This window comes from Heterocephalus glaber, unplaced genomic scaffold, assembly GCF_053883595.1.
Source record: "Heterocephalus glaber isolate CG9 unplaced genomic scaffold, H.glaber_assembly_v1.0 deba00001497, whole genome shotgun sequence".
NCBI classification, from domain to species: Eukaryota; Metazoa; Chordata; class Mammalia; order Rodentia; family Bathyergidae; genus Heterocephalus; species Heterocephalus glaber.
In genome coordinates this window covers 15763597-16908369 of record NW_028258320.1, presented here as the reverse complement: position 1 = coordinate 16908369, position 1144773 = coordinate 15763597, and the positions used below count along the sequence as shown (strand labels likewise).

Sequence of the window (1144773 nt, the reverse complement as noted above, 5' to 3'; positions counted from 1 at the left end):
ATTAACATGGTTCTAAAAGTCTGCAATTATAAATGCAAACTTTTAAGTCTTTCAGAATCTCCTAGAGCTTGTGGAAATGCAGAGCCCTAGGGCCTGGGCATGGTAGAGTAAGTACACTCATCTTATTTCTCCCACCGAACACAATGAAACTTGAACAGACTGCACAAAGCAGTTAGTTGACACTGAAAAGTAAATAGAAACAGATGGATGGGAAAAGACAAAAATTGAATAACCCTCAAGACAAGATTTAAACAGGAGCCACTGCCTTATAATAGTATATTCAAAATATTGAGGATACAATCCAAAATTATCCTACATAGGAAGAATCAGGGAAATTGTAACTCACAGGTGTTGACACCATGGTAGCACAGGTGTTGGAGTTATTTTATGAAGACTTTTAAGACAGTTTCTATACAAATGCATAAACATTTTGAAACATATGGAGAAACGGAAAGTCTCCAAGAAGAAATAGAACAGGTTGCTCAACAGGGGCACCATCGCTATTTGGGGATGGGTAATTTACATAGGTGTCCCATGTATTGGAGGATATTTATCAGCAGCCTTGGCCTCTACCCATCTGATGCCAGAAACAGCCTACCCAGACAGTTGTGAGAGCTATAAATGTCTCAGACACTGCCAAATGTTTCCCAAGGGACAAAATTGTGCCCTCTGTTGAGAGACATAGAAATAGAATTTATAAAGAAAGACAAAATGTGTATTTTAGAACTGAAAAAACACAATAACTAAATCAAAAATTCACTTAATGTACTCAGTAAACAACTGGAGATAACAGAAGAAAAAAAATCAGAGAATTTAAAAATAGAACAGAATAGAAATTATCTAATTTGAATAACAGAGAGGGAAAGAAGGTTGAAAAAATGAATAGAAACTTAAAGATTGTGGATAACAACTAAAAGCTTCGCATTCATATAATCTGAGTTTCAGATGGAGAAGAAGAGTTCTGTGCTGAAAAACATTTGAGGAAATAATAGCTAAGAACTTCTAACTTTGGTGAAAGATATCAATCTACAGATCCAAAAAGTTCAGTGACTCTCAAATGGGATAAACCCAAAGAAATCCATGGCCACACATATGATTATCAATCTTCTGAAAAAGTCAAAAATGAAATTTCAGCATTTCAGCATTTGTGGCTTAAAGCAGTATGTATAGGGAAATATATAGCATTGAATCCTTGATTAAAATGAAGAAATATTTAAACCAATAATGTAAATTTCCACTTTAAGAAACTAGTGGGGAAAGGAGAGGGAATAGGAAAGAAACAATATAGATAATAGCAAAAATCGATTACAATGAAAACAAAAAATAATAGGGAAATTAATAAGCCCAAAGGCTGGTTCTCTGAGAAAATCAGTAAAATCTATGAACCTCTAGCAAGTCTGATGGGAAAAAAAGACCTTGTAAACATTAAGGGGATAATAAAGGGAATACTATATGTGAACAACTCTATGTACATAAATTCTACAACTTAGATGAAATGGACACCTACCTCAAAAACAGAAAATTACCAAAACTTACCTAAGATAAAATAAATAAATTGAATGGCTTTATAACTGTTAATGATCTGGAATTTATACTTTTAAATCTTTGGAAAAATAATCTTTAGGCCTAGATAGTTACTGAAAAACCCTAAGAAATATTTAAGAAGTGAAACTAAATGGTTTCACATAATTTTTTTACATAATTTTTTCCAGAAAATAGAACAGGGAAGGATTTTTCCCATTTCTTTATAAAGCCCATGTTACTTCAATATCAAAGCTAGATGGAGGCATTACAAGAAAAATCACTCCAAACTAATAATACTTGTCATGAATTCAAACACAAAAGTCTGCAACAGAATATTAGCGCTTTGAATATAGAATTATAATTTTAAAACTGCCACAACCAAGTGAGTTTTCTGGAAACATAAGGCTGATTCAACACTTAAAAATCAAATAATGAATTCCACCATATTAAGAAATTAAAGAAAAACTACATGATCACATCAAATGATATGGAAAAAATATTTGACAGAATTCAACATCCATTCATGATAAAAACTCTCAGCAAACTAAGAATAGAAGGAAATTTCCTCAACATGACAAAAGTTATCTCTGAAGAAACCTACATCCGACATCATTCCCAGTAGTGAAAGATTGAATGCTAAAAGTTTTCCCCCTAAAATAGAGACCCAGGCATATTTGTCTACCCTGACAACTTTTACTCAACATTGTGTGGAAGTCCTAGCCAGTCAAGAGGAAATGAAAAGCATACAGATTGTAAAAAACAATAGTGTCACCAATCTCAGATATTAAGATGACAGTTATGATTTATATCTAAAGTGTTCCCCCAAAGCCTCATGTGTTTGTAGGTGATTGGACATTGGCGGCACTACACTCATTAGTAGATTAAGCCCTAATGAGTTCACAGCTGACTTGCTGTTAAGAGGGGCAGTCTGGTTAGAGGCAGCTCACTGAGGGTGTGGCCTGGGAGGATAAATCTCCCTTGGTGGCTCCTCATCTTTCTCTGTTTCCTGGCTGCCATGAGGTGAGCAGTTTCTCATTGCCTGCCCCTCTGCCGTGCTATTTCTGCCCTGTAGCTGAGCAAGTATGGACTGAAACTGTGAGCCAAAATAAACCTCTCCTCCTTTAAATTTCAGGTGTTGGATATTTTGTTCCAATGGTGAGAAAATGATTAAAACAATTACATAGGGAGAAAACCCCAATAAAGTGACAGAAAATCTATACAAATAAGTAAATTTAGCAAGGTCTCAAGACATAGCACTGACATGCAGAAACCAATCCTTTTCTTTCTATAAGGTAGCAATGCACAAACGGAACAGAAACTTAAAGAGGGAGTAACGTTTAGAATAGCTCCAAAAAATGAATAGTTGGGTTAAATCTAAAAAAATATTCTTAGGACTTGAAACTGAAAAAAAGGTGAAGTTTTTAAAGAGATGAAATAAAACAAAGGAAGATCAAATGGATAGTTATTTATTAAATACAATCTCTAACTGTATTTTTTTAGTTAGAAGACTCAATATGGTGAAGATGTCAATACTGACCAAACAAATCAATAGATTTAATATAACTCCTATCAAAATATTAGCATAATTTTAATATAGACATAAATAAGTTTATTTTAAAATGTATATAGAAAGGCAATGAAGCTAGAATGATTAAAACTATTTTGAAAGAGAAGAATAAAATCGTGGGAATTATATTGCTTGATTTTAAGTCTTGATATAAAGGTACAGTAATCAATACAGTGTATTACTGGCAAAAGGATAGCTACATAGAGTAATGAAACAGACTTGAGAGGATAGAATAGACCCACACAAATATGGCCAACATCCCCCTCCCCCCACCCTGGTACCAGGAATTGAACTCAGGACCTTGCACTTGCCAGGCAAGCACAGCACCACTGAGCTAAATCCCTGGATCTCAATAACTTTTTGACAAAAGTGTGAAAATAATTTCATAGAGAAAGGATAGTGTTCTCCACAAATGATGTTAGAATAATTGGACACTTAATCTGAACCTCATAGTTTTATAAAAATTATCTGAAATGAATCATACATCTAAATGTAGAACATAATCTTTTTGAAAAAAAATTATGGGAGAAAGTGCTTGTCATCTGGAACTTTCACTCAGCATAATGCTTTTGAGATTCATCCAAAGAGCTCTTAAACATGTCAGCAAAAATATGATCTAGGAAAAAAACCCCACGAGCTGGAAAAAATAACTTGGACTCCATGAAAATTTAGATGGCACTGTGAAAAGCATGACAAGACATACTACAAACTGGAAGACATGACACATGTACCAGAGGACTAGTACCCAGAATATATAAAAAGCTCTTAAGAGTCAATAAACTGGGTGTGGTGAGGCACACCTGTAATTCCAGGTACACAGGAGTGTGGGGCAGAAAGATTACAAGTTTGAAGCCAGCCTGTACAACTTAGTGAGACCATCTCAAAAACAAACAAACAAAATGAATAAGAAGAAAAAGAAAAGAAATAACTGACTGTATAGCTCAGTGGTAAAGCACTTACCTAGCATGCATGAGGCTGTGGGTTCAATCTCCAGTACCGCCCTTCCCAAAATTCAATAGTAATAAAAAAACAACCAAAAATGGACAAACACATCCTAGAGAGGATATAAAGGTAGCGGATAAGGGCCTAAAAAGATGTTCAATATCTTCAACCATTAAAGAAATGCAAATTAAAAGTACACACCTATTACAATAACGTAATAATTAGAAATAACAACTAAATCAAATCATGGCAAGGATGTAAAACAATTGGAATTCTCCTACATTTTTAGCAAGAATGCTTAGTAGTGCAGCCACTGCTGAAGTTGGTTTAGCATTTTCTTATAAACTTAAACAGACTACTATTTGACCCACCAATCCAACTCCTGGAACTGGGGAAATAAAAACTAAGGTTCACAGAAAAACACATATGTAAGTATTTATAGAACCTCTAATTCATGACTGCCCCAAACTGGAGACAATGCAAATAGTCTTCAGTGGGTGACTGGTTAAAAAATGCCGGTAGGTCCATACAATGGAATACTAGTCAGCAATAAAAAGGAACAACTATTCAAACATCATGTAACAATTTGTAAGGTTATATTGAGTGAAAGTAGTCAGTATCAGCAGGTTACATTCTGAATCATTTCATTTGTATGATGTCGAAAAGACGAAACTACTGTGGGAGAGCAGAACAGTGGTTGTCATGGGGATGTCACTAAAAAGGGACAGCATGAGGGAGTTTGGAAAGTGACACAACTATTCAGTGTCCTGATTGTGATGGTGTTTACACAAGTCTATATATATGTTCGAATTTGTAAAATAGTTATATATATATCAAATTATCAAATTTTACAGTTTAAATATATGCATTTTAATTTCCAACTATACTTCAACAAAGCTAGAAAAATTCACGGATCTGTATGCTAATTTTACCGTATAATAATTTAAAATTAAATAAAGTTTTAAAAGGTCCTTCAGGTGGGCCAAGCCAAACAACTGATGGCTGCATTCCTGAGTACAGTCTTCCCTATCTATGGATTCCTTATCCTTGGTTTGACCAAGTATGGATAGAAAATACTTGGAAAAATAGCGTCTGTGTTGAATATGTGCAGAATTTTTTCCTTGTCATTACTCCCAAAATAATATGGTATAACAGCTATATGGTATAACACCTATATGGTATAATAATACTGACACTCAGCATAAGTGATGTAGAGATGGTTTAAAGTGTGCGGGATCATATGCTTAGGTTATATGCAAATACCATGCCATTGTCCATAAGGGACCTGAACCTCTGCAGGTTTTGGCACAGATGCTCTGGAACCCATCCCCCTAACCAAGGGACAATTGTTCTAAATTGCTCACCTGTTGCTTAGCAACAAAGTTTGGGCCTTTCCATCAAATGCATCGTGAGCTCTCAAATCAGAACAGAAGCTTCTTGAAAGTAGAGGCCAGGGCTTTGGCTCCTCTGGGAATCCACGGCCACCTCCAGATCTTCCCTCCCTTCCTTTTTTCTTTCTTTCCTCTTATTTCCTTCTTTCTCCCTTTATTCCTCTCTTCCTTCCTTGCTTTCCTTCATAGAATTCCTCTGCAGCAGGACCATGGTTGCCAAAAAGCTCACCCTGGGTCGCAGGTCTGGGTCCCCTCCCATGGCCCCCTGATCTTCAGTGACCTGAAGGTGGGCAGTGGGACACAGCCCCTGTAGGAGGTGATAAATGTCTCTCCATCTTCTTGCTTGGTGCCTTCTTTGGAGACAGAGTCTCAGGAGAGCCCATTGCCACACTGCAAGTCAGCACAAGGGCCAGCACTAGAAGCCAGCACCTTGACCTTGGGACCACCCCACTAGCACTCCCAGCAGGTTGGCCACCCTTCCCCTCCAGGCTCCAGACCAATATTTAACAAGGTCTTCCCTGTTTAACAGACATCCCCTTCATGTAGATGGTGCCCTTCAACTCTCCTTCCCACCATCACTCTTAAACTTCACCTACACAGGGCTGGACAGTTGTGCTGGGAAATTCCTCAAGAGTCTCAGAACCAATCCACCGCAAACTGGTTTCTTTTCTTTTTTTGAAGTTACCTGCCCTTCCCCATGCACCCCATCAATCCTGTCCCCTACGTCAGAAAACCAGAGCCCACCTGGCTGCCTGCCCTTCTCTCTCCATAGCCAGCTCTGCCCCAGAAGAGATCTCTAAAGCATCTTGTTTTCTGCATCTCTTAGCCACTGGCCAGGTCAGGTCCTCACTATCTCTCACTGGCCCTGACTTCAAGTTTGGGTCCATGATGTGCCTAACCATGCCGAAAACCTACCTGAGCTCCTTAGTATGTAGAGAGAAAATGACCAGATGTTTCCACCGGGCCAACAGGGCCTCTGCTGCCTGTGCCAGCTGCTGTTCCAGCCTCACCGCCTCCCCATGCGCCCGCCCATTCCTGATGGAACATGTATACACTTCGACTAAGGTGCTCCCCCCCAGCTGCTGCTTGGGTGGTCAGCCCCAGGGTAGTAGAGCGAATGGTGGCCTCCAAAAGATCTCCATGTCCTACCCCAGCATGTGAATGTGGCCTTATTTGGAGAAAGGGTCTTTGCAGATGTAATTAAGTTTAGGATCTTGAGATGTGACTATCATCCTTGATTACCTGGGTAGGTCCTAAGTCCACTGACAAGTGTCCTTTTAAGAGTGAGGCAGAAGGAGAGCCAACAGCAAGGAAGGGGGCAGCATAACCTCACAGTCAGGGATTTTAGTGATGTGGCCACCATTGCAGATTACCAGCTTCCACCAGATGCCAGGAGGGGCAAAGAGCAGACATTTTTCCCTAAGGCCTGGGAAGTTACCCTCCTGTAACACCTTTTCTAACCTCCTTGGTAGAGTCACTCCCTCTCTGTGATTGTACTTGTCCCCCTGGGTGGGCAGAGGGAGCACAGGCAGGAGGTCATAGCTTCAGAGTCAGGCTGTCACTGCAGGGAAGAATAGGCAAGGTGTTCTATGCATGTGCAGGGGACAGTTTGACACATCTGAACACACTAGACCTTTGTATATTCTACCGGATAGGATATCCACTGGCTAGCAATCCCTCAGAGGAACATGTGCAGGCCACGGAGTGAAACATATAAGACATAAGGAGATAGGATTTCTGCTAAAGGGAAGGGGGCCAAGAGATAGGGGGAAGTGGAGGGGGAGAGGGGAAGAAGATCCAAAAGATTAAGATGTGTTACACACGTGTACATGGTCCCCATGATGCCCCTAACAATAATTCAAACCAGCCCATTGTCCATTTTCAGAATGCATAAATAGTGACAAATTCACACACTGGAACACTGTTCAGCGGTGAAAAATAAGGGCACTATGGCTGCACACATGGATACAGGAGGAAGCACACTGTGGAGTCAAAATAGTATTGCAGGGCCATGTGCGCAGAGGGATGTCACTGACGGAAAGAAGCAGAGCAGGGTACACACATGTGCGGTGCCACTGTAAAGAAAGGGAAGGGGCTGAAGAGCCGACCTGCAGACAGTGGTCATCTCTGCAGGGAGGCAGGAGGGCAGGACTGTCCGAGGCCGAGCTCGTCAGACGTTAGTGTGCACTGGTGTCCCTGCAGTGGGGCCCTGGGCAGGGCTGGGAGTTTGTGTTTTCTCCAAGCTTCCAGGAGAGGCTGAGGCCATGTGTCCAGGCCACATTGCAGGTAACAAGGCTAAGCAAGACACAGGGAGGGTCTAGCCAGGATTCCTAACCCTTGCAGTGCGTCAGAATCACAGTGAGGCTTCTCAAAACTACCCAGACCCCTGCGCCAGACCAGCTCTGTGTGCAGCCCTGGGGAGACCAGGCCCAGGCACCTGTGGCAAGCTGCCCAGGTGGTCGGACTACATAGCAGGTAGAGGCTGTGCATCTGGGGGTGGAACATGGGTGTCTGTTTTATTTTCACACTCTAGGTCTTTCATGTGTGTCCTCTGTGTCTTGTTGTATGGATGAGGTGTATGTGCGTGCGCACGCGCACACACACACACACACACATGTAAAATGAAAAGGGAGAGCGAGGTGGAAAAGTCAAGCAGGGAGAGAAGGAGTCCGAAGAGGGAAAAAGCAAGGAACAGAAAAGGATCCTAAAAATACCTCCATCCATCAGTCTGGATGCCTGTCAGCCGTGGGGCTGTCAGTGGGCTCAGCAGGTGGCAGCTACGCTGTTGGTCAGCCTGTCAGCCATCTGTCAATGGCCGGGTCGGCCAGGCAGCAGCTAAGCAGTGGCCTGTCCATCAGCCGGCCAGTCCGTCTGGCTGTCACTGCACAGGCCTATCTGCTTCCAAGCAGCCAGCGCGTGGGCTTATTAGTATGGCAGTCAGTGGCTCAGTCACGTTTTCTGTCAGCGCTATCAGGCAGTTAGCTATTATGAGCCCAACCCTACTGACAGTCACTGCCACAAGGATTGGTGTGAAAGGCCTGGCAGTGCCCAGAGCGGTAAGTCATCTGCATATCAGTCAGTGAACCAGTCAGTCCGTGAGTCGGTTAATCATGATGTCCAGGACTGAGAGAGTCAGTCAGACAAGTAGCCTGTGATAGAACAGCTGGGCAGGACCAGCCTGTCAGACAGCCATTCTCTATATCAGCCAGTTAGTCAGCAAGGCAGTCTTCAGTCAGACAACCCATGAGTCTGTTGGTCAGGTACAACATCAATCAGTCAGACAATTAATTGGTCTGGTACCACATCAATGAATTAGCAAGTCAGAGAAGAGTCTTCAGTCACTCTATGTGTATCTAATCAAACCCTGTGTTACCCAGCCATGGAGATGGCCCACCAATCCCTGGGTCTGCCAGTCAGATGCTGCTGGGTCAGCCCGTCACTGCAGCTGTCAGTTGGTCTATCAGCAGGCAGCTGAGAGCCAGGCAGCTGGCCAGATGGACAGCCACAGGAGCAGTTCCGCCTCTGTGCAGAGCAGAGGACTTGGGGAGAACTCTGGGTCCTGTTCAGCAGCAGGTTCTGTTGCTATTATTATCTCAGAAACCTCCAAAGACTCTGGAAGGTGGATAAGGCCATCAACAGCCCTCTCTCACCCCCCTTCCCACCCCTCTCCATTAGTGGGGTTCATGCTGCAGAAAAGGGGCACTTCCTGGAGCCGGAACTGGAAGAGGGGCAGATGTTGGTGGATTGTTCCAGTCAGCCCTGGTCTGAGGAGTGGGATGGGAACAGATCCTTCCCCAGAGCCCCTTTCCCTGTCCTGGAGCTGTCCTTCTCTCAGGGCCCCCATGTCCTCCCACACAGACCCCAAAGTCTGAAATGGCCTCTGGACAAGAAGGAAGGAAGGAAGGAAGGAAGGAAGGAAGGAAGGAAGGAAGGATGTAGCTGAAGTTTGCACAAGGAGACATGGATTTTTACATCAGCTCTTGTTTTCATCAGGAGAGGCTTGGTTGCTGTCTACCTGTCCTGTCATGGTGGCTCCTTTACTTGCTCCTACTTAACCCTTCAACCGTCCTGAAAGTGGTGTCATCTCCTTTCCTGCATGAAGCCCGGGGGCTCGAGAGAAAGCACATGACTAAGGCCCGTCCAATCCAGGCTCCAACGTCCCCATGCTTCACAGTATGTAGCTGCCTCTCTGGGGTTGCGCAGGGGTCTTGGCTCCCAGCCTCACGATCCCTTTCTTGTCCATGGGGCCAGAGGGGAGACATCTGCTATCTCTCGTGCTCTTTGCTCTCTGCTAGAAAGCATCTGTCTCCCGGGCTCACTTTTGGGACCTGCTATTCCTAGGGCCAGCCAGAAGACAAGGGAAGGCTGGAAAAAGCATTCCTTGGCTTAGATCTGTAGTAATTGGCCCACTCTTTTATAAGCGCCTGGACTTACAAAGTTGGAAGGGAGCTTGAAGCTTGTTTGGTTTGCATCCAGGCTCACTGGAGGCAGAATCCCTCCCGCAGTCATGCAGCCAGCACCCTATCAGTACCTACACATTCCCAGTGGCAGAGAGTTCACCACCTCTCAAAGGAGCCATTTCTTTTTCGAGGCAACCTCGGCCCTTAGAAATTCCCTCTACATCGTAAGCCCACAACTTCATATCTCAGCCCTGTGTTCTGGTGCCAACTAGATCAAGCCTCATGCTTCTCAAGAGCACTGTGCCACCTAGACTTGGGGTAAGACAAAAGGATTTCCTGTTTGTTCAGTTTTGTGAGAGGGAAAAGGCAGCGTACTGGAAAACAATGGAAAAAGCAGTGATCTTGGATCAGAGTGGTAGAGCTATGCATCAAAGGCCTCTATTTTTTGCTCTTTGTTCTATCAGTAGCTTTGAGTAGTGCCCACCAACCTTCAGTTTGGTAGCAAATGTGATGTAGGAAGGGGCTTAGAAGCATAGTCAATGTCTCCACTTCCTCTCTTGGGCCCCAGCCATCTCCAGGAGAACAGCATCTTGTGGTTTGTTATGCAGAACTAACTGGTCACCTAGAATTGTCCAATATACGATCCTGGTGGCATTCCTGCAAAGCACACAATCTACTGGGGGGGCTACAGCTCAATAGTACCACCCTTGCCTAGCATATGCAAGGCCCCAAGTCTCGGTGTCTCTTAAGTGGGGCTACTACACTCTGTCTTTCCTTCTCCTAAGGAGATAGTCAAAAGCGATCATAGACAGGGAAGTGCACTGCTAACTGAAGAGCACAGCCAGTGCCCAGGGATAGGCTTGGATGGCTGTGACCCATGGCTGCAGGTCGGGCTCTGCTCAAAAGGGCATGCAGTGTGTTAGCTCAGCTCCTGCTCAGAAGCCAGGCTGGCAGGCTGAGGGATGGGCCAACTGACCGGAGACTTATTTACAAACATGGTCCTTTTGCCTTCACTTCCTCGGAAAGCCCCATTGGTGGCATACAAATGAGAATCAATAGGCCACTTATTAAATTGTAAATATCCCTCCCTCAGGGGCAGGGGCCAAGAGCTCTGAGCTCTCACCCAAGAGCAGTAGAGCTGACAGCCCGGTCTCTGGGCCTCTGAGCTGAGAGGGGGCCCAGAGCACCTCAGGTAGGGTGTGCCTCTGCCCCCAGCCGAGTGAGTCCCCAGAGTAGGAGAAAGAGGCTGATCCAACCATTAAAGGAGGCCTCGGCCACCACACAGCAGCTACAGTGTAGAAGGGGAGGAGACTGACACCGCCAAGGGCCAGAGGTCTCTCCCAGCTGGCTGGCTGAGTCACAGCGCACGAGTTGGAGAGTGGCTGAGAAATCTCTCCATGGGCCTTCACACTCTGCATGGAGAGAGAGCCCAGGCCCCCAAAGAAAGGGTGACACAGCCAAAGATATATGTCCAGAAGGGAACAGAATCTAGACTTGAATCCAGATGTGTGGCCTTGGGTCTGTGCTATCATCCAAGACGGGATAGGAATTGTCATACAGATGTAGGCTTGGAGACAGTGACTTGGGGAATGACAGTGACTGTGATGACGATGATCATGATGATAATAGTTGTCACTTTCTCAAGGACTTCTGTAGACCATGACCTGGGTTGGGCATTTTAAATCATACACATTATTAAATTTGCCAGGAGCCCCTTTGGGCATCTGGCTCTTTCCATATATGCAAAGGGAGCAGCACATGACTGGCAGGTGGTGGCAAGGTCTTGGCTGGGAGGGGGTTGGACACCAGCCTGAGGTACTGGGACTCTACTCTGAGGGCCAAGAGGAGCCTCTAAAGGTCTGTGAGCAGTACATTATCTTAATAGAGGTGTTTCCCAACTTTCTTGTTATCATAAAGTCAGAGTTTGAGGAACCCAGAGGGGCAATATCTCTCTCTGAGTCAGGCGCAGGGGTTTCCAAGGAGGAGGTGGCTTTCAGAACTTTCCCACCTGCCTGTGATTCCTCTTGGCAGCTGTCTTGGAGCACTGAGTACCTTGGACTTATTTCTGTTTCCCAGCCTCCTGCTCTAAGTTCACATGGTGGCATCCGGGCACCTCTGGGATCACCTGTCCCTGAGACACAGCAGTGGAGGGAGCATAGTCAGGAGTCCTGTTCCAGCCTCTTCCAACCTAGGCAAGATCCAGAATCCCAGGGCCAGGAGTTCTTCATCCTGGCTACACATTTGAATCACTTAGGTAATATTCACACCACCAGTGGCAAATCCCACCATAGGCCATCGAATGAGCCCTGCTCCCTGAGAGGGACTCAAGCACGGATACAGAAATATACATTTACTGTCTGTTGGGTGATCCTACTGGAGAGCCAGGGCTGGAATCCATGGGAATTCTACCCCCAGGCCAGCCCTGGGTCCCATGTGGCCATGATCTCTGGCTAACCGGGTCAGCTGGCACTGGCTGGCCAGGGCTGGCTCAGCCTTGCTGTATGGGGTCCTATAGGCAGATCGGCAGTGTTGCCAGCTCCCACAACCCTCAGAGTCCTTGTTACATACAAGTCTCTGAAGTCAGACTGGGCCCTGGGCTGGGAAAGCCCATGAGTAGTTTGGGCTCAGGCAGAAGGACCCCTTCACAGTCATTGTCCTGTCCTTCCCCCGTGTCCTGGGGAAAAGGCTGGCACCACTACGCCCAGGTTCTTGGCTACTTAATGGTTCATACCCTTGGCACTGTCAGCCTTGCATTCCCACAGTTTATGTTTCCTTTGCTTCCTGAGGACAATGGCTGAGTCATTTTTGCTTAAGACAGAAAATGAAGAGTAAAGAGCTCCAGGACCATAAGCCCAAGGCCCAGGCAGCCAAGTTCAAGCCCAGGGTCTGTTCTATAGTTTGGATCTGGAATGTTTCCCAAAGGCTCATGTGTTAAAAAGCTTAATCCCCAGATTGGTGCCATTGGGAGGTTTCCTTTTTAAGAGATGCGACCTAGTGGGAGATATTCAGGTCTCTAAGGTTGTGCCCTCAAAGGGAACTGTAGGACCCTGGTCTCTTCCTCTTTCTTTTGCTTCCTGGCTATGAGGTGAGCAGCTTTGTTCCTCCACTTTCTCTGTCATGTGCTGCCTATTGGCCCAAAGCAACAGAGCCACTAACCATGGATTGAAACCTCCAAAACCGTGAGTCAAAATCAACCTTTTCTCTTATCGTTGGCAGTCTCAGGAATTTGTTATAGTGACGGAAAGCTGACCGACACCATCTGCTTCTTGCTAGTTGCATGCCTGTGGGCACACTCCCTGGTCCTCAGCTTTCTTTTTGGCAAAATAGTGGGCATGATGAAAATAAAAGCACTCCCCTTATAAAAGTGCCAAGAGGCAAGTTGCCCCTGGATAGGAGTGGCCACTAGGTTGTTTTCCTGCCCTACATCTGAACCTTCTTTCTGGATTTGGAGAATTTTCCACTCCTACCTGTTGCTATAGAAGCTAAAAATCCAGCTTCTCACTTTTCCAGCCTCCTTTGCAGCTTGGGTGAAGACCCATTGCCTGAGGCCTGCCAATTAGATGGGCCATGCTGCACATCAGCAGGGCCTTGGAGAAGCCATGCTGGTGGTGTCTAGGGCAGCACCCCAGGGGCGGCAATGGGCAATCTATGGCATGGGAGGTGGAGCAGTGGGTAGCCCCCTTGGCTCAGTGGTGGCAGTGTCCTTCCCACACTGATCTGACATGCGGTTTGGACACTGCGATTTCCAGCCCTTTGCAATGACTCTCTGAGTCCCCAGTATCCATTCAATAGATGCTTCTGCTCAATCCCCTTTCACTTCTTTGCCTGAATGAATGGCTTTGCTTTATGCAGAGGGGGTGGATTCTCCACAGGACCTGCTGCTGGACTCAGTCACTGTGAGATCCCTGCAGACTAAGCTGCTGCCTAGAGACACTGGAGCCAGGACTCGCACCACTGAGGATGTCAACACAGAGGATGCAGACAGCTGGTCTGGGTTTGGCTCCAGAGCACTGGCCACAGGACTGAGGGGGTCGGAAAGAGGACAGATAGAAAGACATGGCTTCTGATTTAAATGTACCCAGGGATGGCACCTGGGGAGGAGCTGTAGTACATTCTCACTTGCAGAGACCTAGGAACCAGCTGGCCAGGAAACAGGATTCCTGTTTGACCTTGCCCAGGTAAGACCATGGGGTTGCAATTAGAATCTCTCCTCTTTACACTGTGCTCCCCATTTCACCTCTTTTTTCATCTCTGCTCATCCCAGAGGGCAACTGGAGCTGAGAAGGGCACACTGGGTTTCCCAAGTCCCTCAGCAATGGGTGGTAGAGACCAGTCTCCTCGCCAGGTGTTATGTCAATGCTGGACGGGACTTTTGAGGAAATTGAGATTCAAAATGGAGGTGGCCAAGGGAGTACATCATGAGGAGGTAGATTTTGAAGCTGCAGTAAAAACAAACAAAAACCTCAAAAGTACTGTTTATGACTTTGGGATGGCACACCTTGCCATGGGAGAGAGAGAGTCACCTGTGCAGGAGAGGTGGGGGACGCATTAAGGACACAGTTTCCCATACTGACTGGAACATGTGGTTACATGGAGGTAGGGGCTCCTGAGAAGGTGCTGGTTCTTCTGTGATGTTATTGTTCCTCTCCTTGGAGCCAAGTAGCCAAGAGGACTGAGACACCCATGTGAAATGGCCCAGTGTCACATGCTGCAGCAGGCCTGCCTCAAAGGGTACAGCAAACCCCAGAGTGATGAAGTCCTGCCCCAGCATACACTCTCACACACATACACCCTACTGTAATTTATAGAGGGAGGAAACTGAGGCCTGGAGAGGGGAAGCCAGGGACCTCAAGCCAGCGGGAATCAAAGTCAGGATGGGAATCCATCTTTGACCATCAGTTTAGAGCACGGGCCCTGAATGGGGTTTCCCATCAGCAGCCTCTGCATCCCCAGGAAACTTGGTAGAAAGGCAAATTCCCAGGCCTAGCTGATTCTGAAAGGCTAGGGCAGGGCCCACAGTCTGGGCTTCCTCAAACTGTCCAGGAGTTCTGATGTCTGATCAAAGTTGAGAGCCACTATTTTGGGGAATTTTTATTTATTTATTTATTTATTTATTTATTTATTTATTTTTGAGAAATCAAAGGAATAGATTTTATTTGCGGTGAGGACATAGTTGCTTCAGAATGCTAAGTAGGTGGCAATTTCCCAAGCACCCTGTGCTCAGGCCTTCCCACACATCCTGGCTCTCAGTTCTGAGCTTTCCTTAGGGCACATCTGCCGCTGCCATTGACTTGGGCTTTGTGAAGCTCATGGGCCCAAAGCATAGGATGCCACTGAGGAGGGACAGAGTGGCAGTGACGATCCCTAGTGGGAACACATAGGAGAAGTGTTTCTTGGTCACAGTCTCTTTGCCCACAGTAAACTCTAATGGGAAATCAAGGGTGCTTTGGCCAGAAATATCCATGGCATAGTTCCAGCTCACAGCCAGAGCCACAGAGCCAGAGCTGAGGAAAAGAAGGAGGGCCGCGCTTCTGTAATAGAGTCTCAGAAATTCTGGGTAGGTGGGCTTCAGCCTGCTTACTAGGAAGGCCACTATGCTGAGAATCAGGGCCGCTGGCTGAGTAAAATTCACCAACACCATTAGTTCTTTTGCATAATCAAGCTCAATTGCCTGGGTCCACCCCCTGTGGATGCTGGTATCTACTGGCACATCAACCACTGTGCCAGAGTTGTTTTGCCTGACATAATATTGAGCATCCCAAAGGCCAATGAAGGCAATGGGAACAACATGGCTGTCAAATTCCCACACGCGCCAGGATACACTGCTCACTAGGGTGATACCCAATACCCAGGCCACAGAACTAAACAGGAAGACAGTCAGGGTGTAGATGTGTTGCTTCACTCCAGGAAAACTGCGGAGGAGGCCGAAGAGGCAGGAAGTCAAGGCAGGAATACCAAGGAAGGAGGAAAAAACAGAGCATGCATCATGGTTAGAGAGTAGTAAATATGTATGAAAGTCACATTTAAATGTTCTACATTCATAGTACCATCCTAAATATTTTAGGCAAGAATAAAAGGAGCTTAGCAGCTGTGTATGGTGGGACACCTATAATCCTAGCACTCTGGGGGCTGAGGAGGGTGGATCTAGAGTTCAAGGCAAGCCTGGGCAAAATAGTGATACACAGCTGGCCTGGAGTACATCCCAGGAACCTGTCTCAAAAAAAGAAAGAATGAAAGAGAAAGGGAGAGAGCAAGAAAGGAAGGGAGGAAAGGAAGGATGGAGGGAAGGAAGGAAAAAGAGAAAACAGAAGAAAGTATCAGGAAAGGGAAGAAAAAGGAAGGGAGAGGAGGAAAGGTGAGGAGAGAAGGAGAAGGAGAAAACCCCTAGGCATCCATGATGATGGCAGGAGTACGAGTTTGTAGGAGATTTTGGAAGACAGTGTGGCGATATCTTTCAAAAATGGAAATATTCATAGGTCTTATCTATGAATTCTAATTTTTTTTCTGGTATCAGGGATCGAACTCAGGATTTTGTGCTTGCAAGTATGAATTCCAATCTTGAGAATTTATACTAAAATTAAGAGTTTGTGAAAACATATGCAATGATGTTCATTTCAGTGCCATTTGCAATACAGAAAATTGGAAATAACCAAAATGTTTATGGAGGGATATTCAAATAAAATAGAGTATCACTAAGACTAGCGGAATACTACATGGTTAGTACCAAGAAAGAGTTAATACATTTGAAATGTAGAAAAAAACAAAAAAAAATACCCAGAATGAATAAAATCTAAAATCCAAAATGAATAGTAAAATATATGATGTGATATATTGTAAAGGAGAGACATATCTGATTTTCTTTTTATGTACAAATAGACACTAACATACTATTTTAAAGATTTAAAAGATGTACAGAAAAGAAATAACTCTAAGATCAATTTGATAGAGTGGAGATTTTCATTCTTATATACATATATTTCCATAATTTGTTTTACAACAGTGGGGCTTGGACCCACAACTTCACTCATGCTACCACTGAGATGCTATCAGGTGCTGAGGTGCTCTACCACTGAGATAAACTATCAGCCCTATCTATAATGCTTTGTAATGAAAAGTATACATACTTTAAAGGCAGAATGATTGTGACCTTGAAGATCTGTATGTTATATGTCACAAATCATTAGATCTTTTAATGAATTACTTGCTCAAAATCCTACTTCTAGGTATTGGCTTCTCTTGGGTGCAAATTCAAACAATCCTGATGTATTTTACATGCAGCAAATATCTTCTGTGAAGAAAAATGTACACTTCACATTTACACTGTGAACTCAGTTGACTCCCATTGTCAATTCAAAAGCATGAAAGTGTCAGGGATAATAACAAATTTAAGGTTAAAGGGCCACCTCTGGTGTTGATTCCCAGAAAGGTGGTGGTAATGTCAGCCCAAGCATGTGGACAATGTGGGTTCTGCCCATGCAAAACATTCTAGGGGCCTCCAAAGTCTATCTCCTTCCCATGCAGTCTGCTGTCTCCAACCAAGCCCCACTGAGTCCCAGGCTTCTGTGGAATATGCTTTCTCATTAGGGGAAGGCAGCTGTCTACTGTGAAGGTTGCCTTAGAAGATAGGTGTGGAAGTGATGGTCAATTTTGAGAATTCACTGTCCAGAGCACTTCCTTGGCAAAGGAGGTCTGAGGGAATGGACCACAGGGTCAGGGAGCTTTGATGGAGAGAAGGCATGAGGAAGGAGAATGCTGCAGTCATCAGGAAAATGTGCTAGCTTGGGTAGATCTGGTGCTATCTCTGTTAGCAATCAGTGGGTTAGGGACATCTTTTCCTCAAAGGTCAAGTAAGAGGACTACATATAACTTGTATACACATTTACCAAAAGGTGTTAAGGATGATTTTCCACATTTGGAAGATGGAATGATAAATATTCTTCAGAGAACAGGAAACATTCAACAGGGAGAGAGAAATGTCCAACCAACAGGAAAAGACCAACAAGAAACGACGAACCACCTACAAGAAAAGAAGTATTGTTAGGTAAAATCTGAAGTAGTAAATAGGGCTTAAAAAAATTGGCTCCCATAAAATATTCACTACAGCTTTACCCTGTGTTTTGTATAACACAGGCTTTGTATCAATGCTGTGTGGATATTAATACATTCAAACCTCAGAGTCTAGTGACAGATGTAAAATTATGATCCCCATGTTACTGCTGAGGAGAAAGAGCAAAAAGAGCTTACTGGACATGCAAGTTCAATAAATGACATAGACATAAAGGGCAATGCAGACACCAAAGCCCTCACACACAGTGCTTCCTGCCTCTTTCCATACTTGATGGGATTTATTCACACCAAGAGAACCGACAATGGCTGGAGGTGTCCCTCGGTGTAGAGCACTTGCATAACATGCACAAGGCCCTAGGTTCCATCTGCAGTACCACACAAGAAGAGTGTCAGGCTGGGGATTTAGCTTAGTGGTGCCACTACCTGCCTTGCAAGCGCAAGGTCCTGAGTTTGATCCCCAGTACCAAAAATAAATAAATAAAAAAGAAGAGCGTCAACAAGCAGACAACTCCCATTCAATTATCTTGCCTGGTGGGTTTGTTCTGTTGAGCCTCATGGAGTTGTGACCTTCATTGTCTTTTTCTAGGATATTGTTTAGAATTTTTTGGAGTGCCGATTTGGTATTTATGAAGTTTCTCAGGAGTTCTTCATCATGGAAGTATCTTATTTCCCCATCAATTTTGAAAGATATTTTTGCAGGATACATCAGTCTAGGTTGGAGGTTGTTTTCTTCTAGGGTGTGAAATACCTCACTCTAGGCTCTCCTTGACTTGAGTGTTTGTGTTGAAAAATCTGCTGTAATTCTGATGAACTTTCCTTTGTATGTGATTTGTTTCTTTTCTCTAACTGCTTGTAGCATTTTGTTCTTCTGTTGGGTTTCCAGGATCTTGATTATTATATATCTAGGTGTAGATTTTTTTTTTTATCATGGCTAGTTGGAGTCCTATATGCCTCACTTATCTGTATGTCAAATTCTTTTGCTCTGTTTGGGAAGTTTTCTGTCATTAATTCTGTGAACAGTTTTTTTTAATGTCATTTGTACTTTCTCCTGCTTTTTTTGTGGATACCCATCAGTCTTATATTATTCTTCTTTGTGACACCTAGGAGCTGCTGGATCGATTTCTCGTGGTTCCTTACTATTTTTAAGAGGTCTCTCTTTTCATGATCACTTACTGAAATCCTGTCTTCTATATCTGAAATTCTGCCTTCACATTGGCTCATTCTGCTGCAAATGCTGTCAATAGAGTTTTTAATCTCCTGGATATCTGTTTGAATCTGTTTCGTGGATTCGATTTTTTTCCTATGCTGGGCATTCATGGCTTCCATCATAGTCCTGAGCTCATGTATTTTTTTTTTAAATCTGTTTCTGTTCTAGAGTCTCTAATCATGTTTTTCATTCTGATCACCATCTCTGTAGTTATCTGGGAAATTATTTGTGTTTTGAATTTTTCTAGAGCCTCATTCATCTGTTTTGTTACTTCCTGTGCTATTAGTTCAGGGTGTCCAGGTGGTTGATTATCAGATTTTTCCACCTCGTTTCCCCCAGAATTTTCCTTTGGTGAGCTGGAAGTCTGGGTTTACGCCTTGCTTAGGTGTCTTCTCATTTCTATTTTTGTTGTTGGTACTGTTTTTGGTTTAATTCCTGGGTTGATACTTCAATTTTGCTTATTCTAAGTATCTTTGTTGCTTGTATTTAGAACCCTTACAGAATGATTGCTTCTCAGAGGTGTCTTCTAGATATAGTTGGTCTTTAAGTTTTGAGTCTCTAAAGACTATTAGGCAATCTTGTTTTCAGTATACCAGGAAGGACAACTGATTAGATCAATCAAAACACCTTAACCCAAGTGATACAATCAGCACCAACAATAGCATCAAGCACAGCTTAGAGAATGACAATTTGTGGTAGTTTTTAATCTATCACCTTTAACTGTGTGAATTAAATTAAAATTGAGGACCAGCCAACATATGTTTATAGTGAATAAACTCTTCAATATAGCAACTTCACCCTTTGGGATGGGGGCTTAGAAGGAATTGGGGAGATAGGTACAAGGGATAGATAGGTACAAGGATAGAGAAAGGTTAGAAGTGAGGCCAGAGAATACAGGAAGATCATGCAAACTCTAGCAAAGTGTTGGAAGACAAGAGGAAAAGACAAAATGAAAGAAAGACAAGAACAGGACAACCTAACAGCAATAGGGAAGCTAGAAACTGTATTCACTTTCCTTTAAAACTAATGACAATTGAGAGAAGAAAAGAAAAAGAAAAAAGAAATCTGAATTAGGACAGTAACATAAACAGAAAGGGAGAGAGATGAAGAACAAGGTGGGAGAGAAAGCGAGAGAGACAGAGAGAAAGAAAAGAAAAAAGAATAAAAAGAAAAAAAAATTTGAAAAGAGAAAAAATTAAAAATAAGAGAAAAAAATAACTTTGAAAATAAAAAATAAAAATAAAAATGAGGGGCCTCCTTCAGGGTATGTCTCTGCTGTCACAGTAGACAACGTGGGCAGCAGTGTGCAGATCTAAGTCAATTAGTCTCAGCACATCAGCAGCAGTCCCCTGAGATTCAGGCTGAGTTCTGGCTGCAAGGCCCAAATTGAGCTCCCTGACCTCCTGCTGGATTGAACTCTACAAGGTTCTACTGCAGGTTCCAGCTGCCCTTCCCCTGAAGATAGTCCAGGTTCTGGTGGGAGGTGATGATCCCTCCAACTTACTAACTAGGGTGGTCTGGTGTGCCCTTATTGCAGAGATTTTCTTCACTTTTCCAGTGGGCTTCAATTTTCATCAAGGAGCCTCAGAGAGGCCCTCTTTCTGTTGTTCACTTCTGCTCTTATCTTCTGGAGCTCAGAACAATGTCCTTTATGACCCCCTGCACCTCTACTGTACGGATCCAGGTACTGGCTCGGCACAGCCGCGGGACGGGGGCGGGGGGGGGACGGCTCACCTCCTTGGCTCTAGGGGTGCTGGGGGCGGTGCAACCACAGCCCGGCACCTCCTCGGCGCTGGGGTGGGGGTGGAGGCTCTGCAACGGCTGGGTGGGGGGGCTGCTCCCCAGCGCTCGGGGGCTCTGCAACGGCGGCCGGTGGGCGGGGGGAGGGGGAGGCCTGTGCGCCTTGACTCTGCGGGGGGCTCTCGAATTTTTAGTTATTAATTAGACTGGGTTTGAGTTTGGTTTTGCTGTTGCTTTGCTTTGTTTTGCAGTGCTGGGGGGTCAAATGTAGGGCCCGCTGAATGCTAGGCAAGTGTTCTACCACTGAGCCACGTCCCTGGCATTGTGCTTTTTGTGTTACAGCATTAACTGACCTGACCCGAGGCCCAGGGCTGGGATTTCCCGGGTGTTGTCCACCCACCTTAAGCCATATGAGGTAATGTGGCCCTCCCTGGCTTATGGACTACACACTTTTGCTCTTAAAGGGGTTAACATCTCCAAGCTCAGGACTGCAAAGTCACCAGGCAACATGCTGGCTTGACTAGTGTTAGAACTCATAACTCCCGTGTTTTCAGCCTGGGATCAAGTGGCTCACCTGGGTCTGGTTCCTCTTACTCCACTCACGTGACATCACAGGGCCTTGTCATACCTCCAACCCCACAGAAGACTCTGGGCCACGGCACTCTGACCCAACCAGCAACAGGCTTTTCTCCTAGAACCCTGGCTATTCTGGCTAGGGAGGGCTGGCTTGGTTTATTTATTGCTATCATTAATTAGTTTTGTCGGGGATGAAAGACAGGTCCCTAGAGAAGGCCAGTGCATTAGAACCCATTATTCCATCATTGCTCTGGGCTTGCCGGCAAGAAGCACAGCCCCTCTTTGCTGTCAGCCCCTCACAATTAATTAGCCCGAAGCCCGAGAGGCAGCTCGTGCTCCCTGTGGGTGGGGAAGGGCTCTTTTCTGGCATCCATGTCCTTCAGGGCTCCTCTGTCCTAATTTGAATTGAGGGAGGTGTTGGACAAGCCCTCCTGGGTGAAGGGAACTGCCATAGCAAGGTACAGGAAGAAGTGGGGATTCCAGGCCAGATCACACGCCGGTCCTAATGAGACTGCTATTGAATGCATTGTGTGCTGGCAGACCCTGGGCTAAGTGCTTTGAGCACATATCTAATTCTCACAAATGTCAGCGAGGCACATCTTTATATGAAGAAATGGAGGCTGGAGCAGGGATGTTGCCCGGACCACAACACAGTGACAGATCAGGGTCCCCCTGGGTCTGTCGGACCTGCTCAGTGTGGCTCAGGAGGCTGGGAGCCTGGTACCCCAACAGGGAAAGAAGGTCAAGTCATGGATAATGAAGCAGAGATGATGGGCTATGGGATGTGGTCAAAAGGTCCTCCACTGGGCGTGAAATTAGCAGCCAGGAGTTTGAGACTACATGTGAACAGAGTGACCATTGGTAAGTCCTCAGTTTCCCCATCAGTGAAAAGATTAAGTCCAAAACCATGAGCTCTTCTCTGGAGAAGCAGAATAGCCTAGTGCTTCAAGTGAGATGGCCTTTGGGAAGTTACTCAATCCCTCTGAGCCTCAGATTCCTATCTGAAAAACGGGTAGAAACGCCAGCCTCACAGGATCTATATAAGGACTCACTGAGATAGCACATGTCTGACATTTAGGATGGGCCAAGAAGTATGACAAAGAGGAGGACTGGGAAGGACTTAGTCTCAGTCCTGTTTCACCATGGGTCTTGATCAAGTTAATCCAGTAATTACAGAATCGCCCTGCACTGTGTATTCATTATGGCTGGTGACCTTGTGAGGGGAAAGTAACAGCAAGGCTCTGAAAGGGCCCTTCTGGTTCCTTGCTCAAGATTGGATTCCAGGCCTGCTCATCCCTCCTGCTGCGTAACCTGGGGCACATTGACCACATGGCCTTCCTCATTCCAGGCCTTCATCTTCCCATCTTTGGTCCAGGCCAACGGGGACACAGACCCGACCCCCACTGTCTCCTCACATGGGCAGGAGTGGCAGCTACCGAAGGCCATCTCTGGCCTTCACTATGGCTGACTCAGGCTTTGGCCAGAGGCAGGGGCCAGGCTGCTTGCCTGTGGGTGCTAAGAAGTTAATTAAACCCTTGAGAAGCCATTTGTTAGGAGGGCAGCGATGGTATATTCAATACCAACCAAGGGTTAGTGCAAAGTAATAAGTCTTTCTTTAGCTGTGAATAATGGGTTCCCTCCCCTCGCCCGCATCCCCAACTCTGAAAGATGGTCCTGGTGAAGCCATGGCTCATCTTAATGGCTGGTATTCGATGAGCCCAGTAGGCTGGCCTTCAGCGCTCAGCATCTCCACCAGACACCAGCTTCTCTCTGTTTGGTCTCTAACTCTTCTCCAGAGGAGACCTGAGGCCCAGCAGAGAGATCGGGCAATCTCCCCCACCCATTTCTTCCTTTCTTTCACCCCAGCTACCAGGGAAAAGTTCAGGGCCACCGTGTTGTAGGTCCACAGCACTCATATGGTATGTAGTCAGCAGCCTTGCCATGTGGCAGGCTCAGAAACTGTTTAGAAGGGAAAGGGGAATTAGAATAGGAGGTAAGGGTTTGTCTAACATTGGCCCAAACAAGTGCTAATCCATCCGATTCCTGTTAACCTCCTCCTCCCTCTCAGGTCCACATGCCCAGCGTACAGAGGGCAACCTGCCTTGAACAGCAAGAAAGATGGGAGAGGATAGTGTCCCAGCCTGGTCCAGGCTCAGCATGTGGTATGCATACAGCTGACTCCACCTTTCTGAGCTTTGTTCTTCCCTGGGTGCTTCTGCAAAAAGTGAGGCTGGTCTAGCTGCATATCCCACATGGGCCTTGGGGACAAAGGAGACCTTATCAGAGTCTCGGCACCTAGCTCAGGGCACAGCATGGCCATGGTCTTGGGCACCTACACCCAGGAGCATCTAACTTTGGGTGGCTGCCAGGATGGGTCCCCTCTGCTCCTGCTGCTCACCCTGGGCCACCATCCCTCTGTCTGTTCATCTCTTTGTGGGCATCCCCTGCTCAAGACAAAGTTCTGGCATCAGAGGCAGTTTCAACCCACCTCCAACCCGTACCTGAGGGAGCACAGTCACAGCTGAGAAATAGGGAGCCCTGAGGCCTCCCCTTCACCAGGTGGTCTTTGCTTTGTCCCCTTTGTGATAGTACAAAAAGAGGCCAGTCGGGGGAGAGAAGGATTCCATGGCCTAGCAAGTATCTGTCACCATCCTGGAGCCAGCATGGGGAAGTGATGCGAGGGGTGGGGTGCAATCATTCACTGGCAGAGCTGGGGACAAGGCGCCTTGATTAGGCCTCTGAGATAATCGCCACACACCTGGGCTGGCACCCCCAGGACTCCCCCAACCTGGCAGCCGCCCCTTTGTCTGCCTGGGGAGTCTCCAGCTTCAAAGGCTGAGATTGTGGCTGATACATTGGGCTGGAGCCAGGCACTGGAACCTGAGAGCCAAGTGATGGGGGGGGCTTTAGGGGCCAGGGGCTCCTAGAGCTGCGGGAGACAGGCTCCCTTGTCACCCAGTGGATGAGCCATTCTCAGAGGTGGAAGCTCACATCCTTGGCTTCTCTAGGCCAGAAAGTGAGCCAGGAGTTAGGAGCAGAGAGGACCAAGTGGGGAGAAGAGGGAGAATGGGTGATATGTGTGTGTGTGTGTGTGTGTGCGCGCGCGCACATGCACGCATGTGTGTGCACTTGTGTGCACATGGATCTTACATCACAATCTTTATACATGGTCAAAGTGAGGATAGGAAAAGACCATCAGTCCACTGGATGGTTCCCCTTGGTTCCCCTTCCAGTGGTCACCTGGCTCCAGGGGATGGTTCCCATGTCTCTCTTCTGGAGGGAATTCTTTGGCTAGGGGTGCATACTTGGCCATTCAGGGAGCAGGACAGATGTTCCAGGGGTGATGGCCCTCACACTGTGCAGAATGAGAGCAGGTGGGTAAATACTGGGCATCCCTGCCCCTTGAGGAGTGGAGTAGTTTTGCAGTGTGTTCCACCCAGTCATCTAGAAGGTTCCAAGCAGGAGTGAGCCAGAACCCACTCATGAACACACTCCTTCCTGTCTTTGCTCCCTTCCCCCTCACCTTATGCCCTGCACAAGCCTCCTGGGCTCACCTCTCAGATAAACGACTTTCATCCAGGCCCAGGGCTACCTGTGTGGGTCCCCAAGTAAAGATAAGGTGACAGTGCGGGTGGGTTGGGTCCTCCTGGTTCCTGGCACAGGGACCATGAGCAGGGAAGGGCAAAGAGACAAAGCCTCTCAGAGGCCGCTAGGCTGCACATCTTCCCTGAGCAAAGAGGTCCCAGATTCCCCTCTAGCGGTGGGTGACAGATCAGACCCTTGGGCACACACTGGAGCCCACCGGGAGCCTGTACTGTGGCGTTGGGGCTTGAAGGTCTTGGGAACTCCTGGCTAGGGACACACATGAGTGTGGACAATGGTGAAGGCGGGCAGGTGGGCATCTGTATATATGTAAATGTGGCATTGTACGTCTGTTGTGCTTTCACAATCAGGATCAAGGGGCTTCTGGCTTTGAGGCTCTGGCCCTGGCCTGGCTTCTCTGCAGAACAGCTGCAGGACAGGGTGCTGTCCCTCAATGCGGAGGCTGGAGCAGAGCTATGCTTGGTACAGAGGGAAGACAGGACCACTCCACCTCCTGCCACTCAGTGGGGACATGGGGTGTCACGGAGTGCTCCATGCTGCCACATGGCTCTGACTCTGTCCCAAGGAAGGATCTATGTGAGGGGTATTTAACACCTCATGGATTTGGGACCCATTTCTGAGGGCCCCAGGCCCAGGAGCTACAGAGCCAGAGCATCTAGGGGAAGCCTAGTCCCGTCCTGCCCATTCCCTTCCACACCCTGCCCAGTCTGTGCCACTCACCTGCACCCAAAGCCCTGATTTCCCACTAAAAATGAGCAGCAAGTTTGGCTGTGTGTTTCTGGGGGTGAGGCAGGGGACATTGTCTGCCCAAGAGAGGAGCTGATAAGTAGTTAGCTTTTTTCAGAGTAAGCAGTCATTTCCATGATCAGGTTTAAAGGAGACCCCGGCCTCCCTGGGGCTGACATTTCTGCCCCAGGGACCTCCAGGTGCAAGGCCCTGGGAGGTCAGCTTGGGGCAGCCCAGTGTTTCATGTGAGGGAGGTGAGGCTCAGAGAGGGAAAGCCGTGTCTCCAGGGTCTCACAGGATAGCAGAAAGGCCAGGATTAGAGCTGGTACTGGGTTTGCTAGAACTAGAACCACCAGTCTACAGAGGAACTTTGCACTCTTCTGGCCCTCTTGGCCCATCACTGAGTTGTTTTTTTTTTTGGTACCAGGGATCAAACTCGGGTCCTTGCACTTGCAGGCAGGTGGTGGCACCACTGAGCTAAATCCCTGGCCCTCATTGAGATTCTTCTACACTGACCAGGAACCACAAGCAGTGTCCCTGCTATGTGTGGCCCCAGGGTTCTGAGGCAGCTCCAGGGAATGGCTCCCACCCATCACCCCAGCCAGGCCTGCTGGCCTGTCTGACACCAGCAGCCCCTGATCTCACAGGCCTCTGAGGGAAAGCCCCAGACAGGCTGAGTGAAGCCAACCCTGCCTGGCTGCCACCCCGCCAGCCCTTCAATACTGGGCCTCTAATTTCATGGTCCCGCCCCTGCTCACCGCCTGTCAGTGTTAATTTATTTGGAAATAGGGTCTTCGCAGATGTAATCCAGGACATGGTCCAATGTCCTGGTAAGGAGGAAATATGGATGGAACAGAGACACACTGAAGGCGGTGGGGACAGTATGGGATGCTGTAGGCCGAGACTGGAGTAATGCAGCTCAAGCCATGGAGCATAGAATGGCCAGCAGGCCCCAGCTTCTGGTGGGAACAAGGCAGGATTCTTCTCTACAACCTCTGGAGCGAGCCGACCCTGCCCACACTTTTGTTTCAGACTCCTGGCTTCTGAACTATGGGAGATTTCACTTCTGCTCTTAGCCCGCTCTGTGATCATTTGTCATGATGGCCCTAGGAAACACATACCCATCCTCTCCGCACAGCTGGAGTCACTTGTCTGACCCACCCCATCATGGGCTTTAGCCACCCTGGCCCCTCGTCCCAGAACTGGGTCTCAGCTCCCTGTCTGCTGCTTCTTTGGCCTTGAGCTCTACCTCTAACTACCCTAGCCCCACTGCCTGATCCTTCACCTTCGGGCCCAGAACACCTGGGCATCTCCCACCCTAAACAGTTCCGTTTCTCCCCTGCAACCCCTGGGCCAGCTCCCCTTTCCCTGTCCCTCCTTGTGAGGCTGAGTCAGGCTTGTTCTCCAAATACTTGCATCTTCATCTGCAGCAGATACCCTGTCCCATCAGCGTCACCTGGCCTGCAGCCTGGTGGGAACCCCTGGACTGGATGACCCCAAAACCCTTAGTAGCACTTCTAGCTTGTCATATGCTCCATTGTCTTCACTGGTTTATTCAAGAATCTCTGCCACTGGATGGAACTCTGGGAGTGAAGGTCATGCTGTGCTCTCCAGGAAAGCACAGCCTGGAAGAGAACACAAAGATGATTTCCACCCAGACCTTTTCTTTGGAGATGGGGAAACTGAGCCCCAGAGATCAGAACTTGCCCAGAGTTAAGCAGCCAACAGGGACAAAGCCAAGGGTTTTCCACAGTAGACACCACATTTGGAGTAGTTCTTCTGGTGTCCCCAAGAGAAGAAGCCACTTCCTGGGTCCCACCAGCCTCACAGTGCCCATAGGATTTAGGTGGAGCCCCAAGGGCTGGAGGGGAGCCCTTGCTCCTAGTGGAGGTGCCACAGTGAGCTGGTCAGACTGGGCGGGAGTGGGTGTGTACCGTACCTGGGCAGGACTGGGAGCTCATGGGTGGAGAATCCTGTCTGCGGCTGATGGGCTCTGGCACACTCCCTAGACTGCCTCTGTACCTGCCTCAGTTTCCGCATCTCATCCAGACTTGGGACAGTTTGACAGCAAGAACAAAACAACTGCAGGTTCAGATTTGGGCTCTGCTACATACCAGCTTGGATACATCACTTAGACTACTTGAGCCTCAGTTCCCCCACTGCAAATATTGGGGGGAGAGGCACCTGAAGCCAGATGCAGCACAGGCTCACACCAAGTGCTTTCCTTTCTTGTAGTCCCAGCACCCACAGGTTCGCCTGCCCCCGTCATGCCTTGGGTGTCCCCAGCTCCCTCCCTGGGGCGGGCTGAGCCCACAGGTGGACTGGAAGACCTCCTGGGCCTGCTCTGGGCCCGGCACATATCAAATGGTGCCTTGTTTCTGTCTCACAGCAAACCTGTGAGGCAGAGACCACAGCCCATCCTGCTGAGGGGGAGACTGAGGCTAACCAAGCAGAGCCAGTGTGGGCTGGCTGGGACGCACTACCTCCCTCCCTACCTTATTTTATGACTTCTGCCACCTGCCAAGATTTTCTCTGGCTTTAGTGGCGTCAGTGCCCTGGGTGTATCTGCAGGCAGGTGATTCTCAGCCATGTGGTATGGGACCAGTTCAGGTCACTGTACCATACTCCAAGCACCCCAAACTTCACTGGTATCTTGAACAGCTTGAGGCCACTGCTGTGGTCCTCAGAAGTAGCCATACACCTTTTCCCTGGGTCTCACCCTGCTGGCACAGGCGATCCTGGTGAGGGCCATGGGCAGCAGTTGCCAAGATGCCTGGCCTCTTCCAGGAGCCCGTCAATTTCCCCTGCCCCCATGTGAGATGAGGCATCCAGGGAGATGAAGGGTCTGTCCCACTGTCCACCTAGTTGGCTCTGCCAAGCCAGGCAATTTTGCTGATGTCACCTCTCTGGAGATACTAAATATTGACAATGCAATCAATTTCCCCTGCACCTTCTGTGACTCATGTCTTGGTATGTGCTGGAGGGAAGACAAGTAGCCTGGGGGGCTCCATGTAGGTGATGGGCATACATTCTCCAGGCACTCTGGTACTCATGGGCTGGTGCTGAAAGGGGCTTGGAGGTCATCTGGTCTACCCTCCTGATGTCCACCAGAGCCATAGATGAACAGAATTCATAGTAGGAGAAGTCATCCGGCTAGCTCCTTACAGTGATCAATCACCTTCTCTCTTAGGAATTTCCCCTGCAAGTCTGATCATGATGCAGACTGACCAGGAGCTTGATAGCCAAGCCCCATCTCTTGACACCCAAATGAACCCAGAACTTCATTTCTAAGGACCAGAGCACCTAAAGGGGCTCAGAAGTCTCCCTTGGAGCATTTTCTGACTCTCCATTTGCTGTGTGACCTTGGGAAATGTATAATATCTCTGAACCTCAATGTCTTCATCTATAAAATGGGATGGCATCTCTGCCTAGCTGACTCCCAGTACTTGGGGACAGGGCTTCAGCTTCCCTGGCACAGTCCTGGGTGGAGGGAGGAGCCCTGGGCTGGGTGTGCTCTGCAGTAAACAACTCGATCATATGAGACAATAAATGTGCAAGGGCTTTGCAAATGTAAATTGCTTTGTAAACAGAGTGTTGTGTAAATGTTAGGGGTAATTATATGCTTCAGGAATTAGGCAGACTTCCTCAGATTGGGGAAGGCTCCTAATTTGTTCTTTTACCCCAGCACTGGATGCCTGTGCTCAGTTTTTTGGGAGGGGGGAGCCCCCCAGAGCCCAGATTGGCCATGTTTCTCCCCTTCTCCCCTCCTCCCCTGGGTTTCAAGCCAGCCAGACTCAGGTTCCTGATTAAAAAGGCCCAGGAGTGGGGAGCTTATCAGTTACAGGGAATCAATAGGCGTTTTCTTTATATTTTTCAATTAAAAGAGCTGACAGAGAAGAGAGAAAAACTCAAGTGCCCTGGTCGTCAATAGCTGTCAGGGAGGGGAAGAACAGGGTCAGTGGACTGGGCATCTGTGGGCTGGGCTGGCCATCTGTCAAGGCTGGCTCTGTGCCTGGGCCTGGCTGCTCTGGGGACCATCTGGATGTGCCCAGCAAAGGACAGAGGGTGGGCAGTGCACCTCTCAGGGGCTCCCCAGGACTTCTGGTCTGCAGCGTTGCCTTTTGGGCCTTCACCTGTTAGGGCAGGAGCCGAGGCAGATAAGAGAAGGCCCTTGGGCACAGAGATGGCTCATCAGAGGCCTGATTTGCTGCTCCTAAAGGTTTTCTGCTCCCCAAGATATCCAGGCTCCAGAACCCCCTCAGGTGGGGGCCTGTGAGCACAGCGAGGTGACCACTGTTTGTGTCCTGCTGCACAGGATGAGGAAAAGGGGAAACCCAGGATCACTCTGAGGGTTGGAGTCTGAAGGTCAAGGTTTACTGAAGTGGAGACCAGGAGCAGAACAGAGGCACAGGCTGGACACTCAAGGGATCAGTGTACATTAGCAAAACCTGTGCAACCTCTAAGTAGAGCTTCATTCCCAGAAGGCAGAGATGTGAGTCTGGAGCTTGGGGCAGAGCTGGAGGCTTTGGACATCAGTCTGAGTCAGTCATCAGCTAGAAATGGCACTTAAGCCTCAGGCCTGGTCAAGAGTGCCTGGGAGAGAGAAGAGCTGTCCAGGGAGAGCAGATTGAACAGAAGAGGAGTATCTTTGTCTGAAGTGCTAAGCCAGGAGATGAAGGAGAGCTGAATGTGCATGCCCAACATTGCTGAACTCCTTACTACCATAGGATCCTTGGAGTAGTCCTTAGGGGCAGGAGATGGGCCAGGTGCTATGTGTAGTTGCACATGTTAGGCACTGCATAACTGCAGAGGGTTTAATTTACCAAGAGTACAGTGTGACAAGGACCCCTAGAGTCATTCAGTTTACAGTCTTCGCAGGCATCCACAGCCCTTTGCAAGGACAGAGAGAATAGGAGCCACAGCAAGGAGCCTCCAAGATCTCAGCAGAGGTAGAGAGTGTAGCCGTTAGGGCAGTCAGAGAAGGTTTCCCAAAGGAGGGGGCACTTGCCCTGGGACCCAAAGGATGGGCAGCAACCCACCCCTTGAATCTGGGAGGGTTTCCTCCTGGAGGCAGGGGATTGCAGGTCATGTTTGAGATTGTCAAGGAAAGCAAGAAGAGTTACAGAAAGACTGTTCCAGGCCAGAAGCTGGAGGCCCCTGCGTGACATACCAGAGAGATGCTCAGGGTCACCTGACTCTCTCCAAGTCACCCTGGTCAGACCAGGTACTGCTTGTGCCACCAGGATGTGGGAGCTCCTTTTCACCTCACCTCTCACAATGGTTGTCACAAGTTCTTCTGCACCCCCACCCCAAATCCTGTGCTCATCTCTGGCAGCCCCTCAACACTTCCAGGAAGAGGTGACAGCTGCTTCTCCAGGCACTTCTGGTCTTCAGAAGCAAAGAGCCTCCCACCTTCATTCCCCAAGCCCCAACTCTCAGCAGCTCTGCGAGCCTGGAGTGGGAGAGACGGAGGACCTGGACATCAGCACAGAGGGGAAACAGCTGTTGGGCAGTGTCCTTGTCTGTGACCCTCAGAAAGAAGCAGTCAGGGCTAAGCCTCCTGGGATGGCCTCGGCACATTCTAGTCTGATATCAGAAGGGTATCTGGCACTGTGTGCTGGCCCCAAGCAAGCCAGCCCCAGACTTCATGATCCTCCATGCGTACTCCCATACTCCACACACATGCCACTCATATGTACACATGCACACACTTACGAATACATTTTTACATGCACATGCTTGCACAGGTACATACTCGTGCATATGCAGACTTACACACACATATACACATATATATACTGCTCCAGTCACTCCAAAGACCTGCTGCTTTATCCAGTGTCATTCTTTGTCTCCTCTTAGTCTTGAGACCCTCCTTCTTCCTCTTTTCAGTCTCAGTTTAAGGGTCCCCTTCTCCAAGGCCCTCTCTGTTGCCCCAGTTCACATAGATGCCCTCCTCTGGGTCCTCTCTGGCACAGTTTCTGGCTCTGTGTCTGTCCTCCTGGCCTGTGCATGATGAGGGCAGATGTCACGTCTGTCCTGACCCCTGCAGCATCTCCAGGACCTTGTATGAAGCAGGTACTCAATACATGCTATGGGAAAGGAGCAAGGAGCAAATGTCACTGCCTGTGAAATCCTGGTGTTTCTCTTTCTACAAGGCAACTCCTCCTGGCTGGATAGCCACCTTGGCCACCATCAGTCCCAGTCCATCCCCTCCCTGGCTTTCTCTTCCCTGCATGATCTCAGGTTTCTTGGTGACCCCATGTGACCACCTGCTGAAAGGTCAGGTCACCCAGGGGCTCTTCCTGAAATGGTAGGACAAATGGACCCCAAAACCAGGAGACTCCAGACCTGGGCAGAGCCGAGTCAGGCTATTGGCCCAGCTCCCAGGCAACAATGTCACATCTTTTTATGCCCTTGCCTTCCTACTTCCTTGCCCTGTCCAAGACTAGTTCCAGGAGAACCTCAGCTGGGCCAGGCTGTGGCTTCCTTTGCCCACCCCCCTGTCCATCTACAGCCCTGCCAGAGGCAGGCAGACTGGCCTGGGTCCACGGGGCTCCTCACTGCTAGCTCTGCCCTTCTCTGGGCAGGTCCTCCTGGGAGAGGGTCAAGCAGGGCCCTCAGCACTGTGGGACCCTCGCTGAGAGCTCTCTTGAGGCTTTGCAAATTGGGGCTGCAGTTGCAGAGGGCTGCATAGGGGCTGAGGCTGCCTTGGTTTGGAACACACTTGGTCACTGGCAGATCACTGGCCAGCAGTATTCTGGAGAAGGCATGTTTGTGTCTATTGCACATGGGCGTTTGAGCAGGTCTCATGCGCTCAGGCCTTCTGAGTGCCAGGCACAGAGGACACCACAGCTGCCCTTTACCCAAGGACTCTCTTGGGTTTAGGAGAAGAAGTCCAGGAACTCAACAGGCCTGCTTCACAGCTGGTGCTCAGCCAATACAGGGTGGTGGCTAAGAGCTGAGGTGTGTGCTACTGTCGGTTTCATGGGGGCCCTGAGCAGCAGGGAGTCCAGGCAGCAAGGTGCCCTCCTGGGGGAGGTGACTGTGGAGCACTTGGAACGACTCAATCCCATAGGGAGGAGTGGGAGGGGAGTAGGAACTAGCTGCTGCTTGGAGAGCATCACCGCTGTGTGGAACTGGGGTCCAGGCAGCATGTGAGTGTGTGAGCTCGTGTGATATGTGCTTTATGTCAGTGCGTGAGTGTGCACAGGTAAAACTTGCACGTGTGAGCAAGTGTGAGTGTATATGTGAGTGTGGGATACAGCAAGTTCCTGTGACTCTGATTTAGTGAGTGAAAGACAGGATACGTACATGAGTGTGAGCATCTATGCCTGTGCAAATGAGTGTGTGAGCCCATGAGGGTATAAGGCAGTGAGTACCTGTTTGCATTACACATACACCAACACCACCACTGTGCTTGTTCTTGTAATCACTACAATTTGTTGGATTCGGGCTGGGTGCCCAATTCTCCATGAGATACAAAGAAAATGAATTTCACACCCCAGGGACCAGCCCAGATGGACAAGGCCTCTTGTGGTCAGTGGTTACAGAGCAGCAGCCATGAGGGCATTGACCGTCAGGAGCAATGGGTCCTCTAGGGGGTGCCCTAGCTGGGTCTAGGAGCTCACTGTGTGACCTTGGCCTGGCTCCCCTGCCTTTCTGGGCTGGATGATCACTAACTGAGGGCAGTACATGAAGAAACATGACTGTCAGGAGGGACAGGACTTTCCCCAACCTGCCCCCTCAGCCTGTGGCCCTGTGCAGATAGGCACATCCTCCACACACAGGCTGCACATCTCCCAGGAAGGATCTAGGAGTACATTTTAAGCGTCTGCTCCAGAAGACTCTTAGGAGTTGGGGCTGGGTACACGGAGCATGAGTTGGGAGCCAGACTGTCACTGACAGCAATGGTAACTCAAGCCCCATCGTCCCAGGGAAAGCTCTGAGTGGCAACTATCACTTTATATCCATTGTCTCACATCATTCATCTTGCAGCCGCCCAGTGAGGAAGGTCTGATGGGTCCCATTTTATAGTCAAGGAAACTGAGTCTTCGTAGCATCCTCAGAATGGGGATCTCGAGTCCTTTGAAAGACAGTGACAACTCCAGCTCCTGGGTTTGTCTTGGGGTGAAGTAGACACTGGCTGGGAAGGGGCCTGAACAGTGCCTGGCTCTTGGTGCACATGCTGCAAAGGGCCGTGTCAGGAGCTGGGGCCTGAGAAGGAGAAGGAGTCTCAGGAACCTAGGGGCTCCACTCTCCAGCTGACCTTGCACCAGCCCTCCTGGTCTGGCCTAAGTAAGAAGGGGAAGGCCCCAATGAGGCTGGGGCCATTTCACTGTTGGCAAAGAGGCCCTAGGCTTCTGGAACAAACCCTGAATTGGGTATCTCTCTAGAGCGCTGAACATAGGTGGGAGGAAGCATCCCTGTATCTGCAGACCTTGCCTCCTCACTGACTTCCTGGGCACTACATGGAGCAGAAATCCTCGCCTCCCCTTCCACCAGGCCTCTGAGGACCTGGATGCCCCAAATTAAACCCTGCAAGGGAGATGGCAAAGATTGATCAGGCCTGGTATGGCCTGATAAGCAGCTGCCCATGTTTCTGGGGAGAGGTGTGTGCGTGCAAATGGGCTTGTGCTTATGTATCTGATGATGAGGCTGCATGCCCTGGGCTCTGTATAATCTCCATGCAGGCCTGAGGCTGCCATCTTTCCTATGGCAAGCCCCTGTTGGCCAGACCTCCTACTTCTGACCTGGAGACTTGGTCATTCTTCAGTTGCCATGCACTGAGAACCACCTGCCTCTAGCCCTGGTCCATACGGAGACCTGTCCTTGACTTTGAAGGAATACCTGGATGATTTCATTGCATAATATAACTCTATGTCCTTCCCTTTCAGGGCTCTGGCTATCAGGGCTCAGACCTCAGTTCAGAGGGTCCTTTCCTACTGGAATTGTGCTATGGACATGCAGGCATTTGGAAATGTGAGAGACTCTGTTCAGAGATGTTCTTGAAAATCCCAGAATGAAAAAAATATATGAATGGAGCAAACATGATCTTTTCAACAAATGGTGCTATAAAAGACAAATCTGAATACTCACCCTAACCCCTCAAGAAGTTAACTCAAAGTGGGTCAGAGACCTAAATGTAAAATACAAGAGTATAAAACTCCAAGAAGATGACGTAGGGAAAACCCTAGATGACCTCAGATATGGCAAGGACTTTTTTAAATATGACATCAAAGGCATGATCCATGAAAGAAATAATTCATAAGCAGTACTTCATCAAAATTAAAAATTTCTGCTCTATAAAACTCACTGCCAAGAGAATGAGAAGACCAGCCACAGCCTAGGGAAATATTCACAAATGACATATCTGATAAGGAATTATTATCCAAAACATATAGAGTACTATTATCACTCAACAATAAGAAAACAAACAACCCAATTTAAAAGTGGGCAAAAGACTTGAACAGGCACCTCACCAAAGAAGATAGACAGATGGCAAGTAAGTATCATATACCCTTAAGGGATTGCAAATTAAACCCACAATGAGGTTCTATTTGTTATGGCTTGTATCTAGGTGCCCCCACCCCAAGCCTCTGTGCTCATAGGTGGTGCTTTTGGGAGGTAGCTGGCTCATGGGTGTGTGGATATGGATTAAGGGTGTGTAATAACTAAATTAGTCCTCGAATTGGTTTAGCATATTTCTGGGTATGGATAATGAAAAGGCCCACCCTGGATGTGGGTGGTACCACCTAACAGGCTTTTAGCCTGGATGGGATAAAAGGGAAAGGGAGGTTCATTGCTTCTGCTTCCTGCCTGCTCTGCTGTGGACTGTTTCTCCTCTGCCATACCCCTCTCTCATGCAACCCTGCCTTGGAGACAGCTGACTATGGACTAAAACCTCTATAAACTATGAGCTAAATTAAACATTTCTTCCTTTAACTTGTGGGTGTTGCGTATTTTGTCTCAGGAACAAGGAAGTAAATAAGAGACCACTACAGCTCTATTAGAATGGCCAAACACCAGGACTAAATGCTTGTGAGGATGTGGATCAACAAGAGCTCATGTTCATTGCTAGTGTAAATGCAAAATGATATGGCCACTTTGGAAGAAAGCTTGGCAGTTTCCTACAGATCAAACATATACCATACAATCTAGAAATTATACTCCTTAATGTTTATCCAAATGAACTAAAACATTATGCCTTACAAAAACCTGCAGATATCTATAGTAGTATTGTTCATAGTTGCCAAACTTTTAAGCAGCCCAAGATGTTCTTCAGTGCATGAAGGGATAATGTTTGGTTCACTAGGACAATGGAATATTATTCAGCACTAAAAAGAGAATGAGCTATCAAGCCATAGCTCTTTCACGGAAGAAACTTAATGATATATTACTAAATAAAAGCTGCCAATCTGAAAGGCTACATACAATATGATTCTAGCTGTTCTAGATTCTGAAAAAGGCAAAACCATGGAAATAGTAAAAAGATTAGAGGGATGGCTGAATAGGCAGAGCACTGAAGATTTTTAGGGTAAGGAAAATACCCTGTATGACACTGTAATTGAGGTACATGTCATTGTCTATTTGTCATAGAATATGCAACACCAAGAGTAACTCCTGATGTAGATGACGGACTCTGGATGATTAAGACGTGTTAATGTTGTAGGTTCATTGACTATAATAAGTGGGTGTGAGAATGGGGGCTTTTCATGTAGGGGGGCATGGGCATATCAGAAACTTTTGTATCTTCTGCTCAATTTTTCTGCAAATACAAACTGTGATAAAGGTAAAGTGTATTTGGAAGTATGTGCATGAAAAATGCATCCATCTAACACAACCCCAATAACATTGCCACTGACTGATCATTGGAACTCTGTCCTTCTGGTTGATGTTTTGTTAGTATTGTTTGTTTGTTTGTTTATTTTTTGGTACTGGGGATTGAACTCGGGCCCTTGCGCTTGCGAGCCAGGTGCCGAAACCACTGAGCTAAATCCCTGGCCCCAGTGTTTTGTTATTATTACTAACTAATCATCATTGAGTACCTGCCGGGTACTATGCTAAGCACTTGACTCTGATAGCCTCTCAACAAAGGAACTAGTACCCGTTTTACAGATGAAACAACTGAGGCCCAGAGAGCTGAGCACGCATGGCCATAGTCACACAGGGGTCGGGGATGGATCCAGGTTTTGAATCAGAGTCCACCTGGATCCTGCACTGAAACACTTGGTTCGGACAGAACAATAAGTCACAAGAACAGCCCCTGCAGTTTTCATCACTCTCGTAACTGCTTGCATTGTTCCCATTTTATAAGCAGTAAAATAGCCAGAGAGGCAAGGCACTGTTGCTGCCTTAGCTCCTTCGTGATCACACCCATGTTTCTAGGGCTCTCTCCCCACTCTCCGGAGTCTCAGAAGCTCCATAAGAGTGAAGGAAAATGTCAAGAATATTACATTTATAATTGAGTAAAACCTGGGGAGAATCATTAAATCATGGTTTAATATTTCCCAGATGGTTTGTCGACATTTTGAAGACATGCCAAATTCTTTGGCTTGCATATCTTGAGTGTGCAGATGAAAAGTTGGATGTTGGGACCAGAGACTGAGTGGAGAGCAGCACTCTAATACCAGTGCTATAGACTGGAACCCAGAGCAACCTCCCTCAACCTGGCTATGACCTTGAAAAGTCATTCTATGGCTAAGGTTCAAGTGGGACATGGAGATCCAGCTCTGTTTGCATAAATGTGTGCAACTGCAAAGTCATAAGAACACCTGATTACACTTGATGTCGATTCATTTCTGAGTAGCAAGATCCAGATTTTTTTTGGTGTAAAAGTTGTATTAAAAGTGTAGCCAGTCTATGATTTCAAAATATTGTTTGCCAATAAAAGGAACCGGGACTCCTTGGAGAAATGCTGGCTTCGAGTATTGGGCTGAGAGATTGTGGTAGACACACTTGGAGCATTTCGTGGTGCAGGAACATAAGGTGGTACCAAAAAAGAAAGAGCAACACAATGTCAGTTTATGTCCAAAAATAAAAAAGATGGAGCCTGTGTCAAACAGAACAGAGCAGGCGAACTATAAGAGCTTGCAATGGCCAAAGCTGGAACAATTTGAGCAGCACAATAAATAACAAGTGTATTGAACTCCAACAAATAAAGTAGAAGGAACAAGAGAAATAGCAAAGCGCCACTAGGGCACCACAGTAAGAATTGCTCCAGGCAGGACATGATGATGGACATTCTAAGTGGTGAATGAAACTTAAGGGGAAGCAGGACACTTGCATAGCCTCAGAGGGTCTCCCTTGAATTTATCACTGCAGTGCTTTGCAGATCTGTCCATGAACTCACAGATGCAGAAGTGGAGGTGAAGCTTCGTTCTTCTCAGCTATGGGCCGGACTTAGCAACTTGCTTCTAAGAATAGACCACAGGGAGGTGAAAACAGTAAAGCTGCAATGGAAAACGTAGCAGGTGCCACTTAAACAAAGCACCGAGGACAGCACCACCAGAGAGCGTCAGCTTGTGTGTAGCCCATGTGGCTTCACCAGTGGGAAGGTGGGGGAGATTGGAGGTTGTACAAGACGTCAATATTGTATGTTCTAGTGGAGCTGGGTGACGCGTGGAAACTCTGTGCTATCTTTGAACTCTTCTGAAAACATTTTTAAGAAATATGTGCCTTGTTCTGGGTTCAGGATGCCCAAAATATTGAATTGCTGACTTTAAGTGGAAGAGGGGGTTGTGAAGAGTCAAGGCTATTTTGAAAACTGCAAATCCAATCTTTAGTTTCCAGCACTTCCATTCTTCAGTTATACATTGCATAATATAACCCTATGTCACCGAAATGAGCTCCTGCTACATATTGTTTTATAGCCCCCTTGATTGATTAATAACAATCTCATTGTGAGTGATCCACGAGGCTTGTCGTAATCATTGCCAGGGACTAGAGGTGAGAGACGATCTTCTAGACCTTCTGGAATTTTCCCTGTTCCTATGAAAGTTTTGTGGTCTCCCCACCCTACCAACACTGCTCCAACCCCTGCAACAGAGGGACAGCAGGACAGAAGTCCCCTGGATCTCAGCACCGCATTACAAAATCCTGGAAATGCTGTCCTGAGACTTCCAGAAAGCACTTTGCCATGGAGGCCAGGAGACCTGGGTTCTAGTCCCAGTGGTGGTGCCCTAGGCAAGCAGGTGCCTTCCTCAAGCCAGTTTCTCCAGCTGTGAAACAGGGAGAAGACTCTGGGCTTTGCCTCTTTTCCAAAATTCCTGGAGGGTTCAAAGGAGGCCACCTACAGAAAGTGTGGGACAACTTGGCACTGGCTGGGCAATGGGCATCAGGGCATAAAGCCCAGTCTGCCCCTTCCTGCTCAGGCATCACCTCCTAGTTCCTCAACTACAAATGGGACTGGCAACAGGACTGACTTCGTGGGGAATGAAGGAGACCCAACATGTGAATGACACTAAGTGTGGTGGCCGGAATAGGGTGGTCTCGTCGTGGCACGTACAGTGATGGCCATATTAGACGTTGACTGAGCCCACCCAGAGCAAGCTGGCTGGTGTGTGTGATACCAGGGCTGCAAACCTTCCCTCACCGAACCAGGCTAAATTGGCACAGCCTGAGATCCACTAACTAGTGGCCAGTTCCTAGCCATCCAGCCTCTCCTGGCCCCAGCCCCAGCTCCTGTGGGCACCACAAAGTTCCCCAGGCCTATTGGTGACCACACCGCCCAGGACTGGGGAGTAGCAGGGCTGGGGGAGTTACAGGCCAACCTCCTCTAGCCTCCCTGGAGATGTCACAGGCTTAGCAGGAGCTGCTCGACACATGTCGGATAAAATAAGAAAAAATAAATAACAATGTTTATAAGAAGATTAGCAAGAAGGCCACAAAATTTCTCTGGGGAGTCCTTGGTGGCACCTGGGAGTGACAGCTTCCATTGCCTTATCAGAGGCGTAATGAGTTGCCGGATTTGGGGTCATTAAAAATCCTCCCTGAGCGGGCCCCCTCCCTCGCCCATCGCCTTTGATGGTGAAGTCAGGCAGCCTAGTGGGGGCCCCGGCTCCCTGCCCCCACCGCGTGTTGGCCTGTGGCTGTCCCGGAACGGAGGTGAGATGGTTGGGTCCAACTTGGCGGAAGTAATGCAACACGACGGCCCAATTTGTGCCCTTGGCCCTCGGGCAGAGAACCTGTTTCCCTGTGAGGATTAGGCTCCGTTTTATCTCAGCTCCTTCAGAGACAAAGCGGGGTGGGGGCTCTGCGTGGTGGCCACAGATCCCAACAGCCGATCTCATCCAATGCCTTGCTTTGCACATGGGGAAACTGAGTTGGGGAGGGGCAAAGGGTACAGGCTGCAGCTGTGGACCAGGGCAGAACCAGGCTTTGAACCTTCACCTGCACATTCCCAGCCCTGCTCTGGATATGTTCTTGGGTCCCTGGATTTGTGTAGTGGGGACAGACTGGAGGAGAGTAACAAAGGGAATGCACAGACGTCTCCACCCAGTGACAGCAAACATGGAGAGATCTCCCATGGTATTCCAGTCTCCAGGGGAAACGGGGAGGTGCTCAGGCATGAGGCAGATCCAGCCATGACCTAGGTTGACCAGGAGGGTGGGTGTAGATGCCAGTGTCCTCCGGCCACACACACACACACACACACACACACACCCCCAAGCCAGACACCCAATCCTGTCCCTGTCCCTCCAGCCTTTACCATGCTCTTTGTCCCCAAGCTTATTTTCAAAAGGCTAAGAGCACTTGTGATGGATTGATTTTTCTCAACTACTCACCGAGCCCACGTGCCTTGAAGGATGACAAGTTTGGACAGTGGAAGGTTGTGGATGGCCTCTCATCAGCACCACTGGCCCACACTGTGCCTTTGTGCTCCAGGCAGATCCAGCACCAGGTGGGGAGTGTGGCTTGGTGAGCAGAATGAGGCTGGATTCCAGCTGCATCATTGTCCCTTAGCCAAGCACTCTTGTACAGTGAACAACCTGCCCAACTGAATGTGGCAGCCCTGCTGTCACACTGTGTAAGACAGTTCTGCATGCTCTTTCAGCCAGAAGAGAGCACCTGGGAAAATGGTGAAGCCATTGTCATTCCTTCCCTGGACAGTGCTGAAGAAGGCGAGGAGCCGCTCCATTTTACAAGCAGGAAAGGCAGAGCTCCTGCCTGCCAGGTCTCGAACACCTTCTCCAGCTGTCTCTGCCTTAACCTGCCACCCCTCCTCTTCGCCTCTGCTGCTGTATCTTCTCAGCCATTTCTACTGGACAGGATCTTAAATCACATGGCAGCTTTAGTCCAACTCTTCCTGCTCAAGCCAGGAGAGCGGAGAAGCAGAGCAGAGGAGGAAGCATGCTGGGTCCCACAGAGCCAAAACCTGTGCTGAGGCCCCGACCCAGAGCCCTGCTCTTACTGCAGCTCTCAGAGCCCCTCGTGGGCAGGGGCCAGGCAAGACATAACTCCTCAGCAGAAATACATCTGTTCGAATATCTTCTGGTCCACTTCTGATGTCTCTGTGTCTCTTTCCTTACCTTTGCCCAGCCCTGCAGCATCTGGAGCCGGAGCACCCAGAGGCTCCAACCTGGGCCTCAGATGTTGGCGTAGAAAGGACACTTGGGGCTCAGGGAAGGCAGGTGCAAGGGCAGAATCCCAGGCCAGCACTGGATCCTGCTGCCTGCCTTTTAGCTCAGGACTGGAACCTCTGTCAGGTAGCCTGCTCCATGGCATATCCAGGCCCCGCTGCAGGACTCAGACCCAGTACAATACAAGCACAGGAGAGACTTCAGGGATCCAGGAGTGGTGGGCGCTTCCCTTCCTGCAGCTGTGACTCACAACCTCTGGATCTCTGATGGCTTGGGGCAGCTGTGTGGCCCTCAGTCCTAGTTCACACCACTGTGAGGGGTTCTGAGTCACACTCACCAGCAACAGCAGAGAAGCAGAACTGGCACACAGTCTACCTCTGAAAAGCAAATTAAAGTCAATTCAAGGCCACCCTGGAAAGCTTCCTTTCTCAGTTGCTTGAATCCCCACAGAAGACCTAGATAAATAACAATAATAAATAATAGCTAGTATTTATGGGGCCCATCCTAGGTGCCAGACTCCACTGAGAGCTCTATTTGCAGTATCCTTGTGGTTCCTCTGACAACACTGAAGGTGAAGACTGCTTTCACCCTACTCTACAGATGGCGACACTGGGTGTCAGAGGGTTCCAGAAGGCCTTGTCTTCATCATCCTCTCCCTTTCATCCCCACCAGGGCCCCAAGGCACTATCTTCCATCAGGACACACTTGGAGTTGCTTGTCCAGACCAACATGGGAATACTGAGGCTGGTCTCCCTGCAGCCCAGTGCCTCCTCCTCTTTGTCAAAGAGAGGACTCCTTTCTGTCTCTGAGGTCTGGGAAGAGGAGACAGGAAATAGAAGAAATAGAACTGGGAAGCATTTGGTTTTTCTCGCAAAGCAACTCATTTCTTTAGGCAAATGAGCTGGGGAGGGAAAGTCACTGCTGGAGACCATGAGTGATTAATTACAAAGGAAATGAGTGGCTAACATGACCGGGGCTGGTGAGAGGAGGCTGGCTCAAGGCTGGCTCTGCTCGATGGCTGAACCCTGAGCAAGCAGTGGCTAAGCCAGAAGGGTCCCTGCTGGGTGTACCCCGAGGTAGGAGGAGGAGAGTCTTCCAGGAGTGACAGCTCTGAGGGGGACAGGAGACCGGCTCATACAGAGGAGGAGACCCCAGGTGGGTGTAGGCAGCAGGCAGGAGGGTTCACAGGGAACCAGGGGGCTCCTTATGCCTGGCTTCTCCAAGGCAGTCTCAGCCCATGGGTGCCCCTCCTAGGTGTCCCCTTGCTGCCAACATAGGCACCCAGGCCACTGCAGCTCCTCCGGTCCTGCCCTGCCTTGTCTAGGTGACCTTCCCACCTTGCTTCACCCCGCCCAGTGCCATCAGAGGAGTCTGCCCTGTGTCCTAGTCCCTCATAGCCAGACAGTGCACACAGGGCACATGGGGCAAAAGCAAGATCCTGGGCAGCCCACAGGTGACACAGGAGTTCAGCCAGGGCTGGGGTCCTTGCTGGAATCCCAGCTGTGGTGTCCAGGTCACAAAATGCAGGAGCAGAGGGTTCATAGAGTTATTGTGTTTTGTTTGAAGACCAAAGGCCAGAGAAGGGCTGTGCCTGTACCTCAGCCACACAGCTCATGTGTGGTAGACACAGGACTGGATTCAGTCTCCTGATCCCCACCAGGACTCTATGCATATCCTCCTAGTGTGACAGGCTGAGGGGCTGCTCTGCAACTCTCCCTGTAGAGGGCTATCTGCCTCCCCGGGCCTTGGGTACTGCATCTGTCTGTGGGTGTCCACCATGAGTATCCCCTAAAGGTGGCCTTTCTGACTGGTGACTCCACCAGCCCAGTCATGCCCTCTCCCCACCAGGAGCAGTGGGTACCAGCTCTTTGTGGCGCCCTAGCCAGTGCAGGGTTAAATCCAGCAGCTCCCTCCCTTCCTTCCTCACTCATGACGAGCTCGTCTGCACGTGATGGGACCCTGGCTAAGAATAGCACTGGCCACTCCTGCTCTGTTTGGACGAATGCAGTGTCTTGACACTAGGGTTTTCTGCCTGCAGCTCCAGGCCCAGGACCTTAGGGCCTCCTCCTCAGTCCCACCAGGCCATGTGGCTGAGAGCCAACAACCCATCTCTGAGGCCCAAGCAGGGCCCAGGGGAGCAGCAAAGGAGGGCTCACCATCCCAGAAAACCCTGTCTCCATGACACCACTGAGTGCCCCCTGTGCATGACAGGCCATCTAGTACCCTGTGAGCGGGAGATCTGAGCCTCAGCCCATCACACAGCTGTGGTAGTTGAGTCAGAGAAAGCAGGAGGTGCTCCTGGTGTCCCACAGAGCTCAGGGCTTGGACCCTGAGCTGCAGTCTTAGTATCCTCTCTTCATCCCATCCTACCTCCACCCTTGACCACTGCAGATGTAAACTGAGGCACAAGGTGGTTAAATGATTCATCCAGGGTTGTCCAGCTCTAAGTGGCAGAGGCGGAATGCAAAGGCAGTGGCCTGTGATTGAGTATCAGCCCCTGGTTGCCTCTTAAACCACAGCACTGCTGTGACATCCTCCTGGTTGCTGTCAATCAAGCCTCCCACTACCTCCTGCTTGGCCTGCAGCCACCTCCTGAGGGTAAGAGAAAGCACATGTGGCATCTCAGCAGGAAACACAGTGAAGAAAGAGCAAACCCCCTCACCAACTCATCCTGTTGCACCTCGTCCTCATTCCTGGGCCCTGGGCTCCCTGGGCTCCCTGGCAGAGGTGGGGCAGCTCCAGTGCCTGCTGGACCCTCTGGCCTCTTTTGCTGCACTGGCTCCCCAAGCCCTAGCATTCAGTCGGCTCCATTCCAAGTTCTTTTATTAATTCCCACACTCTCTGGCAAGAGAACTTTAATTAGCCAGGCCGATTTATCTATATAAATACAAACGGATGGCACTCCACAGTGGGGCTGGGAAGGAAAAGAGGAGCCGGGCCAGCGGGTTGCCTAGGGCAGAGGAAGTGACAACTGAGCCTTCCCAGCAACCAAAAATATGACTTTAATATCCTGCGCGCTTGTGCGTGCATGTGTGCGTGTGTCCCGGGGCCACTGACGGTGCCGACAGGGCAGGGGCTGCGGGCGTGGTGTGCTGTCACTGTGACAGGGACATGTTTCCAGAGCTGCGCTGCCTCCGCTTTCAGGCTCCTCTCCTAGGAGTGACCCTGATGTGCCCCTTCTCATCCGAACCTCCTCCCACTCCTGCCTCCCTGGGAAGACAGGGGACATGAGACAAAGTCACCACGCGCCAAAGCCTGCCTTTGGACTTCCAGACGCCTGGGGACAGGAGGATGGGTCCAGTGACATCTCAACTCCCAAGCAGCCCTGGGGTATTTGGGGCTGGAGAATGGTCCCGAGGATGCACCTCTGTCTCCCTTACATAAGGCCCTGGAGGTTAAATCTTTCTTATTGAGTGTCTGAGGTAGTGGGAGAGGGACGGTTCGGAGCACAGGCTCTAACACAGACTGCCTGACTCTGCCACTTGCAGCTGTGCAACCTTGGTGAGCTATTTTCCCACTCTGTGCCTCAGTTTACTCATCTGTAAAGTGAGAGCATGCACAGGGTCTCACACTTAAGTGCTCATTCTGGTACCTATGGTGAAGACCCCACATCTCTGTGCCCTGTTGCTGCTGCCTGACCAGGAGAGGGGCAGGCTGTGAGATCCCTGTGGAGCATTCTCAGCCATGGCAGATGGTGATGGGGTGAGAAGAACAATATTTCTCACGATAGCAGCTGATGTCTTCTTATCACAGGGTACGACGCTCTCTTCAGAGCACTTTCTCTTTATTCTTTCAGTGTTAAAAAGGGGCCTCTGTTCTGGTGAGACTCCTGTCTAATTGAGGAGACCGGATCCATGTGACAAGAGACTGGAAAAGACAGTTAGGTGGCCCAGGACGGCTCCCTGGACAAGGCGGGCTGTGGTGACCCTCTTCCCCTTCCAGTAGGCAGGGCTGTGACTCAGGCCTTCCGGGAGAGGCAGGAAGGAGGTCCAGGGAAGCCCCTTCCAACTTCGTGCCTCCCACCAGGTGGCAGCTGCCTGTGGAGGGAGGTGTCTCTGTCACAGGAGGCAAGCGACTCCTCCTGGGGGACAGAGGTCAGAGACCGTGGAGGGGATTTCCTAAATGAGTGTGATAGGAGAGGAGGACAGGATGTGCCTCGTTCTGGGAGTCTAACCGTTTAGCCCTGTTTGCAGGTATGTACACACTCTCTGCCCCCACACAGAGAACTCCCTGTAAGAACATGGGACAGGCACCTTGTTGGAGAGACAGCTGCTAGTGCCAAAAGTCTTGCAAACTGAAAGGTCCTTGTACTGCTGTGTTCCAGAGGACCTTGCCATGAGCAGAAACCCTTCCCTCCCCGAGTGTCCTAGAGAACTAGGTGGGTCCCGTCTGTTGGCTTCTGGGACAGGCCACTGCCCATCTCCCCCCAGACTGGGACCCAGTGGCCACCATACCAAGCACCCTATGCCCAGCACACACAGACCGCCTCCTTCTGCTTGAGGCATCAGCCACCTGGTCCCTGGCTGAGGCCAGACCCGGCCTGAGAGATCACTTCTCACTAATCCCAGCAGCTAGGGGAGTCAGGGAATCTTCTCGGGACACAGCAGGCCTGGGGCTGCAGGACTGTGTCCTGTCCCATCTCCTGGGTCTTCCCCATCACATTGGCCCTAGTGACCCAATGTCCCAGCTGACTTTGGAGGTGAGAGCTGAGTCATGTTCCTCACAGCTCCTCCCTTTTTGTTCTCCTAAGCCTTTGTCTGCTGAAGGCAGGGGCCAGTGGGAAGCATCCTAAACTGAGGTAGGGAGACCTGGAAGCCCCCACAGTTCCTCATTGGCTGTGTGGCCAGGGTCAGGCCCTGCCCTGTCCACAAAGCTCACCTCTCCATGAGCAGTCTTCCAGCTCAGGGCTCTCAGAATCCAAACAGAACCCTCAAAGAGCAAAGAGAGGGAGTCACCATCGTAGGTCTGGACCTTTTCCTCATAAGAGTCAATGCATTTGGGCAAGATTTGGCTCTGTGAAGTCCATGAAGTCAGACTCCAGGTCAGATTTCTCTTAAAGCTCTCCAGACTTCCTTGGCCCTAAATGGGACAGAATGGTGTAGGCTGAGTGCCTGATGCTCCACGGAGGTGCGTCCAGCATGTCCTCACCACCAGCGAGGCCCCTTGGCACCAGAGCTAGTCACCAGGAGCAGAGGGGCACATGCTCCTCCAAGCACTCACAGGGCCTCATGGTTCTAAGCCACTCTTCCTCCCACCTGTGGGTCTCAGCCAGTTGTGCCCTCCCTCAACAGGCTGTCCCCAGCCACCAGGTCAGAAGCAGCCATCCCCACCCATTCCCAGCTCCACTGGCTTCTCTCTTTGTCTTCACAGCACTCATGTCTCTCTGAAACCTCTCTGCCTGGGTCTGGTGGTCGTGTCTGTTTTCCCAGATCATAAAGGAGGCTGCTCATCTCCTCATGCCATGGCCCAGCCCCTTACCCTGGGACCCATTTAAACCTGGAATGTTGAGTAAATAAATGAGGACACCAGTAGCCATGTGGATGGGCCCCGAGAGATGGCTCAGTGCAGCCTGCAGAGGAAGATAACTTTGGGTCACTGGAAGGTGGCCAGGGCACCCCAGGAAACAGCTGGGCCTGCTAGGGCTGGAGGCCTGGGGCTGGTGCCTCCTGTTTGTCAGCCCAAGTGGCAGTGGTCTGGTCCCCTGAGCCCTAAGCCAATAGGAGAGCAAGGTAAGGACAGCCTAAGAGGAAGGATGGGCCAGATATAACTTTGGAACAATGAAAACGTGAAGGCCACAGGAAGAAGTAGAGGGGACAGGAAAGGTCTGAAGGACCATCACTCATCGGCAGCAGGACGGGCTATCCAGGTGGCTCTTCAGGGCCAACTCATCCTTCCTGCTGTCTCTCTGCGAGGGAAGGATGGCAGGAAAACCCCTCCCGCCAGCCCAGGGCCTCCACCCTGGAACCACAGGGCTGGTGGGGCCCATGGAACCCTACTCTTCATTGTTCCTGGCCAGAAAGTGAGGCACAGATTGAGCTGGAGACTTGCCTGAGGTCACAGAGCAGAAGTGACCAGATCCCAGACATCCCAGATCACTGAGAAAGGCTCTCCTCATGCCCCAGCCCTTGCAAGGGTGTTCGCAGCAACACTGCCAACCCCACCCGCCAGCCAGCTCCCTGTCAGACCTAGAAGAACCCTGCTTGGGCGTCAGCCACCTATTCTAGGCAGCACTCGCTGTCCAGGGCCTGGCGTCTGATCGTCAAAGCCTAAAAATAAAAAGACAGATTGTCCACTTAGGCTGTAATTACTCCCTAAAAAGACCCAGTGGGGAGAAAGAGAGAGAGAGAAAAGAAGAGAAGGAAAAATCCTAAAGCTGAGCATCCATCACAGGCAGACAGACACCAGGAGGGGGAGGGCTGCAGGCATAGCAGAGGGCCTCTGGGCTTCCTGTCCCCAGGACCCCTCGCTAGCTCACTCAGAAAGCAGGCCTTAGCCACTGCCACCAGCCCTTTGGACTAGATAGAGACAGGTAGGCCATGCAGGTGATCTGAGCACAATGGCAGACTTCTCTTGGAACTCAGTTTTCTCGGCTGGGCAATGGGTGAGAATTTGCTGCCTCAGCAAACATGTATTAAGCCTACGGTGTGCAGGAGGAAACAGGAAGGTCAAGTCCTCTGTTCTGTAGAAGTGTATGAGGGGAGCAGGGTTACATCCTCGGGTGACTGGGGGAAGCAACTAGATGTGATGGCAGCCAGCAGGGGTGTGAAGGATGGGAGTAACGTGCCCTGACTCCGGTCCACAAAGGGGGCTGTGGCCACGGAGTGAAGAGAGGGAGTGGAGGACAAAAAAGAAGCTATTCAAGCAGTCAGTGGAGGAGATGATAGTGACCCGGGCAGGCACATGGCCGTGGCCATGGAGAGAGGAGGATGGTAGCATTACCCCAGGTGTCTGGACCGGGTGAGGACAGGGTGCAAGCTTTGCTCTGTTCTGAGGCGATAGGTCAGGAAGAGTTCTGTTTTGGCCGTGATGGTTTCAGCTGCTGATTTGGGCACTCATCTGCATAAAGGAAAAGGCAGGTACGGACAGTCCCTGATTTAGGATGGTTTGATGTTTTAGGGGTTTTCTACTTTATGATGGTGCAAAAGCAATATGCATTCACTAGAAACTCTACATTAAATTTTGCGTTTTGATCTTTTTCAGGGCTGGCGATAAGTGACATGATACTCTCTTGAGGTGCTTGGCAGTGGCAGGGAGCTGGAGTACTTAGTCAGCCACCCGATCACCAGGGGAAACAGCCCATACTGTGGTTTGCTGTGATGCTAAGCTACGCTGTTTGGCAGGTTGGGTGTATTACACACATATTTTTTTCAGTACTAGGAAATCAAACCCAAGGCCTTGTGCATGCTAAGCAAGTGCTCTACCACTGAGTAACATCCACAGACTGTAAATGCATTTTCAACTTACTATATTTTCAGTTTACAATGGATTTACTGGGATGTGGCCCCACTGGGGGATCAGTGAGCACCTGTATTATGGAAACAAATGTGGAGCCAAGTGGACTGGCTAAGTTGGCAAATGCAAGTGGAGCAAGGGGTTTGTCTTTCAAAAGACAACTGCATGAGATGACCAAGGTAAAGACTGGATAGAAAAGCTCAGGCTGGGGGTGGGGCTCCCCAACAGTGCAAGGCTGGGCAGCAGAATCCACAAAGGCAAAGCAAGAGGCAATGATGAAAGAGGTGGGGAGATGGGGAAGAGATTGTCCTGGAAGGAGGGAACGACCAGCAAGAGCAGCTGTTGCTGGCCATCGGGACAGACGAGGACACACCGGGACCCAAGCCAGGTGACTCACAGGTGTGGGTGATCTTGTCAAGGCCAGCAGGCCATTGTAGTGGGGGAGAGGAGAACAGCCAGGTATAGTGGACCAGAGATGGCTGACAGCTATGGGGTGTTTCACTGCTCAGATAACAGAGGGAGCACAGGTCAGTGTGGGGAGCAGTGATTGGTAGATGGGACAAATAGAGCAGCCTGAGCCCCTAGGAATGATGGACTCATAAGGAAGAGACCCATGGTACAGGAGAGAAAGAATAGCACTAGAGCCAAGGTTGGGAGGATGGGGGTGACAGGGAAGGTCTCCCCATCAGGGCACACTGTGAAGCACTGGAGGTGGGAAGAACATCAGTCCTGGGCTGGCCAGGAGCCATGTTGGACTGACTGTGGAATGGCCTAGGGCTGGAGGTGGCTGTCATGCTGTCCTGGGGACAGCTGGGACTGAGTTGAGCAGAACCACTCCCGCTGTGCTTGGGAGCCGGTCTGCCATGGGTCCTTTGGACTCAACAGGACACAGGGCTAGTCCAGGGCCCAGGGCTGGTCCTCTGGGAGCTGAGGGAGGGCTGAGAGTGACAGGAACAGCAGAGGCAGGTCACCCTAGGGCCAGGGTTCCAGGACACCCACGGAATGTGTGTCTGGCTTGTTCACCTTGAGATCTGTCCCTCAGCCTTCCCTGGCTTGGCATTTCTCTGTACTTCAGGGGACTAACTCCTGCAGGCCACGTCTCCTAGGCCTCAGGCTCACAGGGCTTCCAACAGGGTGGCCAACGGGAGGACAGTTTAAGTGTGGAGGAGGGAAACTTAGGCTGTTTCTCCACGGCCTCTCTACCCTGGGTGCGTGTCCCCGGCAATATCGCCTCTGTGCTTGCAGCGCTCACAGTGCACGCCCAAGAGACTGCACCTTTCCAGTCCCGATGCAGGTCCTGGTAACATTGCTAATCTCTGCATTGCTGTCCCATCAGCTGGTCCACCATCTGGAAGCCAATTCCCTGCCCTTAGTCCCCTTGCTGTACACACCAGAAACCCTTTTCTTTCAAATGACTTCACAGTCAGATGGGAACCTGGCCTCTGAGCTGTCCTGAGGATGAAAAAAGGTCCTGTATGCAAACAGGCAGCACTGTGCTCAACATATCCAAAGCAGGACAAATGGGCACTGCAGGGACACAGGAGTTTGAGGTTCGTTCATTTCATACCTCTCCAGTACCTCCTCCATGGGGCCCTCTTCCCAACAGGACTGCAGGGAACACCAGTGGAATACAAGACACCAGGCCGTCCCCTGCCTTGCTTTCCCACTCGGTGTACTGGGGAATTTGCGGTCTCTGTCTCGCCAGATGCAGCTAGAATTCAATGATAGGTACAGAGCAGGTCAAGCCTGGGAAGCAAACAAGAGCAAATGGGAAGGGGGTGGCTGCACAGCATAAGGGCCCCTGTGGAGTTGTGCAGGGCTGCAGAGCTGGGGCTGGGTTCACTCCGAGCTCCCCAGAGGGCAGGTGGTCTTGCTGTGGACCCAGCCCCAGGCCGGGAAGGTTGCACACCCTCCCCCTCCCACCTCCCAGGTGCCATGAGGTCAAGGCAGGCTCTGTCTGCCCTCACACCCCCGACCCCATGGCCCACCACTTAACACACAGTGGCAAGTAGGGAATGTCTAGAGCCCTGACATTTATCAGCCCACCCTGGGACAGACCTGCTTCTCTGGGCTGCCCCAGACCACCTGTGACTTGCCAGCAGAGCCATGAGGCTCTAGAGCTAAACTAGAGGTTACTCATCCTGGACCTCAGCAAGTCTTGGTGGAGAACCCCAAGGCCCAGAGCACTGTGTCATGGAGCTGGCCTTCAGGGTTCATAATAACTCAGCAAGGCCAGCTCTGGGTCACCTTCTGGGAGCCAAACTTGTGTCACTTAAACAAATACTCCTGATGAAGCCATGTAAAGGAGTAATAAATGGGTAATATGGGGAACAATGGCAGCAAAGGTGACCACCACCTGCCATCTCCCCCCACACTTAATGATGCACTTAGTCCTCCATCTAGCTCTCCACACATGGTGTCTTAACCCTCACTATACCCTATCCACAGGTCCTGTTACCAGCCCTGTTCTCCAAATGAGGAGATCAGGGCTTTGGGAGGTGGAGTGCTTTGGTGTGAAAACATAGTCCAGGAGCTCAGGGCTCCAAGCCAGGTCTGCTGGATTCTGACTACCGCCCATGCCGGAGGGCTTTGGGGAGCCTGATCTGTGAGCCACAGCTGATATAGGGTCCTTATCTTCTTCTTCAATAACCACTTTTTGTAAGTACCTGTAGCCAGGTATGGTGGTGTACGCCTGTAATCCCAGCACTCGGGAAGCTGAGGCAGGAGGATTGGCATGAGTTCAAGGTCAGTTGAAGCTACACAGCCAAACTCCATCTCAAAAAAATCAAGAATCCATATATAGATTGTGTTTAAAACTATAGGAAGAGAAGATGGAGACTAGGCTGGGGCTCATCAGTGGGTTGGGAAGGAAGAGTCACTGAGATCAAAGGAGAGAAGGCCATGTTTCCAGAAGGAGCACCTACAACTATGTACAGTACACAGTACTTGATAGTGTGATAAATGACTGTCACTGTTTTAGGCACTTATCATAACATGCTGTGCTTTCATCCTTTAGAGCATAATCCTACTTATATCAAAGAGTTTACTGTAAAACAGTGTGCTGCTATGCCAGTGGTAGCCTCATGTATCTCATGTTTAACTGTGTATTTGGATAATATCAAGGGGCCATCACAGATGATTGACGTATACCTTCTCAGTTTGCACTTAGAAGTTGGCACTCTGTGTGGCACTTTGCGATACACACTGATGAAATTGCCTAATAATGTATTTCTCAGATTATATCTCCATCACGTGTCACATGACTGTATTGAAATTTAAATTAAAAAAATTTTTGGCCTATGTGCAGTCTACTAGCTAATTAGAATTTTTTTTCAGACCACTATTTGTTCAATATTAGTTTTGAAAATCTCTCTAAAACAAATCACATCCTTTAATGTTTTGTTAATGCTTGAGATGTTTTTTGAAATTATATGGAAAAATGTTTAAGTACTTTCATTTTGCTTTGGTTGAGTTCTATTATATTTGAATATTATTATAGTTTTTTCCCTTGCATTGCTTTTCTTTGAATAACTTTAATTTTTGTATATGTGTGTGTTTAGTGAATGATAATAAAGTTATATATTTTTTAAAAATCAAGAAAAGAAAGGCACTTGCTCTATGCCACTCCTAACATTGAGGTGACAGTGGTCATTACGGCCCAGTCTCAGGGCCGGGGATTTAGCTCAGTGGTTTCATTGCCTGCTGCACAAGCGCAAGGACCCGAGTTCGATCCCTGGTACCAAAAAAAAAAAAAACCATTCTATTTCTGACAACCCAGTCTCAGTCTTAAGTGGCTTTAAAATCTCCAGGGCAAGGCCTCACAGGCTGGGTAATGAATAAAGAAGTTGGTGGGATTCTACTCACATCAACTCACTGGTTAACCTTTAACATGTCGCTTCCTTGACCCCTCCCCCTCCCCCATCTGTGAATTGGCCCTCAGAGGCTGGAGCTAATGAGCTAATGGCCGGACAGGGCTCTGGGAAGTGCATTAAGTGCTCTCCGTGCAAGACCCCATTAAAGCCATTATCTGGCGGCTGGGAAGGCGTCAGTTTGCAAGTGGACTCAGAGTGACCACAGATGGGCACCCTATGGAGGGCTGTGGGTACAGGACAGCGGTACCCCCCTTTTAAAGCAGCTTTCACCTTGAGGCCCGCCCTCCCTGACATGTGTCAGGTCAACCTCCCCAGGCCCCAGCCCCAGCCTCAGCAAGCCAGCCCACCAGGACGGTGTGTCTCAGCTCAGGCCACCACCCAGTCAGTTCACTAATGCCCTCTAATGGGCCCATTTAGCAGCCCTGTCTGGGCTGTCACTGTAGCAGCTAATTGCTGCTCCTCCTCCAAGCGTATGAGCCTCTGCAATCAGCCACGCATACCAGCCTGGGTGATTGTGTAGATTCCACAGCCCTGCTCAGGTAGACTGAGGTCCACACATTCTCACAGCCAGGCCCTTAGGAAGGAAGGCAGGACCTGCAAACAGGGAACTGGGGGCCTGGGAACATGGGACAGACTCCCCAGCAAGGGTCCCTCTGAAAAACCAGTGAGGCAGAAGGCTGTGCTTCCAGGTACACCATGGACTCAGAATTCTTGCTTGCCCTGATCTCATTTTACCCTGCCTTCCCCCAAGCACAGTGAGAAGATGGGACCCCACAAGTCAGAGGGACTGAGGTTTCACACCCATAGGTTAGGGAGGCAAAGACACACGAACTGATCCCCAGTTAGGACAATCCTAGGAACCAGCCTGGACAAGGAACAGTGTCTTGGTCACCTCTTGAGGCTTGGCTGGTACTGCCACAGAATTTATTGACTGATTAGTTGGATGGCCAAGATGGGGTTCCAAGCTGGACTCTCCCCTCTTAGCCTCTGTAGTTCCCATCTTGGCAAGCTCTTCTGCATACTGGGTGTCACTCTCTACTGTCACATGATGCGCTCTCAGGCCTCATCTACAGCTCAGTGGCCTCTCTTCAGCTTTAGCCCCCACCCCAGGTGTTTGGGAATCAGTAAACTCTCTACCGGGAGGTCCCTTGACTTCCCCATGTGACCATACCTTGTCCTTGTCCAGAGTCTGCTAACTTGGTAACTCTAGTCACCCAAAGCAGAACCCAACAAGTCAGTCTTACCTTTCCCACCTGCTCTCCAGCTCAGCCAGTGTAGTGTGCAGCTTGCATCTGTGAGATGTCTGTCCTCATCCTGTCACCTTCATGGCCACTGTTATGGTTTACATCTTAAAGTCCCCCAGTGGCCCATATGCCAAAGGCTTGGTTGCCAGTCCATGGTGCTATTGGAGAGAGGTGGAGAGAGGAGAGGTGGAATCTTTGGCAACTTGGACCCAGAAGGAAGAAGTTAGATCATGAGGGCTGCCCTTGAAGGGGATGGTGGGACCCCAACCCCTTCTTTCTCTCTCTTTGCCAAACACTCCTGCCACGATATGCTTCCTCACCCCAGGCCCAAACAGGGCCAACCATGGACTGAAACCTCTGAAACATGGGGCAAAATAAACCTTTCTTCTGTATACATTGTTCATCTCAGGAATTTGTCACAATGATGGAAATCCAGCCTTGTCACACTCCTGGCACAGATCCTCATCATCTTCACTTGATGAATGTCATGGTCTTGCCCTTCCTCCCTAAACTTCAGTGGCTCAGAGGGATACAGACCTGGGCCTGGTTTATCCTGCAAGGTCAGAGCTGGCTCAGGCCTTCAGACCCCCAAGCCAGGCCTAGGCCTCCCCCAAATGACAGGAGGATGGGCAGCACCCTGAACACCTCAGGCCAGCCTCCCCAAGTGTCCCATGAGTCCATCTGCTGTCCATAGTCCATGTTCTGGGCACATTGGGCCAGGATCACTCAACCTGAAGAATCCACAGGGTGAGGGCCAGGTTCTTCCCACCCTAAGTCCTGTGGTTCAAAGTTGAAGCAAACCCCAGCAACCTCCATCAAATTCCCTAAGAGCCTCCTCACTGAGAGCCTGGGCCAGCCTCCATCCCCAGGGAAGAATCCTCAGGTCTTACTGGGCAGAGCCTGACAAGGCTCCCCAGGGAACCAACCCTTCCAGGGGCCTGAGCAGAGCCATGTGGCCACCACAGCCCCTGTGCCCATCCCAGTCTGAGCAAAATGTCCTCCTCCGCCACCATGTGTTCGGCCCCTCCCTTTCCTTACATCCCTCTGAGACAGATCTTGACTCCTCGTGAATCAATTATTGATTCGCTCCAGCTACATTAAGCCAGGGCTGCCTCTTGGCTCCTTTGCCACCATCCCCCTGGGGCAGGGGCTGTGGTGGGGCCAGAGGACCTGGAGCAGAGTCCAGGAAAGGTCAGACCTTCTGCTCTGCAGATGCCCCAAGTGCGTACCCCTTGAACTGAAAGACTCCTCAAGACCATTAAGTCTAACAGGTAGAAACTGAGGCCCAGGCAGGGAAAGGTGTTTGCCAAGGGCACCCAGAGGTCCTTGTCCAGCTGCTCCAAAGACACTGCTCTTTAGGCTGCCGCATGGCTCTGCCTCTTTGTTCTCTGCCTGCAGCCTCTGTCTTGCTTCCCCAACTCCCCAAATGTATCGAAGAGATGGCCCACAGGTTGGGAGAGGTCAAGTGGCCTTCCAAGGTCAGAAGAAAGTGATGTAGGAAGCCAAGAGTGTACCTACCTTGATGTCCAAGAAATGGGGCATCCACTCGAACAGTCTCTCCCAATCCTGTTCATTTGAGGGGTTCCTCTTGGCAAAAGCTTCTCTGATCAATAAGTTAGCAAATACTCCAAACTCTATATCCTCCTCAGGAAGTCATGAGACCCCTCAGGGCATAGTAAAGGCTCTGAGAACGTCCACGGGGGGAAAAACCTGTGCACCTGTACCAGGGTGCCCCAAATTATTTGATAGTGCAATGGTCAAGACTCACTGGATATTAGACCCCAGGTCTTACTGCATTCTGCAGAATCTGTAGAGAGGCAAGTTGAGGTTCCCACCCCATTCTTCTACACACAAGCAAGCACACACACCTGGAAAGTGGCAAGGTGGAGATGCCTGGGTAATGACCGTAAGGGGAGAGAAGCTCAGGGAGAAAAACTTAGAAAGTGAGCTTAGGCTCCCTGGTGTGCTCTTCCTGGCTGTGGGACCTCAGAAAGTCTCTCAACTGGACAGGGAGAGACTTGATGGGGTGGAAAGTGCTGGAGTTTGGGATCCCACAAACCCGAATTCACCAACCATACTAGTCCCACCAAATAATGACCATGCATGAACCCTGCTCAATGTCCAGCCCACACATTGTCTTGCATAATCCCTATTTGAGGAAGCTGAGGCTCGGAGAGATTTAATCACACACATTACTGGAACCTCAGTCTTTCTGTCTCCAAAGCCCACACAAGTAACAGTGTGATGTGCTACCCTTGGGCCTAAATCAATGCATCTCCCTGGGCCTCGATGTCCAACTGTGTAAGGGAGAGCAGGCTGTGTCCTTCTCAGGCTTGTTATGAAGAAAGTGCCTCCGCGTGGTGCCTGGTGCAAGAGTAAGACTTGAGTAAGTGGGAGGTTTCTTTCACCCTTCTTTTGGATCCTATCTGTAAAAATAGAATGAAGTCTTTTTTTCCCCTACGACATAAGACATGATCTTTTTTCTCATTCCACTTACAAATCTAGACTCAAAAGAGTAAAATCCTTACCTCTGTCTTCCACAGCAAAATGGATTGCACTTCTTGGGTGGCACTGCTGGGAGCCTCAGAGTATGTAGAAGGTGGTTGCAGGGGTAGATGTTAACCCATGCCTAGGTCTGCAGCCACCAGGGGAGCCTTGGGAAAAGCCCGACTCTAAAACACATTTTAACATCCCTGACTCCTGCCCATGTACGAAGCCAAGGTTTGAAACCCAAGTGGTCAGACTGCAATAAATATGGTTGGAATCCATAGCACATAATGGTTTATAAATTGTGGCTCATAATTCAGCTGGTGCCTGGGTTGCAGGCTCTCTCACTGCTGCTTGCAAGAGTCCCTGGTGGAGTAATAAATCAGGAATCAGGGACGCCCTGCTAACTACATTTCCCTTGTCAGCTTTAAGCTTTCATGCTGGGTGTTAAGTTCACTCAAATATCACAAAGTCTCTGTGTGTGCGTATTAATATATATATTGCTGTATATATAAATAAACTCCTCTGGTGTTAACTCAATTCCTTCGGAACACAAAAGCTTTTTGGGCAAGAGCCTCATCTTTCCACCCTTACAGAGGTTTGGGCAGGTCAGTCCCTTAGCCTCACTCCCCAGATCTAGGACTCTTCCATGGTGTGGTCAGGAGCCCTGCCCAGGGAGGTTGGAGAAGCTCATGCTGACTCTAAGAAGCCACTTTCTTAGGCACAGTACAGTGCCACAGGTAGGCTGAGCATATGAGGGGGGCCTCAGGGCTCTCCGGTCCCACAGACTTATTCCAGCTACTCCAAGATGCCTCTAGATAATAGGTCAGAAAAAGAGGACCAGACTCTGTGGCAGGCTGCCTGGGGGGTGTCCACGAAGGCCACCATAGTTTAAGAGCCCCCCAGCTGAGCCCTCATCTTGGGGAGATCAGAGACACGATCCTGAGCTGGTGACTTGACTGGAGGAGAGGCTTCTGGGGAAGATCATGTCTCTGAGGGAGAGTTGGCTGCTCCTAAATCAAAAGGCTTTCCTTTTGTATTTATTTGATCCTCTGTGTGTGTGCGTGTGTGTGTGTGTCACAAGTTTGGTCACCTTGGGAAAGTGGTCTGACCCCTCAGAGCCTCCATGTAAGAGAAAGGGCATTAACAGAGGGTTGTAACTGTGTAGGGTCAATGTGAGGGGGGCTGCCAAGGATAGAACCTAACCCTTGGAGGAGAAGGAGAGCCAATGTGTAGGGGATTCAGCCCCTAGCGGGCAAGGGCAGCTGCCCCAGGGCCTGAGGCAGGGAGGTACCCATCCTACCCTGGTCCATCAATCCTGTCTTATGTGAGGAACAGCCCTGCCTGGGTGGTGGGGAGGGAACAAGTCTGCGTTCATTCTGGATAATGAGAAGTGTCATAAGTAAATGAAGAATCTCCTAATTACCCAGATGTCCCTGGGAGGATTTGTGAGGCTGTAGGCAGTGGCTAAGGCCTTGGTCCTGGGGCCAGGGAGGGAGAGGGTGGCAGGCTGGTTGTGTGGGTGAGGGGCTCTGGGCTGCACGGATCAGGTCTGATCCCTGTGAACAGAGCTCCAACACAGGGAAAGAGCCACAGACCAGGGGCCAGGGCCCAAGCTGGGGGCCTGCAGCATCTCAGGTGCAAAATGTAGACAGGGCCCAGGCCAGCTTGGAATCAGGACTAGGGTTCCTGAGGTCTCTCTGCCTCCAGAGAACAAGCTGGCCTTTAGCAATGACTTTTTCCTGTCTGATCCTCAGTTTCCTGGGATGGGAACTGCCTTGTCAACTTGAGGGATGAAGGCACTAGGATTCAAAAACACAGACTAGAAACCATCCTGCTAGACTGCCAATGGCACATGGAGAGGCCACCTGAGGTATCAGCTGAACCCAATCATATGCACTCTGCAGTTACTGGGGTACTTTGTTTTTCCCAAGAGGGCTTTGGAAACCTCAGGACCATATCCAAGTCCCCTGGGAACTTCCTGAGTCCCTGCAGGGCTAAGGTGAGGCCACTCAAGGTCCTGTTTTCTGACTGTGGTTTTTGACTAGGGTGCCCCTGTTATGGTTTAAATATGGAATGTCCTCCCAAAACTCGTGTATTGAGGGCTTGATCTACAAAGCAGCAATGTTCAGAGGTGGGGCTTAGAGAGATGATTGGATCATGGGAGTATTGACCTCATTAATCGGTAAATCCACTGGTGAGTTCTGAGTGAGTGTGCTGTTAGGAGGTGGGGCCTGGTTGGAGGAAGTAGGCACTGGGGTTGTAACCTGGAAGGCTATAATCTTGTCCTCAGCCTCTTCCTCTCTCTTTCTGGCTCTTGTGTTTTCTTTGCTTCCGAGTTGCTATGAGTTGAGCAGCTCTCCTCCACCATGATGTTTCTTCCTTGGAACCATAGTCTGAAACCTCTAAAACCATGAGCCAAAATAAACCTTGTCTCCTTCATGATGTGCATGTAAGGGTCTCGGTAAGGCAGGGGGTGGAGAGGGATCTGGTAAAGGGCTTCTATGTGAGAGTTTATTTGAAAGCATTTGGCTGTAGTGTCCTTGAGACATTACTATTAATTGAGTCTTTTATGATGATGACCATTATCACTGTTCCCATTTCATAGGCCAGAAAATGAAAGAACACAAAAACCAATGACACTCCCAGGGCCACACAGCAGTGCCCATGTCTCCCGCTGTCCTTTGCGCCCTTATGGCCTCACTTTTCAGATCCACTATCAGTGTCTTCTCTCTCCTCAGGAATGGCTGTTAAAGTACAGAATGCTTGCTGACATAGTCACGGAAACTGAGGCACAGGGCAGGACTCTGTTCGATGAGCATGAGCCTCTGTGATCATTGCTCCTGTCTGCATCTCTCCCCAGTGTTCTCCACCTTCAGTGCTGTGCCCTGGCCCTCCAGCTCTGTGTCCCCTGCCCAGGCAGAGTGATCCAGGAAAACCCAGTGCCGAGAAAGAGTGATGACAAACAACTGCCTGGGAGGGCTGGGGACTTAGCTCAGTGGTTTCGCTGCCTACCTTGCAAGCACAAAGACCCGAGTTCAATCCCTGGTACCAAAAAAAAAAAAAAAAAAACCAACCAAACAACTGCCTGGGAGAGATAATCCACTAGGAAAACATGCCTGCTGTTCTCATTATATAGAAGACCAAATTGAGTTTAAATTGGAATTAATTGGATGCCCCTTTATCCACGCCATCTATCTCGTACTTGCCAACACTCTGGACAGGCGAAATGGAAGAAAGAGAAATCTCATCTTCTCGCCCACTGAACACGCATCCCTGAAGGCCCCTCGCCCAGCCCCCAGCCCCTAATCCCTTTAAACATTTCAAGGAGCACAGACAATGGAAGCTGGGAGGCCTGGCCCCCTCCTCTGCCCACCTTGCCTGGGGGGTGAGGGGATTAGGAGACTACAGGAGGTGGTGAGCAGGGGCTTGCACCCCAAGGGGCCAGAACCTGCCAGAATCAGGCAGGGCTAGGGAAGCTCTGAAATGTGGGTTGGAGGGCCGTAATGGGCTGGAGATGACAGTCTGTACACAAAGCAAGACCAGCCTGGAGGGAGTTGGGGAGGAGGGCTCTGTCAAGGGGATCTCAGGGTGAGGGCCACTGGAAAGGGAAATGAGATCCTCTAGCAACCAAAGTATGTGCTGATTCTACAATCAATGCCCAGCTCCTTGTACCTGAAAGGTGAGCAATGCTCCACCCAGAAACATCTGTGACCCTGTGGTCTTTGGCAGACCCTCCCCTGTGTGATTAAAGAATTCCCTACTACTTCAGCTGGACTGGACGTACATACACCCTGAGTCAGTCCAAGCAATTGCTGCTTTCAGGGGGTCTCAAGTGGGGGGCCACAGGCCAGACCTCATTGGGCCTGTCCACCATTTGGTTTGGGTCTTTTGTCTTGAACGCCCTTAGCTGTGTGCAGCTTTCTTTCCATTTGTCCATCCCAGGCTCCAAAATTCCATCTTGCACCTGGCCTTCTCCACCCATTTATATTGCCTACCTGGCACCATTGGGGCATGAGTTTGCAATCCTCTGAGGCTTATCCAAACTGTGTGCTGTGCCAAGTGGACCTCTCTGCTGTCCACTGGACACTGCCTCCTCCTACCTCTCCTGAAATCCACCCACCACACATGTGCATTGTCCACTGGTCCTTCATGACCCATTTTTGGGAATCTATCATCTCTGGCCCTCAGACTGCAGGCTGCCTGTGTACCTCTCCAGCCCAACCAGCAATGTCCTCTGGGCACTTGCTGCTCCCCCTGGGGTCATATTATTCCCTGGATTTCTCAAACACATCTGAAAATGAATCACTCTGAACTCCAAAATTAACTAGCCCAGAGTGAGGACACAATATATGCTGAGAGATCCCCGGTGTCTACCTGATGGAAATTGACAGTGTCCCTCTGTGTGCCAAGCTGTGTTCAGGGCATTGAGGGGATTATGGGCAGGAAAATGCCCCAGGTAATCTTGTACTTTTGGGGTCATCAGACTTCTGCCATGAGCCTCACCCTCTGTCGCCTCTTAAGTCCTTTCCATATTACCTCCCCCTGCCCCCCGCTTCTGTATTTCACAATGCTGTCAACGGTTTCCAGGTCTATGTGACCCAATGGGCTACACAGACACACATGCACATGTCCCTCATACCCCATCCATCACACCTAGAATTCTGCCCTCTCCAGAGATATCACACATTTAGAAATCTATTCCCAATACATGTACCCAGAATGCCCCTTCCATCCATACCTAAAACTTCACCCCACAGCCAGAGCCATCCATTCCACCCTGTGCATGCTGGATCCTCAGGACCACTCCATCACCTTTCCCTTGTTTGGGACACATCTCTCCTCTTCTCACTCCTGGAGCTATGCACTCCACCTCAGCAACAGTTTCTTCTCCCTCCATTCCAACCTCTAGAATCTAGCTCCTATACTCACCTAGAGTCCCCCACTCACCCACCCCAAACCGTAATCCTTGGACTGCTACCCTCCCCTCATACTTCAGGAGCCCAAGAGGTCTGGATGTGTCCCACCCTCAGCAGGGGCTCCTCTGACCCTCATCCTCTCTCTTCTCCAGGGGAAAAAGGCTCTCTGGCTCAGAGTTGTGCACGTCTGAGTGAATGAGACATGCATATACAGGGAGATGTTAGGGTTCATTTCTACCTGGGAGAGATTTTCTTCTCTATGCATGATGTAAATATTTGATTAATTTCCCAATTCTGAATATGATTCATGGAGCATTTTAGGCAGCTGAGCTTTTGACAGATTCTGGGAGATGTGATCTCCTGGCTGCCAGGAGAGGCAGAGGGACCAGGGTACTTAGGATTTTTCAGCTTCTGGGTCTTTTGCTGTACTGGTGGTATCTTACCCTCCCTGGTCAGAGACTCCTGAGTAAAAACAAAACAAAGCTCTTGAATTAATGAGTCTATGAAAATTAAAAAGCAACTGAAATCCTCATACCCAGAGAGAGAAACCCACATTGGGGCGAGAGGTGATGCAAACATGGATTCAGGCTTTTGGAAGCCAGAAGATAAGAGGCAAGTGACAGCTGCTATGTGTTCCTGAAACTTTCAGTGGGCACCAGTGAGGCTGAGGAGAAGGTCCCAGGGCAGCTGGTGACTAGACATGGGAGAGGCTGATCTCTGAGGGAAGTTCAACTGCTAAAGTAAAGTCTACCAATCAGCTGTGTGTACAGCAAATTCTTATTGAACATCTGTCTTTTGTTGGCCTGATGTGAAAAGGCTGGGATAGAAAGATGAGGCTGCTGTAATCCTGCCCAGAGCTGAGAAAGGAGACAGAGGAGCTGGATGGTTTAGGGTTGTGGACCAGTGGGAGCCTAAAAGGTCAGTAAAGGCTCCACAGAAGAAGGGTCTTTGGAACTGGGAATGTGGGCTGAGGAATGTGACTGAGGAGGAGTTTGCCAAGCAGAGGAGGGAAGGAAATCAAGAAAGGAGGCACAGCATACATGAAGGCATGGAGGAGGGACCAAGCACGGCTGGTTGGCAAGAGGCCAGGTTAGGGAGTTTGGACTTGACATTGAAGCACAATGGGAGCCCTCCAACCTGTGTGGAGGATCAATTAGCAAGTGTAATGTGGAGGCAGAGAGAGGCCTATTAGAAGCTCTTGCTGTGACTCAGAGATGAAGGTTTAATCCAAGGCCATGGTAGTGGTGGTGGTGGAGGAGGAGGCGGAGAAAAGAAGTGAATGAACATACTTCTGAACTAGCCTTGGTGACTCCAAGGATGTGTGGTGCAAAGTGAGTTGAAGATGACTCAAATGCTTCCAGCACAGGCAATCAAGTGGCAAGAATATACCCAGCATTTTGCTAAAATATATGAATGAAATCAGCCATGATTCATATTGGCCAAGAATATACAACCTCCCCCATCCAAACCTCAGTCCCTCTTCCAGACACATGGATACCTGTGAACAGGGTGTAGACTGTGTGAGGGCCTCAACACTTCCCTAATTTCCCAGAAAGAAAATGTTAATCTTTGGAAACGTGATAGAATAGCTAAAAGGACAAGAAGTGAGAATTGGGAGGTGAGAGGTCTATTTCCTCTGCAACAGTTTTTTAACCTTCCATTTAAAAATTACATAATAAAAAGTGTGAATCCTAGGAAACACTACACAAAGGGTAAATAAATCAAAGTAGGAGAAACCGTCTCACCTCAGACACTCTGGAACTTTCAGCACCGCGGACAGAGACACCAAGGCCGGAGGCTAACGATCTAGTCGTGAAGTATGGTGGGCCTTGAAGGTATCTGTGAGCCACGGAAATCTCATGCAAATATAACAGCTTGCAGCATTACAAACTCAGTTTTGTTAAATTTAATATTTTCTTCATTCTTACGAGAGGATGATTTCAAGGCTTAACCTACCACTATGCCAGAGAACAGACAGAGCACTGTATTTGTACCTCTCACCTCTTCTGGGTAAGGTAAAGAAGCACCTCCAAAGTTCAAGGTTTGAGTCATGTCTTTTGGGAATGTCAAGCCAATCTAGAAGGAGGAGGGAGGGTGAAATATAAACAGAGAAAAAGCCAGTATGAGGGTGCATTAATGAGCTATACTCCATCATAGGATGATCCTGGGCTGGACCCAGGGCTGGTCACACTGGGACCTTCAAAGGAGGACATGGAACACCTCTTGGAATTTCCAACCTGCTTCTACACAGGGAGAAAGAAGCTACACATTGACTTCTGCTCCTTCCCTGTTGTCCATGGATGACTCCCCCATCCGATGCTTCCAGGCTGCCCATGTTCATTCCTTGATGCTCTTTCTAGTGTCATATACTGTAGTATCAGAAAATCCCAGGTGCAGAAAGCAGAAGTCACACTTCTGTGCACTTGGGAAATTGTGCACTTGAGCTAAGAGATTTTCTGGAAACCATCATGGAAATGCACACTGCAGTCATGGCTGGAATCAGAGAAAGGCTATGAGGCTGTTTATTGGGTTCTTAGGGCTTTCCATGTCACTCTTTCCCTGCAGAGTGGCTCACTGGTGAGGGAGGAGGGTGCTGTGGATCATGGACAAAGAATCTGGCAGTGCAGATTGAAGTAAGTTATAGAGACATGAAGATGGACACCTTGGGCCATATTTTGGAGGTTGAGCTAGCAGAATGATGAAAAGTGGTGAGAGAAAAGTGGAATCAAGAATGTTGCATGCAGGTCTTCAGTCTTAGCAACAAAATGGATGGCAGAAACCCTGCTATGGCGTCTCCAAGTGAATGTGAAGGGGAAGAATGAACCAATGAGGAAGAGAGTTCATGGAAACCAAGAGAAGAGGAGCTTCAAAGCAGGAGTCTGCTAAGAAAATGTGCGGTCCAAATTATGACTCCCCAAAGACATCCCTGCCCTAATCTCTGTAACCTTGTAATATTACTTTATATGGCAAGAAAGGACTTTGAAGCCATGCTGAAATTAAAGGCCTTGGATTGGCCAGTGTGCCTGGATTATCTGTGTGGGCCATAAATGCAATCACATGTACCATCACAAGGATGGTGGGGAGGGAGATTTGGCACAGGTGGAAGAAGAGAAGGGTATTAGAATGATGTGGCAACAGACCAAGAAATGCTTAGAGCTACCAGACTCTGGGAGAGACAAGGAACAGGTTCTTCTCTAGAACCTCCTGAGATGCCCTACTCATACCTTGTTCTTGGCCCAGTAGAACTAATTTCGGACTTCTGGCCTCCGGAACTTCAAGGGGAAGTGGTGGTGATTTATCACAGCTACCACAGAAAGCTAATGTGGATTTGTACAGGGGCTTGGTAACATGGAAACCATTGAGAACCAGCAGGACTGGTTGTAGGAAATGAAAGAAAGGAAAGAATCAAGGATGATACTGGATGTTTCTGGCTTAAGTGAGTAGATGACAGTGCCACTTACTAAGATGAAGAACAGGTTTTGGGGAGAAAGGCTGAAAGTTCCACTTTGGCCATATTAAGCTTCAAAGGAATATTAGGCATCTTTGCTGCCAAGAACAGTTCAGCCAGATGCATCCAGTCCCAGTTGTCCCTACAGTGCCTTGCAAAAAGCACTGGGATGATGCTCCCTGGTCATGCAAGGGACAGGAACTAGAAAGATGCTTTAAGCCTTTTGCAGTGCTTGCTGAATGGCCACACATGTCAAAAGAATCCTTCCTTGTACCAGAGTCAGCACAACTCAAACCAGGGCTATCCTCAGGCAGATCCAGAAATAGTAGTTGGTGCCAGGGGTCACAACAAATGCCAGGACAGTTAGCTTGAAGCTAGGAATGCAGAAATGCACACCAGAAGGGAGGCAGTATCTGCCACAGGCATTAACACAGGAGTAAATTGGTGTTTTGAGGGAAGAAAGTGAATGACAGGAGGGTGACCACACATGTCTAAGAGTCACATGGCCTGTAGGGGAACCAGAGAGGCCAGAGGTGAAGCAAGAGGCAGACTGTGAGCTGTTGGACCAGCACAAGCCCTCCCCGCCATAGGACAGTACTGCTACCCATACCAGGTAGGGGCCTGAGAGCCTCAGCTCCAAAATCCCAGACCTGCTGCTCTCCTACCTCAGATCTGCATGAGTTCCCTTTGCAAAGAAAGCTAGAATTGCAAAGGCCCTCCCTATCTCTGGATCCATCCTCATGCAGCTGAGCTGTCCTAGAAACTCACTATTGAGGACTCTGGGAGTTTCAAAGGTCACTGGCACCCCAGTACACAAAGATCCAGGAAGGTGCACTGCATACCAGCACTCCTGGTTCCAGCTCCAGCTCTTCCCTCCATGTAACATACAAGACATGGGGCTCCTTATGTGTGCTCATCTGCCTTCAGGAACCAGGAAGGAGAGAAATGGGAAAGGGGAACCAGATGGCTAGAAAACCGCCATCAGGCCACAAGATCTGCTGAGCATCAACTGTGGGCCTGGGTTTGAGCTGGGGGAGCTTGGGAGGTTAGTGTGTTCCAGAAATAGAAACCAGAAGATCAGGGGTGGGGAGGGGTGTGACAGTGTGTGCCGGCCATCTGGGGCTTCCAAGGTGATCTCACACCCACCTGTTCCCTTTCTATGTTAGTTGGCCAAGCAGGCTCCCTTGTTTCCATTTTACAGATGAGAATACTAAAGCTCAGGAAGGAGGAGAGAGCCTCCCAAGGTGACTGGCTCTTTACCCCCTGGTCCAGTGTTCCTCTGTTTATGATTTGCTACCTCTGGGAAAGAAACAGACCTGATCGATATTCCTGCTCCCTCCTAAAACCCTCCTCAAATTTTGCCAAGTCCTCTACCACAGTACTTCTCAAGATTCCAAGTGCAGAACTGACTCAGTAGGTCTGGGTGGGGCCTGAGATCCACATTTCCAACAACTGCCAGCTGATTCTAGGACTGCCCAACTGTAGACCACCCTCTGAGCAGCCAGGCCCTCCTCTTTCTCCTCAGGCCTTTGCATCTATCCTAGCTGGCCCAGGTCGGGGACCTGAACCTGGGTAGGGAAGGGGGAAAGTACTCAGTCTCTCCATGCCTGGTCAATAGTTCAGAGGCCAGAGCTCACCTCACTCACCTTTAAAAAAAGCTCGCAGATTTCATAAGAGTATGCTCTGACCCCTGTACTTACTCTGCTTCCATCAAAAGCCAATTCGTAAGTCTTCCTTAACCTTGATGCAGGGGGAAAGAGTCTCTGGGTGCAAGAGAACACTGTTCCCGGTATCTGCAGCCACAACCTCAGTCTTGTTATTCACCAATACATTTACCCACTCACCAGGTAGACAGGTGCTTTCTTCAAGACCTTAGTCTTTTCCCATCCATAAAGTAAGGGAGTGAGCCCAGATCAGTGGTCTCTACCCTCCGTGGCTATACATTGGAATTACCCAGGGAGCTGATTTGTTTTATTGAGGTATAATTTATATATAGTAAGATGTATCGATTTTAAGTGAAGAGTTTTATGTATCTTGACAAACATATAACCATCACCCCAGTCGACACAGAACATTTCCAACACCTCCTTACAGTTAACAGCCCCTTTCAACTCCAGTCCGTCATAGTCACTGGTGAGATTTCTGACATTCTAGTATACATTTCTGAAATTTTGTATAGATGGATAACATAAAATGTAGTCTTTGTGTCTGGTTTTGACAACTTAGAATGATGTGACTGAGATTCATCCAGGCTGTTTATGGGCAGCTGACTCCTTTCTATTGCTGACCGCTATTCTGTTGCATGGGTAGGCCACAGTTTAACCCTCACCAGGTGATGAACATCTGGGTTTGTTTTAGTTGCCTATCATGAACATTCAAGTAAATTCTTTCTGTGAACAACAATTTGTTTTTATTTCTCTTGGATAAATATGTAAGGGTAGGATTACTGGGTCATGTTGGGGTATGTTTAATTGACAGGTAATTACCAAGCTGTTTCTAAAATAGTCATACCATTGTACACTCCCACCAGTGTTGTGTGAGAGTTCCAGATCTTTGTCAACATTTGATATTGTCAGATTTTATCATTTTAGCCATTTTAGTGAGTGGATAAAAGTATATCATTGTGATTTCTTTTGTAGTTCTCTGATTACTAATGATGTGAGGTTTTTTTTGTGTATTTATTTTACATTTGTATCTTTGAAGAGTTCAAACATTTTACTGCTTTATTGAATTGCTTGTCATATTATTTGGTTACTTTATATACCCAAGATATAAATCCTTTACAAATATTTCACAATTTTTTCCAGTGTCTCGCTTGCCTTTTTATTTTTTATCATTTATTTTTGAAGAACATAAGGTGTGGGTTTTTTAGCATTGGTGAAGTTCACTTTATTATTTTTTTCTTTCAGGGGCCGGGGATTTAGCTCAGTGGTTCTGCCACCTGCCTCACAAGCACTAGGTCCCAAGTTCAATCCCTTGTACCAAAAAAAAAAAAAAAAGTTTTGGGCCGGGGATTTAGCTCAGTGGTTTTGCTGCCTGCTGCGCAAGTGCAAGGACCCAAGTTCGATCCCTGGTACCAAAAAAAAAAGAAAGAAAGTAGTATTTTTTTCTTTTATGGTATTTGCTTTTTCAAAATCATAGATCTAATAAATCTCTGATGAACTATTACAATGATTTTCTTCTGCATTTTAATTATAGAAATTTAGAACTTTCCTCCCATATTTTGGTCTATGATTCATCTTGAATTAACTCCAAGTGTCTGTGTGTATGTGTGTGTGTGGTGTGAGACAAAGGGTGAAGTTTTGTTGTTTTGTTTTTTGCTCATAAACATCCAATTTCTCAGTATTATTTGTTAAAGAGGTTATTAACTTCCAGTGGATTACCTTGGTGTCTTGGTCAAAAATCAGCTATTTTTAGGACAGTTATCCTTTTTGGGCCTATTTGTGGACTTCCTATTCTATGCCATCGGGCTAAATACCTATAATTGAGCCAATATCACACTGTCTTGCTTATTGCAGCTCATGAGAAAATCTTGAAATTTTGTATAAGATCTCCAAGTTTGCTTTCTTTCACAAAATCATTTGAGCTATTCAAAATCCTTCACATTTCCATGTGAATTTTAGAATGGGCTTGCCAATTTCTTCAAATATCCTGCTAGGATTTTGATAGCAAATGGATTGAATCTTAACGTTATTAAGACTTCTGGTTCATGGACATAACATAGCTCACTATTTTTTAAATTTCTCTGAGTCATGCTTTGTAGTTTTGGTGTACAGGATTTGTACATAACCTACTGTATTTAAAAAATTTTATTCTAAAGTATTTCATATTTTTCACCCTATTGTTAGTGATATTTTAAATTTTGAATTTCTAATTATTTATTTCCAGTATACAGAAATACAATTGATTTTTGTATATTAACCTTGAATCTTGTTACCATGCCAACATCACTAATCAATCCTAGTAGCTTTTTTGTTAATCTACCAGGATTTTCTACATAGATGGCTGATCATATAATTTGCACAAAAAAGACAGTTCTATTTTTTTTCTTTCCAGACTGTGAGCCTTTATTTGTTTTTTTACTTGTGTGCTGCACTGACTAGGATCTCTTGTATTGTTCAATAGAAATGATAAGAATGGAAACCTTTGTCTTCTTTCTAATCTTATGGGAAAATATGTGATTTTACACCATTAAGTATGATGTTAGGTGTCTGTTTTTCATAGAAACCCTTTCTCGGGTTATGGAAGTTACCTTCTATTCCTAGTTTGCTGAGGTTGTTTTTCATTTTTGGTTTTGGTTTGTTTTTTAAACCATGAATGAGTTATCAATTTTTAAATGCCTTTTCTGTATCTATTCAAATAATTTTTTTCTGTTTTGGTCGGCTAAACTGGTGAGATCTATTGATTTTTCAATGCTAAAAAGCCTGTGCATTCTTGAGAGTAAATCCACTTAGTCATGGTGTATTAATTTCTTCATATATTGTCAGATTTGGTCCATGATATTTTATTAAGATATTTTGCTTTTTTGTTGATATGGAATATTGGACTGTTGCTTTCCCTTCCTATATTGCCTTTGGTTTTGGTACCAGAGTATTGCTTACCCCATAAAATGAATTAAGAAAAAGTTCCTACTCTCCTGTGTTCTAGCACCATTTCTGTAGAATTTGTATTTTTTTTGTTGTTCTTAAATTTTTTATGTAGCTAACCAGTTAAGCCATCTGAGGCCTGACAATTTCTTTATAGGAATGTTTTATATTACAAAACCAGGTTCTAAAAACATGAATGTGAACTCTAGATCAGGAGCAAGATAAAGCTCTCACCAGTTCTTTACAACACTGTACGGGAGAGTCTATACACAGAAATTAGGCAAGAAAATAACAATAAAGGCACCCATATGGGAACTTTTTATGAAAAATATTTCTATATATAGAAACCCCTAAATAAACACACATATGCACACACACACACACACACACACACACTACTAGAGCTAATAAATGACATTAGGAAACATGTAGGATATAAGATCTATTTGTACCAATCGTGTTTCCATATGCTAGTAAAGAATTATCAGAGACAGCTTCCAGTGCAGAGGTGCCTTCCAGGTTGGCATGCCATAGCTCCCAGCACAGAGGAAGCTTCTGGGTCAATGTGCCACAGCTCCTAGTGCAGGGTAGGAGGCTTCCAGGCCATCCTACCACCTCTCCCAGCACAGAAGAGGTGAGCTGTGCAGGCACCAGCAGCAACCCCTCTCCACCCCGTAGAAATGAGAAAACACATAAACAAGTCTCAGAACCAGACTTCCCGATCAACTACAGCAACCCCAAAGGGAAATGAGATGGAACAATCTGATACTCAACCACCTGGACTCCCTGAACTCGCAACAAAAGAGGATCTGGAGAAAATGAAATCAGAAATAATTTCTCACATAACAGCAGAGATTGTGCCCATAGTGCAAGAGATGATTAATAACTCTAGAGAGGACACAGATAAAAAAATAGAGGAGCTGAGAAACATGATGGAATCCCAACATAGGAAACAAATGGAATCCATAAAACAGATGCAAACAGATTTCCAGGAGATTAAAAGCTCCATTGAAAGTCTGTGGAGCAGAATGAACCAATGTGAGGACAGAATTTCAGATATAGAAGATAAGATTGCAACTAGTGACAGGAAAAGAAAAATTGCTTTAAAATTGTAAGGGACCATGAGAAATCAATCCAGCAGCTGCTAGACGATGCAAAGAAGAATAACATAAGACTGACCAGAGTCAATGAAGAAACAGGACAGAGTGCAGATAACATAAAAAAGTGTTCACAGAAGTGATGGCAGAAAACTTCCCAAGGAGGGGAAAAGAACTTGACATACAGATAAGGGAGGCATATAGGACTCCAAATAGCCTTGATCAAAAAAAAGCACACATAGGCATATAATTATTAAGATTCCAGAAACCCAACAGAAGAACACATTTCTACAAGCAGTTAGAGAAAAGAAACAAATCACAACAAAGGAAAGCCCATCAAAGTCACAGCAGACTTCTCAATGCAATCTCTCAAGGCAAGAAGAGCTTGGAGTGATGTATTTGAAGCCCTAAGGGAAAACAGCCTCCAACCCAGATTGATGTACCCTGCAAAGCTATCTTTCAAAATTGATAGAGAAATAAGACACTTTCATGACAAAGAGCACCTTAGGAACTTCATGAATACCAAACCAGCACTCCAAAAAATTTTAGACAAAATCCTAGGATCACAACCCCAGGAACAAGGATCACAACCCCAGGAAGTCCAGCAGACTGAATCCACTGAGCAAGACAAGAAATTAAAAGCAAAGGAGGAGAATCCAACAAAAAGAAAAAGTCATGACAATGATAAGTCAATACATATCAGTAATAACCATCAATGTTAAAGGTCTCAACTCACCAATCAAAAGAAATACACTGACAAAATGGGTCAAAAAGCAAGATCCAACAATATGCTGCATACAAGAAACACACTTAATTCAAAAAGAAACTCATAGATTGAAAGTTAAAGGGTGGAAAACAATACTCCATACAACAGGAACTCAAAAAAAACCAGGAGTAGCTATCCTCTTTGCAGACCAAGTGGATTTCAAATCCACACTGGAAGGACACTACATCCTTGTAAAGGGAACAATCCAAGATGAAGAGATGACAATCGTAAATATCTATGCACCAAACACTAGTGCACCCAACTACATAAAACAAATACTAACGGACATGAGAAGTCATATAAGCACTAATACAATAGTAGTGGGGGAACTTAATACCCCATTGTCACAAATACATAGATCAACTAAACAAAAAACAAGCAATAAAATACTAGAACTTAATCAAACTCTTGAACAAATGAACTTAACAGATGTTTACAGAGAGTTCCACCCCACAAAATCAGAATACACATTCTTTTCAGCTGCACATGAGTCATTCTTCAAAATAGACCATGTACTAACTCATAGAACATATTTAGGTAAGTGCAAAGGAATTGAAGTTATCCCCTGTATATTATCAGACCATAGTGTGATGAAATTGGAGATCAATAGCAAAAGAAACCATAACAATTTCATAAACACATGGAAATTAAACAAGACACTTCTGAATAACCAATGGGTCACAGAGAAAATTAAAGAAGAAATCAGACAGTTCCTTCGATTAAATGGCAACGACAATACAACATATCAGAATCTCTGGGACACGATGAAAGCAGTCTTATGAGGGAAATTCGTAGCAGTGAATATTCATATTAGGAAAACAGAGTGAGTCCAATTAAACAACCTGATGCTGAACCTCAAGCTTCTAGAAAAAGAAGAGCAGGACAAACCCAAAACCCATAGAAAGAATAAAAGTATAAAGGTCAGGGCAGAAATAAATGGAATGGAGACTGAGAACAGTACAAAAAAATCAATGAAGCCAAGAGTTGGTTCTTTGAAAGAATAAACAAAATTGACAAACCCTTAGCCAACCTTATCAGAAAAAGAAAAGAAAAGGCCCAAGTCCATGCAATTAGGAAGGAAAAGGATGAAATTACAATGGACCCAGTAGAAATCCAGAGGATCATCAATACCTACTTTCAGAACCTACACACCAATAAGATGGAAAACACCGAAGAAACGGACATATTCCTAGGTATATATGAATTACCACAGTTGAATGAAGAAGACCTAAAAATTCTAAACAACCTAATATCAATCAATGAAATTGAAAATGTAATTAAAAACTTACCAACTAAGAAAAGCCCAGGTCCTGATGTCTTCACTGCTGAATTCTACAAGACATTTAGAGAGGAACTACTGCCACTATTGTTAAAACTCTTCAATGAAATTGAAAGAGAAGCAATACTCCCAAATTCATTCCTGGAAGCAAGCATCACCTTGATCCCCAAAGTAGAGAAAGACCCAACCACAAAAGAGAACTATAGGCCAATCTCACTAATGAACATAGATGCAAAAATCCTTAATAAGACACTGGCAAATGGAATGCAGAAGATCTTCAAGATCATACACCCTGACCAAGTGGGATTCATCCCAGGGATGCAGGGATGGTTCAACATATGCAAATCAATCAATGTAATACACTATATCAATAAAGCCAAGGACAAAAACCATATGATCATCTCAATAGATGCAGAAAAAGCATTTGACAAAATCTAACATGCATTTATGATAAAAACCCTACAAAAAATTGGAATAGATGGTCTCTACCTCAAACTGAGACAAGCCATCTATGAAAAACCAACAGCCAATATCATACTAAATGGTCAAAAACTGAAATTCTTCACACTAAAATCAGGAACAAGACAAGGATGTCCACTATCACCACTTCTGTTCAATATAGTTTTGGAAACATTAGCCACAGCAATTAGGCAAGAGAAAGAAAAATAGGAAATGAAGAAGTCAAATTGTCATTATTTGCAGATGACATGATACTCTATATAGAAGACCCCAAGAACTCCACCAAAAGTCTTCTAGACCCAATAACCCAATTCAGTAAAGTAGCTGGATACAAGGTCAACACACAAAAACCAATAGCTTTCCTCTACACGAACAACAGACTCACTGAGAGAGAAATAGGGCAAACAATTCCTTTCATAATAGCATCCAAAAAACTGAAATACCTAGGAATCAACCTAACAAAAGAAATCAAAGACCTCTTTTCTGAAAACTATAGCACTCTGAAAAGAGAGATTGAAGATGATATCAGAAAATGAAAAGACATCCCTTGCTCCTGAGTAGGAAGGATCAACATAGTGAGAATGGCCATACTTCCAAAACTGCTATATAGATTCAATGCAATTCCAATTGAAATCTCAGCAGCACACTTCATGGACCTTGAAAAAACAATCCAAATATTCATTTGGAACAAGAAGAGACCCAGAATAGCAAAAGCAATTCTAGGTAACAGAGACATGGCAGGGGGTGTTATAACCCCCAACTTCAAACTGTACTACAAAGCTACTGTGATAAAAACAGCATGGTACTGGCAAAGAAACAGACCTGAGGACCAGTGGAACAGATTAGAAGATGCAGAAACAACTCCAGACACACTCAGCCACCTCATCTTTGACAAAGGAGCCAAACATCCTCACTGGAGGAAAGATAGCCTCTTTAATAAATGGTGCTGGAGAAATTGGGTTTCAACTTGCCAAAGATTAAAACTAGACCTATATCTCTCACCACGCACTAAACCAAAATCAAAATTGATTAAAGATCTAAATATTAAAACAGAAACACTGAACCGCCTGGAACAGGGGTTAGGTAGAACTCTTGAAGACATTGGTGTGGGAAAAGATTTTATGAACAAAACCTCAGTTGCCTGTGAACTAGCACAAACAATCAACAAGTGGGATCTCCTCTTACTAAAAGGCTTCTGCAAAGCAAGAGAAACCACCAGCAGTATGAAGAGACAACCCACAATGTGGGAAAACATTTTCACCAGCGGTCCCTCAGACAAAGGTCTACTATCTCGAATCTATAGAGAACTTAAAAAAATCAGACCTCCCAAATTTAAAGACCCAATCTGAAAATGGGCATCTGTAATGAACAGACATTTCTCACACAAAGAGTAGAAATAGCAAATAAACATATGAAAAAATATTCAACATCACTGGTCATTCGAGAGATACAAATGAAAACAATGCTGAGATTCCACCTCACCCCCCAAAGAACGACTGCTATCAAGAAATCAACCAATAACAAATGCTGGCAGGGCTGTGGGGAAAGAGGAACCCTGCTCCACTGCTGGTGGGAGTCTAGACTGGTGCAAACATTGTGGAAATCAGTATGGAAATACCTCAAAGAACTAGGACGGGAAGTCCCATTTGACCCAGCTATTTCCTTGCTGGGTATCTTCCCCAAAGAATTAAAAGAATCATACCACAGTGATATATGTGTACCCATGTTCATAGCAGCACAGTTTGTAATAGCTAAAACTTGGAAACAGCCCAAATGCCCATCCACTGGAGACTAGATAAAGAAAATGTGGTGTTTTCTTTTTTATAAAACGGAGTACTACTCAGCCATAAAGAATGAGAAATTAGAGACATTTATTGCTAAATGGATGCACATTGATGCGATACTCTTAAGTGAAATAAATAGGACACACATATGTCAATACCGAATAGTTTCTCTAGTGTGAGAACCTGAAAGTGTAAATAAGGAGTAAAAGGTATAACAGATAACATGAAATAGGAAGAAAAGGGGGCAAAGGGGAAGGTGTAGTGGAAAGGAAAGAAGGGGATGGAATTAATATGAGGAAATGAAAAAAAGGAAACAAAGTCTCTGTAAATAGGGAGGGATGGAGGGGTTGAAGGGAGGGCAGAGGAAGGAGGAAAAATTTTAAAAATGATATCAAGAAAAAAATAATTATCAGAAAATAAAACAATCTCATCTACAATAGCATCAAAAAGAATAAAGTACTTAATAAATTTAACTAAAGAAGTGAATGATTCATATGCTAAAAATGACAAAATATTGTTAAAAATATTAAATATCTAAATAGATGGAAAGACATCCCATGTTCATGGATTGGAATACTTAAGATGATAGGGGTTCCCAAATTGGATAAGCCAATACTAAAATTCATGTGAAAATGTAAGACTCAAAATAGCAAGAACAAAGTAGAACAAAGTTGAATGACTCATACTTTTTTATTCCAAAACTTATAAGACTACAGTAATTAAGGCAGTATTGTATTGGCATAAAGATAGGTATGCAGAGAACAATGGACTATAATCGAGAATTCAGAAATAGAACTATATATCTATGGTCAAATAATTTTTCAACAAGAACACAAGGATCACTTGAAGGAGAAGGAACAGTCTTTTCAACAAATAGTGCTGAAACAACTGGATATCCACATGAAAAATGATGAACGGGCCACACTTCAGGAGAAACACACACAAAAAAACCTCAAAATGCATTAAAAACATACATGTGAGGACTAAAACCATAACACTCTTAGGAGGAACATAGGTGTGAATCTTCTTGATCTTGGACTAAGGAATAATTTCTTAGATGTGATATCAAAAGCACAAGTAACTAAAGAAAAAAAAAGACGAATTTAATTTCATCAAAATGATAAACTCTTGTGCATCAAAAGATTCTATATAGAAAATGAAAAAAACAAACACCAAATCCAAGAAAGGATTTTCAAATATCCTATATATCTGTAAGGGCCTAATATCCAGAATAAAGAACTGTTACAACTCAAAAATAATAAGATAACCCAACCATTTAAATCAGCAAGTGACTTCAATAGAAATTTCTCTAAATATGTACAAATGGCCAACAAGCACATAAAAAGATGCTAAACACCATCAGTTACTAGGATATGCACATCAAAGTTACAATGAGATGTCAATTCCCACCTATTAGGATAGCTATAAGAAACAAAAACTAGAAATAATGAGAGGATGTGGAGAAACGGGTACTCTCATTCATTACAAGTAAGATTGTAGAGTGGTTCCGGTGCTTTGGAAAAGTTCCTCAAGGAGTTAAATATCGGTTACCATGTGGTGAAGAAATTCCACTCTTAGGTACATAGCCAAGAGAAGTAAAACATGTTTACACAAAACTTTTCTAAGGGGGCCAGAGATTTAGCTCAGTGGCACCATGCCTGCCTCACAAGTGCAAGGTCCTGAGTTCGATCCCTGGTACCAGAAAAAAAAAATTAAAACTTTACTAAGGAATGTTGGTGGCAGTATTATTCATAATAGTAAAAAAGTGGAAACCACATAGATGCTTATCAATTAGTGAACAAAAATTTGGTATGTCTATGCAATGGTATATTATTCTGCCATAATCAAGAATGAGTTACTGACCAACTCTACACATTGGGATGAGTCTTGAAAAATCAAGCTAAGTGAAAAAGACATAAAAAATAAATCATATGATTCAATTTATATGGAATGTTGAGAATGTCCATATAGAAAGTAGATTAGCAAGATCAGGGGTTGGGGAAGAGGAAATGGGAAATAATTGTTAATGGTTATGGGGTTTCTGTCTTAGGGTGACAAATGTTAGAACCAGATGGAAGTGATGGTTTTATAACCTTGTAATAAGCTTAAAACCATTGACAGGTGCATTTTAGAGTGGTAAATTTTAGGTTATATGAGATTTGTGAATTATATCTCAACTAAAAATAGACAAATGGCTACTCAGAATGCAATGCTGGTTATTTGTATCTTTCAATTATTTTCTCCATTTCATCTAAGTTGTCAAATTTTATTGTCCAGTTTATTTCTATATTATCCTTTTAATATATGTAGAGCTTACTGTGACAGTTCCTCTTTCATTCTTGATTTTTGATAATTTATGTCTTTTCTCTCCCTTATTTTTTCCTCATTAATATGGCTAGAGGTTTGTCAATTTTATCAATATTTTCAAAGAACAAGCTTTTGGGCTCATAGTTTCTCTCTCTCTCTTTCTCCTCTCTCTCCTTCTCTCTCTTCTTTCCTCTCATCATTCTTCCTCCCTGCTTCTCTCCCTCTCTCCCCTCAAATCCTCTCTCTGCTTGCTATTTTTTTTTAAAAAAAGATCTATCCTCCTATCTCTATTATTTTTCTCCCATTTACTTTTGATTTAGTTTGCTTTTCTGTTTCTAATTTATTGAGGTAAAATTCACATAATTGATTTAAGATCTTTTTTCTTTCTCCAATAAATTTTCTCTAAGCACTGTTTGAGACATAGCCCACAAATTTCCATATGTTTTTCCATCTTATGTTAGTGCAAAATACATTTTGATTTCCCTTGTAGTTTTTTCCCTTTGGTCCATTGTTTATTTAGGAGTATGTCATTTAACTACCAATTATTTAAGGATTTTCCAGATATCCTGCTATTATTGATTACCAATTTATCTCTGTTGTGTTCATTGAACATACTTTACGTGATTTTGATCTTCTTGGTTTTATTTTATGGTTCAGAATATGCTCTGTCTGGGTAAATGTTCTATGAGCACTTAAAAACTATGTGCATTCTGATGTTGTTGGGTGTAGTATTCTATAAATGTCAATTAGGTCAAGTTGATTGATAGTATTGGTAAATTCTTCTCTGTTCTTACTGACTTTTCATGTACTCATCCTTTCAATTACTGAGAGAGGAATGTTGAGATTTGCAACTACAACCCTAGATTTGTCTATTCATTTTCAGTTCTATCTTTAGCTTTTGTTGTGTATATTTTGAAGCTCTAATATTCTGTGCAGGCACATTTAAGATTTAAGACCTTTTTGATTAATTGGCTCATTTGTCATCATGAAATATCTCTCTTTATCCTTGGTCATATTCCTGGCTCTGAAATCTACTTCATATGACAGAACCACAGTAGCATTCTTTGGATTAAGGTTTGTATTGTATTTATTTGTCAGTTTTTTAACTTCTAACCTAGCTGTGTCTTCATACATAAAATAGGCTTCTAATAGACAAAATATATTCTATCTTAAAATTTCTTCCTTTTAATTGGAATGCTTACATCATTTTAAATTATCATTGGTTTAAATTTACACTCTTGCTGGGTTTTTTTTAAATGTTTCCCATATGGTTTTTTGTCGTTGTTCTCCTTATTAACTTTGCTTTTTTTGTTTTATTTTTTGTTAGCTGCTCTAGGATTTGCATAAGATATGTTCAATTTACCATAGTCTACCTTAAAGTAATATTATACCATTTCACATATACTGTAAAAACCCTATAAATAGTATTTCTGTACTTTCACTTCTCCTCTCCTGTCCTTTGTGTGCTGTTGCCACATGTTACTTCTACACATCCTTTAAACCCTAAACATATTATTATTTTATCTTGAAATAGTTAATATGGGTCCAATAAAGAATAAAAAGAACCAGATTTACACTCCCATCCAAAACAGTAAATTAAACACCCACCATTTACAGATGTTGGACATCAGGCAATGAAAGAGAAGGATCCTTGAGAAACAGGAAATAAGACACATAAGCTCTTCAATTGCTGCAGCTCATTCCATGAAAGAGTTTGCAGGCTTTGGCACAGGGACAAGCAATCCAGAGCCTGGGGGGCTCCCTGAGTTCAGGGGACAGTGCTAGGTATCTAGGGAGATGAAGGTGCCAGCATTCCCAGGACAGGACACTAAAGGGGAAAATGTGGCACAGAGAATGAGTCTAAGAGATCTATATAGCACCCTGCCTCCCCTATATTCAGCATAGTACTGATCAGTGCACACATGTGAGGAAGCTATCAATAACTGGGGGAAAACAATATAAAAGATTAAAGAATAGTGCCTGTTTACTCATTTCCCATGACAGGTTCCCATGCCTGACACCTGCAACTTAAAAGAAGAGAGGTTTATTTTGACTCAGGGTTTCAATGGATTCAGTCCATGGCCGGCTGTCTCTAAAGCAGAGACAGCATGGTAGATGATGTGCTGGAGGAAGCTGCTCACCACCTGTTGGCCAAGAAGCAAAGAGAGAAAGAGAAGGAGGGATGAGAATATGCCCTTCCAGGTCATGCCCACAATGACCTACCTTTTCCAATAAGGCCCCACCTCCAAACATGAGACTTTTGGGAGGGGCATTTTAAATCTAAGCCACAACAATGCCCAAAGCCTTCACAAATCTAGGATGGTGCCTCCTCTTCCCATGTACCAGACTGCTAAACTAAAATTTCTTGGCTAGTTCAGCAGGGTACTCAAGAAGGTCTTACCGTTATCTCAATAGTGGAAACTAATTAACCCTTGTAGGAGCTGCTCAAGATTTGCTTAACATCATAATAGCACGGTTCAAAATAATTTATACACACAATCCTAGGAGGAAAAAAATAAGAATATTTATAGGACTATTTAAAATTCCAGGACTTAATCAAGTAAAATTTATCATGTTTAGCATCCAACCAAAGAGCTCCAGACATATAGAGAAGCAGGAAAACACAATCCATATTGTAGAGAAGAACCAGTCAACTTAAATAGACCCAAAATTGACAGCAGATGTTAGAAATGGCAGACAGGGACACTGAAACGGTTACGGTAAGCATCTCCCATACATTCAAAAAGTTAAGTAAAGACATGTATGATTAGTTTTGGCAAAAACCAACTTAAATACCTAGAGCTGAAAATCACAATGTCTGAGATGAAAAGTCTTGGAGTCTGAAATGGGATTAATGACAAATTAAGCACGGCAAGGAAAATGTTAGTGAATGTAAAGGCACAGCAATAGCTAAATGAAATTCACAGAGAAAAGCACATCTTATTTAAAATGATGAGAAGATCATTGAACTGTAGAACTTCAAGTGGCCTAATGTGTAAGCAACTAGAACCTCCAAAGGAAAAAAAGGTAAGGAGTAGAAGGCACAGGAAAAAATACTTGTGGAAATAAGAGCCAAAACTATTTCAGATTTGATAAAAGCAATTAATCTTCAAAGCCAAGAAGTTTGATGAAGTCCAAGTACAAGAAATATGAAGAAAATGACACCAAGTCACATTAAAGTCAAAACTAGTGATAGAGAAACGTCTTTAAAGTAGCTAAAAGAAAAAAAGATACTACATACATAGGGGAAAAAGTGAGCACAATACTGAAGATTTCCTGCCTGAATAATGAAAGCAAAAAGGCTGTAGAATTGTTGAAAAAACGGTCAACCTACAATCCCAGGCCTAGTGAAAATATCTTTTTTAAAGAAAAAAAAGAAGACGACATCTTCAGACATTCAAAAGCTGAAAGAATACAGCACTAACAATTTGTACTCGAAGAAATGTCAAAGTTCTTCCCTTCAGGAAGAACTATGACACCGGATGGAAATAGCAATCGACGTAAAGGAATAAAGAGCACTGGAAATGGTAATGACCTGAGTAGTAGTATTTTAACATTTTTATTATTTTAATATCTTTAAAAGATAATAAACTATTTCAACAATGTAGTAACTATATATTATATAAAATATATTACAATAATAGCATGAAGTCCAGGAAGGGAGAAATAGTAGTGCAAGATTCTAGGTACATACATAAATACATAGATACATATGTACATACATGTTCTATACATAGAAAGAACTGTGATATTGCTTGAAGGTGAGTTGTGAGAAGTTAGGAATTAGTTGTCCACTGTAAAGAAAATACTAAAATAATATAATAAAAGGTTATACCATAGCTAATAAACTAGTCAAAGCTAAAATGAACTCATGAAATAGTCAATACACTTTTAAATGGCAGAAAAAAGAGTAAAAAGCAGATGGAACACTTAGAAAATAAATAGCAAAATGACAGATTTAAATATAACCATAACAGTACAGTGGTACCTCAGTTCACAAACTCAGTGCTCTCCATGATCCTGGACATAAACCAAACTAGGTGAGAACTGAATCAAATTTCCCCACAAGATCAGCATTGAACCTAACCATTGAATTTGATTGGATTTTCATCCAACTCAGTTTGCAACCAGAATCATGGAAAGAATCAAGTTCATGAATGGAGATACCACTGTAATTACAGTGGACCCTCAAGTTACGACCATCCTGACATATGAACAAGTTGGGTTATGACCAGAATTTTAGTTTTAACTTATGACCAAAGTCTTGAATTATGACCCAAGTGCCAGCCACCTGTGCTTTCAGATGGTCTCAGATACAGATTTAACCCTTAAAGAGTTCTGGGAGGAACAGTGTAACATTCTTTCCCACGTGAGGTTAATTGAGAAATCCTGGGCTAATGTCTCTCTAAGGACACTGAGATCTCCCTGTACACAGGAGAGAAACTCTGAAGGTTGTGCAGAGGAGCCTGAGCCTTCAATTGAACAATTTGAGTTACAACTAGCCCTGGTGAATGAATTGAGTTCATAAGTCAAGGGTCCACTGTACATTAAATGTATATAGTCTAAATACTCAAATTAAAAGGCAGATGTTGTGAGACTGGATTAAAAATCAAAATCAAGTCATCTGCTGCCTACAAGAAATGCACTTTATTGGGACACAATTGTGTTAAAAATAAAAGAATTTTTAAAGATATACTACAGTAACACTAATCTAAAGAAAATTTCAGTGACTATTTTAATAACAGATACAAAAGACTTCACAGCCAAGAATACTACCTGGGATAAAGTCATTTCAACTGATCAAGGGATAATTTAAGGAGTATTATAATACTAAACATTGTGCTATTAATAATAGCTTCAAAATAAATGAAGCAAAAACTGGTAAAACTGAAAGGAGAAATACAGAAATCCATAATTATAGTTACAACAGTCAATAAGCCTGTCTCCATAGTGAACAGGACAAGTAGGCAGAAAACCACTAAGAACACGACAAACATTCACAATGTTGTCAACCAAATGGACCTGAGCAACACTTACAGAACACTCCACCCAGGAAGAACACAATACCAACTCTTTTCAAGTGCATGGAGTGTTTACCAAGATAGGCAACATTCCGAGTCACTAAATAAGTCACAATTAATTTAAAATGCCTCAAGTCCTACAAAACGTGTTCTTTCAACACAGTTAAATTAAATTAGAGATCAATAACAAAAAGATATATGGAAAGTGCCAAACTATTTGGAAACTAAATAACAGTACTCAGTAATCTTTGGGTCAAAAAATAAATCAAAAGTGAATTTAACCAAACAAAAGTGAAATGATGCTTCCTTGCTTTTCAGAGAAAATAAATTAATAAAAAGATAACATACAGTATTGATGGGGAAGGGAGAGAGTAGGCACTGTCTAGTATAAAACTGTCTAATTTTTAGGAGTAATTTGGCAGTATTGAGACAACAAAATAAACCCTTGGGCACAGTACACCATTACCCTTTGTAGGTTACCATGTTGCTTCTCCACCCTTGTGCTTTTTCAACAAACCCATCGTGAAATCCTGATAAAACAAAAAAAACAGAATACATGCACAAAATGAGGCAATCATTACCAAGGAAAAACCTAAAGAAACACTGTAGTTGCATTTGCTCTTAGTTGATTTAAAAGATCTCTCATTTTGGAGGTCACACAGCCGGGTCCTATGTGATTAGTCTCCTGCTACCTTTGCTGTAATAATACTTCTGATATGTGGATTACTGTAACAGTCACCTGGGCTACTTCTCAGAGATCTGCAGGCTGCTTTTGCTGAGAAGGCGGACTCTTCGCTTCATCCTGCAGATGTCTGACGGGTGACTGGGATAAAAAGATGTGTCACCTCTGTCTCCATATTGTGTCTGTCTCCTTTGCTGCCTTAACCCTTGGGCCAGATTCTACCCAGCTGTGTGTGTAGACATGTTGATTGCCACTGGGGCTGATATGTGTTTTCTTTATCTCTTCTTTTTCCTACCTCTACTCTTGTGCTTTTTCAGCAGTCCTATCATAGGGATATGACCATAAGGCTGGGATGTCTTATACAGGATGATGGTGCCAGCTATACAAAAAGTCAGCAGCCTCTAGGACAAATTGACCATGACCACCTAGTGGTCCAAGTCTCGCACAAAAAGAAACATCTTTTGGAACCCTGCCCAGTGGAAACTTACAGGACTTCCACTCACTCCAGAAAATCAATAAAAGCTTGCTGATCCCCGTATTGTGGGGGCAACTTGATCCCCTTTATCAGGGCTGGCTCCCTTCAGCTCAAGGCCTCTAATTCAAGTCTTACCTGTGTATGTGTTTGCAATACTTGACTTGGTCTTATTTCTATAGTCTCTGAGTCAAAATATCCAGTAACAGTATGTATCAAAAATTTAAAACGGGGCCGGGGATTTAGCTCAGTTGTTCCGCCATCTGCCTCGCAAGAGCAAGGTCCCAAGTTCGATCTCTGGTACTAAATAAATAAATAAATAAATAATGTCAAACGATCCTGCCCTCTGGCCCAGCAGTTTCACTTCCAGAAACCCATGTTCCAGCACAGTTGCAGAAAATAATAGATATGTTTGGCCAAGTTGTCTTTATATCACAATTTTCTCATATATACAGCTAGAATAATAGTACCTATCTCATAGATTATCAAGTATTAGATAAGTTAATATTTATAAAGTCCTTAGAACATTGTAACTGCAAATGGTAAGCACTGCGTGTTAAGTCAAATAATTGGATTTTTATTGAAAAATTGGCAACTGAAATGAATAGACACTTTTCAGAAGAAGTACAAATGGCCAATAAATACACACAAAAAATGTTCAACATCACTGGCCATTAGAGAAATGTAAATTAAAACAACACTGAGATTCCACCTTACTCCAGAAAAAATGGCCATCATCAAGAAATCAAATAATAGCAAATGCTGGTGAGGCTGCAGGGAAAAGGACCCATTCTACATTGTTGGTGGGAGTGTAAACTAGCACAACCATTATGGAAATCGGCACGGAGATTCTTCCAAAAAAATAAAACTCGAAGTTCCATTTGACCCAGCTATTTTCCTTTTAGATATCTTCCCCCCAAAAGTAAAAGACATCATATTAAAGTGATATACACATGCCCATCCATATAGCCGCACAACTCATAATAGCTAAATACTGGAAGTGGCCTGTATGTTCACCAACAGATAAATAGATAAAGAAAATGTGGAATTTATACACATTAGAGTACTACTCTGCCACAAAGAAAGATAAACTTGAGTCATTTGTGGGAAAATGGGTGCACCTTGAGACCATCGTGTTAAGTAAAATAAATCAGACACACAAGCTTAAATATCACATGGTTTCCCTTATAGGAGACACCCAAAGTATAAATAAGGAGTAAAATAAAAGACAGACAATAGGAAATAGGGAGATAGGTCTTTTGCAAAAGGGAGGGGGACCAAGACATGGAGGGAGTGGGGAGTGGTTAGGAGATGAAAGAAGAATGAATATGTGTTACACACATGCACCAACTCTCCATGGGGAATGCGGTCATTCTGTATGGCAAACATGTACTAATAAAAAAATTAACATTGAAAAAATAACAATTTTTTTAAAAAACAAAGTAATAGATACATAGATGCTCCTAGCTGTATTACAGTAGCAAAAAATAGGAAACATTACCGTCCATCACTAAGCAGCTGGATAAATACAGCATATGGCACTACAGAGTAAAAGGCTCTATTCTAATACACTGAAGAAAATTATCAACCCCCTCAGCTTATTATTTTAGCCATTGTTTCTGCCAATGTTTGTTTTCCTAGACTCTGGACAGCTTGCACCATGTGTGCGTTTATTTGGGAAGGAGAAGCAGGGAACTGGTTCTTAACTTCCCTCCACAGTGAGTACCCTCAAACTCTCCCTCAGAATGCTTGGGCCAGAAACAGGGAATTGCTTCAGGCCCAAACTCCAATTTGTGCCCTAAGAGGAAGCACTTGAATATCTCTTGTCGCACCTGTCACCCGTGGGAAAGGAGGCCCCAGTTGCCAACACTCCCTCACCTCTGCATGGCCCTGCCTCCGGGGCAGCCTGCTGGGACGCCTGGGTTTGTCACAGTGCCTGACATACAGAACATGCTCTCCCTGTGTGAGCTGTGCCCTAGGTGGGGCACTGTCCCCTCAGCAACACCTTAGACGCCAGGGCTGTAATGGGCAGAGACCATGAGGGTCTTCTCTGCATTGCTTGCTGTTTCCCTGGCATAACATCACCTGGGAACCTGAAGACGCAACCTCAGCTGGGTGGTCCCAGCCAACAGCAGCAGTGACACACTGTGCAGGTAGTTAGCATGGATCCAATGAGCTTTGCAGGCTGCAGTTGCAAGGACCAATGGCTTGGTAGTTTAAAACATCAGGAACTGATTGTCTCAAGAGTTCTAGATCCCAGAAGTTCGAAAGGTGTCAACAAGACCATGGTCTCTCTAACAGCTCTGGGAGAGAAACCTTCTCTGACTTTCTGAACTGCCAGCACTTGCCTGTAGTTTGTTATGCTCCCTGTAGATCATCACTCTAGTCACACGCTCTCTTCTCCCTGTGTATCTTCCCAATTCCCTTTTCTGCAGCCAATGTTCCCATATTACAAAGACACCAACCACAATGGATGACAGCCCAGCAATCTCATTTCTAATGATCTCTTTCCAAATTGGTTACTCTGATGGAGTAGAGGGGCTGCCTGCAAAATACCTGACCAAACTCCTCAAAACTGTCAAGGCCACCACAAACAAGGAATGCCCAAGCAACTGTCACAGCCTGAGGAGCCTGAGGAGACATGACAACTGAATGCAATGTGGTGTCCTGGATGGGATCCTGAAACAGAAAAAGGACATTACAGAAAACTAAGAAAATCTAACAATAACGTATCAATACCATCACAGCAAACATAGTAACATCAGATGTTCATAATAGAGAAAAACAGGTGCAGGGTATATGGGAATTCTGTGTACAACTCAATTTTTCTATAAACCTAAATCTGCTCTAAAAATAGTCTATTGCAAAAGGAGAATTTGACAGCATATCAGAATTCATAGGATGTTGCTAAAGCAGGCTTGGAGAAACTTATAGCAATAAACACATATTGGAAAAGGGAGAAAGTTTTCAAATCAATGACTTTAGCTTCCACTGGAAAGAAACTGGAAAAAGAAGAACAAATAAAGTCCAAAGTAGGCAGAAGGGCAAAAAAACATTTAAGTGGAAATCCATGAAACACACAACAGAAAAACAATAGAAAAAGTCAATGAAACCAAAAGTTGGTTCTTTTAAAAAATCTATAAAATTGTTAAACTCTAGCAAGACTAATTAGGAGAAAGGGTATATAAATAACCAATATCAATAATCATGGAGTTGATATCACCACAAATTCTAAAACTATTAAAGAGATAAAGGGATAGAATATGAAAAAGTTTATGCCAATAAAGTTAATCATACAGAAAAATAAAAATTCTTTCAAAGATGAACTATGAAATACCACTTGAGAAGAAATAGACATCCTGAATAGCCCTGTACCTACAAAAGAAATTGAACTGTTTCCCATAAAGGAGACTCCAGACCCACTTGGCTTCACTATTGAGTTCTACCAGGCATTTATGGGCAAAACAGTATCATTTCTCCTGAAACTGTTCCAGGAGACAGGAGAAGAGGGAACATCTCCCAACTCATTATGAGGCAAACATTACCCAATACCAAAATCAAAAATATTATGAGAAAGAAAAATTTTCATTTTATCACTTTTCATTCGATCTTAGCACAGTTTTCCTGTCCCTTCTGATTTAGGTTCATTGAGCTTTCTGAATATGTGCGTTTGTTTCATCAAATTTGGAAAGGTTTTAGTCATTATTTGTTCAAAATTTGCTTCTGTTTTTCGTGGATTACATTGCATGAAACTTTCCCAGATCTCTGTACATTTTTTCTGCTTTTCCCCACCTTCCCATGTTGGAAACCCCATTTTGAAAGGTTTGTATTGCTATGTCTTAAATTCACTGTCTTTTCTTCTGCAGTACCTAATCTGTGGTTAGTTTTATCAAGCATATTTATAATTTCAGTTATTAGACTGCTGCATCTCTAAGTTTCATTTTATATCTTCCATTTTCTCTTCGTCATATCCATGTTTTTCACTATCTTCTTGAACATACAGAGCATAGCAACATATTTCTTTTATTTTATTAGTGCATATTAGTTTTCAGTACATGACGTTCATATTCATCTTAGAAAGAGGGTACATGTACTTAACATATATTGATTCTTTATATTCCCCTTCCTTGCTTCACACACCTTCCTCTATCTCTAGATTCCCTTTCCCCATTTTTATTATTATTTTTAGTTCAGGTTTTTGACATACAATGATTAAATTCATTGTGGATAGTTGGTACATGTCTCAGGTGCATCTTATATCTTTTTATATCCCTTTCCCCCCTCGCTCTCAGTCTCTTGGTCCTGTTCTCATTTGCAAAAGATCTGTCTCCCTGTTTCCTCTTATTAATCTTTAATTTCCACTTTATATGTACTTGGTGCTTTCAGCAGCACAATTCATAATAGCCAAATATTGGAAGCAGCCAATATGTCCATCAATAGATGAGTGGATAAAGAAAATGTAGTATCTATACATAATGGAATATTACTCAGCTTTAAAGAAAGATAAATTTGAGACATTTGTAGGAAAATGAAAATACCTTGGAAACATTTGTTTTAACATCCTTGTGTGCTAATTCCCATGTCATTTTTAGTCTATTTCTATTAAATGACTTTTCACTTAGAATGATTCATATTTTTCTGCTTCTTTGCATGGCTGACAGAATATGGCCCCAGAAAGATTCTATGTTTTAATCAAGAGAGCTGTGAATATATTATCTTATACTGCGTAGAAAAAAAAGGCACTCTGGAGACATAATAAAGTTGGCTAATATTTGACCTTAAAATAGGGAGATCATACATGATTATCTGAGTAGGCCTAGTGTAATCATGAGTCCTTAAAAGTAGAAGAGGAGGACAGGAGATTTGAGGCATAAGAAGTACTATTACATTGTAATATACAATAAAATAATTGTGCAACTCACCATAATGCAGAATCAGTGAGAGTCTTGAGCTGGTTTTCCTATGACTAGATGGTCCCCTCTAGGGGTAATGAACGACAGTGACACACACATTGTGTTGCATGTGTCCAGACTAGCCCATAATCTTATTTTGGTTACTATCACAGCAGAAAACCCTGCTTTCTAGACTCACTGCATATAAGTGCTACATTGAAGGCCTTTCCACATGAGAGATACTTCTCTCTCTTGTACTCCTTTTTAAGGATTATAGTTCAGTGCTTTTTTGGCAGTCTCAGGGTATTCTGCCTTGACTTTAATCCAGAATGCATGGAGATTTGAAGTTGTCTCAAACATGCTTTTAAGGCCACCATCACTTGAAGTCTCAAGTAGTTTGTCTTCTTCTAGCATGGACAAAGTCAATTCACATGGGTTATTCACAAGTGAGTCATAAATCTCTTCCTTCATAGTTTGGGAGACTTTTATGGTTAAAAAGTAATGCTCAAACTCTTCCAAAAGCTGAGATAGGCAATCATATACATCTTGGAGAAAGAAGGCCCTGGCTCAGTCTGTTTCAAAAAATCTGCTAATGTTGGAAACATGTCAAAAATCCCAATAGAGGCCGGGGCTTTAGCTCAGTGGTTCCAATGCCCGCCTTGCAAGTGCAAGGATCCGAGTTTGATCCCTGGTACCAAAAAGAATTGAAAAAAAAATCCCCATAGTCACTCATCAGCTCCACAGTCCCAGATTTTTTACATATCAAATATTTTATTTAACTCATTAATGCAGGAATTAATAAGAAATTAAAACCAGTCTACAGAGCATTTGAGAAGCTAGGAGATACATAGCAATTTCACAAGAGAAGTTAAAGTTTCTGGGTTAGAATACAAAATTGGGGACTGTCTTATAGGGCTATAATCTTTAAGATTATCCATTCCATTAAAGAGAAGTAACTTGCACCTCTACTGAAAAAAAATCTGCGTCTTAATTTCTGCATTCTAAGAGTTGTAGATTAGTCTGTCAGTAGTAAGACAAGCCCAGGACTGCACGATAAGAACATACTTTCATCACTGACCAGGAATGTTAAGATGGAAAAGTGTGAAGAAGGTACAGTGTCCATTTGAAAGGCCCTCAGACCTTATCAAGGATATATTTGCTACATTTTGAAGAATCTAATCAAAACTAGGTCAGAAATCTTTAAGGTTTGGGTGTTCAGGACTCACATACCCAAAGTGTGTGTTGGTATATTAAGGGCACTTAGGACTAGAAGAGGACTCACCAGTCAGCTCAAAATAGCAGTGTTTTGCTCACTCCTATAAGGTCCTCCGTTCATATCACTTCTCCTCACTTCTGCCTTGGCTCTCCTCTGCATGTCTTGGTGGACTTTCCTGTTCTCCTTTCTTGAGAAATCTTTTTTTGGAAGGCACCTTTATCCCAATACTTTCTTCAATCGGCTTGTCAGTAATCAGAGAAGGACTATGTCCCAAAGTTAGGTTTTGTTGTTGATAACAAAAATGATACCTCAAAGAAGGAATTTTATTTTTCTATACTACACACAAAGAGAATACTAGAAAATACAACTTATGAGTAAAAATTATGCATACTTAATTTCAATGTTTTAAATATTTTTATACTGTGAATTATATTAGGTGAGTCAAATATATTATGTCTAATTACTGCATTGCTAGTAGGAAACAATGAAATATTTAAAATACGCAATGCAATTTTGTTTTGTTGCAAGATGGAACAAGTCAATTGAATGTACAGCCAAATTTTAGAGTTCAGTCTTAAAGCATATCAGATTCTCTAAATTAGTGCTGTTTAAAATCTCCATGAATTCCTATGTTGCCAAACTAATAGTTTTTTGAAATTTATGTTTTGCTGTATTTTTGAAGTTCTGATTTTCAAAAGTTGAGGAATTTTTAAATTTAAATTTTTATTAGTATACATTTGCAGGATATAATGATTAAATTCATCACAGAGAGCTGGTACATTTACATAATAAATTTTTAAAGGTAGTTCTTCTTATAAAAGTTTATAAACATATAGACTTTTCAGGCAACTGAATTCCAAATGAATATGTTTACCTACAGTTGTCATCAAAGTTCGTCAGCTTCTTTTTATGATTTTTGAATGATCTACTTCTCTTTCCTTTCATCATTCTCTGGTTTAGTATTGGCTGGTCTCCTTTCCCTTAGTAGCTTTCAGTTCACTCCTTTACTTCTCCAGTAGAAGCACATGATGTGATAACAGTCATCTTAAATTTTCTTCCTTGAGTCCCTGAAAACTGTGTAAGAATTTCTTCTTCATTCTTAGAATGTTGGATAACAGAAATTTCCTGTTCACCATAGTTTCAATCCATGGTTGGCTAGTTCCAAGGCAGAAACAGGATGGCAGAAGAAAAGCCCCAGAGTCCCAGTTTGGCTTTGAATACATCCACTTTATCTGCTGACTTGAACACAGTTGTCATTCTCCCCTGAAGTGACAGATTGATTTCATTGAACAGGTTGAATATGTCACACAAGTAAACAATTTTGGAATGCTTTCTGTGACACTGAAATGTGCTGCCAATCGTGACTTTTTCTCTTTTCTTTTTCTTTTTTTGGGGGGCTACCGGGGATCTAACTCAGGACCTTGTGTTTGCAAGGCAGGCAGTGGAACCACTAGCTAAATCCCCAGCCCCAGGTGGTGACTGTTTTTCTAAAAGAAATCTCTGGAGCAGCTTTTGTAATTCAAAACTCTGTCCAGTGATCTTCTTTAGAAAGCCATCTTACTTTTGTGTGTTCTCTGTCCATCTCCTCACACAGCTGTGTGAACAGATGTGAGTTAAAGGTGTGTACTTTAATATGGTAGATATTTTTAATTACATCCTGCAAAACTTTGTTAAGTTCAGGTGACAATTGTTGGCTAGCTAGTATCTCTCTGTGGATGACATAGCACACAGACTCACATTCAGAAGCAACCTCTTTGACCCAAGAAGTGAAACCAGAAAGGTGTCCAAACCTGGCAGCTGCTCCACCTGCACACACACCAACACAAAATGACCCATTCAATTTTCTTGAAATGTAATCATTCAAAGACCTGAATAGTTCTGCAGCTGTGGTGCTGCTTGGCAACAAAAGTACACACAACTTATCCCCAGGCACATCCTCCTGAAAAATAGGTTTTGTTGCGCAAAAGCAAGCATTGTTGCCTTGTTGTCAACACTGGTAAACTCATCAGCCTGGATTGTATACAATGGTGACTAATTAAACCTCTCTAGCAATTGTGCCATGACATCCTCTGGTATCTCATCAATTCATCTAGTTTTGGTGCTAGCCAAAAAGAGGGATTACTGCCACCTTTGGACTGCAGCCTCTCCTAAAAGTTCATGACAAACATCCTTAGCAGCAGGTAGGATTAACTCTTCACCACAAGTAAAGGGTTTGTTAGCTTTACCAATGCAATTAGACACTAAGAATGATCCTCTCAATGCGGACACATTTAATGAAATGGTCACCTGCAATAATAGCTTATATTCTTCAAGTTCATATTTATTTCTTTTTTAAAAACCCCAAATATTTATCTTTTAATGCAGGGTAACTGGTCTCCATGTAGCGAAGCAGTTTTGAAGGTTTCATGGCTTTGTTGGGTAACCAGTTACAACATACCATACAAAGTAAGCTTGGAGAATATGAATCACCCTGTTGCAATGAATCTGTAATTTAAGTAGGACTCTCAATATTTTCTTTTCAATGCAGCTTTCTGTGGTTGGCAGTCTTAGAATCTTCTGCTGTCTCATCATTGGATCTCTCCCCCTTTTCAAAGCAGCTTTCCAGTGAGGTTTGTGTTTTTACTCATTTTGGCTAGAGTTAGCTCCTGGACTTACCAAAACTGTGACTGAGGCAAGTGCACAGTGCGGGAAAGATGTGCAGATGGAAATGGTAAATAAAATAATGGCTGGGCCACACATGGACTAAATTAAGTGTCGGATTCTGACTTAACGCCTGCCACCAGATGCAGCTGTACAGTTGAAGTACATCAGCTCTCTTTCCACTAGAAAGTCTGCTGCCAGATGCAGCTTGTCATTTGCCACTCACTGACAGGATTTTGATAAGAGTCTGCAAGCAATTGATTTATTGTGTTCCCTGTGCAGTCACAGCTCTCTGCTAATGTTAACCTGCATTTGCAGCCCCTCCCCAGTGCTAGCATCACCACTTTACCTCCTCTTCAGATCATCAAGCACTAGACTTTCAGAAGGAGCACCAAACCTAGATCCTCTCATGCACAGTTCACAGTAGGGTTTGCACTCCTGTGAGAGTCTAACACCACAGAAGGTGGAGCTCAGGAAGTACTGGGAAATATAAGAGCAGCTGTAAACACAGACAAGGCTTTGCTCACTCACTGCCCACCTGCTGTGTGGTCTGAGTTCTAACAGGATTGGAAACCCCTGCTGTGTGATGTCCAGATTTCTGGATGTTTGAGATGGGAGGGTAAATCCACTTTCTATTACTCCCTTGTGACGGGTAATAGTCTCTGGTGCATTTTAAATATTGAAGCAAGGATCCAATCCAGGTTGTTCTATGGACTAACATGGACACTGAGTATTCCAAAAGCTCCCTTGGTAATTCTAATAGTGCAGCCAAGGTTGAGAATCATTGACCTGGGTGATCTATAAAAACACTTATTTGTAGAAAGAATCTGCCACTAACTGAGCGCCTACCACATGCTGGGCATTCTGCTAGGTATTTTACTTGTCTACTTCCCCTAATCCTCATAACAACCCTGTGAAAGGGATGTTGTATGGAGCCGGAAACTCAGGGGGGTTAGCACCTGCCCTGAGTCACCTGCTAGCAGGTAGGGTGCATCAGGATTGAGACATCAGCTACTTGGTTCCAATGGCTCTACTTCACACAATGTCATCCCTTTCTTACCCTGAAATTGAAGCATAGGCTATCATGTGCTGGCCTCTGTGGAGAGCAATCAGCCCATGGGCCAAGATGACCTGGACAGTGGCTGGCCTCCACTCACTCCCCCACAGTCCCAGGGAAAGGCTGTGGGCTGAGAAAGCCCTTCTCACCCACTGCTCAGCATAGAACCCCTCCTGATGCTTCAACTCCCACCTTTAGCTTGGCTGGAAGCTGCAGAGAAGACCAATATTGGCCTCTTGGGTCCCACTCTTTCTCTAAGGAGGTGGCGCCGCATCACTGTGAAGATACCGCTGGAGCTACCAGGAAGGGCTGACTGTCAAGGGGGGTGGCTTCCTGGAGTCTCCATCCCTAACACTTGGAGCAGGAGAGCTGAGTGGAGCAGGAAAGGGGTGGTCTTGGGAGGTCATAGGGCAAAGACTGCTCAGTGCTTTCATCGTGAGGATGAGGACCCATCCCCAGAGTGGCCAAGGGGCTATTCAGACCTGGGGGTGGAGGGACAGCCAGGTTTCCCAGCCAGATGCCCTCTCCTCCTAGGACACAGCCTGTGAAGGGGCCCCAGCTTCTCCTAGGTCCTCTACCAGTGACAGCTCAGCCAGAAGGTGTGGAGGGACCTGCCCGGGGCCTTCCGTGTGCTGGCACAGGGCCGAGGGGTCTGCTTTAGGGGCTGCTGCTCCAGGAGGGTGGAAAGGCTGCTTCTTCCCAGCTCACCCTCCCTTCTAGGGGCCTTGATTGAGGCATGTGGTTCCCTTGGAAACAGAGCCGCTTGTCTCCTGGGGTCAGCAGCACTTAATCTGCCATTACTTCAATTTTGATGCTGGTGGGGGAAGGGACCCCAAACTCCCCTCTACATTTCCACACCACCACCACCCCGCTCGTGGCTTCATGAAGCACACAGTTCCCTCCCCATTCTCTCTCAGCTGCCCCACGTGTGCGTGCAGGCATGTGCACATGCACGTGAGTGCACACACACTTTCTCCCAAGCTCAGGGAGCATCTAATGACTCTGCTTCTAACCCCCTATTGAAAAGGAACAATTGTGACCCTACCAATTACTTCCCTTTGTGGAACCCGAACACCCTTGCTCTCCAAAGTCTATCTCCATACCAGTACAATCAGATTAGGAATGGGACAGGGAATCTGGCCAGATAATCCATTTTCTTTGCTCTCTACTTCCTAAGAGACTTTGATGTATACAAGGGAAATCAAGGACAGGTTGGGGCATTACATGGGACACCGTGATGGCTTAAATACTCTGCATTGTACCTCATCAGCACACACACTGCTCCTGGTAGACTATGAATTCTTTGAGGGCTGGCTGCCTGTCTGAATCCAGCTGTGGCTCCCTTATACCTTGGGGTCCAGTAGGTTTGTGCTAAATAAAGTCATCCTGGGCTTCAGAAAAGCAGAGATGAGCACTTTCAGAGCAAAGATGGATAGGGTCCCACATCCCATGCTCTGATTCTCACCCAGGAAAATAGCTGATGTCAAAGAAGAAAGGAAAGGCTGTTAAAATGTAATGAAGGCTTACAAGGAGGCCAGGCAGAGGAAGGAGACACAGTCAATCCCAGGAAGCCCATGCAGAAATGGACCATGCAGCTTGGAGGCTATAGTCCAGGGTGAGGGCAGATTAGGGGCAAAGTGCTCCACCAAGATAATGAAAAACAACAGCAACAAGAGCTTTGCAGCCACACTCAGAACCTGAAGTCCCTGGAAGGAGGTTGTGACAGTGGAGAGGTAAACAGGACCCTTAAGACTGGCTGGTATCCTTTTCCATCAAGAGGAATGATCAAGAGCCACACAGGGGCTCTTGATCAATACCTCCATAGTGGGGACAAGAGACAAAGCATCAACTGCTCTTTTTAATTATGAAACAAATATATCCACTTGACAAAGAAATCAAACCCACATAGACATTGTTCATACGAACAAAATTCCTCTCCCCCTCTACTGCCCTGATTTCTACCTTCCAGAAGACTTTGTCCTTCTTACATATCCTTCAGGACACTTTTAGGACTCCATATTCGGGTGGGGGGAGGGGGCTGCTGTCAGGCCGTTCTGCTCCTTAACGTGTCAGAGTGCTCTTCATGTCAGCAGGTAGGGATTCTTCATTCTAACGGCAGAGGAGTTCATTTCACAGTTGTGTGGCCAGCCCCCTAGTGACAAATCTTTAATCTGTGTCTAATGCTTTTGCAATCTTGCAACGAACATCCGTGTGTGAGTTACATGACCAAATCTCTAAAGGTAAAGGTATATGTTTTTAAATTTTTGATCAATATTAAACTATCCTTCAAATATACTGAAGCAATTCATATTTTCAACATCTGTATGTCCAAGTACCCATTTTCCCATATCTTGGTTAGCATTAGGTTTCATCATTTTAATTTTGTTAACCTGATGATATATAGATTTAATCCCATTATTCCTTTGTGTTAATCATAACAGATGGAGTGGTTTCATATGCTTATTGACTTTTTGCATTTATTTGTGTAAGTAGCCTATTCATATCTTTTACAACTTTTTCTTGTATATCTTTTCCTTACTGATTTCTAAGACTTGTTTGTCTAATAGATGAAATTAGTCCTCTATCGTAGTTGTGGCAAACATTTTTGTAATTAGCTTTTATGTTGGAGATGTATTGTCCTCATAGATATGCTTAAAATTGTTTAGGTAACTGAACACAATAATGTTTTTCTCTAGATACTTTGAGCAAGTTCGTCTTTTGGTATGGACAAGTTAGTTGTCTTTGAAACCTCTGAAAGACCTAGCAGATGTCTGCAGACTCCAAAACAGCTATCCTTGAAAAAAACCATGGAAATCATAGGAGGAGCAAAAGGAGGCCAATAAACTTCCCAATTTTCCAAATACAAGAAAGGCAGATTCCAGCATGTCACACTAAATGATCCTGTTACTTCCAAGTAAAATTGTAGAAGTGATCCCTAAGCCAGTAGTTGGAGAACAGTCATCAAGAGCCAGCTGGGGCCCAGGAGGAAGTCATGTCAAGCCCACTCAGTGCCTGTCTTTGTAAGGGTCACTGGACACAAGTCAGAAGACTGTCACAGACCTAGAACTTCTGAGTTTCAGCAGGCATCTGACAAAAGCTCTTGGGACTGTCCTGTGAGCAAGGGTGTCCACCAGATCTGTAGCTGGTTGAACAACTGTATCAAACGAGACCTAATTAATGAATCTATATGAACCGGAAGGGGTCTCTGGAGACTACAGGGCCTTCTCCGAACTTGACCACATCTTGTTTAATGCTTTTATCAGTGGCTTGGATAACAGCACAGCTGGCCACTACCAGATTTCCCGAGGACACAGGCTAGAAGGAAATGCTACTACAATGGTGCATTGGAGCTGAGACAAGATAGGAAAAAACATCAACAGCTTGAGACAGGGTGACGAAAGGTAAACGTAAAATCTGGTACTTTTCTGGGGGAAAGAATGTGAATAAGTGGAACTTGGGAGACAGATGAGTTAAAAGCAGTAATTTACATGGAAAAAGACATGCAAATTCAAGATGTGCCTGGTGGCCAAAGGAAAGTATTAGGTCCCCAGAGGGACTGGCTGCGCTAGGCTCTCTGCCACCCTTGACCTGAGGAACAGCTCCCAAAGCAGGACATTCACCCTGGGGAAGAACCTGGGGAACACAATACTCAGCCTCCCTGGGGCACTGCCTTAGCACTTCCTGATGGCATCTCTGGGCTGGACTTGGGCCAGTAGGGTTCTCAGAGGTTTTCAGTTGCACCAAGCTTCATGTCACAGTCTGGGAAATGGAGGTCCAGGCTGGAGGATGAGAGGCAGTGACAAACTCAAGGTCACAAGTGGGTGGCAAAGTGTTCTGATGCCCAATAGAGTCACCACTCAGCCTCTCCTCTTCTTGTCCCTCCTCAGGTGTGGGCATCCCCTGGGGAGATCACTGGAGGAACAGCATTGGAGGAAACCCTTGGTCTCCCCAGCCAGACCCCTGCTCAGGCCCTGAGTGAGGAGAAACATGGGGACTTGGCCCAGCTCATCGAAAGCTGCTCCTTCTCAAATACTAGGGACACCTGACAGCCTTTATTTTCCAGTCAGCTTTCCTCAGTCTCCATCAGGCCCCCAAGCCCCTAAGTGTACAAATGCAGCTTCAAGCTTGCTGCCCCTCAGCCTCTCCTGGGCAGAACTCCTGGAGCCCCCACACCAATCATGCTCTCTGGGCACATTCTGTCCTCCTTACCTCTGTCCCAGGAGTCCCAAAGACACATGAGACCCAGTACTGGCCCAGTTACAGAGGTCCCACTGCCTGGTCCCATTCTGAGGGTCCTCTGAGCTCCTAATGGGGAGGGGGCTCAGAGCCTCCCTCCAGCAGAGCTTGGACTGGGGGATTCTTTGGGGGTCTAGAGGAGAAGGCAGCTGACTTCTGCACAAACCTGATCTTCTGCCCCTTGGACACCACTTTCTGTGAGAGGCCACCTCACACCACATGAGGCCACAGGGTACTCCAAGCCCGGCAGAAGTAGCTTACTGTGGGACCCCCTATCTCACACACACAGCCAAGGCACCTAGGCCTGGACACAGGCCCATTTGCTGCTCAATCTCCCTGCCAGTCCGAGGCTGTTGGCTTGGCCTCACAGGTATGTATGGGTATGGTCAGCCCCAAAGGCTGTTTGCCCAGCCAGCTTCCGGTCTTGCATTTAATATGTCCAACACCACTTCCGTCTGCTTCCTGGCATGCTCAACAGTCACTAGTATCCCCTCAGGTCAGGGCAGCTCCGCTGCCTCATCTTTTTCTGCCATTTCCATCCCACATCCTCCCCCAGCATCTGCTTCCAGCTTCCTGCCCTCCCTTCATCCTCCCTCTCCCACTGTGCCCCTGGCTGCAGGTCTTTGCACATCTCTGGAGTCATTTTCTGGTGGCTCTGCCCCACCTATTTGCAGGAGAGGGCAATAGGGACTCAAGGTGGCTTTTTCTTTCTTCTCTTGCCCTCTAGCTTTACCAAACCTCAATTTTTCTTTTAAAAGAATCTCTCACATCCTTTCTGCACCCAGCATCTCATATCCCAATACCTTATATACCCTTGCTATTCCAAAATCCAAATAATAAATGACCTAAGAGTTAAGTGCCTGTTATACACCTGGCTGTGTGAGTAAGAAGTATCTCATTCAGTCCTCCTGAAACCCAGGGAGGTAGTAAGGGTTAAACTTGTTTTAACCAAGGGAAAACTGAGGCAGTGCTGAGCAGTTACATAACTTGCCCTAGAGGAGTGAGCTGACCCTAGGAAAGTGACACGATGGTGTGACTCAGAGAGCACATCTTAGAGGCAGCTCAGGTGTCCTGCAGATTCCAGAACTCTGGGCTTCTGGAAGTCTTATTTATGCTAATCAGGATCTGGGTCCTAAAGATCAAAGGGAATTCTTCTCCTTGCCAGCCCCAAACTCAGTCTCCAAGGGACCCCACCCCCAAAGCCACAATATCACCCACCCCAAGTTCTCCCAACCCTACAGCAGGGATCGGGACTGGGCAAGCAGGTTTGTTAAATTGTTTTTTGTGTTTGTTGAGTTTAAAATTCAGAAGGTACAGATAGTCTTAAAGAGAAAAATAGCCTTCCTCCCTTCACCCTCCCCTCTTCCACCAGCTGCCACAAGCAGTTTAGTTCAGTGCTCTTAGCCGGTCCATCAGCTGCTGGCTTTCATCTTCCTAAGTGATGATTTTTTTTACTGTTTCTTTACTGATCTCTGCTATTTACTCTTGACTTTGAGGACTCCCAACAGGGTCTGTACAGGTGCCAGGAGGGGCCATAAAGGAAAAGTACCTTTTCTTGGGGGTGAGGGCCTGAGGGACCAGATTGCCCACTGCCTGATGTGGAGGGGAGACAGGCAAAAGGGTTCCGGCTGTATCTTCCAAGCCCGAGGCTCCCAGGCTCAGGACTCAGCAAGCAGTTGCTCCTGTCAGCTCAGAGGTGGCCCCCTCCCTCCGTTTCCAGGCCCCCCTGAGATGTGCTGCCTCTTTCCCTACATCTGAAAGCTGCTTGACCCCAGTGTCCCCATCTTCAGCCTCAGCCCCTTCCCAGTCCTTGAGTCCCTGTTGGCTGGGCCATAGAACGGCGCATCTCTAGTTCTCAGCTTTCCACCAACTTGAGTGTAGATCTGGCCTCTTGGGTCAGACATCGAGGCTGTTGAACACAGAACCTCGTCTAAAGTCCCATGTGCACCCCCATCCCAAGCTGTCTGAGGGCCAGCACTGGGGCTCCAGGGATGAGCCTGGCTTCTGCTGGACACCCCCTACCCACACTACAGAGGAACAATGCCAACTGCCCTACCTGAGACCACAACCCTGCCGTCCAAGCTTCTGATCAGAAGGCAATATCCAAAAAGCACCTTTTCTAAGCACCCTGTTCATTATGCATTACCAATCTTCCAACTTTAAGGATGAACCTAATGAGACTCGGAGAGGCTTTCCAGGAGTCCCACAGTCAGAACACCATGTTTTCCAATTCCCCTCTCTGTCCCTGGGCCCTGCCCACCCCACACACAGGATTGTGAAAGGCAGCTCCAGATAGAACAGGGAACAAGGATCCAGGTGAGAAAAGCCAGCTGCTTCCCCCACTCAGAGCTCTGTCAGCAACCCCCCTGCATGGTTCCATGTCTTTCAATAGCAGGCCCTTGTCCCCCAAACCTGGGCACCCTCTAAAGTACCCACTTCTTAGGGCCACACTGTGGACACTGAGTCACTGAATCACAGAAGGATCTTCACAGATGGGGAAACTGAGGCCAGAGTGGGGCCGTAGTTTCCCCGAGGTCGAATTGACTGCTGCAGAGTTAGAACAACTTGGCCTCCTGCCCCCAACTGTGGGATTACCCCCACACCTGCAGAGCCTGAAGGGTGCAGTTGAGGAGACGGAAATGGGCAGGTTACAGAGAAAGCGGGGGGTGTGCTCGGGTGGTGAGATGTGCACGAACACCTATGGGTGTTTCTTCACCATACAACTAATATCAAAGGATAAACTTGGGGCATTTGTAGGAAAATGAATACATGCTGAGACTATAATGTTAAGTGAAATAAATCAGACACAGAAGCTTAGGGCTGGGGATTTAGCTCAGTGGTTCTGCCACCTGCCTTGCAAGCACAAGATCCCAAGTTCGATCCCCGGCACCAAAAAAAAAAAAAAGAAGAAGAAGAAGCAGAAGCTTAAATATCACATGATTTCTCTTATATGAGAAACCTAAAATATAAACAAAGAGCAAAATAGAAGATAAGAGGATATAGGGAGATAGATCTTTTGTAAATGGGAAGGGGACCATGAGAGGAAGGGAAGAGGAAGCAAGGGGAAAGGAAGGGGATGGAAAAAGAATTGAGAGAGAGGTGTTGTGTCCATGCACCGACTCCCCACGAGGAATGTGGTCATTATGCACTACAAATATGCACGGATAAGCATACAAATTGAAAAACAAACACCGGGATGTATGAAGGCCTCCAAGTTTCCTATTGCCTTGACAAAAGTTATAGGATGGGGGCCGGGGATTTAGCTCAGTGGTGCTACCGCCTGCCTCACAAGCGCAAGGTCCCGAGTTCAATCCCCGGTACCAAAAAAAAAGGTACAGGATGATGCATGACCCAATTGACCCAATTATATATATATTTCCACATAAATATTGTTACTTTCAGACTGCTACAGTAAAATACTACAGACTAGGTGGCTTAAAGAACAGATTTCTCACAGATCAGGGGGTAGTGGGCTCCATTTCCCAAGAGGATCCTCTTCACAGCTTGGGCCTGGCTGCCCTCCCACTTCTTCTTGCTCCCTGGGCTTTTTCTTGGTGCAAGAGCAAGCTCTCAGGCATCCTTTCGTATAAGGACACTAATCCTATCAGATCAGGGTCCCACCTTTAGGATCTCATTTAACTTTAATTTCTTCCTTTGAGGTTCTGTCTCCACAGTGGGAGATTGGGCTTCAACATACAAATGCAGCCTATAACAAATCTATAATGGTGAGGGAGAGAATGTGCATATTTAAGTGGATCCAGTATTTTTATCAACCACTCCCTTTATTATTGGACTGTTTCATTTATTGCAACATTTGTTATACATTTTCATAAAACTTAGAACTTTAAAACGACTTTAAAACTTAAAAAAAAATCAACTGCATAGTAACAGGAGGGAAGAGAGAACATAAACCTTAAAAGCTCCACCTCCCGGTCACACAGACCTCCTTGTCCCTGGCTCATGGACAGCAATCTCATACCCCTGTCTGAAGAGTGATAATTCAGCCAGATATCTGATGCTCCAAAGTAGCCACAATGGACACAGCAAACATCCGATGACCTGGGAGGCCCCACCTCCCTCATCTGGGGGATAGCCACGATCAACCTGTCACCTATCATGTCCGGGTGACCAGAACTAGGGTGGGGAGCTCCATGCTAGTCCACAAGGCTGCACATTTGGGAGGGATCTTACCCATGACACGACCTTCCCTCACTCCCATCATGCAGTGGAAGAAGCTCTGGTGCGCCTGTTGGCCTTCCCCTGGCCCCCCCGGCCCTCCAGAGCTAGCAGACAGAGTAGATAAGCTGTGTGCTAGGTCCTGGGCCATTTTCTGGATGCCCAGCCAGAAGCAGGCACATCCAGAGCCATGAAGGAAAATCAATGTCCCGTTTGCCTCAGGACTCAGGCTCTCCACCTCTGAGAGATGAGCAGTCCACAGCCACCACATCTTGTACAGAGGGGACCCCATTTTCTGTGACAGATCCTGACAGTCCTCAGTATGGCAGGGCCTGCTCTCGGTGAGCAGCCTCCAGGCTCCGGAAGGGCATTCCCCACCCCCAAGCCCCAAACAGGCAGGGTAATTTCCACCGCTGGGCCTCCCTCCCCCAACCCCAGAGGCTCCAGGCAAGCTTGGCAGCTGGAATCCCAGGGAGAGGCTGAATCCATCACTGGGGTCAAAGACGGGCCTGGGGTATGTGTTAAAACAAGAAAACCAATCAGAGCTGAAAATGAGAGGCAGCAGAGGTGTGAAGCGGGGACAGACACTGCCAGACGGGTGCTGGGCGCTGATTGGCCTGGATGCTGCCGCGCATCTGCCTCCCCGCCCACACGCACCCCAAAGCCCGAGCCCAGCCCCTCTGGGAAGCAGGTGGCACTGGGTACACCCAAGGCCTGCCTTTCTCAGCCTGCAACAAGCCCCAGCCCAAGGCTGAGTGAAAAGAAGATGCCTGAGGCAAGAGCATTGTCTTCTTTTTTTTTTTTAATGTTGTTTGAGACAGGATCTCACTGTGTAGTCCAGGCTGGCTTTGAACTTGCTATGTAGCCCAGGCTAGCCTCGAGCTCACTGTGAACCTCCTGCCCTAGCCTCCCCGTGCTGGGATTACAGGCATGCGCCAGTGTGGCCAGCTTCGTTTGTCAATTCTTAAGCACTTATCAAAGCTGACACAGACGTCTCCTTTTGGGGGGTCAGTGCTCCCTCACCAGGAATGATCTGAGGCGTGGATTCTTGCTCCAAAGCCCCTTCCCTGTCACAGCTAGAATGGACAGGCATGTACTGTGGGGGTACCAGGTCCAGGGGACGGGGACCTAGCACCAACTGAGTGCATTTCTGGGCTTAAGCAAGCTGCTTCCAGGGGCACTCAGAGATGGGTGTGGCTGAGAGGTAAGGTTGGTACTAAGGGGCAGCGCAGAAGGAAACAGGGCAAAGGCAAGGTGGAGGCAGGCAGCCGGGGCAGGTTGGGAGTGTGGGAGGTGGGCAGAGCAAGGAAAACACAGGAGCAGGAAGAGCCAGGCATGCTGAACAGATTGTGTGGGCACTGGCTGGAGGCTACACTTGGGGACGACCTTGGATCCAGGCTAAACCAGCAGGGTGCTCATCTTCTAAGCCCTCATCTTTGCCCTGCCCAGACAAGAGAGCAGAGCCAGGCACCCGGGTAATGACCAACAAGGTCTTGGCAGGAGAGAGTGGCCGGCCTGGGCTGACCACTGCCCTGCTTCCCTCTGCCTCACAGCCTCTGCTGATGAACAGAATTGCTCCACTGGCCTCAGGCTCCCAGCAAAGCCCCAGAGAGGCCCAGCAGCCGCTCTATTAACACACAAACTGGTAGCCTGGCCACTGTTGACACTGGGGTTAATTAAATCCATCTCCCCATCAATTCTCATTCAAGTACTATCGACGGCCATTAGATGGGTGACAGAGTGACAAGGAAACAGTAATAGACTTGTCCTAACCCTCACTGCATGGAGAGGGGGCCCTGCTGCTGTTTCCCGGGAGGGCCCGCCCTCCTGCCACTGCTGTCCCAGCTCATTCCCAGGAAGAATGGGCTGGGCTAGGCCCAGGCTGCTCTCAACACCTGGTTGTGGGCCAGGCTAACCCCACCTTTATTCATTGTGCAAGCTCTTCCTGGGTGTCTCCTCCGAGCCAAATCTGACTGGCAGAGAAGGACTTGGCAGGACCTGGGTGGCCTTTTTCCTCTAAGTCAAGGCCATCAAAGTCTCCTCTTCCCTAGAGCCTCAGTCTAGACCTGCTCCCAAAACCCCAAGGTTCCTGCCACCATCCCCCTGCAGCTGGTAGGATAACATCCCTCCCAGAGACAGTCACATCCTAATCCCTGGGCCCTGGAATTATGTTACCTCACCTGGCAAAAGAGACTTCACAGATATGACCAAGGATCTTGGCATATGGTGATTATTCTGATTGTCCAGGTGAACCCAGTGGAATCCCAGTGTCCTTCCAAGTGAGGGAGGGAAACAAGAGTGAGAATCAAAAGCTGAGGGAGGCAGCATTAGGGTGATATGGTGGAAGATTGGACTTGCCCGCATCAGCTCTGGAGAGAGAGGAGCCAAGCCATGCAGAAAGTCTCTAGACACAGGAGAAGTTGAGGAAACCAATTCTCCCCTGGGCTCCACGAAGGACAGAGTCCTGCCAACACCTTCATTCTAGTCCAGGTGAGACCCACATCAGACTTCTAACCTCCCAAATCATAAATCCATAGTCTATTGTTTTAAGCCACCAAGTCTGTAGTATTTTGTTGCAGCAACAGAACGTTAACATAGCCCTTATGCACATTCTATGTTCTGACCATGTCAGAGTACCTTGTACCTGTGTAAGCAATCCAATTTCACATCTCCCTGCCTTGTATGTCTGTGCCTGTCACCTGGGACGCCACTCCTGGCCAGCTGGTAATGTCTGGCTTCAAAACACCAACACCTTCTTCTGCAGCACCCTCTCCACAGGACAGCTGCCACTCAGCAGGGTCCACTGCTCGTCCTGCGGGGGGGGGGGGTTAAGATGCCCATACTGTGCCCAGCACATGCCGAGCTCTGCTGCCCTGCCCCCGACACCCTGGAGTCCCAGGCACAGGAAACAGCCCAAGAAGGCATGAAAGTGTGAGACAGCTATTTCTGGAAGCACAAGTTATTGGAGACAACCAGGGCTCTGCTGAACAGAACATCTGAATTTCTGCTAGGAGCCATGGGCTGTCAGAGAAAACCACAGTGGTGTGTGCTCAGAGCAATTGCACTTGAAATATGGAGAATGGATGGGAAGAGAACAGGAATGGAAGCCCAGAGACCAATTAGGAAGCTCTTGCAGTGATCTAGAGAGACATGAGACACAGCAATAGACAGAGAATTTATGTATGACTCTCCACTCCTGGGACTATGAGAAGAACAGCCTTATTCAATTTTTCTCTCCAGACTTTACCCCACCCAAATCAGGTGCATCAGGTTCACACGGTGGCTGTTAAGCTCAATCGAGGACCTTAAGGTCATCAGTGACATCAATGACAGGAAACAAAAAAACCACCTATCACTACAGTGAACAGGGGAAGCCTGGTGTCTGTGGAAACAAGGACAGTGGAGCCAGGGATTTAGCTCAGTGGTGCCGCTGCCTGCTTCACAAGCGCAAGGTCCTGAGTTCAATCTCTGGTACCAAAAAAAAAAAAAGAAAAAAAGGAAACAAGGACAGTGGTACTGGGTCCCTCCTTCCCATGCTGCCACAGCCTCCTGGAGCCCTAGACAGAGGGCTGCAAGGCAAAGAAGAGGACCAGACTGGACTACTCCTCCTTTCTCCTGGCAAAGGTACCAGGTCCAGAAGAATCAGGGACAAGAGCAGCAGTGGCTTCATGTAATTCCTGGCAGGTTTTCTGCAGGACAAAAAGATACTGAGCCCAGTGGTGGCTCCAGAGCACAGCCAGGTGCTGGCGATGGGGAAGGAAGTTGTCCTTGGCACGGAAACAACCCAAGCATATACCCACAGACAGTTGATGAGCAGATTTAACCATGACCCCATGGTGCCATGACCCATGTATAAGTATTAAGGTTACAAGGTGAGAGTCATGGGCTTTGGGGAGAATCCAGATGTTCAGCACATCCAGAGAATGAGATGGTGGCTCAAGCAGGGGCAGAGAATATGTATCCAGAGCACCTTCAATGTCTTCACCTACTGGCCATGTCGAACAGACGGCCTGTAATGTAAGTAGGAAGGAAGTGTCAGAGCCCATAACCCACATAATAATTCAGAGCAGAGAACAAAGCCCAGATGAAAATACCCAGAAAGGTACTGGCCCAAACCATTTGAAGATACACACATACCAGCCTGAGCTATAAGACCAGCCACAGAAACTGGCTTTAAAAACATTGACTCCTACCAAGACTCTCTTTCAGAGGGGATGGAAGTCCTTAGAATATTTAGATCTACAGCAAAAAAACAAAGAAACTCAACATTCACTTCAATCCACTCTTCTCATCCATGAAGATCAATATCCATTCTTCCTATACATCGGGAAAGTGGGATGTAACTCTTATTCCAACACAGCCACCCCCAGCCCTGCCAGGGAGAGCACTCAGGTTCACTATCTCTGCTCTGACTCAGTAGCAAGCAACACCTATCTTGGTCTAAGCTCTGCCCCATGGACCCATATCCTTTTGCAAATCACCTCCATCCTTACCCTTTATAAACACTAATTAGAAGGAAAATAAATGCCGAGCACGAAAAACCTTTAATTATAACAATTATAAGACCATGGTTGTTTCCTTTCTCATAAAAAATTCTAGTTTAGTTGGTGGAATGATCCAAACCCTCATCCCAGACAGACACCCTGGGAAGCACTGCTGCTAATCTGCCTGGTGTGTTGGGACATTTGCCAAGGGTTCCTTGGATTCCATCTCTACCTCCTCTGCCCATGTTACCCAGAATAACATTACCCTAGCCAGCACTTTAATCCCCTTTTGCTGTTCAGAGTCACAGAGACAGACGACCAGAGGCTGTCTCCACTTCTACTTGAATGCTATGGTTAGAATTAGCGGTAGGCACATTCTTCCTTAAATTACTAGGCTTCTTGGCTGGCAGAACCCAGGAACAGGAATCAAGTCGATGAGCAGGGCCTCTGTTGTGGCAGTGAGAGGTGCCATACGTGTTTCCATTGTCAGTGTCTGGACCCAAGCAGTCTGGCTGGGAGGAAACACGGTGGCAGCAGGCACTGCCTGAGCAACCTTGTCGTACCCTCTAGGACAGTTCTCCAGGCTCCCTGAGAAGAGGAGCCCAGGTGGCGCCATGATGGAAGTTTCACATGTCTTCTAGCCATTCTGTCAAGCCAGCTGCTTCCAAAAGATGAGCTGTGTGATAGCAGAGGACTCCATGACCTCCAACCTATGGATCCACACGTGCAGTGAAAGGAAGTCCTTTGTCAAATGTGGTGCTACATGGAGGACAGTGATCCTGAATGTTACCCGACTCTCCTGGAGAGTACAGTACTTTCAAACAAGCCTGTCAGGCAGGGAAGGCATAGACTCAAGTAAGAAGCTGTTGCAGTAATGCCAAGTGGCCAGCCCCCTCTCACTACATAATAGAGTCCAGGTAGGAAACTCACCACCAGGTAGCTGGCTGGCCTGTCAAGTGGAAGGTCCTCCATCCAAGCCCAGCATCACTATTGCTAGCAAGTTGGCCTCTCAGCAGCTATCAGCTTAGCCTTTGTAAGAAGTTCAAGTCACAGATCCTACACATGTCCTTAATCCTTGTCCCCATAGCACTTCATTTATGGAATCCTTTAGGTCACTTTGCTCAGCTAATTTAACACCTCCTCCAGATCTGGGCCTCTGGGAGCAATCATACCTTCATTCCAAGAACTCCATCTGTATACTCCTCCCACAAACCTCCCGTCACTAATCACAGACTCTTATTCTCTCTGAGTCCATGTCCAGCCAGTTACATCTTCAGCCTCTAACCACAGATCTGCATAGATCTTCATTCTAGACCACATGTCCTTCCAGGCAGATAAAAGGGCCCTGCCCTTTATGAAGACCCCCTCATTCCCTCTGGTCCTTTAGAGTTTATCTTAAGAAGAGCTGGAGATGCCATGGCAGTCTATGTCCAGCAGACGCTCCCATGTTGTCTAGAAGGATGCACAATCTCTAGATCTTCCTCCATGAGTCATGGAGAGAGTTTGAGGGACAGGTTGCAGTGTGACAAGCACATTGTGTTGACCAACTCCTCATATAATGTAAATGTGCTCTTAGAGCCTTGTTTTGTAATACTATATTATGAGGACTTTGACTGTCAGATAGCTGGGTACATCCAAAGACAGGTGGGTGCATCAGCTAATCCTTGGTTCACCTAGGCTGTGTTCACTTTTCTACAGTGAGAAAATAGCAAGCTAAGCACCATTTTCCAAAAAAGTTATTTGTAGAAGGCAGCCTGGCTTTGTCCCAAAAGCACAGGCCCTCCATGGAGATTGTCCTAATAGGGCTTGCAGAGTTCCAGCAACATCCCAGTTTCCTACAGACACACAGGCCTGTTGGGACATGGAATTTGAGTGGCAGAGCTGCTTGCTGCACAACTTTATCCTAGCCCAGCATGAGTCCCCCCTTGCTGAGTGCCACCCAGAGCTGTTAGCCTTTCAAATCACCACTAAAGAGGCTGGAGTATGAGTGGCACAGGCTGTTCTCAAAACAGCAGGTGCTATGGTTCTAACCTGCAGACACAGGCCTCTGTACCAATTCAGCCACTGAAGGCAAGGCTTTGGGTGGCCTGCTCACCCTTCAAGACCTCACAAAAGCTTTGACTTACCTGAGCCTGAGCTGGAGTGGCTGCTGGATATTTCATTCTCCATGACCATTTGTTTTGTTTCCACAGGCCATGAGATTCTCAGACCTTCACACCAGCTGGCTTGTCACCATGCCTTCAGCCTCAACTAGGCCAGCATGCCAATCTCATTTTCCTAAAAACACACTTTTCTGCAGCCAGTGCAGCTAGCTGCTTGGTTCTTGGACACAAGCAACAGCAACAGTCTTGGCAATTTAAGCAGAAAAAGGAATGCGTGACAAGCTGGGGCAGCGTGGAGAATTTCCAAAGGGAGAGCTGGAGTCAGAATCTCTGATGCCTCTGCGTAGATCTGTCTAGTGAGGACACCTCAGCCATCACTGAGCACTAAATGCTATCACACTGGTGGGACACAGGTGGCTGTTTCCAGCAGTCCCTGAAGCTTGGTCTCATTGGAACTGTCAAGATTAGCAACGACAAGACTGTTACTCACAAATTCTGAAACTTCTGCCTCATTAACTTTTATTCCAAGTCTGGGAAATGCTCGTCTAAGCAGTGGAGCCTGCAATAGATCAGGAAAGGGGTTGTCTGGACTTCAGTTGCTGTAACTGCGAGGGGTGCTGCTCCCAGTAATCTTAGAAAAAAATTGTCAAAACTTGGGCAGAGAGACTCTGACACCAGGTGCCCCAAGGGGGCCAACACAACCAGGTTCATCTAGGTAAGCCTGACCTCCCTGGGTTTGGCTTTTGCTTGCTCACGCAGGCAGGGGTCTCTGAAGTGTCTCTCAACCATGGCAAAGAGGAAGACACAGCCCACTCTTCAGCCACTCTCCAGGCATTTGTAGCTCAGTGTCCAGGCCAAGGCCTGCGCTGCAAGTTCACAAGCACCAGGTCTGTGTTCTGGGCAGAAATCTGGGGACGTGGGGAGAAAATGCCCTTCATATCTTCATTAGGCTAACGTGGGAACCGTAACTGCCACGTTCAGCCCCTCACCCTTTCCCTTCATGACCACAGCTCTCAGTTTATACCTGCAGACCTTGCCACAGGCCTCCTAGACTTGTACAGGGCCAGGGGTCTGTAGTACATCGTCCCCTATTCCTGTCCCACCTCTCTCACCTCTAGACAAAGTGCTCACAGAGAAGTCTTCTCCTCCAGCCATAGCTATAGCAGGAAGACTGTGGGCCTAATACTCCATGAGACCCCATGGTCTCCCATCTGCCCCCAGCAGACATCCATGTTTGTGACCTGTTTGGTGCTTCATGTTGGCTCTGGCTCAGATCCCAGTGAGCATGAGACTGAAACATGAAAACTTGGGTCTCTTTCCTGCTTACCTCTCCCCAGAAGTCTTCCTTCCACCTCTCTGCCAGGGACAGAGGTAAGAGGAGGCCTGAGGCCAGAGGACCCAGAGGAAGCCAGGGGCCAGAGAAGCTGATCCTGGGTACAGTGAGCCTCCCATCATGGGGACACGGGTGTGAGGCTTTCCAGCATTGGCTCCAACACCCAGTGCCACTACTGTGGAGACAAGGATTTCAGCTGCTGACCCAGCCCCCCAGAAAGGGCTGCTGGATGTCCCTGGAACCTCACAGAGACAGCAGAGATCTGTATAACACAGGTCAGAGCCCACCAATCAGGCACGTGCCGAAACCCACATCCCACAGCGTTTTTTTTATGGGACTTTTAACCATAATCCATGAGCTGTCACAAAAATATAAAGAGCATGCAGTCAGAGGAAGGGAGAAGCCACTTCTGATGAGCATGAATCAGGGGCCCTGAGGCTAAAGTCTTGTTTCAACTCCAGGTTCACAGTTTATGTGACCCAACTGCAGAGTCTTGAGGGTGCCGGCTCCATGCAGTGTAATGCAACACAAGTGCACACAGGCCTGCCAGTTCTCAGAGAAGAGGTAGCTGGTCATCTCAGCAGGTCTGTCCAGGGTCAAATGTCCTTAGCCATCCTGTGGTTCTAATTCTCTTCTTACCCATAGACTCCATGGAGGGACAAGTCGACCTGCTTGTGCAGGAAGGTTGGTGTTCTGGGGAAGAGGTGAGCAGGAGAGACACCTGAGTTCTCCTGTGTCAGCCCCATGTCCACTGAGATCTTCTAGCTGCTCAACCGCCACATTGCTCTGGAATCTACCACTCTGGTTACACTCCATGTTCTGATGTGATGGTGACAAATCACAGGGCCTCCACTGGTCAAAGTCATCCTAGGGTCTGCTCATGGAGCAGGGGCCTCCATCAAAGCCCAGTAGTCTCTGGGTTCAGTCCAGCTCAGTACCTAGCCCAAGTTCTTGTTCAAATAGAGTTACACACTGCTGTCTTGAAGCACCTTTGACAAAGCTTCTAGAGAAATCTACGTTTAGTAGTCCCTCCCAGCTGCCAATGCATAAGGCCAGATCAGTATACCTCATGATCAGCTTTGGAGCATGGAGTCAAGAACAGGCAAGCCCTCCAGTATCCTGGTCTTAGCTCAGGCCCAGCTATGGTACACAGTTGATTCTCCTTGTTCCATCCATCAACCTCCCATATACTTCTCATTCCTCTGGGATCCTCAAGCTGAGGCAGAAGGGAAGGTACCCCTGAATTTCACATGTTGCCCTATAGCCTCAGCCTGATATTGGACTAGGTTGAAAGGAGAAGTCGGAGCAGCAGGTTTGTCCAAGCTAAGTAAAAGGCCTCACTCCAGGCCCACTGCCAGAATTTTGCAAGACACAGCAGTCCCATGGGGAGGTGGAGAATCCACAGTGCACAGGAGAGGTAGCTTGAGACTTCTGTTCAGCTAAGGGTCTGGCCCAGGGAGCCTGTCTATTACACTATAGTGCTTAGAAGTAGAACTGTCACCAAGGACAGTGATCAGCAGGTCTCAGAGCAGGGATCGTGAGCTGTCAGAGCATACCTAACTGTCCCCATCTTGTCCACAAATGCTTTGGCTCAGGCTCCTGAGGCTAGTTTCATCATAGCAACCATGATTCGTGCCAGTTCTGCATTCTGTTTCTTGCCAGGCCAGAACTCAGAGCCAGAGAGAGACCTTAGAACTTACAGTATCATCCATCTGGTATCAATGGCCTCTTCTCTTCTTTCCTCTCTTACTGATTTCCGCTATCCTCAGAAATGCTGCCCAGATCCAGCCAGTCAGATCCCCCAAGATCCAGGTCCCTTACTACCCCCATCCTTGTGCTTATCACCCACACCTGGCTGACACCCTCTGCTCCTGTTATAGCTGCATCTGCGCCCAGGATTATAAGACTTCAGTCTCCCCTGAGCTCTACCGGCCTACCACACTTGCATCCAGGGGACACCAGCTTGGAAGGCTGTAGGCAAACCAGCTTCTAATTGGACAGAGATCTGTGCTTAGCAGCCCCTGGCCTCCCAGCCTCTTTGTTATATACCCAAGACCACCCCCCTTTGAGGACATGAAAAGGAGAGAGAGGGTACAAGACTTGGCAGGTTCAAAAACATACTGTAGTGGAGAGATGTCCATCTGTTCTTCCCTTCTTACACAATACAATAAGGACACCCTCAGATCCCTAGAGGAGAGCAGCTACTACACCCAGCTCCCCCATGGCCTTGGTCTTCCTTGGCCAGCAGTTGAGAGCCTGTCTGTCAGGGCCTAGGCTGCCTAACTTGATGAAAGACATTGCTTTCTTTCTCTGTAAATGTAGAGAGTCTCAGACCTTGATAGAGAGGACAGACCCTGTGTGAGACCAGGATGCTTCACATAAGCATGACTGGATGTCCATCAAAGCAGATCATGTTTCTCAAAGAGGATTCCTGAGCTTCAACCAATCACAGGACAGGTGCTTCTAGCAAAGGGACCTTAAGACCGGAGCATCCTAAGAGGCAGCAGCCAGACCAAAGAAGGCTGGAGAGACAACAGGCAGGATGCAGTCAGGAGCCCAGACACCTGGCCACAGACAGAGGGATGCTAGGCACTCAGAGCCTCCAAAGAGAAGGATGTAGCACAGAAGAGCAAAGGGGTCTCTGGATGCCTTGGTAATGAATTGGAGTGTACCCTGGGGTAAAGATACAGGAACACAGAAAAAAACTGGAAGCATGATCCCAGGATCAGAGTGCCTGAAGCAGACAGGATAGCTGAGACCCTGGAGTGACCACTGGTGTTGGCCTCCAGCAATTTCAGGGGATTCTTGTAGGAGAGAGGAGAGGGAAGCAGAGAGGTCAAGGAGAGGGGACCTAAGCCACATGCCTCCTCTGAGTGCCCATTACCATATACAACCTATTTTCAGCAAGAAATGTGTGGCCCTGGGCCCCAGTGGGTGCCTTAGCTGGGACACCCAGCATCAAGCTACCACCACTTGGGGCAGCCGCGGGGCCCTAGCAATTTCCAGCCCAAGCCCAGTGGACGTAGAGGTAGCTGTGCAGAGAGGCGGCAGTCTCACTTTGCTCTCGGGCCTAGAACAAGCAGATTCCACCACCCCCCCATACCTCAGCTCTCAGAAGACACCACCCACCTGGGAGACGTACTTCCCTGGGCAGTCAGGCAACTCTGACCCCCAGTTCCAAGGCAGAGCTGCCCTGGGAAGCCTCACAGGCAAATCTTAGGCCTCGCCTGTGCCTCTGCCATAGCTCAGGGCTGTCACAGACCAACTGAAATTTGTCACTCATACTGAGCTCTCTAAAGACAAGTACTACTAAAGACAGAGCCAACACCCACTATCTCTATAGAGTTACCGTAGCAGGTAGTCCCCCAGGAAGTCTCCCTCAAGTTGAGAATTTACCAGTTACATCACATTAGACATACATACATAGCTAGCATATGATAGACACCTCAGGACTTTCTAGACAAAATGTCTAGGGCTGCCTCATCCCTTGGACTGTGAGGAATGGTACAGACCTTAGCACTCAGGCAAGAGAAGCAAGGCTCTGAGCTTAGAAGAGAGGAGACACCAGCCCCCTACCCCAGGTCAGAATGGATCTCTCAGGACAGGCTGGTGCCAGCATTCAGATTAGCTAGAGGACCACACACAAACAAGGCAGAGGGCCCTGATGCCATGGGCCACAGCCACCCCTGCTCTGGTCTCCATGAATGGCAGGAAGGAAGATCTCTGACAGGGTCAGACCAGAAAGGATGTTTGTGAAGACAAATCTCCATACCCAGCATTGAGCAGGCCAGGACCCAGGATGCCCATCCCATAGGATCCCCAAGCAACCTCTGAAGACAGAGGAGGAGAGCCACCAGGGCAAAAATGGCCTCATATACATTGTAACCTCCACCTCTCACCCCAAGTGCCAGAGATGCCAGCACAAAAGGATATTCTAGGGCCAACATTCATTAGAGCCTTCAACATACATGGATTAAAAGGCAAGTTCTGCCTGTGGGCACAGGCATAAGTCTCTGTCAGGCCAAAGCCTATCAAAGTATGCCAAGCCCACCTTTTCCATGAGAAGCACCTGCCTCTCCATAGCCTGCGAGACAGAAGTTATCACTCCCAAGGCATCAGTGCTGAGGGCCAGCCTCAAAGCCCCACAGATGCAGGCAGAGTCCAGCCTGGCCTAAGCCACAGCAGGTCTGAAGAGGATCCCAGGAAACCACCTTCAAGAGTTGGCCTCCCACAAGTCAGGGTGGCACGCTCCACCTAAGTCTGTGATAGCCACACAGCCCCATTCATCTGGGAGACAGATCTGTCTCCCATCCCTGCCACATCCATTGCTCAAGTAGTGCTGCAGTGTGGACTTTCCACACATTTAGAGGATGTGAACCACAGTCAGCCATAAGCATCCATTTATTTCAAATCAGCTGTCTTCCCTGGACTAGCACCCATAGAATCTCAGTGAGATCATAAATCTAGGGACCGCTAAAGAGCTCTTTAATAGAGAAGCTACTGGACATCAACTAGGGTCTCATCCCCAGGTCTCGGACAGCAGGTAGCCTGAGTAAACTCCCTGGCAGAACAAAGGGATTGTCACATGAAATGGCTCCTGCTCATTCAGGAGAGGCTAGAAAGTGACCCAGATCTAGCAAGGATTGTCAATCAATAGAAAGAGATGTACCTATTGTTCGACTTCCATTCACTAGCTAATGCCAAAGTGATGCATTGAATTTCTTCCTGATCACATGATACAGAAAGAGGAATCAAACTCTTACTATTTCTACTAGATTAGAGTAACATCATTAATGGTATCATCTCACATGATGCAACATAGAATATTAACATTATCTTTTTAAAATTATTTTATTTTATTAGTGCATTTTATATATAAAATAAAATGTCAGCCATCATTGGAAATTTGTACCTTTACATAATATATCTTGGTTCTTATTTTTTCCCCATTCCCCTGCCCTCCCTTCAAGCCCTCCACCCCTCCCTATTTACAAAGACTTTGTTCCCATTTTTTCATTTTCTCATATTAATTCCATTCCCTTCTTTCCTTTGCCCTATCTCTCCCACTTCCCCTTCCTCTTTGCCCCTTTTCTTCCTATTTCATATTATCTATTATACCTTTTTATCCTTATTTACACTTTTGATTTCACACACGAGAGAAACTATTCAGTATTTACATGTGTGTCCTATTTATTTCACTTAAGAGTATGGCCTCAATGTACATCCATTTAGCTATAAACGTCTCTAATTTCTCATTCTTTATGGCTGAGTAGTACTCCATTTTATTTTTTTTTAAACCCACATTTTCTTTATCCAGTCTCCAGTTGATGAACAAATTAGGCTGTTTCCAAGTTTTAGTTATTACAAACTGTGCCGCTATGAACATGGGTGCACATATATCACTGTGGTATGGTTCTTTTAATTCTTTGGGGAAGATATCCAGCAGGGGAATAGCTGGGTTAAATGGGACTTCCAATCCTAGTTCTTTGAGATATGTCCATACTGATTTCCACAGTGGTTGCACCAGTCCACACTCCCACCAACAGTGGAGAAGGGTTCCTTTTCCCCCACAGCCCTGCCAGCATTTGTTGCTGATTGACTTCATGATAGCAGCCATTCTTTCTGGGTTGAGGTGGAATCTCAGCATTGTTTTCATTTGTGTCTCTCAAATAACCATTGTTACTGAACATTTTTTTGTATGTTTACTTGCTATTTCTACTTCTTTGTCTGCGAAATGTCTGTTCATTTCAGCTGCCCATTTTTTGTAATACACTCTATTAATAGAGCCAAGGACAAAAACCACATGATCATCTCAATAGATGCAGAAAAAGCATTCAACAAAATCCAACATGGATTCATGATAAAAACCCGACAAAAAATGGAATAAACGGTCTCTACCTCAACCTGATGAAGCCATTTATGAAAAACCAACAGCCAATATTATACTAAATGGTCAAAAACTAAAATCCTTCACACTAAAATCAGGAACAAGACAAGGATGTCCACTATCACCACTCCTGTTCAATATAGTTTTGGAAACATTAGCCACAGCAATTGCACAAAAGAAAGAAATAAAAGGAATAAAGAAGACTGGAAATGAAGAAGTTAAATTATCATTATTTACAGAAGACATGATAGTCTGTCTAGAAGACCCCAAGAACTCCACCAAAAGTCTTCTAGACTTAATAACCAAATTCAGTAGAGTAGCTGGGTACAAGGTCAACACACAAAAATCAATAGCTTTCCTGTGCATGAAAAACAGATTCACTGAGAGAGGAACTGGAGAAACAACTCCCTTCACAATAACATCCAAAAAAATGAAATACCTAGGAATCAACCTAATGAAAGAAATCATTATCTTGACAGGTACAAGTTCAAGACTTTCAGCTAGAATATGTGAAGCATTCAGATGCAAATAAATTCTAGGCTTCAAGACATAAGATAGAGGGATACTAAGATGTAGCACCCAAATCCATCTGAAAGATGAGACATCTGCAGAAAAATTTACCTGGCTTCAAAGTACTATGCCACATTCCATGGCAGCCACATACCACTCATACTGCCCCATAGATATCAAGTGGTACTGCTAGGACAGAGAAGTCTCCATCTTGACCTATATGTTAGGGGTTTCTTGAAGCCAAAGTCTCTGCCTCTTCTAGATTAACCCCCACATATTGGCTCAGGTGTGATCAGCACATTCACTCCCAGGTACACACAGAGTGGAACTCAGCTAGGCTGGTCAGTAGATCTAACACCCAAGCTTAGAGAAGGGATCCAGAATTAGGAATCCTATGATTCAGGGTTAAGGCTGCCTTAGATTAGGAGGCGGACTCTGTAGCCATCTGCATCCCAGGTCCCTGTAAATGTGATAAAGCCCAAGAACCCCAGTTCTCAGCCATGAGCCTCACTTTGCAACAGGAGCTCAAGTACCCAAGGGCTTATGTGATACAACTAATTCTCCTGGTTTCCTTGGTTGCCATGAGTCCCCTCTAAGTGTCAAAGCCAGCTCTCACCACAGCAGCCTTTATGCCCTGTCCAAAGGGACTAAAGAGCAGTCTGAGTCTTGTCTTTTCTTTCCAGGTGTAGCCTGATCCAGACTCTATTCAAGATCCCCCCAGTGCCATTATCTCAGACACTGTGAGGCCAAATCTGACTCAGCCACTGGGAAGTTCAACACCAGTATGACAAGTAACAGGGCACTGTGACTCATCAGTAGCTTTCATCTTCAAGCCTGAGTCTTCTGCCTCCCATGCAACCTAAGAGGCCCTGATCACCTATGCAGATAATCTGTCAGGTCAGAAGCCTCCTGAACTCTGCTGCTGGGCAGCCCAAATCCTACCTGAAACAGAAGGGCTATATGTTCAAGTCCCTAGTTCCACAAGGCCAGGAAACTAAGCCAAATGTCAGCTTAAATAAATAGCTATCAGAGTCAATAAGACATGAGGGGAGACACCTGACCTCTAGGCCATGACCTTCTAGTGGCCCTGACAGACCTGCAAGCTAACTTCAGAGGAAGCCAAGGGCTGGGGATAAGCTTGGGAATGTGTGGACAATATCTAGTCACTGGGGGAAGGAGGTGACAGGGACACCAAGTGGAAAGGTTGTGTCATCCTTGTCAGCTGGAAGTAGCAAATCCAGGCACTATATGCAACAGCCTTTTCTACCAAAGGCCAGGGGCCCATTGTTTATATACGGAAAAGAACTTAAATGGAGTCTTAGACCCCAAGTAGAAGAGTACATGAGAACCCATGTTCAAAGGTCTAAAGGAGATGGACCTTAGCAGGACTAAAGACTTTTCCTGGGGAAGGCTGGGCCCTGCTTAGCTGAGCATAGAACAAGAATATGGCCTTGACAATCTTATTTTTTTTGGTATCAGGGATTGAACTCAGGACCTTGCTCTTGTGGGACAGGCGCAGCAGCACTGAGCTAAATCCCCAGCCCCCAGGGACAATCTTAACATAAATGTGGCTGCCACCTCAGTTCTCAGCTGTAGGCAATGGAGACCTCAGGTAGAGGGCAGTAAAAACAGGACTTCCGCCATGAAAGGCAGCTCTGTGGGAGGCCAGACAGTAAGAAGAGAGGAACCAGGGCCAAGCAGCAGGATGCCCTCATTCTGTCTTACAGTCACCAGCTGGAGATGCTCACTCTTCAGAAAAGGAAAAGTAAAGCCCGGCAGCAAAGGGAGAGAGGTATGAAAAAGGCTGAGGAGAAGCCCTTTGGCATCCGACAACTAAATCCCGGGAGTCAGTCAGTCAGGAGGCCTGTGAGGGTCTTCCTAGCCCTCCTTTTGGTCAAAGATATCAAAGCAGGTAAGATAGACACTAGAGGATTTCTACAAGCACGTTTATCCCATCATGGAGGCCCAAACCAAGCTCACTGGCTGATTTACCAACTGGTAACTCTGAAGAAATGCACATGGTTAACACACACACAAGCATCCTACCACGGCACTATGCCAACAGTTTAAGGTGTTACACATATGAACTAGACTTAGGACCAGATGTGGAGTAGTGCGTTCCGTGTGAGAGTGATTGCATCATTTTCTTTTCATGGTAATAATTCATGTTCATTATTGAAAATCCTGTAATAGCCAGTGAATTCTTGAAATATCCATGTTTGTCATATGGTAAAGATGTTTTTAGTATAGGAAGAGTCATCTGTTATTCTTGGGATAGTGGTCATCATCACTAGAAAAAGATCCTTGTATGACATCATAAGAACTCATGGAAAGAAATTTCCATGTGACTAGAAAAATGAGTCTTCTAGTACTAACACAATGGTAGAAGGTAAAGCTGACAGTGTTAGGTGAACAGATTCAGGGTAAAGAACCACCAGCCTAAGGGATTGAGCCAGGGAGCATGAAGAAACTCTAATTTGACATTGTTAGGGAGCCCCTACCAGGCTGGACCAAGGACAATCACACCAACCTAACCAAGAAGGTAACAGGTCAGTTATAAGCAGCAGCACTAAGACAGAACAGCCCCAAACCAGCCCAATGGCCCCAGAGGTCCTTGAGACAGAATCTGAGAAAACCAAGACAAAAGTAGCCCAAATAGATCCATTGCACAGGACAGCAGGGGAATGTGGGCTGGAGGAGCCCCCAGCATGGTGACAGCAGGCTGGGACACAGGCAGAGGACAAAGCTCCCTGCCAGATCTTTCCAGAGAGAGAACAGGGTGGGTGCCCACCAGAAGAGCCAATTGCTCCAGGGAGGCCCACAGCAAAGCACCCAGCAGAACAAAGGAAAACAGCAGCCCAGAGGAAGAAGTGGTATCTTGTAGTCCTCATGACCCCTCCAGGGACAGCCATACAACTGACTACCACAATCCCTATAACTAGTTGTTTTGTGTGTTTTACCTTAAGGACAGGGAAGAGTTTGCTAACACTGTAGATCTGAGGGCACTGAAAGAGAGGTCTGGGAACAGTCTATAAGACTGAAGATCTCACTGAGAAAAGGCCAAAACCTGAGCTCAGCAAGCCAGAGCCAAACTGTATAAGCCATGCACATCCTGCCATGAGTCTCAGGGATGGAGGCCCAGACAGAAGGGACAGAATAGCTTTAGACCAAGCTGGAAACCTGAAAACATGCTCTCCTGATAGAGTGAGGAAGCACAAGCAGTGAGGAAGCTCAGATGCTTTATACTGCAGCTGCCAGGCAGAGTGGTTCCTTCTAAGACAGGGAAAATAGAGTTCTCCAGGAGAAAATGGTCTTGGAACATCTGGAAATGCACCCTACACAAGGCAGTCAACCCTTGAAAGTAAGGTCTGTATGACTCATTCCTTTACATAGGACTGCTATGATAGTGGGGGACCCCAGAAGGGAAGCCAGACCCAGTCCCCCAGCTACAGATTTGTCTCCAGGCTCTCCCTGGAGCTATAATACATACAGTGCCAAGCCTCAAACTCTGCCAAGTCTCAGGAATTGTTCAACCACAAGGGGAGTTCAGGGCCAGTTCTAGGCTGTCCATAGTCATGGGAAGTATCTCAGTAGACACTAAATAGGATCTAAATAGAGTGGAACTAGGAAGAGGTTCTAACATAGAGGACAGTGTCCCTCCCATCACCAAAAACCAGACCCCTCAGAAACCTCATAGGGCCAATGACCACCCAGAGCTAGCCAACATTAAAATACAGGGCACATACAGCTCTGCTTCCAATCACGTTTGAAAGAATATGCAATGTGAGAACAGGGACTTACAAGGGGGATGTATACCTTCTCTCCTATGGTCTTGTCTGAAAGAATAATTTCTACAATCTTAAAAGATGAAAATGAAGCTCAGAAATAGAACCAAGTGTGTATCTGTATGTGACATAAGATGATGTTATGGCTTAAATCTAGACATCCTCCCAAAGCCTCAGGTGCTCATAGGTGGGACTTTTCAGAGCTTGCTGGGTCTATGGAGTGTGATACTTGGATTAAAGGGAGTGGTGCTAAATTAGTCCACTGATTAGAATTAGCATAGTTCTGGGTGTAGCTGAATGGATTTACTGAAAGCAGAAGTCCCACCCTGGATATGGGTGGCACCACTCAAAAGGCTTCCAGCCTGGATGGATTAAAAGGGAAAAGCAGGCCCACTACTTCTCCTTCGCTGCCTACTGCCTGCCCTGCCATGGACTGTTTCTCTTCTGTGATGCCCTTCTGCCAGGCTAGCCTGCCTTGGAGCCAGCCAATTATGAACTGAAACCACTACAAACTATGAGCTGAAAAAAACCTTTCCTCCTTTAACTTTGAGCATTAGGTATTTAGTCTCAGCAGCGAGAAAAGTAACTAAGACAGAAGGTGAGACTAACAGGTGAGAAATAATTCTCTTTTCACTTTTAGGATCATGGACCAACACTGGGAAAATGTTAGATCACTGCCATACCACAAACATGCACAGGCAGAAGTCTCTACCATTGGAAAATGACAAGCAAGGAAAGTATCTTAAGGGAATTCTCCTGTCACCCTCTCTACATGTCATGTGCTGGATGGACCACAGGAAAGGATTCACCAGAGACCTCTAGCTTCCCTATATGTGGTTATTTTAACCCTGGGCATATAGCCCAGAAGGCAAAGATGGAAGATAAAAACATTAAGGTGATTTCTATAGTGTAGTGGTTATCACATTCAACTAACACACGAAAGGTCCTCAGTTCAAAACTAGGTGGAAACAGGCTGTGGCTTTTGTTGCTTCTGAGGTTCCTGTTGCAACCTACACATCACTCACATCCTTGTCAGCTCCTTAGCAGGGTGTGATGGCACACAAATGTAATCCCAACACTCAGGAGGCTAAGGCAGGAGGATCACCATGAGTTCAAGACCAGCCTGGTCTATGTAGTGAGTTCAAGGCCGGCAGGCACCACATAGTGAGACCCAATCTCAAAAAGCTAAAAATTAAATAGAATATCAAAATATGTAGCAGTAATCAGGTTTGGGCAGATCTCTAGCCAGAGGCAAAGCCAGGTGGCTGTCATCTATAGGGGACACAAAGACTTCATGATTGCTCCCAGAAATGTCTGGTCTGTCTCGGGCCAGGAAACTAACTCACCTCCCAACCAGAAGTCTCTAGCTTCAAATTCCATTTCCTAGAAGACATACATAACTAGATATGATACTTTTCTAATAAGGTCCCACATCCAGAAATGTCCATGTTTCTAGAGTTCTGAAGATGCTAGAAACCTTTCACATGAAAGTTAGAGGGTCCCAGAGATATAAGGGTCACAAGCATAGGAGTATCCCAGAGACACTACAAGAAGCCACACAAGTGAAGCCAAAAGACTTGCATTTTACAGGTTGGCATGCTGCGTGGAGGCTGGATAGGGCCCCTGGAGCTCCCCCTCCCAGTGAGTGTACATCAGGTCTGAAAGGCAGGAGTCTGTCACTGTGACACGCCCTACTGCTAAGCTAATCCTGTTAGGTCAACAGATTTCAACTTCAGAACTGGGCTCATTCTCATTGACCTCAGCCTGAGGTTTGGGGTATAAGAGGGAAGAGATAGCAACATGGTACTTTCCTTGGCCAGCCTGTTCTTTAGGCTCCCTGCATTATACTTATACAAAGGGAGGCCAGTAGTCCTTAGTAGTTATGAATTGGGTTGAGAAACTGATACATCTAGCTCTGGGTAAAGGCCACAACTACAATCAAGGAAGGAACTGAGAGCAACTGTAAACAGCATGGCTCCAGGATAAACCAATAAAGGATTTCACAAAATTCTAGGTCCCAATAGTATAGAATGCATGGTCAGGAAGAGGACAGCTGGGGAACATGCCAACTTGATCAGGAAGAAATCTTCAGCTGACCTGAGCTAAACAGAGCTAAGCAGCGCGGGGCCCTAGTGCTTGGCAGTAAACTGCACGTCTGAGATAGGTGCCTCAGGCTAGGCTGAGGTGAAGACACCAAGAACCGCAGCCTCAGCAGCTCATGAGACCTTCACCAAACAGATCCTACTGTAGGACAGGGAGCAAGTCTTAAATACACACAAGTTGAATTTCCTATATCTTATCAGATCATACCTCAACCCAATAAAGGCTCTATGCAACAAACCCATAAACAGCATCATACTTAATGGAAGGAAACAAGGCATATCCTCTAAAACTGGAAATAAGAATATCTACTCTCACCACCCCTATTGAATATAGTACTTGAAATTTTAACCAGAGTGATTAGTCAAGAGAAAGAAAAGGAATAGAAGTCAAATTACCCATATTTTCAGATGATATGATCCCATACCTACAGACCCTGAAGGCTTCACCAAAAGACTTTTAGATCTGATAAATTCAACAAAGCACCAGGATGCCAAAGTCAACATGAAAAATACCTTTTCTTTACACCAATAATGAACTAGCTAAGAAAGAAATCAGAATTCCATTCACAATAGCTGAAAAAAAAGTAGGACTCAACCTAACCAAGGAGGTGAAGTATCTTTACAATGAAAATCACAGAACCCTGAAGAAAGGAATTAAAGACAGTACAAGATGGAAAGTCCTCCCATGTTCATGGACTAGCAGAATATTGTTAAAATGCCCATATTGAAACAAATGAGAAGTGCCTGACTCTCCCCTTTTTCCTGTGCCAGCCAGAGGGGAGAGTAGTTTGGGCAGTGGTCGCCCCTCCCCTCCCTCCTTCTTTCCTTTGCCCCACCCCCACACAGAATGAACTAGGACAACTTGCCTCTGACCTTGGTGTCCTCATGTGTCCTCGGACGGCTCCACTGTCAGCCATGGTGCCCCTCCCCATTCCTTCACTCCAGATACAGCTTCCACCTCTTGAAGCGGGGGCGGAGAACCACCTTAATGTGGCTAAGATCAGGAAGAGGGGGATCTGGATCCATTATTAACATTTCCAATCTCCCTAAGTCCCAGTAAGCTGTAATGAACACCACTAACCCTCTGGATGTTTCCCTGATTTCAGTCCCATTTTTCAGAATCATCTGACAGCTGTCAAACAGCTTGTGTCACTCTGCACTCTCATTAAATGGCTGCCATGACAGCTGTGGCTGTCCTGGAACTCCACACCCATTTGAACCAATCGCAGGCCTACACTTGTACCAATCAGAAAGTCCAAATTTGAACCAATCACAGGCCTACACTTGGACCAAAAATAGCCTGCAGCTCCTATATAAGCAGCACTTCCCTTCACATTTCTCAGGTTAGTCTAGGAGGAACCCCCTGTGCTGGGACACAGGTCCTATTAAAGACTTGCTCCAGAGGTCTTATAAATCTGCTTGTGATGTATTTCTCAGATGGTTTTGGCTCCAAAAGTCCTGAAAATCTATTCAGGACTCTTATCCTGAATAGTGTGGATGGAGTAGCCACTTTAAAAGAAAGAATAACAAACACTAGGGGCTGTTATCCCTAAAGATCTCCAGAGAACAGCAGCCAATGAAGACCAGCGGCAGAGACCAGCCCTGGCAGAGTCTCCTGATGATGTCTGGCACAAGCCAATGTTAATCAGTGATGACTGGCAGCGGCAGAGACCAGCACCCAGCAAGGTTGAATGATGGCTTCTGGCATAAGCTGGAATTGAACAGCGATAGCTGGCAATGGAAAAGACCAGCAGCATTAACTGGAGTTAATTGGTAGCATCAAGGCTATTAGCAAGCTGTACTTTGCCAATTCATGATTTCCATCTGAATGGGCAAAAGGACCCTTAACTGATTGGCAGCATTACCAAAAACAATCTACAAATTCAATGCAACCCAGCAAAATACCAATGGTATTCTTTACAGAATTAGAAAAAAAAATCCTAAAATTCAAAAGGAACAAAAAAATACCCAGAAGAGCTAAAGCAATCCTGAACAACAAGAACAAGGCTGGAGGCATTACAATACCTCATTTCAAATTATACTACAGAGCCATAGTAACAAAAACAGCATTGTACTGGCATAAAAACAAAATGGAATAGAATAGAGAATGCAAAAATAAACCTCCACAGCTACAGCCATCTGATTCTTGACAAAGGAGCCAAAAACATACATTCCTCTTTAACATAAGGTATGGGATAAACTGGTTATCCATATGTAGAAGTTTCAAACTAAATCCTTGTCTCCCATACTATACAAAAATCAACTTAAAATGGATCAAATGCCTAAATATAGGACATGAAACTTTGAAATTTCTAGAAAAAAATCATAGGGGAAACATTTCAAGATATAGGCACAGCCAATGACCTCCTGAATAGAACTCCAATAGCTTAGAAAATAGCAAGAATCAACAGATAGGATTGCCTCACATTCAAAAGCTTCTGCACAGCAAAGAAAACAATTAACAGAATGGAGATAGTCTATAGAATGGAGAAAATCTTTGCCAGCTACTCTTCCTGGGGACTAATATCCAGAATATATAAAGAACTAAAAAATGTGACTCCAAAATAATCCACTCAAACATGGGCAAAAAGAACTGAATTGAACAGACACCTCAATAGAAATACAAATGGCCAATAGGTATGTGAAAAAAACACTCAACATCTTTATCCATTAGGGAAATGCAAATCAAAACTACATTGAGATTCCATCTTATCCCAGTCAGAATGGTTATCAAGAATACAAAGAACAATAAATGCTGGCAAGGATGGGGAAAGAATCTTTCTATACTGTTGTAGGAAGTACAGCCACTATGGAACTCAGTATGGAGGTTCCTCTAAAAACTAAAAATAGAACTACCACGTGATCCAGTGATGCTACTATTTAGTATATACCCAAGGAAATTAAAGTCAGCATACTACAGGGACACATGCATATTTGTTTATTGCAGGACAACTCATAATAGCCAAGATATGGAGTCAGTCTAGGTATCTGTTGGATGAATAAACAAAATGTGGCATATATGCATATACAATGGAGTATTGTTCAGCCATAAAGATAGAAATTATGTCATTTGCAGGAAAATGGATAGAACTGGAAATCATGTTAAACAAAACAAGCTAGACTCAAAGACAGGGATGGCATGTGTTCCCTAATGTATGAAATCCTAAAAAGACATGAAAATAAAAGGGAGACAGACAAGAGGAAGGGAATACTGGGGAGGGAAAAGAGGGTATAAGGAAAGGAAAGAGGAGATGGATATGACCAAAATGTTCTGTACATGTATGAAAATGCCATGACAAAACCTAGTGTTCTGTAAAATTAATATTTACCAGTAAAAAAGTATTTTTAAAAGGAAAGGTCAGCCTGTCTGGGCCCAATTAGATAAAGATGGTAGAGAAGAAACAGAAGTATATGTGCTCCCCAAAGCTGCCAGATGTCTAAGGAGAAGAGTGGCGGGATGGACCCCAGAATCAGGAGAGAGAAAATTGAGTGCTGCTCAGGAGTCAAGGCATCCAAAAAAGAAAAAGTGTCAGTATGCCACACAAAGCAGGTCCACGGGAAGCTTCTATGACAAAAGGAGAGAGAAAGCAATGACCCAAGAGCAAAGGGAGATATTTAAAACCATGCGAGAGTTATGTACAAAACTGGCCACTATGAGCCACATACCCAGCTGCACAGTGCCATATACAGTAATTCAATTTTATGCTCTTACCAATAGGGGCAGTGATTAGAAGCTCTGAACTCCAACTAAGACTCCACTGAGTCTTCTGAAACAAACATTCCTGATCTGGATGGTGCGGGAGGAGGGACAGATGCCTCAAAATACCATTCCTCAAGCTGGCTTGAGGAAGTTTATTCTTTTGTCACACTCTTGTCCCAGAGTTACCCCTGCTAAGGCCGACTAGAACCAGCTCCCAAGGTTAGGGAGGGTGAATAGCATTGAGTGTATCTAGTTACTAGTTGCCCAGGTGCCCCCAAGTAGGGGAGAGGTCTGTGAATGGCTGGCTTACCAAGCCAGGCCCCTGCTTTCTACCTACCTACTCCTTAGAAAAGATGGCTTAGGGAAGATCCCAGAATTTCTTGTTCCAAGCAGAAGTGACTTAACTCCCCAGAATAATAATCCTGTCCTCCCTCCTAGTATCCTGTAGCCCTGCCTCAGTTTTGAGAAGTGGCAACTGTAGGAAAGGAGTTTAGGTCTAGAAACTTTCTAATCTCTCTAGGAATCCTGGCACATGGCAGCCACCATGGCTTAGTCTTCTTGGGATCTTTCAAATGCAAACCCAGACTCCATCCTGACAGCCTAGTCAAGAGGTTTGGGCCACCATGCAAGAGAAGGTCTGAGTCAGGCGCAGACTGCCAGGGCTCTGTAGCCAAGCAGACCCTCAGCTCTGCCAGGGATGCCTTGGATATACCACATACCATTTTCTGTGCTGACTTTCCTGGTCAGATGACAAGTTACAGAATAATCACAGACCAGAGTGAACCTGAGACTGGTTAGTCGATGGAGCCTTAGTGTGGCATCCCTAGACAAGCAGTGGCCTAGAATCTACTGCTCTACCTGGGACTCAACTTTTGTAGAGTTAGACTTCGCAGCCCTTTGGGCTTTAAATTGAAGGGCATTGTAGTGTCATAAATCATCCCCATAAAACCCTTATTTTAAGTCTTAACCAACTGTACCTGACAATATGACTTTATTTGAAGGTCTTTACAGAGGTAATAAAGTTAAAATGAGGTCATTAGGCTGATGTAATGTGACTCATGTCCTCAAGAGGGGACATTTGAACACAAACACATGGAGAATGCCATGTGAAGATGAAGACAGATGAGGTGATGCTTCTGCAGCTAAGGAAGGTCAGAAGGCCAGTGTAGCATCCAAAGCTAGGCAAGAGGCATGGGGCAGATTCTCCCTCATAGCCCAGCAACCCTGTGCACAACTTGATCTCATGGTTCTGCCTTCTAGAACTCAGGGGCAAATCTGTGGGAGCCACCTAGTTTATGGCACTTTATGGGAGCAATTCAATGCGTGCAAGAAAGAAATGACCCCAAAGAGAGAAAGTCCCTGTTGTGCTCATCCAGTAAGGAGGACAATAAAGCAAGGAAGAGCTCTGCTTATGCCTGTAGTTCTCAGCAAAGGCACTGGCTAGACTACTGGGTATATACACTGTATCATTTTTGGCAGATCAGATACCAGAAGCCCATACTATGGTAATTAAGTGTGATCTAGATCCCAAGAAAGCAAACTCCATGTTCAAAAGTCAATGAGATGGGTCTTATTAGGACTCAAAGATTTCTGTGGAGAAAGAATGAACAGATCCTATGGCCAGCCAAGAAAAGACCAGAGCACAAGCTCCAACTCTTGCCACTGCTGGCCACAGCTGCAAAGGCTCTTTTCTCTAGGGATCCCGGGGTGAAGGTTCCAGGTAGGAGAGAGGAAGGAGCAGACCAGGAAAGAATCCTCTACATACAACATGCAGACAACATAGGTCAGGACAAGGAGCAGACCATGAGCAGCAAGGACATCCAGAACCTGAGCACTACAGCCTCTTGAAACTGTAAGGTGAGGACCCAGCACAGGAGAGAAGACAATCCTATCTGGTCTTGGAAAGACTTAGGCCAAAGATTCACATATGGCCTTAGACCTAGGATAGATTACAGATCCTAGCATGACTCATTCTATCACTCTACAGACCACTGGTGTCCAAGCAAGAGGCCCCCAGCATGAACCTCAAGCCCAAGCTTCTCATCTCATAACTTCTCTGGGCCTTCCACTTATAGATATCTAGGCTGCATCTACTGTGAGGACAAGACCTGTATCCTCCACAAAACCAACCCAAGGATACCTAAGAGCTGTGCCCACAGTGAAGACCGGAGCTCTTTTCTCAGGGTCAACCTGAGGAGATACCACCAAGACTGTGAGATAATTGGGGGCTCTATGAGGAATAGTAAGGACCTAGAAGTAGGAAGGTTCCTGTGCTACAAAATCCTTGAAAACTCTGATACCTGGAAACAAGCGCATAAACACACTAAATAGCACATGAGAAATCACTCACCATAATCAAATGAGATTCATCTCAGTGGCACAAGGATGATTCAACATAGTTGAATCAATAAGGGTGATACATCTCATTAACAGAATGAAGGACGAAAGCCATATGATCATTTCAAAAGATGCAGGGCTTTGACAAAATCTAGCAGTGATGGTTAAAAACACAAATTAGATATTGAAGAAATAACCTTACTACAATAAAGGCCACATGTGACAAACTCAAAGCTATCATTTTACTGAACAGGAAAAAACTGAAAGTGAAGACAAAGGTGCTCATTGTCCCCACCTCTATTTCACATAGTACTAGAAGTCCCGGCCAGGGCAGCTAGGCCAGAGAGAAAAATAAAAACACACCTAAGTTGGAAAGGAAGGAAGATTCCCTATTTGCCAATGACATGATGCCGTATATAGAAAACTCTAAAGCCACTGGGAGGAAATAAAACTTTAGAATTCAGTAAAGTGGCAGGGTACAAAGCTAACATTAAAAAATCAGTAGCATTTCTATACACTATTTGGGGGGATCTCATTCATGTACTATGAAAAAACAGGAATAAATTCAACCAAGAAAGTAAAAGACCTACACTGAAAACTCGAGAACAGACTAGAAAGGGTCTATACAGCATTGAAGTTAAAAGCTACAAATGGAAAGACGTTCTGTGTTTATGGGTAAGAATATTGTTAAAATGTCTATGCTACCCAAAGTGGTCTTTAGATTCAATTCAATCCTTATCAAGACACCAGTGACATTCTTCACAAGATAGAAATCTTAAGAATTTTATGGAACCACAAAAGACTCTGAATGGCCAGAGCTAACTTGACCAAAAAGTACAAAGCTAGAAGCATAATACTTGACCTCAAAATACACTATAAAGATTGTAACCCAAAATGCATGGTACTGGCATAGAAAACAGACAGATCAATGGAATTCAATACAGAAATAAACCCATACACTTAACAGCCGACCTTCAAAGGTATGGGACTGCAGACCATCAAGGACCATCACATTAGCCTTTCAGACTCCAGAGTAGCCTAGACTTCATCCTCAGCCAAGAGTTTGGCCATGTGCCTCAATGTTCTAAGAAAACTGAGTGAAATCTGGCCATAAAATGACCATTTGTCTATTTCTAAAAATTGTTCAAACTGGTTTTCAGGATGTAGGTACAGAGCCCTAAGACCTCATCTAAAATGACCTTGAGAGCCTATTGGAACCAGATGTCTGACAAGCAGCACCTGAAGGAAAACAAGGCCTCTTGGATGTAGATCAGAAATGAGGGTACAATCAGTTGCAGGACAGCACAGAGTAACAGATTAGAAACTCCTCAGTTACAACCAATCAGATAGGACTCCTCCCTTAAATTCCTTTGCTACTGGCCAATTGAGACCGATTTGAGCATGGTTCTTGTCTCCTTATCTGTCTACCACCAATGAAGTTCTTTTTGCAAAAACCACTACCGTAGTATTGGCTTCTCCACACATCAGGCAGCGAGCCTTCTTTTAGTAACATGAGCATCAGGCTTATACCAGTGCCCACAAAGTCCAGATGTCCTCACTCATTTTATGTGCCTGGGCAGACACAGCTGCCTATCAAAGCTGCAATGGTCAGAGGTCAAGAGGTATCATTAGAAACAGAAACCTCACTGAAGAAACTGTTAGACCCTTGGTACAGCAAGGAGGCAGCAAAACTGCTTTGGCTCCTTTTCTACTATGGTAGGAGAATAGCTGTTCCAGGAGGGGCCAACAATAGGCTATAGACCAGGAAATGCTCCTAAAGATGAGCTTCAAGTAGGATCAGGTTAAGGATCCTGGATGTGAATAGAGACTACCAGAATTTGTTGCTGCCCCTGGGTACAATAGTACTTAATGAGAAAATTGGTTCGTCCAGGTCCTAGGAAACTTGCTGAGAAAAAGCCTAGTATGACATCAAATCCAGTCCAATCCAGCTATAAGCAAAAGTTCAGCATGGCTTACAACTACAGCCTAAGACCTATTAGTATCCAGAATGGAGGCCCCAGCAAACTGCAGGGGTTCAAAGCTACACTCTCACCTTGAGGCTTACTAGGCTGAACCTCCTAGTGACCACCAGCCTCAGCAGGACACTTTCAGAGCCCAGTCCCAGCATTGCTGAGCATGATAGAGGCCCACAGTGAGGGAAAGTATCAGCTGAAACTTTGAACTACTTGCTTGGCCAATAGACATATATATATTTATATTCCAACAATTGGATCCAATTCAAAATTATTCACAGACTTGGCTATACCTAGAATTTACTCTTAAAGTATATCCAGCAATGTATGAAGAGTTGTACTGCCTTCTATAAGCATTCTGAGACAACCTGGGGACACTTAGAGGACTAATGAAGACAACAACTAGACTGAGGGAAATAGATAAAGATGAATATTCTGAAGGTAGATGCTTAGAGAATCAGAACATAGTCTGGGTCGTCCAAGATATAGTCCCAAAACAAACTAGTGGGCCTAGAAGTCAGATCCAGATGGGGAAGAGACCCATGAAGGTAAAGGTGGAATGTTCCCATGGTGAAGTTAAAACACCAAAGACAGACTGGGAGAGAGCTTGCTCATAGGATCAGCACTCCCAAGAGGAAAGCAGGTAGCCTGGAGACCCAAGACTCACACCCACATGGTGGCATCATGGTCAAAGAGAAACCAAAGGACTAGCCATGAGGAAACATGAGAGAAAGAGTAGACAAGTGACCCTGAAGCCATGGGGTACTCACTCTAGTGGCAATGCTATAGGGCCACATATACAATACCTAATGTGTACTACCCAGCACCCAGGAGAGTTCAAGCATGGGCCCACTAGGAAGGCATAGCATTCTGATCTGCTCAGGGACCCTAGGCACAGATTCCAGCAGAGGAGAACAGGACAGATCCTAGAGAGAGCTATGGCGACCCAGCAATAACCAGAGGCTAGCAGGCAGAAGAGGTGCCTCCCCTAAGCCTCCTGGGTAAGAGGGAGGACTGAAGACATTGCCTTCCCACACAGATACAGCTAAGGCTTGCTAGGCTAGACCAAGGTCCAGGCTGGAGTGATGGCTAGGAAACCATTCCAAGTTGGAATCCACCAGAAGTAACACAAGCTCATGTGGAAAATGTGGGAACCAAACATGTTTTACTGCAAGTCCCAGACACAAACCATGCAATTTACCTGCAATATATAGGTAATAATGCCAGTGGAGATGTATCTAGGAACAGAGTTCAATCTGTCCCAGCTGGGCAAAAATGCTCACTGGAGGAGGAATTGACCCATGGTCAGCCTATAGCCCAGACATGGGAAGTAGCTGCCATGCCAGCCACGGCAGAGCCAAGGACAATGAACAGTCCCTCTAGAAGGGACGAGGACCAGGAACAAAGAACCACCCAGCAAACAAAAGGCACAGCAAAGAGCCAAGGGGTAAGTAGCAAAAGGGCCCACAGGCAGCCAGTCCTAGAAGAAGGGAACAGTGGGAAGGAGGAAGATGTCCAGGAAAAGATGCAAGTACCTGTCTGGTCATTGGAGACAGGGCTCTGTCTGCCATCTTGGCACGGGAACTAGATAGGACCCCCTGTGGGTCATCTCTGAACACTGAGGCAGAGAGATGAGCAAAGACTTCTCCTCTTTTCTCAGAACATGCCTCATATCTTCTCTTCCTCAGTCTGCCAAGAGCAGCCCACTTCCTTCTGGGCCACTGCATCACTAATATAGTCCCACCTGCTTGAGCAGCCTCTGTTATTTCCCAGCATTTGTGGGGAACAGCTTGAATTAGGAAACCAAGAGTCCATCACCAGTAGATTGTCTGAGATCAACCACACAGAACAGAGCAGTCAATGTGAGCTACTGTTCTCCATACCATAGTCTATAGATGTTTAGTAAAATCCAGAGAAAAAGCAAGACTACAGTGAGCTGCATTTTCTTGCTGTCAACTGGACTTCTCTTCCTAAGCATAATGGGCAGGAGGAGCAGGACTACAGAGGAATCCAAAGGCTCACCACAATCAGACCAAAACTTGTGACAACAGAAGTTGAAGGGTACAGTGGCCTTTGAGTCAACCACATACATCATTATCACTGAGTAGCTGAGCTGAGCTGCTCAGAGACCAGCAAGACCAGAGCTGCATCCTCAAAGGATGCAATTCACAGACTCCCAAGATCTGCAGACACCAATGCCTGCTCTGCCTCCAGCCAAGCTGTGCACCAGGGTATTCTTCTGTAGGTCTTTGCTAGCTCCTCAAGCCCAACACCCATGTCACCAAGTCAGAAGTCTAAGCAACCCTATCAACATGATGCTGCCAAGACCTAGATACTGTCATGCGGGGAAAGTAGTCAAGAGTATATCTCTGGAAATTTCTCAAGAAGCAGGCTGAGGGAGCTACTGTCAGAGGAACTAATACAGTTGCAATGTTTGGTTTATCCTCAAATCTCTGGTTACCCTCATGGGCAGAAATTGTGGCAAGTATGAGAAGTGGGGACAGCCTTCCTAGCTCTACACTCCCAAGGCCCGGGAGAAACTGCACAGCTGGTGGTCAGTCAGTAGTAACATGGAAGACATCTCCCTGCTGGGGCTACCAACTCTAAAGGGGGAAAGAAAGGCTGCCCAGGTGAATTTGAGTCTCACATAGACAATATCTTTAATATAGGTATCTGCAAAACATGGGTGCTGCACTTTACCTGGTGACCCTCTGCCCTCCGTAAGCACCTGTGGCTTCGTGCTAGACAGACCCAGAAAATCACAAGAAAGTAAGCACAGTATCAGTATCTGCCTGTGATTTCCATGTCCTTTTATGGGGGATAAGGATGTTCCTTGAACATGCTCAGGTTACAAGAACTTGATGAAAACTTTCCAAGAAAGCCACATGTCACCTCAAGAGAAATAAAGACTTGGATTCAAGCTAAGTATTAACCCCAAGGAAGCCCAAGGACCAGCGGCCTCTGGGTCCCCACTTTCAGCACTGTGCTCTGCCTTACCTGCCAACCATGAGCACATAGGTGGGTGACAGATGGCACTCTTACAGGGATCTGGACTCAAGGCCCTAATAGTGACCACTGCTTTGTGACATGGAATAAAAAGGACACTAAGGAGAAAACCATCACTAGCACTGCGCTTAGCCACTTGGTTCCATTAAAACTGGGCAGATAAGCCTACATTTTTAACTGCTCCTTTGAAGTAGGGGCAAATCCAGTAGCTCCTCATTGGGAAGATATCCAGCTGGATCACCTACAAAGAGAGGCTTCCTTTTAGCTTTTTTCCCTGGAAATGTTGTCACAGGAGCTGCTCAAATGGCATGGGGTATAGAATCACTATACTTTTTTATTTTAAGAAAATTATTGGGACAAACATGCATATTTTTAAGTCACTGTTCTTAATATCCAAACCAAGATTCCTCAAAGTTTCACAAAGTTGATTCCAGAATCAAGACAGAAGATCAATTTCTTGGAGTGTACTCAACCTACTAAAATAATGTAACCTATTGTAATTAATGCTAGCAGTCTCAAAACTCAACCACAGGGGCTGATAAGTTACCCATTCAAAACAATGAATAACACAGATGTTTCTAGCTGAGCCTCCCTTGTACTTGACCCAGCCTCCTTCAACTTCGGGGTCTGCCATATTTTAGGTCCTCGGTCTTTGTTATAGATGGGGAAGAAAACAAGACTGTAGGGCTTACAAGTAGGAGGTATTCTAGATCATAGCCTACTGTCTAGAACTCAGCACACAATCACATTTAAATGTGTGAGATAAAATAGAATATAGTCTGTGCCCAAACCAGGACCAACAAACATATCCCTAGTGCTCCAGAGAACCATCCCTCTGCTTCTCTCTAGTAGCATAATCTTAATTGCTGGTATTTCAGTGATTAAAAGAAACTGCCTTCTTTTTAAGCTTGACAGTATTCTTCGAGGACAGGTTTCAGTCTCCTGCTTATTCTCTTATCAAAGGCCAACAATTACATTCCCAGGCAGTTTTGACCTATACAAACAAATGCTGATTTACCCACTTGGCAAGCTTCTGTATAAGCACTCAGTGCTCTTTGAGTTAATTCTGAGTGCCTACAATGTCATATATTGTCATTTCTATAGAAAAGTCTCCAAGAGATCTGCTAAATGCTTTTCTGGCCACTGTGAAGGTAGTAACCCAATCTGCTTTATCACTGGATAAAAACCAATAAACTGCACAATGTTTGCTCAAGATATGAGAACTAAGAATTATGCATTTATCCTGGCTTTAACCCTGTAGAAGTCACAGGTCAAGTATTACCCCTTAAAATGTAAGAATTTGTATCTCCCAGATCAACTGTGACTGCCAAAGGATTTTTAAAAACAAACTAATAGGTCTAACTAAATGGCAGAATAGAATCAGGCAGCAGATCACAGCCTCTCTGGGACCTAGAATTGAGAACACTGAAAAACAGCTACTCAGCAAGGAGGAAGACAAGAGCTCTGGGAAATCAAGAAAGAACCCACCGGAAGGACAAAAAAAATCACAAAGAGACAGAAAAGAAATGTAGAGAAAAGCACAAAGCAGTCCACAATGCCAAGCCTGGCTTCCCTGGGAGGAGGAAGCTAAGTCTACAAGCACAGGTAAGCCTGGAGAGGGCCAGCAGCCCTGGTTATAAACAATAAGCCAGCAGCACTAGTGAAATGGCAAACCCATGGTTATTATAAGTTGTAAATCCAGTGTGGGTGTTTACTCTGAAAGGGACCCTCTCCTATGACAGGCTAGCTTTGGAGAAGAAATCCACTTCAGTGCTCACCTTCTCTTACCAATTATCCAGGAACCATCCTGATTTGAAGAGGGGGCTTGCTGTGTGAGACGGAGCTGCACTAGTGATCAGAAATCACAGAAGAACCACACTTCAGGGACCCTGGGGACACCTTGCCTCAGGGGCTGGGTAAGAGACAGCCATGAGAGGCAGTTGTGAGGAGGAAGAAAGCTAGTTGCAGACTCCCTGAGAAGTTTAAGCAGTGGGAGACTCAGGATGTGGAGGGCACAGAGGTCAGCAGCACAATCCTCTGTGGTGAAGACCTAGGCCCAGTGGGTGTGGTTGACTGAGGGGGCTGTATCTGAAAGTGCTGGGATCGAGCCCAGAAAAATGTTTGGTTCCCCTGACTGCCTCATTCTAGCACAGAGTTCAGTGGTCTGTTGCTTTCTTCACCCATCAATGTGTTTGGGTATAGGCTTCTGCTTGGTCATTTGCCAAATACTGGTACACATATTGTGGGGGCTCCTGGAGCAAGTGGGACAACCTATAGGCCATTAAACTAACTGGGCATAGCAGTGGCTTGGGGAGCACAAAAGGACACAAACACTAAAAGCCGCTGGAGCAACTACAGCAGCACTGAGACAGACAACATACCATTGACTGACCCCACCTAGCAGGAAAGGCAGGCAGTGTTCAGCACTTACACAGCAACAGCCTATTAAGTGTGAGAATGTGGCAAGCTCTAGATGTGACTTGCAATCATCCCCCACACCTAGTGATCTATTCCATATGTCCTGGAGAGAAATTGGACACATCCAAACACCTCAGCATGAAGCAATTGTTTTAATTCATTTTTCTTTTTGCTTTGTGGGTTTTTCTTTCCCCTTTTCTTTTTACTTTTTTCTTATTACTTTTATCTAATTTTCTGTACTTTTATTCTTTAATTGGATTTCACCTCATTTTCTCATCCTTTTTATTTTTTTAATTTTTAAAATTTTTTTTATTTTTGGTATCGGGGATCAAACTCGGGACCTTGTGCTTGTGAGGCAGGCAGCAGAACCACTGAGCTAAATCCCTGGCCTTTTCTCATCCTTTTTAGATTTTTCTCCTTTCATTTTTCCTTTCTCTCTCTCTGCCATTTATTACTTTATTATTTTTAACCTTTATTATTTTAGCTTTTTAGTTTATATTATTGCTGCCGTCCTTTCTAATGTTAATGATGGTATAGTTGTTGCTCTTAGTTGGTTTTTATTGGATGTCAGGATCTGGTTGGTCTTTGCGCCATTATTACCACAGTTTTTCTCCTGAGTAGTCTTGGATATCAAGCCCTCAACAGGCAGCTGGGAACTAATACTAATAAGAACCTCACATGAAAGTAGAAGAGATATCCATCTCAACAGATACACAAATCTCAATATAGAAAAACAAGGTAATATGAAAAAAAGGCAATATGACTCTTCCAAATATTTATAACTCATACATACTTGAAGGAGAGATGTAGAAAGAGATAAAATGCCACAAAAAGAATTTAAAGGACTGATTTTCTTAATTAATAACTTCAAAGAAGATACATGTAAATAGCTGAATGAATTAAAGACAATGCAGGATATGAAGAAGCAACGAAGATTCTGAAGAATACCAAATAGAAATCTTGGAAAATGAAAAGCACAAGTAAAAAAACTCAGTGAAATTCTCACCAATACACTGGATCAAGCAGACGCTGGGATTTCATGGCTTGAAGATAAGGTTGATGAATTATCAAACTCAGAGACTAATAAAGAAAAAAGGACTTATGAACAAAATATCCAAGAGCTCTAGGGTACATTTAAAAGACTAAACCTCTGACTTTTTGGTGTAGAAGAGAATGTCAATATTCAGACTAATGACACAGAAAATCTATTCATTGAAATAACAAAATTTCCCAAATCTTGGGAATGATATGGCCACCCAGGCACAGGAGGCATTTAGAACCCTCGAAGAGGCATGAACCTCCCTATATCACATTATATTTAAAAATCAAGGAGTACAGAACAAGGAAAGAATTTGAAAGCTACAAGAGAGAAACAAGTCATTTATGGAGACCAACAAGTCACTATGGAGGCCAACTCAACAGATAGCTGCAAATTTCTCTGCAAAACCTAGAGGCCTGGAATGATGTATTTCAATCCCTGAAGGAGAATAACTGCTAACCTAGATTACTATATACAGCAAAGCTATCCTTCAGAATTGGAGAAGACCTTCCAAAATAAGCACTAACTAAAGAAATTTGGCTTGGCAGGGTAGCACACACGTATAATCCTAGCATTCTGGGAAGCTGAGGTAGAAGAACCAAATCTGAGCCCAGCCTGAGCAACTTAGCAAGACTCTGTCTCAAAATGGTGGGAGAGGGGTGAGACTGAGGATATAGCTCAGTGCTAAGGCTATCAGTATCAGAAAAAAATGCACTAAAGAAATTCATGACCACTAAGTCAGCATTACAGATGATACTTACAGGACTCCTACACAGAGAAGATGAAGAACATATGAGCCATTGAGAATAAGGAAAGGATGAAACATTAGAAAATAAGATGACAGGACATTTATATAATAACTCTGAAAACAAATGGTCCTAATTCTCCAGCTAAAAGACACAGAATGGAAGATCAGATTTTTAAAAAGACCCAACTCTTTGCTCCCTGCAGTAAAAACCTCACTAGCAAAGACATAGAGACTGAAAGTAGACATACAGACTGAAAGTAAAAGGATAGAAAAAAATATTCCATACAAGTAGAATCCAACAACCAAGGAAGAGTAGCTATACTCATACCCTATAAAGCAGACTTGAAGACAAAATTAGAAGAGACAGAGGTCACTGCACATTGGTAAAGGAAATAATCCACCAAGAAGATACAACAATTTTAAATGTGTACACATTGAACACTGAGGTGCCCATGAAGAATTCAGTACTTTACTGCCACCAATAGACAGAACATACAGACCAAAAAAGTAAACAAGGAAAACAGTTACACTACATTGTCTTAGTTATTTTCTTGTTGCTGAGACAATATGCCCAACACCCAAACTTAAAAGGGGAACGGCATATTGTAGCTCACAGTTTGTAGAGGTTTCAGCTCACAGTTGGTTGGCTGTAAGGCAGGGTGGCATGGCAGAGGGGTATTATGGAGGAGAAACAGTTCATGGTGGGAAGAAGGCAGCAAAGTAGTAAAGAAGAAGCAGTGACAAATGATAAGGGGCAATAGCAGCCCTTTTTCTGTTCTTTATATTCTATCCAGGCTACATGTCCTTAGGACAAGTAGCACTCACACCCAGAGTGGGCCTTCCCATTATCTACACTCAGAATTATGCCAAACCAATCAGAGACTAATTTAGTAATCACGTACCCTTAATCTCTGCATCACACACTTAGATCCAACTACCTCTTAAATATCTCATCTATGACCACATGAGGCTTTGGGAGGACATCTAGACACAAGCTATAACACTGCATCATATATCAAATGAACTTATGCATCTACAGAACATTCCATCCAACAACTAAGGAACATGTATTCTTTTCAGCAGCTCATGGAATATTCTGTAAAATAGATCATATTTTAGGCCATAAAGTTTTAACACACAAAAAAATTGAAATTTCTTCCATCTCTTCAGATCATAATGAAATTAAACTAGAAATCAGCTGTAAGAGACTATATAAACACAGAGATCCAACAATTCACTTTTGAACAAACAGTAGGTCGATGAAGAAATGGGAGAGAATTAAGAAGTTCCTAGAATCAAATGAAAATGAAAACAACATACCAAAATGTTTATGATATAGCAAAGGCAATTCTAAGAGGGAAGTTTATAGCTATGAGTGCCTACATCAAGAAAACAAATCTCAAATAACCTAATGATGCATCTCAAGGTCTTATAAAAATAACAAATCAAAGGGCCAGGGATTTAGCTCAGTGGCACTGTGCCTGTCTCACAAGTGCAAGGTTCCTGGTACCAGAAAAAAAAATAGCAAATCAAACTCAAAAGTAATAAAAGATCAGAGCTGAGATTAATGAAATAGAGACTAAAAGAAACATAGAATCAATGAAACAAAGACTTGGCTCTTTGAAAGCAAAGACTGATAAACCCTTAGCCAAGCTAAAAGAAAAAGACCCAAGTCAATGCAATAGAGATGAAAAAGGAGATGTTACAATAGACACCACTAAAATCCAAAGGATCATTAAAGAACTTGTTAAATATCTATATTCTAATAATTTACAGATCAATAAATAAATTTCTGGACACATATGAATCACCAAAATTGAACCAAGAAGATAGAAAAAACCTAAGCACACTGATAACAAGCAATGAGAATGAGGAGTAATAAACTCTCCCAACAAAGAAAAGCCCAGAACCCAGATAGATTTGTTGCTGAATTTTACCAGGCTTTTAAAGAACACCAATGCTCTTCATACTATCCCATGAAGTGGAAAGGAAAGAAATGCTTACAAACTTATTCTACAAGGCCACATCATCCAGATACCAAAACTAAACAAAGACACAACAAGAAAACTATAGACCAATATACTTGATAAATGTAGGTGTAAAATCCTTAATACTTGCAATCCAAATTCAATAACATGTCAAAAAAGATCATACACCATGATCAAGCTAGTTTCATTCCAGGGATGCAAGGATAATTCAACATAGCAAATCAATAAACATAATTGCCACATAAATAAAATCAAAGATTTTTAAAAATCACATGATTATCTCAATTGACATAGAAAAGATTTTCGACAAAATTCAACATCCTTTCATGACAAAATCTCTGAAGAAACTAGTATTGAATGATTGTATCTCAAGATAACAAAGGACATTACAGCAAACCCAAAATCAGTAGTCTGAATGGGTAAAAACTAAAAGCATTTCCTCTAAAATCAGAAATGAGGCAAGGATGTCTACTCTCACTACTACTCAATGTAGTACTTGAACTTTTAGCTAGAGAAATTAGGCAAGAGAAAGAAAAGGGATACAAATAAAAATTATCCATATTTAAAGACGATACAATACTATATTTAAAAGTCCCTCAAAGATTCCACCAAATACTTATTTTTCATTTTCTTAGTTTTGAGGTGGGGCCTTGCTATGTAGACCAGGCTGTCCTCAAACTCATGGCAATCCTCCTTCCTCAGCCTCTTGAGTACTGGGATTACAGGCAGGCACCATCACACGCAGATCTCCACCAAAAGACTTTTAGAGCTAATAAATCCAGCAAAGTAGCAGTATACAAAAATCGCAGTTTTAAAAATCAATAACTTTTGTATATATGACAATGAGCTAGCTGAAAAAAAAATTTCATTCACAATAGCTTCCCCCAAAATACTCAGGAATCAACCTAACCAAGGAGTTGAGAGACCTCTATGATGAAAATTACATAACACTAAATTGAAGCCAGCACAAGACAGAAAGACCTCCCATGTTCATAAATTGGCAAAATTAATGCTAAAATAGCCACATTTCAAAAAAACAAACTACAGATTCAACATAATCCCCCAAATACCAATCACATTCTTCACAGAACTAGAAAAAAAATCTTAAAATTAATATGGAAGCACAAAAAAACTCAGAACAGCCAGAGCAATCTTAAGTAAAAAAAGAACAAACCAAGAGGCACTATAATACCAAATCTCCAATTATACTACAAAGATACAGTAACAAAAACAGCATGATACTGGCACAAGAATAGACACATAGATCAATGTGATAGAATAGAGGACACAGAAACCCATACAGCTACAGCCATCTGATTCTGGACAAAGAAACTAAAAATATATGTTGGAGAAAAGTCTCTTTAACAAATGGTGCTGGGAATACTGGATATCCATATGTAAAAAAGTTAAAACTAGATCCCTCTCATCCTGTATAAAAAGTAGTAAGTAAGATATAGAAACAGCCTAGGTGAAAGCAGTTATCCCTACAGTTTTCTTCTAGTAGTTTCAAAGTTTTATGTCTTATATCTAGACGTTTGAACCATTTTGAATTGATTTTTTTTTTTGATACCAGGGATCAAACTCAGGACCTTGCACTTGCGAGGCAGGCAGCAGAACCAGCGAGCTAAATCCCCGGCCCTTGAACTGATTTTTGAAAGAACTCTACTTGGTTTTGTTTAGGTGTGAGTAGTATTATCCCTGTGTCTTAGTTACTTTTCTCATTGCTGAGACAAAATACCTGACAGGTTTATTTAGCACACAGTTTATAGAGGTTTCAGCTCATAGTTGCCTGGCTTTGGGCCAGGGTGGCATGGCAGAGGGGCATTGCAGAGGAGAAACAGTCCATGGTTAAGCAGGGCAGACAGAAGGTAGAGCAACCAAGCGCCAAGAGACAACAAGAAACAAGAGACAATGGCAACAAGAGACAATAGCAGCTTCTTCTGTCCCTTTATATTTTATCTAGGCTACCCACCTTTAGGGCGGGTAGCACACCCAGAACTATGCCAAACCAACCACTGGACTAATTTAGCAATCACACACCCTTTATCCCAGCATCACACACTCTAGATCCAGCCACCTCTGAAAAATCCCCACCTATGACCCCACGAGGTTTTGAGGGGACAACTTAGATACAAGCCATAACACCATGTCTTTGAGGAATGGAGATGTTTAAAGAAAACCAGGGCCCGGGGATTAGCTCAGTGGTTCCGGCGCCTGCCTCGCAAGCGCAAGGTCCCGAGTTTGATCCCTGGCACAAAAAAAAAAAAAAGAAAACCAAACACTAGTATTCTACTTCTAAAATTCAGACAGCCTTCTGTCTGTTCCTAGGGCCCTTTGACATGAGATAGCCAGTTAGACATCCTTGAAGTCCTTTCCTGAGGATCTTCCCAGAACAAAGTTAATAAGATTGTACTGCTTCCCTGACCTTCAACAGAGGATCAATACCACCCGTAAGTCAAGGTGAGGTCAATAATAGCTGGCCCAAGTCAGCTTATCTCAACTGACCCCACTTATTGCTCCATCCCCCTCCAATAATATGACCTTGATTTTTCCCTCTTGCTGTGAGCCAAACAAGTCAAGAACTAAGAAACATCTAATTCAGAATCATATGCACACCTCCAGGAATATGGAGCAGAGGGCCTCCTAGATCAAGCAGTATTAGAATCTAGTACACACTGATAATTTTCTCCCATCCTTAACACTCACCTGTGGCTGCCGTCAATAGGACAGCAAGGAGGAGAGAATACAACAAGCATATCTACTTCCCTTCATTCTCAGAACACCCAGTTTGTTCTCTCAGAGGGATAGGAGCTTCCTGTCACAGGCCTCCAAGCCAATCTGTAGTCTATGCCTTAAGCAATCCTCATGCCATTGGAAAAGCTAACTCTCTTCTTGTCATGGATGATTCGGTGCTAACCTGCCTTGTTATTACCTGTCAAGATGAGTATTCTCACCTGGAGAAAACCTCTAGGAAACACCCTTTTCTTCTCCTATGTTGCCAAAGTGTTAAAACAAGTTGTCTATTCTCCATCTCCACATCTATAGTTGAGCTTCTGTTTCCACTATTTCAACAGCTTCTGAGGACACCAAGTCACCCACCTGTTTGGATAAGTGGGACAGATGTTCCCATCCTATAGTCACCTTACTATACCAACTTTCCCTTCAAAGTTTTCCCTTACCACCTTTGCCTGTGCTTCTCCCCAGCCATCATTTTAGGGCTCCTCCATGTACCTCGTTTAGGCACATGGGCAGTTCTGAAGTTAGGTGGGGACTGTCCTCTCTGGTCAGTGGATTCTAAGCTTGTCTTCCTGTCACCGGTCTTGCTTTTGAGAGCTCCAGGTTCAGTTGTCTAGTCACTCACTGGATGTCTATGCTCAGAGGTCCCAGAGGGAGCACAGACTAAGATTGTCCAAGGCTGAACTGGTGACCTTTCCCACCCGTTGCCACCTGCTGTTCCTCTAATGTTCCCTGACTCACATAACTGAGTGCATTTGTCCTAGTTGTGATCGCTGTATACTTGGATGCTCCTATTTGTTCTTCCATCTCTTGCTAAACTAGTCACCAAGACCTGACACTTCTGCCACCTCAGTCTTAACTCCACTCACCATCTTCCTTGTCTCTAGTTTTAATTGTCATTTCTGATTAATTGGCTTTGACTTGTACTTACCCTACTCAGTCCCCACAGAGCTTCATCTAGTCTGCCACCAGAGCAACCTTTAAGAAGACTGATACCTGCTTGTTTTCCATGGATACACATCCCTAACATGATCTTAATATGGGTAGGAGACCAGGTCTAAGAAAAACTAATCTAGACACCAAGCAGAAATAGGACATAGAGTTATGAGGTTATAAATGCCTGAAAAAGCAGACTTTAGGCTAGCTTCCAAGAATGGTTATCATATTAGCACCAGGAATCTTTTCCATCAGGCTGAGACCTCCGCCATGACCTAGAACACAGAGAATGAGGAAGCCACTGCTACAACTTCCCTGACCCTCAACAAACTAGCACCAGATTCTAGGATATCTCTGCAAATAAACACTATCTACATCCTGACCTGCCAGCAGAAGACAGCCCCAGGTTGACAAAACCTGATCCCATATAACCTCAAAAGTACAGGAAGATAAGCAATACGGGAAATAAGATTTCCATCTTCTACAAGAGGAAAGTGACACAGTCAATGAGGTAGATGATCTACTACACTTGTTCTCTGACTTCTATTTGCATTTTAGCCTCATTTATGCTTCAAGAATTGAGTTACATTGCTCCTACCAGCACACACACATGCGCGCGCACACACACACACACATACATGCACAGATAGCACCTTTGTACCCCAGTGATCAAATAGAATTAGATTAGTTCTTTTGGAGGGGGTTGAGACAGGGTCTCACTATGTAATTCAGAATGGCCTTGAACTCATTGTGAAGCTCCGGCTGGCCTCAAACTCATAGTGATCATACTGCCTCAGCCTCTCAAGTGCTGAGATTACAGGTGTGTGCCACCACGCCTGGATAGATTAGCTTTTGAACCCAATGACAAGACCAACCCAGAAGATTAGAAAGACTATCTAAGACTTCCTACCTAGAAGATTAGGACTAAAACTTTTCAAATATCCTGTTTTCAGGGCTAAATCAAAGACCAGAGGGTCCTAGTATATCTAGATTGGTCTTCTAGATCCTAGCAGCCCAGTAATTGCTCTATGACTTAGGGCAGTTAATGACTTTGCTACTTTTTTGAGTGGGAAAGCTGTACAGAAGCCTCACCCTAATAGTCAGGGACACAAAGGTTATATTCTGATCATATCACAACTCTCACATTTCAGATTATTTCCCGGTAGAATATGAAGATTTCAGTTATTCCACACCAACACCCGTCATTGTCTATTGTAGTCATCCTAGTGATTGTGATGTATTTTCAGATTGCCTATGTCAATTCATTTGGTCCTTCACAGGAGGATGTGCCTACCACTCCCTCATTTCTGTTCATATCCCTGTCCTTACTGTCCTGTTATCAGCCACAATGCTTACTTCCAAAACAGGAATCCAGCTGAATGCTTTTACTGATAACATTAAAAGGAGCTTCTTTTAATGTAGATCCAGGAACAAGATTAGTATGCGGCAGTACCTTTCTGCATAAAGATGCTTCTAAAAATGAAATATCTAGAGTTTCACTGTACACCATCATTGACAGCTAAACATATACAACTGGTTTTCATTATAAGGGGCATTAACCACTTGTTCAGAGTTGTTGTAAAACTAGTCTGTTTTTATTAGAACCGTATGACAAATTATGTTCTGTTGTATTTTGAATTTGGACATTGAACAGTCTTATGGAAGTTCTTTTACATAAGTACCTCCATAATAGCCTCAATTTTGTCTCTTGCCCATGGGACCTAAGATATTTACTATCTGGCCCTTTATAGAAAAGGCTTGCTAACCTCTATTTGAAGAAGGTGGGGACATAACTCTTCTAGCCTGCTCTATGTTAGCAATATATCTCATTAAATTTGTATTGTCTAATTTTCACTTTTCAATGAGAATAGTAAGAACTCACACAGGATGTTTGTATATAATGACACTTTCAAGCAAGTCAATTGGTCTGACATTGATTTTGGTGAGGAATAGAAACTGGAAAGTAGCTAAATCAGGCTAGAAGGAGTCATATACCTAAACTATGATATGCTTATTTAATTGATAGTCTTCATATGCTATTAAAGTGGTCTCCAGCAGCTTCTAAGCTGCAAGCATTTCCAATGTAAAGAAAAGTTTGAGTCACTAAAGAGACTGACATTACTGAATGTGAATAGATAGCCATGTAGAAGAGGTACCACATCACAGGCCCTGCAGACTTGCTTGTTCAGGATAACAGTATTTTAAACAAAGGTGCAAGCTCCAAAAGTTGGCTACTATGGGGTATTTATAAATTAGCTCACTTGAGAACTGGCAGATTAAGTGGCAGGAGTGAAGAGATGCAAAAAACAACTTACATTCACTTTCAGTCACTGTGTACCTATAAGAATCAATTGATCAAACTTTCTTCATGAGACCTGACATCTTGTCTTGTTACTTATGGCATTGGTAGCTTAAAAGGGTAGATTAAGTTATTACCTTGTCTTCTGATCAATCTGCAGATTTAAGATTTTATAGCCAGCCACATTCATAAAGATTGGTTAAAGAGTAAGACAGGACATAAAACTATTTTCTTTTAAGGAAGAAGGACTTCATTCTTAGATCTTTGAACACAGAAAAGTATAATCCCAAATGGTAAGCTTTTGAAAGAATCAAATTTATGCACTCCTCACTACAATGGAACATACTTCTAAGTACTACTTATCATTGTGAGTAATATTTATGAGTCTGTAGCTCTTGATCTTAGCCAAAAGGTCGAGAAGCGATGAGAGTCTGTAGCTCTTATAGCCCTAAATACCTGGTGAGTTCTAAAGCTCAACAAGTATGCAACTTAAGGATAACGTGTCAAGGCTAGAGAGGTAGCTCAGGGTTGGAACACTTGCCTAGTGTGTGCAAGGTTCTGGGTCCCATCCTCAGCAGGCACACACACACACACACACACACACACACACACAAATAACTTGTTAAATCAATTAAATCAGTTTCCAAGTCCATTTGAAACTGTAGAAATGATTCTGAAAGTGTCTGAGATTGTTGTTGGATATTTAATCTGAGACCTAAGGAGATGAGAAGCCTCATGTTTCTCTGCTCCATCCCAAGTTAGCAGCCAAGGATAGCATAGATAAAGAATAGCAGCACTTTTAAGAATTAGAAAGTTAGCCATTTTAACTTAGCTGCTACAATTAGTGTAAACTTCAACAGGAAACAAAGGAAGTCAGTGGAGAATGTTATTTTTAATGTACTATAAGACAACTTGAAAATGATGATTCTGTACGTTTAGCACAATACCCTCAAAAATGACAGCAAAATACAACAGCTAGAGCAATGAAACCCTCAGCAACAATTTCAGCCAGAAAGAAAATTATTCCAGAAGGAAGATCTGAGAAAAATGAAGATCAAGAACTCTTAGGACTTCACATCACAATAATCAAGCCTTCATTCTCCAGCTAATGGTACTACTTCAGGATAGATCAAACATAGAAACTATTATTCAATGATTTTTCCTGGCTTCCACAAACCCAACATGCAACCAATCCATCAGCACATTTTTCTCTGGAGAACCCTCCAGCCACTATTGCAATGGGAATAGGTTTTTCCCAGGGAACATCTGAGGGAGACAGCATCCTGCCACCAGCCAAACCAAGTAGAAACTGAGAGGTGACCTCATTCACCATTGCTCAGAAGGCTGAGTCAGAACCCCTCTTTAGTTTGGCTCCAATTCCTGATTATTTCACCTGGGAGTTGCTGGCATTAACAAAAGAAAAAATCCATTTATAATTCAGAATCATACACATTTGGTTTAAGAATTGCTGAGTTAAAAAGTGAAAGAAGAGCAAGTAGACACACAGAGGAGAGAAGACACCTAGAAAATGTAAGGAATACATACAAAGTGAAAAAGAATGCCAACAATATATGATGTGCATCAACAGGTACTTCAGAAAAGGGAAAAAGGAAAATCAAATGATTTGCATGCACAGTATCTACTATTTTACTAATTAGAACTACATGTTTCTAATGGTAATCTCTTACAAAGTTAGAAAAACCATGTTCCAGTGTGATAGGGAGGCAGCAGGACCATCTTCCCCCTGCAGTTGTAGAAGTTGGTGACTTTAAATGTGCCTATGCCCCACAAGCACGTCGTTAGGTAGATTCCTGCGATCTCAGGTACACAAGAAACACAGAGAGGATCTCAGCCCTTGACAGCACAATATGGTGACTGCTCTGAATGGCATGCTATGCCACTAGAAGCAGTTGCCTAGATACATGGCAGCAATGGGACCAACCAAGTCTCAGAAGATTTTAACCAGAAGAAACGCGAATGTAACACCATTTGCATGGATGAGCACTAATGACTGATCTCTTTAGGATGAATAATGCAAAGCACAGTGCTCAAGGAAGCTAAGTGAATGGGAACAGAAGACATTAAGACCAGGACAACATCAGAAGAGCCTTATTATGACAAATCACTTAGTTGTGCCCCCAAACCATTTCTGAAGTCTTAACTGCATAACAGCAGGGTAAAGACCAGGAAGTGTGGTGGACACAGATGGTTCCCAGATCCCTCCCCAGGAATGGAGCTTCCCCCAGCCACCAACAAAAAGCTGAGGTCAGCCTCTTCTGGGAACCACGTTAGGGGAAGAGCCACCTTGCTTCAGACTGACTCATATAAATATAGGAGACCCCAAATTTTTGTCCCAAGTTGGAAGAGTTCTTAAGAACTGTCCCGTTTCAGAACACCTCACTAGAGTGGCTGGATTCAGTGGAGACTACATCTCAGCTCACCTCTGCCAGTTCTGCATCCCTTTATTCTTTTCTAGAGGCATCAGCCCAAGAAGATACCTTGATAAACCTTCTGCATGTGAATCTCCAACTCCATGTCTGTTTCCTAAGGAACTCAATAGGCAATAGGTGGATTAGAACCTATCCATGCCTTCTCATCCCCTCAGAGCAGGGCAAGCTGAGCCACTAGCCCAGTAATTACCTCTCTTTAGCACTAGGATTTCCACTCCCCATACATGAATTTTAATGCTCTCCACCCCATCCTACCACAGTGAGATGAGGATCCTTGCTACCCAAAGGTATCAAGGACACAGCAATCTTCAAGTCCTGGTGCTGGGGTAGCTCATGAACAAAATATGAGTCAAAATATGTTCTAGGGCCCCAAACCAGCCCCCAATGAGCTCCCAGAGCCCAAGCTTTGCAGACAGACCCAGCTTTCCAGGACTACATGCTGTCTGAAAATGGCTGTCTAGCATTTGAGGTTCTCACGATGGCCACATGTGAGAACTTCTGCACTAGTCTAGAAAGACATTTTTGATGAAATAGCTCAACTAATCTAGACCATACCACTTGGATCCTAGAGTCATAAGTCCATATGCAGCCTGGACAAGAGCTGGCCTTAACCCTGTTTACTAACTCACCTCAAACTCAAGTCATTGAGAGTCTGGAATTATTGACATGAAGTCCTCTCACTTGGTGATTCAGAGCTCAGAAAGACATAGGCTCAGCAAGGAGCCTTCCTCTGAAGAAACCAAGCTGAACGGGTCTGTTCCATCCAAACCAGAAGCTGGTCTTCCCTTCACTGATGCAGTAAGTTCTAATACAATGGACCTTCGAGTTACAACGAACCTGACATAAGAACAACTTGGGTTATGACTGGCATTTTAGTTTTAACTTACAACCAAAGTTTTGAGTTATAACCCAAATGCCAGCTGCCTGTGCTTCCAGATGGTCTCGGATACAGATTTAACCCTTAAAGTGTTCTGGAAGGAACATTACAACATCCTTTCCTGTGTGGGGTTAATTGATAAATCCTAGGCCAATGTCTCTCTAAGGACTCTGAGATCTGCCTATAAAGTCTCCTTCAAAGGAGACTTTGAAGGCTGTGTAGACAAGCCTAAGCCTTTAATTGACCAACCTGAGTCACAACCAGCCCTTATGAACAAATTGAGTTTGTAAGTCAAGCGTCCACTGCACCAAGGTCATGGGTAAGAGAACCCATCCAAAGTCTTCTTTAAAAATAAGAGCCAAGGCCAGGCATGATGGTGCATACCTGTAATCCCAGCACTTGGGAGGCTGAGACAGGAGGATTGCCATGAGTTTGAGGCCAGCCTGGGTTACATAGTGAGTTCAAGGCCAGCTTATACTACAAAGCAAGACCCTGTCTCAAAAAAAAAAAAAAATAGAGCTGAAGAGGGTGGCACTCCACAGAACAGTGACTTTAGGAGACAGCTATCTTGTCTGGTCTTAGATTGGCTCTCCTGACATGGAGCTTCTATTTGATGAATGAGCCAAGTTGAGAGCTGTCATGGCCCCAGTATTCTCAGTATGCTGGAGCCAAGGTAGACTCTCCATCCCTTTCTATTCTGAGGGAAGGGGAAGGGCCAAGACCTATCTCTTGCTGCACTCAGCCCTCACTACAGGTCCTATCACAGACAGTAAGACTATAGCTTTGCTAGGGAGGTCCCAAGACACAGCCTGGAGAGCTTAGGGTCCTTTTGCTACTTGAGAGGTATAGTATTTAAATGAATACTAGCTCCAGTGTGCAAGGAGCTTGAAGTCCTCACTCCCTTCCCCACAAGATGCTGAACAATCTCCCTGGACTATTAGAGAGTTGTGGTCTTAGAGCAAACTACCACAGCTAAAAAATGCAGCCCCAAAATTGAAAGAGGCAAATACAGACTCAAGTAAGATCAGCTCATCTGCAGAAGCTGCTATAGACAGTAGTTTGAGGAAAATAACATGGTAGCAAGGCATAATTCTGGACTAGCTTGAGTGAGAAGTTCCAGGAGCTGTAATAATAGGGGGCTGTATACTTTTGTGGGTTTGCCTCTAGGAAACCCACAAAGTACTCCTAACAAAGACAGAGGAAAAATTTTCTATCTCAAGCAAGGGAGAGGGGAAAGAGTAACCATTTGAAATATGCTCAGCATTCTCTATTACAAAGGTCTTTCCTCCAAGGAATCACATTCGTAGAGTCTCTGACTTATAGGAAGGACAGTTATCCAGGTCTAGCCACCTCCATCCTTTCTGTCTCTCATGAGAGCAACAAAGTTTAAGTATGCTTCAGGCTCACTACAAGTCTGAGATCTAATCATAACTTATAATACTTTCCCTTTTCCTTACCACATCAGTGCTTCAGGATAACAACTGACTACAGCTGAGAGTGTTCCTGCACAATGACTATTTAAAGAAAAGTCAGAGAACCCCAGAGCCAAAAATCCAGAGCTTCTGGCTACTACTGTATTTAATCCAGCTCCTGGAAATAAGTACATAAACCTTTATACTAAAGCCTAATAGTCCCAGTTCCTATTACCAGATAGGTGTTGTCCAGCTTTTACTAAAAATTACAAGACATGCATAAAGGCTTGACAATTGAGCTAAAGAGACAAGAAACTAACAATCAGATGACAGACCTTAGAGTTATCAAAAAGAGATTTTAAAATAACAGTAATAGAAAAAAGCAACATGCAAGAAACATACAAGTAGAAAGAAGATCTAAGAAAGGAAAGGCTAAACTTCATACTCTAAGAAATGAAGAAGGCTTTGGGTAGGATCAGAGGAACAAACACCACTAAGGAAAGATTATGGAGCTTGAAGCTATAGCAACAGAATATTCTCAAACTAGAATGCAATGAAAAAAAAATAAGTTGACCAGGATTTCTGACATACAGGTTCCGCTTTCCAAATTCAAGTGGGTGTGCAGAGTTATTCTTCACCTCCCAAAGACCTGGGTGCAAAAGCGCTCCCCGAGTTAGACCTGATACCAGGACAACCTGGTATTCTTCCTCCCTAAGCCTCTCCGAATGGCAAGAGGCCATTTGGGAAAATGACATACTGTCTCTTACTTTCTTCTTTCCCAAGCATCGTGAGCAAGCTAATCACCTTATCCAGAGAGTCATAAGTCCAGCAAGACTCAGGGACAGAGACTGCTTCATGACTCAGGTAACTTTTCTTGGTTTTGGTACTGGGGATCAAACTTGTGACCTTACACTTTTGAGGCAGATGGAAGAACCACAGAGCTAAATCCCCAGCCCCACTTCTTTTTATATAGAGCAAGAACTTCTGGAATCATGATTAGCTTATCACAGCAGAGATTAAGAATGAGACCGAAGTTTGGAAACAATATTCAAGAGTTTTCCAAATAAAATATGATCCCAAGGAGTAAGAAACCCCCAGAAACAAGCAGTAAGAAAGACCTGATCTCTCATAAACAGAAGTCAGAGGATAGTTGAATCATCATCTTCACTATACGGAGGGAAGAAATCAACCCAGAGCTCTCCACCTGACAAAGACGGGCTTCAGAAATTAAGCTGAAATAGAGATACTCAGAAAAAAGCTGTGCAAGACACCACCAGACATACTGGCAACTGAAGAAGTTCCTCAGCAGAAACATAGTTCATTCCAAGTGGAATTCTGCAATATGGAAAGGGAAGTCAGAGTCAGAAGAGAGCTGAGATTCAGAGGAAGCAACTCATGTGTATAACCAAGGCTAAGAAAAAACCTAGCTTGGACACAGCCTCCCTGGGCTGACCAACTGCAATTTCACAATGGACCTCTCTCTGTGGCCATTTACCTCAGTGGTTACCCAAGAATACCTGGCTTTCTTCTGCCAGGTGTCTCTAGCCCTGCCTGTCCAATCAGTCCCTGGTGAGACCCCAAAGCCCCTCATCAAAGCATGGGAGGCTTAGCAGTCAAGAGTCACCAAGAGCTGTGTCCAGAGTCCCAGCCAGTGGACTTTAATCTGGGCTCCCTTCCCCAGTAAGCAGGAGACTGCCTGTCTGTCCAAGAAGATGGCATCTTACATTCACCCATAACCTGACTTGACCTACACATTTTTAAGATGGAAGAACCAAGAGGAATCAACTAAAGAATGAGAAAATTTTAGTATTAAAAGTCCAGACCTTAGCCAAGATTTTTTTTGTAGTGCTGGGGAAATTAAGCAAGAAATATATTTTAAGTGCTCACAGTACTTGGAGAGGAGGAAAGGGGTAGTCTCTAAGAGATCTGAGACCAAGGGACATGCGGTGAGACCATCATCTGTGTTGGTGCAGACAGCCCTGGATGGCGACTAAGGGATATGGCTGCCACACAGGACTCCCAGTTTTTTCTGCACAGAGGCATACTTTGGGTTCATTGACGTCTCCTTTCCAAGCTTAGGCACATATGTTACAGTCGGACCAGAGGCACTCGGGAAAAATCCATAAGATCTAGTTGATCAGGCCTGGACCTTTTTCCCCCTGTACACCAAGACACCAAGTCCCATCAGGCACTTGTTCTCCCTGCTACCCAGGAGTTGTTAACAGAGCAAAGAAACCAACAGATAAAGGACTTGTCTTCCCTAGTCTCAAAGGAATTGGCACCTGGCCCAAGATGCTGTGTTTTCTTGGATTTCTTTGCATGGATTCAGGGATTTCACAAGGGACCTCCTAATCCATGTTATTAATTGATTAGCTTCTATTCACTGTCACTACCAAAACAAGTACAGTTGAAGTCATAGTCTAGTAGAATATTTTTCTCTATTAAACTCTTGAGACAAGATTGGAACTAGTTCCAGCTCTTAAAATGCTGATCACAGGCAGGATTAAGCCTAGCTGTGACAAACTGGAGGCGGAGAAAGTGCCAAGAAACTTTCAGGTTGGGGGCTGCTTTGACCAGGTATGAGCAGATGGCTCTACCCCAGGCAGGAGGATAGCTTGGCACAGCAGTGGAGAAGTGAGAGAACAAGGGAACTGGCCTCATGCTTGTTGCCAAATCCACTGGGACAGGGCCTACTTCATTCCTGCAGGAATGTGTACCTCCTAGCCAGGTGTCTTCAGGAAGACAGCCAGGATCAGGCAGAAAGCCCTGAGCTAAGAAAAATCGGTGGAAATTACTTAGAAATTCCTTAACAAAGAAAACCCCATCCTTACAATTGTTGCCCAGGGCCATGGAGGTATAGCACATCCTCATTCTGTCCTCCTGTCCCCTCTGCCTAGCAGCAAAAGGGAGGCCATACCCCAGGAAGTGGTGCTAGTGGACAGATAGAGAGCTACAGCCATTTTCCAGATGTTCCATATGAGGCTTGGCTTCTCTTCTCAACCAACACCTAGGAAAGGGGGTGGGGGTTGAACTAAGGTCTGGCCCTCCCCCAAGGCATTTCTGGACAGTATCCCACACCCCATGGAAAACAAGCTCCAGCTAGTGAGATATTAGGACCATGACTACTTCAATGTCATTAATTAGAACAAATTCCAGTGCCGGGGATTTAGCTCAGTGGTTCCACCATCTGCCTCACAATTGCAAGGTCCCAAATTTGATCCCCGGTACCAAACAAACAAACAAAAAAAGAACAAACTCCAGCAGTAGAAGGGTTAAGATAGATGACCAACAGCTTTAAAGGAGGCACCTATACTAAATTAGTCATGACAACAGTTCAAATAGAGGATGCTACAAACGTGGGAGGGGAATTGGGCCAACCAAGGTGGTTTCTTTGAAGTAGGGATTGAGGAAAACTCCTGGAAGGAACAGCAGAGTAGGCAATATGAGATGGATTACCAAGATGAGACTATATTAGTCCCTTTCCCATTGCTGGGACAAAATACATGACACCTGTATCTTAAAGGAAGAGAAGTTCAATTTGGCTTGTGGTTTCAAGGAAATCAGTCCATGGTTGGCTGGCTCCAAGACAGGAATTTTGTGGCATTCAGAGCAAAGTTGCTCATTTCTTGGTAATAGAGAAGCACAGCTGAGGAACAGTGCCAGAGAGAAGGGCCAAGGGACTAGATATAGACCCCAAGGCCTCCATGATCCACCCAGACACACCCAGGAGTGTGCTCCACCAGCCACCCAAGTGATCCCAAGGCAATCAAGTTGGTGATCCAACTTAACCATCACGGACAGGATAGATACCCTACAGAGAGGCCTTATGGGGAGAAGGAAGGTCTGAAGGAGAACATTCCAGAGCTTAGTGATCAAAGACAGAGTGAAAAGACCCACAGAAAGGGGGAAACCCCATGCCCTAGATGAGTTAGCTTGATATGCTTCACTCCAATATGAATAGACAGGTGACAGATAAGACCAGTGGGCCCAGGTAGAGAGCTGAGAACAGACTCTGGGGCAAGCAGCCTTCCAGAGAATAAAGCTGGGAGAGATAGTCCTCAGGGGATACACTCAGGGACACTGCCTCCCGAGGGAATGGTGGAAATAGGATCCATCGCAGTGAGAGGGTGTGGGTTTGGGGAGCTGTTCTAGCCAAGACAGGAGTACCCCAGTTCCCTGGAGCAGCCCTGGCTGCAAGAGGAGGACTAAGGGCCAGGGCAGCCCATAGGGACATGTCATTTTAAATACTTGATGCCCTTTAACCAGCTGCTCACACGTAACGTGATGCCCCTCACTCGGCCCTTCTTGGTGAATGGGCTCACTTGTTCCTGTCCCTTATCCACATCCCAGGCAGGCTCCAGCCTCCTCCACTTGGCCCTAGCACTCATGGTCTCCCCCATGGCCAGGCCTCTTTCCACTGAGTGGGAGGTGTAACATCCCCTGTTTCTGCAAAGCAGGTTGACCCAAGGTTCCCACGAGCAGCCCACACTCTGGTCACCGCCCACCTCTTCTCTGCTCTGTAACTTGAGGCCAATTGTACCTTCCGCCCCCCAGCACGTGGCTGCTGTCTGTTTTCATCCTCTTCACAGGAGCCTTCTGTGCTAGCGGCCTGAAGGCCGGATGAGGTCCCATTCTGTCCATCCTGCCCTCAGGCGTCCTTTTGAGGGCTCCCCATTTCCCAGGCCCTGGTTCTCTGCCCTAGAGCCATCCCCCACCCCCCTTCCTGTAGACACTGCTGAGCCATACCCGACACCCCCACCACCAAGGAGATAGCAGGGGCACACCAAGCTCTTGTCACCCATGTGAGTACTCTAAGCTTTTGGCTGGAAGCTCTGTCCTGAGTCACCAGACCAGGCCAAACTCCAAAACCAGAGCTGGGTCTCCATGACGGACCTGGGGTTCAGGTGATCAGAGACTGCTAATTTCTTCCTGACTGGTCAAGCTGCAGCTTCAAGGCCCTGAACTCCTTCCCAGAGCCTGTAAGAAACCCCTAGTTTCAACAGCAAGGCCCAGAGTACATGTGCCTAGGTACAGCAATGGCTTCTCCTGGGTGTCCTGCCTGGAACATTGCTTCCATCTCCCTCCTCACCCACCTTTCACCAGGGCAGCCAGGCAGAGCTGTGCCCTGGAGACCTCTGTCCCTTCTCCTCAGGCAACTGTTTCGCTAAGCACCTTACTATCCATCTTCCTCAGCTAAACCTCCTCCCCAGGGACCCTACCAGGGCCTTTGCCATGAGCTATCCCTGTACTGAGAGGCTTAGCCCAAGCCAGAAAGGTACAGTCAGCAAGCCAGCTGCTCTCTCCCTGCCCAGAGAGAGCCCAGCACCTGCAGGAGAACACCAAGCCTTGTGGACAGAGCTTTCACAAAGACCTTCATCCCATCAGCCACCAGCAGCACATATTCCCTGGGACATGGCACTTTTGAAACCAGGATGGGGACTTTTCATGCAATCATTTCTCCTTAACCATGGCAGGAGGCCCAAGAGGCTGTCTGGCTCACTTGGACATAGATCATTGCACCCAGCACCTGCTGCTGGCCTAGGATTTGGGGAGATAGAGCCACATCCCCAAAGGGTTGTGGCAGGCAGCCCAGCCCAGTCCCTTTGTGAAGGTTTTATGGAGACCTGCTCCTGTGCCTTCTTCCAGACCAGTTGTTCCAACCTCAAGGCATGCAGTAGAGTCACCTGCAGGGCTTGTTAAGCCAGAGTGCTGCACCTCATCCCCAGTGCTCCTGGTTCATTCAGTCTGGCACTAGAGAATTTGCGCTTCAGACTCGGTCCCAGGTGGCACCAATATTGTGAGTCTGAGGCCCACACACTGAGACCCTTGAGTGGCTTCAGAGATGTGAAGGGCTGGCTCCTCCCTGCAGGGGAGCATGGGTGGGGCTGGAGGTGGAACCAACTTTAATAGTTGGGGGTCGATTCTTTGGGCTTAGCACAGTCTACTTGATTTTCTGAGATTTTTTTGTTTGTATGTTTGTTTTTTTCAGTACTGAGGATTGAACCCAGAGCCTTTGGACTAAGCTACATTGCCAGCCCTTTTTATTTATTGTTTTGTATTTTGAGAATGAATCTCTCTAATCTGTTAAGTTGCCCAGTCCTCTTGCCTCAGCCTCCCAGAGTGTAAACCACCACATGCAGCTCGGGGTTTTTTAATGTTTTATTTAGGGTTTAATCCTATTAGTTATACACCTAATAGTTATACATATTGGTGGGGTACAGCAAGATGCTTTGACACAGGTGTACATATTGTAATGATCAGGTCAAGGTATTGAATCTATCCATCACCTCAAGCATTTATCACTTCTTTGTGGTGAAAGCATTCACAGTCCTTTCTTCTAGCTATTTTGAGATATAGTGTTATCAATTACAGTCATGCTGGTGTGCAACAGGATATCAGAATTCATTCCCCTTATGGTAATTTCATACCGTGGACAGCCTCTTCCCATCTCCCCACCCGCAGCCTCTGGGTACCACTCTTCAACTTCTCCTATGAGATCAGCTCTTATACATGCCACAAATGAGAGAGAACATGCAGTATGCATGGTCATGAAGTGTGTCGGGGCCCCTAAGACCCCAGCAACCCTCAGGGTTCTACCGTCTCTGGGGAACTGAAAGCGAGTGGTTGGTGCTTCCCACATCCGGGTCCCAGCAGTGGAAAGAAAGGCAAAAGAGGGTGTGGGTGTGTTGAGCACATCCTAGAAATTCCAGGAGCAGGGTTCTAGGCCCAACTCTGTCTCCAGCTCCCACAGGGTCATGAGCAATTCATTTGCCCTTCTTGAGTCTGGTCTTACCTAGGTGCTGAGATCAGACCACATTTGTCATGAGCTGAGCAGACATTTACTGAGTGCCATCTGTGTGCCATGCACTGTGCCGGAAGGGAAAGGTCAAAGCTGCAGGCTCCTGCTACAGCCTGGAGGGGAGTGACAGGGAAACAGTGACTCGGGAGTCTGCGCAGGGGCCGGGGTGGCTTGGGACTGCTCTCTGTGGTTCTGGCTGGTCTGGCCCAAAGAGAAGAAAAACAGCTGGTGGGGAAGGCTGACCTAGACACTGGGAGCCAGGTGGTCCCCAGCTCTCAGAAGGCAGGGGTGAGACTTAGATTAAGTGCAAAGTCCAGCTTTGAAAGTTCCCCGTATCCCATCAAGGCTTATCCCAAAGCAGGCTGTGAGCCCCTGGGAGCCTGGTCTGCTTTTGTTGTTTTTACCAATTTATAATTTGCCAACTGTCACATAGCATGGGATGCTGATGCCCTGGCTACATCCAGGACCAATTAAGCAGAATGGCTGCGCAGACTCCTCAGATGGCTGGGAATCGGATCTTTCTCAGGAGGAAAAAGATTCCCAGAGACCTGTGGGGCAGGGCAGTCTAGCAGGGGTCCTGGGAAGGTAAAGCATCCAAGTGACCTTGGGAGAACAGGGAGTAGTGTGAGACAGGCAGGAAGACGGAGTGAGCCAGTTTTGTAAAGCACCTTCCTCGGAAAACAGAAGGGTGAGGCTTTTATTCATGGACAGGGAGAGCCATTGAAGATCTTCGAGAAGGGACATGATGAAAAGCTGAGTGCCATCTACAGCAGCCTCTGCTTCCTCCTGCCTCTTCTCTTACTCCTATATTTTATTATTTCCATTATGTGACAAAAAGGAAAGGGTCTTGGCCTCAGAGTCCATTCTGGTACAGGATGCAACTTTAGGGGGAACCAGTGGAAAGGTGAAGGAGGAGGGCTGCCTCAAGCTGCCCCTTCACAACCAGTGACCATTCCCTGTGTGGCCTAGGGCAAGTGGGTCAGCATCTCTGAGCCGCAGTGGTCCAGTGTGCCCCCCCCACCTGGCTCAGGAATGCACAGACAGTACAGAAGCTTAGTACCCTTGGCTGAGCCTAGCTGGGCAGGAGGCGCTGAGGGGCCAGGGAATTGGATGGTTGGAAAAAATTTGAACAAAATCACTTCCTATTAAGTCCCAAACTTGGGCAGAAGCACAAGGGCCAGTGGAGTAAGCACATCTATTTTTCATGTTCCCAAGCTCAAGTGTGAGAAGCAGGAGCCAGGGTGATGTGGAATAGAAAACAGATGAAACATTGATAAGAGAAAGATTAATATTGCAGGAGAGGCCAGGCCACAGGTTCGGAGGAGAGGCCGGCATCCTGGGTGCCCCTCTCCTGGCTGAGGCTTATGTGGAAAGGTGAACTTGCACTCGTAGCCTGAGAACCAAGGGGTTGGGGCGCTGGGGAAAGGCAAAGAGTGTCCTCTTTTGAATTCAGGCTCCAGTTTTGCTGTATGACTTGGACATGTATTGTCACTCTCTTGGCCTCATTAGTCCTAATTCCTCATGTGTCCCCTAGTTAGATTCGAGGTGGACCCTTGCTTGGGTCATTAACACATTGCTGCAATCAGATTGGTGGCATAAAGTGGTAAAGTGACCCAAACATGCATGATGAGAAATAAGAGTGGTTTAAAAACAGAGTTGCTTCCAAGTGACCTCCCAGCCCTGGAGGCACTGCCCTGCCCTGCCTGCCTTCTGTCTGTCGGGCCTTTCCCCAGGTGGCTCAGCCCCAGGGCAGCCCAGCTGCTGGTCCTGTCTGACCTGTCTGATTCCAGCTCCTATTTGGGACAAGGCCTCCTCTGAGTCCCAGATCTGGGACTGGCTGCCCCAAGGGGAAATTCTTGTTCCAGAATGTGCTCCTGGTGACTACAGAGCCCAGGAGTGAGCCCACAGCTCCCCCAGAGGGTAAGACTGTAAGGCCTCAGTCTCTCCATCTGCACCCCATCCTTCCCTCTGATGCTGTATCTGTAGCCCCAAGGCTGCTGCAGGGAACCACAGTCTCAGCTTGGCTTGTTTGCTTTTCTTTTAAAAATTTGTTTGTAAACAAGTATGTCATGCCAAAAATCTGGTGGCATAGAGTGCTATAGTGCAGTCATCTTATTTCCACAATTGCAGTGCTCAGCCAGACTCCAGGGCCGTGGTGGGGAAGGCCATCAGGTTTTGCTTTTCATGGGTGCTCAGTGAGCACTGAATAGGGCCCAGGCCCTCCATGGGTGCTGACTGCTGAATGTGCAGTCACCCTGTGAAACAGGAGCACCTGGGGCTCTGAGAATCACTGCAGAGCCAGGATCCCCATTGGGGCTTAGCATTGAGCTCCTCTCTGGCCCCAAAGTGCCCCCGGACAATGGTGTGGTTTGCTCTGCTGTTCCCCCATCAGGGTGGTGGTGGGGAGCTCAGGAGGGATGAGCTGAGAACCCCACCATTCCTAGTGACTCATCTCCTGCGACCATGGGGACAATTCCCACTGCAGAGTGTGTGAAAGCCACTTGCCAGGACCTTCCAAAACCCACTTTGGGGCAGAGGAGGGTACTGAGGGAGTGAGATGTGGAGTTCCACCCACTTAGGTTTGAACTGTGGCTCCCACACTCACTGTATGTGTGGCCGTGGGCAAGTGGCTTAACCTTTCTGGGCCTTACGTGGGGGTGCTTGCTGTTTTCTCTTAAGTGAGGATAATGCTACCTGATGAGGTTGTTTTGAGCCTTCCACATGATAGTGAAGTAACAGCTCAGCGGGCAGAAATCCTGACACTGAAGCTGGTGTTAACAGTATCGATTTGCCACGGACAGAATCCCGCTGTGAAGAGCTTGACTGAGACCCAGCCCAGAGGGCCTCATTACCAAAGGCCAAATAAGTGCCTGCCCAGGTGGTCTCAGCTGTGCCATGCTTCCAAAGAGGAACCCCAAGGGCTATGGCCTGTAGCCCCTAGTGGGGCCCATCCTTCCATCCTGGGGACATCTCAAGCCTTTCCTTCCCCCACCCTGAGCCGCTGGCCTGTGACACCTGCTGAGAGCCAAGTCCCTAGACCTGGGAACACCCCACACCAGCCTTGGAGCAGGAGGGACTTCATCATCCCTCCCACCTAGTGCTCCTGCTTCACGGAGGGGAGGATGGCCTCACTGGAGGAGAGTCGCAATCTCACTTAACCTACCCCGCCAGGACAGACCCCCGGCTGTCGCCAAAGCTCCTTTAGTCACTCTGTGCTGGCTAGATATGTTCTTTTCTTGGAAAAACATGGAGAAAGCAACTAGTTCGTGGAGCACACTGGTGGCTGGGGCCAAATGTGATCCCACACACACTGGATTTCCTTTGCTTGTACCCCCCCCTTTAATAGTTTAACATTTAACTTTTATTTAGAATGAGGAAGCCAGGCATGGTGGCGCACATCTGTAATTGTAGCACTTGGGAGGCCGAGGCAGGAAGGTCACACCAAGTTTGAGGCCAGCCTGAGATACATAGTGAGTTCATGGACTGCTTGAACTATATAGTGAGACCCTGTGTCAAAAAATCAAAATCAAAATAAGGAGCTTCTACATAGAAGTCCATATTCCCAGTTCCTCCTGATGGGTAAGAGAATATGGTAGCCATAGGCCCAGAACCTCATGTGATTCCCCACCACTCCCTCACACCAGCCAGGCTCGATCACCCTGCAGTGCCTTCCTGTCTTCCGGGGGAAGCCTTGTGTATGCATGTGTCCATCCATCATCCCCAACCCTTTCCTATCCAACTCCCCAACGCCTGGGTCAGGCGCTGCCTCCATGGCAATGATGACCCCTCACAACTTTTGCAAAGCTCTCTCCCAGCTTTCCAGCTTCCCAGGCAGGATTCTATCTTCTCCCCAAGCCGCGTGGAGTGTGGAGGACAGGGATGGCTGCTCCAGCCTCTCTACAGATGAGCACACTGGGATCACCTGTGGATTGATGGGTCCAAAACTAAAGGCACAGGAGGCTGCTGCTGTGTGGCCCTGGGGCTGCTCCCTGCCCATGGTTGGTGTTAGAACTGAGAGACAGGAAACAGACCAGCCCTGCCTGTGCCCTGAGACTTTTCCCAGCCCAGGGAGGAGGCAGCTCTGTGAGGCACATCCAGCCTCTCCCTGCTGCTCTCCCAGCCCTTCTCCTGAGCCAGTGCAGGTCCCGTTTCAGGGAACAGGCTTGGACTGGGACCCAGCCCCGCATACATTAGGAGTAACACAATTGTGCGGGGCGCTGTAGAACATTACTACTTGTGCATTATTGATAGTTATTGTACCCTGCAGGCCATAAATTATTGACAGGTCTGAGAGATGGTAAGGCGGGCCTGCAGCTGGACTGGGGGGTGCACTGGGGCCAGGGCCTGGCGATACTCACTGGAGGGCTGGACCTGGGCAAGTGGACCAAGGTTGAGGGAAGAGCACACTATGTTTACCCCAAGAAGGAGGTTGACAGGGGTGTTTCTCTCTTCCCCTTGGCACTCTCCCATCCTACCTCCATCCTCTTTCCTAATGCCATCATCCCTTCCCTCCCTGTCTTTTCTCCCCACCCACTCTTCTCTGGTCTCAGGCTCCCTGCTTCTCTCCTTTCTCCGGTTTCTCATCCTCTCAAACCTGGAAGAAGACTTCTAGGGAACTGGTTGACATCCAACAGCTCAACTCCAAGAGCAACTCCAACTGCCCAGTCACCTTAGGATTGGGGGACCCTTTTCCAAGGCAGGGAAAGGCTAGTAGAGAAACATGTGGGAGGCCAGTGAGGGGGTGGGATCAGGAGTCCTGTCTTCACCAGGTTCAGTTTGAGCAAGCTGTCAGGCACCCAGGGAAGGTGGTCAGGGGTCTCTTATCACACCCATGGCTGATACTCATTGGGCACCTGCTATATGACAAAATTTGGGCATTTTCACTGCATCCCCCAGCAAAGCCAGGAGGGAGACACTATGACTACTCTCTGGAGTCAGAGGAGTTAAGATGCTTGCCATAGGTCACACAGCCAGTTATGGCCCAACTGAGATCCCAGCCCAGGGAGTCAGGCCCTGAGCTTAACCATCACAATGACTATAGGAGTGGCTGTCCCCAAGAGAGAGATTAGGAAGGGGCTTTATTTGCTTTTTTGTGCTTATCTCTATTTTCCAAATTTTCTACCATGAATATGCATTGCTTTTGCAATCAGAAAAAACACACATAACAAATTATATTTTTAATAGCATCTGCCCTCGTCCCACGTCCCCAGATGCCTCTAACCTTTCCCACCCCACCTCCTTGGCAGCCCCATGCCATCCTCCAGTAAGAGGGAGAAGGGACATGTCCTCTCTTCCTGTGGGCAAGCGGGGGAGTGACGCACGGTGCTGCTCCCTCTCTCTACCTCATCCAAGTCCAAAGATGAGATTGTGGCGTTGGGCATGTAGCTCCCTCGGGCCTCTCTGCTCCTTTGGCTCCTCAGGGTGGGCGCCACTTTACATCTCTTTGCCAACAGCAGCTGGGCTGGCAGTTGGGCCAGGGCCAGGCCAGGGCCATGGAAGGGCCCCTCATAGGCCATTCCCAACACTGCCTGTGGCCCCCAGAATGCCACCTCCATCTCTGGGTAGCAGGTTCCCCTGGATTAATTAGCATTGCCAGACTGGGCCCATAAAGACACTCCTTTGCCTTTGTCATCCGAGATCCAGGTAAGAGATTTGCTAATCCCTCCCACTCTTGGCTGTCCTGGAAATATGGGGATGCGGGGAGTGACAAGAGGGATCAGGCACCTACGATGGGGGACAGAGTCTCAGAAGGAAGGCTGAGGTCTGCCGCTGATCTGCACCCTCTGCTTGTAACCTTCCCAGATCTGGACAGAGCCACTGCACCCTCCACACTGCCACCCAGGCCCCAGCCCCGCTCATAAAGCTGGTGGGGGACTCCAAGTGTCACCAAGAGATGGCATTTTCTGCACACACACACACACACACACACACACATGCATACACACAGCCCACATATAAGAACAATTCAAATGCCCACTGAAGGGTTCCTGGCTGAGCAAATCACATGCATCCACTCTGGGGACACCAGTGGGCTCCCTACGTGGGAGAATGATGATCTTTGTATGATGACCTGGAATAACACCAATGTTATAACCAGAAAGGGAAGTTGTACTCTATTATAAAGCATATTTTCATTTGGTTTTTTTTGTTAGTTTTTTGGGACAAGGTTTTACTATATAGTCCAGGCTGGCCTTGAACACACTATGTAGCCCACGCTGGCCTCAAACTCGTCCTCCTTCTGCCTCAGCCTCCAAAGTGCTGAGATTACAAGTGTGCCCACCACACCCAGCTCTACTTTTTTTAATTAGATATTTTGGTCATGTTGATATAAATCAACTTGTCTGTCTAATCTTAAACCTGATTAAGAAATGCACCCTCAACTGCTAGGAAGTTAGTTACCTGCAGGGGCTGGGTAAGGGCAGGCCAGGAAGAAATGAACATATTTTATTTACATAATCTAGAAAAATAAGTGAGATTATAGGTTATTCTTTCTACCCATAGTAAGGAAAACTTTAAAGAGCCAGGCATGGCAGCACACTCATGCCTCCAAACTCCGGCCACAGCTGTGCAGGAGACATGAGCCAGCCTGCAGCTGGTTATAAGTGCCCAGGAGCTCCTGCCCAGGGGAGGGTCTGTCTTCAAGCATTGTCAGGCACACCCTTGGCAACCAGAGGTCACTGTGCACTGGTGGCCCAGGGCTCTTTGCAGGACTGGCTTCTGCTCTGGAAAGATTAGATCATTCATTCAACAGTTGTGTCAGGCACCTCCTAAGTGCAACCTCTCTCTCTGGATCCTTCTGCCACATTTCCACTCCCTGCCCTAAGAAATCCATGCTGCCTAAAGGCACTTTGGCCCTGTTCCTCAAGGGCAATGGCCTCTGCCTTCTCTTAGCTTCTAAAGCCCCAGTGTGTGCCACACCAGCCAGGTGCCCCACGTCCTCAATTGACATGGTTGTGTAACTATTTCCTGGGAAGGGACAGACATACAAATACATCCCGGATGGTAGACTTTCCTGATTTGGAAATGTATCTATTGCTTCTGCAATGCAAACCACAGAGGGCAGATTCAAAGAGCTATTGGCAGGTGGCAGGCACTGGGGAGAGTAGGAAAGCGTGTGTCTCCTTAAAAGGTTTAGAGACACTGATCAAGCTCAAAAGACATGTTCCAAGGTCAGGACTGGGCAAAAAATTCTCAAGGAGAAAAACTTTAGGACATAGTGATCCTTCCTTGTTTTGAGGGCAATTGGTAAGGGAGGAGCTGGTGGTGATATGGGCGTCCTTTGATGCCAAAGGTCTCAGATCCTGCCAGATTAAACAGGCCATCTATAGCAAGAGGCCTCAGGCTGTGGCTGAGCAAGCACTCCAGGTGTGATGAAGGGCAGCCCAGGTGTGTGGTGGGTTGGGCACCTCACCCCGCTGTCCTATCAAAGGCCAGCATCTTCAAAGAATTAAGTGAGCCCATTGAGCAGATGGGAAACTGATGCTCAGAGAGTGTGGGGAGCCCAGAGGTGGGTTCAAGACAATGGGGGTCCTGAGATAATTACCCTCCAACTCTGAGCAAGCCCACCACACTTGGCAGTCCCTGGGTATTCCTCCTGCTGCCCCTGAGAGCTTCAGCCTGCTGAAGAGGGGGAGCAAGGCTGTGCAGGAGATGTCCCTGCAGGGGTGGACAGCCCCAGAGGGGTCAGTGAGGGCCATGGCATCTGTCTTGGGAGCATGGTGGCCCTGTCTGTCTCCCTGCAAGCTCCGCACCAGGAAGACAGGAACATGGGGTGTGGGAAGAGAGAAGGGTGGGTCGGGGTCTCCTCTGAGGCGAACTTTCCACATAGCAACAGACCAGTCCTCAGAGGTCACGGTGAGAGACAGAAACTGTTCCCGTGAGGTTCCCTCCTGCTCCAAGTCGGGATGAAAACCTGGGATTTTCAGATGGGAATCCCTCTTCCCTGAAGGGTCCTTTAAGAAGAGACTTCCTGAAAGGGGCGGGGCTGGGAGAAGGGGCGTGGCGTAGAGATGTGGCTGGAGGACCAGGGCATCCTAGGGAGTTACCTGTGTGAGGGGACAGGAAGGCGGTGGCCAGAGCTCAGCAGAGGCCAGAGGGGAGAAGCGTGAATGAGGCTAGAGATAAAATTTAAGATCCTAGTCAATGTCTGTGCTGTCCACTGGGCACCTCACATGCAGCCAGAGTCACAGAGGAACAGAACTTCTAATTCTGTTTCATTTTAATTCATTTAAATTTAAAAACAGATACTTGATTCGCTTATTAGAAAACTTTTTAATATATTTGGAACAATATGGGCACTTTATTGCTATAAATTTGATGGAATCTAAACACTGTGATCAAATAATTTAGATAAAAATTTAGTGTCCAAATTGAAATGAGATTTGAAGATTTAGCATAAGAAGAATGTAATAACTATGAATAATTTTATATTGATTACCAGATGAAATCATATTTGAGGCATATTGAGTTAAATGAAAGATATCAAAATTAATTCCACCTTAATTCTTTTTACTTTTTAAATGTAGCCACTAGAAAATTTTTAATTACATATATGACTTGTCTTAAGAGCTGTAAAACCTGCGTGGATAACACCTCTTTGACTTCTAATTCGATGATATGTGTTGCTTTTTCATTTATCAGCGTAGCTGTGTATTTGTTTAGTGGACGTTTTCAAAGGAGCAGCTTTTGACTGTGACTTTTTGCTTTTGCTTGTCTGGCTTTCATTTCCCTGAGTCCTGCCCTCTTCTTTATTATGTTCTACCTGCTTTTGACATTAGGTTTACTTTGCTCATCTTTTTCTATGATTTCACATGTATGTTCAAAATTGAGATTGGTCTACAAATTTTCTTTTTCACACTGTCCTTGATACATTTTATTATCAATCTCCTGCCGGCCTGATAAAATGTGGTGCACAGTGCTCATTATTTTTTCTATGCCTGGAAGATTTGTCACATATTGGAACCATTTCCTCATTAACGTACTTTTTAATACCTTCACTAAAAAGAAAAAAAAACATATATGTGACTTACATGACATCTCTTTTGGACAATGGTAGGGTCTTGAATGCTGGTCTAAATTCAGGGTCAGAATATTCATTATCCATTAAGTGACTCAGACAGAAGTGGCCCTGGGAAGTCTCCCTGCTCCCCCAGAGTGCATATGCTTCCTTCTGTGTGCTTGTCCTCAGACCACAATTCATGGCTCTCAACATCGAAGGTGGGGGAGGGGTGCTGTTTCTAAGGCTGAGTGTATTTTATTCAAGATCCCCAGAGTTGGAGGGACTGGGGTGTATGAACTGGGTTCTGTTCCTAGGCTCTGGTGTCCCCACCACCATCTGAGGTGTCAGCAACACCCCCCACCAAGCTCAAAGTCCAGCCAGGCATGCAAAGCAAGTGTGGCTACCCATCCTGGCTCCCTCCCCATCACCTGTACAGCCCAGGGCAGTTGTCAAGCGGTCCTCTGCAAACTGGATGTAGGTGGGGGCTCCCAGGGGAGCACAAAGCTGGGACAACTCCTCAAATATGATACCTGTCAGACTTATCGGCTCAGATGCTGCAGAAGGAATACACAGGCCAGAGAAACAGGACTCCAGTTCTTATCTTGAAATGTCCAGGCTCAGGACTCCAGCTGACAGAGCCTGCCTCAGGACCTAGGTCTGCTCAGAATGCCCCAGATCAACACAGATGTGCCAGAGGGGAGAGGACACTGGGAAGAGGAGTCTGCAGCTACACCTGCTCCAGGCCCTGGGAGGAACCAGATCAGCTAGCCTGGCCTGTTACCATCTCCCTGCCCCTACTTTGTCTGGATACTCTCAAAGTTTTTACCCAATCCTTGCATTCACCTTTGGCCTGCTCCTTGTCACAGAGAGAGACTCTAGAGACCAAAATTCTGGATAAAGCAGTTTCTAGGGAAGCAGTATCAGATAGGAATTGCCGTGTAGCCTTGGGAGAATCACGTTGCTTTTCTGTGCCTGTTTTCCCAAGTTGGAAGACTCCCCTGGAATCCTCTCTTATTTCCCACTCCCAATGTCCATCGGCCCTTCATAGAGGGAAAGAAAAGTAGAAAAAAGTCCTGTGTGTTCAGAGATAGGGGAGTTCAGAGTGACAGTGACATCACAGACCCAGTAGGGCGACAGGGTCAATGGAGAGCTGGATTTGCAAACCCAGGTGTTAAGTGAAGGCTGCGCTTCATGCTCTCCGTTGCTTACAAACACTCCCCCTCGTTTGGGACACAGTGATATGGAATAGGCCCATCTGACTGGTTTGTTCAACCAATAAACATCTATTTGGAAAAATGCTGGTATGATGCCTAGAGTACATGAAACACTCTCCTCCTCCTCCTCCTCCTCCTCCTCCTTGTCCTCCTGTGCCAGGCAGTGGGTGTGCTCTTGCCCTACAGACCATGTTCTCCCCGGAGGAGATCGCCAAATAGTCCCTCCGTGGACCAAACCACACTAGGGACAATGAGGACAATGCCTGCGCAACCTGTCATAGATACCCTCTTACCGTCCCTCCACCTTCCCAAGACCTCTGGCCACTCATGTCCCTGGCTCTGAAACGCCCCCCACACACCTTTATTTCAGTACTGGGGATGAAACCCAGGGCCTCATGCATGCCAGGCAAGTGCTCTATCACTGAGCTGCAACCCCAGCCCTTTTTATTTTTCATTTAGAGACAAGGTCTTGCTAAGTTGAACAGGTTGGCCTCGAGCTTGTGATCCTCCTGCCTCGGCCCCTATATCACCAGGATTAGGGGCATGCACCACCACACCAGGCTTGGAACTCTCTCTTTAAACAGACCCCACTGTGTAAGCCCACCTGTGAGAGGAAGCGCGTAGGGAGCCTGGAATGCTACTCCACAGCCCTCCCACTGCACCAGTTTCTAAGATATTTCTGGGGAACCCTGGGGCTCCCTGGAACACAGCTCAGAAACACTGAGGTGCAGAAAAGACTGAAAGTCAGAAGGATTGGACAGCATTGTCTTGCTGGGTGGCTGAAGGCAAGTCACTACCCTCTCTGGGCTTCAGGTCCATTTGGTTGCAGTGAGGAGATGGGATGGGCGAGTCTGAAGAGCTGATCACAATCCTGCCATAGAGGGAAGGGGAGAGTAGGGGGAGTTAGCGTGAACAAGACGGCGGCCCCATCCTTCTCTAAACAGATGGCCTGGGCGCTGCCACATCCCTTCAGGTGGCTGTCGCCCTCAGGAGTGAGTCACCACAAACCATGAAGGCTTTGAGGTACCGCCTAGACACTAATTGTCCCAAAATATCTCTTTATGGTATTTTGCAGTATCTAAAATTGCACCATTAGTCCTGCATGCCTTTGGCTCCCCGCAATCTGTGTGCTGCTGGGATCTTATTAAAGCCTAAGCATGAGTCTGTGAGGGGCAAAGACAGCTCACCAGGCAGGACCTGGTAGACACAAGCCAGTTTCTGCACAGATAGGCTTGAGGTGACAGTCAAGGGCATCTGTGGGGACCAAAGACCGACTTCACCAACTGTGTCATCATCTGCAGTTGATTTCCAGGCAGGGCCACTCAGGGGCTCTCATGCTCCCCCTGCAAGCCCACCTCCCTCCCCTGCCCTGACCCTGCCACCCATCCAGCCACCAAGCTGGGCTCTTCAGTCCCATCTACAGTCTGCCCCAGTGCTCTACTCTGTGCTCCGGGCTAGGACTCAGCCCTAGGAGCAACGCACAGTAAATGAGCAAAGCCTTGCAGATTGGCAAGTGGTAGTATCCAGGTGACCTTCAAAGGGTCGCTGCTGCAGGATGGAGAGGAGATTTTACAGAGACCAGAGCCATGTAGTTGTGTGTGCTCTGGGTTCATCATGCTGCCACTTGCCCAGGAAGGCGGAAAAGGGCCTGAGAGCTATCTAGTCTGATCCTTCTTCAAATAGTTTGGGAACCAGGGTCCAGAGGGAAAGCAGCAGCAGCATGGTGCAGTGAAAATAGCCCAGGCTACTCCCCTGACTTAGGTCCCACCCTCATTGTCACCCAGAAGGTGGCCTCAGCAGAGACCTTCAGCCTGCCTGAGGCTCACTTCCCTCAGCTGATAGTGCTTCTGGCACCTCCCAGGTGAGGAGGCAAGAGAATGTGTGCGAAAAGCCCAGAGCATAGCAGGAACTCAGCACACAGCACCCTTATGGCTGCCATCAGCATAAGAGGTGACCTGCCCATGTCACACAAGAGGCAAGAGGAAAAACCAGAAATGGGTTCCAGGCTTTGCGGGGCCCTGCCCATCCTGGAAAGATCCAGACAGCTTTCGGCAGTTTCCAGGTCTGACTATAGGAGAGAGGGAAAAAAAATCAATAGGATGTTACACAACACCAGGATGTGCTATTTTAAAAAGAGAGAAGAGAAGGCCTGGGGACACGCTGTCTTCTGCACTGCAGCTCCCTGTTTCCTACTGTGTGTTCCCTGAGGTGCCTGAGGGAAGCAGTCACTGACTGGTCAACAGAAAAAGACCATCCCAGCCCTGGGCACCCTCTGCCCAGCCAGAGCACCAGGAAGGGGACGCTGGCCTATAGCCCTTCCAGGCTGGGCTGGGGAGAGCAGAGGCCCAGGGCATGGCCAGCATCTGCCTGGGGCTGGGAAAGAGCCAGGCTTCTGGTCCCTGCTAACCCTGACTCCGTACCTCTGGTGAGCCAATGGGGTTAGGACAGGTCACCCAAACTGTGTGAACTTCAATGACTACATGCGAGGCCACAGGGCAGCTGTGCCTTCCTGGTCAGGGTGGGGCTGGGAGAATCACATGGGGCCATGGGGCTCAGGAGGGACTGAGGAGTTGGCCTTCCTGCAGGTCCAAGGCTCCCCTGTGGGAGGGGAGAAGTGCTCCCTAAAGACGAGAGCAGGATAGGGTAGGGAAATGTGGCCAAGGAGGAGGGGAAGAAGCTGGGAGATGCTTCTCAGATGGGCAGGGGCAGCCCCAAAGTTTCAGCTCAGGTGAGTGGGATAGGAGGACACTCAGATGAGGGAGCTCAGAGAGGGCAGCCAGGCACTTGGACATGACACAGTATATTAGGGTCAACAGGTGACATTTCCAGCTGAGGGTGGTGATGCACCCCTATGATCCTAGCATTCTGGGAGGCTGAGGCAGGAGGATTGCAAGTTTAAGCCTAGCCTGGGAAATTTAGTGACTTAGTAAGTTCCTGTCTCAAAATAAAAGATAAAAAGGGGCTAGGGATGTAGGTCAGAGCAAAGGCCCTGGGTTCAAGCCCCAGTGCCCTTCCCCAAATTTTAAAAGATGGTATTTTTTTGGCACCAGGGATCGAACTCGGGTCCTTCCACTTTCGAGACAGGTGGCAGAACCACTGAGCTAAATCCCCAGCCCAAGATGGTATTGCTTTCTTTTTGTTGTTGTTGTTATGTACCTAAGAAAAAGTAAGATGGTATTTCTTAACAATGCTTGTGCGAGCCTCCTAGGGCAGCCAGAACAAAGTACCCAAATGGACTGGCTTAAAACAACAGGCATTTACTGCTCGTAGTTCAAGAGACTAGAAGTCCAAGTTCCAGGTAGGGAAGGGCTGTGTCCCCTCCAAGTCTCAGTGCCTCCTCCTAGCCTCTGAGTATGGCCACGATGCCTCCTGACTCGCATCTACAGCACTTCCAGTCCTCGCTCTCCATTGAGTATTCACACCACCTTCCCCACATGTGTGTCTGTGCCCAAACTTACCCTCTATGGAAGGACACCAGCCATACTGGACTAGAGTCCACCTCCAATGTGGTTACATTTTACATCTGCAAAGACACTATTCCTAAAAAGGTCACATTCTGAGGTACTAGGGTCGAAGGCTTCCACACAGCTTTTGGGGAAGAGAAAATAATTCAACCCATAACAGAGCTCCCAGTCATACTTTTTCAGGAGCTTCAGAAGAAATGTCAATTGTTCACATCAAGCCATATAACTTGGGGTGTTAACTTCTCTCTTAGTCACTTTCCTTGTCACTGAGACACAATACTCAACACCTTCATAGAGGTAAGAAGAGTTTTTTTATATTTCTTTTATTAATATGTACTTGTATTACGTTAAAATTTTAAAAAACAATACCTGATACCTGCCACTAAAAGGAGGAGCTCACTTTTACAGTCCATGGTGGGGAGGGCTCCAAGGTGGGTCAGCATGGCATAGGGGCAAGGTGGAGGAAAAGCTGCTCAAGTCATGGCTACCAGGAAGCAGAGAGCCTGAAGGGAGGAGCTGGGGGGGGCGGGGGGAATACACCAGGTCATGGCCCCGTGACTCTCCTCTTCCAACCAGATCCAACTCCCTAACAGTAAGTCAGCTCTAACACCCCCATGATTCAATTACCTTCCAAAAGCCCTGTCCCAGAGCACATGAGGCTCTTGAGGGGACATCTAGATATAAACTTTAACAACTGCCATGTGTGGCAGGTAGAAATTAAGGGAGAACTAAAGCCCTGCAAGGCTTCCCTTGTGGTGTTACCATTGGTAAGTGATGGGGCAACTACAGCTGTTCCAGGGAAAAGGAACTCCTTGTCCTCTGAGGATAGAAAACCAGTTGTTTCACAAAGAGGGGACAGTGTCAGGCACTGCACTGTCGCAGCACCTGGCTCATCTCTACTCACAACAGCTCCACAAGGAGGGCACAGTCCCTTTTCTACATAAGCCACGAGGCTGAGATGGGCTGAATCCTGTTGAAAATGACACAGCTGTCAAGGAGAGGAGCTTAGGTCCCAATCCAAGCAATCTGAGTCCACAGCCTCTGGGCTGAACATCTAAGCTACACTCTTCTGAGAGAGAACTGAGGTGCTGAGCCCTCTCCCAGCACTTCCATTCAAAACTTCAATTCACATTTATCAGAATCTAAGGATAAACCAGAAGACCACCAGGAACAGCAGCCTCTCTCAGCTCAAATAACAAGATAAAAAGCTGCCCATAGCAGAGGAGGTTGGAATCAAGTTAATCATAGGTGAACTGGGTCTAATCACAGCTGAAATTCACCACAAATCAACTCAGCCTAAGGAAGAATCTGATAGACACAAAGAAAAGCACTTACACTTACTGGGAATGGAACAAGTAAATAAAAGCAAAATTCTGTTTTAGTCCCTACTTTTTTATAGATGGCATTCACAAAAAGAAATTTAAATATTTTGACTTACATGAAGAAGTAAGAAAACATGCAATGGTGTGCAGTAGCCAGCACTGTATACAAGAGCCAGTGGTGCCAACCTTTTCTTAGCTCTGGGTTCTGCACTGTCCCACAATATTGGTGGCTTGAACTAAACCATAGTGAGAAGACTGTACAAGAGAAGTTGGCCAATGGTGCAAATGAGGGCTACCACCACTGCTGCCACCTCTTCCTCTTCTTGTTCTTGCTTTTGTTCTTCTTCAGAGACCTGTTGTTGATTATTTATAACATACCACTCAAAATATGAGCCATATCAAGAGAAAAACAGTCACTAGAAGCAGACCTAGAAATGACATAGTTAACTGAATATTGAGATTCTAACTATTAAAATATTTTAGAGAATAAACAGGAAAATGTGGGTATCTTAGTTACTTCTCTCTCATAATTGAGACAAAATACCTTATACCCAAAGTTAAAAGGGGACAGGTTTATTTAGCTCACAGTTTGTAGAGGTTCTGGTCCATAATTGGCTGGCTTCAAGGCAGGGTAGGTGGCAGACAGGCATCTCAGAGGAGAAACAGTTCATAGAGGGAAGAGGTGGCAAAGCAAGCAAGGGAGTGGCCACAGCCCCTTCTATCTCTTATTATTTTATCCAGGCTACTTAGGGCAGATAGCACTCACACCCTTAATCCTAGCACCCTTGATCCTAGTACTGCACCATGAATCAACCACACACTCTAGATTCAGCCACCTCTGGAAAAGCTCCACCTATGACCACATGAGACTTTGGCAGAACATCTAAACACAAGCCATAACAGTGGGCATAAAGGGTGAGAAGGTGGAGTATTTCAGAAGAGTAGTGCAACCATCATCACTAACCCCCCAAATAAATCCCATGTCCATTAGCAGTCACTCCCATCCCCTGCCCTTTACACCTCCTCCCCAGCCCTATGCAACCTCTAAACTACTTTCTGTCTCTGCAAATGTATGAAATACTATATTAATGTCAGAAAAAGTAGATTTCCGAGCAAAGAACATTATAAAATCAGGAGGCCAAAGCAGAAGGATCACAAGTTCAAGGCCAGCCTCAGCTACATAGTGAGGCTGACTCAAAAGAATTTTTTAACTGATTTCTTCATATAAGAAAAGCATATTATAAGAGACAAAGGTGGTCCTTTCATAATCATAAAGAATTTAATTCATCATGAGAACATAACAATGTTCCTCAAACATAAATATAAATTTCTAAAGAAAATTTTAGTAAATTTAATCCAATGATATAATTAAAAGAATAATACATCATAACCAATAGGGTTCATGCCAGGAATGTGGGATTGGTTTAACACTTAAAGATCAATCAATGAGGAACGGGGATTTAGCTCAGTGGTTTTGGCGCCTGCTGCACAAGCACAAGGACCTGAGTTCGATCCCTGGTACAAAAAAAAAAAATCAATGAAAAAAAAATCAATCAACAAAATTTGTTATATTAATAAACTAAAATCGAAAACTCATATAATCATCTCAATAAATGCAAATAAAATGCATTTGACAAAATGCAACTTCCATTTCTGATAAAAATTCTCATCAAAGAAAGAATAGGGAAGATCCTCTTTTGTTTGATAAAGGACATTACAAAAGCCCACAGCTAATGTATTTGACACTGAAGAGCGAAATGAAGATAAGAAATAAGACAGAGATCGCAACTCTTACCACTTCTATTCAACATTATTCAGGCTCTAGCCAGTATAATTGGGTAAGTAAAATAAATAAAAAGGCAACCAAATAGGCAATAAATAAAGAAAACTATTAGCAAAAACTTGATGGTCTATGTAAAAAAACTGATGAATCTATAGAAAACCTAGAAGAATTACAAGGAAGTTTAGCAAGATGGCATGATATAAGATCAACATATTAATAAGTCAATTATAAGCTGAGCATGGTGGCACATGCCTATAATCTCAGTACTTAGGAAACTGAGGCAAGAGGATCGCTGTGAGTTTGAGGCCAGCCTGGACTACATATTAATACTATGTCTAAAACAAAGCAAAAAAACCAACAAAAAGAGTCATTTGTATTCCTACATACTGATGCTGAATAAATACAAACTTTTAATAACATATACAATAGCATCAAAATATAACATACTCAAGGATTTATCTCACAAAGAATATGAAAGACCTGAATACTTAAAACTTACAAACGTTACTAATAGAAATTAAAGACCTGCTATTAAGATATCAGATCTTCTGAAATTGCTATGTACATGCAATACAATCATAAAGTCCTATATCAGGCCTTTTTCATTGAAAGTTGTCTTAAAATTCAAATGAAAATGCAAAAGACTTAGAATAGTCAAAACTACCTTGAAAAGGAAGAGCAAAGTGGGACTTTAAGACTTATTAGAAAGGTAGGGAGATCAAAACAGAGAGGAACTAAAGTAATGATAGACAGATTAATGGAATAGAATAAAGAATCCAGAAATAAATGCACACATACAGGAATGGCAGGTTTTATCAGAGTGTAAAGACAATTGAAGGAACACAAGACAGTCTTTTCAACAAGTAGTGCTGAAACAATTACACATCCATATACAAAAAAAAAAGGATAAAGAAGACAAAGAAGATGAAAGAAGTGCCAGTGATATAGCTCAGTGGTGCCACGCCTGCCTGGCGAGCACAAGGTCCTGAGTTGGATCCCTGGTTCTGCAAAAAAAAAAAAGATGAAAGAAAAGAAAATGGAAGAGGAGGAAAAGAGAGAGGAAGGAGGAAGGAGGGAAGGAGTAAGAAGAGGAGGAGGAGGGCCAGGGATTTAGCTCAGCAGTGCTGCCGCCTGCCTCACAAGCGCAAGGTCCAGAGTTCGATCCTCAGTACCAAAAAAAAAAAAAAAGAAGAAGAAGAGGAGGAGGAGAAGGAAGAGGAAACGAAGGATCAGAAGAGCAAGGAGGAGGAGGAGAATTTGGAACCCCATCTTTTTCCATGTTCAAAAAAGTTAACTCAAAATGACTCATTGACCTAAATGTAAAACCTGAAATTTATAAAACTTCCACATTAAAACATAGGAAAAAGTCTTTAGAAAAAAATACTTCTTTGTCCAATTCTGGTACTATAACAAAATGCAATTCCATTCATGAGTGTGGAGCCCTCATGACACTGCTTATATGTCCCACCTTCCAGTGTCATCACCTCAGTGATTAGGTTTCAACATATGAATTTTAGAGGTCACAGACATTCACCTATAGTGATTTCTTAGACATAACACCAAAAACACGATCTATATAAGAACAAATTGATGGGGCTGGGGATGTGGCTCAGTGCTAGAGTGCTTGCCTAGCATGCGTGAGGCTAAGTTCAATGCCCAGCACCACAACAGGGAGGGAAAGGGTTTTTCCAAAAGAATAAATTGATAAACTGAATTTCACCAAACTGGAAAACCTCCACTCTTCCAATGTCACTATTAAGAGAATGAAAAGAAGCCACAGACTGCCAGAAATTCTTTCCAGAGTATATGTATGATAAAGGACTCATACACAGAATACACATATACACTTAAATCTCAAAAATAAAAATGTCAGGAGTGGTGGGGCACCTGTAATCTCAGCACTAAGGGAGGTTGAGGCAGGAGGGTCACAAGTTTAAGTCTCACTTGCGCAACTAAGTGAGACCTTGTCTCAAAAAATAAAAAAGAGTGGGGGGTATGGCTCAGTGGTAGAATGTCCCTGGGTTAAATTTTTAGTATTGCAAAATAATAATTAATAACAATAAAAAATAGGAAAATGGGCAAAAGATTTAAAGAAATGCTTCATTAAAGAAGTACTATGTGAACAGATAATTTTCAGTCATTAGGGAAATGCAAATTAAGACTACAATGATATGTTACTACTACCTGTTAAAATGGTTACATTTAAAGGACTGACCATACAGAGCACTGGCAAGAATGTGGAGAAAGTGGAACTGCCACACACTAACAGAGGAATGTAAAACAGTGCAAAGCCCTGGAAAGGGTGTACTAGTCAGCCTTCTACCACGATAACAAGATACCTGATATTGGATGTTTATGAAGGAATGGAGGCTTATTTAGCTCACAGGTTTGGATGCCAAAAACCCAAAGCACATGGCACAGGCTCTGGCCCAGGACTCACCATGAATGGTGGGGAAATCTGGCAGGAGAAAGAGAGTACATCATCAGACAAGAGGTCAGAGGGGAGGTCTTGCTGGGGTCCTGCTGAAGTTCTCCCCAGAAGTTCCCATGAAAGAAGCAAGCCTGGGCCCTCTGCTCCCCAGGCCACACCTCTCAGAGGCTCCACAGCACCTCCCAATTCCTCTACCCTGGAGATCAAGCCTCCAGTTATGTGAACTTTCAGGAGCAGACAAGTAAACCAAATCCAAACCATAGAGAGGACATGTCAGTATCCTAAATTTTTTAAAATATATACTTATTATATAACCCAAGCATTCCATTTCCTAGATATTTAACCAAGAGAAATAAAAGCATCTAGCCCTGTAAGGACTTGTACACAAATGTTCATGACAGCTTACTTGCAGTAGTCTCAAACTGGAAGCAACCTAATGTCTATCAACAGCTAACTGGACAAACAAATTGTGATATATCTACACAGCACATGACTACTCAGCAAAAGGAAATAAACTATAGATACACTTGGAACATAAATGGATCTCAAAAGAAGTGTGCTGAGTAAAAGAAAGCAAAATGAAGAATACATATTTTATGGTTCATCTTTAAAAACTGTAGAAACTGCAAAACTATGTAGTAAGAGAAGGTAGATTAGCATTTGCTTGGAGGGACGGAGAGGATGGCAAAGGGTGAGAGGGATACATTACATCATGGTAGTGGATTCATGCATGTATGCATATTAAAAACTCAGCAAATGATAACATGTTAAGTGTTTGCGGCTGATTCCATGTCAATTGTATAGTGCCATATGCATTTTTAAGAGTACATATGCATTTTTAAGAGTACATTGTATGCTCCACGTGTACAATGAACATGTGAACTTCACACATATCTATTTGCCTTTTCTTTTAATGTTCAACTGTAACTATATTTTCTATTTACAATATTGTGCTGTAAGACATAAAACAACTTTCTTTATTGTGCAAGAAAAATTAAAAAAAAAAAAAAAGAAAAATCGTTGTTGCTATATTAATATCAGACAAAGTAGCTTTCCAGAAAAGAACTATTTCCAGCATGAGGGGCGGGGAGTATTGCACCATGAGAAACAGCCGATTTGTCAAGAAGATATGCCATTTCTCAGTGTCTATGCGCTTAATAACAAAGATTTAAATGCTGAACCAAATATTCACAGAAATAAAAGAAGGAATATTCTATTTGGATATTTAACACTGTTTTTTCAGTATTTAATATAATGAGTAGATTTAAACTTTAAGAATATGAATTTGAACAAAAGTATCAACTTGTTGTTTTCCACTAACAAAGTGACATTCAGAATACTAAACAATTTCAGAATATAGTATTTAGAAATACACACAGAATACATTATTTACATATGCACACATCAAGACAGACCACATATGTTCCTGCAGAAAACAAATTCTAATAGGCCCCCCAGCGACTCGCGAGCTGACAGTGAGGACCTCGGAGGCATGGAGTGGGGCTCCCTCCCCCCAAGCCCCGCCTCCCAGCGACCCACTTAGCCACCCCCCTGGCTATGTCTGTACCTGTTTCCACACTACAGAGGCACAGGGAGTCATAAAGGCCATTGTCCTAAGCTCCAGAAGATAGAGCAGAAGTGAACAACAGAAAGATGGCCTCTCTCGATCTCCTTCATGAAAATTGAAGCCCACTGGAAAAGTGAAGAGAATCTCTGCAATAAAGGAACACCAGACCACTGTACTTGGTAAGTTGGAGGGATCATAACCTCCCATCGGAAGCTGGACTATCTTCAGGGGAAGGGCAGCTGGAACCTGCAGTAGAACCTTGCAGAATTCAACCCTGCAGGAGGACAGGGAGCTAAACTTGGGACTTGCAGTCAGAAATCTGCCTAAGTCTCACGGGTCTGCTACTGGCTTGCTGAGACGCATTGACTTATTATCTGCACACTGCTGCCCACGTTGTCTATTGTGACAGCAGGGACATACCCTGAAGGAGGCCCTTATTTTTATTTTTTATTTGTTATTTTCAAAATTTTTTTGCTCTTGTTTTTAATTTTTATTTTTTTCTACTCTTTTCAAATTTTTCTTTTTTCTTCTGTTTTTCTTCTTTTCTCTTTCTCTCTCTCTCTCTCTCTCTCTCTCTCTCTCTCTCTCTCTCTCTCTCTCTCTCACTCTCTCTCTCATTCTCTCACTGGCCCACATTACTCTTCAACTCCTTTTTTGTTCCTGTTCTGGAACTAATTTGGATTTCTTCTTTATTTTTCTTTTCTTCTCTTTTTCCTTCTCTCCATTGTGATTAGCTTTAAAGGAAAGCAAATACAGTTTCTAGCCTCTCTGTTGCTGTTAGGTTGTTCTGTTCTTGTCTTTGTTGTTTCATTCTGTCATTTCCTCTTGTCTTTAACAGTTACTTAGAGTTTGCGTGATCTTCCTATGTCCTCTGGCCTCACTGCTAACCTTGCTGTATCCTTCTACCTAGCTATCCCTCCCTCCCCTACTCCTAACTCCCCATCCTGAAGGGTAAAGTTGCTATTCAGTATAAACATATGTTGGGCTGGTCCTCAATTTTGATTTAATTCACACAATTAAAGGTGATAGATTAATAACTACCACAAATTGTCATTCTCTAAGCTGTGCTTGATGCTATGGTGTTGCTGATTCTATCACTTGGGCTAAGGTCTTGTGATTGATCTAATCAGTTGTCCTTCCTGGTATAATGAAAATGAGATAGCCCCAGAGTCATTAGAGACTCAAAACCTAAAGACCAGCTATATCTGGAAGTAATTGCTCTGAGAAGCAATCATTCCATAAGGGTTCTAAATACAAGCAACAAAGATACTTACAATAAGCAATTTCAAAGTGTCAACCAGGAATTAAACCAAGGACAGTAGCAAAAACAAAAATGAGAAGACATTTAAGCAAGGCACAAACCCAGACTTCCACCCCACCAAAGGCAAACACTGCAGGAAATGAGGTGGAAAAGTCTGATAATCAACCACCTGGACACCCTGAACTGATAGCACAGGACATAACAAAACAGATGAATGAGGCTCTAGAAAAATTCAAAACACAAATAATTTCCCAGATAACTACAGAGATGGTGAGCAGAGTGAAAGACACGATTAGAGGCTCTAGAACAGAAACAGATTAAAAAAAACACAGATGAGCTCAGAACCGTGCTGGAAACCATGAATACCCAGCATAAGAAAGAAATGGAAACCATGATCACCCAACATAGGAAAGAAATGGAATCCATGAAACAGATTCAAACATATATCCAGGAGATTAAAAACTCCATTGAAAGTATCCACAGCAGACTGAGTGGATGTGAAGATAGAATATCAGATATAGAAGACAAGATTATGGTTAGTGACCACGAAAGCAGGCATTTCTTAAAAATAGTAAGGGACCACAAGAAATCAATCCAGCAGCTGCTACATGATGCAAAGAAGAATAACATAAGACTGATGGGAGTCAATGAAGAAAGAGGAGAGAGTGCAGATGACATTAAAAAACTGTTCATAGAAGTGATGGCAGAAAACTTCCCAAGGAGGGGAAAAGAACTTGACATACAGATAAGTGAGGCATATAGGACTCCAGGTAGCCTTAATCAAAAAAAATCTACATATAGGCATATAATAGTTAGGATTCCAGAAATCCAACAGAAGAATAAAATTCTACAAGCAGTGAGAGAAAAGAAACAAATCACATACAAAGGAAAGCCCATCAGAATCACAGAAGACTTCTCAATGCAAACCCTCAAGGCAAGAAGAGCTTGGAGTGATGTATTTCAAGTCCTAAAGGAAAACAGCCTCCAACCCAGACTGATGTACCCTGCAAAACTATCATTCAAGATTGATGGAGAAATCAGATACTTTCATGATAAAGAGCACCTCAGGAACTTCATGAATACCAAACTGGCACTCCAAAAAATTTTAGACAATACCCTAGGAAAAGACAATGAGGATCACAACCCCAGGAAACCCAGCAGAATGAATCCGTTGGGTGTGACAAATTAAATGCAAAGGGGGAGAATCCAACAAAAAGAAAAAGTCATGACAAGGCTTTTAAATCTTTTTACTTCATCTCCCTAATGAGTGTATAATTCAGTCTTATTATTGTGCTGATTAGTATTTTTCTGATTCTAGAGTTGCACACCATTCCTTGTGCTATACTGGCTATTTATCATCTTCTTATGTTTACATTTTAATTGGGTTGTCTATTAATGAGCTCTAAGAATTCTTTATATATTCTGCTCATAGGTTATATGCATTGTAAATATGGTCTGTTTAAGGACTACTTTTCATTTTAAAGTTCTAAATTTTGATGGAATCTCATTTATCAATTTTTTTCTTTTATACATCATGTTTTTTGTATCTTAGGTAGTTCTTGCCTACCCTGAATTCATAAATATTTTCCCTTATAATTTCTTCTTAAAGTTTTATACTTTTAGGCTTTCTTATTTAGGTTCATAGATTCCTTCAAGTTATTTTCATGTATGGAAAAAAAGGGTTGAGGTTAATTTTTTATATACGGATACCAGGTGTTCTAGTGTCGTTTGCTGAAGACACTATCTCTTCCTCAGCTCTTGAATCGAGTTTATATTCTATAAAATGCTAATGTTAAATAATCTTTCAAAACTCAGTAGACCATATATGTGTGGGTCTATTTCTAGATTCTCTGTTTTATTCCAATGATCTATATGTCTTTCCTTACACCAACACTGCCATGATTAATGTAGCTTTAGAAGAAGTCTTAAAATTGGGTGCTAAACATCTTCCAACACTGTTTTTGTTTTTGTTTTTGTTTTTGGCTTTTCTGGGTCCTTTGTATTCCTACATAACTTTTAAATTTCAATATCCAATTCTTCATTTATAGCAAGTATACACAGACCTGAATTTTTATATATACCTTGTGTTTTCTAATCCTGCTAAATTCAAGTACAAGTTCTAGGGGCTCCTAGAGATTTCTTCGTATTTTCTCTGTAGATGATCATTTCATCTACATATAAAGATTTTGCTTCTGCTGTGCCAATCCTATCCTAGTAGTTTAATCATTTTATTGCCAGACTATTTTGGTGGGAACTAGGTTTCAAAGTTTAATGGACAGATAAAGAGTAAGCATATCTGCCCTTGTTCCCCACTTTAGGGAGAAAGCATTGTATCTTCTCCATTCATACAAGGCATTCTCGCTGGAAATATGGAGTACATGTCTTTAATCTGTTGAGAAGGTTCTGTTCTACTTCTAGTCTCTTGATAGCTTTTACCATGAACAGCTGTAGAAGTTAGTCTGTTACTTTTTCTCCAACTAGTGACAGGATCATATGGCTTTTTCCTTTCCTCTGTTAAAATGATGACTTTTGGGGGTGGATCTTCCAATGCTGAACCAACACTGCCATCCCTGTAACAAAACCATTTTCTACACAAAACCATTTTCTACATACTGCCAGATCTGACTTCTAATAGTTTGTTTTGTTCAACAAATTTTTATCTATGTTCATACTTTTTTCTTCTATTATCTTTATCCAATTTTAGGATTAGCACAATGTTGAGTTCCTAAAATGAGGGGAGAAGTGTTCCTTCTTTTTTCTGCTTTAATTGTTTGATATAATTTATCAGTTAAAATGTTTATGAGCCTGCTGTTGTCATATAGGTAGGTTTTCAAGCTAGGAATATACTTTCTTTAATAGGTGCTATTGAAATTTGATATTTCCTCCAGAGTTAGTTTCATTAATTTGTCTTCCAAGTTACTTCTTAGAAGTTGTCCAATTTATCTCAAAAAAGATTATTGTAATATGCTTTCTATATCCTTTTAAATTCTGTAAAATCTGTGGTAATGTCTCCTAGATCTTAATATTGTAATTTTTAAAATGTATAACTGATATTGTGTAACAGGAAGAAAAGATCTAAAAGAGCAGGGGAATTGGGAGGGGTAAGAGAAGGGGAAAAAGGGAAAGGAAAAAATATGAGAAGAGGAAAAAAATGGAAACAAGGTCTTTGCAAATAGGGAAGGGAGGGCAAGGGAAGGGGGAAAAAAATAAGAACCAAGAGACTCATGTAATGGTACAAGATCCCAATGATGAATGTAACTGCATTTTATACCTAAAATGTACCAATAAAGTTAATGGGGGAAAAAAACAAAACAGTAGTCTTCTTGTACACAAATAACAGACTCAGGCCAGGATTTAGCTCAGTGGTTCCGCAGCCTGCCTCACAAGTGGAAGGACCTGAGTTCAACCCCTGGTACCAAAAAACAAAAAACAAAAAAACAACACAAACAACACAAACAACAGACTCACTGAGAGAGAAATTAGGGAAACAATTTCTTTTACAATAATATCCCAAAAAATGAAATATCTAGGAATCAATCTAAGAAAGGAAGCAAAAGACCTCTACACTGAAAACTACAGCACTCTGAAAAAAGAGATCGAGGTGGATACAAGAAAATGGAAAGACATCTCCTGTTCCTGGGTAGTAAGAACAAATATAGTGAAAATGCCCATACTTCCAAAACTGCTATATAGATTTAATGCAATGTTGATTGAAATTCCAACAATGTATTTCACAGAACTAGAGAAAACAATCCAAAACTTCATTTGGAACAAAAAGAGACCTAGAATAGCAAAAGCAATTCTAGACAATAGAGACAAGGCAGGGGGTATCACAATCTCCAACTCGAAACTATACTACAAAGCTACTGTGATAAAAACAGCATGGTACTGGCAAAGAAACAGACCCGAGGATCAGTGGAATAGATTAGAAGATTCAGAAACAATTCCAGATATACTCAGCCACCTCATCTTTGACAAAGGAGCCAACCACCCTCATTGGAGAAAAGATAGCCTATTAATAAATGGTGTTGGAAAAACTGGATTTCAACCTGCCAAGGAGTAAAACTAGACCCATACCTATCACCATGCACTAAACTAAGATCAAAGTGGATTAAAGATCTAAATATTAAAACAGAAACACTAAACTTGCTGGAAGATAAGTTAGGTAAAACTCTTGAAGACATTGGCATGGGAAAAAACTTGATGAACAAAACCTCAGTAGCACGGGAACCAGCAGAAAGAATCAACAACTGGGATCTCATCTTATTAAAAAGCTTCTGCACAATGACATGATACTGTATATAGAAGGCCCCAAGAACTCCACCAAAACTCTTCTAGACTTAATAAGCAAATTCAGTAAAGTAGCTGGTTACAAGGTCAACACACAAAAATCAATAGCTGTCCTCTACACAAATGACAGACTCACTGAGAGAGAAATAGGGCGAATAATTCCTTTCACAATAGCATCCAAAAGACGGAAATACCTAGGAATCAACCTAACAAAAGAAATCAAAGACCTCTTTTCTGAAAACTATAGCACTCTGAAAAGAGAGACTGAAGATGATATCAGAAAATGGACAGACATCCCCTGCTCCTGGGTAGGAAGGATTAATATAGTGAAAATGGCCATACTTCCAAAACTGCTATATAGATTCAATGCAATTCCAATTGAGATCCCAGCAGCATACTTCACAGACCTTGAGAAAACAATCCAAAAATTCATTTGGAACAAGAAGAGACCCACCATACCAAAAGCAATTCTAGGTAACAGAGACATGGCAGGGGGTATCACAATCTCCAACTTGCAACTATACTACTAAGCTACTGTGATAAAAATAGCATGGTACTGGCAAAGAAACAGACCTGAGGATCAGTGGAATAGATTAGAAGATTCAGAAACAACTCCAGATATACTCAGCCACCTCATCTTTGACAAAGGAGCCAAACATCCTCACTGGAGGAAAGATAGCCTCTTTAATAAATGGTGCTGGAGAAATTGGGTTTCAACTTGCCAAAGATTAAAACTAGACCTATATCTCTCACCCTGCACTAAACTAAAATCAAAATGGATTAAAGATCTAAATATTAAAATCGAAATGCTGAACCGGCTGGAACAGAGGTTAGGTAGAACTCTTGAAGACATTGGCGTAGGAAAAGATTTTATGAACAAAACCTCAGTTGCCTGTGAACTAGCACAAACAATCAACAAGTGGGATCTCTTCTTATTAAAAAGCTTCTGCACAGCAAGAGAAACCACCAGCAGTGTGAAAAGACAACACACAATGTGGGAAAAAATCTTTACCTGGTTTTCCTCAGACAAAGGTCTACTATCTAGAATCTATAAAGAATTTTAAAACATCAGGCCTCCCAAATTTAAAGACCCAATCTGAAAATGGGCATCTGTAATGAACAGACATTTCTCAGACAAAGAAGTAGAAATAGCAAATAAATACATGAAAAAATGTTCAACATCACTGGTCATTCGAGAGATGCAAATGAAAACAACACTGAGATTCCACCTCACTCCAGAAAGAATGGCTGCTATCATGAAAGCAACCAATAACAAATGCTGGCAGGGCTGTGGGGAAAGAAGAACCCTGCTCCACTGCTGGTGGGAGTGTAGGCTGGTGCGACCACTGTGGAAATCAGTATGGAGATATCTCAAAGAACTAGGACTGGAAGTCTCATTTGACCCTGCTATTCCCCTGCTGGTTATCTTCCCCAAAGAATTAAAAGAATCATACCACAGTGATATATGTGTACCCATGTTCATAGCAGCACAGTTTGTAATAGCTAAAACTTGGAAACAGCACAAATGCCCATCGACTGGAGACTGGATCAATAAAATGTGGTTTTTTAATAAAATGGAGTACTACTCAGCCATAAAAAATGAGAAATTAGAGACATTTATAGCTAAATGGATGCACATTGAGGCAATACTCTTAAGTGAAATAAATAGGACACACATGTATAAATACCGAATAGTTTCTCTGGTGTGAGAAACTGAAAGTGTAAATAAGGACTAAAACATATGATAGGTAATGTGAAACAGGAAGAAACAGGGAAAAGGGGAAGGAAGTGGGAGGGGTAGGGGAAAGGAAAGAAGGGAATGAAATTAATATGAGAAGGTGGAAATATAAGAACAAAATCTTTGTAAATAGGGAGGAATGGAGGGGTTTAAGGGAGGGCTGGGCAAGGGTGAAAAATAAGAACCAAGAGAGATTATGTAAAGGTGCAAATTTCCAATGATGAATGTCTTTATATTGTATACCTAAAATGTACCAATGATTAGAATGAATAATCGATAATGCAAAATAGGAAGAAAAGGTCCAAAGGGGTAAGTGTAGTGGGAGGGGCAGGGGAATGGAAAGAAGGGAAAGGAAAAATGATGAGAAATGGAAAAAATGGAAATAAAGTCTTTGTCAATAGGGAAGGGTGGAGGGGGTGAAGGGAGGGCTAGGAATGGGGAAAAAATAAGAACCAAGATGCATCATGTAAAGGTACAAGTTCCCAATGAGAAATGTAAATGTGTTGTATACCTAAAATGTACCAATAAAAGAATTTAAGGAAAAAAAAGAAAAAGCTTCTGCACTTCAAGAGAAACCACCAACAGAACTAAGAGACAACATACAATGTGGGAAAAATTTCTTACCAGCTGTTTCTCGGACAAATACTACTACTATCTAGAATATATAAAGAAATTTTTTTTTTGGTGCCAGGGATCGAACTCAGGACCTTGCACTTGTGAGGCAGGCGCCGGAACCACTGAGCTAAATCCCTGGCCCTAGAATATATAAAGAAATTTTAAAATCAGACCCCCCAAATAAAAAGACCCAATTCAAAAATGGGTATCTGAAATGAACAGACGTTTCTCATACAAAGAAGTAAAAGCAGCAAATAAACATATGAAAAAATGTTCAACATCACTGGTCATTCGAGAGATACAGATGAAAACAACACTGAGATTCCACCTCGCCCCAGAAAGAATGGCTGCTATCAAGAAACCAACCAATAACAAATGTTGGCAGGGGTGTGGGAAGAAAGGAACCCTTCTCCATTGTTGGTGGGAGTGCAGACTGGTGCAACCACTGTGGAAATCAGTATGGAGATACCTCAAAGAACTAGGACTAGAGGTCCCATTTGACCCAAATATTCCCCTGCTGGGTATCTTCCCAAAAGAGTTAAAAGAATCATATCACAGCGATATATGTGCACTCATGTTTATAGCAGTACAGTTTGTAATAGCTAAAGTTTGGAAACAGCCCAAATGCCCATCAGCTGGAAACTGGATAAAGAAAATGTGTTTTTTTTAATAAAATGGAGTACTACTCAGCCATAAAGAATGACAAACTAGAGACATTTATAGCTAAATGGATGCACATTTAGGCCATACTCAAGTGAAATAAATAGGACACACATGTGTAAACACCGAATAGTTTCTCTGGTGTGAGAAACTGAAAATGTAAATAACGATTAAAACAATTAAAATGAATAATTGATAATTTGAAATAGGAGGAAAAGGTCCAAAGGGGTAGGGGAAGTGGGAGGGGAAGGGGAAAGGAAAGAAGGGAAAGGAAAAATTATAAGAAAAGGGAAAAATGGAAACAAAGTCTTTGTAAATAGGGAAGTGTGGAGGCGGCGAAGGGAGGACAGGGAATGGGGAAAAAATAAGAACCAAGATACATCATGTACAGGTACAAGCACCCAATGATAAATTTAAATGTATTGTATACCTAAAATGTACCAATAAAAGAATTTAAGGAAAAAAAATAAGTCCTAATAAATTTTGAAAGATTGAAATCAGGAAAATTTGTTCTGTGACCATACTTGGATAAATTAGATACTTTCCCCTTTAGGGTAAATTACATATTAATAACTAAAAGTCACCCCAAAAATCCCTTTTGGAAAACTAACCCAATCCTAAATAACTTGGTCAAACTAAATAATTTGAGACCTTGTGCTCTTTTTCCAGTATAAGAAGTCAGTGCTATAAATTTCCCTCTTGACACTGCCTTAGCTATATCTCATAAGTATTGATAGGTTGTATTTTCAATTTCATTCAGTTCTAAGCTTTGGTTTGGTTTGGTTTGGTTTGGTTTGGTTTAGTTTGGTTCGGTGATAGGACTGAACCCAATGCCTTCCCACTAAGCTACATACCCAGCTCATTTTTTATTTGAAAAGGTTGTATTAATCATTAATTTGCCAAGGCTGGGCTCAAACTTGTGATCCTCCTGCCTCAGCTTCCCAGAATCCTGGGATTTCAGGCATGTGCCACCATGCTTAGATAAATTCTAAGTATTTTTTATTCTTTGGTATCGAGGATTGAACTCAGGTCCTTGCGCTTGTGCAGCCGGTGGGGAAACACTGAGCTAAATCCCCGCCCCTCTAAGTATTTTTTTAAATTCTTATTTTAAGACTTTCTGTTTGACCCACAGATTATTTAAATAGTTAATTCTCATACATTAGGAGATCTTCCCTGTTATTGATTTCTAGTTCGATTCCACTGTGGACAGAGAACAGACTATGATTTTAATTCTTTTCATCTGTTGATATTTGTCTTACCACCTAGGATATGCTCTATCCTGTACATTTGCCACAAGCACTAGAAAGAATGTAATTACACTGTTGTTGGATGGAGCATTCTAAGAATATTAGATCGTGTTGGCTAACAGTGATCTCAGTTTCTCTCTAAACTTGTCAATTTTCTGCCTAGTAGATCTACCAGTGCTGAGAGAGGGATGTTAAAGTTTCCAACTATAATTGCAGATTTGTCTATTTTTATATCTCCTTCAGTTTTTGCTTTGTATATTTTATATTGTTTGGTACATATGCATTTAGAGTATCTGTGTCTTCTTGGTTTGTTATCTCTGAATATCAATATTTAATGGCCCTCTTGTCCTTAGTAATTTTCTTTGCTCTGAAGTCTACTTTATTTGATATTAATGTAACCACTTCAGCTTTCTTAAATTAGTGTTTACACAGTATGTTTTCCCCATTTTTAACTTTCAGCTTACCTATACTGCTATGTTGAAGTGAGTTTCTTGTAAACAGTATATAGTTAGATAATATTTTTATCCACCCTGACAATCTCTGTCTTTTAGTTGTTATTCAAATTATTTTCACTTAAATAACAATTGAAGTTTTAAGTCTGCCATTTTATCATTTGTTTATTCTATTTTTTTGTCCCTGTTTCCTCTCCCCTACACCTTTGTGGGTTATTTGAATGAATTAAGTGAAATTGAAAACAGAAACATATCAAGACTCGTAGTCCATAAGTAAAGTGCTTCTAAAAAGGAAATGTAACCTGAAATGCTTGTATTATATAGCAATAAAGATTTAAAGCTATGATCTAAGCATTTATACTAAGAAATTAGAAATAGAAGACCAAATTGACTCCATTATAAGGAAAGGATTAATAGAATGGAAAACAATAATATAGAAAATAGAAAAATTCACCCAAGACTAATTTGGTTATTTGAAAAATTTGATAAAATTGATAAACCCTTAGCCAGATTGAACAAGGAGAGAAAGTCAGACAGAGAGAAAAAGCGGGAGGGAATGCTCAAATTATCAGTATTAGAAACAAGCGGGCTGGGGATTTAGCTCAGTGGTGCTGCCTGCCCCGCAAGCACAAGGAACCGAGTTCAATCCCCAGTACAAAAAAAAGAAAAGAAAAGAAACAAAGGTGGGATATCACTATAGGGTACAGACATTATAAAACTGTACTAATACATATGACAATTTAGATGAAATAGATAAATTTCAACCCAGTACAACTTACTGAAACTGGTCCAAGAAGAAATTTTTAAAATACTAGCATCTTAACATGTATTAAAGCATTGAATTAATAATTAAAACCTGGTCCCAAAAGGCTTCATTGGTGAATTCTATCAGCTGTGTGAGGAAGGAATAATACCAATCTTACACAAACTTTTCAAAAGCAAAAAAGGGCAAAAATTTTCCTACTCATTTCATTATCTCAACATGATCCTACACCAAGACCTTATAAGAACATTGCAAAAAATTATAGGCCAAATCCTCAGGAGCATCACCACAGACATTTTTAGCACAATAGTAGTAAATTGAGTCCAGAAATACAGGGGATAATACCTCATGATTAAATGCTTTTTAGGAATCCTAGGAATGAAGGCTAGTTCACACTTGGAAACCAATCCACATAATTCACCACATTAACAGAAGAAGCAAAAAAATAAGATCATCTCAATAAACACAGAAAAAGCATTTGACAAAAATCCATGATTTTTAAAGAACTCATCATGGGCTGGGGATTTAGCTCAGTGGTTCCAGCGCCTGCTGGTGAGCTCAAGGTTCCAAGTTTGATCCCTGGTACCAAAAAAACAAACAAACAAAAAATTATAATAGCATAAAATACATATACAGAAATGTAGTAAAAATGTACAAGTCCTCTAAACCCAAAACTACAGCAATTCTGAGGGAAATTAAGAACATGGAAAGATACACCTATTTGTTCTTTCAGAAAGCTGAATATCTCCCAAAATAGATGTTTATATTCCATGCCATCTTATCAAAATCCCAAAAGTTCTTTTGTAAAAGTTAACAATCAGATTCTGAAAGAAATGGAAATGTTAAAGATTTAGAAGTGTCAATGTGATACTGAAAGCAACAAACAGGGTTAAAGACCAAAGTTTAACTCAAACCCTTCAGTAATAAAGATGATATAGTATTGGTATAAGGGTAGACAAATAAATTAACAAAACAGAATAAAGTAATTCCACAAGGAAAGGGATGTCTTCAAAATAGTGATGCTGGAACAACTGAGTAATCAGGTAGAAAAAAGTCTATATTTCATAATATACAGGAAAAATAATTAGAAATGGATAATAGACTTACACATAAGGCTAATTACCATGAAACTTCTGGAAAGAAACAGGATAATATCTTCATGACACGAAATTCAGTAACCACAAAAGAAAAACTTAAAGAACTGATCTTTATCAAAATGTAAAACTCTGGCTCTTTGAAAGACACCATTAACAAAAAAGCAGACCACAAACTAGGGAGAAAATATTAGCAATACTGAACGTATAGCTGGCAAAGGATGACTATTCAGAATATTAAAGGAATGCCTACAAATCGATAATAAAAAATACAGTCTAATAAAAATTGGACAATAGCTTTGAACAGACCCTGCATTTTAAAAAGATTATCAATTGACTAAGAAAAACACAAAGATGTTTGGCCCCACTAGCCATCGGGGAAGCACCAAGTGAAACTCAAGTGAGATGTCGCCTCATCTCCCCTGGCCAACAGGAAAAAGGTGGACAACACCAAACCTGGCAAAGAAGTGCAACAATGGCTAGCAGGGTCGTGGAGAGGAAGTGAGACCTTGGGAGTCAGTTCTGGCAGTCGCCGATGAAGCTGATCATACACTGACCTGATGACCCAGCAGTTCTACTCAGCTATTCCTTGCAGGGAAATTCATCTTTATTACTGAAGGGTTTGAGTTAAACTTTGGTCTTTAACCCTGTTTGTTGCTTTCAGTATCAGGTTGACACTTCTAAATCTTTAACATTTCCATTTCTTTCAGAATCTGATTGTTAACTTTTACAAAAGAACTTTTGGGATTTTGATAAGATAGCATTGAATATAAACATCTATTTTGGGAGATATTCAGCTTTCTGAAAGAACAAATAGGTGTATCTTTCCATGTTCTTAATTTCCCTCAGAATTGCTGTAGTTTTGGGTTTAGAGGACTTGTACATTTTTACTACATTTCTGTATATGTATTTTATGCTATTATAATTTTTTGTTTGTTTGTTTTTTTGGTACCAGGGATCAAACTTGGAACCTTGAGCTCACCAGCAGGCACTGGAACCACTGAGCTAAATCCCCGGCCCATGATGAGTTCTTTAAAAATCATGGATTTTTGTCAAATGCTTTTTCTGTGTTTATTGAGATGATCTTATTTTTTTGCTTCTTCTGTTAATGTGGTGAATTATGTGGATTGGTTTCCAAGTGTGGAAAACATGTGCCTAAAATTGTATTTTAGAAGAATATTCATAATGGCTTTGTTTGTGCCGACTATAAGGGGGAGCAATACAAATGTTTACAATAGAGAATGGGTTTCTTAAAAAGGCTATTCAGGCTGGGGATTTAGCTTGGTGGTTCCACCGCCTGCCTCGAAACCACAAGGACCTGAGTTCGATCTCCAGTACGTTTTTTGACTGGGTCTTTTATTTTGGGTGACTTACTTTTTGGAGTTCTTTATATATTCTAGATATTAGACACTTCTCAGGAGAAGAAATACAATGGTCAATAAGCACATGAAAAATATGTAATATCTCTGGCCATTGGAGAAATGCAAATTAAGGCAACACTATGATTTCATCTTATACCAGAAAGAATGGCAATCATCAAGAAATCAAATAATAACAAATGCTGGAATGGCTGCAATGAAAAAGGAACCCTTCTACATTTGTGGGAATATAAACTAGTACAACCATTATGTAAATCAATATGGAGATTTCTCAGAGAACTAAAAATAAAAATCCCACTTGACCCAGCTATTCCCCTTCTCCTAAAGACATCATACTACAGTGATACATGCACACCAGTGTTTATAGGAGTACAATAAATAACAGCTAAACCCTAGAAGCAGCCTATATGTCTATCAACAGGCAAATGGATAAAGAAAATATGGTATCTATATATGATGGAATATTGCTTGGCTATAAAGAAGAATAAATTTGAGGCATTTGTAGGAAAATAGCTATACCTATAAAACATAATATTAAGTGTAATAAATTAGACACACAAGCACAAATACTATATGGTTTCTCTCATCTGAGCAATCCAAAGTACAAATAAAGAGCAAAATCAAAGGATGATGAAGGAAACAAGGAGATAGGTCTTTTGCAAATGAGGAGGAGCCAAGAGACCAAGGGTGAGGGGAGGAAGGGGAGGGAACATAAAAAGATTTAAGACATGTCATGTCCATGTGCCAGATGCCCACAATGAATGAAAATGTTACATGTCAAAAACGTGACCTGAAAAATAATAGCAATAATGAAAATGGGGAGAGGAGGTGAGCCGCACGGGCACCAGCAGCACACCCCACCACCACCACCCGCCCCGGGAAATGAGAAGACATGTAAACAAGCCTCAAAAGCAGACTTCCAGATCACCTATATCAACCCCAAAGGGAAACGAGATGGAACACTCTGATACTCAACCACCTGGACTCTCTGAACTGGCAACAAAAGAGGATCTGGGAAAAATGAAATCAGAAATAATTTCTCAGATAACAGCAGGGATTGTGCCCATAATGTAAGACATGATTAATAAATCTAGAGAGGACACAGATAAAAAAAATAGAGGATCTGAGGAACGTGATGGAATCCCAACATAGGAAACAAATGGAATCCATAAAACAGATGCAAACAGATCTCCAGGAAATTAAAAACTCCACTGAAAGTTTACACAGCAGAATGAACCAATGTGAGGACAGAATTTCAGATATAGAAGATAAGATTGCAATTGGTGACCAGGAAAAGAAAAATTGCTTCAAAATTGTAAGGGACCACGAGAAATCAATCCAGCAGCTGCTAGATGATGCAAAGAAGAATAACATAAGGCTGATCGGAGTCAATGAAGAAACAGGAGAGAGTGCAGATGACATTAAAAAACTGTTCACAGAAGTGATGTCAAAAAACTTCCCAAGCAGGGGAAAAGAACTTGACATACAGATAAGTGAGGCATATAGGACTCCCAATAGCCTTGATCAAAAAAAGTATACATAGGCATATAATTATTAAGATTCCAGAAACCCAACAGAAGAACGAAGTTCTACAAGCAGTTAGAGAAAAGAAACAAATCACAACAAAGGAAAGCCCATCAGAATCACAGCAGACTTCTCAATGCAAACCCTCAAGGCAAGAAGAAGAGCTTGGAGTGACATATTTCAAGCCCTAAAGGAAAAGAGTCTCCAACCCAGATTGATGTACCCTGCAAAACTATCTTTCAAAACTGATGGAGAAATAAGATACTTTCAAGACAAAGAGAACCTTAGGAATTCCATGAATACCAAACCAGCATTCCAAAAAATTTTAGACAATATCCTAGGAAAAGACAATGGAAACCCAGCAGAATGAATCCACTGGGCGTGACAAATTAAACGCAAAGGGGGAGAATTCAACAAAAAGAAAAAGTCATGACAAGGCTTTTAAAACTTGTAACTTCATCTCCCTAATGAGTGTATAATTCAATCTTGTTATTGTACTGATTAGTATTTTTCTGATTCTAGTGTTGCACACCTTTCCTGGTGCTGTACTGGCTATTTATCAACTTCTTGTGTCTACTTTTTAATTGGGTTGTCTATTAATGAGCTGTAAGAGTTCTTTATATATTCTGGTCATAGGTTATATGCATTGTAAATATGGTCTGTTTAAGGACTACTTTTCATTTTAACAATGTCATTTAAAGTTCTACATTTTGATGGAATCTCATTTATCAATTTTTTTCTTTTATACATCATGTTTTTTGTATCCTAGGAAGTTCTTGCCTACCCTAAATTCATAAACATTTTCCCTTATAATTTCTTAAAGTTTTATAGTTTTAGTCTTTCATATTTAGTTTCATAGATCCTTTCAAGTTATTTTTATGTATGGAAATAAAGGGTTGAGGTTAAATTTTTATATACGGATACCAGGTGTTCTAGTGTCATTTGCTGAAAACACTATCTTTTCCTCTGCTCTTGAATTGAGTTTATATTCTATAAAATGTTAATGTTAAATAATCTTTTAAAACACAGTGGACCATATATGTGTGGGTCTATTTCTAGATTCTCTGTTTTATTCCAATGATCTATGTGTGTTTCCTTACTCCAACACTGCCTTGATTACCGTAGCTTTAGAAGAAATCTGAAAATTAGGTACTAAACGTCTTCCAACACTGTTCTTTTTCTTTTCTTTTTACTTTTCTAGGTCCTTTGTACTCCTACATAAGTTTTAAATTTCAATATCCAATACTTTATTTATAGCAAGTATACATAGACCTGAATTTTTATATATACCTTGTGTTTTCTAATCCTACTGAATTCAAATACAAGTTCTAGGGGTCCTAGAGATTTCTTCGTATTTTCTCTGTAGATGATCACTTCATCTACATATAAAGATTTTGCTTCTACTTTGCTAATCCTATCCTAATTGTGTCATTTTATTGCCAGACTATTTTGGATTAGGCCTATGTTTCAAAGTTTAATGGACAGATAAAGAGAAGCATATCTGCCCTTGTTCCCCACTTTAGGGAGAAAGCATTGTATCTTCTCCATTCATATAAGGCGTTTTTTTCTGGAAGTATGGAGTACATGTCTTTAATCCGTTGAGAAGGTTCTGTTCTACTTCTAGTCTCCTGATAGCTTTTACCATGAACAGCTGTAGAAGTTAGTCCAATACTTTTTCTCCAACTAGTGACAGGATCATATGGCTTTTTCCTTTCCTCTGTTAAAATGATGACTTTTGGGGGTGGATCTTCCAATGCTGAACCAACACTGCCATCCCTGTAACAAAACCATTTTCTACACAAAACCATTTTCTACATACTGCCAGATCTGACTTCTAATAGTTTGTTTTGCTAAACAAATTTCTATCTATGTTCATACTTTTTTCTTTTATTATCTTTATCCAATTTTAGGATTAGCACAATGTTGATTTCCTAAAATGAAGGGAAAAGTGTTCTTTTTTTTTTCTGCTTTAAAGGTTTGATATAATTCATCAGTTAAAATGTATACGAGCCTGTTGTTGTCATATAGGTAGGTTTTCAAGCTAGGAATATACTTTCTTTAACAGGTGCTATTCAAATTTTATATTTCCTCCAGAGTCAGGTTCATTAATTTGTCTTTCAAGGTACTTCTTAGAAGTGGTCAAATTTATTTCAAAACAGATTTTTGTAATATGCTTACTATATCCTTTTAAATTCTTTAAAATCTGTGGTAATGTCTCCTAGTTCTTGATATCGTAATTTTTAAAATATGTAATTGATATTGTGTAATAGGAAGTTAAGGTCTAAAGGAGCAGGGGAAGTGGGAGGGGTAGGGGAAAGGAAAGAATGGAAAAGAAAAAATATGAGGAAAGGAAAAGAAATGGAAACAAAGTCTTTGCAAATAGGGAAGAGTGGAGGGGGTGAAGGGAGGGGAAGGGGAAAAAAAAATAAGAACCAAGATACTCATGTAAAGGTACAAGATCCCAATGATGAATGGAACTGTATTTTATACCTAAAATGTACCAATAAACTTAATGGGGAAAAAAAAAGAAAATGGGGAAAGGGGATCTAGAGACAGAGAGAGGGAGGTGGATAGGAAGGGGAAGGGGAATAAAAAGAATGGGGATGTGCTGTGTACATCCTTCTTTTCATCAACCTTGTCTGTCTCCCTCGGGCTCCCCCAGCTCCCCAGGCAACACCAGCCTGCAGCGTCTATCCAGGTCCTGAGTCCTGCACATGACCTGGAGTGATGATGCTCTGGGTACTGGGCATCGGAATTTGTTGGGTTTTTTTTTTTTTGGTACCAGTGATCGACCTCAGGACCTTGCACTTGCGAGGCAGGTGCAGTGCCACTGAGCTAAATCCCTGGCCTGAAATTTGTTTCATAACTCTTTTAATATGAAATAGAAGTTTTCGCTTGTTGAAAAATATCACATCATACAACTCACCAAGCTAATTGAAAGAAAAGGCAAAATTTTGACAATCTTAGCCATGTTCAGAGAACAGGTGCCTGTACAGATACATAGCCTGAGGGTGGGAGCCCTGCTTCAAGATGCCTGCAAAGATAAAGAGGCAGCGCATCCAGAGGCAGACGATGAACAGCTAGACAGGCCCAGCTTCCTAGAGGAGGACTGAGTAGACTTTATGCCAACAGAGCAAAGCTAAGGGAAATCTAAATACTGAGACACAGACAATTTGATTGCCGAATTTGGGGGAAAGGGGTTGAGACAGGGTCTTACTATGTAGCCCAGGCTGGCCTTGAACTCACAGTGGTCCTCCTATCTCAGCCTCCCAAGTGCTGGGATTATAGGTGTGCATCACCAGCAGGCTGACTGCTGAAATTTAGGATCATAGGAGCACATCCAATATGGTTCTTCATTAAGGGTCAGAATTCAGCAGAAAGGAAAATGTTTACTATCTCTCCCCCTACACACACACACACACACACACACACACTACTTTGCTGTAGGGTTTCTTTCCTCTGCCTCTTTCTCCAGAATGCACTTAGTGTCACTGATCTGTACACTTAAAATGGTTAAGGTTTGTTATGTATGTTTTATCAAAACAATAAAAAGGTCTTTGCAGCACATGGGAAGGATAGTTCACAGTATGAGGATCTTCTTTCTTTCTGCCCTTTCAGAAAGGATGCATGAATCACCTCAAGAATTCTTCCCACTGGAGGAGTTCTCTGGCATTTATCCTGAAAATAATAGTGAGTTATCTTCGGCAGCGCTGGCTCAGACTTCAAAAGAACCTACAACAGTACTGAAAATTCAGAACTACAAATTCTCTCTTCCAAATTTGTTTTGAATCCCCTCTCCTCCCCTCCTTCCCACCTGGCTTTCTCCATTTATTTGTCGTACTGGGGATTGAATTCAGGGCCTTCACACCAGACCACGTTCCCAGCCTTTTTCTTCTTTTTTAAAGACAGTCTCACTAAGTTGCTAAACTGCCCTGGCTGGGCTCAATTTGCAGTCCTCCAGCCTAGCACCCCAGTGTGTGCCACCAAGACCAGCTAAATTAGCTCTCATTTTTAGTTTAAAGAACTGCTATCACTCAAGTGATTATGTTTTTGTCAAAATAAAAGCCTTGCAGAATTATAATTCTCAAAATAGTATTTTGTAAAGAATGTTAATTTATTTTTTACCATTTTTTTTGAGACAGGTTCTCACTATGTAGTTCAGGATGGCCTTGAACTCTCAGTGCTATTCCTGCCTCAGCCTCCCCAAGTGCTAGGATGACAGGTATGTGCCACCACACCCAGCTGTTTCATGGTTTTTAAACTTTTCTAGACTGTGCCTTCTTCTCTCACCTCACTCCTCAATAGACAACTTCCTGTCCATGACACTGGCAGGACTGGGCACGGCTGACAGTGTGGACTGTTCCTAAGAACGGAATTGAAAGTTCAGCATCTGTTCCCACTGGCTGACCTTACACAAATCCTTCTCCTTCTTGGAACTTTTGTTTCCATTTTAAGGCATGTGATTAACACCTACCTCCAAGAACAACTGAGATGATCGATGAAAACTGTGTCCCTAAGATTAAAGAATTACACAAAGAGGATCGAGAGAGACAATGTGTTTTGTCATGTTTGTTACCCACGTGGGCTCTGGAACCAGCTGCCTGGGTTTGAATCTGCCCTCTGTCTCTTGCTAAGCAGGAAGCCCAAGTCTCAGTTTTCCCATTTTAAAAATGGGGGTTCATGAGCCCATTTAAGTCCCACCTCCTGGGTTACCATGGAGATGGTGGGGCTAACTCTTGCCGGGCTCTGGCCTGGAATCTGGCTGGTTGAAATTGTCCTGCCTGCTGGGCCAGCATTGTTATATTCCAGGATGGTGGCCAATTCTGCGGGCACTTGTCTGTCCTGTGTCCACAGCATGGCTGGGAAGTTGCCAAGGACCTCTCACTCGCCATGCCCAACCCTAAGTCCCCACCTGTCCCCAGCACACCCTCCTCCTCATTTCGAAGTTCCTCCTATTGCAATCTCCCACCCCCATCCAAATCCCCACACTCCATAAGGCAAAGTCCAGACACCTCCCTTCCCTCTGCAGAGCCTCCCAAGTCTGCCTCCTGAAGCCCCAGGCCAGGGGCACATTACCCAGGACCATGCAATGGCCACCTCACAGACTGTCCTCCTCAGTCTGCCCTGACTCCCAACCCCAAAGATGCTCCCCAGCTCTGTCAGCACCCATGACTCCCCACTTTCTGCCAAACCAGCTCTCATCTCACACAGCAGGGCCAGCTGTGGCTGGAGTGTTTCTCTCCTGCCTTCCTGGCCTCCTCTTCCTGTGGTATCCAGTCATGCTGTTTCAATGGGAAGACCAAAATCTGGGAGCTTCCTGACCACACCATCACCTTCCTGGCCCAGGGCCTTTGCTCACACTGCTGCTGGAATCCCTCCTCAGTTCTCTCTGTCTTTATAGTTTCCTTCTCACCCTTCGTCTGGTTCCCAATGCCCCCTCTTCAGGGCAACTTGGCCCTCCAGGCTGTCCTGAAGCATGCCAACTCTGCCTTTCCTCTGCTGGATAACCTGAAACCAGAACCCAGTACACAGTTTGCAGGGACCAGTGGAAAAGAATATCAAGGCCCTTTGTTCAAAAGTATTATGAATGTTGGCATGAACAAATCCCAGTTGAGGGACATTCTACAAAATACCTAACCAATAATCCTCAACGATCAAGGTCATCAGGAATGAGAAAAGCCTAAGAAACTGTCATAGACAGGAGGTGCCTCAGGAATCACAGCTCACAGCAGCGTCCCAGATTAGGGCCTCAGAACGGAGCAGGGGCATTGGGCAAATACTAAGGAAATCAGAATCATTTATACTAATATTTGTTCATGTAGCAAATACACCGTATTTATGTCAGATATAATCATGGAAACTAGGTAAGAGTTACATGGGAACTTGCTGTATCATATCTGAAATTTTTCTGTAAATCTGAAGCTATTCTAATAAACTCAGAGCAATAGAAGAATTTGAGACAGTGACAGCAGAGATGATACATAGATGCTCCAAGGCTGAAGCAGGATTTGAACCCAGGTCTGCTTGGCCCTGAGTCTGTTGTGATTAAGTTCTTACCAGCCTGGGTACCTCAAGGAAGGCCTCCTTCAGGGGGAAAGAGCCAATGAGGGAACCAAATGAGGGAAGAGGGTTGTCACAGAATTTAGCAGAGGTTAAGAGTCTGCATATAGGGGCTGGGGATTTAGCTCAGTGGTTCTGCCACCTGCCTCACAAGCGCAACGTCCTGAGTTCGATCCCCAGTACCAAAAAAAAGAGTCTACATATAATGACTCAGGTCACATATTGTATGATTCTATTTAGAGGAAATGTCCAGAATTGGCAAATCCATAGAAACAGAAAGTAGATTAGTGGTTGCCAGGGGCTGGAGAAGAGAATGGGGAGTGACTGCCAATACAACGGGTTTCTTTAGGGAGTAATGAAAATCTTTTCAAATTAGATAGTGGTGATGATTGCACGACATCACGAATATACTAAAAGCCACAGAACTGTGCACTTTAAAGTGGTTAAAATGGAAAATTTATGCAACATTTACATAAAATATGTAAATTTCATCTCATTTTTTAAAAACACAAGTACCAGCTTGAGATGCACTCTGCCTGGCTGGGATTCCCTGCCGCCCCGAGCGCTAGCTGGGCGAGGTCCGTGGGCGAGTCACACGGTTCTGTGCCTCGTCCCTGCATCGGCGAGTGGGGAAATGACAGCACCTGTCACATAGGTTGTCGGCAAGGAAGGGATTTAGGACAGCGTCTGGCACGTGGAAGTGCTCAGCGTTGGCTGTAATAATGCCATTACCCAGAAATGGCAAAGCCGCTCAGGACTTCAACCGTAGGTGCCTCTCTTCTGCAGCATCCCCGCGTCCGGGTCCCTTCTGGCCTGGGTGGGCCAGGGGAGGGATGGTGCTGTCTTTCTCAAACATTCCCGCTCAAGAGCCTGCACACTGAGTCATCTGAAACTCCCTTTGCCTTGACTACCCAGGAAGAAACCCTCTCCCAGGCAACCCTGGGTGGGGTCGTGCAGGCACGGTTACCCCCAGCCCCGGCCTTAGCAGCTAGACTGCTGCGGCTCTAGGACAGGCTTTGGCTCCAGCGCGCCGCCTGGTGGCATCTGCGAGCACAGGGCCCGCCCGGAAGCGAGGGAGGGAACACCAAGCGCAGCCGCCCCCGCAGGGCGCCCCTACAACTGCTTTTAAAATCGTAATTGTTACAAAATAGGTACCTTTTATTCGGCTAGATTAAAGGATCTATGCATATTCCTTTTAGCTCCACAGGTAGTTATTATTTCCTCTTTACAATGGAGGAAAGTGATGCCTAGGAAAATTCTGTAAGTGGCCTGAGATCTCACAGCAGGGCAGCTACCAGCAGCCCTGGGGACGGGGGTCACATCATGGGCTGGACGCCAGCTCCCAGATTTCCGCTTCCTGCACACACTCTGGTTCCAGTGAGATGAGGGGCACCTCTGGAAACCTCTGCAGCCTCCACTGAGGGTCAGACCTGGCTCTAGGGCTGATCTCAAAGCAGCGCTAGGGCACAAAGCCTGCCAGGCCTCCAGCCTCAGGCCCCAAGGCCGGTAAGAAGTGGGAGGTCTTGACCAATAGCCCCTGTTCCCCTAGTCTCACTAATATATCCACTCAGCCAGTGTCACCTGTATCTCTGCCAGAAACTTAGTACTGATTATATCATGGTGAACAGGAAAGACAAGGCCTCTGTCTGGAAGAGGCTCAAGCAGGGCCCCCGGACGTGCGTCTGATGGCGCTGGGTGGGTTCCAGGGACACTACTCCAGAACTGTCCATTCTTCACTCGTGCTGGGGCAGGAATGGTTCAAGGTGTGGCCTTTTCCCTGGCCCCTGCTTAGGGCCAGCACTCAGGTGCCTGGGCTGGCAAGAAGCCACACCTGCAGTGGTTGGACAGCAGCAGGAGACTAGGGAAAAGCATCGACCCTGAGACTGGAGTGTGAGGGGTTATCAAGACATTTCCAAAGTGCCAGCCCCTCACTCACACTCATGCCCCCTGATGCTGGAATCTGGAGGGACAGCAGGGCCTTGGACCTCCCATGAGCATACAGGAAGGGTGTAGGAGGATTGGGGCCCAAGGGAAGAGGAAAGTAGGGTGGAATAGACCACCTTCCTTTTCCCCAGGCAGGAATTTAAACTAAGCCATGACACCTGATACATGGGCTAGCTTGGCCTGCCAGGTACATGTTCCTGCCTAAACAGCAAAGTTCTAAGGAGGAGAACATTTTAGAAAAGTCTCCAGTGCCTCACTGGCAGAGAGGGGGCAGGGAGAGAAAAGAATATGAGCCTGAGCCTGAAGTCCCCGTATGCCCTGACTTTGCCAAGGTCCTGGCTGAGCTCTCCAGCACTGCGCCCTTGACTCTGTGCCTCTGTCCAGGGGATGACAGTCAGGTGCAAGTCTTGGTACCTGTGTGCTTTGCTGTGGTTCCTGGCAGTACTTAGGAATCTAAATACCTATTGTCTTTAGAGCCATCTGCCTATTTGAGTTTGGACGTATGTGCCGGTGCATATGTTTGCTTTTTTAGTCATGTGCTTTCGGTCCGTGGGTGTCTCTGTGGTTGCCTATCTGTCCCTGTGACAAATCCCAGGAGGGAGGATCACTTTGCACCTGTGTATCCCTGTTGTGTGCTCATTGTGAGTACCTTTGCAGATACGAATGGGGCATGCCTGTGACTATGTCTAGGGATGTGGGTCTGCCATGGGCTTGCAGTTTGTGGATGGGTGGAGCTGGCTGGGTGTGATCAGCTATTGACTCTCTAATCTACTGCCCTGGCCTGGACTGTTCCAGGCCTGTTCCAGGCCAGGCTAAAAATAACCCAGTTACCTTTGCCTTTGGAGACCTTTCTAGGTTGGTCAAAGTCCCTCTCCAGGGAACTCCACTCCACCCATACCCACCCTCCTGATGCTGGGTGCCCAGTCTGAGAGGGCTGGGGAGGTGACTGACTACATGTACTACCTCCTCCAGATGCTCCAGGACCCAACCTGGGGGGCCCTAGCCCTGCTGCTTTTGTTGCTCCTCTGGGGACCCAGCTGGAACTCTGCAGAAGTAAGGCTCTCCTTGCTTCTCTGCCCTCACCCTAACAACCTGGTGCCTTTCTAGCCACAGGTCTGGCCCCCAAGGCCTTCTCCTCCAATCTGTGGGACACCTCTGGGGACAGCTGGCCCTACTGCAGCTCCCCTTCTCCCCTGGATCCTGAGCCTGAATGGAGCCCTCTCTGACTTCCGTCACCCCTTCCTAAAGCAGCTGGTGGCACCTGTATTTGCGGAGTGATTCAGATACCAGCTCTGAAAAGAAACAAGAGCCTAAGTAGTGGGCAGATCAGGGCCAGGGGAGCTTCCCTTGGGGGGCCAGTGCCTTTGCACAGCCAATTCAGCCCCAGGGAAGGTGTGCAGGAGGAGGCTCCCCAGTGCAGAGGGTTTCCTTTAATCCCATCTCCCTTGGTCCCTTCACTTAGCCACTCATTCACTCAAAGCTGGGTGATTTGGGCTAATGGCTTTACATCTCTGTGTCTCAGTTCCTTCAGCTGTAAAATGGAGACATAAATGGTACCTACTTTAGAGAGTTGTGAAAATTAACTAGATGATGCATATTAAGTGCTTAGCCCTGTGATTGGCTCATGGGACATCTCAAGGGAGATCCACTCCTTGTGTTCTCTCTGGGTTTTAGTCCTTAGGCACCACCACCCTAGAAGCCTCACCTGGCTACCTCAGACTCCTTGGGCCACTCATGGATGGTCAGGACTTTCACCCAGGAATCACACTGGCTGGGAGAGGACAGAGATTGCTGACTTGAGTGCTACAGTCTGTCTGTCTGTCTGTCTCTCTCTATCTATATATTTCCTTTCAATTCCACATTCCCTTTGGAACAGTAAATATCATTATTCCCCATTTTGCGGATGATAATTAGGAGGCCAGTATTAGCTTAAGTAATGCTGAGGGCAGTGATTCATGCCTGCAAATCCCAGTACTTGGAGGCTGCAGCAGGAGGATTATAAGTTTGGGCCCAGTCTGGGCTACTTAGTGAGACCTTGACTCAAAATAAAATATAAAAACCCCTAGGGATGTAGCTTCCGGATTTATTCCATCCCCAGCACATTAAAAAAAAACAAGTTAGTAACTTGTTCAAGGTCACACAGGTAAGGGGCAGAGCTTAAGTTTGCACTGAGTGGAAAACAGTCCTTCCTTCCCCCGCTGTCACTTTCGGGGCTGTTTTATAAGTCCTGGCTTCAGACGTCAGGAGGGCTCCCAGGAGTCTGGTAGACAGCTCTGCCCAGGTCACACAGACCCGTAGAGCCAACCAGGATGATTCTCATCCACGCCCAAGTCCATCCAACTGTGAACCCTGCAATCAGCGCTTGGGTGTCTGAGTGTATCTCACTTAGGAAGCCTTTCCGGGAAAGACCCCCACACTTGGAAAGCACAGATCACGCCACAAATAAGTCCTGCATTTAATCAGAGGCGAAGGCTAACACAGCCAAGCCGAAGGAGAGCTCAAAGTACAGTATATCGGCTTCATTTTTGGAAACTAAAATTGACTGGAGTCCGCTTCCAGCCAGTTTCCAGCGGCCGAGTTTTCCAATCTGCTGGGCCCGGCGTTCTTCGAGGTCCTCCCGTGAAGGACCCCAGCTCAGCCCTGGCTGCGCGCAGACGGCTGTCGGGTTCCCCCTCGAAGAGCCCCGCCGGCCCCGCCCTCGCCCACCGGTCCCCGCCCCGTGCTCCCGTGGTCCCGCCCAACCCGGGCCGGAGGACTCCGTTGGGTGAGCGCGCAGCGGCGCTGGCATTGTGGCAGGCGGCGGGGGCCGGCAAGGGCCCTGGGGCCGCTGGGAGCGGCTGGGCGCGGAGAGCGCCGCTGAGCGCACTCTCCTTCGGTCGCGCAACTTCGGAGCCAGGGCGCAGAGCACGGTGAGCGCTCGGAGCCCCGCAGCCGGAGGAGCGCAGAGTGGGGCGCGCCGGAGCCTGGCTCCAGAGCGGGCACCGGGCATCCACCGCGTTCCGAGCTCCGCTCAGCCTGGCTGCCGCTGCCCCCACGGAAGGCACGGGCTGGCGCGGCCGGGCGCCGGGGAGGACGGCGAGGAGGAGGCGGCGGCGGCGGAGACGGCGGCGGCGAGGCTGGGGCCAGGGAGAGAGCCCCGGGGGAGAGGCGCCCGAGCCGGGCCGCGGGAGCATGTGGGCCCGGAGCGGAGCGCGGGGCGCGCTGCTGCTGGCGTTGCTACTCTGCTGGGACCCGAGCCTGAGCCAAGCAGGTAAGGAGCTCTCGGGCCCGGGGCGGGGGGACGGGGGACGCGAGGACCCTGCGCCTCGCTGCTGCGCTCAGCCCCGAAGTTGAGGCGGAGTCGGTGCGCGCTGGGAAAGCGGCAGGACGCCCAAGTTAGAAGGCAGATTTCTCTGCCCCTCCAAAGTGGGCGACGGCGGCGCCGCCGGGCTGGGACCCTGGCAGGGAGAGGGGGCGCGGTTGGAGTAAGCCGGAAGCTTTCTGCTCCCGTTAGCGCCGGATCGCTTCTTCTCTCCACTGCGGGAGGCTGAGTTCAGGGCTGAGCCTCCGCGAGGAGCCACCACCTCCAGCCGACCCGTGGCTCCCGGAGTGCCTGGCCACTACCGCGCCTAAAAGAACTGTCGCTCTCCGAGCCAGGTGTGCGCTCGCTCCTGTTCGCTTGCAACTTCCTAGTTCGGGTCCTGGCCCAGCCCAGGCTCCTGCGCGCCGCCCCGACTGTACTCTGCAGACCAGAGGGAGGGAGCGAGTGACCTGCGGAGCCCGGGAGGCGCCGGTGCCGCGCCCGCAGCCACAGGCCGGGTTGCAGTGCTTTGGCTATCGATGGGGGAGGGGCCGAATCCCGCGCGCACAGCTTTTCAGAGATCTCGGTCCCCGCCGGTTGCAGGGTGTTTTTTTTCTAGGGGTTGGTGTGTATGTTGCGAGAGGGCCCGGGATACGTAGTGCTCCTACCTGTTTCCTTTTAAACGGGTCGCTGACACTCTCTTTGTCCGGAGATAGACCCAGGTGCGCTGGCTTCCGTACATCACCTTCTGTGGGCCCAGGAAGAGGCGTTGAGGGGGTTGGTGGGCCCCTAATATAAAGTACCTAACCCACCTTTCGCTCCATCCCGATAGTGGATGTGTCTCCCTCGCCCTGTAGCTGGACTGGGCGTCGCTAAGTGAGCTGTGCCTCCCTGGGAAGGTGGTGGACACGAACTGGAGCCAACCTTGCTGGTACCCGAACCCAAGCAGGTGGCTTGGCTGCTGCCGTGAGGCTGCCTTGTGGGGTAGGAGCAGAAGGGGACATCCTGCTCGAAAACCTCTCTCAGAATCCGGCAGGAAAAACTAGAGCAGAAAGTGGACCCGAGATGACGCAGTCGCCCCCCTCCCACCTTCTGTAGCGATGTTGACATCCCCTCTTCTCCCCACAATAACCAAAGATCCCTCGCTCCAAAATTAATGATTCCCACGGCCAGGAGCAAGGGCTTGGTTTTAGCACATCCCCCACTTTTTATTTTTCCAAGTCCTGTGCTGTAAAGTTACGACACGCAATCATTTGATCCAAGTTAATTATGATTTGGGCAGACTGGTATTTAAAGCAGTGTTTTGAAGTTAGAAGGTAATGAGGGGAAAGGGGGAAGGTAGGCTGCTGAATGACCAGCCTTGTTTTAAAGGGTGCAGTTAGATGTGGGAGGTGCTGGACTGGGGTGTTGGTTTCTGCTTTGAGGGTGTTGGGGAAGGTGATTGAAGGGTATGGTGAAGTCTCTGTAAACGGCACATGGGCAGGGTTGTGTCTTGGGAAGCTTTTGTACCAGCAGGGGACTGGGATCAGGAATAAATACCAAGGTTAGTGAGGGTAGGGGACTCAGCTAGGAGAAAGAAAGGATCAGTGGGCCTGCAGTTCTCTGGGTGGGTGGGCTGGGGCAGGAAGGCTGGGGGTGGCCTGCTTTTGCTGCTTAACAAAGCATCCAACCCCCACCTTCCCCAGAAGAAACCCCAGGCCCAGGGCTTTGATGGATTTGGGCACGAACAGTGCCCAGCCAGAAATGGCCTCTAATACTGGGCTTTGATTTCTCACTAGCGAGCAGAAGCAGTGTTGGAATTGTGCTCATTACTTAGCACGGCAGGGGCTGCCTGCCCACCAGCCTGGAGAGGGGCCAACTGGCGGGTCGGCCTGAGCCTTCCCTTTGCCCAAATGTTCGGCCCTTAGAAATTTGCCTTGGGGAGGAGAACGTGCCCCTTCCTCCCACACAACCTTTCCTCTCCAATGCCATGAGCACAGAGCATCTTTCTTTCAGAATGTTTTTTGAGATTTTCCAGTGAATCTATCATGAGTCCCATTTCACTGACGGGGAAAACCAAGACCAAAGTATTGGCTTTGCCCAAGTTTGCCTTCACTTGACATCAATCCAGACTCATGTGGAGGGCTCCTGTCCAGTAGCCAGGTGTTTCAAGCCACCCTGGACCCTTCCTTCAATCCCTGCCTGAGTCTCCTGTCAAGCTGAGGTGGGAAGGTTGTCCCTACAGAAAGCATTCCTGGGGCGTCCAGACTCCTGTGAAGTGAAGACACCTCTCTCCTCTTCCCCCTACCCCATCCCCAGAATATGGCGTTGAGCTTCCTTTTCAGCACTGAGAATTTTTTTAAGCCACAAAGTTTGATGGTGGAGAAATCAAAACCAGAACCATAAAACTCTAGACCCTTAAGAAGATGTCAGCAAGTGACTGGCCAGGGGAGGCCACTTCAAAGGCCCTGGCTGGCCCTGGGAATCCCTCCCCTTCCCCACTCAGCCCTTCCTGGAGCTTTTAATGAGCCCTTCCTTGGTCTCTGGCTGGGATGGTGGAGAAAGAACTGAGGTGTCATGATAATATTTCTTTTTCTTTTTAAGGTGCAAGTAAAATCAGCATTTTTGGCTGGTGTGTGTATGCCTGTGTGGTGTGGTGACTTGTCCTCTTCTCCCTCTACACTATAGCAAGCACCCATCTTACTTAAACAAATGGAAAATCAAGTATCTTAATGGGTTTTCTCATTAGCATGAAAGTACCACTGCAGGGGAGGAATTTCTCTGTAATCTCTCTCCTCCAGGTCTGTGCCCTCCCCGCTCCCCAACAGGGAATTCTGTGGGACAGAACAATTCCCCCGTTTCCAATGCGCTTATCTAACTGCTGAAACTTTGGGATAGGCTTTCCTGCTTTCCCAAGGTCACTGGGACTCTGGTAAGAGTCCCTCAGTCTGGTGCTTTTCTGGGATAGGATGGGGCGTGTTCAAACTGAAGCACCATCTAAGGCAGGCAGATAAAGATTGGTTAATGACTGCTTTGGTAGCCAGGTTAGACTGGGACTTGTAGCAGGATGGGGAAAGTGGGTCAATTTGCAAATCAGGAGAGATGGAGCCAGAAACCCGGCTCCTGCCCAAAGGTGGTTCCAACCTGACCCCTGAACTCCAGATGTGATCTTAGCAACTTCTCTGACCTGGAGAAGGGAAGACAGGTTGCAAACCCAGCTCCCTTGGACTGCAAGGGCTAAATGTCAGCATCTTAGAGCTATGCACCTGTTTGCATGGCTGGGGATAGAATATGTTTTTGCTGTTTGGAATCCCATGCCTTCTGCAGCCCTCGTGGTTGTGGAGTTTCCCCTGGACTGAAGGTGCTGTGATCCCATTCCTGGCTGTTGCTTGAGGTAAGCTTGGCCTCCCACCTCCCCTTCCCTGAGCCAGAGATTGCTTCTGGGGGTTGTAGGCTGCCCAGGCCTTTGGAGATGGGCATGAGGCAAACTGGATCTCTTCTATCCCAAGTTCTTGGAGAACAAACTTAGTGATTCTGGAAGAACAGTAGTGGAGGGTTTCTGGGCCTGCTGGCTACAATATAGTCTTTTGAACCTCAGAGCTGGGTTGGGTGGAAAAATGTCTTGTAGCCCAGAGACCTGCAGGAATGGACGAAGGGTCTGGGTCCTAGGCTGGATTGGTGGCCCTGGCAGATGCCCCCCAGGTGGGGCGGGGGGGGGGGGTTCCCACTCAGGCCAGAGCTGGCACTGTTGCTGGCCTCCCTCTCTTCCTCCTCCTCACCAGTTTCCTAAACAGCTTCCACAAATGGAGTCATTAAAGCTGTGAAGGCAAAATGAAACCAAACATGTGCGTTCTGTGCTTTTCTTTCTTTTTAAAAAAGTAAATTAAAAATACCGTAATTCAGGGAGAGGGCCGTCTGTAGTGGGTTGGGAAGGAATGGTACTTTCCACCCCCAGGCCCGAGGTATTTCGGCGAGCCCAACCTCTCTGGGGCTTTTTGGGAAAACAGTGGTATCCTGAATTGACTGTGGCCCTTCACTGAGTTGGTGACACCCTAGATCAGAACTCTGGCCCAGAGCAGGCCCAGCCACCTCTCCTCAGCACCGGCAGACAAGCCCAGGCAGCTCGCAAAGCCACAGGTCCCCATGGTGCCCCTTTCCGCTCCAGCTCCGGCTCCTGGTGTTTGGCGATGCTAATGGCAGCAAAAAACGTTTGCTAAAGTGCAGGCATAAATCAGCGCCCCCCCCCACTGCCCCCCTTTTTTCCCTCTTCCTTCCCTCCAAAAGCGCTGGGTTGCTAGAAGCTGGATGTACCCTTCCCGGCAAAGCTGCCTGACAAGCATCTCCGCAGCTTGGGGGCTGGATTTCGCACTGCCTCACCCTTGCGGTGCGTGCATCACCTGGAGTCTGCGTGCAAGGTAGCCCGGCTCCCCGCCCTCCCTCTCGGCTCCCTCGTGCCCCTCTTCCCTCTCTTCTTCCTCGACACCTCCCTCCCCAGACGAGCTAAATCGGTCTGCAGGAGCGCCGGAACTCTAACGCTGAGCCTCTCGCCTTGTTCGTGAGTGCTCAGCGCAGCCCGCCGAGCCCCCAGCTTGTCACCTCGTGGAACAGGCTGCCCCCGGCAGGCGACTCGCAACTTTCACTTCCCCAGCGCTGAGCAAGCGCTCACTACTAGGGAAAGCAGTCTTGTGAATGTGAGCGTGAGTACTAAGGAGTGTGTATGGGGGGATGTGTATTAGAAAGTGAGAGAGAAAGGGTGGGTACCGCAATGCGTGGAGGTATTTTAAGTGTGCAGGGTGGTCGCAGAAGGATGGGTTGTGTTGAGGTTTGTGGCTGTTGTACGAGGATGAGTGTGTGTTTGGGTATGTGTGGGTGTGTGCAGGGTCATGTGGTCCAGGTGGTGGTGTTTGTGTATAAATAGATGTGTGTAATGGGGGACAGTGCATCACCCCCAGGCCTGGGAAGTGCCTGCCTTTGTACTAAGGAGACCTGGGTTTGACCTGCATGCACCTGCCTGGACTGTCTGTAAGCCATGTGTGGCCAGAAACCAGGCCTGCTGTTGGGAGGACAGAAGCACCTTCCCCTGCTGAGGGGCTTGGGACAGGTCAGCCTGAAGTGGGTCCCAGGACAAGGCCTGAAGCCAACTCAGCAGCTTGTGCTGCTGCTGCTTCCAGGTCAGGGGTCCCATCCTGGGCCCCTACAGTCTGCTCTCATCTCACCCAAAGCCATGGAGGGGCTGCAGTTTGTAGGTCTGCTCTGTGACCTTGGTCCTCATGGTCCTGCTCATCTCCCTCAGGAAGGAAGCCAGCGTAGGTGAGGTGTCCTCTGGAATTTGCTGCAGAGCCCAAGTGAGGGGCTGTCTGATGAAGGGCAGCATCCCAGGCAGGGCAGGAGCCTGGGGCTCTGGGTGGAACCAGTTGAAAGAAAGGAGATGAGCATACACACAAACATATGCTCACATGCTGGACTGTGCTTCTGGGTTCACAGATGTGTTTCCCAGCCTTCCTAGCTCTGCCCACGCTGAGGACTAGTTCCAAGGTAAGATGTGTCGGCAAAGAAACCTACAAGAAAGTCACAGCCCCGCCGATGCTTGTGCTGCTGTACAGCCTATAGGTCCTTTTATGTGGGGGCCTCACTTTGTCCCTGCAAGGGCCCCTTGGTGAAGTGGATACCTACTTGGGAAGCTAGAGAGGCAGAGCAGAGTTGAGAGGGAAGCTCCTGAGCCCCAGGCGTGGGGCCCCTCCTTTCTGTATTTCCCAGAACGTTTCCTGTAGAGGATAGGGTGGGGCTGGCTCACTACCTGGAACCTGTAGGTCCCAACTCTCACTCTTGGGGAGCGTGCCAGCGTTCCAGCTGACTGTCAGCTCAGGGTGGGCACCATCCTTAGGGAACTCCCCCAGCCCCATTTCTGTCCCCAGCATCCCAGTTCTACTGAATGGGTGGCCTTAGGGCCCTGCCCCCCAGCTCCCCTGGACTGCAGGGCTAGGACCTCTGCAGGGGCTGGGGATGGAAAGCAGCTAGCAATAGAAGGAGCCCAGCAAACACCTGTGAAGCACCCAGAGGGGTCCACATGGGGAGGTATTTCTCACCTCTGCCTTGCTCCCCAAGAACTCAGAGGGGAAGAAGGCAGGGAGGGACTCCCTGCCCAGTCATGCTAGGAGCCAGCCAGAGGGCAGAGTGGCCGTCACCCTTGGGCCCCAGGCCCTGGGACACACTTCACAGAGCCTCCCAGAAGGAGGCATGGCCAGGCCAGCTGGAATTGTGAGGGGGTTAACATAGGCGCTCAATGTTGCCACTTACTAACTTGGCCCCTCGGGTGACTCATCTAACTGTGCTATGCCTCAGTTTACTCATCTGCAAAATGAGAATAATCACGATGTCCTCATGGGACCCTTTGAGGCTCAGATGAGCTGGTGTACAATAAAGCCCTTAGCTCAGCACACAGTGGCAGCTGGGACTGTTGGTGTACAGTTGGCTCAGGAGAGCCTTGCTAGGCAGAGTCAGAGTTACCTTCTTCCATGGGGACTGAAGAGGAAGGAGGAACAAGCGGCGAGGCTCAGGTCCTGGAGACTGGCAGCTCCTGGCCTAAGAGTTAGGACCGGTCCTTACCCTTCCTCTGCTGTGTGACCTTAGACCAGTACCTTTCCCTCTCTGAGGCAGGGTTGGTTGGACTCTCTCCCTATCTGTAGGTCTGGAGTCCAGGAGAGGTGGAAGGCGGATCCTTAATGGCTATGGGGTTTTCTGTCTTCTATCCAAAGAGGCCCCAGCAACTATCAAGAGATAGAGGTAGCCGAGGCCCAGAACCGCTTGTGTTTACAGAGGCCCCTCCGGAAAGTCAATATATTGACTGGAATGCCCTTGTGTGCATTATGCAGCCCTGAGTGTGTGTGTGTGTGTGTGTGTGTGTGTGTGTGTGTTTCCCTCTCTCTCTCTCAAGCCATAAATCACCCTTCAGGACCTCAGTTCCCTTTTCCTGTTCCATAAGCACCTCTTGCCTCAAAGACTGAGCCCCAGGAGGCAGAGAGGACCCCACCCCCGGCAAGGCAGCCTGGGCGCTCAGCCCCCACCTCTGCACCCCACCAGGGCTTAGGGGCCCTGGGAAGGGGATGGCGGGGACAGACTGCCCAGATCACTCTTCACTTCTTGGGGTGGGAGCCCAGGAACGCTGGTCATCCTGAAAGTCAGAATACCAGCCCAGCCCTGCAACTCATTCACTGAGCATGTGCCGGCTCGGGGGTCAGAGACAGGCAGAGCTTTGGTCTGACCCTTGAGGAATTGATAGGGTTTGTGTCACTTTTTAAAGTATGAGCCACATGCCAGTGCTGTGATGCTGGGATACGGGGGGGCGGGGCATGGTGGTGCAACAGAGAGGAACCCGTTCAAAAACAACCTGAGATGTATGTCCTGGGAGGGATCCATAGAGGACACACTGTGTAGTCAGACTATTCAGGTTCAAATCCAAGTACCTGCCATCTGGCTTTGTGTCCTAGAGCAAACTGCTTGCCCTCTCTCAGCCTTCCTTTCTTCATGTGTGGAATTTTGAAGTAGTTAATGACACCAATCTCATCGGATTGTTGTAGGGATAAATACAGGGATAACGCATAAAAGTGCTTTGCACATTCTGCAGTGCTCGATAACATTCACTCTTGTCATCGGTGCCTAGTATCGGGTGGTACAATAGGAAATGCCTATGTTGTTGCTCTTTCAGGCCTGAGTAATCATGGAAGAATTTCTGGAGGAGGGAAGGATGAAGCTTGAGTGGCCCTTGAAAGATAAGTGGGGTTTGGGCAGGAGAGGACAGTAACTCCTTGGAAACAAAGACTTCTGGGGCCAGGGGTCTCTTCTCAGAACCCAGAAGAGCCCAAAGCTTTAGAATGAATAGGACTTGAATCTTCCCATGCCTGAGTCAGGCGGCCCCACTTCTCTGCATCCCTGGAGAAGGGGTGATGTGACCTGGGCCAACACAGGTGTGAGGGTTCCACCAATTTCCATTGCCTTCATCCTCTTCCTGCCCATCTGGATGACCCCTGGCAGGGGCTGGGCCTTCAGTCTCTGAGCAGGAAAACAAGGGGACAGAGAGTTCCTGGTGGCAGTGTCCAGGTCGATCAGAGAGCCAGGGAAAGAGCCAGGAAGGGAAAGAAGCTGCTCTCCTCTTGGTGCCCACCCTGCCAGCCTGGGCCCCCAGTGGGTGGAGCTTCTGCTGCCTTCCCCCGGAGCCTGGAGCCCCTAGAGGCCCCAAGTGGTGTCTGGAGGCATTACTGGCGTCAGGAGACATAGCTGAAGGAAGGCGGCCCTGTAATGCGATCAGAGGCGCCCAGCCAGCCAGCCTGGGGCCTGGGCACCCATGGAGATGCAGAGCTTACAAGAAGTGGAGTCAGAAATTCCAGGAAAGTTGTTTCCGCCCTGCCCAGACCCTGCCTTTGGTCATTCTGGGTCACAGTAGGGCTGATGAGGTTGGAGACCAAGGGAGAAGAGCCCTCATAGGGAGCACCCTAGCATCCCTCCCCTTGTCCTTGTCACATTCCAGAGTCCCCCCCCACCCCGCCCGGAGGCAGGGTCAGTGGTGGGAAGAGATGGAGAGGAGCAGGGATACTAAGTAACTAGGGAGGCTGAGTCTGATGTACTCACTTGTGTGTCCCTGCCACCAACAAAGTGCTCAGCACATGTAGGATGTGTGAATGGAGAACCCAGGCTCAGGCCTTGCTTACCCAGGAGCGAGGTGTGATTTGTCCCTATTGTGTGTTGACTTGCCGCTGGGGACGAGTAACCAAACAATTAAGAGACTCCTGTTCCTTTGCTGTGCCCCCTCCTGCTTTCCTGTACCTCTTACTGACTGCTTGTTCCTGCTGCCTTTCTCTCAGCACTTATTACTGCCAAGCACAGCGGAAGTCAGTCAAGTCTTCAGTGGTCAGAGCCCTTTCCCTAAGTCAGTGGAGCCACAAGGAATTAATTCCGTTTTGCACTCCACTGCCTGGTGTGAGGATAGCAGAGCATGACATGTGCTGGTGTGCTTTGCACTTACCTGCATGGTGGCACGCACAAGGCACATGGTACAGGCCCCTTTAAATCTTTGTTTCCTGCTTACATGCCTAAGCCCACTGATCACTCCTAGTGGCCCCAGAGAATGCCCCTTACACGGACATAGGTCCACCTGCAAGCAGGTGTGGGCCAAGAGGGTACATCTGCAGGCCCGTGACCAGGGGCTGACTCCAGGCCCCTACCCTCCATAGCAACTGCCACCAGCTTGTTGGCAGGAGCCGCGCTTGGTGCAGGAGAGTGGATCTGGCCTTGGGGCCTGGCTGCACAAGTGCTTGCTGGCACCACATCCAGCACTAACATCCATGGAGCATCCCTGGGAGGTTAAACACCCCCAGGCCCTTGGCCGAGGCAGTGCTAAGCCTGGCCCAGCTTCTGCCTTTCACAGCTGGGTGCCCGTTGGGCCCTGCCAGGAGTCCCTGCCACAGGCTGATCTGGAATTCCTGCCTGGCAGCCCAGGACAGCCAGAGCTGGGTACAGTGACCCCTACTGCAAATATGATCTGGTCCCACATTTTCCAGCTGGTCCATCCCTCTTCTAGATGGACAGACACACAGGTGTGCACATGTGTGTACATGCACGTGTGAGCACACACACACACACACAAAGGGAAGGAGAGAGGGGAAAAGGCCAGAAAAAGCCCTGAACTAAGAATTAGAAAGCCTGAACTCTAATCTCAGCTATATAACTCATCTGCTGGATGGTATTGGGCCAGTCCTTTACCCTCTCTTGTGCTTTTGTCCAAATAAACAGAGTCCACCCTGGAATCAGAAAGCCTGGGTTCAAACTCTGGCTCCACTACTAACTGCAAATCCCTGAGTCTGTATCTTACTTCAGGGAGGTCCCTGAGTCTCCTACCCTGGAAGGGAATCTGCCCACAAATTGTGGGTCACCTTCCTCCTCTTTCCCCTCTTTTTCCTTGCTTCCTTCCACTTGTCATGGGGAGTACTGGACATAAGACAGGACAGGGCATCCCAGGGGTTCCTGCGATGCCTCCCAGATGCCCAAATCCAGATGAGACCTGGGTGTGGCTTAGGACGGCCCATGAGGTGACTTGGTGATTATCTGGAGGTTTTCAGCGAGCACTCAGAGGCTGGAAGCTTCAGCTCTAAGGCCAAGCCTGCCCCTCTGTGATGGGCAAATCACTCACTTGCTTTGAGCCTTAGTTTACAGAAAAGGAACAAACAAAGGAGAATGCACCAAAGAGCTGCTTCAGCACCTGTCCCCCACTCCCAAAAGGCTGCGATCTGTGACCCCAGGCGGGCAGGGGCTGTGACCTCGGGGACTGTGGTGCCTCCTAAACATGATGGCTGGGCAACAGCGAGGAAGGACCCATGTTCCCTTTCCAGGCTGGAACCTGCCCACTGCCCACTGGTGGCTGAGCCCTGGCCTCTCCCTGTGCCTGGTCAGCCATGGCTATAGAGCCAAATGACAAAAAGTTTGGGTCACTTCCCATCCCTCTCTGTGCCCCGCCACATGTCCAGCACTCTAGAGCAGAGACACCCGGGTGCCACATCAGAGACAGTTAGTGTCAGTGCCCGCTCCAATGCCGGCTGGGCCAGCACACCATCTGCCACTCCCGCTGGAGATTCTGTAGGACATGGCCGGTAGAGTATTCTTAGAAATTGGGGCAGGCAGGATAGGTGAGCTCAGAGTTCTCTCCTCTGTTCCCATCTCCGCCCAGCCCACCTCACCCTGGGACAGACTTCCTTCTCCACGTTGCATGCAATGTCCAGAGCCTGAGAAGGAAAGGCTGAGGTGGGGAAGAGACAGGGTGGCCTCAATGACTGCTCACTTCCCTGCCACCAGACTCCAAGATGTCCCACCAACGCTGACTGCTGATGGCCCCTTGCAGCCTCACACCATTTCTCTGCTGAGCCTGGGCTGGGTCAAGGAGGACCATGATCCCCCCTGGGAAGTAGGGGCAGGGTCCCTTTCCTACCCCTCTACTTCCCACCTGTCTTCCCCTTCCCACTTCTGAGCAGCACTGCCCACTTATCATTAGTCTTTGGAATCCTTGACATCCAAGATCTAATCCTGTCTCCTTCGTTTGCCAGCAGTCTGCTAGTGACCAGATGATGTCACCATTGTGGTCTCAGTTTCTTTATCTGAGAAATGGGAATAATGAAGCCTGTTCACATAGCCATCTAAGGACTGAATCATATCATTCATGTGGAAAAAGAAAAGGTTCCATCCTTAATGGTGGCTGTGCTCATTGCTATCCAATTGTATTCTCTTTCATTTTATAATAATGCATCCTCATTAAATCTGATTTATTCCAGGCATGCAAGTTTGGTTCAAAATTAACCCATTAAGGATCTAGGCCAGGTGGTGCAGGCCTGGAATTCTAGCACTCTGGGAGGGAGGCAAAAGGATTGCAGGTTCAAGCCCAGGATGAGCAATTTAGTGAGTCCTTGTCTCAAAAGAAAGCAGGGAAGGCTGGGCGTGCAAAGGCCCTGGGTTCAGTCCCAAGTACCCCACCATGATTAACCCATTAACATTGATAGCATAGTCTAAATTAATGTCAAACATCATTACTAATGAACTTAAGGAAACAAAATCGTATGATTGTTTCTATAGAGGCTGAAAACACTTTGGACAAAATCCTTCACCTATTCATGGGATAAGCACTCAAGAAAATAGGAATTAAGGGATACATCTTAGCGTGATGAGATAGATAGATCAATCCTAGTCCTCGACTTAGAGACGTGTTTATGGAGAAGACACGAGTCATTTCCATTGAGATTGGTAATAGGCCCCACCATCTCTGCTAGAGGCATTAACCAATGCAGTTAAGCAGGAGAAATCAATTAGAAGCATAAGAAGAGGTTAAAGAATGAGTAAAACTATCTCTACCAAAGAGTAAAATATACGATAATACCTCTAATTTAAACTGTGTGGCATAGCACATGAGTTGGCAAATAGATAACAGAAAGTCCAGAATTAGACCCACATCTGTATGAAAACGTAGTACATGACAAAGGCAGTTTCTCAGATCATTGGGGTGGGTAAAGGCAGACTTTTTAATAAATGGTGCTGGGACAACTGCATGGCCATTCAGAAAAAGGTAAACTTTGATGCATGTCTCACATTGTACAGAGAAATAAACTGCATGCGGATTAAGATCAAACTGCAAATGGGGATCCAACTACTGAAAGAAAACACAGGTGATTTCTTCCTTAACCTCGGGGTCAGGAAAGGCTTTTTAACAGTAACTCAGGGTCCAAAGTCAATAAAATAAAAGATTTATCATTTTTAGTACATAAAATTTTTTGAAAAAAGAATCACAAAATACCTTATAGACAGTAGTCTGGGCGGGGTATATACAATCTCCAGCACCCAAAACAGTCAATAGACTATGTATTTGGCAAACTGAGAGAAAATATCTTGTGACATATACAAACAATACACAAAGGACCAAAAGGTATATAAAGTCCTGATGTAGAAAGGACTCTCAAATATCAAGGGATCAAAACCAGATAGAAAGATAGGAATAAGGACACAAACAGCTCACAAAATAAGATACAAGAGTGACTCTCAAACTCATTCATAGTAAAGTATTTAAAACAAAACTGTGAGCCAGGCATGGTGGTACACACCTGTAATCCTTGTAACTCAGGAGGCTGAGGCAGAAGGATTGCAAGTTCAAGCATAGTTTGGGCTATGTAGCGAGATTCTGTCTCAAAATTTAAAAAAAAAAAAAATTAAAAAGAGCTGGGGATATAGCTCAATGCAAAAGCCCTGGGTTCAATCCCCAATACCACAAATAAATAATTCAAATATGTGATACTATTTCTCACTTGCCAGACTGGAAGACATTAAACACCAGGACCATGTGGAGGAGGACGGAACATTCAGACATCTCTGGTGGGAAGGCGAATTGGTCCAGCCTTTTGGACTGGAAATTTGTGATACCTAGCAAAACTACATATAGTGGTGCCTTGGTTCACTTTGTTCCATGATTCTGGAAAAGATGGCCACTTGTATGTTTGATTGAGAAAGATGATCACAGTTGTGTTTGTCACCTGCTGTCGAGTTTGCAAACCGAAACAAATGTTCACAAACCAAATTGTTCACAAACGAAAGCATTCATGAACTGAGGTTCTCCTGTGCACACTTACCTTCCAACTCCGCCACCCCACTTGTCTTCCCTGAAGGTATACTTTATTCAATACAGAAATATAAAGTACACAGGGTTACTCATTGCAGCCTTGAAAATAACCTGAATGACTTAAGGAAGTAGGTGAATAAATGATGGTAACATCCTCCAATAGGAGTACTGCATAGCTGTGAAAAGGAATGCTAAAGCTCTCAGTGGACTGATAAGAGACTTCTAGGACTGAGAGATGAGAGAAACAAGGCACACATGCTGCCTTTTGTAAGAAAGACATGAAAGACACCCCTTTCTTGTTATCTATTGTGTGTGCGTGCACGTGCACCAGAGATGGAACCCAGGGCCTTGCACTTGCTAGGCAAGTGCTCTAGCACTGAGCTCCATCCCCAGCCTTTGTCCTGGCCTCTTGAATACGCCCTGCGTCCTCTCAGAGGCTCCTCTCCATTCTGCTCGTGTATCCAAGTAGCAAGCCTGGTTCTGGGCCAGGTTCCCGGTGCTGCCCCAGTATGGATAGTGGCTTTTGCTGCTGTTGGTCCTGAGCTCATTCCTTCAGTCTTCTGGACTTGACTTCCTCTTCTGTGAGACCGGGATTATGAATCTCACATGACTTGCTTCACAGATGGGAGGCAGGAAGGACGTGTGATAATTAGTTCATGTGTGCGTAAAGGGCTTTGCTTGCTGTGTGATATAATTTTATTTGCCATTTACATATAAGATCTGCAAGTTCCTCAAGTTCCTCTTTGGGTCTTCATTGAGTCCTGCTTTTCTAGTCCCTGTCTCTCTCTCTCTCTCTCTCTCACACACACACACACACACACACACACACCTCCATTCATTACAGAGCTGCAGAAGATGCTGAGGGTTACTGTCACCTTGGCAATAAGAGTCCAGCCACATGGCTTCCACCCGTGTGCCAGGGGTACCGCAGGCCCTCTGAGACCTTGGCCTGCCTCCCACTGAGTGCACAAGGAACACCGCCAGGCTTGCTTTGCACCCGTGTTGGTCATCTTGCACGTGCTGTCTGGTTTGGTCCTTGTGATGACCCTGGGAAGAAGGAAGATCTTGGCAGAAGAACACAAGGTGTGGGGCTTGGGCAAGTGAAGTGATCTGTCCAGATCTCCCAACCTTTAGTACCAGAGCCCAGTCTGGTTTAACTGTGGTCAGTGCTCCTTCCATGAGCCCACCACATACCCGCTCCCCAAGGCAGGGGCCAGTCTTCTCCCCTGTGTGCCTCCCTCACGTTCCAGGAAGTGCTGGATGCTTAGTGATTATATGTGGGGTGATTGGATGCTGAGTTGAAAATTTTGGACCTGCGTGGTAAAGTACAGACTCTTCCAGTGTGACTGTGATCTCATAGAGAGCTGCCGGCTAAGCGACAGACCGTGCTTTCCCACTGACCTGTCTCAGCTAGGTCACATAGCCCCTTTACCCAAAAAGGGTGGCTGGAGTGTGTTCAGTGCAGCCTCAGGGGCAGTCAGTGAGGCTGGGAGGGAAGGGGCTGAGCCAGACCTCATGGCCTGCACAGAGCAGGAGGACCTTGGCAGGCTTGCAGAAGGGCGTGCTCCCAGCCTGAGAACTCTGCCTGCCAGTCAATAAGGCGTTTATTACACCCTTGACGGTGCCCTCCACCCACCCCAATCCTGTGGGGTTGCAGAAGAGGAGGCAGGGCCAGCTGAGTGTCTGGGTGTCCTGGGTGGGGGCACTGGGAGCCTGAAGCAAACCGTCCTTCTCCTGTCCACCCTGGCCCACTGGACCAGAGCACTTGCCCATTCCCCGGAGGCCCTGGTCTCTGCAGGAAAGAGCAGCGGAACAGAAGTTCCCGCTAGGGGTATCTTCTTCTCACTTTTCTGGACTTCTTTTCCAAGGCTTCTCCTAGGGAATTCTAGTGCTCCTGGGACAGGAGGTGCCATCCTCAGTGCTTTTCAGGCACTGCAGCCTGGTAGACTTTGGGTGATGGCCAATCTTGATCATTTACTGGGTTAAACTATGGAGTGGGTGGGTCCTGGGGGCCTGAACTTGGGGCCTGTGTCTGGCCCCTGCCCCCTTCCTCTTGGGCTCTTCTGCTGCTCTCTGCTTCCTGGACACCGTGAGTTGGGCAGCTTTGCTCTGCCACACCCTTCCGCCATGCTATTTCTGTCCTGTAGCAACCAATCACAAACTAAAACTGTAAACCAAAGTAACACTCTCCTCCTTTAAGCCCCAGGTGTCAGGGTTTTTGTCCCAGCAACAACAGAAAGGTGACTGGTAAATCCTTTAATGTGGCAAGTGAGGGCACAGTGTCCCCTTGGCTTGGGTGATGGCTGGCATGAGAATCAGCCTTGTGGCGTCTCTGGCTTTCCTGCCATCTCCTCATGTCAGGGTGGTACCTATGCTCATGGCCTCATGGTGTCTCCATGGTGTTTCTGCTCCCCTTTTACAGCTGGAGGAGCTGAGGCAGATGTAGGGAGAGAGTGACCAGCCTGACTTACCTCCTGGAAGTGGTGGCATTACTCTGATTTTTCACCCACACCAGCACTTTTCCACTCTTGCTGGAGTTGATGATTGAGAAAGATTAAGAAGAAAAGCATTCTGGACTATTCTGGATCATCCTGAGAGGGTACCCTGTTTCCTCTCAGCAGGGGACTAGGAGCAGTGACTGTAGCTCTGAGAGTACAGAGAGAGTAGGGAGGTGTACCTGTTCCTCAGGCAAGAGCTCACCTCCATTCTGTGGCTCAGAGAGGGAAGCTGCTGATCCCAAACATTCAGCAAAGCTGAAACCAAGTGAGCTGGACTGCACCACAAAGGTGGAAATCAGGGCTGAGCCAGGGCAGGCCAGTGGCCAAGTTAGAAATCAATTTCAGTAATCACTCTGCCTAGTGACCTGGTGACCCAGCTTGCCTCTCCAGGGCAGGGACATTCTAAAGACACCAGGCAGCCTTCTCCCTGCCCAGTCTGCCTTCTGTGCCCATCAGGTCTCTGGCCCTGGCTACCTGGGTCACCCCTCCATTCCCAGAGTGTCATACTCCTGCTCTGGATGCTCCCAGTGGGGGACAGCTGGGGCCAGCCTTCCCAGGAGGGAAATTCCAGATCCCACCAAATTCCAAATTCCATGGCTTTATCTGGCACCATTCTGTCTGGCCTTTGATGGGCTCCCCAGTGAGAGGAAAGTCTTTCCCCCAGCCCTGCTCCCTGGGTGTGTCCCAGGCTTGAACCCTGGCTGGAATACACAGGTTATTTACAGGGAGAGCAACAGGCAACTGGCATTTGGAGGTGGAAGGACAGTGGGCTTCACAGCAGCCAGTAAGCTCCGTGGGGGAGTCCTTGTCCTGTTTAACCCTTTCAGAGCTGACATGCCACATCAAAGCAGATTGCTTCCCCTCTCCGAGCCTCAGTTTCCCCATCTGTTTAATGGGGTGAGTGGACTAGTGAGCTCACATTCCTTACAGCCTTCAGCGCTATGTTGTCTAAAGTCCCCTGACCAACAGACACTGAGTACTCTATGTTGTCTAAAGTCCCCTTCACTCCAACAGCCTGTGGAATTTCCTGAGGGACCAAGGGGGCAGCCCTGATAACCACTGGCCTGTCCCAAGCATTTCCGGTCCAGCCAGGTGCCCTGAAACATGGTGGGGTGGCAGGTCGGCAAGAGTGTGTCTTCTGGGGTCTCGGGGAAGAGCTGTGCTTGCCATGTCAGTGAATGTGCCCCTTCATGGGGAGAACTTGGTGAACTTGGCATGGCTGGCTCCTTACCCTCCAGGTCTCGGCTCAGAGTCCCCTCCTTGGACAGCAGCACCTCCCTGACCCTGTGCCTCTTTTGCTTCTCTACTACTGTCAGGATTGTTGTGTGTACCAAACATAGGTGTTTGGTGGCTTAGCGGCTGCCCCCCCACGAGACCTTGCCACATGCTCCATGATGTGCCCCTGCTGCCCAGAACCGTGTCCTGTGCAGAGTGCGCCCTTGGTGAATAGCCAACATTGATTGTACTTAAGAGTCAGGTTTCGGAGATCTGGGCCAGGCTTGGACACACGAGCTTTGACAAACCACCCTGGGCAATTCTAGGTTTCCATGTTCCTTAGCCTTAACCTAGGTCCACCTGGGGATTCTGACTCACTGGGTTGTAAGGCCAGCGGTGGGCATTGGGATCTTTCAGTTTTCTATTGCACGGGTAAGGTACAAGACCTCGGAATCAGGTGATGTCCAAGGCCTCTCTGATTCCAGTTTCTGCCATTCTTGGAGAGCCCGACAGAGTTAAGCCACTATGTGTTCCACATGGCAAACTGGATTCCATTGGGCTGTTCATCTCACCAAAGCCTCCTGGGAAAGTGATACCCTTGTAGATGAGTGGGGAGTCTGTGGCTCCTCTCTGATGACTTCCTGGGCTGGCCACACTGGGCACCAATAACCCCAGCACCTCCTTTTCCTGGTAAGACAGCTGAGCTGTGTTGGAACCGGTCTCCTCTTCCCCTGATAGCACACAGTTTTAAATAAGATCTTCATTTACCAGAAGTTCACACCACAGCTTATGTGTTATATGAGAAGCAGCAATCTTGTGCTCATGAGGGAATGCTGTTCTGAGATGCAGTGGGGAGGGGGTGCTGGAGGAGAAGCAGGTCGGGTGCATGAGGGAGGAGGAACTCGAAGGATCATAGCTGGTGGCCCAGCCCCAGCCCTGGCAGTGCCAGGCTCCTCTTGGCTCGGCATGTGGCTGGTGGGGGAGGAACCACTGCTCTGCAAGCTGACCTCAGGCCACGGGAAGGCTTGGAGCCCGATGGCTTATGACGTCACCACCAGTTCCGCCAGTTGGCACCCCCAGCGTTATGCTAGGTCATTTACATGTCGTCAGCCAGTTAACAGGGGGCTCTTGCTGCTGATTTATTAGTTGCCTCCTGGCTTCCTTGGAAACTGTGACAAGAAAGGGATTTGGTGATCATGGGCAGACATCAGTCCCCAGCCTGCCTCTGTTCTTCCCAGCCCAGCCCATGTGGCACATAAATGAATAAATAAATTCCAGTTGTGCAAGACTTCACAGTTACCCTGGTGTTTCCTGCAGTCCTCCCAGCCAGGCTGTGAGGTGGGTCTAATAACTTTGCTTGTGCAGAGTATCGGGAAGCTGAGGCATGGGGAGTTTGGGTACCTTGCACACAAAGCTGTGACCTTACACCCAACTCTGCCTGCACCTGGTTGGGACCGGCAGGCAGGTCAGTGTCACGTCTCTAAATGTGGTCTAGGGTATTTTTGCTCCCATGTGTCTCTTCGGATGGCCTGAAAGCTGACAAGTTAAGGATCAAGGACCGTTTGTCCTGTGACCTTGAGCTAGGCTGCTTCTGCCTTGAGCCTGTGTTTCCCTGAAGATAAACCAAGAGTTGGCTTGGGCTTCTTTCAGGAAGGTGGGGCCTCCAGCTTTCCCTTGCAGGTTTTCTAGTGTGCCCTGGCTATAAGGAGGTGGGGGAGGGGGTCCTGCGCCAGCCCTATCACAGGGTCTTCGGAACAAGGCTGATGTGCTTGTAATAAATACTGAGCTGACAGATGCTAAGCCACATCCCCAACCTATGAATAAATAAAAAGTTGCCCAGAATAACAGCCCGGAAAAGCTGGAGGCTCCAGCCAGCTCTCACCTTTGCCCCTCCCTCTGGCCCGGCCTGTTCACCTACTGCATCTCTCCTCCCGTCCCTCTCCCCAGACCCTGGTCTATCTCTCCAGGCCCAAAGGTGGCTGTTGTCCCTGCCCGGCTTTAGTTTATGGCTCCGCAGCCTACAGAATTCCTCCTACCCACCCACCCTCCAGCTGCCACAGCAGCTAATAAGGACCAGCCCCTGCAGATGACAGCTGGGGGACAGGCCAGCCAGGCCCTCCTGGGGCTGGGGCTGGGACACTGGGGAGCATGCTTTTAAAGCCCAGCCCAGCCAGCCAGAAGTCTGCTCTTCTCTATCAGGACCCTTGCTGGCATTTCCTCCTCTGTCGCTCCTGCCTAAGAGATGAATTGGCCACTTCTCTTGGCTGAGGCCATCAGAAAATTAGGATCAGCATCCACACAGCTGGCCCATGGATGCCCCGTAACACATGGACCCACTTTTGAGTTTCTTTGACTGATATTGTGTGACTGTATGTGTTTCCTGGCTCTCTTCTTATTATAGTTCTACTTTCTCAGGGGCAAAGCACCAGCTGTTAGGTCAAGTGTAAGTCACAGAATGTTAGAGCTGGAGACATCACCCCTGTTTTATAGGCGAGGAGGCTAAGACCAGGGGCGGTGGGGAATTGAGCACACTTGCCCAAGGTCACATAGCCAGAAAGTGACAGAGGCTGGATTTGAACCCAGATCTAGGGCCTGTGTCCTTGATCTCCACTTGACGCTGCCCACTTTGGGGCTTTTGCTAGGTCCCACGCAGACAAGGCTTTATCCTCGGATTCAGCCTAGACCCACAGTCCAGGCCAGGGAATCCATACTGTGAGATCCTGTGATTTATGGACCACCCTGGGGACACAGGCCCCCATCAGAAAACCTGCTTTCCACTCTGAAAAGGGCCCCTGCCATGCCGCAGGCAGAACATCCCCTTCCCTCATGGTATTTTCTAGATGGTATCTGTCCGAGGATCCCAGCAGCTGATGCCTGCTGTTCCCTGCAGGTGAGGGCTCTAGCTGGAGCTGGTCAGGAAACCTGGCCAGAGTCTCAGGGCTCTGATGGGGCATGGCCAGCTCCGGCCCACCCCCCCACCCCCCCACCCCCCGGGGAGGGGGACCTCAGCCCCCTCCCTTGTTCTGTTTAAGCATAGAGGCCCCAGCCCAGTCTGACCACATCGGGGAGATCTGCTCTGAGAGCAGGCTGGAGGGGCACCCAGGCCTCCTCCTGGCAGGCCAGAGTCCTTCCTGTCTGTCTGGTCCATAACCAGCCACCCCTCCCCCATCTCCCCAGGGTCCAGGGGGTCCCCTCCACCCTCCCAGGCTGCAGATGCTGGGCCTCTAGCAGGACTCCCTGCCCCGCTGCTGCTGCTGCCTCTGACATTCCGCCCTAGAAGATAAGGATCCTGTCTGGCGCCTGAGTGCTTTTTTTCCTCCTTCTTTCCGAATCTGTTCTCTGATTATCTGCAGACAGCCCCTCACCAGGGGGCCACCAGGGAGGGGACCCAGACCTCAGAGAAAGACAGGAGGGGTGTGACCAAGAGAGGCCCAGCAGCCAACCACTGCCCCACGGGGCAGGCCTCCACCCCGCACCATTTGCTAAGCCTGAGCCAAGCCCCCAGCTCAGTGAGAGCTGAGGACTGTTTTCCCTGGGTCAGACTGATCCGCTTCAAGTGGATATGTGGCCTGGGGGCCGTGCCAGAGTGGGCTGGGATGGGGACAGAGGGTGGGGTCACTTCCGTGGTCAGCGTTCCTCAGCCCTGGGCCTGGACTGTGCCCAGAGGGGATGTGTTGGAGGCTGAGCCAGCCAGACAGGGCCACATCCTGTGGGAGACACTGGCCCTTCCCAGGCCAGACGGGGATGGAGGACAATTAGGGACGGGAATGGGGTTCTGGGGGGGGCTCTCAGCCCAGCCTGCAGCTCTGGGGACTGATCTTGAGGATGGCCAGAGCTGCTATAGCCCCTGACCTCCACCTGAAAAGGAGAAGCTGCTCCTCACTAGCCGGCCTGAGACCAGCACCTCATTTAAGCAGAATACAGACAGGGGGACCAGTTCAGAATGGAAGGGAACAGCCTCACCTCTCCCACTTGCACGGCACAATCTGTTCTTTGTCTCTTGGAGTCTGCGCTGTGGCCTTGCAGCACTGCACTTTGGGAGCCCTAGATTTAGGCCATGCTCTGCCTAACATGCTGTGTGAATTTAGACAAGTTCCTGTCCCTCTCTAGGTCTGACACATCAGCCGAGAACATGAGAGGCCAGGGTGGGAGCAGGAGGAAACAGGGGAGCGATGAGCCCACAAACAGAGTCATTTCCCAAGCTTGTCAAATGTCCTGGGGTTGTTGGGAGGTTCATGAGATGTTGGCTTGGAGTAGATGCCACATAAATAGGAGTCCAGGCCTAGCCAGGGACCCTGGGACTGGGGAAAGCCAGTTCAAGGAGGCCCCGCAGGCTCCCTCCATGGCTGTTCAGACACTGCAGGCTTTGAAAAGGACCCCACACTTTCCCTGCCCCCAACCTCCCCACCCCCGAAAAATCCATTTGGGGGAAAGGAAGCGATGATGCAAGATCATTTTTTATGGCTTCCTGGCCCCAGAGCCAGAGGCTGAGGATCAGGTGGTGCAGGCTCCATTCCTGGGCCTCCCCCTTGGAGCTTTTCAGCTCGTAAATATGCAGCCTGGGGCTGGGAGGAGCTGGCCGTTAACCTGTCAGCACAGCGCCCACTTAGTCTTAAAGTGCTTCTGGGAGCTGGGTCCAGGGCTCCCCCACCCCACCTTGACCTCCCTACCTAAGCCTCCACTGCAGTCCCGGCCCCTCTGGCTTCCTCCACAACTTCACAGTGAGCTGTGCTGTGGTTTCCCCTCTGCAAAGGAAGTCTGTTGTGCTTCTCCTCGGGGGATGGGTGGGGAGGCCCAGGCTCAGCCCCTGAAGCTCTGTGGTGGCCTCAAGAAGCCAAGGGGCCCTTGCTCCTGGGAACAATGGGGCCCCTTCCCATGTGCCTAGATCCAAGGGAACCCAAAACTTCCCCCTAAGGAGCTCACGAAATTCTGCTTAGGAATGAGAAGATGGATGGCCTTGTAGAGAGAGCTCACACTTTCTGTCCTTCAGCGGAGAGATCTCGGTGGCTGGGAGGCTGAAGATTTCCCTGAGGAGTGTGGGCGGGGCTCTGAGATGTGGGTGGGGCACCAGAAAAAGGTACAAGTGGAATCAGGTGGACAAAGGGGTCTCCCCGGCATGGAGGAGGGCCAGGGCCCCAGGGTGGCTGTGGAGCAGCAGAGGCCAAAGAGAGAGACTTGATCCCTTTGGGTGTGAGAGCCCAGAAGCCCCGTAAGCAGAGGGCTTCTGGAGACCAGGTCCACATTCCCCAAGGGCCCATTTTTCTTGGTCATCAAGACTCGTGGACAAGCTCTGGCAATAGACCGGGTTCAGATCCCACCCTCCCCACTAATTGGCCAGGTGTCCCTGACAAATTATTTAGCCAATCTGAGTTAGTCACTTCAACCACAAAAGGAATTAATAGCAACCTGCCCCATAACATGGTCATGAAATTTCAGTGAGACTATACAGAAGGAACAGTTTCCCTCCGTGCTTAAGGGGTCTCTGGGATCAGCAGCCTGGATGGGAAACCCATGTCTGCCGGTTCTAATCACTGGCCCTTACTGATCGCCCACCTCTTGAGATCTCAGTTTTCTCCCTGTAAAATGGAGATAAGAGCAGAGAGAATTCAGTGAATCCATACATGAAAGCCCTAGGACAAAGCCTGGCATATCCTGCATGCCACTTACTGTGTTCAGGACAAAGTAGGTGTGCAGTAAAGTCTGTGTTGGAAGCCTCCTGCTTCAGCCATGGCCTCTGTAATGGGGAGTAGGGATGCTCCTTATTGGGACTTGCTAAGTCTTTTTTTCTGTCTTTGGAAACATCCAGCTGCGTGGGTCTGGGGTAGGAGGGGTGGTAACCCGAACTGGAGAGGTGGAGAGAGGCCATTGTCGCCCAGGTAACTGGGGACTGGGAGCCTCCTCTGTCTTCCAACTGGCAGGAGGGAAGGCCGCTTCCTTTGCCTCCCTTGCCTCATTAACTTCACCATAAATAGCCCAAACCCCTGTGACTCCCTCAGGCAAAAATCTAGGGCCATTCAAAAACTGAGTAAGTGGGAGTGTGATTATTAAAACTGAGAAAGCAGCAGTCCCAGCCCAGGTGGACAGCCTGCTTCCTGTTGGACCCCAGCCTGTCTCCCCGTGAGATGGAGCTGCAGGCAGAACTCAGGTAGACCCTTCCAGAGTTTGGTCAGGGCCCACAGAGGCAGAACTGTGCAGGATCACTCCCCAGGGCAGCTCTACCTTTGCAGCAGGGAACTTCCTGGCTGCCGTCACCCCACTTGCAATGTCCAGCATTGCCTACAGACCTAGTCAGAGACGTGAGCCCCCTCCACGCTTTACTCTTTCCTCCTCTTAGTGTCTCTAGTCTCTCGCACATGTCCCCCGTGGCCACCCAGGCTTCATTCAGAGGGAAGGGTCTGGAGCTTCTTGTGCTCAGTCCTGCAAACTGAGGCCTGCTAACTAACTCTGTGCTTGCTCCCCTCGCTTGGGCTGCCTTGGTCTGGTGGTGGGGATGGCAAGGTCAGGTTTGAGTGGTCTATCCTCCTGTCACCCTAAGCCCACCCGCTGTCCTTAGGGAGCTTGTATCCCAAGGGCAGCCAACTGCTCCCCTATATTAACTGGGTCCCCAGGGCTTCTCTCCTAGTGGTCTAGAATTGGGCTCACAAGCAGCAGGGTAGTTTGGAGGCTATGGGATGAAAATGCTCCCACAAACACTTGGCCGTGGGGAAGGGGTCCCTGCTGGGCCAGAGGCCATGCACAGGGAATGAATGAGGCAGAGGAGAAGGGCAGGGCAGCAGGCTGTGGGTCTATCAGTCAGGAGCTCCTTGCACTGACCTGTGGCAGGTCCCTCTGTCTCATGTTCCCCACCCCTAGCAGTTCTACCCCCTAGAGGGCTGTGAGGGTCTGTGGGAAACATGCTGCCAGAGTGCCCACCATGTTCTTCCTCATGCTGATGTTAGTATTTGGTACATGGCAGGACAAGGCTCGGCTGGAATAGCCCATGCCTCTTGGGAGAGCACGGTGCCCTGGGCAGTGGGCAGTGAGCCCCTGCTGAGTGAGTGGGTCCCAGGTGGTGACCAGTCCCACAGGGTTCCCGGTGTCCCAAAGCCCAGATTCCTTAGGCCAGTGCCCCAGGTTTCTGTCCTGTGGGTTCTATGGGAGCATGCACAGAACTGAACTAGGTGGGACTATGTCAACTCTGGGCACGTAAATTCAGCCCTGCGGGGAGCTGCTGATCTTGAAGGAACTGGCCTTGAATTTGTGGGAAGCGGAACAGGTCCCCTGTGTGGTCATGTGGTGGGGGGCACAGACTGGGCTGGGGGTGGAGTGCGGACGCAGTAGATGTGACCCCTGTATGATAGACCAAGGATCCTCAGGAATGTAGGCAGGAAGGCTATCTGGGAAGGATGATTAGTGCTCCTGAGAACTGGAAACCCCAGCCATGCTTGTTGGTGCTCATGGCCTGTCTCCAGCAGGCTCAAGCCATGGGCACGAGGCCAGCAGGTGGGCGTGGGTGGCAAGGCCTGGAAGGTCTCATCCCCAACTCCTGTCCGGTTTTGTGCTTCCTCAGATTCCAGCCTCCCAAGAGGCCCACACAATGGCTTCCTTCCAGGGTCATGGGTGGGCAAAGGCCAGCAGCAATGATGATTTCCTCCAGGCCCAGCAGATGCTGCCTTCTATCCTCCCACACCCTGACTACCTCTCCAAAACTCAGTCTCATTTCTAAGAGACCCAGGGGAGGATGGGACAGGGGAAAAGCAGAGGCGTGTTTGAGATTTCTGGCCATCTGTCTGTCTAGCCAGACAGAATGCCTGTGGCTGAGAAGCTGGAACAAGGCTCCTTAGCAGCCCATAGAAGAGACGAGGCAGTCTCCTGGGTACCAGTGCCCATGAACCAAGAAGGCGTTTGGTGGGGGCTCCTGCCTGGAGTGCAAGACTTGGAGTGACCTCCTAAGCCTCTCTTAATTTAACAGCCTGGGAATCAGGATTCTGGGATTTGTGTGGTTGGTCTGGATTTGGAGTGGCTGCAAGTCACGCTGAGGTGTGCTGGGAGCTGTTCTGCGCACGCTGCCTGTGTTAACTCCATTGCAGGCAGGAATTGTACCCTTCTTTTACAGATGAGGAGTCTGAGCCTCAGAGAAGTCAGGCACCCGGTGGGGGTTTCCATCCCAAACCCAGATCTCCTAAGGCCCCTGTTTCTTGAGACCCAGTTGGTTGTGACTCACATCAGCTATAGGGAAGGCTGCCTAGGCCCATGTCAAAGGAGTACCCTGGAAGGACAGTAACTGAGTGGCTGCCACAGTACCCCCCATATAGCCTCCGACAAAAGCATTTGACACCTCACTTGCTTCTGTCTGCTCCTCAGCCCTACTCTGACATGTCAGAGAGCCAGCTTGCATCACAGGACCTGGTGGCTAATGGCATCCACAGTGGAATGGGTCTGCCCAGGGAACAAACCAGGGGCCATAGTGAGCACTAAGGCCAAGGACTGGGCCTAACATCTTATCTCACTGTCCCCAGGAGGACTAGGGACTTAAACTGGCTGGACTTGAACAAGAACAGTGGTCACTGGCACCAAGACAGCAGGCCCATCTCCCCCTTGGCCTGGCACTTCACCAGATCTCTGTCTCTAAATCACAGGCTGGCAGAGCTAGACACAGTCTCCATTACCATGCCCAAGGCAATGCCCAAAACCACTCAGTGCCCCCAAGGACAAGATAACAGGGGTGTCTCTGGGCCATCGGGTGGGTGGAAGCCAGGTTCATAGTAGTCCTAATTCCTAACAATTTGGATAATAACAGCTCAGGTGGCCTTCTGCATATCACAGTAGATACTCTCATATCCGGGAGAGGCTTTTGCTGACCTAGCATCCCCCGGCGGGAGGTGAGAAGCACTGGCTGGCAGTGAAATGCTCACGCACAGCCCAGTGCCCAGAGAACCTGCAGAGCAGCCGGCCTGCCCATCTGCTTTGTGGAGCCCAAGGCCTTCCTGGGCATGGAGTGGGTGGAGAGTCAGGTTCAGTGGGCCAGTTTGTCTCAGCTCCCTCTTTCCCCCTTCCTAGGGATGCCCACTGACCAGATGCCAGGCTCTGGGCTTGCTGCTTCACACATGAGTGTACCCCACCTCGCCAGCAGCTGAGATGATCACCCTTGTACAGATGAAACAGGCTCAGGGTACCCCAAACAAGATGGTCAGAAAGTAGTGAAATCCATCGTGAGGTGTTTCGAGGTCCCAGAGCAAGATCTACCGAAAAAGAGGAGCTCACCGGGAGAGAGGAGAAGCCGAGCAGCAGAGCAAGCAGCTCCTTCTTTATCTGTGCCCTGCGCCATCAGGCCAGGATGCCTTCTTCTCCCTTAGGGGTGGGAGGGTGCCATGGACTACTGACTGCCTCTCCTCCCATGAGAGGAACCGACACAGTGCATGGATACGAGATCCTCGGGGAATCTCTTTGCAGCTGGAATGTGGTGACCCTGAAGTTCAGGTGTTTGTATGGCTCTTGTCTCCTGCGTGGCCCTGGTTATCTCTGCATAGTGTTGTGGCTCTGGCCTGGCAGAGCAAGAATGCCTGTTGCCCTTTCAGGCCACATCATCTGTTCCCATGGACCCCTAGGTCTCAGCTCATGGTCAGTGGCCTCCAGAATCTCACATATGTATGAGGCACCTTGGTGAGGCCTGGGTGAAGGGAGAGTGAGCCATCTGTGCTACCCTTTGTGCCCTAGGCTCAGTCCTACCAACTGCAGAACACCAGATATGCCCCTGCCCTCCACCAGGTACAACCATGGAACACCAGATAAGGACCCCAGCCCATCCACTAAGCTCGCTGGGGGATACTTTGGTGCCAAGCAGAAAGAACCTGGGCTTTGTGCTTAGTTTTCCCATTTATCCACCTTCCTCAAGAGCATCCCTGTGGTGATAGAAATGTTCTCTGCACTGTCCAATATGGCAGCTATGGACTACTGGAAACATGGTTAGTGCAGGAAAGGAACAGAACTTCTCATTTCAATTATACAGCTACACATGGTTTGTGACCACCATGTTGGACCACACAGCACTCAAGGCTTCTGGAAGTTGCCATCCATCAAGTGCTCAGCACACAGTTGCCACTCAGTCAGGGTTGGTTCCCTTCCCCAGTCCCTGGGGGGTATGGTCAAGGTTGGAGAGGTGGGAAGGCCTCTTGTCCCAAGAAGGCCTTCTGCACCTGGTAGGGAAGAAAATAATAACTACAACAACAATGATCACCTAAGGTCATAGGGCAGGGACTACTTTTAAAACCTGTACCTCATAATAACATTTGAGTGCCAACCAAGCACCAGGCATGGTGTGAAGGACCTTACGTGTCACGCTACGTATCTCTTGAGGCTAAGCATTGTTCTCATTTTATGGTTGAGCACATTGAGGGCCAGAAAAGAGAAGCAGCTTGCCCAAGGTCAAGAGCTAGTACATATCACCGCCGGGGTCTGCACCTGGGTGTCTTGTCTCCAGAGTCTATGCTCTTTGCCCAAACTCACATTGCTATATTTATTTATTCACCAGCTGTTCTTCTGGGTTCAGTACTGGTCTAGAAATTTTGGAGACCAGAAATGCATAACAGAGGGTCTCCTTGAAGGACTCCCCACCCACACACACCACTTCGCCATACAGAAATGGTGACATGTGCCCCAAGGTACAGCCAACGAAGGTCCCCCAGCCCTGGTCTCCATGGGGTGATGGCAGGTGTGTTCATGCAGCTTGGGCCAGTGCCTATGTGAGAAGGTGGATCCCCACACTGAGAACTCTCAGGTTATGTAGCCACACCCAAAACATGGACGCTGAGGTTTGATCGTGGTTCCCTAAAATGACACCCAGTACTTTTCCCATCATCTCTCACCACAGGAGGCTTGCAGTATATATCAGCTGAGCAGATATTGTCTAGTGCTCTCTCCTGGGAGCCAGGCAGGAGAGTCACACCCCACTTCACAGAGGGGGAAACCAAGGCTGGAGGAGATAGAGACCTCGGGCAGAGCAGGTTGGCCCTGCGCTCAGGAGGAGCCAGGCTGTCCGCATTTCCCTCAGCTTCTGGTCCAGGATCACCAGGGAGCAGGTGGAAGGAAAACACAGCTTGCGCACTGAGGGCTGCGAGTCATAAATACAGCAGCATCGAGAAGGAACGGGAGGAGGGAAGGATGCTGACGGCAAGGATGTCCGCTTCCCAGATGTGTGTTCACAGAGAGCCGAGCCCGCCGGGTCCCCGGGACTGCCCGGGTGTCTGGGCATGCGCATGTGCCTGTGTGCGTGCCTGTCGTGAGCTGTGCCATGGGTGGGGCATGCTGGCGTGGCAGTGTTTAACTGTGGGTGACCACGGCATGCAGGCTGTCTCCAGCTCCCTACAGCCCTCCCCAACCCGCTTCCCCATTCTCCGTTCTCGAGCAGCCAGATGTCTCCCAGATGTTTCTCACTTCCTGCCTGGCTCCGTCCAGTGCATGTGTGTGTTTATTTTGGACAGCCCACTAAATAATAACCATTTTAAGAGAAGCTTTTCATAACCTCGTTCCCACGAGGAGTCAGAGTTCAGGAAATAATCCCAACTCTATTCACTATTGTCCCCAGGCTCTCTCCTCTCTGACCTCCACCTCCCACCCTCTGGGACCACTTTTGAAAAGATTTCTGTCTCTCCTATGTGGTGTGACGCTGGCTCTTTGGCAAGCTGGAGCTCAGGGCTGCTGGCCCCTTAAGAGCTTTGCCTAGAGCCTTACCTGGATGCTTGCTAGGAATTGGGGTTCCAGGGCTGCCCCAGATCTGCGCCAGAGGCATGAGTGTGACAGATCCCAGGGGATTCCTACCTGCCTGCAGCTCTGCCTTGTTGCTGGGCCTGGCAGGTAGAGAGGCGGCCTGGGGGTACAGACTGAGAGGCCTTGAGGCTCAGGCAGGGGCTGGGATTTGAGCTCTCCTCCGTGGGCTGGGGGAGGAGACAGCCCAGTAGCCTCTGGTGGGGTGAGGCAAGGGGATGGATCCATCCAGAGGATGTGCTTCTCCCTCCCTAACCCTGGCAGGCAGTAGGGGACAGGCCAGGAGCCATGCCAGCCTGGCATGCAGCAGGGTAAAGTGGTTTGGGCCTCACCTGCTTCTTGGGCTCCTCCAGCCCCTGCCCATCCCCTGCTGCCACTGAAGATTGGCTGGCTCTCTCTGTCTGCAGATATTCTTGGTGCCTGGAGCTCCCCGCCCTGCAGCGCTGCCATGGAGTTTGGTTCTTCTGTCTCTGTGTGACCCAGCTTGTGGTCCTGGCTCCTAGCAAATGAACTGGCCGTGATGGCACTCTTCTGTAATCTCAGCTACTGGAGAGGCTGAGGCAGGAGGATCACAAGTTTGAGCCCATTCTGGGCAACTTAGCAAGAAGTATCTCAAAATAAAAATTTTTAAAGGGCTAGGGATGTAGCTTTGTGTAAAAACTCTAGGTTCAATCCCCGGTACTCCCACAACCACCAAAAGAGCGAATAGTGTTGGTGCTGCTTACCTCATGAGGTACCAGTGGAGTCCCGACTGTGATGGTTGCATAAACCATCCAGTGCTCTGCCTGTGCCTCTCCCTTCTTCAGTCTCAGCAAGGGAGTGAGGATGGCCTGCCGGGGGAGGCAGTAGACGGAGGCCCAGCCTGGGCACTAACCAGCTGGTGGCTCAGCTGGGGAAACAAGGCTCCCACCTGGGGAAAGTTAGAGCCACCAGTGGGTGCTCCCCGCACAGGGGTAGAGCTGGCAGGGCCTCTTGGAGAGGTGTGGGGGGGTGCTGCAGCCCCAGAGAAGGGTGACTCTGAGGGGAAAGAAGGGACATGGAGAGGTCCTAGCAAGGCACAGGACCGCAAGGGAGAGGATGGTGAGCTTCCTTCCTGAGGGCTGGCTCTAGCTCTCCAGCCCTCAGGAAAAGAGGAGATCTGGTGGGATGGGGCTCAGGATGGTGAGGGTCCCCCCAGAGAGGTGGGGCTGCCTGCAGGTGCCCTGAGCTCCTTCTCTACAGAAAGTGGCCCAGGCCACATATCAGCAGAGTACACAGTCAGTTAGGCATCAGGGACCAGTGGAGGGATGATTAGGCCAGTGGCTGGCTAGGGAAGGAAGGAAGGGGAGAGGAAAGGCAGAAGGGAAGGACAGACAGACATCTGGATGGGTGGGTAAATTTATGGACAGATGGGAGGAGAGATGAGAGGTTGATAGAATGAATAGAATCATCCCAACGCTGGCAAAACTTCTCATACCAGGATCCACTGACCCCACCCTTGCCCTGGAGGGAGATAAAGCTGAGAGTGTGTGTGTGTCACAGGATAGGTCTAAACTCCAGACCCAGGGGCAGCCTCCCTATAGGCAAGTCCCTAACATTCCAGTTTCTCTGTGCTCCCTGCAGTGTGCTCTGTACTCCCTGTGCTTGGGGACCCACCCTGCAGGCTGCCCTGGATGGCCTGGTCCTGCCCCTGCTGCTCGGAGCATGGGCGCCAGCAGTGTCTTAGCCCTGGACTTTGCCCGGATTCCTGCACAGACCCATGAGACAGTCGATGGTCCTGATTGTGCACCAGGGATGTGTCTGGGCCCAGCTGGTTGTCCAGGAAGTTGCCACCAGACAGTAATTGAGCACCAGCTGTTTGGCAGAGGCTCTTTGAGACAATGAGGGTAGTAAAGGTCTATCCCCTCCCTGCTCCAAAGACACCACCTCTATCTAAGGACAAAGGTTACACACACACAGATAGCAGCCGCTCAGGCAGCAGAGTCAATATCCCCAATGTCCCCAGAACATTGGGAAGGTGTCCTGGATCAGGTACTGTGTGTAAAGAGGGAATTGGGGCCCATGGAGATGGCACTACTCTATTTGTCCACCCCCCACCCACACCCACCCGCAACGAGGGGACATGCAGGAGAGGAGAGAGATGAGTAGCCCTGGCTTTTCCTTCTGGCCCACTGTGCGCTCTGCGGTTGGATAGGCCCCCAGACGTTGCGCCCAAGTCAGCTGGAGGCCTGGCCCTCTGGGCTCCCCAGACCTGACCCTCTGCACTCTAACCTGGCACCGCTCCCCAGCCTGGCTGGGCTGTTTTGGACACCTGATGCTGGGCCTTCCTCGCCTGTGTGCCCCTAGAACCTGACTAGGACGTGAGCAGTGACCAGACAGAACCTTTGCGTGGCTGGAGTTCTGTGACATAGAACTAGGAGAAAGCAGGCAGCAGCTTCCATAGAAATCAAACTGAAGGCCTAAGGAGAGGTTTGCTTCCTTATCTAGTTTATCCCAGGATGGAGGAGCCAAGCAAAGTAAGGCTGTCTAGTGATCTGAGAGTCTTGCTTATGTCCTGGTGACACCCCAGGACCCAGGAGGTCCATCTTAAGACCTCAGAGAAAGGAAGAAAGGATGGAGAAGTCCCCATATGACTTGCCACTCCTTCACCTCCTCCTAGTGGCCTTTCTTTGTCCCCTGTGTCACAGAGGGTGGCCTCAATGACACCCCCTACCACCCCTTTTTCTAGCACTTCCTTGCTGGGCTCAGGAGATCTTGGGGAAGGGGATGTTTATTTCTCCCTGGAGCCATCCAAGCCACCCAGGCCCCTGTCACCAGCTCTCAGATTGCAGCGTTTGGGGGCCCCTTGGGTCACAGTATCTTGGGGTCTTCCTGGGTTTTGCCTCCAAGGAGCAGAAGCTGAATGAGGCACCCCTGGTGGAGCCTTGGGTAGGCAGCCTTGCCTCTGGCCCCAGCAGTGCTTAGCAAGCAGGAAAGCCCTCCTGGGAGGCTGCGCAGCTGGGGGAGAGGCGATGCAGACAGAGCAGGGAGAGAAGGCAGGAAGAGGACCCCTATCTGGGAGCAGCAGGCGAGGGAGGTGGGGAGGAGAGGGCCGCCTTCCCTGCCTGAGTTAGCACTTTTTTCTCTGGGTGTTAAACTCAGCTCTTCCCTTTTTCTCCTATGCCTGACTGCCTGTTAAATAATTTAAATATTTGGGCCTAAAGGGCTTCAATTATCCTTTAATTTACATTAGTAATTTATGTATTAGGCAGAATGGACACGCAGTTAGCATAACAGCCCCCAGTAGGCCACTGAGATCTGATGTGCTTCACACGCCTAAGCAGCTCATCGTCTTCTTTGTTGTAGAAGTGGCTTCGGTACACGTGTGTCACACAGACCTGTCACATGCGCACATGTGCACAGGAGAGGATGTCTGTACCCATGGGGACACTGACATACATGCACAGATGTGAAATGCACGCACACCTGGCCACACCCATTCTGAGTTCCCACAGGCCCTGGTGTACCCAACATGCCTGCATTTGTCTCAGCTGTCCTTGAAGTCCCAAGCAGAGCTCCCTCTGGCAAAGAGGCTGGTGGCCCCAGCATGGCATTCAGATAGGCCATTCTGTGTCCTAGTTCTCTGTCCCTCGTCCTGCAGCCATTCAGGAACCTGACCCCAGGGTCAAATGGTCCATGCACACATGACTGGCCATGTGTCCAGCCTGCTCACCTGCCACAGGCTGGCACCACCTGCAGACTCCTCTTGGGCTTCTGAGGCCTGCTGCCCACCTGGGCCTTGGCATCAGAGCCTGGCAGCTTGGTACCAGAATTTGGCATGGCCTGAGATCTTGCCCTGACACAGTTCCACTGTCAAAGGGAGCCCATCTGGGATTGCCAGCTCCCAGCTGCTTCCCAAATCCTGGCCCGGCTGCTCCAGCACCAGCTTGCGAGAGCTGAGGGCTTCCCAGGCGGTGGGGACAATAGTGACAGAGAGTGATGTCCCTTTTTATGTGTTTCTGAGATTGTTCAGCTGAGATTGGCCCCAGCCCTGAAGGCCAGCACCCTAATTCCATGTTGTCCAGGCAAAGCCATTTGGATCTGGAGCCGTCCCTGAGAAGTGCTTCCCAACTGTCATTCCTAAGTGCAGGAGAGCCCCTGGAATGGTCCCTGGCTCCCCCTCCTCTCCCCATCTCTCCCTCCCAGCCCACAGAGAACAAGGAGGGTGAGGCAGGCAGCACAGTAGGCAGTGCAGAGGAGAAAATCCAATTCGCTGGATGAGGGTTTGAGTGCTTCCTCGAGTTCTAGCCTCCTTCTTGACTCTGATAACTCAGTGTCCCCAGCCTGTGCAGCCTCAGGTGGCTGTTTAGAAAGCCTGAGGGTGGCTGCATGGTGCGTCATGTTGAGACAAATTCCAGAGCCACATCTGGACTCATTTGCAAAGGTCAACATCAATTAGCAATGTCTGCTGTGGTATGGGGTGGGGACATGGTGGCATTCATTTCAGGTATTTGCCATCACAGATCCAAGACCAAATTACAGAGGCTTGTTACTGCTTTATAGTGGTTTCCCAAAGAGTTATCCACCTCCTAGGTCCAAAAACCCCAAAGCAGATTGTAACTTGCAGATTGGGAACATTCTTCCCTAACTCCTAGAGAGTCTAACATGGGTCCAGAGATACTGTAGAAACCAGGAGTATATTTATACTAGAGGTGGGAAAATTTTAAGAGATCACTGAGGGATGGCGAATAAGTTTCTTCTTCCCCGCAACTCTGAACAAACAGTAATGCCTTCCAGGAGCTGTGCTGATCCTGAGATTTCCACTGGGCTCTCAGAGTGTTCCAGTCAATTAATGATGTCTGTCATGGACTCGGCCATGGCAGAAGTTGTACTGGGCTATTGTTCTTATGCAAGGAGGACACAGAAAAGGGGTAATCTGTCAGAAGTTACCCCACTTCTTGCTTGAATGCTTATAGAATCCTAGCTCCTGCCAGAGGATCTCTACAGGGGGAATCAAAGCAAGGAAGGCAGAGGTTTCTCCAACATACGTTCACTTGTGCCTGTATGCAGTAGCCTCCCCTTACCCAGGAGGTTCTCGTCCAACACCCTCAGTGGGAGCCCAAAACTGTGAACAGTACTGAAGCCTATATAGTTTGGGGTTTTTTCCTGTACGTACATGCCTTGATAAAGTTTAATTTATAAAGTAAGCACAGTAAGTTGACATTAACAATGACTTACTTAGAGATTTTGATAATCTTAGCATATGATTTTTGTTTCATTCCTTATTGAGAACTTCCATCTTTTAACTTAAAGCATGCACTTATCAGCTTCTCTTTAGCATATCCAATTGTGAGTATCAGCACTTCCGCATTTCAGGGCCATTACTACATAGGCTAAGAGTTACTTGAACACAGCATTGTGATGCCATGGCAATTCATATAGTAACTGAGACGGATACTAAGTGGCCAACAGTAGGGTAGCATATACAGTGTGGATACACTGGATATGGAATGATTCATATTTCAGACAGGATGGTGCAAGTGTTCATCACACTGCTTGGAAGGACATACAATTAAAAACTTGTGAATTATTTAGTTCTGATATTTTCCATTTAATATCTTTGGACTGTAGTCAACATGGATAACTGAAAGCATGAAAAACAAAATCATGGATAAGGGGTCTATTGTACCTCATACTGTCACTGAAACATATAAAGCCCTTGCGTACATATATGCGCACACACACATACACATACAAACTTGGCCTTCTCTGTCAATCTCATCCTCTTTAGCTGGACTGTGAGACCAAGGAAGCCCAGCCAGGCAGACAGTTGATACATCTGTCTCGTTCCTGTCCTTACAGCTATAGTATTCATAAGTCTTCATGCAGTTTTTAAACTTTTGCCTTTTATCTTTTCATAGGGGAGGTGGTTGGTACAAAAAAAAAATACAATAGAAACACTCTGTACCTGGCATTTAAAGGCGAATTGGATTTTCTCCTGGGCACTCCTCTGGACTTGAGACTTACAGGCCACAGAGCCGTTTACCTCCCTGTGTACAAGAGCAATTTTCCATTTGTCCCACAATGGGAAATGAGAACCATTGTGTCAGGAAGGTGGCCTCCACGATAATAAGCTTGCTTTTGAACACGGCAAGTGCTTTAAACATCTCAAGGTGTTTCACACACACCTGCAGACACAGTGATTAAAACTGTAGAGTATGTATGGTCCTTACAAAGATCTTGAGCTCTGTCCCTGCCTGAACCTCAGCCACACAGCCAGTGTTGGGTAGGTGAAAGAATGAACCAAGAGATGACTCCTGTCCTGGGAGAGCCACACAGCACAGCCTGCAGAGCCCAGGTGAGAAGAATTGGGCATGACATTTATTTTCCATCAGGATTTTTTGTTGTTGCAATCCACCGACTGGTGTATATATTTCCAGCCTCTATTTCATTGCCTCTCAAATGGACCATACTTCTCTATGATTTTGCATCTTTTAAGTGGGCCAGGTTGACAGTTTCGTGAAGTAAATGTGCTATGTAGTACCTCCCTTCACCCACCTCCCCAACAAAAAAGTGACTTTAAATCCAGGTAAAAGTAAGTATTCTTTATATTACAGTATTTGTCCAAATGTCTGTGCTTTAAAAAGGGAGTGGGGAGCAGTTAACACTCTCTTCGGTGGTGTCTGAATCTTGAGATTTATCTTTCCACATCCATCCCCTTCTGAGTTGCTCGCTCCCTGTGTGACTCTGGGTGGATCTGTTGCCCTCTCTGGGCCTCGGGTGGTCATCTGTCAAATGGGACCCTTTGGGCCTGGCAGCAGACACCATGATAGAGAAGCACGCCATGGAGGGTGGCTCCTTTTGGTGGCTCTGTACCAGACTGACAGAGTGGCCCAGCATCAGCCCCATACCCTCGATCCCACTGCCCGCTTCTCTTATCCAGATCACTCAGTTCTTTCTCACAATTGCACTGTGAAGTTGAATCCAATAATGCATGGTACAAAAGAGGAAACTGAGTTTCAGAGAGGAGGCCAATAATGACCACCACTAGCGGTTTCTTCGCTTTTATTACAGGCTGGGCACTGTCCTGGGCTTGTAGGACCTATTGCCGCATTTAACCTCAGTCCACCCTTTGGGTTAGGCATCATTTCTCCCATCATGGCATGAAGGAAGCAGTCCTGGAGAGGTGCAGTGCTGTGTCCAAAGCCAGACCCCGTCATGCAACTGGCACCATGGACTATGGCGAGATACAGCCACTGGTGGCCATGAAGCTCATTCCAGAGGTGGAAGCAAGTGACTGAGGAGGCGCAGAGACAGCCAGGACCTGATGCCCAGCCTGCAGTCAGGAAGGACAGGACAAGGAAGCTGGGGGGAGGAGGGGGCTCCCTGGGGAACACAGGGGCAGGAGGAAAGAAGGCAGCACCCTGGTCCTGGAGCCCTGAGGCTTTGTTTAGCTCTTTGCTCCCGTGCAGCCCAGACCCCAAGCCCATCCCCCCACCTACCCTCAGCAGCTGGGGACCCTAAGCCTGTGCTCTTTGCTCCTCATACTCGCTCACTGCAGACTCCAGCTCCAGGGTCCCACAAAGGGCACTGCAGCCTGATATCAGAGTGCCTTACCCCTGTCACCTTAATCAGTCGCACCCAGAGTTTTGGTATCCTACCCTTCCTCCGGCACCATGCCCAAGAGACCCTGATGCAAGGAGCAGCAAGAGCAGAGCTCCCAGGGATGAGGTTTTCTTTCCATCTCTTCCTCATCCATTGCCTGGGAAATACCTGTAGCCAGTGAGCAGGTTTGCAGGGTGGCAGGTGGCAGTGTGGCAGTCTGCTGTCATTGTTCTCTATCACTGTCGGACCAGGCTGCAGTGATGATGGGGGGCGGTGCGTGCTGGTGCCTGAGTCCACTCATTCCCAGGACAACCCGGGACCTTGCTTCCTGCTCCCTGGGGCCTTGCCAGGCTCCCTAGCACCTGGCTGAGAGCATTTCCAGCATGTCAGAGCTACTGGCTTCCCCAGGGCTGCCAAGGAAAGGAGGGAAAGGAAAGCTGGGCAGGGGCATGAGCATCTCTCCCCCTGGGGACCCCATAGCCTCGGGACTAGAGATGTGCACCCTACCCATGGACGGGGGACAGGTTCCAGGAGGACAGAAAGGCTGGCTCATGGATCCATGGATGTCTCCAGGAAGCACACATTCAGGTTGCGCCTGCCCATGGTGGGGCTCACTGGGCAGGGGGAAGGAAGTCTCAGGGACCCTTCTCAGCTCCAAGAGTATCTCTTCCTGCCACCATGTCACTTCAGCTCCATCCATTTCCCACCCAGATCAGCAGACAGGGGAACCGTTGCCTGGAGAAGACAGAACTTTACTCAGGGTCACTCAACCTAGTAGTATTGTTGGGAGTAGACTCCAAGATCTGACTTCCGGTTCCGTGCTCTTTTCACTATAGCAGGTGGCTATGCCAATTAATGTAAATGCCCATGGCTTCCTACACCTGGCATGAGGGGAAACGTGCATCCTAGTGAAGCTGACCGGAGAGGTCTCCTCCCTTCACAAACTATTAGCTCCCCAAAAGGCCCGTGGCGATCATCTTATCCATCCCCAGCAGCAAGGCCTGGGCCCCAACCAATCGCAGCAATCGGGGAGGACTATAAGGAGGTGGCCCTGGGACCGTGGGCGCCTAGTGTCCTGCTGCTGGAGCAGTATGAGGCTGACAATGCCAGGAAACAGCCAGAGGAAGCCTCTGGGATGGGCCCCCAGAGTCTCTGAAACAGCATGGGCCTGGCGCGGGGAGGTTTTCTCACGAGTCTTGGGAAGGCAACTCTCTGTCCCCAGGCCCCCTGGGTCCCCATCAATAAGCTGACCTGAATGGAAACACTGGGTTGGGGAAGAAGATTTATTTCCTGGCTTTGGAGCCAGCCATTTTCCCTGCCCCCCACCTTCCTCCTGGCCAGAGAACAATGAGGCATCCCCAGAGGGGCCTTCCTGTGGTGACAGGTGCACAGAGCAGAGTGGACAGCCCCTCGGCCCCACAAGCTCCAGCCTGAGCTCCAATGCACTCGGTAAGCTGGATTCTGCCATGTTCCAGGACAGCAGTCTGCGGGTCACTTGCCAGAACCCCTGGGGCTCTTGAAACAGCACCAGGTCCAAGAAATGGTTGGTTGGTTAGTTTGTTTGTTTATACAGTCCAGATAATATTGCCATATTTCCCCAAATGATGGGAAACAAAGGCCTGAAAAATAATCGCCCATCATCCCTCTAGGCCTGACCACTACTTGCATCTTGGTGTGTTTCCTGTCCAGTGCATGCCTGGCTTCATTTTATGGTACCATCATAAACTTACATTTCATTGCATGCTCTGGTCTCCATTGAACACTGATCCATGCCCCTTTCTTCTACAGACTTCATAGACTTCATAATTGGCACCATTAGTGCCTGAGAATAATCCACATTGTGGGTGGACTTTACTCAACCGGTTCGCCCACTGTTGGATATTTCACCCTGGTAAACAACACCACAGTGAACATCCTCATGCTCAGGGCTTGAGTGAGGTCCCCAGAGTTTCCCAGAAAAGGAAGTCTAGGTTAAAGCCATGCCCTGCTTTATATGTGTTATCACATTGCTCTGTGGAGATGGTGCAAATGCCAGCCAGAATTGTCACTCTCAGAAATCCCAGTTGGTGTGCACAGGCCCGGGTGGTAGTAAAAAGCATTTCCCAGACAGCACAGGCTTCCACGCTTGTGCGAGTCCCACTCATTATATGGGAAGGGAGCGTGAATGGGAGTCAAGAGGAACTAGAGGTTCTGACTTCCACAGTCCCTAACTTAGAAACATTAGGGCCCTCGGGGACCTGCCTCCCAAGCCGGCCACTCCTCGTTCATAATTAGCACCATCCATCTGCAGCCAGATCTGGAGAGAGCGGAAGCCCTTTAAAGTAATTTGCTCTTTTAATATCACCCCTGTGATCTCATTTAATTTTCTCAACCAAACTTTGTTCACAGAGGAAGCCAAAAGCTCCTGTGCTCCGCCAGCCCGGGCTGAATTCTGGCTTGCCCCAAACAGTGGGTCTCATTTCCAGAAGCTCTGCCGAGATTTCTTTCGCCCCTGGCAGCTTGGATACCCAAACAAAAGCGTTACTGCTGTCCAGCTGCTTGGGGAAAGTATGGGTAAAAGATGTGACTCTAAACACAGGTGACCAGACTGCCCCTGCCTGCTCAGAGCTCCTTCAGGGAGGGCAACCATGATTGCCTGGGACCTGCTCTCTGGCAGACCCTGCTCTGGGCATTTTTGTGTGTGGGGGTAAAGGTGGAGTCTCAGGTGATCCTCTTATGAATCCTGTGAACTTGGTATTGATCGTCCCATTTTACAGATAAGGACACTGAGGCTCTGAGTCTCGATGACATGCCAAGTCCCCGATCATGGCCACTTCTGGATGACCAGATGACACTGTGCAGGGAACTGGATGCCATGGTCACCATGTCACACTCAGGTGTCCAGAACACAGGCTGTGTGCCCGCCACACCCTAGTACACCTCCCCTTATGCTGACACTTACAGTCCAGCCCACTCCTCCAGGGAGGGCCTGGCTTTCAGGCCATCAGCAGTGGGCTGGGGTGGGGGAGCCTTGTAATTTATGCCTCCCGGTCCCTAGCTCCTGCCTGGCCCCATGTACTTACTGCTAACGGACGCTCCCACGGAGGGAAGTAACTCTGCCAGGAGCTGCCCAGTGATGGGCGGCCACTGTCGCCTCCAGGCAAGTGGGATGGGGAGCAGAGGGAACTTGGGCAGAGGCCAGAGACGGAGCAGAGACTCCAAGAGAACAGATGGAGCCCAGGCGGGGACTTGGGCTGTGGAGGGTGGCACTGCCTAGTGGCCCATCCCTGGACCAGCTTCTTCAGGGCCCCAGTAGGGAGCTGAGAGGTGATTCAGGAGCTCAGAGTCCCAGATGCCTAGCAGCGGCTCAGCCTGTATTTTTGGTGTGGGGGTTTTGTTATTTATAGGACATCCAAGTTTCTTACCTAACCCCTCAAGGACAGATGGGAAAGCAGGGGCCCAGAGAGGGTCAGGGACTTGTCCAAGGTCACACAGCGTGTCAGTTCGGAGCTGAGACAAGAGTTCACCTCCCTACCTCCCTGGGGTGTTACAGGAACCCTCCAGCCAGCATGCCATGGAGTGAGGCAGGGAAGAAGAGCGTGGAGAGGGCAAAGAAAAGAAAGGAGAACAAGCAGGGGACATGGAGTGGGGATGCCATGGGGATCCAGGGGTTACAGAGGAGGACGTGGACAGCCCCACAGCCCTGTGCAGAGCATCCGACCATGGCAGTTTGAGGGGCCCTGGGACCACAGCTGACAGTGGCCTGTTCACAGCAGGTCTTTCCTGAGGCCACACCAAACACTGAGGGTCATCACCAGCACCCGGATCTCACCTCGTTCCCTCCCACCGGCATCCTCCAGCCAGTATGCTGACCTCAAGGTGGGAAGAAAGGCACCCTGGATCCAACTCCAGCTCCTCCACAGCTCAGCGCCATATTCCTCTCCTGAGCCTCAGTTTCCCCACCTTGTTCAATGGGACAATTGTGCTCGTCTCAAGGCCCTGGTCCCTCTTTCATTCCCCACCCTGCAGGCCCCAGACCAGGCATGTAAGCGGCTAGTGGCTCCGTGGGGAGCCCCGCTGGAAAATGGGCAGAAGCAGGGCCACCTCCCCAGCTTCCTTCCTAGCCCCTGGCAGGAAGGCATCCCCAGCTGGGCAGTGAGCTCCCTCCTCCTCACACAGGTGCTCCTCAGAGGAGCCGTGTGGGTTTGGAAAGTGTTGCCCCTGGCGGGGGGCCCAGCAGCCATCTGGGCCTGACAACCAGGAGCCAGGAAACAACCAAGCCTGTTGCAAGGCAGGGAGGAGGCTTCTGTCCCCTCCCTGGAACTGGGCAGGCCATGGCCAGGTGTGTGGGGAACTCTGCCAGGTGACCTGGCCTCAGTGGCACCCATAAACATTAGAGTGCCTGCCATGCCTAGGTTCCAGGACTGTGGTCTCATGGGTAGGCAATGCTCTGACACCCGCTTCCTAGATGAGAAGACAGAGGCCAACGCTTGGGCTGTTTATTCCAGGAAAACAGTGCTCTCCTGGGAACTGTGGTTGAGAGTTTTCCTTGCACTGGCAGCCTAAGGATCCCACACAAGATTGCACAGATCCCTCCCTGTTGTTCTCCAGGCTGAGGACTTAGTCCCAGTTTACAGGTGAAGAAGCTAAGGCAAAATCACCTGCCTAAAATCCCCTCAGCTCTTGATGCTGGATGGGACACGAGTGTCTTCAGCCCCAGGTAGAGGAAGGGCTCCCTCCTCTCCGCCTAGGCTGCAGAAATCTGCACTGCCTCATGCTTGTCCCTGTCCCCTTGCTCACCAAGCCAAGGTAGGAGGAGAAGACTTGCAGATCGGGGAGCCTGGAGTAAAGGCCTGGTGGCCTCATCTATTCTTGCTAATGAGGGTGCAGAGGCTACCCTGGCCCCACCAAACCCAGTCCTGCCGCCCTTCCAGCCAGCCTGGCCTCGTCAAGAGCTGTGGGTGGGGGCCAGTTGCCACAGGACAGCAGGACAAGCCGTGTACCTGGACAGCATCCTTCCTCAGGAAGGAGGTCCCAAGAGGGGAAAGGCCTTGTGCAGAGTCACACAGCTGGTCACCCTTCTGGAGCTCTTTCAGAGAAAGAGCAAAAGGAACCAAGCATGGCTTTGCCTAGCCAGCTCTCCCCAACCCCAATCACCAAAGTCCCCATCCCAACATGGCCTTTTCTCTTGGGGCTGCTTCCCACCTAGCAGAGCATCTAGCATGTAAAGCCTTTCCTCTCTTCTGTCAAGGAGGTCCAGTCACGTCCCTGTCCAGGAGGAAGCTGAGCCTCACAGTGAGCCCATGTGAGCCCCCTGTCACCAAGTCCCACCGGGTGAGCTGGGGCAGAAATGGGCAGCGTGGAAGGAGGTGAAGTGTATTAGTTCATTGGGAACATGGCAATGACTAATCTTAGACCTAGACAGCCCTTTACAGTTTGCAAAAGCTCTTTTGCATCCAAAAGAAGAATACACTGTTCCACCATGCAAAGGTTGGGAAACAGACTCAGAGGTGACTCAGCTGGCCATTGGGCACACAGCAGGGTGGTAGTCTATGGGGGGACTTGAACCTAACCCAGCTTCAGCACGAGCATCCTGTCAGACTCTGTGCTGGTTACTCTCACACTGTGACTCTCTTTACCTTAACAACATGCCTGGGAGGCTCATGTGGATCACCTCATTCTATAGAGGAGAAAATGAGGACAGAGATCTGTGACTGGATGCAGACACACAGTGAGGAGGGTGGCACACAGGGCCTCATCCAGCTCAGGGCCTGGCTCACTCCTGACGTTTGGGAGCAGCAGCCTGGGACCCTCCGGATTAGGAACACATCGTCTTCCGGGGGCAACACCTGGAACAGCTCAATTTGGGTTGAGCTGGATCCTCTGGGACACAAACAACCCAAGTGCCAGGCAGGAAGGACTTTTGTCACTCTCCCTTCTCGTGGAGGGAGGTAGAGACACACAGCATTCCTTTCTGTAGCCCAGCACAGGGCTGGCTAATGCTCCCCCTGCTCTACCCCGAGGGTGGCTTCACAGCTCCTGCTGGCCATGTCCAACGCCCCATTTCCACACCTGTGACCTAGAGCCAAGCTGGAGAACTCACACTTGAGTGCTCCTTGCTCCTTGCCAGGGCGTCCTGCTGGGTGAGGCAGCAGAGGTGCTGAGGGCCCCTCCCTGAGCCCCAGGGAGGAGGTGGCAGTGGGTGGAGGTGAGAGGGCCAGGCTGGGCCTGGGAGTACAGAGGCCTCTGATGGCACCGGGCATGGCCCATAGTCCCACTGGCTGGCTTCCCTGTTTCCTAATTAAAGTGCCCTTCTGAAATGCCCTTGGGTCCTGGCCCAGCACTGTGGGTAAGGCAGGCACCTCCCCGAAGTCTCAGGGCCATTCTGCCTTCCCTGCAAGGCCTCTGGGCTCAGGGCCTTTGGCCATGCAGGTGAGGCTGGGGACATCAGGCAGTGTCCACCCTGTCCTCACCCCTGCCCTCCAGGAGCAGCTGTTTCCCACACCCCTGTTGAAGTCAATGAATGGACCATGCTTGTTAAAAGGCCCTGAGAACCAGGATCAAAGGCGCTATTGAAGAGGTTCATGAGAGCCCGGGACAGAAGGTGGGAGGAGGAGGAGGTATCACTGGGATTGAGTCACCACAGGCCAGTTGTGGCAAGTGGGCAGTAGGCAGCTGGGGCCGGGTTTTCAGGCTGGGAGGAGGCCCAGCCAAGAGGCCCAAGGAAAGGCAGGTGGGCAGGTGAGCAGGCAGTGGGACACCATTCAGGGTCCCCACTGCTGCACTGGGGCACCTCCACTGGTGAGCAAGCCTGGTTCCTTGCAGCCCTTGTGAAAGCTGCCGCCTAGTCCGGGTCAGAGCAGCCACTGAGCCAGAACCAGGGCCTGGGCTCAATTCTCCAAGTTTCTCCCACTCAGAAAGCCCTGATGGAAGGAGTTAAAGGAGGCATATTGGCAGAACCCAAAGAATAAGAGTACTCAGCTATTGAGGCAAGTTACCCCAGCTCTCTAAACCCTGTTTTCCCCTTGGGTAGAGTGAATAGGGACCAATCAGATCAGGGATGGTATAATCTCTTCCTCATCACTTAAATGTTGTGACTGAATATAGTTCTGTGCTGAGGAATCTGAGGCCCTTCCAGTTGTGCCACCATTGATTAGTGATGCCTGCCACAGCCTGAGATGGGCAGGCAGCCATGCATCTGCCCCGAGACTTGATTTCCTCTGTGACACTTCCGCAGTCTATCATTCTGAGATTCTAAGGCCAGCAAGGCCCAGGCTAGGGTGGAAAAGGCTTCCATATGGCTGGCAGTTTTGCTTCCATGGACCCTGAGATGCCAGTAAAAATTCAATCCTCAACTCCTCTTCTCCTCCCTCCCCCTCCCCTCCCATCTCCTCTCCTTTCCCCGGTGCTGGGGATTGAACCCAGGGCCTCGCATATGCTGGATCATTGCTCTACCTCTGAACTCTTTACCCCAGCCCAAGTTCTTCATCTCTAAAAGAGAGAGAAGGACTCCACCAGGCCTCTCCAGTATCAACTTGTAAACTACATCACTCTCAGGGTTAACTGAGCCTGTGTCCTGCCCGGGGCCCATTCAGCAAAAGGTACCAAGTAGAGTGTACTTCTGCCCTAGAATCCTCCTCAGTGTGGGCCTGGTCAGAGCCCTGGATTTGCCCCTTGCTGGCTGTGTGATCCAGGACAAGTTATTTAAGCATGGAACCTCGGTTGGTAAATAGGAGTGACGGTTTCTCATAGGGTCATTGCGCCCCTTAAATACAACTATGTAAAGCCCGTGACCCAGACCTGGCATAGAACACTCAGCCCCTCGCCAGGAGCTCTGATAGAAAGGGTAAGATGAGGACCCTCAGTTGGCGCCTTTGCCCATTCTGACCTCGCTTTGATGGGAATTTTGAGGAGGGTGGGGCGGGGTGAGGTGGGAAGATAGTTTCAAACCAGCACAGGCCCAAACCGTCAGCTCCCAACTCTCCCAAGACCGCAGCCCCAGCCTGGGCTGGCTTCTCCATCATCTCCTGGTGCCTCCCTTTAACCAGCCCCATAAAAAGGGAGCGGGCAGGAGGGAGTCCGGCTGCAGACTTTGTAATTTGGCTTGGAGGCGGCTCCTGTTCGTTTTAACCAGGCTGTAATTACGGCTGGCACCCGACACCCCTCATTACCAGAGCCTGGAAGGAGGACTCTAATTATAGCATGCTGGGTCCCGGCTCAAGCGGTTGCAGGGCAGGCCACAGAGTAGGCCTGTGGAGCCCAGGGGGGACCCTGAGCTGGCTGGGTGAATGGGGGCAGAGTGGGGGGAGGCGCCATGAGCCCCAGGTGCCTCCCCAAGGCGCCTCATTCCTCTTGCTTCTGTGGGAGGGGAGGGGCATAGATGGAATGCCTCAGGGAACAGAGGACCCAAAGGACCCAGGAGGGTCATCTGCTCATGCGAGAAGCATTTGTTCAGCGCCTACCTCTCAAGCACAAGGTCCTGAGTTTGATCCTCGGTACCAAAAAAAAAAAAAAGAAGAAACATTTGTTAAGCACTCAGGAAGTGCCAGGCTGGTGCTGAATACAGCACTGGAAGATCCCCCAGCCAGTGCTGGTGTGCAGGTAGAGGGCACAGTAGTGCCCTCTTGTTGGTGGAGAGCTGAAGAAGTCCACATTGGATGGCAAATGGCCACTGTCCCCAACCTTAAGGGTCTCTGCTGCCCTATTCACTCCCTGGGCCTCAGTTGGCACAGCAGGTGCCTAGTTAGGTTGTGTGGTGTCCAGACAGGTGGTTAAGGGTGGTGTGATTGTCTCTGAGCATCTGTCCTCTGGGCCCCCAGAGCCTGGTGGGGACCAGGGCATTAAACAAGGAAATACATAGATGTACATGTGACTTGGGAGGCTCCAGTCAGGGCAGGGCTCTCAGAGGTGGTGACCTTTAAGGTGAGACCTGATGCAGAAAAGCAGGGTTTCACCAGATAAAGGCAAGTGGGGGGGGAAGGCAGCCATCCAGGTGTCCCTATGGGAGGCCTGCATCTGGGCAGGTTACACTCTGAGGTGTTGCGTTCAGATAGAAACAGCAGGATTTCACCTGCACATCATCATGCAGAGGGCACTGGGCTGAGAATCTGTAGGCTTAGAGTCCGGTCATACTCTCTCTGGGCCTCAGCTTCCACATGCATCCAAAGGAAGGTGCCTTCTGGCCACAGCCCTCTTGCTCTGCCCCAACCCTGAGCATTGGCGGAAACCAGCAAGTCCTGTGACAGCAGGTGCCACTTTTGGGGACTCCCCCGACTGTGTAAAGCCAGGGCAGCGGTGGGGTGCTGGAGGGCTGGGGCTGAGAACTCCAGCCTGTCCGGTCCTTTTCTCTGAGTTATTAAGAGTCACCCGGAAACAGACACAAAGGGAATTGTCCTGAGCTGGAGTCAGCCCCCAGCCCCCAGCGGAGAACAATCAGGGAGGAAAACCAAGGCCATTTGTCCAGTGCAGAATGCAGCACAGTGACAGCGGCTGGGAAAACGCCAAGTGTTTCTCAGCTAAAATTAGCCACCCACCAGACCTTTACATCAAGGGCAACCTGAAGCCTCTATTGTTTTGAACTTAGGATCCCTGGGGACTTGGGGGCAGGGGCTCTCAGGAAAAACAAATGACTGGCCCCTCTCCTGGGAGCTGGTCACCCGAAGCTGAGCTGCCCTTGAGCTTCCAGGTTGCCCAAGAAGGGACCAGGGGACAGAGGGACAAACAAGGAGGGCGAGAGTCTGACTGCCCAAGGTCACCAAGCGTTGGTGGCTGACACAGCCTCCTACTGCCTCATTTGAGACATTCTTCTTTCACCAGTGACACTGAGTGTGCCCTGAGCTAAAAGCACAACGCTGAGGAGGGATGTGAGCTAGAAGGAATTGCAGGAAATATAAGTAAGAAAATAACTCTCCATCCCTTGTAGAAGGAGCAGCCAGAGTGGGCATCATTCGTTGCTAATGGCACTTTCTGCCACTGGGGTTGTACACCCAGTTGCTGTGTGACTTTAAGCAGTCAGGGTGGCTACTGATACCTACCTCACAAAGTTGTGGAAATGATTCAGTGAGATACTCTAGATGCTGTAGATAATAACGATGGTGATAATAATTATGCACGATCCCCTTTGACCTGCCAGTTGCTGCTCTGAGTGGTTTATGTGTTTTACGTGCTTATTCCTCAACAGAAATAACTACATACAGTGTGACACCCATTGTGCAGATGAGAACATGGGGACCCAGAGAGGATATGTAATGTGCAAAAATGTAGGCGATAGCCATCATGTTCTCAGGCTAAGGTGGCACAGCCCAGCACTATGCCACCATGCCATCCCTTTCCTTCCTGTGGAAGAGTCTGCAGCTGAATCACACGAGTGCTAAAGGAAAGGAGCCAATGGTATGAAATGTGTGGGGTGCACCGAGTGTTGGAGACTTCTTTAGGGAGGCAAGAGAGTAGCACAGTGGACAGGTTAGGAACCAGTCAGAAGTGCACCTCCATGAGCCTCACTCACAACACTGCATCGGCACCTGGGTAGGCACCAGGCTCTTAGCAGTCTCTCCAGGTGACGTGAGCAGGCTGCCTTTCAAGGACTGCCACATGGGGTTAAAGAGCACTGGCTTGGAGTCAGAGAGACCCAGGCTCAAATGCTGACAACCCTCCTCGTGACCCTGGGCAACTCACTTAACCTCCCTGTGCCTCGGTTTCCTCACCTGCAAACTGTGTATATAAGAGTACCTATCTGGGGGCTGGGGATTTAGCTCAGTGCCACTGCACCTGCCTTGCAAGCACAAGGTCCTGAGTTCGATCCCCAGTACCAAAAAAAAAAAAGAGTACCTACCGCAGTGGTTATGGGAAGACTGATAGTGACTGCCAAGGACCGGTGCAGGACCTGGGGACTGGTTAGTCCCATGAACAGTGGCCGATATTGGTTACCTGTATCCCTTACCAGGACTGAGGAGGCCAGGAAGGGGAACTCTGAGGCCTGGGAATGGGAAGCCAAGTAATCCCAGGTAGAGTGAAGCTCACCCTTCCGGACAACCTGACAGAGCTGGGGAGCACTTAGTAAAGGTGGCCCTCGCCCAGGCTACAAGGGGCGGACAGCTGAGGTGGACATGTCCTCCCTCTGACCTGGTGCTGTCCGACAGGAGCCTAAAAGCAAGTAGGAGATGCGTAAACCAAGTCTTCTATTCTGCTCGTTCTCAGGGGTGACACAAAGTTGCCCCCAAGGAGACGGACTGTGGGAACTGTGGTCTGGAGGTGCAGTTGTCCCCAGACCCTGAGCTCAGAGGTCAGGGTCCTCAGATACATACAGGTGGCCTTGCAATCCCCCAGGATGGGTCTTTGCTCACTTCCTGTCCATCTGTGTGATTGATTGATTGATTTTTGTGGGCCTCAAGTTTGCTGGACAAGTGCTCTGAGCTGTATCCTGGCCCTTCCTGCATGTTTTTGATGGCTCCGTGGAGGCCTTCAGGGATCCCGTGCACTCCTCTTCCAAGGCTTCCTCCCCAAGGGGGGCTCTTGGGGCCAGGCGGGCAGAAAGCACAGCTCTTGGCTCTGAATCCCTTGTCCAACATTGCTTAGAAAGGGTCTACCCAGCTTTTGGGAGCCCCTGGGTGCATCAGGTGAGCACCGCAACCCCCTACTCCCAGCTGTCCATGCCTTAGCATCATGCCACGCTTTCCCACCTCCAGCCCCCACATGTGACACAGTGACATCGTGCCCATTCTCTAGATAAGCAAACCAAGGCCCCACGAGATAAGGCAGCAGGCCCAGAGTCACCCCGTGAGCTGGTGCCTGACCCAGGAATGTTGCAGTGTTTCCCTTCCACAGCTCCACTCTTCTATCCTTCCTTTTCCCCCACTCTCTTATTTCCTTTTTCCTCCAAAGAAATCTCTAGAAGGGAACTGGCAAATCAAGGGCCTGTAAAACAAGAGCCCTGCAGGTGGGAGGGGAACCAGGCTCAGAGGAGGGACCCCCCCCCCAGCACATACCCTTTGGGTAACTTCATGTGCCGTCCCAGCTCTTTGCCCCTCTGTCCCTCTGCCCTGCCCGCTGGGTCTGGCCACCCCTCCCTCACAGTGTAGGTGGCTGTGACAGGTCCTCCCCATGCACCTTCCTGCTGGCTGCTCGGTTAGAGGACCAAATGAGCAGACCCAGCCCTGAGCCAAGCAGGCCAGCTGATTACATCAGCAGGTGCAAACAAGCAGGCGGGAGCAGGCACGCGTGTCCCTCGGGGCGGGCGATGGAGCGCCATCCACCCCACTCGAATCTGTTTCATTCCCTCCTTCCAGCTTGCATCAGCCTTTTGCAGCTCCGTGTCATCATGGAGTGGGCTGGGCAGTGCTGGGAGACAGAGGCGGGATAAGAGCAGGACACCTGGCCGACACCTCGAACCCAGAGGACAGTCCTGGAAGTCATGCCCCTCATTTCTCACTGTGAGAAGCACAAATCAAAGCCACTGTGTGCACGGGGCCACTCAGCTGCCAAAATATTTTCACACTTCTGACCTTGATGTGCCAAACAGCCCTGAGAGGCAAAGCTAGTAAAAGTGGTCCCATTTCTTGGAAGGGGAAGTTGAAGCCTACGGTGACCAGCTTGCTTCCCCAAGGTTGCATCCTGAGTCAATTGACAGCACCACCGAGTTTCAGGCTGAGAAGTGCGTGGGGTGGTAGGAGCTGGAGAATGAAGAATCCCTACAGTGCTGGACACCTGCTTCCCAGAGGAGGAGGGCGCTAATTAGGACAAAGCTTATGGTGGATTTCTACAGGGATGGAGTGGGCAGAGGGACCATACCCTGACTGTGGGGCTAGGCTGGGGGCAGACCAAGCACTGGTGTGAGAGTTAGGATTCTTAACCTTGAACCTTCCTTCCCATTGGTGGGACTGAAGCTTGGTCATTGCTCCAGGTCCCCTCACAGGCATGTCAAGAGGGGCCATTCAGGAAACATCTGGTGAATGAATGAGTGAGTGAGTGAGTGAGTGAGTGAGTGAATGAGGTGAGTCCCTGCCCACCATCTCACCTGATGCACATGAGCAGCCACACAGGCCTTCCCCTTGGCTAGTACCACCTATCTCTGAATCTTCCCCAGCCAACAACTTAGCTGATCATCCCTGTTCAGCGCCAGAGGCTTCCCCACCATTGGGATGAGAGAGGGTTAGGGCAAGCACATTGAGCACGGTGGCAGGATGCCCACATTTCAGTCCTAGCTTTGCCTACAACCTCCTGCGTGACCTCTGAGGCAAGTTACTTCTCCCCTCTGGTCTCAGGGCTCCTTCGAGCCTGAGTCTACAAAGCCTGCCCTCCCTGGGGCCCCCAGAACCTTATTTGCAGGCCTGGCCGTGAAAGAGACCAGAAATGGCGCCCAGCCCTCCTTCCTTGCCGCTGGAGACCGAATCCATACGGATTCTAAGATTGGAAAAGTCTAAGGAGAGACCCCTCCCTAGCCAAAGGCTCTCCCACTCATGCACCACTGCCAGGCACTCTCAGGGCTCTTTCTTTCTCCCTCTCCCCATGGCTCCCAACTCCACCTCCTCCATCTCACCCCACTCCTCCTCCTTACTGCCCCATTTCACAGATTCGCCAAGCCAGGGTCCAGATACCTTTTCCTTTCCTGCTGTGACTCTCTGTATCCTCACCCAAAGTTCAGATAGCTGGGGCCCTGCAGACACAGATGGGCGGTTTGCCCTTGGATGTCACTGTGCCCATCTGGCCTCAGTCCCCATCTGGAAGCCCAGGGGTCAGTCTCAGGTCTGAGGACCCTGCAGCACAGGGTCTGGTGACAGTGCTGACAGCAACAGGCAGGGGATCACAGCAGTTTTTCCATTTGGTGATGTGTTTGGAAGTTGCCTCCATTTGCAATAGTCATAGAGTCCGGTGCCGAGCAAAGCAGGTGAAATTCATGCCCCAGGTGCTCAAGAGCAGGCCTGACCTGGACTTCCCACTGTCCTGTCCACCTCAGCCCAGGAACCTACTAGAGAAAGGGACAGGACACTGGGTATCTTTCTGCCAACGCCCAATCCCACAGAGCCAAGGCAATGTCATTGCCAAGCTGGTTGACCATCACCATGCCAGGACTAGCCGGTGGCCCTGCCAGCCTATACCCACCTGATGTGTGTAGCTGCCTGTGTATGTCCGTGCACGCACATGAGTTTATTGAGAGAATGCAGGCTCCAGACGCACAGGGGCACCAGGGCAAGAGCAAAACCTGGAAAGTGATTCCGGGTACACGGTGCTTTCTGTCTGAAAGGCCTAAGTTAACAGGCTTGAAAGGCAAATAGGCTACAGAGCTGCATACAGTCACACCTCAAGCTTCGTACCAAAAGGTGTACACCTAAACGGGCAGGGAGCATCGACTCCCAGGGGTAATTCAGCTGTGGTGGGATAGAGTGATTTTATTTTTTTGTCTTTATCTTTTAATAAATTTTTAAATTCGATAGTGTTAGCTTTGTAATCAGGAAAGATTAAAAAAAGTGTTTTCACTAGAAGCATAAGAAGGATTTTAAAAATGGAAGTCCCCTTGCCAGTCTCCATCCCAGGTGATCTCCAAGACTTGGTCAGTTGGCAGTGTCCTGCAGGATAGGGTCTCCAAAGGGCTCCCATGGCCCAGGTCAGCCACCTCCTCTGCCTGCTTCTGCCACCCCAAGGCTCTCTGGAGGTGCTGAGCAGCACAGCTGGAGAAGTTCCCAGGCCTTCAGGGACTTGCCTGCCAGGGACACGGACGGGAAGTGGGCAGGCCTGGGGAGGTGGGCGCTTCGAGGAAATAATAGGACAATTTGGAGTTGGCCTAGGAAGGTCAGGGAAGGCCACAGGGACGTGGCATTTGAGGTCACAGTGACAGTCAGCCACGAAAACATGGGGGTGGAGGACATTCCAAAAGAAGAGACCAGCAAGGCGGGGATAAGCAAGACATGTCCCCGGGATGGGAAGCGGGCCTGGATGGCTCAGGGCACAGGAATGCTGAGTGGGCGTTGAGGTTTAGGCTTTGGTGGGGACTAGGACTGTCTTCTAGGTACAGAGGAAAGCCGCTGGAGGGTGTCAGCCATCCAAAGGCAATGGTTTAGATCTTACAAGATCACTTCAGTCCCCAGGAGGAGAGGAGAGTTTAGGGGGCAAAAGGAAACATCCAGAGCATCGTGAGGAAGGGCAAGGGCAGAAGCTGCAGGCCTGGAGACCACAGGGAGGCCATGATGTGCATCCTGAGGCCTGAAGCATGCATGGAGTCTAACCAGCAGCGCCCAGGTGCTGGCCTAGCTGTGGAGTGAAGGAAGGGGGCACAGGGGAACTCCCCAGATTGGACCCCCAAACTGGGTGTGTGGTAGAGTCTGAAGTTGCATTCCAACACCCCCTAAACACCTTGGCTGGACTTTCAAGGTGTCCAGGGGAGATGGTTGTGGATGTGACCTTGGGTGTTGCAGGGGCGCTTCTGGCATGAGAGTGTGTGTGTCTAAGTAGGGCTTGGTCTTGGGCTGGCGTGCATCTCTGGCTAGGGTGACCCAAACAAGCCTGTGCTTGAAGGATGAGGCCCAAGAGAAAGGGTTAGGGTTAGAGGACAGAGGGACAGCTGCCCCTGCTATTCCCTCAGTGCCCTTAGAGCCTAATGGCAAGAGGTGTGGGTTTCTTGATATCTGTGACCTTGCACGCATCCTTTGACTTCTCTGAGCTTCAGTTTCCATGTAGATAAAATGGAAGAGGTATGGAGGCTTGTTGCATGGAAAACATGTCATCCCAGGAAGGCACCCAGGTTTTTAGTGCATACAGAGAATGTAGTCATTATGTAGAATGAAATAGATGAAAGGGCTTCAAGCTCCTTGAACTGGAGGAAACAGGCATCAGAAAAGCCCATCCTCAGGGACTAGGCCTCCTAGAACAGTGACCCTGTCAGTCCTAGTGGGCCCCAGGCCCAGCCTGAGGGAGCTCAGCAGCCAGAGAAAGGCTATGGAGGGAGGGCCTGAGCCAGGAGGGAGGCAGGGTATGAAGGACAGTCTCCCTTCGTCCCGCTATGAACTTGGATGGCCTAGTGACCCAGTGACTGCTGTGTCCCTCCCTACGGTAAGCAGTGTGGACTCTCCAGCTCATCACTGGGGCCTTGTCCCCAGCCTCCCAGCTATAACTTTGTGTGTCCCTCAGTCTTTGGAGAGGAGAGACTTCACAGGAGCTCCTGGACCCTCCCTCAAGATGCAGACTCCTGCTTCAGCTGGCCACCTTGGCTCAGCTGCTTCCTGTGGCCAGCACAGGAAGTGACGTCATGGCACCAATGGTCTGTGGAGGGTGTGGGAAAGGACTATGCTAGGTAGGGGCCTCCTTTGTCAGGAATTACTCGGTGTCCCCCCAGCTCACCAGCCCTCATTTGTCATCAGGAACGGCCATTGTAACCGCCTCTGAGGGGGGCCCCAGCCCGCTACCCACAGCCGCAAGGAGCCAGGGCCAGATGGAGGAAGGGTTTTGTGAGTAGGGAGGAGTCCATCAGCGTGGGACTGTGTGTTCTTAAAACATAATAAAAAATTAGCTCCTCTCCCCCAGCTCTCCGACTCTCCACTGAGCCCAGCAGCCGCATAGTGAATGGAAGAGATTTTCCATGCAGTGGGAGGTCAAGTCTGGGGAGAATTAGCCAGTGTCCAGGGGCTAGAGAAAGGCTGTGATTGCTGATGATAAATGTGCGCAGTGTGGGGCATCTCTGTCCGCACCTCCCCCCGACCCCCTCTCCTCTCGCAGTCCTGCACCAGCCAGCCCTGGAGCCACATGGCCCTGCTCAGCTACAGATGGGGGGCTTGTCCAAGGCCTGGGGACAAAGCCCAGCGGTGGGAGTGTCAAGGCCCTCCCTGCCAAACCACTGTAGCCTGGCACTGAGGTCCCTTTCTCGGGCAGCAGGGCTGAACAGAGGTCGGCCCAGCTGGACTGTCTGGTGCTAAGTTTCCATCCCAGGCATGAGAAATAAGAGCGTAAGCATTTACCCAAACCCTGAACCAGAAACTGGGCTCTGGTCTGGCTGGGCTGTTAATTTGCTGTGTGATGTTTAAGTCATCACTTCCCTTCTCGGAGCTTGGAGAATGCAGGGTTCCAGGCCTCCTGTTAGCATCAATTTTCTATGCTTCTGGCCTGTAGGGGCTCAGGGGACAGTAGGTGAAAGAACCTGCCAGTGAGAGGTTCCCAGGATCCTCACAGAGCCCAGCTAGAGGAAATCTCTCTCCCTCCCTCTACCCACCCTCTCTGTCTGCCTGGCACACACACCACCCAGCCAGGAAAGCACATTTACATCTGCTTTTTCAGTTGACAGGGCAGGAACTGCTATCCTTTGCTGTATAGATGGGGAAACTGAGGCCCTGGGCAGTAAACAAACTACCCGAGGTCTCCTGGTGCAGAGTGAGGATTTAAACCAGCTCTGTGCTCCCTGGCTAGCCTGCTTTATGCACACGCAGCCAGCTTGGGCCCCAAGGTGAAGCTCACCGAAAGGGGAGCAGAACTCCTCTGGCTTCCCCCAAGAAACAATAGTAGACTCCCCTTTAAGCATGTTTGGGCTGCTTCCTCCTCTTGGATGCTCAGGGGAATACAGCTTTATTATATTCATCCCATAGCTGTTCCTTTGCCACCCACGTGCTCTAGTGGCCTGGCTCTGGCACCTCTCAGCGGGCAAAGCTCCTACCCAGCCCTGGGAAGAAGCTTGTAAACAAGCACAGTCCTGCTGTCCTGCCAGACCAGCCTCTTCCCAGACAGGTACCCTGACCTGGACACCATGGAGACAGGCAGGGTGTGGCATGTCCCTTTGACTGATTCAGAGGTTCTTCCCAGAAGCAGCAAGTGTCAGGCGACTGAGCAAAATGGGATTTGTCCCCAAGGAAGCCAGGATGGGGACAAGGGCTGCCAAACTGTGTCTCATAGACAGTATATAAAAGAAAGGCCAGAAGGCCAGGGCGGCCGGGCTACAGCTTCCAAGACCAAGAGTCTGTCATAGGGAAGAGGAAGTGCACTTTTGGAATGACCTCAAAGGTGGGGATTATGGCAGTGGCCGGGGCCTCGGCTAGCACCCTCCTGCTCCAAGTAAGGAAATGCTTTCTAACTGTTGGATCTGTCCCAAGGAGAGCCTGAGTAAGAAAGGCAGTGTTGAGTGCCCCACCTCTGAAGGTATGTGAGTTAAAGTTGGAAGAGAAGGTGACAGGGTATGTGGGAAGGGCTGGCCCTTTAAGTAACCTCCACAGAGACTCATCCAAGTAGATGGGTAAGTTAGAAGGGGCGTTTTGCATTGCTCCCACAGGAAGTCCCAACCAGTGGGCTGCTGGTCATTTTGACCTGAGGCCTGGAATGGGTGGCAGGGGTAGGACTGGGAGAACCCAACAGCAAATGCTTCTTCTTCCTCTTCCTCCTTTCTCGGGACCCATTGATCCCCTGCCTTAGGACCACAGAGTGTGCCAGGAGTTTGAGCCAGGACTAGGCATGGTGAGAAAGATGACCCTTCCTTAGGCAAAATGGCTCTATGAAGAAAAAGTGGATGCATCAGGACATTTTCACACATGGACAGATGCCTCATAGGGGAGGGAATCTGAGATTATCAAAGCGTCAGGACCAGAGTAGGGCTTGGGAGAGTGGCTTGGCCATCCCTCCCTTGTATAGACGGGCCCTCCGCACAGAGGGGAAGGCCACCCCACAGTGTCAGTGCCCCGGAATGCAAACCCAGGGCTCCAGCCTTCAGAAGCTGCCTTTGCCTGTTATTCACCCTCTTGTAGCTACATCTTCAGGGAAGCGTCCTCTTGCATATCTGGCCCATCCATGTATGCGGCTTTAAAGGGAATTGCATCTTTGCCACTTAGGCCCAAAGGAATTCTATTGGTAGGAAAAAAACTCACTGTGGGAAATTTCCCTGCCAGCAGGAAGTCCAGGTCCAGCCTGGCAGAGGCCTGGTCTCCACCAGGAAGTCCTTCTCTGGGATTTTGTTCTCCGCTGTAAAGATGGAATCTTGGAGAAAGCTATAACAACACCAGGGAAGCAGGGAACCAACAGATGTGACTCCAAGGTTGGCTGCCTCATGCTGGCCTGGTGGCCCCGAAGGGGACATGGGCCCATGTCCCTTGCAGGCCAGGGACACAGGCTCCAGCGGTGGAGCAGCCAGTAGGGTGGGGTGGGGTGGACGGGGCCACCACACTAATGGATGCCTAATGTCTGCACTCCTCTATCCTCCCAGACTGCACGCTTTATAAATGAGTCGCATTAAGCTTATAAAACAAAGTCGTAAACACAGCCCGAAGTGCAGTGCCGTGGGGTGGGGTGGAGAGAAGGTAGGAGCCAGCCTGTGTGACATGTTCCCGGAGGAAGGCGGTCCCCGTTTCCTGGATGGGCTGCCCAAGCATGCGAGGGGCTGGTGAGGCCAGGGTGTTAGAATGTGGAGCTTCAGCCCTGCTCTCCCTGCTCAGGACCTACACAGGTGGGCAGGGCCTAGCTGGTGCCCTGCTGTGCACCTGTCAGGGAGGCCTCTGTGACCATCCCAGGGTGGGCGTGGTGACCAGTCCCAGGGCTAAGAGGGGTCACTGTGTGCCTCGGTGTTATTCTAGTCGCTGCCCAGTTACCAGGTGGCCTTGGGCAAGTCACTGGCGCCACTTGTGTGGTCTTCACTGTCCTCAGCTTTGAAGTGAAAACAACAGTCAATGTCTTGCTGGCCCTTTCATGAGAGGCCATAAACTGTAGAGTCCTGGCCAGCGTCAGGATGCTACTAGGTTTCTCCGCTGTAGGAACGCCCACAACATTACAGCAATCGGCTGAGGAGTCTTGGGCCGCCTGCCAAATACCAATGTCTGTTTCTTGGGTTCAAACCTTGGTTTGGTCTGTCTCTAGCTAGCTGTGTGAGCTTGGGAAAGTGGCTTAACCTCTCTGAACCTCAATTTCCCCATCTATAAAATGGAGACTAACAGAACAGACCTTACCAAGTTGTTGGGAAAATTAAATACCTAAAGGACCAAAGCCACAGCACCTGATACTTAGTAAGCACTCGCTCTTTTCATGCAGCACCATGTACCTGCTGTATGCCAGGTCCCCTCCTAGGCATTCGTGCGATGCTCACGGAACATGCAGACACGCTACTTCTCACTCCACCCGGCTGGCTTTCCCTTCCCTCCCCCTGTTGGTGGGTCTCTCTGTCCATCTGTGTCTCACACACACTGCCCAGAGCCTGTAGCCAGTGACAGACATCATGCATCACCCCCAAAGCCACCCAGTCCTGGCAGGGTCTCATCGTCCACAAAGAAACCACAGCCGGCCATGTTGTGTTTTTCTGGTCTTGGAGACACGGGTGTCCTTGGCTCCTTGGCCTGGAGGGGGCTTGCCAGAGCCATGAGTTGTCCCCATGTAGGTCTCCTGGGCCCCCATCCGAATGGGCCCCGTGCTGAGGCAGCACCTGACTGGCAGGGACCAGGAGACGTGCCCAACCCACAGCCCAGTACTCTGTTTCCTCGGGAGCAGTGGGTGGAGAAAGACAAGCCCCCTGCGGCTCGACCCCAGCACCTCATTGTCTGCATCTGGCACTGAAAGCCAATTTTCCACAGTGAGTCGTGAGCCGATGGCCGGCCTGGCCTGGTTTCCTCCCACTCGGTGCCAGCAGGGGCTGCCCCCTCCCTTCCTGTTTGCCTCACCTCCCTCTCCGTTGAGCGACACAGGCATCCCCATGTACCCCTCTGGGGGAGGAGACGGCCATGCTGGGAAGAGGCTATGGGCTGGGTGGGTCAGATCAGGAGCCCAGCTCTGGGTGGTGACCCTCAGTCCTGCCTCCACGGTGCTCTGGCTTCCTCAAGGGGGCGGCCTGCAGGGGACCGAATGCCAGGGAGGCCAGGCCTGGTGCCGCTACCCCCAGCCACTCTCCGCCCCGGGGCTCTGGCTGTCTCTCCACATCATCAGCCTGGCTGGCTGGGCTGCAAAGGGCAGCAGTGGCTTTGGGCCAGAGCTGGCCTGGTTTGAGTGCCAGCCTCAGCCCTGCTTCCAGCCTGTCACATACTGTGGCATCTCCATGGGAGATGGGCCTGAGGCAGGCCTGGCAGGACCAGGGAACATGGGAAGGAAGTCCCAGGGATGACCTCGTCCTGAGACCTGGCCTCCCTGGACTCTCCTGCTGTAGGGAGGTAGAATCACACAGCATTGCCAGGCGTGGTGGTGCATGTTTGTAACCCCAGCACTCTGGAGGCTGAAGCAGGAGATTCACTGGGAGTTCCAGACCAGCTGGACTACATAATAGTTCAAGGCCAGCCTGGACCATATAGTGAGACTCTGTTTTTAAAAAAACAAAAAAAACACGGCATCACAGTGCTGGGACAGGCTCTGAAGCCCAGTCTCCTAAAGGCAGGACAGGATGGGGAAACTGAGGCCTCTATCTTGCCCATAGCCACCGAGCAGGGCCTCGGCAGCTCCATCTCCAAAGCAGGCACCAGGGAGGGTCAGGGATGCCTGGGGCCTCCCCACCACGCTTCATGGGTGCTCTGTCTTCCCCAGGTGCTGACACAGCCAGCGAGGTGCTCCCTGACTCCTTCCCCTCGGCGCCTGCGGAGCCATTGCCCCACTTCCTGCAGGAACCCCAGGATGCCTACATCGTGAAGAACCGGCCTGTGGAGCTGCACTGCCGTGCCTCCCCCGCCACACAGATCTATTTCAAGTGCAATGGAGAGTGGGTGGGCCAGAGCGACCATGTCACGCAGGAAGGCCGGGATGAGGCCACGGGTGAGTCCTCCTGCACCGGGCACCCTGGCTCCAGGCTCCAGATTCCTCAGAGCATCTGCAGGCTCAGCCAGGCCCTCGGTGACCATGGCCACTGCCTTCAACAGCACCGAGTCCCTTGCTGAGTGCTTGTTCCCTTTGCCATTTTCTTTCTGTCCTTTTGATTGGAGCAGGGAGCAAGTTCCAGTGGGGAACTCAGATTCTTCAGCCCTCCCATGGCTACAAATCCCCAGTTTAGCAAAGGGGAGCAGGCCTCTGCCCCACACCCACGCTTGCTCCACCAAAGCAGAGTTCATTACCGTCCTTACTTTTACAGGCCTTCTCTGTGGAGAGTGATGCTGTTTTCCATTCACAACCATGATACCGTTCCTCTAGAAATAAATCGTTAGCCAAATGTGATGGTGCATGCCTCTAATCCCAGCACTTGGGGAACCTGGGGCAGGAGGATCATGAGTTCGGGCCCAGCCTGGGCAACTTAGTGACTTAATGAGACCCTGTCGCAAAGTATAAAACAAAAAGGGCTGAGGATGTGGCTCAGTGCAAAGGCCCTGGGTTCAATTCCTGCACTGCAGAAGGAGAAAAGAAAGGAGGGATGGGAAGTTAGGAGGTTAGGTACCCCAAAAAAGGTTAATACAGGTTGGACATCACTTACTCATATGCTTGGGACCAGAAGTCTTTCAGATTTCAGAGTTTTCTGGATCTGGGGTTTGAATAGACTTTACCGGTTAAGTATCCTTAATCCAAAAACCCCAAATTCAAAATGCTCCAAAACTTTCCGAGTGTCGTGTCAGCACTCAGGCAATTTTGATTTGCGAAGTGTTTCCGATTTGGTTTTGGGATGCTTGACCCCATAATACTAAGTAGGTCTTTGTTCAAGATGGGGTGCAGCCAGGCCTTCGGTGGGCACGCTGGGCACGGGAGGAGCCACACGGGCATTCTCCGTTTCAGCTCTTATTTTGCTCTCTTTGGCTTGCCGTCCCTTCTCATCCCAGTGGCCTCTGTGTGTCTCTCACTTTATGTTTGTCTTAAATTGTGTGTGGTGGCGACATCTATAAGGGAAGCAGGAAGATGGCCTCAAGTTCAGGGCCAGCCTGGGCTACAAAGTGAGTCCCTGTCTCAGACAACAACACAGATCTTTCTGTCTGTCTGTCTGTCTGTCTCTCTCTCTCTCTCTCTCTCTGCCTCCCCACTTTTGTTCTTTTTCTCTCTCCTCTCTCTCTCTCTATCTCTTCCTATATCTCTTTCTCCCTTTCTTCTCTCTTTCAATTTCTCTTGCCACAAAAAGCCCAAATTTTGGATCCATTCAGACAAAACCACTCCAGAATGTACTTAAAGCCATTGAACTGGGTATTTAAAAATTGTTAAAATAGCAAGTTATATACATTTTACCACAATTTTAAAATAATTTTTTAAATAGATTTGTAGTCCCACTGTTACCCAAAATCTAAAAGGAAGCCTAACTCCCCATCCAGATGCTCTCGCTCCCTGGCTGTGTGACTTTGGGGAGGTCACTCAGCCTCCCTGAGCCGCAGGTCCGTCCCAGTGAGGATGGAGCAGCATGGAGGCTGCCTCTTTCTGGGCTTCTTGTGGCCTCTCTCTCTGTCTTCTCTCACAGCCAGTCCTTGCCCCTTCCCTTAGCCCACCGGGATCAGATGTCAGCTTGGGGGCCCAGGCAAAGCAAGGGGACTGTGTGCCTGCCGCCCGCCCCCACCACCATGATGCTTCCTGGTTGTCAGTGACATGGTTCCTGCTCCACAGGCGCACTGGGCCTGCCAGGTGGAAGGATGGGCACTGCTGTCCCCATAGCGGCCCGAGCTGGACAGTGGCTGGCGTGCCAGACTCGGCAGCCATGAGCGCCCCTGTCCTGGTGCTCGGCCCTGAAAGCAGAGGAAGACAGCAGTGTCAGGATGGGAGGGACAGCCACTCAGCCCCTGCCATCATGCTTGGGAGGCCCCAGAGCCCCATCCTCATCTTCTGCCTCTCTGGCAGGTGGCCGTGGGCAAGGTGTCCAGCTCTTGGGCCGGTGGCTTCTCTCCCTCCTGCTCTCGAGCACTGCTGCTCCTGCCCAGGTGGAAGCCGGTGAGAGGGACCCTCCTGGCAAAACCCCCTGGGCAGCTCCTCCCCTTTGGTGCCAGACTAGGGTTCGAACCCAGGGCCTTCACACTGGGCTACATCTGCAGCCTGATTTTATTTTGAGACAGGGTCTCACCGAGTTTCTGAGTAGCCTAGACTGGACTCAAATTTGCAATCCTCCTGCCTCTGCCTCCCAGAGTGCTGAGGTTACAGTTGTGTGCCACCATGTCAGCTCAAATCCACTTTCAAAGTCACACCCCAATAAGCTGCTTCCCGCTGCTGGGCCCCACCCACTCAGTGAGCAACTTGTGAATTCATCCATGGAGGGCTCAGCACCCCGTGATCCTGCCACCTCCAAACACCAAAGCCCTTGGTGCATGAGCCTTTGGCTGCCAGGACAGAGCTCTAAGCTGGGGGGAGACACCAGTGAACTGGTCCCACTATGCTGGCAGCTTGCTGGGGGACTCTAGGCCTGCCACCTGCCCTCTCTGGCCTCAGTTCTCTAAACAAAAAAAAAGACGAGATGAGAGCCAAATTATTTGCTGGAGGCAAGTACTTACTACCCAGCCTGGGCTGGGTGCCGTGGCACAGTACTCACCACGAGTGACTTGGCATTTACCCTGTGTGTTTTACTTCGGTGAGGGAACTGAGGCTCAGAGGGGACAAGTGACTTACTGGAGGCCAGTGAGGGTGGGGCCAGTCCTCTAACCTGGGCCAGGTTACAGAAGCACAGTGTGCACAGTCCTGCTCTTGAGGCGCTGGACAACCTGTGTGCAATGAGAGGATGAGACAGGACGCACCGTGACAAAGGACGCAGCCTTGGGAATTGTAAGGCTGAGCAGTCAGGGAGGCTCCCTGGAAGAGGAGGCCTGGTCTTCCTCCAAACTTCGGGAAGAGCTCCACATGGGTCCACTCCTTTCCCAAGCCAGAAAGGTGACCCCTGCCTGGGCCGGGAGACCCAGTGGTCCAGTGAAGGAGCCATACCACATCCAGTCTCTTTCTGCACCAGGCCCTGAGCCACAGCCTGGGCAGGACAGTCAGCACAGAGCACATCCAGATCATACAGATAACTAATCAAGGGGTGTGCGCCGATAATCCCAGAATGTGGGAGCCTGAGGCAGGAGGATTGCCATGGGTTCAGGGCCAGCCTGAATTGTATAGTGAGACCCTGCCTCAAAAAAACCACAAAAGTAAATACAAACAGTGGTACTGGTGCCTGTCATGGGTACAGTCACTGTGCAGTGGCAGTGCTGGCCATGTCCTGAGAGCCGGAGGGAGTGGCATGTTGGGAGCTTCCTTCCGGAAGTGAGGCCTAGCCAGACACTGAGGGTGACTGGGAGTGCATCAGGCACAGAGTGAAGGAAGGGAGTCCGGGCAGGGCTCTGTGACCACCTGGAAGGCGCCCTGTGGGGTGGAGCTGCGGGGCCTGGAGGGCTTTGGCTGTGATCTGAATTGGAAGGAGGGCCGGGTGTGGTGTGTGCCCGGCCCCCTCCCCGACAGTGCTGTCCTCCCCCAGGCCTGCGGGTGCGAGATGTGCAGATCCAGGTGTCCCGGCAGCAGGTGGAGGAGCTCTTCGGGCTGGAGGACTACTGGTGCCAGTGCGTGGCCTGGAGCTCTGCGGGCACCACCAAGAGTCGCCGGGCCTACGTCCGCATCGCCTGTATGTCTCCCTGACACCCCGCCCCAACCCCCATCCCGGCCTTCTCCATGGATGCCCAAGAGGGATTTCCACACCTTTAGAGCCTTCCACATGCCTGGCCAAAGATGCCCACTTCGGACCCTGGTGCAGCTTAGACGGGTTCCTGTATCAGATTTCTAAAGGCCGTTTTCACCCATACAAGGAAGCTTGCAGCCTCCTTGCACACTGGGCCACTGTGAGTGAAAGATCCCAGAGTCAGGGAGGGAACCCTGTTCCCCTAGCTACACAGAACAGAACCTGCCCAGGTGAAGGCCCGGTGTCCCAGAACAGCTCCTCGGTGTTCACTGTCCCCCTGTGGCCACAGCGGGCACTGAAGGTCTTTATTCTGCCCCTACCTGATTGCTCCTCTTGACCCTCTTACTTCTTTCTCCCAGACCTGCGCAAGAACTTTGACCAGGAGCCCCTGGGCAAGGAAGTGCCCCTGGACCACGAGCTCCTCCTGCAGTGTCGCCCGCCAGAGGGAATACCAGTGGCTGAGGTGAGCAGGGTGTGGGGAACACCAGGCAAGGTGGAGGCCAGCTGGCCTGGTACTCACCACCAGCCATGATGCCACAGCCTCCCAGAGCCCCCCCCTAGTCACAGACAGGGAGAGCGAAGCTTGGGATGAGAAGGGTTGGCCACCTCTACAGGCTCAGCTCAGACCAGATGCCGGCAGGGCCCCAGGTCCTGCCCCCAACACTCCCTGTCCCTGCCTAGAACCCAAGGCCCAGCATCAGGACGCCCAGGGGTCTCATGTGCATGTCCAAGTGCACACCAGTCCATAGACCGACGACTCCTTGCCTTAGCCTTTGAATCCCTCAGCAGTGCCCCGTCTATCCCCTCTCACCATCCTTCCTCGAGTAGCGAGCATACTCCCCTTCCCCCTCATACCCCTGCTCAGTGGTCCAGGAATTAGAGCCGGGGACAGGGGGCCATGTCCATTTGCCCCTGGGGCCCGGAGCTGGGAGAACTGGCTTCCCATGGGGGATCAGCCTTGTGTCACCCCAAAACCTCGCCCTAATGGCTCAGCCTTCCCTCAGCCCAGGCCTCCTCTGGAAACAGTGTGTCATGTAGGATGGGCCAAGACACACTGGTCTTCATGGCAGCCTGGCAGGGCAGATGATGTCGCTCCTGTGCAGCTGGAAACCATCGCTGGGGGTGGCAGGGTGTTGCTCAGGGAGAGCGGCTAGTGAGCGAAAAGCTGGGATTTGACCCCAGGAGCCACGCTCCTAATCCCCAGCCTGGGTTTGACAGTGAGGACAGGAACTGCCAACTACTGCATGCTTGGTGCTTACCTGAGCCAACCGTGTCCTCCCTGCAGCCCTGGGGGGCAGATGCTATTGGGTCCCCATCACACAGCTGGCACATTGGGCCCTATGTGGTGAGCACCCCCACTCAGCCACAGTATGGCCCTGTGGAGGTCCTGCCTGGGGTGTCACCACTGTGATGTGGTAAGCTGCCATTCTGTCCCCCCTCAGCTGTCCTCCTTTCTGCAGTGGGCTCATCCCTTGCCACAGGGGAGGAGACCCTGAGTCCGCAGCGCCCCATCCACTCCCACAGGTGGAGTGGCTCAAGAATGAGGATGTCATCGACCCCACCCAGGACACCAACTTCCTGCTCACCATCGACCACAACCTCATCGTCCGCCAGGCCCGACTGTCAGACACCGCCAACTACACCTGTGTGGCCAAGAACATCGTGGCCAAGCGTCGGAGCACCACAGCCACTGTCATCGTCTACGGTGGGGTGCTGGGGTGGGGGTGGGGGGAGGGGCTGGGGCTACACATCTGCTCCACCCCGCCCTGCCCAGGGTGCCAAAAGGACCCCAGCAGGGTGAGAAGTCAATTGACTGAGGTCACACAGCAAAAAGTGGCCAAGTGAGCCATTCCTGGGTGCCCAGCCAGGGCACTGCCCCCTTCTCGGGGCCCCTTGGGTGTCTAAAGGAGAAGAGGAAGGTCAGGTCCTCATCACCCAGGGGAGCGGGGGCTGCTGCCCAGTCCTGAGTGCCGTCCTCTGCTGTTCCCCTGGCCCAGGGGTGAGGAGGGCAGAGCCACAGCTGCAGGGGCTATGGGATGTTATAAAAAGGGCCCCAGCCTGAGTCCAGGTCCCCATCACACACCAGAGCACCCTGACAAGTGCTGGCCCTCTCTGGAACCTCGTCACTCTGGGTGGGTCCAGGATGAGGCAGTGACCTTCATGTCCTTTCTGCACTGATGGTGACAGCGCAGGGCTGCATGCTGGTGTCCAAATACCTGCAGCCAGGAGAGGGCTTCACTGCAAGTCAGGTCTCAGCAGAGGGCCATCAGGTGGGTGTGGGCTGGGGGCCAGAGGTCCCAGGGCCAGGCCAACCTGCTGACGGCTGCTGTCCCTACAGTGAATGGCGGCTGGTCCAGCTGGACAGATTGGTCACCCTGCTCTAACCGCTGTGGGCGTGGCTGGCAGAAGCGCACGCGGACCTGCACCAACCCCACCCCACTCAACGGAGGCGCCTTCTGCGAGGGCCAGGCCTTCCAGAAGACGGCGTGCACCACTGTGTGTCCAGGTGAGGAGCCCAGCCAGGCAGTAGCCTGCACACCCAGCCCCTCCCCGAGCATCCCACTTGCATGATGGTGCTGAGGCAGGACAGCACCCTCTCCCAGCATGGGCAGGGCAGGAGCACCCCCAGGGCCCACAGCTGACAACCCAAGCTGGCTAGGCACTCTCGCCTCTGACCCCTTGCTCTGCCTGCCCTGGCTGCTGGGGAAATGGAGGCAGAGGCTCTGAGCTGTGGTACTGGGTGGGCTCCTCCTCTGGCCCCTCCAACCTGGGTTCTTCTGGCCCAGGGTCCAGTGTCCTATGTGTAGCTCTTGGCCATGGACCTTGATCCTCCTAACCGCCGTCTCCCCTCTCTGTCTTCCTCTTCCGGTCTGTGAGTCCCCATCTCCATGTACATCTGACTCTGCTGTCTCCTTTTGGCTGTGTGATGTGATGGTGTGGTGTTCTTCACCCTGGGCTTGTATCTTTGCACTTACGATTATGCACTGGCCTATGGCTGTCCCGATGACCTGTGTGTCTCTTTGTCCACTGGGTGCATCTGACTGCTTGCTGGCAAGGGGCTGTGTGGGCACAGCATGGTTTCCCAGCATGGCATGCATGTGTCTCAGCTTCCTCTCCCCACCCAGGACACGTGTGTGTGTCAGTGCGTTACTCTGTAACTATGTGCACCGTGCCCACAGTGGACGGGGCGTGGACGGAGTGGAGCAAGTGGTCGGCCTGCAGCACTGAGTGTATCCAGTGGCGCAGCCGTGAGTGCATGGCGCCCCCGCCCCAGAATGGAGGCCGAGACTGCATTGGGCCGTTACTCGACTCCAGGAACTGCACTGATGGGCTGTGCATGCAGAGTGAGTCCCCAGGAGCTCGGGGCCCTGGGTAGGGGGCATCCGGAGCCAGGTGAGGGACCCCACTACCACCCCGACTCAGCCCCAGGCCTCAGAGCCTGGCCTGCTGTGGGGCCGCTCTCAGGGCCTCTGCCACCCCACATCCATCATCTCACCTGCATCACGTCCGCATCGCCTTCTCTGCCATCCTTCCCCTAGCACCTGTGTCATTCATTGTCTTTCCCTTTATTTCCCTCGACAGATAAGAGAACTCTAAGCGACCCCAAAAGTCACCGTAAGTCCCCTTTCATGACTGTCTCCCCTCTGGGTCCCCTGGTTCTCCTTGGCTGGCTTTTCCTGGTTGTGGGGTACAGAACAGGAAGAATTGACAGTGCCAACTGCCAACCCTGTGCCAACCCTGCACTTGATGCTCTATGGATCTCCGCCCTCCATCACGAACAGACAGGCTTTGGCTGACAGAAAGGGTCTAGGACTCTCATGACCCTCCTGTTATAGGATGGGAAACTGAGTCTCAGAACAAACTCACCCAAGGACCCAGCCAGGAAGTAAGAGAGGCAGGATTTGGACCCAAATAGTTTTGTGGCCAAGGCTGGTCCTTTTAACCCTGTGCCCTCAACGTTCCTCTCTGGGACATGGTCAGGGCAGCACCACATCCTCCCACCCCTGTACCCCAGCAGCTGGGCCCTGCTTCCTGAGCCATCTGCAGGCCACTGCCCTACATCGGCTCCTGAGGGAGGCCTTGTCCTTAGCCCCATGGGGCTGCTGCCGTCGCAGTAATATCAGGGCAATAAAGCCTCTTTGGCAGATTGGCCCATGGTAATTAAACCACAATTTCCAAATAATTCTGAAATCATAAAATCAGCAATGAGGCCCTCAGCCCAGCTCACTGGGGGACCAGGCTGGTGGCTGATTAGACAGCATAAATCACCAGGCAAGTGGCCCCCAGTGTGAGCAAGGACATTAAGATGCAGAGCAAAGCTGAGAGAGACATTTCCCTGCTTGGCCAGGAGCCTTCGGAGAGGTGGGAGCCCAGGCCTGAGGGGCTCCTCTGAGGGGAGCTCGAGAATGAAGGCAACAGGCAGGTACAGGAAATACACTGACGTTCAGAGTGGACAGCCATGTCCTGTGTTCTGGAGGGTTCAGGCTGACCTAAAGGCTTGGAGGACACCAGGCAGGGAAAGCAGGCCTACCTCTCTGAGAGCCCCTCGGGGCTGGAAAGCATGGTTGGGTACTTCCTGAAGCAGCCATTCTTGGCAGCCGCCATCTTGGCTCTGCCTGAGCCTACCAGTGCAGTAGCCCTCAGCCACATGTGGCTACTTAAAATTGATATTTAACTTAATTTACACTAGATCAATTTAAAAATTCAGCTCTTCAGTTGTACCAGCCACTTGTATTTAAAGGCTGCATATGGGATTGCACAGATAGAGAATAGTTCGGCCATCATAGAAAGTTCTGTTGACCTTGCCTCTTCGACCTTGCCACCTTCTTGCTTGGTCATGGGTAGTTATGTCCAGCTGCAGCCTGCTGTGGGGAGGGAAGCATAGCCTCCGGGTTTCCAACCCCATCCTTCTCGCTACCTGCTCACTGCCTGCCACCCCATGGCCTGCATCTCATCCCACCCCTACCCCCATCTCCACCTCTGTCCCTCGGAGCACAGGATGGGAACAGGTCAGAATGGTTACTCAGGAAGATTTCAGGGAGCCGGGACCTTTGGTCCTATGAAAATGGCTGCAGGCTGGTGTGAGATCCTATAGTTTAAATCTCGGCTGCAGTGGCACAAATTGTGTGGCCCCAGACCTCTGAGCAGGGAGCCGTGAGTTCATTCATGGTGTGGACCTGTTTGTTCTTTTGCCTCATTGCTACCCTGGGAGGGTGAGTGGGCAGCAGAGCAGGGGTTTGAGGCCATTTTGCTAATGAGGAGACTGGATCAAAGAGGTCCTGGGCTTGCCCGAGGTCACCAGCCTGTTGTGGCAGGGCTCAGACCCCCATGCAGTGCCAGTCTGTCCCAAGCCCTGCCCCTCCCCAAGACCCTAGCCTTCACTGGCATCTCGGCCCTGTGCCTCATGTATCTTCCTGACCTGCAGTCCTGGAGGCCTCAGGTGATGTGGCGCTGTATGCAGGCCTCGTGGTGGCCATCTTCGTGGTAGTGGCAGTCCTCATGGCGGTGGGGGTGGTGGTGTATCGCCGCAACTGCCGCGACTTCGACACCGACATCACTGACTCATCTGCTGCCCTCACTGGCGGCTTCCATCCAGTCAACTTCAAGACCACGAGGCCCAGTAAGGACCCCAGGATGCCCTGGGATGGTGGGTTGGTTGAGGGCCCCTGGAGGGCACAGCTGTTTGCTGTGCCAGAGTTTGCCCAGAGTTTGCCCCCAGCTTGCTGCAGCGGGTGGCCATGGAACTTTCACAGCTGGACTTTTGGGTGGGACAGGAGGGCCCTGCGGGAGCAAAGGGGCACTGGCCAGCATGTGACCATCACTCTACCTCTGCAGGCAACCCACAGCTGCTGCACCCATCCATGCCTCCTGACCTGACGGCCAGTGCTGGCATCTACCGAGGGCCGGTGTACGCCCTGCAGGACTCGGCTGACAAGATCCCTATGACCAACTCTCCCCTGCTGGACCCCCTGCCTGGCCTCAAGATCAAGGTCTACAACTCCAGCACCACTGGGCCCAGGCCTGGCCTGCCTGATGGGACCGACCTGCTGGGCGTCCTGCCACCTGGCACTTACCCTGGTGATCTCTCCCGGGACAGCCACTTCCTGCACCTGCGCAGCACCAGCCTCGGGTCCCAGCAGCTCCTGGGCCTGCCCCGAGAACCTGGCAGCAGTGTCAGCGGCACCTTTGGTTGCCTGGGTGGGAGGCTGAGCATCCCTGGCACAGGTGCGCCACTTGCCTGTCACCCTGGCTCGGCACGTTCTCTCTTGGCAGCCCCAGCACCCACCAGCATAAGGCAGGGCTTCCCATCCCTTTGCTTAGATGGGGAGAACAAGGCTGGAGGGCCGGAAGGGATAGAAGATGGAGAGGTCTGATTAAAGGCTCAGGCCCGGGCCTGCCTGTGTCTTCTGGAGCAGGGGAGCTGTGGGCCAGCCGCTCTCCAAGCCTTGGTTTCCTTATCTGTTCACTGGGAGGGAGTAGCCCCACATGGTCCTGCAGTCTTACAGAGCACTGTCCTAGGTTCTAGGGCAGGAAGGGCAAAGCTGCCATCTTGCCTTGAGAGCCCAGCAGCTGGGAGTGTTCCGGAGTCATGCCCTGAGCTAGGCATAGAGCTGGCCCTGGGACCCGCTCTCTCTGCTCCCAGATGGAGACCACCAGAGCTCAGGTGTCATCTGTCCCTGCCCCAAGCCGTGCCAACCTCCCATCCCCGTTCCCCTAAACACTAACCCCATACTTCCTTCAGCCCCTGCCTGCTGACCTCCCTCTCCCCTCAGGGGTCAGCCTGCTGGTGCCCAATGGAGCCATTCCCCAGGGCAAGTTCTACGAGATGTACCTGCTTATCAACAAGGCCGAAAGCAGCCTGTGAGTAGAGGCCCCTGCCCTGGCCCAGCTGCTCTCCACTGTCCCCTCCCCACTAAGCCTGGTCCCCGGGTTAGGGTTCCTGTGGGGAAGGTCTTGGTCCTACCATGTCCACATTTAAAATGTGCAAAACCAACACCCTAAGCCATACAGCTGAACAGCAGTTGACAAACTGGCTACAAGTAGCATGAAGAGCTAATAACCTTGCAATGTAAAAAGCTTTTATAAACTAAGAAAAATTGAACTCCTCAGTATAAACATAGATACAAAATGTGAACAAGGGATTCACACACTATTTCTCTTACACAGACACACAAACACACACAAACACACACACACACACACACACACGATGACCAGAAGTTTCTGAGGAGACATTCCACCTAATTTGTAGTCTTTAAGAAAACAGCCAGAAGATGTTGGGAGGTTTTTGTTTTGTTTTGTTTGATTAAGGAATTTCAAAGGATTATTTTTTTCAAATGATGATTCCCTCTTGCTGCCAAAAGCCTGGGGAACGCGGCCCTCTCTGGCCTGCTGGGAGTAGAGATTGGTATCAGCTCTCCGGAGCGCAGTTTAGCAGTGTCTAGCAAGACTGATCCAAAAGTGCAGGACCTTTGGAACTGCACCCAAAGGTTTGGCCATGAGAAAGTTACGGCATCAAAGCAAAACCCTGGGAACAACTTCAAGGTTTATCCGTCTTCTCTGCCCTCTTCATCCATCCCCTCGGCCTCTGCCCTCTGACAGACCGAGGCAGAGTTGGGGGTCCTTGCTGAGTTCTTTGGGTCACCCCTCACTGCCTTCCTCCCCGCTGTGCTGTGCCCCCAGCCCACTTTCGGAAGGGACCCAGACAGTATTGAGCCCCTCGGTGACCTGTGGGCCCACAGGCCTCCTGCTGTGCCGCCCTGTCATCCTCACCATGCCGCACTGCGCCGAAGTCAGTGCCGGTGACTGGATCTTCCAGCTCAAGACCCAGGCTCACCAGGGCCACTGGGAGGTGAGGAGCAGGGCCATGGAGGTGAGACCCAGCCCCTTTTCCTCCTGCCGCAGCCTGGAGGCTGACTGTCTCCTGCATCCCGCAGGAGGTGGTGACCCTGGATGAGGAGACCCTGAACACCCCCTGCTACTGCCAGCTGGAGGCCAGGTCCTGCCATGTTCTGCTGGACCAGCTGGGCACTTACGTGTTCATGGGCGAGTCCTACTCCCGCTCAGCCCTCAAGCGGCTCCAGCTGGCCATCTTCGCGCCCGCACTCTGCACATCGCTGGAGTACAGCCTCAAGGTCTACTGCCTGGAGGACACACCCGTGGCCTTGAAGGTAGGTGCCCACGCCTGGCACGCTGCAGTTGCACTACCACTAGCCGGGCAGCTGCAGGGTCCCTTCCGGCCTTCCCTCCCCTGCCCAGGTGCATGGACCTTGCAGGCTCCCTCTGTCCTCTCCACGTGCAAACAGTGTGGGACCCTCAGGGTAGAGATGAGGCCAGGGTTCCTGCCACACCAGGCTCCAGGCCTGAGGAGGGAGACAGTCAGGTCTGCAGAGGGCTTAGGAAGCACCAGAGGAGTGGTCTGAGAAGGCTGACTGTAGATGTGAGCCCCAGGGGACAAGCAGGAGCTCAGGGCAGTGAAGAGGGAAGGGCATTCCCAGCAGACAGAGCAGCTGCTGCCAAGGTGCTGCTTGGTGTGTGCAAAGTCCCAGGGGACATAGGGACATGTCAGCACGTGAGGGCAGAAGAGGTGGCCTGGGAGGCAGGCAGGGATCAGCTTCCCAGGAGCCTTGGAACCTGTCCAGTGGCAAGAGGTAGACCCAGAAGATGCTAGCGGACAGGTGCTTTTTAAAGAGCCTCTGTGGCTCTGCTGCAGGGTATGGACAAGAAGCAGGGAGGCCGGCTGGGAGGCTGGGCTTGGGTCCGGGCATTAGGCAGTGACTTTGGCCAGGAGAGGGGGCTGGACTGTTTCGTGGGTGGAATGGACAGACCAGGGCTGTGGGATGGATAAGGGGAGCACTCAGGGCTGGCAGCCAGGCTATGCTGGGTGCAGAAGAATGGGCGGTGATGCCCCTAAGTGAGGGAGGGGTCGTGGCAGGCAAGGAGTTATTGGGGCAGAAAAGGAGGGAAGGGGAGGGGACTGGTGTTGAGCATCATGTGGCCACCAGCCGTAACACAAGTAGCACCCACCAGCCGCAACGTTCCGTCCTTCCATCCACCCCTCCATGAAGCCTTGCAGTCCTTTGCAGAGCTCCTGCTCCTCCCACCCTGGGCTTGGTCCCTCCCAGCTCCTTGTCTCCCAGGCCGATGTGACTTGTCTCAGACTCCACGGTGTGAACTGATGCAACATGGGTGAAAGGGCCCTGGGGGAGAAGGAGCGCCTCCTGCTGGGGTCACTTGGCCTGAAATTCCAGGAGGCCCACAGTGGGGTGGACGCTGCTGGGAAACACTCTTGTGGCCTGGATCTCCTGCTACTGGGGGGCCAGTGTTGGCTGATGTCCACCTTTGGCCAGGGAGTGGCGTGGAGTTCAGGAGGGACGAGGCCACATTTTGGCCTGATGGCATCCTTTGTTTTTCAGCCTACATCCATTTATCCATCCACCCATATTTCTGTTCATCTATCCATACACTTATCTGTCCACCATCTATCCATCCATTTATCTTTCCTTTCAAGTGTCCTTCTGTTCATATGCCCATCCATTTGTATATCCATGTTTCTGTGTTTCTGTCCATCCAGTTATCCATTCATCTGTCCATTCACGCACCCCATCAGTCCTTCTATCCAAACATTCATCCGTAAGTCCACTCCTGAGTGGACTGTCTCTGCATTCACTCATCCGCTTTCCTGTTCACCCACTCATCTGTCCACACATCCATTCATCTAAAGTGCCTGCTGAAGGGGTCAGGTGGATCCTGTGCTCTGTATCCAGATGGCCCCTGCCCCCGGCCCCAACTTGCAGCAGAAAAGGGTGCCCAGCCAAGTGTGACGGGCTCCTCTTTCCACTGCCGGTCCACAGGAGGTGCTGGAGCTGGAGCGGACGCTGGGGGGCTACCTGGTGGAGGAGCCCAAGCCCCTGCTGTTCAAGGACAGCTACCACAACCTGCGCCTGTCCCTGCATGACATCCCCCATGCTCACTGGCGGAGCAAGCTGCTGGCCAAGTACCAGGTGAGGGCTGAGCCGGGAAGCGGAGGGACCGCTGCCCCCATCTGGCCAGCTCCCTGGCTCTGCGCTGAGCTGCATCCCTGTCCGCTGTCTCTGTTGCCATCGCTGTCTCCCTCTGCTGGCCATCCTCAGACACGTCCCCGAGCTCTGTGCCATCCGCAGCCACCCTCTCCCTTCTGCCCCTGCCACACTCTGTGTCTCCTGTGCCCATGGCCCTCAAAGAGGCCTCTCCATCTGGGTGTGCATGCCTGGCCGACTGGCTACACTCATCTCTGGTGGCCACATCCTTCTGTCCTACCCTGTAGTGTGTGACACCATCGAGTCCCTGAGGTGCTCCAGCCCAGACACACGCAGGCTACACACTCTCATCTTCAGAGCTCCCCCTGCTCCCACCCCTTTCTCAGTACCCTCGTGGAACCGAGGGCCTGACCACCCACCAAGGCCCCTGCCCGCCCCAGGCTGGCCTCACCTGCAGCCCTGACCACCCTCCCACAGGAAATTCCTTTCTGTCACATTTGGAGTGGCAGCCAGAAGGCCCTGCACTGCACCTTCTCCCTGGAGCGGCACAGCCTGGCCTCCACCGAGCTCACCTGCAAGATCTGCGTGCGGCAGGTGGAGGGGGAAGGCCAGATATTCCAGCTGCACACCACGCTGGCTGAGGTGAGGCCTGTGACACCATGGTGCTGGGGCTGCAGCACTCAGACTCCTTGTTCCCCCTTCATCTGGGCAGAAATTCTGTCCCCTTAAAGACATTGCTCCAGCCGCAGGTGGGACTTGGTCAGTCTGGGCCAACAGCCATCATTTCCTGAGTGGTGCATGGCATGTGCTGGGTGGTAAAATGTTATTCCGGAACACCAGGGGATGGTTGTCCTGATGCCCACCTGCAGGATGGCACAGTAGGTGTTAGGGAGGGAAGGTCTCTGCACCAGGTCACACCACTGGCAAGACTGGATTTGAACCCAGGTCAGGGTTTCCAAGCTATGGCTCTCAAGCCCTGTAAGTCCAGACTGAGCTGTAAAAAGCCAGGTCACCCAAAAGGACAAAGCCGGATCCTTCTTTTGGTGCAGTATAAAAAGCACTGAAGCCAGGCATGGTGGCACACACTTGTAATCCCAGCACTCAGGAGGCCGAGGCAGGAAGATCACTGTGAGTTCAGGGCCAGCCTGCACTGCTTAGAAAGACCCTGTCTCAAAAACAAAAACAAGAAAAGCACCGAGCCTGGGTCTGGACTCAGCTCTGCTGCTCCCTTGCCGCCGTGTGATCCTGGCCAAGTCACTTCCCCTTTCTAGACTGCATTTTCCCTGTGAATAACAGCAGGCTAGCATGGACTGTCTAGACCATGGCCAAGGCTCCTGGGGCCTCCTGACCATGAGGCTGCATAGTGTAGCCCTTGCCCTCAGAGAGGAGCCCCTTGCCTGGGCAGCTGGAGAGGCCCAGAGGAGATGGGCACGACGCAAGCCCCAGTGTGCCTGCAGTCCCAGCAGGGAGGCTGGAGAAGCTGACAACTGGTCGTGTGGCCCTCTCTCTTCCCCTGTCCTTCCAGACACCTGCTAGTTCCCTGGATGCCCTGTGCTCTGCCCCTGGCAGCGCTGTCACCACACAGCTGGGCCCCTATGCCTTCAAGATCCCAGTGTCCATCCGCCAGAAGATATGCAACAGCCTTGACGCCCCCAACTCGCGGGGCAACGACTGGCGTCTGTTGGCGCAGAAGCTGTCCATGGACCGGTGAGTGTCCCAACCGTCAGCCACGCCACATCCCTTCATGCTCCAGGTCAGGCAGGCGCTCCCAGTCCTGGGCCTCCCATTTGCGCTGTCTCCTTTGAGGAGCACCATGCTCGGAGCACTGGCCGGTGAGGAGGCAGGCTGTGGCCACCGCTCATCTCCTGGGATGGGCTAAGAATCAGGCGCAGCCCGGACACCAGCTAGGTGTGGCCACCATCAGCACCACAGTGGCTGGACCAAGCAGGTGCACCAAGACGCTTGCTGAGCGGATGTACCTTAGTGTAACAGCTTTTGCAGAACTGCAGATGCTCAACACTTAGGATGGCAGTGATGACTGTGTACTTATTGAAAAAATGTGTCATCGACCTGCCTTGAGCAGATGCTATGAATAAGACATCCTCCTGGAAATGAGTGGGACTTGCAGAGCTGGCTGGGGCTCTGTTCCTGCTGTCAGGGGAGTTCGTGGGGCCGAATCGGAAGGGAACAGAGGTGGGCGGAAGAGAAGAGCATGGTGGCTGGGCTTGGACAGTCCCAGTGCCAGTGTCTGCTCGGGTTGGATATGGTCCTGCAATGTTGGGAGGTGACTCACTCTGATCCTGTGTTAGAGACGGGCTGAGAGGCTCAGCGAGGCACACTGACATGCCCAGGGCCACCCAGGACTGCAGGGCCCCAAGCCCACAGCCTTTTCACCCGCAGGCTCCTGGGAGGTGCTAAGCATGCCCCAATGCCCCCACTTCCCTCTGCCAGGTATCTGAATTACTTTGCCACCAAAGCGAGCCCCACAGGTGTGATCCTGGACCTCTGGGAAGCTCTGCAACAGGATGATGGGGACCTCAACAGCCTGGCCAGTGCCTTGGAGGAGATGGGCAAGAGTGAGATGCTGGTGGCCATGGCCACTGACGGGGACTGCTAGCGCCCAGAGCCACGGGCTGGCAGGAACAGACAGGAGGCAGGGTGGGGAGGTCCAGTGCTTACAGCTGGAGTTGCTCCTCTCCTCCTCCTGCTCCCCACCAGAGCCCCAGACCAAGACCAGACCACAGCCAGCCTCGGAGAATCCATGTGCTCAGTTGCTGGGAGGCCCAGAGCCCCTCATCTCATGCCGTCTCCTGGTTTGTACCCTGTGTGACAGCAGCAGTTAGGGACAGGAGGTGGCCCTCCCTCCAGCCCTTCTCCCGCACTTGCCCTGTGACTTCTGGGTCCCCTAGTTCTAGTTCTGTTCTCACCTTCGCCCCCACCTGCTGGTTTCTCCCCCCAGAGCCCGGAAAGCTTTCACTCCCTTTCCCTCACAAAGAGTCGAGTACAATTAATTCCACAGAACTGCTTTCTCCTGTCCACAGTGAAAAGGAAAAGGAAGGTAAAAAAAAAAGCTTCAGACACTAGTGAGGCTCAGAGAAGAAGGAAAACACCAAAACCACAAGGGAAAAGAAAAACCCAGTTTCTTAGGAAACGCAAATGATTTATTATCCAGATATTTGGATAAGTCCTTTTTAAGAAAAAAAAAAAAAGAAAGAAAGAAAGAAAATGAAAAAAAAGAAAACGAAAACTTTTTTCCTGAGTGTGGGTGAGAGTTGGCGTGCTCAGGTTTTAGCCGGGAGCTTGTGCATGCGTGTGTGCGTGTTTGTGTGTGTGCGCGCGTGTGCATGTGTGCATGTGTGTTGGGGGGAGAGACTGAACAAGGCATGCTTTGCTGCTAATGACTCTGTCTTGGACTGAATTCTGACAAGACCTCGGTTTCCCCATCTGTGCAGGGAGCAGGTGAGACAGGGTCGGCTGAATTCATAAAGCCAAGGGCCCTGAGGACAGGAGGGAGCTTCCTTCCCCAGCCACAAGCAGACACCCAGGCTCCTCTGTGCTCCTGGGAGTGGAGATGAAGAGGGCTGGAGTGGGAAGTGTGGGCACCCAGGCCAGCTGGAGTCAGCACCCAGGAGGGCAGTGGGGGTGGAACTCGTCTTCCCAGCTCTGATCTGCGCCCTCCTCCCTCTGTGGCCGGGGAGCTTGGGGAGTGGCCTTTCTGGATGGGCAGGGTGGCCAGGGTGAAGGAGCAGACACTGCCCACCCACAGTGTTCCAGGGGGCACCTGAGCGGGTAGGGTCAATTCCCCAACCACTTTGAGCCAGCTGGCAATGACCGGGACCAGGATCTCACAGTGGGTATGAGGCCACCCCTTGGTATTTGAGGCCAGGCAGGTGCCAGATGCCTCAAACTCTGGACACAGGCCCCAGGGCTTACCCCAGCAGCCCCTGAGAAGCTGCTGGGACCACCTGGGCACACCCGGCCTTTGAAGGTCTACTCTCCTGTCCCAGCCAGTGTCCCCAGCCTGTCTCCCTAGTTGTGGACTCAGGGGCTCCTGGGTGGAAGTTGACCAAGGGCAGATGAGGCCCTGCCTGGCTTCCACCATGAGCGCTGTGGAGAGAGGCTGGAGTGGAGGTCCAGCTGCTGCAAAACCACCATGTGACCTCAGGCATACCACTGCCCTCTCTGGGCATCTGCATACTTCTTATGCCTAAGAAGCCCCACAGATGTTGTCTGAGGTCCTTTGGGATCTGACACGCCATTTTCTGGCCTTCCAAATGGAACCCTAATGGTCAGAAGTTGAGGTGGCCATGGCCTCCTACCAGCGCCAGGACAGGAGCTACTGGCTGCTGAGGTCCAGCCCGCCCTTTCCAAGGGCCCGGAGCAAGGATGATTGGCCGGAGCCTCCCGTTGGGGTCACTGTCCAGCTCTATAGGAAAAGCCCAGAAAGCACTTGCCAACTCCACCGACCTGCTGAGGTGCTGCCACAGGGCAGCAGCAGCTCAGTGCCACCAGGACCCTGCAGGCAAGCTCACAGTTCTGTCTCTCACCTCTGGTGTGTGTGCATGTGCGTGTGTTTTTATCCTCAGGCACACCAGGGCGCCCCCCCCACAGGGACATGCACACCTGCCCCGCCTGCGTGTGGGGTGTGGCCTCCTCTGCGCCCCTGGAGGCCCTGTGCCTGCTTCGCCCTCCCTGCGCCCACAGGGTCCGCATATCTCCTACGTGCCTCTCTGCCTCCTCGCAGGCCCAGCCTTCTGCCTGGGACCCTCCTCATCTCCTGGATGGTCCAGGGCTCCTGTCCCCAGCCAGCTGAGCTGAGTCCCTTCACAGGTCCTCTGAGAGGAGGTGCCGGGAGCCTGGGTGCAGGGGACAGCTCTGGGGATGAAGGGCTGGACCCTACATGGGCCGTGACATGGTTATATGTCCCAGGGCTGCAGCATTCCAGGATGGCCCCAATCCACCTCTGTCCGCTCTGTAAACTACAACCTGTAAATAACGTTCAACATTCCTATTGTAACAAAATTAATTTTTATGAAATAAATTATATTTCCTAGTCTAATAAAAAAAAAATCCAGGTTGTAGTCTGCTGTCTTCTTGGAGACTAGGAGTGACTGTCCTGTTCTGCAAACTCCATAGGGCTGGGGGCAGGGAGGCCACTGTCAGTTCAGGGATGTGGGACCCTCTGCAAATGATCAAGCTCAGCACCCTCCCAAGGCCACAGCAAGTTAGAGCCCCTGCCAGGTCTGGATCCAATCCGACTCTCAAGTCTCCCCTCCCTATGTGAGCGCTGGTGGACTCTGTCCCAGCGGCAGGTATTCCAGTTGGCCACGGCTAGACAAGGGCCCGAGGGGCGACACAGGCTCCAGATCCTGGACTACCTTCCTTTTCAGAAGGGTCTGTCCCTCAGGGCTGAGGCCAAGGCAGTCAATTCAGAACCTGCCCTGGGCCAGAAAGGGAATGAGGGACACCCAAGTTGAGATTGTGTGACTTTGAGCCCAGGCCTGCCATGCATGGTCGGGCAGGTTACACACTAGATAACAGTACCCCATCCAGGGCCAGGGATTTAGCTCAGTGGTTCCGCTGCCTGCTGTGCAAGCCCAAGGACCCGAGTTCGATCCCCAGTACCAAAAAAAAAAACAGTACCCCATCCACCTCACTCATCTGAGGGAGAGTATGCCGCGGATCCCACATACAGACAGCATTGTAGGTAATAATGTGTGTGTTTACTCAGAATTTCCAGCAGAGGGCAGTAAAGGATCCCATTCTGATAAAATTGGTCTGTTGGTGTTCATTTCCCCCAGACGGTGATGAGCACTTTTTTCTAATTTGCAGTGGCCCCTTCTGCCCTGCGGACCTCAGTCTCGCTGGGGGAGGGAGTCTGGACCCGAATTTCCCAGCAAGTGCTGCCTGCTCTGAGTAGACCCTGTGGTCTCCCAAGCTTGGAGTGCAAGTGCCCTTTGTTCCGTCCCGGGAGTCACAGTGCCCATAAGCTGTCAAAGGCTCTGAGAAGTAAGGCGTGAGAAGACTGCTCTCTAAACACAGTGTATCCCCAATGTGTCTGGCCGTGGGCTTCCCAACCTGTTCAAGTTCGAAGTATGTGGTGCCTACAGGCCCTGCCATCTCTGGCTTCTGGGACCCATGGCCTGGGCTCTGTGCCAGGACTCAACCAGAATGCTATGGTTGGCATCCCCAACCCTGAGGGCAGGGTCAGAGATGGGAACTGTGGAGACAGGTACAGCCCTGTCTGTCCTGGGGGAGTGTATGGGCCCGTGCGGGAACAAGGCAGGCAGGGCACAGAACACACACAGGCCACAGCTCAGACTGCCCACCCGCTGGGCACCTGCGGACCCCAACCAGCTGCTCAGTAAGGCCTCCCAGCAGAGGACTTCAAGGTGAAGTTTTATAAAGGAGAGGACAGCTCCGTGCGTGTGTGCGTGCGTGGGGCGGGGAGGCACTCTGGCTGAGGGAAGGGTAGACCGTTGGGCCTGGGGCAGGCATCTCACACACAGGCAGGCAGACTGGGGTTCCCCAGGACTCACTCATCTTACCTGCCACCAACCTAGGCCAGCCCTCTCCTGCCACCTGTCCCATGGAAGCTCACCTGGAAATGGGCGGGGGGGGGGGGTCCAAGGAGTTGTGCTCTGGGAAGTAGGGGACCTGGGTTCCAGTCCTGATGCTGAGGGAGTCACTGTCTACCCAAGCCTCAGTTTCCCCATCTAGAGAATTGGGGTGAGCCGTCCTGGGGGACGGCGTGTAGGCAGGAGTATGACCCTTCTGTGTCATGGGGCCAGGGCTGGGTGAGGGGAACCAGGAGGAGATAGAGCGGGGCTGGGTGGAGCAGGGGTGAGGGGACACAGCTGGCCTGTGTCCCCACCTGGTGAGCAGCCACCTTCAGGTGGCCCAGGAAGGGAACCTGGCCAGGGGCCCTAAGAAGGGCGGAAGCACCCCAGCTCCAGCCACAGCTCCAGGTCAGAGAGCAAAGTTTTCAAAACTTTTGCCCATTTTGATTAAAAATTTAAATAGCGCAGATTTGCTCCAGGAGTCTCAGCCCCGATGAACACACGTGGAACAGTGTCACTTTCCCAGTAACTGTGCAGAAACACACATCACTGGTACCCTGTCCCCGCTGGGCTGCTGGCCCCTGACCTACACCTCCAGGGGCCCTCAGTCTCCTGCCCGGCTGGTGTTAACATAGTTGCCAGGGCTCCCAGCATCTTTCCAGGCCCCCAGTGCAGCTCCTGGGGGCAGGCATTGCTTTCCACACCCCCTGCTCCTTGTACCCTGCACTAGGACCCCCCCCCTTTCCCTTCACCCTGCAGCAGGGAAGCTGCACCTCCTCGACAGCCATCGCACACAGGAGTCCATCCTTCCTGGAACTGACTGACTGTCCCCAGCAGGACGCTATTTCTACCCAAACCCTGCCCTGCATGGCAGCCCCAGGGACTGAAAGAACCCCAGGTCAGGAGCCCCCAGACAGACTGGGGAAGCGAGTGGGCAAGGGTCCACGCTTCCCAGGCTTCCTTGCTGTTCAAGTTTTTTCCCCCAGTACTGGGTTGAGCACAGGGCCTTTGCAATGAACTACATCCCCAGCTCTTTTTTTTTTTTTTTTTTCTTTGGTACCAGGGATCGAACTCGGGTCCTTGCGCAGCAGTTGGCAAAACCACTGAGCTAAATCCTCGGCCTTTTTTTGTTTTGCTAAATCACTAAGTTGCTGGGCTTGAATTCCTGATCCTCCTGCTTCAGCCTCCCAGAGTGCGGGGATTACAGGCATGGGGTTCACACAGCAAGTGAGGTCCAGCCGGGTGTGGTGGCACAGGCTGTGACCCCAGCACTCGAGAGACTAAAGCAGAATTGCTGTGAGTTCAAGGCCAGCTGCGCTACATAGTGAGACCTTGTCTCAAAAAAAAAAAAGCAAACAATAAATAAGTGAGGTTCACCAATTTGTACACCAGGACCGAGGGTGGTACTGCCGGGGTTCATGGAGCAGGAAGGGGGAGAGGGTCCTTCCAGCTGCCCCACCTTTAAAGACGGTGGTCTTTGTGCGAGTGGGGTGTAGGGAACAGAGCAGTCGCAGGTACAGAGCCATGGATTCCCAGGACAGGGCCGAAGGTCAGGACAGCCAGAGGAAGCACAGGATACGGCAGGGGACCCAGGAGGGCAAAGGGCCCCGCCACCCAGTGACACTGGGGTGGGCGTGGCTCCCGACCAGCCACCCACTCTAGGTCACCTACACTTGACCCTGACAGTGGGGTTGACCCACAGACACCAAGCCTTGGAGCTGTCTTTATAGACCAAGACCACAGTGTCCTCTGAGCCAGCTGCTGGCCACATGAGCCACAGAGCAGTGTGACAATACTTCTCTAAGAATATCCCCACTTGGCAGTTTCTAGAGACAGGAGACTATCTCTGTGTGCCATGCGTTCCTGCTTTTCTAAGCAGCGTGCGCCCCTGAGGGAAGACTGAAGGACAGATATTCCCTGCCACACTTGGCTGCAGTGGGGTGGAGGCAATAGGGAGTGGTGGGGACTGCGGCTAACTGGAGCCCTCGCGTTTTGCCCACTGGAGGGGAGGCCCCCCGAGGTGTCCAGCACCGCACCATCCTGCTGCCTTTAGGAACCAGAAACCAGGACTCGGATTTGTATGTGAAATCACCCCATGAATCACAGTTGCCACCAATTGCTTTTAAACTCTTTGGAGGGCAAACTAGAGCCCCTCGTTATGACCTGCTGGGCAAGGGCAGCTGCAGAAAGGTCTGAGGCAGGGTGAGTCAGGCTGGGAGCTGCTGTGGACCAGGGATCTGCAGCCCACTGCCAGGGGACTGCTTTCCTGGGTGCTTTCCATGGCACAGTGGCCTGGGCTGGTCCTCTCCTGTCTGGCAGACACAGGGTCCTTGGTCACAATATCCCAGCCGCCAGTGCCCAGGGCAGAGGCCTAGCACCACACTGTGATGACCCGGCCACCCAAGGAGGGCCCTGGGGCAGAGCCGCGGCTGAAGACAGCAGGGCTCTTCAGGACCATTCCACGGGCTTCTAGGATGGCAGAGGGGGCCGTGGCTGCCGTCTAACCCATCCTCACTTGATGCCAGAATTCTCTCCACCATGGCTCAAACGAGGGCTTTCCAGAGATAGGGGACTCACCGCTTCTGATAGTAATAATAGCAGCTGGCTTTTTTTTTTAACTGGGAAGTGATCCCAGACCCTTATACTGAGCTACATCCCCAGTCCTTTTCTTTTTCTCTTTTGGTATTTTGTTTTGTTTTTGAGACAGTCTTGCTATGTAGTTCAAATTGCCCTCAAACTCACTATGCAGCCCAGGCTGGCCTCGAACTCATGGCAATCCTCCTGCCTCAGCCTCCTAAGTGCTAGGATTACAGACTTATGCCACCACGCCAGGCTTTTATTTTTTATTTTGAAAAAGAGTCTTGCTAAATCACTAAATTGCTAGGCTGGGCTTGAACTCGTGACCCTCCTGCCCCTTAAGCAGCAGAGCTAGTGTGAGGAAGTTGGGTTACTGGGGTGGTGCCCTTCAAGAGTACACTGGGACCCCAGCTCCTTCTTCTCTCAGTCCCTTTCCACCTGCCATGATGTGAGCAGCTCTGCTCCACTCCACGTCCCCTGCCCTCATGTTCATCCTCCCCACAGACTCAGAGCAACAGGACCAAGTGACCATGGACTGAAACCTCCAAAATCCTGAGCCAAAATAAACCTTTCCTCCTTTTAAGTTGTCTAGTATTTTGCCACTGCAATGGAAGGTCAACACACTCTGATACAAGGCCTGGTTAGATGCTCAGGTGTCGAAAGAGGCGAGTCTAAGCTTTTCACATCATGCCAACTTTGCAAATGTTTACACACAGCTTCCACAGGCCACCCAGACCACCCTTCCTACTGCTGAGCGCATCCAGTCCCTCATGTGGTCAGGCCCAGTGCCATGCCCCCTCTGGTGCTCCCTTGGGCTTCCGGTGGCTCAAAATGCAAACTGTAACAAAATGACATCTCTGGAAAACAATCACCGATCTAGAATTCTAGACCCACTGAAAATATACTTCAAAAAACATTTCCACACCAAGTTGAGTCCCTGGTGCCTTGTAGGAGGAAGCAAATGAGGGAAGAAAAAAGGAACAATGCAGGGAGCAAATGAGTGAGTGAATAGAAATTACTATGGGCTGTGAGGAAGAGGTGATATCATGTGAGTTTTAAAATAATGTATAATTAAATTACATGTGAAAAGTAACACAAAAGTTTGGGCAGAGTAAATGGAATTAACATGTTTTTAGGCACCTGCATTATCTGGGAGAGTGGAGAATTTGCTAATTAATATTAGCCTCTAATAGATTGTGTGTAGGTAAATATAATATCCAGAGAGCATTAAACATATAAAGTTGAGAAATAAATTTATAAATTCATCAAGTTCCCCCCCCCAAATAAATGAACATAGACTAGTTGTGCTACTAGGGAAAACTTTGTAGAGTTAAACTCAAATATATCTATATACCAGTAATTACATAAAATATAAATGGACAAAAGACTCCCAGTAAAAGGTAAAATTAGAATGAATTTTTAAATATGTACATATATATGCTACCTACAAGAAACACACCTTCCATATAAGGACAGCTGGTAAAATTAGAAGGATGTAAAAAGATGCATCATGGGAAATAAATCTAGTGTAAATAAATCAAAATTTTAAATATACATTAGGTCAAAATGTACAAACTTATCACAAGAACAGAATAAAGAAAAAAGATCAAGTGACCCTGCGATAGGTCTGGCGTGACTGGCTCCCGCATCGAGAGGTGACATCCATGTCCCTGGAACCTGGTGGACGTCTGCGACTCTGACCCACGAGAGCAGCAGAGGTGACCTTAGGTGACTTCCTAGATTAGACCCTAAAACACCATGTGTCCTCCTTGCTCTCTTGCGATGCACTGAGTAGCCATACAGAAGCCACTCAGGCTGTGGATGGAGACCCCGTGGAGGGCCCCGCCACGGCCAGCATCACCTGCGGACCGTGTGAGTGAGGCGCCCCAGCAGGTTCAGCCCCGCTGGGCATCCTCCTCGTGGGCTGCAGACCCAGCGGGCCACAGACCAGGTGCCCCGTCCATTCCTGATGCATAATAAATGTTCTGTGCTACTGCGTGGAGGGCTCATGTATTCGAGCTCCAGAGAACCCAAGCAGAGGACCTTCTTTCTGGAGCACCGGGGATGTTCCATTTCTTGGTCCAGGTGCTGATGCTGTGAACGAGTCCGTTATGTGATTGTTCATAAACTCTGCCCTTAGGACTTGCACACTAGTCGACGTGTAGGTTATACTTCCACAAAAAGATGCGATGCGAGAAAACGAAAGAATAGAGGACAGAATGCAATGGAGGGTGAGGCTGGAAGCATAAGAAAGGGAAGGGTCCTCGATCCTGGAGGCAGAGCTGGTGCCGAGCATGGAGGCCACCCCTGACCTGCCTGGAAAGAGGCCCTCGGGAGGGAGCCCTGCCGGTGAGCACATGCAGTGCCTGAGCAGCGCCACGAGGTGGCAGCATCGGCCCGCAAACTGTTCACGGCGGTCTCGTCCCCCGCCAGGCTGGAGCTGGGGCCAGGGATGAGGAACACTGCCCACCGGCTGAGTTTTGACTGGTCATCGGCCTCCAGCTCAGGGGAGGGGAGGAGAGCTTGCAGGGCCAAATACTTTTATGAGACCCCCTGGGTGGCCTCTGGAGGCAGAAAGGTGTCACTTTGAATCCTGGCCCTGCTGCCGACTACCCGACTACCCGGCGACTCTGAGCCAGACACTAACCGCTCTGTCCCCCAGTTTCTCATAACCAAAATGGGGCTGAAAACGGTTCTACCTCCTGAGGCCGGGCCGTGGGTTCAACGGGGTGGTGCTTGGGGGCTCAGTATTGCCGGGGCTCAGAACACTCTTCTTTCCCCAGGTTGAACTAAAGGTGATGGGGCCACAGAAGCAAAGTCTCTCTCTGCTCTCCATGCCCTCCTGTCCCCTCCCTGGGCCCTAGGAAATAGAATGCCTTCCCCCAAAGCCAGCATAAGCCAAGAGTCACCCCCTTCCTTTCAGAAATGCCCAATTCCTGTTCCCCATGCCCAGAGGAATAAGATGTGCCACCCAGAGCCCTGACACCCCCAATACACAGGCCACACCTGTTGGCACTGGATCATAGCTTTTTGTCCAATCTCAGTGCTACATGGCTGTCCATGCCTGGTCGAACCTAAGCATAAAAAATGGATAGTTCAAGTTGTGTCTTCATTTCAGGAGGCCTGGTGTCACATAAAACTCTGATTAACCAAATTTGTTACGCTCTCCTCTTGTTTGCCTGTTGTCGTTACAGGCTTGTCAGTGTGACCCTTTCAATGGGGAGAAGGGAGATCGAATCCCTCCATCCCTACAGTGTCCTCTGGTCATCGTGCTTGACAGAACGGGCTCTGGTGGTGCAGCACCTGCTGTGCGCTCCGGGAGACCAGCTCAACGCTATCTCCCTCTGCAAACCAGGAAACTGGGGCCTTCCTTCCTAGGGCTAACCAGCACCCAAGACTAGGACCGTCTGGTTCCAGAGTCCAGTCCTGTCCCCCAGGTCAGGGGACCTCCTCTGGGTCCCCTAGGGCCAGCTTGGCATCACGCCTGCCGGCTCCCGGGGCCAGGAACAGCCCTTCTGGGATAGCAAGACGGCGCCGTCCGCACATGGGGCTTTCAGGGCCTCCCAAACCCAGCAGGGACGGCAGGCACCTTCCAGGGCTGCAGGTATAAACCTCAAACCTAGTAAAAAGGGCTTGAGCTGTATGGGGACTTTTCTCTCTCCTTTCCTCCCAACTTCCTTCCCTTCTCCTTTCTCTTCCCCTTCCTCACCTTCTCCTCCTCTTCCTTTTTCTTTTTCTTGTGTGATTAAGACTAAAGATGCCGGGCCTGGAATTTAGCTCAGTGGTTTTGCCACCTGCTGTGCAAGCGCAAGGACCCGAGTTCAATCTCCGGTACCAAAAAAAAGACTAAAGATGCCTGGGCTGCGGATATTGCTCAGCAACAGAACATTTGCCTAGAGTGTGTAAGGCGCTGGGTGCCATCCCTAGCACCCCCTAAAATAAAGGAAAAAACCATGAAGATGTCTTCAGGGTGCGCCACACTTTGCATCTACAAATCCTTCCCTTCCCTGATGGTCTGACCACGCTTACTGGCGGGTGTCATGGGCTCTACTCAGCTGCAGTGTTCTGTGTTCCAGCCCCATTCCAGAGGCCAACTGGGAACCTCTGGGGCAGAAGTGTGGCCCCTCCATCCTAGACACTGAGGGGCTCAGACTGGCTACCCCAAACTAGGACACTAACCTGCCAGCCCCACCTATGCCTTTCTGGCAGAAGGATCATTTTGAGCTGACCACTGTGAGAAATGCTGACAAAGGAAAAGCTTGCAAACAGGAGGAGTTGCCTTTTGTGAGGGAAATTTATCTCTGTAGAGAAAATCTCCTTCCCCTCTCCCTTCCCCTCTCCCTCTCCCTTTCTCTCCATTTTTTTTTCCCTCTCTTTTTTTTTTTTTTTTTTGAGACAGGATCTCATGGTGTAGTTCAGGCTAGCCTTGAACTCATTATGTACCCCAGGCTGGTCTCAAACTCACAGTGATCCTCCTGCCTCAAGCTCCTAAGAGCTGGAATTACAGGCCTGCTCCACCACACCCAGCTTGACTCTCTCTTTTCTGCTAACCTGTCAGGGTAGATGTTTTTGTCACCTGGTCTTGTCATCCAAACAAAGCCTGAAGAGTTCCCCCAATTTAGCTCACCCTATAGGTTCTCCACTCTGTCACAGAAAGGAATTTTCAGGGTGTGTTCTTGAGAGGCATAGAAAGGCTTCATTAGGCAGAGTGAAATACACACTCTAGGAGGGTAGAGTGTGACAGGCAGGTGCTTCATGGTCTGCAGCAGGGAATGTTGGCAGGGGCGGGGGGGGGGGTCCTGTGGAATTTGTGACTCTACACAAAGCATTCCTAAACTCAATTTATGAGTGAATGGTGCCAGCCCCTCTGCAAGTGACAGGCAAAGGGCCAATCTATTGTTTTTGTTGGGGGGGGGTGTTCATTAGAGGTTTTTTGCGGCACCAGGGATTGAACCCAGGGCCTTCACATTGAACTACATCCCCAGCCCTCATAGTTGTTTTGTTTTGGGGTTTTGGTTTGTTTTTTAGACAAAGTCTCAATAAGTCACTAAATTGCCTAGGCTGGACTTGAACCTTCAATTCCCCTTGCTTCAGCTTCCCACAGTGCTAAGATAACAGGTGTGTACCATCACACCTTTTTTTTTTTTTTTTAAATGGGTGATCTAAGATGTTTTGCCTAAAAATATTCTTTGAATGCTTTTGTTATTGAGTTTTGCAGTACTGGAGTCTCCTAGACGTAGTTCCTAGGTTCTTTCTGTCCTGAACAAACAATTAATCAAGACAAGCGCCACTGCCCTTTTTGGAGCCTCAATTTCCTCATTTGTAAAATGGGAATGAGGCCAGGGATATAGCTTAGCAGCACAGCACCTGCCTGGGAAGAGCAAGGTCCTGAGTTCGATCCCTGGTACCAAAAAAAAAAAAATGGAGGCGATAGTCCTATTACAGACAGATGAGTTAGGTAGAAATACAGGCAGTCAGGTAGGGTGAGGCCCTCCAGAGGGTCAGGACAAAGGTGAAACACACCACAGCTAAGCTGGAGACAGATCAGCTGAAAGAAAACCAGGCCTCAAGATAAAGACAAGATGACCAGACCTGCATAATTCCTCAAAGAATAGACACCGGGCCTAATTAAGTCTAGACAGACATTAACCACCCTGGTGGGTGACCAGAGACCTCTGGACCCATCACTTTCTAGAAGAATCTTTGTTCTTTCCATCCATGCTTGTTACGTGGCTTGTTTCCCAACTGGACCACCATCGCCTAAGTGACTACACTTGTAACCTTATTGGATGTTCATGGTTGTGGCTCACATTGTACCCACGTGGGCTTCACCCTGTAAAACTCCTCTGTAAAGTGGGGTCCCCGGCTACCCACTTGGGACCGACTCCTGCCCCTCAGGAGCTTTCCTATCAATAAATATCTTCCGACTTTTAACCTCCATTGTTCCCGGGACCCGTTCTTCTATTATAATTCTAAGAGAACAAGAACTCGGCATATCATACAGTTAACAGGTTGAGAGATACAATATTTCATCTCTGGTATTATTTCCCGTAACAGTCCTGTAACAGTCGCCAAGTTGTGGGGACCAAATAAGAAAAAGTTCATAGAAAGGATTCATATGTAAACAAGGCTAAAATGGAGGACACTTCTCCCCCACTCCTTACCACCTCTCAGCGTGAGAGGACTTTTCCTTGTGTCACCATGTACCAGGTTTTTGGTACTGGAGTCTCCTAGAGGTGGTTTCTAGGTTCTTTCTGTCCTGAACAAAGAATTGGCCAACACAAGCCCAAAAGGTAATGAGGTTTTACACTGTTAAAGGTAGGAAAGGAAACATGCTCTGCAGAGTGAGTTCAGGCCAACTAAAAGTAGGAAAGAGCACAGTGTTCAGGGTGAGAATCGGTCACTGTGAAAGAGCACAGGGCCAAGGGCTTGGTGGCGACCATTTTTTGTATCTCCCACTCCTCAGGCTGAGGTCAGGTCTAGGCCGTCCTATCAAAACTTGCTCCAGGGGCCAGCGATTTAGCTCAGTGGTTCTGCTGCCTGCCTTGAAAGTGCAAGGACCAGAGTTCAATCCCCAGTACCAAAAGAAAAAAAGAAGGAACAAAACTTGCTCCAGTTCTGCAGGAAGAATTAAAAATAGCACTCTCTGATTGGTTCCACAACCAGGGCAGGGCGTTGGGAACTGTTCTGCCCATGTGTGCTGGAACTCTGTGATCAACAGGTTATACCCACTTCCCCAGCAAGTCACCCCACGCCACCCCCCATCTCCTGCCTCAACCTGACAGGGTCTGAGGAGTTTCCCAAAGTGAGATAAGGAGCCTAACCCACCCTACTCAGAATGAGTTACAAGTTTGCTGACTCCTGTCACAAAAAAGAGCTACCAGGACTTAAAAAGTTTTTTAAACAGTAGAAGGAGAAAAAAGGAACTTTTTTTTTTTGAACTTTTAATTAAAAGGTACACAATTTTTTGGGGGGGGTACCGGGGATTGAACTCGGGTCCTCGTGCTTATAAGGCAGGCAGGAGAACCACTGAGCTAAATCGCTGGCCCAATTAAAAGGTACATATTGAAAGAATAAGTGCAGGACAGAGAGAGAGAGAGAGAGACAGAGACAGAGACAGAGAGAGCGTGAGAGAGATTCCTGTATGTTCCTGGAACAGGAACATTTGTGCTTTCCTTGAGGGGGTGAAGGTGCCTTCCCCCAAGAAGGGTACCATCCTATATTACAGGCATGAGCCTAGTTTTGTTTTGTTTTTTGAGATGTATAATTTAAGCATTTTTTGAATCATCTGGACTTGTTTCTTTATTTTAGGATCAGGTTCCTGCTCTTTATTTTCTCAAGTAAGTTAATGTATAGACTCCAGTATTCCTGAGGAATTTTAGGTGTGATGGGTCTGGAAATTTAACCAAGGGAACATTATATAGATTGCCTTGGGTAACTTCCGTTGGGTCCAGGAAGTTGGAGTCTTCTGAAAAGCATAATTGTTTTAGTAATGATTTCCTTGTCTCCTCCCTACCTTTTATTTCTTCTCTCTTACTTCACTTGGAACTGGAAATTTGCAGGAAAGGCCGGGTGTCTATCACCTCGCTTAATCAGTGGACCCTGGGTGTCACAGAGGGTTTGTCATTGTACCACCATCTTTCTGCTCACAAGTGCGGAGCCAAGATTCATCCTGGGAGCTTCCAGCCTCTTCCTCTCCTGGGCTGCGGGACTTTCTGACAATTTAGGGTGCTGCTCCCCAAACTTGCTTGCTGGGGAAGCTTGCTGATGGGTCAGTTTCCACACCCCGGCCCTGATCAATGGAATAACTGATGGTATTCATTCATCATTTATTAAACATTTATTCTGTACTGTGCTGGCAAAACAAGGCAGAGATAGGGAGGGGGAGCCACAACTCCAGCGAGGCCCTGAGAAGTGGGGTGCAGGACCAGAGACTTCTAGGATTAGCCAGTGTTTAGGCGATGCTGGTAATAAAAGGAGAGCCAAGCCAGGGAGTGGGAAGGCCCTGAGAAGCTGTCCACACCAGTGAGGACACAGCTTGAGGACACTGTGGCACCTCTTTGAGGATGGGCTATGGAGGGCCACAACATCAGGCCCTGCCAGGTCCCCCTAGAACCCAATTCTGGACTGGTCAATAAACAGGGCCAGGAGTGGAGTTGGAAAGGTTCTGGCTTCTTTCCCATGTACGCACCTGTGAAAATAAAAGGGAAAATCATGATAAATGAGAGCTGAGGCTGTAGCTCTGTGGTACAGCATTTGCCTAGTGTATACAAGGACCTAGGTTCAAGCCCCAGAACTGGTTAAAAAAAAAAAAAAGACAAAAAGCTTTTCACAGTAGAGCCAGAAGGCCCTTAGGAAGCCGGAGTTACATGTGACTCTGCATTCAGGCTGCTGCCTGAATGTGAACTTTGTCCACCCTAACTGCAGGCATGTGGAACAACCGGACAAGTACTCTGTCCCTAGAAGCCCAAGGTGCATAGCAAGGGTTAGGCACTCTTGTCTGATGGCTGTTTTCAGGGTGTAACCTTCTTCTGTCCCTTGCATAGCCACAGAAGAATCCCTACTGCTGTGTAATAAAAGGATATCCTTGCTCACAGAAGCTCCGCCTTCCCTGTCTTCTCGGGACCTGTCTGGAGCTGTCTGAATCTGTGGAGGTTTTTGTTTGCTTGCTTTTGTTTCTTGAGACAGGGTCTCACTGTGTAGCTCAGGCTGACCTTGACCTCACTATGTAGCCCAGGCTGGCAAGCCTCTTGCCTCAGCCTCCCGAGTGCTAAGATTAAAGGTGAGCACCACCACGCCCGGTGCCTTGAGTCTGTGATTCCAACTTGAAATTTCTAAAATCCCAATAAAGGCCCCTTCCTGGTATTATAGATAGCTAAGTTAGTTAGAAATATTATAGGCAATCAGACAAGGCTGGGCCCTCAAAAAAGTCAGTGCAGAAAGCAACTGTGGCTGGAGGCACATTCACTGAAGGCCAGGCTTCAAGGCCAAGAAAATTGACTACATCCACATACTTCCCCTGAGGATGAACAGCAGTGATTGATATCCTACTAGGCATCAATTACCTGGGTGGGGTACCAAGACTTTAACCCACCCCTTCCTTCGCAGAAGGTCCTTATTCTTTCCATGCATGCTTGCTACAGGACTTGCTTCCCCATTTGATTCCCATTTAATCAATATTACCTAAGTGACTACACTTGCAATCTTATTTATTGGTTGACCATAGTTTTGTCCCACCTTATACCCATCCTGTGATTTTCCATTGGATCAAAATTACCTAAGCGACTATACCTGTAAGTTGACTATAGTTTTGTCCCAGCTTATACCCACCTCTCCTCATGGCTTTGCTCTATAAAACTCCCTTGAGAAGCGGGGTGAGGGAGCAAACCACTTTCTGGGCCCCCTTCTGTCTCTCTTAGAAGCTATCTTTCTCTCAATAAATTCTTCCAACTCTTAGAATTCATTCTTCGAACATGAACTCGGCCTGCTGGACATCTAGCAGGTTGGGAGCTATAATATTTCCCTTACATTATTTGGAGGTCCGTACATCATCCCTGTATCGTACAGCCTGTAGCACTGGGTCTGGACTGACCCTCACCCACCACCACCACACACACACATAGCTGTGGTGGCAGATCTCGGCAAAGGTAAGATGTGACGCTGGACTTGTCCACAGCCACTGGGAAGCTCCGGGCTTCCCGGAAACCTCGGCCTAGCCCAGAAGACCACGCTCACCCTGGAGACCTGAGGTCCTGATCTGGAGCAGGGAGATGGAGCGAGGTGGCTGTACCGGGGCCCCTGCGCAGGGATCCGGGGCGCAGAGCCTCGCCGTCCACGCCTGAGTGGCCGTAGGCGGGCCTAGCCCGCGCCGGGAGGGAGCGCCCGGAACGCAGGAGGGGCGGAAAGCAGAAGCCGCTCCGGAACCAGGAAGAGCGGCGGGGCGGGGCGAGAGGAGGAGCTCGGCCTGAGGCACTCCGAGCCTGCCCGAGTCGCAGTGGCCTCGCGGCCCGAGGCGGTGGTGGCGGCAGCGAGGCGGCGACAGTAAGTGCGGGCGGGGCACCGCGGGGCTCCCCGGCTCTCCGCTCCGGCCGAGCCCGGCCTCCTGTCCGGCGCCCCCTCTCCGGATCCGCAGCTCACCCCATCCCTCTCACCCCTGCTCCCTCCTGAGATTGGACCTCAGCGTCCCGACCCAGGGCCCGAGTGTGAGCCAGGCAGCCCCGAGGATCCCCGAGGTGGCTGGCTCCGCGGGTCCCAATTGGGGCGCCGATTCTGCTGGGCCTCTGCTATCCCGTGGTTTAGCTTCCCCGCTGGGGGCATCGAGGCACAGGAGAGATTGACTTGGCCGGAGTCGGGAACCTCGCTGGAACCTGCACCCAGGCTTCCCAGCCCAAATGAGGGTCTGCAGCCCCAGGTTGCCCGGGGAGAGAGCAAGCTCGAGCAGGGCTAGCCACCCTGGGGAGCTTGGGCACTTTCTTACCTTTGTCTTTCTTTTTTAAATCCGTAATCCAGCAGATAGCTTTTTAAAGAGCAATAAGACTTTGCTCACTCCAGTGCCCCAGCCCGTGACCGGGGATAGAGAAAATTCCTGGCTCCTTCAGAAGCTTGGTCAAGGATGATTGGTCCTGGACGAATAGACCAAGGAGCTGAGAAGGTGGCCTGGCCGGGTGGGGGCCGAGTCTCCCTTGGCCCTTGGACCCCCTCCCAGCTGGAACATTTGCACCTCTTGCAGTTCTGTTGTTCTCCACGGGTCCTGATTACATTTCACCTTTTCTGACACTAATTCTGAGCGTGTGCAAGTGTGTGTGTGTGAGTGTGTGCACACCCTGTCAGGTTAGGGTGAATGCTGGTCCACAGAGGCTCCTGAGGGACTCTGCAGGGCATGGTGTCTGGGTGCAGAGCCCAGACATTCAGTACAAGGTGATGAGTGTGCCTGCAGTGCCCCCTTCACCTCTAGTTAGAGCTGTCTGGCTGCGAGGCCTCCCAGAAGGAGGTATGGACTTGGATGGCAGACACAGGATCAAGCTCGTAGCCTGTCCTTCCAGCGAGGCCGAGGAGTCCAGTGTGGGCGCCACACTACTCTGCTGTATAACTTCACTGTGTTGCCATCTGGTAGTTGAGTGACCTTAGAGTTATAACTAACAACTCGTTAGGCTGTTGTCAGGCTTGAGCACAGGCCTGTAATGGCACTGGGGAGGCGAGGTGGGAGGATCCCCATGAGCTCAAGGCCAGCCTGGGCTACATAGTGAGTTCGAGGCCAGCCTGAACTACACAGCAAGACCCTGTCTCAAAAAAAAAAAAAAAGAGAGATGTCTTCAGTGTCATTCCAGAGATCACCTGTGCCTGTGCAGATCAGAGACTGCGTGTGTTTTCTCTTCCCGACACACTTTTGCATGATTACCATGTTCCATGCTCTAGCCTCTTTACTTTTTTTGGTATAAAGTCAAAAAGAGTGTAGAGATTGTTCTTTGCCCTTCGAGGGTCCTGCTTCGTTTTCTGACGGCTGCATACAGTAGAAGGGTGAACGTCTTAGACCAGGTTTGCCCTCCAAGACTGGGCTGCAGTGTCTTACACCATTCTGTCCCATACTTCTGTGCTACCTGTCCTGCCCTTGCATGGCTGAGGTGACCTCGGAGGTCACTTACACTTCTGACATCCTGTCTCCCTCCAAGTCTGATTTTTGTCTTCCTGATTCTTGAGCCTGCAGCACCCCACACAGTGACCCAGCAGCGGGTACCGTCTCACTGTAGGACAGGCGAGTCCCCAGCTGTGCCCGGCCATGGTGTCTGCTCACCTCCTGTCTGGGTCTCTCCCCACCAGTGGCCATTGCCTCAGAGGATGACACGCATCACAGCTCCAACTCTACCTACAGAGCCACTGGCAGCCCACTGCAGCCTGACCAGGAGGCACTGCTCGGGAAGCAGCTGGACTGCCCACCGCCAGACCGCTGCCACGCCACCTACGCCATTTTCTTCAGCCTGGGCATCGGTAGCCTCCTGCCATTTAACTTCTTCATCACTGCCAAGGAATACTGGGCCTTCAAGCTCCACAACTGCTCCAACCCTGCCTCGAGGAGGGACCCTGAGGACTCTGACATTCTGGTAAGGGCTGGGAGCTCTGGACATGGGGATGAAGCTGTGTGGAGCAGCTGAAAGTGTTCCACTGGGTCCTGAGACTGCTGTGTGTTGCGTGAGGCCCATGCCTCAGGTGGAGGAGGGGCAGGTGTGGACACTGAGCCAGCCTCACATTGCTCACTCTGTATCTGGGGAGGAGGAAGCAAGTGGTGATCCTATGGAGAGCAGTGTGGCGAAGCCAAGACTCCAGACTCCACGTCCTCCAGAGTTTGAAGGTGTGCATTTAATAGCCTTTAAGTTCAGCTTGGAGTTTCAGAAAACCCTGAAAGAGGTGTGGCTAAAACTAGATGGAAGAACATTTTTTTCCTCTCAAATCTGGGGTAGAAGTGGCCTACAGTTTCTATGGTGCTCTACAGGGTCAGGAACGTAGTTGCTTCACCATGTGTCCAGGGTCACCTCATAGCCTAAGATGGCTGTAAGAGCTCCAGCCATTACCTCAGTAGGAAGAAGGAAGAAGAGGAAATGCCAGTTGTTTTTAAGAACTCTTCCTAGAAATAACACATTGCTTCGGTTTACATTGCACTGCTCAGAACTCTGGCATGTAACCACACTAGCTGCATTGGAAGCTGAGAAGTGTAATCTTTAAGTGTAATTTTATCCCAGAGAACCACTTGCCTGCTAAAGCAGAGGTTCTGTCATTAGGGACAAAAATGTCTGTGTCCATTTTCTGTGACCACCAACGCAGTACCACAGTGACCTACAACAATGCTGGGTGACCTACAATGAGAGGGGGCTTATTTTGGCTCATGGTTCTGGAGGTACCAAGTCAGATGCTGCATCTGGTGACGGCCTTGCCTGCACCCCACAGGGCGCCACGTGGCCAGAGAGGGGGCACATGTGTGTATGAGTTTGGTCTTATGGAGTCACTGGGATTCGATCCTGGGGCTCTGGCCTAATGATGCTGTCTAGTCCTAGTGACCCTGCTCTGAATGCCACGGTTGAATAGGTTACGCTTCCCATTTTGATCCCTCAAGGGGAGGATTACATTTCAACACAGGAAGCCTTGGGGACACTCAGCATCTCCACACCTAGCACAGGGGAAAAGGAAGCCTTGGGGAGAAAGAGTCTGGTCCCAAGGGAGAGGTCACTGTGACTAACTGGATGGATGCGAAGAGCAGGGAGACCTTCCAGGGAGTGGGACCAGTGGCAGAGCAGGCTGTGGGCTCCCCTGCGTACTGGTGGGGAAGGTGGTCACAGCGACACGGTCAGGGTCATCGCTCGGACCTCGCACATCCAGCAGAGGCGCCTGGTTGTTTGGTAGTGTGGCACTGAGCCCCCCCACAGCTGCCCACTTTGCCGGTGACTTTTTCCAGGGGGGCAGGTTGTTAGAACTGCAAGGAGAATGTTAAGATGGTTGCAGTAGGAGCGAGAAGGAGCCCAATTCTGCAAAGGCCAGCAGGGTATTCAGCCTGGGAGCAAGGCTGAGATCAGAGGATGGAAAACTGGTTCTCTCTCTCTCTTTCTCTCTCTCTCTCTCTCTCTCTCTCTCTCTCTCTCTCTCTCTCTCTCTCTCTCTCTCTCGGTACTGGGGAATTGAACTCAGGACCTTGTGCTTGCAAGGTAGGTGCAGTGCCGCTGGGCTAAATCCCCAGCCCTCTCTCGCTTTGTTTTTGTTTGGTGTTGCAGGTTGAACCCAGAGCCTTTGCACGAAGTTCTATCCCCAGCCCTTTTTATTTTTGATGTTGAGAGAGAGTCTCACTAAGTTGCCCAGGGAAGGCTCAAACTTGTGATGCCCCTGCCTCAGCCTTCCAGAGTGCTGGGGTTACAGGTGTGCGCCACCACATCCAGATTAAAATTGGTATTTTCTAAGACTTCCATTCCCCCATTCCACCCCTCTCCCTCAGTTCTGACACCCTGGGTGGCCTTCTCTGCCGTCCTGGGAATTCACAGATGCCCCCAGAGTCCAGAGCAGGGATCATACTCATTGTGTGGTAAACCTCCCTTAGAAGGGAGCACAATGGTTAGAGCCCTGCTACTCTGGTGTGGTCCGCCAGCCAGGAGCACCGGGAGCTCACTGGTGATGCAGTCCCAGTGCCAGCCAGCCCCAGTCTGGACTCCTGTGCTCCCAGGACTGATGGGCTCGATGGACTTAGAGAAGCTCAGCCTGGGGGAGCCTCTCAGTCCGCATCCTGCCTGTCTCAGTGCTGGGCTCTGTGGCCTCCATGCTGCCTCATTTTCTAGTTATAAGAGGACGCCGACACCACCACCTTCTCAGGGTTGTATGTGATGATGGAGTCCATTCCCATGTGTCACAAGTTGCTGTATAGACAGCAGCAGCAGCAGCAGCATTATTATTATTATTATTATTATTTTGTGGGGGTTTTTTTGAGACAGGGTCTCACTATGTAGTTCAGGCTGGCCCTGACCATGTTGCCCTCAAACTCATGGCGTCCCTTCTGTGTCACCTTCCTGGGGCTGGAATTACAGGCGTGTGCCACCATGCCCAGCTCCATAAACATTATGGCCGTGACCTTCGGGGCCCCACCCACAGTCTCCACCACTCACTGACCACAGGGACTTCCAGAGCCACTGCTTCACTGGGCTGCTTTATTACTCTCTTTTAAATACTGGGGACCCAGGCATCCCAGCTTTGGGCCGCCCACTGGGCTTCCTGCAGAAGGTCACCACCTGTCCGGCTGGCCAAAACTGAGCTAGTCTGTGCGTGCACCTGTCCTGGCCAGCTTCCAGTGGTCACCCTGCCCCTGGGCACAGGCTGCAAAGGAGAAGGAGCCAGCTGGCACGGCCAATGTGGTCCCGGCCCGCCCTTGTTGCCAGTGAGCTCCCGCAGCCATCCTCCCAGCTGCAGGCACTTAGCATTCCCGGCACTGCCACAATGCTTTATTGCCTCTTCCCAAGTGCTGGCAGGTGCGAATGTAGTACCTGCAGCTGCCCAGAGCTACTGGCTCTTGGCATCGGAGATGAGAGACCTGTCACCCCTCAATTCATGGGCCGGCTCCGGGAAGCAAGCATGCTGGGCATTGTGTAGTTTGCAGGCCATTTTTCTTTGCCTCATACCTCATGCCTCCCACCCATCTCCCCAGTGCTTCCCCCTCTTCCAGATTTCCCTGTACTCGGCGGTGCTTGCTGGCCCTGCGTCCTGAGGGCCGGCCACCATGGAGGGAGGTACGGGAGAGTCAATTGGGGCTGTCTCCTGCCGCCACCTGCAGCTCCATTAGCCGAGGGGTGACTTGTTTGTTTCCGTACTTTTTCCTTTTAATATTTTGCTGGGCTGGAAACCATTTGTTGAAGATTCTGACCCAGCAGGAAGTTTGAACAGGACCTCCCACACATTCCAAATTATGTCACTTCCAGGGTCACCTCCCACCCCGCCTCATTTCCTTCTGCCTAGAGCAGACTCGGGGATGGTTTAGAGAGCACCCTCTGGCTGGGCTCTCTCATTTCTGTTTTCTGGAATAAGAACCTCAAATAAACCCACCACAGGCTGTTGTTCCAGGTCCAAAAAATTAGAGCATAAATGAGGAAGAAGTGATATCGAAAGATAGCAGCGCAGGCAGCCACCATTTCTCGGGCCCAATGTGATAGCAGAGATGTGACACTGATCTCCTTTTCTTAATCCTGAAAGCCAAAATCCTATTCTTGGAGACAAAGAGCCAGAGGCTCAGAGAGGGTAAGTAACCTGCCCGAGACCACGCAGCTAGGAAGGACTGCAGAGAATTTCGTGGAGAATGTAAGGGCATAGATGGTGACATAAGTGGTCACACTCAGAGAGCAACATGGAGGGGACTGTCCTGGGGACAGGGACCAGCCTACATCCTGACTCTAACAGTCTTTCCTCTGTGGAGAGCATGTCCTTGGTCTGCCCTGCTTCTCTAGCCTGCAACCCCAGGTGCCTGATCTTGGCCCCTGGGGACTAAACTGACAGTGTCCCTTGTCCCTCCCTGCCCTATCTCTGTGCCTGAGCCCCACCCCTACCCCGTGCCTCCTCCTACAGGGACTCACCCCGCTCCATGCACACCTCAGTGCCTCCCGCAGGCTGTTCCTGCTGCCTTGGGCTGGGACAGCACAGGGAGCTGGGCAGGAGGGTGATGGCACCTCCCAGGGCTCCCATGTTCCTCTCTGTGTATCCAGGGGCTCCTTTTGGGTCCCCAGGGCCCTATGTGTCTACCAAGTTCTTGGCTCACAGCCATGGGTGCTGTGCACTGACAGGGCAGCCATTGCTCTCTGTACTTGGCCTGCTGTAGCTCACTGGACCTTGTAGCTCCCAGATCCCAGATGACCCAGGTGAATGCCTCCCCTATAAACTGTTAGCTCTCGGGAGACAGAGAGTACAGCTCTCTTACTGAATATCCCTGTGCCCCTGGCACGCTGGGCATGGTGCCCAGCATATAGCAGCACATCTCAAATGTCTGTGGCACTGTTTATCGAAGGCTGTGGAGGAAGGCCCCATTACTCCAGTCTAAGATAGGGATGACATGGCTCCTTACAGAGCTGAAGGAGATCCGGGGTCACAGTGACCACTGCCAAAGGAGTTCTGATCTTTCAGGTAGGCTGGCATAGACATAAAGTGGGGTTCCTGCCATAGGGAAGGAGGTCAAGTTGGCCTGACCCAGCAGATGCAGAGGCCTAGGACAGCTCCTCTCTGTTTACAGCACCTGGTTCTGGCTCAATCCCCCTGCCCCTGGAAGAGGCAACTAGCACATCTGTCTTTGTGGCAAAGGATAGGCATTCCAATTCAGAGAGGAAGGGCAAACAGTAACCAGAATGAACTAGTGTGGAGAAGAGGAAGCTGAAGAGGGGGTCATCAGAGGGCTTGGCAGTCGTCTGCTGACATTCCCAAATCCCTGCTACACACAGCCCGTACCCACCCACCACTTGGTGGTCTGATGCATTAGTATAGCTTTCCCAATTTCCAAATGGGGAGATTGAAGCACACCCCAGGTCCTTTGCTGGCACATGGCACAAAGACATTTGGCCCAAGCTGGAGTTGGCAGAGTCGATGCTTGTAACCAACATGCTCCGACCTGTCCCTCTGCCCTGGTGTCCTCAGCCCTGGCTACACACTGGTGTCATCTGGGGAGCTTTTAAAAACAAGCCCACCTGCCCTCCCAGCCAGTTCTGCCATGGCCAGGCTGAGAAGGGGCTGGGTGCAGGTGTGTCCAAGCTCTCTCTCTCTGAGGCTCCCACACAGCTGGTGGAGAGCCATTGGGTTAGTCACCCATCTGCGGGGTTGGGAGTCAGCAAGCTTTGGCTACATCATAAGAAACTTGGGTGAGCCTTCTGAAGAGCTTCCTGTGGTACAAGTCAGTTGTTCAACCCAGCATTGGATGTGATTCCTAGGGGAATCAGAGTAGCCACCCTGCTGGAAGTCCAAGGAGTTGGCCGCATCTCAGCAGTGGGGTGCTCTCAGGACATAACAGACCCAGGTGGAGGGTTTGATGTGCAGTTTGATGAACCCCTTGGCAAGGCTGTGCTGTCCCCAAGCCCCCCGCATCCTGGGTGATGGCCTGGGGTCCTTTGCCCTCCTTGGGTAGATGCTCCCTTGAGTGAGGCTGAAGAGCCACGTGAATGTGACTGGGGAATAGAGGGCATTCTGCAGCCCCCTCTTCCTTCCCACTTCCCAGAGGAGCAGTAGGCCCAGCCAGGCCTCCAGATGGGCATCCTCACACCAAGGGTGGTGCAAAGCCAGAGCACTTGAAGCCGTGGGCAAGCAGAGAGGCCACCCTGGCCCCCACCCCACCATGCTGCTGATCTGCTGGGAGGTCCTTGACCAGCCCAGGAATCTCTCTGTGCACTACCAGGGAGTGGAGGTCACTTGCCCAGGAGTTTTAAGAGTTTGAGGTCATTTATTTTATAAAAGCTCTGTACCTGTGTCTGCCTGTCTCCCGGGCCCTCAGGGTAGCAGGGAGAAACCCAGATTAGGCCACAGAAGGACTCCAATCCTGGCTGTGCCCCTACCTGCCAGTTGGTTTTGGGGTACACTGGTCCCAGGCCTTCCATGCCTGTGACGTGGACACAGTGCTCCAGTGTCACGAGGGAGGAAAGGCCTGGAACCCCCGGACTGCCTGGTTGCTTCTGGCAAGGACTTCACAGGGTCCCAGCTGTATCCACAGCCCTCACAGTGGGTGGCTGCTATGCTGGGCACAGGTTCCTCACTGACAGCTGGGCTTATCCTGCCGCCCTGGGAGCCTGAGGCTTTGCTTTCAGGGTCTCTCTTGGTGCTTACTGCAGCCCTAAAACATTGCTATCTTATGCCCATTTTACAGAGCACAGAACCAAGGCCAGGCAAGTGAGTGGCATTTGCTCCCAGGTACAAAGTAAATGACATCTGGGACTCAGACTTGGGCTCTCTGAGCCTGTGTTGTCCATCCTTTCAACCCCTGAGGTCTATATCTGCATTTTCAAATGTTTCCTAACCATGAGGCACTTTGCACCTGGCAAGACCTCTGTGTTTATAATGAAAGCCACTGTTTCAGGAAATGGTATCTACATCTAAAATCAAATCCTCTTTCTGATCGTAGTTGTCGAGGAGCAAGGGGTCAACAGTGGCATTGCTGGTATAAGCCACACAGGACAAGGATGGAGAGTTTGCTCTTGGGTTTGGCACTTGAAGGCCATGGGGAGCAATGGCATGAAGGGCACAGCAGCAGCTGGACCAGGGCTGTGAGAGGCTGGGGAGAGGCAGTGGACATGGCACCCCTAGAGACCTATTTTAGGGAGTTTGCTTTAAACAGGGGCAGGGCCATGAGGCCAGGGATGCAGGGAACTGTGAGGAAGGCTGTGAATTTCCTGTTCTGTTACTGTATGACAGCAATAGCAGGAGGTTTGCAGGCTGAGGTGAGGGAAAGCAGGAGAGAGGAAGAAGGGGAGGGAACCTGGGTGAATGGAGTTTAGGAAGAGGCCAGAGGGCTCAAGTGCCCTCCTCAGAGGAGGAGGACCCGGGAAAGGACGCAGACATCTCATCTTTAGTAAGAGGAAAGAAGACAGTAAGAGAAAACTAAATTCTCGCCACAGCCCATCAAACAAGTTTCCTGCCCTTAGCCACCTTGTTCTGCAGAGGAGGAAAGTGAGCGCCATAAGTGACCTACTGGTGTCACGTTGCTGCTCAAGAGCAGGGACTGCAACCCTGGAGCCTCCAAATCTACATGAGGCTTCCTGGACCCTCAGCAGGACACTGGCGAGTATCCAGATCCTCAGCCCTGCCCTGCAGGTGCATCTCCCTGGTGTTCTCTCCTGGGGACCACAGGCTGCTCCTTAGGAAGCAGGGACCATCCCAGACTCAGAAGGGCCGTGGCACCCCCAGGGGCCGTGTGAGTGCAACTCAGACCCCTCTCCAAAGAAGCAGATGCAGAGCAGTCCACTTTCTCAGAGCAAAGTTCCCAGAATAGTGCTGAGTGAACACTGCCCCTCACGCCATCAAAGTGTAGCAAGGCAGGCTTTTGCCTAAGCGCTGTCACCCCAGAAAAGGAGATGGCGGGGATGGTTTGGATCAGGTAGGATGGAGGGGGCTGCTGGCTTCCTGCCACAGGGCATGGGTGGGTGGGTGGCTGCCTGGCACAGAGGGAAGTCACCTCCCTCCCTGCCAGCCACCAGTCACTTGGCCTGGTATGAGTGACTGCTCCAAACCATTTTTAAAAAGTAAAACCCAAAGGGAGTCAATTTTCTTTATTCCCTTGTCCACCCTCTGATTCTAACTGCAGGTCCAGCCAGCATGCCATTCTTAATAAATACACCTGTGATGGCTTTTTCTGCTGTTTTTAGCTCTTGCCATGTCCTACAGAGGGAAAGAAAAAGCCCAGCCTGAAACGCTGTCAGTCCCGCCTTCCTTTGGTGGCCCTGACTGCTCTAATTCTCTTCCTGTTTTCTCCCCACTTGCTCACAACTCCCTCCCGCCTATGCCATGTTCCCCAGCCCTCCTGGGCTTTTGATCACTGGCTGTCTGCCTTCAATTTTATTTCTTTCCTGCACATGTCCTTAGAATCAAGAGGCGATTTCCTCTACAAATTAAAGGATAGCCTGGGCCTAGAGTGCTCCAGTGTCTTTTTAACATGATTGATCATCGTGCTCGTCTAGAGAGCAGAACCCAGACTAGAGTCTTTGCACAAGAAGCCAAGTGCCTTCGTTACCAGAGGTAGCTGACTGCAAAGGGTCTGGGAACAGTGGGGGACCTGGGGCTCTGCTGGACTCTTGTGATGGTGTGCACCTGAGGTCTGTAGCAGCCTGTGGATGTCACGTCACCTGCAAAGAGAAACTGCCTCCCAGTGGCAGACCAGCACATGGGGCAAGGCAATGCCTGCTGGCTAGTGAAGGGCACCCTCCTATGGTTCCTCCTATGGCTCCCATGGCTGGAGCACCCCAGATCACCTCCCGATCATCACTGTGTCACAGACATGACCATTGTACCTGGCTGTCAGCCTGTGACACTATTGTGCAGGGGCCTCTGGGGACTGGACATACTGACCTGGTCAGACAGAGTGGTCAGGGAAGTTCTTGGATGGCCTTCTTCCTCCTTTCCCCAGTCACATGGTGAAGACCAGGCCGCAGGAGAGGAAGGACAGAGTGGCCCAGGCATCTGCAGTGACTGAGGTACCTGTGTGTGGACTCCCCTGTTTCTCTGACCCTTCTCTGTTTCTGAGATGTTCCTCTGCCCACTGAGGTTCCAGCCTGAGAGCATGTACCCGCTTGCCCCTTATGGGGGCCCCGAGCAGGGCAGGGGTGTGGGGACTAGAGAAAGGATCCCATGGTTTCCCTTCTTACCTGCATGGCGGACAGACCCTGGGATTCAGGAGGACTGGCATCTGCTTCTGGCCATGATTCACACTTGCTGGGTGACTCAGGGCTGCATTTCCTTTAAGAATGACATTGAACTAGACAGTCCTGCAAACTTACCTAGTGGGGCCAGAGAGTGAATATTCTAGGCTCCATGAGTCACACGATCTCTGCTGCAGCCACTCAGCTCTGCTTGCCAAAGATGAAGGCTGCCACAACACAGGAACATGTAGGCGGTATTTACAAAAAGGATGGTGGCCAACTTTGGCCTGGAGATTGTCTTTTGCCCATTCTTGGAACAGATGCCTGCTTATGGCTCTCTCCCATGCCGATGATCCTTAAGCAATCATGGAAGAACCTACCCTGTTATTTTTGTTTTTTGTTTTTTGGTACCGGGGATTGAATTTGGGACCTTGGGCTTGTGAGGCAGGCGGCGGCACCACTGAGCTAAATCCCGGGCCCTCTACCCTGTTGATTTTTCTTTGTAACATGTATCACTCCCTGACGTACTATCTGCTTATGCATCTGCTGACTGTTCCCTTGACTAGATGACAGTTCCACAAAGGCAGAGACTAGGGGCAAATCCCGTGAGCCTAGAGCATCCATGAGCTTAGTATATTTGCATTTGCGGAAGGCTGCAATAGCTGTAGTGTTGTGGAGGCCCATCGTATGTGTTGGTGCCAGACTGAAAGTGGTAGAAGGGACGGGAAGAAGAGCATCATAGCAGGACAGCATGCACTGGGGCTTTGTTGCCCAGTATGCTCCCACTACCTGGGCACTGCCAAAGTGCCTTGAAAATGGGCACAGGAGAGGGCACAGTGCACTGAGGTGGGGCCCTGGAGGTTCAGCTGCTTGGAGAAGAGGGCAGCCACCAGGCCAGGCAGACAGGTAGGCTTGTGTGGGATGGAGGGGTGAGGTGCTGGAGGGGTGGTGCATCCATTTCTCTTGAATGCCAAAATGAGGATGGCACACCGGAAGGCTAGAAATAAGGCTTCAGGAAGAGTTCCTGGCTTCTGCCAGCCTCCCTGGTACTCCTCCGCAGGGCCACTCCAGCCCCTGCCCTGTCTCCATGTGGCCTCCCCCTGGGTCCTTTCGTATTCCTGTTCTTCCTCCCTTTTTGAAGGGGCAGGCACCGGGGATTGAACCCAGGGGCTTGACACTGAGCTATGTCCCCAGGCCTTTTTATAGTTTTTATTTTTGAGACTAAGTTCCCCACACTGGGCTCCAACTTGTGATCCTCCTGCCTCAGCTCAAGCATTGGTTGAAGGGCCTGCCCTACTCTACTATGAACTCATCTTAACCATATCTGCAAAAACCCTGTCTCCACATCAGGTCACATCCTGAGTTTCTAGGTGGACTGGGGAGGGGGTATCTTCAGCCCACTATGGAAGGAAGATGTAGTGTGGGATTTCTGCAGCAGGAAGAATGAGACCAGGGCTGAGGGACCCCCTGAGAGAGTGTCTCCAGGGCAGCTGGGGAAAGGTGTTAGCAGGTGGAGAGGGACTTCACTTTCAGGTGAGGAGGAAAGGGAAGAGGGACATGGTGGCTGGCAGCGGCAGAGTCAGAGTGCTTTTCTTTTTAGCCAGCAGGTGACCATGGAGTGCCTGTTGGCAGTCAGCGGTGCAGGAGAGAGAGAAAGAACAGATAGCCTCCAGGAAGTCAGTTTAGGCTGGAGGACAAACCCATCTTTTAAATTGTTTAATTTTGTTTTTGAGACAGAGGCTCACTATGCAGTTTGGGCTGGCCTTGAACTCACTGTGTAGCCCAGGCTGGCCTCCAACTCACAGCAGTGAGCCTGCCTCAGCCTCCCAAGTGCTGGGACTACAGGTGTGTGCCACTACACCTGGCTAAACACATCTTATGGAGAGTAAAGAAGTTGCCTTGAATGCTTCCCTCTAACAGGGACCATGGGGAAGCCTCCTCCAGGAGGCCTGGGGACTTTCCTTATCCTCTCACAGGAATTCCAAAGGAGGTATGGAGAAGGGTGGGGCTTGGGGTGGCCTCCCAGCTCCTAGTGAGCCCAAGAGGGCAAGGTCCAGAGGACTCCTGCTACAGAGATCTGATCAGGCTCCCCATCCTTGGGGTGGCAGTGGCTCTGGCTGGAGCTTTCCAGGTGTGCCTGTCTGGTTCTGACGCCAGCTTTGTGGTGTTCTTGGTGTCCCGGCCACCCTGTCCATCCTTGCTGGGCCAGGGCTCCTGTCAGGCCAGCCCACCCTCCCTCCCCGCCCAGGCAGCCCCAGCTCCTTCTTGCCCTTGGCTATACTCCCCTCCTTCCCTGCACCAATACCCCAGTCACAAGGCCTTGGGACCCACAAAGGACACCAGCCTGCCCATATGGGGACCCCTGTCCTCTGCTCACCTCTCCACCTGCCTGCCCAAGAATGATGTGTGCCCGCGCCCAGGATGAGGGCACCACCCTGCAACATCCAGGCCCAGAACTCCACTCTCAAAAGGCAGCAAGTTTGCATCGGCAAACTATTCTTGGCTGCAGCCTGCTCGCTGCTGCTAATTTCATGCCCCTGTGATCCAGGTAATGCTCTGCTGCCTTGAGCTGCCACCCCCAGGCTGGAATCGCTTTTTCTCGCCCCGCAGGAGCCCAGCTGCCTCCGCCCATGCATTCTGGAAGTGGGGGCCACACAAAGCTGCCTGACAGAGCCACTTGGTGGCATTGCGGGCTCCGAGGCTGCTGTGGCTCATGACTAATTTGCTGTACTTATTTCAAAGTGCCCAAATGGCATTCAGGGGAGAAGAAGCTTAACTAGGGCCTGCCAGAGATTAAACGGGCTCATTTCAGGGCCTCCCTGCCCGGAGAAACCTCTTTACCTGGACTCTGAGCCCAGAATCAGATTCTTCCAGAAGAGCCGCTTAGCACAGAGCCTCAGCATGGCAGGGAGGGGGAAATGCTCCCCATCAGAAAATAGGCTGCACATCTGGCCAGCAGGCTCAGCTTGGTTTTAAAATTGCATTTGAAGAGCATCTCTCCCCTTTCCCGGTGATCCCACACTGGGCCAGAGTGTAGCAGATGAAAATGAGTTTCCTTATCGCCATCACAAGTGAATCAAGTGTCTCCATCCCCTGGCCAGAAGGGGCTTCATCATGCTCACCTGCCATCTGGGAGCTGTTGGCACCTCTGGACTGGGCTTTGAGTCCCCACCCCAACCCCTAGGGACTTTGTAAGGAGAGAAGCTGGATGCCTGCCCAGTGCTACCCAGCATCTTGTGTTTATTTTTTATTTTTTGCCATGCTGGGGGATTGAACCTAGGGCCTCACGAATGCTAGGCAAGTGCTCTACCACCGAGCTGTGTCCCAGCCCTTACTGTCCTCTTTAACATGGTCTCTGCTTACCACTGACCATGCGCATCCATTCCTAGTGGCTGGCAGAGTTGGCAGGTTTTCTCTTCATCTTTTCTTTGTCTTGGTAACACTGCTTGGATCCTTAGGCCTGTGGACATTCCCTGGGGAACAGGCAGGGGCTTTGAGACAAGAGACAGCTAGCACACTTCCTCACTCTGTCCACCCCTGCAGGCAGAGGGGAGAGACATCAAGCTCCATCATCTGCTGGTTTGGGCGGGTCATCTGCAGTTCAAGGCTGGACAGAAGGAAGATGCTGCCCACATGGAAAGAACCATAGCTGGTGTGAATGGACCCTCAGGTTGGGAGCCGGGCATTGGGGCAAATAGGGACACACTATGGTCCCTGTCATGGAGTCAGTTAAGGCAACCTTGGCTAGAGCGCAGAGAGGTGGTACAGGGTGTGTGGCTCTGTTGGCCTCAGGCTTCTCATGTGGACGGTCAGGGCCAGTCCAGCTGTACCTCATCCTTATCCACTGCGGTAAGAGCAAATGGGCTGGGATCTATGCTGGCCACATGTGAGCTGCTGTGTTCAGATGTCCTGCAGGGCTCCATGTCCCGACTTGGGTCATCCTGTGGATGCCAAGGATGATGTTTGGCTTTACTGCTAGCAGAGGCTGAGTATTGCGCTCTTCCTGAGCCCCAGGTAATTGCAGGGTGCAGACAACCTGGTAAGATAGTAGAGAGCAGGGCCGGGGATTTAGCTCAGTGGTTCCACCACCTGCTTTGGAAGTGCAAGGTCCTGAGTTCGATCCCCAGTACCAAAAAAAGATACCAGAGAGCAGATCAGAGCCAGATCAGACCCTCAAGGAACAAACTTTCCTCTCCATTCCTCAGAGCTGGGCCTCACCCCACACTGCTTTTGTGTGTTCAGAATGCTGACTAAGAGCTCCTCTCAGCACCCTGGGGGAGTTGTCTGGAATTCTGCAGCCTTTCCTGCCTGTCCTCCAGCCATGCATGGATTGGGTAGACAGCACAGTGGCACATAAATCAAGTCTGTTTCTTTACGTGACCACATGCCACTTGTAAATATCCCAGTTTCCACAGAGGGTTTGTGGAAGACAGGCTGAAGGGCCTGGGGTGCTCAGCAAGCATGGCCTTCATTCCCCCCATGGACAAGTGCATGGGTCTCCACGTCTGGAAGGAAGTTGAGCCCAGGACCATGATGAGCTGTCCTTGTCCTAATGGAGGACAGGAAGACTGCGGAACAGGAAGGCTGCAGTGTTCAAAAGGACCCTGATAGGCTGGGGACTTAGCTCAGTGGTTCTGCTGCCTGCCTCACAACCGAAAGTTCCTGAGTTCAATCCCTGGTACCAAAGAAAAAAAAGACCCTGATGTAGGAGCCCAGCTATCTGAAACCATGTGTGACAAAATGCTTCACATGTAGTGGCTTAAACAACACATTATTATCCCACAGTTTCTGTGGGCTAGGATTCTGGGCAGGGCTTGGCTGTGGCCTCTGCTTAAACCCTCAGGAGGCTGCAGGCCAGGTGTCCACCAGGGTTGCTATCATAGCCAAGGTCACCGGGGAAGGGTCTCTTCCAAGCTCACTCAAGTGACTGGCAGAATTCAGTGACTTGTGGATGTATAACTGAGAGCTTCAGTTTTTTGGAGGAAACCACTCTCAGCAACTTGGGGGGTCATCCCCAGTTTCTTCCCCCCGCCCGCCGCCCCAGGGTAGGGTCTGTGACATGGCCGCCTTTCTCCCAGGAGGGCACTAGTCACCTTCGTTTTATTTTCTTGGTGAGAAGCCCACATTCTGCAAGGGAATTACATACTGCACAGGAGGCAGGAGTCTTGGGGCCACCACAAGAGTCCACCCAGCACACCTCATTCTGCAGGAACTTTACCTACAGACAGAGCACCACATCTTTTTATCAGGATAAATTTTTAGGAAAATAAAAAAGCTGATGGGCTGTGCCATGCTGCCTATGTTACTACCTGCAGCTCCCATCCATACTGATAGGAATGATGGCCCAGCCCCAGGTCCAAAACAGGGAATTGGGCTCAGACAATGGAAAGGGATTTGGAGTCTTATTCAGTTGTCAATATTTAAAAGCTTTCCAACATTAAAAGACACGGTCTTCTGCTTAACTATTAACAAACCAGAACATTCAGTTACCTGGAAAATCCCCATCCCTAAAACATTCAGGGAATCTGAGCCTTCTCAGAGGAAGAGATTCTCAGCCCAATGTGACAGTCATTCATGGGCCACTGTAGAGCAATCACAGAATGGAGAGGTCTCGCCAGGGTCTCCACTCTGCAGCCCTTCATTCTAACTACTCCACTGCTCCGACCCGGTACCCACCCCACCTCTCATGGCCCAGCCACTGTGTCGGGATGGAATTGACTGAACTGCGCAGCGCAGCCCGGGCTCTCCTGAGCCCATCAGGGCAAACACAATGGGGCACCAAAGGTGGAACATTCTTTCTGAGGCTCGTGGTTGATGGACCACCACACAAGCTGTGATTATCATTTTAATTGCAAGGCTGCTGAGACCTTATATTCAGGGAACCGATTTCAAAGCCCACAAAGCCCTCTGCATGCTTAAAAGGGGCCATGGAAAGGTCTGCTTCTGACTCCAACAGGCCCATTATGATGTCTTTCTTTCTTAGTCTCAGGTTGCAATCAACCCTGCCCAGAATGGAGAATCTGACCCTCTATTTCAAGGTCTGATGACAGGCCTACTTCCTCTGAGACCTGTGCTCAAACCCCTGTCCATTCCCATCATGTTGAAGATGTGGCTGTCTCCCCTGGCTCACCCTCCTACCTGGAACCCATTGGAACTCACCAGTCCCTCTGATCTGGGGAAACAAAACAAAAACACGTAGCAGGGGATTCTGACATCTCTGCTTGTGGTGTTCGAGCTGTTAGAAGCCTTCACACTCCACCTTACACTCCCAGTGGGACATGTCACACTTAACTGAGTGAGAGGCACTTCTTGTGTTCATTGGTGATCCTACAGTTGCCAAGGTGCTTTGGACAGTGGCAGGTGCTTTGCGAGTGTTGTTCCTTGTACTTGGCATCCAAATGTTTCCTCTGTTAAGTTATATTTCTTAAGGTTTCCAGAGTAGCAAACTTACCCAGCTTCTTTCTGTTTGCTTCATGTTTACAGTTAAATGGTATAACTCATATAAACCCCTGCATTTGTTATATATCCTTTGCATGCTTGATACATAGCAGCCCTTATTGCAGCTTAGAACTCATTACCTATCTGGGATTCATGGTTTGAGCTACAGTGACCAAAGCCAAGATAGTCAGCCCTTTCCAGTGGATTGTCTTGTTCTGTTTTGCAGTGCTGGGTTTGAACTCTAGGGCTCATACATGCTAGACAACTGCTGTACCACCGAGCCACGCCCCCAGTCCCTCCAGGATCTTGTTTTTCGTTTTTTGTTTTTGGGGGGTTTCTTTGGTACTGGGGATTGAACTCAGAACCTTGTGCTTGCAGGGCAGGTGGTGGAACCACTGAGCTAAATCCCCGGCCCAGGATCTTGTTTTTCAAGACAGGTATACTAAGGGATAATGCATGCACAGTACAGCCCATGCTCATGGATGGGCAGTTCTGAGTCCTGACAAACATATCCAGTTTGCATGCAGCCTCTTCAGCTCTGAGTGTGCTATGCTGTGATCGAAAAGTCCTCTGCCTTCTGTGGCCCCTACAGTCTTAATCATGTCCCAGAGCTGGTGCCAGGAAAATACCTTTTCCTCTCATCCTGGTCTGTCTAGGAGCCGCTCCCTCAAATGGCTTTGGCCTTCTGTAGCAGCAATGCCAGGGGAGCAAGTCCAGAGCTGGGCCTGAGTATTTCTATACTGTCTCATTTGGTGCTAAGCATGTGAGAATGTGACAGTCCTGACAACCCCGGTTGGGTTATGCTGAATTTTGGCAATGAGTCAAAAGGCAGCTAGGGCAAAGCTTTTCCTTTCAGGTGTATGTAAGGTCCACCCCTTGCCCCAGCTCATGGATGGGACAGGTAGACTGGGTGGGAGTGTGGGTCTCTGGGGATACAGACAGTGTCTCGTTTTTCCTTATGATCCCAGCACTCAGCACAACTAAGTGTTGCACTGCTGGCCTCAGTGGCTGTTGCTTGAGTGACTGAGTATCTTAGGTTGGAGATGGGGTGAGACCAGGTGGACTCGGGTGAACTTGGCCACCTCCTGGGTGGCTGGGTCAGTGGGAGATGCCCCAGGAGAGGGGTCTCACCTCTGTCCCCAAGTGACCACAGCAGCCCCCCCCCCACTTCTGTGCTTCCAGAACTACTTTGAGAGCTACCTTACCATCGCCTCCACTGTGCCCTCCCTGCTGTGCCTCGTGGCCAACTTCCTGCTGGTCAACAGGTAGGCCTCCCTGGCCCCAGGCCCGGCTCCCCCTGCCCGCTGCCACTGCTATGCTCCTGGTTCCTTGGTGGGCACCAAGTGGGGATGGCACCTCAGACTTATCCACGAAAGTCAGGTCATTCCCTGTGGAGGCCCAGGCAGGAGCTGGATTCTCAGCTTCCAGGCACATGGGACCCAGTCAGCAGCCAGCTGGAAGAGGGTGAGGATACAGGGGCTTTCTTCCTTCCTCCTTTCAAGGGGCCTGTCTGGGGACACTGTGTGGATGGCACAGAGGGCCGGGGGACAAGGCCCATGGGAGCTGGTCTTCTGAGTACCCTGAGAGCAGCTGGAAGCTGGAACGTCCTGCCGCTCTGGTCTTGCTGCTGCCATGGGTCACCTCACTGTCCAGGGCTCAGCTGGCAGCACAGTGGACACATCCACCCCTCACAGTAGGAATTTCAGACATTGTGTTGGTAAGGGTAGGGGCAGCCCCATTGGGTGCACCACGGAAGAAAGAATTATTGGCAGTCAGCATAGTCCATAGACCTCATGTGTGACTCTTGCTGCCCTTTGTCAATCTGAGTTTGCAGAGCCATAGCCTTAACTACTTTGCTTGCATTTCCCAGGAGCTGCCACTGTGTGATAACAGAAATTTCACCGTGGTCCAGAAACCTGGGCTTCTCTTGGTTCCGGCCCACTGAGACCTCATTTCACTGATTGGCTTTACTCAGCTCCGATCACTTTGTAAACTGCCAGGACTTCTGGCTGAACAGGATTGTAAGACAAGTCTGGCCACAGGGAATGTGCTAGGATTGATTAGTGATGCCTGCTCTGGGTACAAGGGAAGTGGGGGGTGGTACTAGAGCCTGTGCCTGCTAGCCCTGAACAAAGCCGTCTTCCCAAACATACCATGCTATGGAGCTGTTCCCCCATCTATTGTGTAATATGGCCCCAAGCAGAGTGGCTTGAAACAATAGCAATAGCTAGTCCCCCTCCTGTTATGGGAGTCAGTGAGACTTAGTGGGTAGCTCTGGCTTTGTCCCCCTTGAGCAGTTGCCATCAGCAGCTGGGGCCAGAAACCATACCTGTTTCTCTCTTTCTCTCTCTCTCATCTCTCGCCCATGGGCCTCAGGATAACAGGATTTCTCAGACTGTGGCTGGACAGTGAGTGCCCAAGACTGACAGGGAGAAGAAACTTCATGGTTTGGCAGCCTTATCTCCAAAGTCACATAGTGTCACTTGCTGCACTTAGCTGGTCAAGGCTGTCACAAAGCCCACTCAGTCCCAGGGGGTCATAGACACCTCCCATGGAAGGTGTGTCCAAGAATGTGCCTCTGAGTACCATGGTACAGCCTGAGAGAGGCGAGTATCCAAGGAGTGAGGGCCTTGACCTGCCCAGCTCCCTGGCTCTGGGGCTGCAGACCCCACCCTCAGGGGGAGGAATGGTACTAGGAGCAGAGCCACCAGCCCCGAAGGGCAGAGCAAGGTCCCAGACAGCACCCAGCAGGAGGGAGGAGAGGGGCAGCTCTGCGGTGGGGAAGCCATGGCCTCACACTGCACCCTCTGCCCTCCAACCCACTCCTGATCCCCTCTGTCCACTGGCTTTTGGCCTCAGGGACACGGAGGAGGTTTGTCCTGCTAGGATAGCCCAGGCTCACATGGATTTGAGCTCCTGTCCCCTGCCCGTGGGAGTTGCCATCTGAATGATAACAAGGGTACCATGCCTTTGTTACTCCCTTTCTCTGCCTGGCAACCCAGGAGGGAGGCGGAGGCACCCCATTTTCCCAGGGGAGGTCAGGGGTTGTGCTAAGACCACAGGGCCAGGGCTAGATGGCCTGCACTTGTGTCTCCCCCGGTGCTATCTCCTCTCTGGTCGGGAGCTCCAGCAGGTGGGAAGCCACCCAGGGCTGGGGGTCAGAGGTGGCAGTGAAGGTCCACCTTAGGGACCAGGAGGAAGATCACCAGTGACAGTAGTGTGCACTTCTGAGCAACCCTGTCCTGTGCAAGTTCATTTCTGCCCTCACACAGCGTGCCAGGGGGAAGTTGTGACTGCTTGGCGATAGGAAAATAGGCCTGCAGAGGTGCTGGCCCCAGGTGACACGGCAGTTAAGGGTGGAGCCAGGATTTGTATGAACTGAGACCCCCTACCCCACATCTGTGTTTCGAGCCCCTGGGCTACCTGAAGTCTAAGCTTTGCAGGCCCCTCCCTGGCCCACACCCTGCCCCAGACCCCAGGCTGCTCAGAAGGAAGGAGGGTGCTGCATGGGGACAAGGCTCAGCACATCCGGGACCTTCTCTGGGGGGGTCCAGCCGCCCCAGGCCTGCCCTTGGCCTTGCCCTTGCCTGAATGCCAGAACAGGGCCAAGAGCAATATGCAAAACCGCTCCCAGGCCTCCGTCTGTTTCCAGGCTGCAGGAGGACAGTTTGGGGCTAAGCTATTTTTTATTTAATGTGCGAGATTGAAGTGTCTCCTCCGCTCCCTCCCAGAGCACCCTGGCTCTCTCTGACTGGCTCATCCATAATTGCCAAGTGTTTTATTATGTTAAATCTGTAGCATCATAAATACTCATGAGGAAAATTCACATTTTGGAGACTTATGAAGAAATCAGTCCCCTGGGGGCCTGAGCCCTCACTGGCAAGAGCATGGGGACAGCAACCTGGGTACAGCCAGCAGCCCTCTCCCAGGATCTTCGAGGTGGCATGGCCTGCCCTAGGGTCGCAGACTACAGCTGTCACCTCGGCCATGCCCTGTTCCCGAGTACAACCCCACCACCAGCACAAGGTGTTTCCCCAAAATCTCAAGAGCATCTCCATCTTGCAGAGAGGGCGGCCAAGTGCCCTGTGGGTACTGTGGGGCAGCCTGCACATGGACCGTTTCAGAAAGTGCTACGATCACTGCAAAGAGCGCCAGGTAGGGTCCCCCAGGACCAGGAGCCCATGGAAGGCGGTCCTGGTGGCTTAGGCAGCGGTAATGGGCAGGCGCCGAGGAAACCTGTGCAGATGCAGGAACCCAGGGGGCAGAGGCAGCTGTCCAAACTGCACTGCTTTGTGAAGCACTGGGTGTTTGGCTCCTCGGCCCACCCTCCTCCGTGCTGGGGTCTGAGTCAGATGTCCCCTGGTTTCTGCAAAGCCACCTTCCCATTCAAGCAACTGATCGCCTCCTGGTGAGCAGTGGGAAGCAGGTAGCACCCAGTGTGAGAAATGGCCCCACACTGCTGATGTTTCTTGCTTGTCAGTTTGTGTGTCCAGCAAATATTTACCAGGTGCCCCAGAAACTGGTTAAAACTTCTTAGGGTTGGGCCAGGGATTTAGCTCAGTGGTTTCACCGCCTGCTGCGCAAGCACAAGGACCCGAGTTCGATCCCCAGTCGTCCCCCCCCCCCGCCAAAAAAAGCTTTTTAGGGCCTGTCTTCCTACCTCTGTCTTCACTTGAATTTCTTTTCTTTTTCTTTCTTTTTTTTTTTTTTTTTTGGTACCAGGGATTGAACTTGGGTCCTTGCACTTGCAGAGCAGGGGGTGGAACCACTGAGCTAAATCCCTGGCCCTTGAATTTCTTCAGATTCAGAATCATCAGCTGTTTGGGACCTTGATATTATCTAGTCTGGTCTCTTTCATTTTAGAGATAAGGAGATAGAGGCCCCAAGAGGCTGACTATTTGCCTGAGGTAACTCAGCAAGCTGGTGGCAGAGCTGGGCAGGGCTCTTCTCTCCTAGCTAAGGCCATGTGCTTGCTGGCTCTTATCTTGGATGTGAGTGGGGAGCATGGGGACCTATGTGACAGCACTGAGTGTGTAGGATCATGCAGAACATCAGGGCTAAGGCTTGAATGCCAGCACCCAGGACAACTCACAGTAGCCACTCTGGGGCCCCAGGATCCAGCTGCTCCTCCCAACTGTCCACCAGCCCTGTGCTGGCTGAGGCCTCTGCAGACCCTGGAAAGATGGATCTTAGTGTGGGGTCCTAGTGGGCATCTTAGTGTGAGGCTTCCCAGAAATAGACTCTGAAACTAGGCTACAAATGCGAGTAGCTAATGTGGGAGGGGAAGGCGAGAGAGTACAGAAGGGAGGAAGAGAAATAACCAGGAAAGGGTGCCTTATCCTCCCAGCCCACAGAGGGCAGCCAGTGCTAATCCTGTGGGATCTGGGGGAGCTGGTTGGGGCACCTGCCCAGGAAGAAGGAAGCTGGGGTGTTGGTCCACCTGCCTTCCCATCACTGGTTGAAGGCTGCTCTTAGGAGCTGTTAGTTACATGTCACCTCCAGCCTGCTTCCTGGACCAGTGTGTCCAGAAGTGTCAAGAGGAAGGGCATGTGGCAGGAGACCAGCAGCATCCCTGGAGTGTCTGGCAGTGTTGTGCCCTAGTGTGAAACCCTGATGTATCTCTTTGTGTTCATGGGTATGCTTGGTAACAAATGGGAAAGACATAAAAGAAGACGTACTTGTTCTGTAATTGAAAGTTAAAGTCAGGGACCAGGGATTTAGCTCAGTGGTTTTGCCGCCTGCTGTGCAAGTGCAAGGACCCGAGTTCAATCCCCAGTACCAAAAAAAAAAAAAGAAAAAGAAAAGAAAAGAAAGTTAAAGTCAGATTGGCCTTTAGGTATCATTGGATCTAAGAGATGTCCTCCTGCACTGTCCCTGGGGCCTGTGTCTCCGCATCATCCTATCCCATACACAGCCTAGCCACACTCAGGAGAGCTGCTGTCCGCCAGCTTCTATGGATCAGTCCTGGGCAAGACCGAGTAGCCCTGAGTGGGTCCTGTGCTAATCTCTGACCCATCCAGTAGCTAGAAGCATTGGCACTGTGACCACCCTGCCAGTTCCCGTGCCACTGTCTAAGGATGGGCTGGTGTGGGGGACATGGCTGACACCTCGCCAGGACGAATTGACATAGAGGAGACTCCCAGGGCAGTGATGCTGGCAGACAAAGATCTCACACCTGCTTGGTGCCCCTTTGGGTATCGATTCCTGGGCTGCTCAGGGTGGATGAGGCCCTCTGAGGCGAGACTGTGCATCTCTCTCCATCCTACACCCCGTCTCATCTGTAGCCAGAGTGCTTCGTCAGTTCCCTGGACACACATGTGCTCTCCCAAGATGTATGTGCTCATATCTGCCCTCTTGTCCTTCTGGTCCAGCTTAGGTACCACCTCCAGGCAGCCTCCCTGGTTCCTGGGGTGAGATATGTGCCACTCCAGTGTGGCCTCTCTCTGGAGCATGTAGCCCTATGGACAGCAATGCCTCAGTAGCTCCATCCTGTGTCCCACACACCCCGAGCAGTCTTTGACACTCAGTAGTTGCTGGGTGCATGTTTTCAGAATGAGCACCCCATGACCAGAGTCCTGGATTCTCCTCCCAGCTCCCTCAGACTCACCAGGGCCCAGGATCCCTTCTGCCCCCACCACAAAACCAATTCAGCACCTGTGCTCCCTCCCACTGAGGGTCAGAGGACCCTCCACAAAAGCACTTTGCAAGTGTCATTTCTCGTCTCCATGCTCTTCATTTCCACACCTGTTTATGTACATAGATCTCTGTATTTTCTACCTTTTGAGTTTGTCTTTCTTTTTTTATCCAGAGAAATCTGTGTGTATCTACACTTGATCTTAGCCAAAAGGCCGAGAAGAGATCATCTGTGTGTATCTAATTTGGCTTTTCTCTGAGCTACATCACACACACACACACACACACACACACACGCACACACGCACACTGGTTAGCAGGAAAATGAACTAAACACCCAATCTGGTTTCCAAATTAGTCTAATCTGATGATTGAGAGAGCCTTGGAGATGGTGCTGTCTCTCCTAGAATAAAAATGTGCCCTTTCTCTGAGAACCTCTTTCCTGCCTTCCTCCCTGGGGGGGTGGGGGCTGGGAGGTGTGGATGGATGGGATGTGGGGTGACATTAGGGGCATCAGGGGTCCCTGGCCCTGGGCAACACTAGCTTGTGCCACCCAGAATCCTTTATTCCAGGGGAGGCAGTAGAGCATTGTTCCAAGAGCACAGACAGGAGCTGGGGCCCTGGGGTCGTGGCTGCGTGACCTTGGGCAAGTTCTTTACCCTCTCAGAGCATAGCTTCCTTTCCACATCAACCGGCTGTGGGAAAGCTCCTGTCTGACAGAGGTGCACGGAAGAGAGTGAGAAAGCCCAGCACAAGGCATAGGCTAAAGACTGCCTGAGTGATGTGATGACTAAGGTGATGGTGATGATGACTTCCCCTTCCCCATGCCCCACGGCCCAGTTTCTGGAGAAGGAAGCCCGGGGGGCATGGCCTGTCTGAGCACTGGACAAAGCCAGCAGCGCTATGGGAAGATGAGTGGGGCTTGCCTGGCATCCTGCCCTTGAATCTCACAGCCAGGTGAAAAGCAGCCGTGTCCACTGCATGTCAACTCCCCTCAAGAGGCAGCTCGACTCTGCCCTGTGCTTCAGGTGCAAAGGCTGAAACCAGGGCACCTGAGTTGATTTCCTAGGCTGCATGGCTCAGGAACAGGTGGGTAGGAGGGAGTGTCTAATCGCTTCTGGCATCCTTACCTCAGGGTTCCAGTCCGTGTCCGCGTCCTGGCCTCGCTGATTGTCACATTGTCCATTTTTGTGGTGATGATCGCGCTGGTGAAGGTGGACACTTCCTCCTGGACCCGAGGCTTCTTTACTGTCACCATCATCTGCATGGCTATCGTCAGTGGCTCTGCCACCATCTTCAACAGCAGCATTTATGGGCTGACGGGCTCCTTCCCCATGAGGAATGCGCAGGCGCTAATATCAGGTGACAGCTGGACACACCGCTACCAGGTTCTTCCCTGGGGCCTGAGGGGGAGCAGAGGGAGTACCTGTGGTCTTTCCAGAAAAGGAAATGCATGCTATGTGCCTTTCAGCTTCTTATGATTGTAAGACAAATCACCCCAGACTTAGTAACTTAGAGTCATTTATTTTGGTGACAGATCGGTGATTTGGACAGGGACAGCTCTTTTTGACTCCTTTTCATGTGGGCCTTGCCATGGCTTCCTTGGGCATGCCGTGTGGGTCACAGAACCGGTGTCCCCAAAGGCCTAGGCAGAGCTTTGTTTTCAACGTGGACATATAGGTTGCCTCCACCACAGCCATGAGTTCTGCTAGACTCAAGACAACACAGATCCACTGGGGAGACCGAGGAAATCAGTCTGGAAGAACAGGCAGGGAGGGAGCTAGCACTGCAGCCACTTAAGGAAAACCCAGTCTGCCTGCAAAGTGCTGGTTCTGAAACCAGCCTTCTTCTCTTTCCTTCCCTCCTCTGAATCCTCCTTTCTCCTGTCCTTCTTCCGTTTTTCTTCCCCTTACCTTTGCCCCTTGTTTTTCCTCCTTTTCCCTCTTCTGCCTTTTCTTTTCACATTTTATAGAGGAGTTGCCTTGTCCCAGGGACTCAAAGCTGACCAACCGAGCGTGGGTCCTCACACAGCTGACAGCTGAGGGAGAAATCTCCTCAGTCCCTTGGACTGTGACATTCCAGAAGCTCACTCACGCCTGGCTTGGGCTGATCCCCCAGCTGGAGATTTGATGAGAATGCTAAGCCCATTATGGGCACCTTGCCTGTTTTGTGTCTTCTACGCAACCCCACAAAATAAATAGGGTGGAGTCCGTCAGCGTCTGTTTTCCCAGGAGACCTTGGTCCTCCAAAGCAAGGCAGAGGAGTGCTTTTACCATTGTCCTGCTGGGGGAGAGGATTGCACAAGGAATCCGAACCACACCCATTAGTTAGGATGTCGCAGGCTAAGACCTTGACAAGTGGAAGTCCCCTCCCACACTGCACCAGTGTGTCAGACATCACTAAGAGATCTCTATCTTTCCCTCTGAGCCTCTAAATCCTTCTCCACACAGCACTTGAGGTAATTACTCTCCACGGATCAGAGTCTAGATGTGAGCTTCAGTCTGTTTGCCATGTTTGATATAGGATTAGGCTTCTGGCTCTATCCTAGGAAACCCTTGGGCCCAAAATAAAATAAAAGTGAACTCCTTGCTAAGTTTCCTGAGTATAGTCAATGTGCCCTTAGCAACGCTTCAAGAAAGGTATGTCTGGCTGAGGGAAATGGCTTTTATACGTTAATCCCTTCCATCACTCCTAGCCTCAAATAGAGCTCTTATCCTGCATCTCCTTCCAAGAAGGGGTAGCTGGGCATGGTGGTGCCTGCCTGTAATCTCAGCACTCTAGGAGACTGAGGCAGGAGGATTGTGCGTTCAAGTCCAGCCTGGATAACTTAGCAACTTAGCAAGACTCTTTCTCAGAATTTAAATAAATAGATAACTGTGTGGAGAAGCTTAGTACTTAGACCTCAGCATCAATTACCTGGGTTCCCCACCATTGTCGTTCCTGTGCTAGGCCTCTGACAGGCACGTGACTCCCCAGAACATCAGAGGAGAGGTGTCCGGAGCTCCCAGAGACCCCAGCCCTTCTTGCTTTTTCCATTCAGAGGAGCCCATCTGTGAATTCTGCACATGTTGGCATTTGAGAAACAATTCATTTGTTTTGTGCTGGTGTTTTTTTCAAATCTCTCATTTGCATGTATTTCCATAAATGATGAGATAAAAGTAGGGAGTCATGAAGGATGAGCTCCCGGAGGCCTGGTTGGCTGTTGATGATAATATTGTAAATTCTCTCCAAGTGGGAAAGGGAGGGGGCAAATCAATAGGCAGGATGTTAAGATCGCTTCCTCAGGCGGCCACCTCGTGTCGTACCACACGTCACCCCACTTCTTACAGAACGCCCAGGTGGGGATTATAGCTTCTCAGAAGTGGGCACCCTCTTGGCAAAGGGTTTACCCTGTTGTTGCCGCTTTGATGTAAGAAGGACAGAAATAGCCCAATACCTAATCAGGAATCAGAGAGGATTTATTTGGTGTTTGGCACTTCTCTGTGTCAGGCACTGTTCTGATCAATTCACATGTAATAATCCTCTTAATCTTCCTAATAGCCCTCAGAGGTAGGTACCATTAACATCCCCATCTTATAGATGAGGAAACAGAGGAACAGAGAGGTTAAGGGACTTGCTGAAGGTCACACAGCCAATAGTAATAAAGCTGGGATTGGATTGGGATGGAAAGCTATAGTCTGTGCTCTTAATCACTATGCTAATCTCCCCTTCCTTCAGTCCTAGTCTCTGGCCCCATCCAAACTAATAGAATGCATACTGGGGAAGTTAGGGGCAATGATCATCAGGGGCAAGGACTGTTAGTGGGGACCCACAGAGAATGTGGAGCAGAGCATGGGCGAGGCACTGATGGTGGACAGGGCCTCATCTGTCCCTACCCACGCAGCAGTGGGCAGAAAGGGGTGCCACACACACCCAGTTGCTCTCGGCTGTTGCAGTCTGCCTTCTCTTCTGAGACTAGACATCCCGGTGCTCTAAAGTGAGCAGATGTGCTCATTCGGCCCACCACACACAGTCTAGGGCACTTCCAGGACTGAGAACTGTGGTCCTTTCCTGTTTCCCCCTCACTGTGGTCTCATGTGATGAGTAGGATGCACACTGACCCCATTTTCTAGCCAAATAGAGTCTGGGGACAGTGAATGGTCTGCCCACACAGCAAGACTCCCAAACCGTGTGACTCTTGGCTGAGACCCTAGCTCCCAGAAGGAAGGAACCATGTGATGGGACCAGGCCTTGATGATAGTCTGCTGTGTCCCAGGTTCTTTCCCAGTGTCATCTTAGTCAAGGCAGCTGTGTGAGGCAGGCATTGTTCGCATTTCACAGATGAGCAAACTGTGGCCTGGAGAAGTCATGGTGGGAGCACCAGGGTCACAGCTAGCACGGGGTGGAATAAATGTCAAGTGTACATCCAGTGTGAGGTGTGTGAGCAGCAGTGTGTAGGAAAGGAAAGAGGTTCCCCGATAGGATAGCCATGGAGGCCGCAGGCGGAGCTCAGCTAGGACTATCCCAAGTAGCTTTCCGGAGCAGCCCTCCTGGGCAGGGCAGGAAGCAGAGGGAGAGGGACTAGGCTGGGGCCAGGGAGCAGCCTCACCTCCAAAACCTGAGCACTCAGGCTGGGCCAGGACCCTCCCTGTCTGCTGTGGCCTCAGGATGATGAGAACTTGGGAGGCGGGCAGTTTTTATTTTGGTCTGAGTGGAGGCGCCCATGGCTGTGCCTCCCCACATGCACCCCTGACCTCTGTGGTATCCTCTGCTCCCTGCAGGAGGAGCCATGGGAGGGACCATCAGTGCTGTCGCCTCACTGGTGGACCTGGCCGCATCCAGTGACGTGAGGGACAGCGCTCTGGCCTTCTTCCTGACGGCAGTCGTCTTCCTAGGGCTCTGCATGGGGCTCTACCTGTTGCTCCTGAGGCTGGAGTATGCCAGGTAAGGACCTGCTGGCTGCCCCGATCTGCTCCAGTCACCTCATTGCATTGATGTCCATTTATTTATTGTCAGTCCCTGCAGGAGCAGTGTGAGCTCCATGAGAGCGGAATCTTAATGTGAGCTTTGTTCTCCTCTGTGTCCCAGGGCCTCTAGCTGTGCTTGACTTGCAGCACTGTCTAATGTAAGATGCTGGATCGGGACTGGATCCCCAAGCAGTTGGAGTCTGCAAGTTTGAGGACAGGGAAAGCAGGCAGTGGAAGTGAGGACGGCGCAGTAATAATAATGAACGGACACAGTGGTGCACGCCTCCAATCTCAGCACTGTGGGAGGCTAAGACAGGAGGATTGGTAGTTCAAGCCCAGCCTGGGCAGCTCAGCAACTTATGGAGACTCTGTCTCAAAATAAAAAAAATAAAAAGAGCTGGGGCCAGGGACTTAGCTCAGTGGCATTGTGCCTGCCTCACAAGCACAGGTCCTGAGTTAGATCCCCGGTACCAAAAACAAAAAGGGCTGGGAGGGCCCGGGATGTAGTGCAGTGGTTCCGGTGCCTGCCTTGAAAGCGCAAGGTCCTGAGTTCAATCCCCAGTACCAAAAAACAAAAAAAGAGTAAAAACATTATTTGGACCAGGGATTTAAGTGGTTTCTCAGTGGTTTCTCCGCTTGCCTCTGAGTTCGATCCCCAGTACCAAAAAAAGGGGGGGGGGCTGGGGATGAAGGTCAGTGTGAAGGTCCTGAGTTCAATCCCCAGTAATGCTTTAAAAGAGAGAGAGAGAGAGAGAGAGAGAGAGAGAGAGAGAGAGAATGAAAATTCTCATTCACTGAATGCCCCCTGCTCCAGCACAAGTCAGCTTCGCTGAGTGTCAGATCTCACCACTTAACACTCACACGCCCTTGCTCCTCATTGGATCGTTATTCATTACTATTCCAATACACAAATTAGAAAACCAAGGATCAGAGCAGTCGAGTTACTTGCTTGTGTCCCACAGCAATAGGTAGCAGAGTCAGGATTTGAGCTCAACTCCAGACCTGTACTTTTAACCACACACTGCCCTATGGGGCTTCTTTCCACCCTCAGGATCCCTTTTCATGCCTTGAGTCTCTCTTTTGCTTTCTGTCTCTAGTTCTTCCTTTTCCTTTCTTGCTTCCTACTGCTCTTTAAAAAAAAAAAAGTCTTTGCCTTTCTCTCATGTTTCATTTTCTTAAAAGCGCTTTCTTAGCCATTGTCCAGTGGAAGGGAAGCAGGAGTTGTCCCCTTTTACAGGTGAGGCCACTGAAGCCAGGATTTGGCCAGGTGGTCTGTCTGCCTAAGAGTCCTTGGTATGAGGAGCAGGATTGGGAGTCCTGACTCTGCCCTTCTGTAGGGACCTGTTCTTTGTAGCAGCTCTGAGCTCAGTAGTTTACACACGCATTTTTTATCACTTGTGGCAATTTGTGTCATCATTGTGGTATTTTGGCACTTTACAGTTGAGGAAACCGAGGCTCAGGGAGTTACCAAACCTGATCCCAGGTGGCTCACTGGTGAGTAGCAGGAAGGGATTTGACCTCGATGCCATTTCTGGAGCTGTGTTGTGCAGCATTCCTCATGGCCTTAGGGTCCTCCTGCTTTATTGCTCCTGTCCTTGTGAAAGGCACCATCTCATTGATCCCCAGAACACCCTGCCTCCACCAAGCCTCAGTTCCACCCTAGAGGGAGAGTTGCTTTTCCCAGGTACAGGGTTGTAAATCTCACCAGCTGGCCTTGGTGGCTTTAGGAGGAAGGGGACTGAGCTACTGGAAACTGGCATCTCATAATCTCCCAGGCATGGACAAACCCATTAGTCAAATGCCCCACCATGGTTCCACACTCCTGGGGTCCTCCTGGCTCACTGGCACCTTGCCATGCTTATAATTTTTCTTTTTAATTTTGACCTGTCTTTTTTTTTTTCCCTGGTACTGGGAATTAAAGTCAGGACCTTGTGCTTGCCAGGCAGGTGCAGTGCCATTGAGCTAAATCCCTGGCCCTCTTTTTAATTTTGAGACAGGGTCTTGCTATGTAGCCCAAGCTGGGCTCAAACTTGAAATCCTCCTGCCTTGCCCTCTTGAGTACTGGGATTACAGGTGTGTGTCACCATGCCTTGCATGAAAATATTTTTGAGTCCCTAAATAAATGAAGGGGTAGAGAGTGCCCTACTCCTCCCCTTCCCTGCATTTGTTTTGAGGGTGCCTTGGATGAATCTGTTGCCAGCAGCGTAGCCAGCTTGTTGTGTTCACCTGGGACTTTTAAGCAAAGCAAGACAGCTGGTCACTCTTGTTTCTGTTGCATTTGGGCAGGCCGAGCCTCGAAGCTGAGCACTAGACAGAAGCCTCCAGGGCCTGCTGCTGTGGGCAGCTTCTGTTTCTCTGCTGATTAAAACCCAGGCCAAGGGTCCTGCTTTGCAGAAATCTGCTGAGGATAACAGTGGTGCTCATAGAGAAAGCTGAGTTCTAGGGGTGCGCAAGTGAAATCTGACTTGAGAGGAGACACCCTCCGCAGTGAGGATGAGGCAAGGCTGTAGACTGGAGGGACATAGCAGGAGGGGCTCGGGCCAGAAGAACTTGGTGGACAGCTTCCGAAGAGCCAAGCAGCCTGGGACCTGAGGCCCAGCAGAGAGGGAAGTAGGACTGTTCCTTTCCCCAAATATAAATGGTGAAACAACTGCCCCAAGGCCAGAGCCCCCTGCTGAGCATCACACAGAAGGACTTTAGGAACAACAGCTTATGTCTCCTGGCTTTCAGGTACCTGTGGCCCAGAGAGGTTGAGCAGCTCAGCCAAGTTCACACAGCAAGGCAAAGTGACCTAAGCAGAAGTTGAAAGGATCGATGACATTCAGCACTAAGGATATGGGCAGGGGCAAGATACTTTTAGAGCGCACTTAGCCATTCTTTCAACAAGTAGGTTTTGAGAGCTGCTCTGCCTAGTGATTTAGCTAGAAGCAATCAAACATGGTCTTTGCTCCAGAGACCCGTTGTCTTCTATCGAAGGAGACAGCTGGCAAGCCAGTACACTAACATAACAATTACAGATTGTGGTGAAATATTTGAAAGAAATACAAGTGCCCTCCTGGAGATGAATAGAGCAGGTTACTTAGGGTGAGCGAGAGTAGTTCAGAGGAGAGATGAATTGGTACTCCCTCGGCAGACAGCAGATTATAAATATCTATCAAAATGTTAAAGGTGCAAACCTTTTAATTCAGAAATCTCCTCTTCTAGATATCTCCCCTACCAGAGTACTGGGATACATGTGCAAAGATTTATGTATAGGGGAATCCAAACTCAATAGCAAGAAAAGAGCCTAATTAAAAAACAAGCAAAGGCCCTGAATAGATATTCCTCAAAAATGATATACAACTGGCCAACAGATGTGAAAAGTGCATTTTTATATGCATTTATGGATAATATATATTATGTATGTGCATTTATGAGGAATAGTTACACATGATTTAGATAGCTATGTGTTATAGTAAGTTATAATATACTTAGGCATTATAACATTGCAGAAAGTCTTAGTTTTATCCCACTTTTGCTTCAGAAACAAATTGTGTATGTGTGTGTGTGTGTGTGTGTGTGTGTGTGTGTGTGTGTGTGTGGTTTTATTGGTGTGGGATATTACCTGCCAGGTTGTTAGTGGTCAGTACCATTTAGGAATGAGATCAGAGGCAAGATGAAGTGAGAATTTTCTTTCTACTGTATCGTTTCTTTATTATTTCAATTCATTGTATCAAGCATATTGCTTTTATGATTTTAAAATTGCATATTTTTATATGCTACTTGATTTCTACCTCCCCTCTCTAAAATACATGCAGATGAACCAGGACAGGAGCCTCTGCTCACTGTGTGGTGGTCAGACCTGGTCTCCTCTGTCCCTGCTTGTGGAATGGCCACCACCACTGATCAAAGGACTGAAGTCCAGCCTGGAAGCCACGCTGGGGACAGTGTGGGTTTTCCTCTGGGCACCCATATCAGCATTTATCATCTCAGGGAATCTGGGCTGCTGGATGGTCCTGGCCTAGGCTTTGCGTGCTGAGCCTAAGGGTGCTGTTCTGGGCACCCACTGAGGCTGAGCAGAATCTGAGGTCTCCCACTCCTTGTTCCTGGAAGTCGCAAGCCATGGTGGCCTGTAACCACACCCACTTTCTCCCTACAGGTACTACATGAGGCCTGTTGGTCCAGTCCATGTGTTTTCTGGTGAAGAGGAGCCACCACAGGACTACCCCCATTCCCCTTTGGTGCCCCCCAGATCCCTTGAGTCCCACATGCCACCCCTACGACCCATACTGAGGAAGACCGCTGGCCTGGGCTTCTGCATAATCTACCTGTTCTTCATCACCGCCCTCATCTTCCCCGCCATCTCTGCCAACATTGAGTCCCTCCACAAGGGCTCGGGCTCACCATGGACCACCAAATTCTTCGTGCCCCTCACCACCTTCCTCCTGTACAACTTCGCCGACCTGTGTGGCCGGCAGATCACAGCCTGGATCCAGGTGCCGGGCCCCAACAGCAAGATGCTCCCTGGGCTGGCGCTGCTGCGCACCACCCTCATCCCACTGTTTGTGCTGTGTAACTACCAGCCCCGAGTCCACCTGATCACGGTGCTCTTCCAGTCTGACATCTACCCCGTGCTCTTCACCTGCCTGCTGGGGCTGAGCAATGGCTACCTCAGCACCCTGGCTCTCCTCTATGGGCCCAAGATTGTGCCTAGGGAGCTGGCCGAGGCCACTGGGGTGGTGATGTCCTTTTACATTTTCATGGGCTTGATGCTGGGCTCAGCATGCTCTGCCCTGCTGGAGCACCTCATCTAGGGGGGGAACGGGTCAAGAACGTCAGTGCTGCATGAAGCTTTGGTCCCCTGGGAGCTGGGGAATGAGGCCAGGAGCTCACACACAGCTCACAGTGGAAGAAAGGTATTTTCCAAGGTGCAGAGAGCAGAGCATATTTGGGCTTCTGCCCTCCCAAGATGCCAGGAAGCCATATCCTTGCCCATCCTGTGCAAGGAGAAACATTCCAGACACTTTAACAGAATGCTTTAGGGAGATACAAAGAAGACAGTTACAAACGGGTAACCCTTCCTAGAAGGCCAGAACCCAGAGGTGATGGTCTGTATTCTCCCAGAAAGATGGGAGATTCTCAGCCCTCCCTTCTCTGATGGGGGTCCCCTGGAGTGGAGGTCCCCCTGGATGGCCGGTCCTCAGGCCCAAGTCCGAGCTTGCACAGACCTGAGTTCTGTGGGTGAGTGGGTACCCAGCAGCCAGACTGGAAAGCCTGGAGAGATGGGCCTCACTGAGTCCTTCCTGCCCCCCCCCCCGAAGGCTCCGGGGGCCTCCCTGGGCCAGGGTCTGAGCTCCTCAGGCCAGGTTCATTATGGCTTGGTGGGCCACAGCCTGGATCAGAACAGGGTCTTTTAACATTTGTGTTTACAACCTGTCAAGGCCATCGGTTTAAGGGCCCAATAAATCCTGGAATATTCAATGTAGCCTTACTGTATCTGTATTGGTCAAGGTCTGGGGAGGAAGCAATATACTAAGATTGGGTGATCTGGGGACTTTTTAAAGTTTTATTTCTATCAGTACGTGTCTACAGTTCATAATGTTTACATTCATTGCAGGGAGTTGGTACATGTACGTAACACATTTTCATTCTTTTTCATCCCCTTCCCCTCCCCTCTACCTCCCTCCATCACTTGGTCCCCTTCCCTTTTGTAGAAGATCTATTTCTTGAGGACATTATAAAAACAGGTGTAGGAACCCCAAGGGGTGATACGCACTGTTAAAGAACTAATAACAGTGTGACTCTTGCCCCAGGCGTGAAGGTAGAGGGTAAGGAGTGACCCTGGAGCCTGGAGGTGTGACCTTGTGACCTTGTGGTCTGTTGTGGGGGTGAGGAGGGCCATGTCCAGCCTGCTGAGCCTGTGGGCGAGAGCTGAGGATACCTTCCTGCCCTGCCTCCTGCCATCCCCTCCGTGTCCCTGTAGACTGAGCCATAGTCAGGAGCAGGTGGCAAAGGTCGAGAGTGGCCAGGGAGCCTGGGGGTAACCAGCCTGCAGTCTCAGCTGTCCCAGCCCAGCTGGCACCTGGGCTTTCACAGGTTCCCTGTTTACAGGTATCAGTGGAGCTCTGAAGCTTTGCTTGGCAGAACTCAGGTAGCCCTGTTATGGTTCGGTTCCAGCAGCCGTAAATGTTGAAGTGTGGTTTCCAAAGCCAGCCCCCGAGTTCCACAGGGAGACTGCAATCCTGCCTATTCATGATAATTGACACAAACAGGAATTTGGATTCTTAGGTGCCTTGAAGGCTCCCACAAGGGTGTTCCTCAGGGAAAGGGGGCCCTTTGGGACCAGAGAGAGACAGAACCAGATCAGTCCAGGAGCTCTTCCTCAAGACCGCTGGGCAGCAGAGCTGTCCTCAGAAGTAGCAGCCCCAAGACCATGAAGGAGCTCTGTCCTCTGGGGAGGCTACTCTGTGGTGTCCTGTGGACAGCTGATTAAGCTGGAAAGCAATGGTAATCCACCCGGTGGCAGCAGCTTATGTCTCCCGCTGTCGCAGTCTGGTTCACACTCCCTCTCCATGGCTTGCAGAATTGAAGCAGACACCCTTGAGAGGTTTTCTCAACTTGAGACCTACTAAAAAAAAGAAAGAAAGAAACCCTTTTCCCTCCCCTGGCAGGAGCCCAACCCCACCCCTGCCCCCACTCCCCCATGTTGTGGCTAATCTGGGGCATGGGTCTAGCTGGTGACTCATCTGGCATGTGTCTGTGTTAAAGCAAAACAGCAGTGTGTGTGTGTGTGTGGGCGGGGGATTTAGCTCAGTGGTGCTGTGCCTGCCTCACAAGTGCAAGGTCCTCAGTTCGATTCCCAGTACCAGAAAACAAAAACAAAACACAGAAGTGTGTGAGCCGCCCAGATGAGACCACCCTGAGCAGTGGGCGTCTCACATGCTGTTGGGGCTGGGTAGCTAGAGACTGGAGGAGGAGTCCTTGTTAGAGAAGCAATTTGAAGTCAGCATGGAGCAAAGTAGGAAGAGGGTTGCAGCCTGGAAAGGATGCTGCACCCATTCGAGGGTGGGGAAAAGTAGGGCTTGGGTGGTAGGGTATGGCTGCTGTGTTACTCACCTTAGTTGGGCATATTACAAAGGTTCTTTCCCTTCCAGGGAGGGAGGAAGGGATACAGTGCATGTCCAGGCAGAGGGGCAGCCGTGGGGTACAGGCTCTTTGGCATCCTTTGCTGTGAGCAGCTCATGGGGTTTGGCCGAACTGCTCTGGGCTTGAGTCTCATGTGACCACAGTGAGTTTGTGAAACCAGCTTGAGTAGTGGCAAAATTTGCCAAAGGGAAGGGGACTTTGCCAAGGAGGAGGAGTCTGCCCTAAGAGTTCCCTTTGTCTAGTCATTCTCTGATTTCATCCAAGCAGTGGTTACTGGATAAGGCCCTATGTGTCCCCAGACTGGGCACCTTTCTCTTCTCCCTTATTCAACAGAGAAGGCCAGATCCTTCTATAAAAATCCTTGTTCCTGTGTGCATGGGGACAGGAGGGGCCTGGAGCCTGGGGTGGGTGTCCAAAGGCCCTTCATCCCCCGGCCTATCACCCAGTGCTCCAGGGAGATGAGGGGGTCTGCTGCCTGGGGGAGGACACGGTGGACCCCAGCTTCAGGACCACATGGACACTGTCCTAGAGAGCTCGGAGTAGAAATGGGACAGGGGCAAGGCCTCATGACATTTAATTCAGGTTAAGCCCTGTGCTCATCCCACTCTGGGCAGAAGTCTCAAGCACCTATTTTACCTGCTAACAGCGTGGGTGGTGCCAGCTGTATCCAAAACCCAGGACCTAAGTCCTGTTGCCCCTCACCCACTGGCTGAGACCAGCCCAGGCCTCAGGCCAGCTTTGACACTGGGAGGATCCCAGAAGGAATTTCAGCCTCACCAGCAGGTGGAAGGTGGGACTAGTCATGAAGCCAACAGACCCAGGCTCCAGAACAGCTGTTGTATTCAGATTCCTGGCCAGCACTGTGCTGGGCTGGGTGTTTCACCTGCACTATTCCCTCCTCCATGGATGGACACGGCGAGGCTCAGAGAGGTTAAGTAACATTCCCAAGGTCACTCAGTTACTAGCTAGCTTAGACAGGAATTGAGCTTAGGGCTTTCGAAACTCACACATCCTCACCTGCCCTGTGTTTGTCACCTGATATAGTTTGCAAACAAAAACCAAAATTTTCCCAAACTCTTTTGTTTGCAAACCAAATTGTTTGCATTGTATATTTTTATTGTTTATAAGCCACTCAGTCCATGGTCTTTGTTAAAGTAGACTGAGCAGCCTAAGACAGAAATGGATACTGGCTGGGGTGCTGTAACAAATGCCTAGAATTGGGGAAGCAACTTTGCCACTAGGTAACGGGCAGAGGCTTCAAGCCTCATATAGTGCCCAGTACAAAGGTCCTACCTTGCTGGTGAGCACTCAGAAAGATAAAAGGAGAGCTATGAAGAGAACTTCGAGAATTCCTAAGGAATCTTGAACAGAATACTGGTAGAAAGATGAACAGTAAGTTCTGAGCAAATCCTGGACAGAAATGGGAACAGTTTCTTGGACAATAGAAAAAAGACAATCCTTGTTATAAAGTGGCAAAGAATTTGGCTGAGTTATGTTTGTGTTCTGGTGGCTTATGAAAGGTAGAACTTGAGAGTGATGAAATTGGATGTTTGGCTGAAGAACTTTCTAAGCAATGTGTTGAGGGTATGGCTTGGCTCCTTCTGACTACTTATAGTAAAATTCAAGAGTGAGGAAAATGACATAATGGAATTGTTAAGCAAAAGGAAGAAAGCTTAAAGATTTTGGAAAGTTCTCAGCCTATCAATATTGCATACAAGGCAAACCCTGCATTGTGTGGCCAAGTGACTAATCCATAAGGACATTAGCATGGACCAGCCATCTGACCTGGGCTGAGAGGTCTCCACCTGCAAGGCTCTGCAAGTCACTGCTGGTCTCTGAGCAGGGGGAGGGTGTGGGCCATGTCACAGTAAAGGGAGGAGCCAATCATTGAGCACCTGCTGTGGTCAGGCTGTGCTTACCTATAGTAACCCTGTCATCCCCATTTCACAGATGCCGAAACTTAGATTCAGAATGGTGAAGTCAGGAAGAGGCCTGGGCTGTAATTCAGACCAGCCCTCTGAAGTTCCAAACTCCCATCATCTTCTCTGTGCACGATACTTCTTTTCCATCAGTTTAAACAATTTGCAGATTTAAGGACTCGCAGGGCACGTGCCAGGTAGATAGGTTTGGCACGGGGAAAGGCAGAGACTGGATCAACTGGTCCAGTGTGAATGACAGTGGTAACCTAGCATGTTCTTGTGCCTCTACAATGTTAGCTTCCTCATGTGGCTCTTTATCCAGGCTCGAGGGCATCTTGTGCTCCTCATCAAGCCATGAGGTAGGCAGGGGAGTTGTCCTGCTTGATGAGGAAGTGTGATGGAGTCGATGACTCAGTCCAGAGCTTCTGCTGCCAGTGCAGCTGGCCCGATGGTCAGGTGAGATGAGGACAGGAAGTCTGTGCACTGCTCTCAGAGGCAGGGGGATGCCTGTTAGGGAGGCTGGAGAGTCAACCAGATCTACCCACAGTTTCCATCCTGGTCAAGTGATGAGAATCAGTCCCAGGCCACGGGATGCAGGAGGTAGTTTGGGGCATGATCAGAAGCCAAGCATTGAAGGGCCTGACAGGCTGGCCTGCAACCATTACCCTGTGCCCTTTCCTGCAGCCCCGTCTACTGAGATATCTGGAGAAGTAGAGGAGCTACTGCCCGCTAAGCAGCATGAACCAAGTGTGTTGAAGCAGAATCTTTCTTAATGCATTCAATCACACTCCAAGCAAGTAGTGTTACACCCACCACAGAGGAGCCAGCACGAAGCCAGACATGGCAGGGCTGAGCTCCCCATGCAGTCTGTCTGCCTCTGGGACTTGGCTTCTGCCTTCCTAAAACAGTGGGGCCCTCAGAATCCCCAAGAGTGCTTAGCAGATATAGAGGGCTGAACCCACTTCCAGAGATTCATTCCCATTCCATAGGACAGGGTAGGATCCCATATTTTCATTCCCAACAAATTTCCTGGTGCTGCTGGTGCTGCTGGCTCAGGAACCACTGCAGGCTCCAAGAACCACTGTGCTCCCAAAGACTGATGAGGGGCTGTCAGGAGCTCACACCTGGCGGGGGAGACAGGGAGGGCTTCATCTGCTCCCATTCTGGCTGAGGGCTCAGCCTGCAAAGTCCTTAAAGGAGCTGATCCCTTGAACGTGGTCACAGACTCCGGCAGCCTCTGCATCCCAAGTGCATCCTCTCCACCAACCCCTGTAGTTGGCACTGCCTGGGGCTTTTACTCCTTAGGTGCAACTTTTCCCACCTGCTCCCTTGAGCTGAGGCCACCACCATAAATATTCAGGAGGGAGAGGCAGAGGGGTGGGTGAGAAAAGGTGAGCAGAGGCGCAAGCCTGAGAGGTGGAGTAGGAAGGAGCTGCAGTCTCACCCCCTGGCAGGCAGGCCTGTAACTGGGGAGCGCTGGGCGGGGTGCAGGGCAGCCTCCTGCACACCTCCTGTCACACCTCCTACCTGTTCCCTGGAGCTCAGCTGCAGAGGTGCTATTCACTGTTTATCATTTTGCTGAGTCTTTGCTAAGACTCAAAAAGGGAAATGAGCCATTACCAAACAGCAACATTTTCTGAAACAGAAACTGAATCGACTGCATTTTCTAATAATGTTTTGTGAGCTAAGAATGCAGAAGTCCGGCCTTGCTTTATCAACATTATTTTTCTGGAGAGAGCTGTCTGGCACTTGCCTGCTGCTTCTAAAGCTCCTCAAGAAGAGGAGTGGGGAGGTCAGGTGCCAAAATGTCCCCCGCCTGTTGGTGCCATGCCCATTAGTATTTAACGGTTGGCCCCTGGTCTCTTTGAAGGATGTCAGGAAATCTTTCCTTACTTTTTGCTGCCCAAGATCTTCAGGCTGTTGGGTAAGGACCAGTTTTCTCAATTCTTGAATAGGGAAGAGCCAGGACACAGGGCTTAGAATCAAGAACTCCAGGAAAGTCAGTGACCTCTCTGAGCCGCAGGATCTTGGATCTGTTAATCTTGCATGCCTCTTGCATGCCTCAACATCCTGGTCATGTCACTGTCCTATAAACTACGAAGGGCACGCAAGATACTAGCTCTTGAGCTGATTATACTGCCCTTCGATCTATTCACACCCCATGCCCTGGACAGGAGTCTATGGCACCAAGACATGATATCCTGGAGCTCATAGCCCTTGCCCTTCTGGACCATGCGCTGGGTACCTGGCGCAGGGGGGGAATACGTGGGTTGGGATATCCATGTGTGCACACGGGAGACCCCTCTAGATGTGAGACTGAGCAGAAGTAGAGACTCTAGATTCAACCTGACCTTCCAGCTTGTTATAAAGGTATGTATGTCAAGGTAGAAGGAAGCACATTTTAAGCATGTTACTGGATTTATAACTTACATACTGGGACACATGGTATAAAGGCTTCCATTCATACTCTGGGCCTGGGCCCATAAATGTTCTTAGATTTTTCTTTATTTATTGCAGTGCTAGGGGTCAAAGCCAGGGCCCTCAAACACACTAGGCAAGTGCTCTATCACTGAGCTACATGTCCAGTCCTCCATTAATGTTGTTTTTCATCACTATAAGTTTGAATTTCACTTCCTAAGAGCCAAGAATACCTCTGAGTTTTCTATTGATCTATTCCTCCCCTCCTATCTCCTTCTCCTCTGTCTTCCTAGATAGTCAAAGTTGTGCCTTATTGGGAAATGTAGCTAGGGTGAGTAAAGATTAGTAGGTTTCATCAGCTCCCTTCCTTCTCTCTCTTAAACATTTCTCACCCAGTAGGGCCATGCAGGACAGACCATAGGCAGGATCAGAGGTCCTCCCTGGGCAATAGCTAGCCTCCCTTTTGCCTCTGAGTGGTATCTGTGTTACTTCACAGTGCCAAGATACAGCTGCATTCTGCTGCCACTGTGAAGACCCCTATGACATGAGACTAGATGATACTAAGAAAAGCCATGGGCTCCATCCTGCACGTAAGTAGGAGCAGGCCCTAGGAATCTAGATATTTGCTCAGAGAATAACTGCAGGAAGAGTGGTGCTGCCTGGTCTTCCCTGTACCTTCTCCATCCTGGAAGGGTGCATGTAGGTCCTCAGCTGGCAAAAGGGGAAAGTCTTCAGGTCCAGGTCAAAGATAGCAGGCAGGCAACAACTTCACAAGTTTGGGCTCCTCCTGTGTACAACCTGGGCTTCCTACCTCTTCCTTGGCTTGCTCCTTATGCATAATTATCCACATTTTTTCAAGATTTTTTTTTTTTTTTTTTGGTACCGGGGATCGAACTCGGGTCCTTGAGCTTGCTAGGCAGATGGCGAAAAATCCACATTTTAAAACATGTACAACCCTTCCCCAGTGCAACCTTTCTACTCAGACACCCCTTGGATGTGCAAAGACTCTGACCCAGAAGTGTGTCGCTCACCTCTGTGAGTTAAGCCTCCCTTGACTCAGGAAGTCAGGGAGGAACAGCTGTTCCCCGCTTGCTTCCTGAGGTCCTGGAAAGCAGCAGCAGTAGTAGGCAAACAGCTTTTGGTGAACATCAAATTCTGCTGACCAGTTCATTTCACCCATGCCTGAGAAGGCCACAATGCAGAGCAGGGGGCACAGGGGAAAATGGGAGGCTTGTGATGAACCCACTTGGGCATATCTCCTGCTCCCCATCTGCCCCACAGGCCCTAAGAGAATCAGAGTAAACGCTGGACAGTAGATATGAGTGGACCACTTTATCCAGGTGTGGAAGGAAGGTGAACTACTGGTACTATGCTGGGTGACCTCAGGTGCTACTGAGCAGTTAACACTCAACATGTGGACATTCTTCTTTTTTTAGTTCTTTCAATCCTGATTAACTACAGGAGAAACTTCCAGCTTAGTGCTTGAATTCATTGACACTTTGCTAAACAAAACTCAACAGACTCCTCCCACCCGTTTTTTAAAAAAACAAGATCAGGCCTCAGTTCAGGTCTTGCCCACTAGAATTGAAAATAATGTGGTTTTTGTTTTGGTTTTTTGGTTTTTGGTTTTTTGAGACAGTCTTACTAGGTAGTTCACCCTGGCCTGGAATTTGGCTGATCCTCCCGCCTCATTCAGCCTCCCTAGTGCTGGGATTACAGGTATATGCCACCATGGCTGAAAACAATTTATTTGTGTTTCTAAGGGTTTTTCTTTTTTAAATCTTCTACCTATGACAAGTGATACTGGTTTCCATTAAAGTAGTGATACACATGTTCTAAAAAAAAAAAAGTAAAGCAACTGAGTTAAAAAAATGTTCAATTTTAAAACACAAGTGGTTCTTAAGATATAGCAGGTATCGTTCAAATTTTATCATGAAACCCAGGTAGGAGTTTCCAAGGCCCAGAATGGTGTGCCTGACATTTAGAAAGAACATTCATTTAGAACATTTAGCTGTCTTCCCTCAAAACCAGAGCCACAGGCTAGATAAGCTCTCCCTTTTAAATCAGGATCCCATTAACAAGAGTTCTCTTTTTGTGGTTGGTTTTCCCTATTTCCATTATAGCCAAGAAAAGTAAAAATTTCTGGGGTTACTGATTGTTCCTTTTCAGTTTAGGGAAGAAACCTGGCCATTTTTTCACAGGCAAAGAGCTTCATCCACAAAGCTAGCTATAAATGGTAGAGGGGACAGGAAGGGATAAAAACAGAAGTGGACAGAAGTGTATGTAAGTAGGAAGTTGAGGGCACAAGCCAGAGCAGCTTGAACATTTATAAGGACTTGAAACTCTGGGGAGTAGTGAAAACAAATCTCAAATTGTCCCTGTCTAGACAAGGCAATGTGTCCCTGATATATTATAAGTTATCCCTATCCTACCTGGATAAATCATCTCTCTCCTCAGTCGTCACAAGAAGGCTTTTAGCCGGGTGTGGTGGATCGCCCAAATTCGAGCCCAGCCTGAGCTACAGGAGTTCAAGGCCGGCCTGAACTAGATAGAGGACCTTGTCTCAAAAACAAATTAAAATCACGGGCTCTGGAAATGCACTACCTGGGGTTGGAAATCTGGCCCTATGAGGCTGAGTAAGGGCAAATTAAATTTTTTCCTGAGCCTCATCCTCCCTAGCTATAATAATGGGCATAATACCTACCTCTTAGACTTCAACATTAGAATGGTAACAAGGTAAGCAACCAATAAAATTTTCACTTATCATTCACTATTAGTATTAATTCGGAGACAAACAGGCTTCCGGTCATTGTGCCCAAGGTCACAGAGCTGAGGCAGGGCGGCACTGCAGCGGCTGCAGGTATGAGCTCAAGGTTCCAGCGGGTGCTCCCAGAAGGCGACTCGTGCTTCCTCCGAGGACTGTCTCCCAAGAATTCCGACTGGGATAAGACACACCAAGAAAGGCCATGCCGCCCCGGGGCTGGTGCTCTGCCCCACCCTGATCCCCTCCGGCAGCCCGGCAGCCTTAGGACACTACACAGACCACCCAGCACGACTTCCGGGAGCCGCGGGGCATGCCGGGAGCGGGGGGGGGCTCACAGCCAATCCCCGCGCGGGCTCGATTAGCGGTTACCGGGTAACGTGCCGGACGCCCAGGGGAGGGGTGCAGCTGGTAGGGCCCGAACACACTGGTGGTAACCCGAGGACTAGGCGACTTGCCAATTCTAAAGAACGCTGCTTTTCCTGTGCCCAGTTCCCTCACTCTTACTGGACTTGAACGAATGAGAACATCATCGAGCACCAAATAATAATGATTTAAAAATCATGGGAACAAACAGTGATAAAAATGATACTATTTGTGGAGGATCTGTGGGTCTGTTTTTTTTACAAGGAGTATTTCATTTGATTCTCATCTGATTTTGTAAGGAAATTACAATTACTGTGTTTCTAGCCGGGCAATGATCTGCAGGACGTGAGAACTTGTTAGAAATGCTAATTCTCAGCCCATCCAGCCTCCACTGACTTATATATGCTGGGAGGCAAAGTCAAGCCCTTGGTGTTTAACAAGCCCTCCTTGGGGGGCTGACGCATGTTCAAGTTTGAGAACCACTGTTTTCAGTACTGCTTTGTATCCCCGAGTGTGAACTTGAGCGGTTCCCCGTGGCAACTGCTCAATAACATACCTTTCTGGGGCCTCCTTCCTTTCCTTGTTTCACATCTTTACTCTTCAGCTGGGCCTTCCTGGGATCACCTCCAAACAACTACTTGCATTTGAATCCTTGCCTCAAGTCTGCTTCCAGAGAACACCATCTGAGAGATCTGCAGGGGAAGTGTGGTTGCCCAGAGAGGAGGAGGAAAGTGGCTGGTGAGGACTGAACGCTAAATGCTTTGCTTTTGTTGTCTGCTTTGCTCTTATAATGCCTTTGGTGGGAGGGGGTGACCTCTTGAGAGAGTGAGGGACCACCGTAGTGGGACAGTGGGCTGGGACAACAAAGTAAACCCCTGGGCTAAATAAACTATTACCCTTTTCAGCATGGCATGTTTCAACAGACCCATCAGGAGACCTGATAAAACCCTAAAAGAAGAATATTTGCATGAAATGAGAAATAGTTACCAAGGAAAACCGTAAATAAGCCTTCTAGCCTCACTTGCTCTTAACATAAAAAGTCATTTTGGAGGCCACACAGTTGGGCAATACAAGGTTAGCTTCCCACTAGTTTTGCTGTAAAATGACACCTGTGACATGGGGGTTGTGATAACAGTTGCCTAGGTTACTTCCCAGGGACCTGAAGGCCACTTTTGCTGAAAACATTGACCCTTCCCTTGAGCCTAGAGATCTGATGGGTGACTAAAATGGAATACAAAGTGTGGCATCTGCCTCACATTGTGTCTGTCCCCTTTGGTGCCTCAGCCCTTGGATCAGATTCTACCCAGCTCTGTACCTAGACATGTTCATCATTTTAAAATGTTATGTCCAAGACTATAATGCAGGGTTAACTTGGCCTATTGCCCACTGGAGCCTGTATGTGTTTTCTTTTCTCTTTTTTTTCTTTCTCTCCTCTCTTTTCTACCTCACCCTTGTGCTTCTTCAGAAGCCACCAAAGCCCACACACCTGAAGCCCTTTGCTCCCATTATAGAGTCCAGACCCACAAGGCTGAGATGTATTGGATCAGATACACAAAGATTCAACAACCTCTAGGCCATGTTGGCCGTGACCACCCAGTGGTCCAAGTCCATTACAAGAAACATCTTTTGGAACTGTACTTGGCCAGTGAAAATGATCAGCCGCTAGTCCACTCCCCCAAATTAAGAAAGACTTGCTGGTCTTTGTTCTAGGAGCAAGCAACAGATTGGAAACTCTTGAAACAAACTGGGACTCCCTTCATTGGAGGCCCCAGCTCAGCCAAACAAACAAAAAAATCTTTGCCTCTGCAGGAGTGTGTGTGCTTGCAGTATTTTGCCCAGTCTCTTTCTACTGTCCCTGGGTATCATTTCTGTGAGGACACGGTCTGGAAGATTTTGGTGACTTGGGCAGAAGTTTGAACAAGGTCTGCCTGAGTGCAGAGGGTGCTGCAGCTCTTCGCAGGGAGGGCGGTGGCGGGGTGGGGGGGGCACGGGTTGTTCTCTCATCCCTCCTGCTCTTCTCTGGCAGGCAGGATACCCAGGGACAGTAGGAGACTGAGTCAGATATCGCAAGCACACATACTCATGTACAGGATTAGTACGGCACTCTCCCTCGTCATCTGCCTTGTCTCCTCCATTTGTGTCTTCAAGCGGAATGGCTCTGCCTTCTCTGGCACACAGGACTGTGGCAGGAGATTCCAGCTGCCTGGTCAGTTAACAAGTCCTCTCTGTCCCCCTCTAGCTGCCATTCAGGAGTGGTGGCCGTGTTAACAGATGAGGGGAGAGAGGATGCAGTGGGTGACACTAATGAAATCTTAGCCTCAGTCTTTGGCTCAGCTGCTGAATTTGGGTGAGTCCTTTTGTCCCTCTCAGAGCCTCATTTTTCTCATCTAAAAAGTGTGAGTCCTACTCCCCTCCCTGAAGTTGGCCTAAGAATGCAGAGCTCATGGCAGATAAGCCAGGCACACATAGACACTTGCAGCTTGTGGGTTCATCAGACCCTGCTCCACCAGAGGCTGCTGGTGTTACCCAAAAGGTAGGACCCTCTCCCCTGGACACTGGCAGCCTGCCCTTCCAGGAGGGAAGGGACAGAAAGGGTTACACTGGCCACTACTAGGCTTGAGGGTGCCCCAGTGTCTCACTCTTCAAGAAACTGACTCCCCTGATCCTGCAGTCAAAATGGGGTCCCTTTACAATAATTCCTCAACATACTATTTACTCTTCTTTGTGCTACTTAGCACAAGGGGTAACTATTTATCTGCCTCTGTGTCTTTTAATAAAAACTTCTTACACTGGTCAGGGTGGTGCACATCTGTAATTCTGGCTATTCAGGAGGGTGGAGCAGGAGGATTGGAAATTCAAGGCCAGCCTGGGCAACTTAGTGAGACTCTCTCTCAAAAATAACAAAAACAAAATTTTTATTACAGAAAAATTCAAACATTTATAAAAGAAAACAGAATGGTATTGTGGACTCCACAGACTTGTCACCCAGCTTCAACAATGATCAGCTCAGCGTCAATCTTGGGTGTCTACTTTTCCCAACCTCCATCCCTGTCAATGGAGACACCATACCATTGCCTCTGTAAATATACTGGTATGTATCACATCATTAAAAGATAAGCACTCCTTTATAAAATATAATCACAAAAATATCATAAATATATGTGTCCAAACCTGAAGGAAGTGCAAAACCCAGAGTGAACCATGGACTTTGAGTGATAATGAAATTTCCATGTGGCTTCATCAGTTGTGACAAATGTACCACTCTGATGGGGGTTGTTGGTGATGGGGGACAGTGTGTAGGGGGGAAGGAGATACACAGTCAATCTATGTTCAATTTTGCTATAATCCTAAAACTATTCTAAAAAGTCTTTACAAATAGGACATAACCACAATACTGTTATTAAACTCAACAATAGTTCCTTGGTACTATTTGTTTACTGTTGTCTCTCTCCCCGAGAGTGCTTTCTGAATCATTTGGGTCTGTATCTTGGTGCCCAGCCCAGCACCAGAGACCTGCTGGGTCCTCGGGAACTTTGTGCTGCCTGGACAGCCCTTTGGATGAACAAGTTGCTGACAGCCCACTTTGCTCTCTGCAGATACTGCCTGTGTTAGCCAGCTTTTCGTTGCTGTGACAAAGACCTTAGATAAACAGTTTAAGGAGGAAAGGTTTATTTTGGCTCACGGTTTCAGAGGTTTCAGTCCATGGTCAGCTGGTTTTGGTGTGCTAGGCCTGTGAGGCACAACATCATGGCAGAAGGGTGTGGCAGGAGAGAGCTGTTCACCTCATGGCTGCCAAGAAGCAGAGTAAGAAGGAAAGAGCCAGAGATGAAGGGGCTGGGGACAAAATATGCCCTCCCAAGCTACACTCTCAGTGAGCTGCTTCATCTGGGTAGGCCCCACCTCCTCATACACCCATTCAGCTTTGAGCACCTTCAACCCAATGAACCTGGGGTGGGGGCAGGGCAACCTCCTCCAACCATAACACTTGCCTGTCCCGTCAATACTGAGCTGTGACTGCTGCCTTGCTGGTCCCCACAGTCCCTGGCCCTGGCAGGTGTGAGAAGCACCAGGGAGCTATAAATCTTTCTCAGTTTCTTCTCCTCCCAACCTGCATCCACTTAAACCCTGAAACCAGCAGCAAGTCACTAATCCTCTCCTGATGGCTGCAGCTGCCCCCTCTGTGCAGCTAATTCCACCCTCCAACTTAATCATCGTACTTAATACTTCCAATGAGGGCTTTTCCTCTTCCCGGTCTGCTCAGGCATTAGCTGATTACTGTAATCTATCTGGCTCCTGGGGCATCCACCAGGATGGCAGGGGAAGGACCAGAGTTTCATGTATCCTCTCAGAGACTCAGTTTCCCCACCCATAAAACTGGGGAACTATATCTAGTTGGCATGAGTTACATGGGCAACAAATAAAAAACACTTCACACAGCTGTGTACAATAACTGAGTAAGGTTAGGGCCCAGGGAGGTGCACGTGGACATAGGGACAGGTCCCAGGGCCTGCACCAGTGATAGAGGACTGTCAGCCTCTTTATCTCACAGCCAGAGACAGAAAATGGGCCGCAGGTAATACCCACATTTCACAGACAAGGAAACTGAGGCTCTGGAAGATTAACACATGCCTGCAAATGTCACACGCTGGCGCAGTCCCCACTCCAATTGAGGTGTTCAGGAGGAGTGTGTATAGCATTGCTTTCTGGGGAAGTTGGACCTTTGTCTCAGCTGGAACTACAGATCTTCTAGATCTTCTCAAGCTACAGGAATTCTACTCCTTTCTCTCATTCTGCTTGGTATGGGGCTGTATCCCAGTGTACCTGTTTTTAGTTAGTGAGAATTTCCATATGAGGGTAGCCATGAACAGCTGCTGTTGTTGTACACTGTGCAACTCCGGGGAATAGATGCCATTTACCACCACGGAGATATATCAGCAATGAGGTCAGTCCCCATCAGGAAAGTGGAGGGGACTCCAGGAGGACCCAGAAGGCCCTCCCCATGGTCTGGTTGGCCCTGGATTAGGAGCACTGTTCCAGGAACTGGAGCTCCTGGCAACTCCTTGACCTGGTGCAGGGGAGCAGGTGTGAGATGAGGAGGCTGATCCAGCCCTTCCTAGTGAGACGGTAGGAAACCCCAGGGAGCTGAGTCTGTGTTTAAAATGTGAGGAAGTTGAGAAACAGGAGCAGGACTCTGGCATTTCATATACTACATATGAGCAATAACTTAATCTTAATCACAAAACTCTCTCGAAAGTCATCATCAACCTGTTTTAAAGATAAATTAACTGGGCACACAGAGGTTAATTAACTTGCTAAAGGTCATAGAGCAAGGGAATAGCAGAGTTGAGGTTCAGACTCCGCCTCCCTGACTCCCATCCCCACTCTGTGGTCCTTAATTTTTTAACCTGTATTTTCCAAGGGGAGCAGCAGAGGCCGAGAGAGAGCCAGTGGTTTGCTTAGTCACACAGCAACCTAGGGGCTGGGAGCAGTCTGGACCCAAAGAGCATAGACTCCCAGACCCCATAAGGGCACCTGACCTATAGGGGGCTTTCCCTTAATATTTGTGTAGAAACAGAGCTGCGGAGAAAGCCAGGATGGCTAGGGGAACAGGGGCTGGGGTGGGGCAGATGGTAGAGGGCGGGTGTGGTTAGAGACCCCAGCCCGCTGCACTATTGGTCCAGGTTTCTATAGGAGTTGCCTCTGAGCCTCTCCTCCAAAGTGGCCCCCACCCCAAGTCCCCAAGGGTGAGGTGCTGTGCAGCGCTCGGCCTCCAGATGGCGCCCCGCACTGCAGATCTGGACTCTAGGGGGAATCTGCGCCCGCGGGAGTTAACCCACAGCTGGCCCAGTCAAGGCCGCTGCAGCTGGGGTGTCCACAGAGCTTTCAGGGTGCCCCTACACATGCTTCCTTCTCTCCCAAGGTGGCCTTTGCTGGGCTTTGGCAGCGATGAGCTTGCAGGGCTGGGACTGGGAGCACAAAGCAATACTCAGGCCTCCCTGGCCATGCCTTCTGCCGGGCCCTAGGGAGACTCTCCAGAGGGACTTGGGGGTCACTCATAATGACCACCTTACTCCACCTCTTTAAGACCCACTTCCCTCCCTTGTGGAGTGCAGGTGGCTTCTTTCCAGGAAATTGGGAGGATCTGACAGAGCACCAGGCTGTGGCAGGTGCTCAGCAGACAGAAACCATTAGGAATATTCCCGAGACAGCGGTGGATTGAGCTGATATTCCTTGGCCTGGCTGCTGTCTCTTCTTCATCTTCCTTCCCTTATGATGCCAGTCTGTCACCCCATGCTATTGGTCACCACTTAGCTCCATTATTCAACTCTGTGTACCCGGCATTTCTTGGGGACAGCAGGAAAGACTGGGTAGAGGTTCTGTGTCTCGCTACGGTTTGAAGCCCTGCCTCCCCACCTTCCCTGGCAGAGAGGATATAGCTTACCTGGGCTCCAGGGACCTCATCTGTGAGATGGGGACAGTGATGACAGCAGGACTGTCATCGAGTTGTTCAAATCAAATGAAATTACGGATATCTCTCCAAAGTTGTAAAAATTGTGTATATGTGTGTGTGTATATATATATATATATATATTTTTTTTTTTTTGGTACTGGGGATTGAACTTGGGACCTTGTGGTTTCGAGGAAGGTGCTGGAAGCACTGAGCTAAATCCCCGGCCCTAAAAATTGTATTTTATTACTGCATGGGAAGATACAGAAAAGAATGGAATGGTTTTAGAGTCTCATAGTAGAAGAGCCCCGGGGACTTCAAGCTCCCTCCTCACCTTAGGAAGACATCACTGAGGCTCAGGTGGGTGGTGGACACCGAACTCGGCACCTTCAGGCAGAGCATGGTAGGCTCAGTCTGAGCCCTGGTCTTCCACACCCCATACAGGGCACCTGCAGATGCAACCCCATCCCTGTCCTCTGGCACCTTACAATTTGATTGGAAGCAAGACCGACATACTATGAAAAGATTGCTCAAGATTCTGTGCTGCATGTCCAGATAGGGAATCATCCAGATAGGGAAGGTTCTGAAGCTCAGAGAAGTCCAAGGCCCTGGGGTCTGGGACATAGGCAGGTAGGGTTTCCAGAAGGTGGTGAAAAATGGGGTTCTGCAGAGTGGAGGGGTGGGCACTGGGCACTGGGCACTGGCAGGGGAGAGGACTGCAGAAGACAAAGCTAGGGATGGGGAGATCCAAAGAGCAGTGTGGTGCCCAGGACTGATAAATCAGAGTGCAGGCCATCTAACCAGCCCCTGTGGAAGGACATTGGGTCTCTTCCCTTTTTGTTACCTAATAAAAAACACTGCCTCAATGTATCTGCATATTCTACAGCTGAGTGGCAGCTCAGGAGAGAGGAGAGATTGGGCTAAGCCTGAAAAGGTACCTTGGCTTGATTGGCAGGGATAGGGACAGTTTGGGGGGACATTGATACAAAATTGCTTCCACCTAACTTTTCAACCCCAGAGCTCCAAATTTCAACCATTCGAAGCACACATTTACTGATCTGGGCCTGTCTTTGTGCCAATGATACTGTTTGTAACCCAACTGAAATTTTAATTCCTTACTTTTAAACTCTTAAATTTAAAAACTCTCTATCACCCAAAAAAACCTTTTTATCACCACCATAAATTTAAAAACAGTGCCAACTGAAAAACAGCTATCAAAATAAATACAGTGATACTAGAACAATGTTATTAAATGCAGTCTAAGTTGCCTGCCAGAGGCTGAGCAGAAGCTCTGACCCTTCCTGCAGAAGAAAGAGGGATCATCAGGTATAAAAGAAAGACTGGCACAGGTGAGACGTTCTTCGTGTGTCTATACAGACTACAACAGAATTGGAAAGGGAATAACTTTCTCACTGTGTAACGCAAAGAGGTGACCTGAAGACTGCTTATAGCTAGCAGGAAGCAAAATATGGACCATAACAGATGGAGCCCCACTCTGAAGCCTGTGATTGAAATGGGAGTGAGTTCTTTTCTGGGGTGATCCGACTGCAGTAGGATCCAGAGATGGGGGACTGGATGACCACGGCTGCGCCTCTTTTTTAAGGGACACTAGGTGTTTTGGTAGATGACAGTGGGGCCAGGGTGGGGGCTCGGAGCATGGAGGGAACAGGTCTTGCTCACTGTCCCCCTCTTCAGGCTATGCACATTCCCATGGGGACTGCCAGCTCCCGGGCTGTGGTCTGCAGTTCTGGCTGGCTCCATGGAGTCACACATGACCCTGTGTTGGGAAGGGCTCAGTGCTGACACCACGTCTTTTTCTGGAATAGGCGCCAGCAGGCACAAAGAGGGAGGCACATCTTCTGTGTGCCAATGTGGAGAGAGCCACAGGACATATCTTAAGAGAGAAAAAACAAGTTATAGAACAATATGTGCAGCATGACTCTATTTATAAACACCAATTCTTTAAATTTTTAACACATGCACATGTATAAAACACTTCATTATTCCATTTTCCCTCCTCTGGCTGGTTAGTGATATATCCAGTTACCATTCCTGTAGGGTTAGCCTGGAGATGGAGCTGGCTTGATCTATTATGCTTACCACATAGTCCCATTTTTACCCACCTCTTGGATGACACAAGGACCTTAAACTCTAACTCCTTTGCCCCCTTTCTGACTCAAGTGCTATTGTGTCATGGATTTTAAACATTAGTTTTCTAAAACTGAGATCATTTGTATTTACCCGTATTTCTCTTTCTATTGCTCTTGTTTCCTTCCTGAATTTCCAAGCTCCCATCTGGGACCACTTTCCTTCTGCCTGAAGCATACCCGTCATATTTATTTTCATATTTGAGCCATTCACATGGTTCAAAAGTCAAAAGTACAGAAGTGCACCATGATAGATGTCTCTCTCCCATCCCCACTCCTAGCCAACAACTAGATAATCCCATATGTACATAGAACATTCCTTGGAAAGGAGCGCACCCAACTGAGAACACTGTCCAGGTGGCCCAGACTGTGTGTGATGTGATGTGTTCCAGCCTCCTGTGTGTGCACAGACAGAGCTCGGACCCACAGTGGCAGCCAGGAGACCCAGGTGCTTCTGATCCACAGCCTCACCGTGACCACAGTGTCCACGGCTTCTCTGTGTCAGGCATTTGATCCTAGCCACAGCCCCATGGACCATGAGGGGCATGGTTGCCCAGGCCCAGGAAAGTAAATGATCATGGCTTCTGTTTTCACTTACTCCATGCCAGGGACAGTTCATATTCATCGATTCATTCAATTCCCATGACAGCTCTACCAGTAAGGTCACCATTTACAGATGAGGAGATTGAGGCAAAGTTAGGGACATCCCCAAGAGGCAGAGCTGGGATTAGAACCAAACCCAAACAGTTGGACTCCAGAGCCATATTGAGTATTAAGCCCATTTTACAGAGGAGGAGACTGAGGCCAAAATGGTTACGCTATACATTCAAAGCCACAGAGTGAGAAGCGCAGAGCAAGGACTTAACATTCATGGATTTGAGGTCCAAATCCAATCCACGCCCTCAGACCTTTCCCTCTGCACCTAGAGCTGCCTGGAACCTGTAAGGACAGACCCCATCTTCTGACAAATACCCAGCCCGTCAGACCTGAAGCTCTGGTCCCACTACTCCCTCTCGCCCTGTCTCCCAGGAGACCCTACAGAGTGGCCAGGGGTGCCCTGGCCCACTGGGGCAGGGCCTGGAGGCAGACCACCTACCTGGGTTTAACCCAGCCCGGGTGCCTTGGGCACGTGGCTTTCCTGGTCCTGTGCTCCTTGGTCTAGGTGTACTCATCCGTCAGTCTGGGTAGCTCTGCTGTCATTTTCAAGTGAGGACCGGAGGAGCTCATCCTCGCACAGCACTTGGAACCGTGCCTGGCACAGAATCAGCTTTCACTGAACCCTAGCATGATCAGTAGTGGCAGTAGCAGTAGCAGTAGTGGGAGTTGCTGTGTGACTTGGTGTAGGAGCCAGCCCTCTCTGGGCCTCAGGCTCTCCAGCTGGGAGCTCATTGTGAGGTCTGGGCTGTGTGGTCTGGAGCAGTGGCTGGACAGTGGGCCTTCTCCCTCTGCCCTGCGCTCTGAAGCCTGGCCCAGCCAGCGTTCCTGGAGGCGGTCCCAGGCACGTGCTTGCAGAATGCGGGACACACGCATGCTTCTTTCTGTCCATGAGCCTGGCCCATGCTTTCGGTGCCCCTGCCTCTTGCCGGACAGGAACTGCCCCCAAGGGGTGGTGGCTGACATGGCTCCAGCTGTCCTTGGGAGAGGCAGCATGGGGGCCTGTCCTACTTCCCACCAGTGCCCAGGCCCCTTGGTGCCAGTCCTTGCCATAGAGTGCCATTCTGCACCAATGCATAATTCATGTGCTCATGTGCCAATCTGTGCCAGCTTTAATTAGCTTCTAACTTTTTGTCATTCATTTTGCTATGAACACCTTATAAATAAATGATAGGTGTGGGGATCAGGGAGTGGGGTAGGCGTGTGAGGGATGCAGACCAGCTCTGGAGGCCAAGTAGGGGACCCATGAGCTTCCACAGTTGGGCCCCTAGGAGCTCTGTGGCCCCTGGGGTTTCCCAGGGACCCTCTTGCTGGGCAGAGTATGGTCCCAGCCTACCTTGTAGCTTCCCAGTTTGGCTGCATCTCCAGCCGTGTGCTGCCACAGCTGCGACGGGCTCCACGGGCCCACAAACCAAACTCGGAGCACGCATGTTGGCTTTATGGTCATAGCACAGCCCCGGGAGAGGACGAGAGGGTTGGAGACAGCGACAGGAAGCTGCAAATAGCTTTTCACCAGCTGAGGGATGGGAAGAAAGGAGGCGCAGGAAGCAGTGCTTCGTAGTGAGGCAGCGAGGGGAGCTGTGACAGAGGACACCCAGAGGACAGGTGTTTACATGCATTAAAATAATAGTAGGCCCTCGTGGGGAGGAGAGACGACAGGCTTGCGAGTGTTATTCAGCTTTTACAGCTTAGAAGGCACTTCAGGAGGTGTTTTTCTCTTTCAACCTGAAGAGCAGTCTCTGGAGGTACCAGAGGGGACAGGGGTACATGTCACTTTGACAGTTGAGGAAACTGAGGTTTGCACAAGTTGTGGAAGGCCCAGAGGACCTGTGTCCTGGTCCAGGGAGCTTTGCATGGCCCTACATTTCCTCTCTTGCAGTCCCCAGGGAGGGTGGGGCAGAAAGCACCTGCCGGAGGCCAGGATGCCAAGGGCATCCGGTTAGCAGCTCACCATGTCTAAAACCACAGGTTTGGATTTCCTCCTTATTCCCCTTCCTCCCCTTCCCCTTCCCCTTCCCCTTCTCCTTCTCCTTCTTCTTTGGTACCGGTGATCGAACTCGGGTCCTTGCACTCGCAAGGCAGGCGGCCTAACCACTAAGCTAAATCCTGGGCCCTCCTTCTTTTCCTTGGATATTAACTGAGACCCCCAACAAGGCTGGTGATGCAGAGTCACGGTGTGGCCTGGATGTTTGGCTCAGTAGTACAGTGCGTGCTTAGAATTAGTGAAGCCTGGGGTCAATCCTAGGGGAGGGGAGCCATTGAAGGAAGATGTCCCTTGCTCCAAAAAGGCAGCCCGGGCTGCACTGGGACACTGCATGCTCCTCCCTCTCACCATGCTGTCCCTGTTACTGTGCCAAGCCCCTCCCCTTTCCTCAATCTGTTGGCACAAAACTCCGGCCTCCAGTGTGCCCAGCAGGCCCTTCATTGAGCAGACCTTGCTCACCTCTTGAGACTCATCTCTTGCCTCTGCTCAGCAGGGATGCACCTTGGTCCAGCTCTGCTGTCATCCAGTGTGGAGTCCCTAAGTCCCCTCTGCCTCACATGCCCTTGGTGGCTTTCTTGTGCAGGAGCACCGTCTTTCATGGCCCTGTTGAGGTAACTGCTCTGTGTGAAGTTGCCCCCAATCTCCTGGAGAGAGGCTTGCACCTTTCTGGGGTCCCTTCTCTCACTGCTGGCCTCAGGAGCTGCTCAGCCTATTGCTGTCTGCTTCTGTCTCTGTCTCTCCAGCTGGACTGTAGCCCTTATGAGCACCAAACTGATGTCATATGCTTCTCTCTTTCCTCAGTACCCAGCCCAAAGCGCAGCACTGGGCCCTCCAGGAATGGGTCTTAGATGAATAAACACAGACATGGTCCCTGCCTTTGAGGGTTTTAACATCAGATGTGCCTCTGGAGTAATGATGAACTTGAAGTCACTGCTGAGATGTGTCTGCAGGAGATCTAGACACATAATCACATAGGTGTCCTGGATAGGAAAGGACCCAGTCTATAACTTTTTTCTTTTTAATTTTGGAAAGACATGTGGACTAACTCCAACAGTGTTTTCACCCCGTACTCCCTGGAAGTACTGTCACATGGTCTATACCAGCCAGGGTTCTCATGGTTGCCTGCAACAGAAACAATCTCAGGCTAACTGAAGTAGACAATCTACTGATTGGATGAGGTGAGGACAGGTTGCAGAATCAGCCAAAACCCTTAAGGACAGGCCCAGACAATGGCTAGGAACCAAAGAAGGCTGGTGGCCAAGACACACCCAGATCAGGGCACAGGAGCCCTGGTGCCAGGGCTGAACTATTCTTCACTATTTCTAAACTTTGTGGCTCCCATAGAGGTTCAAAGTTGAGAGAAGACCTTCAGGTGGCCTAGCCTGGGTCATGCACTTATGCCCTGTGGCCTTAGCTTTTGCAATTAAGGCAGCACAGTGTGTTGGTCAACTCTCCCTCACTGTGACAAAATACCTGAGATAAACAAGTTAAAAGGAGAGGTTTCTTTGGGCTCACAGTTCCAGAGGTTTTAGTCCATGGTCACTTGGCCCCATTGCTTTGGACTGTGACGAAGCAGAACATCATGGTAGCTGGGAAGCAAAAGAGAAAGGGGGAGGGGTCTGGGTCCCATGTTCCCTCCAAGTCCCTCACTTCCTCCACTGAGGTCCTTGCTCTAAACAGGGCTACCACTTCTCAACAAGGTCATTTGCTAGGGACCAAGCCTCGAACACAGGAGCTGTGGGGGACATTTTTTATCCCAATCACAGCACAGGGCCTACATACCCTGGGGAGCTCCCCCCAGGACAGGGCTGAGATGCTGGGTCCTGTCTAGTAGTCTGTGGATCTCTGGTGTCACAGCGTCTTCACATCCTGACCAGGAGAAGGCTGGGTAGGCCCTCTGTGTTCCATTATAGACATGAAAGCCATGGCAACCATTCTGCAATGTGGCCAAAGCCACAGAAGGTGGAAGCAAGTGCCTCTTTCTTCTGGCCTATCATCCTACAACCAGGGGTCTGGAGGAGTGGTGAGAGTTGGAGAACTTTGGAAGCTGTTGATGGAACCATCCTGAAATGTTCTGAGGAATGGGAGAAAGGTTAAAATTCCAGAGATGAATCTTCTGGAGACAGAAGGTGAGAGATTTTGAGATACGGGTTCGGAGGACAGAGGCTGAGCTCTTTTCTGCAGCTCTGGGTCTCCCCAAATGCCACCATTCTGTCTTTGGCCGATCTATGTGCAGAACAGCAAGACTGTCCTCCAGGACACCTCCAGGATCCAAAGCTCCCACGGTGCCCACCCAGGGGTGTGGGGTCCACATGCAGCCTCCAGGCCATGGCACATGTCCATCCATGCTGTTCCCTCCACCCGGAACACCCTTCTTCTCTTGTTGCCTATGCAATGCCCAGTCATGGTAGCACACGAGCTCTGATGACCCCTTGTCCAGGTAGCCTCTCTGGACTCAGCTTCTCCAGAATGAGTCATCCTTCTCTCTTTCCTCTGCCACACTTCCTTGCTGGATTACAATGGATTTATGTGTCTGCCTCTCGGGGACTGGGAGTACCTCAAAGATAAGCTGGATGCTATTCCTGTCCAGGCCACTGCACGTTGCAGGCTACGATTCTCAAGCTTCCGGGTCTGCTGGCTTCCGGTGGCAGCAGCCTGGTGGGAGATGAGAGTGCTGGGGAGAAGCCAGGGTGTGTCCTCTTCATGCTGCACCCTTGTGACAGGAACTGTGTCTGTTGTGACTCCACCAGACAAGTCCACAGGGTTTCATCTCCCACAGCAGGTCCCCCATCCTCTGCTTCCTCCCTCACCCTCCAGCCTCTGTACAGCAGCACCTCTTGCTGCTGCTGTGCTCTGGGCCACCTCCCCATCCCCTCTGAATTCCCAGCTTTTCCATTCTGTGTGAGCCAGGTTTCTTTTGAATTCCCTGTTGTAGATTTAGGGGGGTTCTGTGGGCTGGTCGAAACTTGACTGATATCCCAGGTCCTAGCATAATGCTTGGCACAGAGTGGGCACTTGAGAGATGCATGGGCAATGAAAGTGGCTGTCACTGAATGAAGAGGCCCTATGAACAGAAGCACAATGCCCACATCTGAGGAGGGGATGTTCTCCCTGAGCTCAGTGTTGTTTTCTTCACATGGGAAGTGGCTGCAGACAGTCTGAGTCTGGGGAGTCACATGAAAGAAAGGCTTAAGGGATGGAGAAACTGGAGAACTCCTCTTTCTCTTTTCCCTCTCCTTGTTTCTCTTCCTCCTCCTCTATTTTTTTTTTTTTTTGATACAGGGTCTCACTATGCAGTTCAGGCAGCTTTGAACTCACTATGTAGCCCAGGCTGGCCTCAAACTTGTGGCAATTCTCCTGACTCAGCTTTCTGAGTGTTGGGATCACAGGCATGTGCTACCACCCCTGGCTTGAAACTTTATTTAATAAAGCTTTATTTATAAATACAGATGATGGGCCTCACAAGCGCTCCCTGGTACCAAAAAAAATAAACCAAAAACCAGATGATGGGACAGATCTGACTGACCTCTGGTCTAGGAAATTTCCTGGCATGTGGTATTTAACAAGTAAACATTTTCAATGAACGCTGCCTCCTCTTGTCATCTGTTACCTCCCAGCCCATTCCCCATTTTTCTGACTACAGATCAGCTCATGGCTCTCCTACCTGTCACCCTCCACCTACTTTGAAGCCTTTACTCTCAGGTTGAGGATTAAGCCCTAATGAAGGCCCACATACCCTTCACAGGCTGGCCTTGGTCCCACTCTGGTTTTATGTGTGCAATGCCCCCCCACACTCCAGCCTCCCTGGCCTTCCTTCCATATGACAGCTTCTTCCCACCACAGGGCCTTTGCACATGACCTTTCTCCTGCCTAAAACCCCGCCCATCATTTATCCTCCATCATTTATAAAACCTCCATCATTTATCCTTCAGATCTCAGCTCAGTCTCTTAGGTCTTCCTAGGGGCCACTGAAGCCCCCTTCTGGCTGTCATGTTGCCTGTGTATATTTCCCCTTTGAGTATGTTGGCCCTTTAGAGGAACTCCAGGAGGCACAAGGCCACACTGCAGAACCTGTTCCAGTGAGCTGAAACAATGGATGAACAAATGGGTGCATGCTAAAGAAGGGGAGGTCTGGAACCAGGGAGATTCAGTCAGTTCCTGCCCCTGCCCCGGGGACAAGTCCCTGACCCTGCCTTCTCATTACAGACCCGGTGGAAAGGCGGTGTAGGAGGTAGAGTGACTTGGGGCCTAGAAAACCTCCGCCCAGAGTCTGGCTCCAGGCCACTATCAATAGCCTGCACAGTGACAAATCCAGAAATGTTGACACATAAGAGTTTTCTAATGTTTAGCCTGGGGGAGTGGAGATCAGGGGAGAGAACAATCCCAGTCATTGACCTGGATAAGACGTTTCCCAAGTCAGGAGGTCCTGGCCCCAAAGGTATGCAAACAGCAGCTGGGAGACCCCTTCCTCAGGGCCACTGCAGAAGGGTCGGTTTTGGGTGAGGACACCTAGACGACCTCAAGGGTCTCTTCCAACCTGGACCCTCCCATTTCTAAGCATTTGGAGGGTTTCTGAGCTTGAGGGAGGGAGGGGAGCAGGTGGGAGCAAAGGCAGCTGGCTGGAGCCACGCGATGGCCAAGCAGCCCCTAAGGCCAGGGGGCCCGCTCAGCGACTCTGGGAGCAGAGAGGGGGCGCTTAAAGCTAACAGATGGCACGGGCTCACCGAGGCCGAGCGCCCGCTCCCTCGCTCTGGCTTCCCCGGAGCGTTTGTTTTTGCGCTTGGCCGGAGACAGGGAGCACACCGAGCAGGCCGGGCCCCCAGCCCCCTGTGCACGCTTTTTCGGGACGAAGGCCCGGCGGGCACCTCGCAGGCACGCACCTGGGGCCGCTTCCACGGGCTTCATCCCTGGGCCTTTGGGGGATTCGTCGAGTTGCCACAGCAGCCGGTGCCATGACATCGGCAGAAGGCAGCTTCTCCAGCACTGAAATATTCATGCCCCGGGCGTCCAGCTGGGCTCCGTGCGGTTCCTGGGGGTCTGGAGGGCCCGGCGGCGGCCAGGGGTTTGGGCGGCCCATCTGGGTGGGGGACTGCGAGGCGAGGCGGGCGGGGGCTGGGCCAGGCGGAGGTGAGGGCGAGAGCGTCAGGAGGCGGGGTCTGGGCGGTGCGGGGCGCGCGGGGCGGAGGAAAAGAGGGAAAGTTGATCGCGGACTTGAGCAGCAGCGGCTGGGAGAGTGGGGCGCTGGCTGCGCGCGAGATGCGCGGCCAAAGGACGCGTCCGACGGCGGTGGGGTGCTGAGCCCGCGGAGCGGCCCTGGCCCGGGCATGGAGAGCGGGGGTGCCGAGCTTCCGCACGTTCGGGACCCGCCTCGTCCAAGCCCGCGGCGCACCTGAAGTTGCATCCAGCGAGCGGTTAGCGGGCGGCCCGAGGGGACAAGGAGCGGCCGGCGCGCCGCGGATAAGCCTTCGAGCCGGCGGGGAGACGCGGCAGTGGCCAGAGCCTGAGAAGGCGGCACACGGGGCCGATCCAGCAGAGAGCAGAGCCCGAGGCGCCGCGCGACGCCGCTCCACACGCGCACACGGTACCCAGAGCCGCGCACCGGCCCTTCCCTCCCCGCTTCCCTCGCCTTCCCCTCGCCACTCGCCCGCCGCGCGGCAGGAAAGTTGGAGCTAAGGGGTCGAGACCGCAGCCGCGGAGCCACTTATTCCCGGCGCGGCCATCGCCCGCGGCGGGTGACCAGGGCCTCCTTCCCTCGGCGCCCCTGGCCCTCGGAGCCCGCGGCCGGATGCGCTGCAACTTTGGTTCCTGGGAACTCCAATTCCCTCCGCGGTGGCCGTGGGAGGACGCGCACCGTTCCTACGCGCATACCCGGGACCGGGACCGCTCGGAGGCTTTGCTCTTGATGCACGAGAGGGTCTAGGTCTGGGCGGTGGTGGGGATCTCTGGGGTAAAGAGGGCATTACGCTCCAATCGGTCCCCTACTAAGCCCTGCCCCCCCCCCATTTAAACCGTGGAGATGGGGTGTGGCGCACCTCTGCCGCAGGGTGAGTAGCGGCGCTGGAGGAATCTAAAGTCACGTAGCTCTTCTCCCTCTTCACCTTCCTGTGCCCACGGGAGACCCTAAGGGACTCCCGCAACCTTCCCAATCCTGTCCGGCTGCTGGAAGACGCGCCCTTCGCAGCGCTGGCAGCCTCGTGTAGCTCACGCTGCGCTTCCCCGGCCCAAGGATGGCGCGCTCCAGACGGCGTTGGTCGGCCCCACAGGCTCGCCCCGGGAGTGCTGCCCCTTTTCCCGGCAGGTCAGCCCCGGACGCGTGCAGAGCCCTAGCGTTCCAGGGTAGCAGCGCGGCCAGCCCTCGAGCACTCGTTGCCTCCTTTCCCGGGGCAGGAGCCTAGGGCCAGGTTTTGCCTCCGCGCGGTAGCGGAAATCGGTGCCCTCGCTGCCAGCCGCCGACCCGCTGCAACCCCAGCCCGGGCGCCATCAAGCCCCCTGGGAGAACACGCCCCCTCCTCTCCAGTAATACCGGAAGCACATAGGCCTCATGGGCATGGTTTGCCCCCTGGACCAGTGCTGACACTGACCCTAGCCTTCCAGCCCCTAAACAAGTGCCCCTGACTAATCTGGATTTTGAGATAAACTAGAGGGACACACGAGGATTATGTGCATGCGGCATTCGTGTGTTGCGCACACGTATGCATGTTGGGTGGAGCCAGATTCTTGGCTAGAGAAGAATTAGGCTGTGAGATGGGGGTGGGCTCGAAGAGCCTGCTTGGGGCCAGGTACAAGATGGTGATGTGTCTCCGCGGCGGGGGAGAGCTGACTTGAATTAATGCTTGGTTCCTGGAGCAGGGTAGGCCACTACGGTCAGCACCTATGGGGGTGGGGGCACCAGGTGTCACTGCATGGACCAGGGGCAGGGAAGGGGCCCTTGGCTGGGGAGTGTCTATACTTTGTGCTGGTTCCCCAGGGCTGGGGAGGGTAGGAAGGCATGGCAGAGAGCGAGAGTAGCCATGGGCTAAAAGGTGCCACTAGAGAAGTGACTGGTGTGAGCCGGACATCGACAGCATCCTGGCCTTTGCTAGGGCCCATGCACGTGTCTGGAAGGTGTCCTGAGCCCCAAACAATTGCATGCCTCGCATCTGCCTCCTAAAGGGCTGGATTGGAGGGCTATGTTGGTACATGGTCTTGGTTGGGTCCCCAAGTCTCCACACCCCACAAGCCACCTTACAGGTCATTTCACCATTTGAGGTTTCATTTTTTTGAGCTCACTATTTTAAAGGGCACTTTTTCTGAAGTGTTGCTTTAAAATGCATTTTTTTTCTGGGAGGCGAAGTCCTAGTGGAACCTGGCTGCTCTGAGAATGGCCTGTGGACCTCCAGCTTCTGCATCACCATCTGATAGCCAGTTAGGAATGTGGATTCCTGGGCCCCACCTAGAGGACCCTCACCCCCACCCCAAGTTAGGGTCTGTATCCAACAGGCACCCTCAGTGAAGTTCGAGTTGTGGTGCACAGCACCTTCTAAGGTGAGCTTTGCACATGGCTTCTTTGTGCAGTGTTGACCGGGTGGACAGTGGATATAAACACAGGGATGAGAACCGATGAAACTTATTTCCCTGGACACTTGTGCTAAGGTTGGTTTTGCTGTCCATTACCTGCCCCTTGGGGCTGTACCCTGCTAAGGCTACAAAGATGTCTGAGTTTTTGGGACGCTTTACGAAGATTCAGAGGTCAGCTCAGCTTCCTGTGCTGTTGACATTGCTGTGTGTGGATAGAGCCAGAGGAGATGGGCAGAGGGGTAGGGTTCTGGAAGCTGGATGTGCTGGTTCTGCCTCTAGGACCCCTGGTGGGGCTAGTGTTGCTGTCTCCCACTGGAAGGAATTGAGCATCTCTCCTCCACCTCTTCTGCCCTTCCAGATGGGTGGAATGGTCCCTTGAGAACACCTCTCAGCACCCATGGGAATTGTGCAGAGGTGAGCTGCTTAGCAGTCAATTTGGGACAGCCCATGAGGGGCACTAATCCCACCCAGCCTGGACTGGACATCCCTCTTCTGTCCTGAGGTCCTGGGAGACCCCTAGCCCCAAACCGTGAGGATAGTGCCAAGCAATGGCAGGCCACCCCCTGATCCTCTGGAGAAATAACGGTGACCCTGAAGCCATCAAGGTTGCCTGAGATTCAGATCAAAGGCCTGGTGGTGGGCTGATGGGGTCACAGATGAAAGGTTATCACCTGGCCCATGTACCCAGCCCTGCCAGAAATGCAGTGTCTTTCCTAAGGTAGCCTCTGCAGGGGGAGGGCGGCTCAGCAAGTACAGGGGGATTGGCATGGGCATAGGCCTTGCAAAGCATAATGCTAAAGCAGAAGACCTCTTTCATAGGTTTGAAAACCGGAGGTTCAAAAATCCTGAGATTAATAAAGTCTGACAGTTTTCTTGTACCCTCAGGTTTTAAAAAAAATTCAGTGTTGTATTGTGTAAAGATGGTTTAAAAATTAACTTAATTGCCTTTGAATTCATTGTTCCTTATTCAGTAAACTTAAAAATTTGTTTTTGTTTTATTTTATTTTGAGGATACTCCTATCCTTTGTCCTGGGTATTGAACCCAGGGCCTTGTGCATGCTAAGTAAGCACTGTACCTCAGAGCTACATCTCCAGCCCTTTATTCTGAGCCTTGATTTGGGTTCCTTTTGGCACTGGGGCAATCCTGTTTGTCCAGGAGTAGGTGGGCAGGTCAGACCCGGTTGGATATATGGATAGGTGCTTTCAGGATGGTAGTACGTACTTTGCCTCCAGTGGAAGGGAAAGGGGTATTGGATTGAGAAGAATCCTTTTGCAGATGTGGTCCTCGTGACACGGCACTGCATCTCTGCCTCCGGGAAGCACTCGGCCTTCCTGGCCTTCCTGGCCGATCGGTGCCTCCCTTCTTCACTGTCTCCTCCTACATGCTTTCACTTCCCTGCATTGCTCTGGCTGCTCACTCCATGGTGATTTCCTCCAGGGCTCTGCTCTGCCTCTTTCTTCCTTGTTCCCCAAACTGCCACTGTTTTGGAGTTGGTACTCAGTCACTCTGTCCTGGCCACCTGGGCTTCTGATCATGCGGCCGGGGGCAATTTTAGCTGTTCATGCTGGTTACTGTCAAGACGGTGGCTCTTGCCCATCCTGCTGGACTCTGGGTCCCAGGCATCCACTCTCGGAGTTGAAGTCACAAGCTCAGGTGCTTGGGATGTAGACAAGAGAAAAGCAGGGCCTGGCATGAGATAACAGGGAGTGGTGGGGACTGGGACTGCAGAGCATTGGCTCCATAGAAAAGGATTACTGTAGGCAAAACCCATCTATGTGAGAGACGTCAGAATAAGGGTTACCCCTGGGAGTGTCGGAACTGGGTACAAGGGGTGCTTCTGGGGTGCTGGAAATTTCTGCAACTTGATCTAGGTGTCTACAATGGTGAATGATCATTTTTGCAAAAGAGACAGTTCAGAAAACAGAACAGTTATGGGACTTATTTGTTTGGATTCAATATGCAAATAGTTTTATAGAGTCCCTGTAGGGCAGAAAATACATATTCTTACCAACCTTATTGTCAGTGAGAAACTGGCGGTGTATTTAAGAAGTAGCCACATGGAGATCACTTTCTAGTCTTTCACTGTGAAATGTGATCAGGCCCTACCATGGGGAGTGGGGAAGCTGCCAGGGCTGCTGCTCCTGGGTAGGTCCCGGATGTGGGCCTTGGGGCTGTGCTCTTGCTGCTCTGTCCCACTAAGATAGGGAAAGACTTCCTGGCTCAGTGTGTTGCCAAGGGGAGTGGGGACCTCCCTGTGCTCCTCAGCTGGGGCCTGCAGACTGTGTCGCTGAGGGTGACACAGCTCAGCTTCAGCATTTATATTTTTTACCTCCTTTTTTTTCCCATTACTGGGATTGAATCCAGGGAGTGCTGAGCTACATCTCCAAACCCTTTTAAAATTTTTATTTTGAGACAGAGTCTTGCTGAGTTGCTCAGACTGGCCTTGAGCTTGTGATCCTCCTGCCTCACCCTCTTGACCAGCTGGGATTACAGGCACGTGCCACATCTGGCCATATTTTTTACATATTCTAGAGTCCCACCCAGTGTTAGCTATTACTATGATCATAACTCATTCCTTTTGTGAGTTTTATAAGGCAACTTGGAGGCAGACAAGCTGGCATTGTACACCAGTTCTCACACCCTTGAACTCCGAGGCCTTTGGTCTGGCACACAACTTTGCTCAGGTCTTAGTTTTCTCATCTGTAGCATGGGAATACTTTTCAGTTGCCTTCTAAGCTTGTGAGCATTAAGGTGAAAACTCTAAAGCATACCGCTCAGTGCATGTGGAAAATGCAGTGGCTTTTCAATATCCTTTTTGACTTAGTTGTGTGTGAGGGACATTATATTCTAGCAGAAAAGTGAACTCTCCTGATTTTCAGAGCTTGATGATCTATAACACTGATGGTGAACCTTTCAGAGCTTTCCATGACATCAAACAGCTGGCTGTAGCAAGTGTACCATAGGTTCACTACCACTGAATCTATAAGTTTTTAAATTGAGTTCTGCCTGAAAAATGTGTGTGTGTGTGTGTGTGTGTGTGTGTGTGTGTGTACAGTGTTGTGCTTTCTTATTTGCAATTACCTACTAATAACATTTGAAAATCTAGCAGTTTCACATTAAAATCTAGACTTTGGGTGTCTCTAATTAGAATTGGCGATGTTGGATCCATGGTCCCAGGTGCCAGTTTTTGGTTCGAGCTCATCTGCAGCTGCCTTTTGTATTTTATTTAAAGATTCTCTAACTGAGGAACCCGTGCATATACTGAGGGGAAAAATCCTAAATCAAAGTGGTGGCCTTCTGCATATGCACACATCTCTGTGACCCTGGGTGGTGACAAAGAATTCTTGCAGGCTCCCTCCTGCCCCTCCTGAGCCATCTCAACCTGCTCCAGAAATAACCACTCTCCCACTTTGCTCTGGCCTCTGTCACACGTATTTTGCCTGCTGTCCCTTTCAGATTTATGTGAGCCTGCTGCTCTCAGTTGTCCACAGACCCCACCGTTCCCTATTGTCTCTTGTTTATCCCGGCTTTGCTATTTGCACTCCCTCCTGGCCCCTTTGGTCATATGTGTTTGTGAGTCTACACAAGGGCTGGAGAGTTCTAGAGACCATTTAGGCCAGTGATGGTGAACCTTTTGAGCTTTCAATGATATAAATAGCCCATTGTGGCATGTGTACATAGGTTTGCCACCACTGAGCTAGGCTTACCAGTTTACCAACAATGGGGAAACTGAGGCTCAGAGTTGGGAGCAAGGTCATTTAGGGCCTCAGATGAAGCTGGGCCCAGATGGTGGCCAGGAAAGGACAGAGCCCTGTTCCTCCTACCCCTGCATGCTCACAACCCAGCCCTGGCCCTGTAGCCTGGTTGCCCAGGACTTCCTGCACACAGATTGGCCTGAGAGGGAGGGAACCTCACTGCCCTGTATCTTTCTGTGCGTACATCTTCCCCCAGGCTGGCTGTTAGCAGCACCACTTTCCTCCTTAAAGACATTTTCCATCTGGAGAGGACCTGAGATGCCATTTGTGACGAGGGCCTGCACTACCCTGATTGTGTCTGTTTCTGAAGGAAGGCTGTAATTTGGGAGCCAGTGGAAGCGAGGGGGAAAAGGAAATAGAGAAAGAAGCAAGTGGGGAAGGAGGAAGAGAGAACAAAAGGGGCAGCTGAGACCCTGCCTGGGGATCCATTGATGTGTAGTCTTGTCTCCAGGATGTCGGCTTTTCCTGGCCTCCCAGGGGTTAGGGCATGGGTGTACCAAGTCCCTCCAAGGGGCCCCCTTTGTCTCACCCCACTTCTGTACTTTGCTTGGGAAGAGTGACTTCAGGCATCCTGCCCATCCAGGTCTCCCTTCTCCTCCAGTCCCCAGGTCCCTTCTGCTTTGAGCTGCCCTGCCTGGGGAGGAAGCTGTTTTTGTCACTCTTCCCTGGGGCCAGCATTGCACTGATATCATTTCAAGTCCTTGAGCCTCTCTCTGCCCCATGCAGGGTTTGAGGCGTGGCCTCAGTGGGCCAGCATGGCTGAACTGCATCTGGAAAGCCAGTGCTCACTCAGCAGTGTGGGTGCTTCCATACCCACCCTCCTTTGTGCTTCAGGGCCCCACACCCACTGTTGGGGCCACCCTTTATCCAGCCAGCTGGAACCGAGCAGGTACGAGCCCCAGGCTCCTGGCTGGGGCTCATGCTACGCACCGACAGCAGAACTGCCAGACAGAAAATGATGCAAGCCACAGCGTGGTTTTAAATTTGCTAGTAGCCACTTTAAACAAATTAAAAGAAAATATTGAATTATTTTTTATATTTGTTGCCTCCATTTCAACATGTAACCAAGAGGACAAATTATTGATGTTGTGGTTTTGTATGAAATTTCAAGGATCTGGCGTGTATCTGCATTGATGGCACATCTCAGTTTGGCCTCAGCGTGAGCTGCCGGCCTGGCGACTACCCATCCATGCAGCGCCTTGCAAGCACACTTCAGGTGCTCAGTGCATGGGTGCTGGTGACCACCGTATTGGATCGGAGAAGGCAGACAATAGATATACATGTGAGGCCATCACAGATGGGCATGGATACTGCAGAGAAAACAGAGGTAGTCGGTGTGCTGGAAGGCTGGGAAGATGAGGTCTGACAGGAAGGGGAGAGGGAGGAAAGGAGGCCACGTGCCCAGGCACCTCCACCTCCCATCCCACAGCACACCAGCTGTCCATATCCTCGAGGTCAGCGCCTAGGACACCAGGTGCCCTCTCTATGGGAGACTGCGGGGACCATGTGGGGCGGGGCCTCAGTGGTCCGCAGTATTTTAGGAAAGTGCTTTATCTCTGCTGTATGTGCTTGTTTGCTTCCTGGTCTTCTGTGTGCTCTTTCATGAGAAGGATATATGAAGTTGATCTTCCCCTTAATTTTTGCACTTGGGAGTTTCCCATGTAGGGAGTGAGGTGGCCTGGGACTGAGATGGTTAGGGAAGCCTGGAGCATTTGGGGACCTATCCCCTAGGGGAGAGGGCCTGGCGTGTCCACAGCAGAGGGGACCTGCGTGTCTGGCTTTTGTCAGACCTGGAACCCTGTCTTGTCTTGAGTGGGCGGGGCCGCTGAGGTGTAGAAGTCCTCCTGGGCAGATGCCTGGGGTGGTAAGTGCCAGCCTTTCTTGCTTTCTGGACCCCCTGGGATTAGGGGATCCAGGGTCCAGGCAGCTGGGCGGCCCTGGGCAAACTGCACCTGCTCACCCTGTCTGAAGGGGGCGCTGCTGCCACCACTTTGCCTCTGTTGCTAGGTGGGTGGCAAAGCAACTTTCAGGCTGGCTGGACAGTTTGATTCTTCAAAAGAACCCAGAAAGCCTGATTTAAAACAAACAAACAAACAAAAACCTCCCTAGTCCAAATGTTCACTGTGGATCAGCCACTGTGCCGATCCTGTGTACCTGGGTGCCATCTCCTCACAGGGAGCAGATTTCATGGGGAAAACTTCTGGTGCACATGGGCCATAGAGGGCCAGCGGATGACCTCATCAGACGTAGAGAGGGTCAGAGCTGACATGGCGATAATGAGAAACTTTTATTAAGCTCTTGATGTGTGCCAGGCTCTGCGGTTAGCATTTTAACTGAAATACTTCATTCACTTCTCATAATGACCCTAGGACAGTGATGGCGAACCCTTTAGAGCTTTGAGTGATATAAACAGGCTGCTGTGGCAGGCATACTGTATCTGAGGCACAGAGAGGTTCTGCACTCAACCCAGAGTCACACAGCTAGCAGCTGGTGTGGTGGATGTAAGCCAGTGTGGTCAGCCTCCTTAATCATTATTCTCTTCTGCATTTAGAGGAGGCCCAAGCCAAGTCCCTGGCTGTGCACAAGGAAACAGCTCAAGAGGGACAAAAGACTCACCTCGGGTCCCCAGGAGGGTAATGACAGGGCTGGGCCTCAGCCCTCTCACCCCCTGCCCTGGGAAGGCCATGCACTCACCTGGCCCTTCTGCCCAGGCTGACCCCAGCTCCTTCCCACCTGTCGCAGAAGGGACTTGTGTGCCATGGCTCCTGTCATTTTGTGCCAGCCGCACTTGTCCTCGGGCTGGCGCAGGAGCTGCCCACAGCATTGCTGGCAGAGTGAGTCGGTCCTAAACTGGCCTCAGGCTGGGCCCCTGGGGGTTTGGCCTGAGTCTCCTCCTTGGAGTGGAAATTGTGTTGGGTGTGCACGGTAGCCACGGGGCAGTGACACACGTGGGAATGGCATCAGTGTGAGGATGTTAGGTTGTAGGCCTTGCCTTGAGCCAAGTGCCTGAACTTCATAGAGCTCTGCTTTTCTCATTTATAACATAGGAAATTAAAAAAAAAACAAACAACACTCTCAAGTGGTCAGCCTGCTTGTTTGGGAGTTGGGAGCTCTCACAAGACATAAGGAAGTACTTGGCAAAATCACTTGTGACATACGTAAGTTGTGGCAAATAAATATGTTATATTCATTAATTACAGTTCTATAAATGACTTAATTATGCAGGATTTACTAGGTATATGCAGGTATGTGTTTAAATAACATAGCAATTTTCAAACCCAAACAGCAATGTCTTTTTTTTGGAGGGGGGCCAGTGCTAGGGATTAACCCAAGGCCTTTGCACTAAACTACATCCCCTGCCCATTTAAATTTTTTTTGTTTTTAAATTTTGAGACAGGGTCTTGCTCAATCATTACTTTGCCGCAGCCTGGGCTTTAACTTGTGATCCTCCTGCATCAGCCTCCTAGAGGAGCAATTTCTTTTGAATGGCTTGATGTCATTCTGCATGCCTGTCTGCCAATTTGACATCCATGCTTTGGGGAAGTTGTGCAAGTCAGTAACTATTAAGCATTTACTGTTTGTGGGACATTGTGCAAGGCACACTGAGATACAGCCACGGCCTTGGTCTTCCATGAGTTCCTGCACTTACTCATAGTGCCAATGCGGGACAGTCAGATATGTGTGTGTATGTGTGTGTGTGTGTGTGTGTGTGTGTGTGTGTGTGTGTGTGTGAAAGAGAGAGTGCTGTAGCTCCTTTTGGAAGTTTCAGCATCCTGTGCCTGACTCAGCCAGAGTCTCCTTTATTTGCCCTTCCTCACTGGTTCCAAAGTTGTCCTCTCCATCACCTGAAGTGCTGCTGGGGTGGAGTCACCATGGAGGTGGCTGCAGCCTAGGGAGGGAGGGCATGGTGTGAAGTGAGGGGCTGCTGTGGGCTGGGTATAGGAGCTGACCTGCCAGGCCTGGGCTGCCGCTTGCCCTCAGGCTGTTGGAAACTGGAGCTCAGGTTGGAAGAAGGGAGCCCATGAATAATACAGCGGGAGGGAGGCTGTTAACTAGGTGACCTCGTTGCACCTGCGAGTGTCACAGCTTCTCAGGAGCCACTGTGGGCCCAGGTGTCAGGGGCTAGGGCAGAGGGAATGAATGGGGAAGGCAGGGTGGAGATGCAGCCTCTCATTTCCCTTTCTGCATTCCTTTCAGCAGCCTAGTGTGGGAGTTCAGAGTCCTGACAGCTCCCTCTCCTCTCTGCCGCGGAGCCAGGAGGCCTGGCTATGTGTGCTTGCCACATGTGTGCGTCTGTCTGGCTGTGTGCATTGGCTGAAAAAAAGTCCTTCTCTCATACCCTGCTCCCAGTCCTGGTTTCCAGCTCTGCTTGAAGAACCTGGGACCAGGGGAGGTCTCTTGTACAGCTGTGCTGTGTTACCTCTGCCAAGGTTGCCCCCTCTCTGGGCTGTTTCTGGATGCCATGGAAAAAGAAGGCTCCTGAACAGGACTGTTAGTCTCCAGAGGCTTTGGCTTCAGATAAAGGGATACTGTTTGTTGTAAAGGGGAACAGCACACCTGACTTTCCCTTCTAATGCTGTGGGGTCCGTCATTTCCAGTGTCTGTCTCTGGAACCCTGGTAACCCCCATTCAGATCTGATAGAGAACAGCTGCTCAGGCCCAGGACCTCTCAGGCAGGCTGGAAAGTCCCTGGGCCGGGAGATCACCTCCTCACAGGGCAGTAAGCTTGCACTCACTAAGAGCAAGGCAAAGTAGCTGGGCATGGTGACACAGGCTGGTAATCCCAGCAGGTAATTTCAGCATTCAGGAGGATGAGGCAGGAGGATCACTTCGAGCCTGGGCTACATGGTGAGACCCTGTCTCAAAACAAAAAACAGAACAGAACAAGACAAAAGAGCCAGGGAAAGTTAAGATTGGACTGTAGCAGAAAGGCCCCTAGGCCGACCTGAGGAGGAACTGGTTCTGTAGTGTGTAGGTGAGGGCTGAGCCCAGCTTTAGCTTCCAGGGAGTTGTTTCCTGACCCGAGACTGGGGGTGGGGTGAATGAAATGGACCGAGGGTGGGACAGGGACAAGGGCCTGGTATCCACTTTCTTCCTTGTCCAGAATGTTGTCAACAGAGGCCTGACCCCTAAGGGGCTCTGAGACCCTCACTGCGGCCCTGCCCCGGGGCAAGCCCGCTGCTGCCCTCTAGCCTAGGGACTGGGCCTGCAGGAGGTGACCCACTGTGTGTGGCCCCGCTCACAGGACAGGAATAGCCCTCCCTCCGGAGAGCTGTGTGACCTCAGGCAGTTTAATGAAACCTCTGTTCTTCACTTTTCTGATCTGGAGAATGGAACTAGCAGTCCCCAACTCAAAGAATTACTGGGAGGATCAGATGAGTTACCACATGTAAAATGCTTAGAAAAAAGCGCCTGCCACATAGTGAATGTCCGACACATGCCATTTTTATTATAATGTTACTCTTAGTCTCAGCTGCTGTGTTGAGGGAGCTCACAAACTTGCAGGCTGCCTGGGGGCGCCAGAGTAACTGTCATACCTATGAGAAAGACCGTGTGGGCTGAAAGTAGGGCAGTCCTGGAAGGCCTTCTGGGGTCCCCTGGCCCTGAAGCTGTGGCTTCTCTCTGTCCACTAGCTCTGTGATTTATGCGGTAGGAGGGAGAGGGAGGCAGGGCTGGCAGTGGTCAGCAGCAGTGATACTGGTGCCAAGACAACTGGGGCTTTTCAGCCAGCTTTTTCATGGAAGTGTAATGTGCAGAAAAGTGTACAAATCATATGTGCATTGCTTGAGGTATCACCAAGTGACCACTCCCACATAAGTGTCACCTGGACCAAGAGAAAGCTATGACTCATTGCCATTTCTGTCATTATTCCTCAAAGGTTACTCCTATCCTGGCTTCTAATACCAAAGATTCATTTTGGTTATATATTTTCATTATTATTATTATTATTATTAGTGGCGCCAGGGATTAAACCCAGGACATTGCACATCCTAGGCAAGTGCTCTACCTTTGAGCTACAACCTCAGCCTCTGTTTGTTCATTTGTTTATTTATTTGGACATGGTCTTACTATGTAGCCCAGGCTGGCCTTGAACTTGAGGTGATCCTCTTGCCTCAGCCTCCCTAGTGCTGGGATTACAGACATGCACCACCATGGCCAACTCTGTTTATTTATTTTTATGGTCCTGGGATTGAACTCAGGGCCTTGTACTTGCTAGGCAAGTGCTCCATCACTGAGCTATATTCCCAGTCTTATTTTTAAATTTATATAAATCAAATCAGGCAGTGTGCTGCCCTTGTGATTTTTTTCCACTCACCTTGTTTATGAGATTCATCCTTGTGTGCAGTTAACACTTGTGCATTTTCATTTCTGCCTGGTATTTCATAGTGTGAACATGCTACAATTTACCATTCCACTGTTGATGGATGGGTGAATTGCTTCCAGTTTGAGGCTGTTGTGAAGTAGGCTGTTGTGAGCATTTGCCTATGTGCGTGTCATTTGGTGCAGTTAACTTGAGATTTCACTGTCCTGATTGGAGGACAAGCTTCATGGCTTCAATATGATAGCTTTGTATATGTTACCATGGTAGCTGGCAGGGTAACTCCTCTAGTGTTCTTTAAGAATCTGTTTATTTTGGGCTCTCTGCATTTTGAAATTCCACAAAAATCCTGCTGAGACTCTGATGGAGACTGCATCAAAAATATGTCCACTAATGGGAAGAAAATTGATGTTTTACAATATTGAGTTTCCCAACCCATGAATAAGATGAACATCTCTATTTATCTGAGTCTTACTAAATGTTTTTCAGGAATGCTTTTTAGTTGCCTGTGTAGCAGTCTCACACTTTGATCATATTCACTCCTATGTATTTTGTTTTTGATATGATTTGACATTTAAATTTTCTCATTTCTAATTATTTGGCATGTAGAAATACAATTGATTATGTAAAGTATCAATCCATATCCTACAACCTGTGTTAAATTTAGTTTTGAAATTTTACCCAAAGAACTTTTTATTTTTTAAACATACACGATCATGTTTTCTGTAAATATTAAGTTTTATATCTTCCTTTTCAAAAAGACATATATTTTTTCTTGTCTTATTACAATGGCAAGGACTTCTAGCATACTATTGAGTTGAAGTTGTGATCATGGCATCCTTATTTTGATTCTGGCATCAAAGAGAACGCCTTCAGTATTTTGCCAGTAAGTATGATGTTTGCCATGGATTTTTTGTAAACATCATTTATCTAATTATGAAATTTTTCTTCTAATATTTCCCCCCAAATTGTAGTAAAACACCAATTTGCCATCTAAACCCTTTTAAAATGTACTTTTCTGTCACAGTACATGTATTCACAACCATCACCACTGCTTGTCTCCAAAACTTTTTCATCCCTAATAAAAACTCTACCTATTAAAAAATAACTTATTTCTCCTCCCACCACCCCTCATAACCTGTATTTTATTTTTTGTCACTGTGGATTTGCCCATTCTGTGTATCTTGTATAAGTGGAATCATACAGTGTTTGTCCTTTTGTGTCTGGCTTTTTTGGTTAGCATAATGTTTTCAAGGTTCATCAATGTACTAGATATAAGAATTTCATTCCTCTTTATGGTTGAATAATTTTTATTATATGCATATACCATGTTTTACTTATCTATCTGGAGCATCTGTTGATGGAGATCCAGGTTGTTGCTATCATTCAGCTGTTGTGGATAATGCTGCTGTGATTGTTGGTCTCTGTTTGATTTCCTGCTGGCAACACTTTTGAGTATATACCTAGGAGTGGAAATCCTGGGTAATAGGATAATTCTATGTTTAACTTTTTGAGGAACTGCCATTTTGATGAACCGCCATTCTGTTTTCCATGGCAGCTACCAGTAAACCATTTTATATTGCCACCAGCAGTGTACAAGGATTACAATTCCTCTACAGCCTTGCCAGCACTTGTGAAGCAGTATAGCATTGTGACTTTGCTTTGCCATCTGCCCAGTGGCTTGTGATGTTAAGCATTTTTTCATATGCTCTTAGCAATTTGTGTATCTTCCAGGGAGATTTCTATCCAAGTCTTTTGCCTGAATTTAAATTGAGTTCTTCCTTTTGTTGTTGAGTTGGTGGAATTCTTTATATATTCTGAGTGTTAATTCTTCATCAAATATATGGTGTACAGATATTCCTCCCCATTCTGTGTGAATCATTTTCCCTCTGTAGATACTGTTCTTTGATGCACAAGATTTTTAATTTTAATGAAGTCCAAGTATCTCTCTCTTTTTTTTTTTTTTTTTTTTTTTGTTCTTTTGGTATTGGGGATCAAACTCGGGTCCTTGTGCTTGCGCAGTAGGCAGAGAAACCACTGAGCTAAATCCCCAGCCCTCCAAGTATCTTTTTATTGCTATTGCTGCCTATGCTTTTGGGGTTATATCCAAGAAATCATTACTATATCCATTTGCATGAAGATTCCCCCCATATTTTCTTCTAAGAAATTTATAGGTTTAGTTCTTAAGTTTAGATCTTTGATCCATTTGGAGTTAATTTTTGTGAATGGTGTAAGGTAAGAGTTCACCTTCATTCTTTTACATGTAGATATATAGTTTTCTCAGCACTGTATGTTGAAGATTGTCCTTTACCATATCCTTTTTGAAAATCAATTTACTACATATGGGGTGGTCTGTTTCTGGGCTTTGTGTTTTGTTCCATTGGTCTGTAGGTCTTTTCTTATGTCATTATTGATTACTGTAGCCTTGTAGTAAGTTTTGAAATCAGAAAGTATGAATCTCCTACCCCCTCACCTCCCAGATTCTTTTGCCTCTTTGAAGGTACTCTGAGCTTTTGTATAAAATCATAAGATTGATTTTTCTGTTTCTCTGAAAAACACTATTGGGATGTTGATAAGGACTGCATTAAATGTGGATTGCATTAAACCTCTTTATAGTTTGGGTAGTATTGTATCTGAACAATAGTAGTATATTAACAATATTAAGTTTCCTAATCCATGAACATGGGATATCTTTCCACTTATTTATGTCTTTTAAAATTTTTTTATCAGTATTTTGGCATTTTCAGTATAAAGTCATTTGTCTTCTTGATTAAAGTTATTGCCAAGTATTTTATTCTTTTTGATGTTATTATAAAAAGAATTATCCCCTCATTTCCATTTCAGATTAGTATATAGAAATACAACTGATTTTTATGTGTTGAATTTGTATCCTACAACTTTGAAGAATCATTTTTTAAGTATAAAAGGCTTTGTGTGTGTGTGTGTGTGTGTGTGTGTGTGCTCTTTGGTTTTCTGCATGTAAGAACATGTCTTCTATAACCAGAGATAATTTTACTTCTTTATTTTCAATTTTGGTGCCCTTTATCTCTCTTTATTGCATAATTGCTGTAGCCAGAAATTCTGATAGTATGTTAAATGGAAGTAGTAATAGCTGCATCCTTGCCTTGTTCCTGGTCTTTGGGGAAAAGCCTTTATAGTCATTTGCCATTGGTTATGATGCTAGTTGTAGGCTTTTCCATATATGGCCTCTCCTATTCTGTTTTGCTAAGAATTTTTATTGTGTGTGTGTAATTTTATTGTACACATTATTGCATCTCCTAGATATAATATAATTTTTCTTTCTTCTGGTAATACAGTGAATTACATCAACTCATTTTCAAAAGGTAACTAATATTCCATTCTTAGAATAAACCCAGCCATGTCACAATATGTTGTTCTTTTCATAATCCCCTTTGCATCATTGCAATAGATACAACAGCTTTTGTTTGGCTGTATTTTGCATGGCTTATGGGATTTGCTAATATTCTGCTTGACATTGTTTCCATATGTGCTCATGTGATTTTGTTTTCTTGTAATATCCTTGTCAGATTATACTATTAAATTCTGCCTGCTTCCTAATACAAACAGGAAATTGTTCCATCTTTTAATGTTTTCCTGGAGGAGTTTGGATAAGATTTGTGGTTTTTTCCTTAAATATTTAGAAGTCAATAAAAAAATTCATGTGAACTTAGATTTCTTATTGAGAAGATTATAAATTATAATTTCTTTAGTGGACATAGGCTTTATGTTTTTGTGTGTCCTTTTTAGAAAACTGTATTTTGAGAACTATCCATTTTATATAAATTTTAAAATGAGTTAACATAAAGATATTCATAGTATCCCCTTACTTATATTTATGCACTCTTTATATTGTTCATAAGATCTGCAGTGATAATTTTTCATTGATATTTGATTTTAGTTTCGCTCATTTTTTGTGAATTGAATTTTGTATTCAACTACATTAATTCTATTCTTATCAGGAATTTTCATTTTCATTCTCTACTTATTTGTGTTGAATTTCTTTCATTTATTTTTTCTCGGTACTGGGGATCGAACTCAGGACCTTGTGCTTGCCAGGCAGGCATGGCATCCCTGGCCATTGAATTTATTTCTTTAAAAGTTTTTTGATATACATACAGAGATGATTGTTTTATAGTTTTTTTCCTATTCTAAAAATCTGAATTTAAGTCTGTAAATTTTCCTTTAAGCACAGTTATAGCAATTCATAAGTTTTGATGTCAGATTTTCATTATTGTGTGGTTCAAGATATTTTCTATTTTCTGTTATAATTCCTTCTTTGATTTATGTGTTTTTAAGAACTGCATTGCATCATTTCCAGGCATTTGGGAGTTTTCTAAAATATTTCATGATTATTTTTGAGCTTTAGTCTGCTGTTATCAAACAGCATACTTTGGTTGATTTCAGTTCTTTGTAATTTTTTTTTCTTTGTAATGTTTGAGAGTTACTTTATGGTCTAGCATGGTGTATTTTGCTGAGTTTTCCCAGTGTCCCTTGAGAATAATGTTTGTTCTATTATTGTGTGCAGTGTTCAATTTTGTTGTTTTTTTTGTTTTGGTACCGGGGATTGAACTCAGGTCCTTGCGCTTGCACAGCAGGCGGCGAAACCACTGAGCTAAATCCCCAGCCCATGCAGTGTTCAATTTTGTCAATGGGGTCAAATATGTAAATTATATTGTCCAGATTTATTTTCTGACTTTTCTGAAAGGTAATTGAGAAAGGTATGTTGAAGTCTGCTGTTATGATTGTTGACTTGTCTACTTCTTTCTAATTTTGCTTATTTTTGTTTACATATTTTGAAGTTGGATTATCAGGTAAAATTTGAGTTGTCATCTTCTTACTTTCCTTGTCTTCAGCTGCTTTTCTGGTGCACTTACCCATGGATCATGTTGAAATGTCTGTCTTTGAAATATCTATCTTTATCTATAGTCATATCTTAAAGCTTTTTTTTGGTAAAAAGTAACTTTTTCTACTGTTAAATTGCCAGGCCAGCTTCCTTCTGACTGGATTTTGCATGGCATAACTCTTTTAACTCTTTGATTTCAACGTGTATGTGTCCTTAGATTTAAGGTGTATCTTTTGTAGACAGAATGTAGTTGTTTTAAAATCCAGTCTATTTTTGTCCTTTGAGTATTTGTTTCATTTACACTTAATGTAATTACTGATATATTTAGACAGTAGCTACTATCTTAATATGTATTTACCCACTTTCTTGTCTGTGGTGAGAATCAAACTCAGGGCCTTACACCTGGTAGATGAGTGCTCTACCTCTGAGCTACAGTCCTGTGCCCATCTGTTTCATTCTCCCTTTTTTACTATGTTATTGACTTCCTTGGCCGGTTTTAATTTTTAGTTTCCCCCCTCTATTGTCTTGTTCCTTACCTATTCTTATGTTTTTGTAGTGGACACTCTAGAGATTATAGCTTGTATCCTTAACTTACTAGAGTCATTTTTAAATTATCCCTCAAAGTTAGAATTTAAGAACACTTTGAAGATCTATTGATGAATGTTTGCAATTTTTGTTTATCTTGGAATGTATTACACCTTTACATTTGAAGGATATTTTTACTGAGTATAGAATTTTCTTGTCACATGAAAGATGTCATTCAATTTATTGTTTTCTGGCTTCCATAGTTTCTTTTAAAAAGCCACTTTTAAGGTTTATTAGCATCTTTGAGTGCAATGTGAATCTTTTCTCTCTGGCTTCTTAAAAAATTTTTTTGCCTTTAAATTTCTACAATTATAGATTGATTTATCCTGTTTTGTATGCATAATGTTTATCTAATTTGTGGCCTGATCTGGTTTTTTCTTGCTATGTGGTTTAGGCCAGTCATGAATTCATTATGTAGCCCAGGCTGGCCTTGAACTTGAGGTAGTCCTCCTGCCTCACCCTCCCAAGTACTGGGATTATAGGCGTGTGCCATTACTCTTGGCCAGTGTGGCCTGATTTTTTTTTTTTTGTACCAGGGATCCAACTCAGGACCTTCTGCTTGCCAGGCAGGCATTAGAACCACTGAGCTAAATCCCCAGTGGCCTGATATTTTTAATCAGTGTCAGGAGATTTTTGGCCAGTGTATCTTCAGTTATTCAGCTCTGGGATATTTTCTCTCTTCTTTCTTTGAGACCTACATTGCATCTATATTAGACATTTTCACCATTGTCTCATGTATCTCTTAAGCTATTTTTAAAAAATCAATTTTCTTCTGGGTGTGCTGGCTCAGGCCCGGAACCTCAGCGTGATAGGAGGCTAAGGTCACAAGTTTGAGTCTAGGCTGGGCAACTTAGCACAACTCTGTATTAAAATGAAAAATAAAAAATGGCTGAGGATATAGTTTAATGTGAAGGGCCTGGATGCAAATCCCAGTGACTGACACACACACATGTGCACACACACATGCACTCACGCACACACGCATGCACACATGGAAATCTGTAGAAGGGAAGCTGGTACTGAGTGCTAAGACACTTTTCTGTGTGCCTCCTGGGCTTTGGGATCCTCAGCTGTGGCTGCCTTTTTAGCCCCAGAGACCACTCAATGCCACAGCCTCACGAGATGGCCAGGATATGCTGGCTTCTCCTCTCATCTTTCAAAGCCCTCAGTGAAGAGAGTCCCAGAGGCTGGGCTGGGCCGGGTCAGAGCTTCCTTTCTTGCTCAGTCTGTGCGCCTCCTCTGCTGCCCAACAGCGCTCCAGACTCCAGGTCGATATTTGAAACCCATATTTTCTAGTCTCACTGAGGTGCGAGGTCTGCCACAAGTCATCACCCAGCCAGGCTTGGATCCAAGTGTGCTGCTTCCTGGCTGTGTAATCTGGGCGGTGACCTTCTCTCCAGTCCCAGTCTCCTCTCTGTGAACTGGGGGTAGCCAGAAGCACATCCTCCTTATCCGACAGTGCGAGAACTAACCAGCGAGCACCATGCTCACTGTGCTTCGTATATGCTCAACAGAGGATTGCACCACCACCACTGGCCGACCTGCTCCACAGCGGCGCTTGGGTGGAGGGACAGAGAGCAGGGAGGTGGTGGACAGACGCAGATAGAGGAAATGTTACAAATGTAAACTGCAGAAGCCCGCAGTGGATAAACAGTGCCACTCTACAAGTCCTTCAACCCTTCCGCATGTCCCTGAACTGCCACTGTAAGACAATGAGGGAAAAACAAGGAGACTGAAAAGCCACACAAACCTTGCAGTGGTTTTTATGTCTGCATGGCCCTCTTCGAAGGAGGCAGTGGCAGTAGGCACAGAGCGGGCCATGGGTGCCCCTCAACCACACAGCAGGGCTGGTTCCAGCCAGGAATGGTCCCCACATGTCCCTGCCTAGTCTTCAGGCCCCCGCCGTGTTCACCTTGACCTCCTCCCCTTCCCTCCCCTCAGCCGGCCCTGCCTGAGGAGAACCTGGATGCCTGGAGAGGGGGGCAGGGGGCATATGGGAAAAAGCAGAGTAAAATTCCTCGCTGGGAACAAATCTCATTTTCCAGAAAGTCTTGACAAAATGAGGCATTAAATTACAATATTTCGGAGAGCATCGTAATTCTATTGCAGACAGCCTTTCATCACAGAATCTGAAAGCTGGGAAAATACAAAACTCATTAGATTAAAATAAACCACCTACTGCTCTGGAGAAAAGCTTATTTATCAATATCAATTTACTTATGATTACCTTGGCCTGCAATTTGTTATTTTTAAGAATTGTGATTTGTGTATTGCTCATACAGATGTGAAATATTTTTTTCATAAATTGAGTATTTTTAAAAAGATATCCTTGTCCTTAGTAAAGGTTAGAAGGTGGTTACTAGGGAGAGAAGGGGAGAGAGACAGAAGAGAGGGTCAGAAAAGAAATTAAAAGAGGAAGGGGTGGTGGATGGTGAGGGATGTGTGTGAGGGGCTGACTGGGTACAGATGTGGGTACAGTGAGCCAGGACTCAAGTGAAGCCATTGGATCTGGGTTTGTTTGTTTTTTTATCCTAGATAGGGTTTTGTTGTTGTTGTTGTTGTTGTTTTTCCTAGATAGGATCTTGGTGTGTTGTTCAGGCTGGCCTTGAATTCTCCACAATCCTCCTGCCTCAGCCTCCTGAGGTGTGGTCCACCATGCCTGGCAGCCACTGGGTCTTTAAAAGTCCTTTGATTCATTGAGAGGAAGGACATCCTAATTAACCAAGCTGTCCAACGGATGGAGCATGCGGAGTAGGTAGTGAGCTCCCTGTCACCGGAGGTAACAAGTTTGGATTGAAGGTCATGAGGATGCTTGCTGTAGCATACCGCAGTTTCATGGGGGAGGAATGATGGTTCTCTTCCATCCTGGGACTCAGTGACTCTGAATCTGGCACCCTGAGTCGGGGGGGGGGGAACAAAGTCAGGTAGAAAGAGCCCTGGACTGGGTGTCACAAGTGATACCATGGAAAGAGCTCAGTCCCTGGAGCCCAAGCCACCTGGCTTTGAATTTTGTGCTGTGAGACCTTAGTTGGTAACTTCGCCCAGAGCCAGCTGAGCACTTTCCTGTCTCTGGGGCTCTTCCGGCCCTAGACCCTTCCCCGGGTTTCATTGGTCTGCATGTGCGAAAGGAAAGTGGGAGCTGGATCTCCAACAGCCCTGTCATTGCCCTGCACCCAAGCAGGTGACCTTCCTGGTCCAAGGCTCCATTGCTACCTTCCATGTACCTGAGCTGCCATCCCATTTTACAGACAGAAGGTAGAGGCCAGCGAGGAGAAGAAAAGTGCGCCTCTGCCTCCCCACTGCCCCATGGCCCTGGCTCTATTCCTTCTGAGAGGTTGGCACTGAGGTACCCTGGGATTCTGTCTTCAGGAAAGGTCTTCTGTGGGTCCCTGCTTTCCCTTTCTCCCTTCTTCCCTCCTTTCCATTTATTCCTTTGTATTTTCCACAAGTATCATTGAGTACCTCCTATGTTACAGTGGCCCTGTGTTAGGCTCTGAGTGACTGAGGGGAGTAAGGTGCAGCCCTAGTCCTAGGGGCCCAGGGGAGTCTGAGGTCCAGGAAAGGTGACAGACGTGTGTGCACATATCTGTAAGTACACCCATATGCATGCACACGCACCCTGGCAGAGTGCTTCATCGGGGGCATCTGTCTGTTGGGCACAGGGGAGCCGGTTGGAGCCCAGCCAGTGACATCAGGGAAGGGTCCCCAGGCACTGGTGAAGGAGAAGGAACTTGCTGTGGATTTTGTGCCTCTGCAGAGCTGGGGCTTGGGGACAGCCAGGTGGCCTACCTGCATTTCAGCCAGGGCAGGGTTTGAAGCCACTCTTCCCAGGCTCTTCCAAACCCTCTGCCACCACTGGAGCACATGTGGGCAAAGATGGCATGGATGGGAGGAAGGAGACAGCAGCTCCAGCAGGGCCATCTAGGGTCTGGGGAGTAGGATGGGGAGAACGCCAGGGGCAGAGATGACAGCATGGGAGAGCTCAGCCTAAAACAGGTTTCTGCTTTACTTGGTCACACTGGGGTCCAAGCACTGCAGGCCCTGGGGCTTGTACCTCTCATCCACCCTGATACTCAGTTCCATCCTTTGCAAAATGGGGCTGTGCTCCTGCCTCCAAAGCCCCAGAGGGCCAAGTGGACCAAGAGGCTGGCAGCATGTAGCCAGCAGGACAGGATAGACAGTGCGTCTGTCCTGCTCCGAAGCTGCCTGGCTGGTGTCCACCCCATCTGTTCCCCAGGAACTCACAGTCCAGGTGTGGGACTCGTGGAGGACATGACAGGGACAACGTGCCAGACACACGCAGTGGCTCATTGCTCTCACTGCCACTGTCCTTAGCACCTCCTGAATTGGGTGAGGCACAGCGGGGCACTTGAGTCCACTGATGGGCGCATGTGCCAGGCCTACCAGGGGTGCCCTTGGTTGTATCCCCATTGAGTCCACACAGCACCCTCCCCTCCTCAGTGCTGCTGTCTCAATGCAGGGAGGAAACTGAGGTCAAGTGGGCTCTGCACTAGTTCTTCACTGAGCACCTGAAGAAGGGCCAAGCCCGTACTGGGTCCCCTTTTATCCTTTTGGGAGCTGTGATATTAAGAAGCATAAAAACAATTGAAACAGCATCTCACACAATTACACGGGCAGGAAGCGGGTCACAGGTAGTCTGGAAAAGATATATCGCTTAACTTACAGGGAAGGATATTGACTTCCGTTAGAGAGGGTGCACTTTGCCCTTTCTCCTCCTGTTCCCTGGGATGGGGTCCTAGGCCCAGAAGGAGGTCAGCACTCCTTACCACTTGGCTGACAGCATCTCTCCAGCTGGCTGATGGGGCTCATGCCTGCACTTTCCGTGTAGTACCACTTCTGGCTGCAAGGAACCGCCTTTGTTCACTTGTGCAATCATCATTCATCCACTGTTTTCTGCATACCTACTATGTGCAGGCTCTGGCTGCTTGGTCAGCACAATGGTCCTGCAAACCAGCACTTGCACTACAGAATGTCAAGTGCTGTAAAGTAGCGTGGGTGACATAGTAGGGGTCCAGATGCAGGCAGGATTTACTGCTATCTGGATTTACTCATGTATAATTTATTTTGAGGCAGAACTCATATATGATCTAATTTGCCCATTTAAAGTGTCCAAAGCAGTAGTTGTTAGTACATTCACAGGTTGTGCAGTTTGTCAGCACATTTCCAACACCTCAGAAGGATGCCCCATCCCCTGTGGCTTTCCCCCCCACCCTCCTGTCTCCCCATCCCAGAGTAACCACAGATTTACTACTTCCTGTTGTCAGAGAGTTGCTTCTTCTAGGTGGTTCATGCGAAGGCACTTATACCTCCAAGTCCTGTGGACTGGTTTCCTTGGTGTCCTATGATTCTCTCCTGGTTCATCTACCCGGTGCTAGGTCCACACTTTGTGCCATTTTGGGGCCAGAGACCTTCTGCCCATGGAATGTGCCACATTTTCCCTCTCTATTTACCCGCTGAGGGACATCTGGTTTGTTTTCACCTTTTGACTATTGTGAATGAAGCTGCTGTATGCATGTGTATAGTCTTCATTTCTCTTGGGGACATACAAGGGGTGATTGAAAAATAGAACGTGTTTAAATTTTTAAAAAAATTACATAAAAGACATATTGCCGAGAAAAATGGGATGAGTGGGTTAGAAGCAAGAGAGTATTTTGAGGGGATTAATGGCAATGTATCTTTAACTGCAATACATTTTAAAAATCGAAACATTCACCATATTTTTTATCACACTTCATTGATCAACAGTTTACCACAGTTTCTGTCAAATAAAAATAATGTAGTATAGGGCCGGGGATTTAGCTCAGTGGTTCCGCCACCTGCCTCGCAAGTGCAAGGTCCCAAGTTCGATCCCCGGTACCAAAATAAATAAATAAATAAATAAAATAATGTAGTATGTCCTTATCCACCTTATTCACTGTGTCTGGCATCACATGACTACTTCTTTCCCAAAGTCAAAATGACTACGAAAGGTAAGCGTTTTGAATTGATTCGGGACACCAATCATTCAACGAAAGACTCACGAAAGAGGACTTCCAGAATTGCTTTAGAAAGTGGCAAGAACAATGGGGTGAGTGTGTTCAAAGCGAGGGGGAGTGTTTTGAGGGGAATTAATGGCAATGTGTCTTTTACTATGATACATTTTTAAACATTTAAATATTCACTGTATGTTTTGATCCTACCTTGTACAAGGGATGGACTTGCTGGGTTATATCATGTTGAGGAACTGTCAGACTGTGTCAAAGCAACTGCACCAATTTCTGCCTTCCCACCAGCTGTAGGAGGGCTGGATTTTTTACCTTATCACCATTGCTTACTCTGATCCATCCTTTCCAACACAGCTACCTTCGTGAGAGTGGAGGGGGCTTTTGATGCTCTTGGTTCGCATTTTCCTGATGACTAATGATGCTGGGCATCTTTTTGTGTGCTTGTTGGCTATTTGTGCATCTCCCCATGCAGGGTTGTCTATTCAAGACCTTTGCTCATTATGAACTGCGTTGTCTTTTTACTATTGAGTTATAAAACTCTTTATAGGTTCTTTATAAGTTCCTTATCAAGTATATGATTGACAAATACTCTCTATCTGTGGGTTGCATTCTCACTTTCTTGATAGTGTTCTTTGAAGCACAAAAAGTTTTAATTTTGGGGAAGGCCAATATATATTTTCTTTTGTTGCTTGAGCTGTTGGCATCTTATCTAAGAAACCATTCCATAATCTAAGGTCATGAACATTTACACCTAATTTCCTCCTAAGAGTAGTCTTAGTTGTTAGCTAAGTAGTCTTAGCTCTTCCATATAGGTCTTTGATCCCTTTTGAATTAATTTTGTATGTGGAGTAAGATAATCCAGCTTCATCCTTTTGCATGTGGCTGCCCAGTTGTCCTAGTATCATTTGTTGAAAAGAATATTTTCTTTTCTCAGTTGAATGGTCTTGGCACCTTTGTTGAAAATCAGTTGACCATAGAGCCATGATTTTATTTCTGGAGTCTGAATTTTTTTCTGTTGATTTTTCTGTCTGTCCATATGCCAGAATCATAGTCTTGATTGCTAACTTTCTTGTAGAAAGGGATGTTTTCTACTTTATTAAAATACGATTAACAGCTTAGATAAAAAGAGAAATGATACAAAACCACCTGTAATCTCACCATTCAGAGATGCAAGAGAGATACAAATATGCATTGTCTGTTTTCTATCCAGATACATACATATATAATTTGATTTTTTTCTAACATGGGAGTGCACTGCGCATTTTCTTGTAGCTTGCATTTTCTGTTTAGCAATTTGTCATGAGCATTTTCCTTGTCGATAAATGTTCGCTTGAAACATGATTTGCAGTTGCCTGCTGTACAGATGCACTGTAATTTACTCATGTAAACTTCTGTCACTGATTATTGAGTTGCCGTTTTGTTTTCTAGGATAAACAGTGCTGCCACGAACATCTTCAAAACAGAAATCTTCTTGCCATGTTTCTATTTCCTTAGGGAAAATTCCTATCAGTGGAATTGCTAAGTCAAAGAGCGTGGATGTTTTTAAGGCTATAATTTATCATGCCAGATGTCTTTCCAGAAAGTTGCGCCAGTTTGCAGTGGAGGAGATTTTTCACAAAGAAATTACTTCTAGGACTAAACCGACTCGAGAGCAGGCGGGTTGGTGCGTTGACACTGAAGGTCCCTCCGGGTTGCTGTGTTCAGAGGGAAAAGCTTGGCAGATGGCAGAGAAAGTCATCAAAGGCAGCCCACCCTGCCAGAGCTTGCTCGCCCCTGGCCGGGGCTCTGGATCCCTCTGCCTCCTGTGCCTTAAACAGCGACTGGGGAAACAGACCACACCAGGAGAGCACTGTGTGCCTACAGAAGGTGTTGAGAATGGGGAAGCAAAAGTGGGGTGTGGTGAGAAAAAACATGTGGTCAGCTGAGCCAGTGGGGTGTGATCAGGGACAGTCTCTAAGCAGGCGACAGTTAGGCTAAGATAGGACACAGAGAGTTAGAGCGTGGTTCCTGAGGGACAGCTGGACTGCATTTCATCTGAGGTGTTTGTAAGCCTGTTTGGATGGGGCTGGTCCCTGCTCTGATCTGCGCTTCCTGCTGATTGCGTGGGTAATATTTTTTTGAGTGATAATGTGAGATGTGTTATGTTTTTGTTTTGTGTTTTTGGTACCGGGGATTGAACTCGGGACCTTGCGCTTTTGAGGCAGGCGGTGGAACCACTGAGCTAAATCCCCAGCCCTATGAGATGTGTTATGATTATTTACTTATTTATTGTGACACTGGAGTTTGAACCCAGGGCCTTCACATTGAGCTACATCCCCGGCCCTTTTTTATATTTTTATTTTAAGACAAGGTCTTGCTAAGTCACTAATAGTTGGGCAAGACTTGAACTTTCAGTCCTCCCGCTTCAGCCTCCAGCATGCTGGGATTACAGGCGTGTGCCACCATACCCGATATATATATATATGTATATATATATATTTTTTTGGTATTGGGGATCAAACTCGGGTCCTTGTGCTTGCGAGGCAGGTGGCGGATCCACTGAGCTAAATCCCCGGCCCTCTGACATGTATTTTTTATTGTAATAAAATAAGCATAGCATAAAATTGGCCATTTTAATCATTTTGGAGCACACAGGTCTGTGGTGTTCAGTATGTTCATGCTATGTGCCCATCACCACTGTCCATTTCCAGAACTTTGGCTCTTGTAAAACTGAATCTCTGTCCCCATCAAACCCTAATTCCCTCTGTCTCCCTTCCCAGCTTCTGTTCACACCATCCCACTCTCTGAACTTGACTATTCCAAGTACCTCGCATCAGTGGAATCAGTTGTCCTGGCTGCATCTGACTTATTTCATTTAGCTCAAGGCCTTGGGGGACTCATCCATACTGTAGTGTGTCAGAGTTCCCCGCCTTCCTAAGGTGGAAAATATTCCACAGTATGGATTTGCCACATTTTGCTTATTTATTCACCTGTCAGTGTATAAGCTGCTGTGAACGTGGGTGTATAAATAACTGTTAGGGTTTCTACTTTCAGTTTTTCTGTGTATATGCCCATAATTCCTAAATTTTGTGGTCATTCTAGGCTTAATCTTTATAGAACGGCCATACGGTTTTCTATAGTGGCTTTGCCATTTTGTATTCCCACCAGCAATGCATAGGTTCCAAATTTCCCACATCCTTGCCACCCATGTTTTGTGTACGTGCATGTCTTTTGTGATAGCGCTCATCCTGCTTGATGTGAAGTGATGCCCATGGTGGTTCTGATTTACATGGCCCAATGCGGGTACTGTTGGCCATCATTTCACATGCTCCTTGGCTCTTTGTGCATCTTCTGTGAAGAAGTGTTCATTCAAGTCTTGTACATATTTTCAAATTGGATTGTTGTTGCATTTTAGGAGTTCTTTATGCATTGTGGCTGTAAATCCCTGCCAGATATGTGATTCACAAGATTTTCTGTGGGTTACCTTTTTACACCTTTGATAATAGTCTTTGATTTCATGTAAGTTCTTTTGTTTTGTTTTGTTGAAGTCTACTTTATCTGTTTTTTCTTTTCTCGTCTGTGCTCTTGGTGTCAGATCCAAGAAATTCATTGCCACATCCAATGTCATGAAGATTTTCCTTTATGCTTTTTATATAGTTGCCTGTCTGTCTGTCTGTCTATCTATCTATCTATCACCTACTTACCTGTCATTAAATTAATAGTGCTCGTCCCAATCAGTTGCCTTGACAAAGTGGCAGAGCAAGCTGGCACTAGAGTCATTTATCTTTTCTCACATGTCTGTGGGTCCGATGGAGGGTCAGCCAATCTAGGTTGGGATGGCTGAACTTGACCCACACCCATGCCTGTGTTTGATCTACTTACCCTCCTGGAGTCTGTCTTGGGCAAGTTCTCCTGGGTTGAATAGAGGGAGCTCACTGGATGGCCCCTCATACGTTTGGCCACAGCAGGTGACATGACCAAGCTCAGCATAATGGGTGGTGATATGTTCTCTGCTGACCAAAGGCCCCTGCATGGGTATAGATGCATAATCCTACTGCAGCGGAGTGAAGGGCTGGGGCCATAGCTTGAGAGGCCGGGAGGGGGCTGCTGAGGCTGGAGTGGTGGCAGTGGTAAGGAGGGGCGTGGCAGTTAATGGGTGCATGGGAGATATTCCTTAGCTGGATTAATCAAAAGATGGCATCAAGACTGACCAAGTGGATGGAGGTGAATTTTCTGAGATGGGAAAAGCAGGGGCTGGAAACTTCTTGAGAAGAAACTATAGTAGACTGCTCCTGCTCCTGTTAAGTGTGAGACACGGGCTCTCGGGTGAATGGCTGTGCAGGATGAAGCAGGCTATGCTTGCAAGGCACTGAGGGTCATCTGCAGATGGAAGATGTGGACATGTCCAACCAGTCTCCTCGGCTGGGATAGGTGCCCCTGAAAATAGACAAAGGACAAGGGGAGCTGAGGGTCCCCTTTCTGGCAGGGGCCAGGGTGGCTCCATGCAGGGGGTGGCATTTGGGCTGTGCCTGGACAGTAAGGCTGCGTATGCAGGGTGGGGCCAGTGGCTCTGCAGGTGGAGGGAGTAGCTGGGCAAGACTGGAGGGAAGAAAGGGTGACCCTGGGAGGGTTGGCAGCAGGTTCAGCAATGTGCCAGGCTGGGGCAGGCTCTGTTGCCTGTTAACCCACTGCTGAATCAGCGGAGAGGAGGACACTGATATTGATCAACTTCTTTGACTTTGACTCTTGACTATGTCCCTAATGTGCAGGGACCCAGCTATCTGGAACTTGTAAGGAGAGCAGTGATGGGTGGATGCACTTTCTAGACTGCTAGGGGGTGCACTTGGGGCACCACCTTTGAAGGGCAGTTTTTTAGCAGTTACACATATAGGAACATTTCCTGCTCCCGAACACAACACAGATGGAACTCTGTGTGTGTGTGTGTGTGTGTGTGTGTGTGTGTGTGTGTGTGTGTGTAGGGGCAAAGATCTTCTTTGTGGCTTTCTTTGTCAAAGCAAAAGATTAAGACCATCTGCATGTCCATCAATGGAGGAAGAGTTAAATTATGGCTTCTATCTAGTAGGACCCTCTGCGGCTCCTAGAAAGAATGAGGCAGCTCTATGGGCATGCCTATGAAGTGCCTCTGGGACATGCAGCCAAGTGAGACAGTGAGGGGTAAGGCTGGCATGGAGTTTCAGTTACTTGGGAGGCTGAGGCAGGAAGATCACAAGTTTGAGACCCCCCTGGACAACTGAGTGAAACCCTCTCTCAAAAAAAAGGGAAGGGGATTTGGCTCAGTGGTAGAGTGCTCACTGTGTGCAAGGCTCTGGGTTCAATTCCCACTACTGAAAAAAAAAATATATATTTAGTAAATAAGAGTAGGATGGCATGGACACCATGTTGATTTTTTTTTTTTAGGGGAGAGAGAGAGCTGATGCTATGTTCCCCTGGAGTGAGTGACACTTCCAGTGTGACCTCTAGGAAGGAGGTGTGGAGCTTGGGCAGAAGGAGGCTTGCCTTCTCCCATGAATGCTTTTGTATAGTTAGTTACTATGTCCATAGATTGCTTCGAAGAAGAATCAAGTTTATCTTCTGCTGGATGATTCTTTAGCAGAGTAGGTGGAGGACTCAGAGTCACCAGGCTTCATGTGGAAAACACTGGACAGTGTTGGCTGCCCCCTGGGATCTCGGGCCTCAGGCCTCTCCTGGCTCTGCCTGCTCACCTGCTCAATCCCCAGGTGTCACTTAACTGGAGCTTTGCGGGGAGGAGCCAGGGGAAGGCACAAGAGCAGAATGGCCACAGGGTGGTCTTGTCCCCCCTTCCCATCCGGAGCCTCCCAGCCAGCGGCCAGGTAGTGAGGGCTCTGAAGCGTGGTCATCGGTGGCAGACAGTGGCTTGTCCATTAGTGGCCTAATAGTGTTGTCTGCAGGCGCCTGCTTGCATGCACGAACCTCTGTGTGTAGTGGGGGTGAATAATCCCCAAATTGTATTTGATTTCTACATTGTATTTCTGTATTTCTATTCAAAGTTGAATGCATCTGATTTTATGGGAATTCATAACAGTTCAAACGAAATTGTGGCACCCTGCTGTGAAAATCTCTCACTCCTCAGAAAGTGAAACTGCTCACATGTCCCCTCGTGCCCTTCCCTTCCCCCCTGCTCTGTTCTGGGATGCAGGGCTCCTCTGCCCTTGAACCTCCTGCCTGGGCTGCAGGGAGTGGCAGGAGCTGGTGGCTGTGGGGGTCCTGTGCAGAGCAGGCCATTTCCTCTCATGTCCTTTGTGGCCCAGAGGCACTTGATGAACCCCCTACAGATCTGCTTCCTCCAGCCTGGGCAAAGAAGTGGGCCAGGAAGGAGGAGCCCTCCAGGTTGGGCCACAGGCCTCACCTTGGGAGTGGGCATCTTGTGACTACATTTCGTGGGGGTCACAAAGCCCAGCATGTGTATGAGTGACAGCACATGTGGTTGTCCTTGGGGACACGCTTTCCTTTCTACCTGCTAGTTTTCTCTCTCTGGGAAGGATGGGGTCCTTCCACTCTGTGGGATCACCTGCATACCCAGGCCTGGTGTTGGCCTATTCTGCCACTCAGGGTGCCCTCAGATCGGGTGTGGGGAGTCCCAATCATGGGAGAACTTGCACTGCATCATCCGAGAGAGGGAAGCAGATGGTAGGGCTAATGGGTGGAGGGGCTGTGGCCTTGGACCTGGGACCCACTGCCCCAGACAGAGGGAGCCCCACGTCTTACAAGTGTCCATGTGGTGGACAGGCAGTGGGCAGCCAGAGGAGGGTTGGGGGTCCTCAGAGCTGCAAGAGGCCAACCTGGGGTGCAGACCTGGGACTGTAGGATTAGGAAAGAATTGTCTAATCAGAGTTGTGCATCTGTTTGGAGACTGGGTGAGGTGTCGGTGGGTGAACATAGAAAGACCAGACCATTCATTGTACAGAGATTGGTGTTTACTATAGGAAGTGTGGAAAGGGCAGAAGGTAGGTAGAAGAAAATAAAGCCACCATAACCTCACCCATTGGTGACACCACGGGGTCATGATAGCAGTGTGTGTGCCCATCTCTACCCGACTCCACACCCTCTGTTTGCTGCCTGTGGAGCCCTGCAATTGAGCCATCCCCTCTGGGGACCTGCGGATTTCAGTGTCCTAAAGAACACAGCAGTGGACATCTCCGTGGCTTGGTGTCCATGCATGCCACTATAGTTTTCTCAGCTGGTGTTCAGTGTGGACTTGCAAGGCCATGGGGCTCTGAAGGTTTCACAGGCAGATCGATTCTCTGCCAAGTTGCCTGAGCTCAGGATGCAGGGGCCTCGCTGACCTTGCCGGTCTGCTGGTTCTCAGTGCCAGTCTCCCTCCATGCTGGTGACCCCATCCCACCCCTCTAGCCTAGCCTCAGGCCTGCACACTGGGTGAGTGCATCCAGCTGCCTGCCCACCATGGCTGCTTGGCTGTTGGCAGCCTTACAAACATGCCGCATCCCAGCTGGACATCTGCTCCTGTCCCTTGGCCTGCTGCATCTGCAGCCTCCTGCCCTGGCTAATGGCAATGTCACCTTCAGAGGCTTGGGCCGAAAGCCTTGGGGCTTCATTCATTCTTGCATAGCCACATCCTTCCATGAGGAAATCCTCTCAGCTCTGCCTTGAGTATGCCCAGAGCTCATACCAGGGCTCACACCCCACCCCTACAGGGAATCCCTATCATCCCAGCCGGCACCTCTGCAGCATCCTCTGTACCAGGCCGATACTTCTGCCCTGGGCCCTGAAGGGCATCCTCAGCACAGCAGCCAGCTGCTTTAAACTTCCATCACTCATGTCTCTTGATTGCTCACAGTTAGTGGTCTGCAAGGTGTCCATGATGACCCTTTTCTGTATCTGTTTCCCCCCACCCCATTTCAGCCACACTGGCCTGTCACATTCCTTGAGCCCACCAGGTACCCTCCTGCCTCAGGGCCTTTGCACAGGCTGTTCCCTCTGCCTGGAGTGCTCTTCTCCCAGGTGTCTGTGTGGCTCGCTCTCCTGCTTCCTCATGTGTCACCTTCTCAGTGACCCTTGGTCATCCTTCCCCTGCTCCTTTCCTTTTCCCTTACTGCACCTTCTCCTAGCACGCTGTGTGACTTACTCATTCCCCTCTCCTGGGCAGGATCATCTTCTCTTTTGAATCCTTGGGGCCTGGCACACAGTCAGGTAGACATGTGCAATGCGGCTCGACCTGGGCTGGTCTGAAATCGGCAGTCAGCTCCTGCCAGGGGCAAGGATGGTTCTGCAGGGAGCAGCAGGGGTAAGGTGGGGATCGGCATGATCACCTCGTGCTGTGGCGTTGTCTTCCTGGTGCCAGTTTCCAGAATGACGCCTTTCAGATGCTGGCAGCTGGGAAGGGCAGAACAACCAGGAGCCCCGGCTGAGTGAGTCCTTTTGTCCCTGCACAGGCAGCCTGGCCTCCCTCCGGCCTTGGGGGGGGCTTAAGGATGTCGGGATTCTCATCCAGGTCCGGCCCCCTGGCCTCAGTGTAGACCCAGGGTCCCCCCACCAGCCCCTCAGCTGGGCCTCATCCAGGACACCACAGCCCCTGGGGCTGAGGCTGGGACCCTAACCTCGAGAGCCATCAGAATTTGGTTCAAATCCAAACTTGCCTTCTTAGCTGTGTGGTCTTGGGCAAGTTTTTGAACCTCTCTGAGCCCCAGCATATAGAGTATAGTGTGTATCCCAGCACTTGGCACCCAGCATCGGTGTGGTGAATCTTTGACATCTGCGCAGCTGGTGGGAAGCCCTGGGATTCCTCTCTCTGATAGCCCTGGGCAGTGGCAGTCTGTGTCATTATTTGACATTTAGCACATGTTTCCGGTCATTCGCGTGTCCCTGTGCCCCCACAGTGCCCAGCACACTTTGGCGTGACAAAGGATGTTGGGAATTGGCAGCCCCTAGTTGGCTTTGGGGCCTGGTTGTGTCTCTTGGGCAGAATTCAGAGCTTTCTGCAAGGTTTTCTGCAAGAGGGACCTGTAAGTCTGGCACCTGAAAGATTTGGGGCAGCAGACTGTGACCCTGCTGTGGCAGGTCTCTGGCATGTCCCAGCCCCAGGAGGGTCGCCTGGCATGGAAGGTGTGTCTGTGCCTCCTGATTAGTGGGAGAGGTGAGGGTGGGTGGGAGTCAGGCTCCATCCCCAGGGTGCTGCAGGCTGGCATGGTGGAGGAAGCACCAAGTTGTACTAGGCTCAAATGGGAGGCCCAGGAGGCTGAAGAGCAGCTGCGGCCCAGGGCAGAGTGAGGTTGGGCTCTTCCAGGGGGTCCCTGCCACTCATTGTGGCCCCAGTGCCAGGAGAACCCAGCAGGTAAAAAGAGCCAGCATCCATCACCACCGGGCTGGAGTTTGGAGCTGGGGCCTCGGCTCTCTGGGACTCGAGTTCCTCCGCATTGCCAGAGAGCCAGGGGAGAACAAGGTCTGGAACCTCAGGGAAAACCAGTAGGAGGACGAACCGTTCTGGCCTGGCCACTTTGTTTCCTTCTTTGGACCTTGTGTCCCCTCACCCATTGCCAAGGCTGGAGACAGTGGGATGGAGCTCAGATTGTCCTGCTCTTAGATAGGGCTGTGCTTGACCACCCTTGACTGACACATGGGACCACCAAGGCATATTGTGCACCAGAAGGGAGGAGATGAACAGACATTAAAGGGGGGAAGTCAAGGCTCAGTGTGCCACTGCCTGAGCTGGCCCTGTGGGATTACGCTGGCGTGGGTGCTGGGTACACGGGCTCCCTTCTTGGCGGACGTGCATCTGCTGGTCATGGGGTGTGTGTTGTGCTCCCCCAGAGAGTGACTGCACCTCAACTCCCATGGGAAAGGAGCTGAGGAGCAGAGCATGGTGTGATGGAAAGATCTTAGGCAGACTCCGTTCCAATCCCAGAGGGACCTTTCTGAGCCTTAGTTTCCTCATCTTTAAAATGGGGACAAGGATATCTACTTAATAGAGATATTTTGGAAAACTGAGCAAAAACAGGGGAGGGGTTCCTTTTCTTCCTTCCTCCTTCCTGTACTGACACTTCCTGTCACACTGAGGGACAGCATGCATTCTCTAGCTATTTGTGGATGATGCTCTTAGCAGATGTTTAATTCTCGAAACATCTGGTTTGCAAAGGCAGAGGGCTGGAGATTTTTTTTTTTTTTTTTCCTAAAGGCACTCACTCACTGTGAGATGTCAGATTGTCACTTAATTGCTCTGTGCCTTGGTTTCTCCACTTGTAAATCAGGGATAACACTAGCACTGCTGGCTACTGCTTTGCAGGCTGTGATGGGATAATGCGGCATAACAGATGGAAAGTGGGTTGAATGTTTAGGAAATGGCATCTTGCTCAACCTTGCTTGTAGTTAGGGAAATGCAAATGAAAACAGCAACACTGTACCATTTTTTCATGGGTCTGATTGGCAGCTATTTAAAAGAGGAATCACCTCTAGGTGGGCACACAGGCCCTCCCGTACACTGCTGGAGGGACTGGGAATGGCCATCACCTCCCCAGAAGCCAATGGACAATGGCTCATGGGAGTTTATATCCACGCGCTGGGATGTATTTAATTGACTCAGAAGTCCTACTGTCAGAGAACTGAATTAGAGAGCAAAGTCTCAACACAGTTCCTGTAGAGATGTCCATGGTGCTGCTGCCTGTGGTGGCAGGAACCTGGAAGTGTCCAGCAACCCATCAGGAGGGTAATCTCTACAGTGTAGCATCCATACTACAAACCATTATTAGTGTGCCAGGGAAGGGGGCCCTTCTATGCTATGTTGGCCTGGAGGGCTGTCTGTGGAATATCATCACCTGAGAACAGGGAATGGCTTTTTTTGTTTCTTGAGACACTGTTTCACTATGTAGTTCAGGCTGGCCTTGAACTCACGGTGATCCTCCTGCCTCAGCCTTCTGAATGCTGGGATCACGGGTGTGGCACAAAGTACTACTTAGGGAAGTACTTACTTCTGAATTGAATTATTTGCCAACATTTAAAAAATTGAATTCAGTTAAGGCCCAGCTTTGAGATTTTTGTTGAGAAAAAATCCCTCTTGGCTGAACCAAGTTAGCAGCTGGCACTTTTGGACAGCGCCTGTGGGTTGAGCCTGCCGCCCTGGCCAGTGGCCAGTGTCTCCCGCCAGTGTCTCCCTACGGGCGTTTGCCATTCTAACCTCAGTGATGGGTCATTAGACTTAGAGGAGGGAATGCGGGGCGGGGAGGGGACTGACCGAGGGACCCAGCCTCCCTGAGTCACCTGCGTCTGAGGACCTTATTCTTCCTGCAGCTTCTCACACTTTATATTAAGTGCAAGGAACATGAAAGGGCCCCGCGGGCTGTCATGTGCAGTGTTGGTCAGGAGCCATCGGCGGGGCCACCTCACTGTCCACTCAGGACGTGGGCTGAGAGAGTCCCCTCCTGTCCCGACACTCTTGCCCCGAGCTCTTGGCAGAGACGTGCATGTCTCCCGCACAGACAGCCCTCGCCTCCAGTCCCATGTGCCTCCCACTGCCTTCCAGGTCACTTTTATTTGGGTACTGGGATTGAACCCAGGGCCTTTGCACTGAGCTACACCCCCAGCCCTTTTTCTTTTTTATTTTGAGACAGGGTTTCATTAAGTTACTAAGTTGCCCAGGCTGGGCTCAAACTCAAGATCCTCCTACCTCAGCATCTCAGAGTGCTGGGATGATAGGCACACCTGGCTCCCAGCCACATTCACCTTTTGTGCCTGTTCTGAGATTTGCTCAGAGTCTCCCCACCGCACCCCTGCCCAGCCCCATCATGCCCAGCTCGCTGTCTTTTGCCCAGGACTGGAGCACGGTGAGACCCGATGATACAGAGCTTCTCTTCCTCCCTGCACCCTCTTCCCCTCGGGAGCTGATTCCTCCCCCTTCTCAGGCCCAGTTCTCCCTGGTGCTATAGAGGTGGGGGTGTTGGAGGGCTGCAGAGTCACCCCCACCAGGAAGGAGTATCTCACCCCCTTCTTCTTTGTGTCTCCAGGAGCCATGAGGGGCCACGTGGCTGCCAGCTGCCCTGTGGTCTGCCTCTTCATGCTGATCTCTGGATGCTGCGGTAAGTCCAGCCCTCCCCTCTCTCCCCAGGCTAGAGGGTGTGTGGGTACAGCTTGGTTGTATCCTGGACCCTGGGGACTGCTTCGCTGTAGGTGACAGGAGATGCCCTTCGCTCTCTGGGCTTCAGTTGCCTTCTACAACTCACACAGGCTGAAAATACCAGCTGTGTAGGGCACAAGAGAGCAGGGGAGGAGGAGTCAAGAAATACTTAGACTCTGCTCTGTGACCGTGAACTGTCCTTCTCCTGGCACAGGGACAGGCCCCAGTTCTGCTCAGTTTCATGGCCATCTTTTGAGCACCTCCTGTGTGTCGTCGTGTGCACGATATGCCCAACTCTGGAGGATGGACTTTGTCACTCATGCTCCAGTGGGTCAGAGTGTGGTCAGGGAGGCCACATGCAGGGTTTGCTATAGCGCAGGTACAGGGCGAATGGCATGGTCACAGGGACATCCGGGGCCCAGAGAAGTCCATGAGAAAGAAGATGGGAGTCACTGTGGGGCGGGAGAAGCCCAGGCAGAGGGCAGGCTTTTGCTCTGGGCTTTGAAGACCGAAGGGCATCCTGGAGGAGACAGCCTGAGCAATGGTGGGCAGCCAGGAACTGTCCTTTCTGCAGGGACGCTCCCTCCCCCTGCCACCAGTGCCAGCTCTGGTACCACAGAGAAGGCCAGAGGGTCCAGGCATTCCTTGTCCTGTGGCCCTGGACAATGGGTAGCAAGGACAAAAACAGCTCCGAAGGCAGCCCATGACCGAAGGCACGTTGTGTGTGGTGTCCCCAAGGCCGAGATGTCCCCTGGGAAGAACTGTGGGCCTGGCGTGCCTGGCGACAGAGGCAAACACATTCCTGGGGGTGGGGCGTTCCTCCACTTCAGGGAGCTGGTGGCGCCTCTGGAGGAAGCACAGCCTCTTACTTGTTGGAGTGTCGCTATCATCCTGCAGCTGAGGAAGGTCCCCTCTCCTCACCTCCACTCTTGAGGATCCCTGCTGGAATGTCTCCTGGCTGGGAGTGAGCAGCCGAGGGTCACAGCACAGGCCCAGACTCTCAGGCAGAGCAGGAGCTTCAGACCCCCTGTCAACCTCCAGCGGAGAATCTGAAGCCTGCAGAGGCCACTGGCCCAAGGTCGTCCCTCTGACCCTCCAAGGGGCTTTTATCAGATTTCCACCCCACCTGCCCTCTCTGTCCCATGCAGGAGGACTCATCAGGGCAGCTCTGGCCTCTCTGGTTTGTGGGAGCCAGGACACTTGCCCTGGCCTCCCCAGACACTCTGTGACCTTGGAGATTCATCCCCTACACCCCACCCTGTTCCTCTCACTTTCTCCAGCTCTTATGAAGACACATGGATGTGAGATACAGTGAGTGCCATCCTAGCTGGCCCAGTGGGATGCATCTGTCTTCCGAGCCCTACCCTTAAGCCTAACTAAGCTCTCAGGTGAGGATGGTTCATGCATAGCACACACACAAGAGAGGAGCACCTGCCTGGCCTCACCCTGAGCATCCTAGTGCCACTTTGGTCATAGGGTCCTCAAGCTTAAACACCTTATCTCTGGTATAGGAACCAGATAGGATTTCCCTTCCTGAGCTGTGAAAATGGCCCTCAGAATATGTACATCAAGTACTTACAATAGTGCCTGGCACACAGTAGGTGCCTAAAGAACGCATTTAGTGTTAGCTCTGTTATCAGCAGTCATCTTTCTCTAAGGGGAGAAAAAGATGCAGAAAACAAAAAAGTAAAGGAAGGCCACCCAGCTGCTCTGTTGTAAAATGTGGGTGATCTGCCTCTCAGCATTGCTTCTGTCTTCAGGATCCCGCTGTCTCATTGCTGGGCACACCCACACTTCCTGGTCCTCATCCCAAGCAGCCAGTGCTGCTCCCTTAGCATGGTGGATGGTGGCTGGCCTTGGGGACAGAAGCATGATTTCCTGTACCATCTTCCCGTGCCATCCATCTGCCTGTGCCCACCCCTCCCTTATCCCCTGTCCCTCCCCACCTGGTTTCCGACTGACTCTGGGGGCTGGCTGATGCCTCCTCAGATGTCAGATCAGTTGGCTCCACATACTGCCAGCTCCATCACCTTCAAGTCATCATCTCCTCTCTGCACAATCCTGCCCTTCACCCTTCCTTTTCCTGGCCACCACATACTCCTGGCACTTGTCATTCTTGGGAGCCAGCCTGCCTCAAATCTGGGCTTAGCTGCTTGCTGGTGCTCCTCAAGCCCTCAAGCCCTGAGCCCCCATGCCATGGTTCCCAGTGAAGGGTATACTTCCGGTCCTGGCCTTCCGGCCATCCTCTGGCCAGAAGCCTCCCTCGCAGGCAGGGCTGTTTGGGCATCTCGGAGTGGCCTTCTGCCCTTCTGTATGCAAATCTTTATCATTCCACACTCTGACCCCCTCTGGGTCTCTGCTGGCTTGGGCTCCAGGGGAGTGGGCAGGGGAGGGCTGAGGGGCCGGGCATCACTAACAGTGCTGTGGGCTCAGGGACAGAGAGGTCATGTTGGGCCCTGACGCTGGGATTTTCCTCTCTCTGAACTCATCTGCTGCCCTCCCTTTCTTCCTGTCCACCCACATTCCCACCTCACTAGAGACCTCAAAGCTCCTGATGCAGCGGTTTGGCCTGTGGAGTACTCGGCCTTTGTGTTTTAAGTGGTTTTAAGAGAGTAAGTCACCTCTCTGCCTTCCCTCCCTGCCAGCCCCTCCCAGTCCTCAGTGCCTGTGATGGCAGCCCAAGGCCACCCTGCTGCTGAGGGTGACAGGCCTGTTCTGAGAATGCAGTCCCGCTTGGCTTATGGCAGCCGACACTGGTCCCTGAGTCCCTGCCCGGCGGCCCGTGCTGAGCTCCCTGCCACCGAATATAGGCAGGTCCTGTAAAAGGAGATTTCAAAGGAGCGATGGCACCACAGGCAAATTTGCTTTTTCTTGCAATTTCCCACCCCCACCCCCAAGCCTGCTGCTAAGTTCCTGGGCACCCAGGGCCTTCTGCCTCGGCTCAGCGGCTTCCTGCTTTCCTATTTTGGGAACCCAAGGCTCCCAGCAGGGATCAGAAGCCTCCTCCTCTGGGTGTGATGGACACACTTTTATTAATGCCAGTATTAATAATAGCTACCATTTATTGAGTGCTTGCTGTGTGCCAGGAGGCACAGCACTAAGCGCTTTGTGTATGTAATCTCATTTAATCCTCCGGGTAGCTATGAAGTAAGTCCCACTATTATTGCTATTTTTGCAAGAGTAAACTGAGGCATGGGACAATTGTGTGGCTAGAAAGAGGTACAGGGAGGTTTCAGAGAAGGTGAGGCCCTGGCCACCGGTCTCGCCCTGAGGTTGCTCATGTGAGGGGAGGAGTGTTTGTGGGTGCAGATGGGCACTTGGGGTAGTCAGGGAGGGCGTCTTGGAAGAAGTGACATCTTCAGCGAGATGTGAAGGATGGGCTGGAATTTGGCAAGTGCAGGTGGAAAGGCCAGCAGTGAGAGAGAAGCCAGAGTGTCTGAGGGCAGGAACAGCCTTGGCCTGGCTGCTGGGACAGGATGGGGAAGGAAGAAAGATGCCCATGTCTCCTGGTTCTGTCTGGTGCCCTTCCTCATCCTCCTGATCCCAGCCTCCTCACCCTGTGGGAGCCTGGCACGAGCTCAGAAGAAGCCCTGGGTCAGCGAAACAAGGAGCGAGCATCCCCTGCCTGTGTCCAGGGGCCTGGAGAACCCAGCAGAGTCTCTACAGGGAGCCGGTCCAGCTGGCCCTAGTTGGCAGGGACTGAGGGCACGTACCCTCACTTGCCACATGAAGGCCCCAAGAGCAGTGTGGGGGAAAGGTGGAGCCAGCCTCGTGGCGGGGGAGATAGCACATGGTGGGGCTTGTGGTGAATGGGCCCTTTGTGGATGCCAAGTTGCTCTGCCCATCCCCGTATCACCCTGACTGCACCCTCACTGCAAGGCTATCAGAGTGGCAGGTGGGGAGCAGGCCAAGCTTTGAGGTCTGGGTGCCACCTGCTCACTGTGTCACCAAGTGCTAGAGCAAGTTACTTTGCAGTCCTCATTTTGCACAGTGCAAGAGAATGGGGACACACCTGCCTGCTGTCACTGGGTTGGGTGATGTAGCTACTGGCACAGAGAAGCAGTTCCGGAGACGGCAGGTGCTTTTAAGATATCACTGTGATAGATTGTATGGGGTCGCCTGGCCGTTCCTTCGTACCACACATGGGTAGCGAGGGCTTGGTGAATGTCAGGCCCTGCTCTGGGCATCGGGATCACCATGGTCTCTGGAGCCCTTAATCTCACAGAGCTCTTGGTCCTTCTGGAGCCAGCTGTCTGATAGAAATACAACATAACCCGCAAGTGTGAGGTTAGATTTTGTAGTAGCCACATTAGAAACATGAAAAGAAATAGGTAAAATTCATTTTAATAATGGATTTTGCTTAATTGGATGTGTCCCAAATAGTATCATCTTAATGTGTAATCAATATGAAAGATTAATGAGGTATTTAACGAGGATTTCTTTTTTTGCACAGTCTTCAAACTCCTCTGTGTAGTTTATGCTTAGAGTACCTCTCAGTGTGGCCGGGTGCCGTAGTCACCTGTGGCTGTGGCCTGGCTGACTGAGCCACCTGTTCCCATTTACCTCAAGGCAGGCGGCGACCTTCAGGGTCCTGGGAAGTTGACCATGGCACTGGACGCAGCCCTGACTGTGTCACCTTAGAGAATGCACGAAGCTGGCATGGGGGCCTTGGCTGACCCTTGTCTTCTGACTTCCAGGCCAGGTCAACCGGCTGCCCTTCTTCATCAACCACTTCTTTGACACATACCTGCTGATCAGCGAGGACACGCCTGTGGGTGAGTTGGCCCATGGGTTGGTGGGGGGCTCAGGGTGTGGGATGACCTGTCCTACAAGAGAAGGGCCTCATAGATGTTGAGACCATCTTCCATCTGTTACTGGAAACATTTGCATGGTGCTTGTCTGGCTGCTGCCCGGATGTCTCCAGGGCTGGGGCGCTCAGCACTTCCGGTGGTGGCCCAGCCAACAGAGGGCATTGTAAACAGCAAGGGCTAATCACATGAAGCCCACGATGCTCCTTTTTCACTTCTGACACTAGTTCTGTCCTATAGAATTGCACATTCGTCTCCCGCACCAAGGCCTTGTGGATGTTTGAAGATGGTGGCTCCTGTAGAGTTTGTTTTGTGGTCCTTTCTACTTTTCTGTGATGACTCAGTTTTCTGCATTCAGTATGCCTGGTTTTGTCATCAGAAATAGGTTGGATGGTAGGAACCCATCCTAGAGCTACTGATGGGCAAGCAGCGCCCCTGAAAATGCCCCTCACCTACATCCGCATCCTTTCCTATCTTCTCATTTGCGTTGATGTCATTTTAGTGAAGGTGCCTGTCGCCTGGGGCTTCTTACAGTCAGGTCTGCCTGCTCTGTGGGTACAAGGACAGGGCCTGTGACCCACAGCCTGCATAAATCAGGTCAGCATGTAACGTCTTTTTGGAGCATTGTTATACTTGAAAGTGAGGCAGGGGGCCTTGGAGAGAGGAGGGCTGCTAAGTTATTTGCCAAGTGTTGAGTATTCTTTCATGTAAAACCAAATGTAGGTGTGTGGCAGAGTGGACACACCCTTCTTCAAAGATCTCTGCCAACATGGGGAGCCCTAACAGACCGACTCTTCCCTACTGTTTGTGGGGGCCCGTGGGCAGCCTCCGGCACACTTTCTGGGGGAGAATGTTTTGCAGGGGGGTAGGACACAGTAGGTATGTGTCTGTCTGGTATGTGGTGTGGGGCTTGTCCCTATGTCCCAGAAGGGCCTTATTTCTAGGGACAGAGCATCTGGACAGTGGCTACTCCTCTGGTGACAGACCAGGGTTGGAAGGATGAGTTTTGGGGCTGGAGTTTGGGGATCTGAGTGATTAGGAATGATCTCCTGAAGGCATAGCCACCCTTCTGGGCTGGGAAGTGTACCTGTAAAGCTCTTGGGGACCTGCTGAACTCCTTGTTCCCCTCTGGGTTGGGTCAGGGATGTTTGTGGGCTCCTGCATTTGTGACATGGCTGTGTTCTTTCTACGTGGCTTGTACCCTCACCCAGACCTGGCATGGGGCTGGCTCAGGGAGAGCAGGATGGACGCCCAGTACATGAGTACAGGGAAGTGAAAGAACAGTTAGCAACTCTTGGCTCTTCCATCAGTTCATTAGGTATACATGGGTGCCCGTCTGCCAGGCCTGGGTGCTGTAGACACAGAAGCAGTAGACAGATGGATAAAGAGGTCAGGGTCCTGAGGAAGAGGGACCGAGCCCGGTGTCTAAAGTCCCCCCAGGGGATGGGGGGAAGAGGAGTTGTGTTTCTGCGAACAGAGCAGGGGCAGAAGGAGGAAGAGCTTTGGGGTTGGGTCCTGAAAGGGTCCCCTACCTTAGCTTCACAGTGTTTTGTGGGCTGGCTTTTGTCTGTGTCCTGTGTCACTTCTTCCTGTAAGAGAATCTCGGGATGGAGTGCCTGTCCTGGGGCAGGTGGGCATCAGAGGCAGACATGTGGCCACCCACTAACTGGCCCTGGTGCTGGCTGGGAGAGCAAAGGCCTCTCTTAAGTGGGCAGTGCTGGCTGTGTCCCCCAAGCTGTGACCCTGCATGGCTGCACTCAGCCCAGAGTGTGGTGTCCTCAGAGGCCTGTGGTAGAGGGTGGGTGCGTCTGGCTTGGCAGATGCTGATCTCAGCAAGTACTGGGCTGGACACTCACTGGGGAGCCCCCAGCAGGCCCTGCTCCCATTACCTTGGGCTCTGGCTCTTGACTGTCTTTTGCAAACATCAGCATTGATTGGCCTCCAGAAGCAATGCCCAGGACTTGAGCCCCATGAAGGCAGCACTTGGCAGGCACAGCAGGGGCATCTGTCCAGTGCTGTGGGGACTGGTCCTGGCTCCAGGGGGCTGTAGGAGTGAGAGGGGCCTCAGGGAGCTGAAAAACGGTGCTGTCTCCTGGTGGTGGGTGAGCACTGAGCCGGCCCAGCGCCCTCCTGGTCTCTTCCTTTTCTTTTATATCAGGATGGGGGCAGCTTTGGCCAGAAAATCAGTAGTGCAATTTCTGTTTCTTGCTGTGTGACCTTGGGCACAGTGCTGCACCTCTCTGGATTTCTATTTCCCCAGCCTGCCAGTGAGAGGGCATTGAAAAGATGGGCCCAGTGGGCTGTGCCTTGGGCAGCCCTGGTGTTTCCTGGTCCTCAGGTGAGACACGGTGGGTGCTGGCAGCCACGTGGCCCTGGGCTGTTCAGTGCACGTGAGGATGGGGCAGGTTGTGTGGGTGCAGGGCTCTGACAGCAGTGGCCAGGCTGAGGGTGACGGCTGAGAGTGCTTGTCAAGGACTGGCGCTTTGGCTGTAGAGGGGGGTGGCCTACAGATGTGACTTTGAGGCTTGGCGCTTACTGACCATTTACTCTCAGAACTTCAGGCTTCCAGTCTGCAAAATGGGTCTGGGATCTTCCCCTCGAGCCTCACACCTGGAGTGTGGTGTTGTTGCTGCAGGGAGAGAGGTCAGAGCTGTGGGCAGACCCGGCTGCCAGCTGCAGGCCTGGTCGCCCGCTTCTGCTTGGGTACCTGGTGGTGGGACTTCTGGTCTTATAGGGCCGTGCTGTGAGAGTTCCAGGAATAAAACATTCTTCCTAACATTAATACAAAATCTGCTTCCCTGGATTGCCTATCATTAGGTCTGATTCCAACTGCTGGAGCCTTGTGGAATAATAATAATAATAATAATAATATAATATACATGATATATGATATATATTATTGTAAGTTGCATTTATTGAATGCTTAAGGCGGTGTCCCAAGTGTTTTTATGTATTAATTCATTTTAAAATTTCCCGTTAAGACTTGGAGGGAGGCTTTGGTTCCAGTGCTGTGAATGTGCAGTCTGGGGTTAGAGGCAGCACTGCCACCCGCCCCAGCCTTCTGAACCTTTCCAGCCTCTCATGCTCTTGCCTCACTTTGCAGCTGTGGCCCATGGCTGGGAGGGGAATGGAGGGCAGAGCGTGGCCACCCAAAATCCCTCCCCGAGGCTGCACTTCCCTTGCTATCTCCTTGCCTATCTCTGGCTCCTTCTGTACAGTGTTCTCTTTGAACACCATCTCCTCCCAAAGAAGACAGAAGCCAAATGAAGTCATTGAGCAGCTCTGCCTCCCTCAGTCTGTTACTGTCGCCCCACCTCCCCAGACAGACCCCTCAGCCGTGCGTCCTGCTCCAGATGTAGAGGGTCTTTGGCAACACAGCCTGGCTGGGTGCAGGGCAGGAAGGCAGGTCACTGACCCAAGCCTGGTCGGCCTGTGGCGTCACTCATGCCGTGGCCCTGGCTGTCAGCTTCGAATGGCCACGGGGCAGCTGTAGCATGAGGGACAGGGCTGCGGGGCTGCTGTCTCCTGATTGCCTGAGTCTGTTTCCAACCACTCTGCCAGTATTGTCCTGGCAGGATCACCATCACCATGTTGCTAAATCCAATCTTAATTCCCACTCCTGTGACCTTCCGGGGACCGTCTTCTCCATGGTGACTGGGGGTTCCCCCACAACTGCTCCGCATCTGACATCAATGGCTCAGGACTCAGCTTCTGCTCCTCCCCCACCTCCACTCCCACAGGACCTGGCCTCGTACATGAGACACTACTGGGCCCGTGACAACTCGGGGTTACACGCCCTGCCTCAGAGACTCCAGACTCCTGTAGCATCTCTCTGCTCAGCATTTCCACCTGGAAGCTAAACGGAAATCCTTGACCTCCCACGGTGAAGCTGAACCTGCTTCCCTTAACCCCTGCTTTGCCTGAGGCTGGGCCATCTGTCACTCCATTCTACTGGTTCCTCAGGTCCTAAGCTCAGGATCAGCCCTGACTCCTCTTTCTCTCTTGCCTCACATCCAGTCCGTCAGGAAATCTTAGTTCTTCGTCAGAAAAGTTCTGGAATAGCAGGCATGATGCCACACATCTATAATCCCAGCATTCTGGGAGGCGGAGGCAGGAGGATTGCAAGTTTGAGTCCAGTCTGGGCAATGTAGTTAATGCCTACAAATAAAAAAAAATTTAAAAAGCGCTGAGCATATAGCTCAGTGCGAAGGCCCTGGGTTCAATCTCCAGTATCAGGGAAAAAAAGATTCCGAACCTTTTTACTTCTCACTATGTCTTTCTCTCCTACCACCACGGCCTGAGCCTGGGTTGTCCCAGCAGCTCCCCGGGGTCTCACTGGTCTCCCTGTGTCTCCCTTTCTCCTCCCGGTGGGAAAGGGGCCTGCTCCCCCTGAGCCAGGGCCTGCTCCCCAGATCTTCTCAAGTCCCCCCACCTCAGGTTAAAAGCCAGCCTTCTTCAATGCCACCCAGCTGTTGGCAGCCATCCTGGCCACCTCTCCGACTCCACCTCCTTCCCTCTGAACCCCTCACTCCCTCCACAGCAGCCACACGGGCTCCTTAGGGGTGAAGACCAAGTTCCTTCCTTCCAGCCTTGGCAGTCACGGAGCTGTGTAGGTCCAGATGCCACTGCCTCTGCGTAACTTCCTGTGTCTCTCCAGGAAGGTGCCAAGGGCTGCTGCCTTTGCTCTGTCCAGAGCCTGGTCACCCTGAGTGCCAGTTGTGGTTGTTAGTTGCTCCTCTGTCTCCCCCCTTGGACTATAAAAGCTTCTTGGGGGACTGGGCCACCTCTATGTCTCCAGGGCCCAGCTCTGCAGCTGTCTTGTGCCTGGAACTTGGGGTGCTTTGGGGAAAGCCTGGAGTCTATGGGTGGGAATCCTCCCAGGCACCACCTTCCATCCTTCCTGGGACCTTGGGCATGCACTTCCCTTGCTGGGGGCTATGAGGAGGCAGGTGTTGGTGACAGTGGGGATGGCTGCCGGAAAGTGGGCCCAGGAGAGCGCTTTCCCCAGATGGCACAGATGTTGTACGTGCCTGTGCGTGTGAATGGCAAGGCCTGTGCCATGGTCATGTTTTAAACATCCCAGCTACCCTTTGGAGGTGTCTATGGCATATTTGTTGGGGACTCTTGGGGCACTGAGGACTGGCTGGCCCTGGGGACCAGCAGGAAGCAGCAGCGTGAAGCCCGGCTTGGAGCTGCCATGCTGACCCAGGAGCTCCTGTGGCATCATCCTAGAGGCCATGGAGCCATCCACTTTGGCTTCCACCCTCAGGCTGCAGGAACTGGAGGGGGTGGTGTCCCCCATCCTAGTTTTAAACACTGCCCGCCAGAAGCCTCCCAAGTGCCCACAGGAAGGAATGAAACTGTCACACGGCCTGTCACCCCCTGCTTCCTAAGACGCCCTGCTGTCCAGCCGCACTGACCCACTCAGCTCCCCAGCTCCCCACTCTGCCTCAGCCCGGTCCTCTGCCTGGGAATCCCTTTGGCCCAGGTGCCCTCTCCCTTCCCACCTGGCAGATTCCTGCTCACTTTCCAGGTGCTGTTGGTCTGTCATCTGCCCTGTGAGGCCCCCAGCCTCCCTGTCCTCTCCACCCCAGCTTCGTTATCACGGCTGTGAGAGTGCTGTGAAAGTCTGGTTATTTGTGTGTAGCTCCCTGCTGGACTATTAATCTTTACATATTAATTTATTAAATATCGACATTACAATTAATGATCACTTTAGTATTTATGTGTGGTATAGCATTGTGGAGTGGTAGCATTAGCCACGGTTTACTGACTGGGCCTCTGTTAAGGACTTTTGATGAATGACCCCCATGGGCTCTCCATGACCCCCTAGATGGGTGGATTATCTCCACTGCATAGCTGGCAGCCCAAGCCTCGTGTGCTCTGTACCAAGCACAGTGCCCCACACAAAGGGGTCTCAGCAGACACTTGGTGAATGAGCAAATGGATGAGTGAATGAATGAATGCATAGTGTCACGTCTTGCTGATTCCCCTCCCCTTGGCTCCCTGTCCCTCTCTTTGTGACTGAGGTTGGAGCACATGGCGTTGACTTCCCCAGGCAGAACCCCCCAGCACCCCCAAAGTATCTTGAGCCACAATTAAAGTGATAATGCCCATGCTAATCGCCTACATGAGTAAATTAGTCTTGTCAGGAGCCATTAAGGTGAGAGCTCGGGATTCATTAGGATGGATTGGGCCCAGGCAGTGCCTGGCACTGCTGCCAGTTGGTGCTGATTAATTTCTCTGCAAACTCCATCAATGCCCAGCTGTTTGGTCTGGACCCAGAGAGAGCAATTTTCAGGTGGGCTGACCCGCATCAGCGGTCTCAGCAGACGGAGGAGCCTGCACCCCGCTGAGTGGGTAGATGGGGAGATGGGGGATGTGGCAGTGGCTGTGTGGGGAGCTGATCCTTAGTGTGGGACTTGGGGTGCTGGGAGGGGTGCGGGCTTTTCCAGACTTGTCTGACACCCAGTGCCTGGAAGAGGCTGTTCCTCCTCCCTGGGCCTCCCTCTTGGCTCCTTAATACTATCTCTTGGGATAAGATTCAGAACCACAGGGTGAGGATGATTTTCTCTTCTCCAGATGTTCCTTCGTCTAACCTAGGTGAGACAGGCTTGTGGAAGCAGGGCAGCCCCTCAGTAGGGGCTGGTGGCAGAGCTGCAGGCACAGCGGGGTCAGAGGGCTGTGGATGTGCGGAGTCAGCGGGGCCTTACCACAGTAGGGTGTGTGCTGTCTTCATGGTTTGGTCCTGCTGCTGACCACTGTACAGAGGTGGGGAGACCTGGGGTAACAGGAGCACAGAGATACAGAAATCAGCATGGAGGAGAAGGTGGAGGAGGCTGAGGTGCAGGGGACTGGGGGTGACAGCCTGTATTCCTCACTTCACGCTGTCCCCACCCAAGGGCTCCTCAGAGACCCGAGGGCTTTTCTAGGACAATTTGATAACTGTTGTCTGAGTCAGCTGATTTACAGATGGAGGTGGGGCCCACACTGCCTATGTGTGAATCCCAGTTCTGCCTCAGTTTCCCTATCTGCACAATAGGGACAGTGATTCTAAGTTTGCCTCTGTGGATTTGTGTGAACATTAAGGGAGCCAATTTTAAAGGAGTTAGGGCTGTTTTGACTTGGAGCAGGTGCTTAACAAGCTAAGCTGTGATTTAGACTCACTTACTTTTAAGCTCCAGTAAACACACTTTTAGAAGGAACTGTAAGGTATCAGACAGCTCCTTGGTTGCCCACTGGAGGAACCACCTCAGCTGTCCATCCCATTAGAAGTCTGTGGGGGCTTTCAGAATTGACAACAACCAAAAGACCCATTTTTTCTGGCTGTTCCTCAGAGGATTGCTATCTAGAATATATAAAGAACTGAAAAAAAATTAGACCCTCAAAATAAAAGGCTCAATCAAAAAATAGGCAGCTAAAACGAATAGACACACTTCTCAGAAGAAGTATAAATTGCCAATAAATACGTGAAAAAATATTCAATACCTCTGGGCATTACAGAAATGCAGATTAAAACACAACTGGGATTCCATCTTACTTATTGTCATCAAGAAATCAAATAATAAATGCTAGAGAGGTTGTGGAGGGAAAGGAACCCTTTGTAGGAACCCCTACATTGTTGGTGGGAATTATCCTAGTGTACCTACTATGAAAATCAGTATGGAGCCAGGAGTGGTGATGCAGGTCTGTGATTCCAGCATTCACAATGCTGAAGCAGGAGGATCACCATAAATTTGAGGCCAACCTGAACTACATAATGAGACCCTGTCTCAAAAAACCAACCAACCAAACAAATAAATAAATAAAAGGAAAGAAGGAAAGAAAAAAAGAAAGAAAAGAAAATAAATATGAAGAGTCCTTAAAAAACTAAAAATAGAAATTCCATCCAATCCAGCTATTCTCTTTCTAGATATCTTCCTGAAAGAGTTAAAGACATATTGCAGTGATCCATGCATGCCCATGTTTATAGCAGCACAGTTCACAATAGCTAAATCTCAGAAGTGGCCTATATGTCCATCAGTAGATGAATGGATAAAAATAAGTGGTATTTTCATGCAGTGAAGTACTATTCTGCCATAAAGAAAACTTGAGTCATTTGTAGGGAAATGAGTGCACCTTGAGATAATAATATTGGGTGAAATAAATCAGAAATGCAACCTTAAATATTGCATGGTTTCTCTTATATGAGGGAGGGGAAAGGGATGAAAATAAGAATTAAATGTGTTATGCACATGTACCAACTTCCCACCGTGAGTGTAATCAGCGAACTACAAATATGTACTTTAAAAACCCAAAACAAACAAAAAACCCCCAAAGGACCCAGGGTGGACTAGGGCCACACAATCTGGCCAGGCGGTTGCTGCTGTCACCATGAATTTCATCACTCATGGCCCAGACTGCAGTGTTCTATTGTGCTCTGGCTGCAGTGGGTGAGATTTGGTGACTCTCAGCCCCGCCAGTTGCACCCAAGGGGAGGGGCCCCAACAGCAGGAAGGGAGACGGGATGCAGACCGCCAAGTAGACACACAGCCCCAGGGTGTGGATGCTGCCTGCCTGGGCTTCATAACACAATTATGACAAATGCATCACTTTTTTTTTTGTGGTGCCGGGGATTGAACCTAGGGTCTTGAACACACTAGGCAAGTGCTCTACCACTAAGTTATATCCCCAGCCCTAAGTCCATCACTTTTAAAATTAAAAAAAAGTTTGGCCAGGGATTTAGCTCAGTGGTTTCGCCACCTGCTGCTCAAGCGCAAGGACCCAAGTTAAATCGCTGGTAAAAAAAAAAACAAACAAATTAAAACAAATTTTACACGGCCCCAAGATCATGTCAGGTATCACCCATGGTCCCTCCCCACACTTGAGGGAGCACTGGTCTAGAATTTTATGTTTACTTTTAAGACTTTTTTATTTTGAAATAATTTTAAAAAATAGTAATTTTAGAAAAGTCATAAGAACAGTAGGAGGAGTTCCTCTCACCCAGATGGTCTTGATGTTAACACCTTCCACAATTATGGAAACCAGGAAAATAACATTGACACAGGGTTGGCAATGATACTTTATTCAAATCTCACCAGCTTTCCCACTGATATCCTTTTTCTTTTTCACCCATGGAACTGTTTGGGTAAATGTTATCTCACTCAGAAGTCTCACATATTTGCAGCTGTAGTCACATACACTCATTGATTCATTCAGCAAATACTTTACCGGGTGCCTGGTCTGTGTTGACCCATGTTCTGGGTACGGGGATGGAATGAAACAGGCAGTCACTGCCCTAAGGAGGTGACCTTGTGGTGAGGGACACAGAGATGGCAGCACAGGAGAAATACGCATGGCAGTAAACGCTGAGGGAGAGCACTTGTGTTCTGTGAAAGTTAAGGTCAAGGAGAGTCGGGACTTAACATCCTGCACCCCTGGTTTTGCTCTTGCCCTCACCTGAAGGATCCTGGGAGGGCCTCAGGCAGGACAATTTGATGACCACTGTTCTGGTCAAACAGTTCCACTTCACAGGTGGAGAAACTGAGGCCGAGGTTGGGGAACCTGCTCAGGTTCCCCAACCAGAGGTAACCCTGGTGAGTTACCTCTGTTCCTGCCTACAGCCCGCTCTGACCTCACAGGCCAGGCCAGTACAGACCAAATGCATGGGCACTGCCCATTGTTCACATGTGGCCCTGGGAAGAGGAGCAGCCTTCTGGGTTGAGGGCTTCGAACCTGGGTCTTGGAGTTTGGAGGGAGGGGCCAGGAGCCTCAGAGCCTCGGGCTCTGGGGTAGAGTGTATAAGGAGGGAAGGCAGGGCCGCCCAGGACTTCTGGGGCTGTCGGCAGGGGCCCTGAGGTCTTGACGCCTTTGGAGGATTTTCTTTTCCCTGCAAGTGCTTCTCTGGCCTCATCTCCTCTCCTCCCTCTCCAGGGCAGCCCAGGCCCTCCACAGGTGTGGGAACCAGGTGGGACAGATGTTTTGGAGACATCCGTGATAATGCTGATGATACCGACAATGTGTCCACCTGGCATATGGGTCCACCGTGAACAGCATGCACTGAACACCTGTGCCAGGCTGTGCTGGGGGTGGGCAGGGCCTGCACATCCCAGATAACCAGGGAAGTGGCACCCATCTTTAATGACACACTTACTGTGTTTGTAATAGACACATTACTTCATTGGCTCTTCATAGCAGACCAAGCAAGGAGGTCTTAAAACCTTCATTTTGCAGGTGAGGAAGCAGAGGCTCAGAGAGGTTAAGAAACTTGGATAGAGCCACATGTTTTGTATAGGATGCAAATTGGATTTAAGCTCAAAGCTGCCTGACCTCAAGCCAGTGGACTTAATCACAGCTCTGGGATTCCATATATGGCTCTTTCCTCTTAAGAAGTTCAGTCCAGAGCAGGGGGAAAAGGACCCATGGGAAATGATCAGCCCACTGTGTACAATTTCGAGGGGTGAGCTACAGAGAGCTGCTAATGCCCTGGGGAGGAGGTACTCATTCTGGGCACAGGGATGAGAAGGTATGACAGGAAGGTGGCCCTGAGTTGTTAGAGCTGACCAGCTGCAGCCCGGGGGAGATGATGGAACGGGCAGGCCAGCAGCGGGGAAGCTGTTTGGGTTGTGTCTCAGATGGTGGGGTTGGGCTAGCCATTAAACCCTTGCATCTTGATAGCCAGGTTGCCTGTGTGCTTTGGCTTTTCCTTAGAGGAAGGTGGACATCTGTTCTGTCCTCATACCCAGTTACAGGCTCGAGGAGACCAGGGGCTGCCCAGGGTCCCACAGCTGATAGGCAGTAGAGTCGGGGCTTGATTCCCTGTGGCCCACCTTCCCTGCCCCTCTGCAGCCTGGCAGGACCAGGTGTGGTCCTTCCTTAGTTGATCACCCTGGAACAAGGCTCAGGACTGAATGTCCACCCTGGAGAGGTGCTGGGTTAGAGGTCCCTCTCCAGGGAGGGGATTTGGCCAGCACAGTTGGTCTCAGAGAACAGACCTGGGACTCTGACTCTGCCCCCATGTAGCTGTGTGAGCTTGAGGACCTTTGGGGGCCTCTCATGTAGGTCATCCAAAGATGCATGTCCTTGCTGGATGCATCGTGTAGTTGGCAGTACTGCTGCAGAATGCCTTTTTAGACCAGAGTGTGTAAGCATTCACATCACTTGCTCCTGGGTCCGTGGTCTTTTCCATTGAACGGTGGCACTGGGGTTGGGGACCTCGGCCAGCTGTGCTGTGGCTCAGCAGCAGGCACCCTCCCAGGGTGTGTGGGGGACTGGAAGATGAGCCTGACTCAGCTGTGCCACTGGCATGAGGGTGTGCTGAGCTTGCAGCCGGCCGGGAACACTTGGGCTCCCCAGGAGCAGCCGAAGGTGTAATTTATAGGCGCTGAAACCCCTCCAGCTGGCTGGGGAGATGGTGGCAGGCAGACCCGACTTTGAACTTGACTTCCTGTCCCTACTGTTCTTTACACACCTCACGGGACTCATGAGCTAAACTGTCCAGCGACGGCTGTAGGAGATCAGGTTGTTTCGCCAGTCCTTGACCAAGAAAGGGCCTGGATACCCAGGAGACCTGTCCTTTGGGGCAAGGACCTCCATGGAGGACCCCTCATCTGGGTGTCTCCCCTTCCTCTTCTCCCCAGTCTGGGCACAGTGCACTGAGCACCAAGAGGGCAGGCAGAAGGCCTGGATTCTAATCCCAGCTCTGTAACTTATTGGCTGTGTGACCATAGTCAAGTTCCTTAGCCTCTCTGAGCCTCATTTCCCTCCTCTGAAAATAGTTATGCTGGTGTTTGCTCAGCTAACTTTACAGGTTGCTTAGGAAAGAGCTTTGAAAATGAAAATGCTAAAAAAAAAAAAAAGAAAGAAAAGAAAATGAAAATGCTGTACAAATGATGGATGTTTGTTTGTTTGTTTGTTTGTTTTGGTACCGGGGATTGAACTCAGGCCCTTGCACTTGCAAAGCAGGCTGCGAAACCACTGAGCTAGATCCCCGGCCCTATGGATGTTGTTTTTCTTGAGCAACTGGTCTTTTTGTGCTTCTTCTCCCAAGAAGCCCTCCCTTGCATCTTCTGCAAGTGTGGACTCTCACTGCCTGCTTAACTTCTCTCTGCCTCAGTTTACTTAGTTGCAAAGTGGGGATAATGATCACATTGGTGTTTCCTTTTAGGGTTGTGGCAAGGATGAAATGGATGAATGAAGGCAAGGCATTTAGAAGCGTGTTTGGCACGTAGTAAGTACTGATAGATGTTAATGAACTATACTGTTTTTGGGGTTGTTGACAGCTTTTTTCCCAGCTCACTAGATGGAACACACATTTGGTATGCTTCCTGAATTACTCTTTCCAAGGCCCATTTTCCCTCTCCAGGTGGAAGAGGCCCCCTCCCAGCCACAGCAAGAGTCTCCTCGGCACAACTGCCTACCTACAGGTGCCCCTGCAGTAGAGGGCAGCTCTGTGTGTCACCAGGCAGTGAGTGACACCACCCACTGCCTCCTGCAGCCTGCTCTGCCTCGCGGCTCCCCAGAATCAGCTATCCTTCTTCCCATGATGGCCGCCCCTGCGTCCCCCTTCTAGCTCCAGTGGTTCCTGTCTTCGCCGCCAGCTCTAGTTCTCAGGGCAGACTCTGCCTGGCTGCCCCCTCCTGGTCACCCTGCTGTGTGCCAGGCACTGTGCTAAGGGCTTCTGCTTCCCTTCTTGGCTCTAGGGTCATAACACCCTATGGAGGAGGTGGATATGGGGCCCGTTTTACAGACAAGGAAACTGAGGCTGAGAGAGGCTGTCTCCTCAACAAGGGCTCATAATCATGAAGTGGCCAAGCTGGATTCTAGCTCTGGTCTCTGTCCCTCTGTGACCAGCCCTTCAGGCTCCTTGGCACAGATCAGAGTGGAGTCTGGGGTCCTTATCACCCTTGGTCTGGCTTTTCTTCTGCTTCCTCATGTGGCTTTATGCCATGGTGGACAGAGGGAGTGAGAGCCTCGAGCCTTGGTCACCTCTGGCCTGGCCCTGGGTGGATGGAGGGATGTGCTTGGGGTCACAGTGCTGCCCGGGGTCTCCTTTCCCTGTGCACAGCGGGGCCAGAGCTCCTTGCAGGACTGATTCAACCTTTGAAAGGATAATTCAAGATGAATATGCTGTGTCTGACCGAGTGGCCGAGAGATGGAGGGATTATTGAGTGTGGGACCTGCTCCGCCCCATCGGCTGCTTTATGAGCTCTCTAGAGAAACCCTATGTTGCCGGGAACTCAGGCCTGACGGGCATGAAGGCATGCCTCTCCCATAGCCACCTGCCGGGGCCAGGAAGTGGCTCCCACCCCATTCATTGCAATTGTTGTTCCCTCCACTCCACTCACCCCAGCCCCATTTTTTACTCTGTGCTGCCCAGAATGTGTGGGGCAGTGAAGCCCAGCTGTGTGGTCCCTGGTGTGGAGAGGGGGTGAGTGGGCAGAGCATCTCTGCAGTGACATCTCTGATTTCTGACACCTGTTACCCCCAGGGGTGGCACAGCCTCACGGCTGAGGGCACCTCTTTTGCAGGTTGATCAGAGATCAGAAAGCGTCCCTCACCCAGGGACTCGGCATTCTACGGAGAGGTGACACAAGGGTACTTGCAGGGCAGCAAAGCCTGCAATTCACCCCTGATCCCTGGGCTATTTTTCCTCCCCAGTCACAGCTCCTGCTACTTCTGTAGCCTTCTGTGTTCTGGAGACAGGCAAGAGTGAGGCCCTTTGAAGGCAGCCAGGGACCATGTCCTAAGGGCCTGTTAGGTGGGATGCCCAGGTGACGGTGAGCCCAGGTGACAGTGAGCAGGACAGCCTTCCTTGCTTGGTGTCCCACGTAGGGATCAAGGCACTCAGTGGGACCAGTCCTGTGTGTCGTGACCCAGTGGCTGTCCTGGCCCAGGAGCATATTCCACCTTGGCTGCACCACCTGGGGATGGAAGCCCCTTTTGAGGACAAGGTGCTGTGAAGGGGCAATAGAGAGACACATGAGGGACAGATGGGGACAGGGGAACACGGGTGGCAGGGCCTCTTCACAGCAGGACTCCACTGGGCACCAGCCCCTGTGGTCTGTGACATAGTCCCAATCTCCTTCCTAACCCTTCCTCATCTCTGCCCACCTCGTCATAGGGCAGTGTGATTGATGGCAATTGCTGAAAGCATCTCACAGGCCCTGGCCATGTTTCCCACATCTCTGATCCCACCGGCAGGTGAGGAAAAGGCAGGGCCTCACCCAGAGCCAAAATCCAGATGGGAGCCCAACTGCCCGACCTCTGAGACGTGGGCTCCCTTCCCGATGTGTGCTCCTGAGGAGGCTGGCTCAGTTTCCTGGGACCTGCACACTGCCCGGACGTCAGCTATGTTCCCTACACCTCGGCTGGAGCTTGCCAGGTTGACAGATGTGTGATTTAAGAGGGGTGGCAGGGGAGGACGCTCTGAGGTGCCCAGCTGCCACTCGACCCAGCCCTGCCCGTGTGTTTACAGAGTGGCTGCGCAGCAGTGGACATAATTACTCCTGACGGCCTTCATTAAAAGCTCCAGAGCAATTTATAGTCAATTAAATGGGAGCTGCTTCCCTGTTTGGTGGGCGCTCTGCCCCCCACCTGCCTCGGAGAGAAGGAGTCCTGCTGAAGCTGTGGACCAGGTGGGCGCAGTGCTGTCAGGGAAGAGGGGTGATGCTTTGGAAACTTGTGAGCTGCCGCCCCCAGCCAACAACAAAGCCATGAGCCACCCAGGGCAGTGGGTGTAGCCCCGTGCTATGGGGGACAGGGCCCTGTGCCCCAAGTGCCTGGCTCCAGAGACCTCCCTCTGGCTGTTCCTTCACTCTCAGAGCCTCAGTTCGCTCATCTGTAAAGTAGGCTGCCTAGGCCGCTTTTGCAGAGCTCTGGTGGTGTTTGGTGACATAGAGTGTGGTGTGGTCAGTGACCTGGGTCGGGGTGGTTCTCATTCCTCCTGGGTGCCCCACCGACACAGGTGTCTTCTAAAAGCAAAAGGCCCTTCCAGTGTCCTTAGTCCCAGGTCCTCCTGAGTCCCTCCATTCCTCTAAACACAAGAGACCAGACCTTGAGAGGAGCACTGCTCTGGCCTGGGCTTCAGTCTCAAAGAGCCTGGGATAGGGCCGGGGATTTAGCTCAGTGGTTTCCGTCTGCTGCACAAGTGCAAGGACCCAAGTTCGATCCCAGGTACCAAAAACAAAAACAAAACAAAGAGCCTGGGATCCCAGGGTGAATGACCTCTTTTTGGCCCCAAGTTCAATTGAGGACAATTAACCTGCTTTCCAGCCTCATTTTGCCATCTAAAGTGAAACTAGATTAGTTGAACGCTGTGTGGGAAAACAGACATTATCACAGCTAAGATTACTGCCTTGATTTACTAGATACCTGTCAATCAGAAAACCAGCACTGCCCTTTAGTCCCCCAAATACAAAGGTCTGAGTCTATTTGGGAAGTGGCAATAAAGAGGCCACATTCTGAAATTAGACCAGGGGTCACATTAAGAAGACAGGCTATCCTGGGCCCCAAAGGGGCTTGTCCCTGCTTCAGCCTGGTGCCTACCTTTCGGGAGATGATATATGTGCCCAGCATAGAGCCTGGCACACCATCAATGCTGGTAAACCCCAGCCCGCCCTCACCACCTGGCAAGAAGGGTCACCTGTTCTTGCCAGTGGTATTCTGCCCAGTTCTCTGAAATGTAATGGTGAGTGGGGACAGGGCCACCCCCATCACCCCAGCCATTTCTCCTAGTGTGGGGGGCTCCTCTCCCAGCACCCCACGCTGGGGCCCTGTAGTTTAGAGCGGTGGAGTAGCTTAGAGCTGACCCGAGGGTGGAAGGAGTTTGTGTTGTCTTACTGCCAGCTCTCCAGCCAGTTTTCCCCTCTGAATTAGGATGTTGACTCTCTGTCACCAAGCATCAATAGGTGAGAAACCCCAGGGTGCCTGAGAGCCACCATCCGAAGTCCAAAGCATCTCCATGTTAGAACTGGCTTGTTTCTCGGTCCCTCCTTCAGTCGGGCAGTGTCCTGCTATCCACAGCTCAAAACCCAGGCCCTCTGGGGTCTCGGATACTGGCCAGCTCTTTTTGAGGAAGCTATAGATGTTGTCCATTATCCTATTTTTGGAGCCCTCATTAGAATATTTTTATTTAAGCAACATGCAGAGTACTTATTCTGTGTCAGTAACTGCTATCAGCTCTTCTAATCCTATCACAACCCTGGGAAGAAGGTACTGAAGATTGAGTATCCCTCCTCCAAAATGCTGGGACCGGAAGTGTTCCAGATTTTGAAATTTTTCGGATGTTGGAATATTTGCACAAACTATGTTAGATGAGCAAGCATCCTTAATCTGGAAATCTCAGCCAGTATGTTGGGTTTTCAGATCAGGGATGCTTAACTGTGTTGTGATTACTTCCACTTTATAGATGAGGAAATTGAGGCAAACAGCTTTAAATGACTTGGTTGAGATCATTCAGCCAGATGATCGGAGGTGGTGCTGGGATTTGAACTTGGGCATCCATCCTCTTAACCAGCGTGTTCTGCTGCCTCCCAGTACCGGTAGTAAGAGTAACTGCTGTCTGTTGAGCACCTACATGGTGCTTTGTGCACCTTATTACATCAGATCTTTACAGTAAGCCATCAGGTAGGTATTTCTGTCTCTTTGTGGCAGATGAGGAACCTGAAGGTCAGAGGAGCAATGAACTAGCTGGTGAGCACAGAAGAAGCCAAGACTGAATCCACATACTCTTCTTCCAGTCCTTCTGACTGTGTCCTGTCAAGTTTTTATTAAGAGCTGTCATTAATGGAGGGCCAGCTAGGTGCCGAGACTTCCTGTGAACTCTCTCATTCGGTGCTCGCTGTGACTTAGGGTTGGGGCATTATGGTCTGCTTCTGATTGTTTCCTGTGATTTACTTCAGCATATGGGAAAAAAGCAGCGTGCATTATTTGGTAGAGTAGTGTGTCAGCTTTCCAACATTGTAACAAACACCCTCGATAATCAATTTAGGAAGAGTACAGGTTCACTTTGGCTCACAGTTTTGGAGATTTCAGTCCATGGTCATTGGGCAGCACGTCATGGTGGCAACGGGTGGTAGAGCAAAATTGGTCACTTGTAGCTGGGAAGTGACAGGGGAAGAGAGAGGGCCTTCAAGGTGTGGCCTCGGTGACCCTGGACCTCCCATTGACCACCGCTTCTTAAGGTTTCCGGGAACTCCTAGCCATGCCATGGGCTGGGGACCAAGCCCTGAACTTACAGGCTTTGGGGGGAACATTCCAGATCCGAAAGATAGCAAGTAGCTACTAGCCATATGTGGCTATTTAAAAGCAACCTAATTATAATCAAAATTTAAAAAGTAAAATTCACTTTGTCATTTCTATTGGGCACATTTCAAGTACTCAGGGGCAGCATGAACAAAAATGTTTCTGTCACCACCACATTCTGTTGGACACTTGGCATAGAGAATCTGTTTTCCAAGTGCGAAACTGGGGCTCTCCGGCCTACTCAGAGCCACCCAGCTGGGGATAGGTGGCCCCCTGAGGGCACACCTGGCCCTAACCCCTGTTATCCCTGCAAGGCTGTCATCCCCTGGCCCTGAGGACAAAGAATGTTTTTCCCAGCAGCCACTGAGGCACTTGAGGTTTGAGAAGGCAGCGTGACCGACCCAAGGTCAAGAGGCTGGAGTGCCGTGGGCAGTGGCAGCAGGGCCTGGAGCCATCGAGTGTCACCCAGCTCTGACCCCCAGCTGGCAGCTCTACACAGCCTGTGGGCGACATGCCCACCCTTCAGCCAGAGGCAGCCCTCCTGGGTATGAATTTTTACAGCTGTTTACTTGACGTGGTTCCATCCAGGAATGAAATAACTCTCCCCATGGCCACTATGAATTCTTCGCTTCCCTGGGGAAAAACAGCCCCTGTGATTGGAACATTGTCTGCAGTCCTGTCAGGTAGCCGCCGCAGAGTGACAGGTGAGAGAAAGCGAGCTGTGGAAAGCCATTACCCTCTTACTTCAGTGGAGTTGGGAAAATAGTCATAAATTAGTGCCGGGTGCTGAACGAGGGGAGAGGAAAAAAACCACAAAAAAGAAAACACCTCCTCCCTAGAAAGTCATAATTTTCCTCCTGAGAGTGGGAGGAGCAGGCCCTGCAGGAGATGGTGGCTCAGATGTGTCACCCCTGCCTCACTTGCTGGTGGGAGGGGGCAGCAGAGATGGAGTCTGAGCCCCCAAGCAGGACAGTGGCTGAGATCCAGGGGGCTGTGTGCTGTCCCCTTCCTCTAGGGCCCTCCTGCAGGTGCAGCCTGGCATGTGTGTGTGTGTGTGTGCGCGCGCGCGCGATGATGTATCTGCTGGTGACCCTTCTGTCTCTTGTCTCTGCGAGTGTGTGACTTCACCTGTATCTCATTTCTGCTTCTTCTACACGTTTTAGTGATCTACATGGAACATCTCAGCCCACAGGCCAGGTGGTGTGAGGTATGTGTGCACATGTGCATGTGTAGGTACCCCCGTGGGGAGGCAGACAGCCCTGGAGGCTGCTGTTTATGACCAGGCTGGAATCAAGGGGAGCAGAAGACACCCCAGAGCCCTGTGGGACACGTAGGCTCCACTTGGGCTTGTCACTTAAGGCCCTGGCTTTGGTTTATCTCTGGAGGATGAGAAGAGGGGTGTGAGCAGGAGCCATGCACCAGGTGGACCCCAGAGCAGAGAGCAGAGGTAGCTGGGCCCGGGCTGCTGAGAGCATGCATGTAAGTTCAGTGTGTTAACTGTGTGAAATAAACTCATGGTCGTGAGCAAGAATAGCATGTGGGTGAAAAGTGCAATTCTCAGGCTTCAGCATGGTTCCGGACTCTGCAAGATGTGCTGAATGGATTGCTGGGCCTGATCCCCAAGTTTCTGATTCAGCAGGTGTGTCAGGTGGGGCTCAAGAGTCTGCATTTCTAACAGGTGTCCAGGTGACGTTCATGCTGCCAATCTGGATATCCCACTTTGAAAACCACCGATGCACACTTTGGACAAAGTGCTTTGCTGAACTGCATACTACAAGCCTGTGTGGCTGGGCAGGGAGGTGGTGCATGTATCAGTGAAGAGCAGAGGTCCAGGACATGGAGTGACTCCTTGGGGTCTGCCACCTAGCAGCTGTGTGCCTTCAGGCAGGGACTTACCTTTGCTGAGCTCGGGCTTCGCCGTTCTTGGAGGGGAACGAAGAACGGCCACTGCACAGTGCTGGTGTGGAGAAGGCTGGTAGTGCCCAGCACCCAGACAGGATATGTGCCAGGGCTGCCATGATTACCCTTTGCAGACGAGCAAACTGAGGGTGTGTGGCACCCCAAGGTCACACTACAAGTTACAACAGAGCTGGAAAGAGGACCCAGGCCAGTGCTGCAGGCCCTCCTACCCCTGCCCTGTGCCCACCAGTTGCTCTTTATTGGGGTTCTTTGGTTCCAGATGCCTGTGTCCTGTCCCAGCCTCCCTTGGTGGTGGCAGTGTGTGTGTGTATGTGTGTGTGTGTGTGTGTGTGTGTGTGTGTGTTGTGCGTATACCTTTATTTCTTCCCTCTAAGAGAAATGAGGGTGAAACAAACCCTGATGGGCCCCATGCTACCCCCCCACACCGCCATCCACCATCCCTGGCTCCTCCAGCTCTACCACTGAAGTGTCTACTCCGCCTGCTCCTCCAGTCGCATCACATTGAAGCCAGACTTGGAACTCGCCTAGGGCTGCCTGGGAAATGGGTACACACATGTACACACATGGGGTGCATATGTGTACAGACACCCACATACTAGTGCACATAAGGTATTCATACCTGCAGCATACTTGTGCATACACTGCACATACAGTCATGTACTCATGCACACATGTAGTCATACACACACACATGCACGCACGCACACACAGAGTACTGTGGTTCAGAATCCCAGTCTCTTGAGAAGAGAACTCGAGATTCCCACTCACCATGATTGGGTGGTCCTAAGCCTAGGAACTGGGGACACAGAATCCTGGGGGGACCCTGTGGTCTTGCAGCAAGCACTGTCAGAGTTTTATGGGCCTTCTGCTCCAAAAAAGTTTGTCTGACAAGTTTGTCAAAAGTTCTGCTTCCACAAAGTTTCCTGAGGCCCTACAGGGCTCTGGGGAAGCTCAGCAGGTCCAAGGCTCCGCCTGCCAGGGATTCCTGTTGGATGGGAGGGTCACACTTTTCAGTTCACCAGACTGCCCAGGCTGAATACGGGTGCAGTGGGTACAACCCAGGTGAGCTGGGGAGGGACTCCAGCACTATAGTCCTGAATCTCTGTACCAGGATCTCCTCCAGGGACTGGGACATGCTGGGATCAGGGTCCTCCTTCTAAGCTGTTGGGTCTTTGCCAAGGAGTACAGGAGTGCATGGCACAGGACCTTGGGTAGCACTGTCCAGGCTAGGCTACCTGCAGGAGGTGGGAATTAAGCTGGGTCCCAATGGATACTGGGCAGAGGATCAGCAGGGACCTCCCCTCTCTGGGCTGCCAAGCTCATCTGTGTCACCCCATTTCACACGTAGCACCTTGGGTTCAGTTATTTGTCCCATGTCTGCCCTCCCACTCCCAGCAGGGGCTGTCCTTAAGAGGCGGGTCATCCTTGTGGCCTCCATTCCCAGCTCAGGCAGACCCAGTTATTAAATTCTGCCACGTCTTTCTGCCCCTTCTCTCCTCTGTGCTCCCTCGGTCTCCCCTCTCTTCTGCCACTGCTCATCTCCTTCACCCACCTGTCCTCACCTTCCTTGGGCTGTGTCCCTTGGTCTCCAGGACTTCTGGGCAATCTTTTTGGTGGCATCAGGAAGGGTGAGGGGCATGGTTGCCAGATGGGATCAGGCCTGGTACAATGTCCTCTAAGCTCTACCAGTCAGATCCCACCCCTTCCGCCATCCTTTGTCTAACAGTGTTGTGAGCAGAGCTCTCTTCTCAGCACAAAGGGAATTTAAATCTATAGTTAATATTAAAGGAATTTTCCATCTATGGCCATCCACCTGCATAAAGAGATTTAAATAGCCCCAGACTTCAGGAACCAAGAAAGTTTGTCATGGCATCCAAAATAAAATTACAGCTACATGAAGACATTCGGAGAGGACTCCTCCAGAATTACCATAATGATAATGGACTGTCACTGAGCCCCTAGGGCCGTGGTGGCGAACCTAGGGCATTTGTGCTGCAGTGGGCTGTTTGTTATCACTGGAAGCTCTTTAGAAGTTCGCCATCATTGGCCTAGGGCACAGTGCTCTGAATGGTGACCCACTGACCCTCACTATTCCCTCTGTACACCCAGGGAAACCAGAGCAGAGTGACCACTCATGTTGGCCCAGGTGGGATCCCAGGAAAGATGAGGCAGATCGGCCTCTGCTCCTCCCCCTCTGCAGCCTCTACCTCACAATTAGAGTGATTGGACTCATGGATCATCAGGACCCTTCCTGGATTCCCACCTTCCCAGGGCTTTCCTTCTAAGTTAGACCAAATCCCAGAATGCTCCACTGGCCTGCAGAGCTCCATGCCCCAACCTCTGCCCATCTCTGACTTATCTCCTGCCACCCTCCACCTGTTCACTCGGTCAGCAACAGGATTTGCCTTTGGTCTGAGCCAAGAATATTCTAACCCCAGGGCCTTTGCACTTGCTGTTCCTTCTGCCCAGAACTCCCTTCCCTTGAGTCTTTGTGCAGTTTGTTATGTGTAGCTCAAAGAGGCGAGGGCTTCATTTTCTGTGCTGTGTCCCTGGTACCTTGCTGAGGGCTTGGCACTCAATAAAGTTATTGAATGAGTGAATGAACATCAGGATGGAAGATGCTTAGCTTGGAGGAGAAATGGCAGCATGGTGTAGGGGATACTCTCAGCAGAGTCAAAGAGTGGTCTTGTGTATCTAGGGAAGAGGGGGTAAACTGATTCTGTTGAAGGAGAGAGTTTGCAAAGGGAATCATGGCAGAAAAGACAGGGTCCCAAAGTGAGGCCTGAAGACAAATCTTGAACACTTGGACTTGAATGGAGGTAATGGTGAGCTGTGTTAGGTGCTTGACCATGGAACATATTGGGCCTTTTTGAAGCATTGCTCTCCCGGTGTCACTCAGCTCAGAATCCTTCATTGGTTCCCACTGCCCAGATATCCATCCACCCCAGGCTCCTTAGCTACCAGTCCCGGCCATCTGGGATTGGATCCACAGCCCCTTGTCATGGAGTTGGATGCCTGTGTAGATACTCAGTTCCCTAAAAGACCTGTCACACACACTGCCCCCCTTTCTTGGGGGGCCATGCTGTTTGCAGGGCATGGAAGACTGCACTTGCCCTGTGCTCTGCAGCCCTGGCTTCTGCCCACCTTGTCCCTGCCTGGTGCTCTTGCACAAAACCTCCCCTGATCCTTGCCTGGAATCGGCCTGTTGTCTCTGGCTCCTGGCAACCCTCTGCTTGTTCCACTCCCACATCCTCCCTTGGTGTGTGCTGATTTTCGCCGACTTAACTCAAACACTGGGTCCACATTGACTGAGCTCTGGGTCAACTTGCTGTCCCTGTGCCCTACTGGTGCCAGGGTGGGAGGCAGAAGCTGAGAACTCCCGCCACCTAGCACCTGCTCTCCTCTCATGCTGGCTCTTGGGGTGTCTTTTTCCCAAGTTCCTTCTCTGTGGAACTGAGGGAGGTTCAGCAGCCTCCTTGTCCATCAAGGCCTATGTCCCAGCCATCCTAACCTACAACCCTCCCAGACCCTCTGTCTCCCTCTACCAACTTCCAAATTCTCTTTCTTTCCATCTAAGCTGCTTTAAAAACAATACTTTGTCTATGGTATTGTTGAAGTATAATTGACAGGACAGGCTGTGTGATTTCAAGTGTGTAATGCATACATTTTGACATTTGTATATATCCAGAAACTGTTACCACAATCAGGACAGGCAGCATATTCATCACACCCAAAGTTGCCTTGTGTTTCTTTGTCTCTTCCTTGCCCCCTTACTTCTCCCTCCTCAGGTGATCCCTGATCGATTCTCTGTCACCATGGATTATCTTGTCTTTCCCAGAATTCTATGTAGATAGAGTAACGCTGTATGTACCCTTTTTATCTGCCTACCTTCATCCAGCATAATTGTTTTGAGGTCCATTCATATTGTTGGATATATCAACAGTTCATTCTTTTTTATTTCTGAGTTTCAGTTCATTGTAAAGACCATTCACTTCTCTATTCACCTGTTGATAGGCATTTGGGGTTGTTTTCAGTTTGGGGCTCTTTCAAATAAGCTACCGTGAACATTTGTGTACTTTATGCACACATACACTTTTGTTTCTCTTGGGAAAATATCCAGGGCTAAGACTGTGTGTGTATATTTAACTTTTTAGGAATCTACCCAACCCTCTTTTAAAGTGGTTGTACCACTTTATGTTCCCACCAGCAGTGTATAGAATCCCAGTCCTGTCACTCAGCAGCAGGTGGAATGTCTTTTTAAAAATTTTAGTAGACGTAACATAAAATTACCACTGTAACCAGTTTTAGGTGTGCAATTTAGTGACATTAAGTACAGTCACAATGTTGTGCAGTTCTCACTGCTACCTGTTTGTAGAACATTTCCATCACCCCAAATAGAAACTGGGGACCCATTAAACAGTAACTCCCCCCTCTATTAACTATTCTAAAAGATGTGTAGTGGTGTCTCATTGTGATTTTAATTTTCATTTCCCTAATGACTAGTGACATTAAGCATCTTTTCATATATAAATTTACTTGTCATCTATATATCTACTTTGGTGAAGTGGCTCTTCAAATCTTTGACCATTTTTTTAAATGAGTGGTTGATTTCTTATTACTGAGCTTTGAGGGTTCTTTATATACAGATAAGAGACTCCCATAGTGAGTCCTTTAATAGATCTATGATTTACAAATACTTTCTACCAGTCTGTCTTTTCATTTTTATTAATGTCCCTGTACTGATCACATTTCCTGTGGCTGGGACAAAATATCTGACACTCCCAATGTAAAGGAGGAAAGATTTATTTTGGCTTACAGTTTCAGAGGTTTTAGTCCATGGTCAGCTGGCTCCAAGGCAGGAACATCATTGTGGAAGGGCATGGCTGAGGAAAGCTGCTCAACTCGTGGTTTCTGGGAAATAGCAGAGGAAGAAGCCAGAGAAGAAGAGGACCAGATATAGTCCCCCAGGTCACACCCCCATGACTCACTGCCTCCTTCTGGGCTCCCCTAATAGGTGTGTGAACACATTGTTGTGGTCAGTGCCTTCACAGTCCAGTCACCTCTCCAAGAGTTTCAGTTCAGTCAAGTCAACAAACTAGATTAACCAGCAGAGTCCCAAAGAGCAAAGTTTTGATTGTTATAGATTATGTAGCCAAACTTACTGACAGGCTGGTCAGCACTCACTCACTCCTAACCTTGGCCCCTTCTTGCCCTCAGCACCTTTTGCAGCCAGAGTCCTGGCCCCACCATGTCACTGGCACAGTGCATACCAAGGCCAGCCAGTGGCTCTCAACAGGCCTGGTCCAGTCAGCACCTGACACACCTGGTCTCCCAGGCTTCTGCCTGGCCTTTGACCTCGAAGAGAGTCAGGACCTAGGACACAGGACCTAGGACACCTCCTGAGACCTCTCCTGTCCCTTTCTCTCACTGGGGGCCCTCTGGACCTCCCCAGCTGTGGTGTTCCTATGGAACAGGAACATGCCCTCTACGTCCTGCACATGCTATCCGTGGGGGTCTCCCCTGCATGGGCTTCATGACTTCCTCTAGCCAGTGCTACCCAGATCCCTATCCCCAGCCCACCCTCCCTGCTGGGCTCCAGACACTAAGAGGGCACCTCCATACCACATGTTCCCACGTGAATGAACTCCTGGAGGCCCCTCTTCCCCCAGCAATGCTTTGCCACTTCCTTCGCATTGCAGTGCCTGGTCCACATGGTGTCTGTTGTGCCTGCGACCCAACCTGCCTATGCTCAGGTTCCTTTCCTCTTTATTTTCCTTCATGCATCTCAAGCCCTCTCTCCTGGAAGCCTTCCTGAATTCCTTCCTCTGCTGTTTGCTTTCCTGCCCTGTAGCAATGGAACACCTCCCATGTTGCCTGACAGTGATACATTTGTATGTTTGTTTCCTTCGATGGACAGTCACTGCTTTGATGGTCCATGTGAGTCCTAATTCATACTTTATCCTCCACGAAAACAGATGTGCCTGGAATGGATTGGCTTTCCTTCTTGGTGGGGGATTGGATTTCAGGGCTGGACCCTGGGCCAGTCCTGCACTTGTTTGCCTCAGATCCACTCTTGGCCTTCGACAGCCTGGGTCTGGCTGCCTGTCCCTCCCAGACTGCTGGGTCAGCTGGCGTCCATCTGCATCGAGCCAACAGAGCCCTGGCAGGAGACTGGGGTGGAGGAGAAGAGCTGCCAAGGCGTTTCTCCCACCACTCCCCTCCGCAGTCGCTGCAGCACTCTGTCTTGCTTGGTTCTTGGTAACACCACTTTGTCCCATGTCCCTTTTGCTGCCCATCTCTGGTACACACCACCCTCTGTGTGGCCCCTCAGCATCTCATCACCTGTTGGACTGAGTCCTTGTATTGAGTGCTCACCTTCACTGATCCAGACTGTTAGGGACCCGAAGATGGGGTCCCCTCTGTGCATACATTGTACAGGGCCAGGTATCTTGTGTCCTGGGTCAGAGATGGACTGGCAGCAGGCAGGTGCACAGGCCCAGGCCCCAGCTTGCTCTGTCCTCACCTTCAGCCCTGAATGTCCTGCTATGCTGGGCCTGAGTCCTTGAGCTGGGAACACCGAGGGAAAAGTCTGGTGGTGACAGGAAGTGGCAGTCTGGACAGGTGGGCAGTGCCAAGGACTCCGTGCGTGGCCCCTTTATCTACTAAGCCTGCTGCGTGGTAAAAGCCAGAGTGGCCCCAGGTGGTGGGATAATAGCATCTTTAATTGTGCTCGGAATGAGATTAACTTCTTATCTGACAGTTTGACATCTTTATTATTATTAATGCCCGAATAATGCATTGTTATTTTTATAAACTCTGTGGTGGCAAATATTTTCCCTTTATTTGGATTAAAAATAGATATATCTGTTACTTCCCCTCATTACCCCAAGCTGGGACTCAGGGTCCCTGGCTGGGGAGCAGGGACTGGGACGAGGGAAGCCACATCTGCCTGTCACTTCCCAAGTGGCCTGAGGGGCCAGGTTCCAGAGCTGGTCACTTGGTAACGACACAGTTGAGGCCTGGGCAAGCTGTGGGTCCCAGGCTTCCATCACCACCTGCAAAGATGGGTCCCCTGGGTGCCCCTGGCCACAGAGGCGTCATCCTGGAGTATAGAGTCCCAGGACTTTGTGCTGGGCAGTTTCAGGAGAAATGCCATGTACTTTGGCTTCACTTGGAAGCACAGGTTCTCTGTAACATTAAGTGGGTGGAGAAGGGAGAGGTAAAAAGTACATAAGTAGATCAGGTGCAGTGGTGCACACCTATAATCCCAGCACTCTGAGAGTCTGAGGCAGGAGAATCAAAAGTTGAGCTCAGCCTTGAGCAACCTGGCCACTTATTGAGACCCTGTCTCAACATAAAAAATAAAAAGGACATTCCCTGGGTTCAATCCTTAGTATTGTGAGAAAAAAAAAATCCACATACATAGGAACACTTGGGACAAACTTGGAACACCCTGTGTCTCTTTGTGTGTATTTGTTGAAGCCTTACTATGTGCTAAGTGGTCAGGGAGCGCAGGAGTCAGACTTCCCTAAATCCTGGTACCCAGATGTCCCGGGACAACCTACTCAAATTCTCTGAGCCTCAGTTTTCCTTATCTGTAAAATGGAGATGAAAAAAAAGAAATATGTACGTCCAGGATTCCTGAGAACACAAATCCATACACTGGCTGCACTGTCCAGGATGCAGAAGAACCAATGTTAGCAGTAATTATTTTAGATGCAGCCTTAGGGCTGGGGATTTAGCTCAGTGGTTCTGGCACCTGCCTCGCAAGCGCAAGGTCCCGAGTTCGATTACCGGTACCAAAAAAAAAAAAAACTAAACTAAAATTTTAGATGCAGCCTGCTTTCCCTGGGGTCTAAGGAAAATCTGGGCAGAGGTAGGGCCCTGTGGAAGGACTGCTGGAGATCAGGTGAGCCGTGACCCAGTGCCCACTGCCAGGCCCCTTGGCACCCCGCTGGCCCAGTTGTTAGTCGGTCCAACAAGGTCGATAATGCCTCTGCCTTGGAGTTGGTGCCGACATCTTTATCAAAGCCAATATTAATTTCCACTAATTAGGAGCTGCCGCTAATGAGCGTCACAGCTAATTTAGCTCATCTATAACCCAGGAATGGCATCCCTCTCAGGCCAGCTCCCGTATCCAGGATGCTGGCGCCTGCTGCCTCCCCTGCCCTCGCCACAGTGCCAGGATGCCAGCTGCCCTCAAAGCCTGTTCCTGTTTGCTGCCTGGGCCACCTGCTCTGCAGAGGGTCTGGCCATCTCCTGCAGGGAGTCCCAGTGGGGCCAACAGGACGAGTCCCTGGGGATGGGGTCTGAGTGTGTGCCTGTTGGCCCTGAGCACAGGTCCAGAATTGGGCTCCGCCCAGGAAGTGTCCTTCCTCTTAGGAGAGGGGCCCCATAAGGTTCTGGCTGCACCCTACTGCCTCTGCCCCTCCAGAAAGCCTTTGGAGGCTGCTTGGCCTACGGAGACCTGGCCCCACAGGGGGAGTCTGGACCTCAGCCAGCTACTCAAAGCCTGTCTCTGACAACTTCTCCTGGGAGTGACTCTGTATGAGCATATGGGTCCCGGAGTCTAGCAACTTGACAGCATGATGCCCGTGGCTCAGTTTCCTCTTGGGGAAAATGGGAAGAATAATATACTTCCTGGGTGTCATGAGGCTAGGGGAGGCCCATGAATTAGCCATGATTGTTGCTTTTCACTTTCCCACTGTAGTTCCAGGGTTCACATGGTGAGTCCTCCGTATGACGGCTCTGTCCTTCAGCTTACCTGTCCTGTGCCCCTGTCCCCATGCCCAATGTAGGGTCTTGCAGGGATCTGGAAGCAGGTCAAGAGTCCTGGCTGGCAGGCCAGGTCCTCAGTGAGGTGCCAGGAAGGGTCAAATGAGTGAGTGGACTTAGATCCTTAACTGCCCACCTTAGTCTCCCCACCTGTTGAATGGGGCCATTGACCTAGTCAGTCTTAAGGCCTCTCAGGTCTTCTATCCCCAAATTAGGAGATTTGAGTAAATAAAAGGCGAGTGGCTGGACCTTGGCCTCTGTCCCTGCTAGGAAGACTGGGGTGGTGACTTATTTGTCCCTTTAGGCTGTTGGGGCAGCTTCCAGTTCTGAGCTGGGACCCTGTGATGCAGTGCTGCCCCTTTGCTGGGTGAGGTGTTGTTCTCTCTTCTTCCTCCCCACCCTGCACCAACACAGAGAGGTCACCTGGCTTTGCCCTCAGACACCATAGCACCCCCAGGGCTGCCCAGGCGCACCCTCTGTCCCTCACCCCTCTGGGCCCTCCCTGGCACCTGCCCTCCTCCTGGAACCTGTTTGAGAGTGACATGGTGGGGGACAGGGAGGCAGCAAGGTGTGGGTGAGCTACTCCCGGGGATGGAGAATTTCTATCCCTGCTTCCTCCTCTGTCTTCTGTGCAGCCTGAGCTCTTCGCTCCCAGGAGGGGGGCCTGGGAGGGTAGGTGAGGACATGTTTTTTGCACTTATCACCTCAGAAAAGCGACCTTCAGGCCAAGCCAAGTTGGGGAAGTGCCTTCAGGCGTGACAGATTTGACTATAAATCTTCTGTATTAGGGCCCGGTTCCCAAGGTCTGTCATTCTGCATGCCCGTGTGACAAGCGAAACAGTATGTGGCCCATCCGTCACCTGAGAGGCCCCCACCCTTGCTGGCTTTGCCTGGGGCGGGGTGGGGGGCCGGGTGGGGGCAGGGGTGTGAAGGGAAAGGTAGGAAGAGCTGACCAGTGCCAGGAGGCAGGGATGGCAGCCGCAGCCGAAGGAGCTGGGGACCTGGGGTAGAGGCTGGGACGAGGTGAAGAGGCCAGGCTCCATGCCCAGGCCCTGGAAACCTGGATGGAGTGAGTGGAACTTCCACTTTCAAGTGGAGGGGCCTGGGGTCAGCAGTGGCTCAGCTCCAGCCTGCTGTGCAGTCTGGGCAGGTTGGCAGACCTCTCTGGCCTCAGTTTCCACTCCCTGGAATGGGCACGAGTTTGAAATGATTTCTGAGGCTCTCACCGTTCTGTGTGTTCAGGTGGTGTCCCGACTTTTGGTGCTTGTTTGCTGGGATCTGGTGTGACCCTGCATAGACTCCCAGAGGGACCAGCGCCACCACCCGTGTGAAAGACGCAGGGTGCTGGTGTTGGTGGCTGTCTTAATGCAGGGTACCCATACGCATATGCACCAACGCATACACATGGGCCTTGCATCTTTGCTTTTTGCTCATCTAGCACTCTGCAACATCAGGTGGGTGATTTGGGCGAATTTGACAGTTGTGTCTGGAAGGGACCTTCAGTGTCTCTGGTCCGGCCCCCTCCTTGCACTGATAAAGACTCCAGGGTCCAGAGAGGGGAAGGGATGTGCTCAAGATCACACAGCAGGTGGAAGGGTGGGAAGCCAAGAAAAGCGGATGTGTTCCTGCTCTGACTCACTCCGTAGCATTCTCTGAAAAGATTTGGGGCCACAGCAGATCCTTCAGGCACCAATTGCAGTCCAGTGACTGGGCCGAGGGGACAGAGGATGGGAACAGCAGGCAACTCAGAGAGGATTTGTTGTCTGCCTGGCCTTGTCCCCCTTGCTTCTGTTTAAGACCTCTTATGTTTTACTTTTTTTTTTGGTACCGGAGATCGAACTCAGGACCTTGCACTTGCAAAGCAGGTGGTGGAACCGCTGAGCTAAATCCCCGGCTGTTTTACTTTTTTTTTTGCAGTTATGAAATGTATCACATAGAACATGGTTTCTCTTATACAAGTAGGAAACAGGAAGATGGATCTTTTGCAATGGGAAGGGGACCGAGAGAGGGAAGGGAGAAGGGAAGGGGAAGTCAAAAGAATTGAGATGTGTTATGTGCATGTACCAACTCCCCATGGGGAATATAATCATGGTGTTCTGCAAACGTGTAATAATAATAAAAAAAAATATTTTTTAAAAGTTTTAAAAAGGGAAGAAAGAAGAATAGACAGGACCTGGATATACAAATCAAAGAAATAGTGTAAAACAAGCACCTGTGCAGTCTTACTCTGCACATGGTCATGGCCAGCACCTCCGAACTGCTTCCTCCACCCCCATTTCTGTTCCTGCTTGACCCACTTCCTCCCATGGGAGCTGGACGCTCTGCCTTGGCAGCTCCTCCAGTGTGAGAATGTTCCCAAGAGCACTGGGGGGAGAAAGTCCTAAGAGAGCATTGGCAACACTGGACTGCTTTGTGCTTGACCTTGGATGAGATCCCAGAGGCAGCTGCTCTTCAGTATCTCCTTTTTTGTTTGTTTTTTTGAGAGAGGGTCTTGCTATGTAGTACAGATTGGCCTTGAACTCACTGTGTAGTCCAGGGTGGCTTCAAACTCCCAGTCCTCCTGGCTCAGTCTCCCAAGTGCTGGGGTTAGAGACATGTGCTGTCACACCCAGTCCGGTTCTCCTTGAGCTCTGTGCAGCCTCCCATAGCTGACTGCACCCAATCACCATCCTCTCTCCTGCCTGTGGCAGGCAGGTCTGCATGGACATCCTGTCATGACTACCTGGTTGTGTTATGGCGTTTCTGCAGCATGGTATTTGAGAAGCATTTAGGGCGCCCTGCAGCGTGCTGGGCAGTTCTGGGTGGACAGCAGTGAGTGAGACACAGACACTGCTCTCCTGAGTCTGACAGTCTCATGAGCATGTGAGACCCATGCCAACCCCTTGCCAATAGAGGCGAGACCCACATTGCTCTGAAGGCCTGTTCCGAGCTGAGCAGCTCCAGGGAAGAGGCTCCAGGGAGGAGGTGACCTTAAATTGAGACAGGCAGGGCCACTTGGACGTGAGGTTATAGGAGCAGTCCCAGTGAGGAGGGCAGAGCGGCAGGGGCGCAGGCAGGAGGGAGCATTAACCTGCCTGGCCCTTGGGGGACAAGTATTTGCATCTAGTGGCTTCAGTGAAGAGAAGGTGGGTTAGGATCCTGAGCTGATGGGTGGGGACGGGCACAGGGACTTGGAGGAGGCCAGTGGCGGCAGTGGGAAGGAGGACATGGATGGGGGTATATCAGGGTGGACGGACAGCATTTGTTGATGGCAGGCGGTTGGGGTGCTGTGTAAGGGAAATGGCGCAATATCAATGGTCCCTGCTTCTGGCTTTTGGAGCCAGTAAGGTAGTGAAACTTTGTAGCGACCCCTCGCTCCCCCAAGGAAGATGAGATTTCTGTTATAGACATGGTGAGTGGCTTTGGGTATCTAAGTGGGCATGCAGAGTTAGCTCTGCAAACACTCCCAGTTTGGCCCTTTATGTGGATGGGCTGGTGTGACCCCGGCAGGGCTGAGGTCAAGTGCCTTTATAAGTGAGGACACTGAGGTACAGCTACTCAGTGGATGTGCATACACACACTGCCTGTGTTTCCATGTTCATTGTCCTGCACACACACATACATACACAGGAACACACATGCACTCGAACACTCACACCCGCCATGTGCACATTCTTACATCCTCCCTGCCTCAGCTCCTAGGGGCAGTGCTGGCTGTTGTGCTCCAGCCAGTGTGCTCCTGTTGGTATCACAGTTTCAGAACCTTCCTGCTGTCCCACACCTTCTGCAACCAGTGTCCCAGGGCCTATCCCTGAGGTGGGGGCCAGGGCTCAGGCCCAGCAGCACCATCACTCACAGGTGGGAGGATATGAGAAGAGTCAGGCCACTCTTAGACGTCTCTCCACGTCGTCCTCATTAATAACTGTAATGCCAGCATCACTCGCTCTTAAATAGCCTCATTTATCAACAAGCAATTTGCTGTGGCGAGGTGGCAGGGACGCAGATAAGCAGACGGGGACGAGGTGCTTGCAAGACACATGCCAAGTCACTTCTTCTCTTGTCCTCCATCTCCCAGGGGAGCAGGAAAGAGGAGGTAGCAAGCAGGAGGCTCTCTGCCCTGTCTCCTCTACTCATAGAGGACCTGGCTGGTGTGGGGCAGGCCTGCTGCCGGCCAAGCCTTCTGTGGGCTCCAGGCTTGTGTGGCGCTGTGAGTCCCGGCCTGCAGCTCCTTTAGCCGAGCACAGGGAGGCTGCAGATCAGAGCCTGGTTCTGCTTTGCCACTTTTGGCCATCTGGTATGTCACAATGTGAACATTAGCAACCGTGGGGATCCTTATCTTGGTTCTGATCTTAAAAGGGCTGTGTCTAAAGTTCTGTCCATGAAGTGTACCACCTGCTATAGGTTTCCAGAGTGTAAATTCTATAGAGTGAAGGGTGCTTCTGCTAGGGTTTTAAGAGTAGGTGTTGGGGGCTGGAGATTTAGTTCAGTGGCTCCATGCCTATCTGGCAAGTGCAAGATCCTGAGTTTGATCCCGGTACCATAAAAAAAAAGAAGAGTAGGTGTTGACCTTCTCACTTGAGCATCAATAGATTCCTTGTCTGTGAAATGGGAGTCTTTTTTTTGTTTTGGGGTTTTTTTTTGGGGGGGGCAGGGTCTCGCTATGTGGTTCATGCTGATCTTCAACTCACTATGTAGCAGCTGCCTCAACCTCTCAAGTGCTGGGACTACGGGTGTGCACCACCATGCCAGGCCCTTTTCCTTTTTGTAACACAGAAATTCATGCACACTAATGAGGTGAGCTGTTCCGGAGCGTATTTAGGTGCAAGTTCAGAAGCTGGCTGGCCGTGGTGTACCTTGGGGTGTATTTTTTGTCTTTGTCTTTAAAAAGAGGTCTCCAGCTGGATTTAGTTCACTGGGTGAATGACAGCATCAGGGATCGGGGTCCTTTCTCTCTTTTGCTGTCCTTCCTGTGTTGACCCTTTTGTCCTCAGGATGCCACATTCTCAGGCACTCCCTGGACATTCCAGGGAGGAGCAAGGGAGGGGCCCAAAGCCTTCCCTTTCCCACCTGCTCCCAGCAGCCCACCCTGTTTTCTCGTTGGCCAGAGTCAGGGTGGGGAGATTGTTTCACTGATCAGAAGCACCCGAAGGGTGGGGGAGCTGCTTGATCAGTTGCCCAGCCCTGGTTTAGTTCTGAAGGTGGAGATGGTCCTGCCTCTGGGGCCAAGGGTCCCCCACTGACTGAACAAATGGAGGTTGTTTTATTTTTTTGTTTGTTTTAAGCCAGGGTATGTAGTCTAGGGTAGTCTTGAATCACTGTGTAGCCCAGGGTGGCCTTGAACTTGTGGTGATCCTCCTGCTTCAGCCTCCCGAATGCTGGGATTACAGAGGTGCTCCTCCATGCCTGGCTTACAAATGGAGGTTGTGCAGGAAGAGCCATACTGAGGAAGGAGTGGGTGTGGCTGCCCACAGGCACACTGGCTTGCTGCTAGGGTGGTCAGGAGTTGGTGGGAGTCTGAGTTCTAGACTGACGTCCTGTCCTCATGCTCTGAGCTTCAGCACAGCCATGTGTAACAGCCATGTGTTATCTGGGTGTTTCAACGCTGGGGTGTTTCAACCCATCTCGAACCCAGGAAGCCACAGAGAAGTCTGACTCATCTTCCCGGAAGACTAGTTTTATCAGTTGATGGGATGGAGGAAAGATTTATATTAAAATAAATATGACTGTAATATGGAGTAGAATGAAGAGCTTGCATAGATCTCACAGACAGGCTCCCTGGACCTTACTAAGCTCCTTAAAGACAGGACCCACTTGTCCTCTCGCTGCTGTGGGGAGGCCCCTAAAAATGTACTGAATGGATGAATGAGTGAAGGAAGAGGCAGGCATATATGGACTAAGCGCAAGATTTCGAGTCAGCTTCATCTGTGGGGTGTGCTTCCTTAGGCCCTCTGTTTCCAGAGACACAAGTCCCCCTCTCCGTGTCTAGGGAGGGTGCGGTGTGAGTCATTGAATTAACAGATTGTTTGCTGGGGACTCGAGTGCAGGGGAGAGGGGATGGGGTTTTTGGCAGGGGCTCCCTGGAGAAGGTGGGCCTTGGCTGCCTTAAGTCCCGGGCTGGAGTGAGAAGCAAGCAGGACAGCCTGGAGCAGAGGCAGGAGGCCAGGATTGGGATGGAGTTTATGGCAGGGGCTCCCCTGCAGGTAAAGCGACCTTAAATGGCCTTCTTGTCTCCCAAGGCTTTCCTGACGGCTTCTCACACCTGCCTCCAACAAAGTAGGGCAGGTGACACCGACCTCATCTTGTTCCTATAAAACAGGTTCTGCAGTCAAGTCCCATAATTGCTGTGCTTGAACCTGGTGTGTCTGCCTCAACACTGTTGGACCAGTTTGCTCTGTTCTCGACCAGATGCTACGGAGACTCGCTGAGGCAGGGATGTGCACACAGGAGGTCTCGGGGTGCAGGAGTGCAGGCGTGAAGAGCGTCAAGCAGAGGGTTGGGTGGAGTGGGAGGGAGTTGCAGTACAGGTCTCAGCTGGTCCTTTGTGGTGCTCTGAGGGGAATGATAGACATGGATCAAGGGGGCTGGGCCTTGTACCCTTGCACCAACCACATTGGGAACAGATTGGCCCCCAGTGGGTGGGGGCAGCTGTGACGCTGGGCAGGCTTGTGCTCTGTGCCTTTCCTGTTGGCAGAAGCAGCCCCTCCTTTGTGCCCCAAGGTGTTCCTTGAGTCGCTGTCCCTCTGCCTGGAAGGGTCTGCTCTCCCATCTGACCCTTCAAACTCTTCCTTCAAGTCCAACTTCATGTGTCAGTTCCTGTGTCTCTAAAATCTACTATCAGAGATATAGCCCAGTGCAGGACAGAGGGTTGCCAACTGGATTAAAAAAGAGAGCGAAATAAAGTATATGTAAATATGTATATGTATACAAGCACATGCATTTCCTTATATATGCATGGCATAACCCTATCTCTGGAAAGATTCATAGGAAACTGCAAACAGCAGTTCCTGAAAGGTAAGGGCTGGGTGGAGGGCTGTACCTTTTGAATTTCAAATTATATAAAGTAATATTTAATACAATCAAATGAATTCTTACAAAGACAAATTTGAAAAGAATGGTTGACATTTTGTAGGGTGGGCTCTCACCACTCGCCTCTCTCTGTGTGGCCCCAGTCACCTCCGTAAAGTAGCAAGTCCTGGTGTAATCGTTATCCGGCTCTGTCTCCACCCCAGATTGTATGCATGCTGATGGTGGTCTTGGCTGCTGCAGTCAACCTTTCCCTGGACTGTCCTGGTGCGCCCTTGAGAGATGGCATCGTCACCCTCAGCCTAGTGGCTGTGCTCCTTCCCTCTCTCCTTCCCCCACCCTGTGCATAAAAGCAGCCTGCTTTCTTCTCCTTCTCTGCTTATTAATGCTTTTTATGATCACTTATGCATCCAGCCCAGAGGCCCTGCATAATGCATCCTTGCAAAGTGAGCATGGGGGGTAGAGTTGTCGCATACATAATGGGTAGGTATCTGTCTTCCCCGGCCTCTCTCTCTACCTTTCCCAGAACCTCAGGTGTCCATGGGTGCTACCTCCATGCCTTGGGTCAGGGGCAGGTCCCAGGGGAATGGGAGATGGACCACAATCATGTCACATGGCTGAGTGTGGGCACACATGGCAGCTGGGGTGGTGTTTGAGGAAAGGCTTCCCCCTCCCCAGGAGAGAACCAGGCACTTGGGAGAGGAGGCAGAGGGCACCCTAGTCAGAGGGGCTGTGGCCTGGCATGCTTCCTGAGTACAGGCTGCTCTGGGTGTGGGTTTGGTTCTTGGGGAAAATGCCAGGAACTCTTCCACCAGGACTGAGGGCTGCCTGCCAGGGCTGGGCCTCTGAGGTGCTGGGTTCCGCTACCCAGCCCCTCCTAGTGCTGCATCACCTCTCTGAGCTGTCTTCTCCTGATCGACCCAGAAAGTCACTGTTTCCCGAGCCAGTCATGTGCCAGTGAGCCATTGTGGAACTTGCGTGTGGCCTACCCAGAGTTTCTTTAAACATCTGATTGTTGGCCAGCACTTAAACCTTAGAAAACTTTCTATCAAAACAGAAATTTCCTGATTTTGTTGATTGCATCTGGCAACAATCAACTGGCACCCAGAAAGCTGCCTGCTATAGATGGGACACAGGTGCCCGGCACTTTGCTGTAGTCCTTGCTGCACTGCTTTGTTCTTCTGTGGTTCTTACCTGACCCCAAACAGCACTGAGCTGGCTGTGTTAATTTCTGAAGAGCCCAGCTAAACAGCCAGAACATGTCTGTCTTTCATTCTTGTTCCCGAACGACATTTTTGCACAGTTCAGAATTCTGGGTTGCATTTACTTTCTGTCAGTACATTGCAGATTTCAGTCTAGTGACCTTGCTATCTGTGGTTGTCATGGAGATTGGCTCCTAGTTGGAATGCTGGTTCCTTGAAGGTAGTCTGTTTTTCTTCTCTGGTTGCTTTTAAGATATTCTATTTTTCTTTGGTGTTCTGCAGTTTTGCTATATACCCTTTTAGGTATGAGTTTCTCCTGCTTGGATTTTGTTAGTCTTTATGAATCTATGGAGATTTTTAAAAAATCATTTTTGGAGCATTTACAACCATTACCTCTTCAAGTAGTGCGTCTGCTTCTGGAATCTCAGTTAAATGTAGAACTTTTAAATTTTATCCTCCATGCTTCTTAGTGTCTCTGTTTTATTCTCCAATCTCTGACATTCTGTGCTGCATTCTGAATAATTTCTTCGATTTTGTCTTTCAGTTCACTAATTCTCTTTTTAACCATCTTTAAAACCAATACAACTGAAATTCTGATTATGGTATTGTGAGTTCTAGGAGCTCCATTTGATCCCTTTAAAAACTACCCTGGTCTTTACTCAGATTTTCAACCCTCTCTTTGTTACTGAACCATAGTAAACAGATTTTATATTCTATGCCTGATAATTCCACTTGCAAGCATTTGCGGGCCTGATTGATCTATTTTTCTCTAGGCTTTCTTTCATGTTTCCCTGTTCTGTGTGTAAATTTTGACTGTGAGCTATGTATGGTGAGATACAGGTGAATTCCTCCAGAGAGAATTTATATGTGTTTCTGTTAAGTACTTAGGTGTTGCTTGTCTTCATAGAGATCATTTTTCTTTTCTTTTTAGACTCCTGGTTTGTATCGGAGCTCTAATTTATTTCTAGTTCTGACTTACAACACATGTGTGCTTCTTTGGGGTCCCTGCTTGGATGGGAATGTATTTGACTAGGCTCTCTACCCTGAGAGGTGTGAGGGTTTGCCTTGGGCCTTGTCTCTATTGGGGGGAGCCCTAGGTGCTGTAAAAATGAAAATTTAAACTAACCTGGCTCAGTAAGTCACCCAGCCTGTCTGAGTTTCTTTCTTTACTTACTATTTGGCCCCCATAGTCCTTATTTTTCCTTAACTCATTTATGTGCTTAATAAATTTAAGAATAGTTTATCTGGTATTTTCAGTTGTTTCAGCTTTGGACTTGATCCAGGTAACTATACCATATCGTCAGAATCAGAATCCAAGACCATTTAAACTGTGGCCTATTTGAGAGCAGGCACTTTTTTGTGCTGTTTTCCTTATGACTTTGTTGATTCTCACTGTCTGGTTTTGTGTCTGGCACACACCCTGAGGCTGCATGATAGATCCTCCATAAATGTTAATTGAGGACTGAATGAACGAGTAGGGGAGTGAAAAATGAGGGGATTCACTGGTGAAATGGAGGCTCATTGTATCACAGAGGCCCAAAGAGGCCAAGCGACTTTCCAAGCTGTCCAGGAGTTGATGACTGAGCCAAGGATGCGTGAATGAGGCTCATTAAGGACAGCCAGGGCCTGGCCAGGAACAGCAACCATGAAGTCTTTATGAATGACTTGGGAGATTGTATTCAGAACCAACATTTACTGAATGCAGATGAATGCATTAGACACTTTAATTCTAACAAGCTTATGAGGTAGATATGGTCAAATGAGGAATCTGAGGTAAACAGAGGCAAGGTAACTTGCCCAAGCTCACTCACTTTCTTAGTCTTTTGTGTTGCTACAAAACAAAAGCCTGAACCTGGGTTAATTATAGAGAAGGACATGTGTTTGTCACAGACAGTTCTGGAGGCTGGGAAGTCCACAACATATCTGGGGGCCTTCTTGCTATATCAAATCATGGCGGAGGGCGTCACAGCATGAGAGCATAGCATGAAAACAGTAGTTTCCTGCATGTGACTAAAGGTGGGGGAGATTGTCTCTGGCATCCTGTGGCTCTAAGCCTGCTCTTAGGAGGAAACATCCTCTGGGTGGTGGCTGCCCCACTGTGTATCCTGTGTGCAGTGCAGGGTAGAGGGACTTGTATGAGGGTGACACCTGCGTCCTTTTCCTCCTTCTGAGGCCTCTGGAGGCACCAGCAAGTCACAGGGGACAATTTAAGAGGGAAGACACACCCAGCAGGAGGACAGAGTCCTGTGCCCAGAGTCTTGCCCCACAAGGCTCCAGGAGTGACTTAGTTGCCATGATGAGTGAATGAGGCCACCAAGCTCCAGCAGGGATGAGTGTGGGTGCAAAGTAGAGGGGCCACTTCTGGGCAGTTCCTTGTTTCAGTGGCAATGGGACCTCCTTGCTGCCTGCCCTTAACCCTACACTTCCCTGTCTGTGCCTCCCATCCATCCACAACCACCATGAGGTGGGGTGGGGCCTGGGAGGATGGAGACATCCCAATGGACGAGGACTCTGGAAGTTTACCCTCTCCCTAATTAATAATTCCACTCACCCAGTTCAAGAACAGCTATTACAGGGAGTCAGATACCAGGCTGATAGCCTTAAGAAAGCTGATTCCTGGTCTCCTCTCCTCTTTGTTCTTCCAGTATCACTAGCAGTACCACATCCTCAGGATATACCCATAGTCAGGCCTGGGATGGAGGCCTCAGTATGGTGTGGCTTTCAGCATTACAAGAACCGCACTCCTACAAACCCTAGAACTCTCTTGTCTTATGCTCACTTGGTGATTCATCACCACATTCATTCATTCATTCATTCATTCATTCATCAGTAGGCTGAGTAGTCATCACTAACTGAGTAGTCAGTGCTGGAATCTCTGGGGATACAGCATGGAACAAGGGTCACAGTAACTGCTCTCAGGACACTTGAAGTCATTGGTGGGGTTTAGCATGGAGGAGCTATGACCCAAGGGGTCTAAATCCTCTTTGGGATGTAGCGGGCTGATGAAGTACCCTCTGGGGTTTTCTGGCCTGGGCCTTTCACAGCCTCTGAGGCAGGAAGAAGTCCAGTGAGGTGGGGCGCCTCACGTGGGCTACACAGACGGGTCGAGAGTGGAACCTGGGACTCTGTTAGGAGAGAGCATGACTGCTGGACCACCTCCTGTGTGCATAGTGGCAGGGCTGCAAGAAGGCCCGGGATCTATGACCAGGACAGTACTTTCTAGGTTTGGGCATCAGGCACGGATTTAGAGCTATTAAGATGACCATGCCAGGTGCTCAGGACTTAGCCTGAGTAAGAAGCAGATCCAGCATGCCTTCATCTGCCACCCAGCTCAGGAAGCCCAGGTTCCCAAGTCATGAAGCAGGGACTGATAACCTGTCAGAGATGGGCAGAAATCATCTGGGGGCATGTCCCCAGACTCTGCCATGTCTCCTATGGCAGAGATTCTGATATCCCCTTTTGATAAGAAGAGCTTCTTTGTTTGTTCCTTACTCCTTTGTTCACCTGATCATCTATCCATCCATCTACCAACCCATCCATCCACCCACCCACCCATCCCAAGAAAAGATATGCCTTAAGAATAGCCCGAAAACCTCCTGGCCCAGTACCTTCTCAATTCCTATTTCCTTGGCCACTGGTGTCCTTGGAGGTGTTCTTGAAAGAAAGAGTTTCTCGACCAGATCAATCTGGGGAAAGCTGAACCTTCTCCACCCTTTGTGTAGCTTCCCAGTGCACCTGAGTGTAGAAAAGGCCCTTAGAGGTCCTGTAGGAAAGAAACTGGTTCACATTCTTCTTTGAATATAATGTTTCCTACATCTTTTTGACCACAGAGTGCTTTTTCATGGAGTACCCGTTAGCCTCCCAGGGAATTAATGATTCGTGAAATACACTTCGGGAAGCATTCCTTTAAGCACAAAATCTTTTTTTAATTATAATGACTTGCATGGAATATTCATAAGATTGATTATATATGTACCTGCCTTCTTACATAGGGGTGACTCATCATGCAGCCCCTTCCTGGCACATCCCGAAGCACGTCGCCATGAGCATCATTCTATCACGAATTGTGGTCACTCACAGGAGCCTGGGAAGGGACTGAAATTATGTTAAGTTCCCACTATTTGAGGGGATTTTTGATCCTTCCCTTTTGTGTACTTCCTATAATTGTGCACATACCTGCTTAGGATTCGTATGAATGGAAAACAACAAAACACCTACCTCGCTATAATCCTACATAAAGTGAAAGTAAGCAGGCACCAAGTCACGACCCAGCTCTTTTTCATGATGGGCTTGAAAGGTAGTGCACATATTTTGTGCTAGGAATTTTAGCTATTCAAAGGCCTTTGGGGCTAATTTCCTGCCTTTAATCCATGTTCTGGATAATTGAGTATGTGGATGTTGCCCTTGGATATGTGGAGTGTTACTAAACACCCACGAGAAGGAGAGTTCTGCCGATTATTGGAGCTAGTACTGGATGAGAACATTGTCTTCAGTCAGATGCTCCTGAGTTTGAATCTTGATTCCACCTCTTCCTAGCTCTGTGACCTTGGGGAAGCTGCTACACCTCTCGGATACCCAGTCTCCTGATTTAAGTGTGGGACTATCTTCCTCACATGTTTGAGGTAGATATTAAATGAGGCTGTGCATGCAAAGTCCTTAACAGAGTGTCTGGTATATAGTAGATGCTTAATAAGTGGTGGCAAGTCCAGCACTAGGGTAAGCAAGCCCATAGCACAGTTCAGACCACTCTCAGACTTGTGCAAGTAGAGGGAGTGCTACCTTTCCGTCGGTGTCCTGGGTGCCTCCCTGGCTCATACTTGTCCCCACCCTGCCTAGCAGGATGCTGTCACCGTTCTGCCGCTGTTCTCAGAGACTGAGCACCTGGAAAGCCTCTGATTGGAGGAGAGACCCGGGCTCTCTCGGAGGAGCAGTTGTGCCCAATAAGGGGACCTGGTGCAGGTGAGGATAGCTGTGTTTGGGGACGCTGCCCAGGCCGAAGGTCCCCCCAAGGACAGGAACCGCTGTGGCACTCCCAAGTTGGGGAATCTTCTGCGAACGGTGCTGGACCCCCACGTCGCTTTCGAAACTTTTAAAAACACAAACAGTGGCAAGAGCAGCATTTGCATAAATCTCATTAGAAAAAGTGCAAGTTTCATAAATCTTGTGATAAATTAATGCGATATCATTCTCAACGTGATGTATTAATTTTAGGGCAAAATGAATGGCGCTGTGATCATTGTGGGTAATTATGAGTGTCCTCAAAGAGGAGGTGATTTCTGGGGGCCCTTTTCTGGCCTCCTTCACGGGGGAGGGTGGGCTGGGGAAGGAGTCTTTCACACCTACCTTTTGCTTGCTCCTTCGTTTCTTTTCCTGCTGTTGAAAGGTGACAAGAAGCCCAGCTGGGTCTTTGACTGAGGGGAGTACAGAGGAGGTGGAGGAGGCGATGAGATTCTAAAGTCAGACTGTCAGGCCCAAATTTCCTAGAGCCAGGTTACCTTCAAGAAGCATTTCAAATAGCTAGGGCTTGGGCCCCCAGAAGCTGGAGCCCACTGGTTTTCAAAAGTGTGGCAGTGTCCCTTGGGAGCTGGTCATGCTCCCCTCAGTTTCCTATGTACGCTCAAGTCGGAGAATCATGGGCTTCTTAACTAGGTCCCATATTGGAATCACTCAGGAAATTTAAGAAAATACCAGCGTCCAGATGCTGCCTAGGACCAGTTAATTAACACAGGTTTCTTAGCATTTCTTAGGTTTCTTAATTAAGGCCTGGGCAGCCTTAATTTAGAAGCTCCCTCGATCATGTTAATATGAAATCAAGTCAAGTATCATTGCTTCAGAGCCATAAATTAACTTCTCTCTTTTTACATTGGGATTTAGAAAATTTTGAACACAGACAATATGTATATATTTGCCTTGCCTGTGGATTGGTCTAAGCTGAAAGTGCCTGGGGTCCTTCCACTGTAGTGGGGGACCCCACACATGGGAAGGTGTAAGGCTCTTTGGGAAGCTGGCTTCACTGTTGGCCAAGTAAAGATATCACTTAAGGTGGTGGCTTCTAGCCTTGCTGCGTACTAGGAGTACCTGAGGGTTTAGAACTTGGCAGGGTCCATTGGAAAGTTCACTGATTGGACTCCAAACCAGTGAATTACACCTTGGGGGTATGGGATGTGGGTGACTCCAGTGTACCAGCAAATGGGTAGGTCACTCCCATTCCAGTTTCTTGGCTTAGTCCTAAAGACCGAAGAGACCCAGAAGTCATCCAGACCTTGGCTCTCCACCTCAGCTCAGTGGAACCCTTGGGTGGGTCTTTCTGATTTTAAATCTGGATGTTTTCCAGAGATTCTGATGTACTTAGTCTGGGCCACAGCCTGGCATCTGGAATTTCAAAAATGCTACAGGTGTTATTCATGCACAGTCAGGGCTGAAATGACCCTTCTCTGCACCGGAAGGAGACCTGGAGATGGAAGAATGACCCGGAAGCAGCAGCTACCAGGTAGTGGAGCGTTGTCCTGCACTGGGCGCTGCCCTCCTGGTGGCTTCTCTTGCCCTCCCCCTCAGTCTCATTCAGGGGACTGTGACAATGGGTCTCATGGGCACAGCCTCACCCTTGGGCTGCGGGAACTGTGATTGGTGCCTTCATCCTGGAGCTCAGGGCAGGAGGGTAGTGTGAGGGTCTTCCTAAGCAGGAAGGAGCCAGCATGAGCCTGGCAGTGTTTGGATTATCTCTTTGCTAGCCTTTAACGGCCTGCAGTGCTCTGTTTATTTTAATGATAATGTCAAGTTCAATTTGCCGTCATTTTTCCACATTTCCTTTTGTAAAATTAATTGAACAGTTCAATGAATTGAAAAGTTTCAGGAGAGGGGAAAAAATACCCACCCACTATTATCACTGCTACTCAATCTAGTAACTACTGCTCAGCTCTCTGGGCCCTGAGAAAGGACTTCGGCCCCCCATGGGCCTGGGAGCTGCGGCAAGGACTAGGGAAGGTCAGACCGAACATTCTAGAGTTCTTTTATTCACTGCCATTGCATGCTCAGGCTGCTATTTCTAGACAGAGAAAAGTGTCCGGTCTCCCACAGACCTTGGCTGCTGGCTCTGTGGCAGCTTATTCCCGGAGTGTCTTAGCCACACTGTGAAGCCTGTGTCCTGTCCTGTCCACTGGAGCTGGGGACCTGCTTTGTGTGTGTGTGGCCCACAGAACCCGGATGCTGTAGCTGTGCTAACTGAATGTGACTTCAGTGTGTTGTAGCAGAAAGAGCAACGTACGGGGAGCCTGGGAACCAATTTGAATGTCAGATCTGCCACCTGCCAGCTGTTTAGCTGTTTAGCTGTGTGACCATCGACTAGCCACTGAGCCACCCAGCCCAGACCATGCCCGGGGCCAGCATGGGCACGGGAGCTAACTCATTTGCCATGGGTGCTTTTGCTTCTTCCCAAGGACAATGTGCTTTGGCCATTGGCTCCAGCCCCCTTCTTGTGTCAGAGGGGAAGGGGAAGCTCAGAGAGGTGAATGATTCACCCAGGGTCACACAGAAGGTCGTAGCTGGGAGTGAGCCAGAGCCAGCCGATTCCCTCCCAGAGCATGGGAGTATATGCTTTGACTCCATGTCCCAAACCCTCAACCCCTGCCCTGGGACTTCAAGGAATGCTTGTCTTGAGGGCACAGTCAAGGAGGGACACGGGCCAAGGGTAGGAACAGTCCCCCTGGCATCCGGTCTGCAAACAGACTTTGTTTTAATGTCCCCCCTGTGTGCCTGTGGGTATGAAGAAGTGTGCATCACAGTGGAAATGTGGGTCTGCTCCCTGACATGTGAGCTGCTGGGTTTGCTGAGGGAATGAATTAAAGACTATAATAGGAGATTCAGTGAACAACCCCAGCTCTGCTGTGTACTCACTGTGTGACATAGGGCAAGTGACTTAACCTCTCTGTGACTCAAAGGTTATGGGAACTTGGTGCATGCAGAGCTCTGCAGACCTCAGCAGTGATGGCTCTTATCTGCTGTTCTGGGCCAGCAGCAGAAGAGATCTGGGGTCCGTAGGGTCAGGGCCAGGTCCCTCAAACATTGATGCTCAATGTCTGACCTTTCCTCTTGGGCTTTTTAATTTAAAAACGTACATGTGTATTTCACTTCCTCTACGGACTCTTGGACTCTCAGGCGAGGTGGCCACCCTCCAGGATAAGTGCACTGTGGGAAGCCAGGGTGGGGCAGGGAGACCTGCCTTACTCAAGGATGTTCACCTTGGGGCCAGAGTCTAGAGCCAGCTGGAGGCTCCCCTGGGGGTCGGGCCCTCCGGCAGGGTGAGAAGACAACTGTGTTCCCCGCTGCTGGTTTTCAGGCTTGGCTGGAAGGCTCTGTGAGAAGAGTCAGGAGAGGGATGGAGTCAGACAGACTCACTGTGTGACCTCAGGTAGGTCACTGTACGTCTCTGAGGCTCAGTTTCCTTACCCTTCAGGTCATTATGAGAAATAAATGACACGTGACAGGATGGCACCCTCAGGACAGTGCCTGCACACAGAGGAATGAATGCTGGTGCCCTTCCTGTAGACAGCGCATGTGTCTGCTCTGAGTGGGCAGGCAGGGTTCGGGTGCAGATGCCTGAGGGTTTAGGGGACAGGGACACTTTCCTTTACCCAGGGCAAGGTGTTCTGTGGAGAGCAGGGGGTCTGTCAGTGAGCGTGGGTGGGGAGAGGGACCAATGCCAGACCTCACTGCCCTGCTACCCTCTGCCCGGCGGGGGGTAGGTGCAGAGCCTGGGATCTCACACACACACACACACACACACACACACGCACGCACGCACGCACGCACGCAAAAGCTCCTCTGAGGCCAGACCAAGTTCAGAACCTGGGGGATTAGTGGGAAGGAGCTGTCCGGAAGCAGGAGAGCAGAGAGGGCACTTAAGACAAATGAGATGAGCCCCAGGAATCCAGGTGCTTAACTGGCCTGCCTGATCCCAGAGGAGAGACAAATGAGACTGCAGGCTCCAAGGCCACCCTGCTTGGGCCGCCCCAGGGGAGGGAGGGCAGGAGCCCCTCTGTGGCAGGGATCAAGGGCAGGCCAGGGGGAGGGTAGACGTCTCTCCCACCGGTGGGGTTGCAGAGCCTGATAGCATTGGGGAATTGAGAGTCTCGGAAGTCCTGGGCATAACCCACAGCCTTGGAATTGGGGTTGGGGACTGCCATCTGTGTCTCCTGCCTTGGTCCCACCCAGACAGTCCCTCACAGCAGGGCTGGGCTCCTCCTCCGACAAGGTGAGGAGGGGCTTGGTCTGTTTCATCCTCCTTTCAGCTATAACTGATCCCTGCTTCTGAGCTGGCTGTAGACTCCAGCCTGATTCTATCCCTCCTAACCGCCCGGAGGGACAGAGCACTAGATCCTTGGCCCCTGGATGAGAGGGATAGTAGATCACAGCTGCTAAAAGTCCTTTTAGGTCCAATTGCCAGAGGTTTGCTTTCACATGTCTTTAGGATTGATGATAGCAGCTGCATGGAACCCAGTGTTGGGAAGGGTTCTGAAGTTGACTATAAATTCCATGGAAAACGGTGCTGTGATTGATTAGTAATGTCTGTGTGGGCAAGCAAAGGGACTGCCTTGCTCCTTGGCCCCTAGAGGAGCAGTAATCCATGATGGAGGGGTGGAGAAGAGAAGCGAGGTTGTCAAGCATGTCCCAGAACTACAGCTTCTGCCTTCCAGGCTTGATAGCTCTGGCATATACACAGAGGTATGGGAGAGGAGAAAGCCTCCTGGCAGAGGCGCATGGGGCAAGCACTGAGTTTGGCTGGGACTTGGTGGGCAGGGAAGGAGGATGGGATTCCTAGCTGAAGGAGCGGTGGCAGCATGGGTATTGGAATGTGCAAGGCCATGATGTGCAGGAGGTGATAGCAGCCTGGGCTGAGGGGTGTGCTCATGTTGGGAAGAGCATCAAATACCACGGTTTCAATGCTGTGGGGGTGTCTGTGCTTGGAGAAGATGCTGCTGCCAGGTGGAAGCACAATGTCCTTCCTCCCTCTTTATTCATTCTGCAGTCCTCTCTGTTTTAGAACACACATAGATTTTTATCCTTCTCCAATTCAGAAAAAATAAAAGGCCTCTCAGCCCACCCGTCCTGCCCGACTTTCTGGCCGCCCCCCTGTCTAGCAGCTCTCTGGGAGCAGCCTGGCACACCAATCCTGGCCCTCGCCCCTCAGTGCAGATAACAACAATAATGGTAATAACAGTCATCTCAGCCATCAGCATGGCTCAGCGGGGCCTCAGGGAAGCCAAGATTGTCTGCCCCTGGCCTGGAAGACAGATGTGGTTTGCTGTGGAGAGGCTGAGGCCACGGTGGAGGATGTGTCCCTGGGCCTGCACCTTCCAGCGACCTCTGCAGTCTGCTGAGCTGATCCCCACCTTCACCATCCCCTAGCCTCCAGGACAGGGTACACTGGCCCAGGACAGAGATCTTGCATCCACGGATAGGATACTCATCTGCCAAGGAGAGAGAGAACACAGGGCCAGTTGTTCAGAGCCTAGACCACCAGCCAGTGCCCAACTCTGATTTCATTGGTGTCCAAGACTGGTTTGGGCCGTGTTTGGGTTTGATTAGCATGCTGTCTTCTGTCCATTAGTACAGAGTTAGGGATTCACTTACTACACTGAGTCCTCTTGCTGTGGCTTAGGATCTACACAGCTTTTGGGGGCTGTCCTTTCTGAAACCTCTAGCAGGTGCCGGATGCATTCTTTTATTCATCAAGTACCTCTGGGATGCTAGCAGCTCTGTTAGGCTTAGGGACACCACCAGGAATGTGACAGGCCAGGCCGTCACTCCCATGGAGCCTGCGCTTGTGTGGCAGGCAGGAGGTTGGAGTAGGTGGTTAGCAAGTCAAGTAAATAAATGGATTGGTTCAGAGAGGAAGGGCTGTGAAGACAATATGATGGGGTGTGGGGACACAGAGTGACCAGAAGTATTATTAGACTGTGTGGCTGACCTTGTATTTCAGGAAGTCCTCTCAAAGATGGTAAGGGTTGACCTGGGACATGAGTATGGAGAACGCTGGGTACAGTGACCTGGCGATGTAACACTCCTTACAGAAACACAAACCTGGCCTATTCAGGAGCAGAAAGACGGCCCTTGGGCCCAGAGGAACATGAGCCCGGGGAACTCATGCAGTGGGATATATTATCTTGAGCTGGACCACTAGGGCTTCAGGTATGATCTGCTTTGTTTTGTTTTTAAATTTTTTTTAAACTGGAAAATACACAAAATTTATTGTCTTAATTAATTTTAAGTGTACAGTTTAGTAGCATTAAGTACATTCACGCTGTTATGTAACCAATCTGCAGAACTCTCTTTATCTTGAAAACAGAAACTGGGTACTCATTAAACAATAAATCTCCACTCCACCCTCCCCCAGCTCCTCAACCACCATCTTACTTTGTCTCTATAAATTTGACTGCTCTAGGTACCTTGTAAAAGGGAGAAGATACAATATTTGTCTTTCTGTGACTGACTTATTTCACTTAGCTTAGTTGTCGTCAGGGTTCACCTATGTTGCAGCAGGTGTCAGAAAGTCCTTCCTTTTTAGAACTAAGTAATACCCCATTGGATGCATATGCTACATTTTGCTTATCCATCCATCCATCCACAGATGGACACATGGGCTGCTTACCCCTCTGGGCTATTGCTTCCAACATGAGTGCACAATGATTTAAGGTCATTACTAGTCTGCTTCCCACCCATGAGGTTAGGCTGTATCCCAGCCTGGGTGGATTGGCATGAGGGGCTAGCCTAGCGGTGACCCTTCCCCATGATGGAGACGGGGACACTGAATACAGAGAATCCTCTGGCTCCACTGATTGAGCCAGGAGCCCTAAGACTGAGCCCTTAAATCATCTTGGGACTGGAGGAGCTTTTCTCTGCATCTGAAATGTGAGTCATAAACCAGGCTGACTTACAGGCTGTATTCACCTGTCCAGTTGTTTATGGCCAGCACCCTTTCTGATTGGTTGATGCCTGTACTGTGCCCATTGTTAAATATTTGAATATCCCCGTGCTCTAAACCAGCACCAGGACTTCCACACCTGGCTGTGCATCAGAGTCCTCTGCCGGGACAGTGGGGGCTGCTGTCTCAGCTCCCTCTTAGCACTCTCTGTGTGCTTCCAATGCCCTCTTAGTCTTATCTGGGTTCCCTAGAAGCAGGCTTTGTGATGAGGACTGAGGGGCAGGCAGTTTTCTTGGGGAGGAGACCTTAGGAAACACAGAGAAAAGGGGCACAGAATGCAAGACAGGGAAGGGGAGGAGGTCATAAAGATTCATTACCAGTGGTCTTTGCCTGTTTTCTGTTGCTGGAGCAGGATGCTACAGACTGGTAGAGAACTGAACTTTATTTATGCTTTTGGAGGCACCAGCATCTGGCAAGGACATATGCCTCTGAGTTTTCCCCTTCAGAGGTAAGGGAGCTGGGGTCTCTACTCCCAACTGGTCTTCTTTATCCACCATTGTCCAGTAGCCACTCACTGAGCACTGCCACCATGGGCATTAGCTCCCTGACCTCGGGCCTGTCCCTTGGGTATGATGGGCAGAACCCCTTGGGCAAAGAATCACAGAGGCTGGCATTTGGTGCTCAGGCTGGTGGGCATGGAAATGGTGCGTGCTGAGGGTTAGCAGGCAGGATCTGCTATGGACGCCTACCTGCCTATGTCATGCCATTGTCAAGGGTGCCCCAGTGCTGTGGGTCTTTGGGTCTCTTCTTACCACTGGAAAGAGCTCCAGGCCTCCCTCATTGCTGGTGGGATTGTAACATGGTGCAGCCACTGCACATTCCTCCCTAAGTTCAACATAAAATTACCATATGACCTTGCAATTCTGCTCCTCACAGGTGTGCATAGTGACATCGTCCATAATAGCCAAAGATGGGAACAACCCAGAAGTTCACAGGCTGAAGAATGGATGAATAGGATGTGTTATATCTGCACAATAGAGTATTACTCAGCTGTTAAAAGGAAGAATGGGGCCGAGCTACAGCTCAGTGGTAGAGCACTTGCCTAGCATGTGTGAGGCCACAGGTTTACTCCCCAGTACCATGGGGAAAAAAAGGAATGATGTTTAATATATGTGATAAAATGGATGAACCTTGAAAATATGATGCTGAGTAAAGGAAACCAGACACAAATGGTCACTTTTACAGGAAATGTCCAGAATAGGCAAATCCATAGAGACAGAAAGTGGATTAGTGGTTGCCGGGGGCTGGGGAGGGAGGAATGAGGGGTGACAGCTAATAGGTATGAGTCTCCTTTCAGGTGATGCAAATGTTGTGGAACTAGTTGGTAGTAATGGTTACACACCATTGCAGATGTGCTAACGGCCACTGATTGAGACAGTTTAAATAGTTAAAATGATGAATTTCATGTGATGTGCATTTTGCCACAATTTTTTTTAAGTGCTCTTGGCATTCTGTGGGCCTGAGACACAAGGCAGGCTCTCTGTTTCTCAGACAAACCTCATGTGTAGCATGTACACCTCAGAGCTACCCAGCCAGTGTTGCACGTGGCTCCCCTGCCCACCCCTGCCTGTTTCTAGGAGCACTGGGCTGGAGCTGAGCCCCATGGATGGGCCTCAGTGCTGGGAACCTTGGATGATGGAGAAAGGACCCCTGCCTGCAGGAGAAGCCAGGGCAACTCAGTTCCCACAGAATCCAGAGCCTCGCTGGGTAGGGGAGTATGTGCCCAGCTGGAAAATTGTGGGGCATCTTGTCTTAAATATAATATTAAATTGGCACCTTTAATTAGTACACTTAGAAAAGGTCACCAGCAATTACCTGAGACACAAAGAAGGCGTGAGCAGGCAAGAGCCTGTGAGGAAGCTGAAAAGGACCATTTTGAGCAGCACATAATTGAGGGGAAAATGGATAAAAGTCCAGGAAATTACAGGGTGGGTGACAGCAGCTGATGGCCCCATCCCTGTCCTACCCAGTGCCCCCCTTTTTAGGAGGACCTCAGTGTCGGGCCTGAGCCATTTGGGATATCAAGCCGAGTCACTGACCTTGGCTGGAGGGCTGCTGTGGCCTTCCCAGAATACCATTGGCTAGCTACAGCTGAGCCTTCTGTCCTGCCCTGGGTTTGGCTGTCCCAGGAGCTGCAGGTGAATTCTGGGGACTGCAGGCTGCTGTGGACATTGTACCATGGATGAGGACCTCAAGGGCCTTGGTTCCTGGTTTAGAATCTGCCTGGTGCACTGGGAAGTCATTCAGTATTTGCTAAATGTTGGCAAGGGAGAAGCCTGTGTATTCTTGGACATCTGGGATTGGGGGGTGGAATTCTTTTATAGCTTTAGGTTCTATCTTTTTCAATAAATGGCATATTCTGCTCTCACTATGTTCCTGGTCACTGAGCAATGCAGACACTTTGGAAAGATTTTTGCTCAGTTTGTCTATGGCTCTCACATACCCCCTTCTCCGCATCTAGAAGGAAAAAAGTTTTGAGCCGAGATTGTGGGAGTTTGGAGATTTGGGTTCAAGTGCTGAGAAGTTCACCGTGTGATTTCAGGCATTTACTAAATACTCTCAGCTTCTCTCTCTCTAAGTGGGAAGTTTGGACTCTGCAGCTATTGCAGCTTTGTTCTATGATTTTACAACTCCTCCCTCCTCCCATATTTTGCATCCTCCCATCACCTACTGCTGTTCTGCTGTTTGACCTTGGAGAGGCTGCTTTGCCTCCCCAAGCCTTGATGCCCTAATCTGTGAAATGGGTAGAATAATGGCCACCAGTGTTGCCGGGAGGATTTAATGAGGGAATCTGTGTGGATGGATGGAGGGTCCAGTGTCTCCCAAGAGCCCCATGGATACCCAGAACCTTCTGTTTCCAGTTTGGGCTTCCAACTGGGGTCTGTTGGGATCACGTCTACAGATTGCTGTCAGGTGTGGAGATGTGCAAGGTGTGGAGACAGATTGGGCTCTGGGCCCTGAACGCCTGGGCTGTGGATTCCAGCTGTGCCCTCTGCTAGCTTGGAGGCCTTAGGAAATTACACAATCACTCTTCTTGGCCTTATCAGATAAGCAGGGAGATTTGCAGTGAGGACTAAATTCAATGGCACTGCACATGGGAATTGCCAAGCTTGGGGCCTGGCTCCTGATCAGGGCCCAAAAACCTTAGCTATCACTGTCGTGTTGGAATTGACCTCTTAAAAGTTCACTTACAAAGCTCATTAGCCGCACTTTTTAAGATAAGATTCCTTCCCTCATTTGATCTTCAGTAAACACGAGCGTCAGTTTTGGAGTAAGAGAAGGTTTCTGTCCCATGTTATCGGGTAAGCTGAACATTGGAAAGAAGAGTGTGCTTCACGCCACGGTCTGCTCCAACTGCCCCCACCCCAGCACCAGGAAGATGCAAGACCTCCTCAGAAAAACGACACACTGCAGTCATGTGCCATTTTGGGTATAGTTCCTGGGAATTTAAGGGCCTTCTAAAGCCAGGGTGACCAGTTATCTCAGTTTGCTGGTATTTCTAGGTTTGGACACAAAAGCTGGGAAATGCCTTAGTCAAGGGCAAACAGGGAAGTGGGCTGCTATCTCAGAAGACTGCCCAGGGAAGATGTGGGATCTAGGAAAAGATGGCTCGTTTGGCTCACTTGCATATCCTTGGACCAACCTTTGTGACCAGGGAGATGGACTGCTCTGATTGGCTAGGGCCAACTTCTGTGCCTGTCTTGGAGCATAGGAATGGAAGCACTGGGGCCCTACCTTCATCTGAGCCACTTGGAGAAGGGAGTTTCCAAATCAAAATCAGAAAAAAGGGGGGCAGGCGGAAGTCAGAGTGGCAGCACACACCCAGGACATGGTGAATGATGGTGTAGCCATGTAGGTACTGTGGCACTGTGACAAGTGGGCAAGGATGGGAGGGGGAGCCTATCAGAGCCCAGAGACACACAGGGTCTTGTGATGACCTGTGACCTGCTAGGGGTTTGTGGGCCGCTGCTTCCCGCTGGGAACTCAGCCACGCAAGCAAGATGGTAAGGAATGCGCCTGACCTCCACTATTTGCCCTCTGTTCTCTGCCTTGGTCACTTCAGGTTCCTCTGTGACCCAGCTGCTGGCCCGGGACATGGACAACGACCCCCTGGTGTTTGGCGTGTCGGGGGAGGAGGCCTCCCGCTTCTTTGCTGTGGAGCCGGACACTGGCGTGGTGTGGCTCCGGCAGCCGCTGGACAGAGAGGTATGACGTGCCCACATCCCTGCTCCCGTCCTTTCCTGGGGGCAGGAGCAGATGCTGGTAGAAGGGCGGCTCAGTGTCTTTGGGGGCTTTCCTCCGAGGCCCACTCTGACCCTGCAGTAGCATCTCCGTGTCTGAGAGGCATTCCTCTTCAAGGGCCAAGCTGATGTCAGGACATGGGTCACCGGGCGGTCTCCAAGCAAGGGGCAACATCAGATAGGCAAGAGGGACAGACTATGGGGTCATCCTTGTAGATGTAGAGCTGACCTCCACCACCACCAAATCCTCCTCCAAAGGCATTTTCTAGAGAAGCAGAAGATGAGGACGCAGTGGTCCTTAGCAAAGGAAGGAAGGTAAAGGTGTGACATACCTCAGCCCTTGCCCTCTCCTTGACACTGGAGATTAAACTCCTAGGTCCCCGCCCCTCAGCCATGGCCCCAGGTCCTTTTATACTGAGACAGTGTCTCCCTAAATTTCCTAGACTGGCCTTGAACTTTTGGTCCTCCTGCCTCAGCCTCCTGAGTAGAGGGCATTTCATATGTGTACCACTGCGCCTGGCAGACTTGCAACTTTGAGGTAGAGCCAAGACTGACACCCAAGATTCCTGACTTTTCTCCAGTATTGCTCGCCCCTTCCTTCCTTCCTTCCTTCCTTCCTTCCTTCCTTCCTTCCTTCCTTCCTTCCTTCCTTTCCTTCTTTCTTTCTTTCTTTTTGTGCTGGGGATCGAACTCAGGACCTTGAGCTTGTGAGGAAGGTGCTAGAACCACTGAGCTAAATCCCCGGCCCTTTTTTTTTGTACTGGGAATTGAACTCAGGACCTTGTGCTTGCCAGGTAGGCATGGTGCCACTGAGCTACATCCCTGGCCTTCTATTATTGTTCCTTAAGGAAGGCGCATATGCCACACCTGCTGTCCCCACCCAAAAGTTTGGGGAATGCCTTTGGATAGAAGTTCCAGACCAGCTCCTGGGCAGGACCAGCCCCTGCAACCTGGTCCAGGTCCAGGCCAGGGCCTCAGAACCTCAGCACCTCTCTAACTCTGCCTTCCTCCCTCTCTCCTCTTTCTTCCAGACAAAGTCCGAGTTCACAGTGGAGTTCTCTGTCAGCGACCACCAGGGGGTGAGTGTCCTCCCAGGCTCCTGGTCCCCTGGGAAGCATGTGCTGGGCTTGGCAGTGTCCCACAGGTGGCGTAGTGGAGAAGAGTCCAGTGGCAGGTGGCAGTGCCAACTCTGTGCCCTTCTCTTGCCAGGTGATCACACGGAAGGTGAATATCCAAGTCGGGGATGTTAATGACAACGCGCCCACCTTTCACAACCAGCCCTACAGCGTGCGCATCCCTGAGGTAGGAGCTACCAGGGTTGCCCTGGCCAGGGTACCGGGCTGGCTGCTCCAGGCCACTTGGGCAGAGTGGACAGCCATCCAGCTGGGCAAAGAGCAGCTCCAGCTCTTCCTGCCTACCACCTACTAGTTGTTGAGCAAGCTGGCACCTCTCACAACCGAGGACCCACCCGTGGTCAGGAGCATGGCTGGGCAGTGGGTGGCGGGAGCCTCAGGCCTGAGAGAGGGCCTGCCCTGGCAGAGGCCAAACCTGCAGCTGCAGCCAGGGGGCATGGGAGTTGGAAGTGTCGCAGCTTCTTCCCTGCCATTCACAGCCAGAGCAGGCCTCGGTAGGGCAGCAGACAACTCACTGGTACATTCCTGCCTTGGCCAGGATCAGGTCCCTCAATGCCTTGGAGAACAGGTCTTGGAGGGGCTTTCCCTGGCCCTGTGCTCTCCTCACAGTCCCCATGCCTGGTCTGTGTGCCCTGAGTGTGTGTGCATGAGTGCATGTGTGGAAAATCAAGCCAGTGCTGGTAATTGAGAAGTACAAATTACTGCATTACAAACGCTTCGTTAATAAGCTGGCTGCTGGGTCCCGATGACACTGAGGTTCTTGTTGCTTGCTGTCCCTCACCACGGTGGCTGAGGCTGTCCTATGCACTGTCAGTTAGCGATACAAAGATGCTGAATATGGTGAGCCTGGTCGGGCAGAGAGGGTCAAGGTTAACTAGGAATGATGCAAGCTGGAACCCTCTGGAAAGTCAGCTTGGCACCTTGGCATCTGGGTTGTAACTCCTTTATCAGTCGCTGGGTCAGGGAACAAAGAGAGTCTTGAGAGAATGTCCCATAGGCTTGGTGTGAGAGAGTGACTTGCCCAGGGTCACATAGCTGTGACTTTGAGCCTCCTGACTCCCAGGGTAGGTTCAGACTCCCTCAGGGAGGAAAATGTCTTGTCCCTTGTCTCCAGCCTGGCCCTCACAACTCATCTGAGAGCCAAGAGTCCTACCCTGGTGCCAGATGGAGGGTGGGAGGCCAGGTGTGAGGGTGGAGAAGTACCAGGGTGCCCGTGCCTTCCCCTGCCAGGCAGAGGCTGCTGTCCTGAGCATGAGGGGCATGGGGCCCTGTGCTCTGGCCGGTGTGCCTGGAGACTGCAGCTTGGCTCTGGGCTCCCTCTCATTTGGAAGTCTCCCTAATTTAATTAAGGGGCTCTACGTGCCAGCCTGCACTCTGGGGCTGGGCTCGGAAACCAAGGGCACGGCTCAGAGTTAATGAGCCCTGGACCCATTGCTCAGCTGCCATCCTGGCAGGCACGGCTGCCCTGCATCTTCCCTCAAGGGGGGCAGCGGGCAGCAGCAGAGGCAAGGGGACAGGGGTTGTGTCCCTTGTCCCCAGCCCATCCCTTCTCCTCCTTCGTAGGTGAGTCCTGTAGCATCTAGCCTTGTTGGGACCCCTGGGGTTCTCCAAGCAGCAAGCCCCTTCCGCCATTCATTTATTTAGCAAATATTTGTCAAGTGTCTGCTGTGGGCTTGGCTCTGTGCCAGCTTGTTCCTGGCGGCCCAGGGAGCCATGGAGTGTGAGTTGATAGGAGGCAGGAGACCAGATGGAGCCCCTGCCCTGCTCCCAGATTGCTGGATCTGTTTAAGATGTCACTTGACCTCTCTGGGCCGTAGTGTTCCTTATGTAACAAATGGAATGGCAGACAGGATAAGGTGGCCTCTGCCTCCTGCCCATCTGATGGGAGAGTGTAGGCAGCGAGGGGCCAGCTGCAAGGACACACTGTCCTTGGAGGGAGGCCCACAGGGTGTACTTGCTGCTGTGTAGACCTCTTCGGTCACTGCAGCCCTGATATTTGATGCCCTGCTTGTGGCTGGCTGCTCATCCAGCTGTGGTATCAGCTGGATGGAGGCCATTGAGCCACCAACCTGGTCTGTGTGGTCACCTGAGCTGCCTGGCTCCAGCCCGGGCTGGGGGCCTGCTGGCCCTGCCTGGAAATTAAGCCCGGGGTTCTTTATGTGCATGGATTCATCCTGGATCCCCCAGCCTCTGCCCAAGAAGTGAACTCAGTGGCAGAGGCCTTGGATGTGAAAGGGATGAGAATGTAGCCCCGGGAAATAGGGGAAAAGAGGTGAGTGGGTACTGAAGACCTTGGTGGGCCTGAGTGCAAGGGCTGCCACAGAGAGCAGAAAGTCTCTGTTGGCTTCCTAGAAGAGGCGGGTTTCCAGCAGAACCTGGTGGAAGTGGCAGTGGATGCTCTGTGGGTATCATGGGAGAGGGAGGATGGAGTGAAGGACCTGTGGCTTCTAGTCATAGTGGTACCGAACTTTAGACCTGTCCTGTCTCTCTGGTGACTTTGGCCCCTACAGCTATCAGACTGTTTTGTCAGAGCAGCCCCTTGCTGGGGAGCTGATATCCCGTAACCCAAGGATGAAGCCCACAAGGAAAAGCTCCTCCCAGTCAGGGCTAGATTGTTCCTTAGGGATGGCGAAGCATTGGAGTGGGAGGCTCTGTCTATTCAGCTGCTTCTTGGTGGTCTCAGCCACTACAGCCAGTCTTTCTTCCCTAACCGCCACTCCTCCAGCCCTGAGCCCTGATAGCAGTTGGGTCCACATGCCCAGAAGTCAGGAGCAGGCCCAGTGAGCAAGTTGCGGGATGGCAGCAGTGCAGATCTGTGCAAGGAGAGCTTTCTAGTAACGCGCCTGCACTGTGCATGCTCACACTGCTTTGCTGAGGATGTGCTGAGCTCCCCATCCCTAGACGTATGCAAGCAGAGGGGTGCTTGCCTCTGAAGCCATCCAGCCCTGCATGTTGGAAAGTGACGAATCGGAAGGTCCCAGACACTCCACAGCAGAATGTCCCAGGGGACTGGTCAGGAGGCACCTTCCTCGCCCTGCAACTCTGCCAAGTCAGCTAGGGAGAGCAGCGAAGGAATCTGCATTTTAAGTTCCTGTGCCAGCACTGAGGCCCGCCAGGTTTGAGGGCCCCTGTGGGACCACCTCTAGAGAGGTTCTGAGTGGTCTCAAAGGCAGCCTGGCTTGAGTGAGAACTTTCAGCGCATCCACACTGCCTGGAGCCTGGCCCACAGGGACCCCAGCCCAAAGCCAGGAATAGCAGGCTGTGGGAGGCCATTCAAGGGCAGGCACAGCCTCCCAGCCTGCCCAGCCCGGTCCCTGCTCGGGAGGAGCCAAGCAGGTGCGTGTTTGGGTTTGTTTGTTCTCCGTTCCCCTCCCGCCCACCTTTCTCCCCTCACTCTGCTGTCCTCCATGTAATTATCCATTTTATCAGGGTGAAAGGCCCTGCAATTCACTTGTCGAAGCCCTAACGAGGCAGCGTGGATGCTTTCAAGTCCGTAAAGAAAAGGGAAATCCTGCTAGAATTGGCAACTTAATTCACCAAGCCAGCCTCGACAGACCTCATTAAGTCCCCGTGTATTCATTTCAAGCTAATGGCTGTCATGCTGACTGCTGTTTGATTTGCTGTAATAGACTTTTATGGCGTGCCAATTTGCTCAAACGTGTTTGCCTGTGTCTGTGCCCAGCGGTGCTGCTCCGTTGCCTCCGTCAGGGCCGCGTGCCTGCCTCGCCGACCTTCAGCGCTGTCCCCATCCTGGCCCTCCAGGGCCACCTCTTGGCCCCTCACTGCATCCAGGGGAGGTGACCCTAGTGCCGGAGTGCTTGGAAGAGAGGCAAGTGTATGGTTAGAAGTCACACGGTTCCAGGTAGCCTCTAGGACAAGGAATCCAGGAGTCTCAGGGTCACCATGTCCTTGAAGTTCTGAGAAGTCCAGGCTCAGCTGGCAGTCTCGGCTTCTGTCCACCTGGACTCAACCTACTTTTCCCTGTGAATCTCCTGGTGTCACCTTTCAGTGCCTCCCTTCCACCCAGGGGCTGGTTCACTGTGTCCCTCACACACATTGTGCTTTTCTCATTGTACCTCGTCCACCTGGCCCAACACAACTCTGCCTGTCCATCAAAGTCCAGATGTGACCCACCATGCCCTGAGCCGTAATTTTTTTAAATGAATACTACAAATATTTGTTGAACAGCTACTAATGCCCTGAGCCACCATGCCCTGAGCTATAATTTTTTAAAATGAATACAACAAATATTTGTTGAACAGCTACTAAGCAGAGCCCAGGGATTCTGAGACAACTTGGACATGCAGGGTAGTGAAAAGGACTCAACCATCTTCCAGCTGTGTACTTTACACAGGTGACTTAGCCCTCTCCGGACCTCAATTTTCTCATCTGCAGGATAAGCAAGAGTATCTGTCTTACAGGATTGCTGTAAGAACCATAAAAACATAGGCAGGAAAAGTCCTCAGTCCATTCGTGGCTCAGAGTATATTCAGTAAAATGCTGGTGATTGAGACCAAGGTCTTTGTCCTCAGGGAAGGAAATTTTACAAAGAGAAAACCAAGTAAGTGGATGTCCAGCTATACCTAATGTCACAGTAACTTTGCATGTGTACAGCATTGGTCTACATGTGGGGATTATGTGTTTGGGCCCTCATAGTGTGAGTAGGAGTTTGTTAGAGGAGACTGTGATGTCTCGGAATGTCATTCAGTTTCTGGGATACTTTGGTCTCTTTTCATATATTAGAATTTTCCAAAGACGGGTGAATTCTAACCCCTGATGAGAGACACTGCTGAGGATGGACTGGGGCTGTATGGGTATCTGTCCCTGGCAGGTCCCCACAGTTGCCTCATGGAAACAAAGCCCAGCTGGCAATGGGTCCCTGGGTCTCTGCCCAGGTCTTGGTGATGCTCCGGTCCCTCACAGATCCTTGTCATTGATGGCTTCAGGTGACCAGTTGTGAGGTGTGGACAAGGCTGTTTGCAGGGAGGGCTGGGTCTGGAGGAGATAACGGGAGCCTGAGAGAGAGGGTCCGAGGTGGGGGTCCTGGCCCTGGCCACCTGGCTGCCCCCCACTCTGTGTCACTTAATGAGGACAGATGAGAATTATCCCCTGGACCTCCTTGCTGGAGAGGGACAGCGGGGAGGAAAAGAGGTCATTTGTCAGTGAAACCAGTAACTCGTTCCTAGGACAAGGCAGGAATAAGTTGCTGGTGTCACTGAGGGCTTCCTGTGTGCCCAGCGCCCTGCTGTCCTCTGGGACCTCCTGACCCCTCTCCACACTGACAGGCAGTCACAGCCACCATTCCCAGGTGGCACCCACAGATCTGCTCTTAGTGAGGTCAGTGACATGTCCTCGGCAGGTACTATGATGGGCCTGGGGGGAGGACCCAGGGTCCGATTGCCTGGCTTTTGGCCACTAGCTTCACTTCCACCTGCAAAATGGAAATAGCCATGCCCGCCTTGCACTTGCCGGCACGAGGTTCCAGTCACTAAGATCAGGTGTGTGAGGTGTTCAGCACAGTGCCAGGATGGGCAAGCGCCTGGCCAGCAGTCATGGCTGCAGATGTTATCACTGTATACCTGTCTGTGCTGGAGGAAGCAAGGACATGGCGTCCTCAGCACCAGCCCACCTGCATGTGCACGGTGCTCAAGAGTGTTGATCAAAGGGTTAGAGGTGTTCACTAAGGAAAGCACTGTGCTGCTCCTCCCCCTGCTTGTTGCATGACTGTGAGGATGAAAGGAGCATTTGTACAGAAGCCTCTGCCCTGCCCCGCATGTTTCCCTGGGGTGAGGGCTTCCCTTATGTCAGGGGCACCATCCGGGTCGGGGTGCAGGGCAGCCTGGTGCACACAGACGTCCCACCCATTTCCACCTGTGACACCTGAGACCTGAGAGCTCGTTGCTATGAGCTGGTGCCCTCTGATGCCTGCCAGGTCTTGGACCTCAGCCATGGCCTCATCTGTGGCATGTAGGAAGCCCTGGAGTGGTGGCTGGGCAAGGCCTGGAGCGTGTGGAGGTGAACTTGGCCAAAGAGGCTGACTTATTAGCACCCCCAGGGCTGCACCATCGCCAGCCACCCCAGGGGCATGTGCCTGTCAGGTGCTGCATGATTTATAAACTGCATCCTCAGGTTGCAGTGACAGGTCGGGGAGGGGGCGTCCCCGTGGTGCCAGCTTCACTCACGAGATGTCATTGCCCCCTGTGCCAGGGAAAGCAGCCCCTTGACAACCCATATTAAATTATACCTTGGGGCCACAGTGCTTGCGGCCCTCTATATCCATAACCACTGGCTTATTGATCTGGGAAGGAGAGACCAATTAATCAGCCCAGGCTCGGCCTCCTGCTGGCCAGAGCAGGGTGGGTTGGCCTCACCAGTTTGGGACAATGTCTCTATGCCTCTCTGTGAGCACCCTGAGGCTCTGTCCCTTCTCCTGTCTTCCCTCGGCATTGGCATAGTGACAAATACCCAGGACCCTCTTCTGTCACAGCAGGCAGGTGCCACAGCTTCCAGCACCCTGGATGGTGGGCGGTGGGCTTGCAGGAAGACACCACACACTCACACACATGCCCATGGGCACCAGGCTGCCTGCTTCTGCACTGTGCTGAGGGGCTGCACTCATTTAAATAACTCATCTTCTGTCCCTCCGAGAGATTTCATTATCTTTCATTTGTCCCCATGACACCTCTGTCAGTTGGGAGAGAATTAGTCTTTGCATTTTATAGAGGAGAGAACCTCAGACCAAACAAGTCCCTATTTGTTCAAGTCCTCCCCACCTGCCAGATTGGCATGTGCTCCATCTGCATAGCAGTCACCAGTGGGCACACAGCACTGTTTGTGTTAAGTAGGTGATCCCTGCCGCACCCCAGGCTAACTGCCTTCCTGCTACCTCCTCCTGCTTCCCAGGTGCCAGGAGAGAATAAATCTCTATTCCCCACTTTTAACTGGGACCCAGGGAGCTCAGCCTGGCTTCTCCATGTACTCAGGGGTCCCCTGCTCCCTCTGCCATCCAGTGGAGAGAAGTCTAGGACCCGTGACTCCCATAACCACTGTCACAACTCCTTCCGGCCTGTGGGGAGGGTCTGTGGGCACCCACAGAAAGAGGACAGCTCAGAAGCGGGAGTGGAGGGAACTCTCATGCCATGAAAATTACTGTTTGGTTTCACGGAGCCCAGCTCGAAGGTGTTAGGGATTCTTGGCTCAAGCTGCGACACCTTCTGTTGTGCCTTGGTCCATTAAAGAGTCTTGAAATGGAAGTTGCCAGTCACTGCTGTCCTGACTCAGGCTCTGTGGATGGGCTCATGGCCCTGAGTTCCTAAAAGCCGTGGGTCACCTTTCAGCTCCTTGTCTGGAGAAGGGTGTGGGCCTCTGCATGGACCCCTTTTCCTGCAGGTAGTGGGAATGCTAGATGGGGTGGGCTTGGGATTCAGCAGTCTAGGGAGGCCCCCCCTCTGCAGCCAGGAACAGCTCTGACCTCACTCTGGGCCGTGAGGACCCGTACCTGACTGTGACACAGGGCCTGGATCCCACCGAAGCACCCTGGAACAAGGCCACACACATAGCCTCCGAGGGCTAGGAGCCTCTGATCCTCAGCACCTTCGTCTGTGAAGCAGGGAGCATGGAGTTGTAACATTCCACGGGGACATGTGGACAACTTTGCAGGCGCAAAGGTAGCACTTGGTAGATGGCTGCTGTGACACTTGTTGTGAAAATCCCCCAAGAGCCTTGGGAAGGTTGCCAGGACATGCAGGGAGCTGGGTGGAAGCCTGCATCACCAGGGACTGAGGGGCTGATATTAGGTGTCAGTGGCCAGAAGCTGACAGTCCAGGGGGAGCTAGGAAACATGGCATAGAAACATGACAAGGAAAAAAACGAGGACAGAGCTGTTGAGAAGTAAGTAGTCTAACAGCTCGAGTGTCCACCATGGACTCCTTGAAACCAGCACAGAGGGACTTCATGGTCCCTTATACCAACCACACACTGACACACTCTGTAGGTGTCAACATAGCCAGAGAGGGTGCAGGTTTCTCTGAGGCCACCCAGCCAGTTAGAGGTGGCTGGGAAAGATTCTCCGGGACATATTTTCCAGAACCTATGAAACAGAGCCCATCCCTGTTGCCAGAGGCACACACCATGTCCCCAGGGGCCCTGAGTGTCCCGAGCTATCCTGCCAGACTCCTTCAGCCCCCAGCCCCAGCTGCCTTCTGGATGCAGGACACTGGTGCCACGAAGGTGCCGGGCTTCGGGCTGACCACAACACATTGCCGCTCTTCCTCCTGTCTCCATGGCGCTGGGACTTTGTCTCAGCCCTTCTACTTATCCTTACAAGTTTAAGTATTGTCACAACAGCTTGGGGACAGGCCTGGCAGCCCCCGACATTGCAGAGCAGGCACAGTGGGCTGTGATAATGTGTTTGTGGGCTGCCTGACCCACCTTGTTTCCGACTAGGAAGAGGAAAACAGGAGAGTGCTTTCGGTGGATGGAATTATTATAATTTCTCTGATTCCTTAGCAGCCTTTAATTACTTTGCAACTTTGTGGCACTGGCTAGAAGCCGTGAGGGGCTGGGCTCTCTCTCTTCATAATAACCTTAAGTGGAAACTGCCTGTCCGTCTATTAAAAAGCCCGCTCTTCTCACCAGATGAGATAATGCCGCCGCCGGCAGATTGCGCCCGGGTATAATCACTAGGTACAATACCATCTTCCCTGCTCACTGTCTTCATCATCAAGCGGCCGGCCCACCTCTCAGGCACGGGGACAGCCAGCCTCAGAGAGGGGACTCCCGGTCACGTCCTTGTCCAGGAGGGCATGGGCTCAGGCTGGTCCCCTCTCCCAGTCCTGCCCCAGAGGGAGGGAGCTGGCATGGAAGTCCCTTCCTCTGCCTGCAACTGCCCGCTGAGCTCTGCCACACCTCCCAGGCTGCCCCACACAGACCTTACACTTCAGGGATCCATCCATTTACATGCGCTGCAAGCTGTGGCCATGACTGCCCTTCCTGTCCTCTGTACCCACTGCAGTCTCACATTCCTGCAGCCCGGGCTTGGTGTTGTGCTTGTCCCTAAGATGCCAGCATCCAGTCCTGCTGCACCAACTTCCTTCCACCACTGAGCCAAGCTGGGCGTGTCCCCCCAGGAAGGAGCTGGTGGGAGAGGGTGGGGAGGCAGGTCCTCTCTGTGACCCATTGTATGGATGAGCAAGGTGCAGCACTTGCCCGTGTTATTCTCTCAGAAGGGGCCATGAGAGCCCAGCCCCAGCCCTTCCCTCCAGGAGACCTGAAGTCCCCACTCTTCAGGGCTACTCCTTGTGCACACTCATCCTAGCTTCTAACCCCAGGGGACCCTCTGCCTCCCGACCATGGCCTGGCCTTCCCTTCCCAGGACCAGCTGGCTCGGGCCAGTGGGTGGCCCCTCAGTCTTGGGTGCCGTTCACACTCACCCAGCTGGGGCAGCTGAGTGAGTCAGCAGGGTGAGCTCTGACAGCTAGGTGGCTGCTGGTCCTGGGTCTGTCCACTCTTGAGGAGCTAGGAGTTGGGTATGGTCACAGTGCTTCCCCCAGCTGTTCATGTTAAAATGGAACCCCTGGGGTGAGGTATTAGGAGGGAGAAATCTTAATCGGTTAGTGTATTTAGAAGAGGGGATTTTGGGAGGGGGTCAGGATTAGAGGAGTTTGTCAGGGTGGAGCCCCTGCCTGAATCCTGGACTTCATGGAAGACAGGTGTTCTGCCTCTTGCCATGGGAGGCCCTGTGTGTCCCCGCACAGCCCAGGGGACTCTGCCCTCACCAGATGCAGGCTTTTGACCCTAGACTAGAGCTGAAACAAACCTTTTCCTTATAACTCACCCAGCCTCAAGTATTTCATCATAGCAATAAGAAAAGCATGAATACAGTGGGGATCAAAGACAGGTAGGACAGAAAGGTGTCAAGCTTAAAACTTCATGCAATTGGCATGGCTGAGCTACTAGAGGATTTTCTCCAATGGTCCTTCCCAGGCTTCTGTGATTTTTATTTTATTTTTTCATTTTTTAGGCTTTTTTCTTTTTCGAGTAAGCATATTCCTGGGTCATAGATGTGAAGGTGTGAACAATCATGTGTTCAGCTCTGTGATTTCTTGCCAAGTGAGAGCGTTTGTGTGACCGCATTCAGATCAAGAGACAGACTTTGAAGCAGGGCATAGTGGCCTGTAATCTAAGCACTCTGGGAGGCTGAGGCAGGAGGATCAAAAATTGGAGGCCAGTCTGGGCAACTTAGCAAGATCCAGTGTTTTTTTTAAACAAAATTTTAAAGAGCTAAATATATATATGTCTCAGCGAAGGTTCTAGATTGAATCCCTAGCACCACAACAAAAAAAAAGGAAGGAAGGGGGACTCTGGCAGCCCCTAGCAGCCCCTCCCCAGAGGTGCCACTATCCTGACTCCCACCTCACAGGTTGCCGGGGCCCACGGTCACTGTCTCACACATCCTCGAGGTTTAGCATCACACGAGCTCCTGGACTGGCAGCTGCTTCCTTCTACCTGGTTAGGATGCTGCACGTGGGGCTCCACAGACCACCTGGAAGCCGGGCCCCACTTTGTAACTGCTGTGTACCCCTGGGAAACTCACTGTCCCTAATCCAATGCAGTGTGCTGACACAGGGTTTCCACGGAGCAGGTGACACGGGATGGACAGCCTCACACCAAGTGCACTAGAGGGACTGTCCCCCATGGCCATCCCCTCTGGACACCTCTCCCTGTGGGTGCTCATGGTGCTAGGTCAGAGGCTGGGTGGGGAAAGTGCGTCTGTTTAGCGGAGGGCTGAATGGAGTGGTGGAAACTTGAGGGAGAGGGAGGGAAGGGATAACACAAAGCAGGTCCCTTTCTATTGTATCATCTCCTTCAACATTCAGAGTAGCTGTCCATATTGCTAAGAGAGGTAGGCTTGTCCTCATGGTATAGCTGGGGAAATGGGCTCAGAGAGGGTAGGTAACTTGCGCAAGGTCACATAACTAGTCTCAGATCTTATTCTCTGTGTTCTGCCCCCAAGCAAGTACACATATATTTTATCCCCCGAAAATCCACTCAGATTTGGGGTTTACTGTAAAGCTGCTGCCACCAGGAGAGACAACCCTGAGTCTGGAGAAGCCAGCACGGGGGAGGGTATTTGGTTAGGGGAAGGACTCTCCCGAGGTGACCTTTCTTGTGTTCCAGCCCCTTCAGCCTCCTACATAGCTGCAGTTCATATCAGCAGCCCGATCTCAGGCCTTCGTGGGAAAACACAAAAATCTTTAAAGGCTTCTTAGCAACTAGAACGAATTTTTCCCCTTCCCTGGTCAGAGCTGGCTCAGAGCCAGGACAGTGGGAGAAGAAGAATAAATTTCTGCAAAGCATTGTCTTCCTGGTCACCTCCCCCAAACCATCAGGTCCTGCACACTTTCAGGGGCCACCAAACCTTTAAAAAAAGAAAAAGGAAAGAATTCCACCTAACACAACCCAAAAGACGGAGACAGAGGCGAGGCAGCAGCAGCTACTGGGGCGGAAAGCCCTAAATGGTGTGGAAGTAATGCCTAAAGTGTGCTGGTGATTACAGGCATTTCCATGAGCGCTTGCTCGTGCACGGGACATCACGGCAGCCACAGGGAAATAAATAAAGAAGCATGCAGGCCTTGGAGGTCCCATTTAAATGTTGCCGTGCAGAAGGGGGATGGGGTAGGTCACTGGTGTGGGGGAGCAAATGGAGAGAGGCTCACCCATTCATTCATTCTCCATTCATCCATTCATTCATTCTATATTGCATCCCTGTGTATTGCAAAGGCCTTTCTCTGCCACCTGGAGACTGATGACCAGAATCCCACTAGACTGGAAGAGTCTGGCCCCAGCCCCTTCTCCAGCCTCATTTGAATGCTGCTCCTTTTGCTTTTCTGTCTTCCTGCTGCTCTCTTTGCTTCCTGGTCCTAGAGGATACCACACCCCAGGGCCTTTGCACAGCCCGTCTCTCTGTGGAGTCTTCTTCTCTATCACCCTCCCTCTTCTTCATGAGCTTCCACCTTCCTGTGAGATCTTTGATCCCTGATTGATTCCTCCTCCAAGTGCAGAACAGATTCTTAAGTTCTGGGTGTTGGGTGCATCATGTCTTTGATCTGAGGGTGTAATTATTCACCCCTGCACAAGACAGCGTGATCATGATGGGCTTTGGTGACTGAGCTCAGTCAGAGCAGGGACATGTTTGTGCAGCCATCTTTCCACCACTGGCCAGACTCTTGGGGGTTTGGCACCCAGCAGGGACTTGGGAATGATTGATTGTGTGATGCACTCCCTACCCTCGGGAAGCCCATGCTCCACTTCGAAGCCCATGTCCTTTAAGAGGGAAACTGCATGCACCTGGCCTTGGTGCCTCTGTCCCCAAAGCCCAGTGCCAAAGGCATTGGAGCTCCTCGGCCTGGTCTCACCCGAATGAGAGGGGTGAGAGTACCTCACTTGGAGCCATTGGAGCAGAGGTGTCGCCTACTGGGCTGGGTAAGGCAGGCAGCAGGATGCACCCCCTCCCTGAGAAGTGGGCACCCTAATCCCTGCAGCCTATGATGGTGTCCCTCCCATGGCTGATGTGACCAAGTGGAGGACTGGAGGCGGGGATCACCCTGCTGTCTGTGGAGACCCCACGCCATCGCCAGGGGCCTCGTAAGAGGGAGGTGAGGGAGGCCATGGGAGAAGCTGAGCAGGTGGAAGCCGAGGAGATGGGGGATAGTGATTATTGAGGCTGTTATGCTGCCGGCTTCGAAGAGGGCAGAGGACAGGAGCCAAGAAATGCAGTTGGCCCCTAGGGGCTGGAACAGGCCAGAAAGCAGATTGTCCCCTGAAAACCTCCAGAAGGAACATAGTTCTGCTGGCTCCTTGACTTCAGCCCAATGAAACCCAATTTGGATTTTGACCTACAGAACTGTAAGATAATCAAAGGGGTGTGTGTGTGTGTGTGTGTGTGTGTGTGTGTGTGTGTGTGTGTACTGGAGACTGAACCAGACTGAACTCACACTGAGCTATATCCTCGGCCCTTTTTAATTTTTTGTTTTGAAACAAGATCTCGCTAAGTTGCTTAGTTGTCCAGATTGGGTTTGAACTTGCAGTCTTCCTGCCTCGGCCTGCCAGAGTGCCGGGATTGCAGGCCTGTGCCACCACGCCCAGCTGAAATGTGTTGTTTTAAACCACTAAGGATGTGACAGTTTGTTACAGCAGCTCTAGGAAAGCAGTGCAGGGGTGCTTAGAAGGCCGAGCAGCAGGGCATGCATTCTAAAGCACTCTCAAACTCTGGCTCCCCTGCTTCTCTAGGCCCTTCAGGCAAAAGGACAAGGACCCCAAAAGGTGAAACCTTTTGGAAGCCAAAGGTGGGTTGTCTGGACAAGGCTATGAGGCTGATGTTTGGTGGGAGTGGTTCACAAATGCCAGCTGTGGGCAGGGCCCTGGGGAAGCCAGGAAGGGTGGAGCGGGAGCCTAAGGGCTTGGGCTGTACAGGGAGGGAGGCTGCAGGTCGGGGAACTGGAACGTGCTCCCTTCATCCAGCAAGTGGCCTCTGTGCTGCTGGGACACACGGAGGAGGCTGTGTGGGACCTGGGCACTGATGACCCTCCTGGGAAGCCAGTGCAGAAGCCAGAGAAACGCAGGGGTTCCTACTTGACTTGTTGTGACACAGGGCCAGGGGAATGCAGGAGTGTTGGTTCCTTGAGCCTGGTTCTACCTATTCATTCATTCATTCATTCACTCATTCATTCACCAGATGGTGCCTGGTGCCTGCTGGGTGCTGGGGACATAGGAATGAGATGTGGTCTCAGACCTCCAGCAGACCCTGGCTGGGCTGCTGCTCACCCACAGTGTCACCCTGCAAAACAGAACAGGAGACCTAGTATTTGAGGACCAGGGCAGCCACCACCCAAAGCCTGGCTACTGCAGGCTGGAGAAGCAGGAAACCTGGGCCCTGTTCCTGCCACCACGGTGGCTCCTACATACCTTTCCATCTTCTAGCATGTGCTCATGTCAAGCACCTCTTCTTCGGGCAGCAAAACTAGACAGATGCCCTCAAAGTGAGCTTGGAGCCTGGTGCTCTGCTGTGTGTCCCCTCGGGCACCTGCCCCACAGCCCATGCTCTGGTTGCTGCTCCAATTGGCCCTGAGGAGAGCAGGGCTGGCACGAGCCTCCCCTAGGTCTGGGCTCCCCCTCTGCTGCTTCCTTTCTGAGATTGGCAGGGACCCGAAAAGATGGGAAAGGCCCTCTCAGAGGGTCAGGGGCTTCAAGGCAGAAGGAACAGGGCTCAGGGACTGTGGGAGACTGACACAGGGCTCAGGTGACCGTACCCCCCCTGACCCTGTGCAGTTTATTTATATCACTTGTCTGACACCTGGAAAGTCCCATCCAAAGTGCCACGATTCATGAACTGATTTAAAATGGGATCTATAGCCAGGTGTGGTGATGCCTACCTGTAATCCCAGCACTTGGGAAGCTAAGGCTGGAGGATCACCATGAGTTTGAGGCCAGCCCGATCTCCAGAGTGAGTTCAAGGGCAGCCTGAGCTACATAGGGAGACCTTGTCTCAAAAATCCCAAAAGAAAAAAGAAAAGATGGGGTCTGTGTCTTATAATTTCCTTGAATCCCAGGGAGGACCAGGCACAGGGAAAGCTGGATAATAATAAGAAAATGGAGACCATACCTGCATTCACTCACATGCCTTTTATAACCAATTTGTGACACTGATGTATCAGTCACCTTCATGTTACCACCACAAAATACGTGGCGCAGGCTACCTGTGAAGTAAAGATGGTTATTTAGAGCCGTTTTGGCAGCTCAGAGTCTACACAGCGTAGTGCGGGCTGGGCAGGTGGCAAGGGCAGCCCGTTGGCTGTGTTACCTAGTGGCAGGTGGCAGTGGCAGGAGTGCACGCTGGGGGCAAGTGATCACATCTTGAGCCAGGGACAGAGACCTGGAGACCAGGCTTTTAACACCCAGGCACTGGGGGATGGTCAGCACCCAAGCCATAGCTGCAGGTTTGGGATTCACCCAGTCTTTAAGATGGGGAGCCCCCTCCCGTCCCTCCTGAGATGATCCGTGGCCATTCCCTCCAGCATCATGCCCTGTCCCCCCAGCATGAGAGGGAGAGCGGTGGGGTATTGGCATTTCCCGAGTTCCAGAGAGCCAGGCTGGGGGCTTGTTCCTTAAGAGATGCTCCTTGCCACACCAGCACACACATACTCAAGGCGCATACTCCCCTCCCTGCACATCCGCCCTGCCTCCTTCTGTCCCCATGTCTCCCTCACGGGTCAGCGCCCCAGAGTGCTAAATCACAAGCCAATCGGCTACAGCCAGCAGGCGGCCAGGAGGACGAAGCAAGGGGATGCCGCCATCAAGGCCATTAACAGTGAGCTGGCCAGGCAGAGAAAGCGGGCTGCCTGGGAGAAGGGCCGGCCTCCACCTTGGGGTACTGTCCAGCCCTTCACTGAGGAACATGGGGCTGAGACTCCTGGGAATTCACAAAGCATGTGTGGTTCATGGCCTGGCCCTTGGTTGTGCCCACCGCTGCCCCCAGTACAGGACTCACAGGGCATGGTTTCTCCGCTACCTGGGTGGCTTGGAGGGCTCCATCTTAGACCAGGGCCCAGGAGTCAGGAAGGCCTGGGCGTGGATTCTGGCCTTACTAGTGGTTTGGCTTCACTGGGCCACAGTCACCCTCATCCATAAAATGGGGACAGTCATCAGAGTTGCTCTAGAAGCTGCTACAGTATATAAGACACACCTGGAGCAGGACTTGCCTGGCACATAATGAGTGCTCTGTAGTTCAAGAAGGGCCCAGAGGACCCTGCCTGTCACTTCAGGTGCAGGAGAGCTGAGCCAAGTGTGGTCCCCCTGGACTCCTTATCCTGGAGCTGACCTTGTTGTCCAGGACCCCAGGGTGGCAGTGCGTCCTAAACCAAGAACTAGGATCCCCAGGGCCTGACCCAGTTGGACAATGCCATGGAACTGTGGCGTCAGAGTAGCTTTGCTGTCCCCAGGAGAAGGCAGGCCAGTGCTATGACTAGCCTTGGGCTGTCAGTCCGGCGGGGCCTCTGACTGTTCTGTGGGTCAGTCACATCCCAACAGTGAATGGGTGGAGACAGGGCACACGATGGTAGACTGAGGCCCAGCACTTCAGCATCTCCTCTACCTGGCTGGTGCCTGGAGACAGAGTCCCTTCTCACACTGTCACTGGAGGGCCCACTAGGGGCTGTCAGCCGAGCAGGCCTGTCCCTTCTGCACGGCTGGCCTTGCAGCTGGCCTGCGGCAGACACGGCTTTTTTGTTTTTGGTTAAAAAGCCTCATTGGAGCGTTATGATATTGGAATGTGAAGGGTAATTGAGCTGAAAGCTATTCTCTCCCTGCGCCCGGCGTGATAGGAGTGATGGAGGCCCGGCCTGCACACCAGCCTGGGAATCCTGATGAAAGCTCTGTGCGGGGATGGGGTCTGTGGCAAGGAGCGGAGCCTGTGCCTGGCATCTCCCTGGCTCTGAGTGGGCGGGCTGGCTCCGCCCTCCTGGAGCAGAAGGCCAGGCCCAGGCCTGCTGGGGTTGGGTGGAGGTCCCCACCCCTCCTGGCTGCTTCCTCTTCCCCTACTCTCTGGAAGGTGTCTTCTGCTCTGTCCCCCCTCCCCATGTTCTACTCCACCTCTGCCAGTGTTTGGCAATTCCAGTGTTTTCTAAGCCAAATTTTCATGACCCTACAAACCCCCTGGGCATCTTGTTACAGAGTAGATCTTGGTTCAGCAGGTCTAGAATGGGCCTGAGACTCTGTATTTCCTCCAAAGTTCCCAGATGGCACCACTGTACCTTGAGGACTGAGGCCCTAGAAAGCAGTGAGGACCATGGGCAGGCAGGTGTGGGCCAGATGAGGGAGCCATCCAGGGTGACAACAGCTACTTCCCAAGCAGGGCTGCCCTGTGTTGTGCAGGTAGTGCACTGAGCAAGGAGAAGCGTGCTAGTGAGAGGCAGCCCCAACACTGCTCCTGAAGCTGTGTAACCTGGAGCTGGGTGGCACTGTCTGCAGAAAGGAGCATATTTTTCTTGGTACCGAGGGACCATTTGCTCCCAAGCTCTGTACTCACAGGGCAGGGCCTCCTCTGGAGCTGCTGTCTTCTTCTGATTTTCATGAAGGCACCTTCCAGTCCTCATCCCCAGCCTTAGGCTGTCAGCCTAGGCATGCTGTGCACACCCCATCCTCCTCCATCCCACTGCCTGGAGATGGGGACCAAGAAGGGCAACTGAAACGCATCCATTTCTTCCTTTAGCCACCCCCTCCCCACAAGTTGGAAGCCTAAGAAACAGGCGCTCTCTGCCCCAGCCTTGCCCATGGAGCTCCTCTCTCCCAGCCTGGGCAGTGGGCCTGCTGCAGGGGAGGGGGCTGCCCTTGAGGAAAGGCCCGGGGCGGCCCCAGCCTGCCCCGACCCAGCGCATGCGCACATGCACACACACGTGCACACATGCACTCAGTCTCTCTGCCTGGCCGGTTATTAATTGCCATGCGGGCCACACTGAATGGGGCCCATTAATATGTGCTCCGCAGCTCTGAGGAGCCCGGCTTGTGCCCGGACGCTGCCGCTTATCTCTGCCCGCCAGGCGCGCCTGTGCAGGATGCCACTGGCACACAACCAGCCTCCTCCGTGGCTTTGGGGCCTATGTGCCAGCCCGCCGAAGGCAAGGGGCCACCTCTCCCAGCTCTCCCCACAGTGCCCCACTGAGTACAAGCCTCCCTCTCACCCATGGGTGCCACAGGCATCTCTGCAGCCACTGTCTCATGCTTGCCTGACCCCAGATGCCTCTCTGCCCTTAGGGTTGCTCTGCCAGGGCCAGGGCGCTTATGTTGTCATCCTCCTTGTCCATTGGTGGGTCGTCAAGGCGTGGGGGTGTGCACAGTGGTCGCCTCTTTCTCCTTCTTTCCCAAGCACTCACCATTCCCACCGCCTCTCAGCTCACATCGCCGCCGGGATTGGCATCCCTGCCGTCCATGGCCATCGAAGAGGGTGATAGGATGCCCTTCCTCCCAACTCCCCCTCCCACTGACAAGCAGAGTGCTGTGCCCGGTGGGTGCTTATCAGATGCATCCTGTGGGCCTGGGACAGCACTCCCCAGGCTTCCTTTCATTCAACCACCTTGGAGAAAGGTGCGTTCCCTCTTTGCATGCACATGTTGCAGAGATGTTAGGTGATTTCCCAGAGTATTCGTAGCCGACTGGTGCCTCCGTTTCAACACTGTGCTGTGATGTGGCACTCTTGGCTCCCTGGGGTCATCCAGGACAAATTCCGGCATCTGTACATTTTAAGAACATTTTCTTAGCTAGGTGCAGTAGTATGCACCTGTAATCCCAGCTGCTTGGGAGGCTGAATCACAAAGATATCAAGTGATGGGCCAGCCTGGGCAACAGAGTGAGACTTTGTCTTAGACAGAAAGAAAAAAATGGAAAGGAAATTCTTCCTAGGTTAAGATGGAATAAACTTCTCTGCAATTGGCATCCCTGTGGTCCAGGTTCGCTGGGATTAAAATTGGTCTTTTAGCACCCACTGGAGGCTTCTGTGGGGTTGAAGCCCACCTGAGGTCTGTCAGCACCAGATGTGAACCCCTGACCCGCCTGTGACTGGCTTGTAAGGGTTCTAGAGGGCTAGGGGCCTCAGGGTAATTCTTATTTCTTCAGGTCTTCTCCATGCATGTGGACACTTGGGCTTTCCTTCTGGCTCTTTGCTAGGGAAACCAGTGGTCCTCTTCCTTTGACATCATCATCCCAGCATGTCCTATTCAGGATTCTGAACCCCCTTTGTTGGGGGCTCCCAGACTCCACTGGGCCCAGCTTATTTCCAGTTCTTGATGCCCATTTGGCCCTCATTTTAAAACATCTGAAGTTGAGATTTTCCAGAGTTAGTCACAGTCTTTGCTTGTAGAGTGACCACACTTAGCCAGGAAAGTGGACATGGCTCACTCCTCTCAGCTCCAGGGGCAAAGCCAGGCTGGGTAGAGATGGGAAGCTGAAGACAAGGGAGTTTGTATAGTTCGCCAATGACCTGGTCCTCCCAGCAATGGACAACACTAACATTTGGCACTTCCTATGCAGGTAGGAAGTGCTGATATTTTTTACTCCTATTCTTGGCCCAGTTCAGCATCAGCACAGTACCTCAAGGTCAGCCCTTTGGGGGCAAGACATCCATTATTATCTCCTAGCCTCTGGGTGTGGGGTTCATAGCCAAGCAGGGGAACAGCAGTGTTAACTTTTCCATTCCACTCGTAAATTTGGTTTTTTTAAGGAGTTAGAATTTGGTGCTGGACCATTTCTCACTCTTGTTCAGAGGACCCTTAGCCCTAGGGAAACTAAGATAAGTTAGTACTTCCCAGAGAGGGCCATTCCTCTGAGAAACCCCTGTTATCTATATACAGCAAAAGGCAGAAGCTGCTTTTGGGGAACCAGGAAGGAGGGGGTGAATTCCTCCAGGGACTTGAGTCTTGGGGAACCTGAGTCAGCATGAGGCATGAGAACCTTTGACCGGAAGGCAGTCGGCCTATCCATCCCCACAATATCCCCACAACAGCCCTTCCCAGAAGCCCTCAGGCAAGAAGGCTCTAATTGATGAACTTGTTCCTCTGTAGCCATCACATGTCTCCAGTTCATTATGGCCCCATCTGCTTCTCACCGTGGCTGCTCTCCTGCCAGCCTCCGACTGCTGGTGAGCACAATAGCAGCTGGGACCTGAGGCCCCATTATGGTGGAGAGGCCAATCAAGGTAATGGCTGCCTCCTTCAGGGAGCCGAGTGTCAGGAGGGGCTGGGGAGCATGTGAAACCTCAGGAGGTGGTTAACCCTCAGGCTTCCAGGCACACTCAGAGAGCAGTCCTGCCAGGGGCCTCTCTGAGGGTCACAAGTCACACTCTAGGGCCTGGACAGAGCCTCAAAACACCTGGTCTTCTGAGCCCCAGCCTTGAGCTTGTCTTATGCTGAGGACTGGAGCTGTGAGATCATGAGTGTTAGCACTTTTGATTTTGATGGTCTGTATGTGCCCAGTGCTCTGTCTAGCACTTCAGGGTGTGCCTCTCCTGGGACCTGGATCTTGGAGGCCCATGGACTGCCTGACTTGTAGGTAGCATGTTGCATGTGCTTGGAGCAGCCTGATTGCTCCAGAATCACAAGACCCCTCTGGTCCCCATGCTGTCTCTGCTGTCAGGTGACTTTGGGGAGTCACTGACCAGCTGGCCTGCAGCATCCTCTTCTGCCCAGGGAGGATATGAATCCTTCTTGCCTACCTCCTGGGCTGCATTTCACCAGTGATATGATGGGCAGTAAATTCAGCAGATACGGGGTCCTTGGACATGGAAGACACACATGAAACACAGCTCTGCTCTCCAGGAAGCTCTTTGAGGGAGGCAGCTCGGGAGAAAACTACATATCTGTGAACCAAGCCTGGCTGGACATAGATGTGCACATGCCAGGTGGGGAACTGCAGAGGCCAGGAGGCCCTTCTTGGGCTGCCTAAGTTAAAAAAACATCAGTCAATCAGAGCCATGATATAAAGGACCCAGCATATCCAGACAGGGGCTGGCTGTTCTCTTGGGCTGGAAGAGATGGTGAAGGACATGGTCATAGCTGAATTTCAGGAAGGTCTCAGTAGGTTGCAGAGAGGATGCATGGGCAGCAGGTGCAAGCACAGAAATTCCCTTTTCTCAGTTCTGCTCTCCCTGGTTTCTGTTATATATAGCCAGCCACTGTCCAGAAATTCTAAATGGAAAATTCCAGAACTAAACAATGCTGAAGTTTTAAATCGTTTGTAATTTTGAGAAGTGTGATGACATCTTGAGCTGTCCTTCACCTTTTGGTCTAGGACATGAATCATCCCTTTGTCCAGGGTATCTACACTGTATATGCTACCCCCCTGTTAGTCACTTAAGAGCTGACTCAGTTATCAGATCAACTGTTCTGATATCGCTGTGCTGTGTTCAAGTAGCCCTTATTTTATTTCATATAGTAATTTGCTATTTTAATGTTATTTGTTGTTTCTTTGCATACTGTTCCTTGACTTATAAATGTTTTCATAGGTATGCATGTATAGGAGCAAGTATAATGTCTATTGTGTTCAGTATTATGTGGCTTCAGGTCTCCCTGGGGGTCTTGGGAGCTGTCCCCCATAGACATGAGGGGTACTGTAAATATTTTCTGCCCCACCCCACTGGCATTGCCAGTTTCTACATCTATAACTCCCTGTTTTAGAAAAGACATTTTGTCCTGCTTCTCACTTCCTGCATGATTTTTTCCCTGAGGTTTCAGAAACCACCTCTTTCGAGGCTCCCCTGTCCCCTTCTCATTCCCAGCTGAGGTCTGAATTTTAACCATTCTATTTTCTTTTCCGATTTTATGATAAACAGCCCAGTGTTTTCCAATGCCTTTCCTAAGTGTGTCAGGCTGTCCCTCGAGGCATTCTTGTGTCCCTTCACTCTGAGATGCCTAATCTTATCCCCACCCCAGATGCCTGACTGTCCCCACCTCCCACTAGCTCCTTCCAAATGGCCAGTGCATTTCCAGCCCACTCTACATCCATAAAATTTGGGGGCAAGTGTCCATCATCTCAGGCCGAATCTGGGTCACCCTGGCTCCTAAACAAGCCTGTGGAACAGGCCCCTCAACTCCACCAGCTCTGTCCTGATTTCTCCCACTTTGCTGCCACCCGCAGCTGCCCCTAGCAACCACCTGAGTGCTATCACTCTGCTGAGGGGAACTTCCTGTTGCTGCAGAATCCCCAGCCCTGTCTTTTGCTGCTACTGTAATGCCATTCAGTCTTCTGTTGCTGATGCAGAGATAAAATAATTTTATGTAATACTCTCTGAGCCTGGTATTTTCTCAAATTAGCTTTTATCCTTCAAGTTCAGAAGAACCCTGCCAGCTTAACAAGCGTTTGCCTCTCCATTTCTATCCAAATTCCTTGGCCACTGCCACCAGCCACGTCAGAACCAAGTTACATTCCTAAGGTGGTCAGAGAAGCTCCTCCAACACGTTAGACCCTGGGGCATTTTAAGGCTCTTTACACCATTCTTGTGCCTTCAGTCTGTGGCTCTGCTCTGAGGGTGAGCATGATCACCTACGCTGGACACGAGAGTAGGACATGTGTGAGTGCAGCCGAAGTCCCAAAGTCTCCACATGACCTGGAAATGAATGAGGCTGGGCCTCTCAGAGGGAAAGGAGCCTTGCCAGCTGAGGAAGCCCACAATCTGTGGCCCAGCGCCTAAGGAGCCCTGTGTCCCCTCAGCCCATGCAGGCAGCCAGGAGAGGCCCTCAGGGCTGCGCTCTCGCTGCAGCCAGCCGTGCCCTCTGCAGCTCTTCAGGGAAGCGTGGCCAACTGCCTGCTCCATGCCCTGTCTCTTCCATCCAGTCCACTCATTGCACTTTTTATGGCTCGGAGCTGGAGGTTTATGGAGCAGGAGAAAGACGACCGTGGAGCTGAAGGCAGGGCAGGCAGAAGGGGCGGGTAGATGGGGCTTATAACCTCTGGTCAGGCCCAAAGACACTAGAGAAATTATGGCCCATGTCTCCCTTCGTGCCCACTTTGCATTCTTGATCAGATCACTTTTCTGAGCAGGTGAGCCAGAGCTCCTCACCCAGGGTGCAGGCACCAGGGACTCGCTCTGGGGACAAGAGCGGATTCCCATACAGCTGGGTGCAGACATCTGCTGCCCACTTTCGAGGCTGTCTATGGGCTTTAGGAAGTGGGAGGAGGCTTCGCGGACGCACAGACACCATTTCAGTGGGCTTTTACCCCCAGAGCTCTGAATGGGCTCTGACCTGTATTCAGCCTCAGAGCAGGGTGTTCTACTATCACCCCATGCTGGAGCCTGGAGGAGACAGACCCCTGATGTGACCCTGCAGGACACCATGAGGGACCACTCTCCCCATGTTCCCCAGGGACAAAGCGAGTTATGTCAGGCAGGTGGCATCACACGCCACTTTGCTGGTACCCAGACATGCTGAGTAGGCAGCTGTCTGTGTGGCGTTGAGTCAGGCATCCTATTAAGTGCCCATAACTAGAAGAGACACCGTCAGCTCAGGACACTCTGATAAGAGGATGTGCTGCAGGCTGCAGCCTGAAGTCTCCCCATAGAGGGGCTGGCCGGCCCGGCTCTGCCCTGGCTGGGCATCAGAGGGCACACGGGGGTGGCCCCTGTCCTTGGGGATCCTCCTCTCTACCTCACACATAAGTCAGGGGAGTTGGTCTGTGGCGTACAGGCCGTGGGTACTGGTGGGGAGGCAAGGGGCTGGAGACACCCATGAATGTGGGTGAGGCCTGGCCGGAGGCTGAGATGATGCAGGGGTGCTTGCTGGAAGGCACTGGAGAGTAGTGGGGGGGGGTGAAGTGGCAAGAGCAGGGCTCAAGAAGAGGAGGCTGTGAGATTCTGCAAAGGTACAGGTGGGTTCGCGGGCGGAAACAATGGAGCGGAACAAACCAGCAGGCTTTGGAAGGCAGGCAGAGGGTTTGCTTTGGATGCAATGGAAATAGGGAGCCACTAGAGGTTTTAGGGTGATAGCATGACTCATTAGGAGCAGGTAGGAGGAAGGCTGATGAAAACAGGAAATGAGTGGGTGGGGCTTTGGGGATTGGGATTGCATCTTAGGTTTGGGATGGGGTGGAGACCCACGTTGGGGCAGGACAGAGTTAAAGACTGTAAATAAAGGAAATCCTTTACTGGTAGTTAGTCATCCTGTCCGGAACATACCCAAAGGGGCCCAGAGGTTAAGCGGGGCATGTGATATGGCAGGGGAAGGGGCTTCAGGAGAGGGTCACAGCAAGGAAAGGGGGCAGGAGCCCAAGTGACAGAGGGACCTATTAGGTTGCAGTTACACAAAGCCAAGCACCTGCGCTGCACTCCAGGGACCACAAGAAGCGTCTGTCTCGAGGACAGCCGGGACTGGGCCCTGGAACATCAGTTGGGGCTATTTGGGTGTTGGTTTGTACAGCTGCTCCTAGAGGCTCTGCATTGCCTTTCACACCCTGCAGACCACTCACCACACCCCATTCTGCACCTGCCGTCTTTCCAGCGTCCACAGTGTCCACAGCTGGGGCCGAGGGTGGGAACCGGAAGCAAGTGCCACCCTTTAGGGCCTGCAGCTTGGTTCTCTAATTGAATAATGTATGGAATAATAGGATTTCTCTAGATCCATTGGTTATGTTTTGGAGCCAAATCATAACAAGAAAGTCATTAGTAGTAATAAACACAGCAGAGAGCCCGGGACGCGATCCATCAGGTGTCTGACGGACGACACAGCAGGGAGGGCCGGTCTTCCTATTTGCATTTTTGTTAGCTAGCACCAGCAACCCCCCACCCACTCAAAGAAAAAAAGCCAACATTCGAGAAAGCACATTAATATGAAGGATTTTTCTCTGGTATCATTGACGCTGGCGACAATGCAGCCTGTAATGGCTTTGCTCTGCCAAGTGGCTCTATATTTCCTTAAAGACGCACGTTATCATGGTCATTTCCACAGCCCGTCCCAGCACACTTGGTGTCCCTGGGGAGTCCCCTGATGAATGGACTATGGATGCCTCTCCTGGCCTCGTTCTTCATCTCTGCCACCTGTCAGTCCCATCGGTCTGGTCTCTCCACTCCCTAGGGCGCCCCCCAGCAGGCCCAGCTGACAGTATCTCAGGCACTGGCCCCATGTCACCTGTAGCCCCACACTGATGGCATCAGAGAGCATGTGAAGAGCCCTTGCTGTGGCCAGTGCTGTGTTGTCTGATTCCAGATATCATTTTGTTTCCTCCTGCCTCTTGAGGTCACAGTACCCTATCTTATGTCCCAGTGAAGAGACTGAGGCCACAAAAAACTTATACGGGGCATGGGTTCCCCCTCACCACATGGGAGCCTTGCACAAAGTAAGCATCCAGTCAATGTGTTGGTTAATTTCTCCTGGAGCTGACTTTGCATATGATCAAGCAGCCATTTGGTCATATTGCTGGGTGCACTCTACAGATGAGAACCACTGAGGCCCAAAATCAGAGCCAATGTCATGCAGCAGGGGAGGGAAAAAGATAAACATGTTGGTATTGCTCCTGCCCCCTGCTAACCCCCACAAGGTCTCCCTCCACAGGTTAGGCTGCTCAAGGAGGAAGTGATAAATGAGTTCATTTTGAATTTGCTGGAGGTGCACCCTAAGCTGTGAACTTCTCATGCCCTCCAGCATGCACTAACTTGCCACTAGGCCTCTCAAGGGCCTGTGACAATGAGGCGAAATGTGACAGTCTGATGTGTGTGGCTGTGTCCTGGTTTATAATACTGCTACTTTCAACCTCCTGGGATGGCAGAAGCTTAACTCAGAGTTGGATGGACCCTCCCAGCCTCTCTGGCCCAACCCTGCTTGACACTTGGGGAAACCAAGACCCAGGCAAGAGCAATCAAAACTTGCTCTGGGGCACAGGATTGGCAGAGCTATTGGTCCCCCCAAGAAATGGTTTTTTTGGTTTTTTTTTTTTTCCCTGCTTCCCTGTCCTGTCCAACATGGTTGTTTCTTCTGATTCTTGGGTTAATCTGATTTTAGCAAAGCAGAATACAAGGCAAGTGCATCAAGATGGTCTGATGCTGAGTTAGATAGATGCCTTCTGGCAAATGACAGGCAGCTACTAGCACTGCCTTCCTGGTGGATCCAGAGTGTGAGTGATCAGCCCCAAAAGCCAGCAATCAGTCATCGCTGTTTGTAGTTTCTTCTCTCTGCATGAGCGCACTTGCATTCCACAAGTGCAGCAGGTGCTTACGGGAGGCAAGTACCCACCCTTTGGGTTTGGGCCCCTTCTTACTAAGTCCTCACCAAAACCTTGGAGTTTGGCAGGGCAGCAGTTCTCAGGGAAACTGAGGCTGGAGGTGTTGATTGGCTGAGTTCCCGTGGTTGGTCAAGGGGCAGAGCCAGACAGCGGGAGCCATGTTGGGATCTTGGAGCAAAAGCCTGGGTGGTTGAGGGGTCTCCTCGTTGGACTCTGACCCTAAGAAAAGGCTTTGGCCTCTGCTGGGGACCTAGGGGGACCCCAGAACCTACCCCTTCTGAGCCAGGCCTGAGCACCTGCAGAGTTGTGGGGTGGCTCTGTGTCCCTGCCTGCTCACCACTCCCTGGTTCTCCTTTCAGCTAGTGGGACAGGCAGTGGCAGTGCTGCATGAATGGCAGATGCCTGGGCTGTCCTCCGCACAGCACCCAGGCAGGAACCAGGGTGAGGCACCTGGTGCACGGCGCTCTCAGGCCCAGCCTGTCTACAGCCTGGCACTTGGCACCTCCTGGCTCTGAGCAGGGAACCAGCTCCTCAGACTGGAAGCCAGGGGTACCAGCGTGGTGCCAGGAGGCAGGGAAGGCCCACGGTCCCCTCACCTGCTGCCTGCCTTTGTCCTCCACTGTCTTTCCCTGCTTGTGGCTTTGTTAGAAACACATCAAGTCTAATGAACAAATGTTGCAAAACTGGCACTCTAAAAGCACCTTTGCTGTGCCATCTCAGTACCCACTCTGTCTCCTGGGGGCTCCTGTGGACCCTCCTCTCTCCTACCCAGAGCACTTGCAGATTTCTGCTCACATCCAACTCCCCTCTGCCCTTCCCCTCTCTGCCACTTCCCCTCCCTTCACTCTCTCCTTTCTCCTTCCTTCTGTCTTTCTGGGTCTCTCTTTTCTCCTTCTTTCATTTACCTCGTTCTCCAACTCTTTGGGTCTTTTGGGGTCTCTGTCTCTCCCTCTTGTGTCTGTCTCTCTGTCTCGCTCTTTTTCCTTTCCCTCTCCCAGTCACCCTACCCACCCTTGAGGACAGGGTGAGTTTGTTTTCTTCCCCACGATGGTGGAAGAGCAGGTGTCCTCCCTGGGCAGTGGCCAGCGGGGATCTGGGTGGCTTGGGAAGACTTTCTTTGTTGCCTGGCTCCTGGTCAGAACCACAGACCTCTTTCAGGAGGAGCCCCTGGGGCCTGGACTTTGTGCTCACTAAGAATCGGGAACACACACTGTCTCAGATCCAAAGTGACCAAGGGGTGTGACCTTCCTCCCAGGTAGAGGGGCCAGGACTCGCTTGTAGACCAGAGTCCACACTCCTCCTCCGCCCACCATGGGCAGCCATCCCTCCAACCGCCCAGACCGCATGGGAAAGCAGCTCAATCCCTGCTGCCTCCCCTCATTGTGGTGGCAGTGGGTTACTCAGAGTGTGGTGCTGAGTCCTTGAGGATCCTGCAGCAGTCTGTGCAGTTTCTAGACCCCAGCCCCTGAACGTCCTGCCCGCTCAGAGCTGTAGGTCCCCAGGGACTGACCAAGACGTGGGGACCACTATCTCGTTCCCTGCACACACCACACACGTGGGCTGTTGGTGATGACTTGATGTGGTTTCCACCACCCCCAAGAAGCTCCTCTGCTTACTCTCCCATACAGGGGCAGGGTGGGGGGTGGCGCAGCAATTACCCCCATTTCACTCCTTCTGGGCCCCTGTGGACAGGGAAAGGAGAGGAAGGCCCCGAGGCAGTTGGAGAAGACCCTTTCAGGGGTCCTCAGCAGCCTGGCTCCAAGTTATCCCCACGTTCAAAGATCATGTCCCATCACCTGGGACCTCGCTGGTCTGGGGATGGTGGCTCTGATAGGAAGGATTGCCCAGCCTGACACAGCAGATGGGGCCAAGATCTGTTTGCTGGCAGGTGCACACTATGAGGATGGGTCTCCCTTGTGTTCCTGTCGCTGACTCTACCTACCCTCAGTTCTGCACCCAGCCTCCTCCCTCAGGAGGTGGGTACAGAGAGGACCCCACATCCACCGCAAGCCCAGCCTTTCCTGGCCCAGGCCACCAGCACCCTGCCCCCAAGCACAATTCTCATGCAGCTGATGGCCCCCTTGGAAACAGACAGTCATCAGGCTCTTATGGATCTTTCAAACCCCCTCTCTCCCTAATAATCCCTCCTCTGGGGTGGTATTGATTCCCAGCCACAGGCTGCCTCTTGGTATGCCGGAGCCCAGTTTGGGGTGGATAAATTGCTGTGCTATCATTTTCACGCGGCAATTACCCGCTCTGATTCCTCTCCTCAGCCCCTGTGCTAGCCACGGCCACCCACTCATTGACCATCAAGCCTCCATCAACCAGGCCAGGAGCCCTTGGACCTGTAGCCACTGGAAGTTGGTAGGAGCAGAAAGTGGGGAAGGCAAGCATGGGTCTTCACAGTGGAGGGTGGGTGGGAGGTGGGTCCCTAAGTTGCAGGCTGCAGGGTTGGGCTATGTCTTCATTGCAGATGCTGAGGGTGTTCCGGGGGTTGTGAATGGGGTCCCACATTGTTTTCCTGGATCTCTGAGTGCACACTGGATAAAGAGCTTCCAGGCAAGTGTTTCTTTCCCCAGCTCTCCCTCCCTGAGACTGCCCATGCCTAGATTTTCCTGGGGTTTGGAGCCAGCTCTGCCTTTCCTATCTGGGTCGGCAAACATTTTCTGTAAAGGGCCAGACATTAAGCACTTGAGAGTTTGCAGACCTTATGGTTTATGTTGCAACTGCCCAGCTTTCTTGTCACATGAAAACAGCCACAGATGACATAAAAGCAAATGAGCACTGCTATGTCCTAGTGTTCACTATGGACCCTGGATTTGAATTGTATGTACTTTTCAAATGTCATGAAATCTTCTTGATCTTTCCCTAAACACTTAAACATGTAAACACTGTCCTTGGCTGGTGGTTGGAACAGAAGCAGGCAGGGCCAGCTGAGGCCCTAGACCAGTTTGTTGACCCCTGATAGTGATCCACAAAGCCCTGTAAGGATTTTTGCACCTGTTGCTCTTTCTGCCCCCATTTTCCAGACAAGAACACAATAGCTCCAAGGAAGCATCTCAGTCACATGCAGGGGGAAGGGGCATTATAACTCGAGGTCTCCCAGCATGTGAAGACCCCTTGCAGGGTGTCTGTGTAGCTGCTTGGAGATGAACAGGTGGCATCACTTAGATACTGCCAGGAATCTGGGCTCTAAGGCTGGAGCCTGCATCCAGGTTCCCTCAGCTCTGTGTAACCTTCAGCGCATTATTTCAGTGCTCCGGAACCTCAGTTTTCTCATATGGGAGATGAGGAAGGGTGAGATAAAGGATGGAATAACCCCCTGGGAGCTTCTACCTCTAAGAATCTTGATTCATCGGTGACTGGTGGTCAGCCCTTGAACCTCTGCTTTAGGGTCTGTAAGCCCCCAACTCCTGCAGCTGGACTCAGGGCCAGCCTCCCTGTCTGCACAGCAGATGCCTCTCTCCAGGGCCCTCTTCCCATAAGTCTTGTCCCTGGAGCAGCCTTGCTCTGGGCTTTGCAGGGAGGCTGAGCTCAGCGGGTGCCCACCTGGGCAGGAGGCTGAGGAGATAAGGCCAGCCAAGGCCTGGCCACTGATACCTGGCGTGAAATTGAAAAGCACTAGACTTCTGCCTCCACAGCCCAGTGCCCTGAGTGAGAGATGGCAGGAATGGTGAATGAAACTGAGCTGGGCTGGGCTCCAAGCCGCCACACTTCAGCTCTTCTCGCCCCTCAGAGGAGAAGCTCAGGCAGAGCAGGTTCTTGTAAGCTCAGCTGCTTTGAGGACACCAGAGGCTCTGAGCAGGGAGCACCTTCCCAGGCTGGTCTGGTGGGGCTTCTGTGGGCCTTGTAGTCCCTCAGCTTTGGAGGGATGGGTCATAAGGAAAGGGAGTCAATGTGAGCATCGTATAGACGATGCCCTTGTGGTTGGGTACACCAAGGTGAGCACCAGAGAGCTCTAGATTCATTCCTGTGCAAGGGCACCAAGTCTCAGACTTGTTAGGACAGCCTGGTGGACAGATTCCAGCAGCACCTTCAGCAGGTGAGGGCACCAAGGCCCACAGAGCTAAGCACCTGGGTCCAGGTACAGGGGTAGGGAGGAGACCCCTGATTCAGGGGGACTGGACTCTCACCTCTGCAGCCCACCGTAATCCAGAACGTGTCACCCTCCAGGCCTTCTGTCCCTGAGGATCTCCATGATCCAGAGTGGCCTGGAAGGAACATTGCTGTCACAAACTTGAGGACATACCCTCACTGTCATGGTGCCCGAGGATGGGACATGATCTTGGCAGTGGCGTCGCTAGGGACCTAGGGGGCCATTGGCCAACTGCAGGCTCTTTAGGGTTCATATACAGCCAGTGCTGCCCACCCTGGGTGGATACACACCAGGAGATTCCCTGTCCCAGTGCCCAGTTCCTCCTGGACAGTTCTGGCTAGAACATGTGAGCAAACAGGGAGGAACTGACCATCTTTCCTTTAACCTCTAGCCTAAATTTTACACAAGTCCTTGTACTTCTCCCAGCCACTCTGGCAAGAGAAAAAGTACTCTTTCCATTTGACAGATACGAAAATAGAGGCCAGAGGACACTGTGATTACCCTCAGGCCTCACAGGGGCTCAGAGCCCATCAGCAGCTATGCCCCCATGTGGGGCAGAGGGTCTCAAGGCTTCTGGGACCGCTGCTTGGAAGTGACTCAGTTCTCCCAGAGGGACTGAGTATTGGCAGGTGGGGTGACAATGAGCTTGTGCATCTTTAGGGCCCTTGAAGGGCACCCCAAATTGTAAAACAAAGCCTTCAAGGAAGAAAAAAAGGTGAGAAAAGCAAATTGGAAATGACAGCAGGCTGTATTTCCCATTCTTCCACCCAGCTGCTGCTTTAAAGGGCTAGCCCTGCCTTTTCAGGAGAGGAAGAGGAGGAGGAAGAGGAGGAGGAGGAGGAGGAAGATCTCAGCTTTTAATCAAAGTTACATTAGATGAGGCTTTTAGTAGTCACTTGGCTTTATTATGGCTATTTTTACTATGTGATTAGAAGTTAATTTTCTTTTTTTCTTTTAAATGGAATTCTGGGCTCTGTGACTGGCAGTCATGGGCAAGGTGGAGGAGAGTAGGAAAAAAGGGAGGTGGGAGAGAAATCAAATCGAATAAACTCACCTCATCCAGTGGACCGAGAGGGTGGACGGAAAACAACTTTAATAACAGGGAAAAGTTCCAGAGGTTGGGAGAAGGCTGGTGAAATCAGGCCTAATCAGCCTTAGCAGGAGGGGTTCCAATCACCCCAGCCTGCAGCGGGAGAGCAGAGTGGAGGAGGCGCTGGGATGGGGGGCTGGACAGGCGGGCCAGCAATCAGAGCTGTGAGCAGAGCCGGCCTGCACCTACCGAACGCTAGCACTTAGGTTAACCTATTCATGACGAGGAACAGGGAGAGGGAGGTGCGTGCACACCAGCCCAGGGGCCCTGGGTGCATCATCGTCCTGGGGTGCACAGCACCCACAAGAACCCCGCCCACAGTCAGGCATGAAGCAGAGGCCACCAGCACCACAGAGAAGCCCTACAAGGCAAAAAACACTGGCCACAGCTGTCTGGGGTTCAAAGATAGGACTCTATTTCTAACCCTGTCCACCTTCGAAGGAGTTGTATCTTTTACAGCGGACTTCTCAGACAGCCAGGAGCCTGTGAAGTGATGTTCCAATCTCTTCACAGTTAGGGAGTCATTTTATGGCTAGATTTCGATTTCACAGGTGGCCCACGGCTCGGGTCTGGTATCTGTTTATAACTGGGGTGGTGTGTGACCTCGATTAGCCTGGGGCCAGGGACAGGACTGCCTCTTCTCTGGCCACAGCAGTGGGACAGAAAAGCCATCTCTACCCTATACAGTGCTGCCGAAGGAAAGATTTGCATTCATGGAAGTCACCATGAGATCCAAAGCACCAGACACAAGACTTGAAAGAGCCCAGCGTGTTACCTGGGCCCTTCCTGGCAGCTGACTGTTAATCTCTTTAGTTCCTGCTATAGGGAAAGGGGATGCGGAGGAAAGAGGCAAGCTGAGACTGGCTGCAGGGGAGGGAGGAGCACAAGGAAGGGGATCTGTAGCCACTGTCCCTAACCCATTGGCAGGTTCTCTTGGAGCCCTGTGTTTCATTAATGGCCAGAGGGTCCCATCTTCAGCGTCTCAGGTTGTCCTCACCAATGAGCAGTCATTGTGTCCCCAGATGGGACACAATCAGCAGACAGCCAGTTTCTGTCTGCTCCATACTGGGGACTCCATGTGAAGCTCCAAGGAGTCTAGTGCACTTTTAGCCTGGTGAGCCTTAGGGGCCACACACCTAGTTTCTTCCTGTTTGTTCGTTCATTCATTCATTCATGAAACAGTAAACCTGTGCCTGCAGATGACCAAGGCTGTGAGGACACATCAGGCAGGCAGGAGCTGGAGCCAGGGTCTGGTCAGGGCAGGCCTCACTGAGGGCCAGTGAGAGGGGGCTCCAGCGAGGGGAAAACACTCCGCCTTAGGGTGGCAGCTCTAGAGGTGGGGACAGAGTGATTACAGAGGCCACCCACTACCCTGTGGGGTAACGGAATGACTGGAGAGCATCCTGGGTGCTTAAGGCCCAAAGGAAGTGCCTGGGAAAGGTCAAAAGCAGAGGGCTTTGGAGTCTTGCATGGAAGGGTGTTCAAGCTTGCTTGTCTGAGGATTTGTTCTTTACTAGTATGCTTTTTAATTGACACAGTAATTGTATATACTTACAGGATACTGTGTGGCATTTCGATCCACATGTATAATGTGTAATGATCTGACCAGCTGATTGGCATATCTGTCACTTGTCTGAGGACTTCTGGTCATGTCATGCAGCCTCATTTGTCCTGTAAACTGATGGCCATGGTGCCCCCAGACTCAGGACATGGTATTTTTGATTTTCTACCTTGTATCCCCTCTCCTTGTCTTATCCCAAAGCCCCCTCGTGCTTCTTTTTGTTGCCTGCCCGGCCTTCTTACAGATGTGCTACCTCACGTTTATGTCCACCCACTACACCTCCATCCAAGATGTCTCCCTCTCTACCTTTAGAGCTTGTGGGCACACAGTGGAGGCAGCAGAGGCACTGGTTCATGCAGAACTAGATCTGAAGTGTCCACCACGAGCCAGACAAGGACCTGCAGTGGTCCAGAGTTGCCATAGAGAGCAAGGCGGCCATGGAACTTTGTTTTTGGTTTGTTTGGGTTTTTTTTGGTACCGGGGATCAAACTCGGGTCCTTGTGCTTGGGCAGCAGCCATGGAACTTTGATGTCAGGCCAGCAACTTTAATGCAAACTGATTTGTGCTGCGATGGCGTCAGAACAGGGTAAGGTTTCTGGGATCCATAGAATGGTTGCCCAACTCAGGTGCAGGGAATTAGGGGAGTCTGGCTTCCTGAGGAAGTGGTAACCAAGTTGAGACTTTAACACACATAAGTGTTTACTCATGTGTCCCCTGCACCTGTGACACTGCCTGATATATATTAGATGCTCAGGGGTTATTTGTTGAATGAGGGAATGAGTGAATGAGTAATGGGAGAGGATCTTCCAGGCAGAAAGAACATAGGAGCCAAGACCAGCAGGTGCCAGGTTCAGGTAGGGAGGCGCTGGGAGCCAGCCCATGGCAGCATCTTTCAGGTCAGGCCTCCTGGTGCTCGTCACTGCTGCCTGGAGACTTTCTAGATGGTGAGCATCATGCAAGTAGATGCCTGTTGGTGTCCCTCCACTGCCCAGTGGGGCCTGAAACAGAGCAGACTCTCAGGAAGTGTTTGTTGAATGAATGAAAGGGAGAAGAAACCTCAGAACTGGGATTTCCTAACATCTCACTAGATGGGAAAATGAAGACAGGGTTAGGAGACAGTGCCCAGGGTGTCATTTGTTTAAACTAGGATGTTTTTCCAATACCAGCTTAATACCTGGCACATGGCAGGCCCTGCAGATACACAGGGAGCAAAATCAGCCATGACCTCCTTCCCAGAAGCTCACATCCAATGGTGGAGACAGATGCCAATCGAAGTCATATAATTGCCAAGAGAGCTTGGAGCCCAGGGGCTCTAAGCAGATAGAGGCAAAGGTCAGAGGGGACTTGGTTGACATGACCAAGCCAAGGAGGCCCCAACCGGGGGTGCAGATGAGGAGACAGTTCTGGCAAATGGACAGCACAGGCAGTGGCTCAGGGGCAGTGAGGCCCCAGCTGTTGTGAGGAGGTGATGGATAGAGAAAGCCACGGTGGCTGGAGGGATGCAAAAGGGAAGTGAGCAGAGGAGTCAGAGAGCTGCTGGGCCAGGCCATGCAGGCTGTAGAGGAGCCTCTGACCTTGATTCTGAGGCCAAGTGGAAGCCATGGCAGGGTTCTTGAAGGACACGGGGAGGGTGTGGCAGCCCAACCAGAAGTGCGTTTCACAGAGCCCCTCCCACTTCTGAGAAGTCCATGGTGCAGGATCTGCTGTAATGTGTTTGAGTTGTGTTTTCCCAAAGTGCCTACTGGAAGCTTGGGCCACATTGTGGCAGTGTTCACAGAGTGGATCCTTTAAGAGGAGGAGCCTAGTGAGAGTCATTAGGTTATGGGGACTCTGCCCTTGGAAAGGACTAATGCTGGTCTCACAAGAGCAGGTTGCTGTAGTGAGTGCCCCCATGTGCTGTCCCCTTCTACATGGGCTACTTCCTTTGCCACTTGGCAGCCAGTCGGGCCCTCACCAGAGGCTAAATAGGTGAGGCTGCCCACCTTGGACTTTAGTTTCCAAACTGTGAGTTAAATACAACTTTCTCATTATAAAACACCTATTTTCTGGCATTCTGTTACAGCAGCAGGAAATGACCTAATACAGGGCCAGAGAGGATGTGGGGCCTAATAATGAATCCACTGCAGTGATCCGGGCAAGAGGGGGCAGTGGGTAGGGAGGGAGAGGAGCAGAGCACTATTTGGGAGAAGACACCAGGCTCTGGTTTCTGGTGAGTATCTGGATGCTAGGGCATGTTGCTATTCATGGCCCCTGGGCCGCAGTTCCCAGGGGTGATTTGGAGTTTGTTCTTAGCTGTGCCGACACCAAAGCATCTTTGAGACATTCTTGTGTGGCTGTCAGATGGGCAATGGCTTGTTTGGGACCCAGGAAGCCTCAGTAGAGTGGAGGTCCCTGACCCCCCTCTGCCTGCCTGACGCCTGCCCAGAGGAGTGGCCACAGGGTGGGCCATTGGAGGCTGGTCGCAGCCCCGAAGCCTGCTCAGAGCCTGTCAGCCAAGTGGTGACGAGTGCATTTCTCTGCGGGGTAATAGATTTGGGCTCAGCAGTAGGCTCTAAGTGCTTTTTGCCCTGACGTTTGGAAACGCACACTGGGGGCAGCAGGAGGGCTGGAATGAGGGAGGGAGACCAGGGGACAGGGAGCCACATCCTGGTGTGCGCCTGAATAAATACATGCCTACCCAACAACCCTGCGCCTCACGTCACACGCTGTCACCGGGCAGTGGCAGGGAAGGAGGTTGAAAAGCAAAGAGGGGGAGAGTGTCCTTGTGCATGTGTGGGGTGGTGGCTGGTTTGTGGGGTAGTGCTCCAAAGCCAGCGGCCCCGGCACACAGGAGTACCTCAAGGTCCTGGGGGATGGAAGAGCCTTAAAGCTATTCTTCCTTGCGTGTCTTCTTTGTCTTCCTTCATTCATCAGAGACCTGAGTCAGAGGCACCAGCGCCTCTCCAAGTATGAGGTACCAAGACAGGTGCTGCAGTGGGCTGGCAGAACCCAAACAGACCCTGGACTTGGGGAACCAGGAGGAAAATGTAATCCAATGTGCATGTGTCGCCTCCCTGCAGATCTCTGGGGGGTATGACGCCAAACCTGGATAAGGAGGCAATATGTGTGCAATGACAGAGACACAGGAGGAAGGAAGAGGTTCTGTCCCCATGGTAGTACTAGAAGGTTGTCATTTCATCATTTAGGGGAACCATTTTTGTATAATAAAGACTTCATTTAGGATCAGTTATTAGGTTGGAGTGCCTGTTCCTATGCAGAAGCCACTGGCTTTGCCACATCTGGAAGTAGCCTGAGCTCAGGCCAAGCCCTCCAAGAGTTCTTGAGAAATCAGCTCTGGGCCTGACTAGGCCTCCATCTTGGCTCGACAGAAGAGACATCCTGCCTGCAATCACCGTAATTGATAGCTCCTGAGGCAGAGACAGTAAATAATTGTTCCACAAGTTTCAAGAGCGAGGGTAATTAGTACAGTTAACAATGCCAGGTGATTAATTGGTTCATTCAGCACCAGTGTGAATGTGGGAGAAGGCGATGGGAGAGGGGGCTGGGGCCCACCTCTAATCAGCTGAGACCTGGCCTCTGGAGCAGGAGCTGATGGCCAAAGCATTTGCCCCAGCTAGGACTCCTTGGACCAGGCAGAGGGCAGGCCACTGGCAGGGCCCACGACATTGGTCACACAACAGAAGCTCCAGGGAGGGAGAACGGGGTTTCGCTTCCATGTTATCATCTATTAGCCAGAGATCAGAAAGCCTCTATGAGTAAAAGATGGGTTGATTCTTGCAGAGTGGGAGTGAGTCAGCTGAGTCGTGGAGTTCCTGACTTCCAGGTTGGAGGAGTCCCAGAAAGGTCATTGGATGGATTTCTTGGCCACTGAGCTGAACTGCTCTTGGGCATCCCCATTAGAAGGGACTGGGTCCTACTTTAAGGTCCTCCGGGGGAAGAACCTCTAAAAAGGGGTACCAAACAGCTTTCCTGTCACATGCCAATCACTGACAGAAGCTGCTTTAGTGTGCTGGGTCAGGATCCTGAGGCTCTGTAAAGTGCACTGGGATTGATTAGCACTGTCTGCCCTGAGTGTAGAGTTTGGAACATGCACTGGGATCCATTGGCACTGTCTGCCCTGAGTGCAAAATGGAGAAATATAGCATGGGTGCCAATCACTTGGGAATGCATACCCATCTGAGTCCCTCAGGCCACTCTTCTACTTTCTTCCAAGGTGGTCTCTTAGGACCTTGCTTATTGCTCCAGAGAAGCAAAAATAGTCTTGCTATTTTGGAAGGCTTTGGGGGAAACAACTTCAATCATGCTGCTGATATGGGGGTCTCTGTGCCTGAGAGGCTGGGAGGGGCAATGAATGCAGAGTAGTCTGCAAGAGGCTTCCCCTTCCACCACCAGCTGCCTCCCCCAGCCAAGAAAGAACCAAAGGCTCACTAGTCAGAGCAGAAAACATATACACATATTTGCAAGCTACAGTACAAATGAGCGGCAAACCTAATGATTCGTGATTATTATTTGAAGGGTCCCACTGTTACAGATTTATTTGTCATTTCTTGTAATAACACCGACGGTAATGAATTCATTTGTATTAATGTGAGTGTCACGCGGACTTCCGTCGAAATTCCACATTAATTAATGTACCATTAAAACAAAGTGTCGCCCAATTAATATCAAACAGAGGTGAGACTGCCAGGGTCCTCTTCATGGGGCTTCATTTGTAATTCATGGTGTTAGCACCCCGCTTAATGAAAGACATTTGCAATTCCTACCTTGTTTCCCTGCCTTCTGGGGGAAGGCCAGCACACTCCAGAGCTGCCAGGCTGGGGCACCCTGGAGCAGGAGGAGGAGGGATGAGAGAAGCATTGCTGTGGAAACCAGTCTTGGGGAGGCCCTTGGAGCTCCCTGCCTAGCGGGTCATCATCTTGAACCACAAGGAGGTGCCTGGTCCAGGTGCTGTTAGGTTTGGAGAGGATGATTTGTTTCTTGGTCAAGTTGAGTCTTGACAGATGAGGCTGTGGCTGCCCTAGCACTGGCCCTCAGCAGAGAGCATCTGAGATTCTGGGTCTCCGTCCTTTCTAGGGGCCAGGCTAGTGGTTACAGTCTGCATGTGCCAGGACTCAGGTTGTCCCTGAAGCTGGAGTTGAGCTCAGTGGGCCTTGGTCTGCCAGGCATAGTAGACCAAGGAATTGGACCCTGTCCTGCCACGGTCCCTGCTGAGGGGCCCCACCTTCCCAGGGCGGCAAGGGCACACGTGCTACACCCTAGCCCCATTTTGGGACACCCCCCCCTTCCAAGGTAGCCTCCTGGGGTGGGTGGAGCTCCGGGGCCGCCCCTACCTCAGCTGGAAAATGTGAGGCTGCCCTTACCTGGCAATAATGAAGCTGGTCACAAAGACGACAAGTCCTCCCTCCACTCCTGAGGACCAGGGTCTTGTCTAAATGTCACAAGATCATAGCTTCATCTGGGACCCCCAGTTTAGGACCTCACAGATGAGGAAACTGAGGCTCACCGAGCTTCAGTACTTGCCCAAGCCACACAAAACTAAAAGAGGGGAGCAAGACAGGGATCTGGGATTGTCCCACTAATGTCTGGGGTTCCTGCTGTCCTTGCAGGGCAGTGATGTGAGCGACCTCTGGCTTCCTGGTCCTCTGGCTTCCGGTGCCCTTACCCTTCTCAGAAAACCCTCCTCTAGCTGATGGTCCTGATGCCCGGGCTGTGCCCTGGGTTCTGTCAAGTGCCTGTGGCCGAAGTGGAGGATTTTAACCATGACAGTGGCATGCATCTTGGTGAAGAGCCAGGCTCTGAAGCAAAGGAAAGGAAGAGAGAAATGATCTTATTAATTTTTACTTCAGAACATGCTGCCCCCATATACACTGAGGACAGCCACAGGGCTGGCTTTGCAGCAGGACATCCTCTGATTAGATTTCAGGAAAAACTTACAATCACATGCTTACAGTGCAGGAAGGGAACTAATGTGGAGATAATGGGCTCAGCTCCTTCACTGGATAGACAAGGGTCTGAAGAGCACGGAGCTGTGCCTCCCCCAGGATGATCCAGATCCTCCATGCCCTGATATGGGACTCCCCACTCTGCTCCCCTAGAAGCTGAGAATGACTTCTGGTTGGGAACTCACCTTCCATCCTGGTTAGGACAACGTAGGGGACATCAAGGAGGAAGCACAGAGGTGGGCATCTACAGTCTGGAACTGTGACCATCTGAGTGAATATGGCCAAGTCCTGTGGGCTCCTTGGGCTCTCAGCTTTCCCATCTGTAATATGGTTCAGTGCCCAGGGTGGTGCTTCTCCTCCCTGACTGGACACAAGAATTCCTCTGGGACTGCAAGAAATCCTGAAGCTGACAGTAGCCTGGCCCTGATACATTTTTGGTGGTGGGTACTGGGGGTTGAACCCTCCCACTGACCTGCATCCCCATCCCTTTTTTAAAAATATTTTTTAGTCTGAGACAGGGTCTCACTAAGTTTTCCAGACTGAGCTCCCACTTGCAATCTTTCTGCCTCAGCCTCCCAGAGTGTTGGGATGACAGGCGTGGACCACACTTGTTTCTGGCTTTAACAAGGCTACTTTTTACAAGCCCCTTTGGCAATGACTCTATCATGCACCCAGGGCCACAAACCACTCTACTGGGCAACTCAAGTTGCTTTAACTGTAACTGTCCAGCCTTTCTCCCCTTACTGAGCCTTACTTCCCCAAGCCCTGGGCCCTGTGGGCCTCCCAGCTTCTCTTTTCCTGCCAGGTCCAGGGCCCGGCCAGCCCCCTCTCTCCCAGTCCTCACCAGCCCCTCGTCTCTCCTGTAGCTGGGTCTTAAGCCTCCCCTCCAGCTCTGCCAGCCCTGTAAGCCCCCAGGCACCAAGTGACAGGTCCCACTTATTACATTACACTGCCTGAAGGGCCATCACAGGGCAGCAGTCGCCGTGGGGATGGGAGAGGTTTAGGAGAGTTAGAAACCGCACCAGGCCTGACCCATCCTCTGCACGTGGGTCTCCCTCACCCGCCCTTCCCCTCCAGAGTGCACAGGTGGCTGGGGACAACAAGCACCAGGATGGAGGAGCCCAAGGGGAGGGGGAGGAGGGACAGCTGATAAGTTGCGGTTGCGTGAGCTGTCTTCCTAATTCAGAATCCATTTATTAGCAGCAGCTTCCTGAAGATGTAAGGCCCGCCCTAAGGAGATTTGCATATTCATTTTGTTTAACATGATTCATCATTGTGAGAGGAATGAATGAATGTGGGGGCTGGGAGGCAGAGCCCCTTTGGGATGGAGGGGGGGGGTGTGAGCCACCCAGCGGGTTCCCTGGGGCTTTCATCTCTGCTGTGAGCGGAGTAGGAACCTCAGCCTTCGGAGCCATCCGCTGTCATTCCAGACCTCCCCACTGAAGGTGACATTTGCAAGATTACTTTCCAGTTTACAGACTGTTGTCTACCTACATTTGCACTCTTAACCCTTACACCTGCCCCATGAGGTGCGAGTGTTATGATAGAACTTAAGGTTTACTGAGCACTTATTACGCACTATGCACTTTGCACCCAGTGTCCTTCATAGAGCTCATAATAACCCCATGGGGCAGGTTTTCCCTTCATGTTCACCTCACTGTTAAGAAGCTGAGGCTCAGAAGGCTGCCCAACTTCTCTGTAGTCACGTAGCGTGTAGGGGTGCAGCTGGGACTCCAGCCAGATGCCCTAGTGGCTTTGCTCCCTCACGGCCTGCCCTCACGTCTGTCTTCCTCCGCATGAGTAACCATTTTGCTGTTGGGAAGATGAGGGAAGTGAGTGTGGCCAACGCGGTCCCCCACGGTGTTGTTCCCTGAACATGTTCCAGATGGATGAAGGGATGAAGGAACCCGACAGGTCCAGAGAATTGACTACTCCACTTCCAACACTTTCCTGAAGACCACTGACACCTGTCACTTCTGAATCGGGAACCTCTGGATAGCCCACGCCACTTGGCAGCATCCCCTTAACCGTGTTTAGTAGTCCCGACCATTTAGCCAGGATGACAGCATCCCAGCTTCCTAAGGTCACTGTGGCCACTTCCCTGCTCCGGGGCCTGGTCAGCTCTGCTCACTGGGCACTGAGAACAGCAGGCGGTGCTGGTTAAGAGTACAGGCTGTGGGTGTGAATCCCAGCACCCCGCTACTATCACATGGCCTTGGAAGGCGAGGTAGGAACACTGTCTACTTCACAAGTCACTGTGTGGATTGTACAAAGTAACACACATAAAGTGTTTCAAACAGGGCCTGGCACACAGAAGTCCTTAATAGATGTGAGTTGTCATTATCCTACACCCAGGTAAGTCTTTTTTTGCTATTATTAGCGACACCACACATCCATCAGTTGCCACTTTGCAGAATCTGCCAAATCTCAGGACCACCTCATGCTTGGCCCCCACAGCCCAGGGCACAGGGACAGTGTCCTGGACCCACCCAACCCAGGTTCAGGATGCCAGGCTGGCTTTTTCGGGATGACGCTGCCATAGGTCACGGCTTACTCCTTGGATTCTTTTATTGGTGTTTTCTGCCTCTGCAGAAGGATGTGAAAATTTCCCATCTGGCCTTTGATTTTTGAAAGTGTTTTTCCACTAACAGACTGAGTACTGCTTATCCAAATGCTTAGGACCAGAAAAGTTTCAAATTTTGGAATATTTGCATGGAGTTTGGAATATTCATATAGATTTAGCATTTTAGATTTCAAATTTTTGGATTAAGGATGTCCTACTTGTATTAGCTCATTTGATCTCTGCCCCAGCTCTATGCAGAAGCCAGGTTGGAGATTGCTGCACCCATTTCCTGGATGGTATAACTGAGGCATCAGATATTCCCAGTGATGCTCCGAAGTGACAGAGAAGGAAGTCACACAGATGGTTACTGGAAAGCTGCTGGGATGTGAGCCAGAGTTGGGGACAGTTATGTCTGGGTTTTTCCCTTTCAAGTCAATGGGAATGAAGATAATAGATAATAGTCACTCACTGGGTCCCTCCTTCTCCTTGGAAACCAGAATCTGGTTGGAGGGGATGAAGCTCCCAGCAGCCAATCAGACTAATTGACCAGATTGGGACACAGGTGAGGGTGTGTGGCCAGCCGAGGACTGGACTCCCTAACTTCTGCCTATATTCTCCGTCACACCTGCCATCCCCTAGATAGGGTGAGGGAACCCCAGCCGGGAGAGAGGGGGTTTTACTGCTTGGTGTTGAAAGCAGTCTGTCATGGGGCTGCACAGCCATCATGCCCTTTCTGTCTCCTTCTTTCTTTGCATGTGACCTTCAGCCAGCTGCTGGGCAGGTCTGCCACCTGTGTGCTGTCCCTGGTGCCTGGTGCCCTGTGTTGCCCAGTGCTTCCTCCACACTTGCTGGTCAGCAAATGAGACAGCATAAGTGGTGCCAGGAGGAGGTGGTATTGAGGAAGATTTCCAGACTTTACTGTCACTGAGTCTGTAGAAGGGGAAGAGGCTGGGGCCATTTCACACTCGAGTGTCACACCTGGCAACAGAGCAGGTTTCAGAGCCGAAGGGAGGAAGACCTAGATGTCCCTCTGATGGGGCTGTACCAGCCCTCCATGTCCAGCACACCACTGTGTTCTGGAAACCCTGTGCAGCCAGCAGCTTGGTCTGGAGATGTTGCTATGGAGGTAAAAGCAGAGCCAGGGATGGTGTTTGAGAGGTATGGGGGATGAGTGACTGCCCAGGACCTGTTACAAGGGATGGGGCTGGAAGGGAAGAAGCCACTCAGATGTCAGCCATAGGGAGACACACTGGTTTTTGTTTTTATATTAATTTTTATCAAAGTAACATATGTATGTGTTTAGAAGTCCAATGGTACAGCTTGGCTTATAATAAAACAGCAGTGCTGTGCTCCATCATTTCCCTGAGACAACCTCATTCAGTGTTTGGCATTCAAGGAATTCTGTATCACATGCTTACAAGTCATGCAGTTTTAGACATTATCTTTGGGCTTCCCACTGCCAAGGATGAGCATTTCACAAGTACTACCCTCCCACCTCATCTTGCTACACACACCACTCTTAATGTTCCCTACCATCCCTCCAAACATAATTATATCCCTCCTTTTAGCTAAAGTAGCATTTAGCATATACACTATAATGATTATATAAATTTTATTCACAGCTGAGCCACACAATATACTATAATTATATTTCCTCTTTTGTTTTCCCTGGAATTAATAATCACCCCTTTTTTGTTTGCTTACAGTTCTTTGAACCTGTCATTTATTCATCTCTAAATATTCTGGCATAACTGACTACTTTCTCTTAGTAGGTTAAAAGTATATTGATTTTTTTTAAAAATTAGTTTGTATTTTTCTTGGCTACATTGTCTCTGGAGAATCCGACCCCTGCCTCAATCCAGACTAGCTGAACTCTGACTTGCTTGGTGTTTCGAAGGCTACGTCGCAAGAGGTTCGATGTCGGGTGGGGTTGGGGAAGGAAAAGAGAGTCACTCTAGGAATTCCTTTACCTTTCTCCTGTATTGAATCCCCTGTGCCATGGGTCTCACATTTTTGTCTTTGTTAATTTATACTCTCATTTTGCTGGAGTACACCCTTCAGTAATTTCCAGGAAAATGGTTTATGGGAAAGGTATTTTTTCATTTTTCTGAAAACTATGTTTATTCTACACTTGTTTTGTTGATAGTTTGGATGTAGATGAACTCTGGAATAGAAATAGTTTTCCTCATAATGTAGAGTTGTTTCCTTTTTTTGTGTTTCAATATATAATGTTGCTGGTAAGAATTTTGATGTCACCTTGATGCCTGAACCTTTATATGTAGTCTTTTGTTTTCTCTCTGAAAGTCTCTAGGATGTTTTCTTACATACCCAGTGTTTCAGAAGGTCGTAGTTTGCTGGGGATTCAGCTCAGTGGTCTCGCCGCCTGCTGCACAAGCACAAGGACCCGAGTTTGATCCCTGGTACCAAAAAAAACACCTCTATCAGAAGGTCATAGTTTTATGCCTCTGTGTGGATCTTTTTTTTCAGGCGGGGAAGGGGGGGGTACCGGGGATCGAACTTGGGACCTTGCGCTTGTGAGACAGGCGGTGGCAAAACTGAGCTAAATCCCTGGCTCTAAGGATCTTGCTCATAAACACACAGTGGTCTCTTTCAATGTGGAAACATGGCCTTAAATGTTATTTTGTGGAGCATTCCTCCCTGTTAATTGGGTGTTGGGTCTTCTGGACTGTTCCTCTGATTTTCTTACTTTTCTCCCCCACTTTCATCTGTGAGTTTTGTTCTACTTCAGAGGAATTTTTTATCTTCCAAATCATCTGTTGAATTTTTTCTTTCTGCTGGGCCTTTCCTCCTCTTGGAGTGTTCCTGTTTCAAGGAGACTATATCCTGCTCTCAGGATTCCTCACTCAAGGGCCCTTGTTGTCACTCCTCGGCTGCCTCTCACACTGGAGTCTCTTCCCGAATGGAAGTGAGCCTTAGTTGTCTCTTCACATGTAAGACCAAGTTCACATTTAGCTGCCTGCTTTTACCCGTGTATATTTAGGGCAGGAAGGGTGGGATGATTAGGTAAGGACTTGGCTGGTTCTTTGAGGGAACTCTAGCCTGTTACTATCTGGGTTTTTTCTTGCACTAGTTTTCTTGGTACCTGCTGGACGCTTGGTCTTCCAGAAGCTGAATGGTTAAGGAGGCCTGGTGGGGTTGGGAGGGGTGGAAAGTTGCAGGGTGGAACTTACTGCCCTATGTGCAGGGCTAGTCCCACTCCCAGCCTGGAATCCAGAGCCCAACAAACCCAGTCCCTGAGAAAAGATCTGCAAGGATTGAGGAGGAACTTGAAAGTCCACCTGCTCTTTTTAAAGACTTCCAGCCAGCCTTCCCATTGTTAGCCTTGCCCTGCCCTCCCACACGGCATGATCTGATGGCTCCATGTCCGGAGCCTTCCCGGAGCCTTCCCAGACTTCATGGGGCAGCCCTCGCCCTCAGCCTCCCCATCCCTGCAGCAGGTATAACCGGCCCATGTTTCCAGCTTCCAGAGTCTTGTTGATGTCTCTCATCTGCTGTTCTTTCTTCTCCTGTTCTTTTTGCCCTTGTGGATTTATGCATTTTTAATTCCCTTATCGTCATTTTGGTGAAAGGTTGGGACAAAAACAGAAATAAATGGATGTGTTCAATCTGTCGTGTTTACTGGAAAGTCTCCATTCTTTTGAAACATTTATCGAACGCCTTTTATGGACAAGTGACAGGGCTAGGAGTGAAGAAGAGGTGGCCATGGTAAGCACCAGACGGGAAGAGAAGGATGAAGAGTGGGTGGCGAGGCTGGGGGCAGTGGGGAGTCCAAGGCCACTCCCGCAGGTCAGCACTGGCACAATCTGGAGCCACATGGGCCCTGGGTGAGCATTTGACAAATGCCTCCTAGTGGTTCTGAAAATCACTGCGAAGGGGAAGGGACTCAGGTGGAAGAAAGCTGAGCTGCTCCAGTGGAGACACAGCAGCTGTGGAGGCCAGCCCAGCCAGGCTTTGAGTGCCCACAGCCCTTTGGGGCTTCTCCTGCCTGCAGGACTGGCACCTCCACCAGGCAGCCTGCACTGGCTCTGAGAGCTAACCTGGCACTTTTAGAGCTGAGTGCATCATCTGAGAGAGAGCAGACACTGGTTTAGAGAAGAAGTGTTGTAAAATCATGTCTCTCCCATTCTTCTCCTGGAACATATCTGTGCACATGTGGGATTGTGCACACACGAGTGTGCGCTGGAGGCCGCCATCATTGGCCCCTGGGCTCTCCCCTCAGCTGTCCTCCTTGCAAGGTTCTCTGTGTGGGCATTGCCCCCTGTTCCCCAGTGGTGCCCATATATGCCTTCTTGACTATTTGAGACAGAAACACTGTCTACGTCCCCTGTAGACTCCCCCTTCACCTCCCTCACTGTTCCCTCATAGCTGGAATGCCACAGAGCCTCGGGGTGACACCTGCCAAAGCATCTGGTAGACCTCAGAGTCACAGTGGAGAGGCACCTGTCTTAGCAGTCAGCTGACCCCAAACACTTGTGTTCTGCTCTTGTCCCAGGAACCCTAGCTCAGTAAGCTTTGATTTCTATTCTTCCTGTTACAACAGGAGCACATGCCCATATTCTCAGTGAAAGTGTGCAATTTTGAGGTTTCCCTTCCTTCCAAAATTCCTTTTGGGCCAAAGCTCCCATCAACTCTGGCTTCTCTAATCCAGACAACTTGAGGTCCCCCTCTTCAGCTCTGGGACCCCTGAGGTCTAGGGTCAGAGAGGTAGACAATATGAACTTCAGTTTCACCATCTACAAGCTCTGTGACTTTGAACAAGTTGCTTCGTGTCTCTGAGCTTCTAGTTCCCCCATCCGGGAATAAGAAGCAGTGAGGTAAGATGTGTTAAAAGCTGCTGACCAGAGGCCAAGGAAGATGGGAGGGGCTGTGTCCATGGGAGTTCCTTCTCTTCTTCTGCCCACCTTGGGGACAGCCACTAGCCTCTGAACAGCACATCGGGGAGGGTCTGTTCCCAGCTCTGATCCAGTGAGGTGCCTGCACCTTGTCAGAACTCCATCTGTCAGGAATTTATCACTAATGCATTTTATAACAGGCTCTATAATAAGATATTAAAGACTGTGGCTGCATCTAGCAAGCATTTCATAAATATTAATAATGCCTTTGGAGATAGCACCTATGGTGGAGATGCTATGGGGCTTAGCCAGGTTTGGTCAAGGGTACAGAATTAATCTAATTGGGAGGGTCCACCACGAATGTGACAGGGTGCACCCTCTCCTTTCTCTCTCCTGTCTTCCTCTCCCTTGCTGCTTGATTTTGCTACTTCTTTCCCTTGTTCACAACTTTTCCTCTCTGATGTCTCTCCTTCCTCTATCAGTTCCTGCTGCTCCAGCTTTAGTCCCTCTCTCTCCTCCTGTAGGTTCTCCTGCCCCTCATTCCCATGGTCCTTTTGGCCCCCACACTTGTCCTTTTTACCCTTCCCAGCAGCCCCCTTGTCCTGATGCCCTCTACTCCCCTTCCCTCTCTCCATCCCGCCGCCTTCCACCTCCTTGACCACTGTCCCCATGACTGTTCTCCTGGCTCCCTCTCTGCCTCTCTTCCTCAGGTGCCCCTCTCCCTGGCTGCACACAGTCCCCACCTCGTTCCAGTGAGCACTCTGAGCCTCCTCTGGAGGCGCCCAGAGTGTAATGTAACTCACACTGCCCGGGAGAAGTGAGCTATTTATCATTATTATTAACGAACAAGATCCCTTGCATGGCAGAACTTTCCCAGAGTCTATTCCCTTGTCACCCCAAGGAGTAGCAAAAAGATTTATTTGTCTCTGAATTGCACAGGGCAGCCCACTTACAGCAGGTCCATCAGAGGTGATGGGGAGCTCAAGTGGGAACTGGGAGAGGCAGGGGCACTGGCCACCTGCTGAGAGGGACAGACTGGCAGGTGTGAAGGTCTGGAAGGGGTGATGCTGGCAAACCCACCTCTCCAGGCTGACAGAGTCCATGATCAGGCTGTCTCGTCCTGCCACCTCCCCACATGCATGCTGAGAATCACCAGTGACCCACATGGATTTGCAAATTAAGAGGAGTACCTGGGGTCACTTAAAAAAGAGGGGGCTGCTTTCACCCAGGCTGTTTTATTCTTCTCCCCATGAACTGCTTCCCAGCCTCCTGTGTGTCAGGCAGTGTGCCCTCATTAGCAGGAGCAGTGTCCTGGAGCTTTGTTTTCTGTGGCCCTACTGGGGTGTTAAAGGGGCAGAATCCCAGCAGGAGGGGTGAAGGAGCCTGGGGTAGGGCTGTGGGAGTGGGGAAGCCTTGCCTAAGGCTCAGGCATGTTCTGGGGTGCCACGTGGGAGCAAGGAGCTAAGACCCATGGAAGCCATGTATATTGGAGGTGTCCACAGGAGGGCCGGCATAGGTCATGTCACACACTACACCAAGGGCAGGAAAGGAAGTCTAAGAGCAGTGCCTCCCCTCATCCCCTCTCTTTCTCTGAGCCATTCCCCTGGTGGCAGATGGGTTGTCTCTGCCTGCTCACAGCTTCTGTGCCACCTTGTAACTGTGGTCTTGGGTGACTCTCAGTCTGTCATGGTGACCACTCCAACCTGAATGGGATAGCAAAGATCTTTGAGAGTCCCACAGCAAATTTTGATTGAATTTGCAAAGCCCCATCTGATTGGCCTGCTTGGGTCAGGTGATTATCCTTGGGCCAATCAGATGCATCCTGGATCTGAGATTGCTTAGTAGTAACATGGTTGCCCAGATTCATCCCCTTTAGCAGAACTGTGTGTATAAAGAGCAGCTTTACTTGGAAAGAGGGTGGGTGGGGTGGAAAGGAGACCTGTTCAGGAGTCAAGGCACCTGATTTCCAGTCACAGCTATGCTAGGAACCACCTGTGTGACCTGGAGCAGGGCACATCCCCTCTCTGGGCTCACTTTTCCCATCTGTAAGGTGGGAAGCTTCACTGGCTTATCCCCACGGTTCCTTCTAGCTCCTGCGTTTGGGCAGTTCAGCTTGGTACATGGTCAGAACTGGCCTTGTTTAGGGGTGTTTCTGCCTCAGGTGCCCCTACCCCTTAGACCCACTCACCCCTTCTTACTCAGGCTCTCAGACCCAATGAGGGCCTTCTGAGGCTCTCCCTTGCCTGACTACAGCAGCCAGGGATCAATCAAGGGAGATGTTCTCTTTCTGAATTTTTGTTTTGTTTTGTTTTGTTTTGTTTCATTTCGTTTCATTTGAGACAGATTTCATTTCTGTGTAGCCTAGCTTGGCCTCAAACAGGTGATCCTCCTGCCTTCACCTCCCAAGTGCTGGGATTACAGGTGTGCACCACTATGCCCAGCTTCTTTTTGAATTTTAAGGGGCCCAGTTATCCAAGTTTATGGTGGACAGATTCACTGGCTATTTGGACTATTTCTAATATCATTCCCTTTTAAATGGCACTCACCTCACTCTGCCCTGTGATGATATTTTATTTCTGGAATAATTGCTATGACATTTTATTGAGCATTGCTTTTTTTCATGCCTTATCTTACCTGAGTCCTCCTCACAACAACTCTAGGAGGTAGTGCTGTTAATAGTCCCATTTTGCACATGAGGAAACTGAGGCCAAAAGGGGTTTAACAGCATGTCAGTTCTCCCAGTGGAAAGGCCTGGATTCAAAGTTAGGGGGTCCGACTCAGAGTTCATACCCTGGGCACCAACATCCACTGCCCACAGCTGCTCCTGGCCCAGTAGAAACTGCTTGCATGGAGGCTGCATACCTGTGTGCACATCTGTGCATTCCTGTGGAGAACAGCTGGTGCTTGGAGAAGCCCCCAGTGTGTGTGCTGATGAGTTACCCCTACCCCATAATTTCTCTGATGGAGCATGGCGCCCAGAACCCAAAATGCAGGAAGTCAGCATTCTTTTCTCTCTGATGGTTTGATAGTTTGCTCCTCTAAAGTCTGTGAATGGCTCTTTGCCCAGCCTGTGTAAAACCTCTCCTAAGTTATACAGAAATTAAATGTGTTTTCACTGCAGGGCATGAAGCATAATCCAGGAAGGTCAGGCAGGAGGATCCTCCCTCTGCTGGCCACTGGGTCTTGCTCTTAAATCCTCTGATCTGATGCTCAATGAGGCTTCAGCCTGCACCACGAGGTGGGGACTGGTGAAATATCCTGTCCCCCTGAGGCAGGGCTAGAGAGCTGACATCTTATGGAAGGGGAGTGGTCCCTCTCGCCTGCATGCCAGCTCTGTGTGGGGCGCGTCAAGCTGACTGGCCAAATGCCTTCAAGTGCAGACCATCTGCTGTGGGGAGCTCTGACATCCAACTATATCTGTCTTTTCTTGTTATAGGGACCAAAGCCCCATAGGGCATTTTCTTCTGGATTTGGGGGGCTGGCCCTGGCTCTTGTGTGTGCCAATGGGGATGGGCAGAGAGAGCTGTGATCCCAGAAAGATCTTGAAGCCGATACCATCATGGCAGGCAGCAGGGCAGGGGCAGGCTTCACTGAGCTCTATACTGCAGAGCTCAGTCTCCAGAGCTCTGTAGTGTATTTGCAGGTGTCTGTGTCTTTTGGGGTCCTTGTAGGGAAAAATTCATCTCAGGTGATTCCAATAAAGACATGGCTGTGAAGAGCCAGCATAGAAAAGGGAAGCATGTTAGTCACCTTTCCATGGCCGTGACAAAAGGCCTGAGAAAATCAGCTTACAAGGCAGCCAGGCTTATTTTGGCTCAAGGTTTCAGAGGTTTGCAGTGTATTGCTAGGTGGCCATGTTCTTTTGGGCCTGTGGCAGCACAGTACATCATGGTGGGAGCCATGGCCGAGCAAAACTGCTCACCTCATGGCAGCCAGGAAGCAGAGACAGAGAAAGGAAGTGGGCAGGTTCCCAAGATCCCCTGAAACCACCTCACTTCTTTACTGAGGCCCTCCCTCCTAAAGGTCCCAATAGCTCCACAGCTGGTGTCCAGGCCTTTAACACATGGCCCTCGGGGGATATTTAGGATCTAAACCATAACAAGTAGGTGGGGTTGGAGGAAAATATGGGATATTGAGGCACCCATGGGTTAGCAAGAGAAGGAAGCCCCTGCTACCCCTAGGGCTGAAGGGAAGAGGAGGAAATGGTATTACTGGAGCCCCTGTAAGCTAAGGCCAGGAATGAGGGGTGCCGGTAGGGAGACGGACAGCATGGGGAAGTCACGCCCCAGACAGACTTTCTCCTCCTGCCAGTGCTTCCCATTGGCAGAACCCAGATGGAAGCCAGCAAAGATGTCTGGGGATGCCATCCGCAGAAAACTAGGGTTCAGAGAAGGCAGGACAGGATGGATCCATGGGACAGAGAGATTAAGAAATCAACCCAAAGACATGGCATGCTGCATTGAGTCCTGAATCCCTAGCCCTTGTCAGCTCTGCCCCTTGCCAGCTTGCTGTCTTCTGGAGGGAAAGAGCATCTTTTCCAAGCAGCCAAACAGGGATAGACCTAACAAAGGAAAAGCACACTGGGGGGCCTAGAGGTGTTGGGGGGCCTGCTGGGTTCAAGAGGTACAGATAGCTCAGCACCCCCAGGAGGTAAAGTGTGAGGGCACCACACAGCCAGCGCATGCGACCTGTGTTCTGTGCAGAGGGCACTGAGGAGTCACAGACAGTGAGCAGGACGGGTCCTCCCACTGTCTGTGCCATGCTCCCAGTTCTCAGGGTGGCGGGAGATGGACGAGCTGCGTGCCTGACTGTTCAGCCAGGCACCAGCCTGCCAAGCGAGGATCAGCAAACTCAGGGAGGAACCGTGGCAGCTCCACAGCTGTGTTCCCTGGAGGCCCTTCCAGCCTCAACCCGCGCTGGGTGCCCAAGGTTGGTCCTGGGAGGCAGAAGCTGCACAGGGAGTGGCATGGGGCCCGGGTCATGGCAGCACAGAGTGCAGGCAGAGACATGGATGCCTCCTTGCGCAGAGCCCTGCAGGGACTTGGGTGCCAGCAGTGCAACTCAGTCACACGGAGGAGTAGGGAAAGAATGGGTGCCAGGTTTTAGAGAAGCCTTTGTGAGATTAAGATCCCACACTTAGAATTAGCTGCCCCTGAATTCAAGGCCTTATTCTACCTCTGCCTAGCTATGTGACTTCGGGCAAGTTACTTAACCTTCTGTGCTAACTTCCTTTCCCCTGTCTCTCTCTCTCTCTCTCTCTCTCTCTCTCTCTCTTTCTCCCTCACTGTAATTGAGCTTGAACCCAGGGCCTTCACACTGAGCTATACCCCTACCCCCTTTTAAATCATGAAACAGAGTCTTGCTAAGGTGCCTAGTTGGTGGGCTTGAACTAGGACCCCCTGCCTCAGCCTCCCATAGTACTGGAATTATGGGCATACATCATCTTGCCTGGCTCAGCTTTTTCTTCTGAGGAAGGATGATAGCTGCCACCCAGAAAGTTGCTTGTCATAGAGCTGGCAGATGTAGCCCATAGCAGAGGGCCTGGCGCAGAACAACCAACTAGTGTCACTTTTTGTCTCTGTGCGGAGTCTTACTAGATTGCCTCTCCTTGGATGCATCCAGAGCTCCCTAAATTATGGGTAAGTGTGCTCTGCCAACATTTAGCATCCATTCCTGACCCTCTTGTAGGCACTATAAAGATGAGAAGGGAAGGCTGGGCAGGGACTATGAACAGGCCCTCGGGATATGGTGAGCTAAGAGCTATCAGAGATCCATGTGTGTTCCTAAAGAGTGTTTGCTGAGCACCTGCCACATCCCAGGCAAGGTGACAGAGCCCTGCGGCTTCCACAGAGCCACACGCCATGAGAGAAGGCAGGCACCGGCCTGGCGGGAGTGTGGAGGGTGAGAACTACTGGGTGCCCTGGGACCCACATATAAACGGTGGTGGGGGTGGGGACCTGGGGGCACTGACCCATCCGAGGAGTCTGGAAGATCTCCCTGAGGATGTGGCCTTTAACCAGAGACCCCCAAGTCAGAAGGGACAGGGGTCTGTGGCCACTGTGGAGGAGGGGCAGTCACAAGAGGCTCCCATGTGAACACTGCGTGGAGTCCTCAGGGTGGCAAAGGGCCCAGGGATGGCACGTGGGTGCCCCTGCCTGGGCAAAGCCAGACAGCTCATGAGGTGCCAGACAGGGCCCCCTACCAGATCCTGGGGAAGACGTCTCTGAGCCCTGCCCTTGAAACCTCCCTGACACAAGATTCCCAATGGGGCTCCCGCATATCCCAGGCCAGCGGTTTGGGCAGCCAAGGGGCAATCAGCAGAGGAAGTGAAATGGCCAAGAAATGGGTTTGGGGACCGAAAGGCCCCTCATCTAGGTCTCCAGGATGAGCAGATCATCTTTGGAACCCGTGCTCTTACAGCCACCAGGAGGGCATCAAAAGAGGGAGAAAAAATAGATACTGCATTTTAAATTGCTCCGAACCCTCCTGGAATGCGAATGACAGAGCCCAGGGTCTGGTTGGCTGGAGGGACGCGGTTAATGGGCTTTGGGGGATTGTCACTGTGCAGGCAGCTGCTCCGAGCTCCGACTCACCCTTTTATTTGCTTTGCTTTCACCCAGAACACTCCAGTGGGGACGCCCATCTTCATCGTGAATGCCACAGACCCTGACCTGGGTGCAGGCGGCAGCGTCCTCTACTCCTTCCAGCCCCCCTCCCAGTTCTTCGCCATCGACAGTGCCCGCGGCATTGTCATCGTGATCCGGGAGCTGGACTACGAGACCACGCAGGCCTACCAGCTCACCGTCAATGCTACGGTGAGTACTGCTCGGGGGCCCGGTGCCCCAGCATCTGCTTCCTCCTGCCCGGAAGCAGTTCCACAGCACGAGGATGCTGGCAAGAGGAGTCACAGTGACAGCTGCTGTCAGTGTCCATGCTGTGTTCATACGGACTGGGCTGTCACCATTAAACCTCAGACAGCCCCACATCATGAGCTTTAGTAAGATGCCCATTCTACAGAGGAGGACCCGAGGCACAGGGACTCTTCAGACTTGCCCAAGATCACCTAGTGCAAAGGAGCACTGTTACTTCCTTGGAATATGCAGGGTGTCCTCTCGCCCCTGGGACACAGAGCACAGGTGTCAGCCAAGCTGTGTCCTGACAACATGCAGGAGCCAGAGGGGTCCTGGCATCCTGGCCACGGCTCCATACAATGGTGATGGTTCTAGAACAGGGCATCCGTCTGTGTCTAGCACCCTGCCAGCCACTGAAGTTGCAGGGAGGCAGGGAGAGTTGGTCCAGGGCAGGAGAGGAGCTGTCAGTCCATTTTACAGATGACACCATTGAGGCCCACACAGCTAGTAAGGAGGGGAGACAGCAAGAATCCTAACCCAGGTTGTCTGACTCCCTCCCAGTCCTGGACCAGGAGCCCAGTCTCCAGAACTTGCAGCTGGGCCTTGGTCACCAGCTGTTTTCCAGGGCCTGAGGGACAGGCAAGCTACTCCCCTCTTCCCTTTTCCTGCTGCCCTGGGACATAGCTGGGACCATCAGTTCGCAGCAGGCCAAGAGGCTGGCCTCTCCTCTCCTGGACTTCTGTTTGCAAGACTCAGGCCAAGAGCAAACCAAGCCATGGGAATCCCCTTCAACCCCAGGACCCACTGGCCTGGCCCTCAGCACCCACTCCAGCTTTGTGGAGCTACTGAAGAGGCTGCCAGTGACATGGGGACTTCATGGCAGCTCACAAAGCCCCAGTCTTTGGTGCTGAATCTGGACATTGCTAAGGGTCTGGTTTTGAAAGATGGGGTTCCCCCAGGCATGGCCAGAACACCAGAGGTCTCCAGAGCCAGGAAATGAAAACTTCTGCCCTGAACCTTCGCCCACTGGCCCCTGGGGAGGTCCCTGAAGAGGAAACGGCCATTCTTCCCTTCCCTTCATGGCCCACAGAAACTGTGTGCTGCTGTTTGTAAAACTGACTTCCAGAATCGAGTTTGCCTTCCGTGCACCCGTATGTGGTCTTCTCCATGCCCCCACTCTGCCCCTTCACCACCAAGTGTGGGAGTCTGTGTGCCCACGCCTGGCCTCAGAACATGGTGCTGCTTGCCCTCTTTCTCCATGAACCAGTTGCCAAGGGATAATTTCCATCCACCGTACAAATGACTTTGGGACTCGGGAATAGACCAGAGCCAGGCACAGGCAGGAATGTGGGTGGCCAGGCCATCAAGAGGCCTGTGTTCAAGCTGGGATGATGAATACAGTTAAATTGCTGTTAATCTCCCAGCAATCAGACCTGGAAGCTTGGAACAGGAGGGGCCCTAGAGCTCCAGGATATATGGCCTTGCACTTGCTCCTCTAGAAGCTGACACCAGGAATGCCTCTGGGCTGCTGCTGTGCCCTTGGTTGCTGGGTCACAGCTGGGAGGCTGGAGTTGTGCCTGCCCGCCAGATGTGCCCACTGCCATGCCCTGTCCCCGCATGGGGTCCAAGGAGGGCTGAACAGGTCCTTCGTGGCAGGAGCAGGACTGTAGCCACAGGTGTGGAATGAGGACAGCAGGTTCCAGGCCAGACAAGAGCCAGCTCCCCACAGAAGCCTGGAGATGGCAAGTCAGACCCACTGGGAACTCATGCCCTCAAGGTCAGAGACTTGGCTGGGACTCCCACTGTGGCCTGTGTACCTGGATGAGAGCCCTCCCGCTTCCATTCTCTACTCCCTCACTTGTTGCACCCACTCCCATCCCTGAAGCCCCCTGGTTGAGCTGCCCTTGAAGACTTTCACCTCCCAGGCCCCACACCTCCATCTCAGAGGGCCAGGGCCCAGCCCAGGCTTCTTGACACACCTTGCATTGCTCCAGAGGTTCTCGGGATCCAACCTGGGGACGGTCACATCTACATCCCAGGTGGGAATTTACAAGCCCTGGAGCCGCAGCGGAGCCCTTCATCACAGAAAGAAACAAGGGGACTCAGGGATTTGACTCAGTGGGAAAATACTGAGGAGGGTACCAAGCAAGCAAGTCTGTGCTGATGTTAGGGCCCCAACTCAAGACTGCTAAGGGTTGATTTTTATGCCAGGTTTGAGTGCTGGCTACGCCTTACCACCTGTGTGACTGGGCAGGTCACTTCCCCTCTCTGATCTTACCCTTCTGAACAGTGAGCCCTAGTAGCTATCCATGCATGCACAGTGCCTAGCACAGTGGCTAGGAGGAGGGATCTGTGTGCAGCACTGTGGTTGCTGTCACTGCGGTTGCACTTTCGGGACGCAGTAACAGTGGGCCACTTCATCAGAGTCGGCTGTGTGCTTAGGGGGGTAGAACATAGACTTCGGGTCTCTTTACTTGGTGAGCTTTTATAGGACTGCATTTCCAGCTAACTTTGGTGGTTGACATGTTGCCTGTCTCACCACAGCCACAGTGGGTGGCCTGCGTGACCTCAGGAGTCCTTGCTGGAGGCCCCCAGATGTCATAGGCCCTGGAGCTCCCCCTGGTGTTCGATTGGAGAAGTCACTTGACCCACAAGTCCAGAGCCCAGAGCAGGCATGCAGGTCCCAGGGTACCCCTCTGTGGCCAAAGGGCCTTTCTTCTGAGAAGTCCTGATCCTGTCCAGTCCCCTGCTGTCCTGGAAGGGGAACAGGAAGTAAGTACGAGAGGGTCAGTGGCCTGGGACTGAACACAGCAAAGGAGCTGAGGGAGGGGCCATATCTACTCCAAACCAGTCATCCCACACACTGGTGGACATCCAGGGTAGCCAGTCCTCGGCCAGGCTGAGGCCAAAAGATCTGCCTCTACCGTATCCATTCTTGGTAACACTGGAGAAGCTACCATCCTCTGGGCCTTGGGGACCCTGCTTGTGTTTTCCTGCTGGACTCTTAAGGTTACTGAAAGCTCTTGGTGTTCTTGATTCCTCTCATACTAAGCCCTTTCCTTCAGGATGCATGTGTATGTGTGTTGTGTATGGGTCTGTGCATACATGTGTCACACACTGCTGGTCTGTGTGTGTGCATGTGTGCACTTGTGTGTGCATGCCCACAGCACTGCTCAACCTAAGGCTGTATATGTCTTTGTCCTCTAAGGATCAAGATAAGACCAGGCCTCTGTCCACCCTGGCCAACTTGGCCATCATCATCACAGACGTCCAGGACATGGACCCCATCTTCATCAACCTGCCTTACAGCACCAACATCTATGAGCATTCTCCTCCGGTAAGAGATGGTTCCCTCTGGGGTTGCCTGTCCCCCAGTCCCTGTGATGATAGTGATGTATGCCCCAGAAGCAGAAACCCCAGGCTCCACCCCCTCTCCTCCCCTGTCACTTCATCCCTGGAGAGCTCTGAGTTGCAAAGAACCTATCTTACTTTTTCTTGATGCTGAGACAAAATGCCTGACACCAAAAATTAAAGGAGGAAAGGTTTATTTAGCTCATGGTATGTAGAGCTTTCAGTCTCTAATCGGCTGGCTCCAAGGCCAGGTGGCATGGCAGACAGGCATCGAAGAGGAAAAACAGTTCATGGCAGGCAGAAGGCAGCAAAGCAAGGGGCCATAGCAGCTTCTTTCTGCACCTTTTACATTCTATCTAGGCTGCCTGGTTTAGGGCCAAACCAATCAGTGGACTAGTTTAATAATCACACACTCTTAATCCTAGCATCACACACTCTAGGTCCAGCCACCTCTGAAAAACCCCCATTTATGACTGATGAGGCTTTAGGGGAATATCTAGATACAAACTATAACAGAACCCAAATGAGCTGGGACACTAAGGGTTGGGGGAGGGATTCAGAAAAGTTTCTGTGGAGTGCTGGGGATACCCACAGAATGCACAGCCTGCACTGAAGAACAGATTTGGTCCCAGATCAACAAGCCAATTATGTGGCTCAGTCATGGTCCCAGTCCAGTCCACTTCTCTTAGCATTGACACTGCCCCCAAGATGGCAGCAGCTGGCAGCAGCTTGCCCTCTGCTCCAAGAGCCCCCTCGGCCTGAGCTCTCCTAAGAGCTCACAGTGCCAGCTGCCTCCTTCACTGTTCAGTTCATGGGTTTCTCAAGTTCAGGTTTTCAAGAGAAACTCCTGATTTTGTGTGATGTCACAAACTGTCAGGCAACAGCCAGCCACTGCCTGCTCCGAAGGGGCCATGCTGGGATGGCTCCACAGAGCTGTGGCCAAGTGGGCAAGGATGACCATCCTTCATCTGGCAGCTTCTGCTGTGCTTTGTGCAAACCTGATGGAAAAGTCTGCTGTGGGCTGACCAGTGAGAAGCTGGCTCCTCTAGGCAGACACTACCCCTGGACACACTGCTTGGTGAGCGGCTTTTGCTCAGGAAAAGTCACCCCCTCTTGTGAAGGAATGTTAGTTGCTCAGGGGAAGGACTCACCACCCTGGGAGCAAAGTGGGGCACCCACTGGAGTCTGGGGCGCTCAGGGCTCACCTGCACGTCTGCACAGGCTCAGCTTCACACATAAGGGGGAGGCTGGCTTCCCATGACTGGGTGCAGACCACACTCAGGCCAGTGTGGGCCAGGGAAGCCAGCCCCCAGCTTGGGCATTGTGACTGTCGAAACCACTGGATCCTTGGGTTCAGGCTCTAGAAGCTGGCATTTGGCTCCTTCCTTCCTGGGGCCAGGTGTGGCACATGGGGGCTCTGACAAGGTAGATGCTTTCACCCTTCTCACACAGGTGCTTAGGGAACAAAGGGGCCATCTCAATGGCCCTACTCCTCACTTTCTTTCTTGACGTTCTGTGCACAGTGAAAGTCCCAGCTTTTGAGACAGAAGACTGTCCCTGTCTGCCCACCTCATGTCTCAGGACCCCTTCTTTACTGCCCGAAACTCCAGCTTTGCCAGGCCCACATCTCAGTCTCAGTCAGACCTGCCTGCTGTTTTCCAATGAGAAGGGCCTGCTCTCTGTCCCCCAAACCCTGGCTTTCCCTCCTGAGTGCCCTGGGTAAACTGCTTAGCCAGCCTGGCTGCCCTGCCTGACTGGGGGCACAGCTCACACTGTGGCAGGGCAGGGCCTGCCGTGGGCGAATGTGGTGGGCTTCAGGAAGTACCTCCACGATGGCTGAAGGAAGAAGCAAACATACGCCCTAGTCAGACCATCCTCTCACCGTTCTGCCGTCCCATCTTGTCACCCCTTGCACCTGCTGTTGTCACCAATCCCAAGTCCACCTGTCCATCAGTTCCCAGCTCACTCACCACCTTTCTTGGGATTATTTTCCCGACTTCTTCCTCAGTGGAGACAGAGCTAGCCACTGGTAGAACCGATTGTGGTAGAACTCTCTATGCTGAGCAATTTACGACTCGTTTGATGGTCTCACTCGTTATGGTCACCTAGGTACACAGGTCACTGTCAAGCCCTGGTCGTCCAGGAGCCTGGGTCTCTGGACCATTATCTCAAGCTTCCTTTTCATCTCCCAAGATATTGTACCCAGGGTGGGGTGCAGAAAAGACGCCCAAAGCCAACTTGATTTGTAGGCAGGACTTGATGGTGGCCAGGCCACCGGAGGAACTCAGAAGCCCTGCAGTGACATTTCCTTGCCCTGGGCTACTTGGCTCTGACCACCTCCTCACAGGAACAGTGGAGCTGACTGTGTATATGCAGTACCCTTCCTTGGGGGCTTTCAGGTTGGGGATAATGTGTGTAAGTCACCGAGCCAGTGCAGGCAGCTGGCAGACATCAGAAGGAGGGGTCAGGGGCGTGGTTGGGTGGTCATGGGTCAGTTATGGTGCTCAGATCTGCTGGGCTCCCTGGCCACAGCTTCAGGTCAGGGCAAGATGGCTGGAAAACCTGTGCTGTCCCTGTGAGCTTCCTCTGAGCCCCTTTGGTTTCTGGCTTCTTCTCGAGTCTCAACCTAAGCTATTACAGCTCTTCCTTTCTGATCTGCAGATCTCTGAGCCTGTCCCTCGGAAAGCACACTACTCCATTCTTACTTACCCATCAGTCCTTTATCAGGCCCTGCCTGTGTGCAGAGCCCTGGGCTAGGTGACCCCTCTTCTATCTAGACATTTGGGCAGGCTCCTGCTAGGGTGACCCTCCCCCGCAGCTCAGCAAGCTGGACTCTGCCCACCTCAGCCCCTGTTCTCCTTCCCCTCAGTTTCTTAGCATCTGATACGATTCTCTTCTCTCAGAATCAGGAATCTTAGTATCTTTTCACTTGGCCAGAGATACCCCTTTTCCCCTGTAGGCCAAGGCCTGGGGAGCTGCAAGTCTGAGCCCTTCCACATGGGCCATAACCAGGTTGGGAGAGGCAGACAAGGCAATAAGTAGGGGCTTCAGCCTCTCTGGGGCTCTGGCCAGGCTCCCCCAGCAACCATAGGATCATGCTCTCCATGCACGCACCTCTGCCTCCTCTGCTCTGCACTGAGTTTCCCGTCTGCACAGCTTTTCTCCTACAGCCGGGTTCTGCCATCCTCCAGCTTAGATTGCTGCACCTTCTAATTGGTTTCGTGCTTCCATCCAGGGCCCTCCTGTCCCTTTATAGAGTGGAGCTCTGATTTGACGCAGTCTTTCCGGGCTGGGCCAGGGCTGAGACACACCAACCTGTTAAGCTTCCTGACCCAGAAAGCCAGGTCTCCCCCACTCCTGGCTCAGCCCGCACTGCTGCTGGGGCCTCCAGCCGGACCCTTCCCCACTCTGCCTTGCTCCCCCTCTTTATCTGTGGCTCCCAGCATGTATGTCTCCGTCTATCAGTGTATCAGGCTGGCATGCCTCATCTAAAGTGTATATATTACCTAATAAAATCCTTCTTATTTGGGATTATTGCATCAAATTTTAATTTCCTCACTCGAGCAGCAGCATGTCGGCCTGCCCGTCAGTGAAGGGCCGATAGAAGGTGAAAAGAGCGGATAAACTGCACAAATTACTGCCAGCCGATGCCTATCAGCCCTTTGACTGGAATTGACTGGAATTAAGGACTGAGAAATAGGATTTTCTGCCTCAGAATCTGCTGTGGCAGCTCTCGTCGGAAGTCCCAGCGGCCCCCACCCTCCAGCTCCCCTCATCAAGGGTGCCTCCCACCCCCAAAGCAAACCACGTCATCCTTCAAGTCCTTAATCCTGCCAAGGAAATGGCTATCAGGGGCTTCCGGATGAGATGGCAGGAAGGGAGGTGGCCCTTGGCCCCTGAAGCCAAGCATAGCTCAGATTGGCCCCTGCTGCAGCCACGGTACTGGTGAGGGATTCTTGGTTTTGTTTTTGTTGTTGTTGTTTGTTGAGACAGGATCTCACTGTATATTCCAAGCTAGCCTTGAACTCACTATGTAGCCCAGGTTGGCCTCAGCCTCCTGATTTCTGAGATTACAGAGATGTGCCACCATGTCCAGCTGAGGGCTTCATAGGAAGCGGACAATCACAAAAGGGACAGATGTGAACCCTTCTAGAAAAGTCCCAGTTTCTGCCCCACTTCCCACACTTGGCCTGGGCATAGTCACTGGGCCCAAAGCCTTAGGACCCTTCACCTCTGCCAGAGAGCAGTGGGCCCACCAGGCCGCCCCCAGAATGGCCATTTCTTCCCTAGTTTCCTGCACACCCCCCACTCCCTGCACCTTGTGACCAGAACCCCTGAGCCTCAGTTTCTTCATGTGCATCCCTACAGCAGGGGCAGGGGAAAAAAAATCTATCCACCCCTACACCTGCCTGCTGAGGGAAACTGAGCGAGAACCCATGTGAGTGCTGAGCACAGAGTTGGCAGGCAGTAGGTGCTCAATTATAGCTGCTGTGTCCCTGCAGGCTGCCAGCTGCGTCATCATGCACGGAGCACCTGTCTCAAGGGTGGAGACGATTCATGGGACCCTGGAGACTGTTTGGAAATGTTCTCTCTGTGTGTGTGTGTGTGTGTGTGTGTGTGTGAGAGAGAGAGAGAGAGAGAGAGAGAGAGGGAGAGAGACCTGGGACAAGGCCCTGGGTTTGATTAGAGGCACACAGTGATTCCAGCTCTGTCAATAGGAGTGGTCACTCTTACCACGTTTGCTGTGACATTTAGATATATGTCAGTTGGTTAGGAGAGGGGGTGATTATTGAGCCATTATCTAGACAGGAAATAAGGGCAGCTCAGAGGATTCAGACACAGGCAGTCTGTCCAGCACAGTCAGGCCTTTAGCTGCCCTCACAATAGTGGGGCCCCTAGGCCTGCCCCCCTGTCACCTCCCTGGCCAGACCATTTCTCAGGAGGCCTGCTGTGGGCCCCGCTAGCTGGACCTGGGCCTGCCCACCGACTCTCCCAGCCACAGCCCAGCGGCAGCGCCCCAAAAAGTCACCCCGCCCCAGGCAGGGTGCCCTCCTAGCAGGCCAGGCAGGACTGTGCTTTCTCACTCCTGCCTCTTTAGAAATAAGTTGCAGTATATTGAAAATATAATCACTGAGACTCGGAAACAAGAGCCATGGGCTCCCTAGAGCTCCCATGCCTCCTTGTTAATTCCTTCTTATAACATTTCCAGTCTTTCTGTCTGCACTTGTATTAAAAGCTCAGGGTTTTATTAAAAGCGGATTTATTTGTCCAAAAAGAGATGAAACCCCAAACCTTGTCAGGAGCCTGGCGGAGCTGGCATGTGACTCCTGCTGGGGTAGGAGAGGCCTTGATTTCCTGTCCTGCACAGCCAGCCCTGCCCACCTGGGAGGACCAGAGCTGCCCAGGGGCGGGTTCTGCAGGGCTCTGAGGATTCTGGGTCCTTTGGCCACCAGGTCCCCTCTTTGCACAACACTGGGTCGGGGGCCACTAGCAGGCTACATGGAAGGAAGTTCTGTCTTCAAGAACCAGCCCGGGAGAGCTAAGGCTTCGTTTTGTGTTTTGGGGTTTTTTTGGTACTGGGGATGGAACTCGGGACCTTGTGCAAGGCAGGTGCCGGAACCACTGAGCTAAATCCCCGGCCCAAGCTAAGACTTCGTAACAGAGTCTTGCTAGGCATGGTGGTCCACATCTGTAATTTCAGCACTCTGGTAGGCTGAGACAGGAGAATTGAAAGTTCAAGAGCAGCCTGGGTAGTAACTTAGTAACTCGATGAGACCATATCTCAAAATAAAAGATAAAAAAAAAGGGCTGGAGATGTAGCTCAGTGCAAAGACCCTGGGGTTCAATCGCCAGTACCCAGATCCGAAACAAAAACAAATAAACACCAGACTCTTTGTACCAAGGGATCTGGCTAGAACTCTGGGCCCCCAGGGCAGGGGGCTGAGGAGGAGCTGGCCTCTGGATGTGTGCCTCTCTCCATGGAGACTCCACACCCTCCTGGAACGTTCTCACCCTCCCTCATTGAGCCTCAAGGTGGGCAGGAGAGGTGGGAGGACTGCTGTGAAGCATGCCGGGGAGGACTGGGGGCCCTGCTGTCCCAGAGCAAGACCAGAAGCAGTTGAAGGGGTCCTTCTTCCCCCCAGGGCACAGTGCCCACATGCAGGAAGAGAGCATCTCTGCAGGGGAGCTGGGGCTCAGATAGGGGTAAGCCCTGTATACCACCTTGTGGCCTCCTGAGGCAGACATCTGCCCTTTCTTGTGCGTTTCTCTATCTGAGCACCTAGTGTGTTTGCAACTGTCTGTGCCAGGGTCCTTGACTCTTCGACACAGACTGCCCTGCCCCCTGCTCCCCTGCCCACCCCCCCCATCACCCTGGCTCCTTGTCCTTCTCCACTGCACTTCAGGGGAATGGAGGGGCCAGGGCCACTGGGGCAGGAGCTGCAGGTTCAATGCTGCCCGGGCCCTGGGGCAGGGCCATGGTGACTCCAGGATTGCCGGTGAACCCTGGAGATCCATGCCTTCAGGACTTATGCTACTCTACCCTATAGGATGACTGATCTATGATGTCTTCCTCTACTCAGATTCCAGTGAAAACAAAGTCTCACCTTATTTGTATTAAGGTAGGGGATACTGAGGCCAGAGAGGTGCAGCACCTGCCCTGAGGTCACATAGCAGTCCTGGGTGGCTTCTATAGAGACCACCAGACTTCTTCCTGCTGCTGGCTTCTCCTTCTTCCTTCCTCTCCCCTGCATGGTTTGTGTGCACAAGGGACACCAGGAAGGCCAGGGACAGAGCTGTCATCTGAAAGCCTGGGCCTGTATGCTGGGTCATTGGTCCCAGGGACAGAGGGGCAGCTGTACCTGCCTCCTGGGCTGGCCTTGCAGCCACGGCATGTGCCTGGAGATAGAAGTGGCAGCTGCCAGGACAGTGACAAAGAAAGACAGCAGTCCTGGCTCCAGGTGAGCCAACTCAAGTCCCTCCTCTCTCCCACCCAGGGCACAACTGTGCGCGTGATCACTGCCGTGGACCAAGATAAGGGGCGTCCCCGGGGGATCGGCTACACCATTGTATCAGGTAAGGAGAGGCTGCGCCTGACCTCAGCCACCACCCAGAGGAGCTGCTGTTGGGGTCTCATGCTCAAAGGGCCCAGAAAGGGGACCAAAAGAAAGGAGCAGGGGAAAGGGGGCTCTTGGGAAGCCAGCGAGGTGGAAGTGTTTGGGGCTGCTTGGTGGCAAGGGGGCAGGAATGTGGCTGCTGTCCAGGGTCTGAGCTTTGAGCTGAGCCTGGGATATGGTGGCTCCTATCCAGCCTCCTTCAGCATTCTGGGTTTTTCTGTTATTTGATGAAAAGGTGGCAATTTTTGCATCATTTTGGATCAAACAGAGCTGCGACTTTAGGCGAGTTCATATTCTTCGCATTTCCAGCCGTCACGAATTCATGTCTCATCTGGAATGTCTTGGAGGGGAGCCTCTCCATCTAGATCCCTTGGCTGGCAAAACACACTACAACAAGCCTTTTGGGTGGTGCCACCCACACCCAGGGCGGGCCTTCCCATTATCCACACCCAGCACTGTGCTAAACCAATCAGTGGACTAATTTAGTTAATCCATAGTTACATACCCTGGGTCCAGCCACTTCTTTTCTTTTCTTTTTTCCGGGACTGGGGATCAAACTCGGGACCTCAAGCTTTCGAGGCAGGCAGCGGAACCACTGAGCTAAATCTCCAGCCCTAGGTCCAGCCACTTCTGAAAAGCCCCACCTGTGAGCGCATGAGGCTCTAGGGGAACATTTAGATCCAAGCCACAGCATGTGGTGATCAAGAAGGTAGAAGATGGGATCTCCTGAGTCCCTGTGCCTCAGTTTGTCATCCATAAATTTGGAACAGTGAGAGGTATTTAAGGGTCAGATGACCTAATACATGCAAAGAGCTGAATGAGTGTATGTAAAAGACTTTATTGTAAGTGGTAACTATTATTGGTGCAAGCAGTTAATAACAGCTGGGGAAGCTAGGCATTACCTGGTTAGCTAAGGATTAGCTGGGGAGGCTGGCGGAAGGGAACAGCACACCCTTGGGACCACAGGAAATCAGGGTATCGTGGTACACTGGCCCTGCAGCTGCTGGTGTGATGATTACATCCCTGAGCCCAGGGAAAATGGAGCCCAGCTGGGTGGTGAGGATCAGCAAGACTCTCTTCCCCATTTCCCTATTCCAGTGTCCAGGCACAGAGTGAAACCTAACATGTGCTTGTGGAACAAAGGAATGAGTAAATATCACTCTAGGAAAGTGAGCTCTCAAACCCCAGTGTGGCCCAGAACTGCCTGGAGCTCCCGTCAGAGGTACAGAGTCCTTGGTGCCCAGGGAAACTCTGGCCCTGCAAGGCCAGGTGGAGCCCGGGAGATTCTGCTTCACAGCTCCCAGCAGCTCAGTGTGAGTGGCTCTCAGGCCAGGATGTAGGAGAGCTGCCCTGGGAAGGAAACCATTCTGCAGGAAGGCAGGGTCCCCCTGGGAACTGGGGGCCCTCTCTAGGTGGGCAGAATGGGGGCAGGGCATCCCAGGGGCTCAGCTCCTTTCTGAGTTCTGCCAACTGGGAAGCAAAGCCAGTGTCCCTGGTGATGAGGGTCCTGTGCTGAGATCTAGGAACACCAGTGAGCCCCACAGGCAATGGAGGTGGGCCAAGATTAGGTGGCTGCGTGAGAAGGATCTTGGTCTAGGAAGAAGAGTATCTGCTCCCATCCTCACTGTCCTTGGGCTGGTTCCAGACACACCCTAGCCCAGAATGGGAAACTCCCGCAGTGACATTAGGAGCTGATGTCCTCCAGGGCACTGGCCCATCCAGATGCATGCTGGGTGCCAAGCCCCCAGCCCAGACCCTTGGCCCTCTCCACCCTTCAAAGATGGCCTCAACCAGCCCCCTCTTGATCCCACACCCTTGGAGTGGAAGGCTGGAGGGCCAGGTTGATGGACCCTGGGTGTCTGGACAGGGCTCTCGAGCTTGGAAGAGGGGGCAGCATTCTATGAGGCTCCCAGGGCTGCCATCCCCCAGGACCATGTAGCCAGGTGCAAAACAGAGGATGAGTAGAGAGACCAGGATGGGAAACCACACAGAGGAGAAGCATGTGGACGCTACGGTAGGAGGCAGAAACTTCCAGAAGGGCAGAGCACTTAGCATAGCTTCATAGGGTCCCCACTGCCAGCACGGATGTGTGTTGAGAGCTTTTGGAAAGGGTGACAAATGGGTTCAGTCTCACTCCAGCTTTGATTGATTGGTAATGGCTGCTTGAAGAGGACCCTGAAGCCAAACAGGCTTGGTGCAGTATTCAGTTGGTACAGTCTGCCATGGGTGTGGAAAGGGTGAGGGAGGACAGCACCTGGGGCAGATGATACTATTCTGGGTAGGTCTGCATTTGTGGTTTGTTTGTTTTTTTTTGGTACCGGGGATTGAACTTGGGACCTTGCACTTGCGAGGCAGGCACCGGAACCACTGAGCTAAATCCCCGGCCCAAGTCTGCATTTGGATCTCAGTTGCTGGGTGGCCCTGATCCTGAGTCTCATGAGTCTTCATCACCACTCCTCTGACAGAACAGCCTGGAGAAAGAGCGGTCCCTTTTCTCCCTTGCAGGCCCTGCGTGGCTCCACTGAGCTGGCCCCATTGTGTTCCTGCTCACCCTCCTTTCGTGGCCTAGGCTGGTGTGCCTACCCTGAGAGCCAGTGTGAGCCTGGGGGCAGGTGAACAGGAGAGCTCAATCCCCAGAGAGCTAGGTCAGCAGACTAGGATCTGGCCTTATCTCTGTATTCCTTGGCCAGCATAGACAATGCTGAAAAGAACATTGTCTGCCAGCCATATGTGGTGGTACATACATGTAATCCCAGCACTCAGGCGGCTGAGGCAGGAGGATCTCCGTGAGTTCAAGGCCAGCCTGGACTGCATAGTGAGACCCTCAGAAACAAAAAAGAACATCATCTTTCAAGGTCTGTCTCACACACCTACTTCACTGGGGATGTTGGTTTTCAGCCCTGTGCTGGGTGGCTTAGCTGGTGCCTATTTAGCCGGAAGCAGACAGAGGATGGCTCATGTCCCCCTGCCAACCCCAGAGCATCTTCATGGCTACCTGCCCCATGCTGGCCCTGAGTGCCTGGTGGGAGCCTGTCCCAGACCCAGGTGCTTAGGGACCATTTTCCGTTGAAAGGACTGAGGCCCTGGGGTGGGGCCCCTGCAGGTGAGGGTCCTGAGGGCCCTGGGGTGTGGCTTGAGTCTCAGGGCAGAGCCTGGTCTGTGGTGGCTCTGACTGCACGTGGGGAGCCCACCTGCCCCTCGTGGGTGGATGCTGGCTTGTATTCACAAGTGGCCCACGGCGTGCAGTTAACCTGCCCCAAACCCTGAGGCCCCGGCCCCTCTGGGCTGTTTATCAGCCCCACAGCCATGGGGATTTATGTCTGCACACCAGTGCTTTCCCCGTTACTAATGACCCCTCTGTTTTGCCAAGAACAAAGAGGCCTTCAGAGGTAAGTTATAGCCCCATTGCCATCAATTTGTTCTCAGCTCTGCGTGGCTAAAGTTGCACCGAGGAATGACAAAGTTCTTTCCCTGAGAGGACTTGGCATGGCCCCGGCTGCTCCCCAGCCTGTGTCTGCCCTGCCATACACCATCATTGCCTGAAAGAGCCAGGCCAAATCAGGGGTCAGCGGCCTCCTGTCCCCCGCTGCCAGCCCACCCTGGTACCTGAGCAGACAGGTACCACTGGCCTCGACCCTCCCTTGCCAGACAGAGACAATCCTGCTTCAGGGGGCAGCTGTGCCCACCCCATGCAGAGCCCTGGACCTGGAGTCCAGAGTTGTCAGTTTAAGGCCCTTCCCTGCTGCCTGCCAGCAGTGTGTCCATGCCAGATGCTTGGCTTCTTCCAGCCCCGTGGTCCTCATCCGTGGAATGGGCTTAAGAATCCCCATAGTGCATGGATGGTACTGGTGGGTCTAAATGGCCACAGAACATCAGGGTTGGTAATTGTCAAGGAAAGATTGGGACTAGGGGTCCTTAGGACTCCGAAGCACAGAGCACAGGTGCTCGGGCCGCTGCCCATGCTGGTGGGCTTCCGGCCCTGCCAGCCTTGTGGCTATTAAGCACTTGAGACGTATGAACTGAGATGTGGTGTAAATATAATACATGAGATTTTGAGGACATAGGATGCAACAAAGATTATAAAGTATCTCATTAATAATGTTTTACGTAGGAACCTGAGGGTGTAGCTCAGCAATAAAGCACTCACACAAGCATACATGCAGCATACGTGAGGGCCTCGGTTCAATTCCTAGCACTTACCAAATAATAATGTTTAATATTGATGGTATGTTGAAATGATAATGTTTAGGATACACTGGACTACATACAACTTAGTACAAAAAATCAGTGTTGTCCATTTCTTTATTTGCTGTGGCCACATGAGGATTTGAGATGACACAGGGGCTCCCTGTCCGCCTGTGGGCAGCCCCACCACTGGCCAGCCGTGACCTCGTGAGCATGGTGCCCAGCAAGCCGTTAGAAAAGCTCTGACTTCATCGCGACTGCTCCTCAAGTGTGCGGCTTCCTGTGCCCCGCAGGTGGCTGAGGGGCCTCTCAGGGCCAGGAGCTGTGCCCATCTCCTGAGGAGGTCGGGCTGTCATCCTGTGGGCCTACAAACCTGCGGTTGGGTCGGGGGACAGACCTGTAAATGGGAGGCTTTCACTGTGCTGTGAGCAGCAAGGATGGGCATCCGAGGGGGCAGGTGGTGCTAGTGAGGGAGAAGGCTGGGACCACCATGGCCTGAGACGTGTGGCGTCATCAGAGCCCCTGGGCAGAGAAGCTGCTTCATTTAACTTCCAAACACTATTTGTTCTCCAAGCCAAGTGACCTTGAATGAATTACTCGCTTGCCTATCTTTTCATTGGGGCTGATGGTCTCGTTCCCATAGAGCTGTGAAAATCAAAGCAAGTGTCCCATGTTCATCACAGCGCTGTTCCCAGTAGCCACCACTTGGGAACAACCACAGTGTAGTCACAGTCACACGCCCCCATGTACAGCAGTGCTCACTTAGGGTCACATCGCCTAGGGACATCATAGCCATCTTAGCTGGTGTGAGTACTCTGTGATGTTCACACAATGACAGAAATCACATAACACATTTCTCAGGATGTGTCCCTGCTGGTAAGCGACACATGACCATGTACACACACATACACATTATTCAGTCTACTAAAAGAATGAGATCCTGCCATTTGTGACAATATGGATGAACCCAGAGAACACTGTCCTAAGTGAAATACAGCCGACACCAATCTTACTTATATGCGAAACCTGAAATAAAAGGGGAGCTCATAGTACAGAGAGTAGAAGAGAGGTTACCGGGGAGGTAGGGCTTGGGGGGAATGGGGCAATGCTGGCCAGAGAGCACAAACTCAGACAGAAGATGAACAAGTTCCAGAGACAGCTGTCTAGTGTGGTGGATAGAGTTAATAATGAAGCCACACTTCAGACTTGCTAAGAGAGTAGATCTCAAGGGTTCCACATACATCCAAAAACTCGGCCACGGGGTCAGGTGGTGTTGTGTTAGTTAGCTTGATTGCTGGACTCGTTTGACAATATATGCGTAGATCCAAACACCACATTGTACTCCTTAAGCATAACCAAAACTTTTGTTTGTCAGTTATACCTGTACAAAGCTGAAGAAAAGTCAGTGAGCCCATTGTATGAAGTCACTGGTGTTTGGTGACACCTAGTTAGCCTCTGACCTATGTCAGCTTTTTCCCCGCTTCCCCAGCTCCCAGGGGACAGGCACACACCTACTGTCAGAAGCCGTATTGCTGGCTATGGCCACTGTCACACTTACAGCCAGGCCTGCCCAGATGAGCAGGAGCCCAGATGGAAGGCTTCTGCCTGCCAGTCCCAAGGCTGTAAGGCTTAGGATGCTGCCCCACTGTCCTCTGCCAGCAAGGCCCAGGCCTTTCTCCTCTCCTGATCACCCATCCTAGGGAGCAGTGGCTCTCACAGCAGGTCTGTGACACTACTGTATCACCTGGAAACCCTTAGACACCAGATCGTCAGGCCTACCCAGACCTACTGCATCAGGCACTCGGGGAGAGGGACCAGTGACCTGTAACTTCATTTTGTGTGTTAGTCAGGTTTTTATTGCAGGAACAAAATGCCGGACATATACAACTTAAAGGAAGAAAGGTTTACATTAGCCCACAGTTTCTGGCTCCAAGGCAGAAGTGTCATGGCAGAAAGGCATGGTGTAGGAAAGCTACCTACCTTACAGCAGCCAGGAAGCAGAGCAAGAAGAGGGAGAGAGAGAGAGAGGAAGGGACCAGGGACAAGAAAGTATCCTTCTAGGTCATGCCCATAGTGACCCCAGTCATGCCTTTCCTTCCAACAGCAGATTCAGCTATAAGCTCATCAAGGGATGAATCCACTGATGAGTATAGTGCCCCATGATCCAATCACCTTCCAAACATGTGCCTTTTGAGGGACATTTTTGATCCAAACAATCAAATATGCCCTGCAGATGGTTTTGCTGCTGTCCAAATCCTTTGGCCCCCATAGGAGCCATGTGGACTTCTCACACACACCAGACAGATGACTTCTATCATTTGAGTCTCTCCCCTCCAGCATCAGAAGGGCCCTGGCCACCAGAGGTAGGTGGGTTTAAAGGAGCCCATAGCAGAGTTTTCCTCTGCTCTCTGCATTACAGCCCCCACCTCAGTCCCCATCTATGTCTTCTGCCCCAAGCCGAGAGGAGGGGGAACCGCCATCTTTTAGATGCTTGCCATGTACCAGGACCAGGCTGGACACAAGTTACTCTGTGTAGCAGTCTGTAAGGGAAAGAATCACACTCCATTGTGTTTATGAGGCTCCAAGATGACCTACACTGGTCAAGGGTCACAGCTGCTTAGTGGCAGGGCAGGTATTTGAGCTCAAGTATCTCAGACTCCAGAAGACACCCTATTTCTGTGGTGACAGTGGTTCTCAGAGCCTGCTCCCCGGGTCACTGGCTTTTGTAGGGCCTGATCCGGGGACCACACTTTGAGAAGCTGCGGTCTAGAAGAGCTCATGTTCTTGGTGGGTGGTATCAACCCCAAGGGGGTGAAATTTTGTGCTTGGGATGGTGAAAAATACCCTACTGTCTGTGTCAAATGCTCAAGTATCCATTTTACCTGTGGTATTGAGATTCCACACGGAGAGGTGGAGAAACAGTCAGGAAAAAATGTCTTAAGTGACTCTTGGGGCAGGTGATAACAAAAAGAAGGATCAAGAAGTATTGAAGAATAAAGAATAGATGGGAAGTATCAGGGCCAAAACCCCTCACTTCCAGCCTGAAAGGCAGTGGCCTTACAGTGGGGTCACAGGGGGGTACAGCCAGGTATCTTGTTGCAGGAGAAAGACTTCCATAACACTCATCTCCAAATTTTATTTTAATGCTACCAAGCGAAGAGGTCCTTTGAAGGGAGGGCTGTGTGTGTGTGTGTGTGTGTGTGTGTGTGTAGACTGAGAGTGGGGATAATCAATAATAGTTACACTTGCATAAGCTTGCACCCCCTACGTGTCCCATTGACTGCATTGGCCCTAGCCAGGGCCTGTGGGGACAGCTGTCGTAGGAGAGCATCATGCCGTGCACATCAAAGACTTGCAACGAAGCTGCTTGGCATTTTTCTTCCACTGAGAAGTCAAAACCCAAAGAAACAGAATTGCTTTGAAAATCTGAATGGCACAACAGCCCCTGCTGGGGAGAGCAAAGTGGGAGTAGGGAGCAGAGGCCCAGAACTTAAGGGCATCTGGCTGGGCACTGTGGAAATGGCCAGGAAGGAGTGAGGGCAGGTCAGGGAGGGGTGGCATTGGCTGTTGGTAGATGGCATTAAGGCAACAGTGGAGTCCTTGGGTGTGGCTGGGATGGGAGGTGAATGAGGGCTCACTGGAGATGCATCCCTGGAGTGGGTTAGAGCAGAAAGCCCTGGATGAGGATGGTCCACTAACGGGCCATGAGTGTAGCCTCGCTGAGGGGTCCTTGGGGGCAGCAGAGACGTTCAGGAGGGGAGTGAACAGAATCTGGTGCTATACTGGAAATACAAGATGCAGGAAAAGGAGGAGACAAGAACTTGTAACCTCTGAGTTTCTGGGGTCCTGGTTGTGGCCTAAGCAGAAGGAGGCACATCTGTATGGTAAGCACCACCCTAGACCCATCCAAAATACCCATCCCTCAACCAAGCAGACAGCACTAATTGATCCCTGCACATGATGGGGCCTCCAAGTTTGACTTGCCCTGTGCTCAGTAGCCACTAGCAGTCAGTCAGCATTCTCTCAAGCTGCAAGGAGCAGGCTGCCAACTTTAGCCCATTGGTATCCCCTAGCTCTTGTTCTTCAAAAATATCTAAGTACGCAGCCCCTGGAGGTTTTTAAATTTAATTATCTAAACATACTGGCTTATTATTTGCAGTTCTCTGTCACCATGCCAAAACAGCAGTACATCACACAGACTGGCGGCTGCTCCGGAAGAGCCCAGCAAAGCTGTGGTCTGTCCCTGTCCCTGCTCTCCCAGGGCCACACTGCCATTCGGCAGCAGCTCCTGCTCTGTGTTCTGACTTCTCGGTGCCCTGAGTCTTCACTGCTGTGCTCAGGATCCTGGCTCATCCTCTCCTCTAACAGGCCCTTGGGTGCTCTTTGTCGGAGCCTGATCTGCCCCTTGCTCCTAAGAGGTTTCACGGCAACACGACCTGAGACTCTCCCTTTCTGCATCTCACCTTCCCCTCATGGCCAGGAGTCCCCCTTGCTCAGGACACAGTGGCCTCCTGGGTGCCTGTTGTCCTCGCTGAGGCACTGCCAGGCAGGCCCCCCGTGCTGCGGGGCCTTGAATAGAGCCGAGGCCTGTTTAATTGGCCAGCTGAGCTCAGAGCCACTTGTGCTCTGGCTGCCCAGGCTGAACAGACCCTGCCATGGCCAAGGCAGCCTCTGTGAGAGGCGCATGTGGGGTGCAAGTTTATGGTTGAAGGCTGCTTGGGACTGGGGAGACTCTAGCCTGGTCTCTGCGTGTCAACAGGCATTTGCCTTTCTTTCCTTCAGCTCTTTTCATTTTGTCCTAATCTCGAAGACAGCTGCTCTGTATTGACTTCCAAGGTGTGCTTGAGGGAATTACAGAGTTAGCCACCATTTAGTGCGCCTTCTCTACACCATCGGTCCTCAGAATTGACGGACACGTGACTCTTGACTCACAATCAACACTGGCCCGGGAATGGGTCTGTTTTCTTTTATTCTTATTTAATAGTGTTGGGGCATCTGAGAACCTGCCACCACCACACCAGCACCCAGCTAGGCTGCCACACGTGTCTCACATCTGCCTGTGAGTTCCTCCTCCACCCCAACCCTGCGTCTGTCCCCAGAACTACGTCCTTCAGCCTCTTGTTTTCTCATTCTTTTCCTTTTGGGAAATATCTTATTTTATGTATATAAAACATATGGTATTGCTTCAACTTCGTTGGTTTTTGAACTTTATTTTTAGAAGTAGCATGCAATATATAGCCTCTTGGGATATATGTTTTCTATTCAGTATCCTAGAGCCATCCATGTTGCCTGGTATAGGTATCATTTGTTTGTTTTCACTACTGTATAATATTCCATTGTGTGAAAACACCATGGTTGCTGTATCCATTTTCCTTGTCCATGAGTGTAGAGTTTAATTTTTGCTGTTACAAACCATGCTGCCTTGAACATCTTGTCTGTCTTTCTCTGAATGTGGGCCTTGGGCTGGAACATCATCTCTTCTGCCCCACGGGATAGTTCTGCCTATACACGGAGTGATTCCTGTCAACCTACTGGTCTGTATGCAGGACTGGATTAGGATTCATTCATTCAATTCACTTTCTCAGTGCACATTAATTGACTGGCTCCTGTGTACCGGGCTCCATGCTAGGTCCTGGGACCAACAGGAAAGCAAAGGCCAGCGTCACCGCCCTGGTGGGACTCACATTCTTGTGGAGAATCGGTGCAGGTAGCATCCCCCAGCTGGGTTGGGCACCAGAAGAAAGTGCTGGGAGCAGGTAGCATGTGGGGGAGGGAAAGGGTCAGGAAGGCTGGGCCCCAGCTGCCTGCCTCCCTCTGCCTGGCTGTGAGCACTGCCTGTGTCTCCCCCCTCAGCAAAGGTCTCCAGTATCTTTGGGGCCTTTGAACTCAAGTCGAGCCCCTCAGCAGCCCAGATCCCTCCTCCCTTCTCCTCGGATGCCTCAGGTACCTGCTTGGCTTTCAAGGCGGCCCCCAGCCAGGGCTAATCTGAAATAAAAGTTTTTATTTATCTAGCTTGATACCTGGCACAAGGTTAAATCATACACGAGAAAAAGCAATAAAAGAGAAAGATTAAGTGTAAGGCTCCGTCTTAGCGTGCCCTTTGCAATATGGTTACAAAGATATTAAGCCCGAAGTCACCCCCTACCCCGCGTCGCCGTCTCCCATCTCTCTGGGCTCAGCTTAGCTGGAGCAGGGGAGGAGCAGATGGGGTGGGGGCTGATGGTGGGGACCCTGGGGTGCCTGCAGAGAGGGTGAGGGGCAGATGGGGCTCTGGTGCTCTGCTGTCGGCCACCTCCACTCCCTCACAGCTCTGATTCTTGACTTCCAGGGAACAAAGCCGTTGTCATCAGCACAAATGTCCCCGGCAGCATATCTGTGCCTTCGAGTTGTATTTCGTGCCTGCTCTGGGGCTGAAGAGCCTTGGTCATAGTCCCTAACCACGACTAGTCTGACCTCAGATATCCGGTGACCTTGATCAGGTTACTTCTCCTGCCTGTGCCTCAGTCTCCTATTCTGTAAAATGGGAATATTAACAGGGTTATTGTAAGGGTGGGGCTACCAAAACAGCACCTGTGTTGGGTGCAGTGGCATACGCCTGTTACCCCAGCACTTTGGGAGGCTGACGCAGGAGGATTGCAAGTTCAAGTCTGGCCTGAACAATTTAGCAAGACCTTGTCTCAAAATGATAAATTAGGGCTGGGGATTTAGCTCAGTGGTTCCACCGCCTGCCTTGAAAGCACAAGGTCCCCAGTTCAATCCCTGGTACAAAATAATAATAAATTTTAAAAGGGCTGGAAGGCAGGCATAGTGGCACATGACTCTAAACTCAGCACTCTGGGAAGCTGAGGCAGGAGGATCGCAAGATTGAGCCCAGTCTGGGCAACTTTGGGACTTAGGAAGCCCTATCTCAAAAAAAAAAAAAAAAATTGAAAAGGGCTGGAGATGTAGCTTAGTGTGAAGGCCCTCACACTAAGTTCGGTCTGCCAAAACGAGTACAAAAAACAGTGCCTGACACAGTGGGCACCCAAGGAATGCTATCTGTTATTAATAAGCATGAAGAACACAAACAAGATTCAGTACCTGGGTACTGGGCATGTGGGTATTGATGGGGTCTCTCAAAATGCATGTCTCACAGACTCGTGCCCCTCCCTGCCTGTAGGACCTAAGATTGCTCTCTGTAAAATCCCCCACGGGTCTCGAAGGCACCCCACAATGCAGGGTAGAGACGGAGGCCAGTAATTTCTAACTGGCCTGCAGCGTCCCTGCCCACCCCTCTGGCAGCACCCTCTTTGCCACCAGAGTGGTCCAGCAACCTGGATGCTCCATGATCCTAGAGCAAAATGGATGGTGGATAGAAATAGGGGCTCTGACCCCGACCCTGCTGGTGAGATCTGGCCCCACAGCACTGTGAGCCACTCCATGGGAGCCGTGCCTGCAGCTGACCCTTCTGCAGGGCCAGGCAGGGCCACCAGGACCCTACACCACCCTCCCCACTCCCTTTCCCATGGAGCCTGTGCTTTAAAGAAGTAGGAAGAAAGGAGAGAGAGAAGGAGAAGGCCAGGGGAGGAAAAGGAAAAGAAATCTTTCCTTCAGCAGGAGTGCCAGCCTAATGCAAATGCCTGCCTGCTCAGCAGGCAGGTCCAGTACCGACCTCAGGCACCAGCTGCCCACATGGCTCATCACAGAAGCCTCCATGGGCCAGAAATACTTCTGGGGGTGGGGGCAAGGCTGCCCTCCACAGGAAAGGTGGTCCTCCAAGGAAATTTGGAGAGGCCCAGAGGAAGAGGGGTCGCCAGCTGCTGGGGTAGGTTGTGGACATATGTTCAGAGGCCCTTTCTCCAGCTCTGACACCCTCTTGCCAGTTTGGACCACATCAGGAGACCTTTGAGTACCAGAGTAAAGAGCAATAGCAACAGTAATACTAGCTGACAGTTCCTGGGTGCTTAGGAAGGGGTTTAAAAGCTTTACCTGCATCAACCTTTTTTTTTTTTTTGGTACCGGGGATCAAACTTGGGTCCTTCTGCTTGTGAGGAAGGCGGTGGAACCACTGAGCTAAAATCCCCAGCCCTGCATCAACCTTTAATCCTCCTAGCAACCTCAGGAGGTGGCACTGGGATTGCTGTCCGCAGCTGTACAGATGAGGACACTGAGGCCTGGTGCCCAGGGCTGAATGGCTGGCAGATGTTGGAGCCAGGAATTGAAGCCAGTAGCTGGCTTCAGTCTCCTCGAGTGCTCACTGTGCCAAAAAACCTCCCCATTGAGCCATCCCACTGCCTGTTCGGGACCTCCCTGTCCACTGTTTCTCTCTCTCCACCTCCCTGTTGAGTACTGTACCCAAGTCAATTAACTGGCTGTTCCTCATTCAAATATTTGACCAATATCCTGGAAACAGAGATTTTGGAGCAGATATTTTCAGACATTGATTGAAGTGAACAAACATCGAGGCACAGAATGAATTTATTGCTCAGCATTCACATTCTGCTGCTATGCTTCGTCCGAGACCTCCTGGTGGTAGGGACGTTTCCTGCCCTGTGGGAGCTGTGGAGTGGGATCAGGCCGCCTCTATCTCCAGCCCCTGCCTTCACAGGCTCCCACTGCCAAATGGCACATCCTGACAATGTGCAGGAGACCAAGGGCTACTTTGAAGGGCCAGTGACCCGCCTCCTCCACCACAATTCAGAAACGTCAGCAAGAACAGTTTAGTTGAGACCTTAAAGGTCACTAGGGTGCCTTCTGTCCCCTTTAGGGATCTGTAGGGACAGGATCGGCCTGTGCATTACTTGGTGGTATTTAGCGAGGTCTCAGTGAGCCACCCTTTGCATTCAGTGGTCTCCAGAGGTGACAGGCTGTGTCATGGAACCTGGGCCATGGCAGAAGTGCTGGGATTCCCTGGAGAGGTCAGCGTAGAGGAAGCTGTTCGTGTGTCCTGCATGGCTGGTGCCTCCAGGGAGTCCTCTGAGAGACCCCAGAAGGCCAAGAGCAGGGGCTGGGGCTGGGATGGTTAGGCGGACCCCAGTGCCATTGGCACATGCAGGGAGAAAGTTATTCCCTTCTTGATTCCCTTTCACAGTTTCTGTTTCTATCAGTTGTGTCCAGGAGAAAGTTCGGTTGGGCTCTTTTGTCTGTGACACCTTCCAACCCTCAGCTCAGCTCCCCACGGAACAGAGGGTGGATCGGGCTTTAGAGCAAAGCCCCAGGCTGCAGTCGCCCTCTATGTATGGCTGGTCCAGTGAGTCTCCATTTGGGATGCTTAAATAAGTCTCCTTTAAGGTGGTTGATAATGGGAAAGACATTGAATCCAGTTAGAGAAAAGTATTAAATAAATAATAATACAGGTTGTGGAGTAATGTGGCAGAGGTGAAAAGAGCGACACCGTAATGGGTAGGGAGAGGGAAATCCTAATATTGGCATCACCTTGGCTTTTCCTCGTCTGAGGAGTGGAAAGACAGTGGAGCTTGTAGGGGTGTCCAGGAGTCACCTCTGGACTGTGAGGTGCTCAGAACAGTGGCCAGCATGGGGCTTGTGCTCGGGAATGCCAGCTTCAGTGGCCAGGATTGTGGGTGGGATCCTGGAACAGGATCAGCAGGAGGGACAGGTCAGGTGTCGAGGGGCATCCCAGGCACTAGGGACTGAAATGGGCAAGGCTTTGAGGGGGGTAGATGGACCATCTGGGTGTACAAGGGCACAGGGGAAGGTGACCTGAAGGGGCTGGAGGGCTGAGCTTCGGGTGAAGGCTGTGTCCGGGGCCTCTGGTTGGAGCCATCCCAGGTCCCTCAGTGCTCCTGCAGGCATCCAGGGCATTGGAGTTGAGACTGCAAGGATCAGGACAGAGGACATCAAACTTGGATGTCCTCTTCTTGCTTACAGTATCTATATTCGTTTGTGGTTGCTGCCTTAAAAAACTGCTACCATCCTAGTGGCTTAAAACTGCAAAATCTATTTTACTATCACTGAAGCCTAAAATGAGCCTCTTGGGCTGAAACGCTGTTTTCCTCTGGGAGTGCAGGTGACAGTCCTGTCCTTGCTGCTTCCAGCTCCTGGTGGCTGCCAGCAGTCCTTGGCTGCCGGCTGCACACTCCAGTCCCCTCTTCCCTCACACGTGGCCTTCTGCTGTCCTGTGATCACACCTCCTTCCTAGAAGGACACTTGTAGTTATGTTTAGAGCCCCCCAGATAATCCTCAATAATCTCCTGGCTTGAGATCCTTAACCAAATCATACCTGCACAGACCCTCCAGTAGCAGAAAGTAGCACTCCACGGTTCCTGGGATTTGAACTTGGATGACCTTGGTGGTCAATGTTCAGCTGACCACAGCGTCTCTGCCCCTCACTGCTTCCCACACACCTGGGTCACGCTGGCCCAGCTGTGTGCACACCACCGCGGCTGCTCTTGAGACGCCCTCTCCGCTGCTGTCTAAGCTGTCAGTCATCTCTGAGTTCTAGTTTTCCAATTCCAAGTGTCAGGACGGGGGAGACGGGGCAGCTCAGCATCACACACAGTGTCCACAAGCCAGGCTGAGACACTGTCACCAGGCAGCTATCAAGGAAGAGAGCCGAGGAGTCCCACACATGCCTAGGACATCTTTAAAGATCAGCAGAGAGACCCATGGGGCAAAATAGAGCTCCCAGAACTACAGCTGGGTATAAACATGGACACTTGATATATGACAAAGGAGGTACCACAAATCAGTATGAGAGGATGACTTGTTTAGAAGCTGGTGTTGAGGAACTAGCTCGCTCTCTGGGGAAAAATAAAGCAAGATCCCCACCATGCGCCATGTACCAAGGAGACTCCGGATGGATTAAAGATCTGAAAGGTAAAATACAAGCTCATAAAAGGAAATGTGGGGGCATGTCTTTGTGACCTTGTAGTAGGAAAGGACTTCTTAGCACCCAAAGAGCACATACCCTAGAAGAAAAATGGAAGGACATCAAAGGAGTTTGGACTCAATAGGGATATACAAAGGCCACAGCAGGTGACATCAGGAGGAGATTTTTGCAACAACTAAAACCAACAAAGTACACATGGCTAGAATATATAAGAAATTTCTGCAAATCAATGGGAAACATTGGGAAATCCAATAGGTAAATAGGCAAAGAAAGCTGGATGTGGTGACACATACCCATAATCCCAGCTACTCAGGAGGCTGAGGCAGGAGGATCATGAGGTTGAGCTCAAACAAGGCTCCTTAGTGACTTAGTCAGACTCTGTCTCAAAATAAAATTGTAATAAAAGGGCTGGGGATGTGGCTCAGAGGTAGAGTGGGGTTGCCTGTCATGTGCAAAGCCCTGGGTTCCATCCCTAATATAGTACTGCAAACAAACCAAAGGCAAAGGACTTTCATGATATGGTGAACCCAGATGACAAGTGGACATGGGTAGAGATGCTGACTGCCCAGAAATCAGAGACACCTTCAAGTGGCAACTCTAATGACCAACCTCTCCATGTCCTGCATGGACACCTGAGCTGTCCTCCCTCTGCCATTGTTTGTACAGCTCGTGAGCCAAGAAGGGGTTTTAAAGATGGGGATATTTGCAGTTGGTTGAGGGTAGTTTCACGCTCGGTGGATTCCAGTTAGGCAAAATATTATCCATTGCCCACCCAATCTCATTCTTCTCATTCCAGACCCATAGTGTAAGAAATTGCCAGGTACGATGGCACAAGCCTATATTCCCCAGAACCCTGGGGAGGCTGAGGCAGGAGGATTGAACAGGGTCTACCCCAACCTGGGCTACTTAGTGACTTACTGGGACCCTGTCTCAAAAATTAAAAAAAAAAAATTAAAAAGGACCAAAGATGGGCCGGGGATTTAGCTCAGTGGTTCCGCTGCCTCGAAAGTGCAAGGAGTTCAACCCCCATATTGGAAAAAAAAAAAAAAGGGCTGAAGATACAGTTTGGTGTGAAGGCCCTGAGTTCAATCCCTAGAGGAAAAAATAAAGAAAGAAAAAAAGGAGTTATACTCAATTCTTATATTTCAAATTCATCAAAAATTTCTGTGAAAATGTGTTTTCTTTCTTGTTAAGGAAGTACTATCGTAGTGTCTGGACTCTGCCTCTCAGCCTGCAAGCTCTGCGGCCTCTCCTATGGCCTTTTACAGAGGTCTGCTTCCCTGCACTAAAGAAAGTTCTGTATCAGCTAGAAGCTGCATGCTGAGAGATCAGATCCTACCAAACCACCACTTCTGTGTCCTGTGGTTTAATTTAATAGATGTGCTACAACAAAACAGCTAAATATTTAAGACCTACTGTTGAGTAGTAAAAGAAACAGAAAGGGACAACATAATGCCATTTCTGGAAGAAATGAAGCTGTAGACATTTGGCAAGAATGGGATGCCTGTGCACCTGGAGGAGCAGGGCTTGGGCCTGGGTGCTTGTTTTGAAGATGAGGGGTGGGGTGGAGCACCAAGGAAAACCCACCTGCAGTGACGGGGAGGACATTTCTTGGGTGGTCACCATGTGCCTGTGCTGCTGTAAGTAGCTCCTGTGTGTTCATGCGCTTACTCCTCACGGCCCGGTGATGAGGAAGGTGCATCGTGGTGCCCACTCATGGATAAGAAAACTGAGTTTAGAGAGGTTAAGTAACTTGCCCCAGGCTGCCCAGCTTGTGAATGTCAGAGCCAGCATTTGGATGCAGCGTACTGGGGCTCCCGTGTTGGAGATCAAATCTGAAGTCCAGTGAGGTTGGTCTAGTATGAGGGGGTGAAGGTGGACCCAAGATATCTGCAAAAGCAAACTGCACTGTTACTCAATCCCACACTCGGCCCTGCTCACCCTGAGCCCAGGAAATCCCTGGGGTTTTTTTCTCTTGCTCCTCTAGAGCAGGGTTGGAGCGCCTGCCTCGGCCTCTGACTGTCCCCATTCCACCTTGCCCTGCCCTGGAGTGACGCGCTGTGTCACGCACAGAACAAGAGGCCTGGCCTGGACTCCTTGGGAGCGGCTCTGGCATTGACCACAGTGGCACCTGAGGGCTGGGATCAGACAGGTGAAATTCAAATCCCGCTCTGAGTTCGACTTTCTGTGGGACCTCTGCGAGTGGCTTCTGCAATGGCAGTAAAACCCCTGCCTCAAAGAGGAGCCAGCACAGCGCAGTGCCTGGTGTGTAGCAAGCGCTCTGGACATTACATTCAGCGATTCATCGACATTGCCTGGGCCAAGCTTTTGAGTTGCAAATTCTCAAAAGAAGGGTACTTGGGAAGATTGGGGAGGAGCCTGTGCTGTTTCCCTTATGGGTCTGCCCTTCTATTCCACTCTTCTCCATCTTTCTACATCCCTCCCCTCCTTTAAAACTCAGCTCCTTGGTCTCCTCTTCCAGGAAGCCCTCCCTGCCCACCCAACTCACACCCCATGGGACGTGGGGAGGTGGCCTGCCCAGGACAGCCCAGCCCTAGTGTGGCGCAGACAGCAGTTGGCACCAGCCCACCTACTCCACACTGCCGGGGCCTTCCTGTGTCACTCTAGCCACCTCCAAGCCAGAGGCAACCGTCAGACTCCTGTGTTTCTCCCCTGAAACTCTTGTCTTTTTGTTCTCCAGAGAAGCTAAGGCCCAGCCCAGCCAGCTTTCCTGCATGGCCCGCGTGACTCAGAACCACTAATTGGGCTTGGTTGGTGTTGGGTCTGGCTCTGGGCAGCCTCTGTGATTAGCACTGATGGAGGGTGGTGCTCCTGCCGGCTTCTCTCAGGGACAGTGGGGGTTCACACACCATCTGGGCTCCTGGGGGAGGGACAGAAAACGAAGCCACAGGGACTGGCCATAGAGGACACAAGAGTGTCACGAAGGCCCTCTATGAAGATTGCACCTTACAACAAGCGCCATCAGTGTGCCGTTTCACAGAGGAGGAAGCGGGCTCAGAAAGCTTGGGTAGCATGTAGGGGGGCATGCTTAAGTATTAAGCCCTTAAGAAGTGGCAGAACCAGAATTCAAACCCAGCTCTGTGTGAGTCTGAAGCCCACATTCTTTCTGCAGGACCACCTGCCTCACAGAATGCCAGGCAACCTGAGGAGGGCAGACCTTGTCCCTTGCCTGTGTTATTCCCATTTTGCAGATGGGTAAACTGAGGCTCATAGGGTTCAATACACTCAAGGTCGTATTGTTGGCAATGTGGTAGCCACTGACCTGGCTCCTGTCCAGTTTGATTCTGTCCTATGCACTCAAGACCCCTTCCAGGCAAGCCTTCACAGGAAGAGGGTAAATAGGAAGGAGATGAGATTAGGGTGCCCCATGTGGGCACAGGAAGTGGCTTCAGGACCTACTTGTTGGGTGAGTCAAGAAGAGCCAAGTTGCAGGAAGCATTGGAAGCCAGGCAGACTTGTGTGTGGCAGGAGGGAGCCATGGAGGGTCTTAGAGGAGGGATGAGGGCGGTCCCGACACAATACAATGCCTGCTCAACCAGCCCGCCCCAGGCCTGCCTCCCTGCCACCCACCGCACTCCCTCCCTTCCCGGTTGGGGGCATGCAGTTGCTGAGGTCAGGTCTCTGTTTGAAGGACAGATAATTAATCCTACAAAGTAATCCCAGGCACACTCTGGCAGATTTATGGCGATCGCCTCAGTGCCGAAACTCTGCAGATCATCTTTCATTCACTGGGTGAGGGGGTGACTGGGTAGGCCGCAGGCCCCACGCCAAGGGGAGTTTCATTTCCGGGAGTCCTCCAGCCGAGGCAGATTGATAACCAGGCCTGGGTGGAAGAGGAGCAAGCAGCACCCCAGCCCCTTCCCACTCCGGTTCACCAGTGCCTTTCTCCCAGCACAGCCCTAACAGGACACAGCAACCCAGCCCTGGAAGTCACAGACAGCAGCACAGGCGCTGAGGCAGCTAGGCAGGCAGCAGTTTCCCAGGCTGGCGCCTTCTGGAGCTGCAGTCCTGCCGAGCCCATCATTACTGCCCCCTTGGGGCTCTCCAGTGCCCTGAAGCTGCAGTGGGGCAGGAAGTGGAAGCTCCAAGGGGACCCCTCCCTGCAGGGAAGGGGGTTGGGTGGCAACTCAGTCCCAGGAAGGGAGGAAGGGGTGTGGCCCTGGCCTATTGGCTCTGCTGTCATTGTCCTGCGTAACACAAGGAGTTTGGGCTAATTTGATGATCCATAAATATTTATCAGCCGCCTCTCCTCTCCTGTGCCGGCTGCTGGAGATATGGCCGTGAACAAGCAGACAAAACTCTTGCTCCAGCAGAACTTGTAGTTTAGTGAGGATGACAGAAAATAAATAATTAAGCAGATTAATGCATGAGATAATTTTAGATAATGACAACTGCTTGCAGGAAAATGGGGGGGGGGTTGTGCTAGAGAATGGCTGAGTGGGGGTTACTTAGCTAGGGTGGCTGGGGAAGGCCTTTGTGATATGGTGACATTTGAGCAATGCTGGAGCTATTAGGGCAAGAGTTCCAGGCAGAGGAAGTGGCATGTGCAAAGGCCCTGAGGTATGACCCAAGCTGGATATATTTAGGAAAGAGTAAAAAGAGGCCAATGGGGCAGAAGTGTGGAGGGAAGGAGGAGATTAGGAGTAGGAAAAGAGGCCAGAAAGCAAGATGGGGACTATTTAGACTTGCAGACCAGAACGAGTTAGGAGTGGTATTTTATTCGCTTTGCACTGGGAAGGCCTCCCAATGGGAGAATTTGACCTGTGCCAGTCTTGAAAAAGATCCCCATGGAGAATGGGGTAGAGAGGTGGCAAGAGGAGAGGCAGGGAGGCCAGCTGAGAGGCCCCTGCCGTGACCCGTGGGGACAGTGGGCTCCATGCCTTTGTCCAACCCCTGTAACCACCTTGGCGACACCTTCTCCTTTCAACCCTATCTCGCTGCCCTCAGGCCAGTGAACTGCTCCTCCTGCCCCACCTCGTCCGCCTGTGTCCCCGGGACATCCATGACTCTCTCCTGACACAGCCACCCTGCGGGATCGGCAGGCGGGACTGTGGGCACCCAGAGGGGAGAGAGGGCTGGGGCACAGCACCACCTTGCCAACTTGGCAGCCCCTGTTGGCTGGAACCAAGCGTGGCAGATAGGGCTGGCTCCTCTGTGAGGCTCACACCAGCCCTGGGTAATTAAAGCCATAAGTCATCATCTGACCATGGGGACCAAGAGGCTGGGGCTGACTCGGGCTGGCGCTGCTTTGGGCTTGGTGCCAGGAGGGGCAAGTGGGCACATCTGACCAGAGGTGTGCAGGAGAGAGCTGAAGATCAAAGATCACCTTCTTTTGGGACCCAGGCTGAGGCAGTATCTGGGCTTCCAGGCTCTGCCTGGTGCCAGGGACAGCGCCAGGAGCTCCCCCAACAGACCAAGGGCTGTCTTCACTGTTCTGTGGGCACTGAGAGTCTGGAGCTTACAGAACACCCCAAAAGATGCTCCCGGCAGGGTCCTTTGCTCCCTCTCTTCCAGGGGTGTCTGTTTTGCAGAACTTGGAGTTGGCCACCCTGGGGGTCCCACTGTGCTGGGAGCTTGCTGGCAAAACCGCTTTCCTGGCCCCCGTGCCAGCTGGCGGAAGAAGGCAGGCCCCAGAACCCCTGGAATTGGGAAAGACATAGGCCACACATCTCGGGGATGGCCCAAAGGGAAAGACCCTAAGTTCTGTCCTGGGGCTTCTCTTTCTTCAAAAGAGTGGTCGAGGTTTGTTTGGGGAAGAGTTTGGCTCCTGCACCTCTTCCTGGCCAGAAAGACAAGGCTAGGGCCGGGGATTTGGCTCAGTAGTTTCGCTGCCTGCTGTGCTAGCACAAGGACCCGAGTTCGATCCCCGGTACCCAAAAAAAAAAAAAAAAGCCAAGAAAGACAAGGCTCCCCTACTCCACTCCATCCTGTTTCCTGCTTGCTCAGCAGGACTCCCTCCCAGATGAGCTGGGGGACAGGAGCATCCTGGGACAGCCTTCCCTGTTGCCTGGCTCCTCTCTCAAGGATCCTCCAAATGCCTCCAAACTTGGTGTACATTGCTGCCAGGGGCTGGGGACCTAATGTGACATCTGTGGCTGAGCCTGCAGCTGGGAGGACGAGGGCATCTGAGGAGGGCTGCTAAGATGCAGGGCCACCCCAGCCAAGGACCCTGGCCTTCGTCACAGAGGTGGGCCAAGGCTTAGAGAATTACACGGGTTGGTGTGGCACAAGACCACTAATGTCCCACATTTGATTCCCACCATTTCTGTTCTTCTTCCCCGCCCACCCCCGCCCCGGTACCAGGGATCAAACTCAGGACCTTAGGCTTGTGAGGCAGGTGCGGTACCACTGAGTTAAATCCCCCGGCCCTGTTCTTTTGTTTTTGTTTAAGAAATTAAGCATTACACACATCTCGAGAGCCTTTCCTTTCATATCAGTGACCTCAGAGCTGCCTCTGGGACAAAAGAGGGGGATACTTCAGAGGCTGATGCTGTCAATAACAGGGTCCTAGCCAGGTGTGGTAGCATGCACCTGTAATCCCAGCATTCAGGAGGCTGAGGCAGGAGGATTGGGGTTCAAGGCCAGCCTGGGCTACACAGTGAGTTCAAGGCCACCCTGAACTGCCTAGCAAGAACCTGTCTCAAACAAGCAACAACCAAAAGAGCTCGCTGTTGAATTTGGTCTGTGTCTTCAGGGACATGAGGAGTGCCCCGTTCTGTACGATGTGATCGTGGCATGTTGGCTAGACTTCCATCTTTGTGAGAGGTGGGCACAGTATTTAAAGATGAGCTGGGACTGACTTGGACGACGCCATAAGGAAGAGTGGGATGTCGGGGAGGGGTGACTAAGAAATACAGCTGGCACATTTTGGTGATTGTGAGTCTGGGTGATGAGTACTCAGGTCTTTATTGTGCTCTTGTTTCTACATGTGTGCATGTGTGAAATTTTCCACAGTGAAAAGGGGTACTCGTGTGTGTGTATGTGTGTGTGTGTGTGTGTGTGTGTGTCCAGAAGACCAGCCATGGGTCTGGGATCCTCATGGGACTTGTGGTGTGGACAGGCTCCCAGCCTTGGGCTGGATGGAGGTCAACCCATCCAGTGCCCCTTAGTACATGCAAAGCTCTGACAAGTCCTGTAGCGAAGATAACAACTCAGCATGTATCGAAGCTGACCCCAGGACTTTTTTAGAGCTGGCCTTTCTATACCTCTTGGCATCAGAGTTCCAGGCGAGACCCTGGCCTTGCTGCTTTCAGACTGGGGCTCCTGCCCCAGAGGATGTATTTGCCATCTCTGCCTGTGAACGTGATGATTCTGACTCATTTTTGGTAGAAAAGGGATCTTTGATGTTTTCCACTTTGCCAGCTGGGTTTGTTCTTAGCTGAATCTGTGGTTTTTCCCTGCAGTTTTTCCTGACCAGAAACATCTGCTTTGATGCTGTACTCTGAGTCATGGACCAGATGCCAGAAACCTCCCAGGGTCGGGCAGCTGGGCCTGGCGAGATCTCTGCCTTCTCCATGCAGTGTCTCCGTGCAGGGCGGGGCTGGGGAGGGAACACAGGCTTGGGCAGCTGGTCTCTGGGTTCAAGTCCCAGCCTACCCCCACAGGCTGTGTGACTCGGGACGAACACTGTCACTTCGGTTTACTAATCAGTGATGTCACTGGGATGACTAAGGAGCATGGCATGTCAGGAGCCGCGTTTAGCCCCTCTTTGGAATAATGCTAATATTTATCGAGCACTCATACTTGACTGTGAGTTGTTAAAACCAAAGCAATCCTGCAGCCTCCAGGTTGCCCAAAGCTCCAGGCCTGTGGGTGGGGGACGTCGAGTGTGCTGGTCACCTGCACCTCTATCTGCCCCTGCCAGATACTGAACTTTATGTGCTGGGGTGCTGGGAGATCTTGTCTGATAAAGAAGCAGACATCTGGATAACCACTGCCATGGGAAAGCCCCACTTTTTTGAGGACTCTGAGGCCCAGAGATGTCAAGTGACCTGCTCAGGGTCACCAGCCCCCCTCTGAGCCCCAGGCAGACCTCTGTCCTTCCTCCCAGCCTTGGAACAGGGCCCAGGCTGAGGGGGCTCTGCAGTCCTGGGGGCCCCTCAAGGTCAGCCAGTGGCCGGCTTCTATGAAGATTACTGTGTCTGAGGCTGGCTCCCTGAACCTCATCTGACCACATCTATTTCTGGGCCGTGGAGCCCTGACGGAGCACAATTTGATTCATAAATTACTCGGCTCAAGGTGTGTGTGATCGACTCTCCTTCCGCAGTCTTGAAAGTCACTTGTGCTGGAACTCACAGCAGTCGGGGCGGGAGGGGCAGCGTGGGCCCCTGGGCGCTGGCATGGAGGGAAGGTGGCAGGGAAGATAGGAGGGCTCAGCGAGGCAGGGAGCACCGCTCCACACCAGCTGTGTCCTCCCAGCAACCCAGGGGCAAGTTCTGTTACTACAGTGAAATCACACAAAACTACTTCTAGCTGGGATTGGAACTCAGTGCTCTCTGGTGCCAGAGTTTCTTATACAAGCTTTTGACCTTGGCAAGGTGGGCTGAATGAATGGCCTTAGAGGAAGAGGCTGGACCCTGGGGAATAGGACAAGAAGGGAAGGCCAGGGGTGCTAAGCTCCTGGTCCCACAAGCTTCTGTGTATGCCTGTAACTGGCTCCCGCTCACCACATCCCGTCCTGGGTAACATCCGGTTCCAGGCACTGTGTCATTGCACCGCCCAAGCACCTGCTCCACCATCCTTGCTATGTCCCTGACGCAGGCACAGCATTTTACAGTGTGTACAGGGCTCAGATTTCCTCTCACTGACCCTCCACATGGCTGTAAGAACCGGGCCGAGTCTCATCCCCGTGAGGAAACGGGCTCAGAGAGCCCTGCAGCCCATGGGCACAAACCCAGTCTCACACTCCATGCCCAGTCCCTTGGGGTGCCCCAGGCAGCTTCACACATGTGCCTTGTCCTTTCCCCATTGGCTACAGTTTTCTGCACTGCGTGATGGGCTCTTTGGGGTGGCACACACTCTACCTCTGCCAGAGCCCGATCCTCGTGGCCCGGCGGTAAGGTGGGTAGTCTCTGCAGCCCCCACACTGCAAAGGGCCCTGTCCCCTGGGCCTGTGCCCCATCTCAGAATCAGCACCCAGGCACCAGAGGAAGGGGACACACCGCCAGGGCGATAGCATGTCCCGCTGCGTGCCTCCTTCTCCTTGGGCATCTGATCGCTGTCCTCTTTGTTTTCTTAAGCGACCCCCCTCCTTCTCCCTCGCCCTCTCTCTCGGGGACAAGGCCTTTTAGATCATCAAATATCAAGTACTGCTTATGGAGGACCGAGATGGCTTTATCGGAGCTGTAAATCTCCCTGAGCCCTGACCTGTCCCAAGTGCCAAGCTGCAGGAGAGTTATGTAGCCAAGCTGGCCCGGCAGTGCACAGCAGCCAGCCCTGGGGACCTGGGCTCCCACCTTCCTTGAGGGTGGGCGTGGGTGCTCTGGGCCCACCCACCCCAGCCCTAGAGGGAAGAAGAAGCAGATGGGGGCCTGGGGGGGCTGCAGCCCCACTTTCCTCCTCCCCATCTGGCCCCTCTCCTGTCTGGTCTCTGCCCCTGGAGCCCAGGGAGCACTGCTCCACCTGGGACAGACCAAGCCCCAGGCAGCTGGGAGTGCTATTGGGGTTCTAAGCCAGTGTGAGTAACCATGTGTCCTTGACAAGACTGGTCATTTTACCTGACCGGGCCTCAGTTTCCCCACCTGCTAGATGGGGCAGCAGTGTTGGCCTCACAGGGCACTTTGAGGCAACATTCACACAAAGCACTTTGTCAGGAGGCAAAAGCGCACATCTGTCCTTGGGTACTGGCTCTGCCGATTGCCAGCAGTGTGACTCCAGGCAGGTCACTTAATCTCTGTTTGCCTTGCTCTTCCCACCTGTAAAATGGGAATAACAGTAATAAGAGGAATGACCATGAAGATCAAGCCCTCCATATGGAGCAGCCAGGAAGAGTAATTGACTGACATGTGTAAAGTGCTTAGAACGTTGCCTGGCAGGCAGAGGCCTGCAGTGGGCACTGGCCCTCGTTAGTTCATCACCATCCACGCTTGGTCACTACCAGGCCCTCCTGTCACCACCCTCCCCCTCTTGGGACTCTTCATGGCCCACATTGCTCACTTGGCATTCAAGGCTCCTGGTACTGGCCTCTCCTGATACCACTCTGCTGGCTCCCAGCCTGGGACGTGAAGACTCCCCCTCCCTTCTCCTGATGTCCTCCTGGCAGCTGTGTCCACTGGAGCTGCTCTCAGAGGCCCAGGCCCATTTCCTCTTCTGGCCCAGATGCTACTGGAGGCAGAGCCCTAGCCTTCCCAGCACCTGGCCCTCTCCTGTCCTTCATCCTATCTGCCAGAGCAGTGACCAGGGTGGAAAGGTCCCTGCACCTGGGGACTTCAATTCTGCGACTTGGGAATAATGGTGGTTACTCAGGTCAGAATTCCTCACATAAATGAGTCAGTTTAGGATTCAGCCTGCATCTAACACCAACTTGGGGGCTCTCAGACACACACCATCAACCACTGGGGACCTTTTATTTTGTGGTAAATACAGATACAATTCAGTGGCCTTAACTATATTCACAGTCTTGGGTGAGCATGTTAACTACCTAGTGACAGAACTTCAAGAATTATTTTTTTAAAGGAATTTGTATTCACTTTGAGGGTTTTTTGGTTTTTTGTTTGTTTTTCTCCTTTTGCAGTGCTAAGGATCAAATCCAGGGCTTCATGCATACTAGACAAGCACTCTACTGCTGAGCTATACTCTGGCCCTTTTTATTTTCTATTTTGAGACAAGGTCTTCACTAGGTTGCCCAGGCTGGCCTCAAATTGGAGATGTAGATGACAGTAACCTCAGCCTCCTAAGTAGCTAGGACTGCAGGTACACACTACCACACACCTAGCGACTTTTTGTTTTAACAAATATAATTCAAATAAGTCAAAAGGTAAAAATTGAAAAGATTCTGGAGCAATGGTTCTCTACTAGGGGTGATTTTGCCCCACCTCAGGGCCATTTGGCAATGTCTGGAGACTTGTCTTTTGTCACATGTGGAGAACAGTGCTGAGTCTAGTAGGCAGTGGCCAGGGCTACTTCTGGGCATCCCCCCATGCCTGGGACAGCCCCACCAGCGTCATCTCAGTGTGTCAGTAGTGCCAAGGTGGAGAAGCTCTACCCTGGCATCACCCTCAGAAATAAGGTGTGTTAACATTTCCTTCCTTTCTTTATGCAGTTATTTTTAACTCCCAAAACATAGCTTCCAGAACTCTGCTACTTCATGACTCCTCTTGATGTGTCTTAAATCATCTGTCTTTTCAAGTCACGAACTTCCTTTCTATAAACTTTTAGTGGCTGCCTAAGTTTAATATCACAAATCATTTAGCCAGTCCCCTACTGTTGGACACTTAGGTTTTCCCTATAAAACAGCCCTGTGATGAACACCTGGTGGCTGCATTTGTGGACACACCCAAAATTATTCCCTTTAGAGAAATTCCCTCGGTTGCACAGGAAAAGTTTGTCAGGAAATGGAGAGATTCTGATTCCAGCCATAGCTGCTTGTGATGTCTTGCTGGTCCCCATGAACGTGTCCTGAGAGGACCTCTCAAGGGACAAGGAGTCAAGCACAGGGGCTCTGCTGTGGTTGGACCCTTAGCAATCCTAAGATAATAGGCTTGTCCACCCTTGGCTACTCAGGTTAATGTTTCCTAAATTGGAGCTAGTTATTAGCAAATGAATCAGAGTCAGCCTTGTAGTCTGGTTAGGGGAGGTAATCATTTGTTGGTTTAAGTGAGGTTGATGAGAGCCATCCTTGTGTGAAGTGCTTGTAAGACAAGCATACTGTTGTCACATCCACCTGAGGTGCCCCGAGGTTGGCTGTCCCCCACCAGATCCAGTAACTGGACTTCACCGAGAGACTCCACTCAAAGGCATACATCACCATGGTTGTGTCCAAAGGGCTGACAGCTCAGCTGATTGGCTGAGCCTTCCGCCTACGCCCAGGCACAGGCACGGTGGTGCCTTTATAATGTGTGACATTGTGAGTTGCCCCAGGATTGGTCTGCTCTATAGGCTTTTTTTTTTTGGAGACAGGGTCTCGCCTCACTATATGGTTCAGCCTGGCCTTGAACTCACTTGTAGCCCAGGCTGGCCTTGAACTCCTGCCAATCCTCCAGCCTCAGCCTCCCGAGTGTTAGGATTATAGGAATACACCACCTTGCTCTGTAGCCTTTTACAGTAGCCTCAGACATCCCAGCCTCCACTCATTCATTCATTTGAAAAGCATTTACTGTGTATCAGCTGAACACTTATGCAGTCCCCACCTCCGAGTGAGGGACACTGAGAATAAGGAATACGTATACAGATGAAAGGAGAGAGTCCCAAACTGGAAAGGCTCTGAAAGAAGTAGAAGAAGATAATGGTACAAGGAGTGGCAGGGGGAGGGTGGAAGGTGGAGTGAATGGGGGGCTCCTCCACAGTGACATTTGAGCTGAGACCAGAACACAGACAGGTACCCAGCAAAGATGTGCAGAGACCGACTAGGTGGCTTCAGGGAACACTTTGGGGAGGGGTAGGCCTAACGCTCCCACACCCTGGCTCTCCCCTGTCCCCTCCCAGGCTGAAAGCCCAAGTAACCCACACCACTGGTTGCCATATGCTAGTCACGGGGTTGTTGAATGCAGCCTGGCCCAGGTGTCACCCAGGACTCAGGCCCGTTTGTCAGCAGGCAGCTAAGCAACAATTTTTAATTCATAAGCTCCCTTGCCTAAAGCCCACGTCTCAAACTGACTCCCAATTTTCATGATACAGTGATAAAATTCAACACCAGCTGAAATGATACGGCTTCATCGGACAGCGATGGGCCTGCAGGCCAGCCCTCCACCTCATGGGCTGCTCGCACATAGCTCTTCACAGGCTACACCTGGCAGGGGACAGCAGCAGCAGCGTGTTGAGGCCTCCGGGTACATCTTGAGCTCTTCAGCTTCCTGGGAGCAGAGTTTAACTCCTTGCTCCCCTGGCCCATCTGGATGACCTAGTGCTAGTGATTTTTAACCTCACTGCACCTTTGTTTCCTCCTCTGTAAAATGGAGCCAGCAGTGCCTGTCTTGGGGAGTTGTGCAGACTAGAGAGGGATGCACGCACACACTAGCACCCATTGAGAACACTTGCATGGTAGCCATCACAGCACAAGATGGGCCACTGCAGGGGTGGCCTGGTCCCTCCTGATTCTGTGTGCTGGCTTCCACTGTGGCTGCTGTACCTACATGGTTACCCCCAGCCCTCATGAAGCAGGGGCTGTGATCCCCACTGGGCAGGTGAGCTGGATCGGAGGCATCACAGCCGGCAGGAGGTCTCACAGCTTGGAAGTAGCAGAACTCCGGTTGGCACCTCGGTCTCTTTCTCATCCTGCAGATTGATGCTCAGTGGGCAGTCTCTATGTGGGTGTCGCTGGAACAGGCTCTGGCCACAGATCCTGACGAAAGAGGAGATGTAGGAGGGAGGGGAGTGCTGATCCCAGTTCCGCTTGGTTCCCTGAGGAGGCTCCTGACCCTGGACTGGGCACGGGCCTTTAAGGGGTGCATGCTTAGCCTAGAAGGTTCTGAGTTCCTCATAAGCTGGGCCTTGTTTCTCCCGCTCCGCCCCAAGGAGCTCTGCTCCACTCTCTCCATCCTGTATGTGGCTGGTGCTTTCTGACTACTGCCTGGGAGAAAGCCAACTTCAGGCCAGCTGGCAAATGCAGAATGAGCATTGCTCCTGGGAGCCAGGGGAGTTAGAGGCAGAGACCCAGCCCTTATCCTCCAGGCCATGCCCTGGTCCCTGAGAACCAGAAGTCCCCAGCTACCTTGAGAGGTCTGAGCCTGGCGCTGTGGGGCTCAGTGGAGCAAGAGAAGGCAGAGCCTCCATCAAGAGAGGACCCACGTTGAATGTTAGGAGCCAGCAGGACTCACCCCAGGCGGGAACCTAGGGTTTTTCTTTAACTCCGAGCGCAGCCAGGGCAAAGGCAAGATGTCGGGCTGTTAGCCCAGTGGAGCAGACAAAGCAATTCAAAGTCATCAGCCTGTGTTCCCACACGCACCATCAGCCACTCACTAAACTGCTTTTTGCCCAGACCCTCAACACGGGTCAAAATGCTGGAGGCGAGATAAGGAGGGGACAAGATGTGGGAGTGATGAGATCTGGCAGCGGGCAGGAGGAGGGGGTTGGAGGGGGACGGCCCACCTGAGCAGGGGGAGGGAGAGTGAGGCAGGCTTCCCCCACCCGGCACAGCCTCCGCCCCCAAGACTTGACTGTGCACCCTGGCAGCCCTCCCTCCTTCCTCGCACCACCTAGGAACCAGCAAGGCCCTGGTTGACTCTGCTGCGCCCTCTAGCTGCAGCTCTGCCTGGCATCTGATTTCTGTACCCCTCTGGGCAGCCTCACCTGCTCTGTCCCCGCCTCTGGGCCCCACCTCCCTCAGTACCTTACCCTCTGGCTCTGGGGACACCTAGAGATCCAATCAGCAGCCGTGGCTAGACCCTCCTCCTCCAAGCCTCTCTGGGCTCCCTCTGACACTTGGCACTAGGGTGGCTGTCCACACACCTCTGTGGCCATTGCCTCTGTCTCCTTGGCTGCCTTCTAAATACCTCTATACGTCCCCAGTGGCACCATAAGGCTGCCAGAGCCCAGCCACGCCTGGGCCTCATTTCCTCTGCACCTGGTGTGTGTGGCAGCCACCTCTCCAGGTCCCTGGGGGACACCATCAGGTGGGCATTCTCCTGCTATGTAGAGCTGTCGTGAGGAATTTGCCAGAACTTTCCAGAATGTACAATGCTTTTCATGCAGTATTCTCTTTTTCAAAGTTTGGTTTTATTTTTAATTGATGCATAATGGCCATACATATGGGTGAGGTTTGATGTAATATTTTGCACCATGCATGCCTTGTGTAATCATCAAATTAGGGTAATCAGCCTGTCCATTACTGCAAACATTTATCATTTCTTTATGGTAAGGACATCCAAAATCTTCTCTTCTAGCTGTTTGGAAATTGATGTTTTTGTTAATTATTGTCACCCTACTGCACAGTAGGACACCGTGACTTAGTCTTCTAACTCTAACTTTAGACTAGTAGACTGGCCTCTCCTGAGCGCCTCTCCCTGAAGCCCTCCCTCTTCTCTGGTAATCACTGTTCTACTCTCAGCTGTGAGCTCAGCCTTTATGGATTCAAAGTATGAGTGTGATTGTGCCGTAGGCGGCTCCCTGTGCCTGGCTTATTTCACTTCATATAATGTCCTCCAGGTTCATCCATCTGGTCACGTAGGACAGGACTGTATCCTTTCCATGGCTGAATAGTGTTCTGTTAAGAGTTTTATACCACACTTCCTTTATTCATTCACCCATTGATGGACACTTGGGCGGCTGCTTCCATTTCCGGACTGCTGTAAATAGTGCTGCAGTCTGCACAAGAGTGCAGGTGTCCTTGACTTAGTGACTGCCTTTCCTTTCCTTTAGATATGTCTGCAGCACTGGGATGGCTGGGTCAGCTGGTAGTTCTCGTTTTTGAGGAACCCTGATACTGTTAGCTGGAATTGCTGTACTAGTTTACGTTCCCACCGACATTGTCTGCATGTTCTCCCATGTCCACATCCTCGCCCGCACTTGGTATCCTCTGTCATTTTGGTAGCAGCCACTCTAACTGGAGTGAGGTGATGTCTCATTGTGGTTTTGATGTACGTTGCCCTGACAATTAGTCATGTCGAACATTTCTCATTTCCTGTTGGCCACTTGTATGTCTCCTCCTGAGAAATGTCCAGACAGGTCTTTTGCCTACAAGGATCCCTAAAGCAACTTGGTTGACAACACACTCTGTGAAGCTTGATGACCTCTCATTCGCCTCCCCGTTTCCTTGTCCCATGGCACAGGGCTGGTGCAAAGTAGGTACGAACATGTGCAGGGTGAATGCCTGTGGGGAGAGGAAGACAGGCACAAATATAAGTCCAGCCTGGCCACTCACAGATAATGAGACCTCGGGCAGGTTATTTAACACCTCTGGGCCTGCTTCCTCACGGAAAAACTACAATACAGGTGATTGTGAAGAGCAGGTAATAACTGCACACAGCTAAGCTCGGTGCCTGGTGCGTGGTGTTTGATGAGTAGCAGCCACTGGTTTTGTTTTAGTTTTTGGTACCGGGATCGAACCTGGGACCTTGCACAGGCAGTGGAACCACTGAGCTAAATCCCCGGCCCTTGCAGCCCCTGTTTTTAATAAATAGAGGAATGAAGCTGTGACTCCCCCCAACCTTGGTGCCCCTTCCTCCTTGTACACACATGAGTCCCATCCTCTACATGGCTGAGAACTCCTGGGGGAGGGGTAGCTGCCCCAGAACACAAAGCCAGTCACGATCTACTTTGCTCTTTTGTGACACTTTGAATCACCAGTTACCAGAATCCAGGGGCCCCTAAAGGTGCGACACACACTCCTCCTCTCCAGGAGCCCCCCCCCTGGCAGCACCCCCACTGTACACTCAGGACAGCAGCTGTCGGCCCAGGGGAGACAGCTGCCCATCTGCTCAGTGGCAGGGGCTGAACAGGTGAAGGGTGCTCCACTGAGCCTCCCCCACCTCCCCTGGGACTGGGACACAGAAAGTCTGCAGACCAGAGGGCTTGCATGGGGCTATCAGCTTCCAGGCTAGCAGAGAAGCTTGTGTGTGAATGCCAGGCCTGCAGCCCCCCAGGATGGGAGACTGGGAGTTGGGGGGTGATAAAGGGGCCAAGCAAGGCAGGGCTGAGTGATGGAGCCTGGGTCTGATGCCCTGTGGGCCTGAGGGCTTGTTCCTGCCTCCACCTCTGGGCAACTGCCTTGCAAACTTGAACCCAGAATGTGGAACTCTCTCGCCAACAGGGTGGGCACCATGTGGGCTGGGCTCAGGGTCCCTGCTGGGCAAACAGCTGAGGCACAGGCTCCATGGGGCTGAGGGGCACCACGGTGGCATCATCTTAGTACGGTACAGGCAGCAGCATCTGTTGAGAGCCCCCAGTGTGCCAGGCATTGTCTTTCCCATTTCATCGTTAAAGTAACACTCTGGGTGGGTACTAGTATCCCCCCCATTTTACAGACTACAAAACAGGCTTAGATCTGGGAAGTAACCTGGCCAAGGACACACAGCTAATACAGAGCTATGATCTAAACTCATGCTTTCTGCCTCCCAAGGACATAATCTTAAACCCCTTTCCTCCCTGTGGCTTTTCTCTTGGGGCTTTACCTGGCAAGTACTTCTATGCTCAATAGTGTGATGATGTGGTGGATATCGGTCTTTACTGTGACGTGCAAGGCACAATTCGGCCTGCTCTCCTCTGCTCCTCTCCAGCACCTTGCATATGGTGGGTGCTTGACATGAATTGAAAGAACGAGTGGGTGAACTCATCAAGGGATCCTGGAGTGACACATACCCTTGAGCTTCCCTTCGTAGGGCATAGGGCTCATCTCCTGCCCTGGCTGGAGCCAGAGCATCCCAGTGAGTGCTGATATTCCCATGGTGACAAAAGCGGCATCCCAGCCAGGGCCTCACTCTGGTGGTCTTGTCAGCTCCCGAATGTAGCCCCTTCTGGTTGTTGCTTCTGGGAGTTTGTCATTCGTGCTTGCCTGGAGGCTGGAAGGTGGCACAGGTGGAAGCGTGAGAACAAGTGTGTGTCACGTGTGCGTTGTTTGAATGCACCAGTTGGGGGCTCTCTGCCCACAGGCCTGTTGGAGAGGGTGCCCAGGTGGGGATGGGGGCTTTAAGTGCTAGAGACAGTTCTGGGCCGGGGTGGGCAGTGGGAGCATGAGCAGGGTTTAGGTGTTTAGCGGGGAGACATGACTGAGTGTGCCAGGGTTGGTAACCCAGCTTTCCCAACCAAAAACTAAAGCCCATCATTCAACAAGGGGCTTCTGGTTTGTGAATGATTTATAGGGGAAAATCTCATGAAGATAAAAATTGAATCACATTTAGTTAACCATTTCATAGGTTCCTTTATTGGAAAGAATACATTTATATGAAAATCTGGAAAGATGAGAAGCTGGATGTGGGGCCTGGGAAGGAGGGACAGCACTGTGTGCATCTATGGAGGCTTCGAGGCAGGAGGCTCAGCTCTCCCTGCACTGCCCTGGCTTCATCCCACCTCAGCAACTGCAGCCTGGTGAAGGCTGCTCCCCACCGGCACATGGCAGAAGCAATTGATTGAATGAGTGAATGAACAGATGAAAGCACACATCCCCTAATTTCCCCATAGCAAGATTCCTAAACAGACTCCCTCTCTTCACGCACCCTGCCCTGCCCATCACATAAACAGATGTGCTCAACCCAGCAGACGGTGACCTCAGGACCTTAGGTGGGGAAGGCAGGAGTGGTGTCCCCTCTGGGACCTGACCCCAGATCAGAGACCCCGAAAGCCAGCGTCTGAGTGATGTGAATCCCCAGTGGGCTCCTCTGTGACTCCTCCCTGTCCCCTGCCCCAGCTGTCCCCTGCAGTGGGCTGGAGGACTCAAGTGTCCCACCTGGGTGGAAGCCAGCTGCATGGCTAATGTGTGCACACTCCACCTCCTTTCATCCTCACAGGCCTGAGAGGTAGAGGCCATGTTATCCCTTGTTTTGCAGGCGTGGAAGCTTAACATTAGGAGCTCATCAATCAGCTGAGGCATTGGCGCTCCTCTTCCAGTAGCTTCCTTTCCATAGCCTTCCATCTGTGAATGGTGTCTCCCTGCTGGGACCTCAGAGACCTCGTCCTTCTGGGTGCCAGGCTCCTTCTTCGGCTGCAGGTGCCTCTGTGTCAGAGTTCCTGGCACATTGACACCTGCATCCACAATGCCGCATTGGGCCTGGCCACAGGGTGCCTTCCACAGGGTCTGCTGACTGAGTGGGAGGGAAAGAGAGTGTGAACGAGCCAGCAAACGAGTCTGTGTGGAGGAGACGAGAGTGACTCTGGGCTGCTCCCAAGTGAGCCCCGACCTGTGGGAGGAGAGTACCCAAGGGCAAGGGTAGGCCAGGCAGGGCTGGCCCAGGTGGCCAGGGGACAGCCTACCTTCAGCAACATGCGTGCCACCATGTGCTGGTGTCAGCCAGGTGCCTTGAGGAACAGGTGTGAAAAATCTCCATCATCAGGGGCTTTTAGGCCAAGCTGGAAGATGAGATTGATACACAGCAAGCAAGTGGGGCACAGTAGCTCCCAGGGCAGTAGCTGGTGCCTGTCAGAGAGTGGGGCAGTGAGGGAACCAGGACGGCCCTCATGGAGCAGGAGAAGAGGAGAATCGGGCACTGGCTAGGGCCAAAGGAGGTGAGGACAGAGGAGGAAGGTGACACAGGAAGAGCAGGAGTCAAGAATGCACATAGTGCTCTGGGGAGACAGGGAGCCAGTGAGAGGGCACCAAGTACTCATAGAGGGCAAGCAGAAAACAGTGGGCAGCGGACAGGGAGGAGTCCCAGACATGTTGTTTGTGTGCAGTTTTACCAGTACTTTAAATGTTTTTAAAATTTCAACAAGTATTTAGAATACTTGTTTTTAAAATGCAATTGTGTTTTTAACACATTCCATCGCTTTAAAACCATTATATTATTGCCATGAATAGGAAATTGCGATGAGATGGGATAGGTGGAATGAAATGAGATGGATTTGATGGAACAGATGGGATGGGTGAAATGAGATGGGATGGGATGGGTAGAATGGAATGGATGGGATGGGATGGCTGGGATTGGATGGGGTCGGATGACTGGGATGGGACGGGATGGGATGGGATGGGCTAGGATGAGATAGGATTGGATGGAATCAGATGGATGGAATGGATGCTTGGAATGGATGGGATGGGATAGGTGGGACAGGACCATTAAAATAAGCACAAGGGGAAAAAACAAGGTTACTGAGTTCTCGCTGGACACTGTTCACTCTGGGAGGCTCTGAGCCTGAAGCCTACCTTCTTTATTAAAAGGAAAATGAACCAGTTAGAGAGGCTTAAATACACACTAGCAACAAACTGATTCTTTCTTCATTAGCCAGAGGGACTGGAAGGAGACCAGGAAGGGCATGGTGTTCTCACTATAGTTCAGTGCCGTTGCTGCCTCTCAGTGGACCCTTGCATCCAGTGCTTCTTCCATTTCCCTTGGACCAGCATCCTTTGATGTACTGATTAGTTCTGACTGCCCAGACAGGAGCCCTGGCCCAGACCCGTACCCACCTGCTGTGGACCTTTGTGCCCAAACGCTTCTCTCTCTTGCAGGGAACACCAACAGCATCTTTGCCCTGGACTACATCAGCGGAGCGCTGACCTTGAATGGGCTGCTGGACCGAGAGAATCCCCTGTACAGCCACGGCTTCATCCTGACTGTGAAGGTAAGGCCGGCTGGAGCCACCTGCACCCAGGACGAGGGGCTGCCCAGGGGTTCCCTGCAGCCAGAGGCTCCACACTCCTGCCCTCTCCCTGCACTGATCTGGGGCTCATGCCCAGGCCACCAGGACAGGACCAGCAGTTATCAGGGCAGGGCGCCACACATCCCCTGCCAACACCTGCCCAGACTGGAACTCTTGTCCCCCACTTAGGGATGAGGTCCTCATGCTGTGACCCTAACCTTTGTCCCACAGTACCAAGTTCTCAAGTGTAGACACCATGAATTCTTGAGTTTGCCCATGACTAAGTCTCATGCGCCCCTCAATTATGAAACAGAAACACAACAGAGAGGGGGCAGAAGCTGCTGAAATCCTCGCCCTGGAAGGTATGGGGCCCCTAACCCCTGCAGCTGCCTGCCACTCACGGTGGGTTCTAATTAAAATCAATTTGATTTTAATTGATCTAATTGAGATTTAATTGACCTGGGAAGCTGGTCAGGGGCATGGATCCTGCCTGGGCAACAGGGAACTCACCAGCCTCAGCCAACCATTTGTAGGAGGGGGTGGCCAAGGGGTCTGGGAAGGAGCCCCTTCAATAAGCCCTGCCAGGCCCTTCACTGTTCTCCTTGACCACGAGAGGGGCTTGTGGCAGTGATACATGTGAGTGAGCCACAGAGGGTGCTCTAGCATGGCCTGTCCCCTGCCAGCTGGACATCCCCGGGACCCTCTTGGCCTCCCCTCCTGCCCTGGCACCTTTCCACCAAGGCCAAGGAGTCAGCTCCAAGGACACTGGAGCACTGCATCTGTTGGTGGCCGATCAAGACTTCACTGAGCATCTGCTGTGAGCTGAGCACTGCTGGGAACCATGAGGGTCCAGGCTGGACTCAGGAATAGAGGACCACAGGGTCCCAGCACTGCCACCAACTCCCTGTAGGACAAGTGCTCTATCTCTTCCTGAGCCCAGCCTGGACCCTCATGGTGTCCAGCAGTGCTCAGCCTACAGCAGTTGCTCCATGAAATCTTGATTGGCCACTCACTAGTCCAACAACTCCTAGCTCACTCAGTTTTATCAGCTGCCAAGTTAAATACCCTCCCTTTGCCCCTCAGTGAACCCCCAAATCTGTCTCATCCTCCCCACCCATCTCATGTCTTGTCAGTTCTAGAATCGGAGTTTGAAACCTCCTCAGTCTGTACATCCTTGTACAAGTTACTTAACCTCTCTGAGCCACAGCTTCCTTATTAGTAGTATGCGGGCGCTAAAGACAGAATCCTCCTCTCAGGGCTGTGATGAGGACTGCACGGGATAACTCGCATTAACCAGTGTCTAGCATTCAGATTGTGGCTGCCTCCATCCCTGAAGTGACTGTCCTCTGTCTGCAGGGCACAGAGCTGAACGATGACCGCACCCCGTCTGATGCCACTGTCACCACGACCTTCAATATCCTGGTCATTGACATCAATGACAATGCCCCGGAGTTCAACAGCTCTGAGTACAGCGTGGCCATCACTGAGCTGGCGCAGGTGGGCTTTGCCCTCCCCCTCTTTATCCAGGTGGTGGACAAGGACGAGGTGAGTCCGCAGAACACATGGGCCATCCAGATCCATTGCTCTGCCCTGAGCTGTGTAACCCTGGGAGGGATGAAGGTGCCTCTGGACTTCCGGTCCTCAGCTATAAAACAGAAGTAAACAGGGCTGCCTTCTTCCCCTGCTGTGTTCTGAGGATGAGCAAGGCGGAGAAATCGGCAATCTCTAAACCATTACAGGTGACATCGACACTCAGTAGGAATGTTTGAGTGCGTACTTCCGATCTCCACCTATGTATTTAGGATTTATATACATGGTCATTGTACTAACCTAATATGTATTATAAAGCATGTGTGAAAACAGCAATTTTATAAAGGACGTATGTATGTGCCCCAGTTTGGAGGGTCTTCTGTGAACCACAACTTTGGCAGAAAGTCTGATTCCTGCATTTGGTGTAATTATGGCTCCCCTTTCCCATGTGAAGAGCTTGTTCGGGGAAATAAGTGCTTTCAAGGATCCCAGGTCATAAGAAGGCCATGAAGGAGTCCAGGTTGCCTGTGTCATCTGCATGCTCTGTGGGGGCCCTGGGCTCCCCACCCTGGCTTCCAGGAGCCCACTTCCCTGTCCTTCCTCTGCTCCTTCCAACCTCTTACCTCTTTTCCTGGGACCCCCTTCTTAGGACTCAGCCTCACAGGCAAGGCCGCCCCAGTGTGTGTGTGTGTGTGTGTGTGTGTGTGTGTGTGTGTGTGTGTGTGTGTGTGTGTGTGTGTGTGTGTGTGTGTGCATGCGTGCATTCGCCTCCATTTCCTGCTAAGTTGCCCCTGTCTGTCTGAGATAGCTAAAGTATGTATTGAGCACCTGCTGTCCACCAGGAGCTAGGTTTGGTTCCTTGGGTCAAGTATAACCATAGTCCCTGTCCCAAGGAGCCAACAGTCTGTTTATACAAAGACAGTGTATATATTTCAACACACACAAACATATAGAACTTTTAAAAGGTAGAGATGAACAGTATAAAAACAAGTTCTGATATTTTCTCACGCCCCAGTGGGGTATATTGTACCTCCTGGAGAGCAGATACCTCCCCTTTTGGAGATTACTCTAAGAATGAGAACCCCAGAAGAAAGTCCTGGATTTCAGGGGAATAGTAATGCCCAAGAGAAGAGAAACAGGGATCCCAGGGTGGGGTCCAAGGTCCGGGAAAGGGGAAGGGAGGGGTATGGGGCTGGGAGGCTCTTGATAGGCTGTATGGTAAGGGGGGTCTAGGCCTGAGCCTTGGGGTGTGCAGGGAGGCTGGGTGACCAGGCAGGGGCGCCATAGAGAACCGGAAGCAGAAGCCTGTAAGTGAGTGGCATAATAGGCGGTAACCCACGTGAACAGTGAGGGGTTTGTGTCGTGGTGAGGTGGGCAGCCAGTCTGGGACCCAGGCCGGAGAACTTCCACTCAAGTGTGGAAGCCCTCACATGGGTCAGAGGGAGACCCACCCCGAGCAGTCACTCACATGCGCCATCTGCAGTCCCATCGGTTGCTGTGGTGGAGGAGGAGACAGCCAGCGGCCTGAGGGCTGCTTTTCTGTGCTTCATCCCAGAAGTGGCCCCGGGATGTCTATCCCATGACCCGCTGGCCAGAACTGGCGATGTATCCCCACCTCACTGCCAGAAGATGAGAGTGTGGGGAAGCGACTGGATCTGTGTCTCTGCCCCAGAGGAGGAGGGGGTGGATGCAGGGCTTGGCACAGTGCCTGGCACACAGAAGCGCTAACTATCATGACAGCTGTGCAGCCCCAGCTGGATCCCCTGAGTGTTGCCCACAGTGCAGCCAAACGCCCTGACCCCCTGGGTTTTCCTCCAGTCCCTTCGCTGGCAGCTTGCTTGAAGTATCAGCAGGAATGCTGGGTCCCTGAGCCCAGCCTGGCTCTAGTGGCTGCTGCCCAGCCATTGGCACACCCTGTGCTTGGGACCCAGTCCCCGGGCCCCATCACTGCTGTCCCCAGGGAGGTGGTCGTGATCTGATTGTGGAGGACTGATCTCCTCTCTACCAGGTCCCGTTTCTCCAGAGTCACATGCAGAGGTCTCACGAGGTGGACAGGCCACCCAGAGGCCCAGACTGGTAGCCCTAAGGCCCTCTGTGCCATCCTCCAGTCTCCAAGTAGGGCTGCACCCAGCTGCCCTCAGCCCCAGCTCCCTCTTCAGTAAAGGGAGGGGAGTACAGCTTCCCTACTCCAGCTGCACCCTCTTCTGCCTCCCCACTCTTCTATGATCCCCAGAGGTATTCAGAACTGGCCAGGAACAGCCCCTAAGGCCAGCTCCCAGATGTGGGGGAGGCACCTCCGTGACTGAGGGCCAGCTGGAGGCTCAGTCACATTGCCTACAAGACAGAAGGCACAGGTCGCTGGCACTTGGGCACTGCCTAGCGTCTGGGAGAAGCAGGGAATGAGGCAGCTTTAGGAGAGGAGACCTTTAAGAAGTTGTCTTCTCTGTCCCTTTCTGAGGGGAGAATATGTCCATTGGGATTTATGTCTGGGTTGAAAGTGACTCTGGATTTACTCAGTGTGGCAGAAAAACATGGTCACTGAGCAAATGTAGATGGAAGAGAGCATGCAAAAGTCACATCCCTTTGTCACAGGCTCTGTGGAAGCATGGGGTCAACTTTGACCCCAGAAATGAGTACAGTTGGTGATTGTGCTGTTAAATAACAAGCACAATGGTTTGTGAAAAAAGGATGACCTCCAAAGTCCACTGTGGGGCAGTAGCAGGTGCACATGGAGAACAAAGGGAAGGAGGAAGAAGTTTAACGTCTCAGTCTACTTTGTGGCAGTCCCGCCTAATTAGGATGCTAATCTAACTCACATAAATGAGGTGACGCCTGCAGTCCCTGGCCAGGGTCACCATTCTTCATGGTCTCTTCCTGAATCTCAGGCTCTACCAGGCCATGCCTGACAACAAACTTGCTTGCAAGAGGCCCTTTCTCTCTCCCAAGGACTGTGTCTCATTGTCAAGTCCTGCTGAGTCATTTCTTCTCCTTTGTGTGTGTTCTAGAAAACTTTCAGAAGCCAGGGAAGAAAGGGATGGGGTAGGCTGAACCCAAATGCAGCCCATTTGTACCCTGTGACAGTTGAGATGCAAATGCATGGTTGTGGTGCAGATGAGGAAGGGGTGAATCTTGAAGGCAACCAGCGTTGGTGCCCCTGAGTTTCAAATTAAAGCTTCTGCACCCTTATTCCCACCCCTGTGGATTCCTGGCTCCCTCCGTAAATCAGCAGCACCCCACCCACTGAGGTTCCTGCCCTGCCTGTATGGCACCTCGTCCTCAGACCATTTCAGCAGCTTCTCCAGTGGTCAGCTTGTCCCCTCTGGCTTTGCCAACACCTGCCCACCGGTCTAAGCCCTCCTGGGAGGGTTCTTTGAAATGGTTGGAAGTTTCTGCTTACTAGTCCTAAAACCACTCTTCCACTTAGATGCAGGGGCTTTTCTGTGTTTTGCACTCCTGCTGAAAGGGTCAAACAGCTGAGGGGTGCAGGAAGGGAGGCAGGGTACAGGAGACCATCCATGTCGCTGACGGTCCCAGGTGACCCAGAGCCTGCAAACTGACAGCCCTACCTCCGCCCAGCACCCATAGGCATGTGGTGCCATAGCACCTTCGTCTCAGGGGCTGGGGGAGAGTTATCCACTCATTTTCTGCCTCGCTGTGACCATAGTTTCTCAGGACACAGCTGCTGCTGTCCTGGAGGGCAGAGGAGCTTTCTCCAGAGTAGGAGCAGGGGTGGGGAGTGGCAGACCAGAGTCACCCCTTGAGAGGCTTCTACCGCCCAGTGCTAGCTGCTCCTAGGACTCATTTCAGAAAGGCCATCAAACCGTTAGTAATGCGTGGCCCACTGCCCTTCCCGAGGGGCCAGGTTGATATTTAGGTGGTGGCGGTGGGGTTTTAGATTCATTCACTCAACAAACATCATGCACTTACTATGTACCACAAACAGTATTGTGTCCCTACCATGTGCCTGCCACTGCGCCAGGTCTCAGGGGATGGCGCTGAGGATGTGGCCCTGCTCTCAAAGGCTTTGTCTCATTGTGGCCAGAAAGGCAGAGGAACAAGAACCTGCCCATTACAAGGAAGCGTTCAGAACTCCGGGGAGGGGGAGTGCAGCAGAGGATGGGCTGAGCTGAGGGGACACACTGTGCTGCCCTGGAAGGACCTTCCAGTGGCAGGGTGCGCCCCTGCAAGGCAGAGGTCCCCACGAAAGGATGGCTGGGCATTATTCAGAAGCCTGAAAGAGGCTCGGGTGGCTGGCTAGGGCTTGAGAGAGGGGCAGGAGAGGCTGCTGCAGTGTAGGAGCCCACGACCACCCGGCCCAGTGTAGGGGCTGACCACAGCCCTCCTGTACTGCAGTCTTTTCCTTCTCCATGAAGCTGTCAAAGTGCAGTTGAAAGCACCCCTCAGAGCGCTCTCTGAGTTGGCCCCTCCAGCCTCTGCAACAGAGGCTCTCCTCTGTGAAGTCGGAAAAGGGTTTTGAACTCAGCTGACCTCAGCATGCTGCTACCAGACCTACGCTACTGCCCAAGGAGGCCCATAAAGAGCACTCTGTACACATTAACTCTTATTAGTGCCATCCCCAGCCCTGAAATACAGGTGTATGTTTTTGTCCTTTTCAGAGAGGAAGAAAGCTCAGAGAGGTTAAGGGGCTTTCTCAAGATCACAGACCAAGTAGGTCACAGAGCGGGGCCTTGAACTCTGAATCTTGTGCTTCTTGAATGTGCAGACCTAGCTCTCTGTTCTCTCCCATCTCGGTTTTCCAAACCCTGCTGATTTTCATTTCCCCATCACTGCTGAGGAGTGGAGCAATAACATAAACAGTAAGTGGGTGCATCTATCTGGGGCCGCTAAGAAGAGGAAACAGTGTCTCTGCTGGGGGCTCCCTGAAAAGGCTTGAGCACCCTGGTCCATGTGTGTGAAAGTCTGCCCCCTCTAGCATGAGGAAGGCTGCCTCTGGGGTCCCCTGGGCACCACGGCTGTTGGGAAGGTGGCGGGGGAGGTGAGGGGGACCCGCATCACAGAGGTGAGTGGGACACAGCTGGCCAGGGTTCATTCCTGTTTCAGGAAGATGACACAATTAATTTGCATGAGGGGCATAGAAAAAAAAGAAAGCAGAATTACCCACCTCCCCAAGGAGAAGACAGGGAGAGAAATAAATGAAAGAAAGCAAGTGACAGGGAGAGAAAGCTGGGGTTTAGAATGCTTTCCAGTTTTTCTTGGCGGGGGGGGGGGGTGCAGGCAGAGATCACAGAGTTGGGGGGGGGCTTGTTCTTGTTCTCCTGCTAATCTCAGTCTATTTTTATCCATCACCCTCATTATCCATTCCACCTGCATTCCAGGCCTGTTAGGGAGCCACAACCCACAAACTTGTATTTATTTAAGTTTATTTTTGCATTTGTTCCCGTGAGTTGGTTTGTCCAGGCCACAGTTTCTCCACCCTAACCAACCCCCAGCCCACGCCTCTACAAAGGCTGTGTTCCTGCTGCCTGCTGCCCCTTGGGCCTCTCCCAGGCTTCTTTTCAGTCTTTGGCTTCTTAACTCTGTCGGGGGCAGGGGGCCCACTGACCTCCCCACAGGTCACCTGTGACCCTGGATGGAGAAAAATCTGCCTCTGTGTTCTAGCTAAGGTCTAACTGCACTCTAGCCTTCCTTTCGTTATGGGTCTGGAAGCAAACTGTGGGTGTATTATATGGCAATGTCCAAGAGAAATCGCAGATATTTTCCTATCACTTTACAGGTGTCCCAGGAAACCAAAAATGCCATTAACTTTCATCTCTATTTGAAATTACACCAACTATTAGACCTACTGCTAAATCTCATTATTCAGTGCATTCCAAAGCACATGTACACTATGACATCCTTTTAAAAGACTTTTATATTTCAAAATAGTTCACTTTGTGGTCCCCTGTATTGTTTTATTTTATGCAATTAAAAACATTCTGAGAAGGGGTCCATGGCTTGCGCAGACTGGAGAGGGTCTGTGATACAAAGGATGAAGAGCCCCTCCTGAGTCACTGTCCTCACCAGCTACCACCTTCCCCCAGCTTTGGCTCCAGGCTGGCATCTGCTGCTTCTTGGAGTTGGCATCCTTAGCTGCACACCCAGGTGGGGTGGGTGAGAGTAGGAAGAGACAAGACCATTGCTCAGTGTCACGTGTTGAGCTGAGGTCCAGCTTTGGACCTCCCAAGCTGCTATGCAGCCGAGCCCTATACAGCGTCTGTTTGGGTACAGATAGTAGATGTGATTGCAGGTGCCCTAAATTCTGCTGCTGATGTGACTCAGGCACGAATCTCCTTGCCCTGATTGTCCCAAGCAATTTGATCGGAAACCAAACTTAAGAAGCTGTGATAGAGGTGAAGGGTGGGTGGTGCTCGCTGCCAGCAACCCATGGGGGCAGGCGTAGGATTCTGTACTCCGTGGCTGGACCATCACCCTCATCGTCCAGACCCCTCTTTCCCTTCTGCTAGGCAGATAACTGGCTGGAAATCTCCCACTACCCACTGAACCCCCTAAAGGAAGTGGCTGCCTCCAACATTCTGTACTTCTCACCCAGTGTGGGACTTCATCAGTGAAGTCAAGTGGAGAGGAAGAAGGGAAGTGAGAGTCTTGTCCAGGGAGCAACCAAGTCCAGGAATGCAGGAAAGTGGAGATCAGCATCCCTTTGATCCCACCTCCTCTTATTTCTAGATTTCCCTGGGGATTCTGACCCATGGCAGGGGTTATGTGTCCAGCCAAGGCTGTGTCTGCCCCAGTGGTACCCAGACTTCCTGGGTGAACCTCACTCCAGTGGGCAGGGATCCATGTGCAAGGCCCCTGTGGTCTCACAGCTTCTGCTCACATGACTGGGGCCCCTCCCCCAAGATTTAGGCTCTCTAGGAAAACATCTATTGGCTTTAGAGCCAGTCCATTCTGGAAGGAGAGCCGGAGGAGCAGGACAGCCCCGTCTGTGCATTTTCCCATTAATTTCTCCCTGGTTGCCTTCACTGAGGCCCTTATTATGATGATGATGATTATTGGGAATTTTCTGTCTGAGGCTGCATCCCATGGTGCGACTGTTCCAGCATGCCAAGCTCCAGCCTCCCTGAGGACCGGAGGGTGTCCTCAGCGTGATTCAGACACCTCCTAGTTTAGTCTCATCTATAAACGGAACTAGCACACTATTTACACAGTCCCCAGCCCTGGCAGGGGTGTGAAACAGCCCCATGTGGCAGCTGAAGTCCCAGCTCGTCCCTCACCCCCTCCCCACCCTAGTTCCTGTGGCTCCAAGCCCCAAATGCCCTCCCGTGGCTGGGTTTCGTTTTCAAGTTGGATTTAGGGAGTTGCCCCCTCCCCCTGCCCACCCACCCCCAGGACCCTGAGAAGGCCTGGCATGGTGGGAGGTTGTGCGAATCATTTTATCTTTGGTTCACATCCCTGAAAGCAGTAGCTGTCCTTCCTTCCTCCCCTGGATCAGAAGCAGAACGGGTAAACCTTGCCTCCCAGCCTCTTCCTCTCTCCATCACCTCTTGGCTGGTTCATGCCCACCGTGGTGCCCCTTCTCTGTGGGAACCAATGACCTAAACTTCACCCTAGAATGGGATATTTTCCTCTTACGTTCCCCCTGCTTGCCCCACACCCACCCTGCCATGCCCCTGGCAGTGTTTGATGGTTTTCCTGTCTTGAACGTAAGTGACTCAGCTCAGCTGGACATCGTCATGCCTTGTGGCTTACTCCATCCCCAGAATCTTGGGCTGTGAGATAGCCTAACCTACAGGTCACAGGAACTGAGATTCCTGCTGGGCAGCTGTGGCCAGGGTGGGCTACCAATCTGATCCCGCAGCCCATGCCTGGCTCCACTTTCCTGGGCTCCTGCTAACTGTCCCATGAAAGGGGATAAAGGGGCAGGGTGGGGGCAGTGGGCAAGACATGCACAGCAAGGCAAAGGTCAAGCTGTGTGATTCGTCCACAGAGACGTGGGGCGGAACTTCCTTCCTCCCTCCAGGTCTCAGTTTCTCCATCTGTTAGAAAGGAATTTATTAAAAGGGAATTGAGCATGAGAAGACATAACGTCAAGGTTGTCATATGCCTGCATCCCTGGTGAGAAGGTGCCAAGCACAGTTCCCCAGCTTGGTCCTGACCAGGCCTCCTCTGACGCCTCTGGCCTTTACACATGAACAAAACTAGGCTCGGAGAGTAGCCTTCTATGAAAGGTCACAGAGCACGGCAAAACAGACTGGGGGGCTTGCCAAGCACCCAGGACAGTGGGCACCCACAGGCCTGAGAAATGCCCTCACCAGATCTTCTACTGGATGTGGGGAAGTGCCTCATTCTCTCACTCAGCAGATGTTTGTTCTGCACCCAGTAGCTGCCTGGTGCTGTTCTGGGTACCGTCCGTCCATCAGTGAGCACAATGGCCCTGCCCTGGACAGCGTCCACCCCAGGGTGCCAGGCTAAAGAAGCAGGCCTGTATGGTGGCAGGTGGTGCTGATAGCCATGGAGATGAGGGTTTAAGGGAGAGCTGGGGAGGGGTGAGGACAGGCGGGGCAGCAGGTAGCATGGGAGGAGAGACCTCAGGAAGTGAGGGCAGCCGTGGGTCTTGGTGGAAGTGTACTCCAGGCAGAGAGAGCCCGTCCGGAGCCTCTGGAGCTGGAGGTGCTGGGCTCAGAGGAGCAGCTGGAAGCCAGAGGTGTCAAGGAGGTCAGAGAAACAGAGCCACAGTCAGGGCTTTATCCTCAGGAGTGAGACTGGAAGCTGCCTGCATGTGGCGATCAAGGAGGAACTTCGTGTGTCTGAAGCTTCAAAAGAGCACTTTGTGGAAACCTCCAGATGTTCAGCGGCCAGAGTTTCGCTTAGATTGTCAAGGGTGATGGAAGGCATAGGTTTGAGTTCTCTGTTAACGTTTGACATGCTTGTTAGGCTTCCCGTGGCAATGCCAGAGGGCAGATGGGGTGCACTGGAGATGTCCAGCACACAGCTATGAGGCGGGAACCCTGACTTGTAGCATCTGGTGATCTCGGGCTCCATGGCCAGTGTCAAGATGTGGAAGACTGGACCTCTCGTGGCTGTCCTGGACCCTAGAGTCTGGCAGTCGGCTCTGTGTGGGTGTGGGTCCCAGCTGGAGGAGGAAGGGAAGCCCCGCTGTCTGCAGCGTATTAAGGGTCTGGCAGGGCTACCGGGAAAGGGTGTGGACAGAGCAGAGAGGAAGGTGGGCCAGCAGCCCTGGGGCACCCGATCCTTCACCTTAGGGAAGATAAGCCTGAGCCAGCAGGCGACTGACAGGAGCTGGAACAGGAGTAGGACCCCAAAGATGGAGGAAGCAGCCACCTGGCCTCTGTCCATAGTCACAAATCAGCACATGTGTCTCTGTTTACTTCCTATTCTTGGCATAATGTTCTCATTTCATCTGCCTTAATTAGGGGTGTCCAAACCCACCAATTTGCCCTGATCCTTTACCAGGCTTTAAAAAAGGAGTCCCCCTGGCTGTCTTCTCTGACGCCTCCACAGCCTTCACTGGGCCAGCCAGGGACGGCACTGTGGTTAGAGATGCAGGCCACTAGTGAGGGGAGAATGGAGCATCACTGGAAAGAAGCCAGTCTCAAATGCCTTTTCCACGACATCTTCAAAAAGCTCAGAGCCTCTAGAGAACAGATGAGTGGTTTCCAGGGGTTCAGGGCGAGAGAGGACTGACTGTTAAGTCACTTTAGGATAAGGCACTTTAGGGATAAGGCATGGAGTGGGAGAGCTGCTCTGTATCCTGGTTGGAAGGGGATAGCAAGAATCTCCATATGTGTTAAAATTCATAAAACTGTATACCAAAGATGTCAGTTTTCCTGCATGTAAATTTTAAAAGTAAATTATGAAGTACTGAAGATCTCGTGCCCCTCAAAAAAGATGAAGTGAGTGGTAACAGCTTCTAGACTAACAGCTTCTCGCCTCTTCCCCACTGTAGTAAATCAGTCAGCTCAGAACACACTCCTTTCTCTGCAGCCAGGAAGACAGGCTGGGTGGTCTTGAATGTCACTAGGCTAGGACTCTGAACCTCATTCAGCCGGCATTCGGGAGCCATTGATGGTTCTTGAGTGTGAGTGATAGCCTCCAAGCTGTACATTAGATTGATTAATCTGGACACATGGAGATTGGAGATAGTGGCTGAGAGCAATGGTAGAGAGCACAGAGGTTAGGGGCTGGGCCTGAGATCTATAGAGCTGCTTGGGGGTGGGGTCTGTGGGAAAGGCAGGGTTAGGATGAGCCTGGGGTTTGCAGCCTGGGCAGTGGGAGTGACAAAAGCTCGAAAGGGCAGGCTGGGGAAGGGATAGATGGGAGTGCCACCAGCCTAATGGGCAGTGCCAGGCTTCCCGGTTCCACCCTAGATCCACATGTGAGTCCCTCCACCCTCCCTGGCCATCTCTGTTTGTCTTTGAGTCGGATCCTCCGTCCCTCCCTCCTTCTCTGTGTCTCCTCCTCACCCCTGAGCATTTTCACGGTGCACAGGTCCCATTCATCTGTTTACCCGTGTCCATGCGCCGCCCACCGGTAGTCACTGTATGGAAGGTGCTAAGTAGGCGGGTCCTGTGCAGACTGAGTGACAGTAGGGCTGAAACCAAGCATGACCACCCCTCCACCTGGAGCCCTGTGCCCTGCCCAGCCTTAAAACATCTGTGGTGTCTCTGTTCATGGGGCAGGGACCCCCCAGCTGGGCAGCCCTGCCTGGCAGAAGATGCAGTCACCACCTGCTCTTGGCCATCGGGATGCCAGCCTCATGGCCTCCTCTGGCAGCGGAGTCTTGGCTTTGAACAGCAGGAAGAGAGGGCAGTTTGCTGAGGTCACAGAGCTGGTCCAATCCAGGGCTCTGCACCCCTCAAACAACTCCTTGCCACCCAAAGGGGCAGGAAGATGGACTCATTATTAGAGGGGAGACAAGGGAATGCAGAGCCTATGATCAGCAGCTGGCGGTGTCCTGCTCCTGATCTCCGTAAGGCATTGAAATGTCTTCGTTTGCCACACACTTCCCTCTCCATGGGAACAGGGAAATGGTTTGGTGTGGTAGGCAGTCAGAGCCAGCCAGCTGCTGAGGCTGTGGAGAGCCAGCCCCAGCCCCACCCTCCCCTGCCCATTCTGTCCAAGGCTAACCATCCTCTGCCTGCCCTCCTGCCCTGTGGGGGTGCAGTTCTGGGCTTGGAGCAGCCCGGGATGATGCCCTTCCCTCTGCATTTTGGAGTGTGTCTCTCTGAGCACACTTACACCCCACTTCAGCCCCTCTCCCCAGCTCCAGCCAGAACTTGGGTGCAGAATTTCCCAGTGGAATGAGGGAAGGGGTTGACAGGTATAGGAGGAGGTTCCGATTGGCAGATCCAGATCAGAATGGCAGAGCTTCAAGTTAAGATCACAGCCACCAGTGCTGGGAAGTGAGGCCCCCTTGCAAGGCAGAGCCTTCCAAATAGGGTCCCATGCTGGAGGGAGAGACAGAGGAACAGGACATGGCCTGGCTTTTCTGGGATCATGGGGATCATAGCCCTGGGTTCTGGAATTAAAATCAGGGACCACATATGTCCTATAAAAAGCCTTTGTCCTTTGTACAAGGTACCAGCACTCTTGGGGCTAGAAAGGTCCCTGCAGCCTTGGGTCTTCCACACCAAGCCTGTCCTTTGGCTGTGTCCACAGCCACTATGAAGGGAGCCTTACCTTCCTGGCCGGCCTCCCTCAGGCCAGTCCACTTCAGTAAGAACCCACTGGGCCCATTGCTCTGGTCCCTAAAGGTCCAGGCAGCCTGAAGATTGGACTCTCCACAGAAATGGCTGTTTGCTTGGAGCATAGAAATGAGGTCAGAGTGGGCAGTCGACTCTGGGGGTGGGTGGAACAAGCATTTCCATATCCTGCAGACCCAGGTGACACCTGGGACCTCCAGACAGGACCCACCCAGAGCAGGACAAGGCAGAAGCACTTGCAGCCCTGTGCCCATCCTCACTGGCAGAGGACCAGCGCCTTTGTGTGTGAACCGTGTAGGGGGTGAGCCTGAGTTCTGAGCAGCCTTGGCAAGCACCCATGGGAAGTGGATCCGAGCCCCTGCACATGGAGCACATGGCCAAGTCACTGCCTGGACAGTGGTGCCACTTGCCCCCGCCAGCCTCCCACGGACAGGCCTTGTACAACTGGGGACCTGCTGTCCCCATTTGCCTGCCATCTCCCAGGTTTTAGCACTCAAGTTCCGTATCTTGGGACCCCCCTCAGCCCCAGGCAAACCAGGACAGCTGGTCACCTAGGGGCTGTCCCCCATCCTCTTTGATTCAGGCCTGCTAGGTGACCCACTGCCAGGGTGGGGAAACTGAGGTTCTGAGCCAGACAAAAGTGGAACTAAAGAAGAGCAAGAGACAGCAGGCTGAACAGCTACCCATTTGACATGAGCTTGCTGAGACCCAGAGTTGGGACTCTCTGCCCAGGAATGAGGGGACAAAATAGGGTGTGAGGAGACAGATGGCCAGGTGTAGCTGGGCTCTGGAAGTGAGAGTCCCACAGTGCACTGTGGTGATGGGCTTCAAATTAGGAAACCAAGTTCAGAACCACCTGTACCTCATTTGCCTTAGTGCAGGTACCCATGCACATGGTAACTCGTTTTCCAGAAGAGCCAGGGCCGGCTTCAGGGCCACCGTGGTCCCTCTGAAGCGGGGAGGGAGGCGTGCGTGGGAAGATGAGGAGCACCTGCCCGGCCTTTCGCCCTCTTTACGTGTGGATAATACACACATCAGTGGGGAAAGTGACGGCTCTCTAGTATTCTTCCCCCAAAGTGCCAGCTGCCAATCGGATTGAATTAGATTTCACAGCAGTTTTTGCAATACATGGAATTCGCCAGCAAACTACTCTTAAAGAGGGAAAATCAATCATTTGGAGCAGAGATAAGCTGAAGGCAAGGCAGCCTCGGATTGATCCCGTCTGTGCAGGCGTGTGTGGAATTCAGCAGATAACCTGGGGGTGGGGAGGGAAGCAGGGCAGGGGACAGAAGGCAGTGGTGGAAGGGAAGAAGGGAAAAGAGGTGTGCTGGTCTGTTCAGGGTGCTGTAACAAACCACCACAGACTGAGGGGCGTATCAACCACAGCACAGATTTCCTCCTTCCGGAGGCTGGAAAGTCGTAGGCCTTTTGTGTGGTCGGAGCCAGCTTTCTGTTCTGTGGATGGCCATCTTCTCACTGTGTCCCCTTAACTCTGGGTCCCTTTTATATGGGCTCTAATCTCATTCATGAGAACCCTGCCCTTGTGGCACAATCCCTCCCGAGCGAGGTTCTGCCTCCTTGAGGATTAGGGTTTCAGCAGATGGATGTGGGGAACACACTAACAGCCTACAGCAAGGGAGATGAGATGAAGAGAAGATAAGAGAGAAGAGAGGAAGACACAAAGGGATAGCAGTGAGCAAGGAGGGAGAAGGCGGAGATGGGGAGGAACACGAGGGAACACTTGGCTGGAGTAGAAAGCAGTCCGGAAGATGAAGCAAGTGTCAAAGGGCTCTGAGAGAATGGCCCAGCTTCCTGTTATGCAGATCAGGCAACTGAGGCAGAGAGAGAAAAGAGCCTTCCCTAGTCATCCAGCAATGAGTGGCAGCTGCAGAGAGAACCCAGAGCCAGGCTGGCCTGAGCCACGGCACTGGGGCCTCTGAGCCCGTGGTGGCCAGGCCAGCTTGGAACCCAGAAGAGAAAGACAGCGGGGCTGGGCCACCGCATACCAGCTGTGTGATGTGGGCTTCACAGTGTCCCCTGGGTAGAGCTAGGAGAATGGGGACAGTCAGCCCCACAAGGCTCTTTCTAATGCTCTCTTGGCTGTGAGGTGAGACAGGAAGCCTAGGGAGGCCTCAGGGACAGAGAAACCCTTGGCCCCCTTGGGTGCTGGGGCAGGAGGGATGATCAAGGGCAAGGAGATGCCCGCCTCCATCCAAGGTCCACTTGGCCATGTCTGCTTGGGTTAACTGAGCGAAAGGATGGACAAAGGAGTAATAAAGAATACAGCTTTATGGGCTTTGATTTTCTGCCAGTCAATAGCATGGATTAGACCCACAGGAAGGACAGCAGGGGGAGAGAGAGACCCACGGCCCCTGTGTCCCTACACCCCTTCACCACTGCACACATCTGAGCCTCTCGTCCTCTGCCCGCCCCTCCCCTTCCTGGTCTATGTAGAAATCAGCCTCTCCCAGCCCTCGATCTGGCTCAGGGCTTCACACCCTGGAGTCTTGGTCCCAAGGGCTCTGATGTTGCAGGGCTGGGTTCTGGACAGTGTTTACTCTGGGGGCCCTTCCTGCACCTCAGGTCCCAGCCCTGTTCCCAGCAGGGCCTGAAGGGCTCCCAAAACCCCTAGAGCCCTCTGGATGCCCTCCAAGGGCCCAGCCATTCTCTTTCTTATGCACAGCATTCCCAGCCCTTGAATGCTTGAGTCCTTGCTGTCCTTCCTGAGCCACCTGCATCTACATTGCCCTGATCTCTTCTCTTCCGTGGAGGGCAACTGAGGTCCCCTCCGGGAAGGACATTGTAATTCCGAGGGTGAGAGGAAGGTCCCCTGGCATTTGAGGTGCAAAGGAGAGAACACACAAGTCCCTGCCTCTGGGAATCTCCTGTCTGAGGCATGAAAACCTAATGCCCGTGTTGACAGAATGTGCTGGGACAGAGACGGTCCTGCTCTATTTCATCCTGTGTGATGCTTTTCTCTCCCACCTCACAGATGGGGAAACTGAGGCTCTGGGACTAGAAGTGAGTTGCCCAAGATCACACATCTGGGAAGGGACTCAGCTTGTGCCCCAGCTTTGAATCCTGCTCCCTGCCCTGCATCACACACTGGATCCCTGACCCAGTCACCACCCTGAGTGCCAGGAGAGGGAGCAGGGCTAGCCGAGCCTCAGAGTCAGGGCAGCCGGAGGGATGGAGGAGGCCTTGCACCCAGTGAGGGACCCCAAGTGCTGTGGGTCAGGCCTCCTCCCTCTGGGGCTCCAGGACATCACAGGGGCCCAGAGCCCAGCGCCGCCCAACCACAGCAGGGCCCAGGCCTGATCCACTCCCAGAACCATGAAAGGTGCTGGTGCTGTGTTTAGGTGGGGTCATCGGCCTTCCTCTGAGGTCTATAGAATCCCCCCTCCCAGCATGATAAACTCCATCCAGAGCTGAAATCCCAACCCTGAGCCAGGGGACCAACAGGGAAGGCAGGGAGGGTCCCTTCTGGGCAGGGTGGCCCCTCTTGGACCGCCCTCCACCTTCACCTCCAGGAGCGGGAGCAGCAGGCAGGTTAGGGGAGCCAGGAAGCAGCCTCTTCTGGCAGCCAGCTGATAAGGCGCTGCCCTCCATGGGGGGCTGGAAGGCTGCAGTCACCAGGGGCAATTGGGATGGGACTGCGAGGAGCCAGGAGTGGTTTCCCACATGCGCCCTCCTCCCTGTAAATAAATAGATCCAAGTGCAGTCGCCAGGCCTCCCTGCAGGCAGCCAGCGGCTCCCAGCCCACTGCAGCTCGGGCGCCAATCAGTCTCTCATCGCCTCTCCCAGCTGGAGCAGAATTTAATCCACCAGGCCTCTCTCCACACTCACTGGGGCTCCTTTTGATGTCCTCTTTATCTCCCTTTCCAACAAAATCGCCCCTCCACAACTCCAAGTGCATCTTCGGCCTCCTTCTCCACACCTCCCGCTCTACGGAGGCAGCCCCCAGTTGGACAATGGCATGGAGGAGGCCTGGTGGGCCCCAGCCGGGCCTTCACTCCCTGACCTTGGCCTGGCAGGGGACAGTAGGCCGCTCCTCTGCCAGCTCAGAGCAGAGTTGTGTGGTTAGAGCTAGGACTCCCCCGGAGGCAGGATGTACCCCAGTTCGAATGCTTTCTCTGCAGCTGTATGGCATGAACAGTTAGTTACCCTCTCCAGCCTCGGTTTCCTTCCCTGCAAAAGGAGTGGACAGATGCTGATGCCACTGGACCCTGGAGAAGACTGGTAGAGGTTCTGGCACACGGCTGGGCGTTGGCAAGCAGAAGCTGTGTTGTAAAAGGCTCCCATCTCTGGCTGCAGTCATGGGGGTTTGCATGTCTCCCTCATACATGCTCCCATCCCCAGGGCTGACAGTCACAACCAGGTCTAGGCAGAAACAGCCCCCTGGGTACATTCTGGGCAGGACAGGCTGAGCACTGGTGACCCTGGGGACTCTCAGGACTGCAGCACACATGGTCCTGACAACTAGTGTCATGCCTAGGCACACTTCCAGTTCACTGAGACCCACAGAGCTGTCCTGCAGGGGCCAGGAGCTCACCCACAGGCTTGTCCCCTCTGGGTGCCCTGTCCAGCCAGGTCCCTTACTCTGCAGCCGCACTGAGCTCACACCATCTTCCCAGGTGTCACTTGCCCCTCCCCAACATGTTTCTGTGCCGCTCTCTGTTCAGCCACAGGGAGGAGGTCAAAGCCCTTCAGTCTCAAACTTGTCTCTTTCCTGGCATTGCCCTGTCCCAGTGGCTCTCTCACCCTAGCAGGCACCGGAATCCCTAGAGTGCTGGGCCCGCCCCAAGCTTCCAATGCATGGCCCCAGAACAGGAGTCTCTAACCAGTTCCTGGGTGCGGGTTCCAGGGGCCCACTTAGACAATGACTGCGTGGCCCTGTGGCTCTCACCCTCCCATGGGCTTTGGAATGAACCCCCTGGACAGTGAGGCAGAATCTCAGGCCCTGGTTCCAGCCCCCTGCAGTCTGGTTTCCTGGGTCTAGTGTTGCAGGGTATTTTAGAACTCCCCTGATCACTCTGCACATCTCCCCTTCTGGCCTCTCCTGGACCGCTGTGGTTGCCTCAGTGCTCCCTGGCCCCACTGATGTCCTCCCTGGCTCTGCAATGTAGCTCCCCGGGGAGCCTGGGGAAAATGCAGCTGTCTGGGTCCTGTGCCCAACAGACTCTGAGTCCATGGCCCGGGGCCTCTGTGTCACACTGGCAATTCTACCGCCTCCAGGCTGCCAGGGGCACGTTCATGTGGTCCCCAGTATGCCCCTACTCTAGCACTTAGAGGGGTCCCCACTGCTCATGGAAACTGACCAAGTCCTCGGGGTGTTGCCTGCCTGGGTCTCTCCCTGCAGTTTTTCAAGCTTCCTTCCCTTGCAAGCAGTAATAAATTACTATTCATTCCCCACCCTGTGCCTTTGCTTGGGCCAGTGGCTCTCAAAGGCTGGCCTCTGCTGCCAACAGCACCACCCAAAACTTGGGTCAGAAATGCACATTCTCAGGCCCCAGCCCAGACCTGTGTAGTCAACTGCTGCAGAGCAGGGCAGAGCTGAGGGAGGGCAGCAGTCTGCAGGTTAACAAGCCATCCAGGGACTCTGAGAACTGGGCACTTAGTGCCACCTCCTCCACCAGGAAGCCTTTCTCTGCTGATCCAAAACCCAGCATCTAGCCGGGGTTGTGGTGCAAGTGGTGTATGCTTGTGATTCCAGCACTTGGAAGTTGAAGCAGGAGGATCAACCCAATGTTCGAGGCCAGCCTGGGCTACATAGCAAGACCCTGTCTCAAAAAACACAACAGGGCCGGGGATTTAGCTCAGTAGTTCCTCTGCCTGCCTCACAAGTGCAAGGTCCTGAGTTCGATCCCTGGTACCGAAAGAAAAAAAAAACAAACAAAAACCTGCACCTTCTCATGTTCCTAACACTGCCCTTCTCCCCGCTGCCTCTCATGAGACTCGGCCCTGGAGTCCCCAGTGTTACCATCTCTGTTCCCTGGTGACTGAAATCACCCACCAGCACACTTTTCCCTGGAGAGGGGACACTCACCCCAGTCCCGAGCTCTGCTTCCTCTGGCCTGGGAGGCAGCGTGCGCAGCCCTCGTGCTGGACCTGCGCCCCTCTCCCCTATCCTGCTGCCAGCTCCCTGTTCCTCCTTGGGAGACTCACTCAACCTCTCTGAGCTGAATGTCCATCCCCTATGACACTTGAGAAGAAGGTCACACAAGGTGACACATGAAGAAGAGCTGCTAGAGCCTCAGCACCTACTCTATGCCAGGCTCTGAGGTGGATTTTCACTCCATGAGGCACAATCTGTGGCCTCAAAGACTCGAAATATTTCAGAATGACCACAGAGGGGACTGAAGGTGTAATGGAGGCGCTCTGCAGCCATTGAGAGACACGAGGCAAATCCTTTTTCCCAGCACCAGGTACTGTGCCTGGCAGTAGGTGCTCAATAAATGTGTACTGTATTGCTGATGTCCTTGTCAGCAGCAGCTTCTATATGGATAGTTAGAGAGCAAAACATAGTTTTAATTTTGTTTTGTTTTGTGATATTGGGGATTAAACCCAGGGCCTTTGTATCCCAAACCCTTTTTTTTTGGTACTGGGGATCAAACTCGGGACCTTGAGCTTGCGAGGCAGGTGGCAGAATCACTAAGTTACATCCCTGGCCCACCAACCCTTTTTTTTTCAGTACTGGGGATTGAACTCGGGACCTTGTGCTTTCGAGGCAGGCAGTGGAACTGCTGAGCTAAATCCCTGGCAACCAACCCTTTTTTTAATAGCCAGAATCTTACTAAACCACTGAGTTTCACAGGCTGGACTCAAATTTGCAATCCTCCTGCCTCAGCCTCCCAGAGTGCTGGGATTACAGGTGTGTACTACTGTGGCCACCTTTGAAGCTTAGTTTTAAGTGAACATATCCGTCCCAAAGCAATGTGTATAGGGTGCCACTGCGCCTGTCAAAGAGAAGAGGTATCTGTATCTCTGTGTATAGATAGGTAGACATCACATAGAACAGCTTCCCCCAAAGGAGGCTGAGCACGGGGTGTGGTGGCCCCCTGAGGGGAGGCTTTTGAGTCTGGGAGACGGGTATGTGCCCTTTACGCCTTTGAGCTATTGGAAGATTTCCCACATCTCTGCTATCACTTATGGAATCTCAGAATCTCAGACGTTTCCTATGATAGGAAAATAAAGTTGTAATACCCTTGGTGCTGCTTGCGGCAGGGGTTCCCCAGGCTTCTGGGGGCAGGATACAGGGATGTGGTCTGTCACCACCCAGCCCATGCTTGTGGCTGCCCAGGTGGGGAGAAAACTCCTCCCCACCCCGTCCCCGCCCCCTCCCTGGGTCCTTCCTGTCGCTCCTGTCCTCCGCAGCCCAGCTCACCCCTCCTTAGGTCCCCAAAGCAGTGGCCCTGGAAGCAGACGGGGCTGCTTCCCTGGGACAGGGCGATGTCCTGACCCTGCACCCAGACTCACTGTCTTCTCTGGTTCCTTCCTCTCCTACCTCTTGGCTCCTCCTCTCCGGCTCCTCCTCTCCGGCTCCTCTCTGTCTCCATACTCTCTGCCTGGCGACTCCCACTGGCAGAACTTGGTAAGTGAGCCTCAGAGGGGCAAGGCAGGGCTGGGGTGGGGTGGGCACTGTGGGGAGGGCACGGCACGGCCACCCCCACCCTCGGGGGCTTCCAGGTCCTGTGGTCCAGGGGCCAAGGAGCAGGGAGGGCGAGGCGGTGTCACCTTTCAGAGCTGTCACACACTACTGACTTCGGCTATTAGTGCCCCTTCGGGCATTTAATTGGTCCCCTCTGTCTGCCGGGATGGGTTCCACACCAGAGGGAATAGAAAATTCTGCAGCCCGATGAATGCAGGCCCAGATGAATGTCCCCTCCAGACCTCCACTGCTGTTCTGGGCTGGGGCTCAGGAGCCTTACTACCTGCCTGGATCCCTGGATCCTCAGGAGAGGCCTAACAGAACTCACCTTCCACCTGCCGTGAGCCCTCTGTGCCAGGGCCGAGTGTGGGGTGCCCAGGTCTGAGCACAGTGGGATGGCAGTAAGTGCCCTGCTTTGCCAGTTTGGTGAAATGGAAAAACGCAGGAGACTGGTAGATAAATAGCGTTGTGCACTCGGCCCACAGAGGTCCTGAGCCCTGTGAGGCTACCCCAGGGGCCTAGGGACCTTGTGATCCTCTTGGCTGAGCTCCTGGGATGGGGCCAGCCTCACACATAAGGGCTTCCAGGCTGAGCTCCCTGGCTGCCCAGGTGCAGCTTCCAGAAGAGAGCCCCTCAGCGCCTCGGACAGCCAAGAAGAGGCCACACTTCCTCCGCCGGCCACAAGTTCCATAGAAGGGGGCTGTGTGCACACTGGCTGGGTGCTGGGCAGGGTGGGCTACACAGGAGGAACAAGAGGACACAGCCCCTGCCAGCAAGTCCCCAAATCAGTGACCTCTGGGCACCAGCACCCAGGGCCAGGAGGAGGCTCCTGACTGGTTTCCCACCCTGCCCCCACCCAGGTTGGAGGGGACTCCAGGGGGTACACTGAGCCACTGTCTCTTCATTTATTCTCATGTCACATGTGAGCAAACCAGTGTCCCCCCACTGACATGTCCCAGGGGGAGCAGCCATGTGCTGCTTGTCTGGTGTCCTTCCTGTCCCAGCCCTTCATGGCCACTTGATTACTTCTCTTCCCCATCCATCTCCTTTCTGACCTCTCCCCTCACCTTTCTTCCATCTTCCTCCTGGGCCTTGTGCTGGCAGTTTCTCCTCTCCCTGGTGGGGGTTCCTGCGGCAGAAAAAGCAAGCCAGAGACATGAATGAGCCAAACCACAGAGGGCACACTGTGGGCATCCAACAGGGTGATGAAGGTGGAAAGAGCCAGGGGAGACTTCCCCAGCCCCGACATGGCAGGAGGTGGAGCTGGCAGTAGGCTGGCATCACCCAGGAGTGGGAGGAAGGGACCTCCGAGGCAGGGTGGGCAGGCCCTCTCAGCCTGTGCCGCCTCCACCACCACCCAGGCAGTGCCCCACTGCCTCCCCTCCCCTCCCTCTGCACCTCACCCAGAGCCTCTCTGACCACTGTCTCCACTCTCGACGCAGGGCCTGAACAGCATGTTTGAGGTGTACCTGGTAGGGAACAACTCCCACCACTTCATCATCTCACCCACTTCCGTCCAAGGGAAAGCAGACATCCGCATCCGGGTGGCCATCCCACTGGACTACGAGACTGTGGACCGCTATGACTTTGATGTAAGCCCCCTCTGCCATCACCTTGGGCCAGGTGGGGATTTGAGGGAGGCAGGGAGGAGCGTAACATCATCTCCATAGATCCTCCCTCTGGGCTTTCCCCATCTTCCCTGTGGATCTGACCCAGAGAAGCTCACAGAGAAGCAGGGTTTGGGCTGAGCCTCCCCTTTGCAAGGAGAACAACGATGTTGAGCAGAATGTCACCAGGCCCTATGGCAGCCCCAGCTCCCTTCTGCCAGCCTTGCCCTATCACTCCTCCCCCCAGAGCAAAACCAGTGGCCAGGGATGGGATTCACGGCAGCCACAGCTGGGATGGGCAGGGACAAGGAGGACTCATGGGGACAAAGGCTCATGAGCAGGTGGGAGCTGACCCAGTCCCTACCCTGGTCCCCCAGCTCTTTGCCAACGAGAGTGTGCCCGACCATGTGGGCTATGCCAAGGTGAAGATCACCCTCATCAATGAGAATGACAACCGGCCCATCTTCAGCCAGCCGCTCTACAATGTCAGCCTGTACGAGAATGTCACCGTGGGGACCTCTGTGCTGACAGTTCTGGTGAGTCCCTGCCACCCTGCAGGGCCACGGGTCCTTGGGCAGACCATGGGCGGTGGCCGGGGTGACTCTGGGCGGTTGGGAGGCTGTGTGCAGATGTGTTGGAGTCTGGATTCTCCAGGATGGCCTCGCTTGGCCAGGGTTGTGACATGGAAAAGGCCAGGCTGAGGGGCAGGATGCTTTGGCATTCTGCTTTTCCCTGAGAGGGACTGATCCTGGGCGCCCAGTGGGTGGGACAGGTTCCGGCCATCTCTGAGGATCATGACCCTCTCTACCTGAGCACAGGCACCGGGGAGGAGGGGGCTCCTTGGAGGTTCCTGGGCAACCCCCACTACCCTTGCAAGGACTTGTCCTTTGACAAGGGGCCCCTCCCAGCATCCAATTGTATCAGTCAGTACTCTCCCTAGGTTGCAAAAGACAAAAAAAAACATTAAGTGCTTCAAGAAAAAAAAAAAAAAAAGATTGGCTGATGTAACTTGAAGACATAAGTGATTTCAGGCATGGCTGCATCCAGGTGTTGAGTTGAGCAGGAGTCTGTCTTCAGCACTCAGCTCTGTCTCTGTATTGGCTGAGGGGGCACCAGTACCTCCAGGCTTGCTTCTTACTGGTTTATCAACCTTAGCGAGGGAAAACAAATCTTTTGCAGTAGTTCCAGCCAAAGTCTCAAAATTGATTCTCAGCTCGTTGGGCCATCTTGGAACCAATGCCAGGGATTCCGCTGTGCCAGAGATAGGCAAGGGTTGGGGTGAGCCTTGTGCAAATTGTGTGGGCCAAAAATGGGGAGGCGCCTATTATAAAATTGGATTGTATGCCGAGCAGATCAAAGTGGTAGATGTTGCTGCACAGCTCAAGGCAGTGCCCATAGTAAGTCCTCAATATATGTTAAAGAGTTGAACTCACTGTGCCCCCCACCCCGGTCCAGAGTCCTTGCTGCCATTTCCTACCATACCAGGCTCCCCACTCCAAAGTGTGTTTACTCTGCAGACAGATGGTATGGAGCTGTGCAGAGCCCCCAGGCCCTTCCCATCTGACAGTTATTAATATTTCAAACAGATGTTTAGCTAGTCAGGCCGTCAGACATAACAGCAAGTCTGCTGCTGCTGTTCTCCCTCTGCCTGCGTCCCGCACCAGTGGCTCCCAACTTCTGCAGTGTGCTCCAGCAATACATCACCCGCCCCCCAAGGCCCCCCAGCCACCTGCACCCTGTCAGGGCCACCTGAGAGCACTGGCCAGCAGCTCCAGCTTCCCTTGAACCCCCAAATGTAGGGGAATGACACCTAAGCAGCCTGTACTTGAGGGGCCTGGCCGGGCACAGAGGCCCCCTCCCCAAAGGTCAGGGACCATGTGGTAAAGAATCTGATGTGGGCTCCAGGCTTGGGTGTTGGGGAGCCTGTCTTGGGGTTCTTACTGGTACCCCTCAACACTGTGGCCACAGACAGGTGCAAGGGCCTGATCCAGCAGCCCGGGTAGCAAGGCATGGAAGGTGTGAGCCAAGCCCCTCGCCCTAGGCTTTGTCAGAGCTGGAGCAGGACCTGGGCCTGCTGGGGACATGCCTGGCATGTCTTAGTCCCACTTGCTCCATGCAAGTTTCCCTTCGTGTGAGCAGGTGAGCTTTGCCTGTTCTGGACTGCTGAGGGCTCAGCAGAGCTGCCAGACCAAGCCACCCTGTGACACCCACTTCCTGCAGCCATGCCTGGCCTGCCTCCTTCTCAGGCCACAGCCCCAGGTTTGTGAGGAGTCAATCACGCCAGTGATCAGCTCTGGCTTCCAGGCTCCCCAGGGTGCTGCCTGAGCCCTGGCAGGGGGCAGGTTTCCTGGCCACACCCTGCTCTGTCCCTGGCCCATCCATTCTTTGCTTAGACCCAGGTCAGCCCCATTTCTCCACCCCTATTGCCGCAGAGGGGCTGAAGTTATAGCTGCCTGCTCGGGGACTGTGAAATTCTTTCTCCCTGACCTTTTCTGGGATGTTATTAAAATGTTTCATGGGCAGTTGTGTTGGGAAAAAAATCATAAAGAGAAGCAAGATGTTTTAATTTGTACCAAAGGTTAGAGCAGAACCTGCTTTGAGGGGACTCCCCAGCCCCCACACACATGGCCCTGCTTCTGCCTGGTCACCTGTGCAGGGGAGGTGTGTGGCAGTGGGAAATTGTGGCAAGGGGAAGCTGGATGTCAGCACCAGCCTGGGGATCCCACCTAGGGTGGAGGAGCCAGACCTCTTACCTCCCTGCTCTGTGAATCTGCCCGGTCCCGGTTATAGCAGGAAGAATTTCCACTGGCAGGAAGGAGAGAGTGGGAGCTCAAGTCCGAAGGCTTGACCTGAAGCCCAGTTCTGCTCCCAGTTGACATCATGGGTCACAAGAACTGCTTCCCTCCTTGGCACCTACCTGTACCACAAGGAAGATGGATAGAAGTGTGCTTGTACCCAGGCTTTGTGTCCAGGGCACTCAGGCTTGGGCCTGTGATGTTTACTGCTGCCACTGCCACCGCAGTGCTGCGATCACTGCCATCGCCGAGTCCTTGATGTGCTGTACACTTTATCCACATCATTTCTAACCTGTTAAGAAGGTGCTGTCGTCTTCACATGCAGATGAGGAAATTGAGGCTGGGGGGCGTTAAGTGACTTGCTCAGTCCTGGGGCTAGGAAATGGGTTCCTTGTTTTGCACACAGACTCCTGACCATTGCCCAGCAGGCTGCCCTCGTGAGGCTCAGTGCTGGCCACAGAGGATCCTCTGTAGATCCCAGGGGTACAAGCCACATGGTTGCTCTGGTCGCTGTGTCCTGGTGACATTCTGGACCCTCTGGCACCACCAAGTGAATTTCTGCCTCTCTGGGGCCAGAGCTGGGAGGAAGCAGTGGCAGGAGGAGTCCGGCCTCTGGGGTGGCTGCCGCAGAGATGGGTGGACGGGGTGTGCACGGGGGTGTGCTAGCCTGGTTTCCAGTACCATAATGACATCTCTGAGACAAGGTATGAAGGAGAGAGTTTTATTTAGCTCAGGGTTTTGGAGGCTGAAAGTCCAAGCCTGAGTCAGACTCATCTAAGAAGACTTGGAATCCACTTTTGTTTTTTTCTTTTGTGGTACTGGGGATTGAACCCAGGACTTTTTGCACTGAGCTACATCCTCAGCCCTTTTTTTTTTTTTAATTTTGAGGCAAGGTCTCACTAAGTCATTAAGTTGCTGGGCTTGAATTTGTGACTTTCCTGCCTTAGCCTCCCAGAGTACTGGGATTACAGGTGTATGTCTCTGAGCCCAGCTTCAGAATCCAGTTTTACTGTGGGCTGATCACACCTTCTGTGGGACTTATCTTCCTTCCTACCAAATGAAAAAGTAGTGCCTGCCCCGTGTCCCTGGGTTGTTGGAACACTGGATGGGGTGACATGGATGCAGGTAGTTAAATTAAGGCTTACAGATATGATGAACAGCTTTTACTATCATTGGCCTCAAGGGTCTTGTCTGGCTGTCTTCCACCCTGTCGTGGACCAGCCCAGGTCAGCCATGCTAGGCCCTTGACAAGTCCCCGGGCCTCAGTCTTCTCCTCTGTAACCAAGGGGAGATTGTGACAGTTGAAGTGGCTCATGGAGACACTCAGCACAGAGCCCAGCCTGGAGCACACTCGGGAAGTGGCAGCTTGTCACTCTGAGCCTCTTGAATGAGCCTCCTGGACCACCGGCCCCAGGCGAGGACACCACCCTCCTGGCCCTGCCCTGGGTGGCCTATGACCTGCACAAGTCACTGAGCCTCTGGGGCCCCAGGCAGGTGACTGGGCCAGGGGCCACCTCTTTCAGGGCCTCCTGTCTCCATTAGGCCATCATTCCGGTTTGCTGTGCCAGGAGGGGAGGGGAGGTCCTCTTCCTGTTCAGTTTCCTCCTGCCATGAGCGGTCCCCTCCCACTGCTGGCCTCCAGAGCCCCCACCTGCCCTGACCCTCCCTCTCCACTGCCATCTGGAAATGTGGGGAAGAGTCCCAGGGTCTCCATCATCCCCTCCTGAGGCCACCTGGCTTCCCTCCTGCCCAACCCAGCCCCTCCCTGGCCCCTCTCCGGCCAGTGGCCAAAGGGAAAGGCTGGCTGTAAGGCTGTTGCTGCAGGGCCTGGCTCCCAGCTCTGGGACTGCCTGGCACCCCTGCCCAACCCACACCATTGAACCCAAGCAGTGGAACTTGGACAGGGCCAGGTGACGTGGGAAGGCTAGCTCCAGCTGGGTCTGAGGGGCTGCATCCTAGGACTCAACCCTGCTCCTCCCTGTCCCTCTGGCTCCTAGCAGAAGGACATGTTGCCCTGAGACGTGGTGGAGACCTCTGGGCTGCATCAGCCCCAACAGGGAGCAAGGGTTCCAAACCAGACCCCGGCTCGAACCCTGGCCTGCCGCTTGCTGTCTCTGCGACCCTGAGTGGTTGCTTCACTGTGTCCTGACCCCAAGTCTGCAGTTGCAATAATAATACTTGTCCCGTGATTGTGGAGTGGGTTTAAAGCTCTTGGTGCCCTAGAAGGCCATGGGTAAGTGACAGCTGTGACAGGGAGTATCGTTACTCTTACCCACATGGAGCTTTGCTCCATCTTCTCCAGGGCTGCAAGCAGATTCAGAGGGTTGCCTCTTAAACCTAGGTCTCTTGGTTCCTAGATTCCCTGCTTTGGCTCCGACTTGCCAGACTCTGGGTCCTCTTGCTTGGCACCCTTGCTGAATTCTCTGTGCCTGGCCCTGGGAGTCCAGCACAGAGGCTCTGGCCTCAAGGAGCAGAACACAGAGGAAGGTCCCATAAAATGGCAGGAGAAAAGCCAGGTGAGGTGGTGCTCACCTGTAATCTCAGCACTCAGGAGGCTGAGACAGGAACATCGCCACAAGTTTGGGGTCATCCTGGGCTACAGAGAGAGTTCAAGGCCAGCCTGAACTGAGTCCTCAACCCTCACTCCAAGGAAAAGATGGCAGGAGAGAACCAAGACTCCAGAGAAAGGCAGACAAGAGACATTCCCCAGTGTGACACCTGTGCAGTTGTCAGGGATCTGGAGTCAGAAGGACCCTGCACTGGGTTCCATGTTCTACAGTTATCGTCTGAAATTCTGAGTGCTTTTTGAGCAGAAGCCCCATGTGTTTGTGCTGCACAGGGCCCTGCAGAGCACGTAGCATGCCTCAGCTGCAGGAGTTCTATAATTAATTCTCTGCTTGGGGAAACTCAGTGGCTGTCTGTGGTTTCACCCATTCCTCATCCACCAACAGCAAACACTTTCTTTGTGCCTGTTCTGAGCGAAGTGTGGGCCACGGCCCTTTTGCCACACTCGAGGATTTGGCGGGTAAGGACTAGGGGAGGTCCCGGGGTGCAGCTTCTCTGCTCCCCCAGGTCTGGGTGACTCCTCCAGCAGAAGGGTGGACCAGCACGGCCAGGTGCCTGCACAGGTCCTGCCAAGGACAGGCTCAGCTGAGCTGTGCCCTGAGCAGCTCTGTGTGGTCTCTCCATGTGGCTGGGCCTTCTTTTAGCATGGAGTTCTGAGCGAGAGCACCCCAGAACGGGCCCCAAGAGAACCAGGCAGAAGCTGAAGCTTCATGGCCTTTTCTGACCTGGCCTCCAAGTCACCCGCATCATTCATGCTGAGCTCTCATAGTTATGAGCCACCAAGGCAAGGCCACATCCAAGGGGAAGGGACACAGGCCACCCCCACCCCAAAGGGAAGAGTGTTGAGGAAGTAAGAGGTCTGAGAAGCAGCAGGTCACCCCAGCTCCTTACGGGGGATCACGTGGGATCACAGCACCATGAGACAGAAGTTTCCATCTCCTCTAGGATGTGACACAAACAAGGAAAAAGACAGGGGGAGGATACTCTTCAAATCGCCTTTTCTGCCTGGCACAGAGAGCTCTAAGCGCATGGGAAGGAGGAGTGAGCAAGGAGACAGAAGTCCTTGCTGTCCCTACGCACTGCCTGGCAGGCAGAGGTCAGCCTCTGGGCCTGCACTAGCATTCAAGGCCTCCACAGCCGGGCTCTGAGCTGCTTTCACCCACACACCCCTCAACCCTCACTCCCCAGCCCCCCAGACCATCCGTCTTCCCTGCATACCCTCGCCCTTTTCTCACCGAGTGTCCGCTCACCCCACATCACCCACCTCACCCTTCCTCCTCTCTGACCCCATCCAAGCTCTGCCACCCTACAGGGCCAGCCCAGATGGTGACCATGTCCTCCGCCAACCCACTGAACACCTTTCCCTGCAGGCTGACTATCTAGGTGTCCCCACCCTGGGTGTGCAGCACAGAGTAGGTTTGACTGCTGTGGTCACAAGCATCTAAGGCAGCTTTCTGGAGGGATGTGACAGGAGAAGGGGGTGAGCAGTGGCTTCCTGGGGAAACTGAGGCACAGAGAAGATAAATTATACTCCAGGTCACCCCTCTGGGGACGAGCACATGGGAAGACTGGTGAGCCAGGACTTTCTGGGTGACCCTGTGCTCATCTTGTGCCCTCTCTGGGCCTCCGCCTCTTGCTCAGGCCATGGAGAGGGTGGATTGCTGGCCTTAGAATCCTCCTCCCAGTCCAGGCAGGGATTCAGGGCTGCAGAGCCCCTCCCAGGAACTAAGGCCTGAGTGATGGAGGTGTCATGGACACCCTACTCCAGGATCCTGTGGGCCTCCTTGTCCTAATCAGGGGCTGTGATCCAAGGCCAAGGCTGAAATCGGTCAGGCAACAGCCCTCTCCGAGCATGTGTGTCCTGGGCTGTGTGCTATCCCTACCCTGGGTGTTCTGCAGGGCCAAGGGACCTACCTGCCAGCTGCAACTCCATTCCGTGAGTGTCTGTCAAGGGCTTGGGATGACCCTGGTGGACACGACAGACAGGTGTCCCTGTCCATGCTAGAAGCACGAAACACACAAGAAACAAAGTCAGAGCATGTTACATGGGAATAAGTGCTGGGGGAAACTGAGGCTGGGCAGGGTTGGGGTGCCAGGGCAGGGCGATTTCAGCATTAGATCAAGTGGTCAGGGTGAGCAGGTCTCCCACAGAAGGTGGCATGAAAGAGAGCCCAGATGGAAGAGAGAGAGGTCCAGGCTGAGAACTTGGACTGAAAATTCAGGAAAGAAAGCTGGATGTGGTGGCGCACGCCTGTAATCCTAGCACCCAAGAGGCTGAGGCAGGAGGATCAAAGTGAATTCAAGGCCAGCCTGAACTACATATCAAGACCCTGTCTCACAAAAAGCAAATGCAGGAAAGAGCCATCCAGGTGAGGGAGCTGCAAGTGTCTGGCTGTGAGCCAGGATCCTGGCAGGGAGAGGGTGGACACGCAGAGGTCAGGAGGGGTGAGACCTTCGGCTGGGACTGGCTGGACCCCCTCAGAGGAGCGGCTACCCCATGGGGAGTAGGCAGAGGGGAAGCTGAGAGACTCTGGTGGGAGCTGCCACCCTTACCAGGCAGGTGGAGAGGGGGAAGTGGCCAGATCCCTCCCCGTGCCCACAGTGGGGGCTGAGCTTAGCCTGGGCACCGGCTCCTCTGTTCTCCACAGGCCGCCCAAGCGCATCCATCTTTGAGTCTACCTGACTGGCCAGGTGGGTCCTGCACATCTGCAAATTCCAGGTGGCCTTGGCCTGGGGTCCTCTCCAGCTTCCTCCCAGCACGGTGGCTGGGGCAGGCTAACTGCCTGGGTTTCCTTTCCTCCTCTATAAAAACAGGAGCCCAATTCCTGCCTCGGTAGCGATAGGGAGTGGTGTGTGTCAGGGTCATGGTCCGAGGCCCGCAGAGAGCAAGTGCTCCCCAAAGCGGTACCAGCGCCTCTGGGTGACTTCTACAACAGTGCCTCTCTCTGCTTCTGAGAGCGTTGGTTCAACTTGACTCTACCGTCCTATAAAGCTGGTGACAGAAATTGCCAGTGTGAATTATGAGTGAGTTTGAGAGCCATTGGCCCCATCTGGACACAAGCAAAATGCAGAGGACAACGGTCAGTGTAGAGAAGACACCCCTGAGTCTCCACCTAACAAACCAGGGAGCCAAGCTTCCCCATAGGCCTGGCCTCCTCTGATCCTCCCTTTCCCAGGAGCCCCCACCCCCACCGGCCCTCCCACCCCCTCCTGACACCCCTCACCATTGGCATCTTAATTGATCTCATTGTTCTCAAACCCCTTGAGACCTGAGACTCCAGCTGTGCTTAAACAGAACAAAATCTCTTCCAATTTCCCCACCGTTTAAAAGAAAATTGAATTCTTTATCTGCAACCTGGGGAGGGGAGAAGTGGAGGGAGGTGGGGGGGGGGAGAGAGTGAGAGAGAGAGAGAGAGAGAGAGAGAGAGGGAGAAACTGAGAGAGGCAACCCTAGGTCCCCAGACCTGTCCAAGTTGACCTGGAAGGCTTTAGTAGACACAGCCTCCTGATTTTCGGGGTACTTGAGGCTGTCCTTCTGGGCCCTTTGATCAACTCCTGATTCTTTGAGTCCAGGGCCACCTGAGGGGGCAGGTGCAGTAGCCAGGGAGCCTGCACCTGACAGTGATTGACAGGCTGGAGTTCCTCTGCTGGTCAGGCCTCAGTGCTCCTCGCCTGGCCTGTGTTTATCTCCTTAATCTGAATATCAATCTGTAAAGCCAAAATGGGATGGGAGGAAAGGTGGGACAGGTGCTTAGGAGAGAGTTCTTCCCACCCCCACGGTTGGGTGGGGCGGGGGCTGCCTGTGGGCTCCACACCTGAGTCAAGAGGGGCACCCCCCACACACCTCTGCCCCCGAAGTGGATTGTCCTGGACCTTGTGTAAGGTCTGACAGTTCTCAGGGAATTGGCTGTTCAGCTCACTGATGTTTTGCAAATTGATCTAAGGCCTCAGAGCCATGTCCAGCTTTGAAGCACTGGCAGCCTCTGTTACTGGCACCTGAGGGGAAGCCATTTGCCCGGCCTTTGCCCCTTTTCCCAAGCAAGAGAACACTTGTTAAGATCTTGGGCCTCAAGAGCAGGCGTGGGATGCTTCATTAACCCCAGGCACCTTACCTGCATCCATTGTACAGAATCTGCGGTCTGAGAAGCTTAGTGCCCACCCAAGGTCTGCCAGCTACTCAGTGATTCAAATGGAGTCTGTCTGACTTGGAGCTCCTGGCACCCCCTCTGCTGCCACTCACCACGCTGGCTGCAGCCTCCTGTTGGAATCAGCAGTCCCCAGAGTCTGGCCAGAGTGGTTTTCAGGACAGCTGCTCACTCACAGGGTGACCTTGAGCAGGGCAGCTGCAAGGCCCTTGGCATCCTCATCTGGAAAATGAAGGAATTGTGCTGGGCGCTCCCCCAGGTCCCAAGCTAACGACATGTGACCACGCACCCCCAGCCAGTCTCCTCCTGTGCTGAGCGCTGGTTCTCCTGCATTCTGAGCCTGTCGGAAATCACCCTTCCGTAGATCAGCTGCTGATCGGTCCTGCTCAGGCAATTGTGCAGGGGCACCAGAGCACAGAAAATGGACCCCTGTGCAAGGGGACAGTGGGACACTGCATGAGTGGCCAGGGCCAGAGTGAGCTCACAAATGCTGCAGACCAGAGGCCTGAATGGTGTGCACCTGTGCCAGGCACCAGGAAGGTCTTCAGCTCAGGCTTGGTGATGGGGAGTGATGGGCGAGGAACGGCCACCAGGGCCTTGCCAAGTTTTCCAGGGAGCACTTGGAAGAAAGGCAAAGAAGCTGCATAGAGGGGCCCATGGCAGTTCAGGGCAAGTCAGGATGGGCCTGGAGACCGTACAGACCCTGTGCCAGGGGTGGCGGCTGTGGTGCCTGCCAGCTCACTGCTGGAGCCACTCAAAGTCCCTTATGCCTGTTGGCTCTTTTGTAAACATCCAAAGGTCCATGGTAAAAGCTACATTGAACTTCTTGATGCCCAGGACACACACACATGCCCACACACACGCGACCCCCAGGGCTCACTCACATATATACCCAGGACAAAACAGTACTTCCTTCCAGCATGCCGCACTTTAGTATCTTCCCTTTTTTTCTATTCGATTTCCTTCTGTTAAAAAAAAATGCTCCTTGTGACCTACTGTGTTCATTTCATGAGCATCTAATGGGGCCTGGCCTGTTTGGACATCTCTAGAGGGAGCCTTCTGGGCCTCGCCATCTGACAGGGACAGGGATGACTGTGGTGGAAGTAGGGCTGATAGCAACTCATATTCTCAAGTGTTCACTACAGGGGGCACAGCGGTAAAGACCCCGGGTGCCTGACTCAGCCATTTGGGTCACGGATATCAGCAATGACCAGTACAGCTGCCAGCCACAGAGGCCCCCAAACAGTTGCTTAAACAGACTGAAGTGTATTTTCTGCCCATATAAAAGTAGTGTAGAGGTAAAGAACCATGAATGGCTCCTGCAGGCCTCTTCTCCACCATGTGGCATTTATCTCCATGGTACAAGTGTTGCTAGAACCCCAGCCATCACATGTATATTTCAAGATATAGGGCGGAGGAAGTGTAAGAGAGTGCATCCCCACCCTTTTAAACAGACTGCCTGGAAATGTCTTGCACACTTCTACCTTCATCTCACCAGCCAGAATCTAGTCATGTGGCCATGCTTAGCCATAAAGAAAACTGAGAAATGCAGTGTTTTAGCCAGGCAGCATCATATCCACCTAAAAATCATGGTTTCTATTGATTTGAAAAGGGAAGGAGCTATGGATAGTCCCTTCCAGATAACCTCTGTGAGCCTCAGTTTCCTTTTCTGGAAAATGGTGATGTTGATGGTTCTCTCATGGTTGCTTGGTTCTCGGAACCTTGACGAGTACCAAAAAGACAAGTACCAAACAAACTGCTGCAGCTGGAAAGGGTAGTGAGTGACAAGGCAATGGTCAGCGACAAGTTCTAGGTCAAGTAGCAAACACACGAGTACTGGGACAAAGTTTTCACATCCATATGTCTTTTTCGACACGTTTGAAAGCAATTGAGGAGCAAAGTATGACTGTACATGTGAAGTGCTCATCACAGTGCCGACCCAGAACAAGCCCTCAGCTAATCATAAGTACTGGTGTTAAGTGTCTGGCACCAAGCTAAGCACCTGACATGTGTGATCTCATTGAGTTCTCACAGTCACCTGGGGAGGTCAGTATGTGGCACCTGCTTTAGTAGAGGAAGGCAATCACTGAGATTCCAAGAAGACAGCTGTGGAAGAGACAGGGCTGAGGGCTAAATCCTTGACTTGAGGACACCAAAATCCTCTCCTAACAAAACCACACAGCCCCACCTGAGAGCTTGGAGAAGACAGGAGGCCACTAGAGGATGGTGACATCTCATATGACAGAGATGTGAATCTGAGCCCAATTAGCCACCTTCCAAGCTGAACCCCGATCTAGGGCTTCCTCTGCTTGTGCGGCAGGGGCACCACACTTCCTGGCCACCCAGAGGAGGAGCCAGATTAGGACGGAAAACCCCTGCAGGCTCCCAATGTAACAAGACCTGCAAACCTGGGTCGGAAGATGGAGGCCTTTGGCTCACAGAATGACCCCAGTCCAGCTCTGTTTCTCTGCAAGCCTCAGTTTCCTCATCTGCAAAATGGGACAAATGCCGCAGAACCCTCTCCACGTTCTGGGCCAGTTTTAGAACAGTGAGGCCAGAGTGCTTGAACTCTGTGGGCAGGAAGTCCTCATAGTTGAAGTCAGCGGTCCGCCCTTCTTTCCTGCACACATGGCAGAAGCTGCTGCCCTGGCGAATCAGGCAGTCACGCTGGGGCTGCAACCTCTACTGGTTCACAAGATTATGGATGATTTATACTTCCTGGGACGGACTTTGACCTTAATTTCTTCTGTCGTGCGGGGCTGTAAAATTCATTAGGGACCCAAGGGTGGAGTGATGGAGATGTCAGGCGGGCAATCTTGTGGGTATTTAATCTATCAGATGTGTGGCTTGCCATTTAAAGAGACAACAAGAGAATGTGGAATCAATATGGTTCATTAGCGAGCCGCATGTGTTGGCCCAGTCCGCACCCACCAATGACAGCCGGTTTGGGGGGCTACCACCCAGGCCCCGAGTCACCTTGGAGGGAGGACATGTCCCTGGAGCATGGGCAGTGACCAGCCCTCCACCCGGGTACCTCTCTGTGCCTTCACACTAGCCTGGGAGCTGCAGCCATGGGAGGTGGCGTTCCCAGCCCTGGTGTGGCTGCTTCCTCAGGGGGCTGATTGGACTGTCTTTTCCCCTCCCCTCATCTCCCATGTAGCTGAGCCTCCTGTCCCCACATCTCTCTGGCACCCCTGCTTCTCCCCCTCTAGCACACAATCCCAGCTTGATAACTGGCCCAGAGAGGCCCCAAGTCCTTCTGATTGTGCTGGTTTCACTCCCCAGCAGCCACCCTCCCTCCTCCTGCATCCCCTGGAAGATGGCTTTCTGCTGCCCACTTTGCTGTGTTTGTTGATCAGGTGCAATTAAAAAAAAAGTCAGTTGAGTCTTCCTCAACCCAAGGGCTACAGAGAGGGAGAATGGGTAGAGGGCTTTTTGCTTTTTGCTTGTTCTCTTTGCTTTGTGTGTATGGATGTCAGGCAGAGGAAGGTTCAGCTCTCAGCTCTGCTGGTCACTGACCACGTGGCCCTGAGCCACTTGTAGCTTGGACCCTGTGAGAGCAGTGATCATACTGCCACGTGTCTCCCCACCCACCAAGAGGGCTCTGTCTTAGGTCTGACTTCCCCAGAGGTGAACCCTGAGAAGATTTGGAGGAGGTCCTAGGGAAGTCAGGGCGGAGGGGAGCAGGATGTGGTTCTAAACTAAACTGAAGCTTGCTTTATGAAGCCTGTGGCCCTTGCAGCACACTGAGAGTCCCAGGGACAGGGGCTGTGCTCTGTCCCAGCTCCGGGCCAAGAGACAGGGTGCCAGCCCAGCCCTCTGGAGTGAGGGCAGCATCTGAGGATGTGTTGTCCCCATCATTCCCGCTCCCTCCTGGGCACAAAAGCCCTCCGGCAGGGACACACAGATGTTCCCTGTAAAGCAGCCCCTGGGGCCTAAAGGTGAGGAGTGAGTTGTGTGTGGCTTCTGCTGCCATAGCATGCGTGGATGCCCCATGAACACTTGGGAAGGAGTCTGAGCCTCAGTGTTCCCATCTGTGAAGGGATAACAAGCACTCCTGCTCTGCTACTTTCACTCTCACACTGTGGCAGGGCGTCAGGTCTTGGCAGCAGCCATGGGGATCAGAGAGAGGTGAGTGGGCCAGAGGCACTGCTCCTTGCCTGGGGACTCAGGCTTACTGGGCAGGCCCCTGTATGGCCAGGTTGGGACTTTGGCCTTGTCTCTAGGGAAGTACTTGTCGGGGTGGCCCATGCCGTGGGCTACTGGAGGCCTCCCCACCAGCTCTGCCACTCCCCTGCAGTGGGGCTTTGAGCAAGCTGCTGACCTCTCTGGGCCTCCTTTGTCTCATCTGCACAATGGGCTAATAATGCCTCTCCCATGGGTTTGTAAGTGGGTATAGCCTAGCTTGGGGCCCACAGCAGGTATCTGGCCTGAGTAGCCACACTGAAATCGTAAGCAATTTTACTTTCTTTGGTTTGCGGGGCTGGGGATCAAACCCAAGGCCTCGTATGTGGTAGCAGGGATTTTACAGAGAGCCACACCCCCAGTCCCTGTAGCAGGTGTCTGGAGCTCCTTCAGCCCTTCCCGGTTACCCTGTCCATTAGTGTCATGGGGGTGCAGCAGCAAAGGGCCCCAAGCTTGGTGCCTTCAGACAACAGAGATGACCCTGGAGGCCAGAGACAGGGACAAGGCGTTGGCGGGGCCATGCTCCAGGGACCATTCTGCCTTGGCTGTCCTGGCTTCTGGAGGCGCCAGACCTCCTTGGCTTGTGATGCAGGCTCTGCCTCCATCTCCACTTAGCCTGCTCCTTCCTGTGTGTCTCCTCTGAGTGTATCTTAAAAAAACACTTGGCCCTGGATGTGGGGCCCAGCCAGGTAATCCACTATAACCTCATCTTGAAATCCTTACATCTGCAGGCTTTTTTTCCAAATAAAGTCACATACTCAGGTCCCAGGGGTCCAGCTATGCCCATATCTTTTGAGGGGTCACCTTTTGCCCATTACACTACCCCCAGAGGTGCCTTAAGGGACATGTGGACAGGACAAGGAGCTGGCCGCTTGGGCCCGGCAGCTCTTCCCGTGTGGGTTTTCTGTCCATGCCCCAGCCCCACTCTGCCCAGCTCATCTTCTGCCCGCCCCGGAGCCCAGCCCCCTCCTGGCTGCAGTTCCTGTGCCACCTCCTCCAGGAAGCCCTTCCTGACTCCAGGTCCCCATCTTCTCCGCGCCCTCAGGATCCCGTGCCAAGTCTCGTTTATAACATCCTTGGCCCCAGCCTTTGGCCCTCAACCTCTACCTGCCATGGGTCCTTTCTCCTGCCCTGGGTGGGCGCTGTCTCCCAGTCAGGGAGGGAGCCTCTTAAGGTCCAAGGCTGCCTCTGGCTCTTCCCAGCTCCTTAATTGCCTGGTGTGTGGTTGATGCTCAAAACACGACCAGGGAGGGGCTTGGGATTTAGCTCAGTGGCACAGTGCCTGCCTGACAAGCACAAGGTCCTGATTTCGATCCCCAGTACCAAAAAGAAAACACAACCAGGGTCACCTCTTCCACAAGTGACCAGGCCTCGGAGCTCGAGAGGCTACTAGCAGGACCAGTACCACAGGTGTCTCGGACAGAGCAGGAAAGAGCCCCTGTCTCATACAGTTAGTGAAACCAAAACACAGGGACAGGGAGTGACTTATCCAAGCCACATGGCCAGCTCTAGGGGCCAGGCTGGCATCCTGACATCAGCCTAGCTCTGTGCTCAAGAACTTTGGTGTCAGACAAAAGTTCAAATTCTGGATCCCTGGGACTCAGTTCCTCATCTGAGAAATGGTCATGAAAATGTAGAGTCTATATAGGGAGTAAGTGAAATAATATGCTCACTAGAGTGTGCCTAACACATAAATTCTCACCAATGTGTTGGTTAAAACCAGTAATAGCTGAGGTTGCTTTAAAAAGTAGTGAAATGCCTCATGTAGGTCCCCTATCTTTGTGCCTGGCCCACAGCAGAATCTCAGGACTGCTGTGCGACTTCAAACCTGTTGCTTAACCTCTCTGGGCCTCACTTGCTTCTTCCAGAAAGTGAGGCAAGTATCAGTGTCAATTTCACAGAGGTGTGGAGAGTAAATGTGGCACCTCATACACATTTCTTAGGAAAAGGCCCAGGATCCAGGAAGGACTAAATAGGGTGAGCCGTTACCCTTTGTGCATTGTCAGAGCTGGGGCATTTCACCTGTGAAATGGAACATGCTCCTCGTCTTGCTGGTTGTGTTAAAGACAAGTGCCTTGCACAGCGCCAGTCCCAGGACAGAGAGTGGTCTCACTTCCCCCTGCCTCTGGGGAGACGCCCTCACCCCCAGGCATCTCCCCAGCAAGAGCTCCCAAACGACCAGGCTGTTCCGTCCACCCTGACAGCCTTTGACATAGCAAAATTACTTCCCCACGGCAACTTCTTTAAGCTCAGAGCTGCTGGCCAGAGCAATTTGCTCCCCTTCAATTTTTATTTCCAGGTTTTAAAATAAAATACAGAGAAATAAAGAAAGGGGTGCTGGCCACAAGCAACACAGCATCTACAATAGCAAACAAGCCGGCACCCCACCCCTGTGAGCACCTGTCAGCCTCCTCCAGGCCAGGCCACGGGACTGACATGTTCATAAATGGGACTGGGCTGGGCTGGCTTCTGGTGGCGCCCCCTCCTGCAAGGCAGCGCCCTTCCCCTACCCCTTTGGAGGAAGGCTGGGATGAAGGACTCAGCAGGACCTCGTGTTTCCAAAGTGCTTGGAATTGGGGACCTAGAGGTGGGAGTCCTAATGTTAGTTCTGCTTAGAAAGTGGTTCCTGCCAGTCATGGTGGCACACGCCTGTAATTGCAGCTACTCGGGAAACTGAGGCAGGAAGATTGCAAATTTGAGCCCAGCCTGGGCAACTTAGCAATTTAGTGAGACCCCGACTCAGTGGGGGAAGGAAAAGGCCGGGGAAGTAGCTCAGGGCAAAGGCTCTAGGCTCAATCCCCAGCCCCACAGACAGGCACAGTGGTTCCCCTTTGCCAAGCCTGCAACATGTCACATGTACCACCTTTATCTTTCTTTTTTTAGATTCCACACATAGGTGAAATCATATCACATTTGTTTCTCTGTGTCTGACTTATTTCACTTAGTATAATGTCCTCCTGGCTCATCCATATTATTATCACAAATGGCAGGATTTCCTTCTTTTGTGGCCAAATTATATCCCATTGTATTTATGTCCCACAATTCCTTCATTCAGCTGTTGATTGACACTGAGGTTGTTTCTACATCTTAGCTACCATGAACAATGCTGCAATGGACACGGGGTGCAGATAAGGAAAAGAAATCTTGACACATGCTACAATACAGATGAAATGTGATGTCTTTATGCTAAGTGAAGTAAGTCAGTCCCAAAAAGACAAATACTGTCGCATGAGATACTTAGAGCAGTCAGACTCATAAGACAGGAAGAAAAGCAATTAACAGGAGCTAGGGGGAGGCAAGAAAAAGAAAGATGCGTAATGGTTACAGAGTTCTACCTTTGTAAGATGAAAAGTTTGGAAGATGGATTCTGGTGATAGTGGTACAATCTGAATGTACCTAATGCTACTGAACTGGACAGCTAAAAAGGAGGAATCTGGACACAAAGATGTCCTTCTTTAATCCCAGTGCTCTGGGAGGCTGAGGCAGGAGGAGACCTAGTGAGACCCTGTCTCAAAATAAAAAGTAAAAAAAGGGCTAGGGATGGAGCTCCATGCAAAGGCCCTGGGTTTATCCCCAATACCTTTAAAAAAATAAAATAAATATATTGAAGGGGCTTGCCGGGTAGATCATGCATGCCTAGCATGCCTGAGGCCTTGGGTTGGATCCCGAGCCCTGGAAGAAAAAAAAATGGCTAAGATGATATGTTATTTTACCACAATTTTTAAAAATTAAGTAAAAGAAAGGAAAAAACCCTCTGAATAACAAACAGCATTGGGCAGGGGATGTAGTGCAGTGGGGGAGAGGGCTCCTATCATGCATGAGGTGCTGGGTTCAATCTTGTCACCTTCTTTAACCCTCACCAGCCACGAGGTGGCGACGTGGCGACGCTGTGCTCCCTGTCTACAGATTGGGAGCCCGAGGCTCAGGGTGGGTGTGACTGGCTGCCCCTCCCCTCTCCCTTGATCTCCCTCCTCTTCCTTCCCCTTTTCCCTCCATCTCTTAACTACCTCTTCTCTTCTTCCTCCTTCCATCTCTTCCCCTCCCTTGATCTCTTCCTCCCCTCTTCCCTCTCCATCCTCCTCTACCCCTTCCCTCCACCACCATCACCTCTGAGGCTCCTTTCTCCCTGGGAGCCATCATATTAGGCTTGAGACGGCTGGTTTGTCACTGCTAAAAAGGACTGAGGGGGTCATCACCTAAAGTCCTGGCACTGGGTGGGTGCCAGGGTGTGGGGACTGGTGATTGAACCCAGGGCCTTCACACTGACCTACATCCCCAGCCCTTTTTATTGTTTTTTATTTTGAGAGAGTGAATTGGACTCAGTTCCTGCTCTCAGAAAGCATCTATCCTAGCCAGTTGGCCTTGGCTCTCATGTTCCTGCCAGTACTGTGGCCTCCTCCTCACCACACACATCTGCCCCCAGGACCTGTGGGCTCCAGATACCAGCATCCCTGGAGCCCAGCTGCTTGCCAGCACTTCCCTAGCCAGCCTGTCCCAGCCCCACTCTCTCTCCCAGATCCTGCTTCCTGTGTCATGGCTTTAACCTCTTCTCTAAGCCTCTGTTCCCACCCTGTGGGAGTGAGCTTTTGAAGGGTCACAAGTTCGAGCCCAGCCTGGGCAGCTTCACATGACCCTGTTTCAAAGGATTTGGGAAGTAGCTCAGTGTGAAGGCCCTCGGTTCAGTCCCCAGTACTGCTCCCCAAAATGTCAGTGGGACCCTACAGCAGAGAAGGCAGAAATGAGAAGGTACAGCCGCTCCCACCAGAGGGCATTGCTAGTGCCAAGTTGGCAAGGCAGGACCAGCTTGGCCTAGGAAGAGCCTGAAGATCAAGCGCAGAAGGTGGACACGGGGGCAAGGAAAGGAGCTGGGCACAGGTGGGCTGCTGGCAGGGAAGGAGAGAAGTGGGCAGACGGCTCAGGAAGCCAGGCAGCACTCAGGCCCTGGCCCACGTGTGACCCAAATTCACAGCTGGGCGCTTAGGGGAGAAGGCAGGCCAGAACCCAGATCTTCCTGCCACCTGCAGAGCTGCTATCATGACTATGCTTAGCCGAAAATCCTTTGGAAGCCCTTTGTTCCTGGCTTTGCATAGCTCTCAGAGAAGCTTGTTTCTCTCTCTCAAGAAGCAGGGTCCAGCAGGGACAGCAAAGTCACTTTAACTCAGGTTCCCCCTGTGATTGGTTGGTTGCAGCTGCTGAGAAGACTCACTGAGAGAGATCAGTGGCCTCTTCTGCCCTCAGTGCTGTGATCAGTGTCTGCTATGGGCACAGGTGGTGGGGTGGTGGCTATCCACCCCAGGTCCCCAGTGGACCAAAAGAGAAGGAAGGCCCCTTTCTCTCTCTCTTTTTCTCAACAGCCAGTCAGGTCCCCACCCTTTCCTAACTGCCCTCCCTCTGGGGTTCTCCCCCCAACCACATGTTTGGAAGGCACAGAGCCAGCACGTGGATGTGTCATTTTTCCAGTACTTATTGCCTTCTCCCTGGCACTGCTACTCATCCAGATCACTCGTCTCTCACAGAGTCCAACAAGAAGCATTTTCTCTGAGCCACATCATCTCCCCTTCTCCTGGGAGCACGCCACTGCCCCTCCCCAAACCTGGGATTGCCTGGGAAGGCACTCAGAGCAGTATCTGCCACATTTTACCCTGGCCACCTGATGCCCCATGCTCTGCACCCCATCCTGGCTTCCTTCTGACTTGGGTGATGCACCAAGCATTCCCAGTAATATAGGTCAGGTTCCCACAGCACCACAAGAGGGCACACAGAACACAGGAGGCATCTATGCTACCAGGTACCTCCAGCCCAGCCCCTCCTACCTCTTGCCAGCCACTGCAGCCCCCAGAGCTCTCCAGGATCCCGTGACTGTCATGCCATTGAATGAGTTCCTCAGAGGGGCTCAGCGATGATGAATGTGGAAAGCATTACTAGCAAGGCACCGGGGCTCAGTGGAGCTGTTTAAAAATGCATCCTCCCATGTAAATTTCTGCTCCATCAATCCTTATGACATGTCAAACATTGCTATTGTTTCCTGAACAAATTGTACTGTGTGCCCTTCTCTGCAGACTTGTGCATGGGAGCAGAACTGCTCACCATGGCCTGCTGCCTTGCAGGGACCCAGGGCTGCTGGGACAGCAGCTGGCCCACCTTGCTTCAGAGCAGAAGCCCCGTGCACGTGGGGCATCCGGGGCGAGCCTGCGTGGCGTGACGTGACTGGGTGCAGGCGCGGGCGGGAGTGACTGTGCAGGTGCTGCCCGCCTGCCCCACCCACAGGACAGATGCCCAGGTGGCTGGGGGAAGGGAAGTATGCAGTGGGGACACAGAAAGAGGAGAGTTTGTGGGGAAGAGAGGAGGTCCAGGGCGGTACCCTGGCTGCCTGAGACAGAAGGGCAGAGAGAGGTGAGTGACAAGATGGGGATGTGTGAGGACTCGGGGAGTGAGCGGAGGCTCTCAGGACTCTCGGCTCTAGGGAGGGTGGGGCATTAGCTCTGCCAGAGACCATGCCTGATGCCTGTGTCCCAATGGGAAAGCATCAGAGATGTGGGTCCGCAGCAGCATCAGGCCCCTGGCCTGAGTCCCCAGGCCCAAGATGAGGCAGGGCCAAGGCCTAATGGGCAGGTGTGGGTCACTGGGGGCCCACGACCCAGCATCAGCAGATGGGTGTCTGATGGCCCAAATGAGGGACAGTATCGAGGTACAGACATGGGCCTGCAGGGGACACATGGGGACAGAGTATTGGCAAGGCAGGCGCTACTTGTGTGTGTGTGTGTGTGTGTGTGTGTGTGTGTGTGTGTGTGTTGGCAGGGAGAGTGCAGGGGCTGAGTGGAAGAGACCAGGAAATGGTACTGTTCACTGCAAAGACAGCTGGGTAAGCAGGTCGCTCTCGGGGAGGGGACAGTCGGAAGGAGCAGGCCCTGGGGAAGGGCGGGCTCACAGGACTGGGTGTGAATGTTGAGCTGAGGATCCGAGGGAGCTGGGCTGCACCTGGAGTCCCAGGCGCACAGGGTGGAAGATCATACTCCTCACACAGCAGTGCCCTCAGGAGGAGCCACACGGCCTCCCAGGCCTGGACCCTGAGCCACCTGGGCAGAGCACGCAGGCATGGGGCAGGGAGGAGGGGTGCGTCTTCCGGGATCTATGAAAGACACACAGGCAGATATCTGAGGGTCTCAGGCTGTGGAGACACACACACACACACACACACACACACACACACACACACACCCCCCAGTGCTGACCAACTCAGCCGAGTTGCTGGGAGCTCACTCTCTGCAGGTTGGCCCCCGGGGCAGTCACCAAGGCAAGAAGGCGAATACTGCTGCTGGGACCCCATCTGGTGAGAATCACCCCAGATTCCATGGCTGAGCTCTCACACTGCAGGGTACCCTCTCCCCCAGCCCTATAGTAGGAGAACGGGGTGGGAGGGGAGGTTAGGAGTTCATGCCTTGCCTAGTACACACATGTAATCCCAGCTAGTCAGGAAGCTGAGAAGCTGAGGCAGGAAGATCTCGAACCTAGGAGTTGGAGGGCAGCCTGTGACATAGTGAGACCCCAGAGAGAGAGAGAGAGAGAGAGAGAGAGAGAGAGAGAGAGAGAGAGAGAGAGAAACATGCCCTAGGCATGATCAGATTGTGTTCATATCCCAGCCCTGTGGCTGTTTGACTTTGAGCAAGATGATTGACCTCCCTGAGCCTCAGTCCCTCCTTTGTCTATAGAATGGAGATAATACAGGTGCTGGTCACATAGGATTGTTGGGGAAAAGGGAATGAAATACAGCGCAAGAAGTGTTTAGCACATTTCGTGGCATAGAGTTAAGTGCTCAAAGCAAGATGGCAGGAGCAACATCTTACCCTCTGCCTGCCCTGGAGCAGGGAGAAAGGGGTTCAGACTGGGCCTGGCCACACCCCTGCCACAGGCTCCTCCACTCACCTTCTCTTAGCCTTTGAATTCCCCCGACCTCTATTTCTTTTTTCCTTTTTGTCAGCAGAAGAAAATTACACTTCTACCAGCCCTGCCCATCACTGAAATAAGCACTGGCAGATAGAGTGATGAAGACCTGATGAGGCACTTGCTTTGCTGGTAATGCCAGTGTCTAGGACCCTCAGAGGGATTGCCTTATATGTCAAGGGGGCTCGGCAGCCCATCCTGGCCACACCCTGTCTCATGTGCCAGCCTGGGACAGGCGCTGGGCTCGGGGAGGTTGGAGAGGGAGCCAGAGACTCCAGACACCCCTGCCCCCACCTCGGTGTCTGCGGCCAAGCAGTTCCCACCAGGCTCCGGGCTCTGGCTCAGAGCCCAGCCACTGACTGTCCCCTAAACCAAAGACACTCTGCCAAAGAGCTCCTCCCCAGGTGACTGGCAAGGTGGCTGAGTGAGTGTCTGTCTGCTCACTGTCAGGAAGCTTTGGGGGGCATGGTTGGTGTCCCACATCTGTTCTTCAGGTCCATTGTGTCCTTCTCTGAGGGAGGAGGCTTCTGGGATGGGCCCTGAGGGGTGCACCAGAGTTTGGACAGTAGTTATGGGGTGAAGGGTTGAGGTAGTCAGCGGTGAAAGAACAGTTTAGGGTGTGTCAAGGACACTAAGGCATCAGTCTGGAGTCAGCTCTGCAGGTAATGGGGAGCCCTTGAAGGTTCTTTAACAGAGGATGATCACCCTAGCCACTGGTTTTGACTTCTTGCCTCTGACCTCTTATGAGAGCTTTGACAACTAGAAAAACATAGTGATATATACTGGCAGGTACCAGCTCACAGCCTGGGGAAGAAAGGTAGGGTGCTAGCAGGGCCTGAGACGTTCACCTAGAACCCTGGTTTGGCACTTCTTAGAGTCACCATGTGCAATATGAGATCCACTCCCTAGCCGACTGGGCCATCCCTGTCCCCATCCCATAGCCACTGCCTGGCCTGTGCAACCCCAGTAGTCACCCTGCAGGGGGACAGATGTGGTCCTTCCTAGAACGTGGCAGGGGAGGGGAGTTTGTGGCATGAAAAGGCTCTCGGCTCCGCCTCAAGCCCTCCTTCCTTTCATGAGCCCCTGTCTGTCAGTTCGTGTGTCTTGGGCTTCAGTTGGCAGCCACAACATGTATTGGAAGGAGGTGGTTTACACGGGTAGCCAGCAGAGTGGGGCCAGGATGAAGGGTGGCCAGCCAGGCAGGACAGCAGGTGGGCAGTTGGACGGCCAGGTGGGGGCCTCCAGGGCCCAGGTGGGCCACCACCTGTGGAGTGGCTCTAAACCCAGGGATTTGAAGGCCAGCTCTGCCACCTGCCTGCCACTGGGTCGTGGCATGTTGCTCAGAGTCACTGAGCTGCCGTTTCCTCACTTGCAACATGCAGGGCAGGAGTTCTAAGTGCCTACCTGGTAGGGATGTGGTCTCATTAAACAAATTTATTCATGAATATGCGCAGATATGGGTGCAGATGCAGCTGTAGAAGACAGAGACTGGGGAGCATTCCTCAAGTGCCCGTGGAAGCTGTAGGGTCTGAGTACATCCAGTCCCTGCCCTGCCCTCAGGGAGCCCGGGCCATAGGGATTGGGGATGCAGAGCACAGGGTGGAGCCTTAGCCTCTGCTGTGGGGCAGGGAGGACAGGGAGGGTGAACCAGGCAGAGGAGGAGGATGTGATCCAGGCTGGACCTGGGGGGCCTGAGCTTGTGCTCAGGAGGAGGCGCTGGGCTCCTGCCCTGCTCAGCCTACAGCTGGACACTGGCCGAGCTATGGAGTCTCTTGCTGCCAGTACTGCTGCCCACCTGCCCTGGAGGGCATAGAGATGGCTCTGGATTTCTTATTCTGCCACACGCATTTGAGAAGTGAAAGCTCCCCTGCTTCTCTTTATGGGGCATACATAATTCGTATGGTCATTAGCTGGGGACACCGAAGGACTCACAAATCTTCCCTGGTCAGCATTAGTGGCCTGAGAGGGCAGTGAGAGGCCCCCAGGGACGGGGCTTACTATGAGACCCTTTGGTGAGCCCAGCCCAATCCAGGAAGGGAGGTTGGGCCCAGGGTGGGAGTTCAGGCAGCATCTGCTTTAGGACAGCCCCATCTTGTCCCCCAGGTGCTGGCCACCCCATTTCCCTGAGTCTCAGTTGCTTCAGGACCCAGGGTGAGGGGGACTGGACAAGGGGACCTCAAGGGTCCTTCCTGCCCTGACAGCCCAAGGGCAATTCTGTAGGTCTTGGAGACACGGGTGGCTGCCTCTAGGACTCACCTGTGACCTCCAGGTTGCCACTGGTCCTCTTTGGCCTTTCCCCCTCCCTTTCCCCTTTTGCTCCACTCCTTTCCTTTATTCTGAATCCTCTCTGCCCTTCCTTTTTTCTCCCCACCTTTTCCTACTCAGTTTTGCTCCTTCACTCTTCAGGCATGTGAGAAGCATCTCCTATGTGGCTGGCACTGTCTGTGCCAGCCAGGAGCCCAGCAGGTGCCAACTCCATCCTCCAGCTTCCCTGTACCTCTCCTTTGTTGGAGGAGGATGCTGAGGCCCAAGGGGTTGGGTCACACAGCAACCTGGCTGTTCTCTCTGGCCTGGACCTAGGGTCTCTACCCCATGTGGGCCCCTCTCCAAGGGGCTCAGTGGCATCACACACAGCTCTTGCCTGGGCCACATTGCAGTTATTACAGTCCAATAATGCCACATTCGAGGCCCAGTTTGCCAGTGGGTCCCCACCCAGCCCTCCTCCCCTGCCCCTGCAGAAAGAGAATGAATGGGGAGCTTTGGTCTCCTTTCCCTGGGACAGCCAGGCTCCCTTCTTTCTTTCTTTTTATTTTGTTGTACCGGGGATCGAACTCAGCACCTTACACAAGGCTCCCTTCTTCCTGAAGCAAGTTCTCCTCTTGGTTTAGAGGCAGCAACTCAGAGAGGCCCAGGGCATGGTAAGGAGCACAGTATGCAGAGTCCACAGAAACTAAAATTGTGTGAATGGAAGTCGGGGACAAGAGGCAGTCACATAAAGGCAAGCAGCCCAGAGCCCCTGGAAATGGCATCTTTATGAATAGCCACATTTTCTGATTAACTAAGATCTTAGCTCTTTGGGTATAAACATTTTTTTCGTTTCATTCATTTGGCATAGAAATATATTATTCACAGATCCGCCTTCCTGAACCGAATAGATTGAACGGGAATTGGGTTTTTCATGAGAATTCAGGTTTATTATAAGGAACATAGAATTTAATTGATTTCATAGAATATAGGAGCTTTAAAAAGAACCTCAGAAAATATTTAGTAGAGAGGTATTAAAACATATTTTTAGCTGCAGAGTCTTTATCCAAATATGATCTTATAAAGAAGCCCTGAGTATAAAACAGATATACCTGGGCCTATGGTCAGTGCAAAGCCTTTTCCTTCTAGCATCTGGTAACAGGTGCTATTTGCCCAGCTCCAGGGCATCTAGAACAGTACACAGTACCCAGTACAGATTATGCTGAATATGTAGCCCATGGATGGATGGATGGATGGATGGATGGATGTGTGCATTGCAGCCATGCCAGGGATGAGACAGAAACCAATGGTCCCAGTGACAAAAGTCAACCCCCTACTAGCACTGTGCTCATCTTGGGAAGTAGGAGATTGGGAGGGGCCTCTCCAGGTGGCCTGAAGCAGGGAGCACCAGGCAGGGAGCAGGAAAGCTGGCTCAGACCCCCTTCTGCTTCTGTCCTGCTCCCCACCTGGTGACAGGGTTCCCTTTGGGGCTCAAAAATCCGGGGTCTCAGTTGAGTGATCTGTGAGGTGGGTAGCAGTGTCAGGCTTCCTTATCACATGGATGGCAGCAAGGATAAAATGAGGTCACAATAAACATGGATGTTCTTTAAAAACGTAAAAGGTCTGATATGGTGGAGGCTGTCAGTGGTCACTGTTATTGCCATGGACACCAGCATAGGGCCAGCCTGTCCTTTAGTCTCTTGACTGCAGCTGATGGATGCTCAATTTGGCCCAGCTCAGGAGAGAGAGCCCTTGATTCACAGACCAAGTTTCAGGTGGGAAGGGACTTCAGACTCAAGATCCTAAAGCACCAGGACTCGGCCCCTCTCTTCCCCAGCTCCTCTTGGGTCTAGCTTCATCCTCCCAAAATCTCCAGGTCACATTGTCCTGGCTTCATTCCCTGGAAAAAAGCATTTATCCCCAACAACCATTAGAAGGATCCAGGGCAGACTGCTGGACCCGTAATGGTCAAGGGCCACCCATAGCCAGTCCCTGTGGCTGGGGACAGGGTAGGCAGCTGGGTTCAGGGCCATTTGTTCCAGCTGGCAAATAAGCCCAAGAAGGGTAGGGATGGGGTGACAGCCTGTGTCTCAAAGAGAAGGTGGCCAAGCAAATGACAGCTTGCTCTGTTATGCAGTGGATTATTCCTAGGGTCAAAGGGCACAACCAGAAATTCCCCTTGGACCCCTCAGCCCCCAACAGCACACCTGACTTAGAGGCTTTGGGGATGGGAAAATCACCAGAAGAATCCACCAGATGGGTGAAGCCACACCACACCCACTTTCCTTTGTAGTACTTTGCAGATCCACAGGTTGTGACCCCAGGCCCAGGATTTGCCCTCTACCCACTGAGTGTCTGCAGAGGGTGAGCCCCGCCCTGGGGCTGCCATGGGGCCAGGAGCAGTGGACTTAGACAGTAGAGGACTGGCTCCTAGAGCTGCGCTTTCCTAAATAAAGTGAGTCATTTGTGGCAGATGGCACCTTTTGGAGCAGTGTGGCTCTAGGGAATCTGGCTGAGCCACAGGAGCTGTGTGGGAGAAACAGGTTTCTTGTGGCCCTTTCCTGGTGAGGTCCACAGCCTCAGCTGGGCTGGTAGTAACAACTTCCTGTTCTCACCACTGCAGGCCACAGACAATGACGTGGGCACCTTTGGGGAAGTCAGCTACTTCTTCAGTGACGACCCTGACAGGTAAGACCCTTTCTCCCAGCCCCTCTGTGACCCAGGGTAATCCATCTGGAAAACTTCTTAGGGAGGGTTCTGGGGCCCCTGGCCAGAGCACTGGACTGGGAGTCAGTCCTCATGGGCACAGCTCCCGGTTTGGCCCTGATTGCAGTTCAGAGTTCGCCAAGCCCCCTAAACACTCTGGGATACAGTTCCTCTGACCCTGAAATGCAGCCTTTGGCTTCAGGCATGGAGAAGAATGTGTGTCTGCGAGGCCTGGCAGCACCAACCATTTAGGGTGATTAGCTCACCATTACCAGCAGCAACAGCTAACATGCGGGAGCCTGACTGTGTGCCACGCACTTTGCCAAGTGTTTTACATGCATCATCTTGTGTAATCCTCACAGCCAAATGCTAGAGGAACTCAGTGCTCGGCTCTCTTGCCATTTCCACCTTACAGTTACTTGCCCAGAGTCACAGTGCCAGGCCTTTGCATGTGATCACGCTGACACACGGCCTCTAACGGGAGGGGCCTCTCCGTGTGCAGCAGCAACTATGTGGGCAACTTGCCGCACTGCTGGACCTGTGCCATCCTTGCCCTGCCACCCCCAGGGTGACAGCGCTGGGCCATCTCTTTCCCCTTGTCTTAGATTAATCTGAACCATGGGAGGGCATCTTTTCTTTCTTTTTTCTTTTTTTTTTTTTTGTGGTACTCAGGGTTGAACCCAGGGCCTTCATATTAAGCTACATCTCTAGCACTTTTAAAAAACTTTGAGACTTTTTTTTTTTAGGTCTAAGTCACTAAGTTACCCCAGCCAGGCTTGAACTTGTGATCCTCCTGGCTCAGCCTCCCAGAGTGCTAGGATTGTTTACAGGTAGCCCCCACAATGACCAGCTAGGCCATCTCATTTTTCTTTCTTTTTTTTGGTACCAGGGATCGAACACGCGACCTTGCTCTTGCAAGGCAGGTGGCGGAACCACTGAGCTAAATCCCTTTCCTGCCATCTCATTTTTAACATGATCAATGCCAGGCTGAATAAGAGAGCAGGTCTGCTTCCAAAAATGAAGAGTGAGATGCATTTGGAAGCCGGCAGAATGAGTAGGACAGTGGCTATCAGCTCAGAACCCCGGCCTGTCTGAGGGGATGATCAAGAACAGACTGGGACACTGCTGGGTGCATCGCTGGTGTCCTTTGCCACTGTGATGAGGGCTCAGTGTGAGAGGAAGAGACCAGCTGTGGCTGAATGCACAGGGCACCCTGCCCCTTGGGCACCCATGTGTATGCAGCCTTGTCCTAATCATCCTGGGTTTCTCATCTCTTCCTAGGGCTTCCATGCCTTAGAGCTGGGTCCTTCCTGACAGCTCAGCTGAGCCTCCTGAGGGGACATTTAGAGGAGGTACTTGAAGGACTCATCTCGCTGGCCCTTGCTGCCCCCGAAGGACACTGCCAGCCTCCTCCCTGAGCCTCAGTCCTCAAGCACATGACAAGCATAGCTCCCAAGAGAGGACCAGCCACCCCTCCCCTTGTGGGATACTCTGCTGCCATTCTAGAGCGTTGTAGTGCAAAACTGTCCTGGAGGCAGAATTTCTGTCCCTCCAGTTCTCCAGTACCTGAACATTTCCATTTGGCAGAGACTCCTGCTCAGGGCAAGAGGGCTATTCTGCCAGGGTTCTGTCCTTGGTGAAACACCCTCATCCACAAGCCTGCTCTGAACCTGGGCATCTTTCTGCCTCTTTCCTCTTGACACAGGTTCTCGCTGGACAAGGACACAGGACTCATCCTGCTGATCACCAGACTGGACTTTGAGCTCATCCAGCGCTTCACCCTGACAGTCATCGCCCGGGACGGGGGTGGTGAGGAGACCACAGGCCGGGTCCGCATCAATGTGTTGGATGTCAACGACAATGTGCCCATCTTCCAGAAGGATGCCTACGTGGGTGCCCTGAGAGAGAATGAGCCCTCTGTCACACAGCTGGTGCGGCTGCGGGTAAGGGGTCAGGGGGGTCAGGGAACCCTGCATGGCCATGTGTCTGGCCTTCACGCCTGGACATTCCTCCTGGCTGCTCCCTCAGGAACCCACAGCAAAGGGTGCTAACCACCCACCCACCAAGGTTTGGGGGTCAAACTTTTGGTGTCTGTTAGGCCTCCTTTGAGCACATTATCTCCTGTTATGGTGACTGAGCAGGGCCACAATCACAGTGTTTGTCCTAGATTGAATTATAGGTCACTCTTTAGCAAGGATGTCCCTCACCTCCCATGCGAGGACCCCCAGGGAAGCCTATTAGTGCCTGCCTAGGAACTGCTGCAGCTGGAAGGTGCCTATCTTAATTACTTTTCTGGTTGCTGGGACAAAATACCTGACACTCAAAGTTAAGGGAGGAAAGGTTTATTTCAGCTCATGGTTTATAGAGGTTTCAGTCCGTAATTGGCTGGTTCCAGGATGACATGGCAGAGGAGCATCACAAAAGAGAAACAGTCCATGGCAGGGTAAGCAGAAGGCAGCAAACAGCAAGCAAAGCAGCAGAAACAGGAAGCCTACCTTTCACTTTTATCCCATGAGGCCACAAACATTTTGGGTGATACCACCCACACCCAGGATGGGGCCTCTGTCTTCAGTAAATCTATTCAGCCACACCCCAAACTGTGCTAATTCCAATCAGTGGACTGATTTAGTACCACACATCCTTAATCCCAGTATCACATGCTCTAGATCCAGCCAGCTCCAAAAAGCCCCACCTATGAGTGCATGAAGCTTGGGGGGAACATCTAGATAGGAGCAGTAACAGTGCCACAGAAACCCTGGGGTACAGGAGGGAGAGGTAGGTCCTGAAGACACAGTGTGTCAGCAGAGCAGCAGAGTCAGCCCTAGGATGGAGGCTCTGCACTGCAGGTATCATCCTGCAGGGAGTCCCCACCGCACTCCAGGGACCTGGTGTCAGTCCATCTTCTGTTGCTATAACAAAATACCCAAGGCTAGAGATTTATAAAGAAGAGGTTTGTTTAGCTCACAGTTTTGGAGGCTGAAAGTCCAGTGTGGGGTGGCTTCATTGGTTAGGCCTGTGGTGAGGCTTCTTGGCTGCATTCCAAGATGGCATACAGCATCATGTCAAGAGCATGTGCTCGAGGGAGAGATCATATGGCAAGAGAGGAGACAAGAGAGATCCAGGGCCAGGCTTTCTTGGAGCAACTTGCTCTGGAGGGAATTAACCAGGGTTCCTCCAGAGCTATGTTAATCCAGTCTGATGGATTGGCACTGACCTAACCACCTCCCACTAGGCCCCACCCCTTAATGGGCCTGCCACCATTTATACCAACACATCCACCTCGAGGACTAAAGCCACCAGCACATGAACCCTCAAGAGACACCACATCTAAACCACAGTGTGCCCTAACTTGGTCTGTAGGTCTGGGAAGGTGTCTGTGGCCTGAACAGAAAGGTGCAGGACATTGGCATGCCGAGCATCGCCTGAGAACGCTACCCCCTCCCAGCTCTTTCTGGGTCTCTGCCTGCCCCCTCCATTTCCCAGGTTGCCACCGTACCTAGCACATGGATGGGATTGGGGTATTTGCTGGGTGGGCTCCACTGAGGGACAAAGGGGGCCCCTGGTCCTAGGCCAGCACATGACCCAAGCTGATCTCACCTGAAGAAGGAGCTGTGAGAGGGGGTGGCTTCCCGTGCTCTCCATGGGTTCATGGGGCCCTATCTGCCCTCTTCTTCCAGGCAACAGATGAAGACTCCCCGCCAAACAACCAGATCACCTATAGCATTGTCAATGCGTCCGCCTTTGGCAGCTACTTTGACATCAGTGTGTACGAGGGCTATGGAGGTACAGCAGGCCAGAACGGAAGGCTGGGCTGGGGCTCTGCATGCTCACAGTGCTCATGGGGGGGTGGAGGAAGGGTCTCTGCTGCCTCCAGACCCCCTACACTGCTCAGGATGCTGCCTGAGCTCCTGTCACTGGAGCACCCTGTGACCGGAAGTCACCCTTCGGTAGGGCTAGTGAGTCTCACATTAGCCAGACCTTTCTCTGGGTTGTAGGCCATGGCCAGCCCTGCAGGCAGTGTCACCAGAATCTGTGCCAGTCCCCATTTCTTACTGAAGCTGTGGGGGCTTGTCACCTGACACATACCCAATCATTTGGGCAGTCTCCTGGCCACCTCGCTTACAGCCTGTCTAGGCCATGACCTTTCCCAGGCCCAGTTTTGCACTCTGGACCTGGCCCTGCAGCTCAGTCCCTAGAACCCTGGCACAGGGAGTGGCAGCAGCAACTTTCAGCATCAGGATCCATGAGAGACCTTGTTTTTCAGACAAGGCAGCTAAGGCCTGAGACAGGGAGTGACTTGCCTGCACTCACCCAGCAAAGCTGCCACACATAGCGCTCAAGTCCCTGTGTGACGTGGCTCTGGGGCGCCTCCTCCCAGCCTGGTAGCTCACCAGTCTCATCCTGCCCACTGGGATCCCGCCTCTTTGACTCCTGGACACTCCTTCCCCTTACGGTGGTCACCTCCGTGTCTTTGCTGGGTCTGTTCCTTTTGCCAGGAAGGCCCTTCCTCCTGGCCCATCCGCCCTGCCTCTCCTCGCCTGTTCGGCTCACGGCCTCCAATGAAGTTTTTTCTCTCTTGTATGTGATTGCAGCATATAATGATTACACTCTTCTTGGGAAGTTGGTACATGTACATAACACACCTTAATTCTTCTTACGTCCCCTTCCCCTCTCCCCCCCCGCTTCTGCTCCCTCCACCTCTTGCCCTTCCCATTTGCGAAAGATCTGTCTCCGTTTCGAACTTTAAAGGCTCATTCCAACCTCCTCCCAGGAAGCTTCCCTCGTCCTGGAGGGCTGGGCTAGGTGATCCCGATGCAGAACCAGTGCATCATGTGATCCCGAGTCTGGCCTTGTTCCCCCCACTCCATAGTTGTGTCAGAGAAATGCAGTCACAGAAATGCAGCTCTGGGGCTGGGGGTGCAGCTTAGTGGAAGAGTACCTGCCTAGCATCCTGAAGGCCCTGGGTTCAATCCCCAACCTTGCCAAAAAAAGAGAGAGAGAGAAAAGAAGCAAAAAAAGGAAAATGTAGTCCTGTCCCTGGAAACCCCAGCCTGGTTTTCTCTGTAAAATCTAAATTCCTCTTTTAAAAACTTGAAAGTCCCAGGGGTCTGCCCACCTCCTCACCTGACCTTCTTTACTGCTAAAAAGAACCCCTAGTTTGATTTTATGCTACTAAAGCCGTCATGTTATGTCCTGTGTCCACACAGAAAGCTGCAATTGAGTATCATTGTTTTGGATGTGGCCACACCTAGGCTCCTGTCTATTATGTTGCTGCCTGACCTTGGCCAAGTTACTGAACCTCTCTGAGCTCAGTTGCTTCATCTGTAAAGTGGGGCTTACCTTACCACATTAGTGATGGCCCAGTGGGCTCAGCACAGTCCCTGGTGCAGATTAGTCCATCAACAAACTTAAGTGAAGACCAGGAGGAGGCTCCAGATGTTTGGAAGCTAGAGGGGAAAACAAGGCAGTTGTGGTCTGGGCTGTGCCAGCCACACCATCTCTGCCCAAAGGGAAACCCTGAGGTCTAGGCCCTGCTCCTGTCGTTCCAGTGATCAGTGTGAGCCGCCCCCTGGATTACGAGCAGATACCCAATGGGCTGATCTACCTGACGGTCATGGCCAAGGACGCTGGCAACCCCTCTCTCAACAGCACGGTCCCTGTCACCATCGAGGTGTTTGTAAGTACTCAGGGGTGATAGGGCCCATGTCCTCACAGCTCAGACTGCTAAGCTGCTGCCTGCATGATCTTGGAGACAGATGTCCCTGCTCCAACTGTATGGGACCCCAGGGCAGGGGACAGGCTGGGAGGAAAGGCGTCAAGCTCCTTCATTGATGGCCATGCTCTGTGAAGTTCAAGGGAGTGACTGGAAGGTCATCTTCCTCCTCCAACTCTCTCTGCGGCCCTCTCTTCCTTTGGTCTCCCCCTTTCCACTCCTCTGAAGACGAAAAGGGGCTGGAAGCTGACCACAGCTTGTCTGACATGAATATCAAGCACACCTCCGTGCTTTCCCTGTCGGAAATTATCACTCTCTGAATCCATCTCCACACTGCTTCATTTGCCTTGTGCCGATCCTCACAATGCCGGGGACACAGAGCATGGCCTGACAGGAGCCAGAGGGCTCTCCCCTGGGCCCCGAGCACCCCAGCACACACAGGTGCCCCATCTGCAGGAGAGGGTAAATGTGTGTCCGTGAGAGTTAGTGCGTCATGGGCTCCGGGGGACTGTATCAGATTGTCAGGTTCGAAGACACGCTGTGATTCAACATGAGCACAGGAAAATCTCCCTGGAACAGGCTTGCTGCATGGCCTTCCTATCACCTCAGGCTTTGCCAACAGCCCCGGCACAGCCCCACATCTGTGTTTAACCCTTGTCCTCACCACCTAAGGCCCAAGCCCCAGGGCCAGATCCCAAGTGGGAAGGTCCTAGTCAGGGCAAGAGACCTTGCTCCTTGCTGAATAGGGTGAGGAGCTAGGAGTAGGGAGAAGTCGTGGCCATGCCTGGGGAGCCCCCAGGTAGGCAGTGGGAGCAGAAAGGAAGAGGTCTCGAAGGACCAGGACAGCAAAGGGAATCCCAGAGAGCCAGGGCCCTACTTCTGGGGTCATTGTGCCTACAAACTCTGGCTTCAGGGCATGGCAGGGGAAGAGAAGAGGACATCTCATCCGGAGGAGCCCCAGAGCTGGCCTGTCGTGAACTTAAAACACCTCCCCCCACCCGACCCCCATCCCTTAAAGGCCCCCTGCCAGCATGGCTCTGACCCCAGCCACATCTCACGGACTTAACCTTGGTTTCCCGGTCTTGACCCCAAACCTTCTCTGAGCCTGGCCACACTTGTTACCCTGCACACCCACCCCTCCCTTCCAGCCAGCCCATCTCTGTGCTCAAGCTTGTGTGCAGGGCACCTGGGGCCCGGGAGGACGCGCAGGTGGGTCGATGCCTGCTGTTGAACCCAAGACACTGAATGGGAAGAGGGGGTGGCTTCTTCATGTGGCTTTGAACTTGGCTCCATTACCCCTAGCTTTGTGACCTGGGCTTCCCACCTTTGTGAACCTCAGTTTCCTCATCTGCTAAATAGGGGCGATCGCCATACCTGCCTCACATATTGCTGTGAGGGTGACATGAGATTGTCACATCATCCTCCCTTGACAGCTGGGGACTTGGCATGTTGGCCGTCAGTGCAGCTGATGACAGTCACACACACTGGGGCAGCAGCAGGCCGAACTTGTCTCTGCAAACAGAAGCTCCAGTGAGTGAGCTCTGGAGCAGAGGGACCCCTCTGGGCTTTGGGAAAGCAGACTGCCAGAGGGTAAGAGGAGGGGAGGTTTAGGGAAATAGGTTAAACCCTGGGGCTGCACAGGCACAATCAGCTGAAAGCAATTCAAGCCTGGATGTGCCAGGCTTGGTTTCTCATCCCCATTCTACAGATGAGGAAGCCAAGTTTCAGGGAGGGGAACATAGCTGGCCCAAGGTCACCAGTGTCTTCCTTGCTGCTAGTAAACAACAGAGCTGGGATTTGAATAACTTTTTTTTTTTTCTGAGAGTCTTGCCACGCAGTTCAGGCTAGCCTTGAACTCACCACTTAGCCCAGTCTGCCTTCGAACTCATGGCAATCCTCCTGCCTCAGCCTCCCAAGTGCTGGGATTATAGGCCTATACCACCACACCTGGAAGAGCTGGGATTTGAACTCATACCTGAGTGACTCCTTGCTGACATTCTTCTCACCACATGCATGGGACAAGAACCTTGGTCATGGGGCCAGGGATTTAGCTCAGTGGTTCCACTGCCTGCCTCTCAAGCGCAAGGACCTGAGTTCGATCTCCGGTACCAAAAAATAAAAGAACCTTGGTCATGACATATGACTGAGACCAGTGCTTCTCAAAGGTCCTCATACCCAGGATTACCTGGGAACCTTCACAAAGTGCAGACTGTTGTCTTATGGGACTGAAGTAGGACGGGGGCCCTTCATTTCTGGCAAGCTCCCGGTGGTGCTGATGGCTGGTCAAGGACCACACTCAGACTCGCAAAGGTTTTAAAGGTCTGCTCCCTGCCCCAGGACATCTTGAACCCCAGGGACTGCCCCACAGCCCAGACCCATCCCAACGTGCGGCTCCATTACAGAAGGGGCAGGGCAGGGCCTCTTCTCCTTCTGCCCAGCCCCTGGAGAGTGGGAGCAGAGTCAGCAGGAAGAGGAAGGGCTGGGCCAACCTGTTGCCACTGCTGTACAATAGTGGGTATCAGCCTCCCTGCCTGGTCCCAGGAGGGGACTCTGTGCAGGGCGAGAGGCACAGGACTCTGCCTTGTGCAGTGCAGCAGAAGGGGCCCCGCTGTCAGATTCCCCACCACCATCACAGGGGGTCACAGGGGCTCACACTTCCCTTCCGAGGCCACCCAGCACCCCTTGCAGCCAGAAAGGCCAGCAATAAAGACAGGGACCACTGGGTTGTGAGTGCACACGACTATCCCCAAGCAGGGCTTCGGGACAGAGTCGTCACTCGTGTCTAAGGACCACACTTGAAAAGGTCACTGCCTGCGGGTTGATTTTGCAAGTGGGTGGTTTTTAAGTAGCTGTCACTTGGCTAAGCCACCTCCTCCCTCCACCAAAAGGATTCTCAATTGAAAAAAAAAAAAAAAAGCCTGGTAGTTGATGGAGCTCTTACCACAAAGGCTGGGAGTGGGGAGGGCAGATCAGAGCAGCAGAGGAGCAGGTGAAAGGGGCCAGGTGATTCCTTTTGTTCCACTGCATGTTGGTTTTTAATAAAGAAGTCAAATTCAGTTTGTAGATTTCCCATTAGAGGACAATAAGCTTTTGTAGAGGGAGCCGCTGAATTAGAACTAATAGCGAATGCAGTGCCAGGATCCGGGGAAATATCACCGCTAATAAGTTTCTGCCTCGCTCTCCGTCACTGACATTCTTGGCGCGTGTCATGCAGCCAAGTGGAAGCTTCCATGTGTGCAGATGGGACACTTGTGTCCACACCAGGGACCAGGCAGAGGCTAGGTGTGTGGTGGGATGTGGCCCTTCCAGGGAGTTCTGAGACCACCAGTGCCCAGGGCAGAGGGTTGGCAGGGGCCGGTGCACAGTCAGAGCCAGGGGACAGATTTGGGAAGAATTGGAGTGTTCCCTTTTGAGGTTTTCGGTAAAGTCCCAAGGGATGGACAGCTGGCCACGTGTCTTTGACTCCTTCCTGGTTACTCAGCCAGAAGGGACTCCAGCAAAAGGGGCCTGGTGAGGGACAACGCTTACCCCCACCCCCGCCAAGAGCCCTCTGCTGCTCCATGAGAGACAAAGCCCTCAGTGAGGGGAACCACCTCCCCCAGATAGTGATTCCTGAGCTCTACAGTGTACCTTGCAGGGGTGGGGAGAAGGTGGTAAGAAGGCTCAGCGCCAGGGGCCCAGAGAGGCCCCCTAGAAGAGGGGACAGGGAAGATTCTTGGTGAGTGATTGCAAAGCCATTGGTGAGCCTGAGAGTCTTCAAGGCAGGAAGGCGCCTTGATTGAAGAGGACTGGGCAGGTGTGGAGGAACAGCGGTGCTGGAGGAGGCAGGGCCGCACCTGGTCCAGGCTCCCCGAGATGGAGCCTCCCCACCACTGCTGCCTGGTTCAGACCCCACTATGTCTGCTCTGGGCTTGGTGAAAGCCGGTCCAGAGAACAGAGTGCCCCAGAGCTCGCTAGAGCCAGGGCAGGGCTTACCAGGGGGCAAGGAGCCATTGCTCACGTGTGTGAGGGAGGCCTGCTGACTGTGCCTGAACTGGCCCAGGGCAGGAACAACCTGACCACACCCTGCCCCTGCCCACTTCACTGCCTTTAGGGTTGGGGATGCTCCTTTGTCCCTTTTGGCCAGTTCCTAGAACTTTCCACCATCTTGGCTGGGCTGGGAGGAAAGCTCAAGTGGGCATCCCAGCTTGGGAGGCTGGTGACTATAGAGCAGTAGCCCCCGAACAGAGCTTGGCATTCAGCAGGAACACTGGCTGGGAGCCTGGGACACTGCAGGTTGTGGTCAAGCCCCACTGTCGCCTCCATTCCCCATCTCCTCATCCCTCAGCACCCCCTCCTGACCCTCCAAGTTTCCCCAAGGCCTGTCCTGCCTCCTTGAACCATGGCCTGCCAGAGAAAGTGCCCTCCCCCAACCTGGCTCATTACACAGACAGGCCAGATCTCCTCAGGGCCAGTGTGCCCAGCCTGCTCCCTCAGTGCCTGCCTTGGACACCTGGCTCCTGCAACCCATCTGTTTTCCTTCCAGGACGAGAATGACAACCCCCCCACCTTCAGCAAGCCTGCCTACTTTGTCTCCGTGGTGGAGAACATCATGGCAGGTAGGGGCCGGGCAGGGGGTGGGAGCCCAGGGATGGGCAGCTGGAAGTCACAGGGCCTACAGACTTCTCTGTTTCTGAGGCCAGGCAGCTTGTGACCTATCAGGCCATTGGGGCCATCTGGTTACCTGCTGCTATTTATAGAGCACCTGCTCTGTGCAGACCCTCAGCTGGGCACTGGGTCCTTGCTCTCCTGCAGCTACTGCCCAGCAGGAAGAGAATAAGGATGGAGGATTAACCAGGCCATCTGGGTTGGAGAGTGCAGAGGGTCTCAGGTCCCAGGAGCCATGAAGGGTGGCCTTGAAGCATGTTCCTCTGTGAGGGCCAGGCCCAGCCTGCAGCCCCAGGACCACCTGCCCTGTGCCCAGGCTCCAGGCATATGCTCTGGTTTAGGGCAGGCTGGCAGCTGCACCCTTGCACCAGGATGTGCTCCCTTCATGGGGACACAGCCTATCTGGAACTGCTGTGGCCCTGGAGGACAGGGTGTGTGCAGCCTCAGAACAAGCCGCTCTTAGGGTCTCACCAGGGCTCTGGGAAAAGCTGATCTCCGACTTAGGATTCACGTAGATGGAAATGAAGGTGAAGCCCTTAACTGGACATTAACGAGAAAGTAAAAGCCCTTATAAATTCCCCTGTGAACAAGATAAAACAGAACCAAAATTGGATGCAATAAATGTGGAATAATTTAATACAGAACTTTATTTCTTTTTAACTGAATGTAAAAACTTCGAAGTCTGCATGTGAGCGTAATTCAGAGGTCAACCAGACAGAGGGGGAGGCAGCTGTCTACTCAGCTTGGGCCATGAAGAAGAGTCAAGGGGAGACGGGCCAGATCCATCCCCACCCCGGCCTCACTCTCCCATGGAGCTGTGTCCGTCCTGTCCCCCACACACCTCAGGGATTTGGGGCCCAAGAGTGGTGGCTCCCCACCTCCCTAAAGCCTAGTCACTGGGAAGTTTTCTTGGCCTGGCACCAAGGCCTGGGGCTGTGGGCCCAGAGTGAATAACACCCCCTTTCCTCCCCGCAAGGAGCCACAGTGCTGTTCCTAAATGCCACGGACCTGGACCGCTCCCGGGAGTACGGTCAGGAGTCCATCATCTACTCCTTGGAGGGCTCCGCCCAGTTCCGGATCAACGCCCGCTCCGGTGAGCCCCAGCCCCGGCTCTGTGCTCCTCAGGCCACACCAGGGTCTCCTTCTGTTCCTATGTGTCCGCAAAAGGATCCCTCTCAAGGGCAATGGGTCCTGTTAGGTTGCAGACTCCGGTTCACATGCTACTCTTCGGGGACATGTTTACTTACATCTAAGTGTCCCTCCCCTTGCTGGGATCCTGGCTTCTCTTTGTATGCACCTGTGGTGTGCCATGGTATAGGTGAGAGTAAATGAGTTACTATGGGAACACAGTTAGAATAGGCCCTTAGTATGGGCTAAAAATTGGCTCCATTCTTTATTTTGTCTATTCACCTAGCACCCCCGCCCCAGCTCCCTGCTCATGTAACTCTTCTTCATCACTCTCTGCCTCCCGTCCTCTTTCTACCCCCGTTTCGGCCTGGGGAAAGGAGCAGAAAGGAGCTACGGGAACCTCAGGCTGTTCAGCCAGCCTGGGAGGGAATGCAGGACCCCTGTATTCACTCAGAAGTGAGTATGGCCTGCTCGGAGCCAGGGGCGGGTGCAGGAGGCATAAGATGTGGCCCTCGGGTCTGCATCAGCTTCGTGAGCATGCACAGCCCTTGCTTACAGTTGCATGATTCTATCTGAGGGAGCTGCATCCAGACACCAGGAAGGGAACCCCAACACTCAATGGCTTCAGACAGCAGCAGCCCACAGCTGCCCAGTACAGGTGGTCAGTGGGTGCCCTGCCCATTCAGGCCCCTTTGGGTCATGGATTCAACATCCCTGCAGAAGGAAAAGAGTACATGGACATTGCGCCAGGGAGAGTTTTTGTGCCAGGCCTGGGAGTGACATGTGTCAGTCCTGCTCACAGCCGTTGGCCAGGACAGGCAGTGGCCTCACCTAGATGCCAGGACACCTGGGGAACAAGTCCCTGCCTGAGAGCCACAGCCAGGGTGCAAAGGAGCAGGAAGTCTGGGGACCATTGTCCATCCTGGCGCATGTGCTCAGAGGCCCAGCAGGGCTCCAGGCCTTCCTGTTAAACACACCGACCTGGCCAAAGAAGGTCTTTGGTCTCCCTGGAAGCTCGGGGGCAGATGACTGGTGCTGCTGTACACAAGGACTGAAGAGAGGGGCCTGGAGCCGCAGTGAGTCTCACCTTGCACCTTTGAAAAGGCAGGGCCTCCCGCGGGAGCGTCCACCTCCGAGAGCCACGTCTCCAGACACTCAGAGTGGCACAGTCCTCCCTTAGCACCTGCAGGGGGAAGGCTCCAGGGCCCCTGTGGAGACCACGTCCCTTCTGCGAAGTGGTGTAGAATTTTCATGTAGCCCAGCACATCTTCTGTTACACTTAGGTCACCGTTAGGTTCCTTGTGACACCTAGTACAATGTGAGTGCTGCACAATGAGTTGTCATTGTGTATTGGTCAGGGGATAACAAAAAAACCTGTACATGTTCAGTCCAGATGCGATTTGTTTCTGATCCACGGTCAGTGGCATCTGCAGATGTGGAGATGGTATCAGTAACACGAACCAAGGGCCTGGCACCGTTCTCAGTTCTCCAACAACATCATCTCATTTCACCCTCCACCGTTATCCCCACTTTCCAGATGAAACAGAGCCACAGGAAAGGTTAACCATTTCACCAAGGACTCACAGAGCCTGAGCTGCCAGCTCCAGGGCTCAGATGTTTGCTGTGTCACCTGAAGCCCATTAGAGCCACGTCCTGCAGCAGTGGCTGAGCAAATCCAGGCTAGGGACTCCAGCTCCTGCCCAGGGCCTGTCATGACGGCACAGACATTTGCTGCTGCCCTAACCTGGCTCCTCCAGCTCCAAAAGGGGAAACAGTTTCCTCTGAGCTCCTTAGTCACATTAGCCAGGCCCTCTGCACAAAGGTGGTCTTAATTGGATCTAATTTCCCAGGCAGGAGAGGCCATTGATCATGCCGACAAGTTCATGTTAAAACTTTTTCAAGATTCATTTTTTCCTCACCTTGCCAATTAATTGACACCACCCCAGTGGGGAACATGGCTCAGTGGACATACCTTTGCCAGGCTTTGACTCCTGACCTGTTCGCTGCCTCGTCCCTAATCCCTGGCTCCCTGCTCAGCTCTGGAGTGGCCAGAGGACAGGCCAGTGTGTGGGGGAGGGAACTATCAGAGCAGAAGGGGCCCTAGGGACCACCTGGCCCAGCTTCCTTTTTTTATGGTAGAAGAAACCAAGCACAGAGAAGTTGGACAACTTGCCCCAGGTCACACAGCTTGGGATAAAAAGATGGATAGCACACAGTCCCTGCCCTTGGAGACTCTCACAGTGCATGGGGAGGGAGTGATCCTTTTCTGAATGTCAGAAGCTTCCCCTGTGGTTATTTCATCTTCAGAGCACCTCTGGTTGGAAGGCATACTGAGCTGCATTTTACAGATTAGAAAACTGAGACCCGACATTGCTAAGTACTATTTCCAAGGCTAAGCATCTGGGATGGGCCTGAGCAGAGCCCAGATCTAGGTCTCCTGTCCTCAGGAGGATGGAGGCAGTCCCCAGTGAGTGGCCATGGTGATGGGTTGAGTTCCACTCCCACTGCCCCCACCTGCCCCCAGGAGCTGGATGTGCGCTGGATTCCAGGTCCTGTGTTCAATGCCATTAAGGCAGTGCCTTGAAACGGGCCCTGGCGGGAGTATTTACACCACCAAGATCTGCAAATGCTTGTTTTTCTTTTGGGGAACCAACTGCCAAACATTCCCTCACACCCCTACCCTACCAACATTACACCAACACACAAAGAAATGCCAAAAGTGGCTGTCAAAACTGCTCTATTTTAAATGTTTTTATTTAACAGAATAACTTGTTTACACACTAAAAAGTCACAGCGATACAATTATGCTATCCACAGGCTAATTGGGAAATTATTTTTATAACTATTACTTCTCAATGCACCATAGGCTTAGCCGTCCAGGGCTGAGTCGCTGGCTGGGGTTTTCCTTCCTGTCAGCGTTTCCTGGGACTTTGTGAATAAACAGCACCCGGTGTTCTTCTAGGGTTTGCATGGCATTCACCTCACTAATCTCATATTAGTCCCTAACAATGTAGGTCCTTTTATGGGTCCCTTTTAACCAGATGAGAAACTGAGGCAGAGAGGATCAAGTAACTAGCCGCAGGTGAGAGAATCAGTAAGATAATGTCAGGCCTGAACCTGACCAAGATCCCTGTGACCCCCAATCTGCACACCCTGGCCCCCCAGGACTGGCCTAGATTGCCCGCATCTACAGACGCCTCGTAGCAGATATTGCTGCCCAGCTCTGGGGTCCCAGTGCCGAGCGTGGCTGCTGTCCCCATGATCAGTGTCACCACCCAGCACACACACAGACCCAGCTGTGTCTCTGTGGCTCAGACATCTCTCTCAAACCCATGCTCACCCCTCCTTCCCACCTTCACTTCCCTCTTGTCCTTCTGCCTCCGCCAGGTGAAATCACCACCACGTCCCTGCTGGACCGAGAGACCAAGTCGGAGTACATCCTCATCGTGCGCGCTGTGGACGGAGGTGTGGGCCACAATCAGAAAACGGGCATCGCCACAGTGAGTGCCCCCACATCACCCCCCACCCCAGCTCATCCTCAGGGTGTCCCCAATCCACGGTGAGGCATCGTGAGAGCAGGCTGAGGATGTCCCAAAAGGGCTGCTGAGCAGGTGGAAGAAGGCATGAGCCCCAGAGGCCCTCTGCCTCAGCACCTGCAGGAAGCAGAAGCCAGAATCCTGCCACTCAGCCCAGGAACAGGGACTTGGCAGGTCCCTGGGGGCTGCTTGCCCCCCACCCAAACCCTGTGATGCTGAGAAATAACGCCCGGGTTCCCCACCATCAGCATGGGCCTAGAACCCCATCTAAAGCCCTGCTACTCCAGAGAGCAGAGAGCTAAAGGAAGGAATTGGGAGTCCCTGAGTGAGCTTGTGGTCACAGAAGGGGATAGGAAGTGAGAACAGAAAGGTGCTCTGTGGGAGAGGAAGAGGACACCAGGCACCTCCCCTCCTTGTTCCCTGTTGCTGTCTTGGACTCTCCCCAGGGCCCTCTCCTGACCTCTCTCCGTGGTCCTCACCTCATCCTTGCCCACCCAGAGGGGCTGGGGCCTTGGCAGAAGACCCCACAAAGCCCTCCTCCATCAAGGCAGGCCCTGCTAAGAGGAATCAGAGCCCTATAAATAATTCACCTGGTGGCAAGTGAGCAGCGAAAGTGCTTGCCTTGTGCCTGAGACTGGGAAGCTCAGGGGATTCTATGTGATCTATACCCTGTCAGTAAAGTCCCCAGTCACAGCAAGGATTTCAGGGGTCACTCTCCCTCCTAACGGGACCGCCCTCTCCTGAAGGGACCTGGTGCCATCCTGTCCACAAAAGCCTGGGACCTGCCCAAGCTGCCCACATTTGGGGAATTAAGGCCAAGATTCTCCATAAACCTCTGAGGGCCCCCACAGGGCCCTCCCTGACCATAACCAACTTGCCAGTGCACCCCACAGTGCCCCCTGTGGCTCCACAGGTGAACATCACCCTCCTGGACATCAATGACAACCACCCAACCTGGAAGGATGCTCCCTACTACATCAACCTGGTGGAGATGACGCCCCCAGACTCCGATGTGACCACGGTAGGTGGGGGCACAACGGGACTGCCAGGCTGCCCCTCACAGGGAACGTGTGTCCCTCCTCAACCCAGGTGGCCAGCTCACAGCGGGGCTGATGGGCTTGCTGTTTTCCCCAAGCTGGCTCTTGGAGCAGTTTGAGGAGCTCTCTTACATGGTAGAAGGAGTCAGAGGTCGAGGACATCTTCGCCCTGTCAGTTGGCATCAGGCTTTGTCAAAGGGAGCTGCCAGCACCCTGGGGACAGTGGCAGGGATCTGGTGCTGGTTTGGCTCATAGCTGCACTGCCCTGTGACCCAAGGACTCTGGCCACACCCTCAGGAGACTGCCCACCCTCAGCTCTCTCCAGCTCTGCCCCCTACACTAGCTCAGGGCAGCCCAGCAGAGATTAAAGGTCACTCCCAGAATCCTCTGGCCCAGGACCGGCCGGGTTCATACCGGTGGACTATGTGCATGTGTGTCCAGGTGCCTGTGTATAGGGCTGCCACTTGGGGTGGAGGGATGCAGCACCAAAGGCAGTAGGCTTCTAATGTCCTGGGGCAGGCAAGGGAGCAGGCCAAGTGCCCCACTTGCTCTGCTCTGAGATTTGCATCTGTCAGGCTCTTCTCCCTCACCCTTGTGCCTCATTTGGCCTCATTTAAAGAGCCTGGTCCCCAAATATCCAGCCCCTCCACCACCCAGCCAGCCCTGAGATGGACATGAGTACTGACAGCTCATGGTAGCTCTGTTTGCTGAATACTGGGGACACAATGACCCCCTGCTGAGGGCTTTCATAAATTCTCATCTTCATCACAATTGGGACTCAAACCCAGGACCAGGCCCCCACCTTTACTCCTCTGCTGGCTCTGGGGTGCTCTACAAGTGGCCCAGGTCCTGAAGAGCTGGAGAATGTGGGTGGGACTGGAAATTTCCTTCTGCCTCTCCAGGAAGGCTGCCTCACCCAAACCCAAGCACCCTTGGGCCCCCAGCCCTCATCTGCCACTCCCCCTAGTGACAAGCGCCAGCGGGGTCCAGATGGGAGAGAATGTCACCCTGGGAGGGGGACTTTGAGCGTAGAGGGCTTGGCCATCACCCCATCCTGGCCTCCTGTCCATGTGCTCAAGCTCTGAGGCTCTCAGCTGGTGTGCGTGTCTCCTCCTGAGATCCAGTGCTGTGGGGTAGGGGCCAGGGATCTGGAATCTGTGCTTTCTCAAAATCTGAGTGGGAGATCCCTTCCTCACCAGGCCCAGGTGTGGAAGCCCCTCTGGGCACCCGGCCTGGTGAGCACTCTCTACTGCCACCCAGTAGTCACCTGGGCCCTGGCTCCAAACCACTCCTGCCTGCCTGGGGCCAAGACCCTGGGAGCTGGGGCTGGAAACCCACCTCAGACACCTGTCAACTGCTCCCTGAGCTTGTGCTTCCTCCCAAAGGAAACTGGGGGCAGTAAGGGAGGGGCTCTATAAGCAACTGGCTGCCTGGTGCACCAGCCAGGGTCACCAGCCAAAGTGCCATGACCAGAGTCCACTTGCCGGCCAGAGATGTGCCAGGTGAGGTCCTTGGTCTGGGCATTTCTGAGCTCTGGTCCAGGGTGGCCCTCTCTGGCCTCTAGACTTGCTCTCATCCTTCTGAGCCCTTGGCAGGTATGGACATGGGCTGGGCTGCTGCCCAGGGCCTCCTCATTCTGCAGAGGCCTCCACCTCTGGCCCTAGTGAGCACCAACTGTGTGCCAAGCACGCGGGACACAGGCACAGTAGGGCACAGGAAGCACCAGAGCCTTCAGGGAGCCTCAGGTCACCCTTCCTGTGAGCCCCACCACGGTTCCCATCCCACTAGACCTCACAGCCCAGGATGTGCCCCTTCATCATCTCTCAGCAGGTGGAGGTGCGTGCCCCTCAGTGCAGCGCCTCATGGCTGTTCTCAGGCCCAGCATGGGCATCCCTATGGGCACTGGAGCTCTGCACTTACCTGTGGTCATGTTTTAACCGAAAAAAAGAAAAAGTAAGGACTCAAAAGTTCGAAAAGAAAAGGGCAAAATCCCCAAGTATGATGGTATATACCAGCAATTCCAGTATTCTAGGAAGCTGAGGCAGAAGGATCACAAGTTCAAGCCCAGCCTGGGCAGCTTAGGTAGTTAGAATGATCTTGTCTGAAAATAAACAATTAAAAGTGACTGAGGATGTAGCTCTGGGTAAAGGCCCTGGGTTCAATCCCCACTATCAGTACCAAAGAAGGAAAGGAAGGAGGGAGGGAGGGAGGGAGGGAGGGAAAGAAAGAAAGAGAGAAAGAGAAGGAAAGAAATACACAAAATCAAAATTAAAACTTGTCTTATTAAACATCTACCAAAAGTAATGTGGAGCTGGAGATGTAGCTCACAGGTGCCACGCCTGCCTGGCAAGTACAAGGTCCTGAGTTTGATCCCTGTTACTGCAATAAATAAACAAATAAATAAGTAAAACCGAAGGGCTACGCTGTCCATGACCAGGAATGAAAACCAAGTAAAATGCAGTTCTAAATTGTAGAATTAGTCTACTGACTAAGTGCTGGAAAAAACTGAGAAAAACAACAAAGGTAATGTGGCAGTTTTAGTAATAAAAAATAGTGTTTGTGGAAATTTTATTATATCCAAGGACAAATTCTAGGTTAGATTTTCTAGAATTCTTGAGAATGTTCCAGAATTCTGTGGAGTTTCTAGTTATACACAGTGATTGCCAGAAAGTCAGAAATCAAGAAGCTTGCCTGTTAACCAAATCATTCCAAGAGGAACAATTATAAAAATCCTTTACATGCAATGAACTCCACGTGTGCACATATATGTACCTGAGTACACATGGGAGTATGTTTTTGATACCTTTGAGGGGCCCCCGGAACCATCTAGGCCTCCTCATTCGTCATGGTGAGGCAGGGCTGTGGCTGGGACAGAGCAGGTGGTGGCTGCAGGGAGGGACCTTCCCAGAGGACCAGGTGACGCGGAGGATGTGATACTGAGTGGGGCTGGCCCACCTCTGTGTCCTCTGTCCCCACATGCACATGTGCAGGTGCATATGTGTGCATACACTGACACTTCAGTTTCCTGCACACCCAGCTCTACCCCACCTTGGGTCCTTTGCACACACTCCCCCACCCGCTTCCTCCCAGCTGGCTCCGTTTCCTCTATCTGTCCAAGGCTGGAGTGTCCCCTTTGCCCTTCTCCACACTTCCTTTCAGAGCCATCCCACACTCTGCTTATTTGTTTGTTAGGTCACCAGCTTATGAAGAGGCAGCTAGCTCAGGGATCATGTGGACAGCCTCTGGTTCCAAAGTGTCTAGGTTCTAATCCCAGCTATGCCTCTTATGTGCTGTGTGACTGTGGGCAAGTTATTTAGCCTCTGTGTGCTCCAGTCCTCTCTAGAGGACAGGGCTAGTAAGAGTCCCGGCCTTCCAGAGTTGTTTGTGGTCAGTACTTGGGAATGGTCAATAGATGGCAGCTGTCACCATCATCACCTTCCTCCTCCACTGCAGTCTCCTCTGCCATGCTTACTGTTGAACCCCACTGCCAGGCACATTGTGGGTGCTGAGACTACTTTAAAATACGAATGTCTGACCTTTTGTCCCCTTCCCGCTCAGCCCCCAGCTCTCAGGCTTGGCTGGAGGACACTAGGCACCCAGCTTAGGCTGTACTGAGGGCTCCCCTCTAGTGGGGACACTGGCCCTGGCCTGGCCCCAAGCCCCGAGCCCCGGGCGTTCCATCCTGGTGATTTCTAGGTGTGTGACCAGGTGCAGGCACCAAACGTGTCCACTGCCTGGCACACTTGCAGGTTGGCCGTCTCCGTCTGCAGGGAGCATGTGGCCTGGCTCTCACGGGCACCTGCAGCCTCCTTCAAGGGTCTGTCTGATGGGCATTGATTTAGAGCCTTTCAAAGCCCTCCAGCAAAATAAAGCCGAGGGAGAGGGAGAGAATTATTCCCCGTCAGGCCAGGAGAAAAATGACGAGCATGAAATGGGAAATAAATGAGAGGAAAGTGGTGAAATCTGCAGAACTGCCCAGCGGGGACCCTGTGGGAGGGTTCCAGCCCTCTGCTCTCTCTCTTTCCCCCATAGCCAGGAAGGGGCCAAGAGGTGGAAGCCAGTGCCTACTCCAGCCAGAGGCACTTGAAAGCCACTACCCGGGCACCTCTGGCCCCAGTGAGGGGGAGAAGAGCAGAGCTACCCCGCTGTGAAATTGATCCCATGTGCTTGCCTGCATCGGGTCATTATGCTCTGAGCCTCAGTTTCCCCATCCAGAAAAACGGTAAAAATTCCATCCCTCCTTTCACTGTAGAGAGACACAAAGGGACGCTGGTGTCCCCGTCCATCGGAGAAGGATTGCCTGGTTTGAACCATGCCGCATGTGCCCAAGAGCCTTGTCTCCTGTTTATAGGAAGGTGTGATGTGGTCCCCATTACAGAGGCCGTGGGCACTACGCCAACATGCCCACGGCGTGATGAGGGTGTCTCAGTCCTGGAAGGTGGGGTCCCCACCCCTAGGTCCGCAGTGCTGGGGAGGGAAAGGAGAAGCGGTCTGGTGTGGGACTCACGGTGCCCTCAACCCTGTTCTAGAAGCAGCCTTGGTGGAGGTTCAGCCCTGCCTCGGCCCTCTCTCTCTGGCCTCCCCAGGGCCCAGGGACCGGGTCGCCTTTCTGTTCTGGTCTGGTGGCCCCAGAGACACCACTGGCTGGGGATTAAACCAGAGGAGAGACAGATTTTGCTGCCAAAGCATAAATTCCACACGTCAAGTAAGATGAAGGGCCTGGAGAGGCCCGGCTGGCATTGCTGAATGTTTTGGAGTTAAGAATGACACTGTCCTGATGCAGCCTGGGGACTGTGTCACCCTCCCCGGCTTTGATCTCACCCACCTCTGGGCCCTCGATGGCTTCCATGGCAAAGGGCAGGGCAGGGAGCTGAGGGGCAGGGCCACTGCCATCCTGGCGGAGGGTCTGCCCTCGGTTGGTGCTGTGAGACCTGTGCCACTCTGGGCCCTGCCCAGGCCTGTCACATGGTGTCACAGAGGCCCAATTCTTTGCACATCACTCCACAGTCAGAGGCTCTAGAGGAAGGGAGGGTTTGGTGATAACATCCAGTTTCCAGCACTCAGCATGGGTACAAACTCTACGGCAAGGGACCTGTGGGCTGCTGCTGTCCTGAGTGTCCCTGCATGTCTGGAACGTGCCTGCTGGCTGCTAGCATGGGCTGTGGAGGAACCCTGAGCTGGGGTGGGATCCCAGCTGCGCTGCTTCCCTGGCTTTGAGACCTTGGGAACCTCACTGAGCCTCATCTGTGAAATGGGCGTAATTATGAGTATCCACTCATAAGGCCATGACTGGGTGTGGAGAGGACCTGGTGCCTATGAGACACTGGGCTCCAACTGTCACGGGTGCCTGCTGGTGCCACTGGATGTGCTACCTGGTGTGGTCCTCACGGAGGGTAGAGCCACCACCCCCACTTGTGCACACGGGACTCCCAGATGGGAATGGAGAAAGGGACTTGTCCTTCAGTCCAAAGCTTCCTGTTGCAGCTGCAGCGTCTGACCTCCCTGCTCCTGGGCAGGTGGTGCTCAGGCCAGCAAGTGGCTCAGAGAAGGGGTCTGCTCCCTCCTTGGGCAGGTGGTAGCCATGGACCCAGACCTGGGGGAGAACGGCACTCTGGTGTACAACATCCACCCGCCCAACAAGTTCTACAGCCTCAACAGCACCACGGGCAAGATCCGCACCACGCACATCATGCTGGACCGTGAGAACCCCGACCCCATGGAGGCCGAGCTGATGCGCAAGATCATCGTCTCTGTCACTGACTGTACGGATCCCATGGCTGCCCTGCAAAGTCCCTACTGGCTTAGGCCATAGCCCTTGACCCTCTGGGCCGGGACATCTCCCTGTGCCTGGTCCTCAGGGGCTGGGCCCTAACCAGGAGGTCTGTGTCAGGTCACTAGGAGTAGAGTAATGACCACATCCCAGGTGTGACCCCCAGAACACCTGAGGACACAAGGACCCAGCAGGGGGCGCAAGGTCCACACTGCCTCTCTGGGGCCCCTGGGGTGAGGGTGTTGAGTCTACCACCCTCTCCCTCTTGCCTTTCTTTCTTCTGTCTCTTTCCCCTTTCTCCCATCTTTCCCTCTCCAGAATCTCCTCTCTACCTTGTCCCCCTAGCTGGCAGACCCCCCCTGAAGGCCACCAGCAGTGCCACGGTGTTTGTGAACCTCTTGGACCTCAATGACAATGACCCCACCTTCCAGAACCTGCCTTTCATGGCTGAGGTGCTCGAAGGCATCCCTGCAGGGGTCTCCGTCTACCAGGTGAGTCATCCTCACATCACATTGTCCCCGCCGGCCAGCAGGTACAGTGGGTGACCTTGTGTGCCCTGTGCTGAGCACTCTGTAGGGGAGGCCGGGGGGTGGCAACCCAGACCTCCAGGGAGTGCGTACACGCACAGGCCACCAGCCTTGGGGACTGGACTGGTCATGGCCGGAAGGGGCTATGGGAAGGGGATCAAGCCCCATCTTGAAGGACAGGTGGACTGGAAAGGGGAGGGGCAGCACCACAGGGAGGGACAGGCCGACAGGGAAAGGCAGAAATGAGGGGAAAGGAAGGCCAGGTTGGAGGGTTTCTTGGGGCCTGGTTGTGGAGGTCTGACAATGCCCCTATCCTGCAGGTGGCTCTAGAACAGTCAGATATGTGTGGCCCAGGCACACCCACAGGGACACTCTTCTCCTGGCCTCCTATAAGCCCCAAGGCAGCTCTGTACAGGCCCCTGTGGACATCAAGTATAGAAGCCACCTTGAGCCTGGCCCCTCGGCTTCCTGCTCATTATCTTTCTAGTTCGGGAGCTCTGAAGATGCTGCTTCTGGGAGACAATGCCAGGCAGGAGCTACTAGAGGTGATCAAAATAGACAGTAGATGTTTAAATCAAAAGAAAATTTATTACAGTGAAAAACACATTGCCATCAATCCCCCTCAAAATCCTCCCTTTCACTGTGAACACAGCCCATCATTCTTGCCACTTTCTGAAGCAGTTCTGGAAGTCTTCTTTCCTGAGTGTCTATGAGTTTTGATTAAAAATATGAGTTCTGTTGCCAAATGCCATCCAATAGAAAGGCGGGCTCATAAAAATATTACAGTGTGTCCTCATTCAACTTACCGGATCTGGCACCAGGTGACTTCAGGCTCTTCCCCAAAGCCAAATGACCATGAAAGGTAAACGTTTTGAGTTGATTCAGGACATCAGGGTGGCCACAATAGTACAACCAAAGACACTCAAGAAAGAGGACTTCCAGAACTGCTTCGGCAAGTGGCAAGAATGATGGGATAAGTGTGTTCACTGTATTTTTTATCATTCTTGTATGTAGAAACTCTGGAAGGCCTTCATGGTCAAGAGCTTGGGCTTTAGGTCTCAGGGATGTGGTTCAGTGGCAGAGCCTTTGCCTGTCATGCATGAGACTCTGGGTTTGATCCCCAGTGCTTCAAAGAACAAGACAGAACCAAAAAGCATAAGCTTTGAGTCCAACCAGTATATGTGTGCATCCCAATTCCACCACTGGTGTGCTGTGTGACTTGGAGCACACTCCTCAATCTTTCTGAGCCTTGGCTGCCCTGCCTGTGGAATGGAGAGCACAGTAGTGCCACCCTGTGGGTGTCCAGCTAGACACACGGAGAAAGCAGCCTGGTCCCGGGATTGCCTGAGAGCCATGGTGGGCATTGTCTGTCATGATTTACACTCGAGATTCAGCGGGATCAGGGCAGTCTGTTCCCACTCAAAGAAGAGAGGGTTGTTTGTCAGGATACCAGAGTGGGCAACCTTAGCAGTACCATGCTGGCCCTCTGTGCCTCAGTTTCTTCACCCGTCAGAGCAAGTGAACAGCGTTGCCTTGACTGGGCTCCAGCAGGGGACACCTCCATCCAGGGTGCAGCGACATTCCCCCAAGAAATCCCAGAGAGAGGGGAGGTTGAGAGCGAATGAGCCCCCAAACCCAGTTCTCTGGGGCTCACAGACAGCAGGAGCAGAGCTGCCCACCCAGGCCACTGCTGAGTTCACATGAGGAGGGTGAGGGGTCAGGGAGCATTTAACTTAGAAACAGTCCCCAGGTGCAGGAAGAGGTTCTGATGAGACCCTTCCTGGTCACATCTAGGACCTCAACCAATAGATTTCTGCTAGGTGTGCAGAACTTCTTCCAGGGATTCGAGCTATACAGATAAAATAAAGTAGTGAGCGCCCCATCTTGGGAAGCATTCAAACCAAATCAGGACAGCCCCTTGTCCAGGTTGTTGAATGTGAATTAGTCTGCTGGCTTCCAATGGTGAAAGTCATGGCTTAGTTCAAAGCTCTTGTTTTAACTATTACTGCACATTTTCCTCCAGTGTCTTTTTTTTTTTCTTCCAATACTGGGGATGGAACCCAGGGCCTTGTGTGTGCTAGGCAAGTGTTCTATCACTGCTACAACTCCAGTCCTCCTCCAAGATCTTAAATGCAATTCTGTAAAACCCCAGCAGAGCAGGGTTTTGAATTGGGGTAGCTCTGATGGGGACCAGAGACACCAGTGGGAACAGCACAGGCATGAGAAGGTGCTCTGCCCACACTTGGCCTCTGATGAGATGAACTGATAAATGAAATCTTCAGGTGACTTAAAAAAAGTTCCTGAGGGGCTGGGGATTTCACTCAGTGGCATCTCGCCTGCCTTGCAAGCACAAGGTCCTGAGTTCGATCCCCAGTACCAGGAAAAAAATTCCTGAGCTGGGTGTCGTGGTGCACACCTGTAATCCCAGCACTCAGGAGGCTGAAGCAGGGGAATCACTCAATTCAAGGCCAACCTGGGGTTATATAGCAAGACCCTGGCTCAAAAAAAAAAAAAAAAAAGAATCCTGACATCATCATACATTTGTTGCTGCTGTCTTATAGGTCACAGCCAAGCAGGAGAGGAGTCTGTTGGCTGAGTGGCCTCTGAGCTTGACGTCTGGATAACAGAAGAGCTTTTAAGTAGTGCAGCTGCTGGAAGCCAGCATGGGGGGTGGAGGATGAGGGAAGGGTCCTGGGGTGCTGGAGAGTTTGGAGGCTGAAGCTGCTGCAGACACCACTGGCTGAGCCCGGGGACCTGGACTCTGACTCGAGAGTGTCCCTGGCCTCACTCAGTGTGTCTGGACCAGAACCTGTCTGGACACCTGTGCTGACCCTCAGCCTCTGGGTGGTGACACTGGGGATGGTGGCCGGCATGGGGCTCTGAGGGCAGCAGGTGTGTCTGGCACAGCCACATGCAGGTGGGTGCAGAGGAAGGGAGGAGGGCGCTTTCCTAGGTGAGAAGCATTGCTCCAGTGTCCCTGACCCTCAAGCCACATCCCCTCTGCCTCAGGCGGTGGCCATCGACCTGGACGAGGGCCTGAACGGGCTGGTGACCTACCGCATGCAGGTGGGCATGCCCCGCATGGACTTCTTAATCAACAGTAGCAGTGGGGTGGTGGTCACTGCCACCAAGCTGGACCGAGAGCGCATTGCTGAGTACCAGCTGCGGGTGGTGGCCAGCGACTCGGGCACACCCACCAAGAGCTCCACCAGCACCCTCACCATTCGAGGTGAGCAGGGGCCCTGGGCGGTGCCAGGCCGGGTTGGTGCCAGCCAGGAGGGGAGCCCACACACCACGGCTGGCAACCGGCCACGGGGCGCCCTTCTCAATGGGGCATTGCACACAGTGAGGCCGGCCTGTCTCCACCACCCTGCACAGACCAGCAAAGCCTTGTCCCCACTCCTCATCCTGTGGGTGTAGAACCCCAGGCTCCGGGTGGAAGGACAGTGCTGCCCTGGAAAGAGGGCAGCGAGATTCCTGAACTCTCAAAGATCCCTTAGATCCTCTCCAGCTAATTCCTGTGGTCTCTGCTCTCTGTGAGTGTGGAGCTGTTTCTCATCTGCTTGGGATGTGTCTTTAATTCTCAGGGTGGGAAGGGGACACTGACCCGAGCTATGGCTGTAGGGCCAGGGAAATAAGTGGCAAGATGAGACCTGTCCGTCCCTCACTGGCTCCTGCAGCTCTCATAGGATGGCCTCTCCTCGTTGGCGCCTGAGATGGCAGGATAGAGCCAGGTGTTCTCTCCTGCGGGTCCAGTGTTCGCCTGTGGGTCCTAGTGCCAGTTCGGGGACCCCCTTCTTGGCTAACAATAATGGATAGGGAGTATGTGCAGTCTCTCCAAGGCCCACAGAAGCCCATCATTTTTCCTGGGTAGGGTCGCCTCACTGTGAAGGTCACCCCAAACCCCCATGTGCCCAGGGAAGATGGGCCTGGCATGCAGAGCTGGAGAAACATCTTTAAGGGAAATGAAACCTTTTGGCGGGAAACTTGTCAAAGCCAGCCACCTTCCCTAGGACCCTTTCACACACTGGAGAGGATCTCCCCAAAACCCAAGCCCCTGTACTCTGTCTCTGTGTGTCTGTGGACAAGTCACCAACTGCTCTGAGCTGTGTCCTCAGCTACAGCATATGTGATAACGCTGGCTCCCAAGGGTGCATGAGGGCCGTGTGTGGTCCTGAAGGTGGGCTCTCAGCTTGGGCCTGGCACGTGGAGGACCTCACATGCGGTCCCCGTCATCATCTTTATTAGAATCATCTTTGTCATGGTTATTAGGCAGGTGCTGCAGAAAAGCTCTGCGATTTTCTCTCCTCCCTTTGACAGCATGAGCAGCAACAAGCCCCAGGGGCAGACGGAGGTTGTGGAGTACTGGTCAACTGGGCCCTGGCTCCAGCCAGCCCCAGGGGCCCCGGGCATGAGACCAGGAACTGTTGGCACAAATGCCACCAGGGTTGGTGACTCCCTTGGAAATCCCTCTCCTCCATGGTCCAAGGCTGAGCCAACTGCCCTGGAGCCAGCCTGTCCCAGGCAGAGCTGGACTAGCCCCATGCCCCTCTCCTGCAGTGCTGGATGTGAACGACGAGACCCCCACATTCTTCCCAGCCGTGTACAACGTGTCGGTGTCCGAGGACGTGCCGAGGGAGTTCCGTGTGGTCTGGCTCAACTGCACAGACAACGACATGGGCCTCAACGCCGAGCTCAGCTACTTCATCACAGGTGCGGCCTTGCCTTGATCCCCAGTCAGGCCACCCTGGGGCAGGGTGAGGAGACAGGGCCCACCCCCACCTCAGTGCTCAGCTGCACACCTGCCCACTGTGGTCTGGCTCTGGGACCTCTGGAAGCTGCTGCAAGGGGTTCAGCTGGGATCGAGGACTAACCGAGGTCCCCACTGCACCCTAAGTGATGGTGATGAAGCAGGGGCTGGAGGAGCAGGGCCTTGTCCTTCCCCGGGACCCTTTACTCACAAGGCAGGTCCCCAGCTGTGTGGAGGCCAGTGGTTTAGAACTCCCTCCCTAAATGAATTGGTTTTAGCTAAAAAATGTTGCGGAGCTGTGGCCAACAGTGATGAGGCCGTGGCCAGGCTCAGCATGAAGAGTGGGCAGGGCCAGTCAGTGATGTCTGCCATGGTGCTGGGATCTGCAGGGAGTGGCAAACATGTCCTGAAGTGTCATGTCCGGGAAGAGGATGGTTTGTTTTTCAGCATCCTTCCATGCCTGGCCCACCAGAGAAGTGCTGGCACACATAGCAGGCAAGGAGAAGTCCTCCACGTTCCTTAGCCCACCTGTGGCCATTTAGAGGCTCAGTCTTCTCTTAGCACACCCTCTGTGGCAGCTGCTTTCCACACGTGTGCCTGTGCACTTGTGCAATGCACACACCCACCTCCCTGACACTGCTGCAGCCTGCTCCATCCCAGCCCTCTGGCTCTGCATTCTACACTCTCCTTTCCACAGGGAGCTCTGACATCAGCCCCAAGATTCAGCCACTGGCACCGATTGCATGTTAGTCCCTCTTTGGCCCTGCTAGAGGCCAGATTGTCCCTTGAAGATTGTACTTCATACACTAGGGAGTGTTTGGGGGTCCAGAGACTTTCTCTGGGTACAAACCAACCAGCACAAGGGAGCACCTGGTAGCCCCCAGCACCAGAAGGGGGTGGGTTCTGCTGGCCTGTTGAGAGCTCTTGCAGTTTTCTACCAGGAGCTGAGCAGTCCTGTGCCCAGCTGGCCCCAAGCCTGGTGCAGTGGTGCCCTCTGCTGCCCAGAATGCCACACTGCCTGCCAGGGCTCAGGGAGCCATACACCTGGAGAGGTGACCCTCACCTCAGAGTCCTGAGCTCAGGAAGACCAGCTACACCTTCTCCTGCCCACCTGGCCTAACCCTCACTGCATGGTGCCCTATGAGGGTCACTTGAAGCACTATTCCCACCAAACCCCTGAAATGAGATGCCTGGGGAGAGCTCGGCAACCCCACCATCCTCTGCCACACATCACAGCCCCAACCCGAGCTGGCTGCTCAGCCAACAGCGGCAGTGTGGGAAGGGCCAGTCTCCTCACTCAGCCCAGAAGAGAAACCCAGACTGCATTCAGCCTCTCGAAAGGAACCTTTCTCCTCAGTCAATGAAAGTTAAATGAACTGGGCCATGTGGAATGCCTGGTAAACAGTAGGTGCTCAATAAATGCTAGACCTTTCTGATGCCAGATTTCGGCTGGCACAGCCTGCACCCCATCAGAGCCTGGGCAGGGCAAGTTGGAGCAGTGTGGCTCCTGGATCGCTCTGTTTCTTCATCAGTAATCGGAGGCCAGCAGTGTGCTCTGACTGATCCCTCAAGTCCCCCTCAGGAGCAGAGCTGAGGTGCCACTTCCCTTGCCGGCCCTCGCTCTGCCGCCTGTCCTGAGGCCTCTCTCTTCTTCCCCCAGAGGGGAACGTGGACGGGAAGTTCAGTGTGGGCTACCGCGATGCCATGGTGAGGACCGTGGTGGGCCTGGACCGCGAGACCACAGCCGCATACACACTCGTCCTGGAGGCCATTGGTACGTGCCCACTGCATGCACCCCACCAGGGCAGTCGTTCTGGGCGGAGTAGGGAAAGGGCCACCAGACTCACACCAGTGTCACCAAGCCCTCGGGGATGTGAGGTCACCGCTATGCTTATGCGAGTTGCTAGGATGGTGAGCAGAAGCTTGTCAAGGGGAGACTGAGACAAGGGCTGACATAATGGTGCAAAGGGTGACAGGACCGTGGGTGCAGGGAGGTCAGGGAAGCTTCCCGGAGGAAGCAGCATCCAGGAACTCTTTGGGTTGCAAATTCTAAAAGTAAAATAAACTGATTTCACCAATATGAGCACACAAAGCCTATCCCCCTGGTGATCTAGCCGCAGGTATGGCTGGATTCAGGGCTCAGGTGATGCCATCAGGCCTGTCTGCAGGGCCCGCCTGCCCTCTCTGCACCGCAAGGTGGCTGGCCAGTGGTTGCAGCTGCTCCTCCTTTCCTCCTCGATCCATCTCCCCAGCACAGTCCCCAGGCAGCTCTGGTTAGCTCCTGGGTCCCAGCATCCCCCACTGAGCCCCTCTGCAGCCAGGAGAGAGAGGTGCCCATCCCTGAGCTGGGGTGCTGCACCTGCCCAGAATCCCAGGCTTCAGTGTCAGGGAGTAGGGAGTCCTCAGAGGGACACGGTCTTCCAGGAGAGGGCAGGGGCTGATGGACAGACACAGGGTGCCCACCACGGTCTTGAGGGCCAAGCAGGCTTTCAGTGGGTGGAGAAGCCTCTCAGGCACTTGGGGCAGACGAACCAGCTCATGCACACACCTGGAGGGGGGAGAGTCCTGTGCGTGTGTGTGTGTGCGTGTGCGAGTGTGTGTGTGTGTGTGTGTGAGACAGCTGTCCCAGGGTGTGACCTACACTGGGAAGGAGAGGCTGCCATCCAGTAGGGCTGGGTTGTGGTTCCAAACACTGAGTTGGAAGTTTGGTCTTTGATCTTCAAGCAGTGGGGAGCCCTTGAAGACTGGAGGGGAAGAAGAGGTGATGTGGCCTTTGTGCCCCAGGGCCCTGGGCCCCTCAGCAGCGTGCATTTCTGTGTTTGCAGTGAGCTCTGTGTGAGATGGGATTGAGCTTTCTGCACCTGGCTCTTGGCAGCCCGCTGTCCCCCCAACCTGGTCATGCCCGGCTGCCTGAGCCCTCTGCCCTGCTCTCTTCCCATCCTGGGTGCTACCCTGCCCTCTGCAGATGAGTCATCCTCAGGCTTCAGCAGGATGGCAGGGCTCAGTGTCTGACTTTCTAGAAGCTCTCCCAGCTCGGTGTCTCAGCTGGATGGAGCTGGCAGGGCCCTGGGGTGGCCAGAGGCTGGTCTAGGGAGGACCTGCCCTGGGGCAGGCGACTGCACCCATATGTGGTCATCTGCCCTGGGAAAGGATGGAGTTACCCTGGGTCCCCAGCCAACTCCTGCTATCTGGCTCCTCCCTGGGGCTACCGCCACACCCGAACACATAGCCCTAACTTCCGAGGAGGACAGCCCAACAGCTGCCTCAGGGCTGGGCCGAGGCGCCTGTCCTTACCACCCCTGCTCAGCCCGGGTGAATCCTTAGGTTTGGACGCCAAGCAGGTCCGGGACCCTGAATGCAGAAGGCCCCGGGCTAAATCTGACCCCCACCTTTATTCCTCTGATTTGTGTCATTTATAAGGAATGACTAGAAGGTGTGCACACTAAGAAATCAGGACATTTTATTTAAAATTCAGATGTTTAATTTTTTGAAAAACCAGAAGTTCTAGTGTCCCTGGCCCTCATCCTGCCTGTCCCCTGTGGAGTGCAGCCAAGGATGGTGTCCAGGTGCCCCAGGTCCCTTTCCGGGGCCCTGGGATTGTGGGAACCAATCATCGCAAGCTCGGTAGCTTAAAAGAAGAGAAAGCGTCCTCTCCTGGCTCAAGAAGGTATTAGCAGGGCCACAGTCCCTCCAAAGGCTCTAGGGGAGAGGCCTCCCTCGACCCTCAGTTTCTGGTGTCTGTAGGTATTCCTGAGCTGTGGCACCATCTTCACTTGGCCTTCTCTTTGCTCCAAATCTCCCATTGCCTTCTCACTCTCATCCTCTCTCTCTCTCTCTCTCTGTCTCTGTGAGACAGACTCTTACCATGCTGCCCAGGCTGGTCTCAAACTCCTGGTTTCAAACCCTACACCTGCTTCAGCTTCCCAAGTGCTGAAACTACATCTCTTATTCTACAAGGATACATTGGGCTTCTGGCCCACCTGATAATCTAGGATGATCTCTCAAGATCCTTGATTTAATTGCATCATCAAAGACCTCTCTTTCAAAATAAATGAGCATGCACAGCTTCCTAGGGGCTTACCCTCTCCACCTGTCTGAGCCTCAGTTGCCTCCTCCAGGAACTAGGGAGGATAATGCCCAACCACAGGGCTGCTGTGGGGACCGAGTGAGTTAGAAGAATGCCCGGCTGCTGGTGTTATGTGAGTACTAGATATTGTTAGTGATGTTCTTTATCTGCAAAGGAAGTCTCCAGACACAGGCCAGCGTAAGGTGACGCAGAGCAGGGTGCATCTCCGGCCAGTGCCCAGGAAGTCTGCCCCTTGCTAAAACCTGTCCTTCGTCTCCCACAGACAATGGCCCCGTAGGCAAACGGCACACAGGCACAGCCACTGTGTTCATCACCATCCTGGATGTGAACGACAACCGACCCATCTTCCTGCAGAGTAGCTACGAGGCCAGCATCCCTGAGGACATCCCTGAGGGCCACAGCATTGTGCAGGCAGGTGGCCATGGACCCTGGGGCAGGTGGCAGGTTGGGGAAGGCAGGGGAGTGCTCAGCTTGGAGGGTGCAAGCTCAGTTGCATCATAGCATGGAGGGTGGGGACAGGAGAAGGTCTGGGGTGGGCCTGCTGCTCGAGAAGTGGTCACTGCTGTGAGAAAAAGGGCACCCAGCTCCCTCATCCCTCCCAGGGAGCATGGGCCCCAGGTGGTATCAGCTGAGGACAGGTCCCTGGCCCCCCAACAAGCAAGAGGGCCCTGCTCTCCCTGTCCTGGCAGCTCTGCAGCCCCAACGCACCCATAGGGGCCTTTCAGAGCAGGAATGAGGGGAGGTCACACTTTCCCAGAAAGGAGCAGGGGAAAAGAGCCAGGCCCTGCTAGGCCAGAACAGAGTGGCTTTCATAGCCCTTGGCCGAAGCCCCTTTTTGGAAGCAACAGGCAGAAGAAGAAAGGGCTCCTTTGCCTTGGAGCAGGAGAGCGACCTCTTCGAGGCTCAGAAGGAAAAGGAGGAGGACCTCAAAAATGAGCTCATTCCCCCTCTTCCTGACCCCAGCCAGCCTCATTGCCAGGTAGGGAGGGAGGCCAGGAATGAATGACTCTCTTCACCAGCTGCAGGGCTTTCCTAACAACTCAGCCAAACACAGCAAATCTGCGCCTGCCCTGGGCAGGCTCTGGGCTGGGGCAGGGATAGAGGCTGGGAGGCACAATGCCTATTTCCTAATGTGGGGACCAGGAGCAGACAAGAAAGGGACTGAGACCAAGGAGCTAATTCCAGGAAGCCCTGGGGATGTGCAGGAGTCTGGTTCCAGGAAGAGGGTTCTCTCCCTCTGGCCTCAGCTCTGGAGAGCCCCCCTGAAAACTATGTGAGACACAATCCAGCCTAGTATCTGCCTGGCTTACTGATAGGCACCCCAAGACCCACAGCCCTTCCAACATAGGGGTACAGACAGACCTCTGAGAGCCCCCCATTCCCACAGCTTTTCCTTCTCCTTCAGGCATCCAGGCACCCACCCCCACCCCCACCCCAAGGGAATACCTCTGCCAAGCAGGGCCTGCTGGCCAGGGAACAATGTGTGTGTGTGTGGGGGGGTGGCAACCCACAGGGCTCAGGCCCTGGGGAAGCAAACCAGGAAGAGGCAGGAGGAACAGAGCTGATGGGAGGAGGCCTGCCCAGTTCCTTTACCCCAGAGAACTGGTTTCTATTTACACAACACTGCTCACGACCAAACTCCTAGAGTCTGTGAGTAATGTGAGGCTCTGTCTTAGTTACTTTTTCTTGTTTCTGAGACAAAATACCCAGCACCCAAAGTTAAAGGAGAAAAAGTTTATTGTAGTTCACAGTTGGTAGAGGTTCTGGCTCCAAGGCAGGGTGGCATGGCAGAGGGGAATCGCAGAGGAGAAACAGTTCATGGTGGGCATAAGGCAGCAAAGCAGTGACGTAGCAAGCACAAACTGAACACAGCAACCCTCTTTCTGTCCCTTATATTCTATCCAGGCTTCCTGCCCTTAGGGTGGGTAGCACTCACACCAGGGAAGGGCACCCTTAATCCTACCCAGAACTATGCCAAGCCAATCAATGGACTAATTTAGTAATCATACACCCTTGATCCCAGCATCATACTCTAGATCTGGCCACCTCTGAAAAGCTCCATCTATGACCTCATGAAAATTTGGGGGGATATCTAGACACAAGTCATGGCAGGCTCCTTGCTTCTCCCCCCTCCTTCTTAAGGAGAAGTTCAGGTCTCTGGGTGCCTCCTCCCATGCCCTATGAGGAGTTTCTGGCAAAGCTGGGTTCCCCATCTGAGGTCAGACTGAGCTGGAAGAGGGAGAGGGAGGGAAGGGAAGGAGGGCAGGCAGCCAGGTGCAGTGGCCCCTCCAGCAGGGCCTGCCTGGAGAGCGGTCTTCCTTCTGGAGACATCAGAGGGCAGATGGGGCCCAGGGTTGTGCTGGCTTCTTACAGGTCTCCTGCTGCATTGGGGTTAAGGATGCATGCAGCCTGGGCAACCTTCACCCCTAAACAAAGGTTCAATGCTTCTATTCCCAGAGCTGGCAGGTCAAAGCAGGAGGTTGGATAAGATCTAGCTCTCCACAGGCTCCCAGGCTTGGAGGAAAGAGACATAGGCAAGACAATGTAGGTTACAGGAGGAGGAAAGTCAGAGTTCCAGGCAGGAGGGTAGTTTGGCTGGAGGAGAGAGGGCTTTGCAGAGCAGGAGCTGCGTGAAGCATAAGGTGGACAGGGAGGACAGGAGGTTTCCTGGAGTCTCAGCTTTCCAAGAGAGACACATTTAATTCAGGAGTGCAGTGTACACCAGGGTGGGAGCTTTGGCTGTGTCCAGTGGGCATTAGGGAGCCAGTGAAGGTTTGGAAGCTGGGGAGTGACAAACCCAAGGCCCAGTCATGGAGAAGACCTGGCTGGCTGCCCTGGGTCCCAGCAGAGTGGGGTGGGTGTGGCCCAGTGGTGGGTGGGGCCTGGCTGGCTGGCTCTTGGGTAGGAAATAAAGCCCTCTGCACACTCTCCCAATTGGAGACCCATACCCTGTTTAGCCTTGGCCTTGAGTGGAAAAATCTAAGTCTCTCGAGTCTGAGAACTCCATACTGATGGATCAGTCAATGAAACACAGAGCGTCCGATATGGGCCAGGATGGAGGTCCCACAGCTGTCCTGGAGGTCTAAACGGTCCCACTTGAAGGGAGGTGGCCTCTTTCTCTGGGTGGGGCACAGGGCAACTGCAGTACCTCCTCAGTACCCAGCTGCCCTCCCCTCCTCCTGCTGGTGGTAGCCAGCCCCCTGCCTCCCTGGCACTGCCATCACCTGCCCTGGTCTCTCCTGATCTTTCCTGTATGACCCAGGGGTCGTCAAGCAGGCAGCAGCAGGGGCTCTATAGGGAGAAAGTCCTCTTCCAAGGCCACCTCTGGGAAAGGACCTGGACTAGGCACCCGAAGAAGCCCTTGGGGGCGGGATGTGGGGCATGGGTTGCTTGGGCTGCCGTCTGTAGTCTATGGTGCCAGGTAGGAGGTTCTGCAGGTAAACCTGGGGGCCCCTGTCACATCTTGGTAAATTCCGTACAGTCACTGTCACCGAGGCTGTCGTCGGGTCCCCGCAGGGGGTGTGGAGGGGCAGGCCGGCCCTGGCCCCGCCTGAAGCTGTGCAGGGAGCCACGGAGGGAGCCCAGGCGCTTCCAGAGCCTCAGGTGGGGCTCGCTGGGGCTGGAGGGGTGGTGGGGCAGGCACTCCCGCGCCCGGCAGCAGCTTGGGTCCAGCGCAGCTGGCTTGCAGAGCGTCAGGAACAGCAGGCAGGAGGCCAGTAGGAGGAAGATGCAGGCCAGGGCAATGAGCACTGGGAGGGCGTCTGCCACCTCTGCGAGGGTCCCAGGAGTGGCTGGGGTAGTGAGGAAGGCTGGGGTCCCAGTGAGGCTGGGGCCCTCTGTGCTCATGGTGCCTGCAGCAGAAAGGGACAGAAGCTCAGAGGCAGATCTGGGGACCCAGGGTTGGGGATGGGAGAGACACCTGGAGAAGGTTGCTGGGGACTGGGTGTGGTAAAACTGGATAGCATTAGGGCCACATTACAGGTTAGGACAGTGGGGCTGACAAGTGATAGTGCTGGGCCCAGTCTCCCTGGGGCCTCTTTCTGCTATGCCTCCTGCATGTCTCCCACATTTTAAAATCAGTTTTCATGAATTGCTATAATCTTAGGCTTGGGAACTTGGTATCTAGGGCTAAATACATCAGTAACTTGCCTTATGACTAGGAGCACATCCTAGATTATAAGATACTTATGCTGGCTGACAGGGACCCTAGCAGCTATCTAATGACAGGGCTGCAAACGGGCAAGGGTGGCCCACAGGTGTGCTTCATTAAGTCCTTGTAGCCTTTTTAATTTAATTGTGACTATTTTTTTCTAAAGGAAGATTTCAAATAATACCGGAGTACCTGGCTTGGCTTGAAATTTCAGAATTTCACCTCTAGCCACAGCTGTTCCTTTTAGACAAGGGACTGGCACCCAGCTTGGCACACTGCCCCACAGGCTCACCTGCCTGCCCCTGATATTCCTGCTGTTACTTCCTGATGCAGTCCAACCTGCTCCCGTGGCAGGTTGGGACACCAAGACTCAATTAGGGGAAGGCCACGCCTGAGGCCCCATTGAGAGCTGTGGCCAAGCAAAGGCCAGAACCAGACCTCCTGGCTCCTGGCCCCATGACCTCCCCTTCCCTTTGGCCCCCAACCCTCTCTCTGAGCTCAATGAGCTGCTCCTGGAACAAGTGAGGAATAAGGCCTGGAAGAGCTGTCCAGATGGGCTGGAAACTGCCTAAGACTTCATTCACCTTCGGGGCATTTCCGTTATCATTTAAGTTCATCCATTCAGGAAGGAGTCAGTTGGTCCTAGGTGGAATATGCCCCGGTGGTAGATAATGATCTCAGAGCCTATCTGGCAGGTGACACTGGACCAAAGGGGACAAGTAGGCAACCCCCTGGTGAGCAGTGGCTAGGCACCCAGGCTAATGGTGCCAGTGCCGAATGCAGGCCCATGTGCCAAGCTCTTCCTGGTTCCCAAAGGAAGCCAGAAACCTGGATTTTTTTTTTTTTTTAAAGGCAAACATTCTTGATGTTTACATGTTAGCAACTAATTCAAATTTATTTAAGGCAAGAAAGGAGTGGGGAGAGGGAATGCAAAGGCCAAATAAACCGGATTCCAAAAAAATTTTAAGTGAATTTTCAAATATTTGAAACACCACACAGGCTAAACAAAACGTATCAGCGGGCTCCATCCAGTGGATGGGCCAGCATTTGTGATGTTTGACTTCTACAAACACAGGCCGGGAAATCTAGAAGAGGGTCCAAGAAAGACTCAACATTTCTGTTTGATCTTGCACTCTCCTCATGCTGGGTACGGCAGAGTTTCCTCCTTCCCAGCTTGCTTCTTAGTGTCCCTGCAGTTTTAAGAGTCAAATTTCTAGCACCAAAGCCCAGTCATGCTGAGGCCCTGCAGGTAGCTGTGAGAATCCCCTTGGGCAGGCAGCGGAGAGGAGCATGGTGCCCAGTCCCCTGTCCCCTGGTACCCGACCCACCCCAGGCACTCACCGGCAGCTGCAGGACCTAAACTCCTGGCTCCCTCGTCCAGCTGACTGAGGGCACCCAGAGCTGCCCACCGCACTTGCGCCTCCCACCCGTGCCTTTCCGCCACTCTCCTGACGCTTGTAGACCAAAAAGGACGCCTCCCAGCTCCCAGCTGGAAACTGTGATGCCTGTCTGGAGAGCGCTGAGGCCAGGCAGTGTGGGTGATTGGCCTTCCTTGGGTCTGAACAGAAGGGATGGGCCTTGCCCACTGCCATCTCCCGTGGGGAGAGACCCAGCCGCTCACTAACCTGCTCTGACCATGCTTGGCTGCAGTCAGAAAAGGGTAGTCAGAGGTGGGTGAAGGCTCTGTTCGACTCATTCTGATGCAATTTCTAGGCCTGTGGATGAGTCTGAAGAACCTGTCAGGCTGACAAAAGGGGCCCAGGCTTCAGGCCTTGGCACTGGCTTTGATTGAAAAAATAAAAACAAACAACCTTATAAGAGAGGTTAGCATCTGAGTGGTTCCTATGGCAGCCAGGGAGTCTGGAATGCTTGAAAACAACCAGACACCGTCCCCAGAGCACGAGGCAAGTCCAGTGGCCAGGTTCCCTTAATGCTCCTGCAGCTGCCTCCAAACTAGGCTGGGGATCATTCTGGGCAGTGGGGGATCTCCCTTTCTCACGTGAGCCCTGCTCTGAATGCACCCCTGCGAGATCATCTACAGCTTCTTTCTTTGAGTTCCTCAAAGCAGGGCCCATAACAGTGAGGAGACTGCTGTGTGGCCTGGCATAGCTGTGCCCCTTGCTGGCCTTGTTTCCGCCTCTGAGCTTACCCTATGTCCTCCTGAGTCGCTGAGGGTCTCATCCCCCACCTCACCAGGCCTTCTCTGCAGCCCCAGCACTGACCTCAGAGCCAGCTGCAGCAGCCCAGCTCCTTGGAGGGAAGGTCTCTGCAGCTGTCCCAGGAGGCCGGGGGAGCACCGGATGGCACTGTGCCTGGCCCTGCCTGGGCCCTGCGTGCCCTGCACCCTTCAGCCTGACCCGCCAAGTAGGCCTGTGGCCCTCACTCTGGCTGGACCTGGCTTTGCTGAGAGAGTGGGCCTGCCTTGGAGGAGGGGACAGCTGAGCTGGTAGAGGTGGCAACTGGGGGGAAAGGGAGAGGTGTGGGCCTCACTCCAGCCGTCTCCTGGGAGCCCTCTGAGGGGGCAGGCGCTGGGGGGTGCGGGGGGAGGGTTCATCTGCCTCCCAGCCACTAGGCTGGCTCTCCTTTTCCCCCTTAGAAGTTAGAATGGTATGGTCGAGGCAGCCTGTGGGCCGCTATTCAGTGCCTGCCAACCCCCAGCTTACCAGGGAGAGGGGCTACATGCCTGAGGCACCAGGAGGGAACAGGCAGAGACCTGCCCTGCATTCCCTAGGCCCCTGCAGTGCCCCTGGGCCCGGCTCTGCCAGGCCTCAGAGAAGTGCCTCCCTTCCAAGAGGCCTCCAGGCAGAAGGGAGGGGCAGAGGCATTTGCAAAGGTCAAAGAGGTCACAGAACAGAAAGCACAGGACTGAGGGAGGATCATGCTCCTCTGGGCATGGGCAGGCATGAGGTTCTCTTCAACGCACTCACTCACTCCCTTCCCCGAGCTCCTTCTCAGAAACGAGTCTCCCTGGCAACCAGCTGCCCGCTCCGGAGCCTGGGTCTTGAGCAGCTTCCCCAACAGGGGCCTGCAGATTCCTAGAAGGTGACACAGGAGGAGTTGTGGCTGTGTCCGAGACCTGAGCCTGGGACCCGGCCCATCTCTTAGAGCCCATAGTCCTTGACCACAAAAAGAGGCACTATCTGCCAGCCCCGGTATGGAAAGGAACCTTGCCTGGACTGTCAAAGGCTAGAGAGACCTGCAGGGAGCAGCTGACACAGCCCCTTCTCTCAGATGACAAAACTCAGCTCCAGAGAGGTGTGGCCAGCCCAGGGTTGAAGTGAGTTAGTGATCTGCAGGATTTGGTGCTGAGTGGGCAGCAGGTCCTGACACTGTATGAACAGCATCAGGCCGAAAGAGGGCCCCAACACCCAGAGAAGGCCCGCCTGCACTGCCCTCGTTTTCCTTACCCTCCTCTTCCCAAACTGAGGATAGTGTGTCTCTGGCCCTGTTCTCCTGAGATGGCTGGGGTGAAACTTGCAGGATGGTGCAAGCACCAGGGAGGCAGGCATGGAGGGATCCTTCAGGCTTCCTCTGGGCAACTCTGGCCTCCCTGCCCTGCTGCCTCCCCAGTCTGGACTGTCAGACCCACCTCGGCCCTCTATTCCCAGCTCCTTAGACTCCTCAGGGAAGAGGAGGGAAGGAACTCCACAGCAAGGGGCGACCCAGCTGTCCCCACTTCAGTGTCCACCAAGAGGGCCTGCCTGGAGAGGGTTACAGAAACCATCACCACCTCTCCCGTGTTGGTACCAGATGAGAGGCTTTGTAGGATTACTTTTACCCTTTCCTTCAACCCCGCAAGGCTGGGCCCAGTCTACAGGTAGGAAACTGAGGCTCAGGGGTGTGAAAGTACTGATCCATCGTCACACAGCCAGTAAGTGACGAAGCCCAGATTCACACTGGGATTATAAGCAGCTCTCTCTAGCTCTCAGGTTCTTGTTTGGGGGCAACAAATATTGAAGCCAACAAAAGAGCAAGCAGCAAGCAGGTGGGGAATGGCCAAATGCCTGTTTCATAGAAAGAAAAGAAAAGAGCTCCCTGCTTGTCGGGGAGGGGTTTCCATAAAGCAGAAAAACCTTGGATGTTTAGGTCCATTGGCTTTTTATACCGTTTTTGGGACCGGTGTACTCCAGGGAAAGCAGGCTTGCTCCTGGTTGCAGGGAGGCCTTTGAAGTCCGGAGAGCAAGCTGCTTCATTTGCATTTCACCTCTTCCAAGGCCTTCCATGTGGTTAGGGACCTGTTCTTTGTCCCTTGCATTCCATTAGGCCCTGGTAGTCAGTTTGCTTAAGTTAATTATTCTGGCCCTCTGGTATGTTCACTCACAGTTTACTTCTGGTTAACTGTTCCTCAGGACCTGTACCCTGTCTGCCTCATTCCTTTATCTTCTGGCTTCAGGATGTGCCTGACCTAGAGCCCTAGTTCCTCTGGCTCCAACAAACTCCCCACCTTCTATGCTCTTTTCAAGTCCTTAGGTGCAGTTATCTTGGTCTCCGCAGGTCCCTTGAGTCCAGTCAGGCCAAAAGTGCCGCCAGCCAGCCCCACCACTCTGTGCTCCTTGCTTTACCAGCGTGACCACGGCCGCAGCGCTGGCTATCAGGGCCCTCCCCCTCCCCCAGCTCCTTCCCCTGTGTCCCCCTGAAGCCAGGACAGACAGAGTTCCCCCAGTCCCCTTGGGCCCCTCAGCAGCCCCCTCACCTGCTCTCTCTGCTCCCAGCCTAATTCTTCCCAACCCTTTCTGTTAATCCAGGTCCTCCCCATCCTTCCAGGCCCCGCTCTTTCTTCTGGGGGCCTGTGCCCAGTCCTGCCTTCAGTGGGCCCTGCTGGCTTGATCATTGTAAACAGGATCCAGTCACCCTCTTCTCAGGAAGTTTGTCCAATGGGCAGAGACAGGAAAGCCTGTTTAGGATCTGGGAGGCAAGAAACAAAGCCTGATTCAGATAACCTTGGCTCAAGGAGACACATGCTGGGGCAATGCTGGGGTTCCCCATGGGCACAAAGGGACGATCCGAGGGGAAAGGTGGGGTTCTGAGGTGGGCCCCAAATACTGCAGTGCTGTGTATGGAGTGTGACCTTCATCATTGCTCCCTGGACATCGGCTTGGTGCCCCTCACAAGAGATTTACACCAAGTCATCCACACAGTCATTCAACAAACATGTGAGCCAACTGTGTGCTGGGTCATTGTTCTAGAGACTGGGGGTGTAAGTGCACACAGTGGCCCCCTTCCTATGGGGAAACGAGCAACAGACAAGGTGTAGGGTGTTGGGGGATGGGGGCAGGGAAATGGGTCTGGGAATGTCGGGGAGGCTGCATCTCAGAGACCATTGTCCCTCGGTATCTGCAGGGACAGCAGGTTTCAGGACACCTCAGATACCAAAAATCCATGGGTGCTCAGGTCTTTGTATACGCACACACATATATGTAACTTATACTCATCCTCCTATGTACTGTATTATTTTAAATATATTTTTATTTTTAATTAACACACACTAATTGTACACATTTATGGAGTACATTGTGACATTACACACTCTCAATGTGTAATGATCAGATCAGGGTAATCGGCATATCTACCCCTCAGACATTTGTCATTCTTTTTTGTTAGGAACATTCAAAATTCTCTATTTATTTTGAAGTACAGTGGTACCTCGGTTCATAAACTTGATTCTTTCCATGATTCTGGTCGCCAACCAAACAGGGCAAGAACTGAATCCAATTTCCCCATAAGGTCAACATTGCACCTAACCATTGAATCTGATTCAATTCTCATCCAACTCAGTTTTTGACTAGAATTGTGAAAAGAATTAAGTTCGTGAACTGAGACACCACTGTATTCACTTGATTGCCGTCAACATAGTTATGCTGCTGTGCCATAGGATGGTACAAGTTACTCCTGCCGCCTATCTGCACCATGTACCTGCCCCCAGTCCTCTCTCCCCTCCCTTCCCCACATCCTTCCCAGGCCCTGGGAGCCACTGTTCTATTCTCCACATCCTTGGAATGAACTTTCTGGCTTCCGCATGGATATAAGGTCATGTGATATTTGGATTTCTGAGTCTGACTTATCTCACTTAACAGCACATCCTCCACTTCATTCCATCCATGTCTCCTCATGGGGCAGAACTGCCTTGTTTTTGTGGCTGAATAATATCCCATTGCTCCTGCAGGCTTTAACTCATCTCTAGATTCCGAATAATACTTAATACAGTGAAACTGCGAGGTCAGCAGTTCTGAATTGTTTAGGGAATAATGCCATGAAGAAATGTCTATACCTGTGCAGTACAGACATAGGTTATTTTAGTATTTTCAAAATGTGGTTAGTTGAATCTGCAGATGGAGGACTGCACACTGTTTAGGGAAAGCCTGTGAAAAGATGGCATTTAAACAAAAGCCTGAAGGAGGTGAGGGAGAGGGCAGGCAAATATCTGCAAGGAGAGTGTGTCAGATGGAGGAAACAGCATAAGCAAAGGCCCTGTGGCCAGCACACACTTAGTGTTCAAGATCTGCAAGACCAGTATGACCACAGCAGAGTTAGTGAGGAGGAAATGGCAGAAGAGGAGCTCAGAGTGGTGGTTTCTCTACACCTTACTACAACACTGACTCACTCCCTCAGCCCAAGATGAAAAATCCCAGCAAAGGCTGTGTCTGTTGGGCTTTGATCAGGCAGCCACACCTGCCCCAGTCCCTTCAGGCCACAGTGGTGGAGTCAGAAAAACCATGGTGGCTCCAGGGTGCACCCCAGGGCTGATGTGAGGAGTGGTGAGAACAGGAGGGGCTGTCTCAGATTGGGAGCCTCCAGGACATTACAGGGCAGCTCACCACAGAGCCCGAGGGACACCATGCCAGGGCTGCAGGTGTCTTTGGGGAACACGGCCTCGGGGCACTGCTGTCCGGGTGTCCAGTCCCTGGCTTTGCAGGACTCACCTTAAGGCCAGTGTGGTTCTATCAGTAGCCTCAGAGCTAGACTCCCTGTGAACGGTGAGAAGCACCAGACAGGGCTCCGAGTTAGAACAACACTCCCCCCACAAAGCCCGCAGAGACAGCACTCGAGCCCCAGTGCAGCCCAGAGGGCTGGGGTGATCTGAGAGGAGACAGGGATGTGTGTGCGCGTGCGCGACCATGGAGCAATCACCCGGATGCCGGCTTCCTGGGCTTGCATCTCCGTAGGCAGAGCCCGGCTGGGATGGCCTGAGGGGCTTCAGGGCAAGGGAGTGGGCAGGAAGCATCGGGATCTCAAGGCTGACAGTGGAACAGTGGAGGTGAAGGAGGATCCCAGTGCTTCGGTGCTGCTGCCCTGTGCCTGCTCCCCATACCCCAGAACCGCGGGAGGGGCAGGGGCAGAGGCGGATGTCCTCAAGGGGGATGAGCAAGACTCGTGTCCGTGGGAAAGCACAGGTGTGGGGGTGAAGTGAGGTGAGGTGGGGGGCGGGGGGCGGGGGGCTCCACAAGCATCTCCCTGCCGCGAGGAATTAGGAATAACTCCAAGTCTTGCTCTCCTTCAGCTGAAAGCCACCGATGCGGACGAGGGCGAGTTCGGGCGCGTGTGGTACCGCATCCTCCATGGTGAGTGGGCGGCCGGGGTGGGGGTGGGGCTGCGGAGCGTCTTGGCGCTGCCAAGGGTCTGAGACGAGGCCAAGGAAGCCCCAAGCGATGAACATGGGTGCTGGGCCAGGGAGGAAAGGGGAATTCTCCAATTATTTACACCAAGTTCCATGCATTCTAAGTGAGAGTGCTGCATTTGACTGCCCTGGTTTCAGTGTCTCTCTGTGTCACAGTCCCCCAAAGCCATCAGTCTGACTGAGGGGGCCTTGGGACCAGGGGTTCACTCTCATTGGTCCAGCTAGAATCAGGTCCGTGAGCCAATCACTGTGGCCAGAGAAGAAAATCCACTCACCTGCCAACCACTTATGGAGCCACGGGCAAAGTCACCCCACCTAAACTACAGAGATGGGGAGTAGAGGAGGGTAGAACCCAAAGGAAAAGTGTGGAGAATGGGCACCAAGCTTGCCCAGAGATGCCCACTAAATCCTGGACTCACCCACAGAAAATCTTGTTTGGTTCTCTTATCATAGGGTCCAGATCCATCCAGGAGGATTGTAGAGTTTGAGCCCAACCTGGGGTACATGGCGAGACCCTTTCTCAAACCAACCACACAAACAAAAAGCATAGTGGCCAAATCCTTCTGTCAGCCCAGGGCAGCATGAGGTCCAGGCCTTCTGGCCATTGTGAGCTCTAGCCCAGCTCTCAAGACCTCTGAGCAGGGTCAGCATCCCAGGGGCCTGAATTTCCTACTTCCTCCATCTCACAGCCATCCTGCTGCAGACCACACCCATGTCTCTCCACACAGGTAACCATGGAAACAACTTCCGGATCCATGTCAGCAATGGGCTCCTGATGCGAGGACCCCGGCCCCTGGACCGGGAGCGGAACTCGTCCCACGTGCTCATGGTGGAGGCCTACAACCACGACCTGGGGCCCATGCGCAGCTCTGTCAGGGTGAGGCCTGGGGCTGGCAGGCCAAGGTCACAGCTGGACCTCAGGTGCCACCAATTGGGGCTGGGTAGGGGCAGGGCCACCCTGGTTCAGGTGCTGAGTGGCATCTGGGCTAGGGGTTTGGTGAGGGCACCACAGGCTCAGCCCAGCCTGGGATCTTGGGCTCATCGTGGCTCTGGACCTCAATTTCTCCAGCTGTGGAAGGGCATCAGTGACCCCGATGTCTGTCCCAAGGGAGGAAAGCGGTGTCTTTTCCATTCAAACCCCTACGTTCACACAGCTTCCTAGGATTGTCACCAGATGGGGTCCAGGGAGGTCCCCCAAAGCGGAGATGGGGACTTCCTGGGATAGGTTGTAGGCTTGCCACCTTCTGTCACAGAAAAAGAATTTTCAAATGCCTCAGTGAGGGCATAGAGAGGTTTATTAGGCAGAATTTTTAAAGTACACACAATAGAGTGTGGGCCCTCAAGAGAGGGCTGCCTTATACCCTGGAGCTGGATGAATTATGTGGTCTTGGGTCTTCTTCAAGATGGGTGATCTAGGACCGCTTCGGTGGCACACCCCTGTAGTCCGAGCACTTGGGAGGCTGAAGCAGAAGGATCACCTCAAGTTCAAGGCCAGTCTGGGCTACATAGTGAGCTCAAGTCTAGCCTAAACTACATAGCAAGACTCTGTCTCAAAAAAAAAACAAAACAAAACCAAAGGATGAGTGATCTTAGGTGTATATTCCAGATTGTCAGGTTACCCATCCGGAGGCTTTTAGAATGCAAACCATCACCCGCGTGTGAAGCTGAGAGATGCCGCCCACTTTCTGTGAGAGGAAGGGCAGTTTACAGGTGAAGGGCACAAACCCCAGCTGGCCAACTGTGTCTTTTTTTTTTTTTTGGTACCGGGGATCGAACTCGGGTCCTTGTGCTTGCGCAGCAGGCGGTGAAACCACTGAGCTAAATCCCCGGCCCAAAAATACACTTTTAAATTTCGATTTTCCTTGTCTCTTTTCTACCTGTCTTTATTTTTTTCTCTCCTACCTCAAGGTGAGCCAAGGAAGTGTCACAGAGATGACCTTGGAAGTATAGATGCCAACTTTAGGTTACACATGAGAAAACTGAGGCACAGAGAGGTTGCTGGTGATAGAACCAAGACTTGAGGCTGCCTCTCCTCAATTCAAATTCAGTACTCTTTCCATTGAAAATACTTCCATTGAAATATTCCAATCCCTACTCCCAGCTGTCCTATCAAAATTTTTTTTTGCCACTTGTGAGGATGAAATCAAATCAGCCTTAACCTTCCCAATTGGGCACAAACACAGATGCTCCCAGTGGCATGGCTGAAAAGGACAGTGCCTCTCAAGGACCCCTCCCCACCCTAGGACACTCTCAGCAGCTCACAGCCCCTTCCCCTGCAGCATGGAAGTGAGTCAGACCCCAGCGTCACTTGGGGGTAGGAGGAGGGCCATAGAAAAAGTGGCAGAGAGCAGGCAGGGACTTTACCCAGAGCTATGGCGTGGAACAGAATCCGCTGGTCTTATCAGCTCATCTCAACCCATTTCCCCAGACTGGAAACGGTGAGCGGTGAGGGGAAGCCTACCTGGCCACCATGTCACATGACACATTCCTGGGGGTGTGCTGGGCCAGGTGACTCAGCCTGGGGGAACAGCCTGGGGCAGACGGAGAGAACCTGGTCTCCCCACAGCTGCCCCCTCAGTGGCATCTGCCCAGATGGACGAGACAGAGGGTTCAGGTTCTACAGAGCCCTGTGACTGAGAGCAATACCAGCGTGTGTCCCGGAAGTCCCACGCAGCCTGCTCGTCAGAGCTGGCCCTTCTTGGCGCCCCCTTCAGGCCAGAGAGGGGCTGACACCAACAAAGTCCTAGACCTAGGCTGCCTAATCGTACCTTATTGCCCCTCCCAGAAGTGGCAGGCACCCACGTCCAGGGTCTGCTCCTGCCAGTCAATGCTTTGGCATCGCTGCTGCAAATCGTTTTTAGCCACCAACCTTCTTCTTTTTTTTTTTTGGTACCGGGGATCAAACTTGGGTCCTTGTGCTTGCAAGGCAGGCGGCGAAACCACTGAGCTAAATCCCCGGCCCACCAACCTTCTTTTTAAAGAGAGTGATGCGCGGTATCCCATGGTCCTGCGTAAAACAGATCAAACCCAGCTGGGCCACCCCAAGCCCCTCTCTCCTCTCCCCTGAGAATAGGAAACCCTTGCAGAAGACTCTGGTGGGCACTACCCTGAGTGCTCCTGCACTTCAGTCAGCGCTCTTAACTACCCTGAGTTGGCACTGTTGATACACCCATTGTACAGATGAGGAGAGTGAGGCTAAGAGGTCACCCAGCAGTAAGGGTAGAGCCAAGTTTGTTCTTCTAACTACCATGCTGCACTAACCGCTGCTCCACACTCCCACAGAAGGCTCTCCAGAGCACAGTGGGAAGCCACAGCCTTGTCCCCAGAGAGTAACGGAGGCTCTCAGGGTGGAGGCTTGTTGGCTCTTGAGATTCAAAGCTTCCACATCCATGAGACCCAGGAGAGTCAGGGACTTTCCCGAGGACAACTGTGGAGACTCCCGATTTGCTGTGGACTCAGCAACAGCAGACATGGCTTCAGGGACCACCCACATTCTGCAGTTCCTGCTTCCGGAGCCAGGAAGCATGGAGGGAAATGTTCCACACCTGTAGTCCCAGCTACTTGTGAGGCTGAGGCAGGAGGATGGAGAGTTCAAGGCCAGCCTGGACAACTTAGTAAGACCCTTTCTCAAAACAAAGAAAAAAGGGCTGGGGGTGGAGCTTAGTGCTGGAGCACTTGCCTAGCATGTGTGAGGCCCTGGTTCAATCCCCTGTACCACACGCACATACACAACAATTTACATAAAGCATACAGAGACTGGGTGCCTTGGGGTACATGTGACACACCCACCCATGCCTCCAGCCCTGTCCCCTTTGGAAGCCACAGCCCAGGACAGAAATCAGGTGCAGTTCTCCGAGGATCCCCAAAGCTCCCTCCCACCCAGCGAGAACCCTGCAGCCCCGTGTTTCCTGTACATCTGCATCTCTCAGATTCACAAACCACACACCATCTTGCCTCCTGTCTCTGCTGCTAAAAACAAGAGCACAGTGACATGTGGCCAGGCTCCAGGCCACCTCCCTCCTCTTCCTCTCGTACTGTCAGACTGATCCTGTTTCTTCCCCATGACCCTGGGCGTCAAGGTCACTTGTACCAGTGGACTCAGGAAACGGAAGGCTCCCAGTTCTGAAAGATGGATGGTTAGTCTCTGTTTACCCAAAGAGTTCCCGAAATTCATCCATGCAAGTTCCCCTCACACCCACCCCACCCAGGACCTCTCCAGCCAAGCGCTCAGTGAAGCCAAATTTGGATGGTTCCGGTCTGTACACAGCTGGGCTCTGGGCAAGCACTTTAGTTTGCATAGTGGTTCTCGGTGTCTGGACGTGACAGTTCTACTGACACCACAGGAGACCCTGAGAAGCCACGTGGAGAACCCTCCAAGGGCTCCCGAGTGCCTGTGGGCCTCTCCTTCCCTGGCTCTGCCGTGTCCAGAGCCAGGAGCCCCCTCAACTCTCTCCAGAGTCCCGGCTTGGCTGCTGAGAGACCCCAGGCCGGTCCCAGAGGTGATCAGTCAGAGGCCAGTGCCGAGCCCTGCCATCAGTGCCACTGGCCTGGTTCTGCTGGGCCCGCTCAGCTCCAGCATAGAGCCGAGAGCCTGAGGCTTGGTAGATGGGAACGGGACAATCCTGTCCTCAGTCCAGCCCTGCCAGTTGCTGCAGATTGTTAGGCAGGTCACAGCCCCTGCTCTGTCATCTGTCCCCATCTTCCCATGGAGGTAGGGGCCTGGGCCTCCCTGCGGCTATGTGGGCAACCACACACTGTGACACCCTCCCCAGCCCCTTTCCTACACTCCACGCCAGTCTTTCTGGACACAGCCCCTCGCCCCCCCACCCCGCCCCGAGCTCAGGAAGGGCTCCCAGTCCTGAGAGATGGATGGTTAGTTCCGGTGTACGGAAAGCCAGCCCTGAACTCTCCTGGGGGTGGAAGATGGTGGAGAAGACAGCAGGGCTGCCCTCCCTGCCCCAAAACATCTTTCACATACCCTGTTTTGCTGTGCATGATGAACATGTTTGTGAAAGAGAACTTCGAGTCACCAGATGAGCAGTGAGGAAAATTACATGTAATTGCACAATCCAGAAACGGCCACAGTCCTGGCTGGGGTCCCTAAACCCAACCCTGAGACAAGGATTGCTGTAATTAGTGAGAAGTGTCCCCAGGGAAAGCCGGAAGGGTGGGGACCAGGAAGGAAAGCCAGCAAAGTGACAGGGAGGGGACTCTCCTGCATCCCCCTGGAGTTCCCGTCAGCGCCCCTCACTGTCCCTAAGGCTGACCAGGAGAAGGCACTTGGGTGTTTTGGTTTTTGGTTTTTTGGTGGTACTGGGGATCCAACTCAGGACCTTACACTTTCGAGGCAGTCACGGTGCCGCTGAGCTAAATCCCCAGCCCAGGAGAAGGCACCTGGAATCACGAAGGGGTCTGAGCACTGCCAACTGTCACAACTGCCTTTATATTTTGTTAGTGCCTGTCAATTTTCATAACACATTGGGTTCATTGTGGCATTTTCAACATGCCAAAATCATATTCACCCCTACTACTCTCCTTTTTTCCTTCTGCTCACCCTTATTCCCTTCCTCTTCTCTAATAATAATCTCCCTTCTCCTTTCATGTCATCCTTGTGGTTTTTGTTTTATTAGATCCTACATATTAGGGAAAACTCCAATACTTGTTTTTCTGAGTCTGGCTTAGTTCCCTTCACATGATGGTCCCCAGTTCCATCCATTTTTCTGCAAATGGCATACCTTTGTTCTTCTGTATGGCTGTATACTATTCCATTGTGTTTATATGCCATGTTTAATTTATATTAGTTACACAGCTTGGCTATTGTAAATTTTCCCACAGCCAACATGGGTATAGAGACATCACTACAGTATGCTGACTTTTAATTCCTTTAGTAATACACCAAGGAGTGTTATAGCTGGGTCATATGGTAGTTCTTTTCTTTTCTTTTTCCCCCAGGGGACTGAACCTTGCCCTTCACACTGAATTATGTGTCCAGCTCTTTTATTTTTTATTTTGAGACAGGTTTTCCCTAGGTCATTAAGTTGCCCAGGCTGGGCTTGAGCTTGTGATCCTCCTGTCTCAGCCTCTGGAATACTGAGATTACAGGCATGTGTCACCATGTCTGGCTTGATAGTTCTATTTTTAATTTTTTGAGGAACCTCCAAACTGATTTACATAATGGCTGTACTAATTTACATTCCCACCAGCAGTGTAGAAGTGTTACTTTTTCTCCTTTATTCCTACCAGAATTTATTGATTGATTGATTGATTTAAAAAAACTTTCTGAGGCACAATCTCACATAAAGTCCAGGCTAGACTCAAACTTGCAATCCTCCTGTGTCAGCCTCCCAAATGCTAGGATTATGGGTATGTACTACCCCATCTGGCCCATTTATTCTTTTTTGTATTCTTGATGGTAGCCATTCTGATGGATGAGATGGAATCTCTATGTAGTTTTGCTTTGTATTTCCCTAATCCACCATTACACTTTAAACTCTGTTCTCCTAGATGTACTTTGACATTTGAATGGGTCACTTTCTAGCCCTTCTGTGGGCCCTGGCTCATTTTGTCTCTCCAACAGCCTTAAGAGTGACAGGCAATCTGAGTTATTATGGTCATGTTACCATTTCACAGTGGAGAAGCTTGACAGCCCTAAAGAGCCACCAATAAGACATAGGTTCCCATAGAGTTAGTACTGGAGCCAAGGGTAGGATAAAGCTCATTCCTTTTTTGTTCATTCATTTTGTTTTTTTGAGACAGGATCTTGCTATGTAGCCCAGGCTGGCCTCAGACTCAAGGTGATCATAATGCCTCAGCCTCCCCAAGTGCTGGGATTACAGGTGTGCACCACCACATTCTGCAAGAGAAGGTTCATTCTTAAACAAGTGACGTCTGGGCACCAGGCATGCTCAGCATTCTTTGCAGAGGGGAGGACATGGTGACCAGCAAGACAATCCCAGACTCCCCAGCTAGCAGAGAGCAGTGACCAAGTAAGCCAGGTGCTGTGGCCACAGCCTGGCCTGACTCGCCTGCCCTGACCCTGTACTCAACTCCCGCAGGTGATTGTGTACGTGGAGGACGTCAATGACGAGGCTCCCACTTTCACACAGCAGCAGTACAGCCGCCTCGGGCTGCGTGAGACAGCAGGCATTGGCACGTCCGTCATCGTTGTCCGAGCCACAGACCGAGACACTGGTGAGGCCTGCAGGGGAGGCAGGGGTCCCTCTGCTCACCAGCCCAGTCCCAAGAGCCCAGTCACTCCCAATGCACCCCATTCCCCACTCCCTGGCCAGGCAGGGACCTGGGAGCACCTTGTTCACACCCTGCCAGTTGCCCAGGCCTAAGAGGGTTGGCATCAGAGGAGTTCAGCCAAGGTCACGCTGGGCAAGTCCAGAGTCATTCTCTCAGGACCGGCAGCTCCCCAAAAGCCTCCGGTGAGGGGCTGGGCAGGGCTGGGTCAGGCCAAGAGGCCTTGCAGAAGGGGGCTGAGGCCTGCTCCTCCGGGGACCCTGTGCCCTGAAGGCTTCCTGAGGAGCAGCACCCTTTGCCCTGAAAGCAGCCCTAATTTTGCTGAGGGTCCTGACCCTTGGAGGCAGCCATGTTCAGCAGTGTAAAGTGAAGGAGCCCAGCCACGAGGGGAGCACTTCCTGGGGTGCACTCCCCCACCCCAGTCTTCTGCCTGTCCTGCAAGTCAGCTGCCCTGGGGGCTCCCTCGCCTTCCTCAGCATCCTCGGATCCCTGTGGCCCGGGAGGGTGTCACTTCCTGGGTGGTGAGCTGGCGCAGCACAGGTCCATACACTGTACACAGTGGCTCAGGCCTTTCCCCAGCCAGGCATCCCTTAGAGACTGACAAAAGCTATGGATGCCAGCCCCAGAAAAATGCACATCCGTTCGGAGTCTTGCAAGTGATTCCAAGGAAATCTAGGATTTTCAGGGTGGCTTTATGCCTGTTCCCTTTCCCACCCTCTGGGGAGTCTGTGGACTTAAGTGAAGGAATCCCAGCTGAATAGTGCATCCCCCTTTGAATAGTGCATCCCAAGGCAGAGGGGTTTGGGTGTGGGGTGGAAAGAACAGAGAACAGTGTTCCTGGTACTGAAGCCCTTCCATCAGAGGAATCAAGTGACAGTGTGGCCACCTCTGAGAATGCCCCCTTGTCCAAAGCTTTCTAGATCAAAGCCCCCACTACAAAAGATCCTCTGACCAAACGTCCAAAGCAGGTGCTTGAGCTTGAACTTGAGGCCCCAGGAGCAGAACCTCTGGTGCCGAGACCAATGCCCACAGAAGGGGTCAGCAGTATCCTGGGCCTCCCCATCCACCATCCAACAGACCTTGACCCTGTCTATTGCCACATCTCTTGGGCTGATCTGGCCCAGAAAGGTGGGGCCAGCGTGTGTCAGCCATGCTGGCTAAGGCCTTTGCCACCCCGTCTGGGACTGCACAGCCTCTGTGTCCTCCTGCAGGGGACGGTGGCCTGGTGAACTACTACATCCTGTCGGGCTCAGAGGGCAAGTTCGAGATTGATGAGAGCACAGGGCTAATCACCACTGTGGACTACCTGGACTACGAGACCAAGACCAGCTACCTGATGAACGTGTCTGCCGCTGACCAGGCCCCACCCTTCAACCAGGGCTTCTGCAGTGTCTATGTCACACTGCTCAACGAGCTGGACGAAGCTGTGCAGTTCTCCAATACCTCCTTTGAGGCAACCATCATGGAGAACCTGGCCCTGGGCACAGAGATCATGCAGGTCCAAGCCTACTCCATCGACAACCTCAACCAGATCACCTACCGCTTTGACGCCCACACCAGCACCCAGGCCAAAGCCCTCTTCAAGATAGATGCCCACACGGTGAGGGGCAGGCCGGGCACTGTGAGCCTTTCAGTCTAACAGCATTTACTGAGCACCGTCTGTATGCATAGCCCCTCTTCTTTCTCCTTCAGTGTCCTTGAGACAGACCCTCCTGTAATGTGTTTCCTTTCATATTTGGGGTTGAGGTAACATTTAATCTAGGCAACTCGGCATCCTCTTTGTTACTAGGCAACATGTATCATGGGAAAATCCAACTAGTTTCCTTCTGCCTTCACATCCATCACAGAGTACTTTGCCTCTGGTCCTCAAAGTGTGTCAGGCACCGGCTGGGTGCTCTGTGATTCAGTTCAGTACAAGCAGTTCCCCCCAGAGCTGGAGACAGACTCCACGGGGGCACTGCAAGGAGCCAGCACCCATCCCAGGTGGTTTGGCTTGTGACTCTGACCAGCCGGCCATAAGATGTCCCCACGTCCCCTCCTTGGCTCCAGTTCATTCCTTAGAGCAGCTCTCAGGTCCCAGGCAACCTTGCTGCTGTTGCTGATTTATTCCCAAGGTGACTTTAAAGGACACAAATGACAACAAGATACATCTAGGTGTCTAGGGGCTTCTGTCCCCCTCCAGGCACACGGCCCTCCCCTCAGACCCTGCACTGTTTGGCAGTCTGCAACCCTCCAGCCACGCAGTTCAGGAAGTTAGGGAGACTTGGCTGCACAGGCACAGTCGATTCCTCAGTCTCCAGCCCTCTGTCCTCCCCAGAGGGTGAGGGGTGGGAGGAAAAGCTCCAAGTTCTGATCATGGCTTGGTCTTTCTGGCAACCCACTCTAACCCAGGAACCCACCAAGAGTAACCTCGTTAGAACAAAAGATGCTCCCATCACCCAGGAAATTCCAAGGGATTGGGAACTCTGTCAGGAATCAGGGTCAGAGACCAACTATTAGAGCAAAACTCTCCCCTAGAACCCTATTTCCCAGGAATCTTCAAGGGTTTTAGGAGCTCTGTGCCAGCCACCAGGGACAGACACCAAGTATGTATTTCTTATTATTTCACAGTATCTCAGAAAGCTATGTAAATTCTCATAATTCCCTTTTCACTTTGGCTATTAGGAAGCTCAGATATAAATTTTGTCCTTCAGTGCATATCTGTTCTTAGCTAGGTGTCTGGTGCAGCTACTTCTTAGCTACTACCTGGCTTCTAATCCTCCATCTTTGCTATAGTGTACCTTTTATCAGAATTCCTTCTTTGAAAATAGGTAAGGTACCTGGGCATGGTGCTGCACCTGTAATCCCAGCACTTCGGGAAGCTGAGGCAGGAGGATTGCAAGTTCAAGTCCTGCCTGGGTGATTTAAACAAGATCTTGTCTCAGAAGAATAAAAAGGGCTGGGAATGTAACTCAGTCCAAAGGCCCTGGGTTGAATCCATAGTATTGAAAAAAAAAAGGGTGGGGGCAAGGTGTGAATGACCAACATGCCAGGCCTTGTCCCAGGGGACACTGGGAAGGTGCGATGGACAAGAACCTTCCCAACCTCGCAGAATTCTCAGGCAAGTAGAAGTGGATGCCATCAGACCACCGCAGAAACCGTGTGACCGGGCACTCAGGCCCAGAGGAGAGAAGAGTCCTCCTTCGTGGCAGAGAGGGCACCCGAGCAGGCCTGGAAGCTGCAGCCTTGCAGAGAAGCTGTGCCAGGCCGAGGGGGTAGCAGACAGGTGAGCTCTACCTGGGGACATCCCTCAGCCCCTGTCCCTCCCTGCAGGGTGTAATCGAAATCAAGGGCCTGGTGGACCGGGAGAAGGGCGACTTCTACACCCTGACGGTGGTGGCGGATGACGGTGGCCCCAAGGCCGACTCCACTGTGGTGAGTGGTCCTGGTTGTGAGCCCGAGGTGCGGCCTATGCCCAGCCTCGACCCTTCCAAACCTGCATCTCCCAGCCCCCAGGGACCACACTGTGACCACCCTGTCCCCCCTTCCCTGGGCAGCCTGGGCGCAGGATGAGACCTCAGAGAGGGGAGGGTGGCATCGAGAGACTGGGAGGTGGGGTGAGGGTGGGCACCACGAGCTAACCATCTGCACCCCCTCTTCTCTCCTTGCCCTCTCTGGCCTCACCGCCTGCAGAAGGTGAGTACCTGTGGACTGGGATCCCTGCTGCTGGCTGGGCCCTGGGTGGTCTGGACCTCCCACCTCCTCCGACCCAGGGCACAGGGACAGGCTGGCAGGAAATCTGTCACATCCTCGCAGCCTCCCAGTCCACCCACTGTTGCACCCAGAGAGCGTAACCCCTTGGGTACAGTCCCTGCCCAGTCCTCATGGGGTAGGGTTAACTCACAGAGGAGGAGCTGGAACATGCAAACAGCGGGACACTGAGGCCCCTCCCCAGCTCTGCTCCTCGCAGCTGTGTGACATAGGCAGGCTGCTCAACTTCTCTGTGCTCCCCTTCCTCAAGTCTAAAATGAGAGTCCCTCCAGCAGCCTGCCCTCAGAGGATGTGCTGAGCTGGCAGCAGGTCTCTGGCAGGAAGCCCCTCACGAGCTGGCCCTGGAAGAGAGTGTGACAGTGCCGATGTTCTGCCCTGGGCCTCAGCCCCTTTGCTCTCAGGGTTGTACCCAAGGTGCATTTAAGATGGGGTGCACAGTACCAGGGTGTGGGCTGCCCAAGAAGGCCATTGTGAGTCACTGCCCTGGGGCTCTAGCAAAGGCAGGGCAGGGTGAGTGTGGGGGGAACTGGAGGGCAGGCAGCCCTGAGGTCCCAGGTGTCAGACAAGCTTCAGGAAGGGGCTGGAGCTGAAGGGAGAGGAGGCGGGACTCAGGCTTCGGAGTGAGATGGGGTGGCCCAGGGAGGCCACCTGTCAGACCCCTTGGGTAGTGACCCGCCGTGACCTTCAGACACAGTCACCCAGCAGGTCTGCCACCTCTAGACCACATGGGCATCCCGCTGTCCCTGAGCCGTGGTCACAGCCATGCTGTCCCATGTCCTGGGAGATGTGAGCCAGCCCAGGGTGCAGCTGCCTGGGGTCCCCAGCGTTCCTTGGAGGTACCTGCTGCAGCGGGTCCTGGTGTGGCTGGCTGTCCCCCGGGCCTGGGTCTGTTCCCCAGGCCCAGAGAGTGCCCAAGGCTGTAGGTGCAAGGCAGGTGCCCTGGCTCTGAGACTTGGGGAGGACAGGAGGCCTCTTTCTGGCCTCGACCTCTTTGTCTGCACAGTGTACAGCTGCCACTCAGCCTCGGTGTCCTGAGGGGTGAAGAAGCTGAGGCAGCAGGGGCAGTGGGTGTCCCCTAGGCTATGACGCCCCTCTGTGTGGTGGGCGAGGGCTCCCCCAGCATGTCCTTCAGGGGATGGATTCCCACACCCTCCTACCACCTCCAGGAAGTAGGGCCTCCTCCTGGAGCCCTGGGCCCTGCCCAGCCTCTGCTGGAGACCAGGGTGGAGGCTGGGGAGCGGCTCCGCAGAGGTGGAACAGCTTCCTCTGTGAGCCCAGAAACCAAACCACAGCTCACCGCCCTCTCCCCGCCCTCCCCCCCCCCCACTCCACCCTGGCCTGGCCACGGGATAGTGCGAGGCACAGGCACACAGGAAGGGGGCTGGGCCGCCCTGCTGCAGGAGCTCCCGAGTCACACCCTGGGCCAGAGGTGTCCATCATCTGTTCTTCCTTCTCACCTACCCCACCTCTACTTCGTGACCAGTAGTTATCATGGCAGGGACACTGACTGTGCCATGACCTGAGTCTAGGTTACAGCAGAAAACACAATTCACACTCATCCCTGCCTTCACATAAAACAGAGTGAGAAAACGCCATGGAGCAGCTTATCACAGCATACATCATGCCCTAGGAGATGTCAGGGAAACCAAGGAGGGCTTCCCTGAGGAAATGACTCAGGCTGAGGTCTGTAGGATTCGCAGGAATTAACACAGCCAGCAAGGAAGAGTGGCTCTGGCAGTGAGAACAGCATACGCAAAGGCCCTGTGGTGTGAGGAAGTGTGGCAACCCCAAACAAGGCCATGGCGAAGGTGAGGTAGTTTGGAGGGATGATGTCACAGGACACTTGTTGGGTTTTGCCCCGAGAATGGTGCAGTAGGCATTGCTATTTATGTCACAGGGCCAGGCTCAGGGGCTTCAGGGAACTAGCTCCCTGATCAAGATTCACAGTGGATGGGTACAGTCTCGTCAAGGGAAGACATGCAGATCTGTGAAATAGGAAGAGGGGACTGGACCCTACGGTGCCACCCTTGCCCTTGCATTTGCTCAGTGATTCCTCCCAGCATCCTAGTGCTGTAGATGTTCTTGTTCCAACTTGCAGCCAAGGAAATGGAAAACCATAGAGATTGAGTTACTTTTTCCAAACGTGCACAGATAGTTTGCTGAGTTGGTCTTGCTGGCTCCCCTATGGCAGTGATGGTGAACCTTTTAGGGCTTTCAATGATACAAATAGCCTGCAGCAGTACGTGTGCCATGGTTTCGCCTCCACTGCCCTATGGTCTGCCGGCTGTGGCAGGATGCAGCAGTGTGGCTGGAACCAAGAAGTGAACCCTGGTGGCAAGCAGAGGCCCAGAGGGTCTCAGTGAGGGGCTCTGAGCCCAGCTAGGGGACAGAGAAAGTGGGGACCAGCCTGGGGCAGAGCAGTGGGAGGAGGCCTGGCCCTGGATCCCTGAAGCCCACCCACCTCCTCCCCACCCCCATTAGTGAATTCGGGGCACCAGTGGTCCTGGCCATAGTGGGGCAGAGCCTTCTCTCTGGCTCAAGGCTCCTGAGAGGAGCGTGGCTGCAGATGCACAATCCAGGCTCCGTACACATGCAGTGTGTATGCAGCTGGTGTTTATCAGACAGTTGGAAATTCACTTCCTTTCCTGTGGCCCCATCCCCTGGGACACGGGGACTGTCCCTTCCCTCCCGAACTGTCTCCTCCTATAGATCTGGAGGTTCAAGGAAGGCAGCCAGTATTTGGCCATCAGATATGTTTTGAGTGGCCTGCACATCATCTTCTTCTTTATTTTTTATGACTCATCTGCTAATTTCACTAGAAAATGTGGATTTCTTGTTTCTCTGAAAAAAAAAACAGAAAGCTGGCATTCCCAGCCTCTGTCCCCACTGCTGGGGCCTGGCTCTCCAGTTCTTCTGTCTCCAGTGCCTCTGAGGGGCCCATGGGCCTTCGCCCTGCCCTCCCGCCCCAGGGCTGAGGGAGTGCAGCCCCCACCCCAGGCTGCAGAGAGCGAGGGCTCTGGGCCCTGAAGGTAGGCGGCCCAGGTGATCTGGCTCTGCTCCCTGCCGGACCTGCCGCAGGACTGCGGTGTCTGCAGCCAAGCAGAGGAAGGGGCGACAGCTCCCTGAGCACGTTCACCCCCACCAGGTCTACATCACCGTGCTGGACGAGAACGACAACAGCCCCCGCTTTGACTTCACCTCCGACTCAGCGGTCGGTGTGCCTGAGGACTGCCCCATGGGCCAACGAGTGGCCACTGTCAAGGCCCGGGACCCCGACGCAGGCAGCAATGGGCAGGTGGGCACCAAGTGAGATAGCTGGGAACTGTCCTGTCACTGGAGGCTCCCCCAGCTCCTCAGTGGCCACCTAAGCCATACTTGTTACCAAGCATGAACCATGGCACCCTCCAACTCACTCTCTTGGCCCTGAGAAGATATCAGGGAAACCAAGGAGGGCTCCCCAGACCTAGTGGGAGGTCCCACCATGCTAACATCCCCAGGCTCAGGAACCTGCCACAAGTGTGGCACTGCCTTGATGGCCCTGTGACCCCTTTCTGAGGGCCTGAAGCACTTCAGCACCAAAACTCTTCTCAAGCACCCTTGCTGAACAGAAGGCCTCCAAGAGGGTGGGCTCAGGAAGACCAGTCAGCCCCTTGGCCTGGCCCATCCCCAACCTCTCCTACCTGCTCTTCCCTCACCCTCTCCTCCAACAGGTGGTCTTCTCCCTGGCCTCGGGCAACATCGCGGGGGCCTTTGAGATCATCACCACCAATGACTCCATTGGTGAAGTGTTTGTGGCCAGGCCCCTGGACAGAGAAGAGCTGGACCACTACATCCTCAAGGTGACCCAGGCTGGGCTGCAGCCCTCAGGGCCAAGAGCACGTGCAAGACTAATGGAAGAGAGGACGCGGGAGGGCTCTTGATTCCCAGGCAGAAGAGCAACAGTGTCTGTGCTCAGCTCTAAGAGCCAGGGAGAGCCTGCCTGGGGGACCTGCCAGTGCCCTGGCTCTCCCATGAAGGCAGTGTGACCATGGACAAGTTATTTCCTCTGCCAGGGCCTCAGTTTCCCTATTGGTGGAATGGGCAGAAGAACCCTCCGTGGCCTACCTCTCCCAAGGTGGGAACAGATGCAGGTGCAAGAAGCCACGAACGGCACTGCTAGTGCTGAGTTGCTATGGCCAGGCTGAGGGCTGGGGGTCTCTGGGCCCTCAGGGCCATCCTTTGCCCAGGCCCATGGCCATCTGGGAAGCACTGAGGTTCCCAGGGGCAGGCTCTGCCCATGGTTAGGACCCCAATCCCTTGCTAAACAGGTTATCCTATGGTGGTGCATGCCTGTAACCCCAGGCCTTAAGAGGCTGATGCAGGAGGATTCCCACAAGCTCAAAGCCAGGCTGGGCTCAATCACAAGTTCAAGACCGGCCTGGACTACATAGCAGGGCCCTGTCCCACAAAGATAGATAGTTAGATAGATAGATAGATAGACAGACACACAGACACACAGACAGACTAGCAGACAAAACCAAGGGGAAAGAAAGGATTTTTCTAGTCATTGTCGCTGTGTGCCAGAGAACAGATCTGAGTGCAAGGACCAGAGGCCTTGAAAGCTGAAGGTGAGTAGCAGAGTCAGATCGCAGCCTGAGGTCATAGGTGCTGGCACAGCACAGAATACAGCAGGGCCAAGGCTAGGCAGTAACAAGTTGGGCACACGACTGTGATTCCAAAAGAGGCTCCCAAGTCTGACCAGACTGGGCCAAGGGTCATGTGCAGAGTAGGGTCAGAGGAGGAGGCCTGGGCAGAGCCAGCCTGGCCAGGCCACCCAGGGCAGGGACAGTCATGCACCTCTGCCCTCCCAGGTCCTCCCCACAGGGACCATCTCCTTCTCCTCTGCGCAGGTTGTAGCTTCCGACTGTGGCACCCCTCCCCGGAAGAAGGACCACATCCTGCAGGTGACCATCCTGGATGTCAACGACAACCCTCCAGTGATAGAGAGCCCCTTTGGATACAATGTCAGCGTGAACGAGGTGAGGGCAGCCAGGGCCTCCAGCTGGACATCCACTATGGACAGTGGCTGTGAGCTCACCACAGGGCACCTGTTTCAATGTCTGCCTGGCCCACTGGTCCTTAGACCTCGGCATGGGTGCTGTGGCTCATTTGTGATCGTGCCCCAAATGCTTGGCCTGGGTGCTGGAACTCGGAGTTTTTTGCAGTGAAGGGGGAAAGGAGAAGAGTGAAAAGGAAAACAAGAGAGTGTTGTTCCACAGGACAGGGAGCCCAGGGTCAGCCTGGGAGACCGCTTTTTAAATCAGTGAATGTATTAGTTGGTCCTGAACTTGGGCCACTGAGACTGGCATCTCTGCCTGGCCTTGCTGGGCATCATGCCAGGTAGGATGTTCAGGAAAGCAGGGGGGTAGGGCAGAGTCCAGCCTTGGGCCAGATACTGAAGTTACAGGCACTGATTGACAGGGGATGTGCCCATGTTCCTTCCCTGCACCTCAGTTTTCTCATCTGTGAATGGGGCAGCGCCGGAACTGAAAGCACAGGCTCAGGGAGTTGTCGCAGGACCCAGCACATAGTCGGTGCCCACAGAGTGCCCGCCCCAGCATCCTCATCAGTCACGCATCTCGTCGCCCCCTGGTAGACAGAAGCAGGTGCTAGACTGTGCCCCAGAGGCCTGGAATCCAGAGTGACCGCTCTCCTGCTTCCCTGCAGAACGTGGGTGGGGGCACCGTTGTGGTCCAGGTGAGAGCCACAGACCGTGACATCGGGGTCAACAGCATCCTGTCCTACTACATCACCGAGGGCAACGAGGACATGACCTTCCGCATGGACCGCATCAGCGGCGAGATCGCCACGCGGCCCGCCCCGCCCGACCGAGAGCGCCAGGGCTTCTACCACCTGGTGGTTACCGTGGAGGACGAGGGTACCCCCACGCTGTCAGTGAGTACCAGGTGGCACAGGGTGGAGCATGGACAGGGCTGCTCTGCTGACCGACGTGGGGAGCAGAATCCCACATAGTGGACGAACCCTTCAGCCTGCAGGCCTAGAGCCCTCGTGGAGGCTGCCACATGGGGACTGGTTCAGCCATGTCCTTGGCCACACCAAGTCCCCCTTTAGTGCCCTTGCTCTGGGTGCACTACAGGCTGAGCATGGGGCCAACCCATGGGGTGGTCCTCACAGAAAGGCGCCCCCTGGCCCCTGCCCCACATCGTGTTGGTGTGACACTGTTGCAACACGTCAGGGTTGGAAGAGACTGAGGTCCATGTTTCAGGCAATGGCTGAATGAGTGGGAGCACTGTGCAGGCCCGAGGGCCAGGTGGCTGCCCTGTCGGGGCACGGTGGTAGCTGTGTGGAAGCCGAGTGGTGGCCCTGTAGGGACTAGTGAGCAGTTTGAATTTTGAGTTGGAGCACCATGAGCTGGTTGTGTGTTGATGAGCTAGTCAGAACCTCTCAGAATCTCAGCTTTGTCATCTGCAAAAGGCAGATAGTATCTACCAGAGGGTTGTTTGGGGGGACCCCATGAGCTCATGTCTATGGATGCACTCGGTAAACCACGAGGAGGAAGAGGATGTATCAGCTGTCTGTTGTCACAGTCTTGCTGCACTACAAACCACATGCTGCCTGGAGGCATGAAACAGTGATCTTTGGTTTCTCTGGAATTCTGCAGGCTGGCAGTGCAGAACAGGCTCAGCAGGGTGGTTCTTCTGGTCTTAGCCAGGCTCCCTCCTTGGTGGCCAGAGTGCCAACTGGTGATGTGCTTCTAGGGATCAGCTGGCCATCGTGGGAGGAGACAGGGCCACCTCCTCCAGAAGATGAGCTAGGAGGGGAGAGAGCAAGGGCCACATAAGGCCTCAAGAGTGCCAGGCCTGCAGCTGGCACAGGATCCCTTCTGCAGCTTCTCTTGGCCAAAGCAAGTCACAAGGCAGCATATATTCAGGACACAAGGAGTTAGACTAAGGTTTGCAGGACTAAGTGGTACAGAACTGCAGAGTGTGGGGAGGAGGTGGCTAAAGGTCGGACACAACATTGCGACCTGGGGACCCTGATTCTAAGCGAGGCCTCAGCTTTGCCTCTTTCCACTCTAACAGGTGACATTTGGGTGCCTCCTCTTGTTCACGACCCTGTGATGGAAGGAGTTGGAGCAGCTCAGGCTGGGCTGTTTAACTAGGGTGTCTCCGGGGCAGGGTGGGAATTGGTCCAATAATCCCAGGAAACCCCCCAGCCCATTCTGAGAGTCTGGGAAATGGGACTGGCTTAGGCACCCCTGGGCATCTTCAGTCCCAAGGCTGCTGGTGTTGCAGTTGATTACTTCAGCCCTCCGCCCCCGGCAGGCTAAGCAGGGACACATATAACGCCCCCGCACAGGGTAAGGCAGGAAGGGTATCATTTATGGTAGTGACATGGAGGGACCTAGTCTTGACATAAGCCTTCCTCAGCTGCACTGGGCTTCAGGGTGAGGGCAAATCATCTTGGTCATCCTTGTCCGGCAGCACTTAGAGATGTGTTTGGCTACACGTAACAGACGCCTCACTATGGCATCATAAATCAGAATGTATTTTCTCACATTAGACCTCTGGAGTGAATTACAAATACTGATTTCAGGCTTAGTGATGTCAGAGTTCATATCTTATGGTTGTATGACAGCAGCTATAGCTCCAGCCATCTATCAGCATTCACTCAAGGGGTCACATGGGCATGCTGCCTACATGGGAGGTTGGAAAAAATGAGGAACATACTTGTCACAATTGGCTCATGACTCAGGGCCAGATGTATCCCAGCTCCTAACAAGAACAGGACTCTGTTGGTGAGGAAGAGACATAGGAAATATTGGGGAGCTGCTGACAGCACTGCCGCCTTGCTCCTCCCATCCAGACGTAGGCACCCCAACACCCCAAACCTACCCACACCCCAACAGCCTGGGCTCCCCAGGGAGGCAGACATCAGAACACATAGGTTCTAGGACCCCAAGGTGTGGAGACCACATCAGGCTTCCTTTTACCCCAGAAAAATGGGAATTAGAGACAGATAAACCCACTCTGGCCATCCAGAAAGGTGGGCCATGGTCCAAAGAGGCCCTCAAAAATATGGGGCTGGTCCCATAGCCAGAGTTTCCAGCTACTGGCCAGACCCTCTGCTGAGCTTCCTCCTCACCCCCAGTGCCCGCTGTCCCCAGCCTACCTCAGGCAGGGCTCAGTGCTCAGGGGAAGGTGGGTGGCATCTGCCCACCTCACCTTGGTCATCTCCAGTGCTGCTCCCTGAGGCCCGAACACCCTCCCGTGGGCAGGATATGGGACAGGGTTCCGAGGTCAGTGCCCGGGCAGCACGCGTGTGGCCTCCTGGGCTGCCTCAGGCCCAGGCTCTCTGGACTATAACACAAGCAGACAGCACCAGGAGCCAAAGTAAAAGAGATTCCTAGGAGGAAAATGTTAATTCACAAAGAATATGTCCTCTTTACTTTGTCCCTGCTTCATCAGGTTGGGGGAAAAAAATCTTCATTATTTGAATTTTGCAGGAGATACTTGAGTGAAAAATTATAATGATCACAGGATGTAGTTTGAGAAACCAACACTCAGATATCTTTTTTCATTCATTTATTCATTCATTCATTCACTCATTCATTCATTCAGCCAGCATTCCCTGGGTACCTATGTGCCGGGCACCTGAGACACTGGAGAGGTGAAGACATCACGGTCCTGATCTGAAGAAGGGCAGCCGAGGGGAGGCCATGAGGATGTTCATGCAGGGGCCTCCAGGCAGATGGGGCACTGAGAGGGGCTGGGAAGGCTTCCTGGAGGAGGTGGCCCCTGGGGTAGGGCAGAAGCTGACAGGCAGGGGCCCAGCAGCCAGTACCTGCCATGATTGGCATCTGCCTCCAAGGAACACTGGACCCTTAAAGATTTGCTTCCCCTGGCCCAGTTCTCACCTAAGGGCAGTGAACCTCTTAAGGTCATGGGCATCCTCAAGGAGCAGGAGGTGACCAGAGCAGGGGCTTCTCTGCCACTGGGTAGATTTCTCTGGATGGATGTGAGAGGAAGGAAGATCCCAGTCCCTCCTGAAGCAGCTGGAGCCACCAGGCCAGCTGTGCCGAGACTCCAGGGACGGTCATGTGGTCTAATGGGGTGGGAGCACTGTGCTACCTGCACAGATCTATCCAGAGAAACCCCACAGGCCTGCACCTGTCCTCTCTTTGCCACCTGCAGTGACCTTCCTGGCTCCAAGCTGGCCCAAGCTGGCTGGCACGGGGGGGCAGAGTTGACACTCTGATGTGACAGAGTGCTGGGAGCTCAGAGCCAGGAGTCAGGGAGGTTTGCTACGGGAGCCATCATTTACATCCTTATCTTGCAAGATGAAGCCTGAGATTCTGTGGCCAAGAGCTTCCCAAAGCCCAGAAAAACCCTGTAACTGAGCCCTCTCCCACCCTCTGTTTTTTTCCCTGGCCCCTCTGCCTACTTTCCTGAGAGGCGGACATTCTTGCAGACAGTCCAGGCTGTCTTCACCCTGCATCACCCCAGCCTGAACAGTTGGGCTGCAAGAGGCATCTAGGCCAGCTCCAGGCCTGCCACACAATGGCAAACAATGCCCCTGGCATTGCTCCAGCCCTCTAGTGATCTCCAGGCCAAGGCAGGATGCCAAGACCTGGGGTAAGGTCTAAGTGGTCATCAAGGAGGCCACTGCAGGAGGAAGGGCTGGCCCAGGGAGGAAGGACATGGAGGCAGCAGTGAGGCCAGAGCTGGGCCTCTCTGCAGGGGCTGGGGAGGGAAGGAGGGCCTGACACAGCCTCCTTGCCACATGAATTGAAGCCAGTAGGAAATGCAGTCCCAGATAACAAACACTGGCTTCTCAGGCTGGCAGGGACCTATAGCGGTCACCTGTCCAGGCAGAAGAAAAGAAAAGCTCCCACTACTCACTGCTGGTACACAGAGCCCCAGCAGTAGTCCGGTGGAAGTCTGTGACCTGGGGACATGTCCCTGGGCAGCTCACCTCCTGTCTTAGCATGGAGTGCTCTTGTATGGTTCAGCCTGCTCCTGCTGCTATGTGAACCCCGCTTCCCCTGGCTCGAATTCAGGAACCCCTGCCAGGCAGTTTCCCTGCCTGTGTGCACAAAAGTAGCCAGTCTAGGGGCCGGGGATTTAGCTCAATGGTTCCGGCGCCTGCCTTGCAAGCGCAAGATCCCGAGTTCGATCTCCGGTACCAAAAGAAAAAAAAAAGTAGCCGGTCTTCTCACCAGCATGGGGAACCCAGAGCCTTGGCCTTGCCCTTTTTCCAGTAGGACATCCTGCAGCTACTCAGAAAATACACATCCAGATGCCTGAGTTCCTCCATGTGACCCTGGGGCTCAGTGGTTCCTGAGGGTTTCTCCCTTCCCCATCCCCTGATGCAAGCAGGCAAGCAGGGTGTGTGGGCATCATGCCAACCGAAAGTCTTCTGACTTCCTGGCCACCCAGCAGGGAGCTGATGCAGAAGGAGACATGAGAAAGCATGAGAGAAAGCATGAGAAAGATCAGGACAGGCAAGGCACAAAAAGGCACACTTTGGTGTGGAGGGAGGTGGAACCATGAACTTAGGGGCAGAGGTTCATCTCTTAGGACTCTGATGTGTGCTGCAAGGTGAAGGCCTCACCAGGCCCTGACCTATAGCTATTCAGAGAAGGTAAGGAGCACAGGCCTGGGAAGCAGGAGACCCAAGCATTAACCCCACCATTCACTTGCTTTGACAAAACACAGGTCCTTCAGAATGTTAGTTTCCCACCACATTAAATGGGAAAAATAAAGCCTCCTAGGAGTGAGGGCAGGGGGAATCAAACAGGTAACACAGGTGAAAGAGTTTTGGAAGCCATACTGAAAGACATGGCACACATACCACAACTTCCTTTTCTATGCCCAAGGCAGGCATTGCTAGCTGATCTCAGAACTTTCTCCCTAAGCCATATTAATACCTCAGAATTCCTCTCAACATGTATTTCAGAAGGCCATACCTGTAGACGAGAATTGAGAAACCAAACAAAACATCTTTCCCCCTGGCTTATACAAGCTTTGGGTATCAGTGCCACAGAGGAGATCCCACCAGGCCAGAGGAAGCTCCTAGGAACATGAGAAGGTGGTTCTTGATCAGAAGCAGCCCTGGGTGATGTGAGTGGTCCAGGACAGAGCCTTGGCATCCTGGTTCAGCCCATTACCCAGTGGCTGTGGATCAGTTATCCGCTCTGCACCCAAGTCCAAAGGCCAGGCTAGTATCAAGCCATATCCTTCCAGAACTCAGACGCAGCACTCACTGGGGTGGGAGGAGAAGTGACCATGCAAAGCAGGGGTGTCCGGACAGTCAACCATCTCTGTGGGCTGGGACAGCCACTCACTGGGCCAGGTCTTTTTTCAAGAAAGCTTTGCAACCAGCATCCTGGCAGACAACCCGGTTCCTCTTTCGTCTATTGTGGTTCCCTGAGCAATTCTTAGCCCACCCCCAGGAACAGCCAGGTCAGCTCAGGAGGGCTCCAGCTAACACCCAGAAAGCCCTCCTCCACCAGGAAGGCCTCAGGTGTCCAGGCTGGGGGCAGTGCTAGCCCCTCAGGAGCATCCCCTGAGGAAGACCAAGGGTCCGAGCTGTTGTATGCAGGGGAGCTCTGGCCAGGCAGGAGTAAGGGCAGTCCCAGGGCTGATCTTTTTGAGAAGCAGGTTCCAGGGGTCCTGCACACCCACCCAGGGTCCATCACCATTAGGCAGGGGCAGCCTGACCAGCAACAGCCACCAGGGGCTCCAGGGTATGTCCAGCAGCCATTCCTGGGCTGGCAAACCTCTGCCAAGGGAGCCTCCAGTCCCTGTCCCTCAGCTTCTCCCTGGGACATCTTAACTGTATGTGAATGTCCAGAGCTGGGTAAGACATCCCCAATTCCTGATTGCTCTCCTAACAATGAGTGCGTTCCTAAAGGCACAGATGTCCCTCCCAGGCCCACCGATAATACCAGGAAGCCAGTACCCCTGGAGCCTCCCTGTTAAACAGCAAACTTCCTCCTGGCCCCCTGGACTCCCCTCCCTCCTTGGAAACTGCATTTTCATGCCCTTGACTCTGTCCCACGTCCCCCAGCCCACAGCCACCAGGGATGGCATCTCAGAGGCCCTACCATCCTGGGTGACACGGAGAGCTGTTCTAGTGCCCTCCCTGTTCCCAGAATCAGCAAGGGGGTTGTCCATGGGGTGGCAGTAGGCAGGGCCCTTCGCCATGGATGAAGATGGAGCTTGGAACTCAGAGTAAATTTCACTGAAAACAGGAAACCAGGAAGCCCAAGATACATTCACTAGCAAGGGTCAGAGAAGAAGAGTGCAGGAGGAAGCAGGGCAGGAAGTGTGGTGGCTGTTCCACCAGGGGCCACCTCCCTTCACACGGCAGCAGCCAGGCCCAGGGTCTGGCAGCCAAATTCATAGAAATCATCTCTGTGTCTGAGGGCTGGCCCCACACCACCCTCCCCAGGGAATAGGTCACACTCCTCCTGAGCTGGGGAGCACAGAGGGTCTGTGGCTTGTCCTTGGACCCTAGGGTAGCACAATCCTGCCACAAAACAAGTGTCACCTCCCCACTCCTGCCTAGAGGGCCCCCACAAGCTGGGAGAACAGTTCACTCTGTCTGTGGCTGTGTGAAATGTTCATGGCAGCAGGTGGAGTACAAGAAGAGATTCTGGGGTCAAAGCAGGAAGCAGGGTTTGGTGTCACTCCTGCCATGAGACCTATGCTTACTCTCTGCTCAAGGCCTCTGCCCCCAGCTGCAGGCACAGCACATGCCCTCTATCCATGGCCAAGGCCTGTGGGGCTGACCTGAGGGTGTGGCTGGACACCTGCAGCCCCAAGCTGCTCCCCTTTCCCACCCCTCTAGCCTGGGCATGGCAGCCTTCTCCCCATGCATGCTGGCCCCCAGTCCTGGTCCCCAGTCCTGGTTTTCAGCCTCTGCACAGTCAGCAGAGGCGGCTGGGCCATGCATGCCCACACTGGCTCTCCATAGCGCCCAGGGCTCGGGGGCTGGAGGGGAATTGCCCAGCCTCCCCACCCTGTACCCCAGTTCTATCCTGTGCTTTAAACCCTTCAATGGCAGTTTCACAAACAGCTCCCCTTTATGAGATATAAAAACAAACCCAGGTCATGCCCTGCCGAGGGAGACCCTTGTGAGAGTCCAGGAACTGAGCAAGAACGAACATGTCTCTGTCCCAGTACCAGCCCCCCACTCAGGGCACATTGAGGTGACAGCGGAACAGAAGCCCAAAGCTGGGCCCAGGATTTAGCTCAGTGGTTTTGCTGCCTGCTTTGGAAGCGCAAGGTCCCAAGTTCGATCCCAGGTACCAAAACCAAAAAAAACCTGATGCAAACAGAAGCCCAAAGCAGGAGGTGCAGGGGTTCCCAGGCCTCTGCACATCACATCAGAACCAGAGGAGAGGGGCAGATCTGGTCCCTCCAATTCATTTGCCAGCTTGCATCTGTTGCCCGTGTAGTTTTTAATAGCACACCCTTTTAGCACTTGGAAGTGTCCTGGAATGGACAAGACATTATGCAGTCACCCTTGCTATTGCCCACACCGAGCCCTGGAGCAGGGGATAGGGAGGGAGGGACCTCTCCTCTCACCTTCCCAGCAGGCCCCACCCACCTCCCTCTGCACCCTCTGCAGTGGGTGGCACAATCTCTGGCCTGGCTTCAAGTTGCCCAAGATGCCAGTTGGCTCACAGTGGGCCACTGTCCCCACTATGTACTTCCTGCTTCAGGGCCTCTGGACACTGAACTCTGGGGACCGGAATGCAGGCAGTGGGAGCCCCAGATGCACAACCTGTTGACAGATCCACAAAGACTGCTAGAGAAAGGCAGCTCAAGGAGCTCCCATGGTGGGGGACTGGCAGGCCCAGCCTCAGAGGCCCCATGGGTACAAAGAGTGTGGCCAACAGAGAAGCCTCCCTGGTGGGGACAGGGCAGCCAGGCCAATCCCAGTGGGCAAGAATCTCTCCACATGCGGTCCCATGTCTCATGCTTGGGAGGGTGGCACTGGAGGGCCTGCCCAGTGCCTTCCTTGTCCTGTCTGTGCTGCCAGGTCCCAGGACTCCTGTCCCAGAGAGAGAGGCTGCTGTAGAGCTGGAAATCTGGAGACTTCTTAGGCTGAAGGTCATTTGGCATCTGTAGCTGGTGAAGTTCTGGTCCTAAGGGGATTGAGCACCCCAGCATCCTTGGGACAGGGGTGAGCGATCCAGCATCTTCTCCCTTCCCCCTTGTAGCATCTAGAAGGTAGAAAATCCAGGCAGCTGGGGTAAAGCAGAGTCTGGGCTCAGTGCAGGAGGATGGAGGCCAAGTGAAGGCCGAGGCCAAGGGAGCCAGTCACAGGGCCGGCCCTGGCTCAAATGCCCTAGATCCAGCCAGCATTGCCCACTGTCCCCCAAGCTGGCTTAGATGACCTCAGAATGTGGGGAGTCAGGGACTGGCTCTGCAAAAGGAAGGAGAGGCAAAGTAAGCAGGAGGTTCTCTGCCCCTTAACCCTCAACCCTGCACCATGAGTCTGTGACGACTTCCCAAGGAGAGTGGCCTGCAGACCTTGGGGTCATGACCTTACAGGTCAGGGTTGCAGAAATACTCACCCAGGGATGGAAAGAAGACGTCCCCAGGGCCTGGAGGAGACAGAGGAGTGTTGGGCTCAGACAGCAGGTGCCGCCCAGACTCGGAAGGCTGTCGCTGGGCCATGTAGGTCAGAGGGGGCCTGACCTTGGCCTCGGGCATCCCCTGGGGAGGTGCAGAGGCCTCAAAGCTGGGGTTTTCAATTCCCTGGGGGATGGCACTAGAGAGCCAGAAAGGAAGGTCACTTGTGCTGCCAGGATGGGGTACAGCTTCTGCCCTCCCGCCTTCCCTCTCTCCCCCTTTTCTCCTCCAGTCCCCTCATCCCAGCAGGAGAAAGGTGTGAGCTGCACTCTGTCCCCTCCCTGAGCTCAGGGCACCAGGACAGCCACCAGACTGGCTGCCTTTCCTCCCTCGGTCTTACCATCTGCACACATCAGAGGCAAACACCAGCCTCAGAGGCTAGAGCCAAGGGTAATGGCATTTGGGGCGAGTGTCCCTAGAGCTCTCTGAGCTGAGTGCATGGGTTCTCTTCTCTTCCCACTTGAGAAGGGGGGAACCTGTGAAGGACCCCTCAACTCTGAGATTCTGGCAGGATGGCTAGCAATATTTCCTTTGACCCATGTCTTAGAAATCATCCTTTTCAAGGGCCGGAGATTTAGCCCAGTGGTTTCGCCGCCTGCTGCGCAAGCACAAGGACCCGAGTTCGATCCCCAGTACCAAAGGAAAAAAAAAAAAAGAAATCATCCTTTTCAAATAGAGGAGTTCTGGGCTCCCTGCTGCCAGACAGAGGCCGAGGTCTGGGTGTGGCTTGTTCCTGAGCTCTTCCTGCAGCCAGCTGCCAGCCCAGAGTGGAGATGCCCTTCAGCATCTGCCCCCCTGCCTGGAGGCCCTTTGGGGAGGAGCCACCCCTCCGGCTGGGGCTGGGCTTGCTGGGCCCCCTTTAAGTGTTTCAGTATCTGCCCATCCAAACCCAGCGGCCGGTGCTGGTGGCTGAGCAGGGCCCCTGCCGCACAGAAATATACCCTCACTGCCATGTAAGTCTCTGTGGGCCTTACCTGTCCATCCGAACCAGCTCCTGGGCACCTAAGGACAGACAGAGAAGCCGATCACAGGAAGGTTTCCTGGCCCCTGCTAGCAGAGGCCCCTCCGGGAGCAGAACCTGTCCAGCAGGCCCTGCCCGGACAGGGACTCCACTGCAGATGGCCACTGGCAAGTGGCCCACTTTGTGAATAAATGAAACTCAGTTTCTATTTTCCAAGTGTACATAATAAGCCAAAGGCGGTCCACACTTTCTCCCATGGCTCACATAACACAGACAGACCCTCAGCATCTGCAATCAACCCGAGGCAGGGCTCCTGAATTGCTAAGTGTGGTTTTCTGTTTGGACACTTGCCCCATTCCAGACTTCAGCCATGACTTAAGGGTGGGGTGTTCAAGGTCATTTCCTAGAGGGTCCTCTCCGCCTCATCCTCCATGCTGCCTAATAGAGCTGACATCTCTCAAGGGGCCTTAGGGAACCAAGCTTAGAGGTCACTTCCCAGCTGTCACACTCTTTCCACTCCTCATTCATACCAGGGTGGCCTTGCCTGCCCCTTGGGGTTCCCCACCCCCCAAACTGGCCACCAGCCAGATGCAGGGGCCCCCAACTTCCCTCTTTCTTGCAGCTCCCAAGTCTTCCTCCTGCAGACCCTGCTCACTTTAAGGAGCTTCGCTGCAGAGGGCAGATGGGGAAATGGAGTGGGGGAGGGGCACTGTGAAACTCGTACTCGGGGAAGTTACACCAAGTTCCTAAAATCTACTAGAACTGTGGCCCCTGTTTACAGGGGCTGCTCTGTGTCAGGCTTCATGCGGTGTGCAACATGTGTTTGTTCACCTCAGCCTCTCCACCACTGTCTGGGGTCCCACTTTGGAGCTGGAGAAACTGAGTCACAATCTAAAGTCGGAGTGCCTCCCTCCATGCCCCCAGCTCCTTATTTTCCTTTTGCCCCGAGTGTGGCCCATTCCTGAGCATCTCTCCAGGCCAGGATCCCAGCACCTTCCTGCCAGAGCACACTGCACACCTCTCTGACCTGCCACCCTGGAACTAGTCTCGGGGATCTTTCTGTTCCCGAGCCCCAGGGGCAGCTGCTTCTCTAGAACCTGCTGGAGAGAGATGGCCCCAGGCTTCCCTCCCTCTCCATTTTGCACATGGTATCTCTTGCATTTCATGTCTCTGTCCCTAAGACTGAAATCAGATAACAATCTTTTATCCTTTTTAAATTCTCTTTTGGAGGAGGAGAGGGGACTGACCCCAAAAGCATTTTTACAAGAAGATAATTGATTGCTCCCACTCTGTTACTGCACATACTACATGAGGGACGAGGGTCTGAGAAGTGGCTGGTGGCTCCAGAACAGTGTCACTCAGAGTTCCAGGGACACACGGAACACAGGGCAAGATGCACCCCTAATTGCGCTGCACCCACACACACCTCTCAGTCCAGTTCTATGTCTTCCTGGGGCCAGACTGGGACTCTCCCAGGAGCCCAGGGAGCCATCACTTAGCCTGAAGGTGTCGTGCTGCTGGAGTAGGACCCACCCTGCCCCCATGTCCTCAGGACACCCTCTAGCGTTCTCAGCCAGGGCTGTCCCCTCTGGCTGTGCTTCCTTCACCATCCCCTTTCCCCACAAGAGCCATTGGTGGAGCAGGGACTAGGAAGGAGCAGAGGATACACACACACACACACACACACACACACACACACACACACACACGCACACATCCTCCACCCAGTACGTGTTTGTTTTCCAGTTCCTGTTCCCTGTTCTGACCACATGACCAGGCAGTGCTGTGGTCTGGAGTGAAGTGCACAGAAACCACCTCTGGCTCTGGGAGCTGGGGGGCAGGGGGCTCGTGCCCTGCCAGCCTTGGAAGAGCAGCAGCTCTTGGCAACCCTGGTGTTGGGCACTTGACTTGCTCTTCTGCTCTCACCCCAACACCTGCCCCCCTGCCACCTTCAGGACTCCTGTGGGTGGGCTCTGGGGTATGTGAGGGGAATAGGGCAGCTCTGAGAGCAAGGGGAAAGCAGCCGCAAGCCCCAAGGACCCACTGTGGGGCTGTAGCCTGGGCTTCAGGAGGGAAGTAGCGTGGATAGAAGTCAAGGAAATCAGGGGTGCCCGGGGGACAGCAGTCCTCCCTTGGTGCCCCCACACAGCCAGGCAGAGGCCAGGGGCCAAGGAAGGAGCCCCCAGGGCATAGGGCTCAGCCTCCTGCCCTCAGCAGACTCAGGCTCCCAGGTGGGGTCAGAGGAGGGGTACTATCACCCAGAAGGAGGGTGTGAAAGGTGTTTGTGGCCAGGATTTTGAGCCCTGGCTTCACCACTTATTTTCTGTATGGTTTCATGTTTTGTTTTTGTTTTTGTTTTTTGGTACCAGGGATCAAACTTGGGACCTTGCGCTTACGAGGCAGGTGGCAGAACCACTGAGCTAAATCCCTGGCCCTTTGTTTTGTTTTCTTGAGACAGGGTCTCGTTATATAGTTTAGGCCAGTCTTGAACTGACTGTGTAGCCCAGGCTGGCCTCAAGCTTGCAGCAGTCCTCCTGCCTCAACCTCCCAAGTGCTGGGATTACAGGAGTCCACCACCATGCTGGGCTGCTGTATGGTTTCTCAGGCGTGTTATAAAATGTCTCTGAGCCTCAGTGTACTCATCTGTAAAAGGGGATAATGGTAGAACCAAATGCTGGGGGTTGTGCTGAGTTCTAAGTAAGTGAATGCATGTGACCAGCTTGGGATAGAGCCTGGCATAGCAACCCCATCCACTAGGGCTTGGTGGCCAGTGAGCATTGTTGTTACATGGTGACACTGGATCCCCCAGACAGAGAAAGGGTGGGAAGCTGGCAGGTGGAGTTATGTAACATTCAGTTAGTTATTAGCTTGCTAATTTTAAAAAAGGGCTGAACAAAGTTATCTCTAAGATCCCTCCCACTTCTGATATGCCAAAAGTTATTTTTAATTTTTTTCTTTTTTGAGACAGCATCTCACTCACTGTGTAGTTCAAGCTAGCCTTGAACTCACTATGTAGCCCAGACTGGCCTTGAATTCAGTTATCCTCCTGCCTCAGCCTCCCAAGTCTGGCATTTCAGACATGAGCCTATACACCTGGCCAAAAATCATGTTTTTGTCCCAGTACTTGCTACCAATTACAAAACAAACACACCCACACATGAAAGCAGGCCCCCAAAGGATCTCGGAGGGGCAGCATTTTTATAAACCAATGTGAGCTGTTCCTATTACAACATGTGATCATTCATTCAACAGGTACTTTTTATTGATTGAGCACCAAGCCAGCATTGCCTGGGACCCAAAATGGTTGGCAGGCACTCAAGCCTGGTCCCTCTTCTCACTCCTTGAAGGGAACATAGTGAGGAGCAGAGACGCAGTGCCTGCCAGGTGCCTTTGCTGACCCAGGGGCTAGGCAGAGCAGGTTACATTTGCATGCTCACTCACACACACACACACACACACACACACACAGCACAGCTCACAGATACTCACGGCGGTGTGAGGCCACTTGCCTCTGCTTGTAGACCAGGAGCAGGATGAGGGGCAGGCAGAGGATTCCCACGATGCAGGCACCCGTGGCCAGGGCTGCAGCTGTGATGTCTGTAAGAGCAGAGAAGCAGCCAGGATGAGGCCCCATTCCTGCTGCTCCTGCTGCAGGGGGGAAACTGAGGCCCAGAGAGGAGAGGCCAGACAGCTGGGGACCCACCTTCACTGAGGGACCTGCCACCAGACCCTCAAGGGACCTGCAGATGCGCAGAAGGTCTGGGGAGCCCCGTGCTTCCCCAGGGGGCCCCAGAGCACAGAGAAGCCAGATCTGTGACTTGCAGCTGCAGCAGCCCCAGGGAGGAGAGCGCAGCCTCCTCACTCCACACCCAAGTGACAGCTGGACAAGCCAGGGCCACAGGTTATCCCCTAAAAAGGAAGCAGACTCTTCACAGAAACTAGGCCACAGAGTTCAAGGTCAGAGGATGAAAATGTCTTACAACTAGACAGCGGTGATGATTGTACAGCATTGAGAAGCTGATTCAATCACATGCCACTGAGTGGCACACTCACTTAGAGATAGTTCAATGGACATTTATGTCATGTATTCATATATTTTACCTCAATAAAAAATAAACAGTCCCAGCCAACCCCATGAGACCTGTAGATCTGGGCCCCTAGAAACCACAGAAGTCATGGAGGAAAAACACTTAGAACAGCAAACTAGAGAAATGTTCGCCTTTGTTTGCCACTTTTAATTTTTGTTGTTTTGAGATAGGCTCACTATGTAGTTCACACTAGCCTTGAGCTCACTATATCACCCACGCTGACCTTGAATTCACAGCGATCCTCCTGCCCCACGTGCTGAGTGCTGAGATTACAAGTATGCACCATCGGGCCTGGTGACATTTTTAAAGTTTAAATTACAAAAAAGTACAAGTGAAAAAAATATTCAAAAGTCTCCTTCTTTGCCTCCTCTCGGGGCCGCTCCAGGAGATCACAGATGTCCAGTCTGTCCCATGTCCATCCAGACCCATCCCCTGCATTTCTAGCAGATGTGAACCATCTGCCAACTGTGGTTCCCACTGGATGGGCCGAGTGTGGACATCCCTCTCTGTGGGCACAGAGCCACCTCACCCTGCTCAGGGCTTCATCACACACATCTTAGCCTGACCAAGCGAAGCATCCCCTCCCGGCTTCCTTCCCCACATGACTGATGAGGTAGCAGTGAACTCCTTACGTGGCATCCCTGCCCACTCAGGCAAACGCTTCAGGCCATAAATCCCTAGCACTCGAAGTGCTGGGCCAAAGAGCACAGTGTGGGTTCTCTTTTAGGCTATTGCTAAATTGCCCTCAGAAATGGTTATACCACTTCCAGGTCCCAGCAGAATGGGGGTTTGATTTATTTCAGTCCATCTGCTGACTCTAGGGCTTTAGCTGGGAACAGAAGAGCTTTTGGAACCACAACCAGGGTAGACGAATTTCCTTCCCAATTTAAGCCCATCTCTGGGCCAAAAGACAGCTGGGATACCTTGTCACCCTGTCAGCTTTGCCCCAGAGAGCTTTTTGGATAGGGTGGGCCAGGGTCTAAATGTTGCTTTTGTACTTTGGGAAGAAAGGCCATTTTTATCTAGTTGTATGGCGAAACAACCTGGTGGTATAAACAACTTGCAGGGGGTTTCTTCACATGGCAGAAGAGAACAAACAGTTTTCAAGCACTTTAGAAGTCCCCATCAGTACAGGAACAGTTGCTGGGCTAATTACAAAGTGAGTTCCGCTCCACATTACAGCAGGTTCCCTGCAGGTCTTAGCAAGGCTGCATTTGAACGTGGAATATTGAAAGTAAAAACATTCTGTCACTCCGGTGCTTCGGTACTGCTAAACCTCATCAAAGACCTCACTGAGGGCGATATCTGAGGAGCTGGTGGCAGAGTACTGTTTTCTGGTCATCAAAACAGGTCTCTTCTGACTGTCACTATGCAACATTCAGTGCGGTTCTCCAGGTGCTCACTAATTCTGCCTGCCTAGGAGGCTCGGGCAGATCTCCCTGCTTGACTTGTGTCCCCTCCTTGGCAACCCCTCCAGAGGATCAAGACTGGGTTTTGCTCTGAGAGCCTGAGGTTTCCTTATAACTATGGCTGAGAGTTGCGGCTGGGGCAGGGAACAGGGCTTTGGAGACCTCAGCTGTCCTCTGAGACCATGGGCATTTCTGCAGAGTCCAGCCTGGCCACAGCTCTCCCCAGGCACGGCCAGGGCCTGGGCTGGCATTCCCTAGAGAGAGAGGGCCTGCTTGTTCACCATTCAGGCCAGGCTCATCCTGGGAAGGTGATCAGGCGCTGGAGGAGCCAGAGGCCAACACCAGCCTGGGAAGTGTGCCCAGCCTGCTCAGCTGGTCTTTGTCCAGGGCTGCCAGCTTCCCCGTAGGTACATGTGGAGGAAGGAGCTCCCTGTTAGGTCAGTGGGAAGGGGCAACAGAGATGGGCTGCCCAGCCCAGCCTGCTTCCCTGGCCCAGTGAAAAACCCTGAGCAACAGGGGCTGCCTGGGGACCAACTTTCCTGGCTTGCACCCTTGGGCCTTGGGCCTTTGGACTTTGACTTAATTGCCTAGCCTAGCTACTCTCCCGTGTCCCAAAGAGAATATTGAGAGACTTGGCTGAAGTTAGATAGACAAGGAAAACTCAACAAACTGCTTGGCTAGCAGCATTGTTCACGGATCGGGCACCAGGCTGCTGTGCAGCACAGTCTTAGAGCAAGCGGGGCCTGGGATCTTTCCAAAAGTGAGTGGCAGTGCACCCAGCATCCAGCTCTAAGGTCACACCGGTCACCAGGCAAATGGCTCTAGAACCGTTAGGAAACTGGACCATTTCCACTATCTGCTACCATCTACCTGCCATCCTGCCTTGGCACAGGGGAAGGGTGAATAGACTTAGAGGTCAGGGATAGAAGTCCACATCAAGAAGCAACAATAGCCCACACCTGCAGGCACCTACCATAAGCCAGGCCTGGCTCTCAGCGCTTCACGTGCAATAGATGCCTCCTGTGAGCCTCGTAAGCACCCTGCAAGGCAACCCTATTCGGATCATCAGCTCCCCTGACAGATGAGCAAAGTAAGGCACAGGGAGGGTCGGCAGCCTGGCTGCCATCGGGGCCTTGCTGTTAACCACTTCCCTGCACTGCTTCTCACTAGAACCCACTCACTAGAACCGGGGCCTTCGAGGACTTCATTTTCTTTATTAGTTGCCAACATGTCAAAATTGAGAGTTCCCATAAAGTCTAATTTCTGGCTTTCCTTGATAACTGAGTGGTGCCGGCAACCCTGGGCCCCCACCCTGATGCACAGCAGCTGGGACTGGCCTGGGGCACTCACAGAGGTCCCCATCCCTCACTACTGTCTCACCCACCAGCACCCTGGCCCTGGGCATGAAAGAGCCCCTTGGATAACACTCACTGCTGCCTCCTGGGTAGAAGAAAAGGGACGCACCTGCTCTGATGCCAGGTGGGGAAATGGTACCCAGAGGGTGGCCGTGCTGCCCAAAGCCCCAGGCCCCATCCCAAAGTGCGGCCAGGTTTTCTCACCTGGAACCAACTCTGCCCTAGTGCCAAGCATCTATGCTACCAGAACCAGGCATCTGGAAGGGGACATCTGAGGTCATCAAAGCCATGCCCTTGCTCTCACCTGGGGTGGCAGAAGCAAGCATGTCCCTTTGGTCCTCAAGGAGCCTCACTGGATAGCAGCTTAGGGAAGGAGGGGACAGAGGGAGGCTCCACAGCCCTGACGGGTGAAAATGTCAACACCCAAGGGCAGAGGAGCCGGCAGCGGAAGCCTGCTCATCCTGGTGGTTAAGTTCAAGGTTTCTCCCTGCCAGGGAGGGGCTCTAACCACCCTGGGACTTCCCAGTGCTCCCCTCCCCTGGATTCCTCCCCTAGAGTCGCCACATCCTCTCTGCTCTGTACCTGGTCTCTCCAGCATCATCCCCTTTGGCATCGCGTGTTTTTCTGTCCCCAGGACTGAAATCACATGGCTTATTTTCAAAGCCATGCTGACCCTAGGGGAGGCGGCTGGTCCTCGGGCAGGGTGTGCACTCTGTGATTCGGGTGGTCTGACATCCTTGGATCTAGAGCTGAGAGACCCGGAACGAATCCCTTCACCTGCCACAACCTGGGCTTCCCTGCCTGTGACACGGGGGCAGAGGTGGAGGTGACAGTCTGCGAGGGCCTTGGAGCCCTAAAAGATCAGAAGAAGAAGTGAGTCTGGCATTTGCTCAGAGCAAAGGTACCATGAGGAAGTGACCATTGTGCATGCCCACCAGCAGGGCTGCCCTGTCTCATAAATGCACGCGTGTGCACAAGTCATGAGCTGCTGCGTGGGAAGGAAGCAGCCTCGCAGAGGGAAGTGGGGACAGGTAGTGGCTTGTGCCAAGGGGACCCTCAAGCCCTGCAATGGCCTGGCTCAGGCTGAAGTGCATGCTCTGTGCCTGCTCCTGGACATTCTGTTCATTGTTTTGGAAAAGTGGGTAGTTGGAATAAAAAGTCAACACAGGCTTGACTGGGGGCTGCCAGTCGGCTGGCCCCATTCTGGCTCAGGCCCTCATGGGTGTCCCCTGGAGGCCAGGGACACAGCTGTCCCTCTGTATCTCAGGGCTCAGTAGGGGCTGGTCTGCACCAGATGCCTGATGGGTACCGGGCAGCTAGAAGGATGTGGAAGCCGGGGCCCTCTCCACTCAGAAGAGCAGGGCATCCCTAACACATGGCCTTGCTTGTTGTCCCCAGGCCACTGGGCATTCTCACCTGACCTGAGCACCCAGCCCTCCTCAGAGCCTTAGGGCCCCCTTCCCCTTAGAGCCCCTCTCGGGGCGGCAAACACTGGGTGACAGCACCTACTGTTCCATCCCTGTGCCCCATCTCCCCCAGAGCTGGAAAGAAGGAGAGGTGAGCAGAGCCAGGCAGGCCCACAGCCAGATCCCAGCTGTCCCCCTGGGCTGTGTGAGCTTGGGCAAGCTGCACCACCTCTCTGGGGCTCTGTTTCCACATCTGGAGAGTGCAGCTGGTGACGCCTGCTGCATAGAGGGAGCGGCCCCTTGGGGTCCGGAGCTGGAAGGCGAGTGGGCTTCTGGGGCTGTGGCCAAGGAGGAAGCAAAGGGGATGGGAGCAGCAAGGGTGGTGGCGGATCCCACATGTGGGGTGATGAGGTCAGAGGTTGGAAGGGGTCAAGGTCAAGGATGAGGACCCAGAGAGACAAGAGGATGGGACTTACTTTCACTGTCCTCGGGGGAGGACGGGTACGTGATGCATTTGGATGGTGCATCTTTGCCTGCGGGAGCAAAGAGAAGGCCCATTACGGGGTGTCAGGCCCAGCAGGCCAGGGACACTTGTCCAGGCCAGTGTCCCCCACCTGTGACAGGTACGCATGCTGCTGCCTGCCCAGCCATCAGGAGCGTGCACACATGTACACACACATGGTTGCATGCACACACACACAGCCTGGCATGTTCTCATCCCCGAGGTAAGTGGGGACCTGTGGCTCCCACAGCTCTGTGCAGCCCGCCAGGCCCATGTTCTCAGCAGGGCACACACATTCCCATGGAGAAGTTAGCCATCCCAACTCAGGCCCACACCCTGCACGGCCACCCGTGGTGTCATTAGTGGAGTCACACTCCCAGCCCGGGTCTGTGCACTGCTCAGTGAACGAGTCCCCTGGTCACAGTCGGGCCCACACACTCCCTCTCCATCACACCAGCAAACCACATGTCACACCTGCACACGGCCAGCCCTTCTCCCACGCACACACTCCAGAGCACCAGCGTCACCCATGCGGTCACACACTGTCCAGCACAGCGCCACACACAGTCTCAGAATCAGATAGCGTTAGGGGTCCCATGGGCACCTCACCTCTCTGCACCTGCAGCTCAATGGCCCCGTGGACCCTGTGCTCTGAGTGGTGGTGCCGCACCTCCACCACCAGACAGCAGTACAGGCCACCGTCCCACGAGGTCAGGTTGCTCATAGTGATGGAGAAGTTGCCATGGTGATCGGAGGCTGACTGCAGGCCATGGCTGTGGGCCAGGTCCTGGCTGGTGTTGGTGGCCTGGTGACCTCCGTGGTACAGGTGAAGGTCATGGAACGTGAGGTTGCGGATGGGCCGGCGCTCAGAGCACACCTGCACCTCGCCCCGCGTGCTGCGGTACCATGTCTTATAGAAGGTCACGTCGTGCCCTTTGGACACCGGGCCCAAGAGCCTGCAGGTGAGGGTGACATTCTGCCCCTCAGGACACACGTACAGGGAATATGGTGTGGCCACCTTGAAGGCTGCTACCAGACCTGCTTGGAGAAAGGAGAGTCTGTCACCTGCCTAGCATTCTCACAGCAGCAGGGACCTTGGCCTTGGCCACTCCCCAGCAGAGGGCCCTGGGCACTGGCAGAGCATGTGCACGTGAAAGGCTGGTCCCCTGGGAGCTGATGGCCTGCATTTGTAACCCTGTGGGCAAAGGGAAACCAGTGCCAGGCTTCAGGGCACTGGAGGAGGAGGGCAGTGGCCTTCTGGGGACAGTCAGGGCGCTGCCAGAAGGAGGAAGGGTTTCGACTTGATGGACAGATGGAGTTCAGCAAGTGGAGAGTGTCTCCAAGCAAGGTGGCAGGGAAGCTTGGGCTGCGGGGGACCCAAGGCACCAGAGGGACAGGGATGTTCCCAGGCCCCAGATCTCTCCTAACCTTAGAGCCATATCCTAGTTTTTCAGGATTTTTATTTTGTTTTGTTTCCTGATAAGCAAATGAAGCAATCCCCAGGTCCTCTTTTTTGTTTATTTTATTTTGAGACAGGGTCTATGTAGCCCACCCTCAAACTTGTGGCAATCCTCCTGCCTCAGCCTCCCAAGTGCTGGGATTACAGCCGTATGCCACCACAACTGCTCCTCCTGGTCCTCTTTAACCCATTCTTCCACCATTTCACCATGTTGAGCCTCCTAAAGCCTCAGAAAAGAGAACACTGGGGTGGAGCCCCTGCTCCTCTGGAGATGTGAGCCTGTTTCCTCCCCAGTGTGGTGGAAAGAACACAAGCTACAGCACAGGGTCCTGAGGACCAAGTGAGGGAAGGATGGGGGCAGGAGCACAAATCCCTGCTGCAGACACTCAGGGGACAGCTGTACATCTCAGGTCTTTATTTCATTGCCCTCTGGGGCCTCCAATAGCCAGGAGCATCACAGAGACCCAAGACCAGTGGTGCCGAACCTATAGCACGCATGTTATTTATTTTTGCTTTAAGACAGAATATGTTAATGTATGAGTTGTTTTTTCTAAACTAAAACCTCAGTATTCAGGTTGAATTGCAGTGTTGGCACTTTGTGATAAATAAATGGGCTTTGGGTTGCAATTTGGGCACTGGTCTCTAAAAGGTTCACCATCACTGCCCTAGAGTCTAGATAATGCTCCTTCCCTGCCCTCAGAGCCCAGGCCCCTCGGCAGCAGGCTGGGAATCAGCAGGAGAGCAGAAAGCCCAGTCAGAGGGAGGCAGCCTAGAGCTTCTGTAGTTGGACCAGGCTGCTCTGAGTCACTTAGACTCTGAGCTCAGAACCCTCACTGAAACCCAGAAATGAAAACATCTACCTGGTAGAACTGAATCAAAGATTAGTAATCATTTACACAAAATGTTCAGAAAGTGCCTTGCTAGGTAGGTGGTTGGTATTTGATACCTGAGAGCAACAGAGGTCTCTGATTCAGTCAGCAATTCAAGAAACATTTCCTAAGAGTGGGGGTGGGGGGAAAGAATGGAAAAGCCAGCTTCAAACTCTTTCTCACTAAGGTGTGAGTGACTGATAGCAGCTTGTATTCTAACCTTGGAGAGTATCAGGAGAGGCAAAGCCACAGCCCCAGAATGTCTGCAGGAGTGGGGTTTGAAAGTACCAGAGCCTCTCCTCACTCTGCACACGCAGGACAGGGAGCTGTGTCTGGGAGCCCCAGGTGTTTGGAAAGATATTGCCAAGGTGAGCAGATTTCAGAACTTCTTGGCAACATACCAGGAGCCTCTTCAGGCAGCAGCACAGGCCAGAGAGGGGAAGGTGGTGTGGCTGAAGCTACAGAGGATCTGAACTCAGAGCCTGAGTACTGGGCCTGTAGGCAAGCAGGATCTTGTCTGGTCTGTAGGAAAACAACGTGCTGTGCGCAGGGCTGAGGGTGCCCTCATTTAACTACATTGTCACACACTTCTAACAAGTGCACCAGCAAGGCACTATGTTCAGTCTCATTTCACTGATGAGGAAACCAAGGCCCAAGCCCCTCATTTTAAGGGTCACCAGTTCACCCTCAGCCTCAGTGTGGAGGGGATCCCCCCAGGGTCCCTGCAGAAGCCTGGCCGAGTAGGACAACCAGTCGTCCCCTGCTGCTCACCCTGTTCTCACCCCAAAGCAGGCTCAGTGCCCCAGACTACCTGGCAGTGCCCGGCTTTGCCTGTGCCAGCTGGACTTCCCTCCTTGTCATGGGCCCAGGCATGCCCCACATACAGGAAGTGGGGCTGAACCACAGTCCACCCAGAGGGAAGCCTGGCACATCTCCCAGCACCCACATGGCGCCTCCCACCAGCTCTCCTCCCAGCGCGCTTTTCCAAGTCCAGCTCCAACAGCGCATGCCCCATGTGCCCACACACCAGGGCTGTCAGGAGGGCGGGCTCGGCAGGGGCCAGGACTGCAGGCCTGGGCTGGGTGGAGGGGACAGGCAGTGGGGAGTGGAGGCAAAAGCAAGAAGCAGAGCACAGCCAGGCATGGTGGCATACTCCTGTGATCCCAGCACTGGAGAGGCTGAGGCAGGAGGATTGTTGTGAGTTCAAGGCCAGCCTGGGCTACATAGTGTGATCCTGTCTTAGAAAACCAAAACCAAAATGCAATAGAACACTGAGCCAAACTGGTGAGGGCAGAGCCACTAAGGAGGCAGAAGAGCGAACGGTGGGTGGCTGGGGGTCCAGACGAACAGGGAGGGGGTTTGGGGTTAGAGCCCCAGGCTGAGAGCTCTCTGAGCCCAAGCACTGGTGCCCTTGAACCCAGCCTACACCACAGCAGTGAGGAAGGGATCCTCAGCCCTGACCCACAGGGGAACACAGAGGAGCAAGATGTGGGGACAACAGGAAGGGGGCATTTCTCAATCCCCGCACCTCCCACACACACGCACACATGCTGCTGCTCACCACCCCACAGGGTCCCGCAGGACCTCTTCCCCTTTTAGAAAAAGAGAAGCTCCCCTGGGGGTGAGCAGGGGTGTGGGTTCAGTCTCCAGCAAGAGGGGCCAGAGAGGAGTAGGCTGGGGGTCCTCGCGGTCTGTTCCTGGCCATAAACATCTCTGCTCTCATGTCTGAGGGTCCAGCCGCAACAGGGCCCACGCCTGCGCACTGCGCACTCACATCAGCAAGGAAGCATCGCCCGGCTGGAATTATAATTATTTGGCAAGAGGATGTTGCTTATTGTCAGGAGCAGATCCTTTCGGACACCTGGGTCATTGTTGGAGCCAGGGAAAGTGGGTGGGGAGGAAGGGCTCTGGCTCCAGGGTGGCCAGGGGTGCAGGGGCCAGGAAGAGGACCCAGCACATGGCCATTGGCCCCTGTGCTTCTCTTGGGGCCCAACCCTGCTCCCACCTCAGCCCCTACCTGCCGCTGGGCAAGGGTGCAGGGGCACCCGCATGACAAATGCTAGGAACCAGGAAACTGTAGATCTCAGGACTGTAACTCCGGTTTGAACTGAGAGCTCCCTGGGCCCCAGGGCCCACTTAGCTCTGTGGCCTTGGGTCTGGTCCTCCCTTCATCTGCACTTAAGAGATGCCCCATAGGCGGGCACAGTGACACACACACCTGTAATCTCAGCCCTCTGGGAGGCTGAGGCAGGAAGATCACAAGTTCAAGCCAAGTTAAGGAGACCCTGTCTTAAAACAGAAAAAGGCCTGGGGATACAACTCAGTGTGAAGCCCCTGGGTTCAAATCCTAGTACCAGAGGGGAAGAGGGATCCCATGTTTTGAGGCCCCTGACAGCTCTGAAATGCTGTGCACAGGAGGAGAAGCTGTCATGACCACTTATTTGTCTCATTTAATTCTAAACCCCTCCCCATGTGGGTATTATCATCCGTTTTTTTGTTTTTTTGAGGCATGGTTTCACTATGTAGTTCAGGCTGGCCTTGAACTCACTAAGTTGTAGCCCAGGTTGGCCTCAAACTGGAGGCAATCCTCCTGCCTCAGCCTCTTGGGTACTGGGATTACAGGTGTTTGCCACCACTCCAGGCTTTCATCTGTGCTTTAAAGATCAAGAAACAGATTCGGAGAAGTCAAGCTACTGTCTCAGTGCCGCACAGCCTTCTGTGGCTAAGCTGAGATCCACACCTTAGAACAGGAAGTGCCTCCTCCCCACAGCGGGCATGGCTAACACTCAGCTCTCAGCTATTTAGAGAGAAGGAACTGACCCCGAGTTGACCCCTGTCTCAGACCAAAACAGAAAACATCATTCTTTCATTCCACAAATATTTAGCAAGGTTCTAACATGAGCCAGGCCGAAGGCAGAGCCTGGGGAGGGCAGAGGTCAGTAATTGCTTGGAATTTAGACCTGTGTCTGCAGCTTTGTAGCTGTGGTGCTTCAGCCATAGGCAGGGCGCAGCCTCTGGCCACATTTCTGCCCCCAGAGCAGGGGCAGAGGAGCTCACGCTTGGCTCGCCCTTTTTTGGATGTCAGTTTTCATGACCTCTGCCTCTTTCCACCCAGCAGGCCGTGGCGTGCACGGGATGGGTGTGTGAGAGAGTGGGTGGGTGTGGACAAGCGCTGTATTTTCCCTGACCAGGGTAAGCTTTGCCCCAGTTGCCAAGGCAACACCTAGCCTTGGGAGGTGGCCTGGGATCCCCACCCAAACAGTCTCTTCGAGTAAACAGCCCACGGTGCCCTGTGACCGCTGCTCTTGATGCAAAAGGCCTGGCCTGGGCCTCACAGGTGCCCCCAACAGACATGGGACCTGCTTCCAGCTCCCTGTCCCCAGCTTTGTCCAAGATGAGAGCACAGAGGGAAACAGAGGCAGGGCCCCTCAGGACCCAGTTGCTCTGAGAAAGGAAGTGCCCCGGGGCGCAGGCTGGGGCTGAGGCCAGCAAGTCTGCCCCGGGGAGCTGTCAGGCCAGCAAGGACAAAGGACATCTCAGATGTGTTTATTGATACCTGCCCCAGCAGGAAGTGGCCATTCACATGGACCATGGAGGACGGGAAGGGGAAGTGGGCTCTATGGGAGGAAGCGGCACTTCCAGCACCTTGGGAAAGCGTCCGTGAGGCGGGGACAGAGGCTCCTGGGAGGGCCTGGGCATTGGGCCAGAGGCCCTGGCCAGGGAAGCTTCTCTGAGTGAGTCCATCGAAGACTCGGGCCTCCCTACAAGGATTGTGCGCTGCAGCACGGCCAGCTCTAGCCAGCTCCCTTGGGACCCATTCAAGTCTCCTGTTCCCAGTGCAGAAGGCTCAGAGGCGGTGATGGTAGTAGCTGCTTTGTGCTGGGCATCGTTCTAAGCACTTTTGCATGGATAATTTCATCCCCCCCACTCCACCCCAAGAGGTAGGTGTTGGAACCATCTACATCTTACAGATGAGGAGGCCTGAGCACAGATAGCTTAAGGAGCTTGCCCAGAGCTTCACAGGCACCAGTAAGTGCCTGGTCAGGATTTGAACCCAGGCCACCAGAGGTCTGAGGCCATTTGACTGTTCTCAAGGGACTAGAGACAGCCGGGTACCAGCTGGAGGCCCCACCCCTCTCCCCAGAAGGACAGATGGATTGGCCAATGAGGGCCCAGCTTGCCCAGAGGCAGTGGCAGCGGCAACAGCTGTAACTTGGGTAGTTTTACTTTTGGTTTTACATTAAATAACATTGAATCATATAGAGAGAAGATTATTCCCTTTTCAATTCTCTCTCAGTCCTGATTACATCAAAGAGAAAGTCCCAGTTTGATGCCACTATGCCTCCAAAACATCTCTTGATCACTTGCTAATCTTTTCTTTTTTTATCAATATTCCTGCTGTATTATTTCGTAAAAGACAGCAGCAGGCTTCAGACTCAGCGCCTTCCCCAGGCTAAAATTTCCAACTAGAATTTAATACCCTTATTTGGTTTTCCAATTATGTACTTTAATGACTTTGATCTATTTATGGTAGGTGATACTAGCTTTCCACTTACGACGGTGATATAAACTTTCCTTTTGAAATTACTTACTCAAACAAAACAAAGAGTAGAGTTTAAAAGAAAAAAAAAAACAGTAGATACCATGATAGGCAGATAGGGCAGAAATCACAAAGGTAAAGAGCACAAGAGCTTGGGAAATACCTCTGTGGAATTACCCTTCAGAAGAGCTGTCGCCTGGCCAAGGCCCTGTCACCCAGCCTGCCCACTGCAAGTCAGAGAGGAAGCGAGTGTGTAGGGTCCTCGGGGAGGAACAGCAGAGCTGGGACTTGAGCCTGGTTCCTCTGGGAGACAGGATCCTGAGTAGAAGGGCAAAAGGAGCTGGACCTGCTCCATCCGTAGGAGAAGGATTTTATTTCTGAGTCACTGATGGGCAGGATGGTGGTCACTGCTTTGCTCTTGGGGGACGGCCAGCCACAGGCTGACCGTGGACACCGGGTGCAAGAAAGACCCCATCGAGACACACAAACCCTGGACCAGGCTGGCCAAGAAGTTGCAAGGTCCCCATCTCCTCGTTAAGAGGAGGACCTGCAGCACCGCCCTGCACCCTTCAGAGTATCCAGGCTTCTGGGGGCTGGGGTGATGGGACGCGACCCAGCCTGGAGAGTCCAGTCCTGTGCCCATGCCCTGGGCACTTCCCTGAAGGCAGCAAGGAGCTCAGACAGAAAGCCACTGGCATATGGTCCCCAGAAGCCAAGAAATAACCTGTGACTCTGCTTTCACCAAGATCAGGCTCCCCAGCTGTGCACACTGCCTCAGAGGGAGGCTACAGAGGTGAGGGACTTGCTCAAGGTCGCAGAGCAGTAAATGGCTGGTCTGGGATCTGAACTCAGATACAACTGACTCCTAAAGCCCAAACCAAGGGCTGTTCTGAAGCCTTGACATGCAGGATGCTGCCCCAGGGCCCTTGCTTCACCAGTCCCACCCAAGTGTCCCATTGGGAGGCCATGGCCATGCCAGAAATGCCAAAAATCCTTGGCATTAAAAGCCATGGCACTGACCCCTGGCTCGCCCTTGTCTGATGAGGCCAGGCTGGCCCTGATGCAACATCTAACCTAGAACCTGGGGCCCAAGCTGAGACACTGCCAACAGGCACATGGGCCCCAAAGACTCCTCCTTTCCTTTCTCCTGAGATGTCTAAGCTCCCACACGCTGCATATATGGACATGGCCCTTTTCAGCTCCCCTAAGGTGCACCCCTGCCTGGGCTATCCTCTCTCGGGGAGGTCAGGCCCCAGTGGGGCCCTTCCCAGCTTGGGGCAAACAGGACCAATCGGGTCAGCTCAGTGAGGGCCTTAGTATTCTTGGCTCCTGGGGATCCCCTGGCAGAGGGTAGATGCCTCTCTTGCCCACAGACTGGCTTCAGGCTGCTTCTCTGCTTCTGTCCACGCCAGCCCTGGTGGGGAGTGAGCCAGGGATTTCCTAAGATCTGACTGCTGTTGTGTCAGAGGCTTGCAGGTCTCCGTTACACAACAAGGTCCACAGGGGCGAGGGGGGGGGGGTCACCCTCCCTAGCCCCAGCACATCCTCAAGGGCATGAATGTGCTGGTCCCTGAGTTGGGACTTCTGAGTCAGCCTTGAGGACAGAAGACAGGTCCTGGGGAAGAAGAGGCTCTGGCACCCGCCAGGGCTGCTGAGGCCTGGCCCCCAAGGTGCCCCGCCACCCATCCCGTCCTCACTGGCTCCTGAGCACCTAACTCACCATGCCCTTGGTGCTGGCCTGCCCTGGCCACTCTATCTCGCCTTCCAGCCATAAAGGCTTTGACCTTGAATGACCATGCCCAGGGCATAGTGTGCCCAGGTTACAGTTAGTGCCCAGGACAGGGGAGTCTCCTGACTCCTTTCTGTGGAGGCAACTTGGAGCCCTAGCTAGCTGCCTGAGCCGGGCAGGGAGGGGATGGCCCTTTGACACCCTGCATAGCTTAGACGCCAAGACCTCCGGGAGGGAAGGCTCCTGGCTATGGAGGCAAAGTCAGCCAGGGCTTCTAGGCTCTCTTTGGACCTCTCTGCTACTGAAAGCTCTCCAAACTGCGCCTATCCCCTGCTTCTCTAGGACTCAGTTTCCCAAATTGGGGCTGCTGAACAGACAGCATCCCAGTCATGTGAGGGCAGGGAAGGGGCAAGAAAACAGGAAGGGCCTTGTCCAGTCACTTGGGTTGGGGGCCGGGTAGGTGGCCCCTGGTGGGTGGGGGCTGGGCCTTCCTTACTGCAGCTCCCCTCTGCTGCTTCTGAAAGCCTCAGGGCCAGACTGCCCCTTTGCCCTCCTCCACCCCACTCTCTCCTTCCTAGATGTCATCTTGGGGAGCCTCCAGCCCAGGGTTCAGGCAGCTCTGTCTGCTGGGTGTTGGGTCCCTCTTTATCAGAGGCCCAGGCCAGAGTCCCAGTGTGAGCTTTCAGGCTGCCTCAGATGCCCTGCTTATTTCTGGGGTGTCTGCCAGGTTCTTCTAGTCTCCTCCTCTCCCTCTCATCCCATCTTCCCCCTTCCTGCTCTTCTTCTGACCTGCCCATTGGGTCCCTCTGCCAAGCTTTCCATCTCTGACCTGCCTCCTCTGACTCCTCACATGACTCACACTTTCCCTGGGCCCTCCCTATGAGTTTGGATCCCAGGCTGCCTGCCAGACCCCTCTTCCCTGGAGATTCAGCCTCTTCAGCTCTGGACAGGCAAGAGCCAGAGGCTGGGCCTCGAGTACCCCCACCCCTGGGAGCCCCTGCGTCCTGGCCAGGATGCCATCCAGAGCTGTGACGGGGGACTTTAGCCTTGGCACCTCTCTGTGTGGAGATTCTGTTTGAGCTAAGGAAACTGAGGCTGCAGAGATGCCATGTTATCCGAGGACAGGAGGTGCATGGCTGGGCTGAGAGGGCCCCTCCTCCCCAGGGCCGCATGCCAGTCTGAGCTGCAGCCCCTTAGACGGCAGGAATACGCTGACCACTGGCTGTTGGACAGGGACCCAGTGGGGAGAGCTGCCCCCATCTGGGAGTGCACAGGGCCCACCCTGAGCCGCACCACCAAGGCTCAGCTGGAGCATCACCAGGGCACAAGGCACTGGCAGCGGGTACCACACCCCCTGTACCCAGACTGGAGCCCCAAAACCAGAGGGGCAGAGCAGTGCCACAGCTGTCACAGGTGGGGCACGGACACTGGCACATACCGGGCTGCACCCACCCTGTCCCTCCCCTGCCTCGAAGAAGCTACCTGTGCCCCAGGCTCTCTGAGCGAGGGAGGGTGGGACGGGCAGCCCTCAGGGGACGCCTTGTCAGTGGCCCTGTCAGCTGTCAGAGCGTAGAGTGCCCGGCGCCCAGCCCGGACACCTGTGCACGCTGCCCAGCAGCTCGAAGCCTCCGCGCTGTGGACGGAGCTCCCAGCTGGTGGCGGGGACCCCCAACCGCCGCCTCTCCGGGCGCACTGCCCAGTTGCCCGCGGACCTTACCTCTGGACGCGGCCAGGAAGAGAGTGAGGAGCAGGGGCCCCCAGCGCCGGCTGCCGGCCTCCGGGACCGCGGGGACGCTCATGTCGCCGTCGCCGTCGGACGGAGCGGGCGGCGGGTCGCAGGGGACCGGCGGGACGTGGCCGGCCAGGGCAGCCTCCGGAGCGAATGCGGAGCCAGCGCGGTGCGCGGCGGGGCGGAGGCTGGGGCCCTACGGCGCCCCCGGCCGGCCGCAGGAGGCACTGCGCCTGAGGTTGCGCAGGAGAGGAGGGAGCGGCGGGCCCCACAGATAGCGGGTTTGGGGCCCATGCGTAAGTGCTTTCTGCCCTCCCCAGCTCTTTCGTTATCCTTGCACAACCTAAGAAGCGGATCTACGTCGAACACAGCATCATTATCATACTGTGTATCTGTCCTCCGCCACCTGCCTTTGAGTAGACTGGGGGAAGGGGCTGTGCAGGCGTACTCCTGCCAGCCCAGGCCTGAATGAGGTAGAGAAATCTGACATTGGTAATGAGCTAAGCAAGCTGCAGTGGGCCTGACTGTAGACTCAGTGCTTGAGGCCCTTGTGAGTCTGCGCACAGATGCACACACACGTGGAACTGGCGTGTTGCCCAGCAGGCTGGCCATGCCCCTACACCAGGACGTGTGTGCAGCATCTGCTAGTGTGTCCTGCGGGGTCCCGTTGAGCTCCTCTGGCCCAGGCCCTGCTACCCCTTGGCTCAGCACCAGCTGTCCCTCCCCTGCATCCTGGACGGCCTCACACTCTCACTGTGGATGCATCTCAGGCCTGTGGCATCACCCAGGTGCCCACCATCATTTCCTACTCAAATTCTGGTCACCCCACAAGACCTCAAGTCCTTCCCTCCACGGTATCTCTAGCCCTCTTTTGAGGCCCTCAGTCCTTTCTGTCCACACCCTCGTTGGCTACCATACTGGCGGGATGCTCCAACCAACTGGTTCTTCTCTGGGCTCTTTTGTCCTTTCAAGCTTTTGGGGACTACACGCTCCTCCCCTCATGGTTCTGAGGCCCTACCATAAGCCAGGAATGAAGAGGCTGTTACTACCCTCTTAGCTGAGAGACTAAACCATTCAGTAAGAGCATATAGGACTCCCTGATGGAGTAGAGGAGGTGGCCGTAGTGGGGACAGGAGCCACAGGAGAGGGAGGGTACCCCTCCTGTCCCCAGTGTGCCCCAGCCCTGATTTGCTGGCCCCTTATGGATCTGGAGCTCTCCGGTGACCCCAGGCTGAAGACAGGCAGAGTCCAGCAGTGTCAGGAATCAGGCTGGTGGGACAGGTGGGAGCCAAAAATTGTGGATGCCCTATGAGTGTCCTGATCCATGTCACAAGCTCTCCCAGCCCTGGCTCTGGGGGAGGGAAGGCCACAGCCGAGGAAGAGGGTAACATGAAGAGGGCATCATGTTATTACTTGGTGACCTTGCACAGCCCTAGGCCCCCTAGAGCCAAAGAGGACACTGGGATGGGAGCCACAGGGTGGCCAAAACATAATCCAGGTGCTTGAGCACGATTCTGCCCTTGTGGCACTGCCTGGGTGCACTCCTGTACCCTTCCTGGTGGCAGAATATGTGTCCTCTTTCCATCCTTTGGCAGAGGTGCTGGGGGTCACCCCAGGGTGAGACCCGAGAGCACCTCCCTGTTCTTCTACTTCCTCCCGACACTGCCCAGCCCTGAGTCTCCTTGTAGGATTGCATCAGGTAAGACGTGCATTGCACAAGGTGTGGGCTGGTTCAGTAGCCTCAAGCCCTCTTTCCCCAAAGCCTGGGGCAGGGCAGGACACTCTGCAGAGAGGGCCTTCATGCCTGACCTCCTCCTCACTCAGAAGCCAGAGGGAGGCAGACCACACCCAGGCCTGGTCTCGATCAGGAGTGCTGCAGGGGCAGCTCTGAGGGAACCCCTCTTTTAGCCCCAGAAGCCTACATGATGGTCAGACGGGCTTTCTGGGAGCTGGGATGTGGCTTGGGAATGGTGGGAAATGTCGGTGCCCCTGCCCACCTCTCCCCAGGTGGTGCTCTTGTACTCTTGCTGGGGCCCCCAGGACTCAAGGCTGGGCCTCGAACCAGTGTGGTCAGTGTCCACAGCTGCATTGTCATTGTGCAGGAAAAGCAGGGACAAAGCTGTAGATTGGGGTGACTTCTGGTGTTCATCCCATATGCCCATTTTAATCACTAGACCTCTAGCTGGCAAGGATCACAAGTGTGCATCTGGCCTCAGCAGTGCCATGATTGATTAATGATGTCTTCCACAGGCATAGACACAGCAGTGGTAGTGTGAGTGCCATTTTAGATGTAAGCAATTACCAGCCTGTGACTCCCTTCCCTCACCATCTTGATCTACCTCAGTCCCTCCTAGCACCTGACTAAGGCATCTGACTCTGCCGTTCTCCTCAGGCCACCACCCACGTGTATGTGACCATTGTGGATGAGAACGACAATGCCCCTGTATTCCAGCAGCCTCACTACGAGGTGTTGCTGGATGAGGGCCCAGACACAGTCAATGCCAGCCTCATCACCATCCAGGCACTGGACCCAGACGAGGGGCCCAATGGCACGGTTGTCTACGCCATCATCGCAGGCAACATCATTAACACCTTCCGGATTGGCAGACGCACAGTGAGCAGCTGACGATGGGGTGTAGGAGGAGGGCGAGGCTTCCCCAGAGGCTGGCAGAAGCTCAGCAACATCTCAGGATGGGGACTGCGGATAGGGTCTGGGGACACTGGGGTCACCAGGTGGGAGGTTGGAGAGCGGGGGTGGGTGGGCCCTCATCTAGAGGTTGCCTCTAGAGGTTGCCTGTTCCTGTGTGCCAGGGCATCCAGGCCTTGACCTCCTGGGTTGGTCAGAGGGTGCCCTAGACCCACTGCTCCACCCATGTCCCCTCTGTGTCCCCCAGGGCATCATCAGTGCTGCCAAGGAGCTGGACTACGAGATCAGCCATGGCCGCTACACCCTGATGGTCACCGCCACAGACCAGTGCCCCATCGTGTCCCACCGCCTCACCTCGACCACCACGGTGAGTGGGGCACAGCCCCAGTGTGCAGAGCAGTGGGACGGAACCCGGGAAACTCCAGTGGGGGCAGGAGTGAAGGAAAGCACATTCGGGGGGAAATGCCTCTATCCAGGAGGTCTGTCCTTGGCCCAGCAGCCCACCTAAACTTGCTGGGTGACTTGGAAGAGGCCACTGAACCTCTCTGTGTGGCTGTATCTAATCAGACCGATGAAAACACCTACCTTCCTCTCTTCCCCTTCATGGGAAAAGCATGAACTCTGAGCAAATGAACAGGAGTTCAAATCCCTTACCTTTCACTCCCTACCTGTGTGAACCTGGCCAAGTTGTATAACCTCTCTCAGCTTCAGTTTCTTCAACTGTGAAAGAGGGATCCCCAGGCATTGTGGGGTTGGTGGCACACACCTGTAATCCCAGCACTTGGGAGGCAGAGGCAGGAGGACTGCCACATGTTTGAGGCCAGTCTGAACTACATAGTGAGACCCCATCTGAAAAAAAATGAAAGAAAACCTTGAGAGCAACTCATCCACATGCGTCGATAAAATGCCCCCCACATCCATGACCACCCACGAATCAGCTGCACAAGGCCACACTCACGAGTATAGTGGCTGAGGTTGTGTGGGCTGAGCCCGCCACACCCTGGCTGGGAAGAGGCCCCAGCAGAGCTTCTCCACCACCTCAGGTGCTGGTGAATGTGAATGACATCAATGACAATGTGCCTACCTTCCCCCGGGACTACGAGGGACCGTTTGATGTCACTGAGGGCCAGCCAGGGCCCCGAGTGTGGACCTTCCTGGCCCACGACCGGGATTCAGGCCCCAACGGGCAGGTGGAGTACAGCGTGGTGTCCGGCGACCCTCTGGGTGAGTGGGGCTGCGCTGGAGCGGGCGGGCAGGCAGGACTCAGAGGCCTCTTGCCACCCACCCGGGAGCCAGGGGAGGAGGGCGGCTGTGGGCACTGTGTGATCCAGAGCCGCACTGTGTGATCTTGCCTCCTCCGGACCTCAGTTTCCCCACCCACAAGATGGTAGGAATCATCTTCTCCCACCCCTTCTTCACAGGGCTGGGAACAGAGGGTCAGGGGCCCCTTTGAGAATGTGCTAGCTCAGTGGCGCCACGCCTGCCTGGCAGGTGCAAGATCCTGAATGAAAGTTTGATTCCCTATAGTGAGAAAAAAAAAGAGAGAGAGAATCTGATAGAAAATGCCTGGGGAGGGGGCAAAATGGGCATGGTGGGTACACTTATAATCCCAGCACTCAGGAGGCCGAGGCAGGAGGATCACTGCAAGTTTGAGGCCAGCTACACAGTGAGTTCAAGGCCAGCCTAAACTATATATAAGACTCCATCTCAAAAATCATAAATAAATAGATATTTAAGAAAATAAATGAAATCCAGAAATCCAGGTCTTTGTCAAACATCCTGAATTTCAGTGACTATGTATTATCTACCATGTGCTGACCATGTGCCAGGTGCTGATGACATAGAACAGACACAAATCCCTCCCTGAAGAAGGTGAGTTTCAGCTGGAGGACACAAGCAATGAACTAACTGATTCAGAGGTGACTAAGTATTCTAGGAGATGCTAAGTGCTATGGAGAAAAAGAAAATCAAGCTAGAAGATGAGGCATGCCGGGGGAAGGCAGTGATTCTAGACTGGGTGCTCCCAGAAGGCCTGTCCAAGGAGACGAGAAGTGGACTTCCAGGGAAGGGCGTCCCAGACAGAGAGTAGCACGTGCAAAGGCCTTGGGGTTGGAGTGTGCCTAGTGTGTTCACGGAGGGGCAAAGGGACCCTGAGGCTGGCATGAAGGCGAGCAAAGGGATGAGGAGGAAGAGACAAGATCAGAGAGGTGGTGAGATGAAGCCACTGAGAAAACTTGGCCAGCCTGGGCAACTTAGTGAGACCTGGTCTCAAGAGTTTAAAAACTTTTGAAAAGGGCTAGGGTGTAGTGCAGTGGTGGAGCACTTGCCTAGTGTGCACAAGGATCTGGGTTCCATCCCCAAGGCTACAAAAGAAATAAATATATATGAAGAGGACTTGGCTGGAACGGGTGGGGCAGGAAAAGGCTCATCATGTCATGCAGGGGTTGTTTTTGTTTTGTTTTGTTTTGTTTTCGTACCGGGGATCGGGGATCGAACTTGGGTCCTTGCGCTTGCACGGCAGGTGGCGGAACCACTGAGCTAAATCCCCGACCCTAGGGGTTGTTTTTATGCTGGGAGTGCAAGAGAGAGGTCTGGGCTAGAGAAAGTACAGTATATGGGAGCTGTCAGCATGGAAATATTTGTCATGGTGGGGACCCGGTCTCAGTTATGTTAGGTAAGTGCTCTACCCACTGAGCTGCAGCCCCAGCCCTTTTTTATTTAATCTTGAGACAGAGCCTTACTAAGTTGTCCAAGCTGTGCTCCAACTTGAAAACCCCCTGGCTGATCGGGATCAGCCTTAGGAATCCAGAGCTCTGGGGAGGGCAGGGTCTCTGGAAGGAAGGAGAGGCCCGGGAGGTTTCCTAGGCAGACCCAGGTTGGAGCTCCTACCGCCAAAATCACTTCCGGATTCCCAAACACTCAGAAGTGATAAACCCAGGCCCAGGCACAGGTCCGGACACTGCCTCACCTCTCCTTCCACTCTGGAGCCCTGTTGAAACTTGAATAATAGTGGCTGCACATCAGGACTGTTTTCTATGAAGAGCTGGGTTAGCCACGGCCAATCAGAAGAACAGATAGCCCAGGTCACCACCTTCCCACCCAGCAGCCCGAGCCTGGAGGGCCTCCCATGGTGGGGGACACTGGGGATGACTAGGTCCTTGCAGTCGCTGCAGAGGAGACATGTGCTCAAAGCATAGTTGGGAACAGTACATATGTAAATTCAATCTTCTGCATGGGATAGCCAGTTTTCCTAGAACCATTTGTTTAAGAGGCTAACTTTGGACTGGGGATTTAGCTCAGTGGCACTGCTCCTGCCTCACAAGCCCAAGGTCCTGAGTTTGATCCCCAATACCAAAAAAAAGAGACTAACTTTCCACCAGCATAAGTTTTTGGCATGTGTCAAAGACCTGATATCTGGACCAGGGATTTAGCTCAGTGGCACCATGCCTGCCTCAAAAGCCTAAGGTCCTGAGTTTGATCTGAGGTACTGAAAAAAAAAAAAAGAAAGAAAGAAAAGATCGGGTAGCTGAATGTGCCTGGAGTTGTTTTTATTTCTGTATTCTCTATTCCATTCCATTGGTCCACATGTTTGTGTTTTATTTTGCTTTGTTTTGTTGCCAATACCATGCTGTTTTATCACTGTAGCTTTGTAGTGTAACTTGAAGTCCAGGATTGTGATGCCTCCCACCTTACTCTTGTTGCCCAGGCTTGCTTTTGCTATTCTAGGGCTCCTCTGGTTCCATATGAATTTTTGGATTGTTTTCTCTAGTTCTGTGAGAAGTGCTATTGGTATTTTGCTTGGAGTTGCATTAAGTCTATATATCAGTTTTAGAGCTATGGCCATTTTGACTATACTGATTCTACCTATCCAGAAACAGGAGATAGCTTTCCATTTTCTGATGCCCTCTTTGATTCCTTTTTCAGAATACTGTAGTTTTCATTGTAGAGGTCTTTCACTTCCTTGGTCAGGTTAATTCTTAAGTATTTATTTTAATGCTATTGTGAAAGATATCATTTCCCTAATTTCTTTCTCCGTGAGTTTATTATTGGTGTATGGGAATGTTGATTTTTGTGTGTTGACTTTGTAGTCTGCTACATTCCTGAATTTCATTATTAAATCTAGGACTTTTAATGGAAATTTTTAGGTCTTCTACATAGAGAATCATGTCATCTGAAAATAATGATAATATGACTTCCTTTCCTATATGTATCCCTTTTATTTCTTTCTCTTGTCTGACTGCTCTGGCTAATATCTCAAGAACTATGTTGAGCAGCAGTGGTGATAATGAACATCCTTTCTTGTTCTTGATTTTAGAGGGAAAGCTTTCACCTTCTCCCCATTTAACATGATGTTGGCCATTGGTTTGTCATAAAAGACTTTTTATCAAATTGAGATAAGGTCCTTCTATACTTTTTTTTCAGGATTTTGGCCATGAATGGATGTTGGGTTTTGTCAAAATTTTTTTCTGCATCAATTAAGACAATCATATGATTTTTGTCCTTCTGTTTATGTGGAGTATTGCAATTATTGATTTGTGTATGTTGAGTCATTCCTGCATCCCTAAGATGAGGCCTATTTGGTTATGATGTATGATCTTTTTTATGATTTGTTGCATTTTGTTTGCCAGATCTAGTTAAACATTTTTCTGTTTATTTTCATTAAAGAGATTGGCCTGCAGGTCTCTTTTTTGATTTTGTCCTTGTCTGGTTTTGGAGTCAGGGTACTGCTAGCTTCCAGGAATGACTTGGGGAGCACTCCTTCTCTTAAATCAATTTCACTAAAGAGTTTAAGGAGTATTTGGCATTAGAACTTCCCTAAAGTACTTAAGAATGTGCTGGTGAATCCAATGGGACCTGGGCTTTCCTTAGTTGGTAGTTTATTGCTTCTTCAATATCATTGACTGATACTGGATTATTTAGTATATTTATATCTTCTTGGTTCAGCTTTGGTAGTTCACATGTATTTAGGAATCTATTCATTTCTTCCGAATTCTCCATTTTATTAGAGTACAGTTTCCCAAAGTAGTTATTAATAATCTTCTGAATTTTGGCAGTCTACTGTGATTTTGCCTTTTTCATTTTAATTGTGTTGATTTGTGTCTTTACTTTTTTTGTTAAGATTAGCTAGGGGTTTGTCTATTTTGTTTATTCTTTCAAAGAACCAGCTCTTCAATTCAATGATTCTTTGTAATGTCTTTTATAGTCTCAATTTCATTAATTTTGCATCTATTCTTTATAACTTCCTTCCTTATACTAGCTTTATATTTGGATTATTCTTGTTCTTCTAATGCCTTGAGGTGCATCATTAGATTATTTATTTGAATTTTCTCTTTTTCTGGTATGGGCATTCACAGCTATAAACTTCACTCTTAGGACTGCTTTTGTTGTGTTCCATAGGTTTCAGTATGCTGTACTGGCATTATCATTTGATTATAGGAATGGTCTAATTTCTTCCTTGATTTCTTCTGTGGCCCATTGATTATTCAAGAAGGTATTGTTTAATTTCCATGTGTATGTGCAATTTCAATTTTTGCCATTGATTTCTGACAATATGCATGGGATAATTTCAATTGTTTTGCATTTACCTCAGCATACTGTTTGGGCTAACATGTGGTCTATTTTGGAGAAAGTCCCATGTAGTTCTGAGAAGAATGTGTATTCTGTTATTGGATAGAACACTCTGTAGATATCTATTAAGTCCATTTGTTTGAAGCTTTAGTTCAACTCTGATATTTCTTTGACTTTTTTCTAATTGAACTATTTGTGACTGTGGGGTGTTAAGGTCCCCCAATATAATTGTGTTGGTGTTTATATGATTTTTTTGTGTGTCCAATATTGTTTGTTTTATGAAATTGGGTGTGCTGGTGTTTGGTGCATATATGTTTATAATTGTTATCCCTTCCTGTTGAATGTTCCCTTAACCAATATGCAGTGAACTTCTTTGCCTCTTAACAGTTTTGGCCTGAAATCCACTATGTCTGAAATTAGGATAGCTACTCTTGCTTTTTTCCAGGTTCCTATTGCATGAAATATTGTTTTCCATTCTTTGATTTTTAATCTGTATTTTTCAGATTAAATGTTTCTTGTATACTGAATATCATTGGGGTTTGTTTCTTGATCCATTCTGCCAATCTGTATCTTTTGATTGGGGAATTAAAACCATTCACATTGAGAGTTATTACTGAAAGGTATTCATTTATTTCTGTCATTACATTATTTTCTGGTTGCTGATTTCCTTATATTTTCCCTCCTTCTGCTTAACTGCTCACGCGGCTTGATGTATTCATTCTATTAAACTTTTTGGCATTGTTGGCTTCATTGTCTCTTTCTAGGATATCCTTGAGAACTTTTTGTAGTGCTGGTTTGGTGGTCATGAATTTCGTGAGTTGCTCTTGAAAATACCTTATTTCTCCATCAGTCTTTTTTTGTTTGTTTGGGTTTGTTTGTTTGTTTTTCTGTTTTTTGAAACAGGGTAGAACTATGTAGTTCAGCCCGGCCTTGAACTCACTATGTAGCCCAGGCTGTCCTCGAACTCACAGCAGTTCTCCTGCCTCAGACTCCTGAGTCCTGGGATAACAGGCATTAACTACCACGCCTGCCTCTCCATCAGTTTTGAAAGTTTTGCAGGATATTTCAGTCTGGGTTGGAAGTTGTGATGGGGGGTGGGCTGTTGAAACGCTTCACACCAAGCTTTCCTGGCCTTTAAGGATTGTGTTGAGAAATTTGCTGTAACTTTAATGAGCTTATCTGTTGCTTTTCTCTAACAGCTTAAAGATTCTATCCTTGTGTTGAACTTCTGGGACTTTGACAATAATGTGACATGTAAAGGTTCTCTTTTAGTAGTGACTTTTTGGGGTTCTATATGCCACATTTATCTGTATGTTTAATTCTTTCCCAATATTTGGAAAGTTCTCTATTTTTTTCTATTAACAGTTTGTTTATACCCTTTGTGCTATCTGCTCATTTTTCACTTATTCCAATTATTCTTAGTCTTCTTTGTGTCATCTAGCAGCTGTGCAATCCATTTTTCATGTTCTCTTGTTATTTCTGAGTAATTGGTCTTTGAAAGCATCCATAGCTTGTAATTCTGATGCTGTTGTCTTCACATTGGTCTCTTCTCCTGCTCATTCTTTTAATATAATTTTTAATCTCCTGGATTTCTATTTGGAACATTTCCATTGACTCAAATTCTTTGCTAAACTGGTCATTCTTTTTTTGTCTTTTGTCTAGCTCAGCTTAGCTTTTTATTAGTGCCTTCTGTGACATCCTTGATCATTTTATTACCTTCATTATCTAATTTTATCTTCTGTGAGCCTACTGAGCACTTTCTTGATCTGGTTTTTATCTGTTATCCTCTTGTGTAACTCAGCTATGTGGCTTTTGCTTTCCTTCCCCTCGATGTCCATGGATTGACTTTAGGAGAGTTGGAGTTTGGGAGGTATTTTCTTGACTTGTCTTCTCATATTTCTATTGTTTTTTGTTTGTGTGTTTTGTGCTTAGGTTAGCAGTCACTTTTAGTGGAAAGACTTTGCTGCTAATAAGGAGAGCTCTTTAGTTCGTCTGCTTTTCAGTAATGCACTCAGGGTTTGGCTAACTGTAGTCCTTTGCCTCTGTCCCAAGATTCAGGAGGGGAGGATACAATGTAGTTGGGCCAGCACCCAGTTCTCTGGAAATAAACTGCCGTATTGCTACTATCACAGAGGTAATCCAGATATTGGCATACAGAGAAAACCTATTACTGCAATAGCAACAACTGTGTAACCTTGGAAAGATCAAGTACATCAGCAACAGCAATGTCATCCAAGACAAACTGGATATTGATATGCCATAATGACCAATAATCTACAACCCTTAACCTTAGAAAATAAATCTATTTGGTATAAATCCTAAGACAATCCAGATATGGACATATAATAAATATCTACTAAATTCGGTAACTATACCTCCATTAATGATAGAAAAGAATTCAACAGTAATAACAATGATGTAAAAATTAATAAATTTAATGATTACACTATCAAGATATGGGGGGTTAGGAATGGGAGAATGCAAAAAGAAAAATTTGAAAAATTTAACAATGGTAAATGAGAAGGAGGAGAGAAAGGTAAGACAAAGGATCTGACTAAGGAGTGGAGAGGCTGGGGGCTTAGCTCAGTGGCACTGTGCCTGCCTGGAAAGCACAAGGTCCTGAGTTTGATTCCCAGTACCAAAAAAAAGAGTGGAAGAATATTTATAGAATTAGATAAAGAGCGACAAAAAGAAGATATACCATATAAGATACAAATTCCCTATGATGAATATTATCATTGTGTATATCTAAACTGTACCAATAAACTATACCAATAAATTCTTTTTTAAAGAATTAGATAAAGATAGGCCCCCCCCAAAAAAAACCCCGACCAGAAATAGTTTTGTTTTTGTTTTTTTTTTGTACTGGGGATTGAACTCAGGTCCTTGCACTTGCGGGTCAGGCGGCGGCACCACTGAGCTAAATCCCCGGCCCAGAGATAGATTTTTTTTAAAGAGTAGAAAAAAAGAAATAATATGGAGAATAAAAAAATAAGGGAAAAAAGAAAAAGAATAAAGGACAAAGGCAGATTCCCCAGACTCCAATAAATCAGTGAAGAAGAAAGAGGAAAGAGAAAAAAGAAAGAAAATGAGTCCAAAAACAGAAAAATGAAGTTCTTTGTGTTTCTGAAAGAGTGGTTTCCTACCAGGATCCACAGTTTTAGAGTCCAGCAAGTCAGGGTTTTCTCCACCTGGCCTTACAGCCTGTGGGTTCATGAGGTGCCCCCACTGTTCCAGAGGCCCCACGGAAGCATCTCAGCCATTTTCCAGATGGGAGCATCAAGGCCAGGCCCAGGACCAGTCAGGACACCCAGGCTCCTACCTCCCATCTCCAGGTGTGGAGGCCCAGGAGTCCTGGCCTCAGCACACTCGCTGCTGAGGGTAATCTGCAGAGCGGGGACCTTTGGCCTGCCTGCTTCCCAGGTCTTGGAGCCAAGATTGTACAGGTCTAGCCCAAGCCCAGTCCCACAGGCCTGCTCCCCTGAGCATGAGGGGCACCCCATGGCTCTGGAGAGAGGGCAGGAAGCCATCTGCCAGCAAAAGGCCAGGGCCTGAACAGGGCTGGGAAACCCCTAGAAAGGGAATCCCCGGTCCTTTGGAGTTCTTGGAGCATCAGGGGCTCAGGAAATCCTGAGGGAGCAGCTTCCTCCCTTCCAGGCAGGGAGGGGCACGTGGGGCCAGGGGTGCTGAAGGACTGAAGGGCTGTGGGAAATCCCAGCTGCAGCGGAGCAGTAGGGGCCATCCTTGCCAGGAGAGTGGCAGGAGTGGGGGTGGGGACAGTGGGATGCAAGAGGCAAGCAGACAAAAGCGTTAGTTTGCTTGAGCCTCTGTCTTTGCCCAGCCTCTGTGTGTTGTGTGCCAGTGAGCAAGTCAGTACCCCACTCTGAGTGTTCCCGGTGTCAAGAGGGAAGGTGAAGGAAGTAACTTTCTCCCCATTTCACTTCGAGAGGGAATACAGAGATGACCCCCTTTCCTCATGCTCTCTCCACCTTTTTCCCCCCCTCTGGGGATTGAACCCAGGGCCTTTGCACTGAGCTGCACCCCTAGCTCCAACTCCCACCCCATTTGTTTGTTTGTTTGTTTATTGAGACAGAGTATCATTAAGTCATTAAGTTGCCTAAGCTGCTTTTTTATGAGGGGGGGAGCTTGAACTTTTGATCCTCCTGCCTCAGCCTTCCAGAGTGTAGGGATTGTGGGGATGCACCGCCACACCTGGCTTGCTCTCTCCACTTGCTATTCTGTCTATCTTGCAGGCTCTCGCTTTCTTCCCCTCCGCCCCCCACACACACCTCCTGCCTGGTCAGCTCTCAGGGTGCTGTTGGGAAAGCCCACTAGTCCCGGGCGGGGGGGTGCAGTGGGCAGAGACCCAGAGCCCGGGGTTAGAAGCCTGGATCAGTCATTACCTTGCTGTGAAGTGTAGACAAATGGCTGCCCTTCCCTCGACACCCGCTTTATTTTCCAAAGGACATGAGGGACTGGATAGATTCCGGAGTCCTACACACTGATGTTTGGCCCTCAGCCCAGCCAAGATGAGTGCTGAGCTGGGGATCAGGCAGGGGGCTCAGAGACCTCAGAGGATGGAAGTCAGGGTCACCACAGCCCTGGACAACCCTCTCTGTGCCCACCTGTGGCTCTGTGCGGGGCAGAGTGGAGGGCTCCTCACCCTGCCCACCTGGTGCCCATGAGGTCATCATGAGCAGAGCATTCCTTGGTGGTAGCTTTGCCCTTCCTGTGGGTCCTTTTTCAAAAGCCATAGCATCAGGGTGAGATGGAAACTTATGAAGCACCTGATACCTTCGTTAATCCGTGCTGGTTAGAAAGAGTGTGCTTGTATAGAAAGGGCTCGTGCTTTTCAGTGTCGCCATCTCAGCTGGGTCACTCTTGGGCCTGCACAGGCTGGAGCAGGACACTGATTGGCCTGGAATCACAGATGCGTTGGGGCAGGAGCACCAGCGCCTGAGGCCTCCTGTTTCCCTCCCTCCCCGCTGCCCATGAGGAACTGAAGCTGGGGGCACTGGAGGACCTGCCCACCAATGCCTGCTGCCCCCAGCTGGCAAGAAGGCTGGCTAGAGAAGGGGAGAGGCTGGGCTGCCCAGCTTCCCTGGCTGTCCCTGCTAACTCGGCTTCTCCGGGTGACTCCCAGGGGAGTTCGTGATCTCCCCCGTGGAGGGGGTGCTGCGGGTACGGAAGGACATGGAGCTGGACCGGGAGACCATCGCCTTCTACAACCTGACCATCTGTGCCCGTGACCGGGGGGTGCCTCCACTCAGCTCCACAGTGAGTCCGCAGCCCTCACTGCCCCTGTGCTCTCCGTAGAGACCACTGCAAGCCCTGACACCCCTGTGTCCAGAGAGGCCCTGGGTCGTGCTCCAGGTCTTCGAGGGATTCTCGAGCTCCTCTCTGGAGGTCTCCCCGTGCTGTGCCTCCTGAATCCCTGCCACTCCCCGCCTCATCCTCTTTCTCATCTTCTAGACTTTTATTTGACCTTTATCTTCCTCTTTCTTTCTCTCCCTCTACCCCTTTGCTCCTCTGCTCCGCCTCCCACCACCTCCTCCTCGGTGGCCTTGCCCACTACCCTGGCTCTCCGCCTCTCCCTCCTCTGCCTGGCCTCAGATGCTGGTGGGGATCCGGGTGCTGGACATCAATGACAACGACCCAGTGCTGCTGAACCTGCCCATGAACATCACCATCAGTGAGAACAGCCCCGTCTCCAGCTTTGTCACCCACATCCTGGCCAGCGATGCTGACAGCGGATGCAACGCCCTCCTTACTTTCAACATCACCTCGGGCAACTGGGAGCGGGCCTTCCGGATCAATGCCACAGTAAGCAGGGCCACTGGGGCCACTGGGACCCCAGGCTGTCCCCAGGAGGAGGCTTTTGATGGCTGCAGCTCAGCCCTGCTTCCTCTTCCTCCACTGGGACCAGGAAGCCTTGGGCAGACAGGGAATAGGGAATCTTGGATTCCCCAATGAGCCCTGTTAAAAGGGGAAATTCCTTAGGCCAATTGTATCAAGTTGAGTTTGAGTGAAGAAAAACAAAACAGAAAAGTTCACACAAGAGGCAGCCCCTAGCAATCAGCAGGCCTGGGAATTCCTGCCAACCATCTGACCCATCAGCAGTAACTAAAGAGCAACCTAAGGGGCTGCAGCTTGGTCAATCAGCCAGTCATTTGGTTCCAGCTGAATCAGTTCACTGGCCCTGGGCCCTCCTGCGGCCAACCAAAGCATAGTTACTGTGATTAAACTCCACGTAGGTTTGGCTGTTAGTGCCTCTCCCCATCAGCGGCCTCTCACAAATGTATTTAATATAGGTGTAGTTCTCTCTGGTATCCACCTAGAGCCATCCTGGGCTTGTCATATACAGAGATGGGGCCTGTGCCTCTGGGACCACTTGGGTTGCTCCAAGATACCCCAGAAGTCCTCTCTGGGCCTCTTGGAGTGTCCACAGGCTGCTGACGCCATGGCATCCCCAAAGAGCCCACCCTCTGGGGGCAGTGAGTCCTGGGCATCAGTGGCTCCCCTGCAAGAGCCTACTGCTCAATTGGGCCCACTGGACCATCTCTTAGGTGCCTTGGGGAGGAAACTCACCCACCCCCAAAGCTGCCCATGGGTCAGTTGGGCATCTGTAGGTTAGAGCCCAAAATGGGGACCAGGTGGCTGCTCAGCTCACCAGCCCTGCACATCACAGACAGGGATCGTCACCGTGAACTGGCCCCTGGACCGCGAGCGGATCCCGGAGTACAAGCTCACCATTTCCGTGAAGGACAACCCGGAGAACCCACGCATAGCCAGGAGGGTGAGGCTGGGGGTGCTGTGGGTGTTGTAGGGGGCCTGGGGGCCCACAGAGAGAGCACATCACCCTTCCTGAAGGGGGCAGGGCCAGGCTGAGATGCTCAGGCTTTGGAGCGGGCAAGGGGCTGGCTTCCAATCCTAGCTCTACCTGCCCACAGGTGTATGGCTTTGGCAGACTTATGTCTCTTAACCTCCATCTTCTCTTCTGCAAAATGAAGATCTCACCTACCCAAAGCTGCAGAGAGGGTGAAGGAGCATTAGCTCCTCAGCACCACACCTGGCACACAGGCAGCACTTCATGAAGGCCGCTGTTTGCTTTTTCCCCCAAAACCACTGATACCTAGACACACACCCATCATGTGCATGGGCCTGCACCCACCCAAGCCCATAGCCGAGGTCCTGAGAGGGTTGGGTTTGCCTTCCAAAGCCAAAGAAACTCGTTCAAGGCAGGGGTGTCCCATAACAAAAAGTCCCTTTGGGGTTGGGGTCAGCCTTCTCCTTTCTGCCCTGAGGCTGGGGGAGAGCCCTGGCCTAGTTCATCCCAGCTCTGCTCCTCACTATAAAGCTCAGCCAAGACAGTGCTCTTTCCAGGCCTCAGTTTCCCCATCTGTCCAGCCAGAGGAGCCTTTCGCCTGAAGCAATCAAAGCCACCTGCCTCTCACTCAGTGGCCTCATCTTCCTTCCCTTCTCTGGTTTTCTATCTTCTTTTCTCTCCTGCTTTTTCTGTCTTGCTCTCATTCCCCTTCTCTGTGGATGCCTTAGGGGCTGGGGGATCCTGAGAAGCAGCAGCACTGAGTGGTGGGATGGGAAGGCTTGAGGGGCTCACTGGTCTTGCAGCTTGAATGTCCCCCACTCTCTGCACCCTGGGCCCCCACCTCTGGGCCCTGGGGAGGTCCTGTGGACTGAGAGGCATGAAGTGCAATGCTATGAGTGAACTCCACTTCATTGTGAGGCCCTAGTGTCTGAATACCAGGACCTACTTTCCTGCCCGAAGCCTTCCCTTACCAGGAAATGGGATGTGATTTGATACTGTGACCTTCACCAGTCCTCCACAAACCAGTTAAAGTCCCCATTTGATGGCATGGAAAATTGAGGCCCATATGGGGGAATAACTTGTCTGGGGTCACCCAGTAAGCTGCTAGCAGAGCAGGGGCTTGAGCTCAGATCTCTGGACCCCCAGTGTGGTGTTCTTGATGGCTGTTCAAGTCCCACTGTCCTGCCTCCCTTCCTGCCCCAACAGGATTTTGACTTGCTGGTGGTCTCTCTTACGGACGAGAATGACAACCACCCCCTCTTCACAGAGGGCACCTACCAGGCGGAGGTGATGGAGAACTCTCCCGCAGGTGGGTGCTGGGCCTGCCTAAGGGCTCCTGCCACGGCCAGGTGCCACCAGGACCTCAGGTGCCAAGGCTGTCCCATGTGCCCGATGGCTTAGCTGAACACAGATTCCAGTGGTGCAGAAGGTGCCAGAGGGGGTACAGAAGCAGCTCAGAGGACTGGGGGGCTGGGGCTGCCAGGCCTCTTAGGGGACACTAAAGAGGCCACACAGTTCTGGTTGGAAGAGACGGGTATGGTCATTGGTCGCCAAAATGGTCTGAAAACAGCCCTGCCCTTCCTGGGGTGGAGGTTCTGGGAGCACCTGCCATCAGAGATGGGGGCAAGGGGCCCTGGATCAGCTAGCGAGCATAGCCCTTGCCCTACACATGTGTGCTAATCAGGATCTGCCCTTTAATGCCCCCCAGTGGCCAAAGCTTGGATCAGACTCAGCCAGGAGCTGTGATGCAGGGAGGATGTCAGGGAGCCCCAGCCCCTCCTGGGGAGCGGCCAGCCTCAAAGGCTGCTGGGAAGCACGCGTGCTCCGGCACCCTGGGGCCTTGCTCACCACTCTGTGTTTTCTCCCAGTAGGGCTTTGAGGCCTCTCCCCAGGCAGCTGCGTTCAGTCTGCCAAGGCTGCCACAGGCCCACCGGGGCCCTCCCCACCCCGTCCACCTCACCTCCCTCCCCTCTCATCCATCGTCAGCCATGGCTCACCGGCTCGGGCCGGGGAGGGGGGTGGGCGGGAGCCAGTCGGCCTGTGGTGATGCTTCTCCTCCTGGCCCAGGGACCCCCCTCACAGTGGTCAATGGCCCCATCCTGGCCATGGACGCAGATGAGGACGTGTACGCTGTGGTCACCTACCAGCTGCTGGGCACCCACAGCGGCCTTTTTGACATCAACAACAGCACGGGTGAGGCCTCTGCAGCACGCCAGCTCTCCAAGACCGGCTCGGGGTACACTAGGCACTTCTGCTAGATCCAGGGCTTCCTCCTCGGGACTGGAGGTCCTGTTCCTCGCAGCTCACATCCCCATGTGGCAGCCCCCAGGGAGGTGGGAGGAGCCAGGAGAAAGCTAGGAAAGGATGCAAAGGACCAACTGATGCACCAGCTCACAGGAGAGGTAGAGAGCCCCCAACCCATGCCCAGGCCATAGGCTTAGGCCCTGGTCAGTCAGAAGTAGCCCGAGCAACTTCCTGTCCACAGCTCCCCAGAGACCAGGTCACATGCTATGGTCCTGGACAAGAGGCTGAGTCAGTGGCCGGTGCCAGCAGGGAGTGATACCTGTCAATGTGAAGGGCAACCCTCACCCTGGGCACTGTTCCCAGGCAGAACTCTGGAGGACTGCTGAGGACAGCCACTGGGACACATGGGCCCTCCCAAAGTAGGGGTGGCTGAACCCCCAGAGAAGAAAGTCACCGCGTTACATTCTCTGCCCCTCTCTCCTCTCTGAACCCATCATACTCCTGTCCTGTCTCTCTCCGCCCTGCTGGCTCTCACCATCTCCCCACTGCATCTTTTTCCTTTTTGTCTCCCTGGCTGGTGGCACTGGGTGCCAGGTGTGGTGACTGTGAGGTCAGGTGTCATCATTGACCGGGAGGCCTTCTCACCCCCCATGGTGAAGCTGCTGCTGCTGGCTGAGGACATTGGGCAGCTCAATGGCACAGCCCAGCTACTTGTCACCATCCTGGACGACAATGACAATTGGCCCACCTTTAGCCCTGCTGCCCTCACTGTCCACCTGCTGGAGAACTGCCCGCCAGGTAATAAGGGTCAGGTCCCTAGCACCCACCAGGCAGTGGATGGTGGTCAGTGGTCATTGGAGGTCTAGATGGACACAGAACTGACTTCTGGGGAGAGACTGGCAGCAAGGTGAGTAGGGAAACCACTGGAGTGGGAATTGGGTGACCCTGGCCCCCGCTGCCTTGTGAGCCATGGTTTATTGTGTGTGTGACAAGATGTTTAAGAACGTTCCAAAGCCAGGCGTGGTGGTATACGCCTATGATACCAGCACTTGGAAAGCTAAGTCAGGAGGATTACCATGAGGTCGAGGCCAGCCTGGGCTACATAATGAGTTCAAGGCTAGCCCAAACTACATAGCAAGGTCCTGGGGTTTTTTGTGTTTTTTTTTAAGTTCCAACCATGTTCCTAGATGGAAAGTTTATTTCAAAATCAAAATCAGGTCAACATGATTTTCATCATAGTTAAAATTTAATTGATGGGGGTAAATTTGGTTCTGACAATCACCTAGAAGAATAAGAAAATGTTGAAACATAAGTATAATAAAGCCAGATTTCCCTCACCAGATATCATAAGGTATTACAAAGCTATGATATTTAAAACCATGTTATATAAAAAAAGACTGGCCTAGAAAAAAATACAGATAAAGAATATGATAGAAACCAACTAATTAGGAGAACTATTTAGTGAGCACAAAAATAACTAATCTCATCTATTAGATTAGATTATTATTATATAATCTACATATAGTCTGATATATAACCTAATACTTAGGATAGAGTCTCACTCCATATTAGACACCAAAGCAAAATTCAAAAATGCTAAAAAAAATCTACAAGAATAGAAAATGCTAAAAAATGAAAGCAGAAAATTAGGTGACTGGGTTTTTTTTGTTTTTTTTGTTTTGTTTTGTTTTTGTTTTTTTTGTTTTTATTTTTTGGTGCCGGGGATCGAACTCGGATCCTTCTGCTTGCACAGCAGGCGGTGGAACCACTGAGCCAAATCCCCAGTCCCAAAGGAGAGTAGGCCCAGCAATTTGTGTTTTTTTGTTTTTGTTTTTGTTTTTGGTACTGGGGATCGAACTTGGGACCTTGTGCTTGCGAGGTAGGCAGCGGAACCACTGAACTAAATCCCCAGCCCTATGGCGAATGTTTATCTGTTTTCTAGATAAGAAGGTTCCAAACATAAACTGAAGAACTCAAAAAATTGCATTTTTGTACTTAAAAACTAAAACCTCTGGGACCTGTTTTAACTCAGTTGTATAGCATGTGTTTAGCATGATTGAGGCTCTGGGTTCCATCCCCAGCACCTCAAAAAAATTAAAACTTCTTTATATCTACTTCAAACAACTATAAACAATACTGGAAAGCAAACAACAAACTGAAAAAGATATTTGTCATAAATTATTGTGTGAGACAGCTTTCTGTTGCTGCAACAAAATGCTTGAGGCAATCAACTTAAAAAGAGGAAAGGTTTCTTTTTGGCTTATGGTTTTGGAGGTTTTAGTTCATGATCATTTGACCCCATTGCTTCTGGGCTGTGGGGAAGCAGCGCGTTATGGCATGGAACAAGCCACTCACTTCCTGCTGGCTAGGGTCCCAAGAGCTCCTTCAAGGGCAAGCTCTTGTGACCAGAACACTTCCAGCCAGGCCCCACCTCTTAAAGGTTCTGCCAGCCCCACATGGCACCACCCTGAGGACCGACCCTTTGATACATGGCCCTTTTGGAAACACTCATCCAAACAACAGCAGTTATCATCACTAGATACAGTCATATGTATAAATTGACAGAAAAATGGGCAAAGACCAAAGGCAATTTCAGAAGAGAAGATCCAATTACCCGTTAAACTCTAAAATATTGTTTAACAAAAAATGTAAAATCAAATACCATTTCCTGGGCCGGGGATTTAGCTCAGTGGTTCCAGCCCCTGCCTTGCAAGCGCAAGGTCCCGAGTTCGATCCCCGGTACCAAAACAAAAACCAAAAACAAATACCATTTCCTCTTCCTATGGAAACATTTACCTTTAAAAGGTAAATGTTGATTGACAGAGCTGTGGTGAGAGGGGTGTCCACCAGCAAAGGGATCTCGGTGTGTTCTTCCCGGAAGATGCCACCACACTCAGCTGCTCCCCAATCCTCCCCACCAGGATTCTCAGTGCTTCAAGTCATGGCCACCGATGAGGACAGCGGCCTCAATGGGGAGCTGGTCTACCGAATAGAAGCTGGGGCTCAGGACCGCTTTCTTATCCATCCAGTCACTGGGGTCATCCGCATTGGCAATGCCACCATCGACAGGGAGGAACAAGACTCCTACAGGCTGACAGTGGTGGCTACCGACCGGGGCACTGTCCCTCTGTCGGGCACAGCCATCGTCACCATCCTGATTGATGACATCAATGACTCCCGCCCCGAGTTCCTCAACCCTATCCAGACAGTGAGCGTGCTGGAGTCAGCAGAGCCAGGCACTGTCATTGCCAACATCACTGCCATCGACCTTGACCTCAACCCAAAGCTGGAGTACCACATCATTGGCATCGTGGCCAAGGATGACACTGACCGCCTGCTGCCTGGCCAAGAGGATGCCTTTGCTGTGAATATCAACACAGGTACAAGGGCCTGCTATCCCCTCTGCATTCTGACTCCTGCCTACTCTCCTTGCTCCCTGCTTTCTTCTTCTCCCTCCTTTATTTCTCTGCTGTTCCCTTCTACTCTCTTCTCTCCCCCTTGACACCATTCCCTTCTCTTCTTTGCTCTCTCCTTGGCTTCTCCAGCTGTCCTTTCTCTCCCTCCACCCTTGACCAGCTCCTCTGGCCTCTGGGGCTCCTTCCCTCCACTGTGTCACAGGGTACCCACCTCACCACATTCACACCAGCACTCTGTGTTAGAGAGGTTTCATAGTTATAATTTTAGAGGAAAATGGCATCTTGTTTTATACACATTTCTTTAATAAATTAGTTCAAGCAGACTCTATGTGCATGCTAGCCATTTAGATTGTAACATATATTTGTGCCCTTAATGATTTCTTATACCATCACAGAACAAAGAGAACTGTGGCTTATCTTTCATAATTTATGCAGCTTATTGTCATTTTGAGCATTTTTCCACTTTTTCAAAAGTTCAGTATTTTTGCTCCTCTGGGGAGTGGCAGAGGGGACATGAGCCCTTACAGGTATACTTTTTGGAAGGCCCAGAGGAGTGACCAAAAATAACAAGGCTATGACAGCATGCAAAGAATTACTGTTATTCAGAGAAATGTATAATAAAACAGCATTGTGATGTCAGCTTTCTGTATGTGGATTGGCAGACACTAGGATCCTGGACAATATTATTGGTGACCTTGTGGGAATATCAGAACCCTCATGCTTTCCGTAAAGTTGAGACCAGTTCCTCCATTAGACAAAAACTCAGTACAAAGAACACCCAGACCCCCAGGACCCAGCAATTCTCATCCTAGCATATGTCATGAAGAAATTCTTGGCAATGCTGGGGCCACTGGGCAGGTTCACTGCAGTGTTACAGTAATGGTAGGAGCTGAGGGGCATGCAGGGATCCATCCTGGGAGACTGGGGAGTAGAAAGTGGTGGATGCACTCCATGGGGGACCAGGCAGCAGTTAGAAGCCCTAGGGCAGTGATGGTGAACCTTTTGGAGCTTTCATTGATACAGACAGTCTACTGCAGCACACGTGCCATAGGTTCACCACCACTGCTCTAGGATATACACACAGATAGCACTGGAGGTAAGTCTGAAAAATGCACACTGAAAAAGATTGAAAAACAAATGGGAGGCAACATCTACCACAATACCATTTGCATAAATATCAGAGAACACTTGGTTTTCAAGAATTTTTTTCAAAATAAAAAAATATACTTCAGTACATTGCAATGTTGGGCTGAAGAGAGAAGGGAAGAGGAGAAGGGTAAGAGAGTAAAAAGGAGTGGCCTCATGAGAGATGCCCACAGCATGTCATGAGCCAAAGGGTACCATTAACTCCATCTGCAGGCGGGCCCAAGGGGACGTGTCAAAGTTAAGACAGCCTTGGCCCGGGCAGCACAGGTTGTCAGGACCATGGAGAGCTCCCCAGCCGCCCTCCCAGACCTCCCAGACCTCCCCACTCCTTTCTGTCCTCTGCCCTCCACTGACTCTCCTCTCTGTATTTTTCTTTCCAGTGTCTTCTCTGCCCTCTTCCTCACGCCCTCTGTCTTCCCTCAATCACCTGACTCCCCTTTCTTCTTGCCAGAGCCTCACTTCTAAGGTCTCCCCACTGCCTGGGCTCCCCCTGTTCCCCTACCCCCGTCCTTGCCCTCACCAGTCCTCCCCTGGTCCCCCCATCCACTGCGCCCTGCACTAACTGATGTTAACCCTGTTCTCTCTTCCTCACGGCTGGCAGGCCCGCAGGTTTGAGCTCTGTTTCTGTCACTTCCCACCTCATCTCTTCTCTGCTTCACCCCATTGCCTTCCTCCATGCCCACCACATCCCTCACCCTCCCGTCGGTCCTGTGGGGCCTGGGCCCAGGCCCACCCCAGCCTTTGCAGACTGAACGCAGCTGCCCTCTCCCCATCCTCGCTCCCCAGCCCGGGGGACAGGGAGCGAGAGTAGGAAGAGGAGGAGGAGGCAGCGGCCCAGGGTAAGTGACCTCCCCATGGCCGGGGACCCATGGAGGACAGAGCCCAGCAGGGGAATCTGCCAGGGGGAAGAGAGTCCTGGGACCCAGGGCCTGAGAGGTAGAGGAAGGCCCACTGTGGGATGGATGAGGGCAGGGCCTTCAACAGGCAGAAAGGAGACACACCCCTAACCGCAAATGGGCGGAAATAGGTCTGTCCAGCCAGGCCAGCAGACCCTGGGAGACGCTGGGTAGAAGAGAAGCAGCCTGCTTTCTGGTGCTAACCTGGGACTTTCCTTTCCTGCCATCGGCCCTGGCACACCTCACTTATCCAAGACAAAGCTATGCCATTAGACCAGAGGTGTCCATCCTGGCCCACCAGTGTGGCCTTCAGGGAAACTCTCAGGGCTTTCCAGCTGTCAAGACCCTCCTTTATACTTGATCTCCCTAGAACATAAGCAGTTTTAAATTGTGATAAAATACACATCAAATTTACCATCTTCATTTCTACGTGGACAGTTCGGTAGTGCTAAAGACGTCCACATTGTTGTGGAATACTAGATTTCCTTTGTTTTCTGGTTTTTTGTTTTGTTTTGTTTTTTGGTACCGGGGATCAAACTCGGGACCTTGTGCTTACGAGACAGGCGACGTCACCACTGAGCTAAATCCCTGGCCTTTTTTTTTTCCGTACTGGGATCAAAACTCTCCCAGCCCTTGGTCTCACTGAGTTGCCCAGGAGGCACTCAGACTCACAATCCTCCTGCCTCAGCCTCCCTCAGTGCTCAGATTACAGGCATGCACCCCTGCACCTGGCTTGGAATACAAGCATTTTATAAGCAAAATTGCACAGCATCGTCTGTGCCAGGCACTGTCCTAAGCACTGTATCAGTGGAACTCACTTAGTATTGCTAATCCTCAAAATAGCCCTACACAGTAGGTACCGTAATTTCCTCCCTTTACACATGAGGAAACGGAGGTACAGAGAGGTTAAAGCACTCACCCAAGTTCACCTGCTAGTAAGCACTGTGGAGGCCAGAGCATGTACTTATCAGGTGGCTGTGGCCCATCCCAGCCACAAATCCCGGGGTCCATGGGGAACTGTTGCCCTCTGTAGGGATTGGGAGGCTAGGCCAGGAGCACGCTGGGAGGCCCAGATTTTAGGGGGTTCCCCTCAAGCTGAATCTGACCTGCTCTGGTTCACAGGGTCTGTAATAGTGAAGTCTCCTCTGAACCGAGAGCTGGTTGCCACCTATGAGGTCACGCTCTCAGTGATTGACAACGCCAGCGACCTACCAGAGCGCTCTGTCAGTGTGCCAAATGGTAAGGGTCTCCTGTGCCAGTTTCTCATTCGTCACTGGGAGCCAGGAGGTGGGTCTGAAGCATACCCAGACATGCCCCCAGCAGTGCAGTGGGACTCAGGACTCAGCCACAAGGGCTACAGGGAATCAGGTCAAACTAGGGACGTGGAAGGTGGCAGCCACGGCAAGGGTAGGATGGCAGTGTCTTTCAAATTATATGTCATCCAGCTGCAAGACTCTGAGCGGGAAAGAGGCTCCGGAGAGCCTGGAAGAGGTTGAGAAAGGACAGGTTGACAGAGACTTGGGTCAGAATCCAGCTGTTAGATCTGGTAACCAGCTTGCAACAGGAACCGGGCTGCGACAGGAACCTCATGATCTGATTGCCAGCCTCGGGCCAGCAGAGGAAGCGGAGAGCAAGGGAAGGTGACTGGAGGCCACAGGGCTGCCACCTTGGGGTGAGGCACTGTGATCAAGGAGAGCCAGGTGGATGCTGCCCACAGCTTGGGGCGTGCGCTGGCAGGGGTGCTGGGGGGTGGAGAGGGGACAGCGGGGATGGGGTGACCTCTGCCATGGGCAAGAACAGCCTCTGTGGTGAGGAGTTAGCCTGGCAGATATCAGCCGTTTATCTTCTCAACTCAGAAGGCCAAGTTTTGCAGAGAGAAGGGCAGACTCTGTCGTCTCTCTCGTTCCCAGGCCCAGGTGGCTGTGTCTCAGGGATGACTCGGGCTATAGAAGGCTGTCATGGGAAAGGTCTCGAAGACCATTTCAGTCCTCTCATCTAGCAATTAGGAACTGAGCCTCAGTGAGGACACCCAGCCAGATGCTAGAACCCAGGCTGCTTCCGCCTGTGGAAGGGCCAGTGACCAGACCAGAGGGCCAATGGTCAATCCTCATGCAGTCCCACGAGGGCCACGACAAGCTGCCACCTCCCCACAGCCCACCCATATCCGTGCCCCTCCCCTGGCACTGACCCTCACCCTTGCCTGTCCCCCAGCCAAGCTGACAGTCAACATCCTAGATGTCAACGACAACACGCCCCAGTTCAAGCCCTTCGGGATCACCTACTACACAGAGCGGATCCTGGAGGGGGCCACCCCGGGCACCACGCTCATTGCCGTGGCAGCCGTGGACCCTGACAAGGGCCTCAATGGGCTGATTACCTACAGCCTGCTGGACCTCGTGCCCCCCGGCTATGTCCAGCTGGAAGACCCCTCAGCAGGTAGATGTGAAATCTGCCAGAGGAGGGTTGGGGACATGTATCCACCTGCTTAGCCTCTGGGCAGGACTGAGGCTTGCTTCCTGCCTCTAGTGGGAGCCCATCTTGGCCCCTTGATGGCCCAGGCCAGATCCAAAATGGCTAACATGCTGTTCACTCCCAGACCCACAAAGCAGAGGAAAGGATGGAGCGCCCATCCTGTTTGGGATGGAAGCCTCCACGGTGTCTGCTGGAACCCTGGCTATGCTCCAGGCTCCTACCGTTTGTGTCCTGTGGGAGCTGGAAAACCAACAGAGGGGCTCAGAGGAGGTCTGGGGCCTTCTGTGAGATGCTCTCTCTCCTCTCTGAGGAGAACACCTAGATGCCAGTCCCTCTCAGCCTCTGGCCTGCCCCACCTCCTTAAGGGGCCACACCTCCCCTCAGCACCCCAGATCTTTTTCCTCATGCTTTGGAGGGCTATCATGAATGAGGAATGGCCAAAATGGCAATGGATGCCTCTGTGTATCAGGGAAAGTCATTGCCAACCGGACGGTGGACTATGAAGAGGTGCATTGGCTCAACTTTACCGTGAGGGCCTCAGACAATGGGTCCCCACCCCGGGCAGCAGAGATCCCCATCTACCTGGAGATTGTGGATGTCAATGACAACAACCCCATCTTTGACCAGCCCTTCTACCAGGTGGGTGGCCAGGCTGACGGGTTGGGTAGGACCTGGCCCTGTTCCTTGGGGTCTTTGCACATTCCATTCCTGCCTGCCAGCCCCTAAGACCCTGGAGTGGCCAACAGTGAGCAGCCTGGTGCCCTGGCTTACATCAGTGAGCCTGGGGCAAGGTGTGGCCTGGGGGGCTGACCTTGGGCTGCTCTCTCTCTCCAGGAGGCCATCTTAGAGGATGTCCCTGTGGGCACAGTCATCCTGATGGTCACTGCTACTGATGCAGACTCAGGCAGCTTTGCCCTCATCGAGTACAGCCTCGGGGATGGGGAGGGCAAGTTTGCCATCAACCCCACTACGGTAAGTGGTGCTGGATGGGGCCTGGGTGTGAAAACACCCAAAGTATTGCATCATCGCCTTCATCCTGGGTCCCCCACATGGACATCTGGCCTCAGAGGTGCTTCAGCCAAGTCAGCAAACTCTCTTCTTGGAGCCCCAGACATCCTGTAGACTGTGTCCTTCCTGTCCTAGTAGATATGAGAGGAAGTGGCCAAAGTCTTTGGGAACTAGTCCTTGGTGAGACAAAAACTTCCATGATGTGTCTTTAGGTGACCAAGAAACTTTTTGAGACTATCGAGAGAGACGTGAGAAGCTGTGTAGAAAGTGGCCACAGTGTTTGAGTGGCTACTGTGTGCACAGCCCTATACTCAGCTGAGAGAGGGAAGACGCCCCACAGGGTGAATCCCTATGTTCCATGAGTCTCAGAGCTGGGGAACAGTTCAGGAGAAAAGATGGGCCGTGGCTTCAAATGTCAAAGCTGCTATTTGCAGCCTAGGGGGGGTGGGCCACAGAGGCCTGGGGCAGTCCGTCAGCAGGGCCTTCCCCTGCTGCTGGAGTTGCAACTGGGCGTCGCTTCCTGCCACATCTCCCCTGGCATTCTGCCTTTCCAGTGGGGCTAACTCCTGCCTGGTAGGAGCAGTCAGATGTAGCTCCTGGCCTGGCACTGAAGATAGTGACTATTTTGGAGATATCTGTTCTATGGCAGCTCTGGTCAGGTTGGCACAAGTCTGGGCTGGTTACCCATCTCAGGTAGACTGGGTGGTGAGGGCAAGAACCACTAAAACGGGGCAGCTACTGGGGTCCACGGGACTGCCCAGGGGGACAGGGGCTTTTGTTCAGCACTGTATCTCCAGGGCCCAAAACAGTGTTTCGCCATCACTGGCCAATAAATATCTTGACTGGATGATGGACCTGAAGCTACCCTCCCTCACTAGGGTGACATCTATGTGGTGTCCTCTCTGGACCGAGAGAAGAAGGACCACTATATCCTGACTGCCTTGGCCAAAGACAACCCTGGGGATGTGGACAGCAACCGTCGAGAAAACTCGGTGCAGGTGAGGGGTGCTAGCCTGGGCCAGTGATACCAGGGCCTGCGGTTGCGGTGGCAGTAAGCAACGCCTATAGAGAGTGACTGCTGTGAACGGAAACACCCATCTAGTCCCCTCAGAGACATGGTGGCAGGAAGGAAAAAGCAAGAGGCTTCCTGGGTGGGTTATAGTGGCTGTGACTTGGGAAGAAAGGGATTCTGGGAAAGCTCTCTTTGTGCCACACTCTGCTTAGGCAGCTAAACACACCTGGGTATGACCCAGGTACAGCCTGGTGCTCTGGGTGGCCCAGTGACAGTCTAGCAAGCAAACAATTATAAAGCTGTCACCTCTATTTAGGACTCCTCAAGGATATTAAGGAGGGCTCAAACTCCAACCCCCTTCCCAGTCCAGTTCTGGTGTCCACACTGCCACTCTGAGGCCAGCATCTCACCTTCTGAGCTCTTTGTCCCCTTTCCTTTCCAAAATCCCAAAGCCAGGTGTGGTGGTGCACGCCTGTGTTCTTAGCACTCAGGAGGCTGAAGCAGGAGAATCACTGCAAGTTTGAGGCCAGCCTGGGCTACATAATGAGTGCAGGCAGCCTGAACTGCAGAGCAAGACCCTGTCTCACGAAAAAGCGAAAATGTCAGTGCTGGCTGCTTTGCCGTCTCTTCATTCTTGTCCCTAATTATGCAAAGGAAACTCTCCAGAAAGGATTCGGGGTTGTGGAGTGGACCCAGACAAATCCTCTTGTGCGGGTAGAGGGACAGAGTGGGGAGCATTCACACATGGCTGCAGCCTGTCCCCATCACATATACGGTCCTGTGCAGAGAAAAGCAGTCTTCGGAGTAGTCTGGGGTTCTACAAACTCCGCAGGCTGCATTTCCCTGTAAACCTCTCTGAGTCTCAGTTGTCCGTCTGCAAAGAGGGTGGCAGATGTGGCAAGGGCGACTGGGGACATGAGGTGGTTTGACAGTGCTTTGCAACTTGGAAAGGGGACGCTCAGAATCACCGAACTGCAGGGCTCTAATGGCTCTGCAATCAGGCAGGGCCACAGCCGGGGAAGAGAGGCCTCCTGCTGTGCTGTGTCCTGGGGCCCTGCCCTGGGCTGTGGGTCAGCAGGGAAAGCCAAGCACCTGACCAGGCACAAATCCCAGACAAGATAGGCCCTAGGAAGGGGAGGAATTCTAACAGCCCAGCATGAAGGTCCAGAGGGTGGAGCCACACCTCCAGGGCCACTGTGTGGCACAGCAAAGGACAAAGAGAAGGGACAGGTAAGGAGTCCCACTGCTGCAGGGCCCGGCTCAGAACACATCACCCACAAGCCTAGTGGCTGAGTATTTACTGGAACCAGGAATTCCACTGAGACTCTGGCTAATACCACTTAGTGTGAGCTCCCAAGGAAGCTGAGAGAGAAGATAGTTGTCCCCATTATACAGTTAGGGAAACAGGCTAAATTGGCGGGGGGCGGTCAATAAGTTGTCTATTGTCAAAAACATGAGAAGACAGTACCTCCCTCCCAGGGTGGTACCTGTCCCTTGCCTACCCTACCTTATTCATGCTCCTGACCTTTGGCTTTGACCCCCTAGGTGGTGATCCAAGTGCTAGATGTCAACGACTGCCGGCCTCAGTTCTCCAAGTCCCAGTTCAGCACAAGCGTGTATGAGAATGAGCCGGCAGGCACCTCTGTCATCACCATGCTGGCCACTGACCAGGACGAGGGCTCCAATGGGCAGCTGTCCTACTCGCTTGAAGGCCCCGGCATGGGTATGTAGCCCGCCTGGATGCCCATGGTGATGTGGGGCTGGAGGGAGCAGGCTGCCATGCCCACAGCCCCAGACCAGGAGGAGGAGGAGGGACAGGAAGTTGGTCTCAGCCAGAGCTACACCCTGCTCTCCTGTCCCACCCACCAGAGGCCTTCCACGTGGATGTGGACTTGGGCCTGGTGACCACGCAGCGGCCACTGCAATCCTATGAGAGATTCAACCTGACCGTGGTGGCCACAGATGGTGGTGAGCCCCAACTCTGGGGCACCACCATGCTCCTGGTGGAGGTCATCGACGTCAATGACAACCGCCCCATCTTCATGCGCCCGCCCAATGGCACCATCCTGCACATCAGAGAGGTACTTCTGGCACTGGGGCCTCCTACTCCCCAATGTCCCCTTCCCTCCTCCAGCTTCTGTGTCCTGCAGTCAAAGCCCTCCTTTGTGGGCCTTCCTTGTTGAGGTAGGGAAACAGGCCAGACAGGGGCAGACTTGTGCAGCAACACACAGAGCAGTATTGAACACTGGTTAGCAGTGTGGGCCGTGTTAGCAAAAAATCTCGGGTTCAAGTGTAAGTTGATTGCTTACCAGCCAGACAACCTTGAGCAAGTCACTTTTCCAAGTCTGTTTTTCATCTGCAAATGGAACTAATAATAGTAAATGCCCTGTCCCTAGATGTCTTCGAAGAAGGACAGTCTCCCCAGTACCCACTTCCCCCATGCTTGTCTCAAAACAAACACCCGACCAGTGCTCCTGCTGACACCCGAGTGCAGGCAGCCTGGGGTGGGGTTAGCATCAGTAAGCTGCAGAGGAAGTGTCTGGGGTTCTGGAATCTCTCTAATTCTGCTTTCATCCCTTGGTCTAAATTGCCATGTTGCTACTTTGTCTCCTCTTTGAGGCCCCATAGGAGCAAATAATCCTCCCGTGGCTGAGCTCCAAGACACCTGTCCTGGTGTCCCGTCTGTGGTGTTGGAGTGTCCTCTCCGCTCCCCGCCAGGAGGCTCTGAGCACTCAGCTCACCTTGAGACCTTGCAGAGACCTAAACCACACACTTCACCCTCAGCTTCCATCTTCTTGCCAACAACTATTTTTCATTGTCCTAATTTTTTAATTTGTTCCATCTCATTCTAATTTCTATATTCTTGCAGTTGCTTCAAATCTTTTTTGTGGAATGAAACAGTGTAGAAATTAATAATGATCTAGTTGTTTTCCACACCAAAGGCCCCATTTACTAAGTGTTCCCCTTCAAGGGTTCCATATTTGGAAAGATTTATGTCCCCTGAACAACCAGCGTTTATAAAGTAATGATCTATTCGTCATCCCACTTTTCATTAATTAGATGGAACTGCCATTTGGGACTTCTGATTGTCATGATAGATGACACAAGCATTAAAGCCATGCCGAGCTGATAATTTTTCAGCTAAAAGCAAAGAAACATGCTTTTTTTTTTTCTTTTGCCCTGGGCAGCCTTATCATGGGTTGATGTGTGTGATTCCTTAGGTTTCTGGTGTCTTAGACCTAACTTGAGGGAATTCAGGACCCTGAGGCTCAGGTTAAATACCAGGTCCAAGTTCCACAATGAGTCGGTGACAATCTGTAGCCACCAGATCACCCTGTCTGAGTGTCTCTTATTTTCTGGTTCCCTATTGGACAGGTGGCACTGTTTGGAGACACCCAGGTTTCTATGATTAGGGTAGCAGAGGGAGCAAGACAGACCCAGGACACAGGGCCACTGTGGTCTAGGTCTTGGGATTCCTTCTGTAGATTGCCCTATGCCTCAGCATGCAGGGCCATGGCAGGAGCTCCTGGGAGTGTGATTTCAGGGCAGACTGACTGTTGGCTGCTAGTGGAGTTGGCTTGGGAAAAGGGGGAAACAGCAGGGGCTCAGAATCCCAGAGAGCCCCACCCTACAGGCCAGTGCTCCCTAAGGATGGTGGCCAATGGCAAGGACTTTCAGTAAAGTTAGGAGAAATGGCAAGAGCTCCTCAGGGCTGGGAGCTGGGACTCGCTCAGATGTCCAGGCACCTCCCTCCCTGTCGTCCCCTGCAGGAAATCCCACTGCGCTCCAACGTGTACGAGGTCTACGCTACCGACAAGGATGAAGGGCTCAACGGGGCGGTGCGCTACAGCTTCCTGAAGACGGCGGGCAACCGTGACTGGGAGTTCTTCACTATTGACCCCATCAGCGGCCTCATCCAGACGGCACAGCGCCTGGACCGCGAGAAGCAGGCTGTGTACAGCGTAAGGAGCAGGCCAGGCAGACTTCCCTCCAGGAACGTCTGGGGTGGGGGGGAGCTGCCCCAGGGAGTTGGGGACTGCACACTTGGGGTCCAAACCCCCTCCCCAGCCTTTTGCTCTCCTCCACCCCCAGCTCATCTTGGTAGCCAGTGACCTGGGCCAGCCAGTGCCATATGAGACCATGCAGCCGCTGCAGGTGGCCCTGGAAGACATCGACGACAATGAACCTCTCTTCGTGAGGCCTCCTGTGAGCTGTCCCATCCTCTGTGCTGGTTTTACCCACACGGAGACTCCCTGCCTGCACACACACCTTGCACATGCTCCCCTGTGCACAGTGCCCTAAAGCACATAGGTTACATGGGAGCAACATCTGTCTGCACTCGCTTCACACAGGGACCAGTAGTCACCGAGCAGCTGTGCTTTACTTATTCTGCTGAGGCACCATCCAGCAATCAGAAGAGCGGGCGCAAATGCCTGGCTCTTGGGGCTGGTACTTGTATTTGTGCCTCTGTGTGTGTGTGTGTGTGTGTACAGGTTTGCACGCACATACACCAGGCATGAAAAGCAGCTCGGATTTATTGAATTTTGTCTTCTTGGACTGTCACATGCCTAGATGTCCCCTGGAGACTGTGTGCACGTGAGAGTGTGCAGGTGTCCCCATTGTCTAAGTGCTCATCCAGGGGTCAGGGATGCTCCTGAGAGCATGGCAAGCCCAGCCCCGTCCTCGCAGATGCCACCACTGGGCAGTAAACTCCCGCAGTACCCACAAAGCCACAGCCCAGGGCACTCTGGTGGGCGTGGGAAGCCCCCTGTATCCTCCGATGACAGTGTCCTCCACCTACAGAAAGGCAGCCCCCAGTACCAGCTGCTGACGGTGCCTGAGCACTCACCCCATGGAACCCTCGTGGGCAATGTGACAGGCGCCGTGGACACCGATGAGGGCTCCAATGCAATCGTGTACTACTTCATCGCAGGTGGGGCCAGATGGAGTGAGCGTCCTGCCTGCCCTGGGGCTGGAGACGCCCATGAGCCTGGGCCTCAGCCCACTTCCTATGTTCCCTGTAGCTGGCGATGAGGCGAAGAACTTCCACCTCCAGCCTGATGGGCACCTGCTGGTGCTTCGGGACCTTGACCGGGAGCGAGAAGCTGTCTTCTCCTTCATTGTCAAGGCCTCCAGCAACCGCAGCTGGACGCCACCCCGCAGACCGGCCCCGGCCCTTGACCTGGTCACCGACCTCACCCTGCAGGAGGTGCGCGTCGTGCTAGAGGACATCAACGACCAGCCACCACGCTTCACCAAGGCAGAGTACACTGCAGGTGCAGGGGCCAGAGCCAGGGCACAGGGCGTGGGGCGCTCCTCCCCAGCACTCAATGCTGCCCTTGTCTGTTCCTGCAGGCGTGGCCACCGATGCCAAGGTGGGCTCAGAGCTCATCCAGGTGCTGGCTCTGGACGCAGACATCGGTAACAACAGCCTTGTCTTCTATGGCATCCTGGCCATCCACTACTTCCGGTCCCTCGCCAACGACTCCGAGGATGTGGGCCAGGTCTTCACCATGGGTAGGAGCCTGGCCACACACAGGGGGCTCTAGCCAAGACCTCGCAGTCACTGTGTGGCTGTAGCCTGGAGGACACGGGTCTGTGTGAGCACCACAGGATGTGGTGGCCTCTAGCCAGCTGTGTCAGCCCGTCTGTCTGTCTGTTCACCTCTCTGCTGATCCATTCTTAATCTACCCATCTGCTCCTCTTGACATCTACTCAATACCTGCTCTTTCCTTTATTCTTCTCATTTGTTATTCATCCATCCTTTCATCTTCCTGTTCTCCTTTCATCATATCCCCCCATCTTTCCACCTGTGCCTCCTCTCGCGTGTGCTAGGCATGATGCCAGGCAGGGACACACACGTACAGATCTGCATGTTTGCTGTGCACTGGCCGTGTGTCTGGCTGAGGCTGGGGCAGGGTCCTGAAGGTGCTCCTATCCTGTTACCTTCCCCTCTGGTTCTGTAGACCTCTTATCCGTGTGCCAGTCTTAAATGCCGGGAAGATTCCCTGGCCTGGCACTCAGAGCTCACCAGATCTTCCTCCTAGCCCTCTCCACAGCTTCTCTGCAGCCCACTGTGTCTAGCCAGGCAGAAGCTACTCTTCCCTCAGCCAGCTCTGTCCTATCCACCCTAACCCTTTGACTCTACTGCCTTCGTGTCCTGGAGCACTGCCCTGACCCTTTCCCTACCTTCAGATATGCCTCCCTCTTCCTTCAAAGTCTACTTCCTGTGCCACTCCTCCCATTATACAACCAGACACTGTCACTTTGTCCTCTGAAAGCTCACTGCACAAGGCACAGAGAGAGAGCTAAGAAGCTTGCTAAAGGTATACAGCCAAAAAGGAGGAGATCTGAACCCAGGTCTACTGTTTTTAAGAGAAATCTGTGCTGGCTGGGCATGGTGGTACATGCCTGTAATCCCAGAACTCAGGAGACTGAGACAGGAGGATCATTGTGAGTTTGAGGACAGCCTGGGCTACATAGAGAGACCTTGTCTCAAAGAGAAAGAAGTCATGCTGTGTCACCTCTGGCATCCCCATAACTGTGTGGAATTCTGAAGTACATGTGTATAAGAGACCCTGAGAAGGCTCCAAAGTGGCCTTGGTACCTCAGCATGGGACATCAGAGTCACAAACTTGTCATCTTTGGGCCAGAACAATCCACAGTTGTATTTTAGGGTTTTTGTTTTTTTGGCACCAGGGATCGAACTCAGGACCTTGCATTTGCAAAGTAGGCACGGTGCCACTGAGCTAAATCCCTGGTGCACAGTTGTATTTTAATATGCAGTGTTTTAATTCAAACTTAGGCAATAGTTAAAAATAAGGGAATTTCACCAAGAATGGATATGCGTGGTTTCTCTAGCGAAGCAGGTCTGGTGGCACGGGCTGGACACTGTGACAGTACTCAGGGTCGCTGCCCCTTCAGATGGGCATTGTTCTCTGCGTTCCTGCTGCTGAACCCTGTGGGCAAATGTGTGCCACCTCCCCGGGGTCCCCACATCCCAGGGCTCTTGCCCCTTCTGAGAGGGCAAGTGGGGAGGACTGGGTGGTCCCTGAGCTGTGCCTTGCTCTCGGCTCCTCCTGCAGGGAGCGTGGATGGCATCCTGCGCACCTTTGACCTCTTCATGGCCTACAGCCCTGGCTACTTCGTGGTGGACATCATGGCCCAAGACCTGGCAGGACACAACGACACGGCCATCATTGGCATCTACATTCTGAGGGACGACCAGCGCGTGAAAATCGTCATTAACGAGATCCCTGATCGTGTGCGGGGCTTCGAGGAGGAGTTCATCCGCCTGCTGTCCAACATCACTGGCGCCATTGTCAACACCGATGACGTGCAGGTGCCCAGGGGACCAACCTTGGACTAGGGGCAGTGGAAGGAGAAGGGGGCCAGACTACGAGGATAAGGGCATGGTAGTGAGGTCAGGGACACAAAAGAGGGTATGTGCCTCCCCAGCTTTGGCAGTGTGGCTCTAAGGACTTTCTCCCAGGTCTTTGGGCCTCAGTTTCCTCACTTGTAAATGGGTAATAGTACCTGTGCCTGTGTGGGGGTGAACCGACTGGCACCACATTTGGGCCCCTGTGAGCATCCAGTAGTGCTAGGTCCACTGCAAGGCAGGGTATCGGGGCTTCTTGGAGCTTTCCCCACCCCTGGCCCCTGGCCTGTGGCCACACCCCCAGTGTCCCTTCTCTCCTAGTTCCACGTGGACAAGAAGGGGCGGGTGAACTTCGCACAGACAGAGCTGCTCATCCACGTGGTGAACCGTGACACCAACCGCATCCTGGATGTGGACCGGTGGGTGGGGCCTGTGCTTGGCACTGGGGAGGGGACCCACCAAGGAGGCCCAGGTACCATCAGGTCCCTCTGAGCCTTACTCTCCCCATCTGTGAAATGGGAGTACCCCCATCCGTGAGGACCAAATGGGACCTGGATGAAGGCCTGGGGCCCCTGGAAGCCATCGAGGTATCCTAGCAGGGTGAGGTTTCCACCTGCTCAGCTTCAGGGAGAGGTGAATTCCGGGGGCTGAGGCAGGCAGGCAGCAGCCGTCCTGGCTGCTTGCTCTTGGGTGAGGGCTGAGTTTGAAAGAGCCCTGCCACTTATCCAGGGTGATCCAGATGATCGATGAGAACAAGGAGCAGCTGCGGAATCTCTTCCGGAACTACAACGTCCTGGACGTGCAGCCCGCCATTTCCGTTCGGCTGCCTGATGACATGTCTGCCCTGCAGGTACCCACGTCACTGCCCTCCCTGGGGTCTGGGCTCTGCCCGGAGCCCACCTGCTCATGCCCGGCCTGCTCACCCTACAGATGGCGATCATCGTGCTGGCCATCCTCCTCTTCCTGGCGGCCATGCTGTTCATCCTCATGAACTGGTACTACAGGACCGTGTGAGTGTCCTGCCCCTGTCCCGAGCCAGGGCTGAGGCTCTGAGATGTAAGCCCAGTGCCTCACAGCGCCTCTCTGTGCTTCTCTGCAGACACAAGAGGAAGCTCAAAGCCATTGTGGCGGGTTCTGCAGGTGAGTGTGGGCTGCGGTGGTGGGGCAGGGAGAGGGCAGGGTGCCTCACCTGGCTGCACCCCTCCTTTCCCCTCCACACGTCAGCCCTTCTTCCTGCAGGGAACCGTGGCTTCATCGACATCATGGACATGCCCAACACTAACAAGTACTCCTTTGATGGGTGAGTGGGCTCCTGACCCTTCAGCCAGTCTCTGGCAGCGTCCAGGCCCTGTGGAAACCCAGGGCGTGAGCGCCCCCTGGTGGGCTAACCACCCCTCACACCCCACCTGGGAAACTGCTTTGCAGAGCTAGACCCCGGACCTGTTGAGCCCCCAATTCCAAGGGGCACAGACTTTGGGTTCTGGGTGAAAGGTGAGGCAAGCTGAAACCTCCATGCCAAAGCTGTCCAGACTGACACATGGTCCTGGCTCTAGTGGGCTCCTAGAGGAGAATGCACCCACAGGTGCCATCAGCAAGGAGCTATCCAATTTTGAGGACATCTGTTCATCCTGCCCTTCCTCTTTGCCAGCGCTATTCTACTCCCTGCCCCCCAACTGCAGAGCCAACCCCGTGTGGCTGGATCCCTTCTGCCGGAATCTGGAGCTGGCTGCCCAGGCTGAGCACGAGGATGACCTGCCCGAGAACCTGAGTGAGATCGCTGACCTGTGGAACAGCCCCACCCGCACCCACGTGAGCCGGGCCAGCGCAGGGCATTCCGGCAGGTGTTGGGGAGGGTTGGGGGAGGGGCAGTTCCTTGCCACCTCTGGCCAAGGAGCTGGGTCCTCTGGGAGTGGCCCCCTACCCTGTGTGTGTCCTCTGCTCCAGCAGATGTCCTCTCTCCCCAGGGAACCTTTGGGCGTGAACCAGCAGCGGTCAAGCCTGACGATGACCGGTACCTGCGGGCAGCCATCCAGGAGTATGACAACATTGCCAAGCTGGGCCAGATCATTCGCGAGGGGCCCATCAAGGTGAGCCCTCCCTGGGGGCTTCTGTGCCCAGCTCCTGGCTGAAAGTGAACCCCACTCCCGAGGTTGCAGGGACTCAGATCTACCCTGATGGGTCAGCACAGCAGCGCCTACTAGGGCTAAGGGTGGCACCAGCCAGGGCTCTGAGCCCCTGGGGGCTCTAGCTGGCTACTGTCACCAGGCTGTCCTTCTGATCCTCTGCCCTAGGACCCCAAGCCTGTACACCCATCTCCCAGGGGAGCAAGCAAGGGGTGGGGCCAGTGGGCCCAGTGGGGTTAACCCTCTGCCTCCTCCAGGGCTCACTGCTGAAGGTGGTCCTGGAGGATTACCTGCAGCTCAAAAAGCTCTTTGCACAGCGGATGGTGCAAAAAGCCTCCTCCTGCCACTCCTCCATCTCCGAGGTAGCTGAGGGCGGGGCGGGGGGGTGAGCTGTGTGCTGTGCCCCAGTTCTGGGGATGCTCTCTCTCTCTCCTGCCACCCTCCTCAGTGTTCTGAGCTCAGCAGCCAGGGCCAAAGCCTACTGAGTGCTGGGCCAGAAAGGGTTTCTTGGGGATGGGGTAGCTCAGAGGCAGTGCTTCTCAGATTCCAGGAGCCCCAAATACCTTTGAGGGCCAGTGTCACACTAAGAAACTGGCTGTCAGGGTCAAATGGGCCTGCGTGTGTGCTTACAGCAATGTCAAAATTTATCAAAGTAAGACTATCTAAAAACCAACTTCCGGCCAGTGTACTTGTGCACACCTGTGATCCCAGCACTCAGGAGCCTAAGGCAGGATTGCCATGAGTTTGAGGCCAGCCTGGGATACACAGTGAGTGCAAGGCCAGGCTGAGCTACTAGAGAAACTGTCTCAAAAAAAATTCCAGCTGGGTGCACACTGTCAACTTTCGTCTTGCCTGGCAGAAGTTCAAAAGTGCTGAGTCCTGACCACATCCTATTTGTCCCTTTCCCCCTCTCCTGAGGACCTGTTTTACCTAGATGTGACTGTATTGGTCATACTTGTAGCCAGCTTGGTTACAAACGCAGATATAGTTGTGCCGTAGGATTGTCAGAGCAATGTTAATATATAAAGATAAGATTTTCACAGAGAAGGCCCATATTCCCTAGGACTCAGGGTAGCACCTTAACTGTCCGAAGTTCCCCTCTGCAGCAGTCTGAAGGTATCCTTGAGATTCCCTGTGGCAGGGTTGGAGGCCAGCAGGCCTGCTGGGACATTCTTTGTGTGAAGTAGGGATGAAGCAGGTGCACACCCAGTAGGACTCTGGGGCCACCCACCTGCTCAACCCTTGGGCGTGACCCTGAGCCTGTGGGGGTTCCTGAGCCACTGGGAGGGCCTGGCCTCTTGCAGCTGATCCAGACGGAGCTGGACAAGGAGCCAGGGGACCACAGCCCAAGCCAGGGCAGTCTGCGCTTCCGCCATAAGCCACCCATGGAGCTCAAGGGACCCGATGGGATCCACGTGGTGCATGGCAGCACAGGCACACTGCTGGCCACCGACCTTAACAGCCTGCCCGAGGATGACCAGAAGGGCCTGGGCCACTCACTGGAGACACTGACCACTGCAGAGGCCACCGCCTTTGAGCGCAACGCCCGCACAGAGTCCGCCAAATCCACACCCCTGCACAAGCTCCGAGACGTGATCATGGAGAGCCCCCTGGAGATCACAGAGCTGTGACTGCAGCCGAGAGCAGCTCCTCGGGGCAGGAGCCGCATCCAGGCCCTCAGGCCGGCTCTGCAGACAGCCTTCGGTCAGCCCTGATGGCCGACATGGCTGCTCAGATTCCACTCTGCCAGATGCACACCAGCATCTGACCTCTACCTTCATAAGATGTTATTTTTTTATGAAAATTGAACAAAAATGCTAAGAGTTTAGGGACATGGTAAGGAGGATTATTGGGGCCCAAGAGTCTGAGGCCTGGCTCCGCTGAGCGGAGGCCAAGGAGGCCCTTCCCTCCCTACTCCATCCAAGTCCACCCGGCCCCCCGGAGCAGAAGCCCAGCGGCACCCACACTGGCCTGCCACACTCCTGCCATCTCCCCACTGGACGTCCAGGTGCAGCCCCGAGTGACCCCTGCCCTCCATCCATACAGCCAAGGTCAATGGCAACAGGCGAGCACTTTCTCCATCTCACTGGCTTCCCCAATGCACCCAGCTTATAAAGAGAAATGACTGGCATCCCCTTGGGTTTTGAAGGTAGAGTGTTCGTGTGTATTCTTTTTTAAATTATTCCCTCAATATTTCCCCTTTGGTTTTGTTGAAATGGTACTCACTGAAAGTTTCTGGACTGGTCTGTTTAAAAAAAAAGTAACTCACAAGGCCCCAGCAATATACTGGCTTTGGTAAACCACTGTGTGCTAGCTTTCAGGTGCTCCCCAACCTGCTGTTGGCCCTGGGTCTGGGGGAGGCCCAGGTACTCCCCAACCCCAGGGCTTCACTTTCCTGGCCAGGAGAACGCATGGGCGCAGGGCTGTCATAGAAACAGTCCACCCTGGATCTTGTTAACAGAACTTTATTGTTAAATCACAGAAACTTTAGTGCAAAACAAATGAAAATCACTAAGTCCATTTAACAGCAAGTGGCTGGCTTGCTGGCTTTGTTTGCAGTCTCCTGGCAACCAGAAATGGAAGAGAAGCTTCAGGGACCAGACAGGCAGCAGCCAAGACCCAGCCAGTACCCACCCTGCAGGTGCCTCAGCTTGTCACCCTCTACCAGGCAGAGGCTTAGGAGCTTGTCATCCACATGGATTTGAAAGGGAAGGGGGGCCAGGGGATGCCGAGCACAAGGCAGGGCCCTAGCAGCAACACACGAATGAGCAGACAGTGGTCACCACTATGCGAAGGCCTCACACAAAAGCCAGGCCTATGGGCCCTGAGCACAGCCAGCAAGTTACGGTCAGGCAATTGCCCCTCCCCGCCCCACCCTACCCCTAGAAGCTCAAACAAGGCATCCATAGGAAAAGACAGGAAAGCAGAATCAAAGGTTGACCCAGGACAGCAAACCTGCTGCCCACCAGTGTCCTCTGAACCACCAACAGCTACTCCCAAACTCTGTGCTAGTACAGAGAAGATTGTGTTACTTTCAAAACCTAATTATGCTGAGCTTCTAATCTTTCATATGAAACTGCCTTTGTTTGGCAGCGGGAAAGGGGGACTGTCCCTCTGTAGGGTAGGAGGTGACCCCAGAGCCGGGCACCTCTCAGGGCTTGGGAGACGGTCCCAGCCGGCACTGAGAACTCCCCCAGCAGGTGCCATGCAAGGGCAGGTGAGACCTCAGCCCAGTGTGTCCTCAGCCTTCCAGCATACAGAGGACACTGAAAGCGGCTATAGTGCCTCCATGGTGACAGCAATGCTACAATGAGGGAGAGAAATGGGGGTCAAGGGAAGGAACCGAGTTTGTAACAAAGTCATACAGATCTGTGTGCTCATTATCCCAGACACACAAGGAGGAAAGGTGCTACAGTTTCTCCAGGAAGGAGGCCTAGTTCCACACGTGACGTTTGCAATGTTCCACAGCCTGGTGGGAGAGAGGAAACCAGGTTTAGGCTTCAGATGACAAATTGCTTTCCTGGCCCATTCATGTATCACCCAAAAATAGGACTGGGAATCTTTCCCTAGGTCTGCTGAGTGCCACCAGATGCTGAGGGCCCAAGACAGGACCTCTCTAAAAAGCAGGGAGATGCAGGCAGAGCTTTGGGGACTCTCTAGATGGGCCCCCCACAGGAAGGGTCCGGGGCCTCTATCACACACCAGCCCCAGCCTGTTGCTGTTTGGCCCGCACAGGGCCAGAGTGCATCCAATAGCCAGGGCAGGTTCCAGTTCACGTCTCGGGCAGTGGCCTGCACTCAGCAGGGTGTGGGCCTCTGCCCTTCCCTGCAGTGGCCACAATGACTAATCTCCCCTGGTGGGGTCACAAGGAACCTCAGGGAGGAAGGAGAAGTCGCTCAAAGCAACATTAAGTAACATTTGGCCTTTTCTAGGCCCAAAGTCCACACCCAGGAAAGCAGCACCGGCCACCTCTAACTGGTGGCTGTGCAGCCAGGACTGCTGTGGCACCAGGGAGCTGCTCAGCAGGGCTGACAGGAGAACAGCTCCATCTGACCTCAAGTGAAGATTCAGGCCAGGCTCCAGCAAGGCCCAGTGTGCCATGGGGATGCAAGAGGACTCGATGCTCATGAATCCCAGGGCTCTTTCTGTGCAATCCCTGGTGTGACCCCATGCAGACCTAACACTGTCACAAGGGAGCTGGAGCAGGAAAGCAGAAATATCTACCCTGCTTCACCTCCTAGACCAGAATGCAGTCAGCTCTGCCTTCACTGGGCAGGCCTGAGTGAGCCTCAGTGAGCCTCAGTTTTATAGGGAGGGACAGTAAACACTAACTAGGGTAGGGATGGGGCGGGGTCACCGCACTCACATTGCACTGCGCTGCTGTCTCCATGTTGTGGCACCAGTAGCTAGGGCCCCACACACACTTCTCAGTTCCCAAGGGAAGCTTCCGGGCAGACTGGCAGGCTTGAATTTTCTGTATTGTAAAAAAAGGGAAGAATTAGAACCTCTTAAATGATCCCTTTCAGAACTGAGGATAATATCCAGAAGCAGCTGGAATCAAAGCACCCAGACCACGGAGGGCTGCTGTAGAGAGCAGGAACCCAGAGGCCTGGCACCCTGCTCTCCTGGCTCCCCACACTCCACCCCACAGCCACAATCAGGCTTGGGAGCCATCTAGGCAGGGCAGGCCCTCCCAAGTGACAGTGCCGGGGAGCAGGCACTCGCCTGTGAAGCTTACCTGGCACACAAGGGATGGGTTCATGACCTCCACAAGGATTTCCACCAGCAAGGACTCATACTGTCTCATAAACTCGTCACACTGCCAAGGGAACCAGATGGGTATATGTCCAGGTCTCCGTGCATCCCAGCAGAGCAGGGCCATGAGAGGCCAGGCAGGCACTAGACACTCCCTGTCATTCCCAGCCCCTCACACCCCACCTGGCCTCAGCAGCTCAGGATCTTTGTCCCCTGTGAGCCCAGAAGTGAAACAAACACCCTGGATCTCAGGCCTGGGGCAGCAGCAGCTGCTGTCCCTCAGCCTCCAGCAAGGGGCAGCGCAGCAAGTACCCAAGCCTTCATACCTGCTTCAGGTAGGGGTCAGGCAGGAGGCTACAGCCCTTCTCCAGTGCACCCAGGATCTCCTGCTTGGTGCTGTTTTTCTCCAGATTGTGCTCCAGGTAGCCAACCAGCTTCTTGCACATCTCGCAGAAGACACCATCCTTAAGCGGAGCCACGTGTGCTACACACCAGGGCATAGGATTGAGTGTGGGCAGGGTCCTCCCAGACCCCAGAGGAGCCCACTCCCTTGCCGAGTCCAGGACTCACCAGCCGGCAAGTGCAGTCTGCGCAGCGCAGGCAGCTTGGGCTGGCCAAGGCGGCCCTTGCCAGACATACAGAGGCGGAGCTCAATGCACACCTGCTTGGGGCTCAGCTCCTGCAGAAGGAGCGACATGAGGGAGGTGCCGTACGTTTCCACCATTTCCTCGCACACCTCTGACATAGACGCAGGCAACACTGAGCATACACTGTCCAGAGCATGGATGATTTTTGCCTGAAACACGTTAAGAGGATCCTGTTAAGACAGAAGGCTGGGCAGGGGGGGGAAAGACTGGCAAACAGTGAGGTGAGGTGCTTCTCCCTCCCCTGGAAAACCCCACAGCGACAAGCAGGGCGAAGGCACCCTTGCACACCACTGGTCCACAGGTGGAGCTAGGACAGGGCTGTGCATGTTCTCAGCCTGGGGCTGGGGTGCAGCTCAGCGGTAAAGTACTTGCCTAGCAAGTACCAGGCCCTGGCTTCCATCCCCAGCACCACAAAAAATCAGCAGGGCCCAAATCCCCCTCTCCCACCAGGGCCTTCTGACTCTGGGGGACAAGCACAGGGTCCCCCTTTGAGGAGGGCAGAGTACCTCAGTACTGTTGTTGTCAATCAACTCGACCACCTTCTTCACCACGTACACACACGCCTCGCACGTGACACTCTCCTGGGCCCAGACCAGCTCCCGCTGTTGAAAAGGCAGCGAATGTTTTAATGCTGGGATGCATGCCCCTGGGTCCTGCTCCTCTAAGGCAAGGTGACACAGGGACTGGGGCAACTTAAGTGTCACACCAAGGGCCACTGCCTACTGGATCCAAAATGATGCATGGCTCCCTCCCAATCCCCAGATTCAATTCCTGACTGTTACACAGTGAGGGATTATCCCTTTCCTCCATTCCCCTACTCCCTAGCTCCACCTACCCCCTAAGAAAACCCCAGGAATTCACACTTCAGGAGGCAGCAATCATCCCCCCCCCACCCTGCTCTCCACACAAGGAGCTGTCCACATTGTGTTGTTACTCATTTTTATGCAGCTCTTTTTGCATGGATAGCAGAGCAAGAACAGAATGAGATTCAGCATCCGTCTACTACTTAGAAGGCAGAAGTAAGCCAGGGATTTAGCTCAGTGGCCCTGTGTCTGCCTTGCAAGCACAAGGTCCTGAGTTCGATCACCAGTACAAAAAAAAAAAAGGCAGAGTTATAAACACATTTCAGGTCTGCTCTCAACCATCCCAAGTTCCATTAGCACCTACAACTGCTGTTCTAGAACCTACCTTTAACAAAGCAATGCTATTAGGCAGAACTTTCTGTGACACTGCAAGCATTCTCCACCCCTTCTGTCCAGGACAGGAGGCGCCAGCTACACGTGTCTACTAAGCACTTCAATGTAGCTGGTGTAACTAACCAAGGAACGGAAGCTTTAATCATGCTCCATTGGTAGCACAAGCTATGACCTTCAGCATATTATTCTCTAGCCATGATCTCGGCAGACAGGGTAGGCTGGGGCCTTGGGCACCTCTGGAGCAGGAGGGAGTGCCCCCTTACTCCACCTGACACCTCACCCTTCTTGTGTCCACCCGCACTGGCATGTGAAGGAGACAGGAGATGGCAGACGGTCAGGTGCCTTGGATGTTCTACAACAAGAAGTGTCTGTGCCCTGTGTTAAGGCATCAGATGGCTGGGCCCAAAGGGACAGGATGCCAGGCCCATGAGCCCAAGGACATCAATTATTCACCTAGCCCTTGATCACTACCTGAAGAGCTGAACACAAACTCATCATGGGATGGAGCAGCAGGCTCATTCCCAAGGAAGAAGACGTAGGTAACAGCATGTACACCCACACACAGGCACAGGCAGCAGGTTGAGCCCCAGGAAGGGCGCCCTGGGAACACTGAGTTTGTGCTGTGGCCACAGAAGTCTGTGTGAAACATTAGGCTGGAGCCAGGCACCTGAGTGGCCTGCTGCAAAACCAAAGAAATGAAATGTGTTCCCAACAGCGGGGGTGGGGGGTGCGGGGGTGCTGCATGGTTAGAGGTTACCCAAATGCCAAGACCTTTAGGAGCCAGGCAGGGAACCCAAAAAAGCATGTGACTCATAGATGTGACACAAAATGGTGGGGCAGGGTGTTGTGCAGCCCCAGCCCCTGCAAAATCAGGACACCAGGTACCTCAAGGGGCTCCACCAGCTCCAGGGAAGGGAGGACCTTCTTGCTGGCCACTCTGGCCGGGAACAGAGTCTGCATGGGCACTTCCTTGACCTCATCACAGAACCCGACCAGTGCACAGATCTCCTTGGGTTGCTGGAGAGAGCACAGAGCAACTGTCAGACAAAGCCCACACCAGTTCCCTCAGCAACCCCAGAGGCCAAGCTCAGGTGCTGGGACACACCCCAGACCCTTCCCACACCCAGCCTGGCAGGGATTCCAGATTCAACCGAAAAGCCTCATGTCCAGCGACAGAGCAGAGACAGGAGAGATGCTGGCTTTTTGAAAACCCACATTCTTTGCTCGTAACTGTACACAATATGCATGAGACCCCATCTCCCAAGGGATGAATAATCCTTCAATCACAAGATCTTCAGACTGATCCCTCTCACCACCAAGCCACCCAGCCACAGAGAAGGACAGAGTTCAGACATCATGACTTTCACACTGGGAAGGCCTTGAACAAGCCAAGGACACAGAGCCCCGGGCTGGAAGCCTGTCAAGGAAGGAGGGCTCCACTATTGCTATGGTTCACCCTGTACTACCAAGAAGCCTCAAAAATTAAATATGGCTGAAGGATGGACTGGTGAAAGTGCAGCCCAAATTCTGGGTCTCTGGCACAGCTTAAGAATGGCGGGGGTAATAAGGCTGAATGAAGAGACAGCGAGCTTTTAAAGGAAGCCAAGATTCAGGAAGCCTAGGTGAAAATGCAGGCATCTCATCAAAGTCCTCTCCCATAAAGACTTTAAATTGTTTCAAAGCATCTATAGCTCAGATCCTAGACACAGATGTCAATGCTCAGGACCCCGAGGGCGTGGACCCCAGGGGTGGGCTGGAGCGTGGTTCCCACAGCACCCTGCAGGTCCCTAAGGAGCCTAAACCAGAGGCCAGAATCCAAGATCAAGAGTGTTTCCAATTATCTGGATCCACCACACAGGGGAACTGTGTGTTGTTTGTAGCTCATGTGCTCATGCAGCAGAAGCGTCTCTACAGTAAGAGAATAGCGCTGAAGACATGCAATGCCCACTCGAGGGTGACAGACACAAGGTACCTGCAAGCAGGCTACTGCTACAGGGAGCTGGGCCACAGTGGTCCCCATTACCATACTGGTGTCTGCACACATGCATTCAGACCCAGTTGGGGATCTGATGGCCTTGTTTCCCACTCCTTGAAGGAGATCAGAAGCCCAACACCTCAAGTGCTGCATCTCAGGGGACAGGTGCCCAGGAGAGAGTGACCCTCTCCTTTCATAACCATTCCTTGTATCTGTCAGAGCTGACCCGCCAGACCAGGGGCAGGGGAAGAGGGGGAGCAAAATAACTAGGAGATGCAGCAGGGATCACTCACTACTAAAAGCAAATTCTCCATCACATACCTGGTCCTGCTGTTGAACAAAAAAACAGGAAATCGGAGGTGAAAATAAGACAAAGGAAAAGGACACAAAAGTTAAGAATTAAAACAAGCAGTTTAACCAGGTGTAGGGATGTCACAGAAGCTAAGGGAAACGACCTGGCAGTGTGGTACCCACAACCCATCTTGCTCCCACTATTGACACTGACCCCTCTAGCCCACACTATTATCATGCCCTGGACACTGCAGCCCAAGGTCCCAGGGAGGCCACCTGTGAAGGGTCTCCACGGCCAGGCCCACCCTACCAGGCCTTCCCCATAGGACACAGATGATAGTGTACTGAGCTCGGATTCAAAACAAGGACATCCGCAGATACTTGGCTACAGGGACGTTCATCATTCCAAGGACAAATCTGCAAACAATCTAACCCTCCAGCCACAGGGGAATGGTTATAGAAAGTGTTCCACCTACACTGTGAAGTAATATGTAGCCACATAAAAATCACTTGTACAAAAATATCTACTGATCGATTGAATGCAAACTACAGTCTGTAAAGTGTATGTAAAATATGGCCCCACTGATGTTTTGTGAAGCCCCCAAGTGATTTCTGTTTTGTTTTGTTTTTGGTACCAGGGACCAAACTCAGGACCGTGCTTGCGAGGCAGGCGCGGTGCTACTGAGCTAAATCCCCGGAACCTTCCCAGGTGATTTTTGATATGGGAAATATTCCTATTTTCAAAACATTTCTACTCTGCAGTTAGACAGAAAATATTGGAGTTAGCTGGAAGCACTAGTTCACGAGGTCAAGTCACATCAAAGGCTTGCTTGTCCCCACTCCAAGTGCATGCTCTATAAACTGCCTTTCAATGTTTTTACAATGAGGTAGATGAGAGCCACAATAAACACCTGTGTGGGAGGGCGGCTACCCATCCACTGGAAATGGCAGGCTTTGTAGGCCACAAGCTCTGGGTTCTAGGGACCTGAGCACTGAGGGAGCACAGACGGGCGTCATGGGCTCCAGGAAAACTATCACGAAGCAGGTGACAGGCAGTGTGAGGACCTCTGTGTCCGGGAACAAACTCGGGCCTGCCTGTCAATCTCAATGCAGATGACCAGTGTGACAGACAGAGCAAACCTACAGGACCGATGCCTGCCCTGGGTCAGGTTGCCATAGACCAGCCAGCTGTGCCCACCAGCTCCAGGCACAGAGGAAGCGGCCCCTTCCCAGGACCAATGCTTCTCCCACCACTAACAATGCCTCCTGCCACCCTGTGGCACCAGGTGCCACTGCAGTGAGAGCAGGGGCAGCTCAGGGAGGGCTCTGCTGCTCTGCTCTGAACTCAGGCTACACCGTTCTCTGACCTGGTGTAGAGAGCAGCCTGCTTCTGCGGGCCTCAGGTTTAAAGCCGGACACGTATGTGCAGACTCATGGGCCAAGGGCAGCACAGACCCAGGCTCAGCCTCTTGGCAGGGAGGGGGACCAGACTGCAAGTGGAGAGTCTGCTGGCCAGAGGGGTACGTCTGGGTCCATTCAGTAGGCTCAAGGTGGAAATGGGAAGCTAAACCTTGTAATGCTCAGTTTCTAGAAACGACAACATTTTGAGCCAGAAGGCTAACTGGGGCTCCTGGCCACCTACCATATGCATCATCATTTGGACGGCAACTTCAGAATACTGGCTGACATAATTCTTGCACTGGGGGAGAGAAACAGGCTGTCAGCTAAATTAATTACTGCAACAATGCACACCCAAGAAACCAAACCAGCATTTCCAATAGTGCCAACTACTATCAAGAAAATTTCCGGGGCCAGGGATTTAGCTCAGTGGTTCTGCCACCTGCCTCGCAAGCCCAAGGACCAGAGTTCAATCCCTGGTACCAAAAATAAATAAATAAATAATAATAATAATAATAATAATAATAATAATAATAATAATAATAATAAAATAAATTTTTTTTTAAAAAAATGAAAGAAAATTTCCTAGTTTTATAAATGTCTGCTCTGACTGACTTTAACACAATAGAAGAAGCCAGGCATGGTGGCACAATGCTATAATCCCAGCATTTGGGAGACTGAGGCAGGAGGATCACTGCAAGTTTGAGACCAGCCTGGGCTACATAGTGAGTTCAAGGCCAGCCTGAACTACACAGTGTGAGACCCTGTCACAGAAAAGAAAAAGGAGCAGCACAGGAAATACCAGATGCTTCCTTCATCTCCCACTCCTGTCTCCAGAGCCAGCTCCCTGGCCCCCAGCACCCCCATGGCATGGGAGATGCAGCTCACCATGTCCGCCATGCCAGGCCCCAGACGGTCACACTCCTCCTTGGCATGCTCCACCAAGCCCTGGACAAAGGTGGAGTTGGTCCTCACAGCGGTCTGGATGTCAGTCACCATCTGCACACAGTCCTGGCAGACATCTCCGCTGGCCTGCGGGAAGTATAGTTAGGTGGTGGTAGTGCAGCCAGGGGGACCCAGCTGGCCACCTACCCAATGTCAACCCTGGGGTGACTGACTGCACAGCTGCTAGCAGGCAGCACTGGCTCTGAAGCACTGAAGGATCCGCAACCTCTAGGTGCTCGCTGTAGTCCTGCTACTGCACAGGGGAGGGTGGCTCAGCAGTGGAGCAGGTGCTCAGCACATAGAGCCCTGGGATCCACCCCAGCAGCAAAACGAGTAAGGAAAAAGGTGGACATCTTTGTTTAAGTATCCCATTCTTTAGAAACTGCACAGGGGTGTGATGGCACTCGCCTATAATCCCAGCACATGGGAGGCTGAGGCAGGAGGACCACCATGAGTAGAGACCAGCCTGGGCTACATAGTGAGTTCAAGGCCGACCTGGAATATATGGCAAGACTCTGTCTCGGGGGGGGGGGGGGCTGCATGGTTCAGTGAACCCAAAGGCAGTCCTGTACCTGCAGAGTCAGGCACAGGGACCCCTTGGTTCCAGAAGCACAGGACTGCACGCACCCAACCTCACCACCATCCCACCTCACCCGGCTCCCTCCTACACCACCAGGGCCCTCACCTTTGGCTGGGCCTGGGGCTGGCTTCGGGGTCCGTCCTGAGGGTACAGGAGGAGAGGGATGTTGGCCATGAAGGGCGCCACCACCTCAGGCAGGTCGGCCTCCGGGATCCTGTTGGCCTCGAGCTGCTTCTGGCGGTTCAGCTCCGCCAAGTGCCTCTGAAGAGACTCGCAGAGGCTAAGGGCGGCGCACACCTCGCCAGGATTGCTCTGGAGAAGAAAGACCCGCCTGAGTCCTCTGCCCATAGGCATACAGAACAGGCCACCTTATGCCTGTCAATCAGCCTCTCTCAAACCCTTAAAAAGAAACAGCTAGTCGTGCATGCTGGTAATCCTAACTACTTGGGAGGCTGAGGCAGTAGGGTCACAAGATCAAGGCCTGCCTGAATGACTTAGTGAGCTCTTGTCTCAAAATAAAAATGGCTGGGGGTGTGGCTCAGTGGAAGAGCCCTTGCCTAGCATGTCAGAGGCCCTGGATTCCATCCCCAGTACTGCAAAAAGAAAACAAAGTAAGCACAACAACTTTGTTATGCAAGTTCAAACTGCTCACTCTATCTGGGTAGCACAGGAAAATTAACACCTAGGTGTCCAACCACACAGCAGCCTCCAGGCTTAACACAAGCTCTTCCTTCAAGGAAAGGAGCACAGAGGAGGGCAGAGTCCAGGACTCTAAGCCACGGCCCCAGGAGCCCATGCACTCCACTGGTTTCAAATGCCTCCCCTGCTCCAGCCCAACCGTCCCCTCCATCTCCACTTCAGCAAACGGCTCTGCTGCTACCTTTCCTGAGACCAGACGACATCCCAATGCTTCTCCCACCTGTCATCCACAGCGGAATATCCGCCTGTCCATCTCCCCGTCCCTGTGTCTCCTCGCAGGGCCATAACCTCTGGGGTGTCCTCTGTGTCCCCTGTGGCACAGCCTCGGGAGCTAAGGGATCCCCTTCGAAAGTGTACCTGAGGCCCGTTGCCCCGCTCCTTGTCACCTCTACAGGGTGCACGGCCCTTGAACACGGCCTCACAGGCCTCTCACCAGCACCTCAGTCCTGTCCCGGACACGCGTGCCCAACCTGCCCCAGTGCTGCTTACACACCACACCTCTCCTCCCCAGGCCACTCCAAATTAGTGCTTGGCCCACGGCAGATGGCCTGGCATACTCAGCACATCAACACCGCACTGGAAGACAGGCGCCCCTACAACTCACCCCACACTCACTCCCTAAATGACCCTGGAACTGTGATTCACAGGACTCACAGAAGTGGAGCCACTTGCTTGTCACTGTCTCCTCCCTGGGGCTCAGTACATGAGTCACCCAACTGGCATCTATGAACACCGCAGGGACTGATAGTCCTTCAGCAATGCTCCCTGTACCAGTGACCCTGCCCACCATAGCAGCCCTCAACGGCAGAGCGCATGAGGAGTGCAGAACCTGGAAACCGTGAACATTCCACTTCCAACCATCCCGGGGATGGTGACCTCTGGGACCCTAGAAGTGCCCTGGAGAAGAGCCCACTCCCCATCACCTACCGCTTCCCCTTTAATCATGTCCAGGATGACAGGCAGGTAGGAGTCCACCACCTCCTTGCAGGAGGTGGACAGGTTGGGGTTCGGGAGCCAGTCACAAACCTTCTCCAGGTTAGAGAGGATCTCCTCCTGCAGGGGACACCGGGGGACACAAGGAAGGATCAGAACAGGAAGGGCTTCCTCCCTGTGGGGGCTGAGGGCAGGGGGCCCTCTGCAACTCCCAGAAGGCAGAAGCCCACAAAAGAGCCAGCCCTAAGGGAAAAGGACAGCAGAGAGCCAGGCAGGGTGCCACACATTCGAAACCCCATCCACCTGGGTGGCTGAGGCAGGAGGATGGCAAGTTCCAGGCCAGCGTGGGCAACTTACCCTCTCTCAAAAATTTTTTAAAGACAGTAGAGCTCTGACAACGCAGGTCTCCACCAGCAAAAAGACATTAAAATTCAAAATGACCCTCTGACTTGTGGCCTCACAGATGAAAGGAATTCTGAGCAGAGAAGGCAAAAGTGACAGCCACACATTTCTACATGTTAATAGCATGCCATGTAAAATCCCAATTAACCTTGAGTGTTTCATATTTGGTCCAGAGGTCAGGAGATTAGTCCCTTCCACTGATTTCTGTACAGCCTAGGGCGAACAATACTTCCTAAAAAGCCACGTGATGCAGACAGCACGGGGCCCGTGGGGTCTAAGACGGCTCCTGGCAGTGCAGATGTCTGCAGCCCTGGCCTGGCCGCATCTCTTGGCCTGAGTCAGAGCTCTCCCGGAACCAAGGCACCTGGGCCGGGCCCATGGCAACCAGGCCAGCAGCTCACCTCAGTGCCGTTGTCCTTTAGCATGTCGCCAGCCGCAGTGATGACCTGTTTGCATATGTCGCATGGGAGGGACTTCTAAGAGGAAACAGAGACAGGATCTGTGCTTGTGGGACACCACCACACCCCGCACAGCCGCAGACCCCGAGCCCTTCCCCACTCTCATCCTCCCAGGGCAGGGGTCATGGTCAGGCCCACCCTCCATGCTGGCGCCCACCTCTGTGAGGAGTGTGCAGACACTACGGACACCATGGGGAGGGCAGGTGTGACTCTGCCAAACAGATGGCCCCTTCCTGTCCCCTGTGGAGTGCACAAGTCAGGCTCCAGGCCGCCTGCAGGGGCTGAGGGAACAGCTCAGAAAGGCATCTCGATGAATTTATCTCACAGGTCCTAGCGGGTGGCTCAGGGAGTGAGGGTCAGATAGCCGCTGGCCTCCTCGGTCTACTCCCTGCTCCCAGGCAGTGTTGTGTGCACACTGGGGACACTCGCGAAAGCCAGCCTCCAGGCAAGGCTGGGTGCCACCTGCGGCAGGAGCCCTGGAAACTTGTTGGGGCTTGCAGTGCTTGAGCAGGCATGCACAGGCTCCCTTCTCGGTGTCAACAGACTTCCGCCCTTGCAGGAGGGGTGAGCCTATCGGGATGAGGCCAGGATGCCTGTGAAGCTGGTGGCAGCAGGGAAACCAAATGGAACCTTTAGACCTAGCCAGGCGCTACTGTGTGGGGCCATCCATAACAAGAGCAAGCTTGAACCATGAGACCAGTCAAGAAAGTCAAGCCAGGCCTGGTGGAACACGCCTGTAACCCGGCACTCAGGAGGCTGAAGCAGGAGGATCATAAGGCCAGCCTGGAATACATAGTGAGACCCTGTCTCAAAAAAAAAACAAAAACAGGACTGGGGATTTAGCTCAGTGGTTCCGCTGCCTGCCTCATAAGCGCAAGGACCGGAGTTCGATCCCCGGTACCAAAAAAACAAAAACAAAAAAACAAAAAAGACAGATGTGGTGGTACATGCCTGTAATCCCAGAACTTGTGAGGCTGAGGCAGGAGAATCACCGTGAGTTCCAGGCCAGCCAGGGCTACACAGAGTTCAGGGCTTGCCTGAACTACAAAGTGAGACCCTGTCTTCAAAAAACCAAAAAAGGGGGAAGGCCTCATATACTCACGCAGTATACATTCAACTTAGAAAAGGGAATCAGTGTTCAAAACAAGACTGAATGCAAATTAGAAACCAAATCTGAAAGCAGTTATGGCCCCAGAAGGCAATTTTCCAGTAATTTAGAAACTATTTGCTGAAAGAACAGCATTGTTTAATCAAGTTTTCTTCTCTTACTGAAGGTGCACAAACTCTGAATTTAAACTACACTCAGTCACAGCCCAGACTGAGCCAGGAGCAGATCTGTGTCCTGCTGGGGTCGGCAGAGCTTGGGTCAAGGGGTTCAGGATGCACTGGGAACACGCGCTGTTTCCAAGACCTCGTTATCACAGTGTAATTAACATCATCAGATGAAAAACCAGTGGTATCTTCCCCAGTGTGCTTACAGATGGAAACCATCAATAAAGAGCCAGCTGTAGTGGTGCACAGCTATCTGTACTCCCAGCACTGGGGAGGCTGAGGCAGGAGGATTGCTGGGAATTCAAGGCCAGCCTGAGCTACATATCGAGACCCTGCCTCAAAACACAAAACCAAAAAAAAAATGTCACTAGGGGCCAGGGATGTAGCTCAGCAGCACCGTACCTGCCTGGCAAGCACAAGGTCCTGAGTTCAATCCCCGGTACCAAGGGGGAAAAAAAAACTGTCACTAGCTCCTGAGCACTAGGGCCTCTATCAGTGTTCTGCCTATTTGGGAGGAGTGAGGAAGGCTATCAAACTCGTGGGAGTGGGACCCGCAGACTGGCCAGGAAGGTAGGGCATGGATGACCTCATCCTAACTCTGCCACCAGTACCAAGCGTCCTGGGTGGTGGAACAGGCATGCCTGCCACGCAAGGGACTATAAGGAGCACAGAGACGGGCTCAGAAGCAGCTGGGCTTACCACCCTGGGCTTGCTCCACACGGTCTGCCGGCAGTGCCGCACCGCCCCACAGTCAGCCGCTGTCTTGAGGTCCTGACACAGCACCCCCGAGCCTCCGGAGCATTTTCTCAGGTCTGCAACAGGGCTGGCAAGAGCTAGAAGGAAAAGCAATATGAGGGGGGCACTCTCCACAACCAGGGGCACGGCGTTCACCTGGCCCCTCCCAGCCTACAAAACATAAACCACAGGATGGCATGGCTGGCACTGTCAGAAAATGAGGCTGTCAGGTCACAAAGCGGGAGGGGACTCAGTGACCTAGTTCATTTTAACTTCTCCAACTATCTCCAACAACCCCAGCATCAGGGAGTACCATGCCTGTGAATCCTTAGAAGCTAAAGTTTCCATAAGTAATGGAAGCAATCATAGGGAAAAAACCTGATAATTTGAATAAAAAGACCTCCACTTCTGTAGACTGAAGAACTGTAGAATGAAATGAAGTTAGTTTTTTGTTTTTTTTAACCAAACCTATAAGCCAAAAGTCCAAGATTCATATCTTTATTATCGTGAACAAGGATCCCCCACCAGTACTAGGGATTCATCCCAGGGCCTTCCCACCAAGCTATACCCCCTCAATTTATTTTCTATTTTGAGACAGGGTCTCACTAAGTCGCTAAATTGCCTAGGCTGGGTCTAAACTCTGCGATCCTCCTGCCTCAGCCCCTTAAGAGTGTGGAGATTACAGATGTGTCACCACAGCTGGCTTCAAACAAGGGTCCTTGAAGTTGTTCAAGTGGAACACTTTTATAAACCTAATTCTGTGTGAGTTTCTGCACAAAAACAAGTTTACAAGCAGAAAATAAGGTTGCATGAGCCACTCGTAAAATGAACATGAGTCCCCTCAAAACTGGGTATATGGTGTGTCATCAACGGCTGTGGTCCTGAGGAAAGGCCCCAGGCAGGGTCTGAACAGGAGGGATTAGGACAGACATACAACAGGCTCCGCAGCACGGAGTGAAGACAGACACCATGGACCACACACCGAGGATCATGGGACGGCATAGGGCCAAACTCGGACAGGACTCAGAGCAGGGCTGAACCATAGGGCCTGAGTGTGAGAAGAAACCAAGATAGACCCGGGCGTGATGGCACATGCCTGTAATTCCAGCATTTGGGAGGCTGAGGCAGGAGGATTATCAAGCCCCAGGCCAGCCTGGAATACATAGTGAGTTCAAGGGCAGCCTGAACTACACAGTGAGACCTTGAAACCAAAAAAACAAAAAAGAAAAAAAAAAGAAACCAAGATATATACTCAGAGCCACGCTGCCTGCTGCTGCTGTGCCTGTCAGCCCAGCGGGGGGCACAACTCTACACACACAGCAGGTAGACAGGGACTTCCTCCAGGACAGAGGGACACAAGGCTTCCCTGCTACCTCCACAAGCTACTCAGCCAAAGTCTGAGGTCCCCTCAAGAGGTCAAGCCAGACCACCTGCACCCCACCCCTTCAGATGCCAGCAAAGGAATAACTAATCAGTGCCCAGGGAAGCCTTCCTGTCCCCGGAGCCAAATGACAAGCACAAGCCAGCTCCGCACCTCTGGGGGCAGGGCAAGCCACATGCTCCCCAGACGGCTTGGTCTGGTCAGCCCACCGTGAGGCCAAACCAGGCTGTGCCGGGTGCAAGAAGGGGTGGGGCACAGAAACTGAGCTGGAAGTAAGGGCTCTGGAGAGTGTGGGGTAGCAGACTTCGAACGGGAGCCCCAAGACCCAGCAACTTCCCCCCGCCAGGCCATCCCAGGACGCCCCAAGGCCCCAGCAAGACACTGCTTGACGGGGCGTGGTGGTGAACACCTGTAACCCAGCACTCGGGAGGCTGAGCCAGAAGAATCACTACTTTGAGGCCAGTCTGGGCTATACAGTGAGTTCAAGGCCAGCTTGAACTACATAGCAAGACCCTGTTTCAAAAAAAATAAAATAATAAATAAATAACTAAAAAGACCCTGTTTCAAAAAACAAACAGGCCAGGGATTTAGCTCAGTGGTGCCGACAAAGTCCCAAGTTTGATCCCTGGTACCAAAAAAACAAACAAACAAGAACAAAAAAATACACAGTGCCTGGTTCTACCCCAGTGATGGACAGGAAGCTACCAAAAGGAGTCTCTGTGTAAAGGAGCCTACAGTGGCATTCGGGGCTACAAGAGGACAAGCTCAGAAACCAACAGATCAGGACCAGGACAGGACTCACCAAGGAGGGGAGGGACAAGTGACTATGACTGCCAACACCTACCAATAAATACCCAGCCAAGTAAAACTCTGACCCAACTATTTTCTGTCATGATCTCAGCTAGAAACTGGCTACAACTGACCCCAGTCTATGGGGTTACCAGAAACACTGCTCACCCTCAGACTCAAGTCACAAGGACAATCTGCAGGGAGCTTACTCCCTCTGGGAACTCGACACAGTAATCGTTTTCAATCAGCACTTTGTTATTTGTTCTGGACAGGCAACTCTGGACCACAAAGAATCCTGGCCTGACATATGGCCCAGTCACCTTAAATCACAAAGGCTGCTATTCAATAACCTGAGTGCCGGCAAGACTCAAACTCTGAACTAGAGGCAGGAGGTATGCAAACCTACAGTCATCAGTTCTAGTCTAAGACTCCTCGGACACTGGGAAATAAAGCTTAAGTCCTGGCTCCTAGAGATTGTTTTTGTTTTTGTTGTTTTGTTTTGAGACAGGGTCTCACTATATAGTTCAAGGTGGCCTTAAATTCACTATGTAACACAGGCTGGCCTCGAACTTGTGATCCTCCTGCCTCAGCCTCCCAGTGCTGAGATTACAGGTGTGCACTACCACACCCATCTAGCAAAAGGATCTCTTGAGTCCAGGAGAGCGAGACAAGCCTGGACAGCACAGTGTGAGCCCATCTCAAATAATCATGTAAGAAGCCCAGTGGAGGGCCAGAGATTTAGCTCAGTGGTTCTGCCGCCTGCCTCCCAAGTGCAAGGTCCCGAGTTCGATCCCCAGTACCAAAAAAAAAAAAAAGCCCAGTGGATTCCTTCTTATACCATGGGGTCTTGTGACCTAAGCACTGCCTCAGCCTCCCCAGTGCTGGGATCACAGGCCTGTGCCACCACACCCAGCTAGAAATTCATTTCTTAGCCAGACACATCTATGTGACTCCAGCCTCAAAGCAAATGGATCTTCTCAAAACCCGTGGCACTGCACACACTTGATCTCGATGACCCCATGGGTGTAGACAGAGGACTTTGGGCCTTGGGATGGCTAACTCATGGCTGTAAGCCAAGCTGAAGGCCATAGAGCATGCTCAGGAGGGCTACCTGCTGCCCCTGGGGACAGGATCCCTTCCCCAGATGTATTTACAGTTGCAATCCCACCCTGGAGGTAGCTCTCAGGGACCCACTGCAGACTGAAACAGGAAATTTTAACGGAGTGAGAAAACCAGGAGACTCGGGTACCAGGCTACTGACTAGGCTGAGCCCCCTGCCCTCTAGCCAGAGCCTGAGGTAGACAGTATGGGCTTCCTCAAGCCCTGAGAGGGGTGAGGTGGACATCTAAGGAGTAGACACGACGTGTTCCAGAAACACAGAAGCCAGGATGAGGAGGTGCTCTTCATGGTAAAAGTGGCCTGGACACAGGATAGGGGGACAGACAGAAGACAGGCTGGGGTGGGGGGTCCAGAACACTGCAAAGGAGAACACTGCCAAGCGTGATGGCGCACACCTGTGATCCCAGCACTCAGGAGGCTGAGACAAGAGGACCGCTGCAAGTTCAAGACCAGCCTGGGCAACACAGTGAGTTTTGGGGCAATCTGACCTATGCAGCAAGACTCTTAAAAAAGGAGAAAACTGTCCTGTCTTTTGCAATGCAAAGCAGAAGGAAGGAGCCAGGCTGCAAGGCAGGCAGACCCCAGGCACACAGAGGAGCTCACCTACCACGAATTCCTGACCAAGGGGTCCTCTCTCAGCCTAAGGGGACACTGTGGGTGTGGAGAGGAGCTCAGGACAGTCAGAAGAGTGAAGGCCAGGCCACCGTCCAGTCCCATGGGGCTGGAGACACATGGTGAGAACACCTTCCACCCACCACAGGGGCAAGGCTGTCGGGTAAATCCAGATCTCAGACCTTAGCACTGACCAGAGGCTAAGTGAGGCCAACCAAGGAAGACACTGAACCCCACAGGGCTGTCAGGCGGGAAAGGGCTGCCTGGACAGGACAGGGGTGACTGTTGCAACCCTGGAGGCAACAAAGCAGAAACAAGCCGCCCAAGTTCCAGGGGTCCTTGAGAGGGATCCTCTGAGAGGTGAGCCAGCCAGGAAGCCCTCCCAGGGGCTGCAGGTCTTCCATCCAACCACAGTGAGGCAGATGGCCTTTTGATACTTACAGATGACCCATAGAGTAAAATTACCCAAAACTACTTTCTGCTGAGTTCTTTCTCTAAGCGTGGTCCCAGAAAAGCTCGAATGTCCACCCCCATCCTCCCATACCACCCCTAAATGCCAACTTCCCTCTCCAAGGCAGCAAGCTGACCCTAAGAAATCCCTCAGACTGCCTGCCAGGTGTCTGGTGAAAGCCAAGGCTGGCACCTGGGGACAGGATGTGCTCAGGTCCAGCCCCGGAAGTGAGGCACTTCCTCTGCGCTCTTCCCTTAGGATGGGGATGAACGCTCTGTCTCCTTCTCTTCCTAGCCAAGATGCACGGGAACATTCTAGAAGGAAATGGCAGCCCTGTTCTGACACTGACAAGTAGTCACCATATCAAGAAGCAGTTTCGGGCAAATTTAGGGTGCCCACCTTGGACTCCTCTGGAGGCCAGACTGACACCCCACCAGGATGGGGCAAGGGGTGCCCCTGTGCCTTCCACTAAACTGCTAAGCAAACCACCGCCACCAGCTGCTGCAGGAAAGGGGACACTTGACCAGCTCCTGGGCTGGTTCTGCCATTGTCTGTGCACATTCCCAGGCAATTGGCTGTTCGGAGTTTGTTCTCTCACCTGTAAGCAGATCCAGTCATACAAACAACACTACCTGGCGCCAGGCCCTGTCCACTGGGGGTCACACCCTGTCTCCTCTCCCACAGGACCTGACAGCACTGAGCACATCCAGATCCCGGCTCTGCCACTGCTATTTACATGCTCTGGAGATCTTTGCCTTCTAAAAGCTACTAACTTGGCCCACTGTCAGTCCGGGGCTGGGAGACTGATAAGAACTCACTTGGCCTGCACACCTGGGTCCCAGCAATGAGGAGGCTGAGGCAGGAGGATTGCCATAAATTCAAAGCCAACCTGAGATACACAGTTAGTTCAAGGCCAGCCTGGACTATAAAAAGACCCTGTCTCAAAAAAATAATAAATTTTTAAAAAAGAACTGACTCCTGTCTGTAAGACACATAGCACAAAGCTGGAGGACCACAAGTGCTGCCACGCCACCACCCTCACCCGTAGGAACAGCCACAGCAGGACCCCCCAGTACCCCTCACCCGCCCAGAACCGGGCCCACATGGCTGCAGCAGGCCGTGGTCTCCACTTGCTCTCTATCTAACCAGGCAGTCACCTGGACAGCCATCGCCCTGCACCCGCAGCCGCTGCCAGCTACTACTGTGGTGGCTGGAACCTCATCAGCCATCTTAGACCACAAAGAAAGATGCAGGACACAGAGCTAGAAAAGCCTGAGCACTTCTAGGAGTACAACCACCACTGATCTACCTGGCTCCTGAATTTCCTGTGATTACAAACAGTTCTATACACCAGGTGCCACCGGTGGTGCATGGCTTATAGTGGAATTCCAGCACTCTGGAGGCTGAAGCAGGAGAACTGCTTTGAGTTCAAGGTCAGCCTCAACTACCTAGTAAGACCCTGTCTCAAACAAACAGTTCTATCAGATTTAGGCCACTATTATTCAAAGTCTCTGTTGTTCACAGTCAAACGTGACTAATACATGCATACGATCAACTATGTTACCCAATAAAATGGTCTCCAAATGATGAGTCTTTACGTAGGCTGCTTCCACGAAGGATGAGGAAAAGCCACATACACAATGTCACCGCCAAAGATTTTCAAAAGCTGCCTCAGTGTGAAGGGGCCTTTCCTGGAACACGCATCTTAGGCTATTTGTTAGACCTATTTCCTTATTTTGGCCATACAACATGTGCTCTTCCCCTTAAACACTTTAGGTAGCATATGCTAAATACTGAGCTAAGCCACAGGAGAATAACAGAAAATGCACGCAGCCTCCCATGTGACACTGCAGCATAAATTCCACAGTGTACTGCATCTGCTGTCCGGTAATGCATCACCATAGCAACAGGCAGGTTGCTAGGAAACTAGCAGGCTAACTTCAGGAGAGGTGGCATCTACCCCAGCCCCCTGCATTCGCACATTTCTCGGGGGAATCCAGCACATCCATCCCCTAGAGCAGACAGCAAACATACACACTCAATGCTGACTACTCTGAACAGCATTCACAACACCTGATGGCATAAAGCAGCACTCGTCTGTACAGAAGCAAGCTTTTGGAAAACATTCTCCACAATAGAATAAAAACACTCCCTTTTTTTTTATCTTTCAGAGTAGCGTACACTCGGAGGTAGCCTTGCCTGGATCTTGGGAAAGCAGTGCCGGCACGGGGCACACTTGGGCATCCAGGTGTTCGGGAGGTTGGGCAGGAGAACCCTAAGTGCAAGGCCAGTCCCGGCAGCTCAGTGAAACCATGTTCTCACAATATAATTTTTGAAAAAGGGCTGGGAATACAGCTCAGTGGTAGAGCATTCGCCTAGTGTATGTGAGGCCCTGGACTCAATTTTCCAGTACTGCAGGAAGAAAAGAAAAAGAAAAAAATCAGTGGCAAGAAAGCACAGAAGCCTGCTCAGCTGATCTTCCACGCCAATCAGAACACAAAGGTTCTTTCTTCCCTGCCTCTCCTCACCCACTACTGCTTCCCACTTTGCAATTTTCCCTGTAAGCCAGATGATTCCAGAACAAGAAATCTCCCCACCTCGATGAACCAACACAGAGCTCAACTAAATTACCTTGCACACCATCATCGCCTGAAAGAGGGGGCAAGGATGCAAGGCCCTCAGTTCACCAAGAGCGACACAGCCAGGTATGGTGGAACTGCCTAGCATCCCAGCACCTGGGGGGCTGAGGCAGGAAGACTGCCATGCATTTGAGGCCAGCCTGGCCTACATAGTGAGTTCAAGGCCAGCCTGGACTACAAAGCAAGTCCCTGTCTCAAAAAGCCAAAATAATGATACAATTTGGGGGTCATTAACTCCTGACTAGTTCACCGGAGAGCACTGCTCTTCACTGCAGAGGCTGAGGTGTTCTTCAATGGTACAGCATTTGTCTAGCAGGCATGAGGCCCTGGATTCAATCTCCAGCACCAAAGAAGAACAAAAAAATGCTCCAGTCCAATAAAGTCCTGCTGACAAAATTCTCCTTGCAAACTGGCTGAACGGTGATAAGCAGGGATAAACTGAGGTCACCTTGGATAAGCCAGATGCTGTCACCTCTGACCATAAAAGGACCCCTCACAGGCCATCCTTCTGGTGAGGCCAGCAGCTCAGGTCCCCGAGGAAGCTGGAAGTCAGTGCAGTCAGCCACACCAGGCACTGCAAGGCCTGACCGTCCTGCTAACAGATACATGACCTGTGCACACTCGCAGGAGACAACTACATGTGAACAAAGATTCCATGCAAACCCGCCAATAAGGAAACTCTGGATTTGTCTCACTCAATCCCTTGCGAACCAAGAAGCTGCAGGTGCACATGGATCTTCGACTCACCTTACTTTCGGATTCCTCTGGTAGATACTGATTGGACACTTCCTCTGTTTCAAACACTGAAAGCGAACCCTTTAGCCCACAACAGGGGAAGCCAAGGTCACACGTCCCCCAGCTGCCATCTGAGACACTTCCAGGTTGAAGCTCAGCTCAGACACCTGGATCTTCCACCCAGCAGCCACAGACACCAGCTCTTCCCAAAGCCACCAGGCCATCTGTAGGGTCCTCCTCCTACTGACACCAGCACATCAGGTGACCTTCATTCCTTCGCCCAAATCTCCCGAAGTGTCTCTGAAGGCATGTGACAGGTGACATCACCACAGACTGAATGCAGAAGCAGCCAGGTGCTAAAGCAACACCAGCCAGATGGTGAGGACTGCACAGAAACCAGGGTTGGGGTACAGCGTGTGCTGGCACACAGGAGGCCCTGTGTTCTACCCCCAGCACCACTTGGAGAGAGATGACATAAATGTAATACAAGGCCGGAGATTTAGCTCAGTGGTTTCGCCACCTGCTGCGAAAGCGCAAGGACCCAAGTTCAATTCCCGGTACCAAAAACAAACAAATAAATAAATAAATGTAATACAAGCCTTCTCCTAAGTGTGTTTAGGCAAAGATTTTCATTAAAAAAATCTTAGGCAGTGGTGTATACCTATAATCCCAGCACTCTGGGAGGCTGAGGCAGAAGGATCACTGCAAGTTCAAGGCCAGTCTGGGCTACATAGCAAGACCCTCTCTAATGACCAATTTCTGGAACCACAAGGGGAAATATCATTTCTTCAAATAATAACTGGTTTCCTTTTCAGATTTCCCTCCAATCAGAGCCAGCAGGGACATGGAAGACATGTTTGGGAGCTGTGTCCTAAGATCCACTCCAACAGGTTTGGGGAAGGGGAGCTTTAGCCTGGACATAAACTGTTACACAGGCCAATGCCTCACCTGAACCAAGGCTACTTGTTTACTCATATAATTTCTTGGTAGTCATTTCAGAAAAATAAAAGAAAATCCTTTAATTTGATAAAAATTTGACACAAGGGCTTGGTGACAGAACATTTCAGAGGCCCTGGGTTCAATCCCTAGCATGGGGTGGGGGGAGATAAGTTTTGGTGCTTACCTATAATCCCAGCACTCAGGAAGCTGAAGCAGGAGAATCACCTTGAGTTCAAGGCCACCCTAAAGTGCTTAGTGAGGCTATCATAACTTTCCATGATAGCCCACACTGCATTTCCCAGATGCACCGTGTACTTTTATCTTTGCTTTCTCCCTCTTTTTCTATTTACCCAGTCCAAGCTTGCTCTGCAGAGCCAGATTCCCTCCCTTTAAAAAAAAAAAATGCTTAGTGAGACCCTATTTCAAAAAAACAAAATGAAGAGCCAGAAGTAAAACAATGGGTTGACAGACTGTGCAACCATTTACCTTGAGAAGGGAAGAGGAAACTGCGCCCCAGGCTCACAGCCTGAGACAGGCTTCCTCCTCTCCCGTCCATTAAGGACAGAGTATCACCTGTTCGGAACACATCGCCAGGCTGCAGGCGTGCACAGACAGCCTGAGTCTACACAACAGGTCTACGTCCAGGGGCTCGGGCTAACAAGACCCGGCTCTGACCTGCTGGGCTGCTGCACACTGAAGACTGGCCTACTACAGCAACTCCCAGCTCCCTCCTCCCTAATGACCACCTGCCTTGTTTTCCTGACTCAGTAACTGTGCACAGCACACCGATTTGTATACGTCAGTTTGTCTGTTAAACTCCTAATAGCCTTTGGGGGTTTTTTATTTGTTGGGGTTTTTTGGTTTTAATTTTTTGAGACAGGGTCTCACTATGTAGCCCAGGCTGGCCTCCCAACTCACAGTGATCCTCCTGCCTCAGCCTCCCGAGTGCTGGGATTACAGGCATGTGCCACAACATTCTGCTTCATAATATCGTCTGAAATAAAGATTCTGAGAAATCACAAAATCAAGGGCAGGAGGGTAGGTTGAGGATGTTGACAACACAAAATCATACTTATTAGTGGTACAACTACAAACACGTACCTTGCTAAGCCTATCAACTGAAGCCTTACAGCAGCCCAGTGACACAGGCATAATTAGTGCCATTTTGCAGCTGAGGAAGTCAGGTTAAGGACCTTGCCTGAGGTCTTACAGTCAGTATCAACAATGTGATAACGTTAACCTCCTACCGTCTCAGCTCAGCCCAACATAAATCCCACACCCACATGATTATGAAACTGCATATCATGAACCAATTAGTACCTTTACAACAGCCAAATTCTTCACTCTAATCCCCATATCACTATCTTTCAAAATAACTTAAAAACTTGGAAGGCTGAGGGTGTAGCTCAGAAGAGAACTTGCCTGGCAGGTGTTTTGAGGCCCTGGTTCTAACTCCCGCACAAAAACACCCAAAAAGACAAAAAAAACCCCACCCCTTTTAACTAAGTAGGTCAAGGTAACTACTTACTCCCTTCTGTTGTGTTAAAGAAAATCCAGGGCCCCAAAAAAACAAATAAAAAATAAAAATAAAAGAAAATGCAGGCCCTCATTCCCAGCAGCACAACAAAAAAGTTGCTGGAGAGCAGGGCTTGCAGCCCAGCAGCCAAAACTCTACAATTCCTGCTAGCTAGCAGACCAGCCCAAAAACACACCAGGAGCCAGTCCAGGTGGCTGGGCTTGGCCTTGGTCTTGACCTTGAGAAGGTCCCAGGCATGCCTCATTGGGTGCTGTTGGGTTGCCCGGAAGGTCAAGAAAATGGAGGACCAAGTTCTCCTTGCCAGATCTAGAATATTCTCCAACCATCTGGGTGTGGTGATGCACGCTTATAATCCCAGCACCTGGAAAGCTGAGGCAGGAGGATCACTGCGAGTTTGAGGCCAACCTGAGCTACACAGAGAGACCCCGTCTCAAAAAAGCAAAAGTTCAAAATGGCAACGCTGACAGCTCCACTGTTAGGAGCTGGGCTGGGCAAGGGGGGCTGCTGCCAATGCTCTCCTGGGACCCTGGGGTCACTGACCAGGGGCTCGCCTGGGGCATTCACCTACACACACACTGTGTTTTTTAAAAATTAAGAGGGAGGTGTTGAAGGGTGTGGAAAGATGCATGTGAGACTTCTGGTTCTGGGCCTGGCACCCCAGGAAATAGCCTGTGATTGGGGTGTCGACCCCAGGCAACTTTATTGGTCAGGTGCTCTCCAAGTCTCTCATTAGGCCGTTTTAGGTGAGGAAAAGGCAGGGACAACAGAAAGGGCAGTTTTCTGGCAGAAAAGTCCAGTGTCCAGGGCTTTTTCTAGTGGTGCTGGGTGGCACCCAGAGCCTGGCACCAGCTAGACCAGCCTCCAACACTGAGCCACACCCAGGACCCAGGACCCAGCTAAAACACAGGTAGGAAAAGCCCTGAGTCCAAGACCTGCCAGGGAGCAGCCAATGGTTCCGGTGACTACGAATTCCTGGACAGAGATAAACGCAGTGAGTGTCTGGAGAAACTTAGGGATTGCATTTCCCTGAAAGCTGTGGGTCGAGCTTCGAAAGCAGGCCAGCATCCCACACTGTCACCACTGTCACCACTGTCCCGGGCATGACCCTAAAGGTGTGGCCACAAGGAGAGACCAAGCCAGCAAGCACACGCCTGTTTACCTATGTGCTGCACACCAAGGGCCCTGGTTAAGCACACCTCTGGCCAACACACACACACCCACCTACACCAGAGCAGACTACATTTCTAAAGAGCTGTTTAAGCATCTTTTGGATGTCTGAGTCAGAACTTTTTCCCTCATGTGCGTGTGGTACTGGGGATTGAGCCCAAGGCCTTTGCACTGAGCTATATCCCCAGCCCTTTCTATTTTTATTTTGAGACAGGGTTTCACTAAGTTGCCTGGGTTGGGTTCAAACTTGCAATCCTTCTGCTTCAGCCTCCAAGAGTGCTAGGATTACAGGCCACCAAGGCAGCTGACTCACACCTCTTTGAGTCTCATGAGGGGTGACTCAGTGCCAACAAAAAAATCACCTTTCACAGTCTACAAGTAAAAGAAATTTAAGAACTTCATGTAAGGCCAAACACTTTTTTCTCAGTACTAAAAAAAATTTATTTTTTGGTACCAGGGATTGAATTCAGGACCTTGCACTTGTGAGGCAGGCACGGTGCCACTGAGCTACATCCCCGGCCCCTCAGTACTAAAAATTAAACACAGAAGGGGCTGGGGATGTAGCTCAGTGGTTCTGCCTCCTGCCTCAAAAGCACAAGGACCCAAGTTTGATCCCTGGTGCCAAAAATAAATAAATAAATGTTAAAAATTAAACCCAGGGGGCCGAGGATTTAGCTCAGTGGTTCCACCGCCTGCCTCAAAAGCGCAAGGTCTGGAGTTCGATCCCTGGTACCAAAAAAAAAAAATTAAACTCAGGGCCTTGCTGGTGCTAGGCAAGCTCTATGCCTAGAAGTAGCTCTATCCCTGAGCTATGCCCCTTTTTTATTTTGAGACAGGGTCTAAATTGCTCAGGCTGGCCTCAAACTTGTGATCCCCCTGCATCAGCCTTCCAAATAGCTGGGAGATTACAGGCAAATGGGATAACTGGTGTGTGTCTCCAAGCCCTACTCAAGGCACATTCTAGAGTTGCTGAAAGATGACATAAGAAAGTCTGATTATGTATGGATCGGTAATTACTTTCTTTAGTCTTCGATCAACTGTTACCCACTTTGGTATTGTTTATTAAAATCAGAAATTGGGCATGTATGCCTGTAATCCCAGCACTGAGAGGCTGAGGCAGGAAGATTGCAAATTTGAGCCTAGCTGGGGCAATTTAGGGACTCAGCAAGTCTTAATGCTGTCTCAAGATAAAAAAAAATTTTTTTAAAGGCTGGGGATGGGATTACAGGTAGGCACCACCACTCCTGGCAAAAACTAGTGAGTAAATTACATACAACTACTAAGAAACAAATTAAGATTAGGGAAGCTGGTGATCAGGTTTGTTTCCTTAGTGGGCTATGATGTAGGATTCTCTCTGCATAGAAATTAAAATCTGGAGCCGGGGATTTAGCTCAGTGGTTCTGCCGCCTGCTTCAAAAATGCAAGGTCCAGGGTTCGATCCCTGGTACAAAAAAAAAAAAAAAAAAAGAAATAAAGAAATTAAAGTCTGGCTCTATGACTTTCAAAACGTACAATTTGAGCCGGGCACAGTGGCGCACACCTGTGATCCCACCACCCTGGAGGCTGAGGCAGGAGGATCAGCAAGACTTCAAGGCCAGCCTGGACTACATACCAAAACCCTACCTTAAATAAAGAACCCTAAAAATAAAATGTACAACATTAATAATTCACCTCTCTTTACCATAATGATTTAGACAAGACGATGTTAAGATGTTAAGAAGGAAAAATAGAGCTGGGAATTTAGCTCAGTGGTTCTGGCACCTGCCTTGAAAGCGCAAGGCTCCGAGTTCGATCCCCGGTACCAAAAACACAAAAAAAGAAGAAAAAATAACTAAAAACAAGGGTCGCAGCGATGACACGGGGAGCCAGAAAGTCAGTGACCTGGTTCCCAGGCGCTGCCTTCATAGCCTGCGGCAATTTTACACTCGCCAGCATCATTTTAGGACAATAAATAGGCCCGTGGCTCTGTGCACACTTCTCCCAGACTTACCTTTGCCACAAAATATAGGCCAAAGGCCGTGTAACGCATCGGAAAGCGGGAGGGGGTGTGAGGCCTTCCCTGCAAAGTGTTTAGTGTGTTTTCTTTTTTTGGTACCGGGGATCAAACTCGGCTCCTTGCGCTTGCGAGGCAGGCGGCAGAACCACTGAGCTAAATCCCCGGCCCTATCCAAGCAAAACGTCCCCGCCCGTCACCTTCCAGACCTGGGCTCCCGCGAGGACCCTAGGCAGAGGTCAAGCTCGGACGACAGACGGGCCCCGGAGGCCTAGGGCCCATACTCTGTGGTGCGGGGCTCCGGCCCAGGCCTGGCCCTGAAGCGGGAGAGTCCCCTGGGACCCCAGCGGACCACCCAGGCCACCCACCCCACACAGCGGCAGCCCCTCGCCCCGGCCCACCCGCTCTGCAAGGCCGCCGGCCGCGCCTGCGCAGTCAGCCCTGCCACCGCCTGGCCCGGGAGCGGAGGACTTCAGCCCGCAGGATTCGGTCCGGTCCCCTCCCGGCGTGGGCCACGCCGGGCACCCCTTCCCTGTCTGAAGTGGGGAAGGATCCCAGGCTTACCCAAGCCCAGCAGGCTGCTGAGGAGGAAGAGCGCGTACATAGCGCCGCTGGACTCTGTAGTCTGCAATGCGGAGCGTCAGCTGATTGCGCGTGATATAGACCTGACCCCACCCGACGCCGCACAGTGCGCAGGCGCGAACCCCTCCTTCACCCCGCCCTGCCCCGCCCCGCCCCGCCCCGCCCCGCCGCTCAAGCACTGCCTGACTCAGCAGGAAGGGCCCGGGAAAATGAGGAGAAGTGAAAGAAAAATCCGAGCAACGCTCTAAATCAAGGTCAAGGATTATAGACTGTATGTCTATATTTGTTTTTTTGTTTTGTTTTCTTTTTTGGTACCGGGGACTGAACTCTGGACCTTGAGCTTGCGAGGCAGGCGGCGGAACCACTGAGCTAAATCCCAGCCCTGTATTTGTTTTTTGCAGCACAGAGAATCAGACCCCGGCCCTGTCCCGTGCTAGGCAAGTGCTCCAACACAGACTTACAGCCCTAGCTCCCAACACATCTTTACTCCCGACACACACGCACACACATTCCCGGTTTTTCAAATATATTTTATTTCCAATGGGTCTCTAAATTGAAGGCTGGGCTCCAATTTGCGATCCTCTTGCCTCAGCCTCCCAGCGTGCTGGGATTACAGACTTGTGTGCCACCGTACCCAGCTCATTTCTTTACTTTTTTGTTTATTTCTTTGTTTTTGTTTTTGAGACAGGGTCTCACTGTGTAGTTCACGCTGGTCTTGAACTCAGTCTTGGCTCAAGCCTCCCAGGTGCTTCGATTACAGGTGTGCGACACCATACCCAGCTCTTTACTAATTTTATGTACAGAAAAATCGATGGTGTGCTCTCCTCTTTCCACCCTCCCTTGGAGTACTGGGGATGGTGTCTGGGGACCCAGGTAGAACTGAGATATCCCCCAACCCTGACCCACTCCTTCTTCTTCTTCAGACAGGCTAGACTCCAGCTTATGATCGGCCTCCCTCAGCCTCACAAATAAAAGCTGGGATTTTAGGTGTTGTGCCACGGTACCCCTCTAACAGTGTACATTTAACCCAGTTTAGTGGTGAGAGGTCATTTAATGTCTTTTGAGTCAGAGCCTTGCAAATAATCTAGGCTGGCCTTGACCTTGCTATGTAGCCCAGGCTGGCCTGGAACTGAGGATCCACCTGCTTCAGCCTCCTGCATATTGGGATTACAGTGGTTGCCAGTTCTTTAGTCTGCCTTTTCCAGCTTGGCAATGTGAGCCACAGATTTTAGACCCAGGATGTTGCCTCCTGGCTCCCATCCTTTCTGAGCACTATTTACTGTTGTTACTCCTATTTTACAGATGGGAATCCATGGCAAACAGGTTAACAACTTATCCAAGTTCTTACAGTTAATATTCTTATTCACCACCCCCACCCACACTGCCTCCGTTAAGCAAACCAAAGAAGCATTGCAGAGACAGATGTCGTGGCACACACTGTAATCCCAACACTCGGAAGGCTGAAGCAGAAGGATTGTTGTGAGTTTGAACCCAGTCTGGACTACATAGTGAGTTCAAGGCCCTGTTTCAAAAAAAAAAAAAAAAAAAAAAAAAAAAGCAATTTGGGAGGTACAGGTGCAGGTGAAAAGTGAAAGCTTAATTTCAAGCAGGAAAAAGAGATAAAACCTGCCATGGTGGCACCGCCCTAATTTCTGGTTAAAGGTGTAGCTCAGCAGAAAGGCCTTGCTTAGCATGCGTGAGCCTCTGGCTTCAACCCCCAGTACCAAGGCAGGGAAGTGACAAAAATGTCTTCCCAGGGAACCTCTACGAAATAACAAAAGCATTAGAGGCAGCTAAGTCAGAAATTAATATACAGTCAAAGAGGGAGGAGGCCCTCAAGGAAGTCAGCACAGAAAGATGAAGCCATCAGAATTGTGGCTGGAGGCACATCAGAAAAGGGCGGGGCCTCAGGATGGAAAAACAATAGCCAGGCCTGCTGGGGGGACCAGAACACCTGGTGCCTTACTGCCCTCCCTTTCCGAGAATCCCTTTACTCTCTCCCTGTACCCTTGCTGTGTGACTCCTTTCCCTATTGGATCAATGTTAGCTAAGTGGCTGAACTTGTCATTGTAGTCTGGTCATGTTGTACCCATGTTGTGACTTCGCTATGCAGATTACCTCTGACAAAGTACCACGTGACCACCCACTCAGGGACCCCCTCCTGTGTCTCAGGAGCGTTCTCTTAATAAACCTTTCCTACTTGTGATCTCCTTTGCCCTCTTGGAATTCATTCTTCAATTTCAGGAAACACGAACTCTGCATCTCTGACGTCTACATTTTTCCCATATCAAAAGGACAGGTTCTATGTGGCAGGTGTGTGACCTGATAGAAGACAGAGCCAAGAATACAGATGCTCGATAAAAATGTCACTAAAAGGAGAATCCAATAACCTCATGATCACATCTGGTACCTCGGGCAGAGCACAGCTGCCTGAATGCAATTGATGTGTTGCTCCTGGACAGTAGCTGGCCTCTCCCATCAGGAAGGCCTCCCCCTCCATGCCCCAGCCACTCCATGTGAAAAGTTCTTTCAATGATTTTTTTTTCCAATACCAGGAATCAAACTCAGGACCTTGAGCTTGCCAGGCAGGTGCAGCACCACTGAACTACATTCCTAGCCCTTTCAATGCTGTTTTTACCCTTTTTATTTTCACAGGATGTCAGAAAAGGTTAACGACTTACTCAAGTTCTCATATTCAAGATTCAAACTCTCCAGTGACTTACATTGTCTATTAGATTCTTGTGAATAGCTGGCCCTGATGGCAAATGTACTTGGGAGGCTGAGGCAGGAGGATTGCAAATTTGTCCCCAACCTGGGGCAACTTAGCAAGTTAGACTCTGTCTCAAAAAGTAAAAAAAGGGGCTGGGGTACAGCTCAGCATGAAGGCCCTGGGTTCAATTCCCAGCATGCCCCCCCCAAAAAAGCAGGTGGGATAGAGGAGGGCAGGAAGTAACTCCGCCACTGGAGAAGAGAACAGGAAGCTGAATCTGAGAATCCAGCTGAAAACCAGGCCTGCTGGAGAAGGAAGCAGCCCACCCTCACTCCTCATCTCTTTCCAGAGTAAGAAGGAACAGCTCTGAGCAAAGGAGCAACTCCCCCACTCCGGGGATAAGTACCTGGCACCCCAGGGAAGGGACAAGAAGGCAGGGGCTCTCAGCCCATTTGGCAGCCCCAGATCTTGGTTCCCCATTCAGCCCCGTTCCATCTTTGTGCCAGTGGGGAAACTGAGGCCTGGGGAGACAGACAGGTCAGGACGGAATCTGCAGTCTGCCCTGTCTGAGAAGATGCTGGGACAAGACTTGGCCTCTCTTGCCTGGAGACTTCAGGGTTCACTGTCTTTGGGTTTCCTGAGGCTGGGCCCAGCCAGAGACTGACACCCAGCAGCCGGGCAAATGCAGAGACTGGACCAGGGGACAGTTCCTCTCCTCAGCTCCTCACTCCCCGCTGATGGAGGAGGCACAAGACTGAACCCTGAAGAGACCTTGGGGTCAGACCTGTCACTTCAGTGGAGTCACTGTGATCTCAGGTCTGCGAAGTAACAGAGCAGGAGCCACCAGGCCTCTGTCAACACCCTTCTTGCTGGGTGTGGTGGAGCACACCTGTGATTCCAACACCAGGGAGGCTGAGGCAGGAGGTTTACTGAGAGTTGGAGGCCAGCCTGGGCTACATAGTGAGACCCTGTCTCAAAAAAACAAAACACACACACACACACACACACACCCTCCTTCATAGCCTAAGCAATGCAGATGAATTCTGCTACCCTTCATTTCCCCACATGAAACTACCCGCTTCCTGAGCTCTATGAGGACAGAATTTTAATAAGGAATAGGAAAAGAATAAGTAGATTAGTCCAATTCTTTCCAAGTCAGTAGATGCTTAAATCCTCTTAAAATTCTCTGTCAAGCCTGTGCATAGCAACGAGAGCCACACAGCCCCACAGACATGGGCCTGGAGCCACCCCTGGGCAGCACTGCCCTGTGCTCACAGAAGGGCCCTTTGTGACATTGTGGACATTTGACAGGTCCCAAAGGCCGAGCACTGCAGGGACGACTACGGAGCAGCTGGACAGGACAGCAGTGTCATTGGGGAGCAGGAAGTAGGAGCAGCCAGGCTGGGGTGCAGCAGCCAGGGAGGGAGGCACTTCCCCAGAATCAGGGCAGAAGGACCATGGGGGCTGCCCTTGTGAAGTGCACGGTTTTCAGGGAGCGGAACCAAGATCTGGAGGGGGGAACAGAGAATCGGAGGTGGGGAGTCTCCTGACTTTGCCTGAACTCATCATTTCCTTGGGACAGGGCCTCCCTATGTAGGTCAATCTGGCCTTGAACTCTTGGCAATCCTCCTGCCTCAGCCTCCTTGAGTGCTGGAGTCATAGACATGCACCAGCTGGTGCACTGTTTCACTCATGAACATGTCCATGCTGCTTTAGGATCGTCAAAGAAAAATTCATATATATACAGGAAAATATAAGCAAGGAAAGAAAACCCCCTCCACCTCTCCCCTACTACGAGTGTCTTTTTAGGGAACTGAAAAGGTATTTTTCCTCAGAAAGGTGAGCCCTACCAAGCAGGCACAGTTCCTGCTGGCTTCTCAATTCTGGGTCCCAGTTCCTCATGAGGCCCCAGGTTATAGCCTGGTATCTCCTGAGACCCCCACCCACCAGATCCTTTGAAAAAGTCTCCAAGCCCCAGGAGATGTGCGCTTGTCACTGGCCTTGAACTCACAGTGATCCTCCTGCCTCAGCCTCCCGGATGCTGGGATTACAGGCAGGTGCCACCACACCTGGCTCAAACCCTCTATTTCTGGCTGGGTAAGGCTTACCTATAATAAGGACCAGATCTCCAAATGTCTCTCAAAGCCACAGGGCTGCATTCTGGCCAATGTCACAAGGAACCCTGCCCATTTGTTAGCAGGTAGTTAGACATTAGTGGGGGCTGGGAGTAGGGAGTTTGAAATAGCCACGCCCGGTCTTTGTAAAGAAACAAAAACTTCAATGCAAAACCCACTTCTAATCACTGCTGGTGACATCTTGGGGTTACACACTGTGCACATTCCTCCTTTCCCCGGCCACCTGTCCACCACAGCCCATAGCCCAGTGATATCAGAAGGGAAATGTTCTTGAAGCCCCTCCTGCCTGGGCTGGGGACCTGGTTCCATAAATTTCTCACCTGACACTGATGGTCTAAAAAGGACAGGAAGACACTTAGTGATTCCAAAGTTACTGCTCAGTAGAATGTTGATAAACACAAGTACCCAGGTTCCCCCACCCTAGGAATAACCTTGGGTGGATAAAGATATCTAGGCAGGGCATGGTGATGCACACCTGTAATCCCAGCACTAGGGAGGCTGAGGCAGGAGGATTCCAATGAGTTTGAGGCCAGCCTGGGCTACGTAGTGAGTTCTAAATTAGCCTGAACCACATAAGGAGACTCTATCTCAGAAAACCAGTTATAATTATTGTTATAAACTCTATCTCAGAAAACCAATAATAATTATTATTATTATTAAATTTAAAAATTTTAGGGCTGGGGCTTTAGCTCAGTGGCTCTGCGCCTGCATTGCAAGTGCAAGATTCTGAGTTCAATCCCCAGTACTAAAAAAGAAAATTTTTTGCAAAATAGGAAGAAAAGGTCCAAAGGGGTAGGGGTAGTGGGAGGGGCAGGGGAAAGGAAAGAAGGGAAAGGAAAAATGATGAGAAATGGAAAAAATGGAAATAAAGTCTTTGTAAATAGGGAAGGGTGGAGGGGGTGAAAGGAGGGCTAGGAATGGGGAAAAAATAAGAACCAAGATGCATCATGTAAAGGCACAAGCTCCCAATGATAAATGTAAATGTGTTGTATACCTAAAATGTACCAATAAAAGAATTTAAGAAAAAATAAAAAAAGAAAATTTTTACAAAGTTGTCCAGGGTCACACTTGGGGCAGATGTCTTCATGGAATAGCTCTGTCTACATCCACTTTGCAATAAACTCCACTCAGCTTCTGCGTGGCTGTGGGGGGTGGGGATCGGGACTGAATTCTCTCACCAGAACACAAAGAGCCCAGGATCAAGGGGTAAGGGGTGGCTTCCTTGCTTCCAGGGTCCTGGCTTCCTGGCATCACAGCTTGTGACTTCTCTGTACCGTTCTTGAAAGGAAGGGATGGCCAATGTAGCTGTTCAAATATTTAAAAACTGGCTCTGCCAGGGCCCAGGCAGCCTGGCCTGGAAAGCTCCAGCCTAGGCCAGCTGGTGTCCTGGAGGGGTGATTCCCAGGGCTGAGCCGGCAGGAATGGGGAGTACCAGGGACCCCAGCTACTTACTGGCTGGCCTGGAAGGTTTTCGTAGTGTAACTACTGGTGTAGCTCTACCTGTGTGTACCAGCTAAATACCAGCCTGGGCTACAGCCTCATTTCTTCATCTGCCTGGATTGCAGGCATGATGGTAGACGCTCAAAACGCCATCCTGGTAGAAGCCTGGTCAAGGCTGACAAAACAAGGTAGATCTGTCCTAGCTACTCAGGAGGCTGAAGCAGGAGGATCATTTAAGTCCAGGAGTTCAGGACCAGCCTAGAATCTGTTTCAAAATACAAAAAAAAAGATAGACGCCTGGATCCCTGATGGTTATATTAGTTCTAGACTGCCCACCTTAAGACTTAATATCTTGTTTAAGTTTTGAGTTGAGTTTTTTTACTTTTTGTTTTTTTTTCTTGGAAACAGAGTCTCACTATGTAGCTTAGGCTGACCTTGAACTCACTATGTAGCCCTGGCTGGCTTAAAACTTACAGTGATCCTCCTGCCTCAGCCTCCTGAGTGCTGAGGTTACAGGTGTGTGCCATCAAGCCTGCCCTGAGTTAAGAGTTTTCTGTCATGTTCCAGAGCAGTCTACACTCACTTGTCTACTCTCCCCACCCAACAAACTAGCCCACCACTCCATCAAATGGCCTTTTGCTTCTTTTACTTTCCTTTTTTTTTTTTTTTTTTACTTTTTAAATTTTTCTTTGTTTTGTTTCTGTTCTTAGTTTTTTTTTACCAAGTGGTTTGCTAATTTATTTATTGTTGCTAATAAGATTCCTTTTCTCAAATTTTAATTTTTATTAGTACAAGATGGCAGTACACATTTACCTGGGGAGGTGGAATGTATACAAGACATATCTTCATTCTTTTTACTTCCCTTTCCCCTCTGGAATTTTTTATTTAATATTTTCAATCCTAGGTTGGTTGACTACATGGACCCGTGGCTTTGGAGGGATTTGTCAACAGGGAGTTCCTTTGGGAAAGTCCTCAGCCCCTCTGGTTCCCTTTCTCCTCTGTCACTGCTCCCTTGTTCCTCTCCCGAGAATGTCCCCTTCTTGCTTGGTGTCAGGGTCTCTCTGAGCTGGGGAGTCTGTGCCACACAAGTCCCACTGCCCACTTCCTCACTCCAGGCAGATGGACATCACTAAGAGAACCTGACATTTTTTTGTATGTGTGACCTTGAACTCACTCTGTAGCCCAGGCTGGCCTTGAACTCACAGGGATCCTCCTGTCTCAGCCTCTGTGGTGCTGGGATTACAGGCCTGAGCCACCATGCCTGGCTTATTTTTTATTTTGAGACAGTGTCTTTCCAAGTCACTAAGCTACTCAGGCTTGACTTGAGTTTGTGATCCTCCTGCCTCAGCCTCCCAGTGCTGGCACCGAAGGTGTGCACCGCCATGCCCAGTTCAGAATGTAACCCAGTGGTCCAGCTGCCATCACTGCCAGCTCCAAGCTGGCTCCAGGTGTCACCTGTGCTCTTGTCCTTGATAGTGCTGCCCGGAGATTCAATCCAGGCAGAGATGGGCAGCAGTAGTGCCTGGGGCATGTCTCAGCATCACACTGGGAAGCAGTGCAGGCCGTAGGACAGGGCAGGGGACACTGAGGTCCTGGACAGCACAGCAGAGGCCTGGGCTCATCCTGGGAAGGGGTGGCCTGTGGAATAGTCCTCAGCAGAGACAGGGTCAGGCCTGGGTAGAAGGGAGAGAGAGAGAGGAAGAGGAGAGAGGGAGAGGAAGAGAGAAAGGGAGAGAGAGCGCACACTCTACCCATTGTTTTTATGAGTGCACGGTGCTGGGGATGAACCTAGGGCCTCGAACACGCTGGCCAAGCATGCCCAGCTCCAGCCCCTTCGTACCCCAATGTTAACCGAGCAACCCCTCTCTCCCATTGGCCTTTCTGTCTCCAGCCCTGCAAATAGCAACTCGGTTTTTGCTCTTGGTTTCTGCTCTCGTGCACAAAGCCAAACTCTTCTGCTTGATCCATGGAAATTCTCAACCTGTGTCATAGGATCAAGTGTTGCCTAACTCAAGAATCAAAAATAAAGCCTTGGGCCAGGGATTTAGCTCAGTGGTGCAGCTGCCTGCCTCACAAACGAAAGGTCCCGAGTTCGATCCCCGGTACCAAAAAAAAAAAGCCTCTTAAGGGCTTCAAACGAAATAGTTGTAATCTTGTCCTTTGACGGTATAATAATAGCAATGACTGGCATCAGTCAGTAGCCTGTTAATTTGCAGGACTCTAGCTAAATGATCACCAGTCTTTAAATCAGGATTTGATTAAAATGGCTGGGGGGGGGGGCACGCCTGTGATCTCAGCACTCAGGAGGCTGAGGCAGGGGGATCCCTGGGAGTTCAAAGCCAATCTGGCCATATAGCCACACTCATCTCTCCCTAGGGAGAACCAGAACTGCCCATGGGGGTGGTGTGGGTTGGCTTCAAGGCTGCTCCTATGGTCTAGGGCAAGGACAGAGATGTAACCGCTGTGACTCCTCAGACCTGTCTGATCTCAGGGGCAGGCGTGATGCCCAGAGAATTCTGTTAGGCAGTAAAGGCAGTAAAGTTGGTCTGGTTTACAAGTCAGACTGTTTGTTTTTTTGAGACAGGGTCTCACCATGTTGTTCAGGCTGGCCTTGAACTCACTATGTAGCTCAGGCTCAAATTCCTGATGATCCTCCTGCCTCAGCCTCTCGAGGCATGAGCCCCACACAGCACCTGTCTCTTTTAGCTGCTCTCCCAGGGCAAAGACCACTCCTCCTCAGACCCCACCCGTAGTGGTGGTGCCTCGGGGAACATGACAGGAACTGGGCAGCTTCCCCTTCCAAACTCTGCCTGTGAAACCAAGGGGCAGGAGGAGGATGAGGTGACACTCAGGGGACATTTAGGGCCACTGCACTTTAGCTCATTTTGATGCCAGGACTGAATCCAGGCCATCATGAATGCCGGCCACTGGCCCTGAGCCATGCCCAACCTTGGACCTACTCTGTGTGACACTGTCCCAATGGAAGCCACAGGCGACATTTTACACCAAGAGCCACAGAGGAGCAATGCAGAGTGACCTCTGCTCTAAGATCGAGGCTGCAGTCCTGTGAACACCTCAGCCTGGGCTTATCAAGTATGACAAATGTCCCTTGCTCATAACACAAGACGACGCCAGGAGATCATGAGGGAAGAAGGGACATGGGAATTCTCTACCATCTGCTCACTTGTCTGTAGGCCTGAAAAGCTACTCTAAACTGAGCTTGGTGGCACACACCTGTAGTCCCAGCACTCTGGGAGGCCGAGGCAGTAAGGTTGTCAATTCAAGGCCAATCTGGGCAATTTAGCCAAGACTCTGTCTCAGAACAAACAAACAAAACAAAACAAAAACAACACTTGGATGTGGTAGTGCACACCTGTGATCCCAGCACTCTGGGAGGCTGAGGCCGAAAGCTCACAAGTTTGAGTCCAACCTGGGCAATTTAGCGAGATCCTGACTCAAATGTTAAAAGGGCTAGGGGTGTAGCTCTGTGGTAAAGCACTTGCTGTACCAACTGCGAGACCTGGGCATGTGAGCAAGCCTCAGCTGTCTCACCCAGAAAATGAGAGCTCCTTCCAATTTGTCACGGCGCAGTTAGGAGAAGAGAGCCGGCTGGGTAAGTGCCACGCCTGCCCGGGGCCTGCTCCCACCGCCAGTGCCAGAGAACAGAACCTGAAGGAGGGCAGAGACCTCTGTGAGGTAGAGGTTTTGTTCTTCTTTTATTTTTTATTTTACATCTCTTATTTTTCAGCACTTTGTGGCAGGGGCTTGCTATGTATTTCCCAGGGTGGCCTGGAACTGGGAGCACTCCTCCCCATGGGATTATTGTAGACGGCTAAGTTAATTAGAAATGTTATAGGCAGCTAAGCCGGGCTGGGCCCTAGCACAGAGGACAATTGTGGCCCGAGGCACGTTCACTGAAGGCCAGGATCTGAGAAAAAGAGGACCACTACACCCACATGCTTCCCCTAGGGCTGAACAGCCCTGATCGCTGATATTCTAAACAGGCATCAGTCACCTTGGGTGGGGACCAAACCCTCTCTAGTCCATTCCTTCCGGGAGAATCCCTGTTCAGTCCTTGTAAGCTTGCTTCGAGACTTGCTTCCCCATTGAATCCCCATTGAATCAGTATTACCTAAGAGACTGTACTTGAATCTTACCAGTTGACTATAGCTTTGTCCCACCTTGAACCCACCTCACCTCGTGGCTTTGTCCCATAAAACACCTTTGAGAAGTTGGGTGAGTGGCCAGCCCATTTTCTGGTCCCCCTCACGTCTCTCTTAGACAGAAGCTGTCTTTCTCTCCATAAATTTTCCTACTCCTAACCTCTGTTGTTCCTAGAATTCATTCTTCAACTTTAGAGAACACGAGCTCGAGTTTCGGATGTCTAGCAGGCTTGGGAGTTACATCTCCTCCCCTGTATCACTAGGACCACGACTCCACTGGCCCCCCTATGTGCCCTCCCTTAGCCCCTGGCTGTGGGCCTCTGGGCCCACACTGCCTGCAGGGTGAGGTGGTCTGTGGGGGCTGCAGTGCAGGGACATCAGTGCCATGGGAAAGAGAGCCCAGTTCAAGGCCACCAGCCCTCCTGCCACTGGACGCTGCTGCTGCTGTAACCTGGCCCCCTCTGGTCTGTGGCAGCCCCTCCCTGAGGCTGCCAGAGGCTGCTCAGACTCCAGATGCCTGGGCTACTGGGAGTGGTGGCGTACAACTGTAATCCCAGCACCTACGAGGCTGAGGCAGGAGGATCACCATGAGTTCTATGCCAAGCAGGGCTACATAATGAGTTCAAAGCCAGTCTGGAGGCTGGGGATTTAGCTCAGTGGTTCCGGCACCTGCCTCTTAAGCACAAGGTCCTGAGTTCAATCCCCAATACCCCCCCCCAAAAAAAAGAAAAAGGATAAAAAGATGCAGAGCGCTGTGGTCTGGGAAACAGACCTGACTCACTGCAGTGGGTGCCTCCCCTCCAACTGTGCTGTCCCCTCCACTAGCCGTGAAGTGCCGGGTGCAGATCATCCGGGCTCTACTCCTTGCTGGCCCCCCAGTGACAGTGGCTCTGAGCCCCTGCACCTGGGCAGTGGGTGGACACTGTGCTTGCCCCTTAAGCCATCTCAGGTAACTTTTTTCTCAGTGCTGGGACGGAAGCCAGGGCCTTCACAGTGAGCTACATCCTAAGCCCCAGTGTTAAGTGTTTTTATTTTGATATCATTTTTTTTTGTACTGGGGTTCGAACTCAGGACCTTGCACTTGCAAGGTAGGTGGCAGAATCACTGAGCTAAATCCCTGGCCCTAAGTGTTTTTGTTATGAGACAGTGTCTCACTAAATTGCCTGGCCTGGGCTCCAACTTTCTGTCCTCCTGCCTCAGCCTCTCCAGTAGCTGAAACTATAGGCATCCATGGCCACGCCCAGCTTCCATCTCATTTAAATCTCATGGAGTTGGAGAGCCAGGACAAGATAAGTGCAGGATCTTCTAACCCTGAGGTCAGACAGCCTGGCTGGTCCCAGATCTACCAGGGACCGCTGAGCAACCTCACTGGACCCCAACTTCCTCATCTGTAAAGTGGGGCCAATAACAGGACCGTCCTTAAGGAGATATCCTGAGTGATTGACTAGAACAGCACTCAGCACATGTGGTGTGCACAAGGTTGACTGTTACCTTTATTCCCATTTAGTAAGGAGCTCTGGGGCCCTGAGAAGCCAGGTGATTTACCCAAGGACACACAGTAGGACTGGACCCTCACCCCCCAGCTCTGTCTTTCTTTTTTAATGCCTGTGATATCAATTTACTTCATCAATTAGTTTATTTTGGGGTGGGTTTTTTGGGGGGGGGGGTTGGTACTGAGGATAGAACTCAGGACCTTGTGCTTTCGAGGCAGGCAGTAGAATCACTGAGCTACATCCCAGGCCCTTATTTTTGGTTTTGTGAGACAGAGTCTCACTATGTTGTTCAGGCTGGTCTCAAACTTGAAATGATCCTCCTGCCTCAGCCTCATGAGTGTTGGATTACAGGTGTGTGTCACCACGCCCAGCTATTTAATGAATTAGGGATACAGAAACACCAAGTGGGTATAGATTGGAAGGAAAACATGAAGCAGGTTCATACTTTCACAAGAAGGACCCAAGTACAATCGGAGGGAAAACGTATTTCGTCTTCATGCTGCCTATTCTCAAGCCAGAGTGAGGATAATGTGCATATTTCTTCCTCCTTATCATAATCTGTCCTGTAAATATGTTTCTATTTCTGTCCCCCAGACTTCACGGCTTTGGCACATTGAATTTCACTTGGTTAAAAAAAAATAAAAAAGGTGAAGTGGGGCCAGGGATTTAGCTCAGTAGCACTTCGCCTGCCTTGAAACCACAAGGTCCTGATTTCGATCCCTGGTGCCAAAAAAAAAAAGGTGAAGAGGACTTTGTCGTGAGTCTTCTAAAGCATAATCTGATGTAAACACTCTGTCTCTGTTTCTTGGTCCCTCTGAGGGGCTGACCTCCAAGACCCCAGGTCTTTCTGACTCTGAACTGGATGGACATTCCTCTCATCACCCAGCACCAGACTCTATAAAAAATCCCGAACCAGAGTCAGGCATGGTGGTGCATACCTGTGATCCTAGCACTCTGGGAGGCTGAAGCAGGAGGATCTCTGTGAGTTGGAGGTCAACTTGGCCTACATAGTGAGTTCAAGGCCAGCCTGCACTACAAAGCAAGATGCTTTCTCCAAAAAAAAGAAAGAAAGAAAGAAAGAAAGAAAAAGAAAAGAGAGAGAGAGAAAGAAAAGAAAAGAACAGCAGAAGCCAGGTGTGGTGGTATGCACCTGTAATCTCAGCTCTCAGAAGGCTGAGGCAGGAAGACAGTGAGTTGGAGATCAACCTTGGCTACACAGGGAGTTTAAGGGCAGCCTGGGCTATATAGTGAGATCTGTCTCAAAGCAAACATGAGAAAGAACCAAGAACAGAGCTGCTTCTTCCTGATCGTCTCAGCAGGGTCCTCCCTCTGCCAGTCTAAGCAAGGCTTTCTCAGAGAGGCCCGGAAAGGACACCTTGCCCCCCCCAGCACAGCCCCTTCCATGCCCCCCCCCGCCACCACTCACCTGCTACATATACTTTTGATTGAGTCCTTAATCTGGATATCTGTTTCATGGATTCCATTTCTTTCCTAAGCTGGGCATTCATGGTTTCCATCATGTTCCTAAGCTCTTCTATTTTTATATCTATATCTTTCATTCTGGTCACCATCTCTGTAGTTATCTGAGAAATTATTTCTGCCTTGATTTTTTTCTAGAGCATTCATTTCCTTTGTTACTTCTGCTGTTACCACTTCAGAGAGTCCAGGTGGGTGGCTTTTGGATTGTTCCACTTCATTGCCCCTGGGGTTTGCCTTTGGTGAGCTGAAAGTCTGTGGGGCTTGCATCTTGCTTAAGTGTCTTCTCATTTTCTATTTTTTTAAAGTTTGATTCCTGAGTTGATGCTTGTAAGTTGCTTATGGTGAGTAACTGTATTGCCAGTATTCAGAACCCTTAGGAAATGACTACTTCTCAGAAATGTCTTCTAGGTGTAGCTAGCTTTTGGGTTTTTGAGTCTGTTGCAGGATCCTAGCTCTTCAATTTATTGGGGATGAGAAGTTTCTGCCTATTTGCCCCAGCTCCCAGTTCTTTGGCACTGGCCTATAAGTTTGTTTTGTTTTTGTTTTTTGTTTTGGTACTGGGGATTGAACTTGGGACCTTCCACTTTCAAGGCAGGCAGCGGAACCACTGAGCTAAATCCCCGGCCCCATATAAGTTTTTTTTTAAGACCCTTTGGCAATCTCAGTCTTGGTATACCAGGAGGAACAACTGATTAGCACAATTATGTCACCTTGGCTAAAGTAGTACAATCAACAATAATAGTATCAAATACAGCCTAGAAAATGACAAATTGTACCCCTTAATATGGCATTTTTACCCTTAGAAGATTTAAAAGGGATTAGGAAGTAAAAAACAAAAATAGAGGAAGAGATTAGAAGCAAGGCTGAAGGACAAACTTTAGGAAACTGGTGAAGAGGACAGGTGGGAAAGAGAAAAGGAAAAAACAAAAACAAAAGCAGAACAGAACAACAACAATAACAAAAAACTAGAAACTGTGCTCAAACAATGAAGAAAAAACTAAACAATCAAAACAAGAACTAGAAAGGAGGGAAAAAAGAGAAAAAAAGGAAAGGAAAAAGAATAAAAAAGAAAAAAGATTTTAAAATCCCAAAAGGCCTAATTCAAGGTGTGTCTCTGCTGTCATTGTTAGGCAATGTGGAAAAACAGAGTCCAGAGCCAAACTGATTAATCCCAGCAAGCTAGATGCAGCTTCACCATGATAATCCTAGTCAGTCTGCCCCTTTCGTTCCTCTGAAGTTCAGGCCAGTTTCTGGCTATGAGGCGAGGCTGGAACCAGATTCCTTGAGTTTACAACAGTCTATATGTCTCCTGCTGGCTTGAACTCCACTCTCTGACCTCCTGCTAACTTGAACTCAGCACCTGCGCCTAGGCACTGGGAGACGCCAGAGTCTGCCCACAGCTGTTCTGAGTTCCAAGCTCAGTTGGGCCCTCTCCAAGATGGCTACCAGCCAATCCCCCTCTCCTAGGTGAGGTCTGAACCCGGATAACTAATGAGCTGCTACACTCCAGTTCATCTACTGCTCCATTCCAGTGGTGCTTTTCTCCATGGAGACCTCTGGGGTCATCAGTAGTCACTGTGCATCTGCAGGTTCGGCCCACCATTCCCTGGTGGAGAGTCTGGGGTCTGAGAGAGAGCACTGCTTGCCACCTCCCTCCTCTTTATTAAAGTCTCTCTCCTCACTCTCCCTGTAGACTTCAGTTCTTGTCTCAGATCCTTCCTGGGTCCCGGGGAACTGCTTCCCTCCTCCTTCTCCTCCTCACACGGCTATATTCCAGTGTCAGGACACCAAATCTCAGAGGCTTTTTCTCTGCTGCTTACCACTCTACCATCTTCCCAGAAGTCCTTTAAGAAATAATTTAGATGTATATGAAGAATAAAATATGAAACTCTAATGCCATTGCCCAGAGATAACCAGTATTAATAGTTACACATATATGCACATCACACACAAATACATACATATGTATAGAAATACACACAGAGAATATGCTGAAGTTGGCAGCATTAACTACACTGATGAACACACTGAGGTATTGCACAAAGCTCTCCCTGGCAGGGCTTGGGGCTCGGCTGTAACCCTGCAGCTTGCTCTAAATCCTGGTAACTGGGAAGAACTAGGACGGAATGAAACCACCCCTGGTGCCTTAGCAAGAGTCCTGACGAAGACTGGAAGCAAAGTGTTGCCTTAGCTACAAAATGATTTACATCTTTTTCTGCTTCCCCAGCTTTGCTGAATTTCATGGAGAAATCACTATAACATGGGAGCTCTGTGTTGAGTATCATTGATCATGAGTTACACAGACCTGAGCTTTGGCAAGAAGAACTAAGATGAAGAGTCACTCAGCATTTCCCAAGGAGTGCTGACCACCCGAGTCCAACAAGCAAGGCTGAGATGGTTGGTGGAATGAGGGTGCCAGATATGGGAAACCCAGCAGCCTGGATGAGTGGATGATGACCGTGAGGTGATCCAGGTCTATCACCAGAAGTTCTTTTGGAACAGTGCTCCTGGGCAATGGGAATCATGGAACCCAACCAGCGAATCAATGAAAACCTGAGCTCACTTTCCTCTGATTGGCCACTCTCTCAGCCAATGGCTGGCTCCCTCCAGCCAAAGTCACAGTTCAATTGAAGCCACTTTCTCAGAGTTTGTGTGCTGGCAACACTGGCCGGTTCTCATCTTCACCGCCTCTGAGTCAAAGATCCCCTGAATAGCAGTATTATGGATGATGCTTGTGTTTTATTCTTATTTTTTATTTTTATTAATACATGCTTGCAGTGCATAATGGTCACCTTGTACAGAACACATCTCAATTTTCTTTTATACCTCCCCCTCTACTCCTCCAACTCTTCGTCCTCTTCTCTTTTGCAAAAGATCTATCTCCCTATGTCCTATCATCTATCTTTTATTTTGCTTATTTATATTTTGGGTTTCTCATATAAGAAGAACCATGCAACATTTAAGTTTGTATGTCTGATTTATTTCACTTCACATTATGGTCTCCAGGTGCATCCATTTTCCTACGTAGAGTTCAAATCTTTACCACTCATCTCTTGATAGAATGACACTTGTGTGTGGTCTTCTGGCGAGGGGGATGTTATTTATTAGCTTTTTGAGATAGGGACTTGCTATATAGTTCAGGCTGACCTCGAACTTGTGGTGACCCTCCTGCCTCAGCCTCCTGAGTGCTAGGATTATAGGTATGTGCCACCACACCCAGCATGATCAGCATGATGCTTCTACATACATATGTAGATACCAAATTGTATGCATGATTGTGCATGCAGACAAACACCAGACCTTCAGAACCTCCCCACAATCTGTGGTAATGCTTTCTCCCCACCTACCTGCCAACCTCCCTTCACCAGGCTGTTAGCTCCAGGGAAACTGGGCACTCCAGACGCAGAACTCTCCCTACTGATGGAGGAGAAACATAAGTTCCAACCTGCTACACCTCAGGTGTGCTGAGCTCCTGTCCCCTGAAACCGAAGAATGAGTTGCAAGGAACAACGGAGGTTAAGAGTAGGAAAGGTTTATTGAGAGAGAGCTCCTGAGAGACAGGAAGGGTCCTGGGTAGGTTGCCACCAAGGCCCTTTCACCAAGAGTGGTTTTTTGTACCTGGGATTGAACTCGGGGCCTTACACTTTCGAGGCAGGCAGTGGAACCATTGAGTTAAATCCCTGGCCCTCGCCAAGAGTGTTTTATATCACAGGGTAAGAACAACATGGGTCAAACTATAATGAACCTATAGGATTTCAAGTACAGGACTTAGCTAATATTGATCCAATAGGGAAGCAGGTCGTGCAGCAAGGGTACAGGGACAGGTCAAAGGCATTTGGGGAAAGGATGGGTCCGGATGTTCTGGTCACCCACCTGAGTGACTGTTGCCCGTCTGGACTTCCTGGACCAGTTGGTGCTAATTACAGAGTAATTCCAAGTTCCTATTTGTCCCTCAGGGAGGCATGTGAGCCTGGCCATTTTATTTTCGTCTTGAGGCCTGGCCTTCTTCAGATGCACCTCCAGCCACAGTTTGGGGTGTTCTCATCCTTTGCCTTGGGAGCCCAGCCCTGTCTGACTGCATATTAACTTCTGTTGGACTTAGCTGCTGTGATACCACCACACATTATTCCTCAGTGGAGTTGTTAAAAGACACAGAGAGGGGCTAGGGATTTAGCTCAGTGGTTTCACCGCCTGCTGTGCAAGCGCAAGGACCTGAGTTTAATCCCCAGTACCAAAAAACAACAAAAAAACCAAGAAACAAATAAAAGACACAGAGACCCCAAGGGAGGGCTGGGAGTTCAGCTCCATGGTACAGCACTTGCCTGGCCTGCACAAGGCCCTGGGCTCGTTCCCAGCACTGCCAAAGAAGGAGATCAGAAAAGGAGCGAGTAGCAGACAATAGAAACGCGAGACTTGTTGAAAGTTACATGGTCTTGTCTCACACTGCAGATGACGGCGGGCTCTAAAGTCACCAGGCTGGGGATTTCCAAAGCAAGGAGGAAGTCAGGGCTCAGAAGAGACCTGCAGACAGACAGCGACCCATGGGATCCATTCCCTGCAGGACTCATCTGACATGTGCCATCTCGAAGGTGTGTCCTGTATTTGAAAAATAATCTGCTAGTGGCCAACATTTCAGATCTAGAGCTTAGAGTAGCATGGGTTCACTTTCCTACTGGGTCCCAATTAGGGGATGGGGAGAGAGGGAGAGAGCGAGCTTGGGAGAGCAAGAAGAAGGAGGGAAAGAAAATGAAAGTCGGAGAAATTTCACTTTTGCAACTTTGAATAATTTAAACACTTCTTGCCATAAAATCAAACAGTTTTGTTGTTGTTGTTGTTTGAGACAGGGTCTAGCCAGGGATTTGGCTCAGTGGTACCACCACCTCCCTCGCAAGCGCAAGGTCCCAAGTTCGTTCCCTGGTACAAAAAAAAACAAAAACAAAAACCTGAGACAGGGTCTCACTATGCAGTTCAGGCTGGCCTTGAATTCACTATGTAGCACCCCAGGCTGGCTTTGAACTTGTGACAATCCTCCTCCCTCAGCCTCTTGAGTGCTGGGATCACAGGAGTGCACCACCACATGCAGCTACCGTGGCTTCAGCAATTGCTGCAAGATGAAGGCCACCTGGACCAGGATAAAGAACCCGCTAGCCCCCAGGGGCCCTGCATTGCCCCTTGGCCTAGCTCCGACCCAGCCTGGGTGTCAGTGGCTCCTCTGCTGGGGTGGGGGTACGGGGAGCCGTGCGGGGACCCCCGGGCCTCTCAGTCCCAACCACCACGTTGCACAAGACGTATGAGACTCGCAGACCCCTGGACGCGCCACACAGTCCTTACCCGCTTTCGAAACGCACTTTTATGCAACCCCAGCAGGCTGAGCTCCAGGTTTCCAGAGACAGAAGCGAAAGCGGATCAGAAACTGCGTGCCCAGCAGTTTCAGGATCAGGCGTGTTGGCACAGATTGGGCGGGGCGGGGCAGAGGGTGGGGGGTGTCAGGTCCCCTGGGGTTGGGGGGGGGTCCCTGGAGGCTCGGCTGTCACTTCTCACCTTCCCAGAGGGCCTTAAGGTTACACGCACGCCCTCCACCTCCTAGCCGAGTGCTCCAGAAGCCCTCTGGAGCTGGGTGTGGGGGCGCACGCCTGCGATCCCAGCACTCAGGAGGCTGGAGCAAGAAGATTGCCAAAAGTTCGTGACCAGCCTGAACTACACAGTGAGACCCTGTCTCAAAAACAATAATAATAATAATAATAATAATAAATAAAATAAAGCCTTCCTGTCCCCTGTCCCCCTGTCCTGGTGCCTTCTCCTGGGCTCTCCACCTGCCCTGCCCATACATACAGTGCTGCTGGTCCATGGGCAACCTTGGGTCCCATCCGCATGTCCCTTTCCCTGTCTGTCAAATGGGGTGCACTCGCGGTCACTGCTCCCTGGAGGGGGGCCTGCAGCCTGGATTCTGGGCCCCCCACCCTGGCCCCAGAGCCCTGCCACCTGCCCCCTCAAGTCGCCCCTCGCCTGGGCTCAGTTTCCTGGCTCTGAAGTGGTGGTGCTGTACCCGGGTGTCAATGAACTCTGAGAGCCACTTCCCCCGGCCACCCCACCCCTGCATCCCCGTCTTGACCAAGGAGGAGGAGCAGGGCCAGGCCACAGACGACCGAAGGCCACTGGGGTTCCCACAAGGAGGAAGCCAGGCCTCAGCTGGCCTTCCAGGACTTGTTTAATGAACTGTTTTTTAGGGTCTCACTATGTAGTTCAGGCTGCCCTTGAACTCACTATGTAGCCCAGGCTGGCCTCAACTCGCCAAGATCCTCTTACCTCGGCCTCAGTGCTGGGATCACAGGCATGAGCCACCACACCCAGCTGATGCACAGTCTTGAAGGTGAACTTTTGTTTTATTGTCCCCACTTGGGATCCAGTACAGGGCCCCTGGCGTGCTAGGCAAGCACACACTGGGCTACACCCTCAGCACCTGCTGGATTTACATTTTGTTTTGGGGGGTTTTATTTTATTTTTCTTTTGGTACCGGGGATTGAACTTGGGTCCTTGTGCTTGCAAGACAGGTGGCGGCACCACTGAACTAAATCCCTGGCCCATACATTTTGTTTTTGAGACAAGCTCTTACTAAGTTGCCAAAGCTGGCTTCAAGTTTGCAGTTCCCTTGCCTCAGCCTCCTGAGGAGCTGGGATTACAAGCATGCGCTGCTGAGTCTGGCTTGAAAACATCAAGGACACCTTCAAAAGCCGATGTTGTGGCTATTCAGGAGACTGAGGCAGGAGGATCTCATGTTCTAGGACAGCCTTAGCAACTGAGATCCTATCTCAAAAAAGAATAAAAAGAGCTGGGATCAGCCTGGTCATACAAATCTTACCTAGCATAAAGGGGCTCAGAGTTCCATCCCCAGTACTGTAATGAATAAATCAATAGATAAAATTGCCGGGGATTTAGCTTAATGGTTCTGGTGCCTGCCTTGCAAGCACAAGGTCCCAAGTTCAATCCCCAGTACCAAAAAAAAAAAAAAAAAGTAAATAGATAAAATAATTTTGGAACTGGGGTTGCAGCCTCATGGCAGAGTATGTGTTCTGCATGCCCGAGGCTATGGGTTTAATTCCCAGCACCACATACACAACTTCAGTTAGTTGCCATCAATGAAAATGAATGTCATACAGTATTTGGCTCCCTTTCCAGCCCCACAGGAGCCTCTGAGTTCTTGACACTGAGATCTCTGCTTTATTTTTATTTATTTATTTATTTTGATTTTTCTGAGGCGGGGTCTCACTGTGCAATTCAGGTTGGCTTTAAACTCACTAGGTAGCCCAGTCTGGCCTTGCAGTGATCTTCCTGCCTCAGCCTCCCTAAATGCTAGGATTACCAGTGTGCACCACCACCCCGGCTATATTTTTTATTTGCAGCACTGCAGATTGAACCCAGGGCCTGTGCACTGAGCTATGTCCTTGCCCCCTTTTTAATTTTTTTTTTTTTAGGGATCAAACTCAGGACCTTGCGCTTGCCAGGCAGGTGCTGTGCCACTGAGCTAAATCCCCAGCCCCTCCTTTTTAAATTTTGAGACAGGCTCTCAGTAATTCTCTGAATCACCCGGGTTGGGCTCACATTTTCCATCCTCCTGCCTCTGCCTCCTTGAGTGCAGGGATTATAAGCATGAGCCACCAGGCTGGGCTGGGATTTCTGCTGTAAACTGCGGTGGAATTTGCAGTGTGGTGAGCACAGTATGGGAAATATTTTGCAGTCATGAACCTTAAGATTCCAGAGACAAAAAAAATTCTACACAGCCAAAGCCCAGCCTTGCCCCCAGAAATAGCACCTTGGGCTTGGACCTCAGTTTCCCTTTAAAGTGGGTGGCCAGACTCCCTGGCCTGTAATGGGCCCTTTTAGAGCCCTGTCCTCGGCATCCTGTGCTAGGACTGCAGGTGTCACAGCCTTGATGCCAAACACAACAGGAAATAATCATCTGAGTGCCACCAACTCAGGATAGGACTAACTCGGCTTTGTGGTGAGGGGAACCCAGGACCAGCATCTGGAGGGGCCTTGAGCATGTTGTGCCCGGGTAGAGGTGCTCACAGAAACTGTGCACTGTGTGGCTAGAGTCACGGGAAACATGGAGCAGGCGCTGGCAGGGGAGTGCTGCCTAGGGCTGGGCAGGAGTAGGGTGAGGACAGTTCAGAAACCGGGTTCCTCTCAGGAGGGGTGGAAATGTTTGTTTCCACTCACTTCGGGGCTGGTCACACAGCCCCGCTAAGGTGCTAGAAGCACTTTGATTTTTTTGTTTTTTGAGACAGGGTCTCTATGTAGCCCAGGCTGGCCTTGAACTCACAGCAATCCTCCTACCTCAGCCTCCTGAGTGCTGGGATGACAGGTGTGTGCTACCACCTCCAGCTAGAAGCACCTCCAATGAGGTGTGTAGTGGATGAATGACTTACAGCTCAATAAAGCTGGTTAAGGTCCGGCCACTACTTTTTTTTGTAGAAAATTTATCAGGGTACAGGACATTCATTCAGTCTCACAGATCATTAAGTAGAGAAAAAGGGAGAACAAATCTAATGGAAACCTCTTTTGCAGAGTGTTTAAGGTCAAAAGCACCATTCCCAATACTCTAAACCAACCTTAAGTGCATCCTGATGCGATGGACAGCACACTGTTTGTGTGGTGTTGCTATATGTATAAACTTCAGAGGCCTGTATTCTTTGAGAATTGTAACTGTCAAAAAAAAAAGAATTGTCACTGTCATGAAAGACAAAGAAAGGCTAAGGGACTGTTTCAGATTAAAAGAAACTAAAGAGACATGACAACTGTGTGAAATATGTGATTCTAGGGCTAGGTGTGGTGGCACATGCCTATAATCTCAGCACACAGGAGGCTGAGACAGGAGGATGACTGTGAGTTCAAGGAAATGTATATAAAGTATATCTTAAAAGGTTGTGCAGCCCACACCAAACACACTGGTGGGGCACTGGAGAGAGAGGTCCCGGGTCACCAGGAGCCCTGCTCCATCCAGTCTGCGCCAAGCACACCAGCAGGGACCAGCCAGAAGGTGAGGACCCCTCAACACTGGCCACGCCCACAGCGGTGATCCAAGACACCCCCCCCAACCTCCACTCCCCACCTCTGGCCTCCTTGCTGTACCAATAACCTGGTTCCACACTAAAAGACACAGGGGACACCAGACAACCATACTGGGTAAGTTGGAGGGATCGTCACCTCCCATCAGAACCTGGACTATCTTCAGGGGAAGGGCAGCTGAAACCTGCAGTAGAAACTTGCAGAGTTCAACCCTGCAGGAGGACAGGGAGCTCAACTTGGGACTTTCCACCAGAAATCTGCCTGAATCCCACGGGTCTATACTGGCTTACTGAGACTCACTGACTTATATCTGCACACTGCTGCCCACATTGTCTATTGTGACAGCAGAGACATACCCTGAAGGAGGCCCTTCATTTTCATTTTTATTTTTTATTTCCAAAATTATTATTATTGGGGGGTTTTTTTGCTCTTATTTTTATTTTTTTTCCCACTCTTTTCAAATTTTTCTTTTTCTCTTTTCATTTCTTTTTTCTTTCCTTTCTCTCTCTCACACTCACTCTCTTGCTGTCCCGCATTGTTCTTCATCTCCCTTTTTGTTCCTGTTCTGGCCCTAATTTGGATTTCTTCTTTATTTTTCTTTTATTCTCTTTTTCCTTCTCTCACCCATGTCCTCTGGCCTCACTGCTAATCTTCCCCTATCCTTCTACATGTCTATCCCTCCCTCCCCAACTCCTTCTAACTCCCCATCCCGAAGGGTAAAGTTGCTATATTGAAGAGTTTATTCACTATAAACATATGTTGAGGCCGGGGATTTAGCTCAGTGGTTTCGCTGCCTGCTGTACAAACACAAGGACCCAAGTTCAATCCCTGGTACTAAAAAAAACAGCAAAAAAAACATATGTTGGGTTGGTCCTCAATTTTGATTCAATTCACACAATTAAAGGTGATAGATTAATAACTTTCACAAATTGTCATGTTCTAAGATGTACTTGATGCTACGGTGTTGATGATTGTATCACTTGGGCTAAGGTCTTGTGATTGATCTACTCAGTGGTCCTTCCTGGTATAATGAAAATGAGACAGCCTCAGAGCCATTAGAGACTCAAAACCTAAAGATCAGCTCTATCTGGAAACACCTCTGAGAAGCAATCATTCCATAAGGGTTCTAATTACAAGCAACAAAGATACTTACAATAAGCAGTTTAGAAGTATCAACCCAGGAATTAAACCAAGGACAGTACCAAAAACAAAAATGAGAAGACATTTAAGCAAGGCACAAACTCAGACTTCCGCCCCACCAAGAGTAAATTCTCAGGGAAACAAGGTGGAAAAGTCTGATAATCAACCACCTGGACACCCTGAACTGATAGCACAGGAAGTAACAAAACAGATGAATGAGGCTCTAGAAAAATTCAAAGCAGAAATAATCTCCCAGATAACTACAGAGATGGTGAGCAGAGTTAAAGACATGATTAGAGGCTCTAGAACAGAAACAGATAAAAAAAATAGATGAGTTCAGAAACATGTTACAAACCATGAATGCCTAGCATAAGAAAGAAATGGAAACCATGATTGCACAGCATAAGAAAGAAATGGAATCCATGAAACAGATTCAAACAGATATTCAGGAGATTAAAAACTCCATTGAAAGTATGCACAGCAGATCAAGGGAATCTGAAGATAGAATATCAGTTATAGAAAACAGAATTGTGGTTAAGGAGGATTAAAACAGAGATTTCCTTTTTTTTTGAAAACAGAGATTTCTTAAAAATAGTAAGGGACCATGAGAAATAAATCCAACAGCTGCTAGATGATGCAAAGAAGAATAACATAAGACTGACAAGAGTCCACAAAAAAACAGGAGAAAGTACAATTGACATAAAAAAACTGTTCACAGAAGTAATAGTGGAAAACTTCCCAGACAGAGGTAGAGAAATGGACATACAGATAAGTGAGGCATATAAAACTCCAACTAGCCATGATCAAAAAAAAAAATACACCTAGACATATAACAGTCAAGATCCCAGAAACCCAACAGAAGAACAAAATCCTACAAGCACTTAGAGAAAAGAAACAAATCACCTACAAAGGAAAGCCCATCAGAATCACAGCAGACTTCTCAACACAATCCCTCAACTCAAGGAGAGCCTGGAGTGAAGTATTTCAAGCCCTAAAAGAAAATAGCTTCCAACCTAGACTGTTGTACCCTGCAAAATTATCTTTCAAAATCAATGGGGAAATTAGATACTTCCACGACAAAGAACACTTGAGAAATTTCATGAACACCAAACCAGCACTACAAGCAATTCTAAACAATATCCTAGAAAAAGACAATGAAGGTCACAACTCCATGAGGCCCAACAGAGGGAAGCCACTAGGCAAGGTAAGAAACCAAAGGGAAAGGGGGAAAAATAAGAAATAAAAGAGCCAACAAAAATAAAACATCCTGACAAGGATGAGTCAATATCAATTATAACCATCAATGTTAATGGCCTCAATTCACCAATAAAAAGAACTAGACTGGCATAATGGATTAAGAAGCAAAATCCAATAACATGCTGTATACAAGAAACACACCTAACTCAAAAAAGAAATTCATAGACTGAAAGTAAAAGGATGGAAAACAGTTCTCCATGCCACGGGAACCCAGAAAAAAGCAAGGGTAGCAATCTTATTTGCAGACAAAGTAGATTTCAAACCAAAACTAATTAAGAGAGACAAAGATGATCACTACATCCTTGTGAAGGGAACAATCCAAGAGGAAGAGATGACAATCCTAAATATATATGCCCAAATATGAATGCCCCCAATTATACAAAACAAATATTAATGGACATGAAAAACCAAATAAACACTAATACAATTGTAGTGGGGGACCTCAATACCCCACTATCACAAATAGACAGGTCATCTACACAAAATATTAACAACGAAATTCTAGAACTGAACTAAGCTATTGAACAAATTGACTTAATAGATGTTTACAGAGTGTTCCACCCCACAAAATCAGAAAACACATTCTTGCCGGGGATTTAGCTCAGTGGTTCCGCCACCTGCCCAGAATACACATTCTTTTTGGCTGCACACACATCATTCTCCAAAATAGACCACATGCTAGTTCACAGGACATGTCTAAGTAAATGTAAAAGAATTGAAGTTACCCCCTGTATATTATCAGACCATAGTGCAATAAAATTGGAGGTCAATAACATAAGAAACCGCAAAATCCCCACAAACACATGGAAACTGAATAACACCCTCCTGAACAACCAATGGGTCACAGAGGAAATTAAAGAAGAAATTAGACAGTTTCTACAAGTAAATGATAATGCCAGTTCAACATACAGGAATCTATGGGACACAATGAAAGAACTTCTACGTGGGAAATTCATAGCAGTGAATGCCCATATTAGGAAAACAGAGAGAACTCAAATAAATAACATAATGCAGAACCTCAAGCTCCCAGAAAAAGAAGAGCATAGCAAACCCAAAGCTCGTACAAGAGAGGAAATTATAAAGATCAGAGCAGAAATCAATGCAATGGAGACTAAGAGAACGATACAGAAAGTCAATGAATCAAAGAGTTGGTTTTTCGAAAGAATAAATAAAATCGATAAACCTTTAGCCAACCTAATCAAAAAAAAGGAAAGAATAGGCTCAAATCCGTGCAATTAAGAACAAAAAAGGTGAAGTCACAACAGACCCAGCAGAAATCCAGAGGATCATCAATACCTACTTCAAGAACCTGTACTCTAATAAAATGGAAAACACAGAAGAAATGGACAGATTCCTAGATACATATGAGTTGCCAAAGTTAAATGAAGAAGATATAGAAATTCTAAACACCCCTATTACAATGAGTGAAATTGAAAATGTAATAAAATATTTACCAACAAAGAAAAGCCCAGGTCCTGATAGCTTCACTGCTGAATTCTACAAGACATTTAAAGAAGAGCTATTGCCATTACTCTCATCAAGGAAATTGAAAGGGAAGCAAGGCTTCCAAATTCATTCCTGGAAGCAAGTGTGACTTTGATTCCAAAACCAGGGAAAGACCCAACCCAAAAAGAGAACTAAAGGCCAATCTCCCTAATGAACATAGATACAAAAACCCTCAACAAGATACTGGCAAACAGAATACAGAGGGTCATCAAGAAAGAAGATCATACACCCTGACCAAGTTGGATTTATCCCAGGGATGCAAGGATGGTTCAACATACATAAATCAATAAATGTAACACACTATATTAACAGAGTCAAGGACAAAAACCATAGGATCATCTCAATAGATGCAGAAAAGACATTCGACAAAATCCAACACCCATTCATGAGAAAAACCCTACAGAAATTTGGAATAGGAGGTCTTTATCTCAACCTGATGAAGGCTATCTATGAAAAACCAACAGCCAGCATCATACTAAATGGTCAAAACTGAAAACCTTCATGCTAAAATCAGGAACAGAACAAGGATGCCCACTATCACCACTCCTGTTCAATATAGTTCTGGAAACATTAGCCACAGCAATTAGAAAAGAGAAAGAAAGAAAAGGAATAAAAATATGAAAGGAAGAAGTGAAACTGTCATTATTTGCTGATGATATGATACTTTACATAGAAGACCCAAAAAACTCAGTCAAAAGTCTTCTAGACCTAATTGACAGATTCAGTAGAGTAGCTGGATACAAGGTCAACACTCAAAAAACAATAGCCTTCTTATATGCAAATAGCAGACTCATTGAGAGAGAAATTGAGGAAACAATTACTTCTGAAATAGCATCTAATAAGATGAAATATCTAGGAATCAAACTAACAAAGGAAGCAAAAGACCTGTACACTGAAAACTACAGCATGCTGAAAAAGGAGATTGAAGAGGATATAAGAAAATGGAAAGATATCCCTTGTTCCTGGGTACGAAGAACCAATATAGTGAAAATGGCCATACTTCCAAAACTAATATATTTAATGCAATGTCAATTGAAATTCCAACAATATACTTCACAGAACTAGAGAAAACAATCCAAAAATTCATTTGGAACCAGAAGAGACCTAGAATAGCAAAAGCAATTCTAGGCAACAGAGACATGGCTGGGGATATCACAATCCCCAACTTGAAACTGTACTACAAAGCTGATAAAAACAGCATGGTACTGACAAAGAAACAGACCCAAGGATCAGTGGAATAGATTAGAAGTTGCAGAAATAACTCTAGACATACTCAGCCATCTCATCTTTGACAAAGGAGCCAACCACCCTCATTGGAGGAAAGATAGCCTATTTAATAAATGGTGTTGGAAAAACTGGATTTCAACCTGCCAAAGATTAAAACTAAACCCATACCTATCACCAGGCACTAAACTAAGATTGAAGTGGATTAAAGATCTAAATATTAAGACAGGAACACTAAACTTGCTGGAAGATAAGTTAGGTAGAACTCTTGAAGACACTGGCATAGGAAAAGACTTTATGAGCAAAACCTCAGTAGCACAGGAGCTAGCACAAAGAATCAACAACCAGGATCTCATCTTATTAAAAAGCTTCTGCACTCCAAGAGAAACCACCAACAGAGCTAAGAGACAACCTACAATGTGGGGAAAATTTTTTAGCAGCTGTACCTTAGACAAAGGACTACTATTGAGAATATATAAAGAACTGAAAAAAATCAGACCCCCCAAATTCAAAGACCCAATTCAAAAATGGGCATCTGAAATGAACAGACATTTCTCAGACAAAGAAGTAAAAGCAGCAAATAAACATATGAAAAAATGTTCAATATCATTGATCATTTGAGAGATGCAGATGAAGACAACACTGAGATTCCACTTCACCCAAGAAAGAATGGCTGCTATCAAGAAATCAACCAATAACAAATGCTGGCAGGGCTGTGGGGAGAAAGGACCTCTTCTCCATTGTTGGTGGGAGTGCAGACTGGTGCAACCACTGTGGAAATCAGTATGGAGATACCTCTAAGAACTAGGATTGGAAGTCCCATTTGACCCAGCTATTCCTCTACTGGGTATCTTCCCCAAAGAATTAAAAGAATCATACCACAGTGATATATGTGCACCCATGTTCATAGCAGAACAGTGTGTAATAGCTAAAGGTTGGAAACAGCCCACGTGCCCATCGACTGGAAACTGGATAAAGAAGATGTGGTTTTTTTATAAAATGGAGTACTACTCAGCCATAAAGAATGGGAAACTAGAGTCATTTATAGCTAAATGAATGCATATTGAGGCCATACTCTTAAGTGAAATAAATAGGACACACATGTGTAAATACTGAATAATTTCTCTAGTGTGAGAAACTGAAAGTGTAAATAAGGATTAAAATGATTAAAATGAATAATTAATAATTTGAAATAGGAAGAAAAAGTCCAAAGGGGTAGGGGTGGTGAGAGGGGAAGGGGAAAGGAAAGAAGGGAAAGGAAAAATTATGAGAAAAGAAAAAAATGGAAATGAAATCTATGTAAATAGGGAAGGGTGGAGGGGGTGAAGGGCACACAGGTAATGGGGAAAAATTAAGAACCAAGATACATCATGTACGGGTACAAGCACCCAATGATAAATGTAAACGTATTGTATACCTAAAATGTACCAATAAAAGAATTTAAGAAAATATACTTTGGAAGTTTCTTATTCTTTCTTTTTTTCTTCTTTCTTTCTTTCTTTTTTTTTGGGGGGGGGCGGCGGTGGACAGCATCTTGCTATATGGTCCAGGCTGGCCTTGAACTTACTATGTAGCCCAGGCTGGCCTCAAATTTGTGGCAATCCTCCTTCCTCAGCCTCCTGCATCCTGAGATTGCAGGCAGTGCCACCAACCCTGGGTACAAATTTCTATGGAACTTTTGGGCCAGGTTCCCCATTTTCCCATCAAACAGACTTAGTTTGTTATAGGAGTAGCTAGAAATAGAACATGAGCTTTTTAGGCTAAAGGTAACAGGATCTATATTTTTAAAGTTATTTCCTGAGGTACTAATTTTTTTTCAGTTATCAAAAAATAGACTCACTCAAGCTAGTGCAAACTAAAGGTGATAATTGTAAGATGATTTTCCCGGCATTCTGCAAAAAGGAGACGCTGGTATGCACCCCGAGACCGAGCGATCAGGGTGGGCTTTCTCCCCACGCTTTGGGATTGACACGCACGAGTGTCACCTTGCATCCTACACTCTGTGTGACACCTTGTGATTTGCTCCAATGAACCAGCCTGGGGATTGGCTACTCTTATTTTCTTGTTTTTCAAGATTTCTATGAGTACATTTGCAGTACTTAACCATAGTCCTCGTGGAGGTTGGTACATGCACATGGCGCATTTTAATTCCTCTTTTCATCTTCCCCGGTAATCGACTTTTTTGAAAGTCAGGGGTTGGGGAACCTATTAGAGGGAAGCATGTTGCGAACTCTGCTCTCTGGTGGCCACTCTGAGCATAGCGCCGGGGATGTGAAGTAGCTGTCATTTGCTATCCCGAGAGTGACCATCAGGGGTCAGAAGAACACAACATTCCCTGTGCTAATAGGGGACCCAGTTCTCACCTCCAACTCGGTTCTCCGAAGCCCACAGGCGAGCTGTGAGGGGAGCAGAGATGAAGGGAAGCAGGCTGGGCAGGAGTAACCCTCTGGCGCTGCCCACAGTGAAGATGCCCGCCGTGCTGCCCTTAGCAGGCTTAGCAGGCGCATCCCTGACCCCAAACCCACAGAGACTGAGGACGCAGAGCGTGCAGAATTAGGAGCAGCCACTGGGCTCGGCCCTGGGAGAATCTGACTTGTATAAAACCTTTGGTCTTCAGTGGGTGCTTAATAAACACATTCACTTGTTTAATCAAGAAAAGATGCTGGAGGCACCAAGTGCCAAGTGCCCCGTGCTGTATTCTTCCCTCAGGGCACAGTGATGAGCAAGAGGGGCCCAGGCCCTGCCCAGAGGGGACTTCTGATTTAGTGGGAAAGACCAGCTGGCCACAAAAACTTTACAATAAAAGTTAAAAGAATCGGGCCCGCCCGGGCCCACTCCCCACCAGGTACCCGGGCACCCGGGCTCCCGTCCCACCTGCTCTCCGGGGCCCAGCTGGTTCAAGAGCACTGTGTTGGGCCCTGGGCGGCATTGCTGAGGTCTGAGGGTCCATACTTGTGATTCTCAATGGACAGTGAAAGCACAGACTCGGAATGAAAACCAGCCCTCATCGGCCACTGATTTTCAAAAGAAGGAGGCTGCCCCTTCCTGTTCAAAATGCTCCAGTTGAAACATCTGAAGAGGATTCTAAGAAACCCCCTGCCCAGAGGAGCCTAGTCAAGCCCCAGCCTCCAAGGAGGTGGCAGAATCCAGCTCTTGCAAGTTTCCAGCTGGGATCAAGATTATTAATCACCCTACCATGCCCAACACACAAGTGGTGGCCATCCCTAACAATGCTGATATCCAGAGCATCATCACAGTACTGACTGCCAAAGGAAAAGAGAGTGGCAGCAGTGGGCCTAACAAATTCATCCTCATCAGCTGTGGGGGAGCCCCAGCTTGCTCTCCAGGACCACAGCCACAAGCCCAAAACAGCAATGATTCCAAGAGTACAGAATTGCTCACTGAGAAGTTGGGACCAAAGCCTGCAGCTAAGGATGTGAATGTTCCTAGGCCACCTGGAGCTCCTGCAGGGCACCGGCGGGAGAGCTATGCCGGCGGTGAGGCAGCAGGCTGCATTCTGGACAGCAGCCTGAGCAACATTCAGTGGCTTGGGAAGATGAGTCCTGAAGGACTGAGCTCCTGGAGCATCAAGCAGGAGGTGGAGGAGAAGGAGAACTGTTACCTGGAGCAGAGTCAAGTCAAGACCCCTCAGGTGGAGGAGCCCTTGGGAGCATCAACAGCCTGGCAGGACTCTGTGTCTGAGAGGCCGCCCTTACTCTTACATGGCCATGATACAGTTCGCCATCAACAGCACCGAGAAGAAGCACATGACACTGAAGGACATCTACACTTGGATCGAGGATCACTTCCCCTATTTTAAGCACATTGCCAAGCCAGGCTGGAAGAATTCCATTCGCCACAACCTTTCCCTCCATGACATGTTTGTTCGGGAGACATCTGCCAATGGCAAGGTCTCCTTTTGGACCATTCACCCCAGTGCAAACAGATTCCTGACTTTGGATCAGATGTTTAAGCAGCAGAAGCGGCCCAATGCTGAGCTCCGCCGGAATGCAATCATCAAAACTGAACTCCCACTGGGTGCATGGCGGAAGATGAAGCCACTGCTGCCAAGGGTCAACTTGTACCTGGTGCCCATCCGGTTCCCAGTGAACCAGTCCCTGGTGTTGCAGCCCACAGTGAAGGTGCCATTGCCCCTGGCGGCTTCTCTCATGAGCTCAGAGCTAGCCTGCCACAGCAAGCGAGTCCATACCGCCCCCAAGGTGCTGCTGGCTGACGAGGCCATAGCCCTGCTACCTACTGCTGGACCAGTGAAGGGGGAGAGATCTCTGCTTGGAGCAGGGCTGTTACCTTTGCTTCTGGTTCAGTCTATCAAGGAGGAAGAAACCCAGCCTGGGGAGGACAAGCTCCCCTTAGGGAGACCCTTCAAAGTGGAGAGCCCTCCCTTGGAGAAGTGGCCCGCTCTGTGCTCATCTTTCAAAGAAGAGTCATCTCACTCCTAGGAGGCTTCATCCTGCTCTCTCACCCCGAGACCCAAGAAGTCCTACAGTGAGCTCAAGTCCCCGGCATAGCCTGTCTCAGAAATGCTCGTGATTAAATGAAGAGAGAGAAGGGAGATGAGCCGGTCTCAAAGGAAACAGCACCTGTTGCCTCCCTGTGTGGATGAGCCCGAGCTTGCCTTCTCGGAGGGCTCCAGCACCTCTGGACAAGCTGTGGAGCACCCTGTCTGCCTCCTGGTGGAGTCTGCAGAGCCAGCCCCTTCGCTTGCTCTCCCCAGGAGGAGGGAGGACCTTTCAAGACACCCATTAAGGAGATGCTGCCCATCTCCTCCACCCCAAGTAAATCTCTCCTCCCCAAAACCCCTGAATCCTGGAGGCTCACACCTGCCAAAGTGAGGAGGCTGGATTTCAGCCCGGTACAAACACCACAGGGTACCTTGGGCCCCTTGCCTGACTCCCTAGGGCTAATGGATGTGAGCACCACACCACTGCAAAGCATTCCCCTCTTTGACTCACCCCGAGAGCTCCTCAATTCAGAACCCTTAGACCTTGCCGCTGATCCCTTTAGCAGCTCTTGCCCCTCAGATCTGGAAGTCCCCAAGCTGGGATCCCCAGAGCCACAGGTCCCCAGCCTTTCAGCAAACCATTCTCTGACAGAAGGCCTGATTCTAGACACAATGAATGACAGCCTGAGTAAGATCCTGTTGGACATCAGCTTCCCTGGCCTGGAGGAGGACCCCCTGGGCCCTGACACCAACTGGTCTCAGTTCATTCCTGAGCTACAGTAGGGGCTGGGCCTGGACCCTACACTCAAGCTCTCCACCATCCCAGGCAGTCGTGTGGCTGGGCAGCCCCAGGCTCGGCGCATGCCACACCCTCTGAGGACTGCAGGCCAGAACTCCACCACCTGGTGATGCAAAGGCAGCAGTCACACCCTAGCCACTGCTGGGACCTCTGCAAGAGTAGGATGTGCACCTGGTCTCTGGAGAGAGATTCCTCTGCTTTCCTACCATGAGCTGAGGGTGGCGATGCAGAAGCAGTAGTGAGAGGGATCAGGAATCCCCTAGATCACTTCCATTCTATTCCTGCTGTCTCACTTTCTCTGCTTCCTGTAGCGTGGCCTTTGTAAATAGTATAAATTCTCTAAGTTACTTCCTAATTATAAGTGCAAGTCTGAGGTGGGTAGGATGACAGGGAGTTGCAGTTTGCTTCTGTCCCTTGGCTTGGTTCCTAGAGGGGGAGGACCTGCAGTGCACGGTTTCTTCCAGGCCAAGGGTTCTTCACTGTGGGCAGCAGACAATTCTCGCGAGTCTGCTTGCCAGGGTCCCTCTTACTGCCCCTCCCTCCACCTCCCATGTTTCCAAGTCAGCTTTCCTGCAAGAAAAAATCTGGTTTAAAAGGTCTTATATTGAGTCAAGAATTGAATTTGGAGATGGAATGGATGCATCTGAAACAAAGTGGTACCCAGATGTGCCCCGTAAGACATTTCTCTGATAATGTCCCTAATCATGCCAGGGAGACTAGCATGTACAAAGACTCAGGTGGAGGCTGGAAAGGTAGAAAGGACCCCTCACCTGCTTGGTGTCCTTAGCAGCTTTGCAAAGGACCACCCTAGGCTCTAGCTGGCTGCTGTATGTGAGCCTGCTCAAGAACACTACCATAGCTTACCTACTGAATAAAATCTGGGTGGAACTGCTGGAAAAAAAAATGTTAAAAGAATCAATCCCAGCACCCTGGGAGGCTGAGGCAGGAGAATCACAAGTTCGACCCCAACCCGGACAACTTAGTGACTGAGACCCTGTCTCAAAATTTTTTTTAAAAAGGAGTGGGGTGGGGTTGTAGCTCAGGCCCGGGGTTCAGCCCCCAGCACCACAATCAATCAATCAATACCACCCACTCCTGGGTGGAGGCTGTGATGGGATGCCCCAAGGGTGGTCTCGCTTGTGCTGGGAGTTGAGGGAGCAGTGTGAAGAAGGTGTAGGGGTTGAGCAGTTGGTGGTGGAAGCAGAGCTCTGGGGACAGGGAAGCCTTGCAAAGGGTAAGGTGGGAAAATGCTTGGTGCCCTCAGGAATGGAAGGAGGGCAGTTCAGCAGGAAAATTATGCAGCCATGAAAAGGAAGGAAGTACTGACACATGCTGCACAGTGTGATGCTAAGTGACAAGCCAGAAGCCAGTGACCAAAGGTCACCTACAGTAGGATTCCATCTATAAGAAATGTCCAGAACAGGCAAATCCACAGAGATGGGAATTAGTGGTTACCAGAGGCTGGGGGCCAGAGGAATTAGGAGCAACTCGTGAGGTGATGAAAATGGTTTGGAATTAGATGGAAGCCATGGTTGCATGATGCTATAAATGTACCCAAGGCCACTGAAGTGCACCTTAAGAAACTACCTGGTTGTGGTGGTGCACACCAGCAATCCTAGCACTTGGGAGGCTGAGGCAGGAGGATCACTATGAGTTCTAGGCCAGTCTGGGCTACATAGTGAGTTCAAGTCCAGTGCTTGCAGTTTCATATTCTAATGCAGACAGGCCAGGAGCTGGGCAGGGATGAGCAGATTACACAGGGCTGAGAATGTGGTAGGGAGCCTGGGTCTTTGTAAATCAACACAGATAACTGTATGCATTTATGGGTTATGGTACGGTGCTTTGGTACATGTATACAATGTGTAACATCAGACCAAGCTATAACCTGCATCTCTATTGGCCCAAACATATATATCCTTTGTTAAGAACATCCAAAATTGCCTCTTCTGGTAACATAAATTCTGGATGACACCTGGAATCAGAAGTATTACAAAAAAAAATTTGCCTCTTCTGGTTATATTGAAATACACAATATGTCAGGTGACTGTAGTCACCCTGCAGTGCAACAGACACCAGAACTTACTGCTCCACCTTTTTTTTTTTTTAGTACAAGTTAGTAGTGCATGATTGTTGCACTTCTTGTGGTGCCCTCCTACGTGATAACTGGAATTCGTATCCACTAACAAAGCTCTGCCCATGCCACCCCCTTCCCAGCTGCTTGTCACAGTGCTGCTCCTTCGGTGAGTTTTCTATGAGGATACCATCGACATCAAGTACTATTCGCCTCTCTGTGCCAGGCCATGTCACTTAACATGTCTTCCAGGCTCATCCGGGTTGCAAAGCACTAATAAAATATTTTAATGGATGAATACTATTCCATTGCTTCTTAGTTACTTTTCTCATTGTTGAGACAAAATACCTGACATGGACAAATTAAAGGAGGAAAGGTTTATTTTGGCTCACTTTGTAGAGGTTTCAGTTCATAGCTGGCTGGCTCCAAGGCAGGGTGGTAGAGCAGAGGGACATCAAAGAGGAGAAACAGTCCATGGCAGGGTAGGCAGGCAGCAACAAGCAGCAGCAGGGAGCCTGCCTCTCCTTTTATTCCATCCAGGATAAAATATTTTGGATGGTGCCACCCACACTGAAGGTGGGGCTTCTGCTTTCAGTAAATCCATTCAGACACACCCAGAACTATACTAATTCCAATCAGTGGACTAATTTAGTACCACACACCCTAGATCCAGCCAGCTCTGAAAGGTCCCACCAATGAGTTCATGAAGCTTTGGGGGGACATCTAGATACAAGCCATAACACTTTGTGTATATAAACCAAATTTTCGTCTCTCTGTTCCTTTCCTTCCTTCTTTCTTGTACTGGGGTTCGAACCTAGTGCTACAAAATGCAAGTGCTAGGCAAACACTCTGCTACTGAGCTATACTCCTTGGACTTTGTAGTTATTATTTATTATTATTTGCAATACTGGGAACTGAACCCAGGGCCTTCGCACTGAGCTGCATCCCCAGGCTGTTATTTTTTATTTTGAGACAGAATCTTACTAAGTTGCCCAGGCTGGGCTTGAACTTGTGATCCTCCTGCCTCAGCCTCCCAGAAGGCTGGGATGAGAAGCATTCACCACCATGCCCAGCTCTTTCTAGCACATTTTACAAAAAAAGCCCTTAAGAAAAATAAAACTCAACACTATATGCTTTCTAGAGGATCTCAAAATATTACTCCAAGATTTTTTTTTTTAATGGGGCCCCTGCGCCAGGGATTTAGCTCAGTGGTTCCACTGCCTGTTGTGCAAGCGCAAGGTCCTGAGTTCAATCCCCGGTACCAAAAAAAAGGGGGGGCCCCAAGGAGGAGAGAGACATGAAATAATGGGCATTACGATTTTATAACCTCTTTCTTGCCCAGATTGTCTCTAGACAAGTGGCTCTGGGTGACAGAGACTTGGGGCTGAGTGAGTGGTCTTATGGCAGCCTGTCTGGCAGGAGCTGCACGCAGAGGGAGTGTGGCCCTGCCACCTGTGTTCCGCTACACCTGCCCCAGTCCTCCTAGGCCAGTGTGGCTCCTCATCGCCCAATGTGGCCCAGGGTTATTTTTATCCACTGCAGCCACCCCTTAGCCCGGTGGTCTTGTAACTGGGGGGCCCTGCCACCCCACTGCAGGTCCCCAGGGCAAAGGGACCAGGGGGAATGGCTCTGCTGAGCCTGGCAGCAAAACCCATCAGAGTGAGGGGTGGGGACTGACGTGCCACCCTGGATAGGAACCTGAACAGCCAACGAGGCGGCCCTGTGCCAGCCTGAACCAGGCAGGTGACCTATGCCAGGCCTGCACTCACAGAGAGGGTCTGTGTGCCCTTGCCAACCCCCATGGCACTCTGGTCACCATGGAAACTGGATCCTTGGCTTCCTTCTAGTGATGTGACAGCTTTTTTGTTTTGCTTTGTTTCATTTTATTTTATTATAATTTTATTAATAAGACAAATAGTTAATGGACAGGCATCACCAACTTGACTGACTTAACTAGCCTGTGGAAAAAATATTTTCTATATCATCCAACTTACCAATGATTGTTCATATGCTGGTTAAAAATGTCACGTTGGACCCCACGTTTATACAATAAGTAATTCTATTTTATACAATCAGCCATTACATCTTTTTAAAAAGCTAAAAACTAAACTTAAACAGTATCACTTTTCTTCAACTTTTAAAACACTTGTGCAAGTTTCTTACTGGGATTAGAAGCAGAGAGTTGACAAAAAAATATGAGATGGTTGGCTGAGGATTTAGCTCAGTAGTTCTGGCACCTGCCTCACACACGCAAGGTCCCAAGTTCAATCCCTGGTACCAAAAAAAAAAAAAGAGAGATGGTAACATGAGATAAAAATATCTGTGAGACTGTCCATCATTAATGTTTTATCAATGGGCAGGTCTCTCATATTGATGTGAGAAAAAATACATTTCCAACAGTAAAGTTAAAAATTCCCTTGTTCATTTCTTAAAATTTTTTGCCCTTAATTGTCCACATCAATAAATCCTATAGTCCACATGAAACACCACGACAATGTGTAGTATGTAACATATGCTATACTGAAATCAAATACCAAAAGACCTAACAATTTGGGAAATGCTTCTCAGTCCTCTCTTTTCCTGCTTTTTATTGACCTGGACACAAGTACATATGCCTGGAAACCAAAGAATCTTGTAGTATTTCCACAATGATAATAATTAACTTTCCCACCAAGAAGCAAAGTAGCCCATGCAGCCCAGGCCAATTACATAGAAACGCACAGCTCCTATGATAATAGCAGTCCTCGGGTCTGTCTCACATCATTATCGCAAAGGTGATTATCTCCACTGTAGTGTTGGCCCAGTCTTCTCCACAGAGGGTTGGGAGTAGACACTGCTGTACAGGAGACAGTCTGCTTGCTTTTGTTTCCTCAGCATGATTTGTTCCAATATTTACAATGGCATTTCAGTGAGGCGCATATTCAGATCAAATGACATCCAAGAGCATCAGTAAATCACCACCCTGACTGAAAAAAGTTTAAGCACATATTTTTGCTTTGTTTTGCTTTGTCTTTTGGTACCGGGGATCAAACTTGGATCCTTGCACTTCTGAGGCAGGTGGTGGAACCACTGAGCTAAATCCCCAGCCCCAAGCATTTTTTTTTTTTCCCAAGCATTTTGTTTTGTTTTGAGACAGGGTCTCACTATGTAGTTCAGGCTGATCTTGAACTCACTATGTAGTCCAGGCTGGCCTCCAACTCTCGATGATCCTCCTGCCTCAGCCTCGAGGGTACAAGGCCACCACACTGGGCGCACCCAGCTCATTTCTCAAATGAGATAACAGACGTACCCTCTTCTCCATCTGCCTGGCTCTGCTGAGGCTCAGGCTCTTCATGTCTCCCAGAGAATCGCAGATCCTGGAGCTCTGTCTCCACCTGCAGTCCTATCCAGTGCACCCAGCCTCTGTGCCCACAGAGTTTGCCGCCCCTCCTGCCCTCTGCACGCAGCCGAACACCTGAACAGCTCCTCTCAGCGTCCTGAGCTTAGCAGAGGGAGAAAACCATCATGGTGCTGCAGGGTCAGCTTCATGGGACAGGGTCCTGGGCTTGTAAGAGCCCCACAGCTGGTTCAATATTCTGCTGCTGCTATCTGGAAGTTCTTCCTAATTTGTGGCCAACCATACCCACATTTTTAATTTCCATGCTGGGCCTCACAAATTATGCAGGCAGTTTTGGATGGATGGTTGAATGAACGGATGGATGAATGAAGGCCTCTGTGCCTTTGCACATGCTGTTCCCTCTGCCAAAGATTTTGTCCAGGGCCGAAGATTTAGCTCAGTGGCACCGTGCCTGCCTTGCAAGGTCCTGAGTTCAATTCCTGGTACTAAAAAAAAGCAACAACAACAAAGGTTTTGTCCCTCTTCACCAGGGACACTACTCAGATCTTTGGTTTTGTTTTGAGACAGGGTCTCCCTTTGTAGTTCAGGCTGTCCTCAGACACCCAGTGATCCTCCTGCCTCAGCCTCTCAATTTCTGGGATTACAGGTATGTGCTGCCAGGTCCAGCACCTACTCAAATCTTCTTCCATTCAGGTCCTGGCACATTTAAGAGGCTCTCATAGATGCACAGGGGGAAGAGGTGTGGGCAGGATTGGGGCAGTGGGAATGGGTAGCAGCCAGGGACACTCAACAGCAGAAATCCCCAGAGCCAGTGAGAGCCAGGATCGCGAGGAGGGGCTGCCCAGGGAACTGGGTACAACTCCCCTTCACCTCCCGCCGGCACTCTGCAGGCCAAGCCCCCGAAGGCAGAGGACCGGCCTAGGAGGGCCCGGGATGGATGGGTTATGGGAGGCAAATGGGCACCACAGAAGCCACACTGGGCACTGTCCCCTGCAGAGCCTTCCGTGGGATCTCTGTCCCAAGGAATGTCCCTCCCTGCATGTCCCACATGGTGACTGTGAGCTGGGCTCTATGCTAAGAGGCTCTGCAGCATACCTCACTATTGGCCCATCTTACAGATGAGGTGACTGAGGCACAGAAAGTTCACAGCTACCTGGTGGCCTGTCCCCACCCCGCTGTCCCCCTGTGTGTCCCCCAGCATGGGACAGTGTAGCAGATTTACCACATGCCCAGCCCCAATGCATGTGGGCATGGAATGGGCACCTGCTGTATGAGTGAATGGATGAGGCAACATTGCAAAGCCGTTCTGCAGTATGGAATTATTATTTCTTTTTTCTCCTTTTTTCCCTACCTGTGTTCACCAGCTTTCTGCTGCTGTGACAAAACGGCCAAGAGGGCCATGTTACAAGGAGGAGAGGTGCATTTTGGCTCACAGTTTCAGAGGCTCCCGGCTATGACCGTTTGTCCCCATCCCTTTGGCCCTATGGTGGCAAAGGACATCGTGACAGGAGCAGGTGGCTAGGAAACTGCTCACCTCATGGTGGCCCAGAAGCAGAAGGATGAGACAGGAAGAGTCTGACCCAATCCTCCCAATGAGGTAACTTCCTTCAACTAAGCCCCGCCCCTTAAAGGTCCCACCACTTCCCAGTAGCACCAGGAGCTGGAGACCAAGTCCTTCTCTTTTTGTTTCTTTTCTTTTCTTTTCTTTTCTTTCAACACAGCATCTTGCTATATAGTCCAGGCTGGCCTTGAACTCACTGTGTAGCCCAGGCTGGCCTTGAACTTGTGATCTTCCTGACTCAGCCTCCTGAGTGCTAGAATTACAGGCATGTGGTGACTCAGCTGGCTGGAGCAAGCCTTTAACATGGGTTTTGGGAGACACTTATGGCCCAAACCATAGCATGACCCTTGACTCCTCAGCAAGTACGTCCTTCCTGATGGCTCTATTTCCCCTAAACTTCAAAAAGCTTTGGGAATCCCTAGCCCCACTAAGGGTGGGGGTGCGGATCACTGCCCCCAAGTGGCAGCTTCGTATGTGACTAAAAAGGCGATCTTCAGGGCCAGACTAGCCAGGTCTGAATCTCGGCACTGCTGTTGATGGCATCAGCTTTCTCACCTGCAGGAAGGAGCGTGGGTGATGTGCTACTGACCACTCAGACCTCTCCGCCCCTCCCCTCTTTGCTGGTGCTGGGACTTGCGCTGAGCTCTTGTGCGTGCAGTGCAAGCACCCTACCACCAGGTTACAGCTCAGGCCCCATTTATTTGTATTTTGAGACAGGCCTTGCTAAGCTACCTGGGCTGTCCTCCAACTCTCCATCGTCCTGCCGCAGGCTCCCGAGTAGCCGGGATCACACTCATGTGCAACCACATTGATTCAGCCCGCCTGGGACACTGGTGATTTCTGCTTCTCCTCACCTCTCCTGCTGTTCAGTAAAGCCAGAGCCATGGCCACCAGCTTGGAACAGGTGGTGACCGGCTTCGCTGGCCTCAGGTCCCTGCTGCGAGGCTCAGCCTCCACTCCTGGGCTGTCGCTAATATCTGGGAAGCAGGGGAAGCCATGGGACTCTGCGTGGTGTCCTCCAACTGATCATGGAGATAGGGGATCAAGCCTGGGGGTGAACATCTGCTGATGAGAGGGGCCGCTGCTGGACGCATTCTTCCTTTCTCCTCTTGGTCTGTGTGCCCCACGGTGCGCTTTACATGCTTCCTTCACTTCCTTCTTCCTTCTCCTGCTTCATCTTCATTTTCTTCTCTTTGTGTGGAACTGGAGATCGAATCCAGGACTTCACAAAGGCTGACCACACACTCTAGTGGCAAGCTACACTCCTGTTCCTTTTCATTGATTTTGAGACACCTAAGTTGCCCAGGCTGGTCTTGAACATGTGATCCTCATCCAAAGCCTCTGGAGTAGCTGGGACAGGAAGGGTGCTCTCGTGGGACAGAGCATTCATTCAACTACTGGTGGTGGCCAGTAGGGTGACACCTTGAACCGCTCCCTCATCCCCTCTCTGCTCTCCCTGAGATCTGCTCCCCAACAAGGTACTAAACAGAAGCCCTTTGCTCTCTTTGAGATCCAGGTGAAGGCAAACGTAACCTTCCTTTAAGGGCTTTCGAGAGGGAAATGAGCTTATTAATGACAAGCTCCTGCTCACTCTGAGCTTGCAATTTTCTTGGCTCTTTTCTTTTTCAGTACAGGGGATTGAACCCAGGGCCTTTGCACTGAGCTACATCCTCAGGGCTTTTTTATTTTTTATTTTGAGACAGGGTCTCACTAAACCCCTAAGTTGTCCAGGCTGGGCTCAAACTTGAATCCTCCTGCCTCAGCCTCCCGCGTGCTGGGATGACAGGAGTGTGTCACCACACCAGGCTTTCTCACCTCTTTTCCTCCTCTTACAGCACATCCAACCAGGCCAGGCCCACTGACTACAGCGCTCCTTCCCCACTGCCACCCTCAGCCCAGGCCACCACCAGCTCCTCCCTGGATATCCCAACTGTCCCTGGCTGTGCTCACAGTGCCCTTCCTAGAAGGCGAATTCGCTGTGCCTCTGCTTTGCTTCAAGCCCTTCCACGGGTCCCCAGTGCTCCCTAGAACGTGGCCCAGCTCCTCACAGCCTGGCTCTGCAGCTCCCCAGCTGGCCGGGCCCTGCAGCAGCTGTCCCTTCCCTCTGCTCTGCCCAGGAGGAGGCGGCGGCTCCCCCCTCCCCTGCGGACATCAAGGGTCAGCAGAAACGGGCAGCCTTGCCCTTCCCGTTCAAGGTGAGTTATTTAGTTCTTGGTGGTGCTGGGGATGGAACCCACCGACCCTCACACGCTAGGTGAGCGCTCTGCTGCCCAGCTGCACCCCACCCATGTGTACAAAATAGAACGAATGTGGCAGTGGGCCCCGGGACCATCAGCAGCTTCAGCAGTGGTCACCACGGCCCCGACCACCTTCCATCCAAGCTGCCCCCACTCCTTCCCGCTCCACAGATTTTTTGTTTTCTTTTGTTTTTTGAGACAGGGTCTCTCTGTAGCCCAGGATGGCCTTGAACTCACAGCAATCCTCCTGCCACAGCCTCCTGAGTGCTGGAATTACAAGTGTGCCTCACCATGCGTGGCTTCTTGTGGGGTCTTTAGCGATCATTCTAAACACAGGCAGGAAATCACACTTAGCAGCAAGAAGCATGAAAACATTAATAAATACAATTCTAAGAATAGCAGGGACATGCCACTCAGGGGATACGGGAGGAATTACCAGGTCCATTTAGCAGGTGGCGAGGAGACTGACTGAAACCTCCAGGGAGAGGCTTGAGGGGTTTCAGTGGTGTGTTGACAGCACTGGGTCATAGACAGGGAGAGGGGTGACAGTTAAGAAAGGGAACTTGTGGCTTGGTGTGGTGATGCACATCTGTAATCCCTCACTCAGGAGGCTGAGGCAGGAGGACTTCCAGAAGTTTTGAGCCAGCTTGGGCTACATAGTGAGTTCAGAGACAACCTGAGCTGCATAGCGAGACCTTGTCTCAAAAAAACCATTAAAAAAAAGAAAGGAAGGAAGGCAGGCAGGAAGGGAACCTGTGGCAGACACCAGCCTCATCACATGCATCGCATGGGTGCCCCTGGTCACCTGGTCAGGGCGCTCACCACCTGTCTGCAAGGGGCCTCGGGAGAACAGAAAGGTGATGCAATTCACAATGCAGTGCTTCTTAGGGTTCCTCTTTGCTCCTGCCTCCTTCAGTCTTTGAAAGTTCCCTGTACCTCTCTTCTCCCTCATCCCCTTTATTTGGTGGCTGCTGAAAAACATGGGTCTTTGTAGAATTTTCCACAGACATCCTTTAGACAGTCTTTCTCTGTCTTTGGCATTTCTCTAAATTAGGACTTCGATTACAGGCTTGAAGGTTTGACGAAACTCAGATTCTTTCCTCCTCCCTCTCCTTCTCCTCTTTTTCTTCCTCCTCTTCTTCCTCTTCCTCCTTCATTATTTTTTCTTTTTGTTTTTTGAGGCTAGGTCTCACTATGTAGCTCAGGCTGGCCTCAAACTCCTGGCAATGCTCCTGCCTCAGCCTCCCAAGTGCTGGGCTCACAGGCATGACCACCTCACCCGGCTCATCCTCTTCTTTTCACAGGGGATAACAAGAGCTTTTGTGCAGGGCTGCTGTGAAGACTGAATGAAATGACTCCGGTCAAGCTCCTGTACTTTGAGCTAAATAAGGGACATCTTCTCCCTCCATTTCTGCTCCGTGACACCCTTAAGCAAGCGCCCAGGTTAAGATCATTTGGAGGCAAAGGAAGCTGAGACAAGGGGAGCAGGAAGGGAGAAGAGCTCATTCTCGGCTGTTGAGCCCACAGCCTGGACTCTGTCAGCTCAGGTTGCTCAGGAAAATGGCCAGGGAGCTCTTTGCCTTCTTCCTCTGCTCCCTCAGCCTTTCCCCGGGATTCTTCCCAGAGTCAGGGCCCCACTGTTTTTCCTGGCCCCACTTTCAGCTGGGCTTCTGGATTCAGTCTCCAGAGCTGCCCCATCTCCCGCTGTGAGGAAGCCCCAGGTGAGCAGGGCCGCGAGGGTGGATGCCCCGGACAGCAACCTGGAATTCCCAGCCCATCCCAGCCCTGTGTGCAGCAATGCAGCAAAGTTCGAGGTCCCAGCTGGTGTGAAGGAATCTCCCAGCTGAGTCCAGTCAGTTCCAAGATGGTGAGCAACAATGCACATTTTAGTTATTTTGTCATTACTTTTTGAGGTGATTTGTTATGCAACAGATAAATTAAACTGGGCATCACGGTGCACACCTGTTATCCCAGAACTCGGAGCCTGGGGTAGGGGGATTGCCACAAGTCAGAGACCAGCCTAAACTGAACTACATAGCAAGACCCTGTCTCAAAAACAAACAACCCCCCCAACAGATATATATCAATATATAGACAAAACTTTCTCTGTAACTGTATATGCTGTAGATAATATGTTTAATATGGATTGTTATTTTTCTTTCTGAACCATTTGAGAGGAAGTGGGCAAAAATCATGACCAAAATAGTGTATTTGTCTTGCATACAAACTCCTTTCACAAAGCCACGCGGTTATCACTGAGGAATCTTGACATTGTTACAACATTACCACACAGCCAGGCCTTAGTCTTTTTTGCCAATGACCTAAATACCTCTTTCACGGGAATTGTTTCAGTTTCAGGATCCAGTTAAGGGGGACATATGGCATTTAGTGGTTATTATGGCCATAGATAGTTGCACAGCAAGTGACCCGAGCTTGGTGGCTGAAAACAACGCCTATGGCCTCAGCTTCTGCAGATCAGCGGTCCTGATCCAGCAAGGCTGGTTCTGTAGCTCAGAGTCCTGCTCGAGGCAGCCATCAGGGCATTGGCTGGAGCCACCTCAAGGCTCACCTGGGACTGTGGGCCAGGATCGGGACCTGCTGGGACATCTGTTGCCTTCTTGGCTGCTGGCCAAAAGGCCTCCCCAGTTCCCAGGACACCAGCCCTTCCCAGGGGCTGCTCACAGTCTGCCCTTGGGGCTCATGAGAGCAGGCGAGCTGAGAAGAGCCAGAGACAGAAGAGCCAGAGACAGAGACAGAAGCCTCAGCCTTGACAGCCTGTCCCTGAAATCGGCTCTTGTCTGTCTCGTTGGTCTCTTCTCATCGGGACTGGTTTCTTGGCCTAGTTGTCTCTTTCCTGTCTCTGACAATTTAAAATTATAGACCAGGGCTGGGGATTTAGCTCAGTGGTTCCGCTGCCTGCCTCACAAACACAAGGTCCCGAGTTCGATCCCTGGTACCAAAAATAAATAAATAAATAAAATTATAGACAGGCTGTTCTGAAAGCGTCCCTCCACTTGAACTCATCCACTGTTTCCCAGGACCAGGTTGGGGGTGTTGGGGGACTGGTGTCTTCATGCTCAACGTGTGGACCTCAGTGCTCGCAGTCTGGGGTGGTGTCCCTTTGCCAGTGACATCCACGTGGATGGCCAGGTGGCAATGGTTCTACAGTTCTGCCTCTGTGCTGGAAAGTTCTTTCCATTTTTCAAACGGGGTAAAAATATAAGACCAGTTCTCTTGGCTGAGCAATTATGGCAACAAGTTGAGTCCTGGACTATTTTAGGATGAAAATTTCCAGTCTCCGGGCTTAGACCTTTACCCTCTGCCTCTGGTTGCACACATGATGCCCTCACTGGGGCCCTGCACCACCAGTCCTGCAGTCCCAGCCTGGGATTGAAGGCCCCCACCTCTGCCCCCTTCGATCCATGCCAAACCCCAGCTCCTGGGGAGACAGGCTTCTACCTGCTGCATCCCTGTTGCCTCCGTTCTGGTCTGCAAATGTTGAGAATGACAGGGAGGGTCAAGTACAGATGTCTGGGTTTCCCCTTTTTAAATTCTCCTACTTCTTCTTTACAGGAAATAACTAACTGTGTCTCACCCTATACTGTACTATCCCATTCAATGCCAGGACCGCGTCTTAGAGGCCTGAATTAGTTTAGGATGCTAAGTATGAGGAAGTCCCAGGAGGAAAACCGTGCCAGCCGGGATCAAAGATATGCCGGGGACCTGACATTCATAGGATTCCAACAAGTGACAGAGAGGTTGGTTCCTACTCTGGTTCTGAGCCCTTTACAGAGTCACTCAACTCAGAAGGGTCTTTGCCTCAGCTGGCTACCGTCCCATGCCCAGGAGGCGAAGGGGTCCCCACCAGCCTGGCAAACCCGGGCGGGAGAGGCGCCCGCTGTAGTCAATGCCAACAGTTTGGGCTCGCGTAGCTCGGGCCTCTCATTCAGGGAGTCCCGGACTGGCTGCCGGCACGGGCCGGCGGGTGACCTGTGGCCGCCACGGAGGGTTGCTGCGGTCCCCGGAAACCTGGGGAACCATTTTTCAGCTCCCCTAACCCAGGAGGGCAGGAAAGCTCTCCCCAGAGCGGGGTGGCTGAGGACCGGCGCGGCCCGGGCCTCCGGGGTGTGCGAACCGCCTGGGGGGCTCTGGGCGAGGCCTCTCCCCGTACCTCCCCACCCGGGGCCGGGCTCCTCCCAGACTCCCGGGAGGGGTGCGGGTCGGGAACAAAGGCCCACTGAGGGTCCTGGGGAGCGCGGCCCCCGGGGGCGGGGCGGTCCTCTCCCCCACGCTCCTCCCCTCCGTCCCCGAGGTCCGGCGGGCGCGAGTCCCCGGCGTCCCCAACTTCGCCAGCGGTGCCCAAGTTGCCGGGCGCGCAGGGGTTTGAGCGGGGTGGGGTGAGGCGGGGAGGAGGAGCAGGAGAAGGCGGGGCTCCCGGGCGCCTTGGAAGCGGTTCAGGAATCCTCCGTCGACGCGGGCCGCTGGCCGGCTCGGCCACCGCGGGGAGGACCGGGGCGAGGACCGGTCGCCGAGCCGCGCAGGACGGCGCCCGCCTGGCGCCGCTTCCCCCGGCGAGAGGACCCGCGGCCGCGCCGCCCCCTCCGCCCTCCTCCCCCGAGCCGCCCGGGGAGCGCGCGCAGCCCGGCGCAGAGCCCGAGTCGCGAGCGGATGCGGCCCGCGCTGGACGCCAGCGGGGCATATCGGATCCGCCTGGGTCGGAGGAGGTTCGGCGGTCGGGGTAAGTGGGGCACCGGGTCCCGGAACCGCGTCCTGGGTCGGGGGAGGCGGCTCTGCCGCGCCTTGTGAGTCCTAGCGCGCGCGCCAAACTTTGGAAGAAGAGAACGATCGAGGGAGTTCCCGGCTCAGGGAAAACCTCACGCTGCACCCACATCCCTCGGCACCCCGATTTCTATCCTCCAGGCACACGCGTTTCCTCCACAGACGCCGCGCGTACTGAGCGCGGAGCTTCGCGCGCGCCTCCCCCACCACGCGCCTGCCACCCACTCAGATGCACTCGTGGGAGCACTGGGCTTGGGGCGTTGAAATCAGGCTTGTCTTTGGGCCTCTGCGTTAATATACGGTCTTTGTCTGCGGCCCCCGCAGCCCTCCTGTAAGAGGGGACCCCCCCATCCCCCAAAGTGCCCCAGGTAGGGGCCAGGCCTCCTGGGCTTCGTAGAGTGACAGCCCGAGGCCGAGAAGTGGGGAGGAGAACCAGACGTTGCAGCTGGTCCTGGAGGTTCTACAGGAGGCTCTAGGGTGGAAACTCAGGGTGTCTTGTCTGGGCGATGTGTCTGGGTGTGCGCAGCCCTTCCGGAGGCGAGGCCGGCGACAGGAGACAGTGATTCATAAACTCTAGGCGGCTGCTGGGCGCTAGAAGCGGACTGGAAACTCAGGCCCGCGGCGCTGCGCCGCACAGGACCGGGTGGCGGTGGTGACAGGGCCTTGGAAGGAAGCAGAGACCCTTCCCCCTAGCGGATGTACTTCCTCAGGGACCTCAGGACACCGGAGATCCCAGCCTGAGGATCCCTGGAGAGGAGGAATGGCTGTCCGGAAGACCGTTAAGGTCCTTTCACCTAAGGCTGTGTTTGATTTCCCCGGGTCCCGTGCAGTGCCCGGCACAGGCGGTACTGGGTGAGGAGTGACAGGCACCAGTGGTTAGGATGTAATCAGGACTCATCGTGAGCCCGGCAGGTGGGCCTCAGCGGTGGGAGGAACCGGTCTTCCGGGGAGGAGAGGAAGGGTCCTCATCCATTTGGGGCTGGAGCCTCACCTTTACCCCCTTCCCCAGGGCATCAGGAAGAGTTCCCTTTCTGCATCTGGCTGCACTGGGGGCTGGGGACCCAGTGTGCTGTTTGGCATATCGGGGGTCTCAGAATGACTCCAGGTCTGTAGCAGGGTCTATTGCTTTGGGCTCACCTGCCCTGCCCGCTTTAGGGGAGCTGAGTGGGTCGCTGGGTGGTGAGGGTGGACATCTCAGGCTCGGGAGCTGGGCAGCTGCTGCTCTTCCCGGCTCCTGGTGGCCTGGCTGGAGATGAGGCCCCTGGATGGTCTAAGAGCTGTGCCCTCCAGCAGGCACTTGGCTCTGAGATGGCAGCAGGTGGAGGGGTGGTCACTGTCCCCGAACTATCACAGGGGTTCTTCACTGCCAGCTGGCACAAGTTTTCCCAAGGAACAGAAACGTCCCCTGCCCCTGGAACTCAGACTGCCAGTATTTTTAGGATTGAGAATGAGCAGATATGGGGCAGCATGGGCATGTCATCAAAATGACACATGTCACTCCCTGCACCTATCCCCTCCCACCCTGATGAGATACCACATAGATTTCAAGTTTCTGAATGCTGGAATTAGCAAAGCACGTAGGCTGTGCCAAGGACTGTGGCCCTGGATGAGAGAGGGGGTGGTCTGGGCTTGGACACCCCCAATGTCATTTTGTTTTGTTTTTTGAGACAGGGTCTCACTATGTAGTTCAGGCTGGACTTGAAGTCACTGTGTAGCCCAGGATGGCCTTGAACTGACAGTGATCCTCCTGTCTCAGCCTCCTGAGTGCTGGGATCACAGGTATGCACCACCACATCTGACTCACCACCTCCAATTTTCGGTGGAACTGTGGAGGCAGTTCCTTCCACCCATCATCTTTCCTCCTCCATTGTGCCTTCTGGGAATCAGGAACGCTACAGATATGACCTCATCCAGCCGTTACTGTACATCCCTATGAGTGCAGCATCTCATCTCCCTTCTGCAGATGAGGAAACTGAGGCTCAGAGAAGTTAAGTACTTTTTTCAAAGGCACACAGCTGATGAGAGACAAAGCTGTAATTGAACCTGGAGAGTATGACTCCATACCAGCGGTCTGTAAGGTCCCTGCTAGTTCTCCATGGCGACCAGGAAGCAACCCAGGTGCTGCTTACTAACATGGTCCTGTGGCTTCCACCCCAGCCCTGTGTTTCCACACACCCTGCCCAGCCTGGCTCACACCAAGGGCTGTGGTACCAGCCTGCTGGAGCGTCCGTGTGGAGCTGGGGCCAGGAGACAGTGGGGGCTCTGGTGACTGAGGGAGATGGTGGAGGTGACTCACTGCTCATCTGAGAAGGGGACAGAGCTGCCACTTGTGACCCTACCTGGGTGGGGAAGAATTGCCAGCTATCCATCCACAAATGGGTCACTGTCTTCCTTTCTTTTTTTGTGTGGGTACCAGGGATCGAACTCAGGACCTTGCCTTGCCAGGCAGGCGCAGCACCATTGAGCTAAATCCCCAGCCCCTGTCTTCCTTTCCTTAGAAGAGTCAGTTACTTGGAAAATTAGCCCCCACCTGCCACTTCCGGTTGTCACTGACTTGATGAATCTAAGGGGTCATTTCACAGCTGTCTTGTGTCCTGGAGAGCTGGTGATCAGAAGACAGAGGGAGCAGAGCCAGGGAGGTCCGGGAAGATGAGAGCCACATGGCTTGGCTGGTCCTTCACACCCGAGTCGTCTGGTCCCCATTGTACACAGGAGGAGATGCAGCCAGAGAGGGACAGTGGGTGGCCAGGGTTGGTGTGTATGCTCCACTGCCAAGGCCCGAGTGGGTCACCCCCTGCCCAGCTCATTGCATCTACCACAGAGCCTCTGATATAGGCATCCATAGTAGAAAAATCAGCAGCCGGGCATGGTAGCACGTACTGTCATCCCAGTCTCTGGGCAGCTGAGGCAGGAGGATCTCAAGTCTGAGCCCTGGTAGTTCTAGCACCTCTGCTGGGGAGTCACAGTGCAGGAGAGAGCACATCTGAAGGCATCCTGGCTAGGAGACAGGCACAGAAACAGGTCCTCTTTGTCCCTTATCAGAAAGGATTTCTATTATCTGTTCTCTGGATAGGATGTGGCTTGCCCTTCCCCAAGCGTGTGGATTCCACAGCTGGGAGTGGGGTGGTCCTAGGAGGCCTGGACAGTTTCTTCTGCCTTCGATCTCCATCCCCCAAGTCTGGCTGGCTGCTCCTGGTCCCCTGCCTGGGTGTCGGGGGGCAGGCACTGGAGCCCCCAGCTCGGTAACTCCACATCTCCAGCCCCCTCTCTCCTCCTCCACACCCCTCACCTCCGTACGAAGATGGCTGTGTGCTGAGGGACTGTGGCTTTCCCTGGGACCTGGGATCTTATCACTGGGACTGGGGAGAACTCTATGAAAAGGATTTGGAGAAAGGTGTGGAAAGTACATTCCAGTTCCCAGCTCAGCCTCCCTGAAGGCAGCAAATAAAGAACCACCTCAGGCCCAAGCTGGGATGCTGTGATTTGTCCTCCCCGCCATACCTGGCCCCTCCTCCTTGACTGTGGGAACCTCAAAAATCAGGACACCCCCACCCCCCAGCCCACCAGTCCTCCTGCAGCATGGGTGGCTGCAGGAGGGGGGTCATGTGGCAGGAAAGTGCACCCCAGATGGATGGGTAAGTACCAAGCCGCCTCGCTCCTGGAAAGCAGGTTGGGGGCAGGTTTGACTTCGATGGTGGAGAATCTGGGGCTTAGCTGCAGTTTTATGGCAGCCGAGGAAGCTCTGCTTCCGAACATCGTTTTAGAGTGGATGGACCAAAGCTGGTTTTCTGGACCTTCTCTGTCTCCTACCTGCAAAGAAACCCTCAAAACCAACGTATTCGGGACCTATGTAGGCTTCCTGCGGTAGCAAAAATTTGAGTTGCTTTGCTTTTGGTGGGAGCCCTATCAGCTCAGGCAGGGGTGGTGACAGTGTGAGGTCACATTGGTAGATTCACAAATCTCGGAGCGCTCTGTTTCTGTGATAGGAGGCAAAGTCCCCATTCTTTAATAATGAAGCTTACCTGGAGGTGAACTCCAGACCCAGCATGCAGTGAAGAGCAGGAGATGGATCTCCAGGGGGTGACACTGTGTGCCGCTGTGCCCAGCTGGGTCTGCAAACTGGAAACCCCTGGGATCTGGGAGAGGGCTCTGCCCAAGGGTCCCGGGGACTGCCACATCTCCTGCCACTGAGGCTGGGGTGCCGGACGTGTGGGAGCATGGGTCCAGGAAGGGCTGGTGGGCCGCGCTGCATAGCCGCTTCCACAGACCGCCATGCAGATTGTGGTGGGCAACAATGCACAAATACACATGCACACCCAGCTATGGCCTCCACACAAATATTTCAAGTCAACAGCCAGGCACGTTGATACACACTGAAACAGCATTGATAGGCACAAAGGTCTGCACACACACAGATCCACAAACACAAGGACACACTCAAAAGCAAATTATGCAGTGGTATGAATACAAATTCAAAAGCTAGAATGCCCCGGGCACTGCTATGTGGCCAGTTACTTAGTCTCTCTGGGCTGCAGTTTCCTAATCTGTAAGAGGGAAAGGGTAACAGCAACCTACCATGTTTGACAGTTGGAAGCTAAATATGTAAGGAGCTTGGCAGTGACAGCTAGTCGTGTGTTCTCGCACATACAAGAGCATTCCATGCACATGCTCTGCCCTGGCACATCACAGACCTCGAGAGTGGGATCAGTACTTCACATGTATTCTCCAAGATGTATGGCAGTCCCATTGCTAGACTAATTAGAATTTATTAGGAAGATAATCTGGAGCCAGGCCTGGTGTTCCATGCCTGTAATTTCAGCACTGGGGAGGCTGAGGCAGGAGGATCTGCAGGAGTCCAAGGCCACCCTGGGTTATGCAGTGAGTTCAAGACCAGCCTGAACCTTTATTGAGACCCTGTCTCAAAAAATAAAATAAAAACAACAAAAAAGATAATCTCATCTTCCCTCAGGAAGCTCATTGTTTTGTTTCTATAACTAAAATGACAGCTTATTTTTTTCAAAATTTTTTATTCGTACCTTTTTGCAGTATATGATTACATTCATCGTGGGGAGTTAGTACAGAAACATAACACATCTTAATCCATTCCACTTCCCTTCCCATTCCCTCCCTCACTCCCTCCACGTCTTGGTCCCCTTCCCATTTGCAAAAGATCTGTCTCCCTGTTTCCTACTATCTTCCTTTTATTTTGCCTTTTAAATTATTTATACTTTGGGTTTCTCATACAAGAGAAATCATGTGATACTTAAGCTTGTGTGTCTGATTTATTTCACTTATCATTATGGCCTCAAGGTGCATCCATTTTGCTGCGAATGACTCAAGTTTATCCTGCTTTATGGCAGACTAGCACTCTGTTGTGTGTAAATACCACATTTTCTTTATCCATTCGTCCATTGCAGGAAGCTGCTTTAAGACAGTGTGGGCACTGACTCCCCAAGAGTTATAAGAGTCTCTTTAGCACAAGGAGGTCTGGGGAGCCCACATGTCAGCCGAGGAGCCCTCCAGACTCTGAGGAGGGGTCTGGTTCAGAGGGCCCAGCAGGTAGGTGCTCGCCTGCCACTCCTGCAGGCTGCTGGGCTTTGCGCACCCCGGGCCGCCCCAGCCTCCCAGTCCCGGGGAGCAACCCTGGCTCTCCTAATGCCTCTTTTCCCTGCGCTCCAGCTGTGCTGCCATGTGGGGCTCTGGAAAGCGCTAAGGGGCCTGAGCCAAAGTAGCACTATCTGAGGAAATGTTTTCAAAACAAACCAGGCCACCCCCTGGCTGTGACCGTGCTGATTTTCAGCAAGAAATTTCACAACTCCAACCACATGGGTGGGGCGGCGTGCCCAGCTCTCTTCTAGGGACAGACAAGCCTGAGCAGCACCAGACCTTCCGGTTGAGGATAGCTGCTTGTGTTGAGATCAGAAACCTAGAGTGTGTGAGTCACTGGGGGATGCTGTCCTCCGCAGAGAGAAAAACTGAGGTCAAGATCTTGGCTTATTTTCATCTGAGATGCTGTTTCTCTTTCATAGTCTTCCTCTTTTTTTTGAAACAGGGTCTCACTATGTAGTTCAGGCTGGCCTTGAACTCACTTCATAGCCCAGATGATCCTCCTGCCTCAGCCTCCGGAGTGCTGGGATTACAGCCAGACACCACCACACCAGCAAGCCTCTCCCTTTACCAGCCCTCGCCTGCACTCAGCATCCCCAGCTCCAAGGGCCATGTTGCCAGAGGCCAGAGCCTGCCCTCTAGTGTTTCCAGCCCCGGGGCCAGCTCTTTCCCCTTGGCTCTAGTGTCACCTGCTCCTGCTGAAAGTCTGCTGGTGGCCTCCTCCGGGCTGGCTGGGCATCCCCCTCAGTGCATGTGACCTACCCAGCCATGTGGCAGCTGCTGGTTCTTCGGTCTGTGGTTGTTACTGCGCCGTGAGCCCTGGGAGGGGAGGATGCATCTGCCTGGGTCACAGTGAGTGAGCTGTATAGATGGAGGCAGGACCCCCAGGAGCTGCTGGCCAGATGGTGGGATAGGAACAGGGCAGGACCCTCCAGGATGCTCCTGCTGGGGGAGCCCCAAGCCTGGGGAGGGCATGGGAGCCATGGTGAAGGGCAAGGTGGCTGCTGTGGGCCAGGGGAGGCAAAGTCTGGGCTCCTGGGGATCAGCCTGGAGCCCTCTGGAGGCCCTTACTGTCACCTGGCCTGCAGCTTGGGTGCCCCTCTGCATTATGGGGGCTGGTGGCCGCCACACCCTGGAACCTCTGCTCAACCAGGCAGCATGGGCTTCCCGGTCCTGTCCCTCCTGTGGGCACTGGCACAGCCTCTCCAGGGGCCTGGTGGGGGGACGGTGTGGAGTTGGTTTGACTCCAGCCTCCACCACAAGGGTCCTCACTGCAGTGGGGCCCTTGGCATCACCTGTCCTGGTACGGCAGCCTGAGCCTGTGGACATCAAGCAGGTGGTCTGGGGATGGCAGGAGGCACTTCCTGCCAGAGAGGAGAGGAGACTTGGGTACCAGGGAGCCCACAGAGTTGGACCTGAGAGGGGCTTTTTGGATACTTTGTGAAGGGAGCAGCCAGAGATCTGGGGAGAGGGGTGGTGAGTAGTCCGGCTGGGTGACCTGGGACTGGTAGAATGCACGCAGAAGAGAAAGGGATGAAGGAGGACAGGGTCTGGGTACGAATGCGGGCCCCGGAGCCAGGCTGCCTGCACGGGAATCCCTGCTGTCCTATACTGTCTGTGCGACAGTGGCAGAGTTACCTAACCTCTCTGTTCCTCCATTTTCTCACTAGCTGTGCTTACGTGTTTCTATACAAGTTCTTAGAGCAGTCAGTGCCTAGCATACGGCACCAAGAAGGGTGAGCTATTTTCTATACTAGTATGTGGGAGGGGGGGCGAGTGCTGGGTTTTAAAGACTATATATAAATTTTAGTACACTTAGAGAAGTAAAAAAAAAATTTTTTTTTTGAGACAAGGTCTCACTTTGTAATTCGAGCTGGCCTTGAACTGGTGGAGATTCTCCTGTCTCAGCCTCCTGAGTGCTGGGATAACAGTGCACCACCACGCCAGGCTAGAAAAGTGAATTGGGACGAGATCACAGAGGCCCCTGAATGCCCTGCTTTGCATTTGCTGAGCACCTGGTGGGTGCCGAGTGCAAGTATAGACATTCTCACTAAGCCCCATCCAGCCTGCAAGCCATTGGCAGTATCTCCATTTACAGAGGAGGAGACCAAGGCCCGGAGAGGGGGAAGAATCTGCCCAAGGCCACACGGCGGGGAGGGGTCCGTGGCAGGAAGGACACCCAGGGCTGTGTGGCACTCGGGTCTTGCCTCAAAGTGGAGGTTGGAGAGCTGCTGCCCAGGCAGCTGGGAGCAGATCATGGGTGCTGTAGCCATGTGCATCCCTGGGGCAGGAGGACAGGCAATGGGGACGGGAGAGGTGCCAGGTCAGCCTGGAGGGCACAGCACACAGCTCACCATTCATAGCCGGTCAGCCACTGAGTCATCTGGGGAACACATGACATCACTGAGTCACTGGCTGCCGCCCGCCTGCTGCTGCCCTCTGTGGGCCCAGGTCCTGCACTGGGACTCTCGCCCCAGGTGGCAGGGCCCTACGGGCTCCCCTGCTTCCTGCCCTGGGTCCCCTCCCCAGCTGCTGTTCCCTACCTGCCTGCCCCACCTGGGTTCTCCTAAGCCTCTACAGACTCTTTCACCATCTGTGTGATCCATGACAGTGCTCCTATTTGACAGATGCCAACATGAGGCCCAGAGAGGGTAGGCGACTTGTCCTTGGTCATACAGCCAGAACCCAGACCCCTGGCTGCCTGACTGCAGATGTACTCTTAGCCGCTCTGCTGTCCAAGCACTGCCACAGCAGGTGGGGTCCGCCAGCTTCTGCCGGCTCACTGAGGCGCAGACAGGAGCTCAGCAGTTTCCATCACAGGTGCAGTCCCTGCCCGGGCTTCCGGCAGGCTGTGGGTCCATGCAGGAGGTGTCAGAGTGCCCAGCTTCCTTGGCCTGTGAGTTTCTTTAAACCTCTCCTGACGCTCCTGTGTGAAAGGGGCTCGGGACTCCCACGGCTCCCGCCTGGGCCTGGGGGCCAGACCTGGAAGAGGCGCATGAGTCAACCCCAGATAGGTGCCAGCTGCCTTGGCCCAGTCCGTGGGCACCAATGCCAGGCTGCTGCAGCTGCTGCTGCCCTCGCCAAGCAGTCGGGAAGGCAGAAAGGCACCCTCTCGGCCACTGCTGGATTGGGCCCAGTTTCCAGGGGAGGACACTGAGGCTGGGAGTGGATTGCTGGCTGCCTGAGGTCCAGCGGCTGGAAGGAAGAGGAGGAGGGGGCTGGGGAGGGGTGCGAGGACAGGACTAGTCACTTGCTGAGGTCGGAGCCATCTCCTCTGACCCAGAGCCGCCTGGCCACCAGTCCTCTCCTGCCTTGCACTTGGGATTCATTCTGCAGTCATGGTTGCCTGTGTGTTCAGGGCAGATGATTGGGTGGAAAGAGAAGAAAGCTCTCACCTTCCTGAGCAATGAGTGTTCGTTTTCCCCAGAGCACCTCTGAACCCATCAGTGCCTCCCCAGCCTTGTGGGCAGGCGCCTTCTTCCGGGGGTCCTGTACCACTCTGGCCCTGGCAGCCTCCACCAGAACTGGCCCAGCCGTCACCCAGCCCGCAACACTCTGCAACCACTCCTGATGCACGGTTGACATGCGGTCACCCCAGGGATCTGCCACGTCCTTAAGGGCCCAGCCAAGTTACTGTTAGACAAGGCCTAGTTCTGCTCGAAGCCCCTCAGCTGCAGGCAGGTGGGTCCTCCTGGCCCCAACCCTTGGGGGCTTTGGAGGGTGGTCTGTCCTTTCCCATGGGAGAGAGGCAGAGCCCAAACCAGTCCCCCCCACTTCAGCCCATCTCGCAGTAATAGTTTCTGGACATTTGTCACTTTCCTTGCAGAGAAAGTGTACTTGTCTTAGAGCCTGGGGCGGGGGTAGTTTCTCATTGCACCTAAACTTTCTTGTGGTAAAAGATTTTGCCTTTGCCCCTGTACTTAAATGCAGAGTTCTGTTAAAATGACCTCCAACCAAGTTCGATCCCCGGTACCAAAAAAAAAAAAGAAAAAGAAAAATGACCTCCAAAACAGGAGAGCCTAAACTCCAAAGAACCTTGCCTCTACCTCCAGGTAGAAAACTGGGACCTACTTTTTATTTTATTGTTAGTTTTATTAAATTTTATAACATAAGTAATACATGTTCATGGTATAAAGTTTAAAAGGTACAAAAAATACGTTGCTAATTCTCTTTCCCGTGCCTGGTTCAGACACCCAGAGGCAACCATTAATAGCAGTTTCATGTGTGTAAGCAGCTCTTAAATTGTCCAGTTTTATTTTTTATTTTACCTTAGTTAATTAACTTGGTGTGTAAGAGGTGCTGGAGATCAAACCCAGGGCCTTGTGCATGCTAGGCAAGTGCTCTACCACTGAGCTAAGTCCCTGTCCAGTTTTAAAGGAATTCAAACTCTACTGGACTCCCTGTTCTATTCTTAGATAAACTTGAGGCACAATCTGGAAAAGAATCTGGCCTGAGCTGGGTTTGGTGGCTCATGCCTGCAATCCCAGCACTCAGGAGGCTGAGGCAGGAGAATCACCACAAGTTTGAGGACAGCACATACGCACACACACACCCGCTTGCCTTGCAGGGCAGGGGCCACCGCTGGGGTTCAGAGCCTGGTAAGTGATCTGGCCCCATGGGCTGCCTCTTGGCCACACTGCTCATTCAGAGCTCTTGAAGCCTGACTTTTAAAAACAGCCCCCACACACTGGCTCTGAGCCCCTTGGGGAGAAAGAGGTCTGTAGATACTGGTAGTCCCACGCCCTCGTCAATTACACTGCTCTGGGCCAGGCACCCGCCCCCCAGTTTACAGGGACTGTCCCATTTCAGCCATCCTCATTGGCAAGGGAGGAACGAGCCCAGGTCACACCACAGAAAGGCTCAGCCGGGCTGGGAACCTCCACGCACTTCAGGCTGCAGCCACTGCCACGGGTTCCTAACCCAACACTGCCGGGCTTCCCCAGAGGGTGCCCTGGGCTCAGCGGTGCCCTCCCTTCCTCTGTAGGCGACCTCTCCTTCCCCAGGCTTATCTGAATGGAGGCTGGCCACATCCCGGCAGGACGCTTCCAGCTCACACAGCTGTTGTGGGTGCTGGTGGTGCTGTATGGGAGGCGCCATGGGGAGCAGCCTGTGGCAAGCACGGGCGGGGGGGGGGGGTCTGGTCACACCAGAGGACGCCATCTTTAAAACAGTGATCAAAAATATGGTGAATGCTGCTGCCGAGTGCCACCCAATGGGACAGGCTCATAAAAGATGACAGTCTGTCCTTGTCCACCTTGTTCCCTGGATCTGGGACCGTGGGACTTCTGACTCTTCCTCAAAATTAAAATGACCATGAAAGGTAAATGATTTAAATTGCTTGAGGATATCAAAGCAGCCACAACAGCACAACTAGAGACACTCATGAAAGAGGACTTCCAGAACTGCTTCAGAAGGTGGCAAGAACGATGGGATAAGTGTGCTGGAAGTGAGGGGGAGTTAATGGCAAGGTGTCTTTCACTCTAATAATTTTTAATTTAAACACACCATATTTTCCATCTTGCCTTTGCATTCCCTGTATTATTTTCCTTCCTACTTCCCCATGTCCTTCCCTCTCTCCTTACATATTTATTCAGTGCTCCATGGCGATCACATGAGCACATTAGCTCTCATGCAAGGTGAGAAGTGATCACAGTGGTGCCAGGTAGAGAAGAATGGTGCTCGGAAAGGAATGTGTGTGTGTCGGGGGGGCCATGCCCTTCACCATCCAGCCTTACACTCAGCTCAGTAACCTTGGGCAGGAAACTCAGCTTCCCTGAATCTGCCTTTGAACCTCCCTCCATTTCTCCATTTCTCATGGGGATAATGAAGGAGAGGGTGGTGGGAAGGATCCAGGCTCCCCACTGAGCTGGCAGGATAATTGAGAGGCACAAAAGCTTTCTAAGGAAGTGACAGTGGCAAATGTTGGGGGGAGGGATTAGTGCTGGGGCATTGATCACGGATGGGACAGGATCCAAGACAGCTCTGGGGATATGTGGGGTTTGGGCTCAGCCTTAAGGGCTGGGTAGCATTTGGGCAGTAGCCACCTCCCTCTGGGAACTGCCTTCCACTGCCTGGAACTCCACACAGGGATGCGCTGTCAGCTTGGAACTTTTCCAAAGCAGTGACTGTTGTCGCCATAATGATAAATGCCGAGTATGCAGAATTTAAGTACACTAGATAACTGGGGAAGAATGCTGTGTATTACCCAAGCCCCCCACCTAGATGTCATTGGCTGGCTGTGTGGTCCATCTGACTGCAGACTCCTCCCAGGCACAGACACTTTGTGGGTGTGTGTACAGAAAGTTTTAGGCACATGGGGAAAATGCACTGTTTGCTTTAACTTTAGGCCAAGGCTGTAAAGAAGCCGTCTGTCCTGATGGGAAGCAGCCCTTCCCATCTGTCCTCTGCCTGTCTGGCTGCACTGTAAGGGGGTGGGTGAGTGACAGTCACACCATGATCTTTAAAACCTCATTCAGCCCAGTGACCAAAGGGGAACCAGCCTCAATGAGGACATTCAGCTCTAAAAGAGTGGTTTTCAAAGTTCTGAACCAAAACCTCAGACACGAACAAAAGTTGTATGAAATCCATATTTATCCTTATTACACACAAGGCACTGATGTTTTGTATTCTGCACAATGCTGTTCTATTTTTTTTTTTTTTTTTTTAAAGCTTGCCTGACCTACCAAAGTGGTGGCACTTCAGGCTGGAAAATCTCTCTCCAGCACAGCGTCTGGCCTGGAGGGCGGGCGGCAGACCCATCTGTGGAGCCTTTGCAACTGCTTATGGGGCAGCCCCAGGATTTGCATTTCCACCAAGTTCCCAGCTGTCACTGGCGCTGTTGGCCTGGGGACCCCACTTTGGGATAGGCCATCCCGGCACCTCTTTGGGCTGTGTGCTCCCTTGCACAGCCCCTGGTGGGCACCGGCTGGGCATTGCTTTACTTGAACAGATGAGAATCAATGGGAAGGGTGCACTCAGAGTTCCCAAGATGCCAGCCATGCTCCCTCTGTGAGATCTCTGACACCACGCTCCTAAAATCCAGCTCACACTGTTCCTGTCAAGTGCTGAATGTAGCAAAGGCCCGTGAAGCAAAGAGAGATTGAATGACCTCATCCCAAACCCCACACTTACAGAACATAAGCCCCCAGCCTTCTCAAAAACACTGTTCTAAAGGCCATGAAAGCTGCATTGACCGCACAGATGTCATCTTTTTGTTTTTAGGGGAAGAAGGTAGGTCACGCGTGACTGCCCCCTGCTCAGGTGGGGTCTGGTTGCTCCTGGCATGGCAGCCTGCTGACTGCAGAGATGGGCTACACATGCTGCCTCAGCCCCTCAGCCTGGGATTCGGCCCCTCCCCTAATCCTCCAGGGCCTTGGGCCCCAGCCCCCTCCTCGCCACACAGCTCCTCCACAGCCGGCCCAGCTGGGAGCAGCTCTGCGAGGGAGGAGAGTGTGAAGTGGGCACAGAGCCCCTCTGTTCCAGCAACAATGGCCCGTTGATGACGGGACTCTGCCCCCTCACTGGACTCTGGGGATGAAAAAGGACTCCAGCCCCCCAGGCAGCCGTTTCTGGGTGTGAGGTTGACTTGGACACCTCAGCCCGTCTGCCCACAGAATCTCATTCTTGGGGCTCTGGTGTAGCAGTAAGAAACCCCTTCCCCCCATCCCCAGCCCAGTCCCGGGGGCCCTGTGGGCCCCAGGAGTGACTCAGTTCTGCTCACTTCAACAAGCATGTATTGAGCAGCTCCTGGGCATGAGGGTTGGTTCCAGGAGGCTGTGAGGAATAACTGCTAACATGAATTCAGTGCTTTTTACACCCCCCGCCCCCAGCTGCTTGCAGTCACCAGGGACTTACAAAATTTCCTGTGCACAGAACGCCCTTCTCAGAACCCCAGATGACCTTAGGCATTGATATTTTTTTTTAAATTGTCAAGGTAATTCTCATGGCCAGCTGGTCTCCTTTTTTCCCTTTTCCTTCTTCCTTCCTTCCTTCTTTGCTTTCTTTTTTGAGATAGGATCTTGCTCTGTATTCTAGGATGCCTTTGAGCTCACTATGTAGGCCAGGCCTCGAAATCATGGCAATCCTCCTGCCTCAGCCTCCTGAGTGCTGGGATTTCAGGTGTGCGTCACCACACCTGGCATCCCTGGCTTCCTATCAGACACTGTGCTAAGCTTTTAATTTGTGGTGTCCCATTCAATGAGGCAGGTGTTATGGGAGGCTGAAGATGTGCACGTTGAACCCCCAACACCAAATATTGGCCATGGACATGGGTACATCCTCTTGGTTTTTTGGTTTATTTGGTACTGGGGATCAAATTCAGGACCTTGTGCTTTCGAGCCAGGCAGCAGCACCACTGAGCTAAATCCCCAGCCCTGGGTACATCCTCTTATATGATAGAAAGACATTGCAAATGCAATTAAGTTAAGGATTTTCAGTGGGGAGACCATCTTTGAGTACCTGGGTGAGGGTCCTTGTCAGGGGAAGGAGGAAGGAGATTTGACTCCAAAACAGGGCTGTCTGAAGAGTGCATCATGAGACAGATGAGGCGGCCATTGCTGGCCTTGGAGACAGAGGAGCAGCTGGGACCGTGGGAAGCAGGTGGCCTGCAGGATCTGGGGGCTCCAGTCCCAGGCTGTTCTCTTCCATCTGTGGATCCACAGCTAATGGAAATGTCTGTAGGGAAGGGTAGGGAGACCAGCTGGGAAGATGAGGTGGGCCAGGTCGTCCCCAGTGGAGAAGTTGGCTTCTTGGGAGGAATGGAAGCTCTTCTCTTTCTTTCCCCTACCTGAGGGTGGCACTTCCTCCCGAACTTCCTGTTTCCTCATTGAGTTTCTCCCCAAAAAGCCCTGAAGCTCACCATACAGGCACAGGGCCCAGGAAGGTGGCAGCCTCTGATCTACAAAAAGCCAAACTCAACTAGTTCACTCTTCTGTCCCAGGAAGGCCATTTCTGCTCCATCTCATTGCCCTTGTCAAGGTCCATTTTGCCATTTTGCAAAGGTCCTTTAAACCCTACCTACTGCTGTGAGATCCAGTTTTTGTGTTTTCTTTTTTGTTTCTTCCCTTTAATCAGCAACCCCCACCCCACCCCAGTCTAGGGATTGAACCCAGGTCCTTGTGCATGACAGACAAACACTTTACAACTGAGCTACACCCCTAGCCCCTTAATTACTGTTTTAAAATTTTGAGATAATAGTACACTCACGTGCAGTTTTAAGAAATAATAAATGGGGGCTGGGAATTTAGCTCAGTGGTGCCGCACCTGCCTGGCAAGCCCAAGGTCCTGAGTTTGACTCCTGGTACTGAAAAAAAAAAAAAAAAAGAAATATCAAATAGGAGCTGGGTGTGATGGCACATGCCTGTAATCCAAGCAATCAGGAGGCTGAGGGAGGAGGGTCATTGAGAGTTTGAAGCTATCCCAGCTGTACATAGTGAGTTCAAGGGTAGCCTGAACTAAATAATGAGACCCTGTCTCAAAAAACAACAACAAAAAAAGAAATAATTAGTGGGACCCGAGTGTGGTGTTACACATCTGTAGTTACAGCACTCCGGGGGGAGGGGGGCTGAGGCAGGAGGATCATAAGTCCAAACCCACCCTGGGCAACTTAGCCAAACCATGTCTCAAAGATAAAATAAAAAATTTTAAAGTCTGGAGACGTACCTCAGTGTGAAGGCCCTGGAATCAATCCCCAGTACTGCAAAATAATGATGATGAGGCTGAGAGTGTAGCTCAATGGTACAGGACTTGCCTAGAATTCATGAAGCCCTGGGTTTGATCCTCAGCAGTAGAAAAAAAAAATGGAAAAGAAATATATGAACCTATTACCCAATTTGGTAATGTCTTGCAGAACTCTAGTCTAATGTTGCAACCAGGATATTGACCTTGATACAGTGGAGACAGCATCCTGGCTGCCAGGACCTGTGGCATTGCCCTCCTGTAGCTATGCTGGCTGGGCTCCAGCCTCCAGCCTCCAGCCCTGACCCTTAGCTCCCGACAGTACTAAGCTGTTAGCCATTCATATCCATCTGCCATTTCAAGAATGCTCCACAAATGGAATCAGGCAGAATGTAACCTTCCGAAGTTGGCTTTTCCCCCTCGGCCTAACTTCCTCAAAATTTACCCAAGTTGTGTATCAATAGTTATGTGTGCTGAGATGCCTTTTTTGTTGTGGAGGAGGAATCCATGTATAGGGGAGCTGATTTTATTTTGATTGATTGATACATTGGTACTGGGGATTGGTCCCAGGGCCTTCTCACCAAATGACAACCCCAGCCCTTTCTAATTTTCAAAAATTTTGAGATAAGCTCTCACTAAATCACTATATTACCCAGGCAGGGCTCGTATTTTTTTTTTTTTTTTCTTGGTACCGGGGATCGAACTCCGGTCTTTGTGCTTGCGCAGCAGGCAGCGAAACCACTGAGCTAAATCCCCGGCCCCAGGGCTCATATTTTTGATCCTCCTGCTTCAGCCTCCCAGAGTGCTAGGATGACAGGCATGTGCTGCCACACCCAGCAGAGAGCTGATTTTAAGGGGATACTCACACGAGGTCCTGAGAGCTCCCCAGCATGCGCATCCTGAGTGAAGCAGGGAACACAGACTCATTTCCTGGTCCCTGGGCCCGCTCAGCAGGAGGTGCGGCTTCTCCCCAACCTGCAGCCTTGCTGAGGAGCCACTGTGTGGATAGGCAGCAGCTCCTGTCATCTCCAAGATGCCCTGGGGTAGTGAAGTTGGGTGCTCCCAAATGTCAGCCTCCTTGACCAGAGCTCGAGCTGTTAGACAGCTGACCACCCAGACCTCTGTCTCCACCCTCAGACCTTGTCTCTGCACTCCCAGGTTTGGGTATGGGTGACTCCTTTGTGGTCCTGGGTCAGCTCAGACAGCAGCAGCAGATGGGTGTGGCTGAGACCCCTGTGCCCCACAGATCTGGGTCAGGATGGTAGACAGGGCTCACTGATGGTAAAGAGAAGCGCTGGCGCTGGGCTGGGGCTCCTCTTTATGTCACAGGAGCAAACCCCTTCCTGCTGTCAATGAGGCCATGAAATGGGACTTTAAGCTGAGTGTGGTGGTGAATGCCTATAACCCTATAATGCCTATAACTCAGGAGGCTGAGCCAGGAGGATTGCCTCGAGTTCAGCTTGAGATATATAGTGAGACTCTCTCTCAAAAAACCAAACAATTTAAATTAAAATTTAAAATATAGCTGGGGATTTAGCTCAGTGGTTCCGGTGCCTGCTGCGCAAGTACAAGGTCCCCAGTTCGATCCCTGGTACCAAAAAAAAAATTTAAAATAAATAAATGGGGCTTTAGGAAGCTGTGGGCTGGCTGACTTCCCTAAAACATTCATATTGTTTCCTCTTAGACAGGAAACACTCAGAAGCAGGGTGGGAAGAAGGTAGGGAGCAAAAGCAATGTTCCTCTCTGTCTGACCCTCGCTTGAACATTGTCGAGGAGAAGAAAAGCTCAGTTTCCTTAGGAAGATCAGTGAGTAGAGCAGAGCAGGGATCGCGGATCCTGGGCTGATGCGCTGAGAGTTCTGCACCCAGCCACCTCAGAAATCCTGTCATGGAGCTGTGTACCCACATTGAGGGCCACGGTTCCCCTCCAGCCCTGGCTCGCATGTGCTTCTCTCAAGTGTTGTTCACATAGGAACAAGCATATGTTTATTACAAGCACACATTTCTGGTTGAAGGGCTGCTAATTAATACAACTCACAGAAGCTCACAAATAAGCACAGAATTTTGCAGTAATGAGCATGACCAAAACAAAACAGTAAGGCACTGGAGGGATGCAGGGTGGAAGGGAGCACTCTAGGGCTCAGAAGAGTCTTAGCCTCCCTTAGCATGCTCCTCCTAAAGCACCAACAGGAAATTTGTGGCACACAGGCCACCCCCTCCCTTCTTCCATACACATGGCAGACATCACTAATCAACCACCATATTTCTTTCCACGGAAAACAAGCTTGACTTCAGAATTGTTCTCAGCACAGTGTGTCAGGCTGCCAACACCAGCCTGTTGATTTTTGGTCAGGGCATGAAAACCATTTATTGTCCTCAGGTTAACAGCATCTTGTTATGCTAGAAACCTGGTACATTCACCATCTAAAGGGTAATAAACATGATAACAATTCAAACAATAGGGCCAGGTGTTGTGGTGCAGGCCTGTAGTCCCAGCACTTGGCAGGCTGAGGCAGGAGGCTTGCCATGAGTTTGAGGCCAGCCTGAACTACATAGTGAGTTCAAGGCCAGTCTGAGCTATATAGTGAGACCTTGTCTCAAAAACAAAACAACAACAACAAAAACAAAATCAAATAAGAGAAGAATATAAGTTAAAATAAGTCCCAGTTCTTAACCCCATCCCTCAGTTTCCTCAATGACTTGCCAGTTTCTTGTTTCTGTCTCTAGAGATATCCCAAGTATGTGGCAACATTTGTATCTGCATTTTTCATACATTTGGTGGCATACCACAAATGCCTTTGCCCTGGGTTTTACCATTCATATCTTGACTAGCCATTTCATATCAGCCTGTACAGACTGCCTCTTTCTTTTTAAGCATTAGAAAACTCACTGATAAATGTACCTACATGTATCCATTTATCTAACAGTCTGTTTTCTCCAGTTAATGTGCATCAAGGTCATGGTCAGCCTTTTGTGGTTATGAAGAGTTCACTGCTGTGTGTGTTCCTGTTGTTACCTGGGCCAATGGCCCTGCAAGATTAATTCCTACAGTTAGAACTTCTGGGGCAAAGAATATTTTCATCTGTGGGACTGTTATAGCAAAATACCCTAAGGGCTAAGTATTTAGCTCAGTGGTTCCACCTCCTGCCTGGAAAGTGCAAGGTCCCGAGCTTGATCCCCAGTACCAAAAAAACAACCCAACCAAACAAAATACCCTAGACCAGGAGATTTATAAATAACAGAAACTTTCTGTGCACAGCTCTAGAGGTTGAAAAGTCCAAAGTTCAAGTTGCCAGCGGATTCTGTGCCTAATGAGGGCTCGCTGTCTGCTTCCAAGATGGTGCCTTCTTGCTGTGATCTCACCCAGTAGAGCGAGTGAACGAGTGGCCATGAATCCCTTGTACTGCAGGGCTTTAGTCACAACCTTGTCACTTCCCAAAGGCCCTACCTGTTAATAGCAATACAATAAGGGTTAGATTTCAACATAAGAATTTTGGAGGGACACATTCAGACTCTAGCAAAGAATATGCATATCATAAACTGATGTCTCAGCAAACCTTTCCTTCAAAAAGGACCCCCAGGAGCATGATGGGAAAATCTTATGTATTCGTCTGGACCAGACAGGCTCTGCCGCAGAAACAACTGGACCCAAATCTCAGGACCCAAAACTGAACCCAGCAACGGCTTGCAGCACAACTGCAGCAGATTGGGTGGCTGTCTGAGCAGCACCAATGGGTCCTGCTGCTTCCACCTTGAATTGAACCAACTGTTACATGTAGCAAGCCAGGGAAGACAGCCTCTGAGAAGTGTGGAGACTAGCTTTAGGAACCAGGCCTTGAGGTGGCTCCTATCACTTTCACCTCCAGCCCACTGACCAGGAGAGGCTGGCAGTGTAGAAGGACACAAGGGCCCTCGACCAGCACCACAGCTCTGCCAGAGTTCCCCAGAACTTCACCAAACAGCACATTCTCAGATGCTCATTCTTTGCCAGTCAAATGCGAGAAAAAATGGCATTGCATGGTTCCGATTTGTACACCTATGCTTCCTTTAGCATTTGCTTTCCACCTTTTTCTGCAATAAAGAAAGAAGTTTGTGTTCACACTCAAGGCACATCCCAGTGGCCTTGCCCAAATTTTACCTAAACCAAAAACCTTCTGTGGGGAAGATCCCAGACTTTTCTTTTGGCTGATATTCATAAAAATACATCAAGACCTGTGAGTAATAATATAAAATTAGCTGTGTCAAGATCTTTGCCAGCTGTGGTGTGGAATGGATTGGCAGCAGTTTTCTCTGCAGTTTCCCAGCCCACTATAACTCCAGCTCCTCTTCTCGTTTGTGAAATCATGAACTAAGCCATGGACAGAGGAGGATAAGAGATAAGAAAACATTGGGTTGGGCCAGGGATTTAGCTCAGTGGTTCCACCGCCTGGCTTGCAAGCAGAAGGACCCAAGATTGATCCCCGGTACCAAGAAAAAAAAAAAAGAACAAGAAAACATTGGGTTCATTACTGTCCTTTTCAAAAAGCAAATTTTGTGCAGACTTTGATACTTTTAACTATTTTTAACCTCACAATGTGATCCATGATGTTTGTTCAGTAGTTATTTATGGGCCAGAAGCTTGAAGGCTGGAGATACAAGACCTCTTGAATGGAAGGTTTATGTAAGGAAGGGAGAGCAGAGTAGGAATTCAGATGGTGTCATGGTGTGATGTCACATGGTAGAATGTGGAAATAAGGCATGGTGTGGAATTTGGTAGCCAAAGAACACCCTCTGCAGTTGGAAGGGAAAATAGCTTTTGTCTCCTGTGCCAATTCCAATGGATTGGACCTGCATTGAGAAGGTATATATAGTTCATTCAGTCTCAGCTGGAGAAAGAAGGTGGTGATTGATTAGTGATGTCTGCTGTGGGCATAGGATGCTGAGTAGTGGGATGTGTGCCTTGTATCTGCTGTCCCTATGCTGAAGGAAGGGCCCTGAGTAGGCTGAACCATGTGTAGCAGGGGGATAAATGTTGACCAAGGGCATCACTAATCTGGGAGGCAGGAAAACCAGGTTATAGTTTGAGTTTTGTTACCACCCAGTTTAAACTTGGGTCAAGCACCTTTTGGAGCCTACCTTTCCATAATGAAAAGTAGGAGGGGTGAATTTGAAAACTTCCAACCCTTTCCCAGTCCTGATGTTCTGCAATGTTAGGAAAAGAACTATGTTTTCTCTGATTAATGAGTAGGGTACAGGCCAGATTTTGCCTGAACCTCTCAGAAAGAAACTCTTTCATATGTACACAGCAGAGGGAAAATACAGGTTGAATGTACCTAATCTGAAAATCTGAAATCTGAAACACTCCCAAATGTGAAACTTTCAACACCAACGTGACACTACACATGGAAAATTCCACATCATGAAAGTTTGTTTCATGCACAAGATTATTAAAAATCACCTTTAGGGTATATGCATAGGATGTATGTGGAAGAGAAATGAATTTTATGTTTAAACTTGGGTGCTACCTCCAAGATATCTCGTGAGGTACAGGCAAACATTCCCAAATCAAATCCAGGCCTTTCCGATAAGGGATATTCAACCTGGTGCAATGAAACTGGAAAGCCAGGCTGCTTTGTGAGAAGCTCTGGCCTGAGGTCTGGCTGTGGCATTTCTGGCCCACGAGCTGCTGCCCTGGGGCACAGGGGCTGCAGTTCTGGGACAGGGAAAGACAGCCAGTTTGTCTCCACATAAGGTGAGGGGCACGATGAGATGCCCAGGGCCAGATGCCGTCTGGAATGTGACCATGTGGTGGCTCTGCCTGAGGAATGGCTAGTCGGGCTACACTGTTGCCTTCGTCTTGGTGTTTTAGGGGGCACTCAGAGCCCCCATTCCAACACTTGCTACCAGTGTGCAGGCCACCGAATCAGGCCCTCAGCGAATGCCTGGACCGATTTGCACATCTTAGGCCCAGGTGAGGCATCTCCTGGGCATAGTTTCACTGAATTCCTCAGGACTGCTGTGTACAGACAGTGCAGGCAGAGTCCACATCTCACAGACGAGAAAACTGGTCTCGGAAAGGTTCAGGTTCACAGGAACTCCAATATGCTAGGTGAAGGAAGAAAACCCAAAGCATCCCAGCTCAGGAGAGAAGCTCTGTTAATGTCATCACTGCTCACTAAGGCTCTTCCTGTGTGTTCGTGTGTCGTTTGTTTGTTTGAGGCAGGGTATTGCTATGTAGTCCAGGCTGGCCTTGAACTTGCTATATGCCGAAGGTGGCCTTGAACTCATGATGATCCTCCTGCGTCAGCCTCCCAAGTACTGAGATCACAGGCATGCACCAACACACCCAGCTGTGTGTGCATGTGTGTGCTTGTGTGTGTGCATGCATGCACACATCTTTTTTAAGGAACTAGACTGCAACAGTAGCTACTAGTGTGTCCCGGCTTTTTGGTGTAGTGGGAGGACATGAGCACCTTTCTGGGGGAGGCATTAACTCTCTGCCCACATTCTGTCCTTGGGGGAGGATTAACCAAGCACCTCGTATGTGCCCAGTACACTGTTAACACTGGGGAGAGAAGACCAACCTGTGAGAGGAGCAGCTGCGCCCGCAGGACAGTGTGAGTCCATTCATTCGCCTCACAGATATTTATGGAGCCCTGACCTGAGCCGGGCACTGTGCCAGGCGCTGTGGGGGCAGCAGAGGACGGGACTGCCACCCAAGGCAAGAACCAGGGCCCCCAGAGTCCTCTGTGCCCCTTACCTCCTGGCCACAGGTGCTGGTGTTTATTCAATTCATTGTGGTAAAAGCACATAAAGTTTACCGTGCTCGGTGCGTAATTCGGTGACATTAAGTACACAGACATGGTTTCACAGCCATCCCCACTTTCATCCCCAGAGCTCCTTTCAGCTTTCGGAATTGAAATCCACTGAACAAGCAATCCTCTCGCCTCAGCCTCCCGAGTAGCTGGGACTACAGGCTCACCATATATCCATGCATTTTTTCGTAGCACTTCCTAAATAATCTTACTTCCTCTTTTGAGATTTCAGATTAAGTTTTAAAGGTTATTACAGAAGCACAGCATGGTCATCAAAAATTCAAAAACATAGAGTATAAAATAAAAACCACTGTCACATCCTACAGCTAGCTCTGCATGAGCCCACCCCTGGGCTAATGTACATCCTTGCCGGTGAATCTGGGTGTCCAGACCCCTGCCCAGGTGCCCACCGTGTAGTGAGGGGCATCCTGAGCACCGGCCTCACCCTGGCTCCTGCTGGGCAGATGGGGCTTACACACCAGAGGTGCCTTCGCAGACAGGGAGGCTGTTGCAAGCACAAGGACCGGAGTTCAATCCCCAGTACCAAAAAAAAAAAAAAGAGGGAGGCTGGCTGTTTCCTGGGTCCCTGTGGAAAGTGACCACATCCACTGGGCAGAGAAAGAGTATGCTCCCCACATCCTCCTGTCACCAGATGGTGTCCAAGGTAGTCCCACTAAAGAGAAGATGGGGACTCAACTCAGGTTTTGGTGGTGTTGTTTGGGATTTGTTTTGGGGTCTTTAGTTTTTTGAGACAGGGTCTTGTAAATGTAGCCCAGGCTGGCCTCAAACTCACAGAGATCCTCCTGCCTCAGCCTCCCAAGTGTGGGAATTATAGGCATGCACCACCACACCCAGCTTTCTGGGCAAGTTCTTGACTCTTGTCCTGGAAAAGAATTTTAGGACCTGTCAGTGAGAGGTGGATTCACTAGGCCGCATTAGAGAAACACTCTCAAAAGGAAATAGTGTGGGCGCCTGAGGGCTGAGGTACAACGTGGTCCAAAACTGGGGGGCATTTGTGTGCTCAGGCCATCCTTGAGGAAGCTCTAACCGGTTCTCTGCCTTTTGGCTAAGATCAAGTGTAAGAGGAAGCCCTAGGAGGTTCATTCTTTGCGTATTTATTACTTACTGAGTGTCTGTTTCCTTAGGGTCATGTTGCCCACTAGTGGGTTAAAGCAGAAGTTGGCTCTATCAACTTGGCTAAAATACAAACTGTTGATATGCATTTGAAGTTTAGAGATGATATACCAATTAGTTATACATTTTCAAAAAGGAAGTCTTTGATGTAACTTTTGGAGTTCCTGGATGTACAGTGTCTTTAAGATGCTTAGGAATTTGGGAGTGTGAAGTCTGGAAGGAAAATGGGCCTGGGAGTAAAGGGATGGGTTACCTTGGCTCACTTAGGTCTGAGCCACAGCGTTTTCAAGGCGGCAGCCCCCTTTCTCCCCTCTACCTCTCTCTTTTGTCCCCAGCCCCACTGTCCACCTGGGCTTCTGGCCGATCAGAGACACAACCAGCCACTGACACACAAGTGACAGACCTCCACCTGCTACTGTCTCTGTCTGGCTGAGGTTGAGGTTGGACATAAGGGAGGGCGTGGTGAGTTCATTCTAGGAGACAGGTACTAGGGATTGAACCCAGGGCCTTTGCACAGAGCTACATCTCTGGCCCTTTTAGTTTTTATTTTAAGACAGAATCTTGCTAAGTTGTCCAGGTTGAGCTCAAACTTGCAATCCTGCTCAGCCTCCCAGAGTGCTGGGATGACAGGTGTGCACTATCAGCCCCAGCTGAGATGAGTTCATTCTTGGGAGGGGAAGTTGGAGCCTGGAAGCTGGGATGCTAGGGTACCTTGACTACAGCCTGCCCTTCCTTCCCACTTCCCCTCACTGGGCCACTCCGTAGCCTCTGGGCATTTATTCTTCTATCAGAACTAAGCTTGAGATGGGAGTGTGGGCTTCCCACACCATTTCTGGATGTCCCCACCAGACAGTGCCTCTCCTGGACAGGCCAACAGGTGCTCCTGTTCCCTCCCCTACCTGCCAGAGACCTGGGACATCCCTGCCTGCCTTCCATCCCCTCTCCGGTGATGCAGGGACAGCTCACAGGGCCCCTCCCAGGTGCTGGGAGGCGTGGACCACCACAACCAGCTTTCTGGCCAGACACCCTAACAACCACCCCCCCACCCCACCCCCGCCCCATAGACAGACTCAGAGCGTCTGGGCTCCAGCATGGGGTTCTCTCCATCCTGCCAGCTCTTCCTGGCTCAGCCCCTCTTTCTGTGCAGCTCCTCCTCCTCCCTTCCCGGGAAAGGATGTGAGCTGGGCCTGCTGAGTCCCCATCCCCTCTGCACTCTTGGCCCCAGCAAGCAAGTGAGGGGAGTGGAGTTTTGCAGCCTGATGCAAGACCTGGCAAGGCCGGCTCTTATCAAAGCTCCCTCCCAGCCCCCTTCCTGCTGCGCTGCTCACCCACCTTCCCTAGGGGCAGCAGGGCTGGGCAGCCATCCATGTAGGGGCCCTGCTGGTCGGGCCTGGCTGGAGGCCATGCACAGGGAAATCTTGCTCTATTGCCTATCGAGGAGGCTCCTTGCCAAGTCCTGAAGGAGGCCAGCAGAAGGACCCGAGGGGAAGCCGGGAGGGAAGGGGTGCCCGCCTGCAGCAGCTTGCAGGCCTGAGCCCTCTTCCCCCAGCCTTCCCTTTTGCCTTGAGCTGTTCCCTCTCCTGCATTAGCACACAGCTGTGAGGGGCGGAACGGAGGGTCTGGGAGTTGATAGGAGAGATTGCGGAGCGTTCTGCCTCTAGGGCACACCTATCTCTGAGCGCTTCCTACTCGAGGCTCCCAGCATAGCTTCCTGGCACACACTGTAGTGTGCATGTTCAAGCTCCCAGCATGTGTACATGGTACACCCATGCAGCAACTGCGGTTTCTTCTTCCTTTTCCTCTTTCTCTTCATCTTGTTCTCTCTCTCTCTCTCTCTTTCTCTCTCTCTCTCTCTCTCTATCGCAAGCTTGCGCTTTCTCGGTTTTTTTTTGAGGGAGGAGGGTTGGTTTTTTGAGACAGGCTCTAGTCTCATTATGTACCTCAGGCTGGCCTTGAACTCACTCTGTAGCCCAGGCTGGCCCTGCCTCAGCCTCCCAAGCGCTGGGATCATAGGCATACACCACCACGCCCAGCTGTCTTCATATTTTCCACCAACCTGGAGTGATTAAACATTTTGTGCAAGTAATCACAGAGTAGCTGCTCTATGTGGGGCGCCATTCCTGGTCCTAGGAACACAAAGGTGGGGGGACATTCCTGTGGATTCCTGGAAGGAAATGAACAGGATGCATAGGGAAATGGGGGTGGGGGTGGCATCGATGCCATGCCGACAAGAAGCTGGTGGCCTGGAAGGACTGGGAGCAGGGGATCTCAGAGCTGAGTCCTGAAGCGCCCCAGGGGTCTGGAAGAGCCTCAGGGCAGAGGCACCAGCTGTGCAGAGGGAGCTGCCTGCGGCCCTGGCGGGAGAGACAGCACTGCCTGATCAGCGCTCCTGGGGCTTCATGTTGAGGCAGGAAGAGTTCAGAACAGGAGGTGGGTGGGATTGCGTGGAAAGATCTAACTGCTGAGAGGACCCAGAAAGGTGAGTGGGTGGGTTGGGCGTGGCTGCCATCACCTAGGGAAAGGGTTCAGTGGAGGACAGATGTTGGGCCCACTTGGGGTCCCAAAGGGGAGGTGGAGGCCAGCAGCAGCGGCCGTGAAGCAGCCACTCAGTACTGGGGCCATTGCTGCAGGGCAGGCAGAAGCCAGATGGAGAGGGCACAGCAGAGCTGTGTGGTGGCCAGTGAGGACACATCCCAACCCATCCTTGGCTCCTGGGGGCAGAGCCAGGCACTACTCACGCAAGGGACTCCCAGCTCCCAGTGTCTGCTAGGGCCTGGTGCCTGCTAGGGCCTGGTGTGTTGTGTGCTCTTGGTGGCTGCCAGAGAACTCTGCTCCGGTTCCTCTGCCTGCCTCTGCCGTTTACTTCCAGCATGCAGAGCTGGGCTGGCAGCTGCCACTCACCTAGTGCCCTGCAGTATGGCCTCCACGGGCACCCAGGCAGAGGGATGCCACCTTCTCTTGGGCTGTCGCACAGTGGCGGGGGAGGAGGCAGAGACGGCAGGCCAGGTGGGCAGGGCAACCTCTACACCGACACTCACTCCAGGGAGGTGGACCAGTGTTCCTCCGGTGTCATGGATGTCACAGCCAGCTCCGTGCACGGCCTCAGGTGGGGGAGGTTCTGGCAGGGCCTTTGCCAAGTGGCCCAGCCTGGGCCCTGTCCCACTCCCTCATGACCCTGTGGCCTCCTGGCACCTGTGTCCTCCTACTTCTGGACTTGGGGAACTGCCACATCCCTCCTGGAATCTGCAGACCCCCTCTCCTGCCTGCCACCTGCCCCTTGGGCTCTGAAGCAAAACAGAAGCAGCCTGCCTGGGACAGGGCCGAGCTACCAGCCTGCCTTGTTTCATGCCAGCCAGTTTTCAGCCTCAATGCTTCCTTTTAGGGCAATGTGGGGAAATGATCTTAGGAGCGCTGCATTGTTCTGGGGTGAGGAGGCTGGAACAGCAACTCAAAGATAGAAAGTCCCCGGAAGGGAGGGGAAGAAAGGTTGTCATCACGGCAACCCAAGTCCTCGATCTCAAAGTTATTAGACTGGGAAGGGGGAAGGCAGCTGGGCCATTCCCCTTGCTCCACCCTGCTCTCCCTTCTCTTTCCCTCTCCCTCTCTCTCTCTCTCTCTCTCTCTCTCTCTCTCTCTCTCTCTCTCTCATTTAACCAAAACTTGTCATGCACCACACATGTTTCTTGCAGCATCTTTATGTGGTAGGGACTGCCCTTTTCATGCTACAGGGAAGAAACTGAGACCCAGAGAGGTTAAGTCACACAGGGTTGCACATTATGGTAGTGACTCAGGAAGGACTAGAATCCTGGACTTCTGACACCAGCGCCTTCGGTGTCCCACACATCATCAGACACTGGCCACCCTCACCCAAGAGCTGGGAGGGCAGAAAGCTGGGGTCTTAGCACCTCGCACCCTGGAGATATGCTGTTAAGTTTCACCCTTGGAATGAGACAGGCTAAATGGGGTGCAGGGGGAATGGGGCCCATTGGGCATCTCACACTCAGACCCAAGCAGGGAGGTCTGGGAAAAGGAGATGAACAAGCCACCAGCTGGAAAGCCCCCCACCCACCCATGTGCTATAAGGGCCCCTGGGCACCAAGAGGCTTGAGTCACCGAGGCTCCAAGGGGTCAGCTGCTTGCTGCTGGAGGAAGCTCAGGCAAGTGCCTCAGCCTCTCTCAACCTCAGTCTCCTTGTCTGTGAAATGGGTCCATTGCTACCCCTAGGGCTTCATTGAGGGCTTAGCATGACACCACTCAGTAAATGCCAGCCACCTGTCTCACATCCAGACTGCAAGTCCCACGAGGACGCCAACCATGTCTGCTTGTTCTCTGCTACATCCCAGTGCCTAGGCCAGAGACACTCAGAACACTTGTGTGACACATGCACAGGGAAAGGCCCAGGAGATGAAAAGAGGGCCCTTCCATTCCACTGTCCTCCTGCCAGCCTGTGCCCTCATCCTTTCTGGGCCCCTCTGTCCCCGCCCACACTCAGGAAGCTCCTCTAGCTCTGGGGACCTCCACTCCCCAGAGGGAGCGCTCAGCAACTCGCCTCTCCCTCTCGCCTCTCGCTGACTTCCCCACAGGACAAGTTTTCTGGCTGTCCCTCATCTGCATTTTCTCTCACTAGTTTCTTGTCAAATGGGCTCACCTGCCTCAGAGGTTCTCAGCCTGGGATGCTTTGGCACCTCCGGCCCCAGAGCACATTTGACAGTGTCCTGAGACATTGCTGCTGGTGAGAGGCGGCCAGGGGTGCTATTAGGCCTCAAAGAGCCCCAGGACACCGCTGGGACAGAGGACCTTCCAGTCGGAAGCATCAACAGTACAGTCTGAGCTGCCCTGTCCTACATCTCCTTCATAAACACCCCAGGTCTGCACCTCACTTTTTAAAACTCTATTTTGTGGATTATTCACATGGACATTTTATAGATCCACTTCATTTTTTGTGCCCACTTAATAAACCATTGCATGGATGCCCACCATTTTTTATGTAGTTGTTTCTAGTCTTCTAGCTATTGTAAACATTTATGCTGTAAGGGTCATTCTTTTCTGTCTAAGTCCTGTGTCACTTAACGAGGAGGACATCTTAGGAGAAACGCATCACCAAGTAATTTTGTCCCAGTATCCTCAGGTGGATTACACAAACCTAACCCCAGTGGATGGGCCAAGCTCTCGCCTTGGCCTTTTATTTATTTATTTATTTATTTATTTTTTATTTTTTGGGTACCAGGGATTGAACTAAGGACCTTGCGCCTGCGAGGCAGGCAGCGGCACCACTGAGCCCAGTCCTGGGCCCCTGGCCTTGGCCTTTTGTTCCCACTTAGGGTGCTGGGGTTGGAACCCAGGCCCTCGTGCGTGCTAGGCAAGCGCTGCATCACTGAGCTACATCCCCATCCTCTGCTTGGCCTCTTGGTGCAATCCAGAGACCTGGTAAACACAAGATGTAGGAGCTGCTGCCGATGTGGTGTGGCATATTGCTTTAAAGTCAATGATTTGCCCCTGCTAAGATAAAGACTTGCTTTGTGTTCCTGTAAAAAACAATAGTAAAGTCAATTGTCTGGCACAGGCCCATAAACCCAGCACTTGGGAGGCTGAGGCAGGACAGGAGGACTGCCGCAAGTTTGAGGCAGCCTGAACTACATATTGACACTCTGTCTCACTCCCCACAAAAACAGACACCTCCAGTCCCCTGGGGTGTAGTCTGGCTTGAGAGTGAACCAGGGTCCTGATGCTAGGTACAGCTGGTACCCTAAAAGCCCGGTAGACAGGTGCCCTCTGTGTCCCCATCTACAGACCCAGTGTTCTGACTGCCAGTCTCTCCACAGGATGAGGGTGACCCTACCCAAAGAAGACGGCCTGGGTCCCGAGTGCCGCTCCCGGGTTGAGTGCCTGCAGCTGCTGAGAAGCCCCACAGCCCACAGCCCCATGGAGAAAGGACTCGCTGTGCCCCAGGACCACCGGGACTTTGTGCACAGCCTGAGGATGAGGAGCAAATATGCCCTTTTCCTGGCTTTCGTGGTGGTAGTTTTTGTCTTCATTGAAAAGGAGAATAAAATCATATCGAGGTGAGGGTCCCAGAGCAAGTCTTCAGCAAGGTGGGGTGTGGACAGAGGTGACTGCGGGGCTTCCCGTGGGCCTGCAGGGGGTCAGGTGCACCCCTCTTGACTCCCCATGGGAGCTTGGGCTCTGGACTCAGGCAGCTGAGATGGCACCCCAGGCTGGGACCTTCCAGTGGAGAGTTTAGGAGAGCAAGCCCTTCACTTTTCTGAGTCTCTGGCGGCTCTTCTGTGGCTGTGGCTGATGATTGGACTTACCTTGTTCGAAAGACTAACCGAGAAGACGTGAGAGGGTTTAGCCCAGTTCTGGCAGGTGGCTGCTGTCTGGTATTTGCTGGCTGTGACTACATGTTATTATTAATGGACTTCCTGGCCTGGAATGATGGCTCACAGTAGCAGCACATCCCCTTTACAGGTCTTGGTGTTATGAATGAGGGTGAACCTGTGGGAAGGCAGGGTCCTGATGTGGACAGTCTGGTGGGTAGGGCTGCCACGTGCAGCTGCCTAAGTTGGGTACTGCTCCAGTCCAGCACAATGTCCTTCAAATAGGCTACTCTGAGGATCCCCCCACCCTCCACTGAATTGTTAGGATACTGCAGTGGACCTGCCCTCATTTCTTAGACCTGTTCTCCCAAGGACAAGCCCTGCACAGACTGACAGGTGCCATACAGTGACTGCCCACCTGGGTCCCTCAGTATGAACTGGCCAAGTCCTACTGCAGACGCCTGCACCCCTATACCCTAGAGCACTCTCCTGCCTGCACTGGCCAGCCAGAAGCGCCAGGGTGCGACTGTCCCTCACATTTCCCATTCTTCCCGTGATCGTGTTCCAAATGAACTACACAGATTCAAATCCTTGCCTCCAGCTCTGCTTCCACGGGGACCCAGCTGGGATAGGCGGTGGGTGATCAGCCTGGAAGACTGCTCATCTCCCAAATCGGATACTGATCCCCGTCTCCCTCTGTCCTCAACAGGGTCTCAGACAAGCTGAAGCAGATCCCCCAGTCCCTGGCAGATGCCAACAGCACCGACCCAGCCCTGATCCTGGCCGAGAACGCGTCCCTCGTGTCCCTGAGCGAGCTTGATTCCGCCTTCTCGCAGCTGCAGAGCCGCCTGCACAACCTCAGCCTGCAGCTGGGGGTGGAGCCCCAGGGAGAGGCGCAGGCGCAGGCGCAAGAGGCGCTGGAGGAGCCATTCCTGCGGTTCTCGGCCCAGCCCCGGCAGCGACGCCACGTGCTGCTCATGGCCACCACCCGCACGGGCTCCTCGTTCGTGGGCGAGTTCTTCAACCAGCAGGGCAACATCTTCTACCTCTTTGAGCCGCTGTGGCACATCGAGCGCACGGTGTCCTTCGAGCCGGGTGGAGCCAGCGCGGCAGCCTCCGCCCTGGTATACCGGGACGTGCTGCAGCAGCTGTTCCTGTGCGACCTGTACGTGCTGGAGCCTTTCATCAGCCCGCCGCCCGAGGCCCACCTAACCCAGTTCATGTTCCGCCGGGGCTCCAGCCGCTCGCTGTGTGAGGACCCGGTGTGCACGCCCTTTGTCAAGAAAGTCTCCGAGAAGTACCGCTGCAAGGACCGCCGCTGCGGGCCCCTCAACGTGACACTGGCCGCCGAGGCCTGTCGCCGCAAGGACCACATGGCCCTCAAGGCCGTGCGCATCCGGCAGCTGGAATTCCTGCAGCCCCTGGCCGAGGACCCCCGGCTGGACCTGCGCGTTATCCAGCTGGTGCGCGACCCCCGAGCCGTGCTGGCCTCGCGCATGGTGGCCTTCGCTGGCAAGTACGAGACCTGGAAGAAGTGGCTGGCGGAGGGGCAGGACCGACTGCGGGAGGAGGAGGTGCAGCGGCTGCGGGGCAACTGCGAGAGCATCCGTCTGTCTGCCGAGCTGGGCTTGCGCCAGCCGGCCTGGCTGCGCGGCCGCTACATGCTGGTGCGCTACGAGGACGTGGCGCTCAGGCCGCTGCAGAAGGCACGCGAGATGTACCGCTTCGCAGGCATCCCCCTGACCCCGCAGGTTGAGGACTGGATCCAGAAGAACACCCAGGCAGCCCGCGACGGCAGCGACGTCTACTCCACGCAGAAGAACTCGTCGGAGCAGTTCGAGAAGTGGCGCTTCAGCATCCCCTTCAAGCTGGCGCAGGTGGTTCAGGCTGCCTGCGCGCCTACCATGCGCCTCTTCGGCTACAAGCTCGCCAGGGACGCCGCCTCCCTCACCAACCGCTCCCTCAGCCTGCTGGAGGAGCAGGGCACCTTCTGGGTCACGTAGGGTGCCTGGGCCCCCGCGTGCCCCTCCTTGTAAAAGGCCTGCCCTGCCTTCCTTGCACCCAGGCCAGTAGGAGACACAGCCTTGACAGAGGACAGTGGGTGGTAGCAGCCGCCCCCAAAGCGGGCAGCCAGCCCCTCCTGTAGCCTTCAGCTCCCAGCCACCAACTTCCCCGGGCAGCGTGTGCCCTGGGGTTTCTTGCCAAACAGGGGCCCTGTCCCCTTGAGGGCCACCCAGATCTAAGGGCCTCTGGTCTCCCCAGCAGGACCAGGCAGGCTCTGTCCCATTAACAAGCTGCATCCTGATCCTGCGCTCTCTCTCTCTCTCTCTCTCTCTCTCTCTCTCCCTCTCTCTCTCTCTCTCTCTCTCACACACACACACACACACACACACACACACACACACACACACACCAGTGCCTGGAGGCTCTGTGGGCTGCAGTCCAAATACTTAACCACCAGAAGGGGCCTAGGCCCTGACCAGCCGCTCAGACCTCCTGCTGTACTCAGTGTTAACCTTTCCCTTTCAGATTGTGGAGAAGGTGGGAATCTGGGTAGCTGCTTGGGGACAACAGGACAGCCCAGGCTGGGGAGGGGGACATTTAAAGCTCATCTGGTGACAGTGGTTCTTTACCAGCCACTACAAGTTGATTTGCTATTTTAATAAACGGAATAGCAGGGCTGGTTACCAATGAACACCAGCCCAGTACAGAGCTACAGGGCACATGTGTACATAAAGACACACGTACACACCACACAGAGACTGAAGAGCGTCATAAAAACACAAGCCCATACATGTGTACGTACAGAGAAGCTTCTTCATTATGCTCACAATTTTGGAGGGGCAGGAGAAGGAAACATTTAAGGGCAAGGACACTATTCCCTGGCTAGTGTTGGGGCTGAGTGGTGGATGAAGAACTGCCCAGCCCACACCCCTGCCTGCCCTGGATTCTCAGGGCTACCTCCTCTGACACCTCCACATCCCTGGGTTGGCAGGCCAGGTGTTCCTGGAAGGTCTGGCCATGCCTCACGTGATGCAGCCCAGATCCCTTGCCCTGCTTGCCCGGAGCTTGTCCATATTTGAAAGCTCCTTTGGGCCTGACTGGCAGAAGTAGCTCGTTCCCTGGAGGCAAAAGACAGTTCATAGGTCCTGCTTCTTTCAGCCAGGCTTCATCTGGGGCCAGGCTAAGGTTCTGAGTGCTCAGGAGAGACGAGTCACATCACAATGCATCTCCCTAAGAAGCTTCTCCCTGGACATGGCCAGAGGTCAGCCAGCCGGTCCCCATGGTTACAGCTAGGCTGGGAAGGTTTCTGGGAAGACTACAGTATTGCTCAATTCAGGATGGGCTGGGTGTTTTACTTGGGGTTTTTCAAGTTATTTATGGCTTGGTGTCTTTTTTGTTTGCTGGCTGTTTCCCCTTTTGTTTCTGCAGTAGTCTGAGCCAGTGCCTGGGGAAGGCAGCAGGGAGCCCTGGATCCTAGCAGGGGCCCAGGAACAGAAGGGAGCCTTTCCCCAGGAGGATTCGAGCCTAGGTGGCCTGTGAGCCCCATGTGGAATGGATCTCAGAAGCCAACAGCCTTCTTTCAGTGTCCAGGGCAGGCCAGAGCAGCAGCCCTCACCTGTCCCAGAGAAGAAGCTGGATGTGACAGGCCCTGACACGTTTCCTCATGACCAAGCAGCAAGTGTCCCCAAAGTGCTGCCATGAATGAGCAAGGAACAAGTGTCCTGGTGGGAAGCTGCTGTTTGCAAAAGTGAGGACCCTGGCATCCTATGGGACTTGTTATCACCTGCCAATTTGAGCTGCTGGGCCCCAGCACCATGGACTTGGGTCACGCAAGCAGCCTTCCGCCCTGGGTTTCACAGGCTGAGAGCGAGATGTGCAGGGAGCTGGCTCTCAATCAGGGTCCAAAGGACCACCAGCTCTGGAATTTGACCACGGGGCCAAGTGGGCCAGGATGTTTCTGACAGGCCTAGGAATGTCAGTCCTTCATCCCAACACCCCCATCCCCTCTCTCCTTTGTCCCCTGGTGGGAGCAGGAGGGACTGGGCAGGGGACAGCCCTTCTCTGTGGGGCTTTTCCTAGGGGCCCTCCTGGGTGGACAGCAAATAGCTGTTTCCTCTCTGCCACTGGGCCGAGGTCTCCATCTCAGCTCTCCAAGGACAGCACTGAGAACAGACCTTTGGGACCTCCCCGTCTGCACCAATGTGTACACTGCAAGTGACTTAATTTATTTATTTTGTGAAGAGACAGACGATATCATTTGCAGGAACTCAAAGCTGTACCCAAATCAAGAAAGACAAATAATAATCCTCGAAACCATTCACGCCTATACAAATGAGGACACCCAAAGAGGGTTCCAAAGGTACGAAGAGCAAAAGCAAGCTGCACAGTAGCCCTGGGGTATGGTCTGAGGCAGCCCTTGGTTTCTGTCTTTTGATCTGAAGATTTGACACAAGGACCCTTTCTGCTGCATTGCCTTTGCCAGGGGTCTGAGACAGGACAGCTAAGGGGGTGGGTGTGACCTTGAAACATCCCTGGGGCTCGGCAATGCCATGGGAGCCCTTGGGGTTTAGCAGTGGCAGGGTGGGGGTAACTGCTGGCTTTCCACTCCTCGGATGGGGTCAGAGTCATGCATTTGGAGTTTTAGCATGGAGCTGGGAGGGAGAAGGTGGTGTCAAGCCCGGGACAGTGGCACCCTTTCCTATATCTCCAATGAGGGCAGGCACCTCGAGGTCACAGGGTGACCTGGCCAGGTGGGAGAGTGGAGATGAGGCGTGAAGTGGTCTGGTCCAAACCCTAAGAGCCTCTTCCAGCCCTGAGCTGTTATCATTGACTAGAGAGCCTGTTCCTGGAGAACTGGATCTTGAGGGACAGCAGCAGAAGAGCAGATGGCTGTGTCCCGGGGCTATCCCCTCCTCATCCTGGCTCAAGGCTAAGTGGATCGAGGTCTCACAGGGGTAGCCCTGAGGCAGAGAGAGAAAGGGCTTGTGAGAGGGCTATTGCTCTGTACCAACTGAAGGGAGGAGCATGCGATGAAATCGGGGCCCAGAGGTGCTGGCTTTGTCTGTGCAGATCCCTAGGACATGGTCTAGCCAGACAGCGGGAGAAGCCACATCCCCTGCCAACTCCCCACAGTTTCAGAGATAGCGGAAGCTACTCTACCTCAAAAGCATGAAGCAGAATTGGCAACTTAAGAGCTTTGAGACCCTTTGACCTTGTCCTTGGGGACCCTGTAACTGCATAGGAGGTCAATTTATGACATGTTTCTAAGGATACAGTCCTGGCGCCACCCTCAGGCCTGGCTCATTTTGTAGCTAGATGCTTCATGGGGACAGGATGACCCGGGAAGCCTGCTTCCTCCAGCTCAGGCTTGGCCTGGGCACACCAAGAGGCTCCATCTCCTCTGTATACTCCAGGCCCAGTTTGCCTGGCTCCCTGCTCCCTCCTGGGTCCTACAAACCCTGGGCCCTGGGCCATGTTTTGTGGCCACATGATCCCTTCTCTGGCATCCAAGGCCATGGCATGTATGTATGTGTCCACGTGTGTGTGCATAGCTCATTCTACTCTGCCTCTGGCACCACCCCTGCTGCCCCCAGTCCCTTTGTCCCCAGATATCCTTGCGGTGGCCACAATCTGCAGTCTCTGGGCAACACCAGGGCTGTCCTTCAGAGAGAGCTGGCTGCCAGCCGCGCTCAGGGTCTGCTTTGCAGAATAGAATGTGAACTCTTCGCCTAATGGCTTACTTGACTTATTTAATTAAAAATGAAAACATGCAATGAGCAAACTTTGCAGTGTTTCTTTTCCATTTCTCAGCAGCCATTGAGTCATAAAAACATTAATAACAGGGAAAAAAATTAACAGCAGTAGGAAGACTGTGGTTTCCAGCATAAAGGAGAGCAGGGAGGGGCCCCGTCCCTAAGGCATGACAGGCGCACAGGAGGATTGGGTGCATGTGGGGGCCATGAGGAACGTGCTGTATGGATCCAGGATGGCCCGGCTGGTGGTGGCTGCTTGGAGGAGCCAGCAACAAAGAAGGCATCTGAGATGAAGTAAACATTCAGGTCTTACAGGGCGAGACAGGAGCACTAGGTGAGCTGTCAGGCCACCTGGGCACAGGTCCTGCTGCCATCTGGCCATGTAACCTTGGGCAAGTTCCTTCCATTATCTGGGCCTCGGTTTCCTTTTTGTTGTTTTTGTTTTCTGAGACTCTCTCACTATGTAGCCCAGGCTGGTCTCCAACTTGCAGCGATCTTCCTGCCCCAGCCTCCCGAGTGCTAGGATTACAGGTGTGTGCCACCAGTCCTGGCTCCCAATTTTCTTTTGGAATGAAGGGTATAAGTGGTTTATGACTACTGTTTCCAAAATGCCCCTTGAGGGATTCAGAAGTCAGTTGGAAGGGCAGGCAACACCCTGTCACCAGAACAACTGTACAGGTCTACTGAGTGGTTTCACAAGTTGAGATACTGTTTAAGACTTCATTAAGCCTTCTATAAAATCTCAAAAACCACACGAGGTGATTGCTAAGGACCCTTTCAACCAAGAAATCAGATGGAGTCTGTATTAGTTGGTTTTCTCTCATTGCTGAGAAAAAATACCCAACACCCAAAGTTAAAGGGGGAAAGGTTTATTTAGCTCACAGTTTGTAGAGATTTCAGCCCATAATCAGCTGCCTCCAAGGCAGGGTGGGACCTGGTGGGGGGCATCACAGAGAGGAAACAGTTCATGATGCCCACACAGTAGCAAAAGCAGCAAAGGACCGTCACAGTGTCTTTCTCTCCCTTTTTTCTTGTCCAGACTACTTTGGGTAGGGACCACTCACACCCTTAATCCTCGTGCCCTCAGGCCTAGCCCCACCATGAATCAATCACACACTCTAGACTCAGCCACTTCGCATGAAGCTTTAGGGGACATCTAAACACAAGCCATAACAGCCTTTCAAATAGCAATTACATTGTTCTCTCCATCGTAGACATTTAGTGTGAATTAGATTTCAGCCCTCAGCCCTGTTTCACTCAGCTCTCCATTACTATAACAAATACCTGAGCTAATCATCTTATAAAAAGAAAAGGTTTATTTCAGCTCACAGTGTTGGAAGTTTCAGTCCATGACTGGGTGGAACCATTGCTCATCTAAGAGCTGACTGCTGGGGCCAGGTGCTTCCTGGGAGAAGGGAGAGAGTTTGTTCAGGACATAGGAGGCAGAGCTGGTGCAGCTCTGTAGGTCTCAGGGCTTGGTGGCAGGGAGAGCAGCCACTGTGAAGAGGCAGAGGAGAGCTGAGCCCTGGGGACAGTGCGTGACCAGTGGGAATGGTGACCACACGGTGAGGCCCGATACAAGGGGCTGGGACCTCTGCCCCACTCTACTTGGATCTCTGCCATTGCACCAAGTCTAGGCCTTGGTAATCCAAACCTCAAAATATTCACACCCACCGAGTGACAGCCTGACCTGAATAGCATTCCCTCTGCTGCAGGGACGGGATATGGTCAGCTTAGCTTCCAAGTGGGGTTTCCTGCCACAAATGGCCCCCCTGGGGAACCAGACTGCTCTAATCACAGGGCACAGAAGCCAGACACCCCACTCAGCACCCCACAACCGCCAGCCTGCCAGAAGACCCCCTTCTTCCTCCCCTCTCCTCCCTCTCACACCCCATGGGCCCCTCACTCTTCTTTCTTTACACCCCAACCTGGGGAGGAGCTGAGCATCCCATAAGGGGCTCTGTGACAGCGACAGTCACCTGGGGCCCATCAGAGAAGCAGTGTGGTGGGCAGGGCCCGGGACCTGTGGCAGGCATCCTGGGGGTGCTGGGAGGGGCTGCAGTCCAGGGCCACCCCCAAGAGTCACAGTGCCTGTCAGCCTATTAAAGGTTCTGAGAAGGCCTGCTTTCCTTTGACCCGAGTTAAAGATCTCTTCACAGAAAGAACCATTTGTAGGGGTGGAATTCTCTTGCCATGATTTTTCCCCAGACAATGGTATTTTCAAGACCAAGTTCTGTAGAACAGTTTGTAGCCACCAGAAGCCTTAGGACTGAAAGCCACAAGGAACAGACAGGAAGATGGTGGGTGAGGCGGGCAGGGAGAAAGAGCCCAGGGTCGGAGTTGTGGTCTCTCTCTCACCTTCATTCCAGCCTCACTGAGTGGCAGGACAGAAGGCAAGAGGAGGCAGGAGGTGGAGGTGGCAGCAGCCTCAGGGTCACAGTGGCCCCCTGGGCACTGGAAACTCTGGGCTGTGGCCTCCTCAACTCAGCCCATGCCCATCCTTGTCATCCCAGAGCCCGATGTGAGACACTTCTCCAAGGAGGCGTTTCTGAAACAGCTGGCCAGAGGCTGCCAGCAGTAAACAGGCTCCCTGGAGGTGTAATCCTCCCATAGCCAATAAACCCTTTGCTACAGGCTGTTGTGCCATTTATTGGAAGAACGGGCAGGTAGTAAAGCTCAGCAGGAGAGTCCGAATCGGGGGAGGACCAGGAGGAAACAGGGTGATGCTGGAGGGGTGTGTCCTGCTGCCTCCCACAGGGCAGAAGGACAACAGCATGGCTGAGAAGCAGGGTACCCAGGGACTTGGGGGACTTGCAGGGTCAGGTTAAGGTGCACGCACAGCCTTGGACCCCACTGGCTGTGGACCAAACTCACCCCATGGTATGTAGCCTGCACAGTGCCTGCTTTTTAATTTTAATGATTGTCATTAGAAGCCAGTTCTCAATGAAGGGGTTTTCTATAAAAACCGTATTTCTTTTTTGGTTGATTTTAATTTATATCAGTACATGTTTGCCATACATAATATTTGCATTCCTTGGGCAGAGTTGGTCCATGTACAAAACACATCTTAGTTCCTTCTTTCATCCCCTCCCTCCATCTCGATCCCCGTCCCATTTCAGAAAGATCTATCTCCCTATTTTCTATTATCTATCTTTTACTTTGCTCTTTATATTTTGGGTTTCTCATATAAGAGAAATCATGCAATATTTATGCTTGCGTGTCTGGTTTATTTCATTTGACATTATAGTCTCAAGGTGCATCCATTTTCCTACAACAGGGTCTCACTATGTACTTCAGGTTGGCCTTGAACTTGCAGCAATCCTCCTGCTTCAGCCCCCCAGGTGCTGAGATTATAGGTGCCTGGCTAAAAGAAAAAAACAGATTTCTGATTCCTCTTGAACATCGGGCATCTTGTTGTGAATGACACCAGAAGCTGGCACTGGTAACAGTGTTTAGGAGCCAGTGGTTTATCTGAGAGCCAGGGAGGAGAAAGCAGTCAGCAAAGGGTGCCATTAAGCTGAAGCAGAAACGGTACCAAGCCCATGCTTTGGAATCACCCACCAGAGGAGAGCGGTGACAGAGAATGGAGTCTTTGTTTTACTTCCAACAAGAAATCTTCCCTGTGAATCCATGTCTGTCCAACATGAGAAAGCCACAGGCCAAGAGGCCACAGCTGCTGTGCCACTCATGTGACAGCTTCCTGGCCACTGCAGGCATTTGAGTCTTCAACAGCTGGCTGCAGCCTGGGCTGACTTCCTGATGCTGCTGGCCAGGCTCCTGCCCCCTTGGACCTCAGGAGCAGGGTGGTTCATCTGGAGCCCACCTTCTGTCCTGGCTCGGCCCCCTTGGCTCACCAGGAACTCAGCCATCCCCTCGCCATACCCGCCTGGATTTCTCTTGGCACCTGAGTCGGAGGCCAGAGGAAGAGACTCATTTTCTGTTGCTATATCCTGGATATCTGCGGGGCATCCGCTGAGGGCCTCAGGCTGCAGCACAAGGTAACAAGGCAGAGGGCGTCTGTGAGACCAAGCAAGGAAGCTTGCTGGGGGGCGCTCACTTCTACAACAGAGCCACTCACTGGACTGCGAGTGAATCACCTCCCAAATGCCGGGGACATTGACCTTGGCCCCTGTTGCTCACGTTGCTCACAGCAGGATGAAGATAATGTCAGCAGGATGGCAGGGAGACACAGGGAGCAGGAACAGCAGTCACTGCTACTTGAAGATGGTCAGGCCCCTCCACCCCCTGCCACCCTCTTCAGGGCCCTCAGTTAATCATTAAATGAACAAATACTTTAAAGTCTAGAATGCAGACCCAGGTAAGGCTTATAGCAGGGCCCAGCCCCTGAGCGCTGCCCCCAGGCTCAGCCCCCGAGAGACCTCCAGAGCACTCAGAGTGCCTGGGTGGTGAGGAGGGGCTGGTTGTCTTGCTTCTTTAGGAAATGCTCATCAATTCTGCTTTTGTTGTTTGAATTTTTTTGTTTGTTTGTTTGTTTTCTTCAGTGCTGTCTTTCCCTCGGCTTGATGCTGATATGTTTAAGTAGTTTCCCTTCCAGGAAAAGGTGCCCTCTGCCTCCTGTCCCTGTGAGTGCAGAGACTGGCACTTGAGAGCTAAGAGGACCCTGGATTCGATGAGCTCACTCATCACGCGCCTCCGCAGTGCGGCTCCCAGGGCCCGGACCTTCAGGGATCTGGCTGGTCCAAAGGGAGGCGCGTTCACATGTGTCCCGGAGCTGACAGCTTCCTGACACATGTCCCACTTGGCTGTCGACAGAGAACAGCTGAAGAGACACTGTCAGGACTTGCCAGGGAGGCAGGAATCAAAGAAGCTGTTAGAGGGCACGCTGCTGCCATCTTGCTGGTGGATGCCAGTGCCTCTGTCTTTCACAGTGATGAGGCCTCAGTCCCTGACCTGGCTTCACACTGTCCCCATGGTGCCTGCCCCTGACAGAGCAGCAGCTGAACAAGTGAGTGAAGGAAAGAATGACCAAGCACTTGAAAGAAGCATATTCCTATTCTGTTATTATTGTAAAATACATATGACAAGAAATTTCCTATTAATGACATTTAGTTCATTCAATAATGTGCAATCAAAACCACCATCTAATTCCTGAAGATTTCACCACCCTAAAGGATGCACCTGGCACAGGGAGAGAAAGCAACAGAAACAAGTGGCTCCCACAGGCTGAGTGCTCATCTCAGATGCAGAAGCAGGGGCCTGCAGGAACAGCTGGGGCAGTGCTACATGGGAGCTCTTCGGGTTCTTGTTCTGTTTGGTTTGGTTTGGTTTGGTTTGGTTTTGGTACTAAGGATGGCAACCAAGAGCACTCGACCTCTGAGCTACACCCCAAGCACTTTTTATTTTTTATTTCAAGACAAGGTCTCATGAAGTTTCCCAGGCTGGGCTTGAATTTGAGATCCTCCTGCCTCAGTCTTCTGAGTGCTGGGATTATAGGCATGGGCCATCACGTCTGGCTTGGTTGAATAAATTATGGTTACACACATAATGGAGTCTCTGCAGCCATTAAAATGGTTGGGCAGAAGACATTTTTTTATGATGGTTAAAGGATATATTAGGTGACAAATGAAGGCTATCAAAGACAAATCTATTTGTCTATAATGATTATCTATCATGTACACAGACAAATGATTAGAAAGATGTAAACCACTTAAAAAAAAAAAAAGAAAGATGTTAACCAAACCATTGAGAGTGAATTGCATTTTATGGTTTCCCTCTCCTTATCTGGATTGTTAACAATCACTTTAAGGGGCTGGAGGTATCACTGAGCACCAGAGCACTTGCTCGAATATTGGAGAGGCCCCGGGCTCAATCTCCACCTCACCCAACCCCCAAAATAGACTGCTGACAAACATGTCCTGCAGCCCAACCAGGCTGCCCAAGTTCAAACCCCAATTCTATCCCTATCTGAGACCACCCTGCGTTTCAGTATTAAAGTTTGACATAGGGGCGACAACAGAGCCAGTGAGCCTGGAGAGGTAGCAGGGCTGAATGATGACCCCTCAAAGCTCCTAGCACACACACTATGTATCTTCACCTCACTGTCATTACTCCAAGGAGCGTCCTGATTATTAATTTACTTTTTTGGGGGGTACCAGGGATCAAACTCAGGACCTTGTGCTTGTGAGGCAGGTGATGGCACCACTGAGCTAAATCCCCGGACCTATTAATTTACTTTTGCAGCCTGAGGAGGAGGAGAACCTGAATCTTTGCCCCCTCCTCCGCCCACCCTGTCCCTGCCACTCTCTGCAAGGCTGGCGTCCACTCCCCACTTACTAAGAGCCCGGTGTTCCATCCTCCTCACCCCTTTCTGTGGTGAAGGCTTTGCTGACACCAGTCTGGGGCCCTAGAGCGAGACACAGAAGCTACAAAAATCCATAAGCAAATGTTTGACTTGGGAGGAAGGATGGAGCAAAGCCTTAGCAAGAGAAAACTAACAACAGAAAGGGGATTTTTCAGTACGACCTAAGACAAGGACAGCTCATCCCTGAGGCCTCCTTGTTTTCCCACTTGGTTTCTTCACTCAGTCCTGACCACCTCATTTGCCGGGGAACAGCTGGCCCCAAAATGGGGCTGATTTTAACAAAACCAAGATGGGTCCCTTGGCCCAGCAGACTTGGAAGAAGCCAGGAGAAAGCCTGTAGCATTGCCAACAGGGCACACGGGGAGGAAAGAGAGGGACAGGAGGGAAGGACAGTGATTAACCACCAAGTGGGGACCAGGACCCAGAGCAGGTGTGGGAGAGATGGGTGTGTTCAGAAGTGGAGCTGGATGGGCCAAGAGAGATGCCCAGGGCGCCAGCTGCCTCTGGAAGTGTCACCTGCTGTTGGTTTCTGTCCCCTCCTGTGGCCCTCACTAAGAGCTGACTCATATGGGCCTCAGATTTCTCCAGATGTGGGCAAAGGACAGGATCAAGGGACATATTGTAGTTATTACACACACACACACACACACACACACATACACACACACATACACACTTGCACGATTATGGCTTAGATCTAAAATGTCCCCTCAGAGTCTTGTGTGTTCAGACATGGGGCTTCTGGAAGGTGACTGGATCATGGGACACTGTGCTCATCCCTGGATTCAGCCACTGGTGACTTCATAGCTGGGCATGCTGTTAGGGTGGAGGACGAGGGCCACTGCAGCTGCCTTTGGAGGGGACACACTCGTGTCTCTCTCGCTCTGGCTCTCTTCCTCCTTCTGCTTCCGGCTGCCATGAGGTGAGCAGCTTTCCTCTGGCAGGACCCCCCCCCCCATCCCTGGCCATGATGCTTCTGCCTGGGAGCTGACCAACCAGACTGAATCCTTGAAACTGCTCCTCCTTTCAGTTGTGTGTGTCAAGTATTTGGTTCCAGGGCCGGGGATTTAGCTCAGTGGTTCCGGCGCCTGTCTCGAAAGTGCAAGGTCCCGAGTTCGATCCCCGGTACCACAAAAAAAAAAAAAAAAAAGTATTTGGTTCCAATGAGGAGAAAGCTGTCTAATACATACACGCACGCACACACACCACGCAAGCGCACGCGCGCGCACACACACACACACAAACAGATGGACACTGTCCCCTCTCCTCGGAACACCCAGTGGGTGTTAAATCTAAGGAGTCACTTGTTGGTTGGAGCCCCAGCAAGGGCGGAGGAGAGCATTACCCTGCAAACAAGAGAAAGCAGTCAAAGAAAAGGAAGCTGTGATTCCTAGAAGTTCCCACTCCACCCACTCCCCACAGCTATTCTATTACTCCACCATGAGAAATGAGTTCCTCCAGAATCAGACTGGGAAGAAGGTGCCAAAAAGCCAAGAGCAGGGTGTTATGCTTGCAGGGCATGAATGTGGCATAAATGGAACCAAGGCACAGCCGAGGGGTCCCTGCTGCCCACCTCGTGTGTCTGTGGCCCTGGCAGGGACACCCAGGCCGGGCTGGGCCGGCCCCTTCTGTCGCTGGTCTTGGTGAGAGAACAGAATGGGCAGGAATGTTAATTGTGACCAGAGTTTTTGTCTTGTTCTCACTTATGTGAATAAAACATGCCCAGAGCATGAGCCAGTCTTTGTCCTCTTTCCCTACAGGGAGCAGGGACCCAGCTCCTCCTGAGCTCCAGCCTCAGCAGAGGAGTCGGTGACTGTTGAAGACACCAAGACAATGGGGGGAGGCACAAAAAGCAAAAACTCCCTGAGGCAGCCGGTGGTTTTTCCTCTGGACACACACTACAGTTCCTCAGCAGCCCCGACCCTTTGCTGAGTGCACCCCCTGTGGAAACATGGGTTGCTGGACTCGCCCCAAGAATATCAGATGCAGCAGGCTCGGGGTGGGGCCCAAGAGTCTGCATTTCAGCAGGTGCCCTGGCCCCACTGTTGAGAGCTGTCGCCCTTCCAAGACCTCAGAAATGGATTGGGTTCTGGGTCTGGGTTGTTAAAAGCACCCAAGGGGGTGCGCATGAGCAGTGCTGCTCTGAGCCCGCCAGCCACGGTCTCCGGCGGCAGCTACACCATTGCCCCTGCCACTATGGCCCACTACAAAGCCGCCGACTCAAAGCGCAAGCAGTTCCGGAGGTACTTGGAGAAGTCGAGGGTGCTGGACACGCTGACCAAGGTGTTGGTAGCCTTATATGAAGAACCGGAGAAACCTAATAGTACTTTGGATTTTTTTTTTTTTTTTGGACCAGGGATCGAACTCAGGTCCTCGTCCTTGCAAGGCAGGCCGTGGAACCACTGACCTAAATCCCCAGCCCTGCTTTGGATTTTTTAAAGCATCACTTAGGAGCTGCTACCCCAGAAAATCCAGAAATTGGGCTGCTTTGCCTAGAATTGGCAGAAATAAAAGAGAAATATGAAGCTACTATAGAAGAAAATAAAAAACTGAAAGCAAAGCTTGCTCAGGATGAACCACCTCAGGAGAACCGTGCTGAACAGGATTCTTCTCAGTTGAAAAGACACTGAAAAATGGTTTTGTATGACTGGAATAGTTTGTATAGTATATAATCCTTTCTGAACAGATGCTATAAAACTTTTACTATGTTAAATTCACCTATCACACTTTAAATGTTATAAACACATACACTTAGAATCACCAATAATAACTCAGTATAACTTTCTTTGGGTCTGAAAGCAGGAGAATCCAAAAAAAGTCAATCCTGAAGGAAACCTAAACAGCCATCTAATTCATTAAAAGGTGTTCTATTTATTAGTCTGATTAGGAGTAATAGTACTGGTTGTATTTACCCAAGGAGGTTTAGCATGGAGCTGTTCCCTGGTTTAGTTCAGGGTATGAGCACAGGTACAATCATGCTTTACAATGAAGATGAGTGTTTATATTCCCTGTAGGCAACCGGAGAAATCTGTGTGACATATGATGCTTTTGCATGGGTTCCCATGAATTTTCTGCTCTTGTGTATATAATGTGGAACAAGTAACTCTTCTTTGCCACCACTTTGCCTTAGATAACTATGTGTGTGTCAGTTTGAACTCTGACACCACTTTTTCCTTCTACGCAATCATGCCCTATCTGATAATGTTGCCTTGCTCTGCTATGAACTTTAGTGGGTCCTAGTTGCTCATTAGCCTTTGTGTGTTGTTCATTTTTCTTAATAATCCAGATACTCTGATTGTAATTTATATAACTTTAAACAGGATCACACTGTTACCCTGCCTTGCCTAGTTGCTTAGTACAGACAGAGGTAATATAACGTTCTGGGCTCATACACAAGCTGGGATGAGAAGGGGAATGAGCATTTATCATGGACAATTATAGATTATGGGTATAATCATATAGTGCTTTTTTCCCCTCAAAGTATTTTTCTAGCCTTGAATTCATTTTATCTTCATTATCCCTGTGAAGTAGGTGGGGCATATACGAGGGGAGGCTGGGTGCTGAATTTTTAGGCAGCACCCAAAACAGAAGGAAGAGGGAGAAAAGAATTGACCAACTGCCTCTCAAGAGGGGCGCAGGTAACTAAATGGTGCAATACAAATTTCATGAACAATAGTGCATCAGTTCTCAAAAGCTAAGCAGACTGACACAGAAAGGAGTCTAGGAAACTTTGGGGGAAGGAAGCAATATTTTATTGTTTTATTATATTTATTTTTAATTATTTTATAGTATATAATGATTAAATTCATTGTGGGGAGTTGGTACCTATACAGGACATTTCTTAATTCCTCCCTACACCTTTTCTTTTTTTTTAAAGAAAGGAAATATTTTCAAGTGCAAAAATGAGCCAGACGTGGTGATGCATACTTGTGATCCCAGCACTCTGGGAGGCTGAGGCAGGAGGGTCAAGCCCAGCCCAGGCAACTTAGCAACTTTTCAAGATCCTGTCTCAGAATAAGTAAATAAAATAAAAAAGGGGTGAGAAAGTAGCTCAATGTGAAGTCCCTGGGTTCAATTCCCAATACTGAAAAAATAAGGTGAACATTGCAAAGTACTACCTATACTGTAAATTGCTTGTATACAACACTATTCCCGAAAGACATTCACACCCAGGAGAAGTCTGGAGAGATGCTGTCCACGGACACAGAGGCTGGCCCGGGGAGGGCAGGGCAGCAGCGTGGTCAAGGACAGCTTTCACGCCGCCCTCTGGGGCCCCTGGGCCTGTCCCAGCTCCCAGACCCCAGAAGGAGTGGAATTTCTAATCCCAGGGCCTAGGCCAGGCTGCACCGCCAGCAATTGGGGTTAGAAATTGGAATGGCTGTAAATAACCAACTTCCCGGCTACTGATGGTAAAACTGTCCTGACCAGCATTTATGAACTGCTCGCCAGAGCCAGCCCCACTCGGCCCCACTCTCACTGCTTCAAGGTGAGTGTGGTCAGCATGGGGTTGACCAAGGGGCTGAGGGTTCCCCTGCTCACAAGCTAGGAAGTAAGGGGCTGTGGTGTCTCGGATGCTGCAGGAAGACACGAGACCCCTGGGTCAGAGACAAAGGACTTTATCACTCCAGGCTGCCCCAGCTCCTGCCCTCTTGTCTCTGGAATGGCTTTGGGGTGGTGCCGGTGGGTGCTGCATTCTCAGTGGGTTCAGGCCACAGCTGAGTCAAGCCCCATCCTCTAGAGGCTTCCTGCACACCTGCCCAACCTTTACTCTCTTTCTGATCACGTAAGGCAAGTGTATCCTCCCCAGAAGGAAATGTTCTCTCTACTTTCCAAGTCCATTTGCTAGACGAGAGTCTTTGCAGACAGAATTCGGGACAAGAGCTGCTGCCACGCAAGCCAAGAAGCAGAGGCGCTGGGAGAGCTGCTTCCTCGGGTTGACTACGGGAAGGGAAGTGCGAAGAGCCCAAAGCCCCCTTTCTCCTCCTGCCTCTAAAGTGGGATGCTCCTCTGGCCAGGGAACCTGAGAACCACATCCAGTACCGCTTTAGAGGGAAAAGCCAGCCCGAGTTCTCCAGAGTGCACTTTGGCAGGGTCGAGGGCACAAGGCTGCCTGGGGCTCATGGAACAGACGCTGCCACATTCCCCCCCCACACACACCTTGCCCAAGATCATCTGAGAGGGAAAATTCCCCTGTGTGGGCCCTGGGGGATGTCACACAGGAGCTGGAAATAAGGAATGAGCAGCTGGAGATGGGATAAGTGCTCTTTTCTTTCCCAAAAGTGGGGGTGGGGGGGAAGCCATGTTGTTCTATATTTATTTTAACACAAAATTTATTTATGGAGCAAAGAGTGGGTATTGGGATTCAGTGCCCAGCCAGGAAATGGTCTAGGCTTGTTTTTGTCTCCTCAGAACACCTTGTCCCCTCATAACCTAATCTGATTTTGGGGTTTTTTTTTTCTTTATTTTAAGACTGTCTTGCTATATAGCTTAGGTGACCTTGAACTCACTGTGTTGCCCAGCCTGGCCTCCAACTTGTGGCAATCCTTCTGCCTCAACCTTTTGAGTCCTGGAATAATAGGCATACACCATTCTGTCCAGCTTTTCCCTCTCAATTTCCTGCTGACCACCAGGGGAGACCCCCTCTGCCTCTGTGCTCTCAAGTGCCCTCTGCAGGTGGGCCCAGGTCTGTACCCTTGGAGGCTGGGAAAGCGCTGTGACTGGGCTCTTGTAGTAACTGGGGCATAGTCTATGTGAGGCCTTTACCACTGGGATCTCATTTTAACTCCACAGGTGGGGAAACTGAGGCTCGGGGGTCTCCCTCAGCCAGGCCTCACAGCTGGAGTTAGAGATGAGACTAGAGCACTGGTCTCCCATCCCCAGGCCTGGCCTGGCCTCACACTCTAACACTTCCAAACAAGTGTCCCAGACTGGCAGCCGGTGCCCCTGATGCCACCTGGCACTTCCCTTGTTGTGACAGCCCCAGTGTCCCCTCTGCAGCAGGGACAGCACGGACTCTTGTCCTGGGAGATTCTGGGGGGTCTGATCCCCCTTCAACTGAACACTGTGCTCTTGGAAAGGCCGAGAGTGTTGGTGACAGGCCCAGAGTCCCCAGTGAGTCACTCCAGGGCCAGGACAAGGTCTGCCCCACCATGGGGCCAGGCTCTGTCCCTCACACCTCTGTGCAGCCCCACAGAGAGGTAATGGCAGGTGGACGCCCTGTCCCTGGGAAAGGCTGGAAACCGCGCTCTCTCCCGAAAGGCCACCCTGGGAGTGTCTCAAATAAGCTCCTGGAACCAACAGGAAAATTACAGGGTGGGGTGGTGCTGGGACAGGAAGATGGGGAGGAGCGCCTGGCTGCCCACACCTTCCTGGCAGGATGTGGTGACTGTGGTGACACCTACAGCCCTGTGTTTGGGGACGGGGGACAGGGGCAAACCATAGGAGAAGCCAAGGGAGACCCCCCAGGGTGTGAGGACCCCAGAGAGGTCTGTTCCCCCAGGTGGTAAGGGGCTACTGTCCCCTCTGCCTGGAATCTTCTCTGGAGGCTTCACCGACATGCCTGCCAGAGACAGCGCTGGTCCTGCCAGGAACTATGCCACAGTGAATGGGCTCAGGATCGTGTCTCCATCAGGAAGGGTCCGTCTGTACTGCTACAGAGGGACTACAGGGACCTTGGCAGGACGGTTCAATGGACAAGACTGTCCCCCTACTGCAGGAGGCTTAGCATCTCTGTCCTTTCCTGTGGCAGAGCTCTTCTGCACCCAATACCACCACCCCTCCCTCCCTCATCATAACAGCCAAAAAAAGACCAACAAAAATGTATTTTCTTAAAACCTTTTTTTGGTTTTGTTTTGTTTTGTTTTGTTTTGTTGAGACGGGATCTCACTACATAGTTCAGGCTGGCCTCGAACTCGTGGCGATCCCCCTGCCTCAGCCTCCCACATGCTGAAATTACCAGGCCACCATGGCTGACAAAAGAATGTGCTTAATAGAGTTCCAAGTCTCCGTACTGAGAACCATGCAGTGAGGAGACCAGCAAGAGCACAGCTGAACATTGTGTTCACATGCGTGCACAAGGACGGGGCCGGGGGCTGCAGATGTGGGAGTGGAGGGGAGAAGGGAGGCCCTGCCAGCTGCAGGGATGCATTACCCTTGTAGTTATCAAAATGAATAAGAGGAAAACCTCTTGAACATGAGGTGGGAACAAGAAAACGTGATGGAATAAGAGGCAGGAAGGAAAAGAGAGAAGGAAGAAGGGAAGGAAGGGAAAAAGAAGGGAGGAAAGGAGAGAGGGAGGAGAAACCGTCTGGAGACAACATGCCCGACACCCCCCCAGCCCCTGGAGTGACGCCCCAGCGCCTGCCGGCCACTTCCACGCCAAACAGCCTGGCACCAGCCTCCCTGGCCATAAAGGCCCCTTTCTCCAGTGGCTGTTTGTGTTGGGGCTACCCACCTCTGCGGCAGCACAGGAGTGGCACAGGGCCCCTGCCCGCGGCTGAAGGGCTCGCTTTGTGACCTGGGGATCAGCTGGCCAGGCACAGGGCCCCCAAAGCCAGCTGTTTCCCCTCCCTCGCATGCAGCAGGCAAATGGGACCCGTTCTGCCCACCGCCTACCCTCCCAGCCCTGTCCCAGCCTGGCCCTGACTCTGGGATGAACACTCAGTCCCTGTTCTTCCTCTGCCCACGACATAACTCCCTGGTGGCCACAGCCAGGTCCCCCAGAGCCTGCATGCCGGGTGCCACCGACCTGCTGCCCGAGAGCCCTGGTCAGTCCTGCTCCCATGGCCTGGCCCATGGGCTGAGGTGAGGAAGGCACGGTCCCCCTCTGAGGCCATGGCAGGGACAGTCCTGGTGCTGCAGTTCTCAACTGTACAACGCACTTACACACTTACATACACCCTAGGTGCACTTACATGCGCCCTGCCAGTTCCGCGGAAGACAAACAGCTACAAGAACACAGAAGAAACCCAGGCGTGGTGGTGCATACCTGTGATCCCAGCACCCTGGAGGCTGAGGCAGGAAGGAGGCCAGCCCGACCTACATAGCGAGCCCCTGTCTCAAATAACAAAACAACACTGGAGACAAAACCAACGTACAATGAAGACAGGGACAAGATGTTCATGACTTTGCCGCAGAGATGTCTGGCACAATTTAAAACCCAGGAACACTAGAAGCCACCTGAATGTCAAGCATCTGGGGATCTGAGTGAACAAACCACAAAGTGGCAACAGAACTGAAAATTATGCAGCCATTAGTATCAAACCGACAGCTTTGTAGCCTGATTTATTTAGAAATTATTTATTTCTAGACCCTCATGCCAGATTCCTATGTGTCTGCCTGGGGTGTTTTTCCAGGAGAGAAAACAGGCAGTCCCCTGACTTTGTTGAGTCCTCTACTCCTGCAGGGTGTACAAAGCTGTTTCTGTCAGACAGAAACTGGGTGTCCTATATTTGTCACGCCCAGTGGATTCATTCTGCTGGGTTTCCTGGGGTTGTAATCCTCACTGTCTTTTGCTAGGGTATTGTCTAAAATTTTTTGGAGTGCTGGTTTGGTATTCATGAAGTTCCTAAGGTTCTCTTTATCATGAAAATATCTTATTTCTCCATCCATTTTGAAAGATAGTTTTGCAGGGTACATCAATCTGGGTTGGAGGCTGTTTTCCTTTAGGGCTGGAAATACATCACTCCAAGCTCTTCTTCTTGCCTTGAGGGTTTGCATTGAGAAGTCTGCTGTGATTCTGATGGGCTTTCCTTTGTATGTGATTTGTTTCTTTTCTCTCATTGCTTGTAGAACTTTGTTCTTCTGTTGGATTTCTGGAATCCTAACTATTATATGCCTATATGTAGATTTTTTTTGATCAAGGCTAGCTGGAGTCCTATATGCCTCACTTATCTGTATGTCAAGTTCTTTTCCCCTCCTTGGGAAGTTTTCTGCCATCACTTCTGTGAACAGTTTTTTTTTATGTCATCTGCACTCTCTCCTGTTTCTTCATTGACTCCAATCAGTCTTATGTTATTCTTCTTTGCATCATCTAGCCTGCTGGATTGATTTCTCGTGTTTACAATTTTAAAGCAATTTTTCTTTTCCTCCTCACTAATTGCAATCTTATCTTCTATATGTGAAATTCTATCCTCACATTGGTTCATTCTGCTGCGCAGACTTTTGATGGAGTTTTTAATCTCCTGGAAATCTGTTTGTATCTGTTTTATGGATTCCATTTGTTTCCTATGTTGGGATTCCATCATGTTCCTCAGATCCTCTATTTTTTTATCTGTGTCCTCTCTAGATTTATTAATCATGTCTTGCACCATGAGCAAAATCTTTGCTGTTACCTGAATAATTATTTCTGATTTCATTTTTCCCAGATCCTCTTTTGTTGCAAGTTCAGAGAGTCCAGGTGGTTGAGTATCAGATTGTTCCATCTCATTTCCCTTTGGGGTTGCTGTAGGTGATCTGGAAATCTGTTTTTGAGGCTCGTTTATTTGTCCTCTCATTTCCACGGGGTGCGGGATGCTTCTGGCGCCCTCATGGCTCACCTTCTCTGCCCTAGGAGCCTGGGATGGTGGCGGGGGAGCTCCCTTCCAGGTGCTGGGACCGGCTGAGCTTCTGGGTATCCTATAAAATCTCACTTTTATGTATGTGAATAGCATAAGAGGCCACACCACAAAATCCAAAGCCCCTTATCTCGGAGGGGTTAAATTGTAAGTGAGCTTTCCCCCTCATTTTTCTCCCAGCATAATCTGTAGCCTCATCGTGGTGCCTACATCATCGGCCGTATATTTTCCAGTGACCGAAGCAAACCCGAGCATGTATGCAGTCACTGATCCTGTGTGCACAGGAGAGAAGTGTGGGGGCCCTGGGACTGAAGAGCACACGAGGTCTCTGGACAGACGAGGGGACAGGGGCTGTTCTGATAGGATGTGCAATCTCCTCCCTGAGCTGGGGGGAGGGACAGCCTTGCTATCAGACGTTCTGCTCAGGGGAACCCTGCAGCCGAGGAGAGGGGAGAGGGAGGTGTGGTCAGGAATGGTTTGTCCACTTCCCCTAGAAGGACAGGCAGTGACATCCCAGTCACCCACAGAAGCAAGCCATTTGGAGCACTCAGCAGAGTATTTGAGGCTACAGAAATTGGAGTGTGCAGTAAACTGTTCACACACCCAGCCCAGGGTCCTCACTCCCAACCCCAGAACACACTCTACAGTGTCCCAGTTGTCTGCTGCTGAGTACCGAGTCCCCCAAGATAAAACAATCATTTATCATCTCTGGGCTTCCTGTGAGCCAGGAAACCACAGGCTTAGCTGGGTGGCCCTGGCTCGGGGTCCCATGGGGTCACAGCAGGTGGAGGCTGGACTGGTCAGGTCACAGCCAAGCATGGCTCTGTGTGTTGTCCCAGGCCCTCTCCCTCGCCCTGTGTCCTCCTCCTGGGTGACAGTGGGCTTCCTAGCAGCATGGCGACCTCGGGACAGTGGCCTACTTCTGACAGCTCAGTGTTCCATGCACAGTGCTCCAGCCGCCTGGTGGCACAGTCCATGCATCTGTGTCACTTCTGCTGCTCTCTGTCAGTTATGCACAAGCCACAGGCCCATCAGATCTGAAGACACAGGATGCAGACTTCATCTCTCTGTGGAGAAAGGGTCAAGGTCACTCAACAGCATGTAGACTGGGAGACATCTCGGCCATCTTTGGAAAACATAATCTTCCCCACAGAGCCCCCATCAACATCCAAGGCAGGCAAGGACAAACTCTGTCCCAGGGAGCCCTGGGACCCTTAACCTTGTCCATCCAACTCGGGTGCCCGTAGACTACCTTTTATCTACACAGAGATCAGCTGAGCTCTGCTGGCACCAGGCCACCAGCTGCAGGCCAACAGATGGGCTTCGGCAGTGGCCACCTTCAGACAGCAGGGCTGAGATGGGACAATTATTATTATTACTGGGCTTTTGATACTGGGGATTGAACCTGGGGGCTCATGTATGCTCAGCACAGTCTTTACCATGGAGCTGCAACTCCAGCCCTTAGGCAATTCTTTGAATACACTATTGAGTTTTAACCATATTATCTGAGTTTTAAAAATGAGTAGATTGGGCTGGGGATTTAGCTCAGTGGTTCTGCAGCCTGCCTCACAAGCACAAGGTCCTGAGTTCAATCCCTGGTACCAAAAAAAAAAAAACAACAAAAAAAATGAATAGAAAACAGAAAAGTGAACGTGAACCTGTTGATGGGAATGATTGCAAAGATGTTCGTCCCCACCCCAGAAGCAGTAAAGAGTAACAACAAAGCAAAATAAAACAATGTGAGCCAGGTGTGGTGGCTCACACCTGTGATAATCCCAGGACTCTGGAAGGCCGAGGGATCACAAGTTCAAGCCCAGCCTGGTCAATTTAGTGACAGCCTGTCTCAAATTAAAAATTTTAAAAGGGCTGAGGATATATTTCAGTGCAAAGGCCCTGGGTTCAAGTCCCACCACACACACACAAAAAAGAATGTGTATAACTAAAGTATTTCTTTCCTCCAGTTGCATGAATATATGAACATCTCCATGAAAGAAGGGAAAACATATATTAAATATTGGGAATATATCATTAAGCAGTGCATCTAATAGTCACATTATGAGGCTAAAATGAAGTTCCTGGCAATGTCTCCTTGCCATAACTACTACACATTTATCTTGGAACCTCTTTTTTTTTTCTTTTTTGGTGGTACTAGGGGTGGAACTCAGAGCCTTGCACATGCTAGGCAAGTGCTCTGCCACTGAGTATATCCCCAGCCCTTTTTATTTTACTTTGAGACAGGGGTTGTGTAAGTTGCCTGGGCTGTTCTCAAACTTGCAATCCTCCTGCCTCAGCCTCTCAAGTCATGGAATTGTGGTCGAGCAGCACACCCAGCTATCCTGGGACTCTTGTCAGGACTATCAGGGTCCTGTTCTCACCAAAGTGAGCGGCTGTCTCTACTGACATCCTTAACTCCCTTGTAAAAACAATACAGAATTCTGCTTGTGAGAAAAATGAATATTATACATGTGCAACAGGTATTTTGGGATAGCAAGTGGGGTGGGGGAGGCATATTTTATATGGTCTGAAATTTTTCCTGCTATGTGCATGTGTCAGTATTTTTAAGTTATGTGTTTAATTTGACATTTTTTAAGTCACCAAACTGGTATGGCTGGCTCCTCTTTTCTTTTTCTGTAATACTTCTCTGCTAATTTTGAACTTGTGTATGCCAAGGTAGCAGCTATTGTTACTGGACTAGAGATAGCAGGCATCAAACATAAGGAGCAAATTTAAAGGGACTGACTTGGAAAAGGCTTGACTTGAAAAACTTCTCTGGTTGAGTTCCAGCCTCACACACTTCGCTTGCCTGGCTGCCAGAGGCCTCGCTTAATGTAATGTCTGGCGTGCCCTCTGCTGGCGTATTGCAGAAGTGCAATACCAGTATTTCTTGCGTTCAAACACAAGCCATTTTCAAGGTTTTGCTACAGGTCGCAAACTGGGGCTCCAAAGCCCAAGCCTGATCTACAGATGTGTTGTCTACAAATGTGCAGATTATGGGTCACAATGATTTAAAGGATTTTTAATCTGTTGCCTACAATTAAAAATGTGGATATTTGACACAAACATCTAGATCTCTGGCTTCTTTGGAAAGCGGGTTCTGACGATGGCGAGGCCGGAGGCTGGCTCCTCCAGTCACCTGCCTGGCCTCTTCTAGACACTTTGGTGTCCAGCTGTCCCACGCATGACCTCTTAGGGATGGATAGTGTCTTCCTCTGAATACTCATGTCCTGGAAACTTCCAATGTGCCTTCTCTTAATTAGTTAAAAATCTCAAGGTAAAACTATCCTGGATTTAGGGTGGGGCCAACTCAGGTGACTATGGTCCTCTTCTTCAAGGGAGGACAGAGGGAGACACAGTGGAGAATGCCATATGACAACAGTGACAGATCGGCGTGATGCATCCACAAGCCAACCGCAGGGATGGCCAGTAACCACCAGGAGACATCTATTGTCAATCATTACATTACCCTAGTGTCTCGTGCATAATCCCGAAAAGTCCTGTCCTTGCTCCAGCAGCCCCCAAACGTCCTCCCAGACAGCATGCTCACTACCTCTCACTGGAGGATGGGCTAATGCTAGAAAGCTCGTTCTGCTAAAGCAGTAGCAGACAGCAAGCATGTGACATCAGGGCAGCTCCATCTCCGCAGCTGTGAGATCCAGCAGTGCTTCAGCAGGAGGCAGCACGGAGCTGAGCCCTAAAGGCAGGTGTGGTGAAGACCAGCAGGAACAGGCTGGGGTTTGGAACCTTCCGGGGAACCAGCAGTGAAAGACTTGGAAGTGGGAAAGTGGAGGCCACAGACACCCCATGTATGAGTATGTTTTCACCAAGCAGCAAGCACTTTGAGCTCAGGATAGAGGCACATAGCTGGGTGGAGTCAAGAGGTCAGAATTAAATAGTGAAAGGTCCAAATCTTTAAAATCCTGCTTACAACTATACTAAGTGAGAATTTGACATCATCTACATCCCTGGGTTTTTCCTTGAAGCTAAGCTACTCCACTCTCCTCTTGCATGCAAGACTCCTGGTTGTCACCTCTCCAGGAAGCTCCCTGGGTCCGCTCCTCTGGTGACAAACCCGTGGCCTGGCCGCAGGAAGGGCACATTATCCAGACCTAGGCCCAGCATCCCACACCCAGTGGGCGGCCTGCCTGGGAGGGGTAGCTAGACTCTGAGTGCGGACAACTCTCTCTGCCAGTCAGTGATGAAGGAGAACAGGACAGAGAATGGCAGAGATAAGCAGTGGCCAGCAGGGGACACCATGGGTGTGGACCTGAGCATTGTCATCCCCAAGGCAGTTCCGAGATTTCTTCCTTCAATTCTAAGAGCGGCCCATACCCTCCCTTCTGCGGGGGCCAGTAAATCCCTCCCTGTCTCTGGTTGGGTTTCTGTGACTCAACTAAAGGGCGCTGGCCAGTATGGTGCTTCCGAAACCTGGCCTCACTGACCAAGAAGCCAGAGAGGGCAGAGGATGGCGCTGTCCAGGCTGGCAGCTATTCCTCTAGCTCCAGGTGTCACCCTGTGCACTGCTGGTGAGCATACGTGCCATCAGCGCCAGCTGGGAAAGCACAAGGGTGGGACTCCAAGTTCAGTCAGACCCACACAGAGAAGATAATTACCAAAGCCTCACTGGGATGCTTCTGCCCACACTTTCTACCCTTAGGGAGCCATTTCTTGGAGTTAAGACTCCTTTTGAAATGTAAACTGGAAGAAAAGTTCAGGAAGTAGAAAATAGGCCAATTTGCCAAAATATCAATATGGTTTAGATAAATGCACCAAATCTACAAAGTTACCAGGATTTATTGAACTAAATATAAAGTTTTCAGAAATTTATACAGTGTTGATATCTTTGTTTCCAACAAGAAGTGACTGGGATACATTTGTTTGGAGGAAATTTGCAGAAAGAATGTATGCAATGTATTCCAAGCCACTGAAGAGAAATGAATCTCCAATGGTGATAAATAGCAACAGGAGTGAGTACTGGTCAGCTTTCATGTTGCTGGGACTAATACCTGACATCCACAACTTAAGGAGGAAAGGTTTATTTTGGTGCATGGTTTCAGAGGTTTCAATCCATGGTTGGCTGCTCCAAGGTAGACACATTCATGGCTGAAGGCTGTGGTGGAGGAAGGCTGCTCAACTCATGGCTTCTGGGAGATACAGAGCCAAGGAAGAAGCCAGAGAGGAAGGGACCAGGGACCAAATACAGTTCCCAAGGTCATGTCCCATGCCCCTTTTCCTCCATCTAGGCCCCTGCTCCTGACAGCCCACTCAGCTATGAACTCATCAATAGTTACCCCATTGGTCAAGGCCCTCACAATCCAATCACCTCTGCAAGAGCCTCAACCCAGGCAAGGTGACAATCAAGATAACCAGCACAGAGTGACCACTGGTAGACAGAGGCAACAAGGAAATGATCACAGTTAAGGAAGGTAGCCTCACGGAGATGTCAGGGTTGAATTGGGACAAAATAATTCATTCAGCCACTCATTCATTTAACTCGAATGTCCTGACGACTCATCAGGCCCAGGCCTCAGGGATATAAAAAGATAAAATATAATCCATCCCTTCAGGGAACTAGAGTGGAGAAACCCCGGGGAACAGAAGAGAGGCAGCCCAGTGGTCCTAGGACAGGATAAAGGCCTGCACAAGGCCAGAGCAGAATAGTGGTTCTCCATCCCTGAAGAGGTGAGTGAGGTAGACATGTTTGAGCAGGAGTTCATCAAACAAAGGGAATCATGAACATTTTTCACAGCATATGCAAAGGCTCTGAGGCACAAAGAATGGAAAGAAAGGTTGAAAATGAGGTTGGTGAGGAGGCTGAGAGCCAAATCACCAGGCTTTCAAAAGCTCAGAGGAACCTGACTCACCAATAGGGAGTCAGTGAGTGTTTCAGGAAGAGGAAGAAAATCACCCTGTTACCATGGTAGTGGTGACAAAATGTACTGGGAGTGGCAGAAAGGAAGGAGCTAGAAAAGCAGGCCACATTGCTCTAGTGGTAGATGGTCAGGACTGAGCCGGGAATTCATTCCCTCAGCTGCTGCTTATTAATCACCACAGGACTCAAGGCAGACGCTGGCCCAGGTGCTGGAGTACGGTAGCTAAGTTCACGGGTCATGGGAAACCCAAGTTAAAAGCCAATATCCCACCATATCCATGGTGCAGCAGGTGGGAAGGGCAGGAGGTGATTTTTTATTAGCACATTGTTTGCAGTATGTAATGATCACGTCCTTGTGGAGAGCTGCTGCATGCACATAACACATCTCCATTCTTTCTTCATCCCTCTTCCCCTCTCCTCCTCCCCACTCACTCCAACTCTGGTCTCCTTCCCTTTTGCAAACGATCTGTCTCCCTGTTCCCTATTATCTTCTTTTGTTTTTTAAATAAATTTTATCACATTCCCCCCTCAACTCCCCTCCCCTCCCTATGTACAAAATCCTATTATCTTCTATTTTGCTCTTTATTTACATCTTGGGCTTTTCACACAGCAGAAACCATGCTGTAAACTCATTTAAGCTTGTGTGTCTGATTTATTTCACTTAACATCATGGTCTTACGGAGCATCCATTTTCCTACAAATGACTCAAGTTTATCCTTCTTTATGGCAGAGCAGTACTTTGTTCATGTACATACCAAGTTTTCTTCATCCATTCATCTGTTGATGGACATATAGGCCACTTTCAAGATTTAGCTACTACAAATTGTGCTGCTACAAACATGAGTATGAATAAATCACTATAATATGATGTCTTTAACTCAGGAAAATACCAAGAAGGGGAATAGCTGGGTCAAATGCAATTTCTAGTTTTAGTTTTTGAGGAATCTCCATACTGATTTCCACAGTGGTTGTACTAGTTTACATTCCTACCAATAATATGGAAGGATTCCTTTTTCCCTGCAGCATCCCCAGCATTTGTTAGCTGATTTCTTGAAAATGGCCATTCTTTCTGGAGTAAGGTGGAATCTCAGCCTTGTTTTAAATTGCATTTCTCCAATGGCCAGCAATGGTGAACATTTTTCATGTATTTCTTGGCTTTTTATACTTTCTCTGAGAAGTATCCACTCATTTCAGTTGCCCATTTTTTGATTGGGTCTTTAGTTTTGGGGGGGTCCCTAATGTTTCTGAGTCCTTTGAGACCCACACAGGGAAGCAGCACTACTCCTGCTCACACCCTCTTGCTCACTGTGGGGCTGAGGTCACTGGGACACAGATGCTGCAAGGGAGGCTGGGAAATGTGGTCTCTGCCTGGGCAGCCATGTGCTGACTAGAAATGAGGGGCTGGTTCCCCAGAAGAGGAGGGTGGCATGGGGTCACCTTGGGGCCTCTGGTATAGCTGTTTGAGGAACTGGGAGGGATGGCACAGGCCATGGCCATGGGCCTGAGGGTGTGGCAGGCTCTGCCCCAGGGGTGAGTGGTTCTCCTCCATGTGCATACACCAGCTCTCAGGACCCCAGGGGCTCTCTGAGCCTCCCACGTGCCTCAAAGTCATCTGTCACTTCTGTGCATGAATGAAATGGTTCAGGGGAACCCAGAGCCTTTTCCCAAACAAGCCCTCCATAAATGAAGCCATCAGCATCACTGCTTTTCTCCAAACCTACTCTTCCTCAGCTTAGCTAACAGAGTCACGGTCCCCAGGAGCCCCGGCTGAGGCCCAACACCCACAGTTCATAGGTGCTCTTGATCCTGAGTCCGAGGGTCCTGTCTCTTCTGCAGGATCCTAAGAAAGAAGAGATTAGCTAGGACTCCTGCTGACCAGGGAGGCTCCTGCCTTAGGGGCCCCCAAGAGCAGCCCCGGGTTCCATTTTTGGCTAGGAGAACTTATGGGGTCCACACATATGCACACTCATGGCTGAGATCTATTATGGAAGAAGGATGTGGAGAAAAAGCAGCGAGGGATAAGGCTGAGGGCAGCAGATGCAAGATGGAGCCACCAGGACCCACCTAATTCTTCCTGCAAGGAGCTCTGATGGCACCCGTGAGACATTTTCTACCAGGGAAGCTCTTAGACTCAGTGCCCAGGTGTGTACTGGGGACAGTCACACAGGTACCTGCTACCTGGCACACACCAAAATTCCAGGCTCTCTGAGGGGAAGCAGGTGTTCAGCATATGCCACATGGTCTCCCTGAGGGATTTGGCTAAGCCAGAGAGCCACATTTCTCAAAGAATTGTGGGAACTCTCCTGAAATCCAAGACCCTAGATGCCTGCCAACAGCCACGCTTGCAAGCAAGCCAATCAAGATCAGCAGGTAGACCTGCTGTGTCAATGGCCCTGTACCCCAGAAGGTGGCATTTGACCTCGATCGTGAAAGTCAGGAATAGCAATGAAAGGACAGATCCTGCCAGATTGGTCCCACTGCCTCTCCAGCCCTCGAGTGGACCTCATCCTTCCTCTCAGGAAACCAAAATTGCATGCACAACAGCTGAGTAGCTGCAGCCCCCTTTGCAAAAGCGAGGTGTTCTCCTGCTGTGGGACCACCATTCCCAGCCAGCCCCACTGTCACATGGCCTGTCTCCCATTGCAATGAGTCTGTGAGCCCTGCGAGGAATCCCTCCCCCTGGGGGAGAACCACACCCAGACTTGTGTTCCTAGGTGTGACACCATCTTCCCACACGTCTGTGGGAGTCCTGCAGCCTTATTTATGCGGGGCCTCGTTTTCTCTCCCCCAGTGCCCTACTCACTTCCCCAGGCCCCAGTAAGCGGAGAGCCTCGAATACAACAGGGCTCAATAAACCGACCCCGCTGACTTCCGGTCTCATGGGCAAGGATGGTGTGGCTCTGGGGAAGAGGTAAAACCTGCAGTTCCACCCCTGACAGGAATCTCCCCTTGGACACAAACTCCTGAGTCCTCACCAAGGACAACGGGCCCTGCAGCCAGCATGTAGGCAGAGGAAGCAGGCAAGGGGCAAAAACACAGAGACCCTAAGTGGAGCCCTGAGCCTGCTGGGTGACTGTGCGGCTGGGGAGAGGAGTGAGGAGTTCACCCTCTCTTCTCTCCCTCTCTCCTGGCCCAACCTCTGGACCTCTCAGGAACAAGACAGTGAACAGGACCTCTGTGCCCTGGCCCATGGGCCTTGCCTTGGCTGATGTGGGGGTCCCTGGGCAGATTTTGTGTGAAGCAGCTGGGCACTGCCCGGCCCTGGCACACCCCATGGCATGAGACAAGTGCTGGAGGATCCAGCTGGGGAGAGCTGTCTGGTGGATGGGGGAGGTGAGGCTGTCCTGCTCAGGGTACAGATTCCACAGGCACCTGCCTCCCTATGACACTGTGACGTAATAAGAAATAGATTGGTCTCTGCCCCAGCCTGGTACCTCACCCAGAGCTCCTAAGACCGCTATCATTTCCTGAGTGATAAGAGCTCCCGAATCCCTCAGAATTTCCTGAGGAGAAGGCTCTTTAGTTCTGAGGGCCCAGGGACACCCTCAGGATTGGCACTGACTGCCAGGGACACCAACTGTGTGAATAGAAGGCCCCACCATCTGATTGCTGGGCCTGTGCTCAGTGCCGTAATCGACCATGCTGCGCCTCAGTCTTACCGTGTGTAAGGGGGAAGGTGTGACCTGGTTTCATCATCTGGTTTCAGTGTGACGTGTTGTAAGGCTGAGATGAAATCATGCATGTGAAGGCTCTGGCCTGGCCAGGCCTGAGGCCTAGGTCTGTGTGACAGCCAAGATGGACTGTCAGCTCATTGGCTTGGGAGTGGCCTATGGGATTAGTAAAGCACACTCCTGGGCGTGACTGGTGGGTCACAGAGAAATGGCCTTGGGTGTTATATATGGTTCCTGCCCCCTTTTCTCTCTGGCACTCTTCCTTTGCTTTACTAAATGTTTTAGTTCTACCACGCCTTTCCGCCATGATGTTCCTGGCTTGGAGCCAGCTGACCATGGACTGAATCCTCTGAAACTGTGAGCCAAATAAACCCTCCTTTAAATTGTAGGTGTTGGATACTGTGTCCCAGCAATGGGAAAACTGACCTATATAGATTGTCCCTAGCCACTTGCTGGGAAACATGTCACTGATGCCAACTTTGGTCTCCTCAGCTGCGAAATGGCAGCATACTCAGGCTGAACGGATGATGCTCCCTTCTTCTAGCCATTTCTCCAGCCACAGGAAGTGCCACACTCCAAACTCTGGCCACAGCATTCTCTGCCTGGACATCATGTGCCTCCACATGTCACCAACAGGAGCCCTTAGTCCTTGGAGCCTTCATGGAAGATGACTGCTGCAGTTGGTCACGATCCTCATCATTCCTTTTAAAGTATAATTTAATTTTGCTTTGCAAATGTGTGAGTCCTCAGGGCCAGTTAAAGCAACAGTATAGAGAGAAGAGGGAGAGAGAAAATGAGAGGAAAAGAGAAAGAGAGTCATCTTTGGATTCATACCTTTGTACTCTTCGACACCAGCCATCTAGACCAATCCCATCATCTTCCTGGTGAGGAAATTGAGGTCCGTGGTGAGGTGCTGACCCACTTTTTGAGGCAGAACCACTTCTATACTTCCTCAGCATCCACAGTCCATCAAAACTCACCCAGGTCTTATTTATGAAATCAGAGGATGCTCCGCAGTGTGTTACCTCGCTGTGGGACTCACAGTGGCAGTGGGTGCAGGACAGAGGCAGCGGACTTTGGAGCCAGCCAGGTCTGGAGGACATCGAAGCTCCACTGTGTACAGCTACAATAACCAAGATCACCCTTTATAAGTGTAGATTACTGGGCCAGGGATTTAGCTCAGTGGTCCCGAAAGTGCAAGGACCTAAGTTCGATCCCCAGTACCAAAAAAAAGTATAGATTACTGGACTGGGGATGTAGCTCAGCTGCAGGGCATGTGCCTAACATGTGCAAAGGCCTTGGGTTCAATACATAGCACCGCAAAATAAAAAAGTTATCTTATACATGAAGTGGGTGCTGGGTAGCTAATAATGGCTGCCTCGTAGAGCTGTTAGGAAGAACAGGCAACCTGAAAAGACATAGGTTGCTGATAGGGACGTAGAAACAGTACTGGGGATTGAACCCAGGGCTTATGCACAGAGCTATATCTTAGCCTTGTTTTTATTTTTTATTTTGAGATGGGGTCTCATTAAGTTACTAAGTTGTCCAGGCTGGGCTGGAACTTGCAATCCTCTTGCTTCCCCCTCCCAGAGTGCTGGGATTACAGGTATGGGCCACCATGCCCAGCTAGAAGGAATAACTCCTAATGTTCTATAACCCAGCAGGGTCACCATGACAGGCAGCAATTAGTTACATATTTCAAAATAGCTAATGCAGAGGATTTTTACTATTCCCAACAGAAAGAGATGATAAATATCTGAGGTGAGGTGACAGATACACCGATTACCCTGAGACAATCATTACTCATTGTATACATCTGTTGAAATGTCACACTGAACCCCGTAAGTATGTATAATGTTTATGTGTCAATTAAAAATATATAAAGTAAGGGTTCTTGTTTTAGGTCACCCATACCCCTCTCCAAGCAGTGAAAGTTGTGCAGCAATCAGGTATGGGCAGAACTCTGCTGGCAGGGGAGGGGAAGGCTACCTGTCTGGAGTGTGTGCCATTCGTTCCAGGCCCCAGTTATTCACTGAAGGAAGTTCATATAGAGTCCCTGTCCCCAGGAGGTGCTAGGATGAGGCGGGCCTGAGGGAAGGGAGGGAGGGGAGGACACTGAGGAGCAGGGGTGGGTGTGGACACTATGCAGCTGAGTTCCTGCGATGGCTTCCTGGATGGCTACAGCCCCGCCTTTGCTGCAGTCAGCACTTGGGTCTGTCCCTTCACCATCTGCTTCCCCCAAGGGTCCCTGGGAATCCAGGTGGCTGGGATACGGTGACAATGGATGGATTGTTCCAGAAGCCAGGGCCCCACCTTGCCTCTAGCTCCCCATCGCCTGAGCAAATGTTGATCTGCCAAGTGCAAAAGCCAACATTTCCCTGCAGTTTGGGGACACTCATTCAGAGAGTTTCCATGGGGGTAGACTGGGGTTCCCTTGGCAGGCTGCTTCACCCTCAAGCTGCTCAGAAAGCACTGTGCACTCTAGGAGACTGAGGTGGAGAATCAAAAGTTCAAGCCCAGCCTGGGAAACTTAGGAAGATCCTACTCAGAATAAAAAATAAAAAAGGGCTGTGGATATAGCTCAATGTGAAGGCCCTGGGTTCAGTCTGCAGTACTAAAAGAAAAAATAAATATAGACAACACCATGCAACAACCCAGCTCCAAGGCCTGGGCTGGTGATTGACAAGCTGTTGGAGAAGCACTAAAGCAGAGTCCTCCAACCAGGGAACTGCCGGAGCCTTGCTGCCCTTGGCCTGGCCTCCTGGCCTCACGCCGTCCTCCCTCCTCCCAGGCTCGGTCCTGCCCTGGCCTCTTGCACATCCTGTCCCACCGGTGGGACCTTCCCTGCTTATTTGCCCAGCCTGGGCCAAAGGCACCTGGCAACATTTCAGCTTCACTTGGTCTCAACCCAGAACACCCTCTGACCGTGGGACTAGAATCCCCCAAATGCTTTCAACGTTCAGCTAGGGTTAAGCCACTACGTCACTCCTTCCATCCAAGGACCTGGCTTAAGTCCTTTTCCCCAGGAAACCAGTGTTAAACTGGGCAGGAGGCCCTTCCCTTCCTCCTCCTCCAATTGCCCAAGGCCCACAGGAAGGGTCCAGTCACTGGGCACAGATGCAGCCTGCTTTGTGATGGTGGCAGAATAACCCTCACCAGCAGTGTATCCATGGCCAACCTGAACCTCTGAGACTCAGTTTCCTCATCTGCAAAATGGGCTTTACTAACAATGCTACCTGCTGGGCTGCTATGAGGTGATTCCTTGGCATAGGGTCTTGAGTATAGTAAGTGTTCAATTGTTGGTATTATTATTTCCCAATAACAGTAGGGCTTAAAAAAAAAATAACAGTAGGGCTTTGCATGCTAGTACAAGTGAGCTCATGACACAAGAGGAAAGTGAGCCACTGATTCAACCTCAAGCCTGCACACTCCACAGCTCCTCGACTTCCAGAACCACAGATTCCCAGCAGCCCTGCAAGTGAAAGCATTTCTAAGGACTTCCCCATTCCCATCCCACCCACTTCCTCCTCCATCCTGCAGCTGGGAGTAGCTCCTGGGTATATCACTTCCCTCCCCACACCTCCCTCCAGGAAGACAACAAGCTCTGAGGCTGACCTTGTGAGGGTAATAAGCTCAGTGAAGAACAAAACCACCCACGGGAGAGCACACCCCTTCCTAAGGCGGCCCTGATCAGTTCAGAACACCCACGCCAGCTGTGGCCAGTGCAGGGCATTAAGGGACTTGTCCCTGGAGCTTGCTTTTCTATTTTTTTTTTTTTGTACCGGGGATCAAACTCGGGTCCTTGTGCTTGCAAGGCAGGCAGCAGAACCACTGAGCTAAATCCTTGGCCCCTCTTCCTTTTCTATTTTGAAAGCCCTCCCGCAGGTTACAGGGACCCCTGTGAGCTGGGTTACCCTCTCCACCCATCCAATGACTTGTCCAAGGTCACAGTTAGCAAGCCCTAGGGTTAGAGTCTGGAGGTCCTGAGTCCTACTTCTATACCCCAACCCTTCATTGCAAAAGGATTGGCTAAAAGGAAGATGCCTCTACCGAGGGGAAGTACTATGCCAGTCAGCTTTCCGTCATGTAACAAATACCTGAGATACACCTGGTAGGAAGGAAAGGGTTAAGTGTGGCGGCACATGCCTGTAATCCCTGCACTTGCCAGGATCACTGTGAGTTCGAGGCCAGCTTGGGCTACATAACCAGTTCAAGGCCAGCCTGGACTACATGGTGAGACCCTGTCTCAAAACAAAAATAAAGAAAGAAAATAAAAAAGGAAAGAGTTTGACTCACAATTTCAGAGCTTTCAGTCCACGGGCATTTGTTGCTTTGGGGTCTGTGGCAAAGCAGTAAATTCATCCACTAAGGTGCTTATGGTTGATCAAACAGTGTACAGCTGCGAGGCAGAGGCCACGCCCCCAATGACCCAAACTTCCCCCTAGGACCCGCCTCTTAAAGGTTTGACCACCTCCCAATAGCAGGGCGAGGTGGGGACCAAGCCTTCACAGGCCTTTGGGGGCGACCGTTATCCAAACCATAACAGGAAGCCCTGTGAGCAGAAATCAGAGGATGCTAACCGTCCTTTGGTTCTATTAATCAAAGATACAAAAATAATACATGGTTATTCTCCTACCAAACTGGCCAAGCTTTTTAAATATCAGGATTCATAATGGTGAGAAGTATAAATGGAGCTTGATACAGTTCTCCCATACACTGGGAAAGGGTTGCCTCTAATGGTCTAACCTTTCTGAAAAGCAATTTGGTGAGATGTAAAGTCTAAAAATCTCCTACCCTGGGCCAGGGGCGTAGCACAGTGGTAGAGCATTTTGCCTACCATGCTCAAGTCCCTGAGTCTGCTCTCCAGCACTTCTAAAATATGAAAAGATGGGTGAAAGTTCTGGAACTATACTGTTGTGATGGTTGTTGAACATTGCAAATGTACTATATGCCACTGAATTGTATGTTAAATGGTAACTTTTCTATTATGTGTATTCTACCACAATTAAAAAAGAAAGCAAAACCATACCCTTCCCTTCAACCATTCTCCTTCTGGCAATCTGGACTGGGAAATAATCCAAAATGGGCCCCAAGCCCACCAGAGCACTGTTAAGATCAAGAAACTGGAAAGATTATGAGTGTCCAAAAATAGGGAGTTGGCTAAATACATCAGAGTGTATCCATATTGCGGGCTACTGTGTTCTTAATAAAGTCAAGTCCTCAAATTTAATAATAAGGAGGAAAGGTCCACAACATGCTAAATGAAGAATGACATAGTTTCATCTCTGCTTTGTTAGAGATGTATTTATTGGTATATGTAGCAATATAGCTTGCATAAAATGTACAGTAATATCAAAATATTTTAGGGGGCTGGGGATTTAGCTCAGTGGTTCCGCCACCTGTCTCGCAAGCACAAGGTCCCGAGTTTGATCCCCAGTACCAAAAAAAAAAAATATTTTAAAGTCATTCCAAATCCTCCCTGAATAAATCAGCTCCCCCCGCCCACCAGCCCTGCCATCCCTGCAATCTCCTGTGTAACAGCGGATACGAGAAACCAGATGGGACCACAGGGTGTCCTTGTGGTCACTTGTGGATGCTGTTTTTGTGAAAACATCAAGAGGAAGAATTGTCAGCGGGTGGTTTATAAAGTTTTATTTTCCATTTTCTTAAAAATAACATTTGATTTCCTTTATGCATGTGTGGAGTGTACTTGTTTCCTTAGGCTAATAGGCAGATAAAGATAACACAAGGCAGGGTCCCCAAGTGGAGGGGGGGAGGGGAGGTGGGGTGTGAGGGAATGGGGTGCAGGGGAAGGAGAGGGTGGGGTGATCCAGGGACGCTTGAGTGCCCATCAACGCACACGTAGGTCTAACACTTTGTTTCTCGATTTTTTAAAAAGACATCTAAAATTACTGAGAGATACGATTTCAGCACTTAAATCTACAGACAGAAACCCAAGCACTTGAACACAATTCTTAACTCTAAGCTCAGTTATTGCACATCACACAGTTTGAGTAGGCTGCAGGCTATAAAGCAGTTGGCTCTGCTTGGGACTTCCTTGGGATGTCTCCAGTCTCCTTTTGCTCCCCCAGTGTCTCTTCCCTGGGACCACTCTGCCAGCTGCAGCCCCATGGTGACCCTGGGGTGTCAATGACTGGCCACTCGTCCTCCCCAAGGGCCTGAGGGCTCAGGCTTTGGTGAAATGGAGAGTTCCAGTGTTGGTACCAATGGACTCCACCCACTCTGAGGTGAACTTGGAAGCAGACAGAGCTCTTGAAAGGGTAAATGGGTGGCCTCCCCAGTAAATCAGGCAGGCTGGAGTGAGAAGGAAGCAGGGCCACCACCTTGTGTGGTCACAACCCCAGTGGGACACTAGGGGCCCATCGAGATGTCCCATCTCCCTCTCATGAGCTTGGCTTGCTTCCTGAGCTCCCCGGCGGGCCATGCCCCTTTTCCAGTCACCTTCAGACTCTGAGTGGTCTCTCAAGGCACAGTTTCTCCAATCCCAACCTACCCCATCTTTTTCAGCATCCATGCACCAATGAGGCCTTTGGCCAGGCGAGTCATGGTTCTCTTAAAATTTGGTTGAACTCTTTTCAATGCAGCTCTACAGCCCCTGCCTGCCTAAGCCCAGGAAGCGAGGGCAGGAAGGGGCAAGGACATCGTGCAGAGCAGCTGGCAGGGGCTGGGACAGCAGCTGGGTCAAGGGCATAAATCCATAGGGCTGGGGGGCCAACTTGCAGTCTTGATGTGGGAAACTTAAACCTGTCTAGCAAGAAGTCACTTGAGGCCTTCAGCCTTGTTGGGAACAGCTGATTTCATCTACCTTTGGGAGGCTGTCTCAGTGGGTGCAAAGCAATGGGAGCTTCAGAGACAGGGCAGGCCTGGACCCCTGCAGACCCACTAGGGGCTAGTTCAAAGCCTTTTGCTTTCCTCCTAAAACATATTTATAAGATCGGATAAACGTGCACAACCGGAAGACCCAGAGACACAGAGAGCACAGCCCCCCAGGAAAGGAGGGTGACAGTGAGAGGAGGAAGGATGGCCCTTCCTCTGTGCCCCCTCACCACCCCAGGGAGCCCAGCATCCTTCGCAGCCACCCTAAGGACAGTTCTGGAAGTCCCACTGGGGCAGAGAAAGAGACAGACTCCCATCTCAGCGAGAGCAGGAAGTTTCAAGTAGCTCTGAGCCAGAGGAGTGGCTGCTTCTGGAGAGCAGAGGGCAGATGTGACTGACCAGGGGACCAGAGGAATGGGCCCGGGGGACCAGGAAGGGGAGGGGAGGGGAGGAGGACAGGGCCAGGGTCTGGAATAGCGCGACACCTCAACAATCAGAACTGTGCTGCGGGATGAGAAGCGCTTTATGGGGCTAAGTGGAATATCGTTATTTCCCCCAGTGAGGGCTCCAGAGATACAGATTCCAGGGTAAAGGAAAGGGAGATTGGGTGAGGCTCTTCCGTGACATCCAACAGCGTTCAGCCTCAGTGGATGCTGGGAGAGCCAGGCACACGGACCCCATGCAGCCATCCATCCTCCCAGCTCTCTGAGGCCACCATGATGGCCCCAGGTCCACACGCACACATGCATACCCATGCACACCCATGCACACCCATTCAAACTCACACACACACACTGCACTCTCCAGAGGCCCACATCCAGGTAAGAAATGGTTCACCAAAAGTATTAAGGAATTTGCTTTGACAGGGAGAACTTGACAAATTGGGAAAAACAACACCGAACGCACAAATGGAAAACCACAAGGCATCTCCTCATGTGGGTAGGATGACCTCCCGCCCAATCAGGAGGTTTGCGGGGACAGTTCGGTGTGACCATGGGGCTGCCTTCTCACTGATGTTCCCACATTCCAAGGCTTCACAATAGAACTTGGGTAGCCCTGAGGGACCCTCAGGGACAGTGGGATCCCTGGCAGCCAGAGGAGCGGGGCTGGGATGGCCATGGAGTTTCTCCTGGAGGTGGCAAGGTGCCGAGGTGGGGAGGATCACAGTCCCTGAGAACAGGGAGGTGGCACCTCCCAACTGCATCTCCTTCAAAGGGTCCCAGGGACACGTATCTATTGGTCTGGGCAGGAGAACAGTAGTTAGCGGTCAGGGTGGCTGTGGCCACACACCTGCTGCTCCCAGTCCTCAAGCTCCCTGGAGAGGACAAGGAGGACACCAGCAAGGGAAACAGAGGCAGGAGCAGCACTCCTCACACTGGGCTGCTTCATGGGGATCCACCGTGTAACGCCAGCCCCAGGCTCCAAGATAGTCAGTCACCTGCACCATGGCCCACAGGAGACACACAGGGAGGAGCCAGTCTGGCTCTGCCAGGGTCTAGGGTTCAAGGCTGCCCCGTAGCCACTCCTAAGGCTCTGCCTGGAATCTAACCTCTCTGAGCTCGCCTTGCTCCCCACCTGTTCCACCCCTCCAGTGGGAAGGACTTGGCCAGCTTCCTCCTGCCTCATTGTCTCTGCCCCTAGCTCCTTCCCAGCCACCTCTGGTCAATCCAGCTGGGTTTTGGGGACTTTCTCTAGTGCTTGGGGCCAGGGGGAGGGGGGCCAGTAGAGGGACAGGGCTTACTGTGGCTGGTGGGAGTTTCACACCAAATCGATGCAACTCGGGGACGCTCTCCAGAGAAGAGCTTCCTGCCCTCCCTCCCCTGGGATCCCAGAAGGGCAGGCAGGGCTGGGAGGAGGCAGGGCTGGTGGGGACCCCAGGAGATTGGGGTGGGTGGGCGGGGCAGGCAGGGCAGGACTAGGAGCATCTTATTCCACTGGTTTTGACCTGTCAGTGTGAGACTATGTGCATATTAAAATCAACAAATGGAAAGAAAACAAAGACAAGGAAGATCAACAGTCCTTTGGGTGACTCACTCTGCCAGGATCCGTGTGGACCGAGGACACGTTTGTCAGCACATGCCAATCACACACACACCCCCCCCCCCCCCACACACACATCCCAGCCACACGCGCCACACCCAAGCTGTGCACTCACACTTCTGACCCTCCCACCGGAGCCAGGGTCCTTCCAGCTAACTTTCAGATCCACTCGCTAAGCTGCCCGCTGCTGTCCAGGTTTCTGCTGCCCGCTGGCGCCCTGGCCTGCCACAGCCCCAGGACCATCTACCAGATGTAGCCTCCGTCATCGGCCTCGCCTGCCTCACCCTCTTCCTCCTCGGCCTCGTCGGCTGCTTCTTCCATCTCCTTCTCCTCCTCGTCCTCCCAGCCGACACCACTCCCAAAGTCCCCCGAGAAACCCACGATGTCCTCTGTAAGGGTGACAAGCCAAGGGCAGGCCACTAAGGGACCTGCTCACCACCCTGGCCCCCACAGCCCGCCCGGCCTGGCCCACAGGTGCTCTGAAGCCGCCCAGGCCTCACCACAGTCGGGGCTCCCGTGCGTGCGGGTGCCGGTCAGCTCCAGGCCAAGCTGGTCCACACACCAGCAGTCGCCGCTGCTCTGGTCACATTGCATCTTTCGGTAGTAGCCGTCCTCATCACAGCTCGGGATGAAGATGCCTGGATGGGACAGCGGGAGCCTCAGAGCCTGGGCTGGAGCAGGGACCGGATGGCCCCAGAGCCTGGCCAGTGCAGCACTGACCCCTCCACAAACCCAGATGCCCAGGGCTCATCTCTCCCAGCCCTGACCGGAAACAAGAAACTGCTGTCTATACCACTTGCTCCGGGTGCAGCAATGGCCAGTCTACTCTCATCCTCTCCACACCTCTGCTGCTCCTCTGGTCTGCCTGTCCCCAGCCTGGAAAGCCTGGGCTTCTCCCCCAGGGGAGTTGGACTTGCCTCAGGGGCCCACTCCCTTCCCTTAGGCCCTCAAAATTCTGCTTCTCTGCTCACCCACCAGACATCTTGTGAGGTGGACTTGCCCGCTTAGCAAGGAGAAGAGACAGTCAGGGTAACATGGGGTCTGGGGTTGGGAGGCCACTTAGGAAGTAGATGACAGATGACTGCTTCCTGGCTGAGGTGGGGCTCACAACAGGCCCCCAAAGCCACCGGATCTGCACTCAACATGTCTTGTGGGCCTTTCCATGCTGGGTCCTGAGTACGCTGATCTCATGGGCCTGGCCAAACATCAGGCTACTCTCAAGGAGCTACAAGGCCCTGCGAGACCTGCCTCTCTGACCTCTGTCCCCTCAACCACCACACTCCAGCCACATGCGTCCTTTCCTTCTGTTTTCTGAGAACTTCCAGCTTTTTCCTGCCCCTGACTCTGCACTTGTCTGACTCATTCTCCTCCCTCAGGTCTCCTGGAACAACGGCTCCCAGGAGGCTTCTGCTGACCCCTCAGCCTCCCTCGTGTCACCTACATTCTCCCTCAGCACCCACACACAAGTCACCATTGGGACTTCTGTCTCCGTGGTGTGTTTCCTCAGCCAGTGCCAAGGGCCCACAAGGACAGGGACCTCACCTGACTTGCCCATGGGTTCCAGCCCAGGCTGGGTTTGCTTGTCTGTCTCCCTGGGGGTTTGTGAGCACCTCCCTGGCAGGGCCCACTCGAGTTCCACACACACTTGCTGACATGAACTGAATGGAAGGTTCTAGGGCCACTGTGTACCCCAACCTCCAGCCCCCACATGGAGAGCCATAAAACTCCTGCTTAAAACGCACTTATTGAGTGGCAGATGGAGAGACCCTGGCCCACCCCAGGAAGTTAAACAGGAAGAATCATGGTGGTGGGCACCTGGGATCCCAGCACTCTGGGAGGCTGAGGCAGGAGAATTGCAAGTTCAAGACCAGCTGGGGCAACTTAATGACTTAGCAAGACCCTGTCTCTAAATAAAAAATGAAAAAGGGACCAGGGATGACACTCTGTGTGAAGGCCCTAGGTTCAATACCCACTGCCACCAAAAATAAGCAAAACCAAGAAGGGCATTTCTCTCCCATGCTGGGCCAGGGCTTCCTTCCGCTCACTGTCTGCCCTGAGGCCCAGGACCTGGAGCTTCTGTCTCCGGGGGGCTCAGGGCCGCCTCCCCACCTCCTCTACACGCCCAGCCCGCCCCTCACCTGGCTTCTTCTTGACAGCCTCCTGGATCTGGATGCGCTCCAGCTCAGCCAGGCAGGGGGGCTCTGTGGGGAGAGAGGCAGTCTGTGGGGGGCCATCCCGTGGTGGTGACAGGAGCCTCCCGAGGCTTAGGAACCCCAGCAGGGGCCCTGCAGGATGAAACACCCAGTCTTTGATGTGGGGCAACCCCGGGATGCTGGTGGGATGCACTGGTCCCTCTGAAGTCCCCAAACCAGGGTAAGGGCTCAGTGGGATGAAAACACCCCACCTCTAATTAGGGGAGGCCACCCAGGCTGTGGGATGGGCTGAGGGCCCCCGGAAGCCTAAGATTCTCTCAGGGTGTTGGGATTCATGGGATGAGACAACGGTAGTCAGAAGAGGGGATGGGGTGGGATTGCAGACACCCCAAGGCATAAGACTAGTTAGACAGAGCTCCTAGCCAAAAATAGCCAGTGGCCAAGTTCCCACTCGCCTGTCTGCCACCTTGGGAGCCTGCCTGGCTATGCAGCAGCGGGGACAGTCCCAGCCCCTGCCCAGGAAGAGCTCTGCGGAAGGCAGGGAATGAGCCTGCAAGGCCTGGGCCAGGCTGGCTGGGCTGGTGCCAGGCAGGGTGGCTGGCAGCTTGGGGTGCAAGACCAGTCCACGTGCTTGCATTTGCAGAGTATTTCACAGGCTCTGCACCCAGATTCTCTCCATTTCTCCTCACACCAGTCTCTGAGGTAGGTACTGCCATTTCCCAATTCAGAAGAAGAAACTGAACTTGGAACACTTTGGTCACATGTCAGGGCTGCAGACTAGCATGAGGTGGAGCCCTAGCCTGGGCCTCTGACCACGGACACTTCACTACTTCCACACTCAATGGCCGGGGGCAGGACACTGCCTACACCAGCTCCTGGCCAGGCAGGTCATTTGCCCTCTGGGGACCTCAGTTTCCCCATCAGTGACATTTGCCTCTTGGCCTAGATCATCTCTAAGCACCTGTCCAGCTCTGGCTCTGGGCAGATAAAGCTAACAAAGCTTACCACAGATTTAAGGCCAATGGTCACCTATGTAACTCCTTAGTTGGGGCACAGGAGGCGAGATGTGCCAGGAAATGGAATCACTGAGAAGCAAACGAATCTTCAGCTCTAAGACCCTCACTCCCCTGGCCCCTCCCTGGCCCTCTGAGGGGCCCTAAAAGGTACCCAAAAAGGTGCTTAAGCTTCAGGACCCACAAAATGCAGATCCCCTGGGGCCTGCTGAGAAAAGGAGTCCCATGCTGGTTCCCTTGGCCCTGAAAGATGAAGCCCTTTGAGGGTATAAGGGCTGGGCAGCTTGGACCTTGGACTCGGGGGCCTGGGAGGGAGCTGCACTGACTCCCAGGGCAGCCCAGTGCCAGAGCGAGGGCAGTCTGCCGGGCCGGGCTGCTTACTTTCCCTCCAGAAGCAGAAGCACCACTCAGCGGTGGAGACTCGGCCGTCCTTGTAGGTGTCGCAGGAGTTGAAGAAGGGACGGATGCAGACCTCATACTTGTCCAGGTTGATGGCAGCCAGCTCACCCTGGTCTAGGAAGAGGTCGGCACTCGTGTCCAGCTTGGAGAACATCCAGCCGATGGCGTCCTTGCAGCTGGCCCCCAAGCTCTTGTCCAGCCCTGGGGAGAAGACCAGGATTCAGACACACTCCACTGTCTGTCCCTCCACCCCTCGTCTTTATTCTCACTCCCAGCCCTCTTGGTAGAGTCAGGTAGCCTGGAACCTAACCATGAGAAACTCAAGAATGGCCAAGGTCCTTCCCCCACTGTACGACAGCACTACATCTAAACCACCCAAATCCTGTTCCAAAAGCCCTCAGAAAAAAATCCTTCCTTTTTGTTTGTGTGGTACTGGGGATTATACACAGGGTCCTGGGCACATTAGGCAAGTGTTCTACCACTGAGCTGCACCTCCAGCCCCAGAAAAAAAGGAGCTCTTTACTTCCTTTTTGTTTTGTTTTTTTGATACCAGGGATTGAACTCAGAACCTTATTCTTGCAAGGCAAGCAGCGAAACCACTGAGCTAAATCCCCAACCCTGGAGCTCTTTACTTTCTTTTGGCTACTGATTTGCAGTCTGAGCTCTTCCAACCCATGTTTTTTGTTTTGTCTTTTTGTTTCTGTTTTGGTCCTGGGGATTAAACCCAAGGCCTTCGCACTGAGCTACTACATCCTCGGCTCTTTTTATTGTTTGAAACAGAGTGTTGCTAAGTTGCCCAGGCTCGGCTTGAGCTTGCCATCCTCCTGCTTCAGCCTCCCAGAGTGCTGGGATCACAGGTGTGCGCCACCAGGCCCAGCTCCTCCACCCATGTTAAGAAGTCCTTCTCTTTCACTAGCTCTGGTTGATGCTGATCACTCTTCCTGTGGGGGACCCACCCTGCAGGGCTTAGGCCTGGGCAGGAGGGAGTGAGGGGAGGCTGGCCCCTGCACACCTGTCTCCTCGGCACCTCCCCACCCCTCCCTCCTCTCTCCTGTACCTCCGGTCGGGCTGGCTGCACTGCTGGCCGAGCCATTCTGCTTGGAGTTTTCATGGAGAAGCTGGAACCAGTCCCGAAGCCGATCCCCCAGGTCGGCCAGGTCCTGGCCTGTGCAGGTGTCTGCAGTGAGCAGCACAGAGAAGGGGACAGAGGGTGAACTGGGGCAACCTGGTCTCAGTGTGGGGTCCTGGACTCCAGGCAGGGAGGCCATGCAATGGTAAGGGACTCAGGAGGAGGGGAGGCAGAAGGCAGGGGCTTCCTCTCCCGGCCTCTCCCATCTCCTCCACCCTCACTCCATCCCAGCACTGAGAGTGCTGCATAGGCTCCTGTGGCTAAGTCCCTCCATCACCTTAGGGTTGGGACAGCCAGGGGAGAGATCAGAGGCTTGAGGACCAGACCCACTCTGTCACTCAGGCCCTGGAACCTCCTGCAGGCCTTTCTCCTCCCCTCCTGCTCTGCAAACCTGTTTCCATCTTGCAGCCTGAAGAAGGTACTGGGGCCCGGCAGGGAGGCCCCCAGCTGGTATGCTGGTTACCTGACTTGCCGTTGGTGGTGGAGGCGGCAGCCTGCTCCGTGGGGCAGGGGCAGGGACCCTGGCATCTCACCGTCAGCTGCTTGCTGCTGAGGCAGGCCTGCTGCTCCAGCTTACACTGTGGAGAAAGGTGGACTGGGTGGGGTGCCCCAACTCCAATCCTTCCCCAGGAGGGCCTGGAAGGGCCCTCCTTGTCCCTCCCTCTGGGGACCAAAGGTGCATGGAGGTGAGCTGTGGGGGCCCAGGAGGGCCCAGGGACCAGTCCTTGCTGTGCAGGCTGCTCTGGCCCACCTGACCCTGCTGCCCTCATGAGTGTCGGTCCCTCCCTGACCCCCACCTCCCTCTCCACCTTGCACCCATGGCCCCCCCCCACACCCCCGTCTTGGCTCCCATGGCCTAGCGTCCTCCTCCTCACTGTTCCTCTGTCCTTCCCTCCTCTGTCTTCCCACCTCTCCTGCAGGGGCCCTGTCCTCAGCTCTCTAGATAAGCAGCAGCCACTCTCTGCCGACTCCTCCCCTCCCTGGCCTCCCTAAGACGCGCCACATCTTTCCCTGTCATGTTCATTTCTCCTTCTGGGTGCCTGCTCCTGGGAGGCGGTCATTGTCTCAGAGCATTGTAATATTTTATGCGTTGCCACACTCAGTTCCCAGCCCTGTGGCCAGCAGAGAACATCAAGGCCCAGTGACCCACCAGGGCCATGGGGAGGGGATGGAAGCCAGACCTACTGAAGACCTGCACCTCCCTATGGGACAAAGTGCCCTTGAACTGTACTTCCTGCCCACTGGTGTGGGACACAAGCTCTCACCATCCTCCTCCTCCCTGTCAGCTCTGTCTCCTTCATGGCCCTCTGGCCTCCTAAGTGCCGCCTCTGCCCTGGCCTCTTGCTCATTCTTTCTCTTCCCTCTCTTCCCTTGGGTGACCTCATGCCCTTGGGTGGCCTCATCCTCACCCCTCATCTGAAATTGTCACCTTGTCACCACAGCCACTCCTTTACTGATCTGTCTGTTTATTTTGTGGTACTGAGGATTGAACCTTCACGCTGAGCTACATCCCCAGCCCTCCTCCCACTTTGAGAAAGAGGCTTGCTAAATTACTCAGATTCAGCTCAAACTTGCCATCGTCCTGCCTCAGTCTCCCAGAGCACAGAGATTATAGGTGTGTGCCACCACCCCTGGTCTGCTTGACTCTTCATCCCAAAAAGGTCCCCAAGCCCTGGAACCCCACCTGACTGCCTGTCCCTGCCCAAACCCAAGCAAGCTCAACTTCTCGATACTCACTGAAGCATTCCTGCTTAGCACCTGCATGTCTATTTTACTTTGAAGTCAGTAAAATGCTTTCACAAATATCATCTCATTTACTCCTCACAAAAATCCCAGAAGAGATTCCCCAGGTCGAAGTTCCTTCCCACATTGTCTTCCCAGGGGGGATTATGTCCTCCTGCTCGGGTGCTCTGGCTACTTGGGAGCACACTAGCTTCCATGTGGAAATCGCCCTCTATACCCCAGAACCTAGTCAGCAGTGCTCCTTCCTTCCAGAGCGCTCCGTACTTCCAAGAGACCCTTACCTCACTCCACCTGCACTCACCCACCCATGTGTCTCTTCTGCCCCACCTGCACCTGCCCAAGGTCAAGGGCATGGTCTCCCCCATCTCTTGCTCCATCACCCTGGCCAGGGCTCCCATGCCCAGCAATTGGTTGCACTGAATACACAGTTTGCCCTCATCAGTCAGGGGGAACCCTGGGGAGGCCCCAGCAGAGCTGTCCCCTCTGCTCCCTGTGGCTCCACCTAGGCCCACCCCTCACCACTGAGCTGTAGGTGTGGCCATCAGTGCCGCAGACCGAGGCCAGCTGGGCCATGTGACAGGGTTTGCAGATGGAGTCCTTGTTCCCATGGAGTTTCAGGGTGGGCTGCTTGATCCTACAGAAAAAAGGTGGGGAGATGTGGAGAAGATAAAAATGAGAAAGGGACAGAAAGTCCAGGAGTCCTGTCCCAACAAGAGGCTGGTCAGCAGACTCTACCACATTGGCGCCTCTGTCCTCCTGCTGACGCCCATCACCCCCAGCTGTTCCCTCCTCCGGCTCATAAGGGTGGAACCTACTGGGCAGGGGCCAGATCCCAGCTTGCCCTTTTCCAGAGTCCAGTGAGGCCTCTGGAGCGCAAAGCCAGCTCTAACTGCAAGAAGTAAAAGGAGTCTCACTTCGCAGGAGGATCAACCCATGTCAGAGGTCATAAATCCATAGTGCCGTGGGCCGCATCTGACCTGCAGACTGATTTTGTCTGACCACAAAGGGTGATTATTGTTGTTTTGTAAACAGAGTTATTTGCCAACATTGGCATAATGGGAGAGTTCACCAAAAAACGCAGGATTCCTGGGCTTCCTTAAAAAAATAGAGGATGCAGGGATTCAGTCCTGAATTTTCACATAGAGAAGCAGCTGCCCCCTTCCTAGCAGGGCTGGCTTGCTAGATGCCTTACAGTACTCACCAGCCCCACGGGCATCTAAGAATGCAAGTCTTGACTGGATTCAGGAAAGGGGAGGGAAATGAGAGCTGTTCCTGGGGTCTTGGAGCCAGGCAGGGTCTTGACCTTGGCCTGGAGCTAAGGCCTCCTCAAATGCCCCTCATCCCTTCCTCCTCTTTAAGCCTCAACAGCTACAACCTTAACTATTTCCTGTATTCACTGCATGTCAAGAGGGAAAGAAACCTCAAATTATTTGGTCTACAAATCTACTTGTCTCAAGACACAGACCCCCAGGCCGACAGAGGAGGTGGGACTTTCCCTGGTGTTTCGGAATAGTTTTCTGAGGAGTAGTTTCCTCCTTGCTCTCTGTTGTGGTTTAGGTCTCAAATGCCCCCTAAAAGTCTCATGTGTGTGGAAGGTGGATCATGGGGGCACTGTACTCAACAGTGGATTCATCCGTTGTACATTCATACATAGCTGAATATAGTGTTAGGAGATGGGGCCTGGTTGGAGGTGAGCCACTGGGGGATGACCTAGAAGGCTGTATTCTTGTCCCTGGCTTCTGCCTTCACTCTCGGCTCTCTGACCACAGTATGGTGAGCAGCTTTCCTCTGCCATGCTGTTTCAGCCATGGAGCTAGCCAGCCATGGACTGAACCCACTGAAACTGTAAGCCAAAATAAACCACTAAGTTTCAAGTGTCAGTTACTTTGTTTCAGAGATGGAAAAGCTGACTAATGCACTCTATCTCTTGATGACTCTTCACGGAAAGCTAGCTGCCACATTGTCCATATTGAGGATAAGCAAGCATCCCTACAGAGAGGTTCACGTGATTAGGAGCTGAGGCCTCCACCAACAGTCATGAGAGAGACTCAGAAGTGACCCCTCCAGCCCCAGTCAGCCCTGAGATATGCAGCCCCATCCTGCGCCATGACTTGAACCTCACCACAGACCTCAGGACAGAACGATCCAACTCCTGGCTTCCTGGCCCTCCGAAACCGTGGAAGATGACACACAATGGTTGTGTTAAGCCATTAAGTTTGGTGGTGGCAATAGGCACTAATGCAGGGACAGGTCAGCAGAGCCCTGCCCTGGAGCAGACCCCTACAGGGCCCCCCAGGGCCTCACCTGTGCTCCAGCTTCTTTCGGCTGATGCACATGGCCCGCTGGTAGCCCTGGGCGATGCACACCTTGTGGTGACTGCACTTCACCTTCTGGCAGGGGTCCTTGGTGGTGTCCAGGGCTGCAGGGACACGGTGTGAGGACACAGGTCACCTGGGAGAACCCAGGGGCCCCCACCCTGCTTCTGAGCTGGGAGGCCCCTCCCACCAGCAGTCCCTGATAGCCTCAAGGGGCCTGGCTGGTCGAGGAGCCCCCGGCCAAAGCCAGGTCTTGTCCATGGGTCTCACTCTTCACGGTGTCTGTCTCCTCCCCTGGCTGGGAAGGACATGTTACCTTCATCTCCTTGCTGATTGTCCTCCCAGCTCTTGATGTAATCATCCTAGAGAAGGACAGAGAGGGTGGGGACAGGGAGGGCAAATGTCTGCATCCCAGAGCCAGCTCCCCTGCACTATGTTGGAAAGGACAGGCCCAGGCCACTGCGTCCACATGCAAATTGCCGCTATCCTGGTGGCTGCCCGGATGACCTCTGACACCCCATAGCCCTGTCCCTTAAACTCCCATCCAGAATCCCTGCCTCTCCTGAAAGAGCCTTATTCTCCTCACCCCATGCCAGATGCTGGCAGGGGAGAAGTTGGGGTGAGGGTGTTGATGGAACGAGGTGGGGGTACAGCTCCAGGGAACCCACAGGCCCTGGGACTCCGCGGTACTCACCTCCACCTCCTGGAGACAGGACACGGAAGCAGGCACAGACACGGGCAGGGGAGACAGGGAGAGAGATGGGGACGTCAGTGGGAGGCCCCTCAGACCATGAGGTCCCAGGGCACAGCCGGCCTCTTTCGGCTGTGGGTGCTGAGTGACAATCTCTGACTGCTATGGAGACAGTATACCTGCGCCTTCACCACAGAGAGCTTTAGGCTGGCCCACCCTGGGGGCAGCGGGGTGGGGCCCATGGCTTTTGCAGGGTGACACATGCCAGTCAGCTCTGGCCCCAGCCCCAGGACACACGTCTGAGGAGGGCAAAGGGCTATAGGGCCTGGCAGCGGCCCAGAATTGCCGCACCCTCTCTTCTGCCAGGGTCCCTTCCTTAGCAGCCCCCTCCTTCTGACAGCTGCCCACCCCAGGAGTGAGGCAGGGCAGGGCTCTGTCTTCCAAGCTTCAGGAGGACCACTTCTCACTCACGGTCCTTTCCTTCCTGCCGAGCTCAGACTGACTGAAGGGACACCCTGGCCGGTGACAGTGGCTTCCCCAGCTATCATAGTCCAGCTTTAAGTCCTCCATCAAAGGAACCTGAAAAGGCCCCGTGAGGTGACCCGGGACAGCCCCCTCCCTGTGCAGGAGAGGCCAGAGAGTCCGCAAATGGGAGGACCCCACCCAGGTCCTGTGTCCCAGCAGCCAGGCCTCCGATGCCCCACACAGACCTCTCCTCCTGCTATATCACAAGGTCCCTGAGACCTAAGGCATGTGCTCCCTGTTCCATCCGTACTGTGGCCCAGGAGTCTGGCCTAGCCAGAGGCAGGGAACTTCCCACCTGGCCTAGATCCCAGCCATGAAACTCCAGCACTTCTGAATTCTTCCCCTTCCCCTGCGGAAAGGAGTCACTGAAAACCAGCACATAGCTCCCAGGCTGCCTTGATGGAAGCTGGGCCAGGTGGGCAAGGGTTCCTGCAGGCCAGGGGCTGCAGTACCAAGGATCCAGCTGCCAACCTCCTCCATATGGGGGGCTGGGGAGAGGGGCACAGTCGCCCTTCATTCTCAGTCCCACCACACGTCATCAGAGAGGTGCAGCACTAGGGCAGAGGCCACACTGTCAGGCGAGGGTGGGCAGGGCTGAATCTTGGCTGTCAGGCCTCGGGGAAGAAGGCACCAGAGGGCTCACATGAGCAGCAGTGGGGACAGTGCAGGGCTCCCAAGGGCTCTGGAAGCTCAAGGGCTCTGCAGCCTCCCCTGGAAGCTGGCAAACCTTAGGACAGGTAGGGACGCATGAGGCCCTCTGGGATAAAGGCCAGAAAGGGTCAGAGCTGGGAAGACAAGGCAGTACTCACGAAGTCAGAGCCCTGTGGACAGGTGTGTGCCCAGAGCACATCACGGGACACATGCGTGAACACATTTGCGCACGTCCTTATCCGTGAGACTGTGTACTCATGCGCACATGTGCACAGCATGTGAAAACTAGGGCGCCCACGTGAGGCAGCCCACCAATGCCAGATGGTTTTTATCAGAAATGAAGCAACAAAACCTATGTCTGTGAGCGGCCTCCAGATTTCACAGCGGGTGCGAGGCGCACCCTCGGGTGCAGCCTTTCTGCCGCTTCCTCCGTTATGGGGTGGCAGCAAGAGACAGGCGGTGGGGGTAGGAGGGCAGGGAACAGCAGGCTTCTGCCCAAGAGGGTCCAGCCTGTGTGGCTCTGCCTGGCCCTAGGTCACCCCCTCTGCCTCACATTGGGCCTCTTCCTGCCCCTCACACTGGCCACCACTGGCACCCAGGACATGTCTAAGCAGCCAGAGACCCACAGCCTAGTGGGCCTGGGAGCATGCCTGAAGCAGCTGAGGAGGGGCCCATTTTCACCACAGGGCTAGAATTGAACCCTGGGGCCCCAGGCAAGCTTTGGAAGTGGCAGGCTCAATGGTCCTGTTTGCTCGGGGCCAAAAGAAGCCAGCTGGGCCCAGCCCTTCAACTCCAGGAGCAGCTTGGGGTGAAGGGCGGTGGGCAACAGAGACCAGAGTGGCCAAGGGGCTGAGGCCAGTGTTACAAGGAGGGGGCATAAGTAGGGACGGCCTCCACCCACTGGGGTCTCTTCCTCTGCTCCCACAAGTCCCTGGGAGGGAGGCTGGAAGGTATGAAAAGGGCGAGTCAGCTGTCCTCCCCACCGAGATCTGGGGGAAGGAAGGGCCTCAGCCCGCTCAGTCTTTCCCCTCCAGCCAGCGCATGCGCAGAGTCTTTGGGACACTGGACAAAGTAGGTTCTCCAAGGACAGGATTGCAGATTTCCAATTAGAAAATCAGGGAGCAGCAAGGGTGGGGTAGGACTTCTAAGAGACCAGTGGCTCCCGGGGCTCCCAGCTCCCCTCCCTGGTGCAGGTGGTGGGGGTGAGCAAGTCCCCAGGTCTGGCTAAGCCGTGCGTCCCTAGTGTGCCACATGGTTGTGGCTCTGGATCCTAGCACCCTCACTCCCGGGAGAGTGGCAGCAGCCAGTCAGAGGACAGGAGGCCCTGGGGTGGCACTGATGCTAGCTTCCACTGCCTGGAGGAGCTCAGCACCTCCCTCCTGGCAATGCTCAGAGCCCCAAAGAGACACAGGAAGCAGTGCACCAGTGACAAACCAAAGCCATCACAGCAGCAAGAGTCCAAAGGTTCAGGTGAAGGAAGTGGGGAGAGATGAAAGATGACGGGTGAGGCCCCCTGGGGACAGCAGAGTGCTGCAGCGGGGGTGGGCAGCTTGGGAATGGCCATTCTGGGGCACAGCCCAGGGACATACTTAGCGGCCCTGGAGCTCAGGTGGGGGCCAGCACCAGCTCCAGGGTGAAAAAGAGGTGCTTGTTGGTGAGTGTGAACCGGGCAGCCAGGTCTATTTAGGGCGCCCCCGTGGGCTCATGAGCCACTGTGAGAAATGGCAGTAACAGCACCAGCGTCTTCTCGGGGAAACAAGAGGCCACTTCTAGGCTGGCTCTGCGACTGATGGCCCTCATCCCTCACCCCACAGAAGGGTCCTCAGGAGCCCCTCGCCAGTGTCCTGAGGAGATGGGTCAGGACCCAGAGCTCTCGCCTGCCAGAGGAGCACGTGTATCCTACCAGGTTAGTACAACCGAAGGGGCCACAGAGCAGACAGGAGAAACTTCCGGAACATTGGGATGACCCTGCCTTGTATCGAATGGTGTTTTTAAGTCAGGCCAAGGCCAGGCGTGGTGGTGCATGCCTGTAATCCCAGCACTCAGGAGGCTGAGGCAGATGGATCACTGTGAGTTCAAGGACAGCCTGCACTATATAGCAAGACCCTGTCTCAAGAAAACAAATAAAATAAAGTCAGTCCTCTCCAAGCATTTTGTATCAATAGCATAAAAAGTGAGAAAACAGAGGTGCAGAGAGCAGCCGGAGGTCACAGACAGATGAAGAGTAGGCCAGACCTCCAGATCCCCCATCCCAGGCTGTTTGTATTAGGGTCTCTCTGCTGATGCCAGGAGCAGAGCCTACCCCAGGTCCCAAGACTCTGCTGGCCCGCCCTCCCCTCTCCACACACCCTAGCTGCACTTCAACACTGCAGCGCCCCCTGCTGGCCGCACCCACCTCCTACACCTCTGAGGCTGAATCCAACTTGGAACCTCCCAGTTTGCTCTCATTTGAGAGTGTGGGGTTACACAGGGAATTGGGTGTGGTGGCACCTGTCTATGATCTCAGCACTAGGCAGGCTGAGGCAGGAAGATTGCCCTGATTTTGAAGCCAGCCTAGGCTGCCTAGAAAGACCCTGTCTCAAAACAAAACAAAACCAAAAAAGGAGGTAGATGAAAGAAATTCCTATCAAAATGTTTTAACTGTGGCATCCCCTGCAGGGCAGGGATATACAGCATTTTGGCATCTTTCTGCTTTTTCCCAAGTTTCCATATATATTACTGGACATATATTATTTTTATAGGTAAGGAGAAAAAAAATAACAAATGTTAGATTTTACAACCCCTTCCCTGTTCTCTGTTACCTACAGAAGGAGGTAAATTTTTCATTGGTTCTCAGCTGCCCCAAATACCCCAGTGGATGTCAGCACCTGGCACCTCTGGAGAGCCACTTTCTCCATCTGGAGCATGTGTTACTCCTAGTCATCCTTCAAAACCCAGCTAGGCATCACCTTCCCAGCCCTGGCCCATGCCTAGGTACCCTCCAGGCTAGCTGTACTTGTGGAAGTCTGTTACTGTTCTGGTAACACCCCACTTTTGCTTCATTCTGTCTTAGATGGCCAGTTCTGGAGCCAGGGCTATTTAGGTACATGCCTGTAATCTCAGAGGCTGAGGTAGGAGAATCACTGAAAGTTCAAGACCAACCTGGGCTACATAGTGAGTTCAAGGACCACATAGGAGAAATTATGCTAATCCCTTTCCATTCACTGCCTTCTTTACTTTTCACAGCAACCCCAAGAGAATAGTACTGCTATTATCCTCATTTTTCAGGTGATAAAAGTGAGGCTCAGAGAGGTTGAGTGACATATAAAGGATTACACAGCAATTGCCTAGCAGAAGAAGACCGGTACGCAGATCTGTGATTCCAGAATCCATGCCCCTAACCAGAATCCATAAATACGAACTGATGGGGGTCTATGGAGGCCCAATCCCAGCTAAAAAGTGGTTTCTCCGGGCCGCGAATTTAGCTCAGTGGTTTCGCCGCCTGCTGCGCAGGCGCAAGGACCCGAGTTCGATCCCCAGTACCAAAAAAAAAAAGAGTGGTTTCTCCTACTTCAGCTCTGGTCCAGTCTGAGGCAGGGGGTCCCGCAATCAGGACAGGAGGAACAGGCGGTGGAGGAGGAAGCCACCCAGGGGGCCTCCCTGGTCCAGGTTCTTTCCAGAATCCCTTCACCACCCCACCCCTAGTTCGGCTCGTTTGGAGCTAACCCATCTCCCGCTTTGATCTCTGCGGCGCAGCTCGGTCGCCATGGAGACGAGCCCACTGCGCCAAGCTGAGGGAGAGCTGACGAGTGCGCAGGCCCTGCGGGCTCGGGCACACAAGGGGTGTTTCCGAGGCTGTTTACTTCCTGTCATTTTAATTAGCACCCAAATCACCAGCTCACTTCACAGCTTGAATTAACCCGATCTCTCCCAGCTGCCCCACCTGCTGGAGGCAGGGCCGGCAGTGGACCCAACCAGGAAAAGAGCACCCCCAAGGCCCTGGCTTTAGAGGTGAAGGCCAGCCCGGCGGAGCTCCACCCGCTTCTGCTGCAGTGTTGGAGCCAGGGTTCCCACCTTGCAGCCAGCAAGGCAGGCCCTGGCCCTGCACAGACTCTGTCCTCTTGTCCCCTGTGCTGTGAGATGCCCAGGCGGGTGGACCAGGGAGTAATGTATGAGAGTAGATTCTGCAAACTGTAAAGCTCTGTACTTTTTTTTTTTCTGTCCAACTCAGGTCCTTATGCTTGCAAGGCAGGCGGCAGAACCACTGAGCTAAATCCCCAGCCCAAAGCTCTGTACTTAAAAGACAAACCAAGAAGGGGATGCAAGAAGAATTGAGATGTCATGTCTGGGCACCAACTCCCCACAGTGAATGTCATCATTATGTACTGTAATTGTGTACTAATAAAAAGAAAAACAGCACAAACCAGAGCTGCATGTGTCCGCACACACCTGTAATCCCATCACTCATAGAGGCTGAGGCAGGATGATTGCAAGTTTGAGCCTAGCCTGGGCAATTTAGGTCTTAGCAAGACACTGGGTTTGTAACCCTGTTATGGCATCTTCTTCATTTTCTTCATAGGTTAAGAATGTCTAAAAATAGAAGTGGGCCGGGCCTCACCCAGCCTCCAAGAGGTCCTGTACCTGGTATTACCTGTCTCCTTCCTGAGGGCAGGAACTTGTGACGGAGCTCAAGCCAGGGCTTCGGACTTGGTGCTGAGCCTCCTCCTGCCCTCCCAGGAAGCAGCCACTGCGGCTCTGGTGGACCGGTCTGGGACCAGAAGAGCTGAGCAGGAGCCTTAGGGCCTGGCACCTGTCACATCGGGGCAGAGCTCCGAGAAGCAGAGCCCTGGGAGCAGATGGCAAGCTGAGCATCAAATGCCTGTCCTCTCTCACAGAGGTGGCACCAGCCCTGTGTGAGGCCCCGACAAACTGAAGGAGATTTCCCCTTCAGTTCCTTCCCCAACCTCTTCTCCCTCCGAGGAATTTCCTTAAAGGGCAAAAATGTGCTTATCGTCAGGGCCTGCATGCCAGGAGCCTGCCTGGGTTCAGGTATGTCCCGCCAACACCCACCTGGCCCCCAGACCTGACCTCTCATGACTCTACTGGCATCTCAACATCTTCTGTTCTAAAGCACAGAAAGTTAGGTGTGGTGGTGCACACCTGTAATCCCAGCACTTGGGAGGCTGAGGCAGGACACACTGGAGTTCAAGGCCAGCCTGGGCTACACAGTGAGTTCAAGGTCAGCCAGAACTGCATATTAGGACCCTGTCTCATCCCCTCAACCCCCAAAAGAGAGTAGGAAGGAGAAGGCCCTGGCTTGGGGACATGACTGTTCTCCACCATGGCACCCTGTCTCCCCACCCACAGATCTAACGTGTGGCTGGCCTGCCCTGTGGCAAAGTAAGGACAGAGAGGCATTCACTCCCTATCCTGGAAGGGAAGTCAGGGGCCTGGTTCTAGTAGCGTCTGTCCCAGCTTCCTAAGGAGCAGAAAGAAGAGGAGCTGGCCCCCAAGAACTAGCACCACTTAGAACAGAGCTCCAGCCTCTTTTACCCTCACTGCCTCACCCCAGGGTGCTGCTCCCTGGAGAGAAGAGGGAGCACAGGGAGCCCACAGGTCCTGGAGAGAATGTGCAGAGACATCATCATTAGGGATGACACGTCTGTGTTCCCCAAATTCCTGTGCTGAGACCCTAACCCTGATGGCCTGGTTTGAGGTGGTGCCTTTGGGAGATTATTAAATTAAGATGCGGTCATAAGAGTGAGGATGAGATGAGTGCCCTTTTTGAGACAGGGTCTCACTATGTAGTTCCGGCTGGTCTTGAACTCACAGCGATCCTCCTGCATCAGCCTCCCGAGTGCTAGGATGCCATCACACCACATCGATGTCCTTAGAAGAAGAGGAGACTAATGATCCTCAGAAGACACACAGAAGACTGTCACCAACCAGTAGCACCGAATCTGCCAGTGCCTGGACTGTGGGCTCTGTGGTCCAAAAGTATAAGCCACACATTTCTCTTGCTGAAGTCACCTCTTCTCCAGTATGACGTCAGAGCTGCCCAGAGTGACGAAGGTGCCTGGCATGTGCATCCCAGCCTGGAGTTTGCCCCAGACACTAGGAGGCCCAGTTTCTCAGGTTTCTCAGTCCTCAAGCCATACACACCCAACCCTACTGGGCCACATTTCCTTTCTGCGGGTCAGGGGTCTTGGTCTGCAGTTGTGGGGGTGGACAGGGTGAGGCAGGACTGGCTGGAGGGGCTGCTGACAGGCTCTTGGGTCATCTTCCCTGAGTCACAGAGGACCAGGGCTCTTTGGATCATTTTGTTTAGCTTGCCCATTATACCAATGAGAAACGCAAGGCTCAGAGAGGTCACACAGCTGGTCTGTCCTCTCATAGGAAGAGGAACAGAGCATCCTCCTCCCGGAGCTCTCCCACACCCCAGACAGCCTCTGACTTCCTGGAAAACGAATAGAGTGGTGCTGGCTTTTCACCCTCTTCAGACTCCTGGAAGATGAGAGGAGCACATGGCACCTGGCAGCCTCTCTGTGCAGCAAGGCTCCCCTCTCCCTCTCTTCCCAGGCTTGGAGTCCCACTAGGCCTGAAAGAGTCCCTCTCCACACTGACACCACTCTGGAGATGCCAGCCGGGCAGTGGGAGAGGAGTTAGAAGTCCAGGTGGAGGAGGAGGCCAGGAAAGGACACAAACCCAATTGTGGAATCCTTTCTGACCCACTTTTGGGTTCTCACACACCCACACTTTGCCCAAACATCTGTGCCATGCCACCCATCCCCACACTCACACTCGGTTAGGTGTGTAGGGACAGAGAGGGGTCACAAAGGAGCCTCTGTGTGGCTCACACTTGTTCCCAGTGCTGCTAAGAATCACACGCAGCCTTCAGGCAAGGACACCCTGAGCCTCCTGGGGTCACCCAGAAGTGAATGGTGAACAGGTGGAGTCGCCCTCGGCTCAGAGACTGAGGCATGGTGTGGCCCAGGTCAGAAATGGCCCCCATCTGCTGGCTGGTTTCAGTGGGAGAAAGTGCCGCCTACATGCTCTGCCCTCCAGCCCTGGAACGAGATGCCCGAGCTTGAGCCTTCATTTCCATCTCCTGGCAGGAAAAGGAAGCTAAGCCAGGTCAGAACCTGAGCCCAGGCCTGAGCTATCCGGGCACCCTGCACCCCAGTTTTTCCTGGGTGAGAAGCTGCCTTGGGGGTGTTCCTAGCCTGGGTGGGGAGCAGGCTGGCGGCAAGAGGTGCTGCTCCTGCCCATGGAACCTGGGAGGCTGGCGGCACAAGGGCAGGGGAGCTGTTCTCCAGGAAGACCTTCCCTAAGTCACTAAGGATCCTGAAAACCAAAGCCCAATTTGGTGACCTGCATGCAAACCCCACTCTGCAAGCTTCTAACTTTTGACCGTGGGTAAATTCCTTAATTCCTCTGTGCCTCAGTTTCTTTGATCATAAAATGGGTGAACTATGGAGGAACAATCACACAGGTTGTCGAGTACTAAGTGCCCACTGGCATTAACTGTGTGCCTCTGGGTGCCAAGCCCAGTGCTAGACACTCATCAATGTAATAAATGTAATGGAGGAGGAATACAGAGTAGAGAAGAGCCAAGGAGAATGAGAACAGTCACTTCTTTGTAGCCACGTTCTAGGGAGCCCGCCCTGAGGATGCTGTGTCGGGGCCACCTCCTCCAGGCCCTGCATGCTCTGTTCTGAGGTCCTGGGTCCCACCCCGTTCTGCAGGGTGGGTATGAGGAGGTAGGGGCATTAGGGAACATGCCAAGGCTGGAGTGGGGTGTGGTGGTGCATGCCTGTGACCCCAGCACTCTGGAAGGCTGAGGCAGGAAGATTGCGAGTTCAAGCCTGGGCAATTTAGTGACTTAGAAAGGCTTTGTCTCAAAATAAGAAAATGTTTTAAATGGGCTATGACTGTAGCTCAGTGTGAAGGCCATCCCTAGGTTCAATCCCTAGTAGTTCTTAGAAAAAAAAACAGGAAAGGAAAGGAGAGGAGAGGAAGAAGAGAAAGCAAGCCCAAGGCTGCCCAGGGCAGGGCACAGCTAGATTTCTGGGTCCAGGAGCCGACATAGCAGCCCCTCCCATCTCCCAGCCATGATGCCCTCCTCCCTGGCAGCAGCAAGCCGGCCTTCGAGGGGATCTGCTAGGCACACGATGTGAGCACAGCGCTCGCTGGAGGGAGGATTATTCTGCTGGTAAATCCTGCCTCCCCATAATCCCAGAGCTCAGAGAGAGGACGCTAAGCCAACCAGGCTCCTCACCAGCTCCACCTGATCCCACTTGGGAGGCTCCCTGTGCTTCCATCCTCTTCTCCATCCTCCTGAACCCCGGGACACGAGTCCCTCTCTCCTCCCCCACTCTGTTCTGTCAACACCGTTTAAGAAGACACTTCAGAGTCCTTCTAAACTCTTCCCCAAGAGCATCCCACTCCTCTTGCTCCTGCCTGGGCAAACTGGGGGCCCTGTGCCATCTTTCCACTGAACCATGAACAAGGCTCATGCTCAACCCCACAGCCCCTGAGGGGTTCAAAAGAAATTCCTTTCTCTCCAGTGAGGAACCAAGCTTCTGTATTCTCAAAAGAATTGGCCTGATGGAAATATGTACAAAGATGGATGCTACTGTGGCCAGCTGGAAGGGTGGGAAGCACAGCGTCTACTGGAAGAGGAGGGATGGGACTAGTGCTGGCAGAGTCTCTGTGTACAGTCTGTGCACTGCACAACTCCAGGGGGCACCACTCACATGGTGGCTCCGCTAGAGTTATGCAATGCTATGGCTCTGAGCTTGCAGCCTCCTTCTTGCTTTTCTGCAAAAGCTGCCAACAGATTCCCACGGCCAGGCCCTCCTGCCCAGCCTTCTTTGTCCTACTTCTCTCCCTGACCCTGTCTTGTGGCAGCCAGGCCTCCCTTACAGGGGGTTTTAATAGGACTCGCCCTACCAAACCCTAAGGCCCCCACATCGGTATATACCCTAAATCTCTGCATGGCACCCAGGGGGGCCACTCCTGCAGAATCTCAAATCTGGGGCCTCCCTTCTGATGAGCATGCAGGAAGAGGAAAGCACTTGGCACTAATCCAGGGGGACAGGTGGGCAGCCCTGAGCCAGGGGTCAAGCAGTCAGTCAGTTATTATTCTCACCCGCAGGGCTGGCTCCCGGAAGCAGGTGGAGGAAGGGAGGTGGAAGGGATCTTATTTTTAAACCTTCACTGTTCTGATTAAGTATCTCTTTTCCTTCTGACCTTCACCAGTCCCATTTCCGCGGATCAAACTGCCAGCCAGTCCGAGGGAGGTCTGGACCTATGACACACGGGTTCTGGATGGGCACCCGCCTCCACCCCCTCACTGCTGGGCCCCCGGTCCTCTGCCCAGGCAGCCCAGGAGACTGCAGCGGATGGAGCTGGGCCTGCAGGTGCCGAGGGAGGGCTCCAGTTCCCCAGCTGGGCCGGCCCTGGGTGGGACACAAGCGAGACCCATGGCCCACTCCCGGGTCCAGGCACCCAGCCTGGGGACCTGGCTGCTTATAGTCCCTCTTTCCCTGCCAGCTGGACTTGTATCTCTGCCTCTGCCCATCGTGTGGCGGGGTATCCCAGGGAGCATAGGTGTTTTAAGGGAATTTCTAAGGAACTTGCGGATGCACGCGGCTGACAGAGAATGCGCGGTGTGGCCTGTGTTGCACCACCAGGGAAGTCTTTCTGGGGTTGCCGGGATGAGCTGCGTCTTCCCCGTAGTCGGACCCAGCCCCCAGGTTCCCGGGGCTCAGCCACGCCCTCGCGTGCTTACCCGGGCCCGTCCAACACCCCGCCCCCCACCCGGGCCTTCTGGGAGCCGCCTTCCATTTCCCCTCTGAGCTACAGGTGCCGGTAAATAAAGTGCTGCAGCGATGCTCGCCGCCTGCAGCAGCGTCCCCGCCCCCACCCCGCAAAGTTCGGGCCAAGGTTAAACCGGGGTTGGGGAGCACATCCGCCAGGGCCCCCAGACCTGGCTCCGGGGCTCTCCTGCTTTCCAAGCCCACTGAGCTGCAGGTCGAAAGCTCTCCGCTCGCGGGGGTGCAGCCTCCCAACCAGGATTGGTCCCAAAACCCAGCCTCGCCGGGTACGCGCCCCTCTGCGTGGGAACCCCGGACCTGGCTCTGGAGGACATCGGCCCTCGCCCGATCCCCACTAGGGACACGCCTTCCATCGACCCGCCTAGGAGTTTGCAGGACCCCCCCAACTCAGAGCCCTGGCACATTATCCCCTACCAGGCTCCCCAGCCCCCAAATCCACGGTGTGGACCCAGGGCACCCGTGCAGACGGCGGCCCCACCCAGACCTGCGCCTTCCGCAGTGCCCCGTATGTGCCGCCCGAAGCTGCACGGGCTGGGGACAGGCCCAGTGGTGGCTCTTGAGAAGGGGGCAGCCGGGCCCGCGGCCTCGCACCCAGCACCCCATATCCGCGCCCGGCCGAGCGCCCCCCCCCCCCCGCCGTGTCCTCTCGCCTGGGACTCTAGGGCGGGACTGGGGTCCCGAGGCTCTGGCCTCGGGGGCACGGGAGGGGCGCCGACTGGGACTCTCGGCGTTGTTTACTCCGCAGCCCGGCTGCGGGGGTCCCCCACCCGCCGCTCCCACTCCACGCCCGGGCCGGGCGCCCGGCGCGCACTCACGTCTCGGAAGCGGTTCCAGTGCTTGATCTTGCCGCTGTACTGCGAGATGGACGACAGCCATTGCTCGTCCTCCATGAAATTGCCGGGGGTCTCGCCCTCCTTGAGCACTTTGGCGTCGCCTTCGGCCAGGGCGGCAGCGGCCAGGAGCAGCAGGGGCAGCGCCAGGAGCCCGGAGGCCGGGGCGCGCATCGTGGTCAGGGTGGGACCTAGAGGTCTTGACTTCTGCGGGATTCAACGTCCTCCGCGCCGCCCCGCTGCTGGCTCAGAGAGCGCTGCCGCGGCCCCGCCCGGCCTCCTCCTGCGCTCCCGCCCGGGTGGCCAGCGGAGGGGTCGCGGCTGAGATGTGACCTGGTTAGGAGATGCCCTCGTCTGCAAATGCTCAGTGCCGGACGCGAACAGGCAGAGGGAATCAGAGAGGCTGCGCCAGCAGGGGCTGTGTCTGTAACTGTAGCATCGGCATCACGTTTGACATCATCATACCTGGTTGAAAAAAAAAAAAGGAGGGGGGATTTCAAAGCGGAGCGCCGGGTGAGGGCTGAGAGCGCGACGCCAGCCGCAGCGCAGCCCGCGCCCAGGGGGTTGCAGACCAAGGAGGCAGAATCCTGAGCTGTCCCTGCCACCTCTCTCCAAGGCTGGAGAGCAAGAAGGGGAGGCCCGGTGTCCCTGGGGAAGGTGGGATGGGGAGAAGATTCGAAACTCTCCCGCTACAAAGGCAGCCAGCTCAGGTGTCTAAAAGGGAATTTGGCCCCAGATGGTCTTTTTCTCCCCGTGCCTCCCACCCGGGGCCCTGGGCTGCAGCCCTGACAGCTGGCTTCCTGCGAGTTGTGGCTCTCCCATCATGGGCGGCTTGCTTAAGACAAAAGCCATGTAACCACTGGCAGCCCCGGAACTATTGCTCCCCAGCCCCGGCCCCATGCTCTTTTCAAGACGAGTCTTGAGCCCTGAGTGTCTGGCAAGACAGGGGCAGATGTCCTCCTCCCCAAGCAGCTGTTTAGGGGCTGTCACCCCTTTTGTTAGCTCTTCCTAGGGCAACCCTAAAAGACCCGTGTCTGGGCATTTCATCTGCCCGAGGCTGCGGCTCTGGAAAAGGCACATTTGCTCAGTTTGGACCTCACTTTGGTTTCAATAAGACGCTGGGGATGGGGTGAAGTGGGAGGGGACTGGTATAGGGTTTTGTTCAGTCTGTGACCCTCCTCATCGCCCGTAGAGATGTTGATGCCCCAGATGGGGAGGCTGGAGGCTGGGCACAGTCCCAAGACCACAGCAGAAACAGGGCGAGGTTTACATTACAAATAAATCTAAGAGGAAACATAATCTGACAGGACAAAACATATCGAACTTTTGGGACCAAGCCTCAGATTGTGTTTTTTTAAAAGACCTGGCTGCTGGCTGTGATTTTAACAACAACAACAACAACAAAAAAAATCAAAGGCAATGAAAAATGTGATCTTAATCAGTAGGAAAAACACAGGTTACAAGGTTCCCAGTCACCAGAACCTGGCCTGCTGTGAACTGTAATACCTCTTTGGCCTGGGCTGGGGTCCCCCTGGGAAAGCAGCAAACAATAGCTCCCTTCCCATGTTTCCCGGTGGATTTAGTGGCAGTGCTGCAGCAGTGTTGGCGTCCCCACCCCACAGCAGAGGCGGTAGCCCTCTGGGGCAGAGGGGCGCTGTGTGGCACAGGTTGTTACCACAAAGGCCAGGTGAAGTGGGTGGGTAAGTCCCGTTTTCTAGCTATACGTTAATGGTAATACCACCTACCTCCTAAGGCTGCCGCAAACTTCAGCAAAACTAAGTGCCTGGGCATAATGAGCATTTTTTTAAAATGTTACTTCTTCCCTCACTTTGCAAAGAGAAGGCTATGATGTCCCGTAGGTCTAAAGATTTACCAAAATGTACCACTTCCTCCCCCAGTCTCAATCCTGGTCTTGTAGCAAAGCTGTCTCCAAAGCACGGAGGAGATAGAGCTCAAATGCCTTTGCTCCTCGGTTCTGGTGTTATCTTAGGAAGCCCCTGGTCTGTTTCAAAGCTGCCCAATGACGAGTTTGGAAAGCACTGACAAGACACCTGTCAGGAAGACCAGAGCTGTGTGCAGGCCACGCTGCTGGCAGCTCCTCCGAGACCAGCTCCTGCAGCACCTTCAAGCTGGGTCAATATTGGCCCAGCGCAGAAAGCAAACCACCATGGCCCAAGCCTGTTAGCTAAACCAAAGGTGAAGCTCTCAGACAGGAGAAACCAAATCTGCAGACGACAGGTGTAAGGGTTGTAGGAAATGGCTGATAATTTCAGTCTGTAAGAAAAGGCTTTCTTAATATTTGAGAGAATTACTAGCAAGTCAGCCTTTGCAAACCAGTGGTCCCAAACCTCAAGTGCTGCTGGACATGTTTGTTAAATGCTGCATATGCTGATGCATTTTTGTTAGCATTTCACATGCAGCAATACAAAGTGGAGAAGAATTTTGGTTTTTAGTAAGAAATCTAAATTTAACTACATCTTGAAAACCATTTAATCCCATGTCTAGATGATCCAACAAGCACAAAAAGATAAAATGCACAGATATTCAGTCCAGAATTGTTCATAATACCAATCCTAGACACCAACTCCATGTCCATTAGTCAGGAAACAAATACTTAAGTGTGTCTACAAGCTGAGTGTGGCGATGTACACCAGCTACTAGGGAGGCTGAGCAGGAGGATCTCAAGTTTGAGGCAGCTTAGCAAGACCCTGTCTTGAAATAAAAAGGGCTGAGGACATAGCCCAGTGGTACAGCGCTGGTGGGTTTAATGTCTAGTATGGGAGGGGGGTGTGTGCAAAAGACTATTGCACAATATTTAAAAAAGAAAAATATACAGATCTGTATCTTCTGACAATCAATGTGGTCAACTACATCTTCCTGGATGCCCAAGATCATTATGGAAGCTCATGTATTAGAGGCTGGGGATATAGGTCTGCAGTAGAACACTACCATGTATTAGGCCCTTGGTTCAGTCACCAGCACACAGGAAATAAAAAGACCACTAGGGCTGGGGATTTAGTTCAGTGGTTTCACTGCCTGCTGCACAAGCGCAAGGACCTGAGTTCGATCCCTGGTACCAAAAAAAAAAAAAAAAAAAAAAAATCACTGTGTTAATATGTGAGTTAAACAATTCTTTTTTTTTTTTTTTTGGTACCAGGGATCCAATTCGGGACCTTGTGCTTGCGACGCAGGCGGTGGAACCACTGAGCTAAATCCCCGGCCCAGCTAATTAATTTTTTTTTCACACCTTTCAGATGTTTATTAATTTCCTACTCAATATGATTTCTGAGGGAGCAAAAATGCATCTAATCTAAAATCCAACACTACTCAGCATTCTTTTTGCTTAAATTCTTTTATTGGTACATTTTAGGTATACAATGTTTACATTTATCATTGGGTACTTGTACCTGTACATGATGTATCCTGGTTTTTATTTTTTCCCCATTCCCTGTGCTCCCTTCACCGTCTCCACCCTTCCCTAGTTACAAAGACTGTGTTTCCATTTTTTTCTTTTCTCATAAATTTTCCTTTCCCCTTCCCCTCCGACTTCCCCTACCCCTTTGGGCCTTTTCTTCCTATTTCAAATTATCAATTTTGTGTTTTAATCATTTTTTGTTTTAATCATTTTAATCCTTATTTACACTTTCAGTTTCTCACACTAGAGAAACTATTTGGTATTTGCACACGTGTGTACCCTATTTAACTTAAGAGTATGGCCTCAATATGCATCCATTTAGCTATGAATGTCTCTAGTTTCTCGTTCTTTATGGCTGAGTAGTACTCCATTTTATAAAAAAAAACACATCTTCTTTATCCAGTTCAGCTAATCAACTCTTTTTTTTTTTTGGTACGAGGGATCGAACTCAGGTCCTTACACTTGCAAGGCAGGTGGCAGAACCACTGAGCTAAATCCCCAGCCCCTCAGTGAATCCGGTTTTGGGGGGTTTTTTTGGTACCAGGGATCGAACTCAGGTCCTTGCACTTGTGCAGCAGGCGGTGAAACCACTGAGCTAAACCCCTGGCCAGCGAATCCATTCTTAAAGAGGAAGAGTTTATTCTGGCTCATGGTTTCAGGGGCTTCAGTCCATGGCTGTGTGGGGCTGCTGCGTGGGGCTGCTGCGTGGGGCTGCTGCTTTGGGCCTAGGGGGACACCATACATGAGGACCCCACAGAACTTTTTTTTTTTCTTTTTCTTTTGGTACCAGGAATCAAACTTGGGACCCTGCACTTGCGAGGCAGGAGGCGGAACCACTGAGCTAAATCCCCGGCCCCAGGACCCCAAAGAACTTTATGTGAGTTAGACATACATTGATAGTTACTGTACTTAAAAAACTAAGAATTTTTAAATTTCTATTTAAAAATAACAATCTACCCAATATATTAACAAAATAATACATTTTATGAGAAACAAATATATCCTGCCCCCATTAGAACATGGCACTGTTTTACATTTTCACAAGTCTCCTCTATGCCTGGTTCAGAGGCGCTAGCTTGATTCCAGATTCTGCATGACAGCAGTGTATTTGGTTGTCAGGCCCGACACACAGTGGACCGCAGACCACACAGCTTCAACAACTGAAATTTACTTTCTCATAGTTCTGGAGGCTGCTACTGTAGTTCAAGACTCAAATGTCTTGGCCTCTCCTGAAGCCGCTGTCCTTGGCTTGTAGACGCCTCCACCTCCCCGCGTCCTCGCACATGGTTCTGGCACATACTTGTCCCATGTCTCTTCCTGTGTCCACATTTCATCTTCTATAAAGGACCCCAGATTGGTCAGGGGCCCTGGCAGCCCATTTTAACTTAGTCACACCTCTCTCTCTCCCTGCCCATCTCCTAATACAGTCACATTCTAAGGCACTGGGTGGTTAGGGTTTCAACAGAGGAGTTCTGGAGGAGACCATTTAACCCAGAACAGGTAAAGATGAAAACAGCCAGTAAGGGCAGAGTGGAAGAACTGAGAGCAAACTGAATGAAATCTCTGAAAACACATATTTATACCCTAAACCTACCATTTACAAAATTCTATAGAAGACAAGAAGACACAAGTGAGCGTTCTATTAACCATGGTCACACAGCCTCTGAGGGAGAGGAGAAAGGGCAAATGACACTTTCTTATTCTTTTTTTTTTTTTTTTGGTACCGGGGATCAAACTTGGGACCTTGTGCTTGTGAGGGAGGTGCTGGAACCACTGAGCTAAATCCCTGCCCTGACACCTTCTTATTCCTATGAAAATAGTCTGGACCTCACAGATCCCTCCCTAAAAGGTTCTCAGGGAGCCTCAGGATTCCAGAGTCCACAATTTGAGAGACACAAGTATAAGCTGTATGACCTTGGGCACATTTCTTAAAGTTGTTAAGTCTCAATTTGTAAAACCGGGATAATTATACCAAATTATTGGGGTTGTTATAAGGACTGAATTAATATACAAATACGTGAGAAGGTGGCACATTTCATTTATCTTAGCAGTTGTTATTTGTGCAAAATAACTTCACTTTTCATATTAGATATGTGCTGTCAAAGTAGTTACCTCTGGGTGACAAAATTCATTTCTTTAATTTTTTTTTTTTTTGGCACCAGGGATCAAACTAGGGACCTTGTGCTTGCGAAGCAGGTGACGGCACCACTGAGCGAAATCCCCGGCCCTTAAATGCTTATTTAAGAAATGAATTTTGGGGCCAGGGATTTCACTCAGTGGTGCCACCGCCTGCCTCGCAAGCACAAGGTCCCAAGTTTGATCCCCGGTACCAAAAAAATAAAAGCATTTAAGTTGAAGTTCATCATACACACTCACAGAAGCACAAAACAGCAAGCATACAGCTTGATGGTTTTTCACAGAGTGAATTTATTTTATCTTTAAACTTTTTTTTACAGAAAAAGAAAGAAGGCTCTCATGGTTCTCTTCATGATAGCTCATCCTGTGTCCTCCGGGGAGGACTTTTTATCTTACTTTTTCTCTTCTTTTGGGCCCAAGATCACTCTGCAGAGCCAGTTTCTTCCTCAATCGTCATTTTTACTTTTCAAATAAACTTTGTCCTTTTCTGTTCATTTCATTCAATTCTTTGTTCAAGGTGAGAAGAATGTGGAATCCAACTCCAGCAGGAGAGGCAAGCAACCCAAAGCCCAAACTGAAAAGCATTTGGTGAGAAGCCTTAGATCAGATGGAGAACATCTGGCCCACCTGCTGTGAGAAAGTACACAACACCTGCATGAGAAGAAGCCGGCTGTTTTGGGATGACCCATCAACACCTATACAAACCATGCCTAAATCAGCTTCCCAGCAAGATAGACTTTGCTTGTTTGTTTTGTTTTTGACACAGGGTCTTGCTATGTAGTTCAGGCTAGCCTTGAACTCACTATGTAGCTCAGGCTGGCCTAAAACTAGGAGCAATCCTCCTGACTCAGCCTCCCGAGTGCTGGGATGACAGGCATGCACCACCACGCCACCTGTAAGATGGACTTTGGACATGAGTCCTCCATCTTGTTGAGCAGCTGGCTTTTTGAATAAAGTCATTTTCCGTGTGAAGAGAAGAGAAGAGAAGAGAAGAGAAGAGAAGAGAAGAGAAGAGAAGAGAAGAGAAGAGAAGAGAAGAGAAGAGAAGAGAAGCAAAGCATGTTGGTGCACACACCTGTAATCCAGGACTCAGGAGGCTGATAGGAGAATCACCATGAGCTCGAGGCCAGCTTGGGCTACACAATGAGTAAGCCAGCCTGAACTACATAGTGAGACCCTGTCTCAAAAAAAAGAAAGTTCAAAGAAAAGAGAAAGGTGTTAAGACTCAACAGCACCATTTTCCACACCCCAGCACCACGGGCTGCAACATGATGTTCCTGTAGTGCAGGAGGAGCCACACTGAGGAGCTCTGCTGACTGCACCTCTGCTGCCACCGGGTTTCCCTCGGCTCCAGGAAGAGCATGGAGCACAATCACAGGGTGAGAGCTGGCATTGTTACAATACTGGCTTCCACTCCATACCCAGTTCAAGAAACCCAGGGGCCAAATTAAAACATAATCATTCTGAGTAACATTTATACTGCAGCCACTATGAGCATGGAGTGCACTGTGCACCCTCCAGAAAAAAAAAAATTATTTTTCATCACAAAGTTCCTTGTATTAGCAACAAAGATTCTGCAAAACAATAGTGGTGCCCCCCCTTCTTCTTTTGTTTTTAGCTATGTAATCCAGGCTGGCCTTGAACTCACTATGTACCCCAGGCTGGCTTTGAACTTGCTGAAATCCCCCTGCCTCAGCCTCCCAAGTGCTAGGATCATAGGCATGAGCCACCATGTCTGGCTTACCCCTCTCTTCTTTTTTTTTGGTACCAGGGATCTAACCTGGGACCTTGTGCTTGGGAGGCAGGCGGTGGAACCACTGAGCTAAATCCCCATCCCTCCCCCTCTCTTCTTAATGCAATTGAGGGCGAAGTCAGTGCCTGAGAAGCTGGCTGGAGCAACTTTAAAGTACAATGAACTATTTCAGTGTAGAATGAATTGCAAAGTGGTAACATTAAGCAAGATATAGTTAAAAATACAGTAGCAAATATTTACCCCATTACTATTTGGTAAAAAGATCTTGAATCGTTTTTTCTTGTTTTTTTGGTGAAGGGATGAAACCCTGGGCTCCATACACTCAGAAGCAGGACCCTGAATCTGCAAAACTTATTTTTGGTGGACCAAAAGGTACCTGCTTCCTACCATTGTTGATTTTTCATAAAAGTTCAACATCAAAAGAACCTGTTGCTCCCTGCATTTTCTTTAGGGCTACACTGCCCTCAAGGTTTGTCTACACATGGGCCGGGAATTTAGCTCAGTGGTGCCACCACCTGCCCTGCAAGCACAAGGACCCGAGTTCCATCCCTGGTACCAAACAAACAAACAAACAAAAAGATTTGTCTACACACTTTCAGAAGGAAAATTTAAAAGATGAAAATTTTTTTCCAATCCTACCGATATCTACCAACATACAACATCCTAGCAGATACAAGGATATACATGCATTCATGGCATTAACCACCAGAGTGAGGGTGTCACCATGTCACAGAGCCTCTAGGGATGACACTGTACACCTGTGAGAGAACAAGTAAAAAGGCAATAACTTGGGAAAAGTTACTATGAAACACCTGCTTATGTGCATAGGAAATAGTCGCCTCTGGATTCTAAATAACAGAATTTCTAGTGCTATTAAGAATTTAGTATTTGTGGGCTGGGGATTTAGCTCAGTGGTTTCGCCGCCTGCTGCGCAAGCGCAAGGACCTGAGTTTGATCCCCAGTACCAAAAAAAAGAAACAAAAGAATTTAGTATTTGATATATAATGTTGATTTTCCAAAAACAAAATGTCCTGCAAACCTAAGTCATAAATCTCTGAGACGCCGAAGAAGATATCTTTACCCCGGCCCCAGCTGCCCACTGGCCCGTGAGATGACACGGAAGACAGGCAGCGCTGTATAACATGGAGCACTGAATGCCAGGTCGGGTCAGGACTCGGGCATCCCAGAATGCACTTGGTCCCAGATGCTGTCAAACCAGCTGAGGTGAGGTGACGTCACAAATGAACAACATGGTACCGTGAAATCTCAAATTACAACAGGATTCCACCAAGAGAAAGTAGAGGTCTCTGGAGAGAAACTGACCCTGAAAACACCAACACATAAATCCCACATGAGTGGTGCAGAGATGGTGGTGACACTGTGTGCCACACACAGACTAAACTATGTGACACTACTAGCAGTAAGCACGGCTGCTGTGGAAATGCATTTATTCACAAGTGATTTGTGCGGCCTCACTGAACGCTGGACACATCCTTGCAACTCAGCAACCTTCACACAGGTTCGGGGAAGAAGTCAAGAACACATAGGAAGAATCAAGGTAAGAATAAGGCATGGAGGAAAGAGAAGGGAGAGGATGTGGATGAAGAGGAGCAGGAGGCAGGAGGAGGCGCTGGAGCTGGACTGAGGGCTGCGGGGCTTACATTCTTCCAGAACTCTCTGTATGGTCCTGTGCATGTCATTGTTTCTTTACAGCCACCCTGAGAAATAAACAGAAAAGAGCTATAATACTGCAACTCTAGCAGGGGCACGGGAAAGCGGGAGTAGGGATGGGCGGGGGGACCAGAGCCCAACAAATATTTTAAGGACCAACTTAAGAAGAAAATGGACAGATCAGTCGGAATAACTGTTAAAGTTTGTAACCGTTTTATTAAAGTTCTTTAATTTTTTTTTCAGTGCTGGGGGTTGAACCCAGGGCCTTCTCACTAAACCACATTCCCTCTTTTAAAGAAATTTTTGGAGAGGGTCTCCCTAAGTCACTAAGTTGCCCGAGATGGGGTTATACTTCTGACCTTCCTGCCTTAGGCTCCCAGAGTGCTAGGATTACAGGTGTGCCCCACTACACCCAGTAAATTCTGTAACTTTAAGTTATTTTGCTAAAGATAAAGTTCTGGGTAGTAAAGGAATTGAAAGCAGGATCTTGTACATCGGTGTTCATACCCACTATTCACAATGGCCAAGAAGCAGAAGCAACCCAAGCACTCGTGGTGGATAAATGGATAAACAAAATGAGGGCTATACATACAATGGAATATTATTCATCTCTAGAAAGGAAGGAAATCCTCTCACATGACATGGGTGAACTTTAGGGACATTAAACTAGCAGTGAAATAAGCTGGTTACACACAGACAAACTGTGTGATTCTACTTAAAGGATACATTAAGAGTGGGCAAAATCTTGGACAGAAAGTAGAATGGCAGTTGCCAGAGCTGAGGGATGGGAGGAGGGGAGCTACTGCTTAACGGGTACAGAGTTTCAAGTTTTGCAAGAGGAAAAGTTATAGAGATGGCTGGTGCTGACGGCTGAACACTATGCATGTGTTTAATAACACTGAACTGTGCATTAACACACACTTGGGACAACCCAAATGTGGTGACTTGGGCTTATAATTCCAGCTACTTGGGAGGCTGAGGCAAGAGGACTGAATGTTCAAAGCCAGCCTGGGCAACTTGGGGAGACCCTGACGGTGTAGCTCAGTGATAGAGCACTTGCCTAGCATATGCAAGGCCCTGGGTTTAACCCCAAGCACTATACACACAAAAAAGGTTAAGACAACACATTTTATGTTCTGTGTATTTTACTATGACAAAAAAATTGAAGGAAAAACCCAGAACAAGCCCAGGGTGAAAGGCACAGGCTCTCCTAGTGCCCACACGCTCTTGGTCTGGTGACTGTGGACGGTCATCAGAGGTGATGGTGAGTTCACAGGGAACCACCCAGGAAAGTCATCAGCCCAATTCCCACATCAGCCCCACCCCAGGACACTCTTCTTCAGTACCTGGTGAGGGTGTTCAGCATCCAGGGCTCCTCAAGGTCCACCTCAGGAGAAGTCAATCTGCCCGCAGGATGCATAGTTCCCAAAGCTGTCCACGGTGAACCTCTGAGAGATGTGAATGGAATTGAGCTTCAAAGAACCAAAGTGGAAGTTCTCAAACAACTGGAAAGAAGAATGGGAGGCCCAGAATGAATGATGCAGAGAATTAGAGATGAAAATATTAAACGTCAGGTTTGTGTAAAACCCCAAACCACCACAACCCCACCAAGCCTCTCCTGTTCTTCCTTTTGGAATTTACGGTGAATAAGCATCCTGAAGAGGAGTGATGGGGGCGGGGTGAGAAAAGAACAGCCAGTTCCTCCCTCTGATTAATTTTAAAGTCTCCCCTGACAAGATGCACTAGAGAAAGAGGCCTGGAAAGTCACAGCCAAAACCTGTCTATGAGCAGCTATGGCCAAGGACGTGTGACAAGCATCCTGGGACCAGGCGTGGACTCTCCTTTCTGACTTAGGCCACCAGAGTCCTGCTTTGTTACAGCTGGATGGAACACACACCTCTGCTTTGTTGGCAGCACCTGCTAGGAGCACTGACCAACACAAAGAGAAGTCAGGGCTCCTGGCCCACAAATGAGGGGTGGGTCCAGGCCTCCAATGAGGGACACAGACCTCCAGAGGGACACTTCCACTAAATGACAGAACAAGTCTGAGTGATGTTATAAAAAACCTTTCATCAGAGTGGATTCAAATCCTCTTTATGACAATCTTCCACTTTCTAAGAGCTTTCAAACGTTCCATGCTCCAGGAGGGAGCTGACCTTGTGATCAGCCATATGGCAGAATCCAAAACATCAGAGTACATCCCAGAAAAATGAAGGCATGCTGTTTGGCTAAGAGGAAAGGACTTACTTCTGTCAAAAACTGCTCTTTCTTAAAATGTCAGTGGGGCTCCAGGACAGCCCCCATGCCCTGCACTGCAAGAACGAGGGCCTTGGGAGTGCTAAAAACAAGCTCTTTCATGAGCTACACACTCATCCCCAAGTAAGCCTCTCAATTCGTGTACCCAGCACTGCCTGAGTGGAACTTAAGGGTGGGACCTTTGCACAGTGGTGGTGACTATCTCTTTATTCATTTTTATTCCACCTTCCACACCCAGGAACTTCAGCCACTGCTGCTTTCCTCTTCCTACAATTAATGGCCTAGAAAAATGCCTGAGGTTCATTAAAGGCTAACTTTACAAGGCTCAGCAAATATCGATTCTTCGACATGACATCAACCTGACCCCAAAGATCTATTTGGAGCTTGTGTGCTGCACTGTCTTGTCTTTCAGAAAGCGGACCAGCTCTTGCCTGCATTGATTCACACAATTAACTTCTCCTCCTGGCTCTGGCAGCCAGTTCGAATCATATCCCCTGTGCTGTACAGAAATCCAGCCTGAAACAGTTATCTCCTCTCCCTTTGCTGAACATTCATTTAAGGTGAAAGCCACATCAATGAGACTGACAGATTTATAGCTTTGCAAACTGATGCCTTCTCAGTATAGCAAAGACATAACAAAGAAGCAATAACAGACAAGAGAAAACAAAACTAAGAGGGAACTCACAATACTCTCCATGAGTACTTTTTAAGGACTGGCAGCCTATGAGTGCTCTACCACCTTCTCTGTTTTCTGTTTCCAAGTAACAAAGTCATCACAGCCATGCTCTGGAAGGGACCTATGATTTCACTTTGCCTTCTGCAGTGACCTCTGAAAGGCAGGCTCTGCCACAGAGTCCCCTGCTTCTGGTTGATAATAAAGTTAGCTGGTCATGATTTCAATGTAGTATTCACAAACATTAAGAGAAGGAACATTGGGCTGGGGATTTAGCTCAGTGGTGCTGCGCCTGCCTTGCAAGCACAAGGTCATGAGTTTGATCCCCAGTACCACAAAAAAAAAAGAAAGAAAAGGCCGGGGATCTAGCTCAGTGGTTCCACCACCTGCCTTGCAAGCAGAAGGACCGAACTTCGAGCCCCAGTACCAAAAAAAAGAGAAAGAAACAAAGAAATCAATCAATCAATCGATCAATCCAAGAGAAAGAACATAAACTCTCCCACTCTGCTAAAGCAGTGCAGGGTTGGGAAAGGAGTGATGAGGTCAATGTGACTTACACAGCCCATGGGAGCTGCCTGGCCAGGGCCGATGAGGCCATTCATTGCACCAACCAGGAAGAGGGAAAGATCTTAGAGGGCTGAGATCCAAAAGACGAACAAAGTGTGAGCCCTGTAAACAGTAAAATGCTACTGAAAATGGAGAACTTCTGGTGATGTTTTTAAGATCTCTCTGCTCTCCTTGAACCTGTACATATTTTATCTACCTAAGTAGCCATCATCTTTCATATCTTTTGATAACATCAGAGCAAACGTGTTTCTCATCCAGAAGTTCCTAGTGTAGTGCCAATCTTCATATCAACCTTTCCTGTCTGTTCCTGTTCTTTCTCAATGTTTGTGATGATTTCATAACATATGATTTAGAAACAATTTTTCAGTTATTTTATTGCTTAGTCATTGTTATATTTTTAAGTCTTTCTTTTAGGTCTATCAATTATTTCTAGTGACTCATTCAAATATAAGCTCTATGGAGCGAAGAGCTGAATCCAAGTATATACTGTGAGAGCATCTAATAGTAGCTGCATATGATAATAAATATGTATTGGACAAAATGAAAACTAAAACTAATACTGTAGATGTCTGTGTATATCTATCTATCTGAAAAAACAATGACATGTGCTTGTACATATAAGTTACCATCAAAGAATCCCTGAACAGGACTTACTAAAGCTATATTACCTCTAGTCTGGGTGCAAGGGACATATCTCTGTTTTGACTAGTTCTCAAGAAATTATCTGTGCTGAGGGCTGGGGATTTAGCTCAGTGGTTCCAGTGCCTGCCTCACAAGGGCAAGGTCTGAGTTCGATCCCCAGTACCCCCCAAAAAAGAAATTATTTGTGCCGGGAGTGGAGGCATATGCCTGCAATACCAGCACTTAGGAAGCCGAGGCAGAAGAATCACTGCAAGTTTGATTGAAGCCAGCCTGGGTTACATAGTGAGTTCAAGGACAGTCTAACCTACATAGTGAGACCCTGTCTCGAAACAAAACAAAACACAACAAACACTAAAAACAAGAAATTATTTGTATAGCTGTTCATGGTGGCGCATGTTTGTAATCTCACTGGTTGGGAGGCTGAGGCAGGAAGGTTTAGAGTTTGAAGCCAGCCTGAGCTACATAGCACAATCCTGTCTCAAAACCAAAAAAAGAACTGTAGTCTGTAATGAAAATTTCATGTACTCCTTAAAATTCCTACTCGCTCCTTGTTTATCAGGTTAGATACCCTCTTGGCTCCAGCCCTGAGGTAAGTGGCGCCGAGCACATGCTATCCTGCAGTTTTATGGCTCTGTGCAAACCAGAAGAAAGAAATGCTGCAGACAGGGCGTGCCTGCCTGCAAACAGTACTGAGTGCTGTGCTCTGTGATCTGTACCCTTCTCCAAATGCACTTTCTACTTAAATGAAAGAAGACAGGCAGCAAAGGCTAAGTGTGGGATGAGAAGATGAGAGGTCCAGGCACTTGATAAATGCTGCAGGAGGTGAGGAATCACTGGGCGCTGAGGGCCAGCTCCCTGGAGGAGACCAGAATGGAGCAGGTCCTCCAGGCAAGTACAGGATGGGGCTAGGCTGGGGTTTGGCAGTTCAGCTGTTTGGAGGGGTCCTGAAAAGAGGCGGTGAAAAAGACCTACAAAGGGAGAGGCAGATGGAGGGGACCCTGCAGGTCAGGCTCTGACGGTGGGTGCTTTAGGGAGATGGCTGGCCTGGTACTGGCTAGAGAAGAGATCGTGAGAAAGGTGAGGCCACCCTGGCAGTGTCCCTTACTGACAGCAGTGGTGTGAAGGATGGAACAGATGTGAGACACCTGGAATGAGACAGAAGATTGGGGACTTTTCAGAGCAGGAGAAGGAGACAGTAAATCAGGGCACCAGGGCACAGGAGGGCACCCTGACAGTAACAGAGCACTTCTGAGAGAGGGCGACTTTACAGGGAAATGCAGGCAGGTCTGTTTTGACACTGTGGCCAGATCTCTCACTGTATGCGTGCCACACCCTCTCCAATCTCTGGCCCTCCTGACAGGCTAGGAATAGCCATTAAAGACATGAATCCTGTAGCACTGTGAGATGGAAATATAATTACAGTAAAGAGCTTTACAACTGTCCATCTTTTTAGTGAGTTCTTTATATATTAGGGAAATGAAGCCTTTGTCTCTGTTACAAATTCCAAATGTATTTCCCCCAGTTCATCATTTCTCTTTTGCCTGTGTTTATGATGGTGTTCACTATGGCAACTTAAATTTAAATTCTTAGGAACTTAAATTTACCTAATGGGAGATTTTTAAAAACGAAGTGACCTAATGCCTACTGACCTAATGTGGTTCTCCATTAAAAGATCAAGGTGAACGATCAACATGTGCCAGTACAGACAACAGCACTGAGGGCCGGGGATTTAGCTCAGTGGTTCCTGTGCCTGCCTCGCAAGCGCAAGGTCCCGAGTTCGATCCCTGGTACCAAAAAAAAAAGAAACAAAAAACAACAACAAAAAAGACAACAGCACTGAGAAAATAAACTTGGACTGGAGCCTCAGGAGCCAGTGAGCCGGCGGCCTGGGGGCAGAAGTGAATTGCCCAAGGCACACAGCAAGCAGAGACGGATGTGTTTCAGGACGGGCCACCCCAACACCGGACAGTGGCACTAAAGGGCAGCAGAAGCAGAAAGGTCTCTCGTCTCCCACTGCCCTTCTCCCCTGGAGCCAGCACTGAGACCCCCGTTGGCATCCTGATCTGGCAAGACATAGGGTGCAGTCTGAACCAACAGGCCTTGTGAATACTGGGACTCTGAAGTCTGTACCCCAAAGGACTGCTTGGGAACGCTGAGCACTGCCGCTGAAGGACAGCAGAAGGAGCCTTAGGAGCTGAGAATCAAGGCCTCTCAACACAGGGAGGGGCGCTCTGAAGCTCCCCCATCCGACTGAGGGAACCTCTTGCAAAAGAAGCTGTCTTCAACCCCTCCCTAGAACCTCACACACTCCCAGAGAGAAGAGGCTGAGTCCTCACCACGCCCAGCGGACTTTTCGCCTATCTGGGCTTAAGGCTAGCACTGGTTGCCCAAGAGGCTTTAGTCTGCCTGTTTCTGGCGTAAGTCACCCAGCCGATCCACAGAGTCCAGAGCAGCTCTGCCAGGCCACTGTCCTCCTCAAGCTCATTCACTTTCCAGAGATTCATTTACAAACCATCACCCAAAGCGTAAGGCTGCACCCCCCTCCCCTGTGGGGAGGGCATTTAAAATTCAACCACAAGGCCCTTGAGCTTCTCATAGTGTACAGCTTCCACACACAGAAGCATGTTTATAAATTTGTGGGCTTTTTCTCCTGCTCATCTGTCCATTGCCAGTTCATCTCAGCAGACTTAAGAGACTCAAACCTTCATAGTAAGAGACAGAAATCCCCTCAGCCCTTCCGCCAGTTCCCCTTTTATTATCCTTTTGTACTCCAACTAGATTTTTCCCCCTCTTCACCAGACTGCAGTACAAAAATCCAGTTTACTTGCTTCTTGGGTGCTTCATTTTTGAAGGCTCCTATGCCATGCAAAATTTTAACAAACTGGTATCTTTTCTCTTACTAATCTGCCTTTTGTTACAGGGGCCTCAGCCCTGAACCTAGCTGTAGAAGAGAAACCTTTCCTTTCCTGCAAAATAAAGCAGGAAACAGATTTACCCCAGGCCATCACACTGCAACCCCTGCACTCTGCCACCCCTGGCAGTGGGCAGTGTCCCCGAAGGGTCCCACAAAGCCACACTACGGAGGATGCAGCTCCCAGAGCCAGACATTCTTTGCTTCCACGGCCACCTCTTTTCCTGGACCTGGTCTTAGAGTTGGATGGCTCTAGTTCAGCTAGAAGAATTTTAATTGAATTCTGGATGAAAATGAGCACAAACCAACGAAGTAGCTCCAATTAATTAGCTACCTGAATGGAGAAAGACGAAAAAGCTTAAATTACAAGTGGGAAACAACAAAAAAAGAGCTTGGCATGGTGGTGCATACCTGTAATCCCAGCTCTGGGGAGACCGAGGCAGGAGGGTTGCCATGAATTGGAGGCCAGCCTGGGCTACATAGTGAGTTCAAAGCCAGCCTACACTACATTAGTGAGACCCTGTCTCAAACAAACAAACAAACCCCAAATAAATTAAATTAAATAAGAAACATGGTTGTTTTTTCAAAACTAAGTAGTTCATGAAGAGCAGTGTTCTAGTGTTTAGACAATAACAGATCTAACAGGAAAAAAATTTTATAAAGAATCTAGTCAAGGTATTTAAATCATGTTGAGTGTTTCTCCTCTCTGTTGTTTTATAACAATCCCCTTGGGGATTCTGAAACCTAAACCACTTTCTTTTAAAAACATTTTTCCCTGACACACAGAGCTCTGCTGTTAGAAAAGGCAGTATTTTATTTTTTTAAAACCTACTTAAAGAAACATAACAATGAACAGCTACGCAAAAGGACAAATATTTGAGAAGGAAATAAAAACTGAATTCCGACTGCCAAACTTTGTGATATTACTAGTTAACAGTACTGACTTGGGTGAGTTAAGAAGGAAATGTAACAAATACCTAAGACAGGATGATATTTGAAAACAGTAAAACACACAGCTGCTGTCCTTTATTAGGATACTTACAACATCCTTAGAAAATTATCACTTTTCCTGTCAAGTAAAGACAGAATTGAGGATCCCTGGGATGAAGGGTTCTTGGTCAGAACCACAGAACTACAAAATGAAACCCAACCATCCTGCTGGCCCGGCCCAGTGTGCTGTGGAGCCTGCTGTCTTAAGAATGTGTATGTTTCCTAGAGAGAACACGGAGGGACACTGAAAGAAAACAACTGGCGAGATTTAAGGGCTACTGTGGTTGTTCTTCCTTGCATTCATTCTGACCGTCTGCTCCCGCCTCCTGCACCTGGCAACACAAGCATCAAAGACCAGAAATAACTCCAAATGTGAAGAAGCTGCTGGAAGGAACCTGGAAATCTCAGACAGAGGTGCAGAGGAAGAGGGAGAGCAGCCTTCTCTCGGTGGCCTTGAGCTATAAGGGAAAGAAAGGCCCGTCCCCAAGTGCACCTCGGCAAATCTGTCGAGGATTCCTGCCCATCTGCTTCCTCTGCAAGGCTCGTTCTAATTCAGCCTCAGACAAGGTAGTGGTCACTCTCCCCAAAGGACCCTCTTTTAAGGAAACCTGTTTCTCCTGCTGGGTGGTCTCAGTGCACTACCTGTAGTCTCAGTACAACTTTATTAAAAGGAAATTACGATTTAAAGACTAAAATAAGTATTTAAAATATATGAAGGGGTTGGGGGTGTAGCTCAGAAAGAGGGTGCTTCAAGTATGTGTGAGGCCCTGGTCTATTTTCAGCACTGCAGAAAATTTTAAAAATACATAAACAATATGTCCTATGCAACTTACTAGTCATTGTGTGTGTGTGGGGGGGGGGGGTTACCAGGGATTGAACTCAGGACCTTGAGCTTGCAAGGCAGGTGGTAGGATAGCACCACTAAGCTAAATCCCTGACCCTTATTAGTCATTCTTGAGGTACCTTAGTTCAACCAATCCTCATAATGTATTTGGTGCAAATGAAAACGGGTACAAATGGTTCAATTAGTGTAAGTACTCAGAGGATATGTTAGGTGCCAGGCCTCAAAGAAGATGCTTTCTATTGTTTTCACAAAGCAATTAGACATTTGGAGCCCAAAGTAAGGCAAACAGAAATAGTAAAGACATGGTACTTTGAAATTTTCCATATTTTTCTTTCATAATCTGTCTTACCAACTTCCACTTTGCACAATTACCCCATTTACAGATAAAAGTAACAACAATAACACTCTTACACTTATTGTAATGCTGTAGCTCCTACCTCCTTGCCGGGGAGGTTATGGGGATGAATGAAGACAGTGACAGGTACTTTGAGCTCCTTGGGAAGGCACTCCCAGTACAAAGCCTTGGTGTGGTTAGAGAACATTTTTCAGGGCCGGGGATTTAGCTCAGTGGTTTCGCCGCCTGCTAGGCAAGCGCAAGGAGCCGAGTTCGATCCCTGGTACCAAAAAAAAAAATAGAGAACACTTTCCATCTAAGGATCTAAAAGTGTCTTACAAAGCCCAGCTCACTGAAATGGAAAAAATGGAAATAAAGTCTTTGTAAATAGAGAAGGGTGGAGGGCGTGAAGGGAGGGCTAGGAATGGGGAAAAAATAAGGACCAAGATGCATTATGTAAAGGTACAATTCCCAATGAGAAATGTAATTGTGTTGTATACCTACAATGTACCAATAAAAGAATTTAATTCAAAAAAAAAAAAAAAGCCCAGCTCATTAACCCTTCAAAATTCTGCCATGATGTAAACCAGACCTGAGCATTATCATTCCCATCTGAAAGACAAGAAATGGACAGGGCCTGGCATGGTGGTATATGCCTGCAGTTCCAGCACTCAGGAGGCTGAGGCAAGAAGATCATAAGTTTGAGGGCAGCCTGGGGTACATATGAAGATGTTGTCTCAAAAAACAAAGCTGGGCATTGTGGTGCACACCTATAATCCCAGCACTTGGGAGGCTAAGGTAGGAGGATCATCACAAGTTCCATACCAGCCTAGGCTACATAGTGAGTTCAAGGACAGCTTGACTACATAGTGAGACCTGTCTCAAAAAATCAAAACAAAACAAACAAAACCAACAACACAACAACAACAACAACAACACAAAAGTGAGACAGTCTATGACCACAAATGTGAGATAAATTTAAAGAATTCCTGGGGCCAGGCCTACTATATGGGCCAGGAGAAAGCCATGGGCAAACAGGTGCAAAGGTGCCGCTCAAGTGGAATAACAAATATGCACGAAAGAATGCCAAGTGGACCAGGTCCACCCTCAGGCTATGTGTACTCAGTGGCCAAGAGAGAGAAACACATATGATGGGAAGGGTATAACCAGAGGTCTTGGAAGATCTAAAATGAAAAACAGGGCTGGGGATTTAGCTCAGTGGTTCTGCCACCTGCCTCGAAAGCACAAGGTCCCAACTTCGATCCCCAGTACCAAAAGAAAAGAAAAAGAAAAACAACAAAACAAATAATGGTGAATTTCAGAAGCATTCTTCATGAAAAAGGCCCCTAGATGTACGATTAATAAGAGTTTAGGTAGTAAACAAAAAGATATGAACACCAGACTAAAAATACAGTAAAACCTGAAAAGCATACAGGCTATTCATATGTTGTGTTACTGATTTCACCCAGAGTTAGGATCACAAATATATTTTCTTTTTTTCCACAAATATGTTTAATTTCAAAGTTCAGTTTGTTAAAATTCCCCAAGTCGAAAACATGATTTTCAGGTTCTGCTAAGGAAATGGATTCTCAAGCCTCTTGTATCTTGCATTTTCTTTTGGTCACAAGTAAGGTACTTCAGATAACAGCATGGGTAGGGGGGGCATGAAGAGACAAGACAGAGATGGACAGCCTACATATCCAGAGATAGAAAACTCCTCCCTATCTAAAAATATCCCTGTATGCCGCACACCCGTATGGGTTCTTTCCAAATATCATCACAAAAGAACATAATTGAGCCAATTTACCCTGAGATAAACCATTCTCTTACACATATCCCTTCACCTGGAAACAAAAAATAGAAATTTCTTTGAGCTGAGGATGTAGCTCAGTAACAAAGCACTTCCTAGCATATGAGATGCCCTGGGCTTCATCAGTAGCACCACCTAATTTTTAAAAAGGAAAAAAAATTTCTTTTCTACTTATAAGACAAAACCTAGACTTTAATGATTTCTATCAATGATTACAGAGACACTCTTCCCCAATTTCTCCATCTCTGAACAGGGACAATAGATACAAGGATGTTCTACACTTATAGTAAGGTAAATTATAAAATAGAATTTTGAACTCTATATTAGTCAGCTTTCTGTTGCTGTGAAAACAGAAATAATCAACTTAAATGAAAAAAAGTATTATTTTGGCTCATGGTTTCAGTCATGGTCATTTGGCCCCATTGCTCTGGGGCCAAGGCAGCACAGTACCCTATGACTAGAGAACAGGGTGTGGACAACTGCTTCCCTCATGGCACTCAGAAAGCATGAAAAAGAAAGGGCACAGGGCCAAAATGCCCTCTAGGACAGATCCTCCTGACCTACTTCCTCCAGTTGGGACCCACCTTCTAAAGGTGTCTACCACCTCCCAGTAGCACCACAGACCTGGGACCAAGCTTTAATACATGGGTCTTGGGGGACACTACAGATCCAGGCTACAGGAAGCACTAATTGTATCATTCCTTGCTGCCTATAACCCCCAGTGCATCATTCCATAAACCAAAAAGCAGAGTTTCCTTAGAAGAAAAAAAGGAGAAAGTGTATTAGGCACTCTGATGCCTTATAGCCTCTGCAGTCACCATCCGGTCACATAGGGCTATAATATTTTTAAAGATCAAAATAGGAACATCTATTTCAGAATAAAAGGTAATGTGGTTGGCAGGTAGATTCCATCCTATCTCCAAATATAGCCTAATTCTGCCCACGATGCCACTTTTAATCTGAAACCTCAGCCTGCAGTGATCAGTGGTGTGAGAGTCAATAATAATAGCTAATAATAGCCAATAAAAAGAGGACATAATGTACTTGTAGAAGGACTGGAACACTTTGGCTCCCAGAAGCAAGGCCAAGGCCAGTCTGTATCACCATCAGTCTCCTCCATAAGGAAAGCAGAAAAAGGCTGTATGTGTACTGGTGGAACAGCTGCACTTTATCAACCCTTTGGCGTGCCACTCCTGCTTTGTGAAACTATACCAAAGCACTTGTGTGTCCTGGGCTCCCATCTCCACCGACAGGGATGGATTCCTTACACAGAAAGGGAATGGGAACTTCCCTCAGCCATCCGGCTCTCCCACATCCTCCGCAGGCTGTCTGGACTGCATGACCATGAGAAATGTTAATGCTTGACTTAGGGAGGTGACCAACAGCCAGGAAATGAAGCCATCAAAACCTCTTTCAAATAATCAGCCAGAGCTGCACTTTTGGATATCTGGCTTGAGCCTCGTGCTGATGTAAGGATTACTAAGTATAAGACTGCTGGTAGAGGCCAAATAACCTATTAGAGAATGAATTAAAACTGCCATATACAAACAGGATGCCAGGCAGTTCTGCTGAGCACCTCAATATTCAGAATGCCAAGGGACTTTCCCTCTCTGCAGAGCCTTTTGGTTTTGAAAAGTAGCAAGAAAAAATGTGTGGTGGGGGTGGGCACCTGCTGCGGTGAAGAACCTGTGCCTGACCTCAGCATGCACCGCTCACACCGCAATCACAATCACAGCAGCATAGAGTACAGGCACCAGGGTGGGCCACTGGGTTCAAACTGCTGCAAAATTTCTTCCCCAGAAAGCCCTGCCTGAGGGCATGGCTATTATTGCTTTGTCAGGATCAAACTGGCCCAAGGCTGCTGGCTAGCAGAGGCGCCTCAGCTCCTAGGCCTGTGACCACCAAGTCTGTGGGCAGGTGTTCTTTTGGCTCTTTTGGCGCTGACCCAGGTGATGTTTTTGCAGATAAAATCTCCCTCAGATAAACAACAACTGATGCTCATTAAAACCATCACCACTCTTGTTTTCTACTTCCTGTTTAGTCACCTTCCCTCAGATTTTACTCATAACAGCCCACCAACAATGGAGCAGAAGGTGTCTAATCTCAGTACACAGGGGAGGAGTAAGATTTTGTGGCCTGGGGCTTTAGGGCAGGCATCCAGGTGCTGAGGGCTGGGGCAAGGGAAAAAATTCAGGGGGGGGGGGAAGAAAAGGGGGCCGGGGATTTAGCTCAGTGGTTCTGGCACCTGCCTCGCAAGCGCAAGGTCCCGAGTTCGATCTCCGGTATCAAAAAAAGAGTGACGGAGAAAAAGTCATCAGGCCCCAAGAATATCCACTCAGGGATGGCATGCAGAAGTTAGACAGCAAATCAGATGTCCGTAGGCAACATCAGGTGTGGGAAAGAGTACACACACATCTAAATAATAGCTGTCCAAACAATGGCTGGCCTAGGAAAGGCTCCTTGCAAGACCGCAGCCAGACTGCCACACGGGATCAGCCAAGTTATTTTCAATAAAGTCAGCTTACTAGACAGTCATGAAATAACTGCGTCCTCTGTCAGAACCATAGGAAACACACCTTTAGTAGCATCACCATTGCTGTATAGCAATGTGACACATACTTATGTTTCTTTAATGGAAGAAAGACAACAAAGCTCAGATGGCCTCCTTCCCCTGTGCAAAGGTGTGGCAGGGATCAAATAAGAAGCAGCGGCTCTGAAGAGACAGGGTTACTGGTTACCATACCCACACATGCCACTGGAGGTGAAGGCCACTACAACCTGAGGAACTGGCATCAATGCTTTAAGCTACAACTGAGAGTAAATCCTGACTTGGAATTCTGGTTGACCTGTTATCCTATTTTCTCGATTTAATTTGTGATATAATGCTCACATTTGAGCATTATTTATAAAATTGTTTCATTGCCAATATTTGGGAAAGAAGGCATCATTCTCTTTCTTTTTTTCTCCTTTTTTTGGTGGTAGTGGGAATAGGAACCAGGGGGCACTCTACCACTGAGCTGCATCCCCAGTCCTTTTTGAGACAGGAGGTCACTAAATTGCCCAGGCTGGTCTAGAACTCACAATTCTCCTACCTCAGCCTCCCTCAGTGCTGGGATTACAGGTGTGTGCCACTGCACCTGGCTAGAGGGCATCATTATTAGGAAGGCATTTGCTGGGACGTGGAGGCTGAGGCAAGAGGATCACTGTTACATAGTGAGTTCAAGGCCAGCCTGAACTGCACAGCAAGACACTGTCTCAAAAGAAACCAAAACAAACAAAAAACCAGAACAGAGTCAGGTGTGGTACCCTCACCTGTAATCCTCACACTTAGGAAGCTGAGGCAGGAGGATCACTGCAAGTTCAAGGCTAGCCTGGGCTACATGCTGAGTTCAAGGCTAGCCTGAACCATAAATTGAGACCCTGTCTCAAAAAACACAACAGCAACAACAAAAGGCATCACGGCTGGGTACAGTCACTCATGTATATAATCCCAGCTAGTTGGGAGGTTGAGGCAGGAGGACTGTAAATTCAAGATCAACCAGGGCAATTTAGTGAGAACTTGTATCAAAAAAAAAAAAAAAAAAAAAAAAGGTCGGGGGCTGAGGATGCAGCTCAGTAGTAAAGTGCTTGCCTAGCATGTGTAAGGCCCTGGGGTCAATCCCTGGTAGTACAAAATAAATGGATTAAAATAAATAAATAAAAAGGGGTGGGAAGGTACCCCAGTGGTAAAGTGCTTATGAGGTGAAGCCCTGGGTTAAATCCTCAGCATAGCAGAAAAAGGTGAAGGAAGAAGACAAGGAGGAGTAGGAGGAAGAAGAAGAGGAAACAATCACAGCTTTTTGGCTTCATGGATTTCACCCATTTTTCTTTTTTCACCGATGTCCTCTAACATTTGGAATAACATTTAGACAATACTGGCATAAAGCCACACAATCTACATGCTTTCAGTCTGGTCTCTAAACAGCAGGCTGCTTCAAAGAGGACAGTACAAGGCGGGGGGGGGGGGGGGACAGACGGGGGACACGGGACAGTACCTTGTCAGCATCTCTTGGTCCAGATTTACATTCTGCCACAATTTTTTCACACTGCAGCTAAAAACACAGCATGGAGTCTACACGTACAATGAGATATTATTCAGCCTTAACAAGGAATGAAACTGATATATGGTACAACATGGATGAAACCTGAAAACATTATGCTAAGTGAAATATGCCAGACACCAAAGGTCAAATGCAGGATTCTACTTATATGAGGTACCTAAAACAGATTCATAGACACAGAAAGTAGCAAGTATAATGGTGGTTACCAGGGGCTGGGAGAATGAGGGGGAACGGGGAGTTCTTTAATGGGCACGAAGTTTCAATTTAGGATGATAAAAAAATCCTGGGAATGAATGGTAGAGATAGCTGCATAACAATGGGAATGTACCACTGAATTGTATGCTTAAAAATGGTTAAAACGGCAAATCTTAACCATAATCCATAATGCAGCTCATTCATCAACTACACCCAAAATAATATAAGCAGACTCCTAGAAATGAACAAAGGTGAGTATTTCCTGCAACAAGCACAGGTCCCCACAGCTGGGAGAGGTGGCGTGTGCTTGTGGTCCCAGCTACTTGGGAGCTGAGGTGGGAGGATGAGGATTTCAGCCTAGGAGGTTGAGACTGGCCTGGCACACAGTAAAACCCCCTCACCTCAAAACAAAAACAAGCAAAACCAAAACACCCAGCTATTCTCTTCAAAGAGTTCAGAGGAACCAGAGGTGATGGGATATTTATTCCCCTTTCCTCAAGTGCATCAAGCACCTGGCATAGTTTTATATTTTGTACCTATTCAATAAACATTACCAAACATGAATATTTCATTCTAATAAGAACCAGAAATGATTTTAAAAGTAATGTTACTCTCAGTGCCTTTGCAAGCTGCACCCCATTTCTTGTTATCAAGTGGGCTCTGCCTCCGAGGCACCCCCTCAGCCAAGACCAATGTGGATGGGTCCCAACACCGCTGCAAGGAGGGAGGAGCAGTGAACCTGAGTTCAGAAGACAGCAGAGAGAGAAAAATCCTCCTGTTAGAAAGAGACAGCAATAGAATAGTGAGGGTGCATCTTTCCAGAATGGATGTTGGCTTCTGTCAAAAATCAGCCAATTGCTCACTTTCAGTGTAACAGTGACTTCACCTCACTGACAGCTGTGTCTTTGGGGACCCTCATTAGTGTCTGAAGACTTCACTTGCCAGGCAAAGTAACACATAAAATAAATTCGGAGGAAAAGTTTTGGTGAAACACTGCTAAGATTTGAATCTTCCTCCCACAACCTACCCCCAAGTAGCCTAAAATAAAAAGCTAAGAGACCAAACTGGAGAATTTCACACTACACTTTACGTATCTGATGCTCTAAGAAGTTACTCAGTCACTCATCAGAAATTTGTCAGACCCTTAAAAATATGGTATATGGGCCGGGGATTTAGTTCAGTGGTGCTGCTGCCTGCCTTGCAAGCACAAGGTCCTAAGTTTGATCCCCGGTACCAAAAAAAGAATACAGTATGCTTCTAGTACTGGCAAAATATGAAAAGGGCCTTAGGAACAATCTCATGAGTTTTGTTTTTTAAATCATCAACAATGGAGGCAGAGCCATGTTCATTACTAACAGCCATGTAACAGCATCCATATTTTGGCAAGATATCTTGTCACAACCTCCTTTCTAGACTTCAGTTTTTGATATTCATGCTAATTGTACAATACACACAATTTACATACAAGTTCAATGTTATTTTCACTCAATGTTTATTGTAATGAAGCATTAATGGCACTGTAAAAGAAACTATTCATATTTCAAGTAAATTACTGCATACCACAGAGAAGCATAAAATTAGTTTTGGATGTGTTCTTTCCTATTAGTATATTTTGAGAATCTATTAAACATATGCATTATGTTTCATCATGAACCAGAAGTTATACTGGATAAGAGAAAATTAAAATAAACCCTAACCTCTAATACAGAGGTCAGTAAACTTCTTCCACAGGGGCCAACTGGCCACACAGTCTGCATCACAACTGTGTCAGTGGGTTATTTTGTTCTGTTTTGTTTTTGTATTTTTGAAACAGGGTTTCACTATGTAGCCCAGGGTGGCCTTGTGCTCGTAATGATCCTTCTACCTCAGCCTCCTTGAGTGCTGGGATTACAGGCGAACACCACCACCCCCAGCTGGGTGCCAGTGTTTTAACCAATGAGCCTGGCCGTGTTCCAATAAAATCATATGGATTTCAAGTCTAGTTTTATTTATTTGAATTCCATATAATTTTCTCATATCATGAAATAATCTTCTTTTTTTTTTGGTACTGAGGATTGAACTCAGGACCTTGTGCCTGCCAGGCAGGCGCTATGCTGCTGAGCTAAATCCCCAGCCCAATAATCTTCTTTTGATGTTTTTTCAACCATGGTCTGAGGCCCAAATAACAGGTGGTGGACCATACCTGGCCTTCAAACTAGTTAGTGGACTCCTGCTCCAAGTGTTTATGATCTCAAGTACTAGGCAAAAAATATTAACCTTTGGCAAACCTAATGTTCTACTAATGATGTATAACAGAACAATCTTTTTCTTCTCCCCTTCCACAATCTTATTTCTGTGGAAAGGTTTTAATCAGTCAATTCAAAAAAGTTGGCTGGGTGCTTGTCAGGTGCAAGACACACTGCTAAGCACCAATGGGCACAGAAGGGATCTGGCACACCGGCCGGGGTGGGGTGGGTGTACCCTAAGTAACAGAACTCCTGTCTGAAATTTATTGGGCTTTTCAATTGTAGATGGATGTCTTTTCATGTCCCATTCTCTCTTTCCTCTCCTTCTGAGACTCTAGTTAATATCTATTGGATTTTATTACTCTATCCCATATGGTCTCTTATTCTCTCTTTGTCATTTTTACCATTCTCTCTGTCCATGCAGCATTCTGGACAACTTCTTCTGATCTAACTTCCCATTCACTAGTTCCCTCTTCAGCTATGTTTAATTTGCTGCTAAACCCATCTGTGAGCTCTTAATTTCAGTTACTGCATTTTAACGTCTTAGCACTTCTATCTAGTTTTTTTAAAACTGTTATATCACTTCTCTTTTTTAAAGATTCCCAATTTCCTGATAAACACTTTAAGCTTGGTTTTTATTTCTTTGAACATAATTATTTTATTCCAAGTCTGATAACTCTAGTAGTGTAACAGGGACTTAGAGGCTGGCCCTATAGATGCCCAGTGGGTAACTAAAAGCAGGGATAAAGCTTGACATTTCTGCCTTAATTTTATTTCTGTCTCCTTTACTACCTTAAAACTTTGGCTTACATCCACACTCAACTGTGCACATAGACATGTTAATCACTTAAAGAATGTCTAAAAACTAGAAACACAAGGTTTATTAGGCCTAAATTTACCTAGCCTATCTCATCCTCCTTTAAGACTGAGGACACCAAGATAAGGGCAACTAAGGTAATCTTCAGGACATGCAAGGACATCCGGTTGCCAGCTTTTACAACATCCTGTTCCAGACACCCTGGAGCAGCACCTAGAGGTCCTTCAGTTATTGCCCTGACCTGTAGTCACCTTGGCTTTCAGAGCCTCACAGAAGAGATCACCTCATGGTGAGACCACCTCTGGTGAGGTCACCCCCAGGGCAGGAACAATCATTTCATGGTAGCCAGACTGCCCCCTTCAGCCATAAGAACTCACACAGAGCTACCTGCAGAATGAGTCCTGAGATGATGATCACCAGACCATGATCAGACCAAGATTACCTATTCGAAAACCCCATCTCCTGACTTGGTTTCCCTTTTCTTTTTATTTTATTTTATTTTTTTGTTTCCCTTTTTTTATAAAACTCCCAAGTTCTTGTCAGCTTCTCGAAAACATCTTGAGCCAAGACTGGTGGTGTACACCTGTACTCCCAGCACTTGGGAGGCTGAGGCAGAAAGATCACTGCAAGTTCCAGGCCAGCTTGGACTACATAGTGAGTTCAAGGCCAGCCTGCACTGCATGCACAGTGAGACCCTATCTCAAAAAAAAAAAAAGAAAAAGAAGACACACCTTGAACCTCTTCATTTGCCCTTCCCAGTATGGCTGATTAAAGCTCCTTTCCTGCTCTTTGCCACTGCTTATCACCTTGCCTGGGATTTAGGAATGGGTGGCTATGGCTGATCCTGGCCTGCTGGGACCCCTGGAGCCAGGGCTTTCACTCCAAAACTCTGGTAATGGTATGTTATGTCTTCATGGTTTTGTCAGTCTGTTTATTAGGAGTGGTTTCCTTACGTTCCTAATCACTGTTGACTATGTACTGGACATCTCGGGTGAAGGAAATTCCCTGAAGAAGTACTTTTTAGACAGAGGGTGATGGTACCTTCTTCCAGAGAGGGTTCTCATTTGCTACTGCCATGTATCTGGGAAGACCTCTAGTCCAGAGCCCCCTTTATCTGAGGTCAAGACCTCAGAAGTCTCCTTATTTTGTCCTTTTAAAATCAGTTAACTTCTGAACTGACTAAGGATCTTCTTTGTTGTATGTTCTCATATTTTCTATCCTTTTGACTTTTGCTGGATGTTTCTTGGTTTTATCTTCCAATCCTTTGTGCATGTAAATACATATTTGTAATTTTCGAGGGCTTTCTCACTCTCTAAAATGATCATTTTTCCTAACATCTTATTTTCATTTTCCAAACAAAATCCTTCAGAAAGTTGTACATTTGTTTCTCTAACAAGTTTGCCTAGATCACATGACCCTCAAGAGTAATGTGACTGCCTTCAATGCTATCGATAAATGTCATTATAAAATATTAGTATTTCCAAGTGAACTACATTTAGCGTTTAAGCAGTAAAAGTTTGGAAAGAAACAAAATGTCAGTTGTCTTCAAGAAAATCAGGTTGATCTGCATGTCTGAAGGTCAGGGAACTCAGACTGATCAATTTAATAAAGACTGGAAAGTCAGAATTCATAATAGACACAACTGTCAGATCTAAGCTTCTGGGAAAGAAAATAAAACATTAACAGACAAGGAGAAGTTTAAAGATAATTAGTATAATTTCATAAAGTACGGTGCTTGGAACTAATTGATCACGATGTACAATATATTTTCAAAGCAGTTTTGCTTTATCAAAGTGACACTCAATAGATGATTATATGTCTGCTTCCTAGCAGAATTTAATCATTATGGGTGTGAAATCAATAAAGGCAATTTGCTTTTGAAAAGAACAAAGTTTAGAGAAGAAGTGACATCTTCTTAGTGACTTTACTTAAATGAGATTAAAATTTCAAGTCACAAAATATTAGGTAGTAAAAGTGACATCCCTAAAGTAGACAAGAGACAGTAACTTTATCTTAAATTCAACTTGCTGCACTAGTGCAATGAAATATTTTACTGATAGATATTCAGGAAAGACATTCTGAAAAATTTGAGTTCTGAGGGAAAAGAAATCTAAAGAGCCAAGTGACTAAGAAATAACTCTTGAGAACAGTATATGACATGACTGAATACTGAATTGAAAAACAAAACTATATAATAAAAGATATAACTTTTTCTTCCTCAAATAAAATTTTATATATATTTTTTGTTTGTTTGTTTTTGGTACCGGAGATCGAACTCAAGACCTTGCACTTGTGAGGCAGTCGCCATGCCACTGAGCTAAATCCCTGGCCCCCAAAATAATATATTTTAAATGTTCCTCTTTATTTTTAATCATTAATACTTTTTCATTAAAAAGTTATAAGTCTTCTGGTTTTTGGTCCAGCATGAAAGAGCTTACTATTCTCCCATCTATATAAGTAACACATAAAAAGGTGAATAGACTAAAATATCAGTAACTCTTCTTAGATTTGTCAGAGGAGTGAGGTGAAAGGACAAACTGCTACTCCCAAAACTGGAGACACAGAAGTGGATACAGAGAGTCTCAACTTCCCACAGCATAAAGGAGGAGAATCCCAGAGTAGGAAAGTCTAAACTGTATGTGACAAAGTGCTGGAGGTTCAGTGTGGACAAATCTAAGAGTTAAAGCTGGACTCAGTGGTGCACATCTGTAATCCTAGCACTCGGGAGGCTGAGGCAGAAGGGTCACCACAAGTTTGAGGCCATCCTGGGCCACATAGTGAGTTCAAAACCAGCCTAAACTACATAGCTGGACCTTGTCTCAAAAAACAGAACAAAAACAAAAACAAAACAAGTCTAAAAGTTGAAAAATAACTATAAAAAGCCTATAGTGAAATACTTCATGGTGAGAAACTTTGAAGCTTTCTTGCTAAGATCAGGAACAATGCAAATATGTTCCCTTTAACCCCTGGCTTTTCAGCATCATACTGGAAGTCCTAGCTAGGCAGTAAAACAAGAAAAGGAAATAAAAAGGATACAGATTGGGAAAGAAGTAATAAAATTGTCTTTATCTGCAGATGTCCTGATTGTCTTTCTGGAAAATCCAAAACAACTGACCAAGAAAACATTCTAGAGCTAACAAGTAATTATAGTAAGCTTAAAGGATGTAAGATTAATATGTAAAAGCTAGTTGCTTTTCTATATACTGATAATAAACAAGTGGAATTTGATATTAAAAATACTACAGCCCCCTCAATGAAATATTCAGGTATACATCTAACAAGATACATATAATACATATCTGAGTGGGCCAGGGATTTAGCTCAGTGGTTTCACCGCCTGCTGTGCAGACGCAAGGACCCGAGTTTGATCCCCAGTAACAAAAATAAATAAATAAATAAATAAATAAAATACATATCTGAGAAAACTAAAAACTCTGATGAAAGATACCAAAAAAGAGCTAAATAAATAGAGATATTCCAAATTTATAGCCAAGAAGATTCAATAGTGTCAGGATAGGGTCAGAGATTTAGCTCAGTGGTTCTGTCCCCTGCCTTGCAAGCGCAAGGGTCCTGAATTCGATCCCTGGAACAACAACAACAACAACAAAATATATATATATATATATATATATATATATAGTTCTTCCCAACTTGATCTATAAATTCAAAACAATCTCAATCAAAATCACAGAAAGCTATTTTATGGATATCAACAAACTAATTCTAAAAATTAATGGAGAGACAAAAGACCAGAATAGTCAATTCAACACTGAAAGAAAAGAACAAAGTTGGAGACTTGACATTATCCAACATTAAGATCTATTGAACATCTACAATAATCAAGAGAGTGATATTGGCAAAAGAACAAATAGATACATAGAACAAAACAGAGAGCTCAGAAACAGACCCACACAAATATAGTCAATTGATCTCTGACATAGGAGTAAAGGCAATACAATGGAGTAAGCATCTTATTCTTTTTCTTCTTTTTTTTGTTTTTTTGTTTTTTGGTACTGGGGATCGAACTCAAGACCTTGAGCTTGTGAGACAGGCGCAGTGCCACTGGGCTAAATCCCTGGCCCAAGCATCTTTTTCAGCAAATGATCCTGGCACAACTGGACATCCATAGGCAAAAGAAAAAAAAGGATCTATACATAAATGATACTCTTTTCACAAAAGCAACTCAAAACACATCACAGACTCAAATGTAAAATGAAAAATTATATTACTCCTAGAAGATAACATAGAGCACTTAGATGGCTTTGGGTATGGCAATGACTTTTTAGATATGACAACTGAGGAAAGGAAGAATTCATGAGCCAGACTTCATTAAAATTAAAACTGCTCCATGAATGACAATGTCAAGAGAATGAGAAGGTAAGCCAGAGACTGGGAGAAAATATTTACAAAAGGTACATGTGATAAAGGACTAATCCAAAAAACACAACTCTTGAACTCAGTAAGAAAACAACCAATTAAAAAATTGTCAAAAGTCCTAAATAGATACCTCACCAAGGAAGACAGGCAGACAACAAATAAGCATAAGGAAAGATGTTCCCCATTACATGTCATTAAAACTTCAAATTAAACCAATAATGAGATAGCACTATACGCTGATCAGAATGGTCAAGACCTCAAACACTGACAACACAAAACACTGGCAAGGATGTGGAGCCAGAGAAACTCTCAATCATTGCTGGTGGGAATGCAAAATGGTACAATACTTTGGAAGACAATTTGGCAGTGTTTTTAAAAACTAAATATCCTCTTACTATATAATCCAGCAACTGCACTCCTTGGAATTTACTTATAGGAGGTAAAAATTTATATCTACACAAAAGCCAGCACACAGATGTTTAAAGCTTTCTTTATAACTGGCAAAACTTGGAAGTGTCCAAGATATCCTTCAGTAGGTGAATGGATAAACTGTGGTACATCCAGACAGTGGAGTATTATTCAGCACTAAAAGAAATGAGCTATGATCCATGAAAAGACATAGAGGAAACATAAATGCATATTACTATGTGAAAAGAGCCAATCTGAAAAGGTTATATACTGTATAATTCCAACTATGTGACATTCTGGAAATGGCAAAACTATGGAGTCTGCCAAAAGATCAGTGGTTGCCAGGAGCTAGAGAGAAGGGAGGGATGAAGAGGCAGAGCAAGAATTTTCAGGGCAGTAAAGCTGCCCTGTCTGATACCACAGTCATTATATATTGGTCCAAACCCACAGGATGGACAACACCAAGAGAGAACCCTAATGCCCACCATAGACATGAGGTAGCAACAGTGTGCCAATGTGGGTTCATCAATTGTTCTAAATGTACCACCATGGTGGCAGATGTCAACACTGGGGGAAGTTGTGCATGTGGAAGAATGGTGTATATGGGGATGCTGTACTTTCTGCTTAATCTTGCTTTGAACCTAAAACTGCTCTTAAAAAATAAAGTTTATTAAATTTCTTTTAAGCGACTACATAGTTCTCTCACCCCCCCTTCTCTCTTCTCTAGAAAAAATAAAAATGAATTCATCTTTTCAACATTCAAATAGTTCAAAACCAAATGTTCATTCAAAACAAGCCTCTCCACTGGCAGTGTTTAAAAACAATCATGGTTGGGCATTACAGCACATGCCTATAATCCCAGCTACTTAGCAGGCTGACGCATGAGAATAACAAGTTTGAGGCTAGCCTAGGCAATTTAGTGAGGACCTATCTCAAAATAAAAGGGCTGAAATGTAGTTCAGCACTCACTGGGTTCAATCTCTAGTATCACACACACACACAACAATTAATTACACTTTTACCTTAGCACAAACTGATTAAAAAGTTGGACAGGAAGAGACAATGGGGGGTTTACTGTATTTTTTCATCTTGGTAGTAACTGTAGAGTTTATGATGATTTGTTAAACAGTACATATATATATGCTTTGTGCACATATACAGCAGCAAAAACCAGAGAATAGTTTTTTTAAAAAGCTTCCCTATAAAAACTGTTCTAAGTATAGCAAACTAACTAAAGATCTCACTTAAATGTATTCATTCTAATTGTCCTTTAAAAGGGTCCAAAGTAGGGACCCAAAGCAGCTCAGTGGTTCTGGCACCTGCCTCACAAGTGCAAGGTCCCGAGTTCGATCCTTGGTACCAAAAAGAAGAATCATAAAAGGGTCCAAAGAACAGAGATGGGAACAAAGAAAAAAATAAATGAAATACATGAGTGACTAATTCACATCTTCCCAGACAAGTCACAATGTGAGATAGATGAGTATTAAAAAATTAATAGTTAAATATTGCCAATCTCTCCTCTAAATAAAGATTTATATATATAAAATAGAAAGGCACAAAATCATTTCCCTTGTACCCAGCTTATATACTCCATGATTTTTTAAAGTGTCTAAGGAAATGGTACTTTCATGGTGTCCTTTGGTTTTGGACCTGCAGTACTTTCCACTCCTCAAGTATCTGGCTGTGTCTTGGTTTATACCACATCACCTTCTCTGTGGGTACAGTGCAGGAGTCAGATGCCTCCTCCTCACTCTGTAGACAGAAGCTACACTTGTGACGTGATACCATACCCCTGTTCTACAAGTTTGGAGCAGAAACTTGGAGAACCCTTTGATTAAGGCCATTTCTCAAGTCCCCCAAGCAAACTGCCACTACTTCCTTCTCCAGAAGCCTGGCAGCTGATGACCATTCCCCTTCCAGCTCAAGAGGGAGCAGTTATTTCCCAGCAGTGGGTCTGTAGGTCAGCATGATCTCTCCAATTATGTGCTGATCACTGCCTTTGGCTACACAAACAGCATCTCTGCTGCTGTCTTTAGTAATGGAGACTCTCAGAGGAGACATCATGCTATTAATTTGGCCTAGGTCATCTTCACTAATACGTCCCTCCTTTGGAGCTGTCAGTCTGCCATAAAAACCCCACCATAATTGAGTATGTTTGTGCCTTTTCTGGTTTGAATAACACAGGAGAATGATTCTTTAGTTGTCAGTTCTTTCAGAGCCTTTCTTAAGGAAAGAAAATTCTTATTTTAACTAGGAATAACCAGACACTAGTCTATTACTGCTACAACAACGCTCAAAAGAGCTGTACAAAAGAAAAATGAGGCTTCACCTCCAAAAGTCATTAGAGATTTTTTTTTCTTATTAAGGCACCCAGAACACAATATTATGCTGAGCCAAAAGGACCAATTCTCTTCATGGAGTAGAATAGCAATTGGCTGTTACTCATTAAATTCTTAAGCAATGAGCAATGACTTGCTTTCTCATTTTGTTTCTCTTTAAATAGTCGATGGAGTGGATTTTTTTCCAGGGCTACCTCCCATCCCTGGCATTCCTGATCCCTGGCCTGTGCAGCTGTTAACATGCTGCACACATATGCCTGGGCTCCTTAACAACCGATGCAGTTAACCTTTCTGTTCACTCTCAGTCAGTTCCTATCTTGTTAGTGAAATCGATTTTTTTCTTTCTTAAGATAATGATTTCATCTGGTATAAAAACTATATATAGGGCCAGGGATTTAGCTCAGTGGTTCTGCCACCTGCCTCACAAGTGCAAGGTCCCGAGTTCGATCTGTAGCACCAAAAAAAAAAACTATATATAAAAACTCCACTGGTTTTCTTTTCTTTTTTTTTTTTTTCCTCCACTGGTTTTCTAAATCCTATTTTTATTACAAGAGCCTCAGGGTCCATTCATTCTTATGTTCAAATTGAGAAAGATATGTGCATTCATAGTAATTCTAAAAGATGGGTTTGATTACAGCTACTCTATGAATATGGTTATCATTGTGTGCGTTGGGGAGGGGGCTAAGTGTTAGAGCCCATCATTTAATTTTCTTGATTGAACATAGGTAAAGGATTTTATTTCCTGTAACTAATGATTTAGGAGTGAAACATTAGAAACTATACTACAGGACACTTTGTCGTAACGATCTGTGTTCAACAGTACTTCTCTTCCACAATTTGGCACCATCATTTTAATTATCTAGTAATCTGTATTTCTCAAAGATAGGAAGCTCATGGAAGGTAGGGACTGTATCAGAACTACTATTTTATCCTTAGGGCACATTAAAGGATGATATATAGTGAATAGGTAAGCATTTCTGTTAGTGTTAGAATCATATTCAATACAAAGTCTGATTTTTCTTTTCTTTTTCTTTCTTTTCTTGTTCTGAGAATTGAATCCAGGGCCTTGTGGACACTGAGCTACATCCCCAGTCCCCAATGTCTGATTTTGATTAGCCATAGTTTTAGACTAACTGGCGTGCTCACTGCCCCTAAAGTTTAGAAATGAATGTTAACCAGTCATGGTCCCTGTTCACTATTTTCACCATCTCCACTATCGGTCAGCATCTCTCCCCAAACACAGCATCCTAATGGGAGACAGCAGAAACAATGCTAAATGTGTGCATTTCAAGCCTTTTTGCTCTGATTCTGGACTCTGCCACTCTCTAGCAATACCTCCAGCGAGTCACTTTTACCACTGTGGATTTCACACTAAAGACTGAAGAGGAGCAGGGCCGGGGATTTAGCTCAGTGGTTCTGTCGCTTGCCTAGCAAGCACAAGGACCCGAGTTCAATCCCTGGTACCAAAAAAACCCAAAAAAAACCCCAACAAGACTGAAGAGGGGAACTGGACTGAAGAGGTCTAAGGACTTCTATGGATCCAGCTCCAAACTTACACAGCCATGAATTAGTGAGAATACTAGGGGTAGACCAGAGTGCTTATCAACACTAGAGGGAGCTGTGTTCATGTCATCGCTGGGGTAGTTAAAATACTGCAAGAAAAAGCATCCTCACTGGAAAACTGCCTTGCCAGAGTGACACAAACACAGAATCAAGTGAGGTTTCCACACAGCCGTGCCGCACAGGCTCTCACAGGTGTCAGAATCCCTTGTACCTCATTGCATTAATGCACTGTTTGACTTTCATTTTAATTCCATGAAAACCAAGTTGGCCTTCAGCCATTCCTAGAGATGTCTTTGCCTATCGGCTGATTTCTTCCTTAAAAACAACAAAAAGCAAAGTAATTAATGATGTCACTGGAAAATTCCCAAAGGGAGATAGAGGAGGGGGGAGATGTACAGCGTACTGAAACTGTGGCCTGGGAAAGACGGTGAAGTTAACAGCTGAATCCATTAGCAGCCTGCCATGGAAACCCAAAGCTACTCAAAAAAACAGAAAAGATCACAGAAGGGAGGAATCCACACAGCTCTGCCAGGTGGGTGCTGAAAGGCCTTGGGGAATAGCCTCTCGGCTTGGGGGAAAGAGCTCACAGCTGAAGAGTGATGTTGCTAATGAGAGGCAATGGGGTCACATGTGGCAATGGGGTCACATGTGGCACTGGGCAAGAAAACTGTCAAGGGATGAGATAAGGGAATGCAGAATGGGGTAGGGAAGGAAAAAGCACTTCTGAAGTTGAAGATTATTCTGACATTACTCTCTCTCCAGCCCCGAAACACCCATAGCCTTAAAAATGTTTGACCTAAACCATTATAGAACAATGAAACGAATCAAACCCTCATCCTTGGTATCAGCTGTGTTTCTCTTTGCCCAAGGGAACAATGGCATGTTAACCTGACAGAGAGGGCATAAATCATAGACATTACACAATGTAGTCTGTGGGAGAAAGATAAATGCAATGCTGCAGAACCTCTTCTATTTAAATTTCAGAGATTAATGCAACTCAAAAAAGCAAACCCTCAACAGTCAGAAATGGACCACCTACTTTTTAGGACACAGACTACTCCCGAGTAAAAACAGATTATACAGAAACTAAGGAAAGCCATGTTGTGGGTAAAGAGAAAAATCTACTAGAAAAACAAACAGTTCTTTTTCACCTAAAAAGATGAAATTCCAACCTCCAGAGGTAAGTACAGAATAAAAACTTGCCATGTTAAAAACAACTTATTCCTATGCATCCAAGTAGTTGGGATACTGTACTTTCACTTAAATCACCAATTTCAATACTCCAGAAGTGCCAAAGCCTAACAAAGTCATGAGGATTTCTCTCTTTTCTTTTTTTAAGAACATAAAAAATATTTTTAAATAACTCTTTCCATTAATGATCCTCATGAAAAGCATAAGAAAATTAAACTCTACTGTTAAAAGGAAAACAACTTGTTTTCCTCCCTTATTTAGGGAACATGCCAAAGGATTTCCAATTTTCTCTCCATATTCTCATACTGACCTTTAAAATATTTCGGCCATCAAATGATTCTCTTTCCTTGAAGATATATTTGCCATCTGCTGTGTAGAGATTGTACCTGCCTTCAGCTGTAAACATTCCAAAGATAGTGGTAGAGAATCTTGGGTTATTTCTGTGTTTGTATTCCCTTGGATTTCTCTAAGTACACAAATACAACTAGCAAAATTTTCATGTGCTACTGGAAAGTGCCATTATGTGGAGGGAAAAACAGCAGGCTATTAATCAACAGACCTGGCTTCTAGTGCCAGGTCTGCCATCAGCTCATTCAATATACATCCATTCATTCAACATTCCCATGTACTCATGCTAAGTACTTATTATCTAGATATATCTTGCACAAATTATGTGCCTTCCTTGGACTTCAGTTCTTCATTTACAAAGTTAGAGCTTGAGACTAACTGATCGCCAAAGAACTGATCTCCAAAGGTTTCTCCTTACTATCTACAAACCCAAGACAAGTTGCTTGCAATTTTTAAAAATGTTTAATTTTTATTATTTTTTATTTTTAGTGCTGGTGATTAAGCCCAAGGCCTTGCACATACTAAGCAAGCACTCTGCCACTGAGGAACACTGACAATCCTGCATGCATTTTTAAATATGTAAAAATGCACAGAAGTTCAAACATTAGTCAAAACTGCTGGCTCCCCACACTTTGGGTTGATTTAAGGGCTCTCCTCAAATGAAAAAAAGTCCTTTTGTTGCAATCAAAGGTATCCTTACAGATATTCTACATTGAAATGCAGCAAATCTGTGACCTTGGCCCAAACAAAGCTGTGCTCTAGCTTCTGAGTTAATTTAGGTTGTATGTCCCAGAGGATATCCTTAAAGGGCAGCAAGAAGAGGCGGATCAAAGGAAAGGGAAACAGAAAAAGAAAAAGTAACACATCATTTCATGTCCTTTTCAAGTAAAAATTCAATAAAGAGAAGAGCATAGGGAACAGAAAATTCAAAGCATCAAAAATTACTTAACTTGCAGAATATTTTCTATATCAACCCTTTCTTGTCTACCAAAGGACCTTCATTCAAATTCCTTTTTTTCTTATTATGACTTTTTTTTTTGGTACCAGGGATTGAACTCGGGGCCTTGCGCTTTTGAGGCAGGTGGAGGAACCACTGAGCTAAATCCCCAGCCTTCCTTTTTTTCTTTCTTTCTTTCTTCCTCTATCTCCCTCCTTCCCTCCCTCCCTCCCTCCCTTCTCTCTGTGGTACTGGAGGTTGAATCACCCATGGAGAACTAGGCTACATTCTGCCCTTGCCCTCACCCGTGCCATTCTCCTCTCCTCTCCTTTCCTCTCCCCTCTCCTCTCCTGTCTCTCCCTCCCTCTCTTCCTTTCTTTCTTTCTCTCTCTCTCTCTCTCTCTCTCTCTCTCTCTCTCTCTTACTTATTGGTACTAGGGATTGAACTCAGGACGTTGCGCTTTCGAGGCAGGTGGTGGAACCACTGAGCTAAATCCCTGGCCCAGCCCTTTTTATTTTAAGACACAGTATTGGTAAGTTGCTCAGGCTGGCCTCAAATTTGTGATCCTCCTGCCTCAGCCATCCAAGCAGGTGAGATTACAGCTGTGCACCATGCCCACCCACACTTTCCATTTTTGAGTATGTTCTTTTATTTACACAGGTTGGAGAAGACCAGGTGAGAAATCTGCCCAGAGTTCTAACAACTCCATGAACATACTACTACAGTTTTAGCTATATACATGGGTAACTATGGAACTATTTCTCTAATGAGAAGTATTTTCCTAATCCAAGGCCTCAATCCTATGTAAGTTTCCTTGTTAGGAAAAAGAGGACATGTGCAGTTTGACAATTAAAGCGGGGGGCTGGAGATGTAGCTCAGAGCAAGACCCTTGGTTCAATTCTCATTACCAAAAAAACCAAAAAATAAAAACACTAACAGAGCCAAATGAAGATACATGACAAGTCTTTGATGGCCATTGTATTTAAACCGCTAGTTAACCCTATACACCCCTGCTCATCACAGTGTGCTATAGCTCTGTAAGTACCTACCATTGGGGTCTTTCCTAAATAGTGTGTTCATGACTGTAGCATGGAGTTTCACACTACTCCATTCTTTCACTATTAGTCCAGATGCCTGAAAGCGTTCCAGTACTCGATCCACCAATTCCTGCAGCCTGGAAAAAAATGAAGACAGAAGTACAGAAACTTTAGTCATTTTCTAACGTCCTGGCTATTAATTCAACAACGTGCCTGAGGCCCCTGCTCTGTCCAAACACTGCAAAGCCCTGCAACAAGAACAGAGGCTACAGTCCCCACCAGCATGGAGCCCCTGACTTGTAAAGAAGGCAGGAGTGAAGCTGGGCACAATGGTACATGCCTGTAATCCCAGCTGTCAGGAGGCTGAGGCAGGAGGATCATGAATTCAAGGCCAGCCTGGACTACATAGTGTGACTCTATCTGAGAAAAACATATAAAAAAAGAAAGACGAGTGGAAACAAATAGTTGTAATTCTTGTATGTTACAGTGAGTGTTAAGGGGGTGATCTGCTGTACATGCGGAGGGCCAGGTTTCCACAGGTTTAAATATGGGTCTTGAAGGATCATAAAGATTTGCAGACAAAACTAGGGAAGGAAGGGCACTTCAAGCAGCAGAAGAAACAGCATGTGCAAAGATGCCAAGGCATGCAAAATCACAGACTGGGTAGAAACTGCCAACTACTGAGTATGGTTACAACACAGGGGACGATGGAAATGAGCCAGATATATAAGCAGAGGTCAAACCACGAGGAGCCGTGAGACTTTTTACAGGCACAGCGCAATCTGCTGTCCACTTCTGAAAGCTGACTTGCAGAGCAATGCAGAAGTGCCAGAGAAGGGGAAGGGAGGAGCAGCAGAGGTCAGCGGGGCAGAGCTGACTGGAGAGAAGACATCAAGCGTGATGTGATGGGCATTGTGCCAAGCACTTGGCCTCTGCTGAATCATTTAATCCTCACAACAAATCATTACCTCTGTTTCACCAATGAGGAAACTAAGGCACAGAAAAGTTATGCAACTTGGCAAACTCAGTGGCAGATCCAAAATTAGAATGTAGGGCTGAGACTGTTGCTCAGTGGCAGAGTACGTGTTTAGCATGCCCAAGGCCCTGGGTTCAATCCCCAGTACCACACATATTCTCACTCTGTCTCTCTGCCTGTGTTTCTCTGTCTCTGTTTCTATCTCTCTCTGACATGTTCTTAGGTACCAGCAGTACAGCTCAGTGGTAGAGCACGTGTTTAAGACACACAGACCCTGGGTTCAATCTTCAGCACCAAAAGATCTAGTAAGTTAATTAAAATTTTTAAATGAGGGGCCAGTAATTTACATTGAGGCAATACTCTTTTTTTTTTTTTTTGGTACCGGGGATTGAACTCGGGACCTTGTGCTTGCAAGGCAGGCAGCAGAACCACTGACTGCCCCGCAAGCACAAGGACCCGAGTTCAATCCCTGATACCAAAAAAAAAAAGAAAAATTTTAAATTAATTTTTAAAATTAGAATGCGCACGATCTGGCTTCAGAGGCCATGCTCTTCAAGGCCACATTATACCAGGAATATAGTGGCGACCTAGACTATGGCAGGGGCAGTGAGAACTGAGATGAGGATGTGGACTATTCAAGAGTGGTGAGTGGGGCAGAGGAGAGGAGCAGGCTGAGAACGGCTCTTGAACCATCCTTGATGACTGCCAGTGACCAGCTGGGTCATTACCAAGGCGGAGAACAGTGAGCAGCCACTGTCGATTGTGTTGCATGGGGAGAAAGTTAATACTGTATGATCCTTCGTGTATGGTGTGGGATATCAGGTCAGACATATCAGGAAGAGACAGAAATACAAGCTGGATATTTAAGAGAAAAATCCAGGCAACACTGCAAAAAACAACAGTTAAGAGCATGGGGACAGAGGCCATCATGGAGAGAAGATTCAGCATGAGCCAAGAAGATAAGGACAGTCTGAGGGGACGCTGATCTTCATAAGGGGCAGAGTAGGAAACGGCAGGGGGCGCTGCTTAGAATGAGGAAACAGGAGAAGACTTCAGAGGGGCTCAAAGGAGAATTACAAGAGGGTGCAAAGGAATAAGCAGTTCAGTACAGCACTAGGGAAAGTAAAGTAAGACAATACCTCACAGAGGTAAGGAACCTCTGTCACTGCAGCCTTGCTTGGCACACCAGAAACAGAAATCTTATGATGAGGACTAAGGGAAAAACTCAACAGGGGTGGGGCATAAATATACACTATTGGGCTGGGGATTTAGCTCAGTGGTGCTGCCTCTCAAGTGCAAGCTCCCGAGTTCAATCCCTGGTACCAAAAGAAAAAAAAAAAAAAAGTACACTACTCTTAAGAAACTGAAAAGGAACAAGAGAAATGAATGTGTTGTTAATTATAAGATTCAGAGTTGAGGGAAGTTTAAAAAAATTTTGAAAAATGCTTGCTGACAATAAGACATTATCCAACAGAGAAGGAAGGTGAAACCTCAGGCTGGAGAGAAACAGAGTAAGACCTCAAAGAAGACAGGGTGGCGGTGCCGGGCGGGGGTGGGTCACACAGGCAAATAAGACAGGTCCCTGTGCTGAGGCAGCTTCCAGGCTGGGCCAGTGGAAGGAGATGGCCCATAAGCATGCACACGTTTCTTCAGGGAGCACAGTGGGACTGGGGTAGCTGAACTGCTTTAGACAAGGCGACAGAGACGGTCTCCCTGACAAAGTGACATCTGAGCAGAAAACTGAGGGGAAAGCATCCCAGAGAGGGAATGGCAGACATCAGAGGATGTACAGGACACAACGTGGTAACACAGCCACTGTCTGGGGGGAAATCCGGGAGAGGTGATGAGGTCGAAGTGGTAGTAGAGGCAGGTGGCACCAGGCCCTTAGGCTGCTGTGAGGACTCTGGCATGGTCTGAGGGAGGGCAAAGTGCTCAGGGTTTGCAGCAGAATGACACCATCTGGCTGCCTATTGGAGCACGGATGGGGTGGGGGCAGGAGGGCAGCTGAGAAGTTGCTGCAAATACCCCTGTGGCCAGGGAGGTGGGAGACGGGGCAGATTTCCAGATACACTGGGTCAGAAGGCCAAGGTGATTCTAAAGAGCCACTGTCCAGAGAATGGAAAGACCAAATACCACATACAAGGATCCATGAGAAACCCTGCGGAAAGAAGGGCAGCAGTGAGAGGAAACCAGACCAAAGCCAAGCTGTGAAGGCTTCAGGGTGGGCAGGGCAAGAAGAAACAATGAGTTTCTAGAAGCAAGAAGCAGGGGCACCCAAAGGCCAGGAAACCAGTTACACAGATACTGTCACACACAAAAAAGAGAGACAAATGCACAAGGCTCTGGATTTGATCCCTGAGAGAAGAGAGAGAGAGACTATTTCCTTACATAGTTTTATTTTTTTTTCTTCTGGTTACAAAAATAATGCATATCAGCTAGGCGTGGTGGCACACACCTGTAATCCCAACACTCAGAAGGCAGGAGGACTGCTGTGAATTTGAGACCAGCCTGAACTACATAGTGAAACCCTGTCTTAAAAAAACAAAAAAGCAAAACAAAAGCAAAAAATAATACATGTTCATCATGGAAAATAAGTAAAGTACAGAAAAGCATAAAAAAGGAAAACATAACCTCATATACAAATGTTTATCTGTGGATGGTAAGGTTATGTGATTAGAAAAACAAGTGGGCCAGGGATTCAGCTCAGTGGTTCCACCGCCTGCCTCGAAAGCACAAGGTCCCAAGTTTGATCCCCGGTACCAAAAAAACAAAAAGAAAAACAAGTAAGATGTCCTAGGATTAGAGTCAGGAGTGGTGATGCACATCTGTAATTTCAGCGCTGGGAAAGCTGAGGCAAGAGGATTGCCTTAAGTTCAAGGCCAACCTGGCCTATGTAGCAAGACCGTGTCTCAAAACAAACACATAGTAGATTTTGGGGGGGGGGGGGTACCAGGGATCGAACTCGGGTCCTTGCGCTTGTGAGGCAGGCAACGGAACCACTGAGCTAAATCCCTGGCCCACACGTACTAGATTTAACTAAAACCATCACAGAACTATAAAATTTTAAAGTATTTCTGAACACTGCAATGTAATTTAAGTCTGGACATAAACAGGTCCTCCAAAACCTCTTCAATTATAATCACAACAGACCAGGGCCTTGCTTTCTCTTTCCTCTGTTCGGAAAAACACAAGGATAGGGAGGGTGGCTACAAGGAGGCGAGTGTGAGGAAGCTGCACGGACTGACTGAAAGATACCAGCTCCCAGCCTGTCTTTTAGAGAGCTTAGATTTCTGCCAAACAATTGACTCGGAAATTTGAAGGAACCAGTCTTTCCAAAAGTCAGAGTCTAGCCTGTATTTTAACACAGGGGGAAAGGATGCACAGTGACAGAGGAAGCAGAATCCAAGTGTGTAGCAGCTGTTCCTGTTGCTGTCACCTCGTTGTGCTCTGGGAAGGCTGGCTCTGTCTCGCTCTTGGCTTTGTCGCTGCACCCATATTAATCCCTAATTGATATATCTTGGGTGCCCAGTAAATAGATGCTGTTGCATGTGTGATTGTATGAATTCTTGGGAGACAAACAGGGTCGGAGCACTATTAAGAGAAGGTAAGAGTACTTGGACATAGTCACATTTCCTGTAGATGTCATGAATGTTATATTTGGCAATATGTCACCATATTCTTAACAGTTTTTTCTCTCAATGCTTACTTCATTGATCCTTTTCTGTTTACTGTTAATAAACCACAAAGCTCTCTAGGGTCTTTTTCTGCACCCCCGCCCCAACTGGGGACTAAACACAGGGCCTTAAAACTGAGCTTTATCTCCACCCCCACCCCTTAAATTTTACTTTGAGATAGGGTCATGCAAAGTTGCTAGGTTACCCACACTGGACTCAAATTTCAATCCTCCTGCCTCAGCCTCCCAGAATGCTGGGATTCAGGTGGGAGCTACCCTACCCAGCTTCTCTATGACTTTGCTTTTTCTTAAGCAAAGTAAAAATAATATAGAGTTGATATAAAAAAACAAAGTACTCTTCTGTAGCTTTATCATGGAGACAGCACTCTGGGGGTTTGCAAACAGAAGGCAGGTATGAATATGCTGAATCTAAGCATTTAGTTTAAGGCTGCAAGTGTTATACATGAGAGGATCCAGAGCCATCTTTACAGATACAGAGTTCACACCCCGGGATGATCCCTGACTCCCTAGAAATGAAAGTCCAGCCTTGTCTTTTTTTTTTTTTGGTACTGGGAATCGAACTCGGGTCCTTGCGCTTGCACAGCAGGCAGCGAAACCACTGAGCTAAATCCCTGGCCCTCTTGTCTTTTTTTTGAAACTGAGTCTTGCTATATAGCCTGGGCTGTCCTTGAACTTGCAATTTAGCCCAGGCTCGAAATCCTACTGCTTAGCCTAAGTCCAGCCTTTTGTATGAGCTTTTCCCCTCCAACATAATTCAGTGCGACCCAATTAATCCTTCCTGAGTGCTTACCATAGACAGATACTATGCTAGTCACTGCAAGAATAAAAACTCAACAAATGCAGTCTTCATTACTAATGAGATTTTTATTTACTTCATTTATTTTTAATTTTTGGTACCAGGGATCGAACTGGGGACCTTGTGCTTGCGAGGCAGGGGTGGAACCACTGAGCTAAATCCCCAGCCCTTGTTTTTATTTTTATGTGAGACTGCAAAGTAGACTTCAGTAATGACATAAGCAATGCAAAATGCTTTAGGTAATTTAAAAGTAGAGGAGACTACAGCGGAGTTAGGAGCAGATCAACCTACGAAGGAGGATGGGCAGTGTCTCTCCTGCATGAGTGCTGAGGAAGCAGCCCACAGTCTTGCACACGCTAAACACATGCTCTTCCACCGTGCTCCTCCTCAGCCCTGATTGCCACCAGCATTGTCTCTTACACACAACACTGTGACAGACATCTTCATATGGAGACATTCATCCACAGCTGATCATTCCCACTGGATAAACTCCTACAGGGAGAATCAGCCAGTACAAGAAATACAAAAATACTCTTAGAATCAAGAGTCAGCTTGCTTTCTGGAAGGCTTGTACTAATTTATACTTTTACTAGCAGTGATATTCTCATGGCACTCATCAAAAAAATTACTTAGCACTCTTATACTTTTAAAACTTTAGAAACTATCCATAAATAGTTAACCTTTTTGAGGCAAAGCTGTTTTGAGTGTTTGTATCCTTTTTGTATCTGTTATACAGCAGCTGCTACTTTATAAGTATTAAAGTATTTATTTTGGGCTACTTATCTCTTCTCTACCCACTTATTAGCACTTTTATTGATCTCTTATCAATTCTAAGGTTTTTAAAAGTATTTTTGGTAGAACTATGTTACCTGCAAATAATGAAAAATTTGTCTTCAATTGTCCGTTTTACAGTTTAGTACTAACCAAAACTTTTAATGTGTTTCGTATTAATGGTGATTTTAGGCAACTTTGCTTTATTTCTGAACCTAATATAGACCTATTATATCACCATTCAATATGATTGTTTATTGTTTTAAAATAGATATTTATCATATTAGACAATATCATTCTATTTTCTAAAACAGTTTCTCACTTAAAAATGAGTTGAATTTTATCAAAAGCCTTTTAAGTATGTACCTAGATATTGTTTTTACATTTGACCTATGTAGTAGGAATATTACTAGATTTCTTGATTTATTTCAATTATATATATAGTATATAGTTGCTCAAAATTTATAAAGAACCATTTGGGGAGAAATAGTATATTTAAAAAACTGAGTCTATCATTGAATGTATAAATCTCTTATAGTTTATAATTTCCGGACAAAATGTCTTACACGTTTTGTCATATTTATTTGTAATTTTCTTACAATTTTTGTTGATAGAGCAGATGGATTTGTTTTTAGTTTTTAAATGATGTTTTCTGTTGGTGAACATCTGCTGGCTGGTATACAGTAAAGCAACTGCTTTTATCACATTGATTTTATAGCAGCCTTTCAAAATTCTATTATTATTTGTAGTGACTTGGTAATTATAGATGTACTGTACTTGTATGGCTTATACAACTAGATGGTCCCCCAAAACCTAATAGGTGGCACTTTTGGAAGGTGACTGGATATGCGAGCATGATATTCAACAGTAGCTTAGTCCACTGATGACTTTACAGTGAGCTATGATGTTGGGAGGTGGAGCCTGGTGGGAGGAGGTGGGTCACTGGGTGTGTGGCCTGGAAGGATCTATCTCCCTCCTCCTCCCTTGATCCCTCTCTGCTTTTTGGCTGCCATGCCATGAGCTCTTTCTCCTCTGCCATGCCATGCTACTATGCTGGCCTGCCTTGGAGCCAGCCAACTATGAATTGAAACCTCTATAAACAGTGAACCAAAATAAACCTTTCCTCATTTGAGTTGTGGTGCCAGGTATTGTGTCTCAGGGATAAGAAAGTAACTATGCCAATAGCCTTGATTAATCTCTGGTCAGAAAATCTGACCTATAAGAGTCAATTCATTGAAATTTATTATGCCCTAAATATGATCTAGCATACAATTCTTTCAACTTTTCTGTTTCCAAAAAGAATATAAATTTTGTAACTGCTAGGTATATAATTCCAGAAATTACTATTTGATTAATCTTGCTTTTTTTTTCTTTGCAGTGCTGGGGATTGAACTCAGGACCTCACACATGCCAAGTTAAGTGCTCTACTACTAAGCCACATCTTCGGCCCCAAGATTTTTGTTTTTGTTTTATTAGTACACATTTACAGTACATAATGTTTATATGCCTGGTGTTGGGTTGGTGTGTGTACATAACACATCTTAATTCCCTTTTATATGTTCTCCCCTCCTCTCTCTCCATCTCTTTTTTTTTTTAAGAGGAAAGTTTATTGAGAGAAAGAAGTTTCTGCCTAAGAGAGACAGAAGGGGACCTGAAAGTGGGTTGCCCCCCTATCTCGATTCCCTTTCCTTTGGAGAAAGATCTCTCCCTACTTCCTATTATCTATCTTTTATTTTGTTCTTTCTTTATTTTTTTGTTCTTTATTTATATTTTGGCTTTCTCATATAAGAGAAATGATGTGATAGTTAAGTTTGTATGTCTGATTTATTCCACTTAACATTATGGTCTCAAGGTGCATCCATTTTCCTACAAATTATTCATATTTATATTTGTTTATGGCAGAGTAGTATGCCATTGTGTGTAAAAATACCACATTTTCTTTATCCATTCATCTGCTGATAGACATATAGGCTGCTTTCAAGATTTAGTTACTGGAAGGGGCTGGGGATTTAGCTCAGTGGTTTCACCGCCTGCTGCACAAGCGCAAGGATCCGAGTTCAATCCCTGATACCAAAAAAAAAAAAAGAAGATGTAGCTACTGGGGCCAGGGATTTAGCTTAGTAGTTCTGCCGCCTGCCTCAAAAGTGCAAGGTTCTGAGTTTGATCCCCTGTACCCCCCCCAAAAAAAGATTTAGCTACTAAGAATTGTGCTGCTATAAACATGGATATGAATTGTTTTTTTCTTTTTGGTACTGGGGATTGAACTCAGGAACTTGCACTTGCAAGGCAGGCGTCAGCACCACTGAGCTAAGTCCCCAGCCCCACTCTTTGGGAAGATACTTAGAAGGGGAATAGCTGGGTCAAATGGAATTTCTAGTTTTAGTTTTTTGAGGAATCTCTGTACTGATTTCCATAATGATTATACTAGTTTACATTCCCACCAACAATGTAAAAGGGTTCCTTTTTCCCCCTGCAGCCTCACCAGAATTTGTTATTATTTGATTTCTTGAGGATGGCCATTTTTTTTCTGGAGTAAGATGGAATATCAGTGTTGTTTTAATCTGAACTTCTCTAATGGCCAGCTATGTTAACCATTTCTTTTCTTTTCTTTTTTTTTTTTGGTACCAGAAATCGAACTCGGGACCTTGTGCTTTCCAGGTGGCAGAACCACTGTGCTAAATCCCTGGCCAATGTTAACCATTTCTTCATGCACTTATTGGTCATTTGTACTTCATCTTCTAAGCAGTGTCTGTTCATTGAGTTGCCTATTTTTTGATTGGGCTTTTATTGGGGGGGGGGGTTGGTACCGGGGATTGAACTCAGGACCTTGCAAAGCAGGCAGCGGAACCACTGAGCTAAATCCCTGGCCCAGGGGGTTGTTTTTTTGAGTTCCTTATATATTCTTTTTTGGTTTTTTGAAACAGGGTGTCATTATGTAGTCCAGGCTGGCCTCAAACTCACAGTGATCCTCCTGCCTTGGCCTCTCTAGTGCTGGGATTACAGGCCTGCACCACCATTTCCAGCTTTATATATTCTAGACATGAGTCCTCTCTGAAGAATAGCTGACAAAAAATTTTTTTCCATTCTGTAGGTTGTCTTTTCACTCTGTTGGCTTTCTTTTCCTGTGCAAAAGCTTTCTATTTTGATATGATTTCATCTGTTTTTGTTTTGTTTTTTTGGGTACTGGCGATTGAACTCAGGGCCTTGTGCTTGTGAGCCAGGCATGGTACCACTGGGCTAAATCCCTGGCCCAGTATGATCCCATTTGTTGATTCTCAGTACTATTTCCTGTGCAACTCGTGTTCTGTTCAGAAAGTCTTTGCCTATACCCATGATTTGAAGAGTTTTACCTACTTTACAAGATTATAATTTGTACCTTTACTAATTTTATATCTGCTTGACCTACTAATGATTGAGAGATTATGTTGCAATCTCCTCCTATGATGATGGATTCTCAGTTTCCCCCAATGTAAAATTAATTATAGAAATTTTGCTTAACCTACTTTAAGGCTGTTCTAGTAGGCTCAATAAATTTAGGATGGTTATATATTCCTGGTAAATTGAATCTTTAATCGTTATCTCAATTGCTCATTATCATTATCTCAATTACTAACAATGTATTTTTCATGTTTGATTCTATGCCAATTTCTTTTAGTATTGTCCTAATACATTTTTTTCCTATCTATTATTTTAACCTTATTCTATACATGGAATTTTTATAAAAAGTGTATAAACTAGGGCCGGGGATTTAGCTCAGTGGTTCCACCGCCTGCCCTGCAAGTGCAAGGACCTGAGTTTGATCCCCAGTACCAAAAAAATAAGTGTATACAGTGGGCTGAGGATGTAGCTCAATGGTAGGGATGTTAAGCATGCACAACGCCTTGGGCTCCATCCCCAGCATGGCATTAAAAAAAAAAAAAAAAAAAAAAAAAAAAAAAAATATATATATATATATATATATATATATATATATATATATACACACATACACACATACACAATCTGAATTTTGTTTATACCTAATGTTATAATGTCCTTAACTGGCAAGTTCATTCCATTAATATACATCATAATTATTATATGTCTGGAGTTCTTCCTACCACCTTACTTTTTCTTTTTTTTGGTACCGGGGATCAAACTCAGGACCTTGCACTTTCAAGGCAGGCAGTGGCACCACTGAACTAAATCCCCGGCTCTCATCTTACTTTTTAATTTCTACTCATTCTACTTTTCTTTATGCTTTTTCCTCCTTTTTGGGCTGAATTTATATTTCCCCTTTTTTTTCTTTTTCCTACTTGTTTGGAACTTACACACTGTTTTTGGACTTTAAAAATTTTATAACGCACATGTGCTTGCTTCAGCAGCACATATACTAAAAAATTTTATAACGCACATGTGGTTTAGCAAAGTATAAGTTAATCAGTATCTTAACATCCCTTCCTTGAAATTAAAGAAAAACAAAAACACAATTATAATACTACAGTTCTGTTGTTCTCCTTAGCTATCACTGATTTACATGCTATTAACTGATATTTTTAATTCTATCTTTTTTTTTTGGTACCGGGGATCAAACTCTGGACCTTGTGCTTGCAAAGGAGGCAGCAGAACCACTGAGGTAAATCCCCGGCCCTTAATTCTATCATTTAAAAAATATCCCCAAATATAATATTTGATATAGACAATGGGCACCATTTTATTTATTCTCTATTGCTTTCTACATCTCATACTTTCTTGCATTGTTGATTTTCCTAGACTCATTTTTCTTTTCCTGAGATATGCTTTTTAGAAATTCCTTTACTTCAAATATCTCATAGTGATAAATTCTTTGGGGTTTTTTTTTCATTTATAAAAGCTATTTCATTTTTGTTCTTTTCTGTTTGTTTTGTTTTGTTTTGTTTTTTTGGTATCAGGGATCAAACTCAGGACCTTGCACTTGCGAGGCAGGTGTGGTGCCACTGAGGTAAATCCCTGGCCATTTTTTTTTTTCTTTTGAGACAGGGTCTTGCTATGTAGTACAGGCTGGTCTTGAACTATGTAAGCCCAGGTTGGCCTCCAACTCACAGCAATACTCCTGCCTCAGCCTCCCAAGTGCTGGGATTACAGGTGTGCATCATCACACCTAGTTCATTTTTGTTCTTTAAAGATTTTTTTCTGAGTACACAATTCCAGGTTGATTATTTTCTCTCAATAGTTAGAAAATGTTATTCTGCTATCTTTTGTCTCCTGTGGTTATGACTGCAAAGTCAGCTGTCATTATAATAATGGTCAATCCTTTACAGGTGGCTTCCTTTAAGATCTTTTCTTTGTCTCTCACTATGGATTTCTTTTTATTTATTCTGCTTGAATTCAGCCTTCTTCCTCTCGTCTAGTGCCTCTGCTACTGATTCTCTCTTCCTAAAATGCTCCTCCCTCAGCTTGCAAACCCCTGAGCATTAAAGAAAGGCCAGAAGGCAAAGGACTGAGTGGAAAGGCTGTGCAGAGGTGAATAACTGATGGTACTCAGTCTTTTTTTTTTTTTTTTGTGGAACCAGGGATCAAACTCAGGACCTTGTGCTTGCCAGGCAGGTGCTGGCACCACTGAGCTAAACCTCCGGCTGATACCCGGTCTTTGAGGAGATGAGAAGGAATGAGGTTATCAGAGATGGTGTGTACCATTCTTCAGAAAAAGAATGAAATCAAGTTGGCGGGGCGCTGTCATGAAAATAGGTAAATTGTGAAGGGGAAAAAGGAAAAAGTTGACAAATCAGCTTCACATTCTCAGTAAGACTTGAGGAAACCATTTGAGAGGGTGGGGGGTGGGGGAGCGACTTCCAAGAATGACAGATGGAACAGCCCCAGTGTTCAGCACCTAAGTCCTAACAACTGACAACGAGGCAGTGAGTAAACGGCTCCTTAGACATATATCCCTTACCAGGTCACGCTTTACCAGAGCCAAAGATGCACTGATAAGTGTAGCTCCACTGTCTCAGCTCTGTTTTCCAGAGAAAATCTGATCTAAGTGGTTCCATCATTTCAAAGGTCAGGCATTTCACTTTCAATCGTTTTAAGGAGAGCTTTCATTTATAATATATGAAAGCATACAAAGAAAGTTGAGTGCATGTATTTTTATTACAACATGCTCTCTCCTCCATACCTCTTGTATTGACCTGTCTCTCTTCACACAAAGAAACAAAAGATTGAATGGACCTTAAAAGCAGGGTCCTTTCTTACTTCTGTAACAATCTGCATAGTCTTGCAAAATACTTTCCACAAAAGAGACATTCAAATAGATTTTAAATGGAATTAAATAAGAGGTGATCAAGCCCTTTAAATTTGTAGCTTTGAGTGGGGGAATTTATAAATTTTCTTGAAATAACAAAAACATGGGGACAACAAAAAAGACAAAATAGAACAGTAAAGGAGGTAGAAATTATACAAAAATGTTCTTGGTTAATTTTACCGGTGGATTCAATGGACATTTCACCTTGCAACTTACAAAGTCTTGACAACAGAAAGTGTACAATATGTGTAAGGGCAGGTTTGGTGGGAGAATAAAGGGTGTGGTCACCTTCTGAGCCTTTAGTTTTTCATTAGTGTGGGCCCAAATTAAGTCTGAGGAACGTCTTCAAAGACACCCAAGTTCTATAGCTTTTATTTTCTTCTAATCTCAAACCTATTATTCTCTATTCTTGAAGAACTATAAAACTGAGTTAAACCACTACAGCAAAAGGTAAACACACCAATGGAAACACTCAAGGTAGTAATTTTATCATTCCTGGTGACCATTTTTTTTCCCCTCCGAGAGCCACCAGGAATGTGGTAAACCAACACTGTGGAGTCCCTGCCATATGAATGTTAAGACAGAGTCAAAGCCCAGGATTAGGAAAAATTCACTATTTTGCTTAATAAAGCATTATAATCCAATGTAATGTTCCACATGGCGCTATGTTAACTGCATGTCCATAGGCTAGCACAGATTTTAGTTTTATAACAGTAACATTTAAATTGCATAGTTGCATAATAATATCTATCTTACACAGATCTTGCAGATTAAATGAAGATAAAATTATTTTGTGTGTATGTGTGTGTGTGTGCACATGTGCTAGTACTAGGGATTGAACCCAGGACCTCACATATGCTATACCTGACTTCTACCACTGAGCTACATCCCCAGCTCAATAATGTTATTATTTTTCCCATTAAGTTTATTGGTACATTTTAGGTATACAATACAGTTACATTCATCATTGGGATAGGAAGAAAAGGTCTAAAGGAGTAGGGGAAGTGGGAGGTGTAGGGGAAAGAAAAGAAGGGAAAAGAAAAAAATGGAAACAAAGTCTTTGTTAATCAGGAAGGGTGGAGGGGGTGAAGGGAGGGCAGAGGAATGGGGAAAAATAAGAAAACAAGATACATCATGTAAAGGTACAAGATCCCAATGATCAATAATGTTATTTTAACACAATGTCAGATAAGAGTAAATGCTAATAAAAAATTAAGTTATTTCCCCAGAAGCTACACAATCCAATAACAGCACCAATTCACAAAAATAAGTTCTATCATGAGGGTATGGAAACAAGTAAACAAAGATCAGGCTGAGTGGCTATGGTGCTCGCTAATTCTATGATTAATCAAGGAAATGAAACTCATGACTTTAAGTCTGTTTAAGTGAGTCAACCCAAAAGAATTAAAAATAGCTCTATCCACAATAGCCAAAAAATGGAAATAATCTAAATGTTTGTCAAATGATGAATGGATAAACAAAATGTAGTATCTCCAAGCAATGGACTGTTATTCAGTCACATAAAAGAAATGAAATACTGATATACAATACGAGGATGAACTCTGAAAACACCACACTGTGGGCTATATGTTCACATGTTCAGTGATACAGTCCTTGCCCCCCATGAGCAAGGCCCTGGGTTTAACCCCCTGTACCACTAAAAAAACCAAGCAACAACAACAAAACCCATTAGGCTAAGTGAAAAGACATGAAAAGGCCACATATTGATGACTCCATTTATAGGAAATAACCAGAATAGGCAAATTTATAGAGACAGGGACTAGTGGTCACCAGAAGTCAGGGAAGGGAGGGATGTGGGGAGAAACTGTGTTTAATACATATGAGATTTTCCTTGGGGTAATAAAAATGTTCTTAAATGACACAAGGATGATGATTGCACAGTTTTTTTAGTTTACTAAACGCCATTAAATTGTATACTTTATGGTCCGGAGTTCAATCCCCGGTACCAAAAAAAAAAAAAAATTGTATACTTTAAAACTATACATTTATATTTATATACTTTTAAATGATTAATTTTGTTATGACAATTTTATACTTTCCAAAAATAGTGAGTCAAAATCTCCACTTTACACTAGGAATAAGAACTAGAGGGGCTGAGGATTTAGCTCAGTGGTTCCGCCGCCTGCCTTTCAAGCAGAAGGACCCGAGTTCGATCCCCGGTACCAAAAAAAAAAAAAAAAAAGAACTAGAGCATAGTCTATCCTACTCAACCTAATATGAACACACAAATACTCAGATTTGGGGCACAGCTTTGCTACATATTCCTCAGCCAAAGTACTTGAGATCTCTGCACTTCCCTGATCTATAAAATGGGCATAATAATAATATCTATTTAGTGGAGATAATAACCAGTACCAGGCAAGAATAAGTGCTAACCAAAAGTTGTAATTTTGGGCCGGGGATTTAGCTCAGTGCTTCCAGCCCCTGCCTCGAAAGTGTAAGGTCCTGGGTTTGATCCTCGGTACCAAAAACAAAAACAAACAAACAAAAATTATAATTTTCTCAGAAACTATGCAATCTTAAATGTTAGAAGTAAAATCTTGCCTGGAGTGATGGTGCACACCTGTAATCCCAGCACTAAGCAGGCTGAGGCAGGAGGATCGCCTGAGTTTGAGGCCAGCCTGGGCTACACAGTGAGTTCAAGGCCAGCCTGGACTACACAGTGAGACCCTGAATCAGTCCCCACCACCAAAAAAAGTAAAATCTTATTTGAACTCGAAGTTCTCACAGTGTGGTCTATGGACCTCTGAAGGCCCCCAGACTCTTTTAGGGGATCCATGAGGTTAAAACTATTTCTAAAATACTAGAGGATATAGCTATTACGGTTTAGATCTAAAATGTCCCCCCAAAATCTCTTGTGTGTGGAAAGTGACTAGATTATAGGGGTGGTGCACTCAACAGTGGAATCATCCACTGAAGAGTTCACAGCTGAATGTGCTGCTAGGAGGTGGGGCCTGGTTGGCAGTGGTCACTAGGGCGGGTCCTAGAAAGGCTGTGCTTGGCCCTGCTTCCTCCCTCCTCTCTCTGCTTCCTGGCCTTCATTGGTTGAGCACCTTTTCCTTCACCACCCCCTCTCCCTTCCTGTTTCTGCCTTGCAGCCAGCCACCCATGGACTGAAACTGGGCCAAAAGAAACCTCTGCTTTAAGTTGTGGGTGTTACGTATTTATCCCAGCAGTAGTAGGAAAGTGGCTAAGATAGTATCTCAGTGGTAGAGCCCATGCTCAGCATGCACAAAGCCCTAGATTTAATTCTTAGCAAATCATAATAGTAATAATGACAGGTCGGGGATTTAGCTCAGTGGTCTCGCCACCTGCTGCGCAAGCGCAAGGACCCGAGTTCGATCCCTGACACCAAAAAAAATAATAATAATAATAATGACAACATACATGGAACATTATTTGCCTTTTTCACTGCAGTGACATTCACACTGATGGTGTAAAAATAATAGTGTATGAAATGCTGGTGCCTTAGCTTGAATTACAGCAGTGGCACAACTGTATTAGTATATTCTTCACTACACATTCAGAGTCTTTTTTTTTTTTTTGGTACCGGGGATTGAACTCTGGTCCTTGCGCTTGCACAGCAGGTGGTGAAAGCACTGAGCTAAATCCCTGGCCCTACACATTCAGAGTCTTAAAAGTTCAGTTTTATTTGTCTCTGATAAAGCAACAAAAACAACAAACTATCAAATTTCTTCCCCTATGTGCACCTCCTTTTAATTCTCTGTGTGATGAACTTGGTCATCCACAAGAAGCACTTGGTCTGTACACCTGAGTATGTGTGAGCTCTCTGAATTGTAACTGAGCTCAACTAGTATTGGTCCATGGAGCACCATTTTTACTTAAAAGAACAACTGATAGATAAAGTATGGTGATTCAGACTTGGCTGTGTGGAGACATTTTCTCAAAAAAGAACTTCATGGGCCCGAGGATCTAGCTCAGTGGTTCCACCGCCTGCCCCACAAGCGCAAGGACCCGAGTTCAATCCCTGGTACCAAAAAAAAAAAAAAGAACTTCAGGGAAAATAACTGTTAGTATTTTCTACCAACAATAAAATTCAAACTTAGGTGAAAATTATTTGGAAAATGTTTACCTGCCAATATGAGCTTAACTGCTTCCTGGTGCTTAAAAGATTTTTATGATTTTGGCAGAGACATTAACATATATTTTAATACTGTATAATAGAATGTGTCAACATTTGGAGAATCTGCATAATTCAACAAACCACTATTTTCTAAAAGAACACTGTTGCAAAATTGAGCATGTGTTAAAGATTCAGGCAAAATGCAAGAAAGATCAAAAGATTTCACCGCTAACAAAGTATAAAATGTTCGCTGATATGGTTTCAGATTCTACATTGCAACTAACCTTTAAGAAACTATAACTTGTCAAGTTTTAGAGCAGTATGAATTAGCCACAATTATCTGTAAAGACTATTAACTCATGGCTCACTTTTCCAACCACATATCTGTGTGAGTCTGTGTATATGGTATGGGGATTAAACTCATGGCCTCGGGCCAGGGATTTAGCTCAGTGGTTTCACCCCCTGCTGTGCAAGCACAAGGACCTGAGTTCGATCCCCGGCACAAAAAAAAACAACAAAAAACTCATGGCCTCATGTGTGAGGCAAGTGCTCCTCCGCTACTAAGTATACTCCCAGTCAGATTACATGTGTGTGTGTGTGTGTGTGTGTGTGTGTGTGTGTGAAAACAACACATTGCAATAGGCTGAAGCAGACACACATGAGAACTCAGCTTTTTTCTATTAAACAGTTACAAAAATGTAAAACATGCCTATTCACTACATTCTTTTGTTTTGAGTGATAGAGGAATGTTTATGGGAAATATATTATTTATAAAAACAAGAAATTATTTTATTACTATTATTCTATTATTTTTAAAGGAATTAAGAGGCACTGGACATGGTGGTACATGCCTAAAATCCCAGCACTCAGGAGGCTGAAGCAGGAGGATTGCTGCGAGTTTGAGGCCAGCCTGAGCTACATAGTGGGTTCAAGCGAGACTCTGTCTCAAAAAAAACCCAAGGAATTAAGATATTAAATTTCCCAGCTTTAATTTCTAAAATAGTAAATATTTTAAAAATTAAAATAAAAAGTAGTAAATATTGGGCCAGGGATTTAGCTCAGTGGTTTCACCACCTGCTGCACAAGCACAAGGACCCAAGTTGGATCCCTGGTACCAAAAAAAAAAAAAAAAAGACAAGTAAATACTGATAGCTATAACCCATAAAAACCCATAAAAAAAGTTCTGTGGAGTTCTTATAATTTTTTAAAATTTCAAGAGATTATAAGACAAAAAGTTGTTTCTATTCACAAGTTGAAAAGTAATCTACCACATCCACAGTAAGTAGATCTACAATACTGTTAAGGTGTTTGGATAATTCTGACTTAGAACAGAGTAGAGGGTCCATACAGAAATCGAATGCAGTCTGGTGGAAATGTTGTGGGATGTTCTACCACATGATCTAAGGCTAAGCAGCAACACTTCTCCGGTTTGTAAGGAAGGGTCATTACTATGCCCTTTGGGCGCATGCTAGGTACCTATGGAAAAAAATCTGGGGGCCAGGATTTAGCTCAGTGGTTCTGTTGCCTGCCTCACAGGCGCAAGGTCCTAAGTTTGATCCCCGGTACCAAAAAAAAAAAAAAATCTGTACAGAACACAAAAAAATAGATTCTATACCATTCAACACTATTTTTCTTCCCTTCTCCTCAAAATTTAGTTCCAACTGAATTGCAAGAGATATTTGAGATTATCAATTCAAATTAACAGAAATCTTCTAAGAGATCCTGTGGGAAAGCAAGTAAGTTTGGTGGCCTGCCTAGATTTTCTCTAGAGGATTTAGTGTGAGCTCTGTACTACCCTTCCCTAAATAAAAAACCACATGAAAGCAAATTTCCAACTCAAGGTGGATGTCTGTGCTCGGCGCAGGCCCTGAACCACCTGGCATGTGGCCCTCACGTAGAAGCTGGAACTGGTCGCTTCAGAAATGGCCTGGTCGGGCTGGTAGCTCAAATGGCTGTAGCTCAGTGGTTCCGGCGCCTGCCTCGCAAGCACAAGGTCCCGAGTTCGATCCCCAGTAAAAAAACCAAAAAACCAGAAATGGCCTGGTCTACAGACTGGGAGCCTCAGAAAGGGTGGAGTTGTGGTAAGAACAAACATTAAAAACAGCAAACATTTTTCATGTTTTGGTGATGTTAGTATGTGCTGAACATGGTTGTAAACATTTTATATCAATTAATTTAGTCTTGATAATCCTAAAATATTGGTAAAATTTCACTCCCCACATTGTCCTTACATTTACTGTATATGTCCTATCTGAACCTCCCACCCTAAAAGGCCATCCTTCCTGCCTCCTATTATCCCGGAAAACATACAAGACAAATTCCACAAAAACATGGTTGTTTCTATCAATACCCACTATCCAAGTAACTGAATCATTTTCAGACTAAAATTCTGATACTTTTTCCTATAAGAAATTCCTCTTTCATCATACTAGCCTACTTTTAAAAAAGAAAAAAGAAGGAAGAAAGAATAGAGACACTCTTAAAAACAGTAAGATCCTAAAGAAGAGGCATCAAAATGAATTCCAGGATATACTTTCAGGTACCTCTCAACTGAAACAAAGGGACATCCCAGAAATATACCTGTTGGAGCCATCTTTCATATGGACTTTGGCGTAAAGCACATCCACCATTCCAGGGTCATCGTTCATGTATTCTATCCCTGCCATCTCCACTTCCAGGGGTTTGCCCCCTGCAATGTCACTGCAAAAGAAAATACATTTGACTCTTAAAACTGTTTAAACTAAGAGGGCTATTATATTTTCAAATATGGTTAATGAAAACAAAGTTGTGAGGTTTTTTCTAGTAACATTATCTAACTGTCCTCCTAATCTCAAAATTAATAAATATTCAATGTAGAAAACTGGAAAACACAGGAAAAGTTTCCCAGTGTCAAACTATTATTTATCTCAATATACATTTACTAGCACCTTGAGAGAAAAAGCCGAGGGATGAGAGCTGTGATTGGCAAAGACACTGACTGTTGGCCCGTCTCTCAGGGGCCTGTCTCTTCCTTCATTATTTCCACAAGTTACACACAGCCTTCACTCATAACAATGGTAAGTGTGTATACTGGTATTGCATGTGTAGGAGCAATGCGGCAATAGTTATGAAAAACCTTCAATGGGGCCAGGGGTGTAGCTCAGTAGTAACACCACCTGTCTCTTGAAAAACCTTCAAAAAGGGGAGGGGGAAAGGGATGAAAAAAGAATTGAGATGTGTTATGTACTTGTACCAACTCCCTGTGAGGAAGGTAATCATTAAGTACTGCAAACATACACTAATAAAAACTAGGGCTGGGGATTTAGCTCAATGGCACCGCGCCTGCCTCGCAAGTGCAAGGTCCTGAGTTCGATCCCCAGTACCGCAAAAAAAAAAAAAAACTAAAACATTTTGCGTAAGAATTCTAGTTCTAGGAGCCCATTCTAGGGAAAGTTATGAATTCAACTACATAAATGTTATGGTTTCTATCTAGAGGTCTTCAAAGCCTCAGGCATGCACAGGTGGGTCTCTTAATGCATCTTCCTCCCTTCTCCCTTGATATCTCTCACTGCTTCCTGCCTGCCCTGCCCTGAGCAAGCCTCCTCTGGCCTGCCCCTCTGCCTTCAGCCAGCCAACTATGGACTGAAAGCTCTACAAACCATGAGCCAAAATCAACCTCTCCTTCTTTAAATTGTGGGTGTCAGCTATTGTGTCTCAGCAACAAGAAAGTAACCAAGACAATAATCAATCACAGCTGAAGAAGCAAAATTCTTTTGGGAAGGGGGATTGTGTTTTGAAACAGGGTCTCACTATGTAGTCCAGACCGGCCTTGAACTTACTATGTAGCCCTGGCTGGGCTTGAATTTGTGATCCTTCTGCCTCAGCCTCCCAAATGCTAGGAGGTGTGCATCTCCTGGCTCTGACTCTGTTCTTTACATTAAAATTAACCAAAATTTTTTTTCATGGGCTAAAAATGAAAATGGTTATATTGCTTTTTATCAGGTAAGAACTATAATAAACCAGTGTTTTCTTTTTAGAATTTAGTTCAATTAAGGCCAGGGATTTAGCTCAGTGGTTCCGCCCCCTGCCTCACAAGCGCAAAGTCCCAAGAAGTTCAATCCCTGGTACCAAAAAAAAAAAAAGAATTTAGTTCAAATAGTATCATGGTGACAGAAAATACCAAATTTTAACACTACAGCACAATAATGTTCTTACCTTGATTTTCAGGTAAAATTTTCTCTCCATTCCACCTGTATGTTTTCTGACACCCGACCCCATTTATTTATTTACTTATTGACATGTTTCTTGTTCAAGATCCAACCCAGGGCCTCAGGCCCGCCAAACCAAGTGCTCTGCCACTGAGGCACTACACTCCAGCCTCCTGACTTTAATATTTCTTTTGATTCTGTCTTTACTATAAACTACCTTAAATCCTTAGATTTAAGGATCCAATAACAAGAAAAAAAGAAATAAGGTAACGGGATCCAAAGACTACTCTATGAGTAGAAACAGAAATTCTCACAACCTACCCTAAGACAATATCAAAAGGGAGGTGGAAGAGCAGGGGAGAAACCCATTCGGTTTGCCTGATGAGTATTCTTTGCCTTGGTGGTCCAACTACGCCACTTTCCAACTAAGTGACACCCGAAGCAGCGATTAGGAATAAACATTTGTTCATGGGTATTTTTTCGCCTCTCCTCTCCTCTTTCTCGTCCCTTTTAAACATATCTGGCTGGACCCCAGACACAGGCAGGGCGACACTGGAGCTAAAGAAGTTCAGAGTGTTTGTCACAGCACTGCCTCTGTCCTACATTTCGCAGAGAAGTCACAGGGGACACATTCAGAGCTTCAGCATTTACTAAACACTGAATAATTCATTCAAAATCTATAGAGCTACAGAAGCCTGCAGCCTAAGAACTAAAATGAAAACCCTGTTTCCAGCTGGATAGCTCCCTCTCATTCAAAAAGGACCCCGAAATTTAAAACATTCAACCACCCATTTCTTTTCTTTTCTTTGGTACTGGGGACCACACTCAGGTCCTTGTGCTTGTGGGGCAGGTGGTGGAACCACTGAGCTAAATCCTCAGGCCTACCCATTTCTTTTAAATCTCTACATAGCATTGCAGTTTTAAGCAAATTCCAACATAATGCAGTTAATTCATTTCATAATAATTAATTAGCATTGCTGAGGCATGAGCCCAGTCTTGTGCCTGCTGGGCAACCGCTTTCCCAACAGAGTTACAGGCCCAGCCCCACTTTTATTTTAATACACTAATCTAAAATGCCCTCAAATTAAGGTACTTCACACTGTGTACAGGCCAATTTATTCTGTGTTTTCCTTTCCACATTTTAATTTAGGATCTTTACATCATAAAAGGTTGAGGTTAGAATACCACTATGGGGCCAGGATTTAGCTCAGTGGTGCTGCCGCCTGTTGCGCAAGCGCAAGGACCTGAGTTCGATCCCAGTACCAAAAAAAAAAAAAAAAAAGAATACCATTATGTATTGACATTCATTCTCAGTAGTACATCAAGTGCAAAGGTTGAGATCAAAGAGCAAGAATAAGCAAAGAAGTTAGATGAAGGCTGGGGTTGTAGCTCAGTGCCACAGTGCCTGCCTGGCAAGCAAAAGGCCCTGAGTTCCAGTCCCGGTTCCCAAAAAAAAGAAGTTAGATGATACAATTTACTTACCAGGGCTTTAATAAAAGTACTATGTCTCTTGTTTTTTCTTTTTTGAGACATCTCTTCCACTAATAGAAAAGTCTTCTCCAACCAATCCAAATAACCAATTCTGGTTCTCATCTTCCTCAGAAGTAAGTTAATTTTGCACTAAACACTAGGGCTGGGGAGCTACAGGGTTGAATCCAGGGCCTTCACGCTGAGCCACTGTATATCTCAGCCCCCAGCCCCCTGCTCCCCCTCTTTTTTTTGGTACTGGGGATCGAACTTGGGACCTTGCGCTTGCGAGGCAGGTGGTGGAACCACTGAGCTAAATCCCCGACCCCTCCTGGCCCCTCTTTTGGAGATAGGCTCTTGCTAAGTTTTTCCAGGCTGGGCTATATCCTCCTGCCTCAGCCTTCCAGAGTGCTGGGATTACAGGGTGTGCCACCTGGGTACACTATACATTTTATAAACAAGTGCAAGAGTTGGAGGAGGCTTGCTTTATTTCACTTACTGATTTCAAGTCTTTCCAGCGTTCTGAAAAGAGCATCTTCAAACAGATTTTTGCACACACTGCAGATTTTTTGGCAGGGTAACTTTGTCCTATTTCAAAAGCTTTGCTGAATTTGAAAAACTACAATTACTGTTTTCATCCTGTCATGTCAAAAATTCTTAGGAACTATTAAGACTGTTCGTTATTCCCCATGCACTCCAACTCTGACATGCTTAAGGGCTCAGTCTTGGCATTTAGTCACAAAAGGCACCAAGAGACACAAAAAGGAAAACTCAGCTAAATCTTTACATAGCTCAGGCTAAAGCTCCAGTGATTAGAACCCTGTGACCTGATTTTCATAAGGTAAGAACAAATGCCTCTTTAAACAAATATTTTATCTACTTTTGAACTGTAGCAGGATTATCCCAAAGGCAACCAAGAAAATGCAGCTGCTTTCAATTTAGCAAAAAGAGAACTGGAAATATGTTAAAGTATCAGAACTCTAACCAGGTAAAATTATTCTGCTTTGTAAGATAAAGAATAAAGTTTCAGTTTATAAGAGGAAAACTGCAAATATCCAATGATGTGCACCAAATTCTTTTGAATTTATGTAAGATCAAGAGAAAAGAGGGGCCAGGGATTTAGCTCAGTGGTTCCGGCACCTGCTGCACAAGCTCAAAGACCTGAGTTCAATCCCCAGTACCAAAAAAAAGAGAGAGAAAAGAGGCATGCCCGTCACTGAGCAAATGACAAGAAGGGTTCTCTACTTTCTCGGATCAGAAAAGACAAGCAGAATGTAAAACTCAAACAGGTGGGCTGGGGATTTAGCTCAGTGGTTCTGGTGCCTGCCTCGCAAGCACAAGGTCCCGAGTTCGATCCCCAGTACCAAAAAAAAATAAAAAAAATAAAAAAAATAAAACTCAAACAGGTTATGATTCTGCTCAAGAAAAACACCATTTCTTTGAAACAATTAGTAAAAAGGGATAATGGGGCCCAGAATAAGTCATTGTAGGGCCGGGGATTTAGCTCAGTGGTTTTGCCCCCCGCTGCGCAATCGCAAGGACCTGAGTTTGATCCCCAGTACCAAACAAAAGTCATTGTAAGGGGCAGGGATTTGACTTAGTGGTTCTGCCACTTGCCTCCCAAGCACAAGGACCTGAGTTCAATTCCTGGTACCAAAAAAAAAAAAAGTGATTGTATTACAGTTTCATGTACAACATAACTAGATAAAAATTTTGCCTTGCTCTATCCAGTAAGAAAGTAACTTATTTCTACAAAGCCATATTAGCAGTGTGTAAGACCTGTCAGCCAGGTGTGGTGATGCACATCTGTAATCCCAGCACTTGGAGGCTAAAGCAGGAGGATTGCAATGAGTTCAAGGCTAGCCTGGGTTACATGATGTGTTCATGGACAGCCTGAAATACATAGCGAGACCCTGTCTTTAAAAAAAAAAAAAAAAAACCATTGTGCAGGACCTATACTATATAACAATGGAATTTTTTTCTTTTTTTTGAGATAGGAGCTCAGGCTGGCCTTGAACTCACTATGTAGCACAGGCTGGCCTTGAACTCACAGACTCCTCCTGCCTCAGCCTCCCTAGTGCTGAGATTACAAGTGAGTACCACCACACACGGCCAACAATGGAATTTTTAAAAACCTACACCAGTGAGTCAGCTTTCAAATTTCTTCATTAATCTTAAGTAAAGGAAGTGGAAGATATGGTTCTTTGAAATAAAGCTGTGATATCAGATACATGTATAAATTAAAATTTTATAGTAAAAAAGAATAATACCTCTGTCCCCATGTTGCCCAGTCAGTTTCTGATATCCTTACTGATTCAAATAAAATTCCTTGCTTAAAGAAAAATAAGACTAAGGGCCAGGGATTTAGCTCAGTGGTTTTGCCACCTGCTGCGCAAGCACAAGGACCTGAGTTCGATACCTGGTACCAAAAAAAAAAAAAAAAAAAAGATTGAAAAATAAGACTAAGTGTTGTGGTACATCTCTGTAGTCCCAGCTACTTGGAAGGCTGATGCAGGAGAACTGTGAGTTCAAGATCAGCCTGGATAATACGGTAAGACCTCATCTTAAAAGATAAAAAAAAAGAAAGTGTTCCTGAAATACAGTGAAAATTTTCCCAGGGGATGACGCTATCTGCTTGAGTTACCGTGGCAGGCAGATACTCACGACCTCTAGAATTTGTAAGAATGTATCTAGCATATCTTGCAGGTGCAATTCTAGTTAAGGAGACTCATTCAGGGGATTTACCTGGATGACCCAGGTTGGCTCATTCAGATCACACGAGTCCTTAAAGACTGTTCCTGCTGTGGCCACAGGAAGATGTGACAACACAAGGGTCAGACAGATGTCATGTAGCTAGTGTTGAAGGAGGAGGGAAAGGGCTACTAGCCAAGAAATGTGGGCAGCCTCCAGAAGCTGGGGTTTAAGGCAAAGAAATGGATTTTCCAGGGTGCCCCAGGAAGGATCACTGGCAACATCTTGATCTTAGCCCAGTGAAATCCATGTAAGTCTTCTAACCCACAGATAATAAAGTGTGTTGTGTTAGGCCACTAAGTGTGTAGTAATGTATTATTTTGGAGAAAATGATGAGATGTTCTGTTTAAGAATAAAATGTGTCAGGCCAGGGACTTAGCTCAGTAGTTTTGCCGCCTGCTGTGCAAGCGCAAGGACCCAAGTTCGATCCCCAGTACCAAAACAAACAAAAAAAAGAATAAAATGTGTCTACAAAACAAATACAATTTAGGGCAGAACCCATACAAATTTATAAATATATGCTTTAAATCCACTTTCAACCTTTCAGACAATGGTCCAATGTTAAGTACTCCAAATGGGTGTACATTAACAAACCTTGTTCTTGTGTCATTCAGCTGCCTAGTCCAAAACTAAGTCTGTGATACCAAAAAGAAGCCAGGCGGAGTGGATCCCCTTTCCCCACCCCAGCGTTTCTGTCTCAAGTCAGCTCACGCACTTAATGAATTCCTCCTTACACCGCTGGAGCATCTCTCGAGTCTGCTGGATCTCTTGCTCACTTAGAAGCACCAACATCCCAATCGTGAGGTGAAGCTTTTTGGAATTTTGGAAAACGGAGCTGTCAACTCCACGATCCTGTTATCAAAAGGGAGAGAAATAAGAAACTCAGCCTATGCAAATGCAATGGCAAGAGTAGAATGGAGGCCACAGACATAAGCCCACATGTATGTGGCCAACTGATTTTCCACAAGGCACAAGGCTACTCAGGAAAAGAACAGTCTCTTCAACAATTGTGCTGGGACAAGTGAATATATCCACATGTAAAAGAAGGAAGGTGGTACACTATGATATATAACAATCGATTCAAAATGGATTAAGGACCTAACTATAAAATAAATTACATATAATAAAAATCTAAAGGGCTACAGATACTTTAATCTTTTCATGTGTAATATTTTCATTAAAAATAAATTCTGGGGCTGGGGATTTAGTTCAGTGGTTCCTCCACCTGCCTCCCAAGCGCAAGTTCCCAAGTTTGATCCCTGGTACCAAAAATAAATAAATTAATTAATTCTGCATCAAACTTGGTGGTACAAGCCTACAATCCTAGCAATTTGGGAGGCTGAGGCAGGAGGTTCATAAATTTGAGTCCCTGGGCAACTTAGTATGATCCTGTCTCAAAAAAAAAAGGGCTGGGAACGTAGTTCAGTGACACAGTGCTTTCCTAGGATGTGTGAGACCCTAAGGTTCAATCCCCAGCACTGAAAAAGAAAAAAAAAAAGATGAAATAAAGAATAAATTCTGTCAAACAAGATGAGTGAAAAATCTGGAAAGAGATTCAGACAATGGAGTTGCCACATCAAATATGGTCATCCTTTTCTGGCATCATCATTCCTTGCACTTTAATATCTTTGTCTCTGGGAAACACAAAAGCTAAACAGTGTATAACTCATGAATTCTTTTTTTTTTTTTAAACTGAGGTGAAATTCATTTAAGCTACAATTCACCACTTTAAAGTATATAGTTCAGTGGTATTTAGCATATTCACAATGTTGTGAAGTTCCAGCTCTCTTTAGTTTCAAAACCTTTTCATCACACCATAAAAACACTATATAGCCACTGCATAAATAATCATTCCCCATCCCCTGGTAATGTCTAATTTGCTTCCTGTCTCTTTGAATCTGCCTATTCTGGACAGAGCATAGAAAAGTAATCATATACCAAAATATATGACCTTTTAACTGGCTGCTTTCATTTAGCATAATGTTTTTGGGTTGGTTTTTTGAGACAGGGTCTTAAACTCATTCTGTAGCCCAGGCTAGCCTCACACTGGTGATGATCCTCCTGCCTCAAGCTCCTGAGTACTGAGATTATAGGTGTGTGCCACCATGCCCAGCAGCATAATGTTTTCCAGTTTGATCCAAGTTGTACATATGTACATACATAGGTTGATTAAAAAAAATGGTGCATTTAAATTTTTTAAATTTTATGATAGTAAAAGACATATTGCTATCAATCCTGCTCAAAATACTCCCCCTCACTTTGACTACACTTTTCCATCAGTCTTGCCACTTTCTGAAATAGTACTATAAGTCCTCTTTGGGGAATGTCTTTACAAGGTATGATCAAAAATACGATGAATGCTGCTACTTAATGCCCTCCAACAGAAAGGCAGACTCATAAAAACATTACGGCGTGTCCTCATCCATCTTATTCACCAGATTTGGCACTTGACTTTTGGCTATTCCCTAAAGTAAAAATGACCACGAAAGGTAATTGTTTTGAATCAATTTAGGACAGCAAGGGACCCATAATAGTGCAACTAAAGACATTCACAAAGAGAACTTCCAGAGCTGCTTCAAAAGTGGCAAGAACAATGGGACAAGTGTGTTTGAAGCAAGGGGGGATAAATGGCAATGTGTCTCTTACTGTAATAAAAATTTTTTAATTTATACATTCACCATATGCTTTGATCACACTTTGCATACACTTCATTCCTTTCTAGGGTTGAATAATATTCTAGTGTACATATATACACAATTTGTTTATAAGACTGTCATGAATAATGTTGCTCTGAACATTTGTATACAAGTATGTGTTAAAGCATGCTCTCAGTTTCTTTGGATATATACCCAGGAGTGTAAATGTTGGATCACATGGTAATCCTCTTTAACCTTCTCTCTTTTTTTTTTTTGGTGCTGGGGATTGAACTCGAGGCCTTGCACATACTAAGCACATGCTCTACTGCTCTACACTGAGCTCCACCCTAGTCCCTGGGTTTAAGTTGGGGTTTTTTTTGGTACCAGAGATGGAACTTGGGACCTTGTGCTTGCAAGGAAGGCGGCGGAACCACTGAGCTAAATCCCTGGCCCTAGGTTTAAGTTTTTAAGGAGCCACCAAACCACGTTCCACATTGGTTGAACTATTGTGTGTTCCTATCACAGTGGCAATGCATGAAGGGTCCTGCTTCTATGCATGTTTACCAACATTTATTTTCATTTCTTTAAACTTTTTTTTATTGGGCCAGGGATTTAGCTCAGTGGTTTCGCCGCCTGCTGCGCAAGCACAAGGACCCGAGTTCGATCCCCAGTACCAAAAAAAAAAAAAAAGCAAAACTTTTTTTTATTACAGCCATCTTACTGAGTATGAAGAGTTACTGTGCTTCGGTTATGAATTGCATTCCATGGTGACCAATGATGCTGAACATCTTTTTATGCATTCATTGAACATTTGTTTATTTTTGGAAACATATCTATTTAAATTCTTTGCCCATTTTTAAGTTTTCTTATTGCTGAATTGTAAGAGTTCTTTATAAATTCTTCATACTACACTCAGATCGTGAATCCCTTTTAAAGGTAGGTAAGTCCCAAACTTCATTAATCTCATTCTGGAAGTGAAAGCAAGAAAAAAGGAGCAAAGTAAGAATTCTATCTTTGAATTTCAAGCTCCACAATTGTATCCCGGGTGTAATAAAACACCCCTAAGGCACAGAAATGTATTTATCAAATGCAGATAGCTTGCATCCTGTTGTTGGTTTGGCTAAAACTTACTGCCTAATTTTTGCCTTGGCAACAGTGGTTAATAGATTATTCGCTTCCTAAGTGTTAATGGAGCTTGAGCTATTTTTACATCTGATGAAGAGGTTTGTGATTCTACATATCAACACAAATTGCCTCATTTAATGAGTCATTTTAAAGAACAATTGGCCTTAAAAATGTAACCCTTAAAAATGTCACGGAAGGCTAAGTGCAAGGCTTATCAGCCCAGCTGCTCTAATCCATGGCACAACTTGTCATTCTAGAAAAAGCATGCAGAGCCCCCCAGGGACTCCAGGATGGAGACAGGAACTGGTTCCTTGGTAACAGCTAATATTTTGTGACTCTTTACTCTGATATAGGGTTTTGTTTTGTTTTTTTAAGACAGAGTCTTGCATTGTAGTCAGTCTGGTCTAGAGCTCCCTATGTAAGCCAGCCTGGCCTCAAACTCTCAATCCTCCTGTCTCAGCTGCCCGAGCACTGGGATTACAGTCTTGTGTCACATTCACACTACAGTCATTTTTCATAGATGCCACCTTAGAAAAGGACTATAATGTCCATATTTTACAGATGAGGAAACTGAGGCACTGACAAATTAAGCCACTCTCCTAAGGCAATATTGCTAGGAAGGAATAAAGTAAAAATTCAAACTCAAGTACAGTAGTACGGGTTCCAAAGCCTGTACTTTTGATCAACATATCGTCTTGCTGGTAACAGCTACCCAAAGGAGGCTGGAACAGGACCACTAACCAGAAGCAAATCTGCATGCATTTCAGCAAAACTCACACAATGAATGGGTCTAACTGCCAGATTTTGGAATAGAGCTAATCTCATAATGCTATGAAAAAAAATTGTTTTTGTGGTACTCGGGACTGAACCCAGATCTTTGCACTGAGCTACATTCCTAGCTCTTTTTTTCTCTTTCATTTTGAGACACAGTCTTGCTAAGTCACTAACTTTCCCAGCATGGGCTTGAACTTGTGACCCTTCTGCCTCAGTCTCCCAGAGTTCTGGGGTTATCAGCATACACCACAATGCTCAGCTAATAAATGTGGCTTTAATATACTCCTTTTCTAAGACATAACACCAAAAGCATGACCCACAAGAGAAAAAAAAATTGATAAATTGAATCATCAAAATTAAAAATCTGTGCTTTAGGGCTGGGGATTTAGCTCTGTGGTTTCGCCACCTGCTGTGCAAGCGCAAGGACCCGAGTTCGATCCCCGGTACCAAAATAAATAAATTAATTAAAAATCTGTGCTCTAAAAGACACCATTAAAGGGCCAGGGATTTAGCTCAGTGGTTCCAGCGCCTGCCTTGAAAGCACAAGGTCCTGAGTTCAATCCCTGATACCAAAAAAACCCAAAAAACAAACAAACAAACAAACAAAAAGACACCATTAAGAAAATGAAAAGACAAGCTACACAGAAAAATATTTTGAATAAAAATATTTATAAATTATATGTGATAAATGTAAATATATTAAAATGTCTCAAGATTCAATAATAAAAGATATATAATCTAATTTTAAAGTGAAAAGATGTGAATATATATTTCACCAAAGAAGATAGATATATAATCACTAAAACACATGACAAGATGCTTGACATTATTAGTCATTAAGGAAATGCAAACCAAAACCAAAATGAGTTATCACTTCAAACCTACTGGAATGACTATAATCAAAAGGAAAAACTAATAAATGCTGATGAGGAAACAGAATAACTGAGCAGTCTCTCAGCTATGTAAAATGGAAATGTGAAACGGGGCAGCTACTTTGAAAAACTGTTTAGTAGTTACACAGAAAGTTGAACATAAATTTACAGTGCAGGGCCGGGGATTTAGCTCAGTGGTTCCACCGCTTGCCTTGCAAGCACAAGGACCCGAGTTTGGTAACAACAACAACAACAACAAAAAATATATATATATACATAGGTCTGCTTATCTTTACAGAAAGGAAAACAGGACAAATAAACCAGAGAAGGAAGGTGGGTTAGCTACAAGGGACATGGGAAGAATGGGACCAGAGACACACGAATGTGACACTTCTGAGTATCCTTTTCAAATAGTTTTGACTTCTGGAAGTATGTTGATTATCTACATATTCAAAAATAAAATTATCAGGCTGGGCATCATGATGCACACCTGTAATCCCAGCACTCGGGAGGCTGAAGCAGGAGGATTGCCATGAGTTCAAGGCCAGCCTGAGCTACCTAGTGAGTTCAAGGGCAGCTTGAACTACATAGTAAGACCCTGTCTCAAAATTAATTAATTAAAATAAACAAGTATATAAAGGAAAGAAAACTAAATTTGAAAGTGAGCTAAAAATGAACAAATAAACCCAATATTTGACTTTGTATCTCAGTTTGGGGTAGCAGTTGGGGAGAGAACTGCAAACAAATCCTGAACTCTTTTTATTTTTTTCTGAATCCTTTTTAGTAGGTTTATGTATTGTAGAGGTATGGGCAAAACAAATTAAAAGTACTTTATATGTATCATGGGACCAGAAGCCAGAACTGCACTGCAGGAGGGACATACAAATATGGGATGGGGCAGAGTAAGAAAGACCCTGTGAAAAAAAAGAAAGAAAGACCCTGTGCAGATGGGCTGGGACCAGTTTTGGTACCGGGGATTGAAGTCTGATCCTTGCACTTTTGAGGCAGGCGGCGGAACCACTGAGTGTCCCAAGTTCAATGCCTGATACCGAAAGAAAGAAAAGAAAAGGAGAGAGAGAGAGAGAGAAGGAAAATATGTACATGCATAAATATTGCACATACATGCATGGGTTTCCTAGATCTGTCTACTAAAAGGGCTTAGAACCAAAGAGATCCTTTGCATATCTAGCACCCATGTTCTGGTCTCAATACCACTTCCTACTAAAAGGAACTAGGCTCCTTGTCACAATGGCTAATTCTAAAACCTGGGCAGGGAACTGTAACATAAGCCTAGAACATCTTATTATGCCAGAAAGTATGACAATATTGGAATGAAAAAACAGCAAGCTTGTCACTAACACAGGAACCAGTTTGAAGGGCTCCCCCACTGGTTAAATAAGAGACATTCTGAGCACCAAAATAATTAGTAAGTGTAGTAACTTTATAGGCTATTGAAAAAAAATAAATATCTGTTTCTGCATCAACTGATCGCTACACAGATAGCAGATGAAAAAGAGGGTTTTTACAGTAGAATAATAAATGTCAACTGATATAAAAAAATACTAGAGTTGGAAAAATCATAATTTTGCAAACATATAGCAAGATTCTGGCAATAATTGCCATAGGCTTCCAAATCTAAGGAAAAGTTGTGTTGAGAAGTATGTCTTCCCACAATTGTGTATGGGTTGAAAAAAAAAAAACTAACAGTAACTATATGTAAGGAAATTAATCAACACCTTGACTACACGGTGTCAAAATTCACATCCCCACTGAGGGGCACTGTACATCTCGAGAAGGACACATTATCACTATGCAATGTTCACTCACAAATGTACAGCTAAGTCTACTTATGAAGAAATATCAGACAAACTCAAAATGAGGAGTTTGCTATTTAAAAAAATTAATGTCAAGAAAGGCAAAAAAAGGCTGTGGAAACTAGAGACATGACAAAATCTAATCCCACACTAGATTTTGTACAGAGAAAAAAAATGCTACAAAGGACATTGTCAGATTAATTGATAAAATTAGAATGTGGATAGTAAAGCAGATAAAGCTACCAATATTTAAATATATTGACAACCGTATTGTAACTATGTTTAAAAAACTCCTATTCTTGGGAAATACACGCTGACATATTTCGGGGTAAAGAACTATGACATATGCAACTCACTCTAAAGTAGCTAAGAAAGAAAGAAAATCCAGAAAGAGAATGATAAATAGAGTAAAATATGATCACTAGCAATCTGGGTATCTCGTTCCATTCTTAGTTTCACATTTCTGGAAGTTTAAAATGATCTCCCATGGGCCAGGGATTTAGCTCAGTGGTGCTGCCGCCCACCTCCCAAGCACAAGGTCCAGAGTTTGATCCCCCCAAAAAATAAAATAAAATAAAATGATCTCCCATATTAGCTCCTCATATATTCCTGCTGTAACAAATTACTGCTGAGTGGTTTCAACAACACAAATTTATCACCCTACTATCTTTAGGAGGTCAGAAGTCTAAAATGAGTTGGCAGTGCCATCTTCCTCTTGGAGGCTCTGGAACAGAACCCCTTCCTCGACCTCTAGAGGCCATTCGACAGCCCCATAATCCCTACCGTGACCTGGACCTTCCTGCCCCCTCCTCCAAGGACCCTTGTGCCATGCTGAGCTCACCTGCATAATGCAGGACAACCTTCCCACCTAAGATCTGTGACCCAATCACACCTCAAAGTCCTTTTGGCTGTGTAAGGCAACAGTCCCAGTGTTGGGGATTCAGATGTGAACTGCTTTGGAGAGCCAGATCCTCCCCCTCGACACACAAACCATTTCCCTAAAGTATCTTTTTTTTAAAATTAATTTTATTGGTACACTTTAGGTATACAATTCGTTTACATTTATCCTTGGGTGTTTGTACCTGCACATGATATATCTTGGTTTCCCTAAAGTATCTTTGGAGATACACATTTCTGTGATACAACACAACTAAGGATATGACAGTGCAAAGGTCAGGATACGGTTATCATTCCTAACCAGGGAAGAAGACACAGGCAAGAGGAAAAGTTCTATCTCCCAGCCTCCATCCTGCTTACAAATGCACCCATCTGTTTGGTAAAGTCCTCTAATGCACGTTAGACTAAAACAAACGAAAAACTTCTAAGTGCAAACATAAGAAAAAATACAATTTGTTTTAAAGCTCTTATACATGCTGGGATTTTCTTAAGGTAGAATTACACCGGGCTTTTTGTTTGCTTGGTTGGTTGTCGCTATTTACTTTTGAGGCAATGCTAAAGATTGAACCCAGGACCTCAAGCACGCTAGGGAAGTGCTCTACCTCTGAGCTACACTCCAGCCCACTGCTAACTCTTAAAAATAAATAAATAAATAAAAACAAAAAAACTAGAGGTGGGGATGTGGCTGGGTGGTAGAGCACTGGCCTAGCATGCATGAGGGCCTGGGTTTAGTCCCAGTAACATTACACAAACAAACAAAAACCTACAGAGAAGAAAATGAGAGAATTGCCCTGTTGTTGATGTGCCAAGTCAAGACCTCACTGGTAGACCAGACTCAACTCTAAATACCATCTTTCTTTTTTTTTTGGTACCGGGGATCGAACCCGAGACCTTGCGCTTGCAAGGCAGGCGGTGGCACCACTGAGCTAAATCCCTGGCTGACCAGAATCAACTCTAAATATGACAATGACAATGCACTGAAGTATCTACCTAGTTCAACTTGAAGATGACTGACTAACAAACTAAGGGGAAAACAAACCTATAGATAATTCCCAGTTTATTATCTTAGTAACTCTCATATTTTATTGCTCTTTTCCACTTTCTCTTTCTCCTTAGTGCTCTCACCTATAGTTTGCGCTAATACCCATTTAGAAAAGGAAATGCTAGAACAAGGACAGTTGTGCACACCTGCAATCTCAGCTACTCAGGAAGCTGAGACAGGAGGATCACAAGTTCAAGGCCAACCTCTGCAACTTGGTAAGACTCTGTCTCACAACAAAAAGGTCTGGGGATGCCAGGTGTGACAGTACAGGTGGCACACACCTGTAATCCCAGTCCTTGGGAGGCTGAGGTAGGAGGATCACCCTAAATTCGAGGTCAGCTTGGGCTACATAGTGAGTTTAAGACCAGCCTGAACTGTAAAGCGAGACCCTGTCTCAAAAAAAAAAAAAAAAGGTCTGGAGATATAACTCAGGTATCTCCCCAGATACAAGTAGAACATCTGCCTACCATGCATGAGGTCCTCAGTTACAACCCTACTATTGCAGAAAAAGGAAAGAGGAGAGGAGGGAAGACGCAGGGAAGAGAGGGGAGGGGAGGGGAAGGGAAGGCAGCTCTACAACTTAGCTTTCCTTTCCTAATCTTTCAGGAGCCTACTGCTTCAGTCACCTTGAGTTCACTTGCCAAGAAAACACTGAATACTGGAAAACAAAATGCTTATGATGCAACTGAGCAGGACAAGGAACAGATGAAATGCCTAAAGATCACATGATCAGAAGTCCTTGGAGGAACTTTGAATCCTAAGAGTGCAAGTAGTCTTTTTTTCTTTTTTTTTCCCCTTCATAATACTGGAGATTGAACCCAGGGCTTCATGTGTGCTAGGTACACATTCTATCACTGAGTTACATCCCCAGCTCTTTTAATTTTGAGACAGTCTCAATAAGTTGCCAGGCTGGCCTTGAACCTACAATCCTACCTCAGCCCCCAGAGTAGCTGGGATTATAGGCATGTACCACTGTGCTCAGCCAAATGGTCTTTAAATCTATTGGAAATTTACAAGTAAACCTAATGGACAGTCCTTCAACGAATTAAAGAAACACTCTAAACTTCACCCTGCTTAGCAATGCCGTCTAGCAAGAAAACTTTCCTTTTATGTAATTATCTAAATTTAATGGGGAACCAAACAATCTTTAGGGCAATGGCATACATCTCTAGCACCATTGTTTTTCTTTGCTTGGAATATATCATATTCCTGCTGAAAGCTTGTTCATTGAAATAAATAAAGACCAACATCAAATTCTGCACTCTAGAGGTTTAATTACATTAGGCCCTGCTCCAAGTTCACCATTACTCGGAGCCGGAACTACTCTACTCTATTAGGTTGGCCATCCAGCCTGGCGCCTGAAAATTCTAATGGTATTGACCTTCCACCCAGGCAAGAGAATCAAAGGTAAAGTAACAGGAATTTCTTGGGGTAGTTTTGTCTAGATGAAAATAAACATGCTTCTTTATAGCTACGTCACCAAATCTCTGAGCCTCAGTTTCTTTATCAGTTAATATAAGGTCTCATCCAAGGGGAGAAAAATCATACTAAAATTACTTCCACCAAAAATGTGTGGGCAGGCCTAAGGCAGAGTTCTGAGTTCAAAGTTCCTGACTCAGCATTCCTCAGATGTACAACCTTAACCATCTCAAACTGCAGCTCACGATTTACCATCAGCAATTGCCACATCATCTGATTTCATTTTCATCCAGCACTCCAAGATGCACTGGGGCAGAACTGCCAGCAACATAGTTCTAAAAATGTCAAGCTTAGGGAAAAGCCCAGTAGAGAGTAGCATGGACTGGCCCACCATGGAGCCTTCCCATTGCCTCCTTAAGGCTCACTGCCCTTTCCACACAGATGGGAGTCGACACAGGTGCATCTGCTGGGCTGTCAGCCAGCAGCAGGAAAGCCTCTCTTCAGGTTTGGGCCACAGGTCATGCTCTATGACAGGAACACTAAGAAAAGAACTCCCACCGGGCCACAGTGGCACACGCCTGTTATCTCAGCTACTCTGGAGGCTGAGGGAGAAGGATCCCAGGATCAAGGCCACCCTGGGTAATTTAGTGAGACCTTGCCTCAAAATTCAAAGAGGGGATGGGGTGGGAGGGGTAGTTCGGTGGTAGAGCACTTAGCCAGCATCTGCAAACCCCTGGCTTCAATTTCTTGTACCACAAAGAAAGAAAAAGTTCTAAGAATATGTACCACCTAGAATGTAAGTAATTTACCGCACTCTGCCTTATGGTACATGCTGATTGCCAGAGACAAAAAAAAAAAAACCCTCAGATTGCATATCATTGTTTAGGAACTCCAGACATTAACAAAGGTTGGGTCTTAACCTGGAATATAGACACCTGGGTTCTAATTCCAACCTGTTACAAACCAGCTATAACTAAGCAACTCCTTTCAGTTTTCCAGGCCTCAATTGCTACCTCTGTAAATAAAGGAGATGGCCTAGTTTACTTTTTTTTTTTTTGGTACCGGAGATCGAACTCGGAACCTTATGCTTTCGAGGCAGGTGGCAGAACCACTGAGCTAAATCTGCAACCCTTGGCCTAGTTTACTTGTAAGTCAAAGGTCCTATAAATTTTTCTACTCAACTCCATGAAATCTATAAATAAGTACCTGCTAACAAAATCTATATTTGTGAAGGATCCATCAATTTACTCCCTGCTATTTTTACAAAGAAAAAGAAGAAATAAGTACAGAGGTCTTTTCTTTTGCTCATTATATTTTCTTCATTATTTTATGGCCAAATGCCATAAAGTCACTCCTGGGCACGTGATATAAACCTCTTCACATATGAAAGTTCTTCAAATAAGATAATGGTGAAAACATTTGGCTTCACAACCAGACAAGCCTCAGTTCAAGTTCTAATTCTGCCACCTATCAACAGTGTGACCCTAGGCAAGCTACTGTGTTACTCAGGACCTCAATTTCATCATCTCTCACAAAGACAACACTTCTGTCTCTGGTTCCATCTAAGCATGAAAGAAGATAAATGTGAAAGTCTCAGGCACATGCAGTATGGAGTAAATACAGGCTTTTTCCTCTCTTTGTTTTTCACAGGACACCATGACACTAAACAAATACCATCACTACTCTCCCTCCTAAAGCAACCCTGGGAGCTAAATTAGGCTCTGCTGAGTCACTTCCATTATTCTTCAAGAATGTTCAGGAAGACTGACTGATTTGAGAGTCTCTGTGTGTTATTAATAAAATATCTTAAGTTGTGTAAGCATCAGGAAAAAAAGGTTTTGATTCTTCTGGCTTTAAAATTCGGTCTATTCAGAGAGAATATGGAGAGGTCCTTACCAAAGGACAACTACTGGAGTATCCACACCTATAATGAGCAGAAAAAAGAACTTTCAAGAGCACTGTCTCAATCGTTACCACTCAAGAGTGAAGAATATCTCCCTTCCCTGAAGGACGCACCCACTTACCTTTGGTGAGCACAATGAAAACCTGAGGCTGCTTTTCTCCAAGCTTAACTACTACTCCAAAAATAGCTGGAGCGATAATTAGCAATGCATTGTCCAACCTACATTTACTCCCAAAACAGACACTGAGCTCCACCTTTGTAATGGGAGCAACCACACCCCTTCGAGGTAGATTCTCAGCTGGGTTTCCTTTTTCTTTCACAGTGCTAGGATTGAACCCCAGGGCCTCATACATGTGAGGCAAGTGTTCTGCCACTGAGCCACCCCCAGACTGCTTGCCCTCCCTGACAACCTCTCAACTGCCTGTCCTCCGCCAGAGTGCTCACCACTGTCCCCTGCCAGCCTGGCACCAACTCCACCTTTCCTCCAGGACTCTCCAAGTGTCCCCTCCCCTAGGAAGCCTTCTCCAACCACTACAGACCCTGTCCCCTGAGCTCCCACTGCACGCCTCTCTAACAGCAAGCACTATGCCCTCCACTATTTCTGAGAAAAGTCTATTCCCCCACTTGGGGATGGGCCCTTAAGGGAGGAGTCCACTGTCAGAACCCATACACATGTTCTGTGTATGTCTAATATTCTGTGCGTGCTAAGCATTTAAAGAAGTTATAAAGGGGGCTGGGGATTTAGCTCAGTGGCAGTGCGCCTGCCTGGCAAACGCAAGGTCCTGAACCCAATTGATGGTACCAAAAATAAAAAGAAGTTATGGGGCTGGGGATTTAGCTCAGTGGTTCTGCCGCCTGCCTCGCAAGCACAAGGACCCAAGTTTGATCCTCAGTACCAAAAAAAAAAAAAAGAAGTTATGAAGGAATTTTAAAATATGACCTAGCCCGGGATTTAGCTCAGTGGTTCTGGCAACTGCCTCGAAAGTGCAAGGTCTTGAGTTCAATCCCCAGTACAAAAAAAAGTCACAAAACATAACCTGTTTATCACTACCATCTCTATCTAAATAGAAAAATTTACACCGCCTGCCTCTCAAGCACAAGGTCCCCAGTTCGATCTCCGTACCCAAAAAATAAATAAATAAATAGAAAAATTTATGAATCTTATAAATGTTTCCCTTTCTTACTTTCCTACCCTGTATCAAAACTCAGGGGTTTATAATTTTTCTTATAATCAAAGACAATTACTATACCATCTTCATTCTAAATTAGTTTACAAGATAACTACAAAGCCTGCAATCTTCCTTATATATGAAGAATGACAAATGACCCATACACTAAAGTTTTTAGACATAATTTTTTTGTAATAATACCAACTGGGAGCATGTGGAACCCAGCCAGGCCCCTTAGCTCTCTGTGCCCAGTGCCAAACTTCACAGAATGTGAGCAGAATTACGCCAGCTCTGGAGCTGTAACCTATTGCGCGTCTCCAGGCAGCCTACAAAATCCCCTGTTGCTTCAGACAGATCTATAAGCCTTCAGGATGCTCCACCACACACAGTTTTGAATTACTGTTTTTCATTACTGATGTGCTTTCTATTGGACCCTGCTGGGAGATAAAGTGGAATTATAGCAGCATTACCAGCTATGGGATGATTGAGAGATATACAAAGCTGTGGTATACTTCTTGAACCTGCAGACAGTGAGACATCTTTGAATCTTAATGTGGGAGAGGAAAAGAGTGGGAAAATAAGGCACAGTTTATCTGCAGATCACACAGATGAAAATACCTTCCTGATGTCTGTGAGCAGCCAAATCCCACATCAAATATTCGGGCTTAAGGAACTAAAGCGCAGGGATGATGGTGACAATGTCTGCAGTCAAATAATGTTCCTTATATAACTGATGAGCACAAGGAAGGCCATTTCAGGAAATGCTTTCCCAAAAAGCAAATTTGGATTCTTGGGAGAATCTGGTGAAGTCCAGGAAAACAATGCTACCAAATGAAGTGGGGACAGGCCAGCTGTTCTAAAGGAGGAAAAGAGGAAGGGTGGTGGGAGCGCACAATGAGACCTGGGAGCAGAAGCCTTATTTAGTGTACCAACAATGACCTTCGCAATAGTGTTGACAATGGACATTAAGCCAGGCACGATGGCGCATGCCTGTGATCCCAGCACTCAGGAGGCTGAGGCAGGAGGATAGGCTGTGAGTTCAATGGTAGTTTGGGCTGCATAGTTAGCTCAAGGCCAGCCTGAACTACACAGCAAAACCCTACCTCAAAAAACTGAACCAAGGGCTGGGGATTTAGCTCAGTGGTTTCGCTGCCTGCCTTGCAAGCACAAGGACCCGAGTTCAATCCCTGGTACCAAAAAAAAAAAAAAAAAACTGAACCAAAAAAATAGACATCAATAACTATGGGGGCAGAATGACCCCAGAAGACTCATCCTGGCATTGCCCCCACCTTTGACTGTGGGTGGAACCTAGGAATGTGACAACAGAAGTGCGATTCTGTTACACAGCACATCTGACCTTAAGAAAGGACGATTATCCCCACAAGCCCCCTCTATACCCTTAAAGCTGATTCTTCCCCAGAGCCTCCAGAAAGCACAGCGGGCTGTCCAACACTAGCACTGTGGTTCTGTGAGACCCTAGGTAGAGAACCCAGTATGGCCTAGGGGGTCTTCTGACCTACAGGACCACAGAACTAGTACAGATCTGTGAGAAGATAAATGGGTGTTGTTGCTTTTTTTTGGTACCAGAAATCGAACTCGGGTCCTTGCACTTGTGCAGCAGGCAGCAAAACCATTGGGTGTTGTTTTAAACTGCTAGGATTATAGTAATTTATTATTATGCAGCAATAGAAAATGAATAGGGTTAGGTACAATAATCAATAAGCTCACATTTCAACAGAACCTCTCACCCTAGAGATCCCTTGTGACATACTTGATATAAACTGTAAAGAAGGACAAATTCACCTTTTCAAAAAATAAACAAGGCAGGTTGTGGTGACACATGTCTGTGATCTCAGCACTCTAGGAGGCTGAGGCAGGAGGATCCCAAGTTCAAGCCCAGCCTGGGCAACTCAAATTAAAAACATTTAAAAGGGCTGGAGATGTAGTTCAGTGCAAAAGCCCTGGGTTTGATCCCCTAGTGCTGCAAATAAATAAATAACAAAAATTAATCATGCAAATTTTTTTTTTAATTTTTAGAAGATGAAGAGCCTTACCTTCTTTAGTCCTGAACCAGGAGGAAGGCAGACATCCCTAATAAATACAAGTCCTTCTTACATGACATCTGAAACATAGACCTCTTTGGGATATGAGTTAGAGTTGAAACACCCAACGCATAACTGGAAAGTTCTTTTATTCCTTTTTACTTTTTTATTTTTATTTTTTTGGTACCGGAGATTGAACTCGGGACTTTGCGCTTGTGAGGCAGGCACCAAGAACCACTGAGCTAAATCCCCAGCCTTCTATTCCTCTTTAAATTCTCAAGTACCGTGCAAATTATTACTCAATCTCAATCAAAGTTGGCCTCTCATGAAAATAGCTGCTGAAAGACTGACATATTGGTTAGTAGACAATCACTGAGATATTTTCAACTTAAACAGGACATTTTTTCCATTCCAATAAATTTTCCTCAGTAACCCCCAAGACAGCAATCATCTACTCGTTCTATGAGAACGTGTGAATTAGACCAGATGCTAATTCCTACCCAACTGTGTGCCATTCCCTCTACTTCACACTGGCACTCACCAGCGTGGCACCTCTGGAAAGCTATCCTCTCTGTGCTGGGCATGGTGGTGTGTGCCTATAAACCCAAAGCTCAGGAGGCTGAGGCAGGAGGATCTCCACAAGCTCCACAGCCTGGGTTAGACAGTGAGTACAAGGCCAGCCTGAATGACAAAAAAAGTTATTCTCTCTATACTCTGATTTCTTCATCAGTAAAGTGGGATATAAACACCCCCCTCCTAGGAATGGACTGAAGACCAAACAAACACTTAGGATACTGTCTAGCACAATAAAGCCCAATTACTTCTATTGTCTGTATTGCTCAATAGTACAAATGCAGTAAGGGCTGGGGATGTGCTCAGTGCTAGAGCACTTGCCTAGCATGCACCAGACCCTCGGTTTGAACCTCAGCACCACAGAAAAATAAAAATAAATAAATAAAAGTAGGAAATAAAAACTGATATGCTCTGCTCACTTACAATATTATATATGAATTGCAGAAATAGCAGTGTTCTTCATAATATTCCCAAAGAACAGCCTAAATATCCATCAAGTGATGAATGCATAAACAAAATGTGGCATATACTACAGGACTTTTCAGCCATAAAGGAGTGAATAGTATTATATGATACAGTATGGATGAACTCTGCAAAAAGTATTTTTTGTGGGGGGGGGGGGGTACTGGGGATCGAACTCAGGACCTTGAGCTTGCCAGGCAGGTGTGGTGCCACTGAGCTAAATCCCTGGCCTTGAAAAAAGTATCTTAAGTGCCAGATGCCATGTCATACAATTCCACTATATAAAATATTCAAAATAAGCAAATCCACAGAGGCAGAGAGTAGATTAGCAGTTGTCAGGGGCTACAGGAAAAGAGCAAAGGGCAGGGACAGCTTAATAGGTATGAGATTTTTTTGAAGTGATGGAAATATTCTGGAATTAGATAGTGACAATGATTTACATCATAGTGAATATAACAAAAACCAATAAGCTGTACCCCTTAAAATGGGCTCAATGGTATGTGACTCAAACCCCAGCCACTCAGGGGGCTGAAGCAGGAGAATAGCAGGTTCAATGCCAACCTGGACAACTTAGTGAGAATCCATCTCAAAATAAAAAGGGCTGGAAATCTAGCTCAGTGGTAGAGCACCTAGGAGTTCAATCCCCCAGTACCACAAAAAAATTTAAAAGGAAATCTTTTATCACATGAATTGCATCTCAATAAAAAAAAAGATTCCAACTTTTCCTTTTGTCTATGAAAAAAAGAGAAACAGGGCCGGGGATTTAGCTCAGTGGCACTGTGCCTGTCTTGCAAGTGCAAGGTCCTGAGTTCAATCCTCGGTACCAGAAAAAAGAGAGAAACAACATGAGCCCCGCCTTGGCTTTCTGCACAGAGGCAACTTCCTGAGAGTGACACAGAGCAGGGGACCTGAATAAAGCCCCAGGTCCCAAAGAGCTGAAGTAACAAAAGTAGGAACCCAGGGTGCCAAGGCAAACAAAATTTGCAGGGCCAAGTACTAAAAAGGAGTGAGCTATGCAAAAAACAAAGGCTCTAGTAATCTGCATAAAGATCTCTTTAAGTGTTTAAATGAATAACAATCTGTACATACATAGGGTAAAATCCACAAAATAGATAAATAACAGCTACCAGCAAACTATAAAGCAAACAATTCCAAAAGCTCAAGCCCCACCAGTCAGGATAGAAAGACTCTTACTGAATACTCAGAACACTGAGCACAGACTGCAGGAGGGTCATGTCTTAATAGTGAAACTAAAATACCTCTGGAGTAAAGAATTCTTTAGGTCTGCCCTTCAAAAGCCTTATAAATAAGGCACACTTGGTAGCACATGTCTGCAATCCCAGCTACTCAGGAGGCTGAGGCAGAAAGATTGTGACTTTGGGGCCAGCCTGGTGACTTAAGACTCCTGTCTCCAATAAAAAAGGCTTTGAATGATTACTGATCCACAAACAAGTATCTTCTAGGAAAAAATTTAAGACACTTCAAAGAAAAAAGGCTGGGTGTTGTGGTATATGCTGAGACAAGAAGATTGCTTGAGCCCAGGAGTTCAAAGCCAACCAGGACACCATAATGAGACCTTGTCTCGAAAAAAAAGGATGGGAGAAAAAGAAAAAAAATTGTTTGCACTCAAAATAAATTCATAATGTCCAACATCCAATAAAAAATGATCAAACAGGGCTGGGGATTTAGCTCAGTGGTGCCACCACCTGCCTCACAAGCACAAGGTCCTGAGTTCAATCCCCGGTACCAAAAAAAAAAAAAGACCAGACATAGCCCAGCATAGTGGCACACACCTGTAATCCCAGCACTCTGGGAGACTGAGGAAGGAAGATCAAAAGTTTTATCCTAGCCTGGGCAACTTGACAACTCAATGAAGCCCTGTCTCAAAATTAAAAGAAAATAATGATAATAATAATAATAAATAAGAGGATGAGGATATAGCACAGTATGAACGTCCTGGGTTCAATCTCCAGGACAAAAAAAAAACTGTCTAGAAAATGTTACCAATAATTAGGTGAAAAATCAGCAAGTAGAAAAAGGGTTAAAATGGTAAAGAAGACGAAAATGTCTGAAAAATGATCACAAAAGAGCCATGGGCTGGGGATGTTTGTTGGTCAGCTGTAGAATACTTGCCTACTTGCCCAGCATTGGTGAGGCTTTGGATTGATCCCCAGAAAAGAAAAAAAGGAAGGAGCGGGGGAGGCAGGCAGACACTAAAAAAGACTTAGCTACAGAAACTATCCAAACTGTAGCAAAGAGAAAAAAAAAGCCTTAAGAAACAAAAGGACATAACCTCAGCAACTCGTGAAGCAGTACCAAGTGGTCCAACAGACATGTAATTATAGAGTTCCAGAAGAGAAAGGGAAGAAAAAGATGAAAGAAAAATGGCAGTAAATTACCCAAAGCTGAAGTGACATCAATGATAGCAGATTAGACAGCTATCAATTCCTACACACACACACACACACACACACACACACACACACACACACACACACACTAAATTAGCTTTGTGAGAACTCTAAAACCAAGCAAGAAGTTGCGGCAACCAAATACACAGCTGACCAAGAAAAAGGTGCACTTACACACACACACACACACACAAGGAAAGTCACACTCCAAGATGGCAGGAAATTCTATGGCACTTTCTGTCACCTTCCCCCCACCCAAACTGCCCCACCTTATTCCATTTGTGGGAAGAAGCTGCCCACTTTCCAGCTCCTCCCTCAGGATGGAAGCAAAACAACAGGACCGGTTTGTAGTGTTTGGGCTTTTGGGGGACTGCCCAAGGGACTGGTTTCTGTCTGAACAGATTCTGGGGTGATAGACATGGTGGCCCGGTCTAGACACCACAGCAGCAGGCACCACAGCCTGAGAGAACCACAGACCTGGGGCACCTGAGGGCCGGAGGGACAGCATGAGCAGAAGAAGACAAGAGGAGGAGCAGGGCTGAGACTCTCATCGAGATGAGCACATTTCAAAGCAGCCACAGGTACCGGGGGTTGGGACAAAACCACACACATAGCCCCAGGAAGACACACACCCTGAAGGGCTTCAGAATCCCTCACACAGAGCTGAGTTAATACAAGCACCAAAATAATTAAGCTCAACAATAAGATGTAAGTATCTGAAAAAAGAAAAATTCATCAAACAATAGAAATAATAAATAAATGTTAAAGTAAGGGGGAAGAGGCTGCCAAGGTAGCTCTGTGGGAGAGCATGTGCTCAGCATGCATAAGGCCATAGGCTCCATCCTCAGGCCAAAGGGAGAAGGAAAGTACCACCTGCTTACAGAAGAATGCAGAAACCTGAGGACTAAATGTGGACAGAATGTGAGCGCTAAATCCCTGGCCCTAAAAAATGATCATTTTGCATCTGTCATGGTAAAGACTTGGCAAGAATCTTCAACAGATACCCTAGTAAGGGGTGTTGATGAGGAGCATGATATTTGCACAGTCTTAATTATCTCCCTGATGACTGCTTGTAAGTTACAAGAGAGAAATAAAGTCATTGCTGGGCATGGTGGTGCACGCCTGTAATCCCAGCACTTGGGTGGCTGAGGCAGGAGGATCACTGTGAGTTCCAAGACAGCCTGGACTACATAGTGAAAAACCTGTCTCAAAAAAAATCTAAATAAATAAATAAGTTATTATACTGAGAAGAAACTGGACATCTTACCTATGCATTATCACCTGTGAAAGACAGACAGTCGTGATCTGTCCCTAGTTATGACAGCATGAGGACACATCACCTGTACAGTACTCTGAGGATGCATAACTTTAAGATAAACTTGAAGAAGCACAAGAGAAACATAAAAGAAAATAATAACAATGCTCTACTTAGGAAAAAAAATGCTTGAAAGGGACTATATTCTCCAATGTGTCAATGGCATAAAATTCAGAAAGGCTATGTGAAAATGATCCTCCTAAAAGAAGTTAAGGAGATACTAAAAACTACATGCAGGGTGGGGGTGGAGTTCACTGGTAGAGTGCTTGCCTAGCATTCACAAGGCCCTGGGTACAATCCCCAGTTTGGCAAAAACAAAACAAACAAAAAATACACACAGGCTAGGGAGTGTAGTTCAGTGGTAGAGCATTTGCATAGCATGCAAGAGGCCCTGAGTTTGATCCCCAGCACCACAAGAAAACTTACAAACAGAACTATGTATCATGCATGACCTTATCCTGGATCTTGTACTGGAAGGGGAAAATGCTATCAAAGACTGACAAGATTGCATGGCATTAGAGCACTGAGATATTCTTTATACTACATATCTTGTTACAAATTAGTTCCACTGAGAAAAAAAAAAAGGCAGCCATCTATATTATACATAGAAGAAAAGAGAATAACAACAAATTTCTTAGCAGAAACTATATATGTCAAAAGAACATGGAATGTGGTCTTTATAGTGCTGAAAGAAAAAACTACCAACTTTGAATTCTATGGCCTGTAAAGTTTTTGAAAAAAGAAGAATCAATTATTTTAGGCAAATAAAAGAAAATGTTTCCACTTGATCTGAACTATAAAAAATGTTACAAGAAAGTTGTTTGCAAAGAGAAACAAAATAAGTGACAACACTACAGCAAAAGACAGGAGAGGACAAATGCATGACACACTATAAGGTTCTTGCATTAAACATAAAGTAGTATATGTAGGATTTGAAGGTAGTCTGTGATAATTCAAAGGCATACATTGTAAACCTTAGAGTACTAACTCAAAAATAAAACAGGTGTAGCCAATGAGACTTGTTGAGGGGATCAAACCCAGGGTCTTACACACACCAGCCAAACACTCTACCACTGAGCTACATCCCCAGCCAAAACCAATACTTTTGGTAAACTGAAATTTGAGAACAAAAATAAAACCCTCAATCCAAAAAAATGATAGGAACGTGGGGGGAGATATAAACACAAAGATCAAGATGGTACATGTAAGGTACTGCCTTAAATGCCAATGGTCTAACACAGTGACTAGGAACCTTTTAGAGACTGAGTGGCCAAACTGCAACCCAAAACCCACTTATTTATCACAAAGTGCCAACACTACAATTAAACCTAAATACTGAGGTTTTAGTTTAAAAAAATAACTTGGGGGCTGGGGATTTAGCTCAGTGGTTCCGCCACCTGCCTCAAAAGTGCAATGTCCCAAGTTCGATCCCCAGTACCAAAAAACAAAAAAGTAACTCGGGGGAGATTTTACCCCAGTGGCACCAGATCTGCATCACATGCAAAAGGTCCTGAGTTCAATCCCTGGTACCAAAAAGAAAATAATAGGGCTGGGGATTTAGCTCAGTGGTTCCACCACCTGCCTCGCAAGTGTAAGATCCCGAGTTTGATCCCTGATATCAAAAAAAGAAAAAAAAAAAAAAGAAAGAAAGAAAAGAATAATAATAACTCGGGGGGCCAGGGATTTAGCTCAGTGGTTCTGCCGCCTGCCTCACAACCGCAAGGACCCGAGTTCGATCCCCAGTACCAAAAGAAAACCCCAAAAAACCCAAAAACCTCAGGGCCAGGGATTTACCTCAGTGGTACCACACCTGCCTTGAAAGCCCAAGGTTCTGAGTTCAATCCCCAGTATCAAAAAAAAAAAACCCTCATACATTAACATCTTTTGTCTTAAAAGAAAAACCACATGTGCCATAGGTTCACCACCTCTGGTCTAACCACTCCACTTAAAGGGCAGATAGTGTATCAGGCTGAGGATTACCAAACAAACAAGCAATATCCAACTATATGCTGTATATAAGAAGCTACTTTGAGCCCAGCATGGTGGCACACACCTATAATCCTGACACAGGAAAACTGTGAGTTCAAAACCAGCCTGGGCTACACGCGAGACTTTGTCTCAAGGAAGGAAGAAAGGAGAGAGGGAAGGAAGGAAGAGAGAGGAAGAAGAAGGAGCAAGAGGAGAAAAGGAGGGAGGGAGGGAAGGAAGAAGGAAAGAGAGAGGAAGAAAGAGAAAGCAAGCAAGCAGGCACGCAAGCTAGCTACTTTGAATATAAAGATACAAACATGTTAAAAGTAAAAGGATAGAGCCACGCGTGGTGGTGCACACCTGTAATCTTAGTATTTGTGAGGCTAAAGAAGGAGGATCACCATGAGTTTGAGGCCAGTGTGGGCTACATAGTGAGTTCAAGGCCAACCTGGACTACACAGCGAGACCCTGTCTCAAAAAAAAGTAAAAGGATGAAAACAACTCAGTGGTGCCGTTCCCGCCTCGCAAGTGCAAGGTCCTGAGTTTGATCCCTGGTACCAGGAAGAAAAAAGAAAACAGATATACAAATGTAAATACCAGTCAAATGAAACCTGCAATGAGAAAAAGGAGACCTGAGAACAAGGAATACTGTCAGAGACAGAAAGGAGCATTTCAATTTCTTTTTTTTTTTTTTTGGTACCAGGAATCAAACTCGGGACCTTGTGCTTGCGAGGCAGGTGATGGAACCACTGAGCTAAATCCCCACCAGGAGCATTTCATAATTACAAAAGGATTAATTCATCAAGGAGACATAAAAAAAGTTGATAAAATTAAAAAGATAAATAATTGTAGCCACAATTATCACTGGAGATTTCAACCCTCCTCTCTCAGTGATTAACAGGAATCAGTATGGATATAGAAGACACAAAGACAACTAACCGTGTGAGCACTGTAACATTTACAGGCCACTGTGAAGGACTGGTGTGTTCCCCCAATTTATATGTTGAAATCCTAACCCCAAAGGGCCGGGGATTTAGCTCAGTAGTTTCGCTGCCTGCTGCACAAGCTCAAGGACCCAAGTTCGATCCCCAGTACCAAAAAAAAAAAATTATAAAAAAAAAAAAAGAAATCCTAACCCCAACAGGATGTATCTGGAGACAGCATCCGGAAAGTCATTAAGTCACAGGGACAGAACCTTCACAAAGAGGAAAAGATGGGCTGGGGATTTAGCTCAATGGTGCCACCACCTGCCTTGCAAGCACAAGGTCCTGAGTTCAATCCCCAGTACCCCCCAAAAAAAAAAGAGGAAAAGACATCACTCCCTCTCCAACTCACCCCTTGCCACCATGTGAAGATTCAGTACAGGGTCCTTCTGCAAATCCAGAAACTGACCAGCATCTCACTCTGGATTCACCAGCCTGCACCACTCTAAAGAACACACTTCCGCTGTTTAAGGCACCCATCTGTGGGATTTTTTTATAGGAGCATACAGATTGGAGTAGAGGAAACAAAACTATCATTATGATATCACTGTATGTAAAGAAAAGTCTAAAGAAACTACAAAACTATTTGTATGGACTGAATTGTGTCTCCTCATTGCCACCTCCAAACTCCTATGTTGATTGCCTAACCTAATACCTCAGAGGGAGATTATATTTGGACAGAGGCCCTCTGAAGAGGTAAGTAAGGCAAAATGAGGTCACATGGGTGGGCTTAATCCAGTGTGTCTGGTATGCTTTAAGAAAAGGAGAGGACAGGTAGACACACAAAGGAAAGACCATGTGAAGACACAGGGAAAGATGGACATTTACAAGCCAACGAGAGGCCGCTGATGAAACCAATCCTGCTGAAATCTTTAGCTCAGATTTCCAGCCTCTAGAATTTTGAGAAAATACATTCCTATTGTTAAGCCCCCTAGTCTGTGGTACTTTTTTTAAATGATAGCAAAATTTTAAAGGTAGGAAAAGAAACCAGCTCTAGAGAGCAAGTTTGGGCCAATTAAAAGTAGGAAAAGAAGTACATCCTACAGCATAAGAGCAAACACAGTGGCCAGTCTGGGGCACTTTTGTCATGGCAGTCCTAACAAACTCATTCACAACTACTAGAACGGATAAGTGAACCTAGCAAGGTCATAGGATACAAGGTATACTCAAAAATCAGTTGTATTTCTATACAGTAGTAGTACACAAGTGAATGTTGAATTTTAAAAATACTATACATGAAAAATTTAGGGTAAATTTAATAAATGCAACAAAAAATAGAAAATGAAATTTAGAAGAATTTCATTAATAATAACATCAAAAATAGCTGGGCATGGTGCCATATTGCCTGTAATCCCAGCACTTGGGAGGCTCAGGCAGGAAGATTGTTATGAGTTCCAGGACAGCCTGAACTACATAGGCAGACCTTGTCTCAAAAAAAATCTTTTTTTATTAAAAATAATAATAACATCAAAAAGGCAGGCATGGTGGCACATGTCTATATTCCCAGCTATTCAGGTGGTTGAAGCAGGAGGATCACAGGTTTAAAGGCAGCCTGGGCAACAAAACAAGACCCTGTCTCAAAATAAAATAAAAAGGGCTACATATGTAGCTCAGTGGAAGAGCACTTGTCTAACATCCATGAGCCCTGGGTTCAATCCCCAGTATTGCAAAAAATAAAAGGCGTCAAAAAACATAAAAACCAGGAATGAAATTTGGCAAAATAAATATACAACAAATATTTTTACATATACAGTGGTACCTCAGTTCACAAACTAAATTCTTTCCATGTTTCTGGTCACAAATTGAATTAGATGAGAATTGAATCAAATTCAGTGGTTAGGTTCAATGTTAACCAAATGCAGAAATTTGATTTGGTTCTCGTAGTTCAGATTACAACCAAAATTATGCAAAGAATTAAGTCCGTGAACCGAGGTACCATTATAAAACAACGAGCAAGGCCTGGGATTTAGCTCAGTGGCACCCCACAAGCACACGGTCCTGAGTTCAATCCCCAGTACCAAACAAAAACAATGTAAATGTAAAGCAAGTCTCTGCAGATTTTCTTGGGCTGGGGATGTAGCTCAGTGGTGCCATGCCTGCCTGGCAAGTGCAAGGTTCTAAGTTCAATCCCTAGTACCAGGAGAGGAGAAAAGGTAAAACAATGCACATATCGGGGTTTTGTTTGGTTGGAGTTTTTTTGTTGTTGTTTGGTTTTTGGGGGTTTTTTTGGTACCGGGGATTGAACTCTCATTCTTGTGCTTGCGCAGCAGTCGGTGAAACCACTGAGCTAAATCCCTGGCCCTTCGTTGGTTTTTTGAGACAAGGTCTCGCTGTGTAGTTCAGGCTGTCCTCAAACTCACTGCGATCCTTCCACCCCAGCCTCCTGAATGCTGAGATTACAAGTGTGTGCTACCATGCCTGGCCCATGTTTTGTTTTTGTTGTTGTGGTTGTTGTTTTGTTTTTTGAGACAGGGTCTCACTTTGTAGTTTAGGCTGGCCCTGAACTCACTATGTACCCCACACTGGCCTTGAACTCGAGGCAATCCTTCTGCTTCAGCCTCCTGAATGCTGGGATTACAGGCATGTGCCACCATGCCTGGCTCTTAGCCCATATGTTTTATATATATTAAAACTGCAAGATATTACCAGGAAAAATTACGTAGCAATTAATAAGCTAATTCTAAAAGCCACACAGAAATACGAAGACTGAATGATCCTGAAGAAGAACAAAGTTGGAACACTTATACTATAGGACTAGAAGATTTACTACAAAGCAATGATAATCAACACTATATAGGGCAGGGGATTTAGCTCAGTGGTTCCGCCGCCTGCCTTGCAAGTGGAAGGTCTCAAGTTCGATCCTCAGTACCAAAAAGAAAAAAAAAAAAAATCACTGTACAGTACTGCTATAAGGTCACGTATATGAAAAAAGTCCAGAAACAGACACACACATATAAGGTCATTTGATTTCTGACAGAGGAACCAACATCATTCAATGGGGAAAGAACAGAAAGAAATGGTGCTGGGACAACTAGACACCTACATGGTGAAGAAAATAAACCTTGATCCTTACTTTTCACCATACATAAAAATTAACTCAAAGGAATCACAGGCCTAAGTGTAAAAGCTAAAACATAGTTTATAGCTTAGAGAAGAAATCTTTGACAACCTTAGGACAAAGTTTTTCTTAGACAAAAAGCATAAACCATAAAAAGAAAATTAGATTCCATCAAAATTTAAAATTTCTGCTCTTAGTGGGGCATGGTGATACAACATCTGAAGTCCCAGTTACCCAGGAAGCCGAGACAAGAGGACCACTTGAAGCCAGGAGTTCAAAGCCAGGAGATCTCAAAAACAAAGAAAAAAGAAAAAAGTGTTATCATTTTCCTATGTCTTAGAGGAATGCTGAGACCATCTCTACTTTACAGTGATGAAACTCCATCAGAGATGCCAAATGAGTTTCAGAGGAACCAAAACAAGACTGAATGCCACAAAGTCTATTAGAAAATAAGTGGTACCTCAGTGAACAGGTTCCTGTGCTTCAAAGCTCCCAGAACAGAGCTCATCTAAATTGGAACTGTGAGTGCAGAATGGCTGGAAAATGCCTACAGCTTTTATAGCCAGCTGCCTGTCATTCAAACACCTGAATGAAACTCGCTAAAAATCTTCTCCATGTAATGCAGATAATGGTTTCTTACTTTTTCCTCTTTTGTGCTGTGTTTATCTCCTGCTGTTAGCAGAGCCTGATTTAAAGGCAGGAAGGAGGCCCTGTCAGAATGCAGTCTCCTGAAAGCTGGAGGAAGTACTTGGGACTCATTAGGGCCAGCATGTCATTCAGAGTGGACAATCTTGTTCGGGCTGAATTCATTTTCCCAGTATTTGTTTCCTGTCAATCCATACCAGTAGCCAAAAGAAAAATGAGAAAATGAAAAATACATACACAAAGAGGAAAAAAAGAGAGAAACTCACTACAATTCACTTGTACGAGTACTTGTAACATTTCAAATAAATACAATGATTGGGCTTCAGTAGTTGGTATTGACAAGGTAAAATAATTTCAAAACTTAACACCCTCCATTCACCAAGAGCTTACTAGCCTCTACAGACATGCTGGTATTCCTGATCTTCTACTCTACTGTTTCCACTGAGAATGAAATCATTCAGCTTTGAAACGTTAAGGGGAACAAGATATTCTGATGGTTCACCACCGCAACAGCCACATAACCACATATTTGGGTATTCAATTTAGGACCCTGTTTCAGCACCTAAATGCCAAATCAGTCATTTAAAAATAGGTTAGGGGACCGGGGATTTAGCTCAGCGGTTTCGCTGCCTGCTGCACAAGCACAAGGACCTGAGTTCGATCTCCAGTACCAAAAAAAAAAAAAAAAAATAGGTTAGAGGGGCCGAGGATTTAGCTCAGCGGTTCCACTGCCTGCCTCGCAAGCTCAAGGTCCAGAGTTTGATCTCTGGTACCAAAAAAAAAAAAAAGGTTAGAAAATTCTAGCCAGGCATGGTGGTGCATGCCTGTAATCCCAGCACTTGTACTCGAGGCAGGAGGATCATTGGGAGTTCAAGACCAGCCTGGGCTACACAAAGTTCAAAACTACCCTGAACCACATTGTGAGACCCTGTCTAAATAAATAAACTATATACGAAGTCTAAGCAGTCTCTCGTAGCTGTACAACCTCAATCTACTCAACTTCATACTCCACTTAAATACTCAATTTTAGAATTCTCACCCCCAATGCACGAAAGTACTTGGTTTCTAATACTTCTATCCCTGCACATCTATCTCTTACCGTACTCTCCCACCTAAGGCCAAGCTATGATAATACAGACATGACAGCAGAAAGGAAAGAAAAGGGAAAAGGGAAAGGGGGAAAGGGAAAAAGAAAAGGAGGGGAGAAAGGAAGAAAGAACCCTTTAACTGATCATGGCGGTGCCTGCTTGTAATCCCAACTACTCAGCAGGCTAGGACAAGAGAATCACAAGTTAGAGCCCAGCCTGGGTAATGTAATGAGACCGTGTCTCAAAATAAAAAACAAAAATGGTTGGAGACATAGCTCAGTGTGAGCTCAGTGTCCCCAAGACAGCAAAAAAAAAAAGTTTTTAATCTTTTTAAAATTTCTACCCAAAACATTTTCACTGATGTGGCCAACAACTATCAAAGCTAGCTGTCCTTCATTTGCTTTTCACTTTTTGTTTTATTTTTTGAGACAGGGTCCCCCTATGTGGTCCATACTAGCCTTGAACTCTACATTGTGCAGGCTGGCCTTGAACTCATGAGCCTCCTGTCTCAGCCTCCAGAGTGCTGGGATTTTAGGCGTGCACTACCACACCTGGCTTTCATCTGCTCTTAACACTCCAAATGATATTAACAATTTTAACCCAGCCAACAGTAAATACAGTAGAAGTAGCAGCTACCATTTCATTAAACGTATATTTTGTATCAGGCACCATGCTGAGTACTTTGTGTTACCTCATCTAATCTTCCCTACAACCCTCTCAGGCAGGTCTTTAAAATTTAGAGAAGGTGGGTGGGGAGGTGGAGCTCAGTGGTTGAGTACTTGATTAGCATGGACAGGCCCTGGGTTTGATCTTCAATGCTAGAAAAAAAAGATTTGGAGAAATTCATTTGCCAAAGTCCAGAAGACAGACTAAAGAATCCAGAATTTGTTCATCTGTCTCAAAATCCAAAGGTATTGCTGGGCATGTTGGCACATGCCTATAATCTCAGCACTTGGGAGGCTGAGGCAGGAGGATCACCAATTCTAGGCCAGCCTAAACTACATAGCAACCATTGCTTCACTTTATTCCAAATGCTTTTTTTTTTTTTTTTTTTTTTGGTACCAGGGATTGAATTTAGAACCTTGCACTTGTGAGGCAGGCAGTGGCACCACTGATGTAAATCCCCAGCTATTCCAAATGCTTTTATTCCTCTTTCAGTACAAGATTAAGAAAACACAGCATGGACATACATATCCAAAAACAAACAAAAAAACCTGAACATCAACCTAACTTCATATCTTATACAAAAAGTAACTAGATCATAGATCTAAATATGAAAAAGTAACACTAAAGGCCAGGAACAGTGGTGGGCACCTATAATCCCAGCTACTGAGGGAGCAGAAGGAGAATCACAAGTTTGAAGCCAAACTAGACAACATGGTGAAACCCTGCTTCAAAAAAAAAAACCAGGGTCCAGGATTTAGCTCAGTGGCACCACACCTGACTCACAAGCACAAGGTTCTGAGTTCAATTCCTGGTACCAACAACAAAAAAAGGAAAAACAGAAGAAAAAAAGCAAAACCAGGGCCGGTGATTTTGGTACCGGCACCTGGTACCAAAAAAAAAAAAGCAAAACCAAAACATTCTAAAAGAAAACATAAGGGAAAAATCTCCATATCTTACAGTTGGGCAGAAAGTTCTTAAACATAAATTGAAAGTATGCTCCATAAAAGAAAAAAATTAATTAACTAGCCTTCATCAAATCTAAAATGTATGTTATTCAAAAGACACTCTGCCTGGCAAGTATAAGGCCCTGAGTTCAATTCCTGGTACCAAAAAAAAAAAAAAAAAAGACACTGGTAAACCAGTCATAGTGGCACATGCCTGTAATCCCAGCACTCAGGAGTCTGAGGCAGAATGATCACTATGAGTTGGAGGCCAGCCTGAGATACACAGTGAGTTCAAAACCAGCTTGAACACGGCTGGGGATTTAGCTCAGTGATACTGCTGCCTGCCTCACAAGTGCAAGGTCCTGAGTTCAATTCCCAGTACCAAAAAGAAAAAGAAAACCCAGCTTGAACTATATAGCAAGTCCCTGTTTCAAAAAAGGCAAAACAAAACAAAAGACATTGATAAAAGAATAAAAAGACAAATTTCTGATTGGCAGAAAATATCTGCAAACCACACATCCTTGAAAGGACTTATATTCAGGGGGAAAAAAAAATATATATATATATACCTACACAGGCACATGCACACACACACATATTCTATTCATAACTGCCAAAAACTAGAAAAACCCAAAGGATATACAAGGTATGACCAAAAACTACAGTAAATGCCTAAAAAAAATTTTTTTAATTTTTTTTTGGTACCGGGGTAGAACTCGGGACCTTGTGCTTGCGAGGCAGGTGCTGGAACCACTAAACTAAATCCCTGGCCCAAAATTATTATAGTAAATTGCCATTAATCTGCCTCAAAATATACCCCTTTGCTTTGAACACACTTATCCCATCATTCTTGTCACTCTCCTCTTTCTTGAACATCTTTTGCAGCGCTGTCGGGGCTACCTTGATCTGAATCGATTCAAAACATTTACCTTTCATGATCATTTTGACTTTGGGGAACACCCAGAAGTCAATCAGTGCCAGAGCTGGTGAATAAGGTGGATGAAGACCCACTGTCACGTTTTTATGAGCTACCTTTCTGCTGGATGGCACTCAGAAGCAGCACTCACTGTGGGTTTTTTTTTTTTGGTACCAGAGATCGAACTCAGGACCCTGCACTTGTGAGGCAGGCGGTGGAACCACTGAGCCAAAGCCCCCCGCCCACTCACTGTGTTTTCATCACATCTTGTAAAGATGCGAAAGAAGACTTCCAGAACTGCTTCAGAAAGTGACGAGAATGACGGGATAAATTTGTTTGAAGCGAGGGGGAGTATTCTGAGGGGTGTTAATGGGAATGTGTCTTTCACTGTAATAAATGTTTTAAATTTAAACATTCATTGTAGGGCAGGAGATGTAGCTCAGGGGTACCATGCCTGCCTGGCAAGCGAAAGGTCCTGAATTCAATCGCTGGTACAAAAAAAAAAATTCATTGTACATTTTAATCACCCCTCATATTCCAATGAATGGATGGAGAAACAAATTGTAGCATATCTGCAAAGAGGAATACACTCAGTGACAAAGCAGAACAAACTACTGATACATCCAACCTACGCAAATCTCCAAGGCACTACGCTAAGTGAAATAAGCCAGTCTCGCTGGGCATGGTGGTGCACTCCCATAATCCCAGCACTCCGGAGGCTGAGGCAGGAGGATCACCTTGAGTTTGAGGCCAGCATGGGCTACACAGTGAGTTCAAGGCCAGCTTGAACGACATCGTAAGACACTGTCTCAAAAAAAAAAGCCAGTCTCAAAAGGTTAGCTAGTGTATAATTCCACATATATGAAATTTTCAGGAAGACAAAATAAGAGGTGAGTGACCACCACTGGGGTAGGGTTAGGGAGGGTGACCTTGAAGGTGTGCATAATAGTTACAGAAGCATACATGTGTGTTAGAACTCATAGAAATATACAACCAAAAGGTCAATTTTACTATATGATAACTTTGAAGATAGAATTTTTTTTAATTTTTAATTTTTTGGAGGGGTACCGGGGATTGAACTCTGGACCTTTCGAGTATGAGGCAGGTGTGGCACCAATGAGCTAAATCCCCAGTCCTAATTTTTAATTCTTTAGAGGATAATTGGTAAACTAAGTAAGGATTTTCAAAAATTACAACCTGAACTCTAACTAGAAAAATTAGATGCTTTTTCATCCCCCAGTTCCAGGAATTAAACTCAGGACCTTGCACTTACCAGGAAGGCGAAGCACCGCTGAGCTACATCCCCAGCCCAGATGCTTTTTTATTGTGTCTGTATGTCTGTACTTTCTACATTTTCCTTTTTTTTTTTTAAGACAGGGTCTCATTATTGCAATTCAGGCTGTCCTCAAACTCACTATGAAGGCCAGGCTGGCCTCAAACTTGAAGTGATCTTCCTGCCTCAGCCTCCCAAGTACTGGGATTACAGATGTGCCCACCATGCCTGGCTTCTACATTTTCTTTTTTTTTTTTTGGTACCAGGGATTGAACTCGGGTCCTTGCACTTGCGCAGCAGGTGGCGAAACCACTGAGCTAAATCCCCAGCCCTACATTTTCTATAATAAATATTGCTTTCATAAATTTTTTTTCTTTTTTTTGGTACTGGGAATTGAACTCAGGTCTTTGTGCTTGCGCAGCAGGCAACAAAGCCACTGAGCTTAATCCCCAGCCCTCTTTCATAAATTTTTTTAAGGAATAAGATTTCTTTTTAATCAACTGAAATTATATCCAAAAGAAGTTTCAAAACTTCCTTTCTCATCTGGATTATCTGCAATTATCACAGGATTTCATTACTACATAAATCTGCCGATTCTATTCCTGAATTCATCTCTTATTCACAGCCCAAAGGCGCACAGGCCCTGACTGACTGGAGACTGAACATCCGCGGGTGATGACATCTCATCAACACTGCCACCAGGAAGAATGGAAGACCAGTGTATCACGAGCCTCTGTGTCTTGGAATTTTAGGGTATTATACAGTATTTACTGCCCACCTAATATACAGAAACTTAGAAGTGGATATGTCTGTATTTCTTTTTCAGTTCAGGACTACAAGAAGCCATCTGAAGGTGTTACCTTTCAGGATGGGAGAAGAGGTTTGTTATCTTCCTACTGTCTGAAAGATGAACCATTTTTGTGCTTTTTAAATATCTGACTCTTTTTAGACTTTTTGCTTTGTTTGGAGCTTACCTTGGAGCACTTCTCTAGGACCTTCTCCTGGAATTTCAGGAATCCTTCCTGAACCTCAGCTTCATTGAGGAAAAAAGCAAGGAAGTGAGTGAAGGGCTGCTTTCTTCTAAAAGTGTCCAAGAGAACATCAATCCGAGTTCGGGCTGAAATGACACCATTTCGATGCTGACCAGCGATGACTGCAAACAAAAAAAAAGGCTTAACATGTTGCTATGGAAATGTTTTCCAGACCCTTAAAACTTTCAACACAGAATCGTTATATAATCTAGTAGTTCCACTCTAAGGATCTAAAATAAATTTTAAAAATAATGATAATAATAATAAATAAATAAGTTTAAAAAATGAGTGTTTTTAAAAATTTGTAGCCAGATGGGCGTGGTGGAACATGCCTATAATCCCAGCACTTGAGGCAGGAGGATTGCCATGAGTTGAAGGCCAGTGAGTTCAAGGCCAGCCTGAACCACATAACAAGACCCGGTCTCAAAAATGTAGGGAACCTGGTCAGAAGTGAATGATTAAGCTGAATGATTAAACTGTAGGACAAAAGCATAGGCTCTATGAGGGGTAAATGGTTAAAATACGGGGCAAAAACACACAAACAATTAAACTGTGGGGCAAAAAGTACACAGGCTGTGTGAGAATCGAGTAGTTAAACAAGAAGTTTAGATTAGTGAGGCATGTTATGTCTGGCCAGGTCCTTCCCCTTTCCCAAGAAAAACTGCCCAGCCTTGAGACAGCTCCCACCCGCAGGGAGACTGCTTTTTCTCCTGCTTTCTTCTCTTACACTGAGATTCTAAATAAAAGCCAGGGGCCGGGGATTTAGCTCAGTGGTTCTGCCGCTTGCCTCGCAAGCGCAAGAACCCGAGTTCCATCCCTGGTACCAAAAAAAATTACTAAATAAAAGCCAGACAGTTCTCGACTTGGTGGCTTTTTCTTTTCCCAGGCTCTCCCTACCACCTGGGTGCTCTTAGTGGAGAAACAGCCCTTGAAGACTGAAATAAGTCTTGCCTCAGGGTAATCTTTTCATCCTCTACACCCCCTAGGGTCACATACTATGACAAAAAACCAGAAAAACAAAAACAAAGTTAATCAAACAATAACTAAAGAGCAAATATGATGAGGTTAAAAATATTCCACAGTTGGGCCAGGGATTAAGCTCAGTGGTTCCGCTGCCTGCCTCGCAAGCACAAGGTCCTGAGTTCAATCCCTGGTACCAAAAAAAAAAAAAAAAATTCCACAGCCACAATTTATAATACCTAAATCTTGGTAACCCCCCGGCCCGGCCCGATGTGGGGTTTTTTTATACAATGGAGTACTACTCTGCCATAAAGAAGGCTGAGATTGAGACATTTACCTAAACTGATACACTTTGAGACCATACTCTTTTTGTGGTTTTTTTTTTTTTTTTTTTAGTACTGGAGATCAAACTCAGGACCTTGTGCTTAGGAGGCAGGCTCAGTACCACTGAGCTAAATCCCTGCCCTGAGACCATACTCTTAAGTGAAATAAATCAAACACACATGTTTACTGCATTGTTTAGGGCTGAGGATTTAGCTCAGTGGTTCCGCCACCTGCCTTGCAAGTGTAGGGTCCTCAGTTGATCCCCAGTACCAAAAAAAAAAAAAATTCCTGGGCTGGGTATTTAGCTCAGTGGTGCCTCCACCTGCCTTGCAAGCTCAAGGACCTGAGTTCGATCCCTGGTACCAAAAAAAAAAAAAAAACAAGTAAGATTGGGTCCTTCTTTAGAGGACAATTACATTCTACTATGTTACCTCCTCCTCTAGTTTCTCTGATATAGAAGCAAGAGGAAAAAGCTAAATGGCAGCAAACCCCACACCAATGCAACTGCAGTCTTGATTTCACATCACATTCAATTTCTTCTAAACAATATATTTGATTTTTCCATATACTTTATTCCCCAGAAGACCAATAAGCCAGTTTATCTTCTTGCTTCTCAAGTAAATTAGTTCTGCAAAATTCTTACCCTTTTTTTTTGGCGGGGGGTTCTTGAGACAGGGTCTTGCTATGTAGTTCAGACTGGCTTTGAACTCACTATGTACCCAGGCTGGTCTCAAACTTACAGTGATCCTCCTGCCTCAGCCTCCCAAGTGCTGAGATTACCACTGTGCCCAGCTTAGTTCTGCTGAACTATGGTCCCCCCACAACCCCATATTTGGGATTGAACCCAGAGCCTTCACACTGAGTTGTATCCTTAGCCATTTTTTAATTTTTGTTTTGAGACAGAGTCTCCCTAAATTTTGCTAAGTTGCCCAGCCTGGGTTCAAACTTGCAATCTTCCTGCCTCAGGCTTGAAGGAACCCTACCAGCGCCATCCTGGTCTGAGCAAAGACTGCTTTAAACCCTTTACCCCTCCTATGCTGGTATACCTACTAAAAGTGTATAATCATGGCTTGATAAGGCCTAGTGAACACAGCTACAATCCCTAACTCCCATCATTATTCAGCCCCACGCTTGACAAGTAACAGCAACTCCCTATGCATTCTCAAGCCTTGTCCCTGACAGGCACCCACAAGTCCTTTTCACTGAACTTTCCACCTTGAAAGTCCCATTTTGCACCTGCCTGGCAAGCACAAGACCCTGAGTTCGATTCCCGGGAAAGGGGAAAAAAAAATTCCCATTTTGACCTTTTTCTGTCACAGGCACCACCTCCCCTGCCGCCATTATGCCCATGGCCCTACAGAAGACCCCACAGCCTGTATGAGAGTTAGCTGGGTCCACTATCACCACTCCTGTTCAATATTGTTCTGGAAACATTAGCCACAGCAATTAGAAAAGAGAAAGAAATAAAAGGAATAAAGATAGGAAAGGAAGAAGTGAAACTGTCATTATTTGCTGATGATATGATACTTTACACAGAAGACCCAAAAAACTCAGTCAAAAGTCTTCTAGACCTAACTGACAGATTCAGTAGAGTAGCTGGATACAAGGTCAACGCTCAAAAAACAATAGCCTTCTTATATGCAAATAGCAGACTCATTGAGAGAGAAATTGAGGAAACAATTACTTCTGAAATAGCATCTAATAAGATGAAATATCTAGGAATCAAACTAACAAAGAAAGCAAAAGACCTCTACACTGAAAACTACTACACTCTGAAAAAGGAGATTGAAGAGGATATAAGAAAATGGAAAGATATCCCTTGTTCCTGGGTACGAAGAACCAATATAGTGAAAATGGCCATACTTCCAAAACTAATATATTTAATGCAATGTCAATTGAAATTCCAACAATATACTTCACAGAACTAGAGAAAACAATCCAAAAATTCATTTGGAACCAGAAGAGACCCAGAACAGCAAAAGCAATTCTAGGCAACAGAGACGTGGCTGGGGATATCACAATCCCCAACTGGAAACTATACTACAAAGCCACTGTGATAAAAACAGCATGGTACTGGCAAAGAAACAGACCCAAAGATCAGTGGAATAGATTAGAAGATGCAGAAACAACTCCAGACATACTCAGCCATCTCATCTTTGACAAAAGAGCCAACCACCCTCATTGGAGGAAAGATAGCCTATTTAATAAATGGTGTTGGAAAAACTGGATTTCAACCTGCCAAAGATTAAAACTAGACCCATACCTATCACCATGCACTAAAGTAAGATCAAAGTGGATTAAAGATCTAAATATTAAGACAGAAACACTAAACTTTCTGGAAGATAAATTAGGTAGAACTCTTGAAGACATTGGCATAGGAAAAGACTTTATGAACAAATCCTCAGTATCACAGAAGCTAGCACAAAGAATCAACAACTGGGATCTCATCTTATTAAAAAGCTTCTGCACTGCAAGAGAAATCACCAACAGAGCTAAGAGACAACCTACAATCTGGGGAAAAAATTTTAGCACCTGTACCTCAGACAAAGATCTACTACCTATAATATATAAAGTACTGAAAAAAATCAGACCCCTCAAATTCAAAGACCCAATTCAAAAATGGCCATCTGAAATGAACAGACATTTCTCAGACAAAGAAGTAAAAGCAACAAATAAATATATGAAAAACTGTTCAACATCTCTGATCATTCAAGAGATGCAGATGAAAACAACAGAGATTGTACCTCACCCCAGTAAGAATGGCTGCTATCAAGAAATCAACCAATAACAAATGCTGGCAGGGATGTGGGGAGAAAGGAACCCTTCTCCATTGTTGGTGGGAGTGCAGACTGGTGCAACCACTGGAAATCAGTATGGAGATACCTCAAAGAACTAGGGCTAGAGGTCCCATTTGACCCAGCTATTCCCCTGCTGAGTATCTTCCCAAAAGAATTAAAAGAATCATACCACAGGGCCGGGGATTTAGCTCAGTGGTTTCGCCACCTGCTGCACAAGCGCAAGGACCTGAGTTCGATCCCGGGTACCAAAAAAGAAATAAAAAAGCAATATGTGCACCCATGTTTACAGCGGCACAGTTTGTAATAGCTAAAGCTTGGAAACAGCCCAAGTGCCCATCAACTGGAAACTGGATAAAGAGAGTTAGCTGGTCTGGTCTCTAGTGCCACAGCGGTCTCTCTCTGGTTTGTTCTGAAATAAACCTGTCCTGTTGAGCCCATACTTCTGTTTTCCTTTTTCCTAATGAGCCTCCCAGAGTTCTGGGACTACAAGCGTGTGCCACCACACATGATTGGTAACTTACATTTTAAAGCTTAAGGAAAAACTCAAGATTAGCACTTATAAGTCTAATGAACCAAATATTGATTTTACTAAAAATCCTTCTAAAGTGATGCTAAACGTTCCTCTGTGAGAGTTTGCTCAACTTCCCAAAGGGCTAGGGAAACTCTAGCACTGCACTCTCCAATGTGGGACCCACATGCAGCAAGTTAAATGAAGTAAAATTAAATAAAACTGAAACTTCAGCTTCTCAGTCACACTGGCCATGTTTCAAGGGTCATAGCTATATGTGGCTGCCAGTGCAGTATGGGACATTCTGGGCATCACAGACAGTTCTTTGGGACAGCACTGTTCTAAAGTCCATGGCTACTTACCTAGAAAGGTGACTATGCATATAAGCACACAATAAAAAGAGTACTTGTACAGGAGCCAAGTAAATCTCTCATCCATTAAAAAAAAAAAAAGTACTTGTAATTCTTTCTGCCAAAATGTAGGGATATTGATGGAGAGTGGATTCTTGGTGGATGGGCATGTTGATCCATGCCTGACACGTGCCCAGCTACTCAGAAGGCTGAAGCAGAAGGAACACTTGAGCCCAGAAGTTTGAGACCCCATCTCAAAAAAAAAAAAAAGAAGAGAAAAGAGGAGGGCAGGGAGAGGAAGAGTAGGAGGAGGAGGGGAAGAAAAGAAATCACTGGAAGCTGCTTCTTTGAAGAAGTCCTATCATTTTAGAATGCATTTTACAATTTTGTCCCCACAGTGCCCCTGACTCATTTCGACACTAAAGTCTGTGTCTCTGGTTCACAGTGAAACCTGGTTACAGACACCCTGTGGCTTGATTTATACCACCAAAGTGTTCTTCCTTCTCTGAGCAGTTATTTGAATCAGATTCTGTTATTATCATTATGCAATTATATCACTTTATCTTAGGTAGTCTTACAATATCTTAGCATCTTCTTGCTGGTCTAACACAGCAAGAGTAAAAATCTTAAGAGAACACATACCAAAGGGGCTGAACATTGTTTCATATTCCCTGATCTAAATCACTTTTTCTGGTTCTACCTTACAACAATAAGCAAACAGCCTTTGAAGATACCAAAGCAAAAAAGAAATCTAACGCACAAGGAAATCTGGAAGTTTCACCCTACTAATAGCACATGGTCAAGTCAAAATCAAGGCCCAGGTACAAAATCAGAACAGGTTGTGCACATCTATGCTCATTTGGGAGACTGACAGCACTCTGGGAGCCTGAGGCAGGAAGATTCTGAGTGCAAGCCCAGCCTGGCAACTTAGTGACTTACTGATACTCTATCTCAAAATAAAAAATAAAAATGGCTGAGGATGTACCTCAGTGCAAAGGCCCTGGGTTCAATCCTCTGTACTGAAAAAGAGAAAAAAAGGCCAACAGCTACTGAGTTTTAGAGAATAAAGTCATTAAATGATTCAGCTGAGTTACCCTGCTCCATTCGCATGCAAACATAACTTATACAGACTGAGTCTCACCAATTTCTCCGTCTAGTCCAGGTTTAGGAATGGTAATAGAAGTTTTGGTCTCCATTTCTATTTTCTTCTTAGTATCCCCTCTCTTTCCAACTATATGCCTACAAATATGAAGAAAAATTAACAGGCGATTAAAAATATTTCAGAACAAAGACTCTCACCATGTTTAACTTCATTGTAGTCAGAGATCCTCCCTTACAGAAAACTGCTTCAGTAGAAGTTCACTATTAGTAGAGAAAATCAAAACTATCTAGCTTTATAAAACACTCTGTATTACACTCACTGGCAAAATGACTCCTTATTACTAATTCAATATGTACATAGACTGACCAGACCCAAGTCCTGTTTGCTTCTCAAACTCAGATTCAAAATCTAGGTCTGGGAGCTGGGGATTTAGCTCAGTGTGCCGCCACCTGCCTCGAAAGTGCAAGGTCCCGAGTTCGATCCCTGATACTGAAAAAAAAAATCTAGGTCTGTATGCAGTGAAAAGACATCTGGCACACTCTCAAAGAGCATTTCTATGAATCGATGGGGCCACAGTTTGAGGCAGGAGAACCTGGTACATTCTAGAGGAGAAATTAACTATATTATGAGTTTATCCTAAGAGAAAGATCCTTGATTAGGGTAAACAAGTTAGAGAAAGATCCTTGATTAAGGGTAAACAGGTTAGCAGAGCGAAGAGCATGTCATTCAGGATAGATTCAAAAGCAAAGAGAGTAAACCCTCAAGGTGAATTCTGGACACAGACTTTTTTTAGGCCGGGGGCGGGGGGAGATTTCACCTAAAATATATATATATGTGCAGGTTCTTGAGAAAAACTAGAAGATTTGACTCATGGTAATGACAGGCTGGAGCCAACCCTCTAGTACCTGAGGATGAGACATGAGCTCATCACAATCCCTCCTGCTATCGTACATCTACCCCACTCCAGTTATTAATTCATGTAGCTCAACTGCCTGGGCCTCCTAGTAATCATAATTGTGACACTCCAGTCATGTTCTGGAACCCACAGTAATTACACATGTCAAAGTGTCAAAGTGAACAAGTGTATGAAGCACTAAGAGACCATCAAAGGAATATAACGTTAAGAACTCTGTCATCAACATTATTTCAACTTCTATGATTCCAATTACACACCCATTACCATGGATGATTATGTCTAAAACTATTCTTTTATGGGATGGGGGGTGCTGGGAATTGAACCTGGGGCCTTACATATGCCAAGCATGCACTCCATCACTGAGCTATACAGCCCTTATTCACTTGTTTTCACACAGGACAATCAAGCCTAACTATTTCCATTAAGATCTACTGCAATAAGCCAGTTTTTTAAAAAGTTAGATTTTAGGCTGGGAATATAGCTCAACAGTAAAGTACTTTCCAGCATCTACAAGGCCCTGGATTCAATCCCCTGCACCACAAAAAACAAAACAGAGCTGGCTATGGTGGCACACACCTGCAATCCCCACACTTGGGGCTGGGGTAGGAAGATCCTCTCAAGTTCAAGGCCAGCCTGGGATTACACAGTAAGTTCAAGGCCAGCCTGAACTACAGAATGAGACCCAGTTTCAAAAAAACAAAAATTTTAAAAAATATGTTTAGGACAGTATTGGAACTCCACAATTTCCACATGGTTTTCTTCTGTGGTGGGCTAGAGAGTATTCAGCACCAGTCTGTCAGGCCTTTGCCTCCCAGGCCTTATCAGTTAGGAGTGCTTTTAATCAGGCTCCTGATTGCTGGTAGGCAGCTAGTGGACAAGCCTATCACAAAAAGCAGTTAGCTCAAAGTGTTAGTCATAATCTAGGCCTCAGCACCTTAGAAAGCAAAGCAACTGAGGCCCAACAGGCCTTAGAATCAAACAAACCTTAGGCAAGTCATCTAGCCACTCTATTTCCTCACTTGTGCTTAGAATGCACAAGATCTGGGTTCAATCTCTAGCACCAGGATGATGATGATGATGATAATGATGATGATGATGATGATAATGATGGAGGCAAGAATAACCCCTACATTATCACAAAATTCTTGCAAGGAGTAAATGTGATCACATATGAAAGAGCTTCCCAGGGACTGGCACAAAGCGTCATTTACTCCATGCTATCCTTGGTGAGTCTCAGGTAAAAGTATAGCCAGCCTCAAAAGACATTTACATGGAAAGTCTAAAATATTCACTACACTAATACAGGCAAGCAGTGAAAGAGGAATTCCGGGCCAGGGATTTATCTCAGTGGCACCGCGCCTGTCGCACAAGTGCAAGATCCTGAGTTGGATCCCCTGTACCAAAAAAAAAAAAAAAAAAAGGAAATTCCTTGGTTAAATATGTATGGAAATTCCTACCAATCAAGTCTTTTTCTATCTTGCACAATGGAGTCACACAAAGGGCCTCAAAAATTAATGATGCCCAGGTCCTGCTCTCAAGAGATTTTGATTTCATTGGTCGGGGGTGCACACAGACTTTGGATTTTTTTTTTTTTTAAACCCACAGGTGATCTTAATGTAATCTGAGGCCAGGACCCAGAGCATTAGATATGTTCCATGGACAGGTGTTGTCAACACTAGGCTTTGATTATAAATGAGTTTGTTGGGACAATTTCTTCCTTGACCCAAATAAGCCTACAGAAATGATTCAGAAGAAATCTTCCTAGTAAATATTGTCTACTAATTAGAATTCAGCAGAGCCAATATCTAATCTAACATCCAAGTCATCTAGTGCATAACGAGTATTTAGTACATACAGAATTTGAAATATCATCAAGTTAGAATCAGACATCTAAGGAAATTTTTACACATTAGTAGTCCATATATAAATTAAGACATATTACATTGTTTTGTTTTGTTTTTTAAAGAAACTGGGTCATGACTTTCTAAAACCATGTTTCTTAGGGGAAAATGTCACCAGGGTCTGAGAGGAAAGTATGCCATCAGGTTAATTCTAGTTTCCCATTTGTTCACATTCCTGGAGAAATTTCATCCTTAAATGTACTTCAGAACATTCTCAAGGTTAATGAAAACAAAACTATTTGACTGGTGGAACTTAGATGTGTATGATTTCATATTTGTAGATTTCCCTCCCAAAATGGACCTAATGCATCCTGTGTAACACAGAGACACAATAATATAATTTGTGGACTTTAAGGACCAGCTGATTTTTAGAAATATAAGCCCCAAAAAAGCCAGTCAGCCACTCTCTTAGTCACTTTCTTTGTTGCTAAGCCACAATGCCCAAAGCAACTTAAAGGAAGAAAGGTTTATTTTGGTTCATATTTTAGAAGTTTAGAACTTGCACGGTTGTGGGCACAGTGGAAGGCGGAGGGCCTTGGCACATCATGGCATCCAGAAAGCAGAGAGTGAAGGGGGAGCCAGGGAAGGAGGGACACCGTTCCAGGCCACTCACCCAGAGAGCTGCCTCTTCCAATCAGGCCCCATCTCCTAACAGCACCTTTACTCCCATAAACCAATCATCTCCCAAAAGCCCCACCTATGATCCCCAACGCTTCGTGGGGACATCTAGCTATAAATCATATCAGCCACATAAACTGACTATTCTGTCATGGTCAACACCGGACAGAATGTGGATAGACATGCACAAGCAAGCACAGACTGAACTGATCACAAAGCTTCCCAGCAACATATAGGGGCCGGGGATTTAGCTCAGTGGTTCTGCCACCTGCCTCACAAGCATAAGGACCCAAGTTCAATCCCTGGTACCAAAAAAAAAAAAAAAAAAAAAGAGGGGTGGGGAATGGAACAGACACACTTCTGCCTTCAAAAATCTTCCTACCTAGTGGAGAAGACACCAATAAAATACCACACAAATAAAAACAAACAAGGACTATGATAAATGCTACAAAGGAACAGCAGAGGTGCTGCTGTGGTTTTTATCTAGATGTCCCTCAAGAGCCTCGTACAGTCAGAGGTGGATTTTTTGGAAGGTGACTAGGCTGCTGCACTATTAGGAGGCGGGGCCTGGATGGAGGCAGGTCACTAGGGCTGCCTGGAGGGTGTATTTCCCTCCCCAGCTCCAACTTTCTCTCTCTGCTTCCTGGCCACCATGACTTGAGCAGCTTTTCCTCTGCTGCCCCTCTGCCATGCTGTTTTCTGCCTTGGAGCCAGCCAAACATGGATTGCAACCACGAGCCAAAATAAACCTCTTCTCCCTTACGTTGTGGGCGATGATACTGTGTCTCAGCAATGAGAAAGTGACCAAGACAGGTGCTATGAAAACAAACAGTAGGGCACCGGCTGGCAGGGATGACTGGAGCAGAGCCAGCTCCCCTAGGGAAGGAGATAAATAGTTGAAAAAGAGAAAAGATTCTAAGGCATGTTGGGAGCAATGCTACATAATTCTAGGGAAAAATCATTTGAGTAGGCCTAGTTCTCCCGCCTGCAGCCCAGCTAGGACATTCCAGACATAATTGCATTTTGGCCTCTGGTAACAACTGAGACCTCAGTGATCCCCAGATGCTGTAATCTCCAGGACAAGACCACACCTGCGGGAGATGCCAGGGAGGAACCAAATCTTCATCTGCATAATTCCTCATTGTTCTTAGATTTCCACGGCCCCCCAGCCTTTTGTTACACCTTGTTTATCCCAATGTGAAGTACTGAACTCTACATTTTCACTTGTTACTTTTGTTTCCCCATGTACTGAATAAAAGGTGCTGCAAACTAGGAGGGCTTTTGTCTTTGCTGCACAGAGCAGCACTGATCAGACCCAAAGCTCAGCTTCTTCTCAGTCTCATTTGTCTACCTTTCCTGTCATTCGCCGTGTGCTGCTGTGGCTCACAGGAGACTAGGACTTACTGCAGAGGTTCTGGTAACGTCCCCTTCCCCTGTTCCATACAAAGGCAAAGGAACAGCACATGCAAAAGCTCTACAGTGGGAAGGAACATAGGCTATTTAAGGAACTAAGAAAACCAGGTGGGTAAGAGAAAGAGTGGTGTGAGTTAAGACCAAAAAATGCAGGGCCCACGAAGTCATGCTCACTGTGCTAACAGACTAGCACCCATCTTCACTAGCAGGTCCAGATGCAGTTTAAGCAAAGGTGGCAAAACAACCAACTTTGCCTTTTAAAAAACCATTGCTGGGCCAGGGATTTAGCTTAGTGGTTCCGCAAGCGCAAGGACCCGAGTTCGATCCCCAGTAACAAAAATAAAAAACAAGTAAACCACTGCACCCTCCACATGACGAACTGACTGGGTAGAGCAAGAAGCAATGTGGAAAGACCAGTGAGTGGCCACTTTAATGGAAAAAAAAGGCAGAAGGGTGGCAGTGAGGACAGATTTAAGCGACAGGTCAAAGGATATTGAAGGGACTGCATCAGCAGGACTCAGCAGCACAGGTGGAATGATGACATTAACCTGTAACAGTCCTTTGATGTTTTGGGACATAAAACATTTTATCATGAGTAATCAGGCATTGCAATAAGTGTGGAGGATACAGTCCACCTCCCTTGGAGTGTCCTGGGAGCCCTGCCCATGCTGCTGCCAGGGACCCACACACTCACTTGTAGAGCACGCTGGGGGCGCTCACAGTCGCTCTGAACCCCTGCGCGGTCTGCTCCACCTCGTAGGCATCACAGGGCTCATCAGCACCCTCCATGGAGTCTGCACAGAAACCACAGCGCCTGAGAAATGTGCCGCTGCCCCATGGACACGGCCTTCCCCTAGGTGTCAGCCTGGCTCAGCTTTAAAGTTCTACGCACCACAGAGAGCACGCCCTGCTTATGCACTACACCCAAGCCCAAAGTAACCACCCTGACAATATTTATAACCCGGCTCAACTGTTTGGTTTATTTCTTAAAATGACCATATATTATAATAAAGTTAGTTGTATTTTTGGAATTCTCATCTACGCAAAGAAGTAAAATAATACAGTTAACAACAGCCAACATTACTGGTCAATGATCTAAATCCTTTATACATGTCCTTTTATTTGTAATATATACATTAAAATTACCCCTTGTAGCCAGGTGTGGTGGTGCATGCCTCAATTTAGGGAAACCCCATCTCAAAATTAAAATTAAAAAGGTCTGGGGATATAGTTCATGCAAAGGCCTTGGTTCAATCCCCAGTACAGCAAATAAACAAGAACCACAAAAAAACCAAAACAAAATAAACCCTTTGTCACATTTAAGGGTTTTTTTTTTGGGGGGGGGGTGTTTTTTAATTTTTTTGGTTTTTTGAGACAGAGTCTCACTGTGTAGTCCAGGCTGGCCTTGAACTGGTGGTGATCCTCCTGCCTCAGACTCCTGAATGCTGGGATTACAGGCATGTGTCACCACACCCAGCCATTTAAATTTTTATACAAAGATAAAACATGATTTACAAACTGCAACCGAGAATGTCTCAGACTCTAGCGCGTCATTACCTTTGAACATCTACACTATGAGAACCATCCATTTCATCCCCTGAAACATTAATTTCAGTGCTAGCACTTCTAGAAATACAGTGAAACAAACAAACAATTGTCCCCACAATAAAAAGGACATTTTACTTCTAATCTGACCAAAGAGCACCAGGATTACCTTGATAGAAATCCTCCTCATCTTCCTCATGTTGGTAAATCTTTTCTTGGATAGGATTCTTCCTGTAATTCCTTCCATCAATTGTTATAATCTGTGGGCGCAGAACTTCCATTTCACTTTCTCCTAGTAATATTCTAGTGAAGTCCCAAAAAATAAATTAGCATCTCACCCATGTTTAATCAGAAATAAAAACCCTATACATGGGATCATTATATGGACCCAAAAAGACATAGCTGGACATCAGTTTCCCACCACACCATTGCATCCTGGCTCTCTGGACAGTGAAATAAAGTTTAAACTCTCAACCTAGAGAAAGTGATTAAAAGGCTTTTATCTACAACCTGTCCATGACTGTGAAAGAGAAAATGGAGGTATCTTTATTAGTTTAACTTAAAAGGAACAAACTGCAATCTTCTATGTTCATCTAAGCATTTTCGGTATGATCATTAAGGCAATGAAGGATACCTAATACACATATCTATGAGATGGGAAGGAGAAGCCTAAGTACTTTTACAGGTGCTAGAAGTACATGCCTGACAACCAGATCCAGTTGCTTGTCAAAATACAGTTGAAATACAACTTTAACGAAAGTGGTTTTCAGACCAACACACTACAGAGGGGAGGAGTCCAATTCTATTGGCCACTGCCCAACAAACTATAAATCCCTTCCCAAGAAGACCAGCTTCCAGTCACTATTTAGTAAATCAGTAATTTAGGAGGGGCTAGGGATGCAGTTCAGTGGTAAAGTCTGGGCAAGGACATGATCTCCACCTCTAGCACCACAAAATAATACTGTAAGGATAATACTATAGGAAACAAAGATTCCTTATGGGCAACCTATGGTTAAGTTCTAGCATTGTTCCTACCACACAAATAAGGTGTGATCCAAAAGTACTGTGACTGTTTACATAAAAATTTTTTTACACTAAAAGACACATTGCCATTAATCCTCCTCAAAAAACTCACACTTGGGCCCAGGATTTAGCTCAGTGGTTCCATCACCTGCTTTGCAAGCACAAGATACCAAGTTTGATCCCCAGTACCAAAAAAACCAAAAAAACTCACCCTTGCTTCAAACACTTATCTCATACTGTATGGGATTGTATGTTTTTGTATTTGTTTTGACAGAGTCTAACCCCATGTAGTTCAGGCTGATCTTGAACTCATTATGTAGCCCAGGCTGGCCTCGAATTCACCTGCAATCCTCCTGTCTCAGCCTCCCAAGTGCTGGGATTGCAGGTGTGCACCACCACGCCTGGCTAGGAACGTTTTTATTTCACAGAAACTGCTGTAAATGTTTTGAATCTTTTCAGGATATTGAGATACCCACAAAAAGACACCGAAGAGGACTTCCAGAACTGCTTTAGGTAAGTGTGCTCGAAGGGGAAGATTTTGAGAGGGATTGATGGGATGCCTTTTATAGTAATAAACGTTTTTACTTTTAATTTAAATATTCACCATATTTATCATACCACAAAGACTTGGATAGTCTTGAAGCCCCAAATACTTAAGGGTTCCAAAGAAAACAGATCAACTCTTACTAAACACACTAATGCTCAGCCCAACCCTCAGCAAGTCTCTTTAATTGGTAGTTTTTCTGCTTACAGAATCAGAGAGGTTTCCTGTTTTGAGAAATAACAAGATAGGACATAATTAGCAAGTCTAATGACATTACAAGCTACTCCTCTATTCCCCAAACCCTTCCCTCTCTCCCAAGAAAGCTCCCCATAAAACTAGCCTTTAATGCTGAGTTTTCAGACCAGAAGTTCTAGAGGAAGAGGCTATTTTAAGTCATCTACCTTTCCTGCTCGGCCCTAGACCGAGACTGCTCAGAAGGGAATCGTTAATCTAACCCTGTTTCAAGAAGATTTGAAGAGAAAAACAGTATTCTTCGCAATATCGCGAGAGAGGCTTAAACTCTAAATCATAAACAGAAACAAGAAAAGGAGGAGGCCAACTGCTCCAAGAAAACTAAGGCAGGGCCGGGGATTTAGCTCAGTGGTTCCGCCACCTGCCTCCCAGGCACAAGGACCCGAGTTCGATCCTCAGTACCAAAAAAAAAAAAGACAGAAAAGAAAACTAAGGCTGAACGCGGAAAGAAGAAACACGAAAGCGTACTCCAGGAGCTTGTTCTACCACGCCTCTCCGCCCGGCCACGCCCACCACTCTACGGGAGCGCGCACGCAGTGGAGGCCTTCCTCTAGCGGGAGCACGCCGCTGTCTTCGTTGTGAGCGCGACTGCTCAGACTGGCTCTGGGGGTGGGGCTGTGAGGGAAAGGGCCAAAGCCGCTGAGGTAAGTGGCTTGAGGTTTGAAGGATTTTTAAGAGCTTGGTGAAAAGGGACTCGACCCCTGGGATCCTACCTGCAGGGTCTAGGAAAATGGAGCAGGTAGGAGGAGACACAGGAGGCTGCCGCCGCGGGCGTGTAAAAGGAAATTTCCTCAGGCCGCGCTGGACTAGTGCGCATGCGGGCCGATGGGCGGCGCCTGCGCAGTGGGGCGGCTTCCTGCCGTCCCCTTCTTGGGCCTGAGCTGCAGGGGAATCGTGGCTTGGTGTTAGTTTGGTAGTTGATGTGGACTCTTCTCCGCTCTGCTCCTGTCTGTCCACTCTGCCCAGGTAGAGCGGCAGGATCTATTTGATTTGGATTGTAATACAGCTGATTAAGTAAAACAGTGGAATGATTTATTAATGGTGGAATTTAACAATTGCTTATCATAATTTGCCTTTGTACTGGGATAGGAACTTCCTTCATCCTATATTTTTAACGAGCGCTTTTTCAGGGAAAAGATTTTTTTTTAGCCCCGTTTTATTTATTTATTTATTTATTTATTTATTGTACCAGGGATCAAACTCAGATCCTTGCGCTTGCGCGGCAGGCAGCAAAACCACTGAGTTAAATCCCCGGCCCCAACCCTTTTTTATTTTTGAGGCAGGGTCTCACTATACAGTCAGGCTGGCCTCCAACTTGCGGCCATCCTGCCTCAGCCTCCCATCTACTAGGATGACAGGCAAGCGGCACGACACCCGGCTTCAGGGAAGGATCGTTTTTAAGAAAAAGAAAAAAAAATAGGCCTGTATTGCCAGGCCTATATAGCCTGAATACCTCCTGAGGGCCTGGGAGTCTAGTGGAAGATAGATTTGTGTAAAGAAATCTACACAATGAGAAAGAAAAAACAATGAGCCAACTTTGGTGACATCGTTTCTCCAACCCCCACTTAACCTATGCGAGATGCCAGCCTTTGTCCTGTTATTTACAAATCATTCATCCTGGAAATGCTGTGATACTGCTTCTGTACTAGGCCTCGAGGATAGAAAGAATCCCTTTCCCCTTCCTAAGATGACAGGATTCTTCCAAATATGAACCTTGAAATGAAAGTGTCCCGGCTGGACTGTAGTTCAAGTGGTAGGTTGTGAAGGGCACAATAGAGGTGAATCCCGAGCAGACCCTTTCCCCTTTAGGAGTTTGCTGTGCCTACATCAGATGGAGAGAATTAAAACTTTTCCCATGAGCAAGTGTGTTGGGACATAAGTATGAACATCAGGTACAGTTGTGCATACCTGTAATCCCAGACACTCAGGAGACAGGAGAATGGCAAGTTTGAGTTCAGCCTGGGCAATTTAAACCCTGTCTCAAAATAAGAAATAAAAAGGGCTGGGAATGTAATTCAGTGTGAGGCTCTGGGTTTAATCCCTCAGTACCAAAAAGGAAAAAAAACCTGGGATCTATATTGGGGGGAATAAAAGAATCTTGTGTTTGCTAAACTTGAAACTTTTCCAGTTGCTTTACATGTATTCATTTTAGCTTCATAACACCTCTGTAACATAGTCACTATTTACTGACCCCATTTCACAAGTGAGACAACAGAAATAGAAAGTTTAAGTGATTTGTCCAGAGTCATAGTAGAATAGCAAAACCAAGACACGAACCCAAGCAGAGAGGCTTCAGTCAGTTCTTAACCACTATGCTGAGTTGCCTCAGTTCCAACACTCCTGAGCCTGAGGCAGGAGGATCGCTGCAAGTTTCAGGCCAGCCTGAACTACATTGTGAAACTCTTGTCTCAAAACAACAATCACAGCAGATAAGCTAAAATTGTCTTGATGCCTCAGGGTTTTTTTCTTTGGGATGGGGGTTGTTTGTTTGTTTTGGTTTTTTGAGACACAGTCTTGCTATGTAGTTCAGGCTGGCCTTGAACTCTCGGTTCCTCCTGCCTCAGCCTCCTGAATGCTGGGATTACAAGGCACGCCACCACCACGCCCAGCTCTTTCCCTTAGTTTTGTCATCTATACGAGGAGGAAGTTGGATGACCTTTAAGGAATCCATGGTAATATTTAATTCATTCTGAAACATGTACTTAAGTGGTTCAGGCCATCAGTTAATGCCTGCGTCAGAGAGCAGTTACAGTCCAAGGTTAAATTCGCATGTACCATTTGGTAATAGTGTGCAAAACAACCCACTGATAGGGCTCATGCTTAGCATGTGCAAGGCCTTGGGGTCAGTCCTCTGGACCAAAAGGAAAAATAAGTAAGTAAATAAATACTTAACCCAAATCTTTAGAGCTACAAATTGCTTTGGTGTATCTTTCCACCTCAGCAGGCACTGCGTATTTAAAGTTAGCCTTGTACTAATTCTGGTTTCTATTTTTAAGCTCTGCTGACTATTTTGTATATGGAGCGATACTATAGTAGTTTTGAGAGTTAGAAAGAGAATAGGATGAAAGGCATTTGATTTGATTATATTCCATTTAGTAGTCCAACTGTGGGCTGGCTTTTGACACTCTCCCCACTCTGAGAGGTGCTTCGGTGCTCTGCTGAGCAGCTGATTTCCAAATATAAAGTGTTTGCTGCTGAGTAGAGGGTGGAGGGAAAAGATTAGAGTTTTAAATCTTAGGTGAGATACTGTATATAAACAGTTCAAAGTGGGTTCTACTCTGAACTGGTAGAAAATAAAGACTGAGCTGCACTTCAGAAGGTGGCCAAGTTGCCTGTAATATTTGAATCTCACCAGAAATCCATTTAAGATTTGGACCTGGTCCATTACTGCTAAATTTACAAACTTACTGAACTATATTTTGACTGATAGGGTCCAAAGGATTGGATACAAATCTAACTTGAAAAATTGTTGCCTCTATGGATATGAATACAATTTAGAAAGTTACCAGGGCCCAGAGAAGAAAGGAAAAGTAGCATAATAGCAAAATGAAACTTGTTAATCAATTTGCATTTTAATAGACTGACAGTCCAATTATAGCAGTAGCCTTCTAGTTCCATACCCCACTTCAGTATTAATCAGTATTACTGATGAACGTATAATGAAACCAGAAACCAAGCTCAGCATCTCTGATAGCCTTAAATCATCATCATAAAATTAAACAAACAACAGCCAGCATGTCAGACATAGTACATCATTTTCCTTACTAGGAAACTAACTGTTCTGTATATAGAGCATATATATCTGCATAGCATTCCTTCACTGATTTCTATCTTTAAAAAAGTAAGTTTCAAGAAAAAAAAAGTAGTTTCAACTCTTTTTTTGTGTGTGTGTGCTAGAGATTTGACCCAAGGTCTTAAGAATGCTAAGCATCCGCTCCACCGTGTAGAGCTATTCCCCTGCCCTCAACTTTATGCGGCAAATAAGTTCATTTTACAACTGACAACAGAACGTTAATGAAAAATATTCAAATTCTCTGACCATTACAGAAGAAAATCTTTTTTTTTTTCAGACAGAGCCTCAGTCTGTAGTTCAACCTGGCCTCCAACTCATGTAGTCCTCCTGCCTCAGCCTCCCAAGTACTGGGATTACAAGCATGCACCACTAAACCCGGCTAGAAAATTCATTTCAAAACCCTTTAGGGTTTTTTTGTTTTTTGTTTTTGTTTTTTTTTGGTACTGGGGAATGAACTCAGGACCTTGCTTTTGTGAGGCAGGTGCCACAACCACTGAGCTAAATCCCCGGCCCAAGTTTTTTTTTTTTTTAATTCAGCCAAAATTCACATAACATTGAAATAATGATTATCCAAGTTTTTTGTTTGTTCTTTCCTTTTTTCTTTCTTTCTTTTTTAAAATTTTTGAAGCTGGGACTTTCCGTGTTGCCCAGGCTGGTCTCAAAACTTGGCAAGTCCCCTGCCTCAGCCTCCAGATTAGTTTGGGACTATTGGACACATGCCATCACAGCTGGCTGCAGTCATTTTTTATTTTTATTTTATTTATTTATTTATTTATATTTGGTGTGGGTATTGAACCAGGACCTTGTGCTTGCAAAGCAGGCGCAGCACCACTGAGCTAAATCCCTGGCAGTCATTTTTAATTTAAATACTAGAACTGCATTATCAAGCATAATACATTGTAACTATTGAATTTTTAATTAACATTAAACAAAATTGAAATTCCAGTTCTTTAGTCACACTAATTTATAGCCCATTAGACTAATGGCTACCATACTGGACAGTGCAGAAATAGAACTATTAGAATAGAATAGTTCTATTAGTATGGTGCTAGATTTTTTTTTTTTTTAAAGTATACACTTTAGTGGCCAAGGATTTAGTTCAGTGATGCTGCCACCTGCCTCACAAGGGCAAGGTCCCTCCCTGGTACCAAGAAAAAAAAGAAAGTATACACTTTGAGGGGGAAAAAAGAAAATTTTAAAAAACATATATATATGCTTTGGAATCTTTTGTTTAAACTGATGTGTCTGTGACAGTTATTTTTAACTTTTTTTTTTTTTTGGTGCAGGGATGAACTCAGGTTCTTGAGCTTGCGCAAGTTATTTTTAACTTTTTAAAGAAGTCATGTATTCAGTACAGATTTCCTCATTTACATTGAGATTCTTTGATAAGATACAAGATTAAACACAGCTGCTTTGTTCATAAGGGGCCTTGACTTCCGAGATAATTTCCTGAGCTATTTTGTTCCAGTTTTGGGACGCCACCAAGTGGTGGATTGTAGTATTACATTTGGGTGAAAAAACGGTGCAAGTGCCAGTTTGTATTTCCTAACCAGTTTCTTTTCCTAGGGAACGGAACACAGTGTTATTCTGGAATCTCAGTTGGAAAATTTTATAAGTCACTTTCTTGGTGTGGCTTGGTCAGGATGTATCCAAGACAAACTGTCCTGTGCAGCATGATTGTTTTATCCTTGCAATTTATTTCCTCAGTCACATTTCCACTTTGGCACTTCCATATCACCCCTTTGTAGCTCATAAATCACACACAGTCAATCCCAAATGACAGAAACACTTTGATAATGGTGGGAAATGGTGTTCTACGTAGGCAAATTACTCTTCAGCATATTTTTGCTTCAAAACCCTAAGTGACAAACACCCAAGTGACATTTAATGTGAAGCATCAATAAAAGATTGTGGGACTAGAGAGGGTAGAAGAAGGGGGAGCTAATTCTTTACAAAACTGTGCTGGCCCTTATGGCAGCTGGAACAAAATGCTGTCCATCTCACTTCCATAAACTTGCCAACAGCTGTTTTTTGTTTTTGGGTTTTTTTCCTTCTCTGTAGGGAAGTCAGAATTCTACTGGAGGAATGGCTGCCTCTTCGTCGTCATCCTCAGCTGCGGGGGTCAGTGGAAGTTCCGTCTCTGGATCTGGGTTCAGTGTCTCAGACCTCGCCCCACCACGGAAAGCCCTTTTCAACTACCCCAAAGGAGCTGGGGAGATGCTAGAAGGTGATTGATCTCATGCTGCTTTTTGCTGGATAATTGGACTCTGACCTGCAGTGAATATTAATTGTAAAGAAGCCATTGGGGCTGGGGATTTAGCCCAGTGGTTCCGCCTCCTGCCTCATAAGCGCACGGTCCCGAGTTTGATCCCCGCTACCCGCCCCCCCCAAAAAGAAGCTATTAAGTGTATTAAGAGATGAATTTACCCTGATTTCAGCTCCACATTTCATCTCTTGTCCCTATCTCAGAGAAGATTTTTTAAACAAATCTTGTTCCAGAATTAGAATTTTTAAGCTGAGAGTTTACAAATCAAGGAGATCATCTAGAGTGACTTAGATCCAAAAAAGCTAAGTGATTTGACCACGTGGAAGGCAGAGTCAGCACTGGAGCCAGGAATTCTCTTGCTCTCACTTTGCTTTATCCTGAAACCTGTCCAACTTCCTGTAGTTAGTAAGTTTGATACATTTTGTTTCCTAGTGCAATTAGTCTGCAGATCAGTTAACCTGGTCAGAGAGGTTCTAAGAGGAAATACTGCACCAGGATTTCATGAAGACAAGTCTCCTGCCCCACTGCCGGATGATGCTGTGTGGTTTTTCTAACCCTGGAGCCGGATTTGCACCTAGTCTTCCACTACCTTACTCTGCACACATTTGCAGACTGGCTGGCAAAGATGAGGGCACAGGCAGCAGGCAGGAAATAGCACTGGCAACTGTAATTCATCAGATTCATACCACTTTAGGAGCTAAACTTAATTTTTCAGACAAAGCTCACTAGGTAGTCCAGGCTGGCCTCAAATCCTCTTGCCTTAACCTCCCAAGTGTTAGAATCACAGATGTATGCCACCACACCTGGCTAGACTAGTTTGTTTGTTTGTTTCTTTTTGAAACAGGGTCTCCTATATAGTTCAGCTCTGACCTTGAACTCATGGCAATCCTGCCTCAGCCTCCCTAGTACTGGGATTACGGGCATGCATCTCCAAGCCTGGCCTAGACTAGTAATTCTTTTTTTTTTTTTTTTGGACAAGTAATTCTTGATAAAATAAAAATTATCTGAGGAGCTTATTTTAAATGTATCTTTCTGAGCCTAAGTTGGAGATTCTGAATTAACATAGCACAAGTTTGTTTTGTTTTATTTTTAAAGTTTTTTTCTTTTTTTTTTTTTGTTACCGGAGATCAAACTCAGGTCCTTGCGCTTGCGAGGCAGGCCCCAGAACCACTGAGCTAAATCCCTGGCCCCTGTTTGGTTTTATTTTTAACTGAGAATTGAAACCAAGGCCTTTGCACTGAGCTGCACCTCTCCCCCCTTTTTTTGAGAGACAGCCTTGCTATTTGCTGAGTTGCCCACACTGGGCTAGAACTTGCAGTCCTCCTACCTGAACCTCCCAGAGTGCTGGGATTAAAGGCATATTCTCCGGGGCGGGGATTTAGCTCAGTGGTTTCACCCCCTGCTGCGCAAGCGCAAGAACCCAAGTTTGATCCCCGGTACCAAAAAAAAAAAGCAAAATTATAGGGGCCGGGGATTTAGCTCAGTGGTTCCAGCACCTGCCTTGTAAGCTCAAGGTCCTGAGTTCAATCCCCAGTACCAGAAAAAAATGTGTGCATAACACAAAATGAGATAAAAGCATATGCTCCATGGGCTGGGAATTTAGCTCAGCGGCACTGTGCCTGTCTCATAAACACAAGGTTGTGAGTTCAATCCCTGGTACCAAAAAAAAAGCATATGCTCCACATCCAGTTTAAAAAATCTTCCTTTTCAACCAACATCCAGGGTCCTCTCATTAAAGTAATCATCTCATCATATTATATTTGAAAACATTGGCAGAGAATCCACTAAGAATTAAAAATCTAGGGCCAGGGATTTAGCTCAGTGCCACAGTGCCTGCCTGGCAAGTACAAGGTTCTGAGTTCGATCCCTGGTACCAAAAAAAGAATTCAAAATCTACCTGAGTTAAGCAGTTTTGTGCTCAATTATATATTGTTTTTTTACTTTAAATATTGCATATTTATATGATATATTTAAAAACTCATTTGGGACTGTTTCTGAGAAAGAAAAACTATAAGTCAACTTTTTTGGGGTGATCTTTATTTATTTATATCGAAGTATAATAAAAAGCAGTTTGGGGCTAAGCTAGGCCAAACACTGGGATTCTTGTTTCGGTTTTTGTTTCTGCAGTGCTAGGGATTGGACCCAGGGTCTTGCAAATCATCAGGAATACCTACTGAGTTATACCCCTAGCAAGCCAGGGCAAACAGAAGAATCCTTTGTGATGGGAAAACCCAGGAAGACCGTAGGGCTGTTAGGGTCTGTACAGCTGGTTCAGGTTCTGATCAGCAGTGAAGTAGGTGACCGACCAGGTTAGTGAACATAATTAGTAATAGATGCCCTTGCCTTTTCATTTTATTCATTTGTGTTAACTGAATAATCAAGTTAATTTTACTGAGTCTGGCTGGAGATAGAAAACATTAAGGGCCTTGTTTACTATATTTGGCATTAAAAATATGTTAGGACTTCAGTTATCTGCAGCAGAGATGTATTAAGAAAGTTTCCCACAAAACAAATGAAAAGTTAAGGGCTGGGGGGCCAGGGATTTAGCTCAGTGGCACTGCCCCTGCCTTGCAAGCACAAGGTCATGAGTTCGATCCCCAGTACCAAAAAAAAAAAAAAAAAAAGGTGAGGGTTGGGGATTTAGTTCAGTGGCACCATGCCTGCCTTGCAAGAGGAAGGTCCTCAGTTTGATCCCTGGTACCAAAAAAAAAAAGTTGAAGACTTTTACATTGCTTAATGAGTTTTATAGCAGCAGAAGAGAAATCAGTGCTTAACAATAGCACTCTAAGATTAAAGTCATTTAAATTATACCTACAAGACGAATTTTATTTTATTTTATTTTATTTGATACCGAGCATTCAACTCAGGACCTTGCGCTTACAAGGCAAGCGCAGCACCACTGAGCTAAATCTCTGGCCCACAAGAGGAATTTTATGGGGTTTTGTGGGTTTTTTTGGTACTGGGGATCAAACTCGGGACCTTGGGCTTTCGAGGCAGGCGCCGGAACCACTGAGCTAAATCCCTGGCCCAAGAGGAATTTTAATACACCAGACGCTACCATAGTTTCAGAGCTGTCAGCATTCTTCCATCAGGATGCAGTGTGGAAACATTGAAGAAAGCCTTGGGAGATTAATCTGAATGTTGATATTCTCATTGTAGATGGTTTTTTATTGCTTCATGGAGGACTATGTTGAGTTCTGTTGTAAAATGAATTTAAGTTTAAATTCACAGTGTACAGTTGTGATTCTATGCACTTTTTTATTTTGTTTTTGTTTTTTGAAACAGGGTCTTGCTATGTAGTGCAGGCTGGTCTCAAACTCTCTGTGTAGCCTATGTTGGCCTCAAACTCAAGGCAATCCTCCTGCCTCAGCCTCCCAAGTGCTGGGGTTACAGGCAGGCGCCACTGTGCCCAGCAGATTCTGTGAATACCTAGCTTTAAAGTTTTACCAGTAATTTTAGAACTGCTTACATGTAAAGACACAGTATGGAAAATAGAGATGGAAACCTCTGAACCATCTTGGCCAAATTATCTCTTGGTATCTTCAGATAGTTGGTTCTAGGACTACCATCAGCCCATACCACCTCCCGCTGCACACCACCACTGTGTCCCGTTCATACTGAAATCAGCAGAGGCTCAGGTCTCTCCCATATAGCAGCATAGTGTTTACACATGTCCTGTGGATATCCTCCCACATAGTACTCCTAAACGTGAGTTAGCAAGGGTGTTAGATTTGGAAACATTTTCTGCCATGGTGATGGGTGATACTGTTACACAGTGAGTGAAATGCACATGCACCAAACCATTTTTCTGCTGTAGTTTAATGGAATGGGAAAACAGAGTAGGAAGGGTTGCCTGTGGAGAGTGAGGAACAAAAGCAATTAGGGGGGCCGGGGATTTAGCTCAAGGACACAGCACCTACCTGGCAAGCATGAGGTCCTGAGTTCGATCCCTGGTACCAAAAAAAAGCAATTAGGAGTCAAGGTTGAATGCTGTTTATGATATTAACAGGTTTACCTTGATTTTGCATCCTTCTAAAGTCTAGGATAGGGCTGGGGATTTAGCTCAGTGGTTCCACCGCTTGCCTCGAAAGCACAAGGTCCTGAGTTCAATCCCCGGTACCAAAAAAAATTTAAAAATAAAAAAAATAAAGTCTAGGATAGTAAATCCAATAACCTGTACTTAACCTTGAGAATTAACTTCTTGATGCATCTGTTCTCTGGTAATAGACACCCCAGGTGAGCAACTAACAGCAGTTTTTAACATTCTCCTGCCCTCGGCTAGCACTGTCCTCACCCACTTATTAGTGAGCAAATTAGAGACAGCTTTCCAGCCTAGAAGTGGCTGTATTTTAGTGATTACCTGGCACTGTCCAATTTCCTGCTGTGAGGTAATATTCTTTTAAACGAATCTGTTAGTATCGTATTTATTGGCATTGGTGATGGGGTTAGATTTAGGAAATTTACTGAACTTTTTTCACTTTTTGTAATCTTCGCTTATCCGTTAAGAGGAAGGCTGATGTATTGCTACTTGGTGTGTTACAAAGGATTTGATTACAATTTCTAAATAGAAGACAGATTGGCCCAGGCTGACTCCTCTCTGAAGAAATTTCAGGCTTCAGATTGGTAAGGGTATCACCTCTAATAGGATGTGGCTAAGAATCAGTGGTCTTTGTGGTGAATGCAGAGCTGCAAATCAGCAGAAGTGTGTTCTATATGCACACGATATGGCAGTGATCTGTGGGTACCTTTTAGAAAGATAAGCTCACGTCTTTTTGTTTTGAAGTTCATTACCAAGGGAAATGTACAAATGTTATAACTTGAGGGTTTTACCCTGATCATCCCGTGATTAAACGTATGTGGGAAGCAGCACTTCCAAGAGCTTCCATGTACACGGTGACTTCATCATTACAGCCTGTAATTGTACTGCCTTGCAAATGAGATCCTAAAATTCAGGGTCAAGCCACCTGGGAGGTAAACGCTACTTCTGTGTGCTTTGCTCTTTCTAAATTTAAACTTGAGTTACAATTCCACTCTTTAAGCAAAGATATGAATAGAATAATGAGTGCCGGCATATCATTTTCACAGAAGAGCTGTAATAAATTGCATCATTGGTGTCAAGTTTCCTCATCACATAGTGGAATTCATAGTTGTGTACTACCACTTGCTTGTATCTAAAAAAAAAACAACTCATTTCTGTCATCAACTTGCCTAGATCTTTAAATTGGACAGTCAGGGGCTGAGAGTGTAGTTTAGTGGTAGAGCCTGTGATTAGCATATACAAAGCCCTAGGTTTAATCCCAGCACCAAAAAGAATCCAGAGAGCTAGTGAATATCTAGTTGATTAAGGATGAAATATTTTTTTGCTCAGTTTGGACAGACTGCTCACAAATGACTTAGATTCAGCCAGAGAGGTGGGGGTGGGTGGAAGGGAAAGGACTGTATCCTGTACATTACACAATATGTAGAAGAGAGGCTTGAGCAGGGAGTGGCAGCGAGCACCTATAATCATAGCCTCTGGCAGACTGAGGCAGAAAGATTGAAAAATCAAGCATAGCCTGGAGCAACTGAGGCAATTTAGTACAGTCCAAGACTCTCAAATTTTTTTTTTCAAGGGCTAAGGATGTAGCCTCAGTAGTACAAAGGACCTGAGTTCAATCCCCACTACTGAAAGAACGAATTAAAGAGGCTTAAATTTACCCAGTGTAATTCTCCTTATAGTGTACACCCTAAGAATTATACTTTCGTTTCTTGGGCTGGGGATTTAGCTCAGTGGTTCCACCACCTCCCTCGAAAGCGCAAAGTCCCAGGTTCGATCCCTGGTACCAAAAAAAAAAAAAGTGGATTCATTTCTTTTCCTTTTTTTTTTTGGCCTCAATTTGAAGATAACATTGGAAGGACGCCCTCTTGGATGTGTATCCAAGCCACTGGACACAATGTCTATAGTTTTTCTTATTGATTACCATGACTTCTGAAAGTATGCCTTGTGTGAAACTCAGCATGAGGCCAGAACGTTAGTCATCTCTCCCTGTCACTTAATACCTGGCAGCCACACCGCTCTGTGATTGATGGATGAATGCGTGACATTCAGTGGTCCTGGCAGGAAGTACTGCTTAAAAAAAGACAGCTGTGTCCTTTTCCTCTACTTGAAAATTTTTGCGATAAGATACATGCCCCAAATTAATTCTGCTGCCCTTAAAAAATCCAATTTTCCTACATGAATTTTATATCTTTGGGGATGTGTTTTGCTCTACCAGCCTTTGCCTGGTGAGGAACAACATGATCTTGCTTATTTCATAAACATTTCCCAAGTGTTGTGCTGACCCAGTTAGCCACCTTCTTGGTGGCAGCTCTTGGCACTGTAACAGTGCTAGGTTCTGAACTTGCACCATACTCTTATCGTCAGCCAAATTGCAATGTTTTGGTTCATTTGGAAAATCAAGGTTACAGTTTGCGTTTACAGAATGAAATTTCCTAGCAGTGTTTTGCGATAGTCATAATGATGTAATTGGATATATTAAAAATCAACAGCTTTCTCCCTTCACTTTGTTTTTAGAATGAGAAGGATTTGGAGCCTTAGTGTACTGTACCTTGGGTTTTGATAGCAGAGGTGTCACATGGCCAGATGTGTCAGCTGCCAGTGTTTACCTGTGTTTACCTGATGTACAGAAGAAAAGAACATTAAGAAACTTTCAGGATGAGAGGGGAAAATGTTGACCAGGACGTCAGCCTGAGGTTTCTTGTTTTTGTTTTTATAAACACTATTTTTAAAGTCTTAAACAATTAGAGGGACTATTTTAATATCCTAGGAATAGAACAAGTAGCTTTTATACCAAATAGTGTTAGTTTTACATGAAACAGAATCTCTTTGTTAGCATTGAAAACTAGACCCCAAATGTAATAGCAGAGAAAAGAATTAAAAGGTTTACTTGGTTTATCAGAAGCCATAAAAACCCTTAGAGCAGACTAAAACCTTTTCCTCCTTTGTTTGTAGATGGCTCTGAAAGATTCCTCTGTGAGTCCGTTTTCAGTTACCAGGTGGCATCCACGCTTAAACAGGTGAAGCACGGTAAGCGCAAGAGCGTGGCGTGCTGGACTATGAGTCAGTGTGCAGGGCTGGGGACACAGGTTCTGAAGCGTCATCGGCGTGGCAGAAACCCCCCAACTCAGCATGGCTATTTAAGTGGACTTCCTAAATTTTTTTTTTTTGTACCAGGGATCAAACTCAGAACCTTGCACTTGGCAACACAGGCAGCAGCACCACTGAGCTAAATCCCTGGCCTGTAGACTTCCTAAATTTAAAAAACATTCAAAGGTCTTAATCCAGACAGAATGTCCACATTCAGGCCTAAAGCTGGAGCCACGTGATTGGTTCTGTCAGGGCGTCAGTGCTTCCTGCTCCTCTGGGGTTGCTTTTTCCCTCTCCTTTCTTTTTTCTTTTTTTTTTTTTCTGGTATGGAGGATCGAACTCAGGATCTCGCACTTACCTTCCTCTCCTTTCTGAAGAAAATTCTGTGTTCTGTTGTGGCCCTTGAGTTATCATCATCATCATCTTCTGCACTCTGAGGTCATGGTAGCACATGTCCTGCTCCATCAGGCCTCCCCAGGCCTTCAGTAGATGCTGGAGCTTTCTCCAAGGAAAGCAGTATGGACAGGAGAGAGCTGTAGTTGCTCCTAGGATTGAGCATAGGCTGAAAATGTGCTCATTTTTTTGTTTTGGTTTTGTTTTTTGTGGTGCTGGAGATCAAACCCAGGCCTGGCATATGCTAGGCAAGTGCTCTACCGCCGAGCTTAATCCCCACCCCTATGATATTTGTATTTTAAAATTTTTTATAAGACCTTGAAGCATATTTACTTTATTGGGGGGGGGTCTTTTTGGTACTGGGGATCGAACTCGGGACCTTGTGCTTGAGAGGCAGGTGCCAGAACCACTGAGCTAAATCCCCGGCCCTATTTTTAAAAATTTTTTTATTAGGGGCTGGGGATTTAGCTCAGTGGTTTCGCCACCTGCTGTGCAAGCGCAAGGATCTGAGTTCGATCCCCAGTACCAAAAAAAAAAAAAATTTATTAGTACATTTGCAATATATAACCTTTTTTTTTTCAGTACCAGTAATTGAACTCAGGACCTTGCACTTGACCGGGCAGGCATGGTGCCACTGAGCTAAATCCCCAGCCCCTGTAATACATAATGATTATATTCAACATGGCGAATTGGTGCATGTACATAACATCCTAACTCTTTTCTCCATTTCTCCCTTCCCTTTAAATGGCTTTTACATTATGAGAAACTTATAGAGCATCCAGATGTTACCCTCTGTAAGAAACTTAGTCACTGAGGCTTCCGTGATGTGACTGAAGAAAGAACATGTAGGAATGTATGACCCTTGATGGCTTAACATCTGCAAGAGAAAAAGTACCTATTATACAAAAAATATCCAGAATGATCAAATGTTTATATCGATGTGGAGTGTTTCAACCTTCAACTGTGTAGTCAGAAACAATGAGGATGGGGCCAGGGCTGGAGCTAAATGGTACAGCACTTGCCTAGCACAGGTGAGGCCCTTGGGCTCCATCCCCACTACTGCAGAAAACAAGGCAGTAAAGATAAATAGAGAATGATTAGGAATGTTCCTTTTTTTTAAAGAAAAAGATTAAAGTCTTCTGACCAACATAGACTGAGACCCCATTACTAGAATATTGAGAGAGGAAAATCCATCCAGAAATTATTTTTTAAATAGTCATCATGTTAGTGATGGGTGACGCTCTCACAGGAAGTGCATTGTGCCATTGTAGTACCTCCTTCACTCCACAGATCAGCAAGTTGCTCGGATGGAAAAACTAGCTGGTTTGGTAGAAGAGCTGGAGGCCGATGAGTGGCGGTTTAAACCCATTGAGCAGCTGCTGGGGTTCACACCCTCTTCAGGATGATGTCACCTGGATGGTCACCTCTGGGGCACAGCCGGTGCAGAGCCGATGAGGGACTTTCTACAGCTTACACAGGCACCCAGAGATTCTGCTACATCACTGAACTACTGATTTACCTCCATACTTCGTTTCTCTGTATCTGTCCAAGGGCAACAAATACTTAAATATGTGATCTTGCAGGGAAAGTTTTTGTTTATTTGCTTGAAAAAGTATTGGCAGTGGACTGGGGATGTAGCTCAGTGGTGCTGTGCCTGCCTGGCAAGGGCAAGGTCCTAAGTTCGATCCCTAGTACCAAGAAAAAAAAAGGATTGGGAATCACATTAAGACAGTTGGTTTCAGATAACTAGGAAATTTAGGTTCAAGAGATATTTATAGGGCTGGTTGTGTAGCTCAGTAATAGAGTGCTTGCCTGTAATGCCTAAAGCTCTGGGTTCATTCTCCAGGACCACAAAATATATTTTTTTTAATTTTTGGGGGGGGAGATAGGGTCTCGCTGTGCAGTTCATGCTGGCCTTGAACTGTGTAGCCCAGGCTGGCTTTGAACTCATGGCAATCCTCCTGCCTCAGGCTTTCAAGTGCTGGGATTACAGGCATGCGCCACTATGCCCAGCAAAAAAAAAATATTTAAAAAGCAATACTTACACAGTTTCACAAGCTAAGTAAGACACATGGCAGAATTGGCTAGCTGCTTGGTATGTGTCCTGTCATTCATACAGCACCTGGAAATTTTCACCAGTCAAGTCCAAGGTCAGAATCTATAGTTACACATTTCTGACCTAAACATTTCTTTTTAAACATGAACATGATTTCAACTCAGGACCTGTCCAAAGGAAATTTTAAATGTTCATTTTGTTCCCTATTTTTAAACATCTAATTATGTAGATTCTTTTTCTAATCTCTTCTAGATATGCCAAATGCTGGTTGTCCCCCTGCCGCCAATTGCTTTTTAAATGTTTCATGTTGTAGCAGTTGTAAAATACAGCACTGAGCTAAATCTTTTTACATACAGAAATCCAAGGTTCAGCTCCTTGGTTGACTCAAGCAATTCTGTAGCAAATAAATCCTTTGAAAGAGCTCCAAATTGGTGTCTTTATCCTTTCAAAGTCTGAGGATTTGGGATAGGGAGAAGAGGCCAAATTACTTTTTACAAGATTCTAAAAAATATTTCTCAGAGATCTTTGTCTTTACCAAAATGTCTGAATTTATCTTAACCAATACCTGAGTTGGTTTTCATACTATGATAGGGAAAAACCTGGAAGGCTAACAGGTATTTTTTTATCTCACTCATGGAACCCCAGGTCCACACTGCACAATTAGGAGAACAATTTATTGTGTTGTAGGCAGTTTTGCCTTAGACAGCATTTGCCTTTGTCTTCACTAAGAACTTAAGAGTTGCTTCATTATAAATCCATATAACCCCAGTAGCAATTGGCCCTAATCTCAGAAGTTCAAATGTCTAACACATGCTGCCTAACAGGGAGGGGTGACCTCACTCAGTAAGTCTGTCCAGTGAAAATAAGGGCCCGCTCATGGTCACAGCTCAGGCAGAAGGAAATCCTGGAACATGTGGTAGATCAGGGCTGCTTGATAATTCAGCCCACTCTTAGTGACTTGAGAGCAAATTGGATCATAAGAAGTAGCAGCCTGCAATTCTCCATATTGATACTGCTCAGCCCAAACAAGCGGGACCCGTGTGTGAAAGCAGTTGTCTCTAGTACTTTTTTTTTTTTCTAGTACTTTTTAGCACCGGTCATCTGGATGATCCAACAAGGGAAACACTGAAAATACCTGAACTGGGGCCGGGGATTTAGCTCAGTGGTTCCGGCCTCAAAAGCTCAAGGTCCCAAGTTCGATCCCCGGTACCAAAAAAAAAAGAAAAGAAAATACCTGAACTGCAGTGAACCTCTAAATCAGACTTTCAGTGAGAATTTAGAAGCAGTTGCTATCTTTCTGTCACTTCATTTGTATAACTGCAGTACAGACACTATCACTTCCTCTTGGCCCTTTTGTATTTGAACTTATTTCAGAATGTTTTTGAGTTGGATGTTTCTTTACCTGGGATTAGAAATTAATGAGCTCAAGGTCAACACAGATGCTTTGTGAAACGCTGTCAGTGAAGGCCTCGCACATTTGGTCATTCAGTTTTGTATATCCTACCAAGAAAAAGAGCCTGAATATTTTTTGAAGTAGACACTTCCCTGTCTACACCTTCCTGTTCATCATTGTGTCTCATCATCCCCAGCTTCTAATACCATGGTTTGGGCTTGAAGATGGATCCTGTGGCTCATCTGTCATCTCCTTTGCACTTTCTGTGCGCCAGTCACTTGCAGGCATTAATTATAATCCTTCTGATGGTGCTGCAGATATGTCATCCCCCCCGCCATGCAGAACAGAGCTTGGAGCTCAGAGCAAGACTCTAGCTATGACTGGCCACAGTGGATTTGGACTCTTTAGTCATGTTTTAAAGCAGAGATTCTTTCAAAAGCACCATGTTATATCGACCAAACCCAACCCAGAGCTCTATACAAAGCAAAATCCTAAAGCCTTTTGTTTATCAGCAAAATGAATTAAGTACCTGGGAAAAATAAACCTTGCCGGGCTGGGTGCAAGGTCCTGAGTTCGATTTCCAGTACCAAAGAAAAACCTTGCCACTGCCCTCCCTCCCAGGGCCTGGCCAGCAGGGCTCACAAGCATGGAGGAGAGGCTGCTGCTTCCTTCAAGTGCAGAAGGATCACCTGCATCTTCCTTTCTACAGAGCCTCTGAGAGGGAAAGTGTCCTTTATGCTGGGGGAAAGCTGGATTCTTGGGGACACCCACGTGACTGAGGAGAGGAAGCCATGGTTGCTCTCTCAGGATTGCACAGCTCACCAGCCCCAGAAGCAACTGGTGAGGGTGACTTCTGGGCATAAAACAGTACAGTTGGACCTCTTGATTTTGATGTATCTTACAGTTGGGGACTCACAGCAGGTAAGACATCAGTACAGTGTTGTAGTTAACAAGGGAGCTGGCTTTGAACTGTATACTTCAGTGGTGGCGAACCTATGGCACATGTACTGCATCGGGCTGTTCTCACCGAAAGCTACAAAAGGTTCGCCATCACTGCAGCTATCTCCTCACATACTACAAAATCCAAAAGTGGAGTCTGCTGGTAACAAGGAATTGTAGGAGAGAGGAACAAGGGGATATTGGGAGGTAGAAATGGCCAAAGTATGCTGTACACATGTACAGATATGTCAAAATGAAATTATTCTGTGAAACTAATATGTACTAATAAATAATAAGGAATTGTTTGTGTCAATCTAACATAATTCCATATAACTGTTGTCTCATGGTAAGGAGACAAACAGTAAACTTTAATAGCTGGTTTTACTTTTATGTAGTCAAAAGTTTCAATTTTTGACTTCACATTTAATTATCGAATATTATCATTACAGTTCAGAGTTTTGTTTTTATGATACTGGGATTCAAACCCAGGGCACCTTACCACTGATCTACATTGCTTTTTATTTTTGAGACTGTTTGTTTTTTAATTTTTTTGGTACCAGAAATCGAACTCAGGACCTTGGGCCTGCGAGGCAGGCGGTGGCACCACTGATCTAACCCCACCCCCAACCCCTTTATTTATTTTGAGATATGATCTTCCTGTGCAGTTCAGGCTGGCCTTGAACTCACTGTGTAGCCCAGGCTGGCCTTGAACTGGCTGCGATACTCCTGCCTCAGCCTCCCGAGTGCTGGGATTACAGGCGTTCACCACCATGCCTTTTATTATTGTTTTTATCTTTGGTACTGGCAATCGAACTCAGGACCTTGTGCTTGCAAGGCAGGCAGTGGCACCACTGAGCTAAATCCCCAGCCCTAGCTCTTTTTATTTTTAATTTTTTGTCCTTTCTATTTTTTAAAACAAAATCTTGCTGAGTTGCCCAGTCTGGCATCAAACTTGTGATCTTCCTGCCTCAGCCTCCCAAGAGGCTGGGGTTATAGGGATGTGTCACCATGCCTGGCCTGTTTGTTTACATGATCTTGCCCAGTCTGGCCTGGAACTCCTGGGTTTGAGTGAGTCTCCTGCCTCAGCCTCCCACCTGGGGCTAGAGGTATATACCTTGTGCCAACCTCACAGTCCATAGTTTTCCCTGAAATACTTTAGGGGGTTATTAGCTTCATCCCATACCTGCAAATCACCTAACTAATGAGGTCTAGAGCTGGAAGTCAGGTGCTGCCCAGAAGAATTGTTTACTCACAGCCTGTGGCTTCCCTTCCCCACAGCTGTACCACCTGTTCCCACTCAGGGTTCCGGACATGGACGTGGTAGGAACTGCACCCTAAGACTGAAGGCCCTTCCCTCTGTGAAGGGTAGGAGGTGTGGCCAGGAGATCTTCACATCCAGAAGGGAGAAAGAGCCTGTCAAGGGCCTGCCCTCTGGGGCAAACCTAAACAATACCTAACTCAGAGAATGCCACCCTGCCCCTCCTGTCTGTTTGCCAGAGTGCCTCACTTTGCCCCAATATCTTGCCAGGTCTCGTAATTGCCTCAAGTTCCAACACAGAGCCTTTCATTCCACAAGAGATAAAAATCTTACAAGACAGTTGCTTGGAGAGTTACATCTTGGGCTGCAAACAAAAGGTAAATGATACTGGGCCTTTTCCTGTTTTCCCAGAGTTGAATTTGGGAGGGAGGCAGCTCCACAGGAGAAGAGGCCAGGAAGGCCTTTGTGCACAGATTTGCACCTGGGCAGAGCTGGGAGGGATCATACAGTTCTTCCCCAACAGGAAGTTGGGACCTGTTATGACTCATTCACTGCTGGACCCTCAGTACCTAGAACACCACCAAGCATGCAGTAGGTGTATACAGGTCTTTTTATTGTTTGTTTTTGTTTTACTTTGTTTTTTGCAGTGCTGGAGAGCAAACCCAAGGCTTCACACATGCTAGGCCAACACTGTCCCACTGAGCTGTATCCCCAGCCTTGTTTAAGGAAGTAGTATATGCATCTGCATTTACCTTTTTTTTTGGTACCAGAGATCAAACTCGTGACCTTGAGTTTTCGAGGCAGGCAGTGGCACCACTGAGCTAAATCCCTGCCCTACCTTTTTTTTTTTTTTTTTTTTGAGGCAAGGTCTTGTGTAGTGAAAGCTGGCCTTAAACTCAAGGCAATCATCCTGCCTCAGCCTCCTGATTCCTGGGATTACAGGCATGTGCCACCATGCCCAACTGTGCCCTATTTTAGAAACTATACTATTTCCAGTGCAAAATCCATAATAGAGTAGGAATGGCTGAGGTAATTCAGATAACTAGTGGGCAGAGGCAAGACTATAACCCAGATCTCAGCCCACAGTTCCTTCTGTAATGCTGCTATACCCACAGGTGGAGGCTTCGAACACATGGAAAGTCTGTTCAAAGCTGCCGTATCTCATGTGACCCTGGCATGGGATGAGCCCAGGTAAATGATGCTGGCAGCTGCCTGCTTTTCATGGACTCCTGCACAGCAGCCTGGTAACAGCACCCACCAGCAAGTCTCCACCTCTCAGGTGCTTTAATTTCTCCAATCTGCTTCATTGTTATCATGTGACCTGTCCAAAGGTCTTTTGTTCTGGAAGACACTTCCTGAGCACTTCTACCTGTCTACCATCTGCTCAGTGCTGAGGGTATGGTGTAAGACAAGACACAGTCATCGACCTCAAGGAGTTTGTAATTACACAGAGACAGAAAGGAAAGCTGAAGTGTAAAAACTGCCCCATCAGGAAAAGCATGAAGTGCTGTAAGAGCCAACTGCAATCGGCATGGTGACACATCCCTGTAATCCCAGCACTCTGGAGGCTGAAACAGGAGGACCCCCTTGAGTTCAAGGCCAGCCTAGGCTACAAAGTGAGACCCTGTCTCAAAAAACCAAAATAAATTTTAAAAAATAAAAAGAGCCCACTGCAAAACAGCTAATCCAGCTAGAGTTAGGCAAAGGTTAGGAGAGAGCTTTCTAGAAGGCTAGGTTAGCCTGAGACCTGAAAAACACCAGGCGGGATGGGAAGGAGGGGTTTGCAGGGAAAGGGAGGGAAAGATACACGAAGTGAGCAGAGGCACTGAGCTCTCAAGAGCTGGGGCAGTTCGTCTCAGTTGATACTTAGCGGTAAGGGCAAGAGATGAGGGGCTGGGGATAGCTCAGTGGCACAGCCCCTGCCTTGCAAGCACAAGGTCCTGAGTTTGATCCCTGGCACCACACACAAAAAAAGATAAGACAGAAACTTGGGCCTGGTGGCTGCACTAAGGAATCCAAACTATAGCCAAAGGACAGCGGGGAGCACTCGAGGCCTGAGCAAGAGGATGCCCAGATCCACTTCACCTTGGACAAGTCAGAGGGAATGATGGAGAAGGCATGGTGCTGAGCCTGAGCTCTCAGGACTGTTGTGGGAATTAGAGGAGAGATGACTGCAGTGGGAATTAAACAGCGAGGACTAGGGAGTGCATTGACTTGATCTTTGAGCCCAGTGTGGTGCCACACACTTGTAATCCCAGCACTGGGGAGGCTAAGGCAGGAAGATGGCAAGTTCAAGGCCAGCCTGGGCTACCCAACAAGATCATGTTTCAAACACATAGACACATGTCCTATACAAGACACGGTGGCAGGTGGGACTTAGGGAGAACTCAGGGAAGACATCTAGGTTTCCTATCAGTGGCTGAGGACCTGGTGGCACATTCACTAAGATAAGGTCACAGAAGATGGCCCCACAGAGACATCCAGCAGGCAGGGCTCTGCAAGTCTGCAGGGCAGGACAGTGAGGTGGGCTGACATTAGACTTGCAGCTCACCAACCAAGGTGTTCATTAAACCAAAGGGAGGGCTGGGGATGTGGCGAAGTGGTACCTGCCTAGTATGCATGGGCCCTCATATGGGCCAGGATCCCTAGCAGTGAAAAAAGAAAAACAAAAAGAAACACAGGTACAGCATAGATGGAATTGCCCAGAGAAAAGGCCCATGGGAAAATGGGAGGAAGCCACCAGAGAGATTACAGGAAAACCAGGAATGTGGCAGCACAGAAACCAGGGAGAAAGGAGATTTTGAAAAGGCTGGAAACAGGAGAATGTGAGTGAGATAAGGACTGGGAAAGGTCCATAGTAACCTTGTCTTAAGTGCAGCCTCGGACCAGTTTAGCCCACTGGAGAGAGAGGTCCCTGGCCACCTAGAGCCCCACTCTGTCCAACCCATGCCACGCCCACTGGTGACCAGCTGGAAGGTGAGGACCCGTGGCCACTTGGCACACCCATGGCGACCAGTTTAGCCACAGAGGCACCTGCAGCCCACCCCCCACCCCCCACCCCCGCCGTGCTTCTGGCCTCCTGGCTGTGCCGCTCCCTGGTTCCACACTACAAAGGCACAGGGGACACCAGACCACCATACTAGGAAAGTTGGACAGATCATCACCTCCCATCGGAACCTGGACTATCTTCAGGGGAAGGGCAGCTGGAACCTGCAGTAGAACCTTGCAGAGTTCAACCCTGCAGGAGGACAGGGAGCTCAAGTTGGGACTTGCAGCCAGAAATTTGCCTGAATCCCACGGGTCTGCGACTGGCTTGCTGAAACTCATTGACTTATATCTGCACACTGCTGCCCACGTTGTCTATTGTAACAGCAGAGACATACCCTGAAGGAGGCCCTTCATTTTCATTTTTATTTGTTATTTTCAAAATTATTTTTTTTGTTCTTATTTTTAATGTTTTTTTTCCTACTCTTCAAATTTTTATTTTTCTCCTTTTTTTTCTTTCTTTTCTCTCAGTCACTCTCTTGCTGTCCCACATTGTTCTTCATCTCCCTTTTTGTTCCTGTTCTGGCCTTAATTCGTATTTCTTCTTTATTTTTCTTTTCTTCTCTATTTTCTTCTCTTGCCTGTGTCCTCTGGCCTCACTGCTAACCTTCCCCTATCCTTCTATGTATCTATCCCTCCCTTGACAACTCCTTCTAACTCCCCATCCTGAAGAAGTTTATTCACTATAAACATATGTTGGGTTGGTCCTCAATTTTGATTTCATTCACACAGTTAAAGGTGATAGATTAATAATTGTCCTTTTCTAAGATGTACTTGATGCTATGGTGTTGCTGATTGTATCACTTGGGCTAAGGTGTTGTGATTGATCTAATCAGTTGTCCTTCCTGGTATAATGAAAATGAGATAATCTTAGAGACGTTAGAGACTCAAAACCTAAAGACCAGCTATATCTGGAAGACACCTCTGAGAAGCAATCATTCCATAAGGGTTCTAAATACAAGCAACAAAGTTACTTACAATAAGCAATTCCAAAGTATCAACCCAGGAATTGAACTAAGGACAGTACCAAAAACAAAAATGAAAAGACATTTAAGCAAGGCACAAACTTAGACTTCCACCCCACCAAGGGTAAATTCTAGGGGAAATGAGGTGGGAAAGTCTGATAATCAACCACCTGGACACCCTGAACTGATAGCACAGGAAGTAACAAAACAGATGAATGAGGCCCTAGAAAAATTCAAAACAAATAATTTCCCAGATAACTACAGAGATGGTGAGCAGAGTGAAAGACATGATTAGAGGCTCTAGAACAGAAACAGATAAAAAAGTAGATGAGGGCCGGGGATTTAGCTCAGTGCTTTCGCCGCCTGCTGCACAAGCACAAGGACCTGAATTCGATCCCCGGTACCAAAAAAAAAAAAAACTCCATTGAAACTGCACAGCAGATTAAGGGAATGTGAAGATAGAATATCACATATAGAAAACAGGAGTGAGGTTAATGACCATGAAAACAAAGATTTCTTTAAAATAGTAAGGGACCACGAGAAATCAATTCAGCAGCTGCTAGATGATGCAAAGAAGAATAACATAAGACTGATAGGAGTCCACGAAAAAACAGGAGAAAGTACAATTGACATTATTGACATAAACTGTTAACAGAAGTAATAATAGAAAACTTCCCAGACAGAGGTAGAGAATTGGACATACAGATAAGTGAGGCATATAAAACTCCAACTAGCCATGATCAAAAAAAATCTACACCTAGACATATAATAGTCAAGATCCAGAAACCCAACAGAAGAACAAAATCCTACAAGGAGTTAGAGAAAAGAAACAAATCACCTACAAAGGAAAGCCCATCAGAATCACAGCAGACTTCTCAACACAAACCCTCAACTCAAGGAGAGCCTGGAGTGAAGTATTTCAAGCCCTAAAAGAAAATAACTTCCAACCTAGACTGTTGTATCCTGCAAAATTATCTTTCAAAATCAGTGGGGAAATTAGATACTTCCACAACAAAGAACACTTGAGAAATTTCATGAACACCAAACCAGCACTCCAAACAATTCTAAACAATATTCTAGAAAAAAACAATGAAGGTCACAACTCCATGAGGCCCAACAGAGCAAAGCCACCACTCAAGGGAAGAAACTAAAGGGAAAGGGGGAAAAATAAAAAATAAAAGAGCCAACAACAGTAAAACATCATGATAAGGATGAGCCAGTATCTATCAATTATAACCAATTTTTTTTTTGTTTTTCGTTTTTGTTTTTTTTTAACCATCAATGTTAATGGCCTCAATTCACCAATAAAAAGAAACAGACTGGCAGGATGGATCAAGAAGCAAAATCCGGGGCTGGGGATTTAGCTCAGTGATTCTGGTGCCTATCTCACAAGCACAAGGTCCCAAGTTCGATCCCCGGTACCTAAACAAATAAATAAATAAATGGAAATAAAACACAAAGAAACGAAGTAGCCAAAAAAAAAAAAAAAAAAGGAGCAAAATCCAACAATATGCTGTATACAAGAAACACACCTAACTCAAAAAGAATTCATAGCCTGAAAGTAAAAGGATGGAAAACAGTTCTCCATGCCACAGGAACCCAGAAAAAAGCAGTAGTAGCAATCTTATTTGCAGACAAAGTAGATTTCAAACTAAAACTAATTAAGAGAGACAAAAATGGTCACTACATCCTTGTGAAGGGAACACTCCAAGAGGAAGAGATGGCAATCCTAAATATATATGCACCAAATATGAATGCCCCCAATTACATAAAACAAATATTAATGGACATAAAAAAACAAATAAGCATTAATACAATTGTAGTGGGGACCTCAATACTCCACTATCACAAATAGACAGATTATCTAGACAAAAAATTAATGAAATTCTAGAACTGAACCAAGCTATTGAACAAATGGACTTAATAGATGTTTAGAGAGTGTTCCACCTCACAAAATCAGAATACACATTCTTTTCGGCTGCACATGGGTCATTCTCCAAAATAGACCACATGCTAGCTCATAGGACATGTCTAAGTAAATGTAAAAGAATTGAAGTTACCCCCTGTATATTATCAGACCATAGTGCAATTAAATTGGAGATCAATGACATAAGAAACCACAAAACCCCCAAAGACACATGGAAATTGAATAACGCCCTCCTGAACAACCAATGGGTCACAGAGGAAATTAAAGAAGAAATTAGACAGTTTCTACAAGTAAATGATAATACCAGTACAGGAATCTATGGGACACAATGAAAGCAGTTCTACAAGGGAAATTCATAGCAGTGAATGCCCATATTAGGAAAACAGAGAGAACTCAAATAAACAACTTAATGCAGAACCTCAAGCTCCTAGAAAAAGAAGAGCATAACAAACCCAAAGCTTGTACAAGAGAAGAAATTATAAAGATCAGAGCAGAAATCAATGCAATAGAGACTAAGAGAATGATTCAAAGAAATCAGTGAATCAAAGAGTTGGTGTTTTGAAAGAATAAATAAAATTAGTAAAGCTTTAGCCAACCTTATCAGAAAAAGGAAAGAAAAGGCTCAAATCCATGCAATTAAAAATGAAAAAGGTGAAGTCATTCTGTCACTCTCATCCTGTGCTTCTGCATGAAACACAAGACTACAGACCAGAGTTAAATCCTCTGTGTGGGACTGGAGGAAGGCAAAATGTGGAAGGGATCATAGAGCTGGAGATCCCTTCTGTGCTCCACAAAGCTGTGAAGGGTCGTGATCCCTGGGACAGGTCTCCAGTCTATGGCAACACTCTTGGGTCAGCTTCGGCTGCCCTTTGGACTACGTAAGTCTGTAAACATGTGCCTGTAACTTTATTCTAAAAACAGAATCATACTTATTAGGAAATTCTGATTTAATAGAAACAAAAAAATAGAGCCAGGAGAATATACTATGTTTGCAAAGTCATGGGTTTTCTTTCTCTCTCAATGAGGGAAAAACAGTTTTATTCCCTGCTTACTGGTCCACCTGGAACTAAAAGGAATATTACTTTCTAATAGGATGTGTCTAGTAGGGGAGAAAGCCACCAAAATAAATATATTTGTTAATAGTTTAAAAAAAAGAAAAGAAAAAGGTGAAGTCACAACAAATGCAGCAGAAATCTAGAGGATCATCAATACCTACTTCGAGAACCTGTACTCTAATAAAATGGAAAACACAGAAGAAATGGATAGATTCCTAGATGAATTGCTAAAGTTAAATGAAGAAGATATAAATTTCTAAACACCCCAATTAAAATAAATGAAATTGAAAATGTAATAAAAAATTTACCAACAAAGAAAAGCCCAGGTCCTGATGGCTTCACTGCTGAATTCTACAAGACATTTAAAGAACTATCACCATTACTCTTTAAACTCATCAAGGAAATTGAAAGGGAAGCAAGGCTTCCAAATTCATTCCTGGAAGGAAGTGTGACTTTGATTCCAAAACCAGGGAAAGACCCAACCCAAAAAGAGAACTACAGGCCAATCTCCCTAATGAACATAGATGCAAAAATCCTCAACAAGATACTGGTAAACAGAATACAGAGGGTCATCAAGAAGATCATACACCCTGACCAAGTCGGATTTATCCCAGGGATGCAAGGATGGTTCAACATACATAAATCAATAAATGTAATACACTATATTAACAGAGCCAAGGACAAAAACCATATGATCATCTCAATAGATGCAGAAAAAACATTCAACAAAATCCAACACCCATTCATGATAAAAACCCTACAGAAAATTGGAATAGAAGGTCTTTATCTCAACCTGATTAAGGCTATCTATGAAAAACCAACATCATACTAAATGGTCAAAAACTAAAAATTTTCATGCTAAAATCAGGAACAAGACAAGGATGTCCACTATCACCACTCCTGTTCAATATAGTTCTGGAAACATTAGCCACAGCAATTAGACAAGAGAAAGAAGTAAAAGGAATAAAGGTAGGAAAGGAAGAAGTTAAACTGTCATTATTTGCTGATGATATGATACTTTACATAGAAGACCCAAAAAACTCTGCCAAATGACTGTTAGACTTAATTGATAGATTCAGTAGAGTAGCTGGATACAAGGTCAACACTTAAAAAACAATAGCCTTCTTATACACAAATAACAGACTCACTGAGACAGAAATTAGGGAAACTTCCTTTTATAATAGAATCCAAAAAAAAGAAATATCTAGGAATTAATCTAACAAAGGAAGCAAACAACCTCTACACTGAAAACTACAGCACTCTGAAAAAAGAGATCAAAGAGGATATAAGAAAATGGAAAGACATCCCTTGTTCCTGGGTAGGAAGAACCAATATAGTGAAAATGGCTATACTTCCAAAACTACTATATAGATTTAATGCAATGCCGATTGAAATTCTAACAATATATTTCACAGAACTAGAGAAAACAATCCAAAAATTCATTTGGAACCACAAGAGACCTAGAATAGCAAAAGCAATTCTAGGCAACAGAGACATGGCAGGGGGTATCACAATCCCCAACTTGAAACTATATTACAAAGCTACTGTGATAAAAACAGCATGGTAGGGCTGGGGATTTAGCCCAGTGGTTCCGCTGCCCGCTTCACAACCCCAAGGTCCTGAGTTTGTGCCCCAGTCCAAAAAAACCCCAATAAAACAGCATGGTACTGGCAAAGAAACAGACCCAAGGATTAGTGGAACAGATTAGAAGATGCAGAAACAACTCCAGACATACTCAGCCACCTCACCTTTGACAAAGAAGCCAACCACCCTCAATGGAGGAAAGATAGACTATTTAATAAATCGTGTTGGAAAAACTGGATTTCAACCTGCCGAAGATTAAAACTAGACCCATATCTATCACCATGCATTAAACTAAGATCGAAGTGGATTAAAGATCTAAATATTAAAACAGAAACATTGGGCCAGGGATTTAGCTCAGTGGTTCCGCTGCCTGCCTTGCAAGCGGAAGGTCCCAAGTTCAATGCCCAGTACCAAAAAAAAAAAAACAAACAAACAAAAAACATAAACACTAAACTTGCTGGAAGATAAATTAGGTAGAACTCTTGAAGACATTGGCATAGGAAAAGACTTTATGAACAAAACCTCAGTGGCACGGGAACTTGCACAAAGAATCAACAACTGGGATCTCATCTTATTAAAAAGCTTCTGCACTGCAAGAGAAACCACCAATAGAGCTAAGAGACAACCTACAATCTGGGAAAAAAATTTTAGCAGCTGTTCCTCAGACAAAGGTCTACTATCTAGAATATATAAACTACTGAACAAAATCAGACCCCCAAATTCAAAGACCCAATTCAAATTGGGCATCTGAAATGAACAGACATTTCTCAGACAGAGAAGTAAAAGCAGCAAATAAATATATGAAAAAATGTTCAACATCACTGGTCATTCGAGAGATGCAGATGAAAATAACACTGAGATTCCACCTCACACCAGAAAGAATGGCTGCTATCAAGAAATCAACCAATAACAAATGCTGGCGGGGCTGTGGGGAGAAAGGAACCCTTCTCCATTGTTGGTGGGGGTGCAGACTGGTGCAACCACTTTGGAAATCAGTATGGAGATACCTCTAAGAACTAGGGCTAGAGGTCCCATTTGACCCAGCTATCCCCCTGCTGGGTATCTTCCCCAAAGAATTAAAAGAATCATACCACAGCGATATATGTGCACCCATGTTTATAGTGGCACAGTTTATAATAGCTAAAGCTTGGAAACAGCCCAAGTGCCCATCAACTGGAAACTGGATAAAGAAGATGTGGGGTTTTTTTTATAAAATGGAGCACTACTCAGCCATAAAGAATGAGAAACTAGAGACATTTATAGGTAAATGGATGCATATTGAGGCCATACTCTTAAGTGAAATAAATAGGACACACATGTGTAAATACCGAATAATTTCTCTGGTGTGAGAAACTGAAAGTGTAAATAAGGATTAAAATGATTAAAATGAATAATTGATAATTTGAAATAGGAAGAAAAGGTCCAAAGGGGTAGGGCAAGTGGGAGGGGAAGGGGAAAGGAAAGAAGGGAAAGGAAAAATTAGAGAAATGGAAACAGTCTTTGTAAATAGGGAAGGGGGGGACACACGTGTGTAAATACCAAATAGTTTCTCTGGTGTGAGAAACTGAAAGTGTAAATAAGGATTAAAATGATTAAAATGAATAATTGATAATTTGAAATAGGAAGAAAAGGTTCAAAGGGATAGGGCAAGTGGGAGGGGAAGGGGAAAGGAAAGAAGGGAAAGGAAAAATTAGAGAAATGGAAACAGTCTTTGTAAATAGGGAAGGCGGGGGAAGGAGCACAGGGAATGGGGAAAAAATAAGAACCAAGATACATCATGTACAGGTACAAGCACCCAATGATAAAGGTAAATGTATTGTATACCTAAAATATACCAATAAAAGAATTTTTTTTTTTTGGTACTGGGGATCAAACTCGGGTCCTTGAGCTTGCGATGCAGGTGGTGGAACCACTGAGCTAAATCCCTGGCCCACCAATAAAAGAATTTCAGAAAAAAAAAAGAGCAGCCTTGGGCCAGGATTTAGCTCAGTGGTGCTGCTGCCTGCCTCACAAGCACAACGTCCTGATTTCGATGCCAGGTATCAAAATAAAAGAGCAGCCATCTGGTGTAATGGCACACACCTGTGATCCCAGCTACTCTGGAAGGCTGGTGCAGGAGGATCACAAGTTTGAGGCTAGCTTAAGCCACTCAGCAAGATCTCAAAACAGAGCTGAGGATGAGGCAGAGCCAGTCTGCTGTGGAGTGAGAACAAACCCAGAACATCTGAGGACTTTTAGAGGGAAGGGAAGGCAGAAATGAGGGATTTGGGTCCAGATGTTGGTTTTTTCCTTTCTAATGAGAGAGGTCAAAGAGAAAGGGGCAATTGAGGGTAAAGTCCTTGAGGAGGTGGGAGGAAATGGCCAAAGACCTGGCAGCTGAGGAAGGGAAGAGGAGAGTGCTGATGCGGGTAAGCGCTAGGTGAGGCTGAAGGAAATGGAGGGAGTTCCCATCTGATGGCCTCTGTTTCCTCCGGAGAGGAGGCGAGCTGCTGACTGCCTATGGGAAGAGGCAGCAGGAATTGGGGACCCGGGGTCAGGAACGGGTCCTGGATCAGAAGGATGGTGAAGCACATTTGGGCCCCACTGCAGCCAGAGCCCGTGAGCTGCAACAGCAAGGCTTGGGGAAGGAGCTGCAGCTCTGGGCCACCTGGCAGTGGGAATGGAAAAAATAAATAGCTAGTGGTTAGGGTTTTGCATGGTAATAGCAAGGGCGAAGGCAAATTGTTGGTCTGGGCTAGAGAGGGAGGGAAGTGAAAACAAGAAGAGGGTGCCAGAGCAACATGTATTGAGGGCCTCTATGGCTCTGGCAATGTGCATGGAAACAAATAAAAAGCTAGGGCAGGGACTGGGCCTGAGCTTGCCCAGCATGTGTGAGACCCTAGGTTCCATTCTCACCACAGCCAAAAAAATACAAGACAGGGCTATGCCTCTAACTCAAGTTGAATCAAAATGCAGGCTCCCTGGGCCAGGAATTTAGCTCAGTGTCACCGCACTTGCCTCAAAAGTGCAAGGTCCTAAGTTTGATTCCTGGTACTGGAAAAAAAAAAATGCAGGCTCCCTGCCTCATTCTTGGGGTCCAGTAAGTCTAGGGTCCAGTCCAACTCTTCTGCATTCTGATCTGGAAGCCCCGTGGCTCTGGCTGGCCCAGGAGGCTGTGAAAGCCAACAGGGCTGGGAGGTGGGAATGATAAGGGGATGACAAGGACAGTTTCCTGTGGGAAGTGAGCTGGGGTTGAGTGTGGCCTATGGATTCAAGTGAGCTGAGCCGCCCGGAATAGCATGCACTAATAGTCTGCACTAAATTGGCATGCATCTGTGGGCTGCAGGTCGCCTAGTGTGGCTGGGACATGGGCGTAAACAGGGGTGTGGTGAGAAGTCTCAGGAGAAGGAAGCAGGAGGCACATTGTTCTGGTCCAGGATTGCTGGGCTCCTCTTGTTTTCAACAGCCAGGGAACGACTCCTGAAGAAGAAGCCAGGAATCTGGACTCTTAGAAAAGCCAACTCCTAAAGCAGGCTCGAGGGCTGGAGCAGAGCCATAGGCATCCAAAGCACTGAGCACAGACCACAAGGCGGGGAGCAGTGTTTTTGCTCTGACTAGAAACTGAGGGTTCATAGCTTTGTAGTTATTTATTGACTTTTAGGGAAAGGCATCTATCTGTCCCAAGCTCAGTATTGAAGGAGCCTCCCTTCTGGGCCTGGAGCCAAGAACCAGGATAAGAGGCAGCCAGAGCAATCAAATTCAAAGCATACAGCCCTCGTGGAGAGACCTTTCCCCATTTCTCCTCCTCTCTTCTCTTGGCCCTGAAAGCCTGAAGTCAGCTCCCCAGCCCTTTCGCTCCCTCCTTCTCAGCAATCCAGGCATATGTTTGAAGATGAACCACACAAACATGGACTTTTCATTTAGTTAGTAAACCAAAAGGTCATGCTGGAGAGTGGTTCATACCTCACAATACCCATGTGCCTCTGCACAGTCTCCCAAAGAGTCCATCTGGAATATTCCACCAAGTCATGGTGACTTAGCTCGCAGAATGAACCCATGCAGACTGCAAGACGTCCCAGGTCCAGCATGGTGGCTCGTGTCTATCATCCCAGCACTCAGGAGGTTCATAGTGAGGATCACAGTGAGTTCTAGGCCAGCCTGGACTAGATAGTGAGTTCGAGACCAGCCTGAACTACATAGCAAGACCTTGTTTTAAAAAAGAGAGAGAGAGCAGGGCTGTGGATTTAGCTCAGAGGTTCTGCCGCCTGCCTCGCAAGCACAAGGTCCTGAGTCCAATCCCCGGTACCAAAAAAAAAGAGAGAGAGAGAGTAAAGAGGAATTTCTTACTCAAGGACAGAGAAACACCTTCCCCCCCTTTGAGACAGGGTCTTGCTCAATGGCTCACGCTGGACTCACATATATGATCCTCCTGCCTCAGCCTCCCAAGTGCTATAATTATAGGTATATGCCACCATGACCAGCAACAATCTCCCATTCTGAGTTTGTGTAATCTCTTCATCTAGCACTGTTGGCTCTATGGCCAAAATGAGATTTTTGTTAAAAAAGTTTAGGCTCCAGAAAGCCTAACCAGTGAATGCTCTTAAATTTAAAAACAGCTGAAGAGAGTGGGAAAATCTTTGGTAATGATCTGAGGGCCTGAGCTTGGAACCCACAGCCCTCATTTGGGTACACAGGGGCATCCAATTACTGGAAACCTAAGAGCCTTCATCAGGGTTAACACACTGAGGATGACCATTTGTGGGGTATTGTGCCAAGCACATCACACTCGTGAGTTCATTTACTTACTGAGAAGTGCTAACACAAAGGCCACATGGGATGGGAGGAAGCCACCAAGGCTGGCATGGAAGGTTAGGAAGAATCCTGTAGCCTAAGAGCTTGAAGAGACCTCAGTGACAATGAATTTGCTAGGGTTACCATAACAAAGTACCTCAGACTAAGTGCTTAAACAACAGAAACCTCTTATCTCACAGGTCTAGAGGCTAAAGGGGAAGGGTCTGTCGCAGGCCTCTCATTGGCCCATGGGCGGCCATCTTGTTCCATGTGCAGCAATCTTGTCCCAACATCTCTCTATGGCAATGGTGGCAAACCTAGTGGGCTGATTTTATCACTGAAAGCTCTAAAAGGCTCACCATCACTGCTTTATGGTCTTCTCTCTGTGTGTGCAAGTTCCCTCTCGTGAGGACACCAGTCTTACTGGGTGAAGGCCTATTCTGTGGACCACATTGTAATTTGATTACCTCTATCCAGATGTATCTTCAAATAAAATAACATTTTGGGGGCCCAGGATTAGGACTTGAATGCATGACTTTGAGGAGGACACAATTCAATACATAAAACCTTTCCTCAAATGAGGTCACTGAAGCCTCAAGCGGTCAGTGACAAGGTCACACAGCAAGTTGAAAAAAACTAAGACTAGAACTGAGGTCTTTGGCGGCCTCAAGCCTTGAGCAGACTTTGCCATGAGTAGTAGCAGCATCGCCTGCTTTTAGAACCCCCTTCCCCATGAAGGGTGTCCCTGAGCGTGGACAGGTGTGAGAAGAGCCCACCAAATCTCTCCGTAGGCCTGGGCCAAGGACACACTAAGACTGTTACCAAACAATAACTAGGAAAAACTAAATTCCACAGAGGAAGGAGCCCTGAGAATGCAGCTCACTATAAACACCAAGTCATTTTCAGTAGCCAGACCTGAAATTCAGTCCATCACCTGGAGCTCTGCTCCTTACCCTAGCCCCCACAGCACAGTTAGCCAGAAGTTGCCTGCGATCTTGCTGGGCTTCTCTCTCTTCACTCTAGGGCCTGCCTCTCCCAGGCCTGGCCAGGAGGCCAGTGGCTATTCATTTTGCAATTTCTCATGAGAACTCATTCTGGAAAACCCCATACAACCATACCAGGCAAATAATCCCAGCCCTCAGGAGGTGAGGTAGGAGGAGCACCTCGGTGAGTTCAAGCCCAGCCTGAAGTACACAGTGAGACCTTGCCTCAAAAATTAACTACAGGGCCAGGGATTTAACTCAGTGGTTTCACCGCCTGCTGCGCAAGTTGCAAGGACCCGAGTTCAATCCCCAGTACCAAAAAAAAAAAAAAAGAAAATTAACAACAGAGAGCCAGGGACTTAGCTCAGTGGTTCCACTGCCTGCCTCAAAAGCACAAGGTCTTGAGTTCAATCCCAGAAACCAAAAATAAAAAAAATAACAGGCCCAGGGATCTAGCTCAGTGGAGCCATGGCTACCTGGCAAAGCACAGGGTCCTGAGTTCAATTCCCCGTGTACCAATAATAAGAATGAAAAAACACCATACAACTTGCAGAAGTTGCACAGGTTTAAATGCCTTGCTCTTGTGGCTTCAAAAAGAGGCAAAAATGGAGATTGAATATAGCACAGACCTGTAGGTGACACCAAACGCAGACCAACTTGATAGGCTGTAGGAAAGGAAGTGAAAAGCTCACCTTGTCCTTCCCTGTAACCAGCCTGTTTATTTTTTGCAGAGGTTTGCTTTTTTTCTTTTCTCATTCAATAAAAATAGCTCAATGGGACAACATATTATAGCATTCGTGGAAATAAAAACTAGGAACCACATCATAGGATGTTCTGCTGCAAACCTGGCGATGTTCCCGAGCTGGCTCCAAGTCCCTCTGATTTATGGGGAGCTGAGGCCCCTGTCGCTCCAGGTGGGGCCTGGCCTTGGGGAGAAAGGGAGGGGTGGCTTGGAAGCATCAGCTGTTTCCCAGCTGAAGCTGGGAGCGCAGCTCCGTCCCAGCCACCCTGCGCCCTGTAAGAAGTTTACATCACAAAGAGTCCATTCAGGAAGCCAAGGTTATTTGAAAATGGTGAAACTGGGCAAAGCCTGGTTTCCTGCCTTGATTGCCCTCCTGGGGCCTGGGACCAGCGCCCGAGGGCGGGGAGGGGCGGCTCCACAGGTTACAGGATGTGAAAGGGGGGACTGAGGTTAGGAAAAAGAATAAAAGGTTGAGGCCAGAACACACCCAGCCGAGGCCGTGTGCTGTTCTCCTCCTCCTCCGGCTTCCTGTGGGTGCCCTGGGAACATTGTGTTCTGCTTGTGAACTTGGCCTGTGGAGCCTGCTGCACGCGGCCCCTGGGTCCTAGTGCTACCCCTCGCCCTGCCTGGCCTTGTCCCCTGCACCTGTGGGCCGCCACTTCCACCGAGGCCCCCTACACGAGGCCCCCATCATCTTCCACACGCGTCAACCATGAGTGCAGCCTGTCACACCAGCACTTCATGTCCCTCGGAACAAAACACCCCAGGGAACACAGGTTCCGGGGAACAGGGAGGAACCACATTCTGCATTCATTTCCTAGAGGCTTCTGGATGTGGTCTGCTGTCACTTCAGGGGTGACTGATTTTGAGGCATTATTTCAAGCCTTTACCTTCAAAGTTTCTCTCCAGGGAAGTTTGCAAATAGGTGCTATTTTGGTGGAGGGGGTGCTGGGGATTGAACTCAGGGCTTCACATATGCTAGGCAAGCACTCTACCGTGGAGCTACACCTCCAGCCTGGAAAAAAGGTTTTCTCCCCGCTCTTTTTTTTTTTTTTTTTTTGCCTTGCTGTGTAGTTCAGGCTGGTCTCAAATTCATGGCAATCCTCCTGCCTCCTTAGTGAATGCCTATCTTGAATTAATGAATGACTATAATCTCTATCTATAAAAAATTCATTCCAATGCTGAGATTCTGGATCTGAGACCTATAGTCATTCCTGCCCAGGATTCTTTGAGCAACAGAAACTTCATGAAAAGAGTAAATATAGTGCCCAGCACACCCATGGCAAATGTTTGCTGAATGACTGAGCGAATTCCTGCACTATGAAAGCTTGGGTGGCCCCTGGCTTCTTACAGTAGCTGCCCTGTCCTTAACACACCCCTATCTCTGAGCAGTCCTTCTCACCCACCCACCTCCTAGGCAGACACCAGGTTAGTAGGGAAAATGAGCCCTAGACCTCTCCTCTTATCCTCTATCCCAACAGAAGATCAAAAATGACACGCCGGGGATTTAGTTCAGTGGCACCTCACCTGCTTTGAAAGTGCAAGGTCCTGAGTTCAATCCCCAGTACCACCCCCTTAAAAATTTTTTTAAATGACTCTACATGTAGAGTTGAGAGGTGACATAAAACTGGGCATGGTGGGCCAGGGATGTAGCTCAGTGGTTCCGCTGCCTGCCTCAAAAGCGCAAGGTCCTGAGTTCAATCCCCGATACAAAAAACCCCCCAAAACTGGGCATGGTGACGCACACCTGTGATCCCAGCACTCAGGAGGCTGAAGCAGGAGGATCTCAGTGAGTTTGAGGCTAGCCCGAACCACTAGTGAGCCTGTCTTAAAAAAACAAAACATATCACTGGCAGGATTTGAAATAAAATTCTTAACAAGAGATTTTTTTAAAAAAGAAAGAAAGAGGAATGAAGGGGACTGAGGTCTCCAGAGTCTGAAAACTAACACGTGCTCTCACTCACGTAGCACTGTCTTCTTCAGACACCAGGCCTGCTGGAGGTCCTGGCCACTCTCCTGACCCTCCTGAGCCCCATGCTCCCCACAGGCACTTCCTACCCTCTGCCAGCCCCCTCTCCTTGGCTTCCAGGCCGCCCCACAGAAGCCTGATTCACCACCACTGCACGGAAACAGAATTAATCGTGGATATGCCCTGGGTGAGGAAGGCCATTACAGCAGCCAAACCACCACTTACAGCTCGATTTCCATGGGAAAAAGTGTTCTGGGCTCCAAGCAACCAAATTATATATGGGACGCAGGCACACCCAGGTTCAAATCCCATTTTAACACTTCCTCACAGGGTGGTCAGGGATCCTCCTGAGCCTCAGTTTCTTGCATGCTTTGTTGTTGTGTTTTGTTTTGTGCAGCAGGATCTTGCTATTGTAGTCAGGCTAGCTTTAAACTCACTATGTAAGGTGGGCCTGGCACTTGGGGCGATCCTCCTGCCTCAGCATCTGGAGTGCTGGATTACAGCAGGTTCTGGGGCTGACCCAGGAGACAACCTGTGAGGATGTCATGGCAGCTGCTCGCAGGGAGACCTCCAAGACCTGACTCCAGGCAGATCCCCTCTGCTGGCCCTCAGCCAGCTCCTCCTGGGGGCCTGGGCCGGGAGAGCTGAGAGCAATCACAGCACACAAGTGTTTCTCGCTGCCGCCGCCGCCGGCTCTTCAATTCCGGCCGCCCCGCCCCGGCCCTCCAACCCGGTGTTTGTTTCCCCCTGGCCCAGGGCGAGCTCTGTACCAGGGATGCTGCCGGCCTCGGGGCAGTGGTGTCCTAAAGACCAGCCTCTTGGCTGGGGATTTAGCTCAGTGGTTTCGCCGCTTGCTGCGCAAGCTCAAGGACCTGAGTTCGATCCCCAGCACCAAAAAAAAAAAAGACCAGCCTCTTCCCTTCCTTGCTTTTCTTCCCCAAATGTCAGTCTCCAGCCCAGAGTTCCCGAATGCTGCATAATGCTTCTTCCCACATCTGTCTCTCTAAATGCCACCGCCCTTGCAGCCTGTCAATCTGTCAGTGTGCTCTGTAATGGTTCTTTTGGGGGTTTGGTTTAGTTTTTTGAGACAGGGTCTTGCTATGTAGCCCAAACTGGCCTTGAAATCCTGGTGAGCTTCCTGTCTCAGCCTCCTAAGCCTCCACCATGCCCTCCCTGCCTCTGCAATGCTTCTTATTGGGCCCGATCCAGGCCCCAAGCTACCTTCTTACCCATCCCCCTAATCCCCCAGAAGCAAAAATCAAAACCAAAAACATCTTGAGTGTTGAGGAAGCAGCTCATCGGAACAACACTTGGCTAGAGTGTCTGAGGACCTGGGTTACAAAAACTTGGAACCAGAAAAAACACAATTGTGAGCCCGATGTAGTGGCCCACACCTGTAATCTCAACACTTGGGGAAGCTGAGGCAGGAAGATCTCCATGAGTTCAAGGCCAGCCTGAACTACATAGCAAAACCTTGTCTCTGAAAAAAAAAAAAAAATTTTGCAAGTACTATGTGCTCATGGTAAAAATCCAGCCGTGCAGAAAGTGTAAAGTAAAAGTAAAAGCCTCCTCCTTCTGCTTCACCCTTAGACATAACTGAGCAGTTTCTCCTGGATCCTAGATGTTTACTCAGTACATTTAAGGCTAGGTGTCTGGAGGGGCCTATGCACAAGTCTGTAGTCCCAGGTCCTCTGGAGGCTGAAGCAGGAGGATTTGAAATTTTCTTTTTTTGTACCAGAGATCGAACTCAGGCCCTTGTGCTTTCAAGGCAGGCACAGTACCACTGAGCTAAATCCCTCGCCCAGGAGGATCTGGAATTTGAGGCCAGTCTGCCCAATGTAGTAAGACCCCATCTCAAAAAATAAAGAAAAGAGGGCTGGGGTGCTGGGGATTTAGCTCAGTGGCACTGCACCTGCCTCTCAAGGGCAAGGTTCTGAGTTCGATCCCTGGTACCAAAAAAACACTAAAATTTGAATTAAAAAAAAATTTTGAAAAGAGGGCCGGGGATTTAGCTCAGTGGTTCTGCCACCTGCCTCACAAGCGCAAGGACCCAAGTTCGATCCCTGGTACCAAAAAAAGAAAGAAAGAAAGAAAAAATAAAGAAAAGAAAGAAAAAAGGTGTGTCTGCAAGGGAATATTCTCTTTTTCCTTTAGGATGGGATTACAGTACACAAATTGTTCTGCAATATTTTTTTTCACCTAATAGTGGGTCTTGGATATCTTTCCAAAATATAACCCTTGCCTTTTTTTCTTTTTTTTTTTTTTGGTGTTGGGGGAGACAGGGTCTCACTATGGAGCCCAGGCTGGCTTTGAACTCACAGCCATCCTTCTGCCTCAGCCTCCTGAGTGCTGGGATGACAGGAGTGCACCACCTCGCTGGTTCTTTCTTCCCTTCTTTTCCTCATATTTATTGGGAACCCTGTGGGCCAGGCACTGGGAGATCCAGAATGGAACAGAACCACTGACCTCCTGGAGCTCACGGGTAAGTGGGAAAATCAGGCATTAAACACACACAGGTGAGTACATTTGTAATAATTCCAAGTGGGGTGAGCGCTCTAAAAGAAAACAGCTCTCTGGTCACTGTGTTGCACACAGAGGCTGAGGCAGATGGATCAAAAGTTCACGCTGAGGAGGTGCAGTGGAGAGACGGCAGCTGACAGCGGGGTGTGGTTCCTATTCTGCTAGGCCCACTTCCCCTCTAGTCTCCTTCAGGAAACAAGGGGAACCCCCCTTGCTGTTTTAATTTTCTGAGACTGTATTAAGTGCTATCCCAGTTCAGGGGAAGCAGGGTTAGTTCCCCAGTGCCTGGGAGAGGTCAATGCCAATTCCACTTTGAGCTCCAGTCAGTTTGTGGGCTCCAGTTCCACTCAATTCTGGGCCAAGTACTTGCTGAGCAGATACTATACACATCTGACTGTGGCCCTGCAGCTCATGGTGGCCGTCGTAGTGGGGATGGAGAAAGATTTAAAATACGGGAGCTCTAAGTCAGGCTCAGATGCGCATGCCTGTGATCCCAGCACTCAGGAAGCCGAAGCGGAGGATCACCGGAGTTTGAAGCTAGCCTGGGCTTCACAGTGAGTTCAAGAGCAGCCTGAACTACATAGCGAGACCCTGTCTCAAAGGAGAGAACAAAACAAAAAAGTAGACTGTGTGTGTCTACCGGCCCATATACTTTAAATCTTCTGATCCCTTAGGATACCCAATGCAACGTAAATGCTAGGGGAATAGGTGTCATACTGTGAATGCTTAGGCCTGCTCAGCACAGATGTGATTTTTGTGTCTGGATTTTTTTGGATCTGTACTTGGTGGAATCCACAGGTATGGGGTGTAAAGGGCAGAACAAGCTAGAAGGGAACGGAGTGGAATCTCACAGGGCGCGGGAACCTGGACGCAGAGGACTCCATGGGGGACAGCCCAGCTCTGAGGGCGGATTAATGTGCGCAGGCGTCGCCCCCTCCCCCACGCCTGCTCAAGGGACGCGAGGGACGCGAGGGACGCGAGGTTCGCGGGGGGGGGGGGCGACACGACACAGATGAGAGGTCAGAAATCTGCTGCTGCCTCCCTCAGTCTCCTTCCCGGTCTGTATCTGCCTCTCTTCAGTGTGATTAAATTCTGTAAATTACACGCTTAAGCTGGCTGGTGTCTTCTTTATGGTCCTCCTTAGGTGGCTGTGTATATTTTGCACATCCACATGCATATTACTGTATAAAGTTGTGTATACAAAGCCAGGCATACTGTACTTTATGGAAAATTTAAGAGCGTTTCCGAGGTAATTAGAAACGTATGTGATTTCCCCCTCCTGGGCCAAGGGAGGAAGATGAAGCTACAGATAGGCTAGGGCCTGCCCCCAGGCTCTCCGGGGCGGAGCAGCAGCCCGACTCCCCTAGAGGCAATGGGGAGCTATTAAAAAGGTTTGGGGAGGACCTAGGGAGGCTCGGCAAAGGTAAAATAAACAGAAACTTGCCGGCTCTCCTGGTTTCTGCTTAAAGGAAGAGGGGCCTGTACAGAGCTGTAAATGACAAGCAGCCCTGCTCACCGGGCGTCTCCTAACCCAGGGACACTGTTACCAAATCTGAGACTCAACTGGTTATGGTGGTGCACCCCTGTAATCCCAATACTCTGGGAGGCTGAGGCGGGAGATTCTCAAGTTCAATCAAAATCCTGTCTTGATGGGGGATTTAGCTCTGGTTCTGCCGCTTGCCTCACAAGCACAAAGTCCCGAGTTCGATCTCCGGCACCAAAAAACAAAAAAACAAAAAATCCTGCCTCAAACATTTTAGAAAAGTGGACTCGGGGTGGCTCACTGTGAAGGGTTGGGTTCAATTTCCAGCACCTATAACAATTTTTTTATTTTTTCGTTTTGGTTTGGGGTTTTTTTTGGTACCAGCGATCGAACTCGGGACCTTGCGCTTGGGAAGGAAACACTGAGCTAAATCCCTGGCCCCTGAAACAATTTTTAAAATTAAAACTCTGAGTCTCAGTCAGGCATGGTGGTGCACGCCTGTAATTCCAGCACTCAGGCAGAGGTAGGAGGATTGCCGTGAGTTTGAGGCCAGCCCAGCCTGAACTACGTGGCGAGACCCTGTCTCAAAAAACGGGGGGGGGGGGGGGGGGGGGGGATTTAGCTCAGTGGTTCTGCCGCCTGCCTCGCAAGCTCAAGGACCCGAGTTCGATACCCGGTACCAAACAAAACAAAAACAAAAAAACCACCCGTGTCTACTCTGCCTCCAGGGAGAGAATGGAGGTGGATCTGTGGCGCTGGCATCAGGGCTGGGCTCCTGCTCCGTGAGAAGATTGGGGAAGCTTCTGCAGGCCGGCTGATGGCCCTCCTGCCCAGGCCACACACTCTTCAAAACTTCCGGGACGGGTGAGGCAACGCGCCTTATTGTGCAGCCCTCAGCAACACCACAGCTGCACGGGAGAGAAAGAAAAGCGCCCATAATGACCGCCTGTAATAATAAAAAGATAAAGAGGCAAATGGGTATGTAGGTCAGCTCAAAAATAGCTGCCCACCCGCTAGGCCTGGCTCACCATTTGTGCCAGGTGGGAACAAAAGGTGTGCTCGCTTCCCCTCCCGAGCCGATCTTGCCCTGCTCTTTTCAAGCTTGCTTTAAATGCAAGTCCAGGGCTGCAAGAGTTGGAGGAGGCCGGCCGCTCTGGACAGAGCCCGACAGAGGCAGCCCTGTAAATCCCGGGGTCAGAGGGTACAGGGGCTTGGCCTCTCTGACGTGGGTTCTCGCGGCTAAGTCAGGGTTTAGGGTGGTGACTCAGACGTTCCCCCCTTAGGCTTTGCATGCACCCAGGAGGCCTCCCCCACCACCACAGAGGCTGCTTTGTTGCCAGGTCCACGTCCCTGAGCCTCATGGCGCCCCTCCTCCTCCTGACAGGCGCCCGCCCCGCCCCCACTCGGCAAGCCGCGCGAGAAGCGCTGAGCTCAGCATATCCTCAAGGGCCGGGGGCGGAGCCTCTGGCCTCTGGCCTCTCGCGGGTGGGCGGGGCCGAGGCCAGTCACGCCCCTCTGCCTCCGTTCCTCTCTCCTCTGATCTGTGTCGCCTTCTCCAAGTCACGTCCTCGCTTCCTCCCAGCAGTTGGGGCATCGGTGGGGAAGGACCTCCCCTCAAGTCAGCTGCTTAGCATCTGTCACCTCGGTGGCCTGGCTCCCTGGAGGGCGCGCCTCGGTTTAAGGGGAGGGGAGGGAGCAAGGACTCTTCCCTCCCCCACCCCACCCCCAGCCCACTGCTGACCGACCCCTGGGAAGGCGGCTAAGCTCCTGTGCGTGGCCGTTCCCAGAAGTTTTTGTTTCTCTGCATGTGTTTTTAAATATATAAATACATTCCCCAGTGGCTCTGTGGCATCTATTCCAAAGTCTGTCTCTTTGTGGGTTACAAGTGGCACGACTAGAGCGAGCAAGGCAAGGCCTTTCTGCTCTCCGTGCTTCCCCGAGAGACCTTCCTTGGGGACACCAGAGCTCTCGGGAGGATGGGGAGGGGGGATGCGGCGACTGAGTCACTGTCACTTCTGGGACAGAGGGTGTTTAGCCCCAGGGAAAGCCCCTGGGTGTCACTCTTCTCATTTGAGTCAGCACCGCGGGGCCCTTCTAATTCTACAGGAGGGGGAAGGAGAACAGAATCAGATAAAGCAGTGGCCAACCCCAGAGAAAGTTTCTTGCACAGCAACTCCACAGGATTGCAGGTTTCCCGTCACCTGTTCTGCACCCCACTCAACATCCTCTTGCCTCCTCTTGCAGCCTTTGCAGTTCCTGTTGGCCCAATCTGCCATTATGGCTTATGATGGAGGATGTGATGGAGGATGGAGTCCTGAATCTGGTCATGACTGCGAATGGCTGTGTGACCTTAGGCAAATCACTGCACCTACCTGAACTTCCATTTTCTTCCCTGTAAGGTAACATTGATGACCCCTCCCATGCTTACATATGTTACACAAATATTAGTGACAGAGGTACAAAAAATCCTAATGGATATGCAAGTGTGTTTTAAATCATAAGGAGCTCTATATGGGTCACAGATCTTTTTAAGGAAGTGGCAAAATCACCACATGGAGCTAGAGCTCCTGTTGCCTTTCAGCCAAAGAATTTTTTTAAGTGGTCCAGAATGCAGACCCTGAGCATCTGCCTTTTGCATAGACCTGCATTTCCCAAGTCTTTGGCTGTTAAGGGCCCTGAAGATAAAAACTCACTTCTGGGTGAGGTTCTAGGCTTGGCAGAGTGAGGAAGGGGTTCCAGTGGTGGGAAAGAAAATGTCTGCAGGCCAGGGATGTAGCTCAGTGGCACCTTGCCTGCCTGGCAAGCACAAGGTCCTAAATTCCATCCCTGGTAATACAAAAAAAAAAAGAAAGAAAGAAAGAAAAAAAAATAAAGTCCCTGAGCTTCACAAGGCTTCACTGCACCTCCTGAGGCTCCAGGCCCTGCCACTGGAGAGATGGGCGGGCGGTGCTTGGCCTTGCCCCTAAAGTAGGGAGTGGGGACTGGAAGAAGTGCTTTCTGGGGCAACATTCAAAGATTCTATGTTCCATCCTAATAGAAGTCAGTAACAGAGCAACCTCAATGCCTAAGCACCAAAATCAAGCCCCACTCAGCCAGTGCCTTGGACACCCAGACTCCGGGCAGCCTCCTGGTCTCTTTCCTCCTCTGAAAAAGAAGAGAAGTGAGCTCATTTTGCTGTCCAGGCAGGCGGGGAGCCTGGATTCTGGCTGCCTCCACACAGGATGACAGCTCCTGATGAAGCCACAAAAGGAGAGGGCCCCGGGATTTAGCTCGGTGGTGCTACCACTTCCCTTGAAAGCACAAGGTCCCAAGTTCTGTCCCTGGTACCAGAAAAAAAAAAGGAGACAACACAGAAATAGCTGGGCCAGTGGTGATCACCTCTTTGGCAGGCCTTGGACCCCCTACAGGGCTGGCAATTTTTTCTTCTTTTCTTTGGCATGCGATTTTTGGAAAAGCAGACCCACGGAACTTGCCAAATCTTTTCCTTTTGCTGTGATCTCTGTGGAAGTTGAAGAGGCCTTTGAGATTCTCTAGTTCTGAGTTTTCAAAACCAGAATATGAAAATCAACACCTCATGAAGCTGCAGGATAAACACTGTATTTTTTTTATTAAAGTCTTTTTAGGGGAAGATTTTTTTTTTTTTGGTATCGGGGATCGAACTCGGGTCCTTGTGGGGAAGATATTTTTTAAAAATTGGTACTGAGGGGGCTAGGGATTTAGCTCAGTGGTTCCACTGCCTGCCTTACAAGCGCAAGGACCTGAGTTCAATCCTCGGTACCAAAAATAAAAATAAAAATAATAAAAGGAGGTTCATATAATATTTCGCCTGCTGTGCAACCTCAAGGACCCCAGTTCGATCCCTGGTACCAAAAAAAAAAAAAAAATTGGTACTGAGGATTGAACCCAGGACCTTTACATTGAACTACGTCCCCGGCCCCTTTAACTTTTTTCGGGGCCAGGGATGTAGCTCAGTGGTTTCACTGCCTGCTGCACAAGTGCAAGGACCTGAGTTCGATTCCCAGTACCAAAAAAAGAAAAAAAAGAAAAATCACTTTTTTTTTAAGTTTTGAAATGGTCACTAAATTCCCCAGGCTAAACTCAAACTTCCAATCCTTTTGTCTCAGCTTCCCAGAGTGCCGGGTTTACAGGTATGCACCACTACACAGGGCTGGAGATTAAGTCACTTAACTAGCAAGTAACTAACTGAAAAGTTTGCTAGCAGAATTAACACAGATACAATTTATAACAGAATGCAAAATTACACTATTTGTAATAAAAACATTGGGCTTCCAAGACACAGTATGCTTTCTGGGGACTTCAACAGAGACACAGCCCAGAACCCTGTTCTCCTGGACTGGCCAAACAGCCTTGAACCCTGGGGCCTGCTGACTCCTGTCCTTTTACCCCCCAACCCCGTGCCTGTGCTGGCCTGGGAAATGTGGGTCCATTAGCCTGGGCTTCGGGTGCTGACCAGAGAGGGGACTGCCTGCCCTCCCCCACTTCACTGTTTTCTTTCCTCCTTAGGGTTCAGGCCCAGGATGGAAAAGGAATCCTAAATTGGCAGAAAGCTAAAGACAGGGTTCCCTCCCCAGCCAGAAAGGACAAGGGCCCACGGGGGCCTGGCTGCGTCCCTAGGGCACTGATGGCAAAGTGCGACCCCCAAATCCACTTATTTATCACAAAGTGCCAACACTGCAATTAAACCAGAATACTGAAATTTTAATTTAGAAAAAACAACTCATACATTAACATCTTTCATTTTAAAAGAAATACAATAACGAGTCAGGTTCACCACCACTGCTCTAGGGCAACTCCCTCAGCCACCTGGTTGGGTGAGAGAGGAAGTAGGTGGGGTCTGGAAGTCTGATAAGCTGCCAAAATAAAAGGAGCTGGCTGCCCCGTAGCTCCAGACCTCTGTCCTTCAGCATGGGTGGTTTATCAAGCCAGCCCTTTGTAGGGTTCCTAGTGCTCGGCCCTGTCCCCAAAGGAAATGACTTCTTGTGAAATTTAGGACTGGCAGAATCTGCCTGAGCAAGCTCTCCATTGTCCTGAGTGGGCCTTGTCTCGGCAGCTGTGGCCCTCCCCTACCCCGCCCCCTCAGAGAGGCCCTTGATATGTTGGGGAGCCCACCAGGCGCTCATCCCAGGCCCCAATTTTCTTTCCAAGAGGTCGGCAGACTTCCCAAGTAAAGACAGGCACAGGGCCGCCAGGGCGATTTTATACAAAAGGATCCCATCCAGACGTACCCGATGTGAATAGGTTTTGGAGAGATGAGAACCACTGTTTTACAAGCTTCCCAAATTATTTCAACCTTTCTCCCTCTTTCATTCCTTCCTTCCTTCCCTCCCTTTCTACCGCATCCGTGCATGTGCATGTTTGGCACTGATTGAACCCAGAGCCTCCTACATGATGCCAAGCACGATCTCTACCACTGAGTTACACCCCAGCCCCTACTTCCAATAATTAACGAGACTTGCAGACCCCAAGCTGAAGGGTTACTGAGCTCCCCCTGGACATCAATGTACACATCTGTAGAACGGCTCCATATTAGATCCCCAGTGTTTATAGATAACAGCCTGGCAAAGCTCTTTGAAAGGCTGCAATACATTGTATTGTCAGTATTTCCATTTCAAGAAGCAGATTCATTTACAAAAAGACTCCCCACGGAGTTTAAACTCTCCCTCCAGTAGAACAATCAAAATCCTACTTGCACCCCCGAGCTGTTCAGTTTTTCACAGACCTCCTAGTAACCCAGGTGAATTTATATGTAATCCGGCTATTTTGACCAAACTATTTGTTGTTGTTTTGTGTAAAAGAGCCTTAGAAGTCCTGGTGATATAGGGGAAATAATACAACCCCAACCTGCTAGATTAGCTGAGTTTGTGTTCCCCTAAATCGACCAATGAATTCTAAGAAATAACCAAGGTCAAGAGTAAAAAAAATTGGGCCCGGGGATTTGGCTCAGTGGCACCACACCCGCCTTGCAAGCGCAAGGTCCTGAGTTTGATCCCTGATACCACAAAAAAAAGAGAAACATTTATTGAGGGAGACAGCTCCTGACAGACAGGAGGGGACCCGAAAGTGGGTTGCCAACAAGCCCACTTCTCAAAGGAGGTTTTATAGAGCAAAATCACAAGGTGGGTCAAAACTATGATCAACTAATAAGATTACGAGGATTACCGTTTAGGTAATATTGATCCAATGGGGAAGCAGGTCATTAGCAAGTATACATGGAAAGAACAAAGACTTTTTAAGGAAGAGATGGATCAGGAGGTCTTGGTCACCCACTGGGGGTGACTGATATCTATTTCTTTTTTCTTTTGGGGGGTACTATTTTCTATTTAGATTTTATTGGACCAGGTGATACCAAATTATCTTATTCCCTGGGAGACATGTAAGCCCGGCCTCCACCAGACACGCCTCAGGCCACAGTTGTAATGTGTTCTCATCCTCTGCACTGATCTCTCTAGGGCCTCGCCCTGTCTGACAGCCTAGAATCTTTATACCTAATGTAGCTGTTTATAATACTGGGAACACGTTTGCTGGCTTCTGGTCTCCACCGCCTACCACCAACCACTCCACCTGGTCCCCACCGCCCTGACCATCCACTCCTGCCGCCGCCTCCACTCTTCGAAATGAGAAGTTTCCCAAGGTCTGCGGAGGTACCTTCCGCCCAGCGGTGCTGGCGAGCAGGCTGGCCTGGAGGGGTTGAGTCTTGACTTCTGGGATTCCCAGAATCACACCCCCACCCCCCGAGGTCTGGTTTAACTTCCCAAGCCGGACTGGGGCGGCTTGCCAGACCGAGGCCCTGGGAACCAGCACATGGGACAGGACCGGCCTGCACAGGGAGGGGAGGTGGCCGGGAGGGAGGTGCTCGCGGATTTGAAATTGCAGGCTGCGTCGGGTCCCACGGGAACAGAGCGGCCCAGGCAGGGGCGCGGCTTGCGCATGGTCAGGTTTGTCCTGGCCAGGGAGACCAGGGCCTGGCCACCAGCTCCGGAGGTCTGAGGCTCCTGGGACGGGACGGTAGCCACTGCTGCTGGGAAGCCAGAGGGTCTGGAGTAGGGTCGGTCACTCCTGGAGGGAACGGTGCTCCCCGGGACACACCCCTAAATCAGACTGGTGGGAACAGCACCTCTGCAGTTGGACCAAGAGGCAGCCCCGCCCCCGCCAACAAGGAACCAAAACATCAAAGGTATTTTGAGGGGAGTGACTCTTGATAGGTACCGTGGCTTCTTTAGGATAATGCAGAAATTTTGAAACCAGATAGAGGTGGTTGTTGCACAACATTTTGAATGTGCTAGTTGTTCATTTTGAAATGGTTAATTTTATAGAGGAATCTCACTTCAATGAAAAAAAAAAAAAAGTAGAGCCAGGCATTCTGGTACACACCTATCTTCTCTGGAGGCTGAGGCAGGGTTGTAAGTTTGGTTGTTTGAGGCTAGCCTGGGCAATTTAGTGAGACCTGTTTCAAAATATAAAATAAGGGCTGGGGATGTAGCTCAGTGGCCCTGCGCCTGCCTGGCAAGCATGAAGCCCTGAGTTCGATTCCCAGTACCCCCCCCCCAAATTATATACATAATAAAAAGTGTTTAACCAGGCATGGTACCCCACTCCTGTAATCTCAGCAATCAGGAGGCTGAGGCAGGAGGATCGCTGTGAGTTTGAAGCCAGCCTGAACTATACAAGGAGACCCTGTCTTAAAAAGGGGGGGGAGACTGTAACTCAGTGGTTGAGCACCCTGGGTTCAAACCCCAGTATTGGGGGAAAAATTAGGCTGGGGATACAGCTCTAAAGCAGCCTGCAATTTCAAGTGCATGAGCACCTCCCTCCCAGCCATCTCCTGTCCCTGTGCAGGCTCGGCTTGTCCCATGTGCCCATTCCCAGAGCATTTGCCAACATGTGTGAGACCCTGGTTCAATTCCTGGCATTGCCAAAAAGAAGAAAAAAAATATTTTGATGTACTTCAAGGGAAAATACTGGCTGCTTTAAAAGAGTTCTGCTGGCCATAATGCCACATGCCTATAGTCCCAGCACTCAGAAGGGAGGCTGAGGCAGGAGGATTGCCACCAAGTTCAAGACCAGCCTGGGACACATAATGAATTCACAGGCTGTCTGAATTGTATAGTGAAATTCTGTCTCAAAGAAGCCAAAAAATAAATTTTAAAAAATAAAAGGTTCCCTCCCGTCATGGTGGCACACACCTGCAATCCCAGTACTCAGGAGGCTGAGGCAGGAGGATCACCTGAACTGCACAGGAAGAACTTGTCTCAAAAAAAAAAAAAAAAAAAGATTCCATACAAGTCTACAAGGCAGGCCTCTGCACTGTATCACTTTGTCCCAGCTCCTGAGTTTCTGTGTACCATCTGGAAGCACTTGTTCCCTTAGAAGACTTGCTTTGAGATCTACCTAGGAGAAAGGGGTGTGTTCAGCTGTGCTCAAAGCTCTTGGATGTGCGCATCAGAAAAGGGCCAGAAAGGGAGCATCCACCTCACAGGCCCAGCTAGACCCTGAGAATCCACATATTTTAGTATATGTGCTGCCGAAGCAAGCACCAGAATCCGCATATTTTAGTAGGCAGGGCAGGCAGCTAGGAAAAGCTAGACCCGAGATGGAGTTGTGATGAGCCAGTGGGGGTCAATACAAGACGAAGCCGGAGAGCTGACAAATACCAGGTTCCCAGACAGAAGAGACACAGCGGGCAAGGCTAAGACTCTGGTGGTCTGATAAACAAGGGCCTCTCCTTAACATTGGTAAGAGCCATGTGGCCCGTTGAGCCCAAGAATGTGATACGCAAGGTGACTGCTGACAGTGCGACCTTTAGGGAATGCCTTTGTTCTGCTTATACTGATTATTTCAAATAAGTTACAATTGCTGGCACTTGCCAGAGTGCACTTGCTCTGTGCCCACCTCCAGTTGAACTGTCCTGTTTGTAACCCCATAGTTTGACCTCAACCTGGCACAGCCTAGCACAGAGTGCTGTGAGATGTCATTTTTTATATAAAAACCCCTAGACAAAGTCACCTACTTTCGGGCTGCTCCCTAATAAACTTTCCTCCTGCCTGCCTCCTTCATCCATTCAGCATCGTGAGACACAAACTTGGGTTTGTGCATGTGCCCTGCAACATTTGGGGGCTCATTCAGGACTGATGGGAAGTAAGACCCCAATCCGGGACCTTTTGATTTCTTCTGGAATTAAAATGTTCTGTTTTTGTGTTCCCACTCTTGTCACTGAGGGCAGTTACTTTGAATGGATAGTGGGGCGGCTGGGGGGACAGAAATTGATGGTTCTCATTCACCGTTTTGGCTCAGGTCTTCCAGAGGATGTTTTCTTTGCAGTTTTAAAACTGGGGCAGAGTTAAAGAAATGGGAAGAGACACTAGGCATGGTGGTGCACTCCTGTAATCTCAGCACTTGGGAAACTGAGGCAGGAGGATAGCTATAAATTGGAGGCCAGCCTGGATTACAAAGTGAGATCCTGTCTCAAAAAAACAGGAAAGAAAGAAAGAGGAAGATTACAACCCCTTTTATATATGGATCTCTCCGAAGGGTCATCTTGTTTTCAGTAACCAGTTTCCAACAATCGCTAAGATCTACCGCCTACAATAGCATATTACATACCTAATCAGCCTGTGTCTCCACCTCAGTCTCCCCCACTAGGCTTCAAGATGACTCTATTACATAATCCACCCTCCCTCTGGGATCATATTCAGATCATTAATTTGGCTTGTAGCTCAAGGCTCTTGACCATATCCAAAAATTCAAATTCCAAGACAGTTGGAGGGATTTTGGTTTTGCTCATGAAGGGAGGGAGCATAGAGTGATTGGCAGTCGATCTGGATGCTGACTTGTCCTCTGAATTTTCTCCCCTTCTGCCTCCTAAATGGTAAGAAATCCCTACTGATGTAGAAGAAATATAACTCCCAACCTGCTAGACGTCAGATGTGCTGAGTTTGTGTCCCTTGAAATCGAAGAATGAATTCTAAAGGACAGTGGAGGTTAAGAGTAGGAAAGGTTTATGGAGAGATAGCTCCTAAGAGACAGGAGAGAGTAGGTTGCCACTGAGGCCCTTTATCGGGGTAATTTATTCAGCAAAGTCACGATGTGGGTACAACTTGGGTCAAACTATAATAAACCTACAGGATTACAAGTATAGCTGCGAGCTAATACTGATCCAGTGGGAAGCAGGGCACACAGCTAGGGCACATGGCTTTTTGGCTTATCTATGACTTCTAAAACAGGAAGATTTGGGGAAAGGATGGGTTCAGGTGTTCTGGTCACCCATGGCCTGAATGGTACTAATCACACTATAATCTCAAGTTCCTTTTGCAAGTCCAGCGTTTTGACTTTATGTTGAGGCCTGACCTTCTTCAGACATGCCTTCAGCCACAATTCTGTTGTCTTTTTTTTTCACTGACTTCCTCTAGAGCCCAGTCCCTCTCTGACTGTATATTAATTTCTATCTAACTTAGCTGCCTATAATACTATGGTTGTTGGTTTTATTGTTATTTATTCAGGTACCAGGGATTGAACTCGGAACCTTGACCTTGTGAGGCAAGCGGCAGAACCATTGAGCTAAATCCCCAGCCCTGTTTTATTTTTTTTTTTGCGGTACAGTATATTGAACCTAGGGCCTTGCACATACTAGATAAGTGCTCCACCACTAAGCTATATCCCCAGTCCTCTGTTCTTTTTTTCCCCTGAGGCAGGGTCTTGATATAGAGCATATGATATATAGGCCTCCAAATAATATAAGGGAATATTACAACTTCCAACCTGCTAGATATCCAGCATGCCAAGTTCATGTTCTCTAAAATCGAAGAATGAATTGTAGGAACAAGAGAGGTTAAGAGTAGGAAGCATTTATTGATAAAAAGACAGCTTCTAAGAAAGATCGAAGGGGGCCTAGAAAGTGGGTTACCTGTGGACCCCTCAAGGGAGTTTTATAGAGCAAACCACCAGAGGGGGGTATAAGGTGGGACAAAACTATAGTCAACTGGGCGGGGGATTTAGCTCAGTGATGCCTCGCCGGCCTCACAAGTGCAAGGTCCTGAGTTTGATTCCTGTACCAGAAAGAAAAAAACCCAAAAACACCATAGTCAATTGATAAGATTACAAGTATGGTGGCTTAGGTAATCATAAGGTGGGACAAAACTGTGATCAACCAATAAGATTACAAGTGTAGTCGCTTAGGTAATACTGATTAAATAAATGGGGAAGCAGTCACTTAGCAAGTTCACTGGGACTGAACAAGGAATTTTCCTTGAAGGGATGGGTTAAAGTCTTGGTCCCCCACCCAGGTGATTGATGCCTATTTAGAATACCAATCACTGCTATTCATCTCCTGAGGAAGTACAGGGGTATAGTCAATTTTCTTTGTCTTGAAGCCTGAGCTGTAAGGAATGCGCCTCCAGACATAGTCCTGTTCCTGTGGGTTCATGTTCTTATCCTCAGTATCGACTTCCTCAAGGGCTCAGCCCCGTCTGACGGCCTATAACATTTCTTTTTTTTTTTTTTTTGGTACCAGGGATCGAACTCTGGTCCTTGAGCTTGCGAGGCAGGTGGCAGAACCACTGAGCTAAATCCCCAGCCCTAACATTTCTTTTTTTTGTTGTTTTTTTGTTTTTTCTTTTGGTACCGGGGATCGAACTCGGGTCCTTGCGGTTGCGCAGCAGGCGGCGAAACCACTGAGCTAAATCCCCTGCCCAAGTTCCAGATTTTAGTTGGGGTTTTTTTGGTACTGGGGATTGAACTCGGGTCCTTGCGCTTGCGGGGCAGGTGGCAGAACCACTGAGCTAAATCCCCAGCTATAACATTTCTAACTGACTTAGCTGTCTATAACAGTCTCACTATGTAGCCCAGGCTGGCCTCAAACTCCAGGGATCCTCCTGCCTCAGCTTTCCAGATGCTGGGTTTACAGGCTGGAGCCACCATGGTCTTCTTTTTTTCCTTTAGAGATAGGTAGCTTCTTGAGGCCTAGGGCATAAACAGCTCCCATGGCCACTCAGCCCAGAACAGAATCTGCAGATGCTCGGCTTCCTTTCCAGAAGAAAGGGGACAAGGAGCTGAAGATGGCTACCCTCGATAAAGCCAGGGTGGAGGTCTGCATTATTTCTGCTCCCTCTTCTTTCCTGGGTTCCTTAGGATAAAAGACCTTTGCCCACCTGTAGGTGGGGAGATGGTGCTTTGAGGCACATGGGTCCCTCCTCTTTTGCAGACCCTTTTTACCTTTTCACAGGGCTATGTGGCCTCCTTGGATTTGAGCAGCAGCGAGCGGGCAAACCTGAGTGGATGATCCTAGGTGTTTGGTGACCAGCTTGGAAGTAAGTGTGGCTCCTGAAGGCCTCGCATCCCAGTGACATGGGAAGAGGCACTGACTGGGCGAGGCTGGCCGACCCCATGAACAGCATTGGGGCATTCCAGCAGCCGCAGGGATGCTGTTGCATCCAGGAATCTCCCTCCTTTCCTGTTCGTGGACTCAGCTGCCTATAAACACTCTTGCTGGTAAAAAGAAAAGGTGGTTTGGGCGGCTGTGAGCTCAGCCTGGTTCCCTGCTGGAAAGTGCCCTCCAGGGATGTCTCCGTCCTCTGAGGTCGCTCAGCAGTGCCCTGTGTGTTAGGTAGGAACCTTGGCTGCAGAGCCACCTTGGACCCACTGCAGGTCATTCCAGGGCGCTGATTGGTGTAAGAAGATACAGAGATACAACAAATATCCAGGCATTGGTTGATTGGTTGTGGTCTACTTTCATTAGCTTTTGTTTCTTTTGTCTTTCTCCTTTTTTTTTTGAGGCAAGGTCTCACTGTGTAGTTAAGGCTGGCCTCAAACTTGTGGTGATCCTCCCGTCTCAGCCTCCCAAGTGGTAATATTGTAGATAGGTAAGTTAATGAGGTATCTTGTAGGTAGTTAGACAGGGCAACCCTCTGCGAGGCAACTTGGAGAACAATCAAGGGACCCCACAAGGAAAACAATTGAGGCACATTCACTGATTAGCATCATAAAAAGAAAAGCAGTATTTCCCCTAGATATGAATAGCAGTGATTGATATTCTAAGTGGGGAAATTCCTTGTACCTGACTTGATTTCCCATTTGATCCCCATTTAATCAATATTACCTGGGTGACTGACTATATTGTAATCTTATTTGTTGATCATGGTTTTGTCCCACCTCATGCCCACCTTGTAATTTTCCATTGGATCTTACAGTTTTGTCCCACCTTGAATCCTCCTCACCTTCTGGCTTTGGTCCATAAAAACTCCCTGAGAAATATGGTCCTGGGCAACCCACTTTCTGCGCCCCCTTATGTCTCTCTTAGACTGAAGCTATCTTTCTCCGTAAATTTTCCTACTCTTAACCTCTGTTGTTCCTAGAATTCATTCTTCAATTTTAGAGAACACAAACTCGAGTTTCGGATATCTAACAAGTTTGGGAGTTGCTTCTGTTCCCCCTAGATCACTGGGATTGCAGGCATGCCTGGCTTGTCTTCCTTTTATAGGCATTTTATTTTAGGATGGGTGACAGGGTTTCAGTACCGTCTAAAATGATATCATTCAGTTGGGACTTGTCATTCTGTGGCTACCTTGTGAGCCAATGTAGACTTCTAGGTTCTCCAACCATCTGTGGACAGAAAAAGTTTGGATTAAGTGATTTTATGAGGATAGAGACATGGCGGTTGTGTTTGAGGAGACCTGTTGGAAGTTGCTCAGGAATTAAAGTGCTTGTGCTACTCTGCGGCTCCCTAGAAAGTTTTAGTTACCTGTGGCTTAGAAAAAGGTGATTTTTATTTTGGTACACCATGGCCTGTGTGACCAAAAGCTTATTCTGATCTCATGATTTATCCTTATGAAGATATTTTGGAGCAGCTTTGGCCAAGTTAATAATCCATAGCTGCTGTCCTTGCCCTTTTCTGTTTATTGATGAGTACAATCCTGAGCCTTCGTTATCCATTGACCGTTCAGCTGCTTGGCTAATGCCAGTGAGTTTTGGGGGATTTAACTTTCCTCTCATTTTGGCCAACAGTGCTTGGTTCATTCTAAATCAACTGTATTTCCAAATAATCAGTCGAAACTTGTTTGCTAAAAATATTTTTTTGTCTCCTGCCACCTCCATCTTTCTTAATCAGAAACAATGGAACCGGGAGTGGTGGTGCATGGCTGTGATCGCAGGACTTGGGAGGCTGAGGCTGGGGCATCGCCTTGAGTTTGGGGCCAGCCAGGATTATATAGTGAGACTGTCTCCAAAAAGAGGGTGCTTCGTTATAAAAAAGGAAAAACAAAAGAAAAAATGGAGAAATTTGACTACAGAAGGCTTGGCTTTGTTTTCCTTGGTTGGGAGTATTGTTCCTTCCTAAACTGGCTTTTTTCCATTCAAAAGGCCTTGAGCAATAGAGCCAGAATAAGATATGTAAACTTCTGACCCGTTATGCCTAAATTTATTCCTTGTTTTAAAATTTATTGGTACTTTTTTATGAAGCAAAACATTTATTGGTACATTATAGATATACATGATAACATTCGTCATAGGGAATTTGTACCTGTATGTGATCTATCTTGCTTCTTTTTTCGATTCCCTCCCTTTTACTCCTCTTCCCCTCTTTATTTACAAAACCTTTGTTTCCATTTTTTCCTTCTATTTTCTTATCCCTTCTTTCTTTTCCTCCTCCCCCTCCCTTGTTCCCCTTCTTATTTGCCCATTTTCTTCCCATTTCCCAATACCTATTACACATTTTGGTCCTTATTTCCACTTTCAGTTTTTCACACCAGAAAAGCAATGTGGCATTTAAATACGTGTGTCCAATTTATTTCACTTAAGAGTATGGTCTCAAGGTGCATCCATTTAGCTAAAAGTGACTCAAGCTCATCCTTCTTTATGGCAGAGTAGTACTCCATTGTTTTTTGTTGTTGTTGTTTGTTTGTTTTGGTACTGGGGATCGAATTTGGGTCTTTCGAGGCTGGCGGCAGAACCACCAAACTAAATCCCCAGCAGTACTCCATTGTAAAAAAAACCCCACATCTTTATCCATTCATCAGTTGATGGGAATTTGGGCTGTTTACAAGACTTAGCTATTACAAACTGTGCGGCTATAAAATGGGTATGCATATATTGCTGTGGTAAGAAGGGGAATATCTGGGTTAAAAGAAACCTCTACTTTCAGGTTTGTTTATTTGTTTTTTTTGGTATCAGGGATCGAATTTAGGACCTCACACTTTCCAGCCAGGCTCAGGCACTGTGACGCCCAGCTAAATCCCCGGCCCCTAGTTTCAGTAGTCCCCACCCCCATCCTGGGGATCAAACTGCAGACCTCGCACTTTCGAGGCAGGCAGGGCACCACTGAACTAAATCCCTGGCCCTTCTAGTTTTTTGATAAGTCTTTACACTGATTTCCACAGTGGCTGCACCAGTCTACACTCCCACCAACAGTGGAGAAGGGTTCCTTTTTCCCCACAGCCCGCCAGCATTTGTTGTTTTGTTTGTTTGTTTGTTTTGTTTTTGGAGGCAGGGTCTGACTAGTTCAGGCTGACCTTAAACACACTATGTAGCCCAGGCTGGTCCATTCTCCCCGTGCTGGGATTTGCCCAGCATTGGTTGATTTCTTGATAATAGCCATTCTTTCTGGGGTGAGATGGAATCTCAGCCTTGCTTTAATTTCATCTCAAATGATCAGTGATATTGAACATTTTTAAATATATTTATTTGCTGTTTCTACTTCTCCATCTGAGGAGTGTCTGTTCATTTCAGATACCCATTTTTAGGTTGGGTCTTTTGAGTTGGGGAGTCTGATTTTTTTTTTTTTAGTTCTTTATATATGCTAGATAGCAGTCCTTTGAGGAACAGCTGGCAACAATGTTTTCCCACACTGTGGGTTGTTGTCTGTTCACTCTGTTGGTGGTTTCCTTTTCTATGCAAAAGCTTTTTTGTTTCTTTGTTTTGTTTTTTTTGTTTGTTTTGTTTTTTGGTATGGGGATTGAACTCAGGACCTTGTGGTTGCAAGGCAGGCGCAGTGCCGCTGAGCTAAATCCCTGGCCCTGCAAAAGCTTTTGAATGAGATCCCAGGTTTTGATTTTTTTGTTTTGTTTTGGTATCAGGGATCCAACTCGGGATCTTGCACTTGCAAGGCAGGCAGCGGCACCACTGAGCTAAATCCCCGGCCCTTGATTTTAGTTTAGTGCATGGTGAAGGATATGGGTCTAGCTTTAGTCTTTGGTAAGAGGAAACCCAGTTTTTCCAACATCACTTTTTTTTTTCTCACCAGGGATCGAATTTAGGATCTTTCGGTTGCCTGGCAGAGCTGGTGCCACTGAGCTAAATCCCTGGCCCCTCCAGCACCATTTATTAAAGAGGCTATATTCTAGTGAAAGTGTTTGGCTCCTTTGTCAAAGATAAGGTAGGTTGCTGAATATTTCTGAAGTTGTTTCTGTGTCTTCTAATCTGTTCATTGATCCTCACAGTAGTTTTGTAGTATAATTTCAAGTCTCAGGGATTGTGATGCCTCCTGCCTTGCCTTTGTTGCCCAGAATTGCTTTTTCTATTTTAGGTCTCTTCTGGTTCCAAATGAATTTTAGGATTGTTTTCTCTAGTTCTGTGAGATATGCTGTTGATATTTTGATTGGGATTGCATTAAATCTGTTTAACAGTTTTGGAAGTATGGCCATTTTCACTATACTGGTTCTTCCTACCTAAGAACAAGGGATAGCTTTCCATTTTCTGATATCCTCTTCAATTTCCTTTTTCAGAGTACTGTAGGGTAGGGCTGAGGATTCAGCTCAGTGATTCCGGCACCTGCCTTGCAAGCACAAGGTCCCGAGTTTGATCCCTGGTACCAAAAAAAAAAAAACCATAATAATAATAATAGAGTACTGTAGGGTCTTTTTGTTTGTTTGTACTAAGGATTGAACTCAAGACCTTATGGCTCGCAAGGCAGGCGAGGTGCCCCTGAGCTAAATCCCCGGCCCCAGAGTACTGTAGTTTTCAATGTAGAGGTCTTTTACTTCCTTCGTTAGATTGATTCCTAGGTATTTCATTTTTTTTTGGATGCTATTGTGAAAGGTCTTTTTGTAATTTCTCAGTGAGTTTTGTGTACAGGAATACTATTGATTTTTGACTGTTGACTTTGCTACATTACTGAATTTGGTTATTAAATCTAGAAGTCTTTTGGTGGAGTTCTTGAGGTCTTCTAGAGTATCATGTCATCTGCAAGCAATGATAATTTAATTTCATTCCTATCCTTACTCCTTTTAGTTCTCTTATCTAATTACTCTGGGTAATGTTTCTAGAACTATATTTAATAAAAGCGGTGACAGTGGATATGCTTGTCTTTTTTTTTTGTACTGGGGATTGAACCCGGGACCTTGCGCTTTCAAGGCAGATGGCAGAACCACTGAGCTAAATCCCGGGTCCATCTTGTTCCTGATTTTAGAGTGAAAGCTTTCAGTTTCTGTCTATTTAGTATGATGTTGGCTGTTAGTGTGTCATAGATGGCTTTTATCAGATTTCAATAAAAGACCATCTGTTCCAATTTCCTGCAGGGCTTTATGGGTATTGGACTTTGTGAAACCCTTTTTCTGCATCTATTGAGATCCTCATGGTTTTTGTTCTTGGCTCTGTTAATATAGTATATTACATTTATTGATTTGCATATGTTGAACCATCCCTGTATGCCTGGGATGAATCCTACTTCTCATGGTGTATAATTTTTTTTTTTTTTTTTTTTTTTTTGGTACCAGGGATTGAACTCAGGACTTTGCACTTGTGAGGCAGGCAGCGGAACCACTGAGCTAAATCTCTGGTCCCTGGTGTATAATATTGGTGGTTTGCTGCATTCTATTTGCCAGTGTCTTACTGAAGATTTTTTTTCTTCCTTACTGAAGATTTTTGCCTCTATGTTTATTAAGGAGATTGGCCTGTAGTTCCCTTTTTTGGTTGGATCCTTCTCTGGTTTTGGTATCAGGGTAATCCTTGCTTCCAGGAATGAATTTTGGGAGTATTGCTTCTTTTTCAATTTCATTAAAGAGTTTGACAAGTAGCAGCATTACATCCTCTCTAAAGTTTTTGTAGAATTCAGCAGTGAATCTGGCAGGGCCTGGGCTTTTCTTTGCTGATAGATTTTTAATTCAATTTCATTGACTGATACTGGGTTATTTAGAATTTTTATATCTTCTTGATTCAGCTTTGGTAATTCTTGTATAACTAGGAATCTGTCCATTTCTTCTGTTTTCCATCTTATTAGAATACAGGTTCTCAAAGTTGTAGGTGTTGATGATCTTCTGGATCTCTGCAAAATCTGTTGTGATTTCACCCTTTTCATTCCTAATTGCATGGATTTGAGTCTTTTCTTTCCTTTTTTGGATAAGGTTGGCTAAGGGTTTGTCAATTTCATTTAATTTTTCAAAGAACCAACTCTTCGATTCGTTGATTCTTTCATGTTCTTAGTCTCCACACTTGATCTAACCCAAAAGACGGAGAAGAGATTGTTTTCTTAGTCTCTATTACATTAATTTCTGCTCTAATCTTTACACTTTCCTCTCTCATATGAGCTTTGGGCTCAACTTGCTTTTCTTTTTCTAGAAAGTTGACGTTCAACATTAGGTTTTTTATTTGAGCTCCCTCTATTTTTCTGATACAGTAATTCACCGCTATATATTTCCCTCCTAGGACTGCTTTCATTGTGTTCCTTAAGTTCCTGTATGTTGCATTGGCATTACAGTTTAATTATAGAAACTGTCCTCTAGTTCATTCACATACAATATTTTGACTCAGTAGCAGTAAAGACCTGCTTCTTACAGTAAGACAGAAACAAGACAAGCTAGTTCAGAAACAAACTGAATGTGTGACTTCTCAAATGGAATCTATTTTGTAACTCAGGCAATGATTTCTGGCGGTGACTGAGTATTCCTTTAGTGTTGTATTTGTGCCATTCATTGTCCCATTCATATTTCTTTGCTGTTAGATATACTTGTCTTCAAAAAAAAATTTCTAAAATGTCACTTTTATACTTTTTTTAATAAAGTATAGTTGTTGGGTTCTCAAAAGAAAAATTATAGAAACTGTCTAATTTCTTTTTTTTACTTTTTTTTTTTTTGGTACCCGGGGATCGAACTCAGGACCTTGCACTTTCGAGGCAGGCGGCGGAACCACTGAAGTAAATCCCCCGCCCTAAACTGTCTAATTTCTTCTGTGACCCATTGGTTGTTCAGAAGGGTGTTAATTTCCATGTGTTATGAAGTTTCTGTGGTTTCTTTTGGCATTGATTTCCAATTTCATTGCACTATGATCTGATAATATGCATGAGATAATTTTTTTTTTTTTGTATGAGGATTGAACTCAGGACCTTGCACTTTGGAGGCAGGTGCAATGCCACTGAGCTAAGTCCCTGGCCCTGCATGAGATAATTTCAATTCCTTTGCATTTACTCAGGCATGTTCTGTGAGCATGTATATGGTCTCTTGTGGAGAACATCCTGTGTGTTGCTGAGAATGTGTATTCTGATGTGGGGTGGAACACTGTTAGACAACTACTAAGTCCATTTGTTCAAAAGTTTGATTCATTTCTAATATTTCATTGTTGATTTTTTTTGGTTTTTTGGTCTAGTTGATCTATTTGTGACAGTCAGGTCCCCCATTGCAATTATATTAATAGTTATTTGATTTTGCATGTCTATTAATAATTGTTTTGTTTTTGTTTTTGTTTTTGGTACCGGAGATCGAACTCGGGTCCTAGCGCTTGCGCAGCAGGCAGCAAAACCACTGAGCTAAATCCCTGGCCCTATTAATAATTGTTTTATATAATTGGGTGAACCACTGTTTGGCGCAATATATATATATATATATATATATATATATATATATATATGATTATGATTGTTATCTCTTCCTCTTGGATTGTTCCCCTTACAAGGATGTAGTGACCTTTTTTTTTTTTTAGACTTTTTTTTTGGTACTGGTGATCGAACTTGGGTCTTTGCGCTTGCAAGGCAGGAGGCAGAACCACTGAGCTGAATCCCCGGGCCCTGTAGTGTCGTCCTTCTTTGTCTCTTTTAATCAGTCTTGGCTTGTTGGTACACTTTTGTGGGGGGGGGGGGTTGTGGGTTTTTTTGGTACCTAGGATTGAACTCAGGTCCTTTCGCTTGAGAGGCTTGACATACATAGTCACATTCATCATAGGGAATTTGTACCTGTATATAATATACCTTGTTTTTTCCCATTCCCTTCTCCTCCCATTTTATTTTTTCTTTTATACAGGATCTCACTATGTAGCCTAGGCTGGCCTCAAACTTGCAGTGATCCCCTTGGCTCTGCCTCTTTTTTTTCCTCCCTCCCTCCCTCCCCCCTTCCCCCCCTTCCCCCTTCCCCCTTCCCCCTTCCCCCTCCCCCTTCCCCCTCCCTCCCCTCCCCCTTTCCCCTCCCTCCCCCTCCCCCTCCCTCCCCCCTCCCCCCTCCCTCCCCTCCCCCTTTCCCCTCCCTCCCCCTCCCCCTCCCCCCCCCCTCCCCCCTCCCTCCCCTCCCCCTTTCCCCTCCCTCCCCCTCCCCCTCCCTCCCCCCTCCCCCCTTCCCCCTCCCTCCCCTCCTCCCCCCTCCTCTCTCTCTCTCTCTCTCTCTCTCTCTCTCTCTCTCTCTCTCTCTGTCTCTTACCAGGGATCTAACTGGGGTCTTTGTGCTTTCGAGGCAGGCAGTGAAACCACTGAGCTAAAACCCTGGCTCCAGCTCTGCCTCTTAAATGCTGGGATTGCTGGGATTATAGGCATGGCCCCAGGCAGTTACATCTAAATTTTAGCACAATGGAAAGTGTTTTAAAACCTGGGGCAGAAAGCTTTCAAATTGATTTAGATGTCTCTAATCTCAGAACTCAGGAGGCTGAGGCAGGAGGATTGCCAGTAGTACAAGGCCAGCCTGGGCTACATAGTGAGTTCAAGCCCAGCCTGAACTACACAGTAGACCCTGTCTCAAAAAAAAAAGTTGACTAAGACTTACAATAAATTAAGACAGAAAAAAAGCTTCAGGAAATTAAAACTCAGATTAAATGGACAATTTCCTTTGAGGTATCTATTTCTCACCTGGCCACAACCTGGAATCCTACCTTCAGAAATGCAAATTTAGGATTAAATATTGATTAGGACTGCAGAAAAGGAAAAGTATGTCAATTGTGTAACTTTTTGTTTTTTTATTTTTTGGTACCGGAGATCGAACTTGAGACTTTCCACTTGGAAGGCAGGCGGCAGAACCATTGAGCTAAATCTCTGGCCCAATTGTGTAACTTTTTAAAAGCTGGTAAATAATAAAGTTAATAGACTTATATAAGTCTATGTGTGTTGGCACACATGTGTATTGTATGTAATGTCTATGTGTATATTTGTGTTTGTATATCATTTGGATGGTACTAGATTGTTTTAAAAATAAGAGCACCAGGGCTAGGGATTTAGCTCAGTGGTCGCCGCCTGCTGCCTAAGAGCAAGGACCCAAGTTCAATCCCTGGTACCAAAAAAAAAAAAAATCATACCTTAAAAATAAGAGCACCCAGCCAGGCATGGTGGTGTCGTGCGCTGGCACATTGAGGCAGGAGGATCCCAGTGAGTTTGAGGCCAGCCTGGACTAAATATCAAGTCTCAATAAATAAATAAAATAAAAAATAAGAGCACTCAGTAACTAAGAAAGCAATACACCCAAATGCTTTTTGTTTGTGGGACTTAAGAAAATGTTTTGAAAGGTGTAACAAAGGTGTTCTCAACTGTTAACATATATTCTGCCTGTTAGCCAATCAGAATTAAAGTTTTTTGTTTTAGAATTACATTTTAAGAGTTTGGCTTTAGAGAAAATTTCAGTTTCACAAAGGTTATGAAAAAATTAAGGAGTATAAAGGATATGTAATTAAAGTTTAAGTTACAATCTTGACTTGAGAATCAGTCAGTTGAACACAGAAAATGTGGCACAAACATAATACTACACTGGCTGGACATTCTTTTACTTAAAAGTGTAAATTGTTAAGCTTCTCAGAATGTTACATAGCAACAATCAGTGTGAAGGTGCTTCTAGGATTAGAAGGAGTCCTAACTGGCAGTATTTGGCTAGACATGGGTTAAAAGATAAAAGAGTTATAGTTTATGGCAAAAGTGGCTTTGAGGGCCAGGGATTTTGCTCAGGGGTTCCACCACCTGCCTCGCAAGCGCAAAGATCTGAGTTTGATCCCTGGTACAAAAAAAAAGGCTTTGAAATCCCTGACAGAAAAGAAAACCACAAGTTCTGCTTGTTTTTTATTGTTTTGTTTTGGTACCAGGGATCAAACTTAGGAATTTGTGCTTTCCAGGCAGGCGCCAGAACCACTGAGCTAAATTCCCGGCCCCAGTCCTGCTTTTTATGAGTAGCAGGTGAGGCCCAAGTCTGCCATTTCCCATCCTTGTGGTGGCTTCTCTGTCCATTTCCAGGACAGGCTTGCCCCTGAATGCTCTCAGGACTGCTTTCTTTTTGGGGGTTGTTTGTTTGTTTTGTTACCAGGATCAAACTCACGATCTTGTGCTTGTGAGGGAGGCGGGGTGCCACTGAGCTAAATCCCTGGCCCTTTTTTGGTTTTTTTTCGTTTTTGTTTTGTGTGTGTGGTTTCTTTTTTTTGGTACCGGGGATCAAACTCTGGTCCTTTCGCTTGCGAGGCAGGCGGCAGAGACACTGAGCTAAATCCTGGGCCCCTTTTTTCATTTTTTTGAGACAAGGTCACTATGTAGTTCAGGCTAGCCTTGAACACACACCTGCTAGGGCTGCTTTTATTTATTTATTTATTTTTGTAACGGGAATCGAACTCAGGAATTGAACTCAGGCCCTTGCACTGACCTGGCTGGTGGTGTATTGCTGAGCTATATCCCTGGCCCATAGGACTGCTTTTTTTGGTACTGGGGATTGAGCTCAGGTCCTTGCACTTGTGAGGCAGGTGCTGGAACCACTGAGCTAAATCCCCGGCCCCTGACTACAACTTTTGAGTTATTACTCCTCAACAAAAAATTGTTTTTGTCAAGTGTTTTACATTTTGTGGTAATTGTTTAAAAATTAAATTAGATATGTAAGTAAAACATTTGACTTAACTTATAATTAAGTTTAAATATAAGACATTTTCTAAGTATAAATTCATGTATTTATTTAATTTATAAATGGTGTGTTTGGGTCTATTAAATGTATTTTATGGATTGATACATGTGTAACAGATATAAGATCAAAAGATCTAATCCTTTAAGTTGAAATATTCTTTTTTTTTTTTTTTTTGGACTGGGAATCGAACTCAGGTCCTTGCGCTTGCAAGGCAGGTGGCAGAAGCACTGAGCTACATTTCTGGCCCATGTTTATTTTTTTTTGGTACCAGGGATAGAACTTGGGTCCTTGCACTTGCAAGGCAAGTGACAGAACCACTTAGCTAAATCCCTGGCCCCAGCCCATGTTTGAGTATTCTTGAGGGACAATAAATATCTAAACTGGACACTTGTCAAACTATGGGTCAAGTCAAAAATGAGCTTTAAATAATAAATCTCATGCCACCCCTATAATCCCAGCAGGAGGAAGGCTGAGGCAGGAGGAGCTCCCTGAGTTCAAGGCCATCCTGGGCTACATAGCAAGACCCTGTCTCAAAACAAAAAAATAAATCTCAATGATTCGGGGTTGTAGCTGTTCATCATTTTATGATGTCCTAAAGTTAATTTGCATAAATGTGAGTCATTTAATATTCTAGTAACAGTTGGTTTAGCTTTTTTATTTTTGGTACCAGGGATCGAACTCGGGTCCTTGAACTTGTGCAGCAGGCAGCGAAACCACTGAGCTAAATCCCTGCCCCAGTAACAATTGGTTTTGATTTTTCTTTTTTTTTTTTTGCTACTGAGGATCAAACTTAGGACCTTGGGTTTGCAAGGCAGGTGGCAGAACCACTGAGCTAAATCCCTGGCCCTTGATATACCTTTTTGGAAGTATTAAGCTTGCTTCACAGAAATACTTGCTTTCTTCAATTAGCTTGGTCACTGTGTTTCTTAGTTCAAGACTACTATTCAGACTGGATTTGCTTTGCTCTTTGGGGCTGTTTTATAACTGTTGCTTTGTTGTTGTTGTTTTGTTGTTGTTGTTGTTGTTTGAGACAGGGTCTCACTTTGTAGTTCAGGTTGGCCCTGAACACTCTGTGTAGTAGTCCAGACTGGCTTTGAACTCTCGGTGATCCTCCTGCCTCAGCCTTTATAGGTGTGTGCCACCATACCCGGCCTGTTGCTTATTAGTTTTTTGTGTTTTAGGGTGCTGACTACCAGATAGAAAGGACAGGCTTGACAATGGACTCTAGATAAACTCAGCCTAAGAGCCACTTTTTCTAAAGCTCTGCTCTGTTTGATAAGAAGGGTGTCACATACCCTCCGATATGGGACCTTTTCTGACTGACATCACAGGAAAGGTACCGAGGGACAAGGCACAAGGTGGCTGCAGCCTTCAGAAAAGAAGAAAATGCCTACAGGGACAAGGGGCAAAGTTGCAAGCCTCAAAGAGTCACTGACCAAAGTAAGAAGAACTGCAGGGTTATGAGAAAAGGTTCTTATTCATGATTGCCTAAAAGCCAAAAAAAAAAAAAGCCTTTCTAGCAGGCGTAATGGTTAGATAGCTCCTGACTTTGGCTTTCTTTTGACTTCACAATCTTTATTTGTTGTTTTTTGGTACCACGGATCAAACTCGAGACCTTGCGCTTGCAAGGGAGGCGCCAGAACCATTGAGCTAAATCCCTGGCCCCACAAATTTTTTTTTTTTTTTTAATACCGGGGGTCAAACTCGGGTCCTTGCGCTTGCACAGCAGGCTGGAAAACCACTGAGCTAAATCCCCGGCCCAAAGATTTCTTTTCTTTTTTTCTGGTACTGGGGATCGAACTCGGGACCTTCCGCTTGCGAGGCAGGTGGCGGAACCACTGAGCTAAATCCCTGGCCCCCCACAATCTTTATTGGCACTTATTCAGGCTCAAGCAACTGGCTTCCCTTTGTTCATGCCCAGCTGCCTTTTTCTCTTTCTTTATTTTCTTTTTTTTTTCCTGTACCGGGGACGCAACTCAGGACCTTGTGCTTTTGAGGCAGGTGCGATGCCACTGAGCTAAATTGCCGGGCCCCCAGCTACCTTTGATGGAGCCTGCTCACCAACCCCACCTGAGATGGCAGGCCAGGTGACAGCACCACGGGGGGCTCAAATAAGCAAGGGGGAGTTGTTACCAGGACTGTACAATGGAACTTTAAAAGTTAGGGTTTTTTCCCTTTAGAGACAAGTGGCTTGCTGAGGCCTAGGGCATAAACATCTCTTCCCACCTCTCCTCAGCCCAGATGAACAGAATATGCAGATCCTGACACCAGAGAGTCTGGAGCCCAGTTTACTTTCCAGATAAAGGGGACAGTGAGCTAAACAGGGCTAAAAAGCCAGTGTGGAGATGGGCATTCTCTCTCTGTGTGCTACCCCTCCTTGCCCACCTGTGCGCTGGGAGATGGTGATTTGAGGCAAGTGGGTCCCTCAGTCTCCAGAGCTAGATTTGACTAAATCCTTTTTTTCCTTTTTACCAGGCTTTATGGTCTCCTTTTTTTTTTTTTTTTTTTGGTGGTACTGGGGATTGAACTCTGGTCCTTGCGCTTGCGCAGCAGGCAGCGAAACAACTGAGCTAAATCCCCAGCCTATGGTCTCTTTTGAATTGGTCAGTAGGAAGCAGACAAACCTGAGCAAGTGAGCCTAACATAAAAATCTGAATGAGGAAGAGTGGGATAAGAAGCTTTCTCTTTATCTGACTAATTTTTAAACTTAAATAACATGTGTTCTTTTGTATATTTGTCTCTGGAATACTCCTCTCCCTTGCTTCCTGGAAAGACAGTATACCCAAGAACAGAGATACATCCTTGCTAAATTCATGAAATCCCTAGTTGGATTGCCTGTGAAGAAAGATCAACAGGGAAAACACGAGGAACTGAGTAGGTTTAGTCAGGATCCCGGTTCCTTTTGTGAGTGAAGAGGAGTCAGAATGCCTGCCAAAGGAAGAAGCCTTTACACATCTCTCAATCCCATGGAATCATTCTGTAAATTACAGGTCACCTGCAGGCTCCTTACAGAAGAAGAATGATTACACCAGAGCATATTGGCAGGGATAGGAAGAGCTGCTGGCGTTTTCAGTGGAGTCACTGCTTAGGGAGTTCTAACCCTTAGGATTTCGTTGATGAATTAGACTTTGAGCCCCAGAACCCTTCTGAGATTTGATGGAAAAAACAGGCAAAACGGAAACTACAGAGATTACTTGCAGTTTACCCCTGGTCACCAGGATGTTGTCCCGCTCTGGCAAGATTTCTGTCCCAGAGCTTGTCACAGTCACTGCCAGTGAACTTGTTTTCCCTCTAGAGACAGGCTGATTGGAATTGGGCCAAAAGAAAGAGATGGCTGTTTGGATCAAGGAAGCCTGGTATCTGCCCACCTTCCGGTCACTCTCTAGTCAGTAGCCACTTGCCCTGGAACAGGGGACACTGGGGGACATCCTAGCACTAAGAACATAAGAGGGTCTAAAAGGGACATCATCTCTCCCCTTGTTGTCTTGCAGGATGGGAAACTCGAAGTCAACCTCAAATTCCATTACTCCCTTGAAATCTATTCTTAAACACTGGGATTCTTTTGACTCCCAACCTTTAAAGAAATGTTGCTTGATCTTTTTTTGCACCTGTGCATGGCCTGAGTACCCTTTGGGTGAGAAAAGTTGGATACCTGAGGGAAGTACTGATTATGTCACTATCCTTCAATTGGAATTATTTTGTAAAAGAGGGGAAATGGGCAGAGATAGTTTATGTTCAAGTCTTCTTTGCTCTGAGAGATAATCCTGGCTTATGCTCAAAGTGTGGGTGTGATCCGAAAGAAAATCAGGTGGCTCTAACCAGCAGATCTCATATCTCCACCACCACCAGGCCTGATGCTCCTCCCCTCTGCCCTCCATGCCCTGAAACCCCTAAGCCACTTCAGATTAAAGATTCAGCGGGGCCCACATGCATATACATGCCATTCTCCCTCCGCAATCTTAAACAAATAAAACAAGATTTAGGGAAATGTTCAGATGATCCTGATCAGTACATTCAGGTTTTTATAGGACTTACTCAGTCTTTTTACTTAGCTTGGGAAGATATTATGTTACTTTTAAACCAGACCCTGACCCCTGGTGAGAAGCAAGCAGCTTTGGGGGCTGCTATAGCCTTTGGGGATGAGATATATCTAATCCATTCCAAAAGGCCAGAGGAGTTAGGACCAGGAGAACAGCCATTCCCCATAGGAGCCCAGGCAGTCCCATTACAGGATCCCCACTGGGACTCCAATACTGCAGTGGGGGACTGGAACAGGAGACATTTCCAAACTTGTGTTCTTCAGGGCGTGAGGAGAACTAGGTCTAAACCTCTAAACTATTCTAAATTGTCAACTGTCAGCCAAGGGAAAGATGAGAATCCCTACGCCTTTTTGAACCAACTACAGGAGGCTCTAACTAAGTACACATCTTGGTCACCTGAGTCAGCAGAAGGTCAGATTATTCTTTTTTGTTTGTTTGGGGGTTTTTTGTTTTGATTTTTGGTACCGGGGATTGAACTCCGGTCCTTGCGCTTGCGCAGCAGGCGGCGAAACCATTGAGCTAAATCCCCGGCCCAGGTCAGATTATTCTTAAACATAAATTCATCACTCAGTCAGCCTCTGATATCTGAAGGAAGCTTCAAAAATGGGCTTTGACCCAGATAGCTCGCTTGATAGTCTGGTAAGGGTAGCCTCTTCTGTCTTCTATAACTGTGACCGGGAGGAGGCCAAGGAGAGAAAACAAAGGTATAAGAGAAAGGCCGCTGCCCTTGCAGAGGCCCCACAGAAGGCTAACCTCAGGTCAACTTCCAGGGGCTCCGAAAGTGGCTACTTGTCCATGTTATGGTTGTGGGAAGCCAGGACATTTTAAGAGAGATTGTAACAAAGCTCGCAATGATAAGCCCGCTAAGCCATGCCCTGAGAGCAGAGGGTATTATTGGAAGTCACACTGCCCCAGAGCCGAAGGTCTGGGGGCACAGAATTAAAGTCCCTGGGGGACATATCCGTGTCTCCCTCCAGCTGAACTCAGAAGAGCTCCAGGTAATTTTTACTATTGAGAGAAAGAAAACTAGCTTCTTGCTGGATACTGGAGCCAGATTCTCAGTTGTTCTCTCTAACCCTGGCCTTCCTCCACACAGCCACACAATGGTAAAAGGAGTTACAGGAAGACTTCCTTTCCCCCTGTCCAATTCTTTTCTCAACTTCTCATCTATAATTGGGATAGGTTTCTATTTTCACATGCCTTTCTGATCAAGCCTATTCCCCTCCCGAGATTTTATCTTGCCTAAATGCTATTGCTTATGACCCAAACACAAGGTATGTTGTCTTTCTAGCAGAGATGGTAATTAACTTGGAGGTATGGGCAAATCAGAGTAAAATAAGAAAGGCAATAGGGCCAGGGATTTAGCTCAGTGGTTCCACCGCCTGCCTCACAAGTGCAAGGACCCAAGTTTGATCCCCGGTACAAAAAAAAAAAAAAAAGAAACCAAACAAATAAGAAAGGCAATAAAGAAAGCTACTTCTGTGCAGATCCACATTAAGGGCCCCACTACTTTTCCTCAACAGAGACAATATCCCCTGCAACGGACCTTAGAACACCTAGATATTAGGAATACAAAAACCCAATAGAGACTGGAACCTAGTGAGCATCTTTGCTCAATAAGTGGGACAGAGGTACCCATACACCTGGCGGCACCTAACCTGTATACTTTCCTTTCCCAGATCCCTGAAGAGACCTTTTGCTGTATTCTCTGTACCCTGACTCTCCCTTTTTTTTTTCCTTTGAAGACCTGCGTGACCTCTCAACTCACTAAGATGTGTTGTCTCATCTTTTTGGACAGGTGCTTTCCCACAACGTGGCCTGCTTGAAATCCTCTTCAAATTACAGTCATAATATGTGGGTGATATTCTGCTATGCACCCCATTAGAAAAATTTTCTAGTCAGGGCAACTGGCCCCTGCTAAAATTTTTGGCAGGTAGAGAAGGTATAAAGTCTCCAGGTCTAAGGCACAACTTTGCAGTTCTGAAGTCAAATATTTGGACCTTATCATATCCAAAGGAACTGGAAGACTAAGGGGAAAAAAATTAAACCCATACTCTCCTTCCCACTGCCCAAGACCCTAAAAAGAGCTAACAGGCCTTGGGTAGCACAATATGGCAAGATAACATGACCTCTTTATCAACTAAAAGGAAACCCAGGGCTGGAGATTTTAGCTCAGTGATTCTGATGCCTGCCTTGCAAGCGCAAGGTCCCGAGTTCGATCCTCAGTACCAAAAAAAAAAAGGGCAACAGGATATGCTACAGTAACTCTGTGAGAGACACTTGGGAGCTGCTCACTCAGCCCTGGAACAAATGCTCAGTTAGCAGAACTTACAGCCCTGACAGTGTAAAAATATGAAAAGAAAGGAACTCTTTAACAGCCTGTGGGTCTCCCCTAAAATTCCATAGAAGAGAAACTCCTGATGTGTTTACTTGCCTTCAAAAGTGGCAGTAACACATTGCAGAGGCACCAGAAGGGTATGGATGAGGTGGCACAGGGTACATCCAGCTACAGAAAATGCTGCTCCAGCCCCTAGGATCTGGAAGTGTCCTTATCCCAGACTCGGCCCAAGGACTCTCAACCAGATGAGAAACACACGCCAAGCATTGGGACTCAGTCCTTTCAAAATGCTTTACAGGTGACCATTTTAAACTAATGAGTTTTTTATTGATTTAAAAAAGAAAACATGATTGGACTAAAGACATCGGCTCACTTGGAAAATTTCAACAAATTCTGCAGCAATGAATGGAAGCTTAACCCAGAGAGCTCGCACATCTGGTATTGTACCTCGGAGACGTGGTGCTGGTAAAATCTTCCTCATCTGCTTCCTTATGGCCAACTTGGGAAGGACTGTATACACGGGTGACTCTCAAATCACAACTGCCTTTGCTGTGGAGGTAGCTGGCTTGGATTCCTGGGTACACCATTACCAACTCAAGCCTTGGGAGCTGGGGACATTTCTACCTGTGACCCACTGCCTGAATATTCTTGTGAGCTGGTAGAAGATTTAAATCTCTTGTTCAGAAAAAAAACTACATCTCCAGATACGAAACTTTGACATGCTACCTCTTATTGTTTTCATGATCACACTTAGACAGGGAAAGGAGTCAAATTTGTTTTTGGTTTGGGCCCAGGAATATGCAAAGTCAATATGGCAAGAAACATGCTAGGTTTGTGGATGGCTTTCCTTTCCAGCACCTCAGGGCTCCCCTGGTGGGCATTCTTCTAGAATAGTAAGTGGAACAAGCTACTCGATCTCATTGAATGTGAAAACTCTCTGGTGTTTGACAGGTAGTACATGGATCTAAGGTAGCTAAATGGCCTATACAGTCCACTCTTCACAGCCCCAAACACTTATGAAACCTCTAGGAACAACACTCAGACCTCCATGTGGGCACTGACTAAACCTGTTATCCAAATTTTCAGGCCAAGGTCCTGTTAGATCTAACTACCAAAGCTACCAAGATGGCTACTTCCAGTAAATATGGTTAACTGCCACTGTGGGATGCCTTCGCCAAAGGACCTTCTTATCTTGGGAACAAAGGAACCCCACTCACACTGGCTCGATATCACTAAATATGGGATGGGCTCCCCTTGATCAGTAGATACATACAACGATTGATTTGCAGTAGATTGGATTAAATTTGATGCAGCACCCCTAAAGGCGCCCATCGGCTCTGCAGGACTACTTTATGGCTGTGGCTGTGGCCTGGGTGGGTAGCGAGATGTATTGTGAGACTTGCCTAGTTCCAAGGCAGATGGGTTAAGAACATTACCCAGCCTACCCCATCAACACCAGTGGTCTCAGTATATTTCACTGGTGTGATTATTTAGCTTCTACCTTCATTCCTTTCCTGGGGCTGGAAGATGTCATACAACATATAGAGACATTAACCAACTACTGTATACCAAGAGAACCCTAAACGGCTCAAGGGAATTTCTCTTTTATTTTTATTTATTTATTTATTTTTTTGGTACTGGGGATCGAACTCGGGTCCTCAGCTTTCGAGGCAGGCGCCAGAACCACTGAGCTAAATCCCTGGCCCAGTAATTTCTCTTTTAAACACTGAAGTCAAATTGATGAGACAGGTTGTGTTACAGAACTAAATGGCTCCAGATATCCTGACAACAACACAGGGCAGGGCCTGTGCAATCAAAAGTGAGTGTTGTGTATATATTTCTGACTTTGAGCAATGTCTTCAGCCCTCCAAGATCTTCATCAGCAGGTTAGTGCCAAGTCAATCCTTAAGGGTCCCTGGATGGCTTCTTATAGAGAAGTCATTCCTGGCTCACACTGGTAGAAAGAAACATTTGTTGTTGGGATAATTATTCTCTTGGGACTGCTATTTGGGCTGTGCATACTCAGTTGCTTAATAAATAAGCTCTGTCTCTTCCAGACTCATGGCTGTTTGTCCACTGGAAAGAAGGACACCTGGTCTATCTAGGGCCTTGAGAGAGACCCTCTGGGGAGTGTTCCTGACTGCCAACTATTGCACCAGCCCCATCCAGCAGGAAGAAGCTAGAGTGGTCATCGCCCATTTTCCCTTCACAGCAGTGGGGGACACCTCTCCAGAGGAGGGAATTTGTAGTAAGCAGGGCAGGCAGCTAGGGACAAGGTAGGCCCAAGATGGCACTGGGATGACCCAGGGAAGGTCAAGAAGAGACGAAGCCTGAGACTGAGGGCTGAGAAGAACCAGGCCCCAAGGTGGCCAGGGCTGAATTTCTGTACGCCCCACCTCTAGTCCAACTGTTTGCAACCCCATAGGTTGATTTCAGCCTGGTGCAGAGTCCTCTGAGATGTGGTCATTTTCTTGTATTAAAACCCATAGACAGTCTCCATGGCAACCCACCTTCAACCCCCCTTCCTGATTTCAGGAGCTTTCTTCTAATAAACTGTTTTCCTACCTGCCTCCTGGAATCCGTTCTTCAGCAATGTGAGGCATGAACTTGGGTTTGTATGTGTACCCCACAACACAGATACATGCCTGCAGTTCTGGAGCAGCTACCTCCTCGCTTATCTAGCTGTCCCTTTACTCTAAGCAGCCACCGAGCCTATGTGATGTACCTGTCACAATGCTGGCCACTGAGACAAAAGAATCCTCTCCTTAAGCATTCTGGGGGAACACAAGTGGAAACTGACTAATGAGACACTGCACAAGGAAGGAGAAAGGGTGCCTTCCACAAAGTGCTGGTGTGGGGTGCGGTGGGAGCATGTCCAGGCATGCCCAGCTTGTTGCCAGCCCTGGCTGAGGGCAGTGGGAGGTAGGGACAGCTTGGTTCAGGAAGGATGCTCCTGCAGGAAGGGTGTGTGGTAAAAATTTTAAAGGGCTGGGATGTAGCTCAGTGAGAAGGTCCTGGTTTCAATCCCCAATATCATAATAAATAAAAACAATGGGTGAAAAAAATTTCCCAATACTCATGAACACATCCCTTCCCATTGGGGAGAAGCTAGTAATAAAATAGAATGAAAGAAAGGTGCTCGGTACACTACCAGGCACATAGTCCATGATGATGTTTGTCCAAGCTGGCTCTGGATTCTTTTGCTTATGAATGTCCACTTATGGGGGAAAAGAAAAAGCCTTCCCCTGGCACCGTGGCACAAGCCTATAATCTCAGAACTCTGGGAGGCTGAGGTAAGATGATCACAAAAACAACTTCAAGCCCAGGCTGGGCAACTCAGCAATTTAGTGAGACCTTGTCTCAAAAAAGGTGGGGAGGGGATACCTGGGCATGTAGCTCAGGGTAAAGGCCCTGAGTTCAATCCCCATTATCCCCCTCAAAACCCCCTATTTTTCTTGGGTCAGTTTTCCACTGTGATGGTGGAAAACTAGTCTGTGATGTCCTGAAGATGACTCCTAATCTGAATTCCCCCACTGGGGGAAAGAACATAAATTTGTCCCCAGGAGCAGTTCTCCCACCTGTAAAATGGGAGCAGGGGTACAGGGCTTGGAATCTGGCCCTTTCCGGTTCCAATTTCTGAAGTATTTCTTCTGTCAAAAAGAAACAGGTGGGGGCAGAAAGAAGGAAAAGGGTGGAAGTGTAGCTCAGTGGCACAGCGTGTGCCTAGCATGCATGAAACCCTGCATCTTCTGCGTCTTGGGCTGGGAAGTCAAGCAAGCCACCCTTACTCTACCCAGCTGGCTCAGTGAACACTTACTTTCTCTCCTGGGAAAAGGAACATGTGCCAGCTACCCCTAACTTTTTTTCTCACCTCACCTCAGTAAAGGTGATTGAAAGGCTTGTCACCTGCTCCACTCTCGAAGTGCTTGATGGAACTGCCTTGATTTTGTGTCTTTCAGGCTCCCAGGGGGTGGCATGGCCTAAAGGGTGGGAAGAAGAGGCCAGTGTTGTGTTCTGCCTTGAACGGCCAAGGGCTAACACAGTATTCTAGTCTGTGATGTCCTGAAGATGCCTCCTAATCTGAATTCCCCCACTAGGGGGAAGAACATAAATTTGTCCCCAGCAGCGGTTCTCCCACCTGTAAAATGGGGGCAGGGGTACAGGGCTTGGAATCTGGCCCTTTCCGGTTCCAATTTGTGATTTGCACGCCTGATATCTAGATTGTTCTTTTTAAAAAAAAAAAAATTGGGATGGGAATGTGGGGCTGGAGATGGCAGTGACCTGACTTCTCTGGCAAGTGTCATCTGTCATGTACAAGCCTGCCCTGGGGGAGGCTCGCCCGGCTGATCTGGTTTGGCTCCGGGCCAAGGGGTCAAGTGTCTGATGTAAGTTTGGTTCTCTCTTCCATCAGAGCCGTGTGTCCCAGATTGATAAACCTTTAAAGAAATAAAGGTCGAGTCAATCCGAATCTCCTCCCACCCTCAGCCACCACTACCAGCCCTGCAACACCGCTACCAGGCCAGATTTCCTGCGGCCCCGCCTGGATGACGAAACCCGCAATGGCCATTGCACTACCAGGCTTTTACGGAGAGCTCGGCCCTCGGTCCAGAGGATCGCTGGGGCTTTCACACAAAGCGCGGAGAAGGGTTCTAGGACCCAGCGGACGCCCCGTGATAAGTGGGCCTGCGGCCGTCCCGGGGCCAGCGAGTGGCGCCCTGGGCCAGGCGGACCTGGGTGCTGGTTCTCGGGCTCTGTGAGCTGGGGGCGTGAACACTCCTCCAAGCACCAACCAAGCCTCTCCTGGGGAACAACAGCTGGGGGGTGGGGTGGGGTGTGAACGGATAGGGCTCGGGGCCGGGCTTGTGGGGTGGGGGACAGGGATCCCGAGAATCCATCTCCCTGGGGTGCGCAGTCACAGGCAGGCGGGACCCGGGCAGGGGCGCACACAGGCCGCAGTCGCGCAGGCTTCAGACGCTACCCCCACAGTCCGGCCTCCGCCAGGCAGGGACAGCGCGGGGCGCGAGGCTGAAGGGGTCAACGTCGACCCCGCGCCACGGTCCCACGAGCATCCTCTCCTGCGCCCAACTGTGCGCTTAGCCCTCGGGATCGCGATCGCTGAGAGTCACTGTTCTGCCTTCCCGGCGCCCCTCAAGTTTCCCAGCCTCCCCAGCCAGCGCGGTCACGGGCTGTACTCCCCCCCCCCCCCCGCAACGCGACCCTATAATAAACAAGTCTTTCCTTGATCCTCCCCTGCCGCGAGAGCCCTCGGGGACCTTGGCAGCTGCAGCCGCCACCGATCCCTTCCAGAAAGGGGGCGTGGCTGCGGCTCGGGGTTCGGCCGAGAGAGTTCTGGGGCTCCTTGGGGGCGGGGCCGGGCCGCTGTCACCGGGCAGGAGAGAACGTTGCGAACGTGCGCTTGGAACTCATTGGTCGAGGTGGGCCACACTCCTGCGTCTGGATTGGGCCCGGGGGCAGGGAGGGCGTGGCCTCGGCGCACTAGTCCTTATAGGCTGCCGTGAGCTGGTGCTAGAGATCGCAGCAGGCCAAGGGGGAGGTGCGAGAGGCTAAAAGGAACAGGTCTGGGCAGAGCTCGGTGGGTTGGCACCAGTTCGCACACCTATTCAAGCGGCAGGACTCACTTGTCCCAGCAGTTCTCGCTGACCGCCCTAGCTGGTGAGTGTCCCTTGGTTGCTTGCTGATCTCTGCGTGGGGCGGCCTCGGCTGTACGGGTCCTAGCGCTCGCAGTCTTGTCCACCCTCTAGACTGACGTTGGGTCTCCGTCCCTCTTGTCTTTCAGCAGCTTCTGCGATTCGGCACCCTTGAGCTCATCAACGAACATCCTGGCTTCCGACCTCACCATGCCTAACCTTTGGGACCGCTTCTCGTCGGCCTCCTCTTCGTCTTCACCCCGAAAGCCCACCCCGGATCGGCCGCCGCGCTCGGCCTGGGGGTCGGCGGCCCGAGAGGAAGGGCTGGACCGCTGCGCGAGCTTGGAGAGCTCGGACTGCGAGTCCCTGGACAGCAGCAACAGCGGCTTCGGGCAGGAGGAAGGTGAGGGCTGTGGACAGCATCCGAAAGCGGCTCCAGGGGTCAAGGAGGCGAGGAAGCACTGTGCTAGAAAAGGTCCAGCCATTTGGCTTTCTGTCACAACAGGTCCCAGATTGCCAGGGGGCGAGGGGGTGGAAACTGAGGTACGGAACGGGAAGGAGCGTTGCTTTCTTAGCACACAGCACCTCCCCCGCCTGTAGATCCCCTGTGAAGCCTGCTCTAATACCCTCCCCATGTGCTGTCCTTCCAGACTCGGCCTGCTTGGATGGGGTGTCCCTGCCCGACTTCGAGCTGCTCAGCGACCCCGAGGATGAGCACCTGTGTGCCAGCCTTATGCAGCTGCTCCAGGAGAGCCTGTCCCAGGCGCGACTGGGCTCTCGTCGACCCGCGCGCCTGCTGATGCCAGCCCAGCTGGTGAGCCAGGTGGGCAAAGAACTGCTACGCCTGGCGTACAGCGAGCCGTGCGGCCTGCGGGGGGCACTGCTCGACGTCTGCGTGGAGCAGGGCAAGAGCTGCCACACTGTGGGCCAGCTGGCCCTCGACCCCAGCCTGGTGCCCACCTTCCAGCTCACCTTGGTGCTGCGCCTGGACTCTCGCCTGTGGCCGAAGATCCAGGGGCTGTTCAGCTCGGCCAACTCTCCCTTCGTCCCTGGCTTCAGCCAGTCCCTAACGTTAAGCACCGGTTTCAGAGTCATCAAGAAGAAGCTGTACAGCTCGGAGCAGCTGCTCATTGAGGAGTGTTGAGCTCCAGCCTGGGGGGGGGGGGGGTGTCGCACTACCCCCAAGGCAGACAGTGAACTTTTAGAGTGGAGACTTAGCAGGCAGGGCCGAGGGGACTGATGCCTGTGTTAGAAAACTGACAATAGCCCCCAAAGGAGGAGGTCGCAGTGGGGGAGTGTAGTGTTTCCTAGGAAGCTCACTGAGTTGTGTGCAGGTGGGTCCCTGTTGGGCGCATGCCCCTCAGTACTGTAGCATGAAACAAAGGCTTAGGGGCCCCCAGGCTTCTGGCTGGATGTGTATGTAGCATGTACCGTATTATTTTTATTATCCCTGACAGTTACGACAGTGGGGTGGCAGCTAGGAGGGCTGCTGGGCTGCGCTGGCCTCAGCCAGGGGTGTGTGCTTCTGGTAGCCGCCAGGAGGGAGGGGGGAGGTCCTAGAGGCAGTTTGTGTATCCAGGTCTGGAGGGACCAAGTGTGTTTGTTGTTTATTTTGTATCTTGTTTTTCTGATCAGAGCTTCACTACTGACCTGTTCTAGGCAGCTATCTTACAGACGCATGAATGTAAGAGTTGAGAGGGGTGGGTGTTAGGATCCCTTGGGATCTTTGACACTTGAAGATAAAACACACCTGGGAGCTGCATCCAATCCAAACCTGTCCCCTACCACATCCCAGAGAACTGAACTGTGAGGGGTGGGGCTGAGTGGGGCTGGGGGCTGGAACCCCTTCCCCAAAGGAGTGCCATCTGGGTCTTCCATTTAGAACTGTTGTTTACATGAAGATACTCACTGTTCATAAATACACTTGATGTTCAAGTATTAAGACCTATGCAATATTTTTTACTTTTCTAATAAACATGTTTGTTAAAATGGTTGAGTCTCATTGGTGCCATGAAATGAAAAGGAAGGTGAGGGAATAGGTGCTGTCTCATCGCACTTCTGGGGTCCACCTGGGTGTTCCTTGGGTCCTGTCCAGGACTCCCTGCCAGCCTGGTAACAGGTATGTGGACTGCCCAAGCTCCCTGGCTTCCTTGGCTGAACCTGCTGGGAAGACTGTGCTGGAAAGCACCCAGGGTGGGTGAGTCAAGGCCTCAGTCTCCAGAGTGCTCACCTGGCTGCCTAGGTTAGAAGGCCCAGGCTCTGGACCTCCTGAGCCCAAGGTTCTGAAGGCCTGGAAGAGGCTTGGTCTTTCCTCTTGGGAGAAAAGTCACACTTCTCTTTGGTCCAGTGGAAATTACAGATGGGATCTCTGGACAGAGAAGCCTAAGAGGAGGAGTCTGGAAAGGACTACTAACCTCAAACCTCTCCCTAGACAACATGCGGGCTCAGAGGGGGGTGACCTGCCCCCAGGAGGGGAGTCGTCCTGGCAGGTGCAGAACCCTCAATACACAGTTGCAGGAGGTGCCCTGGGTGACCCGGGCTCCTTGCATTCTGGGCCACAATTTCCTTATCACAGAAGTTGGAGTTGGGCCAGATGTAGGCCAAGGCCTGCTCCCTCCCTTGACTCCTGGGTCCACCCCCACCAGCTGGCCTTTGGAGAGTTGTTATCTCCTTTGTTTCTCTTCCTGGTCCCAGATGCCATTTGCCCCCTGAACACTCGATTGTAGAATCAAGATTCCTTGGGGCCTTGGTTAAAAACAGATTCCTCGGCCTGAATGGAGAGCAGAGCCCTAGAAATCTGCACTCTTGCCGGGGATTTAGCTCAGTGGTTCCAGTGCCTGCCTCACAAGCACAGGGACCTGAGTTCAATCCCTGGTACAAAAAAAAGAAACCTGCACTCTCATCAGGGATTCTTTGTGGGGGTCCTCACTTTGGGGTGACTTAGGAGAGCCATTTCTCTTTGGCAGAATTGCATGACTTTGTTTCCCGAAATGAACAAACTTGGGTCAGCTCTGCAAATGGTTAGGAATGGCCATGAAGAAGGTGCCTGTATGGTAATTGAGGAAAGCCCTGATTCCCATCATAGCACATCCTCCTGTCAGCCACCCTGTGAGGAGGTGGGCACGGGTTTGTCCTGGTTTACAGATTGCTAGAGCCCACGGCCTGTTGCATTTGGGGCTGGGAATGAGATAGGCCTGGCATTTGAGACTGAGATCTGTGCCAATGCTCCTGACCCTGCTTTCCTGGTCCCAAGACAGGAGGGAGGAAAACACTAGTTTGTCTCCACAGTCTCGTCACTACTTGGAGGCAGGAGCTGGATAGCTCAGTAACCCCTTTGTGAGTCTGGAGATAGCTGAGCCTACCCCACTCCTTTTGGAGTGGCCTCAACAATGGAGGGCCGGCTACAGGGAAGGACCCTTTAACAGGAAATCTCTATGGCTCCCTTTCCTTCGGGTCTTGCCTTCCTCTACCATCTTTGCAAAAGTCATCAGCTTAAGAACAGTCATGTCCAAGAATGACCTTGATACTTATTTTTATTATTGTTTATGGTCCTTGGGCTCAAACCCAGGGCACCTCACTTGCTAAGCACATGCTGTACTCCTACAATACACCGCCAGCCCAACCTGAATAAATTCTTAAAAAAACATGGGGCTGGGTATACTGACACATACCTGCAATCCCAGTACTCTGGGACACTGAGGAAGGAGGGTCACAAGTTCAAGCCCAGCCTGGATAACTTATCAACTTAGTGAAACCCGGTCTTAAAAATAAATAAATAAATAAGAGGCTTGGAATGTAGGTCCATGCAAAAAGCTCTGAGTTTAATCCCCAGTATTGCAAAAAATAACCAAAAAAAAAAAAAAAAAAAAGGAAAAAAGTACCATTTTGGAGGAACATGCTCAGACAGCCACGAATCTAAAGTGTATTCTGAAGCCAGGTGTAGCAGTGCATCCCTGTAATCCCAGCACTGAGGAGGCTGAGGCAGGAAGATCATTGAAAGTTCGAAGCCAACCTGTGCTACAAAGTGAGTTCAAGGCCAGCCTGACCTACATACCCAGAGCCTGTCTCAAAAAACAAAAATAAATAAATAATAAAATAAACAATAAAGTGTATTCTGAGTCTGGTACCTGTTGTGGGTTGCATTGAAGGCATTTTTGGTTCTACCTTGGGTCTTCAGGCTGAGCTGGGAAGTGCAGTCTCCCCCGCTCCCTCCCAGGAGCCCCATCAGCTGTGCTCTGGATCAGCCAGTTCTGCTTTCCCTGCTGGTAGTGGCCAGGGCTGCTGAGGCACTGTACTGAAGGCTGAGGAAACGTGGGCCACAGAAACCAGGCCCAGTCAACAGCATATTCATATTCGGGGATGCTGTCATTCTCCTGAAATGGGGGCTCTTTACAAAGGAATCAGGAAGGGCCAGGGATTTAGCTCAGTGATTCTGCTGCCTGCCCCGGAAAGTGCAAGGACCCAAGTTCGATCCTGGTACCAAAAAAAAAGGAATCAGGAAGTAGAAAGCAGGACTCTTAATCCCAGACACATCCAGGCAGGAGGTAGCTGGGGAGTTTCCACCTCCATCCTAACCATGTACAGCTTTGGGGGGCACTAGGGTAGCAAATGCAGCCTGCACCCATGTGATGTCAACAGGGATTGGAGGATTGTCACCTCACCACTGCATTCATTCATTCATTCGACCTACATATCATGAATGGGTCCATGGGGGCTGCAAGAGAAAACAAAGAAACTAGGAGCCCTTGAAGAAGATGGTGTCAGGAGCCAGGCCTAATGAGTACCTGTAATTACAGTCCTCTGGAGTCTGAGGAGGATCCCTGTGAGTTCAAGGCCAGCCTGAACTACATAGTGAGTTCAAGGCCAGCCTGGTCTACAAAGGGACGTCCTACCTAAAAAAAAAAAAAAAAAAGTGCTCTCTTGCATGGTGTGGTGGCACGGGCCCGAAATCCTGGAACTCTGGGAGGCTACACTTGATCTTAGCCAAAAGGCCGAGAAGCGATGTGGGAGGCTGAAGCAGAAGGATTACAAGTCTGAGCCCAGCCTGAACAATTTAGGGACTTAGTGAGACCTTGTCAGAAAATAAATGAAATAAAAGGCTGGAATTGTAGCTCAATGTGGAGTCCCTCGGTTCAATCCCCAGGATAGGAAAAAAAAAAGAAAAAGGCATGGTCTCACACACACACTTATACACAAAGCCCTAGGTCATGGGAAGGGACTATAAGCACACACTCAATTCCCCTCTCCCTAACTCCCTAAATATTCCAAACATGTAGAGTGATAAAATGAAACTAATTGAACTGTATACTTAAAATTGACAGGTTTTCTTGAGAATGTAAATTATAGCTCACTAAACTTGAATTTTTGGTTTTTGTTTTTGTGATACTGAGACAGAACCCAGGGCTTTGGGTATGGTAGGCAAGTACTTTTCTCCACTGAGCTATGTCTCCAGCCCCAATTCGAAAAATAAAAATTTTTTGAGGTACTGGGGATCGAGCCCAGGGTAAGCATTCTCCACTGAGCTACAGTCCCACAACTTTTAAATTTTTATTTTATTTTTTTTTTAATTTTATTTTATTGGTGCATTTTAGGTATACAATATGATGACATTCATCATTGGAAATTTGCACCTTTACATAACCTCTCTTGGTTATTTTTTCCCCCTTCCCTTGCCCTCCCTATTTACAAAGACTTTGTTTCCATTTTTCATTTTCTCGTATTAATTCCATTCCCTTCGTTCCTTTCCCTACCCCTCCCACTTCCCCTTCCCCTTTGCCCCTTCCTATTTCACATTATCTATTATACCTTTTAGTCCTTCTTTATACTTTCAGTTTCTCACACTAGAGAAACTATTTGGTATTTACACATACACACACCTTTTTTTTTTCTTTCTTTCTTTTTTTTTTTTAATACACACACCTTTTTTATTTTGAGGCACGATCTTACTAAATTCCCCAAGCTGGCCTCAAACTTTTTTTTTTTTTGGTACTGGGGATCGAACTTGGGTCCTTGTGCTTGTGCAGCAGGCGGTGAAACCACTGAGCTAAATCCCCGGCCCCGGCCTTGAACTTTTGGTCTTCCTTCCACAGCCTCCTGAGATGTTGGGATTACAAGTGTGGACCACTTATGCTTAGCTGAATTTTTTTTTTTTTTTTTTTTTTGGTACCAGGGATCAAACTCGGGACCTTGCACTTGCCAGGCAGGCTGCAGAACCGCAGAGCTAAATCCCTGGCCTGAATTTTTTTTTTTTTTTTCTAATTTTGGTTTCTTGAGACAAGGTCTTGCTGTGTAGTTTAGGCTGGCCTTAAACTCCTCCAGATCCCCCTGCCTCAGCTTCCTGTGTTCTGGAATTACAGGCATATGCCACCACACCTGGGTCAGTTGGAACTTTTTAAAAACCATAAAAAATCACTCAAAGTGGAGCATAGACCTAAATGGAAGAGCTAAACTATAAAATTCTTAGAAGAAAATATAGAAGTCTTTGTGACAATGGGTTAGGCAATGATTTCCTACATAGACACCAAAAGTACAAGCAATAAAAGAGAAGATAGACTTTCTCAGAATCTGAAACACAACTACTCAGGAGCCTGAGGCAGGAGGATTTTGCCCAGGAGTTCCAGGGCAGCCTGGGCAGCATAGCAAAGCTTTGTTTCAAAACAAATGCAGTGCTATGGGCACAATTACTGGACAGCGAGACAGAGAGGGAGAACTGCACCCTCAGCCCCAGACCTATAAGGAAGGGCAGGCTCCGGGCTGCAGATGGAGAAGAACTCTTACAGAATGCTTTACAGCTTCTGCTCACTTCTCACCAACCCTAGGAAGTAGCTCTTATCACTCCCATTTTACAGATCAGGAAACCAAGAAACTGGAAAAGAGAAAGAACTTGGTTTAGGGAAAGGGGCTGCGATTTTACACGATTTTTCTATTGTCCATGTTTCTTCATCTTTGAACCTACAGAGCAGGACTGGAGAAGATCTAAGAATGATTCTTTTTTGGTTTTTGTTTTATTGTTTTTTTGAGACAGGGTCTCCCTATGTAGTCCAGGCTGGCTTCAATCTTGTTTTGATCCTCCTGCCTCAGCCTCCCAAGTGCTAGGATTACAGGCATGGACCACTACGCCCAGTTTAAGAGTGAATCTCTGAGGTTGGGTCCAGCTTCAGGTAGTTGCTACTTTTTCCCAGCCCCACCAAGTAACCCTCCCTGGGTCCAAGCCCAGAGTGGGGGTGGGGAGGAGGAGGAGGAGGAGAACCGCCTCATAGGTCACCGAGCAAATGCTTGACTGCATTCTGGAGCACGTCCAAGTCTGCAAGGAGGATGTTAAGAAGAAATTTCCACGGCCCCTCCCCCAACGAGGGATTTTCCACCCTGCCTGAGCAGACATGCCTCTCAGTGTCCCCAGAGGGGCTCTGGCAAGCCACAGGTCTTGTTGAATGGCTTGGGTCATGCCTGGAGGGGTGGAAGACCTGGTTGGGTCCCAGTCCGTGGAAAGAGGCAAGTTTGCTGGGGAGATGCCCCTGACCTGAGAGACAGAGGGGGTGAGCGAGCACCAGGAAGCACAGAGAGACTGGCAGGGATGGGGACATCAGGGGCCACTTCCTAGAGTGGGCTGGAGAGGAAAGGCGGGGAGAGATCTGTGTGGACAGACAGGAGTGCAGGGTGGACGAGGAGAAGGAGATAATGCAGACCAGGCCCCAGAAGGTCACGTGAACATGGTGACAGCACAGTAGCCAGGAAAGAGCTGGATGCAAGGGAATTCGGTGACGCCAACTGTGTCGGACAGGGGACAGGCAGCCGCTGCGGGGCTGTGCCCTCTACATCCCTGTCCCTGCCCCGCCTCCGAGTTTTGCCCAGGTGGCCCTGAGACCTTCAGGTCTAGCCCCTCTGTCCCTTCACCAAGGAACCCCTCCCCGGCTGAGGCAGCTGCTCCAGCGCATCTCTGCATTTCCCCCACTCCTAGCAGCACCTGACTTAGCCATGTCTTTGTTTTGTGCCTGCTGGGTTTGTTCCCCACCAAGTCCCCGAGGCCTGGCAAACATCGGGCTTGGTAAACACTGTCGAGAGTCCTTGAATTGCACTTTGGAATGTGGGGGTAAAAAGGAAGCCGATTATGATTTTGCTCTGAGCCCTTACTATATGCCAGGCTGTGTGCTAAGTGCTTTACAAACATGACCTCCTTTATTGCTCTGAACAGCTCTGTGAGGGAGGTTGTACTTGCTTCGTACGAGAGGGAACTGAGGCCCAGAGTGGTTGGTGAAGTTGGTCCAGGACACACAGAGACAGTATTTGAACCTGCACACTTACTTTTAGGCTCATACCCACCAACAGAAATACAGTGTGAGACATATATGTTATTTAAAAATTTCCACTGTCCATTTTAAAATGTAGGCTGAGCTGGGCATGGTGGCACATTCCTGTACACCCAGCTCTGTGGGAGGCTGAGTCAGGAAGATCTCGAGTTAGAGCCTAGTTTGGGATATTTAGGTATTTAGGCCAGGCTGTAATCTTTTTTTTGGTACCGGGGATTGAACTCAGGTCCTTCCGCTTGCAATCTTAAAATAAACAATATAGGGCCAGGGATTTAGTGCAGTGGTTCTGGCACCTGCCTGGCAAGCACAAGGTCCTGAGTTTGATCCCCAGTACCAAAAAAAAAGTAAACAATACAGCCTGGCGTGGTGGTGCATGCCTGTGATCCCAGCATTCAGTAGGCTGATGCAGGAGGATCACTGCAAGTTTGAGGCCAGCTTGGGCTACATAGTGAGTGCAAGGGCAGCCTGAACTGCATAGCTGTCTCAAAAGGCAAACAGGGCCAGGGATGTAGCTCAGTGAGAAGGCCCTGGGTTTAATCTCCAGTACCTCAAAATAAATAAATAAGTCAGTCCTGTGTCCAGTGCTCCAGGGCCACACAGGGCTGAGGTGTCTGGATAGGAGGGTGCTGCTCTGGGCTGCCAGCTTCACCTGGCAGGAAGCTGAGGAGCGGTGGAGGGAGGCTGGAGTCTTGGAACCTGCAGAGGGCCCTAGGACAGAAGGGGACAGCTGTGAGGGATGGGAAGGAACACTGTTGGGGGAGAGCCCATGAAGCCGCTGCTTGGGGTGGTCTCTCACAAGGGGCGCCCTGGCCCTTAGGCAGAGCACAGAGGCTGCTCTCGGGGCTCAGACCCCCACCAACACCCGAATAGAGGATGGGTGTGCAGAGAGCCTGTGCTTGGTTGGCGGGTGGCCTCCCTCCTCTCCCATCCTGCAGTGCACCTGGGGGTAGGTGAGCAACCTGGGTTTAATAACTCTGGATCCAGTACACCTAGGGCCAGGCTCACCTCACCAACATCTTCCTGAGGGACTTTGAAGTCAGGTCCGGGCTGGGTGTTAGGTCTGGGGTAGAGCACTTGCCTAGCATTCATGGGGTACTGGGCTTCATTCCCAGCACAAAAAAGTCAGGTCCCTCTCTGAGCCTGTTTCCTCCTCTGGAAAATGGAGACAGATACTGGAATGTGGTAGCCAGGCATGAGGCCTGTAATCCTAACACTTTGGGAGGCTGAGGTAGGAGGATTGCAATTTCAAGCCCAGCCTGGGCAACTTAGGGAAACCCTATTTCAAAAAGAAAAATAAAATAGGCTAGGGGTATAGCTCAGTGCAAAGGTCTTGGGTTCAATCCCCAGTATCAAGAAAAAAAAAAAAAAAAGAATGTTGTGAGGGGCCGGGGATCTAGCTCAGTGGTGTCACCACCTGCCTTGAAAGCACAAGGTCCTGAGTTCGATCCCCAGTACCACAAAAAGAAAAAAAGTTGTGAGACCCTAACAAGGTCCATAGAGTGCTTAGCTCAATCAAATTATCAGTGCTCAGTAGCTCTCCTCCTCATAGCATCATTTTCCCGTGAAAACCGGGAGAAGTGTGTGTCAGAGTGAGCTGTAGAGGACGTGAGCTAAACCAGGTGTCCTGGGTTCCCTCCCAGGGTTCCCCCATAACCCCTGCATGACACAGACCTGGTGAACCAGAGGCAGCTGGGATGGGGACCCACCACTCCCACAGTTGGGGAGAGTGACTCAAACTGAGTCAGGCTCAGGCAAGGTTGCCCCTGTCCTGGGAGTTGGTACACACCTGGCAGGAGTGACAGATGAGCTGGGCTCCAGGAAAGCAGGGCCTAGAACACTCTGACATGAGAAAGAAGACTGCTGGGCTGAGCCTGCAGGCCACCAGTGAGAGGTCTGGGAGCAAGCAGCAGGCCGGGCCTGAAGGAGATTTCTTGATTTTTGTTGTTGTTTTGTTTTTTGTTTCTAAATACAGAGTCTTGCTATGTAGTTCAGGCTGGCCTTGAACTCACTGTGTAGCCCAGGCTGGCCTTGAACTTGTGGTAATCCTCCTGCCTCAGCCTCCCCAGTGGTGGGATTACAGCACACCTGGCTGGGCCCGGTATGTCAGAGTCTGCATCCCACTTGACCCAGAAACAGTGAGATCAGGGACCCAAACTTTCCCCATTTCACTCCATAGTCCCCCAACCTTCTCTGTGCTGCCCCTCCCCACCCTGTGTGAGAGCTGAGGCAGCCCACACCACCTGCACAGCCTGTGAGCTCCTGTCACCTTATCCTGTTACTTCCTTCCTTCTCTATCACCCCCTAGTAGAATTGGGGCTCCTAGAGCTGGGAACAAATCTCTTGCTCACTGCTTCATTGCTCTACCTCCTGGGTAGAGCTCAGATTCTGGCAGACAGTGAGTGTTTAGTAGGTACTTGTTAGTATAATGACTCAAAACTTGAGTGCAGAGCTGGGTGTGTGCCTATAATCCCTGATACTCAGGAGGCTGAGGCAGGAGGAACTCTCTTTTTTTTCAGGGTCTTGCAGGGTCTTGCTATGTAACCCAGACTGGCCTCAAACTCACTATGTATCCCAAGTTGGCCTCAAACTCTAGGTGATCTTCCTGCCTCGGAGGTGTGCACCACCACGCCCATCTAGCAAGAGGATCTCTTGAGCCCAGGAGTTGGAGACCAGCCTGGGCAGCACAGTGTGAGCCCATCTCAAATAATCATATAAAAAGCCCTGGGTGGGTTCTTTCTTCCACTGTGCAGCCTTGTGACCTCAACATGGAGGCCACTGGTTGTTAGCTGCTGGTCCCCATTCCCCATCTCTTCTGTTTCCCCTTTATTGGTACAAGTGAAACTGAAGCAGTAAGGTCTTTAACCAAGGTACCAGTCCACAACAAATTCTTCCTGACTTCTGGACTCCTTTTGGTTTTTGGAGACGGGTCTTGCTATGTGACCTTGAACTCACAGGGATCTTCCTGCCTCAGCCTCCTGAGTGCTGGGTTTACAGTCATGTGCTACCACACCTGGCTTCCTGCACCTTTTGTTATGCTTTGGTTTTATTTTGTTGTTGTTATTGTTGCTTTTTGTTTGTTTGTTTTGTTTTTTGGTCTGGGGATTGAATCCAGGGCCTTCATACTGAGCTACATATGCCCCACACACACCTTGAGACAGTGTCTCACTGAGCTGCTAAATTGGCCAGGGTAGGATGGAATTTGAGCTCCTCTTCCCAGAGTGCCTCAGCTTCCCAGAGTGACATGTTATCATTATGTGATAATGTCCAATTAGAGTGAGTCTTGGGACCTTTGTCTCATGTCCCCAGAGAGCCTTTTTCTCCTGAGCCAGATATGAACAGGGAGCTGCAGACAACCACTTGCTGAGCCCAGGCACAAAGCCATGGCGGGGTGTAAAGCTGCTTCTTCCAGTGCCTGTGGGTCTCCAGATCAAGATGTGCCTGGAGTGTTCAGTTCCTGAGCCAGTAAGTTCCTTTCTCAGCAAAAACCAGTTTGAGTCAGGATTTCTGTCACTTGCATCAGACAGGGTCTGCAATGCACATGGTGTGCTTTCTTCACCACTCTGAACTTCAGTTTCTTCATCTGCGGAACAGGATGACAAGGACAACCACAGTATTTCTCGGGAGAAAGGAAGGTTGCTCTGATGAATCAAAGGACTGATCAAGGCCCAGCACTTCACACTACATCCTGCTGCATACGCCGGGTTCCAAAACATCAGCTCTTAGGTGCCATTACGTGTTTGCTAACTACAGGGCTGAGAGCTCTTGGGTAGAGAGGCCAGGCATGGTGGTGCACATATGTGACCCCAGCACTCAGGAGGCTGAGGCAGGAGGATTGCTGAATTTGAGGCCAGCCTAGGCTACCTAGCGAGTTCAAGGCCAGACTGAACTACATAACCAGACCCTGGGTCAGACAAAAGAAAACAATCATCTGGGATCTCAACCTCTTCCTGTAGCTCCATGGGGTCCCTGAAACTTGGGGAGGGGGACCCACACAGCCAGCTGAATACCCTGACCGACCCAGGCGAGGGCACCAAGAAATGCACTTGTGGGTGTCAGATTAGTTTTATTTCTCAAGGGCTGGGTGGGGATGGAACCCAGGGCCTCAGGCCAGCCAGGATGTACCCCTAATCAGCCCCATTAGTTTCCACAATCCTCACAATTTACAGATGCGGAATGCGAGCCTGGGGTGAAGCTCAGACCAAGGCCAAGTCCAGGGCCTGCTCCTCTGGCCAAGCCCCTCCCAGGGGCATCACTCACTCAGGCTGTTGGCCCGTTGGGGCTCCACAGTCACTGTGCTTTCGCCTTCCTCCCGCCACGTAATATTCATCTGTCCATGGGAGCTTTGCCCAGCAGGCTCTCGTCCCCCCCACCCCTTCCTCTGTGGTCCAGACCCTGTCACCAGCTCCTCTCGGTTAACCCCCAGGGAGAGCCTGACGCACTTTTGCTGAAGGAAACCACCGAGTGTCACGGCTTGGCTGGAGCCCTTCCTTCCGGGCAGCAGGAGCCGGTGGCAGGCACCTCCTCCTTCCCTCCAGATCCCCACCAGCCACTGCTGGGAACTGAGCTCCCCGCGGGCTTTCCCCACAGAGCCACCTTGAGCCTCGGTGTCCTCATCTTTACCATGGGGTAAAGGCGGCACCCTCCTATTTTAGGGTCGTCCTGAGGGAACTATGGGGAGAGAACATTCCTGTGATGTGCAACATAGAAATGGCACAAAGACACAGTCTCGCTCCTCCTCCACCCCCAGGAAACAGGAAGAGGAGAAGGCAAGAGCGTGCAAAGTCACGCAAGCCGTGAGGGCAGAGCGGGGCCTCGAACCCGGGTGCTGCGTGAGCAAGCCCAGGCTCCTTCCACCCACCCCGGCTGAGGTGCTGGGGAGAAAAACCGCCTCCTCCACGCTTGATCCGCCCAGCTCCGAGCCTCCCAACCCCACCCTGGCGAAGGATGTCCTGCTAGACGTCGCCCCGGAAGCCTAGGCCCCACTGACTCTTGGACACTGCTTCACCATAGCCCGCGTGTCCACGAGAAGGGCAGCGTGGGTCCCCCTGCGACCTGGAGGGAGCCGAGTCACCCTAATACCTCAGCGGGGTCTCACGCAGGCAGCTTTCAGTTGGTCCCTTTTGACGGCGGAGGCGGGATCTCAACTTCAGTTGCCACTGAGTTGGGGGCGGGGGAGGCTGTTGGTTGCCATGGCAACAGAGCGCTGCACCCCGCTCCCTACTCCACCCCCATTGGGTGGAGCCTGCTCTTTCCAGGACCCGCCAAGCTGTGGTCACACTCAGTGGCTTCAGTTCTACTTTAGGGTAGGATGGAGGCTAGATTTGGGGGGGTGGGGGGGGGCGGGGAACAACTAGGATCCAAACCCTTGAGAAACGCAAACCCCTGTAGATGAGTCTTACTATGCTTGACATTCTAAAGAAAGGGCTGATCGGAGGAGGCACATTAAGTAGAGGTCTTCTTTTAGAAGGGTCAGACAGGGCTGGGGATTTAGCTCAGTGGCACCTCGCCTGCCTTGCAAGCTCATGGCCTTCAATCCCTGGTATGGGGGGTGGGGGTGGGGGGCCAGACAAGCCCAGTTGGGGCACTGGGGTAGACATGGCACTGCAAGGGCAGTCTAAGGTGACACTGAGTTGCTTAGTAAGCAGATCAGGCCTTCCAAGCCAGGACCCACCAGGCCAGGGTGGGGACCACGATGAGGCTGAATTGTGGGTCTTACACTGTCCTCAGTCTTGGACAGGAACCGAGAACCAAGGGTCACCAAGGCCATCTGTTTGCCTGTAGGCAGCTTACACCCTGCCTTAGGTATGGTCACAGCCGGTGTTGGGTGTTTATTAATCTCAGTCTCTTCCCAGGAAAGAGGAAGGTGGCCGGGTTCATCGTGCCCATTTCACAGATGAGGAAATTGATACCTGCCTGGGAAAATATCTCACCTTTGGGCCCTGGGGCCTGGCATTGTGCCAGCCCGGGCTCTCCAGGCCTTTGATTCCCCAGTGTAATGGCTCCTCCAGCAGAGTCCTGTCCCACTGCCCTGACACTGTCTACCCTACTGATGGTGCAGGTGCCCAGGGCCGGTGAACCCATGGTTCAGGAGGCAGGTGGGGTCCCGAATGTGACGGCCTCCTTCCCTGGCCCTGGGAGGCCAAGGGCCTGGGTGGGGTGACGGTTTTCTCCAGTCTCAGGCACAGCTCTGTCCCAGCCAGGAGGGCCATGACAGCTATTTTAGTGCACCTGTGGGTCTCCCTGGCTCAGCCTCGAGCTTCTGAAGGGCAGAGCCTCTTTCATCCACTCTGTCCCTGTCCCCAGCAAGGAGCCCAGCACACACGGGTCTTAGATGAATTTTCTTTCTGTTAGAATCCCTTCAGCCAAGAGGCAGGATGGCTTGGTGCTGCCTGAGGCCCCCTCCAGTATGCTGCCAGGTGTCCCTCTCCTTCCCTGGGGTCACAGAGATATATTATATATAAAGTCTTGAAATTTGGTGTGTCTTGGGGGGGGCACTAAGGCCTGCCCCTGAGGTCCTTTTTTATTTTATGAAAAATCACTCTTGGGACTGCTGCCCTCGCTGTTGGGGGCATATGCCCCAGCCCCTGCACCGCCCTTGCTGCTGCCTGGGCAGGGGGAAGGGGGAGCATGGCGCCTGTAATTATTAAACATGAATTGAGTAAAAAAAGAGGGGGAGCCGGGGATTTAGCTCAGTGGTTCAGCCACCTGCCCTGCAAGTGCAAGGACCGGAGTTCGATCCCCAGTACCAAAACAACAAAACAAAACAAAACAAAATATCTCTTCAGCCAATCCCACATTGAGAGGAGAGAAGGGGATCCATCTGAGAGGTTGGGAGTTCCTTGTCCCTGGCTTGGTTCCACGGCACAGGCCAGCTGGCCACCTGTGGGTGACGTTGGGGGGACTCAGGCATGGCCCAGGAGAGCCAAGAGCAGAAGGGGCCCTGAGCCTCAGGGCTGTGAATAGGGACAGGAAGCCCATCCTGCTGCCTACCAACTTTGCTAGAGCTGGGAGGTGCCCATCTCTTGGGAGACAGAATGTTCTGGAACCCAGAGAAGGCTGTATCTGCTGGCAGGGCTACGCCGCGTGCCTGCCCCATGCTGTCCTGCTGTCCCCTTTCTCTAGGTCTTTGTTTCTCACTTGTCCCTCTGACTCAGCCACTCCCAGGAGCCGGCCTCCCTTTCTTTCTCCACAGAGCCAGCATTTCTCAACCCACCACTCTGATTTCTGCCCTAGCCTTGTGCTATGTGGAATATTAGTCAATCTATGTTTTCTTTAAAACAATGTAAAGTTGTTGTTACTTTAATAAGGGCTTATTCTAAGCATAATATTAGTGCAACCCTGGATTTAATGTATTGGTTTAATTTTTCCAAACATACATGAAATTTAATTTAATTTTGGTTTTTGGAGACAGGGTCTCTCTATGTAGCCACAGCTGACCTGAAACTCACAGGAGTCTTCCTGCCCCACCCTCTCAATTACAGGCATGCACCGTCACATCTGGCTAAATTTTAATTGAAAACAGTTGTTCTTGTATTGCTTAAAATTGTCTTATAGTTGGCATGGTGGCACATGTCTTGGGATTACAGGTGACATAGTGAGTCCAAGGCCACCCTGAATTACATTGTGAGCCCTTTCTCAAAAAAAAAGTCTTTCATACCGTCACACTGACATTCTTATTCAGTGGTTTGGCCTGGATTGTTGGGTATTATTGATAGTAATGAGAGTATAGCTTGGTGGCAGAGCACTTGCCTGGCATGTGCAAGGTCCTGGGTTCCATCCCTGGTACTGCAAAAACAATGGCGATGCTGCTGATGACGACAGGTTCCCATCAGTAGCAGATTTTATGCCTTTCCACACATTCGTGGTCTCACTTGGTACGGCCCATTCTTTTTTTGTTTTTTGGTACCGGGGATCGAACTCGGGACCTTGTGGTTGCGAGGCATGGCCCATTCTTGCACTATGACATCTCTGGCTTTGTCAAACTGACAGGGAAACTGAAGTGAAAAGGTAGCAGTGACTCGCCTAGGGCTTGGCAGGGAGTTAGGACTGTGATCCTGATGGGAAGACCTGGTGGACCGTGACCCAGGATAAGAGGATGGCAGAGCACTCCTGCATCCTGCCTCCAGCCAGACCCGTGGGAGCTGCAGGATGCAGATGAGGCACAGGGAGTTTGCCTTAGACAGGGGGAAGGACTTCCTGAGAGAAATGTTTAGGCATCAGAAGGAGTGTCGGGAAGGGTGGGGAGTGCCCAGCTTCTGACCTCAGAGCAAAATACAGCCTTGCCCAGCTGGGATCACCCCGAGGCAGGGGATGGAGTGTGTGATCTCTGAGGCTCCTCGAACCACAGAGCGCATTGGGCCCTGCTGTGAGGTGGCCATTCTGACATTTCCCAGGGCAGTGGGACCAGGCCTGTCCTGGGCCCTGGGCCCAGTGGGGAGTGACCAGGACAGCCTCAGATGCAGAAGACACCAAGGCAGGGCTTCCACAACCCAGCTCCCTGCAGTGAACCCTGGGGCTGCGGGCTGGCTGGACCAGGACCCTGCAGTCTTCCGTCTTCTTCAAGGTCCTCCTCAGAATTTCCTGAGGTAGGAAGGTAGACACATATTGACTTAAGTTTTTCCTTCTGTGAGGCCATTTTTTAAAAGTCAAAGTGTTGGGCCGGGGATTTAGCTCAGTTGTTTCACTGCCTGACTCGAAAGCTCAAGGACCTTAGTTCGATCCCCAGTACCCCAAAAAAAAAAAAAAAAGTCAAATTGTTTGTTCCTCAAAAAATAAGGGCATCCATCAAAGAAAAAGAGGGCATTATCTTTTTTTATATTTAAAATTTTTGAGGCAGAGTCTCACTACATAGCCCAGGCTGGCCTTGAACTTGCAGTCTTCCTACCTCTTCCTGGGATTACAGTGGTGAGATTACAGGTGTGCACTACACTGGCTCATCCTTTTTGATTATACAAATAATATATTTCAACTATTTAGAAAGATCAAACTGGGTTGGGCGTGGCTGCACACACCTGTGATCCCAGCACTTGGGAGGCTGAGGCAGGAGGATTCCCATGAGGCCAGCCTGAACTACACAGCAAAAATCCTGTCTCAAAAAACAAAAACAAAAATCAAATAACAGGGCTGGGGTTTAGCTCAGTGGCAGAGCATTTCTCTAGCATGTGTGAGGTCATGGGTTCAAGTCCCAGAACTACAAATCAAATAAAGATCAAATAATAAAAAAGGATAAAAAATAAAGTAAAAATTACCCAAAATTTCATCATCTAGAAAAACAGTGTTGTTTTTGGAGCATATCCTCAATTTTTTTGTGGTGAAATATACATAGTATAAAATTGATCCTCAGAACCATTTTTACATGTACACAAATTTTATTTTTCTAAAGGCCTTTCAAAGGTAGGGCTAACAGTATGACTTCAGACCTGCCATGGGCTTGTGGGGAAGCTATTTTGGGGAAGGCCCTTGGGACATGGCTCAGATGGGAATGCAGGGTAGCTTGCAGCTCTGTGTGGTGTGAGGTTGGCTTTGTGCATGATCAAGGCCAATGGCAGCTCCAGTTGGTGGACAACGGGAAGCAGGCAGGCTCCTGGCTGACAAAGTGGGGAGAAGCAGGGCCTAGTTTTGCTAAGGTTTCTCCAGATGGGTCTGTTGGTCTAGGAACTGAGCAGGAGCTGAAGCTGACAGCCAGTGTGTGTGCATGTGTATGCGTGTGCGTGTGTGTGTGTGTGTGCATGCAGGCGCGCGCACGTGCCCACATGCACGAAGGAAGACAGGGCAGTGCCTCGCCAAGCTGCTTCACTGACAACCTCCTGGCTCAGGCAAGGCTTCCTTCCTCCAGCCCCAAGAAGGGGAGGGAGGCCAGCGACAGCCACTGGGTCCCAAGCGAGGGTTTCATAGGGTGGTCAGAAGATTTCCAGTCCTGAAACCACAGCCATCAGGTTAGCAGATGTCTCAGGCTGGTTTCAAAAGGAACCTGAACTCAAGGAGTTTAAGTTAACAGGGCTGGCCATGCCCCTGGTCTTGTGTGCCCCCTCCTTTTTTAATCCTTTTTTTTTTTTGTAGACAGGGTCTTGCTATGCAGTTCAGACTCATCTTGAACTTACTATGTATCCCAGGCTGACCTTGAACTCAAGTGATCCTCCTGCCTCAGCCTCCTGAGTGCTGGGCATGAGCCACCATGCCCTGCTTCCAGTCCCTTTTAAAATTTTATATATATATATATATATTTTTTTTTTTTAGACAGCGTCTCACTTTGTAGTTTAGGGTGGCCCTGATCTCACTATGTAGCCCAGGCTGGCCTTGAACTCACAGTAATCCTACTGCCTCAGCCTCCCAAGTTAATTTTTAATTTTGAGACAGGGTCTTGCTACCTGCCCACCCTGAGAGTGGGCTCTTGATCCTCCTGTCTCAGCTTTTCAGAGTGCCAGGATGACCAGCATGCCGTTGTAATACACTGGACTAGCTCTAAGATCTTTGAAAGCAGCTAACTGGTTCTTCTGGGGCAAATCTGCACAGTGAGGTTTGTGAAGGCTCCTGACAATAAGAGCAGTTGGGAGTTCTGGAGGACACAGTGTTGGCGCCTGGAGCACTGCTGGAAGGAAATATATGGAGTCACCAGACCTGATGGTGCATACCTTAATCCCAGCGGTTGGGAGACTGAGGCAGGAGGATCACCAAGAGTTCAAGACCAGCCTGACCTACCTAGCAGGACCTTGTCTCAAAAACACAAAAGCAAAAAGCAAAAGAAAATGCAGAGTCTTGGAGGAGCTTGCTCTTGGGGGCCGCAGGGTGGAGGCAGAGCCCCGGGAAGTCTCTCGGGGTGACTCCCGGCACGAGGCCCGCTATGCCAGGTGGCGCGAGGCGCAGGGCTCAGGTCACAGGTTGCATGTCCCTGAGCGGACACCTCTTCCAAGAAGCTGACGTTTGAGGAATCCGACTGCCTGGGAAGCACGCTGCGCACGCGCCATGCTGCTGACTAAGCGCGCTGTCGGGCAGAGCCGGGAGGGCTAGCTCCTCTCACAGCTTGGTTCCCTTCGGCGTGTAGGCATCAGGTGCTCGCAGAACACGCGCCGCTCCGGGCCCAGGCGCCCCGCGCCGCTTCCGCCGTGGTTCACCCGCGCGGCCTGGGCCCTGGCTGCTGCACAATCCCGCGGCGCCACCTCTCGCGCCCGCGGCCCATGCCCCACGCGCCGCTGTCTGCACAGCTGTCCTCGCCACCTGGGCCCGGGCCTCGGGCTCGCACATGCGCGCACGTGTCCTCAGGGTTCCTCATGCGCCTGCGGGCCAGGCCAACGTGCGCCCTCCACTCTCGCCCCCGGCCGCCACCCGTCGCCTGCCGCTGTGTGACCCTGGGCAAGTGACTTACCCTCTCCGGGCACCGGCGTCTCACTGCAGAACGGGGTACTGATTTCCTCTAGGGGCCACGCCATGTAGCTCTTCCCAGGGCTCCACGGGTTAGGTAGGACGCTCCATCCTAAGCACTCGGGTTCCTGCCCCACGCCCAGCCGTCAGCCTGGCCTTAGTGTTCACATCTGCCTGGCTGTGGGAACTTGAGCCAGGACTCGGCCTCTACTTCCCAGTCCGTGAAATGGGTGCCAGACCGCCAGGCGCGCTGTGGGCCCCAGGGGCTCCCACGGGGCTTTGCGATTCCATCTGCTCAGGCCACAGCCACAGGGCCCGGGGAACAAAGTGAAGGCCCACGGGGGGTTTTCAGGAACTTCCCAGCTTTCCTCGGGTCCTTGGCCAGCCCTTGAGCCCGCTCAGTGTTTGCCGTTCAGCCCAGGTGTGGAGCTGCAATCGGATCAAGGACCACAATGCCTGTCTCTGCCACACTGGGGCCTCATCCATGCCACCCCTGCCCCCCATTTTCCGATAGTGGAGATTGAACCTAGACAGGGCTTTCACACTGAGCCACATCCTCAGTTCCTTCTTTATGTATGATTTTGAAACAGGGAGGGTCTCACTAAATTGCTAAATTGCCCAGGTCAGATTTGAACTTGCGACCCTTCTGTCTCAGCCTCTCAGCGTGCTGGGATTACAGGTGTGTGCCACCATGCCCGGGTCCCCTATTCCCCCTGTGAACACTCCTTCCCTTGGGTCCTCCCAGCCCCACCAGGCCCAGCCTGCACAGCCCTTCCTGTCTGCTCCCCTCAGCTCTGTGTGCCTTCTCCTAGGCCACAGCCTCCACTGGTGTCTCTACCCTGGGCAACAGAAGTAGTTGCAGGGAGGAGAGAAACATGCATGATCCAAGGCTGAGAAAAGCTGGGACTAGGGGGGTTCCCCAAGCAGTTGCTGGGTGGCTGTGCCCCAACTCCGCACAACGCTGTACTTCCAGCTGGGACGGAGAAGTGTGAAATTGTTGGTAGCAGATCCTGGCCTGGTTGGGCCAGAGCTCCCTTTTCCTACTTGGGGGGCTTTCCAAACCCAGGCCACTATGGGGGCCCACCCATGGACATCTGTCACCTTGAGGGAACCATGGTGAACTGGCCACCCTAGCCTTGGGGACACTGGGCAAGAGTACAAATGGAGACCCCCACACCGTGCGTCTGAATATTCAAAATGTGTACAATCAGCCCTGAAGTGTCCTGTGAAGTGAGTATTCTCTTCTCCCTCCCCAGATACACTTTTTTTTTTTTTTTTGTACCGGGGATCAGACTCAGGACCTTGCATGCTTGGAAAGTAGGCAGCAGAACCACTGAGCTAAATCCCCAGACCGCAGATAACACTTTCCAAGTGACCAGACAGCCAGGTTTGAATCTGGAATTCTGTCTCTGTGGGGCCCTGTCTGGAACACGTGGTGGGGGACACTGGGGCTAGTGTGACATGTGTCATGGGGTCTCTTGGGCAGCTGGCTGATTGGCCACAAACAGTTTCAATCCAATCAAGACTTAATGCTTTTTTTTTTCTGGGCATGGTGCTGCATACCTGTGAACCTAGCACTTGGGAGGCAGAGGAGGGATTGCTTTGAATTCAAGGCCAGCCTGGACTACACAGCAAGATAGTGAGACCCTGTCTCAAAAACCAAAACCAAAAAAAAAAAAGAAAAGAAAAAAGGAGAGAGAGAGAGACCCACATTCAATCCCTGGGCCACCAAAAGTGAGCAAATTACTTAAGCTTTTTGAGGCTCCATTTCCCATCTATAGGAGGGACTAATGACACTTTCCTGATAAGTTACTATTAAAAGAGATAATCCATGGAAAGCCCTTAACCTCCTCCTGGAACACAGTGATTGTTCAGTAAGTCGTGAACTATGATCACTAATAACCTCTCTGCGCACATGGGCAACCACAGCCCAGAAGCAGGAAGTCATCTGCCCAGTCTGCTTGCTCGCTTTGCACATGGCTAAATGGTGGCTGGGCCAAGCAGCAGATGTGGAAAGAGGTCTTGCAGCCTTCCCGTGGGCTCGTGGGCTTGGGTTTTGCTCTAGAGAAAAACAAAAACATGGCAGGGGAGGTGGCGCATGCCTGTGTCCCCAGCACTTGGGTGGCTGAGCCAAGCAGATTGCCACCAGTTTGAGGTCAGCCTGGGCTACACAGCAAGACCCTTTCTCACTCTACCCTCAAAAAGAGAAATATAAATGAAAAATGGCACAACAATGTGAATGCACTTAATGTCACCAAACTGTATACTATGAAAATAGTTAAAATAGTATGTTTTACATTATATTTTACCACCATATCAATCTTCTAGGGTTGACATAAATTACTGCAAAGCTGGTGGCTGAAACAGAAGTTCATTTTCTCACAGTTCTAGAGGCCAGAGGGCTAAGGGAAAAAGTGTTAGTAATACTGGCTTCTTCCACAGGCTTTGAGAGAGATTCTATGCCTTTAGCCTACCTCCAGTTCACTGTTGATATGGAAGTATTAAACAATGTTTTTCTAATGCTAAATTTGTCAGGCCACAGCTCTGTGCTCCTGCCCCTGACAGAATGGTATAATCTCACCTCTGTAAGAAACATTCATACTCTCAAAAATGCAAAATGAGCTGGGCATGGTGGCTCAAGGCTGTAATCCCAGCACTCAGAAGGCTGAGGCAAGAGGACCACTGCAAATTCAAGGTCAGCCTGGACTACACAGCAAGACCCTGTTTCAAACAAAAGAACAAAACAATGCAAGCTAATGTCTAAAACTTTTTCCAGACCACACCACGTGGAATGCTTCTCTTCCTTTGTTTCCTTCCATTCTCTGCTCTTTTCTTAATTAATTAGTTAATTTTTACGGTGCTAGGGGTCAACCCAAAGCCTCCAGCATGCTACGCACACTCCCTAGGCACACTCCGCACACTGACCTCCATCCCCAGTCTTGTTTTTGTTCTTTGGTGCCAGGAACCCGGACACAGTCGTTTTTCAGGGGCACTGGGTGGGATTGCCCTGGAATCCCTTTTATTCTGAGAGGATGGCTTTTCCAGAAGGACCTGCAGGAAGACCTCCTAGACTGGCCTGGATCTCCTGCCACAGGTGCCCAGCGCTGGCACAGTGGGCAAGGAAGGGAGGTTTGCCCTGACAGCTGAGACTCCAGACTTCAAGCAGAGCCTCCCGCTCCAAAGTGGCCACATTCCAGACTGTGTGGCTGTCGCTGCTGCCATTGTTATGGGCTCTTTCTGGGGTGTGGCAGCCAGTGCCCCTGCAGGGGAGAGGTCCCAGCCACTGGGAGGCCTGCTCTACACTGACACCAAGGGAGGTGGAAGGCAATCTCGAAGTGAGCTCCCCTGAGTTTGGAGAGACTTGTCTCCTTTTTTCCTTTCTCTGCGAATCCAGGGCTCAGGATTAGGCCTTGGGTCTTTCAAAGCATTGCACAAGCAGGAACGGCATTCATTAGTAAAACCGAACAAATCCAAAAGCCTTCTTCCTCCTGCAGAGTTCAAGCCAATGTATTTCTGGCCAGGACGCCAGCCAGGGGTCAGACAAAGTTCCAACATATTTTGCAGCAGGCCTGACACTTTGCCCAGCGCCCTGGGCTTGGACAGCTGCCAGGACAGAGTGCTGGGAAAGCCAGACCAGAAGAAGCTGGTTTAGATGGTGACTAACTGGGGAGCTCAGTGACTCTCGGTTCCTAAAGCCCTACAAACTGTGCTGCCTGGGCCACCACATCCTGCAGTCTGTCCCTGGGGAGCCACACCACTGCCTTGCATGTCAGGCATCAAGATGTGTACCCACATTTTATCTTTAGGAAGATAAGGTAGCATGGAGCACAGACACTTTAACACGCATTACACGGCTTATCTGTTCAGTCCTCACAGTAGCCTGATGAGGAAGGTGTTGTTAACAAAGCCACAGAGTAGCCAGTGCACAGAGAGGAGACAGAGCAGGAGCATCTCGTGTGTGTGTGTGTGTGTGTGTGTGTGTGTGTGTGTGAGACTGGGAATTGAACCCAGGACCTTTGCACTGAGCCACATTCTCAGCCCTTTTATTTATTTTATTTATTTTATTGTTTTCCTCAGCCCTTTTTTATGTTTGTTTTGAGACAGGGTCTAAGTTGCTTGGGCTAGGATCAAACTCACAACGATCTTCCTGCTTCAGCCTCTCAGACACACACCACCACACCTGGCTGGGACCTCTTCTAAACACTTTCCATGCACTCACCAATTTACTGGGGAAACAGGCATGAGAGAGCAAAGCCAGTTGTCCAGGACCCGAGCCCACCTGAAGCTGGGTGACTTCAGAAGAACAGAGGAGACACCTATCCCATGACTTTCCAGATGACAAGCAGGGGACAGAGACTTGGCTGAGAGGTGGCTTCAAGTAGGGGAAGGGTGCACTCTTCTCTGCTTCCTGAGGAGCAGAACAAGAGGCACCCCAGGGACAGAGGCCCAGACATGTGACCTGCACTTCTGGCTGCTCTTCCTTCCTCTGCCCGGGCCCAGTTGGCCCGAGTGTCCCTGCCGGTCTCAGGGAGCCGCTGTGAGGCAGATGGCGGGCAGTGGGTGAGAGGGCTTGGGCTCATGCCACGGGGCCACGGGGCTAGGAAAAGTGTCCTGTGTCCCCTTGCAACCCAGCCTGTGCCCCCAGCCCAGAGGCAGCCAGCAGGGCCCTGCCTTGCACCTGGCCAGGCTTCCAGTCACATTCTGGCTCTGCTGATAGCCCATGGCCCACCCGGCCTGTGGGGGGGACAGGCTGTCCCCTTCATGTCCTTACCGGGTCTGCTTTTTGGTTTTTGCCACCCAAGGCCTTTGCACTGAGCTACATCCACAGCCCTCTTATAATTTTTTACTTTGAGACAGAGTTTCACAATGTTGCTAAATTGCCCAGGCTGGGCCCAAACCTGCATCGATCCTCCTGCCTCAGCCTCCCAGAGTGCTGGGATCACAGGCATGTGCCACCACATCCAGCTCAGGTTCCCCTTTCACCTGCACCAGGTAGACATGCAGGTATGAGAGCTGCTGCCAGCATTCCAGCATTCCGGCAGTGCTCATGGCCGAGGAAGAAGGAATGCCTGGCCCAGTGGAGCCCTGGCTGTGGCTCTCAGCACAGGGTAGCCCAGAGACTTCCGGAGGAGGAGATGGCTGAAAGCCAGGATTCTCATGAACAACAAGCCCAGAAATGGCTGCATCCTACTCCTAAGGGCCAGTTATGCTTTTTGCCCTTTTCTTTTTTGATGCTGGGAATGGGATTTATTTATTATTTATTTATTTATTATTTATCTCTTTATTTCATGGTGCTGAGGATTGAACCCAAGACAAGTGCTCATATTGAGACTCTGCCTCTAAAAATCAAACAAAAACCTATAAACAAAACAGAAAGGGGGCTGGGGATTCAGCTTAGTGGTGCCACCACCTGCCTTGCAAACGAAAGGTCCTGAGTTTGATCCCAGGTACAAAAAAAAAAAGAAGAAAAAAACCAGAAAGGGACCATACTAACTTATGGGACAGCGACTTTCTCTTCACTTCTGAGGGCCCCAGGAGCACTTTTCCATGTGGCTCTTCAGTCTCCCATGGTCAGGCCGAGCTGTCATTTCTTTCCCTTTTTTTGGCGGGGGGGGGGGTACCTGGGATCGGACCTTGTGCTTGTGAGGCAGGTGGCGGAACCACTGAGCTAAATTCCAAGCCCTTCAAGCTGTCATTTCTAGGACAATTCCGTCCTGGTGGACTTTGGAGCTGCTTTGCCAATCACCTGTCCTTTCTTCCTGTCCTCACAGATCCAGCGCGCACTCAAGACAGAATGACCTCCCCCTTCCCACTCTCACTCCAGGGCAGGGAAAGCTCGGAGACCCTCAAAACCAAGAGGCCAGGAGCAGCTCTGAGTGGAGTCACAGGGCCCCTGCTCTAGAGTGGGGGACTGGGGAAGACCTCTCTGCCACAGTGATGATGAAAAGCTGAGGACTGGAGGGAAAAGCATGCAGGGCGGAGGCCACAGCATGCTTGAGGGCCCAGAGCAGAAACTCGGGGTGTGCATCTCTGTCCTGCAGTACAGGGGTGCATCTGCTGGTGAGGCTGCTCGGGCAGGGTGGAACCAGGGTGAGAATGCAGGGCCAGGACTTAGAACTAGTTCTGTAGGCAACAGGGAGCGAGATACTCAAACCGGCAGTTTAGAAGCAGCAGTCCTGGCCGGGAGTCATGGTGTATACCAGTAATCCCAGCACTCTGGAGGCTGAGGCAGGAGGATCAAAGGGAATTTGAAGCCAAGTTGGGCTCCACAGTCAGTTCAAGGCCAGCCTGAACTACATAATAAGACACTGTCTCAGAACAAAACAAAGAAACAAAACACAGCAGTACTGGGCTGGGGATGTGGCTCAGGAACACAGCACTTGTCTGCCTCATGTAAGACCCTGGGTTCGATCCTCAGCACCAAGAAACAAAACAGCAACAGTGAAGCTCCCAGCCTGGAAAAGCCCCAGAGAGAATACTTATGCCAAGAAGAAATCTCTGTTCTAAATGGAAACTTTCTCCTGTTTGCTGAGAGTTCAAAGCCTGTCCTGAGCATCAGGGCCAGGCAGGATGTTTTGTTGCTGACTGCCCAACAAAAGACTGCCCAGAAAGGTCTAGCGATTTGCTCATATGAAACAGCAAACCAACACCAAAGGCAGACACTTAGAAACCCCAATTGTCAGCTTTCAGCTGCAGCCCCTAAACTGGGTGGGACTCGAATTTGTGATCCTCCTGTCTCAGCCTCCCAAAGCTCAGCGCTTACAGGTGCAAAATGTCACCACTGATTGGGGCTCCCGGGCCCCACCCAATCTCTTTTAGCGCCAGTAAGTCCCCCATGCGTCCTCTCCCTTCCCCCTCTCCCAAAAGTTGCTGAAAGACTCGTAACAAATCAGCCAGAAGTTTCCTGCCTTGTTGAGCTGGCTTACTCAATTTCCCCCATTTGTCTGCGCGGCCCAGACAGAGCAAAGGGCAGCCATCAAAGGTGTCTGGGATAAGGTTCTGGCCGCCGCCGGGTTAATGGGCCGCTGGGGACTCTGGCTGGGTTTCGGCGGAGGAGGGGCGGGGCCCTGGGAGCCCGTACAGCGAGCCGGGGCCGGGCGGATCCGGAACGCGCGCCCCGCCCACTCGGAGCCCCTGCAGCCAGGTGCCGGGCCAGCACCCCCCCGGCCCACGGTTGTCCTATTCTCTCCCATCCTCCACCCCTGAACTGCACTGCCAGAAACCTGAGAGCCGGGCTCCAACCCGAGGCACACCTGGTCCCCACGTGGCCCCGCTTGTTTGGAGAGCAAGTTTTAAAGCCCCGTCCGCGGCCTGCTGGAACAAGCACTGAGCTGTGCGTCCTTGGGGAAGTTGCTTGGCCTCTCTGAGCCTCACAGGCAACTGGAGATGATGAAAGTACCATTGGGTTGTAAGGATTAAATACCATAGTGGCCACAAAGTGTTAAACCCCTTGATGACAAGGACTCGAAAGTGAACGATAGAGGGGAGCAGGCCTCCGGCTCAGTCTGGCTTTTCCCCTTCCCTAGGCTCTGTGCAACCCTTCTGCATTAACCCACCCAATCTGCAACTGTCCTTCCTCCCTCCTTTCTTTGATATCGGACCTCTTGATGTTTGTGCCTCCTGAGAGCCATTCAAGATGGTTAAACTGACCCAGGCATGGTGGTGGGTCTCTGTCAACCCAGCAGTGGGGGGAGGCTGAGACAGGAAGATCACTGAAAGTTCGAGGCCAGCCTGGACTACATGGTGAGTTCAAGAGCAGCGTGAACTCGGCGCACGCGCACCGGGGTCGCGGGGCCGCGCCCGCCCGCCTGCGGCCTGCGTCACAAACCCGGCGCGCGCCCTGCCCAACTGCTGGTGGCTCCCTGCGGCGGCAGTGGCGGCCGTGGCAGCCCGGCCGTAAGAAAGTAGGGTGGCGCGGCCTGGAACCGCAGCCCTGGCCGCCGCGGGCGTGACACGAGGAGGCCTGAACGAGCCGCGTAGGCCTAGCCGCGGGCGCCCGCGGGGCCCGTGAGGAGAAAGAGGCCGGGGCCCCGTCCCCACGCCGCCACCGGCATGAGCCGCTTCCGGATGCCGCCGGGGCTCAAGGAGCTGCTTCAGGGCTACACTGTAGAGGTGCTGCGGCGGCAGCCGCCCGACCTCTTGGAGTTCGCAGTGGACTACTTCACCCGCCTGCGGGAGGCCTGCGCCCCGCCCGCCGCCGCCCTGTCAGGCTACTCCGAGCCCGAGCCTGACGCGGCCCCTGACGCTGTCCCTGACGCCGCCGAAGGGAGCAGCGACTCGGAGTTCGACGAGGACCCGAAAGTTCCGGTTCCCTGCAGATTTAACCGACGAGTATCAGTCTGTGCAGAGGCTTATAACCCTGATGAGGAGGAAGAAGATACTGATCCGCGGTTGATTCATCCCAAAACCGATGAACAGAGATGCAGACTTCAGGAAGTTTGCAAAGATATTCTTCTTTTCAAAAATCTCGATCATGCACAGCTTTCTGAAGTCCTGGATGCCATGTTTGAAAGGACAGTCAAAATGGATGAGCATGTCATTGACCAAGGAGATGATGGAGACAACTTTTATGTCATAGAAAGGGGAACCTATGACATTTTAGTAACAAAAGATAATCAAACGCGTTCTGTTGGTCAGTATGACAACCGTGGCAGTTTTGGAGAACTAGCTCTGATGTACAATACCCCGAGGGCTGCTACCATTGTCGCCACCTCTGAAGGCTCCCTGTGGGGATTGGACCGGGTAACTTTTAGAAACATCATAGTGAAAAACAATGCGAAAAAGAGGAAGATGTTCGAATCATTTATTGAGTCTGTGCCACTCCTTAAGTCATTAGAGGTGTCAGAACGAATGAAGATTGTGGATGTGATAGGAGAAAAGAATTATAAGGATGGTGAGCGTATAATCACCCAGGGTGATAAGGCTGACAGCTTTTACATCATCGAGTCTGGTGAAGTGTGCATCATGATTAGGAGCAAGACTAAAACAAACAAGGATGCTGGGAGCCAGGAGGTTGAGATTGCCCGCTGCCACAAGGGGCAGTACTTTGGAGAGCTTGCACTGGTCACCAACAAACCTAGAGCTGCTTCAGCTTATGCAGTTGGAAATGTCACGTGCTTAGTTATGGATGTTCAAGCATTTGATAGACTTCTGGGGCCCTGCATGGACATAATGAAGAGGAACGTCTCACACTATAAAGAACAGCTAGTGAAGATATTTGGCTCCAGCTTGGATCTGACCGACTCTGGACAATAAATATGCCACATCCCAAAGCCTTCTCAGTGTAACACCAGACCCTTCTGATCAGCCACAGAACACATGTAGAAAATAGACAAGACAGAACCATTCCCGCTGCTATGATTGTGGTGGTTTGGGGCATTTAGAAAATTTGAAAGTCAACACTAAAGGATGAGCAGAGGTTTGACCCACACCTCTACTTTGCTTCTGAAAGCCCATTATTAAACCACTTGTAATGCTTAAAAAAAAAATCACCCTGAACTGCATAGGGAGATCCTGTCTCAAAAAACGAAAGAAACAAAAATAATGATGCCTGAGCTGAATGGGCAGCACCCTGGGAACACTGCCAAGCCCTACCAGCTCCCCGTGACTGCCTGGCCTGGGCTGCTGCCAACTCTTGCCCCTGACTCAGTGGAATAAGCCCCTTCTTGTCTCACTCTCCCCATCTGTGTGACAGGGCCGAGAGGCCTGGTGTCTGTCCAGTCGCCTGGGACAGGGGCCTGAGTCAGATAACAGTGGGAAACCCGGGAGAGGCCAAAAGAGGCTACACTAGAACCTGGGGTTTGATACAAGGTTTGGGTTTCCCAGGTAACCCAGCTCACAAGCATTCCCACCCAGCAGCCAGGATGTGGGCATTGGAGCAAAGGCCACTAGAGGGCCCAGGAGGGGGGTGTAGAAGGAAGGAGCCTCTGGCAAAGGCCTGGCACATTCCATGGTCCTTGGGCAGGGCGTCCAAGGGACTCAACAGGAGAGTAGACAAGTGTGCCCACACAGACCCTGGACAGCAGAGCCATGCAGCACCCCATGATGACAAGGAGTTTGGACTCAGATTTTTTTTTTTTTTTCAGTACTGGGGATTGAACCCAGGGCCTCTGCACTGAGTTACATTCCTACCCTTGTTTATCTTTTTTTTTTTTTTGTACCAGGGATCGAACTCGAGTCCTTGGGCTTGCAAGGCAGGCACCAGAACCACTGAGCTAAATCCCCAGCCCCTTTTTTATCTTTTTATTTTGAGACAGTGTCTTACCAAGAAGTCACTAAGTTGTCCAGGCTGGACTCAAATTTGCAATCCTCCTTCCTCAGCCTCCCACAGTGCTGTGATTACAGGCATGTGCCACCTGGTTTTGCCACAAACTAGCTGTATGATGTTGGGCAGCTTATCATCTTGGGCCTCCATTTTCCCCCATGGAAAACGGGGAAATGATGTCTATTTGAAGGTAGTTGTGAGGATAAATAAAATGTAGTAAAGGTAAAGCACTGCTAGCCGGGTGCAGTGGCCCATGCCTGTAATCCCAGCAACGAAGGAGGCTGAGCCAGGAGGATTGCAAATTTGACTTCCATTTGGGCAATTTAGCAAGATTCTTTCTGAAAATTTTAAAAAGTTTAAAAAGGGCTGGGGATGTAGGTCAATGCAAGGCCTTGGGCTCAATCCCCAGTATCACACATGGACACATAAACACACACACATACACAAACACACACATGCACACACAGTGTTGGCAACAGTGGCCATTGCTATTGTGAAGGGGAGTTCTTTTCCTGTACTGCTCCTCACCCCTTCGCCATCACAGGGCGGCCATTTGGATGCTATCTTAGGTCCTTGGGATAAAAATGAGACTGAGAAAGTTTCCAGAGGGTTTTCCTCCCAGGTTTCTAGCTGCATACCACAAGCTTTGATGTGAAGAGCTGCCTGCTTGGGGACTTCATATATACTGCTGGATTTGACATGTGCTGGAGACCCTGTCTCCCATCCGTTATACAGATGAGGAAACAAGCAGGGAGAGGTAGAATAACTTGTCTCAAGTCACATGGTCAGGAAGTGGCAGCATCAGGATTTGAACCCAGGTCTGCCACACTCCACACAGTCCCACCCCATGGGCCCTGCCTACCTCTGGTTTCTGCCTTGGGTCATCTGCTATCTCCTGAGCAGGTGAGTCTCTTAAAATGTCAAGTCTTGGACTGGGGATTTAGCTCAGTGGTTCTGGTGCCTGCCTCGAAAGTGCAAGGTCTCCAGTTGGATCCACGGTACCAAAAAAAAAAAATTGTCAAGTCTCTAAGGTCAGGGCAGGTCATGAGCATCACTTGTCTCCCAGGGTGTGGCCCAAGCACACAGGGGGCCTTGGCCCTGCTGAGGGGGACTGGAGGCCACTCTGCTGGGGGATGGGTGCTGAGAGGAGGGAAATGACTCACGTAGCCGCTGAGCGTGCGTGCCGTGTGTCTCCGTGTGTCTCCGCATGTGTCTGTGTGGGTGGTGGGGAGATGGGATGAGCATCCTCGGGTGACAGCCCCTGGGAGGCCCTGTGCCTGAGTCATGCCCTCCGGTCTGCTAGGCCCTACAAGTTCCTTGGGCCTCTGCCTGAGAGGCCTCCTCCATTCCTGGCTCCCCATGCAGAGCCTGGGAAGGGGTCAAGGGGGTGGCTCAAGACCATTGTCCTCTTTGGCCTAAGGCCAGGGTCTGGGTTGGGACTACAGCCCAGGGCATCTCCTGCACCCGGGGAGCAGCTCTGGGCATCTCCACTGGCCTGGGCCCTGCTATTTTTAGATGCCTCCCCTCCCGGCTTCTGCCAGATTCGGAGGAAATGACTCACCCCAAACCAGACAGGTAGAGGCAGCCTCCATCTGTGGGCCTCTGGCAGGCCCTGTCAGGCTTCAGCCCTGAGGTTGCCCTACCTAGGGTCCCTTCAAAATAGCCTGTTCCCCTAGTCTGAAGATTAAATTGGGTTGGGCTGGGGGCTCAGGGCCCCACCAGGCTCTCCTTGGGATCCCTTTGCCATTTATGTCACAGGGCCTAGGGCAGGACTGGGCCTCCAACAGGTGAGGAGCCCCTGCTCACTTGCTTAGAGACTATAGGCTTCTGGGGGCCAAGGACTGACTGTGGTCTCCCCCATTCAGCTCATCAGAGACCAGAGTAATGGGAAAAGAAAGACCCTGCTCACACGGGGAGGGGAAGTCTGTGTGCCCCATGGGGTGACTGATCATCCCACTTTCCTCAGATCTGAGGAGTTTTGGGGTCTCTGAGACTTTCAGTGATAACCAGGAGTGTCCTGGGCAAGACTGGACCATTGGTCGCCCTGGAAGACCAAGTCCCAAGTCCCTAGCGTGTCCTGCTCTGGGGTCAGGGGATTGCTCTGTTCCCCTCACAAGGGAGAGGTCGAAAGGCCCAGAGCTCTGCATTGGCTGGAATCCCATGAAGTTACCTCGGTCAGGGTGGCCATCCTTGCTAATGCCAGGGGAAGGGGTCTGGCAAGTACAGGGTTGGGTGGGAGGACAAACAGGGCTGGCATTGGGGTGGGGTCAGCTACCCATGAATCAGGGCTGGGAATAGCGAGACATTATGACAAGAACAGTGTTTGTGTCAGACCAGCTTGGTTCTGGGCTGCCTTATACTTGGTGCCTCAGTGACCCAGTTCCGAAGTGAGAAGGGCCCTGCTTCTGGTACCGTTGTGAGGACTCTGAGAAAGGCCCGGCAGCTGATCTGTGGGAGAGGCCATCCTGGGCTGGTCACCTGCAGCCTGCTCGATGGCTGTCAGGGAAGCGACAGAGGGCGCCTCTGCCCTCCTGGCCGTCCCAGACCCACATCCGGGCTGCCTTCTGTGAGATGCCTGCCCTCTAGGGTCCTCAGGGCTTTGGGGTCCTCAGATTTGGGCAGAAAGATGGGGACCTCTACCTGTGTGCCTCTGCCTTCATCCACAAGGGTCCAAGGCCCAGGCAGGAGCTTGACACAGTAGAGCCAGGTGACCTTTGCAAATCACTTCTCCTTTCTGGGCCTCTAGTTCCTCACTGGTAAAGCGGTGTTAGATTAGGTCTCTGGTTTTGAAATGCTTATCTTAGTAGTGGAGTCTCTTCCCCTGTCAAAGCTCTCACTGAACTAAATAAAACTCCCAACCTCACCCTGGGGCCCTGGGGCCCAGAGTCTGAGAAGCTGTCTCTACCATGCCTGTCCTCTGTCACTTGTCATTTGTGCCTGGAGGGCAAACCCAGGCCTTTCTGGGCCCGTCTGGCCAGTGGCAAAAATGTCCCATTCTCTGACTCCTGGCTGGCACTGATGCTGTAGTTGATCCCAGCCCTCATTACAGGGAGTTTTGTGGGGCCATCGCCCCTTGTCTCTTCTCAGGAAGTGACTGGGCCAAAGCCCTCTGCACAACTGCTCACATTTTGGGGCACTGCTAGGCTTGGCAAGGATTTCCACATAGGACACCCCACATCCCCAACAGCCTGCAGGCCGGGGTGGGGGGAGGGGGGGAGGGGGAGAGAGAGAGAGAGAGAGAGAGAGAGGAGGGAAGGGGCTCAGGGGTCAGGGTTTTTGGGAGCCTGGCTTACAATCCATCCACCATGGGTGTGTGGGGGCACTGGACATAGCTGGGGTACTAGGCTTTGCCTGGCTCCCGCTGGGATGCTGGCAGCTGCAGGAACCCCCAGTGGACAGAGAAGGCAGGGAAGAATGGGGCAGAGGGGTCTGGGGCAGATTAACGCCCTGTCTGGGCTTGGTCAGCCTGGGTCAGGCCAAGGGTGGCAGGGTTTGGGGGAGGACAAGGGCAGCCAGTGGGAGGAGGGCAGAACCTCACAGATACAGGAGGAGCTAACCCCAGGGCTGCCCAGGGGCCTCGGGAGGTGGGGGGCGCCCTCCATGGAGGGACATGCGATCTTCTCTTCTCGCCTCTCACTGCAATGTGCTTGGGGGCTGGGAGGAGCTGGCTGCCCCTGCTCCTGCCTTGTGTGTTCCTTGCAGCTGCTGGGCTGGAAACAAAGCCAAGTCAACAGTTCCTCGAATTGTGTTCCAGCCAGGGCTGGGCTCCAGAGCTAATAATATTGGCAGATGTAGGGCACGCAACTTGATCCTCAGGCGCCCATCCCACCCTGGCTGGTGGACTCAGGCGGGCGGTGAGCGGCACAGCCTGGGTTTAGTCCTGGAAATGGAGCCCTGGGCGTGGGTTGGGGCAAGGCTGGGCCTCTAGCCCCGGGTTGCCCTAGTCAGGCCAGCAGCTCAGGCCGAGGCAGCCTTGGTGCCTATAAATTCAGCAGTTGACAAGAGCAGGTGGCCATGGTGACTGAACTGGGGAGGTCTGTGGGATGATAATTATAATAAAAATTTACAGTTAATATGAATAGAAAGTGCTTTCTGTTATAGCTGAGGGTGGAACCCTGATCTCTGTGCAGACTTTGTGCCCAGTGCTTTGGTGTCCAGAAGGGGCCAGAGAGAGACTGAGGTCCTAGACGTCAGGGAGAGGCACTGAGCACTCCTGGCAGCCGCACAGGCCAGACACCCAGACACCATAGCTGTGTGTGTGACACTTGCAGGGTGGGTGGTGGCAGGGTTGACATCTGACTGGCTGCAGAGTTTCAGGTGTGGGATGCCATGCTCAGCACACAGGGCTATGCAAAGCCTGCGGGAGGTCCCCACCCCCCTGCTGGTGACCAGGGCAGCACTGGACGGCTGAGGACAGAACTGTGTCTAACAGCAGAAGTGAGTGGTGCCACGTGGCACCAGGCTATGTGTTGGAATCTGTCTTTTACTCCTTAGGGTGGGGACCTTAGTGACCGGAGCCAAGGATCCCTCCATGGCCACTATTTTTTGTTTTGTTTTGTTTTTGAGACAGGGTCTTGCTATGTAGCCCAGTCTGGTCTTGAAATCACTATGTAGCCCAGGCTGGCCTTGAACTTTTGGTGATCCTCCTGCCTCAGCCTCCCGAGTGCTGGGATTACAGACATGGCTGCTATTTGTGACTGTCATATTGGCACCTGAGAGAGGAGCTGTGGGGCATTTCAGCAGGACTGTGCTTTCCCCAGAGGTTGGGGAAAAAGAAAAAGGCCCCGTTCCGTGCTTGTCCCATGACTCAAGCTACCCACACCATCCAGCTGGCCCTTCTCCCCAAGCGGGGCATATCTGGGCCTGGTGGCCTGGGTCTGAGGCCTTGAAGGTGTGGGAGTGCAGGCTGATGGCTGTAGAGCCGTGACCCTGGCAGAGGAACTGGCGAGGCTGAGAAAGCTGCAGAGGGGCAGCTGCAAGGGGCCGTGAGAGGCCCCTTTGTCTTCAGCCTTATTCCTTCCTGGGTCTCCTCCCCACTGTGTCCAGGCCCTGGCCTGTAGCCCTGCCCAAGATGGACATGACACACCTCTGCCTCTCCCCAGGGGGAGGACACAGTGGGACAATGACACGAATACCCCCAGCCTCCTCGATGCCATGTGGCCTTGCAGAGCTTTATGAGGGTTGGGGGGGTGACACCTGGTTTGCAGTTTGCCCCCACTCCCTCTTCTTCTCTTATGACTTCCCAGGTGGCAGTGAAGGCACAGGGATGACTCAGAGGTGCTTCCCAAGGATGATGGTGTGGCCAGGGTACAGGTGGGACTGGAGAGGCTCAGTCTTTCACAGTGGAGTTCTCTGCCCAAGGCCACTGGTGTGACTGGCCTGGTAACAACTGTAGATTGGGGACTGGCCCTAAGTTACATATAGGAAACAGGAAGATAGATCTTTTGCAAAGGGGAAGAGGACCAAGAGATGGAGGCAGTGGGGAGGAAGGGGAAGAGGAAGGGGACATAAAAAGAATTAAGAGGTTTCGGGTCCGTGTGCCGACTCCCCATGGTCAGTGTAATCACTGTTCATAAAAAAATGGATAGGGTCTGGCCTGTGTGCTGCTCTCCAGCTGTGTTTGAGTTTGTACTCCCTCCACCAGGTCTCTGCTCCAGCCCTTCATTCCTTCTCATGCCACTGCCCCTTTATCCAGAGCCCTGGCCCGAGCCCCTGCCCTGTACCTGCCACACCCCCCCTGGCAGGTTTCCAGCAGCCTCTGCCCGCGGGCCGTCACTCTCATCCCCTCCCCATCTGTTTCCTCTGTCCCTCCCAGGTTCACTGCCTGGAATGGGACCTGGCACCTCGTGTCAGTTACTGTTGACAGGACAGGTAACCCTTGAAAACAGGGTACTTTGTGGCAGGCGAGGATGAGCTTGGTAACTTCCACTCCTCACAGCCACCACACAGGCAGGCATTTGTGTCGCTCTCATTTTGCAGATGACGACACCGAGGCAGAGGGAGGTTAGGTGACATGCTCAAGGTCACCCAGCCACTAAATGGCCAAGCCAGGATTGAGCCCAGGCTGGCACCCAAGGGTGGCCCTTGGTATGACAGCAGGGTGACACTCTGTCATTGGATGCCAGGAGAGACATGGCTTGAATGAAGCTCATCCACAGACCAAGTCCCGTTGGCCTCAGCGTGGCCATTTCAAGCTCATCATCCCTCCAGGACGTGGGTCCCCCACTCTGCATGGAAGAGAGGGTCTGATCACCTTCAGCACAGTAAATGCAGGCACAGGAAACATCTGTAGATGATCATTTGTGGGACCCCAAAGTCCAGGCTCTTGGGGGTCACCTTTGCTCCCCCAAGCCTGTTTCCTGCTCTGGGAAATGGGCTGACTTGATGTCACTGTGTCACATGGACAAGGTCTGGCAGGGATCTCAGTCACTGCAGAACTGGCTCTGTGCCAACAGTCTTGGTGTTGTGTACCCCTGCCCTACACAGCCAGGTGACTGCCGGGTCACAGTGGGGCCAGGAGTGCACTCCTCGGACCTGGGAGCAGTTCCTCGCCTGGACCTTGAGGAATGTACACAGGACAAGGAGAGACGCAGATGGGCCTGGAGCTGGGATGGAAGTGCAGCTTGCTTTGCCACCTGACAGTGCGTGGGACAAACTTGTCAAAGCTTCTTTTTGGCTGCAAACAGAGGGGTCAGGTCCCACCCTTTCTGGCTCTCCCAGCGATCCCTTGATCCCAGTAAGGGCAAGGGATGGGCTAGGTGCCTGTGGGAGGGTGCCTGGCAAGGCCTCTTTGCCAACTGCAGTTAACAAGTGGTTGCACGCAGATGGGGGTGGGAAGGCTGCGGTGACAGCCAATGAGCTCCAGGGCTGCAGTGGCACCACCGGGCAGCCCGCCTGTCTTTGGTCATTGCGGTAGCGGGAGGGGCCTGGGCCTGCCAGTCAGGGCTGCCGGCCCTGTCTCCAGGGCGCCCAGGGAAGATCTGCCGCTGTCACCAGCTCGGTTCTAACTTTGCTGACCTCCTGGGGAGGGAGGTTGGCTGTGGGGTTTGAGGGAAGACGCTGGGAAGACTATGCAGCTAGAGATGAGACAGAAACTTGGGACTTTTCCACAGCCTGGATTGGGAGTGGGCTGAGCCCAGGCTGGGGAGATATGGGCTGTGCTTTGCTCAGGTTTGCAGTGAGGCAGACAGGTCAGGGGGAGTAGGGCCTGGGACAGGTGCCCACTCAGGCCTGGTGTCAGGGACCCTGGCCCTGCACCCACACCCGCACCTAAGAGCCACCTGAGCCCCTTCCCCTTTGTCCAGATGGAGCAGGCGGGGCACAGAACTTGTGACTTTGGTGGCTGTCAGCCTGGGACAGGGCTGAGGCAGCCAGGCTTACACTGTGGCATGGGCCAGGCAGTGACAGTAGCAACAGGTGCCTGTCCCCCTCCCCAACCACCTTGCTCAGCTCGGACCTACCACAGCCAATCACATAATAAACATGTATTTATAGATACACAATTTCAGGATTCTAATTCAAGAAATACAGCTTCTTAGGGGATCCTTTAGGATCTATGTTATTGCACATGGCTCAGCCCATCTAAGCACAGCAACCAGGACCAGACAGTTGGGTGTTGTGGCAGAACACCAGGGCCACCGCAGGTGTGGCACTCTGGCCACTGTCCAGTTCTTGTGATCTCTGGCTGGGACGGCCACTTCATTGCAGGGTGTGACCTTGTTTAAAAACCAGATTTGGCATTTCCTTACCAAACTTCTTTTCCCAACAAGATTCCTATTTGTTGGGGGACTTTGTGAAAAAGACCCAAGAGAAACTCTGGGAGGACGGTTACCACCTTGTGGCTGGCAGCTTAGCGAGTAAGGCTTTGGAAACGGCGGGCTCCACACCACACCCACCGCCATGGAGGAACTCTGGAAAAATGGCAATTCCAAAAGACCCAGTATAAACATGGGAAAAAATAAAACTTCTCCACACTCCCTGGCAGCAACTGCTGCTCTGAGACAAATCCTCATTTGAAGGGGAGGGTTAAAAAAAAAAAAAAATTCTGGTTCAGGTGCACCCTTCGTCAAGGCCTGGTGGTCATGTCCATGGCGGGCAATGACAGAGGTGCCACAGGCATGGACTTTTCTTCACGAGTCAAGCGCTGCCCTGTGGTTCTGGGCTGATTCCGGAGGAAGAGCCTTCTGGAGTCCTTGGTACACGACTTAGGAAAACCAGTGGCATTGATGGAACTGTGCCCTGCTGCACCGCTAAGGCAAACCCACTAGGGCACTAGGGTGGGGGAGTGTTTGGCAGAACCTGGCCCCTTGCTAAAGTGTGCTGGGCAAGGTGCTGGCTTCAAGGCTTCTGGGGACCAGGACAAAGAGCTGGCCATGGGGGCAGCAGCTGGCATGGGTGTCCTCTGCCCAGTACCATGGCTCAATACTGACCTGGTACCTGCCTCTGGGGCCCTTTCTCCCCCAACGGCCCGCTTCTTCTGCAGCTTAACTAAAAAGCTGGCATCCTCCAGAAGTCTTCTACAAATTTATCATGATTACTGTTGCCATCCAAAACAAGCTGGCACTGGGGGGAGAGGGGACACTAAAAGCACATGACCTGTCTTTTCTTATGCTGTCAGCTATGGCTAATGCCTAGCTTTGGAAGGACCAGGCTACCTTCCCCAACAGGCCTCATTTTCTAACATGGAAGCAACCAGCTGAACAACTTAACCCAATTGGTGCATAGTTTAAAAAGTAGACTCTCTATATATCTTTATATATGCCTATTTACATATAAATAGATATATATACATCACACTCATCTTCAAGTTACATTCTACAGATTCTTTCTCCTCCTCTCTATCCTGGGCCAGCCCCTCTGCCTGGCTCCTCCTGCAGGTGACTGGGAGGGGGTCCTGGAGATTAGAGAGTCAGCTGGGCGGCCCCTCCCCCAGCCCTCCACTGCAAGTTTTACATTCTACTTTCGTTGCCATGGTTTCTGTATCCTAGGAGAGAGCGATGCACAGCCTCTGTCAGCCCTGGGAGGCAGGGAGGGAAGCAGCCCCGTGGCAGGTTTTCTGTCTGTCCTAAGAGCTTTCTGCATGTACTGGGCGAGAGAGAGGGCAGTTGTGCGGTGTTCGGCCTCCAATTCCATTTTAATTTTTTTGTCTTTGTGTGTCTTTCCTTAAATATACAGTCCGTCACCTTGGCTCAGTGAGTGTCACCAGAAATTCTCCAGGGATTTCATAGTCTGGGGAGGAAAGTGGGTACAGTTAGCTGGGAGGTCTCGGCCCTCCGCCTCCAGCTTAGCCACACAAACAGCAGCCCACTCACCCGCTCTGCAGTTGGATCGGAGCCCAGGGGACCCAGGCCGAGGGAGGAGGTGGGCAGGGTACCAATGCAGACAGCCCCACCAGCTCTGCCCACACTGCTCTGGGGCACCAGGAACACAGCCCACTCACTACCCAGCTGCAGCAGCAGGGAGGCAGGGTACCCACTCCCAGACACTTTCATTTTTTTCCCCACCCCTTCTGTGCCGAGTGGCTTCGTCTGACTATGAACTCGTGACCTTCTGTTCCCTTCCTCAGACCACAGGCAAGATGCCAGGGCGAGGCCGGATGCCTGTGGCTTCCCAGTTGCCAGGTGCAGTGGCTCTGGAGCGCACCCCACACCCTGCTCAAGAGCAGCCGCAGGCTCTCCTGCCCTGTTGGCCGGCCCATCATCTGGTCCTCAGTCCTCCAGCCTGGAAGGATGTAGGAGGGGAGCGCTCTTGGCCCACCCGCTCCACAGCTCTTCCTGGTAGCAGTCGGTCCTGTGTGTGGGGTCTGTCTTGGGCCCAGCAGTGTCTGGCGGCACAGACCACAGTCAGCTTTGCACAGGAAAGGGCTGCGGTGGCATGACGGCTGGAGTGGAGGGGACCCAGCAACAGCGGTGGGGTCCCCCGTATCTGGCTCTCGGGCACCCACAGCCCAAGAGCCGGGAAGGGTGCAGGGTGCGGTAGTGGCAGAGACTAGACTTGGGGCTGTGATCAATCTGTCTCCATGTCGGCCCTGGAGCTGCCCTTCCTCTGGAGGTTGGGGGTGAGACTGGGGACATCATCATCAGGCATCCTTCCTCCCTCCCTTGCCTCATGACCACAGCCAAAGCTGCCAGGAGTTGCAGGACAGCGGCAGCCCTGGCTCATACTTGGACCTGGCTGGCGTGGATGGCCCAGGACTATCCATGCAGGGAGGCCTGCACCTCTGACAGCCGGCTGCAGCTCGGAGTGCCCATCTTCTGTGCTCTGTGGTACATGTCTGTGTCACCGAAGTAGCGGGCCCGGTATAGCAAGCCTTCCTCTGCAAAGCAACGGGGCAAGGCTAGGCACAATCATGCCTCCTGAAGCCTGCCAGGAGGCCTGCCTGTGCCTGAGCGGGGAGGAGGAGGCAGGTGGAGGAAGGCTGGAAGAGGCCGGAGCTTGGGCAAGCTGGCCCCCAAGAGGCAAGACCCCGTAGGAGCAAAGACTATGGTGCCCCTTTGGGAGAGGGATGATCCAGGCCCCTTCTTGTAGGCCCAGGTGCACAACCAGTGGGTGGCCAGAGATCTCCAATCCGTCTCTACATACTCTCCCCTGGCCACCAAAATAACAGGCTGGCTGTAGCAATTTATGGGGACCTGGGGGAAATCACAGGTAGCCTGGGCTGGCACAGGGCAGTGCCAGCTGCTGGACCCACAGAACACTGAGTGAGTAGGGCTTTCTCTTTTTCCTGTTCCTCAAGTTTGGTCTCTGGCCACCCTCCCAAACACCATACACACACACACATTCACTCACTTTGCTGCTTTTCCTTCCAGCAGTTGTTTCGGAGATTGGCGATGTAATCATCTTCTACATTCCGTTCAACTGTCTTGAGGCTGGCACCTGTGTACTCTTCTGAGAAGGTGTCTGCCACGTAGTAGATGACACTCAGGTGGTCAGTGACTCGCCTGTGGACATGGCCCACCGACCTGACCGGAAAGCATACAAGGTATAAAGTGTGCCTGGGTGCCTAGGCCCAGGGCAGCTGGATGGGTGACAGGCCTCATGATGGGAGGTGGCACACAAGCACAGGCATGGCTGGTTCCTTCCCACACCACCCAACATGAAGGTCTGTGGCAAAGACTGTCCCTGTTGCACAGCGGCCCAGCCATTCTGCTACTGCACCACTGATGCAGGGGCTTTTGAGAAGCCCTGTCAGAGAAGAGGCCCTTGTCTGGGAGTTGGGGACCCAGAGGGAGGGTGGGCTCTGTCTCCTGTGCTTCCATTTCCGCATCCATCCCCTAAGTTCACCCATGCTGAGGGCCTGCCTGCCTCTCCAGGAGCTCCTCGGCTACAGTGAAGAGCCACAGGGACAAAAATGACAGGGCTGGGGTGTGGCCAAGGAACAGAGCATGTGCAGAGCATGCATAAAGCCTTGGGTTTGATCCTCAGCACTAAAAAAAGGAGAAAACTTCCTGAGAGATTCCAGGAAACTGCATGCTTCCAGCTTCAACTGCAGCCTCTGCAGGATTGGGAGAGCCTCAACATCCATACAGAGCCACCACTCCGGGAAGGATGGTCCCCAGCCAGCCCATCCAGGAAGAGCTGTCTGCCACCAGCCATGCTGCCCCTCATCTCTCTACTTGAAGGGAAAGGGGCTGGCACTGGGCCAGAGAGGCTGGTGATGCTGTGGGTCCAGTGGGCCAACTCTGCCCCCTGCTGGTTGCAAAGCAGCCTGCCAGTCCCCCTCTCCCAGCAGGCAGCTGCAGGGGCTTCCAGGAAGGGAAGCTGAGCACCCACTATGTATCAGATGCTGTGCCAGGCACTGCAAGGGAAGGAAGCTGACAAAGGATCAACTAATTTGTCCAGGTTCACTACTGGCTGCTGAGACCAAGTCTTTATTCAGCAAATACCGTGGAGCATTTCTAATGAGCCACACATTTCAAATGCATTACCCATTAATTTTCACTAGCATGTGGACCTTATTATTCCTATTTTATAGCTGAGGAAACCAAGGTTATGCACCTTGCCTAAGGTCACAGCTTCTTGGAGAAGCTGGGGTTCAGAGCTACCCTGGCTCTCATTCTAGAGCCAATGTTCTTCCTAGGTCTCAGGGCCCCAGGTCTTCTTTTTTGGCAGAGCTGTGGATCGAACCCAGGGCCTCACACAAGCGCTGTACTGCTGAGCCATTCCCCAGCTCCTTAACCAGAATGTAAGAGCAGAGGCTGACTTAAGGGTCAGCAAATAAGGCAGGAGTAGGAGGGAGTTTTGGAACCTCTGAAATCCCATGCAAAATAGTGTGTGCCCTGTTCTAGGGAAAGGGCCGCAGGTTACACTGCATTTTCTTATGGGGGTATATCCTAAAAAGATTAAGAGGCTCAGCTCAACAGACTGTTTCTCCTTTTCCCGTTACTATTTCTGTTCCTTTTCCCTTTCCCCTTCTTTTTGCTCCCCTCCCCTCTCCTCTTCCTCCTTCCCTTCTATCTTCTGATACTAGGGAAAGATTCCAGGGTCTTCACACTGAGCTACATCCTCAGCCCTTTTATTATTTTTTATTTTGAGACAGAGTCTCACTAAATCATTATGTAGCCCAGGCTGGGCTCAAACTTACAACCCTCCTCCCTCAGGCTCCTGAGCCACTGGGATTACAGGTGTGCACCACCACTTGTGATTCAGTCTGTGTATTTCCTTTTTTTTTTTTTTCTGGTACTGGGGATCGAACTTGGGACCTTGCACTTGCAAGGTGGGTGGCGGAACCACTGAGTCAAATCCCTGGCCCCCTATTTTCTTCACTCTAAGCTGGCTCCCTGTATTATGTTCAGGAACCTGCTAGATCCATCTGGCTGGGAAAGAAGGTCCCCAGTGAGGTTGAGGTTCCAAAGCCCCGGGCTGCCTGCTGCCCTGACCCAGCCCTCAGAGCAGGTACTCACGGTCTTGGGCTCAGACTGTAGGGTGGACTGGAGACCATGAGCTGGCTGAGAGCTGACACGAGGATCAGGATGAGGATGGGCATCAGCTGCACAAATACCCCTAGCCCGCCCTGGAGGGAGAGCCAACATCACCTGGCTGCCCACGCCTGCCACCTGGGCCTCGGCACAGCACAGCCTGGGTGTTCCAGACACCACACTCTCCCTTCGTTTCTGGACAGAAGCTGCTCCACCCGCCAGGTTTCCCGGGTAAAACAGCACCGCTGGTGGAAGCAGGGTGTGGGTCTACTTGAGAGAAAACCACACAGCCATAGTAGTGGCCGCTCCAGCACAGGGCAGGGCTGCGGGGAGGCTTTCTCTGTGCATCCGTTTCTGAGTTTTGAACCATACAAATACACTACCGATTAAAAAATGAGAAATAGGGCTGGGGTGTAGCTCAGTGGCAGAGCAAACTTAGCATGGGACCTAGGTTCAATCCCTAGCACTGGAAAAACAAAATAAAAACCAAACTAGAAGTAAGAATTAATAAATTCACTGTGTGATAATTTGATTCCAAAAACTCTCCTGTATGTTAAATACAAAATAAAGGTTTTTGGTTTTGGTACCAGGGATCGAACTCGGGACCTTGTACTTGCAAGGCAGGCACTGGAACCACTGAGCTAAATTCCCGGCCCCAAAATAAAGGTTTTAAAGAAATGAACAAATAAATGCTGTCAGAGCACAAGACCTTTTGCCGCCAGCATTTTAAATGTTTCACAATATTTTAACGTCAGCCAGCTGGGTGGCTGTTGGTCTGTGGCTTGAAAAATGTTTGAGTCAGGGGTGGCAGCACAGGCCTGGAATCCCAGCACCTAGGGAGGATGAGGCAGGAGGATTGAAGTTTGAGTCCCACCTGGGCAATTTAGCCAGACTCTATCTTTAAAAAAAAAAAGCTGAGCTGTAGCAGCTCCATGGTAGTAGCACCCCTGGGTTTGATACCCAGTACCACAAGCCAAAAAAGAAAAGTGTTAGAAGCTCGGTTTATAGTTCCTGCGTACATTTTTTGAGAGTGCTAAAAAGCACCTTTGTTGGCATTCTTTATAATTCTCAGCAAGTTTAACTCTCCATTGCTTGGAAAATGTCACTTTCGCCTTACCAACAGACTGCACAAACGCTAGGCACCTGGGAAACTGTAGGTGGAGCAGTTTCTGCCTTAGTTCCCAGCAGAGGCCAGCAAATCCCGCCAGCAATGTGGAGTGTGCCTCCCTCTGGTGTCCCGCAGCAGAATGGCAAGTGGGAGCCAAGATGGCTCTTGGAGGAGAGTTGTGAGGCACTGCTGGTCCCAGAAGGGACAGTGTGGGGTGTCACTGCCTCCTCCAGGCCCCGCACCCTGGGGTGGGCTTGGTGCCCTCCCCTGTTCTTGCCAGCCCCTTCTTCACTCACGTCACCCTGGTTGTCCCTGCGGTCCTGCCTTTGCTGGTAGGTGTAGCGCATGCGGCCATTGCTGTAGACATGGACGTTACCTGGGGGTCAGAGGGACTGAGTGAGGGTGGGGGCTGCTGGAAAAGAGGCTGGCACCCAGTCCCTCAGCATCCCTGGGGAGACGTGGCTGTGGGAGGGTGAGGGACTTACTAGAAGGAAAGCCACCGCCAAAGAACATGTTGAAGAGGTCTTCAGGGGAGATGTCGGCCTCGAAGCCACGGTGGAAGTCCCCGTGCCCATGGCCATGCCGGGCAGCCTGGCCCTTGTCGTCACCAAATTGGTCATACTGTTTCCTTTTCTCCGGGTTGCTAAGTACTGCATATGCTGTGCCAATGGCTGGAAAGGGGACAGAAAGGTCAGGCCCAAGAGGCTAGTGCTGGCCTTCAGCTCAGGTCTGCTGTGGGGCCCAGGGGTCCTTGGGGCCTGCGAGAAGGGCAGGCGAGTGCAGGAAGAGCCCCATGAGTCTGGCAGCCTGGGCTGCTGGAGGGCTAAGCCTTGGCTCCTGGCTGCCCTTCCACACCGTGTGGCAGGCCCTGCTGGTATGGTCTCAGTTGCTCCTAACAACAACCTTGATATCATTTCATCTAGGGGAGTACTCAGGCTGGAGGAGACAAGGGACTTAGGAAACCCACTGGTCTCTGAGGCTGCAGGGCTGGGGATCAAACCCAGGCATACCTTGCTTCAAGCTTTCTAGCTGACATTATGGAAGCCACCAAAGGCCTTTCCTCATTCCTCTCTTGAGATGCACAAAGGGATGGGACATCCCTTCCTGGTGGAAACAGAACTTGAAGACAGAACTTGGGACAGACACATGAGGTCTTTGTTGTAAGATTAGAAGCTGGCAAGGACTGGTGGGAAGGGCTGATCCTCGGTTTCTGGTCAAGACTCTGGCTGGTGGTGCGGCCATGGTGAGTCCCCTCCTCCCTGGGGTTCAGGCCCCAGCTGCTGTTTCCTACCTGCCCTGTGGCCTCCCCTCCAGAGCTCCCTGGGCAGGGAGCCCATGTCCCCAAGGCCACCAGCTCTGAGTCTTCCTGTCTCCAGCTCCTCCACAAGCTGCTCCCTTGTTCATAGCTACATCTGCCTCACAGCCTGACAAGTCGTCACTGTCACCTCCAGCCTCCGGGTCCAGTTGGGCAGGCTGCAGGAGGTACGTTACCCACAGCTGTCCTGCCCCCTGTACCATTCTCCTCCTCCCTCTGGGGCAGCACCAGGTCCTCGGGGCTGCTTGGTCCTAGTACTGCACAGCATGATGCCCAGGCCTGGTGGTGCCAGTCACCATGCTGTCCCCAGAGACAAGGTGGGAATGAGAAACTGCAACATGGGGCTGGCATGGAATCAGTGCACATGTGTGCCTGAGAGGGTGAGTGGAAGGCTAAATGAATAAGGGTGGCTTGATCTGGGCCAGAAGGGCTGTACCCAAGGCCAGAGACTGCCATGTCCCCACTGCGGCCCAGAGGTGCAGACTATGCTGGGGCAGCTGGCTGCGGCTGCTGGCTCACAGGAGGCTGCCAGACCAGAAGCACCTGAGTGCAGGCCGCTCTGTCCCTCAGCACAGCAGAACGCTTACCATGTGCACGTCAGGAGGCTGCTCCTGCCCCAGGCACTGTGTGACTGAAGAGCTACTAGACATCTTTTGCCTCAGGCCCCTCCTAGAGCACCAGGAATGAGGAGGAAGGGGGGCCGGAGTGGCACTGTGTGAGCTCTGACAGGCTGACTACATGGCTGGAGGTGGCCACTATGACCTTGGGAAGTAAAACCCGAGCCTGTGGACCTGGGCCTGAGACCACTTCCTGCAGGTCCCACTCCCTGGGAAAGCTGTTGGCCCTGCATGGCAAGGACAGGAGATAAAAGCCCCATGATGCCAGGATGCTAGGGCCGCTCACCTTTGAAAGCTTCTGTGGCACCAGGTGCATCGTTCTTGTCTGGGTGGAATTTGAGGGCCAGTTTTCGGTAGGCCTTCTTCAGGTCCTCATCTGAAGCTGCTCTGCTCACCCCCAGGATCTCGTAGTAATCCTTACACTGCTTGACCCTGAGTGGCGAGAAGGGCGTGGGAGGGGCGCCTTATGCAGAGCACCAGCGAGGCATGGCTGACTGCTCTTCTGGGGTCAGGGACAAAGGAGCCACAGTGAGCTCCAACTGGGATGGGGGGCTGGACAGGGCCCAGGGCAAACACCAGGAACACATTTAGGGTTTAAGAGGGCAGCCGCTGCCTTTGGCCAGGCTAGCACCCATTCCCCTCTGCTCTTGGGAGGCAAGCTCGGAAGGACTGTCGCTGTCCATCATCACGGGCAGGTGTGTCCTGAGTTCACCCAACTGTACTTCTTCCTGGCAACCTGAGTCTTGAGTGGGTAACATAAGGGCTGGAAATGGCAGGTGTGTGTTCACCCCAAGCACAGAGCTGTGAGAAACCCTGGCTCCCCTCCACCAATTCTTACTTTTGGGTCCTGGTTCTTGGCCTTCCAAAGCTCTTTTACAAAGTTCCTATCATCAACAAATATTGGGCTTGCCTGGTAAACTACCACCGCCACTTGGTCACAAAGCTGATGACCCTGGTCCTGAAGCTTGGCAGGAGATGGGAGTGTGACCTGCCCTTGGAGTGTCCTCGAGGCTAGCTGGCAGGGACAGTCTAGTCCTGAGAAGCTCTGACCTGATTGCCTCCGGCCTGGTAGTAAGCTGCTCCTTGCAGGGCCTGCCTCAGCCTCCTATCTCCACTCTGCCCTGCAGGCTCTGGGCTGAAAGGGGCTTTGTTGGGGGTGTGGGCTGGGGGACTCTGGAGGGCCAGACCACGCTCATCTCTGACTGACAAACAGCTGTGTAGAGGCCTGGGGCCCGCCTGGCCAGTGGCAGAGGACAGCGGCGGTGTCAGGGTTTCCTGCCTCTGTGGTGCGCTGTCTTGTGGGGGGTGGACAGTGGGGCCCTGCTTCCTGCACCATATCCCAGGGCCTTGTGGGAAATGAGCCAGACCTCCCTTTCCATCCTCCAGGTCCCTGACAGGCCCATCGGCCACAGGCAAGGGGGCTGCACAGTGGGAAACCTCCAGATTGCCCCCGGATGCTTGGCCCAGGCCTGGCCCCACCTTTTCACAGCTGCCACTTGTTCTGCAGTATAGCCTTTGCTCTCTCCTCCTCCTCCTCCTCCTCCTCCTCCTCCTCCTGCTTCGCCGTTGGCCGAGGGGGCATCGCTCCCTCCTGCTTTCTTGTAGGTTGTATCTGTGGGATGGGCTTGCTCACCAGCAGACTGTGGCTTCTGGTTGAGGGACTCGATCAGAGCTGTGGAAAGCAAGAAAATCCTTGAGGGCTCCTTCACGACAAAGCTCTGGGGCGGCTGGGCCCCTGCACCGGCTGCTCCCCTCCAGGAAGGCCGCTGGCTCAGCCTTTCCCCAACTGGGCCTGTGGCACTGGGTTGAGTCACCCACTCTCTAGGGAGCCAGAGTCCTGGGGATAGGAAGGCTACAGATCTTTTTCCCCCACCTTAGCAGTATTAATTTATTAATAGAATTAAAAGTAAACACACATAATTCATGGGTGAGTGTGAAACAATTGCCTTGTTTTTCAGATATCATGTGCATGTATATATATTCTTTTCATAAATCTAAACACAATTTTGACATTCTGATAATTTTTCTTTTTTCGGTACCAGGGATTGAACTAAGGACCCTATGCTTGCGAGGTAGGCACTGTGCCGCTGAGCTAAATCCTGGACCCTCTTTGGTTTTTAAATAATTTTTCAGACACACACTTGGGTTTTATTAATAAACCCTGCAGTATTTGATTCAGAGTTCATTTAATTCTACTTTATTTCTTTCAATATAGTGCTTTTTATGTTGCTTTTTTTTTTTTATGAATCCATTTTTTTTCCACTGAACTCATTCAAATCTATATATTCTTCTTTTTCTTTTTAGTACCAGGGACCAAACTCAAGACTTTGCGCTTGCCAGGCCAGCATGGAACCAGAGCTAAATCCCTGCCCTATATACTTCTTTTCTGCACTCTACCACTGGAATATCTAAAATATCCAGTCCCTTGTACTAACCCCTGTTGTTTTTTTATTTTCATCCTTGGTCTTTAAAATGCTTTAAGATTAAATTATTAGTAGGGGCCAGGATTTAGCTCAGTGGTTCCAGTGCCTGCCTCACAAGAGGCAAGGACTGGAGTTCGATCCCTGGTACCAAAAAAAAAAAAAGATTAAATTAGTAGTACAAAACTGATGAAATTGATATCTGGCTAATTTTAATGTTTCTTAGCTTAAATTATGCTGTTCAATGTAATTGTTTATTAACATAGTACATCAGAGTTATAAAACAGTTTAATGTTCCTAGTTTAGATTTAATAGTATTATTCCCTTTTAATTCAGGACAGGATAGTTTTTTCCACATTGTGATAAAAAACAACATAAAATTTACCCTCATTTCCTTTATTAGGTGCATAGTTGTGGTAATGACATATGGCTTTTTTTTTTTTTTTTGGATGGGGTCTTACTGTATAGTTCAGAGTGGCCTGTTATTCACTATGCAGCCTATAACTTGAAGTGATCCTCCTGCCTCAGCCTCCTGAGTGCTGGGATCACATGTGTACGCCACCACGCTTGGCTAGAAGCTAAGTGTCTAAGCATGTTCTGAAAGAGACTCTCCCCTCCTGCAGCTGCAGGGCATTCATACAAAGGCCCTCATAATTCCCGGAGGCCTTCACTTAGCAGTGAGGAGGAATAAGGGAAACAAGTTTGCCCCAGGGGGCCAGGGAGTGTGAGACTCAGGAAAAATAACCTGCTGTGTTCCTTGCTACTGACTGGTACATCTTCCAAATGCTGGCCATGTCAACTGTCCTACTTTAATGTTTGGGGTCTACACGGGGCATTCACTGGCACCCTTAGTGTCATGGTTATTCCAATCTGAGTCCTTGGTTTCTGCTGACTCAGTGAGGAGGGGCTCATATCCCTGGCATAAGTCCCCTGTGCCCATTTATTCCAGGCACAAAAGCAGCTTTAAAAAACTCATTCATGCCGGGCCACAGCCCTGGGTACTGAATCCCAGACCCTCACAGACTCCTGGGAACCCGTGGGGCCAGGGTAGCCACACAGCTGGACCAGGGCCAGCTTCTTCCAGGTGCTGCTGTGCTCAGGGCACTATGCTGGGTGCCAGACACCCTCCCTCCCACACACCTGGGCCTCACCCATGGGCCCGGGCATGCTGGGCACACAGCACTGGGCTCAGGTGGACCCTGTGCCCACAGCCACTGCTGCTCATTGTGGCAAACTCACTGAGTCTGCAGTGGGACATCCAAGCGCAGGAGTTGTGGGCAGTCTGTGCTGCGGGAGGCAATGGGGGGCTGAGGGGAGTTGAGAGTGCCTCAGGCCAGAGCAGTGTCGATAATCACTCCCACCCCAAAGTCAGGCAGGCACTGTTTTGGGTTCTGCAGGGCTTAGCTCGTTTAGTCATCACAAAAGCCTAGACCCCCTACTGCCACTTGGCAGTTTGAACTCCAGGATGTTCAGCTCCAGGGTCCTTGCTCTTAACTCTGTGGCAATCCCAGACTACAAGCATCTGATGGGAGAGCCCAGGCCAACAAAGCCATTCTGAGTACAGAAGAAATGTTAAATTCAGAGAGGCCCAGATTTAGCTAAGCATGGGCACGTGCCTATAATCCCAGCACTCAGGAGGCTGAGGCAGGAAGATCTCAAGTTTAAGTCCACTCTGAGCAATTCAATGAGACCTAGTCTCACAATAAAAAATTAAAAAAGGGCTGGGGATATAATTCAGAGTGAAGGCCTTGGATTCAATCCCCAGTACTGGCAGTGGGGTGGGGGACGACTTACCAGCAGTCTATGACCCTGAGCCTGCCTGATCTAGAGGCTCTCTGAACCCATTTCTTCACAACGGTGGAGGAGGTTAAACTAAGATAATGTGTGTGACATATGGCACAGAGACTGGCACAGAGGCACATTCCAAAGGAGTAGCTAATATGTCACAGCCTAGAGTAGTGGTGGTAAACCTAGGCCACGCACACCACAGCGGGCTGTTTGTACCGCTGAATGCTCTGAAAGGTTCACCATCACTGGGTTAGACTGATGAACTGGCCAGGGGTGCAGGCCGGCTGGGAGGGCTGGAACCATGACTGGGCTGGGTCGGGGGGCTGCCTAGCAGGGCAGTGCGAAGGCTTAGGAAGCTTTACAGGTTCTGCACCATGACATTTCAGGTTCTGCACCATGCCAGGTCCAAGGCACCACAAGGGAAGAAAGCTACAGATGATTAAATTGATAATTAAATTGATATAGATAGCTAAGTTAGGTAGAAAACTTATAGGCAATCAGACAGGGCTAGAGGTGCATACATTGAATGCCAGGCTTCAAGATAAAGATGAAATGCCTACATACCTCTAAGAGATAAACAAAAGCTTGAGTACCACCCTTTTGAGATCCATTCATAAACCATTTCCTCATTAAGGGTGGGCCATCTTTTCCTACTCACTAAGACTAAGACTACTGAAAACAAGGTTAAAACTATGGATTCAAGGTTAAGGATGTCATCCTTGACTTGCTGTATGACTTGCTTCCCCTGGATCAATATTACCTAAGCAACTATACTTGTAATCCTATTGGTTGATCATAGTTTTATCCCATCTTGTACCCACTCCTTAATTTTGCTCTATAAGCTGTTAAGTATAGTCTGTGGGTCCCCTCCTGTCTCTCAGGAGCTCTCTCAATAAATTTTCCTACTCTTAATCTCTGTTGATCCTCAGAATTCATTTTTCAATTTTGGGGAACATGAACTTGGCACACTGAATATCTAGTAGGTTTGGGAGTTACATCTATTCCCCTTATATCAAAATGAAGGTCTAGATGGGACAGGGAAAGGCCAGAAGTTGCTTATTTTGGTTTCTCCGGAAGTTGCAGGAGTCCAGGCTGAGCCTGACATCTCCTTAGGGCAACATAACCAGTCATCCAACTGCCACAGATATAGAGGAACACTGGCCAGGAGATGGAATGGGCTCTTGCCAGCCTCTCTTAGGGAAGGTTCTGGAAGATCCAGAGCTTTGGAGCACTCTTAATTTCTCTACACTGCAGAAAGAGAAGCCAAGGGCTGAGCTCTGGGTCACACAAAAGATTCCTGTTTGAGTTGGAGATTAAAGATTTTTGGTTGCTGGAAATAGGTCGCTCTTATGGCCTGGACCTGCCCTCATCACAACATCCCTCACAACACAGCAGCTGACAGGCAATGTCACCAATGAGGAGGCAGAACAGCTTGACGCTAACCCTGGCTCTGGCCCTGGCCAGTAGAACCAGGAGGCCTTTAAGAAGACGGGAAATTGGAGGAAGAGAGGAGCTGTGATGGGAGAGGCGGCGGCAGTGGCGGCTGAGGTGAGAGATTTCTATGGCCAGAGCTTCGGACTGGAGAGGAGACTGCCTGGCTGGCTCATGCTCGGCTCTGCCCCTTGCTAGCAGGGTCATCTTGGCCAGGTTAACTTAGCTTCTCCAGGCAAAACTGTCTCTCTCTCCCAATGGCTGAGAAAGTACTGACCTGTATGTGGGGACAGAACTTAGCAGGGTGCCCAGCAAACAGGAGAGTGACCTGTTACTGTCACTTTTGTTATTAGGCAAGTAGCTGAGTTTAGGATCTGTGTACCTGCAGTGCCTGAAATGACTCAAGCAAAGAAGAGGTCAAAGTGGGGAAAGAGCCTGGGATGGGAGATAGTCAGTTCTGGGCCCTTTGTTACTCAGCTGTATGTATCTGCCAAGTCGTCTAATTCCTCAGTGAAAATATGGTCTTTGCCCTCACAGTGCTGCTCTGAGGGGCAAATAAGAGTCAATGAGGGCCGGGGATTTGACTCAGTGGTGCCACTGCCTGCCTTGAAAGCTCAAGGTCCCAAGTTCGATCCCTGGTACCAAAAAAAAAAAAGTCAATGAAATAGTAGCCAGATGTGGTAGCACACACCTGTAATCCCAGCACTTAGCAGGCTGAGGCAGAAGGATCCTCTGTTTGAAGCCAGCCTGGGCTACATAGTGTCTCACAACAAAACATAACAAAAAGTCAGTGAAATAAAGTGGCTGGAGGGTTGAGTGTGCAGTGGGGCTCATGAAAGTTGACTGATTTAAATGGACAAAACGACCCTGGACCCTGCCAGTCCTAGGCCTGCCAGTCCTATCTCTCATACCTAGACCCTGAATGCCAAAATCTTTTTTTTTTTTTTGGTACCGGGGATCGAACTCGGGTCCTTGCGCTTGCACAGCAAGTGGCGAAACCACTGAGCTAAATCCCCAGCCCAAATGCCAAAATCTTTAGGCAACTAATCCTCCCCTCTATGTGGGCTGGCCCTCTCGACTTGGGCTGGATCCCAGTCAGCCATTTCATAGAACTTCAGTCAGCCTGAGCTGCAAGGACCCTTTAGAGATCATCCAAGCCAACCCTCTCTGTGTGCTGGGGAAACTGAGGCTCACAGATGTTCTCATGAACTCTAGGAAGCGTTGGTATTTTCCACCACTGTTGCTAAGTCTCAGGCAAAGGCAATGACTATGGGGCAGCCAGGTCCTGGATAGAAACTGTCAGAAAAGGACTAACTGGCTAGGCATGGTGGCACACACCTGTAATCCCAATGCAGGAGGATCACAAGTTCAAGCTCAGCCTGGGCAATTTAGTGTGACCCCCCCCCCCCCAAGGCTGGGGATGTAGCTCAGTGTAAAGGCCGAGTTCCATCCTCAGAATTGATGGCAGTGTGAGGTGAGGGAAATGGAGAAAGAGAAAAAACCCCTCAAAAAACCAAATTGGTTCCATCACCTCTGCTCCGTAACCTGTCAGTTTATGGCCCCACCACTGTTTCACAATGCAGCCAACTGTGCCTCCTTGTCCCACCTCAAGGCAGGAGTTTCAAATCCTCTCACTTCCTCTTCACGGAGACCAACACCTTGAGGTCCCTGGCTCTTCAAACTGCTCTCACCCCTCCCTCCATCTGTCCTGCCTCTCAAAGGCCTCCCCTGAAGGTCTCCACCATCCCCTTGTATGTCCTGACTTGTCCTTTTCCCACGTGGCCTCTGCAGCACCAACAACACTGCTCACCACCTCCTTGACAATGCTCCCCATGGCTACAGCCTCTGCCCTCTCCTGGGACTGCCTCTTCCTGCCACTGCTCCAGCTCATTCTGTTGCTTCCTCTGCCTCTGTCCACTCATTGTGCCCAAAGCAACTGTTTTTCCATGTTTTACCCCAGCAAATCAATACCACTTTGAGAACCTGGACACACTGACAGTGCACCTGGGTGACCCCACTTCCCACTCTACTTCTTCACCTTGGGCCTCTTCCTGGTCACACAGTTTCAACTCATTTTCCAGCACTTAGCTAATTCTCCTCAGCAGACCCCTCTGTTTCACAAAGGCTTGGTGCCTCCTCTCCAATGACCTTACTCTTATCCCTACTGCCTTCCCACAGGCACTGCTTCCTGTTTTCTGCCTTGAGTCTCCCTTCCCTCTTTCACTTACCCTTCTCAGAACAGTTCCTTACCTTATTCCTGTGATCACAAACGTCAACAGGTTTTCTTGCTAACTACAGAATAAAGTGAAAGTCTCTTGGCCTGGTGGAAGAGGAGTTCTATAATCTGGCTGTTTTACTTTCCAACTGGAACGAACTCTACATACAAATTCTCACTTTTTTTTTTTTTGCTGCAAAAGGCTTTATTTTCTTTTGGTCCAAGACTTGGGAGGGAGCTCCAGAGAGGTGAAAAAGCTACCTAGTAGCTGGAGGGAGAGGGTTAGGCCAGAACTCTGATACCAGGTGAGCAGGAGCCCCTCAGAGGCTGCCAGGCTCCAGGGCCTGCCTCCTAGTTGTGCTTGAGGGTGAGCCTTTTGAAGAGGTGCTTGTTTAGCCCAGCCTGTAGAGGTTAGTAAGGTGATTGCTTATCTTTTTGATGAGCTTCACCTCCTCATCTAGAAAGTGGTTCTCCAGGAAATCAAGGGGATGGGGGCCGGTCTGTCTTGGCAGAGCCCAAGGCATGAAGATCCAGAAGAGCTTGGTTCAGGCTATTCTCCAGGGCCAGGGAAGCTTCCATGGCATCCAGGGTTTTACCCCACTCATTTTCAGAAGGTTTCTGCACATCTTGGAAGAACACTCTGATTCCAAGCTGGTTTTGCATCTTCAGGAGATGCTTGGCATCCTCGAGTTTCTCCTTGGCCAGCTCACTGAAGAAATGGCCCACGCCCGCCCGCCAGAGCCACATCGTCATGAAGTAGTAGCCCAGAGAGAGGTAGGTGTAGGAGGACTGCAGGTGTAGATTTACCAGGCAGTTGACAGCAGCCTCCACCTAGGTGGAATAATTCTGACCAATCTGAGAAGTCATGGCTGGTCAGCAATAAGGAGATACCCACAAAGGAACGGTGTTCTGCCTCCTAACCTTGCTACATCTAATTCTCTTCCCCCAAACCTCTTACAATTTTTGGCTTCCATCTTTTCCCAGCATGACTGTCCTGAGTTTCAGGACTTCCTCCAAAGTGGAGTCCAAATGCTGCCTCCTGTGTACTCTCTAAAGCCTTTCCCCTCAGTGTAATAACATTAATTTTTTTGTTTGTCTGGGTTTTTTTTTTTGGTTTTTTTTTGGTACCAGGGATCGAACTTGGGTCGTTAGGCTTGCTGAGGCAGGCGGAGGTGTTTGTTTGTTTTGAGACAGGGTCTCACTATGTGGCCCAGGCTGGCCTTGAACTGCAGGGAATCCTCCCGCCTCAGCCTTCTGAATGTTTGTACTACAGGTGTGAGCTAGCACACCCAGTGAGGTAACGTTAGTGTGCCCTTGCTACAGCATCCACTACACTATTTAGAATTTAGGAAATTGCTCAACACACCCTCCTTGCACCGGCCTCTTTCCCCCCTCTATTCTGTGAACCCACAGATGGCAGGGACTGGATTTTTCATGACCATCCTTAAGTCCCTAGAATCTAGCACTGTGTCTAATGTTTGTTAGGTCACAGTTACTATCTTTTGTCTTGCAATACTGTTTCCTGTAAGTCTGTCTCTTTTACTGGACTGTAAGGTCTCTGAGGCAAGGGATCACACTTTGCCACTCCTGCTATACCACTTAGCACCAAGCACAAGACTTTGCAAACAGAACAAAACAAAATGAAAAAGGTTTTCAACAAAAATTGTGTCTGGAATGAGCTCAAACCCAAAGCCTCCAAAGTAGACAAGTACTTAATGTTTTTTAACCAAGACTTTTTCCCTGTTTCAGGCCTATACTAACCCCAGGTTTCCTGGCAGCTCAGTGCAGGGCTGCAGGTGGTACAAAATGAAGTTTATGCAGATGCATGAAACATACACTTTCCAGAAGAGCACAAATATGACAAATATGCAGCAGGTCACTCTTGTCCCTGAGCAAGTTCCAGTGCCTCAGCTCCAGGAAGGACACCATTCCTGGCACAGAGGCCTACTGATATATGCCACAGGCCCTAGTGTCACCATCTTTTCGTGGCTGCCTGCTCCGAAGCCCCCGTTCAAATGGAATTCTGAAAGCTGGAGGCCACCCACACCCCATGCTCTCCACTTAAGAGTGACTTATTTCATAGGAAGTCCTCCAGCAGATTACCTCAGAACTCCTGGCAAATACAAACTGAAACCCTCTGCAGGAGGCAGCCAACAGGCCAAAGATTAACCTGCAGAGCCAGGAGGGAGGAAAAGTTCAGGTGTTCCGGGTCACCTCTCCTGCCAGTATCCCCTTTTCTCCACTTCATAACTAGGCAGGGAAAATGAGGAGGATGACTGCGGCTTTCATTTCCTTTCAGTTTTTGAATATTTATAGTCACAGAGCTTTCCAATTTTTAGCTGTGTAATCTTGGGCAAGTCCCTTACTTCAGAGATGTTTCTTCATCTATAGAACAAAGATAATGATCTTTGCCTGTCTCTCTGATAGGGCAGGCTCAAGTAACAAAATGCATGTGAAAGAGCTTTCTACCCTGAAAAGCCTTACACGTATTACTGTTATTCACACTACCTGTGCCAACACTCTAATCTTGCAGATGAGGAAACCCAAGCTCCGAAAGGTCACAGAGTAGCAGTCAGGATGAGAGCTGGGTCTTCTGAGCGCCTGTTATCTGTAGTTTGGTAAGTGGTAATCACAGGCACAAACACCGTGTCTTTTTCTTTTCCAGCTTGGATTAAGAAAAACTTCAAATTTAGGTTCAAGAAATAAGAATGGAGGTGCTCTTGGGTAAAGCGAGGGGATGAATAATGGAGACAACCTCAACATTCCGTCCCTGCTTCAGGACCCCTCAATCCTGGCTCCTCAGGAGTATGGTGATAGGTTACTGATGGCCTGGTGGGAGCGAAGGCGGGTTGGGGGGCTGAGATGGCATCTTTCATAAGCCATCAGACCCGCGTCTCACTGGCAGGTGAAGAGGCTGCAGGAGGGGGTGAGGAGGGCGGTCTTAGGACCCAAGGTGGCGGAGGGGACTGGGTGTTAAGCTAGAGTGGTCTGTGGGCTTCGTCAGGAGACGTGCGAGGGGCAGAAGCTATGGAGCCCCCTTTCCACGGTGCCGAAGGTTGGATCTTTCCCTCTTTAGAACCCTCTTCCTTGCTTAGCAGAGTTATGTTTATTTTCCTGAACTATAATGTTTCCCAGGCCGGCAACTCGCCCTGGGCCACCGAAGGGCCCTCTGGGAAAAGTAGTTCGATTTCGCTTCCACGTAAGTTCCTTTAGCCGGGTCTGCCAGCGCATCTACTTCCAGAAAACCTCACATCTCAGAGCTTTCCTCAAATACACCGAAGGCTGAAGTCTGGGATACCCGGGTCTTCAGGTTGTCCTGAGTCCTGCAGACGCGCGAGACCGAAAGACTACATCTCCCAGCAGCCACCGCGTGCCTCAGTACGCAGGCGTAGCCGCGCCTCACCACCCCTCCCCCTCCGCCAAATGCTCCAGTCGGTACGCTCTCTTATTCCCCCCATCAGTTCTAATGTCCCCCTCTGTCTCTCCCGCGCCTCACACTCACTGCGAACTCGCGGCGTCGGGTACAGCCGCTGCGCCTTCTCCAGGAAGCGGAGCGCCCGGTCGGGCTGGTTACTTTGGATGGCCTTGAGGGCGATGCTGATACAGCGCTCGGCTTCATCCTTGTTGGATTCCATGGCGGAACCACAGCACGGAACCAGGGAGGGGGAGGCCGGGCGAGCGAAGGGCTGCGCCAGCCGCTGGCGCGTCGCGGGGCAGGCCGGCGCACGCTGATGACACAGACCCTCGGCCCCTCCTTTCCCTGATTTGAGTGAGAGTTGAGCGAGGGCGGAAGCGTTACCGAATGTCTTCTAAGAGAGGGGCCGTTAGGTGTTATCTGTGCGTGCTAGGGAGCCCTAGAATGTAACCTCTGCCTTCCGGAGCTCTCAAGTTGAGAGTGAGGGCACGTTATTGGTCATTAACTCTGCGTTTGAGATGAAAGTCGCTTATTTATTAATTGAACAGATATTTACTGAGTATCCACTTTTGTCAGGCACGGTTATATGATGGGGTTGCAGTGGCGAACAAAACAAAGTCCCTGCTCTCATGGAGCTTACATTCCAGAGTGCGGAGAAGCTGGGGCGTCATCCAGTAAATAAATACATTCAGATAGTGATAAATGCTATGAATGGAAATAATGAAAAAAAAATACAGGAATGGAGGATGGGAGATTTATTTTTTGCGGTAGTGAGGATCGAACTCAGGACTTTGAGCTTGCCAGGCAGGCGCGGCGCCACTGAGCTACATCCCCGGCCCAGATGCTATTTTAAATAGCTTTATAAAGGAAATCTGGAAGCTTAGTTTAACAGGTACCTAAATCCAGGTAAGATAAGCAGACGTGACTGTCTGGAGAAAGAGGGGTTCAGTCAGAAGAAATGGCAAATGCAAAGGCTCAGAAATGGGAATTTTTTTATTACATGGTTGAGAAGGAGAATACATTATAGACAACACAAAGAAGTTCACCACAGAGTGAATCCAATTCTGTCGGGATCCAGTTCTTTTGACTCTTCTTAAGGTGGACCTTCACACTGCCAAGTCCACTGGTCATATCTCAGTTCTTATTTTGCTTGACCTTTTGTGTAGGATTTGGCAAGAGGCAGTTTACTACAATAATCCAGATGACAGGAAGTTACTATTATAATCTAGGGAAGAATTAACGGTAAATTGTTGTGGTTTTTTTTTTTTTTACTGGGGATCAAACTCTGGTCCTTGTGCTTGTGAGGCAGGCGGCGGAACCATTGAGCTAAATTCCCGGCCCAATAGTAAGTTGGATAAGGGTGATGGTGGAGGCGGTGAGAAGTAGTTGAATTCTAGATGGATTTTGGAGACCAAAAACAATTTTGCCATGCATTGAATGTGGGATGTGAGAGAAAGAAGACTTAAGGATGATTCTAATGTTTTTGGCCTGAGTAACTGAAAGAACAGAATTTCCATGTACTAAAAATGGGGAAACAGGGAAGCTTAGGAAAAGAGCAATTTGTTAAGGAGGAATATTCAGTTTTTGGTTTCGAGTATGTTACGTTTGTGATGCCTTTTGGAATTGAATGGAGATATAGGTTAGGAAGTTGTGCATATGTAGGGTTTAGAGAAGAAACTGGAGGGCTGGGAGTGTAGCTTAGTGGAAGAGTGCATTCTTAGTGGGAACACAGCCTGGGTTTGAACCCCATCACCACAAACAAACCAAGCAACCAACTGCCAAGAGCTGGGGGTGTAGCTCAGAAGTAAAGTGCTTGCCTAGAATACATCAGGCACTGTGTTTGAGCTCCAGAATGGGAAAAAAAATTTCTTTTGGAAATTCTTGGTAGATATAAATAATATTTAAGGCTGAAACTCGATGCACCAAGGAGGGGAGTAAAGAGAGAAGAGTAGAATCGGATTACTGAGCCCTGCAACACTTCAGTAATTAGAGGTCTGGAAGAGGCTTCAGAAAAGGAGAGTGAAGAAACAGCTCTTGGGGTGTAAGAAAATGAGTTATTTCAGACGCTAAGAGAAGTGAATGATTCAAGGATAGAGAGTCGAACTGTCACATCCTGTGGAGAGGCCAAGCATATGAGGACTGAGATGTACCTCATGGATTTGGCAATATGGAAAACGGTGGTGACCTTGATACAGCTGCTTTTGGTGGATGGTAGAGGTAAGCACGAGAGGAATAGGTTCAAAGGGTAAAGGGAAGAAGAAGTGGATTGTTAGGGGAGAGGAATGTGGGTTCCCATGGAGTGCTTTTTAAGATGGGATGTCTTGCATCATTCTGTGATAGGAATTATTAAGCTGAGTAAAAAATGTTGATACAAATAAGAGAGGAAACAATTGGAGTAGATTGAGGAGGTGGGAGCTGGGATGTAGAGTAGGCACTGGGCTTAGCCACATGGATACCCATTGACTTTTAGGAGGGAAGGTTCGGTGGCGGGCACAGTGTGGGCTGGCTGATAGGGAAATGAGGGCATTAGGAAGTCTTCTTCAAATGCTTTTATGTTCTTAGTGCACTAGGAAGCAAGGTCAGGGCCTCCCCAGCTCCAAATCCTTCACTACTTATTTCATATCCACAAAGTGGGCATGGTGGCACACATCTGTAGTCCCACTAATTGGGAAGCTGAGTCAGGAGGATACCAAGTCTGATGTCAATCTGGAACTTCGTAAGACTTCATTTTACAAATAAAACAAAACAAAAGACCTCACAAACGTTCACATCCAACTATTATCGGGTAGCTTGTTTCTAAAATGTGGCTCGCCAACTAAACATTACCAGGTTCGGGATGTTTGCCTCTCCTTCTGGGGTTGGATTCCAGGCTCTTGTCTCCAAGAAAGAATTGGATGAAAGAAGCAAAAAGCAGTGGTAAAGTTTATTCGAGAAAGTGAAAGTGAAGAGTGGGAGAGAAACTGGCCCTGCAGAGGGAGCTTGGGGTGAGTAAAGAGAAAAAGAGGGAGACAGAAAAGATAAAAGTACACGTTGTGATGGGGAAACACAACATGAGCCATCCTACAAAGTTAGGATAGCAAAGTCTTAATGGTGTCAGTGTGTCTTTTTTCTTTTTTTTGGTACTAGGGATCTACAGTGTGTCCTTTTATGCTGTCTAAATCTCGAGGAAACTCTCAAGAGCTTATACATACGGGTCCTGGTCCTGAGAGGTGGTGCTGGGATCCCATGCCTCAGGCTGACTAGGCCATCCTATGGAAAACCTGTGAGGGTTTTAGAAATTGTTCTGCACCTGTTTCCAATATCCCTTAGTTAACAGGTCACACCTACTTCCCTAGCCAGCTTTTGCCAGGCTCTAATCTATCTCACAACCTTCTTTTCCATTTCCATTGTTTGCTGCCCAGTGCAAACCCTTATGACTCCAGGTGATAAAGAGATCAGCCTCTCCTTAAAAAGACAGCTCTATACTGAAAGAGTGGATCCCTGAGTTATGACCAGCCTGACATGCAACTTGGGATACAACCAGAATTTTAGTTTTAACTTATGACCAAAGTCTTGAGTTATGACCCGAATGCCGGCCACTCATGCTTCCAGATAGTCTCAGATACGGATTTAACCCTTAAAGAGCTCTGAAAGGAACATTACAACGTCCTTCCTGTGTGGGGTTAATTGAGAAATCCTGGGCCAGTGTCTCTCTAAGGACACTGAGATCTGCCTGTATATAGGAGAGAGACTTGGAAGGTTGTGTAGAGGAGTCTGAGGCTTCAATCGACCAACCTGACTTACAACCAGCCCTTGAGAACGAATTGAGTTCATAAGTCAAGGGTCTACTGAAGTTAAAGTCTCTATAAACATTGATAGCTCCCTAATGTGTTAATGGGTGAAAACTAGGGCTGCTTTTAAATATTCTCTTAGATTTGCTGAGTAGGACTGCAATGCAGACCTTCCCCTCTCTGGCTAAGTATTGTGAGGTCTCTTCAATTTCCTGAGTGTCACCAGGCCGTTCTGCCGACATGAGGCACTTCAGTCTGTGAAGAGGGTACTCAAGTGGAAGAGTCTGTAATTTCAGTGTGTACAGTACTGGATTGTGATTGCCCAATTACTGGGTGGTGAGCCCTCCCCTTCTCCTGCAATGCACATGAAGTGGCAAAGTCTTATTTAAATTTTGAATCTGTAGTCAGTTCTTTGGCTTAGTTGGCAAGGAACAGTAAGGATCAGTGGGAGCCGGAAAGCGGCTGAGTGGTGGGAGCGTTTCGTGCCTTATTCTCACATTCTCCTCCTCCTGTGCTGCTGGGCTCCCTGCCTGAGCTTTTTCTACCCAGAAAGACTTGGTTGTTTCAGAAGGGATTATGAGCTGAAGGCTACTCTAATCAGCCTCTGTGTTATCACCCCTACCTTTCTTTCTCTTTTTTTTTTTTTGAAACAAAATCTCAATATATAGTTCAGACTGGCCTTGAACTCACTGTATAGCCTAGGCTGGCCTTGAACTTGCAGGGATCTTCCTGCCTCAGCCTCCCTAGTGCTGGGACTGTAAGTGTGCACCCTACCTTACTGACCTCAGGTCAAACTGATTGTCTTAGTTTCTGAAGCTAACTTGATTTTCTGTGGCACCTTCTCAGTCCAAAGACCAGGAGGTCTCACAGCCCTGCTCAGTCCATGTTAAGCATTATAGTCCTTGGTCTGTAGATTTTGCTTAAATATGAAACTGATACTCCAGGGATAATTTGAAATTATACTTTCTCCTAATAGTTCTGGATACTAAAAGGTTATGATTTTACACTTTTGTTTTTCCAGCACTGGGGATCGAACTCAAGACCTTGTGCTTGCAAGGCAGGCACAGTGCCACTGAGCTAAATCCCAGCCCCAAAAGGTTATGATTTTGGCCCAAGGGGAAAAATGGGAAACTTCTGTTCTGAGGAGCTGGGATTGTAGTTTATGTGGGAGAATGAAATTTAAAAAAGAGACAAAATATTTTAATTGCCTCCTTCACAGATATACAGAACTCACTAGAAAAGTGAATCTTCCACCAAATCTCAGCATCTCATTTTACATCTAGACCTCAAGCCACTCCTGTATTAGGTGGCCCTCAGCCTCTCAGAATTCACAATCTGACCATGACATGCTTCTGTCTCCCATCATACCTTTCCCAGCTCTACTAAAATACAGCTACCCTGCCCCTACCTCTAAGCTAAGAAAATGACTGTCCCCATGAGTGGTCCTTCCCTCTATATCCAGATCTCACTCTTTAGGGTTCAGCTTAAACCCCAGCTCCTCTGTGAAGGGAGAATTAATGTAACAGCTGCGTGTCTGCGCTGGGAGCCAGGCCCTGAGCAGAGACGTACTGTGAAGGACAGGGCCCGAGATTGGGGGGGGGGGTCAGTCTAGGGCGTGAAGAGAGTAACAGGACTGTGAGGTGCTGAGACTGCAGGTGGGGCTGTCAGACCTGTGTGTGTAATGGAAAGGCGTGGCAGGACTGGCCCCGAGCCTGGGACTGGGGCTGAGAATGGGCCAATTCCAGGAGCCCTCCCTGCTTTGCAGTGTTCAAGCCTGGACTCACTGTGGATGAGACCTTCCCTGCCCTGCACAGTGGCACCCTTAGCTTGTGAGTCTCCAGCTAAATCAGGATGGAAACCCGCCTCCCCTCCCCCCCAGCACAGGGCTTCAGGTCTCACAGGGGCTCAGTACTTGTGAAATGAATAGAATCAGTGGATCTCAGAGGCAGACTCTTCTTGCCTCAAACATCTTACCCACGGCTGCCAAGAGCAGGCCAGGGAGAGAATTCCTCCTCACACCTTCAGGAAGAACGGCCAAGGTGGTGTGCTAGACCCTACTTCACGTCCCTTGCTCTTCTGCTCCCTGGGTCCTCCGTGTCCCCTGGTGACTGCCCACCAAGGCCAATGTGACTGCCCACCAGGGCCTCCTTTTCCAAAAACTCCAGCTCCAAATTCCCTCAGCACTCTCACTGATAAAATCAGGGTACATCCCTGCTGACTGGAGAAGGAAGGAGCTAAGTGGGGGGTGTGGACATGGGGACATCATTCTGGGCCCTGTATCGACCTGGCCATTCTACCTTCTGTCAGAGAAGAGGAGCCATCTATACCTACAGAGGGCCTGAGGCTGGATGCTGGAGAAAGAAGGGCATAGCCATTTGTACCACACTTGGTCCATCTCTTGGCTGTTCCGCACAGTAGAGGGGTTTATTTTTTATTTTTTGGTTTGTACTGTAATTCAAAGTGCCTTCACTTTGGTAACCTCTACTTCCAGCCTCCCTTGGGGAACTACGAAGGAGCTGATTTTTTTTTTTTTTTTTAAATGAGACAGGGTCTTGCTATGTAGTTCAAGTTGGCCTTGAACTCATGACATAGCCCAGGCTGGCCTCAGACTCACAGTGATCCTCCTGCTTCAGCCTCCTGAGTGCTGGGATTACAGGTGTGCATCACCTCTCCTGGCTTTGATATTAGTATTTTACAGTTGGGAAACTGATCTGGAGATTTCATGTGTTCATGGTTAGTTCGTTGCCCCTGAAACTGGGAGAACCCAGGTTTTAGGAGATTCCCAAGCCACATCTCTACCTTAGACTCTGACCCTGGGTACAGATCCTCACATCCACCCACCTCCTGCTTCTATTAGATGTCCCTCAGGCTCCTCCACATGTCTAAAACTGGCCTCACCATCTCCTGCCTAGACCTGGCTCTCACCAGCTTCCCAGTGCCACTGAAACTAGATCTCTTTCCATCACCATCCTCTATTCTACATGCCCCACGCCTCCCCTCAGCCAAATCACTCCCTGATGGACACAGCTATTAAATCTGCTAGCTTCCTTCCACATACAGTAATCACTGGATTGTTATAGTAGTCTCCAGCCTGGATCCATCTCAATCCACCCACTGGACCATGAGCTGAGTTACTATTCTATTTTTTTTTTTTTGGTATCAGGAATTGAACTCGGGACCTTGTGCTTGCAAGGCAGGCACCAGAACCATTGAGCTAAATCCCTGGCCCTGAGTCACTATTCTAAAATGCAGAGCCAGGCTGGGGATGTGGCTCCGTGGGGAAGCCCTTGCTTAGCATGTTCAACTCCCAACATCACAAAAAATATAAAATTTCTAATCACTATTGAGATAAAACTCCACACTCCTTACTGGGGATTACAGGCTGGTACAGAATTTGGTTATACATAAATTTCTCAGGCACATAAGGCCATCGTTTTGTTGTAAGTAGATCTTTAGTCAATTTATTATGGTCTATTCAGGTTTTTTCTTATGTTAAGATATTTCCTAGGAAACGATCCAGTTAAAAAATTTTTTTGGACACAGGGTCTCATTATGTAATTAATTCGGGGTGGCCTCGAGTGCACTGTAGCCCAAGCTGGCCTTGAACTTGCTGTGATCCTTCTGGCTCAGCCTCCTAAGGGTTGGGATTACAGGTGTGTGCCGTCATGACTGGCTCCAGTTCAAATTTATTGCCATTGTTCACAACAATATTACATTTTTAAGCTGCTGCAGTATCCATAGGTATATGAATTTAAAAGTTCTGGGTGTGGTGGCACATCCCTGTAATCCCAGTGGCTCAGAAGACTGAGGCCGAAGGGTAGTAAATTTGAGCCCAGCCTAGTTTGAAAATTTTTAAAAATGGCTGAGAATGTAGCTCAGGGTGAAGGCCCTAGGTTCAAACTCCAGTACAAAAAAAAAAATCCAAATATTGGGATGTGGGTGTGGCTCAGTGGTAGAGTATGTAAGGCCCTGGGTTCAACACACACACACACACACACACACACACACACACACTATTCCTAATATTTATTTGGCTCTGTCATTTTCTCTGGGTTTTATTTTTTCCCTCAACTTCTTGAGGGAGATGTTTAGCTTATCATCAGCCTATCTTCTGTAAATAAGTACAGAAGTTTACAAATGTTTCCTTGGGCTGGGGATTTAGCTCAGTGGTTCTGGTGCCTACCTCAAAAGCACAAGGTCCTGAGTTCAATCCCTGGTACCAAAAAAAAAAAAAAACAAACCACACACAAATGTTTCCTTCACTTTGTTTTGGTTCTGAGGATTGAACCCAGGTCACATATGCTAAGCACATGCTCTGTCACTGAACTATGTCCTAGCCCTTCCCACAAATTGCCTTGCTTTGTTCATGCTGCTGTGGGTTGGACCCAGGGCCTGAGCATGTTAGGAAACTGTTCTCCCATTGAGCTACACCCTAGTGCTTCCCCAAGGTTTACCATGCAGTTTTTCCCTTGCTATATGCAGTTCTGGGTGTCTTCAGTTTGGGCGGGGTGCTGGGGATTAAGCCCAGGTCCTCACACATGCTGAGTACAAACTCCACCACTGAGCTGCCCTTCCAGCCCTCAAATTTGCATCACGATTTTTTCTAGGAGTTATTTGTGTATATGCCCAAAATGATTTGTTTATTGTTTAAAAATTTTTATTAATAATTTATTGTCAGAGGGCCGGGGATTTAGCTCAGTGGTTCCACTGCCTGCCTCGCAAGCACAAGGTCTCGAGTTCGATCCCCAGTACCAAAAAAAAAAAAAAAAAAGTGAAATAATTCATTGTCAGTAAGAAAGACTGGCTAATGGTAGTTTTCAATAAAAACCTTTACAAGACCATTGCATCACAAATATACAGACACTATGAAAAGTGTCATGGTGGTTTTGGTTCTAAACAGGTATGCAGGTCCCCATTACACTTTCCAATAATGAAAAATGCTTATAATTCTAAAATACAGCATTTAATACATGTGCATGTATCAGATCTTTCCTCTTCTTATATGTACAGCTAGAAATAAACAGTTATACTGAAATGTGTTAATGAAATGTCATACTTCAATGTATTGGTTTTTTGAGACAGGAGCTCACTATGCAGTTCAGGTTGGTCTTGAACTATGTAGCCCAGGCTAGCCTCAAACTCGTGGAGATTCTTCTGTCTCAGCCTCCTGAGTACTGGGTTTACAGGTGTGGGCCATAAGGCCCAGCACCCCAAATGTATTTTTTTTGGTATGGGGGATCAAACTCAGGACCTCGTGCTTGTCAGGCAGGCGCTGTGCTGCTGAGCTATATCCCTGGCGCCCCGAATGTATTTTTAAAATCTTTGTGTGGGCCGGGGATTTAGCTCGGTGGTTCCACTGCCTGCCTTGCAAGTACAAGAACCCGATCACCAGTACCAAAAAAAAAAAAAATTTTTTTTGGTGAATGAACACTACCTTAATTCTTGGGTCACAAAACCACTCCCATCTGTAGTGGGTACTGCCTAGAACTGCAGTGCTCAGGACAAAATGTGCTTTTCTGGCCTCTGGATCTTTGCACATGTAGCCTTTGCCTGGTACTCCTGCTCCCCTCCCCAGTGGTTCTGGGGATTGAACCCCAGGACACTCTGCCACTGATTCACATCCTCAAGCCTTGCTTTGTAATTTTTTGAGACAGGGTCTCACTCAGTGGCCAAGCCTGGGCTTGAACTTGTGGGCTTCCTGCCTCCCAAGTAGCTGGGATTCCAGGTGTGGGCCTGCATGTGTGGCCAGCTTCTCAGCCTTTGTAATTCCCAGACTGCTGATCTGTTGCACTACCTTGGTACTCACTGTTAACTCAGTCCAGGAGGAACGATGGGGCAAGAGAACATTAGCTGAAGATACCCTGGTTCTTCAAGAACTGAGTAGTAATAAAAAAAGGGAAAGCTTTCACCTGGGGGAAGGACAATTTTTCATTAGCTGGCTATCTCATCCCACCTACTATTGCAAGAATGCTCTCCTTACCTGTCGCCTTCAGCAACCGAAGATCCTCATTCACATAGAATTAGCATAGGATTGCTGTCAGGATTATTGTGTGCACCCAGTAGTGGCAAGCTCAGAGTGTCTTTGTCTTTGCCCACTCTGAGGCACTGACCTTCGGGCCCACCATATATTTTGAAATTACACAAGTCTCTATTGTCTTTCTTTAGCCCTCGCCATCCCCCTTTCTAGGCAGTCGGAGGATTGACTGTCCTCCAAAAGTACCAAACAAATGTGGCCGGAGAGGGGAGCGAATCAGGAGGCAATCAGCACCCATAAATTGTAGCTTGTGCAAATGCCAAACAATGAGTACTGGGACAACATTTTCACATCAAAATGCATCAATTAGCAAATTCATCCAGTTTCAAAGCAGTCGGGGACCAATGTATGACTGTGTTTAATTAAAAACAATAACTGACAAAAAACAAAACAAAAAAACTTCCTCAGCAACCTGCTTTGAGCTCCAAAGTTGGGATTCAGATGGCTCTTTTTTTTTTTAGTACAAGTTTGAGTACGTGATTACATTCATCGTGGGGAGTTGGTGCAGGTACATAACACATCTCAATGCTTTAACTTCCCATCTCCTCCTTTCTCCCTCCCTCCTCTCTTGGTCTCATGTACAAAAGCTCTCCCTCTTTCCTATTATCTATCTTTTATTTGCTCTTTAAATTATTTATTGTTTCTCATATGAGAAAGCATGCGCCTGCTTTTCTGAGTGCTCCTGTGGTAGCCTATACTTAACCTTGCTGCTTCCTTCTGTTTTCTTCATGAGGATGCCAACTCCTTGAAGACCTGACTCAGTGCCTGGCCCTCATAGGTCAGGAAGCTGTAGAATAGTGTGAATTCTGTTATCATTTGCTGGTAAAGTCCCATCCCGGGGCCAGAGGACAGCACATGGTTCTAGCTCTCTGCCTCCTCTCAATTTCAGTCGTGTCTGTGGCACCTCTCTTCATGGCTCCTTCTGCATTGCTCCATGGATGGTCTGCATGAAGGCCTATTCTCAGGAGTGGGGCTGGGTCTGGACCAGACTCACACTGCTTCCCTTCCCTGGCTCCAGCCCTTGAGTCCCTGCTCTGAGCCTTCTTGCCAGCAGGTGGCACTCGAAGTCCACAAACCGAACCAGACTTTCCCCCTCTTCTTTCTGAGCTGGCTCCAGGCTCCCATGCTGCCTCCTTCCTGGCCCGTAGCAGCCATTGCTAGGCCTCTCTTTTTTTTCTTTTTGGTACCAGGGATCAAACTTGGGTCCTTGTGCTTGCGAGACGGGCGGCGGAACCACTGAGCTAAATCCCCGGCCTGGGCCTCTCCTTTTACATCAAGTTCGATATGGCTCTAGAACTTATGTTCCAATCTGGGAACTAAAAGCTTTTAAAATAACGATTTTCAAAATCATGTTACATCGGGCCGGGGATTTAGTTCAGTGGTCTCG

General features: G+C 49.8%; 13 protein-coding genes and 3 pseudogenes across 40 annotated transcripts; 8 read left to right on the top strand and 8 right to left on the bottom strand.

The window, feature by feature from the left end:
- Nucleotides 1-14932: 14932 nt before the first annotated feature.
- LOC101723451 (uncharacterized) lies at nucleotides 14933-20918 on the bottom strand. 2 transcript variants are annotated; one of them, XM_021259416.2, is made up of 3 exons: nucleotides 20833-20918; nucleotides 17708-17841; nucleotides 14933-15736 (listed from the first exon to the last, which is right to left on the bottom strand). In XM_021259416.2, exons 2-3 carry the CDS (start codon nucleotides 17734-17736, stop codon nucleotides 15088-15090), a joined length of 678 nt encoding a protein of 225 aa, XP_021115075.1. In that variant the 5' UTR covers nucleotides 17737-17841; nucleotides 20833-20918; the 3' UTR covers nucleotides 14933-15087. The 2 variants fall into 2 exon arrangements, with proteins under 2 accessions (XP_021115075.1, XP_087040498.1); XM_087184372.1 differs by lacking the exon at nucleotides 20833-20918 and adding an exon at nucleotides 20603-20815.
- Nucleotides 20919-203063: 182145 nt separating this feature from the next.
- Nucleotides 203064-278309, top strand: Unc5b (unc-5 netrin receptor B). 2 transcript variants are annotated; one of them, XM_004846221.4, is made up of 17 exons: nucleotides 203064-203390; nucleotides 260997-261221; nucleotides 264808-264951; nucleotides 265365-265468; nucleotides 266530-266710; nucleotides 267344-267511; nucleotides 268185-268349; nucleotides 268588-268620; nucleotides 270431-270625; nucleotides 270841-271230; nucleotides 271779-271866; nucleotides 272689-272857; nucleotides 272943-273176; nucleotides 274860-275009; nucleotides 275502-275666; nucleotides 276550-276731; nucleotides 277476-278309. In XM_004846221.4, exons 1-17 carry the CDS (start codon nucleotides 203312-203314, stop codon nucleotides 277639-277641), a joined length of 2838 nt encoding a protein of 945 aa, XP_004846278.1. In that variant the 5' UTR covers nucleotides 203064-203311; the 3' UTR covers nucleotides 277642-278309. The 2 variants fall into 2 exon arrangements, with proteins under 2 accessions (XP_004846278.1, XP_004846279.1); XM_004846222.4 differs by lacking the exon at nucleotides 268588-268620 and having other exon boundaries at nucleotides 203201-203390.
- Nucleotides 278310-286455: 8146 nt separating this feature from the next.
- Nucleotides 286456-339954, top strand: Slc29a3 (solute carrier family 29 member 3). The gene is given in 9 exon segments (XM_004846223.4): nucleotides 286456-286510; nucleotides 294055-294134; nucleotides 294136-294202; nucleotides 295979-296259; nucleotides 312622-312704; nucleotides 319208-319434; nucleotides 322833-322995; nucleotides 327157-338345; nucleotides 339847-339954. Coding segments are annotated over 8 exon segments (1611 nt in total). The 3' UTR covers nucleotides 327812-338345; nucleotides 339847-339954.
- A 14084-nt stretch (nucleotides 339955-354038) lies between these two features.
- On the top strand, nucleotides 354039-723463 carry Cdh23 (cadherin related 23). Of its 8 annotated transcripts, none has more exons than XM_087185442.1 (68): nucleotides 354039-354421; nucleotides 389899-389970; nucleotides 394706-394783; nucleotides 446982-447124; nucleotides 448191-448238; nucleotides 448369-448461; nucleotides 500773-500967; nucleotides 504212-504340; nucleotides 511350-511428; nucleotides 546752-546864; nucleotides 548239-548427; nucleotides 569184-569333; nucleotides 569726-569884; nucleotides 595847-595911; nucleotides 597635-597872; nucleotides 599607-599712; nucleotides 601479-601606; nucleotides 606168-606240; nucleotides 607266-607382; nucleotides 610805-610917; nucleotides 611867-611974; nucleotides 617563-617752; nucleotides 618106-618251; nucleotides 621297-621516; nucleotides 622848-623000; nucleotides 624698-624811; nucleotides 627387-627535; nucleotides 638773-638833; nucleotides 639618-639766; nucleotides 645945-646080; nucleotides 647346-647734; nucleotides 649447-649548; nucleotides 653030-653179; nucleotides 653595-653723; nucleotides 654774-654902; nucleotides 655591-655818; nucleotides 686972-687193; nucleotides 687474-687593; nucleotides 688270-688450; nucleotides 697938-698071; nucleotides 698408-698617; nucleotides 699483-699590; nucleotides 700827-700929; nucleotides 701688-701813; nucleotides 702459-702662; nucleotides 704786-705244; nucleotides 708445-708561; nucleotides 709534-709758; nucleotides 710264-710433; nucleotides 710629-710766; nucleotides 711681-711800; nucleotides 713360-713537; nucleotides 713684-713895; nucleotides 715585-715776; nucleotides 715907-716020; nucleotides 716618-716747; nucleotides 716839-717090; nucleotides 717170-717331; nucleotides 718900-719156; nucleotides 719514-719611; nucleotides 719922-720042; nucleotides 720123-720202; nucleotides 720292-720332; nucleotides 720432-720492; nucleotides 720872-721001; nucleotides 721157-721279; nucleotides 721573-721677; nucleotides 722620-723463. In XM_087185442.1, exons 2-68 carry the CDS (start codon nucleotides 389904-389906, stop codon nucleotides 722944-722946), a joined length of 10056 nt encoding a protein of 3351 aa, XP_087041568.1. In that variant the 5' UTR covers nucleotides 354039-354421; nucleotides 389899-389903; the 3' UTR covers nucleotides 722947-723463. The 8 variants fall into 8 exon arrangements, 6 of the variants coding, with proteins under 6 accessions (XP_087041568.1, XP_087041566.1, XP_087041570.1 ...); XM_087185440.1 differs by having other exon boundaries at nucleotides 720417-720492; XM_087185441.1 differs by lacking the exon at nucleotides 354039-354421 and adding an exon at nucleotides 367262-367358 and having other exon boundaries at nucleotides 720417-720492.
- On the bottom strand, nucleotides 628844-633751 carry CUNH10orf105 (chromosome unknown C10orf105 homolog). 4 transcript variants are annotated; one of them, XM_004846226.4, is made up of 2 exons: nucleotides 633424-633751; nucleotides 628844-630975 (listed from the first exon to the last, which is right to left on the bottom strand). In XM_004846226.4, exon 2 carries the CDS (start codon nucleotides 630968-630970, stop codon nucleotides 630581-630583), a length of 390 nt encoding a protein of 129 aa, XP_004846283.2. In that variant the 5' UTR covers nucleotides 630971-630975; nucleotides 633424-633751; the 3' UTR covers nucleotides 628844-630580. The 4 variants fall into 4 exon arrangements, with proteins under 4 accessions (XP_004846283.2, XP_004846282.2, XP_021115247.2 ...); XM_004846225.4 differs by having other exon boundaries at nucleotides 633497-633748; XM_021259588.2 differs by lacking the exon at nucleotides 633424-633751 and adding an exon at nucleotides 632900-633404.
- On the bottom strand, nucleotides 663334-684771 carry Vsir (V-set immunoregulatory receptor). 4 transcript variants are annotated; one of them, XM_021259586.2, is made up of 7 exons: nucleotides 684568-684771; nucleotides 674863-675291; nucleotides 674228-674284; nucleotides 668983-669090; nucleotides 665507-665534; nucleotides 664475-664671; nucleotides 663334-664120 (listed from the first exon to the last, which is right to left on the bottom strand). In XM_021259586.2, the coding sequence occupies exons 1-7, from the start codon at nucleotides 684647-684649 to the stop codon at nucleotides 663597-663599; spliced, it is 1425 nt and encodes a 474-aa protein (XP_021115245.2). In that variant the 5' UTR covers nucleotides 684650-684771; the 3' UTR covers nucleotides 663334-663596. The 4 variants fall into 4 exon arrangements, with proteins under 4 accessions (XP_021115245.2, XP_004846281.2, XP_021115244.2 ...); XM_004846224.4 differs by having other exon boundaries at nucleotides 663334-664323; nucleotides 684568-684770; XM_021259585.2 differs by having other exon boundaries at nucleotides 674863-675294; nucleotides 684568-684735.
- A 301-nt stretch (nucleotides 723464-723764) lies between the features above and the next one.
- Nucleotides 723765-751595, bottom strand: Psap (prosaposin). The gene is made up of 14 exons (XM_013072894.3): nucleotides 751528-751595; nucleotides 737566-737699; nucleotides 735538-735612; nucleotides 734729-734854; nucleotides 733208-733414; nucleotides 732466-732609; nucleotides 731822-731878; nucleotides 728799-728930; nucleotides 727224-727319; nucleotides 726641-726866; nucleotides 726397-726554; nucleotides 726054-726134; nucleotides 725682-725789; nucleotides 723765-724784 (listed from the first exon to the last, which is right to left on the bottom strand). Exons 1-14 carry the CDS (start codon nucleotides 751565-751567, stop codon nucleotides 724749-724751), a joined length of 1620 nt encoding a protein of 539 aa, XP_012928348.2. The 5' UTR covers nucleotides 751568-751595; the 3' UTR covers nucleotides 723765-724748.
- Nucleotides 751596-782148: 30553 nt separating this feature from the next.
- Nucleotides 782149-784403, top strand: LOC101724290 (forkhead box protein M1 pseudogene; annotated as a pseudogene).
- A 13630-nt stretch (nucleotides 784404-798033) lies between these two features.
- Chst3 (carbohydrate sulfotransferase 3) lies at nucleotides 798034-833715 on the top strand. The gene is made up of 3 exons (XM_004846234.4): nucleotides 798034-798363; nucleotides 827436-827675; nucleotides 828640-833715. Exons 2-3 carry the CDS (start codon nucleotides 827437-827439, stop codon nucleotides 829931-829933), a joined length of 1533 nt encoding a protein of 510 aa, XP_004846291.2. The 5' UTR covers nucleotides 798034-798363; nucleotide 827436; the 3' UTR covers nucleotides 829934-833715.
- Nucleotides 833716-864739: 31024 nt separating this feature from the next.
- Nucleotides 864740-889420, bottom strand: Spock2 (SPARC (osteonectin), cwcv and kazal like domains proteoglycan 2). Its single transcript, XM_004846235.4, has 11 exons — nucleotides 889232-889420; nucleotides 877426-877434; nucleotides 877048-877093; nucleotides 876721-876835; nucleotides 874936-875050; nucleotides 873137-873251; nucleotides 872602-872721; nucleotides 871527-871745; nucleotides 870118-870180; nucleotides 868480-868617; nucleotides 864740-868368 (listed from the first exon to the last, which is right to left on the bottom strand). The coding sequence occupies exons 1-11, from the start codon at nucleotides 889418-889420 to the stop codon at nucleotides 868223-868225; spliced, it is 1275 nt and encodes a 424-aa protein (XP_004846292.1). The 3' UTR covers nucleotides 864740-868222.
- Nucleotides 889421-895068: 5648 nt separating this feature from the next.
- Ascc1 (activating signal cointegrator 1 complex subunit 1) lies at nucleotides 895069-1001922 on the bottom strand. Of its 5 annotated transcripts, XR_002395598.2 has the most exons (12): nucleotides 1001786-1001922; nucleotides 999423-999556; nucleotides 998403-998502; nucleotides 992900-992997; nucleotides 986762-986940; nucleotides 954508-954644; nucleotides 947968-948087; nucleotides 928799-928923; nucleotides 926774-926859; nucleotides 899568-899726; nucleotides 898212-898268; nucleotides 895069-895427 (listed from the first exon to the last, which is right to left on the bottom strand). XR_002395598.2 is itself a non-coding variant. In XM_004846239.4 (11 exons), exons 1-10 carry the CDS (start codon nucleotides 1001887-1001889, stop codon nucleotides 899610-899612), a joined length of 1200 nt encoding a protein of 399 aa, XP_004846296.2. In that variant the 5' UTR covers nucleotides 1001890-1001922; the 3' UTR covers nucleotides 895069-898268; nucleotides 899568-899609. The 5 variants fall into 5 exon arrangements, 3 of the variants coding, with proteins under 3 accessions (XP_004846296.2, XP_087040841.1, XP_021115248.1); XM_004846239.4 differs by having other exon boundaries at nucleotides 895069-898268; XM_087184715.1 differs by having other exon boundaries at nucleotides 895069-898268; nucleotides 999423-999513; nucleotides 1001786-1001896.
- On the top strand, nucleotides 1001534-1030734 carry Anapc16 (anaphase promoting complex subunit 16). 5 transcript variants are annotated; one of them, XM_021259591.2, is made up of 5 exons: nucleotides 1001534-1001716; nucleotides 1006927-1007092; nucleotides 1014123-1014197; nucleotides 1020567-1020673; nucleotides 1021412-1030734. In XM_021259591.2, exons 2-5 carry the CDS (start codon nucleotides 1006951-1006953, stop codon nucleotides 1021463-1021465), a joined length of 378 nt encoding a protein of 125 aa, XP_021115250.1. In that variant the 5' UTR covers nucleotides 1001534-1001716; nucleotides 1006927-1006950; the 3' UTR covers nucleotides 1021466-1030734. The 5 variants fall into 5 exon arrangements, with proteins under 5 accessions (XP_021115250.1, XP_004846293.1, XP_004846295.1 ...); XM_021259592.2 differs by lacking the exon at nucleotides 1001534-1001716 and adding an exon at nucleotides 1001928-1002038; XM_004846236.3 differs by lacking the exons at nucleotides 1020567-1020673; nucleotides 1021412-1030734 and adding an exon at nucleotides 1015941-1019351.
- A 45514-nt stretch (nucleotides 1030735-1076248) lies between these two features.
- Nucleotides 1076249-1078419, top strand: Ddit4 (DNA damage inducible transcript 4). Of its 2 annotated transcripts, none has more exons than XM_004846242.3 (3): nucleotides 1076249-1076453; nucleotides 1076578-1076831; nucleotides 1077079-1078419. In XM_004846242.3, exons 2-3 carry the CDS (start codon nucleotides 1076639-1076641, stop codon nucleotides 1077570-1077572), a joined length of 687 nt encoding a protein of 228 aa, XP_004846299.1. In that variant the 5' UTR covers nucleotides 1076249-1076453; nucleotides 1076578-1076638; the 3' UTR covers nucleotides 1077573-1078419. The 2 variants fall into 2 exon arrangements, with proteins under 2 accessions (XP_004846299.1, XP_021115255.1); XM_021259596.2 differs by having other exon boundaries at nucleotides 1076279-1076453; nucleotides 1076581-1076831.
- A 2835-nt stretch (nucleotides 1078420-1081254) lies between these two features.
- On the bottom strand, nucleotides 1081255-1081431 carry LOC147825575 (U2 spliceosomal RNA; annotated as a pseudogene).
- Nucleotides 1081432-1103931: 22500 nt separating this feature from the next.
- On the top strand, nucleotides 1103932-1105522 carry LOC101697343 (cAMP-dependent protein kinase type II-alpha regulatory subunit pseudogene; annotated as a pseudogene). The gene has a single exon (XR_015440526.1). The product of XR_015440526.1 is annotated as a cAMP-dependent protein kinase type II-alpha regulatory subunit pseudogene (transcript).
- Nucleotides 1105523-1115080: 9558 nt separating this feature from the next.
- Dnajb12 (DnaJ heat shock protein family (Hsp40) member B12) lies at nucleotides 1115081-1133882 on the bottom strand. Of its 3 annotated transcripts, none has more exons than XM_004846244.3 (9): nucleotides 1133670-1133882; nucleotides 1123793-1123985; nucleotides 1122600-1122745; nucleotides 1120867-1121052; nucleotides 1120678-1120757; nucleotides 1119259-1119368; nucleotides 1117145-1117317; nucleotides 1116526-1116671; nucleotides 1115081-1115584 (listed from the first exon to the last, which is right to left on the bottom strand). In XM_004846244.3, exons 1-8 carry the CDS (start codon nucleotides 1133800-1133802, stop codon nucleotides 1116550-1116552), a joined length of 1143 nt encoding a protein of 380 aa, XP_004846301.1. In that variant the 5' UTR covers nucleotides 1133803-1133882; the 3' UTR covers nucleotides 1115081-1115584; nucleotides 1116526-1116549. The 3 variants fall into 3 exon arrangements, with proteins under 3 accessions (XP_004846301.1, XP_004846300.1, XP_004846302.1); XM_004846243.3 differs by having other exon boundaries at nucleotides 1116574-1116671; XM_004846245.3 differs by having other exon boundaries at nucleotides 1116520-1116671; nucleotides 1133670-1133881.
- Between the last annotated feature and the right edge of the window lie 10891 nt (nucleotides 1133883-1144773).

Bases quoted from the DNA above. Each gene is read 5' to 3' on its own strand.
- LOC101723451 (XM_021259416.2), bottom strand. From the start codon at position 17,736: ATGTGGAAAATCATCCTTAACACCTTTTG. The intron at 15,737-17,707 runs GTAAATGTGTAT...CCTCCTCCGCAG, and splicing joins ATCATCCTTAACACCTTTTG to TTTTCCTGGAGTGAAGCAAC.
- Unc5b (XM_004846221.4), top strand. From the start codon at position 203,312: ATGTGGGCCCGGAGCGGAGCGCGGGGCGCGCTGCTGCTGGCGTTGCTA. The intron at 267,512-268,184 runs GTGAGGAGCCCA...CCGTGCCCACAG, and splicing joins GTGCACCACTGTGTGTCCAG to TGGACGGGGCGTGGACGGAG. The intron at 276,732-277,475 runs GTGAGTGTCCCA...TCCCTCTGCCAG, and splicing joins CAGAAGCTGTCCATGGACCG to GTATCTGAATTACTTTGCCA.
- Cdh23 (XM_087185440.1), top strand. From the start codon at position 389,904: ATGAGGGGCCACGTGGCTGCCAGCTGCCCTGTGGTCTGCCTCTTCATG. The intron at 700,930-701,687 runs GTGGGTGCTGGG...CTCCTGGCCCAG, and splicing joins GATGGAGAACTCTCCCGCAG to GGACCCCCCTCACAGTGGTC. The intron at 721,280-721,572 runs GTGAGCCCTCCC...TGCCTCCTCCAG, and splicing joins TTCGCGAGGGGCCCATCAAG to GGCTCACTGCTGAAGGTGGT.
- Vsir (XM_021259585.2), bottom strand. From the start codon at position 684,649: ATGAGCGTCCCCGCGGTCCCGGAGGCCGGCAGCCGGCGCTGGGGGCCC. The intron at 665,535-668,982 runs GTGAGTATCTGT...GTCTGTCCTTAG, and splicing joins GCAAGTGGCCTCACACCGCC to GTGCCCAGGAGCTGGTTCGG. The intron at 664,672-665,506 runs GTAAGGCCCACA...CTGGCTCTCTAG, and splicing joins GAGCTGGTTCGGATGGACAG to TGCCATCCCCCAGGGAATTG.
- Psap (XM_013072894.3), bottom strand. From the start codon at position 751,567: ATGTACGCGCTCTTCCTCCTCAGCAGCCTGCTGGGCTTGG. The intron at 737,700-751,527 runs GTAAGCCTGGGA...TTTTCCTTCTAG, and splicing joins CAGCAGCCTGCTGGGCTTGG to CTCTTGCCAGCCCTGTTGCA. The intron at 731,879-732,465 runs GTGAGCTGCATC...TCTCTCCCCCAG, and splicing joins GGCCTGGCATGGCGGACATG to TGCAAGAATTATGTCAGCCA.
- Chst3 (XM_004846234.4), top strand. From the start codon at position 827,437: ATGAGGGTGACCCTACCCAAAGAAGACGGCCTGGGTCCCGAGTGCCGC. The intron at 827,676-828,639 runs GTGAGGGTCCCA...TGTCCTCAACAG, and splicing joins GAGAATAAAATCATATCGAG to GGTCTCAGACAAGCTGAAGC.
- Spock2 (XM_004846235.4), bottom strand. From the start codon at position 889,420: ATGCGCGCCCCGGCCTCCGGGCTCCTGGCGCTGCCCCTGCTGCTCCTG. The intron at 870,181-871,526 runs GTAAGCAGCCCG...CTCTCCCCACAG, and splicing joins CTTCTGCTTCTGGAGGGAAA to AGCCCCCCTGCCTGGCTGAG. The intron at 868,618-870,117 runs GTGAGGGGCGGG...TGTCCCATCCAG, and splicing joins GGCTGTCAAGAAGAAGCCAG to GCATCTTCATCCCGAGCTGT.
- Ascc1 (XM_004846239.4), bottom strand. From the start codon at position 1,001,889: ATGCGCACTAGTCCAGCGCGGCCTGAGGAAATTTCCTTTTACACGCCC. The intron at 999,557-1,001,785 runs GTAGGATCCCAG...GGACTTCACTAG, and splicing joins CATTTTCCTAGACCCTGCAG to AATATTACTAGGAGAAAGTG. The intron at 899,727-926,773 runs GTCAGTATGAGA...TCTTCTTTCCAG, and splicing joins ATGGCCGAAATATTTTAAAG to TTGTTTGAGAACTTCCACTT.
- Anapc16 (XM_021259591.2), top strand. From the start codon at position 1,006,951: ATGGCTGCCTCTTCGTCGTCATCCTCAGCTGCGGGGGTCAGTGGAAGT. The intron at 1,007,093-1,014,122 runs GTGATTGATCTC...CTTTGTTTGTAG, and splicing joins AGCTGGGGAGATGCTAGAAG to ATGGCTCTGAAAGATTCCTC. The intron at 1,020,674-1,021,411 runs GTAAATGATACT...CTATACCCACAG, and splicing joins TCTTGGGCTGCAAACAAAAG to GTGGAGGCTTCGAACACATG.
- Ddit4 (XM_004846242.3), top strand. From the start codon at position 1,076,639: ATGCCTAACCTTTGGGACCGCTTCTCGTCGGCCTCCTCTTCGTCTTCA. The intron at 1,076,832-1,077,078 runs GTGAGGGCTGTG...CTGTCCTTCCAG, and splicing joins CGGCTTCGGGCAGGAGGAAG to ACTCGGCCTGCTTGGATGGG.
- Dnajb12 (XM_004846243.3), bottom strand. From the start codon at position 1,133,802: ATGGAATCCAACAAGGATGAAGCCGAGCGCTGTATCAGCATCGCCCTC. The intron at 1,123,986-1,133,669 runs GTGAGTGTGAGG...TGCTTTCCACAG, and splicing joins CCCGACGCCGCGAGTTCGCA to CTCTGATCGAGTCCCTCAAC. The intron at 1,117,318-1,119,258 runs GTGAGTACCTGC...CTTTCCGGTCAG, and splicing joins TACAGTCTGAGCCCAAGACC to GTCGGTGGGCCATGTCCACA.